At 37.3% G+C, this 1,153,433-nt stretch overlaps 1 protein-coding gene, 1 long non-coding RNA gene and 3 pseudogenes across 10 annotated transcripts; 3 read left to right on the plus strand and 2 right to left on the minus strand.

The window, feature by feature from the left end:
• Positions 1-63,652: 63,652 nt before the first annotated feature.
• LOC133255361 (elongin-B-like) lies at positions 63,653-66,068 on the minus strand (annotated as a pseudogene).
• Positions 66,069-73,401: 7,333 nt separating this feature from the next.
• On the plus strand, positions 73,402-73,520 carry LOC133255425 (5S ribosomal RNA; annotated as a pseudogene).
• A 158,613-nt stretch (positions 73,521-232,133) lies between these two features.
• Positions 232,134-884,536, plus strand: ROBO2 (roundabout guidance receptor 2). 9 transcript variants are annotated; one of them, XM_061430013.1, is made up of 29 exons: positions 232,134-232,891; positions 300,370-300,696; positions 694,042-694,199; positions 697,101-697,221; positions 713,847-713,985; positions 738,840-738,967; positions 743,824-743,835; positions 764,736-764,860; positions 769,887-770,058; positions 775,758-775,963; positions 781,282-781,363; positions 781,798-781,960; positions 783,550-783,716; positions 787,891-788,012; positions 796,031-796,262; positions 799,412-799,536; positions 803,530-803,701; positions 818,902-819,084; positions 829,028-829,070; positions 830,506-830,633; positions 836,107-836,388; positions 841,954-842,110; positions 851,625-851,885; positions 856,473-856,678; positions 867,129-867,311; positions 869,870-870,043; positions 876,436-876,708; positions 878,722-878,922; positions 880,677-884,536. In XM_061430013.1, coding segments are annotated over exons 1-29 (4,605 nt in total). In that variant the 5' UTR covers positions 232,134-232,830; the 3' UTR covers positions 880,679-884,536. The 9 variants fall into 9 exon arrangements, with proteins under 9 accessions (XP_061285997.1, XP_061286072.1, XP_061286385.1 ...); XM_061430088.1 differs by having other exon boundaries at positions 878,722-878,913; XM_061430401.1 differs by lacking the exon at positions 876,436-876,708.
• Positions 461,974-525,201, minus strand: LOC133256000 (uncharacterized). Its single transcript, XR_009739084.1, has 3 exons — positions 524,875-525,201; positions 520,199-520,326; positions 461,974-462,265 (listed from the first exon to the last, which is right to left on the minus strand). It is a non-coding gene; the product is annotated as an uncharacterized LOC133256000 (long non-coding RNA).
• Positions 884,537-1,115,425: 230,889 nt separating the features above from the next.
• LOC133255467 (U2 spliceosomal RNA) lies at positions 1,115,426-1,115,539 on the plus strand (annotated as a pseudogene).
• The last annotated feature ends 37,894 nt before the right edge of the window (positions 1,115,540-1,153,433 follow it).

Here is a 1,153,433-nt window from a genome sequence, read left to right on the forward strand (position 1 = left end):
CATGGTGTTCTTTTCCATGAAATATTTTCTCTCTTCTTTCGATCTTTTCAATATCTATATGTTCTTCAAGGTGCAACTCAGATATAGTTTTCTTATTAATGTTTTAAATCAGATAGACTTTTCTACTTGAAATATTATACTCCTACAGATCTTTATCTTGAATACATTACACATTCTAGTGTAAAACTTATTCTTTGTCATATAAGTATAATTTTATATATCTGTTTTCCCACTTAAACTGTGAATGCCATGGGACATAAGTGTATCTGCAATACTAGTACAATATTTCAGGTACTCAATAAAGGTTTCATGAATTGCTAAATATATTGAAATTAACCATGTTAGCATATACAATAATTATTACAAGAATGTTTGTCAGGACTATAGGCACTGAGAGAGGGCATCAGAGGGCAGACAGACTGAAACCACAATCACAGAAAAGAAATCAATCTATAACATGAACCACAGCTTTGTCTAACTCAATGAAACTAAGCCATGTCATGTGGGGCCAACCAAGACGGACAGATCATGGTGGAGAGGTCTGACAGAATGTGGTCCACTGGAGAAAGGAATGGCAAATCACTTCAAATAGTCTTGCCTTGAGAACCCCATTAACACTATGAAAAGGCAAAAAGATAGGACACTGAAAGATGAACTCCATAGATCGGTAGGTGCCCAATATGCTACTGGAGATCACTGGAAAATAACTCCAGAGAGAAGGAAAGGATGGAGCCAAAGCAAAAACAACACCCAGTTGTGGATGTAACTGGTGATAAAAGCAAGGTCCAATGCTGTAAAGGGCAATATTGCATAGGAACCTGAAATGTTAGGTCCATGAATCAAGGCAAATTGGAAGTAGGTCAAACAGGAGATGGCAAGAGTGAACGTCGACATTTTAGGAATCAGCAAACTAAAATGGACTGGAATGGGTGAATTTAACTCAGATGACTATTATATCTATTACTGTGGGCAGGAATTCCTTGGAAGAAATGGAGTAGCCATCATAATCAACAAGAGAGTCCGAAATGCAATACTTGGATGCAATCTCAAAAACAACAGAAAGATCTCTGTTCGTTTCCAAGGCAAACCATTCAACATCACAGTAATCCAAGTCTATGCCCCGATCAGTAATGCCCAAGAAGTTGAAGTTGAATGATTCTGTGAAAACCTACAAGACCTTCTAGAACTAACACCCAAAAAAGATGTCTTTTTTAATATAGGGGACTGGAATGCAAAAGTAGGAAGTCAAGAAACACCTAGAGTAACAGGCAAATTTGGCCTTGGAGTACAGAATGAAGCAGGGCAATATCTAATAGTTTTGCCAAGAGAACACACTGGTCGTAGCAAACACCCTCTTCCAACAACACAAGAGAAGACTCTACACATGAACATCACCAGATAGCCAACATCAAAATCAGATTGATTATATTCTTTTCAGCCAAAGATGGAGAAGCTCTATACAGTCAGCAGAAACAAGACATGGAGCTGACTGTGGCTCAGATCATGAACTCCTTATTGGCAAATTCAGACGTAAATTGCAGAAAGTGGGGAAAACCACTAGACCATTAAAGTATGACCTAAAACAAATCCCTTATGATTATACAGTGGAAGTGAGAAATAGATTTAAGAGACTAGATCTGATAGACTGAGTGCCTGATGAACTATGGACAGAGGTTTGTGACATTGTACAGGAGACAGGGATCAAGACCATCTCCAAGAAAAAGAAATGCAAAGAGGCAAAATGGTTGTCTAAGGAGGACTTACAAATAGCTGTGAAAAGAAGAGAAGTGAAAAGCAAAGAAGAAAAGGAAAGATATAAGCATCTGAATGCAGAGTTCCAAAGAATAGGAAGGCGAGATAAGAAAGCCTTCCTAGTGATCAATGCAGAGAAAAAGAGAAAAACAATAGAATGGGAAAGACTAGAGATCTCTTCAAGAAAATTAGAGATACCAAGGGAACATTTCATGCAGAGATGAGTTCAACAAAGGACAGAAATGGTATGGACCTAACAGAAGCAGAAGATATTAAGAAGAGATGGCAAGAATACACAGAAGACCTGAACAAAAAAGATCTTTACGACCCAGATAATCATGACGGTGTGATCACTCACCCAGAGCCAGACATCATGGAATGTGAAGTCAAGTGGGCCTTAGGAAGCATCGCTATGAACAAAGCTAGTGGAGGTGATGGAATTCCAGTTGAGCTATTTCCAATCCTGAAAGACGATGCTGTGTAAGTGCTGCACTCAATATGCCAGCAAATTTGGAAAACTCAGCAGTGGCCACAGGCCTGGAAAAGGTCAGTTTTCATTCCAGTCCCAAAGAAAGGAAAGGCCAAAGAATGCTCAAACTACTGCACAATTGCACTCATCTCACATGCTAGTAAAGTTATGCTTAAATACTCCAAGCCAGGCTTCAGCAGTACATGACCTGTGAACCTCCAGATGTTCAAGCTGGATTTAGAAAAGGCAGAGGAACCAGAGATCAAATTGCCAACATCCACTGGATCATCAAAAAATAAAGAGTTCCAGAAAAACATCTATTTCTCCTTTATTGACTATGCCAAAGCCTTTGACTGTGTGGATCAAAATAAACTGTGGAAAATTCTGAAAGAGATGGGAATACCAGACCACCTGACCTGCCTCTTGAGAAACCTGTATGCAGGTCAAGAAGCAACAGTTAGAACTGGACATGGAACAACAGACTGGTTCCAAATAGGAAAAGGAGTATGTCAAGGCTGTATATTGTCACCCTGCTTATTTAACTTACATGCAGAGCACATCATGAGAAACGCTGGGCCAGAAGAAGTACAAGCTGGAATCAAGATTGCCGGGAGAAATATCAATCACCTCAGATATGCAGATGACACCATCTTATGGAAGAAAATGAAGAAGAACTAAAGAGCCTCCTGATGAAAGTGAAAGAGGAGAGTAAAAAAATTGGCTTAAAGCTCAACTTTCAGAAAACTAAGATCAGGGCATCCAGTCCCATCACTTCATAGCAGATAGATAGGGAAACAGTGGCTGACTTTACTTTTGCAGGCTCCAAAATCACTGCAGATGGTGACTGCAGCCATGAAATTAAAAGATGCTTGCTCCTTGGAAGGAAAATTATGACCAACTTAGACAGCATATTAAAAAGCAGAGACATTACTATGTAAACAAAGGTCCATCTAGTCAAGGCTATGGTTTTTCCAGTGGTCATGTATGGATGTGAGAGTTGGACTATAAAGAAAGCTGAGTGCCAAAGGATTAATGCTTTTAAACTGTGTTGGAGAAGACTCTTGAGAGTCCCTTGGACTGCAAGGAAATTCAATGAGTTAAAGGAGATCAGTCCTGAGTGTTCATTGGACGGACTGATGTTGAAGCTGAAACTCCAGTACTTTGGCTTCCTGATACGAAGAACTGACTCATTTGAAAAGACCTTGATGCTGGGAAAGATTGAAGGTGGGAGAAGGTGATGACAGAGGATGAGACAGTTGGATGGCATCACCGACTCGATGGACATGGGTTTGTGTGGACTCCGGAAGTTGGTGATGGACAGGGAGGCCTGACATGCTGTGGTTCATGGGGTCGCAGGGAGTCGGACACAACTGAGCGACTGAACTGAACTGATCTCAGGACTGTATTGACAATTACCTCTACTAATCAACATTTCAAGCAATACATACACTAACCATTATATGTTATTTATATAAATCTGTATTTGAAGAATATGAATTAAATTACCTTTTACTAAGTAATTATCTTTTGTTGACCTTTATCAAGAGTTTTGTTCTTTGACTAAAAATAATGCTATGTGACTTAGGGAATTACACTGTCATGAAATGTAAATTTTCTAGTACAGAAGAGTGCCATATTTCCAGGTGAGCAAGCATTTCCCAGGAGACAGTATGTTCTCTGGTCCAGTAATTCAGTATATGTCATTGTATTGAGTTGTACAAAGTCTTTTTCCAGAGTATCTCTCTTACTTAATACTATCTGGGCCATAGATTTTGAAAATTATAAATATTTAAATTATTCAGGGAACTCTATTATTCACCATATGTTTTATTTGAAATTTGTATATCTGTATTTTTTTTTTCAGTTTACAAATGATTGTTGTTTTATAATATTGGGAATATATTCCTTGGATTATATTTTCTTTAAAGTGTTTCTCTCTATATGAAAGAAAGTAGATTGAATAATTTTCCCTTCAATCATTTTGTGCTGGAATATCAGTTAAGGTACCAAACTTCCTTCACCTTATCCTGATGAATGGGAAAATTATTCTGTAGACATCACAGAACTAATCACAAGAATCCCTTAGTCTCTGCATTTCATGTCTCATGATCAGTTTTTTTCCATCCATTATGTCTCTAGGGTAGAATTGTCAGAAACTCAAGTTGACATCATAGCATTTCTTACTCCCAGCATGTGCCTTCATTTGGGCATTCATCAAAACCTTTGTCACTGTACATCTGTAAGTACATGCAGGCCTTTAGGTTTGAGGATCAATTTGCCATTAATAAAGAGGAGCAGCTTCTCTGTACCTTGATAGCAATTTGTGCTTGTGTTTGAAGTCTGCAGCCAAAAAATCATGTTTGTTTGTTGCCTAATAATTAGTTGAATAGGTTATCAGCTGATATATATTTAGGAATATAAGCAATCTTTATAATAAAATAAATATATTATTAGATTAATAAAAAGATTAATATTAATTTATAATAATATAAACAATCTTTATAATGAAGAACTACTTTCCATCTGAGTTGTTAAAATGACCTAAGAGTAGATGTGTACTAAAATAACTAAAAATGGCAAGTGACACACCATGGGACTAGTCTTTGCAGTTTTTGAAGGTCAGAACAAAATTTTAATAACGTACAATGTAAGTTGTCTAATGAATTTAGCATAGATAAATTGAAAGCACTGTTAGAATGGCAGAGAGTCAGAATTTAAATTATTGAGCAATGGAGCTGTCATTAAAAATATCAAGTATGAAGTTTATTTTCCCTAGGGACATCTTACAGCATATTCTAGTTCCACCTTGTGCTTTTTCTTTTCTTTCTTACTATATCAAAAAAGTATAGGCAAGCATATCACCTACATTGTTGTTTATAATTTTGTTTTCTTTTGCGTTATGTTTCAAGTCCAAACTTTTGTATGATACAATAAAAATAAATTACTAGAAAAATAAAAAGACAAAGTCGTACATATTAAAACCACCAATTCTTACAATGATGATTAGACTCAGTAGCACCACACATCCGTCAAATTTCTATCTAAGCTTATTCTCAAGTTCTGTACTTTATATGCTACTACTGGTAACATGCATTTTGTGGATCAGCACTGGTCCAAGGACCACATTTAAGAAGAACTGCTTTATACTCTCACAATGTGCCCAATTAACTTTCAGTCAATCTTCTATGTTCTACTGTAGTCTAGGTTATTCAAAAGTGTAGATCATTTCTCCAAGATTATAACCAGATTTGTTACACTAACTTCACTACTATTCCAGATTACCATATTAAGGTCACTGATGTTTTTGTCACTAATATTAATCAACCTGACCCATAGTAGATACACAAATTTTGTTTTATCACAGGTATTGAATGAATTTTAAAAGCTGTAAGGAATATCCTGCTATACCCACAAAGATTATCTTAAATGGGACTGATCTAATTTATTCCTCTTCAAATGCTATATTACATGAGTTAAGAGGCATTTTATTCCTGCAGGTAGAATTTTAGGATCAATTATAGCTACCTTGTATTTTAGTAGGTACTTCAGCATGATTATATTAATTTAAACATAAAAATCAGGATACTTATGCAGGAGTTGAAGTATGAAAGAGCTTCTCAATGGGCTCCTTATTTTAAGCCTTACCCATCAAATTACAGTATAATTGCTTTTATTTGATCTTTTCCTATCTAAAAACTGCCTTGGGGGTGCATGTTTCACTCCATTTACTTTGATCAAAGAAAGAGAAATCCATGAGTTTTTCAAAGAACTTCCAGATTTGAAGTGACAAAAAATATTCTATTTTTACTACCCCATATGGACAAGTAATTTCTACAGCTTTTTTTAAAAAGGAAGAAAAGAAGAAAAAAAGAAAAGGATGTATATAGTGTTTAACTTTGTGATAAAGTTATTTAATTTCATATTTTGATGATAAAGCACCACATTTGGAAGAACATTGCTTATATGTGCCATGATTCTGTTATTATCAATTACATAAAGTTTCTTCCTTAACACTTGCTCTGTTTAAATATTATTTTGTACCTAATTTTTATTCCAAGATAATGAGAGTCATGATGGTGATGGTTGCCAAATTTGAATTATATGCCAAAAGATTGGTTTTATTAATTTACATTAAAAGAAAACTAATCCATTTGGGGACAAAGAATGATCGATTTAATGCTATCCAAGACTTCAAGTTTACAGAAATATTCATGGTTTTTCCTTGTTAATCATTTGAGTTTCTCTTCTGTATCTCTTCTTTCCATTTAATTCTAAAATAGTATTTTAAGTTTTTACATCTTAAAACACAGCATGTGCTATGAATTTTTTCTACTATAAGTCTGATATTTTATTTAATTTTAGTATTTTATTTTCGGCAAAGAAGAGACAAATGAAAAATGAAGATGATTGTTTATATATAATCAGGTTAAATAACAGAAAAGGAAGATAATTTTCCCAATCCACACTAGCTGTAAGTAGAAGCACCTGCTCATCTCAACTGCTGCTTCCTGGTGAGCTAGGATTTTCTCAAGGGCCTGATCTTCCTCATTTAATGAACTGTATGTTAATTGTTCAGCCATTTCTAGTGACTTACCAAGGTTAAGTCACTAAGTGACTTGGGATACATAATGTACTGTCTCACAGTCAGATAGGGGCTACATTCTAACTGAAAAGCATGACCACCACTTATTTTTAAACAAGGAAAAGAGGGGGGCACTGGTTTTGTTCAACAGACATTCATTAAGTGTTTATATTTTGGACAGTATTAACCTAGCCTAGATTACTGTTATTTTGTAAGACAGGAGGAAATGGTATAAAATGGACTATCAGCTTGACCTCTGTTCTCCAGGGAAGTCTTGTTCAGTGAAAAACTTGTTATTTGGGCTGTCATAAGGCATCCATTTTTTATTTTAGTGACAAATAAAGGTTAATCAGACATTTATACATAATACAAGCACTTTTCTCATGCTCATGAAACTGGTGCATACATCAGAGATCATCTTGAAGATGAGAACATTTTATGGGAAGTTTATGTACATTGTAGGAGGTTTTGCATTCATTTTATTTATGTTGCTTTCCTTGTATTTGTTTTAGCTTGGATTTAACAAAAATTTATCCCATAGAAATTGACTTTTAAAGACCACCATTATTGAAGCTCAATGTTGAGGTCATTTTTATTCAGTACTGTGGTGTTCAATAATACAGGAAGACAACCAAGAGAGACTTGAGTATCCATTTTCTTTCTTTTAAATAGAAAATATTAGCATCAGTTTCCAATGGAATGCATTAGCAGTTTCATTCTTCCATTTAAACTGCTTCAAAGTAGAAAGGAATTCTACAAATAAGTGCTTACTCAGGAAAAAGCACATGTTCATTCTGTCCTGGAAAATGCTTACATTTTATTGGGAAATTTTAACTGATTGCTTGAGAAAAGGAAAAGCAAAAGTGTTGCCAAGAACCCAGCACATTGTTTTTTTTTTCCATAGAGTTTTAGATATCACAACAAGGCTGTCAGAAATATTTGAAGCAAACAATCAAAATACCACTATGACCGAACTAGGCAGCATTTTAAAAAGCAGAGACATTACTTTGTCAACAAAGTTCCATCTAGTCAAAGCTATGGTTTTTCCAGTAGTCATGTATGGATGTGAGAGTTGGACTATAAAGAGAGCTGAGGGCAGAAGTATTGATGCTTTTGAACTGTGGTGTTGGAAAAGACTCTTGAGAGTCCCTTGGACTGCAAGGAGATCCAACCAGTCAATCTTAAAGGAAATCAGTCCTGAATATTCATTGGAAGGACTGATGCTGAAGCTGAAACTCCAATATTTTGGCCACCTGATGCGAAGAACTGACTCATTGGAAAAGACCCTGAGACTGGGAAAGATTGAAGGCAGGAGGAGAAGAGGACTGGAAAAGGTCAGTTTTCATTTCAGTCCCAAAGAAAGACAGAGGATGAGACAGTTGGATGCCATCACTGATGAGTTTGAGCAAGCTCTGGGTGGTGATGGACAGGAAAGCCTGGTGTACTGCAGTCCATGGGGTCACAAAGAGTCAGACATGACTGAGCACCTGAATAGAACTGAACTGAACAGAATATCAGCTATATACTCCATGCCAGGGACTCTACTTGACACACTCTGCCCCAGTCACCACCCAAAGGTTTATGCTTTCTCGTGATGTTAGAGGTTTGGCAATGTCATCCCCTCCCCCCACATACAAGTGATTTTAAATGATCGTATGATAAACATTCAGTTCCATTTTAGGACTGTCCTTTGCAGATAATACTATAGGAATTTTTTTTTAAGCAGTGGGTATAAATGCAGATGGGTTTTCCTAGTGGCTCAGTGGCACTCTACCTGCAGGAAACTAAGGTTCAATTCCTGGGTTGGGATGCTGCTTCTGCTGCTGCTGCTGCTGCTAAGTCGCTTCAGAGGAGCCTGGTGGGCTACATACAGTCCATGATGTTGCAAAGAGTTGGACACAACTGAAAGACTGAGCACACACACATAAATCTAGATGCAACCAATACACAGACATGGTAAAACAAATGCATGCATATATCAATTTTGTAAGTTACTATCATGTATTTTATTCAACAAGGATTATTTTTAGCAACCTCTCTAATTTCTGAATCTTTGCTTCTCCTAAACATCTGTGGTTCTTCTTGAGTTTCAGATTATAAATTTATTAGCTGTATAAGCAATGACTACGCTCTTCTAAATACTTTTTTCTCTTCCTCTCGTCTTCCATTTGTTCTCTTTTTTAGCATGTTTGTCTTAATTCACTCCCCCTTAATGAAAAGAGCTGACCACAAATTCTCTTTGGAGATGGTTTTCCTTCTCATGTACATATATTTTATATTAATCAATACATTAAACTTTGTGTTATCTCTTAAGATAATAAATAGTCACTTTCAATCTCTAAGGTAGGGCAAATTACTCTGGTAAGATTCTGATAGCATTACATGAAAATATATCAGACAGTTACAGATGACATTCAAAGTTGCTTCTATTGTTTAAATCATTACATAAATTGAATATAAAAATCTCAGCTAAAAATTTTAATAAGAAATCACTAGCACCAGATTCTGCTTTACAACAATAAATGGTACAATACAGGAGTAGAAGGAAAGTATCCAAAAAGCCTTTAAACATCATATTATGATTATGAAGCATCTAAAATCATTCTTTGCTTTCTCAACACAGAGAAGTAAGAACTAAAAAAGAACTTCAGAAGAATAGCATGCATCATGCTAATGTGTATTTCCTCTCTTAGATGTATCACTAAATAGTATTAGGAATAATTATCTCTTTCAGTAATATTATGCCTTTGTGAAAACTTCCCATTTTAGCCAGAGTATTTTCATTCAGAATAGATAAATAGATAGATAGATAGATAGATATGTCTCAAAGGAGTCAAAGGTATCATAATATTTAATAACCACTTATTCAGTGCAAGGGTGTTTTTTTTTTTTTTTTTACTTCCTCAGTGCCTTGTTTTCTTAACTCATTTAATCCTCTCCAAGCCCTTGTTGTTGTTCAGTTACTCATTCATGTCTGACTGCTCGCAACCCCATGAACTACAGCATACCAGGCTCCCCTGTCCTTCACTGTCTCCCTGAGTTTGCTCAAACTCATGTCCACTGAGTCAATGATGGCACTCGACCATCTCATCCTCAGTCATCCCCTCCTCCTCCTCCTGCTTTCAGTCTTTCCCAGCATCAGTGTCTTTTCCAATGAGTCTCCTTTTTGCATCAGGTGGCCAAAGTATTGGAGCTTCAGCTTCAGCATCTTTCCTTCCAATGAATATTCAGGGTCAATTTCCTTTAGAATAAACTGGTTTGATCTCCTTGCAGCCCAATGGACTCTCAAGAGTTTTCTTCAGCACCACAGCATAATTCTGTTTTTATAGATAAAGAGTTGAGGCACAGAGGGCTCATATACCTTATTGAAAGCAACATAAGTGATAGAATGAGGAGTCAAAACCAGCTGCTCAACTACCGTGTACACTTTCTGTTAATGAAGACATGGATCTGAACAGTTTTTTTTCAACAATGAATCTTTATAGCATTTGGGAAATATTTTGTGTGACCAGAAGATACTGGCCTTTCTTAACATCACGAATTTTATCATTGAAATTGAGAATATCAGAGTTTAAATAATCCATTAAAATATCTATGCCTTTGCCTTCATTCATTTTGAAAAAAAGGAGTCCCTCTGGAATCAAATTTGTCACTCGCTATTTATATCTATTGATCATACACTGGGAGTAAAGAAGGGCAATTTTAGTGGATTTATTTCAATTTGATAGGTTTTAATTTAGAGGTGTCCTCTAACAATTTTTATTCAGTACCTTCCTTTCAGTCTTCATGCTTAATGCCCAATAATTATGATACACAAGATTTTCTCCCAACTTATTAAAGTCTCAGAGGCATTAAAAATCGCTCAAATATCACAAAACCTACCTAGTCTCCTAGGACCTGTTGAGTTAGGGCAAACCTAAAAAGAGCTTCAATCTCCCACTTTGATTAGGATTTTGGTCTCCTGATCCCCAGGCTGGAGAAATGTGGTCTGATAGCCCACACATCCCCAAGCAATATGGGTTTCCGCTAAAATTTGCAAGTGCCAGCAGCTTTGGCGGTCCTGTGAGCTGAACAAATATTTGGCTTCTTGTAACGTTCCCAGAAACAAAGAGGTGAGTTTAGCCTTCTAGTATAGAGACAGGGACAAAAATAGTCCTAAAGTGTACCTACACGTTATCTATTTTTTAAAAATATACTTGTTTAAAACTTTTTAGAGACATTTACAGAGACGTGTTGAAAACCTATCTAATATGCATACACAGGAGAATATTTAGCAAGAAAAAAGATTTTAAGGGTATTTCTGATGGTTGTGACAGGTACTAATACATACAATTATGGGGGGAAAGATGCCAGTTTTCAATGTACACAAAATGGGAAGTTAAATGGTATTTTATTTTACTGAAATTTTGGAACTTAGCAAATGCAGGGAGTTTGGGCAAGTTAAACTGTGAGTAGTATTTGAAATAATGTCACTGGATTAGAACACATAACCACTTTCCCATTCTCATTTAGACAGAAGTGTCTCTAGGTCTAAACTATGATATGCAATAGGAGATAAAACTGTTTCTATACCCAGCAAGACACAGTAGAGAAATAAACAAAAAGACCAAACATATCCCTTAAATATCATATCATTTAATACTATTATGAAAAAATCTAAAATCATGTATTGATTTTAGCAATACAGGGTAGCAAGAATTCCAAAAGATGTTGTCAAAAGAATAAATCATACCTGTTAATAATTTTTTTTAATTTAGTGCATCACTGAATAATACTATTTTCCATATCAGTAATACTGCAACAAAATAGCAACAGCAATAAAGTGCAAATGACTAACTCCTTTGTATATATCACCCCACAAGTAGATTTTAACCTTACAATTATTCACATACCTGGCTTTCATCAGAATTATCTGGGAGTATGTTTTAAATGATAAATTTACACCCCACCTCCAGAGTCTGGTACAATAGACATGATATGGACCTTAGGAATCTCTGTCTTCCAAATGAGTCTTCGGTTGAATAGCCAAGCAGTAGACTGTATATTTCTTTGGGAATGGAATGAAAACTGACCTTTTCCAGGCCTGTGGCCACTGCTGAGTTTTCCAAATTTGCTGGCATATTGAGTGCAGCACTTTCACAGCATCATCTTTCAGGACTTGAAATAGCTCAACTGGAATTCCATCACCTCCACTAGCTTTGTTCATAGTGATGCTTCCTAAGGCCCAGTTGACTTCACATTCCAGGATGTCTGGCTCTAGGTGAGTGATCACACCATCGTGATTATCTGGGTCATGAAGATCGTTTTTGTACAGTTCTTCTGTATATTTTTGCCACCTCTTCTTAATATCTTCTGCTTCTGTTAGGTCCATACCATTTCTGTCCTTGGTTGTGCCCATCTTTGCCTGAAATCTTCCCTTGGTATCTCTAATTTTCTTGAAGAGATCTCTAGTCTTTCAATTTCTGTTGTTTTCTTCTATTTCTTTGCATTGATCGCTGAGGAAGGCTTTCTTATCTTGCCTTGCTATTCTTTAGAACTCTGCATTTAGATGCTTATATCTTTCCTTTTCTCCTTTGCTTTTCACATCTCTTCTTTTCATAGCTCCTCCTCAGACAGTCATTTTCCTTTTTTGCATTTCTTTTCCATGGGGATGGTCTTGATCCCTGTCTCCTGTACAATGTCAGAAACCTCCGTCCATAGTTCATCAGGCATTCTGTCTATCAGATCTAGTCACTTAAATTTTTTTCTCACTTCCATTGGAAAATTATAAGGGATATGATTTAGGTCACACCTGAATGGTCTAGTGGTTTTCCCTACTTTCTTCAATTTAAGTCTGAATTTGGCAATAAGGAGTTCATGATTTGAGCCACAGTCAGCTCCTGGTCTTGTTTTTGCTGACTGTATAGAGCTTCTCCATCTTTGGCTGCAAAGAATATAATCAATCTGATTTTGGTGTTGACCATCTGGTGATGTCCATGTATAGAGTCTTCTCTTGTGTTGTTGGAAGAGGGTATTTGCTTGACCAGTGCATTCTCTTTGCACTCGTCTCACACGCTAGTAAAGTAATGCTCAAAATTCTCCAAGCCAGGCTTCAGCAATATGTGAACCGTGAACTTCCAAATATTCAAGCTGGTTTTAGAAAATGCAGAGGAACCAGAGATCAAATTGCCAACATCTGCTGGATCATCGAAAAAGCAAAGAGTTTCAGAAAAACATCTATTTCTGCTTTACTGACTATGCCAAAGCCTTTGACTGTGTGGGTCACCACAAACTGTGGAAAATTCTTCAAGAGATGGGAATACCAGACTACCTGACCTGCCTCTTGAGAAACCTATATGCAGGTCAGGAAGCAACAGTTTGAAATGGACATGGAACAACAGACTGGTTCCAAATAGGAAAAGGAGTATGTCAAGGCTGCACATTGTCACCCTACTTATTTAACTTATATGCAGAGTACATCATGAGAAACACTGGACTGGAAGAAACACAAGCTGGAATCAAGATTGCCGAGAGAAATATCAATAACGTCAGATATGCAGATGACACCACCCTTATGGCAGAAAGTGAAGAGGAACTAAAAAGCCTCTTGATGAAAGTGAAAGAAGAGAGTGAAAAAGTTGACTTAAAGCTCAACATTCAGAAAACTAAGATCATGGCATCTGGTCCCATCACTTCATGGGAAATAGATGGGGAAACAATGGAAACAGTGTCTCCAGAATCACTGCAGATGGTGATTGCAGCGTGAAATTAAAAGATGCTTACTACTTGGAAGGAAAGTTATGACCAACTTTTAATATAGCACATTAAAAAGCAGAGACATTACTTTGCCAATAAAGGTCCATCTAGTCAAGGACATGGTTTTTCCAGTGGTCATGTATGTATGTGAGAGTTGGACTGTGAAAGAAAGCTGAGTGCTGAAGAATTGATGCTTTTGAACTGTGGTGTTGGAGAAGACTCCTGAGAGTCCCTTGGACTGCAAGGAGATCCAACCAGTCCATCCTAAAGGAGATCAGTCCTGGGTGTTCATTGGAAGGAGTGATGCTGAAGCTGAAACTCCAATATTTTGGCCACCTCATGCAAAGAGTTGACTCATTGGAAAAGACTTTGATGCTGGGAGGGATTGGGGACAGGAGGAGAAGGGCACGACAGAGGATGAGATGGCTGGATGGCATCATCGACTCAATGGACATGAGTTTGGGTAAACTCCAGGAGTTGGTGACGGACAGGGAGGCCTGGCGATTCACGGGGTCGCAAAGAGTCAGACTGGACTGAGCGACTGAACTGACTGACTGATTCAGATGATCTTCCAATTTCTTAGGAAGACGAAATCCATGAGTTATATTATCTTAACTTTAAAAATTGTCCTACTGTTCATTCAGGGGAGTTTTCTACACCAGGCTACAGGTTTTCTCTCGTCTCTAAACTCTGAGCATGTCATATTCATTCCTGTAACCCAAGGCCTAGGAAAGTATCTGGCATTCAGTAAATATTAATTTAAAAAATCAGATATACCAACACATCAACACAAGTTCTTACATTAAGTAAATAGAAAGACATAAGTAAAACACTTTATGTAACAGAAAATGAATCTTGCCTAGTTTGCAAATTGTCAGTTATTCCAAGAATAAGGCAACATCGCACAAGATACACTGTATCTTAAACGTCCATTGCTGTTGCTGTTGTTGAGTTGCTAAGTCAGGTCCGAATTTCTTGTGACCCCATGGACTATAGCCTACCAGGTTTCTCTGTCCCTGGGATTTCCCCGGAAACAATACTGGAGTGGGTTGCTATTTCCTTCTCCAGGGGATCTTCCTGACCCAAGGATAGAACCTGCATCTGTCTTCTGCATTGCAGGCAGTCTCCTGCATTGGCAGGCAAGTTCTTTATCGCTGAGCCAACAGGAAAGCACTAAATGTCCATATGCTGAGTTAAAATCATTCAGTTCAGTTCAGTTCAGTCATTCAGTCATGTCTGACTCTTTGCGACCCCATGAATCGCAGCACACCAGGCCTCCCTGTCCATCACCAACTCCCGGAGTTCACTCAGACTCACGTCCATCGAGTCAAGTGATGCCATCCAGCCATCTCGTGTTCATTAGCTTAATTATAATCCAGCTTCTTTCTCACATATCTTATCACATCCTCCAGTCACCTACCTTTTCAATTAGTGCCCCTTTTTCTTTTCTGTTTTAAAGACATAAAAGTTTCAATTCTTTTGGCATTGAAATGAAAAAACATTAAAGGAACTCTTTCAATTGCTCCCTTGCCTGACACATCTAGAAATAAAATTGGATTATAAACTATATTTATTTAGTTTTCATTTGATTAAGCATAAGAATTACAACAGTAACTAGGGGAATATTTGTAGAATAGATAGAATAATAAACATTTCTAAATAACTAATTTATACCATCAAGCTATGCAGCTGTATATTCATAGAGACAAGCAACAATGGTGAAGACATTAAGTTTATTCAATATTTTGGGGCTTTGAAATGACTTATGACTTAGTGACTCTTTTTGTTTTGTGACATGTGGTGATCTGCTCTCCTCTTGAATTGGGAATGTTTTCTCTAAAATAGTGACTAAGGGGTCATCAGCCACTAGTTGGAATTCTATAAATACCAATCCTTTTAGTTATTTATTTATTTAACTTTAGTTTCCTTTTTAATTCCTCTGTAGAGTCTTATCTAACTTACTTCAGGATTCAGTCTTTGAAAAATGTCTATTTAGCTAAAAATTCAAGCAATCACTGACTCACTTCAGGAAACGATTAGTAGTGTCTATGAAGTTAAAGCACATTTTTAGAGTATGAAGGAAATTAGCTGGGAGCTGAGAAGCATGCCTGTGATCATTGCCCATTATCTGGAGATTTGTGATTGTGAATGGAAGCCAACTTGTTTCATGGGAAGACTGTGTCTGGCTGACTGTGACAACACTGGATCTGAGAGGGGCTAGCTTCTGGTTACATCAAAATTGAGCTGACCATGGATATAATTAGCACTGAAGGGCTGTGGCTGCAGATGGCTGTAGGGATGTAAACCTGGTGGAAATAATGACAGGGCTGCAACTCAGCAGTAAGTCTTCCCAGATTTTCAAAATTTTTTCTTTCATTCCTTTTTAAATGAAAGCTCTAAACTGGGAAAATTGTAACACCTGAAAATTTGTCATAAATATCACTGAAATATTAATCAAGGCACCAACAGAAAATAATAGCTTTTGATTTTCTTGTATCCTGCAAAAATCTCTCTTAGATTTTAGGAATAATCTGAAAAATGGTATTTATAAATTGAGCAGTAAACTCTGCCCAACTAAAATATTCCTGATTTTTTTCTTTCTGATATATCTTGTAGACAATGCAACTGGAAATACTTAAAATATGACTAAAATAGGAGGTTTGTATAGTAACCTGAAAAATCTAATACAGATGCAAATTAGACTTGGAGAGAACTACAAAAATAAAGAAAATAGAATGAAATTACAAATTATTCATAATTCTAACACAGAAAAATTTCATTTCTTGAATTTACATTTATGGATTAAAAACATTTTATTTTCATTTTAATTTTTATGTTAAGGAACTCCACATTAATTAGCAAGATACATGTAAACTTCTCAAGATCCACAGTTTTAAAATTGTTTATTGAAAATATTTATTTTCAAATAATTTTATTCCAAAAAGAGATTTTAATAGTCGACTCTTGAGTTCATGAACTTTAAAATCAATCTGTGCAAACTTTGGTGAGAAATAAATTCTGTGGTATCAGGAAATTTTCCTGTATGTTTGCTACAACATTTAAATTAGAATTAAGTGCATTTTTAACACCAAGTTTGCTTGCATTAAAAATACTCTTACTTGTAGACCTAAGTTTGGAATTACATACACCTCAATTTTTATAAAATAAATAATTTACTATAAGGATTTCCTACATGCTTTCTTTTATTGCTTTTCTTTGTATCTGTCAAGCTAATATATATATATATATATATATATATATATATATACACACACACACACACACAGACCAAAATCATTAGTGTTCCCAGCTAGCAAAAAGAATCACATTTATTATATCAAAGTGAACAACAGCAACATGAAGTCCTAAATATTCTTAGATGCTGACAATATCAAGAATGTATAATATAAAAGTAGTGTTCTGCTCTGTCCATTCAAAAAATTCATATGAATTTTGAACTTTAAATATCTTTTACAAGAAAAACAAATCTTATACGTCTAACTCTTACATAACAAAAAAATACCCAAAAACTTCTTACTGTTCAGAAGCATGTTAAACTCAGATTACTTTTAGTGCACATTAAATGTTACAAAGGTTAATAAATGTCACATTACAATGGCTCAGTCAATATTTAAGCCTCTTCTAAGGCAAAGTTCACATGTTCTAGGGCAAGGGAAAAAGCTTCATAAATATTTTAATTATTTCAGGTCTGGAAGAAAGGTATATTGAATAACTTAAATCATAGAAATTATTTTATTTTTATGTATTGTCTGGATTCATTACAGACTGCTGAGAATATTCAGTATTTATTCAGTATTTTAAAAACAATAAATCCCCTTCTATAATCAGCAAAGAAAACACACACACAAACAAACTTTCATTTCAATTTCCAATTTCTTTTGTAAAATAGTCTTCAAATTGGGAGACTAACTGAACAATTTGCTTTCTGGACACCAGAGGCACATCTCACTTCCACAGAGCACCTTGTACTGCCAGTTGAAGAAATGGAAAAAATCGAAACAACAGGAGCAGCAACACACATTTTGAATATATGCCCTGCCCTGAAAGCTCTCTGACAAGATTTGTTCATTTGACAGAAAAGCTGTCAATGTGAGGAAAGGGTCTCTATTGGTTCATCTTTCTAATCACCAGAGACAGACTGGGTATTCTGAAATTTACCACCCAGAAAGAAAAGGCTTTGGTCACCTCCTAATTTGATTACTGGCCCTGGTGGCCTTGAAATAGAGACTGGCACTAGCTAAGATAAATAGAATGGAGAAAGAGCCAAACAGAAGCATAACAGAAGTAAGCCCCCCAAAATGGTCCTTTTCCTGAGACCCCCAAGGTAGAGAGGAGAGCAGGAGAGTGGGCCAGCCACTGTTGATTGACTGAGGAGATAAGGCACTCTGGAAAATTGAGTAAAGGAATTTAAGTGCCATTAGGTTAAACAAAGGCTTTGGGTTAAAGACTTGATGTAAAAGTCAGTTGTTTGTTTTCAGACCAATAAAAAAAAAGTGCCTTTGACTTCTTAGAACAATTAACTTTGTTTCTGTCAGCCCATACTCATCTCACCCATTAAGAATCTTACAAAACCAAACTGGGGACACATTATTTCCTTCTCAAGCTATCATGAAGCTTCTTGAATCTTTTTTTTCCTTTCAGTTAATTATTCATTATTGTCCAGAAATCTTACTAAGAAATCCTGAGGGTGTTGATTTTTTTCTCAAACTACTTTATAAAAAGTTCCAGGTTGGGTTGGCATGGTTTTATTTTAAATCAGTTGGTTAAAGGCAAGAGGATCTTTATACTCTGATTCTCAAGCCAGTGGGAAAGACCATGTTCCCTCCACTTCCTCTACTGCCCATCAGAAAAGTTCATATACATGAGGTGGTGGGGAGGGGGAGACACGGGGAAGAACAAAATGCTAGTTATTTGAAAATGCAGTTTTAATGCACCTATTTTCCCATAATCCAAGCAACCAAAAGTAAAGTTTGTTAAAATTTAAATAGAAGATGAATGGGGAAAGCCTTAAAAGAGACATGAGATTAGTAAAGAAAATTTGAGATGATGAAATGATGAACCAATTTAATTCCTTCACAGTCAAAAGAAGGCATATGGTTCAGCCAGGTGAAGTGACTTACTGGTAACCCAGTTAGTCAATGACAAAGCTGACACACAAACATAGATCATCTGACCCAGTGGGAACACTTGATTGAGATAGTACATATGCAACGGAATTCATTCTTTCTATGATTTACATGCTTAATGATTTAAATATGAGTATCCTTTCCTTGCTATGCATAGTGTATTAACTTCCTATTGCTGGTATAACACAATATTGTAAATTTAGTGGTTTCAGTTCAGTTCAGTTCAGTCGCTCAATCATGTCTGACTCCTTGTAACCCCATGGACTATAGCTGTAGAACAAGCTTCCCTGTAATCAGCAATCCCAGACCTTCCTCAAACTCATGTCAGTCAAGTCAGTGATGCCATCAAACCTTCTCATCCTCTGTCGTCCCCTTCTCCTCCTGCCTTCAATCTTTCCCAGCGTCAGGGTCTTTTCCATTGAGTGAGTTCTTCACATTAGGTGGCCAAAGTATTGGAGTTTCAGCTTCCACATCAGTCCTTCCAGTGAATATTCAGGAGTGATTTCCTTTAGGATTGACTGTTTTGATCTCCTTGCTTTTCAAGGGACTCTCAAGAGTCTTCCAACACCACAGTTCAAAAACATCAATTCTTAGGCGCTCAGATTTCTTTATGACCCAACTCTTACATCCGTACATGACTACTGAAAAAACTATAGCTTTGACTAGATGGACCTTTGTCAGCAAAGTAATGTCTCTGCTTTTAAATATGCTGTCTAGTTTGGTCATGTCTTTTCTTCCAAGGAGCAAGCTTCTTTTAATTTCATGGCTGCAGTCACCATCTGCAGTGATTTTGGAGCCCAAGAAAATAAAGTCTGTCACTATTTGCATTGTTTCCCCACCTATTTGCCATGAAGTGATGGGACTGGATGCCATGATCTTAGTTTTTGAATGCTGGGTTTTAAGCCAACTTTTTCACTCTCCTCTTTCACTGTCATCAAGAGGCTCTTTAGTTCCTCTTCACGTTCTGCCATAAGGGTGGTGTCATCTGCATCTCTGAGATTATTGATATTTCTCCCAGCAATCTTGATTCCAGCTTGTGCTTCATCCAGGCCAGCATTTCACATGATGTACTCTGCATATAAGCATAATCAGGGTGACAACATATAGCTTTGATGTACTTCTTTCCCAATTTTGAGCCAGTCCTTTATTCCATGTCCAGTTCTAAGTCTTATTCAATGGAATAAGACCACTAAACAGAAAAATTATAAGCAGGAAGTAAAATTCACCAAACTCTTGCTATTTCACTGCATCTAGAAATTGCTAATAGTTTCTCCCAGAATGATAAAGTTAGCACAATCATAGTATAAATAGTTGCTGTTTGGAATCCTAAAAATGTCAATAAATGGATTTCTGCCAGACTGTGCATGTGTGCTCAGTTGTGTCCAACCGTTTGCAGTCCTTTGGACTGTAGCCTGCCAAATTCCTCTGTCCACGGGATTCTTCAGGCAAGCATACTGGAGTGGACTGCCATTCCCTCTTTCAGGGTATCTTTCTGACCCAGGGATCAAATCCCTGACTGCTGCATTGCTGGCAGTTTCTTTACCTGCTGAGCTGTTAGGGAAGCCCTTTTCCCAGATATTGTCATTTCAGAAAATATTCGGACTCAGGAAAAAAAAAAAAATTCAAAACCCTAAGAGGGTATGTTATATTTTCTATAAATTAAAAGTCAAATGCCCAAATATGAATATTTGCATGTTTTTCAAGACATAAAAATACACAACTATGTTATACAATAACATGTAACATAAAATAATATTATTTTAAAAGTACTTGAAAATCAGAGCTTCTAATAGCAGTAGCATAGTCCAGGAAATGTAATATTGAAGTTCTTCTGCACGGACTAACTTATTATTGTTAGCTTAAATGTTGTTCTCAGAAATATTCTGGCTCTGGTCAAATGATAGTAGGATGAATTATATGCAAACAATACACAAGTAAATTCATTTTTTCCTTCAGTATAATATGTTAGGCCTGCAAACAAGCCTAATTCATTTTGTATTCTGTTCTCAAGGTGCTATAAAAGTTCTAGAATACTGAGCAGTCAAGAGGAAAAGAAAACAAATATTTTAGAACATGAGGCTGGAGGAGGAAAGGGGATAAATAGGAACCTAGTCATTGCTATACAAACCTAGAGCCTTTTGACTCATCTGAAGTAACTTATGAGACAGATTTTGTTTTTGTTTTTGTTTAAGCACTTTTCTCTACTCTGTAACTTCAAAAGTATTAGGACATAACAATAGATATTCTATAAATATCTGATGTCTTAGCTTCAGCTGCCAGAACAAAATTCCATAGATGGTGTGGATTAAAGAATAAAAAATTCATTTTATCATAGTTATGAAGGCTGAGAATCTGAGATCAGAATTTCAGCATAGTCAGTTTCTGGGGAAAACTCTCTTGCTGGCTTGCAGATGGCCATCTTTCCCTGTGTGCTTATACGGCCTTTCCTTGATGTGTACACATGAGGGGAGAGCATGATCTCTCTCTTCCTCTCCTTAAATGGCCACTAATCCTATTGGATTAAGACCTTACCCTTATGACCTCATTTCACCTTAATTACCTCTTTAAAGCCCTCTGTCCAAAGTCAGTCACATTGCAGGCTAGAGCTTCAACATGGATTTTGGATGTGAATTCAGTCCATAGTGTTCCACCCCAAACCCCCCAAATTAATGTCTTTCTCACACCCAAAACACATTCTAACCTAACAGTCCCACAAATATTAACTCATTTCAGCATCAACTCTAAAATCTGAAATCTCACCAAAATACCTGTCAGATATGAGTGAGACCAGGTGTAGGATTCATTCTGAGACAAAATTTCTCTCCAGCTGTAAACCAGTGAAACCACACATGTGATTACATACCAACGCAATGATGGGAAAGGCATAGATTTGATAATTCCAGTCCAAAAGGGTTAAATCAGAAGGGAGAAAGAAGTGGCAAGTCTCAAGTAGGTCCAAGAACTGGCAAGGCGATTTCCGTTAAATCCTTAGGCTCAGGAATAATCTTGTTTGGCTACATACTTTGCCCTCCACGCCCACTAGGGCTGCATCACACACACACACACACACACACACACACACACACACACCATTCTAGGTTTGGGTCTCATTCCTACAGCTCTGCTATGGTGGGGTCCATGCCCTAAGGCAGAGGCCAGTAGGTCTGGCCTATTGAAACCACGGAGATGCCTTCATGGTCTTTGAATCACCGTCAGGGTCATTTCCCCCTCATACTGAAGAATAGAACACTTTCACAGCCAAATAGGTCTGTAGTTTCGTCCTGTCAAACATTCCACCAATCATCCTTCATTTTGTCCTATCTAGTTCAAACTTTATCAAGTATAATCTTATAAGCTTTTTTTTTTTTGATAAGTTACTTGAGTTCTATTTTTTCTTTTTTTTTTCTTTTTTTACAATTGTATTCTTTTTTTATTTTTTTTAAATTTTATTTTATTTTTAAACTTTACATAATTGTATTAGTTTTGCCAAATATCAAAATGAATCCATCACAGGTATACATGTGCTCCCCATCCTGAACCCTCCTCCCTCCTCCCTCCCCATACCATCCCTCTGGGTCGTCGAGTTCTATTTTTTATTATAAATTTATTTATTTTAATTGGAGGCTAATTACTTTACAATATTGCATTAGTTTTGCCATACATTGACATGAATCTGCCACAGGTGTCCGTGTTCCCCATCCTGAAGCACTCGTCCACCCATATTCTTGTTGGCTTCTTCACAATATGCTTTCTAGTTCTTTTTGGTGATATGGGTCAACTAAGTATTTTCCAAATCTTCAAGTTCCAGTTCCTTTCTGCTTAATAATTACTTCTCAATTCACTTCTCTCTTGTCATATTTCACCATAAGCAACTATCAGGAACCAAGCTGCTGCTTTGATATTTTGCTGAAAAAATCTCCTCAGCTAAATATTTAGTGTCATAGCTTGAAATTCTACCTTTCACAATAATATAACAGTTCAGTGAAGTTCTTTGTCATTTTATATCATGGGTCACCTTTCCTCCAGTTTCCAATGTTGCTCATTCCTTGGCTTCCCAGGTGGCACAGTGGTAAAGAATCTGCCTGCCAATGCTAGAGAAGCCAGAGATGTGGGTTCAACCCCTGGGTCAGGAAGATCCCATGGAGAAGGAAATGGCAACCCACTCCAGTATTCTTGCCTGGAAAATCCCATGGACAGGGGCATCTGATGGGCTACAGACCATGGGGCCACAAAGAGTAGGACCCAAGTGAGCATGCACACATTCTCATTTCAGTCTGAGATCTTATCAGAATTATCCTTTATGTAGATACTTCTAGTGTGAACCTCAAAATCCATCAATTCTGTACCAGTTCTAAAGCTGCTTCCATATTTTCAGATTTTTGTTACAGTGGCACCTCCCTTCTCAATACCAAAATCTGACTTATCTGTTCAAACTCCTGTAGGGAGAAGAAAATTTCCTGTAACCTTTTAGGTCTTTTTTTCCTGTCTTCTTTTCTGGTCTAATAATTAAATTGACATAAAACAGATCAACAGGAGAAAACTGTCCAAATTAATTTTGTACATACTGGAACACCAAAGATATGAGACTAAAAGAAGTGACCAGAGCAGGTAGCTCTTATGCTTTTTAAACAAACAATTTTTTCGAAGATTCGACAAAACAAAGGGTTTTTTGCTTGGGATAGTAAAGTAATAAAGTTTGTTTATATGGCCTTGAATACCCTATCTCTGGCAATAAAATGCCTCCCATCCTCCTGGCATGGGGAGGACACCTTCAGATGAGAAATTTATTTCCTGCTTTCAGGAGGACAAAGAAGGGTCAGCGTGTTCTTCTTGCGCTAGCCATTTCTCAAGTAACTTTAATTCAAAATAATCAATATGTCAAAGTGGTATATTTTGGGGTGGCCTGCCCTGAACCCTATCACTGACATATCAAAATACCATAAACTGGGTAACTTAAACAACAGAAATTTATTTTCTTGCACTTCTAAAGGCTGAAAGTCCAAGATCAGAGTACAGCATGGTTGGATTCTAGTGAGAACTCCCTTCCTACTTGAAAACCTTTTTAATGTATTCACATACCCTTTCCTTCCTGTATGTCAGTAGACAGAGAAAGGTCTATCTTTCTCTTTTTAGAAGGCCACCAATCCTGGCAGCTTAGAATCTCACACTCATGATGTTACTTCACCTTTATTACCTCCCTAAAGTTCAGTCTCCAAAGACAGTCACATTGGAGATGCGAGTTTTAATACATGAAGTTTGTGGTGGTAGTTTAGTCATTAAGTCTTGTTCGATTTCTGTGACCCCATGGACTGTAGCCCACCGGGCTCCTCTGCCCATGGGATTTTCCAGGCCAGGATACTGGAGTGGGTTGCCATTTCCTTCTCCAGAGTATCTTTCCCACTCAGGGATCAAACCCTCATCTCCTGCATTGCAGGTGGTCTCCCATATTTGCAGGCAGGTTCTTTACAGACTCAATTCAGTTCAGAGAATTCCACCATTATGATTCATGGAATACTATATACATTCCCTTATTTTGGGAGACTTCAAGAAAATTTATAGGAGATGGATATAGAATTAAGCAAAAGAAACTTTTCAACTCTGTGTGCTCAGTCACTTCAGTTGTGTCTGACTCTTTGCAAGCCTGTGGACCGCTAGGCTCTTCTCTCCATGGGATTCCCCAGGGAAGAACACTGGAGTGGGTTGCCATTTTCTCATGCAGGGCATCTTCCTGACCCAGCGATTCATGTCTCCTTCATTGGCATGCAGATTCTTTACCACTGAGCCACTTAAGCAACTGCTCCTAAAGAAAATAAGATAAAAATTGACACAAAGGAGATTTATTTATTTATTATCACCACTTCATCAATGGCTGTTTGAAAGAAAAGCAAAGACAAAGCAAAATGTCGTTAAAATTTATTCATTAATTCTGATGTTATATTATTGGCTTACAATGGAAAGGATTTAGGATCTTTTAGACTATTTCCTATGGAAATAAATTTAAAATAAAAGAAATATGATCTGATCTTTGTTTTATATTCAATAACATTTAAAGCATTGCTGGAATAACAAAATATGAGCTAAGACAAATACTAAAAATTGTAAACAAAGATTGTTAAGTAAAATTTTGCCAACCACCTCTATTTTTTATCACTTATTCAGTGGAGAGAAGAAACCTCTCATAACTGGGGAAGGGGTTTAGGACTTCATCCTGCACATAAGCATTCTGTGCTTATTCAGATACCCACAGACACTATAAAAATAAAAATAAGGCTGAAAAAGAAATATGATTATGGTTTCAAAAAATTTTTAAAGAATTAAGATATTCAGCTGGAATAACAAAAATGTAAGGGGGGAAGAACTGAAAAATATTCTTAAATATAAATCTGATTTATTTTAAATTTAAATTTAAATTGAACCAAGCCACAAGATTTATTCAGCAAAAGATCCATCATCAGGTGATCCCTCTGGTTCTACTTTTGTGTAAACTCCTATTGTGCTATTGAATTTCCATAGCCAATTTGAACTGACTCTTTTACACTGAAAGAGCAGTCAAGGGAAATGTACAGAAGAGAGGAAACAAACCATGTGTTCATTTTTAAACCAGTACAGGCACACCTCATTTTACTGTGCTTCTCAGATATTATTTCTTATAAATTTAAGATCTTTGGCAACGCTGTGTCCAGTAAGTCTATCAGCACCATTTTCACACAGCATTTCCTCACTTTGTGTCTCTGTCACATTTCAGCAATTCTTACAGTATTCCAGACTTTTTCATGTTATTATATTTGCCATGTTAATCTGTGATCAGTAATCTTTAATTTACTATCATAATTATTTTCGAACACTGCAAATTGTGCTCGTATAAGATGGTGAATTTAAGCAATAAAGGTTTGTGTTTTGACTGCTCTGCCTACCAGCTGTTCCCCTGTATCTACAGCTTTTCTCAGTCGTCCCTATTTCCTTAGATATAATATTGAAATTAGGCCAGTTAATAATCCTACAATGACCTCTAAGTGTTCAAGTGAAAGGAAGAGTCACCGTCTTACACTTTAAATCAAAAGCTAAAAATGATTAAGCTCAGCATTGAAAACCAGAATCGTCTGAAAGCTTATACCCCAAGCTATGAATGTAAAGGAAAAATTCTTGAAAATTGTAAGTACTATTCTGTTGAACACAGGGATAATAAGCAAATGAAACAAATTTAATGATTATTCAGAGAAAATTTTAGCGGTCGGATAAAAGATCAAACCAGCCAGACATTTCCTTCAGCAAAAGCCTAATCCAGAGCAAGGTCCTGCTGCTGCTGCTGCTGCTGCTGCTAAGTCACTTCCGTCGTGTCCGACTCTGTGCGACCCCATAGATGGCAGCCCACCAGGCTCCCCGTCCCTGGGATTCTCCAGGCAAGAACACTGGAGCAGGTTGCCATTTCCTTCTCCAATGCATGAAAGTGAAAAGTGAAAGTGAAGTCACTCAGTCGTGTCCGACTCCTAGTGACCCTATGGACTGCAGCCTACAAGGCTCCTCCATCCATGCGATTTTCCAGGCAAGAGTACTGGAGTCGGGTGCCATTGCCTTCTCCCATGCATGAAAGTGAAAAGTGAAAGTGAAGTCGCTCAGTCATGTCTGACTCCTAGTGACCCCATGGACTGCAGCCTACCAGGCTCCTCCGTCCATGGGATTTTCCAGGCAGGAGTAATCTTTTCAATTCTATGAAGGCTGACAGAGGTGAGAAGGAGCAGAAGAAAAGTTTAAAGATAACAGAGGTTGGTTCGTGAGGTGTAACGAAAGAAGCCATCACCATAACAAACATGCAAGGTGAAACAGCAAGTGCTGATGTAGAAGCTGCAGCAAGTTACCTAGTTCTAGCAAAGATACTTAATGAAGGTAGTTGCACTGAACAACAGATTTTCAATGTAGATGAAACAGTTTTATATTGGAAGTATATGCCATCTAGGACTTTCAGTGGTAAAAAGGAGAAGTCAATGCTTAGCCTCCAGGCTTCAAAGGACAGGCTGACTTCCCTTGTTAGGGGCTAATGCAGCTGGTGACCTGAAGTCCAAGCCATGCTCACTTATCATTCCAGAAATTCTAGAGCTCTTAAGAATTATGCTAAATCTCTTCTGCCAGTGCTCTATAAATGGAACAACAAAGGCTGGATGACAGCACATCTGTTTACAACATGGTTTACTGAATATTTTAAGCCCACTGTTGGGATGTATCGCTCATAAGAAAAATATACCTTTCAAAATACAAGTGCTCATTGACAAGGCACCTGATCATCTTGGAGTTCTGATGGAAATGTACAACAAAATTAATATTGTTTTCATGCCTATTAACACAACATCCATTCTTCAGCCCATGGATCAAGGAATAATTTTGATTTTTCAAGTCTTATTAAGCCTTGTATATAAACTACAGCTACCATAGATATTCATCCCCTGATGGATCTGGACAAAATAGTTGAAAACCTTCTGAAAAGGATTCACCATTCTAGACACCATTAAAAACATTCAGGATACATGGGAAGTGATCCAAATGTCAGCATCAACAGGAGTTTTTAAGAAGTTGATTCTAACCCTCACAGATGACTTGGAGGGGTCAAGATTTTAGAAGAGAAAATAACTGCAGATGTGATGGAAATAAGAGAACTAGATTTAGCAGTATTTTGAAGATGTGACACGTGCTGCAATCTTGTTTTGAATCTTCAATAAATGAGTTGCTTCTTAGGTATAAGAAAAGAGAGTCGTTGCTTGAGCTGGAATCTACTCCTGGTAAAGATGATGCAAAGCTTGCTGAAATGACAACAAAGTATTTAGAACATTACATAATCTTAGTTTATAAAGCAGCAACAAAGTTTTAGAACATTACATAATCTTAGTTTATAAAGCAGCAACAGAGTTTTAGAACATTGACTCCAATTTTGAAAGAAGATCTACCAGAGATAAAATGCTATCAAATAGCATTGTATGCCCCAGGAAAATTATTCATGAAAGGAAGCCATTCTATGCAGCAAACTTCATTACTGTCTTATTTTAAGAAACTATCACAGCCACCTAAATCTTCAGCAACCCTGACCTGATCAGTCAACAGTCATCAAAATCAGCAAAACCTTCCACAAGCAAAAAGATTGACTCACTGAAGGCTCAGATGATTATTAGCATATTTTAGCAATAAAGTACTTTTTAATTAAGGCATATACTTTTTCTGACGTAATTCTATTGCACATGATAGACTACAATGTAGGGTAAACAATTTTTATATGCACTAGGAGATAAAAAAATTCATATCACTTTATTTATTCTGATACTCACTTTATAAATGTGGTATGAAACCAGATCCACAGATTTTCTGACGTGTGTATCTGTCTATCTGGTGACTTCGACAGTGCTTCTAAAACTTTAATGTGTGTTTGGATCACCTAAAATCTAAAGCAAAACTTCTGATTTAATAGGTCTGGGGTAGAACTCTAATAATCTGCATTTTAAGCAGTTCCCAAGTGAGTGCCTGGGAGTACGAAAGTGCTAGAGAATAGATAACAGTGGGGAAAATCAAAACAATCCCAGTAAGTCTAACATCTTCCTTGGAAGAAATGAGAAGAGGAAAAAAAATCAAATTCAAACAACAATAAAAAGATGTAGCCATAGAATAAACCCAGAGAACAGAATACATCTTTACAGGTCTCTGAAGTCATTTCAGATCTAGAAGTTAAAGGCTGGTGAACACATTCAAGAAGCCAGAGCTGTGGTAATAGAACAAGCTTGATATGGATTGTACTTGAGGGAAGATGCTCTGAAGCTGTCGCTTAATAAGATGATTCTATGATACTAATAATGTAACTAATATTTTATAGCACCTTTACTGACTACTGGAGAAGGCAATGGCACCCCACTCCAGTACTCTTGTCTGGAAAATCCCGTGGACAGAGGGCCTGGTGGGCGGTAGTCCACGGGGTCGCTAAGAGTCGGACTCGACTGAGCGACTTCACTTTCACTTTTCACTCATGCATTGGAGAAGGAAATGGCAACCCACTCCAGTGTTCTTGCCTGGAGAATCCCAGGGACGGGGGAGCCTGGTGGGCTGCCGTCTATGGGGTCCACAGAGTCGGACACACTGAAGCGACTTAGCAGTTACTGACTACAGTGTTTTTTCATAGTTGACTAAGATTGTAATTAACAGAAATCTGAACCATTGAGTTCTAAACTATTCAACATCTGCCCCATGAACAAAGGATAATACTAGTAAAAAGGTGAAAACAAAAACAAATTGAAAATGGATATGATACCTTTCATATTTGACCAAGTAAATTTTGCTGTAGGATATAAATGTATTGGGATTCTGATGCAAATTATTCAATATAAGACAAAGAAAAATAATAGAAGTAGTTCTCAAAGTAATGATTTAAGGCTTGAATTTAACATGTTTTCCAGGAGCCTTTATGACTATACATAATTCATGAATCTGTATATCTGTAATGTTTGAGATTTTTTTCCCCTGGAAGTGTTTTTTAATGATTAGGTCACATGGCCAGCACAGTCCTTTAATGTCCTTTAATGTCTCTCTTTTCCCTGGTTTATCATTTTTCCATTTTGCTTAGGAATACATTAGCCTTTGCTACATACTCTCAAAACATCTACTTTTGCAATCAGCTTGGAAGAGAAAATGAACAGTAGGATCTAATTGAACATTATGTATTTAAGATGGCTAAAATGAACATAATTTGGAAATGTGAAATGCCTATACATACACACAATAAAGATTAAAAGATGATCAGCACTAAATAGAAGAATGTGTGCCAACTGAACATATTTTGATGTGTACCAAAAGTACTTATTGGATATAGAAAATCTTGCTGTACTGAAATGATTAAACGTTTCTATATGAAAATGGAAGCAGTTTCACTCTTTAAAAATTAGAACATTTTCGCTTATAGTTTACTCAACATGTTAGTATGGCTGGCAATTTGGGAAAAAATAGGATTTTGGAGGCTTTCATTTAAAAAATTCTCAAAATTTAGACGTAAACTCAATGTCGGTGGTCTTTGTTTTGCCTAGCAAATCATCACTAATGGTTATCATACCTGATCCTGAAGAGCTTCCAATTGTTTGATACTCACTTGGTAAATGAAGGAAAACAATCATCCCTGATTACATTGAATTAAACGTCTATGAGTACAGTGAATTTAAAAGACGCAGAACAAGCTAAATATAAGTATTTTCATGCATCCTTAAAAGTTTGGGCCTGGTGACTTTTTATTAATACAGACTTTTTTTTTTTTAATGGGGATTTGGAAAGAAGCTTATTTTGTTTATTGCGCAGCCTTTCCTCCTGGGAGAGTTTCCCTATATTAATTGCTTCTGTGCTCAGATGCTTCTAATTATTAACCTGCAGGTGCCTCTAATCACTGTGTCTTCCAGCAGAGTTTTGTTTGAGGGCCATTAGCTGTTATGCTTAATTACTACACACTGTACCTAGTTTTGTGTACTGTTTGATCTTTCAGATGGCTTCCCAGACCTCCGAAAACAGTCATTGACAGTCATTTTCTACAATTAACCACAGTGCCCTGTATCTCTTTCTCTGTTATTAAATTGGATCAGTGTATAGAATTATACAACAGCTAATTCTTAAAACTTAAGAGACTAAGCCCTAGGATATGCCCAATGATCCTTAGCTTCTAGGATATTCAAACCAAAGATGGAACTGTATTGCTATATTTAAAAATCTGAAATCTGACACGTATATAAAAATGTGTAGAGTCAGTGAATCTTCAAGTGTTCCAGGTTCTTAGAGATACTCTGGTTCTTGCTCTTTATGAGAAAAGCACAGGTGTGATAGACTTCAGCCTAAAGGAGACTTCTCTGTTTCTGAACCTCACCTGCTACTTTTCAGTCTTTGACCACATGCTTCTCATGTGCCATTTTCAAAAGTTTCAGGAATACACCAAATTGGAGTAATTGGAAGAAAGTCAATAGTAGAACATACTCCTGCTGCAAGATTACTCTAGAACTACAACTATGTATCTTCTATCTAAAATCGAAATTGTATATTGAATAAAAATCAACAAGCAAATAAAGATGTTCATAGGTCAATAGTTTGCTCCTACTCAGAGTGCTTATTTGGATCTCTGAATATGTCTTTTGACCCAGACGTGGCATCTAAATGGGGCACTATGATTATGGCCCTGACTGTGGCAGAAAGCATAAAGGCAAGGCCTGATTTGTGATCAGATGTAACTCTGCTGGTTTCCATGCCCACCCTCATAATTACTATTTGGTTTGAGTTAGCAGCATTACCAGGGCATTTGTTGTGTGGTAGGTTGACTTTCTTTGTGGGTGATATTTATTTTACTTTGGTTTTGATTTGTGAGTTGTAGGTTAGGGTTTCTTATTGCTGTTGCTGTTAGAATCATGGTTTTATAAGCAAAGTAAGTCAGAAATACAAAGACATATCCCCTATGACATCACTTACATGTGATACCTAAAATACAACACAAATGAACTTATCTATGAAATGGAAACAGACTCACAGACATAGCAAACAGATTTGTGGTTGCCATGGGGAGGTGGGGTGGGAAGCGAAGGATTGGGAGTTTGGGATTAGCAGATGAAAACTAGTACATACAGGAGGGGTAAACAACAAGATCCTGCTCTAAAGTACAGGGAACTACATTCAATATCCTATGATAAACCATAATGGAAAAGAATGTATTGGGGGATAGGAAGGAGATTCAAGAGGGAGGGGCTCTATGTACACAGCTGATTCACTTCATTGTACAGCAGAGACTAATACAACATTGTAAAGCAATTATACTTCAGTAAAAAAGAGAATATAGCTGAGTCACTTTGCTGTACAACAAAAACTAACACATTGTAAATCAACTATACTGCAATAAATTTTTTTTAATTAATTATAATTTTAACAGCACAAATTCTTGTAGAGGTGAATAAAGTTTGTTGGTAGTCTGTCACATTGAAAACCAGAATTATCATAATCTGTGAGGCTACATAGCTTCATTTTCCTGCCTGGATTTTACTTTTTGATATAAAGTTAATCTTCAGTACATTTGGAAATACAATATCATCACCCCTCTCTCACAAATAACTCATTTTTCCCTCAACAACCCCCTCCACTTTGACCACAGCCAACCACCCTATGTTTCAAACAGAGTACCAAAATAGCTTTTAAAAACACTTTGCATTTGTTTTCTTTGAAAATAACATTAGTATTTTTAGCACTTTCAGCATCTGTTACCTGTAGCATGCTAAGCAAATAAATACCTTCAAGTAACAAAAAATAAAATTAGCAAAAATAGACAGTTCTGACAAATTTAAAAATAAAATATGATTATATGATTTTCAAAGTTTATCAAGATCTTTCTGGCAAAAAAGTTATTTGTATTAATTTAGTCACAATTTTTACTGCATTTATTAATTGTTAAGTTTTTCTGCCACCTATGAACTTGAAAGAAATTTGTTCTTTCTCTGCTAGAAAACTAAAATTGTATTACATTAGAAACTCGACTCTTGCATAGACACTCTAGGTCACTCTGCCAGGGCAGGAGAATTAGGAAGATGAATAACTCTTAAACATGATACTTCAAACAGGGTGGGATTCACAGTCTTAATTGGTTTTCAATATCAATTTGTTAATGTCCACATTAGGGAAACTCATATCTCTAAAATGATACTAACCTGGAGTTCTGTCTACAGGAAGGAAAATGACCTCTTTGGCTTACATGATCCCAAACAAAACTATTATCATCACCCATTCGATTACTTATTTTAGGGTTGCTCTAAATTTTCTAAAGCATTTATCAGAGACATTATAACAATTTCAAAGGTAATTTAATTACTCTTTCTAAAATAATTGCCTAGAATCATGAAAGATCATGTGTATAATTTATCATATACATAATTTACTTCATAATACATATAAATGACTGAATTAAAACTATTACTGAAGATTTCTTATATATTTTACCATATTAAATAAGTTTACAGCACCAAATTCATTACTTCATGAATTTGCAAGAGGAAAACTTTTAGAAGTATGTAAGAAATTGTAAATTATTGTTGAAATATGTTTCTAATCACTTTACACCACTATCATGTTCGCATTTTTTGATTTATATAAATGATCCTAAACTTAGTAGTCATTAGCAAAGGCCTTTAATATGCTAGGAAAACAATCTACAGACTTGTTATCTCAGTTCTTTATTCTAATCTTCCTGAATAATGAGGCGACTTCAGGATATTAATAGTATCATTTTCTGGTTTTTATCCTGAACAGAGGCATATGATAGAAACCATTTATCTCAAACCAATTTAGTATCACACTGTAGAAGACAGTAAATGGAAGAAGTCTTGTATTATGATTTATTTCATGCCATATGATCTAAGGTTGCTAACTATCCATTTACTTTATCTCATGTCCAATACTAGATTGCCTAATTAAATTCTGATGTCCAAGGAGTAGCTATTATCAAGCCAATGGTTTCCTAAGATTGTTAAAAAAAAATATTCAGTGCGGAGTTTGTGATGAAACTTGTTGTTTAACAATGTTCTCTTTTAAGATCGCATTTGAGAATTTTGCTTAAGAGAGTCCTGGATTTCATTATTCAGCTGAAGCTATATTCAGGCTATGGAGCAATGCAATGGGAAAAATTCTTTTCTAGAGCTAGATACCAACTGACTTTAAATGGCCCACTATATATTGTCTTTTGTTATCTTTAGCACATCCATATTAGTTAACAAACATTTATCAACCCTCTGGGTGAGCACTCTAGGGGGTTTAATTATCTCTTCGAGTTTAGTATGGACATAAACAATATTATGAATCATCTAAGCAGCACATCTTTTTTAATGATAGATAAAAACCTTGTTATTAGGAGTGAAGTTTAAATTCATCATTATTCTGTTTTATAACATAACAATTACAAATGCAGAGTAAGTACAAATTATCCTCATTGTCAGTTAATGAAATTTAATCTAATCTATTTTGAAAGAGTTAACAAGATTTTATGTGGACTATTTTTGGTTACTATCTTCAAACATTTTTTGAGAACCATTATCATCCAAACAGTGTTGGGCATTAGGGATACACAGACAAAAGAATCCCTTGTTTTCTCTCACCTTCTAGTAGAGGGATGGCTCTGGAGAAGATGAACTACAGTGGTATTACAGCTGTAGAGAAAAGTAGCAGAGACGCTTTTCCAGGGGGACACTGGTATGTCAAGTAAGGATTCACCAAGCAGGGTTCCCCCAGAACCATGACTGCTGTTAGCCTTGGTTCTCAGCTTCATGATCCAGGAACAAGTCATCTTCAGCTGAAAGATCAACTCAAGGGAATGGATTTTTACTAAGCAAATTACAAGAACCATAGAGCTGTTCCAATATTTTAATGTTATTATTCAAAATACTTTTCTATTATATTCTATTTAAGACTTTCCTAGTTTGAATTCTAAACTTAGTGATAAATCCCATGGACAGAGGAGCCTGGTAGGCTGCAGTCCATGGGGTCACTGAGGGTCAGACACGACTGAGCGACTTCACTTTCACTTTTCACTTTCATGCATTGGAGAAGGAAATGGCAACCCACTCCAGTGTTCTTGCCTGGAGAATCCTGGGGACGAGGGAGCCTGGTGGGCTGCCGTCTATGGGGTCACACAGAGTCTGACACAACTCAAGTGACTTAGCAGCAGCAGCAAGAAAACAAAACATTGTATCCAAATGGGAGCTGTAGGGAATGCCTCACTGTTCAGTTTCAGTTCAGTTCAGTCACTCAGTCGTGTCCGACTCTTTGCGACCCCATGAATCGCAGCACACCAGGCTTCCCTGTCCATCACCATCTCCTGGAGTTCACTCAGACTCACGTCCATCGAGTCAGTGATGCCATCCAGCCATCTCATCCTCTGTCTTCCCCTTCTCCTCCTGCCCCCAGTCCCTCCCAGCATCAGAGTCTTTTCCAATGAGTCAACTCTTCACATGAGGTGGCCAGAGTATTGGAGTTTCAGCTTCAGCATCATTCCCTCCAAAGAAATCCCAGGGCTGATCTCCTTCAGAATGGACTGGTTGGATCTCCTTGCAGTCCAAGGGACTCTCAAGAGTCTTCTCCAACACCACACTTCAAAAGCATCAATTCTTTGGCGCTCAGCCTTCTTCACAGTCCAGCTCTCATATCCATACATGACCACTGGAAAAACCATAGCCTTGACTAGACGGACCTTTGTTGGTAAAGTAATGTCTCTGCTTTTCAATATGCTATCTAGGTTGGTCATAACTTTCCTTCCAAGGAGTAAGCGTCTTTTAATTTCATGGCTGCAGTCACCATCTGCAGTGATTTTGGAGCCCCCCAAAAATAAAGTCTGATGCTGTTTCCACTGTTTCCCCTTCTATTTCCCATGAAGGGATGGGACCGGATGCCATGATCTTAGTTTTCTGAATGTTGAGCTTTAAGCCAACTTTTTCAGTCTCCTCTTTCACTTTCATCAAGAGGCTTTTTAGTTCCTCTTCACTTTCTGCCATAAGGGTGGTGTCATCTGCATATCTGTGGTTATTAATATTTCTACCGGCAATCTTGATTCCAGCTTGTGCTTCTTCCAGCCCAGCATTTCTCATGATGTACTCTGCATAGAAGTTAAATAAGCAGGGGGACAATATACAGCCTTGACATACTCCTTTTCCTATTTGGAACCAGTCTGTTGTTCCATGTCCAGTTCTAACTGTTGCTTCCTGACCTGCATACAGATTTCTCAAGAGACAGATCAGGTGTTCTGGTATTCCCATCTGTTTCAGAATTTTCCAGTTTATTGTGATCCACACAGTCAAAGGCTTTGGCATAGTCAGTAAAGCAGAAATAGATTTTTTTCCTGAAGTCTCTTGCTTTTTCAATGATCCAGCCTCACTGTTGCATGTTCTCAAATAGAAATGACAAATATGATAAAGTGCCTGTCAATGGCATAGTGAGTGAAATAAAAGCACAGATAAGAGACAGCCAATCTTTTTGAGAAGATCTGGATCAATGCAGTTGAGTCACACACCTAATATAATTCTATTAAATAAACAATGGACACAAGTAAACCTGAAACTAAACAGCAAAAATGATAGAAGAAATTTGTGAAAAAAAAAAAAAAGAAATTTGTGACTGATTATAAGGCTTTCTTGAGACATGGCACCACACAGAGAAAACTGACTACCCAATACCAAGACTTACTGAATTTATTTTGGTTTGTATAGACAAACTATATATGTGTGTGTGTGTGTGTATGTATATATGTATATATATACATATATATTTGTTGTTGTTGTTGAGTCGCCCAGTCATGTCCAACTCTTTGCGACTCCATGGACTGCAGCACACCAGGCTTCCCTGTCCCTCACCATCTCCCGGAATTTACCCAAGTTTCCAAGTTCATTGCACCGAAGATGCCATCCAGCCATCTCATCCTGCCAGCCTGCATGTGTGTGTGCTTAGTTGCTTAGCCATGTCTGTCTCCTTGTGACCCCATGGACTGTCTGGTAGAAGACTACCAGGCTCCCCTGTCCACAGGCATGAATACCTGGAGTGAGGAGCCATTCCCTTCTCCAGGGATCTTCCCAACCCAGAGATCAAACCCAGATCTCCTGTATTGCAGGTGGATTCTTCACCATCTGAGCCACCAGGGAAGTCATGTATATACCTATATATACACGCATATATATACATATATGTGTGCACACATATATATACACATACAAAGACACATATATACATATACATATATACATACTTATAGGTATGTATCGGAGAAGGCAATGGCACCCCACTCCAGTACTCTTGCCTGGAAAATCCCGTGGACGGAGGGCCTGGTGGGCGGTAGTCCATGGGGTCACTAAGAGTCAGACACGACTGAGCGACTTCACTTTCACTTTTCACTCATGCATTGGAGAAGGAAATGGCAACCCACTCCAGTGTTCTTGCCTGGAGAATCCCAGGGACCGGGGAGCCTGGTGGGCTGCCATCTATGGGGTTACACAGGGTCGGACACGACTGAAGTGACTTAGCAATAGCAATAGCAATAGGTATGTGTATTTAATACTGTTCCTAGTGGGTGATTTAAATAATATTCATCAGTAATTTTGACTATCTTCAATTTTTACCTTAAAAAGGGACTTTAGATCTTAAATTTGACTACAATTCAATATACAATATCATCTTTAGAAAATAAAGGTGACTTTTGAATTAAGCCTGAGGGATTCATGAAATTTTGTTGGGTCAAAAAGGCAAAAGGCCAAATCAGGTTGATGAAGTACATTTTTACCAAACAAATATAAAAAGATTTATCTAGGAGCATAGGATTTCAAAGGTCAAACTATACAAAAATAAAGCTAGTAAATAATCACCATAATTTATTAATATTAGAGTTAGTAAGTGAATCAGATTACTATTCCTACTCAAACTATCCAAGAATGTGTATTTATCTTAAAATGTCAGTGTTCACACACTTGTACACTCACTGTCTATAATTCAGTTCAGTTCAGTCACTCAGTCGTGTCCGACTCTGCAACCCCATCAATCGCAGCACGCCAGGCCTCCCTGTCCATCACCCACTCCCAGAGTTTACACAAACTCATGTCCATTGAGTTGGTGATGCCATCCAGCCATCTCATCCTCTGTCATCCCCTTCTCCTCCTGTCCCCAATCCCTCCCAGCATCAGGGTCTTTTCCAGTGAGTCAACTCTTCGCATGAGGTGGCCAAAGTATTGGAGTTTCAGCTTCAGCATCAGTCCTTCCAATGAACACCCAGGACCGATCTCCTTTTGAATGGACTGGTTGGATCTCCTTGCAGTCCAAGGGACTCTCAAGAGTCTTCTCCAGCACCACAGTTCAAAAGCATCAATTCTTTGGCACTCAGCTTTCTTCACAGTCCAACTCTCACATCCATACATAACCACTAGAAAAACCATAGCCTTGACTAGACAGACCTTTGTTGGCTAAGTAATGTCTCTGCTTTTGAATATGCTATCTAGGTTGGTCATAACTTTTCTTCCAAGGAGTAAGCATCTTTTAATTTCACAGCTGCAGTCACCATCTGCAGTGATTTTGGAGCCCAAAAAATAAAGTCTGACACTGTTTCCACTGTTTCCCCATCTATTTCCCATGCCCATCACAAAAGTACAACTCAAATTAGAAACTGTATGTAAGCCACCCTTGAGTGCTAAGGACAGAGAAGACAAAATAAAGTGGCTGGTACATGTGAACTAGATCAGATACTTTCTTAGTGCCATCTCAGAACCTCTTAGCATGATCTCCCTGAAGCCATTGGACACTATGTCATTCCAGATACTGTGGCTATTGACTTTGCATTACCAGCATGACTGCATGTTGCTTACACCCACATGGCACATTCATCCTTCCTTCCCGATGCTTTCCTATTGCTTCTGAGACTTGAGATATCATGGGGCGCATTAGTAATGCTTGTATGCAACCTATGTGTGTTTGGTTTGGAGGAAGGTGTGTTAATAGCCCATGAAGCAAGCCTGTGAAATAGAAATAAAAATGGACATTGACAGATGTATTTTTCTGCTTTCTTTACCCTGAGGTAGATTAAGATGCAGTGATTCATGTCACGTGTTAAAAATGGCAAAGTTGTGCTTGATACAAAGTGTAAGGAGACTGGCAATGTGCCTCCAGGTTTTGGCTCTTCCCCCCTTCCTCCCTTGGACTTCCTTGGAAGAGCACTTCCTAACATAGTATTGGAAGTATTATTAATATGAAACTGAAACTCCAGTTCTTTGGCCACCTCATGGAAGAGTTGACTCACTGGAAAAGACTCTGATGCTGGGAGGGATTGGGGGCAGGAGGAGAAGGGGATGACAGAGGATGAGATGGCTGGATGGCATCACTGACTCGATGGACGTGAGTCTCAGTGAACTCCGGGAGTTGGTAATGGACAGGGAGGCCTGGCGTGCTGTGATTCATTGGGTCACAAAGAGCCGGACACTACTGAGTGACTGATCTGATCTGATCTGATAGTACTTAAGTATTGCACATAAGTTTTTGTGTGATTCTATGCCTTAAAAGGTAAGAGAATAACCTATTACAAAAAATTCTTACATAGGCCTTGTAGGTTATGGGTCCTTCCTAATTAAATAGTAAAGGTTTTGGAAAACCAATAATAAATGCTTCTTCAAATCTATTTGTATTAAGTTTTTTTTAATTTTTTTTAAATTTTATTTTATTTTTAAACTTTACAATATTGTATTAATTTTGCCAAATGTCTAAATGAATCTGCCACAGGTATACCTGTGTTCCCCATCCTGAACCCTCCTCCCTCCTCCCTCCCCATACCCTCCCTCTGGGTCGTCCCAGTGCACCAGCCCCAAGCATCCAGTATCGTGCATCGAACCTGGACTGGTGACTCGTTTCATACATGATATTATACATGTTTCAATGCCATTCTCCCAAATCTCCCCACCCTCTCCCTCTCCCACAGAGTCCAAAAGACTGTTCTATACATCAGTGTCTCTATTTCTGTCTCATACACAGGGTTATTGTTACCATCTTTCTAAATTCCATATATATGCGTTAGTATACTGTATTAAGTTTTAAGGGGTAAACTTTAAGCAGACATTGACCTTCTATCTCTTAAAAAAGAAAAAGAAAAAGAAAAAAGCAGATACAAAAGCAAAATTCCTGGTCCTAATCACAATGATGTATAGTAAGCCTTGTCTCTGAATTCGTGGTCTTATATCTGGAGCACAGTCCTCTGGTCACTGAGAAGTATGGGATGTCAATACTTTCTCTTTGTACTTCTATACAATGCATAAGGATAAGTGTTATCTCAAAGAACACCCCCAAGTGTTTTTCTATTCAAATTTCATATTTCTCATGCCCTTCCAATTCAATTTCTCTTGGGAATTCAATACTTTTAAGTGTGTCCCCTCTTATTAAAACTCTCAATTTTTGATTTTTGTATATTTCTGAATAGGCAGAGGAGACTGGCGGGCTTCAGTCCATAGGGTTGCAAAGAGTCGGACATGACTGAAGCGACTTAGCATGCACACATGAATAGTCAGCTTGGCGTTTCTATTTCCTTTTGTCTCCTAACTTGGATATATTTAAATACTTAGTTATTCAGTTTCTTCTTCCTACACTGATTTCCATTTAAAAGCCCAGCCAATCATGTGGCTCTAATATCTACAACTTTTAGCCTGAAGGTTGTAATACACTCTCAATAGTCATGTATTACCAATTGCTTGTACAACTTAGACATTTCACGCTTTGATATTCCTCTGAATTTACAAGCCCATTATAACTTTTATTTTATATAACCCAAGTTTTATTTAGCTCCCAAATATAGTATCTTTGTTATTACTATTCTCTGTATTTTTTATGAAAGGCACACTGTGCTGTTTCTGGTTACTCAGTTCCTTTCCGGTTCTATTCAATCCAATTCTCAACATTTCTTTTAGACATACACTTTCTTTTCCATGATCACTTAAATGACTCTAGTCCAGAACATCATTACATCACTGCTGACTGTCAGAATATATTTCTAAACCCTGTGCCATCTAATCAGTTCATCATTCTATGGTTCAACTGAAATGTGGAGTTTATCATTCTGTTCAAGAGATGATAATAGTTCTCGGGTAGCATCCATTTTTTTTTTTAACCTAACTTTCAAAAATATAATTAATGCATTTAAATGAACTTTTAAATATTCATATATCTATTTGTTCAATATGCATGTGACAAATCAAGTGCTTGTGGCTAGTACATTCCTTTTCCCATGGAGACTCTTATAATCTCACAAGTGGAAAGGGATATTAAAAATATAATTGCACTAGAGTATATTAAAAGCTGTCCACTTTAGATGGAGGGCTTCCCTGGTGGCTCAGTGGTTAAAAATCTGTCTGTGAATGCAGGAGATGCAGGTTCGATCTCTGGGTTGAGTAGATCCCCTGTAGAAGGAAATGGCAACCCACTCTAGTATTTTTGCTCGAGAAATCCTGTAGACAGAGGAGACTAGCAGGCTACAGTCCATGGGATCACAAAAGTGTCAGATATGACTTGGTGACTAAACAACAAACAACCTTAGGTGGCAGCTGTTTAAGGTTTAAGACAGAAGAGAGTTAGAGAATTAAGACACTGTCTTAAGGAAAGCTTCACTTCACCAAAATTAAAAGGTGAATAGAAATTAGCAAGTATAAGAGAAGTGAAGAACTGGGGAGTGATACTAACAAAATGTGTAGAAGCCAGGAGAGAGCAGGTGAACTCATAAAACTGAAATATAATATGGACAAACCATAAAGTGATAGGTGAGGATATGGTGGAAGGTGAGGCTAGAGAAGAAGTAAAGCACTGGGCCTGGTTTTTCTGATGTGGTGGCCCCCAACCACATGTAGCTACTTAGATGGAAACTAATAAAATATTTCATTCTTCAGTCACACTTAAGAAGCACTCAACATGTGACCAGTAGCCACCATATTGAACAGAGCAGAAATATCATAGGAAGTTTTACTGGGTAATGTTAGACTGGATCTTGGAAAGGTGTATTAAGGTTTTCTCAAGGAGCAACTATCTGTAATGACTGACAGGTTTTAAGCAGTAGAGCTTTTAAAATTATCTATTTAAGGAGAAAGAGATGACATTTTATTTTCTTTAATGTCCACTTATTGAGTACTAGTGAGGTTGTTCTGCCTTTGCTTCAGGGAGCAATGTTTTTTAAAGATTGATGTAGTAAGAAAAGTACTGGACTATGTTTCAGTCTAAATATTAACCATGTGATTCTAGGGAATCACCTGGCTTCATAGCTTCTCTTTTTTTTTTCCCCATTTCTGTACAGAGAAATGAATATCATATAATATTTCTTATAAGTGGAATCTAAAAAATGTTACAAATGAGCTTATTATAAAACAGAAATGGAGTCACAGATGTAGAAAAGAAACTTATGGTTACCAAGGGGAAGTGAGGCGATGCAGAAGGGATGAAGTGGGAGATTAGGACTGACATATTCACACTACTGGGCTTCCCTGGTGGCTCAATGGTAAAGAATCCGCCTATAATGAAGGAGTCGCAGGAGATGCCAGATTGATCTCTGGGCCAGGAAGATCCCCTGGATGCAACCCACTCCAGTATTCTTGCCTGGAGAGTCCCACAGAGAAACTTGGCAAGCTACAGTCCATATGATCACAAAGAATCAGACCTGAGTAAGTGACTTAGCAAGCACAGGGGCATACACACTACTATGTATATAAAATAGATAACTAATAAGAACCTACTGTATAGCAGAGGGAACTCTACTCAGTCTTCTGTAATAATCTATAAGGGAATAGAATCTAAAAAAAAGAATGGATATATATATCAGGTCAGTTCAGTCACTCAGTCTTGTCCAACACTTTGTGACCACATGGACTGCATCGCACCAGGCTTCCCTGTCCATCACCAACTCCCAGAGCTTGCTCAAATTCATGCCATCGAGTTGGTGACACCCTCAAACCATCTTATCTTCTGCCGTCCGCTTCTCCTCCCGCCTTCAATCTTCCCCAGTATCAGGGGCTTTTCCAGTGAGTCAGTTATTCATATCAGGTGGCCAAAGTATGAGAGTTTCAGCTTCAGCATCAGTCCTTCCAATGAATACTCAGGACTGATTTCCTTGAGGACAGACTGGTTGGATCTCCTTGCAGTCCAAGGGACTCTCAAGGGTCTTCTCCAACACCACAGTTCAAAAGCATCAATTCTTCAGTGCTCAGATTTCTTTATGATCCAACTCTCACATCCATACATGACTACTAGAAAAACCATAGCTTTGAATAAACAGACTTTCATCAGCAAAGTAATGTCTCTGCTTTTTAATATGCTGTCTAGGCTTGTCATAGCTTTTATTCCAAGGAGTAAGCATCTTTTAATATCATGGCTGCAGTTACCATCTATAGTGGTTTGGAAGCCCAAGAAAATAAAGCTTGTCATTGTTTCCATTGCTTCCCCATCTATTTGTCATGAAGTGATGGGACCAGATGCCATGATCTTAGTTTTTTAAATGTTGAGCTTTAAGCCAGCTTTTCACTCTCCTCTTTCGCTTTCATCAGGAGGCTCTTTAGTTCCTCTTCACTTTCTGCCACAAGGGTGGTGTCATCTGCATATCTGAGGTTATGGATATTTCTCCCCCGGCAATCTTGATTCCAGCTTGTGCTTCTTCCAGCCCAGCGTTTCTCATGATATACTCTGCATATAAGTTAAATAAACAGGGTGACAACATACAACGTTGACATACTCCTTTCCCAATTTGCAACCAGTCCTTTGTTCCATGTCTGGTTCTAACTGTTGCTTCTTGACCTGCCTACTGATTTCTCAGGAAGCAGGTAAGAAGCTCTGGTATTCCCATCTCTTGAAGAATTTTCCACTGTTTGTGGTGATGCACATAGTCAAAGGCTTATATGTATACATATAAAGATATATATACATATATATTTATATAATAAATATATTTTGTTTATTATATTAATATATTATATATTTATTATATCATATATTATGTAATATAATATTAAATATTATATAAATATATATGTATATCATATAGTCAAAGGATATATGTATACATATACATATAACTGATTCACTTTGCTATACACATGAAATTAACATAACATTGTAATTCAACTCTACAGTGATAAAAATTAATAGTAAAAAAAGAAATAGTAAATAAAGGCATTAAACTGCCATGCCCTCTTGTTCTTACCTTTAGGTAATAATTTAAAAGAAATTCTTAAAATGAATTTTTAAATAGGTCAGAACATTTTTTCAAAGCAGCCTCAACTGAGCCCTAAGGTGCAATTGAGATGTGTCAGGAGCAGCAGATTGGCACGTGGTGGTGGGATAATCTTCACCCTCTGCCTTCTCCACCCATCTCCATACTTCAGTTAAAGAAGTTTGGGTTATTACATTGAGATTTCTATTACTGCTGTATTAAAAACTGTTCTGCCACTAAAACCAATGAACCTAGTTCTTTCCAAAATCTTTTCTGAGATACTGTGGTTGAAGAAAACCTGGATTTCAGCTCCAATATTCCCCTGCAGTCAAATTATGGATAAACTAAAGTGCATGCTTTCTATCTGATGCATTTATTTGTCAAATCTCAGGAAGCCATATTAGCCATATAATCTCAGGCTGAGAGTCTCATCATATTCTCATTCTATCACCGTCTGCATAAGATGCAACTAGTAAGTAGTTTGAGGGATGAAGTATATTACCTTTGGGTTAGATCAAATCCTGAGTTTTGGAAGAATTAACAAACAACTATATCTAAATCCTGTATGCTGCTGCTGCTGCTGCTGCTAAGTCGCTTCAGTCGTGTCCGACTCTGTGCGACCCCATAGATGGCAGCCCACCAGGCTCCCCCATCCCTGGGATTCTCCAGGCAAGAACACTGGAGTGGGTTGCCATTTCCTTCTCCAATGCCTGAAAGTGAAAAGTGAAAGTGAAGTCGCTCAGTAAAACTGTAACTATATATTTATATTCATCTGACACTAGGAAATTCAAAATACTTTGGTGATTTTACCAACATTCAAATCAAAGTAGTATAATTACTAGATAGTAAAATCCCAAACAGAAGCTTTTTTTAGGTAAATCTAGTTAAGTAGTTGGAGAAGGCAATGGCACCCTACTCCAGTACTCTTGCCTGGAAAATCCCATGGATGAAGGAGCCTTGTGGGCTGCAATCCATGGGGTCGCTAGGAGTTGGACACGACTGAGCAACTTCACTTTGACTTTTCACTTTCATGCATTGAAGAAGGAAATGGCAACCCACTCCAGTATTCTTGCCTGGAGAATCCCAGGGACGGGGGAGACTGATGGGCTGCCGTCTATGGGGTCACACAGAGTCAGACACGACTGAAGTGACTTAGCAGCAGCAGTTAAGTAGTATTATGGTGAACATCAGCAGAACCAGAGGTAATACTTATTTTCTAACATGCTAATCAGAAATGTGTATGAAAATGCAATTAAAATAAACATGAATATAAATTAGATAAACTTTATATCAATTTCAAACAAACTAAAGGAGAGGGCAATGGCAACCCACTCCAGTACTCTTGCCTGGGAAATCCCATGGATGGAGGAGCCTGGTAGGCTGCAGTCAGTGGGGTCAAAAAGAGTTGGACACGACTGAGCGACTTCACTTTCACTTTTCACTTTCATGCATTGGAGAAGGAAATGGCAACCCACTCCAGTGTTCTTGCCTGGAGAGTCCCAGGGATGGGGGAGCCTGGTGGGCTGCCGTCTATGGGGTCACACAGAGTCGGACACGACTGAAGCAACTTAGCACCAGCAGCAGCAGCAAACTAAAACTTATACAGCATCAGGATTATAACTGAAGCAATATATGGAAATAATTGTGTTATCCAGGTTTTGTTTACCATATGACACGGCAGTTTTACAGTTTATAAATCACCACCTACACATCATTCTAAGAAAATGCCTTTGATTATCTCATGCAACTTGAGGACTTTGGCTCCAGGTTTTAATCAGTGCCAGCAAGAGTTAAGAAAACTGATTTATTGGCTCATTTTCTGCTGTGACTGTTCACATTTGTGTAATGTTTAAACTCTTCTAATCTCTGCAAAGCCTCTGTAGTTCAGACTTCCTCCAGAAAATATTATCTGTTGAGGACTAATAACCTTTAACGTAAAAGCCAATTTTTCCTGGATCTTGTAATCCCCTCAAAAGTTGGCAGATTGTTTGGTCAGAACTTTGACAAAGTTCTTCATCATTTTTATTCACTCTTCATACTGTTTATACACCACAGAGGCTCCTCTGTTGGATCCAGGCATACACAACTTCCTATGAACTTCTCCAAATCCTAGCTGTGCCCCCAAGGTTTGACTGATGATAGGTGTTGAGAATCTGATTCATATTTATAGTAAGAGAAGCCTTTACTTACTGAGCCAAATAGCTGACTGAGATTGGATGGACTCACTTGCTCAGTGTACCACTGAGGCTGGTTTTTTCAATCTTGGTATTTGATCTCAAAGGAACCCATAGGAAAGAGATTTGAAATATAGGCTTTTTTTTTTTTTTTTTTTTTTAGATTTGTAGCTTGTTACCGGAGAAGGCAATGGCAACCCACTGCAGTACTCTTGCCTGGAAAATTCCATGGACAGAGGAGCCTGGAGGGCTATGGAGGGCTACTGTCCAGGGTGTCACAAAGAATTGGACACAACTGAGTGTACATACACACACACACACAAAAGGAAAAGAATTTTTAAAAGAAATGGGAAAGAGGGTGATCAGAGTGAAGGTTTAGGATTTTGTTGTGTTCTGTTTTTCAATTTTAGATAGGATAGTCAGGGAGTTTGCCCAAAGGATGACATTTGAAGAAAGAGACAAAGGAGGTGAGGGAGCAAACTTAGGGCAGACTGCTCCGAACAGAGGGAATGACAAATTCCAGGTGCCTGAGAAAGAAGTGGAAGTGGAGTAGGAGAAGAGAAGTAACAAGGAACTGAACAAAAAAAGGGGGAGGGGCATTTAGGCCACTGTAAGGGCTTTGCTTTTACTCTGCCGATATTAGGAAGTCATTTAAGGATTCAGAGCCAAAAATAGCATCATCTGAATTATTGTTTAACAGGATCACTCTGCATTGGGTATAGACTAGAGAGAACCGAGGGACAAAATAGACAGACAAGTTAGGAAGATACGTAAGAATCCATGAGAAAAACCATGGTGGGTTACTGTACCAAGAAATGTATACACAGCTTTATTCTAACTACAGTCCAACAAAGATAGATACTATTGTCAACCTTTTTTGTTAAGTATATCGAGGCTCAGAAGATTGAAATCAACAAATGTGCTAAGTATATTGTACAATCAGGATTTGAAGCCAGTTTTATTCTGTTTCCAGAGCCTATATGACTTATCACTGCAATTTACTGCCTAACATCATGTGAAAACCACTACTAGATTAAGTTGTTTTAAGGTGGGAATAACAATGGGTGTTTGGCTCCCACCTCAAGTGTGTCTTCGGAGAAGGCAATGGCACCCCACTCCAGTACTCTTGCCTGGAAAATCCCATAGACAGAGGGGCCTGGTAGGCTGCAGTCCATGGGGTCGCTAAGAGTGGGACAGGACTGAGCGACTTCACTTTCACTTTCCACTTTCATGCATTGGAAAAGGAAATGGCACCCCACTCCAGTGTTCTTGCCTGGAGAATCCCAGGGATGGGGGAGCCTGGTGGGCTGCAGTCCATGGGGTCGCTAAGAGTCGGACACAACTGAGTGACTTCACTGTCACTTTTCACTTTCATGCATTGGAGAAGGAAATGGCAACCCACTCCAGTGTTCTTGCCTGGAGAATCCCAAGGATGGGGGAGCCTGGTGGGCTGCCGTGTATGGGGTCGTACAGAGTCAGACATAACTGAAGCAACTTAGCAGCAGCAGCCTTTCCCAAGGTTTAATAAGGCTTGAAAATATGTTAGGATGTTATTTCTAGTTATTTCATATTTATTTTTGTTGCTATAGTGAACTAAATATTTTTCTATCATATTTTATGTTATTTTCATGGGGTCAGTAGCTCAGTTGGTAAAGAATCTGCCTGAAATGCAGGAGACCTGGGTTCAATCCCTGGGTCAGGATGATTCCCTGGAGAGGGAAATGGCAACCCACTCAAGTATTCTTGCCTGGAAAATCCTATGGATAGAGGAGCCTGGAGGGCTATAGTCCATGGGGTCGCAAGAGTCAGACACAACTTAAGCAACTACACCACCAACAGTACTTTTTCTATATTGTCTCTATAACTCTGCTGCTTACTGGATGTTCCAGTTTCCATAAAATATTTTTGTTGACTATTTTGTGTTATCTAAGCAGATACAATGGCAATGACACAATGACAATGTTGTGTCTTTCTTTTTACCACATGCCATCCTTATTTATTCCTTGCTTGTGCACTGGTAAGTCAGTGACAATAACATCCTTATCTCATTGCTCACTTTAGTGGTGTATTCGTAATACTTTACTATTAAGTATGATGTTTGTTGAAGGTTTCTGGTGGATACTGTTTATCAAGTCAGGGCAACCCTTTTCCATACTTGCTAAGCAATTCTGAATGTGTTTTGAATGCTATCAAATGCTTTTCTGGCATCAAAGTCTCAAAGTTTACTTTTTCACCTTTTACTTAATGTGGCTGATGAAATTTATATAATTCCAAATATTTACCCAACTTTGTGTTTCTCATTATATATATATATATATATATATATATATATACACACACACACACACACACACATATATTTACTATTTCTGAATTTTCTTTACATTGCTTTGCTTAGAATTTTATACCTATCATAATTCACACAAGTAATCTTCCCATAATATTGAACATTAGATTTCTTTTGTGCTAGTATTTCCTGAGTTTGTTGTTAAGGATATGCTACTTTATAGAAGTAAGTTGAGATTTCTGTATTTTTCTATGTCTTGAATCAGTTGAAATAACTTAGGAATCATTAGTTTTGATTTTTAATAAAAGTCAGTATAAAACCATTAGAATTTAATATCTTTTAGGAGTGAATATCTGACTACTTCTTAGTGTTTTCTATGATTGTAGATCTGTTGGATCTTTCGCCTCCTCTTGAGTTGATATGGATATTAAAATGTGGGAATGACAGGAGTCGTGTTGGAGTGGGGGAGAGTGTTCGAGTAAACTCTAGTTGATAGTTTCAAGACACAGAAAGTACCCAGGATGACCAAAACAGCTGTTGGTAGATGGCTGGGTTTAATGGTATAAACTTCATAAAACTAAACAAAATTGGGGAGAGAAGAGGAGAAATAATTGTCCAGATGTCACTGAGGAATAAGGAAGGAAGAAGCATCTAAAGCACATTGAGCTCAGTGAAAAAGTTTGTGGGAGGTAAAGTTTCCTCCACTTAATAGGGTATCAGCAGAAGCAGTATTCTCACCAGAAATAGCTATTTTAGTTCTGTAACATTCAGAGAAGAAGATGATAATTCTGAAGGTGATTGGTGATGGGGGCACATGAGTTTCAGAGCATGCTTTAGAAGTGTCTGTGGGTCCAGAGAGGTGAAGGACTGGATGAATTCAGAGACTGTGTGCAAGACTGAAAGTCTCTGTATTGAAAGATGCCCTGGGAGCAGAGTTTCTGGTGACATTGATGGGATACGATCTGATAGATTTTTAGGAAGAGTGTGAGTGTGATAATGAAGCTGTAAGTATTGGCATTTTATGGAGAGCTGGGAAATGTTTTGCAGGAACCTGCAGAATTCTGCATCAGTCTCTGGTTCAGTACCCCAGTCCCTGCGTGGAGACCATGAAAGGAGGAATAGCAACAGTACACAAAGATCCGGGGTCCTGGGCAACCTCACCAAGAGCATTTCTGGCTGTTCTAAATCTCTGTGGTCATGACTTTCTGCAAACTCGATGCACCTATCTCTGAAAAGTTCTGGTTTCTGGACTATGATGCCAGTCATTATGACCTTTTGACCCTTCTCATATAGTCATCACCATAATCTCAAATCATGCATTCTACTCTTAGCTGTCATTTTCTATCTGTCCTCTTTACTCCATCTAGTGCTCAGATGCCAACAAAAATTCCAAGTCTTTCAGACTGTCAATTCATTGTCTGACACTCCATAATGCCTTCAATTCTGTCCTTACTTGACTGAAATTTTCTGCTCTAACACAATAATTAATTTCTCAGATACATCCTCTTCTGTTTTGCCATGTTTCCCTTCATCTGCCCTACTCATCTGGCAGAAACACAACTCATGCTAAATTCCTCTCTTACTCTTCACTTGTATAGTTGTAGAGAAACACATAATCAGACTGGCTTTACTCATTTTAGGTTCATGACCAATGACCTTCAATGGAGGCAGAAACTCCTCTTTCATTTCTCGAGTCAATTCATTTTCTGTCTTTATGATATGAATATTTCAAGCCTTTCCGACTCTCCTCAAACTTACATGACATCCTCTTCCCTCCTTTGCAAAGCCGGTTAATTCATTTTGCTTGTATATTGAGGAAATTAAATATAAACAGTTAAAAATAATTTCCAACAGCTCTTCAACCTACATTCTTCTTTACTTGTACACTGCTGACCAACCTCCTGCCTCAGAAGGTAACTATTCTGGGTTCTGCCTAAACCAGCTCCTCCAATTGAAACACTAGATGCTATGCCATCCCTAGAAATATCTGACAGTTTTATTAATAAGTAAAATTAAATTTGTGGCTGCCTTTTTTAAAATACACACTGTATTTTCAGTTATTTTTGCAATGTAATTATTGTCACTTCACAGTATGACCAGATGCTTGCATGTATGAATTCGTTTAATTCATTTCTCCATCATTAGAGAGGAGCAGGATGATCAGCGTAACCTTGAAGATCAGTCAGTTCAGTCACTCAGTCATGTGCTATTTGTGACCCCAATGGACTGCAGCACGCCAGGCTTCCCTGTCCATCACCAACTCCCGGAGCTTATTCAGACTCATGTCCATCGAATCAGTGATGCCATCCAACCAGCTCACCCTCTGTCATCCCCTTCTTTTCCCACCTTCAGTCTTTCCCAACATCAGGGTCTTTTCCAGTGAGTCAGTTCTTCGCTTCAGTATCAGTCCTTCCAGTGAATATTCAGGACTGATTTCCTTTAGCATAGTACTGGTTGGGTCCCCTTGCAGTCCAAGGAACTCTCAAGTGTCTTCTCCAACACCACGGTTCAAATGTGTCAATTCTTCGGTGCTCAACTTTCTTTATAGTCCAACTCTAACATCTATACATGACTACTAGAAAAACCATAGCTTTGACTAGATGTACCTTTGTTGGCAAAGTAATGTCTCTGCTTTTTAATATACTGTCTAAGTTGGTCATAACTTTTCTTCCAAGGAGAAAATGTCTTTTAATTTCATGGCTGCAGTCACCATGTGCAGTGGTTTTGGAGCCCAAAAAATAGTCTCTCACTGTTTCCATTGTTTCCCTATCTATTTACCATGAAGTGATGGGACCAGATGCCATGATCTTACTTTTCTGAATGTTGAATTTTAATTAAACTTTTTCACTCTCCTCTTTCACTTTCATCAAGAGGCTCTTTAGTTCTTCCTCACTTTCTGCCATAAGCGTGGTGTCATCTGCATATCTGAAGTTATTAATATTTCTCGTAGAAATCTTGACTCCAGCTTGTGCTTCATCCAGCTCAGCATTTCATATGATATACTCTGAATATAAATTAAATAAGCAGGGTGACAATATATGCCTTGAAGTTCTCCTCTCCTGGTTTGGAATCAGTCTGTTTTTCCATGTCCAGTTCTAACTTGCTTCTTGACCTGCATACAGATTTCTCAGGAGACAGGTAAGATGGTCTGGAATTCCCATCTCTTTAAGAATTTTCCACAGTTTGTTGTGATGCACACAGTCAAAGGGATGAAGTAGATGTTAGTCTACTTCAATGTTCAATAAAGACATCGCATCTAGTGTTTCAGTTGGAGAAGATGATTTAGCAGAACCCAGAGTAGTCAAGCAAGAGTTGATGTCTTTCTGGAACTCTCTTGCTTTTTCAATGATCCAACGAATATCGGCAATTTGATCTCTGGTTCCTCTGCCTTTTTTAAGTCCACCCTGAACATCTGGAGGTTCATGGTTCACATACTACTGAAGCCTGACTTGGAGAATTTTGAGCATTACTTTGCTAGTGTGTGAGATGAGTGCAATTGTGCAGTAGTTTGAACATTCTTTGTCATTGCCTTTCTTTGGGATTGAAATGAAAATTGATCTTTTCCAGTCTTGTGGTCACTGCTGAGTTTTCCAAATTTGCTGGCATAGTGAATGCAGCACTTTCACAGCATCATCTTTTAGGATTTGAACTAGCTCAACTGGAATTTCGTCATCTCCACTAGCCTTGTTCGTAGTAATGCTTCCTAAGGCCCGCTTGACTTCACATTCCAGGATGTCTGGCTCTAGGTGAGTGATCACACCATCATGGTTAATTTTTGTATAGTTCTGTGTATTCTTGCCACCTCTTTTTGAAGAAAGTAGGGAAAACCACTAGACCATTCAGGTATGACCTAAATCAAATTCCTTACAATTATACACTGGATGTGACAAATAGATTCAAGGGATTGGATCTGATAGACTGAGTGCCTGAAGAACTATGGACAAAGGCTCATGATATTGTACAAGAAGCAGTGATCAAGACCATCCCCAAGAAAAAGAAATGCAAAAAGGCAAAATGGTTGTCTGAGGAGACCTTACAAATAGCTGTGTAAAGAAGAGAATTGAAAGGCAAAGGAGAAAATAAAATATATACCAAAGAATATATGAATGCAGAGTTCCAAAGAATAGCAAAGAGAGATAAGAAAGCCTTCCTCAGTGATCAATGCAAAGAAATAGAGAAAAATTATAGAATGGGAAAGCCTAGAGATCTCTTCACAAGATAAGATGGGCACAATAAAGGACAGAAACCTTGAAGATAGAAAAGAAGAAATCCTTCAAAATCCTAATAACATCTAACTGAATATACCAGACTGACCATTTCAGTTATTTTGTTTTTATAAGCAAAAATTAAGTAATTATCCCAGTATATGAACTTGCAAGTTTATAAAAGGCTCTTTCTAACTGATATGAAAAAGTTCAATTTTTCAATTTAGGTATTAGTAAAAAATTCCTGTGAGCAGTGCTTTTCCTTTTAATGGTGTTACTATACTTTGATACTTAGGTATGACTGTCCATTATCTTTCAGGAAAAAAAACCTATTTTCCTCTTTCGCTAAAATTATTACCATTACTTGCATGACAACTTGTTAACTCAATGCATTTCAGATTCCATTAGGCTTTTGGTATAAAAATACGGTCTTGACATGTTTTGGTATTTCAAAATTTCATCTCTGTGGATCAAAAATGTGATAACTGAATTACTTAGCAAATTGATATTGCTGTAGACCAGGCTGCTGTCTTCTTAAACTGATAACTGTCTGTTTGAATCATAGATGCCTGTGTATCTTACTATCTTGGATGGGTATGTCAAAATATACAAGAATGTTATTGTTCTGATTTTTTTTTTGTAGGTAATGTTATCTCCAGTCATATTATATAATTTTATTTCAATTAAAAAATGATGGCACCGTGTCTTTAAACAACAGATCTATTTAATACATTTGGAATGTCATTGGCCACGCTGTCTTATGGAAGAGACCTCTTAGAATGAAATATTTTATGATTTGTGCTGAAGTAGTTATAGTAAAATTATCATAGCTAGCTCACATTTGAATAGTTTTAGCCCTTCTGAATTGCAAACTAACTAACATGTTCTAGTCAACTTTAATCTTGCTCACAGACTGAAAACTTATTTTCTCAGTACTTCAGAGTCAAAGTTTCTGGAGAAAAGATGCTCATCTAACTCTAGTCACTTCATTTTTTTTTTTTTCTGAATCATTTGACAGGGTTGACTTAATCCAACTGAATTAACTCAGAGAAACCTAATTCTTTCAGTTCAACCAAAGCGGAATTGCATTTGTGTGGAAGAATCAGGGTAGTTTTCTTTTATGTAATTTAGTTTTGGTTTTTGTCCTTTTAGAATAATATTTAAAAATATTATGTTCATTCTTCTCATAATGAGCGTTAGTAAAAATTAAAACTCTAAAAGCAAAAAAAAAAAAAAATAGACTTTTAGCTCCACGTTGAAGTATTCCTGCCATGGAAAACTATTTTTTATCATTCGTTCTTTTTTTCTATTTCCCATACATCATTGTCATTTTGATGTTTCTTCTCTTTCGTCTATTCTCTTCTTGAAGTATTTTAATGAGCAATTAAATTTAAATTTTCTAAACATAAAAATAAATTCACTAAGCAAATCTCTCAAGTAAAATAATATGTGTTATTGGTAGTATGAAAAACATCCAGTTTATATTTTTCCCTAATCAAAATGCACTGTACCCACATCATTATAGTGAAAGTGAAAGTCGCTTAGTCATGTCTGACTCTTTGTGACCCCATACAGTCCACAGAATTCTCCAGGCCAGAATATTGAAATGGGTAGCCTTTCCCTTCTCCAGGGGATTTTCTCAACCCAGGGATCAAACCCAGGTGTCCCACATTGCAGGCTGCTTCTTTACCAGCTGAGCCACAAGGGAAGCCCAAGAATTCTGGAGTGGGCAGCCTATCCCTTCTCCAGCATATCTTCCCAACCCAGCAATCGAACCAGTGTCTCCTACATTGCAGGCAGATTCTTTACCAACTGACCTATCAGGGAAGCCCAACATCATTATAAATATTCAACCAATTTGAAATTTGTGACAGTTCATAGTGTACAGAAGGGTATGTTTGGTGCCAAAAGCATATATTTATTGCCTTTATAGTTATTCAAATTAAGTTACAATGTTTTCCTTATTCATTAATTTTATAGAGCATATATTTTTATGGCAGAGTGCTATATAATTTCTTTAGTGATTATAAGATGTATCTAATTAGGACCAACTGTATGTGTAAATGGCCTTTGCTTGTGGCTCAGATGGTAAAGAATCTGCTGCAGTGCAGGAAACTCAGGTCCAATCCCTGGGTCAGGAAGATCCCCTGGAGAAGGGCAGGCTACTCACTCCAGTATTCTTGGCTGGAGAATTCCATGGACAGAGGAGCCTGGCAGGCTGCAATCCATGGGATCACAGAGTTGGACATGACTGAGCGACTAACACTTTCACTTTTTTTCCCCCATATGTTTATATATAATGATAATGGTAAAAAAAAAAAAAACAAAAAAACTTTGAGAACAATGGTAGGAATCTTCAGAAAAGGAAAAATCACTTTCCTTTGGGTTCTTAAAAACTCAAGTTCTTGGGAGTCTGCAATATTAAGCTTGAAATAGCTAAAATAGCTTCAGAAAATAGTTAACATCATAGAGCACTTGAGATTAGTTTTTACATTCCTGCTCAAGAAGAGGTTTCATTTATTCAAGTTTCATTGTTTTAAGTGTATTTTATTTCATGATTTGGAATAAGATGTTATTAAGTAACTACATTTGGGTAGCTCAAATTCTCCCTAGACATTTGGCAAAATTGCACTTCTAGCTCGCTTGACATATTGCACTTGGGAACCAAAAGAATCTATCCTTTTCCTCCTGGGACATCTTGACTTGCCTTCTAATCCATCATAACCGTATAGGGAGACCTCACCTCTGGTTGGAATCCTGTACTTGACCCACCCCCGGGAGGCCAGTACTTTAATTGCAATGTCGCTGCCAGTTTAGTATATTTAACGAATGGACTGTTACCTCTATCTCTAGAAGAAAGGTCCATTCCTAACCTTTCACCCACTTCAAACCTATTAGTTTCTACTGTAAACATTATTTATGCTGTCAATTTCTGAGAGTAAGACATCAATATTTCTCCTTTGAGAATTCTGTTATATCATTTAATATTGTCTATCTTTAAAGGTAAAACAAAAATAAATAAACTACTGTATCTAACAACAAAACTGAACAAAATGATCTTTCCAATCAAAATGGTAAAAGAAGTTTCAACCTTAAACTTTTCTAGGACTTGAACCTAATGATTTTGTTGATAAATATTTGAGAATAATCAGGATTTTTTTTTTAACTTTTAGGGAAAACGTGGATATTTCTTAAGCTTTAAATTTTGAAATATGCAGATGTCGGATCTTGACCTCTTTCTGTAAGTCACTATATTATTGATGAGTGAGGCAAGAGTGCTAAAGAGTGCTAAATTACCCTTAAGTCTAAGTCCAGTGTGGATGGCTGTCACTATGATATGTGAAAACTAAGCATTCTACCCCTAGAGTCCTTTCAGGTCTTTTAGTTATAGATGGGTCTAAAAACATGATGGACAAAGTGTCCAAAATCCAAGAACCTAGTTTGATTATGATATATGAACCATATGCAAAGCAATTTTCATTTTCACTTCATATTTATGATGGATCTATCAGTAGTTGGAATAGGACTGAAATTTAGATACACATTACAAATGCTAATTTTATTCTTGTGTAACTGCATAACAACATCAGGAAACAGCTGCCTTCACAAAAATGCTGGCTTTAACTTATACTAAAGAGAGTTTCAGCAATTTTGCAAAACTTTAGAACATCCCAGTGCATTTTCTGGATGATTTGCATGAGGCCTGGAAAATGTATCCATGAAAATGTCTAAGGCACAGGAGGCTCATCTTCTCAAAAGAGCAAAACAGAGGGTATGATACTGACATCAATACTAAGCACATAGAAAAAGCGTGCCCTGCTGCAGTTGCAGATGTCCATATAAAGTGCAGACACAGTAAGCCAACCTACATCTCTTGATGCTGTAGAGAATCACAGTACTAGTTAGAGAGTCCTGAAGATCAAATGGACCCTATCAATGTGGATGTGCAGATTTCCCTTTGTGAAGGCATGTCCTAGTGACCTGATTAAAATAATTGTTCAAGGACAAAGTAGCCTTCATTTTTTTCAAGAGTTGGCTTTGAAATATAGAGTTTATATATTGCTGAGTAAATTAATAGGTATTAACATGGAAGCTCTCTCTTCAGTTGGATGTCCAATAGAGGAATCCAATCTTGGCAATGTGCTTGTGTGCTCAGTCGTGACTGACTCTGTGCAATGTACTGTGGCCTGTCAGATTCCTCTGTCTATGGAATTTTCCAGGCTGGAATACTGCAGTGAATTGCCTTTTCCTCCTCCAAGGGATCTTCCCAACACAGGGATCAAACCCACATCTACTGTATCTCCTGAATTGGCAAGCAGATTCTTTTACCGCTGAGCCTTCTGGGAAGCCCAATATTGACCACATGTTTTTGTATCTACAGTTAATTGAATGATTGATGATAAACCGCAAGAAAGCTGCTGGCTCACCATTTATAAAAATGTTCAGTATACTTATTTATACTTTTGTAGTTATTGTACCCAGTTTTCAGAGTTGGGGTGTCACATCTGCATACTCTTGATGGTGTGAGAGCTTCCTTATCACTGAAGGGTCTGAGTAGAAATGTGGTCATTATTTCTCAAAAAGGATATGAAGGTTGGTTCTTTTCTTCCATGGAATTAGCAGCAAAATATACATATTGCTGAGTCTTTGATGTATTTAATTATATAATTTAAATTATTGTATCTAATGGGGAGAACATAGGATAAAATACTCCTGTAAAATAAGCTTATATTCTGGCAATTACATATATATCCTATTATATAAGGGCATATTTTTTAAGTGTTCTTTTACAATTTGAACTGTCTTTATACTTTTAGTATATTTTAACATAATTAAACCATATAAATCATCTTGAAATGTAAAACAAATAACAATACCTATAGACCTTATTCCAAAAATTCATGTAAAGTAAGTATTAAATTATAATTGTAAAGCAAATATACTTATGAACGTACATTGAATTTATAGGTAATACTGATGAAAATTTAATACACATTATGTCAAATTCATTTTATACATATATATAATTGCTATTTTATCAACACACATTGTACAATAATGGGCTAACGTCTTATAGTTGGTACTCATAATCTTGTTTTACCATTTTTTATTAATAAACATTGATAATTCCCAATTTAGGTTTAGACAAAAATATATATGCATGTCAACAGACCCTTTCCTGTGCCTTAAATTCAGTTTTAGGGGAAATTTACTTAGTTTTAATCACTTCAGTTATTCTCCCTATGTTTGTTTGAGTACAGCAAAGTTTCCTCCAGCAGTATGTATCATGGTGAAGAGAATCGTTACATTAACATAAACGTCTCTCTGTATCCAGGATCATCTCAAGGTCTTTAGTGATATAAATGTTTCTTAGAAATACATGTTCTACCATATACAGTATACAAAGGGAAGCTACAGTATTTCTAGTTGGCATTTATTACATTCCAATTACGGGGATAGGCATGGATTCCAAGCCAAGAACAGAGCCTGCTATCCATGTGTTTATCAGGAGAGAAGAATGGGTCATGTGATAACCATAAGAAGTGGAAGAAGGGTAATTGGACACCGACTGCATGTGTTTCCAAGATCAACAGTGACAGATGCAGGATATGCTCAACCATTCCTCTGCTTTCCTCAAAGAAAAATCTCTTTTTTATAGCCAATCTAGTGTAGCACCATTATTATAGGCAGATTTTTTTTTTCAAAGGGGGAGGGAAAAGTTTTGATAGAGCTCTTGATCTGGCATTTAAAGGTCTGTTTACAATTTTTTTTTTCCTCAACTGTTATCTTTAAAAATAAAATAGGGTACTTAAAAAAGAAAACACCTAACCTAGTTCCTAAGTAAAAATCATGCACATTCTTATATTTGGAGAAGTATATTAAGTGAAGGACTTTCTTGATCGCTCAAATGGTTAAGCATCTGTCTACAATGTGGGAGACCCGGGTTCGATCCCTGGGTCAGGAAGATCCCCTGGAGAAGGAAATGGCAATCCACTCTAGTACTATTGCCTGGAAAATCCCATGGACAGAGGAGCCTGGTAGGCTACAGTCCATGGGGTCACAAACAGTCAGACACAACTGAGCGACTTTACTTTACTATTAAGTGAAGAAAATCCGTAGTATAATAACTACCATAAAAATGTATTTGGATTTAAATGCTTAACACCTAAAATCTGAAAATTAAATTATCCTGGATTTATGTTTTATTTCACGATCTGAGCCACAGTCAGCTCCCAGTCTTTAGCTGACTGTATAAAGCTTCTCCATCATTGGCTCCAAAGAATATAATCAATCCACAGTCAGCTCCCAGTCTTTGGCTGACTGTATAAAGCTTCTCCATCACTGGCTCCAAAGAATATAATCAATCTGATTTTTGTATTGACCATCTAGTGATGTCCATGTGTAGAGTCATCATTTGTGTTCTTGAAAAAGGTGTTTGCTATGACCAGTGCGTTCTCTTGGCAAAACTTGGTTAGCCTTTGATCTGCTTCGTTTTGTACACCAACGCCAAATTTGCCTGTTACTCCAGGTGTCTCTTGATTTCCTACTTTTGCATTCCAGTCACATATAATGAATAGGACATCATTTTGGGGTGTTAGTTCTAGAAGGTCTTGTAGGTCTTCATGAAAGTGAAAATGAAGTTGCTCAGTTGTGTCCAACTTTTGTGACCCCGTGGACTGTAGCCTACCAGGCTCCTCTGTCCATGGGATTCTGCAAGAATACTGGAGTGGGTTGCCATTTCCTTCTCCAGGGGATCTTCCCGACCTAGGGATTGAAAACCCGGGTCTCCTGCATTACAGGCAGATGCTTTAACCTCTGAGCCACCATAGAACTGTTCAATTTCAGCTTCTTCAGCATTACTGGCCAGGGCATAGATTTTGGATTGCTATGTTATTGAATGGGTTACCTTGGAAACAGAGATCATTCTGTCATTTTTGAGATTGCATCCAAGTACTGCATTTCGGACTCTTTTGTTGACTATGAGGGCTACTCCATTTCTTCTAAGGAATTCTTGCCCATGTAGTAGACATAATGGTCATCTGAGTTAAATTCACCCATTCCAGTCCATTTTAGTTAGCTAATTCCTAAAATGTCAATGTTTAATCTTGCCATCTCCTGTTTGACCACTTCCAATTTGCCTGGATTGATGGACCTAGCATTCCAGGTTCCTATGCAATATTCCTCTTTATAGCATCAGACTTTACTTCCATCACCAGTCACATCAACAACTGGGTGTTGTTTTTGCTTTGGCTCCCCCTCTTCTTTCATTCTGGAGTTATTTCTCCAGTGATCTCCAGTAACATATCGGGCACCTATGGACCTGGGGAGTTCATCTTTCAGTGTCCTATATTTTTGCCTTTTCATACTGTTCATGGGGTTCTCAAGGCAAAAGTACTGAAGTGGTTTGCCATTCCCTTCTCCAGTGGACCACATTTTGTCAGAAATCCACCATAACCCATCCATCTTGGGTGGTCCTACACAGTATGGATCTTAGTTTCACTGAGTTAGACAAGGCTGTGGTCCATGTAATCAGACTGACCATTAGGCCACTAGACCATTCAGGTATGACCTAAATCAAATCCCTTATGATTATACAGTGGAAGTGACAAATAGATTCAAAGGATTAGATCTGATAGACAGAGTGCCCGAACAACTATGGATGGAGCTTCTTGACAAGAAGCAGTGATCAATACCATTTCCAAGAAAAAGAAATGCAAAAAGGCAAAATGGTCATCTGATGAGGCCTTACAAAGAGATGAAAAAAGAAAAGATGCGAAAGGCAAAGGAGAAAAGGAAAGATATACCCAAATGCAGAGTTCCAAAGAAGAGCAAGGGGAGATTAGCAAGCCTTCCTCAGTGATCCATGCAAAGAAATAAAGGAAAACAATAGAATGGGAAAGACTAAAGATCTCTTCAAGAAAATTAGAGATACCAAGGGAAGATTTCAGGCAAAGATGGGCACAACAAAGGACAGAAATGGCATGGACCTAACAGAAGCAGAAGATATTAAGAGGAGATGGCAAGAATATACAGAAAAACTATCCAAAAAAGATCTTCATGACCCAGATAACCACGATGGTGTGATCACTCACATAAAGCCAGACATTCTGGAATGTGAAGCCAAGTGGGCCTTAGGAAGCATCACTATGAACAAAGCTAGTGGAGGTGATGGAATTTCAGTTGAGCTATTTCAAATCCTGAAAGATGATGCTGTGAAAGTGCTGCACTCAATATGCCCACAAATTTGGAAAACTCAGCAGTGGCCACAGGACTGGAAAAGGTCAGTTTTCATTCCAATCCCAAAGAAAGGCAATGTCAAAAAATTCTCAAACTATCACTCAATTGCACTCATCTCACACGCTAGTAAAGTAATGCTCAAAATTCTCCAAGCCAGGCTTCAACACTACCTGAACCATGAACCTCCAGATGTTCATGGTGGATTTAGAAAAGGCAGAGGAACCAGAGATCAAATTGCCAATATCTCTTGGATCATTGAAAAAGCAAGAGAGTTCCATAAAAACATCTACTTCTGCTTTATTGACTATGACAAAGCCTTTGACTGTGTGGATCACAATAAACTGTGGAAAATTCTTTAAGAGATGGGAATACCAGACCACCTGACCTGCCTCCTGAGAAATCTGCATGCAGGTCAGGAAGCAACAGTTAGAACTGGACATGGGGAAACAGACTGGTTCCAAATAGGAAAAGGAGTATGTCAAGGCTGTATATTGTCACCCTGTTTATTTAACTTCTATGCAGAGTACATTATGAGAAATGCTGAGCCGGATTAAGCAAAAACTGGAATCAAGATTGCTGGGAGAAATATCAATAACCTCAGATATGTAGATGACACCACCCTTGTGACAGAAAGTGAAGAAGATCTAAAGAGCTTCTTGATGAAAGTGAAAGAGGAAAGTGAAAAAGTTGGCTTAAAGCTCAACATTCAGAAAACTAAGATCATGGCATCCGGTGCCATCACTTCATGGCAAATAGAAGGGGAAACAGTGGAAACAGTGTCAGACTTTATTTTTCGGGGCTTCAAAATCACTGCAGATGATGACTGCAGCCATGAAATTAAAAGACACTTGCTCCTTGGAATAAAAGTTATGACCAACCCAGACAGCATATTAAAAAGCAGAGACATTACTTTGCCAACAAAGTCCATCTAGTCAAAGCTTTGGATTTTCCAGTAGTCATGCATGGATATAATAATTGGAGTATAAAGAAAGGTGAGTGCCGAAGAACTCATGCTTTTGACGTGGTGTTAGAGAAAACTCTTGAGAGTCCCTTGGACAGCAAGGAGATCCAACGAGTCCTATCCTAAAGGAAATCAGTCCTGAATATTCATTGGAAGGACTGATGCTGAAGCTAAAACTCCAATACTCTGGCCACCTGATGCAAAGAGCTGACTCTTTGGAAAAGACCCTGATGCTGGGAAAGATTGAAAGCTGAAGGAGAAGGGGACAACAAGAGGAATGGATGGTTGGATGGCATCACTGATTCAACGGACATAAGTTTGAGTAAGCTTCCGTATTTGGTTATGGACAGGGAAGCCTGGCGTGCTGTGCTGCAGTCTACGGGGTCACAATGAGTAGGACACAATCGAGGGACTGAACTGAACTGTTTTATTTCACAAACATTTGATGAAGCTCTTTCTATAAGCTAACTTTTTGAAATTATACTTTTTGGATTAGTTTCTTTGATAACCATTTTCTTTCTATAGAAATGATGATCCCTTAATTTTCAAGGGTATGACCTTGATCTACATAGATTTATTTGACATAGGTGCCATTTATTCATTTATTTATCAAGCAAATTTGAGCACCTGTTGAGTATGAGACATTGTTCATGGTGAATTTCTTAAACAAAACCCTCACCATTATCAAGCTTGCATTCTCTTCTCTTCCTCTTTTTGGGGTGGGGATAATTTCACATCTTATTGCTTAGTCACATAAAGTTCTTTAAAATTAGATGAATATTAATTATTATAATTATATACCATATATATTATATGTTATAATATTTTCTGATGTGTCTATGAAATTAATCAATAAACAATCAATAATTAGAATAGAAAAGAGTTTTGTTTGAGCCAAACCAAGGACTGGACCAGAAACCCCCTTCCCAGATTACTCTCAGAAGCTGCTCCAGAGAAGCTGGATAATCCATACAGTTTTATATCTTATGAGAACTAAAAACATTAAACTAGTCAAGGCTTCATGTCTCCAAGGTTTCAGAAAACAAAACAAAACATTCCAGCATGTAGCCAGCAAGTCAGCGTGTCCTTGACACACGCAAAGTGAGTCTTGTCATCAAAGGAAGACCAACATTGGTATCATAGGGAGAGGCATTTAATCTTTATTTTTAAGATGGATAATTCTTTACTTTTGGTCAATGTGTACTTTTCTTTAATAATCAAAGCAGATGTACTATGTAGGCTTGATAGGCCACAAACTGGCTAAATATAGCATAAATTTTAAGTCACCTCATGTGTAATCCCAAATGACTTCCCTGTGTCTCAGTATGTGAAAATGTATTTGATCAGAAGCGTCAGGGATTATGCCTATGGGACAATACTAATGGCAGATTTCATGACCTTCTGTCATGGAAATGGATCATTTTCCAAAAGTTTGCCTGACTTATTTTGAATTTGACTATAATCTTAGATTGCTGGGAGAAGACCTTTGTATCACAATTGATTAGAAGGTATGTCTCTTAAATGGGCTTCCCAGGTGGCTCAGTTTTGAAGAATCCACCTGCCAAGAAGGTGACATGGGTTGGTTCCCTGGAGGGATCCCATATTGGGAAGATCAAGGGATTCCCTCATCGAGAAGAGTCCTTGGAGAAGGAAATGGCAACCCACTCCAGTATTCTTGCCTGGGAAACCCCATGGACAGAGGAGCCTTGGTGGGCTACAGTCCAGGGGTTGGAAAAGAGCTGGACATGACTTAGCAACTAAACAACCATGTCAGGTAAGGTGGTGTGACACGTGATAATGTGCGTAATAAGAAAGTTGGGCCAACTCATTAAAAGTATCATCAGTATAAACAGATTCTGGATTGTCATTTTCTCAAGACTCCGGAAGAAGATTTTTTTTCCCCCATAGCCTTTGACAAGAGTTAGAAACAATTAATATAACGATTTTAAAACTCCCATAGGGAAATAGCATGCCAGCTAAGGCTAAAATTTGGGACCAATGCTGCTAGCCTATATGTGAAAACAAAACAACACATTACAAGAGAGGCTGGTGTTGATTAGTAAGAAATAAACATTCCTGTGGTTCATTTGAAGGCAAATCTGTAGTAGTCAGCAGAGAATACGTGTGACTACATCTGAAGGTTGGAATTTTCAAGTTCCTGTGTGCACTGAGAAACTGAGTGCCACAGCAATGCAGATGAAGAAAAGATGGTGTCGGATGCTTTCCTTTTCCATCTGGTGTTTTACAGCAGCTCCAGTACTATTGCCTGGAAAATCCCATGGACAGAGGAGCCTGGTAGGCTACAGTCTATGGGGTCGCAAAGAGTCGGACACGACTGAGCGATTTCATTTCACTTTCACTATGCTCACAGTTACTTTTTTTTTTTTTTTTGGACACCCAAATCTTTTATTGAGGGGACAGTTGGGGGAGGCCTCTCACTGCACAGCCTGTTCGTTGGCGCTGCTTCCTGAGTCCTGTGGCTTCATCACGTCCGGCAGCTCAGGTGGGCTAGAGAAAGGCTCGATGCGCAGGGCCTCGAATGCCTCATCTGCCCTGAAGGCTAGCCCCACAGTGGCGGGGGCCTGAGGCCAGTGCTGTCTGGCTGGTGAAGCCACACTCGCCCAACGTCTTGCCGTCATCCAGAAGCTGGTCGTCCTTGTACAGCCGCTGCTCATCCGACGGCCGCTTGAGGATACCCTCGACGATGCGCTTCAGCTCGAACACGGTGCTCGACTCCTTGGCGTCCGTGAAGATGGTGGTCTTGTGGCGCCGGATCATGAGGAACACGTCCTGGGGGCGGCAGGCCGGCGTGAGCGCGGAGCCGGGCCCCCACCCCTCCCCCGCGCGGCCCCGCGGCCCCGGCCCCGGCCCCGACCCGGGCCCGGCCCGGCGCCCCTCCCCCCGCGCCCGCTCACCTCACAGTTACTCTTAAAGGAAAATAGAATGAAAGAAAAAACCACCTTCACAGTGTCATGTTGTTTAGGCTGAATAGTCTAAGCCAAATTATTACTTAGGAATAAATTAAATATTGAATAACACAGAGTCCAAACACAAATTAGATACACTCGAGGGAAACGTCTCACTACAACGATAGCCCGAGTTAATTCTACTTGCCTGGAAGCAAGAAGCTAGTGCTACCAGTCCCAGGAAAGAGGGTTAATATGTATTTTGCCATTTCCACCCTGTATTAAATTGCAACAATCCCAGTATTCTCTACTACTCCCCCTAATTTATTTTTATCCGTGAATGTAGTGCAGGAGACCCGGGTTCGATCCCTGGGTCGGGAAGATCCCCTGGAGAAGGAAATGGCAACCCGCTCCAGTACTCTTGTCTGGAAAAGTCCATGAACTGAGGAGACTGGTAGGCTACAGTCCCTGGGGTTGCAAAGAGTTGGACATGAATGTATTACCAAATAACACATTATATATTTAACTTTTTTTTTAGTATTATTTCTCTGGCAGTGGAATATAAGCTTCACAAGGGCATGGATTTTGAAATATTTTGTTTCATTTTAAATCCCTCGCTCATAGTAGGCATCCAATATATATCTTTGAAAGAAATAATTTATTAATCTTGTAAATTTAATTATGATACAGGGGAAATGATAGTTTATGTAACAAATATTTTTTCCAGACACATTCTGAGAAACAAAGACTGTTCTGAGCCCTAACAAGAGATTTGTTAATTAATTCACTCGTCTTTTACCTAGATGCTTGAGAAATATAACTTTTAAGATATTTTAATATAATTTAATATTTTAAGAAATATGTTCACATATGTATTTTACATACATGCATAAAACATTTGATCACATGTAAGTTTTCAGTAATTATTTTCTTTTTTTTTTTTTACTTAGTTTGGCTCAATATAAAACTTTTTCTTACTCTCCCCTCCTCCCTCCCACCACAGGCACCTAAGAATAATCATAAAATTCTTCCCAAAACACAGGAGTATTTATATGGAGAAGAACCATGTACTTTTTATTATATTTCAAGTTTTTTTTAAGGATTAACTTTTAAATGCATTTGATATATGCCTCTGCTGCTAAGTCGTTCAGTCATGTCCAACTGTTTGCAACCCCATGGACTGTAGCCCACCAGGCTCCTCTGTCCGTGGGATTCTCCAGGCAAGAATCCTAGAGTGGGTTGCCATGCCCTCTTCCAGGGAATCTTCCCAACTCAGGGAGTAAACCCACGTCTCTTATGTCTTCTGCACTGGCAGTCAGGTTCTTTACCACTTGCATCACCTGGAAAGCCCATATTTTGTGCTAGGAAAAACATCATTCAAAAATGGAATTATAAAATTTAAAGGAATTATGCATCAAATAGACACTACAACAAGAGGTTGTGGGTTTTGTGAGTTATGGAAAAAGCAATTCTTCACATTTGCTTCAATGCATATTCTCATAGTAATATTGCTATTCATAAATATAGCAATTGCATTATAGGTAAGCTGACAGAACCTATTGAAGCAAGATTTTATTGAGATATTTTACTCTCTTAATAAGATTTTACACTTAAATTCTATCAAAAGAAATGATTCTGCAAAAGATTCTGTTTTGCACTTATTTTTTCCCACTTGGTGTACCAATCTCGTATCTCTTGAGTCATAGATCTGCACAATTCCACACCTTTCTCACTGCCTCCACTTGCTGTCAAGTGAGCTTGACAATTCTTCTTTCCTTATCTCAGAAGTTCTGCAGTTAAGAATGGGCTCCTGTAGTCCTTTTAGTCTAAGGATATATCTAAGTTTCTTCCTGAATCTTTGATATGCCTGTTCTTCTCGCTGCATTTACCCTGTGAGTGTGAGCCTTCAACGGCAGAGAAAAATCTCCTGCTTTGTATCCCCAGGAACACTATCTTTGCCCAATTTGAGTTTGTGGCTGAATTTCTTCTGCCACCAACTGTTATTTTTGCCTTGTGTTTCTCTTGCCTATGGCTAACTCTGGTAGTAGTATTCTTTATATCTCATATCTTATCTTCCAAGTGCACTCTTTGAGAGTTTTGAAACATTGCTTCTGTAAGTAATGAAAAATATGTTTTTTAGAAACATGCGAGCTACCTCTAAATCTTTCTCTTTTTTAAACAACATAAATACCACTGAAGGAAAGATTAAATTCCATAGTGTCACTTAACTCTAGGTTATCCTAGAGAATACTTGCAAAGATTTGGGCGAGATAAATGGAGGGGGAATGCACTAAGGAGACCAGTGTTGCACCCCAGCTGCTGCGTAGGACAACAGAGATGGGAGCCATGACTTTCCTCTGTGCTCTTCTTCCATTGCGCCATCTCAGGCCCCACATACTGGAAAAAGAAGGTGTTTTAGGTTATGATAAAGTAAGAGTAATGAGAAGAGAAAGGGTGAGACAGCTGTGTATTGGTGGCCCGTGAAAGACAAGAAGTAGAAGAATACCAGGTAAAACTAGTGTAGAGTTAGAGTTTCATAAGCTGGCATTTAAATATACAATATGCATTTTTAACATTTCCATTTTCAAGTCTCAGATTATCTTGAAAATAGTAGTCAATTCTCACTATTCCAAAAAATAAAATTCTATTTTACTCCAAAAGCACAGAAGGGTCACAACCTTCCTAGAAGAGGAGCTGTGATCCAAATCCATATTTCCAGATTCCTACTTCAGTGTCTTTTTGTTACTGGCTCCTGTGGTTGATATCCTAATTAAAAAACTGTATCTGTTGTCCTTTTCACCAGCATACTACCATTGCTGAAAAAACTATGATTCATATGTAAAAACCCAAGATGTAACTTGAGAATCTTTTTTCTATTCTAAACACAAGTTGCTATGGACGCTCTACATGCTTCCTGTTTAGAGTTTTTATTCAGCCATCATTTATGTGCTCAGAAAAACCAGAATGTTGTCCTTAGGCACTCACGGAAATATCTGTCAATATCAATGCAGTAAAAACCCGATTCTACATCTCCTAAATTTAGATCCTGGAGTTAACTCAATTTTTCAACTCTTAATAGCTTTATTTTTCTCATCAAGTTATAGTTTTGAAGACAAGTATGAAGAAAGATTGATAGCTACCGATAAAAGCTGGCAATTTTTTTTCCTCTCCATGGCTGGCATTTGTTACAGCAGTCAGGCAGAAAATGAACTGCTTCTTTAAATTCAAAGCGAGTATGTGATGAGATTGTATGAGATTTTAAAACATGCATAATGGTGGCTTGTTTATTATTGTAATTCACAGATAATTATAAAGAGTTGTTTAGTAATTCTCATGGCAAAAACTAACATAAGTAACTCATTTTTGCCTTGGAAGATTTTTCTTATGGGGAATAAAATTTTAACACTGGAAATAAACATTTACCTTTGATAATGTATTTGCATAAAATTATATAATTTGAGTTAAATATTTATGTATGTTTTATAATCATGTATGAGATAGACTGTATTACCTATACATAACTCAATGCAATATGCATAGGTGTTGGGCATATCTATATGTATTTCACTAAATATAATTTTAACAAAAGATACTGTGAAGGCAATAGAGATTTCAAAAGAACTTCTTAATTCATTAGGTTATTTAGCTGCACACACACTGCTGACAATCCATTGAACTGATCTGATCATGATGTTGATTATTGTATTTTTTAAAAACTTGATGTGCAATGCATACATTTAAATATATACATAAATTACTCATTTATGTGTTCCTCATAATAACCCTATGTGATAAATACTGTCACTGTTACCCAGTTTATAGGGGATGAAGCTATGTCACAGAGAAGTTAAGTGAGTTATTGCCTCAGGGTGCAGAGATTAAACAGCCTTGTTGGAGATAGAACCTTGGCCGTCTGAGCACCAGTCTGTATTCTTATCCATGGTGCTACACATTTTCTATTAATATAATTTTTAAAATGTTCATCCCTTTTCCTTCCCTTCTCCAGGGGATCTTCCTGACCCAGGGAAGGATCACTATGCAATAATAGTAATGTCAGTTGCTCAGCCATGTCCAACTCTTTGTGACCCCATGAACTGTAGCCCACCAGGCTCCTCTGTCCATGGGGTTCTCCAGGCAAGAATACTGGAGTGGATTGCCATGCCGTTTTCCAGAGGATCTTCCCAACCCAGGGATCAAACCTGAGTCTCCTGCATTGTAGGCAGGTCTTTACCATCTGAGATACAGGGAATCACAAATAGACTTAACTATATCCTCTCATCTCTATACTGATATCTCCCAGTTTGACTACAAGTGTATTAAATGATTCACTTTAAATTTGTAAGTCTATTTGCTTAAGATCCCATTAGACTTCAAAGTAATTTAGTTTTTATAGAAATGTTAGTGTTTAAGTTAATTTTATGCCTTTCCTACATGAGGATGATAGTTTCCCTCAGTAGAACAAACATTTTTGACTGTTACTATAAAGTGAATTTGAATTTCTATACTTTTAAACTTTACTCAACCTTTGTTCCTACTCTCTCTTTTCAATCTCTCAGTTTGTAACCAACAGAAAGAATGTTTAACCAAGTTAACAAGGATGAGAGATGCATTCTTCCACCACTGATAAATAATAGGGATAAAATAAAAATTATCGACTTCTCAAAGATTAATTTAATAATGTAATAATATTCCAAGGGCCTACTATGTGCCAAGGAGTCTATTAGGTACTGAATGTAGCATGAGGGGCAAAATCTTGCAGCATAATAGGGAATATAGTCAATAATTGAATGGTTAAAGGAAATGACCCTCACAGATGTTGGCACATGGACTTTCTATTTTAATACTGTATTTCAGATAAGTCAAAAGCCACAGATAAATTGTCAACCCTGAAAACTTATATATATATATATATATATATATATATATATATATATATATAGGACATGAGGGGGCTTCCCTGATAATTCAGTTGGTAAAGAATCTACCTGCAATGCAGGAGACCCTGGTTTGATTCCTAGGTCAGGAAGATCCACTGCAGAAGGGATAGGCTACCCACTCCAGTATTCCTGAGCTTCCCTTGTGGCTCAGCTGGTAAAGCATCCACCTGCCGTGTGGGAGACCTGGGTTCAATCCCTGGGTTGGGATGATCCACTGGAGAAGGGAAAGGCTACCCAATCCAGAATTCTGGCCTGGAGAATCCCATGGACTTCAGAGTCCATGGGGTCGTGAAGAGTCAGACATGATTGAATGACTTTCACTTCACTTTTTTCACTTATTGAGGGCAAGAGGAGAAGGGGGCAACAGAATGAGATGGTTGGATGGCCTCACCGACTCAATGGACCAGTGTTGGAGCAAACTCTGGGAGAGTGTGAAGGACAGGGAAGCCTGGCACACTGAAGTCATGGGGTCACAAAGAGTCAGATATGACTTAGTGACTGAACAACAATATAAATATTATATATATATATGCATATCTTTGTAACATTAATTCCTTTCTGTCCTTTAGACATAGTTGAATATTCATTTAAAAAATCAGCATTGAAATTTTAATCTGCAGCTCCAACTTGGCAGTCCAGACATTCTGGTATTCTAGTGTTAATTCTTAAACCTAATGTAGTTCACCTACAAAGAAGCATTCTCAGCATAGGTACAGATATATCAGTCACTGGTCTGACACCACCATTTAGGAAAAAGGCAGATGATTGGTTTGATTAAATGTCAGAATAGAATGATTCTCACATCCACAGCCATGTCAGATTTGTCAACATCCTTCACCCTGTCTTTCTTCTTGTGGTACTTATACCTAAAACTGTGCATTAAGCAATTTACTTAGGTAATCCTTTTATGAGCACCTGCTACTTGAGAGGCACAGAGAAGTCACTAGTAGAGGTGAAAGGTTACTTTGGGGAAAAGAAGACTAGATAAAGCATAAACACAAGTGAAAAGTATAATTAAAGTTTCTCCTTAGGAGAGTTAGTTATTCTATTCTTCCTGTTTCATATATAAGTGCTTGAAGTTGCTCAGTCGTGTCCGACTCTTTGCAACCCCATGGACACCAGGCTCCTCCGTCCATGGCATTTTCTAGGCAAGAGTACTGGAGTGGGTTGCCATTTCCTTCTCCAGGGAATCTTCCCGACCCAAGGATCAAACCCAGGTCTCCTGCATTGTAGACAGACACTGTAGGAGAAACCATTTTCCTTGAAAAGTTGAGAGGAATTATACCTTCCAAAGGGGCTTCCCTGGTGGCTCAGGAGTAAAGAATCAGCCTGCAATGCAGGGGCCACAGGAGAAGTGTGTTCGATCCCTGGTCAGGAAGATCCCCTGGAGGAGGGCATGGCAACCCACTCCAGTATTCTTGATAGAGAATCCATGGACAGAGGAGCCTGGTGGTCTACAATCCATAGGGTCACAAAGAGTAGGACGTTACTGAAGCAACTTAGCATGCATGAAGGCATATCTTCCAAATCAGCCAATGTTTTAATGAATGACTTGGGACATACTATCAAGATAATTGTTTTATTCCTTCAGTTTGATTAAGCTAAAATTCTGTGCAGTCTTATTCATCTTCGACATTTTTTTTCTATTTTGATTTTTAAAATTTTGAATTTGGAAGCGTAATGGGTTACTTTACTCCAAAACTTTTGCAATATTATCTTTGGATAGTATTATCTAAACAGATGGAAATGAATCCAGCAAGATTTTCATTTATTAATTCACATGCAGAGTGACAGTAATATTCTGGGACAATGAAAATGAAGGTATAAAGATGACTGGGATCTGACTTCAGCTAAATTTGGTCTCACTGCAACATCCTTTTCTATTCAATGATCCTTAATGGTTTCTTTTTCACATTGACATTTTAACCTAGCATCTTTTGGGATCCTTTCAATATTTGAGTTTTATTATTCAAAATGATTGTTCTCTAATTCTAGATTATTAAACTCAAAATTTAAGGCAAATTGCACCTCACATAAAAACTCATTTTGTCTTTCCAAGATTGTAGAAGTAAAAAGTGAAGGAAAAAAGTCTGGTTTTCACATATTCCTCTCTTGGTCATACAATTTACCTGGGAAGCAGAATGCTGTGAGTAAAGGAGCCTTGGACTTGACATCAGGAAATGGGCAGTGGTCCCAGCTTTCCTCTCAAAGGTTGTGCTAAGTTAAGCAAGTTTCTTAACTTCTCCAAGCTTCTTTTCTTCCTACTGTTTTTGAAGTCCTAAAATTGATATGAAATTGTTTATTGAACAGTGGTACAAAATGATTATCATTAGTAGTAATATGTACATAAGGGTATGTCAGAGTGGTTGTTATAAACATTTCTCATCTTGTATGCCCATCAGTTTTCTAAAAGGAGTGTTATGTCATGGCCTTATTTAAAGTGTTTGATCATCTAGTCTAGTTGAGACACTGCTCTAAAAATCTGTGACATTTATTAACTCATTAGCTGCTACAAAAACTATTAAGTATAAAGAAACTGTTACAATCTCAACACCTTGCAGATGAGTCCTTTGAATTTTGATAAACATGAAGCTATGTAGGTATTTTTTTTCTTTATGCATTTATGAAATGAGAAAGCAGGGAAAATTTGGCTTGAATGGCTATGAAAATGGAAGCTTTTAGAAATCATACACATTGTGACCATACACATTATTTACAGTTTATAATGAATGAATATACATCACAGAACATTGATTATTAAAAGTTTTTTCATGGTATTTCCTCTTAAGGGACAGTATCATGTATTTACTTCACAAAAAGATCATTGGGAGAACGGTTATATTTTCATTGTTTCATAGTGCTCTAACTATTCTTCTTAAATACTCTCCACGAAATTGTCCTCTAAATGATTCTGAGAAAACTACATAATTTTAATAATATATATGTGGTGATCTGGAGAAGGCGATGGCACCCCACTCCAATACTCTTGCCTGGAAAATCCCATGGACGGAGGAACCTGGTGGGCTGCAGTCCATGGGGTCACGAGGAGTCGGACACAACTGAGCGACTTCCCTTTCACTTTTCACTTTCATGCATTGGAGAAGGAAATGGCAACCCATTCCAGTGTTCTTGCCTGGAGAATCCCAGGGACCGGGGAGCCTGGTGGGCTGCCGTCTATGGGGTCGCACAGAGCCGGACACTACTGAAGTGACTTAGCAGCAGCATGTGATGATCATTTGGAAAGGCTATATAATGTATCTTCTGAGATACACAATAGGTAGAGATTAGTTTAGAAATTCTAAGCATAAACTTATTTTACAGTCTTATGGACTCTATGGGAGAGGGAGAGGGTGGGAAGATTTGGGAGAATGGCATTGAAACATGTAAAATATCATGTATGAAACGAGATGCCAGTCCAGGTTCAATGCATGATACTGGATGCTTGGGGCTGGTGCACTGGGACGACCCAGAGGGATGGTATGGGGAGGGAGGAGGGAGGAGGGTTCAGGATGGGGAACACATGTATACCTGTGGCGGATTCATTTTGTTATTTGGCAAAACTAATACAATTATGTAAAGTTTAAAAATAAAATAAAATTTAAAAAAAAAAAAAAAGAAATGTTAAAAAAAAAAATATAGGACTTGCTGGCTGATTTCATTTTCAAGATCAAAAACAGTGTTGTGGCATACAACAAGATCCTTTCAGAAGAAATGGAAATGACTGTCAACAAGTGATATGATATTTGTCCCTGACACACATCTTATTGATCTGATGTAATCTTTTCTTTCTATCTTATAATGATATATTTTAGTCTCTGTAAAACATATTGCCACTTTGTGTCTGCAAGGCAACTGAAAAACTTTTCCTGAATAACTATTTTACTCTCTTAAAATCATGAACAAAGTGCAGCAGTGGATTTAAACCAAAAAACACAAGAAAATTGAGTTTAACTTATTCAAGGAACAGGAAATGGGTTTGAATTGAGGCAGGGGAATCTAATAATGATTAAGTGGGGATGGAGGGGATGAAGCTTACAAGAATAGAATATATTAGGAAATCTACTGTTTAATAGAAAGGGTTACTTTCAAATTTCCCAGTTTGTAAAGTAAATCCACAAAATTAAAGCTTAGTGAAGTTTGTCAGCAGTTCCTGTAACTACAAATGTTCTTTAGTTAAAAATTGCAGTTCTCCTGCATCCTCAAAATATGTGCTATTACTGTTTCCAAATTTGAAATAATTTTTTGTTGCTGTTTTGTTTTTTTAATTGCCCAAAGTCATGTGTCTATGGCCATACCACCCTGAATGCACCCAACCGTGTATGACCTAGGAAGTTAAGCAGGTTTGGGCCTGGTTAGTACTTGGATGGGAGACTGTCTGGAAATATCAGGTGCTTTGGGCTTCCCGGGTGGCACTAGTGGTAAACAATCCGCCTGCCAATGCAGGAGACATAAGAGAAGTGGATTTGATCCCTAGGCTGGGAAGATCCCTTGGAGGAGGAAATGGCAACCCACTCCAGTATTCTTGCCTAGAGAATCCCAGGGACAGAGAGAGGAGCCCGAAATGGGCTACAGTCCATAGGGTCACACAGAGTTGGATGCGACCGAAGCGACAGCATGCGTGCAAAGTCATTTATGAATTGTTTAAATAGGAAATACTTGACCAACAATGTATACAATGTACATATGAAAATGTCCTGTAAGTCTTCAAAAAAAGGTAAAAGAGAAAAAAAGAACCTAAAAACTCTAATTAATCTAAAAAGACCTTAAGCACAGGTAAAATTCGCCATGAAATGTCAAGATTATAAAGCCAAAAACCAATTCTGTGAATATATTAGGTAAGATACTAAACATTAGACATAAGACAAATTTCTTACGCTGATTGAGTCATGAGCTTTGTGAGCAAATTACTTCTCTGCATTTGCCTTCTCTGTGTTGAGAAATACCTGTTAGATGATGCCCAAATTTCTTAAATTATTAGAGAGATCCTGACTTATTGAAAAAGACCCTGATGCTGATTGAGGGCAGGAGGAGAAGAGGGCGACAAAGGATGAGATGATTGTATAGTATCATGGAAATGAGTTTGAGGAAACTCCTGGAGAAAGTGAAGGAGAGGGAATCCTGGCGTACTGCAGTCCATGGGGTGACAAAGGGTCAGACAGTTTAGCGATTAAACAACAGCATAATATAAAAGCTCCTATCCCGAAATCACAACTGAAAGTTTTTAGTTCTAGTAATACAATAAAGCTTATCTTCAGAAATAAGAAGCAAAAGATAAGAAAATTATATTTATTTCTTTTCTGAAGTAATGATCTCTTTCTCATAATTTGCTTGAAATAACAAAAAAATCACAGGGCAACATAATTGTCCAAGAATATCTAGAAAGGATCATAAGTTGTTTAGAAAGCTAAAATTCCATGTGGTAGATAAAATAATTTATAAACCTGTCCACTGTATCCATACACAATAATCAGCAGCCAATTAATTTCCTAGATGTTCTTATAATTCTCAATCAATAACAACTGATTGCTTTATTTTCCAATCAATGATTCTCCTATTAATGACCCAAATGCAATGTCAAAAAGAAGTGAAAATTATCACATCAGAAACAACCCCATAATCATTTCATAAGAAGATAATTTATAGATAAAGCTTCATTTTGATGAACTGAAGCTAATTAGGCAGTATATATTCAACCTTAGGCAATGAAGCCTTTTAAACAAAGATTTTTTTTTTTAATTGGGAAGAGGGAATTATTATGATGAATTGCTACTTTCACTCTTTACTCTCAGATTTCTCAGTTGAAACAGAGAAATACAATGATATAATCCAGAGCCCAGAAAGCTGAGATTACATTCTTTGTACAGAGGGAGTTTAAAAAAATAGGTCCTACATGTCCAAAGGGCACACAGATAACTTCTGAGTAACTCAAACATAAACAGGAAAGAAATCTGATAGAAAATCTTGGTGGTAGTCCAAAGCAGTTCTAATTACTGCCACTTTTTGTGAAAAATTTGAATTAATAGGATGAGAGGACAAAAGAAAAGGCAAAGCATGATCAACCTTCCAACTTTATAATCTGAAACCTTGACCCTCTTTCAGAGTGGGCCTCTCCCCATGAAACTGCCTGAGTTGATGGATGAATGAGTATTTCATGTGGTGGGAGAGGCCTTAAAGAGACATTGCTCTGGTTGTTTTACCTGTGTGAAACATCATCATTATGGAGGGAGTCAGGCTCTCCCCCTCATGAAAGTACCAAGACATTCTAAGGGCATATGTTTATTTGAGTAACAAGTTACTTGGGTCTGTTATTTAGTGTCAATTAGGGTCATGTTTCTGCCTGCATTATGTGTGTCTATTTTATGTATGAATACTTCTTTAATCATTATTTCTATGTATTATCAGTACTCCAATAAACTCAAGGTATCTGTGATTGAATACAATATAGTCATTTTTTATTACAAAGATAGAATCTTTGATAAGATTTTTTTTGGACAGATTAAATCTGGTGAATAAATAAATCAATACACCATGTATCTTTAACAGATTGATTTTATTCTGCCCAGAAATACTGTGATAGTTACATCAATTCAGCCGCTTATTTCTTGGGCCACTGCTGGACTGTTCTAAACTTTCTCACTGATGAATAGTGCTCTGAAGATTAGTAAATATGTAACGGGTTGAAATCCAATAGGGTTTCTGATGTAATTTTGTGAATGAACATAATGGTTTGGAAGGGAAAACTTTTACCAAAGCATTTTGTGTTGGGAGTATGTGTATTCATGGGAACTTCTTAAATTTGTATATTCATGGGAATTGCTAAAATGTATCCTCAGTTGCATGGAGTATGACACATAGGTTAACACCTCACCGCCAATTCCAAGATCATCAGTATTAAAGAATCTGCCTGCAATGTGGGAGACCTGGGTTCAATCCCTGGCTTGGGAAGATCCTCTGGAGAAGGGAAAGACTACCCTCTCCAGTATTCTGGCCTGGAGAATTCCATAGACTGGATAGTCCATGGGGTTGCAAAGAGTCAGACACGACTGAGTGACTTTCACGTCTCGTCACATCTTCAGGAATTTACCACCAAGAGTAAAATCCTTCCACGCTGACTAACTTTTTAGAAATAAAATGCAAGGATAGAACATGAACTCAGAAATTTCCTACTCAAATATGCATAAGAGAAAGTAGCAGAGGAAAAGGAAAACTTAGTCTCTGTTTAGTATATTGGCATTCACTAGCCTGGCATCCTGCAGTCCATGGGGTTGCAAAGAGTTGAACATGACTGAGCAACTGAACTGAACTGAACACATTATCTTATTTGTCTTAACATCATGAAAAACTGTGACCTATTCTATGACAACATCATGAGTGCTCACTTTTCTGAAGAACTACAAGAATAATTCTTAGTTCTTGGTGCCAAGAAAATCTGCATCACTTAGAGTATATTTTTTTACTAAACATTAGGTCAATCTTGTATCTTTCTCTTTTAGAGTTGGTTGAATGAGGCTGAGGGGGATGTTGAAACAAATTTATACAAATGTACAGGACTTTTGGGTATACATCTCAATATGATGCTGTTATACTGACTATATCAAGATTAAGAAGAAAAAGATAATGTTGCATTCTTATTAAAGTCAGTTTTCTCAGTTTGATTATAGAGCAAGCCGATAGGTGCACATTTTGGAAGAAGAGAAAGCAAAGAGTAAGGATTTCAACAGATGACAAATCAGAGGAGTTGTCTTAAGAGGGAGGCAGGAGCAGTGTCACAATCTCAATGAAGAAAGGGCTTTCTTGGGTCCAGTGGGGTTGACCACTGCCAAACTTGGGTGTTCATGCTAAGTTGCTTCAGTCATGCCTGATTCTTTGTGACCCCATGAACTAGAGTAGTCTGCCAGTTTCCTCTGTCCATGGGATTCTCCAGGCAAGAACACTGGAGTGGTAGCCATTTCCTCTTCTAGGAGATCTTCCCAACCCAGGGATCAAATCTACGTCTCCTGTGTCTCCTGCATTGCAGGTGGATTCTTTACTGCTAGGCCACTGGGAAAGCCCCAATCTTGAGGTAACTATAAATAGGGACAGAATCCTAGTTTCTCTAAAATTCAGTATAATTTCTCAGACAATATTTCCCGCGCCTCTTTTAACATACCTATTTGAAATTCTCGTATGTAATTCTCTTATTCTTTCATAGTACTCATCATCGGTTTATAGCTTTATTTTTATCTATTTATTGTTGGTCTCACACACCAGGCTAAGGGTTCCAAGACAGCAGGGATATACCACTTTATCCCCAGGGCTTAGTCTTGTCTAGCAAATAATCTTAAATACATGTTTTAACTATGTGAATGGTGTGTTTTCTATGTACTGAGAAACCCATTAAGAAAACTTAAGGACAGAATATGAAATTATTCTAGTCTTGGTACTATTATGGGTAAGGGCTTACAGAATGAAGAGAATCACTTTACTGAGACAGTTCATAACTTCCTTGTCCTTTCCTACTTAAAGTAAGACTATTGTCTTAGTCCATTTGGGCTGCTATAGTAAAAATGCCATAGATTGAATAGCTTAAAAAACAAGCATGTATTTCTCACTGTTATGGAGGTTGGATGTCCAAGATCAAAGCACCAGCCAATCTGTTGTCTTCCTACTTTGCATACAGTCATCTTCTCCACTGTATCCACAAATGGTGGGGAACACAGAGAGGAAGCAAACTCTATCATGTCTCTGTTATAAGGGCACTAATCTCTTTCATGAGAACTCCACCCTTATGACCTAATTACTTGCCCGTACCTCCTGATACCATCACAAAGAGGGTTAAGATTTCAGAATATGACTTTTAGGGGAATATAAACTTTCACTCCATAACAGGTTTAGAATAAGTTGTAGATTGTTACAGTTGCTGGTAGTTCTTTTGAATAAAGACAAGGCAGTTTTAATATGCCCATCTTTCACTTGACCCATTGATATGAATTACACAGATAAATGCAAAAAATTTAATGAGACATGCTCTTGAAGCAATCTTAACTGTGGTTAATGAAGCCTGAAAAAAGAAAATTAAATTGTTAGAAAGTGGAAATAAAGGACTTTATAGTCAGATGTATTTTTGTATAATAACTATTGTTTTGTGAACCTGATTATAACTTAAAAATACACGTGAAAGAGATTTTTATATGGACATGCATGCATGTTCAGTCGCATCTTACCCTGCAACCCCATGGACTATCACCCACCAGGCTCCTCTGTTGATGGGGTTTTCCAGGCAAGAATACTGGAGTGGATTGCCATATCCTACTCCAGGGGATCTTCCTGACCTAGGAATCGAAGCTGCATCTCCTGTGTCTCCTGCATTGGCAGGTGGATTCTTAACCCTGTGCCACCTGGGAAGCCCTTTTATACAGACATTTGAAATATGAAAGAACAAATAATCTAACACCATAGCATCTTTTTCTGAAGACAGTTCAACAAGAAAATGAGTAAACAATCCTAAGGAATTCTTTGAATTCACAGAGGACAGTGAGACCAAGAGGTCGTGCCTCTTACACTGTTACTATGATCCACTACATACATTTTTTTTCAGTTAGTAGAGGTTTATAATAATGAAAGTTTTGATCTATTTGAGGAACAGATAGATATTGGCTTAATTTTCTAGTTATTTGTTGGGTCACCCTCTCCTGAAGACAGCGTATTGACTAGGAAGGCAGATATGCTTTAACTTGACAAGGGACCTTTAATTTTAGTGTGTCTTTAAGGCACTCACTGGTAATGATCAACTAAGGGACACTGGGATCCATAGACAGAATGGCATCCTTACCCAGAGGGAAGAAAGCTGCAGCTTCGCATTAGTGCTGTAACGTTTTTGCTTCATTTTTATGTTCTACGTAAGGTAATCAAGAGTCCCATTAAAGTAAAGAATGAAGTCTGGTAGTCTGTTGCTTATTATGCACTCACATCATTGCTATTTGCTTTTTCAGTAATGGCAATTTCATTTTTATCAAGAATTATAGACTTTTCCAAGGAAATTCTTACCTTGAGAGGATTCAGAAATTGCAGTACCTTCAGGCAACACTTAACATGGATACAAAAGAAATGAGGTTCTTACTGACAAGAAAAATGATTGATAAGTATACGCTGAAGAAATCATGAAAATGTTAGTAAACCCAAGAAAACTATTCAGTGGAATCAGCTTTATGTAAATGAACACCAACATTTGCATATTTCCTTTTCCTTCTTCATACATTAAGAGGCCCCAGGTGGTGCTGAAACAAGAGTGCAGTTTGTTTTGGGATTCTGTAACAATTTGTATCTTTTGCTCATTCACCAGCTGTGTCAAATATGGTGCATGATAACTGGTGGGATCTTCTCATTGAAGAAAACATTTTCTTTTAAAATCTGGTTCTTGATAGTCATGTAAGTGGAAAATAACTTATGAGCTAGAAAACCATGATTTAGATCTTAAACCCAGAGTCTTACTCTAAGAAAAAATATAGTCCCTTATTGCTTTAGAAAACCTAACCAGGTACAAAGAGAGTGGTAGTATCAGTGAAAACCAAAGCACTGGAAAAAAGGAGAGGAAAAAAAGGATCACAGAAAGAAGATATTACTATGTTATCTTTTCTAAATATTAAGATAAGCAGAAATTAAAACTTCTCAACTGTTCATTTTAAGAAAATTGGCCATACAAGACTGCAATTAAGGATGTTTACAAAATGTGTAGACTCCATTGAAAAATGAGAATGTGGAGACCCTTGTTCAAAAAACAGGGGGAAAAAGTACAGTTAAAGGTACTAAGACATGAAGCTCTTTCTTTTAAAGTATTTTATTACTTATAAAACACAATGGAAGAACACATGAGTATTAACTTACAGATAGTAAAAAATAATATTTTGGTATCACAATTTTATAAAATACAATAACCATTAATTAATATGATAGCAATTCATCATAAGATATTCCTGGCTCATTTTCTATAAATTTATTTACTAATTTATCAAAATTTATATTTTTAACAATTTCATTTTTAATCAACATAATTACAAATGATGTCAGTTATGCTAGGCAGATGTTTGACAACAAACAATTTGGATATTTTTAAAGTTAGAAGTGTCATTATGATTACACAACTAAAGCTATTAAGAATATTTTATAGATGGATAATATTGAAACATATTTTTTATAAATTATTTCAAAGTTTTAGTTCATATGGAGCCATTGATTCTCAAGGAAAACTTTTCCTAAAAAGATTTATCTTTTTATACAAATCAATTTCATATTAACCTGAATTTAATTTTAAAAGTAAATTTATATAATAGCCTTTTTATGTTTTCTCTGAAATTTCCTTTTGCTTATCAGCAAAAAACCAAAAATGACTTTATGATTTGTAAATAATTTAAAGCACTTGCTTATGCATTCTATCACTATATCTTTAACTACAAGGAAAAAATTTAATTGTCTTTATTCTTAATAACTGATTCACCAAAAACTGCATATTGTAATCCAGTTTGCACAGATCAACTATCTTTACATTTAATTTATATTTTTAGCTTATGGCTACTTACTTTGCAATGTTGCAGCAGCTTTAAAAAGTAGTACCTGAACTCTAAAAAGTTCCAATAACTCCATGATATGCCTTATTGCAATATGAAATATATGCATTTATTTTGCTATAATGTACTGACAAAGTTTACTGCCTGAGCAGTTATCTTTTCTAAATGTTAGTTCAGTTTAGTTCAGTCGCTCAGTCTTGTCCGACTCTTTGCAACCCCATGGACTGCAGCATGCCAGGCTTCTCTGTCCATCACCAACTCCCAACTCATGTCCATTGAGTCAGTGATGCCATCCAACCATCTCACCCTCTGTCATCCCCTTCTCCTCTCGCCTTCAATCTTTCCCAGCATAAAGGACTTTTCCAATGAGTCAGCTCTTCGCATCAGGTGGCCAAAGTATTGGAGATTCAGCTTCAGCATCAATACTTCCAATGAATAGTCAGGACTGATTTCCTTTAGGATTGACTGGTTTGATCTCTTTGCTGTCCAAGGGACTTTCAAAAGTCTTTTCCAACACCTCAGTTCAAAAGCATCAATTCTTCTGTGCTCAGCTTTCTTTATAGTCCAATTCTCACATCCATACATGACTACTGGAAAAACCATAGCCTTAACTAGACAGACCTTTGTCAGCAAAGTAATGTCTCTGCTTTTTAATATGGTGTCTAGGAATCATGAATTATTCCATGCGCTTCCCAGGTGGTGCCAGTGGTAAAGAATCCTCCTGCCGATTCAAAAGACGCAGGAGATGCAGGTTCGATTCCTGGATCAAGAAGATCCTCTGGAGTAGGAAATGGCAACCCACACCAGATTGCTGCAGGGATAATCCCTTGGACAGAGAAGCCCGGTGAGCTACAGTCCATGGGGATGCAGAGTTGCACATGACTGATGACTAAGCACACACACACATATGCAATTTTCATCCTTCTGTGACTGACCTACTTCACTTAGCATAATATCCTTATTTCATCCAGGTTGTTGCAAATGGAAGAATTTTCTTTTCAAGGCTATAATATCTATATCTGTACCACATTTTCTTTATGCACTCGTATGTTGATGGATATAAGGGTTATTTCCTAATCTTGGCTATAAAACATGGTACCTGTAGTTAACAATATGGTATTGTGTGTTTTAAAATATATTAAGAAGCTAGATCTCATATTGTGTCCTTACCACAAGACATAAACACCATACACACACACACACTCACCCAAAATCATAAGGAAATTTTGGAGATAATGGATATGTTTAATAGCTTGATTGTAATGATGGTATCACAGGTATATGGGTGTGAAAAACATTTCATGGTGTAAACATTAAATGTGTGTGATGTTTTGTATATCAGTTATACTTCAACAAAGTTTAAAAGGAAAGAAATAACATGTTTATTAGAAAATGACACTTGAAGGAACCAAAACTCACTTCGTCTAACTTATTCATAAACAGAATGATGTCATCACTTTTGACATTCTCAAAAGAAGCTAGTTTAAAATAATATTACTAATAAATATGCTGTCATCATTTATAACAGATTTCATCTAGAAAGGAAATATAGGGTTAGCCTTTTTTATATTTTTGGCCCATATAAATAACTAGCTTCTCTTATGCACAGAGTTGGAGTTTAAAGTTCACCTTTCCTGTTCTCAGTTTAAAATTTTACTGTTTGGTTCTTTCTATAAACTTTAAGTAATCCTTAAATTCATAACATATAGTAAGTTACAAAATTGTCCATTTGGTTCTGTGGCTACTGCACTAAGCTAGTAATTTTGAAGTTTGAATCAGTGTCTGAAATGCTTAGTCTTTCAAAGCTGTATCTTGACTTACCCATTTTACATATGAAAGAATTATGATCTTTAATACTAATGTGAATTCTGTTTGTAAAGTTTGCATATTGCTATGTTCAAAATCAGTATCAATTAACTGAAACTACTAGATTCATTGCAAAGAAGGCGTGAAGTGATACAAAACATATTTCCAAAGCAGTACTCAAGTTAAGCTTTGATTATAAAAGTTAGACAAATTTAAATAGAATAAGTTTTAAATAAAAATGCAGTACATAAAATGAAAGCTTAAACACAGCAATGGTTTTAATAAAAGCTCATTTAAAACTGTGATTCTTGGCAAGCATAACCATTACTATGTTAAACTATAAAATCTATATATTCACAGGGCAAACAGTATTCTCTTTGTTAAGCCAGAGAATTAAAAAAAAAAAATTCAAGCTACACTAATAAATTTTTAGTGAGTCCTTTCAAGTATCTTGCCAAAACATTAGACAGGTTTAGGGGGATGCTTGGCTGAAAATTGATCCATAATAAATTGATTGATGTCATCACTTGACTATACGTCTTCTATGGTCTATGATTTAGGTTGTAGTACAGTTGGATATGTATTTGACCCGTCAAGAATTTCTCCTGTGAATTGTTTAATTATAAACAGTAAATGGAGAAAAAATAAATGAGAAATATCCATTGTACCCAAGTTTTGCTATGTACAACTGCAAATATTCATAATGATAATTTTAAAAGCATTGAATACTTTTTATATGCCAAGAACTATTCTTGGCACTTGAGATACTTCAGTGAACAATAACAACTCAATCACAAGACTCTCATGTTGCTTCTGTGGTTCGGAAAGAAGTTAGAATCACGTCTGACTTTCTGGAACTATATAAGCTGGGGTAAATATCCAAAGTTTTGGTCTTAAAATGTGTTGAGATGTTGAATATGTATACACTACTGCTACTGCTAAATCACGTCAGTCGTGTCCGACTCTGTGTGACCCCATAGACAGCGGCCCACCAGGCTCCCATCCCTGGGATTCTCCAGGCAAGCATACTGGAGTGGGTTGCCATTTCCTTCTCCAACCCACTCCAGTGTTCTTGCCTGGAGAATCCCAGGGACGGGAGCCTGGTGGGCTGCCGTCTGTGGGGTCACACAGGGTCGGACACGACTGAAGTGACTTAGCAGCATATCTATTCATAGAAAAGTATTTTGGACTTTAATTCTGCTTTGTAGGAAACCATGCTATTTTATGAGTCTTCTAGTGTATACATGTATAAAAATAGCATGGTTTCCTACAAAGCAGAATTAAAGTCCAAAATACTTTTCTATGAATAGATATGCTGCTAAGTCACTTCAGTCGTGTCCGACCCTGTGTGACCCCACAGACGGCAGCCCACCAGGCTCTCCTGTCCCTGGGATTCTCCAGGCAAGAACACTGGAGTGGGTTGCCATTTCCTTCTCCCATGCATGAAAGTGAAAAGTGAAAGTGAAGTCGTTCAGTCATGTCTGACCCTCAGTGACCCCATGGACTGCAGCCTTCCAGGCTCCTCCGTCCATGGGATTTTCCAGGCAAGAGTACTGGAGTGGGGTGCCGTTTCCTTCTCCAAATGAATAGATATAAACACATGTAAAATGGAATCAGAAAAAAAAATATTTACTACAAAACTAAAATGTGCAAGGTACTATGGTGGAAATTGGGAAGTATAAAGTAGAACAAGACATAGTCCTGCACTTAGTTCAAAATCTACTCTTCTAACTCAAAGCTTTAATAACACAAAGAGGAAATACTAATCATAGCTTTAGGCAACATCTTGGCAAAAGTAGTAAAACTGAGACCCAGTCCAAAGCATTCAACAGAAAGAAACTCCCACCTTTGTTCGTGAAGCATGAGACGAGTGAGAAGGACGCATGATTTTGAGAAGGGAATTGTCATATTTCAGGAAGGAAAATAGTGGGTCAGGAAGACCTCCCACCTCCCTTGGAATGAGAAATGAAGACCTATTTTATCCACCCCTGCCTATTGGGAACAGGAGGTTCTATTTGTCTCAATATCACACTGAGCTTGAAGGGCAAAAGTTGGGGTTCATTTCTCATTACTTTTTCCACGCCCCTGTTCTCAATGGACAGGCTTTCAAGCCAGGAGCCTTCCAGAGCCCCAGGACTCATTGTAAAGGCCTCCCTGCTCTACACAAAGCTTTTGTACAATGCTCAACATTGAGATACTACTGTTTCATCTAGTCACTGAGACTAGGCTTTCCAACTTTCCTGACAGTGCAAAAGTAATATGTTCTCAATCTTCTCATGATCAGGAATACATTTTTATCCCCTATAAACAAAACTCAATAAAATAAAGCTTTGTTTACTGAAGAATGCAGTAACAGTGGAAATGTTTACATTTATTTCTTTTTCTGGCTGTTGCACACTTGCTTCTGACATAAAGGTCAGAGTATACAGGCTCCATTCTTGCTGGTACCCCCAGAATTTCTATCTTCATCCAGGTATAAAGAGGCTTCTATGACAGAAAAGACAAAGCTGAACTCCCTCAGAGCTAGCAAAACTATGAATAATTGCTGGAGGCCCAGAGGGAATGGCTCCCTGCCATTTAGCTTCTGAACACCATTATTGTCCTTTCTAAAAATAGATGATAATGTTCCCTCCTAATGATCTACTTTGGAAAGTCAATCTCTATGTTTTAAACTTTGCTATGGTTTGCTTTAGAAAGGTATCAGTTCAGTTCAGTTCAGTCGCTCAGTCGCATCTGACTTTTTGCGACCCTATGAATCGCAGCACGCCAGGCCTCCCTGTCCATCACCAACTCCCAGAGTTCACTCAGACTCACGTCCATTGATCAGTGATGCCATCCAGCCATCTCATCCTCTGTCGTCCCCTTCTCCTCCTGCCCCCAATCCCTCCCAGCATCAGGGTCTTTTCCAATGAGTCAACTCTCCGCATGAGGTGGCCAAAGTACTGGAGTTTCAACCTCAGCATCAGTCCTTCCAAAGAACACCCAGGGCTGGTCTCCTTTAGGGTGGTATACATGCATGTAAACAGACACATAGAATAACTACATAGAATAACATAGAAGAAATACAGTATATCCAAACGGCATATGGGCACAGTGTGAATATTACATATATATATTATCATAAGTAATAATACATAGACCTTATTTCATCGAATAGGATCCATCCAAACTCAGCGACCTGGAGGAAATGATCATACTGAGAAGAGGTAAATGCTGATAGCTCTAGCCCCTTTTTTGGCTTTCCGTCAGAGTTCTTCTGGCTTATTTGACGAGCTGACTGGCCAGAAATGAGTGAAAAGAGCAAGTAACTAGTGGAAATCTTTCTGTTCTGCAAAGTCTCATTGGTATATCAGAAAGATTAATTGCAGAAGCATTGTGTCCTGTCTATGACTGTGCCAACAGCCTGAGACTAAGCAGTTGTGCTTCTAAAACACACTGAAGGGACTTCTGGCAGCCTGACCCTTCCTCCTATGCTTCTTCAAGTTCAAGTGTAAAAGATGAGTAAAGAAACACAACCACATGAAAAAACAAACAAACAAAAAAAAATGTGAACAGGAGTTTCTATGACCTTCTTAACGCACTGTTCAGGAACCAAAAATGAGATAATTAGAATATTACAGGTCATGATTGTATTTGGCTTTGGAAAGCCATTTATTACTGTCACTTAGATTCAATCTTCTTTTTCTACGTCTAATGGATAAAACATGTAAGAATTTGAACAAAGGTATGCACACGTTCAAGTTATAATTTCACCTAAACAAGATTTTATCATATAGACTATAATTGACATATCTATTTGTCCCTTAACATTCTATTACTTATTGTAGTTGTTTCAGTTCAGTTCAGTTGCTCAGGCATGTCTGACTTTTTGCTACCCCGTGGACTGCAGCTCGCCAGGCTTCTCTGTCCATCACCAACTCTCAAAGCTTGCTCAAACTCATGTCCACTGAGTCAGTGACGCCATCCAACCATCTCATCCTCTGTCGTACCCTTCCCCTCCTGCCTTCAATCTTTCCCAGCATCTTTCCCAGGGTCTTTTCCAATGAGTCAGTTCTTCACATCAGGTGGCCAAAGTATTGGAGTTTCAGCTTGTATGTATTGTAGTTTTCTATGTACCTATATTTTCATTTTTGCAAACTAAAACTACCTAATACAGAATCCACATATAATTAATTAAAGTATTTTCTCAGTGCATATAGACCTACCCTTTGTACAAACTCAGTGAATCATTGGGGCATCACTGTACTTATATTCAAGGACATTGGATTTAAAGTGCCATAAATGGAGATCCCAATTCTGCTTCCTGACAGTTGTGTCTCCTCTGATACTTACTCTCTCATTTCTTCACCTGCAAAATGAATAACATATTCATTTCTGTATACTCAGTTGTGTCCAACTCTTTGTTACCCCATAGTCTGTAGCCTGCCAAGCTCTTCTGTCCTTGGAATTTTCCAGGCAAGAATACTAGAGAAGGTTGCCATTTCTTCCTCCAAAGGGTCTTCCTGACCCAGGGATTGAACCCACATCTCCTGCATCTGATTCTTTACCACTGTACCATCTGGGAAGCTCGGGAATAAATCATACCTAGAAGCACTGGATGGCATTGTCTACTCAATGGACATGAGTTTGAACAAACTGTGGGAGATACTGAAGGACAAGGAACCCTGGCGTGTGTCCATGGGGTTGCAAAGAGTCAGACACGACTTAGCGACTGATAAGAACATGAAGCATTAAATTAATGAAATGAGTGTACACATGTGAAATGAAAAATGTAGTGACTCACACTTTAAAAAAAAAGTCTGGTTCACTTCTCCTTTTCCAAACTTCAGTAAACACTTGGTGGATAAATATAAAAATGACTATGAAGGCCTTAGTGAAGTGAAGTCAGTCAGTCGTGTCTGACTCTTTGCAACCCCATGGACTGTAGCCTACCAGGCTCCTCAGTCCATGGGATTTTCCAGGCAATAGTCCTGGAATGGATTGCCATTTCCTTCTCCAGGGGATCTTCCCAACCCAGGGATCAAACCCGGGTCCATTGTAGACAGACACGTTACCGTCTCAGCCACCAGGGAAGTCATGAAGGCCTTACAGGTTCTGATTTGCCCTTGGATTACTTTATATATATATATATATATATGCCTAAAAAGAGCCTATTATGGATGTTGTAGCTTTGGAAAGGATTTCTGCAAATTTTACGTTTGACTTTGAGTAAAAATATAAATTTTTATTAAATCCAATCCTGCTAAAATATCAGAATATTAAATATCTTCAATATCAAGCATGCATGCTCAGTGACTCAGTCGTGTCTGACTCTTTGCAGTCCTATGGACTGTAGCCCACCAGGCTCCTCTGTCCATGGGATTCTCCAGGCAAGGATAATGGAGTGGGTTGCCATGCCCTCCTCCAGGGGATCTTTTCAACCCAAGGATCAAAAGCACTTCTCTTGTGGCCCCTGCACTACAGGTGGATTATTTTTTTTAACCACTGAGGCACCAAGGGATGCCCAAAAGCAACTATAATTCACTGAAAACAGTAGAATATGGTTTTCTTATTCACAATGCCCTCCTCGCATTCAGATGTGCTCTTAAGCCTGTGATGCAGGAGAGGGAAGGCAGATTAACAAGGGATACTGGAGTGCTACATGAGCCAGAACAAGTCAAATCCTATGAGACAGATCCACCTAGGAAAGAGAAATAACTGAAATTTCAAAGTTCTCTTGACTGAAACATGTATCACCAGATTATAGTATGGATGTTTGTTGATTTATGATGGAGTTTCATCTGGTAAACCACTGTTGTTGAAAATAACTTAAGTGGAAAATGGATTTAATACACCTAAACTACTGAGCAATGTATGTTAGCCTAGCCTACCATAAATGTGCTCAGCTACTTACATTAGGCTAAGTTGAGCAAAACCATCTAACACAAAGTCTATACTTTAATAAAGTGTTGAGTATCCCATGTAATTTATTGAATAGCATACTGAAAGTGAAAAGCAGAATGGCTGTATGGGTACAGAATGGCTTTAAGTGTGTGAATTGTTTAACCTGTTGATCAAGGGTAGACTGGTAACTGCACCTCCCTGTCACTGGCCTGCATCACAAGAAAGAATCGTTCCACAAATCACCAGCCAAGGAAAAGACCAACATTTAAAGTACAGTTTTTACTGTACGCATATTACTTTTGCACCATGGTCCAACCCTTTGCGACCCCATGAATCGCAGCACGCTAGGCCTCCCTGTCCATCACCAACTCCCGGAGTTCACTCAGACTCAAGTCCATCGACGGACAGGGAGGCCTGGCGTGCTGCGATTCATGGGGTCGCAAAGAGTCAGACACGACTGAGTGACTGAACTGAACTGAAAAGTCAAAAAATTTTAAGTTAAGCCATCACATGTTGAGGACCATCTGTAAATTTGTTCATTTATTCAAAAAAATATTGAATGAGTAACAACTATGTTTGGGCTTTCCTGGTGGCTCAGCAGTAAAGAATCCATCTGCAGTGCAGGAGACCAGGGTTTGATCCCTGGGTCTGGAAGATCCCCTGGATAAGGAAATGGCAACTCACTGTAGTATTATTGATGGTCTAGGAAATCCCATGAACAGAGGAGCTTGGTGGGCTATAGTCCATGGGGTCACCAAAGAATCAGACATGAGTTAGCAACTAAACAACAACAACCATGTTCACTAGACTCATAGGGATAAAACAGGTTACAGAAAGCCTGTATTCCTCTGGATAAAGCAAAGACCAAACTTTCCTTCAGAGATGGGCCAGTGGAGGCCCATAAGACAGACAGCAACATGTCTATCTTAAATAGCTGTGCACTCCTTCTTCTGTTGTGATTGTTATAAAAATTGCCATGCTACCATTTGGTTGTAGGACAGTATCTTTTGATTTCCATCCCAGTTAAATCTGGTGACATTAATTTTAACTCATATCTGAGAATTTGATGCTTTTCCAGTTTGATTCCAATTCTTTTCCTTTTTCCAGAGTCCTAAAGTTGCTGTCTCACAGAAGTATGACTATCTAAATTATATGAAATTCACAGTCCAATTTGTCTGTATTTCTTGGACTCCTGTTTTGAATTTCCTCTACTTACATTAAAATTTTAGTTTCTTGTTCAGCATGGAGATGCTTAAATGGAGACATTAGCATAAAAAGATAATAACGTTTTGGCAGTGTATGAAGAATCACAGATAACTGATTCCAGAAGCTAATTATGGAAATGTCTTCTCAGAAACTTTCCCCTGAAAACAAGGCACCTTAGTCATCTACACATCTCTCTGGGTCTTTTGGAGATTTATACATTTGGTCGATTTTCCTTCAGAAACGTCATCAGAATAATGCATTTGAAGTATTTATGGAAGTAACTGTCATTAATAGCTTCACTGTCTTGTTTTATAATTCACTTCACTGAAGTGGATGTGTACAGACTAGTCTTAATGATGAATTGTCCACACATGGGAGTATGTAAAGAGAGAATCTGGGTAGTTTCTTTAGAGATAGGACTAAATCCTATAATTGATAATACAGGAAATTTGATTGGTTTGAAATTACCAACAGTGTGAATTGAGCTGAAAATCCACAGAGGGCCAATTGAATAACTCATCAGGAGTAACTACCTCAAATAATCTTTGAGGACAGCTCAACTCAAAGAAACACTCTTGTAATCTCTTCCCTAGCTCATTTCACTTAAAAACCAAAGGAGATGAATCATTTTTCAAATATTTACAGCCCAGCAGCATATAAAGGAAAAAGTAATTCCTTTTATACTAAAGAAAAAAATTATTCTAATAAAATTTGTTGTTACCCAGCCTCCAATTAGATTAGGCCTTTGCTGAACTTAAGAAATTACTGAGAATGCAGCAATATTGATGGGAGCATTTCTGGACTCTGGGTTGCTGTTTCTAATTTTTGAAGAACTTTTCTAACATCATGCAGAACAGCAGTAAATAGATAAGTCAAGTAATTGTCATTTCATTCAAGTGAATACAACTTTAATATATTCACAGGAATAGCAGTATCAAATACATCTCCATAATGTTGATAGATTATCCCTACTCCCCCAAAGAAACAACCTTTAGCCCAAAAAAGTTTTCTAAGTAAATTCATGTCCAACTGAGTAATTGGGGGCAGAGAAGTTTCCTTCAGGCATTTGCTAAGAATTTCAGACAAGATTGTCTAATATGTCAAAAATGCTTTGGACAGGAATTGAAAGGATGTTATATATTTGTTTTTTATTAAGGCTATAAAAATTTATCATAAACCTAGTAACTTTAAAAACTCCACAAACTTTATATATTATAGTTCTATTGGTCAGAAGTCTGACACAAGGCTCATGAGCTAAATTCAAGGTATTAACAGGGCAGCATTTCTTTTTAGAGGCTCCAGAGGAAGATGTGTTCTCTTGCCATTTGTAGTTTTCAGAGGTCACTCACGTTGCTTGGCTTATGGTCCTCTTTGTCTTCAGCGCAATCAGCGTTGCATCCCTCTGACCATTCTACCATTGTTACATGTCCCACTCTCGCTTCTGCTTTCCTTCCTCATAAATACCATTGAGATTGCATTGGGCCCACATGGATTATCTGGGATAATCTTCCTATTGGAAAATCAGCTGACTGGAAACCTCAATTTCTTCTGCAACTTTAATTCTCTTTTGCCATGTAAACTAACACATTCAGGAGTTCTGGGGATTTGGGCATGGACATCTTCAGGGGGAAGTTATTCTGCCTGTCACAGGGAAAATATGCCTTGCTATTGGATAAGAAATTTTTTTTCTTCTTATTAGTATCTGCACATTTACTTTTCCAGTAAGCCCAGTATCTTCTGCTAAGTAAACAAACCAGCGCATCGTATATAATTTTTTTAAAAATATATATAAACACATATTGCAACTTGATCAATTATGTTTACATTCTTGAAATAGAAGAGTATGGTGCACACAAAAAATGAAGTCTGACTTTCTAAAATTGACAGGCGAAAAGAGATTGGGCTGTAAATAGATAATTACAAAAGTGTGACTTTAGAAATGTAGACTATGTGGAAATTGAGATGTTTTATACAAATGCTCAATTTTTGTTATGTGTTGAGAAAGTAAATAAAAAACCCAAAGACAGCAGATTGGCTTAAAGGGGGGGCGGGGGTAGAACTAGAGGTATTGCTTGTAAAGTAGAAGCAAAGTAAAGAAATATGAATAGGAGCTGGTATTAAGAAAATCTTACAAGAGATGAACAAAATTCAATGAGATAAACTTGAGAGACAAAATATCTATGTCAATCTTGGGTCAAATTCAGTAAGAACTCATGCATAGAGGCAAAAATGTGGAACTTGACTTTTTTTTTTTTTTTTGTGGTGAGACCACAAGCCACCGCCGCTGCCGCCTTCTGCGCAACGCCAACCGCCCGCCAAAACGGAACTTGACTTTTATAGCTGAGTTTTTGAAGTAGACAGATTCCTTTGCATGGCACTACAACTTTTCATGTTCCTAACAATTGTCTTATACTTCCAGCTTCTGGAAATGTAACACAATAAAAAATCTCTTATATCTTAAAAATTGTCGTCACACACACAGAAAATATAACTATATGAGGTGATTTTGTTAACTAAACTTATTATGGTAAACACTTCTTTATATATATGTATATGAAATATTGTATTGTGGACCTTGGACTAATGTTATATGCTAACTTTAACACAATAAAATGAAAAGAAAAAACGCTTTTAAATTCTGTAACAAAATTATCTGTCTTCAAATAAAATGATAATTTACTAAACTAATGATTAAGAAAGCCTTCCTCAGCAATCAATACAAAGAAATGGAGGAAAACAACAGAATGGGGAAGACTAGAGATCTCTTCAAGAAAATTAGAGATATCAAGGGAATATTTCATGCAAAGATGGGCTGGATAAAGGACAGAAATGGTATGGATCTAACAGAAGCAGAAGATATTAAGAAGAGGTGGCAAGAATACACAGAGGAACTGTACAAAAAAGATCTTCATGACCCAGATAATCACGATGGTATGATCACTCACCTAGAGCCGGATATCCTGGAATGTGAAGTCAAGTGGGCCTTAGAAAGCATCACTATGAACAAAGCTAGTGGAGGTGATGGAATTCCAGTGGAGCTATTTCAAATCCTGAAAGATGATGCTGTGAAAGTGCTGCACTCAATATGCTAGGAAATTTGGAAAACTCAGCAGTGGCCACAGGACTGGAAAAGGTCAGTTTTCATTCCAATCCCAAAGAAAGGCAATGCCAAAGAATGCTCAACTACCGCAAAATTGCACTTATCTCACACGCTAGTAAAGTAATGCTCAAAATTCTCCAAGCCAGGCTTCAGCAATACGTGAACCGTGAACTTCCACATGTTTAAGCTGGTTTTAGAAAAGACATAGGAACCAGAGATCAAATTGCCAACATCTGCTGGATCATCGAAAAAGCAAGAGAGTTCCAGAAAAACATCTATTTCTGCTTTATTGACTATGCCAAAGCCTTTGACTGTGTGGATCACAATAAACTGTGGAAAATTCTGAAAGAGATGGGAATACCAGAACACCTGACCTGCCTCTTGAGAAGCCTATATGCAGGTCAGGAAACAACAGTTAGAACTGGACATGGAACAGCAGACTGGTTCCAAATAGGAAAAGGAGTACATCAAGGCCGTATATTGTTACCCTGCTTATTTAACTTATATGCAGAGTACATCTTGAGAAATGCTGAACTGGAAGAAGCACAAGCTGGAATCCAGATTGCTGGGAGAAATATCAATAACCTCAGATATGCAGATGACTCCACCCTTAGGGAAGAAAGTGAAGAGGAACTAAAGAGCCTCTTGATGAAAGTGAAAGAGGAGAGTGAAAAAGTTGGCTTAAAGCTCACCATTCAGAAAACTAAGATCATGGTATCTGATCCCATCACTTCATGGCAAATAGATGGGGAAACAGTGGAAACAGTGTCAGACTTTATTTTTCTGGGCTCCAAAATCACTGCAGATGGTGATTGCAGCCATGAAATTAAAAGACACTTACTCCTTGGAAGCAAAGTTATGACCAACCTAGATAGCATATTCAAAAGCAGAGACATTACTTTGCCAACAAATGTCCGTCTAGTCAAGGCTATGGTTTTTCCAGTGGTCATGTATGGATGTGAGAGTTGGACTGTGAAGAAAGCTGAGAGCCAAAGAATTGATGCTTTTGAACTGTGGTGTTGGAGAAGACTCCTGAGATTCCCTTGGACTGCAAGGAGATCCAACCAATCCATTCTGAAGATCAGCCCTGGGATTTCTTTGGAAGGAATGATGCTAAAGCTGAAACTCCAGTACTTTGGCCACCTCATGCAAAGAGTTGACTCATTGGAAAAGACTCTGATGCTGGAGGGATTGGGGGCAGGAGGAGAAGCGGACGACAGAGGATGAGATGTCTGGATGGCATCACTGACTCGATGGACATGAGTCTGAGTGAACTCCGGGTGTTGGTGATGGACAGGGAGGCCTGGCGTGCTGCAATTCATGGGGTCACAAAGAGTCGGACACGACTGAGCGACTGAACTGAACTGAACTGAATGATTATTTCCATTAAGTTTAGGGTAAAGACTTAGGTTCTATGGGAATATTAAAATTTTGCTTTTGAGCATTTAATTTTATATGGGCAGATAGAGCATAAATATGAAAAAATCTTAAATAAATAGGCAAATATTTAATAGTAATACTTTAATTACTCATTGTGTGATTTTGTAAGACCACAAAGTAGGCTTTTGTTAGGAAAAATAACTGAAAAAAAGCAAGTTGCTATTCTTGTTGTTTTTTTGTCTGTCTAGGTAAAAAGCCAGTTTAAGCATGAATGGAAATTCAGTAATAGTGACTTATTATGGGTTTTTAAGAGTTAATGAGATGATCAAAGCATGGTTTGGAAAACAGTCCAACTTAGTAATAGATTATGCAAGAAAAAGATCAGAGTCATAAAAACTAGTTAAGATTTTATTTTAATAGTCCAAAATTAAAATAAAGAGAATCACTATGTTAGAAATGGACTCAAGGCTTAGATGGGAGAGAATCTTTGAAAGGAAACCAGACAGTGTGAAGTGAAAAATAAGAGAATTTGATGATAATGGACATACAAATGATAGAAGACAAAATTCGATGATAAACAAACTATCTCAAGGTAGTGAGTGTATGGTCATTGAATAACATAAATAGCAAAATTAAGTTGAAAAACCATATGGGGGTGGTGGTGGGAGAGATGGAGTGGTTATGTAGGGAGAGGTTGAAGTATATAATGAGTTTGTTTCCTCAGAAGATTCAAAAGCAAAAGGAAAATAAAAATTCATGCAATTTCATAACCCAGAGAGGATCACTGTAATTTTTAATACATCTGTTTTCATATTTCTATATACTTTTGGAGAAATGTTTATTTTAAAAAATAAGCTATACTCTGTTTATTGGCAAAGTTAAAAAGTCTTTGATGAATAAAAGCATTCTTAGGCACTGTTTATATAAAATGGTATTTCCCTCCCACACAGCAACTTGGCAATATGCAAAGAAACTTAAAAAAATATTTAAGACTTTGTTTATAACTCTAATTCTAGGAATTACTATTAGAAAATAATCAGAGATGTCAATGATTTATGTACAAATGTGTTCATTGTTATGTTGTTAGGAAAATCGGAAGAAAACTAAGTATAGTTTAGCGTAATTTGTATTGCATAGGGATTATCTTAAAATGTTCTTAGAAATTTGAAAGAATTTATTTGGAAAACTTTTTTGGGCTAAAGGTTGTTTCTTTGGGGGAGCAGGGATAATCTATCAACATTCCTGTGAATATATTAAAGTTGTATTCACTTGAATGAAATGACAATTACTTATCTATTTAGTACTGTTCTGCATGATGTTAGAAAAATTCTTCAAAAATTAGAAACATCAACCCAGAGTCCAGAAACGTTCCCATCAATACTGCTGCATTCTCAGAAATTTCCTAAGTTCAGCAAATGTCTAATCTAATTGGAGGCTGGGTAACAATAAATTTTATTAGAATAAATTATTTTTTTAGTATAAAAAGAATTACTTTTTCCTTCATATGCTGCTGGGCTTTAAATATTTGAAAAATGATTCATCTCCTTTGGTTTTTAAGTGAAATGAGCTAGGGAAGAGATTACTAGAGTGTTTCTTTGAGTTGAGTTGTCCTCAACGATTATTTGAGGTAGGTAGTTACTCCTGATGAGTTATTCAATTGGCCCTCTGTGGATCTTTAGCAAACTCTGGGAAGTAGTGGAGGACAGAGGAGCATGGCAAGCTATAGTCCCTGGAGTCACAAAGAGTTGGACCTGACTTGGTGACTGAACAGCAACCTGTTGTCTGAATTTATCCTTTTAATTTTCTCATCGGGCTTTCTTCACTAGACTTCCCAGGCACCTCTTCTGGTTTTCTTCCTCTCGATCAGCCACTCCCTCTCAGTCTCTTTTGCTAGTCTCCCTTCCAACTCCTAACATTGTCCCAGGGGAGTCCTTGGGCCTTCTATCTTTCAATCTTCAATCACCTCCTTAGGGAATTCCTCTGGACTACTTGCTTTATATCCATTCAATATTCTGATGATTTATGCCTAAGAGGCCAGATATCTTCCTCAGTTACACCTCTGAATTGTTAACAGTGGTTCAGTATCTGACATGGATGTCCCATGGTCATCTCAAATATCAAATATTCAAAACCGAGCTACTGATTTCTGCCTTGTCCCCATCTTAGTAAGGAGGAACTCCATTCTTCCAAGTTCTCAGGCCAGAAACCTTGGATTCCTTCTCCGTTCCTTTTATGAACAATAACCTGTTCTGTCAGCAAATGCTTTCGACACTCTCTTCAGCATATATCCAGAATGCAATTGCTTCATAACATTCACCACTATTAATGCGGCCTAAGCCACAGTCATCTCTCTCCTCAGTCCTTACCGTAGCTTCCCAGTGATTTTCCACACTTCCCCCATTGCCCCCAGGGTCCTTTAAAATAGATAACTCCAAAAAACATAACCAAAGAGATGAGGCACTCTTCCAGACACTGCAGGGACTTCAGATTTCACTCAGAGTAAAAGCTAAAACCCTTAGTAAGTGCTGTCCTTTCCATTCCCCTTGGCTTTCTGATATCATCTCTTATTCATCTTCCTCTCACTTTCTTTACCTCACCCTATTTGCTGTTCTTTAAATGTGTCAGACTTGCTCCCATCTCAGGGAGTATTCCTGCATGAAATACTTCTTTTTCTGTGTGAATGGCTTACCCTCTCTTCCCTCAAACATTTTCTCAAATGTAACTTTGAAGTCTGACCGCCATTTGCAAAATCATCACCTTTGCTCCCCAAAACTTCCTATCTGCTTCACCTGCTTGCTTTTTTAAAATTACTAACATCTTATATTTTGCTTAATTATCAAGCTTATAGTCTCCCCACCACACACACACTAGAATGTAAGCTCTATGAGTGTTGGGACTTTATCTTTTTCTCTGCTGTATTCACAGTACTGAGAATAGGACCTGGCAAAAAAAAAAAAAAAAAGGTAGGCGCTTCATGGGTGAATGAAGAAAATCAAGGGCAAGGACTGTATAAATGAATTGAGAGGAGGAAACCTTCCTGTTACTCTCTTCAGAGCTCAGGGATTTCTAGTTTTCCTGCCGCTTTATTTTTTAGTTAAAGTTTGAATGATATTTAAAATTAAATTTCACTGATTTATTCATAGTTCGAAGGTGTTGTTTTTTTAAAAAAAGAAAACTTTAATTTTAAACCCATTAAGGTAACATTTTAGAATACCGAAATGAACTAAAATCAATTTGCATTTTTATATTTAAAAATCTATGTCATGTTCTCAGTTTAATTTGTACTTTACTTAGAAAGTAAAATAATGAAAACTACTAGTTTTCATTTGATTTCAGTTCAACACACATTTGCTGCAGGTCAAACATGTGCCTTTTTCCCACCCAAGAAAACACATAAATTTTTATTATTTTATTAACTTACATAATTTAGTTAAATATTTGTATTACATTTTAAAATATTATACCACCATATATTTACACGCTTTATAAAGCATGCATATGCACACACATGCACATATACTAGAACATTTAAACTGATTACTTTGTCCGTGTCATCAGCAATATTTTGAAAAAATTTTATTAGCCTAATACTCTATTTACAAGAATGTTAAACACATATTTTAAGCTACATATAAATGCCGAGATCCCCACTGAGAATCGTCATGCAAAAGTTTTTAAGTGGTTTATAGGGTTGTAACAACTCTCAACACCAAATTATTTTTGCAACCTTTTCTCAGAACTTCTAAACATGGAATACAAATAAAAACTGTAAAGCATGTAAAAAATATGAAGTATAGTAGTAGTCGTGCTTTGGAACCTGTATGCTGCCAGAAGACATAAAAAGGACTATAAAATTTTATCATAAAGAAAAAATAAAACCCTGAAAAACATTTTATACATTTAATATGTCTAATAAACAGCTCATCATCTTCATAGTAATTTAAAATGAACATTAAGTTCTATACAATGAGAAATTGCCCAAGAAGAAAAAATATTGTATTAACACAAAAGGAAAAGATCCTATCTCCTATATTTCTACACATATATTTAGGGCACACACACATCCCTGAAAGCATAAAGTTTATGTTGCAACTGTAATCTCTGGTGTATTATGTAATGCCTCCAATCTTCCCATGCTGTTGCTATTTTTTTTTTTTCCTCTTCACTTGAACTACAAAGTATCTTCTGGCCAAAAAAAGCAACTTATTTCTGATTATTGCACAAAAGTATACACACAAAACGTGTCAATTCAAAAGAAAACTTTCACATTAAGATTTCTTATTTAAGAGAACTGCCTAAACAAAACTTGCCAAACTTTCAATTAAGTCAGTACTTAGATGTCATACTTCGAAGAAGACATGGAAAGATTAACATTTCATTTTCATCATAAAATGAAACTCAGGCATATTCCTAAAACAATCTTCCAAGTTCCCCAAATACTGAATTCCATCTACTCTCAGATGTTCACAGAAAGAGGATACTTAGATAAACATAATGAACTCACTTCCCTGAAAAATCTATTATCCTTTCTATTCTAGGCAACATCAAGAGTGATCCTGAACAAATATATTTTTTAAGTGTTTCAAGATATAAGTATTGTGTTAGAATAAGGATACTCTTTTTAAGCCTATACGCTGAAAGGATGTTTGAGAAAATGAATAGGAAGTGAAATGTAAAACGATAGTTATTAAAATAGAAAATGTTAAGTAGTCAAGAATGTCATAGTATTAACCTAACCATGAAGTATGTTATAATTCTTTCTCAATTCTCATTGATATCTTCATATTCCATATATATTATAACCGCCGAAAATAATAACTTAAAATAGGAAATTGTGCCACTTATTGTTTGTGACTTTCTATCACAGCAAATTTGCTACTCATCTTGTCATTTCAGATACTGAGTTGTTTTCCTTAAACAAACTAGATCCAATAACTTCAGCACTTTTTAGAATTTGATTGTTTGTCTTTCAGAAAAGCAATGCCCTACAGAAAACTTCATAGTGTTATGTCTGTACTTTGCTGATGTCAATAGTTTTAATGATGAGCAGTGGAGTCAAAACTGTGAATGAAATACCTTTGGTCAAAACAAAATATATGAATAACACTGCAATTGACTGATTGTCATTGTGATCGTGCTTTGACTTTGATTAAATTTCAGAAGTCAACTTTGTAGCAATGATTTAAAACTTGGCTAAAAAGCCTTTCCCCCCTCTAAGTTTGGATTGTTGAACTCATACATTATGTATTTCCTTTAATGAGCCACGTAGCCAAGAAATGGCACTTTAAATTGATGAGGGTTATATATTCATATGTAGAACAAATTAGTTTAGAGACAAATGAAGAATAGTTGTGCAGTTGAGCTACGATGAACTGTTACAATTATAGTGATTATAAGAACCACAATCTAATACCTTCCAGACATCAGCTATCATTACATATGTCTCTATCATAAAAACACAATCTCATCTCTCCTAAAAATATTTTATTACAGAAATATTGTCTATATAAAAATATGTCAAATACTGCCAGCATTTCCATGTCAATTTCTATTTTCAGGAGTTTAATATTCCGTAGCATAAAACTTTTCTCTAACACATATCTAGGATTACAATCCAGGCATTGAAAAGCTTTTGTGTCCTAGGAACTTTGCTTTGAGAAAGCTTATTGAGTACAATGACAATTTCATTCACAGTCAACAGAAATTCCTGCCTCATTGCCATATTTGTCATATTTCTAGAAACTGACATACATACATACAAACTCATGTATGGCATGAGATAAAAGTAAGTACAAAAACCTCACACATTAAACCATCTTTAAAACAAGTATGGAATAACAATTTTATAGATTTTAAGGTCCCAAATCAGAAAATGTTTGTTTTAAAATGTGATGATTATATTTTGCTCTTTATAAATTTTAGAATATCAGATTTTTGTGATATTTATGATTTGTTTGACTTAAAAAATAAAGGCATGAATAAAATGTTAAATAGTGTCCTAATGACATGGAGAAAATATTTTAACTTCAATTTGGAAGTTACAGAAGGATTACAAAGTATTGTTTCACTAGTGAAATTTTCTGCAATGCCAAGATTGTAGGAATTATAGCATAGTTTTATTTTTCACAAACATAAAATGAAGATCTGGACCCTTTGGATTCAGAACATGTAATTTTTTTTATCTTTTTAAAAAATAATTTTATATTTACAAAAATTTGGCAAAATATAGTACTCACTGTTCTTTTACTCCCCCTATCTACTTTTGTCTGCTGTAATTACCTACAATTAACAATAATACAATACTATTAACAAACCTAGAGATCTAATTTAAATCTTGCCAATCCTCCTGCTAATGTTCATTTTCTGACCCAGTATCCAATCTAGGACATTACATTGCAGTTAGGTCTCATGTGTTCGTGCGTGTACATGTTCAGTCACTCAGTCATGTCCTGCTCTCTGTGGCCCTGTGACCCGTAGCCTGCCAGGCTGCTCTGTCCATGGAATTTTCTGGGCAAGGATACTGGAGTGGGTTGCCATTTCCTACTCCAGGAGATCTTCCTGACCCAGGATTCAAACCCATGTCTCTTGCGTCTCCTGAATCAGCAGTCAGGTTCTTTACCGCTAGTGGGACTTGAGAAGCCCTCATGTTTTCTTAGTCTCCAACAGTTGCACAATCTTTCTCTTTGATTTTTTTTTCAGTATTTATCTTTTATAACCTTGTCATTTTTGAGAGTACTAGCCAATTTTTTAAAAATATCCTTCACTTATCCAAGTCTGGGCTCCTCTGAAATTTCCTCATGATTGAACTGCGGTGCTGCATTTAGCAAGAATATCACAAAAGTGATTTTGTGTCCCTCTCATCACGTGATATTACAAGGCATATGATATCCATCTGGAAAAGAAGGAAGCTGGAGGTAGAAATTCTAGATACAAAAAACACAAATGACTTTATACTCTCATTTTAAAAGTAGATATATGTTTCAGAACAAAAATCTAAGTTCACTAAGTCATGAATGTGTCACAGCTTTCCAGTTTAATGTGAACATCTATATCAGAGAAGGGTCATTTTTTATGTCCCCCTCTGACCTTGATTTGTGTATTTATTATTACATCTAAAAATATCCATGTAGCCTCTAATTGCATGTAACTCTTGAAGCTGCAGGGTTAAATATAAATTATATTTGAAATTGAAAGTCATTTAAAATGTCTAAGGATTTCATGTGTCTCAACTTTAAGGCAGAAAATTAAAGTAGTACTTGGGTTGGTATTGTTCCTCCAAGTCAGAGAAGGTATGACCTGAAGGATTTAAGAGGTATTGAAAATAAGGACAGTTAAGCTAACTTTTTGCTGGAGCCAACACATGACAATTAGCTCCATCACACTGACCTTTTATTTATAAATGCACATGTCTATTAAACATAAATGATACCAGTTATGAAATTTGGATTGTTCTTACAATACTGGTTGACAAAATAGTTTTAAAGAATTCATTTTAATCACAACTGTGTTCTTTTTAGACTATATAGAAATGACATTTTGGTATTTAACTCAATTTTACACTCTTTCTTTAAACTTAGTCCTTTTTCTCTTAATGTAGCACCTTGTTTATATATATCCCTCACTCCATAACAGTGTATTTGATCCTGAGCTGGTTGTCTGAAACATTTATTCCATGACAATCATTAAGGTTGCTAGGGAGTTTGCTAAAGAGTATTAAAATCATGATTAGCATCTAGATGGACTAGACAGCCCTGTGTAATGTTCACTGATGCCATAAAGTGGTATTTGTGTTGATTTATCCCTCCTTATGGGCTTCCCCGGTGGCTCAGGGGTAAAGAATCCATGTCCCAGTGCAGGAGATGTGAGTTGGACCTCTGGATTGGGAAGATTCCCTTGGAGAAGGAAATAGCAACCCACTCCAGTATTCTTGCCTGGAAAATCCCATGGACAGAGGAGCCTGCTGGCTCCATGGTGTCTGTACTCCTGTACAGTCCATGGGGTTGCAAAAGAGTTGGACACAACTTAGCAACTATACATCAATAATCCCTCCTTATCTTCAAACCACCCACATTGATGGATCTTCAAAAGTATAAGTGAGGAACTCCTTTCTTACCTCACCAGCTAATCTTTATAATACAAGTTAGTGGCAGTTAAAACGTACAGCTGTCCATGTAAGAACTAAATAATTTTTCCATTACATAATCACATCTACCTGATTCAAATGTCTACCATACTCATGTCAGATCTGTGGCAGATAATACAACCTGTCAATTTAAATGTTATGAGAAAAATTATATAGAACAGTGAAAAGACCAAAACATAAATAAAACATATTCCCTAACCTGCTACCATAAAAATTTACTTGAGTCATATCAAAGTATGTCCTTGTAGTTGTTTACTCATGAGTTTTTAAATCATAGGTACAGTCATAGTCTATCATAATCTTGTATTCTGTTCTTTGATTTATTATACTTCCTATTTGGAAAAAACAAACTCAAATTACCTCAAGTAAAATGTTAGGGCAGTACTGTGTGCTGCTGTCAGCATGCAAATACAGAACCCACGGGTGGAAAGCACTGACAGACCTCATAAAACAGGCGCCTGGAAGTTAGTCAGCAGTCAAGGAAGGCATCTAGGCAACCTCTCTTTTCCTGAGGCCACATGCTCTTTCTTATCTCAGCATCTGTCTACTCTTTTATTGATATGCTTCCCGCCTCTCTTGATTTACTCTGCTTGATCTCTTAAAGATAGAGCCCTACAAGGACCACCAATCTACATTTTGCTCTTCTTAGGTGATCTTCTCATCTTTGAATTTTCACAGTTCTGGAAATTGGTAGACGGTCAGTTCATAGAAGTAACACCATATATACCACGGGTGGCTAGCCAGCTAATTCTCCAGTTCTTTTTCTAACAAATGTTGGCCACATGTAGCTCAATCAACAGTCACCTCTCTGCACAAAACAAGCAAACAAAAAGTCCAGTGTTTTACTCTTTCTCTGAGTAGAAGGCAATGTACAGCATAGTTTAAGCCAGAAGTGGAGGTAGGTAAGGCAGAAAACCGAAAGATGATATGTTATTGATTTAGTATAGTGAGTTAACTGTGCATGGTTCTGTTTTAGATATTTTATGATAATAAAAATGAAGAAAGAAAAGAAATGCCCTTGGTGTACTAATTAGGTTTTCAAAATATGTTTATTTTTCCACTAACTTTTCTTGAGGTTATTTAGATATTTCTTGATAAATCTTCATAGTAACATATGTGAAAGCAAACATGTTTTTTCCTGTGATTTGCTGCAATGAATTGTCAAAATCTTAGTTTTTAACATTGGTAAAACTTGTAATGGGTAAAAAATTGTAATAAGATAATGAACACCAGTGATGTGCCATATGATTTATTTCTTGTGAAATTCTTTTTATCCTCCAAAAATCTAAAGACTCATGAACACAGAGCAGAGTGCTCAATATCCCCACTTTCTAACCTTTATACAGAATAAGTTGCACCCAAACCAGTTGACTGAATCTGTTACTGGGATTAATTTGAACACTGTATAAGTTTCTAGACTGGTTTGTATATCAGCATTTAAATTGATCAGGGAGCTAGCATGAGGGATGGAGCAATAAGAAATTATGAAACTGCCAAACACCAGAACTGTAGACTTTCAAAGGCTTTCTATTTAGCAAAATGGAGAATTAAATGGATTTCAATGTAATTGTTATTCTCAAACATTTTCTCAGTACAGGGCTGACAATGATTTGGTCAAGTCGGGGCACTTTTTATAGTTCTCAATGAAACAAAAACGCCCTTCGTCTGCTTGTTTCACTGAAATTACTGGATGTATTTTACCAGAAGTTTTTTTTCTTTCATTGTATGCAATTTATTTGGATAAACATTTATTTGTTATTCAAAGAAAGAGTTTCACTTATCCCAAGATTACTACAATGCCCATCAATCTGCAGAGTTCTACTTAGATTTGCAAGGGGGCTTGAACACCTTCAATAACATTCATGCAAAATAGGAATATGTTTATATTCAGCTGATCTCACTAGGGTCTTATTTCCTTTTTCACCCTTCACCCAGGTGACCCCCATCATTCCAATGGCTTTAAATCCATCTGTAGGATGATGATGTCCAAATTCTCAATTTTCATCCTAACTACTTTTCTGAGTTTCCAATTCATATAAACAACTCCCTGCTTGACTTTTGTACTTGAATTTTTCAAAGAGACATTCAATATAACATATTCATCTGATTTTTCTTCAAAATATTTTCATCCTTAACTCTTTTATTTCTAAGCAAATGATACTTGTCAACAAAAATTCCATTAATGATCAAATTCCCCAGTGGCTCAGCAGTAAATAATCCGCCTGCAATGCAGGAGATACAGGCAAGATATGTGGGTTCAATGCCTGAGTTGGGAAAGTCACCTGGAGAAAGGAAATGGCAAACCCACTCCAGTATTCTTCCCTGGATATTCCCAATCCATGGGGTCACAAAAGAGTTGGATGTGACTGGGCAACTAAACAACAGCAACAAAGGAAAAATAAAAGTGAATTTTATTTGAGCCAAAATGAGGATTATAACCCCAGAAGTAGAGTCTCAGAAAGCTCTGAGAACTGTTCCACCTGTTAGAAGTTGAAGGTACAGCCATATACATTTTTTTTAAACAAAAACTCACATAGAATGACATACTGATATTTTGCATAAAGTTCACCTAGAATACATAGTAAGCACGTCCAAAGCCATCAGCAAGTCACCATGACCATTCTTACTAGCATTAGAAGAAAGAAAAATTGATCTTTATGGTTGAGCCGGCACTCTCATCTTTGAGGAGCTCTGGTTACTGTGTAATGCAAAAAGCACACTGTATGTTTGAGATGGAGGAGGCCCAAACACACACACACACACACACACACACACACAGAATTTTATGTTTAACTTTTTTCTTGTCCTGCCTTAAAATTAAATTCAATTTCATCATATCTTCAACCATGCTTTCTCCGAAGTCTAAAGCTTAGGAGTCATCTTCAAAATGTCTCTTACTCCAATCAGTAAATGCTGTCGATTCGTCCTCCAAACTATGTTTCAACTGAACATATTTTTCTTGATATATTTTACCACCACCCTTCTTCAAGTCACGGCTCTCCTGGTGGCTCAGATGGTAAAGAATTTGCCTGCAGATTTGATCCCAGGGTTGGGAAGATCCGCTGGAGAAGGGAACAGCTACCTGTTCCAGTATTCTTGCCTTGAGAATTCCATGGATAGAGGAGCTAGGCAGGCCCTACCCCATAAGATCACAGAGAGTCAGACATGAAGAAGTGAATACCACTTTCTTCAAGTCAGTATCACATCACAGTTCATTTGGCCTCTTTTCTTCCATCTTGTCCCCTTTTTACTACTTTCTCTTCCAAACAAAAAAAGGGAGAATTTTTCAAATAACTTATTAGGTTAGTCCAACATTTTAAGTAATTTTAAATGTTTTATGTTACTAATTTATATTAAATATTTAGAATGTACACGACCATAATATACATTCTTCAGCCAGACTCACAGGGTCGTCATGATCTAACTTCTTCCTTTCTCTCCAGGACAATAGTATGCCCCTTTCTCCCAAATTCTCAAGGTTTCAGCTCCACTGGCCACCTTTTAAAACCTTAATTAAGCCAAGTTCTTTTAAAGCTAAGTTGTCACACATGATGTTCCTACTATTTGAATGGCTCCTTCTCCTTTACCTAGTTAAGTCTCAAAGTGTTTTGTAATCTGCAGTGACAGAAATAATAATCTCTTAGACTAGTAATCTTCTGTAACTGAGTTGGTCTCCTGGACCGTTGCCAGGATCTTAGCCCAGGCCTAGGGTCCTTATCTTGCAAGGGGAAGTTATTTTTCTACTTAGATTGGCACCTCACGCTCATTCTCATTAGTGTCCGATTCTGTGACCCCATGGACTGTAGCTCACCAGGCCCCTCTGTCCAAGGGACTTTCCAGGCAAGAATACTGGAGTGAGTTGCCATTTTCTCCTTCAGGGGATCTTCCCAACACAGGGATCAAACCCATATCTCCTGTGTCTACTGCAGTGCCAGGCAGATGGTATGATCCAGATATAATCTATAGGTAATTAGTAAAAATGTATTAAGTGAATGATATTATTATTAAAAATTATCTAAAAGAAAACATGTTTACTCAACTTATTTATAATAAAATTATAGTTCAATTACCTAGAAAGATCCTGGTACCTATTTTATTTCTGAAAATTGTACGATCGTTGTAATATGAAAGCAATTCATGCACATGCAAGTTACTCAGATAATTATGTAGAAAATTATAATTATTTAGAAATTGGAAATGTAAGCTTTTTAGAGGTTTTTACTCCAAACATTTCCTTGTTGAGACTCATTGATTTGTTTTTCTTTTCATCTTTCACCCTAGCAGCTCTAAGTTTGACATTTTTATCACCCCAGTGGAATGCCTGGTTTTCATTTGCAAAGCACACCTCACTTTTACAAGTAAAACCCCATTTCACTTTTACAAGTGAAACACCATGGGTTGTGCAGCATATACAAACCTAATGACCAGCTTGGCTTTATTATTCTGATTCCCTTTTCCCACAGACTGGGAATTCTCATAAGATGAAAATGTTACATAAATGGAATTTGTTTCAGTTTAGAAGCGGAAGGCTTTCGACTGAATTAGCTTCTGTTTCTTTCCATGGGAAACACCACTGATGTTTAAACAATTTTGGCTCAGTTATCAATATGTTCCTGACCGCTGTTTGTGGAAGTGCAGAGGCTACATGCAATTCCATTGGCTACATACCACCCATCTTCTCAACTCCAGTAGATGTACAAAATAGAAATATATCAATGTAGCTCAGGGTAAACACTGGTCTCTGGGAGTCCAGAAATCCAGATTCAGTGCTGGATCCAGCTCCAATTCCCTCTTTGACATTGAACAGTTCTCTTAATTCTCCATTTCAACCCCCTCATCTATACAATATAAAGTTGACTGGATAACTCTTTCAACTCTCTGTTACTCTAGTTTTCCATCTTCTAACTTAAAAAAACAATAACAATATTTAAATATTGTTATATATATATATATAATATATATATACATAGAACTTGGTAATCATACATATTTTTGTGACTTTATTTTATTCTTACCAATCAAAGCTATTTTGTAGGCACATAGACTTTAAAGCAATGCTCCCCCTTCAATGTATGCCTAACTTCATGTGGGTTTTTCAGCTGTGTGTAGAAAGGTGTATGTGTGTGTGTGTTTTCAGACACTCAGTTGTTTCTGACTCTTTGCGATCCTATGGACTAGAGCCCGCCAGCCTCTTCTGTCCATGGAATTCTCCAGGCAAGAATACTACAGTGGGTTGCATTTCCTACTCCAAGGGAATCTTCCCGACCCAAGAATAGAACCCACATCTCTTGAGGGGATGTATTTTATCATGTTGGCAATAAAATGTGCTTTCAAATTTATTTTGGCATTTTTTCAGTAGATTGACTATGAGTTGGTCCTTTCTAGGAAATCTGTATCATGGCCTATCGAGAGAGCTACCTCAGAGGACTGGTATTTGTGTTTGGGAAATTCCCTTCCATGGTCCTCTGACCTACTTTATCTTGAGGTTGCATACCACTCATTGCTATCTATGTTAGTAGCTGTGTCTGCAGACCTGACAAGAACATTTATAAACCTTTCTTGTTTATTAAGGTTGTCATTCGTCTATAATTGTTCTTCTTGAATTTCCAACCTGCTCTTTGTGATCCCATACATCCCAGAGTTTGCAATGTTAAAAAGATCCTTAAGGAAATCAGAAAAAATGCATGCTAAGTCTGTAAACCTTATTGGGAAGTAGCACTTAAAACTACTGGCTCTTTATAGCTGAATCAATTACCAAACTAGAATATCAAGACCATATTTTATAACTAGGTTTTGCACAATACATTTTGATAACTAAAACACATACTCACATTTAAATTATAGTTACTCTAAGAAGCAAAAAGAGAGAAACTACCTTTTATATCAGTACTTGCTTCTACCTGGTTCCTTAAGAAGTTAGAATTTTTTACTAAGATTTAGTTTAGCTTTTTTGTTTGTTTTCTTGCATCCTTACAATATGCATTGTGTTACAGTGTGTTGAATGCTATTAGTTGATATTATGCTGTGGTATTATTTCCTTAAAAGCACATACAGTACAGTTAGGATAGTTCCTACTTTACAAATGAGGAGTAAACAGAAGCTATGGTAACACAGCTCAGAAATTGAGAGACAATAATTCAAGCTGCACTTAGTCATCCATTCAAAGATTTTTATTTTTTGTTTAAACAATAATATAGACTAATTGCAGAAGCACTTTGGCAAATTTATAGAAAGACACAATGATTATTTTTAAATGCATAGTTTTAAATTTTACAATGCATGTAACTGGAGTTAACCTAGAAATTAAAGACATTTTTCAATAAAAAGTATGTTTATGTTAAACTCCCAGTAGTCTTACTGTAAATATTTTTACAGTCAGTGAGTCATTTAAAAAAATAATTTTCTAAGTACCTTGTATACACTATAGAGTCCTATTTTACTTAATTTAGCAAGTATATCTTTATAGATAGTGGAAAGACAAATTCATCCCTGCCCTGAGTGAATTTTCACAAATTTTAAAAGTACAAATGAGCAATGTTAATTACACTAGAAACAAAATAAATTGCATTTGTTTAATTAACAAAGAGAAATCCCTGGTACTGTTAATTAAAAGTTCTCTCAAACAACACTGATCTCACTCTCACAGAACAAACGACATACAATTTTTATGGCTATGCAAAAATAAGCAAGTGATATTTTTATAAATTCATAGATATTATAGTTCTAAATTAAATCTTGCAAGATTTTAGCCATTAATTTTTAAAGCATGTTGTGTTTTAGGAAGCTGAAAAGAAACAATTTCATGTTGTGTTCGTTTTGTTCACCCTTTCTTACATTGTTCCCAAAATCCAGTGAATAGGATATTCTCATGGCAGCAAAAAAGCAGAGGTATGATGCAAATGTTTTTAATTAATAGATAAAGTTTACGCATTTCTATAATAGAAATTATTTTCTGAGGGTTGACTACATCTAACAAATTCCTGAACTTAAAATTATCCAATCATAAAAGTTGATATGAATATTGCAATGCAATGTGAACTGATGGACAGATTAAATATGGCTACATTTTCCTTAACACTTTTTGCATCAGGAGATGAAGGTCAACATCTCCTCTTAAACCTGTGTAGATGCTGTGATGATTTTTGATCATAGAATATGGTAGCAGTGCTGATGTGACAGTTTAGGGGCCCAGGTCTACAGAAATCAGAACTATTTTACATGTAATAAGCATTCAGTGAATGTTCATTGTTAATTTTATTACTGAATTTGTTATCATGAGTGAATGAGTGTTAGTCACTCAGTTGTGTCTGATTCTTTGCATCCCCATGGAATGTAGCCCACCAGGATACTCTGTCCATGGGGATTCTCCAGACAAGAATGGGTTGCCATTGCCTTCTCCAGGGGCTCTTCCTGACTCAGAGATCCAACACCAGTCTCCTGCATTACAGGTATATCATTTACCTTACTGAGACACCAGACAAAAATTATGCATAAGAAAATTTTTTTAAAAAACTGAAGAATGAGCTTATTATCTTTTTAATGCTTCAGCTCAGTTCAGTTCAGTTGCTCAGTCATGTCCAACTCTTTGCAACCCCATGGACTGCAGCATGCCAGGCCTCCCTGTCCATTATCAACTCCTGGAGTTTACTCAAACTCATGCCCATTGAGTCGTAGATACCATCCAATCATATCATCCTCTCTCTTCCCCTTCTCCTCCTGCTTTCAATCTTTCCCAGCATCAGGGTCTTTTCAAATGAGTCAGTTCTTCGCATCAGGTGGCCAAAGTATTGGAGTTTCAGCTTCAGCATCAGTCCTTCCAATGAATATACAGGACTGATTTCTTTAGGATAGACTGGTTGAATCTCCTTACAGTCCAAGGGACTCTTGGTCTTCTCCAATACCACAGTTCAAAAGCATCAATTCTTTATCACTCAGCTTTCTTTATAGTCCAACTCTCACATCTATACTTGACCACTGGAAAAACCATAGCCTTGACTAGATGGACCTTTGTTGGCAAGGTCACATCTCTGATATGTTATCCATGTTGGTCATAAGCTTTCTTCCAAGGAGTAAGCATCGTTTAATTCCATGGATGAAGTCACCATCTGCAGTGATTTTGGAGCCCCCCAAAATAAAGTCTGCTACTGTTTCCACTGTTTCCCCATTTGCCATGAAGTGATGGGACCGAATGCCCTGATCTTAGTTTTCTGATTGTTGAGCTTTAAAAAGTTGTTAAGCCAACTTTTTCATTCTCTTCTTTCACTTTCATCAAGAGGCTCTTTGCTGCTGCTGCTGCTAAGTCGCTTCAGTCGTGTCCGACTCTGTGCGACCCCATAGACGGCAGCCCACCAGGCTCCCCTGTCCCTGGGATTCTCCAGGCAAGAACACTGGAGTGGGTTGCCATTTCCTTCTCCAATGCATGAAAGTGAAAAGTGAAAGTGAAGGCTCTCAGTCGTGTCTGACTCTTCGCGACCGCATGGACTGCAGCCTACCAGGCTCCTCAGTCCATGGGATTTTCCAGGCAAGAGTACTGGAGTGGGGTGCCACTAGTTCTTCGCTTTCTGCCATGAGGGTGGTGTCATCGGCCTATCTGAGGTTAATGATATTTCTCCCAGCAATCTTGATTCCAGTTTGTGCTTCATCCAGCCCAGCGTTTCTCATGATGTACTCTGCATACAAGTTAAATAAGCAGGGTGACAATATATAGCCTTGATGTGCTCCTCTCCTGGTTTACAACTAGTCTGTTGTTCCATGTCCAGTTCTAACTGTTGTTTCTTGACCCACATACAGATTTCTCAGGAGGCAGATCAGGTGGTCTGATATTCCCATCTATTTCAGAATTTTCCACAGTTTATTGTGATCCACACAGTCAAAGGCTTTGGCATAGTCAATAAAGCAGAAATAGATGTTTTTCTGGAACTCTCTTGCTTTTTCAATGAACCAGCAGATGTTGGCAATTTGATCTCTGGTTCCTCTGCCTTTTCTAAATCCAGCTTGAACATCTGGAATGCCATGGCTCGTGTAGTGTTGTAGCCTAGCTTGGAGAATTTTGAGCATTACTTTACTAGCATGTGAGATGAGTGCAATTGTGTGGTAGTCTGAGCACTCTTTGGCATTGCCTTTATTTGGGATTGGAATGAAAACTAGCCTTTTCCAGTCCTGTGGCCACTGCTGAGTTTTCCAAATTTGCTGGCATATTGAGTGCAGCACTTTCACAGCATCATCTTTTAGCATTTGAAGTACTGAACTGGAATTCCATTATCTCCACTAGCTTTGTTCGTAGTGATGCTTCCTAAGGCCCACTAGACTTTGCTTTCCAGGATGTCTGGCTCTAGGTCAGTGATCACACTATCATGGTTATCTGGGATCACACCATCATGAAGATCTTCTGTGTATTCGTCTGTGTATATAGTTCTGTGTATTCTTGCCACCTGTTCTTAATATCTTCTGCTTCTGTTAGGGGCATACCATTTCTGTCCTTTGTTGTGCGTATCTTTGCCTGAAATCTTCCCTTGGTATCTCTAATTTCCTTGCTTTCTTCTCTAATTTTGAAAGTGGAAGTGAGGTCGCTCAGTAGCGTCCGACTCTTTGCAACCCCATAGACTGTAGCCTACCAGGCTCCTCTGTCCATGGGATTTTCAAGGCAATAGTACTGGAGTGGATTGCCATTTCCTTCTCCAGGGGGTCTTCCCAACCCAGGGCTCTAACCCGGGTCTCCCGCATTGTAGACAGACACTTTACCATCTGAGCCACCAGGGAAGTCCTTCTCTAGTTTTAGCTTATGAAATATATATGGGAACCTGGAGTATACTATTATAAATTTGGGCATTTGTTAGGCTGTGAATATATGCTTGGAGTTCATTAAGCCTCCTTGGATATAAATGTATAGTTTTCATCCAATATGAAAAATTGTTGCCCATTTTTCCTTTAACATCTATTTTGCTGCATCTAAAACACAATTCCTTTTTTAATATTTAATAAATAACATTTATTAATATTTAATAAATAATTTAATTTAAAATTTTAAATATTTTTAATAATTTAAAATTAAAATTAATTTAATTTTAATAAAAATATTTTAATATTTTTAATAAACTACAATTCCATAAATATCAGGCCATTTGAAGTTGCTCCACAGATCACTGGTGGTCTTTTAGTTGTGTGTCTGGCTTTTTTAGTCTTCTTTCCCCCTCTATATTTTATTTTGAATACTTTTATGTCTTCAAGATCATTAATCATTTTTTTAAATTTAATTTTATTTTATTTTTTAACTTTACAATATTGTATTGGTTTTGCCAAATATCAAAATGAATCTGACACAGGTATACATGTGTTCCCCATCCTGAACCCTCCTCCCTCCTCCCTCCCCATACCATCCCTCTGGTCGTCCCAGTGCACCAGCCCCAAGCATCCAGTATCGTGCATCAGACCTGGACTGGCGACTCGTTTCATATATGATATTATACATGTTTCAATGCCATTCTCCCAAATCATCCCACCCTCTCCCTCTCCCACAGAGTCCAAAAGACTGTTCTATACATCAGTGTCTCTTTTCTACAATATCTTATGGGCTATTATTCTTAACTGATACATTGTAGTTTCACTTCTACAAGTTCAAGTTGATATACTTGTTTGTACCTTCCCTAACTACAGTTCAGTTCATTTCAGTTCAGTCACTCAGTCATGTCCAGCTATTTGCGAGCCAATGCACTGCAGCACACCAGGCTTTCCTGTCCAACACCAACTCCTGGAGCTTACTTAAACTCATGTCCATTGAGTCGGTGATGCCATCCAACCATCTCATCCTCTGTTATCCCCTTCTCCTCCTGACTTCAAACTTTTTCAGCATTAGGGTCTTTTCCAATGAGTCAGTTCTTTGCATCAGGTGGCCAAAGTATTGGAGCTTCGGCTTCTGTATTAGTCCTTTCAATGAATATTCAGGACTGATTTCCTTTAGGATTGACTGGTTGGATCTCCTTGCAGTCCAAGGTTTTCTCAAAAGTCCCTGCAACACCTCAGTTCAAAGCATCAATTCTTCTGCCCTCAGCTTTCTTTATAGTCCAACTCACACATCCATATATGACTACTGGAAAAACCATAGCTTTGACTAGATGAACCTTTGTTGGCAAAATAATGTCTCTGCTTTTTAATATGCTGTCTAGCTTGGTCATAACTTTTCTTCCAAGGAGCAAGCGTATTTTAATTTCATGGCTGAAGTCACCATCTTCAGTGATTTTGGAGTCCAAAAAAATAAAGTATCTCACTGTTTCCATTTTTTCCTCATTTATTTGCCAAGAATTGATGGGACCAGATGCCATGATCTTAGTTTTTTAAATGTTGAGTTTTAAGCCAGCATTTTCACTCTCTTCTTTCACTTTCATCAGGAGGATCTTCAGTTCCTCTTCACTTTCACCACAAGGGTGATGTCATCTGCATATCTGAGGTTATTGATATTTCTTCTGGCAATCTTGATTCCAGCTTGTGCTTCATCTGGACCAGCATTTTGCATAATGTTGTCTGCATATAAGTTAAATAAAAAGGGTGACAGTATATAGCCTTGACATACTCTTTTTCCTATTTGGAATCAGTCTGTTGTTCCATGTCCAGTTCTAACTGTTGCTTCTTGACCTGTGTACAGATTTCTCAGGAGGCAGGTAAGGTGGTCTGGTATTCCCATCTCTTGAAGAATTTTCCACAGTTTGTGGTGATCCACACAGTCAAAGGCTTTGGCATAGTCAATAAATCAGAATTAGATGTTTTTCTGGAACTCTCTTGCTTTTTTGATGATTCAACGGATGCTGGCAATTTGATCTCTGGTTCCTCTGCCTTTTTTAAATCCAGCTTGTACATCTGGAATATCACAGCTGATGTACTGCTGAAGCCTGGCTTGAAAAATTTTGAACAATACTTTACTAGCGTGTGAAATGAGTGCAATTGTGTGGCAGTCTGAGCACTCTTTGGCATTGCCTTTCTTTAGGATTGGAATGAAAATAGACCTTTTCCAGTCCTGTGGCCACTGCTGAGTTTTCCCAAATTTGCTGGCATATTGAGTGCAGCACTTTCACAGCATCATCTTTTAGGATTTCAATTAGCTCAACTGGAATTCCATCACTCCATTAGCTTTGTTTGTAGTCATGCCTCTTAAGACCCTCTTGACTTCACATTCCAGGATGTCTGGCTCAAGGTGAGTGGTTATACCATCGTGGTTATCTGGGTCATAAAGATCTTTTTTGTATAGTTCTTCTGTGTATCCTTGCCCCCTCTTCTTAATATCTTCTGCTTCTTTTAGGTCCGTACCATTTCTACACTTAATATGTTCAACTTTTCCACTGGCTTTGAATATATGGAATATTATTATTATAACTTCTTTAATGTCTTCAGCTACTTAGTCTACCATCTATTGTATCATTTCCAGGTTGCTTTTATTGTTCTTATTTTATTTTTATTTCATACATTGTGGACTTTATTTTCCTGTTCTCTGTGCCTGCTAATGTGTTATTGGATGCTAGACATTGAGAATTGTACTTTTTTGTGTGGTAGGTATGTTTATATTCCTAAATATATTCTTGAGCTATGTTCTGAAATGTGGCTGAATTACTTGAAAATAATTCAGTCCTTTCTGGTCTTGTTTGTAAACTTTGTTAAGTAAGACTAGAGCAGTGTTCCATCAAGGGTTAATTATTGCCTTCGTGAAGCAAAACTCTGTTTAGTTCCCTACCAAATGTCCCTTGAAATATGAGGTTTTCCACTAAGGCTGGCCAGATTAACAACTGTTCCTAGCCTTTTGTGATACTCAAGGAGTTTTTCCTTGAATTCTTTTAGATGATTCTTTTACCCAGTAATGGGTATTTACTCACACACACACACCGATTACAGCTCAGTTGAATACCTGAAAAGAATGCTCTGCAGATCTCCCAAGTTATCTCTCTGTACAACTTGTTTCTTGCTGGGACTATTTCCTGTGAAATTTAGCCATTAGGCTTCCCAAATTCCCTGTTCCTTATCCTCAATTTATGGAGACTGCTTGGTTCCACCTGAGTCGCCCTCCCTGTGTATAGTCTGCAAATCCTATGCATCTGTATGCTGAAGGCAAACATAAGGATTATTATTTTTCCTTATCTCTCAGGAATTAATGTCTTTCTTTGCCTGATGACCAATGTATTGAAAATCATTGTTTTATATATTCAGTTCCCCGGTGGCTCAGATGGTAAAGCATCTGCCTGCAATGGGGAGACTCGGCCTCAGGCCCCGGGTCAGGAAGATCCCCTGGAGAAGGAAATGGCAACCCACTCCAGTACTCTTGCCTAGAAAATTCCATGGATAGAGGAGCCTGGTGGGCTACAGTCCATGGGGTCACAAAGAGTCGGACATGACTGAGCGACTTCATTTTGAATTTAAATACTTTGGATTTTGAATGTTTTAATTGTTTCAGGTTCAAGTATATATCCAGTTTCTATTTGTTATTTAGTCACTCAGTCATGTTCGACTTTTTTATTGACCCCAGGGACTGTAGATTGCCAGGCTCCTCTGTCCATGGGATTTCCCAGGCAAGAATACTGGAGCAGATTGCCATTTCCTTCTCCACGGGGTCTTCCTGTCCGAGGGATCCAACCTGTGTCTCTGAGCATTGGCAGGCAGAAACTTTATCACTGAGCCACCTGAAAGCAACCCCCCACCCCATAGTTCCTCTTGCTGCTGCTGCTGCTAAGTCACTTCAGTCGTGTCCGACTCCGTGCAACCCCATAGACGCCAGCCCACCAGGCTCCCCCATCCCTGGGATTCTCCAGGCAAGAGTACTGGAGTGGCTTGCCATTGCCTTCTCCACAGTTCCTCTTACTCCATTTTAAATAGAGGCAGAATTTGAAAGCTATTATTCTTATCAGTCAAAAATCACCATATGATAAAAATTTCTGTATCTTTTGTAGGTTTATTGATGTACTTCACTCCTTTTTCACAAATCTAGAAAAAATAGTATTTATATTAGTATGTGTGTACGTGGTAAGTCACTTCAGTCATGTCTGACCCTACGGCTGTAGCCTGCCTAGTTCCTCTGTCCATGGAATTCCCCAGGCAAGAATGCTGGCGTGAGTGTGGGTTGCCATGCCTTCCTCCAGGGCATCTTCCCAACTCAGGGATCTAACCTGTGTCTCTTATGTCTCCTGCATTGGTAGGCAAGTTCTTTATCACTAGCACCACCTGGGAAGCCCATTAGGATCATAGTGCAAGAATAATCTGTTCAGAAGAAATATTACAATTTATTTAGTCCATTTGTATAACACTTGAATTCTTTCTACAAGAACATATTTAGGGAACCTTATGCCTCTAGATATTAGAAAATTATTTATTTCTGAGGAAGTTCATTCGTTTATGGAATAGCAACTTAGCCTTGACAGAACAAAATATTTTCTTTATATTTCAGTAAAATCTTTCCTTTTTTCATTTTTCCTTGAACTATTGTCTATTAAGATTCAGAATAAAACATAAATGTTCCAGTACATGATAGTATTTATAATTATTTAAGATAGGTTTTATTTTCCCAAAGTCATGTATTCTTGTAGCTAACAGTTTCAATAGTTTTAAATTACTCTGATCAATTGCATATGATATAGTTTTGTCCTCTGTCACCGTTCTCATTTGAAAGCAGTACTTTTTAGTACAAATCCTATCATTTTTTTCTTTCTTTTGCTGGAATTTTTAACCTCGGAGTTTAGAAATTTTATAGTCAATGTTGGTTTTTATTTTCCCATATGTTTTTCAGTATCTGTGCTCATTATTATTTACTGCATCTTAGAACTTCCTTATGGGATAATTTTCCTTTATTTTTGAGCAACATTTCTAGGATTTCTTTCCCTGACAGTCTAGTGGTGGTCAGCATTCAGCACTTACTCACGTTGGTTTATGTTTCTTCGTCTGCTTTGCAATTTGGGGTTTTGTGTGCTGTGTTTTATCAGAATTCTTCAAGGTCTAGGTTGAAGGGGTGTTTTTCCAGAGAATTCAGTTTCTGTTTTTTCCCACAGCTCTATAGTGTCTTCTCCAAACCACTGCTAAAATGAAGACAACTTTCAATTAATTTATTGATTTGAAGTTTTCTGGATGAAGCAGGAAGAGTATATTTGGACTCCAAACTAGATGAAAGGCAGGAATATAATTATGCTTTCTCAGAGAGCCTCACTTTTAAGGTGAGGCTGAGTCTGACAGCTTCCCGCTTGTTTCCATTTGTTAGCAGGTGGACTTTGCTTCTAATGTATTTTTCACTGAAGATATAATCCTTCAAAGGTCCTGACTTTAATGGAATCAACTTGTTTACCTGTGGGGCCCATTACTTTGCATCTTGTCCCCAAGATGGTTGATAAAATATGACACTTTAGGGCTCTGAGGTTGTTAAACATTCACCAGGCAGCTGTAATTCCCATGAAGAGATTTGTAGTCACCTCTCTTGCTGCTACTTTGTTTCTGGTTTTTGAGACTTCCTTTTCTATCTTATAAGCATTTTTAAATCATGATGATATTATTTTAGTGGATATTTCCAAAGTTTTATAATGGGAAAGGTTTTCATGTTTGTTAGGTCTAAAATGGGCTTCCCAGGTGGGGATAGTTGTAAAGAACCTGCCTGCTAATACAAGACACATTAAAGACATGAGTTCGATCCCTGGGTTGGGATATTCCCTGGAGGCGGGCATGGCAACCCACTCCAGTAATCTTGCCTGGAGAATCCCATGGACAGAGGAGTCTGGTGGGTTACAGTCCATAGGGTTACAAAGACTCAGACACGACTGAAGTGATTTAGTACGCATGCAGACACGCAGTTCCAAAATATGACCCTATCTTCCAAAAATTCTTCCAAGTTGTTTGAAAACATGCTCACTGCGACAAAGATGAAATACCGTATGGTATTTAACTGAGAACTCTATGTTGTTTAACAATAATTACAAAGCTCAATTGCAGCCATTTTACCAATTTCCAAATCATTTGTCTTTACAATAAGCTCATATTTCTTCATACTGTCCCCAGGTATAAACAAATAGGTTTGATGTTCAGATAGACTGAGTGTAAAGTCAGGATTGTTTTAGTTTTAATAATATAACTCCAAGTCAAAGTATTAATATCTTTAGCCAGAAACTTTTTTTTTTAAGTCTGATAGTAAAAGAGCAAATTTCAGGTGCCCTAATGATGTCATCAAAATTTTCTTCATCTCTCAGATCTCCTTTTCTCATATTGGTTTCACTTTTTTCCCCTCAAATTTGGTAGAATGATAACCAGCTAACTCTCATAAATTTCCTGCAGTAGATGTAGGCATTTTCTAATAATTCCAGGAAAAGAAAAAAAATCCTATGTAGCACTGTGTTTTGTTTGGGTAAAATGTGAATCCCTGAATCCAGAGACAAGGTTGGCCCTATCAAAATAACATGAATTAAAAGAGAAGGCGGGGAAGACTCCCAAAATAAGAGTTGAATCTGTTACTACAATAAGGAACACTGTGCTAGGAAAATCAAGTTTCCACTGCACTGCATGCCCTCTTTTTAAGTTCCAGCTGTCTAAAAACATTGCAAGAAAAAAGATTATTCCAAAAAATACTTTTTCTTGGGAATCTTTGCTTTCTCAATAAATTCATAAACCATGTCAGTATGATTAACTGAATTTATATTCTTTGGCTTTATAAAACTAGATTGACATTTTTGATATCCTTCTTTTTGTTATGATCTCTCCAAAATCCCTCAAATTGGTTTAGTGGTCATCTTTACAATACCCCTGCATGTCATAGAGTTTGGTGACTTTAAAGAATTTACACTTGTGGAGGCCTTCTTTATAATTTCCTAACTTTGGGGAGATTAAAATTCCTTATTCATTAAAATATCAATAATCAATTAAAATATAAATAATCAATTGAAATATCAATATGAAATCAATTAAAATCAATATTAAAATATCAATATTTAAAAATCAATTCAATTCAATTAAGTCGCTCAGTCATGTCTGATGCTTTTCGACCCCATGGACTGCAGCACACCAGGCCTCCCTGTCCATTATCAACTCCTGGAGTTTACTCAAACTCATGTCACTCAAACTTGAGTCAATACCATCCAACCATCTCATCCTCTCTCTTCCCCTTCTCCTCCTGCCTTCAGTCTTTTCCAGCATCAGGGTCTTTTCAAATGAGTCAGCTCTTCACATCAGGTGGCCAAAGTATTGGAGTTTCAGCTTCAGCATCAGTCCTTCCAATGAACACCCAGGACTGATTTCCTTTAGGATGGACTGGTTGGATCCCCTTGCAGTCCAAGGGACTCTTAACAGCCTTGTGTCCTGTGGCTCTTGCAGTCCTGTGGCTCGACTCTTGAGAGTCTTCTCCAATACCACAGTTCAAGAGCATCAATTCTTCAGCACTCAACTTTCTTTATAGTCCAACTCTCACATCAATACATGACTACTGGAAGAACCATAACCTTGACTAGATGGACCTTTGTTGACAAAGTAATGCCTCTGCTTTTTAATATGCTGTCTATGTTGGTCATAACTTTTCTTCCAAGGGACAAGCATCTTTTAATTTCATGGCTGCAGTCACAATCTGCTGTGATTTTGGAGCCCCCAAAATAAAGTCTCTCACTGTTCCACTGTTTCCCCATCTATTTGACATGAATTGATAGGGTCGGATGCCACAATCTAAGTTTTCTGAATGTTGCACTTTAAGCCAACTTTTTCACTCTCTTCTTTCACTTTCATCAAGAGGCTGTTTAGTTCTTCTTCACTTTCTGCCACAAAGGTGGTGTCATCTGCATATCTTATTTGTATTTCTCCCAGAAATCTTGATTCCAGTTTGTGCTTCATCCAGCCTAGCATTTCTCATGATGTACTCTGCATATAAGTTAAATAAGCAGGGTGACAATATACAGCATTGATGAACTCCTTTCCCAACCAGTCTGTTGTTTCATGTTCAGTTCTAACTGTTGCTTTTTAACCTGCATACAGATTTCTCAAGAGGTTGGTCAGGTGGTCTGGTATTCCCATATCTTTAAGAATTTTCCACAGTTTTTTGTGATTCACACGGTCAAAGTCTTTGGGATAGTCAATAAAGCAGAAGTAAATGTTTCTCTGGATCTCTCTTGTTTTTTCAATGATCCAATGGATGTTGGCAATTTGATCTCTGATTCCTTTCCCTTTACTAAATCCAGCTTCACCATCTGGAAGTTCACAATTCACTTACTGTTGAAGCCTGGCTTGGAGAATTTTGAGCATTACTTTATTAGCATGTGAGATGAGTGCAATTGTGCAGTAGTTTGAGCATTCTTTGGCATTGTCTTTCTTTGGGATTGGAATGAAAACTGACCTTTTCCAGTCCTGTGGCCACTGCTGAGTTTTCCAAATTTGCTGGCATATTGAGTGCAGCACTTTCACAGCATCATCTTTTAGCACTTGAGATAGTTCAGCTGGAATTCCATCACCTTCACTAGCTTTGTTCATAGTGATGCTTCCTAAGGCCCACTTAACTTCACACTCCAGGATGTCTGGCTCTAGGTGAGTAATCACACCATTGTGATTATCTTGGTCATGAAGATTTTTTTTGTACAGCTCTTCTGTGTATTCTTGCCTCCTTTCCTTAATATCTTCTGCTTCTGTTAGATCCATACTATTTCTGTCCTTTTTGGTGCCCATCTTTGCATGAAATGTTCCCTTGGTATGTCTAATTTTCTTGAAGAGATCTTCCCCATTCTATTGTTTTCCTCTATTCTTTGCATTGATCGCTGAGGAAGGCTTTCTTATCTCTTCTATTCTTTGGAACTCTGCATTCAAATGGGTATATCTTTCCTTTTCTCTTTTGCCTTTCACTTCTCTTTTCACAGCTATTTGTAAGGCCTCCTCAGACAACCATTTTGCCTTTTTGCATTTCTTTTTCTTGAGAACGGTCTTGATCCCTGCCTCCTGTACAATGTCACAAACCTCTGTATTTGTTCTATGGTGTTAAGTTTGAAGATTGTGACCTTTGACAGAGTTAAAAAAGCAACAATTGAAGAATTCCCCATACACATAGCTCCTACTCAAAGAGAAGGTTTTCCTGCTTTTCTTCTTTCTTTAACAGAATCAAATTAATCTTTCCATTGCTTAGACTTTGTTAAAGTTAATTCTCGCTTGACTTACATACATGAAATCTTCATTTTCTAAAACGGTGAATCTCATTCTAAAACTATTTGTGATGGAAGACTTCAAAATTTTTATTATCATCATTTATTTCCTATCCATCATGAATTTGGTAAGATACATTAAAAGTGAATTATTAGAGAAATAGTTATATACTGGGTTATACACTGGGAAGTCATAGTCGTTTCAGTTGCCCTGAAGATTTCTGAAACATGTATGGCAGTGATTTATGGACCACTTTTTTGAAAACAACAATCTAGGGTGAGCATTAGTGAAATTGCCCAACTGATCATCTCATGTTAAATCAACTCTGAGATATTCTTTGTTTCTTTGTCACTTGCTGAAGTATATGAGTTAAACATAAATCTGCTGAATCACAATATTATTATCATCAAGGTAATGAAAGTCAAGAACTTGTCAGCTTTTATAGGTATCTAGAAAGTTAAAACCACCATCAATAGTACACTTGTCCTCAGTTCTGTACTGTGATCTGAACCTGAATTCCATAACCCAATTCTTCTCCTATATTAAGCACTATAGTTTATTCCTACAACTTGTATTCTCTTTCTAATGCATCTCAAGTCTTTTTGGGGAACTAACATTCTGGTTATATCATCTTTCATTCTATCTGATTTTATTTATTTATTTTAAACTTCAATTATCCTATTCTAGCCGTTCAGCACTATCTATGGAATTCTTCAGACAAGAATACTTGAGTGGGTAGCCATTCTCTTCTCCAGAGGATTTTCCCACCCCAAGGGTTGAACTGAGGTCTCCAGCATAGATTCTTTACTGTCTGAGCCACCAGGAAAGACCATGTGTGTATTTAAGCATGAATTTATATGAAGATGGGGAAAGGAGAGGCAAAAGCACTATTTTTAATTCCTTTCTGGACTTTTTAAAGTGACACATTATTTATATTTCCTTATCACCATGCTTGCTGCGGACACAACATAATGACTGAACAACAACAAAATGCTTGCTACTCCCCATAGGACAGAAAGAACCTACTACATAAGTGTGTTTTCTTTGTTCTTTCTTAGTTAATTAAAAGTTTATTAAAATCAGTAACCTTTTAAAACAACATATTCTCCTACTTCTCTGTGAGATTTGAGCCATTCCTAAGCTAATAGAAAGTATATTGAAAACTGTCCCCATGTTCATTTTTCACAAGGCCAATCACTATACCCACAAATCTTTTTTTCTCATTTCCAAAGGCCCAAATAGTACATATAGTTAGCCATTTTACCATGAAACTCTCTCAAGTTCTCCAATTATCTCATCAAGTTTTCAGTGGCAGCTTTTTACGAACTTTGTTCTGCAAGATACAAAATGCATTCTTTAGTATACATGAGCCATACTTATATAAGCTTAGTAGATATATCTCAGAGAAGGCAATGGCACCCCACTCCAGTACTCTTGCCTGGAAAATCCACTGGACGGAGAAGCCTGGTAGGCTGCAGTTCATGAGGTCGCTAAGAGTCAGACACGACTGAGCAACTTCACTTTCACTTTTCACTTTCATTGGAGAAGGAAATGGCAACCCACTCCAGTGTTCTTGCCTGGAGAATCCTAGGGACAGAGGAGCCTGGTAGGAGGCCGTCTATGGGGTCACACAGAGTCGGACACAACTGAAGCGACTTAGCAGCAGCAGTAGATGTATCTGGAGCTTATTTTGTCAAGTAATGTATCCCTCTGAATCAGCATGAGTCAATAGTAGGTGAGATTAATGAATTTCAGCAGGCCTCCAATCAGATAGTAGCTATATTGTAAGCCTATGTTATGATTGACCATGTCTACTAGTATTTTTAAATCATCTCATACAATAGTTAATTATCAATGGACATAAATAATTTCTGCATCAAGACATGGCAAAACAACTCTCCAATTATAAGTTACTTTTATATCTCACCTGTGAAATAAACTTTTATAGAGTCACTTGTTATTATCACATATGACATTTTTTATCCATACACTTAGTGTATATTTACATATATATTTATGTATAAACTATTCAGTAATTATGTTTATAATAATAAATAATACAACATATAAGCTACATTTGTTTCTCTCCTAGTATGTTTAATAGGGAGAAGTTAATTAAACTTTCAGATTCTATTTTAAAATATACAGATGTCAGCTTTTTTATTTATTGACTAAAATTTGCACACATTATGTAAACCTCTGCCAATCAGTAGTTAGTAATTCTAGCATTTTAATGCAATCAAACACCAGGGATTTTTGACAGTATTCATCACAAAACCTGGAGAAAAATTTGCCACTCTGTACCATTCTGACAAAAATCATGACAATGTACTAATGCTGATATTTTTAACAATTTATAGAGAGAAAAATCAACTAGAAATGGTATTCGGGCTTTTAAAAATTACTTCTGATTTAGCATCTCTTCATCTTTGAAAAAAATGCATTTTACTATAATAGACAAGTTAGTGGAAGATTGATGCTGCTAACTTCAGCTGTCTTCTGCTTAGAAATGACACCCAGCTTGAAAGTCATAGAGAAACTTTTGGTTAAGTATGCATTTTAGTTTGAAACAAGCAGATATGATTATTACCATCAAGGAAAGTGGATGCAAGCATTTAAATGTAACAGTTTAATCAAGGGGTAAGCATTTAATATGATAAGAAAAGGGCAGAGACGCCATAAGTATCATAGTGTACCTCAGCTGTTTTAGGAAGCAAACAGGACTTGCAGACATGTAACTAAAACTTAATTGTATCTTGAATGACAGGGATCAGCCTAAAAAACTGCAAATCTATTCTATATACTCAAGGACACCAATGTCTTGCTGATATTCGTATAATTCAATAAAGTGCTTCCAATTCAACAAGCACTCTCCCCTGATAGAATGTTGAATTTCACTTTGGAGATGCTTTCAGCAAAATGGTCCTTTTGATCTGTATTTCTAATTGAGTAAGTATAAGACATATCAAACATCATTTTGTATTATTATGTTTGGTAGGGAGTATGGTTAAAAGTCGGAGATGGCAATGGCACCCCACTCCAGTACTTTTGCCTAGAAAATCCTATGGACTGAGGAGCCTGGTGGGCTGCAGTCCATGGGTTCACTAGAGTTGGACGTGACTGAGCGGCTTCACTTTCACTTTTCACTTTCATGCATTGGGGAAGGAAATGGCAACCCACTCCAGTGTTCTTACCTGGAGAATCCCAGGGACGGGGGAGCCTGGTCGGCTGCCGTCTATGGGGTCGCACAGAGTCGGACACGACTGAAGCGACTTAGCAGCAGCAGCAGCAGCAGCATGGTTAGAAGTGAGGAGACAGAGGCCAAGAAGCACACACAATGACACACACAGGCACATACACACGCATAAACACCCCTCCACCTCTCATATGGTAATCTCCGTAGATCAACATAAAAGGCCATATTCTCCTTTCTTAATCCGTGAGTGGGTATGTGTGCTACCGCTTACATTTAAAGGCTGGCAACTTCTATTTCACCAGGGTAAGTCTGTACTCAATGCTCCTGTGCTGGAAGGAATTTTTAAAAGCCATATATCTATAGTCTTAACCTTGACTGTCTTTCATTCTGAAATATCTATTCGGTTATATGCGCTGAGTGACTTACAACGAAGTGAGAGAAAATTCAGTGACTTGACATTTACAAGTCCCAACTGATTCGTTTATTTATTCAACAGAGTAAATATTTAGGCAGTAGAATTAAATTGGAAAATGTTTATCAAGTTTGAAACCACCTTTCTTTCAATATATAAAGCATAAACCGAGGGGCCTAGGCCTAGGGAAATTTGCCTACAAATGTGCCCTACAGAGAAGGGCACATTTAAATGTCCCAATGGGTTTTCACCAGCCACAAGTTTGTTTTGAAAACTTGTCATTTTTTAGGACAGTGCTATGTGAAACAGACATAATAAACTGTAATTTATAAGCAGCTACATTTTATTAATCATTTGTGTAATTTTACAAAGCAAGACGTCCTCTGCATTTATTTTCTCATTTTATTTCAGTCCAAAGATCTAGTGTTGTTAAATGCCACACCTGAAGGGTATGTTCATACAATTTTCTCATCACACGTAACACCATAGCTGTGTCTACCCACTAGGCAGATGAGCTAAAAAAAAAGCTATGACCTAACCAGAAAACAGAATCTTACAAAACATATCTCAGCACAAAAATCATGATGAAAATAAACAAAAGCTTTAGGTCTCTACCTATAACAATGTTGTATGGATAAGCTAACCAAAGAATATTATCCAAAGTTTCAACTGGTTCTCAAAATGATTTGACTGTCATTAAAGCAATAAAGCAAAAAGCAATAAAGGCAATAACATTATGCAAATGACCTTTAAAATCTAAGAATATAATGATGTTACATTTTCATGATAGAAAAATAATTACAAGCCTAGGCTTTTCCATTGAAATCAGAAAGCATATAACTGCAATTTCCATGGATACACTTGAGAAAAAAAATTATATATATACAACTTAAAACTTAGCATTTTAATCATTTGTACGTGTACAACTCAGTGGCATTTACTACATTCATGATGCTGTGCACCTATCATCACTATCTGTTTCCAGAGGTTTTCTGCACCCCAAACAAAACTCTATACCCTTTAAGCAATAGCTCCTCATTCTTCAACCCTGCTGCTGCTGCTGCACCGCTTCAATCATGTCTGACTCTGTGAGACCCCATAGACGGCAGCCCACCAGGCTCCCCCGTCCCTGGGATTCTCCAGGCAAGAACACTGGAGTGGGTTGCCATTTCCTTCAATGCATGAAAGTGAAAAGTGAAAGTGAAGACGCTCAGTCGTGTCCAACTCTTAGCCACCCCATGGACTGCAGCCCACCAGGCTCCTCCATCCATGGGATTTTCCAGGCAAGGGTACTGGAGTGGATTGCCATTGCCTTCTCCGATTCTTCAACCCTAGAACCACTGAATTCTTCAGAACCACTGTGCTCCAGGGGAACGCAAAAGGATTTGCATTCTTAATACCACCAAAGAGTCTTATGATTGACGAAACTTGGGAAACAGGGAAGGGTTGTGAGGTGCTGATCCAAGCTAGTCGTAAAAATTAGGGCTTTATAATTCCCATGTTACAGATTTAAAACCTGAGATTTCAAAAATATTTAACTATCGTGTCCTGAAAATAGAGAATCTAAACCTTGTTTGAAATCCTGTGTTTAAGCATAGATATGGTTAGCACGTGAGTTTAAATGGGATTCCCTGGTGGCTCAGATGGTAAAGCATCTGCCTGCAATGTGGGAGACGTGGGTTTGATCCCCAGGTCGGGAAGATCACCTGGAGAAGGAAATGGCAATCCACTCCAGTACTCTTGCCTGGAAAATTACATGGATGGAGGAGCTTAGTGGGCTTACAGTCCATGGGATCGGAAAGAATCCGACACGACTGAGAGACTTCACTTTGAATTTAAATACTGCATCTCCTTGCAAAATGATATTTTTGTGATGAAACTATTGAAACATTTTAGTCTATTACTGTTTTTGTTTGTTTGTTTGTTTCCAATACTAGAAACAAAAATGTATTTCTACCAGATAAATGATAGAATAGTATTTCAGTATTTTAATTTTTATTTGCTTATTATGTCCATTTTGCTTTCAGTATTCTCTTGTTCATGAAAGAAAACCTGATATAGTTCTGTTACAAAAATTTTTCTTATGACTCATTCCCTGCTTGCCACTTATAAACATTATGTTTCCAACATTAAAGATGACTTCACCTTAGAGTACCTCTTAAAGTCTTTTACTAGAATGTAGACTGTTTCTATTATATTTAGATAACACTGTCAACTTTTCCAGCTAATTCATAAAGTACCAATAGTAGCTAAAGTAGACAGGTATCTACTGCCTTTGATAGGGTCAACTATTTTGATTAGAAAGTAATAAAATTTAATTCTGGATAAGTTCAAATGAGCCTACGGACATTGTGTTCATGAACACAGATTAGAAGAAAAATTGAAGCTTATTTACGTGGAAGTCCTCTGTGAAACGTCGAAAGGCACACGAAGGAGCCTCTCCCATTTCCATTTCTCCTCCCTCTCTCCTTTCCTTCTTTCTTCCTGAGAGCTTTCCTTCAAAAGTAGGTTTATGGATGGAATGTTGTCCTTCAGAATACAAAATAAGACCCAAAATAATAAACATTAATTTCTTTATTGCAAGGAATTAAATATTCCAAAATAAGAGCTTCCTTGTTATCCTGCTATCATTGTGTGCTAAGATCTAAAAACAGTCATCTCAACTTGCCTTATCTACTGAGTGAACAGTGGTGGCCTGAGGTCTGAATTACAATCCCATTTCTAAGTATTTGCGTCCCACCTCATATGAAAACAAAAGATCTCTCTTCAGAACCTAGCTGTGATTTTTCTCTGTCTATTCTTCCTCCCTCAGCTCAGGATTGGGCATCCAAGTGCACTGAATATACACAGTTACAATCCCAATTCACTGATGCACCTCTGCCATGGCAATTCAACCTGGAATTGTATCAGCTCCACTTCACCAATTTCTAGACTTGCCTTGCTTGTGGAACCCCAACTGCCTCAGAATTTTAAGAAGGGACTATTTTAACACAACTGTAACACAACACAATTTTAACAACTTTTTTTTAATCACAGCCTTACCATGAACCCTTCAACAATTATCAATACATAGCTTATGCAAATGCAAGGACTGTTAAAGTATGTGTTCAGTTTAGTGCCGGTTCATGTTATAATTGAGTGGTCAGGTTTATCCACATGGTCACGTGACGGAACTAAATACAAGGGCAATGCAAGAGGTTACAATAAGCTCCTTTTCTGTGTATTATATATTCACATTTGTTTTCTGGAAGTAGTTAGGGATAAGATGTTTACCTTTTCACTACCTGGCACAATTGATAGTCTCCTTTCTTTTAATAAAATTCCCTCCCCAACTCTTCTCTCAGGTCAGATTTTCACACTTATCTCCATAGCAACATATCTATGTAATAGAAAGATACATCTTCTGAATGGCTAGCAATACAACATCAACTGTTAGAGCATAACATTTTTCATGTTGAAAACATCTGGAATTCACAACCAGTCAAGAAGTATACAATGTATTCGGCTCTTTAATAGTCACCCAAGGTTGAGCTTGCTTGCTTTATTAGAATTCATTTACAAACAACTCTTATTAACCAGCAATGTAGTATAATAAAACTAAGCTTAATTTCAACATCAAAAAAAATTTTTTAATTCACAAATAAAGTTGCTTATAAAGACCCCAATCACCATTTGTGGAAAAGAGTTTATGGCAGATTTGGGCTGTATTACCAACCTATTACTAGTACACTAATACCTCCATTTACTGGTTGATTATGTCCTCTGGCAAAATTTGGAACTGTCTACTACTCTGGTGCAAACTAATCAGTTTTCAAAATTAGTTATTGATCTCAGACCCATTTTGGTGGACCAATTTAGTGGCTGGTTCATTGAGTACTGAAGCGACAGCATTTGTGTGAGTAGCAGAGAAGTCACAGCAAATATAGTGTCTAAAGAGTGTGCTTAAAGGTAGTTTTCTGTTTCAGGGAATTGATAATACAAATATTCAAGGATGCTACCTTTCTCTCACTAGAGATTAATGATAGGTACCTTCAGTTACATGACTGTATGGTTTTCATATATACATTTGCTATTAATATCCTAACTTTAAATAAGTAATGGATGATAACTCATTAAAAGCATTCCTACTTAAAATATTTCCTTCTGATCCTTCAAAATTTTTACCTGAATTTATGTAAAGGTGAATAAAGGGAGTGTTTACTAATTAGTATAATGTGACTCTTTATAATAACCTTATGGTGAAAAATGCTAGAAAGAGTAAACCAGAAATAATGAGTTCAAAATACTTCAGCGCCTAAATTACACTTCATATTACTCATAATTTAATGATTCTTTTTGTTTCATTAACTTTTTATATATTTCTTTAACATAATTTCTTAATGATTTGCTTTCTATACTTTGTCTTAGAGACAAAGTCTTAGAGAACTGAAATATGACAGTTTTCTGAATATCTCAGAGAAGCAGAATTATGAACTAAGTAACTTGGTTGCCCACATAGAAGAAAAATCTCTCAAAAATTGTTCTAAGTTTTCTCATCAGTTTGACATTCCTAAGGAGAAGTTAATCTTTGATGCAAAACTGACATACAAAACCCCAAATGAGATTCACTAATTTTTAGTGATAATTATTATAAAAAACACCTTCTATATAAATACTCACACAATGACCATGGAGTGGTTACTGTAGAAAGTTTTTTTATATTTCTTGTTGATGTGGGTTGGTAAACATTTTTTAAACACTTGACTTTTCTCAGTCCTCTTATAGATGTATCTGTGTCTACTTGTATGTATAGCATGTGAATTTAAAATACAATTTTCAATAATTATTTTAATTTAAATTATATTTAAATTTTCCACATTTAAAGTCATTTTTGATATCTCTAGTTTCAAGAGTTTAGATTAAGTGAGAAAAAGAAAAAAAAAGTTTAAATATATACTGGAGGTGAAACCTCACACCTTACTGAAATCAACCTTAAATAAATTTCTTGTGAATGACGAAGGTGTGAACAGCTCTCTAAGGTGTTAAGGTGATATAAAGTCTGTGGTTTTTATGTTGCCACAGAATTCCATAATTTAAGAAATCCACTTACAGTCTTTTTATTATAATGACCTTTTAATACCTAAAAAAATCTAACACTGTTTACATTGTAAAAATAAGAAAAATAATATAATACTAGAGGCAAGAGAAGGTAACTAAGAAAATAATGTGGTAAGTGGTAAACTTTTCCAGACATTCATGTTATTAAAATCTAAACTCCTTCTACATGATAAAAAGCATCAGATCAGATCAGATCACTCAGTCGTGTCTGACTTTTTGTGACCCCATGAATCGCAGCATGCCAGGCCTCCCTGTCCATCACCAACTCCCAGAGTTCACTGAGACTCATGTCCATCGAGTCAGTGATGCCATCCAGCCATCTCATCCTCTGTCGTCCCCTTCTCCTCCTGCTCCCAATCCCTCCCAGCATCAGAGTCTTTTCCAATGAGTCAACTCTTCGCATGAGGTGGCCAAAGTACTGGAGTTTCAGCTTCAGCATCATTCCTTCCAAAGAAATCCCAGGGCCATATCACATGTCAAACAATCAGTAGTTTCTCTAAGATAGTAATTTGAACATCCAATGGCATATTGTATCTGAACATTTTTATGTATGGTTGGCACTGGGCACAGTTAACAGATCTAAGAAAAATTGAGTGAAATTTTAAGTTGGACTAATGTTGGGGTCCATTTTTTAAATTTAGATTAAAAAAAATTTGTTTACAGTGTTGTGTTAGTTGCTGCCATACAACACAAATCAGCCATAATTGAACATACATCCCCTCCCTCCCTAGCCTCCCTCCCCTCCACCGATCCCATTCCTGCAGGATATCACAGAGCACCAGACTGGGCTCCCTATGCTGCACAGCAACTTTTTAGGTACATAATTTCTTTAAGACTCAGGGCCTTCCCAGGTAGCACTAGGGGTAAAGAAACTGCCTGCCAATGCAGGAGACATAAGAGATGCAGGTTCGATCTGTGGGTCAGGAAGATCCCCTGGAAAAGGACGTGGCAATCCATGTCAGTTTTCTTGCCTGGAGAATCCCATGAACAGAGAAGCCTGGTGGGCTACAGTCCATGGGGTCACAAAGAGTCAGACAGGACTGAAGCGACAGCACACACCCACGCACTGTTTTAAGCCTGGAGAATCATCAAAACATGCTCTGAAGCTTGTTAAAAGATAAACGCTGAGTCAGAATTTTCATGGATAGTTCTAAATTTGTATTTTATAAGCTAATGGACTACAGAGAAAAACAACTGGCTTAGATTTTCTTAGTTCCTTGAAGGGAACTGCAAAATACATATATATATATATATATATACATACACACGTACATATATATGATGGCTAAGGAACCCATATCACAATTTTTCATTTTATTTTTTCAGGCATGCTTCACGGAAACTTTTTGGTGCCTAGATCCAGATATCACTGTCTAATCTGCCAGATGTAATTTACAAGTTAACAAAGCGAGTTGCTGTGTTTTTCCTCACATTAATCTAGAAAGATAAAGGATAGAATAAGACCATTGTTTGAAATATTAACATTTGTATATTGGGGTCAAAACAAAGTGTTCTGGCCCCTTTAACACAGGTTATTTAGAACTAGCCCTGAAACTTTTATTTGCACTAATAGAATCATAAAATGTGTAAAAACATGGTTTTATGAGCATGGTTATTTAGATCAATTGTCTTATTTATGTATTTCATATTCAAAACGTTTGGTTTAATCAATTTTACATTTTCAACTAACCATTTTAGAAAGTTCTTATATACAATAAATGCAGAAATAATTTTAAGGGAAAATTTCAAAAGGCTCATAGAAGCACAATTGTGCATGTGATTAAAAGTGTATGTTACCCCCAAAGGAATTTAGAATTGATGAAGCTCTATGACCATATAGAGTAATTCTAAAGAATAAAGTTCTATGGAATACAAACTTCTTCTCTAGACCCTTTTGTATTTAAATATCTCATAGAGAATTTGGAAAATTTGATCATTGAATTTTTAATCTCTATTCCCATATTTTGTTGTTGTTCAGTCATTAAGTTGTGTAAGCCTCTTTGCAATTCCATGGACTGCAGCATGCCAGGCTCCTCTGACCTCCACTATCTCCTGGAGTTTGCTCAAATTGATGTCCACTGAGTCAGTGATGCTATCTAACCATCTCATCCTCTGCCATATCCTTCTTCTCTTCCTTCAATCTTTCCCAGCATCAGGGCCTTTTCTAATAATGGGCTGTTCGCATCCTGTGATCAAAGTTTTGGTGCTTCAGCTTCAACATCAGTACTTCCTATGAATATTCAGGGTTTATTTCCTTTAGGACTGACTGGCTTGATCTTGTAGTCCAAGTGGTTCTCAAGAGTCTTCAATGCCACAATTTGAAAGCATCAGTTCTTCTGTGCTCAGTATTCTTTGTACATGACTCTGGAAAACCATGTACATTATACATTCATGCATGACTCTGGAAACACCATAGCTTTCACTACATGGACATTTGTTGGCAAAGTGATGTCTCTGCTTTTTATTACACTGTGTAGGTTTGTCATAACTCTTCCCAAGGAGCAGGCATCTTTTCATTTCTTGGCTGCCACAGTGATTTTAGAGTCCAAGAAAATAAAAACTCACCGTTTCCTCTTTTTCCACTTCTATTTGCCATAACGTATGGGACCAGATGTCATAATCTTAGTTTGTTGAATGTTGAGTTTTAAGCCAGCTTTTTCACTCTCCTCTTTTACACTTATCAAGAGGCTCTTTAGTTTCTCTTCATTATCTGCCATTAGAGTGGTGTCATATCATCTGAGGTTGTTGATATTTCTCCCAGCAATTTTGATTTCTGCTTGTGATTTACCCAACCAGACATTTCATATAGTGCCAGAACTCTTCACTCTGATCCATCTGTCTAAGGTGGCCCTGCATGGCATGGCTCGTAGTTTCATTGAACCACACAAGCCCCTTTGCCACAACAAGATTTTGATCCATGAAGGAGATTCCCATATTAGTAATTCTTAAATGTTTACAAATAATATAGCAGCAGATTTTACAGTAACAGGCATCAATAAAACTGCCCCAACAATTTTTATTCTGTTCGTATTTGTTTTTCTAAGTAGTCCCTAGAGATAAAAACCTGTAAATCAAAAACAAAACAAAACCAAAACCCCCCACTGATTTATCAAAGTGCTACAAAAAGTTATAAATAGATGGGCTTAAAAACTGGAAAATTAAAAATTTAAGCAAAGAAATTATTAAAAAAAAAAAAAAAACGGCCCAAAGGAAGAAAATGTCAGCATGAGTTTTGATTTTTCTCACATTTCTTTTATTCTCTCCTTGCCTCTAGAACCAAATAAACTCAATACAGAGACAAAGGACGAGTCTCTTCACTCACAGCAAAAAGGATATAGAAAGAAAATATGATTTAGTTTTCAACTTGAAGGGTGGATATCAGATTAGAGAATTTACCCCATAGAAGAAAAAGTTAAATAGTGAAGAATAATATTGCAGAGGTTGTGAATATTCTTTAGAAAAATTTTGAGAATCCAGGAATTTTTTTCATATGTATGGTCATTAAGGAAAAAATGGGTAGTACTGGGATTGGCATCACATTGGTTTTAATCCCCATTAAGGTTTAAATGATTGACCAAGTTATTTGATAACCTTTTTAATTTCACCCACCTCATTCAGATCAGTTCAGTCGCTCAGTCATGGCCAACTCTTTGCAACCCCATAGACTGCAGCACACCAGGCTTTCCTGTCCATCACCAACTCCCTCAGATTGCTCAAATTCATGTCCATAAAGTTGGTGATGCCATCCAACCATCTTATCTTCTGTTGTCCCCTTTGCCTCCTGCCTTCAATCTTTCCCAGAATCAGGGTCTTGTCCAATGAGTCAGTTCTTGGCGTCAGGTGGCCAGAGTATCAGCTTCAAAATCATTCAGTCCTTCCAATGAATATTCAGGACTGATTTCCTTTAGGATAGACTGGTTGGATCTCCTTGCAGTCCAAGGGACTCTCAAGAGTCTTCTCCAACATCACAGTTCAAAAGCATCAATTCTTTGGCACTCAGCTTTCTTTATGTCCCAACTCCCACATCCATATGTGACTACTAGAAAAAACATAGCTTTGATAGATGGACCTTTGTTGGTAAAGTAATGTCTCTGCTTTTTACTATACTGTATAGGTTGGTCTTAGCTTTTCTTCCAAGGAGCAGGCTTCTTTTAATTTCATGGCTGCAGTCACCATCTGCAGTGATTTTGGAGCCCAAAGTTTCTGTGTTTCTATTGTTTCCCCATCTATTTGCTATGAAGTGATGGGACTGGATGCCATGATGTTAGTTTTTGAATGTTGAGTTTTAAGCTAACATTTTCACTCCCCTCTTTAACTTTCATCATCCACCTCATAATACCCTGAAAATATATCATTTGCATTTCCCTAGTTATCATCTGAGTAAAATATGACGATTTGATTAGATGTCCCATACAAGCTATTTGTTCTCTCAGAGTCTTTATTCCCCGCTGTATAATAGCACGGACATGCGTGCTCAGTTGCTTTGCTCAGTTCTGTCTGACTCTTTGTGACCCCATGGACTGTAGCCCCCAGGCTATTCTGGCCATTGGGTTCTCCAGGCAAGAATACTGATGTGGCTTGCCATTTCCTCCTCCAGGGGATCCTTCTGATCCAGGGATTCAACCCATGTCACCTGTTTGGCAGGCAGGTTCTTTACCATTGAGCCACCTGGGAAAACCAGTATAATAGCACAGGTTCTAGTATTTCCTTTTTTTTTTTTTTTGGTGCTCTAGGAATTGACACAACAGTGAATATGACCTAAATTCATGGGCAACAAGTTGTTCAGACTTATTATCATTAACTTATTGTTTATAATTTCTGAGTTGTAATACCCTAGAAATCAGCTAGTTACTAGTTTTCCTCTTTAATGCTCAGAAATATTTCCATGGGCCACTTTATAAATAATTATTATGATGATATTACATCTAAATGTCTTTGAATTTCTAAATGGATTTTAAGCTCCTTTATTTTGGTATTTCCAAAATAGCTTCCACTGTTATCATAGCACGAGAGTCACAGGAGCAAGTGGATGCAAGGGGTAAACACAATCACTGTGTCAGCAAAAGACACAGCTGACAGTGAGTTCGAATGAGCTGGGTGGACCAGGAACGGAAAGGTGAATTGATTGCTTATTAGGCTGCTCACCCATCTTCTGAGTTATAGTGGAGGTGTCCCTCAGACTCTCTGCCAGACCAATCCGGACAATTTGAATATTGCTGCCATAGGTAGAGATGATCCACGCTCTCACAAGCTGACCTCCAGTATACAAATAGGGCAAGGTATGCCTCTAAGCTACACCTTGGAGATCAGTTGCCTCAGTCTTCCTGACCCTTCTCTTAGTGTTTGCATTGGTTCAATAGACATCCGCAAATATTTTAGCTCTTATTTCTCCTTCATTTCATAGCTATACCACAGAGTCAATTCCTACCAAGGGGCAATTCTGTTACTTCTACAGGGAAAACAATTTGGAGCAGCTTCAGAAGCCAAATCATTGATTTACTACTTAATAGCTGTGTTCTGTTCAGTTCATTCGCTCAGTCATGTCTGACTCTTTGCAATCCCATGACCCACAGCATACCAGGCCTCCCTGTCAATCACCAACTCCTGGAGTTCACTCAAACTCATGTCCATTGAGTCAGTGATGCCATCCAGCCATCTTATCCTCTGTTGTCCCCTTCTCCTCCTGCCCCCAATCCCTCCTAGCATCAGAGTCTTTTCCAATGAGTCAACTCTTCTCATGAGGTGGCCAAAGTATTGGAGTTTCAGCTTTAGCATCAGTCCTTCCAAAGAACACCCAGGACTGATCTCCTTTAGAATGGACTGGTTGGATCTCCTTGCAGTCCAAGGGATTCTGAAGAGTCTTCTCCAACATCACAGGTCCAAAGCATTAATTATTCGGTGCTCAGCTTTCTTCACAGTCCAACTCACATCCATACTTGACCACTGGATAAACCATAGCCTTGACTAGACAGACCTTTGTTGGCAAAGTAATATCTCTGCTTTTCAATATGCTATCTAGGTTGGTCATAACTTTCCTTCCAAGGAGTAAGCGCCTTTTAATTTCATGGCTGCAGTCACCATCTGCAGTGATTTTGGAGCCCAAAAAAATAAAGTCTGACTGTTTCCACTGTTTCCCCATCTATTTCTCATGAAGTGATGGGACCAGATACCACGATCTTCGTTTTCTGAATGTTGAGTTTTAAGCCAACTTTTTCAGTCTCCTCTTTCACTTTCATCAAGAGGCTTTTTAGTTCCTCTTCACTTTCTGCCATAAGGGTGGTGTCTTCTGCATATCTGAGGTTATTGATATTTCTTCCCTGTAATCTTAGGCAAATTCTCAGCATTTGCTCTTTCATTTCTATAAAAGATGAAAACTACTACTTTACTGTTATAAGAATTAGGGATGTCTGCAAAGAAACTTCCATGATGTCATTATGCAAAAGGTAGTTGCTGTACCATTATTATTTTACTATATATTATTCTTTTAGGCTTCCCTCATACCTCAGTCAGTAAAGAATCTGCCTGCAGCGCAGGAGACCCAGGTTCAATTCCTGGGTTGGGAAGATCCCCTGGTTAAGGAAATGGCAATCCACTCCAGTCTTCTTGCCTGGAGAATCCCATGGAAAAAGGAGCCTGGTGGGCTATGCTCCATGGGGCCCCAAAAGAGTTGGACATGACTTAGCGACTAAATTACCACTACCATTATTACTTTGTGGCCATTAATGAAGAACTATCCATATTTATACATTTTTCCTACTTGCCCATTTTTTACATTTATTTAACTAAGTGTATTTATTTGACTCATTAAGATGACTAAATGCAGACACTCATGGTTTATTCACATAAAGCTATAAATAATACATATATAATATTTATTGAGCACATGTTCCAGACACTGAGCTCAGAGTTTTATCTGTGTTATTTCATTTTTTTTCCATTTACAGTGAGAAACTGAGTCATCAGATCAGATCAGATCAGTCGCTCAGTCGTGTCCAACTCTTTGTGACCCCATGAATTGCAGCACGCCATGCCTCCCTGTCCATCACCAACTCCCGGAGTTCACTCAGACTCACGTCCATCGAGTCAGTGATGCCATCCAGCCATCTCATCCTCTGTCATCCCCTTCTCCTTTTGCCCCCAATTCCTCCCAGCATCAGAGTCTTTTCCAATGAGTCAACTCTTTGCATGAGATGCCCAAAGTACTAGAGTTTCAGCTTCAGCATCATCCCTTCCAAAGAAATCCCAGGGCTGATCTCCTTCAGAATGGACTGGTTGGATCTCCTTGCAGTCCAAGGGACTCTCAAGAGTCTTCTCCAACACCACAATTCAAAAGCATCAATTCTTCGGCACTCAGCCTTCTTCACAGTCCAACTCTCACATCCATACATGACCACAGGAAAAACCATAGCCTTGATTAGACAAACCTTTGTTGGCAAAGTAATGTCTCTGCTTTTGAATATGCTATCTAGGTTGGTCATAACTTTCCTTCCAAGGAGTAAGCGTCTTTTAATTTCATGGCTGCAGTCACCATCTGTAGTGATTTTGGAGCCCATAAAAATAAAGTCTGACACTGTTTCCCCTGTTTCCCCATCTATTTCCCATGAACTGATGGGACCAGATGCCATGATCTTCGTTTTCTGAATGTTGAGCTTTAAGCCAACTTTTTCACTCTCCTCTTTCACTTTCATCAAGAGGCTTTTTAGTTCTTCTTCACTTTCTGCCATAAGGGTGGTGTCCTCTATAAACTGAGTCATAGGATAGTTAAATACAATTTTCAAGGTCATAAGCCTGTAAGTGGCAGAGCCGAAGTTTGAGACCAAGTATGCTTTAAATCTGTCTACCAAAATGCCTTTTTGTGTCTGTTGTTAGAGTCATAAAAAATAGCAAATGCAAAACTGATGAATGGAAGCAAAAAAAAAAAAATGAAAGAAATTATGGTTTAATAGGTGAGAGCTTAATCAATGCTATTAGACTGGGTTCAAATCCCAAATTTTCACTTTCTGTCTGCATGACTTCAAGCTAGTCCTTTTCTGTTCTGCTTAGTCGCTCAGTTGTGTGCAACTCTTTGTAACCTCATGGAGCGTAACCTGCCAGCTCCTCTGTCCATGGGGTTCTCCTGCTAAGAATACTGGAATGGGTTACCGTTTCCTCCTTCAGGGGGTCTTCCTGACCCAGGAATTGAACCCAGGTCTCCTGCATTGCAGGCGGATTCTTTACCATCTGAGCTACCAGGGAAGCCCTACATGATTTCAAGCTACTCCTTTGACCTCACCACCCCCTCCCAACAATCTGTGCCCCCACGTTGGGACTCCTATAGGATTCAATGAGATAAAATATCCTGGACACAGTAAGCATTCAAACAATATTTAGTACGTTTACCATGAGTCCAAAAAAGGAGGAGGTTTAATATGTAGATGAAAATTGTCATCTACGCATCACAATTTTGCCTGTAACATCTTGTTATTAAGGCTTTTCCTTAAGTGCAGTGTTCAGCCAACACATTCATACAGCAAGTAGAGTGAACATGTTACATTAAATCTACCATTTGTAAAGCATCTATCAGAGATGGATAGATTGTAGATCAATTTTTGTAGATATGTCTTATATTTATGAAATCTCTATCATCAAGTGTAACTATGTATTCCAATAACCAGCTACAAGTTTTTAATTTGAACATATATGAATAATGTATATTGTTAACATATATTAACACATTATGGAGCTCTCATAATAATCTAATCAACATGCCCTTTTAGGGAATTTACACAACTATAACCTTCATAAAACCAATAGCTAAGATATTGTTTCTCATTATTGTGAGTTACACACACACACACATGCACACACACACAAATATGAAATTCAAGACACAAAATAGCTGATATTCTAGTTAAATGTCAGTGATTGTGGCATTGATTCAAAGTTTTTAACATGTTTCCTTGAAGTGTCTTATAAGGTGTACTTGTTCTACTAGCATCCAGTGAAGGTTAAATCTTGAATATTTCCATTTTTAAAATTGAGGGCGGTATACTATTATATGCAAGTTTTCATCAGGTTTGCATTGTGTGCCAGAAAACCATCATAAATATTATAATTTCATCAATGATTGATGGATACTGCCAGCTAAATATGTGATATTCTCTGTTGTTATGCAGGTTATTCTTTTTACAATATGGTTTATATTTTAGAATGTTGTTTCAGTGGCTTACATTTTTCAAGAGTTGATATTTCCCATTTAATCCTTTTTAAAAGTTAATTTAGTGACAGCTGCATAACTGTGTACTCAGTCTCAGTTTTATTCTCTTCAGCATGGATAGCTTTTCATTAATTTATGTTTTAATCTAGGTAATGTGTGTCTTGATACTACAGCACTTGGAGACTTAACATTTATTAAATGAAGACTTGAAGCAAGTGAAAGTCATTTCTGTTAACTGTTTGTAAGTTGGGACTATCAGCTGGTTCAATGAGCTTTGAAAATAAGTGAAAATAGCAGAATTCAATGAAGCAGCTAGGAAATTTGACCTTACCTATTGCAGATTTTAGAATCAATGCATAAACATGTTAATATAGAAAAATGTTAAAGTATTCCTTATGGAAAACAATGAAGCTTTAATATTTAATGACTAATTGAAATACCAGGCCCCTTTTGTGTAACTGTGGCTTCTCTCATTATCCTAAACCAGAAATTGAACTGGACAGCAAGACACACAGAAGGTCTTTGAAAGACTGATCTTCCTTACAAGAGACACTCTAAGCGCCAGTAAATTATTTCAATAACCGAATTTTATTATTTTAGAGAATCTGATGTACTCTGTCTTTAAGTACTAAAGAGCCACAAAACCCAAGACAGTACATTTGCTGAATCATATATCAAACTGAGAGGAGATTTGTTAAAAATAATTCTTTTGAAGAATATATTCAGCCTCAATTGTATATCCTCGGCTGGCCACATGCTGGGTTTCTCTCTTGATTTCTACCCTTTTAGCTTTCCCTTTGTGTCTTCTTCCTAGTTATAAAGAGAGCATTTCAGCCTCTGATAATGACTTGCAAGCTTTATTATAAATTATTGTGGGCTTTGGAGATATATAACAAAGAGGACTGTTATTTCTTAAGCTGTGATAGAGCAAATCATATCAGAAGGGCTTTGTGTGTCTATGTGTGTCTGTGTGTGTGTTTGGTAGTTTTAGAATATTCTGAAGCAGACAAATTTCTTCTTTGACAATCACTGTATCATTAATTTTTAAGAATATAATTATAGCAAGTGTTACAAGAGTACCTTGCAAGTCTCTCCAAAGGAACAAGATAAAGCCAACATAGTTCAAAAGTTCAGGATTCAATGCTTCAAAGTGTAAGCCTGGAAAAAAAGGAAATTCCTCTGGGACCACTATCATTTTCTTACATTCCCACCAATGCTTTGCTGGTTTGTTCTAAAGAACCATTCTCCACAGACCCCTCATTATGATTTTTGCTGTGACTGGCCACACTCACTTAAAACTTGCTTTAAAGGACAAGGTATTTATCCACGTTGTCATTTTGCTTCTCTGTGGCCGGGGATTAATCGCTTTCTCAAGGGCCTAACTCTACCATTTCCTTTACTTTTGGGAAAGGAGATTTTCAGAAAATGCCACTGCATGACCACAACTTATTCTTTAAAAAGAAATGTAATATATCATTTAAAGAAAATTACCAGGAGATAATTTTAGCCAGAATTCAGTTATTTAATTCATATTTGAGAAGTGACCTCACTTCATCGTAAGATCAGAACTAGAAGTACCCTTCTGAACATGATGAAAAACTAAAGTCTTCATATGAGTGAGCCCTGCGGCCTGGCTGGATGACAAGCATTTGGTCGGCTTCCATTTTTCACCAGCTTAAATCAACAAGCTGGAAGAGGGCTGAATGGAAAGTGGCAGAAGAAAGAGGGCTAAATGGAAAGTGGCAGAAGATTCTTTCCAGGAAACAAAGCTGGTTAGATGCATAAGGACTGTGCCTGGTTCAGGCCATGAATCAGTGCAGTAAATTTAGTATTCATGTTTTCAAAGGATCAGTTAGAATGTTTAATAAACCAATAAGATTTTACTAAAATACACAAATGTCTAAGAATATTTAGGACTACGTAATTTCTAAAGAGCTTCCTCGGTGGCTCAGTGGTAAAGAATCCACTTACAATGCAGGAGATGTATGTGGAGATGTGGATTCTGGGTCAGGAAGATCCCCTGGAGGAGGACATGGCAACCCATTCCAGTAATCTTGACCAGAGGAAAAAACCCATGGACAGAGGAGGCTAGAGGGCTATAGTGCATGGGGTTGCAAAAGAGTTGGACATGACTGAGCAAAACAACAATTCTAAAGAAGGAATTCATATAAAGACTATTAATACCCACATGTGTTGGTATCATTAGATTTAGTATATTATTTTTATTGAGTCCCTTCCATTAACCCCATAATGTCGCATAAATTAATCATTACTTTTCAGAGAAAGTATAATATGTTACTGCTATTTCCATTTTATGAACAAGATAAACTGAGTCAGAAAAGAAATAAGAAACTTTGGCTGACATTACATATTTATTTTGTGACCCAGGATTGAAGTTGTTATCTGTCTTTTTCTCAATCTGCACTTTTCTCATTTCACTATGAAGTTCTGCCTTTGACATATATGTAAATTAATATATATTCAGTTATTTGTTGATAGTTACTTATAGTAACATCAATTACTACTCAAGAAAAATTACTATGAGGAAAATATTTTGTATGCATTTAAATAATGATAAAGGGCTTTTTTATTTCAAATTTAATCTTTTATGATTAATTGCCCATTATTTTCTCTTGAATATTTCCTCTCAAATTATGACAGGCTTGAATGTGTTGCTTCCATTAATATGGTGGTGATTGTAACAGGATTAAAGTCCTCCTATTAAAAAGAATCCTTCTATAAAAGAAAAATATACTGAATACTCCAGAATTTTTAAATCCAAATACATTAAATATGTGAAAGATTCAATTACTTAACATCTATGTAAATTGAACTTATATACAAAGGCTTTTGAACAATTTGGGCATAGTACAATTAATATCAGTTAGATTTTATATGTCAGTCAGTCAGTCAGTTTAGTCGCTCAGTAGTGTCTGACTCTTTGCGACCCCATGAATCCCAGCACACCAGCCCTTCCTGTCTATCACCAACTCCCGGAGTTCACTCAAACTTACGTCCATCGAGTCCGTGATGCCATCCAGCCATCTCATCCTCTGTCGTCCCCTTCTCCTCTTGCCCCCAATCCCTCCCAGCATCAGAGTCTTTTCCAATGAGTCAACTCTTCACATGAGGTGGCCAAAGTACTGGAGTTTCAGCTTTAGCTTCATTCCTTCCAAAGAACACCCAGGGCAGATCTCCTTCAGAATGGACTGGTTGGATCTCCCTGGAGTCCAAGGGACTCTCAAGAGTCTTCTCCAACACTGCAGTTCAAAAGCATCAGTTCTTCAGCACTCAGCCTTCTTAACAGTTCAACTCTCACATTCATACATGACCACTGGAAAGACCATAGCCTTGACTAGATGGACCTTTGTTGGCAAAGTAATGTCTCTGCTTTTCAATATGCTATCTAGGTTGGTCACAACTTTTCTTCCAAGGAGTAAGCGTCTTTTAACTTCATGGCTGCAATCACCATCTGCAGTGATTTTGGAGCCCAAAAAAATAAAGTCTGACACTGTTTCCACTGTTTCCCCATCTATTTCCCATGAAGTGATGGGGCCAGATGCCATGATCTTAGTTTTCTGAATGTTGAGTTTTAAGCCAACTTTTTCACTCTCCTCTCTCACTTTCATCAAGAGGCTTTTTCGTTCCTCTTCATTTTCTGCCATAAAGGTGGTGTCATCTGCATATCTGAGGTTATTGATATTTCTCCTGGCAATCTTGATTCCAGCTTGTGCTTCATCCAGCCCAGCGTTTCTCATGATGTACTCTGCATAGAAGTTAAAAAAGCAGGGTGAAAATATATAGCCTTGATGTACTCCTTTTCCTATTTGGAACCAGTCTGTTGTTCCGTGTCCAGTTCTAACTCTTGCTTCTTGACCTGTGTACAGATTTCTCAGGAGGCAGGTCAGGTGTTCTGGTATTCCCATCTCTTTCAGAATTTTCCACAGTTTATTGTGATCCACACAGTCAAAGGCTTTGGTATAGTCAATAAAGCAGAAATAGATGTTTTTCTGGAACTCTCTTGCTTTTTTGATGATCCAGCGGATGTTGGCAATTTGGTCTCTGGTTCCTCTGCCTTTTCTAAAACCAGCTTGAACATCTGGAAGTTCACGGTTCGTGTATTGCTAAAGCCTGGCTTGGAGAATTTTGAGCATTACTTTACTAGCGTGTGAGATGAGTGCAATTGTTTGGTAGTTTGAGCTTTCTTTGGCATTGCCTTTCTTTGGGATTGGCATGAAAACTGACCTTTTCCAGTCCTGTGGCCACTGCTGAGTTTTCCAAATTTCCTGGCATATTGAGTGCAGGACTTTCACAGCATCATCTTTGAAGATTTGAAATAGCTCAACTGGAATTCCATTACCTCCACTAGCTTTGTTCGTAGTGATACTTTCTAAGGCCCACTTGACTTCACATTCCAGGATGTCTGGCTCTAGGTGAGTGATCATACCATCATTATTATCTTGGTCGTGAAGATCTTTTTTGTACAGTTCTTCTGTGTATTCTTGCCACCTCTTCTTAATATCTTCTGCTTCTGTTAGGTCCATACCATTTCTGTCCTTTATTGAGCCCATCTTTGCATGAAATGTTCCCTTGGTATCTCTAATTTTCTTTTTTTTTTTTTTTTAATTTTTCAGCACTTTATTTTTTTTTTATTTGATAAATTTAACGTCTTTTATTGCCATACCTCATTTTACTGTGCTTTGCTTTAGTGAGCTTTATAGATACATGTTTGTTTGTTTTTTTTTTTCCTTGTTAATTTTATGTTTAGTTGATCTATCCATAAGTGTGAGTGGGGTATTAAAGTCTCCCACTATTATTGTGTTATTGTTAATTTCTCCTTGCATACTAGTTAGGATTTGTCTTACATACTGCGGTGCTCCCATGTTGGGTGGATATATATTTATAATTGTTATATCTTCTTCTTGGATTGATCCTTTGATCATTATGTAGTGACCTTCTTTGTCTCTTTTCACAGCCTTTGTTTTAAAGTCTAATTTATCTGATACGAGTATTGTGACTCCTGCTTTCTTTTGGTCCCAATTTGCATGGAAAATCTTTTTCCAGCCCTTCACTTTCAGTCTGTATGTGTCCCCTGTTTTGAGGTGGGTCTCTTGTAGACAACATATGTAGGGGTCTTGTTTTTGTATCCATTCAGCCAGTCTTTGTCTTTTGGTTGGGGCATTCAACCCATTTACGTTTAAGGTAATTACTAATAAGTATGATCCCGTTGCCATTTACTTTATTGTTTTGGGTTCGAGTTTATACACCATTTTTGTGTTTCCTGTCTAGAGAATATCCTTTAGTATTTGTTGGAGAGCTGGTTTGGTGGTGCAGAATTCTCTCAGCTTTTGCTTGTCTGAAAAGCTTTTGATTTCTCCTTCATACTTGAATGAGATCCTTGCTGGGTACAATAATCTGGGCTGTAGGTTATTTTCTTTCATCACTTGAAGTATGTCTTGCCATTCCCTCCTGGCTTGAAGAGTTTCTATTGAAAGATCAGCTGTTATCCTTATGGGAATTCCCTTGTGTGTTATTTGTTGTTTTTCCCTTGCTGCTTTTAATATTTGTTCTTTGTGTTTGATCTTTGTTAATTTGATTAATATGTGGCTAAAAAATGAAAAGGCCACATACAGAGTATATCATTTTTTCTTTCATTGTCAAAAGAGTGTTTCTTCATACATGTGCTATTTGCCTTAGATTGATAGACACATGATAGAGAGCATAAATGAAAATCTTTATGTTTATGTTTTTGCATGTGGTTTATAGTTCAAACCACATATGCTTTTGGAGACATTATTGAAGGAAATCAAGAGATACAAGATTCTGAGAACTTATTTTCTTCTTTCAACTTAACACATGGTTGTACATGAGACCCTCAGCAATAAAGGGAAGCCATGTGGCAGAAAGTGTAGAGATGAACAGGATCTAATCTGGCAGTTCAATCATGAGGCTGATTAACTGGTTCTAATAATATGCTTATTGAACTTTTTATCATATCTAAATGCAAGCTCTGACAATTTCCCTGGTAAGTATCTGATACTTAACCTTTCCAAATAACCTTACCAGAGACTATATTTATATCCTTTCTCTCTTTTGCTCAAGAGCCCCAGAAGAGTCATGGCTAACACATTAACAAACTCTGTAAGGGAAATTGCTGGAGGAACTGTATTTCTTACCCAATGAGCTGTAAAACAAAAACTTGATAAGTTTCCGGAGTCTTCACAGAAATCTCACTTGCTTCAGTGGGCCCCATTTCTACAAAGTCTCCTGTGTTTGAAAACGGACCACATTTCACTACCTGCCATTCAAGAAAAATCTTTATCTGGATTGATTTCCTTTGTGGAAATTGGTTGTTGAAAACACATTTTTTTAAAGATATCCTCAATAACCAGAAAACTACTTTGGCTTGTCAGTTGTTGCTGATTTTTTTATTTTAACATATAGAAAAGTGCTAATTATATTTTATTAGTAATACAGAGCATGAATCTTTGTAACACATTTATGAATGCATGTGTATACATGTGTATATATTAAGGGCATAAATATAAGTGATGTCTTATATTAATGATGACTACTGCAAAAAATCAACTTGTAAAGAAACTATTCTATGTTTTTCACTTTTTCTTATCGTAAAAGTTTTATTAAGAGCCTATTATACAGAGTGAAGGAAGCCAGAAGGAAAAACATAAATACAGTATACTAACGCATATATATGGAATTTAGAAAGATGGTAACAATAACCCGGTGTACGAGACAGCAAAAGAGACACTGATGTATAGAACAGTCTTATGGACTCTGTGGGAGAGGGAGAGGGTGGGAAGATTTGGGAGAATGGCATTGAAAAATGTAAAATATCATGTAAGAAACGAGTTGCCAGTCCAGGTTCGATGCACGATACTGGATGCTTGGGGCTAGTGCACTGGGACGACCCAGAGGGATGGTATGGGGAGGGAAGAGGGAGGAGAGTTCAGGATGGGGAACACATGTATACCTGTGGCGGATTCATTTTGATATTTGGCAAAACTAATACAATTATGTAAAGTTTAAAAATAAAATAAAATTAGGAAAAAAAAGAGATCTATTTAGCTATTTGATATAGAAGCTGTGTTTGTATTTCACAAGTTACATAACACATACTCAACTCCCATAACCTTGGCCTATAGACTTGAGGGGCCTCTGTAAATAGAGCTTATTTGTTTCATCTTCAGAAGATAAGCTGAGACCCAAGTTCAGCTGTGTTGAAACCTAAAGTTTGTATTTCTCAAGCTTGGACTTCCTTTCTCCCTTTATTTTTCCAGTTAGTCTTAACCTCTGCCTAGTCCTAGTGGAAAAATCTTGAGCCAAATCCTAGCAACTTAATGGGCAACATGGGTGAAAACTCCATTAAAAATCATTACTTAATCTATTACCTGCTTTAGGTGATTAGGTGTTTTGCTAGCAGAGCAGATTGCTTTGAGAGAGGAAAAGCATTAAAATTCTTTGAAAAATAAAAAGTCATTAAAATAAGAAGTCAGTATATATAAGATTATATTAATAAGAATACCACAAAAGTAATAATTACATTGAGAATATTATTCAATGTAATGATTAATGGATAGCCCAAAGCCATACCCTCTACTGTAAAGGAAAAAACATATTTTATACCTTATCAATAATATTGCCTTCATATTTCATGGACACCATACTCCAACATGTCAAAAATAAGCAACATCTCATCTATTAACTATAGACAAAATTGTAGGCATGGCATGACTTTTTCTGAACTCCAGACTTCAAATTTCAATGTAATAATGAAGACTTACTAAGTTTGAATCATGAATGAGATCTTGTGCTAGGAATAAAAAGAGTAAGATAATAAAAGATGAATTAGACATTGTCTTCACCTCAAATCTATCCCAAAGGGCTCCCAGTCTAGCTCAAAATGCAAGAGACAATATTATCTTGTAAAGAACTTTCACTGCATGTGTTAAGCTGCACCTCTGAGTAGATTACAGGGAGGAGGGTATGATAAACTCAAGAAGTAAGGATATGCCAAAATTGTCCTATGAATTTAGAATACTGTTTTTGTTCAGTCACTAGGTCATGTCTGACTCTTTGCGACCCCAAGGACTGCAGCATTCTAGACTTTCTTATCCTTCAGTATCTCCCAGAGCATGCTCAAATTCATGTCCATTGAGTTGGTAATGCTATCTAATTATCTCATCTTTTGTCACCTCCTTCTCTTTTTGCCTTCAGTCATTCCCAGCATCAAGGACTTTTCCAATGAGTCGTCTCTCCACATCAGGTGGCCAAAGTATTGGAGTATATAAATTTAGAATAGGTTATGTCAATACAAGAAATGTTAAGGTTCTCTTGATCAGATAAGAGACAAATATTAATAACATCCAGTAACATTTTTCTCTTTTTAATTTTGATGATTCTATTAACAAATTGCACAATTTTTATTTCTAAAAGAGTCTTTCCTGCATCAGTTCAGTTCAGTGCTCCGTCACATCTGACTCTTTGCAACCCCATGAATCGCAGCACGCCAGGCCTCCTTGTCCATCACCAACTTCTAGAGTCCACCCAAACCCATGTCCATTGAGTCGGTGATGCCATCCAACCATCTCATCCTCTGTCATTCCCTTCTCCTCCTGCCCTCAATCTTTCCCAGTGTCAGGGTCTTTTCAAATGAGTCAGCTCTTCACATCAGGTGGCCAAAGCATTGGAGCTTCAGCTTCAACATCAGTCCTTCCAAAGAATACCCAAGACTGATCTCCTTTAGGATGGACTGGTTGGATCTCCTTGCAGTCCAAGGGACTCTCAAGAGTCTTCTCCAACACCACAGTTCAAAAGCATCAATTCTTCGGTGCTCAGCTTTCTTCACAGTCCAACTCTCACATCCATACATGACCACTGGAAAAACCATAGCCTTGACTAGACGAACCTTTGTTGGCAAAGCAATGGGTCTGCTTTTCAATATGCTATCTAGGTTGGTCATAACTTTCCTTTCAAGGAGTAAGTGTCTTTTAATTTCATGGCTGCAATCACCATTCGCAGTGATTTTGGAGCCCCCAAAATAAAGTCACCCACCATTTCCACTGTTTCTCCATCTATTTGCCATGAAGTGGTGGGACCGGATGCCATAATCTTAGTTTTCTGAATGTTGAGCTTTAACCCAACTTTTTTCACTTTCCTCTTTCACTTTCATCAAGAGGCTCTTTAGTTCTTCTTCACTTTCTGCCATAAGGGTGGTGTCATCTGCATATCTGAGGTTATTGATATTTCTCCTGGCAATCTTGATTCCAGCTTGTGCTTCAGCCAGCCCAGCGTTTCTCATGATGTACTCTGCATATAAGTTAAATAAGCAGGGTGAAAATATACAGCCTTGACATACTCCTTTTCCTATTTGGAACCGTCTGTTGTTCCATGTCCAGTTCTAACTCTTGCTTCCTGGCTTGCATACAGGTTTCTCAAGAGGCAGATCAGGTGGTCTGGTATTCCCATCTCTTTCAGAATTTTCCACAGTTTATTGTGATCCACACAGTCAAAGGCTTTGGCATAGTCAATAAAGCAGAAATAGATGTTTTTCTGGAACTCTCTTGCTTTTTTGATGATCCAGCAGATGTTGGCAATTTGATCTCTGGTTCTTCTGCCTTTTCTAAAACCAGCTTGAACATCTGGAAGTTCACGGTTCATGTATTGCTGAAGCCTGGCTTCGAGAATTTTAAGCATTTCTTTACTAGCATGTGAGATTAGTGCAATTGTGCAGTAGTTTGAGCATTCTTTGGCTTTGCCTTTATAGATTAACCTTTTCATAATCATAGAGCAAAAGAAAAATTTTATCTAATTTTAATTATTTGAAAGACAATAATTCACAGCAATATTGAAGAAGAAAATAAACTGTAATAAATTGTCTCTTTTAACATAATTAAAACTGGAGGCAAACATTTTTAAACTACTTTTTAAGCCTTTCAATCCCTTCCTTTTTTTTTTTTTTAATCCTTTAGTATTTTATTCCTTGGGAAAGGAAAATGGTTTTGTGGACAGTTGGCCAGAAACTGTCATAATCTTGTAAAGTCCCATGGATTCACTAATTTAATCTGAATTAAATAAGTGTTATTTTAAACTTGGGCTTACAGATGAAGAATGAAACTTGTCCAGGGTCTATTACCTAGTAAGTGGAGGAACCGGAAGAATTGTAATGCCAGTGATCTGGTTACTGAGCTCCTGTTTCTCAAAGGCTTCGTAATTTATTTTTACTTATTATTCTCTGACAGGTCCTCTTGTAGTGTCCCAGGAGACATCTCAATATTGCATTTGCTTTTTATGAGCCTCATTGTAAATTTTAGTTTCTAAATCCCTACAAAATCTATTGATGGAAATGTGCTTATTTTACTTAGTCTTTGGAACCATCTATTCTTAGACATATTTTTGGCCTCTCTTCCTCACCTATTGCTGGCCCTTCAAGTGTTTTGTGGGATGGTAACAATCTGTTTCAGTTGGCTAAATAATAACGTTCAAAAAGCAAAAATAGTGCATAGCTTAAAGGCAGCTAAGATGTGTTTTCATTTTCTCATCTTCCATAATGGTCCATCTTCACTCTGTAGGAGGTATCCTTTTAATTTCTTATAATAACAGTACTTTACAGGAAACAACAAGATGCTTCAAAGGCAGACACGTTTTTAAGTTTATATATTTGTTTGGCCAGCCCATGATGTCACTTGCAGGACCTTTATTTCTCTGACCAGGTATTGAACCTGGGCCCTGACAATGGAAGCACCAATTCCTAACCATGGATCACCAAGGAATTCCCCAGACATACCTTAATATGAACTGGTATCTTAATTATGTAACATATAGATGCAAAATAGTAACATATATGTGGAAAATACATGGGTCATTGGTTGAGAGTCAGTGCTGTGCATCTGTGTTTTGGGTCTATGCAACAATTCTCAGAACTCCTCCTCAGAGGACATGTCATGAATGACTGATACAGACCACTGCTAATCCATGTCTTTTTATTCTGTTGTCTTTGTTTGATATTCCATGCAACAGTTGTTTCCTCTATTTCCCCCAGGCTTTCTTTCCTAATTTACTCTTGGAGAAAATTATTACTTGGCCTCACAAGAGTCTTCTGATTTATTTTAAAATTTTGTCCTTTAATTTAATCATGTTTTATCACTGTAATTGTCAAAACATCAGTAGTCTTTAAATTCAATCATATTTTAAATTAAATTTGTTCTCTCAGCATTTAAAACATTAGTGTTTCCAAACCATATGCCTCCAAAACTCTCTTTACAGACATGTTTTCAATTACATACTTACACTGATGATGTAAATGAAGGTACTCTTTGACTGTGATATAGATGCAAGTTGAACTCAAATGCTACAGATTAGTGACTATCTTAAATTGGACAAGTAAGAAGTGGGCACAGAATGTCTCGTCTGCCACTGAATTTAAGCTCTTAGACTTTTATCAGGGTCAAAGTATAGTATTTTCCATGGTGTTTTGATTAGAAATTCACATAGAATATAACTGGCAATGAGTCAGATATTTAACTAAATAATCACTTCATAAAATTTGAAAGAACAGAGCAGAAATTTTAAAAGTCGATTAGTCAGTTTGACAGATAACATGCAAAACAGATATTATGTAGGTAGATGACACATGGAACTATATTGAACTGAGGACTACCTACATGATATTTGAGAGGTTATCTACCAATATCCCACAATGTTGGATCAGTATTATTTTATGAAAATAGAAAAACACTTTACGGATTAAATAACATTTTCACAAAAGCATATAAATGTACATTTCATCCACTAACATAACTTTTGTTTGTTAGTTTGCTTGTTTTAACCATATAATGTAAAGTGTGGAACTTTCTCTGAATCATGAAAATGACATGGCAATGTCTGGTGTTTTCCATTTAATCTTGAAGTTTTCAGTATGTCCACTGAAAATATTACCCAGAACGGCTGGTAAGCAAGTTCACATGTAACATGAATGGTGACGTTTTGTAACACTTAGTAATCCTATGTATACAACAGAACAACAGAACATCCCTGAACCCCAGAGCAGGAATCATATAGCATGTCTATATTAACTTTCATTGAGTCACATGTCCTTTCCCACCATGCAGGCTGTTTAATGAATGATTCATCTGAAAATACGGGGCAATGTTTAGAAAAGTTAATACATGAAATAAACCAAAATATGTTTAGTTTAATAAATCCTGTTGCTAAGAGGAATTTCACACCAAACTATGCAAAATATGTGGACATCATTTTGAACCTGAATGAAAAATGATTAGTGGCTTTACCTTATGATATTGTTGAAAACCAAATTATACCAAATAATTCAATCAGAATATAAATTCAGTGTTCACCCTTGCTACTGAATAACACAGTTGCTTTTCCAAATAGCTTCATTTGCTATTCATTTTGGAAATGACATTCCTAGGTAAATGCTTCTATGCAAACTTGAAAGTGAAGCCAAATACCAGAAGGGGGAGTAAGCAGTGCAGGAATAAATAAGGGTTAAACTATCCTAGTCAATCTCACACAAAGAAGCCCTATGTAAAGCAACAATTTTGGCAAGTAACCATATAGATATTTAGTTTCCTCACCAGTTTTAAATGCACTATCCATTATGGATTGCTTTATAATAAGCATTTTAAATGAAAACTTTATGGGGGGAAAGTAATTCAGAGAGGAGTCAGAGTGAACATTTGATTTCTGAAAATTCTAATTGATCCTGTGGGAGGGTAGATGGTTAATTTTTTTTTTTTAATGTCTAAAAAGGTTACCAATAAATTGTAGAAAATTAGGGTATTTTTCTGTATTTATTGGTGTGAATAATAAAATGATTTTATAGAAAGCTGTATAAACTTGGTCCTGATGCAAAAAAAAATTTCTAATCGATTGTATTCTTTAATACTATTTAGAATTGAAGATAATACTCAACAAGCAGCAAACATTGTTTCACTTAAAAGGCAAGACAAGTAACCTCATATTTCTTTAAAATTTATTATTAAACTTCTAATAAGAGGAAAACTATCACATGACTAGATTTTCACCAAGCACTTGAAGAATCTTCTACATTGCCAAATACTGCAGTTAAATTAAATCATATACATAGCATGCCTTGTTTGATGTGAAGTGTTTGTCACATAGAACCAGGACCAAACTTAGTATCTTTCTAAAGATAGTACTTCCTAAAGATGGGAAAATAATCCGTAAATTTCAGAAAATAATAAAATATCCTCATCAGAGAATAAATATATGTACAATAATGAATATGTTGAACAAAGACCAGATTATATTTCTAAGTTATCCTAGTAAATTCTTCAGTGAATTCTCAAATGTATTTCTTGCATCCACTCAAAGCCCAAGGTTCCAAGTCCCAGCATTCTTCCATTTGAATATGAACTTGCAAGTTTGATTTGTGCATGACCCTGAAAATATTCTTGGTGATTCCTACAGTTAATTTTCAAGCTATGTTTAAAAATTAATGATATTAGGAAAGTGATTAAAAATCCAAACCTAAATAAAGCAAGTGACTTAGCTCCAGTTACATTATAAGCGTATTTGCAGGGTGGAAATGGGTAATGTGGAGAAGGCAATGGCAACCCACTCCAGTACTCTTGCCTGGAAAATGCCATGGATGGAGGAGCCTGGTAGGCTGCAGTCCATGGGGTCACTAAGAGTCGGACACGACTGAGCGACTTCATTTTCACTTTTCACTTTCATGCACTGGAGAAGGAAATAGCAACCCACTCCAGTGTTCTTGCCTGGAGAATCCCAGGGACGGGGGAGCCTGGTGGGCTGCCGTCTATGGGGTCACACAGAGTCGGACACGACTGAAGCAATGCAGCAGCAGATGGGTAATGAGTATTTGAAATGTAATAAAAGTTATTTTAAGTTTCAGATTTATGGTCAGTCTCAGAATAAGGAGACTGGTGGGCTTCTCTGGTGGCTCAGAGGTTAAAGCGTCTGCCCGCAGTGAGGGAGACCTGGGTTCAATCCCTGAGTCAGGACGATCCCCTGGAGAAAGAAATGGCAACCAACTCGAGTGTTCTTGCCTGGAGAACCCCATGGACGGAGGAGCCTGGTGGACTATATAATCCATGGGGTCACAAAGAGTCGGACGCGACTGAGCGACTTAACTTTAACTTTCAGTATGAATAATTTATTTTACATGAAACAAAGCACTTTTTTTCCTATATGTCAAAATACATACTGACATCTTTTTTATTTGGAAGAAAGAATATCAAGAGTACTCTTAACAACCTGAGGTTTATAGGAATGTACTTGAGTGTCCTTTAAAAATAAATAAATGCTATGGAATTCTTCTAAGCATCTCAGTTTAGCTCTCTGTTGCCAGGTGGAAATGATATTGCTCGCAAAATCAAAATGAATAGCCAGAGAAATCAATATTTTTCAGAGTTTAAAAATGAAAATAACATTATAGAGAATATTATCCAGGTTCTGAAAAAAAGGAGTTTTCCATGTCTTTAAAAAAAAAAAAAAAGATAACCAGATGCTTGACTACTTTTGACAAGAGAAACTGTTGGCTTATAATCAATAGTGATATGTTTTCCCCCTACTGAGGTTCCCCACACAAATACGCCAAATATGCCCTCACGATTTTTAAAGGAAATTACCCAAGTAAAAGCTTTGAATGGCATTTCAGAGTTCTGAGGTCTCTTTTAGGTTTCTGTTTTCTTTTTCTTTTTTTTCACTATACTGGGAAAGTGAACAACTTCTTCCAGTTAATTTTTTTTTACATAAACATGCACACATGTTTTAAGATCTTCATCCTCTCATGTATTATGTTTATTTATTTACCTAATATTTTTTATTGAGTGAAAACTCACTGCTTTCTAGTTTGAGGAGACTCCTGAAAACAAGCTTGGAAACTAAGGTCGAGGAGTAAATAGGAATAGGTCATAGTCATGGACAAATAAAGGATCTCCTATTCCAAACTGTCATAGAGATAGAGTATAAAATTTGTTTCTGCTGTTCTCTAAGGTTACAAAGGAAGTAAAATGCAATATTTAGAGATGATGCTGAAGGACAGACATCTGGCCCCATACTCTTAGAAATAACTTACTTTGTTTCATGAGAAGGTGGTAAAGCTCAAGAAAGATCACATATAAAGCTTTGTATGTGAGAGGATTTTTTTCCCATTGCTAGTTCTTGGCTGCCTTTTGGTTTTCAAAGTTGCTCTGTGTGATGTAGCCTGAGCTTGGCCATGGGTGGTTAAACCACATTAGCCTTCGCAATCAAGAGGTAGAAAGAGTACAGCCTATCTCTCCTCAGCCTACTGATCCATGCTGGCTTTCGAAGTCTATTAAAAAAATATAAATAGTTCAAGATTATAATTTATAAACCATCATCTACTTTGTAAAGGGAAGTGTATGCTGAATAAAAGGAAATTGGAAAATGAACTTTTTTATCCTCCTCGTTTATGCTAGGAGATTCAAAATAGAATACTACTGGTCATGTTAATGTGATACCATAAATAACAGAAAACATTTTGTTCAATCAAAGTGGAAAATGAAATACTTCTTTTCCCAACAGCCAAACTGAAAAACAGTACAGAGGTTTCTCAAAAAACTAAAAACAGAACTACCATATGACCCAGCAACTCCACCCCTGGCTATATATCCAAAAATCAAAACATGAATTTGTAAAGATACATGCACCCCATTATTTACAATGGCCAAGGCATGGAAGCCACCTAAGTGTCAATCAACTAATGAATGGGTAAAGAAGATGTGGAATATATGTATACAATGGAATACTACTCAGTCATAAAAAGAACAAAATGTTGACATTTGCAGCAACATGGATGGACTTATGCTACGGTGAAAAAATCAGAAAAAAACAAATACCATAAGATTTCAAGCATATGTGAAATCTAAAGAATACAACAGACTAATGAGGACAACAAAAAAGAAAGAGACTCATAGATACAGAGAAAAAGCTAGTTATCCATGATGGGGAGTGGGGAAGATAGGGGTGAGAGACAGAGAGATACAACTGTTGGATATAAGGTAGCCTACAAGGATGTATTGTCCAACATGAGGAATATAGCCAATATTTTGTAATAATTGTAAGTGGAATGTGACTTTTAACAATTACATAAAAGTTAAAAAAATACATTCGTTTAAAATTTAAAAAATTAACATCAATAAATAACTTGAACCAGGTACTTTTGGAAGTGGATTTAACAATGTCATTAAAGTTCTGCTTTTTTCTTTATAGCAACTTTGAGATATAATTCACATACCATAAACTCCACCAATTTAAAGGGTACAATTCAGTTTCTTTTTAGTGTATTCACAGAGCAGCACAAATGTCACCCCAATCAATTTTAGATTATTTTCATTACAACATCCCCCCCAATCCACTCTCTCCCTAGCCCTGAGTGACCATTAATCTACTGTCTCAACATATATACATTTGCCTAGTCTAAGGCATTTCAAGATTCACATAATATGCCATCCTTTATGAATGAATTCTTTCACTTAGAGTAATTTTTCAGGAGTCATCCATGCTGTAACACAATCAATATTTCTCTTTCTTTTTTCTTTTTGCCTAATACAATAATATCCTATTGTACAGATGTACCAAACTTTGTGAATCTAGTCACCAATTTATGGGCATTTGGGTTGTTGCCAGGGCTTCCCAGGTGGCTCAGTGGTAAAGAATCTGCCTGCCAATGCAGAAGATGCAGGAGAGAAGCAGGTTGCATCCCTGGGCTGGGAAGATCCTCTGGCAACCCACTCCAGGATTCTTGCCTGGAAAATCCCATAGACAAAGGAACCTGGTGGGCTACAGTCCACAGAGTGGTAAAGAATCAGACACAACTGAGCGACTGAACATATACACTTTCACGGGTTGTTTCCACATTTTAGATATTACAAAAATTACTTCTATGGACATTATGGTAAGTTAGAATTGCTGGGTCAGATGATGACTCTGTATTTAATCTTTTGAGAAAAGATCAAACTATTTTCCAAAGTGGCTACACCACTTTACATTTCTACCCTCTGTGTGTGAGGGTTCCAATTTCTTCAGATCTTTTTTTTTTTTTTTTTTGCTTCTAGACTTTTTTTTAAACTTTAATTTTATGTTATTTTTAAACTTTACAATATATCTTCAACCACAGTTTTATTATAGCCCTCCCAGTCAGCATGAACTGGTGTCTCCTTAGGGTTTTCATTTGTATTCATAACCATCCCTGATGGTTAGGATGTTAAATATCTTTTCATGTGCTTATTGGTCATTTGTTTATATTCCTTGAAGATATATCTATTCCAGTCCTCTGCACATTTCATAACTTGGTGTTCTGATTTTTATTAATAATATAATATCCTCTTACATTTGATATATGTCTCATAGATTTATGATCTACAAAAAATTTTCTCCCATCCTGTGGGTTGTCTCTTCATTTTTTGAAGATGTCCTTTACGGTACAAAGATTTTAATTTTGATAAAGATAAGTTTATATATTTTTTATTATTATTGCTTTTGGTTTGGGATCATATCTAAGAAACTACCAAACTCAAGATCACTAAAATTTCCCCTTATGTTTTCTCTCTCTATTTTATCTTTTAGGTTTAGGTCTTTGATCCATTTCAAGTTAGTTTTTATATATGGTATGAAGTAAATATTCAATTTTGTTTCTCTGCATATTGACTACAAGTTGTTCTGGCATCATTTGTTAAAACTCTTTTCCAATTAAGTAGCGTTACACTATTATTGAAAATCAATATTGCAGATGTAAATGTTCTCTGTACTCTCAGATATTTTCCATTTATCTATCTGTCTATTTTAATGCTAGTAATGCATTCTTTTTTGCTATGATTCCATCATTTTTACTGATTTAATTGAGATATAGTTTAATTCTAACATTGTATAAGTTTAAGGTATATAACATGATGATTTGATATATATACATATATACATTGCCATATGATTGCCACAATAAGTTTAATGAACACATTCATCACCTCACATAATTACATTTTTGTGTGTGTGATATGAACACAGAAAAAATGTGCTACTCTCTCAGCAACTTTCAAGCACATAATGCAATATTTTTAACTGTAATCTCCATGTTGTATTAATATATTAGATTCCCAGAACTGATTCATCTCCTCACTGGAAATTTGTACCCTTTGACCAACATCTCCACATTTCCTCCACTCCTACCCTTGAAAACAACCATTCCACTCTCTTTTTATGAGTTTGACTGTTTTAGATTGCCCATATATACATGATAACATAGTGTAGACAGTATTTGTCCTCTTTGTCGGACTTATTTCTTTTAATACAATGGGCTCAAGGCCTACTCATGTTTTTGCAAATGGCAGAAGTCGCACCAACTTACATTCTGTTGGCTCAGACAGTGAAAAATCTGCCTGCAATGCGGAAGACCTGGGTTTGTTCCCTGGGTTGGAAAGATCCCCGGAGGAAGGCATGACAACCCACTCCAGTATTCTTGCCTATAGAATCCCCATGGACAGAGGTGCCTGGCAGACTACAGTCCATGGAGTCTCAAAAGAGCCGGACACAGCTGAGCCACTAAGCACACAGCACGTTCCTTTCAACGGGGCACAAGGGTTCCCTTTCCTCCACATCCTCAACAGCACTTATCGTTCATCTTTTTGATAACAGCCATTTTAGCCTGTATGAAGTAATATCTCATTGCAGTTTTAAATCCCTGATGATTAGGTAATGGTGACTACCTTTTCATTTACTTGGACATTGTATGTCCTCTTCTGGAAAATGTCTATTACATCTTCTGTGATACAAAAGTACACTGTCTTGATTAGTGTAAATTTGTCGTTAAGTTTTGTCATTGGCAAGTGTGTCCTGCAACTTTTTCTTTTTCAGGAATGTTTGGCTATCCTGGGTGCCTTGATTCTCCATATGACTTTTAGGATATGTTTGTCAAATTTTACTAAAGTACATTTTTTTCTGAGTAAAGACATACTGTGAAATAAAATGAAACAAACTGTGAGGAAGCTCGTTAATTTACATATATTTATTTTGTGATTGTACATAGGTAATATCAAATATAATTTGTAGAGGGCTTCCCAGGTGGCTCAGAGTCGGACAGGACTGAGCTACTTCACTTTCACGTTTCACCTTCATGCATTGGAGAAGGAAATGGCAACCCACTCCAGTGTTCTTGCCTGGAGAATCCCAGGGACAGGGGAGCCTGGCGGGCTGCCGTCTATGGGGTCACACAGAGTCAGACTCGACTGAAGCGACTTAGCAGCAGCAGCAGCAGTCCCAGGTGGCGCTAGTGGTAAAGAACCTGCCTGCCAATGCAGAAAATATAATGAGACACAAGTCCAATCCCTGGGTTGGGAAGATCCCTTGGAGGAGGGCATGGCAACCCACTTCAGTATACTTGCCTGGAGAATCCCACGGACAGAGGAGCCTGGCGTGCTGCAGTCCATAGAGTTACATAGAGTCAGACACGACTGAAGTGACTTAGTGCACATGCATCATTTTTAGATAAGACTTTTCTGTGCAGTGTTAAAATATAACAGAAATTGTATTGATAATGGTATTTTTACTAGGAATACCAACAAGTGAATCTATATGTTCTTCCATTTCATAATGCTGCATTAGAAGGATCTCTAAAAATTAATGCTCATTAGAATTCTTTTTATTCATTTAATAAAATTATATCCAAGCAACAAAATATCCAGATTTAATATTTAAGTAATTTAAGAAAACTTAGCATTGCTGTTTATCTAAATTTATTACTTATGAAATGTAGATATTTAACATTTATAAACAAGAATAAGAATCAGTAGGTCAACAACTTATAAATTTCTCAAGAATTTGAAAGGTATATGCTATATTTTTTAGACAATAAATGATTTAGTACATACACTTATCTAAACAAAACATAGATATAAACTTAAAAGTATATTATGCCTATTGAAAATGCATGCATGAGTTTTATTGATACTGTCCATGCTGATTTCTCTGATCCTTTTTTTCACCAAATATTACAGTCTGACTTTATGTGAGATGAAACCCCCAGAATAGCTACTTGGCCAAAAATACTGATTAAATAGATTTGACCAGATGTAATTTAAAGACTTTTTTTTTAACATTTATTGAGCATTTATTATGTAGTACACAGCAAAGAATGTGACTTCCAATTTATGATCACATTCATTTAATTCAATCTATCTAAATAAAAACATGTTCCCCTTTTTTCTTAAATAAGGAAACTAAGTTCCTGTAAGTTTAAGTGACTTGGCCAAGATCAGCCGGTGGTAGAGTGGGGATTCATACCCAGCTTGTAAGACTCTAAGTCTGGGTTTCTTTATATTTATCATCTTGTCTCTTCTCTAATTCCTCTCTCTTAACTTAAACTACCAGGCTAAACTTATACCAGATATTCTGACTCCCTACCTATTGGAGTTCAGCCTTCTTCAATGACCCAATATAAGAGGAGATCAAGCCATTTAAAAACAGAGTTTAAGACAGGTTAAAAAAAAACGCAAAAGAAGCAAATCTAAGTGCAGATTCATTACCTGCACTTAGCTTACAGTTCTTCAAGGATCCAACCACAGGAATATCTGTATTCTGTCAAGACTCAAAAGTGTAGTTTGGTTCCAGAGAAGATAGACACTTTTACTATAATCCAAAGATGGTTTGGACCCTTTTGCTTTGTTAACCATTCTGCTAGGAAAAAAAGTTTGAAAATGCATGTAATGGTTGTGAGAAGGGAAGGACATAAAAGCAAGAATGATACAAAGAAAAGAATATATGAAAAGAAGGTAGAATTCTAACTCACAATGAATAGATTATATTGGGATCGGGATGATACCAGAAGAATAAGAAAATAAAATTGATGAGGTGGATTAACATAAGAGTAACAGAATAAAGGGACAAAAATAGGAGCAATAAGTAATCTATCTTATATTACTATAATTTAAAATGAAATTTATTTAACACAATGACATGCATTCTTTCATTTCTGATTTTCAATTTCACACAAAAATACTTATATATTGCTAAAAACAGTTTACTGTAATATTATATATATATGAATATAATTTAACTCCAAACTATGACATTCTGAATTATTAACCAATACAGAATGAATTAAAATTAAACAATAATACAATTAATAATCAATATAGAAATATGTGCATAAGTTTTGTTTCTATTGGAACATAACTTTCTATAGCTTTGATTTCTTTTCAAGTTCACAAAGTTGAATAAAGCCTAGTACACTGAATTTATTGGGCTCAACATTTTCCATTTTAAACTTCTAGTGAACAGTAATAATCAGAATTTTATTAAACATTGAATATCATCCAAAATATATAATTAAGTCCTCTAGAGAGCTTGACTATGTTAAAAAAAAAAACATGCTTTTAGTCATTTGTTATATCAAATGACTTTAAAATATTGAGGAAAATGTTGACTAGGAAAATTGTAAAATGAAGGTAATTTATATTTACATAGAGATTAGAGCAGTTCATTTCTCTCTAGGGGGACATAATCAATTTAGTAACTATTGCTAGTAATAGCTAATGTCCTTCAGAACTTTTTCCATTGGATATTCAACTTGAACTCAACAGGTGGTATATAACTCAAGTAGAAATGAAAGAACAAAGTGGAACTCTTGGTTATATATAGTTTCAACAATAACATATACGATGCCAGTATTTCCTGAGGATTAATGATCAACTGGAAGAGCTTGTGGTCCTAGGGCCATTAACTCCGTGTGGTCATTAATTCTGTCTGAAATATCTTACCAACAAGGACATTTGTAACAATTACTTCCCTTCTCTTAATACAATTTTTGGGCAGAACCTTTTAAACCTTTTCATTTTTTGAAGATGCACTTTTGCCACATACTGACCATGAAAAAATATCAGTGTCTTTATGATAAGCATTTGAAGCAGATTCAGATTGAGATATTTCATGTGCCTATATATTTTGGCATTGTTTTTTTTCCTTTAATTCCACAATGGCAAAGATGTATTGTATCTTCATGAATCAAATGGTTCCAAGTAATTTAAAGCCAAAGCACCTATTTAAATGGTTTTCTGTAGAGTATGCATTGGCCAATGGTGAAATTTATAAAAATCCAAGTCACAGAAAGTAGAGAATTTATCTTCAGGGCTGTTTCCTATAGATTAAAACTTCTAAGAAATTGCCACTGCTTTAAAAATTCATGTTATTCCTTTCAAGACTCAGGTCAAATTCAAGGTAGGTTCTGGTACCTTGCTTTATTTGGATTTTGTCAGGCATGATTTTGACCAAAAATATTTTTCAGTTATTTAATAACAGAAAACAGTACCTAATTTCCTGTAACATCCTGCTATAAATTAAATTTCTTAATTCTCAGAGATAAAATTATTTTTAGTCATTACTAATATAACAAAAGAATGTTAAAATTCTATACAAGAGATGCTATTTAAATAATATTGTAAATTTAATGCACATGTCTATGAACATACCAGTCATCATTAATAGAAAAATATAATATTAAAAAGTATATAATTATATTTGGCTATGCTATGTGCATTTAAAATGAAACTCAGTATGTTATTAGTAATTTTTATATTACTTATACAAATATGTATATATGTTACATATATTACATAGATAACTAACTTCCATCTTTAATTGATGCACATTATTGAAGCCAACAGAGAATATAATACATAAACCCCTAGAAGATGCAAAAGTAACTGTAGAGATCATGCCAAATTAAGGGAATGAATCCCTCACTGGCTAAAATGAGACGATGTTATAAACAACTGATGCCGCATCTTACTGACAATAAAAGTGCCAACAGCATGCATGTTAGATTAGCGCTAACCTAATTGGAGGATGCGGGACGTTCAAAATGCAGTAATAGAAGCAGGCCCTAATCTCTGTCATGATACGCCATGTCACCACTACTTGAAATTCCATTGGGCAATATTAATTCAAGCAGAGATCTGAGCTACTAATAAATGAGGCAAATTGAGTCAATTACTAATTTCATGCTTTTATGATTTGGAGTTTAGCTAGATAATATCTGCAATTTAATACACTGCCCTCTAGAGAGCTTGACTATGTACAAAGAACATGCTTTTAAAGACCTATTGCCTCTATTCCTTTTGTTTAAGTTCCACCCTGCTGAGACAATGGGGGATGGGCAGAGAAGGGAGGCTGTTAGGCCACAAGATTATTTTCCTTCTCAGCGCTATAGTCTAGATGTGATTTCCCTTTGCTTGAGATGTTCAGGGTTTACAGATGAATTCATTGCCTTCTAGCAGTATTTACTTGGCCCTATTTCTCTTTTGGCAAAAGCCACAAAAGATGAGGCAAAATCTACATATTAATGTATCACACTGGGATAGTGCAAGGGATTTTATGCCATAAAGATTTCATGCACTTAAAAAATTAGCTTGATCTTTTACTTTCTTAAAAAGTCAGTTTTACTTGGTGTTCAAATGGGTAATTCTAAATTCATCTCTTCTATACCCTACTCCTAAAATGATAAACCAGTTCCTACATATTATTTGTGTCACTGTTGATCAGCAAGTTAATCTGTGCATAAATAGGTATCTCCCTGAGAATAGTTGAAGTTTCCCCAAATATGTATTTAGTATAGAGAAAAATTTTCCCATGGCAAACATATAATGAATTAAAAGTGTGTTTATTAATATTTGCAAGTTTTAATTCTGTCACATATAAAAAATATAGAATTACTAATCTCTAAAGATCATTTGTCAGAATATATGCATTTATTTTTTAAAATTATACAAATCTTACTTTAAAAATTCATGTATATAGCCTATACTTTATTTGGCTGGAAGGTAATTACAAGAAAAACTAAAATTTTATGAAATGTATTTATTGATATGATCATTATAGCATTGCTCATCTTAATTCCTGTCAGAAAAGCAGACTTTTGAAATAATCATATGAAGCGCTCATTTGTACCAAATCCAAAGGTACAGCTATTAACCCCGTTTTTTTTTCCAGTTTCACCAAGGACCAAATAAAAATATAGTTTAAATCAACTCTTTCCATCTGTGGTTAACCTGATTAGGAAGAGGTCAGCAGGGGAATGGATGGTTGCCAAAAATCCTCTTTGGCCACGTCCCCACCACCAAAGTGAAGTAGTAAATTGAGAATTGAGTCAATTATGTGAATAAGTCAGACTAAAAAGCACTTTCCAAAGAACTCTATCAATAATTTACCTAAATTGTGTTGTGGGAGTTTGGGTCATGATCAAGGTCAGAAACCTAGAAAATAATAGAATATTCTTGCTCTCTTTCTCCTTCTTCCTTCCCTTCTCCTTCATCCTTCTCCCTACCTCCCTCCTTCCTTCCTTCCCTCCTTTCCCACTCCCTCCCTTTCCTCCTTCCTTCTTTCCTTCCATTTCCCCTCTTTTTCTTCCTTCTTTCTTTTCCTTTAAGTTATCTTAATAAGCATCTTTATTTTCTACATCATACTGCTGGTGTGGGCCTTCCAATAGCCTGTTACTCCCAATGGAATAATTTTCTTTGTTGCATTAGACCTGAGACATGTAAGCTTCTAATTCTTTGTTCTAACTGACAACAAAGCCTAAAACAACTTTCTCTCTAAACTACAGTTTGTGCTCTGTGATCAAGAAGTGAATAGAGAGTGAAACTGAGCCTCACATACATTTGAACAAATTTAGTCTAGAAAAGAAATGGTTATCTCCAGTAGTATAAGGATGCTACTCATTTAAAGACCCATTCCAATGAGAAGTTTTCCCCACTGCGTTATTCAGAAAATGAATGTATCTAGCTTAAAATATTATGCCATAAGTCAGGATTCCTAGAAGAGGTATTAATGCTATCTTTTCACATTTATTAGCTCCCTAAAGTCCTTATGAATAACATGATAATTAAGCACTCACTGAAAACCAATACTTTTCCATTCTTAATTTCACTGACCACCAAAAAGAAAAGATACTTTAACAACAAAAAAGAAAAGTCATTTAATGTGAAACTGCTAAAATACTAAGAAAATAATTCGCATAGAGTGGATAATAATAAATGGGTTTTTTGGGAAACCTATATAAATGTCTTTTAAGCATTTTACATGAGACATTACGTTCATTTTATGGATTAGGAGACTGAGGCACAGAAACATTATGTAAACTGATCAATAAAACAAAGTAGCTTTTGAATCTGTACAGGTTGAATCCACGCTTAACCACTCTTTTATGATCTAGTAAATATAAGTGTGTGGAGAAGGCAATGGCACCCCACTCCAGTACTCTTGCCTGGAAAATCCCATGGACGGAGGAGCCTGGAAGGCTGCAGTCCATGGGGTCGCTGAGGGTCAGACACAACTGAGCAACTTCACTTTCACTTTTCACTTTCATGCATTGGAGAAGGAAATGGCAACCCACTCCCGTGTTCTTGCCTGGAGAATCCCAGGGATAGGGCATCCTGGTGGGCTGCCATGTATGGGGTCGCACAGAGTCGGACACGACTGAAGTGACTCAGCAGCAGCAGCAAATATAAGTGTGTGTTAGTCACTCAATCATGTCTGTCTCTTTGCAACCCCATGGACTATAGTCCACCAGTCTCCTCTGTCCATGGGATTCTCTGGGCAAGAACACCGGAGTGGGTTGCCATTCCCTCCTCCAGGAGATCTTCCTGTCCTGGGAATTGAATCCAGGTCTCTACATTACAGGAGGATTTACCTTCTGAGCTACCAGGGAAGCCCAGTAAATACAAACAACTTATAATATGGTAAGACTAAAAAACCAATTTCTTTTGCCCATTATTGTTTTTATAAAATAGTGATTTTGTTTTAAAGTTGACTCATATTTTATGAAACATTTGGGCTGAAATGTTTGCTATTAAAATAACACTTTTTTAGAATAACATTTGAAAAGAAAAACAGAAAAATTGTGTTATCCTACTAAAAAAATTTTTTTTTAATTTTTAAATTATTCCTTGTTGGGAGAATGTTTCCTCTTACACACTCTGATTTTCCACCTTACTACCATCCCAATATTTTAATAAGACTTGTCATTTGGTGCTGAAACAGTGGTAGAAGCAAGCTTGTGGAGAAAAATTCAGCAGGATATTTGGGACAAAGCATTTCAAGGAGTTACAAGGTAGAGAAGATAAAATTGTCTTACATAGAGTGTGTGTGTGTTTGTGGACATATACACATAGGCATGGGGCCATACATGAACAAGGACAGACTTGTGTTTCTTTTACACCTAACAGATTTGTTATTCATCTTTCTTCCACCTGAATCCTATTATTATCATTAAACCCTTGGATTTAAATCAATGAATGGTTTGAATGTGTACTTTTTTCTTTTGAGACCTAACAGATCTCGAAATGGTAACACTATTTTTTCCTTTCCCAACCCCAGTAATTTGTTTTACAAGACTTAATGTAAAAAGAATTTAGTTTTAATTTTCCTTCTCTCCCCCTACTTAGTTAAAAAATAAAGTAAAATGTAAAAATGTAATAAGGAAGCTTGTTGCTGTTGTTCAATTGCTAAGTTGTGTCCAACTTAGGATACCTATTACCAACTCTATTGGATTCATCTTGAGTTAGTTTTGTCCTCACCTCTCTTAAAATTACCATTCTGAAAGTCTTAGCCAGAAGGTTTTCTTTCTTCAACATAATCAGGTATGCCCATAGATTTCCAGTTAGGATATATGAGTGCAAGAATACTCTGTATATGAAAAATCATTAATAACGGAAACACAGAACTTTTGAAATTACAGTTTTATCTGTGTTTAAAATTTGTTATGAATGTAACAATTTAGGAAGTCAGTATATTAAAATGAATAAATACTAACTCCACCCAACATTGACAATTTTTAAAACATGATATTCAGTACTCAATGCTATTAACATTGCCAAAGAACAGCAATTGAAACTTATGTTCATTTAGGCCTATGGGAGATGATGGCTGCCAGTTAATTTAAACCATTGTGTAATATGCTGTATTGCAACATTCTAAATCATATAAGTAATTAATCTATATGCAATATCATCCCACAGTATGCATTGTTTTCTAGTTTTCACTTTCTGTGTGCAGTTTGAAGTCATCAATAGCAATTACAATGAAATGTGGCTCATATTTTTATAACCACCGTGAGCTAGAATCTCTGTATTTGTTCAAGGAAGCTGTATAAATCAAGGTTCCACAATGTTGTTTTGTTTTGTTTTATCATGGGATTTATTGTTTTGAGGATTTTGAAGAGATAATAAATTGGCCATCCAAGGTAAAGAAAAATAATTTTCTTTACCACAGAAAATATAAAGGCTGAATATTGGATTAACATATAATGCTTCTTGTGTATTAATATGCAGAGCATGAATATCCTGACATTTATTGATTGCAATAAGAAACCAAGTGAATAGATCGTTAGCAGGAGTAGAAAGGCTTTAACTATCAGTGAAAATAGAGTATGGCAGAGTTCAAAAAGCTCTGAATTTGTGCTTTTCATTCCAGTAAGGCTAATGACCCCAGCCTGGAGGCCATATATCCTCAAAAGCAGGGTTATTTGAAAGCTTTTAATCAGATACTCACTCTGCTGTACACATGGAAAATTTATCAGTTTAAAGGGGTTGCCCCTTATAAATTTCCATGACCAATCAGAACTTCCAGGTCTTCTATACCGATACTTGTTTTTATTATGAGTGTGAAATTTATGCCACTGAGACCATAGACCTTCCTGTCCCAAGAAAAATTACTTAGTATCCAACAGTGTAAGCAAAACACACTGTTAGAAATAGTTTCACCCTCCCATAGAATTATTCATTCTCTGGCAAAAGTAAGTCAGGTAAGGGTCATATAGGCGAGAGAATGCAGGGAACCAGAGAGTATATTTTCACTCTCAAGATCCTTATCTCCAATATTCTTGCATATCCTATCAACCATTCTATATCCACATATAAGCAAATACATATATTTTTTAACTTTAAAAAGTGTGAATGAGTTTAAAGCTTTTGTTGTCTCTGTCATTTAGTCACTAAGTCCTACCTGACTCTTTTGCGACCCCGCAGACTCTAGCCTGCCAGATTTCCCAGGCAAGAATACTGGAGTGAGTTGCCATTTCCTTCTCCAAATTCAAAGCTCTGCGCTCTTAAATGACAGATTACACATCACCATTGCTAAGACACATCAGTGAAGAAGACATTCACCATCCTGGTAAAAACAGCAGTGGATTATTACATATCACACATTCTGAGAAACATGGTGAGAAAATACAATGCGCTTGGACCAAATTTTCATGAAAGAGAATAGTATAAAATCCTGGCAAAAACATCAGATTTTTCTCCCAAAAATATGGGGGAAAGTTTTTTTCATACATAACGCTCAATATCCCTGTTGCTGAATAAACAAACCTTAAACTTTAGAAATAATATAGGGTACGTACAGGTCTGGTGTTCAGTTTTTAAAGAGAACAATTTTCTGCTGTGATTATTCTAAAAAATAAGAACTCAAATCTTATGCTGGCTAGAAAATAAAAATTTTTTTTTTTTAGAAAAATCAGAGTATTCCCTTGATTTCAAAACTTCTGGCTTATGATCTCCTGTTCATCAATTTTCATTCTACCTTTCCTTCTACCTCCTTCTACTTCCTTCATTCTACCTCCTTCTAAAAAGAGCTACTAATATCTTTTCAATGTTAAGTACTATTATTTTTAAATAATACAATTAGATAAAATTAACAATGTAAACTCTTCAAAACTCTGTCTTAAAAATGAAAGAATAAAGATTGTTAAAAGGAAAGAAAGTTATTTGCGCAGTGGTATCCGACTGTGCCATCCCATGGACTGTAAGCCTGCCAGGCTCCTCTGTCCATGGACTTCTCCAGGCAAGAGTATGAAGTGGGTCGCCATTTTCTTCTCCAAAATATTATGAAATTAAAGGTTATCTTCAAGGAAAAAGTCACATATAAATAAACTTTTTTTTTTATTTTTAAGACAACTCTGTCTTAAAAAGGAAGGAATAAAGATTGTGAAATTCAAGGTTATATTCAAGGAAATTAACCTAAAAGTCACATAAAAAGTAAACTTTTATTTATTCTAGTTAACAGCCTGAAAATGTCTTCACTCACATTAGCTCTTTCTTTTTTAACATTATTTTGAAACAGTGCTTGAATTCTTACAACTAAAGTTTAGTTTGGTTAATGACCTCTTAAAAAAAAATTCGAATCTTTCTCTTGATTCTAGTTAAAAGGCTTCACTCATTTACACCTCAATGTGAATTGGTTTAATTAGCAAGTTCCCATACTAATCGCTCTGTTTAAACAGGAAGAGAAAAGAGAGGTAAGTTATATGCCACAGTTTGATGAGCAGAGCTTCTGAGACTTCTCGGGGGCCCCAAAGTAAGAGGAAAACTTTAAATAAAAAAAAGCTGATAAATGCACTTCAAATACAATCTATATATATCTTGAAATGTTAACACTGGGCAACCCTGTAGAAGAAAAGGAAAAAAAAAATTTTTCTTGCTGCTCTGTACACCCACCAACTATCAGAATTTGCAACTTAGATTTGTTCCATTTGAGTATAATTTATCTATGTTAATGATCTAACAGGATTTTGTGTTCTGGCCTGGGAACCTAATTATTTCTAATGTTGTTCCTATGCAAAAGCACATTTGGAGTTCCCAAACAAAACTTTAAATATGAATGCATTGTGTAATTTGGAAATTGCTTTTATTGGTCATTGTTTTTTTTCATAACTGTGATTGACTCTAAAATGATTGCAAAGAGCAAAGACGATAATAACAATGCAAAAATGAAAAATTGTCATAACTTTCCCTGAAATTCTGATGTGAAGCCTAGTTAGAAACCAAATCAAAATAACCAGTAAGAAATTGTTTAGTGTATCTTTTAGCAAATCCTTATCAAAGATGCCTTAGGTAGTGTTCAAGGCTGTGTAAGATACAACACTAAGAAATAGGTAATTCGGTGCCTACCCTTAGAGATATACTCTTATGAAATTGTATCCTCAGTTTTCCCAGAGAAATTCATGTTAATAGTTTGCCCTCATGCTCCAACAAGCCACAGAAATGGGCGAGTAATTTCTATATTTCATCAATACCTAAGTAAAATTTTACAGTGAGCAGTATAATAAAAACATACATAAGTCCACCACACAACCTTATGCTAATCAATGACTCTCATTAAAAAAAAAAAAAATACTTGAAAATGTTACTGGCAAATCTATCCCAGATGTTAATATTGGTAAAGCTTTAATTTAGAATTAGTAATACTCTGAGCATAAGCTCAAAGTTTACTTTTACACTAGATATAAATAAATTGAGCTAAATTAGTAATCAAAATGATTGTTTACAGTCTTTGAAGGAGGTCCCATAAGATACATTTGGCCACATTCTGAATTTCCGTGTGCATTTGAGAACAATTTGCTATCAGTCATTATTAATTCAGATTGACAGTAGATTATTATTGAGTATTTTCGCATTAAACTTGGATGGATCATGAAAGAGGTTTTAACAAAGTAATCTAGACCTTCCTAATTGTATTTTACTAATCTTGCATAACTATTATCTTTTGGTGGTGTATTGGCCTAATGTTACTGTATGATTGAAAAAAGCCCCACCAACAGCTTCTACCATCATTATTATCAGATAATATAATATAATAATATAATATATAATATAATCAGACAGTCTAATATTAGAGTACCAAATGTGCCTGTCCACTATTACAGATCTTCTTATTGCTTTTTTTTGTTCTTCTTAAATTAAGATTGTATTTTTAAAGCAGCTTTGTGTGTGTGCTCAGTCACTCAGTCATGTTAAAGTCTTTGTGACCCTATGAACTGCAGTCAACCAGGGATCCTCCAGGCAAGAATACTGAAGTGGGTTGCCATTTCCTCCTCTAGGAGCTCTTCTCCATCCAGGGATCAAACCTGTGTCTCCTGCATCTCCTTGCATTGGCAGGCGGTTCTTTACCACTGACCCACCTAGGAAGCCACTTAAAGTAGCTTTAGGATCATGGAAAAATTAAGGTGAAGTTAAAGAGATTTAACATATATTCCCTGCCACACACATGCATCAGATCAGTCGCTCAGTCATGTTCGACTCTGCGACCACCTGAATCGCAGCACGCCAGGCCTCCCTGTCCATCACCAACTCCCGGAGTTCACTGAGACTCACGTCCATGGAGTCAGTGATGCCATCCAGACATCTCATCCTCTGTCTTCCCCTTCTCCTCTTGCCCCCAATCCCTCCCAGCATCAGAGTCTTTTCCAATGAGTCAACTCTTCGCATGAGGTGGCCAAAGTACTGGAGTTTCAGCTTTAGCATCATTCCTTCCAAAGAAATCCCAGGGCTGATCTCCTTCAGAATGGACTGGTTGATTCTCCTTGCAGTCCAAGGGACTCTCAAGAGTCTTCTCCAACACCACAGTTCAAAAGCATCAGTTCTTCAGCACTCAGCCTTCTTCACAGTCCAACTCTCACATCCATACATGACCACTGGAAAAACCATAGCCTTGACTAGACGAACCTTTGTTGGCAAACTAATATCTCTGCTTTTGAATATGCTATCTAGGTTGGTCATAACTTTCCTTCCAAGGAGTAAGCGTCTTTTAATTTCATGGCTGCAGTCACCATCTGCAATGATTTTGGAGCTAGAAAAACAGCCTGACACTGTTTCCACTGTTTCCCCATCTATTTCCCATGAAGTGATGGGACCAGATGCAATGATCTTAGTTTTCTGGATGTTGAGCTTTAAGCCAACTTTTTCAGTCTCCACATTCACCTTCATCAAGAGGCTTTTTCGTTCCTCTTCACTTTCTGCCATAAGGGTGGTGTCATCTGCATATCTGAGGTTATTGATATTTCTCCCGGCAATCTTGATTCCAGCTTATGCTTCAGCCAGCCCAGCATTTCTCATGATGTACTCTGCATATAAGTTAAATAAACAGGGTGACAATATACAGCCTTGACGTACTCCTTTTCCTATTTGGAACCAGTCTGTTGTTCCATGTCCAGTTCTAACTGTTGCTTCCTGACCTGCATATAGGCTTCTCAAGAGGCAGGTCAGGTGGTCTGGTATTCCCATCTCTTTCAGAATTTTCCACAGTTCATTGTGATCCACACAGTCAAAGGCTTTGGCATAGTCAATAAAGCAGAAATAGATGTTTTTCTGGAACTCTCTTGCTTTTTCCATGATCCAGCGGATGTTGGCAATTTGATCTCTGGTTCCTCTGCCTTTTCTAAAACCAGCTTGAACATCTGGAAGTTCACGGTTCACATATTGCTGAAGCCTGGCTTGGAGAATTTTGAGCATTACTTTACTAGCGTGTGAGATGAGTCCAATTGTGTGGTAGTTTGAGCATTCTTTGGCACTGCCTTTCTTTGGGATTGGAATGAAAACTGACCTTTTCCAGTCCTGTGGCCACTGCTGAGTTTTCCAAATTTGGTGGCATATTGAGTGCAGCACTTTCACAGCATCATCTTTCAGGATTTGGAATAGCTCAACTGGAATTCTATCACCTCCACTAGCTTTGTTCATAGTGATGCTTTCTAAGGCCCACTTGACTTCACATTCCAGGATGTCTGGCTCTAGGTCAGTGATCACAGCATCGTGATTATCTGGGTCATGAAGATCTTTTTGTACAGTTCCTCTGTGTATTCTTGCCATCTCTTCTTAATATCTTCTGCTTCTGTTAGGTCCTTACCATTTCTGTCCTTTATCAAGCCCATCTTTGCCTGAAATGTTCCTTTGGTATCTCCGATTTTCTTGAAGAGATCTCATCTTTCCCATTCTGTTGTTTTCCTCTATTTCTTTGCATTGATCACTGAAGAAGGCTTTCTTATCTCTTCTTGCTATTCTTTGGAACTCTACATTCAGATGTTTATATTTTCCTTTTCTCCTTTGCTTTTCACTTCTCTTCTTTTCACAGCTATTTGTAAGGCCTCTCCAGATAGCCATTTTGCTTTTTTGCATTTCTTTTCCATGGGGATATTCTTGATCCCTGTCTCCTGTACAATGTCAGAAACCTCATTCCATAGTTCATCAGGCACTCTATCTATCAGATCTAGGCCCTTAAATCTATTTCTCACTTCCACTGTATAATCATAAGGGATTTGATTTAGGTCATACCTGAATCTAGTGGTTTTCCCTACTTTCTTCAATTTAAGTCTGAATTTGGCAATAAGGAGTTCATGGTCTGAGCCACAGTCAGCTCCTGGTCTTGTTTTTGCTAACTGTATAGAGCTTCTCCATCTTTGGCTGCAAAGATATAATCAGTCTGATTTCTGTGTTGACCATCTGGTGATGTCCATGTATAGAGTCTTCTCTTGTGTTGTTGGAAGAGGGTGTTTGTTATGACCAGTGCATTTTCTTGGCAAAACTCTATAAGTCTTTGCCCTGCTTCATTTCGTATTCCAAGGCCAAATTTGCCTGTTACTCCAGGTGGCATTCTAGGAATCAGCGAACTGAAATGGACTGGAATGTGTGAATTTAACTCAGATGACCATTATATCTACTACTGCCGGCAGGAATCCCTCAGAAGAAATGGAGTGGCCATCATGGTCAACAAAAGAGTCCGAAGTGCAGTACTTGGATGCAATCTCAAAAACGACAGAATGATCTCTGTTAATTTCCAAGGCAAATCATTCAATATCACAGTAATCCAAGTCTATGCCCCAACCAGTAACACTGAAGAAGCTGAAGTTGAATGGTTCTATGAAGACCTACAAGACCTTTTAGAACTAACACCCAAAAAAGATGTCCTTTTCATTATAGAGGACTGGAATGCAAAAGTAGGAAGTCAAGAAACACACATGCATAGCCTTCCCCATTTTTATTGTCTTTTTGTGAATAAGTCAATAAGATGAGTAAAAATAAATATGAAGATAAAATACGTGTGTACAACTTGTTTAGTTGTACATTAAATCTTGTTTAGTTTTACATCCAGCCACTTCATCCTCTGACACCCTCTTCTCCTTCTGTCTCAATCTTTAAACTAAAACTTATTTAGTTTTATATCCAACCATCTCATCCTCTGACACCCTCTTCTCCTTCTGCCCTCAATCTTTCCCAGCATCAGGGACTTTTCCAATGAGTCAGCTGTTCCCATCAGTTACCAAAATACTGGAGCTTCAGCATCATTCCTTCCAAAGAGTATTCAGGGTTGATTTCCCTTAAGATATCTACATATCTGAGGTTATTGATATTTCTCCCATCAATCTTGATTCCAGCTTGTGCCATTCTGCTTATTTAAGCACAAATACTTATGCATTTCTAAATTTCATAATTACATCTACTCATGCTTTTGGAGAAATTTTTTTAGTAGTATAAAATTTTTTAAATTAATACTGTTTTTAAGTATACATGAAAAACACATTTTTCATATCTATCTTTCACTTTAAAAATGTGAATACTTTTAATATATGTGAATGTGTATATTGAGGGACCTCAAATATTTGATGTGACAGTAAAGTCAATACTTTTATACTTCATTATCAATTTTTATTTCTTTTATTATTGTATTTTCCTGGTAAAAGGATATTGCTTCTTGAATATGGTATGCCCCTCTGCAGTTTCTCATTATCCAAGAATTAGTCAGGGCTTATTCACATTTTGGTGCAAGATTCCAAGAGGGAGCATAGAAGAATGTAAGGCCTGGGAATGTTGAATCCTGGGCTTAGAAGGGGTTCAGCATCATTTCCATGACATTCATTGGTCAAAGTAATCATGGAGGTCTAACGATTTTTAATGTGTTTACTAATTGAGAACACGCTCACTCTGTATATCCCTAAATCTAAGGGTTAAGGTTTTCTAATATCTTAGAGCACATGAAGACAGTTCCAATGATCTTCCAAGATTACAGAAATGTTTTCTGATAACAACGTAATTATAATAGAACAAATGAAAATTTATGATTTGGTCTTTTGATGTCTCAGTTCTATATAATCTATCATTGGTAGGGGTTATTGGTTAATTTTTGCTGCCTAACTATTGATAACTAAATTTAATAGCTCAAAAAATAATAATTTTATTTTGTTCATGACTCCATAGATCAGCAATTTGAAACAACTCCAACTGGTGGTTTTTCTAATCTAGGCAGGACTAACTCATGCACTGCAGGCAGCTACATTGTAGGCTGAGAAGCAGCCTAAAATGGATGCAAATGGGAGGGCTTATCTATTCATTAAGGAGGCTAATTAGGGCTTACCTACACTTCAGGTTTCTAACAGGGAACACAAAATAATGTAAGGCATCTTGAATCCTAAGGTCAGAAGGGTTTCAGCATCAATTCTCCAACAGTACACAATGCTGTTGGTCAAAGCAAGTCACAGGACCAGCTCAGATGCAAGGAGTAAAGAGTTTCCATCTTTTTATGGAAGATTCTACAAGGAATTGTGGTTAGTTTTACAGTCTGGCACAGAAACATGTATTATTCTGGCCTATGTATTAGGGAGTTTGAGAGCTGCTTATTTTGAGAGGACAAGTTGATTAATACTTGTATTCATGTATTGTAAATAGTGAAGATAAGGACATAGGGGAAGAAAGGACAGAAAGAGGGAAAGAAGGAGGGAGGGAGGGAGGGAAAGAAGGAGGGAGGGAGGGAGTGAAAGAAAGGAAGAAAGAAGGAGGAAGAGAAGGAAGAAGGGAGGGAGGGAGGAAGGTAAAGAAAAGAAGAGACTGAATGACTCAGCTTGATTCCATAAAGCATTAACCCAGAGAGAGAGCAAGAGAAATTGATGATACTTTTCAAGAAATCTCTACTGACAATGTGAAGACAAAGGCCATCGTCTCAGATAATATTAACAACAATGCTTAAATATGTATAGTACTTTATAGAATTTTACAAGAAACTTCCAAATCCTATTCAGTCTTCATACAACAAGTATAAAGTAATATACATGTAATTCTCACAATAATCTGTGGGACAAAGTATTACACACAATTTATAGGTATAGGCTCATACATACTGTGCAGAGTAGTTTGTTTTTTTTAATATAGTGGTATTTACTTTTCAAGAAAAACTTATACAGCTAATCGAGTATAAAAACTCTTCACATCTTGGTACTCTCAAGAGTACCAAGAGTACTCTTGAGTCCACAACTAGCATATGACCAATTTTCCCACCCGGGAGACTTTGGTGATTAATGAAGCCAAAATGTTGCCAGTTTTCTGGAAGGACTGAATTGAATGCACCTTCTCACATGCACTGCAGAACGATTTGCCAAGTATACTGAGGGTGTAAGTCTGATAGTACAGAACATTTTTATTTGTTTAATAAAATAGTTTTTAAAGGAACTTAATAAACATCTATTTATTGAAACGGTCCCAGCAAGACTTCAACTTGTACGTATTTCATTAGCTTTTAGCTCAAATTAATATTTATATTCAAAATCAATAAAACTGTATTAAAGTTAACACTGGCCTTCCTCCAAATAAGTCCCAATCCACCAGGTTTTCTGTGTTTAGGCTTATTGCTTAGAGTCATGATGTTGCATCTAGGGTATTTTTTAAATCGTCTACTGATGGGAGGGGGAAAATGTTTTGCTGTAAAACAGGTAATGATCCCAAATGCCCATTTATTTGTTGTGAAATGTACTATTGTTTTCTCCACTCAGACCTGGGATCAGCACTGTCACCTTACAGCCTGGACAGCTCTCCATCTGAGCTGTCTGAGTTTTTTAGTCCCTTCAGTCGTGTCTGATTCTTTGCAACCCATGGACTATAACCTGCCAGTTTCCTCTTCCCATGGATTTCTCTAGGCAGGAATAATAGAGTGAGTTGCCATTTCCTTCTCCTGAGGATTGTCCAGACACAGGAATCAAATCCACATCTCCTGCATCAGTGGGGGGATTCTTTATCACTGAGCCACCTGGCCCAAGCTGTGTGAGTAGAAGGTGTACTCCACATTATCACAAATAAAGGCCATAATCCTCTTGTAGATAACTGAGGGTACTCTAAGATTCTTACCCCAGAAAATGGTGCCCTTTAACTTAAAGCAAAAAACGTCCAATGTGTCCACTGTTATTGACGTGTCCTTTTTAGTCTGTGTCTTTGCAACTCAGCAGACCCAATGTTCTTACTGAATGATCCCTTGTTAAAATAGCATTAGGTCATTTAGAAATGTCACTCTCGTTTTACCCCCTGGAGAAACTGTACTCTAGTACATGGTATCCCCTCTAGTAATAATTGTAGGAATTCCAGTTCTTGACTAAAACCAGCAAAGACCCACATTTGAGCAAGAAATGTTGTCAAGATCGATAACATACATGAGAAGCCACTAGGATTTGTATAAAATACATTTTTTAAGAGTTATGTGCTTTCTGCCAGGGTTAAGTCTCCTAACGCAGGACTCACACTACAGTCTTGAGCTGCAGCATTTTAAGTATGTGTTTCCAATTCACTATGGAAACATATTTACCTGGGTGTTCTCTATTTCATCTATTTTCTTTTTGACTTGGTAAACTTGATGATACAGATACACTGCTTTTGTGTCCTCCACTGCAACTAACAAAATACATGATACATAGTAGGTGCTCAACATAAACTTCCTGGTGAAGTTCTGGCAATTTATACTCTATAACCCCCAACATTTCCAGACATATTTGTATTCCTGCTCTATGCTACACTTCTACCTGGGATGAGACGGCCAAATTAATGTCCACTTAGAGAGAGAGAGAGAGAAATCAATGCTTGATTGTAACTAAAACTATTACCCCAGACCTTTAAGAACTCTCCCATTGGAAAGAGACTATGGAGGAAGGGTGATTTCTCACGTGAACCATGGTCAGATGGAGATGACTCTCTCAAAGTCAGTGGGAGGCAATGACTCCCCTCCATCTATACTGCATATGCATGATTCAGCTGTGTTCCTGGAGGTCACTGAACGTCTTTTCATCCTAAGAAATTATTAAAACATCAAATATTAAATGTCGAGGACCAACCAAACACACGCCTACCTCCAGAATTTTCCTTTGCCAGCTTCCCAGCTTTTCCCCTATTTCTCTACTGAGTCAAGGTTGTGCCTCTCCAATTTAGTTCCATGTAAGCTAAGCCTTTGCTGGTAATTTCAGGCCACAACACTTCATCTTCTGAATGCTTTCATTATTTCTGTTTGCAAACAATCATTGGAAATATATTTATGTGTAGCTGATATTTTGGGACTACTTTTGCCCTAGGTGTGGCCTCTTCAAATATCTGAAAACTCTTGAACCAGGTGTTTGGGGAAAGGGAGGGATAAATAGTCTGTGTGCAAAGGAATTTTAGGACAGTTTAAATATTCTATATTCAATAGAATTATAGAGAATACACGTCTTGATAATGATAACGGATCATAGAGAATACTTATCATGATACATTTGTCAAATACATAAAATATTCAACACCAAGAGTGAACCCTAATATGAGCTATGGACTTGGGATAAAAAAAAAAAACACTTGTTAAAGAAGGGTTTGTGTTTAATATGCACACATCTTGTATGTTTTTATATGCACAGTTCCTAAACCAGAACTTTGAAAATAGCAGGCAATTGATAAACATTTGTTAATGATAATACTGATCTTTTGGGGAAAGGTATCAATGTAAGGAAGCAGAGTGGGAGATCAAAACAACATATACAAAATAATATGAAAATAAAGTAAAAAGATAACTTTCATATCTAAAATGCTTTTTAGTTTCAACAAACATTTCCAGACTCTCTCACATTCATTAAAACATTAGTAATATCTGAATAATGAATTGCTTTTAAAACAGAGGTTGTTCTAACTCCACATGACATGCCACGGGTGTTAATATATCCATGATAGCATCATATGTTTAAAACGAAAACCCAAGTTTGATAAGTTTACTCAACAGGCATTGTTTGTCTGCTTGCTAACTTTCTAGAAATACACACACAGTCTAAAACAGAGAATGTTGACTTTACCTAAGAACAGAGAAACAACCAACAACACAGCCCCACTCTTTTTCCTCCAAAAATTATGTTCCATAAGTGAAATCTGATACTGCTTTGAGAAAAAGTAGGGCAAGAACTGAGTTATTACTTTAGAACAGACTCATTTTCAAGAAGAAATCCAAATTGGAATGTCGGCTAATGCCAGTAGTAACAGAGTTTTGGCTACAAAACAATCAGTTTACGGACTTATTAACAGTTCATAAAATGTATGGCATTCTTCTGCTTCTTGTCACTGGCGAACACATGCTCTGAATTTGCAACAGACTGAAGCACCATCCCATAAATATTAAAAATAGTTGTGAGCATCACAATGGAAATATCTCAAACCACAGTAGGAACATGATTCTTATTCAAAGAGATGTGGACCTTTTCAGATATGATGGATTACACTGCCAACAGAGGTGGTGGTGGGGGGGCGGGTGTTGGAAGGGGACTTTTGAATGGGGATTTTCCAGGTTTTCTAAAGAACAAAAATGATAACTTCTCCATCTCATAGGGATATGTTAAATACCATCCTGTTCCACATATGTGATTGTTCTAGACCAGAATTCTAAACTGGCTAGAGTTTCAAGATTCTTCATATGCGGACAAAGTTGTTCTCTTAAAAGCAAACACAGATGTATAGAACAGTCTTTTGGACCCTGTGGGAGAGGAAGAGCGGGGATGATTTGGGAGAATGGCATTGAAACATGTATAATATCATATAAGAAACGAATTGCCAGTCCAGGTTCGATGCAGGATACAGGAAGCTTGGGGCTGGTGCACTGGGATGACCCAGAGGGATGGTATGGGGAGGGAGGTGGGAGGGGGGTTCAGGACTGGGAACACATGTACACCCGTGGCGGATTCATGTTGATGTATGACAAAACCAATACAATATTGTAAAAAAATAATAATAATAATTTTAAAAAAAGCAAACTCAAGTAATAATGTCACCATATCTTTCTAATCCTAAATGAGCCAATGGTTTTAGAACTATAAAGTTGCTTTTGTCATTTTACTCCCAACATATTTATTCTAATATTTTGCGGCACACATGTGGTTGACCATCTTTCTGGTTAGAGCACGAGCTACTCAGTAGGGAATCCTGTCTTCTCTGTGTGTCCTCTACTTACCTTCTTGATCCTCACAAGGCATCTAACACAATGTGCTCAGTCGTGTGAGACTCTTTGCAACCCCATGGACTGTAGCTCTCCAGGTTCCTCTGTCCACGGAATTTTCCAAGCAAGAATACTGGAGTGGGTAGCCATTTCCTTCTCCAGGGGATCTTCCACATCTAGGAATTGAACCCAGGTTTCCTGCATTGCAGGAGGATTGTTTACCACTGAGCCACTAGGAAAGCATCTAACACCATGTCTAGTTCCAAACTGAACATCAGTGTGTACTGCTTAAACAAATGAAAGCATTTTCAAATCTACCATATCATTGGAGAGAGTATGGTAAATACATTTGTACAAATAGACATCCTATTTTACTAATTATTGTGCATGAGTATATCTTTTAACATGAATTTTACCTTTCAATCACACTCAAATATGGTTCTTAAATTTCCTAATGTTGAAGTTAATGTTTTATTTGTCCTTAGATTAGTACTTTCAAGCTCTTAGAAAGACCATTATATTCCATATTGGGACTTAAGAAATTAATACTAAATTGTTAATGTAATTATTATTTACATTAATTCACACATCATATAAAATGTTTCTTCCCCTCATATTTTCTTAAAACTTCATATCCTCAAAATATAAATCCTATTGGCTCTCTTATTAAATACATAAATTATATCAATAATGCATTGTTTGTTGTTATTGTTCAGTTGCTCAGTAATACCTGACTCTTTGAGGCCCCATGAACTACAGCACACCAGGCTTCACTGTCTCCTGGACTTTGCTGAAACTCATGTCAATTGAGTCAGTGATCCTCTGTTGTCCCCTTCTCCTCTTACCCTCAATCCTTCCCAGCATCAGGGTTTTTTCCAATGAGTTGGTTCTTTGTGTAAAGTGGCCAAAGTACTGGAACTTCAACTTCAACATTGGTCCTTCCAATGAATATCCAAGGTTAATATATTATTCATATTAAAATGATTGTTGTATTCTAGCATCTATTTTATAGTCAAAGATCATAATTTGAAATTCCAAAATTCTGGTCTATACTAAAGTATCTCAGAGTAGTCAAAAGTTCATTTAATATTAGAAAAATACTAGAATTTTAAGACAGTCATGATTCTTCCTGGAACATAGTAGTAACATTTTTATTTACTGAGAAGACCTAACTGTCAAATATAAGAATTCATTTCAGCTTTGAATTTTCTAGTTTTGTCTAAACACTGGCAAAGGATTTCAATTTGTGTTTTAATTTTCAATGATATCTTTTTGTCTCAAACTCTAAATCCAGGCTGCAGATAATTATTAATTTAGTTACGGTTTATATTGCCTTTTTATGTTTTTCTTTTTGATCTGGCACACCCTCGAAAGCCAGAGAAAGAGTACAATAATATTTACTTAGTACAGGTCCAGGACACTTATGAAAGGAGGAGGGAAATACCTGCTCAAACATTCATGTATAATGACAAGATCAAAGCATTTTGACGATAGGCCATATGTCCAGTCATACACTGTAATTAAAGTATATGAATAGAACCTTGTATGAATCTTTTATTTGTATAACCACAAGGAAAAATGAAAGGAAAAACAAGCTATCATTTTGAGTATATTGACTATGTTATTCTCTATGTTTTATCTTCTTCAGAGTGTCTAATGATTTTATCAACAAATCTGTGAATATGATAGATGCTTCATAAATGTTCTTTGTTCTATAGCATCTTTTATAGCTCCTTATCTTTCTTGGCAGAGAAGGCAATGGCACCCCACTCCAGTACTCTTGCCTGGAAAATCCCATGGACGGAGGAGCCTGGTAGGCTGCAGTCCATGGGGTCACTAAGAGTTGGACACGACTGAGCGACTTCACTTTCACTTTTCACTTCATGCATTGGAGAAGGAAATGGCAACCCACTTCAGTGTTCTTGCCTGGAGAATCCCAGGAACGAGGGAGTCTGGTGGACTACCGTCTATGGGGTCACACAAAGTCAGACACGACTGAAGTGACTTAGCATTAGCATCTTTCTTGGAAGTAAAAACCCCCATAAAATAAGAATTAGCACATTACTTTTAGAGTTCCAGAAGCACATCAATCCTATCATAACTTACTGTATCTACTGCTGGAGAAAAGATAGAACCAAGAGATGTTCATATTCAGGAGTAATTCAGAAGGGTAATATAATGAGAAATTTCTTTCAGGGGAAAACTGTAATAATGTCATATAACTCATAGTGCTATGAGGATAAATAAGACAATACTTGTCAAACAGTTAGGAAAAAAGTACATTGTACATACTAAATGCTCAATGAAAAGAACAATTATAATCACCATCAGCCATTGTTCCTTTTCAAGCTACTTCTCTACCCAGTGAGACTGAATAGAGGACAGGCTTTCTGGAGATGGAGATTCTTTAATTAGATGCAGTAGAGCTTGCCTGGAAAATACATCTTTTCTCAGCCTAGAATTTATCCAGTTGGCTGGTCCACTAGCCACTCATTGTGAACTTGGCCACCTCAGAATACACAGCCAAACCTAAAGATGTGTTCTTAGACAGAAGTTAATGCTCACTTTTTTGTGTTTCTGTTGATGAATCAGTATTTTAAAAGGCTTTGAAAAATTTAAACTCTTATCCGTGTCAAAGATACTTAACTTTGAGATGTTTATAATAAGTTCCTCTGTAATGAACTCTGGGCACTTAAAAAATGTGCATCAATAACAGTTATTTTGTTGTCATCATAAGTGTTTTAGAAACCTCAGGATTTAGTGGCTATTGAAATTAATAAAATCTTCATGACTCTTTCAGTTGGCTTCTCAAATATAGGAACAAACTTTGTGGTTTGGAATTCTGCCAATGGTATAAAAAAAGAGGAAAAAGATATAAAGAAAATCCATAGGCAGCAATACTTTCAGCTTTTATTTCTTTGTTCCTTGCTGGGAACTGGTGGAGTAATCCTTTAGAATTGAAAGTAGAAGGAGACATTGTTACTGAAGTTACACCTACTTCCACATTTTACTCCCTTAGAGACTAGCAACCCCTGTTAGGTCAATCACTTGCCAGGAGCAACACGGCATCCATGGTATTTCTAACTTATCTAGAGAGAATCTGAACCAAATGTCTGAATTCAGTTGAAAGCTGTTTATCATCAAAGTTCTCATTCATGCTTTTGGGGCCAGACGGATTATTGAGAGACTTACGGCAGAGCCAGAAGAAAACCCCATTTATAGGTTTTTTGCCTTCAGTAAAAATGTTTGGTACTGGTATTTATTTCTTCAGGTATTTTGCAAATGCTTACCTCAAGGGATATGATAGTGATGACATAAACTTTTCTTTTTATAGACTTCATTTCTCTCAGCAGCTATACCAGCCTTCTCCCCATGCAATTCCTATCTTGTACATTTCAGAGGCAACATTCCCCCCAATATCATGTCTTTTCCATAGACCTTTCCCACTGACGACAACTCCTTCCCACTGCTCAGATGTTGTCACACCTCTATCCATTCAAATGACACCATCCCTAGGAAACGTTTCCTAATTTTCATGGCCAGGTGCCCTTCTCTGGTGCCTGATGCTGCATTTTTAAATATCTGATAACGTAGTACCCTTCCAACCTCTTCAGGAGCTTCTTGAAGGTACAGCCCACGTCTTTGTTACATCTGTAGTGACAACACCAAGCACAGTTTCTAGAACATGTTAAACACTCCCCATTATCTTAAATGGGCTTCCCAGGTGGCTCAGTGGTACAGAATCCACCTGCCAATGCAGGAAACATGGGTTCAATCCCTGGGCCAGGAAGATAACCCGGAGAAGGAAATGGCAACCCACTCCAGTATCCTTGCCTGTAAAATCCCATGGATAGAGGAGCCTGGCTGTCTACAGTCTATGGGGTCACAAAAGAGTCAGAAGCAACTTAGCAACTAAACAGCAATGATCATCCTAAATGACAGTAGTGTATTATTTGAGTGGCATATAATTTCTTATATTTATTATTCAATGTATTTTATGAGTAAAATAGGCATATGCTGAAAAGGCAGGTTCCATTCAGTACGAGACAAACCAATATCATTTCCAGTCCAAAAAGAACTTTATATTTTGATAATGTTGATGAGCAGGTGGAAAGGAAAAGAGTTTTATTGACAATATTGGTACGCATATATATATGCCTTGTGAGAACTAATAAAAGTACATTTTATAGAGTAAGGGAGACTAAATAAGAATGACATAAATAACAGCAGGAGGCGAAAATGAGTCAAGCCTAGTAACGAATATATTTTGAGGATGATGTTGTTGATTCTATCAGTATAGCAGATTATTTATAGTTTAGGAAACTTGACCAAGAAAGTGAATTTGGTTTCTGTAGCTGTCCTATTCTCAGATTTTTAAGAAGATTAGTCCACACACACAAAAAAAGACACAGCCATTTTTCTTCTAACTGGGACTTTGTTGGCGCCAGAACTTGACACTCTCCACAATGATTCTGTTTCTTTGTCAAAGAATTCATTGGTTTCCTCAATTTTTATTTTTTAATAAATTTACTATTAGACTAAGTGATCTGTTAGAGAACTTGATTTAGTGATAACCTTTGTTGATTAAAAAAATACATTATATTGGGAATTCCCCAGTGGTCCAATGGTTAGGACTCTTTGCTTTCACTGCTCAGGGTCCAGGTGGGGAACTGAGATTCCACAGGCCACATGGAGTGTCCAGTTAAAAAAAAAAAAAAAAGGCACACCTGAGAGTTGTGAGTTGTTTTATTTGGGTCAAAATGAGAACTATAGCCCACAAGACAGTACTTAAGATAGCTCTTAGAAACTACTCCAAAGAACCAGGGAGGAAAGCCAGTATACATATGATTTCAGTGAAGGGGTACCTGCAGTCAAACACATATTTTGGCAGAGGTTTGCTGTTAGTTGGGCTTCCCCAGTGGCTCAGGTGGTAAAGAAGCTGCCTGCAATGCAGGAGACCTGGATTAGATCCCTGGGCTAGGAAGATCCCATGGAGAAGGGAATGGCTACCCACTCCAGCATTCTTGCCTGGAGAATTCCATTGACAGAGGAGCCTGGCGGGCTACAGTCTATGGGGTTGCAAAGAAGTCAGACATGACTGAGCGACTATCACTGCTGCTAGTCATGAGAAGCCGATGTCACTGTTAATGATTTCAGTGCTTTTCTAGATATAAGGAGATGCAAGAATTGTGCTCATAAAATCTGAAAATATCTATCTAAACCTCATTCTTCCAGGTTTTCCTAGAACAGAGTGCCTCACACCTGATCTCCATCCTGAATATTTTTCAGGATAAGTTGAAGGTCAGCAGCTGCAGAAGCTAATGACTTAAACTTTGTAGAGGCAGACAGCAAGTGCCAGTTTTTCGTTGGCACCTTCTGCTATACTGTACATAAGAAAAGAGGAATAGTTTCAATTGGTCTGTAAATATATTTGCTTGCAAACCTTTCTCAGGTTCCATAAACTGTCAGTTAATCTTTACCAGACAAATGAAGACAGTCAGTCTCCAGTAACCCAGATGTGAACAATTTAAGCAGGTTGTTGGCAACTATTGCTAAAGATCAGCCAAGAACATTGCTAGGCATCAATGTTATAGTAATTAACAAAAAAGACAAAATCAGGCCCATGATCTCTAAGTATATAAACTGTAGGAAAGCCTATTCTGGAAAATAAAGACGACAGAACAACACAAACTTTAGAAAATTCCCCATGGTTTTAGAAAAGTGTTTGTTTCACCTCAAGCAGTATATCTTGTACCAGTTTCAAAAGGTGGGCATTGATAGTTGGGTTCAGCAGTGGTAAGGGAGTGCATCAGTTTAAGAGGAAAAAGATCACCAAAAATAAGTACTGCCCACCCTGAAGACTGTAAACCAGGAAGGTTCATTTAACACAATCATTTTGGCCCTCCCTTAAATAATGTTAGACAACTCCTTTTAGATGCAAATATAGTGTGAGACTGCTATGAGAATTAAAGTATGGTTATAAAGAATTAGTTCAGATGTTTTCTGTTTTTGAGGAAAACAACTTACCAGAAACTATGATTCATTGGAAAGTGATCTCTAGAAGAGTTCAGGTGTGCCATGGAGAGTCCACTATTAATGGAGACAATTTCCTGTCCTAACTCTTATGCTGCTTAAGATTTACTATACTTTAAGATAAAACAAAGAATGCTCAAACGACCACACAATTGCACTCATCTCACACGCTAGTAAAGTAATGCTCAAAATTCTCCAAGCCAGGCTTCAGCAATATGTGAACCGTGAACTTCCAGATGTTCAAGCTTGTTTTAGAAAAGGAAGGGGAACCAGAGATCAAATTGCCAACATCCGCTGGATCATTGAATAAGCAAGAGAGTTCCAGAAAAACATCTATTTCTGCTTTATTGACTATGCCAAAGCCTTTGACTGTGTGGATCACAATGAACTGTGGAAAATTCTGAAAGAGTTGGGAATACCAGACCACCTGACCTGCCTCTTGAGAAATTTGTATGCAGGTCAGGAAGCAACAGTTAGAACTGGACATGGAACAACAGACTGGTTCCAAATAGGAAAAGGAGTACATCAAGGCTGTATATTGGCACCCTGCTGATTTAACTTATATGCAGAGTACATCATGAGAAATGCTGGGCTGGAAGAAGCACAAGCTGGAATCAAGATTGCCAGGAGAAATATCAATAACCTCAGATATGCAGATGACAGCACCCTTATGGCAGAAAGTGAAGAGGAACTAAAAAGCCTCTTGATGAAAGTGAAAGAGGAGACTGAAAAAGTTGGCTTAAAACTCAACATTCAGAAAACGAAGATCATGGCATCTGGCCCCATCAGTTCATGGGAAATAGATGGGGAAACAGTGGAAACAGTGTCAGACTTTATTTTGGGGGGCTCCAAAATCACTGCAGATGGTGACTGCAGCCATGAAATTAAAAGACGCTTACTCCTTGGAAGAAAAGTTATGACCAACCTAGATAGCATATTGAAAGGCAGAGACATTACTTTGCCAACAAAGGTCCATCTAGTCAAGGCTATGGTTTTTCCAGTGGTCATGTATGTATGTGAGAGTTGGACTGTGAAGAAAGCTGAGCGCCGAAGAACTGATGCTTTTGAACTGTGGTGTTGGAGAAGACTCTTGAGAGTCCCTTGGACTGCAAGGAGATCCAACCAGTCCATTCTGAAGGAGATCAGCCCTGGGATTTCTTTGGAAGGAATACTGCTAAAGCTGAAACTCCAGTATTTTGGCCACCTCGTGTGAAGAGTTGACTCATTGGAAAAGACTCTGATGCTGGGAGGGATTGGGGGCAGGAGGAGAATGGGATGACAGAGGATGAGATGTCTGGATGGCATCACTGACTCGATGGACGTGAGTCTGAGTGAACTCCTGAAGTTGGTGATGGACAGGGAGGCCTGGGGTGCTGCAATTCATGGGGTCGAAAAGAGTCGGACATGACAGAGCGACTGAACTGAATTGAACTGAAGGTAAAACCATTATCCCAACAGGACTATGTATGGATATAATAAGGATATAGAACTCTAAGTTAGGCAAATGTAATAAATATATATATATATAAATATATACTGGCCAAATGTTGTTGATGGAAATTTAATAATAAAGTGTGGGGACTTCTCTGGTGGTCTAGTAATTAAGACTTTGATTTCCAATGCAGGGGGTAAGGGTTTGATCCCTGGTTGGAGAGCTCTAAGATCCCACATGCCTCATGACCAAAATATCAGAACATAAACAACAGAACCAATATAATACCAAATTCAATAAAGACTTTAAAAATCATCCACATTAAAAAAAAATCTTTGAAAAAATAATAGTAATAATAAAGTGGGGAGAGAGGTCTGAGAGAGATGTATAATTTAAAAATCTCCCTGAATAGTTCTGATGTGTAACCAAGTTTGAAGAAAACTAAAAGTAAGGAAAATAGGAGAGATGCTATAGCAACCTAAAGCTTTTAAAGTTATATTAGAAAAATACCTGTGAAAGGGACAAGAGGAAACCACGAAGGACATGCACTGTGACAAGGAGAAAAAAACTACAGATGAAGTAATTTAGGTTCAAATAATACGAGTTTTCTACTTATTGACTGTAATTAAGTACAAGTATCTGATTTCTCAGAGTCTCAGTTTCTTTTCTGTAAAATGTACATAAATATAACTTTTTGATAGGACTGGTAAAAATATTCCACAGAGTAATGTTTAAAATCGTAGCTTATAAATAATAAACACTCTTAAAATATGTATCATCATTGCTCTTCACTGACAGAAAAAATGAAATTTAGAGCAATGACTTTGGAAGTCTAAGTCCTAGGCATAAGAGAATAAAAACTATAGAGGAGGAATAAAAGTTTCTATGAACATCATAAAAATGAACAAAGGTATAAGTGGTAAAAATATGTGATACAATTATAAATATCAAAAGTATTAATAAATATGTTGTAAATTGTAGCTAATAATTGCTCACATTTATTACTTTAAAAAGCATGAAAAAAGATAATATAACTTGCTTAGGAACAATGAAGAAAATACTTAAAGCTTAAGTAAAAGGTCAAAGGAATTTTATACCTTAATCTATTAAAACTTTAACATAAGTATCATAAGAATGATAGACATCAGTTTAGTTCAGTTCAGTCGCTCAGTCATGTCTGACTCTCTTCAACCCCATGAATCGCAGCACGCCAGGCCTCCCTGTCCATCACCAACTCCCGGAGTTCACTCAAACTCATGTCCATTGAGTCAGTGATGCCATCCAGCCATCTCATCCTCTGTCATCCCATTCTCCTCCTGCCCCCAATCCCTCCCAGCATCAGAGTCTTTTCCAATGAGTCAACTCTTTGCATGAGGTGGCCAAAGTACTGGAGTTTCAGCTTTAGCATCAGTCCTTCCAATGAACATCCAGGACTGATTTCCTTAATAGACATTAATTAATTCAAAATCCAAAAATAGAAACTATAATTTCTTGAATCAACATGGGAAGCCTTTATAAGAGAACAAAATATATAGCCATTGGCTTGAAGAGATGTCACCCCATGGACTATACAGTCCATGGAATTCTCCAGGCCAGAATACTGGAATAGGTAGCCATTCTCTTCTCCATGGGATCTTTCCAACCCAGGGATAGACTGAGGTCTCCTGCATTGCAGGCAGATTCTTTACCAGCTGAGCCACCAGGGAAGTCCAGGGAAGTCCCATGTTGTTGAAAGTGGAGATTATTTCCTTCCAAGTATCATTTGGAAATATATATACTCCAACTCAAATCTTTTGCTAAAAAAAAAAATGTTTTTTCAGGGACTTCCCTGGCAGTCTAGTGGTTTAGACACCACTTTCCAAAGCAGATCACTCAGGGAATTAAGATCCCACATGCCACAGAGTATGGCCAAAAAAAAAAAAGTAATTTTATGACTGTTGATATTTTAGATAATCATGTTATATAAAATACATATGTATTAAATTTAAGTGATAGTAATTTATTAAATTGAGTTCACAAAAATTGAATCTATTTTCATGTTTTTTAAACTTTTATTAAATGCATTTTCTTCTATTTTTCCCACCAAACCTTCAAAATTGAGATTTTACTAAAGATTTTCCTGCAACTTGCCTTTTTAATAGTGTCTTCAAAATATTTTCATGTCAGTTGTGTAAATCGACTACAATTTTTTTTTTAAAGTAGGTGCATAGTATTCCATGGGCTTCCCTGGTGGCTAAGTGGTTAAGAATCCAACTGCAATGCCTGGAGAATCCCATGGACTGAAGAGCCTGGCGGGCTATATTCCATGGGGTGGCAAAGAGTTAGACACAACTAAAGCCACTGAGCACACATAGTTTTCCATGCTGGGTATATATCATCATTTACCTTTTCTTTATCTCTGTATTTTAAGTTTGATCCAATTTTCTGTATTGCAAAAAAAAAAAAAAATCCCTTAACATCTTTGTAGTATCTTCAAGTATATCTCTGTGATACCTTTCTGTAAGATACATTCCTAGAAGGGAAATCACTGGGTCTGAGCATAAACGTGTTTTTCTTTACAATTTTAGTCAATTCTAAAATTACTTTCCAAATGGGTTTTGCTAACTTACATTAGAATGTTTATATCTACTAGCTAAAGAATTATCCAAAGCTTTATTATTATTTTTAAATAATTTTGTTTATTTACCTATTCATTTGTTTTTAGCTGTGCTGGGTCTTCATTTCTGTGTGGGCTTTTCTCTAGTTGCAGCGAGCAGATGCTGCTCTGGAGTAGCAGCGCGAAGGCTTCTCATTGCAGTGGCTTCTCCCGTCGTGGTGCACACGCTCTAGGGCACTCTGGTTTCAGTAGTTGTGGGCTGAGTAGTTGTAGCTTCCAGTCTCCACAGCAGAGGCTCAACCATTGTGGTGTACGGATTTAGCTATTCTGTGACACCTGGGATCTTCCCTGATCAGGGATAGAAACTGTGTCTAAACATTCTTTATGAGTGAGTCACCAGGGAAGCCCTGCAAACATTATTAAGTGGATTTAAACATTGCATGATATAATCTAATCTGATATATATTATCAGATTATATGGTTTAATACTAAAATTACATACTTTAAAATTTTTCATGTCATATCTTACTTTTTTTCCCATCAGGACCTATCAGAGTGTTACAAAAAAAAAAAAACCCAAATGAAAGTATAAGTATAGGAAAGAGAGAACTTTATCTTTTCATTTGAAATGAGTGTTCTATATAAAATTTGATTTTATAAGTAAAATCATTTGTAGCATCCATGTATGACTACTCTGATGGTTGTATGTATGTATGTAACTGATGTATATTGCAAAGAGATTATAAATAAAGGTAGTGAAATGTACATGATTTGTGACGAGGCAGGGTGAGGGAGAATTATATGTCAATGCTAACTCCAAATTTCTTTCTTTGTTTTTGCTCATTTTATGTGTTTGCTTTTTCTCATTTTATGTGTTCTCTCAGAAGCAAAATTTCTTTCTTTTGTAATTGAGAGAACCGTGAGTCTATTGATTGAAACACAAAAAAGGAGAATATATATGACTGAGACTTTAGCTCTTTATATCTGATAAGATGATGCATCATATAAACAGATAACTCAGTGCTTGTTTAGAAACAGTTGTTAATGGTTATTACCAAAGATGAGCCAAGAACATGTCTAAACACTGAAGTTATAGTGATTAATAAAACAGATACAATCTCTGCCCATGATCTCTAAGAATATAGGATGTAGGGAAGCATATCTGGAAAATAATGACAACAGAATAGCTTAAGCAACATAAAACCATAGAAAGTTTCTCATGGTTTTAGAAAGACACTTTGTTGCTTTTCGTTTTTCAGTGTATCAGATCTAGGCTAGAGATATAGAATTGAAAAATAGTCATCAAGATAGAGTTATAAATATGAGTCTTGTTTCAGATTTGTATGAAATTACCCAGAATAAAATAGAGTAAAAACGAAATTTAAAGGTCCTGCATGGGGAAGTTTCAAAAAAGTTTTTTTTTTTTTTCTTGTTTTATTCACTACTTTATCCTTGCTGCTGCTGCTGCTAAGTCACTTCAGTCATGTCCGACTCCGTGCGACCCCACAGACGGCAGCCCACCAGGCTCCCCCATCCCTTATCCCTAGCACCTGGAATTATGTGAATGTAACACAGTGTAGAAATTCAATATATACATTTTAAGTAGGTGTGTAGACTAGTGTTCATTTACTTTTATCCTTTTCTTTGGATGTTATAAAAAGTTATGATAAATACATTATAATAAAATCAGCAGTAGGGACAGGGAAGCATGTTGCTATGTGGTCAGTTCTCTTCTTCCAGAGATGATAAATTAACACTTACTTAAATAAAGTAGGATTAAGCCAGATAATCTGTTTAAAGTAACTAGCCTAGAAACTGATTCATAATAAGCACAGTGATATCTGTTGTAGTTATTATTAATGCTAAGCTGTGAACTGAGAATTCAGTTTGTGAAATTTCATCCTTATTCTGCCAATAGTTTTACTCAAATACTGAAAAAATTCATTGAAGGGTTTAAATTGATTTTTCCCCTTGAGTAAATCACTACTAATCAAACTAACTTATTTAAATTTAACATAAAAAAAGTTTAACAATAAATCAAACCTAACTTTCAAAAATTTTAAAATAAAAACTCTAATCCAATGCTTTTTGTATTCTTGATAATTCTCATTACTTTTATGCATAAGAATTGTGTTTGCAATACTAAACTATTTCAGAAATGATGACTTTTAAAAAATTATATTAAAGTATATTTCATTTACAATGTTAACTTCTCCAGTACCGCAAAGTGATTCAGTTATACATAAGTATGCATCTTCTTTTTCATATTATTTTTCATTATGATTCATCACAGGACACTGAATACTGTATAGTCCCCTATGCTATACAGTAGGACCTTGTTTTTTATCCATCCTATATAACAGTTTGTATCTGCTAATTGCAAACTCTCAATCCTTCCTTTCTCTCGGCAACCACAAGTCTGTTCACTAGATCTGTGAGTCTGAAGAAACCATGTTTAAATATAACATCATGGTAATGACATTTGGTCTCAAATGGTCTTCACAATTTGGCTGTTGTTTCACTAACAAACCAAAATGATAAAATCCTTATGAAAATACGTATTTTAAAATTACACACATTAACCGAACAATTACTGATTTTTTTAAAAAAAAGCAGTCTTATAACAAAGTCAGGTCTTGGTTTACAGATATATGCAATCAGCTTTTAAATTTAATTGGTATTAATTCAGAACCCAATTAATTTGATTGCCATAAACGTTTTATGCAAGCATAATCAGAAAGCTTACTGAGGGATGAGTTTTTAGACTTGATTCTACGTTGTTTTTATTAAACTTGGTTGATTTCAGACACAGGAAGTGAGGAAGTTTGATCATTCACAAGTCATATAAATTGTAATGATTTTTAAAAATTGAAATACACATAGAGGAATGAGCTTCAGCAAATGAGCAGAATCTGTTCTTATTATTGCGGATGCTGTTGAGTCACTCAGTCATGTCCCACTTTTTGTGAACCTATGTACTGCAGCAAGGCGCGCTTGCTTGTCCTTCACTTTTCCTGGAGTTACTCAAACTCCTCCGGTCCTCAATCTTCCCAGCATCAGGGTCTTTTCCAATGAGTTGGCTCTTTGCATCAGGTGGCCAAGGTATTGGAGCTTCAGCTTCAGTATCAGTCCTTGCAATGAATATTCAGTGTTGATTTCCTTTAAAATTGACTGGTTTGATCTCCTTGCAGTGCAAGATACTCTAAAGAGTCTTCTCCAACACCACAGTTTGATTGATAGCATTAATTCTTCAGCACTCAGCCTTCTTTATGATCCAACTTTCACATCTGTACATGACTACTGGAAAAACCATATCTTTAACTAGACGGACCTTTGTTAGTAAAGTTATGTCTCTGCTTTTTAATATGCTGTCTAAGTTTGTTATAGTTATTCCTCCAAGGAGCAAGCGTCTTTTAATTTCATGGCTACAGTCACCATCTACAGTGATATTTGGAGCCCAAGAAAATAAAGTCTGTTATTGTTTCCACCTTCCCCGTCTATTTGCCATGAAGTGATAGGACCTGATGCCATGTTTTTAGTTTTTTGAATGTTGAGTTTGAAGCCAGCTTTTTCGCTCTCCTCTTTCAACCTTCATCAAGAGGCTCTTTAGTGTCTCTTCTCTTTATGCCACAAGGGTGGTGTCATCTGCTTATCTGAGGTTATTAATATTTCTCCCTGCTATCCTGATTCCAGCGTGTGCTTCATCCCAGCCAGGCATTTCTCATGATGTGCTCTGCATATAAGGTAAATCAGCAGGGTGACAATATACAGCCTTGAAGTACTTTCCCGCCCCCCCCCCCCAGTTTTGTATGACAGAATGATCTCCATTCATTTCCAAGGCAAACCACTCAAGATCACAGTAGTTCAAGTCTATGCCCCAGCCACTAGTGCCAAGAAACTGAAGTTGAGTGGTTCTTATTATTGCTCCTACGAGTAATGCACACCAGTATGTTCTTTAGCCTAGACTGCTACATAGTTTTTATAACTTGATTTCTGCTTGTCCTCACAAAGGAAGATTAGCCAGAGCAATCCTTTAAACTATTCAAATTGTATCACAACTCTCCTTCTTAAAACTTCCAAAGATATCTCTACTTCTATAATGAAAGAAACACTCTTCACAGTAAATCATAATTCCTTGTCTGAGCAGACTGCATCTTGCCAATCCCATCTCCGCTCTCCTAACTTACTGGCTCCTTCTTGGTCTTTGTTTTCTTCCTAGAATATACCAAACCTGTTCCTCTCTCAGGACCTTTATACTTGCTGTCTCTTTTTCCTGAGATGTTCTTCTTCAGACTATCCCACGACTGACTCCTCTCCGTTTTTGTGTATTTCACTTTCCTTGAACTCTTAACTAAAACAACAGCACTTACACCCATGCCCCTGTTACTCTTCATCCTTCCAACTGCACTGTTTTCTTTACAAAATCTAGCACCTACATATCTTTCCTTCTCTCTGCACTTGTTTACATACAGAAGTAAATCCCTATGAATGGGAAGAATATTGTCGGTTTTATTCACTCTTGTATCTTCAGTGCCTCCCACAGAATGTTACCCATAGTAGGTACTCAATAAGTATTTGTGAAATGAATGAATGGCTATTATTACATGCAAACCAAAATAGGTATCATATCAGTAGCATCAAAAGGATTTGTTCCCTTACTTGCTCTTCAAAATCCACCACCCTTCACCCTGCTCTGTGCCCTGGGAGACTGGCCATTTGGACAAGTCAGCAGCTTAACTTATACTTGAGTTTCGCCAATATGGGTAGTTGCAAGTGATTTTAAAGCAGAAAGAGGTATACTTGGGAATTTTTTTTTTTACCAGACTCCCTTCCCACCATATTAACCTGAGTTGGTGCATCCTAGGCTGTCTCTGGGGCCTGGTGGCTCAGAGGTTAAGGCGTCTGCCTGCAATCCGGGAGACCCGGATTCGATCCCTGGACCAGGAAGATCCCCTGGAAAAGGAAATGGCAACCCGCTCCAGTATTCTTGCCTGGAGAATCCCATGGAAGGAGGAGCCTGGTAGGCTACAGTCCACGGGGTCGCAAAGTGTCAGACACGACTTGGTGACTTCACTTCACTTCACTTCACTTCACTTCACTTCTAGCCCTCTACAAAAGGCCACAGTCCTATCAAATGGATAACTTTATACAGCCTCTTTTTTTCAGACTTAGGAGTTGTAATAACTCCTCCTTGTGATTAGACCTAGGGCAATTTTCCTTAAACTTCGCATTAATTTCTATAAATAATACCTTTACTGGACTCAATCAGAGTGTGCTATCTGTTTCTGGCTAAAAACTTTCTTTTGAAGTTTCAATTTAAAATTTTTGTATCCAAACTTCAAAAATAATAGATTCATCACTTGTTGGCATGGTATAAAAACAAGAAGTATGAGCACCCAATTTAAAGAAACCTTCTGTAGGCTTGAAATTTCCTTTTTAATATATTCTTCTCCATAAGAATGAACATCAGTTCAGTTCCGTTTAGTGGCTCAGTTGTGTCTGACTCTTTGCAACCCCATGAACCTGAGCAAGCCAGGCCTCCCTGTCCATCATCAGCTCCCACAGTTTACTCAAACTCATGTCCATTGAGTCAGTGATGCCATCCAACCAACTCATCCTCTGTCATCCCCTTCTCCTCCTGCATTCAATCTTTTCCAGCATCAGGGTCTTTTCAATGGTCAGCTCTTCACATCAGGTGGCCAAAGTATTGGAGTTTCAGTTTCAACATCAGTCCTTCCAATGAATATTCAGGACTGATTTCCTTAGGATTTACTGGTTGGGTCTCCTAGAGTCCAAGGGACTCTCAAGTGTCTTCTCCAACACCATAATTCAAAAGCATCAATTCTTTAGTGCTCAACTCTCACATCCATACAGGAGTACTGGAAAAACCATAGCCTTGACTAGATGGACCTTTGTTGGCAAACTAACATCTCTGCTTTTTAATATGTTGCCTAGGTTGGTCATAACTCTTCTCCCAAGGAGTAAGCATCTTTTAATTTCTTTTTTTTTAAATTTATTTATTTTAATTGGAAGCTAATTACTTTACAATATTGTGGTGGTTCTTGCCATACAGTCACATGAATCAGCCATGGGTGTACATATGTTCCCCATCCTGAACCTCCCTCCCACCTTCCTCCCCATCCCAACTCTCAGGGTCATCCCATTTGACCAGCCCTAAGCATCCTGTCTCATGCATCGAACCTGGACTGGAGATCTATTTCACATATGGTAATATACATGTTTCAATGCTACTCTCTCAAATCATCCCACCCTTGCCTTCTCCCATAGAGTCCAAAAGTATGTTCTTTACATCTGTGTCTCTTTTGCTGTCTTGTATATAGGGTCATCATTACCATCTTTCTAAATTCCATATATATGCGTTAGTATACTGTATTGGTGTTTTTCTCTCTGACTTACTTTGCTCTGTATAATAGGTTCCAGTTTCATCCACCTCATTAGAACTGATTCAAATGCATTCTTTTTAATGGCTGAGTAATACTCCATTTTGTATATGTACCACAGCTTTCTTATCCATTCATCTGCTGATGGACATCTAGGTTGCTCCCATGTCCTGGCTATTATAAACAGTGCTGCGATGAACAGTGGGGTACACGTGTCTCTTTCAATTCTGGTGTCCTCTGTGTGTATGCCCAGCAGTGGGATTCCTAAGTTGTATTGCAGTTCTATTTCCAGTTTTTTAAGGAATCTCCACAATGTTCTCCATAGTGGCTGTACTAGTTTGCATTCCCACCAACAGTGTAAGAGGGTTCCTTTTTCTCCACACCCTCTCCAGCATTTATTGCTTGTAGACTTTTTGATAGCAGCCACTCTGACTGGTGTGAAATGGTACCTCATTGTGGTTTTGATTTGCATTTCTCTGATAATGAGTGATGTTGAGCATCTTTTCATGTGTTTGTTAGTCATCTGTATGTCTTCTTTGGAGAAATGTCTGTTTAGTTCTATGGCCCATTTTTTGATTGGGTCGTTTATTTTTCTGGAATTGAGCTCTGCAGGAGTTAGTTGTATATTTTTCAGGTTCATTCTTTGTCAGTTGCTTTGTTTGTTATTATTTTCTCCCATTCTGAAGGCTGTCTTTTCACCTTGCTTATAGTTTCCTTTGTTGTGCAAAAGCTTTTAAGTTTAATTAGATCCCATTTGTTTATTTTTGCTTTTATTTCCATTACTCTGGGAGGTGGGTCATAGAGGATCCTGCTATGATTTATGTCAGAGTGTGTTTTGCCTTTGTTTTCCTCTAGTAGTTTTATAGTTTCTGGTCTTATATTTAGACCTTTAATCCATTTTGAGTTTATTTTTGTGTATGGTGTTAGAAAGTGTTCTAGTTTCAGTCTTTTACAAGTGGTTGACCAGTTTTCCCAGCACCACTTGTTAAAGAGATTGTCTTTAATCCATTGTATATTCTTGCCTCCTTTGTCAAAGATAGGGTATCCATAGGTGCATGGATTTATCTCTGGGCTTTCTATTTTGTTCCACTGATCTATATTTCTGTCTTTGTGCCAGTACCATACTGTCTTGATGACTGTAGTTTGTAGTGTAGCCTGAAGTCAGCAGGTTGATTCCTCCAGTTCCATTTTTCGTTCTCAAGGTTGCTTTGGCTGTTTGAGGTTTTTTGCATTTCCATACAAACTGTGATATTATTTGTTCTAGTTCTCTGAAAAATACCATTGGTAGCTTGATAGGGATTGTGTTGAATCTATAGATTGCTTTGTGTAGTATTCACTATATTGATTCTTCTGACCCATGAGCATGGTATATTTCTCCATCTAACTGTGCCATCTTTGATTTTTTTCATCAGTGTTTTATAGTTTTCTATATATATATATGTCTTTAGGTTTTTAGGTAGATCTATTCCTAAGTATTTTATTCTTTTTGTTGCAATGGTGAATGGAATGTTTCCTTAATTTATCTTTCTGTGTCCTCCTTGTTAGTGTATAAGAATGCAAGGGATTTCTGTGTGTTAATTTTATATCCTGCAACTTTACTATATTGGTTGATTAGTTCTAGTAATTTTCTGGTGGATTCTTTAGGGTTTTCAATGTAGAGAATCATGTCATTGGCAAACAGTGAGAGTTTTACTTCCTCTTTTCCAATCTAGTGTCTTTTAATTTCATGTCTACAGTCACCATCTGCAGTAATTTTGGAGCCCAGAAAAATAGTCTGCCACTGTTTCCACTGTTTCTCCATCTCTTTGCCATGAAGTGATTGGACCAGATGCCATGATCTTTGTTTTCTGAATGTTGAGCTTTAAGCCAACTTTTTCACTCTCCTCTTTCACTTTCATCAATGGGCTCTTTAGTTCTTCTTCACTTTCTGCCATAAGGGTGCTGTCATCTGCATATTTGAGGTTATTGATATTTCTCCCAGCAGTCTTGATTCCAGCTTGTGCTTCTTCCAGCCCAGCGTTTCTCATGATGTACTCTGCATATAAGTTAAATAAACAGGGTGACAATATACAGCTGTGATGTACTTTTTTTCCTATTTGGAACCAGTCTATTGTTCCATGTCCAGGTCCAACTATTGCTTTCTGACCTGCATACAGATTTCTCAAGAGGCAGGTGAGGTGGTCTGGTATTCCCATCTCTTGAAGAATTTTCCATAGTTTGTGGTAATCCACACAGTCAAAGGCTTTGTTATAGTCAATAAAGCAGAAGTAGATGCTCTTCTGGAACTCTCTTGCTTTTGCAATGATCCAGTGGGTGTTGGCAATTTGATATCTGGTTCCTCTGCCTTTTCTAAATCCAGCTAAAACATCTGGCAGTTCACGGTTCACGTACTGTTGAAGCTTGGCTTGGAGAATTTTGAGCATTAGTTTACTAGTGTATGAGATGAGTGCAATTGTGTGGTAGTTTGAGCATTCTTTGGCACTGCCTTTCTTTGGGTTTGGAATGAAAACTGACCTTTTCCAGTCTTGTGGCCACTGCTGAGTTTTCCAAATTTGCGGAAATTGAGTGCAGCACTTTCACAGCATCATCTTTTAGGATTTGAAATAGCTCAACTGGAATTCCATCACCTCCCCTAGCTTTGCTTGTAGTGATGCTTCCTAAGGCCCACTTGACTTTGCATTCCAGGATGTCTAGCTCTAGGTGAGTGATCACACCATTGTGATTATCTGGGCCATGAAGATATTTTTTTGTACAGTTCTGTGTATTCTTGCCACCTCTTATTAATATCTTCTGCTTCTGTTAGGTCCATACAATTTCTTCCTTTATTGGGCACATCTTTGCATGAAATGTTCCCTTGGTATCTCTAATTTTCTTAAAGAGATCTCTAGTCTTTCCCATTCTATTGTTTTCCTCTGTTTCTTTGCACTGATCCCTGAGTAAGGCTTTCTTATCTCTCTTTGCTATTCTTTGGAACTCTGTGTTCAAATGGGTATATCTTTCCTTTTCTCCTTTGCTTTTTGCTTCTCTTCTTATCACACCTATTTGTAAGGCACTCTCAGACAGCCCTTTTGCCTTTTTTGCATTTCTTTTTCTTGGGGATGGTCTTGATCCCTGTCTCCTGTACAATGTCATGAACCTCTGTCCATAGTTCATCAGGCACTCTATCTATCAGATCTAGTCTTAAATCTATTTCTCACTTCCACTGTATAATCATAAGGGACTTGATTTAGGTCATACCTGAATGGTCTAGTGGTTTTCCCCATTTTTTTCAATTTAAGTCTGAGTTTGGCAATAAGGACCTCATGATCTGAGCCACAGTCAGCTCCCAGTCTTGTTTTTGCTGACTGTATAGAGCTTCTCCATCTTTGGCTGCAAAGAATAGAATCAGATCTGAGTTTGGTGTTGACCATCTGGTGATGTCCATGTGTAGAGTCTTCTCTTGTGTTATTGGAAGAGGGTGTTTCCTATGACCAGTGCATTCTCTTGGCAAAACTCTATTAGCCTTTGCCCTGCTTCATTCTGTACTCCAAGGCCAAATTTGCCTGTTACACCAGGTGTTTCTTGACTTCCTACTGTAGCATTCCAGTCCCCTATCATGAAATCGACATCTTTTTTGGGTGTTAGTTCTAGAAGGTCTTGTAGGTCTTCATAGAACCATTTGACTTCAGCTTCTTCAGCATTACTGGTCAGGGCATAAACTTGGATTACCACGATATTGAATGGTTTGCCTTGGAAATGAACAGAGATCATTCTGTCCTTTTTGAGATTGCATCCAAGTACTGCATTTTGGACTCTTTTGTTGACCATGATGGTTACTCCATTTCTTCTAAGGGATTCTTACCCACAGTAGTAGATATAATGGTCATGTGAGTTAAATTCACCCATTCCAGTCCATTTTAGTTTGCTGATTCCTAAAACGTCAGTCTTCACTCTTGCCATCTCTTGTTTGACCACTTTCAATGTGTGTGTTGGAGAAGGCAATGGCACCCCACTGCAGTACTCTTGCCTGGAAAATCCTGTGGACGGAGGAGCCTGGTGGGCTGCAGTCCATGGGGTCGAAACCTAGCGACTTCATTTTCACTTTTCACTTTCATGCATTGGAGAAGGAAATGGCAACCCACTCCAGTGTTCTTGCCTGGAGAATCCCAGGGACAGCGGAGCCTGGTGGGCTGCTGTCTCTGGGGTCGCAAAGAGTCGGACACGACTGAAGTGACTTAACAGCAGCAGCAATGTGTGTGTAAGAATGAACATATATATATATATAAATATATTAAACATTCTTATATAAGAATATTCTTATCACATGATAATGTGAAGGATACATGAATATGTGAAATGTTTTACTTTATATTTATGTTTGAAAAGTGAAGTCACTCAGTTGTGTCCGACTCTTTGCGACCCCATGGACTGTAGCCTATCAGGCTCCTCTGTCCATGGGATTTTCCAGGCAAGAGGGCTGGAGTGGGTTGCCATTTCCTTCTCCAGGGAATCTTCCCGACCCAGGAATCGAACCCGTGTCTCCCGCATTGCAAGCAGACACTTTACCGTCTGAGCCACCAGGGAAGACCAAATTTATGTTTATCACAATATAAATAAATTGGATACTTCAGGAATATGCATAATTTCCATTGTGGTATTCTGTACCCCTGTCTACTACTGCATGTTATAATTACTCATGGTCCATTTGAGATATATGACATCAGAGCAAAAAGATTATTAAAAATGTAAATTTGCAAGTTCATTTTTAGGATTTTTACCTCTTTTGTTGACTTTCTAAGGCCTTGTTAAGTTTCCTGCATGAAAATTTTCTCCTCTGATATCAAGTTCACGTTAACAAACAACAAATTTTAAATGATTCTAAGACACTATCAAGCAAACTTGAAAAACATACGAATTTAGTCCTCTGGAAATAATATATCTACTTTGTTGTAACTGTAAGAGTCATCTCATAATAGAAATTTCAGGTATATGAGTGGATTGAAAGATGACAATTAGGTGAGAAAGTTTTACTGTCAAAATTAGTCTTCAGTTCAGTTCAGTTCAGTCGCTCAGTCGTGTCCAACTATTTGCGACCCCATGAATCACAGCACGCCAGGCCTCCTTGTCTATCACCATCTCCCGGAGTTCACTCAGACTCACGTCCATCAAGTCGGTGATGCCATCCAGCCATCTCATCCTCTGTCGTCCCCTTTTCCTCCTGCCCCCAATCCCTCCTAGCATCAGAGTCTTTTCCAGTGAGTCAACTCTTCGCATGAGGTGGCCAAAGTACTGGAGTTTCAGCTTTAGCATCATTCCTTCCAAAGAACACCCAGGGCTGATTTCCTTTAGGATGGATTGGTTGGATCTCCTTGCAGTCCAAGGAACTCTCAAGAGTCTTCTCCAACACCACAGTTCAAAAGCATCAATTCTTCTTAGGGAAGCTTATACATCAATGATTACCAAATTTTGCTGATTATCAGAATTACGTGATAAACTTTTAAAAATATAAGTTCTCACTATGAGCCCAGAAAATCTAATACTGATGAACCCAGGGAATTCTAATACCTTGATGCTGGGAAAGATTGAGGACAGGAGGAGAAGAGGGTGACAGAGGATGAGATGGCTGGATGGCATCATTGACTCAATGGACAGGAATTTGAGCAAACTCCAGGAGATAGTGAAGGATAGGGAATTCTGGCATGCTGCAGTCATGGGGTCACAAAGAGTTGGACACAATTTATCGACTGAACAACAGTAGATGCCCAGGAGTTGGCTTGGTAATCTTTATTTTAATCAACCCAGGTTCTTCTGTGGATTACTTTTTGTGGCATCTTCCTAAATCCAGTTCAGCTCTTTGCATGCGCACATTTCTATTAATTCCACTTTTTGCATTTGCAGATTTCTATTACTACCTGTTTCAATTTTTTTAATAGCACCACCACTTTTTAAAAGAAGTGTTTCTACTCTGATTTCACATGTTAAAGTAAGAATTAGAAAATACAGTTGACTGAGGTTATATTCATTTAAGAAAAAGAAATATACATTTCTGCAAATATCCTTTTATCTTTAAGCATTAGCCAATATTAGTATCATAATACACTTAGCAATCACTAGGCTTCACATCACTAATCTAATAAGAATTGAAATATTTCTAAAGGAAAGTAGAAAACTAATGATAAAATAAATTAGATTATAGGTACACCTTAATTTATAAGATAGATGTGTTTCTGAAAGATTGGCTGTCGAGGTAATTTCTACTAACTAAATTATATTTTCTCATTGACTTGGGCTTATAATTGCAAAGGCATGATTCTTAGAGTGGGGTACAAAGGGGAATGTGGTCTTGAGGCTAAAAGGGAAAATAACATCATTTTAATGTAAAATTATTTTTGAAAATATATTTAAACATAAATTATAGCTGTTGACAAAATAATACTTAAACTGATCAAGTAAGTAATACTGCACCTCAACCCCATGCAATTAAAGTTTTAGAAGAATATGAAACCTATGAGGAGAAGCTGACTAGATAATGCATTTTGTCGCTTCCTTACTGTAGAGTAAATCTATTATCTATGTATCCCTAGCAAGTATGAACTTTTTAAAGACCCTAAACTTAAATTGTAAATTACACTGATGCCTCAATCATATTCTTGGACTGTGAGATGCAAGACTATGGGTTATAGTTATGATAATATTTACTTATATTCTATGAGATGTAGTTAGAGACTACATCTCCTCAATCTGAAAAGCTGAATTTTTTATGTATTTCCAGTAGCCTAGATCATTTTGTAATATAATTTACCCAAGTTTAGTATTTTGAAAAACATAAATGTCTTTATGGTTAACTTCCTTTCAGTGAGGTCTGCCCAAATACTTGATGTGTAATTATAGTTGTGTGAAATCTCATTTTCTTTATTTTTGAGCCTCAGTTTTAGAGGGGATGAACATTTGGTCTAACAGACTCTGAATTTCTAAAGTTTTATCAGTTCAGTTCAGTTGCTCAGTTATGTCTGACTCTTTGCGACCCCAGGAATCGCAGCATGCCAGGCCTGCCTGTTCATCACCAACTTCCAGAGTTTATTCAAACTCATGTGCATCGAATTGGTGATGCCATCCAGCCATCTCATCCTCTGTCGTCCCCTTCTCCTCCTGCCCCCAATCCCTCCCAGCATCAGGGTCTTTTCCAATGAGTCAACTCTTTGCATATAAAGGCTGCTAAATTGACCCTGTCTCTCATTCAACAGTCCCCATACAACCACCTAATGGATTACTTTTTCATTTGACGTTCTTCCTTCCAAAGCAACTTAGGTAATTTGTCCAGGGGAAGACCCTGCTAAAACTCTGATTCAGCTCACAATAGCAGACAATGGAACTCAGCCCCTCACCATCTGTGCTTGAATAGGGAGCTGATAGAGATACTCACAAGGTGAACTGCCCAGGAGGACCAGACCTGAAATAGGGATACAATCCTGTGATAGAGATCCCAGCAGTTTTCACACTCACTTTCTGAGATGTGAGACCCCTGAGAATGTGACATCCGGTAAGAAATTTTCAACATCAGTCTCCTCCAGCCAGTTCAATTGACATGTGAGATAGCCAGTTCAGTAGCCAGTTCAACTGGTATGTGAGGTGCTGCATCAGGCAAGACCTGATTCTGTTAAGGGAGTGAACAATGAGGAGCAGCTGGAGACTGGGGGTGGTCAAAGACCACCTAAGTTTCATTCTATTGTCACAGAGAAGCAAAGGAGTTGTGGGTTCATGGTGGCCATTAGAAAGGGGAGATGGGTGGGGGAAGCCTAAATGAACAAGTGAGCCTTATGCAGCATTTGCATTCCTGTTTTCTTAGACTTTTAATGAATAATTAGTCTTTCGCCTTATTCCTTATATTTCTATTATTAAATATTTCATTGTTATGTTATCAAAGATCTTAATCATAAATATCTATTGAATTCTAACAAACTTACCTTTAAAGATAAATATTTGCTTTCTAAACTGTATCATTCCTACATATTAAAAGTTCAACTTTGAAAAAGTCTCTTTAAAAAGTATTCATTTAAGAAAAAAGAAGGAAACATATTTCTAGACAGTATTTCAGGAGGAATCTTGTCATTTCCCTCCAGTACAGCTCATCATAAAAGCTCTAAGGAAATAGTGTTTAAAATCAATTAACCAAGAAGGCCAAAATCAATTTAACAAGAGTTAGCTAATGTTATACTAAAGCGAACTCTCTTTTCTTTAAACATGATTAATATCATTTAGGAGTTGTTATTAGTGGTGTCACTTCTAAAAAGTGTGACCAATTTGTAATGAAAGAGCCTTTGTATACACGTATGGGATTTATGGGAAGCACAGAAATTTAATGTGGTATTAGTGATTACATCTTTTCCTTGCCTTTGATATTTTAAGAGAACACTCCACTTTTACTCTGTCTCCTTGGAATGTCTCCCAAAAGGTCACTGAAGGATCAAGAAATACTTAACCTATAACCAACCAGGATTAAAACAACTCTATGCAAATTATATTCTAGGATGACATTTAACAATGTTGATATTAGGTAGAATCATAAAAAAGCAATGGATTTTAGAGTAAGAAGGAGCTAAACAATATAGGCCAGTAATTTTCAAATGGTTTTTAACAACATATTTCTTATAAGAGCCCTCAAATATACAAATGCTTAGAATTATACCTTGCTGTGGCTGAAGGGATGTATTATCTAAATTGAGCCTACTGGGTTTTTCCAACATCACAGGTCTCAACCCACAGCCCAAAGACCATGGTTTGAAAACCATACAATGATATCTGAACACAACAAGAAACTAAAACTGAATGTATTAAATGCCTTGTCTATGTCACCACTGTGCATTCACACATTTGAAATACAGCCTGATCCATATCTTACATTAATTCTATGCTTTTTAAAATTTATTTATGTTACCTCTCACTGTCCATGTTTTAATACGTTGTCTTTACCTAGAGAGTTTTACACATTATACTAATTTGCTTTGTCAGATCCTGGTGCTGCTGCAAATTGGATCCACACATAAATCTCTGTTTCTTCTTTAAACATCACAAACAATATGTTCCACTGTTATTTGTCAAAAGAACACTTTTGACCATATATAAGACTCCCAGCTACCAAAAACTACATATATATCTTTGTAAGTTCAGTTCCTGGTAGTAGCAATATTAATACCAACAGTCACCAAGGAACTGAGATAGTATCTTCATATATATTAGGTTGGGCTTCCCAGGTGGCTCAGTGAATAAAGGCTCTGCCTGCAATGCAGGAAATGCTGGAGACTCAGGGGTTCAACCCCTGGGTCAGGAAGATCCCCTGGAGAAGGAAATGGCAACCCACTCCAGTATTTTCCTGGAAAATCCCATAGACAGAGGAGCCTGGCGGGCTACAGTCCATAGGGTCATAGGAAGTCAGACATGACTGAAGCGACTGAGCACAGCAGCACAGCACACAAACATTAAGCTGAATCACATGAAATCACCATTATTCGAACGTTTTAATCTACAAAAACATGTTCCTGTGACTTAACCTAATACCACCTGTAATACTTCCAATAGCCTTGTAATGCAACCTTTATCCCCGTTTTCTAGGTGAGGAAGCTGAAGTTCACAGAGAAGACCTTTACCCAAGGCTACACTGACAGGAGTATTAGAGTGGGGGCTGGGCAAACACAGCTCTCCAAATCTCAAGCCCTCTTGCAGAAAGCTGCTCTATATGCTCAGGCCATACGGAAGTATAAAGAGAGCAAGTTTGTTCAAAGCATAACTTAGTTCAGTGGGTTTCTGAAAGTGGGAAACATTAATCATGTAAAATATATTTATCAAATAAGCTAAGCTTCATATATTATAATAATATTTACTAAAATTGTGATCAACTATCAGTAGTACGGATTACCTTTTTGGCTACCTCTTAAGCTCCTAGCTACATCAATCAGCTGTCAATCTCATTTAATTTACTCTAGCTCTTATGAGCAATATTTCTTCATCTTATTATCAGACCAGGAGATCTTTATTTTGTCTAGGAAGCAGAACTAAAATAATAACATATGAGATCAAAAAACAACAAAGCGAGGCTATTAAAATGGGAAAATGTTGGCTTAGAATTTGTATATAATTTCAGAAACTGTTAGGTGGAAAAATAATCAGACTTTGTGTCTAAGAACTTTCATCTCTTAAATTCGAAGGATGTGAGTTAAAAACAAAAAACCACAATGGAAAATGCTCTACTGTAAAAGGAAGATAAAGTAAATAGATGGTGGAAGTGATGCTGATTGATGGAAAGATTATACGACATATCAGAAATAGCATCAAATGGCTACTAAGACCGATCCAAGAAATTAAAGTATATATGAAGTATTAGATTGACCATAGCATGGTTTTCTCTCACAATCATTCCAGAATATTAGTTCAATCAAGGTACTCATGCTGCATAAGCTGAAAAAATTGAGAAATTTTTAACATTTATAACATTTTGATCTCTCCAGAAAAAAAAGGCTTTTGGGCTCTGGTAAAATTATTTACTTAAAAAGAAAAGGCAACATTGAACATGAGACACATCAGGAAAAAACATAAATGCTTGAAGTTTCTCATATTATTTGTTGCATTTGTTTCATGCTTTTATATAATTACTTTTGTTGGATATATATTTGAATAGCCCAACGTTATTTTAAATAGATGCTGTGATTCACTCATTTTTTGAAAAATATTTTTTAAAATTTCTTCTCAATTTGCACTCTAACTGATAATCAAAAGTATGAATCTGTAGACATAATGCATTTCTAATTATTTTTATTTTAAATTTTTATTAATAGAACATGGGTAAACTAGATCCAACTTTTATGTTGCCTTCTTATGGAAAAGATTTTGAGCAAGATGTATGTGGTAAGGGAAACCTCTTCTCAGTTTTATTGTTGTTATTCAGTTGCTGCTACTGCTGCTAAGTCGCTTCAGTCGTGTCCGACTCTGTGCGACCCCATAGACGGCAGCCCACCAGGCCCCGCCGTCCCTGGGATTCTCCAGGCAAGAACACTAGAGGTTGCCATTTCCTCCTCCAATGCATGAAAGTGAAAAGTGAAAGTGAAGTCACTCAGTCGTGTCTGACTCTTAGCGACCCCATGGACTGCAGCCTACCAGGCTCCTCCATCCATGGGATTTTCCAGGCAAGAGTCATGTCAAAGTTTTTGCAACCCCATGGTTGCAGCATGCCAGGTTCCCCTGTCTTTCGCTATCTCCTGGAGTTTGCTCGAATTCATATCCATTGAGATGATGATGCCATCCACCCATTTCATCCTCTGTCACCCCCTTCTCCTCCTGCCTTCAATCTTTCCCAGCATCAGGGTCTTTTCCAATGAGTCAGCTCTTCCCATCAGGTGGCTAAAGTACGGAGCTTCAGCTTCAGCATCAGTCCTTCCAATGAATATCCAGGGTTGATTTCCTTTAGAATTGACTGGTTTGATCTCCTTGCTGTCCAAGGCACTTTTAAGAGTCTTCTTGATATATGGCAAAACCAATACAATATTGTAAGGTTAAAAAATAATAAAAAAAAAATTATAGTCAACCCAAGTTTTACCTAAACAAAAAACAAAAAAAACAAAACACCACAGTTTGAAAGCATCAATTCTTCAGTGCTCAGCCTTCTTTATGGTCCAACTCTCACCTGTATATGACTACTGGAAAAATCATAGCTTTGACTATATGCACCTTTGTGAGCAAAGTGATGTCTCTGCTCTTTCATATGCTATCTAAGTTTGTCATAGCTTTTCTTCCAAGGAGCAAGTGTCTTAATTTCATGGCTGCAGTCACCATCTGTGGTGGTTTTGGAGCCCAAGAAAATAAACTGTCATTCTTTCCATTGTTTCACCATCTATTTGCCATGAGGTGATGGGACTGGATGCTATGATCTTCATTTTTTGAATGTTGAGTTTTAAGCCAGCTTTTTCACCCTCTCTTTCAGCATCATCAAGAGGCTCTTTAGTTCCTCTTCACTTTCTGACATTAGGGTGGTGTCATCTGCATATCTGAGGTTATTGATATTTCTCCCGGCAATCTTGATTCCAGCTTGAGCTTCATCGAGTCTGACATTTCACATGATACACTCTGCATATAAGTTAAGTAAGTAGGGTGACAATATACAGCCTTGTCGTTCTCCTTTCCCAATTTTGAGAGTCGTTGTTCTGTGTTCTGTTCTAACTGTTGCTTCTTGACCAGCATACACGTTTCTCAGGAGGTAGGTGAGGTGATTTGGCATTCCTGTCACTTTAAGAATTTTCCACAGTTTGTTATGATCTACACAGTCAAAGGCTTTAGCGTAGTCAATGAAGCAGAAGTAGATGTTTTTCTGCAATTCCCTTGCCTTTGCAATGATCCAAAGAATGGTGGCAATTCGATCCCTGGTTCCTCTGACTTTTCTGAATATCTGGAAATTCTTGGTTCACATATTGCTGAAGCCTGTCTTGAAGGATTTTGAGCATTACCTTGCTTGCATGTGAAATGAGTGCAATTTAGAACATCTTAAATATATTCTATTACCAACATGTATAAACTCAGTATAGAGGTTTTTTAAAAATTAATGGGATGTAAGGGTAATCTGACTGCATCTCCTGTCGCCAAACAGTTGTCACAGTTGATTACATCACTCTGGATTATCAAGAAAAAGCAGCCCCACCTGTCTCTGATCCAGGGGCATCCTTCCCCATCTGGGTGATGGGCCAATAGGACATCCTTCCAAAACAGAGCATCTTTCTTATATCAGTGATCACATACCAGTGGCCATTTGTTAGCACCTCGAAGAGCTTAGGATAAATTTCAAATGAACCCCACTCCCCAAAAAATAAGTATTAAAAAGCAGAAAGAGTTTTCTCTGGCTGAAGACTGCAGGAAGTTCTTCATGAACAAATGTGCCTTGAAGGGAAAGGAAAGGAGAAGCTAAATAGAAAAGGAAGGAAACTGCAGAAAAGGAAACGTTACATGGGGTAAAATAGAGACAGGAAGGCCCAAACAGACCCTGCACTTTGAGGAGTTTCTCTCTTTCACTGAAAATGATTTTTGAGCGACCCTTTCATCTGTGAGTATTTAAACTTTGCTGAGAAGTCTTTTGTTTCAGCATTCTGTAGAAAACTTCGAAAAACAAGACTAAAGAGACTGGCTGAAAAAAAAAAAAAAAAAAGAGACTGGCTGGTTTCTTCAAAATGATGATTTTACATTACCTCTTGAGGTTTAAGACTTTGGGTACTAGATTCAGACACATTTGAATTTGAACCACAACTCTACCACTTCTAGATTGTTAATGTGGTAAGAGTGTGTCTGACTCTGTGACGCCATGAGCCCAACAGGCTCCTCTGTCCATGGGGATTCTCTAGGCAAGAATACTGGAGTGAGTGGCTTGTCCTTCTCCAGGGGATCTTTCCAACCCAGGGATCAAACTCATGTCTCTTACATCTCCTCCACTGGCAGGCAGATTCTTTACCACTGGCCTATGGTAAAGGGAAAGTGAAAGTGAAAGTTGCATGCTGCTGCTGCTAAGTCGCTTCAGTCGTGTCCGACCCTGTGCGACCCCATAGACGGCAGCCCACCAGGCTCCGCCATCCCTGGGATTCTCCAGGCAAGAACACTGGAGTGGGTTGCCATTTCCTTCTCCAATGCAGGAAAGTGAAAAGTGAAAGGGAATTCGCTCAGTCATGTCCGACTCTTAGTGACCTCATGGACTGTAGCCCACCAGGCTCCTCCCTCCATGGGATTTTCTAGGCAAGAGTACTGGAGTGGAGTGCCATTGCCTTCTCTGAAAGTTGCATAGTCCTGTCCAATTCTTTGTGACCCCATGGACACGACTGAGTGACTTCACTTTCACTTTTCACTTTTCACTTTCATGCATTGGAGAAGGAAATGGCAACCCACTCCAGTGATCTTGCCTGGAGAATCCCAGGGATGGCAGAGCCTGGTGGGCTGCCGTCTATGGGGTCGCACAGAGTCGGACATGACTGAAGTGACTTAGCAGCAGCTTAGCAGCAGCCATGGACTATAGATTTCATGGAATACTCTAGGCCAGAATACTAGAATGGGTAGCCTTCCCCTTCTCCAGGGGATCTTCCCAACCCAGGGATCAAACCCAGGTCTCCTGCATTGCAGATGGATTCTTTACCAGCTGAGCCACCAGAGAAGCCCTGGTAAAGGGAATATAGGGTAATTTGAGAACCAAGTAGGGACTTGGAGTTGGGAATCCAAAAGATCATCACCAAGTTCATGTACAGAAAATGTTCTGCAGAGCAAACATAAAGCACAATCACTGATTCTGGTTACTATAATTTTCAATATACTGTTAGAACTATTAAAAAGGAACTTGCTGCTTTTACACAGTAATGACAGGGAAAATTACAAAATGAAAATTGAATAGGCTTTGGTAAAAATAATTTAGACAGTCACCTCACTCCATACTAAAATAGAAAATACATCTTAATTTTTATAGTTAAATGTAAAAATAAAACCACAAAGAAAGCAATAAAAAACTGAGAACTGAATAATTGATCAAATATCTAGATGAGAACTTTCTATATATAAAAGCATTAGTGAAATAGACATGCTTATTCATGGCTGGTGAGAGTGTAAATGTTTTTGCTTTTCTCAGAAACATTTTGGCAATGCATATTAATAACCTTAAAAATGTTCATGTCCAGTGAGTCAGTAATAGTGATAGTGATAGTGAGGTCATTCAGTTGTGTCCGACTCTTTGTGACCCCATAGACTGTAGACTGCCAGGCTCCTCTGACTATAGGATTTTCTAGGCAAGAATGCTGGAATGGGTTGCCATTTCCTTCTCCAGGGGATCTTCCCGACCCAGAGATCAAACCCAGGTCTCCCACATTGCAGGCAGAGGCTTTACCATCTAAGCCACCAGGGAAACCCATATTTAAGCAAACACTTATATTGTAATGAAGAAATGAAAAATGTACACAATGTCTTTTAGAAAAATATGTTCAAGTCAGTGTTGTCCATAAAAGGAAACAATATTATGTAATATGTCCAGAAAAATTCTGGAAATAAACTAAATATCCAATAATAGAGAATATTAAATAAATGTGATACATCCAAACTATATGGAGAAGGCAATGGCACCCCACTCCAGTACTCTTGCCTGGAAAATCCCATGGACAGAGGAGCCTGGTAGGTTGCAGTCCATGGGGTCGCTAAGAGTCAGACACGACTGAGCGACTTCACTTTCACTTTTCACTTTCATGCATTGGAGAAGGAAATGGCAACCTACTCCAGTGTTCTTGCCTGGAGAATCCCAGGGACAGGGGAGCCTGGTGGGCTGCCGTCTATGCGGTTGCACAGAGTTGGACATGACTGAAGGGACTTAGCAGCAGCAGCATCCAAACTATATAACATCACAAAGTGTATAAAATGATGTTTATAAGTTTAATGACACAGGAAACTTTTATTTTTCAACACTAAGTTGAAGAAAAGCAGGATACAGAATCATTTATATCAAGTACAAAGCAATATGTGGGAAAAATGGAAATACATGTACAAAGTGTTTATTTCTTGAATAGTGAGTTCACCAATTCATGAGTTGTTGAATTTTTTTCTGTATACATTTTAGTATTTGAAGTGAAGTGAAGTGAAAGTCACTCAGTTGTGTCCAACTTCTTGCGACGTCATGGACTATACAGTCCATGGAATTCTCCAGGCCAGAATACTGGAGTGAGTAGCCTTTCACCTTCTCCAGGGGATCATCCCAAACCAGGCATTAAACCCAGGCATCCCGTATTGTACCTGGATTCTTTACCAGCTGAGTATTTGAACATTCTCTATAATAACCAGTGTATGAACTACTTTAAAAACATAACATGCAAATTAATATTTTCAGTCATGGTGAACTCTAAAATATACCATAAAATAAAGTCATTTTGGTTTTATCATTTTAAAATGTACTATTTTAACTATTTTAAAATGTACTCTTCAGTGAAGTAAGTACATTTATGTTGTGCAACTATCATTAATCACCACCCATCTCCACAACTTTTTTTCATTTCCAAAACTGAAACATTATACCCATTAAATAATAACCCAATCTCCCTTTTCCTTAGGCCCTGGAAACCACCATACAACTTTCTGTCTTCATGATTCTGACTACTCTAGGAACCTTATACAGTAGAATCTAACAGTGTTTTTCCTTTTCTGTCTAGCCTGATAATTAATATTTTTGAAAACCATTTTTTTCCTCTCCAGGAATATACTGCTAGCTGCTAAGTCACGTCAGTCGTGTTCAACTCTGTGCGATCCCATAGATGGCAGCCCACCAGGCTCCCCCGTCCCTGGGATTCTCCAGGCAAGAACACTGGAGTGGGTTGTCATTTCCTTCTCCAGTGCATGAAAGTGAAAACTGAAAGTGAAGTCCCTCAGTCCTGTCCAACTCTTAGTGACCCCATGGACTGCAGCCTACCAGGCTCCTCCGTCCATGGGAGTTTCCAGGCAAGAGTACTGGAGTGGGTCGCTAGTGCCTTCTCCGGCCAGGAATATATTAGAAAGCAAATCAAATAGTGGATAAAGAAATAAAATCATAAAAGTTCCAATAGGCTCCAAAAGATTGTAAAATGGTTGAGATATATTACGATTGGATAAAAAAAAATGTAGTGATGTACAATAATTTAAATAATCATTTGCATGTCAAAGGTTTTAGTATTTTTAGAGTTCAAAGAATTTAGACACTGTTCAAAGGATATAACGTCTTAGGGGACAGGAATGAAAAGAAAACTAATGACCCACTTATCAACATAGAATTATTTTAAAATATTTCTTTCAAACATAAACTAGACAGAAAAAAAATGAAAAACTGCTTTTACTCATTAAATTCCCATGCACAGTACGGATTTTTTAATGTGTCGATGGCCTATAATATCTACAGGTCAGTTCTGAATAGAGGGAGCACGCTAACTGACATGGATTCCTTAGTTGTGGTAAGTTCTCAACACTGCTCCGCAGTGCGGTTCTGCTGGTTAGCTCCGTGTGTTAAACTTCTCAATTTAGGTGAGGCTAAAAATGGTGTGACTATTGCAGCACAGATGCATTATCACCTCGGAAATCTTTAAGAGGGGATCCGATGGAAACGAATACAGGATAAGTAAATTTGAGTCCCAGGGACATCCTTGTAGGTTTGTTGTTCTGAATCCTAGTTTCGGTGCAGAAACGGGTGTGGCCATAAGTGAAACCGTGTGGAAAGAGAGATAGTAAAATGGGCAGCTTGAGGAATTGATGGAGAGGAAGAAGGATCAGTAAAACAGAATGATATCAGCTGCAAAAAGAAATTGTCTGTGTAGACTGGTAACGTAAACACATAGAATACTCTGATGCAGTGTGTAATATACTTAAAAGCTGTAGTTGAATCTGTAGTGTACAGAGAGAAACTAAGAGATAGAAATGCTGAACTCTGCATTGACAGAAATAACTAAAGGTTGGAGCTGCTGAGACTCTGTGCATACCAGTTGTTATACGTTTTATTTTCAATAATAATAAAGCAAAAGAGGGAAAAGAAACTTGAAACTGGCTTTTATAAGATGAATCTTGGAATCACCATTTAATCATGGTGTACTCTAAAATATACCATAAAATAAAGTCATTTTGGTTATCACTAGGAGCATTTTATGTTAACTATGGGTTTGAAATGCATGTATTCTTTTGAATTTGTGAGTTTATACCATATCAGAAGAGGAAAATAGATGATTTGAGATATCTGAATACCATGAAGTGAGGACATTGAAGCATTAGTGAACTGACCACTAGTTTGACCTTTTCCTATTTTATTTTGTCTCTTTGTTTCTTGGACATTTTTTGAAAAGACAGAAGGTCTGTCCTTTGACAATAAAGTAATTGAGCGTGCCTTCCTTAAAAAGCAGGAGACTGGGTGGCTAACTCCTCCCTTTAGAATGTGTGATGGTGATTTGGAAAGGAAGTGATCACAAATGCCTAACACAAAATATTTAACTACAATAAAAAATATTTTTCAATTTTTAATGTCAGATATTTTAGGTCAATTAATGTCATTTGCATTCCAACTGTTAGTTGTTATTTTGAACTTTACAAATGACTGTTTAAACCTACCATCAGCTCATAAGACTCCTCCAAAATTGTTTTCTTTCTTTTTAGGATTCTGTTATCGTGCTGTGCCTTGAAAACAAAAGATAATCAAACATGTCCCAAGTGACTTCAATCATTAAATTTGTGGAAGCTTTCACATTGAATTAATCATTAAATTTGTGTAACAAATTCAAATATAAATTTGTTGCTGAGGGCAAAATCAAAGTACTGTCCTGCAGTGACTTGGAAATTTAGTTAACATGATTACTAACAAAAGTTTCTGAAAGAATACACAAATTACTCCCAACTGAACATAAAAGGGGATGACATAAGGTTAGACAAAAGATTCATGATTTAAGTGAATTTCTTTTGAAATGCAAACAACCTCAAAAGTCTTTAGAGCTCTCTTAGGAAAAAATCTCCTGGGTGGTATCATTTGTGTTGAGGGGGGTCTTAGCTTGGGCTGGTGGGGTGCTAAGGGAAAGTATTGCAGTCTTGGTGTTTGGAGACTGACATGTGGAAATCCCTGCAGCACTTACTGAAGATGCCCACATAAATCTCTGCCTTACTCCTTGAGAGGCCTTTGCCTTGTTGCTGCTTTTAGCTCAATGCTTTACACAGTTTTATTGTTTAAGAGGTATCTGATGAGGAAAGAGCCTCAGCACTATCTATAGGCAGACACAATTCTACCATGAGCACCTCAAGGTTTCCATTTATTTATTTTTACGTTGAGGTTTGACAGAAAACAACATTCTGTAAAGCAATTATCCTTTAATTAAAAAATAGATAATTTTTTTAAAGCAAAAAAAAACCCCATAAAAAACAATTATGTTCTTCTTTAATAGTAGACAAGAGTGAATGGGGCAGAATATTTTAAAAAAATAATAATGATAAAATGGAAAAAAAAAAATTGCCTTCACTGGGTTGCCTCAACCGCCTTCAAATCAGCAGTCAAAACTACTGTTCATCATAGGAATCTATCCAAATGACTTTTGGGCTTCCCTGGCGGCTCAGCAGTAAAGAAGAGACATAAGAGATGAGAGTTCAATTCCCAGGTTGGGAAGATCCCCTGAAGGAGGGCATGACAACCCACTCCACTCTTCTTGCCTGGAGAATCCCATGAACAGAGGAGCCTGGTGGGCCAGGGTCTATAGGGTCGTAAAGAGTTGGACATGACAAGGGACTGAGCAGCAGCAGCCAAATGACTTTAAAAAGTCTAAAATGCTCTTTTTTTTTTTTTCTATTTACTTTTATTTCTCTGTAAGGCAAGAGCACCCCACTCCAGCACTCTTGCCTGGAAAATCCCATGGACAGAGGAGCCTGGTGGGCCGCAGTCCATAGGGTCGCTAAGAGTCAGACACGACTGAGCGACTTCACTTTCACTTTCATGCATTGGAGAAGGAAATGGCAACCCACTCCAGTGTTCTTGCCTGGAGAATCCCAGGGACAGGGGAGCCTCGTGGGCTGCCGTCCATGGGGTCCGTACAGAGTCGGACACGACTGAAGCGACTTAGCAGCAGCAGGGGTAGTTTAAAGTTTTTATTTTGTATTGGGGTATGGCCAATTAACAATGTTGTGATAGTTTCAGGAGAAGAGTGAAGGGACTCAGCCATGCATATACGTGTATCCATTCTTCCCCAAACTTCCCTCCCATCCAGGCTGCCATATAACATTGAGCAGAGTTCCCTGTACTATACATTAGGTCCTTGTTGCTTATCCATTTTGGGAGAAGGCAATGGCACCTCACTCCAGTACTCTTGCCTGGAAAATCCCATGGGCAGAGGAGCCTGGTAGGCTGCAGTCCATGGGGTCTCGAAGAGTCGGACGTGACTGAGTGACTTCACTTTCACTTTTCACTTTCATGCATTGGAGAAGGAAATGGCACCCCACTCCAGTGTTCTTGCCTGGAGAATCCCAGGGACGGGGAGCCTGGTGGGCTGCCGTCTCTGGGGCCGCACAGAGTCGGACACGACTGAAGCAACTTAGCAGCAGCAGTAGCAGCTTATCCATTTTAAATATAGCAATGTGTACATGTCCATCCCAAACTTCCTAACTATGCTTTCCCAGCAGCAACCGTCAGTTCATTCTGTAAGTGTGTGAGTCTTGTGTGCTTGATTTTAAATCTCTGCCTTTTGTTTTAATCATGAGAGCCTACTGTAGTTTCCTTCAGTCCAATATATTTTTAATAATAAAACTTCATGAAATCCCTTCAGACCACTACACATTCAGAAGTAAACTTTGATCTTTATGATATCCATATCATTATAAGCTGTGTTATATATCAGATATTCTCGTCTCCTTTTTTTATTTCAATAGGTGGTAATATTAGCATAAGGCAGGTACTTTATACATATGTAATATAATAGAAATAAGCCAGCTACAAGGAATGGCCATACTTTTCCAGGCTACACTTGACCCTGAAGAACAACTGCTAACACCCTAACACCTTCACATAAATACAAGCATGATGGATTAGACCAGGTGTGCCAAAGAAACACTAACGAAATAAACACCACTTCATATCACAGCTTTCAAACTGACTTTGTGTCACAGAATCTGAAACTTGAGGCAATGATTCTTTATCTTTTACAAAGGACTCCGTTCTGATTATTGCTACAAGAGCTGAAACCCATGCTTTCTACATGAGCAAAGTAAGTACTAGAATGTCTGCTCCTAGCAGAACTAGTCTTCAGAAGTCACTCATCCAACTCTTTCATTTTACAGATGAAGGAACTAAAATTCAGAAAGGCAATGTGTGTTTATGAGACAGACATTCCTGTTTTAGGCTGGCATATAACAGCACTCAAAAAATTTTGTTGAGTGAATAGAATAAATAAATCCTTTTTTCCTCCAATCGTCTTTATTTCAATTAGTGTACCTTGTGACATCTAAAAGAACTATCAAGAAATAGGTGTGGGCATTTTGACTAAGACGATATATTTTGGGGTTTGTCTTGATGCAAAAGTTACTACTCTAAAGCAAAAACTTTTTAAGGGAGAAGTTAATGGATTTATAACTAGAAGAAGAGAGTCATGCTCTACTCATCAAACATTTAAATAAAAAAGCAAATTATATCAGCAGTGAAAAGTCATGTAGCTCAAACATCAATTCTAATTTAAAAGCACTTCTGGAGATAAGGCAAAATATAACTGTATTTCTCAGTTGAGGCAATACTGTTTTAAGGAAAATTAATATAGAAGTCTGACAAACAATAATGGTAACAAATCCCTTTATGTCTTTTAATGACAATAGTGATGAAAACATAATATTTTAAAAAGAAATCTCAGTCTAAGGGAAACAGGTAGGAAGAATCCCCCCTAAGTCCTTAATGCAGTTAGGTCTCTTGTCAGGCTCATGGACCAAGCACTCAGAAAGGATATCTCCAGGAGGCTGGCACTGTGTCTGTTAGAAGGGCTGATACTAAATTGCTCAACACCGCTTCCAAAGCTCATGCAAAAGCATACACAGAAATTTCCTGTTTGGACATCCTAGAGAGCATATATACAATGGGATATTATTCAGCTATAAAAAAGGAATAAAATCACTTTTGCTGCTATATACCCTGAGAGCATATATAGCAGCAAAAGCGGTTTCATTCTTTTTTATGGGTTAATAATATTCCATTGTATATATGTACCACATTTTTATCCATTCATCTATAGATGGACAGTTGGGTTGCTTCCATGTCCTGGTTATTGTAAATAATGCTGCAATGAACACTGGGGTACATGTATCTTATTGAATTATGATTTTCTCAGGGTATGTGCCCAGTAGTGGGATTGCTGGGTCATGCTCAGTTGCTCCTTTTGTGTCCGATTCTGTGCGACCCCAGGGACTGTAGCCCACCAGGCTCCTCTGTCTATGGGATTTTTCAGGCAAGAATACTGGGATGGGCTGCGTGTCTTTCTCCAGGGGAATCTGGGTCATATGGTAGTTCTATTTTTTATTTTTTTAAGGAAACTCCATACTCTTCTCTGTAGTGGCTCTATCAACTTACGTTCATATGGCGTGGAGGGGGATGGGATGTATTGGGAGATTGGGATCGACATTTAAACACTACTTTGTGCAAAATAGCTAGTGGGAACCTACTGTATAGCACAGGGAGCCAGCTTGTTGTTCTCTGATGACCTAGATGGGTGGGTGAGGGGGTGAGGGTGGGAGGGAGGCTCAAGGAGGAGACAATATATGTACACATACAGCTTATGTACACATACAGCTTATGTACACATACAGCTTATTCACTTTGCTGTACAGCAGAAACTAACACAACATTGTAAAACAATGATACCTCAATTTAAAATAAATTGGACAAAAATGTAAAACCAAATTGTGAGCAGGAAATTGCTACATTCACTGCCTAAGTTGCTTTAACTCTTTCAAGGTCATATGAAAGATTGCTAAAAACAGTCTTTGTCATGTTTATGATGGCATGGTACTTTATTAAACTACAGCAGTTAGTATAGCCTTGACTGCTAGCTTAAGGACCAAGCAGCAGGGTCAAATTCAGAACTCTAGGAAGAGTGTTAGTCAACCACTACTCTCTAACCCACTTAGCCTATTTAATTAAGTGGAGGGAAACATTACAGCTAAGCTGGCACCAAAGTTCTATGGTGTGAACTGAAGCTGCATCCCAGTTTTCTTTGAAGACAAATGTCAAGTGGGTAGAAAGAAATCAGAAAGAATATTTGATAAGAGCTGCAAAGCAGAATTAGAAGCCCAAAGAATATCAAATCACATGGCTTTCTCTAGCTGTTGTTTTTCAGTTTATCAAAAGCTCTTCTGTCCTTTCTTACCCTTCTGCTTTTCTGTGCTCCCATCTTTGTTTTCCTTTGCTTTTATTTCATGTCCTTACTGCTTTTCATAACTGATTGAGGCAAATAAACAAGGAACTACTCTTGAAATCCCCTAGTTCACTAATTGCCAATGCTTCCTCAAGAGAAAAGTGTTTGGCACACCCTCTCTATAGCCAGAAAGCAATGAGTGACATTAAATTAGTTAACACAGTTGAGTACAAATGAAGTAGACTCCGATGTCAATCAGGTTTCAGCACTTTCATTTAATTTTGTACTCTTTTAGCCAAGTTACTTAACGTCTCAGAGTCTTAATTTTTGTTGTTTATAATGAACAATCTTTTCTTTGTCTCTAAGTTCTCCAAGAACTTTACAAAACCATCTGACACTTCTTATCTACTTTATGGTGATTCTATACATATGAAGCCTCTCACCTACCTGTAACTCTGGCTCCATGCTACCATCCATGGGATTTGATATCTGTGGAGTGATTTCTTCCCTTTCAAAATCTTCTAATATCTAACTGCTCTGTCTTCTTATTTTGGTGTCTGTACTTGATAATTTCTTTTTTCTTTCTGGGCTTCCCTCTTAGCTCAGGTGGTAAAGAATCCGCCTGCAATGCAGGAGACCCCAGTTCAACTGCTGGGTCAGGAAGATCCCCTGGAGAAGGCAAAGGTACCTACTTCAGTATTCTTGGGCTTCCCTGGTGGCTCAGCTTGTAAAGAATCTGCTTGCTATGTGGGAGACCTAAGTTCCATCCCTGGGTTGGGAAGATCCCCTAGAGATGTGAGTAGTTACCCACTCCAGCATTCTGGCCTGGAGAATTCCATGAACTGTATAGGCCGTGGGGTCACAACTCAATTTCGGACATTACTGAGTGACTTTCACTTTCGCTTTTTCTTTCCAGTACCCCCTTTCACACTGAGGTTTTGGTGCAAAACATAGGAGTGAGCGTAGTGCAAAGTATCACTGATTAATAACAGGTCTGTGAATTTGGTTCAGATACTGGTCTTGATATCATGGATGTTTCTCTTTATGAATATAGCATGTGATCTGTTTCAATCTTCGTTATGGATATTGTTTTATTGAAAGTTAGTACACTGATGAGATTGTATTCCTTCAACTTGATGTAAGAGGCCCAGCATCTGTGTGTGTAAGCATATTTGTGTGTGTGTGTGTTGCTATGTATTAGTGATTATGGTGATTGCCTGGCTTCTGTTGGGCCTCAGGTACAAATGAAAAAATTGCCAAAAATTTTGTTTCATAATCTGGAGGGTTTCTAAGTTTTAGACAGTATTTTGTTTCTTGGATCTAAAAAACAAAAAAATTGAATATAGAAGAAAACTAATGTGGGAAATGGACTAGTGACACAAAAAATGAGATTTGATTCATTCTTTTCTTTATTTTAAAACAGAAAAGCTGTAAAAAGATGAGAGTTAAGCCTTCCCTGTAAGAGCACATCAAATAAATCAACAGAGGAAACAACTTAAGTCTTCCATTTACTGCCATGGGCAGTTGTATAAATCTGGTTCTAGGATAACCTTTGCTACATTTTGCAAGAGGCATTCTGTAATAACCATCAATAAAACCAGGACCAAATATTTTTATCTAATGTTTCTACATACAGACTATAGCTATTTAGTCTTTCTTCTAACATTTTTATGGTTATTTTAAATTTTGATATGATTTCAACTATTTAAATATTTTTTAATGGGCTAATATGTATATAATTAAAATCATAAATCTCTGGCAGTTGTAATAACAATTAACAAAAGACAATACCTAATTCTAAAAATCTTACTTAAATTAACATAATTAAAAATAATTTATGAGTAAGATAAGGTATCTATTATTAATTTAAAGTGGTTTCCTATCCTTGAGATATATGAGATTATGATAGATGATCTTAAAGTTACCATTCAAATCTGAAATTCTGAAATGAATCATTTGAAATAAACTTTTAAGTTAAAATATTTCTCTCTCTTTAGTCTCTGTGTTAGATACACATGTGTCTATTTGAGTAAATATATATATATATTTTACTCAAATAGATATATATATATATATATATATATATATATCGGAGAGGGCAATGGCACCCCACTCCAGTACTCTTGCCTGGAAAATCCCATGGACGGAGGAGCCTGGTGGGCTGTAGTCCATGGGGTTGTGAAGAGTCGGATATGAATGAGCGACTTCACTTTCACTTTTCACTTTCACGAATTGGAGAAGGAACTGGCAACCCACTCCAGTGTTCTTGCCTGGAGAATCCCAGGGACGGGGGAGCCTGGTGGGCTGCTGTCTACGGGGTCGCACAGAGTCGGACATGACTGAAGCGACTTAGCAGCAGCAGCAGCAGCAGCATATATATATACATGGCAAACTGTTGATTTATGTAGATTTAGAATGTGTATTATTATTATTATTTCCCAAGATTTCTACTAATCTGTCATTCATCTACTTGGTTTTTAATAAGTAAAAAGTTATTTTCTCATTTTGAATTTATTAACATTGTAATGACTATATTAATTTCTTAGGGCTACAATAACAAGTACCACAAACTTGATGTCTTATACAACAGAAATTTATTTTCTTACAGTTCCTGAGGCTAAGAAATCAGATCCATGCTCTGAAGGATCTAGGGAAGAACCCTTTTCTGACTTCTTTCAAAGTCTGGTGGCTCCAGGCATTCCTTGGTGTACAGCAGTATAACTCCAGTCTCCACCTTTGTCTTCACAAAGCTGTATCTTCTCCCATGTCTGTCTTCAAATTTCCCTCACCTTTTAAGGACACTAGTCATTGGATTAGGGCCCATTCTAATGCTGTATGAAATCATATTAGCTTGATTAAATTTGCAAAGACCCTATTTCCAAACAAGGACATATTCTGAGGATCTGGGTAGACACAACTCAACCCAGTACCCAAACATACAGTAATACTTGCAATAACCTAAATTATCATAATGAATTTAATTCCTCTCGAAAGCAAGGAAGTCTGCAAGTGGTAGATAAGTGTCATGGTAAACAGAGCTGATCAAAGAATATTTCCAGCTTCTTCCGATCCATGAAGAGGGAGTGCGGTGGATGTGGTATCTTGCTTGGCAACTAGATATAAGTAACAGTGTAATTTGTTTTCAGCCGAGGAATTTAACAGACATATTCTGCCTTTCCATTTGTTTAGACAGTGAGTGCTCCAGCAACCTAGATCCTAGAATGAGGATGATGGAGAGCAAAGTCTCCAATAGACTCATAATATATCAGGAAATAACCCGTGTTGCTTAAGACTTGGGATTTATTTGTATTTGTAGAATATGCATCCTCAATGACAGTGAGTGAAACTGGTTTTGGTGGGGGATGGGCAAACAAAATCTTATTCTTTTAATGCATAAAGTACGAACATACGTAGAGCTGCCCTGCTGGCTCAGAAGGTAAAGAATATGCCTGCAATGCGGGAGACTTCGGTTTGATCCCTGGATCAGGAAGATCCCCTGAAGAAGGGAATGGCTACCCACACCAGTCTTCTTGCCTGAAGAATCTCATTGACAGAGGAGTTTGCTGGGCTGCAGTCCATGAGGTCACAAAGAGTTGGACATGACTGAGCGATTAATACTTCCACTTTCACATACATACACACGCATGTAGTGCATAAACATAAGCATGGTATATTTTATTAAATTCCATGCGGAGCTGATTAGGACAAAAAAATATCTGAAAATGCATCTTAGGAAATTAACAGCAAAAAAAGATTGAGAAACTCTACCATAGGGAAACCTAGTCTATCCACAGGCTTTGTTAAACTGGAATATGAGTCTCAGCTTCAAAGAATGATGTTTTCATACTTTTCATCAATTTGAGTTTTCATTAATCTAAACTGAGGGGCTTAAAATAATATCATCCTTATATACTTTGTGATAATCAAATGACAGTCAATATAAAAGACTTCTTGCAGTGCTTCCCACAGCTTCTAAAAGTTAGAAAATAAATACCACATTTCCATTTAAACTTTCAGTTCAGTTCAGTTCAGTCGCTCAGTTGTGTCCGACTCATTGCGACCCCATGAATCGCAGCACACCAGGCCTCCCTGTCCATTACCAACTCCAGGAGTTCACTCAGACTCACGTCCATTGAGTCAGTGATGTCATCCAGCCATCTCATCCTCTGTCGTCCCCTTCTCCTCCCGCCCCCAATCCCTCCCAGCATTAGAGTCTTTTCCACTGAGTCAACTCTTCGCATGAGGTGGCCAAAGTACTGGAGTTTCAACTTTAGCATCATTCCTTCCAGAGAAATCCCAGGGCTGATCTTTTTCAGAATGGACTGGTTGGATCTCAAAGTAGCTGATTATATTTTTCAGAATAGTTTTAGTGCTAAAACAAAGAATATAAATACTTCAATACTTTAGTAAGTTTAATAATAATTATAAGTTATTTACTGTTCAACTCAGTGTGCAAAGCATTTCAGAGAGCATATGATCATTTATTCTACATACACATTCTGGGATCTATTTATCCCAACAGGTGGGTTGGTGTTTTCCACAGGGTTTGGCCATCCAATGAATGACTGAAAAAAGAGTCTGGGGTGGTACAGGAGGTACATTAGAGGCCAGTTCCAGATGCACTTGCATTTCATTGGCTACATCTCAGTTACATGATATCTGCTTACAAGAGAGCTGGAAAGTTTAACCAAACTCTTTGTGGAAGAAAAGAAGATGATTCTAGGTTAACATACAGCATCCTCTCTGCCACCATGATGGAGATTCATTAGTACATTCCAGCACCATAAATGTTGGAAACCAGTTAAGATGTACACTGTACCAAGTTCTTTAAAACCATCATTCATATACCCTTCTGAGTAGGCACTATTTTAATCTCTGTTTTATGGCTGAGATGATTGTTAAGATCACACTGTAATGTAACCACAATCAGAATCTAGATCTACTTGTTCCAGAGCTCTAACCCTAAGCCAGCATGCTCTAAAACCTCCCCAATCAGGTGCTCATTCATCATTCCTTCTATCCCCAAGGATAATGGAACAGAAATGCTACTCCACATTCAGACTGGAGAAGACCAAAATTTCCCCAATGATGAGTGAAAGGTTTACTTAAAAACATTGTAAAAATCTCTGGAAATATTAAAATAAAATATTTTTGTATCTTCTTTGATAATTAAACATGATTCAGAACCAAAGCTGGAAAATAGACTACCAATATCCCCATAAATGTTGTTCCAGCTTTGTGACAGAATGTATTTTTAATGTGTTTTTGGTGGGAAGGGGAGAAGCGAGGAACAAAACAATAGCCAAGTAATAACTTGAAATTAAGGCTGATGTAGAAACAAACTAAAAAGTAACCCTCAGTGCTCATCATACTATATAATTTTCATTGACCCTGTCTATACCAATCAGTGCCTCAGACTGTCATGTTTGCCAGATTGCTGAAAGGAAGGACTGTAGATAAGTGGTCTTTGAAAAATTAAAAATTAAAGAACAGAAATTTGGTGTAACATTTCTCTTATTGCTAAAAATTATTTTAAGTTAATTTTTAGTTACTCAATATATCTTAGATACAATGTAAACATTAAAATTGTATGTTCCTACTAAGTGTAAAGAACTAGTCAATGAAAATAAGATACACTAAAAATTGAAACAAGCCAATGTGATATGAGGACCATACCATTTGTATGAAATTATAAAAAACTACAGTAGCATTTTTCAGTCGTAATTATTTGATTTTTGGATCCCTTTACATTCAGTTCAGTTCAGTTCAGTTGCTCAGTCGTGTCCGACTCTTTGCGACCCCATGAATCACAGCACGCCATGCCTCCCTGTCCATCACCAACTCCCAGAGTTCACTTAGACTCACGTCCATCGAGTCAGTGATGCCATCCAGCCATCTCATCCTCTGTCGTCCCCTTCTCCTCCTGCCCCCAATCCCTCCCAGCATCAGAGTCTTTTCCAATGAGTCAACTCTTTGCATGAGGTGCCCAAAGTACTGGAGTTTCAGCTTTAGCATCATTCCTTCCAAAGAAATCCCAGGGCTGATCTCCTTCAGAATGGACTGGTTAGATCTCCTTGCAGTCCAAGGGACTCTCAAGAGTCTTCTCCAACACCACAGTTCAAAAGCATCAATTCTTCGGTGCTCAGCCTTCTTCACAGTCCAACTCTCACATCCATCCATGACCACAGGAAAAACCATAGCCTTGACTAGACGAACATTTGCTGGCAAAGTAATGTCTCTGCTTTTGAATATGCTATCTAGGTTGGTCATAACTTTTCTTCCAAGGAGTAAGCGTCTTTTAATTTCATGGCTGCAGTCACCATCTGCAGTGATTTTGGAGCCCAAATTAGTATTAGTATATAATAGAAAAGCTAAAATTACTCAGAAAACAAAATTCACTTACGTCTATCTTGCTTTTTAGTAAATGATTAAGCAGTAGAAACTGCTTTAGAGAATTTTCATCTAAATTGAAATACTCTGATATGAAGTACTTTATATGTCATATTATTCCTTCATTTATAGGTTTGTTTCTAAATTTGGACCATGACGATTTTTCCAGATATTTCACTTTAGTAAGACAATGTGCCTTACATCTCTCATTTTGTAAGTAAAATTATATTACTTACACTCCCTGATGGTATTGAATAACTAAAAACACAATGTTTGTTGTAAAAGGACTTCAAGAACTCTATAGGTGGTCAGAAGTTATTTTATCAGGCAGATATAAGATAATTTGGATATTGGAAGAAAATCAGAATCTACTCCCAAACAGATTAGTTCTTCTGTATGACAGAACCTTAGGCAGTTCAATTGGATTACATGTGCCCTTGGATTAATTCCATGATATTATTGTAAGGGACAATAAGCAACTTCTTTTGAATTTGAACAATTCATTAGTAAATAGTCTAAAAGACAACTCAGTGAGCCAATATAACTAAAAATTTGGGAATGGTAGGTATGACGAATCTTTTCCTAAATCTTTGACAATTCTTTATTCTTAAGAACAACAAAAATTCTGTTTTGGATTAAAAAAAAAAAAACACCTTATTAGGATTACAGTTATGTGATGCTAAAATTCAATTATACAAAAAACCCAGATTGGAGCAGATGGACTTGAAATAGTTTGGCAAAAAATCAAAGGGATTTTCTTGGGTTCATGATGTTGTGGTGCAAAAATAGCAAAAAGTGTATTATTTGACATCACTGAAATTAAACTGTATACTAAAATTAGCACTTGAGCGTTTTAAATAGAGATGATAAAATAGGGAGCAGAAAAAGACTATGTAGGGATAAGAAGCCTAGCCTGTCACGGTCAGAGGCCACAAAGATAGAGGGTCACCTGTAAATAATTTACAACTTTGGGAGATTGACAACTTTGCTTATTTTAAAAACACTTTCCTAATCTAGATGAGAGGTTATCTCCCCCACCAGAGAGCTACTTTTAAATAAATGGCCAAGGTTGTAATTTCATGGATTACTTATACAGAGGGATGGGGAAATGAACAACTTCAGAATGAGGTCTACGGACACTAAGCAGATAAAACTTCATCAGGGGACTCTGAGATACCTTTGTGCTCAGAGGCTCAGTTGTGTCCGACTCTTTGTAAACCCATGCAGTGTAGCCCACCAGGATACTCTGGCCTTCGGATTTCCCAGGCAAGAATAATGGAGTGAGTTGCCATTTCCTTCTCCAGGGCATCTTCCTGACCCAGGGACGGAACCTGTGTCTCCTGTGTCTCATGCACTGCCAGGTGGATTCTCTACCACTGTGTCATTGTGTGTTTTCAAAACTCTAAATTTTAAGGTAAACATACTTGAAGAAATTATGCTTCGATATTATTTATTACTTTCTATAGTATTTTATTTAATCAAGAGCTAGGTAGTGTTTGAAAGCATCACTAAAGTTTTCAATCAAGATAGAAAATGATTTTCCAAATTGATTTTAATTCTAAAACAAGATAAATTCTTCCTGATGACAAATGATGTTATTTGGTAGAAAATATTTTGCTTTTGTGAAATATTGCTACATTTCAGTCATTTAAATCTCATATCTCTAAAAATGGAATATTTTAAAGAACTCCATGTCATGTAGTAAAAGTACTAATCATGAATAGATACACAGAGAGGCAGACTGATTACATACAGTGAAGTATGAGTGAATATTGAAAATGAATTGATTGAAACAGGATACTTAGAACATATTTCAGAAGAACAATATGCAATTTATCTTGGCTCCTTCAAATCATTTTGAAACAAGCTGGAGTGTAATAAAAAAAATAAAAAATATAAGAGCAAATGAATCATTCTTCTCTGATCTGGATTTTTAATGCTTTGCTTATTTTAATTGTCCTCTGTCCTTTTGTAGATAGTAACCTATACATTTCATGTAAATGTGGTGTTTCTGCATAGTATGCTAAGACAATCTTATTATACAAAGAAAAATTTCAAACTGAACTGATAAGGAATGATCTTTTGGCTGTAAAAGGATTCTTCAATTTTGGAAACAAAATTGATTATGTATTTCTGTTTGTTTAGTGTACTCAATCTTAAATTAATCAATCAAAGCAATTTATTAAAGTGTTACAATGTTTTGCAGTGTGGAAGATGTTTTAAAAATACTTAGGAGGATAGATATTATAGAGATCAGGATTCAAATGAAGAGTGCCCTTTTCATTAATTCGGGTTAGATATCTAAATTTCAATGTACAGTTTGCTCATTTGTACAATGGGAGTAATGACCACATAAGGTTCTCATAGGCCTTAAATGATTTAATGAATGTTTAAAAACTAGAACAATTCCTGGCAAGTTATCACAAGTGCTTACCACATTGCAGTAGATATTGAAATTATTGGTATGGATCAATTTGCCTATGTATACAAATTTTCAACTATAATAAGGGCATGTTGGAAAGAGTAAAAAAAATAGTTTGGGGTTTTTCAAATTATACCACATCCTTTGGGACTCTGGAAAACAAATATTTATGGAACAAATAAACAAATAAATATGGAAAACAAATATTTAATATTTTATATTATGCAGATTTCCTTCAGATGAGTATTTTATGGTTCTCCAGGAATGCCAACTCAAAAATGCAATCACAATCAAGTCCATTTGATCACTTTACTCCATTTAGGGTTCATTGCAGCCTCCTACTGTCTGAGCTACCAGGAAATGACCCATAGATTTCTTTAGATGTATTAAAATATATCATTACCTGGCAGGCACATTTTGAACACCTAATAATATGATTCCAAGTTTTACATAAAAGGAGCCTAGATTTCACATACATTTCTCTATTCAGCTGCTTGTTTAGAGAACAATAAGAGAAAAAACAATTAATATTTGGAAATATATTGAAGCCAAGTACCCATTTAAAATTCTGTATCTTAAAACTTCCAATTTGGTGGTGGGGTGCTTCACTGTTCTAAGCTATATCTGGCTTTGTCTTAATGAAAACCTAATTTTTTTTTTTTATCTAAAACACTGCTAAAATTGAATTTCCAGCATCTACTATAAAGTTTAGGTTTTAAAATTTTTCCTTTCAGAAAAACAGTGAGAAATCCATTTTTTCCATAGACAATGCTCACTAAAAATGTGTTAAATTTAATAGAAATGTAAAAGTAAAAGTCGCCCAGTCGTGTCTGACTCTTTGTGACCCCATGGACTATACAGTTCATGGAATTCTCCAGGCCAAAATACTGGAGTGGGTAGCCTTTCCCTTCTCCAGGGGATCTTCCCAACCCAGGGATTGAACCCAGGTCTCCTGCACTGCAGGCGGATTCTTTACCAACTGAGCCGTAAGGCAAGCCCAAGAACACTGGAGTGGGTAGCCTATCCCTTCCCCAGGTGGGTTCTTTACCAACTGAGCTATCAGGGAAGCCCTAACAGGAATGTAAACTTTTGTCTAATACAGATCTTATCAAACTTTCCAGAAGGTGATGACTCTGTTCCTTTTGGACTTATTTTTGTGCATATGACATTTTTGTCTGTAGAGTGTGTGAGTTTTGGTCATAATCTTGAACCATCACTTGGTATGAGATTCTTGTATCTCATATAAAAATGACCAATTCATCAGTTTTCCTTGGTTACATTTTGTATCAAATGAGATACTGACAAAGTATTCTTTTAAGCATCATTAATGAACTTACCTTCAAGAAAAATCACAATACATAGACCCCTCTCCCCCAAACTCCTTTGCTACAGATATTATAAGATTTAGGGAAAGAGGAGAAGGGGCAACAGAGGATGAGATGGTTGGATGGCATCACTGACTCAATGGACATGAGTTTGCGCAAGCTCCAGGAGATGGTGAAGGACAGGGAAGTCTGGCATGCTGCAGTCCATGGGGTCGCAAAGAGTTGGACACCATTTAGCAACTGAACAACTACAGACAATATTACATAATGAAGGTTGTGTATTGCAAAAAGACAAAAAGATGCCACTTGATTGAAACCAGTGGTGTGCCTTGTCACTTTATTAGGAAAAGTATGAATGCAAAACAATGGTATTAGGCGAACTTCCCTGGCAGTACAGTGGTTAAGACCTGAACTTAGAGAACTGGGGTTCCATTTCTGGTCAGTGAACTAAGATCCTGCATGCCATAAGGCACACCCCCCCAAATCATTAAATTACTTTTAAAATGATGATGCTTAGTCCGGAATACCAAATAAATATAACCAAAGGAATGTCTCTTAAGTAAACCTTTTCTTTGTACGAGGTCATTTCATACTCTACACAAGGACAACTTTCTGTGAGATATGAGGTAACACTTTTCTGTCCCAGAGAACATTCTCTTTCAACCTACTCTTCTGCAGCTTCCCCCGTATACCTTTCTGCCTCAGAATGATTTTATAGATCACCTAAGGAAAGGCATTTGCAGATGACGAGTCTAACCAATATGAAGTTAAATCTATCTTTTGCCCTCCAAATGAATAGCCAGGAGAAAATGGTTCTAGAGGAAATGCCCAATATCTTCCTTTCTGAGATCTATGTTAAAATTAAAGAGCTTTTAAGTCTATATGATTTGTTAATTTCTGCCTTATTATTAAGGAGACTTTACTTTCAGAATATTTTTTATTGTATCCATGTAAGAAAATTTGACTTGGGCTTCCCTGGTGGCTCAGTGGTAATACATGCAATGCAAGAGAGGCGTGCAGGAGATAAGGATTTGACCCCTAGGTTGGGAAGATCCCCTGGAGAAGGAAATGGCAATTCACTCCAGTATTCTTGCCTGGAGAATCCCATGGACAGGGGAGCCTGGTAGGCTACTGTACATGGAGTTGCAAGAGTTGGACTTAGCAACTAAACAATAACAGAAAGGAAATTTGACTCCTGATAGAAATTGGGGATGGGTGGTGGTGGTGGTGGTACATTATTTGGAGGAATGAAGTAGACTTTTTAATTCCTGACTTTAAATCTAGTCAGAATGTTTAAAATGAAAAATTTTAAGTTATCAATTATTTGGAAATATTAACAACAGATAAGAGAAATATTAATCCAATGAATTTTGAGGATTCCCATGACCATATCATTTAAGTTAGACTTGGCCCTTTGGGGAAAGCATGCTAACTTGTCTAGACGTTTTCCTCTCCCATCCCCACCCTTTTTTTTTCATAGAGAGCTAAAAGAATAATACATTCAGAATCGTTACTGTGAAAATTCAAGTGATTTAACTTTAGCACACTAATGCACTTTTTAAAAAAAAAAAACAACTAAATAATGTATATCAAAAGTGTGCTGAAATTACTTTTAATGCTTCACAAGAAAAGTGGCTTGTTTTATTCTTTTGCAAGACTATTTCATTACCATAATTTTCAAGCATGCAGAGATGCCATAAAAACTCTCCAAATTACTTGAGTGTCAGTGGTCATTTTTTTTTTTTTTGAAATACATACTTTCACATCCATAATAGGCAAGGGAAAGCTAACTTGAGTGGCAAACCCCAAATGTACCACCAAACAAAGGCTCTTCAAACTGCTTCACAAGGCCACAGACAGAAAGAATCTTTTCTAATGTTTTCCAGTAGAGGGAACTAAAGATTCACCATCCAGCTTTTAACTCGACTCGGGAACCTGCGTGAGTTCGTATCACCCGCCTTGTAATCATCCGAACAAGCATCAAACAGCTTACCAGCGAGCCTCTGATCACACGTGGGCTGGCCCACACGGCCACACCGGCGGCTCCGCAGACACTAGGGCCTCTTTGATCTAACGTGGGCTGCCTTAATCATTCCGGTCCTGAATGGCATTCACTTGGTGGGTTCTACGTTAATTTTCAGGATTTTCTCATCTCTGAGCTGGAATTCGGCTGTTTTTGAGCTTCGTTAGCTCAGTTGGGTTTTCAGCTTTCCCTGATACTGTATTTTCCGAATTTCCTTTCAGAGGTAATAGTCCCTGGAGGGTGAGGACTTCGGGTACCGCCCCCGTCCCCCTGATCCCCTCTCTTCTTTCCATCCCAGGCGTTTTCTGCTGAACTCCCTAGCATCCCACCATCCCACGTCAAACTCATCTTTGAGGGGTCATAAAGCAACTGAGTAACAAACAGAAGACGGAATATTACCCTTCCCCCTCCCCCGGGGATTCCTCAGAGGGTCGTAGATCTTGGCTAAAACAGGTCAGGAGAGACTACAGATTTCTGTACGACCCCCACCCGCCCCACACCCGGTTTCTTTCTTGTGCCTTTTTAACGACGGAGAGAGCACCCCCACACAACCTTTCCGCTCCAAAAGGTGGTTATATTGTTACCTTTCCTTTCCTCCCTCCCGCTCAGCTCATTCTGCTAAAAGGTGAACAGTGAATGTTTGTGTGATTTTAACCGGTAATGAGGCTGCGCCCTAGGTCCGGGAGGATGATCTTTTTCCAGAAAGCGCGTGTATCTCCGGCATACTGGAGGGATGAATAACTAGGAAGCGCTTCCATGAAATCACTCACCGAGAAAATTACCTGCCCATTAAACCGGACGCGGCGAGGAGCAGGCGGCTAGAGCCCACCTATCCCCTCCCGAGGCGGGAAGGAGGGGGAGAAGGGGCGGCGCAGGGAAGGGGAAGGAGTGGACCGGTGGCCTCGGCTCCGAATTTGTTAATTTCCGTCCCGCTAGGACTCTGGGCTTTCCAGCTTTCCCTGGCCCTTTGCCCAGCGGGCGGCCGTCCCCCTGTGCAGGCGGGTGGCGGAGTGTGAAGGTGCAGGCTCGGAGCACCCCCTCAACACCCACGCCCCCTCCCCTCCCCCGGGCAGACTCCAAGCAGCTTTCATTCCTCCCCTCCCCTCCCGCCTCCTCGCCTTCCCTCCTCTAAGTCCTTCCACCCGCGGCAGCTGCAGGAGGAGGCGGACGCTCTGCTGCGGGGCCCTGGGAGGAGCGGAGGCCGGACCAGGGGGACTGGCGGCTGGATCCTGGCGGGCGGCTGGACCGCGCGCTCGCTCCTTCGCTCTCCCGCGCCTGGGCTCCCGGGGCTCACCCGCCCCGCTCGGCTCCCGCCCGCCGCCGCCAGGGCTCGCGGGCGCTCGGAGGCGGCACCGCGGGGGGTGGCTGCAGCCCCAGCCCTGCCCCTCCCCTCCCTCGCTGCTTCCTCTCCTCTCTCCCCGCCGCCCCACCACGTAGGAGTTCGGATTCTCCACCCGACTCGTCCAGATTTCCCTTTGCCTCTCTTTTGGAAACGCGAGAGGTGGGGGAGGCAACGAGGTGGCGGAGGAGAGGCTGGCCAAGTCGGCCCGCCTGCAAAGTGGTGCTCTGACACATCCTTATTATGGAAGTTAAGTGAAAAAACTCGGGACGTGGAGCGGCTACTGAGACGGACGCCGGGGGAAAGGAAACCAGTGGGCAGGCCAATGTTTTTTTTCGGCAGTGCGCTGGCAAGTTTGTGGAACACTTTCTAGGAATTAGGTCTTTTTCCTTCCCCGACCCCCCTTCATCTTCTTGACTTCTGAAGAAAGAACTTGGCTTTGGATTGCCATGGAGCCTGAGGAGAGAGGGTTAGACACACTTGAATAACCCCTCCGGCTGGGCTGAATTCGTGGGAATTTAGGAAGCCAGAGTGTGGAAATACAGCAGCCTTTGACGCGCCCTCGGTTAATTTGGATGGATCCAAATGTGCGCCCCTCAACACCTCGCCACTCTCCCCTTCTGATCTTGCCATTTGCTCTTCTCGACTTTAATTAGCATCTACGAAGAGTCTAAACTTTGGACCTACCTCTTTTTTTGATACTTATTTTTGTACTTTTTGCTCTCTGGGATTGGTTTCTTAAGCAATCTGGATCCTTTTTAATATGTCAAAATGAGTCGGCTGATGTTTACACAACTACTGCTCTGTGGATTTTTATATGTTCGGGTTGATGGTAAGTTAAAATGCTTTTATCTTGTTCCTCACCCCCCAGAAACATTTCTTTCTGAGTCGGATGTGGACTGTAAATAAAAATGACATTATATCTGTCGGTCCCTTTTGGCCAGGCATGGGAGCTTTGCAGGAGCAGAGGTTTTAAGTCTTTTGTTTATAAACTGCTGCAAGTGGAACGTGTTAGGACTCACCTATTGTTGTAATTAATTAATTAACGAGTTGGGTAATAAATGATGGGCTCTCAGTTTTGTTAGAAAAAAGAAATATGAAAGTAAGTCTCTTTAACCAGTCTAATAGTCTGGGGCTTGTTCTCCCTTTGGGGTTGGTTTGTTCTTCTATCTGAACTTTGGTTTAGAGATTCTTAGTAAGTCATAGACACCCCATGAAGGTTCAGTGGGTTAGGAATTTGAGATACAAGTAACTCGAATCAATGTGTATCACCTGTGTGTTGGTAAGTGTTCTCTTAGAGGGTTAGCAGAATGAAGATTTAGATCATAGGGAGAAAACTGTCAAAAGTAAGACTGGGCGAGGCTCCAGGAAGGGGGAAGCAGAAGCTGTGGGCTGGCCCTGGGGCTCAGAACACTCAAATCAGTCCCCAGTGGCAAACACAATGGGGATCTGAAACAGGTGCTCTTGGTGTCTCCCTCTAGGTTGAGTCAGTCTGTCAAGCAGACAGCATTCTCTCTCTGCTTCTCCTGTCTTTTGTTCAGATTTGGTTTCCTGGGATAGTTTCACAGGATGTCAGTTTCCTGTGGGAGGATTGCAAAATCCTTTTTTGTAGCTCTTTTGAATGAGGAGTGGAAGTAATCATTAAGGCGCTCTTTCTGTTTGTTCCAAAGAAGAATGTCAAAAGAACATTTGGTATTCACCTTCTAGCGACTTTAATTTTCACATCGCTGGACAGAATTGGTCTAAAAGAGATTAGAGCATGATGTTTTTTGCCTGCCTGTGTGGATTGTCATACTTTAGATTTTTAGTGACTGTACGTATAAAAAATCTGACGTGTATTGGCCCAGATACTTGAGCCATCATAGTATCTTGTTGCTACATCAACTTTCTTCCAGAATTTGCATAGTGGACGAAGTCATTATTTGGGACACTGACTATTTTTGCTCGCCTGTAGAAGCTAACTTTGTTCCTGGCAGCTGCTGCTGCTGTCCAGAGCGCTATGTATCAGACTCAAAAAGGAAGCCTGTCTATAAACATAAGGCAATACAGATGAGTTTGCTTACTGTCAAGTGGCTGTTTTCTAACCTGGACTACAGGAGTACCTATGCCCCCAGCGATAGTAGGCAAGGCATTCATGTGGACACACTGCCTTTTTTTTTTTTCCCTTCTAAGTTGTAGATGCATAGGAATTAATCACTTTGGATTATACCATGATAATATCTGTAATCATATCTAATCATTCACCAGACATTTTCTTCAATACATTTACCTTGGTAGTAGACTTACATGACCAGAACTAAAAGGTTTACAGATTTGACCCAGGTGTCTTGATTATCATCATAAGAAGACTTTGATATAACTTTTTGGATAATATATCCTCAAAAGCCTGAATTTGTATATTTCAATACCAGAAATACATGTATAACCTATATATTAGACTATAGAATTATCACCAAGGCTTTTTTTTTTTTTTTTGGAGTCATTGTGTAGCTAGGAGGAATACAATTAAATTGCTCAGTGGAAGTGACAGAGGGAATCCGAAGAGCTTGGTGTTACAGAATGTAATTAATGTACCAGGGTGTTTGGAGATATATGAAACAAATGCAATTAGCCAGTTTGCTGGAACAGCAGTAGCAAGACATCATTTCTCCCCTCCCCGCCCTCCCTACTGTCCTAGCCCCCACCCTATTTCTCTCCCTTATTTCCTTCCTTGTTCCCCCCACCTTGTCCTTCCAGCCCCATACATACACCTAGGACCTTTGTTCTGACTTAATAATATAGATTACAGGGGGTAGTTTGTGTTTGTCTCATAATTGTGCAGCAAAATTCATGGTAATGTTGTGAAAAATGCCCAGGGTGGAGGAGTTGAAAAGGTAATAGTAAATTGTTGTGTGTGTGAAACTAGTTTTTCCATTTAGCATCTACTATGTCCAAGGCAGTGGAAACTGTGTACACTTATTAAATTAGTACGTAAGTCATACATTTGACATTGGATTGCCTTTGATTTACTCTTGAATGATGACAGCCCCTCCATGGGGATTGTTGAAAATTTGGGATGTAGACAACACTGCCCTCTAGGCTGTTTCAGCACACTGGGATTGCATGTTCACATGTATAATGAGGGGGTTGGTTTGTAGGATCTCTAAGCTTTCTGACTTTTCCAGGGCTCTATGGTTTCTGTTTACTTATTATCCGTCTTAGAAGCATGTGCTTATTCTCCCCATGAATTTCAAATTTAGAGAAGCTTGCACCATTTCAAAGATATACTGATTTTCCTTGTGGTAGACACAGAAATTAATTTTATTCAGTGACAAATGATACATAGATTTGCATTGAAATTTGCTTGGTGGGTTATTTATATGTGCATTTTTATGGTATATGAAAAATGTTAGACTTTTGCATCCTCATGGAAGTTATGTGCAAATATTATGATTTTTCCGTATCTTATGTCTGTAGGAACCCACAGAGAATAAAAATTAAGTTAGTTGAGGACTACAGACAAACTTTTATATCGGGACATAAATAAAGGCTGTCATTCAAGGCAGATTAATTAACCAGATGCAGATTTTTCTTTTGTGGTTATGTATGTGAATATGTATTGAGTTTAGCCTTTGTTCTCCAGATTTTCTGTATTTTTAAATACAGAAATATGGTTTTGTAATCGTTTACAGGGAACTAATAGGAACCATCACAAGACTGTTTGATTACATCCATATTCCATACATTGTGTCAATTTGATAATTTTTGAGTACTGGTGAAAATTATGTTTTTAAAATAAAAATAGTTTTTTGTCCTTAACTATTCTAAAATGAAAATGGCTCATGTGATATTTGGGGAGATAAAGATGATCTGTGTGTGTCGTGCAGATGTATAATCTCATATAGGTTTATGCATTTTGCTAAAGTGCTTCTTTCGGTAATGGGCTCATTATCCTAGCCATATGTAGTCCATTTCAGTACTTAAATTGCCTATAAGTAACCTGAAATTTCTTCGTGCAGCTATGCACTAATATCACATTTGAATTGGCTTTGTTTGAATAACCTTTGATTCTAGACAACATGTGGACCATAAACCAAAAGGGTTTCTTAAAACATAAAAAAAAGAATATCTCAAAGGAAAAAAGGTTATGATTATACAAAAAGAACAATTCTGGCCATGACATCCTTGAGCAACCTATATAAAACAGCATCTTTGCTAATAAAAATATGGGTGTCCAAGGACAGTGTTTCCATTTGGGTACATATATAGTAATGAAAGGAGCTTCTGTGTGTAGCTTCTTCATGTCTGACTCTTTGTGTCCAGTTAACATCTGCTCCAACAGTTCCTGCAGTCTATAAGAGACATTTATTTACTTCCTTTGTGCAATTTGGTTTATGAAGAGTTAGAAGAAAACATTCTCTTTTACTTACTTCTCCTAGTTCTCTTTCTCTTGCTCCTCCTGTTTCCCTCCATCATTTCTTCCTCCTTCATTTCTTCCTTCCCCTCCTCCTTTTTCTTTTTTAGATCCAGTGGAAGGAATCATAGAAACATTTGATGAGTTAGGAAAATAGGTGATAGTGTTTCTTGAATAACAGTTTAGAAAATCTGCATTTAAAGGAGATTATGTTAATAATATTTTAAGTTTGGACATACCCAGTTGGGACCTTGACATAAGTTTTCTTTTACCGTCCTGTATAGCTTTATGCAAACTTATGTGGTTCCTTTTCCAGTTTTGGCAGACAGAAGTCTACAGATAGTAGTTCAACCAGAAAGTTATGAAGTGCTATTTTATATATTTGTTTTCAAAGAGGAGTGTTGTTATGTTTCTTAAAGTGTTTCCAGGTATAGACCTGTCAACCTAAATCAAATACATTGATATTGATAATGATTTTCTTCTTTTAAATTATTGAATAAAGCATGAATGGATGATGACAAAATATTTTAAGGGGAAATTTCCATAAATTCTTACAATGTTTCAGCATAGTAGAAATCTTAATATAGTATCTAGAGTGTATTGTGTGTATGCTTATGTGTGCATGCTCAGTCATGTCTGACTCTTTGTGACCCCATGGACTGGAGCCCAGCAGGATCCTCTCTCCATGGGATTTTCCATGCAAGAATACTGGAGTGGGTTGTCATTTCCCACTCCAGGGGATCTTCCTTATGCAGGAATTGAACCTGCATCTCCTTCATTTATAGGTGGATTCTTAATGACTGTACCATCTTGGAAGCTAGAAGTGTAGCATATTCAACCCCCAAAACCTGTCTTAAACTCAAAACAATATTGACATTATCTAGAATTCAATCCTTAGTGTTTTCTTCTTTTGCTCTGTTTGCACCTAGTACTTAATATCTTTCATTTGGTCACATAGATTTTAAATCCTTTATGCTGATACTTCTCAAATTACCCTTATCATGTGTGGGAAGAATATTGGTTCCATGAGACTAGAACTTGGCTCTTCTGTATACCTTTGTATCTCCAGTGTCAATATATTACTTGACATATCCAGCTGACCACATGACATTTTTGCTTAGTATCTAATACGAATATATCAAACTCGAATGGTAACTAATTTGTTGGGCTGATCACTTCCCAGTGTATACAAATAGCAAATCATTGTATTGTACATCTGAAACTAATATAATGGGATATAGCGATTATACCTCAATAAAATAATTTAAAAAATGAATATATCAAACTCAAGCCCAGGATAGAATTTACTCCTCTTTCCAGTCATCTCCAGCTCAGCAAATGGCATCACCATTCGCAGAGGTTTTCATGATCCAATACTAGAAATCATTTTTTATTTGTTCTCATAGCCCATAGAAGAAGGCAATGGCAACCCATTCCAGTACTCTTGCCTGGAAAATCCCATGGATGGAGGAGCCTGGTAGGCTTCAGTCCATGGGGTCACTAGGAGTCAGACACGACTGAGCAACTTCACTTTGACTTTTTACTTGCATGAATTGGAGAAGGAAATGGCAACCTACTCCAGTGTTCTTATCTGGAGAATCCCAGAGATGGGGGAGCCTGGTGGGCTGCCGTCTTTGGGGTTGCACAGAGTTGGACAGGACTGAAGTGACCTAGCAGCAGCAGCAGAAGGAGCATAGCTCAATATCCGATTTACTAGTAAACCCCTTGGAATATATACCCTGATACCTACAGTTATGTGTGTATTTGTGATTTTTCTCCAACATTTTGATATAAGCATTTTCAAATATATAACAAAGCTGAAAGATGGTACAGTGAACCCTTACATTCCCACCTAGAGTCTACCACTATTTTGCTGTACTTGGTTACCATTTATTTCTCCCTTCCTGTATGCATCCATTAATTCACCTTACTGTTTTGATTGCATTTTCAAATGATTAGATTCCAAATGTTTCTTACTAATTCAGCTACCACCATCTCGGTCAAAACCTGGACTATTGGGGTAGCCTGATAAATGGTCATCCTGCCTCCATGCCTGTTCTTCTTATCCCCACATCTTTCCCCTATGCAGTTAATTCTTCACCTGGTAGCCACAGAGACCTTTTAAAAGCATGTAAATAAGATGATGGCAGCTCATTGCTCAGAAGCTTTTAATGGCTTCCACTGAGAACTCTACAATAGTATACAGGATTGTTCAAACTCAGGTCCCTCCTTGCCTCTCTGACCTCCTCTTTTCACACTCCCTGCTGGAACCTAGGTTTAAGACTTGTGTTTTTGGTGTTTTATTCCTGACTCAGGGCTTTTGCATGTGTTCTTTCTTCTGCCTGAGATATGCTTCCTTAGATCTTTGCATGATTGAGTCTTTCAGTTGATTTAATGAATCCCTATCCTATATCAGGTTTCCCTGGTTGTTCAGATGGTAAAGAATCTGCCTGCAGTGCAGGAGACCTGGGTTCCATCCCTGGGTCAGGAATATCCCCTGTAGCAGGTATGGTACCCACCCCAGTATTTTTGCCTGAAGAAATTCATGAATAGAGGAGCCTGATGGGCTACAATCCATGGGGTTGCAAAGAGTCTGACACGACTGAGCGACTAACAGTTTCACTTTATACTTTATCTAATATCACCTCTTCATGTATGTACATGGACTACCTTATCTAAAACTGCTTCCCTTAAAACACTATTGGGCTACCCTCTTACCTATCTTAATTTCATTCTTATCCCTTATCACATCCTTAAAGTGTGTGTGTGTCTATATGTCTGTGTGCACGCTCGCACATTCATTTGTATAAACAACCTTGAAGGGACCTACATTTTACCATACTTGCAAGCTAAGAAGTTAGACTGCTACAACTTTATGAATGCAGGCAAAGCACATGAGTATCCTGAGACTCAGATGGTGGCCTTTGTTAGTCACACCACATCAAGGGGCATGACTTCATGTCTGTATAGGTTTACCTTTCCCTTGAAAACCCTCAGGGACAAGGCCATGGGGCCCAGGTAGATGATGCACACAAGACGGATTGGCCCCACAGCTCAGGAGCCCTGAGCATGGAAACCAGAGTATTTTAGAATGGGCCATAAGGAAATCTGCCTAACTTTTGGCCTGGAGGGAAGCCTTGTCATGACTACATTAGATAGTAAACCAAGCTGCTTTCTGTTCTCAAGGGAGATCACCTACATTTTAGAAGCTTTTTGCTGTATGCATATGTTAGTGTGTTTAGTGTCTGCTGTTGCCACTGAGCTTCCAGGGCATGGACTTAACTTTGTCTCTTATCTCTGCCTGTGTTCCTCCTTTACCTGAAGCACAAGATGACAGATCGTAGACTCAATTATTTGTTGAATCAATGAAAAGGTGCTTATGGAGTGCTTTTGAAATGTTTATTTGCATGCCCTAGCCAACACAGGAAATAGTTACCGTTTGAATTAGGTTTATTTATTTATTTGGGGGTGTGTATTTCTATGTATCTCTCTCATTCTGTCTCTCTAGAGACAGAGTTCTCAAACATGCATATTTTGACATTAATGGCATCATGATTTCAGATGAAATTTAATATTCCACTTTTTACCTGGCAGGATATATAGAATTTACAGTTTTCTTTGCTTTTCTACCATGGTGGCTTACATGGCCACTCAGAATCCCCACACTAACACTGCTGTGTGTTAGCACACTGTTGAGTCATGTGTATATTTTGATAAGGCACTCCTTCAAATGATTCTAATGTTCCTATTAGGACCACACACGCTGTGATCTGACCAAGGAATGTTGACTGATTTTGATGATATCTGGCCCAGAAGTTGAGACTTTTCTTCATATTTAGGTCAACTTTTTATTTAAGCATTAGCAACAACAACAAAAGTTTAGTTCAGGGATAGAATTCAAAAGAATACTCCAATTATATACCTCTCATATTGAAAAAGAAGAGGAAGATTAAAATATCTGCAGCAATTAGTATTATCCTACCCTGCCTACTGTTGTAATCTTCCTGCTAGAGCCTTGTTTACCATCACTAATACTAAACTGAGATAAACTGGGTTGCCATTTTCTTCTTCAGGGGATCTTCCTGACCCAAAGGTCTACAATCTAATTTTGGAACTTTTTTGTTATCCAAGAAAAGAAGCCCTGTAGCCTGCTTCTTATCTGCCACTCCTCCCCTAGCCCTAGGAAGAAATTAGTCTTCTTTCTGTTTCTATAGCTTTGTCTATTTGGGGAATTACATGTAAATAGAATTATATGATATAGGATCTTTTGTGACTGGTTACTGTCCCTTCATCTCATGTTTTCAAGGGTCATCTATGTTGTATATCAGGACCTCATTCTTTTTTATTGCTGAATAGTATTCCATATCCTTTATCTTTTGAATTATTAGTTCATGGACATTGGTCATTTCCACTTTGGGAATAAAAATTTGTTATAAAGATTGTTGCTGTGAACAGTTGTGTATTAATCTTTGTCTGCACACATGCTTTAATTTCACTTGGGTGTATACCTGGAGTGGAATGGCTGGGTCATATGAAAATTCTGTTTACCCTCTTGAGGAACTGCAGGACTGTTTTCCACTGCAGCTATATGATTTTATGTTGCCACTGGCCATGTATGAGGTACATATATTCTTTTAATTCACTCACAGAAAGAAAATGTTGAATGGCCTTTTACAACTTAGATGTGAAGTTTGTAGTGAAACAAGTCTTACATGATAATATGCTTTAAATTCCCAACAGTCATAATTTCTAATCCCTTCAGTGATTGCCTTCTTCTGTTGCCCTGTAAAGTTTTACAAGTGAAATTAACCCAAACTGAACTTGTCACTTTTAGCAGTGACTTCAGCAATACTAAATGTAAATCACAGGATGATGACATCTCAACTCTTTCACTGGATGGAGAACTAAAGCTCAGAGTTTTTATGTACCTTGTCACAAGGCTATTGATACTTAGTGGTAAAACTGAAGCTAGAGTCCAGAGACATCTTTTTATCATTATACCATACTTTTCTTGAAAGATTCTTTCTGGCTTCTCAACCCTGGAATTCCTTAACGAGAGTTCCAGGGTCTTCTAAGTGAAAATGATCAGCTGTTTTCTAAACATGTCAACAAGGAAGTTAGCTTAAAATATCTTGAGGTTTTTCATTTGATTCAGCACGTGCTTTCTTAGCACCTATTAATAAACAAAGTGCCTTACTGAGGACATTGTGAGGAGCATAATGAAGTTAAGTAGTTCCCACCTTCAAGGAGATAACTCTTGAGTAGAGAGGGTAACAAACATTCAAGTTGTTAAAACAAAAGTAGTATCTGGTAATTGGGGGCGGGGGACAGTTGAAGAAACACACAGCATAGTCTGGAAACCCAGGGAAAGAATAGATGATTTCCAGCTGTGGGAAGGGTCCACACCAAATGGGTCCCTTAACATGGGTTTTAGAGGAATAGTGGAGTTTTAATAGATGGAAAGATTGAAAATTGCATTCCAACAAAAGGAGTAACAGAAGGAATGGCGTGGAGATGACAAAGGTGGTCTAGGGCAAAGGCATGGCGTCTAGTTTAAGTGTAACATAGTTTGTAGAGGATGAGAGGTTGGAGAGCATCACTGATTCAATGGATATGAATTTGAGCAAACTCTGAGTTAGTGAGGGACAGAGGAGCCTGCCATGCTGCAGTCCCTGGGGTTGCAAAGAGTCGGGCACGACTTAGCAACTGAACAAAGTTTGTCCAGAAGGGAAGAAGTGTAACATGATTACTGAAAGACAGTCGACAAACAGTACTGATTTACAGCAAATAATTTAACCATTCTCAGTGTCCTTATCTTTAACATTGACATGATAAAATTGTCTTCTCAAATAGTTGATATGAGGAATAGATGAATATATATATATATATATATATATATACACACATGTATATTGGAGAAGGCAATGGCACCCCACTCCAGTACTCTTGCCTGGAAAATCCCATGGATGGAGGAGCCTAGTAGGCTGCAGTCCATGGGGTCACTAAGAGTAGGACATGACTGAGTGACTTCACTTTCACTTTTCACTTTCATGCATTGGAGAAGGAAATGGCAACCCACTCCAGTGTTCTTGCCTGGAGAACCCCAGGGACGGGGGAGCCTGGTGGGCTGCCATCTATGGGTTCGCACAGAGTCTGACACGACTGAAGTGACTTAGCAGCACACATGTATATGGGACATACGTAGGTATGTACATGTTATATATCACATTAAATGTGTATATATGTATGTATCTGTATGTTACATATATATTATATATAGAAATTATATTAAAAGTTTTTTGAACAATGCTTGTTAATTAATAAACCCCAAGTGTTACTTGTTATTTTTATTATTAGTAGTAGTTTTATTCTGTTCTTATTTTCTTCCTAGTATGGAGCAGAAGTAAATTTAGAAGGACCGTTTCTATCAGGCTAATTATGAACTATATTTGAGATGTGTTTCACAATGATTTTCATGTAACTTTTCAAGCATTAGTCTTTATGTGACTGAATAAAAACTCTAGTTGCCTCTCAAGGGTACTCGTCTGAGGCCAAACCTATGCATCTGAGGCCACACCTATGCATCTGTGATAAACGTGCTATGACATGTATGTTTCCATTGCATCATGTGCTGATCATGGAGCAGATAGGATTCCCGAGTGAGTGGTGTTATGAATGAAAGGAATAAACAAGAGAGGCATGCTACAAATAGCACTTTGTAACGAGCAGAACCAGCTTATAAAACCCTGCCTTTTGGTTCATGTTGACTGATGTATGTTTTATTCAGAATAATTTTCCCTTGGTGCTTTTAATATAAAGTACCATGAGGATAAATATTGTAGGAGACAAAGCTTACTGGGTTTGAAGTAAACATTCCTAGTACAGATTTTTTTTTTTAACTTAACCTTAAGTCTCCACTCAACATTTGATTTCCTAAGTAGCCCAGTTATCCTTTTTCATCCAGTATAGCCATCATTGATCTTGATATTTTTTATAATTACTCATTAATCAGATTTGCATATTGAGCGGTTCTGTAAATTAAGGATAACCTGAACAAAGCAATATCATTGCTGTCATGGAAGGGATACACCAGGGGTGTCTGAAAGCTGTGTATTCCAGTGTGAACGTTACTACTAATTAATTGTATGACTTTAGACTCCTATGAAAATAGTATTTGGGTACTCTCCAGTGTGTTGCTTAGTCTTAAATTCTGTTATTGCAAATCATTTAATTAAATGCTCTATCACTTGCATTATGTTTGAGTATCATTAAAGGGGAAAATTTAACCTGGAAAAAAGTTATACTAAGTCATAAATGTCCATCTTTGGAAATAATCACGACTTACTGTTCAATCTGCATGGGGCTGTATTTTGATGTGGGCTTATAGATGATAGTCCGTGATGGTCCAAATACACTAACGTAGAATTCACGTTTACTTTCGTTCATTAATGACCAGTGGTACTTACTGTTTCTTTATGAATAAGTGGGATTAAAAATTTTAATACTAAAAAATAAAATAGTCTTAAACCAGTGACCTTATTACTTTATAGGCACTGTAACTAGAACCATCTGTGGCAGGGCAGTTTTAGCTCAGGTGGAGAGGGTTTATTTAGCATAGCACTTTTTAATTTCTGTTGTAGGAATGATGTGGGATCTCTTCCCCGAGTTTCTGGTCCCAAACCTTTTCAGAAATGAGCTAGAGAACATGGAATATAACTCAACACTTTCATTACACTGCTTTTCAAGTTTAAACTTGAAGAACCAGGAAGCCATTTGGAATTTAAAGAATTTGTCTGAAACTTGTACAACAGTTATAACCAATTACAGTGTTCCTAAGTATGATCAAAAAAGCAAGAACTTTTGACTTTCAATAAATTAAGTCGAGGTTCTCTTTATAAAGAACAGGTTATACGTTTTCTAAATCAATGTTATAGCCATACTTTAACAGTATATAGTTCCAAATACTAGTGAACACTGGAATACGGTACACTAATTTGTTAAGGTACATCTGATAACTATAAAACCTAGTTTCCAAGGTTACAGCAAATTAAGGGAAGTCAATTAAGTTACAGCAAATTAAGTATGAACCCAGCAATAAGCATTCTAAATGGTGTTTTGTGCCTCTGTCATCTCCTGCATTGGCAGGCAGGTTCTTTACCACTAGCGCCACCTGGGAAGCCCCTTTTATTTTAAATTGAGCTTTAAGGTGTCAAATAATAGTTACAGTTATTGAAAACTGAGTTAACTTCTGTTAAAACTAGAGTCAGCATTTCAGCTTCCCCAACCTTAAATATGCAATAACTTGTCCATTCTAAAACAGTTTTGCACGTCAGCAACTAAAGCAATCAAGCCATCACCCAAATGCCAATTACGGGAATCCTTCCCTAAAGGGATCGTTGATGAGAGGAGATACCGAATAAGAAGAATGTAACCTTTCAAAAAAAAAGTGCCCCATAACTTAACATTCCATCTCATTTTTTACATTCAAGATGGACTGTGAAGAACTGGAACATTGAATTTGATGGTTTAAGAATAATTCTTCTTAGATGCAATGATAATCTCAATAGTTAAAAACTAACAGTGAAAAAGTATGTCCATGGTACCTGAGCCCTGTACTCACAAATCTTCAAGCTGTCATTCAGTTGAAGTTTGCAGCCTTTTTTTCTTCTCACAGATGCTATTTAATAATCTTACCAGAGAAAAAGTGCTAAATACAACTGAAGAGTTCCTCACTGGTTATCCTGAAAACACATAGATGATTTTGTAGCTAAGTATGTTTTTAAGTGTTTCAATCTGCTTTTGTGATTTGAAAGCCTGGATAATATCAACTTGTAACATGAAATGAAAGAAAAAAGAATGGGAAAAATATGTACAACATGTGGGTACAGATTTCAGGCAAAGACAACTCTTATTCCCCCACCCCATACACACATGGCTGTAAGATATGAATAAACGTTATGGTTGTTCGTTTGTTGCCTGCCCTCTACTCACAGTCCAACAGACAACTTTTTATTTTATGAAGTACGTTTCCTGGGCTATGAATTATTATTGTATTTTTCTGTTAAGCTGTAACACCTGTAGTGTTCATCAGTTGGATCTTGTGAAACTTATCCAGATTTTTGAGCAGCTCCATAAAAGCATCTCATCACATTAAATTCAAATTCCAAGTTTGTTTAACTTTCAGAAAGTGGTTTTTATCTTTTTACACAGCAGCTAACCATGGCTTATGAATTAGACTAGGCAATTGCTTTTATAGTCTTTCTCAAGATGAAATTCTAAGGTTTCTGAACTTAGCATGCTATAGGAGTGACTTTTGCATTTGAAATAGTCCAGGAGGTGCAGATATACCTGGGAGAGGCGGTCTCTATGAACAATAAGGGATGAGCTGGTGTTGGAAAAGTGAAAAACAGAACATTTGAATGAAATGAATTGGACCAGCGTTGGAAACTCTACTATATAGCAAGTGGACAAGCTGATATTTAGTTCTGTGGGTTGTTAACATTCACGTAAAACAGAATCATTTAACATTTACTGAATCCTTTTTGATAATCAATTTGGGATCAAATGCAAAAGAACATGTGTCTGGCTTTGTATGACCCCAGATTCTTCCGTTTTCCCTTTGAGCAGATGACATGCCTTCTTTGCTGACTGATATTGGTTGCTAGGAGAAGTGCACTGGTCTGGTCCCCTCTTATCCAGCAGTAAAACTAAAGAGTGTATTGAGTAAGAGAAAGAGAGGCGGAACACGGTGCAGGCCATGAATCATGACTTGTCTCCAATATGTCCACTTTGCTCCCATCTTTTTCCCCTTTAAAAACTTTTGTTTTTACCAGTGATGCTTTCTTTCAGCTGCTATCTATAATCCTTTTGGAGCCTGAGGGAAAGAGGGCTACTAAAGGGAGGCTGTCTGCTAAGAGTCCACTCAGAGGCATAATAAAAGCCTTGAGAGTTATTCATGGGGCCACATTAGTGAGAATGCCCTACCCAGTGAATAGCATCAGTCAGCTGCTTTTGAAATCGAGTGATTAATACCTTCTGTTTTTAATGGGGGGGGAAAAGGCAGACAAGAAAGGTCTTCATACTACTTTGGCTCTTTTGCAAATTAGATCTTATAGATTGTCAATGCTTTTGAAAAAGAAGTTGCTAAATTTTCAATACCTGCAGTAGTCTTTAAAAGAAATAGTGTTTCATGAACTGTTAATTGTGGCTACTGTTAGATACAACTGAAATGGTAAAATGTCCCAAATGAACAATTATATATATTAAAAAAAAAAAAAAGCAGGTAGCCATTCTTACATTTTGGCAATGTTTTGTGATGACCATCAAACTAAAAACATGATGTTAAGTGATTATATTCAAAATGTTGTCTATGCTGATCCTATTTCACAGCATCCAGATCCCATTTTTGTTTGTTTGATAAGGAAACTAATTACAATGCTCTTGAGATTTCAGAGAAACATCTAATGAGAAGGTGTGAAGGGTGGCAGGTGTTTGTTTCCCGTGAGCACTTGGATATAAGGGATAGTTTGTGATTTACAAAGAAGTTGTTTATATATATATATATATATGTACACATATATATGTTTATATCTGTAGGCTAGAATAGCATAAGGGATTTGGGATGTTGCCACTATAATCCATTCCTGTTACCTCTCTTTAAATCTTTTGATTGCATTGGGTACATGGAATGGCTCAAATAAAATTGCTTAGCATTCGGGAAGCTTGCCAATCATCTGAGGTGTGTAGATAGAAAAGCTTCTGGTTTTGGTGGCCTGTGGAGGCAACTAGAAAATGTAAAGTGATACTTATTCATACTATTTTTCAGCATGATTCTAATGTCATCCAGGCTGATATTATTTAGGTGGTAGTTTAAGCCAAGCCTCGGTGTTCCTTTAAAATGATTCTTATTCTTCTACTCATTTTACATTTTAAGTGTATTTTTGATGTAGCAACCTAATCTGGCTCTTCATTATCTACTCATGTTCAATTAAAAAAAAAGAAAAGAAAACAAAACAAAAAAACTTTGGTTTGAATATGAGAACAAACATCTGAAGAACTCTGCATGATGCTTCCTGTAAAATGTCTTTCACCCTGTGGAAGTGAAATATCTTGTTAAGAGGTGGTAATACCCAAGGGCAATCACAGATGGAATTGTAACGATTTGGTGGGTGATGTCTAGAGATCAGCTTCGAGTGAGGTCTCATTTAACATCTTTATTAGTGATATAAAAAGGAGAACAAAACGATAAAGAAATTTACATATTTCAACATTAGAACGCAATCAGGAACTTTTTCCCCAACAACTATCCATAGCCCCTAATGAACATAGAAGTGACTTTGAAAACTTTAGATGGCAAGTTAGCAGATTATGAACTGCTATATTATGAACTGCCTTGTTTGGTATATACATGTAAAGTAATTCTTCAGGGAAATAATCAGAAATCTAGGTATCTAGCTAGAGAGAGAAGCCAGCAAAGTAATAAAAGCGAAAGGGCCCAGGGGATAAAGATGGAGTAGCGGCAAGGAGAAAATGCGATTCACATTAGGAGTGTAATGTCCCAGTTTTAAAGGTCAGGAGATTATAGTGCCCATTTAGGGAGCATTGCATCACTGACAGTGAAGATTCTTTTTCAATGACAGTAGCTTAAGTTCAGTTGAAATACTTCTTTCATTTTGTACTTCATTGCCAGAATGTGAGAATGGGAGAGAGATTTTGGCAGAATAGAAGTAGGAGTGAGTACAGACAGATTCTTTTGGAAGGTGTCTATCCACTGAAAAGCAGAGAAGGATGTACTTGTTGTCTCCGTATATCCTGACCTATACAGAGGAGCAGCTACATTGTGATGGATCCTATTAGGCATTTTCAAATATTGAGGGAAAGGATTGGCAGTATGTAACAAAGTTTGAAATATTTCACCAGTCACTTTTCAGAGCTAAATCAGAAAAACTTGAAAGCTATGAGTTATGCTCAGGGGGGAAATACTCATATTTTAAAATTGTGTTGATTTAAATGATAGGAGATGGTTAAAGCTAAGTTGCAGTTTTCTAAAGAAAAGGTAATAATCAATGAGTCCACTATGTAAATAGACAAGAATTGTAATCAGACTCATTGACTGAACAGCATCCAGAACATAATTCTCTTTAACTACTTTCAAAATTAGTGATGTCTTATTAGACATGCACCCTGTGGGGTTTTACCGTTTAAGAGAAATGTGAACATTTGATAGTCTCTCTTATGTGTGTGTATGCATGCTAAGTCTCTTCAGTCATGTCCGACTCTACAAAACCCCATGGGCTGTAGCCCACCAGGCTCCTCTGTCAGCGGGATTCTCCAGGCAAGAATACTGGAGTGGGTTGCCATGCCCTTCTCCAGGGGATCTTCCCAACCCAGGAGTCGATGTCTCCTGTGTCTCCCGCATTGGCAGGCAGGTTCTTTACCACTAGTGCCACCTGGGAAGCCCTTCTCTTCTATAAAGAGCTGCAAAATGATAACAGGATTGAAAAATATTATGTAAGATTGGCCACATGAGTTGTCATTCTTTTTTTTGTGTTTTTTTTTTTTCTGGTCCCATTGTTTTGAATAAATTATTAGGGGGCAGAACAACATTCTGTTATTGGATTTGAAAATAATTTTTCTTAAAAAAATCATCTTTCTTAGTTTCAGATATTTTTAGTTGTTTGATAGCTATCACATACAAGCTAATACCTCAGCTTTGGTTATTATTCTATATCATTAATGATAAGCCCAAGAGAACAGAAAGAATGCAGAGCTGAATGCTAATGCTGATCAATACCGTCTTGTTCTTATAGTCTCCTGGTACCTATGTTAGGAAAAGGAGCATAATAGTGTGAATGGGGTACTTGAGAACTTCAAGAGCTAGGTGATAACTATTTCTTGGTTTGCTGGCCATAAATCTCCCTCTGCCTTTGTAGGGAGAAAGGATGTAAATGAATGGCAGAGTTTTGTTCCAATAAAATTTTATTGATGGACACATATTACATCTTTTAATATTTTTTCCATTTCACTAAATACCATATTCTTTTGACTTTTTTCTATGACTTAGAAATGAGAAATCTCCCACATTATCATAGCAAAACAAGGGGTTGGCCAGTGTTTCCCTGAGTGTGTGACTTGGTGCAGAATATGAACTATTCCTTTTTTCATTAGAGGAGGAGAAGAAGAGGGTGATGTTTTGGGGCAAGAGGCAGATGGAGCTAGAAGATGAACTCCCTGCCCATGTTATTTCTCCAACCATTCTTTCCGCCAGTGTTTGAAGTGTGCCTACTATGGGCCGTGAATTGAGCTCTTTAGATCCCACACCGTCTTAAATCCTGTCACTGCCCTCAACTCCTGCTGCAGCTGAGGTTTTGTCCAGTGTGCTGAGAACCTGCCAGGCTGCCTGGAGCCTTCAGAGAAAGCTTCCTTACTGATTCTCCCAAGTCCTTCCTCAACAAGGGTGCTGCTGTCTGCTGTTGCTCATGCCAGTAGTTCAGCTCAGAAGCAATGGGAAACTTCATTCTTTTTTTTAAATTTATTTTTAATTGGAGGATAATTGCTTCACAATGTTGTGTTGGTTTCTGCTATACAGCAGGATGAATCAGCCATAAGTATACACGAGAGGGGCTTCTCAGATGGCGCTAGTGGTGAAGAACCCATCTGCCAATGCAGGAGATGCAAGAAATGTGGACTCAATCCCTGGGTTGGGAAGATCCCCTGGAGTAGCAAATGGGAACCCACACCAGTATTCTTGCTTGGGAAACCCCAAGTTTCAGAGTTGGACATGGCTGAGTGCGCACACACACACATTTACATCTTAGTCCATTTTACATTTGCTGAATTGTGTGAAGTAGGGCTCAATATTAGACGAATTAAATTTGTCCTTTATGGACAGTTTTTTATGCAAAAACCGATAGAGTTTATGCCACCCGACTGCAAATATTTTCAAGAATTAAACTTCCTCTTGATATCAAGGATGTAGCTTTCATCTAGTAAAAAGAAAGTGTAGCATGGAGTGGAGCAAGCCTGAACAGAGGCTCTTCACACTAAATATAGTCCCTGTACCAGTTTGATAGTAAACTACTCGGCTGGGTGATAAAGGCTAGGAGATTTTATAAGGGAGATTCTCTGCTTGGCATACAATTATATGCTGGCTCCTTTCCCTCTGTCCATAGAATTCTCTGTACTTGTTCCTGATGTAAGAGAATGATAGAAATAGAATGGATCCCATGTCTTAGTAATTTGAAAGTGAAAAATAAGATGGACCGTGAGGTGATGAAGGGCAATTCCTAGAGTTTAATAATTAACTTTATTTTGTCAATTTTATATTACTGGCATGCTGTGGGACCATATCATAGCTAACATTTGAAAGCAAACGGGCCTTGTGCCATAACATCTGCAGCCAGTGATTGGGAAGAGGCTAACTTTATACAACTTCATCAGTATATATGTGCTTTATATCTATATCTATATCTATATATATCTTTATATCTATATATCTATTATTGCTTAAAGTGTAATATGCCAATAATGAAATATGAGTTCCACTAATTGAATGTCTACATGTTAAACTTGGAGTCATAACTCCATAGTATAGAATAGAATGGCATTCATTTGTATTTAGGAATAACAGATATAAAAAAGTATTTTCTTGGATCTCACCCTTGGATGATTGTATGCTACTTTTATAGTATGATTTCTTATTTTAAAGATTTTTTTCTCTTTAGTCCAATTCCACAGCCTGTTTCCATTAACATCAAACACTTCTGCATGTTGTATTCATCATGCTTTAACACAGAGCATATAATATAGAAAAGGATGCTCCTGGTATTAGAGGTCTCTGCATAAAATTCATTCTCCTGGCTTTGTTATTAGGCCAGTAAATTGCATATTGTATTGATGAAGGGACTTTCATTCTTATAATAGCCTGTGAACTCAGGAGGGACTAGTTTGCTGACAAGGCATATATAAATGACTGGAACTATAGAAAGTCTCCTAATGAATCTAGAATAGAAATATAGATGCTGTAAAGAAAATTCAGTAGACTCATTTGGGGCATATATAAATGACTAGAACTATAGAAGTTCTCATAATGAATCTGGAATAGAAATACAGATGCTGCAAAAGAAAATACGCTCTGCTCATTCTCCTTTATCTCCTCTTTGTTGTCATCTCCTGACATCCCATCATGATATTTCTCAGTACCTTCAATTTCTATCCATGTAAGGGTTATAGAGAATTTGAGAAATATACATGTATATTTGGAGAACTCATTTAAGTACAGCATTTTTACATAAAACTAATATAAATTGGATTGGACTGTAACGTGTGTAATATAAATTTAACCAAACTACATTTTTATACCCCGAGGAACTAATCAAAACCAGTGGGATAACTTTATTACACCCAATCCCAATCAATTTATTTCTCTAAATTTATATAACTGCCAGATCATGTTTTGCCTTTCCCCCTCTAATTTCAAGTTTTAAAAGCAGGGTCAAGTTAACCAAAAGAATGTTTATGAGGTGAATTTGGTTTGGCAAAATGGTGATTGTTATAACACAACCATTTTAGGTAGCATGAATGCATTAAATTAAAAAGGCAAATAGAGTCGTTGAACTGTTCTTTACTTATAAATGAGTGCACAGTGCTAATAATATCTTTTGCGAGAGGATTTAGGACATATTTGGTAGGTATTTACCTCACAATAAGAGGAAAGTTTCCTTCCATGAGAAAACATTAGATCACAGGAAGGCCAGAAATATTTGAGTCACAACTTTGTGAAGCTACACTAGGTTTAAACAAGTTCTAGCAAGATAAAAGTCCTCAGAATAATAAAGATAATGACCACAAAGATCTATTACTGTTTCCCAGATCATTCCTGTAATGTAGCTAAGACTCTCTTTGATGAAGTCATTCTTTCTCTATTCATTTGTGTAAAACCCATTCTCCCCCTTCCTGTTTTCAAAGGAGGTGGTGTTTAATAATTTGATAGGGCTTATAAAGACCTAATTTTGTTTGATTTGAGAATCACTTGGCTTAAGCAATAAAAATAAAGATGTAAATTTGTAAGTGAAAAATTTTCTACTTTATTATTAGTATCTTAATTCAAGATGTGCTTTTATTTATCAGAAGACTTGAGAACTGTGTAACATTTTATTTTCGAATGTGAGAAACTAGCAACCTCTCATTTCTTGAAATTATATAGGCAATTTGAAACATTAAAGACTGGGAAATACTGGGAACTGAGCATTTAGGAAAAAACTATGTAGTACTTAGTGTAATTTTCACAGCTGTAAATATATGGGTAACTCAAGGCTTAGGTAAAAGACATACAATTTTTTGGCAATTGCATTAACGACTGTAGATTCAATAACATAAAAATTTTTTTTTTCAAATTTATTGCTTAATATTTCTAACATGAAATATAAAATGGTTGAATTGAAGCCATAGCCATAATCATAATCCATAACCCATTCAATGTGTTTTGTAGATCAAAGAATATACATGTACATGTATGTATGTCATATATGTGTGTGTAAATGTGCATATATGTGCACACATATACACAAAAATGCGTGCACATGTACATATACATACATACTTAGAGTGTAGTTAAAAGTTTATACAACCAGGTTGAAAGGCTGTAGCACTTTTATCCTTTTTTATTAATAGTCATGTGAGTTAGTTACTAGCATGCATACCATACTTTCTTATTATAGTTTTTCTGTTTAATATGAACTCGGATTGGGATTACAGTTGAATTTTTTCATTGTGTATATATGTGTGTGTGTGTGTCTGTGTTGTTTTTAACTATCAGAAAAAGGAATACTTATATGTCTTGCTAATTTGCTACAGTATTAAGAAAATTCCATTACAATATTGGGAGTAAAAAATGTCTTTAATGTCTTTTATTAAGCTTTCAAATACCACGTGAATACAATAAGTGAATAAAAACCTTTGGGCATAGATGCTTTTAGCTTAATAGCAAACTAGCTTTATTCAGTTGCCTCAAGGCAAAATTCATGAAAATTAAAACTTCAATACTTTAATATTGAGTTACTTGAAAGTTCCAACCAAATATAAGTAATATCCACTATAACCTTGTTATTGTAATTTAAAAGACAAAGATGATTGTATGCTACCTGGTTCTCTGTTTCATAGCATCCCTAAGAATGGCTTTGTGACTCCTCTTAGAGAAAACAGATCTGTGGAATATGGCACCAAGGTTTGTGTGTGTGTGTGTTAGTTGCTTACTTGTGTCCGAGTCTTTGCAACTCCATGGACTGCAGCCTGCCAGGCTCTTCTGTCCATGGATTCTCCAGACAAGAATACTGGAGTGGATTGCCATTTCCTTCTGCAGGGGATCTTCCTGACCCAGGCATCAAACCCTGGTCTCCTGCTTTGCAGGCAGATTCTTTACTATCTGAACTATAGGAACGTCCTTTGGTACCAAAGGATGAGTTGTTAGTTAAAAAAAATTTCATCTTAGCTATTTCCAAGTTTACAACTATTATTAATTACTATGACTATTATTATTAGATGGTAGCACAGATGCACATTAGTTCTTCAAAAAATATTTACTATGCATCTGCATTATGCTGGGTACTTTTAATAGTGTTCTGAGCTTTCAGTTTGGTGGGAAAGATAGATAATAATCACATTGCATATGTTTGTCCTTATAATTGACTTTAAGTATTATAAAGAAAAAAGTGTAGAATGTCTTGCATAGACTAAAAAATCTACAGGTAATATTTATTCTGAGGCCTTTGAATTGGAGACAGTCATGTGAGAAGTAGTATTTGGGAAGAGCGTTTAAGACTGAGAGAAGGTCCTGAAGAGAGTTGGGGTGGAAGCGGGGAAACTTGTCATCATTGAAAATCTAGAAGAATGGTAGAGGGGGAATTTGTGAGCCAAGGAAAGGTAGAAGAAGGCTAGGCTGGATGGTACAGATTATATAGGTGAGGATTCTAAACTTTATCCCAGGACAACGAGAAGACATTGGAGGTTTGTTTTTCTCCTAGGGAAATTTCCAGGCTATTAGAAGAGATCCAGTGGTAAATCTGAATACTATAGAATGTAGTTAGTTGTTAGCTGTGGTTTGCTGTTAGCTGAGATGGCCTCAGGAGGCTATGAAAACATACTGGACTGAAACCATTCTTGGTGGAGAGAGGGGTGACGAGGAAAGAATTCTGAAGGGAATACCTTGGGCTGAGTCCAGAGTGTGTACTAAGTAGCTTCAGTTGTGTCTGACTCTTTGTGACCCTATGGACTATGGTCTGTATCCTGCCAGGCTCCTCTGTCCTTCGGATTCTCCAGGCAAAAATATTGGAGTGGGTTGCCATCCCCTCCTCCAGGACATCCTCCTGACCCAGGGATGAAATCTATGTCTCGTATGTCTCCCGCATTAGCACATGGGTTCTTTACTACTAGTGCCACCTGAAAGTGAAGTGAAGTCGCTCAGTTGTGTCCGACTCTTTGCAGCCCCTCGGACTGTAGCCTACCAGGCTCCTCCATCCATGGGGTTCTCCAGGCAAGAGTATTGGAGTGGGTTGCTATTTCCTTCTCTAACCTGGAAAGCCTTTAATAAGAGTTAGCTAGAAGCATTGCCCAGTCCTCAACCCAGACCAGTTACATTAAAAAGGCTAGGACAGAAGCCTGGGTGTCTGTCTTCTAAAAGCTCTCTTATGATTCTGGACCATTCAGGGTAGACAGTGAGAACTAGGTAAGGAATAATACAGGGAGATGTTGCCAAGGAACTGGAAGTCAGTTTGTAAGACTGGAGGAAAGTAGATAAAGGGCTAAGTTAGAGATGTATCTAGGATTTTGGCCAAAATAACTAAATAAATATATAAATGAGTTTCAAACATATTCTGCAATAAGGTAAGCAAATAATGATTGACAGGATTCACTGTCCCATCAACTCCCATAATTCTTCATCTCCATGGATTACATCTTATTTTACCTGAATTGCAATAATTTATGTGTAAGCTTTATGAATCACACTTTTGTTAGGCAACTTCATGTCAGGAGCTGTTTCTTTGTGACTTGCTATGCTTCTTGTGAGTAGGAGAGAACCGTACATTTAAAAAGTGTTCAAGAAATATTTGCTGAGTTAAAATGGCCCACTTCATTCAAGTCTTCTTTGTCCTTACTTGTAGAAATAGCAAAAGCTACTCTTTTCCTTGGGTTTTTCAGAATTCATCAATTGTGTGTGTAAATTAAAAATGATCTATTCATCACTTACTGAATATACTCTTATTTATGTATTCTGAATTTGATTGAGCTATCCTCTATCTATATTTGTGTGATTAAATCTAATTTCTCATTTAAGGATATTCATAATATACACTTTATATTGTAATTGTTAGTTTACTGACCTGGATGGAAGGGAAAACCTGTTTTCTTTACATTAATTTGAAAGCCTGCTAAAAAAATTAATGTGTTTATATTACTATTATTAATTTTTCTATGTCATGCAATTTTAATGTATTATGTTTCATTTTTTCATTAATTTTCATGGTTTTTGCTGTAAGAAGTTGATTTTACTCTGAAGTTACCTTAATGGAATTCCCTGGCAGTCCAGTGGTTAGGACTCTGTGCTTTGACTACTGAGGGTCCGGGGTTCAATCTGTTAAGGAAACTAAACTCCCATATGCCCTGTAGCATGGCCAAAAGAAAAAAAAAATTACCTTTAAAGGAGAATATGTTAAATTGTGTCAGCTTATCCCTTTCAAAGAAAGAAGATTATAAAGACTAGTTTATGAGAGTTTGTAAGACAACATTTAAGAATATGAAAAATTTTTAGTAAAAACCTTTCATATAAATTGTAATTTTATGTTATACATACTTTAATAAAGTTAGTTGAATACTAATGATATTTCAAAATATAATAAAAGCATATTTTATTCCTGAGTAAAATGTGCAGAAGTGTGTACAGTTTAAAATTTTGTATTATTTTAAATACGTGAATCAGTAATACCACAATTTATATAGTAATGATTTGTGCTTTTTCACTCAAACATTTTGGTTTTGTTTCCTGAGGAAAAAGTAAGGGTAAATTATCTTGTATGATAAAATACTTTTAGTAATGATTGTTTGATGTTCTCATTTCCCATTTTTCCCTAAGTTTGATGACCACCAGGAGGATATGGAAGTCTTGATAGCATTAATGTTTCAGGCAAGAAATACTTTTCTGTAAAGTGAGCAGAATTATGTATGTCCCAGATTTGGGAGTCAGGGGTACTCACAAAGTATTTTTATTCAGTGATTTAAATGCTGAAGGTGAGTCCAGCTTAGTCAAGTACACTACATTAAATTAGGGAAAAAAAGAACATTTGCAAGAACTGCATATAAAATAATAACAGCAATGTTTCAGAATATTATCCTAGTCTTTCCCTAAGGAGCTTCAAGCACTTGGATATTATCTCATTAATTCTACAGGAACTCTCTGGGAAAGAGTATGGCAATAAATCTCATGTTGAAGAGAAGATGATTTAAATTGGATACATAGAAATAGTTGGATTTAGTTGGATTCTTAGTACATAAAGATTGATCAACAAAAGTTGCAGCTTCTTTTTATGGAATGACACTTCCTTTTTATAACTAGAAGACATGAATGACCAACAAAACTTTCTTTAAGATTAATTGTGAAAAACTGCTCATTGTTTCCCTTTGTATTTTCATTTAAACCCAATTACCTGTCGTTCCTATGACCTATTTTTGAAATTCCATTAAAGTCAGCGAGTAACAAGATTCTCAGCAATCTTTAGTCAGGTGTCATTTGACTATTGGTGATCAAGATTGAGAGCACATTAAATGGGGAGTTTAAATCAATGGCCATCATCCATACTATTGATTAAACACTTTATTACCTTAGTAATGACCCAAATTTTAAACATTTCTTAGAATTGATTAATTTTAAGAAACAATTATAATAATAAAATAATGTCATTGCATAATTAATTGAAAAATTAATGGAACGTGAAGGTAAATATATATGTTTCTCTTTAGAAATAGTGCCTTGCGCACTATTGGATATACAGATGACCTTTCCACTCTGAGGTCAGAGTTCAAATTAAGCCTTGGGTCCTAAGTAAATTGAGATGAATGGCTTGGCCTGTGTCCCTTGTGTAAAATAGTCCATATCACAAAATCACCATACATCTGTTTTTGCAAAATTGGCGTAATTGGCATTCTCCTAGGATTTTGTTGGCAATGAAGCTGAAGCTATTTCTTACTACAAAGGAAGATTCTTGTATAGATCATGGATTTATTTATAGTGTTTGTAAAAGTGGCCTAGAATAGGTCTGTTCTTTTTGTGAGAAAGGATAATTATGTCCCATCATCATCAATTTGATAATTCATAATATCACAATAGCAGTTTAAAACATTTACTAAGATGGGAACTCCTAAGGGAAATGGAATGATAAAAAGTTGAAATAATTGAGGAGGTCACCTTCTTGATTTTACTAGTATTTTTATAACTATCTTCACTCATATTGAGAAAAATAAAGATTGTTTTTTATATTTTAATGATATAGAGATAGCTAGAAATTTATTTCTATTTAATATAAACCTTAAAATTTAAATGCATAGCTATGATATTAGCTGTCACAAGGACTGCTTGGCAATAGTATTTCTGACAGTATTAACTACAGACCAAAAAAATGGTTTCAAAATCAGCTCTTTGTTCCATAGGTTCCTCCATTAATAATCTATATAATTTCTCAAAAATTTAAGTCAATTTAAAAAATAACCTTAGCCAGATAAACTATGTCAGAAAGCTGTTTGTATATACTTTCACCCTGTAAATTATATAGTAATGTGCATACAATTAAATAAAGGGCTAAGAATGGGGAAAATAAGTTTATCTATAGAGATGAATGTGCTTCCCAGGTGACTCTAGTAGTAAAGCACCCACCTGCCAATGAAGGAGATATAAAGAGACACTGGTTTGATCTCTGGCTGGGGAAGATCCCTTAAGGAGGGAATGGCTACCCACTGCATTATTCTTGTCTGGAGAGTCCTAGGGACAGCGGAGCCTGATGGGCTATAGTGCATAGAGTCTCAAAGAGTCAGACACAACTGAAGCAACTTAGCTTGCATGCACATGGAGATGAATACATTAATGTTAAAGATATCCATATTCAACTATATAGTTGATCTAGGTTTTTGAGGGAGGATGATTTTTTTTAATAGTTTTTGATAGTAAAATCAAGAAATCTAAACAATTTTTAAGGAATGGTTACTTAGTGCTGAGAATTGGAAGATTATATTACAACACAGAACAGTTACCCCCCCCAAAACAATAAATGTTTTGATTATTTACTCAAAATAAATCTTTGGTAGCCTTGAAGTAAATTTTAAAATTAACTCGTGTTTGGGTCAGCAGATTTTAATCTCTTCATTTGCTTTAGGATTCAGTATCGTTTTGAGAACAAGAAACTTTTCCTTCCTCCCCGACTCTCACAACACATACACACCCATACACACATACTCCCAAACAAAACCACAAAACAGTTTGTAGTTGTTGGTAGGCCTTAGCACTTTTTCGAACGATTTCAAGAATTGTCTGTACTTTGTTATTAGTGACCACCAAAGTTATCATTCCCTTTGCAAATCCTACTGACTGAAGCCAGAATGCTTTCAAACACACACAACTCGGGGTCTTTCCCAGTGTGGTGTGCCCTAGTGCTCCTGTGGGTTGAATGTTATACTGAAGAAGTCTCAGTTCTACTCTCTCAAACTTTTTTTGGCTAATTGTTCTCAGTATTTTCATTATTATCTTTATTTGACAAAAGTTAATCCAGAGGACAGCTGTGAGTACAAAAAAGGAGGAATTTTTATCCACATATACCAAATTAAAAAGAATTGGAAAAAGAAAGAAGGAACAAAAATAAAAAAGAGAATTGGCTTATGTGTATCTAAACTAAACAGCTTTTGAGTTGAATATGAACAGCAGACTCAAAAGGTTGGGGAAGATGTCATGGAATTTGTATGAGAATATTAACTAAGATAACACATGAAAAACAACTAGTACGGTGCTTGGCATAGATCCAGTGCTGAATTGAGTATCTGTTCCTTGTTTTCATAAATTATTTGATGAAGGGCATCTGTTCCTTGCTGCTGCATCGCTTCAGTCGTGTTTGACTCCGTGCGACCCCGTAGACAGCAGCCCACCAGGGTCCATCGTCCCTGGGATTCTCCAGGCAACACTGGAGTGGGTTGCCGTTTCCTTCTCCAATGCATGAAAGTGAAAAGTGAAAGTGAAGTCCTTCGTTACTGACATATTATCATTAGCCTTAGAGGCAGACCTTTAGTAGAAAGTAGGTGAGAAAATCAAGACTGCTGTTAGTATGAAATTCCTGGGAATTAATCCTACATGTCATGTTTCCATTCACAGTTACCAGAGTAGCTCAGTTTTTAAAGAGGATGTAGAGGATGCTTCAAAACTTTTATTCTTTTTCATTTTACCAATGACGGTTTCATATGTTGATTTTGAAAATTGTTAATATTCTTACACGGTAGACTACTTTAAGATCTTTTCTTCAACTCTAAACACTCATATATAAATCTTTGTTCTGTTTTTCTTTGTGTTTTTTTTTTTTTTCTTTTTCTTTTTTTTGTTCTTGGCACTATTTTCAGTCAGTTCAGTCGCTTAGTTGGGTCCGACTCTTTGTGACCCCGTGAACCGCAGCACGCCAGGCCTCCCTGTCCATCACCAACTCTCGGAGTCCATCCAAACCCATGCCCATTGAGTCAGTGATGCCATCCAACCATCTCATCCTCTGTCGTCCCCTTCTCCTCCTGCCCTCAATCTTTCCCAGCATCAGGGTCTATTCCAGTGAGTCAGCTCTTCGCATCAGGTGGCCAAAGTATTGGAGTTTCAGCTTCAACCTCACTCCTTCCAATGAACACCCAGTTGGATCTCCTTGCAGTCCAAGGGACTCTCAAGAGTCTTCTCCAACACCACAGTGCAAAAGCATCAATTCTTCGGCCCTCAGCTTTCTTTATAGTCCAGTTCTCGCATCCATACATGACTACTGGAAAAGCCATAGCCTTGACTAGATGGACCTTTGTTAGCAAAGGAATGTCTGCCTTTAATAAAGTGTCTAGGTTGGTCATAACTTTCCTTCCAAGGAGTAAGCATCTTTTCATTTCATGGCTACAATCACCATCTGCAGTGATTTTGGAGCTCAGAAATATAAAGTCAGCCACTGTTTCCACTGTTTCCCCATGTATTTGCCATGAAGTGATGGGAATGGATGCCATGATCTTTTTAGATGTTCTCAAAATAATTACAAGTGTATATTTGCAGAAATGTCCAAAAAGACACCACTAGCCTTTGTTGTTGGTTTAAAGTCGTAATTGAAGGGAAAGGGCTGTCTTATTTTTGTAGTTCCATTTCCTTCTCACCACTGGGAATGTGCAGGCTTCTTGGTTGATATTTGTGCTAAGGGTGTGAACCTTAATTTGATGGGAGAAAACATGTTTTTGTGATGAGAGAAAGCTGTCAGTCTTACGTGTTGGAAACAAAGAATAAAATTAAGACTGCATTTGCAAAGATGTTTCCTTCAGCTGTGGCATCATTTCCCAAGGGGAGCAATAGAGGCCATTTTGTTTTGACCTTTTAAATGAGAATAAACAAATCACCCTATTGAGAATAATCATTGTTTAGATGAACACTGTATAGAATAAAGTATAATCATTTTTTCCCATTGCTGATATCCCATATCTCCTACCAACCAGTCATTTAACAGTCCCATTTAATTTTCATTCTAAAGAAAAAAAAAGTATCTTAAAAATAGAATTCAAAAACATTATTCATTTGTAGGAGAGGATTGATGGCATCATAATGGCACAAGAGAAAGTGGAATTGAAAGGCGAGAACATGTGAATAAAGACTGCAGTGATTTTGTGAACATTGAATTCAATGCATTTCCACAGTATGGCAGCCTACTTCCACATGCTGTTGTTTTCCTAGGCTTCCTTACAGAACAGATGATCTGAAATAGAGGTGGACACCATGCAGTCAGGGGGCTGATTCAGTCTGCCACCGGTTTTTGTCTAACCCTCAAACTGTTGTAATTATTTTTATTTTTTTTACATTTTGAAATGTGCTGTGCTTAGTTGTTCAGTCGTGTCTGACTCTGTGACATTTGAAATAGTTGAATAAAACATCAAGAGTAGAATAGTGTTTCATGATAGGTGAACATTTTACTCAATCTGATTTTCTTGTCCACAAATAAAGTTGCACTGGAACCTGTCCGTGCTCATTTATTCACACGGCTGTGTTCCTGCTACAGAGGCAGAGAGAGTTAAGTCCCTGTGACAGACAGGGTGTGTGACACACAAACCCTAAAATATGAAGTGTATTTCTCTTTTTAAAAAGTTGGCCGATATATGACTTAAAAGGGATGATCCTTGTGCTCTGAAGTGTGTTCTTAGACTGTATACAAAAGTGCTAAATTTTAAGGCAGAAATAAACAAACTGGAATCCTTGTAAGGAGATCACTTAGAACACAGGAGGAGGGCTACGATGGATTTTGAAACATGACATGAGAAACAGTTGAAAGAATGATGATGCTTTGCCAGAAAAAGCGGTTGATTGGGATCACAGTCATCTTTAAATATTTGCTATCACATGGGGAAATGATTAGTCTCATTACATTTAAACCAAGGGGGTAAAGCTGATGTTAGAGGCTTTACTGGTGGGAGGCTTTACTGGTGGGAGTGGTAGGTGAGAGTTTCGCTAGAAGGTATGTTGATTCAATGTTGGGAAAAAAAAGAAAATACTAATAGAATTACATAGTTTTAATGGGATTTTTTTTTTCGTATGCATCAGTGACTTTTAGTACTTCTGATTATTCAACTATAGGTCAATCCCTTGACCATTGGTAATTCCTTGGTCAAAATATCTGGAAGAGGTTAGATTGAATGACTTTCATTTTCTCATTAATTAATATAGCAAATATGCATTGAAACCTCCTTTATTTCACTCATTCAGGCCCTGAGATTAGAGTTTAAGCGGCACAGACAAGGCCTGCTCTTTTAGACCTGTCAGACTGGAGTCCTTGAGGCACAAAGAGACAATATGCAAGGAATCAAATCAGTTGCTAGACAGTTTTTAAGGACAAATTGGTGTTTTGAGGATACAGTATAGTATTATGGCTCTACCAGGCAGGCTAGGCATTCTTAGGTAGAGTCATCAGGAGAAGTCAGTCTTATTAGGAGGAAATGTTTGAGCCAAGGCTGTATTAAGGCCAACCTTGCAAAGGTCTTCAGAAAAAGCATTCCAGGAGAGGTCAGGGCCTGTGCAAAACCCCTAAAGTAGAAAAGAACTTGTGTTAAAGAGCCAGAGAGGAAACTGGTGTGTTAGCTTTCTGACTGACAAATAACACAAACCCTGGCTCTGCAAAGTACAGAAATTTTGACCTTTGATAGTAGCATGAATATAATGTCTGGGAAACAATCAAATAAATGAAATTTATTGTCTCATAGTTCTGGAGGCCAGAAGTCCAGAATCAAGATTTAGGAAGGCTTCTGATATGGATTGAATTGTGACCTCTAAAAAAGATTGATCAAAATTCCTAGTCTCAGTACCTCAGAATGTGATCTTTTTTTGAAAATAGTGTCTTTACAGAGATAGTTAAATTAAAATGAGGTCACTAAGGTGGCTTTGGTCCAAGGACAATATAATTAATGTCTTTATAAAAGGCAGGGGGAGGGGGTGGTTTGGACAGAGAGATACAGGGAGAGTCCACATAAGGATGAAGGCTGAGATTGGAATCATTTACAAGCCAAGGAAAGCCAAAGATTATCAGCAAACCACCAGAAGCTAGGAGAGAGGGCAGGAACAGATTCTTCTTTTTATAGTCTGCAGAAGGAATCAATCCTTCCGACATCTTGGATTTTGGACTTTTAGCCTCCAAAATTATGAGATAATATATTTCTGTTATTTAAGCCACCCTATTAGTGATACTTTGTTATGACTGCCCAGGGAAATTAGTACACATTTCTTGCCTCTTCCAGCTTCTGGTGACCTCACATATTTCTTGGTTTATAGTGGCACAACTCCAGTCTCTGCCTCCATCTTTGCATAGACTTCTCCTTTGCATCTCTCTGTGTCTTTTTCTATCTCTTCTAAGGACATTCTCATTGGGTTTAAAGATCATATCTCCACCCTTACCTTAATTACCTTAATTCCTCAGAGACCCTATTTCCAAATAAAGTCACATCTTGAGATTCTGCGTGCCCTGAATTTGGGAAAACACTAGTCAACTCACAGCTGACATGCCTAGAGAGTTGTCAGCAAAGAGGAAGGGTCAATCCAGAAAAAAGGTAGAGAAGACAAGGGATGTGATGTGCAGGATATTGTATATCCTGGCAAGGAGTCTAGATTTTATTTTAAACATAAAGAAAATCTCTTGGATGGTTTTAAGCACAGAGGTAGAATGATATATTTGTGTTTGTAGAGAGGTATCTTTGATTGCTGTGTAGAGGATGGGCTGTAATGGGACAGGAGTGAACGCAAGGAGGATCATGTTTGGCCCTTGTGGAGAGGGCTCCCAGGTGCAGAGCAACAAATGGAAGGAAGTGGGGCTGAGTTTGAAAGACTTGCTGGTGGAATGGATATAAACCAAGATGTTCGTGAGTGATATGATACGGAGTGGGCAGAAATCATGGATGGTTTTCTTATTGTTTGCTTGCTTATTTAACTTTATTTATTCATTGGAGTGTAATTGCTTTAAAATGTGGTGTTAGTTTCTGCTGTGCAACAGAATGAATCAGCACTATATATACGAATATCCCCTCCCTGTAGAGCCTCCCTTCCCACCACACCATTCCCACCCCTCTAGGTAACTACAGAGCTTCGAGCCGAGCTCCTTGTACTATGCAGTAGCTTCCCATGGCTTATTTATTTTTTTAATAATACTGAAAGTGAAAGTCGCTCCATCATGTATGACTCTTTGCGACCCCATGGACTATACAGTCCATGGAATTCTCTAGGCCAGAATACTGGAGAAGGTAACCTTTCCCTTCTCCAGGGGATCTTCCCAACCCAGGGATCGAACCCAGATCTCCCGCATTGTGGACAGATTCTTTACCAGCTGAACCACAAGGGAAGCCAAGCATAATGGAGAGGGTAGCTTATCCCTTCGCCAGTGGATCTTCCTTACTTAGGAGTCGAACCCGGTCTCCTGCACTGCAGGTGGATGCTTTACCAGCTGAGCTATCAGGGAAAGAATCCACCTGCAGTGCAGGAGACCAGGGTTTGATCCCTGGCTTGGGAAGATCCCCTGGAGAAGGGAACAGCTGCCCACTCCAGTATTCTGGCCTGGAGAATTCCATGGATCATTCCATTGGGTCACAAAGAGTCGGACATGACTGGGCGACTTTCCCTTTATAGCTGCTTTACAATGTTGTATTGGTTTCTGCTGTATAGCAAAGTGAATCAGCTATTTGTATACGTATATTAATAATACTAGCAGCCTATAAATCTTTTGAAAGCCCCAGAAGGTTATACTGTGAAAACAAAGTCTCCCACCTAGTTTCTCCCAGTCTCTACTCACAGGGCAAATGCAAATTAAAAAAAATATATTTACTTTAATTGAAAATAATTTCTTTATGATATTGTGATGGTTTTTGCTATACAGCAACATGAATCAGCCACGGGTACACATGTGTCCCCCCATCCTGAATCCCCCGCCTACCTCCCTCCACACCCTATTCCCCTCTACATTCTTATGAGGAGATATTCTATGTAGAATCTTCTCTTTCTAAGATGAAATATATCTCCTTCTCAATTAGAGTTATTCTTTTTCTGTAAAACCCAGTTAATGAGCAAGTTTCCAGATCAGAAAACTTACATTTTAAAACAGCTGTTCTTTCAGTTAAAAAAAAAAAAAGTATGTCAGTAAATTCTAAAATAAGATGAAATTAAAATGAAAGCAGTAGTTTTAGTATAAATGTCCCTTTTGATTTTCGTATAATGAATGCTTATGAAGTTACCTAAGATTTCATAGCCTAAGCTTTTGCCCAGAAATAAGAAAAGCACCACCTTCCCCACTTAGAAAAATCATAAATGAGGAATGAAGTGGATTCTGTCTTCCATTCTTTCTCCTCTCACTCCTTTGAAATGAATGACTAAAGTTTTAGAAAGCATGGTCATTATGCAACTTGCCCAAGGGACGGGGGAGTCCCTGGCTAAGTCCATCTGAAGTGAGGCCTGAAGTTGGTGGTATGTTTAGGTGTTCCCTTCTGTGTAGACTGCTGTCTTCCTGCTTGTTCCAGGGTGTTTCTAGCCCTTTTAAAAAGTGATTAGGGAATCGTCATGTTCCTGAAACAAAAGCATCAAACGTGAGCGTTTCCTTGCTGCCTGAAGCTGAGCCATGTCCTGCTGATTTTGTCTCCTATATAAATGATGAATCTGCTCACTTCTCTCCATCCTCACATGTCACTCTCAGTTCTTATCTAGGTTATTCCAAGAGCTTCCTGGACTCTTCTTAGAGAAGGCAGGATGGTTTTTGAAAATGTGAATCAGATGATAGCTTATGAGATATTTCAAGTATCTCTATGGTTTCTGTTGGACTTATGATAGGATTGTAATCTTTGATATGACCTGATAATTTCCTACATAGTCTTAGTCTCACTACCTACTTTTTAAACTTTATTCCACTACTCTCTTCTTTCCCATATATTCTAGCTACATTGATGTTATTGCAGTTTCTAGAACATTCCAGGGTCATTCCCATTTAAGAGATTGCCTATGTTGGATATTCTGCTAGGTATGTTCTTTTGCAGTTCTTTCTTTGGGTAACTCAATTTATCTTTCAAGACTGTGCTTGAGTCACTTAGAGAAGACTTTCTTACTCAGTAATCCAAACTAGTTCTTTTTGCTGTATCCTTCTTTACAGCATTATCCACAATTTAAAAATTATGTTTATATCCTACATAGTTATATTCAGATATCAATCTCTGCGTGTGTCTGCTTTGTTCATTAGTATATACGCAGGGCCGGCTGGTATAAGTACTCACATATGTATTTGTGAATGAACATATTTTATATTTAACATATAGTAGAGATTTAAACATTCATCATCCCTGAAGTTTGTGTTCTTTGAATCTGTGTCCCATATTTGTTTTTGTTTAAATCCAGGATTGCATTTATATTATTTACTATAAATAGAACCATGAAGTTTAATTTTTTTTCACAGAAGGACTTTAAGGCCATCGTGATTTAATTCGGAGCAATGATTACTAGAATTCAAAAGGGAAATCACTTAAAACACACAAATAGGAAATGAATCAGCTAAGCCTTTATTAGTTTGCAATATTGCAGCTTTTGAGCTATTTTTGTAGGTAGGTTTTGAGGAAAATGCTTAATATATTTGAAAACAATTGCCCTTTTAAAAATTACAGCAAACGAGTATTTAATCCAAAGGGGTTAATAAATTGCTCAAGGGAAAAGAGTTGTAATTATATTTAATCACTGTCATTAAAAATAGTGTTTAACAGGTTGAATGCTTTTAACTCAGCCTCCTGAGTACCAGGTAAACATTGAGCATTATTTTTCTAATGTTTACTTTGCCATAAGATCTGAGCAGAGGGAGAGGAACATGTTTATATTTGCTAAGAGAAAAAAAGGCATGCTGTTTCTGAAATCACCTGTATGTAGAGTGAAGTAATATGAGAGGGAATATGCCTTATAATTGTTCGAAATTCACTGAAAAGATTGCTTTTCTGTACAAAAGAGGAGAAAAGGTTGTAAGAAGCACATTACAGAAAACAAAGATCAATGGGACAATATGATTAATTTGGAGTTAAAGTAAGGAAGGTCTCTCATTTGTCACCCAGTGCCAATTTGCAGTAAACCTTAGCATTTCATCAAAGGGTTGCTTGTGAACTACTTTAAAGCAATCAACTTTCCTGGAAGTGGAACCTAGGGCCTTCTTGAGTCTTCTTTGAGAGCGCAAAGTCCCCGTGATTAATCTTCTCTTCTGTCAACATGAATATTAAGTGATTTCCTCCCTGGTGCATTATTAAGTTGTCTTATTTAATGCTACTTTCTGAGGACTACACAGCTTGACCTTCACACTGAGGGTGAACAGATAGAATTGTTCTATAGGCCTGGTGTTCTCCTTAAATGTGAAATTATGCAGATTCCTGTGGTTTTATGCCTCGTCGGAGATTATGCCCTGCAAATATACACAAAGAAAAGGAGTAAATGAAGTTTGTTAACTAGATCTTGCATTTCATCTTAAAAAGTGGCTTTCTTGATAGCCACTTTTGATATATATATTGCTAAATATAAAAGTGTGTGACATTTACATTACAAATTAAAATCCTGTGCAGTACAAATGAATACATTCCCATGAAACAGGTAATGTTAATGTTACTTTTTATCACTATCACTATGAACATTGAGGAATTGTAAATGCAGATTCAAATTTAGATGTGGAATAAATATTCACTTTTGCTCTCTCCTTTTTTTAAAATAAATATTAATATATGCTGTGATTGCATTTTCTGTTCTCCACTGAAGACTACCTCTAATGTGTCACAGTATCATTTTAACTTACATTCTTTCATCTTTCTTTTCTCTAAGATTCAGTTTTAAAATATACCCCCTTCCACCTGTACGGTAACTTTAGGACATAAAATAAGTAGTTAGGAACAGTTAAATTTTTATGTGTCTTGTTTCCTTACAAATATTTACTAAGGCAATTAGTTCCATGCCTGAGACGGTCTTTGTATTTATTATATTTTGAACAAATCAAGTCATACTCTTTTTTAACACATTAGGGTGTTTATTAGTTCAGCTGTTATACTGACAGATGGTTCCTTTAGGATAGAAAAAGAACTAATACAGCTAGTTCAATTAAAAAAAAAAAGTCACGCCCAAGGTGAGTTCATGACTTTGTGTTTCTCTCCAGTTTTTAGAGTAGATCTTCCTAGAGAAAACATCTCCTTTATTGTTTTTTGTTCCTGCTGTGAAGTGTATTAGTCACTGGAACTTTATCTATAAATACATAAATGATGAATGGGTGAATGAATTCAATCCTTTGAAGAAATAATGTTATTTCAGCACAGCATAAATGTCCCTCAGGGCAGGGTGAGATGATAGTGTAGTAGTCTTTTCCACCAAGGGAAGTATTCTTTCATGAGTATTTAAAGTGCTGTATTTTTCTTTTCTTTTTTTTTTGCTGTATTTTTCTTTAACCATTCTTGAGAGGAAAGATCCAACTTTGTATTTTCACTGTTTTCAAATAAAGGTTTCTGTTATGTTCACGTCACATCATTTAAACTTTTATAGTGGAAAATTGAGTACATTGAAACCTGATTTATGAAAAATGGATCATATGTAGAAAGGGAGAAGTTACTTTGCTTGTGGTCAGTATAAATTTACACAAATAAGTACACATAAAGGCATCTCTTTATATGTGAGCATTATACTTATATGTTAGCATTCTTTATTAGCATTTTAGAATGACCAACCAGTTTTATTAGCAGTCATATAATTACTTTACTCCAGACCTGGGTTCTATCCCTGGTTTGGGAAGATCCCCTGGAAAAGGGAATGGCAACCCACTCCAGTATTTTTGCCTGGAGAACTCCATGGATAGAGGAGCCTGGTGAGCTACAGTCCGTGGAGTCACAAAGAGTCAGATATGACTGAGTGACCTTTCACACGATATCTTCTCTTCCTAATTTCAGCTGATAATTTGGGCGTCTTAGCTGTATCTGACGGTACAGTACGTGGGATGCCATGCAGTTGCCCTTCAGTATCCATGGGAGATTGGTCCAGGACCCCTGTGGATACCAAAATCTGAGGATGTTCAGATTTATACGATGGCATAGTGCAGGCGACCATCTATATCCACAGGTTCTGGATCCATGGATTCAGTCAGCCATGGATTGCCCCACAGATGGGAAGTGGGTGCCTATATAGATACAGCAATACCTCAGATGAACATACTGATAAATTTTACTAACAAAAGAAATTGGGAAAACCAGTAAGCTTTTAAAGTAAGGCTTTCCCTCTCTTACCAAGCTGGGTAGGATTTTGAGATGATTTGGGATACCTGTCCTTACATTTGTTAAAAGCTTAGAGGTCAGTAGGGAAGGAATACCCTAAGATAGTTGTCTGGGATGGGCCTAACTCTCCTTTAATCAGTAAATTCCTCATGGAAATAACTAACAGAAAAAAGTAACTTTTTTGCATTTTTATGTTAACATTTATACCAAACTATGGTGGATATGTTTCCTGTAGGAGGGATGCTTTAATTATGTACTGTTATTTCTTCTGGCACACTAATGGGACTTAAAAATTACTGTTCTTTGCTGAGGTCAGGAAATAGTAATAGCTTGAAAACAGTTTGAAAAGCTCAAGGATATTTTGCTATCTTGCAGTTTTATTTAGAAGGAATTATTTTTTCCCATAATTTTCCTTTTTTGACTGCATAATAAGATGTAATGGATAAATTCTGTATTTTTTTCTCCTACACTGTGGTACTGATTTTATTGTGCTTTCTTTTGCTTTCTGCTTTGTCTTATTAACAACACATTTTAACTTTTTAGGGATTAAAGTAAACTGGTTCTTAAAAACAGCACTTAATTTAAATGTTTAAAAGTTACTTGGCAGAAGGGATATGTTTTAACATATATGGCACAAAAACGTCTGACAACAATTTCTGTTTCTGAATCTTTTGCTTAAAGTTTGCTTTTTTAAGTGATAAAGATTTTAAAAGGTAAAGAAAACAAGTAAAACCTGGGAGAAGACAGATGGTCTGTCTTCTCTTATTAAACTATATTTCACCAACCACCTATAAATAATTTCAAGGTGAAACTGTATGAAATCTTTAAGAATGATTACCTTAAAATTAAGTAAAGATTTTCAAATAAATATTAATTATATTTTCTAATATAAATAATATAGCAAATCACATCATATATAGCTTGCTATCATGTACAGATAAATCAAATGAGGCATTAACAGTTTGCCTCAATTAAAACTATAGGATTGGCATTTATGGAAAATTTTGAATGTTGAATGTGCTTATTCTCCAAAAAAGAACTCAAAATTCTGAGCTTTCAGTTTTGCCTTAAAGATTTCAGCCAACTAATACTGATCAGTGTAAATGAACTGTGTAGGGGAGGACAAATATCTTTTCCTCCTACCATTCAAGGTTTTTTTTTTTTTTTTTTAGTCTAAAGTTCCTGTAATAAAACAAGAGAAAAGGATATACATTTATTTAACATGAGTTTTACATGACACAGGGGATTTCATAAGGAAATGAAAACCTAAAAAGTGGTTAGACCTAAGTGTTTTTATACTTGGTTTGATGAAGAATGGAGAGTCTTGGGGAAATGTGATAGGACAAAGGGTATGAGGGAAGTGTGGTGAACTGCAGGACACCTAGGAATGTGAAGGACTGTTCCTTCACGTTCCTTTCTGTGTCCCTTAGTCTTTGGGGCTAAAAATGCTCCTTTCGTCCAGATATGGGGGGGCACCTGTCAGATGAAGGTCTTACGATCTTCAGGGAAATCTCACAAAGCCCTTCTTGTACCTACCATTCCTTAGAATCCTTTAGATTGAAAAATTCAGTATGCCATGGTGCCCTCTTTGGCATGTTTAAACGCTATTACAAATTTAAAACTGATGATGCTAGAGTTTTTAAGGAAAGGATTTGATGATTAGGTGCTTCAAACATGGTGCTGAAATAGCTCACTTAAACAAACCTTGCCTCTTTCCTAAGAAATGTACTGTTTGCTAAAATCTTGGGCAAAAAAATGCACAGTGATGCAGCACATTTAAGATACATAGTCTTGTCTTTTGAAAAATAGGACAAAAAATTTTCTATTATGTATTCCTAATCTTGAGTTCTGTGGATATGAATCTATAGAAAGTATTTAAATTCTTGGATTTCTTAGCTGTTAAACAGGTATAATTATACTAAGGTTGTACTGAGAATGAAATAAAGTAGTCTTTGTAAAGCATCTCCTGCAAAAATTTGGCAAAGTTCAGCTATATTGATAATTTTTTGTTATTGTATATTAGAATTATTGAAAAAGAGTTAATGATTGTTACAAATGTATATGTACCAGGGTACTGGGCTAGGCTCCAAACATACTAAGTTAAAACCTGCAGCAGAAATAAGATTTAGATAGATAACTAAAATGATAAAATAACAATTGGTAAAATACTTCTTGTACTCTTGTATATAAGCTGTTGGCAAGTCTGGTCAATTATGGATTCTATTTTGGTGAATGATTGCTGGGAAGGGACTTGGCACTGGGAGGTCATTGGTAAAATGTTAGAGAAGAAATGACTGAAATCACCTTGGACTGTGGTGATATGGAGGAAGATGAGACTGTTGGACTTTCCATTTTCCTTTACATTTTCAAGGTTTTTTGCTTCAGAGTAGCATCTGCAATCCCTCTTGGTTATTCTTCTATAATACATATATATGTGTGTGTATGTATGCATGCTGTGTGCTGAATCACTTCAGTCGTTTCCAACTCTTTGCAACCCCATGGACTGTAGCTCTCCAGGCTTCTCTGTCCATGGGACTTCCCAGGCAAGAATACTGAAATGGGTTGCCATACCCTCCCCCAGGGGATCTTCCTGAGCCAGGAAACAAACCCACAGTATCTCCTGCATCACAGGCAGATTCTTTACTGCTGAGTCCCAGGGGAAGCCTGTGTGTGTCTATGTGTATGTGTATGTATACATGCATATATATATATAGGGAGAGAGAGAGTGTATGCATATGTGTCAAGTATATATATATATATATATATATGTATTTGTTATTGTTGTTTAGTCACTAAATTGTATCCATCTGTTTTGTGACCTCATGAACTGTACATAACTTGCCAGGCTCCTCTGTCCATGGGATTATATATATATATGTATTATATATATATTAGTAATAATACCTCCCTTATAATCCCATGATGGTAGTCATGATGCCACCACCCCCACCCCGCGTCCCTCCAGCAGTGCAGCCTCCAGGGGCCCCTCCAGTCCAAGACCTGGGCTCTGTGCCCTCAGAGCTGACTGCCAGCCACCAAAGCTTCCACATGGCCATGGCCAACCCCAGTGGTAAAGTATCTTCCTGCAACATGGAAGACCTGGGTTTGATCCCTGGGTCGGGAAGATCCCCTGGAGAAGGAAATGACAACCCACTCCAGTACTCTTGCCTGGAAAATCCTATGGACGGAGGAGCCTGGTAGGCTACAGTCCATGAGGTTGCAAAGAGTCAGACACGACTGAGCAACTAACTTCAGTTCACTTCATTGTTATTATTATTATCCATCAAAGGCAATTCTTTGCCTTACCAGAGGTAGTCTTTGAATATACAGGTGGCTCAACCATGTATCGAATCATTCCCTGTATGTTCTAGAGTCCCTACACATTTTTATCGTTACTTTCTTTTTGCAGCCAGGATAATGAAAGTTGGTTTTTGATTATTACTTTTACAGTGCTGAGTCAGTTATATGAGCATAAGTATTCAAGTGAGCACGTGACATGTCTGCTCCCGATATTTTACTGCCCAGAGGGGAAAAAGGGTTTAAATAAATTGCCAGGGCCCAAGACTCTGAACTCCCTGAGGATGGTACTCCCTGCCTCTAGCACAATTCCTGGCACATATTATACAGTAAGTATTTGTTTCAGTAATTAATAAAATTACTGATACCACTGAGGTTACTGTTTTCATATGGAAGTCAATTAAAAGTTTAATAATAACCATGTTTTTTCTTTCCACCCTGTTGTTGTTATTCAGTCCCTCAGTTGTGTCTGACTCTTGGTGACCCCATAGACTGCAGCAGGCCAGGTTTCCCTGTCCTTCACCATCTCCTGGAATTTGCTCAAACTCGTGTCCATTGAGCCGGTGATGCCATCCACTGACACCTCCTGCCTTCAGTCTTTCCGCTGTATAGATAGACCTCACTGCCCCACTTGAAATAGTTACATTCTTACAACTGACTTTGTCTCTATTATTGAAAAGAAGAATGCAATGGAGAAAATAGACACTATTTTTTAGGTACTGAACTATTAATGCACCTCTAGATTCATTTGAGAAATTGTGATACAAAGACAAATTTGTTAGCTTTTATCCTTTAGCTGATATTTATGTTTTCATGAGATACTTTTTCTAGCGGATCTTCTAGACATGTTACGTATATTAATTCATTTTTTTTCTCATAACATGAGGTAGGAGAGATTATCATCACTGCTTTACATCGAAGGACCTAAAGCCTAAGTCTGAATCTCAAATTTGAGTCCAGAGTCCATGTTTTTAAATGGCCTTGCTCTGGGATCTGACTTTTATTTATATGGTGCCTTAGAATTCAAAAATTGTCCGTTACGTGAGTCGACCTCATTTCATCCTCACCACAGTGTGTAAAAGCCGACATAAACTTCAGTCCATTTTGCAGATGAAGCACCTGAGGCTTAGGGCAGCGAATCTGACAGTGAATGGGGTCCAGACGTGCTTGGTTTTATTCACTGTGTGTGTCACCTAGTGTCTTCATGCTGAGATCGTAGGATGGATCCGTGTCTCTCACTGTGCCCCCATTTCAACAGTCCTGCCAGTTTCCCAGAAGATCCAGTGCTGTACCCTCTGACTTCTCCAACTGGGTTTCTCTGGTTATTTTGTACACTCAGTGACCCAGCCACCTGGAAGCCTTCCTTGCCTGTTATATCTTGCTCTGGTCAGAATTGTAGAAATAGATTTTACATTCATTGTATAATACAACTATTTATGAAGGTATTTTCATGTTTTTCTGTTTCATAATTAATGTGAACGAGACTGCTTTATTAATAATTCTTAAAAAATAGAATTTTTCACTCAAACATTATGTTTTAGATTTAATGATTTTCTAGGCTTATTTTTCAAGTTTTTCCAGCAGCAAATCTTCCTGAGGCTAAATCTTTATGTGGGTGTATTGAACACTTTAGTATTTCTATTAATAATATCTTGAAATTTGAAATACTTGAAATACTTGAAAACATATTTTAAAATATTATTAAGACATGCTGGTTGTGTGTGTATAAATTAATGAAACCAAGTTGCCTATGATAATCAGTTCTACTTCAGTATAGTGTTTGTCCTTATGTCTTGGATCCTTTTATTTATTTGCATTTTTGTTAATTACTGTATCTCCAGAATGATATTTATTCCACAGGTAGTACTGTCCAACTTGCTCATAGGGGACTGTTTAATTTGCAGCATTAATTATGGATCACAGTGGAACTTCCTTGGGAGTTAAAGTCAATGGTAGCCAGGGGCTGTGTTGTTTATATCACACATGCTCCAGTGAATAAATTAGTGCATAGTTCCAAAATTCAGCAGCTTATTTTAAGAACATGTTTGTCAACCAGAGTTAGGTCTCAGTGTGACTTTGTGATGACGAGACAAAACTCCTCATCCCATACCCTGCAGAGGGTAGGTAGCTTTTTAGACCATGTGGTGTTAAATCATATCCTCTCCTATGTTTGTGAACCTAAATAGAAGACATATTGAGTTGTAAAGCACATTTGAGAAATAAGCATATTTTGCTCACTTCCTGGAGTTTGCTTCTCTTGGCTTTTGTGTCCAGTGCTTCTTCCTAAGCAGTGTTATGCAAATGAACCAATTAATGACATATCAAATGGTCTTCCTACCTCACAGAGTTCATAACTGGAAGGGCGACAGTATAAGTCACGTACCTATTCAGTAGATTCTATAGGCCACTGCGAGGGTCTGATTAGCTCGACTGTGGAAGACAATCACAGAGGCATCTGCTCGGTTAATTTTGAGAGAAAATTTACCAGATGGAGGCTGAAGATTTAAGTGATTAGAAGGTAGTAGATTGGAATACAAATTGGATTAAAAGAAATTAGATTGATATAAATCGAATTGAGTCACAACAGTTTGTGTTGTTCGTACCAAGGGGCAGTGGATTATGGGAGAAGCAGATGCTCCAATGAGATAGGAATTAATGTGGCTTTGACAGTCCATCTGCGAAGGTCTGAATATCGAGTACATCCCTAATCTCTCTCTCCATTTATCAATGCCATAATGTTAATTAGTACTTCATTCATTAAGTTACTTACAGAAGAAAAAATCTCACGCCTGTCCCCTCTCTGCTTGAGAATTTGTTATTTTGCCAAGAATTGGAAAGCTCTCTTCAGCTGAGCTAGCTACAGTTGACTCTGAGGGTAGACATGTGTCCTTTTCCTCATGCATACAACTAACTGCCTTTGGCAGGAGTGCAGTAAGCTTGAAAATCTTTGCTCATATATCTCTGTTCATAAATACATAGTTATTTGAAGTTCTGCATTAATGGCTAGGCACCGTTCCACTAAAAATGAGTGACTATATTAATTTGATAAAAACATTATATGTATTTTATATTCGGTTTTTATAAGATATTCATTGAAGTTATTTGTTTTTTTTTATTTTAATGACTCAAATATTTGACATTAATGTTGAGTGGCAGGTTCCTTCTTGAAGGGAAGAATGAAAAAAATCTTGTTCCCATAATTCTGTGATTGTGTTCATTACCCATATATGTGTGTTTGTGTGTGTGTGTGTGTGTGATGACTATGTGCTCGTTTATTGGAAATTTCAAGTTATTGACATTGTTGTATATGTTGGTGTTTCGTATTTGGGCCTGATCAAAAGAAAAAAGCTGAATGAAATGAAATTAAATGAAACACATCATTTCTAATGCCTTTGCTTATATTGGAAATATGACCCTTTCAAATCCTAGGTGTACTGACATGGGAACCTCATTATTACACCATTGGCCATAGCAATGAAATTCAGCATAAGGCAGTTCAAACTTGGATCCTGTCCAAGGGAACAGAGCCAGTGGAGATCTGAAGGTGATCTCACCTTTCAGGCAGCCCATGGGTGTGCACTCTAAGGACAACCATGCAGAAATGCCCCTGTGTATTCATAATAATCAGGCAAATACAACTTCTAGAGACTAAAGTAATGAGAAGGGCAAAAATGGAACATCAAATCCTGTGATGCAAGCAGCCTATCATTAAAGGTTGTGCCAAGTCATTCAGAAATAATCTTAGTACGGTCAGATGCGGGCTGTCTGCCAGTGCACAAACATGAAGAATTTCTATTTTTACATGGGGGAAGGCAGTGGCTTATGCAAAAGTGTGTTAAGTATTTTAAATTTTTGACATTTTGAAGAAAGTACTGTGTGCAATGATCTTCAGAAAGTGTTCTTAGTATAGGAATAAGATATATGCATGGATATGTGTGTGTATGTATAGAAATATCATATATATATGGTATATGTGGGCTTCCCTGGCGGCTCAGTGATTAGGAATCTACCTGCAATGCAGAATACCCAGGTTCAATCCTTGAGTCAGGAAGATCCCCTGGAGGAGGGCATGGCAACCCACTCCAGTGTTGTGTTGGAGAATCCTCTGGACAGAGGAGCCTGGCAGGCTTACAGTCTATAGGGTCACAGAGAGTTGAACACGACTGAAGCGACTGAGCATGCGTGCATGCACGCATGATATATATCTCCTGCTGCTAAGTCGCTTCAGTCGTGTCCGACTCTGTGCGACCCCATAGACGGCAGCCCACCAGGCTCCCCCGTCCCTGGGATTCTCCAGGCAAGAACACTGGAGTGAGTTGCCATTTCCTTCTCCAATGCATGAAAGTGAAAAGTGAAAGTGAAGTCACTCAGTCGTGTCTGACTCTTAGCGACCCCATGGACTGCAGCCTACCAGGCTCCTCCGTCCATGGGATTTTCCAGGCAAGAGTACTGGAGTGGGGTGCCATTGCCTTCTCCAGTATATCTCCTATGTATTTCCTATTCATATCATATATTAATATAATATATCAGCCTGGCCACTCCTTACCCAGGCTGACCTGGGACCTTGCCTCAGTCCTTACTGGACCCCAATACTAAGATAGCTTTCTTAGTTACTATAAATATTGGCTAATTAAGGTGATGCTCCTGTCTTCTACTAAGAAATAATCTGCTCTCTAGGAGCTAAAACTAAACTGAAGGTCTGTATCAATCCAGAGTCTTTGCACTATCTGCTTAGGTCCTATATGTAAATACTGTTTGTGGCCCATCTTCTAATTGTATAATATATTCATCAATACACTTTAATCATATGAAAGAGTGTATCAAGCTAGATTCCAGAAAACTTTTGAGGCATGAAAAAAAGCTAACATATAAGCCAGCAAGATGTACAGAGTGAAGCAGAGTTTCTCATTGTAGTAAAAAGCAACCCCCCCAAATCTATATTTTGTTATAAGAGTGATTAAATGCCACCTAAAAATAATTTAGTATCCAGAGGTCAGTCCCTTGTTCTGGTTTTGACACTTCAGTTTTCAGCCTAATTATAAATTGTCTAATTGGTGGCAGTTGTCTTCATTAAACACCATCAGTACATCAAGGTGATGCTCATTGAGCCCAACAAAGTCAGGCATTGTGTTCTTATTCATGCCTTTGTTTCCGTAACCGATCATTGGGTGTTTAATACCTTGTTGAGCCCAGTGAGGATAATTACAGAAATCGCTTGGTTGTAAACTAATGACAACAGATATACAAACTCCTGATTTCCTGATTGTTGATAGACTTTACACAGTGGGTGTATTTTCAGTGTGAATTCTGTTTCATTGTTTCTATGCATTTGAGTTCAAATTCCGCATAGTAGACATATAAATACTGAGGTTGATGAAGGCCTATTAACTACGTTGAAGCTACTGTACTCTTTTTTTATTTTTCTTAGTTTTTGCTAATTATCTCACAAGGATTGCTTAGAAATTAAATTAAGGCCCTTAGTCACTAGGTGGTATTTCATTATTTTATATTTAAAGGTAATCAAAAAAATCGGACTTCCCTGGTGGCTCAGACGGTGAAGCATCTGTCTACAACACAGGAGACCTGGGTTGGAGACCTGGGTTTGATCCCTGGGTTGGAAAGACCCCCTGGAGAAGGAAATGGCAATCCACTCCAGTACTATTGCCTGGAAAATCCCATGGACAGAGGAGCCTGGTAGGCTACAGTCCATGGGGTCACAAAGAGTCGGACACGACTGAGCGACTTCACTTTCACTTTCATGAGTAAAATAGAAAAAAAAAATTGGCCTATCAGTGCCTACATCATCATTTCAGGATTCATGTGAGGAAGATGTCCCATAGGGCTGATTTCAGTGTGGGTATTTTAGATGCTTTTATCAGGTATAAGCTACCTCGATAAGTAAGGGTTTTGCACCTCATTTTTTCCCCTGCAGTCAGTATATATATTTTTTCAAATTTGCGGTGAACTCAGAAAATGGAGAGACACAGCCAAGTTTTAATTCAGTAAGTGATGTTCTGGCACCTCTGACTATAAATCAGTGTTGCAAAGGCATTGCAGCAGCATAAGTAAATGGTGTCCAAATAAATGCCCAGCCTTGGCGTGATGGTTCACAATTTTGTGCTTCATCATAAAACTCACAAGGCAATTTGCTTAATCCTGTCTACATAAGTTGGACTTAGAAAAGTGCAATTTGTAATTCAGCTGGCTGAATAAATGGATTTCTACTGGCCAAAAGAGTGAGAAGAATTTAGAGCACTATGTGCAAGTTTGAGAAAATTTACTTGGCTAACCTACTTCTTTGTTTGTGTAAAGGGAAGTTATATCTAGCTCTTTAAAATCCAAATATATTTTCCTAGGTATAGAGTGATGAGGGAGAAGCACAGGAAAATGCCTGGAACTGAGAAATTATAAGGCTTTTTTATTTGGAATGCTAGTGGTGTGAAATTGAGTCTAGAGAGGGACAGAGGTGAGCAGCAGACATAAAATGAGAGAAAAGAAGAAGAATTCACAAGAATCTGTGCCTCAGTGGCTATGAAAGAAATTGAGGGGTTAAACCCTGAAACTAAGAGTTTTAGTATTGGGGAAAAAATGGGATTATATGGTGAAGGAGAGAGGGATGAGGTATGTGACAGGAGACAGGCGAAGGGTCCAGTTTGAGAGCTGCAGAGTTTGAGGTTATGAATGAGCATTAAAGCAGGTCCCTGACCCAAGCATAGAGCTTTCCTTACCTGGAGATACTAAACTAGAGATTTGGTTCTTGTTGTCATAGAAACCTCAGGCTATGAGAGGGAATGAGTTCCCCATAGAAGGCTCTAGAGACAGGAGCCAGGTCTGCAGCACCTTTATTGTTGTTCAGCCGCTAAATCATATCTCACTCTGCTACCCCATGGGCTGCAGCAGGCCAGGCTCCCCTGTCTTTCACTATCTTCCGCAGTTTGCTCAGACTCATGTCCATTGAGTTGATGATGCCATCCAAACATCTCTTCCTCTGTGATCCCCTTCTCCTCCTGCCTTCAATCTTTCCCAGCATCAGGGTCTTTTCCAATGAGTTGGCTCTTTGCATCAGGTGGCCAAAGTATTGGAGCCTCAATTTCAGCACCAGTCCTTCCGATGAATAGTCAGGGCTGTTTTCCTTTAGGGTTGACTGGTACTCCTTGCTGTCCAAGGGATTCTCTGGAGTCGTCTCCAGCACCACAATTTAAAAGCATCAAATCTGCATCAAAGCATCTCACATGTAAGAATGTTAGAGTTGGACTATAAAGAAGACTGAGCACTAATAGCACCTTAGGAGGCCTTAATGACTGAGACAGAAGTGATTTGATTTAATTCAGATTTCTAGTGCGATTGTTTACATATAAATCAAAGATCGTTTTTCTCTGTGTTTATAGAAATTTATAACAAAAGTAACCAGTAACAGCGTTCTTTTTTTTTAAATGTCAGCAGCATTTTGTCCATCTCTTACAAAAAAGGACCCCAATATGCTTATTATTGCCTCTTTTGAAAGTAGCATACCTACATTGAATATTAAGCAAACGTCATCATACTCTTTTTAAAATTTAGACACCTTTCATTTTCTTCCAGATTTTCAGTTGCTTCTTGTTTATAAATCCAACTTGTCAGAGTGTGATATATTGAGTACTTGACTGTAAAACCAACTTCCTACATTAAAAAAAATAACCACCTTATCTAAACTATTGTTACTCTTGTCTTTCACAACTACTATAACTCTATACTTTCTTATTCCTCTGCCTGTCAGCATTTTCGTTCCCTTCCACATAATCCAGAATAATTCTACTCTTTTGTGTTCCACTTTGTGTTCCATTCCTTTCACCTCATGACAGGAAAGCATTGCATTTTGAGAGTGGCTGGATGGAGTTAATTCCATATCCTCATGGTAATAACCTGGGAAAACCTGGGGATGATCGGTTTCATTTGATCCCTCATCTGATAAGGCTTCAAAGTAAATGAACTGAGTGGAAAATAACATTTTTCATAAGTTTTCTACGAACTGCAGACGTTTTTTGATAGACCTCAGGAACTGAGTCTCTGATGTATTTTTGCGGAACATAATGCAAGTAGAAAATGATCATTTTAAAACATTTACAGCACTCCCATTTGCTGCTTTTCTCCATTCAGCAAAAAACAAGCTCATTTTTCTCTATGCATACAAACTCTTTTAAATGTAAACCACACTCTGTATTTCTGTTGCAGCAATGATGTTATCTGGTGGTCATTTGGCTCTGAAACAGAAGATATCCCTTGAAAGGAAATTTAGAGTTTTATTAAATAACTCACTTTTAAAAAGGCATCAACAGATAGCATAAATAGACAAAAATTAAGAGAAAGTAGATTCCTAAATGAAAAGTATCCTCATAATTAAGGTAACTCATATTGTTTATCAGCTAGGCTAAAACTCCTCTCGTTTTCAATCTAAATTTAACCATTTGTATGCCTTACAAAGAGAAGTCATATCAAATCATTATGATTTACTAAATCAAAATTTTTTCTTAAAGAGGGACTACTTTAGGTTTACATTTTTTTGTTACTTTAATGCTGTGCATAAAGTGAGGGACAAAATATCAACTTTGAAATTTTTTGAGAGTATGCTAATGATTTGAAAACAGATTTAATTCCAAGCCTAAGAGTTATTTGCAACTGATTAAGCATGGCCTCTTTTTCAACCTATTCTGGATCAAAATCTTGTCCAAGGTATTTTTAGTGGAGTAAACACTTCAGAAATGAATTTAGATGCCTCTCTTGCAAAACTCCAAAGAAATGTGATGCTGTCACTTCCATTCAGTTTGGTGAACTATGAAAGCTCATTTCCTCTGAACTTGATCATCAGAGACAAAGCAATGAGTATAAGTTATATTCAAATACCTTCCAGTTCAGTTCAGTTCAGACATTCAGTCGTATCCGACTCCTTGCGACCCTATGAACCACAGTATGCCAGGTCTCCCTGTCCATCACCAACTCCCAGAGTCCACCCAAACCCATGTCCATTGAGTTGGTGATGCCATCCAACCATCTCATCCTCTGTCATCCCCCTCTCCTCCTGCCCTCAGTCTTTCCCAGCCTCAGGGTCTTTTCCAATGAGTCAGCTCTTCGCATCACATGGCCAAAGTATTGGAGTTTCAGCTTCAACATCAGGCCTTCCAATGAACACCCAGGACTGATCTCCTTTAGGACGGGTTGGCTGGATCTCCTTGCAGTTCAAGGGACTCTCAAGAGTCTTCTCCAATACCACAGTTCAAAAGCATCAATTCTTCAGCACTCAGCCTTCTTTATAGTCCAACTCTCACATCCATAGATGACCACTGGAAAAACCGTAGCCTTGACTAGACTGACCTTTGCTGGCAAAGCAATGTCTCTGCTATTTTAATGTGCTGTCTAGGTTTGTCATAGCGTTTCTTACAAGGAGCAACTGTCTTTTAATTTCATGGCTGCAGTCACCATCTGCAGTGATTTTGGTGCCCAGAAACAAAAAGTCTGACACTGTTTTCATTGTTTCCCCATCTATTTCCCATGAAGTGATGGGACCAGATGCCATGATATTAGTTTTCTGAATGTTGAGCTTTAAGCCAACATTTTTACTCTCCTCTTTCACTTTCAAGAGGCTCTTTAGTTCCTCTTCATTTTCTGCCATAAGGGTGGTTTCATCTGCATATCTGAGGTTATTGATATTTCTCCCGGCAATCTTGATTCCAGCTTGTGCTTCCTCCAGCCCAGTGTTTCTCATGATGTACTCTGCATATAAGTTAAATAAACAGGGTGTCAAATATACAGGCTTGACATACTCCTTTTCTGATTTGGAACCAGTCTGTTGTTCCATATCCAGTTCTAACTGTTGCTTTCTAACCCGCATACAGGTTTCTCAAGAGGCAGGTCAGGTGGTCTGGTATTCCCATTTCTTTCAGAATTTTCCACAGTTTATTGTGCTCCACACAGTCAAAGGCTTTGGCATAGTCAATAAAGCAGAAATAGATGTTTTTCTGGAACTCTCTTGCTTTTTCCATGATCCAGCAGATGTTGGCAATTTGGTCTCTGGTTCCTCTGCCTTTTCTAAAACCAGCTTGAACATCTGGAAGTTCACGGTTCATGTATTGCTGAAGCCTGGCCTGGAGAATTTTGAGCATTACTTTACTAGTGTGTGAGATGAGTGCAATTGTGTGGTAGTTTGAGCATTCTTTGGCATTGCCTTTCTTAGGGATTGGAATGAAAACTGACCTTTTCCAGTCCTGTAGCCACTGCTGAGTTTTCCAAATTTGCTGGCATATTGAGTGCAGCACTTTCACAGCACCATTTTTTAGCATTTGAGATAGCTCAAGTGGGATTCCATCACCTCCACCAGCTTTGTTCGTAGTAATGCTTCCTAAGGCCCACTCGACTTCACATTCCAGGATGTCTGGCTCTAGATGAGTGATCACACCATTGTGATTATCTGGGTCATGAAGATATTTTTTGTACAGTTCTTCTATGTATTCTTGCCACATCTTCTTAATATCTTCTGCACAGTTGTGAATGGGACTGATGATGGAAGCAGGGTTTGATGCTGTAAAGAGCAATATTGCTTAGAAACCTGGAATGTTAGGTCCATTGATCAAGGCAAATTGGAAGTGGTCAAACAGGAGATGACAAGAGTGAACATCGACATTCTAGGAATCAGTGAACTAAGATGAACTGGAATGGGTGAATTTAACTCAGGTGACCATTTTATCTACTACTTTAGGCAGGAATCACTTAGAAGAAATGGAGTACCATCATAGTCAACAAAAGAGTCCAAAATGCAGTGCTTGGAATGCATCTCAGAAATGACAGAATCATCTCTGTTCGTTTCCAAGGCAAACCATTCAATATCACGGTGATCCAAGCCTTATGCCCCTACCAGCAACGCTGAAGAAGTTGAAGTTGAATGATTTTATGAAGACCTACAAGACCTTCTAGAACTAACACCCAAAAAAGATGTCCTTTTCATTATATGGGACTGGAATGCAAAAGTAGGAAGTCAAGAAACACCTCGAGTAGCAGGCACATTTGGCCTTGGGGTACAGAATGAAGCAGGGCAAAGGCTAATAGAGTTTTGCCAAGAGTACGCACTGGTCATAGCAAACACCCTCTTCCAACAACACAAGAGAAGTCTCTACACATAGACATCACCAGATGGTCAACACCGAAATCAGATTGATTATATTCTTTGCAGCCAAAGATGGAGAAGCTGTCAGCAAAAACAAGACCAGGACCTGACTGTGGCTCGGATCATCAACTCCTTATTGCCAAATTCAGACTGAAATTGAAGAAAGTAGAGAAAAGGATTAGACCATTCAGGTATGACCTAAATCAAATCCCTTATGACTATACACTGGAAGTGAGAAATAGATTTAAGGGACTAAATCTGATAGAGTGCCTGATGAACTATGGATGGAGGTTTTTGACATTGTACAGGAGACAGGAATCAAGACCATCCCCAAGAAAAAGAAATGTAAGAAAGCAAAATGGCCATCTGAGAAGGCCTTACAAATAGCTGTGAAAAGAAGGGAAGCGAAAAACAAAGGAGAAAAGGAAAGATATACCCATTTGAATGCAGAGTTCTAAAGAATAGCAAGGAGAGATAAGAAAGCCTTCCTCAGTGATCAATGCAAAGAAATATAGGAAAACAACAGAACGGCAAAGACTAGAGATCTCTTCAAGAAAATTAGAGATACCAAGGGAACATTTCATGCAAAGATGGGCACAATAAAGGACAGATACCTTTACAGACCTCTTTTACTCTTCAAGGTATTGGCTTCAGAAAGAAAAATTCCAACACGCCATTGTGTGGCAGTAAGAAAAACTTAATACAATATGGTTGTTCCCACTATGCAAGAAACAATCTTTAATCTTTGACTTTTTTTCCTTTTTAATTGCAAGAGGCCTTGCCCTTATTTTAATGGTACACAATGTCATGAAAACTGTAATCTAGAGATCAAGGAAGACATATGTTGCTTTAAAAGGGGGAAAGTGGTTTTGTTATCACCACTGTTTGAAACTAAGTGTGTGTGTGAAAGTCGCTCAGTTGTGTCCCACTCTGCAACTCTTTGCAACCCCGTGGACTTTACAGTCCATGGAATTTTTGGGGCCAGAATACTGGAGTGGGTAGCTGTTCCTTTCTTCAGGGGATCTTCCCAACCTAGGGATTGAACCCAGGTCTCCCACATTGCAGGCAGATTCTTTACTGTTTGAGCCACCAGGGAAGCCCTTAAACTGGGCAAAGGTTAATTTCAAGATAGTATTCTGATAATACTTCTGTTTGTCATTTAATTTAGATCATGTATTGGTTCCTCAAAACATGCTTTTGATAATCCTTATTTCTTATTAAATTTATAATGGAAAAGTAGCCAAAAGATAGATTCTTCCCATGTAATAATCACGTAATGGTTTGAAGATTAACATAAAGAAGAGTTATCAGTATTGGTGTAACCTATTTCAATAAAATAGAGAGACATAAAGAATTCTTAAATATTGATATTTAATTAAGTTCCAATGAATATAATTTACAGGTAATTTCTTCAGCATGCCTAGACAGTGATGCCTGTACTAAAGTACCCCCCCATCCAATTTGTCATGAAACACAGTAGAAGCAGTCTTTAGTTGTTATAGCGTTTTTCTATCAAAATCTAGCTACCTATAGCTCCACTGACAGAATGGCTAAAGTGATATAGTCATGCATTCATATAAAACATTGACTGAGTACCTAATATTTTCATCTTTGGAGCTTTATAAAGTATGTGACAAATAACATGCAGAGTTGTTGAAAACATATAGGCTTCAGGGAAATGTAGGTAAGGTATATTATTCAGCATGATCTTTGATTTGATTGACCTTTGACCTTGCATGGTTTACAAGTTATTCTGCATTTCATTTCCCTGATAGCTCAATTGGTAAAGAATCTGCCTGCAATGCAGGACACCCCAGTTGGATTACTGGGTTGGGAAGATTCGCTGGAGAAGGGATAGGCTACCCACTCCAGTATTCTTGGGCATCTCACTCCAGTATTCTTGGGCTTCCCTATGGCTCAGCTGTTAAAGAATCTGCCTGTAATGCGGGAGATTGAGTTCAGTCCCTAGATTGGGAAGATCCCCTGGAGAAGGGAAAGGCTACCCACTTCAGTATTCTGGCCTGGAGAATTCCATGGATTGTATAGTCCATGGGGTTGCAAACAGTCAGATATGACTGAGCGACTTTCACTTCAGTTTGATTTGTGGGTAATAACAGGCAGTAGTAGAAAAATCGTAATAGATAAGCAAAAGCTGAAGTTGTTTTTTGAATGACTTACTATTGCATAAAAAATGACTTACTCTTGTATTTGTCTTGTAGATGGTAGTCTTTGGCTTTGTGAGTCACAGATTCCTGTGAATATAGTGTAGACATTATCTAATAAAACTAGTATACATTATAGTAATATTAATATTAGTGAACATTCACTGAGTGCTTACTATGTGCTCAGCACATTGAAAAATCTCATGTAGTGTTCATAACAAAATTAGGTCGGTACTGCAGTGTTTCATAGATAAGGAAACCAAGGTGTGCAGAGGGTAAGAAACTTGCCTGGTTTATACTCCTGTCTTGCCTTTGGACAAGAACAATGCAAGTTAGACTCCTTTTACAGACAGAGACTCTGTATTAATTGTTGAAGTTATGCTTTATTATTTTTTAAACACATATATATATATGCAAACAAAATTTTGCTCCCAATATCTGAGGTGCCATCCTCTGTTCCATCATTTTACTTCTATTCCACATAAGGTAATCCATGTTTTAGGAACCATATTTTAAAAAGATAATGGTGTAGTACAATGAGATTCATATGTTAGGACAACTTCTTCGGTAGTCAGATGGCAATTAGAAGTGAACAAGTCTAAAATTAATCATTGTGAATATGATTTTGAGATGATACAGCTAATATATATGATATTATATATTACGGCAGTTGTAATTTTGGGGGTAAAGATTTACACATAAGCATTATTCTTTAAAGAAAATTTCTGGATTGTATTAACATTCTCTAATCTGTTTAAAAATCCTTAGTAAACTATCAAGTAAATGAACTTTACAATTTTAACTATGGTTTTTGAATCTCAATTTAACTTTAAAATAAAATAGTTCAGAGTCCAAAAGACTGTTCTATACATCTGTGTCTCTTTTGCTGTCCCACATACAGGGTTATCGTTACCATCTTTCTAAATTCCATATATATGCGTTAGTCTGCTGTATTGGTGTTTTTCTTTCTGGCTTACTTCAGTCTTTTGGACTCTGTGGAAGAGGGAGGGGTGGGGATGATTTGGGAGAATGGCACTGAAACTTGTATAATATCATATAAGAAACGAATCGCCAGTCCAGGTTCGATGCAGGATACAGGAAGCTTGGGGCTGGTGCACTGGGATGACCCAGAGGGATGGTATAGGGAGGGAGGTGGGAGGGGGGGTTCAGGATTGGGAACGCGTGTACACCCATGGCGGACTCATGTTGATGTATGGCAAAACCAATACACTATTGTAAAGTAATTAGCCTCTAATTAAAATAAATAAATTAAAAATAAAATAGTTCAGATATGAGGAAACTATGTCGAGTTTTAGGCAAATTTATCAGAAACTAAATATTTAGCAAAGCTTTGCACAGGTGTAGAAATATCAGAGCTGGTAGAAATGGCGTTTGTGACAGTGACACTGGGACCTTTGGCTCTGCATTTGCTGAGATGAATGTGACTGCTACCGAATTTTCAGAATATAAGTGCTTAGGAAATAGAAGGCCAGAATGTTACCAGTATATTAGGAGTTTGTGTAAGTAGAATGTCTTTTTCTGAAACCCATTCATGGTCTGCACCAGATAAATACCAATGGTCTTTAGAAAATTAAACATTTTTAAACAGTTCATTGAGGTTGGAGACTGTTTCATTGCATCATCTTTTGTAAAGCCAAATGCAATTTTAAACCACATGAAAATATTATAAATATGACAGTAAGAAGCTAAATTTCAAAGATATCTTTCTGAAATATTGTTTTTATCACTATAAGGCAAATATGCATAACCCGTGGAAACCTCTGATTTGATGGCAAATCACTCTTTAAAGAATGCCTTCAACCATGGGAAGATGTAACAGATTGATTTGAAACAGTTTTGGATGAATGTCCAGGTTAATATATTATCTCCTCACTGAATTGTTGGAAAATGAATTTATAAAGTAGGAAATTATTATTTTTTATTTCTCAGGAGGAAATCATTACTCTAAGCTTACTGGAAACTTAGAGACTTGTGGTTTCAAAATTTCTCTTCAGTTTTATATAGGTATTCTCATGTATTTAACCCCTGCTTTTGATTGCTTTCTGGTTTTGTTTCTAATTTACCCAAACCAGTCCTGCCTTCCCTCTGGTGTTCCGTCATTTGGGCCCACCTGCTCACAAGAGGTCAGTGGCTCAGTGCACTGGATGTAGGCAGCCAGAAAATGAAATGTTACAATGAGAAATTAAAACCTTTGTAATTAAGGCACTGAATAACATGAGGCAGTAAAGACAGAATACGTGTTCCACTTCTAATATTTTCAGTAATCTCTTCTAAGAATACAGAAAAACCTGAAATACAATTGTGAAATTCAGAGAAAACGTTTTATGAAGTCAGCCTTAGTTACCTTATCCTGAAGTAGCAAATATTCACACTGAATAAGGAAGGAGATTTTAAATATCTTTGACTAAGTTTCTATTTTAAATAATTGATGGGCAGTTTACTTATAAGATAAGTATCTATGCTTTGCCAGTTGGTCTTTGGTTTAAATGATTTATAGCTCTGTGTATTTATTGGCTATGTAAATAAATTTAACAGAAATTTAAGAGGAAATGGCAGCTGTTACATGAACTGCTTTTTAAACATAAGCTTTTAAATTATTGATAACCTTTGGAGGGTGCTCTAAGAACGCATTTTGACACCCACAGCTTTTTGATAGTGGACATAACACCTATGACAGGCAAACCTTTCCAATCTCTACTTATATTAAAAGTGTGAACATTAACCTATAGTGTGTATCTTTAAAAATGTGCTCTGTGGTAGTAAATTTAAATTGCTACCTATTATCTTTTCTTATGGGTATGTCCATTATGATGTGACAGCCATAAAGAGTGTAATCATGCTATAAAACAATGAACTTGCCGCAATTTCCTTTTCTAGTTGCCTCAGTTTTGGGGTTAGAAATGGTACCATAATAAGGTCACATCCCTAACGACACAAGGGCAAGGAAAAAAAAAGTGAAGCAAAGTAAAACAAATTAAAAAAACCCCAATAACAGAAATCTAGTACTTAAGACTTTAGTTTATTTAAAAAAAAATTATTTATTTGGCCATGCTGGGTTTTAGTTGTGGCATGTGGAATCTTTAGTTGTGGAATGTGGGATCTAGTTCCCTAACCAGGGATGGACCCCAGGCCCCCTGCATTGGGAGCATGGAGTCTTAGCCACTAGACCATCAGGGAAATGCTGAGACTTTTTATTTTAGACTTTTATATCTTTTGCTATTTTTTAAAATTTCTTTTTAATTGGAGGATAATTGCTTTACAATGTTGTGTTGGTTCCTGCCATACAACACCATGAATCAGCCTTGAGTGTACGTATAGCCCCTCCCTCTTGAGCCTCCCTCCCACCCTCCCCCTACCCCACCTCTCTAGGTTGTCACCCAGCAGGGCATTGAGCTCCCTGTGTTCTACAGCAACTTCCACTAGCTGTTTGTTTTACATACGGTAATGTATATTTTCAATGCTACTCTCTCCATTCCTTCCATCCTCTCCTTCCCCTGCTGTGTCAAGTCTGTTCTCTTTGTCGATGTCTCTATTCCTGCCCTGCAAATTGGATCACTGGTACTATTTTTCTAGATTCCGTATATATGTGTTAATATGCAGTATTTTTTTTTTCTCTTTCTGACTTACTTTACTCTGTGTAACAGGTTCTAGTTTCATCCACCTCAGTTCCACTGACTCAAATTCATTATTTTTTATGGCCGAGTAATATTCCATTGTTTGTATGTATCATATCTTCTTTATCCATTTATCTGTCTATGGGAATTTTGATTGCTTCCATGTCCTGGCTGTTGTAAATAGTGCTGCAGTGAACACTGGGGTATGTGTGTCTTTTTGAGTTATGGTTTTCACAGGGTTTATGCCCAGTAGGGGGATTGATGGGTCATACTCTTGAGAAACCTATATGCAGGTCAGGAAGCAACAGTTAGAACTGGACATGGAACAACAGACTGGTTCCAAATAGGAAAAGGAGTATGTCAAGGCTGTATACTATCACCCTGCTTATTTAACTTATATGCAGAGTAAGTACATCATGAGAAACGCTGGGCTGGAAGAAGCATAAGCTGGAATTAAGATTGCCGGGAGAAATATCATTAACCTCAGATATGCAGATGACACCACCCTTATGGCAGAAAGTGAAGAGGAACTCAAAAGCCTCTTGATGAAAGTAAAAGAAGAGAGTGAAAAAGTTGGCTTAAAGCTCAACATTCAGAAAATGAAGATCATGGCATCTGGTCCCATCACTTCATGGGAAAAAGATGGGGAAACAGTGAAACAGTGGCTGACTTTATTTTTCTGGGCTCCAAAATCACTGCAGATGGTGACTGCAGCCATGAAATTAAAAGACGCTTACTCCTTGGAAGGAGAATTATGACCAACCTAGATAGCATATTGAAAAGCAGAGACATTACTTTGCCAACAAAGGTCTGTCAAGTCAAGGCTATGGTTTTTCCAGTGGTCATGTATGAATGTGAGAGTTGGACTGTGAAGACAGCTGAGTGCCAAAGAATTGATGCTTTTGAACTGTGGTGTTGGAGAAGACTCTTGAGAGTCCCTTGGACTGCAAGGAGATCCAACCAGTCATTCTGAAGGAGATCAGCCCTGGGATTTCTTTGGAAGGAATGATGCTAAAGCTGAAACTCCAGTACTTTGGCCACCTCATGTGAAGAGTTGACTCATTGGAAAAGACTCTGATGCCTGGAGGGATTGGGAGCAGGAGGAGAAGGGGACGACAGAGGATGAGATGGCTGGATGGCATCACTGACTCGATGGACATGAGTTTGAGTGAACTCTGGGAGTTGATGACGGATAGGGAGGCCTGGCGTGCTGCCATTCATGGGGTCGCAAAGAGTTGGACACGACTGAGTGACTGAACTGAACTGAACTGAACTGAAGATAGTTTTATTCCTAATTTTTAAGGAATCTCCGTCCAGTTTGCCATAGTGGCTGTATCAATTTACATCTCCACCAACAGTGCAAGAGGGTTCCCTTTTTCCCACATCCTCTCCAGCATTTCTTGTTTGTAGATTTTTTGATCATGGCCATTCTCACTGGTATGAGGTGATATTTCATTATAGACTTTCTATTTTAGATTTATGCAAAATATGGGAAGAAGGAGGAGTGATAGAGAAGAAATACAAACCGTGGACTCACAGCTAAGGCAAAATATTCTAGTCTCAGGTTGGGGGAAAGAAACTTTGATTATTGTTTCTGTATTTTTTCCCTCCTTCTCATCTATAAAATGGGGTTTTGGACAAGAGGGTCTCTGGTAGCTCACGGTTTCACTGAGTTGAACCTGGAAGACGGGGTACGTGGGGATGATGCTAGATGCCGTACTGTACAACTGAAACTTTCAGGGCTAAGGCTGCCAAGTTTGAGATTAAATTGTCTTCAATCTTTGTCAATTCCCTTTCATACCCTTGGTCCTTTAGTTTTATGACATTAAAAGCCATTTAGAATTTTTGTAATAAGTAGTATTTATCGGTCTCAATTTAATTTTGATATCTTTTCTAGTTTAAACTTTTTTTTTTTTTTTAAACACTGCTGTGCTTCCAGAAGAAACAAGAATTTTATGTCTTTAGTTCATTGCCAAATTAGATCATCTCCTGAGAGAGTCTTAATAAGGTTCGAATGCATAAAACAGTCTTTGTGTTTTCCAAACATAAGCTTTCTCACCACATCTTATCACATCATAGGAAAAAGAGTTTTTTTTATATCCCTTTTATATTTCCCCTCTCTCACAAGGGAAGTAAGTACACTGGAACTTTATCATCAGGAAAAATTCAGGGACAGTAAAGTTCTAAGTACAGACTTGATTAGCTCACTGATCAATGTGGATAGCATTAGTAATGGTACTGAGATATGTTTCTTTCTGTGGAGGAAATTTTGAGTAGGGTTTATTTTGGTAAAATGGAAACCAGTAACAGCTTTAATCCTTTTGAAATCTAGTGTAAAGTGATCAGCCTGGTCTAGCTAAAATTTACCATGCAGAAAAAATTACCATAAGAACGACCTCAGAAAAGACATACTTGTCAATGTGATTCATTTTAAGGGTCATGTTTTGAAAGAACATCTGTACTAGTTTATGGAAGAGAAATAGAAGATATACTGGATGCTTACTACATCTGTATGTGTGATTTCTTTTAATCATCTAAACCAAATCATGAGTCTTTGGTCATCTCATTTGTATCTGGTAAAAGTGAGGCATAAATATTTGCCTGTCAATAATCCATTCCTTTTGGAGAAGGCAGTGGCACCCCACTCCAGTACCCTTGCCTGGAAATCCCATGGATGGAGGAGCCTGGTAGGCTGCAGTCCATGGGGTCGCTAGGAGTCGGACACGACTGAGCGACTTCACTTTCACTTTTCACTTTCATGCATTGGAGAAGGAAATGGCAACCCACTCCAGTGTTTTTGCCTGGAGAATCCCAGAGACGGGGGAGCCTGGTGGGCTGCCGTCTATGGGGTCACACAGAGTCAGACACTACTGAAGCGACTTAGCAGCAGCAGCAGCAGCAATCCATTCCTTTAATCTTACCAAACCACCTCTTTTTTTGTAATGGGTCATCCAAGCTTCACTTTTCCATGTTGTACTGTGTACCTTTCAAACTGGTGGGGGGATACCTTCAGGAAGTATCTCTGGTCACATGCAGAACTGGAGTAATCATAGAAAAATCTTGTCACCTTATTTTACTATTTTTTAAAAATAGTTTGTTAAAACATACTTTTATGCAAGTAAAAATGTTAGTCACTCAGTCATGTCTGACTTTTTGAGACCCCATGGACTCTAGTCGACCAAGCTCTTCTGTCCGTGGGATTCTCCAGGCAACGATACTGGAGTGGGTAGCCATTTCCTTCTCCAGGGGATCTTCTCAACTAATGGATCAAACCCAACTCTCCTGCATTGCAGGAGAATTATTTACCATCTGAGGCACAGTTGCCATGCATTATAATATATGTAAGAAAAATAGCCACTGCACAGAAATTTTATTGGAGGGAAAATTCAGAGAAGTTTGAAAAGTGTTGCTTAACTAGATATAGCTACTGAGTGTATGAATGAAAAGTAAAGCTTAGAGCCAAGAAATAATATATTCCAATTGAATAAGGAGGCAGAAGCAGTTTACTTTCAAATACAAGAAATGGAATCAAAAGTATTCTAAGTGTTTTGTCCTCCTTTATTTTATTATATAATTGAAATCACTTCTGAAGACATAGTTCTATAGCACTCACTGCAAATGAGTGGTTTTTTACTAAATAAAATTAATTTGAAATATATTCATGAATGAATGATTTTTTACTTCACCTCTAATTCTTCAAAGTTTAAAGTGCTAATAAACTATTAAATTTGTTTTTTACTAAATATTTTACTAAAATCATTGCAAAATCATTGTTTGAGAGTCTCTGAGAAGCAGACATAATCCATTATGTAAATTTGGGTGCTTAGAAGATTATTCAAAGATGTATGTTCGTTCAGTTTACTAATTTGATGTTTCTGTGGAGTGCTTGCATCTAGCCAGGTCTAAGTGCATGCACTTCTCCTAGTAGGCATGCTATAACTGCAGCTTCTCAGACCCTTCCACTTGTAGAGACCAAGAATCTCCATTTTAAAGAAATATCCCAGGTGATTTTGATGCTCGCTTTGAAAAAACAAGATTGTCTCTGGCTGTATGCTTAGTTGCGTTGGACCCTTTGCAACCCCATGGACTGCAGGCTATCAGGCTCCTCCTTCCGTGGAATTTCCCAGGCAAGAACACTGGAGTGGGTTGCCATTTCCTTCTCCAGGGGATCTTCCCAACCCAGGGATTGAACCCACATTTTCTGCATTGGTAGGTGGGTTTTTTACCACTGCACCACCTGGGAAGTCCTTATATTGCCACTAGAGTCATTTATTTGACTCATTTTGTTAAAATGAGTTTTAGAAGGGGTTTCGCAATTAGTCACATTGTTATGTGCATGCTTCCCTTAAACTTCAGCATTTTCAAAAGCCTAATACATTTTAGATGAAAGGCCTGGAGTTCTAATTCTGCCTCTACCAGCTATTCAGTTATGGACAAGTCTCTTCACTATTGTATAGCTTGCTTGCTTATACGGTAAAAATAAACATTTGAACATTCACCTGTAGTGCCCTGTGACTCATTTTCTATGTCTTTATAATAGTTAAGAACTGTTGAATACAAATTAAAACTTGGCTATGTCATTGCACAATTCATAACTGAGATCTAAAATGATGTTCAGACTTGCTGTTAACTGCATGCAACGTTAGAATTGCAGATAGTGATTCTGATGCAGTGCTTAGCTGTCTGACCAATAGAGATCCTGAATATTTCCCATGATATGAGCAAAGTGTTTTTTTCCTCTGTTGAAGTGTATTTTTTTTCCTGTGAAATCTGGAGAAAAAAGTTCTATGGTCCGGTATAAAAAATACACTAAAGTTATTATTGGAAATTAGTAAAAAGGTACTCTAGAGCGGGATTGGTAAGCTTTTTCTGCAGAGAATCAGATCGCAGTATTTCAAGCTTTGTAGACACTACATGGTCTCTTTCTTCCTTCACCTTCTGCTTTTTTCTTTGTTCCTCCTCCACTTTTTTTTTTTTTTTTAAGCAACAGGTAAAGCATGTTAAGCTTTAGCTCAAGATCACATGAAAACTGTTTAGAGCAGTGCTTCTCAAACTTTAATGCACATATGCATTGCCAGGGAATCTTTAAAATGTAGATTCTGATGCTCTGGGTCTGGGGTTAGGCTGCGGATCCTGTGTTTCTGATGTCCTCTTGGATATCAAAGCTTTAGAGGCTAATAGCATTTCATGTAATGAACAGCCCCCTCTACTGTTCAGTTTTTAATCCCCAGTGACTAGCATCACTGACTCGATGGACGTGAGTTTGAGTGAACTCCAGGAGCTGGTGATGGACAGGGAGGCCTGGCGTGCTGGGATTCATGGGGTCGGAGAGTTTGACACCACTGAGTGACTGAACTGAACTGAACTGAACTGACTAGCTGACAACTCAGCTATTTTTGTTTTTGTATTTTAAACAAATAATGGGGTTGTTTCGGTCATAGTACTTTAGTGATTCTTCGTAATTTTAAAGCCTCAGACCTCTGAAAATTTATTGAATGCTGTTGTCCCACTAGCCACCTCTCCCTCCTGCCCACAAAAAAATACCCGTTTTTATGCACAATTTCCAAAGAATTCACAGACCTATCAAAGGCTTATTCATCTTACAGGTCACTTCTAAGGTTGTGTAATGTCTGAATTTAAGAGAGTTCAAAATTAATTCCCTCACTTTTAATAACATCTTAAAATTTACATTGAAACTGTGTTTTTGCATGGGCTTCCCTGGATGCTCAGTGGTAAACAGTCTGACAATGCAGGAAATGCCGGTTTAGATCCTTGGGTTGGGAAGATATCCTGGAGAAGGAAATGCAACCCACAGTATTCTTTCCTGGGAAATCCCATGGACACAGGAGCCTGGTGGGCTGCAGTCCATGGGGTCGCAAAAGAATCAGGTCTCAACTGAGTGACTAAACCACAACAATGTGTTTGCATGTTTCCAATTCTGTCTGCTTATCTATCTACCTACTTACATGTATATCAACCACCTATCTGACTTATAAGACCTTTTACTTTTATTTTATGCCCTATTGGTTATTGCTGGCCTGGTGATTACATTTAAAATGTAAAACTGTAAATGAGGAAAACAACCCAACTGTTGGTCAGAGTGAACCTGAATTGTTACAATGCCTTGTATTAAATTTTCTCACAGTGCCTTTATGTATGACTTTTAAAAACTTCTTTATTGAGATACTATCCATACATACTTTACTCATTTAAAGCATATAACAGTTTTTATTATTTTCATGGAGCTTTCCAACCATCACCGTTATCAATTTTAGAATACTTTCATCACTCCCCAAAGATTCTCCAGTCCCCCTTCACCTGTTGTCCCTATTTCCTACCCTAGACAACCACACACCTTTTTATTTCTACGAATTTAACTATTCTGAGCATTTTTGTAAGTGGAATCATTTTGTGACCAGCTTCTTTCACTTAGCATAATATTTTCAGGGTTCACTTATGGTTAAAGTGTTATTCAGCATTTATCAGTTTGATCATTTTTACTGTTGAATAACATTCCATTATATGGATATGTAACATTTATTTATCCATTCATCTTTTAAGGGACATTTGGGTTCTTTCCATTTTTAAAAAAATTATTATGAATAATGCTGCTTTGAATGTTACAGTGCAGTCATACACAGGTTTTTGTGTGGACATAAGGTTTCATTTCTTTTGGGTTATGGGCCAGGCAGTGGCGTTGCTGGGTCATAGGTTAATTCCAAAACTTTTTGAGGAACTCCGGATCGCTTTTAAAAGTTGCTGAACCATTTTGCATTCCCACCAGCCATATATCAGACACTGATTTTTTCAACATTCCAGACAGTACTTTTCATTTTACATTTTTTGGATTATTGCCATCCTAGTGGATGTGAAGTGTGTCTCATGGTTTTGATTTGCATTTGACACATGTGACGTTGAGCATCTTTTCATGTACTTATTGGCCTTTTGTCTACATTTTGGGATGAATGTCTTTTCAAATCTTTGTCCACTTAAAAATTTGGTTATTTACACTTTTATTGAGTTGTAAGAGCTCTTTATATATTCTAGATATAAGTCTTCTATCAGGTATATGATTTGCAAACTTTTGATTCTGGGATTGTTTTTCCTTTCTCAAATCGTTTTTTCAAGGACAGATATTTTTGTTTCATATGATTTTGGTGTCATATTCATGAAGGTTTTGACAAACTCAAGTCATAAAAAATTTTCTCCGATAATTTCTTTCCATTGTTTGATAATTTCAACTCTTACATTTAAATTTTGAATTTTTTATAGCAGTGAAGTTACTAGAATCATACCTAAATGTGACAGCCTTAGAATAATTTACATATGTTATAGTAATAAGTGAGTAAAATTCTCTGAGAGCTTACTGGGCATGCTGGATTCTAAATTCTGTTGCTAAGTTCTTTAGATGTTTTGCCTCTCATTCTCTTGTTAGTCTATTCTCTTGTATTTTATTTAATGTGTTAGTATATTTCAAGTCCCGTTAGACCTTATCCATGACAACTACCTAATAAGGCAGTGAACTATGAGATGTAGTAAATTAGCAGTCTAAAACATGGAGATGCAGGTTCTCTTGCAATTGGCAGGCTGGTTCTTTACCACCAGCACCACCTGGCAAGCCGTTAGGGCCTTAGTGCTTATAGTATATAACCTTTATTATTGTGATTCAGGATGTGATTCCCTGTCCGTTTTTAAATGCTTTGAGTCTCTGTTGTTTTTTTTTTAAATTTTGTCCTGTGTACTGTAAATTACTCTTGCTTTAAATTCCTAGTAGTTGTACTGTGTAAGTTCCTTCTAGAATCTGATGAGATAACAAACGATAATCAGCAACCTTTGAAAGTTAATCCTTTTCAGAAAGCAAAGGTTCATTCACTACCAAATTAAATTCCCTTTATTAAATTAAAATACAAATTTCAAATCAATATTGAAAGGTACTGGAATAACATTGATGAGTAAATATTACTTTTGTTTATTGAGAAGAAATATGCTAATATTAGATGATTGGTTTGAAAATTGTAAGAACTAACTTTTAAAAGCTCATTATCTAGATGATCATTACATCTCCAGACAGATTTGTCTTAGCATTTCCTTTAGAATTATTTGCAGCAGCTGATGCTGCAGCAGCTGGTGGAAACTTTCCACAAATAATGACTTTTGACACTTTACAAATTAAAATATTCAAAACAATACATTATGCAAAATTTTCATCTTAAAATGCTAAATGGGTCCTTCTCTTTGTATTTCTTCTAACTTTTAATGGCTGTGCCTTCACTGTAGGCAAAGGAAGGATGTTGGTACCTGCCACTCTTACCATATGGAATGCCAAATTATGTAAAGTGTTTATTTTATGACGTACCTTATATTTTCCTCCTTTTTTCAACATTAAGTGTTGTTTCTAAATGTCAGGTTCTTTTTGATTGTTCTCTGGGATATTGATGTAACTCTCACCTGTCTTTTTGCCTCCCTAATTAGAGAATCTTTCTAATACACAGTTGATCATGTCACTGCCTCCTCGAAATCAGTGAGCCATATAGAATAAAAGGCACATTCCGTATCATGTTATTTTAAGCCCTGTTGTCTTTGGCCAAGTGACCGCCTTTGACCCTCACCTTCCACGTTAACTTCCTCTCTGATTATGAAATATGTTATGCATGTACTGTCATTTCTCTGTCTTTTTGCTCATGCTGTTTCTTCATTGTGAATGTTTTTCTCCTTCTGTTGACATACCATTTTCATTCTTCACAACCCAATTTACTTTTTTAGTATTTTTATTGGAGTATAGTTGCTTTACACTGGTATGTCAGTTTCTGCTATACAGCAAAGTGAGTCATGTATACACATACATATATCTCCTCTTTTTTGGATTTCCTTTCTATTTAGGTCACCACAGAATACCAATTTTTGTTCCCTATGCTATACAGTAGGTTCTTGTTAGTAATCTGTTTTATTCATAGTAGTTTATTTATGTCAATTCCAATCTCCCAGTTGAACCCTGCCCTTTCCCTGTTGGTATTCATGTGTTTGTTTTGTACATCTTTGTCTCTCTTTCTGCTTTTCAAATAAGATCATCTGTACCATTTTTCTAAATTCCACATGTATGTGTTAATATATGATATTTGTCTTTCTCTTTCTGACTTCACTCTGTATGATAGTCTGTAGGTCCATCCACTTCTCTGCCAGTGACACAGTCTCATTCTTTTTTATGACTGAGTAATATTCCTTTGTATATATGTGCCATATCTTCTTTATCCATTCCTCTGCTGACGGACACTTAGGTTGCTTCCGTGTCCTGGCTATTGTACATAGTGTTGGAATAAACATTGAGGTGCATGTATATTTTTAAATTAATGTTTAAATTAATTTAAACATTAAATTTTAATGTTTAAATTAAATTAGGCATGGGATTGCTGGGTCATATAGTAGTTCTGCTTTTAGTTTTGGAGGAGCTTTCATACTTCTCCCTAGTGGCTGTAACAGTTTACCTTCCCACCATCTGTGTAAGACGTTTCCCTTTTCTCTACACCCACTTCAGCATTTATCATTTGTAGGTATTTTGATGATAGCCATTCTGATTGATGTGAGGTGATATCTTATTGTAATCTTGATTTGCATTTCTCTAATAGTGATTTTGAGTAGCTTTTCATGTATTTATTGGCCGTCTGTATATCTTCTTTGGAAAAATGTCTGTGTAGGGTCTGCCCATTTTTCTGGAGAAGGAAATGGCAACCTTCTCCAGTCTTCTTGCTTGGAAAATCCCATGGATGGAGGAGCCTGGCAGGCTACAGTCCATAGAGTTACAATTGTGTTTTGATGCTGAGCTACTTGAACTATTTGTATATTGTGGAGATTAATCCCTTGTCAGTTGCTTCATTTTTACATATTTTCTCCCATCCTGTGGGTTGTCTTTACAACCCAATTTAAATGCTACCTTTTTTTGGGGGAAACCTCTTACTATGCTCTAGTTAAAGTTGAGATTACTTTTCCAGATCTTTTCCTATAATGCATTTCTTGGACTGCCATGTAACACTTCTTTCAGCATAGTGATTTAACTTGAGTTCCTCAGTCAGAGATACCTAGGGTCAAATCCTGGCTCTGCCGCTTACTTCTTCCACAGTTGTGGGAAATTTATGTCATTAAACTTCTTCCTCATCTCTTGAATGCAGTTAGTTACTGTTTGTGTATAATGTTCCAGTCTTTTATTGTGTTAGTTCTGATAGCACAGTGCCAGCATGATAAATGGTTTGTATGGGTGTATTCTAGGTACTTGCCCACTTGACTTTCTCCTTCAGTAAATAGTAAGCCCTTTGAGAACAGGAAATTAACCTAACTCATCTTGGAATCCTTTCCATTTTACTGGTTCCAGAAGAAAATTTCATGCTGTCTTTACTTTTGTTTGAAATGACCCATGGAACATGTTAAACCTAACTCATTAGAATTGAAATATTAATTTATTGCTATATTGTCTTGTTCCACAAGGAACTTGGGGGGACTTATGAGATGCATAAAGAACAAAAGACTGAAACATAAATAAAATGGTAGTAAGTGCATTTTGAATGATTGAATAGTTTAATTTCATCCATGTGAACCCAAGTGAAACAAAAGCTATAGATAAGGAAATATTAACGCTTGTCTTCATTTTGTCACGTTTTGTAGGATCTCGTCTTCGCCAGGAAGACTTTCCCCCAAGGATCGTGGAGCACCCTTCCGATGTCATTGTCTCTAAGGGAGAGCCCACTACTTTGAACTGTAAGGCCGAGGGCCGGCCAACACCCACCATCGAGTGGTACAAGGATGGTGAGCGGGTGGAGACTGACAAGGATGATCCCCGGTCCCATAGGATGCTTCTGCCCAGCGGATCCTTGTTCTTCTTGCGCATTGTGCATGGGCGCAGAAGTAAACCGGATGAAGGAAGCTATGTGTGTGTTGCAAGGAACTATCTTGGTGAAGCAGTGAGTCGAAATGCATCTCTGGAAGTGGCATGTAAGTACACTTAATGAATCTCATAAATGGCATGCACTTTGACTTATTTTTAGTAAGCTTTGATTTATTCCCATGGGTGGTTAATACCTAAAGAATAGAAGTCAACACTTTGACTAATTTTTATTGTACCTTCTCCAGAGAAAGCTCATCAAAATAATATATAGCCAAGGTGTTGCAATAGAATTATTTATTGAGCTGGCCAAAAAGTTTGTTTGGATTTTTCCATTATAGCATACAGAATCCTGAACAAATTTTTGGCCATCCTAATATATTGAAAGAGTGTGGGTATTATATTATTACATTAAAGCAAGGTGGCAATGATGCTGATCATATTTTAAATTTGAATTTTTAATGAGAGATATAATCAAGTATTATGATTGGCAATGTTAAAGAGTTTATGTGTAAAATGGCATCAAATATAATGCATAAGTTCATTATTGTAACTATTTCTGTTCTGTTTATATGTATCTATTTTAATATATTTATACATATTATTTTTTATATCTAGTTTTTATTGGGCAGCTTTAAAATGAATATACTCTTTAGGTTATATTAACTCTTTTGCTTCCAGGGTAAATTCAGAGATCATTACCCAAGGCACGTAGGGGAAAATATACTAACAAAAGCAATTATATTTTTTTATTAAAAATGCACTAGAGAAGAGAAGTGATTTCTGTTTATAGTCAAAATGTTCATATATAGGAAGATCTTGCTCAGATTTTATAATCAGTAATAGTTAATGATTTGTCCTGACTTTGACACTTAAGATGATATTTATTAATCATGTAGCCCAAATAGCACTAGTAAATCAATATATCAAGACTTTGCATCTATTTGACAATTGACTCCATACCTTTATTTTTTGAATGGTTTTCAAGAACAGATTTAAAAATACATTAGATTTGTTTTCTGGTTTATACGTGAGGATTTGGTGTCACAATTTAAACAGCATCATATAATTTTGGTATTCTCTATTTTGAAGAAATATTTTATCAAGAATTATTTGTGAATAAGATGGCAGTAATTGAGTTTTAAAAAATTTTGTGCTTTTCAACTTCTTGCATGTACCACTAGGTGTTCATAGATAAGATAACTGAAGTATTTCAGAATGCATGAGTCTTTTTTTTTTTTCACATAGCTGGAATGGGAGTCCTGGATATAATATTTCATGGGCTCATGTCTACAATTAACTGATACTATACTCACAGGCTGTATGGTATCACATGATTATAAAACTTGTATACATATGTATTGAAATACTCAACAATATATCATTATCTTTATATATGAAAGCATCTTTTAGTAAAAAAATTGTAAAATTTCTTAGTTGTCTCAATGAAAGTTTTTGCTCTTAAGCATCCAGTATTTAGATTTATGGTTTGTACTAGGAAATCTGGAACCCGCTCCATGCTTGAAATGTGTTACGTCCAATAGGAAAACACTACACGAATTCTAAAACCCTAATTTATTCTGTGAAGCACTTGTACTTTGAGATATAAGCATTAGAACTTTTGCTAGCAATGCCATTTTGTACCAGATCAGGTTAGATCCCTGGATCGGGGAGATCCTCAGGAGAAGGTAATGGCAACTCACTCCAGTATTCTTGCCTGTGAAATCCCCTGGCGGGTTATAGACCATTGCAAAAGAGTCAGAAATGACTTAGCTAATAAAACAACAACAATAAGCTAAGTAATTTCATTTTTATAACTTTCTTTTAAAAGCAGTTAGTTTAAAATGCAGTTTAGTGAGATATATACCCAAAACCTCAAGAAAGCAAATGTTCCAAACTGCCTATTTTTGTTTTGAATTATCTTATTTCTGGAACATTTCAAACATATCAAAATATTTCAATGTCAATTCTATTGACTTTTCCCCCCACAGGCTCCCTTTATGGTAAATGTAACAGGCATTATTTTTTTCCTTTTATAAATAGAATGAAACCCCTTATGGCTGGGTGACCAAGACTCAGACCATAGGTTAATGGGGATTCAGGATCAGGGCATGTTTGGTCTAATTTTCAGTTTTAGAGAATTATGCCATATTTGGAAAAACAATCAAATGAAATCTGGCTCATTTTATATAAAAAAAATAAAGACGTTTTAATTAAAAGTTTTATTTTATCTACTCAATAGCAAATAATGCTTTTTACTTTTTTAATTGAAGTATAGTTGATGTGCAATATTATAGGCATTTCAGGTGTACAATATAGTGATTTACAATTTTTAAAGGTTAAATTTCACTTATAGTTGTTATAAAATATGGGCTGTAATCCCTATGTTGTAATATATATCCTGTTAGCTTATTTATTTTAAGCAAATAACTCTATTTTTAATCCTTAACTTTCTTCTTAATATTAAATTTTATATAAATCAACCAGTCACTTTTTTGTTGGACAGCTATAAACTTATTTTGTTTTCTGAGCCTTATCTCTCTTAAAATTGCTTCTAACACACATGCACCTTGCACTTTTATTTAACTGAAAGGATTTCTCTCTTTCCTAGTTGTGTCATTAATAATGAATCAAACTGTTTGAGAAGGAAAATTTGAAACCATGAATTTTTTTTTTTCATGTAATGTGTAAGTAGCATTTTTCTTTATTTTTTAAATCAGTAAGCTTTGAGGAATGCTAAAAAATGCTTCTGACTTAGGAGAACAAGACGGATTCTAAATTGGATTCAGCTAGTGAATAAAATTCTTTCTTCTAATGCCCTGTCAACAGTTCATGCCATTTGAGCCAACATGAGATCAAATAATATCCATTTATATGCTGCTCATCCTTTTCACATTAGCTCATCAGTATTCTTCCTTTCCTTGTGTGTTTCATAAAATGTGTTAATATGGAAATCTAGGTCAAAGCATTGTGATTTGTCAGTACTATTGATAACCAAGGTATATTTTTATAAACTGATAGGAGCCACCATGGGTCATATAAATGTCTGGCCTTCATATTTTAGGATACGGCATCATTGCTCAATTATGGCACATCTATGTATAAGTTGTTAAAGGAAAGAATGGAAGCCTGAAGACACTATGTATTTGGAGAACTGAAGGTAGCTTGATATGAGGTTGATGGGCAGCATGAGTCATGTGGTAAATCCTAAAATCTAGACTTTTTGCTACGTAAAAGGCGAATGTTAGAAAGAAAATTGAAGATTAGGTTAAAGTGATGAAGATTGAAATCAGAGTAGAGTTAGAAGGTATAAAATCATTCAGAGAAAAGTATACGGTAGATTTTAAATTGTACGAAACAGTGAGGATTCTAAGAAGGAAATAGTTTGAATCATACTTAGAAACTATCAGTTTGTGGTTGGTTTGGGAGATAAAGGTAATTCCCAGATGTTTTTGGTGGAGTGACTAGGTGTATTATGATACCTACCAGAGAAAGGGATGGCAGATATGGGAGAAATAGCTCTAGTGGGAATAGGAGAGTGGAGTCAGCGTAGTTGCATTGTTTGACATACCAATGAAATAATAGCAAGGTAAAAATATGCCATGTTCCATTAAGAAAAGAGCTCCTGGAATTGACAGGTCTTTCCCAGATGGAAGTTGAAGCCATGGGGGTAGATAGACGTGGATGTGAATACCCAGGCAAGCTCTTTGTAGGGAGTGGTTGATAAGACCTGAGATCATTTTCATTGTTTGGAACCCTAACATTTAATGGCAGGCAAAGGAAAGGATTCTAGTGCAGGAGGCTCAGAGAAGGTATTGAGGTGATAGAATATGAGAAATGGAGTGACAAGAAAAATAAGCAGATGATTTTAAGAAAGAGAAGTATTTGGCAATGCAAATGCCACAGGGTGGTCTAATTAAAAGTACCTGTGGGCTCCAGGGATGGAAAGAAAGTACAGCAGCTGAAGAATGAGTGAGTAGGTGGTGAAGTTGGAGTGGCACATGACAAGCGCCTGTTCTTTCAAGAATTCAGATCTGAGTTGGGTATGAGGAACCACAGCAGGGTATTCCAACTTCTGCACTATTACCCTTTGTGATGGGGTAATTCCCTGTTGTAGGAGCTCTGCTGTGCATCATAGAATATATAGCAGCATCTCTGGTCTTTACTGAGGAGTTGCCAGTAGGACCCCTGCAATCCAAGTTGTGGGCTTCCCTGGTGCTCAGTGGCAAGGAATCCACCTGTCACTGCAGGAGACATGAATTCAATCCCTGGGAAGTTCCCCTGGAAAAGGAACTGGTGACCCTCTCTAGTGTTCTTTCCTGGGAAATCCCATGGACAGAGGAGCCTGACAGGCTACAGTGCTACAGTCATTGCAAAAGAGTTAAGACACAACCTGGCGACTAAACAACAACAGCCCAAGTCATGACAACAAAATCTTTCTCCAGGTTCTGTCAAAGGTCCTCTTGATGGGGCGGGGACTGGGGAGAGGGTCAAAATCAGTTGAAAATGGATTTAAGTGTATATATGGTGCTTAAGAATATATGGATAAGTAGCAAACAAACTTATAAATTTTATCGTGAAATAATTATTGATAAAAAATCTAGAATTTTTGACTCTGCTTCATCTTGATTTTTATTTCAAATTTCAACAGTCTTGCTTCCTGTTGTCATATGAAGTGTGCAGTTTTATTGATAACCATCTGTCTTAACTGATTGTATGGAAGTTAGCCTATTTTGTTTATCGTACTATATTTATTCTCTCTTGTTTTTTCTTAAATACACAGTTCAGTTTATGAAAGGGAACAATATAATGCCAGAAAAAGCTATTTAGAACTTATCATTGCAGTGGAGATTTGAATCACTTTGCTCTTATTTGTTTTTTTATCTTCTTGCTTTGGGGAAAAAAAACAAACAAAAAACAACAAACAAACCAGAAAGTACTTTTTAAATCACTTGAACTCAAGGTTTTTAGCCAAGAAAAAAAAAAAAGTGACTTTTACATATGTAGAAAACAGAATTGCAGGGCCTACAAGCAAGGCACTTGGCACTGAAGAACTGAACACACAGTTTTCCGATGGGACCACCAAGAGAGCTGAGGCCTAACTGGTTCAGATAGAGTTTCAGTTTGAACTCCGATGCTCCCTGTGTTTGGAGCAGGAGGAGCTCGCGGGTCCTCACACAGATTGAGGCTGACTCTGATGCAGCCTGGGTCAGTGGCAGCCCCTAGAGATGGCAGCTGTAGCCCCAGGTGGTAAATATATGACAGCAGCTTGATCTATCGACCAGGGTAAGACGGGGTTCTGGCCTAAATGAAAATTCATGAAAAATTGATGAAGTTCCCAGATTATTTTTTCCGTTTCCTTTTCTTTGCACTGAGCCAGTGCAGAGAGAGGAGATTAAATGAGGTGCTGAATGCTTTAGTGGCAAAAAGGTTGTGGTTCAAAGGTCAGGGGTCACTTAGAAACCGATCTTTTTTTTTCTTCCCCTTATAAAGCAAAACTAAAACACAACTTTTCAGATTAGCTATGATTTACTTTTACTTTGATAAAATTTAAAAAAATAGCTAAATGTTTGACAGTTGGCTTTTGATGCAACTACAAAATAGAACAGATGTGGTTCATAATTCAATTGGGGAGCTAGAAATAGATGGAATTCCATGACTGTGGGGTGATTTATTTCTCTTCTTTCATTTTTTTTCTTTTTTTCTTTCCATTTTTTTGTTTCCATGTATGAAGACTCATGCCTCAAGAAAGTCATTTAGAGAAGGAAAAGGTCTTGCATTATTTATAAGTCACAGATTGCTAGAAGAGCAGAGCTATGGAACACTCTACAAACATAATGATCCTGTTTGCTTTAAATCTAAAACTAAATTGATGTTTTATCTGTACAAGAAAGAAAGGTTATAGAAGTAGACTGACTTTAGTAACAGAGGTCACAGGTGGCATTAAAAACGAACACAAGGTGAATTGTTTCACTGATATTTCCTAATCAATATGTAATTTTTTTTTCTTTTTCTTTTCTTTACTTTTAGCTGTAAATGAATGTTATCCAGGCAAAATACTTCTATGCTCCAAAAACACATGAGATAAATTGAGAAAAGGCTGAGCCATGGAGAACTTTTCTTAAAAAAAATAATACTTTATTGAGATATGTTGTTGTTCAGTCACGAACTCATTTTGACTCTTTGCGACCCCATGGACTGCAGCATGCTAGGCTTCCTTGTCCTTCACTGTCTCCCCAAGTTTGCTCAAATTCATGTCCATTGAGTCAGTGATTCTATCTAACCATCTCATGCTCTACTGCCAGTTCACATATTATTTACCCATTTAAAATATACAATTTAATTTTTTTTGTTTTTTAAGTGTATTCACTGGGTTGGTCAACCAATACCACAATCTAATTTGAACATTTTTGTCACTTCTAAAGGAAATTCTGTACCCAGTAGCAGCCAATTCTCATTCTCCTGGATCCCTTCTGCAGTATCCCTAAGCAAACACTGATCCATTATCTGCCTCTATATGTTTGCCTGCCCTGTGCATGTCATATAAATGAAATCACACAGTATATGGTCTTTTTTGATTAGCTTCTTTTCCTCAGTATGTTTTCAATGATCAACTTTGTTGTAGGATATATCAGTACTTTATTTCTTTTCATTGTTGAATAATATTCTATTGTGTGAATATACCACATATTTCCATTCACTCATACATTGATGGGAATTTGGGTTTCTGCTTTTTGTCAATTATGAATAATGCTGCTATGAATATTCTTGCAAGTTTTTGTGTGACCTATGGTTTCATTTGGGGATTCTCTTGGGTGTATAGCTAAGAGTGGAATTGGTTAGTCATATGGTAACTTAACTTTTTGAAGACTTATATGTAACTTTTAAGTGTAGATAAAACAGTATTTAATAGTGTTATTGAATTCAATGTACCTAGCACCCCTCTTTGTATAAAGCATAGCTATAAAACATTGTCAGTATTTGATGAAATATTATTGACTGGCTGGCATATTATACTTCCTTGTGGTACATGTCCATATTTTAATATATGATTTAATTAATTAAAATATGAACTAATTAATTATGTGAAGTCACTGGGTGGTCGATCATGAACTAGGTCTTTGACCTAGTTATTTAATTCACGTAGGTATGATTTGATGAAATATGTTCTGAAATTACTTCCCTTTGTGAAACTTCTTACCAGACCATGTTGATTTTGGCCCCAGTTAAGTTGACTAATCTTGCTGTTTGAATCTTACTTCACTTTCTCCCACTTTTTTATTTGTCATGAAAGAGGAGACTATTCTGGCTTCTCAGTAGATGACATTATCTTTCCTAAGAATAACTGACATAACCTTTCCTGTTCCCATGTTATTTTTCCTTCGAAAAATCTTAAAAGTCTATGTTTTTTAATTTACTAGGAAGTTTTAGAATAAGAAATTAATGGTAATTGCAATAAAAGTTGATTAAGTAATTCTAGGAGTAGGAAACCAATGTACTGCTCTCATGACACAACTTTACTAAAACAAGCAAACCTTTCTATTTAAATGTATAGGAAGCAACTAGTCAAGAGAAACTGATTTTCATAGATGTTGACCAAGAAAAATAGAGGAGGCACTGGCTTTTTCATGATCACTTTATTTATATGAGTTCGTTGCTCAGTAGTGTCTGACTTTTTGCAACCCCATGGACTGTAGCCCACTAGGCTCCTCTGTCCATAAATTCTCCGGGCAAGAGTATTGGAGTTCATTGCCATTTCCTCGTCCACCGGAATCTTTCTGATCTAGGCATCTAACCTGGGTCTCCTGCATTGCTGGCAGATTCTTCACAGTCAGAGTCACCAGGGAAGCCCCTGTTACTATAGATTTCAACAGAGAATGAAGAGATTTTGTGGGGAGGGTATACAGACAACCACCGAAAACTACTCATACCTTAACATACTTGGTCCATGTTATGAACTAAATAGTGGCCCCCTAATTTACATATTGGAGCTCTAATTTGCGCTAATTTCTAGTACTTCAGATTATGACTGTGTTGGGAGATTGGGTCTTTAAAGAGCTAAATTAAAATGTAGCAGTTAGGGTGGGTCCTAATCTGTTCTAACTGGTGGTCTTATAAGAAGAGGATGTTTAGACAGGTAGACACCAAAGATGCCTGTGCACAGAGGGAAGACCGTATGAGAACACAATCAGAAGGTGGTCACCGTCCTCAGGGAAGAAGAAACTCAAACCGCCAACACCTTTATCTTAGGTTTTAGCTTCCAGAACTCTGAGAAAATAAATTTCTGCTTTTAAGTCACAGGCACTATGGTATTTGTGATGGCAACCCTAGCAAATTAATAGAGGCCTTTTATCTTATAGCAAGCATAATTACTAGTAAGAGACCATATTAAGGAAAAATAATGATCAGAATCAAAATATTGTTTGTGCTCTACAGATCTCATACTGCCTTGCATTCATGGTGTTGGTCCAAGAATCTGTTTTAAAAGAAATTTGTAAACTCAGTTGACAGTATTATAAAGCAAGGATGTATAGACATAGAGAAATCAATCTAAAATGTCTAACTAGAAGCAAAAGACAATTTCAAATATTACGGCATTTTTTAGGTATTAGAGAATAATGTTAGAAGACACATGTGTGTGCCATGCACACATCTATGTTATTTGGGCTGTTTTGTTTTGTGGCTTTTAATTTTGTAATTCTCCATCAAGTCATTTGATACAAAGGTCTCTTATTTAATTTTTACAAATGAAGGTGTGAAATTTCTATGCCTGGAGTATGTGTTTGAACTTATGAACTACTCAGAGAGTTGTAATGCTCTATTTTGATATAGGGTTTCTGTTGATTGAATTAATTGTATTCAACCCTTCTCCCTTTACAAGTCTCAAGTTTCCATCCACTCAAATTACCTTGAATTAATTCTGATTCCAAGAAAGCACACAAAGAAAAGAGAAATTTCGATGTCCTCTTCAAAAGATTATTTCCAAAACCAATTTAATCCTGAGCTCTGTAAACATGTAAATCCTATCCATGGAATGACAGTCAAAAATATTTATAGTGGTACTAAGGTATATTAAAACAAAGATCTGTTGCTCCAGCTCTTGTTTTCAATTTCAGAATTTTTTTTTAGGTAAATGTAAGAAATGTCTAACCTACTCCAGTATTCTTGCCTGGAGAATCCCAAGTTCATAGGGTCTTAAGAGTCGGATGTGACTGAAGTGACTTATTAGCACGTACGCATGCACAAGAGTTGCCTATTTAAGGTTTGGAGGGTTTCCCACCTATAAACCTTCAATTTATTTGATTTCAAGTGGTTTGTAAATAAAAGTCGATTCTACTAAAAAGGTATATAGGTTGACATGGTAGTTAGGAAACATAATTATTTTACAGCAACTTGTATGATTTTCTGCTTAAGATAAGTGTTTCATTAGAATGATAGGTTTCCAATTTTTATTCTTTAGATTGAATTTGTTTCTGATAATTATAATACACACATCATTCAATTCTGAAGCAGCTCCCACAAGGTTTCTATAATTACATAAAGAAAGTTGTGCTTTTTCCATGCATAACTCAGTATATATGTTCAGCTCTTAAGAGAAGTACAGAAATAAAAGCAGCAGGTGAAATTTTTTCAACTCTGGAAATTTCTTTTTTTGGAGAAGTTGGTCACAGCCTGTGACTTAACTGCTAAAGGATGAGAGCTTCAGTTGTAATATCAACATATTTTTTTCCACTCTAAATCATTAGAACTGGTTTCCCTCTTAGGAGATTTTCAAATACAAAAATAATATTTTCAACCACTTCTTTCTTAATTAGGGGGCACTCATACATTTTTGTCAATAGGGTATGTATTTTATAAGAATTAATCTAGGAAAATAATATTGGGCCCCTGTTTAGGATTTCTATGAACTCTCTGAAGTTCCCTAGCACTAACTTTCTGGGACTGCTTAGACATCAGTAGTGTCTTTGACTCTTGCAGAAAAGTCAAGCAAGCATTATAAGAGAGGTGGGTGCTTTGATTATATGACAGACAGATGTTGAGAATCTAGACTTATTTATGCTTATTTTGCTTTTTTGCATTTGCAGAAAGTCTACCACCCAGAATAACCCATGGTTACTTACTGGATAGACTAAGCCTGTTAAAAAGTTGATCCTCCCAAAGGCTGCTAGCAACTGTACCATCCCAGGTTATAGGCAGGAAGAAAAGTCTATTTGGCCCAAGTCACTGGCCCGTTGAGTAGCATCACAAGTAGGGCCTAGAATTCTTGTTGTTGTTGTTCAGTTGCTAAGTCATGTCCGACTCTTTGCAACCCCATGGACTGCAGCACATCAGGCTGTTCTGTCCTTCACTGTCTCCCAGTTTGCTTAAATTCATGTCCATTCCGTTATTGATACTATCTGACCATCTCATTCTCTGATGCTCCCTTCTCCTCTTGCCTTCAACCTTTCCAAGCATCAGGGTCTTTTCTAATGAGTCAGCTCTTCACATGATGTGGCCAGAGTATTGGAACTTCAACTTTAGCATCAGTTCTTCCAATAAATATTCAGGGTTGATTTCCTTTAGGGTTGACTGGTTTGATCTCCTTACTGTCCAAGGGACTGTCAAGAGTTTTTTCCAGCATTGCAATTCTAAAGCATCAATTCTTCAGCTCTCAGCTGTCTTTATAGTCCAACTCTCACATCCATACATGACTACAGTAAAAACCACAGCTTTGACTAGACAGACCTTTGTCGCTAAAGCAATGTCTCTGCTTTTTAATATGTTGTCTAGGTTTGTCATATTTTTCCTTTCAAGGAGCAAGTGTCTTTTAATTTCATGGCTGCAGTCACCATCTGAAGTGATTTTGGAGCCCAAGAAAGTAAAATCTGGCACTTCTTCCACTTTTCCCTTTCTATTTGCCATGAAGTGATGGGACAGGGGGATTCCCAGGTGGTGCAGTGGTAAAGAATACACCTGTCAATCCAGGAGACACAAGAGGTGCAAGTTCAATCCCTGGGTTTGGATGATCCCCTGGAGTATGTCATGGCAACCCACTCTAGTATTCTTGCCTGGAAAATTCCACAGTAGAGGAACCTGGCGGGCTATAGTCCATTGGGCTGCAGAGAGTCAGACAGGAGTGAGCAACCGAGTAAGACCAAACTAAGTAACTTACATGTCCCTTACTAGAAGACCTGAGAGACTTCACCTTTTTTTTTTTTTTTTAAATGGGAATGTTATTTGTAAGATATGCAAGGTATATTACAGGCAGTAAAGGTGAATTAGAACATGGAAAACTGTGAAGGTAGGATATCTACTTCAAATTAAGGTATGGGAAGAGAAAGGCTGAATTTATTTGATGAGTTAAGTTAATACCAGAAAGATAGGAAATGGCATTTCAAAGGAAAATTTGTCAGAAGTTTAAGAAAAGAGTTTGTGATCTAGTGATGATGCAAATCTAATTTGCTACATTTTTATATGGTACTTTCAAGCTTCTACATATTCAACTAGTTGCTGAGGATTCTGATATTTAAAACTAGAGTTGTTTAATAGGTACAGAGTTTCAGGTGTATATGATGAAAAAGTCCTAGAGATCTGTTGCACAACAGTGTTAATATACCTAACACTACTGACCGAGTGACGTGAAGTCGCTCAGTCGTGTCCAGCTCTGCAACCCCATGGACTGCAGCCCACCAGGCTCCTCCACCCATCGGATTTTCCAGGCAAGAGTACTGGAGTGGTTGCCATTTCCTTCTCCAGAGGATCTTCCTGACCCAGGGATCGAACCTGGGTCTCCCGCATTGTAGGCAGACGCTTTACCGTCTGAGCCACGAGGGGAAGTCCTGTACACTTAAAAATGATTGAGATGTTTTAATGCCATTCTCCCAAATCATCCCCCCCTCCTCCCTCCAGGTTCGATGCAGGATACAGGAAGCTTGGGGATGGTGCCCTGGGATGACACAGAAGGATGGTATGGGGAGGGAGGTGGAAGGGGAGTTCAGGATGGGGAACACGTGTACACCTGTGGCGGATGCATGTCGATGTATGGCAAAACCAATACAATATTGTAAAGTAAAAAAGATAATAATAATTAAAAAAATGATTGGGATGGTATATTTTGTGATAGCTGTGGTTTTTTTTTTAAGCACAAAACCCAGAACAGGGCATGATTCACGCCATCCCAGAGTGCTCAACAATGGTATAAAATGTAAGTCTTAGAGTGAGGAATGCCTAAACATGTGAAAATTGAGAGGAAAGAAAGTTTGATTTGCTGAGAATCATGGACCAGGTGAAATGAATTTTCTAGGTAGAAAGTAAAAAAAAATCACTGATGTTTACTAAATGCCAAGAATTTTAAGTGTTTTATATGCATGGTTTATTTTTAGTATAATTCTCTAAAAAACTTATTATTTTATCTCTATTATATGTGAACCCAACACCTTAACTTAACAATTTTTACATAGTAAGAAGAGCAGGATTTGAACCCAGACAGCCTCTGCCTAGAGTTTGCTTTCTTAACTACCATGCTGCTGCTGCTGCTAAGTCGCTTCAGTCGTGTCCAACTCTGTGCGACCCCATAGATGGCAGCCCACCAGGCTCCCCCGTCCCTGGGATTCTCCAGGAAAGAACACTGGAGTGGGTTGCCGTTTCCTTCTCCAATGCAGAAAAGTGAAAAGTGAAAGTGAAGTTGCTCAGTCGTGTCCAACCCTCAGCGACTCCATGGACTTCAGCCTTCTAGGCTCCTTTGTCCATGGGATATTCCAGGCAAGAGTACTGGAGTGGGGTGGCATTGCCTTCTCTGAACTACCATGCTAAATGGTCTCACTGATTCATTTAAACAAACAAAATCATTTGACATGCAGAAGAAATCATCAGCATTTGTTTTAGGTATTCTACCCAGAAACTGGGTATCCAGTTGTATATATACAATGAGAATGCTGGATGAAGTCTAAAGCTTCATTTTGGTGCTATAATTCTGTGATTCATGGGATACTAAAGGAAACAAACACCAGAAAGAGTAAAATTTGCTTTTTTTTTTTTATTTAGTTATGTATTGACATTTGAGAGCTCATTAGTTTATTCAAGTAATTTGATTTTCTCTGTACAGTTCCTAGTTGTCAAATATCAGTATCAGGAAAATCCATCACTTTCAGCTCTTATTGACATGTTTGCAGGCCAAAGCATCTTAGAGCTTAAGAATCCAATTTATAAGAAGAATCATCTGTCATTTAATATCTAAAGATAACTTGACTAAGTTTTATAGAGAAAGGAGTATGATAATAGCAATGATACTCTTATAATACTTTCTGCAGTTCTTTGGAAGTTATTAACATATTAGCATGCATTATCTCATGGTTATGTATATTGTAAAATGAAGTTCAGAACATAATGTTAACATTGGTCAATTTGGCTTTCAGATAACTATTTATTTATATTTAACTTAAAAATTGACTAAGGGAAGAAGAGTTGTTTTCTCAATAAGTGATAACTTGGAGCAATTTTATATTCAAAGGCAAAAAAAGAAGGTCAACTTACAGTTCAAACATGATACAAAAATGAATTAAAAAACGAACCAAGTATTTTAACGTAAATTTTAAATTTATAAAACTTTTAGAAAATAGGACAAAAATCTTGGATACATTGGGTTGGTAAAGATTTCTTAGACATGATACCAAAGCACAAACCAGAAAGATAAATAAATTTGGCACTATTGAAATCAGAAACTTTTATTCTCTGACAGATCTCGTTAAGAGGATACAAAGACAAGTTAAATACTGGGAGGATGTATTTGCAAAAAACATATGTCTGTCTAAAGACTCATACCTAAAATGTATAAAGATTTTTCAAAGCTCAACATTAAATGAGACAAATAATCCAGTTAGAAAAAGTGATAGGATATAAAGAGATATTTCACCAAAAAGGATGTATGGCTGGCAAATAAGCACTTGAAGAGATTTTAAAAATCACTTAGCCTTAGGGGAATGCACATTAAAATAGATTATGATGAGCTATCACTACCTATCATTTAAATCATTGTACAGTCACTCTGAAAAATAGTTTGATAATTTCTGAAAACACTTACCATACATTTGCACTCCTGGGTACTTTTCTAAGAAAAAATAATAACTTCCATCTGCTCAAAAACAAGTATATAACTTTAAGAGCAGTTTTATTTATGAGAGCAATAAACATAAACAACAATTAAAATGCCCCTCAATAGGTGAATGGTTAAACAAACCACCTTATACCACGGAATACTACTCAATAATAAAAAGGAGTGAATTATTGATATGCACAATGGCTTAGAGAGCTCTCAAGGGCATTATGCTGTGTCAAAAAAGCCGTTTCAAAAGGTCACATATTATATGGTTCCATCTATACAACCTCCTCATAATGACAAATTTATAGTGATGGAAAGAGATTACTGACTGCCTAGTTTTAGAGATGGTGGGGAGAGAGGCACGGGTGTGTTTATGAAGGGAGAGCAAGAGGGTAGTCTTTGTAGGGATGAAATAGTTGTGTATCTTGGTTGTGATGATGGTTACACAAATGTACACATGTGATAAAATGACACAGAAACACATTCATTGTACCAGTGCTAAATTCCTGGTTTTGGTATAGTACTATCATTATCTATGATGTAGCCACTGAGTAGAAACTGACTCTAGGGTACAGGGGACATCTCTGTACTATCCTTAAAACTTCCTGTCACTCTATAATTAGTTCAAAATAAAAGGTTAAAACCAATAAGTTAAATCCTTAAGTAGATATAAGTATATAAAATGTCTTATTAAAAAGCAATAATTTACGTTATGACTTTGAAATATGAAGTGTTTTGCTTAAACATTGATGAATTCATATTTTTTGTTAAATGTTCAAATTTCCTTAAAATTCACTTATTCAGATTCACAGATTCACTGTTTAGAATGAATAAATTCAACTTGTGGTATGTTCTATGTGCAGTCCTAAGAATTTCTTTTTGTATTTTTGATTTTTGCTCCATCATGGATTTTGCATTTAATTATAGGGTTTTTTTAATGAAGGGGAGAGAAGGGGGGAATTCCATTAAAGTAAGAGAGAAGTGACTGTTCCTAAGAATAAAGAGTCCCTAATACTTGACCTAGTGAACACGGTCTATGATAAAACTGCCAAAAAATCTCTTACTCTAAATGTCATCGGAGAAGGCAATGGCACCCACTCCAGTACTCTTGCCTGGAAAATCCCATGGACAGAGGAGCCTGGTGGGCTGCAGTCCATGGGGTCGCTAAGAGTCGGACACGACTGAGCGACTTCACTTTCACTTTTCACTTTCATGCACTGGAGAAGGAAATGGCAACCCACTCCAATGTTCTTGCCTGGAGAATCCCAGGGACAGGGGAGCCTGGTGGGCTGCTGTCTATGGGGTCGCACGGAGTCGGACACGACTGAAGCGACTTAGCAGCAGCAGCAGCAGCAGCTAAATGTCATTAATAGTTCAGATTGAGAAATGTGATCTGGCTTGATATTTTTGCTGTTAAAAATATGGGGGGAATATCATTAATAGTTCTGAATTTAAACCCAGTTTAAATTCACTGTTAACTGGAATACTATTAGAAGAGAAATATTGAGGATTTAATACTGTTGCAGGTAGAATAAGTGGAAGGAATTGGGATCATTTTTGAGGAGCAATGGGTAGTGCTGGTAGTTCTCGCTAAGCACATCAAGAACTGTCATAGTAAAGAGAGAATATATTTGTTCTGTGTAACACTGAGGAAAGAAAAGGACCCGGTAAAGAATCTGCCTGTAATGCAAGAGACCTGGGGTTCAATCTCTGGACTGGGAAGATTCCCTGGAGGACAGCATGGCAATCCACTCAAATATTCTTGCCTGGAGAATCTCCATGGACAGAGGAACCCAGTAGGCTACAGTCCATGGGGTTGCAAAGAGTTGGATACAACTAAGCAAGGAAGCACAGCATATAGCACATGGATGTTGCAGATTTTGCTTCAGCATGCCAGACAGTAATTATGGAGTATGTGTTCTTTCTTGGAATTTTAAGGAAGTATAGGTAAATCAAGACCAATATGATGATGTGGTCAGAAGAGAACCTAAAAATTACATACAGTTATATATGTTGTAGCTTGTAGCTTTGCCTTATATTTCCCTGAAAGGAAATCAGTCTTCATGATAATGAAACAAAATAACAAAACTTAAGCACTAGTGACTTATTTAGTCTCATCACTTTTTTATTCACAAAGAATTCCGTAAAGTAGGAATGATTCCTTAAATTTAGTATAATCACATTTCATGAAAAGTCCTTGGAAAAATCTCACTTATGCATATGTCTTACACATCTTATCTTGAAGTCCTTTGAGATTATAAGCTATTAAATTAATTGCATTTTGTATCCAACCACTCGTTTATAACATATAATTCCCTAGGACCCTCATGTCCAGATTCAAGAGTGACTTGATAGAAAGGCTAATTTATTTTTGTTTTCTTCCTGGATCTGCTTTGAATGTTCTTAAAAGGAGGAGGGATATGCTGTGTTTAATATTTATATAGGATTTTCTTTTAAAAGCAGCTTCTCTCAAAATCCTATTTTTAAATTGGACTACCTTGAAAGAGGTCAACTTACAAAATCCTTCCTAACTACTTGTTTGGTTCTTTAGGATTGATGGATAAGCTGATAGAATCTAATCTTCATATGTGTGTGTCATTAATAGAGATGTAAGAATCTCAATTTACTTTGTCTTTCTCTTTTCTGTCACATCATAAGGAAAAGCTTTACTAATGAAGTACCCAGTGGTAATAACCCATTATATGCTAGGATCTCTCTTTATATCAGATGACATGCAAATGAACTGTTCTATTTCTGTGGAGAAAGACAAGGAGTGGTCTAGTTAATCATACTTGAGGGCTGCCATAGTTGTCTTCTGGGAAATATTATCATTATTCATTCTTATTTAAGGGTCCTTATCCTGTGCATAAGAAAATCTCCCATTCATTCCATTTGGGTTTGATGTTAATTACAAGGGCATTAATGGAAGCTTTCTCATAAGAAATGGATGTAGGATTAAATCAGGGGAAAAAAAAAAGAGCGACCTTCGGGTGAGTCAGGTCATCATAATAAGTGTGTGTAGAAGCTGGAGGTTGGAGGAAAGTTAGAGATTCGTCACCCGCCTTGTGGTTCAGATGTAGAACTGAGGCTTTGTGAGGTGAACTGACTTAATCAAAGCCCCCACCTGATGAGAGCCAGGCTCGAAATGACAAATGCCGGAGCGAGTTTCAGCAGATAGCAGTGTAGGGAAAAGATAATTTGGGAAATTTCTTTTCCCAGAAAGGACCAAGCTCTAACTGCTTTTTCTATTAAGTATTTCTATGATTTTGGCAAACCTTTTAACTTCTCTGAGTCTCTTTTCTTGAATTTAAAGTAAAGAGATTACACTAAATCATTTGTCCTCCAGAAAAGTGAAAGTCTATCTGAACTTCTGTGGAGGGTTTGCGTGCACTTACTGGATTAAGTTCATTTAAAAAAGATATTTCCAACATATCATTTATGTTTGACCTCCAGAAACTGAGAAGAGCCAGCCTTGAATATCAAGTGAATTTAGCAGCAGTGTTTTTAACTGGCCCTTACCCTAGTCTGTGAAAAAAACCTTTCTTCTTATCCCAGATAATATAATTTTTTATATTTTTTTCACCCTTAATTTATATACATTCTGGCTGGCAATAAATAATTGATAATATTGCTGGTAAAATGAAGATTTTGCTTAATCATCTATATCTTTTGAGGATTTAGCTGATCATGGATCCACATTTATGCAGTCACCAAGTAATTAAGTCATTTTTCTTTTTTCAAATAGGCATCCAGGTCTAAGATAAAATTATTTTGAAAATTTATGTACATTCTAGATCAGTGTTTCTGGTATTTTGATGTTTAATGTAAACAAACATAAGTTTCTAGTGTATAAATTGGATCTTGTTTTGTTTCTCTAAAAGAAATATATGAAGCAAATAAACTAATTTTTGAGATATATTTGACTTACACTTAGTGTAAAAAATATTCAGTAAAATACATGTTTTGCCATTTACTGAAATTTTCATAATTATATGAAATTAATTTCATAATTACATTTAAGTGGGCATATATTTCATAATTACATTTAAGCAGGCATATATACATTGCTCTTCTTTTTGGAGCCATCCTATATAAATTACTATAGAAACCTTTATACTATGTGTCTTTTTCTTTATTTTTCATTATTTTGTCTTTAATTTTTCTATCTTTTTTCTGGCTATAAATACATTCTTATTTTAGAAATGTTGGACACTACAGTAGAGTAAAAGAAAAAAATACCACCAGAAATAAACATCATAATTCCCATTATGTTTTTTTTCTTTTAACACTGTCACTTTAATAATAGACAATCCATGAAAGTGATTCAGTTTTAATACTTCAATAAAAGATAAAAATACTATACATGTGTTAAAAATATGTATAATTTATAATTATATAATCTCTAACAAAATTTGTCTTTATTTAAAAGAACATTTAGAAATTTTATAAGTCTTCCTGCACATGCGTTAAGGAAATAGGAATAATCTAAATTGCAAACCTGTTTAGCAAGTGCTTACAAATTTTAACATTGTGTTCTTTTGGAAAAGTTTTCATATCATAGTCTGCCTGCCAGATATTTTGTATCATCTGTAAAATAAGGTACATCATTATTTTTTCTGCCACAGGAAATTTTTCTAACTGTGGTGATAACTTTGTGAATATTAGTCCCTTTTTCATTTTTAAAACTAACTACCATTTATAATAGGCCAAATTGTACTTGGTGAAAATCAACAAAATAATTGTTAATTCATGGACTAACTGGCCTTCTATAGATGCTTTAAAAATATGTGTGTAGTTTTGCTTGAGAGTTTAGAGGTAGTTTGTTCTTCATTTCTTAAAATCTGCTTCTTTAAATATATAGATTTGGGACTAGAAAACAAATTTAGAGTGATTTTCTTTTCATATGTGATGTCAGTTCTAAGAAAAATCTGTTTATTTCATCCAACTAGTTTACCTATACCCTAGTCCTCGAATGAAGTGACCTTTGGAGTGACTGGTGTCTTGAGTGATGCAGTTAATGAGATCTAGCGACATCATGACCCTGACCCCTCCGTGGCCCTGGCTTCTCTCATCCATCTTCTTAACCCCACAGGCTGAATCAGTGCATAGAATCAGGATTAAACAAGTGTGAATAAACAAGTTCAAGAGTTTTCTGTCATGGCTGCCAGCACACAGAAGTGGCAACGTAAGACACAGAGAACTTAATGCTGAGAATGCTCTCTGTGCAGCTCCGCAAATCCTGACGGAGACACCACTGGTGTTTGTGGTCAGCGCAGTGCATCTAATCTCAGTTTGCTCCATTTCTGGACAGTGGTGGCGGTTGGCCTTTAAAATCATGTAGCTGTTGGCACGTTCCATGAAAGGATGGCTGATCCATCACTTACCCAGTGTCACACGTTACTAAGGCTTTTATCTCATTAACTATGATTAATGTTTGTATGGAATGGGCTTGTCATGCAACTGTTCATATTCAGCAATTTTCAATCCGTAGGCTTCCTTGAACAGACAAGAGTTTTATCTTAGGCACTGGGTGCCTTTATTTGCGATTACTGTTGCAACATGGCATGGTAACTCTGTGACGTAGCTCTTCCTTGGCTCTTTCCCATTATTGGCATTCAGTATGTTCCCTGTCATTGAACTTGAGATGTCCTTATGTAAGTGCAATCAAATGAAACCTATAAACAGTTTAGTTTATGTAGAAAAGAAGAAATGCAGTAGAATTTTAAGGAAATATTTTTCTATTATTTCTTAGCCTAAAAGTTGTTTTCCTAATATGATTTCCTTGTAAATCCATTTTCTCAAAGTGAGATGGAAAAGGGTAGAGATTAAGGATGCAGTTTTTTCCCTGCCTTTGGCTGTGGTTCTTGCTTTATCTGTTCTACATCTGACAAGTCTTTCCCCTCCGCCCAGGGCACCATTTGATAAGTTGACCAGTCAGTGATTAAACATATTTATTTAGTTCAATGGGTCAGAGTTATTGCGACAGATAGAAAATTACTGATGAATTATCAATTTCAGCACCTCTGACATCTGGCCTCAACGCAGTCCATCATCTGAGGACTCATAACACATTTGCTTGGACAATAACATGCTCAGCTACCTGTGTGATCACAGAGCTGGATAATGGAGATATTTTGTGCAGAATTAATAACACAGAATTCACAGAAATCAGGAGAGCTCTGCACCTACACTTGAAAACTACAAATAGCCAATAATTTACATACACAGCTTAGGGCTGGAATAGAAAGTATCTTGTACTTTAGATATGCTTTGCTGATTTAGGTAATGTTTTTTATAATTTACTTAACAAGCACATTTTGGAATTGAAGAAATAGCTAGTTGGAAATACTTCGGAAACAATATTACATATGAAAATTAGTCATCAAAATATTTTATTTATAAACTGTAATGAAATAAAAAATGGGCTTAAGTTTTGGTCTATTGAAGTTAATAGAATTTCCAAAATAAAATCTCAAGTCAGACACTTAACATTGTAATTCTTTTTAATTATAAACAAGATTTAAGTAGGAGTTGAAAAAACCTTTCTTCTTTTTCTTATTACTAGTTGAGTGATTCTTTTACTCCAAGTAAATTCTAATGGTCTTGTAGCAAATGCCAATCTAATGTGAAAATGATTCTACTCTTCTGTCCATGTGACTAAAATATATTCCAGTACAATCTTCTTCATGTCCTTATTTCACATTTTCTAATCTTGTGATTAGTTTTTCAAACAAAGTTGATTCAGGTTAGTGGTTGGTTTGTATTTTAAAGTATATTCATATCTTTTAAAAACTGGTCACACTTGTTAAGAAATTAATAGATCATGACAGATAATAAGCTCTAACTTTTATTTTGGCTTTACTCTCAATTGTAAATATTTCATGTGATTATCCTTATATTCTTATATCCCATGTGTCTAATGCCCTACTTTACAGTGATTCTACATTTAATATTTATGCATGCTGTCATAACAATATTTGTGAAGCCAGAAATGATTCTTAATCTTCAGAGTGCTCATTTTCACTCATTGTTTTGAATCTACAAACTGGTAAGAACTTAGCTTTGTTACCATTGTTCACAAAATAAAGGTTGAGCTCTTTGACATTATAATTTGTATTTATTCACTAAATCTATGCCAGAGCTTTGACATAAAATTGATAGGCCCTTTGGAGTGTCCAGCACAACATGTGATAACTTGGCAGTATTACAGGTCATACTAGGTCATTATTTATCGCTAAAGACTTCCTGATTTGTCTTGAAATTAAGTGAGGTTTCTTCTCTCATTTCATGGAAACCTTTAGTAGTTGACTATAGCATTCAATCAACTCATCTCTCCTTAGATACTTCTGAGTTAGTTTGGGAAATCCTTGGATGAATCCTCATTATAGAGTCCTCTCTGGAATCTCAGTGTATTGGGTCAGTTACACTGTCATGGATGTTCAGATCAGATGCAACTATAAAATGAGGGTGGTAAGATTTAGGATATTTGAATTTGATTTGAAGCACTTTTGAGCAGTCACAGGAAAGCCGTTGTAGCATTTTCCTTAAAGACCAGCCCCTCTAAATATCAGAACATTTCACATCTGGGATTTGCTTTAAGACCATAAATAAAATTTGTGCTTTTAAAATTGGGGGTGTTCACTATGTTCTCCATATTTTGACTCACTGTTACCTGCTTAAATTTGCCTTTCACCTTTCTTCTACACCACTACACCACTACATCATTAGCAATTTCTGCCATATAAACTGTGTAGAAGTTACTAGGAGCAGGTCAACAGATGTAAAACAATCAAACAACAATGGAAAAATGATACACATTATTTTGGAACAAATATCCATGACATGAAAGCATGTGATTTAATTAAAATGAAATAACTTAATTCATTAATATGAATTATGTATCCAAGTTTCCTTGGAGAAAGGGCACACATATATTAGATTGCCAGGGGCTCTCATATATAGAAAGGGATGCTATTATCTGTTACCAGACAGTAAGACTGAGAAATTAAGGAAAAAAAATGCATTTGAATGTTCCTTGTAAACTGTAAAGAGCTCTAATAATGTGAAGTTTGTTATTTTAATGTTGTGTGTGTTTGTTGGAACAGAGATGGTAGGGAGAAAATATGTAACTATCCATTCTCAGTGGCTTCTGTGTAAACTTGCAGTTTTACAGATTTCATGCTGTTGTTCAGTAGCCCAGTCATGTCCAACTCTTTGCAACCCCAGATTACAGCACTGCAGAACTCCCTGTCCTTCACCATCTCCTGGAGTTTGCCTAAGTTCATGTTCATTGCGTTGGTGATGTGATCCAGCCAGATCATCCTCTGATTTCCCTCTTTCTCTGCCCTCAATCTTTCCCAGCATCAGGGACTTTTCCAGTGAGTCAGCTGTTTGCATCAGGTGACTAAACTACTGGAGCTTCAGCTTTGGCATCAGTCCTTCCACTGAGTATTCAGGGTTGATTTCCTTTAAGATTGACTGGTTTGATCTCCTCGCTGTCCAAGGGACTCTCTGGAGTCCCCTCCAGCCCCACAGTTTGAAGGCATCAATTCTTTGGCTCTCTGCCTTCTTTATAGTCCAGCTCTCACAACTGTACGTGACCACTGGGAAGACCATAGCCTTAACTATATGGACCTTTGTCGGCAGAGTGAGGTCTCTGCTTTCCAACACACTGTTTAGGTTTGTCATCGCTTTCCTGCCAAGAAGCAATTGTCTTCTGATTTCAGGGCTGCAGTCATCATCTGCAGTGATTTTAGAGCCCAAGAAGAGGAAATCTGTCACTACTTCCACCTTTTCCCCTTCTATTTGCTGTGAAGTGATGGGACTAGATGTCATGATCTTAGTTTTTTTTAAATATTTAGTTTTAAGCCAGCTTTTTCACTCTCCTCCTTCACCCTCATCACGAGGTTATTTAATTCTTTTTCGCTTTCTGTCATTAGATTGGTATCATCCTCACATCTGAGGTTGTTGATGTTTCTCCTGCCTATCTTGATTTCAGCATGTAACTCATCCAGCCTTGCATTTCTCATGATGGGCTCAGTGTTTAAGTTAAACAAACAGGGTAACAACACACAGCCCTGTTGTACTCCTTTCTCAATCCTGAACCAATCAGTTGTTCCATACAGGATTCTAACTGTTGCTTCTGGACCTGCATACAGGTTTCTCAGGAGACAGGTAAGATGGTGTGGTATTCCCCTTTCTTTAAGAGCTTTCCACAGTTTGTTATGATCTACACAGTCAAATGCTTTAGTGTAGTGATTAAGCAGAGCTAGATGTTTTTTCTGGAATTCCTTTGCTTTCTCTCTGATCCAGTGAGTGTTGGCAATTTGATCTCTGGTTCCTCTGCCTTTTCTACTAAGGGGAAAGTAAAAAGTTTTCATATTGATATATAATTATTTTTCATTCAAGGACATCAACTTTGGCCAATTTCATGTGCTGAAATATAATTCATGAGAATGCCCAAAATCACCATTTCAAAACATTGCCCTTTAGGTTGCCCTTGTAAGCATTTGAATTGGTAATTTGGAGTGACTTTCATCCTCAACTTTTCATAAACCCTATTAAGTAAGCATCAAATATTTTTTCACTCTTTTATAGTACTGAATTAGTTAGTGCTTTGCATCAACAGAACTTCCCTGGTGGCTCAGACGGTAAAGCGTCTCCCTGCAATGCGGGAGACCTGGGTTCAATCCCTGGGTTGGGAAGATTCCCTGGAGAAGGAAATGGCAACCCACTCCAGTACTCTTGCCTAGAAAATCCCATGGACGGAGGAGCCTGGTGTCCATGTGGTCGCAAAGAGTCAGACATGACTGAGCTACTTCACTTGCATCAACAACCTTGATTTCAGCATTGAAATTCTGTTTCTTAATGCAATGAATAATTATGGTAAGAAGTAAATGAAAGCATGATTATTTTAACTTGTAACATGCACTAACATCTATTCCAGTGTGTCTAGAATAAAAGTTTTTTCACAAATGTACAGGACATTTGGGGAAGATATGGGAAAGAAATAAGTCAATGAAGTTGATGTAGCAATCTGATACCTTTGCTTTGATAACCTAAAAGGATGCAGACACGGGGGGAATTTGGAAAATTATAAAACTTCTAAAGTTTATGCTGAAAGAATTCAAGTTAAATCACTTTCTACCCCTGAGCTGGATTGATTCATACTATAATTACTTCTCAAAACACTGATGGTGTGTTAATATTCAATTGATAGTTGTAAGTTGGTAATAAAATTTTAAATGCGGAATCGCTACACAAAATATGGAAGGAAATTTTGCCTTTAGTCTTGGAATTTGTGATTATCCTGGAATAATTATGATTTCTAACAGGAACAAAGAATTCAATGGCATAGCTGGAATTACAGTGATTGCATTGGCTTTGAAAAATTTCTAACTTTTCCAGCTAATTATATTACCCTCCTCTGTATTCAGAATATTATATATTTCAGCTAAGTCTGAATAGAGTCTTAAAAAATGATTAAGAGAAAGAGACTGAACAGTTTTTTTTTTTTTTTTTTATACTGAGATGAAAAGGCGATTTAAAAATTGTACCTGGCCAGTCTTGTTTGACAGAATTCTTACACATAGGAATCCCCATTCTTATAAACCTGCGTTTGGGCAAATTAATGGGAAACACACTGGCCACCTGATGTGAAGAGCTGACTCATTGGAAAAGACCTTGATGCTGGGAAAGATTGAGGGCAGGAGAAGAAGGGGACAACAGAGGATGAGATGGTTGGATGGTGTCACCAACTCAATGGACATGGGTTTGGGTGGACTCTGGGAGTTGGTGATGGACAGGGAGGCCTGGCATGCTGCGGTTCATGGGGTCGCAAAGAGTTGGACATGACTGAGTGACTGAATTGAACTGAACACTGTTTAGCAGTATTATGCCAACATGAATATGTACTCTGGTTTTGATAGTCTTTGTTAATAATTTAAACATTTTTTGATATTCTGTTAGCAGAGTAATTTGGCTAATAATTTGATTAGTTTCACCGTCTACCCATGTTAAGTCCTTCATTGCTTGAACTTAGTGAGAAATGGGACATTCTGGTTTAAATATTTTCCATTTAACTCAGTTAAACCAGATTCCTTTGGTTTATTTTGTGTAAGCAGTGGTACTTTGTTGGAAATTTGTTATTAAAATGTTTATTTTATATTATGTTTTAGTTGGAATTTCTTGGGTGATTAAGGTCTCATCTATTTCATTATTGTAAACATTAGTTCTCTTTATATTATGAAATCTTATATATCCTATGGTATTGCATAGTGAAAAATTCAGCGTTTCCTTTACGTAAAACTTACTAATGTTATTCTGGAAACTTCGTACACCGTTCCACCTTCACTTCAAGCCACTGATGTTTAGGACCTTATTTTCTTTTTTTGTTGTTATGAGGAAATTAAATGGCGAATTAGACAAAATCTTTGCCCAAAGCCATACAGCTCGTCAGAGGGGATTTTTGAATCCTCGTGTGTCACTTCTCTGATCTGGATTTCTTTCCATTTAAAACAGTATCTAAAGTATTTGGTCTAAGAGAGATTTCTTAGGGTTGATCTGTTTGTATGAAGTACAACAAGCAGTTCTGATTTTGTGAGTTCAGGATCTTGGTTTATTGAGATATGACTCTCATTCTCTGTAGATGAAATGGATAACCGTTCATAACACTGGTGTGTGTGTGTGAGTGTGTTTACAGGTGAGAAGAAAGAGAAAAAGTTACTCAATACTAATCTACTCTCCGCAACAATAGCAATGAGGACTATTTGCTTTGTGGCCACAAACATGGGCACTTTTTGTTTGATTTTACAGTTCAGATTAGTGCCCCTTGCCAGCTAAAGCTTCAGTGGTAGATTAGGTGGTGATCTGTACAGATGTGTGAGCATCCTTGGGGTAAAGAATCCTTCTGCCAAAGAAGGAGATGCAAGAGAGGTAAGTTTGATCCCTGAATCAGGAAGGTCCCCTGGAGGAGAATGTGGCAGCCCACTCCAGTATTCTTGCTTGGGAAATCCCATTGACAGAGGAGCCTGACGGGCTACAGTCCATGGGGTCGCAAAAGAGTCAGACACAACTAAACGACTAAGTACGCACACACACTTAGGCAAAAAGTTGAACTTATAATTTGGCTCTCACTGTCCCTCTCCTTTTGTGTGGACTAAAATAGTTAATATGTAAATTCTTCATTAGCATTCATAGTCAAATAATATGTAGAAATCCAAAAAGTTAGCTACTTTAGATTATTGCTATACCAATGCTAAACTCATGCAGAATAGCCATTCAAAAGGCTGAAGTCCAATCAAATATCTATTTTACCGTGATGACAATGTAAAAAATGAAGCGATGCCGCTTCCTCAGTGCTTCCTTCTTGGATCTATTCCACATGTGGTGGTGTGATAATACTGCGAGCAGTGAAGTATTAAAACAGTTTTGTCTTGTGTTCTTTCATCCTGACAGGCCAATGACATAATGTCGACAAGCCATGTCTGATAGATTCAAAATTAAAAGTGAATGCCCTCCTTCTTTTCCCTAAGCTTGTGCCTAATGACCTTTGAGCCAATGCGCAATTTCACTGCTTCCGACATAGTAAGTCTGGGAACAGCTGGTGTGGGTCTTTTCTCAGGCCTGCAGAGGATGGTTTTATCAAAACCATATTACTTTTGTTATTAAAGGAGAAGAATGGAGAGGAATCATCAATAAAAGCAATGCTAAGTCACTTCAGTCGTGTCCGACTCTATGCGACCCCATAGACGGCAGCCCACCAGGCTCCCCTGTCCCTGGGATTCTCCAGGCAAGAACACTGGAGCGGGTTGCTATTTCCTTTTCCAGTGCATGAAAGTGAAAAGTGAAAGTGAAGTCACTCAGTCGTGTCCGACCCTCAGCGACCCCATGGACTGCAGCCCACCAGGCTCCTCTGTCCATGGGATTTTCCAGGCAAGAGTACTGGAGTGGGGTACCATTGCAAAGACTAGTTCAAAGTCTGAACTCTGAAAAGCAGTTTGCTGGTAAGGATATTACCATATATAATATATGCATAATTTAATACTTTCACAAGAAAGTCAGCCAGTTGATTTTGATAAACATGTATGGAGCAATAGCACTGAGAAAAATAAAGGTAGAAATTTACTCTGTGAGTTTTTAGTTCTACACTATATTATACAATTGTAGTAAGGAAGATAATCAACAATGTGTGGAACCAAGACTTTAGATTCCAGGCATATTTTCTCTGCTATAGCTTTTCCACTGAGTGGAAAGTTTTGCTCTCTAGTTATATAGTTAGAGGTAATTTATACAATTCTTGCTTTTACAAAGACATATGAAAACTTAGAGCATTTAGAAAATAATTGAGGTTGGTTATTAGAAAAGTTTATGAGTAGTTTGTTAATTTATTCAATCCATGAAGTAGAACTTACTATGAACTTACCCTGTTTCAGTGTGTTTGAATGTGTGGCCTTAGCTTTTTGACTGTTCATTTACTAACTGGAAGAAATTAGACACGTACCTTTGAAAATGTTTGTCAATTCTGGGTAGAAGGGAAGAAAGTAATAAATATACCTAATACTATAGGACAACAGCTTTAATACATATACATAATGTGCACACATGTGTATGCATGTGTCTATGTGTGTAAAACATTTGAAAGAAATAATTTCCTGAAATCTCATCCGAAATCAAAGTGTCTACAGTCCACATTGGATAAAAGCATAGGTTGTTAATTCTTTCCTTTTTTGAATCTTTAGAGTTCAAATGGTTAAGAACCATTTTCTTAGGATACCAGGGAATCCTGAGTTGAATGTAGGTATATTGGGAAATGGGATAGAGAAGTTGCAGTCTTCCTTTTTGGGGAGATGCTTTTTTAAATTCATAATTTTTGAAAAATTGGAAGAGAGGAAAATGGGGCATGTTGGAAGGGAAGGCAGAAACTTGAAGCTAGAAAGGAACAGTGTTATCTGAAGGGCTGGCCAACCAGGCAGAAGTGGAGTTTATAGTATTGATCTAAAGACGAGCCTAGGTCAGGTGAAGCCAAGTTAACAGGAACTGAAATTTCTTGGAGTATCCAGGAGGCAAAATGAATATGTTCAGACTTTTAGAATGAACAGGACACAATGAAATCAGTGTTTATGTACTGTAATGTGTGGTGGAGTTGTGTATATGAATTATTGTGCAAAATAAAGTCAAAAGTGGGAGCAGAGAATGGAGATGATTCTTGTGTTCAGTTTTGGTGAAATAAATACTAATTTTGTGAATAATGGTACATTTACCTTTATTTTTGTTCCATCTATTAGTCATAAAAAAGTGTACACCCTTGTATACATCTTGTTTAAGCAACTGTTTTAAGTTTCAATTAAAGTAGCAAATTGATTTATCCGTTATAATTGCTTCCAGCTTTTAAGATCTTAAATCTTTCCCCCTTGCCTCCCTACTTTCATCATTTATTTTTTTATCTTTACTCTCTCCTGTTTGTTCATCCTTCATTTCTTCTTACTATATTTATTTCTGTCATATAGAATACTGGTGTTTTAATTATTATACATATTTAACTCGAATGTAGTATTGTATCCTCATATTACAGGATTATCAGGGTTGAAAGAGGAGAATCCAGGCACTTTTCATATATTTAGTTTGAATAATGAGAGGTCTGTTTTTACTCATTTTCCAGGTAGTGTTTAGATGCCACCTTTATTTGCTATAATAAACTGTAGGCCAGATATCCACACATAGTGGAAAAACCATATTACTATAACAGCTGTGGGCTGTCTGCACAATATCACAATCACAATCACATGAGTGTTTCTGGATTTCTACCTCTCAGAGTGCTGTTTAGGTAAATCCAGGTGGTTTTGTTGAGGGAAGAGTTTTGCCTTTAAAGCATAAATCACTATAGTGCTCAACCTTTCCAGGGCTTCAGATAGTTGATTGGTGTTTGTTTCGTTAATTAATTTGCGTTTCATTCAGATGTGGTGCTATGGTCTTAAAAGATTAATATTAATGCTGCTCAATTAAGGCTGTAAGTCTCTATTACTTATTTTACTACTTTTTCTTCTCCTCAACAAAGAAAATACTGTGAAGTGAAATAAAACAGATACTGTCCGGGCTGCTTACGTGTACTTGTGTCATTATGCTTGATTAAAGGCATGATGTGAATAGTCTAAGCTTTTCATTGCAAGGAAATATGAAAAAAAAATGTGTTGGGTATAGACTTTCCTTCACCATAATTATAACCTTTAAAAATTTACCAGTATTTTAGTATATAATATTTTTATGAAATTTTCCTGGTAAAAATTTTTCCTTGATAAACAGCTGATTTTACAGAGTGTAGTTGTTAGAAATTGACATCATAGAAAAACACACAGAACTGTCATAAAAATCTGCCTATATTTAGTTTGTTTCTACTTCTGAAGTACTCCTAGTTGTTGTAGCTTACGTAATTAAAGGAAAGCATATTAACAAAGGCTACAGCTTGCAAATTCAAAGCAGGTTATTATTATTTATTCTGCTCCCAGCGATTGCACACATTTGACCCTAAATGACAAAGTAAATGAAAGCCCTTTTTCAAAGTAATACAATCAGTTCAAAAAATATTGTGCTAATAAAGTTATACATTCTAATTGAAAGATTGATGGCAATCCATTTAGTTGTTACTAGGTTATTTGTGACAGACAGATGCAGAGTAACCTCATTACAGTCAGAATTGTGATGACTTGTAGCTGAAGAGAGGAATAAAGCTTTAAACCATTGTCACAGTCCATTTCCAAAATGTATGCGGAAGATGATTTAAACGAAAATATACGACCATTAAATATAAGTTTGAATTGGTTACCTAGCAGTGTTATTATAGAAGCAATGAAGTAATCATCTGTTTGATCCATAATTGGCCTACTTAAAATTCACAAATCAGATTTACAGATTCCAATTTATGAAAGAGAAATGCAGGAGCAAACACTGGATTGAAAACATTATCCCTTGTGGTTTGGTATTTCCAGCTCATATTTTTAGTTGTTTTCTTCATGATCATTAAGTCTATATCAGTTTATTTTAGACATTTCTGCCCACAATCACCAATTCGTGATAAATTATTCAGCACTTTTCATTTGTTTGTTCCCTAGTAGTTTAATGTCAGGCTTTCAGCACAAGTACTCAAGGGAATTTGATCAACATTTTGAAGTTATGTGGTTGAGAGAAAAAAAATGAATGCACAATAATTGTCTTTTTCCTTTTGAAAGATTTTAAAATCTTTGTGGGATATATTTTCTGTAAATTTGATCTTGGAACTTATTTTTCTTGATTAGTTAATACTGTAGAAATTTTAGCCTAAGAAAAGCTCTGTCTTCCTACAGTCATCTTACTATAAGAATGTTTCTCTAGAATTTCTCACATTCAGAAGTATCCTCAATGTCTCACACATAAAACCCGTTGTATTTTATCACTTAATCATTTCTGGTTCAATCTTATGCATAGTTGTCTTGCTTCTCTCATTTGCACTTTCTTTTATTCTTATTTTGGTCTCCTTACAGTCACCACCATGTCTTTCATGATATAGCTTATCTTTCATCATGAATTCTAAAATTCTTTTATATTGACTGAGATACTCATTTTATAAGAAGACTCTTGTAAACTTGATTTCACATTGGCCCTAATTTTTTGAAAAAGTGCATTTAAAAAAAGATCTTCATTGGATAAGTCAGTTATGTATTGGGTATCTATAAATTTAACATAGTGTTCTTTTTAAGATAGTGAATCTACATAGGGTTGACATTTTATCTGTCCTAAGGAATGAATGAAGAGGAAGTTTAGGGTCGTGCTTCTTACCTTGTGTCATCAGTTAAAGCTAAAGTTTTGAATTATCAAAACAAAAATAGAAAAAAAAACAACAAAAAAAAACCAAAAATAGAATTCAGGAAATTGAATTAAAAATACATTTTAGTAAGATCCTAACACCATTTGACAGAGAATGAGATGGTTAGATGGCATCACTGAAAAAATGGACACGAGTTTGAGCAAACTCTGGGAAACCTGGGGTGCTGTAGTCCATGGGGTCGCAAAGAGGTGGACACGACTGAGCCACTGTACAACGCTGAGGTGAGGGCTAAAGTGGAACAAAGGGCCTTTCTTTCAATTCTAGCTCTTGATCACTTCCTTCCCGTAAATTACCTGTTAGCTTTCTGACCTCAGGCAAATTATTTGACTTTTAATTTTTAAGTCTTAGGTTTTTTCAGCTGTAAAACGGAATGAAGATTCTAGCCTTACAAGGTTGTTTTGATACTTACAAATACAATTTTATAGTTTAATTATAGTATATAATTTATAAGTATAAATTTATGATTTATAGTATATAATATATAAGTATATATATTTAATTATAATATAGTCAATCTTGATTGATTTGGGAGAAATAAATATTGGAAATATTTCAACAATTAAACATTTTTCATTTATTTAAGCAAATGATTATAATGTACCTACTGTGTGCCAGGTTTAGTTAAATAAACTAGAAAAAATCACGGCTTCATGGAGCTTAAATTCTCAGTGCTTACATATTCAGTGCAGAAACTTGAAAGATATATGAATGTTAATATACCAAAATAAAATCACTTAGAAATCTCATGTTAATAATTTATGGATGTCTATATTTTTGAATGCTTTTATGAGTATCTGAGTTTTGCAGTTTTCAGATTATCATTGTAGCTTGTGTCATCTTTCTTGTTTGTATTTCATAAATAATTTCTCATATCATGTTCTTCCTCACCATAGTATATAATGGTGTACTTTTCATCCTGTGTTGTATGCTAATTTTCTTATTCCTTATCATTGAGTGTTTAAGTTACTTCCAGTTTTTCAGAAATGTATATTAATATATAAATTATGAAGAACATCCTGTGATGAAAATTCTTGTGTACATTCTTGATTATTTCTGTCCAATAAATTCAATTATATAGAATATTTGGATCAATGATTATAGATATTTTTAAGACTTTTGTAGGTTCTTCTATAAGGCTGTTTCAATGTAAAATCCCATCAATAATGCTTGAGGGTCCAGGTTCACTAAAACCTTGCCTTTCAGACATTTTTCTTTGCAAATATGATAGATAAAATTGTTCTCTCCTAATAATCTTGAATTTTATTTCTAGTGAGGCTAAAGCTTTTGTTATGTGAGTATTGGCTTATTTTTCTTCCTTTTTTGAAGTGCTTGCTCCTGTTTAAGTGTTTTTTCTTTTGGAATGCTCTTTGTGTTGATAATTGAGAGCCTATTATATATGAAGATAATTGTCCTCTTTTCATGTCACTGCGTGTGTACATACCGAAAGATTTCCCATTTTTACATAGCAAAACTGTAGAAGAAACCTCCATGGTTTCTTAGTGATTCCTTTAGGATAGAAACAAATGAATTCTCATCATTCTTTACCAATCTTTCAATACTAATTGCCTGTGTGTAAAATTCTTATACTAACTAGTTGCAGAAGTAGATTTTATTCCTTTTAGAGTATTAGAGTTTCTTATTGTTTTCCTCTTTTATATATATTACTGGAGAAGTTTTAAACACTGCTATCAAAAAAGAGAATATGGCATTAAAGGGTCTGAGATGTACAGATACAGTATATTCTTTCCATGGTTGTCATTTCTACTTCCCCAGTTCTATTGGCTTCGTGGAACCCTAGGTCTACATTGAGTCTTTGGATGAAATATATCTCCCTATAACCCCACACTCTTATCTCTTCCTCCGTTGATAGGCTGGAGGTATCTGAATATTCTGCTTACTTTTCTTATTTTAATGCAAGCAGCCAAAAGGCTAAATATAGGCAGGCTCAGCCTTCCTGGTGTTTTGCTATTGTGTTCCACCTGTATTTATGCTTTTAGATGAGTGTTGTTCTCTCCAGATCTCCAGATGTCCTACAAACCAGATTTACCCACACCTTGAATGATTTACTCATTTAGATTATTTTGTTAGACCCAGTTGGAATGTAAGTTTAAGACAGATGCATTAGTGGCTAAAGACTGATGATAAAAAATGTCAGTTGTCCAGAGATTTATAAGTCTGATGCTTTAGGAACGATTAAGCCTTCAGTCACATAAGGGGAAATACACAGTCGTAGGGATCCACAAATATGAAAAATAAATGATAAGCTCTAAATGCAATGGAGCAGAATTCTATATTTAATTAATTTAAAAAATATATGACATGTATAATTTGTTGAAATAATATAGTTCCCACACTGTTTGTTATAATTTACCTGTGAAACTAGGGAATTTGGTACCAAATCTTTAGTTCCTATCAGATTTGACCATTTAGCAAAGTAAATGTAAAATTAACTAGCAAAAAGTTCCTATCACTTTCTGATAAAGTATTTATTTTCTTTTTATATGTGGGTATGTTTTCAAAAAGAACAGTATTCTAAAACTTGATCATTAAAGTTTGGGAAAGCACATTATTCAATTATTGGGTGCCCCTCTGAAATCAGTCATTTAAAATATATCTAAATTGATTAATTTGTATATTTTCCTTTAGAATAGGACCTAATATATTCCTTTGACTCATAAAATTATGAGACTAAAGATAAGTATATTTTAATCTTTACCTCCAAAATTCATATGATTTATTACAGGGTTGTGATTTTTATCCAATGTCCTAGTATTGAATGATGGTGTTTAATATTTCTGTAATACCATATGTCAGAAGATTTATTGTAGTTTTAATTTTCCTGAGCTAGGAGACAGGGTACTTGAATGCATTTGGTGATTATTGACCGATAAGCAATAAAATGATCCTACATAGAGCTCAGTGGCAAATGTTTCTCTAACTCCCTCTGATTAATATGGTCTTTTTGGTGTAATATGTCAATTTTATCAGATTTAAATTTATCATCAAACTAGCTACAGTAATTTCAGCTCTTGGAAAGGGCTACTTTGACTGAGTTATCATTATATTCACAAACAAGATTGTTTATACCACTGGAGAAATCCTTATGAAGAGTTACTCTTTGTTACTACAAGATCAGCCAAAAACACCTTTATAAATATTAGATGAAAAAAACTGAACTACGTATCCCCGTATTTTGAAAATTTTAATCATTCCTATAAGCTAGTGGAAGTTTTTATTCAGTTACTAAATCTCTTTGACCACTGACTTTTAAAGTATAAGTGTCTTTATTCTCTTGATTATGAAAATCTCTCCAGTAATTGGAAGTGCTGGAAAAATGAGGACCACTAACAGAAATGAACATTCCAAAGAAGGAAAGTAGTCCATGTAAACCAATGTTTGATATGTGTCTAATATAGTTGACTTTAATTCAGCAGATATCTTTCGAACATTAACTACATGTTAGACAGTGTGCTAGGTTTCAGGGTTACAAAAATGAATATGTGCTAAGAGAAAGATAAATAGATATGAAATGTCTATTTATCCTTTCTAGAATATGATAAATGAGATAACTAAGAATGGAGGTATATAAGTAACTTTTAAGTTTCTACTTCCTTTTATCTTGCAGTGTACCTCTGTACTTATTTAGTTATGCAATAAAATGCATAATTGGGACCTTGCACGTGCAATTTAAAGTATTTTGAATTATTGAGGCCAAAAAGCCATTTAACTGGGAGTTGAAAGGTGAAGGAAGATTATACAATAAAAAGTTTTCCATTATGTGTCAGGTAATTTTTTGAAGGGACAGTGATGACGCCACTGGAGAGTTCAGAATACATGTGTGATTTTCAAGGTAACACAAGATTATGGAACCCAGACTCTTATTTCTAAGGATTGCATCATTCTTTTGTTAAAATCATTGTACTCACTATGAAATGTTACTCACAGGGAAATCAGATAGCAGCTCTATTAAGAACTTTGAAACCATCAGAAAAATCTTGGCATTATATTTATCAAATATTTGAAATCTAATATGTGTAAAGTACAATATAAAATTATATTTATTATTGGATTATTAAAGGAATAATGTACATCTACTGGATTGTATGTTTTGCAAAAGGCAAAGAAAAAGCAATTTTGTGCTCTGCTCAACTAAAAAGCATTCTGTCTTGGGATTCTTTATTTTATATGATTGCTCCTAAGAAAAATTTACCCACTTATTTTGTTTGGTACTTTAAATACTCTTATTAAGAAAATTGTATATATTTGTTTATATATATATATATATATATATGGACAGTTTCTAAAATAGAACTATTTACACAGGATAGTAATTTTTAGTAACCTGCCATATTTGGCTGTTATATATGTTGGAAGAGACATCTCATAATTTTTTTTTTCATTTTATTCTGAGGGAAGTAAATCTGATGGTGCCCATATGTTTGCAAAATTCCACTGAAAAACTGTTCGAAAAAACAATGATCTATTTTCTTTCCCTAAAATTGCATCAGAGACATAGCATGGTGAAGAAAAGTGGTTCTTATGAGAAAATAAAGTTTTTCTCACTGAATCTTTCCTTTTTTTATGATTTGGGATCTTTACAAAACCTACAGAGTTAAATTATCATACATTTAATTTTTTTTATTTTTCTCCTACTGATTTTGGCCAAAGCATCTTTAAAGATTAAAAACGCGTATATGACTTTTAAGCCGCTGATCTATTCCTGTCAGCATAACAAGGTACCTTGCTTTCCAAGTGTCTGAGACTATGGTATCAAAAAGAAGAAAGTGAAACTGGAGGACAAAGGTTAACTTATGAGGGTTCTTTCAAGAAGGTTCCAGTGTTGGCACAAGTTGAGGCTATATACACACCCTTTCAATTGGGCTTCCCAGGTGGCTCAGTGATAAAGAATCCACTTGCCAATTCACTCTTGTCCTGCCACTGGAGTCGTGGGTTCCATCCCTGGGTTGGAAAGATCCCCTGGAGTAGGAAATGGCAACCTGCTCCAGTATTCTTGCAGGGAATATCACATGGACAGGGCCTGGTGGGCTACAGTCCATGGGGTTGCAAAGAATCTGACAGGACTGAGCATGTACACCCATTTGATTATAAACCAGTAGCCCTGCAGTGAGGGTATTTTGAATGTTCACATCTCTACCTGTCAACACCTCTGAAACCTTTTCAGCACCCTATTTCTCAGTCTCCTCTTGATCAAAGCATGACCTGCTCACTAAGGCTTTCATAAGATAATAATTTAATAACAGACTCTGAGCCAGAAGACAAAGGGAAAGACTGTGTAGGAGGCCACTGCTAATTTCCCTCCCAACATAATCAAATCAGCGCAGCTATCCAGCCAGGACTCATAACCCTTAATAAGTCACTCTACTCGATTAAGAGAAATTGATTTTCCTCTACCGTGGATCATAGTGATTATGATAAATATGGTATCTGCTGTTCACTGCGCTCCTCCGCTTACTGCCAGTGTCCCATTTGTTTGCAGGGAGGCAGGTAAACGAGCTAGAGGATGACGCTGTGTCATTAACTGCAGTTGATATCAGCGCTTTGACAGCTGTGGAATTGAATGGTTCCATAGATCAGCTTCGAAGCCAGTCGTAAAAGCTTTGCGCAGCAGTTACACATTCCTGACAACACTACTGGCAGCTTTCACCATGCAGACTCCTGGCTCATGATTTGTAATTGAAAATATAGGAACACAACAGAATGGGTGGGCATGAGGGAGTTTATACTCTAGATTTATAATTTGAAAAGTTGTGTGAGAGCAAAACTGCAAAGTAATACTTTGCCAAGGTTCTATTGTGATCCCCACATTATCTGAAGTCTATTGTAGGTGTATGTTATTAATAGTTACATGACTGCAAACAAATCTAGTTTTCCAGATAAAGCAGTATCTGAAAATAATACTGTTGGTTGTGGAAATTTGGGGCTTATCTACTTTTCTGCCCTTTCATGTCACTCTCGTCTTGAGTCATTGGTTTTTGTTAGAATGATTCTCTCTTTGGAGATCTTCCCTGTAGCTCAGATGGTAAAGTCTGTCTGCAATGTAGGAGCCCTGGGTTCAATCCCTTGGTCAGGAAGATCCTCTGGAGGAAGGGAATGGCAATCCACTCCAGTATTCTTGCCTGGAGAATCCATGGATAGAGGAGCCTGGCAGGCTACAGTTCGTGGGGTAGCAAAGACTGAGAGAGTAACACTGCTATTGCTTTCTCTTTACTTTATGTGATAACTCTTTGTTCTTTAACATCAGAGGGGAAAGAGAGCAAAGGAACCAATTCTATCAGAGCAGTCTTAACAATTGTTGAGAATTTTCATATAAACTTTTTGAATAGCATGTCAATCGAATGCTTGTTTTTGTAGTTAAAAATGCATTAAGTTCCTGTGATGATGGAAAGGTATTTCATATGGCGTGGCACACAGAGACAGTGGCAGTGATAAACATTTTTTTTCACTGATTTTACTTGGAGAATAATCTGGGTTTGGTAATTTGTGTACACTGTTAGCGCTCAACAGATAACTCTTATTTCTGTGCTCTACACAGAATGTGGTATTACGGAGTAAGGAATTATAGGCAGACATGAAATGTTATTTTTAAAATATGGAGGCAGTAACATAATTATGAGACACTGAAAATAGACCTCAGAGTTATCTTTATAAAAATAATAGATGCTTTTTTTAATTAAAAAAAAATTTGTATTTCGACTGAATGAGTCCTAGGATTTTTAAAATTCTATCCATCATCAAATACCATTGTGATGTTTTCTGATAGGCTACACTTAATTATTCTTCTCAATTGTTGTTCCATTGGAAAATAATATATTCTGGTTATATTAAGAAAAATTGATCTATTTAATTTATATCTTGATACCTTTCACCTTTTCATATTACTAAGAAAGGATGAGAAAATATGCCTTTTTCTAGTTTTAAAAATGTACTGGTGAGATTCACTTTATTCTTGATACCATTACTCAAGAGTCTGCTGTCTTTAACTTTACTATTATTTTATTTCTTTGCATTTCCCGAGAATAGAAAGCCATCACAGTGATATTTAATGATAAGGTATATATAATATCTGAATAAATTTAATTTGACTTCTGTTTGCACTTCTCCTTTGTGACGTGAGAAATAAACTAGATGATGATAAAAGTTATTAAAACTCTGGCTCTACTCCCACCAGTTTTGAGGGAAATTCGCCTCTTGTTATTCAGGGGATTCTAATTGTTCAGTCCAGTGAGCGCAAACAAGTCTGTGCTTGAGAGAAAACCTCCAAAGGGCTGCCCAACTGCAAGAATCGATTATCCAGTGAGGAAAGGTGGAGAAGTGCTTTGCTCACTCCTGTCTGCCCAGGTTGGACATTTAATGAATATAGCTCAACATATTCAAAATGATTTCTCTTAGAGCTGGACAGTCCCTGCAGTGACTTTACGGGGAAGCGCTCTGTGCAGCACTTCCAAGCAAAAGGAATTAAATTTAATGTTGTTAAATATAACAGAAATTGTTCAGCATTCAGAATGTTTCAGACACCATGGAAAACTTGGAACACAAAGATGGCTCCAACAACTTAAATCTATCATGACCTTTTGTTGTCCTCCAAACTTTCCCTTGCGATTTCTTAACTGTTAAAATTGTTGCTCAGTCGCTACGTTATGTCTGACTCTTTGCGACCCCATGAGCTGTAGCATACCAGGCCCCTCTGTTCTCCATAATCTGTTGGAGTTTGCTCAAATTCATGTCCACTGAGTTGGTGATACTCTAACCATCTCATCCTCTGCCACCCATGTTCTCCTTTTGCCTTGAGTCTTCCCCGGAGTCAGGGTCTTTCCAGTGAGTTGGCTCTTCTCAGCATATGGTCACCAAAGTATTGTAATGATAGATTATTTGAAGATAGTGTCCACTTCTCCATATCAATATTATAAGAATAGATTACAGTTTTACGTATTAGTTTTATTTTGCTTTTTTGCACTGAAACACATGTAATCTATTGAAGTACAATAATCCTTTTTTCATTCAGATTCTATTTTAAGGAAATTTCATTAATTGCTCATGCTATCAATTATAGTACAGTGTATCCTGGTGTCTAATACATACTCTTAATTCACCAAACTGCTTAAATCTGGTTTAAGGAATTTCCTCTCCAGAACAGTTTAGGTAAGATGATACATACTTTCAAGATGATGAGTGAAATGCAAGTGGAGCAGTTCTTTTTGAATAATAAATGCAACTGTCACAGAATCTTGTGTATCTAGCTCAGATTAACCAAAATATATATTTTCATATTAAAGATATAGCATGGGCTATGATTAACAAAGTGAGAAAGACTAATCATTATCTGAAAAAATAGATAGCTAAAAGATCTAATATAACATTTAAGAGCTTTAAAACTTTAAATATAATGTTTAAGAGTGAATTTTAACAAGTTTTTCGTATGTGTGTCTGCCCCTTGGTTAAAGTTCTATTTTAGTTCCAAGTCAACATTATAACTAATAGCAGAAGATAAAAGATTTGGAATGATTATTTTTGTGTTCTGTTTTATGCTAGAAAGTAGCCACAAGAAAGCAAGTAGGTTGTGGCATAACAGGAACCATCTCAGAGCTTATGGAGGTTTTGGCCAATTGTAGCTTCCCCAATTAATGAGAAGACACATGGATGAATACAAGACTGAAAGTGTCTGGGTGTGAATAAAAAAAAAAACACATGTCCGGTTCTGAGTTAAGCACAATAATTTCTCTTCTAGATCATGAGTTCACACCCTGGTGGCTCAGGTGGTAAAGAATCTGCCTGCAATGCCGTAGACTGGGGTTTGATCCCCCGTAGAAGAGAATGCGGAGAAGGCAATGGCACCCCATTCCAGTACTCTTGCCTGGAATATCCCATGGATAGAGGAGCCTGGTAGGCTGCAGTCCATGGGGTCGCTAAGAGTCGAACACGACTGAGCGACTTCACTTTCACTTTTCACTTTCATGCATTGGAGGAGGAAATGGCAACCCACTCCAGTGTTCTTGCCTGGAGAATCCCAGGGACGGAGGAGCCTGGTGGGCTGCCGTCTATGGGGTCACACAGAGTCGGGTATGACTGAAGTGACTTAGCAGCAGCAGCAGAAGAGAATGACTTCCCACTCCAGTATTTTTGCCTGGAGAGTTCCATGGACAGAGGAGACTGATGGGCTAAAGTCCATGGGGTTGCAAAGATTCAGACATGACTGAGCCACTAAAACTTTCACTTTCAGAGGGAAATGGTCTGATGAGATCTGAGCAGTTCTAATCTCTAAATCTATAGTAGAAAATAGACAAAAGGGCAATAGAGAAAAATGTTAAAAGTCTGTATTTCACATGTTACTAGGGGTTAATTGAATCATTCTCAAGAGTATGAGGTGGACACAAGCCTCTTTCCACTGCCTCAATACATACAGAAAACTTTATAGATAATTTCCTGACACCTGAAGACCTGGTGTTAAGCAAGAATATTCTGAATGTTTTAATACAAGAAGAAATCTCCCTCCATGTATTTCATTCCATTAAAATACTCTATTGACATTTAAAAATTAATGAATTGCAAATCCAGTAATGGGTTGTACTTGGGATGGTACTTCAAAACTTACGTGAAATTCGCTCAGTCATGTCCGACTCTTTGCAACCTCATGGACTCTATGGTCCATGAAATTCTCTGTACCAGGGTACTGGAGTAGGTAGCCTTTCCCTTCTCCAGGGAATCTTCCCAACCCAGGGATCAAACCCAGGTCTCCCGCATTGCAGGCAAATTCTTTACCAGCTGATCCACAGGGGAAGCCCAGGAATACTGGAGTGGGTCGCCTATTCTTTCTCCAGGGGATCTTCCCAACCCAGGAGTTGAACTGGGGTCCCCTGCATTGCAGATGGATTCTTTACCGACTGAGCTATCAGGGAAGCCTTTCAAAACTTACCTTGGGTATATTAATACTATGAAACCTTGCAGCCACATTTTCCAGCATCTTAAGAGCTTCACAGTGAAGACATGACTTAATGCCTAAAGTTTATTTTTGAATCCTCCATCACATTGTATGGCATTACTTAACAGACGTGAGTTTGAGCAAACTCCAGGAGATGGCAAAGGATAGGGAGGCCTAGTGTGCTGCAGTCTATAGGGTCGCAAAGATCCGGACACGACTGAACAATAACCACAACAGCAATCACTTGAGTGATTTGGAAGTGTCGTATGTAATGCAGATATGAAACCAGTTCAATAAGGTAACAGTTCCTAACTATGCAGATCAGCATATCCTCACAACAGAATACTTCTTCAGAGGGTATGTATTACTTCAGATTCCCAGTTTATAGTAAAGCTTTGTGTTCATGTGGGCTGTGTCTTCTGCACTCAGATTTAAAGAGACCTTTCTTTCCTGCTTTCTCTGAAGTTGGAAAGCAGATGAAGTGGCAGCTGCCTCACAAGTCACTTTCCTTCCCCTTGTTTTGATAATTACGAGCAAAGGTCAATCACTTCCCCATTAAGGCAAATCCTGACAACCCCTCTTGTCAGAGCCTCAGTTATAAATGACATGCTTGTCAACATAAAAAAAAAAAAAACACAACAGGAGTATATCTTTACTTCCTCATGACCAGCTGAAAGTCAAAACCCCACAGAAAACTGGAGGCAGGAGGGGAGGAAGGATGGGTGGGTGTGTGCCATACATTTGTCAACTGCAGAGGTATAGTTCTAGGGAGATTTTTGTAATTTTAAGCTTCACAAATGGATGATTACATTCTGCTTGTTAAACATGGACTTGTGAGCATCCTGACAGAATGCAAATACTTCTGTTAACAGCATGACCTTGTTATGCCTCCAACAGAGAGGTTTTACTTTTATTGTGACTTTTTTTCTGAAGCCATCTTAGTTTTTATATGAAGATGAAATGGCTAAAATCTGAGAGGTGACCAAATAATGTTCTTTGTATAACCAGGTTCTGAGTGAACTAAAAACTCAGCTAGGACCATTATAAGGGTAAAGACATATTGCACACTGAAGAAGTGAGGAGGGAGATATACTCTTTACATTATGAAATTTGATATTAAGCTTGCACTGCTCAGATTATGTCAGAGATTCATTTACATTTAATTACACAGTACCTCCCAGTCTCCTTGAAATCAGCATTCATAGGACTATATTGAGTCTGCTGGTAACTGACCTTGGAAACATAAACAGAGCAAATTATACTCCTGTCAACATGTTAACTTCATACACTTTCAATGATCCCAGCACTTTGATATAAGAGAATATGGTGTGAGATTAAAATTGAGTCCAGGGGCCCAATTTAGGACCCACTCATGGTGTGGCTTCCTAATACAATGAAACATTTTCCTAAACTTTGGTGGGTGATTTTATTTTAAATACTTAAGGGCTTTCTGTTTAAAGGGAACCTTTAGAAATTCCTCTTTAACTTCTTCTTGGAAATTGATAAATCCTTTTGTATGGAAAATCATTACCAAATCATTATGCTGCACACATGGAACTTACAGTGCTGTATACAATTATATCTCAGCAAAACTGAAAAAAATTATTACCTCCTAACTTCTCACTTGTTTAAATCAAAATTTTTATTTGCTGCTCTATGAATGTTATGGAGTGAGTTACCTATGGTGTGTTGTGATAAATTGTTAATGAGACTCACTCTCAGGATGAAAGAAATCATTATTTTCCAAGCAAGTTATGACCCAATATAATAATTTCAGACTTAAAAGGAAGTGTTCTGAGTATTTTTCTGAAAAGGACAAATCTAACGTAATCTTACAGCAAGTAATATTTGTCCAAGATTATTAGGAATGTAAGCCTGTGTATAAATGCGAGTTGTGGATGTATAATTCCATCTAGTCAAGAAGCAGTTGCTTGTTCCTTTCTATTCTAAGGTGTAATACATGCATGTGTGCATGCTCAGTCATGTCCGGCTCTTTGTGACCCATGGACTGTCGCCTGCCAGGCCCCTCTGTCCATCAGATCTCACACATACTTAATGGAATGGGTTGCCATTTCCTTCTCCAGGGGATCTTCCTGACCCAGGGATCAAACCCACATCTCCTGCATTGACAGGCAGATTCTGAACCACAGTGGCACCTGGGTAGCCCCAAGGAACAGTGCATAAGCTCTCGTGATCAGTGTACTTGATTTATCATTGGTCGTTCTCCTCAGTCTGCAGGCAGAATACGACGCCCTTGGTGACACTCTTGAAGCCCACTGCTTTGATTTTCTTCCTTTCTTCTCCATCACCCTGTCTTCCTTCCAGTGGTTCACTTTTCATGACACCCCTCAAGAGTGGAGTCAAAGATGAGCAAATATACAGGTGTTTTGTCACTTCCTTTTCATCCCCTCCTCAGTTTTTCATTATGGTAATGGCACTTTGTGATGTGCAGTTTCTGGATTTATGACCCATTCTCGATAAGCGTGAATCTGGCCTGCATGTGCATCTTTGATAAGGTTCTAATTGGATAGCGGTGACCTTTCTGAATGTAATTCAGGGAGGAAGATTAAAAAGCAGTCCAGGAAGTGACAGGTTTGGGACAATAACATATGAATTCAGCTCTGCTGGCAGGCAAGAGATGTAAGCTGTGATAAATTAGAGGGAGGCCAAACAGGCTTACACTGAATGAATGATTTTTCATTTCTTTTACATCCTTGTGTAAAACTCTATTGTAGAAATTGTGCTAACACCACTTTGTCTTCCTACTCCTAGGTTATACTACTTTTTTTACTGATAGTAGAAGTTAGAGAATTATTCAGTTAATGTAGTTTTAAAATGACTGAAGAACACATAATTAAAAGTACATACTCCAGTTTGCACTAATGCATTTTAAGTTGAACAGTTACTGGGTATTTGGAAGCTAGCTACCAAAATTCAGAAAAATCTTTCCTTGTCTTACTCTCTCCTGCTTTCCTCTATTTCTCACATCTATCTGTAAAGCCTACCTGAAATATCCAAGTGTGTATACACACTCAGATCTGAAAATACCTTTATCCAATTTTAAAGATGTAAACTCAAATTTTAAAGATTGATTATGTAAGAGAATCAATATAACCAGAAAATACCTAATTAATATTTTATATATTTGATAAAGTCATAAACTCTTAGTATATCTTCAATTTTGAATGTTGTCTTGCTAATCCTGCCAACTGTGCGAATGTCTTGCTGATCCTGCTGACTATGCCAGTTGTCTCGCTGTATCTCACTGTGCACACTGTTCTCTGAACCCAGGGTAGGCAAGGCACGAGCGGGGAAGCTGGAAGAAAACTCAAGGAGCTATAGGAACCATAGACATGTTTATTCTCTCCAGGCTGGCCCAGCAGCCATAGCAGCAACCATAACATAACCTCTCATAACATAACCTCTCTCAAAGGGCTTTCCAGGTGGAACTTATATATGCTTACAGAACAAAGGTAGCCTGTGGCCAAGTGAGTACCTTGTGATGCGCATGCATGGTGCTATAAGTGAGCTCAAGTGTTACATAATCATTATTTGTAAAACATGGGGTGAGAGCCCTTGGAGCCAGACAGCCTGACCATGCCATCTTGGCTAATTTGCTCTTTCCCTACAAATGTGCATGCTAAGTTGCTTCAGTCGTGTGTCTGACTCTGTGTGACACTGTGGACTATAGCCCACCAGGCTCCTCTGTCAATGGGATTCTCCAGGCAAGAATACTGGGGTGGGTTGTCATGCCCTCCTCCAGGGGATCTTCCTGACCCAGGTATCAAATCCCCGTCTCATATCTCCTGTATTGGTAGGCAGGTTCTTAACCACTAGCGCCACCTGGGAAGTCCCAGCTTTGAATATGTAGTCGAAATACACTTGTATGGACTAGTGTATTTAATTACATGTTTGAACACATACACTCACTTGCAAAGACATGTATGCCTTCAAATGTAGGCTGAGATTTTCCCTCCAAAGTGATGCTTCTTAGTGCCAGTATATGATATCCAAATCTTAAGTATATTGTTAATACTACAATAAAATGTTACTTAAATCGAAATAACCATAGAAAAGGAGAACTTGTAAAAGCTCAAATGTAACTGTGTTAGATGATTTTGTAAAATCTGCTGTTTCTGCTCTTGAGCCTGTTGCTTATACACCTGGAATGCAAAGTAAATTATACAAGTAGCAGGCAAGTTGTTGGGCCTCCCTACCAGGATTCACGGAGGAAAAAGTTTCCTTTAACTTGCTTCTCATACTCCTCACACATGAGCTCCTTCAAGGAGCACAGGGCCTGTCAGTACAGAATTTCCTTTCGAGCCCTCTGGACCTTGCTATAGAAGGAAGGAAAGGCAAACACCTTTTCTGAGGACCTGAGTTGGGTCAGACACGGTGGTATCTATGTATATGTAGAACTGTATTCTCGCCTCATTTTAACTCAAGGAGATGTTATTAGCCTTGTTTTTTTTGCTGAGAAATGTTTTCCCCAAATTAAGCTCAGGGCTTGGCCCCCAGCAGTCATTATGCAAGTGGAACACAAAATATGTAAGGCCGGGTGTACTCACCCAATTGAAGCCCAGCAGAACCAGATTTGAGTCTGGGCTCCATGAGTCTTGGGCTTTCCAGGTGGTGCCAATGGTAAAGAACCTGCCTGCCAACGCAGAAGACACAAGAGACGTGAGTTCAATCCCTGAATTGGGAAGATCCCCTGGAGAAGGGCATGGCAACCCACTCCAGTATTCTTGCCTGGAGAATCCCATGGACAGAAGAGTCTGGGAGGCTACAGTCCGTGAGGTCGCAAAGAGCCAGACATGACTAAACATGCACGTACTCTAGCAACTCCATGTATCTCAACATAAGCAGGTAAGCAAAGAAAAGCACGCTTCTAGCTCTGTTGTTTAGTCTCTGTCTTGTCTGACCCTTTTGCGACTCCATGGAGTGTAGTCCACCGGGCACCACCAGGTGCCTCTGTCCCTGGGGTTTTCTAGGCAGGAGTACTGGAGTGGATTGCCATTTCCTTCTCCAGGGGATTTTCCTGACCCAGGGCTTGAACCCACGTCTCCAGCATTGCCAGGCGGATTCTTTGCCACTGAACCACCAGGGAAGCCCCTCTAGCTGTACTGCTTTACGATAGTTTTCCAAATCATCTCCCAGATAGGATTTTTTACACAATGGCTTTTAAAGGTATTCTTCACATACCGTACAATTTATCAGTCTGTAGTATTAAACATCATTTTATATTTTATACCTACTATAAAATCAGTGTAATATACTGTGCCTTCTTCAGCTATGTTTAATACTTGTGGACTGAAGACTTTTTTTTTTAACTTAGATAAAATAAAAAGCATTTTTCCCACTTGAATCCATATTTGTGTATTTCTGCTGAATTCTTGGTTACCCAAATATTAATATTCTTTCAGAATTTCTCTGATATTTTCCCATTTTTTCATATTTGCTATTCTTGTGTCCCCCTATGAAGGATGCTTGGGCTATTCTTAGAAACACTTATTATTATGCTTTCTAGACTTCTTGCTTCTCCATTCCACTCTGTTAACTTACTGACAGTATAATTGTTAAACCTTATTTTCTTCATGGCACTTTGCTCTTCTTAGAGCTCATTGTCAGATTAAAAACAAAGACCACCCTTTGCTGATTTACTCTCAATTTCATATATGCTCTGATTCCACCTTATTTATGCAACCCTTACATTTCATAATTCCTATCAGGAAATACCTTCTCTATGTAGACCAAAACTTCAGTCTCTCACTTATGATAATGTTTATTTCTTACTCTGCAACTTTTCTTACTTGTTTAACCAATTTACTCTCCATTTTCTTTCCCTTTTAAATGTACTGCAAGATGAAAATTATTCAAACCTCACTCGCATACAGTCAGGATTATATTGGCCCTTTCCTCCTTTGAAATCCCATTGAAGTTAGAGGTTTTTTTTTTTTTTTTTTCCTGCATAATTTGACTCTTGGTAATCACTGGTCCCATATTTTTCCACATGAATATTTCACACAAGGAAATTTTAACTCTTTAAACATTTTAAACTACTTAACATATTCCATGTGTGATTTTTCCCATGTAGTAGTCTTCCCAGCATGTCCTGCTTAAAATAATGTATTCTATTTTAAAAAAATTTATATTTCAAATAAAATACATTTATACTATATATAAATATGTGTATACTATATATAAATATTATATCTACACCATACATAAATATACGTGTACATATATACATCACCTTGCTTGAATATAAATATATATAAACAATTTATTTACCCTTTGTAAACTTTGAAATATTGAATCAAGGACAGTAATTCATATTCAAGTGAAAATGCAAGATACATAGCTCTGGAGTTTTAATATGAAGTTGTATCACTCACTTTTAGGAAGTATAAAAAGCTAACTAGGAGAAGGGGGTAGAAGCAAGTAGAAGTTTCATTAATTCCAATATGAAAGCTTTGTGACAAACTTAGGTATAATTTGGCTCTCAATCAGAGTCAGGCCTCAAATATCAGTGATAGTGAGCCTTGAAATAATTATTTATTAATGCCTTGCTCAGTGGAGCATGCTGATGAAAATGGACAGTAGATACATCTCTGAGCATTTGTTTTATCTCATTTTAATCTCTCTAAGTGCAAAAATATGGATCATGATAGGAACTTGTCAGTGGCCCTGGTACATTCATCTTTTATCATGTGCTTTTAAATATTAATATCATATATAATGAAGGTACTCTGATTCAAACTGAAAATGAATATGAGAAGTTAATTGGCTTTAATAGTTTAGAGTCCTGAGTGTCTACAGTAGTTATCGAAGGAGTATGAACATCAGCTTTGTGGAAAATGTAGAGAATTCATTTCTCCAGGAGCTAAGAAGTCAGAAAAGAAGTTCTAAGTAAAGGAAGTTCATGACCTTTCAACATGTTAAAATGTATTATGACAAAATAATATGGATACTGATTCATTGGAGACATGTTTAAAAATTAAACCTTTGGGTTATGACAATTAGTGTTACAAAAAATTGTGTGTTTAAATTTCCAAGTATATTACTGTGATCATTGCAGCTAATATTCTAAAGGAGAAGTAATGTGTTTTAGGATATATACTTTTATAAGACAGCAAAGTTGAAAGCTCTGCATTGCCTTAAAAAGTTGAGAAACACTAATTTAAAATGTTAATAACACATTGCTTAAACTTGTACATGTTTCAGAATATCCCCAGGTGCTCTAAAAGTAGATGGATATTTAAAATAAAATATGACAGGGGGGCAGTTTTCCTAATTTAAAGATATCATTTTTCTGCCTCCACCACCCGTCAACGGAATGTGATTAGTGTTAGGTGACCTCTGATAAGTATAGCATAAATTTGTGCTGGTTTAAGTGTTGACAGAAAAATGACTTCTACACGTACTATAAACAACCTGACACCACTCTTCTTTTCTAATTAATACTCTTTCAAATACTTAAAAACTCTGGTAGCATGCTTATCCATCTGTGGATACTTTGTGACATTATTGCTGTTTGTCTATTGACAATTCTGAGAAAGAGGGGGCAGTGGTTTGAGACTTTTGGTATTGATGTCTTGAGTTTCTGGGGAGCAGCCTCATGCACTTAACTGCTGGAGGTAGTGATTAGAAAATGCAGAAAGCTGCTGTTCAGGTCAACTAAAAATTTCATTCCTGCCACTTAAGTGTTATAGGGTAGGGGACATTAGCTCTTCTACAAGCTGCAGACTCCTGGGGCTGCTGCCATGTCAGGAAGCCAAAGAAATCAAAGAGCCACCTACTGACCCTCCCCATTGTCTGGGCTTGTCCTCTTCTATCAGTAGTGTGCCACAGTCAGCAAGCTACACATGTACCTCCTGCCTGCTCCGGGTTTGGCAGCCCCCTGATCCCTGCACCTGTTTGCTTATACATGAGCTGTGCATGTTTGAATTTAAATACATGCAGGGGGTTGGAACAAGGGGGAAGGGCGATGGCTCTGTCAGAAGCAGTTCATTACTGCATGCTGAAGAGCCAAAACCAGCTTGCAGGGAGAGAGTGAAGCCGCATTGATCGGACAGTTTCGGTTGATAAAAGATGAATTCTTTCTGTGGAAATAATCATTTTTTTTCCTCCAAGAATTGAATAGGGGAGGATTTTAGTTAAAACAGGGTTAATATTCATTTTGATGATCTTATCTATCAGTAAGTGGTATCTTCAAATACAGAGAGAATTGTAAATACAGTGATGAATTGTGTTACCTGGAATCTTTCCCAAAGTTATCTTTCCTTAAAAACTTCAAATGATGTCATTGCAAAAAATTTAATTGAATGAGTCTAATGTGTCAAAGAAAAAATCTGAAATTCAGGCATGGATATAGGTGAAATGTTTAGTAAATTTATGTACCTATGCTATATGCAGTACACACCTGTTTATGTTAGAAAGTTATGTACCTAACAAGAAACAGTAGTATTGGCTCTCTTTTTTAATAGTTCCAGTCTTATTTACTGCCTCTAGCATCCTGTGTCCTGTCTTCTGATCTCTGAATCAGAAGACCTGAGACTGGTTGCTGCCTTTGGTTCTTCTTAGTTCTGTGGTCATTCTGTGGCCTTTTTATTCTGCCTGAAGCTCCAGTATTTTCAACTGTAAAAAAGAGAGAACTGGTGCCCACTTGAGAGGACTTCAAAGGGTGAAAATGTAATAAAATATTAATAGTTTTATTCAAGCTGGAATGTATTAAATAAATTGCTATATTTAATAGTTTTAATATTAATATTATATAAAATTAGCCATCATCTCCATAAGATCAAATACTTGGTCTACGAATAAACTTTCTTTATAAGGACAAAGTGTTTTCAAAAACAGTTTTAAGATCATAGTGATAAAGGTTCCATGGAAATATTTCCTGTTTAAAGCACAGTTTTGTATATTAAAATGTTTTTGTGATGTACTTTTATATATAATTTGCAAAATACTTCTAGAATCAAAATGTAATACAATATTACATCATTAAATATATTATTTAATATAATATCATTGCTGATATCACACTTCACTCCCATTTTGGCAAGAATTAGTGCAAAAGTTATACAGACTGATAAATCCTCTTTGCTTTGGGTTTCTAACATTTAGTAAAACAAGGAAAGATGAAATGCCTTGGGAAGGGAATCTGACATTTATAAATCCACGTTTCTTCCACCCTACCTCACACTTACCTCCCTAAAAGTTATACAAGATCAGTTGAATTTGGGGGGTACCTTGAAAGGCTTAAAAGTTGCCAGCCTTTAACTACCCCATGTGGTTTGAGCAAATGAGCAACCTTGAACTTTACACTGAGTTCCAGAGGCTGGGCAGAAGGCAGTGCATATGCAGGTCCTTGCATGACTAATTTCCTGTCAGCAAGTGATTTTATTATCATTTAAATAAGAATTTATAATAATAGCAGTAAACTTGCCAGATGGCTGAATTAGTAAATTTTAAAGGATATAGGTTTAAAACACTTCTGTGCTTCTTCCTTTAATGCTTTATCCCACCCCTCACCCATTGCAGTCAGCTGTTTTGGTTACCTCTTTTGATTTAGCCACTTTTGTTATTCCTATTGATTAAAAGGATTTTAATAACACAGTAATATTGCATTGCCTGTTTTAGTACAGGATACACTGTGATTCACTGCTAGTTGGGGAAACCCAAGTATGAGTAGGCATTTCCCTGTGCCTTATAATATCAGCATGAAAATTGTGTTTCTGTCTTTACTCACCCATATTTAAAGGAAAAGAAATACTACTTGAACTTATCTCTTATTCCTTGTACAAAGGTAAAATAATACACAAAAGAATTACATTGTATTAATTTCTCATATTTTGTATCCTTCGTAAAAACACATTTAATGCAGTATTAAGGGAAGATAATCTTAAAGAGATTGTTGATGTTGCAGCTTTCACAATTTTTCGTAGAGAGTGCAACACAAAAATAATTTGTGTCAGGTGAGATTTTATACATATTAAATCCCATTACGTCAAACAAATGCCATTAAATATGAAACAAAATATTGACTCATAAAATAGTTTATGGCTAAAGATAAATTAATATAACTTTTTAAATTAACAATTTAGCTTAATTAAAAGTACAATTTCCTTAATCTTGATTAAATCAAAGCAAAAACATGTACCGTATCCTCTTCCTCCGATTTTTTTAACAGAATGCCTGAGGAGGTTGGGTGTTGGAGTTTTAGTTACCTAATAGTGATTCTGATGACTCTCTTCAGTTTAAGGCATTAAAATCACCACTGAGCTACTGATCACGGTACATTAATTAAAACCTTGGAGATACTTCAAATTCTATTGATATTTTGCAAACAGATGTATGTAGGTAGTATTTAATGTAAACTAGATATCCTGGCTAGGGATTTTTAGCATTGCTGCACGCCCTTAATAAATCTCCCTTGTACTGTAGCTATCTCCAGGCTCAGAAAACTCAACTTGAAATCTTCAAGACTGTTTATCTGTCCCGAGTTCGGTAGTTGTCATGGGGGTTTGTATCCCCACAGGTCAGGAGTGGCTTATAAGAGATTGAGATACTTTGGTTGGCATTCAAATATGCCTACTATCCAACTCACAGCTTGAACTTCCTCACCTACCCATATCTGTGTTGACTGCCTGAAAAGCAAACTGTTGGAGGACATCTTTAAGGAGAAGAGATTATTGATTTGGTTGCAAACAGCCTTCTAGCAGATATGATCTGACTTAAATACTTTTATGTTTAAGGCCTTATTCCTATTTTGCTTTTCTCCCCTCACTTTTGTGATTCTCCTGTCAGTCAGGGCTGTGGTTGTCATTTTCTTTTCTCTCAGTTCTGCATATTTACTTCTTAGTTATGTACTGTTTAGGCAGGATTATGGCTAATTTGTGAAGTAACAGGAAAATTGGTGAAGAAAACAAAGCCCGAGAAAATGCTTTCTCAGGAAATTGTCATACTTGGATGATTATAATTTTTTGTTCCTGATTTTTTTCCTTTTTAGTGGCTATATAATTATAACATTCTTTCAGTAATGTGAAACAAAAATTAAATGTAGAGGAAAACTCTAAATAGGGAGCCATAATATTCTTTTGAAATGAAGAATTTAACTAAACCACTCTAAACTCCCCTGCTGGGCTCAGGCGAGCTGAAATTAATTCAAGACGGCAGATAAAATTTTTAACCAGGCCGAGTGGAGATGACGGATGTGACAGCTCTCAGTTAAAATGTCTTTTAGTGGCAAATGCATGCGTATTAGTCAAGAGATGTGACATAACTGTCCCGGGTGAGAGAAATGAACCAATGACCATTTGCATTGAGAACAAAAGAGAAATTCTTTATAGTAAAATGTGGAGGACAGATGAGTAACTCGTTTGTTTTTTTGTAGTCCTTTTACCTTAAAAAATAAAAAAAAAAAGCCTCTGAAAGTTAAGAGGAACAGTTATATCTCAAACTGTGTTTTTTTCCCCCCTCCTGTTTTTATATCAAAAACAAGAGGATTGTCAAATACAATGTTAATGGCCAGGAAAGATGGGTTATCTTTCCATTCCCCTTTCTGCAGAGAACAGAAAAGTGTATGAAGATAACCATACTTCACAGACTGGATAAGCCTTATAACTTATGAACATAGATTTGGCTACATCAGTGAAATCCTGAGATGAGAATTTTTTTCTTTTTTTTATCCAAAAGGACACTGGCTCCTTATCCTTCCACTTTTTCAAGGATAGTTCATTACAATGCAGTGCCAGCAAAACAAAAATGCATTTGATTCTATGGCAGAGTGTTAAAGAAAATGAAAATTATTTGGAAACTATGATTGGCAAGATTTGACCATGTGAATGTCAAGTTTAATTAATTTTAGGAACAGATGCTTTCAAGACATAGTAGTTACCAGTTAAGAGTTGCAAGTATAATTGAGTTTTTAACAGTATACAGTTTATTTTTCCAATTAAAATCAAATTTCATTATCATAATTTTGTTATTAGAAAATGTGACACCAGTCTTTAAAAGACACTCAAGTATGAACCAAGAACTCACCATCTTTCTATAAAAATAATTAAACTAGATGTATTTTAAGTCTAAAGACAAAAAAAAAAAATACATAACTTCCAGTTTAGAAGTTATTTGCTATTTCCTTCAATAATGTGTTATCCTCAAGAGTATATATAAGAATGTAAAAAATTTATTACAACAATATATGAGCAAAAGTAGAATATGTATGCAAATGTTCAGTGAAGCTGAGTGGGTTAAGAACATGCCACAGAAATAAAGTAGTAACTTATCTGGGCCCTCAGGGATAAATAGGAATTCCCCATCAAAAGAAGATTGCTTTTATTCCAAGTGAGGTAAATAAGGAAATGTATTTTTTAACATCTCTGGTCTTTGTTTCTTGTTCTCCTTTACAGAAATGTTTTTATATACTTTTGTTATTAAAATTTTGAATTCCTTAATTCTCATTTCTGAGTCCTTCTTACAACCTATACGTGCTTCCTAAGCTATTGCTTCTATACACACGTAGCATTAATTATAACCTGTGTGTCAACTACTACCAAATTTATCTCTCTGAGGCAGGCCATTTTGCTAAGCTACAGACCATGTTCCCAACTGTGTATTTGACAGCTGTTCTTAAATGTCTCAGGGATACTTCAAACTGAAAATGTCTAAAATGTTATTACACTAACAATGTCTCCCAACATCGAAAAGGGCCCTCTTCAGGTACTCTTGCCCAAGGATTGACATTCATTTACTTTTGCTCATTGACTCTCCCTGTTTTAACTCCCAAATCTAACCCAGAACCAAGTCCTATTGATTTTACCTTTAGACAGTCTCTCTTAACAATCTCACTTCTCTCATTTCCATCGAACAATCATCATATCTCACCTGAGCTACTGTAATTTCTAATTCATTTTTCTCTTTATTATAGCTCAACAGTGTATCAAAATGAAATCTGAATTAACTACTCTTGCCTGGAAAATCCCATGGACGGAGGAGCCTGGTGGGATGCAGTCCATGGGGTCGCTAGGAGTCAGACACGACTGAGCGACTTCACTTTCACTTTTCACTTTCATGCATTGGAGAAGGAAATGGCAACCCACTCCAGTGTTCTTGCCTGGAGAATCCTAGGGACGGGGGAGCCTGGTGGGCTGCCTTCTATGGGGTCGCACAGAGTCGGACACGACTGAAGCGACTTAGTAGCAGCAGCAGCAGCAGCAGCAGCAGCAATAGCTTCTGATTGTCTAAAAGGACTTAAATTGATGGATTTCCACTTATTTTCTTCTAATTATACTTTCTCTCTATGGTTCAGCCTCATATTTAAGTTCTGTAAATTCATCAAGCTTCCTACTGCCCCAGAGCCTTTGCACATGGCTGTGTCTTTGGCTCATAATGTTTTTTATTTCATAACACATATGTAACTTCTATTCATCTTTCATATGTAAACTCAGAGTCACACCAGGGATTCCTGCACTGACCATCCTTCCCTTTCCCCAAGTCCCATAGTATGCCCGCTCAATGCAGTACACATCTTTCTCTCTTTTTAGCAGCTCTCAGAGTGGGAAATTTTTATACATTACTGGCATTACTTGCTTAATGTCTGCCTTGTCGATTCCCTTTTCCAACTGTATCAGGACAAATTCCATAAATACTTGCAATATGAGGGGTCATTTATTTTTTTAGTGAAATTGATTAGTGAGTATACCTTGCTGCTGCTAAGTCGCTTCAGTCGTGTCTGACTCTGTGCGACCCCAGAGATGGCAGCCCACCAGGCTCCCCCATCCCTGGGATTCTCCAGGCCAGAACACTGGAGTGGGTTGCCATTTCCTTCTCCAATGCATGAAAGTGAAAAGTGAAAGTGAAGTCGCTCAGTCGTGTCCAACTCTTAGAGACCCCAAGGACTGCAGCCTACCAGGCTCCTCCGTCCATGGGATTTTCCAGGCAAGAGTACTGAAGTGGAGTGCCATTGCCTTCTCCAGAGTATACCTTATACATGTGTAATCAATAAATTGAGGTACACATAAATTTAAGATTACTATTTTAACTTTTACATTGAAATTTAACTTTGGTGCTAACTTTATCTGTTTAAGTATAATATCACATAGTTTATTGAATGCCTTTCAAAATGGGGAAATCTTAAAGGAAATGAAAAAAAAGGAAGATTATTTAAAGTTCTTATTATCTTTGTCTGGCTTTCTATTTCTATCTGGACCATTATGACCTTAAGAAGAGTTTAGTCAGTTACAAAGTCAACATTTCATTCATCTAATTTGCCAAAATGAATGCTTTGTGAATCTTCTTTCAGAACTCTAGCACAATTTTAGGTGGACATCTGTCAGCTATCTGTCAGCTTGCACTATTTTGAGAGACTACACTTTGATTTGCTATTCAGGTTGTCTTTGACTAAGTTTGTGGTAATGCTCAAGTATTTCTATCTTATGCTTATTTACTGATAAATACTGAATGCATTTTAAATCAGTGAAAAAAACTTTTTATTTTCTATGACCAGCTCAGCAAAAAATAATGACATTCTTTTATGTCTTACTTTAAAGTTTGCGTTTGCAGTTGACATGTTTAGGTGAGGTTGAAGAAATTAAACAATAAATCGGGTCTCTCCATGATACATATATGTAAAATTTATCATTTGCCATGAATATAGTCTTGGTTTTCACAGAATCTTTCCCACTTAAGTTCCATTCTTTAGATATTTTTTGTTCATTGACTTTGCTGTGCTCTAGTATATGTTCTTTCTAGTACTGTAACATCAGCACAGTCCTCAGTTATATCACATTATTTGAAGATGTGCATTTCAAATAATTTTCTTCTACTTTTCTACTCATGGTAGCACTTCTTAGGATCATTGTACAACAGTATTTTGGGGTATATTACTTTTATTTATCCATTGTATTAATTCAGCAGAGTTTATTTGTGCTAAAACTGTGGCCTGTTTACAGGTAATGACAACTGGGAACCTTCTTGATAATGATAACTCTTGGCCTTTAAAGTTCAGCAATAGAGTTTGTTGATGATACTGAGAAAATAGGATAGTTCTGTCTGAGAAATTTAATGTAAATCACATAATTTAAAGTTTTCTAGGAGCTGTATTAAAAATGCAATAAAATAAACAGGGGAAATTAATTTAGTATTATTAAACATGATATCCAAAATTTCATATTAGTATATAATCAGTGTAAGTTTTCTTTAAATTCTTTTCTTTCTTTTTCCATGCTGTCTTTGTAATCCAGTGATTATGTTACACTTGCAAGACATATTAATTCAAACTAGCCCCCTTTAAATGGTTTAAAACCGCACATGGGTGGTGGCTACCATACTGGACAGTGGTATTCTAGGAGCTTGCTACTCAGAATGTTCCTCTAGATTAAGCAGCATCTGCATCACCTGTGAAATGTTACAGGTGCATAATATTAGATCCCACCCAGACCTACTGGATCAGTAGCTTTATTTATTAAAAAATCCCTAAGTGATTCGAGGCACACTTAAAACTGAAAGGCCTTGCTCTAGAATTGATATGACACTTCTGATTTCTTAAATTATTAGGATTGCTCTTTATGCTATAGATTATTTTTATAACAACTTTACTGATACATAATTCACATACATAACATTCACCCTGTTAAAGTGTATAATTCAGTGATTTTTAATAAATTCAGTTGCACAGACTTTACTGCTGTCTAATTTTGCAATGTTTTTCTCACTTCAGAAAGAAAACCTATCTATCTAAGAAAACCTAGCTATCACAGCTCATTCCCTTTAGGCCCCCATTGCGGGCAACCACTAATCTATTTCCTGTAGGCATGAATTTTCCTATTCTAGACATTTCATATAAGTGGAAGTATAAGATATCAAATGTATTGGCTTTTTTTCATCTGATTTCTTTCACATGGCATGACCCTTTTGGTCTAGCTTCTTTCACTTGGTAAATCATTCTTGAGGTTCACTCCATGCTGTAGCATGTATTAGTATTTGTATTTTCCTTCCAACCTGCATACTTTTATTTATTTTTCTTACCTAATTGATCAGGCTACAACCTCCAGTATAGTGTTCAATGGAAGTGATAAGGCTGGACATCCTTGTGTTTTTCTTGATCATAGGGGAAGTTGTACTCATTTTTTTTTTTTTTTTTTTACTATTAAGTATAATGGTAGCTACGGAATTTTACTAATTGTCCTTTATCAGGTCAAGAAGTTTCTTTCTCTTCCTTGTTTGTTGAAAGTTTTTTATATTGAGATATTAGATTTTTTCAATTTTTTTCTGCATCTTTTGGAATGATCATGTGAAGTGATCATTTATTTATTACTTGAGATATTACATTGATTATATTTCATATGTTAAAAAGCAGTCTTGAATTTCTGGAATAAATTCCACTGGGTCATGTGATATAATACTTTTTATGTGTTGCTAGATTCACTTTTCTGGTATTTTGTTGAGGATTTTTGCATCTACATAAGAGGTATTGGTCTGCAGTATCCTTTTCTTGTGATAACTTGCCTAGTTTGGTATTACAGTAATACTGGTACCTTAAATAAACTGGGAAATATCCCTTCGTCTTCTAGTTTTTGGAAGAGTTTATGTAAATGGTTGTGAAATCTCCTTTAAATATTTAGTAGAATTACCCAATGAAGGCATCTAGGCCTGAGTTTTTCTTTGTGGGCAGTGTTTATGATTTCACATTCATTCTCATTGCCTGTTTTATGTCTATCCAGATATTTTGTTTCTTCTGGAGTCAGATTCAGTGAGTTATGTCTTTCTGAAAAATGTTCCTAGCCATTTCATGAATGAGATGTGGTTATTAAGGTGAATCAAAGAAGTCAAACTCTTTTTCTTCACCACTCATAATATGCAACAGAGATAACTCCCTTTAGTTAGCATTGTAGCAATAAAGCCAAAATGAGCCTTGAGAAGTGTATATTTGTGACATTTCATACTTCTTTATGAATTTTCAAGTAGTATGCAATGAAACAAGATCTTTTTTTAAAATTACAGTTGACTTCCTGCTCCTCCATAATAATTATAGAATATTTAAATAGCAAGGGAAAACTAAACAGAAAAAGGACAGTACCAGTGATAGAATGATGAGTATAAGTAAATCCCCAAATTGACGATATATAACAACATGCGAAAGATCAGATCTGCGTTTTCATGGTATAGATCATATCTAAGTTAAATCCATGTAGTACATTTTGGAAGAAACTTGATCATGATTTAATCCACCCTTCTACCCAGTATGACTCCTTTACATTTCTATTTCTTGATGAGATGGTAACCCTTTACACTTTGCGTAAGTCCTTAAACTCACAAGAAAATTACCTCTACTAAAATAATCTGTTTTATTATTAGAAATGTCTCATATTTAGGAGGATATTCTTCATTTTAAACAGAAAACTGCCTCTTAAACTAGGCACTTTTAGTTGTAGTTCTGATTCTCTCAACATGAAAAATATGAAACAATTTACTTCCACCTAGCACCTGGAGAAGGAAATGGCAACCCACTCCAGTATTCTTGCCTGGAGAATCCCATGGACAGGGGAACCCGGCAGACACAGTTGAGTCGGACACAACTGAGCAACTAATGCACACACACACACACACACACACAACTAACAGCCTTTCATGACATAAGACAGCAAAGCATTTCCTTCTCAGTAGATTTGTAACAGAAATATTATGGATCAAACTTAAACTCTGAGAACAGAATCTACATTTTAAATTTCTAATGAATTTTCTCTTGAAATAACACACATAAAGTATCTCCTACCATTTTCTAATTATTTGATTTTCTTTCTTGACCTTGATTCATTGTGACATAAAAGAAATAATCAAGAAATAGTAAATATGTATGGAGAAAAAGTAGCTACTGAGAAGTTGAAATAGAAAAGAGATTTGCCTAGAAAAATGTCTCCTCTAAGTATTTATTTTAAAATGGCTTGTTTTGGGGGAAAATGAAGGAGATTACTGAATATATGGTCAGGGATCAATAAATATTAAGTGATTTTAATATGGAAGGCAGAATAACGGCCATCAAATGTGAGCATATCCTCATCCCCTGAAGTTGTGAACATGTTTGGTTACATGGCAAATGGGGAATTAAGTTTGCACATAGAATTAAGGTTTCTCTGACAAAGAATTAATCTCAAAAATATACAAGCAACTCCTGCAGCTCAATTCCAGGAAAATAAACGACCCTATCAAAAAATTGTGCCAAAGAAATAGACATTTCTCCAAAGAAGACATACAGATGGCTAACAAACACATGAAAAGATGCTCAACATCACTCATTATCAGAGAAATGTAAATCAAAACCACAATGAGGTACCATTTCACACCAGTCAGAGTGGCTGCTATCCAAATGTCTACAAGCAATAAATGCTGGAGAGGGTGTTGTTGGTGGGAATGCAAACTAGTATAGCCACTATGGAGAACAGTGTGGAGATTCCTTAAACAACTGGAAATAGAACTGGCAGCAATCCCACTGCTGGGCATACACACCGAGGAAACCAGAATTGAAAGAGACACGTGTACCCCAATGTTCATTGCAGCACTGTTTATAATAGCCAGGACATGGAAGCAACCTAGATGTACATCAGCAGATGAATGGACAAGAAAGCTGTGGTACATATACACAATGGAGTATTACTCAGCCATCAGAAAGAATACGTTTGAATCAATTCTAATGAGGTGGATGAAACTGGAGCCTATTATACAGAGTGAAGTAAGCCAGAAAGAAAAACACCAATACAGTATACTAACGCGTATATATGGAACTTAGAGGTGGTAACAATAACCTTGTATATGAGACAACAAAAGAGACACAGATGTATAAATAGTCTTTTGGACTCTGTGGGGAGAGGGAGAGGGTGGGATGATTTGGGAGAATGGCATTGAAACATGTATATTATCATATGTCAAACGAATCGCCAGTCCAAGTTTGATGCATGATTCAGGATGCTTGGGGCTGGTGCACTGGGATGACCCAGAAGGATGGTATGGGGAGGGAGATGGGAGGGGGGTTTAGGATGGGGAACATGTGTATACCTGTCGCGGGTTCATGTCGATGTATGGCAAAACCAATACAATATTGTAAAGTAATTAGCTTCCAATTAACATAAATTTATATTAAAAAAAAGAATTCAGGTTGCTGATTAAGCTGCTCTGAAGATAGGGAGATTACCTTGAGTTATCCAAGTGGACTCAATGTGCCTTTTGGATTGATTCAGAAAGTAAGGGTAGGCTCTCATTGGGAAGGAGCTAGAAGATGGTTGATGTAGACTAGAAGATGCCCTGGAGATGCAGTCAGATCTGATGTTATTTGAGATCATGTTAAATAAGGTAAGATTATATCTTTATACAGATAAATAATTTTGCATATTTCCCATGTTTATATTGATGACAGTTTAATTGATGGCAACTGATAGCAGTTGCCAATTTAGTTGCACCCCAAATGACAACTGCTTTGATTCACTGCCTGGTTGAATTTTAAGTGTTCTCATGTACCTATGGCATAGGGAAATTATTATTAGTTGGATCAATTGTCACACATATCATTTATTAGAAATTGAATGGAAAATATGTCCTATGTATTGCAGGTTGTTGTGAGAAAGTATAAGATTTTTTTTCAGAGATTTAAGTAGTGTTTGTGCAATACATTCTTAAACTTACTGGTGGTTTAGTCGCTAGGTCGTGTCCGACTCTTGCGACCCCATGGACTGTAGCCCTCCAGGCTCCTCTGTCCATGGGATTTTTCAGGCAAGAATACTGGAGTGGGTTGCCATTTCCTTCTCCAGGGAATCTTCGCGACCCAGGAATTGAACCCAGGTCTCCTGCCTTGCAGGCAAATTCTTTACCTACTGAGCTATGAGAGAAGCCCTCATAGCTTATTAAGCCCTCATACCTTAAACTTACTAAGCTCCTGTAATATTGCAGGTTTTTTATTTTATAATACTTCATTTAATCCTCACAAGTTTGTGCTGGTATTTAGTGTTCCTTTTTATTGATTCATTAGTAGTAAACTACTGAGTTAAAAAGCCTAGGATTTGCATAGAGTACATATGTTTCTAATGTCTGTACTCTTTCTTCATTACAGTAATTCTCGAAGTATGGTTACCACATGTGCTATTCTCAATCACGTCTGACTCTTTTTGACCCCCTGGACTGTAGCCTACAAGGCTGCTCTGTTCATGGGGCTCTCCAGGCAAGAATACTGGAGTGGGTTGCCATGACCTCCTCTAGGGGATCTCCGCGACCCAGGGATTGAACCCGTGTCTCATGTCTCAGGCAGATTCTTTACCACTAGTGCCGCCTGAGAATCCTTAACAATTAGCATTCCCAATTAAATTCAGGGTAACATACCTGAAAGTTTCAAATGTCTAAGATTGGTTCTTGTTGTAATCTATCTTTAACTTTGATGTCCTGTGCTAAAAGTTTTGTTTAATTTCATTATAGGAGCTCAATGCTTCTCCAATTCCCAGACTGGATTGCCAAAGAAAGAAACATAACAAGTTTATAGTTGGAAGGGAATTCTCTTGCTTTTTGTGTAGTTGAAAACTAGTTCTTTTTATACTTTTGCTCTACTATCATGAAAGGAATAGGTAAACTTGAAGGCTGTTGGAATCCAAGAAGTGGGGATTGTTAGCAATTGGTAACAAGTGAAGAAGCTGTGCACTCCTTGGTTGTTGGCATGCTGGTCTTAAGTTGATTTGAACATTCTCACTTCACTATCCTGTAGATTGAAGGAAACTATTGCTTATCGAAGATCCCCTGAAGGAGAGATGGTAACCCACTCCAGTATTCTTTCTTGGAAAATCCCATGGACAGAATTGTCCCAGTCCATAGAATTGCAAAGGGCCAGACACGAGTGAAGTTGCTTAGCGTCTTTGCATGCACGCTTTGCTTATGAAGAATTGCATTCTGTGTTCTAAAACGAACTCTGGATGAGCTTTTGGGATGCAGTTTGTGTTAGAGATTAACTGTATTTGGTTCCAGGAAATAAACATTGCTACTACTTAGATATTAAATTTCAGTGTGTAGGTATTTACTTAAATTCTTACCAGTTGTGGGAGAGAGGCAATCACAATACACAGGGAAATCCTGAAATGTAGCCGTGACTGGCCTTGCCTTTAGCTGAGGCTTTGTGATTCAGTTGTTTGGTATATAAGATAAAGGAGACATACGAAATACAACTCAAAATTCTCATATACAATTAATCTCATTTGAGTTCCCTAGGCTGTAAATACAGTCACTGAGATTATAGTTATTTGTTGTTTTCCTGCAGACTGACCCTGGGGTGAAAAAGGTTAATGGTGTGAACTAAAGAAGATTTAAATTGGTAACATTCAGTGCGTGAGTTGAACACATACCAGGACCCAGCAAACCCTGTTTCAGAAATTTAGTAGATCTTGGTGCTAACCAAAGGTGATGACTGGAACCTTTCTCTGTGGTCTATCCAGCCTATGTAGGTGGGAATGGCCCCTGCTATTGATGTTTGAAAACTATTACTTGCTCTTAAATAGCTATGATTTAGAGAGAGAGCACTCAGACACCAGCGTAGTTCAGCATGTGAAGAACAGACAGCTCACTACGTGAGATAAGTTAATGTATGTAATTGGGGAGACTTTGAGTTGAATTCTTTGGAGAAAACATGGTTTTCAAATTGAACACATTAATAATGAATATCATTACTGGTTTACTCGTGACATAAAGAACAGAGCCAAGGGATAAAATGCATCTTTTGCCTTTGCAACATGAAAGATACTTTCATATTTCGATAATAAATACTCAAGGCAGGTAGTAGCTTGTAACTAAAAGTATGCGCTCAGAGACTCCCCTAAAAGAGTTTGTCTTCCGACATGCTGAAGTGCCCCCGGGGTTGGTGGCAGCTTAATAAAATATGTGAGTGTTCAGTATGGAGCTGTTAAGTTATTTATTCCTCTTCTGATACTGCATGCATGAACTGCCACTGTTTGATGAATCATGGAAGAGAATGGGAACTGACAAACAACTCTTCCTTTAGCGGCCGGTCACACTGACAGCATCAATAGGAAAACACATCATGGGTTCTAAAATGCCACATTTTCACCATTTACCCTGAATAAGACATGAAGCTCTTTAAGGAAAGCAGTAGTACGTTATCATTAAGGACCAGCTGACAGAGAGGCGAGTGTGCTTTGAACTCTCTCAAGTCATCATTCTTAATTTCTTCTCGCCTCAGATGGAAGGCCCACCCACCTGGGCTCTGAGCAAGGCAAGGACTATTCCACCTTTTAAAATCTCATTGATAGATTGGTTTCATCAACACCCATCCTGGCGCCTGCCCATGGGGAGGGTCTCCTGGTCTCATTAGGGTCCTGTAATGTCTGTGGCAAACATTGTTCTCATGCAAATAGAATGACACAGAAGATAAGTGCCATGGAAATTCAATTTCCCCCGACCGTCATTACCCTTTTTCTTTTAGTTATTCCCACTTCAATCGGCAGGCGGTAATGTGTGCAATCTGCTGGTACTCTTGCAAGATGATCACTACGTTTTAGTAATGAATTTCCCAGCTATTGCACTAGGGGGTGTTTTAGCAAGTTCCCTCCTTTTCCTCAAGCAGACTTGGCAGTGATCCTTGCGTAGTTCTTCCCTAGTGGATTTTGCCTATGGCGAATGTCTGGTTAATACAACTTACATTCAGTACTTTCTCTTCTTTAGTCATCAGTGACACCTGTAAAGTAGAGTTGGTGGTTTGTTTAATATTGTCTGGAAAATAAAAATAAAACGTGTCTACCTGTTTCAAGCCAAAAGATAAAAAAAAAATCGGAATATTTCTCCATCATCTGTGACCAAACTTGGAGAGTTTAATAATAATGTAAAATTCAGAGTAACTTATATAAATATATGAAATCATAAAAGTGTGTAAGTTAAATAAATCTTGGGCTCAGCTGAAAACTGAGAGAACTGATAGGGTACAGATCAAATTTCTGGTATTTAATCCTACCCTGTATATTTTAAGTTTCTTCAGTCATGGAATTAAGTAGGTAAACATTTGATGCCAGTGATATGTTATAGCAAGTCTTGGTTTCTTCTGAAATTATCTCTCCACCTCTTTATTATTCTGAGAGTTAGCTGTAGGAAAAAAAAATAAGGGACACAGAGACAGAGAAAAAAAATGTAGACTTACCAGAGCTAACAAATTTCTGCTTGTGTCTGTTCATTTCAGACAAAACATGAATTACACTTTCTCTGATGCTTTTTATATTAATAGTAATAGTGGAGGGCAAGCATAAAGGCATTCTTTTCAATGTCATATTATATAAAGCATATTTATTTCCTAAATAAATAGACATGCGCTTCCCCAGTGATTAGGAAAAGCCTTTTACATATAGTAGCATTGTTCATTGGAAGTCCTGGTGCTGAAGCTGAAGCTCCAGTACTTTGGAAACCTGATGCAAATGGCCAACTCATTGGGAAAGACTGTGATGCTAGAAAAGATGCAAGAGGAGAAGGGGGTGACAGAGGATGAGGTGGTTGGATGGCATCACTGACTCAATGGACATGAGTTTGAGCAAACTCAGGGAGATAGTGAAGTACAGGGAAGCCTGGCATGCTACAGTTCTTGGGGAAGCAAAGAGTCCGACATGACTTAGCAACTGAACAACAGATGTGTGAAGGAGACAAAAAGTTACCAAAATTTTAACACATTTGAAAAAATAAGAGTTATTGTTACAAATGGAGAAGGCAATGGCACCCCACTCCAGTACTCTTGCCTGGAAAATCCCAGGGACAGAGGAGCCTGGTGTGCTATAGTCCATGGCATCGCTAGGAGTCAGACACGACTGAGCAACTTCACTTTCACTTTTCACTTTCCTGCATTGGAGAAGGAAATGGCAACCCACTCCAGTGTTCTTGCCTGGAGAATCCCAGGGACAGGGGAGCCTGGTGGGCTGCCATCTATGGGGTCGCACAGAGTCAGACACCACTGATGTGACTTAGCAGCAGCAGCAGCAGCATTGTTACAAAGTTTGTCTTGGAAAATACTTTTTCCTACAAACTATGAAGCTGTTTCTGTAAATGGATTAATACTATTCTATTTACATCATCTTGAAATATTTTCATTGGCATAATGCACTGGATGCATTAGCCATTTAAATATACTTATTTAGTAATGTAGATCCAAAAGATATTGAAAAAAAGAGAGTTATTTACTTACCTGAATTATTTCATATACTTACTGATGTATGCAATATATGTCAGTAATTAGGATGAAACTGTTCAGAATATCTGAGGGACATACCATACACTTTATATGAACGGTTACCAATAAGAGGTACACAAAATTACATTTGAACTACAGTTTTATTACTGCTACTTCAGATTAGACACCGAGCATATAATTACTGCATTCTTGGCATGTAATTAATCAGGAGTTACAGACTGACCTAGAGAAATACTGATACTGTAATTTTAAACTAATAAGTAGAACTTGAATATGAAACTGTATGTTGATTTTGAATGGATTGTGTTGTGAGTTTGGGCTGCTGAAGAATAATTTATTGCTATGATAACTTCTCCAATTTTCTATGGAATTAGAATATGTAAAGTATTATTAAAACATCCTTTATGACTGAATGGTTAACTGGTTTCACAGATAGGTAAAAGGAGTACTCCGGTGGGTTGGAAGAAGCTGCTAATTACAACCCTCCCTCCCTGTAAGCTTCATGGCCTGCACTTCTCAGAAAGAGGAAGCCAATGGAGCATGACTGCCTAGGGCATCTCAATCCCAGGGGTTTTAGTTGTTTGTTTAGGTGTTGAGAAAAACACATTATGAACGTAATAATAATTATGTGTTTGGAATTGGATTTTTGCATCTATAATACAAAGTTCTGTCTTCCATAAAATGTAGCCTCTGCATCATTTTTATAAACCTTCATTTGCATATGGTGCCAAGACTATTCAAATATAACCTTCCTTTGACTCCGGTGCTTCTTTTGACTACTATTAATTTATTGTAGTATTATGCATTCTTGGAGACCACTCCTCGAGCAAAATTTCAGCTCTTTATTAAGGACAAATATGTGTATATGATCTTTAATTGGTACTAAACATAAGGTAGGGGATTTTAAATTATTTTCCATTTCAGAGCCATACATCATCTTCTTACAATTGTATGTTAATATGACAGAAGTAGAGTAGTTGAATTTTGCTTATTTAGAGAATGATTCCATAGCAACTTATTTTTATTTTCTGAAAAATAGCCCAAAGATATTCTATTTTTGGTTCCCCTTAAGGAAATCAGATTTAGAAATGAAAAATTCGGTTTGAAAATTTCTTAGCTTTCATTCAGTTCCATGTATTTTCTTCTCTTTGTCTCTTTTATCATTTAATTTCCCTTACTGCATTCTACCTCCTTTCTCTTCTCTCTTGCCCCATTCTCTATTGTCATGTTTTCTTATTGAAATGCATAGCTTCCTTTCTAAGCAAGAATATTCCATAATCCATATCATATTCAAATTAATACCTTCATCCAAATAACGTTACAGAGTCATGGTCTAAATATGACGTAGGATTGCATGCGTGTATGCTAAGTTGCTTCAGTCATGTCCAACTCTGTGCGACCTTACGGATTACAGCCTGCCAGGCTCTTGTGTCCATGAGATTCTCCAGGCAAGAATACTTGACTAGGTTGCTGTGCCCTCCTCCAATTAGTACTTCTCTATTACAAATTCAGTAATACCAAAAATACATTTAAAAATGATCTCTTTCTAAGGAAGATATAGATATAGTCCATCTCTTTTCAAATTCATTATATAAGACCATCAGAGTTTTAATTTGGAACATTAGCAAACGTTCTTAAGTCATAACTCTCCAGTGTTAAAAAAAAAAAAAAAAGCAGGGTATAGCAGAAAACATACTCTGAGAACTATAATAGATAAAAAAGAAAAATATAACATTTTAAGAATAAACACTATGTCCATACCATGTAATACCAACTCAAAATGTATTTGTACTCTATATTTTTTTCACAGTTAAAGTTTTAAAAATCTTGGAGGCTTTAAATACGCAATTTTGGTTAGAATATGGATATTAAAATAATACATGGCTTAACAAATATTGGCCTTAGGAGTTTAGATAGCCTGCATACAATGAATGAAAATAAAAGTATTGTGTTGGGTAAAAAGCCATTGTCTTCTGCATTTAATTAAAATAACTTTCAAAAAGATAAGCAACAGTATTTCCATTGGCAGAACCCAGGAAGTAGCATCTTATTCCCAAGTTTAGTGTCTTAATGAATTCTTGATAAGTTGCTAATGCAAACACTATACACCTGCCTGTGTGTGACTCTCTCCCTGATTAAACGGTGTGGAACATCAAAACAGCTTCACTTTTATATGAATTAAATAGCTCATCCTTTATAAAAGGTATGCATGTCCCTTTTTCTCTAATAAGCCTACAAAGGATTAAAGCATTTTTGGCTAGGAGAGGTGGCAATGTAGGAGTAGGAGGAATGGTGAGGTTTGGCAGTAGAGGTGAGAGATACTTACAACTCTCTGGTGTAGGACTTTGGAAATTTCTGTAAAATTGGCGTTACAAATTTCGCTTCTTTGGAATCTGAAGTTTTTACACTTTCCGATATCAATGATGTTCACTAGCTCCAAAAAATGTATATATAACCAAGACATTCCTCTTGCTGTCTAGACATGCTGTAGGAATAAAGAACCCATATGTAGAGAATACAAATGTTATTTTACATTATACAAATTGTCCCCAAATATCTTTGAGTGAGAATTAATCTTTGTTGTAAGGCAGGGCCTAACTGATTCTGACAGTAGTCTTGTTAATAATTAAACTGTTAACCTATAGAGATTCCAATAATCTGACGATAAACACTGTGTGTTCTAGGCCATTCATTTCACAATGCTTTATATTTCAAAATTCCTTAATCATAGAAGTCATCTATACTTGCTGGCATCTTTTTAGGGTCCTTCTGCTATTTTCTTTTATAGCACCCTGTCATTTCATGTTATAGTATTTATCACAATTTGAAATCATATCTGCATGTTCATTTGTTTAATGTCTGTTTTCTCAAGTTGACTGACAACTCTGTTTTTCTAACAACTTACAGCTTATACTTAGACGTGATCTGGGGCACAATATAAGAGCTTGAGAAAATTATTATGTTGAATTTTCAAGGCTTAACATAGTTTAAATATTTTGCTGTTACTTAAAAAAAATCTATGTTTTAAATTTATTTCTGGAATAGTCAAAAATGGTTTCTCTGGAAGGATGAATGGATAACTAGACAGACATACTATAGACCAATAAAGATATATTCATATACTCACAGATTATCTTCTTAGGATGAATATATTTCAATCCATTAGATTAACTCCCTACTGTGTAGAAAGAGTTTGATAAAGGAAATCCACCCTAATATAGAACCATATATAGATAAAATGGTATGTGGATGTCAATATCCTGGCTGTGATATTATACTATAGTTTTGTATTTTAAATATTTTTAACATACATATCAGCCCTGGAATCTTCTCATGTAATAATTTTCTCATATTTTTATGGGAGGTCTTATGCTGCTTCCATCAGAATTACTGGAATATGGAACCCGATTTTTAATTATCTGTCAAGAGAGGAGACAGGATGTTTCTCTGCTGCATTGACTTTATTGTTCCTTGTAAAACATTAACATGGCCAAACTCTGATCCTGTAAATGAAATCTTGTCTTTTTCTTGAACAGAGAAGTGAAATTTGTAATTCAAATGAGAAAAGGAAATGAACTGAATGCTTAGCCTGAAAAACGTGTTGTAATGTGCCAATTTGTTTCTCATAAGGTTGATTCCAAACATCCCCATTAAGGTATTGATTCTGTCCGTTTAGTAAGAATGAGGGTGCAGTAAGTCCCCAATGACTTGGCATTTCATCATTATACCTGCACCTCCATGATAATAAACACTGCGAACATTTTGCTTAACATATGTCCTGCCCCTACAAGATTAAATCACTGGCAGAATGGCTGTGTAACCAGTAATGTTCTTAGACTCTATGTTAGTCTTGGTCTCATGAAATTTGATTATGAAGGAAAATATCATGAATTTGTATAGTTGAAAGGAATTTCACAATGTAAATCTTTTAATGGAGTTAATCTGGCCTTCATGGGGAGTATTTGTCTACTCAGTTACATGTGTGAAGTCATAGCTTTAAAAACTAGCAGGAATAATAGGAAATATCCAGTCTGATGTAACTTGATATTTCTTTCCATTTCCTTCACACTTGAGACCCAGACAATGGTAGATTGGACATGGTTACATTCCTCATGCCAGCTCTCATAGGGACATGTTTATTCACATTATAATTAATTTTGCTTGCTTGTCCTTTCATTAGAACATCGTCTCTTTAAATAAGATACCATTCAGTTGTAATTTTTGCCCTGTCACCTAGTAAATACATAACCGATGTGTGTGCTCAGTTGCTCAGTCATGTCTGACTCTGTGATCCAATGGACTGTAGCCTACAAGGCTCCTCTGTCCATGGTATTTTCCAGGCAAGAATACTGGAGTAGGTTGCCATTTCCTCATGTAATTCATAGTAAGGGATTTAAAGCGAAGGAAAAGTCTGTTCAGTCAGGGAATATTTTAATGATTGATTGAACAAATTTAGTCCATTTCACTCTCACAGACGGTTCCCTCTACTTCTTTCTATGTGAAGTCCTGCTCATGTCACCTTGAAGAACTACAGTATCTATCTCTACTGCTAAGTTGCTTCAGTCGTGTCCGACTCTGTGCAACCCCATAGACGGTAGCCCACCAGGCTCCCCCGTCCCTGGGATTCTCCAGGCAAGAACACTGGAGTGGGTTGCCATTTCCTTCTCCAATACATGAAAGTGAGAAGTGAAAGTGAAGTTGCTCAGTCGTGTCCGACTCTTAGCGACCCCATGGACTGCAGCCCACCCAGGCTCCTCCGTCCATGGGATTTTCCAGGCAAGAGTACTGGAGTGGGGTGCCATTGCCTTCTCCCATCTATCTCAGGGAAAGCCAAAAATTTGGTGCTGGAGTGTACAAACTGACCTTCTCTCATCTATGCAATTATTTTCTCCCAGGTTGAGAGAAGTGTTTTTTTGTCCATGATTGTCTTATCTAGCTTCCCCAATCACTCAACCAGTGTAAAAAAAAAAAAAAAATTTTCTTTCTGCAATGCAGGAGATATGGGAGAAGCAGGTTCGATTCCTGGGTTGGGAAAATCCCCTGGAGGCGGAAATGGCATCCCACTCCAGTATTCTTGTCTGGGAAATCCCGTGGACAGAGGAGCCTAGCCGGCTGTAGTCCAAAAGGTTGCAAAGATTTGAACACAACTGTTCCTATTGGGATGTTGTATATATCTATGACTGAAAAAGCCCTCTGTTTTGTTTTTAGTCTTCAAATGTATCGAACTTTAGTAATTCCTTATTTTTATTACCAGACAGAAGCTCTAAATGAAAACAAAATAAAAAGAGATCATAAGACATCCTGACTTGCTAAGTTGTTTGTAAAACATCATTAACGTGAATCAACATTGGATTGAAACTCCTCAAAAGAATGTTTTCATTAATATTAATAAAAAATTTCATGTTACATAGAATTCAAACATATATATAGTTGGAATTTTATAAAGATTGCTTCTGAAAATTATGGTGCTACCTGTATATCAAACCTACTTACCCATACTGTTTCAGTGAAGACTTCTGAGTGCTTAAACTACAAACTTGCTTTAGTAATAACTGCCTTGATGTTTGCCTTTTTTTCCCTTCTTTTTTTTTTTTTTTTATTCTCAAGATAAAGGTCACTCTAAGAAGGTAGTTCAGGAGTTAAAAGTGTTCCACAAGGTTAGAGATTACAATGGAAACAGACGCAGTTCCCCACAAAGGGGATGGTAGTTGAGCAGAGGCCTCCCGACTGTGGTCCTCCTGGAGGCTCTGGGGGGGTGAGATGGGATCTGAAGGTGATGGGCTTCCCTTGACTGGTTCCTTCCTTTGTACCTAACTCTGGTCCAGAAATAGAGAGCATCGCATCATGCTCCCAGACTGACACCAGGGAAGCTTCATAAATCAGCCAGTGAGTGTTCCGGCATGATTCTTTAGCCACTGTCTTCCCTCCAGAGCTGACACCTGTCACCTTTTAAAGACTGTGCATTCTCTGTCACTGTAGCTGAAGCCTCTCTCTCTCTTTTTTTTTTTTTTTTATCTACTCTCATATTCTGCCTAGGTGGTATTTTCTGGGTGGCTGCCCATGTATTATAAAATCACTGTCATATGGACAAGGCAGTTTTTAAATTTATGACCTAAAAACTTTGAATTCCATGTAGTCATTGAGCATACAACTAAGCACAACCCAACAGGCATGCTTTTTTGTTTAAAAAAAATGTAAATGTGTGAATATGTATATGTAATCACTGTTCCCATGTTGCATTTAATGGTTTTATAACTAATATTTCAGAGCATTTTAAATAATAAGAACCTTTACGAATCTGTCAGTTGGGGAAAAGGACTTTAACATCATCAGACTGGAACCATCACTATTAAGTCAATAACCATTAGTTACTTATTTCTATTAAAAATAGATATCTTCTCTGTGATACACATATCACTTTACTAGAAACCCACATCTGAATCAACTGTACTATTAATCTGGATTTATTTTGTCCTAATTTGTTTAAATGTAGATGACATAATAGAGTTCCTTAGCCTTTACAGAGAGGTAATGGAAAATGTTTGCACAAATTTGGCAAATCACAAATCTAAAGGAGCAGAAGTTTTTCTTTTCAATGTTTGCATCTTAATCATATTAAAAATAAAATGTCCATTATAGGTGGGGATTACTCTATCCCCTCCCAAGTGTATATTTTAAATCTTATTGTAAATTCTAGTGATGCAAACAAGGACCGCAAGGCGTTTGTAATTGGAGGATATTAAGTGCAAAATACAAGTAGAGGGTTCTTAAAAGGGACAGAAAAAGTCAGTTTCCTATTGATTGGACTGTGCTGGGATAAATGTGTGGCTTCTGTCCTTAATGGAAGCTGATTGTTCGGGGATGTGCCAGCAGGACTGGTCGATTCTCGAGCTGTTGTTTACTGGGAAGGACAATATCAATTTTCCAGGGGGGTGATTGGTGGGATGTCAAGGCTGTCACCCTTTTCTCCTCGTCACTGACAGACAGCCTAGTGACAATTACTGGTGATGGGACATTGCCTGCATTGGCATATACACTGGAGGATATAACTGGCAAACAAAAAAGGAGGAAAACACTCTGTAAAAAAGATATAATCAGCAGTTGTCAGGACTGGTTACATATATGATGTCTGAATAACAGAGCCCAGCACATTGCCTTTACTTGCTGAAGAAACATGGAGCCAACTTCATCCTACTTAGAAAAGTAAATGTGGGATAGTTTTTAGGGGGATAGTGTTCGTTGTTAGCATTATTTCTCTTTCAGAGTTAATATCAGAAAAAAGTTTTAAAGTTTTTTTCTTCTTCTTATTTTTCTAATTAAAATAGACTTTGGAGAATTCAGGTTGGCTTGAAAATCTTTACAGAAATGATTACATTGTCTTATGTTTCCTCATGAGTTAAGATAACTTTTGGAACTTTCCCTCCAGCGCTCATGTTAATGAGGACAGCCAATGAACAACTAATGAATTTTACTCAATAAATATCAGGATGAGACACTCAACTCCATTATTTTAGGAGAAAGGCGTCATTTAAAATGTGGAATATATTCTATAGGATGGGTAGTACACGTGTGTATCTACCAGACTTTAAAAAGTTTTGTCTGTTGGTTTCACATTTTCCGTTTCTTTCTGTTTTATTGTTTAATAATTTCAATTAAATTTTGAAGAAAAGGAACACTTTCCAATGTCTATCTTCTGCTTCAGAGAAAGCAACACCTAAATTAGTCAGAGCCCTTGAAACATCAGAATTGGCAGTTAGGTGTATTTCTTTCTCAGCAGGAGAAATTTCTTTGTGTTAGTTCATAAATGCCATTTATTAAATTATACCCCAATGAATCAAATCATTTCATTAATTCAATCTATGGATTTATTATATTCTGCTGGAATTTTAATGTTTGCAAAGAGACATGGTTTAGTTTTATATGGTCAAACTTAAGAGTATTTATCTTGTAGGAATTAGATATCTTCCCCCACTCCAGATTTTCTTAGCATCAGAGTGAAAATATCTGTACATACATAGAAAAACAGATTTTTGTCTGCTACCCAACAAGAAGGATACACTGGGAATACTTCCAAGGCATGTACTCAGTTGTCTCATGACATTGCTTTCCACAGAATTTCTCACTATAAAGATAAAAAAATAATTGTATATATGATGTTGATTTTCTATAATCTGTGTGGCATTCGTGACTTAGATCTATTTTTTCCTTGTGAGAAATGTTTTCTTGACTACCATATATATAATTTTAAAGTTTTTTATTTTTAGTACACAGTTTGACAATAGTAACCAATGCAAGTAATAAAAATCACCTATCATTTAGTGGAAACCATTGTTAACGTTTTCATATTTGCCCATTTTCGCTTTTAAGATATTAAATGTTTATATATGTGGCTGTGGTTTTTAAGTGTTTTTGGTGATGCTATTTTTGAGTTTGGTAAACATGTAGTTAAATCTATGATTTAGGGGTATCCTTTTATTTTAAATAAGTAGGTTACAATATTTCCAAGTGATTACATATGCAGATTATTTGTGATTGGGCTTGTAAGATGCCATATGAAGGTTATCATTAATTTCCTCCCATAAGCCACTAGCTAACTGACTTTCCATTGCACTCATTAAAAATAGATACTTAGCTTTCCAGAAGATTGTCTCAGAAAACCAAGGCAGGGCCCAGGTCCTCCGGGATGCCATCAACTGACCATTCCATCAGGCCTAGAGTAGTGGCCCTCCTCCTTGTCAGAACTGAAATAGTTACCCCATTTCCCAGCAGATAAACATTTGCAAGGCAAATAATAAATTAGCCATTAATCTAGAGAATGTTTGTATTCAATGAACTCTGAATGGAGTGGAGATGTCAGGTAGATAGACAAGGTAAAGTAACAGGCAGAGTCAATACCTCAGAAAGAACCATGTTTGTGTAGAAAGGATTGGCTAATAACTTTAAAGACTTTGGAAAGTTAGAGACAGTTAGTAAAGAAAGAAGAGCTATTTAGAAGAAGATGTAGGAAAGTTTTAAGTACTAATAACATATTAACAACATATTAGCAACTATAATTATATATATTTATATATTATATTATATAATTATATATCATTTAGAAGTTTGATTTGAAAAATGACAATCAAATATTTATTTATAAAACTTTATGTATTTTATATTTTTAACCCGAGAGAGTACTCATATATCACAAAAAGTTTATTATTTTTCCAGATTGACAATTTAGCAAGTATATTTTTATAAAAACAAGAATTGATCTTAACATTTAGGGTTTCTTTTATCCTAATTAGGTTTTCCCCTTCACATGCATGATGACAAGACTCAGAGTTGGGATCTGAGAGGCTTTGCACAGCCACACAATACTTACGTATTCTTCTGCAAGTTACTTAACTTTTATGACCCTTGGTTTCCTCATTTGTAAAATAGGAATGATAAATGCCCATTCCAAGGAGTTTTCATAAACAGTGAAATCATGAAGCATATACATATTTAGCATCTAACACAGGCTTGCCACTGTTATTTTTTAAAATAGAAGATAGGTATCTATTACATAAATTTATCCTAAAGCATTATTTACATTTAGTATTTCAAAAAATTTTTAATTAGTTAGGAATGCATATTGTGTTTTGGAACGTATTATACATAAGGGTTTTAAAAGATCCGGTGGTTATAAAGAGGTAATAGTAGCTCCCCTATTCTCTTGAGATTTGAAACTACAACCTTTGTTTTTTTAGAATTGGCCATAAGGGAAATTGCTCTTGATTTCAAACACCTACCATCTGGCATACCATATCTTCTCACTGTGATATACAATGCCATAGGCATCCTAGAAGTAAGTGTGTAATGCATCCTGGATTTTTCACATGGTTGTTACTTATTACCCAAAAAAATAAAAAAGGGTGAAAATAAATGGAATAACCATAATCCTAAAAACTGATTTTCTAACTCTTCATTTCATGTCACTCACTTTTTTTCTAATGAGAAAAATTCTATCCTCCAGTTAGATTTCCTATACTGCTGCTGCTGCTGCTGCTAAGTTGCTTCAGTCGTGTCCGACTCTGTGCGACCCCATAGACGGCAGCCTACCAGGCTCCTCTGTCCATGGGATTCTCCAGGCAAGAACACTGGAGTGGGTTGCCATTTCCTCCTCCAAATCATGAAAGTGAAAAGTCAAAGTGAAGTCGCTCAGTCGTGTCCGACTCTTAGCGACCCCATGGACTGCAGCCTACCAGGCTTCTCCATCAATGGGATTTTCCAGGCAAGAGTACTGAAGTGGGGTGCCATTGCCTTCTCCATTTCCTATACTAGATAATTTATAAAAAATGACACCTTTCAACTAAGATATTAACTGGGTCATGGATGTCCCATCTCCATGCCTTTGCTTGACTAGTTCAGTTCAGTTGCTCAGTTGTGTCCAACTCTTTGTGACCCCCATGGAATGCTCCATGCCGAACTTCCTTGTCCATCACCAACTGCTGGAACTTGCTCAAACTCATGTCCATCAAGTTGGTGATACCATCCAACCATCTCATCCTCTGTCGTCCTCGTCCCCTTCTGCCTTCAATCTTTCCCAGCATCAGGGTCTTTTCCAGTGAGTTAGTTCTTGGCATCAGGTGCCAAAGTATTGGAGTTTCAGCTTCAGTATGAGTTCTTTCAATGAATATTCAGGATTGATTTCCTTTAGGATGGACTGGTTTGATTTCTTTGCAGTCCAAGGGATTTTCAAGAGTCTTCTCCAACACCACAGTTCAAAAGCATCAATTCTTCAGTGCTCAGCCTGCTTCATAGTTCAAACTCTCACATCCGTACATGACCACTGAAAAAACCATAGCTTTGACTAGACGGGCCTTTGTCAGCAACATAATGTCTCTGCTTTTTAATATGCCGTCTAGTTTGGTCATAGCTTTTCTTCCAAGGAGCAAGTGTCTTTTAATTTCATGCTGCAGTCACCATCTGCAGTGATTTTGGAGCCCCCCAAAATAAAGTCAGTCACTGTTTCCATTGTTTCCCCTTCTATTTGCCATGAAGTGATGGAACCAGATGCCATGATCTTAGGTTTCTGAATGTTGAGTTTTAAGCCAACTTTTTCACTCCCCTCTTTTACTTTCATCAAGAGTCTTTTTAGTTCTTCTTTGCTTTCTACCATAAGGGTGATGTCATCTGCATATCTGAGGTTATTGATATTTCTCCCAGCAATCTTGATCCTAGCTTGTGCTTCATCCAGCCCAGCATTTCTCATGATGTACTCTGCATAGAAGTTAAATAAGAAGAGTGACAATATACAGCCTTGACGTGCTCCTTTCCTGATTTGGAACCAGTCTATTGTTGCTTGCCTATTAAAACCCTAATTACAAATTTTAAATAAAGATTTGCAGTGTTTTTAGCATTTCCTCAAGCTTTGCTGTCGTTGTTGTTCAGTCTCTAAGTTGTGTTTTAACTCTTCAAGACCTCATAGATTGCAGGATTGCAGGTTTCCCTGTCTTTCACTATCAGCCTGAGTTTGCTCAAACTCATATCCATTGAGTCAATGATGCCATCCAACCATCTTGTCCTCTGTTGTCCCCCTCTCAATCTGCCTTCAATCTTTCTCAGCATCAGCTCATTTTCCAATGAGTCAGCTCTTGGCATCAGGTGGCCAAAGTATTGGAGCTTCATTTTCAGCATCAGTCTGTCCAATGAATATTCTTCAGGGTTGATTTCCTTTAGGATTTTCTGGTTGGATCTCCTTGCTGTCCAAAGGACTCTCAAGAGTCTTCTCCAACACCACAGTTCACAAGCATCAGTTCTTCAGCACTCAGCCTTCTTTATGCTCCAGTTCTCAAATCTGTACATGACTACTGGAAAGACCATAGCTTTGACTATATGGACCTTGTTTGGCAAAGTGATGTCTCTGCTTTTTAATATGCTGTCTAGGTTTGTCATAGCTTTTCTTTGAAGGAGCAAACGTCTTAATTTCATGGCTGCAGTCACCATCCACAGTAATTCTGGAGCCCCCAAAAATAAAACCTGTCAAAACTTTTTTAACAGGTTTAAGAGATGGCAATACCAGACCACCTGATCTGCCTCTTGAGAAATTTGTATGCAGGTCAGGAAGCAACAGTTAGAACTGGACGTGGAACAACAGATTGGTTCCAAATAGGAAAAGGAGTTCGTCAAGGCTGTATATTGTCACCCTGTTTATTTAACTTATATGCAGAGTACATCATGAGAAATGCTGGACTGGAAGAAACACAAACTGGAATCAAGAGTGCCGGGAGAAATATCAATGACCTCAGATATGCGGATGACACGACCCTTATGGCAGAAAGTGAAGAGGAACTCAAAAGCCTCTTGATGAAAGTGAAAGTGGAGAGTGAAAAGGTTGGCTTAAAGCTCAACATTCAGAAAACAAAGATCATGGCATCTGGTCCCATCACTTCATGGGAAATAGATGGGGAAACAGTGGAAACAGTGTCAGACTTTATTTTTCTGGGCTCCAAAATCACTACAGATGGTGACTGTAGCCATGAAATTAAAATACGCTTACTCCTTGGAAGAAAAGTTATGACCAACCTAGATAGCATATTCAAAAGCAGAGACATTACTTTGCCAACAAAGGTTCGTCTAGTCAAGGCTATGGTTTTTCCTGTGGTCATGTATGGATGTGAGAGTTGGACTGTGAAGAAGGCTGAGCGCCGAAGAATTGATGCTTTTGAACTGTGGTGTTGGAGAAGACTCTTGAGAGTCCCTTGGACTGCAAGGAGATCCAGCCAGTCCATTCTGAAGGAGATCAGCCCTGGGATTTCTTTGGAAGGAGTGATGCTAAAGCTGAAACTCCAGTACTTTGGCCACCTCATGCGAAGAGTTAACTCATTGGAAAAGACTCTGATGCTGGGAAGGATTGGGGGCAAGAGGAGAAGGGGACGACAGAGGATGAGATGGCTTGATGGCATCGCTGACTCAATGGACGTGAGTCTCAGTGAACTCCAGGAGTTGGTGATGGACAGGGAGGCCTGGCATGCTGTGATTCATGGGGTCGCAAAGAGTCGGACACGACTGAGTGACTGATCTGATCTGATTTTATAAAACTTTTATTTTATTTTATAAAAACTTTCCCCCCTTCTATTTGCCATGAAGTGATGGGACTAGTTGTCATGATCTTAGAATTTTGAATATTGAGTTTCAAGCCAGCTTTTTCGCTCTCCTTTTCCACCCTCATCAAGAGGCTCTGTAGTTCCTCTTCACTTTCTGCCGTTAGAGTAGTATCATCTGCACATCTGAGGTTGTTAATATTTCTCCTAGAAATCTTGATTCCAGCTTGTGATCCATCCAGCCTGGCATTTAGCATTGTATGCTGCATGTAAGTGAAATAAGGAGGGTGACAATGTACAGCCTTGAAGTACTTCTTTCCTAATTTTGAACCAGTCTAATGTTCCATGTCCAGTTCTAATTGTTGGTTCTGGACCTGCATACATGTTTCTCAGGAGGCAGGTGAGGTGGTCTCATATTTTTGTCTCTAAGAATTTTCTACATTTTGTTGTGATGCACACAGTCAAAGACTTTAGTGTAGTCAATGAAGCAGATGTTTTTCTAGAATTCTCTTGCTTTCTCTATGATCCAGCAGATGTTGGCAATTTGATATCTGGTTCCTCTGCCTTTTCTAAATCAGTCCTTCCATTGAATATTCAGGGTTGATTCTCAAGAGTCTTCTCCAGTACCACATTAATTCTTCTCCATTAATTCTTCTCCAGTACCACATCAATTCTTTGGCCCTCAACCTCTTTTATTGTCCAGATCTCACATCTGTACATGACTTCTGGAAAAACCATAACTTTGACTGTATGGACTTTTGTCAGCAAAGTAATGTCTCTGCTTTTTAACACGCTGTCTAGGTTTGGCATAGCTTTTCTTCCAAGGAGCAAGTGTCTTTGAATTTCATGGCTGTAGTCATTGTCCACAGTGATTTTGGAGCCCAAGAAAATAAATTCTGTCACTGTTTTCATTGTTTCCCCATCTATTTGCCAGGAAGTGATGGGACCAGATGCCATGATGTTTGTTTTTTGAATGTTGAATTTTAAGCCAGCTTTTTCACTCTCTTTCACCTTCCTCAAATGGCTCCTTAATTCAGCTTTGCTTTCTGCCACTAGAGTGGTGTCATCTGCATTAAGAAGGAAAGACAGAAAAAATAAGAGCAAGAGAGAGAAAGGCTGAGGAATTAGTCTGTGGTGACACTAATATTTAGGTAGGAAGTACCAGGAGCAGAAGAGCTAACTAGGAAAGGAAAATTCCAAAAGTGCAAATAAATTTGAGAAATAATAAACATGAAAGGGAAGAGACTTCCAAGAAGCTGGAAGTGGTCAAATTTCATATACCTCAGTGGTAACTGAGAATAGGGTCTTTCCTTCAACCAAAATCTATAAAGAAAGCCTTATGTTGGTGATCACTACTGAGGACCTTCAATAATGGTAGACACTGACCACTTAAATATGAATGAGATAGTAACAATGTCCAATAAAGCAAATATGTTTGTGGTGCTTATGTGGACAGATTATTTGGGTACTACCAGAGATTGGGAGCAAGAAATAATGCCTTTAGACTATTTGTTCATACATATAAAATCTCTAAAGTAAAATTTAGGGTTTATAATAAAATTTTATTGTGTTCAAACATCTTTAAAATTATAATAGAAGTCAATAGGTAAATATGATCTGGTGTATAGTATTTACCTTACATATAATATTCAAAAAGCATATAGCATCATAGAATAAGAACAAAATTTACTTTTTTCATTTTATGAATTTATTCTTTATCTCTGATAATAAAATCTTATGAGTCTTGTAAGATCCGCAGATGCTTAAATTAAAAAAAAGATTTCAAATCAATGCAGATAAGTTTTTTAAAATTTCTTTTTAGGAATAAACTACATTATTTTAAGGGACTTCCCTGGTAGTTCATCTGCCATCACTTCTACCTCCACCTGCGATGCAGGATACCCCAGTTAGATCCCTGGGTTTGGAAGATCCACTGGAGAAGGGAACGGCTACCCACTCCAGTATTCTGGCCTGAGAATTCCAAGGGCTGTATGTATAGTACAGGAGATTACAAAGAGTTGGACATGACTGAGCTTTTTAAAAGCTCATCACTTTTAAAATCTTTTAGTATTTTAAAGTATTTCAGTTTTTAAAGTATTTTAAAGCTATTTCACTCTGGTCTGCTCCACAGATCAGAATGAATTTTGGTTCAGAAATATATGACATCTTATTTTGGTCAACTGTTATTTAGTTTTATTATGTAAAGTTTTCTAGTTCAAGACTGAGAATCTGACCAAAATCAGGAAACAAAAATACAAATTTACTAATCTCCACATGTAGAACAGAAACAAGTGTTAGACTTCCTGAATATATAAGCAATTATTTGTTGCCATATTTTATATATATATATATATATATATATATATATATATGATGGCGTTCTTGGCTTACACTTTCCTAATGAAATTCTTACTGCCTTAAAAAGTGAATTAACAAAATGCAGAGAGCAACATTTAATATTGTTTGGACTTTTGGTTTGTAACGCTTCAATGCAGTCACTGTGGATATTGGTGTTCATTGGACCTACTGTTTAGATGAATTAAAACTATGTTAATTTTAGACCTTATCTTAAAATTTGTTTTATTGTTTGACTGATTTTGGGGGAGGAGTGGATTTTTTAAATTAAACTTATGAATTTATTAGTTACAGATACATTTCTCCAAAAACAGGAGTGTCATAGTCCAAGGAAAGGTAGGAGAATCCATTTGAAATTGTTGAGTATAAAAATACACTTTATATTATTAGACATTTATTTATCCCAAGGAAAAATTTTAAACATATACACAATTACTGAACATAGTATAGTGATCTGACATATAACCATGCTGATATTTTGCTACTACATATGTACATGTATATATGTATGTATATAGGACTATTTTGCCTCATGATTATATTTTCTTATCAACACATTTAAATACATTGCTATTTTGTTTTCTTTAGTACTTTGCAGAAATATCTTGAAAATAGGAAGGCTACTCATAGTAAGAGCAAACTTTATTTTTTTGGAATGTACAGTTTGAAGTTGAGCTGGAACAGAAATGCTTACCCTACTCACTCTATTGCTACTGTTGTTCAGATACCATGCTGATATTAGGTGTGCTTGAATACTGATATAAATTTGGATATCTTGGGTATCTGCCAATAGTTCCAGATAATTAATTCTTATGTATTTACGGTATTTTAGCTCTGTATTAACATATCATAGTATGTGGTTACTTACTATATGTATTCCTTTTGTTTCAAAATTATTTTCATTATTACTAGGTATAGAATATCCCTTAGAAATACTGAAAATGAAAGGCCTTTTCTTAAACTGCCTTTTGCATAATGAAAATTCAAAGAGCTTTAATATTTATTAACTGCCTTTAGGTATAGATTTTAAGTGTCCTTTTTCATCCTTAGCAATAGGCTTCAAAACTCCCAGTTACTTGCTAATAATTCTTCACTTCTCAGGAGATTGGATTGCTATAGGCAAGTTTACTTAATAAACGTGCAAAAAAAGAAGGCTAAATTAAGCAAAAGCCTCTGTACATATCTCATTTTTAATTATTATTTCCTATTATTAATTCAAATGTATTTTATTTTTTCACGTAATGTGTGGATGTGTACAAATAAATATATATGTATTTAACAAGATTTATGTTTGAATAAATCATAGATTTTAAAAAACACTCCTCTGTTGTTATCAGTATCTAGTGTTCTTTTATTCTATACATAGGTATATAATCTAATTGCTTTCCATAAAAACACAAATAATCAAATATAAACAAAACTGGAAAATGCGATTATTAAGGAAATATATGTGAATTTAAGAAGATCTTAAACAACTGCTGAAAAGTTGGGTAAATTGTCTCTTAACAAGTTGCAGTCTTGAGTGTACTCTATTAAGAAGATACTTCCATGAACAGGAGCCCATTTGTAATTAGATAAGGAAAACTGACAGCAACAGTGAGTTAGTGGCTCCCATGGAATGACAGGTATTGACTGAATACTGGCTGTGTTTGAGATGGTGAGGGAGTCGATAAAAGCATCAGGGCTTTCTTGAAATACCACTGCCAGCAATGCTTTAATTTGCTGCCTGGAAAAGAGCCACAGATATTCATCCCCTATGTTTAGTGTTGATGAGGTCTAACACGTACATTTAATCTTCTGTTTACCATTAAAAACACTTGTAAGTGGTATAAGGCACCACAGAGAGGAAATAGAACAGGGAGCATATTTTGTATGAACTCCATGATACAGCCAAGGTCTAGAAAAATAAACCTCACCTGAATCAACAAGCCAGGTGTGGAAAGAACAGTTTAGCAACAACAACAACAAAAGAACAGTTGAGAATAAGAGTGTTGGATGATTTGGGGAAGCGATAAATAGAAATGTTTCTAAACTATCTGTTGTTGTTGTTTTTTTAATCACTAAGTGTTGTCTGACTCTGTGCAACCCCATGAACTGTAGCCTGCCAGGCTCCTCTGTCCATGGGATTACCCAGGCAAGAATACTGGAGTGGGTTACCATTTCCTTCTCTAGGGGATCTGTCCCACCCAGAGATCAAACCTGTGTCTCCTGCATTGGCAGGCGAATTCTTTACTGCTGAACCACATGGGAAGTGCAAACCACTTATAGGAATCCTTTATATATTTTTCTCTATACTGTATCAGTTGAATAAAAGAAAATGCTATGAAGGTTATAAGCACATTAGGGGTATGTTGTCTCTGTAGAATTGAAGACCTTATGTCATACTTCTGCTTAAAAGCAAATTTTCTTAAATACTTCCCAGGTGTTTTTGAAACTTGTTACATAAAAAGGTGAGAGAGAGAGAGTGTGTGTGTTTACAGTACATGGAGAAATAAATTCTTTGATAAAATTTTTAATGCATAGATTTATGTGTGCCATTTGTTTTGGCCTGTGATAGCCACACAGAGGAGAAGGCAATGGCACCCCACTCCAGTACTCTTGCCTGAAAAATCCCATGGATGGAGGAGCCTGGTGGGCTACAGTCCATGGGGTCGCTAAGAGTCAGATACGACTGAGCGACTTCACTTTCACTTTTCACTTTCATGCATTGGAGAAGGAAATGGCAACCCACTCCAGTGTTCTTGCCTGGTGAATCCCAGGGACCGGGGAGCCTGGTGGGCTGCCGTCTATGGGGTCGCAAAGAGTTGGACACGACTGAAGCGACTTAGCAGCAGTAGCAGCAGCAGCCACACAGAAATTCACAGAAGCACTTTGATTTTAAATTCACCTTTAGAACTCTCAAGTAAAGTGATTTATTGGGAAGTGTTACTTTTGGTCCAGATTCCATTGTGTTGCGCTTACCTTCCTGTCAGAACTCAATATAGACCATTATAAAATTTCAACATGCTTTTTTACTACAAATTCAAATAATCCACTACTTGTGACCTTCAAGGTCTAATTAAATAAGGGTACCATTTAGAAGAGTCGGACACGACTGAGCGACTGATCTGATCTGATCTGACCATTTAGAAATACAGTACTAGATTATTTTTGTGTATGGTGTTAGAAAGTGGTCTAGTTTCATTCTTTTACAAGTGGTTGACCAGATTTCCCAGCACCACTTGTTAAAGAGATTGTCTTCCCCAATGTTCATCGCAGCACTGTTTATAATAGCCAGGACATGGAAGCAACCTAGATGTCCATCAGCAGATGAATGGATAAGAAAGTGTGGTACATATACACAATGGAATATTACTCAGCCATTAAAAAGAATACATTTGAATCAGTTCTAATGAGGTGGATGAAACTGGAGCCTATTATACAGAGTGAAGTAAGCCAGAAGGAAAACACCAATACAGTATACTAACGCATATATATGGAATTTAGAAAGATGGTAACGATAACCCTGTATACGAGACAGCAAAGAGACACTGATGTATAGAACAGTCTTATGGACTCTGTGGGAGAGGGAGAGGGTGGGAAGATTTGGGAGAATGGCATTGAAACATGTGAAACGTCATGTATGAAACGAGATGCCAGTCCAGGTTCAATGCACGATGCTGGATGCTTGGGGCTGGTGCACTGGGACGACCCAGAGGGATGGTGTGGGGAGGGAGGAGGGAGGAGGGTTCAGGATGGGGAACACATGTATACTAATTAAATAATTTTCTATTAAAGAAAAAAAAAAGAAATACAGTACTAGATTATTTAAATCTCACTTGGTTGCCAGTGTTTAATGTTGCCCACCTGTTGTAATAGATGAACTGCTGAAGATAAATGGATAAGCCTTTTGGTTGTGCCAGGAACAGTGTAGGATTTCTTTGTGAATCCACACGATGTTCCAGTTAGGCTCAATTAAAAGACCTACCAAGATTATCTGACATGCTGAGGAGCTAATGACCATTTTAGGGGATGAGATATGGCCCGTGGTTCCAAGAGAAGCTCATAAAAGGGCTTTTAATTTCATATTTCCATATACCTTCGAGAGGGATGTGTGTGTATCTTTTTCGGGGAGGGATTCACCTGTGATTGAGAACATAGGTCTGAATTTATTCAGGTAGGATTGTTCTGCCACAGTAAGCATTTTCTCTCAGTATATAATTTTAAGCATGAGGAATGAAAAAAAAAGTCAAGACTAGGTCTCGTAAGGGAGGTATATAAAGTATATCTCTCTTTATATATAAAGTTTTTACAGATATTAAACAGGAAACAGAATAAAACTTAACCAAGACATTGAGAATATAAACTGTTCAGATTTAAAATGAATTATTGAGTACTGTAACTAATAAGAATCATGCACAATTATGATGGTTTCAGAATGTTTTAATAATGTTTGTTCTTATTATGGTATATATAAATTATCAAACATTAATTAGAATGAAAGTATTTTAAAATGCAGGGTCTCATGTAAGGTGGTTAACAGTTTTGTGGTAAGCACAATAAATTTGATTAAGTTAATCATTCCTTACGTAAGGAGAACTGTCAGCACTTCTCTTTTTGGTACAGTGATTGATTTTCATTAAGATAGCCTTAAGTCCTTTATGAGCCACAAACATTAGTATAGTTTTAACAGTATGTATCCTACTGTTATGAAAATTGTCAGTTACCTTCTGATTCTTAAAACATGTTTATTTCATCCATAGGGTTTTATTTTATTCCTTTGAAAAGACTTAATTTATATTTGGTATCTTTTGTAACCATCCTTAATAAGGATAATTGAGATTAAAGTACTGTCAAGAAATTTCCAAAAGCTGAGACCAAATATGTGGGCAATTCATATTGGTATCATACTCAGTAATAACCGTTTATAGTTATGTGGTGGGAAGAGCCAGATCACTCATTCATTCATCCATCCATTCAGCAAACTGGTGGAGGGCGGATAGAGTACCAGCCCTGTGCTTGGTGTTGGGACAACCAAGATCTACACAGTCCTCATCATAAAGGAGTCCCTAGGCCAGGGAAGAGAAAGACATACAAATAAATTGTTGTAATATGGTGGAGTACAGTGTGATCAGCACAGTAATAGGGGTATGTACAAGCTGGAAAAATAATTCTGAAGGAGGGAGTGATGAATTTTGTCTGAGATGGGGAAGGGGAGGGATTGAATTCGAGGCCATTCTTTTGAATAATTCATGAGAGACCAACAGTCCATCCTCCTAAATTAAGTAGTTTAGCCAAAGAGAGCTGCCAACATATCGAACAGCTGATGAGAAGTCAGACCTTAGAGTGAGCAGGCCTCAGTGAATAGCGAGCTGACAGAAACAGGGCTGGGTGCCATTTGTAGCTTTATCCCTGAAACTACAGAGTTGATGTCTGCTCACTGTCTCCCAAGAGAGGTGGTTCCACAGAGGAAGGAAATTTTAAAAAAGATATTAGTAAAGAATGTCTGAAGATGCATGTGACCATGCTGTGGGCTTCCCAGGTGGCATTAGTGGTAAAGAACCTGCCTGCCAGTGCAGAAGACATAAGAGAAGCGGGTTCGAAACCTGGGTCAGAGATCCCTAGAGGAGGACATGGCAACACACTCAAATAGTCTTGCCTAAAGAATCCCATGGACAGAGAAGCCTGGCTAGCTACAGTCCATAAGGTCACACAGAGTCGGAAAAGACTGAAGCGACTTAACATGCACACACGTACACCATGCAGTCAATTACATTATCCGCAACCTCCTGAATATAAGCACTTTTCATCAAATATGAGTCAACAAATCAATCTTTGATCGAAAATGTTACTGTATTATTTCTGAATGTTCTGCAAGTTGTTCTTCCTGTCTTAGAGGATAGAAGGAATAAACCAATGTGAAACTTAAAATGAAAGAAAAGAAGTGTCCTTGATCTTGTTTCATTCGCTAAGTTGTTATCTTTTGCCTAAGCAAATTCCAAATTGTCCCTGCAAATCTGTATTTCACCAATGCCGACTCATTATTTATTGTTACTAACCCATTACGTGTTTTCAAAAACCAAACCAAAAACCACCAAACAAAAAAAAAACCTCATTTGTTCTAACTGCCAAAGCTGAATGTTCTTCTTTTTAACTTTCTCCTCTAAATCTTTAAGAATTCCAGGAGACTGAGAGTTCACTCTTGTCCCATGTTGCCACAAGGATTACTTCCCTGACTAGACACAGTAATAGTTATCATGGGAGGAAAGTTCCCCCCAAATTTATATGCTAAAGTCTCACCTCTAAAGACCTCTGAATGTAAAACTGTATTTGGAGATAGAATCTTTACAGAGGTGGTTAAACTAAAATGAGGTCATTGCTGCTGCTGCTGCTGCTGCTGCTAAGTCACTTCAGTTGTGTCCGACTCTGTGCGACCCCATAGATGGCAGCCCTCCAGGCTCCTCCGTCCCTGGGATTCTCCAGGCAAGAACACTGGAGTGGGGTGCCATTTCCTTCTCCAGTGCATGAAAGTGAAAAGTCAAAGTGAAGACGTTCAGTCGTGTCATACTCTTAGGGACCCCATGGACTGCAGCCTACCAGGCTCCTCCATCCATGAGGTTTTCCAGGTTAGAGTGGGCCTAATCCAACATGGAGGATGTCCTTCTAGAGAGGAGATTAGGACACAGACATGTACACAGGGAACATCATAGGAGAAACAGGGAAAAGATAGTCATCTTCAAGCTAAGGAGAGAGGCCTGAGAAGGAACCAACATTGCTGACCTCTTGATCTTGGACTTCTAGCCTCCAGAATTGTGAGATAATAATCGATATCTGTTAAACTCTGCCAAAACGTGGCATTTTATTATTGGCAGCCGTGCAAACAAGTGTAATAGTGATGAAAGGTATTGTTTGTGTATTGTACATGTTCAGTTGCCTTGATACTTCTTGTGGACTAGAACCTCTTGATCATATCTAGAACATGATGCAGATCACCGGTCACATAATAAACACTAAATAAATTACTGTTGAACTGATTAGCTTCCTTATGTTCAAGTGATATGCTAAGATTCATGAAAATCTTTGCTATCACTGTGGATTTACCCTGTGCTGTTTATCGCGTTAGCACAGTGTCAGTTTTTCTGCTGTCTTTAATCATCATCTTATCTTTCACATTAAGTTGCATCTGAGGTTCACTGTCTATTCCCTTATGGCCCTGGACATCATTACATCCCATTAAACACCAAGCAAACCTTCAGGATAAAAATATTTATAGACATGTTTACTGAATGATTAGGGGCATGTTTATAAGATTGGTATAATGAATGAAAGCTCAGGAGACATCCTTATTGCTGGACAACATAACCTGAATCTCCAGAGCTGATCTTGACTAATTACAAAATGTATGTGTTTTATCCTTATACACCTTGCATCAGCTTCAACTTTGAATTCATAAAGTATGTTATCTTTTGAATAGAAATCCAAAGCTAGAGATACAGCCATTTGATGGATAAAAAATTTTGAAGCATCCTCTATAGACACAGTGAGAGATAGGGAGATGAATTAGAGGTAGATTTTTCTATTAATGACCTTATATTCTAATAAAGAAGATACTATATGAAGATAAGTAACTATAATAGATTAGAAAATAGGCAATCAAGAAGTGAGACAGATAAAGTATTAATAGTTCAAGGATCACTTCTGTCTGTGGGAACCAAACAGTGATTGATGGAAAGTTGGCAATTGTAACACATATAAAAAAGATGGTGGGATTTGGGTTTGTATATCAAAGAGTTGGAAGGGAGAAGACATTTCAAGCTGGTGGGATAATGCAAAAAAAATACAGACAAGAAAGCACATATATTTTCTTAAATACATGTAAATTATATTTGTTGAGGATGAAAGAAGCTGTTGAAATAAGTTTGCTTCACTTTAGTTAATCCTTCAATGTCAGTTAAAGAAGTAGAAATAAATCTTCTATAGAAAGTAGAAATATATCCTCTATTTATGATGTGAGTCTCACATGAAAATATTCTGCCTATTTTAGATATACAATGAATTGGGGGGAAAGTTTTAGAAGATATTTTAGGCTCTGCAATTGAGCAGATAGTGTTGAGATAATACGGTGCTCATTTTTTACATTCAGGTTGTAGGGTAATGCCTGACACTTAGTAGCTTACAGAACTTATTATTGAATTAATTATAATCACATCCAGAAATAGCTAAGTAGCCATAGAAATAGATCATAATAGATGAAGGAAATATTTGAAAACAAAACTTGCAAAACTTGACAAGTGTTCGTTTGCATTCAAGGCTGCCATAAAGATTGGTCCCACCAAAAAGAGTGGGGTCAAGGGTATGTTGATGTGCAATAGAATATGTTCAATTGAAGACCTAACATTGAAAATACTATCTAATAGATATTTTAGATTTAGCTGTAGATATGACATTGCCGACTCAGTGGACGTGAGTTTGGGCAAGCTCTGGGAGACAGAAGGACAGGGAAGCCTGGTGTGCTGCAGTACATGAGTTTTCAAAGAGTCAGACACCAGTGAGTGACTGAACAATAAATAACAAAATGGAAAGATATCTGTTTAGAGTGGTAAAGTCAGATTACCAACCTGAAAATTATAGGGAAACAACATAATGCTGAAAAACTTGTCTGTTTTATATAACTTATCTGTTTGGATTAGCTTGACACATTGGCCATTTAGGGAAGTGCAAACTAATTCATTTATTTTATTGTTTTTATTCTGGTTTTATTGAGATATAATTGACAGTATCATATAAGATATATGTATACTGATTTGGTTCATTTACACGATGAAGTGATCATCACAATAAATTTAGTGAACATTCCTGGAACCTGAAAGTTCTGATTGGTGCCCAGAGGGCTCATTTGTTCAGCACCCAAATTGCACCAAAAGTAACTGCATGCCAGTTTACAATAAATATGCTTGAAATTAATCAGATGAATTTTACGATATTTGATAAAACATCTTTTTATTTATGATGAAGATATTCGGCTTTCCATCTGTTTTGGTCTTGTTTTGAAAGGCTGATGCATGTAATGGCTTGTTAGTACTTTAGGAAAGTACTTTAGTCCCACTGAAGAATCTGAAGATCTTCTCATTCACTGTTTCCTGAACAACTCAACATATCAGTACCTTTTTTCTTTTTAAAAATCCTAGACAGTTTCTCCAATACTATTTATTTCTGCATTTAGAGTTTTTCTTCATAATGAATTATATGAAAAAGCAATTCTGAAAGTCTTTTAAGTTCTAAATCTCAACTGTTTCAAGAATAGAAAAAATATAATGTGTTATGTTTAAAATTAATTTATACATTTGTAATTGGTATGTGTGTATTTTCTTTTATTATGAATCATTGAAATAGGTACCAGAGAATGACTTGACTTCTTCATTTTAGAACTATGGGATAGATTCAATAAATTATAAAAAGTGTTAACTGTAATTGCTCAGATCCAACTATAGGATTACTGACTCTATCACATATATGGTGTGAACAAAATGACTTCAGCTTCAAATATGATAAAATATTGGAGTGATATTGTTACTCCCTGGAAAAGTAATTGCCAGCCCATTCCAGTATTCTTGCCTGGGAAATCCCATGGACAAAGACGCCTGGTGGGCTACAGTCCATGGCGTCACAACAGAGTTTGATAATACTTAGCGACTAAAACAACAAATAATATTTTCATGTGGTGTAAATGAGTAACAGCGTAAATTTTACAACCATGAGAAGCCTAGTGTGCATTTCAAGCCTATTGTGCGTTGCCTACATGTTAATTATCTTTGAGAAACAATTGTGGATTGTTCCTTTGAATTATCAGTGCTACCAAGAAATAAAAAGAGACAGAGAAAGATGAAATAAAATAGGCTTATAGGTTTATTTGCTTATATATGATGTACTCTGTAGCATAAAAGTCAACTGAATGGACTTTAAAACATCTGGGAAAATTGTGCATATGTAATTTTTTTCCAATAAAGGATTAAATCATTTAAAGGGCAGCACTAATATTTATCAAAATAGAGCTACTTTTATCTTAGAGAGTTATTAAAGTCTAGATATTTTTATATGGGCTTCCCTCATGGCTCAGATGGTAAAGAATCTGTCTGCAATGCAGGAGACCTGGGTTTGATCCCTAGGTTGGGAAGATCCCCTCAAGAAGGGAATGGCTACCCACTCCAGTACTCTTACCTGGAGAATTCCATGGAGAGGAGCTTGGGTGGCTATCTTTCATGTGGTCACAAAGAGTCAGACATGACTGAACGACTAACATTTTCACTGCTTTCAAGTTTTACATGCAAAATTACCTGGCAAGACTATGGAAAAAAGTTCTGACACTGGCCTCCTCATCAACGCCCTAGAAACAAAAGTGAAGAAATAGGTTTCTGGGCATGTATTGCATTGCTACCAATTTGTCTGAGAATGCTGATGCTTTTGCATAGCATTTTCACAGATATCTATGTGTCCTTGATTAGTTGAAGGCAGAAAAACTACCACTGAAAGTATAACGTGTAGTGCTAGAACAAAATGTACTCATGTTAGGATAAAATTGGCAATAGCATTTTATTATGCCATGAGCTTCCAGATGTTCAAGCTGGATTTAGAAAAGGCAGAGGAACCAGAAGATCAAATTGCCAACATCCACTGGATCTTCAAAAAAGCTAGAGTTCTAGAGAAAACATCTACTTCTGCTTTATTGACTATGCCAAAGCCTTTGACTGTGTGGATCACAACAAACGGGAAAATTCTGCGAGAGATGGGAGTACCAGACCACCTGACCTGCCTCCTGCAAAATCTGTATGCAGGTCAAGAAGAAACAGTTAGAACTGGACATGGAACGACAGACTGGTTCCAAATTGGGAAAGGAGTACGTCAAGGCTGTATATTGTCACCCTGCTTTTTTAACTTATATGCAGAGTACATCATGAGAAGCGTTGGGCTGGAAGAGGCACAACCTGGAATCAAGACTACTGGAAGAAATATCAATAACCTCAGATAAGCAGATGACACCACCCTTATGGCAGAAAGCGAAGAACTAAAGAGCCTCTTAATGAAAGTGAAAGAGAGATTGAAAAAGTTGGATTAAAACTCAGCATTCAGAAAATTATGATCATGGCATCTGGTCCCATCAGTTCATGGCAAATAGATGGGGAAACAATGGAAATAGTGACAGACTTTTTTTTTTTGGGGGGGGGGCTCCAAAATCACTTCAGATAGTGGCTGTAGCCATGAAATTAAAAGACACTTGTTCCTTGGAAGAAAAGTTATGACCGACCTAGACAGCATATTAAACAGCAGAGACATTCCTTTGCCAACAAAGATCCGTCTAGTTAAAGCTTTGGTTTGTTCTAGTAGTCATGTATGGATGTGTGAGTTGGACTATAAAGAAAGCTGAATGCCAAAGAATTGATGTCTTTGAACTGTGGTGTTGGAGAAGACTCTTGAGACTCCCTTGGACAACAAGGAGACCCAGACTGTTCATCCTAAAGGAAATCAGCCTGGAATATTCATTGGAAGGACTGATGCTGAAACTGAAACTACAATAGTTTGGCCACCTGATGCGAAGAACTGACTCATTGGAAAAGACCCTGATGCTGGGAATGATTGAAGGCAGGAGGAGAAGGGGATGACAGAGGATGAAATGGTTAGATGGTATCACTGACTCAATGAACATGAGTTTGAGTAAGTTTCGGGAGTTGGTGATGGACAGGGAAGCCTGGCGTACTGCAGTCCATGGGATCGCGGAGTCTGACACGACTGAGAGATTGAACTGAAATGATGCCTAAGAGAACATTTCTATTTTGTATCTTTATCTTCTTGCATCCCTCTAGATACATTTTATAGTCATCAAAAATTTAAAAAAAAATAGTTCTTAAATTACAGAAGTCTACCAAAGGGATATTTTGGTAATATAGTTTAGATCTACATTCCTTTTTTTTTGGCCGCACCATGCAGCTTGCAGGATCTTAGTTCCTCAACCAGGGATTGACTCCAGGCCCCCAGCAGTGGAAGGGCAGAGCCCTAACAACTGGACAGCCAGGCAACTTTGTATCTCTGGTCTTTACAGTGCCAAAATGCAGTCTAGAAGAAAAGAATTCTCTTGATATATTTTTATGTAATGCATGGTGAAAAAGATAGCATTTCTAGTTTAAGAACAAATATTTAAAATTTGAAGCCAGATTACTAGTGTAGTCTTTGTATGTGTACGTATATGTGGGGAGGACTTAACTTTCTGATTCAAAGTATGTAAGTTTTCCCTATATAAAAATATATATATTTTTAAAAGTAAAAGTATTGTATCTGATAATTTCTACAATTTGTCTTGTATTTTTCTAATTGATTTAGAATCTTCTCATGATATCTCACTTTTTTTGATATCCCAATGAAATTACTTGGATATGTGAAATTTAATTTAAGAAATTGAAATTTCTTAAATTTCTGGTGTGACAAATTTTATAAATGCTTATTGCGATAATGTGCTTTGGTTTGATGTTGTGAACTCTTGTAATAGATACAATAGGGTTAAAATGTGGAACATCTTGAAGATTATATGGAAACTGAAGAAGTTACTGGTTTGCTGAGAGAAAAACACTGATGATAAGCTTTGTAACAAACCCTTTTAGAAGTGACCATGGAAAGATGATAAATGATATTTACCTCATATGTCATGATAACTGGTTTTTAAAGAAGATATCTGTGCCCTCTTTTATTGTGGGTAAGGGGAAATGTATCACTTACAAGCACTCAATCACTATGACATAAAGAAATAGCAAACCTTGAACATGTCAAAACAGTGCCTGTTCACTCTTCTTTTCTTGAAAGCTGAGTTTATTCTCAATACTATATTCCCCAAATAAGTAGTCTTTAAAATATGTTTATTTTATGGTAAAATTTTGTAAGATGTATAAGAAGGTATCTGAACATATATAATATTACTAACTTAATATAAAAATAAATTCCAGAGTAAAAAATTATCGGAATAGGACAGCAATATCTATGGCTTTGTCGTAAGTAGAATTTGAGGGCATTTGTTTAAAACAAATTGGTTGAGTTTCGTGATGCTAAAATCAACTTACGTTCCACTCGATTGTATTCCTTATATCTTCAGGAAAAAAAAGGGGATGATTTAGGCTGATTTAACATTGACTTTGAAACCATATATCTGTTCTCTTTGTCATGAAATATAATTCTGTGGGAAATTTGACCCTTTCCTTAAAGAATGCATGAAATTTTTGCAAAGATCGTATCTCCATTAAATACCAAATTTATTCCAAGTGTTCATGAAAGACTAGAATAAAAACTGGGCGATTAGCTTAAAATTATTGCAAAATTCTAACTGTGCTAGAAAGTTCTCTTTTTCTTTAGTCATCTGCAACTTGTTGAGGGTGGCGTTATCTCTGTGTAAAATAGCAAACATGAATTCTGACCTCTACTGCTGACTGTTCTGCCAGATGTTTCTCAAAATAAAAGACATCGTCTCTGAGAGCTCTGTAAACAAATCCTGACCTGAATGCCTCCTTTTGCATTCCTCCCAATTTATCAGATAAAATGAATTCTATTTTCTTTTCAAACAAGAACTGTATAACTTCTTTTTAGAGAAAACAGAGAAATGGAGCATTATAATCGGTGAAACACACTGGATGTTGGCAGGCAACTCCTAGCAAGGAAGCATTATATTTTGGCTGAGCATATTTTGTACTTTTATCTTGGCTAAAGCCTTTTTAAAAAGAACATGGTTTCAAAGAATTTGTTTCTGCTGTTCTAGTCTTGTTTTTCAGAAGAGTTTTATTAGTCTTATTCAGTGGTTAGGCTCTTAGACTATAAGGAATGTGAAGTCTCCACATAAAATTATTATACTGATGTAACTTAAAGGAACTTTTGAAATGGTAAGGTCTCTATTCTTTATATAATTTATATACAAAATTTATGTACAAAATGCTTTATATAATTTATGTACAAAAATGCTAAGGTGAATGGCCCTGCTGGCAAGAAACATCCATGTGAAACTCAACAAGTGTTGGTATTTTGGAATTATGTTTTGTAGAGATACTCCTGGAGATACATCAAACGTGTATGCGTGCTCAGTCACTTCAGTGATGTCCGGCCCTGTGACCCCATGGACATTAGCCTGCCAGGCTCTTCTGTCCATAGGATTCTCTAGGCAAGAATACTGGAGTGGGTTGTCATGCCCTTTCAGGGGATCTTCCTGACCCAGAGATTGAACCCCCTTCTCTTTTGTCTCCTGTATTGGTAGACTGGTTCTTTACCACTGAGCTACCAGGAAGGCCCTGATAATATCAAACATTATAAGCAAAAAAAAAAAAAAAAGAAAGACACTTCCTAACTTTTGTTTAGGAAGATAAAAATAAATGATCAACTTTACTTTCATATACAGGATTTTCTTTTAGGCTAAATAAATACATTATACATTTGGGATATTTTTGGGATATTTGTCTAAGTTCTTATGGTCAGTTATAGTAATAGAAAGTAAAAAGAAAAGTAAATAGAAAGTACTGTAATATGAGGGACCATATATTAATATGACTTACAGAGTTACAAATATTGTACTTGAGTATATTATTTCACTTAGTCCTGAGATAACCCTAATAGGCAATGTAAGTATACTGAGAAAAGAATTAGTGTCAGCACCTTAAGTTTTGACCTGTTGTGCTACCAGCTTGTCCAATAGAGAGCCATAAATTGAGCAGAGAGTCTTAATTGTTCAGAGACTCAGTGATAGGGCTAAATACTCATGAGGGATTTCTCTAGATCATTCAACTCTTTTAAAATGTGACCTAAGACAGATAGGAACCATGATCTCTGGGGATAAGAGGCTAATGCATTAAACTTGTACACTATCTTGCTTTTCCTATTTACCATTTTGCCCTAGCTTTTTCTTTTTACCTAATAAAATTCAAGGCAGTAAGATTTTTTTTTTTTAAACACACATAATGCTGAAAGCTTAATTCAATTGGACAAAGCCTACAATTTATGATTTGGTTGTTAATTAGACGTAAAGAACAAAGCTAATGCTGTTCCATTTAGTGAGAAAAGCCTCTGAGGACGAAAGAACTGACCAATATTGGTTCTCCTGCTGGGAAAACACTATGCATAAACAAGTCCCCAGGGCTTCATTACTGAGCCTTTTAGACAAACACAAAATGCATCTTAGTTTATTTGAAAATCCTTACAATGGAACTTTATTGTATATCTATAAATTTTTCACATTGACATGTCAAAGACTTGTAAAATATACTGGCAAGCAAGCTAAACATTATAAATAGCGCTTTTCCTTTAAATGTTAGATGATTGTAGATACTACACAGCATGGTCATAAAGTGAATGTGATTCTGTTTGGGGAAGAAATTGTGTGAATAAGTGTAATATCTAAATAGAGGGGTAAACTATGAATTGGAAAAAATAAGTAATATTATTTTGAAAAGTTGGGTATGTAGTTTTTGATGCATATAAAAATGTATCATTTTGATATTTCGCAAAACTAATACAATTATGTAAAGTTTAAAAATAAAATAAAATTAAAAAAATGTATCATTTGGGCTCATCATTTTATTTCTTATTTTTTGAACAAGATAGTTCAGAAGTAAAATTTAAATGCCAATACATCCTCAGTGAGGTTATTTTATCTTAATGAGTATATTTTGCTATAACAAGTAAGGTGCTCTAAACTTTTTCTCATTAAATTTGAGAGTTCTTTCTCTTTTTGACAACAGAGCACACTTCCGTTTTGACACTTACTCTGCTTTACAAATATTAGAATATAATTCCACAATATATTTATAGAGTTGTTTGGTCTGTAAGTGACATGCCGACATTAAAAGGCCCACGTTGTTTGGGTATAGTTTGATTTTCTTTTTTTAAAAACGTATTTATTTGTATTTATTGTGACTGTGCTAGGTCTTCATTTGCTGCTTTGAGGCGTGTGGGGGCTACTCTCTAGTTGGGGTGCACGGACTCCTCATTGTCTTGGCTTCGCTTGTTGGAGAGCATGGGCTCTAGGGTGCTGGACTTTCAGTATTTACGGCATGTGGGCTCAGTATTTGCAGCTCTGAGCTTAGAGTACAGGCTCAATAGTTGTAGCTCACGGGCTTAGTTGCCCCCCAGCCTGTGGGATCTTCCTGGATCAGGAATTGAACCCATGTCTCCTGCATTATCAGATGGATTATTTACCACTGGACCACCAGGGAAGCCCCTAGTTTGATGTTCAATCTGGTAGAATAATCAATGTAAGAACGAGTGAAAATGGCTCTCAGAATAAAATTTGTGATGTTATGATTACCATGAATTCAGAGATGTCAGTTTCCAGGGAAAAGTCCTATGTTTATTCTATTAGAAATTTTCACGGAGAGGATTCTTCTTGGCATGAGGGTTTACTGAGATGACAGGGAGAGAATTTTTGATAAATGTGTGGGCCTCTGGAATCTTCATATATTTAAGTCAACGAAATAATTTTATGGAGAAATTTCCTTATTTGCATATAGAGCCATGATTTTCGAGTAATAGAAGGTGAGGACAGGTCATGACCTAATCAGCAAGGGTGAACAAAATTATATCATTACCCTGGTAGGGACTGCTTCTTTGATAAAGTTCTTGTTTTAAATGACACAAAACCTGATATATCTTCTAAAATTTGTGAAAATACCTAGAAGTGGAAATTTTAAAGAATCAAAGTGAAGCATTCTCTTTATTTGATGTTCTGGTTATTGAGTTATAGCTGCTGCTGCTGCTGCTGCTAAGTCGCTTCACTTGTGTCCGATTCTGTGCGACCCCATAGACGGCAGCCCACCAGGCTCCGCCGTCCCTGGGATTCTCCCGGCAAGAACACTGGAGTGGGTTACCATTTCCTTCTCCAATGCATGAAAGTGAAAAGTGAAAGTGAAGTCACTCAGTCACGTCCGACTCTTGGCGACCCCATGGACTGCAGCCTACCAGTCTCCTCTGTCCATGGGATTTTCCAGGCAAGAGTACTGGAGTGGGGTGCCATTGCCTTCTCTGTGAGTTATACCTAGAAGTTATTTATTTGACCCATGTATATATGTCTGTTTTCTAATGTAGAAATTGGGAACCTACATTTTCAGATGCAAATGAGTTCTTTGTTTTGTTTTTTTGTTCCCAAACAGCTGTCAAAGGCAAAAACAAATAAAGCAAAGACTAACTTGGCTAATACCAAACAGCAATGGGCATGAAATACTGATTTAAATATTTTTATTATTTCATATCTAGCTCCCCCAAATTTCCAAATGTTAAAGCTAGTTCTAGTTGATAGTCAGGTCAGTGGCAGCTTAATTCAATAGATCAGTTTACAACCTCCCTCCAGATTCTCTGGGGAACTTTCCATTTAAGTTCTCTTCATGTCAGTGGCCTTATTCACTGCTAACATCTGATTGTCCTATGTCCTTGGTCTACCTATTCTTCATGTAAGTTCCCTTGTGGCGAACTTAATGTGGTTATTACCTGTAGTGACTCGTTTTTCAGGATGTTGCTTAAGTTCTGACCTATCTTCTGGTCATTCCAAACTTGAGACTCTTCATATATTAACATGTTTTGATTGAATGCAATAGGTTTATGTTTAAATTTCTTTTACTAACTGCTGAAAATTGGGCTAATTCATTCAACTCAGTATGCATTTCCTGAGAATTTGTTAATTGCCAAGACTGAATGTTCATAGGGTAAATTATGTTTACAAATCTCTTTTACTAATCTGAAAAAACTATTCCCCAGTTTTCTGAAATCAACATTAGGTTACCTGCTATTATTAACTTTCAGTACATTGACTTGCTGTATTACTTAGAACTTTCCATTAAATGACAAATTTTTGTCCTTCAGACCAAACTTGAAAAAGTCAATGCATTATTGGGTTATTACAAACATGGCAATGGATGACGAACTAATTACAGTGTTAAGCTTGATTTGTAGTGCTTGATTTATATCAGGAAGTCATATTTCATAACAATCATCATAATTTATCCAAATTGAACATTGGATGCCTTTTGTAAGAAAGAATTTCAGAATGAAGGGGCAATGCTATTAGGATTTTCCGTGTTAACAATGACATTAAAATCCGTCATCGTCTTCCCCTCCCTAAATCTTGATTGATGATATAAATGTATTTCCTTTCAGTGATGAATATTTTTCAATTTTATTAAATTCAAATAAACATGAGACAATATAGATTATACTTGGCATCTTTGCTAATTTTGGCACCTTGCTAATTTTGCCAAATATATTTGACTTGTTTACAAAACCTAGATTAATTTCTTGTATCAATTTCCACATGTCCATTACCTTAGTGAGCTAGAGAAGGACAGGAACTTAATCAATGAAATGTTGAGTAAGCATTTGTGGATACAGAGTGAATGTAAACTTTTTTATGAGGGAAACTTAAGTGGCTTCCTTACAGTTTTTTTCTGTCTTTTAAGTGAAAGTAAATACAGTGAGGATCAAGGTAAAAAAAAAAAGTTCTAGGCTGAGAGTAAAAAAATAAATGAACTCAAGGAAAAAGAAATAGATAAGATAAAACTGTTTTAAAGGTCATATTCACTTCATTTTGAAAATTAATCAAGCATTTAAGTTTCCTAGAAATATTATAGTTAACACCAAACATTTAAAATCTGTCATTTCTATATTAATAACATTTTCTAGGTTTGTTTTATAAGAAAAAATTTAGAATGAAACATCAACAATTATAGATTTCCAGATACAGCTGTTAATAACTGCAAATACTTGCCTTGCAAATTTCAAAAGGAAGCACACTTGTTATAGAAGTACTGAATCGTATAGAACCTAAATCTGTCAAGTTAACTGTCAAGTTAACTGTCTTCCATGTCCCTTTCTCCACCTTCCAGGGCTCATTAAATTAATCTGAAAAGAACACTATCTCTTTAAGGCTGGGAAAGTATTGGGCTGATGAGCCAGGGGCAGTCCACCAATTGGCAGACCCATTGGGTGATAAATGTCCAAGGACCTCTAAGCTGACGACACATTTTTCATCATTAATCTAGCCCATTGTAACCAGGGCCACTCACATTGATTCGAACTAGGGGGCATCATCTGCTGTTAAGAGGGTGATGACTCGCTAAAAATGAAGGCCTGAAACTAATCAAATATATTTAGATCCTTCCCTGGCACCTTGCTGCAGAGCAGTAGTAGTGAGCTAATAGGGAGCAGCAGACAGGTGGTGCAGGGCTCTGCTTGCTTTGTAGGGGAATGTGAGAATTCCATTTGAAAGCATCTTGTGTAATCTTAGCTGTTGTACCTTGTAGTACAAATGTATGTGAATTAATCTAATACTATCTTACTTGATTATTTCATTAAATATGTAACTTTGAAAAATCATATATTATCTGCAAAATTTGGCACTTCTTTATAAAGAATCAGACGCCTCAAACCCAAATCCTTTGGGAATTGCTAATTAGTCTTGTGTTCTTATAAGTTTACAATAGATCATTTGAGAAGGATGTTAATGTTTATTTTACTAAATTAGCAAAATTTGAGAGCATGTCGTTTTCTCCTTGCAGAATTCCAAAATTTGGCCCTTTTATATTTTTATTTTTTACCTAATAAATTGGCTTTGTATTTTATCAGAATATATTTAAATACATTGTGGTTGTTCAAGAATATATACACATACATATTTTACATTTTATTTTAATATATGTGTATGTATTCATCTGACCTTAATTTTTTAAATTTTAATTTCTCTTGATACAAATTGTTTGTTAAGTCATAATGAGAAATCTAAGCAATAATGGTTAAGCAAACTTGTGTGCCTCAGGGAAACAGAAAAATACGTTCTTTATTTCCTGCATATACTTGATTAAGCAAATTCAGGAGCAAGTAGGAAATAAATTTAAATGACTGGATTTATTCACTGGAAAATATAACATCTACTAAGTCAACTATGTAAATTGAATAAGAAAAGAAAGGGCAAATTTTGGAAAATATTGGCTTAATTAAAAAGAAAAAAGACCTCATGTAATCCCTTGTTATAAAGAATAAAACAGAAGTGGGGAAAGAGAGGAAAAAGGAAAAGTAAAATGAATAAAGCAAAACCTCCAGCTGTTCAAACAATTACCGTGTTCTCATACATGAAGCCATTGGCTATTTCCTAAAATATTCTATGGTATCATGAAGTGATACCTGTACTGGACAGGACTGCTTCCATGGGATTTCTCTGGAGGAAGGTCATCAATCCCATTTTGAAATCTTATTCCCTCTAAGCACCCAAGCTGAAATTTCACACCCTTCATGTTTGCAAGTTTTAATGAGAGCAATATATGCAGTGATCAACTGCTTCCAGTGTTGGCTGAACTTACGTGAAAAGCTTCATTACTAAGGAGTAGATGACTTCACTTTATCTACCTTGTGTTGAATATTCAGTCTTACGTTCATCTTAACTGGTCTGTATGACACAGTGCTAAAAATCATCTGGTTATTAAGCATCACACATGAACAAAAAAGAGACTGGTTGAATTACTATGTTCTTTAAAATACAGATTTCATTATGGTGTCTGTTGTTTCCAGTGAAGACAAGTGGAGGGTGGTCGGAAAATGGTTGGAAAAAGGGAAATTGATACGAACCCTGCTGACCTCTATATTTCTGCTTTTAGAAATGGAGTGAGAGTAAATCAAACAGCCAGACTTCCAAATGCAAAGGAAGATGAAGAGCAATTTATTTAGCTTCCTTTAGCTTGATAGGCAAAATAATGGATTGCCAAAGATAACTATATCTTAATCCCCAAAACTTGTAAATATGTTACCGTACAGGACAGAAGAGATTTTAATGTTATTAAATTAGGACTTTGAGATAGGGAGATTATCTTGCATAATCTAGATGGAACTAATCTAACCACATGGATCCTTTAGCTGAGAACCTTTCCCTACTGTACTTAGAGGGAGATGTGACTATGGAAGGTGAGTCAGAGAGAGGCAACATTGTAAGCTAGCTCTGAAGACAGAGAAAGTGGCCACTGCCAAGTCTATTTGCTTATCTTCCAGCTCCCCACTGGAATGCAAGCTTCATTGGGACCAAAAATTAGTCCTATTCACAACTATATCCCTGTTACTTAGCACAGTGCCTGACACATGGCAGAAGTGAAAGTGTTAGTCACTCAGTTGTGTCCAACTCTTTGCAATCCCATGGACTGCAGCTCCACTGTTAATGGGATTCTCCAGGCAAGAATACTGTACTGGGTAGCTGTTCCCTTCTCCAAGGGTTCTTCCCAACCCAGAGGTCAAACCCAGGTTCTCTGCATTGCAGGTAGATTCTCTACCATCTGAGCAGGTGCTCAACAAATATGTTGATTGAATGAATAAACTAGTGAATAAATGAAATCAATGCCATGGAACACTTTTTCAAATTTTGATAACCCATAACTATTAATCTTGTGATATCCTAGTTATGTTAAATATTTAGAAATGGTGTGTTGTTGTTGTTGTTGTTCAATTGCCAAGTTGTTTCTGACTCTTTAAGACCCCAAGGACTGCAGCATGGCAGGCTTCCTTATCCCTCACCATCTCCTGGATTTTGCTCAAACTCACGTCCATTGAGTCAGTAATGCCATCCAACCATCTCATCCTCTGTCGCCCCCTTCTCCTCCTGCCTTCAATCTTTCCCAGCATCAGGGTATTTTCCAGTGAGTTGACTGTTCACATCAGGTGGCCAAAGTATTGAAGCTTCAGCTTCAATGATGTATGAAAGTGAAAGTGAAATTTGCTCAGTCGTGTCTGACTCTTTGCGACCCCATGGACTATACAGTCCATGGAATTTTCCAGGCCAGAATACTGGAGTGGGTAGCCTTTCCTTTCTCCAGGGGATCTTCCCAACCCAGGTATTGAACCCAGCTCTCCCACGTTGCAGGTGGATTCTTTACCAGCTGAGCCACCAGAGAAGCCCAAGAATACTGGAGTGGATAGCCTATCCCTTCTCCAGCATATCTTCTTGACCTAGGAATTGAACTGGGGTCTTCTGCATTGTAGGAGGATTCTTTACCAGGTGAGCTACCAGGGAAGCCCTGTGAATGATACATATTCATGGTATATTAGCAATAAGATAAAAGCTCTTTATTTTCAGCCTATCTAAGCCTTTGCCAAGCCAGTCAAGAAGAATTCCCTCTGGGCTGCCATCTGTAAACATTTGCACGTCTTGTAATCAGGAGTCCAGCTGAGAGAGAATAACAAATGCAGTAAAAATAATATATGGGCTTCTCTGGTTGCTCAGTGGTAGAGAATCTGTCTGCCAGTGCAGAAGACACAGGTTCAGTCCCTGGGTTGGGAAGATCCCCTGGAGAAGGAAATGGCTAACCACTCCAGTATTCTTGCCTGGAGAATTCCATGGACAGAGGAGACTGGTGGGCTATAGTCCCTGGGGCCCCAAAAGAGTCAGACATGACTTAGCGACTAAAGAAAAACAACAACCCTGAACTTCCAGATGTTTGCTGGATTTAGAAAAGGCAGAGGAACCAGAGATCAAATTGCCAGCATCTGCTGGATCATCAAAAAAGCAAGAAAGTTCCAGAAAATCATCCACTCTCTTTATTGTCTATGCCAAAGCCTTTGACTATGTAGATCACAACAAAATGTGGAAAATTCTTCAAGAGATGGGAATACCAGCCCTCCTGACCTGCCTCTTGAGAAATATGTATTCACGTCAAGAAGCAACAGTTAGAACCAGACATGAAACAACATACTGGTTGCAAATTTGGAAAGGAGTAAGTCAAGGCTGTATATTGTCACCCTGTTTATTTAACTTATATGCAGAATACATCATGCAAAATGTCTGGCTGGATGAAGCACAGGCTGGAATCAAGATTGCTGGGAGAAATATCAATAACCTCTGATACACAGATGACACCACCTTATGGCAGGAAGTGAAGAAGAACTAAAGAGCCTCTTGATGAAAGTGAAAGAGGAGAGTGAAAAAGTTGGCTTAATACTCAAAATTGAAAAAAAAAATGATCATGGCATCCAGTCCCATCACTTCATGGCAAATAGATGGAGAAACAATGGAAACAGCGACAGACTATTTTTGGGGTCTCCAAAATCACTGCAGATGGTGACTGTAGCCATGAAACTAAAAGATGCTTGCTCCTTGGAAGAAAAATTATGAACAATCTAGACAGCGTATTAAAAAGCAGAGACATGACTTTTCCAACCAAGGTCTGTCTCGTCAAAGCTATGGTTTTTTCAGTAGTCATGTATGAATGTGAGCGTTGGACCATAAACAATGCTGAACGCTGAAGAATTGATGCTTATGAACTTTGGTGTTGGAGAAGACTCCTGAGAGTCCCTTGGACTGCAAGGAGATCCACCCAGTCCATCCTAAAGGAGATCATTGTAAGGACTGATGCTGAAGCTGAAACTCCAATACTTTGACCACCTGATGCGAGGAACTGACCCATTGAAAAAAAACCTTGATACTGGGAAAGATTGTAGGCAGGAGGAGAAGGGGATGACAAAGGATGAGATGGTTGGATGACATCACTGACTCGATGGACATGAGTTTGAGCAAGCTCCAGGAGTAGGTGATTTACAGGGAAGCCTGGTGTGCTGCAATCCATGAGGTTTCAAAGAGTTAGACATGACTGAGCAACTGAACTGAACAACAACAATAAGAGAAGATATATACTGTGCATCTGGAGAGTTGCTGTTTTACCCTTAAGCTGAGTTAAGTCCTTAAAATCGGATGTGCCTCATATGATCCTGATCCTAATGTCTATTCCCTCATGGAGAATACATTCTTCTGAAGAAGACACTGAATAAGAAGCAAATGTTTTCAAAATGAAGGTTAGGATAAGACTTGGGAAGAAATTAACAGCATGCTAAAGTAGTGAACAGCAGGGAAGCCTTGTCAGGGTAGACAGTGCTGAGAAGGAAGAATTTGAACTGAAACTTGAGGGATTGATCTCATAAAGGATAGGGAACTACTTGCCTAAAGTTCCTGAGTTGAAAATGCAGTTTGCTTATTTAAGAACTGAAAAACACCCAGTGGCTGGAGAGGAGTGGACAAGAGCTAGAATTATCAGATGGGAGGGCGGAAAGGCCACTGTGGCCTGACTGTGTGCACTTTTGAGGACCAAGATCAAGAGTTTGGATTGGACATGCCTTCTTTGGTCAGGCCCCAAAATGTTTCTTAAGACGGCAATTCATTTCAACAAGTACTTCATAAAAATATACTTTATGTTCAAGTGCTTGGTCCTCATTGATAAGCTTTAAGTGGTCCCTACTTTCAAAGAACCCAGACTCTAGGGAGACAAATTTATAAACAGATAGTTAACATACAGCGTGATACATATAAATGGCACAGTAATCAATAGTAATGATTCCCAGAAGGGTAATATTCAGTGGTTGATGAAGTGAAGTGTGGCCTCTTTGGGGAGAACATTTTATAATCTCTTGCAGGATTCCATCCTGGGCTTTCATGTCCTTGTGGTAGCATTCCTTAACACTTCCTTTCATGCAATTGTTTTCCTTCTTATTTTGCTATGCATTAGAGTTTTAGTCTAAGGTAGCTTGGATCATAAGGGCTTTGTCTTTCTCTCTTGGAAAGGTAGAGAACCTGCTGATCACTAGTTGGGGAGCCAGAGACATCAAAAGAGGTTAAGTGACTCATTAAGTGTCCAAATGAGTCATTGGACACTAAGTGGTAGGGTCCAGGTTAAAGTCCACAGAGCAGAGACAAGGTTTTCAGAGAAAAAAAAGAATAAATAAAGGCTAATTTAGCTGTTTTCATGATGGGTTAAAAGTCAGTAATTCCTTAGTCAAAACGGTTGACCTCTTGTCCCTCAGCTAAATTCATCTCTGCATAGCAGGCCGTCAGTGATATAGGCTGTTGTTATTCTCATAGTATCAGTCACTCTTTGCATCACATATCAATAGTGTACTTGAAGAGATTTATAAACTGACATGGAAATATCCCATTACATAGTTTTGAATGTATGTAAAGAGTAAGTAGAAAGAGAGCATGAGTTCATTTATATAAAATATACTTAATTTCTATACTTTTGCATGTGTATGTATGTATAAGAAATGGCAGGAAAAATAACCTACACACGTATTCACTCTTTAGAGGATTGCATTTTAGAAGATAATTGTGGATCATTTTCACTTTAATAATATTATTTAAGCTATTTACACATATAATTATAATGAAATACACAATAATAATTAATTTGTATGTGTGTGTGTAACTTATGTAATTTTTTATATATAATTAATTACTGTAGGCTAAGGGCAAAAAAAATTGGAGAAGGCAATGGCATCCCACTCCAGTACTCTTGCCTGGAAAATCCCATAGATGGAGGAGCCTGGTGGGCTGTAGTTCATGGGGTCGCTAAGAGTCAGACACGACTAAGCGACTTCACTTTCACTTTTCACTTTCCTGCATTGGAGAAGGAAATGGCAACCCGCTCCAGTGTTCTTGCCTGGAGAATCCCAAGGACGGGGAGCCTGGTGGGCTGCCATCTATGGGATTGCACAGAGACGGACACGACTGAATTGACTTAGCAGCAGCTTAGCAGCAGCAAGGGCAAAAAATATGGAAAATATTTCAAAGATTCCAGATACCATTATTTTTGATAGCTGTCCATGGTATTATATCAATTTCAGATCCACAAAGACCCACACAGTAAATAGAACTTAGAAAAGAAAAATTAAATTGGTTATTACTTCCTCATTGGTCCTAAAATTTTTTTCACATTGGGGTTAATATTGTGCTGTGGGTTGTTTGGGTTACAATTGGTCTGTTTGTCTCTAGTGAAAAGGATGGGCCAGTTACATGCAGACTAGAGGTTAAGATAAGGTTTTATCAGAACTATAGTTCAGCTTCTTTATTAATCACTACCAGACTGAGGATTAAGCAAAAATAACTGTTCTTAAAATAAAAAATCCCTGAAAGCCACTTAATTTTCTTAAAGGGAATAAGATGTGTTTGATATGTAGGGGAAGAAAAATCTTTTCTGTAGCCATCTTGTCTGGGGCTTTGTGACAAAAAGCAGATAAGAGAAAAACATACAGATTGATTTAATATAACTTTTACATGACATGGGGGCCCTCATATAGAAATAAAGTGCCAAAGAATTGGCAACCCTAAATGCTTATATATTAAGTTAAACAAAAAGAGACAAACATACAGGGCAACTAAAGCAAGGTAAAAGTTACTGTAACAAGGTCTTTTCTTATAGAATTTTCTCTGCCTCCATTCCCTTTCTCTGGTGGTAAAATTGTTTCATTCTTCTTGGTATAAGGAAGGCCTCCTTCACATCAATTTTATTTCCTGCTTTCAGGAAGAAAAGAGGAGGTCAGAAAGCCCTTGTTGTACCTACTATTTTTCAAGTACCGTTAGGTCACAATTATCCTTATTCGAAAGTGGTATATTTTGGAGTTCCATATTCTGCCACCCTTCAGATCCCAGTGACTAGAGAGCACATATGATTTAAGCTCATTGTCTTTAAACAGCAGGCTCACTGGTGAATGGGCACCATCCCAGACACTTCAGGCCAAGCACTGCATTTCCCCACCAAGGTCACCAATAGATTTAAGGCAATCTATTAATTGCATATTTGCAACTTTTTCTTTTCTGTAAAGAATATGGATAATTTAAATAAAATTATTATACCTGCTGCCTTTGTCATTGCTCCTATTCCAGTTATAATTTCTCAAGCACCTGCTAGGTTTTGGTCATTGTAAGAGTTGTGTTGTTGTTGAGTCACTAAGTTGTATTGACTCTCTGTGATCCAGTGAACTATAGCCCACCAGGCTCCTATGTCCATTGGATTTCCCAGGCAAGAATACTGGAGGGGGTTGTCATGTCTTTCTCCAGGGGATCCTCCTGATCCAGGGATCAAACCCATCTCCTAAAATTGGCAGGCAGACTTTTACCATTGCGCCACCTAGGAAGCCCCCATAAAAGCTGTATTACTTTCTTAATTTTTATGACAACTTTGAAGGTTAAGATAGCATTATCTTTATTATGCAAAATGTGAAAATACCAAGCTATAGAGATTTTAAGTAACTTGTTCAAGTTTATACCTCTCATAAGACAGAACAGCTTAGAGCTGAAGCCAGGTCTTTCTGGACTCTATACCCTTTCTGTAACATCACATTCTCTTCTCTTCTTTTGTGAGGTAGCACCTCATCAATTCATTGTTTAAGGAGATTTATAGAATAATGGGGTGCTTCCCTGGTGTCTCAGATAGTAAAGAATCTGCCTGCAATGTGGGAGAACTGGGTTCGATCCCTAGGTCGGAAAGATCCCCTGAAGAAGGGAATGGCTGTTCACTCCAGTATTCTGGCCTGGAGAATCCCATGGAAAGAGAAGCCTGGCAGACTACAATCCATGGGGTCACAAAGAGTTGGACATGACTGAGCGACTAACACTTTGAATTTTTCGTAGAACTATGGAAGGGCAGAATCCTTCCCCATTCCAGCCAAATGTGCTTAACATGAAATTTGAGCATAAAATGATAATTACATTATGTGTTTTCTTGTTTTTAAGTTATTTGTATTGTTCTTTGTAACAAGAGTTCTAAACTTTGACTAGATCAAGGAAGCTCATACTTTTTATAGCTAAACATATACCAATTTTTCCATTATTAAATTCTACATGACAGTAGATTGGTTTGCCTTATTTTACCTGCATGCGTTTTCAGAAGAGTATTTGCTTCTCCATGTCTTGGCACGCTCATCTTGAACTGAGTTCATGTATATCTATTGCATTTGTTACCTAAAAATTTCTTTTTGTATTCTTTGTATACCTGTACCCATAACTGGACTGATGAGTTTAGGGCAGAAATAGTCAAACTTTAGAGTATAAGAATCACCAAAACACTTGCTATAAAAATTCAGATTCGTGGAACCACTTCCAGAGATTCTGATGTAGTGAGTATGGGACAGAAACTAGGAAGCTCTGTGTTTTAAAAGCATCATGGGTAATTGGGTAACATGACTTTAAGGGGAAAATGATTGGGTTAAAAGCTGAATTTTCTGGTTCTGAATGTACTAAAACTACAATACAGGTACACATCTTGGAGTGATACTTGCAGGCTGTGAAATGGAAAAAAAAAAAAAGACAAAGTAAAGAAAACTAAACCATGTAAGAACAAGTAGACAGACAAAGTAATTATGAAATCATGAATGGGGATAAGGTACAAGGAAAATAAATATTTTCTCTAGGATTTTCATTGAAGGTTTCTGCTGTATTTCTATTTTTATAGAAAATAATGAAATATAGTAACACTTTGCTATTCTCTAGATTTTGGTTTTGAAGTCACTGGCATTATTTCCATGATATATTTTCATTATTTCCATGAAAAAAATTCATATTCTGAAATCTACATGAAAATATAATGTTGTATAACTGCAAACAGTCAATTTCCTTAAATATTGTTTGCCTTAAGATTGTATCTTGATCTTCAGTGACAAATTATGGATGACCTAATGAGTTATACCAATTTAAAACTTGTACATCTTGATTACCCACAAATGCCTAGGACTTAAATTGTACATACAAGCTGTTTGGAGCTAATAGGCGTGTTATTATGATTCCAACTTAGTCTACATTTTGATTAAAGTAGTAACTTTAATTTCTGTTTGCCCAGATGGGTGTATGTACATATCCAAAGTCAAAGAGTCAAAAGAAGTATCAGATCAGAGAGAAGCTGGCCAACTGTGAAATTACTAGTTGCTGGGCTTTTTCTCTGAGTTTGACCGTGTTTTAAACCAGTGTAGACAACATTTTCTGCAGTATAGAGCAGTACTACCTTGTGGAACTTTATTCTAATCTGCTCCATCTGATTACCATGTCCATCTTCTAGAGTAACAGGAAAATGCTGAATGATTGGAGTGAAAACAGATTGGTGATGTTTTAGGACAGATGACACAGTACCAGTGACTGGTGTTTTTAATGTGTGACTGTCCTGTCGTCCTTCTTTATAAAACTTGCAGAAACACCCTGGGTCGGGCTTTTTCTGAAATACGGTGTTCCCTTCCTGTCCTTCTAATTTCGTTACTGTTTTAAAAATTATTCTTCATAGGCAATTTGATTTTCCTTGGCAGCATGAGTAATGGAATCATTATGTAAGAAAGCCCTCAAATTATTACTTTTCTTTCTTCCTTCCTCTTTTTCATTCTTTCTTCCCTTCTTTCCTTCCTTCCCTCCTCCATTTTCCCTTCCGTTCATCTACCCTCCTCCCCTCCCTCTCTAATTTCCTTCTCTCTCTGTCTCTGCCCCCTCCATCCCACTCCCTTGTTCCCTCCACTCCCTTACCCCCTCTTTTGGTTTATCCTTCTCTTTTTTTCTTGCATTTATCAAATATTTATTTTAGTGCTTACCAAGTGACTCCTTGGGTGATTGTAGCAGCCCAGTAAAATTGTACTACTCATCTTCTCAGAATCCCCTGACCAAACAACCAGAAGTCCTCAGGGTAGGAGATTCTAGGGCAAGGATGATTTCTGGCAGACTCCCTTTCACTGAGAGCTTCCCCAGCAGAGTTGCTTTCACCCGCGGGGTTTGTTAGCATGCAGGAAAATAGACTCTTAGCCACTGATAGTAATGTGACAGAATGGGTTGGCAGCACTTCTGAATGCCCAGTCATGCCATAAAGACATGTGAAAGTTGGAGGAAGACCTGTTTCCTTTTCTTGGCATTGCAGTGAAGCCTTGTGCCCTACTATATATAACTAAAGAATCAAAGCAAGTAATGTATGCTTTCAATTCCATTTGTGCTAAAAGACAAAGCATTTTCATGTAAAGGTACCAAGCTGTGTGAAGGGTTATGCAATTTGTAGAATATTTTCTGCCAGAAACTTACCTCGCCTACTTTTCTTACTGTGTTGATTAAAAGGATTAAGCAATCCTTAGTGCAAATAGGTCTCAGGAATGATTGATCACAGTCTGTTCTTGGCTGTGGAGTACAAACTGTTTATGACATTTTGAGAGTTTGCGAAAAACCTTGGGTTAAGAATCTGTTTTTCCCCAAAAACACTTATAAAAATAAATCAGGTTCCCCATCTTCTTGGGAGGGAAAACTAGTATAAATAAGATTGATATATAGCTAAGAAGTCGATGATGGTGCTGCATTAAAATGTCAGTTTCAAAGCGTTTGAATATACTTCCTGTGTAAAAGTTACTGAATCAAACCTGTCTGTCTTTTTCAAGAAAACAAATGCCACTTTATTATTTACATATATTTATTTTTTCCTCTTTTACTGTTAAAATTTTTATTGAGAGAGGCTTCACAGCTTCTGTACAGTATAGTTGGTGGTGATTTGTTGATAGTGGTGGCTGAAACTGACACTGTTGGAATTGATTTACCTGTATTTTCTCATTCAACCCTTAACAGCAATGCTATGAAATAGGAACTAAAATTGTCCTTATTCTGTAGCTGAGCAAGTTCATTTTAGTCGCTCATTCGTGCCTTCCTCTTTGCGACCCCATTGACTGCAGCATGCCAGGCTTCCCTGTCCATTACCAACTCACAGAGCTTGCTCAATCTCATGTTCATTGAGTCAGTGATGCCATCCAACCATCTCATCCTCTGTCATCCCCTTCTCCTCCTTCCTTCAATCTTTCCCGGCATCAGGGTCTTTTCCAGTGAGTCAGTTCTTCATATTAGGTGGCCAGACTCTTGGAGTTTCAGCTTCAGCATCAGTCATTTCAATAAATATTCAGAACTGATTTCCTTTAGGATTGACTAGCTGGATATCCTTGCAGTCCAAGGGGCTCTCAAGAGTCTTCTCCAACACCACAATCCAAAAGCATCAGTTCTTCAATGCTCAGCTTTCTTTATAGTCCAACTCTCACATCCATACATTAATACTGGAAAAAGCATAGCTTTGACTAGATGGACCTTTGTTGGCAAAGTAATGTCTCTGCTTTTTAATATACTGTCTAGGTTGTTTATAACTTTTCTTCCAAGGAGCAAGCGTCTTTTAATTTCATGGCAATGGTCACCATCTGCAGTGATTTTGGAGCCCCCCAAAATAAAGCCTGTCACTGTTTCCACTGTTTTCCCATCTATTTGCCATGAAGTGGTGGGACCAGATGCCATGATCTTAGTTTTCTGAATGTTGGGTTTTAAGGCAACTTTTTCACCCTCCTCTGTCACTTTCATCAAGAGGTGCTTTAGTTCCTCTTCGCTTTCTCCCATAAGGTTGGTGTCATCTGCGCATCTGAGGTTACTGATGCAGATTTCTCAGTAGCTGAGCCAACTAAAGCACAAACAAATTAATAATATTGTCAAGGCCATACAGCTAGTAGGTGAAGGGGCAAGTTTCTAAGACCTATGCTCTTAACCACAGCGCAAACCTGCTTCTGCATGAAAAAGCAACTTAAATAAGTGTAAGTTCTCTCTCCTGTGGATACTTTCTCTCTTAGGACAAAATATGATGCATAATTTGGCGTGGCCTTAATCACATCTAAAAAATATAAATACATTGTGAGCCTGCTTCACCGTAGAAGGTAAATAAGAATGATGCATTGCCTATATTATTTAAAATACATTGGAACATCCATTTTGAGTCAGAGCTTTCAGTTAACTTGGCTTAATTTTATAGGATTTCAGTGGAACAGGGAGAGATGAAGGACTAGCAGCAAAGCTCAGTGGCTATTCAATGATTTCCCATCAGTTACTCTGTACTCTACCTTTTGTCTTGCTTTAGAAAGTGAAAGTGAAAGGAACTCCTCTACGGGACTGTTTGCGACCCCATGGACTATACAGTCCGTGGAATTCTCTGGGCCAGAATCCTGGAGTGGCTAGCCTTTCCCTTCTCCAGGGGATCTTCCCAACCCAGGGATCGAACCCAGGTCTCCTGCATTGCAGGCGAATTCTTTACCAGCTGAGCCACAAGGGAAACCCCAGAACCAGTAAATAAAACCGGATGGCATGTTTCTGAAGCTATATTAATCTTAAGGTTGAATTTGGTGGATGCAATTTAAAAATATCATTTTTTTGTTAGCAAAACACTTCTTTACATTTTTCAAAGTTTCAAGATTCTTTTACTTCCAATAAACGATCTTTGGTTGTGAACTACAAGATAACTTAGAATTAAGAACAATTATTTTTCTCCAACAAATACATGAAACAAGTTTTAGAAAGCATTTATGACAATAGCTTTATATTTTATATGCCATGATATTTGTTATGGAATTCATAATTTAAAAAGATTGATATGTTTATATCTGTCTTTTGAAACATTTTAGACTACTAGACTTCCCTTCAGTTCTAATAAAAGTAGAAAAAAGTTCATATTTTCTTAGAATATGCAGTATTCTTTTTTTTTGAAGTCTAATTGACTATCCAGTGGTTTACATGATAGCACTTTTTATAATTTAATATTTTCTCTCTGTAAATGTGTACACAGGCAAACAACAACAGCAGCAAACTCCTAGTCATATTATCCATATTTTCCTTCCTCAAGAAAATTTCTGATGCTGGCCATCTAATTAGTCAGATCTTAGGTAGAGAGGTAGGAATGTGCAGAGTCATACCAAGAATTCAATTACCTGTAGTTTTAAACTAGCTTAATGTGTTGTGCCTTTGGAGGATTTATACATTTTTATTGTATAAGCACAAAAAAATGACTACTGGTTTTATTGAAAATATGGGCTTTAAAGAATAATCTGTTTGATGAGAAGGAGATATTGAAATAAATTATATAGAATAGTTTTTCTCTCATCAGGACTATGAGGAGCAAGAGTCAATTCCTAGGGCTACCTTAACACGTTACTAGAATACAAATGGAGTGGTTTACAACAACAGGAATTTATTGTCTTTACCTCACAGCTTTGGAAAGAAGTTTGAAATGATGGTCCATGCTCTCCAACTCTTCCAAGAAGGGTTCCTTGCTTGTTTTTTCTAGGCCTAATTCCAGTCTCTGCCTGTGTCTTCACATGGTTATCTTCTCTCTGTCTGTTTCCATGTGGTGTTCTCCTTCTTGTATATCTCTCACTCCTCTTCTTAGAAAGACACCAGTCATAGTGGATTAAAGGCCCACCCTACTACAGCATCCCTGGGCTTCCCTGGTGGCTCAGACAGTAGAGTGTCTGCCTGCAGTGTGGGAGACCTGGGTCAGGAAGGTCCCCTGGAGAAGGAAATGGCCCCCCACTCCAGTACTCTTGCCTGGAAAATGCCATGGACAGAGGAGCCTGGCAGGCTATAGTCCATGGGATTGCGAAGAGTCGGACATGACTGAGCGACTTCTCTTTCTTTCTCTCCACTGCAGCATCACCAGATCTTAACCTGATTACATCAGGAAGGACCTGACTGCGTATTAGATCACATATGTAGGTACTGGTGTTCTGAATTGCAACTTATCCTTTTGGGAAGACACAATTTAGCCCATAATACTGAAGATACAGACTTAAAATTTTTTTTTTTTTATATTATTTCCCTTTTGGAATAAGATTAATCCTAGTGCTGCACATTCTTTGCATGAAAACAATTACCCTAGTGATGCTTTCCTGGAAGAAAATATTTCTATGGTCCATTTAATATTTTTTATTTTTTCATGGACATTGAAAATATATTGCAATATTTTGGAATTGTTACATGATTGTGCACTCCTCAGTGACAGGTCTCACATATAACATAGCACTTGGTTGGACTGTTGTTTATTTTTTCTCCTTTCATCAAAGGACTGGTGATTTGAGGTACTTCAACCTTTATATTAGACAGTCTATGCCTATAAACTACAAGTGTTAAATATAGTTTAAATAATTTTATTTAAATATGGCATTATGTCAATTTAATTACCCATTTGGTAACACAAACTATGGTTTTAAATAATATAGGGAATATCCACAGGCTTCACAGATAGCACAGTGGTAAAGAGTCCACCTGCCAATGCAGGAGACACAAGAGACATGGGTTCCATACCTGGGTTGGGAAGATTCACTGGCCTAGGAAATGGCATCCTACTTCAGTATTCTTGCCTGGAGAATTCCATGGACAGAGGAGCCTGGTGGGCCACAGTCCATGGGATCACAGAGAGCCAGAAGCAACTGAAAGCAAATAAGGAGTAACATTATACATGTATGAGTTTTCTCTTGTATTGAATCCTGCTTATCCCATCAGAAGTCTAATATATAGAAGCACTTTGGAGAATGTGAGGACTTCATGGGACAGCTATTGCTTTATGTCTATTTTAGCTAGTAAGGGTCATTTTAAAATATAAACTTTATATAATATTAAAAAAACCATTCTGGCAGTCACACTATTCATATTAAGAATCATATTTCATCCCAATTTTATAATGAATCAGAATTATTTTTGATCTGCATTTTGCATGTAGATACTTAAATAGAATACCCACTTATGAATTTATGGTTTGACGACTGTTTCTACCTTTTATTCATTTAAGCCATCATTTTATTTTTAAGAATATGCTTATAAATACACATTAGCAGAATGTGACCTCATCATTTGTAGATAAAGGGAGGTTAAAAAATGAGAGTGTAATTCATATTGACACTCTTTGTATGTTGTGTCAATATGAAATACAGAATTATTTTCTCTGTCCAGTGGGGATTGGAGGAAAGTTCCAGTGATCACATAAGGATAGTTGTAGGCTTCTAGTGTGTAGAGCAATTTTAAGAGAGTATCCTCGGTTCATGTGAGGCAATGTCAGATTCACTGGCCCTATGTTGGATGCTTGGAATACTTTCAGTGGAGTCTATTAATGATATGCCTTACATGCAGCTGACATTTTAAGATCCTTGCTGCTTTTCAAGATGTGTGGGCACTAAAGATGTCTTCTTACTCCTGAGAATTGATTTCATACTCACCAGGAGCTTGTGATGGATTCTCTCCCATGGTGGGAATTGTCCCTGAATATCTGAGGGCAGCAATTGGCTCAGATAAAGAATCTGTCATGAGCTGTCTCCTTAAGAGTAAGATTTGTGCATTAGAACTAAGCAATACTAAGTTTAATTCCTAGTCTTTTTCTCTGATTCTAAACCATTTGACAAAGTTCTGCCTAGTGTGAACAGACTGATTAGACAATGTATTCATCTCATGACCTTGGCCGTTCCTTTGTATTTCTTAAAAAAGTATCTCACCAGGAACTCAAAGCTCCCTAAGAATTTTGAAGTAACAACTATATTACTGTCTCAGTCAGTGGAGCTACATTTTACTTTGGATGAAATGTAGTATTGGGGGAGAATTTTGATTGATCAAGCTGTACATTGTGTCAGCTGATTTTATCATAATTTTTTTCTTTCATTTTAAAGAATGTGGAGATTGATTTGAAACTAACTAATATAGTTTCAGAAGCTGGCATGAGAGACAGCGTGTTGATGGCTGATAACGAACCGTGTTAGAATTATCAATGTGTTTTCATTGACTTTTGACCTATTAAAACTTAGCTCCTGAGAACCTATTAAGCTACAGAAAGTTAATGCTGATGGGCAGGCACTATTATTTTAGCCATGAATGAGAAATCAGTCCCTTATTGTTTGAAGATGGACAAAAGCTTATGGCCACATGGCTAATGACAATACCTCAATGAGTTTACCTGTATAATCTAAATTGGGGTTTTATTTAAGAGAGCCATATTTTCATTTCTCATGTGATACAGAGATACCTTGAATTTTTCACAAAAACAAATTAACAATAATTTCTCTCAAATAATGAAATGGTATTTTAAAATGAAATGTTGACTACAGTAATTTATTTGATCTCTATTCTTCTACACACTCATTTCACTCATTCTTCCCAACACATATTTATGGAAGACTATCATGGCTCAGCTGGTAAAAATCTGCCTGCAATGTGGGAGACCTGGGTTCAATCCCTGGGTCGGGAAGATCCTCTGGAGGAGGGAATGGCTACCTACTCCAGTATTCTTGCCTGGAGAATTCCACCAACAGAGGAGCCTGGCAGGGCTACAGTCTATGGAGTTGCAAAGAGTCAGACACTTCTGAAGCCACTAACACTTTCACACACATCAGTGAACTAGAGAGACATTCCTCTGCTCTCATGATGATTTTATTTTGGGGTCAAAGTAAAGTGAAAGTGAAAGTCACTGAGTCGTGTCCGACTCTTTGCAACCCCATGGAGTATACAGTCTATGGAATTCTCCGGGCCAGAATACTGGAGTGGGTAGACTTTACCTTCTCCAGGGAATCTTCCCAACCCAGGGATTTCCTGTACTGCAGGCAGATTCTTTACCAGCTGAGCCACAGGGGAAGCCCAAAAACACTGTAGTGGGTAGTATATCCCTTCTCCAGCAGATTTTCCTGACCCAGAAATCGAACTGGGGTCACTTGCATTGATAGACAAGCAAATATATGTACAAAAAACCTAATAAGAAAAAGCATTAGATCATCACAACTGTTGTAGAGAATTAAAATCTGCTGTAAGAGATGTTTATCATAACCATTTTAGACATGGCTGTCAGAGAAGTTCTCTCTGAAGAGGAAGCATTTCAGAGAATCATGCAGCTCTCTGGAGTTAGAACATGGTACTCCTGAAGATACTGCTAGTTTCAGGATCCAAAGAGTAGAAGAACCTGATAGAGTAAATAAGACAAAAAAGGCTAATGTGATTGATTGTAGTAGGAGAGGAGAAACATCAGTTCAATTTAGTTGCTCAGTCATGTCTGACTCTTTGTGACCCCATGGACTGCAGCACACCAGGCCTCCCTGTCTATCATCAGCTCCCAGGGTTTACTCAAACTCATGTCCATTGAGTCAGTGATGCCATCCGACCATCTCATCCTCTGTGGTCCCATTCTCCTCCCACCTTCAATCTTTCCCAGCATCAGGGTCTTTTCCAGTGAGTCAGTTCTTCGCATCAGGTGGCTGAAGTATTTCAGCTTCAGCATCAGTCCTTCCAATGAATATTCAGGACTGATTTCCTTTAGGATGGACTGGTTGGATCTCCTTGCTGCCCAAGGGACTCTTAAGAGGAGAAAAATAGCAGAAGATAAATTCAAAGAGAAATGCATGTTAGGGTGGCATTGAGCTGTGTAAGCTACAGTTAGGCATTTGGATTTTTAAAATTCAAAAAGAAGCCATTCAGTTCAGTTCAGTTCAGTCACTCAGTCGTGTCCGACTCTTTGCGACCCCATGAATCGCAGCACGCCAGGCCTCCCTGTCTATCACCAACTCCTGGAGTTTACTCAAACTCAAGTCCATCGAGTCGGTGATGCCATCCAGCCATCTCATCATTTGTCGTCCCCTTCTCCTCCTGCCCCCAATCCCTCCCAGCATCAGAGTCTTTTCCAATGAGTCAACTCTTTGCATGAGGTGGCCAAAGTATTGGAGTTTCAGCTTTAGCATCATTCCTTCAAAAGAACACCCAGGACCGATCTCCATCAGAGTGGACTGGTTGGATCTCCTTGCAGTCCAAGGGACTCTCAAGAGTCTTCTGAGTTAAATAATGGAATGATACATATTTTTGAGAGATCATTACGGTTGATGTATTATAAAAAATTTTGTTTCATTTTTGATCAAGCTTTGTAATATTCTAAGATACAGAAATCTCATCTGATTCTTAAAGCAATAGTCATGGCCTTGTGAAGTGAATATGAGTTTTCAAAAGATTAATCTATTATTTATTATCAACTTAACTCTAGAAATAATTTGATAATGTTAGTTCTGTGCAGCAAATATGAATAATAATCAAGAGAATAAAAATCAATATTTTTGTTTATGGTCTCTAAATCTAAGACCAGAACTTTATAGAAAAAATAATTATTTGCCTTGAACAAAAACATTCTTTTTTTGTTGACAATTATTTTAGTGGATTTATGCACATAGTCAAGGCTATGGTTTTTCCAGTGGTCATGTATGGATGTGAGAGTTGGACTGTGAAGAAAGCTGAGTGCCGAAGAATTGATGCTTTTGAACTGTGGTGTTGGAGAAGACTCTTGAGAGTCCCTTGGACTGCAAGGAGATCCAACCAGTCCATTCTGAAGGAGATCAGCCCTGGGATTTCTTTGGAAGGAATGATGCTAAAGCTGAAACTCTAGTACTTTGGCCACCTCATGCGAAGAGTTGACTCATTGGAAAAGACTCTGATGCTGGGAGGAATTGGGGGCAAGAGGAGAAGGGGACGACAGAGGATGAGATGTCTGGATGGCATCACTGACTCGATGGACGTGAGTCTGAGTGATCTCCAGGAGATGGTTATGGACAGGGAGGCCTGGTGTGCTGTGATTCATGGGGTCGCAAAGAGTCAGACACAACTGAGCGACTGAACTGAACTGAAAGCCATGTTAACTGAAGTTGATATTGTCTGAGTGTTTTAATTGGATAGTTCCGTCTAATTTTCATTAGGTTCAAGGTTAAAAAAGTAAGATCAAAATGGCAATAAAAAGTATTTATAATCTGTGTATTCCACTTTGTGGGATAATGCAGTGAATGCCATTAAATAATCTGTTTCTTTCCTGATTGGTCTTCTAACAGTAGATCTAGTGGGTTTTTTTTTTTTTAATCATGTGGGTATGCCATATTTCAGCAATTAAAGCTAATTAATACAGTGGAAAGAACACTGGTTTGAGATTTAGAGTTCTCTATCTGCCTGTTTAACTAGAGAGTTTGGCAAATTGCAAAATGTGTGTGGATTCAGTTTTCTAATCTACAAAATGAGAGGATTAGAGGAGGCAGTTAGATCCAAAATTCTGGGCCAAGGACAAATGTCAGGCTGGCCATATCAGAATTATTTAGAAATGTTTTAAATACCACTAATCTCCAGGTGCTGGACTGAGAACTAATTATTTACTCCAGTCTTATACTCACAGAAGGCATTCACACAAAGAAACCCAGGTGATTCTGATGTTTCAGGACAGTTGGAACACCTGACTCGTAAAAGTTCCTCCTTAGTAAAAGAAAAAAAACAATTAAATTTTGTATATCTTTAAGCTGTTTCCAAGAATCTTTACCCCATAAATTAGGCCACATTCATGGTGATCAGGTTCTTAGGTCTTCTGCTTTGGAAGTAAGTTTGTACTCTTAGAGTTTAGCATTATCCTGTGCAGATATCACAAAACAACATATTTCCTGCTTCCATTTGGTGATGGCTTTAAAAGATCTATTGATGTGCTTTAGCCTAGCAGTTTTTGTCTAGGAATTGGTCTTAAATTGTATTCAAACATTTATGGATAAGGATATTCTTTGCAGCATATTTTGTCATAATGAATTTAAAGTATCACAAATACCAAAAACAAGAAGTTGGTTAAAAGAATTTTAGTATAACAATACAGTATTGTATTTTGCAGAGATTAAAAAGTGTATCCTGGAACTATACTTACTTCACTGACATGGAGCGTGTGTGTGTGCTCAGTTGCTCAGTTGTGTCCGACTCTTTGTGTTCCCATGGACTGTAGCCCACCAGATCCTCTGTCGTATAATTTTCCAGGCAAGAATACTGGAGTGGGTTGCTGTTTCCTCTTCCAGCACATCTTCCCAGCCCAGGGGTCAAACCCGTGTCTCTTGCCTCTCTTACATTGGGAGGTGGATTCTTTACCACTGTGTAACATGGGAGGCCCATTGACATGAAAGATATTCACTAAGTATTATTTCGTAAAAGAAGCAAATTACCAAACGGTATTATTCTATGTTTGTATACAAACAGACCAAAATAAAATCTCCTGTGCAAGGGGAAAAACAGAGCCTCTAATGCAAAATACCCCAATATTGAAATGTTCTCTCTGTTTCTAAAGAGATGAAATTATGAAAGATTATTTTGTGTTTTGCTTGGTTTAGACTGACATGTTTTTCTTCCAAACGTATGTTGCTAGTATTATTTTAAAAATCTCCCATAACAATGTATAAGATGGTGTAGGGAGACTAATGCCATGAAGGTATTTTTCTTAATTTTTAACCTAAAAATCTAAAGAACTATTTTGAGACACTATGTAACTGATGTCAGAGCTTCAAAATATAGGGGATCATTTGGTGAGGGAAAACTGTAAGTGGTAAAGCTCATAGGCAGAAATTCATGTATGTGTACACCTCCTCATTTTTCTACTGTTGACTTGAAAATAAATATACTTAATAGTTTGGATATGATTAAGCCATGCATCACTACATAGCAAAGATTTTTCATTTCTGGACATCTTTTGTCAATAATTATTTATTTAGCACCAGTTTCATGGTGTGACTTTAATGGAATTATACTTGAACAGCTCAAAATTAAATGCTTAATTATGGTCAGCTTCAGTTACAGTTATTAATTGATCCAAGCTTATTAACATGATACCTGAAGGGAACCAGTTACATAAAAATTGTAGGAGTTGGTACTTTGGGTATTATACTTGTGTGAGCTAACAATCTAGATGAATTTTCTTTTATTAGTTTGATTAAGCTTTACAGCTTTTGGATTCATATTGGAAACCCAAGGTCTAGACTTAACCTTTCATTATTTTGAAATTAGATTTATTTGGTCCATTTGGGGTACATTGTCAGCTTCTGATTATCCATGCCAAAGACAGCTTTGAATTTTATGAAAGTCATTTTGAAGTTAACATATACATTCTTCCCAGATTCCAAGAAATTTATAATGGATTTCTAAGAGTATGGAAATTTCGGTTTTAAATTGATGATTTGTAGAGTCCAATCATCATGTATGAATGTATTAAATCCCCTCGTTCACTACGCTTTTCTAGGGATGTGTGTTAGTCTCTCAGTCATGTCTGACTCTGCGACCTCATGGACTGTAGCCTGCTCCTCTGTTCCTGGAATTCTCCAGGCAAGAATACTGGAGTAGGTTGTGATTCCCTTCTCCAGGGTATCTTCCCAACCTTGGTATCAAACCCAGGTCTCCTTTATTGCGGGTAGATTTTTTTTTTTTTTTTTTTTTACTGTCTGAGCCACCTGGGAAACCCTAATGGAAAGTTTAAAGTTTAGTCACTCAGTCGTGTCTGACTCTTTGCGATCCCATGGACTGTAGCCTACCAGGCTCCTCCATCCATGGGATTTTCCAGGGAAGATTACTGGAGTGGGGTGCCATTGCCTTCTCCAGAGTATCTTCTCGACCCAGGGATTGAACCCGGGTCTTCCACATTGTAGGCAGACACTTTGCCATCTGAGCCACCAGGGAAGTCCAACCCTAATGGAGTGGACATTTAAAAGCAAGTTCTTTAAATAAGACCATCATGATCTAGTCCTTACCTTGGCCATCTTCCCCTCACCCTGCTCTTTTAATATGCTAAGCTCCTTCTCACACTTAAGTATTGCACAATTTCTCTTCTGCCTGGATTTCTCCATATCACCAGTCTTTGATTTTCTAATTCTTACTTATCTTTCAGAATTAGCTGAAATTCTTCCTTACAGAAGTTCTCTCAGTTATCATATCCCCTATTGTTTCTGTTATATTTTCCTGCAACTGTAATAATATATTTTTTTGTGTTTGAATAATATTGGAACTCCCAAGTATTATAATTTTTATGTAATACTATACACTTAGAATCTAACACGACACATGGCACATTAAAAGTGTCTTTTTTGATGGACATCTAGGTTGCTTCCATGTCCTGGCTATTATAACAGTGCTGTGATGAACACTGGGGTACACGTGTCTCTTTCAATTCTGGTTTCCTCAGTGTGTATGCCCAGCAGTGGGATTGCTGGATCATCAGGCAGTTCTATTTCCAGTTTTTTAAGGAATCTCCACACTGTTCTCCATAGTGGCTGTACTAGTTTGCATTCCCACCAACAGTGTAAGAGGGTTCCCTTTTCTCCACACCCTCTCCAGCATTTATTACTTGTAGACTTTTGGATCGCAGCCATTCTGACTGGCGTGAAATGGTACCTCATAGTGGTTTTGATTTGCATTTCTCTGATAATGAGTGATGTTGAGCATCTTTTCATGTGTTTGTTAGCCATCTGTATGTCTTCTTTGGAGAAATGTCTATTTAGTTCTTTGGCCCATCTTTTGATTGGGTCATTTATTTTTCTGGAGTTGAGCTGTAGGAGTTGCTTGTATATTTTTGAGATTAGTTGTTTGTCAGTTGCTTCATTTGCTATTATTTTCTCCCATTCTGAAGGCTGTCTTTTCACCTTGCTAATAGTTTCCTTTGATGTGCAGAAGGTTTTAAGGTTAATTAGGTCCCATTTGTTTATTTTTGCTTTTATTTCCAATATTCTGGGAGGTGGGTCATAGAGGATCCTGCTGTGATGTATGTCAGAGAGTGTTTTGCCTATGTTCTCCTCTAGGAGTTTTATAGTTTCTGGTCTTACGTTTGGATCTTTAATCCATTTTGGGATGAATGGATAAGAAAGCTATGGTACATATACACAATGGAGTATTACTCAGCCATTAAAAAGAATACATTTGAAGCAGTTCTAATGAGGTGGATGAAACTGGAGCCTATTATACAGAGTGAAGTAAGCCAGAAAGAAAAACACCAATACAGTATACTAATGCATATATATGGAATTTAGAAAGATGGTAACAATCACCCTGTGTACGAGAGAGCAAAAGAGACACTGATGTATAGAACAGTCTTATGGACTCTGTGGGAGAGGGAGAGGGTGGGAAGATTTGGGAGAATGGCATTGAAACATGTAAAATATCATGTATGAAACGAGTTGCCAATCCAGGTTCAATGCATGATACTGGATGCTTGGGGCTAGTGCACTGGGACGACCCAGAGGGATGGTGTGGGGAGGGAGGAAGGAGAGTTCAGGATGGGGAACACATGTATACCTGTGGCGGATTCATTTTGATATTTGGCAAAACTAATACAATTTTGTAAAGTTAAAAAAAAAAAATTAAAAAAAAAAGTGTCTTTTTTGCCTCCTTTGTACATCAATGGCGGATTCATGTCAATGTATGGCAAACCAATACAATATTGTAGAGTGAAAAATAAATAAATAAATAAATAAAACTGATAAAAAAAAAAATAAAGTTAATGTAGAAAAATGGGAAAAAAAATAAAATGGGTAGTGGGCAAAGACCTAAAAAAAGTGTTTTTTTTATGTTTATTTTTTTTTTACTTTTGAAATGTTGAGTGTTTAAATGTACATAAGTGAATCACCTTCTCATCTTTCGAATATCTTTAGCAATTTGTTTCATCAATTTGATTTTGCACACAGTGGCCATTATTACTCATTTTCATTTACTTAAAACTTCTCTCTCCTCTCACCCCGCATTTTGTTAAGTGATTATAACCAAACTTTCTACTCTATTATATAAGTAAAAATTTTGAGGGGACCGTATGTATGTGTGTGTGTATATATATATCATGTTGGGTGCCTTCCTTCATGGGTAATATATTTGGGTGAGAAACTGAAGATTTTGAATTGTGATACTTAAGGATGTCATTTAGCTTCTGTGAGCATTGGTTAGCAGATTTATAAAATGATTAAACTTGCCCTCACTAAATCACAGTTGTAAATTAGATGTAGCAATCAAAATGTTTTATGTGTTAAAGACTTTCACAAATTTTAACATCATATTAAAAGTCCCAACTATGTAGGAAATTTTTAAATGTCTTATACTAACTTGAAAAATATTTTTGATATAAAAAAGAGTTGTAAATTTCAATTACTTTATGTAAAAATCATTTAGTAATATAGGAACAATAGCATATCCAGTCAGAATTATAGATGACAATAGAGAATGTTCAGAACATGGCTTCAAAAAACTTGCTTGCATTTCTTCACAAACTGGAAACTTCTTCCCATATGAAAAAGTTACTACATTCATGCCTCAGCTTAAAATATGGATATGCTTTCTCCTAGAAATTTTGCTGTAAAAGTGTGCCACTATTTAAATGAAATTACACCTTTTAACGCAATGCTATTTACATATTACAACATGCTCATTTATAGTTATCATTTCCCCATAAATCTAAAATATTAAGATATTATAGTCTCTACTATTTCAATTCAGTTTAATTCTTCAGTATAATTCAGAAATTATAAGTGATTCTTAAAAATAATGAAGGCATGGATCTGTCAAAATGATTAAATGGACAGTTTTTCTAATGTTCTAGTTGAACCGTGAAATCTACCAATGTATACTTAAAATCATGTAAGTTCTGAATACTCTTTCACAGAAGGTGTAACCAATGTCACCTGACTAATGAAGAGAGATTAGTATCTCTTTTATCATGTAGACATTAATGAACTTTCAGTCTTATACAGCAGAGTTACCCATTCATCTTTTGGAAAAAGATTAATTATTGTTTAACTTGCATCCTAAGTATTATGATGTTGTATAATAGGAGAAATCACATATTTTCTATTACAAAAAAATAAGGGAAGGAAATTCATAAAAAGTATAATCCAAATGAAGGAGTCAAAAGCAGCATTTTTAGCTACTTTTTTAGTGACTTTTATGTATGTGATGATAAACTTTCCGATGTACCTCAGATTTTACATGTTCTAAACATTTTTAGCAAGAAAAAATGTCAGTTGGGTGAACACTGCAGATGTAAACATCCCTGGGGCACAGCTTTGTCTGCCCATGGCTTTAGTGGTTCATACATCTGGGAGCATTGGGTCTTGACTCATCTCCTCTGCCAGTGTGGAGATGCTCTCAGGTGCACTGCAGTGCAGCACCGCAGGGCTCTAAAAGTGAATATCCCATCACTCAGGTTAGTTTCATGGCTGTCCCTGGTGGTTCACACTGTAAGGAATCTGCCTGCAGTGCAGGAGACACAGGTTCGATTCCTGGGTCAGGAAGATCCCTTGGAGGAGGAAATGGCAACCCACTCCAGTATTCTTGCCTGGAGAATCCCATGGCCAGAGGAGCTTGTCGGGCTACAATCTATGAGGTCATAAAGAGTCAAACGCACCTGAAGTGAATCAGCCCACAGAAAGTGTTTACCCTTTTAAAGTGAGTTTAAGGGTTATATTTGATTGTCTTTAATTAAATATAACAGAAATACATCTTCAACCAATTTGAGCTGAAAAGGATTTTTGTTACAAAGCTTATAGAGTATGTCACTGACCAAGTAGGATGAGCCAACAAGGGAATTCAGACCCCGAATCTTTTTTGTCTTTCATACCTCCTCCCATGCCTGTCTGTCTCTTCTCCTAGACTAGCCTTCTCATGCAACTTTTTATAATTCATACTATAGAATGCCTCCTAAATTAAAAGGAGTCACATTCCAGTTTAGATCAAGTGTCCATTTATGCACCAATATATTTGGACATGTTAAAATGTGGCCACTTGGACAAGAATTATAGAATAGGAGTTCCCCAAATAAAAGGAGTCTTGTGATGAAAGACAATAGTTGTCCAACAAATGAACAATAGATGTTTTAAAGATGGATATTCCACTGGACTATTAATATGCTATCTTATTTTACCCTAACCCAAGTGAAGTGAGGTGAAAGTCACTCAGTCATGTCCGACTCCTTGCTACCCCATGGATCATACAGTGCATGGAATTCTCCAGGCCAGAATACTGGAGTGGAGGGAATCTTCCCAACCCAGGGATCGAACCCAGGTCTCCCACCAGGGAAGAGCCACCAGGGAAGCCCAAGAATACTGGAGTATGTAGCCTATCTCTTCTCCAGCAGATCTTCCTGACCCAGGAATGGAACCAGGGTTCCGCTGTGGGTGGATTCTTTACCAGCTGAGCTACCAGGGAAGCCCTCCTATCCCCAAACCCTATGTAGAAAAGATAAATTATATTGATTGAATATATAGATCCTAGCCAAAAACTGTTACAGAAATTTTTGTCAATGTGAAGAACTAAATATAAAGAACAGTACTGTGCAGAAGACCCAAGTTCAAACCCTGGGTCAGGAATATACCCTGGAGAAGGAAATGACAACACCCACTCCAGTATTCTTGCCTGGAAAATCCCATGGATAGAGGAGCCTGGCAGACTACAGTCCCTGGGGTCGCAAGAGTTGGACAACTTTAAGAACTAAATCACTTCTATATATATACTTTTGGTACATCATAGATTTTCTAAGTGGCAAGTACTGGTAATAAGGAGATGAGAGACTTTTTTAGAAGGTTTTCAAAAAATTGTAACATTTTTCAATATAAAGGAATATAAGAATGAATTACTTCACAAAGTAGAGTCTGTTTTTTCCTTCAGATTATCTTTATCAGTCCATTGTCCTTAATATTTCTTTAGATCATTGGAAACAACTGTTGTTCAAAACTTTATATATATATGCATTTATAAATGCAACTTTTTTAAAGCATTTTCTGCCCACTGAATTTTTTTTCTGTATTTTAAGCTGATGCTGAGACAGCATGGTGATATGTCCGTGTGTTCCATGTGACGTGCACATTTGTTCAATGGGAAAATGTGGTCTACTCGTAATTTCATTTTCATTTCCTAAATAAGACCCATTAAAAAGCAGACATCTGGTGTAGAAAGCACTTAAAGCTGCAGCTTCCAAGGAGTACTTGCCTTCCTTTTTAAATATGTATGAACTGTTGTTGGGGTAATCCACTTCACCCTGTCAAAATAGAATCAAATAGAATGTATGTGTGACCTCTTCGCCTTCTACCCTGGGAAAATGATTTTCGAGATCATTGAGGTGTACAATATACAGAAGCCTTCACTTTCTGTTTTCTTCACAGTCATGACTCTTGCCTTTACTCAGCTGAATGTTTAGGTGAAACTTCTTTATTAGTGGCTGTGGTGGCTTACTATAGGATAGCTTACTAAGGATAGCTCAATGGGCTTTCAATAGTTCAGCTATAAAAAAATGAATTTTTAAGCTTTAAAAATAGGCCTTGAAAAGAATATCTCTATCTTCATTGGACATGAATTTGAAAAGGGCTTCCCATTTTTGCTTTCCTAAGAGAAGGAGCAGCTAAATAAGGCATTTGAGCTTGCTATTTTTTTTTTGGAAAGGGTGAAAATTCAATGTTGATTTGTTTTCATGAGGTTTTGATGCACATTCCACAAAATTTTCCCTACAGAATGCAAATTGTTTGTACTTAGCTATTCTGTTTTCTGTTCCACAACAAAGGTTATACCGTCAGATGCCCCCTGCTCTGCCTTCTCCTATAGATTCATAATAGAGAGTTGTTCATTAATGTGCTTTCAACCAATATGATGCCTGTGAGAAGAGAGACGCCTCACTAAAGGAGAGTAAAAGGAGTTTTGAATCCTGACACAAATTTCTAATTTTACTTACTGTAAGTCTAAAGCCACAGACGGTGGACATGATTTTTCACAAACCACCTAGGTTTGAATAATGGAGCAGAAAGATTGCCTAATTAAATAAACTATAGTATTTATAGAATGGGCTTTCCAGGTGGTACAGTGGTGAAGACTCAACCTGCCAATGCAGGAGATGCCAGAGATTCTTGGGAGATTAGATTCTTGGGTCAGGAAGATCCCCTGGAATAGGAAATATCAACCTACTCCAGAATTCTTACCTGAAAAATTCCATGAACAGAAAAGCCTGGCAGGCTGTAGTCAGTGGTAGCAGACAGTTGTACAGGACTGAACACACACCCACACACATTTATACATTTATAGGATGTTTAGCAATGGCACCCCACTGCAGTACTCTTGCCTGGAAAATCCCATGGACAGAGGAGGCTAATGGGCTGAAGTCCATGGGATCGCTAAGAGTCGGAGATGACTGAGCGACTTCACTTTCACTTTTTACTTTCATGCATGGAGAAGGAAATGGCAACCCACTCCAGTGTTCCTGCCTGGAGAATCCCAGGGATGGGGGAGCCTGGTGGGCTGCCATCTATGGGGTCGCACAGAGTCGGACACGACTGAAGCGACTTAGCAGCAGCAGAATGTTTAGGGAAAAGATATATGGCTAATTTAATATTACATAAAGTGGCATTCTTGGTTTACAGCTTGACAAAGAAATTCTTACTGCCTTAAAAATGCATTAACAACATACAGAGTACAACACTTAATATTCTTTGAACTTATGTTTTTATAATGTTTCAACACTTTCACTATGGATATTAATGTTCATTGTAACTACTATGTTAATTTTAGACCTTATCCTAAAACTTGTTTTCTTGTTGGATTTTTTTTTTTTTGGAGAGGAATGGATTTTTTCAATTAAACTTCTCCTGAATTTATTAGTTACGGATACTTTTCTCCTAAAATAATAAAAAGTGTCATAGTCTAAGAAAAGGTAGAAGAATTCATCTGAAATTGTTGAGTATATGGATTCTAGATAAAATACACTTTCTGTTATTACACATTTATTTCTGTCTATGGCACCCCACGGGGGAGCCTGGTGGGCTGCCGTCGCAGTCCATGGGGTCGCTAAGAGTCAGACATGACTGAGCGACTTCACTTTCACTTTTCACTTTCATGCATTGGGGAAGGAAATGGCAACCCACTCCAGTGTTCTTGCCTGGAGAATCCCAGGGACGGGGGAGCCTGGTGGGCTGCCATCTATGGGGTCTCACAGAGTCGGACATGATTGAAGTGACTTAGCAGTAGCAGGAAAAATTTCAAACATATACAAAATTGTAGAACATAATGTAATGAACTATCATATAATTATGCTGATATTTTGCTACAAAATATCACCATTCCTTGTTTTCTTCACTCTGAAATATATTAAGGCATTTGGTTTTACTACTAAATATTTCAGTAGGCATCTCACAGGGCATAAAGACTTTGCCTTACAAAATTAGTGAAATTTACTCTAGGTATTTTATTTTTTAAAAGAAGATATAGAATAATTAGGGTGATTTCAGGAGACGGTATGGGACAGAGAGGCCTGGCATGCTACAGTCCATGGCGTCACAGAGTCAGACATGACGGGGCGACTGAACAATAAAATGCTCATATTATTTCATTCTGTTGAAAACAATGAATTTTTTTTCAAGGATTTTTCCCCTATTTTTCTTTCATTAATGGATTCTAGTTCTGTAAATTTTGAATAATATATAATGATGAAAAAGCACCTTTTTATTCTTCTGAAAGCTTTTAGATTCTGTTGCTCAGAGGAAAATCATCTTCAACAATATGCTTGGGCTGTGTGAAGTCTTTTTTTTTTTCCTTTTGTCCTTCGAAGTGCAATTTCTTTAATATACTTGGAACCTTGCATTCATTACCAGGGAAACTTTTTTATAAATAAGTTCTATAATAAAATAAAGCTCTGTGTGGGTCATTTATGATTAACCTTATTTTTAAAAATGATTAATTAAAGAGATAGTGAGGGAAAAATACCCCTATGCAGCTAAATTAATTTATGAACATATATACCATTAAGAGATTGTAATAGTGGATTAAAATGCACTGAATAATTTGGAAAAAATGCTTCTTTCATTGAAAATGAATTAATACTTGTACACTTATAATGGTATTTAAAAGGCTGTAAATATTTAAGCAGAATATTTCACTTTCCTCTAGAAATATAATTTCTAAATGTGGTTTCATGGTATGCAAATTTAATGACAGTAAAATATTCATCATGTTTACTTTAGGTAGTATTTCCTGTAGGGTTCAAATTTTGGGGAGAAACATTTTAATGAGAATGGAGTCATGTATCATGAGACACAGTTAAACATGCTGCTGCTGCTGCTAAGTCGCTTCAGTCATGTCCGACTCTGTGAGACCCCATAGACGGCAGCCCACCAGGCTCCCCTATCCCTGGGATTCTCCAGGCAAGAACACTGGAGTGGGTTGCCATTTCCTTCTCCAGTGCATGAAAGTGAAAAGTGAAAGTGAAGTCGCTCAGTCGTGTCCGACTCTTAGCGACCCCATGGACTGCAGCCTACCAGGTTCCTCTGTCCATGGATTTTCCAGGCAAGAGTACTGGAGTGGGGTGCCATTGCCTTCTGCGACAGTTAAGCATAGGCTATCACAAATCACTGTCCTTTTCATGGGATCATTATCCACATTACTTGTTCTTATCATCTGGAAGATTTCTGTAATGGAACACATTTCTTCTCCATATGCAAAAATGCAAGAAATAACATAACATAAATCTTATTTTAGGAATGTTATACTTCTAAAAGTTGAGATATGTATAAACTGAGCAAATAGGAAATTCAATTAAGGCTATTTTGACTAGAAAATATAATTTATATTTTGTTAAAAACAATGAAATTTAAAGAAATTAATATACTAGTAAAACAAGATGATCCTTTTAGGACTGTTCTAAATGAGCATTTTCTTTCATCTTCCTCCTCTTCTTCCCCATCTCCAACTGCTCTCCCTAGTCTCCCCTTCCTTCTCCTCCTTCACAAGTTTTGGGTATTTTCTCTCTTGTTTTTCCTTTTTGGCTTCACTGGGTCTTTGTTGCTTTGTGTGGGCTGTCTCTAGTTGCAGTGAGCTGGCTACTCTCTAGTGGCAGTGCTTGGGGTCCTCATTTCAGCCACTTCTCTTTGTTGGGGAGCACATTCTCTTGGCACACTGGCTCCGTAGTTGCGGCTCAGGGGCTTAGATGCCCCTCAGCATGTGGGATCTTCCTGGACCAGGGATTGAACCTGTGTCCCCTGCATTGGCTGGTAGATTCTTAACTGTTAGATCACCAGGAAAGCCTGTGTATTCTCTTTAATTTGTGATAAAAGTGAAAGAGAAGAGTGAAAAAGTTGGCTTAAAGCTCAACATTCAGAAAACTAAGATCATGGCATCCGGCCCCATCACTTCATGGCAAATAGATGGGGAAACAGTGGAAACAATGGCTGACTTTATTTTTCTGGACTCCAAAATCACTGCAGATAGTGATTGCAGCCATGAAATTAAAAGACGCTTACTCCTTGGAAGGAAAGTTATGACCAACCTAAACAGCATATTAAAAAGCAGAGACATTACTTTGCCAATAAAGGTCCATCTAGTCAAAGCTGTGGTTTTTCCAGTGGTCATGTATGGATGTGAGAGTTGGACTATAAAGAAAGCTGAGCGCCGAAGGATTGATGCTTTTAAACTGTGTTGGAGAAGACTCTTGAGAGTCCCTTGAACTGCAAGGAGATCCAACCAGTCCATCCTAAAGGACATCAGTCCTGGGTGTTCATTGGAAGGACTGATGTTGAAGCTGAAACTCCAACACTTTGGCCACCTGATGCAAAGAGCTGACTCATTGGAAAAGACCCTGATGCTGGGAAAGATTGAGGGCAGGAGGGGAAGGAGACGACAGAGGATAAGATGGTTGGATGGCATCATGGACTCGATGGATGTGGGTTTGGGTGGACTCCGGGAGTTGGTGATAGACATGGAAGCCTGGTGTGCTGCAGTTCATGGGGTCATAAAGAGTCAGATACGACTGAGTGACTGAACTGAACTGAACTGTATTGCAATCGATGGCAGTTTTTTCTCACTCCCCACTTCCTCACAACATCCTCTTACTTCTTTTTTCTTCTTTCTGCTTTTTACCTGCTCTTTATCATAGTTACATGGCACAGAGCTGCTTGTAGACTGGTGCCTACACTGAAATGTCCATGAGAGGAACAGTGTAAGTATCAGCTGAGGTAAGCGTGCCTTCACACGTGCTATTTAGACTCCTTATATTGTTCTGACTGATCAAGCCAAGATTACTCAGTTAACCAGTGTTCCTGACCAAGACGACTTTTCTTAAAATCTTGAATTGTGAGGCCAATGTAAAATGCAATTTTTTCAACAAATTTTTGATGTTTTTATACAATGAAACAGTTTCACTTTAAAAGCATTTTGTTTTTTTTGTTAAAGAGCTTTTAGGCTCATAATTTTCTGGTGATTGTATTGGAACACACAGATTCTAGATTTATTTTTTGCAATGCACAAAGATCATCTTTCTAAATAAAGTATTATTTGTGTATTTAGTTACTCAGTCCTGTCTAACTCTTTGGGACTCCATGGACTATAGCGTACCAGGCTTCCTTGTCCTTCACAATCTCCTGGAGTTTGCTCTAATTCATGTCCAGTGAGTCAGTGATGCTATCTAACCATCTCAGCCTCTGCTGCCCTCGTCTTCCTTTGCTTCAACTTTTCCCAGCATCAGTGTCTTTTTTAGTGAGTTGGCTCTTTGCATCAAATGGCCAAAGTATTGGAGCTTCAGCTTTAGCATCAGTCTTTCTAATGAGTATTCAAGATTGATTTCATTTAGGATTGACTGGTTTGATCTCCTTGCAGTCCATGGGACTCTCAGGAGTCTTCTCTAGCACCACAGTTCAGAAGTATTATATCTGGCCCAAAATGTGAGTAAAAAATAAAATTCAGAAACTTTGACTAAAAAAAAAATGACGAGGTTATAATCCTCAGTTTAAAAAAGAACAATGAATGCAGATTTTAAAAGAGTCATATAAGAGTCAGATATACAACTTTGTCACTTTGCCTTATATCTCTGTTTCCATTTAGGACAGTTGAGAAAAATATTTTCACGTGGATTATTTTTCTCCCAAATGGATTTGAACAAGATTTTTCAAACTGATTATTGAAGAAAAGTATACTGTGATATATTTTGACTACTACAATAGGATTTGGTAAAATAATAAGCAATTTGATTCCTTTCCAAAGTACTATTGGAGAGACACTCCAGGATGTCTAAGGAAAAGACACATTTCTAAGGAAAGAGTAAGTTAAGGATAATATATAATAGATAGTTGAGTGTATGTGATAGTTCACTTTTAGAATGGCAATCAGTAATGCTGCCCATGTTAATGTCAAACCAGTTTGTATGTGATGGGTTTGACAGATAGGTTGGATCAGGTTAAGGTGGAACATTGGGTGGGTAAGGAGCTAAGGTGGAACGCTGGGTGGGTAAGGAGACAGAGACAGGTTATACTATCCTTTTGAGTTAATGAGATATCTGATTGTTCTTTCAGCTGCATTCTGCTGTTATTGACTCTCAGGTCTGTCAAAATAGTGAAACTAGTTGTTGCATGTATGCAGAGTTTTTATTTTATGAGCGCCATAATAGATAGTTCAGTCCACATGTTAAAAACTGCAAATGTTAATGGGTGTGCATGTGTGTTAGGAGAGAAACCAGGCTGAAGTTAAATTCAACAATGTGTTTTCCTAATGTTTGACTTAGTATTTGGCAGACTCAAATGATTGGTTAAACCTACAATTAAAATGCTTCTTTATAAAAACATTTAGCGATATTTTCTCTGTATTGTTAGATTCAAATTAGTAATTATTCTGGGATTTTAATGAGACTTTTCATTAAATAGCTAGGAGAGCAGATGCTGTAACACACACAAACACAGATACACATATATTTTTAATTTTAAAATATTACTTGCAAGATTAAAAATAAAGTCTTAATAAAATCCAGAGAGAAACACCAAACTGAGCCGGTAAAATATCTAATTGTTTCTGATCAGATGTCCCTCTGTTGCAATACTTGTGTGGTGTGTGCCAAGTTGCTTCAGTCATGTCCAACTCTTTATGACCCCATGAACTGTAGCCCAGCAGGCTCCTGTATCCATGGGATTCTTCAGGCAAGAATACTGGAGTGGGTTGCCATGCCCTTCTCCAGGAGATCTTCCCGACCCAGGGATGAAACCCATGTCTCCCTCTTATGCTTCCTGCATTGGCAGGTGGGTTGTTTACCATGAGCGCCCCCTGTTGAGATGCTAAGTCCAGATTTAGTTTATCAAGTCAATAAAGAAGCTGAGCTAGCTTTATGACAGTTGAACTTGTTTTTAGTTCTCATGGACTTTATGTGGCTCAACATAAATTCAGTCTGCTGAGTTCATTTGACATGCTTTGTAGGTAAGCTATCTGCTAAACCAATGAAGTTAATCTCTTAGAAATGGTTTTCACATTTAAGAACTCATTTTAATTTCTTAGCCTTCACTTCCAGAGAAGGCCATGGCAACCCACTCCAGTACTCTTGCCTGGAAAATCCCATGGGCGGAGGAGCCTGGGAGGCTGCAGTCCATGGGGTCGCTTAGAGTCGGACATGACTGAGTGACTTCACTTTCACTTTTCACTTTCATGCATTGGAGAAGGAAATGGCAACCCACTCCAGTGTTCTTGCCTGGAGAATCCCAGGGATGGAGGAGCCTGGTGGGCTGCCATCTATGGGGTCACACAGAGTCGGACACGATTGAAGCGACTCAGCAGCAGCAGTAGCCTTCACCCCAGTTTCTGTAACATATTTCTCTCAAATAACACATAATGACAAGGATGCAGCTTTTGGTTAGTGTGTGAGTGTGTGTGTGTAATTCAATACTAATCTAAATTAAGTGGCTGTGTATAGGTTCAGATTGTTTTATGTACATTATCTAATTTGCTTTTCAGAAACATCCTCAGAGATAATCATCATGAGTAATATTAAAGCTATTGAACAGACACATACACTAGGGCTTGGTAAAGTTAAAAGAATGGGTCAAGTTGGAGGAGCTCATAAGTAACCTAATAGGCAGTGGAGTGCAGTATTTGCTACCTTGCTTCCGTGGTGCTCTATGTCTTTGATCCTTTTAGATGATTTCAACCCATTGAAATCAGAGGGTTATTGGTTTTCCTAATGATTTGTATTTAGAATTCCATCTGTGACACAAGTTAGATCAATTTTTCACTTCAGAGTTATTTGTACAATAATACAGATTGTTTAAGCAGGCTGTCTTAGGTTAAATGAAGAAAGTATGTATGAAAAATATGTGAAAGTAAAACTATTGCTTTATGTAGTGAATTAAAAGCTTGAGCTTTATTAAATGATTTCCCCCTAGTGCTGGGAAATACATCTTTTGTCTATGTCAGAGAACTCTGCTTGAATCATTCATGATAGACTACTTTTTTAAAAATACATGGCAATAGCAGTAATAATGATATAAAAATAAGCTATTCTACAAGTGTAGTGGTAACAGATTTATTTGAGAGCAAAGGTGAATGCAGTAGGCTCTGGGATAGGCAATAGGAAAAGAAAATTAAATGTTAACACTAGAATTGGATATATGTGGCTTCATCAAGTGGAGACCTATTAGACTACATTAATTTTGTATTAATTTGCTTTTCTATTAGAATCCTTCAAGCAAATCTCTAAATACTTATACCTGAAAGCTGGTTTCTTTTTCAAATTCTCTTAATGAAAAAACTGGAAGGTTGGCTGCATATAAGATGCAGAAAAACTAAAATTTCTCTAAAGCACAGATCATTTTTAAGTCAAGAAAAAAAAAACATTGAATAGTTGATTGATACAGAACAATTCAAACAATAATTCTGGTTTTTCTTAAAATTAATTTTTAATACAAAATTATTCTTTTCTTTTTCATGAAAATCATTGATTTAAACAAGTCTTTAGATTCTCTTGATTTTGAAGTAGTGTTTTATTTTAAGCATGTTTCTAAAATATTTACTCAATATGCAGTTTAGTTTTTAGTTAATAAAATAATTTGTGTAATTAAACATGTGCCTGGCAGGCTTGATAAAAAGTATTGCTTTTACCCAGAGTTGCTTCCTTTCTGGTTAGGAATAATCCTATTTCGTTTTTCAGTCACTAAGCTATGTCTGATTCTTTGCTATCTCATGGACTGTAGCATGCAGGGCTTCCCTATCCTTCACTATTGCCCAGAGTTTACTCAAACTCATGTCTGTTGAGTCAGTGATGCCCTCCAACCATTGCGTCCTTTGTCACCTACTACTCCTCCCACCCTCAGTCTTTCTCAGCATCAGGGTCTTTTCCAATGATTTGGCTCTGCATCAGGTGGCCAAAGTATTGGCTCTTCAGCTTCAACTTTGGTCCTTCTAGTGAATATTCAGTGTTGATTTCCCTTACGATTAATTGGTTTGATCTTCTTGCTATCCAAGCAACTCTCAAGAGTCGCCTCCAGCATCACAGTTCAAAAGCATGAATTCCTTAGCACTCAGCCTTCTTTGTGGTCCAACATCCATACATGATAACTGGAAAAACCATAGCTTTGCTATATGGACCTTGGTTGGCAACGTGGTCTCTGCTTTTTAATATGCTCTCTAGGTTTGTCATAGTTTTCTTTCAAGGAGCAAGTATCTTTTAATTTTGTGGCTGCAATCACTGTCCACCATTGTTTTGGAGCCCAAGAAATTAAAGTCTGTCTCTGTTTCCACTTTTCCCCATCTATTTGCCGTGAAGTGATAGGACTGAATGTCATGATCTTAGGTTTTTGAATGTTGAGTTTTAAGCCATCTTTTTTACTCTCCTTTTTCACCTTCATTAAGAGGCTCTTTAGTGCCTCTTCACTTACTGCTGTTAGAGTGGTAGCCTCTTCTTATCTGAAGTTGTTCATATTTCTCCTGGCAGTCTTGATTCCAGCTTGTGATTCATCCAGCCCAGCGTTTTGCATGATGTACTCTGCATAGAAGTTAGAGTCGCAATATACAGCAGTGACTTCTTTCCAAGTTATGATCTAGTCCATTGCTCCGTGTCTGGTTCTAACTGTTGCTTCTTGACCTGCATGCAGGTCAGGAGGCAGGTAAGGTGGTCTGATATTCGCATTAAGAATTTTCCAGTTTCTTGTGACCCACACAATCAAAGGCTTTAGCATAATCAGTGAAGCAGAAGTAGATATTTTTCTAGCATTCTCCTGCTTTTTCTATGATCCAACGGATGCTTGCAATTTAATCTCCAGTTTCTCTGCCTTTTCTAAATTCTGTTTAGTGGGATCACAATTTTTTGTTGATAAGTGCCTTAGAATAAACTGAAAGCTTTATAGTAAAAAAGGGGAAGAAAAGAAATGCTGGGACTCCTGATCACGTTCTTTTTCTTTATTGGATGTTCTAATTCTTGTGTCCTACTCTTTTGCTTGAGTTCTTAAAATCTCACCTCCTACTTGGAAAGAAAATAGAGTTTGTCATGCTAGACTCTATCTGTTTTTAACTATAAATTCTTAATATATTATCTTAAGTTTTTTTTTTTTCTTCTTCTTCTCTCCTTGCAGTTTCTAGGACAGACTTGCTTTCACTCTTTCCCAGTCTAAAACACCGAACTGCTGTTTCATCCGTAATCCTGCCATCCTTCCTTTGGGTGTTATTGTGTTCCTTGTGGCTTTCTTTTATAGCTCTGTTTGTTTTCTCTCTGTGGATTCTTTGTCCTCACTTACTGTCTCTTCTGTGCACTTTGTGGAAATAGACTATCCCAGTCTTTTGTTTAACTTCGTAGGGTCTCGTCTCCGTCTTGTGGCTCTACTGAAAGTATTCTCCCCAAGCTCTTTCAATGCTTTGCCTAGTTCTTGTTATCTGTAGCTTTCACATTATTGGCAATTTGCTCCTCCTTGAATATTTATCTTTCTTTGAATTCAGTAATATTTGTAGTTTCTTGGTTCTCCTCCTTTCTTTAACATTGCTGTGTTGTGCCTTCTTTCCCAAATCCACTGAAGTTTCTTTCAGCTTATTGCATGTCACCATGAGTTGGGTAATAGTAGAGCAAAACTGACTAAGAAGGAAAATGTCCCGGCTATCATGCAGCTACATGGTCTGGACAGAGAAAATGAATTAGGAAACATGAAAATTATGTGTTCTTTTTATTTTCTTTTCTTTTCAAAATTTATTTTATTGCAATATAATTGATTTACAATGTGTTAATTTCTACTGATCAGCAAAGTGATTCAGTTTTGTATGTACACATTCATATTCTTTTCCATTATGATTTATCACAGGATATGGGTAAACTCCAGGAGTTGGTGATGGACAGGGAAGCCTGGCATGTTGCAGTTCATGGGGTCGCAAAGAGTCAGACACGACTGAGCGACTGAATTGAACTGATTGAATATAGTTCCCTGTCCTGTACAGTGGGACCTTGATGTTTATTTTTTTTTAATTTAAACTTTTTATTTCCTATCAGGCATAGCCAATTAACAATATTTTGATTGTTTCTGGTGAACAGTCTAGGGAGTCAGTCCCACATATACATGTATCTGTTCTCCCCCCAAACTCCCCTCCCATCCAGGCTGCTACATGACTCTGAGCAGAGTTCCCTGTGCTATACAGTAGGTCCTTGTTGATCATCCATTTCAAATATAGCCGTGTGTACATGTCCATCCCCAACTTTGTAATTTTAAATGCTAGTTAAATCTTATGGGAAAAAATAATAAAGCAGTGACGTTGAAGTATCTGAATCAAGGAGGGTTATTTACCTGGTGTGGTCAGGAACGTTCTGTCCTAAAGAGAGGCTGTTCTGCCAAGACCAGAGTAAGAGGAATCCTGAAAGAGGAAAGAAGTGAAAAGCCAGACACAAGAATGGCGACTCTGGTAAGAAAGGTTTCCAAATGATATTGGCAAGCTTCTTTGGCCAGTGATCCTCTTTCCTGTCATCTAGTTCAGTGCTCAAAAGTATCTGCTAATTTGAATTTCAGTGTGCTTCTGTGCTTGTGCTACAATATTTAATTTTCAAGTTGTGTATTATTTCCTTTAATTTAAGGAATAACTTTTCATTTACCAGCACAGTTTGCATCTGACTCTTATTTTACACTTTCTAAAACCAAGCCATTGTGTTGGAGGCTGGTGCTTATAATAAACAAACACATATAAAGAAGTATATTACTTATGTGGAAAAACTAAATGAAAAAAAAAAAAAGTCCACAACAGGTCATATAATAGCTTTTACCTATCTTTGTGGTCACCTTTTATCTTTGCATAGCTAATCGGATTGATTGTCACCTTATCGGTTAGTATGTATGTCTGAAAATTCCAGTAGTACTATGAACAGTTCAGTAATATCAGGGAGGTGAAGCCTTGTTGTGTTACATGTGGAAAGTGATGTCAATAAAGTGGGGAGGAATAAAAGCAATCCTTGATTTATTTGTCTTTAGCAGTTCTCTGGGTTATAGGTAATGAATCTGAAGCGGTGATGCATGGTAGAGGCAGTCTGATTTACAAGAGTACACTGTTAAGCGCTGGTGTCAAAAAACAAAGATGACATCTGCTTCCTCGGCTTTCTGTGGTACAGAAGGAGAGAAACCCTGCCCTTCATTATAGGCAAAAGAACATTATCCCGTGCGTGGAAGGCCTGTATGAGGGTTTAGAAGTTAATGGGGATTTAAATGTACTTCAGATTTTAGTATAGTAATGTTATGATTCTTTTGGAATACTATCTCACGTTATGTATATATACATGTCATTAATAAATAATGCTTAAGAATTGTAATCAAATCTTAAACAAGTATTTATATATACTTTATATGTTGTCAATTAATATTACATGTGACCAGATGTTGATAGTAATTTTAGAAAAGGTATGAACAATTAATTCTTATTGTTTAACTTAAATTTTTTTTCTCAAAGAGAACAAGAATTAATTGAAACTAAATTCATTTGCTTTTAAGGTCTATATACAAGATGAGGTATATGTTAGTGAATCCTCTTAGTGTATAAATACATATAATTAATATATGTATTAATATATTAATATACTTGCAGAACTTAAAAATATGCGTACTTTGTGTTTCTGTTTAAAAAATAATGAAAATACTATGGGGATTTGTAAATATTTCTGAGGACAGTCCTTGTATCTTAGAGCTGAATTAGGTCTGAGTTAGGTATTTGCTCCTTTCAGCCTAACTAGCGAGAGGACTATTAACTTTCTTGGAGCTTTGGGACCTTGGGGTTTTGCCTTTGGAAATTAAATATTTAATATTGCTTTGTCTGGGCTGGCTTTGAACAGAATCCTTCCTTCCTTCCAAGGCAATGTCAAAATTCATAGAAGAGAAACAACTCACATTGTCTACTGAAATCAAACCTGACTGCTCGCCCCTCCCTTCTCCCACTTCTGCCCTTGGGATCCTGACATCATTACCATCTCAGAACCCTTAGGATTGTTGCTCATGTTAAGGGTTCTAGGAGACAACAGTCAAATATTTGACTACTAATCATGCCTGGATGTCTGTTATTTTCAGGCAGTGAAATTCTTTTGGTTCAAGAATTGTACTGCAGTCATTGAATGTGGACAGAGAATACAATTAGGTGAATCCCAGAGACAATCTGCTGTTTAGAGCTTTCTTTGAAATGAAAGATGCATCTATTTAAAGGTTATCTGGCATACGAAAGGGACACATCCCCCAGGAGAAAAGGGAACTACTTAAAAGAAATAAGACTTTTATTAATATTTTTCAATCAGATGTTGCAATCTCCTTACCCTTTTTCCTCTTGTAATCTTCATGTTGGCTTATGTAAGTGCTTTGTCCATGGGACACTCAGTCTTTCTAGGAAAGTCAATAGATGGGATGAGTTCATTGAAAAAGAAACAGGATTAAAAATTCAATGACACAGGTTCCAAAAGTATCTGTTTAGAGCTTATATTCTCAATTTCAGGGCTTTCTGGTTATTGTTTGGGGACTTTTGGGATTGGCTCCTTGATGCTCAGGTGGATGATGTCAGCGTCAAGAACAAGGGGCTTTAATTCTGAAAGTTTCTGGTGGTTGCTGGTATTTAAGCATAGTGGATATTATTATTCATTTTTTTGCTGTAATATTCAAAAAGTGATGTCTTTCTCTGAATGAAGTATTTAAATTAGAAAAGGCAGAATAACTCAATCAGACAAAATGAAGAGGTTGTTATATCTCTCTCACCAAAAGATGACCAATGGGAAAAAAATGATTTTGTATCATATTTGGTTAGATTTTATCATCTATTTCAGTAAATAATATTTAAATAAGCTTCAGTGCAATATGCAATATGTTTGGGAAAAAAATCACACATAAAGCAATGACTATTAAATCAGAAAAGCATAAATACTAATTTTTAAACTCTAAAATTTTTAAAATATTTATTTATTTGTTCATTTGGTTGTGCAGGTATTAGTTGTGGCATGTGGGATCTAGTTCCCTGACCAGGGATAGAACCCTCAGCTCCCTGAATTGGGAGCTAGAGTCTTAGCCACTGGATCACCAGGGAAACCTATAATCTCTAAAACTAAAGAAATGTTATATGAACTGAAAGTTCTTTTCTAGCTTTACAACTTTATGCATTCAATAACGTGAAAGAAAAAAGATGTTAATTATGTGAGTAGAATTTACCTAAATATAAAATATGAACTTGAACCAATGATACATATATGCTTATTTAATGCAATATCGAACATTGTGATATGTTTAATTCAGCTGTATATTAGACAAAATCTCAGAGATAAAATTTATTATATTTCTTTCATGTTCTCTGACATAAGTACACTGGATTACAAGGCATTTGTTTGGGTAATTTAACTTTCTGGGATATAGTTCATGGGATCGCAGAGTCAGACACGATTTAGCAACTAACTCACACACACAATCTGGTATCAGTATTTGATGCCTTTTTGATCCCATTGTCCCTAAAAAAAAAAGTCCATATCACAATTACAACTTCCTGTTTTGCTAATTTTATTAAGAATTTAGTTGTTAATTCGTGTCCAACTCTTTGCAACCCCATGGACTGTAGCCTGCCAGGCTCCTTGGTAAGAATACTGGAGTGGGTTGCCATTTCTTTCTCCATGGGGTCTTCCTGACCCAGAGATCAAACTCTGGTGTCTTGCATTGCAGGTGGATTCTTTACTGACTGAGCCACCGGGGAAGCCTAAGAATACACGTGCATGAAAAAAAATTTTGTTGAAGAATATATACTGAGTTTCTAAATATTTTCCTTTAATTTTAACTTCAGACATATTTCTTTTCTGGAAATATTTCATTTAGTAGACTAAAACTACTTTGCTATTGCTCATTGTGATTATATTTTTCACTTCTTTCTAAAGCAAATTTGTGTATCTCTGAGCCTTCTTAGGCAAATAAACTATAGCTTATTTATCACAAGTATTTTCTGCCCCTGTGTGTTCAACACCACTATGTACAGTACAGAAGTAATTTAATGATATGGACCTTTACAGAGGAAGATCCCCGCTTTCTTTCTACCTGCAGATAGAGGAGGTAATTGATAGCCTGAAAAGTTCCCTAGTTTTCCTAGTGTTCTCCCCAAATATATAGTTTTTTATTAAGTTTTTACATATCTCTAATAACTTTATGAAATGTTGATATTTCTAAGGAAGATGGGAGAATGAGAGCTAAATGGCTGTGTCAAGGGAACCTATATAACCTAATTTACATAGCAGCTCAAGCCTCTCATGAAATTGTGAACACACACAATCAAAAATGAACACCAAATTGCAGTAATTTTAAATTTCAGCTACCACTGTATTCAGAAATTTTCTTTGATTTTTCTTCTTGTCTGATGAGTAACTAAGAAGTCAGGGATGATTGGCAGGTGTAACAATTCAAAAGAAAATATTCCACAAACTCCATGCAAGCATCTCTTGATAAACTGTTTTGGTGAGTGAGTAAATAAAATGCTTCCATTTTTACACAGACATCTCTGTACTTTGTACATATTTGATCATTGGTGCTTCAATTGGCATTCAATAGACATATATTCACCAAATTTTACTGGTTGGTTGTCAGAGACAGTAATAGCAAAATATCAAAGGCTGGATGAGAAGAAATATTTTAAAAATTCTATGTACTCATAAGTAAAATTTTAACTATGTAACATGCTCTTAGTCTGGTGAAATAGAAGTCCTTGTGAAAATTATATTTTTTTGGAATGGTACTCATAGAATAATAATCTCATATTTCTATTTCTAGTTTTGAGTCAAACCATAAAGTACACAAATCCAAAATTAAAATAATTATCATAAGAACATAGACAAATGTTATTTTCTTATTTTCTTGTATCCTCCACATTCAGTTTGTGCTACTTAATGACAACACTATTTTCAATACAACTTTACACTTATGCCTTTCTGTAGTTCATTTATCTGGCACTAATAGTATTAATAAATAAAAACGATAGTCACCATCCATTTGATGTTGATAAGAGTAGTAAATAATAGTAAATTATAATAGTAATTAATAGTAAATAATAGTATAGTAGTAAATAATAGTAAACATAATAGTAATTATGGATAGTATTATGGATCCCAAATGACAGAGCAGAAAATTAGGGTACAGACAAGTTAAGTCAAGTGGCAGGCTTACACAGAACATAGATAGTGGCTAAGCTAGTATAAGAACATCAATCTTCTGGCCTCTAATTTGGGGCTTTCCATAACTGCAGTATTATTCGTCAATACCAGGAAGCAAACTAAGTATCACGAATAGATCATCCATTTGTATCGGTCTTTCCTTTATGTGATTGGAATCTAAAATACCAAGTGCATAAGGAATTGAAGGTCAGACTCTTTGCCCATTTTAGTGACTTTAGAACAGTCTTTTTTTTTTTTTTTATCAGGAGATTTGGTAATAAACACAGACATTTACCGAGCTCAATTCCGTGAACTACTTTGTAGATATTTTGTTAACATGGGAGAAATAAGCTTTTTTAACAACTTATCTTGATTTACTTTTATGCTAAGAGAAGACTCAGACACATTCTGAAATATGTATTGCCTTATGGATTGCAGTTGGCAGCAGTTGTTAGTGTTAAAGATTCACACATTTCAAGTAAGATTGGATACATTTATATTTGTGTCAGGAGAAGAAATAATAGATTCTAAAAAGTTAAAGTGTTACCAAAAGGCAAAACATGACATATAACTGAAGAGATAGCAATATTCTTCCCTACTGAGGTTCTTTCCTCTAAGGCTTTGTTTTCTAACCAAAGTTTTGGCAAGCAAAATTTCTTTTTTGTGTGTGTGGGATAGAGTCTTCTTTCACATCTCTGACTTTGAAAAGGAAACATGATTATATAGATAAAGCATCTTAAATCTAAGGTGTAGGAAGGTATTTAGTAGAAAAGCAGACACTTAGTCTATGCTATTGTTACTCAGAATATACTCTCTATTGAAGTTTACTGAAAATACTTTCTCCAGTGTGTTGAAATTTCTTTTGCATCCAGCTCTATTATAGATACAACATCATGACAACAGTGACATGACTTGTTTACAAGAGGGTGGTATAAACAGCAAATGTTCTCCCTTAAGACAGCTTTCTTGTTGAACTTCAACAGAAATGGGAGAAGAAATGTAGGAGAGAGAACAGAAGGAAGTAGTCTTGAACATGTAGAGTCACATTGAAGGAAGAGGAAAAAGTGGCTGCTAGTGTCTTTATGGTTTGCCTTCATTTTTTATGTAAGGAAGGACCTTCAAATTGTATATGATCTTCAATGTGGAAGGTTATGTGTGGCCTATTAGAGTGTACCTTAATATTTGAAGATATTACCTGGTTTGAAATTAACTAAATTAAGGAAATCAAACAAGGGAAGACAAAGGAAAATACTATAGAGATAGAAAGAGGTAGAGATGATAGAGAGAAAGATAAAAAGGAAGAGAGTTAGATCTTATATCTAATACCTGCTCTAATACCTGCTCTAACCTGTCTTAGTCAACTTTCTGACCTAGGATGTTGCAACAGAAGCTTTCTGAAGGAATTTTAGTTATAGGAATGTCCCTCCCATCTTTATGATTTTTGTTGTTGATAAATCACTGAGTCATGTCTGACTCCTTTCAACCCCATGAACTTCAGCATGCCAGGCTCCTCTGTCCTTTACTATCTCCTGGAGTTTGCTCAAACTCCTATCCATTGAGTCAATGATGCCATCCAACCATCTCCTTATCTGTCATTCCCTTCTCCTTCTTTTGATGATCTTGTGTTAACCTTATATATTTTCCTAGAAATCATGATGGTCTGCATAACATTTCAGATTATACCTGATCATATTGCAAAATGTTAATTTGCTTCTTGCATGAGAAATAGAATGAAGTAAAAATAAGCTAAACTTTAGCACTTTGAACCATTATTGGGTCATGATTGCTAACTGTACCCTGATACTAAGTAAAGTGATGATTATTCTGAGCACCAGGGAAGCCTTAGAAGTATCCATGGGAGCACACTCGTCTAGATGGAGGGGGTCCTGTCAGAGCTCCCTGGAGCTGGGCATGGAAACTGTGTCCCTTCTTTCAGGTCAGGTCAGTTCAGTTCAGTTGCTCAGTCGTGTCCGACTCTTTGTGACCTAAATCACCTGGGTAAAATGGGTTGAATATTCTGGGTACGGTATCATGGATTTGCTAGTACAGTCTCCTCAGATTCCTTGGGACATGGATTTATGCTTGTGAAACTGTGGAATCATTGAAGGGTGTGAAGTGCATAGATTTTGTCATGAACATACACAAACATGAACCTCAGTATTGTCATTTCTTGGCAGGCAGGTGACCTCCCACAAGTGAATTTCTGATTTCTGTTATATCACACTGGGGTAGTATTGCCTCCTTGATGGGGATGTTTTAATATTAAATGATGCATTAAAATACTTTAGATATGATTAATCCCAAGGCAAATGCTAGTAAGGAGTGAGTCACAGAGATGTCCCAAGAGGTCTCAAAGCCTGGTCCCTGTATGCATGCTTGCTAGGTTGCTTCAGTCATGTCTGACTCTTTGTGACTTTACGAACTGTAACCCACCAGGCTCCTCTGTCCATGGGATTTTCCAGGCAAGAATACTGGGGTGGGTTGCCATGTCCTCTTCCAGAGGATCTTTCCGATCCAGGGATCAAAATTGCGTCTCCTGCATTGCAGGCACATTCTTTACAGCTGAGCCACTGGGGAAGCCCCTGGTCCCTGCAGTCAGCCTTAAAGCTTTTTGAGGATAAGGACCAGATTCAGAAATTCTGTTGTGTTTTATAGTACACAATATACACATATTGGGACTTTAAGATTGGGTTGCTTCTTGGGATCAATTGTTCAGATTTCTTGGAGTCATGGTAGTAAGACAATGAAGAAATAACAGTGATTGTATCATTATGATGTTTGCAATTGGTCCTGTTTATTTCTTTTTAACATTTATTGAATCCCTGATATGTGTCATGCCTCAAGCTAGATGCCATAGGTTATGTAAGGATACATAGGCGCTCCTAGGAGAAGAAATACCTTTCTAGTGGAGGACATTTATTAACCCATGAAGCAGAATAAATAAATAAATGAATTAAGTGCTAAGTATGAACAAGACGCATATTGTAATAAATCAGGAGGAGTGTTTATTTATAATCGTTTGAGGAAAGAGGGTAGATGTCAGGAAAAGATGATGAAAATCAAACTGTTGGACCCAAGTAGGATTGTAATAGTTTGAGAGACAAAAATACAGATAGGAAAATGTACAGCATGCACAAAGGCAGGGATCCATAAATATCCTTGAGTCTGTCCAAGGAAATGTTAGGAGATGTGTGGGGGATGCTAAAATATAGAGTGAGAAATCTTCGGTAAATCTCTTTGCTTCTTAGCCTATTTCTAGATATTGATGGCGATATTTTGGGGAAATTCCAACTTAACTACATGTGAACAAATGAATAATTTTTATAAAAAAATAACAGATCTCTGTACTAGTTTTACTTAGATTATGGTAACAAATATTATATTTCCATTTTGATTTAAAATGATGAAGATGATGGCTAAAAATAAAATGAACCAAGTTTCATGCATGTTGCATTTTAACAAGTTGGATGTCTCATTGGAATGCACTGCCTCCTTGCTCCACATTTATTTTTGGAATTTAATAAGGCGCCTGTCATATCTGCCTCAAGGCTAAAAAACATCATGGGGGAGAAATCCAAAGTACTGTCATGTCTGAGTGACATGGAGCCAATTTTATTTTATTTTATTTTCAGGGGATGGTGTGGGGGGGAGGGTGGCTGAAATTAGGCAGCCTGACTTATGAAAAGGCACCGCTCCACCATCTGTTCTAAAGGCCTTGTGCTGGTTAACTGGTAATGACATTGCCCAGTGACATTTGTCAGGTGGATTCAACTCAGAAAACCTGTAGAGGATTTTCATTAAAAAATTAGATCTGTGCATTTTACTGCAAAGCTCATTCTCATGATAGATTCTGGTAGAATGCCACACATCTCCAGAAGTGGGTCTCATTACCTGAGAAACTTGGGAAGGTAATAACTTCTTTATTTCTTCTTTGTGCTCCCAGAGCACATAATTAACATACTGACTCATTTAGCTCAACTCTCCATAGGATGAGGCTGTGTGAATACAAGGGAGACTTCAGAGAAACTGTGGCAAACAAGTAGGGTTCCTCATTCTCATCTAGGGTGAGGAGAAAACTCTGCCATTTGCTGCTTCATTCTTTGAAGTTGATGTTTACTACAATGAGACTTAAAAAAAATAGAATCATAATATGTTAGGATTTAAATGGAACCATAATATTTTAAAGAATTTTAAGTAAAACCAGATATCTCAGAAAGATATTACTTTTGCTGAATTTTTTATAAAATTGGAAGTCATAGTCAGCTGAAGGATCTGTCTGGGGCATAAAAATAAATTGTGTACCTTATATAAGTATTCTGTTGTAATAACTGGAGTAAGCACTGCTAATGTTTTGCTAATTAAATCTTAGTTAAGGTCTGTTATTTTTAGTAGTTACCATAATGAAACTGAAGGCAAAAGGAGAAGGCAGCAGAGGATGAGATGGTTAGATAGTCTCACTGATTCAATGGACATGAATTTGAGCAAACTGTGGGAGATGGTTAAAGGACAGGGAAGCCTGGCATGCTGTAGTCCAAAGGGTCGCAACAAGTCAGACAGGAATGAGCGACTGAACAATAACATAGGGAACTAAGTTAAATAATGAGAACTTAAAACAGATAAACATAGTACTGTTATGTCAGATCATATGTATTGTGAACAGAGTCAATTTGTAGTTGGTCAGTTCTTCTATCCTTATTATTTGGAATTTCCTGCCTCTTGAATAAAAGGAAAAGAAATAGTCTAAACTAATTTTTAATGAGTTTGTGGCTTCTTGAGCACAAAGAGGGATCCATTAGGTCTGCCTTGAATTCCAGAAGACCCCTGAGCTAGGATCAAGAACTGAACTTTACACTAGTGTAAAGTACCTAGTGTATATATTGGAGAAGGAAATGGCAACCCACTCCAGTGTTCTTGCCTGGAGAACCCCAGGGACGGGGGAGCCTGGTGGGCTGCCATCTCTGGAGTCGCACAGAGTCGGACGCAACTGAAGCAACTTAGCAGCAGCAGCAGCAGTGTATATATAGGTATGTGATGCATAGGTAAGTAAGGGAGGAAGAGACCATTGCAGACAAATTTAGCCTTGTAATTGTGTGGTTACACTCATTCTAATTCCAGCTATATAGCTTGGATCAATCGTCAGTTTCATGGAAGATAATTTAGTGGTAAGGCCAGATCTAAACCATTAGATATTGAACCACCATGTAAGAAATAAAGTTGAAATTATGAGATAGCAAAATGAACTCAGCACCATGTGGAAGGTGCTGCACATTTTAGCATTCTCAAAAAAATAGGAATCATGAGACATCAACTATCTTTTGACATGCTGGCATTCAACATTTTTTTTTTTTCCTGATGGAACTCCAAGGCAATACTGAATAGATTCCCTAAAATATTCTGAAAGCCTTCAAGAAAGCATTTTAGCACTTTTCTGAGTAAACAATGAATTTAATTTAAATAAATTCATTCCTTGGAGACAATCTGCCTCTTGATTATAGCTGGACTTCATCTTATTTTACACAGCCTGTCTCTTTGGGGCAGAATTTTTCAGTCAAAGAAACAGACAGATTTATTGGCTGTTTAATCTGAATGTTTAGCTGGTTCCCAAACATTGCTTAACTAGTCATTGATAACTGGTGGTGCTGAAAGTTGAATGCAGGTGGGCTGAATGATATATATTCAACTTTATGAACGATTTAAGGTAAATATTAATGGAAAAAACAAGGGGACAAATTTTAAAATCTTTCATTCTTAGTAAACAATTGCATTTATTATTTTAGTGCTGATCTACCAAGAGAGGAATCATTCTGAACAGGCTGAAGCTTTTTGTCTGTGTCTCTGCTTACAGATTCCAAGCTTAGCACAACTTTATTTATCATAAATGTATCACTAATGATACTTGCTGTGGAATTGTGTAATATTTCTCCCATGAGCAGCTCAGAATAGCTCCCAAGCTTTGAGTCTAGTCTTTCTTCCTGGAGCTGGCAAGAGTAGGTTGTCATGGAGTGAGGGGAGAAATCAGCAGACTCTATTTATGTTTTAGATGAGAGGAGACTATCTTTCTTCTGTATGATTTTAGAATTAGGCTGTACTGCAGGGGCATTAGTCTGAATGCCTAACAGAGAGGACTCTGCATATGGGGGCTCAATTAGGTTCATGATAGTGATGAGAGTAATTCCATATTCACATCTCAAATATGAGGCCAGTAGTCAAACTTGAATTATCCTCTCTCAAACACATGGACTTCTCTCCAGTAAGAATAACTGTCCTACTTAGAATATTTTCCCTACAACCAGGAATTATGAATGATAGAATCGTCTTCCTTAATAGGCTTCCCTGGTGGCTCAGTTGGTAAAGAATCCGCTGGCAATGCAGGAGACCTGGGCTCTATCCCTGGGCCGTGATATCCCCTGGAGAAGGAAATGGCAACCCACTCCAGTATTCTTGCCTGGAGAATTCCATGAACAAGCCTGATGGGCAACAGTCCGTGGGGTCACAAAGAGTCAGACACGACTTAGTGACTTTCACTTCTCCTTAACAGAAAGGCACATGTTGCTGACTTTGGAAATGTTATTCTGATATTCTCTGGCTTCCCTTGTGGCTCAGCTGGTAAAGAATCCACCCCCAATACAGGAGATCCCTGTTTGATCCCTGGGTCAGGAAATCCCCTGGAGAAGGGACAGGCAACCCATCCCACTATTCTTGGGCTTCCCTGGTGGCTCAGATGGTCAAGAATCAGCTGGAGAAGAGAACAGTTACCCACTCCAGTATTCTGGCCTGGAGAATTCCGTGGACTGTATATAGTCTGTGGGGTCACAAAGAGTTGGACACGACTGAGTGACTTTCACTTTCACTTCCTTTTTTCTTTAAATTTATATGTATAGTTACTATTTCTTTTAGCTTGATTTGTCTCCCAGATCTGCAAGTTGCCACCTGTTTGATGTTAAAATTATGTTGTTAAAGTGGTAATAGTAAAAGTGAAGTGAAAGTCTCTCAGTCGTGTCTGACTCTTTGTGACCCCCATGGACTGTATGAATTCTTTAGGCTTTCCCATTTCCAGGGGATCTTCCCAACCCAGGGATCAAACCCAGGTCTCCTGCACTGCAGGCAGATTCTTTACCAGCTGAGCCACAAGGGAAGCCAGAGAATATCAGAGTGGGTAGCTAATCCCTTCGCCAGGGGATCTTCCTGACCCAGGAATCGAGCCGGGGTCTCCTGCATTGCAGGTGGATTCTTTACCAACTGAACTATCAGGGAAGGCCAAAGTAGTAATAATACTTCCTTAAATTTATGTCAGAGAAAAATTATTCAGTAAAATGAGTTTAAGAGATCATTTGATATAAGATTTCTGGAACTTGAGCCTTCCAGTTTTATCCTCATAAATGAAGATTCATTGTCAAAAAAAGGTTTTAATTTGGATTTTTATTTAATGGATAACTGGAAAAAAAAAAACTAAGGCACTTTTTCTGGGTTGTGTGAAAAGCACCTGTGACAAGGCATTCAGTTGTGACTTCTGTGCCTATTTTTTTTTTTTTTTTTTTACAATTGGTTTGTTCCAGATGATAGTTCTTAAATGTGTTTGACCTAGAGGAAAATAAAGTTTTGCTAATACATGAGGCATTAGTGATAAACAAAGAATGTACAGCATAGTAGGCTGTAAGAACAAAGTGTTTGCCGGAGTTTGAATAGAAAAGGATGAGTGGTTTCCGAATCCTTCACATGGTTCCTGAAAGGCTCAAATTAATACTGCAAGTGACATTTAGTTTCGGCTGCATAATATCATCTATCAAATTTAAATTAGGCTGTTAATCTAAATTTTAGAACTTACATAGTTTTATACCTAAATTTTTTTTATTGCCCAAGACCATAAACTTATGAAACTTAAATCTAAGATTATATCTGTGAATTCATATATGTATTCAAGTAATATAAACAAATAATTATTAATATTAGGAGTCAAAGACGATGTTTCTTTTAAAAATATTTCTTATACTAATCAAATTTGAGGATAGCTACCATATATGAGGGCCTTCCACGTAGTCAGGGGTAAACAATTGCCTGCCAATGTAGGATACGTGGGTTTGATCCCTGGGCTGGGAAGACCCCTTGGAGAAGGAAACGGCAACACCCTCCAGCATCCTTGCCTGGGAAATCCCATGGACAGAGGAGCCTGGTGGGTTACAGTCCATTAATTGCAAAGAGTTGGACATGATTTAGCAACTAAACAACAACAACATCCAACTATGATGATAATGATGATGACCCCTAGGACTTAGATCTATAACTACAGAAAACTAAGAGCTGGCTGTAATGTTCCAAAGTTTTGACTTACTGGTTTCTCCTGATTTTCCACGTGTCATTTTTAGTTGAGGAACCACCCATCTAATGAAGCATTACTAAGAAATTTTTTCTATATAAATACAGGAAAATATTTGTTATGTCAGTCCAGTTCAGTCACACAGTTGTTTCTGACTCTTTGCAACCCCCTGGACTGCAGCTCGCCAGGCCTCCCTGTCCATCACCAACTCCTAGAGCTTGCTCAGACTCATGTCCATTGAGTTGGTGATGCCATCCAATCATCTCATCCTCTGTCATCCGCTTCTCCTCCTGCCTTCAGTCTTTCCCAGCATCAGGGTCTTTTCCAGTGAGTCAGTTCTTCCAATCAGGTGGCCAAAGTATTGGAGCTTCAGGATCAGCATTAGTCCTTACAATGAATATTCAGGACTGATTTCCTTTAAGATGGACTGGTTGGATCTCCTTACAGTCCAAGGGACTCTCAAGAGTCTTCTCCAACACCACAGTTCAAAAGCATCAGTTCCTCAATGCTCAGCTTTCTTTATGGTCCAGTTCTCAGATCCATACATGACTACTGAAAAGCCGTAGCTTTGATGAGAAAAGACCTTTGTCGGCAAAGAAATGTCTCTCCTTTTTAATATGCTGTCTAGGTTGGTCATAGCTTTTCTTCTAAGGAGCAAGCATCTTTTAATTTCATGGCTGCAGTCACCATCTGCAGTGATTTTGGAGCCCCCAAAATAAAGTCTCTCATTGTTTACCCATCTTTTTGCCATGAAGTGATGGGACTGGATGCCATGATCTTTGTGTTTTGAATGTTGACTTTTAAGCCAGCCTTTTCACTCTCTTCTTTCACTTTCATCAAGAGGCTCTTCAGTTCCTCTTCACTTTCTGCCATAAGAGTGATGTTATCTGCATATCTGATTATTGATATTTCTCCTAGCAATCTTGATTCCAGCTTGTGCTTCATACAGTCCAACATTTCTCTTGATGTACTCTGCATATAAGTTAAATATTCAGGGTGACAATATACAGCCTTGACATACTCCTTTCCAAATTTGGAACCAGTCCATTGTTCCATGTCTAGTTCTAATTGTTGCTTCTTGACCTGCATACAGATTTCTTAGGAGGCAGGTAAAGTGGTCTGGTATTCCCATCTTTTGAATGATTTTCCAGTTTGTTGTGATCCACACAGTCAAAGGCTTTAGCTGTCGTAGCATACTGATCTTCTACTTACTTCAAAATCACTATAATTCATAGTAGCATATTAATTTTAGAGCTTGAAAGACCTGGAACTGAATTCTGTCACAGCTTTGGATTGATTTACTTTGTAATGTTGATCAAGTTATTCAACTAGGGTCATTTTAGTCTCCTCATCTGTAAAATGCAGGCCTTCAATGTACTTGGAAGATTACTTCGAGTCTTTCTTGTTCAGTCATTAAGTGGTGTCCGACTCTCTGTGACTCCATGGACTGCAGCATGCCAGGCTTCCCTGTCCTTCTCTATCTCCTGGAGTTTGCTCAAACTCATGTACATCAGGTCGGTGATGCTGTCCAACCATCTCATCCTCTGTTATCCTCTTCTCCTTTTGCCTCCAATCTTTCCCATCATCAGGGTCTTTTCCAATGAGTCAGGTCTTTGCATCAGGTGGCTAAAGTATTGGAGCTTCAGCTTTAGCATCAGTCCTTCCAATGAATATTCAGAACTGATTTCCTTTAGGATGGACTGGTTTGTCCTTCTTTCTGTCCAAGGGACTGTCAAAAAAGAGACTTCTACAGCACCATAATTCAAAAGCATCAGTTCTTCAGCACTCATCCTTCTTTGTGGTCCAGCTCTCACATCTGTACATGACTACTGGAAAAACTATAGCTTTGACTATAGAGACATTTGTTGGCAAAGTGATGTCCCTACTTTTTAATATGCTTTCTAGGTTTGTCATAACTTTTCTTCCAAAAAGCAAACATCTTTTAATTTCGTGGCTGCAGTCACCATCTGCAGTGATTTTGGAGCCCAAGAGAATAAATTCTTTGAATCTGATAGTGGTTGAAAATTCCTGGACTTGGCTGGCTCCTATTGGGCTTTCAACAAATGTTCAGCGTTACCCCATTCTATCATCATACAGGAAATATCGTCTCCCTTTCCCCTTCAATATCTCTTCTCCCAGGCTCTTCTTGCTCAACGCAAGGTGAAGCTGGGGCCACATGCCTAAATGTGGTGTATATCAGACAGAAATCTACCCTAACCTTAGCAGTTGACTGGTTTTACTTTTTTGATTTAAACATCATTTCCATTTTTTTTTTAAAGGTAAGTTAGTACAGCTAGTCAAAGTACTTGCAGTTTGTTGGCCATGACTGAGTTGTGAACATAAAATAGTAGCTGAGGCAGACACGGGTCTTTACCTTCAGAATCAAACATGGACGTGTTAGCTGACTAGAAGAGGCAGTCTCTTTGACATTGTCCACATTTCATTCCTTTTTTTTTTTTTTTTATACACCTGGGTTGTGTGTTTGCTTTTTGGTGGCCTTTATTCATAAATGAGGAGAGACCACTCTTCTTTTAAAAATAAAACCAAACCTCATATTAATATGTCGACTTGGAGTGACAAATGTATGCTGGGCTTATTCATAAGTCACTTCACTCATATTCAGTGGAACTTGATTTTTTTCCAAAGAGTAAACAGTTTGCATCTTCTTTTTAATTTAGTGATAAAATGTTTTTATAAATGATTTCTAACTGGGCACCTGTTTAGAAAAGGTGACTTATTCTGTTTAACAAAATTAAATTAAGTTAATTTAATTTAAAAACATTAAGTTAATTTATATAGCTGGTTGTATTAACCTTCAATTTATGTTGCTTTGAAAAATATGTGGGAGCACTGACATTGGCATTAGACATGTGTGTGGAGCTTTTTAAGATCCCAGGTAAAGAGAACTAGGAAATATTGCAAGTAAGTTTTTGAGAAGTAAGCACACTATAGGAGTCCTTAGTTGGCATGTCTCTGCATTTTTCCATATGGCCAACAGATGTTTATATTTGTGTAAAGAGGGGACTGCCTCTGAAGTACACAATTTCAACACTAAACTTTTGGCTTTAATGAGAACATTAGAACGGTTATTGTTGCTCCTCAGAGATGGTTTCAAAAGTTGAATTCGGAAATCGACAGTATAAGTTCATAAAGGCCAAAGAAGTATATCTACAAACTGGGTCAAATATTTAAATATATTTGCAGGGAAGAGGTATTTAAAATTAAATAAAGTGGAGAAAAATAATTTCTCTAGAAGTAATTTACATAAAAAGCTGTGTGCTGTAAACTGAAGAAGTATAGTATTCATTGCATGGCTCCATTTCAGAAGAAGCCATCTTCAATTTTGTCTTTTTAAAGGTCAAATCTAGTATTACCAAAGAGTTATGAAATGTATGTCTTGACATGAAACAAAGTTTTCTCCCAGGTTAAAAAAAAAAGATCTAGTTGGGTCATAAAAATCATACAGTATGGTCAATAGGTGTGAATTAATTTAAAATGATGCAAAATCAGAATTTTTTTCTTCTTTGCTGTTGAAAAATGACAACATATGTTGGCACCATGACAATGGCATATTCTTCCATCTAAATATTTGGGTTTTTTCCATAAGAAGATTGTGGCTTTAATAGACACAGATGTGGATTCTAAGCTCTAGAGGCAGTAAGCAAGAATTAATGGTTAAGAAATACTCTAGAAACATGAATAGAAAAATTGACATTAAACAAAACTAGTAATCTATTATAATTGAAATGTAGTATTATAAAGAGTAAAAAGGACACATTATTGTTGTTGTTTGGTTGCTAAGTTATGTCCAACTCTTTTGTGACCTTATGGAGGGCAGCCCGCTAAGCCCCTCTGTCCATTGGATTTTCCAGGTAAGAATACTGGAGTGGGTTGCCATTTCTTTCTCCAGGGCATCTTCCCAAACCAGGCAACTAACTCAAGTCTCCTGCATTGGCTTGCAGATTCTTTACCACTGAACCATCGGGGAAGCCTGAAAAGGAACATATTGAATATAATTTTTCTTTCCATTTTCTGTTGTTATACTTTGCTTAATTACTGTATTTAAAGAGAATTTAGCTAAGTAGTCACTTATGATTTTGTTTGACAAGGTATTAAATCTATTGTTTTGTTTTTTCTTTAAAGGCATCATCTTCAGTTATTCAGAATAGTGGGTGTTCACATTTTATTTGGATCAATGTAAAACTTAGTTTTTCTAATGTGGTTGCTGTTTTTCAGAAAGTAAGTAAAACTTAGAAGTAACTTTGCAATGTAGTTAGTAATTAAGACGTTTCTTTTTGGGACTTTTTGAGAGAATGATTATCTCCTTTATCTAAGCTGAGAACATAAAATCTTAAAATAAAATTACCAAAAATTCTTACCAGATAGAATGCCTTTCAGAACTGCTAGAAAAGAGGGAAGAATTATTCTACATTTTAAAGTTTGATTTTATTACAAGTTGTTTATATTATTAATCTCTTTTTTGGTTGTGAAATTAGAATGAAAAGTTGAAGCACTTTTAAATTAAATGATTTGTTTACATTTGGCCTACTCTGTTTTAGGTACTCATTTCAGTTACATTTACTTAACCCTTATTTCCTTATTGAACCAGCATTTTATTTGACAGAAGAGGAAACTGAGGATCAAAGGGGTTAAGTGTCTTGTTCAGAGTCACTGGGCAGAAAAGTGGTGGAATAGAAAAAAAGTCCCAGTTCTTCTGACCCAAGCTTTAATGACTTCATTAAACTTCAGTTGCCAGTTTTGTGCATCATAGAGGCAGGCTACTGTATCTCTTCTCAGAGATAAAAAATATATTGACTTGCAAAGTTTAAACTGTGCTTTTGATGAAAAAACTAGAGAGGGTAAGATTATTAAGACTCAAATATCAAGGGATGTAGGATTGAGTTTAACACTGAGGATTGGGTTGTTTTTATATATATATATATATATATATATATATATATATATATATATATATAATAAACATACAGATGTGATATTACTCAGTGAAAGTAGAGGAGACAAGAACTTTTTGGAGGTTTTGAAATCAAATTCAGTAAAATGAGTCTGAAAGTAGAGAAAGCCTTTCTTAAACGTTCAGAAAAGTGTGGGAAAAATGAAAATTTGTAAGAATTAATGAAACAAGCTGAGTGTAAAGTGGCTCGTGTTTTTAAAACAATTCAACTACTGAGTAGATGTAGTATAGATAATAAATATATTTAAGCTCCAGTCTTTAGGATTAGACCATGTGACCACAAATCTCCAGTGCCACCTAGTGGTGGCAAGCCTGTTTCTTAGGTTCCCTGAGCGAGAAAAATTAACCTCTGAAGTGCTGAATAATAGTAGAAGATGTGGTTGGTTCTGAATTCAGGAAACGAACAGTCTGGGGGACACAGTTACTGTGCACACTCTTACTAGAGCAGTTCAGAAGCCCCATAGATTTGGAGAACAAAGCTATTTTATAGACATCAGAGGATAAAGACATGAGCAAGAATAGGAACTAAATTTCGTTTTAGATTCGTGTTCATGGTAGAAGAAAACATTCTGTTTTTATGCAGCTCTTTAACATCAATACTATTTTCATCTAGAAAAGTATATTTTAATTTACTTTGTAGAAAGCAATGAGAAAAGAGTCTTGCCAAAAGGAATACATGGGTATATGTGAAAAACTTGCAGTTTTTTCTCACATTTAGCTGTACTCATAACACTGACCAGTGTTTCTGTCTGGAGATTGAACATTTCCTGTAGGTTGTATGCCAGCTTTGTTGTCAGCCTTGAGCATGTGTTTCAATTATCACATCAAAAAAAAAAAATCTTTGATTCCAAAATGATCAATTATTGAAGCTCTCTGTATGTGATAGCTAATGTGTCTATAAACTCATTAACCCAATGAAACCACCTAATTGTCAACAGTTGATCAAAATTTGGTTTGTCTTTAGATAATTTCTCTTTCACTGCCAGTGATCCTCTAGTTTTAATTTCACAAGCAGAAATGGTACTAACAGAACAAAAAGTATAGATGACAACAAAAGACAAATTTGAGACACTGTTTTATTATCCTAGAAAAATTTTTAAAAGTCAATACTTACGTATCATTACTGTTATTATGTTTTATAATGTTTAAGAATGTTTGTGATGTATCTTTGCACAGAAAAACAGGTCTGTACCAACTACAAGGTATGTGATTTGGGAAAATCGTTTAATCTCTTTCCTTCTATGCATGATGAGGATGCCATCAAGGTCATAAAGTATAAACAGAGGTCACAGAAGTTAAGTCCTTAGTGTGCTTTTCAATAAGTTTGTGTGTGTGAAAATGATACTCAAAACATTCTTTTTTATTAGCATAAACATCTTCTCATATCTTATTTAGCTTAAAGACAGTAGGAGATTTAAGCATTAGTACAAAGATTTAGTACAAAACACTTCCATGATGGATCAATTGGTATTCTAAAGGACTTTATTTGTGGAAAGCACTGATGGAGAAAGGAGAAAAGAAGTTACTCTCAAGACAGCCTTTTGCTAAGAGCAGAGGATGAAGCCAAGGCTGACAGGGAGCACTGAAACAAACAAATCCTGTCGCTCTCTGAGTACGCCAGCCTGGTTACCCCAGTAATTTACATTGTGCACCAGTGATTTCCTAGGGAATTCTTAGATCCTTTTTGAAAATGGTCTCTGCATTACACACTCATCCAGCCCTGCTAATGAAAGCCCTCCTAGAATACAACCTCATTAGCTCTCGCTTTTTGCTAATCCACAAATTCTATCCTTCTTGGTGGACACCTGGGGGTCCCCCACCCCTCCCCATATCTCAGCAGAGATATAATTGCCAAGGAGTGGCGCGAGGTTTCGTATTACCTAGTTGTGTGGCTGATGCAGGCTCTTCCATGAGTCTGTCTGTTGTCAATAATTAAGAGCTATGAAAACACTTGGCTAATTTACACTTGATAATCTGCATTGAGGGTCCCTGTGATCACCAGCTTCTCTTTTATTATTTAACTACAAGTGGTGCACAAAGCAGACTGAGCTCTCAGCAAACCGTATCAGGGAAAAGGTTGGCTTTTCAGCACACAGGATATAGCCCAAAGGTTATGACTAGGCAGAACAAACAACCCTTTCGATGATCTTTATTGCTGAGAAGCTTCACAGAGCATGTGGGACATTAGAAGCTCTTTTGAACACTGAGATGATAAGACCTGGGAAAACTTAATTGGCAAGCCGTTGTGGTCAAATGCAGAGACCATGAAAATGGGCAGGCACTTTGAATGTGCATAGAACACTAGAAAAGTATTTCAAAAAGACCGATTGTTAGACCAATAGGAAACCACTATATATTGACTAAAAGAAATAAAAGTGTTATTTTTTAGCAAAGGACAAACTCTCAGTAAAAATAAAGAAGGGCAAAATAGTCTGTGTGTAAACAGTGAAACTGGGCATGGGTGCTCAGTTGTATCTTACTCTTTGCAACCCCATGTACTGGACTGTAACCCGCTAGGCGCCTCTGTCCATGGGATTTCCCAGGCAAGAATACTGGAGTGGGTTGCCATTTCCTACTCCAAGGGATCTTTCTGACCCAGGGTTGAAGCCTATGTCTCCTGCATTGGCAGGCAGATTCTTTACCACTGAGCCACTTGGGAAGCCAAAAACAGTGAAAAACAGCTGGTAAAAAAAAGGTCACGTTTGTGTTTTCAGCAACATTCTCTTAGCAAAGTATTGCCTACCGAACTAATCTGATTATTTCAATGGCATTCAGGGCCTTTATAATTTTCTGCTTCCAGCTTAAGAAGTAAGAGATTGGTGGTGTAACTAAAGATGTTGTTGCCAGTATTTTCAGATTACATTACAGGTTAAGACACAATTGAGAAAAAATGAGTAATAAGAAAAAATACCATAAAGATTTTTGATAATGATGTGTCACGATATGTTATTTGATTCTATCTCATAAATAAAATGCTTTGTTATAATGTCATTTAAGCATTTCTTCGACTAATGTCTTGAGTGGAATCTGGAGCCAAATAATATGTATTAAATTTTGCTAGGATATGACAAAAGATAATGGTTTTATATCCTGTTGATAAGCTGCATTCTGTGAATTTGAAGTAATGAGCCAGCATGTCAGAGGGAGGCCAAAGGATCATGGGAAGTATGTATAGGAGATTACAAAGGTAGATTCAAATCCACTTGTATGAATTTCAAGTGAAAGTGTAGCTGGAAATTTTAGATCACCCCTAAGGGTAAAAGTGGGATTAGCTGGTTTAAGTGATAACCAAAATAATTGAACTAGGTAACTTTGTGAGTGGGAGGGACATGGTAATATAGCAGTTCAAGTCTGTGTTTTTATCTCATTCTATATGCTTCTTCAGTTTTCTTAACTTTAGAAGTTGGGAAATTATATTCATCTTCCTCAGATGGGCAGACCATTAAAAAAATTCAACTAAGAGTTTCAAGTATTTCAATATTCATCTCTGCCATGACCTTCTTCTATAGAATCCTACTTCTGCCTCAGAGTTCAGCATAAATGCCTCCTCAATGACTTCTGCTGTCCAAAAAAAAAGGAAAAGAAAAAAGGTGTGATCTCTTCGTTCCACTTCCAAAATATCTTTCTTTGAGAATATATACCTTTTGTCTATGTATAGGCATTTATGTACTCATGGTGATTTACTTGCTAAGTCATGTGCGATTCTTATGACCTCACGGACTGTAGCCCATCAGGCTCCTCTGGCCATGAAATTTTCCAGGCAAGAATACTGAATTGGGTTGTCATTTCCTTCTCCAGGGGATCTTCCCCAACCCATGGATCGAACTTGGGTCTCCTGCATTGCAGGCCGATTCTTTACTGGCTGAGCTACCAGGGAAGCCCTTATGTACCTGTTACTCTCCCCAGTTAGGTCAGGGAGAAAAAAATTTTTTCTTGGTGGCTAAGTTGAAGATCTCTCTTGGTAAATGTCACATTGCACTTAAAAATATGTGTGTTATTATCAAACATCCTTTCATATTGATTTCTAACATAATTCCACAGTGGTAAGAGAACAGATTGTATTATTTCAGTACCTTTATACTATGAAATTTTTATACCTTGTTTTATGTCTCTATATGTTCCAAATTCTTCTAGTTTGAGATCTGTGGGAACTTGAATTTTATCCTACTGTTGTGTGAAAATTGTATAAATCTTAATTATGTTGAATTGGTTCACAGTTCTTTTCAGGTTTACTATATCCTTCTACTTCTCTGTATGTGCATTCTATTAATTTTTAAGAGACTGATATTGAAACTCCAACTAAAAAATCTTAATTTATCTACTTCAAAATAACTGTAACATATAGGTGAACTATATGTAACGTTGTTCTATATTTTCCAAGTCTCCTGTAAATGTGTTATCATACTTTCATAATTAAAAAATAAATACAAATTAAAATATGGTCCCAAAAAGAGATATTAAGAAAAGATGAAAATGAGCAGAGCTTAATATTAGAAACTGGCAAAATAAAGAGCAGTGACAAAAAGGGGATGATTATATGCTAGCTGATGTTCTTTCACAAACCCTTATTTGCTGAAAGTTTACCTTAGCATTTCATTTCAGCAACTGAAAATGATAAAAGGAGTAAGAGATATGAAAAATAACATGCCATTTCACAATCACTTCTGTGCTTTGTCTGGTTGTCCCATTGTGATGGTTCAGATGGTTCCATTTGACCCTCACCTCTAGCTGTTCCAGCCTCAGAACCAGTATTTATTGCCACATATGGGCTGTGCATGGCAGCTGCAAAATCCAGATGCCAAGCTTTGGAATGTATTTTTACAGCAGCACCATCTGGGGCTCTGGCCAGCCTTCTTCTTTATTGTCTGTTGGATGTTTACACTAATTGCTTTGCTGGGCTGTGGTACTACCTGTGGGACATGCTGAGGGTCAAGCCATTTATGAGATCCTCTTGTCATTTTGGTTAGAATTTCCCTTTAAACTACTCTCCCATGCTATCAGCTTATTCCTCTTAATGTATTTGCGATGTCCTACAGAAGTCATAAAACAGGTGGTCCTTGAGTCTAGGAAAGAAGAGGGCTGTTTTCATAGCACTGGGTGAGGATGTCTTCCATGGATGCACAGCAGCTTCTCTGTGGATAGAGGGGGAAATATGAACAGCCTTCTAATTCATCAAATATACTCTTGGACGCATTTATCATTTAAGACATACTTTATTATAACTCTTCGTTCCACTTATTGGAACAGTGTAGTCATCTCTAATCGAGGTGGTAATACTCCACAGCACAACTAAACTATTTCTCAGCAGTCAATGGATTGAATCTCAATTCCATTGAATTACTTTGAGGATTCCCTGGATGGCTAAGGTGTCTATTTGTGATCCTTAGAACTGTGCTGTAAGAAGTTTCTCGAAGGTGAACCAAACTGATGCACCGTTTTGAACTCCAGTAAACCCATCATTTGAAATGAAGCAATAAGGCATAAAGAAGATTCAGCTCAAACAGTAATTTAATGTGTTGTATTTGGCAAGAGGAATTGGCTCTGAGAGTTTAAATGACTTACCCAAGGTCACACAAGCCATAGATCCAGAGAGGAGGTGGAGGTGCAGTTAGTGCAATTATTTGATGACAGTGGGACTGACAGGAGAGTCAATCATGATAATCGAATCCCTGAAATGATTAAATGACCTAATAATTGTGCACTATCCCCTTCACTTTCCCTTCTCTGATACTTGTGCCGCCCTAGTGGATAATCTCACCTTTGGCAGTGACTTTGCAGATAGAGGATATGGAGCAAGGCTGAAGCCAGGCAGAAACATGAAGGAAACCATATTGGTTTGATTCCTGGAATCTGGACTTCGTGGGAATTTAAAAGACAGGCTGCCAACCTAGAATTAGTGATGAAATGAGGCATTCCCAAGGCTCCTGGTTTCTAATCGACCTGTCACATATCCAAGGAGGTATCTCTGGGCAAAGAGAGAGTGTGGGAAGACAGTTTAGTGGAGATCCGCCTCTATATTCTTTGTCTGCTATAGAAACAAAGAGCTTCATTTTAAATAAAGCCATGGAGGGAGACAGAAACAAGACTCTCATCCTCACCTCTACCCAAATGGCAAATGCATGCCTGGGAAATGCCCAGGGGTTCACAGAAACAGCCTCACAAGTTCTGCAGCCACTTAAGAAAACAGTGACAATTAGATCCAAGGGAAAGGTGATATTCTCCTCAAAGACACTTTAAATAGGAATGAGCTGTTCAAGCTTTTCTGTAGACTGAGAATAGATCTTTTAAAATGATATTTAGTCTTGAAAAGAACAAGACATATTACTATACTATGTTGTCAGTTCTCTAAGGAAATGGCATAAAAGGAACTTTCATTGTGGCTTAATCCTTTGTTCTGGAGAATATGCTTTTATATACAAGGATATGTTTTAATCAGAAAGCATGACAATATTACTATTCACATATCCGCAGTGGAATGCTGAGATCTAAGATACACAGTCATGTATGCTCCTGTATGCATATTTGTGTACATATTTTTTAAAGGCTTGGTTTATTACCTCAGTTGGAAGAAAGTCTACTTTCTACAATGTAACAACTGCAGAAACCTATGGTTGTTCTGTTGTAGAAAGAATTCATTTCAATTTCATCTTTTGTGTGAATGAGATGGGAGAAAAGTTTACAGTACTCCAAAATATCCTTACACTGATTGACATATTCTCAGGCCTTCTGAAAAACAGTAGTTTACAGCTACCCACCTAGTAATTTTCTCTGCCTCAATTTTGTACATTATTTTGCTTGCTGGAAAATAAATATTTCACAGAATTGTTATGGTTGGGAACAAATGCATCACCCACTCCATCATTTCATACAGTAGACAGAGGATATCTTTGAGATGAAGCACAAACAAACTGATGTCCTCAGTGAACCAATAAGTTATATGTGGTATATATATTAATGTCCAGTGATTGAGAAACGTATCAGAGGGTTCTATTGTTTTGCCTTTGTTTAGATATGTATGTTTTGCAAATTGAAAAATGGCAACATTGTGGTTAAGATGTGCAAGAGGTGGAAAAAATAGTGAGCTCATGATCAATTTGACCTATGTTAAAATTCCACAGAGGACTCACAAAAGGGCACTTGTGCTGATAGGTGTATGGGGAGTTGTACCCTCACAGTGAGTGAGCGTTCTCTTCATAAACGTCTTCTGATGGGCCTTGGTTATACATCTCTGTATGTAATGGATTGCAAGTGAAGAAACCCTTGGGGGTTCTTCTGAAAGGGCCAGCTTCGAGTTGAACCTGGAAGTGGGGAGCAAGCTTTGATGGTGGCTTTGATCTGATCTGATCTGGTCTTGGGAGCAGAGGATATGTACAAGGTCGCAGCAACAGGAACATGCACACACACACCAAGAATCCAACATGTATAACGAAAAACTCCCCAGATAAAGTGTATAAAAAATGGTTAAAAACTACTTGGGAAGTCATGCATATTTTAACCATTGTCATTTAGCATCATAAATCAAAGCTGAGATATTATAAAATAGGCAAGTGTCACATTCAGTCTTTGAGAGAGCAGATAAACTTGACGATGAGAAGGAGGGGGAGGATGGACATGATGACTGTGGTGATGAAGATGTGCTGTGCGTGGTAAGTCATTTCAGTCGTGTCTGACTCCTTTGCGACCCCGTGGACTGTAGCCCACCAGGCTCCTCTGTCCATGGAATTCTTCAGGCAAGAGTACTGGAGTGGGTGGCCATGCCCTCCTCCAGGGGATCTTCCCAGCCCAGGGATTGATCCCTCATCTCTTATGTCTCCTTGTATTGGCGAGTGGGATCTTTATCAGTAGCACCACCTGTTGATAGCTAACCTTGCTATGAACGGAGTGCTATTACAAAGACTGTGGTAATGAACACGTTTAACCCTCACAGTGATTCTATACAATCCCCATTTTACATCTTAAAAAAAGAAACTGAGACCCTGTGCTTAAGAATCCATTTTCTGCGTTGTAGTGTGTGTCTCTGAAACAAATTGCGATATGATTCGTAGGGTCATCTGATCAGGTATGGAAGTTTAAAACCCTGAATTATGATGGAGGTAGAAAAAAGCTCCTATTCCAAACATAGGTGTGGCTTGAAGAAAGTAAAGCTAAGTTTTAAGCCATTTACCTTTTGTAAAAATTAGAATTTCTAATGTTTTAAATTCACTGCTTATAGCCAATAGGGAGTACAGCCATGATATGAGTAGTTGCAAAAGCAGAAAATGTGTTTGTTTATAAGTCTAGTCTAAATCTAAACTATAAAATATCCAGGGGGAAAGTGTCAGGTTTCTGCTTTATGAATGAATCTCTAAGTGGACTTACTGATTGTTCATTATTGGTCATATCCTCAGCTTCTTTTCACACCAAACTGATTTTGTAGCAACTGCCATTTCACACGAACTTCTAGAATTATTTTTTTTTCCCTTTTTGCTTGCGTACATTTGGAAAAAGGTTGTAATTTCCATGCATATTTATTCGGCTTTACTCAGATTTATTCTCTGCCATCAGAGGAATATTAAATTTACATTTTTATGTTTTTTTTTTCTCCCATTCTGAAAAGGGCCTGTGTCTGCTGGGAGGCATATCCTGCAGTTTCTCAATTTGATCCTTCTAGAGAATCAATGCTATTTTGTTTTGCCCTGATCGTCCATTACCATTCACAGGTGTCTAGAATCATAGCTCTACATTTTGGTTGTTTCTAGTATATAGATGAACGTATAATAAGAAAAATATTTTTCTCGCTTTGCCCCTGTAACCTTCTCTGTTTCTTTGACAGTTTTATTAGTCATAATATAAATTCTCACAAGTCTGAAGAGAGAGCTGCCTTCCCATTTAACTGTTAAGTAAATGGACAGCGTAATTCAAATAATAAAACATTTTAAAAATTAAAATGGCATATAAGACAGATTATTACTTCAGGTGTGGAACTGCATAAAATATCTTGTTGAAATGCCTTGAACAGTTAGAAAATTGTCTAGATGGATAGTTTCCCATTTTACTGCATAAATACTGAATTTGTTCACTTATTCTGATGTAATTGGATTAAGAAATCAGTAATTATTGTAATTCAACAACCAATTTCTTCTAATATGCTGCAAAAGCTTCACTTATATCACTTGATTCATCCTTATAACCTAAGACATGAAAGAAAGGCAGGCATTATGTTATCCCTGTTTTCCAGCTGGAGAATCTGAGAGAGGGAAATAGAGGCACTTGCCCATCGTTTCACAAGTATCTTAGACTCAGAAGTAGCAGAAGCATGCTGTTTGCTTACTGTCTATCTTATTCTGCAAGGTGTAGGCCATTAGGGAATTGATCTGGTAGGGGCAGAAACATCTGTTTTAAAATCAGATGTCTTTTACAAATTTGTATGCTTTGATATAATTTTAATAAGTGTATCATTGCTTGCTTTTTTATGAGAGATGATTTAAACGTGAAAAAAATACACTTACAGAGATGAAATGAAAATAATAAATAAAGCCCTCTTCCATTTCCATTATTCTAAGTCATGCTCCTTGAGACTTCAATCTCAATATGATGTTAATAGAACCATTAGATATGATTCATACCATACATAAGACACTTCTATTGACAATTCCATCTTGACCAGGGGTCAATGGATCCATTACAATGCAAATCTTACTGTATACTTTTCATCTAAATCAAAAGAATTTGGTCTTGTGTCCACTCTAATATGTTTCATGAACTAGAGTCCAGTCTCAGATACGAAGTGCACATCTGTGTTTCTCATACTAAGTCATGCCTGTGTCTATTTGCTCTCAGTTTAAAAGGTAATTAATTAAGTTTTGCATTGATAGACTACTTTAGAGTATTTAAAGAACTACATAGGGTTTATGGAAATCCACAATTGCCCTTTTAATACATACCAAACTAAAAGAAAGAATCTTTCATGGATATATGGCTCAATACTTTTGTACATTAAAAGGTATTCTATATATTCTGTAAGATGCAGAAATAAAAATTTTCCAAAAGGGTATTTAGACCCAGCCTTATAAAGTATAAGAAGCAAACTGAGGTTTCAATCAGTTTTTTCAGATAAACTGAAAAATCTCTAATTAAACATAGACATCTCCCTAAGCTCTCTCTTTTTCCTTGTGCTATTTATTTCTAAGCTGTTCTGTCTTTGTCTCTTTCCCCATTGATCTTGGGCATCCCTCAGAATCCTGCTCTTCAGAAAACATCTAAGTTGAAACCTGTCCTTGAAGTGAACAATTACTGAGCGTATTCCTGGCAACATTTAAGCTTCAGAACTGTGCTGATCTACAGTTATCTATCTCCTTTCTTAAAACAAAAAAATAATTTTTAATTAAGTTATAAATGAACATTGACGATTACATTAGTTTTATTACATAGTGAATATACTGTATTCACCATATATATATATATATAGTAAAATAATCACCACAAGAAGTCTAGTTAACTTTTGTCACCATAGAAAGAATTTTTTTTCCCCTTTTGGGGTGAGAGCTTGTAAGATCTGCTCTCTTAGCAACTTTCGAATATGCAGGTTACTATTATTAATTGTAGTCACCATGATACATTACATCTTCATGATTTACTTATTTTATAACTGGGAGTTTGTATATTTTGACCCCCTTCACCATTTCACCCACCCCTTACCCCTGCCTCTGGCAACCACCAATTTGTTCTCTGTATCTATGAGTTTGTTTTCAGCTCCACATATAAATAAGATCATATGGTGTTTGTTTTTCTCTGACTTACTTCACTTAGCATACTGGCCTCAGGGGTTCCCTGATAGCTCAGTTCCCTGATAAAGAATCCACCTGCAATGTGGGAGACCTGAGTTCAATCTCTATATTGGGAAGATCCCCTGGAGAAGGGAAAGGCTACACACCAGTATTCTGGCCTGGAAAATTCCATGGACTGTATAGTTCATGGGGTCTCAAAGAGTTGGACATGACTAAGCGCAGGTTCTGTCGATGTTGTCATGTTGTAGCAAATGGCAAGATTTTCTTCCTTTTATGGCTGAATAATATTCCATTGTATAAATATAAACCACATTATCTTTATCCATCCACCCTTTGATGGGCATTTAGGTTGCTTCCATGTCTTAGTTACTGTAAATAATGCAGCAATGAACGTAGGGATGCAAATACCTTTTTGAGTTAGTGTTTTTGTTTTCTTCAAATAAATACCCAGTACGGAATTGCAGGATCATATGGTAGTTCTAGTTCTAATTTTTTTGAGGCACCTCAATACTGTTTTCAACAGTGGCTGCACCAATTTACATGCCCACCAACAATGCTTATCTTTTTACCTGTATTATTTTTCTTGAACTGAACTGCTGCTTCTCCCCCTTTATGTTTCCTGTGAGTGCTTGCTGTTTAAAGCAGCAGCAAAGTGGTTAAGCAGGAACATACATGAGGAACTTCCCTCCCCCAGAATCCCATGACTTCACAGCCCCACTATGGATCTCATAGGACCCTCCTGATTTCTTTCTCCTTTTTTGGAATTTGGAAGGCAGTGAACATCGGACCAGGCAGAGCTGTCTATAAATCTCTATTTTACCTCTTCTCATTGTGTGATCTTGGGTGAGTCACTTAAACTTGTCCAGTCCTCATTTTTTTAAACTATAAAATATTGATAATAATTATTGACATCAAAGGATTGTTGCAAGAATTAAATGAACATTTAATTCTTATTGCTAATGCTACCAATTAAATGTTGCTTATTCCTCTTTACTTTCTTTTATTTTCCATCCCTCCCACCCCCCACCCCCCCACCGCCAAATACTTGTTTTTGTGAAAACGATTGACTTTTCAAATGTACCACTAGTCAATTGCATGACTACAAAGTGATTAACTTTTCCATTATTTATCTTGTCAAAAGTGTTTGCTTCTTGTTGGGTGCCAAGTATTATATATTTTTTTTCTGTCAGATAATATGAAAGATACTTTGATAAAGGTTTAATTTTTTGTGAAAAGCGCCAAAACACAAAAGTTCAGAGATTATGCAGTTAAAAATAATAACTGAATTTACACGCAAAAAAAATCTTAGTTGAGCTCTATTTTGTATTCTTGTTCAAATGTGCCCTGAACTATCAGTTTCAAAGGTTCTCTCTATGTGTACATGGTCGTGAAATAACTGGTTGCTTTAGTGCTGACATTCTTAGTTTGTAAAAAGGACAATGTCAAAAATATAAACTATAGTGTTCCTGGAAGTTTTCTGTAGCTAGCCAGTCATTGGACATCAAAGGGAAACTCAGCAGAAACAAATAAGATAAATTAATAAGTTGAAGTTTCATCATCCCAGGTTATAAATGACTTGCTTCTATAACTTAGTTACTGTATAAGACATATTCCATTGCTCTAGAAAAGACAGATATACATTTTAAAAATTAGTATGTTTATTAGTGGATTGGTCCGACTATGGGGACAAAGTCTTGTGTGGAAATGATGGGTTGCTGTGTTGGGCCAAAATGAGCAAGAATAAATAAAACAGTTTATTTGTAAGTGGGGCTGATCCCTCTTGCTCATGCATTAGTGTCTGGCTACAGGAGGGTAGTAATTTATTGATGCAGATGGCTATGTAAAGTGCATGCAATTTGTGAGGGGGCTTGACCCTTGACTGATGGGCCATATGTTGTAAAGCCCTAGGGATGTCATTTGCCTCAGCTCTCTTCTTCCTCTCTCTGTCTCTGCACCTACGGTCCTTGTTCAGTCACCACATATTGAACTATGGACTTACTAACTCCCCCAATAAATCTCCACCTAATGGCTCACAAAGGCCATAACTTAACCCTTTCTACACAATGGAGCACATTATTTTGCATCATGATCACACTTGGTGAAATCAAAGATAAATATTATATGACCTGCATAGATTATGAGAGCAAGTTGTTGTGAAATGCCATTCCCTGCTGGGTATTCACTGTATCTGGATGTAGTAGCATTGCTTTGAGCTTGCTGAATTATATCATTATTCTGCCATGTTATAATTACAGCTTACTGTTATAACATAATTCTTAAATACTGTTAATATACCACACTAGAGAAGCAGTTAGTGTTTTTTAATTAGCTTCTTTTGTTCTGGGTCTTCTTTTTTTCTAATAAAATATGGAAGCTATGCTCCATGAAAAATGCATATATTTTAATTACCACACAGAAGTGAGTTTTTCAAAAATATGAGGGCATTTGTATGAAATAATGGGAAAAAATACAGAGTATGTTTTAAATACTTAGTGTACTCCAGTTTTTCAACAGAGTCAATGCCAACAGAAAGAAATCACACCATGAAACTATTAATTCCCAGCCTCAGCACTGGGGTCTTCTAGTAGGTTCTGATTTCTGAGGCCTATATGCTACCTGGGGATGGGGAAGAGGGGAACACAGTGACACTAAGACTATAAAAAGTTCCTGCATATATCTATTGTGTTAGTATAGTTTTTACCCATAAGAGATTAAAACTGAAGAAATACTGTTCAGTGGCACGCGTGTTAACACAGTTTGCCTAATTCTCGGAAAGCTAGCCCATGCCCATCACTTGGAGAAGGGAAAGAAAATGATCTCCCTTAGAATTCTGAGAAAACATGACACAGGCAACATGCATACATTCTTTGCTAATCCAGAGTCTAATGTGGCATTCTCATATTCACTTTATTTGTCTTCTTTTGGGCACAGCTCTTGACAGATTTGACAACACCGAAAAAGAGGGCAGAGACGTGCAGGAAGAATCAAAGGACCTATGTATCTTTGGCTGGATCCCTAGGTTTCCCCAGGGGATTGCCCATCTTTTTGTTTGTAATTTAATTTTTGGCTGTGCCATGTGGGCACGTGGGAGCTTAGTACTCCAACCACAGGTCGAACCCACGCCTTCTGAATTGGACTGCCACGGAAGTCCACACTGCACTTCTTTAGAAACAGTAGTACAAACTAGGTATATATGGCTATATGTTGTGCTTATAATGATAGGTTTCTCCTGAAACATTTCATCTTCTTGGTAGCTTGCTACTACACTGTTCATGGTGTGTGCATAATGTGTTTAAATAATAGCTGTATCACATTATAGATAGGTATATAATGTTTTCATGTTACCATTTGGTTTCATTTCCCTCATTAGTATGAAAAGAAAGTTTTCATATTTCCTCTTCTAACTAATGAATGGTGTGCTTACACAACAGTGAAAAATCCAAATCTCAAAGCCAACTAAAAGACAGATGAGAGGGAAGTTGACTTACACCTACACCACATGAAAATTTTTCATTTTTGTGTCACGGGTCTTTATCAACATGGACAAGTGATATAGAAAAAATATTAAAATATACAGAAAAGAAGTCATTGTTATCTGTCCTAAACCCAGTAGACTTAGTGCTTACAGTGCAGCCAGAAAGCAAATCAGCATAAATAAACCATGCGTCTATGATTGAATTTCAATAACTTAAACATAAATCCTTTATACTTTCATACATCATTTTTTCCACATGGGTTTTTCTTTTGGATTTGGGCATTCCTAGCATTCATTTAAAATTCATTTGCAAGTCACAAGTATATGGAGTGCCTAGAAACCTCTAATAAACAATCCCCTTTGAGGTTATTGTTCCATAATTTAAGGAATTCTAATGAAAACATGGTTGGCAAGGTTTTTCTAAGATAGAGGGCCAATATGCCTCTAAAAGGGACGAGCATTTTGAAGCATAAATCACCAACTTTCCTACATGTAGCAATGCACAAGGGATGAGCATCTAAAAATATATATTCCTGAGATTAATAGCAAGCAAGAGTGAATCAGTGATACTCTTTTTCTTATGAGCCAGAAAAAGTCTTGAGAGTTTTCAGAAAATGTGTTGGCAGAAGTGCTTTTCTCTGTCCTGGTGTGATTTCTCCTCGATTATAATATGGCAGCCAGAATTCATTGTGTGTTTTAAAAATAAATGAAAACTATATTGCAAATTATTTCAATTTTAGTTTTTAAGAGTCCTCTAATTAAAATTTAAACATAGCAACACATGGGACATGAAACATCTCAAAATACAAAATTATGGTTTAAGTTGAATGTCAAGCTTTTTAAAAAAGTTGAACGTGCCAATTAGAGTTGGTGCAAATGAAGATTAAGAACATAGTTACTTCTTACTTGCATGTCTCCTATCATGTCTTTTCCTAGTTTTTAACTTAGGTAAATAATGTAGCTGTAAGAAGTTTGTGCTCCTTGGAAACAACCAACAGACTAATCTTCTCTTTAAAAACATTCTAGAATGCTCAAATCAATACCATTTTTTAAAATTAAACTTTCTTGGCTCAGATCAAAAAGACCTGTGGCTCTTTATTAACTTCCTGTTTATGTTGGCTCCACAGTGCCAAGTAATCTTGCTGTCGTCAGAGAGACATACTGCCGTATTTTGATAGCATCATGCTGCTAAGTCGCTTCAGTCATGTCCGACTCTGTGCTACCCCACAGATGGCAGCCCGCCAGGCTCAGCCATCCATGGGATTCTCCAGGCAAGAACACCAGAGTGGGGTGCCATTTCCTTCTCCAATGCATGAAAGTGAAAAGTGAAAGTGAAGTCGCTCAGTCGTGTCTGACGCTTAGTGACCCCATGGACTGCAGCCTACCAGGCTCCTCCGTCCATGGGATTTTCCAAGCAAGAGTACTGGAGTGGGGTGCCATTGCCTTCTCCGTGATAGCATCATATTTGATATGAAAACTGAGTCAATTCTTCCCTATGTATATACACTTAAAAAAATAGTTTGTTCTTAGAATTGTGTGGATACCTGATATTACATTAAGTTATAACATTGAACATATTTGTGAAATCCCCAGTATTGAATTTAGTGGTTCAAAATATGATCATGCAAATAAGAATCCCTAAGCATTGATGTTTGAAATTTGCTGCTGTATATTTACTAGTAGGATAAGAATTACACAAAAGATAGGAGGATAACTACTTATGACTGAAAAGGATATTTAATGAAAATTTAGTTTGCTTTCTTTTTTTAAAATAGAGCTTCTATAAGTCAGAGAAGGAGAACTATCATATGACATCCCTTATATGTGGAAGCTAAAAAGATACAAATGAACTTACAAAACAGAAAGGGACTCACAGACTTAAAAAACCAACTTATGGTTGCTGGAGGGGAGGAATAGTAAGGGAGTTTGGAAGGGTCAAGTACACACTGCTATATTCAAAGTGGATAACCAACAAGGGCCTGTTTGTAGAGCACATGGAACTTTACACAATGTTATATGCCAGCCTGAATAGGAAGGGATTTCAGGCAGAATGGATACATGTGTATGTATGAATGAGTCCCTTTGCAGTTCACTGGAAACTACCATAACATTGTTAATTGGCTATACTCCAATACAAAAGAAAAAGTTTCAAGTTTGAAAACAAAAACAAAACCATGAGATCTAAACTAGAGCTTACATATCATAGTTGAAGGTGATAAAGATATTTATTTTGTGCTTATAAAATAATAAGCAAATTTCTTACATAAAGTAAGAAATATCATTTTTATTAAGTTTTAAAAAAAGGCTTTTTTCAATTTATTTTTTGGCTGTGCTGGGTCTTTGTTGTGACTTGCAGGCTCTCTAGTTGTGGTGAACAGGCTTACTTGCCCCACGGCATATGGGATCTTAGTTCCCTGATCAAACCCACGTCCCTTGCATTGGAAAGTGGATTCTTAACCACTGGGCCACCCGGGAAGTCCAGAAGTAGTAGTTTATCAGTGTACGTGTAGGACTACATTTTCAGTCTTCAGAAATTTCTCATTCTTTGTAGGCTGCTGCTGCTGCTAAGTCGCTTCAGTCATGTCCAACTGTTTTGTGACCCCATGAACTATAGCCCGCCAGGCTCCTCTGTGTATGGGATTCTTCAGCCAAGAATACTGCAGTGAGTTGCCACGCTCTTCTCCAGGGGATTTTCCCAACCCAGAGACCAACCTGCATCTCCTGCGGCTCATGTACTGCAGGTGGATTCTTTATCGCTGAGTCACCAGGGAAGCCCATTCTCTGTATGCCTTATGGCAATTATTTTATATCTTATATTTAATAAATACAATAAAACAACTAATATTTATTAAGGACCTACCCAGTGTTAGGTGTTGAAAACGTAACATTGAACAAGATTACCTCCTCTGCCTATAAAACCTTTCAATATAAACCTATAATGATAACTCCATGAATATTTCAGTGTTTCTCTACTAATTCCTAAAAATCATTCTTTAGCTGGAGGCATTTTAGAAGCAGGGGGAAAGTTGCTGATAAATTATAATGGAAAGGTGTAATCCATTTTGGAGGATGTCATGTTTACTTTATGGTATTTATTTTATGTTAAAACAGCATGATCCACGCACAGAAGTGGATGTGTCTAACATTAAGCTGAAGAGTATTTAGAAATAATAGCTGCAAGGTGAGGAAACATGAGGATTGAGGGAGGAAATAAACATACTCTGTGATTAGATCCTCTGCAGTGTACTATTATTATCTGCAAGTCTTTTGCTACAAAATCACATCAGTAATATTTTAGTGACATTTATTTATTGTCCCTGTACAAAAGATAATAAGGTAGAAGAAAACAGAATCACAGGTGGAAAAACAAAACAAAACAAAACTAAGTGCTCCTTAGACGTGCCCTGCACATCATTGACTGTTGGTTTCTGTATGTGTGCTCAATTCTCTTATGTCTGATTCTTTATGACCCTATGGACTGTAGCCCACCAGGATCCTCTGTCCTTGGAATTTTCCAGGCAAGAATACTGGAGTCGGTTGCCATTTCCTTCTCTATGGGATCGTCCTGATCCAGTGGTCGAACCCATGTCTCTTGCATCTCCTCCACTGGCAGGCAGATTCTTTACGACTGTGCCACTTGGAAGCCTTTGGAATGCCCTAAATTGCATATTAACAGAAAGCTACTGCGTAGCAACATTAAATGCCCTCGTGAGCCCTGACTTTACTTTTTCCATGTGGTTCATCATTGCAGGAATTTTTCCTTATGGTGAACCAACAGCCTTTTCCTCTTCTGAACAAGTTCTTACAGCAGTAAGGGTTGAGTGCTATTTTTAGCATGCCTCTGTATGTGGTGGAGAATGGCTCCTTTCCTGCTCTAAGACACTTCTCTGCAGAGTGTAGAAGGAAGTACTTAATTTTCAGCTTTTTATTTGGTTTAGTAACATTGCAAACACAGTGCAGGTGGCTGTAATTTTACACCATGTGAGTGAAAATGTTCTTTTTCTTTCTCTCTCAATCTGTTTGTTTTGCCATTTTAAACCCAAATATGTGAGAATTAGAGCAACTGATTTTTCAAATTGATGAACTAGTTTGAAAGACTCTTTGAAGAGGAATCTAAGCTTTCTATAATCAAAATGTAAAATTGTTGCAAATGGGGAAAGATGTATAAATTTAGGGCTCAAGTTAATATAAACGTAGCAGCAGCATCCACTGGTTACTCCGTTGCAACTTCATCTTTATCATTAGTTATAGCAGTTTCATTACTGTAACTGCACCTTATCTTTGTGAAAACCTTTCACAGTGATTGATGAAATAGTCTTGTTTCTTGGTAACTTTTAAATCAGAGACCTTTCTTCTAGAGTAGAAGGTGTCTGTAAATGGCTTTGTCAGACAGACTCAAGCATGAATAATCTTGTTGAAGTATGAGACATAACAACCCAAGTGAAGTCGCTCAGTCGTGTCCGACTCTTTGTGACCCCATGGACTGTAGCCCACCAGGCTCCTCCATCCATGGAATTCTCCAGGCAAGAATACTGGAGTGGGTTGCCATTTCCTTCTCCAGGGGATCGTCCCGACCTAGGGATCGAACCCGGCTCTCCCACGTTGCAGGCAGACGCTTTACCCTTTGAGCCACCAGGTCATGACTAAATAATTTTAGTCTTTTTGACTAAAAAACTATTAATAATTATGTAAAATTATGTAAAGTTGTAAATAATTTTCTTCATAATCTGAATAAGATTCACAAATCTGAGTCCTAGATACAGAAAAATGAAAGAAATCTAGCAACTTTACCAGGCTGTTACCAAAATGCCTTATGTGTATTTATAGCAAGTAGTAAAATTTCCTCTTGACTAGTTGACTCGTATCTTCTTTTTTACAATTCCTATTCTCATCAAGACTTTTCTCTTTGTTTCTAATGTACCCTAATGATGTTTTTATCTAGTTCTATTTAAGTCTTGTTTGAAATGTTCAAATATTTTCATGCCTTAATTTCTGTTGTGATTTGGTGTGACAGTTCTTTTTTAATCTTCAGTTTGGCCATAAAAGGTACTTTTTATAGGTCACGATACTTGTTTTTCTTCCTAAATGTATATAAGCACGCATTGGAAAAATTTTAAATCGTATTTGATAAGAAGCAAAATAAATGACATTTTTGTTAAAAAATAACCATAGGTCATGAGGTATTGAGGAAGAATATCAATTCTTTATAAAAATAACTGTTAGGAAGCAAAAACAGTAAATAAAATGATTTAATTATTGAATGTACACAATGTATCAATATCTTGGTGCTATATAAAATGAAATTTCACCAACTATTATGGAGTAGTGGTTAGGATTTATCCTTCCACTCTAAACAACTAGAAAACCAGACAGAAATAAACAAACAGTGGTTTTTCAAGTATTGACTAGCAAGCGGTTCAAGGCAGTGATGTCTGAGAAAGGGGAAACAAGAAGCATGGGCCTTTTCGTTATTCTAGCTTTCTTCTAAAGGCACTTTCCATGCTACCATGTAAGGGCTTCCCAGGTGGCACTAGTGGTAAAGAACTTGCTTGCCAATGCAGGACACATAAGAGACTTGGATTAGATCCCTGGGTTGGGAAGATCCCCTGGAGGAGGGCATGGCAACCCACTCCAGTATTCTTGCCTGGAGGATCCCATGAATAGAGAAGCCTGGCAGGCTATAGTCCATAGGGTCACAAAGAGTCAGACACAGCTGAAATGACTTAGCATGCATGAGTGTAAAGGGGGATTCCACACAGAGCCTGGTCATCCTTTCACCGAGATGTAAAACAGAGAGATCACACACAGTTTATAGAGTAGCTATATCTAGAATGTGAAGGGTAAAGTAATAAAGAAGCTCTTTGAGAGAAAGAAAGAGAGACTGCAGAGAAGTCCCCTAAAATCTTTGGCTGAGTTTTGATCAATTTATAAAGAAACTACCCAATGATGGAAATATTGCCATCCATGCAGACTTGAAAAGTGTTTATGTTCCTATCAATGAATGGATGGAATCCTCAGACACGTGTACCCTTAGTAGTGGGTATGAGTTAGACTTACACTCACACTGTCCTGAAGTTGTCCTAACAGAGGTTAGAAGCAAAATTCAAAAAGAGTCAACTGATTCCCTCCAACTTAAATGTACTCTGCAACAAAATCTAACATTATTTAGAAGAGTACAGTGAACATTTAGCAAGAAATTATATAAAGTTCACAATTGGCATCATTCAATCAAAAATTACATAGCATAAAAGGGCAGGCGCATCTTATCTATATCCAGAATAAGTGTCAACAGTTACAAGAAATCCTAGACATTGCAGAGGTAATATAACTAGCAGACAGTGAAGCAGAAACAGTTATAAATAGATTCCATATGCTCTGGAAAGTAAAGAAAGCATGATGAGGAGAGACATGGAAAATATAAAAGGATACATGTTTTAGATGAAAAATATGATGTCTAAAATTAAAATTATTGTTTCCATAGTTTTGCCTTTTCCCGAATGTCATATAGTTGGAGTCGTGTAGTGTATAGCCTTTTCAGATGGGCTTCTTTCACTTTGTGATGTGCATTTAAGGTTCATCAATGTCTTTTTATTCCTTGATATATCACTTCATTTTTAGTGCTGAATAAATGTTTGGCTGTTTATCTTTTCACCTATCGAAGTATATCTTTGTTACTTCAAGTTTGGGCAATTATGAATAAAGTTGCTGTAAAGATTCATGTGTAGGTTTTTTGTATGAACCTGTTTTCAGTTCGAGTGTATACCAAGGATTGTGATTGCTGAATTATATGGTAAGAGTGAGTTAATTTTATCAACATCACCAACCTGTCCTCCAGAGTAGCTGTACCATTTTGTATTCCCACCAGGAGTGAATGAGAGTTCCTGCTGCTCTAACCCCTTTGTTAGCATTTGATGTTGTCTGTGTTACAGAGTTTAATCATTCTAATACACGTGTCGTGTTACAACTTATTTTAATGAATAGTTGCCCCAACACGATTTGAGATGCCACTGATGTGAAATGACACCTTTTAAATGATTTATTTATTTGAAGTTGTTGATTTACAATATTATAATTAGTTTCAGGTGTGTAGCATAATGATTTGGTATTTTTACAGATTATATTTCATTTAAATAATGACTCTGTTTCCCTGTGCTAGACAATGTAGCCTTGTTGCTTATCTATTTTTGCTTGATAATTTGAATCTCTTAATCCCTTCCCCCTAATTTGCCTCTCTCCCCTTTTCTCTTCCCATATGACATCCTGGAAAAGGTAAAACTGTAGAGAGAGTAGAAAAAACAGTGATTGCTGGATGCTAGGGGAGGGCAAGGGATGAATAAATGGATCACGGGGGATTTTTATGGCAGTGAAAATGCTTTGTATGATACAGTTACAATGAATGGGCTTCCCAAGTGGCATAGTGGTAAAGATGCAGGCCAGTGCAGGAGACATAGGACGTGGGTTGGTCCCTAGGTTAAGATCTCTTGGAGTAGGAAATGGTAACTCACTCCAGTATTCTTGTCTGGAGAACTTCATGGACAGAAGAGCCTGGCAGGCTATAGTGCATGATGTTGCACAGAGTTGGACATGACTGAGCACACATACATATCGCAATTATAAGGGCTACATCTCATTATATATTAATTAATATCCATAGAACTTACAGTGAGAGTGAACCACAGTGAAAACTGTGGACTTAAATGATGCTAATTGGCCAATGTAAAGTTCATCAGTTTTAACAAATGCCCCACACTGGAGGAGGATATTGAATGTGAGAGGCTGTGCATGTGTGGGAATAGGGGGTGTATCAGAAATCTGTACTTTACTCTCAGTTTTGCAGTTAATCTAAAATTGCTCTGAAAAATAAAGTCTTAAATAAATAATAAATAAGTTGAAAATAAAAAATAAGTTGAAAACTCGAACAATAAAAAATAAAATGAAAAATATACTGAATGGGATTGAGAGCAAAAAGGAGTCAGCCATTAAAAAGAATACATTTGAATCAGTTCTAATGAGGTGGATGAAACTGGAGCCTATTATACAGAGTGAAGTAAGCCAGAAAGAAAAACACCAATACAGTATACTAACGCATATATATGGAATTTAGAAAGATGGTAACAATAACCCTGTGTAAGAGACAGCAAAAGAGACACTGATGTATAGAACAATCTTTTGGACTCTGTGGGAGAGGGAGAGGGTGGGATGATTTGGGAAAATGGCATTGAAATATATATAATATCATATATGAAATGAGTCGCCAGTCCAGGTTCGATGCATGATGCTGGATGCTTGGGGCTGGTGCACTGGGATGACCCAGAGGGATGGTATGGGGAGGGAGGAGGGAGGAGGGTTCAGGATGGGGAACACATGTATACCTGTGGCAGATTCATTTTGATATATGGCAAAACCAATACAATATTGTAAAGTTAAATAAAATTTAAAAAAAAAAGGAGACAATCCGGAACACCTATAAAATGAAGCTATTTAGAACTAATAAGCACAGAAAGAAAAAATAATGGCAAAAATGAACAATGCATCACTTATTAGTGGAGTGATACCAAGAAATTTTGCATATATTTACTTAGAGTACCAGAAGTACAGAAGAGAAAAAAAAGATGGGATAAATCTTTGAGAAAAGAGTAGCTGGAAATTTTTCTAATGTAATGGAAACTGATCTGAGAGATTGAAGGGATCTCAGCAAACCTAAAGGAGAATAGGATTAAGGAAAAGCATGTTATGGCAAATCATAATCAAATTGTTGAAAACTACCCTTATGGCAGAAAGTGAAGAAGAACTAAAGAGCCTCTTGAAGAAAGTGAAAGAGGAGAGTGAAAAAGTTGTCTTAAAGCTCAACATTCAGAAAACAAAGATCATGGCATCCGGTCCTATCACTTCATGGCAAATAGATGGGGAAACAGTGGAAAGAGTGGCTGACTTTATTTTGGGGGGCTCCAAAATCACTCCAGATGGTGACCGCAGCCATGAAATTAAAAGATGCTTACTCCTTGGAAGGAAAGTTATGACCAACCTAGACAGCATATTAAAAAGCAGACATTGCTTTGCCAACAATGGTCGGTCTAGTCAAAGCTATGGTTTTCCCAGTGATCATGTATGGATTTGAGAGTTGGACTACAAAGAAAGCTGAGCACTGAAGAATTGATGCTTTTGAAGTGTAGTGTTGGAGAAGACCCTTGAGAGTCCTATGGACTGCAAGGAGATCCAACCAGTCCATCCTAAAGGAGATCAGTCCTGGGTGTTCATTGGAAGGACTGATGTTGAATTTGAAACTCCAATACTTTGGCCACCTGATGCAAAGAGCTGGCTCATTTGAAAAGACCCTGATGCTGGGAAAATTTGAGGGCAGGAGGAGAAGGGGATGACAGAGAATGAGATGGTTGGATGCCATCACCAACTCAATGGACATGAGTTTAGGTAAACTCCGGGAGTTGGTGATGGACATGGAGGCCTGGCGTGCTGTGGTTCATGGGGTCACAAAGAGTCGGACATGACTGAGTGACTGAACTGAACTGAATGTTAAAAAAAATCGTAAATGAGGTTAGAAATAAATACTCAATATTTTAAAAGGAACAAAGATTATAATGAGAGGAAATTCTTTGCAGAAACTATGTAACTGTAGAATGAATTCTTTAAATTACTGAAAGAAACAAAACAAGCACCTAAGAATTCTTTACCCAGTCAATGTTAGAAAAAGGCAAAGATGGAGAAATAACTATCTCAGTTCCAGTCAATAGTAACAACAACAACAAAAAGCTACAGTAACAAAGACTGCTGATAGACATAAGGACAAATGGAATAGAATAGAGTCCAGACATAAATCCGCATATATATGAGCAGTTGATTTTTTCGTGGTATGGGAAGGTAATTCTACGTAGTATAGTCTTGCAACAAATAATGCTGCAGTATGCCAATAAAAATTAGCTAAAAATATCAAAAGAAACTTTACCATTACCAGGTCTCTCATATAAGTATTAAGTCAATATCGATTCTACAGTAACTGAAAGTGCTTAATACTATAACACTTCTAAAATAAACAGGAAAAAAATCAAGTAACCTTGGAGTAAATAAAGATTTCTCATAAACCATTATTAAAAAGAAGAAAGATAGGTTAGAATTCATCAAAATTAAAAACTTTTGCTTTTCAAAAGACCATTTTAAAAGCATATTTCTAATAAGGACTTATAGAATATGTAAAAAGCACATCTCAGTAAGAATAGGTGCAACTTAAATTTTTTAAAATTATTTTGAATAGGCACCTCACCAATGAACTTACATTCATGGCAAATAAGCACATGGAAAAGTGCTCATTTTTATTACAGGATGTGCAAACTAAACCACAATGAGATATGCTCCACACACACTAAATTAGCTAAAATTAAAGAGACTGACAATATCAAATGTTGTTGAGAATTTGGAGCAACTGGAACTCTCATAGATTTTTGCAAAGGCAAATGGCAAAGTTCGGAAATTTGTCAGTTTCTCATAAAGCTAAGTGCACACTTTCCATATGATTCAACATTTCAATTCCTATTTACTCATGACAAATGATGATATATGTCTGCACAAACACTTGTTCATGACTGTTGTAATAATACCTTAATAGTCATAGTGAACAGCTGGAAATAACCCAAATATCCATAAATTGGTGAATAAATTTGCAAATTTTGTTCTATGCATACAGCGGGTTATAACATCAATAAAAAGAATGGTTTACTAGCACAAATGAAGAATTCTTAAAAACATACTAGTTTAGAGAAGCCTGATTCAAACAATTTTCTGCTTCATGGTTTGATTTATATAAATTTTTGAAAAGGTAAGACTGCATGATGGAAGCTGATAATCATTTCAGCAGTGGGTTTAGGGGAAGAGAATAACTGCAAAGATCAGAGGGAATTTTGGGCTGTTATAGAAATATTCTGTATCACATCATGAGTTTGGTAGTAATTATATGACTATCATATATTTCAAGAACCATCCAATTCTTTATTAAAACTGGTTAATTTTCTTACATAAAATTATATCCAAAAAAGTTTTAAAATTATGAGTTCACTTTGGTGTAAATCTCATCTAAATAATTGGACATTTTTTCGGATGTTTTCCATAAATTAAAGTTATACTGAGTTTATTAATAAAGTTATTATTAAGATCATTTATAGCCCTAATAAAATCCTAGCTTTGTTTGGTTTGACTTTACTTCTGGTTTCTTTTTAAACATTTGGGTAGGATAAATTGAAGTATAAATGTTTAGCCAAAAGTAAACACCTTTTTCTAAGAAACATTTATCACACAAGTGCATGTAAAATACATTTCATATCCAAATTTGCATATAAAGTGTTGTGGGAAATTTAGGAAGCATATGGTCTGTCTTTTTCTTCTTTTTTTCTTTTTTATTGTCTAAGAAGCACTAAAGCCAAATAACTTGGCAGGATTTTCTGTAGATTTAGTCTTTTAAATGGCTTTTTATTTTCTGGCAGATGGGCTGTGTTAACCAACTATTAAAATTACACTTGTATATATTGGTAGAATGTTTTATATGGACTCATGAAAATAACATTTTTAGAATTGTCATTTAAAACTAGCAAAACCTTTCTGTCACAAGGCTGAGAAACAATTGTACCTGTCACTTTCTTTGTTACTTTGAAATATGTTACAGCATGGATGGCTACCTAATGAATATTCTATGATTTAGGTTTGTTTTAATGTTTTAAAATATTCTCCATCTTTAAAAACAAAAGAAATAACAGGCTAGGAGTTGAAATAGATGAGGAGAATAAATTTCATGATGTGGCATCTTCTCTAAATTGTTTTGGGAAAATAAATGTGTTTAAGCATTATCATATACTTTTTAATGAGTACTTTTCCCCCTCCATTAACAGTTTTAAAATCATTACTTATAGTGTGGTATGCCGCTGCTGCTAAGTTGCTTCAGTCGTGTCCGACTCCGTGCGACCCCATAGACGGCAGCCCACCAGGCTCCCCCATCCCTGGGATTCTCCAGGCAAGAACACTGGAGTGGGTTGCCATTTCCTTCTCCAGTGCATGAAAGTGGAAAGTGAAAGTGAAGTCGCTCAGTCCTGTCTGACTCTTAGCGACCCCATGGACCGCAGCCTACCAGGCTCCTCCGCCCATGGAATTTTCCAGGCAAGAGTACTGGAGTGGGGTGCCATTGCCTTCCCCCATAGTGTGGTATACAATATGATAAAAATATATATTTTAAAAATTATTTTTCTTAATTTGGCTCTAGAAACATGAGAAGTGATGTGGTATTTGGAAAGGCTGTTTTAAAATCCCCTTTGTTTTTTGGGAATTTTAAACGATCATTTTCTAAATGATCACATCTAATTGTTTTTCCCTTGTTTGCGGTGCTATCGAAATACTCTGTGAGTTGACAAACATGCTTATGTGCTAGTTATCCGTTATATAATTTAGATTGATTTTACAGTCTCTGGGGAGATTGCAAAAATTTCTAAACATACTAGCAAAATTTCTAAACATGGTGTTCCCTGGTGGCTCAGATGGTAAAGAATCCGCCTGCAACACAGGAGACCTGGGTTCAGTCCCTGGGTTGGGAAGGTCCCCTGGAGGAGGGCATGGCCACCCACTCCAGTATTCTTGCCTGGAGAATCCCCATGGACAGAGGAGCCTGATGGGCTACAGTCCATGGGGTCACAAAGAATTGGATGTATCTGAGCGACTAAGACAACACATCCCCATGAAATTTTAATACTACAGGTAAAAACTATATTTGTTTATGTACTATCTGTCTGTGCGTCTATATATAAAAAGTACATTTGCACTCCACTCTGGAATGAGAAAATATTTGCCCCTTTGGGGTTGATACCTCTTTCCCCACTCCATTCAGAATGCATGCTTTGTCAGTATAAGGAGATACCTATAGTCAAGACATATTCTCATGCATAGGGATCTTTTTTTAATATTCTAAAACGTCAGTAATTATACCACTCAGAAGAATGCATGATTGGAAGATAAGAGAATAAAATTTTCCCTTTATTTAACAAAGAGTTTAGATGTTGGTTCTTATCACTGACATATTTAGGGTTTATATTTGTTCCCTAAATGAAGGGCCATGTAAACCTGTGGAAAAAGCCATGATAACAGATTGAGGTTGTCTGTCATGATCAACTCCAGTATCTCCTGTAGACTTTAACTATGTTAATGGTGATACGAGTATCCTATGTCCAACTCTAGGCTTCTGAGTACTGCTATATATAACTAATGTCACTTCAAAATCCTTTAAATAGATGTGTATTCAGGGATTATATCCTGAGCCGAAGGATAGTTTTACTCGGAAATAAATATAATAAAAACATAAATACTAATTTTATAAATTAGAATAATTTATATAAGTGGATACATGGCTGACTTGAATTTATGAATTATTATTACATATAAAAGTACTTACTAGAAGCCAGATACAGTGCTATAAACTTTATATACATTTTCTAATTTTATCTTCAAAATAAACCTATAGAGTCTATATTTGTATTATCCCTATTTTCTTGATAAGTAAAGTAATATCCAAACTGTATTTTTAAAACTGGTTTTAATAGCTAATGTTACTGATGATTATAATGAGAGATTGTATAAATAAGAGTTGATCAATTTGTTTTACTCTTTTTTTCTTTTCTTTCTATCTTCCCATTTGTGGAGATATTAGCAATAAGTATAAAAGCTAAAAAGCCACTGGGGCTAAAAAAGACAGAAAGAAATGTAGCTTAATCTCAGAACTTCTGAATTGGCAGTTTTTAAGCTATAATTGTCATAATCGTAATAGCAGCTGGTATTAGTTAATTATTAACTAAATCATCATCACACATACAGCAGCACTTTTACTGAAGAGGAGGCAAAAGTTCAGAGACCCTAATCATATTCCTTAGACTGCAGACCCCAATATTTTAAATGATTCTCCTGATTATTTGTTGGTGTGAGAGGTGTGAAGGATAATTAAATAGTGTTCTATGAAAACTGAAAATGTCTTATACACATAAGTTACCACAATATAAAGTGAGTGGAGTGTTTCATTTATATTTTAAATGCTTAAATTTTCAGAACTTTATATATTTCTGAATATAATTGCCCTAAAAAAATTTTAATTCTTTTGGGTTTAATAAAATGTACATTTCATTTGAAATTTTTCAGTAACTTAATGACAGCATTGCTTATGTCGGGAACATTATGCAAATGATTGCAGTGAAGCCTATGAGTTTAGTTAGGCTCAAGAAAAAGTTTGTAATTAACAAATTAGCATTTGAAAAAGACATTTTGAATATGCATAGTAGAAAATTCTACTTAACTTGTGGGGTGTGTTCATAATGATTACTTCAGAATTCATGCATATGCATTTTTAACATGCAAATAGTCAAAACCTTAGTGGACCTGTCCAGATCTGAGTAATTTTTTCTTTTTTTCAGTTAAATGACTAACGTAAGTAAGGCAAAACGAATAACACATATTAACATTTGGAATCTTCTTTTCGATGTAGTATTTTCTTAAACATTAAGAACACAGAGTTAAATACTTTCTACTTATTATGACTTCAATGTGGATGAAAATAACACCATTAAGAAAAAAATTCTGTATCTGCCTTTTCCTATGAAATATACACTGTGCTATGCATTACAGTATTGTGGTTAGGCCTTAATTTGTTTTGTATGTTTAATCGTACTTTGGGGGGTTGTTTGAAGTTTGGTGTCACACTCACACAGACATTCAATTATTAATGAAGAGTGAAAGACCACTGAGATTAAAGAAAACTATCCTGTGTATTTGCTTCAAATAGTGTACATATATTTGCCTCCATATAGTGTAAGCAGAATAAAGCAAAGTATTACTCTATGTAGTTTTTTTCTTCCTCTATTAACAGACTGTGTTAATTCTTGTTTAACCATTATATATGATCTCAAATCTTTAAGCACTGAATATTGTTCTTCAGTACAAAGTGTCTGTCTTGCTCACTTTTCCTGAGATATTCCATTCTTATCTTGTTTCTATACTATTTCTTATGTTTTCCATAAATGCGTGATCATTATACTTTTCTCTGCCATCACCCACATATTTTGGCAAACAAATCTTCTGCTGTAAAACCTTACCCAGCTTGCTTGGGCCACAGTGATATTTTCTATTGCTGAATTCATACAATATTTATGGTTCATTTATTACATTCCCAACAAATTGGTGGTGGCTGTTGTTGAGTCGCGAAATTGTATGCGACTCTTTTGCTACCCAATGGACCGTAGTCCACCAGGCTCCTCTGTCCATAAAATTTTCAAGGCACAAATATTGGCATGGGTTGCCATTTCTATCTCCATTTATAGCTAATTTAAATCCATATTTGATAAATATGTGAATGCTTTATCTTTCCAACTAGAGAAATCAGATCTTTTATTAGTTTGGTTAACCCTGTAAAATCCAGTAAGCAGCTAAGGACTGATTTGACTTGGCTTATTGAAACGTAACGTACTTTCTTCTAATAAACTCTTTAACTTTTAAGTTCATTATCATCTTATAATTAAAAGGAACGATCAAACTTACAGAACTATAAAGTGACTGAAATGCTTTTTCCCATACTAGTTTTGGTTATAACCCAATACTAGAAAATAAGATAATTTTAAGCTGTCACATGAAATTCTTGCCAACAATGTGATGCTATGCATTTTAGATTCCTTCATTTTCTTTGTTTGTCATGACTCTTCCTTTTTCAGTGCATTGCTCCTGTGTCTAGTGCCAGCCTTTTGTGCACTGATCACATTAAACCAATCAAAGTAACTAAGAAACCAAATGAAGGCATGCCTAACATTAGCCCCAGGAACTAAGCAAGTGACAACTAAGTAGAACAGAAACATAAGAGGTATTCTAGTTTTAGGAAACAGAATATGCAGTGTCATGAAACAATAAACATCTCTGGAGAAATCAAGTGGAATGTAAAGCTATATGTATTATCAGGTGTCAGGTTAGGTAGAATGTTTTGAGTGAGTGAGTGATAGTCGCTCAGTCGTGTCCAACTCTTTGCGACCCTATGGACTAGCCTGCCAGACTCCTCTGTCCATGGAATTCTCCAGGAAATAATACTGGAGTGGATTGCCATTTCCTTCTCCAGGAGATCTTCCTGACCCAGGGATCAAACACATGTCTCCTGCATTGCAGGCAGATTCTTTACCATATGAGCCACCAGGGATGCTTACTATTAAAAGACATTTCTATGTATTAGACATTTCCAAGTACAAAGGACGTTACGGGTTGTGCTTATACTTTCCCATGTAACCTATTCAAAAGAGCAGCCATTCAGTGGTTCAGTATTCATTCCTAGCAGAAGATGCTTGCAATTGTTCATTTTCCTTATGAGCAGGACTCAGTTGACAGTGGATTAGTCCCAAACCAGCACTTGGTGGCTTGAACTATCCAGACTGTATTTGCTGTTTAGGTTGATTCCCTGAGAAAATGTCAATCTTTCTTTCTTCTGTTAAATCCCACACTTAACTTTTTAAAAAATTGTATTTTCACAAAAACAAAAGAGCAAAAGTTTTTCTTATAAACAGTTTAGTGCAGATTTTTTCCAACTGCGGTTTAGCAGGTCTGCAGCTAGACAATAACTCCTCTAAGTCTCTATATTAAGATTCTATGTGAATGCTCAGTCCTTCCGTCGTATCTGACTTTTTGTAACCCCATGGATTGTGGCCTGCCAGATTCTTCTGTGTAAGAGATTTTCCAGGTAAGAATGCTGAAGTGGGTTGCTATTTCCTTCTCAGAGGATCTTCCTGACCCAGGAATCAAACCCTTGTCTCCTACTTGGCAGGCACATTCTTTACCACTGATCCTGGGAAGCCTATCATATTAACTTTCCATTAAATACAGTTAAAAATAAAGAAAAAAGTATTAGAAATATCTTTAGAAGTATACATATTTTGCAAGCTATTATAGTCAACTATTAGAGTTCTTTATATTTCTGCTGACTTTTCCTCCTTTTATGATTGATTTTTTAAACAACTGAATTAAAACATGAAAACATAGTTTTTATATGATTTTTGGGAGTGTATAGACTGTAATATGGGCTTCCCTGGTGGCTCAGTCAGTAAAGAATCTGCCTGCAATGCAGGAGACTGGTGTTCGATCCCTAGGTCAGGAAGATCTCCTGGATAAGGATATGGCTACCGACTCCAGTATTCTTGCCTGGAAAATCCCATGGATAGAGGTGCCTGGTGGGCTATAGTCTACAGGGTTGCAAGAGTCAGACACAACTTCGTGACAAAATCACCATGACTACATAGACTATAATATGGTTGGTGAATGATAACTAACTGGTATAGATGAAATTTAACTAAGTGGTCAAAATGACAAGACTTATTCCATGGGCCACATCCTTAAGAGATTCTACTCTTTGGTCTTAAATATTTACCATGCTTCCACAATTATTACTATAAAAATAGAATAGATCTTAATGATTCTCCTGGTGAACTAGAAACACTAACTTTGTATTAAAGGTAAATAGAAACAGATGTGATACATACAAAGTTACCTACAACCATTTGTACCTTATAAAATGTAAGTTTATTGTCAGATAAATGAATTCTCGATGCACTTAGCAAAACAGTGTAAGTATATCTACACAGATAAGGTCATAAACTCTCATAAATACATTTTATTATAACTATAATTTATTCTGAATCATTAAGCTCAGAGTTAATATGATAATCGGAAAATTGGGAGTCTAATAAAATAATTTATAAATCAGCCATTAAAGTATTATTTAACTAGAGTGAAGGGTTTACTAGCGTATGAATAAAAGTATATATTAAATGAAACAGTAAATATAAAATTTTGGAATTTTTCATTAAACAAATGATATTCACGAAAAAAGCTTTCTGCTTTTTTAAGTTGCTTTTGTAAACTTGTGAATCTAAGTGACAATCTAACAGATTAAAATATTTTCTTTAAACTTTTTAAAAGCATTATTAATAAACCTCTACTAGATGTTAAATTTTTCATCCATCCTGAAAACCATTGGCAAGTTTATTTGGTCTATATCTGGAACAACCAGACAAAAACACGTATAATATATGTATCTAAAAGGGAAATGAAAATGCATGGAAATATCTAATTGTGTATACTGTGAAGCTGGAAAATTAAAGATGATAACCCCTTTTTACCATTCAGCCGAGCGTGAAAGAGCAAAAGAGATTCAAAACTTCATTAATTGCTCTCACACAACATCACAGGCCACCTGCACTTGAGAGAATTTCCATTGGAGCAGATGGATTGCTGAATGCAGTATCAAAGATTTGCAGAATATTTGTTTTAAAAATAAACTGGATTCTAAGACAAGGACAAGCAAATCATACAATTTACAAAGATGACAGAGATTTCATTACTGGGACTCTTTAAAAATATGAGGAAGGGCACATTTTTATCTCTAAATTGAAAACACGCAAACCAACCACTCTTTAAAAATGGTAAAAGTCACATCTTTAAATTAAAGATGACAATATGCTCATGCATTTTAATTTTGCTGTATTCATTTGGGGCTATTGAACCTACCTGACTGATTTCCTTTACTAACTCCTAGATCATTGAAACCCAGGCTTTGCCTACACTGCATAATGTCATGTTTTTACAACTCTGATTATTCAAGTCCCTGAATAAAGATTGTTCCGTATGTAAAATAAAAGAGGAAATGTGAAGGTTAACTTTTTGTTGAGGAAACTCATTTTCACTTGCCATTTGATTCTGTCTTGACTCTGCACTTAACACTGCTAAGTCTGAGCTCCCCACTGTGGAATCACTATTAATATGAATCTAGCTAACTTATGCTTCTGAGTTCAGCTATATTATGCTTTTGACACATATTTTAATTTTTATATCTTGTAAATGTTTCTACAACTTCACTCATGAATTAAGTTTTACTTAGAATTTGCATTTATGGTATTTTCAAGCATTCTGTGAACATTGATATCCTGAGTCAGCAAGCTACAGCCAGTGGGCTGAATTTGACCCAATACCTGTTTTTGGAAATAAGGTCTGATTGTGGCACAGCCATGCCCATTAATTTTCTTACTGTCTATGGCTGTTTTTGTGCTGTGATTGTAAAGGAGAGTAGTCATAACAGAGACCATATTGTCCACAACATCTAAAGTATTTATTATCTAGCTCTTTATGGGAGAAGTTTATGAACCCAGATACACTGGCACACTGTTTTGGCTTCAGGCAAGTTTTCTTACCTCACTGGGCTTTAGTTTCCTTATCTGTAAAATAAAGATAAAGATGGTACCTACTTAAGTGGCTTTTATGATGATTAAATGGAATAATATAAGCTTTTAGGAAAAGGCCTGACCCATAGTGTCAGCAATAGCATCATATTTTCTAAGGAATAATGCTAGTTCATGGAAGCTGAGAAATAGACTTTAAACTATATTATTGTAGTTTTTCCACTTTCTCTATTTAAATAGGGGAATTTGGGGGACCTGAAACTATCATAAAATTGTTAATTGACTATTCCGCAATACAAAACAAAAAGTTCAAAATAAATAATGGAGGCTGACTTTGAGAGTGGAAGCTCTGAGTGCGAATGGCTACTCCTCTGGGAAGTCCAATTAACTCCTTACTTGCTCTTTAAATAAGACTTTCAGTAATGTAAACTCTCTAATCTGTACTTCCTTATCTGTAAAATAATAGTAATAATATAATAATCATGTCTTCTAATAGATTATTGGTTTATTGTAAAGGGCAAATGAAATAAGAAAAATGTAGCAGTGTAAATTGTAAGGAACGGTACAAATCAAAGGTCTTAAAGCCTAATTAACCTTACCATGCTTCCTTGCCTTGCACCTTGGGAAGTGATTATTTGTAATTATTTAGCCAAAGAGTTCAAGATTAACCTTTTTTGTGTCAAAGGTTGCCACATGCATCAACACGGATGCATCTTACAGACGTAACAAGGGAAAGAAGCCGGGTCCAGAAAAGCAGGCCTGATATAATCATCTTTGGGCTTCCTGGTGGTGCCTGCAGTGAAGAACCCGCCTGCCAGTGCAGGAGTCCTAAGAGGCTCAGGTTCGAGACCTAAGAGGCTTGGGTCCGATCCTTGAGTCAGGAAGATCCCCTGGAGGAGGCATGACAACCCACCGTTACTATTGCCTGGAGAATCCCATGGACAGAGAAGCTTGGCGGGCTACAGTCCATAGGGTCACACAGAGTCGGACATGACTGAAGTGACTTCTCACTCATGCATGCATAATCCTGTTTAGTTAAAGTTCCACAACTAGCAAAGTTAATCTTTGGTGATGGAAAAGAACATTGGTTACGTTTCTGGTGTGTGCATGTGGGGAAAAGGTCTTCTGGGAGGTTGAGGATGTTGTAGGTACTTTCCTATAGATACAGTTTACATGTATATGTTCCCTTTGTATTATATCTTTATTCACATGAGTGATTAAAATTTGTGAACTTAACTGTAGGTATATTTATAATTGAGTTTAAAAATAACTGTTGGAAAAATAAAAGAAAAAGAAAGGAGAGAAAAAGAGAGAAACCAAGTAAGTACAACCACTAGTCCTGCTTTCAGAATTAAAAAAAACTAAATCTTCTGCCATCCAATGTATCCATGTTATTCCTACACTTACACACTCAAGTGTATCTTTCTCTCCATAGCCACACAGAGTCCACTAACCGACGTGCAATCACACACACACACACACACACACACACACACACACACTCCCCTCTGTAATCAAATGGGACTCAGCTTTGGGCAACGTTGTCTCCATATGGTTCTTCAAATATGTGAGTTTTGACAGAATTTCCCTTTTATTTTTCTTTCTCTATAAATCCTACAATGTTGAGTTTTACCTGAAGTCTTTTCTTAACTACTTAAGGCATCATGACATTTATGAGGCTCATAGATCACTTTTGTTCCATATTAAACACTCATTGTGCTATTTTCCAAACTTTTGTTTTAATTTCATTTTTATGTATGTATTATTCATTTTCCCAAAATATAATACGTGTTCCATGAAGATAAGACAAAAAGATCTTAAACTGAAACCTGTGTTTATAGTGGAAGTCAAATATATTTTAAAATTAGACTTTATTTTTTAAAAGAAAATACTTTATTAGTACAAAACCAAAAAATATAAAAGCTGTTGAAGGAAATGAAGTCTCTTGATCGTGCTAAGCCAGAAGCATCCCATTCCTTTCTCAGAAGTAACAAATGTGGCAGCTTTTCTTGTACGAATTTCCATTAATACATGTGAATGTTCTGTGCATATTCATATGCTTTTGTGGCTTATGGTAGTTTGCTGTACATATTATACTGTGTTTCATTAAGTGAAGCTTATATCTTAAGGTCTTCCATTTTTATAAATAAAGTTAATTAAAATACTGAAAGAAGTTATGAAAGTGTAGAAATATGAAATTATGGGGCAGTGCCATTTTTTAACTATATAACTTTGCAAATACTATAAAATTGCCTTTTTGACATCATGGATATAGACTATTCTAATAATTATTTCTGTAGCTTTGGTAGGAATTTTTTAAATGATATTTACATATTGAACTATGCTCAAAATTGTTTTTCCACTTTGTCTAGGTAGTTTTTCCTTATCCTTCACTTAAGTGTATTGAGTAAATATTTAGTCTATTGTTCTTGAAGTATACTCTGAAAAATATGTGAAGCATTCCCAATTTTTAAAATTTATTTGTTGCTTTCTAGACAGGAGTTTGTTTACATTGTAGTTCAGAACTTTGGATCTTACCAGATGTTGGGTAATGTGCCACTAAGATAAGTGCAAATGGTTTCACTCTTGATTCCTTTGTACTAGTGAAAGACAACTTGGAATTCTAAACAGATTAAATAGAGAGGTTGCTGTTCATTTGGACTCTCTTAGAAAGGAAGGCTGTTTTGACAAATCCCTCTGCTTATTAGACAAAGTGCAAAAGCATTACATCTGGAGATCATATGCCATTGTTTTATGAAATCGATTCATCGTACAATCCCTTCTACTCTTGAAATAAACCCAGGAGAATTTAAGTAAGCTGTCCACACTAGCACACATTCCTATTTCCACATAAACACTCACCAACTCCTCTATGCATATATGCTCTCTTGAGAGATTTGTGCCCTCACAAACCATAAAGTGGAATTGCAACATGCTTTTCAAATTGGCAATATTGCTTTTATAAATTAGTTTCTTTTGTTTTTTTTTTTGCTTATTTTTTTGGCTGCATTGGGTCTTTGTCGCTGCGTGCGGGCTTTCTCTAGTTGTGGTGAGCGGGGGTTCCTCTCTCGTGGTGGCATGTGGGCTTTTCATCGTGGTGGCTTCCCTTGTTGCAGAGCATAGACTCTGGAACACGGGGTTAGTAGTAGTCGTTAATGGGCTTAGTTGCCCCATGGCATGTGAGATCTTCTTGGAGTAAGGATCAAACCAGTGTCCCCTCTGTTAGAAGGTGGACTCTTAACCCTACTGGACCACCAGGGAAGCCCCAGACATTGTTTTAACATTATCTTTTAATAGATTTCTGAATCTAGCTTGCAATAATTATTCTTATTGCTTGAAACCAACAATCCATTTTTCTTTAACTTTGTGATACATTTCCTTTTCGTTTAAAAAACAAAGTTGAAATTATTTTTGAAATCCATCATCCCCATATACTTCAAATTTATTTTCCTTTCTCAAACCTTGAAGCAATGTATGTGTTTCACATGTTTAAGATTATCAGAATACAAACTGTTCATTTCATTAGAATAAAGAAACATTCAGCAAAGGACTATATATATGTACCAGAGGGTTTTAAGAGGATTTTAGATATTTGAGAGGAGCCAGTCCTAAAGTTTGCTTTCAAAATTCCTAAAGATGACATTTTAAAAGATAACTGCAACTCAGATCAGTGAAGTGCTTTGATGTCTTATTTTTTCTTTTGCAGATTGTAATCCTCATGTTCAGAAGACCTCTCCCTAGAGTGTAATTTAACTTAATTGACCGTCATTGTTCCTTGAAAACTTTGAATTAAATTAACATAAGCATGAATGAAACTGGTCAGATAACCATGTACTGTTGTCTTTATTATTATTTTTCCTTTAGGATTAGTGACAGTATTATGTATAAAATTGGAATTTGGCTATTAGGTCCTCATTCAATCATTCCAGATTTGATTAAAACTGGTATCTTGGTGTACAGTAATTTAGGTTCATGAGAAACTGTTAGGTTTCCCATTTAGTTCTTGGGTTTATTGAAGAACAGGGCATTTTATGTGTGTAGTGATGAATTTTGTTCTTTTTGTTTTTTGCACTAACATCATATACAGACTGCAAAACTGACTGAGCATGAAATTGTTTTTAGAAATTGTGAGAGCTAGTTTAGATGGCAAGAATCAGATGAACAGTTGTTAGTAAAAATGTGTGTGTGGAAAGGATGATGGTAATGGATAGGGAGGTTTAAAAGTAGAGAGGTATTAGCATAAAACAAAAACATTCATGTGGCAGGCATTTCAGTCCAGTATTTACATGCCAGCATTCTTAGAAGCATATAAGTTTTAGGAAAAAAAAATTTTTTTTTTTAATTTTGGTGTCTTTTTTTTTTTTTTCACAGAAAGAAAAGTGGTATAGGCTTTGAGTCTCCCGGTAACTGCCACTGCAGAGCAGTAGGCTTCATTATGGCTGTGCTTATGCAATACTAATTAACATGCCTGATGTGCTGTTTTCCTTATTTGACCATGTGACAGCCCACAGGTCTGACACCCTCTGTGAACCAACAGCTGAGGAAATTTTCAATGTGGCAGATTTTTTACGAAATACACCCAAACAAAAATGTAATCACACTTTTCCTGAACAACTGCATTAACAGAATGTGTTAGAGCGGATCTACAATTAGTGGATTGCATACATTTATACTTGAGAAAAAATAAAAAAGAGACTAGAGACGAGTTAAGCCTATGCATACAAATGATTATACCTTGGGTCCAGAATTAAAAAGTGTAATAGCACTGTATTATATTATCACAGAGAATATCATTTTACCAGTAAAATCAGATCTAGCAAAAGTATCACTAAGGATTAGAAACAAAATTATGAATATATATATGAATATATATGAATTATGAATATATATATATATATATATATATATGTTGCACCCTAATGGACCTCTGTGATGTCCAGCTGATTTATTGAATCTATACATGAAATGAATTAGAGAGTCTGGACATAGGCAAATTTTGTTTTAGTTTGTTTAGTTCTGTTGTTGTGGGACTGGAGATACTCTTGTTAACAAAATCAGCAGAGTCACTGGCTATATAGATTGTAATGTCTCATTCAGGGTTTGGGATAGAGACTATAGCCCCAACCAATAAATATAAAATTAGCACTGTAATGGGAAGGTATTGGAATGGTTTGTGAATTGTAGAAGTTTTCCTTAGGAAGTGAAAATTAGCAGAGACCTGGAAGTCAGATTAGAGGTTAAGCAGATGAGCTGAGGAAATTAGAACACTAGGTCGCACTCTGTCACACATCATAAGCTCTTGAAGAAATGTTTTTAATTACTGATGCCTGGGTCCCATCTCTAGAAAATCTGACTTGATTGTTCCAAGTAGGACCTTGGGCACTGAGAGTTTTAGAATATTCCCAGGTGTTTTTAATGTGCAACAAAGTTTGAGAACCGTTGTGGAGACATTCTAGGCAGATGGAGAAGACCAGTGGCAAGGTGACGCTTGGCAGGACCTTAATAAAGCTCAGAGGTCGGGTACTGCTGAGTGGCTGCTGAGAGAGGGACGCAAGGTAGAGGTATGTGCAGCAGGAGACTGAAGGGCTGGGGAAGAAGCAGCAGGTCATGCAGGGCTCTGTCCACCACGGTAGAGATTTAGGTCTTTGTTGCACAGTAATGGGCAGCCATTCAAGTCTTTCCCTAGACACGTCCCCTCCCCACACACACTGTTTCCTCCCCAAAAAACATGGTTGACTGCTCTTTTTTTTTGGCATATTTTGACCTTTCTGTACCTTCAAATGAATAAGAGTACTTTTTTGAGATCAAGAGTCATTAAGGAAACTGAAAGCTTTTCTTTTTTTTTTTTCTAGTCTTAAGTTACCACAAAGCTGAAAAATGTATAAAAATATCAGAATGTCTCTTAAACAACCGTTGGACAAACCTCCCACCCTGTTGGCCTCCCACCCATCAAAGGCAGATCTGAGCTGGACTATATAGTGTAGCAAGTTTTTTAATTTAGTTGCACATTACAATCATCAGGAATATATATGTGTGTGTGTGTGTGTGTATATATATATATATATATATATATGAATTTTATTTTTAGAGCAGTTGTAGTTTCAAAGTAAAATTAAGAGGAAAGAACAGAGATTTTCCATACACCCCCTGCTCACACAGGGCTTCCTGGGTGGCCCTAGTGGTAAAGAACCCACCTACCAATGCAGGTAGGCATAAGAGACACAGATTCGATCCCTGGGTTGGGAATATGCCCTGGAGAAGGGCATGGAAACCCACTCCAGTATTCTTGCCTGGAGAATCCTGTGGACAGAGAAGCCTGGCAGGCTGTAGTCCATAGGGTCGCACCCGGTCAGAAATGACTGAAGCGACTTAGCACACACGCACCTGCCCACACAAATAAATAGCTTCCCCATAATCAACCTCCATCCTGCACATAGTGGTACATTTGTTATTACAATTGACGGACCTATACTGACAACCATTATCATTCAGAATCCCCAGTTTACCGTATGATTTACTCTTGTTCTGCATTCTTTGCGTTTGGACAAATATATAATGACATGTATCCATCATTATAGTATCATTCAGAGTGTTTGATTGCCCTAAATATCCTCTGTGCTCCACTTGTTTATCTCCACTATCAACCCCTGACAACCACTGATCTTTTTATTGTCTTCATAGTTTTGCCTTTTCCAGAATGTCATATAGGTAGAATCAAACAGCATATAATCTTTCAGATTGGTTTCTGAAAAGTATGCAGTTAAGCTGATTCTATAACTTCTCTGGGCTTGGTAGTTCATTTCTTTAAAAAAAAATAATAAACTTTTCTCTTTATTTTTTAATTAATTTATTTTTGGCTGCACTGCGTCTGACTGATGCATGCTGGTTTTTCCCTAGTTGCAGCAAGTGGGAACGACTCTCTAGTTGCAGTATGGGGGCTTCTCTCCGTGGTGGTTTCTCTTGTTACAAAGCACAGGCTCTAGATTGCATGGGCTCAGTAGTTGTGACACGGTGGCTTAGTTGTCCAGTGGCATGTGGAATCTTCCCAGACTAGGGATTGAATCCATACTCTACATTGGCAGATGGTTTCTTAACCACAGGACCAACAATGAAGTCCCATTTATTTTTTTAATGCTGAGTAATATTCCATTATCTAGATGTATCATACTTTATTTATCCATTTGCCTACTGAAGAAGATCTTGGTTGCTTCCATGTTTTGGCAGTTATTAATAAAGCTGCTGTAAACATTTGTGTGTAGGTTTTTGTTTGGATATAAGTTTTCAGCAGCTTTGGATAGAAACCAAGATGCTTAATTACTGGAGGAAAATATTTATTAATACAGATGTCCAGGCTCAAATCAGTCAACTTAGGGGTGATGTGTGAGCATAATTTTTGAGGTTCCATAGTTGATTCTAATGTTTAACCAGAGTTAATCATCACTGATCTACAAGAAGCATCTCTTCAAATTTAATGGAAATTTGGGCATATTGATCTACAGGCTGAACTGGAATCATGGTGCTTTGGAAATGAAAGGAAGTTAAAATGAACTTGGTGTTTGTCTAAGTGCACTCTCTTCACAAAATAGAGATAAGTTCTTTCAGGGCAGATTCAATGAAAGGAAACAGCTTCCAGAATGTATGGTGATGAGATGACAGAATCCCTGCCTCTCCTGGAAGTTTGCCATAGACTGTAGCACATTTGCCATGTTGCATTTTCAATAGTCTGTCATCTAGGATCTAATGTTAAATGTTTGTACTTCCATCACTTGGTTCTGATTATTTTCACACATTTATGTCAGGTCCACCCAATTTTATCAAAGCCTCTGATTTTCTAAACTTCATTTAACAGTCAGAATCTATACACTTAAGGGAAGACAAAAAAAAAAAAAAATAGGCAAAAAAAGAAATAGGAGAAATTTGTGCAGAACAGAAAGGGAAGGAAACAGACCTTGAATATGGGTAGAAAGGAGAAAAGCAGACCATGGAATAGAAAGCACATTGACATGAAGACACATAATTATGAAGGTCAGAAGGAGCAAAGAGAGTCACTGGACAGGTGCCAAGAAGGCGGAAAAACCAGGCCACCTATGCAGGACTTGTCAATGGAAGACTACCCTAGGAGACAGGGCATTAAGTTTGCTTGGGCTATTCAGCAAAGTCCTGCCTCCTCAACCAAATAACAAATGGCATTAGAACCATCAATGAAATCAGTGATAGGGAAATGGAGCCTCTTGGGTGAAGAATTCTAGGGAAATTCTGAAGATTGTGACACAGATGTAGGGACATTCTTAGCATGAATTGAGCAATACGCAAAGTTGGAAAATTACAGCTCAGTATGAGTGTTAGAACCATACCAGCTAACACCAGGGAGACCAGAGGATCATTTAATAATAACTCATAGGAACTCAGGCATTTAAAATGATTTTCAAAAGGTCAAAGTTGGTTAGATAATGCCTTTTACCTCCACTAAATTTCAGAGCAAGAAATGAACTCCTGAACCATCTAGCCCAAATCCTTCATCTAACAAATGAGAAAAATAAGACTAAGTGATTTGCCAAGCTAAGAAAGTTTTGAGAGGTAGGCCTAGGATTCAGGCTGTTTCACTTACAGGCCTTTTGCTTTCTATTTGCTGCCCTTAGACCAGGGCAACATATAAGGAGACTGAATTGCAGTGAGAAAGATTTACATTGATCATGGAAAATTATAATGAAGATTATTTGACACTGTGAAGGTATAATATTCGTAGCAGTCACAGCTGACTAAATAGCAAGTTACTGTCAGCAGAGGAGTGACCAGAATACTTTGACGGGGCTTCAGAAGACTTGAGTTCAGTTTAGTTTTCCTGTTATAGATAAAGTCATCATTCTTCATGAATGCACTCCCATATGCATAGCAGCATGCTTGGCACTGTGGAGTAGATAGTGTAAGCAACTATGCCCTTCTGGTGCTACAGTTAGCACAGAAGATATATGTATGTGTGTGTTTGTATGGAGAAGGCAAAGATACACACACACACATATATATATAATTGAAGAAAAACACCGATTATGAAAATTGTGCTCTAATGTCTACTTCAGTGTTACTATGTTAGTGACCAGGAATCTGAGAAAGTAGGGGTCTTGAAATATGGAATTAAGGAAATTTCATGGAAAAAAGTAGAATTTAAACTATGTACTGAATACTAAGTAGGATGTGTATGGCAGGGAATAGAAAGCATTTTAGAATGAGCAGAAAAGAGAGGCATGCATGAATAAAATTAGTGCTCTTTCACGGATTTGTGAAACATTATGTAAAACAAGATTGAGAAAAAAGCTGGAGTTAGATCTAGGCTAACCTGAAATTCCCAACATTCACTGGAAGGACTGATGTTGATGCTGAAACTACAATGCTTTGGCCACCTGATGCAAAGAGCTGACTCATTGGAAAAGACCCTGATCCTGGGAAAGATTGAAGGCAGAAGGAGAAGCAGGTGACAGAGGATGAGATGGTTGGATGGCATCACCGACTCAATGGACATGAGTTTGAGCAAACTTCAGAAAATGGTGAAGGACAGGGAAGCCTAGCATGCTGCAGTCCACGGGGTCACAAAGAGTCAGACATGACTGAGCAACTCAACAACAACAGCAACAGCAAAACCTAGAAATTGAGCTGTGTGTGTTGTGTGTATAATTGCTCAGTCATATCTGACTCTTTGCGACCCCATGGTCTGTAGCCTGCCAGGCTTCTCTGTCCATGGAATTCTCCAGGCAAGAATACTGGAGTGTGTTGCCATTTCCTTTTCCAGGGGATCTTCCCAACCCAGGTTTCGAACCTGGGTCTCCCACATGGCAGGCAGATTCTTTACCGATTGAGCCACCAGAGAAGTCCCAAATTGGGCCAAGTATGCTCAAATTGCTATTGAAATTGCAGGGGTTGGGGGTGGGACTGAAAGAGATGCAGATGGCAGGGTTAGTATTGGGAGGTGTTTTATTTAGGAGAGGCAACTCAGGAGGGAGTCAAGGTCGATTTGTAGAGAATAAAGAATGAAAGTCTAGAGAGAGGGAGGGTGTGATTGCAAGATTAGTTCAGGCTAATAGAGAGTTATGATTATAGAGTGGAAGTGAGAAATAGATTTAAGGGACTAGATCTGATAGACAGAGTGCCTGATGATCTATGGACGGAGGTTCGTGACATTGTACAGGAGACAGGGATCAAGAATATCCCCATGGAAAAGAAATGAAAAACAGCAAAATGGCTGTTTGGGGAGGCCGTACAAATAGCTGTGAAAAGAAGAGAAGTGAAAAGCAAAAGAGAAAAGGAAAGATATAAGCATCTGAATGCAGAGTTCCAAAGAATAGCAAGGAGAGATAAGAAAGCCTTCCTCAGCAATCAGTGCAAAGAAATAGAGGAAAACAACAGAAAGGGAAAGACTAGAGATCTCTTCAAGAAAATTAGAGATACCAAGGGAACATTTCATGCAAAGATGGGCTCGATAAAGGACAAAAATGGTCTGGACCTAACAGAAGCAGAAGATATTAAGATGAGGTGGCAAGAATACACAGAAGAACTGTACAAAAAAGATCTTTAAGACCAAGATAATGACGATGGTGTGATCACTCACCTAGAGCCAGACTTTCTGGAATGTGAAGTCAAGTGGGCCTTAGAAAGCATCACTACGAACAAAGTATCACTACAAACAAAGCTAGTGGAGGTGATAGAATTCCAGTTGAGCTCTTTCAAATCCTGAAAGATGATGCTGTGAAAGTGCTGCACTCAGTATGCCAGCAAATTTGGAAAACTCAGCAGTGCCCACAGGACTGGAAAAGGTCAGTTTTCATTCCAATCCCTAAGAAAAGCAATGCCGAAGAATGCTCAAACTACTGCACAGTTGCACTCATCTCACACACTAGTAAAGTAATGTTTAAAATTCCGCAATTTTAAACAATTTTAAACAGGCTTCAGCAATACATGAACCATGAACTTCCAGATGTTCAAACTGGTTTTAGAAAAGGCAGAGGAACCAGAGATCAAATTGCCAACATCCGCTGGATCATCAAAAATCAAGAGAATTCCAGAAAAACATCTATTTCTGCTTTCTTGACTATGCCAAAGCCTTTGACTGTGTGGATCACAATAAACTGTGGAAAATTCTGAAAGAGATGGGAATACCAGACCACCTGACCTGCCTCTTGAGAAACCTGTATGCAGGTCAGGAAGCAACAGTTAGAACTGGACATGGAACAACAGACTGGTTCCGATCAGAAAAGGAGTATGTCAAGGCTGTATATTGTCACCCTGCTTATTTAACTTATATGCAGAGTATATCATGAGAAATGCTGGGCTGGAAGGAGCACAAGCTGGAATGAAGATTTCTGGGAGAAATATCAAGAACCTCAGATATGCAGATGACACCACCCTTATGGCAGAAAGTGAACAGGAACTAAAAAGCCTCTTGATGAAGGTGAAAGTGGAGAGTGAAGAAGTTGGCTTAAAGCTCAAGGTTCAGAAAACTAAGATCATGGCATCTGGTCCCATCACTTCATGGGAAATAGATGGGGAAACAGTGGAAACAGTGTCAGACTTTATTTTTTTGGGCTCCAAAATCACTACAGATGGTGACTGCAGCCATGAAATTAAAAGACACTTACTCCTTGGAAGGAAAGTTATGACCAACTTAGATAGCATATTCAAAAGCAGAGACATTACTTTGCCAATAAAGGTCCATCTAGTCAAGACTGTGGTTTTTCCTGTGGTCACGTATGGATGTGAGAGTTGGACTGTGAAGAAAGCTGAGTGCTGAAGAATTGATGCTTTTGAACTGTGGTGTTGGAAAAGACTGTTGTGAGTCCCTTGGACTGCAAGGAGAACCAACAAGTCCATTCTAAAGGAGATCAGTCCTGGGTGTACATTGGAAGGACTGATGCTGAAGCTGAAACTCCAGTACTTTGGCCACCTGATGCAAGGAGCTGACTCATTTGAAAAGACCCTGATGCTGGGAGGGATTGGGGGCAGGAGGAGAAGGGGATGACACAGGATGAGATGGCTGGATGGCATCACTGACTCGATGGACATGAGTTTGAGTAAACTCCAGGAGCTGTTGATGGATAGGGAGGCCTGGCGTGCTGTGATTCATGGGATTGCAGAGTCGGACACGACTGAGCAACTCAACTGAATAGAGAGTTAATATTGAAGGGCAGCCTGGTATGCTACAGTCCATGGTGTCACAGAGTCGGACGTGACTGAAGTGACAGGGCAGAAGCAGCAGAAGGAGTAAAGATTACGATGAAGAAGACCCTTCAGAGGAATAGCAGGCAAGGTCTGTCTACTAGATGGAAGTAAAAGAAGGGAGATAAGAACGAGATCCTGAGCCTGGGTGACACCAAAAAAGGCAGTCATGAAATAAATATGGGATGCAAATATTTCTATAACACTCATCATATTTGCATACTTAAAAAGAGAATTCCTCATTCTTCTGTAAACATACAAATCTGTCATACACATCATATAGTATATATACACAACATGGACACCAGTGCATATGCTGTAACCTTAATCACTTTTGCAGATTAGCACAGATTCACAGCCAAAGAGAAATTGATACAGAATTAAATATATTATACAGTAGTAGCAGAGTCACATTTTTTGTTATTGCTCTTATTTAAGCTACTGATTCTGCCTAGAGTTTTATCATTTGCAAAGCTGCCTTATGTATTCCAAAGTATTTTCTAAGAAAAAATTATTTAGAGAATTAATATAGTCTATAGAGGAGCCACTCAGGATAGAAGTAATCAGTAGTAGCTTACAATTCAGATTCTTAACTAAATATTTAGGCAGGGACCTAAAGAAATGTTTATTCATTCTAATTCAATTTAGTACAATGTAAGGAGCATGAATGTAGAAGCCCACTGTTTTGTTCTTCCCTCCTCCCTAATTTTAAAGAGGTTAGTTTTATATCAGTCTTTTTAGTTTTTAGTTCTGTCTTTGCTATGCTACAGAAAATACAGATGCCAGCAGGCTGAAAGAAAACAAATTGTTTTTAAGAGGAAGAAGAAATTGTGGTACATTAAGCCCAGTTATTTTCCTGTTTAGGTTGCAGTCCTTACTTTTAAAATAAATCATGTGAACTTCTTTTACTTTCTTTCTGCTTCAATTTTTCTTCTTTTATTAAAACCTCAACACTTTAAATAATGGGTATTTCCAGAATTTCTTTACAGGAGAAATTTAGGAGCTACAGTCTGATTTGAATAGAGAGACTGGCGGACTTGACTTAAAGCTATGTTGGAATAATAGATGCATTTAAAAACTTAGTTATGTTACTGATTTAAAATGATAAAATTTTCTAAAGATGCATTTATTCAGACTTTGCATAATATTTAAAATGTCCAATTTCCCAGTGAATTTTATTATTACTATTATTATTGTCATGATAGTTATAACAGTGACTGGGAGAGGTACAAAGCAGATTCCCATCATTGCTGATAATGTAATCAATTACATTAGCAAAATACAGTTTATAAATGATACTTAGCAGTGGCTCCTGATTATTTCTCTGCAGCCTGCATTCCTTTTGTATTTGCATGTGTGTGCATTGCTCCAAAATGACAGAATTATCTACATATATACAGAGATCCGTGTATTTATTCATTTATCAGTCTGTCCATTCCACAAATATTTAATGAGTTCCTATCACACATATAGTTGTGGATATCTAAATTCACATGTGAACAGAAACAAAAATAAGTTTTTGTGTACCATTCATTTGCAAAACAGGCATCAACAGTCAAGGGAAAAATTCCCTTTTCTAGCCCTCTGTATACTCTTAATAATAGTTAAAATGAAACCCTTCTTTTATTTTACAAGCCAGTCTTTAAATACTGTAACTGTCATTATTACTAGAGACACAGTGTGATGATCAAAGACATGAGTCAAACTAAACTGCCCGATTTTGTCACAGGGTAGCTGTGTGTCCTCAAGCAAGGTACTTGACCTCTCTGAGCCTCCGTCTTCTCACTTAGAAAATGAGGAAAATAACAGTACCGACATCACAGGATGATGTTACAGACTGAACTAATGGCCACCCACTCCAGTGTTCTTGCCTGGAGAATCCCAGGGATGGGGGAGCCTGGTGGGCTGCTGTCTATGGGGTCGCACAGAGTGGGACACGACTGAAGCGACTTAGCAGCAGCAGCAGCAATCTCTATATAAAGTATTTAGAACAATGCCACAAACAGTGCCCTGATCGTTTAACCATGACTGATCTGACTAAAGCTGTATTCCTTTTCACTGTGCTGCATAAGTATTAGGCTTAACGTCTCCATCTTTCATAATCACTCCTAAATATTAGTGAGTTTTATTAGCTAAGGGAATAAAACCAATAAACATATAATTACACCTGTTTTTCTTTTATATTTGACATGTATTCTTGGGCTAGAAATTCTTAAAATTTATGATGGATTCCAAATCTAGGTGATGGTGCCAGATTTCCAGGTCTATTCTCTACCGTGTTCCACGTCACTATATTATTTTGGAAGATTTAAAATACATTGTAATTTCAAGCATCTAATGGGAAATACACTCAATATTCTCTAAATGACAAAAAGATAAAATAATACATTAATATAGCCGAAATATATACTTGGAAGGCAGAAATAGCAGCTGACTATGACCTTCTTATTGAAAAAATGACCCAGAAAATGGACAAGGAGATTTCATCACTTATTTCCTGCTTCGAAACCAAAATCTTAGATGCCTTTAAATCCCTATTGGATAAAGTTGGCTTTTTGGTTGTTTATGAAATACCAAGTGATTAAGGGAATGTTGAGCCTTTTATTTTCTGATTTTTTTCATCAGCGTCTTAATAGAAAGCAGCACTTATATTTCTTTCCTTAAAATGAACAATAGCCTTTATTTTTAATCCCTCCATAGCTAGGATTTTTAGAACTTACTATGCTACCGACTTCAAAAACTAGATTTTGGTAATTCCCTCAGAATACACGTTTGATTCTGGACATTAACATACAATAGTACCTCCATGCCATGTTCTGTGTTGCTGCAAAGTTTAAGTTAAATTGTATGTACTGAGTAGCATGATGAATTAAAAACTAGATTCCTACAGTATTTTTCATGTTGGAATATGGACTTCTCAGAGTGGACACTCAGAGCATGTGTTGTTCAGTGAGTAACAAAAGACAAGATAAATGAAGCTGATACACTGTAGAAGGCAAAAATAACCAACTCATATGTTTGTTTTGTCATCATTGTTATTCCTATGGAAAATGTAAATATTTCATGTTTACAACAGAGTGAAAATGTGTACATGTATTCCTACAACAATTAGAAAATATCTACTGTGTAAACTTACAAACTAATCTCCTTGTCTTTCCATCACTCAGAATTGAGTGGGGAAGAAAGATAAAACAGGAAGACAATTAAAATATAGATGCAAGATCTAAGGATAAGGTGAGGTTACTCTGGGAACGTGAAGGTAGCACTTCAATATTTTGAGAAGAATTAAATCTCCATTTCACCTTCGTAAGGAGGTGTGGTGCTGGGATCTCTTTACAAATGAAATGCAGAGTGATTAAAAAATGGACTGCCGTAGCCTGCTGTAATAGAATAGCTCTCCTTCTTATCACCAAGTAACACCTCTTATGTATTTATTTTTGGTTAGTCCTATCTAGGGCCTTCCTGGGTGGTGATAGTGGTAAACAACCCCACCAATGCAGGAAACATAAGAAACATGGGTTCGATCTCTGGGTTGGGAAGGTACCCTGGAGGAGGGGATGGCAACCCACTCCAGTATCTTTGCCTAGAGAATCCCATAGACAGAGGAGCCTGGCAGGCTACAGTCCATAGGATTGCAAAGTGTTGGACATGATTGTAGCAACTTGGCATGCACACAGTCCTGTCCAACTCTTTTGTGACCCCATGGACTGTAGCCCACCAGGCTCCTCTGTTCTTGGGATTTCCCAGGCGACAGCACCGGAATGGGTTACCATTTCCTTCTCCAGGGGATCCTCCCGATCCAGAGATTGAACCCATGTCTCCTGTATTGTAGGCAGATTGTTTACCACTGATCCATCAGAGGAACTCAACACATTTTATAGATGTCCTTAAAGTTTAAACCTATAAATATTCTACTTCATTAAGCATAAGGACCAGCTATGGACATATGCCACTGGTGTCTACTTTCCTTCAGCGATTTAGGGGATGGGAAGATGAAGGGTATGTTCACCAGATGGAGCTTGTCAGATTAGCAACTGGAGCAGAGTAAATATCACTGTCATATTGTTTGTCTTTTTTTTGAAGCATAAAGAACCCCCTCTTTAAAGTGCGTGTGCATATTTAATGGTTGAAAACAAAACAGCAGAAGGTTGGCTGGTGGTGTACCTCTAGCCAAGTGGCCATTGCCTGAAGGCGGGTTTCTGCTTTCCTCATAGTAGGGAACATTAGCAACCAGTGGCTCGAGAAAGGCAGTCAAATAAGTCTCTCGGGGCCCAGTCAGCCACATGAAGTGAAAGCCGTTAGACACAGCAATGAGATTGCTGCTCCAGAAAGGGCTTACCACATATATTACCACATAGGCTTTGCCGGGCTGCCAGCTCACTGGACTTACAAATGTCAAACGTGATTTAAAAGGTTATTATACTATCACGAAGGAAGGAAGATGATTTTCCATCACTGAAATTTCTATTTCATTCTGTGGCACATACTGCATCTCACAGAGTCCAATATTGCTAAATAACCTGCTTTTATCTTTAATAAGTGTTTTATGGAGCTTAAATTGGAAGAACCACTTTCACTTTATTTGTATTAGAAAATTTGATCTTTTTTGGTCGAATAGCAGTGTGATAAATTTGGTATGTTCATCTATGTATTGTACTTAGGAGACTGTTCGTACAAGGAGAGTGAATTTGTAATGTGTCAGTTTTGAAGAGGATACCTAGGTAAGCTGTAGTTTTGGGCAAATGCATTTGTAAGCCTATAGTATTTCACACTAAAATTAAGAAATATATTCCATTATTTATTTCTCTTTGGGTTTGTTACAACTGGTCTTTAAATAGTCTACTTTCCCAATTCTTTGACCCCTTAGGGAATGTTTATTTGCTCATAAGAACTCTTATCTTTCATCCTCCAACACGAGTTTAAACACAGTTATGTTTGAAAAGTTGCTCAATAAAAGTGGATGACTGTTTGTTTTGATTTTAAGGGGATTTTGACCCATAGTTTGCAACATCTGAAAAACAAATAATCTTTAAGGATAGCTGATAAAATATACAATAAACATCAAATTGTCCAAATGGAATTTTTAAACACTGCATTCATAAAAGAGGTTATGCGTGGGTTTTCCACTGCCCTTCTGAAAGCCTTCTTCACTAGATTTCCTAGCACATCACTGTGATTGCTTTTTCAGAGTGTTAGACTATAAAACTGAAGGCTGCCTACATATCCAAGTCCCAGAATGGGCCATGCATGCAATATGTTAGCACTATAGGCTGACACCTTTGGGGCTGGTGTTCTTAGGTGGGATATAAAAAGAACAGAAGAGTACAGTCTATAGTGGTGAGATATTATCAGTTTCCCCCTCATCTCCAAGTCTAAAATGTTAAGTTAAAATCAGTGAATTCACTCATGTTCACCTGGCATTATCAAAATTAAATTAACGACCATGGTAGAAAGCATTCTAAGCCTGAAGGATAACATCTTTCTCCAAGTTCAGTATTTATTTTAAAATGATCATTTGTCATAAGTGTGAAAACAAAAGGTCACAAAAGAGGAAAAATAAAACAAAATAAAAAATAAAACAGAAAACTATTTTGAATTTTTAAAAACTACCAGACTTCCATGTGAAAATATTACTAAAAATTAATGTTTTCAGAGTTTTCCAGAGTATGAAAGTAGCTTTATATTATTTAAATGAGAGTGAACCAGAATATCTACCAAAGAATTTTGTGTGTTTATATGTGTGTGTGTGTGCATTCTTTATTCTTCTTCAGAAAAAAAAAGAACCTAAATATATTTACTTTCTGTAACTTCTTTATTATTGTAAAAATATATTAATAAGGCATGGCAAATTTTTAAGTTTAGTAGATAATGCGAATATCCTATTCCCCTTTCCTTCTACATAGTAACAATAGAAAAGGAAGAATCATTTTAAATAGGAAATAAAAATATTTTGTTTCAGTTTTGAAGTTTGCTCAAACAGTAAGTTTACTATAATAATGTATTTATATATCCAGTAACCAATGATGTAGTTATGTTAGTATTTAATTTTAAAAGAATCCTCCTAAAATATTTCAAAATATTATGCATATTCTAATTGGATAGAAACTTCCTTTCACAAATCTCTCACATTTTTTGAGAGCTGTATTAGTATGTGGAATTCCCTGGTAGCTCAGTCAGTAGAGAATCTGCCTGCAGTGCAGGAAACCCGGGTTCAATCCCTGGGTCAGAAGATCCACTCAAGAAGGAAATGCCAACCTGTCCAGTATTCTTGCCTGGAAACTCCCATGGACAGGGCATCCTGGTAGGCTACAATCCATGGGGACACAAGAGTTGGACACGACTTAGCAACTAAACCACCACCACATTAGTATGTGTCAAATTAGCAATACAATTTGGTTAATAAAATATAAATAAATGTTTATAACTTTTTGAAGCATTCAGTTATTTGGGCAAAGCAAAGTTTATATATAAACTCAGTTATAAAGTATGATCATTAATATGAACTGTATCTCATAAAATTATAAAAATACAATAAAAGTGTTCCTTCACTTAGCTTTTATTAAAATAATATATGTATTTAAAAATGCAATGTGGCAGTAATTTAAGAGGTAAATTCACTAGTAGACCAGTGAACTATTTACTGAAAGTTAAATTGAGTTTTGAAAATAAATATTTTTTAAAAGATGGAGATATAAACCATTTAACATGAAACCTGTTTATGTCAGTCTGTATGTGGGATAAATTTATCTTCCTAGAGGATGAGATGGCTGGATGGTATCACTGACTCGATGGATGTGAGTCTGGGTGAACTCCGGGAGTTGGTGATGGACAGGGAGGGCTGGCGTGCTGCGATTCATGGGGTTGCAAAGAGTCAGACACAACTGAGCGACTGATCTGATCTGATCTGATGGTTCTATAATAGCAAAATTATTAACTGACATCTCTTAATTTAGTTCAAAAATTAGAGGAATGTGTTATCCTAGAAACTTTGTTTTCAAAAGGCATTAGAACATTTATTTAGAAAACTTAACCTGAAAATAATATGTCATGCTGATATTGCTTTGCTCCTGTCAGGAACAAAGGTATTCTGTATGAAGGACATTATCTCCACATTTGACAATATAGAGTGTTGCTTTTCATTCTAGTTATCCTTGAAAAATGTTCAATAAATGCATTCTTTCCACCTCATCACCAGCCTCAAAAATGGATACCTTATCACTTTAAATATCGTATTTTACAAAACAGTCGCAACTTTAAGCATGCATAATATAGTTGTGTGGAAAATACGGTACATTGTGTGTTTGTTTGGTGGCTCAGCCCTAAAGAATCCGCCTGCAATTCAGGAGACACGGGAGACGTAGGTTTGATCCCTGTATTGGAAGATCCCCTGGAGTAGGAAATAGCATCACACTCTAGTATTCTTGCCTGGAAAATCCCATGGACACAGGAGCCTGGCAGGCTACAGTCCATAGAGTTGCAAAGAGTCAGACATGACTGAGTGACTGAACACGCAACACACACAATATCTTTTCTGCTGTACTGTGTCATATGTGTGTTTCCTGTGATATGATATAGAATATAATAGTGTTTCTGACAACTGAACTTTGTGGATGAGAAATCAAGTTATTCCTGCAGCTTTGTCTCAGCTTACAGATTTAGTTCACATATGTTTGGGTGGTATGAAAATAATGATGGGGAGACACCAAGTTGGTATTTTTCTTTGTTAAGATAGAATTGTTCTGTTGGAACCAAGTAACCTGACGCTAGTATTATCTCTTAATTTCAGAAAATTATAGATTAGAATATATTCTGTAGGATTTAAGTCAACTGTTTAAAAATAGAATTTCTCATTTTGGCCAAGGGTTTCATAGTAAAGAGCATCCATGGGTCAAGTGAGTAATGTTTGTGAGGATGGACTGCAGTGACCTGGACAGTCCATACCCTGAAGAAAGATGGGCAAATTGTCTTTAAACACTTTGTGTAAACCTTACTCAGGGCTCCCACTGATGACATCTTCATGAGGTTCTAATCATTCTTTATATAACTAATGAGGATTTTCAGTAAAGAGGGGAGTAGAGAGATTTTTGTCAAATCTGCGTAACATATAAAATTTCTTTTGGAAACAACCTGAGTTAAATTTAAAATATTAACTATAAGTGAGTTGGGTAGATGAGATTTTAATTTGACTAAAGGAGAGCATTTCAATATTTCTACTAAACTGCATTCATACAAAGAATACATATTTGACATATACACAAGGAAAGTTAAATATAAATATTAATTTGAAAGTTTCAGAAAATATGGTTATTCATTCATTTCATGCTAGAGGTAATAAGTTCAAGCCAAGAATTAAATCCTGTTCTTTGAAGGCAGGAATATCTTATTTAAATTCCCTGGATTTGGGGAGACTTCAGTTCACGCTACCATTATCAGTTTTCTAGTGATATGTGAATAAAATTGTATTAAAACATAAATACCAGCACCTAGTTAGATGTTCACGGGAGACCATCTGTGTAAAAGAACCTCTAAGTGACCTAAGACTTAAAAATTGTGCTGATGAATTTGAACACATTCTAATAGACTAGAGTGATGTGGACCTGAAAAGAGAAACAGAGACTGCTAGATGCAAGATGCTAGGTTTAGGTACTAGAGTATCTGCCAAAGAATTTAAATAGTGCTGTTTCTGAGCATTCATGTGTTACCATAATATTATGGCACTAAGACAGGTTAGTAAAGATGATCAGTGACTTCAGTGAAATGGAAGTGACCAGGGAGTTCTATAAAATGCCTGTATTTGTGTACAAAGCCATTATGTCATCCACCCTGTTCAAAATTTGTAGATATTTTGGGAATACTGTGCTTTTTGCAGATTCAGAAACTCAGTATCTAGAGAAGTTAAAATAGCTGATCAACCACATGGCCATGCATACAGTAAATAGCTGATTTGGGGTTGGATCCAAGGTCTTTAGCCTAATATTATTTCCACCATAAATCAGGAAGATAAATGAATACTGGGTTCTAATTCTGATTCTACTAAAATGGCCCAAATATACTTCTAAAGTATACTTTATATATATATACTTCTAAAGTAGGCCAGTATTAATTGTCTGCAATAGTAGCTCTTAACCTTGACAGCACATTAGAATTACCTAGAGACCTTAATTAAAACTACCAATGGCTCCTCCCTATCTAAGATCTTCCCACCCAAGGTCAGTTCAGTCAGTATCTCTGTGGCTGGGATCAGGTCATCAATTTTGGGGAAGGAGGATGTTAAATCTCAATTAATGTTTATTATAACCAGGATTGAGAAACATTAGTTTAATGTTTTGTTGTTTAGTTGCATCCAATTCTTTGTGACCCCATGAGCTGCAGTACACCAGGCTTCCCTGACTTCGCCGTCTCCCGGAGCTTGCTCAAACTCATGTCCATTGAGTCGATAACGCCATCCAACCATCTCATCCTCTGTTGCCCCCTTCTCCTCCTACCTTCAATCTTTCGCAGCATCAGGATCTTTTCTAATAAGCTGGCTCTTCGCATAAGATTGCTATAGTATTGGAGCTTCAGCATCAGTCCTTCCAGTGAATATTCAGGGTTGATTTCCTTTAGGGTTGACTGGTTTGATCTTCTTGATGTCTAAGGGGCTCTCAAGAATCTTCTCTAGCACCACAGTTCAAAGACATCAATTCTTCAGTGCTCAGCCTTTTTTATTATCTGGTTCTCACATCCATACATGACTACTGGAAAAAGCATAGCTTTGACTAGACGGAACTTTGTTGGCAAAGTAACGTCTCTGCTTTTTAATACACTGTCTATGCTTGTCATTGCTTTTCTTCCAAGGAGCAAGTGTCTTTTAATTACATGGCTGCAGTCACTGTCAACAGTGATTTTGGAGCCCAAGACCCTTGGGCTATTGAGTTTAACATCTAAAAAACCAAAATTTATTTTCCTTCTTTTTTATTTTCATATCTATTCTAATGTATGTTGGTTGTTATTAAGCCATATATTATGCATTCACAACATACAAATATATGTATATATATATATACATCCTTTGCAGAAATACAGTTTCTGAGATTATTCTTCCCAAATACAAATTTAGGGAATGAAGGAAAAATGCAAAATGTGAAGCCAGCTAAAAGGAAAAATGGGAAAGATGCTATGTTTTTTAAGGCGGAAGGGAGTTTGTTTTAAAATGTTATTAAAATATAGTTGACTTAAAATATTTTAATTTCTGCTGTACAACAAAGTGACTCAATTATGCATATATGTATTATTTTTTCATATTCTTTTCCACTATGATTTATCACAGGGTATTGAATACAGTTCCCTGTGCTATACAGTAGGATTTTGTTGTTCATCCATCCTACATATAATCGTTTGCATCTGCTAATATCAAACTTTCAATCCTTCCCTCCCCATCCACTTTCCTCTTGGTAAGGACACGCCTGTTTTCTACATCTGTGAGTCTATTTTTGTTTCATAAATATGTTCATTGGTGTTGTGGTTTAGATTCTGCATATAAGTGATATCATATGGTATTTGTCTTTCTGACTTACTTCACTTAGTATGATAATGTCTAGGTCTGTCTGTGTTGCTGAAAAAATATATATACCATGCATATACATATATATGTATGTATATATACCACATCTTCTTTATGTAGTCATTGGTTGCTAGACATTTAGTTTGTTTTCATGTCTTGCTCAAATAATACTGCTTGGGAGGAGGGTTCAGGATGGGGAACACATGTATACCTGTGGTGGATTCATTTTGATATTTGGCAAAACTAATACAATTATGTAAAGTTTAAAAATAAAATAAAATTTAAAAAATAATACTGCTTTGAACATAGAGGCTCATATATCTTTTACAATTATAGTTTTGTCTGGGTATATTCCCAAGAGTAGGATTGCTGAATTAAATTAAGCTCTATTTTTAGTTTTTTGAGGACCCTTCATACTGTTTTTCATAGTGGCTGCAACAATTTACATTCCCACCAACAGTAGGAGGATTTCTTTCTCTCCATACCATCTCCAACATTTATTAGTTATAGAATTTTTAGTGATGGCCATATTGACTGGAGTGAGAGTACCTCATCGTAGTTTTTATTTACATTTCTCTAATAATTAGCTATGAGGAGCATTTTTTCATTTGCCTATTGGCCATCTATATTTCTTCTTTGGAAAAAATGTCTATTTAGGTTTTCTGCCTATTTTTTGATTGAATTGTTTGTTATTGACTTTTAGGAGCTGTTTGTATATTTTGGACATTAAGCCTGGTCATTAATGTCATTTGAAAATACTTTCAGTTTGTAAGTTATCTTTTTGTTTTGTTTATAGTTTCTTTGTTGTGCCAAAGCTTATGCATTTGCTGTTGTTTAGTTGTTGTGTCTGACTCATGTGGCCCCATGTAGCTTGCGCACTCCTCTGTCCATGGTATTTCTCAGGCAAGAATACTGGAGTGGGATGTCATTTCCTTCTCCAGGGAATCTTCCCACCCTAAGGACTGAACTCACGTCTCCCACCTATTTGTTTATTTTTGCTTTTATTTCAATTTTGCCTTGGGATACTGACCTAAGAAAACAGTGGTGTGATCTATGTTGGAGAGATGTTTTACTTACGTTCTCTTCTAGGGGTGTTTACGGTGTCTTGGCTTACATTTAAGTTTCTAAGATATTTCAAGCTTATTTTTGTGTGTGGTGTGAGGGTGTGTTCTAACTTTATTGATTTACATGCAGTTGTCCAGTGGGAAAGATGCTTCTTTTGTGTGTGTGTTTGCGTTATTTATTTGTTTTCCTAGTTTCTGATGTTTGAACCTAGAGGCAGTGAAAAAGCTTCTGTTGATTGCCGACAATGTGCTGAGTGCTTACAGAGAGATTCCTTTTTTCACCCTGCCCCGAAGAAGCCACTGGATAATGAAGTAAGGTTCATAATTTGGATCACCAGATTTTAAAAAGATGTTTGTACTCAGTTTATCTGTCAACCCTATTCCTAAGCACTTGCTTCTCCAACTAATCTCTGTACCAGTGACTTTAGCTTCCTTCTCAGATGTGTAGAGGCAACTGCCCTGACTGCAAAAGAAAAAGTGTCATCCTTCCCACCTCTAGAGACAGCCTAGCCGAAACTTCCCTCTGGACAATCCCAGGAAGAATCAAGCATTCATATCTGCAAGAGCCACCTTGGTGCCTGCAGTTCTGTGGAAGGGCCTGTAGGGAGATGCTTATAATATTTAAAGCATTGTCACTTGCAAAACAGCATGAGTGAGGATTAAATGTTAGTGTGAAAGTGACTTCCTTCATTCCTGAATATAAATTCTTCCTCTAGACAATTCATAGTAAATCAAAATGGTGAAAGTGATATCAGACCTTAGCTCTTTCTTCTATTAAAAGTGTTTAAATACTTCAGATTAATTTTCTGTGTACTATCTAGTAAGGACTTCTAGAGATTCTTTATTCAGAGTCAGATGGCTTCTCCTATCATTCCAGTAACTGAGAGAAGAAAATTTCCCCTTATTCAAAATTTCAGTGGATCACATACCAAATTTTAAGGATACATAAACTCAAGCCTAGAGCACATTTATGGAAAAATTAACTGTCTTTTTAGGAAGCTAAATATAAACATGTAATAAAATTGAGTCCATGTTTATAACCTGAGAAAAGTTTTAGAATAAGTTATTTTCTCTACGTCTCTTAAACAGAGAATTGCAGGTGGCTGAAAATCTATAGAAATTAAAATGAGAAAGATATTTTTGGAGATCCTTTCCAGGAGAAATGAATTTATTTTCTATGTTCTAAGACCACTAAAGCAGATGTGAAAGCAAGACAGTGGCTCCAATTCTGTTTGGAGTATAAAATCTCTGCAATTGAGTATATGTGTCTAGAAAAGATTTTTATCTGTGTCTACTTATCTTGTTTTTCAGTTCAAATCTGGTTCTTAAAAAAAAAAAAAAAAGGAAAAAAATGTTAATTTCCAGAGAGAGCAACTGTGTCTTTCAGAAAAAACCTGAATTTCTTTCCATTTGAGATGTCTTAAAATAAATGGAATTACAAAATGTTATCTTGTTTCACTTAAGACTCAAGGTCTCTTATCAAAACAATTAATTATTCAATATCCTGATAGATAAAAAAAAAATAATTTAGGACAAACTTACTTTCTATGACCATGATTTACCAATTCAGTATTTTACCATTTAAATATAAAATTCAGTTTGCATAGTAGTGATGAGCTTTAAATGAAAAAAAAAAAAAAAAACCATAATGGATTAGGTCTGATATAGCTTTTTTGTCGAGAGTAAAGAGGCTAATGTAATATAAGCACTCATGAGTAATCAGATGTCTTCTGATGAATGAATTGAAATGTCATAGCAGAAGTAACCCACCATATATTTTGTTATGAATTTCTGTGGGTAGATTTAAATTCATTTTCTGACTCATTTAATTTATTTAATCAAAACAGAATCTAAGATGCATGAAAAAAATCAATTTTGGTAATAAGAGATTTACCTCAATGTATGTATCCATTTCTAATCTTTTTCTTTTCCTCATCAGTTAACTGGACTGTTATTTGTGCAACTGTTCTCTACAGCTTTGTTTCTGGTTTTTGCCAAAGGCCACACAATTACATAAAAGCATTTCCAATGATATTGTAGGAGTGTGTGTACACTAGAAATACCCTAGTGTTTTCAATAGCTCTGATCAAATGTATCTTTTACATGATTTCTCAGATTTCATAGATGAGCCATATTTTTGCACAATTGGATTGCTGAAAACACAGTCCGTTAGGGATATATGTAGCTATTTAATTGGACTTCTATTGTTTTCCTCTTCTCATCATCTTTGGTAAGAATATAATTACTGAAAATATTTTGAAGCCACTGAGTTTAGATTTTCATTTCTCTGATAATTAATGACGTTGAGCATCTTTTCATGTGCTTGTTGGCCATCTGATTTCCCCTTTGGAAAAATGTCTGTTCAGTTCTGCTGCTCATTCTTTAGTCAGGGTATTATTTTATGTTGCATTGTATGAGCTGTTTATATATGGTGTATATTAACTCCTTATCAGTCATATCACTTGCAAATATTTTCTCCCATTCAGTAGTCTATCTTTTCATTTTGTCAATGGCTTCCTTTGCAGTGCAAAATCTTTTTAAGTTTTATTAGGTACTATTTGTTTGTTTTTGCTTTTATTTCCTTTGTTTTAGGAGATATACCCCCAAAAATGCTGCTACGATTTATGTCGAGTGTTTTGCCTATGTTTTCTTATAGGAGCTTTATGGTATCTGGTTTTACATTTAGGTTTTTAATCCCTTTTGTATTTATTTTTGTGTATGGTGTTAGAGAATATTCTAGTTTAATCCTTTTACATATAGCTGTCCAGTTTTCCCAGAACCATTTACTGAAGAGACGTTCCTTTCTCCATTGTATATTCTCATCTCCATTGTCATAGATTGACCATAAGTGTGTGGGGTTTTAGCTACCCTGGTGGTGCAGTGGTAAAGCATCTGCCTGCCAACACAGGAGCCGCGGGAGATGCAGGTTCGATCCTTGGGTCAGGAAGATTCCCTAGAGGAGGAAATGGCAATCCACTCCAGTATTTTTGCCTAGGATATCCCATGGACAGAGGAGCCTGGTGGGCTACAGTCCATGGGGTCGCAAAGAGTCAGAGATGACTGAGCAGCTGTGCACACAGACACGTGTGGGTTTAACCACTTCTTAGCTTCCAAAGATTCTTACTCTTTATTAGATAGTATAATATGGTCAATGGCACCCGACTCCAGTACTCTTGCCTGGAAAATCCTATGGATGGAGGAGCCTGGTAGGCTGCAGTCCTTGGTGTTGCTAAGAGTCGGGGACAACTGAGCGACTTCATTTTCACTTTTCACTTTCATGCATTGGAGAAGGAAATGGCAACCCACTCCAGTATTCTTGCCTGGAGAATCCCAGGGACAGAGGAGCCTAGTGGGCTGCCATCTATGGGGTCACACAGAGTCGGGCACGACTGAAGTGATTTAGCAGCAGCAGCAGTATACATACCTGAATCTTTCCACAACTAATTGTCCTCTGTTTCAAACAACTATCTCACTTTCTCATCCTCATCTCTCAAAATAAATGATTCGGAAACCTTTTATACCTTTTAGAATTCTTGCCTGCCTTTAGCAGTTACTCATGTATATCACGGAGAAGGCAATGGCACCCCACTCCAGTACTCTTGCCTGGAAAACTCCATGGACGGAGGAGCCTGGTAGGCTGCAGTCCATGGGGTCCCTAAGAGTCAGAAACGACTGAGCGACTTCACTTTCACTTTTCACTTTCATGCATTGAAGGAAATGGCAACCCACTCCACTGTTCTTGCCTGAAGAATCCCAGGGACGGGGGAGCCTGGTGGGCTGCCGTCCGTGGGGTCGAACAGAGTCAGACACAACTGCAGCGACTTAGCAGCAGCAGCAGCAGCATGTATATCAAAGCCTGTTGAATTCCAGCTGCTTTTGTAGATGGATGATGTAGATGGACAGAAATCAGATGATTTTGTTTTTACAGCCATAGGCTATTTTTAATTTAATATTTTTGAATGCTTTATTAAGGAATAATTTAAATATAATATTATTTTCAGGGGTACAGACTAATGATTTGGTATTTGTACACATTGGGAAATGATCACCATAATGAGAATGGTTACCATCAGTCATATCTAGTTTTTAGCAGTGTTCAAATATGCAATACTGTTATTATTAACTAGTCTGTATTATTATTATTATGAAAGCTGATTTATGAATGCCCTTTAGAGAAGCAGAAAAACTCACATTCCTGTATCTAAGCTAGATCAGTAGAGAAAATGAATGAGTTCTTTTTGACTTACCTTTCGATTCACACATAAACCATGCTGGAAATAGTAAGAGAGTAAAATATAACATGTCTTTTTTTAAGATTTTTGAGTGAGTGTCTAGACAAGTTTGATAATTAATCATTTTTGTTCCCCGGCCATAAAGTATAAGATAGATTCCTCTCACAAGCTAACGAGTTTAATGACTGTGTGTTTTCTTATGTTAAACCTTAAATGTTTTATGTGAAAAGCACACAAAGTTTGTATTATTACTGTGTGAAAATGTCTACCTTGACCCAAAAGAGGAAACAGTCTTTACTCATCTTGAGAATGAAGTAGGAAACTGCACTTCAGAATTCACTGTCAGTTACTCACGGAAATGACTGCACACATTTTTAAAATTCAGAAATCTTAATTATCACCAAATCTATAAATCTATGACCTTTGTTCTTCTTGCCTGATGGCTTTTGGAGTCATGCTTAATTTCACAGCTGACAGTACAAAGCTTATCTTCATTTCTTAAAATGTCTAATTGGAACTTAGCAGCTGTTTTCAATAAAAAGAAATGCCTCTACATGAATATGGTGTACGCTGCTCCTCCCTTCATCAAGGAAGAGATCTAAAGAATGAGATAATGAATATCTATCTACCTTCATTACTTTGGGCACCACATTTTATCATGGTACAATGGTTTAGAAATTCCATGGTAACAAACAGTTCAAATTTTTTCAATGGTTAAAAAAAAAATCAATCCCTCCTCTGGGCTATATGCCTATTGTAGGTTGGCTGGGGCCGTGGTCTGGTATAGGCATTAACTTTCCTTCATCAGCAAGGGTGAAGGAATATTGAACTCTGGTGATAGGGGCAGAGGAAAAGGAAAGTTCCAAAGGCTGTTGCAACAACATAAATACTTGAGCCTGTAGTAGCGTATGGGCTTCCCTCGTTTGCAGATCGTAAAGAATCTGTCTGCAATACAGGACATGCAGGTTCGATCGGGTCGGGAAGATCCCCTGGAGAAGGGACTGACTATCCATTCCAGCATTCTTTCCTGGAGAATTGTATGGACAAAGGAGCCTGGTGGCCTACAGTCCATAGAGTTGCAAAAAGTCAGACACGACTAAGCAACTTTTATTTTTTCATAGTAACACATGCCATATTCTATCACAGTTCATAGGCTGCATGAAGTTACATGGCCACAGAAACCCACAAAGAAGTCAGAAGGCAATCTAGTCATGTGTCAAGAAGGAGGTACAACCAGACACATAACTAGATTGCCTTCCCAGGTGGCACTAGTGGTAAAGAATCCGCCTGTCAATGCAGCAGACACAAGAGATGAGGTGGTTCAGTCCCTGGGTCAGGAAGATCCCCTGGAGGAAGGCATGGCAACCCACTCCAGTATTCATGCCTGGAGAATCCAATGGACAAAGAAGACTGGCAAGCTATAGTCCATAGGGTTGCAAAGAGTTGGACACAACTGAAGTGACTTAGCACACACACATGCACCATAATGATTATACAGATATTAACTACAAATCTCCAATCTCAGCATAGACCCATTGCTACCAACCTCATTTAGTCCAGATGCTTGTTTGACTCCATATTTGATGTCTTGACCTTTCAAAACCGACATCTTGCAATGGCCTCTTTTTCTTTCAACAGAGATCTTTTCCATATATTACTTAAATGATTTTTTATCTTAGGTCAAAACAAACATTAATGAATATGTCATTAGTAACTCAACTCAGTGATTATGACATTGATTCAGCAAGATTAAGTTTTACACATGATTCTGCTATCAGTGAGTTAAAGGATATTTCTCATCATTCCCTGGGACTTAGAGTTTCTGTGTTTTGTGTGCCATTTTTTAAGTATTAGAGTAGAATGTGTATCTTTAAGTCCTAACATCATAGGACTGATCGGGAATTGTTAAAATGTATCATTTATTGCTTATATTTGAACAAGATTATACAGAAAGCATCATATATCAGATGACTCATGGTGGGAAGGAAGACAAATTATATTGAGGTTGTTTTATTCAGTTCATTGGAGAGCAAGGCTATTATATAATCTCCTGTAGGAAGTGTACCTGCAGGTTGTTTTATTAAAAATAAGCTAATCTTTTGGTTTTGGGGGCTAAACTTCAGTGGCACATTTACTCTTTTACAACAATTTCAAATAAAATTTCAAATTTTATAAGTATCTGCTAAATCATCATTATTTTGTAAGCTCATGGATATTTTGAATTAATAATAATAATAATGAGAATGTGGCACAGGGAGAAGAGTGCTGAACAAATTCCTGTTACTTATGAAGTTTATTTAATGTCTCCAAAACCTCAATTTCCTCTTCTATAAAATGGAGAAAAAAAAATTAACCTTTCACAAACTAATAATACAAACTTGGAACTACACCAGAGTTATTTACAGAACACTCTTAGCATAACTACACAAATAAAAATTTCATAAGTGTGATGGTACATAAACAAGTATACAATTTTAAATGGAAATTAAATTTTATATTTAGGCCACATTGATTTTGTCTGATCTAGCTGCTCTCACATATTAGAGTTACAAAGTCTGAGAGTGAATGGCATTCTGTGATGAATTCTAACAAGTCTAGGCTTCAAATTTGACAGTGTTGCACCAAACTGAATGATTGTGAATTTGACTTGCTCTTTGCTTCTCATCTCTGAAATCTAACAAAATTATAAAAGTTAAGAGCTGGAAGTTACTTTCAGTTTGCATCCTTCAATCCCTTTACTTACATTTAAGAAAACTGGGCTGTTATCAGTTAGGGATTTTATTCAACTCGTAGTAAAAGACGTCTACAAGTTAATGTCATTATAAATTATCAATTTATGCGCCCAAAGTGTTTGTAGATTGTTTGACCTCCCTCTCATAATTGCATCTGTGTTTTGCAAGAAGGTCTGCACACCCTCTTATTTACGGAATAATGAGAAGGAAAAAAGGCTAGAGGGCAAGTGGCTAGTGAGTCTGTCTGCTTTTAAGAAAAGCAGAGCCAGTGTGTTTTGCTTACAACTCTCTGCCCTGCATTTCTAGCGTTCTTGCCCGGAGAATCCCAGGGATGGAGGAGCCTGGTGGGTTGCCGTCCATGGGGTCACACAGAGTTGGACACGACTCAGGCGACTTAGCAGCAGCAGCAGCAGCAATATTGAAACAAGGCCGGGCAGTGCAGTCTTATCACTGATCACATTATGTCTCCCCCCAAAACTAGGGTTCTATTAACATACACACACCAAAAAAGAGAATAAAGATATTACATCAGAAACTGGTGGTCTCTGCCACAAAGGCCTGTTTTCCTGTTATAGATAATAATGTTACAGCATTTATCTTACTTATATTTGCTAGTACGATTGGGCCAGAATCTTAGCAAACTGGAGTGATAATTAATAAGAGACAGTGTAAATTAAAATTACAGATTCTGAAAGTGAAACTGACTTAGAGGCAACCCAGGGCCCCACCATTTGCACAAATTACTTAATGTCTTTATTTTATTTATTTATTTTTTTTACTTAATGTCTTTAAACCTCAGTTTCCTGAAGATACTTTGGCACCTCCTTCACAAGATCAAGTTCAAAGTTAGATAAGACCTGTAAAGTACAATACCTAAAGTGAAAGTGAAAGTGAAATCCCTCAGTTGTGTCCGACTCTTAGGGACCCCATGGACTGCAGCCTATCAGGCTCTTCCATCTATGGGATTCTCCAGGCAAGAACACTGGAGTGGGGTGCCATTTCCTTCTCCAATGCATGAAAGTGAAAAGTGAAAGTGAAGTCGTTCAGTCATGTCCGACTCTTTGTGGCCCCATGGACTGCAGCCTACCAGGCTCCTCTGTCCATGGGATTTTCCAGGCAAGAGTACTGGAGTGGGGTGCCATTGCCTTCTCCAACAATTCCTAAAGACAGTGCCTAAAATACAATATTCACTCTGTATGTACTTGGTGCTGCACCAACCACCCAGTGTTCTTTTATACATTTTATGATTGAGAAGTTAAAGATGTTTTACATTTTATTGAAATTAATGTCAAAGTAATAGTGTTTATCAAATTACTGTGCTTTAGATCATCAAATAATTTGCTTTAGTGCCCTTAAGGTTCTTCTGTAAGATGACAGTGGTTATTATTCATCTTCTATCAATCTCTGTATTTTTTTCATTTATACTGTGGATTCGTCTTCTAGAGATATGCCCAAGTCATGATTTTGATTAGCCTGTGCTCTTTATCTAATATTATATTACCTGGAAAGTAATTATATTTCTATTTTTCATTTTAATCTGGTCTTATCACATGGGCAGAATGGGCTTTGGTTAAGTCAATCAAGAGCTAATTGCTCATGTGCCAGGTGTTCTGAAGTCTTCCCTTCCAATCTTAAAATAAAAAAAGTAACCAATGAAGCCGCAGAAGTCTGATACATTTTATTCATACATCAGTCTAATAATAGAGAAATAACTGTTCCCTCTATTGCGTATTTTAAACTTCTCCTATCCCTGGAAATATAGATTTTTTTCCTTTTAATTGCCATGGCTTTAGTCATTGATCAGGTCTGATGCAGAAGTTTCCTAATTTAAGTAAGAAGAAGGAATTGTCTTTGGACCTGCCTAGAATTGCTGCAAACTAATAACCTAATTGCTCACGCTGACTGACAGAACAAGCATTGACTGTCAGTAGTCCAGGCCTTTGTCTGTTCACTGGAATTTATCTATTTGAGGTTTCTCCATTGACTAGGAAGTTTATACTACAGCTGACTGTGTTATGAGTAAGACAGCTTTAATTGAAACCTCTAAAGAGTAAAGGAAAACAGGGAAAAAAAATATACTCTTATTTTTTTCCACTATCAATAATGCCTGGGCCTGCCAGTGGTACTGAATGCCAATATTGAACATGCCTTTTCTTTCATGTAAAATTTTAGTATAAAATTATTCAAATTATACTCTATGTCATAATGCCTGTGTTCTCTAGTTATATACGAAATGGATTTAAATGAAAGTTAAGTGGATTTCATTCACCCATTCATATTTTAAAAAGCACTTAGGGAGTCTGTTGGCTTATCGTCCCTGTCCTGTTGCTGTTCAGTCTGCCCCCAAGTGGTGGAGAGACTAAGAACCTCAAAAGGTAACTGTGGTTAGTCCTTGACTTACTGCTGCAATTGTGTACCTGATTGATTTTTGTTGGTATGTAACAGCTGAACAATTTGAAATTTATTATATGTAATACGAATGCACCTGTTCAAATCATAGCAGTATAATACTTGAAAGTGTGACTGTATGTTTTAATTCAATGCACTAAGTAAATAAATTTCAAAACACACAGCCACCTTTCATGGAACACATAAAGGGTTTATTTTATACTCATTTTCTTCTTCCCTACCTGTTAAAAAAAAAAAAAAAAAAACACTCCCTGCTTTGGGCTTATATTAGAAGACATTTTCCCTCTTGATTTCTAGCAGTTGCTAGCTGCTATTGTTGAGTTTTAATATTCAATGTGACTCAGAACTGGAATAGGAAGTGGCAACCCACTCTAATATTCTTGCCTGGAAAATTCCATGGAAAGAGGAGCCTGGCGGGCTACAGTCCATGGGGTTGCAAAGAGTCAGACACGACTGAGTCACTGAACACGCACATGATTCAGAACGCTTCCTTTTTTTCAAGATCTTGGGAGCTCACTCCTGTTTCATTTGTTAAAATGGCCTTTGGGGAATGACAGTGATTGTGACAGATGGTAAAGGAATAAGAGTGCACTTTGGTGCTACCTCTGTCGTTCCCTCTTGATCTCTTTCCACTTTCTCAAGGCAAATTATAGATTTCCTTTTGCCTCTAGAGGGACACGTAGCAGTTAGCAGTTGTGGTTCTTTGTTTCTGCCGCTAAGTCGCTTCAGTCGTGTCCGACTCTGTGCAGTCCCAGAGACAGCAGCCCACCAGGCTCCCCCATCCCTGGGATTCTCCAGGCAAGAACATTGGAGTGGGTTGCCATTTCCTTCTCCAATGTATGAAAGTGAAAAGTGAAAGTGAAGTCTCTCAGTTGTGTCCGACTCTTCGCGACCCCATGGACTGCAGCCTACCAGGCTCCTCTGTCCATGGGATTTTCTAGGCAAGAGTACTGGAGTGGGGTGCCATTGCCTTCTCCGTCTTTGTTTCTAGATCTTAGAAAAAAAGAGCTTCTGTTTGATTAAACATTGTCATTAAACATACTATTAATGAAGGATTCTGATTAGTACCTTGACCACATACCTGACTAAAGGAGGGAAATCGTCATGGTGAAGTCGCTCAGTCGTGTCTGACTCTTTGTGACCCCATGGACTGTAGCCCACCAGGCTCCTCCATCCATGGAATTTTCTAGGCAAGAGTACTGGCTCGGTTGCCATTTCCTTCTCCAGGGGATCTTCCCAACCCAGGAATCGAACCTGGGTCTCCCACCTTGCGGGCAGACGATTTACTGTCTGAGCCACCAGGGAATCACTAAAGGAGGGCAGGGACTTGTTAAATGAGGGAAAAAACAAGCAACAAGCCAAGTTCTTTGGTGAGTTTGAAGATAGCTCCCCTCTAGTGGCCAAAAATGGTACTTCACTCACAGGCTACCATCCAAACATTTTTTTGACAATTGTTTTTCATTGTCTCGTTTAAAAACATTTTATATATATATATATATATATATAGAGAGAGAGAGAGAGAGAGAGAAAGATGGTTGGTTATTATAGGTATCAGTGAATGTGTCTTGCAACTAAAATTCAACTCTTTAAAAAAATCAGAAATCTTTTCAATTATTAGATTCACAATTGTAAGTGTGAGAGAGTTGACAAAGATCCTTTCTACCCATGCAAGCACAGGACAGTTCCAAATGAAAAGATTATAATCGACTAAAAAAGATAGTAAAATGGGTCTGCATGTTTTAAAACTTATGTGTCTGGAGGAATTTAAAAAGTGTAAGTATAAAGTTGGGTGGTGACTATATTCACTGTTTCTCTATGAATTTGAATACATACAGAGAAATATTTTAGAGAGAGATGGTAGCATTATAGTTAAAATTTATGTGTTAGGATATAAATGGCAATAGAGGTCAGTTGAGCATTGTGATTATAATTTGAGGTTATTTGTGTTTATTTATCTCTGGAAAATTTTAAGCACTACCAAGAATGTGCTACATTCCAGACAATGTGAGAGAAATGCAAAGATAAATAAGACATGTGAAAGGCTAGGGAACAGATGACTAAGCAGTGAAACAGTTCTGGTAGAAATATGCATTGAGAACCAGGGGAGCACATCCAAGTGCAGAGGGCTGGGGAACACAGTTAAGCATAGAAGAGTGAGTGAAATGATCAAGAGACTGGGCACAGCGCTGAAGGGTACCTGTGCAGAAAGCGCTGTAGAGAGTGTGGTTCTGAGCAACCAGCAGAGAAGGGGCTTCAAGGAAGAAAAGTTTATCTAGGCAGACCTCAGGGGCTGCATCATTTAATAATTTTCCTCAAGCACCTTAAGGACTTCTCAGGTGGTGCTAGTGGTAAAGAACCTGCCAGCCAATGCAGGAGACATAAGAGATGCCAGTTTGATTCCTGGGTCAGGAAGATCCCTTGGATGAGGGTATGGCAACCCAGTCCAGTATTCTTGCCTGGAGAATCCTATGGACAGAGGAGCCTGGTGGACTGCAGTCCATGGGGTCACAGTCAGGACTGAAGCAACTTAGCAGGCACTCACAGAGTGCTTAAGCAGACACTATGTTTTATACCATGACAAATTATCTCATGAGAGAAGGTGAGGTTTTGACTTCACTTTGTACACATGAATATTATGAGTTAATCTTACAAAAAATATAGATTCAAATGACACTAAGTAGTCCAGAATTTTGTGATGAAATGATGTTTTTGTGTTTCAGTCTGATTTTTTTTTTTTTAAACACAATAGAAAGTGTTTCCTGAAAGGAATTGTTGAATGATTTGAAACAAAGTCATTCAGTCGTGTCCGACTCTTTGTGACCCCGTGGGCTATATAGTCCATGGAATTCTCCAGGCCAGAATACTGGAGTGGGTAGCCTTTCCCTTCTCCAGGGGATCTTCCCAATCTAGGGATTGAACCCAGGTCTCCCGCATTACAGGCAGATTCTTTACCAGCTGAGCCACAAGGGAAGCCCATTGAGTGATTTGAGAGACACATAATGAGGAAATGCTCAAATTTGGAAGTGTTACTGAGAAAACTTGCCTCAACAGACATCACAGCAATGGGAGAGTTAAGCATTCTCCAAAGTTTTAGTTTTATTCTGAAGTAAATTGGAAGTTATCAGCTCTCATTAGAGGTATTGTTTGCCTAACATAATACTTAAGGAAGTTTTTGGTGACAAAGTTTCACAATGATTTGAAGGAACATAAAACTCTGGAGATGAGATCAGAAGCAAATTTATCAAATAGATGACCAAGAGTGAGGCAGCCATAAGTAAAGAAATGGGGAAGTCATGAGACAGGTAAACACTTATCTAGATAATATACTTAATTGTTTAGGTTGCATATATTTTATACATTTTCTGTAGCTATTTTCAACCTTGAGTATTATAGAGTTTCTGAGTTATTTAAAATACTGGTATTATGGCAGGAATTAAAGTATAAAGTATATGTTATGTATAATGTTTTCTGTTGTTGTATAGTCACTCGCTCATGTTAGAGTCTTTGTGACCCCCATGGAATTTTCCAGGCAAGACTACTGTGTGTTGCCATTTCTTCCTCCCAGGGATCTTCTTGACCCAGAGATCAAACCTGAATCTCAGTGTCTTCTGCATTGCAGGCAGGTTCTTTACTGCTGAACCACCAGGGAAGCCCATATAATTTAATATATACTCATATAATGTATGTAACATATGTGAAGCATATATCTTTCATATAAATATTATATATGTAATTATAAAGACATGTACAATTCCATGCAACAAATAAAATTTCATTGCTGTGTACATACACATATTCTCTTTGCTCAAAACCAGCCATGCTACCCCAACGTTTACATCCCAAAAGATCTCCAGCTGCCCCAGACTGTGGCCTTCATGCCCCAAGCACATCAAGCCTTCCTTGGCAGTGCCCTCATGCTCTTGACTTTTTTTATCTGCTCTCCTGAGTTGAGAATTAATTGTTTCTTACAACTGTTATCTCATGCCCCAGACATCAAGTATATGAGATCAAGTGTGTGATGTGTGTGCTACTCCATGCTAATCAGTTCAGTTCAGTCGCTCAGTCATGTCTGACTCTTTGCGACCCATGAACCGCAGCACACCAGGCCTCCCTGTCCATCACCAACTCCCGGAGTTTACCCAAACTCATGTCCATTGAGTCGGTGATGCCATCCAACCATCTCATCCTCTGTCGTCCCCTTCTCCTCCTGCCTTCAATCTTTCCCAACATCAGGGTCTTTTCAAATGAGTCAGCTCTTCCCATTAGGTGGCCAAAGTACTGGAGTTTCAGCTTCAACATTAGTCCTTCCAATGAACACCCAGGACTGATTTCCCTTAGGATGGACTTGGTGGATCTTCTTGCAGTCCAAGGGACTCTCAAGAGTCTTCTCCAACACCACAATTCAAAAGCATCAATTCTTCTGCTCTCAGCTTTCTTTATAGTCCAACTCTCACATCCATACATGACTACTGGAAAAACCATAGCCTTGACTAGATGGACCTTTGTTGACAAAGTAATGTCCCTGCTTTTTAATATGCTGTCTAGGTTGGTTATAACTTTCTTTTCAAGGAGTAAGCATCTTTTAATTTCATGGCTATAATCACCATCTGCAGTGACTTTGGAGCCAAAAAAAAAAAAAATGAAGTCTGCCATTGTTTCCACTGTTTCCCCATTTATTTGCCATGAAGCGAAAGGACCGGATGCCATGATCTTAGTTTTCTGAATGTTGAGCTTTAAGCCAACTTTTTCACTCTCCTCTTTCACTTTCATCAAGAGGCTCTTTAGTTCGTCTTCACTTTCTGCCATAAGGGTGGTGTAATCTGCATATCTGAGGTTATTGATATTTCTCCCGGCAATCTTGATTCCAGCTTGTGCTTCTTCCAGCCCAGCGTTTCTCATGATATACTCTGCATATAATAGAGTAACACGTTTGCATTTTAACCTATGTTTGTTAGTTGTTCAGTCATGTCCGACTCTTTGAGATCCTTTGGATGGTAGCCTGCCAGGCTCCTCTGTCCATGGAATTCTCTAGGCAAGAATACTGGAGTGGGTTGCCATTTCTTCTCTAGGGATTGAACCCAGGTCTCTTGCATTGCAGGCAGATTCTTTATCTTCTGAACCACCAGGTAAGACTCACGTTTCTCCCCAAATTAGCTGCAACAAATAGCTTTTCTACAGAAAACAGGCCATTTGTTTGAGGAAAATAAGTTGTCAAATAACTTTGGCATTACCTACGCACATCAAGTACAGACCTTAGGATTCTACTTATATGTAGAACTGAACCTTTGCCTGATAAGTATTTGCAGTACTGATAACAAATTTCATAAACAGTTGTTCTGTGGTGTTCTTTAGTCTGTTTTTATAGGATGACATTCCTGAAGATCGTTATAAAGCCCGTTGTTTCATTGCACACACACACACTCACACACACACACACATTTTCATGCTTTGAAAGGCTCATGTATTAGACAAAGGATGTTGTGACTAGGCTTGGAAATCACTTGGCATTTTTAAGATTTGCCAAACAGCTTGAGATATTTTAAAATATTTTTGTTCGATCAAATCCCAAACATGTTTTTCCAAGTACTATTTTTTTAGATCAATTTTTATAACCATGTGTAATTTCAAGGAAATTTAACCCATATGTTTGTTTCTGTTACCATATATTCAAATTGATTTATAGCACAGATGTAAGTATTTCCTTTGACACTAGTGTATGAAGAGGGTGAGAGAGACTTGCAGTTTGAGGCACAGGAAAGTCCTCAGTGAGACGTTAGATTAATGACCACAGACTATAACCCAGTTCTAACCCCAACACACTCTTCATGATGAAAGTCACAGGGGACTGGCTGTAAGTGTCAGCAAAGGATGAGATCCAGGTACTGCCGTATGTTGATGAATGTACATTCCTAACGTGGACTCCAGAGATGGAACTCTGATTGGTGCTTGTATAGCACTATGGGATTGAAACCCTTAAATGTTACTAAAGGCCTTTACCAACTGTAATGAAAAATTGAATCAATGAGCACTGATATTTACTGGCAAAACAGGACTGAGAACAGCTAGCACATTCTATTATTTTTTTGTGGCATAAGGCCTAGAAATGGGCTTGTTGATGGGAAAGCTGAAACACAATGAAAATGCCACCATACTTTACAAGAATAGCAAGAAAATGAATTTTTAAACCAGCATATGTATTACCTGGAAGCTATTCTTAACATTATATGGAAATAGAAAATCTCTAACAAGACCCTTAGATTCAACCAATGTGCCATCTTAGAAGTAGGTGATGCCTGCCATGGCAAAGATGCTGTGGGTGAGAATGGATAATAGCAGGCTCTCAGAATCAGTGCCAGTCAAAGGAAATTAAAATCTAGTTATGAAGTAGGGGGCAGACATAAGTCGTTCTAAAAACCAATGCATTTACAAAGTTAATTTAAAAAAAATGGTTCATAAGCATTGCTTGCAAATGCAAACCAAAAGTCAGTCATTGTGTGTATAATGATGCCTGGCTTGATACAAATTCTTGTGATATTCACAGGTAGAAAATGTGACCTTTCATCCTAAATGTGGTGCCTACAAACACAGAGAAAATAAACATGTCTACTGCAGGGAGGAATTCCAGTGATCGAAGAAGTCAAACAACTTCTTGAACTCTGAGAGCCACCTTGGCTGTTATGCTTCAGGGTTTTTGGCAATATAACAGCATCTTTATGAATGTTACCATACAGAATGCTAGTTATACCAGGGCAGATGTAACTGGGGACTTTGACAACTCCGCCGCACTTTGACTGGACTGACATTTCCTTAGCAGTAACAAGCTGCCACGGTCTGGTGCCATGGAGGCCCCTGGGCTTGATTTAAGAGTGCTGACATTGACGGCTTATTATTTCCTATCTTAGAGCTGTCAGGAGGCAACTGATGTCAGCACAAAATTATTTGATAGCTCTACATCTTGGGCAACATGTGAACCTATTGATGCCTATAAAATAGCCATCAGTGTCTTTGAACTGGGGGTGTGGATAATTGAGAATAAAAACTCACCTGATACGTAATACTTTGTTTTAAATTTGGTCCACATAAATATGAAGTATAACAATCTATTGGGTGCATACTGGTTACACACATTGAGTTACCTGCCTGTGTAATCCTCACAACAGTCTTACAAGATAAATAGTATTATTTTGACCTCATTTGACAGGACAGATTATACTCCTAGAAGGCCGAGAATTTCAGGGATTCAAATTACAGACAATCTAGTTTCAGGGTCCATGCTTTCACCTTGAATTTTACTGCTTCTACTATGGAATTGAATATTCTGGATTGATGAAATTCTTTCACTGAGCCACAGTTGTTTTTTATGCTTTAGTTTTAATGCAAGAAAATAATTGTTTCTTTCATCTAAAAATTATCAATTAATAGTTACAGAAAACAAGCATTTTTATCATCTCTGTAGTTTTTCTTCAGCAAACATGTGTCTAATGGAATAATTCCAATCATAAATGGAGTTAGTCAATGACCAGTTTTCTCATCATACTGTGTAGATTACTATTAGTCTACATAGTATAGCTGAAGCTGAAACTCCAGTACTTTGGCTGCCTGATGTGAAGAGCCGACTCATTAGAAAAGGCCCTGATGCTGGGAAAGATTGAAGGCAGGAGGAGAAGGGGATGACAGAGGATGAGATGGTTGGATGGCGTCACTGACTCAATGGACATTAATGTGAGCAAGCTCAGGGAGATGGTGATGGACAGGGAAGTCTGGCATGCTGCAGTCCAAGGGGTTGCAAAGAGGCGGACATGACTGAGCGACTGAACAGCAACAACAAATATAGACTAATGCATTATTTGAAAACATTCAAAACTTGTAGTGTACTATGTAAATATATGGGATTTTTTTGGTAACATAAAATGAGAAAAATAAACAATTAATAATAATTATCTAACTTACAAATTGTAGCTCAACTCTACCATTCTGTTTTTCATTTCATTTAGTTTTTAGCCAGAGTAATCTTCTTCAGGTGTAGCTGTTTTTCTAAAGAATGTATTTTCCTGCTGCTGAAAATCACCTCTAATCTCTAAAGCATTTTCATGTATAATATTTCATGTATGGGTTGATCTAGTTTTGTGCTGTTTAAAAATATAACCCTTTTATTTTTCCTAACCTGAAGAATGGCTGTTGACAAAATAATTTCTAGAGTGTATGTGTATGTGAGTGTGTGTGCGTATTTCTTTCTTTCAACCAAATCACAGAGATCTAAGGGAATTCTGATTCTCTAATTCTAGCTCAGTATCCAGCAACTGAAAGCATTTAGTTGTGATTAAAACAGATTGAAGGAGATAATCCCTTTGAGAAAGCAGCTTCAAATAGCTTAGCAGTGCTTCTTCAGGGATAAGAACTAACACAACACCAGCTAATTCCTGCAAAGTCTCCCTCGTGGTGCTGGAGACATACCCCTCATTTGCTGTTTTTCCTCCTGATCGAGTTCTATTCAAATTCTTCCTCAACATGAATTCTGCTTTAAGGGCGGTTTTATTCACTCTGTTTTTCAAGAACCAAGAATTAGCCCGTGTTGCTTCAACTGAACCAATGGAATACCCTTTGTATCAGAAAGGAGCAGAGTACAGGCTAGTCTCAATTCAACATGAGTTGAATCATGTTCTGAAAGACCAAGGGTAAGTCAGAGACAGTCTGGAACTTGGGATGCCATCTGCAGTGGAAACATTGTTCCATAAGATTGCTTCCTGATCAACCCTCCAAAGCCTATTTAACCCATATTGTAGTTTACCATACTTATAACTGGCCAGTACTGTAACCATCTAGCCTCTGTGTATAATCATAATTCTAGGAGAATAGCTCTAATTCATGTTGTAGCAGAGAGAGAAGCACCTTCTGTGCTTGAGAATGCCTTCAGATACATTTTATTCACCGTGTGCACTCCGTGTGCCGTTCCTTGGATCAGAGAGGTGAGCAAACTTGTACCTCTTGAGACAGGAGAAAGAGAGAGAACTGGGTTGGGGATAATTTATAAGTCAAGGTTTTCTTTATTTTCTTACCCTTTCCATCACTGCATCTCTATTTTGCAGGTTAAGACTATACCTTTGAGAACAGGAACCATGCCTGGGGAAGGGAATAATAAAGCCCATGAGGGGATTCCAAGTTTCAAAGGCTAGGAATATACTCCTGGGTCTCAGAGCAATATTTCTGAAACTGTGCTGAGTGGCCACCCTTACATGCTGCATTCAAAAGTGAAACACTGGAAATGTTCCTGCTGTACCTACCTCATTCTGCTCCTCCTTACTCCCTGCCTACACACCCACCATTCTTATACCTCCTTTCCCCTGAAAAAATTGCCAGGCGCCTTTTACTCTCTGGTGCACCCAGAATGCCGTGATGGTGGGGCACATACTATAAGGACACATTGAGTGAGCAATAAACCACATCCACATGCCACCACTGAGTTTAATAATACAGTTTAGGCCATACAATAATAAAGTTTAGGCCATACTTTGAAGGGCATTCGTGTTTTAAGGGCTTCCTTTCTGGCTACCTGCAATGCAGGAGACCCTGCATCAATCCCTGGGTTGGGAAGATCCCCTGGAGAAGGGAATGGCAACCCACTCCAGTATCCTTCCTGGGAAATCCCATGGATTTCCTGGCAGGCTATAGTCCATGAGGTTGCAAAGAGTCAGACAGGACTGAGCGACTAACACACACACACACACACACACACACACACACACACACACAGTGTTTGAAGACATGGACTATGTATATGTTTACAAACTGCAAAACAATGTACCCACCCATATTCTGTGGCACACTGTACTATCAAGCTGGAATTCATTGATGGACAGCATGCAAACAAATCTAAAGTTGCAAGCTAACTCTTCTTATATGAGTCACCTACCAGCATTTCATAATTTCCCTGTATACCCTTTGCCATGCTATTATGCAGCAATTGATCTGCTCTTTAATTTATGGTAAAGATGATGAGCCGGCATTGATAATAATGGCATATGTTAAAAATGGAACAGGGCACCTTAATGGAATAAAAGAGATAGATAGATATATAGTTGAAAACCTTTTGACATTGCCTTGCCCCTGCTAATGTTTCACAACACTTTACATTTTGAAAAAAAAGTGATATTAAAATAGCATGTAAAGTGTCATTCCCACATGCTGTTCTTGGTCTTTGGCATGCCTGTTTTCTCCACATTCTCCCAAAATGACAAGAATACATCCCATCTGATACATTCTGTGAAAAATTTAAAAGCATATTTGAAAACACAAAATACTGTTTTCATAAACTGCTGAAATCTGTGATAGTTTGGCAGTAATTGCAGGAACAATGCTTGAACTCAGCTGTTGAGTTTTTCTTTCTCATGCATTCTTTTGTCAGATGCACGGAATGTCCTTGTCCTGTATTGCTTTCCGATGTGTTGATCTGAGTCTCCCTACAAAACAAGTTAGTGCCTCAACAGAGTTTGACACTTGGATTTTCCCCATTCATTAGTGATCCAATGTTGGTATCGATGTAGTCTTTTAGAACAAAAATAAGTGATCTGAAACTGATTTCAGTTCAGTTCAGTTCAGTTGCTCAGTCGTGTCTGACTCTTTGCGACCCCATGAATTGGAGCATGCCAGGCCTCCCTGTCCATCACCAGCTCCCGGAGTTCACTCAGACTCATGTCCATCGAGTCAGTGATGCCATCCAGCCATCTCATCCTCTGTTGTCCCCTTCTCCTCCTGCCCCCAATCCCTCCTAACATCAGAGTTTTTTCCAATGAGTCAACTCTTCGCATGAGGTGGCCAAAGTACTGGAGTTTCAGCTTTAGCATCAGTCCTTCCAAAGAAATCCCAGGGCTGATCTCCTTCAGAATGGACTGGTTGGATCTCCTTCCAGTTCAAGGGACTCTCAAGAGTCTTCTCCAACACCAGAGTTCAAAAGCATCAATTCTTCGGCGCTCAGCCTTCTTCACAGTCCAACTCTCACATCCATCCATGACCACTGGGAAAAACCATAGCCTTGACTAGACAAACCTTTGTTGGCAAAGTAATGTCTCTGCTTTTCAATATGCTATCTAGGTTAGTCATAACTTTCCTTCCAAGGAGTAAGCATCTTTTAGCACTGGGTAAATAGAAACAAGGTTTTTGAGAAAAGAAGGAATGATGGAATCGGGAATGTTAGGTATAAGACTTCTAGAAGGAGACATATGAATAAAATTCTCTTGAGTTTGAACAGGTAGAACATGGGAAACTTCTGTTTCTATTTTTGTTCTCCTTCTAGTCCTTGGAGGTTTAATATTCTCTCCTCTCTTGCATGGCAAAACATAACAAATTCAACTCTGGTTCTCATGTTCAGACTAATGAAAGAACACTGTAACTCTTGTTTATAGAGGATCCCTTTTTATTAAGAGAGATTTCATATCATTTATGAAACATCAATATCCTACCTGTTTGCTCTGCTCTTTTGTCAATAAATAGAATCAGTTCCTAATGAAAGAATTCTGTATGGTGATAGTGTTCCTTGGCCATTTTATTCAGGATATTCAACTTAATTCTCATTTTCTACTTTCATATCTCTTTCATTGGGCTTACACTTACACAATGCTTAAGAAATGTGCATTCATCTAATTTTTGCAACCCATCTGAGTCAAACACTTGATACGCACTGATTGTGTTAACCAGATTATAACTTGTTTTTACTTTTAGTATCATATATATTGTGTTAACCCAAAAGTTCATGTAAGTTTCTGTAAGATGTTAGGGAAAAACCCAAATGACCTTTTCGGATAACCCAATTATTTAAACCATTGGTCCCCTACTTCACGCAAAGTCCAAGTGTGAGGCATATTACTAGGTACTACATTTTTGGTGATTTGATGTCTGTATTGTGTCAGAGAATGACAATGGGCATGATTTGTGTCTAATAAACATTATGTCATCAAGGGTAATATTTAGATTTGAGTAGAAGTCAGTTATGACTGAGCTCAGAGTCTGTGGTGAGGAAGACTATCCAGATAAATGAATAGGGATGGACTTTTATGGCGTGTGTTTAAAGGGTTCTTAGAAGATCAGTTTCAAGTGTAAGGCTCAGGCCTAAAAGTAGAAAATGAAAAATTTGGTGGGAGCTCTTTACAAAGCTTTGAAAGGCAACCAAAGAATTGTGGGCCTTGAGCTGATGACATGTTGTTAACTTTGCTTATTTTCTGTGGAGTCATATTTACTGAACGCCACCTTGTCCCTCTTCAGTAATATTCTTTATTTGGTAAGAAGTTGTTGTGTGTTTGTTTTAAAAAAGAAGCAAAGTGTTAGAAATTCTCAATTCCAACATGAAATAAATGGCCAAGTGAAATTGTTTCTCAATATTCAGTTGACTTGCTTCATCCATTTCTTTGAAGCAAAGGTAAATCATACAGTATTCTATATGAAATAAACTTTGTCATTCAATGTGAAAAAGGTAGCTGTGTCTTCTGTCACTTGAGGGTGTGCTGTGGAATCTGACAAGAACAAAACCCCCAGGGCACCAGGAAGACATATTTTCCAATCTAGATTTCAAATTGTGCAGTAGATGTTTGGGGTATGTCAGAGAAATATTAAGCCCATTCATATGGTAATTATCTGGAATGGCTCTTTGCGTCTATGTACCCTGCACTGATTGCTCCATAAACAGGCTTCAATATATAAACTTTTGCATTTAGTGGAAGTGCTGGTATCCGTGTCTGAATTCATAAATGCCGTCTTAGGAAGCAGGCAATTTCTGTTTACAGCCCAGTGCCTGAGGGAGACTGTTTAATGAGGAGATGTGAAGCCTTTTGCAGTTTATTGTTGATGACATTTTGAGGACACTTACAGTTGGGTAGACTGGAAAACAGTAAAGCTGGGTATTTTCTCAGATGTGGTTTATGTGCCCCAGAGTGTTGTATTGACTTTGATCAGTAATCACATTTCTACTAGTTTAAAAAAAAAAAAAAAGATATCTTTTAGCAACTAAATTTTTAATATTTAAGGCAAAGAAAAAAAGAATATATTGCAAATCTGATACCTGGATTTTCTGAGATTCAAAGAATCTCAGTTTTATTCCTTATGCAGTTGAACTAAAGGTTATTCCCACTGTTTTTACTAGCTTGAAATGGCTGCTTTTCTGGTTAGGTATAGTATTTGTATAACGGTTGATATTCTTTGTTCTCTGTATTTATAATGAAAAACTTTGAAATAGATTGAGACATTCCTGCGATAGAAATTAAATTGACATTGCTGTTTAGATAACTATGCCAGTGTTGAGTAAATCTCTTTATTTTGTACTCGTAATGTATATTCCCATCTATTGCCTGGAACTTTTAAGATGAAAAAGCAATCAGGTGATATCTTTGTTCTTGCTTTTGTTTCTGTTTGAAATGTTTGTGACCAACTTGAATTTGTTAAAACTATAGGACTATGACACAGATTTGGTGGCTTGTAAGCCAGTGACTCTGTCCAGGTGGAACCATGGTGCTGTCGCTTCTTGATCTAGTCTGGTCTTCAGCTTCCTGTGATGCTTTTCCAGAGATGGTGTTCTAGAGTATATCATTAAAGTTCTGGAATTGAACTCTTCAGGCTTGAATCTTGATCCCATCAATTCCTTACTGTGTTATCCTTGACCTGGTTATGTATTTCATTAGGCCTAACTCCAAAATGAGTAATACCTATTGGTACTTGAGTTGTCATATGATAAAAAAAAAAAAAAAAAAAAAACAAGACCATGGTTTACTCAGGCAAATCTATGTATGGCACAGAATGAATAATCAGTAGTAGGCGTTATTAGTGTGAGTACAATTATGTATGGGGAAGATGGTTGTTGAATACTAGATCCAAGCAGTCAAAACAGAGGGTAAAAGCGAGTCTTCAGACAGCTTCCACCTGAACTGTGATAAACTTCCTTTCTTCAATCAGGGAATGTTTCTGATGGTTTGCTCTTCCCCCATTTTTGTTGGGGTTCACTGAAATCTACTGAATTCTTACTCAAGACTCCACTTTACTGCATATTCTGTACAGATTCCTCTCCTTCCCCCCAAAGAATTATTTCACAGGATACAGTGCATGTGATTTCAGTTCTGTTAGCTTAAGCCAGTTTATTATAATGGATTCCATTGAGGCTTGGTTAGATTTCAGCCTCAGCCATTTTATTAACCACAAAGAGGCTATAGCTTTAGATTTGTTGATTCAACCATGCATTCTTAAGGTGATGTCCCAGACACTTTCATTAAAGCTGGCTGTTCCTAACTTGCATCAGCTACTTCTTACACTGTATTTTTAATTTTACTGTTACAAGTGAAGCTTTATGCTTTTATGCAATTGGCAAGGTAAAGAATCCTAGATTTTAATTTTATTAGATTGATTATTATGAACAGAATTAAATATGGAAGCTTATTAAGTGAAAAAACCTACATGAACAAAAATCTATACTTATATTTTTGTTATAAACTGGTGATTTCAATGTCAGTGCAACTGTTGACAAAGAGAAGTATATTTGTTGTTTTGATAAATTGTGACAAACCATTGCCCACATGAGTCATGAAAAGAAACCTGGCAGAGAATTTTATCTCATGTGTTCAGAATCCACCATCACATATGCCTAAATTTTTATAAATCTGAGTCGCCTAGGTTGTTAAAACCATCTGCAATCAAATATGTTATTCAAAACAATGGCCAATTTGCATAACTGTTGGCTTGCTTCAATAATGAAAATTGTCACACTGTGTTTTTTGGAGCAAATTATCCGTAGTTTGGGATGAGGTCAATCCTAAAGGAAATCAACCTTGAATATTCATTGGAAGCACTGATGCTGAGGCTGAAGCTCCAATACTGATGCGAAGAACTGACTCATTGGAAAAGACCCTGATGCTGGCAAAAACTGAAGGTAAAAGGAGAAGAGGTCGGCAGAAGATGAGATGGTTAGATGACATTACCAATTCAATGGACATGAATTTGAGCAAACTCAGGGAGATAGTGAAGAATAGGGAAGCCTGGCATGCTGCAGTCCATGGGGTCACAAGGAGTCAGACATGACTTAGCAACTGAGTAACACAACAAGACACTTTTTAGAAGTGTACTTTAGAGAGTTTTTTTTTTTCCCTAAAATATGTACAGAAAGAGTATTAATCCAACCTAGGAAAGAGGAACCAGCAAGCCTCTGATTGGAATGTCTGTCCCAGACACTCTACTGAAAGATTCATTCAGATGTAGTAAGCTTTTTATTTTTAGAAGATGGAATCTAATATCCACTGTCCAGTCCACACGTATACTTTAGGGTGAATGAGCTTGATGAAGATTATAGGTACTTTTCTCTAATGCATTGATGAAGTCAACTATCTCGGAAGCATGGAAGTTTGACTGGTAGGTTAGAGATTTCAGAGATTTTAAATTATACTCAAGATTCTACAGGCAGTTAAAGAGAAAAATAAGAGCACTGGGAGTGAGGGCTGAAAGAAGTATGATTAAAAATCTTGAGAGGACAGAGGCAGAGCAGAAAGTGAGACCAGGCCAAAGAAACACTTTGCTGTGTAATTCTGCCTTGGGCACTCTTGACCCATATGAAGCTGAACATCATCTCCAATGACATCTTTGGTGGATCTGTCCCAGATTGCCTGTGCTTAGCTTCGGGCACTAATTTTGTTTACTCATACCATCCAATCCATTAAACGTCTGCTGTAGTTTTTCGGGCCTGTGAGAGATTTTTTTTTCCTTTTTTCTTTTTTGACCCTAGCTCAGGATAAGATGAAGCGTTCACTGCTTCATTCATTCATACATCACAGATCTGCTTCTCTCACACCTTCTCTTCCTCATTCCCTTAGATACATAGGTCCTTCTAAAGCTCTGGGATATTTCTTTTGATATAATAGGCTTTGTGGCAGAAGAGGCAATAGCTCTTTGGTAGTGCTCAGAGGACTGACAGATACTTTTAAGCCTGGAGGGAAAAAAATTGACACAAGCTATTTTTCAGGAATTTTTTTTGATGCTGTATGCCCTAGTGAGACACAAACTGGCAGCAAAGGTGGCAATTATTAAGCCCTATAACTCAAGTTTACTTGCAGTCCTGAAAACTCTATACAGCCCATAAGAGAATTCCCTGTAGTACAGTAAGAGCAAGGCATGTATCTATTTTGTAAGGTTATCTCTTTCACTGCATTTGACATTTTCAAGTCTATGGCAGTAGGTGAGAAATATGGACCTTCACAAAGATACTATCACACAAACAAAAAGGAGTTAACATTTGAAGAGACAATGCAGTCTTTTCTTCAAATTTATTTAAGTACACATGTGATTGATATTAACATACTTTATACTTTTGAATGTAGCAGTGAGCTGAGCATACTTTACACCTGGAAAAATCTTAAATTTTGAAGGCAAAAAAATTATCCTTTCATTTCTATTTCTATCTTAGTCATCTCTACGTCTATATCTGTGCTTTTTAACTTAATTACAGAGCAAAAATGATGCTATTTAGCATTAAGCTAGGTTATAAAGATTTTCTACCTCTATTTGTTCACCTTCATTCACCTTCCTTTCTACACACCCCAAGCCCACTGATAACTCATCTGCCTCCTAAGTGGGTCTACATAAGAACATTAGCGATCATACTTGAAGGAAGAAGCAAAGAAAATAGTTCACAGTCATTTCTTAAATGTTAAGGCAACCTTAGCTTCAAAGTGTTGATATTCCAGTGGTCGAGAGACACCAGAGACACACAGAACAACATTGTAATGACTAATATGCAGTTATCGAGCGCCATGCTTTGATGAGAAAAACAACCTTGTACATGAAAACTGTGAAACTTGTCATCGTTGAGCTCTGTGCAAGGAGCCGTGGAGTCATAAAAGAGAACCTCCATTAATAGCCTGTCAAAATAAAGATGGAATATAAAGTGTGGGGGTTCCAGTGACTTTTTGGGAAAGACAAGAACGACCTCATAGTCATGACATTTGAGATGGGTGAATGAATGAGTAGGAATATGCCTGGTGAAGAAAAAGAAAAGGGAAAACTTTTGCACAAATGGAGAGTTTGAAGAGTCCCAGTAGATTCTGTAGGTGAACAGAGAGAGACAGTCTGTCAGAGCATAGTGTGAAGAGTGTGGCTTTAAGGGACCTGGGACTGAATCGTTCAGTGGAGCTGCTGCTGCTGCTGCTGCTAAGTTGCTTCAGTCGTGTTCGACTCTGTGCGTCCCCTAGACAGCAGCCCACTAGGCTCCTCTGTCCCGGGATTTTCCAGGCAAGAACACTGGAGTGGGTTGCCATTTCCTTCTCCAATGCATGAAAGTGAAAAGTGAAAGTGAAGTCGCTCTGCTGCTGCTGCTGCTGCTAAGTCGCTTCAGTTGTATCCGACTCTGTGCAACCCCACAGATGGCAGCCCACTAGGCTCCTCTGTCCCTGGGATTCTCCAGGCAAGAATACTGGAGTGGGTTGCCATTTCCTTCTCCAATGCATAAAAGTGAAAAGTAAAAGTGAAGTCGCTCAGTCGTGCCCAACTCTTAGCGACCCCATGGACTGCAGCCTCCCAGGCTCCTCCGTCCATGGGATTTTCCAGGCAAGAGTACTGACATAGGTTGCCATTGCCTTCTCTGGGTTCAGTGGAGTACAGGGGGCAAAGGACTTCTATGGTTAAGTTTTGTGTTTTTTGTTTTTTTTTTTTAATTTTGGGAGCAACAGGAAGTCAAGAGGAATGTTTTCTCTGTATCTTTCACATTCTCTTCCAAATTTTCTTATGTCCTTCCTTCTTTTTTCTTCCTTTCTTCCCCTTCTCCTCTTCTTTCTTTTCCTCCTTTTTCTCCCTTTCATTCTTATTTTAAGGATATTACCACATTAGCAGTGTGATAGATGGACTAGGAGTTGGGGAGACTATTGGTATGTGAAACAATTAGAAGATTTAGCACTGGCCCACTAGGAAATGAATGAAGTTCTTCCAGAAAAAAGTAGCTGATATAAAAAGTGGGGCCTTTTCTCCAAGTACAAACTTGGAGAGCAAAGGTATAGAAAGACCTCATTTTCCCTCTCTAAGTCTCATGTAGCACACCATTGCCTAGTACCGCATAGGCAGTCTGCAAAGACTTATTGCTGGCAAAAAGTACTAGTGAATAAAAGCATACTTTCTATTTTGAGTTACAAATTGAGCTGGTGATGCCTTTTACCAAGGTCAAAAACAAGGGTGTGGAAAATATTTGTGAGGGGAAAAGACAGAAGTTCCACCTTTGCTTTGGGACATGGTAAATACTTGAAAATAATAATGAATTTATTATTGAATAAATACTTGAATATATACATTGTTCAATAAATACTTGAAAATATGAATTCTATAAAAAGAGAAAGGAGGAGAGATGATCGCCAAGAGATGATATTTTCATCATAAGTTTGTATGGGACAAATAAAGTGTTGATTTTATGTCTGGAAGAAATTGTTTACTTTCTGAATGAACATCCACGATTTCTAGCCATTAGCATGGCAGCAGGTATTTCTGAAGAGGCACTGTCACAGAAATCAATTGAGGAGTTTTAAAATGGCTTTTTTTTTTTTCCTTTCAAAAGTGAACAATTTACCTTTTCCATCCACAGAGCAGGCACAATTATCAGAATGTATATTGCTTTTTTCTTAGAACACAGAACTTTCCTCTAAAAATTATGACATATCTTCTTCAATTTTAGCCCCCTAAGATGTTAAGCTGGGAATGAGGCGGCCAATTATGTTTATGCTTATGATCAAAAAGAAAATTAGAGAATTTTTTTCTACTAGCCTAACATTTTTAATAGCCTAACTATTAGACTATAATAAAAAGATCTTAATGACCCAGATAACCACAATGGTGTGATCCCTGACCTAGAGGCAGATATTCTGGAATGCAAAGACAAGTGGACCTTAGAAGCATCATTACGAACAAAGCTAGAAGAGGTGATGGAATTCCAGTTGAGCTATTTCAAATCGTAAAAGATGATGATATGAAAGTGCCACACTCAATATGCCAGCAAATTTGGAAAACTCAGCAGTGGCCACAGGACTGGAAAAGATCAGTTTTCCTTCCAATCCCAAAGAAAGGCAATGCCAAAGAATGTTCAAACTACTGCACAACTGCACTCATCTTACACACTAGCAAAGTAATGCTCAAAATTATCCAAGGAAGGCTTCAGCAGTACATGAACTGAGAACTTCCAGGTGCTCAATCTGGATTTAGAAAAGGCAGAGGAACCAGAGATCAAATTGCCAACAGCCATTGGATCGTTGAAAAAGCAAGAGAGTTCCAGAAAAATATCTACTTCTGCTTTATTGACTACGCCAAAGCCTTTAACTGTGTAAATCACAACAAACTGTGGAAAATTCTGAAAGTGATGGGAATACCAGATCACCTTACCTGCCTCCTGAAAAATCTGTATATAGGTCAAGAAGCAATATTAGAACATGCAACAACAGAGTGGTTCCAAATTTGGAAAGGAGTACATCAAGGCTGTACATTGTCACCCTACTTATTTAATTTATATGCAGAGTACATCATGAGAAATGCCGAAATGGATGAAGCACAAGCTGGAATCAAGATTGCCAGGAGAAGTATCAATAACCTCAGATATGCAGGTGATAACACCCTTATGGCAGAAAGCAAAGAAGAACTGAATACCCTCTTGAATGAAAGTGAAAGAGGAGAGCGAAAAGGCTGGCTTAAAACTAAACAATCAAAAAACAAAGATCATGGCATTCAGTCCCATCACTTCATGGCAAATAGATGGGGAAACAGTGACAGACTTTATTTTCTTGGGCTCCAAAATCACTGCAGGTGGTGACTACAGCATGAAATTAAAAGATGCTTGCTCCTTGGAAGAAAAGCTATGACAAACCTAGACAGCATATTAAAAAGTAGACAAAGGTCCTTCTAGTCAAAGCTATGGTTTTTCCACTTGTCAGGTATGGATGTGATAGTTGGACCATAATGAATGCTGAGCGCTGAAGAATTGATGCTTTTGAACTGTGGTGTTGGAAAAGACTCTTGAGAATCCGTTGGACTGCAAGGAGATCAAACCAATCATTCATAAAGGAGATCCCTCCTAAATATTCACTGGAAGAACTGATGCTGAAGCTGAAGCTTTAATACTTTGGCCACCTGATGTGAAGAACTGACTCATTTGAAAAGACCCTGATGCTGGGAAAATATGAAGGCAGGAGTAGAAGGGGACGACAGAGAAGAAGATGGTCGGATAGCATCACCAACTCGATGGACATGAGTTTGAGCAAGCTTTGGGAGTTTGTGATGGACAGGGAAGCCTGGTGTGGTGCAGAGTGGGGCATAACTGAGGGACTGAACTGAACTGGTTAGACTATTCATGTTTAAACATCAATGAGTTTGAACTAGAAATTATATTCATGTTGTAGTATGTTTACTGTACTTTAAAAAAGTACTTAAAATACTATAACAACAAAATACTTTATATGAGATGGGGTTATGTTTCCTGTATTTGTTACTTTATTTGAACCTAACAACTTACAAGTTGCATATCCTGTTGAAATAAGATATTCCTTGAGTGAGTGAAGTCGCTCAGTCGTGTCCAACTCTTTGCGACCTCATGGACTGTAGCCTACAAGGCTCCTCTGTCCATGGGATTTTCTAGGCAATAGTACTGGAGTGGATTGCCATTTCCTTCTCCAGCGGATCTTCCTGACCCAGGAATCGAACCCTGGTCTCCCACATTATAGACAGACGCTTTACCGTCTGAGTCACCAGGGAAGTCAAGATATTCCTTAGGTCCACACAAAACATTAAATAAGAACATCGTAAAGAAAATTGATTCTGGGATCACATAAGCATTTACTAATCTTGGTACTAAATTTATTTCTTTTAGGGAACCTGTTTCAAAAATTAGGGGGAAAAAGGTTTGTATTTCTTTGTAGTATAAAATGGTAGAGTCTTCTAAATGTATATATAACAGTAAAAGGTGTTTATCCCAAATGATTTTGTTATTCATTTCTTGTTTGTTTGTTTTTTTTCTTCAGAAAACCCTCAAATTGGACTCCACAAACCAATGTTATCAAGATTGTTTCACTAACTAATAAATCTTTTAGTATTGGTTGAAGTTTAATCCCAGTGTCCTTGAAACATTCCACTGAACATTCAGGTTTCCAATAAACAAGTATGATCAGTAATAATATACTTGAGTACAGCAAAGAAAATGTAGTTATTCCCCATTCTAAAGCTAATTTTTTAGAAAACAGGCATCAGAGAAAGGGGACCACAGACCTATTTTTAATGTTCAAATAAGCTAGAGCTCATATTTTATTTTGATCAGGGGATTAGGAAAAATCTTTGTTTGGAGGAAGCATTTAACTTCAGAGTTTCCACATTGCATTTCTTATAATTCTCATTATTTGGGCTATTTTTTTTTTAATGGAAATGCACTTTGTTTTAGATACGATCAGCTCCTCCCTTGTTTTGGTCAGACCCCACGTATAGTTGTTCTGGACTTGTTTGTGAGATCTCAGACATGATCATCATGACCTCAGTAGAGAGGGGTTGAAAAAGGAGCAGATGAATATCAAGAAATCTAAGCTCATGCATTTCAGATAAATGACTGCAAAGATAAAATGCAGAAAGCAAAACATATGAAAATGGCTGATACAGAGCAATGAGGCAATGTCGTGGTGATTATTTTAAAATAATTTATTATACCTTGTAAAAGGAAAAGAGGAGGAAATAAAGCAGACAAAGATCTTTAAGGACCCACAGAATACAACTAATGAATTAAGATATCTATTTGAATATGCTTCAGTCATTAAGTATCTACAATGACAAGTATTCAGTGTTTTAACAAAATCAGTTCAGTTCAGTTACTCAGTCACGTCTCTTTGTGACCCCATGGACTACAGCATACTAAGCCATCACCAGCTCTCAAAGCATGCTCAAACTCATATCCATCGAGTCAGTGATGCCATCCAACCATCTTATCATCTATCCTCCCCTTCTCCTCCTGCCTTCAATCTTTGCCAGTATCAGGTTCTTTTCCAGTGAGTCAGTGCCTCGCATCAGGTGGCCAAAGTATTGGAGTTTCGGCTTCAGCATCAGTCCTTCCAGTGAATATTCAAGAATTATTTTCTTTAGGATGGACTGGTTTAATCTCCTTCCAGTCCAAGAGACCCTTAAGAGTCTTCTCCAACACATTTCAAAAGCATCAGTTCTTCGGTGCTCAGCTTTCTTTATAGTCCAACTCTCACATCCATACATAACTACTGGAAAAAAATAGTTTTGACTAGACGAACCTTTGTTGATAAAGTAATATCTCTACTTTTTAATATGCTGTCTAGGTTGGCCATAGATTTTCTTCCAAGGAGCAAACGTCTTTTAATTTCATGGCTGCAACCACCATCTGCAGTGATTTTGGAGCCCAAGAAAATTAAGTGTCTCATTGTTTCCGTTGTTTCCCCATCTATTTGCCATGAAGTGATGGGACTGGATGCTATGATCTTAGTTTTTTGAATGTTGAGTTTTAAGCCAACTTCATTCTCCTCTTTCACTTTCATCAGGAGATTCTTTAGTTCTTCACTTTCTGCCATAAGGGTGGTGTCATCTACGTATCTGAGGTTATTGATATTTCTCCCAGCAATCTTGATTCCAGCTGTGCTTCTTCCAGACTGGCATTTCCCATGACATACTCTACATATAGGTGAAATAAGCAGAGTGACAATATACAGCCCTGATGTATTTCTTTTCCTACTTGGAACCAGTCTGTTGTTCTGTGTCCAGTTCTAACTGTTGCTTCTTGACCTGCATGCAGATTTCTCAGGAGGCAGGTCTGGTAGTCTGGTATTCCCATCTCTTAAAGAATTTTCCACAGTTTGTTGTAATACACATAGTCAAAGGCTTTGGTGTAGTTAACAAAGCAGAAGTAACAAAATTAACAGAATACTAACATTATTTTAGTATTAGCAAAATACCTGGCAAATCCCATGGACAGAGGAGCCTGGTGGGCTGCAGTCCATGGGGTCACTAGGAGTTGGACATGACTGAGCGACTTCACTTTCCCTCTTCACTTTCATGCACTGGAGAGGGAAATGGCAACCCACTCCAGTGTTCTTGCCTGGAGAATCCCAGGGACAGGGGAGCCTGGTGGGCTGCTGTCTATGGGGTCGTACAGAGTTGGACACGACTGAAGAGACTTAGCAGCAGCAGCAGCAGCAAAATACTAATTAGATATAGATCAAGAAAATGAGTAAGGTTAGGTGCTTGATGCTAAAAGAGCAAAGTCATTTTTTTCTCTAAGCTATTGCTTTTCTATTTAGTAAATTATTTAAATAATTGTGTATTTCATTGATAAGTAAGTCTAGAATAATAAAGCTAATGTGTTGAAAAATTGATTTTTTTGAAATTGCATATCTAATGATAGAAACAGCTCTAGAGGTGGGTTCCTAGTACCATTTCAACATTCTTATTTAATTTTCCATGTTAGAGGAGTATCCTGTTAGAAAGAATATGAGGTTACTTAATCATTTTATAATGTACTTACTTAATCATTTGTCAGATAATTATTGATAATATAGTTACATTTTCTTGGTGAGAGGATAGGGACACAAGAGACAGCTTTTCTTTCCTTTATCTTTTGGCAAATAATAAAAAATACCTTTTAAAAATCATCCTTTTTCAAAACATGGGTGTGGTCCATGTTGTTAAAGTATGTGCTTCCAGAACTATGTTTTGTTGTTCAGTTACTCAGTTGTGTCCAACCCTTTGTGACCCCCATGGATTGCAGCACGCCAGGCTTCCCTGTCCTTCACTATCTCCTGGAGCTTGCTCAAACTCATGTCCATTGAGTCAATGATGCTATCCAACAATCTCATCCTCTTTTGTCCCCTTCTCCTCCTGCCTTCAATCTTTCCCAGCATCAGGGTCTTTTCCAATGAGTCGCTCTTCTCATCAGATGGCCAAAGTATTGGAGCTTCAGTTTCAGCGTGAGTCCTTCCAATGAGTCTTCAGGGTTGTTTACCTTTAGGATTGACTGATTTGATCTCCTTGCTGTCCCAGGGACTAGGTTACAGTTTGGCAGTAATGTGTAGTTCTACTAAATGCTGACTTGATTAAATGAGCAAAGAGAATTTGAGCATAAGTCCATTGTGGAGATACTTTGGCTATACTGCTAATTTTAACCAAGAAGATGTTGATATGTTCAGAAAATGAAGTAATGTGTGGTAAGGTTGAAAGTTTCAGATAAGTTTCACTGTCTTCTTCATGTGGAAATAGTACTTTAAGTACCTGAATCTCAGCCTTTACTGAAACAACAACAAACTTTGGAGCAGTGTTGGTATTCTGAAAGGGAAATCTAAGTAAAGCCTACATCTGTGGATAACATCTTGAGCACATCACAATGCAAGAGATGAATTTGGTTAGTATGGCATTAAAGTAATCCATTGAAATGAAAGAAAAGACACTTTTCAGTTTCTTTTTTTTTTTTATCTTTGGATAGTCTTTTAAAATCTATGTCATTTTTTAATGTCTCCAAGACATCATTACCACAGCCTTTACATAGAACAATAATATATATTTTAGGGAATAATGACCTACTCATGAATTGCTGGCTTTCAACATCATCATGTATATTAAAGACAGAGTTGGAGAGATAAGCATACATACAAACATTTTATAGGCTTACTTTTTTCTTTCCTGTTCAATGCGTTTATTTGAAAACTGCTTATTTGCCTGAATTTGCCCTGCTGGCAAAAATTTTATACCAGACAGCTACTTTTTATTGTTGCTGCACATCATGAATAACAGCTTTATTTGATGGCAAATGAGATGCCCCAAGTTGCAGGCTTTCCATAAACATATCTGAATTGTTCAATTTCCTTCTCATTGTATAATTTCCACCCTCGCCCTTTCCCTGCTGATATTCAGATAAAGATTTCATTCAAGTGATTTTCAGAACTGTCCTGTGTTACTTGCTGTCATAAGTGGTAAGATTGCTCAATTCACATTAGCTATACAAGTGCTGTACAGGTTTTTATCAGATCTTTCTAAAGTCATTTCTTTGTAATGAGTGGTAAGGAGAACAATAAAAGAATGCCTCCAATTGGTTTTCTGCACAGTGGTGATTTATTAGCTATAGAATTAGTAATATGACTATTTTCTGAGAAAAATGTCTTAATGAATTATTCTTTCTTTCTTTTCATATCTTCTAACTTGGATTTGAAAACTGTGACTGCTGATTGATTCCAAATGACTTCATTCTTTGTCTACCAATTAGGTAAGTGGTTTTGATTCTTTTGGTATTTGTAGGAGTTCATGGTTGTATTTTAACATCTCCCTTCATTACCAGTTTTTACTGTAGAGTTCACTGGTTAAATGAGGTAAAAATTGGATATAAAAAGACAAGTCACCTTTTTTCAGAAATGTATTTAAGGTCTATTTCATTAGCTGTTGTAGGACACAAACTATTAAGAAGACCCAATTCAGGTTGTCCTTTTTACAGATACCATATATTTAAATTAATTTAAGTCCATTTAGTTAGCTAGCTTTTGTTTATAAATGAGCTGTCAGCTCTTGCCTAGGAAGTTCCAGGTCATACCAGACTGGTTACTGAATGTGATACTAGTGACTCAGTTGTAAGAATGTATTCTATACGATAGCTCATGAGAGTCTGACAATCTGTAACAAACCATTTTGATGATCCCAAAGATAAGCTATTAAAAAAAAAAAACAAAACAAACAAACAAAAACCAGCTCTAGATTCTGTGTTACTGTCACTTATTCAGTGCTAGAGCTGGGTTAGTGGACCACAGTCTGTGGGCCAGAGTGGCCAACCATGTGTTAAGGATGCACTTTGTATTTTTTAATGGTGGATGTAAAATCAAAAGAAGAATCATACTCTGTAACATAGGAAAATTACATGAAGTTTACATTTGGGTACCCCAAAATGAATGTACTTTGCACATTGTTTATGGCTGCTTTATGCTACAATGTACGGCTCCCAAATCCTAAAATATTTACTTGCTGATTCTCAACAGAAAAAGTTTGCTGACCCTATTGCTTGAGCACCGGAATACAAGGGGTTAATTCCCAAAGACTCCTACTTTGAGGACACTGATAAGAACAAAACTCACTCTGTATCTGGCCTTTTCTTCAATCACAAGGGAATCTACCATACCTAAAATGAACAAATTAAGACCAAATGGAAGAGCAGATCTCGATTGTAGATTTAAATTTTCCCAAACAGCTTTTTACATAGTTCTATTTCTTGTACTTTCAAGCCCTAAAACATGCAATGCATTAAATCTGATTTATTTTCACTGCCTTTGGGTCTTTGGGTTTGCCCCCAGACAGTCAAAGCCCAGTCGTTGTTAGGGCTGGGGTAGTGGCATTTTGTGTTGGGTGAAGCAGCAGTACATCGTATAAGGAGAAATAATTTTCTCAAACTTTAAATATTTCTCAGGGATTTGTTTTACCTGAGAGGATATTAACACTCTATAGATACTGGCATTTCTGAACTACATGTGCTAGTGTTGGAAAAGTGTAATATTGATCATTGCCATCCAGCGTCATACTTAAAGCTGTACTAGTAATTGTGGTTTCGTATTATGAAATACACTTTATGGAACTTTTCAGAACCAGGGTGGAATATGAGTGGTGATAACCTTCTTCTTTTTAAAGCAGTCTTAAAATAATTATAAATATATTTCTAGTTCACTCTGCATTTATCAGAAGTAGATGCATTTGTTGTTTGAGACAGAAGAAATAAAAGAACAAAGAAAGCATATTCTTGGAATATTGGGAGAGAGCAATGTAGAAAAAACTGGATATTAAAAATATGCATTATCTTCTAGGTTTAGGCCGCTGGGAAATAAAGCTTCTGTGTGTGTATTTGATATATAAAGACAGGCGCAAAGAAAAAGGCAAACGTGCTATGGATATTCTGGCAGGGTACAATTATACAGTATGTTTCCTAACCCTTTTCATGAAAATTTGACATTACTGTACCTCAGCTAGAAGCAGCAGGAATCACCAGGGAAAGAACAGCTGGATACTTTATTAGGTTTTATGTTGTACATAAGGAGACCATGTTTTCCATTGTCAGTGTGTAAAAGAAAATGAAAGCTCTGGGCATCATTAAAGTCTCGGAAGCGTTGGATATGTCAGCCCTGTTCTCGCAACACCTGGATTGAAAGCGCAGTGTGAGGTCACTGTAAAACAAAAACAGACTGCGCTAGTTGGAATTTCCAGAGTTGATTTACAAAAAATAAAATAGCCCATCATTGTTGTAGAGGGAAGTATTCCTTTGTAACTAGACACTTACATACACATATGAATATAAATGTACGGATCTGTTTGAACATGTTTTCTATGTTATTGCACCTGACTGTCTCATGGCTGTACTCTTAGGGAAACCAGGAGGCTCTTTGGAGTCCAGGAAGTCCACTCCCTATTTTCTGGTCTTTATGATGTGATGTCCTTGATGAACCATTCTCCCTGACTCTCCATTTGGCCTCTTTTGTTCGATCAGTTTTAGTGAACATGTCTCCCAGCCCCCAACCCAACACACATGTGAGTCTTATTGACGTGATCACTCTGCCCCGCCTTGTAATTGCCTTTATGTTGAGGACCCTATATCTGTCCCACAAAGCCCACCACTCTGTTCCTCATACAGTGGTTTCCTTTTAAAGCACTGTATTAGTCAGCTTTGGTTGCCATGGCAGAACATAGATCGGGTGGCTTAAACAACAGGAATTGTTTTTTTCCTCACAGTTTTGGATGTTGCCAAGTCTGAGATCAGGGTGCCAGTGTGGTCAGGTTCTGCTAAGAGCTCTCATCCTACCTAACAGAGGGAGCCTTCTCACTATGTCCTCACACAGTGCTGTTAGAAGAGTACCTAACCCATATGAGCGTATTTAACTGTAATTAATTCCTAAAAATGTATCCTTAGATACAGTCACATTGAGAGGGTAGAGGTTCAAGGTATAAATTGTTCCAGGGGTGGATACAATTCAGCCTTTTAAAGACCTTTTGACACAATTTGAGTTCTATACATAAGACAGAGAACTTTTTATTTTTTTCTTCATGTGAAGCTATAAGAGGTATTTGTAGAGTTAGACCACTTATATCTTCATCCATGAGTTGAAGTAGTCTCTTGATCTTCATCATACACTCATAATAAATCTAGTAAACTACAAATGCAATTTGAATATTAAAATATACAGATATTTTGTATTTATAATATAAAAAGTATTGTGTGTTCTAGCTATGATCTCTTCTCTAATCATCTTAAAAGAATAAAGAAGATTGGGCACTGATTTCATTCATCATTCATGAATCCACATGTTTATATATTTCCCACTTATGAAATGCCCAACTGTATGCATGAGGGGTACAGACCAGGAAGGATAGGGTGTAAAGAATAAGCTGACAACATTCTGCCCCTTAGCAGCTCATCGTCGGCAATAGAGTTTCAGAGAAGTACGTGAAGTGCTTAGAAATAAAAATATAAAGCAGTGCCCACCATCCTTTGTATATGAGTAACTTTTCAGTGGTGATGCCATCTGATCATGAAAGTAAGATCGCAGTTGAAGAAAGAAAACTCAAGGCAGTAAACTCAAGGCAAAGGGAACGGCAGATGCAAAGCAAACATGGGTTCAGAAGAGTATCACTGCAGAGCTGCAAGCCAGTGTGCTGAGTGGGATGAAGACAATGAAATGTTCTTAATTTATTTTTTAATTCTGCTTCTACTGTGTGTCAGGTACCAGGTTATGTGGGTTGGTGTTAAGTAGTACACAGGGATGAAATTGCTGTTCTCAAGCTGATGTTTTTAGGGGGAGGAGACAATAAATAATTCCATGATCAAAGAGAGTTCCCCCATTGGCTCAGCAGTAAGGAATCCCCCTGCCATACCAGGTCGGGATGATCCCCTGGAGGAGGAAATGACAACCCACTCCAGTATTCTTGCCTGAAGAATTCCATGGACAGATGAGCTTGGCAGGCTACAGCCCAAAGGGTCGCAAAGGATCCAACACAACTGAAGCACCTGAGCGTGCACGCCGCATCCTCTAACGTTCTGTTTGGTTGTATTATTCCTTACCCATTAAGTTGTATCATTACTGTACTTGAGAGCATTATGATCATCTGACTTTGATTGCAAGTAAATTTGTTGCCTCTCCAGCCATGAAAGATAACCCCAAAGCTTAGAGGTTTCAAACAGCAATAAGTACTCATTCTTCTTCACGGTTTGTATGGGTCAAAATTTGGGATTCTGATTTGAGAACACTCTCCCCATTAAAGCATAAAAACTATTATAAAGTATGAGTCAAAATGTCAGGAAGGGCTGGCTTCATCTAAACTAGCTGTACTGAGTGGAGGATCTACATCCGACTTGGTTTACTTATATGACTGACTGCTGAGTTGGTGTTGGTCATTTGCAGACCTCACTTGCTCCCTTGAGGGCAGCATCATAGGACTGTCTTTGTGTCCTCACAGCATGGCACCTGGCTTCTGGAGCAATCCAAGATCAGGTGGAAGCAGCAATGTCATTTAGGACTTAAAGCTCAGAAGTCACATACCTTCACATCTGCATTATGAGACTGTTCAGCCCTATTCAGTGTGGGAGGGGACTATCCAAGAACTTAAATACCAGGATATGAAGATAAGTGGTGGCCATCTTGGAAGTTGGCACCACAAGGAGAAATACTATTTTTAGTATTTAAAGAAATAATAGTGATATTTGGAATTGAAGTCAAAAAGAAAAAAATCCTAATTTCAACCAGTAACTGACATTATTATCTTTGAACTTAAATATCATATTTGATTTCTAAAGTACACACTTATTAAATGATTTCCTTCTTCTCATCAGGTACTTAATTTAGCTTTATTTAATAGAATAATGATATTAAGTAACTTTGTAAATCAAAAGGTGAAAATATATGCAGAGAATAAATTATGAAGACTTTGTCCAGCATAATTGATGGTGATTATTTTCCAGTATAGTCTTCAATTCATTGCTGTAATAATCTTTTCAACCAATTAGCAGTTAATTTAGTCCGTTATGTTAAAATGTTAGCCACATTATTTGCCAGTTAATGCAGGTTAAATGTTAATTATGCTGTTCTATAGTGACTAACATGGTACATCCTGAAATTGCACTTATTATTGGTTGGTACACTCATGTGCCTCATTATTATTGTGCTAATTTTAGTATAAGCACATCATATCCTGTGTCATTTAAAATAAAATCACCAGTCTTACATGCTTTCAATCAAACATTAGACCCTTTTGTGTTTAGTAGTTTACATGATTAAATAGTTAATGATCTTTGAGTCTTAGCTTGCATTTGATATATTTAGGCTGCATTGCTTAATATATTTTAAATATTTGTAGGTCAAAGTGTGGTCTCTTTTACAACCAATGCAAATCATAATTTTAAGTTAAATGTATATTTAACCTTCATGAGAGCTACAATTATAAATATGATGATGACTATTCCTTCAGCTATATTGCTAATGGAATGGAATAACAACTTATTTCCTGGGTCTGGTTTTATTACCCCTCATTCCACTCATACATCATCAGCTATTTTTTTTTTTTTTAGTACCGAGGAGCAGCATTTGGAAAACAGGATCTTATTAATATTCTTTTGCTAGATAACAAATTTCCACAGATGTATGGATTAAAACATCTACTTATTATTTCATAGTTCCATAGGTCAGAAGTCCAGGCTCAACTGGTTCTCTCCTCTGGCTTTTACATGGTCTTTTACAGTTAAGGTGTTGGCAAGTCTGCATTTTTTCTGGAAGATCTAGGGATGAATCTACATTTTAGATCATGCAGTTTCATGGCAGAATTCAGTTTTTCTTGCTATTGCATGTGTGAGCTTCCTAGTGCTTTGATGGCAGTTGACAGTGGGAGTGGAGGGGTGTGTGTGAGAGAGAAAGAGAGAGAGTGTGCGTGTGTGTGTGTGGGTGTGTGTGTGTGTGTGTGTGTGTGTGGTGGGGAGGGGTGCTTCTAAACATATAGAAGCTGCCAGGGTTCCTTGTCTTACGGCCCATCTACTCCATGGAGTTGAGTCCTTTCAAACTTACAATCTCTCTGAATCTCCTACCTATCTAGGCTTCTCTCTCTCTTTTTTTTTTTTTTGGTTCCTTTAGACAATAGCTATTATTTTTTTTAATTTATTTATTTTAATTGGAGGCTACTTACTTTATGATATTGTATTGGTTTAGCCATACATTGACATGAATCTGCCACGGGTGTACATGTATTACCCATCCTGAACCCCCCTCCCACCTCCCTCCCCATCCCATCCCTCTGGGTCATCTCTGAGCACCAACCTGAGCATCCTGTCTCATGCAACGAACCTGGACTGGCAGTCTGTTTCACATATGATAATATACATGTTTCAATGCTATTCTCTCAAATCATCCCACCCTCGCCTTTTCCCACAGAGTCCAAAAGACTGTTCTGTACATCTGTGTCTCTTTTGCTATCTTGCATATAGGGTTATCTTTACCATACCATCTCTCTAAATTCCATATATATGCGTTAGTATACTGTATTGGTGTTTTTCTTTCTGGCCTACTTCACTCTGTATAATAGGCTCCAGTTTCATCCACCTCATTAGAACTGATTCAAATGTATTCTTTTTAATGGCTTTGTAATATTCCATTGTGTATATGTACCACAGCTTCCTTATCCATTCGTCTACTGATGGACATCTAGGTTGCTTCCATGTCCTGGCTATTGTAAACAGTGCTGCGATGAACATTGGGGTACATGTGTCTCTTTCAATTCTGGTTTCCTCGGTGTGTATGCCCAGCAGTGAGATTGCTGGGTCATATGGCAGTTCTGTTTCTCTGTCTTAAAGCCAGTTGGCTTCTCTGTCTTCAAGCCCATGTTATTAGATTGGGCTCAACTAAATAATTCAGGGTAATTTCCCTATTTTAAAGTCAGTTCATAATCTTAATTCCACCTGCAAAGTCCTTCCACAGCAGTACCTCATTAACCAATGGAAGGAAATCTTTCAGGAATCTCTTTAGAATTCTCCCTACTATAGGGTTCTTGGGCTTTCCTGGTGGCTCAGTGGTAAAGAACCTGCCTGCCAATGCAGGAGACCCAGGTTTGATCCCTGGGTTGGGAGGTCCTCTGGAGAAAGGAATGGCAACCCACTCCAGTACTCTTGCCTGGAAATCCCATGGACAGAGGAGCCTGGAGGGCCACAGTCTTTGGGGTCTCAAAAGAGTCCGACATGACTTAATGACTAAACAACAACAGATAGGGTTATTAGTTGGTCAGAAGCTTGGAATAATGTAACCTCAGCGAGTCCTCCCAGGAAAAGTTATGTTTTAGTTGAATCCTTGGGGAAAGAAAGAGTCCAGGAAGATATGGAGAGAAAACTCAGGAAAAGACTGGTCTAATGCCAAGGGCACCACACGACCTTGAGTTTCGTATTTGACCCGTCTTATGGCCTGTCAGTGAAGGAGACACATTGGGGTTCTCTCCCTGGCTTGGCATGATCCACTGTGATAGGAAATGGCACTTCATTCCAGTATTCTTGCCTAGAAAGTTCCTTGGGCAGAGGAGCATGGCAGGCTAGAGTCCACATGGCTGCAAAGAGTTGGACAGGACTGAGCACATGGTATTCTATGGCCTGTCAAGAAAAACAGATCCCATCCCAGACCAAAACCACTGCAATATAAATGTCTTACATTCCATACCTTATTTCTGAGTATGTAGTAATAAATAAACCAAACATCGTAATTTGTCCTTGCTTGTTCTGAAAACATTGCTGCAGCAGTGTTCCTCTCTTTTTTGCTCTTATCTAGAACACACAACTTCTTACTTTATCATTTCTCCCCTTAATTCTCCTTATTTGTATTTTTTTGTCTGGAATTTCTTTCTGATTTTTTTTTTTTTCCGAGGCCACTCTTAAATCCAACATTTTTTCCCCACCCTTTACTCAAACTGTACGTATCATAAAAGGTGATGACTTCCATACTAACTCTTGTGGTCATGTCTGAGTATTCACCTTAATAGATCCATAATCAGTATTTGATCCAGATGATACACTTTGATATCCTTTCTTCTCTGATATGCTTTCTTCTTTGATGGCTTCCAAGACATTATTCGTGCATTGTATTTTTTCCTGTCTCCCCAGTTACTCCTTCTTAGATAGTGTTCTGGATTCACCTTTTTGCCTAAACCCTGTATTTTGAAGTGTCCCTACTCATGGTACTTCGGAGAAGGCAATGGCACCCCACTCCAGTACTCTTGCCTGGGAAATCCCATGGATGGAGGAGCCTGGTGGGCTGCAGTCCATGGGGTCGTGAAGAGTCGGACACAACTGAGCGACTTCACTTTCACTTTTCACTTTCATGCATTGGAGAAGGAAATGGCACCCCACTCCAGTGATCCTGCCTGGAGAGTCCCAGGGACGGGGGAGCCTGGTGGGCTGCCATCCATGGGGTCGCACAGAGTCGGACACGACTGAAGCGACTTAGCATCAGCAGCACTAATGGTACTTGAATTTCCTCATTTTCCTTCCAAATGTGCATCGCAGGTGATCACAGTGCCTCTCATGGATGGCTTTAGCTACTCTTTCTACGTGCTGGTAGTCACCAAATTTATATCTGAACCCTGGACATCTTCCCTTAACTTCTAAAAGTATTGATCCAATATTCCATTTGAATGTCCAGCAAGAATCTCAAAATTAATATGCTCCAACCGGAATGACTAATATTTCTACTTTCCTTCCTAAAAACCTCTCCAGCCACAGTGTTTCATTTACTTACGCCCAAGAACTTTGACCTTGTACGTATTTCTTGTTCTAATTTTCTATCCAGTTTTTGGGAAAAAGGTAACTCTTCTATTTTCAGAATATATCTAGATTTTATTCATCTCCTTGCCAATGTCCAAGATCAAAAGCTCACGCAGTTAATACTTCTCACCTGGATTATGACAAAATCATCACGACAGGTCTCTGATGCTGTCCTTGGCCCCGTTCTGTTCATCCTCACATCAGCATCAGTGCCTCACACATCTCTTGACTCCTCTCCTAATATACCCGCCAAGTCCTCATTTACTTTCTTGTTTTTTTCCTACAAGTGATCCTGGCTTTTACCCCAGAGTCTATACATTAGCTGTTGGTTCTGCCTCATTAACTTTTCCATTGCATATCCATCTGGCTGACTCTTCCATTCTTTTCTCAAAAAGCCTCTTCTAAGGGAGATCTTCTCATGTCACTTCTTTTCAGTTGCAATGCTCTCATACCGGCTTGACATTTCTGTTCCCTTTTCCTGTCTTTTTTTCCTTCTTACAATTTACCTTTCACCTAGACTATAAACTCCATGTGGGCTGATATATTTGTCTGTATTTCTCCCTCTATCTCAGTGCTTAGAGCAAAGCATGGGATATGTATGTAATAAGTGGTCAGTACATGTTTAATGGTGGGGGAAACAGATATTTAAAGTACAGTGATGCACAGTATACTTGGCTACAACCCCATAAGGTAAATAGAGCAGGTATTATTTTATTTTCCAAACGAAGGCAATTATATATCTTGCCCAAGGTCACAAAACTAGTTAAGTGTCAGAGATTAAACCAAAATTCAACTCTCCTGACTCCTAACCTGGTTTTCTTCCCACTACAATAGGTGCTAAAAATACAATGTTGGCTGTTCTTGGGAGTTATAGTGCAGTGTCCCCCAAGAATCTTGACATAAAGAAATAAGATTGTCTTCTGAGAGTTACTCTATGAAATCAACATATAATGAATCAGTTACTTTAAAGAATTGGAATTGCTTTTAAACCAAGGGGACCTTTACCTATTATATGACCTAACATTCCTAAGGAAAGAATGTTTTAATAAGAAAAGGCAAATTTTCTCCTGTAATTTTCAATTATTGTCTCAGGTTTATTCTTTGAGAATATAGGATAATTAATTGTTGTTTTTTTTTTTTTATATTGACTCCATGGAGGTTTGCTTTGCTTTAGAAAAAGTATCATAATTAAAAAAAAAAAAAACAATTAATTATCCTATATTCTCAAAGAATAAACCTGAGACAATAATTGAAAATTACAGGAGAAAATTTGCTATAAAACATTCTCTGTTCCATGGATTTACTTATACAATAGACCTGTTTACAGACCAGTTCTATACAGTCATGCTTCTCAGTGTGTGGTCTGTGGACCGTGCCAGTCTGAGTTGGAAAAATTAAGTTTTTCTCCTATGTTTTTCCTTTACTTTCAAATATCTACCACACTCACAACACTTCTGACACCAGATATGTGGGTACTTTCCCCTACCCAAGAATTCTCTGCAACACTAGCGGGCATCCTACAATTTAAACCAGGTCTGACTCTGTCTACCTGGAGACAGCATGGGATTCCCCAGGTTAAGTGCCCAGTCCTATAAAACTGGGAAAATTTCAAGCTTCTAACCAAGGCTTCGTCTTTCCAGTGACCAGCCCCCATCCAGGAACTATTCAGGAGTTCACCCAGAGTCACTTCATTAGAATAAAAGACGCTCCTAACACCCAGGAAATTATAAGGGTTTTAGGAGCCTTGTATCAGGAACCAGGGTCAAAGACCAAATACTAGACTAGGAGATGCTCCTAGTGCTTGTTACTTAGGAAATCACAAGGGTTTTAGGAGCTCTGTGCCAGGGAAGAAACGAATATACTTTTTTCTATTATCTGACAGAGTTGATGAATTCTTACTAGTAGCAGATGAGAAAAGTACAGGAACTGAGTGTTTAGATACATTTATAGCACTTCGAGAAGATAATTATATGTCTATTGATTCTAACAATAACATATTTAGGCTTGCATTTTGTAAGTCTGTTTTTTATTTCTTTTCTCTAATAATTCATTTTTATTATTACTTAAAAACATTCTAGTCCACAACAGATTGCAATTTTTTAAAAGCTGGTTCCTTTTCACAGATAATTTGGGAAGCACTGATTTGACCAGGCAAAAAAAAAAAAAAAAAAGAAAAGGCAGACTTTGTAGAGGCAATTTAAAAGGATACCCAAAAGCAAAAGTTAGTAAAATGTATCCAAGAGGAGGGAGCCTCATTCAGCCAGTGGGCTATGAGAACTCCAGAGCCTCTTTGTCCATGGGTGAGTCAGATTCTCTTAGTCTGTGCCAATGGACACTTGATTCATCTTGCTAACTCATTATTTTCCTGATTCTATAATCACCAAACAGTATTAAGACTAATAACTGATTTTCCATGCAGCTCTGTCTCCCTGTAGGTGAAAAATTTCTGGCAAAATGTGCTCCTTGCAATCTTGTCCTGATTTATCTATTTCTTATTGAAAGTTAATGAATTGACCTTATGATTATGATTTGTCTTCTGTAAAAAGACATGTTACTGACATACATGTTCTGATTTATGTAACAGTTATTGTCTGAGGATTTAAAAAAAATCAGTTTATGATTTTATATGTCACTTTCCTAAACTTTATTAATTGAATGTGAGTCTCTTTTGCACCTTTTCCCATTTCTGCTGAATATGAGGATGCTCTTAGCATTTCAGCCATGGAAAAAAAATCAGCTAGAGCCTCCTAGTGTCAGCTGCTGCTTGAAATGCTGGTCTAGAGAAGACTCTAAAGGAGAGTCTTGGCTTAGGGAAGGGGACCTTTGTTTTTTAATAGAACATTAGCAGGATACATTTAGCTGAAGTTCAACTACTTCAGGGAATTATTAGTTGGTTGAAGATGGTTCTGGTCCTCAAAAGAGGGAGAAATTATTCTTGTAGATTAGCAGCAATTATTTTGGCAATTTGGATTTTTATCAAGAGCAAGGAAGGACAGTTGGGGCTAAGATAACCTGTGAGAGAGAAGAAAGAAATAGGTCATGGAACAGGACCCTAGAGACACCCAGTGGAAAATTCTCAGTCTTACAGGATGTATCACACATGAAAACCAGGTTTCTAAAGTCCTTCAGGCTTAGAACCAGACACATTCACTGACATCCTGATTTACCAAGCACTTTTGGTCTCAAATTATTTTCAATTCTTGCATTTCTTCATTTACATATGTTTGAATCAGTTCTGCTTTTTTGGTTGGTCCATCTTAAAAGTGTTGAATAATAGCCATAAAAGCATCTAGAGAAACTATTCTATTTCTTACAAGAAAATTCCTGTCCTCTTATTTGTTTATTTTACTCCTTACTTTCATTTTTTAATTTATTTTATCATAGAAGATAAATCTTAGGAAAGTTTATTGTGGCAAATTAAGTTTGTATTGTACCATAGTCAGGTCTTGAATAAATAATTAATTTTATGGAACGATGGGCAACATAGACATATCAAAACATACTGGCATTGTGTTTAAATAACATCCAAATTTTAGCCATAGAGCTTAGTTTTTTTTTTTTTTTTTAAATCAAGGTATCATTTAGTTACCAAAGAAGGAGAAAATGACTAGTGGAAGGTGAGTTAGAAAAAGGTGTTATGATTTTTATGGAGGGGGGCCATGAAATGAATTAGAATGGCAGGTGAGGGATTAATGAGGAATAGAAAGGTTATCCCCAGGCCAGGAAAGGACTAGCAGGAATGGGGGTGGGGTGAACTGGGATAAAGAGTTCTGTGGTTAAGGTACCTCACTAGTCAGCATGAATATTTTCCCTTAACAAGGAGGCAGAATCATCCATGTTGAAATACAAGGAGGGAGGGATGTTTGGGCATCAGAAGGCTGGATTTATCTGCAAGTAAAAGGGAGGATAACTCTAATAATTAACCATGTTTCCTCACTAGCCCAAAGTTGCTAAGAGTGAATCAGGAAGGACATGTTAAGTCAACATTGTAAGTAGAAAGAGCACAGTATACTCTGGGGCTCCAGGAGCAAGAATTGCAGGTATCAGCATTCCACACTAGCTTTTTAGAAGAGCTTGTTTTAAACTCAGGCCAAAGCACTACAGAGCTGTGTAATGAAAAATCTAGACGTTTTAAGGTATCAAAAGAGGCCTCTGATTTGAGTGCATGGACAGGTATGACTAGAGATGTGTTGCCAAACTTCTTGATTCGGGGGTGATGACAAAGGCTTCATTGTAATTTGGGCATCATTACGTATTGTATATGATATTCTCAATAGGCTGCCTGGCATGTGCGTATGCCCAGCATCATCGCCAAATGGAGACACATCAGTTGCAAGAAACAGTGCTATTTTACCCCCTAGTGTTTAAAAGTCAATGAAGCCTGATAGTAAAAGCTGCATGGTCATAACGTGCTTTCTTTATTCATTTGATAATCAGTTCCGTTCAGTTCAGTCGTTCAGTCTTGTCCGACTCTTTGTGACCCCATGGACTGCAGCAATATTTGATAATACATGAAGAAATTAGGACATGGTGCTTTTTAAACTGAAGATAAGTATGATGCAGATTGAATAATATAAAAAAAACTTCAACACTCTTACTTTAAAAAGAAAGGGACAATCCACTGAATTTTACACTCATCTTACTTTTTATGGGTTCAACAATAGTAGCATTGATATGGCAACCAGGAAGTTATCAGTGTGAATTAGTCTTTCTGTTGAGTTGATCTTATGTTAAGTTGCTCCAGACACTGGATATTGAAAGCTATTTCTCTCAGTGACCAGATGAACAGATTGGGAGGTCAAGAAAATGAAGATGCAGTGTATTTCTTGATTTAAATAGCTCATTTCATATGGTCCATGACAAAGTCATTGTAAATGAAATAATTTGCATTTGTCTCAACAGATCTATTAATCTTCTGGGTCATAGATTGTGTTCAGTTGAATCTCTTTGTTTACAGGTTATCAATAGACTTCAGAACTGCTTCTTTAAATTCTGTGATGAAGGAAAAATTCTTACTTTTCAGGCCTCAGGATTTTTCAGGTCATTATTAATGTTAATTTTTATTTTAAAAAGATGAGCTTTTAAACCCCTTTATGAACTCTGGGCTCCAGTTCATATTATAATGTTTCAGTCTAATCTTTAAGAAATTCCTTTAGCCAAATGATATAGTTCTGCATTGGGTACACACAAATTTGGGAGGTGCTTTTAATAACCAAGAAAGCCCACTGCTTTTGAGAAAGTGGCTTTATCACAAGTCCACATTTCAGGTAAAGGGTAATAGGAGGCAAGCATATTTCTAGACACAGTTAAGAACCAGGAAGAGTATGGTGTATTTCTATTTTAATCCATTCATTTCACTTGAATTGACCTTGTGCAATGGTAAACAAAAATGTTCAAAAAAGGAAAGTGTCTGGCATCAGGATATGCTTCAGAATAGTTCTTTCATGCATAGCGTAATTTACCACAGAGACTTTTTTTTTTTTTATTAAACTCAATAGCTATTAACACTGCTCAAAACATACACTGAAAAACATTGTTCTTGTTATTGTTCAGTCACTTAAGTCGTGTCCAACTCTTTATGACCCCCACGGACTATAGCATCCTTCACTATTGCCCTGAGTTTGCTCAAGCTCATGTTCATTGAGTCAGTGATGCCATCCAATCATCTTATCCTCTATCGCCCCCCTTCTCCTCCTGCCCTCAGTCTTTCCCAGCATCAGGGTCTTTTCCAATGAGCTAAAGATAATCTGAAATCTCTTCTTGGATTAAACCATAAGTATGAAAAAAAGGTATAGATGAATTAGACTAACCACTGACTGGTACCACCACTCAGATCTTCTGTAGCTCCATGCCTGAATTGTTTTTATAGAACTGTATTTTGGAATTATGCCCTTGGGCCACACTGAGGATCATTAGAAGAAGCAGTTCTGTGAAACTCATTACTGTATTTACTGCAAGAATTTCGTTGAGGATGTTATTCTCTGGATTACCCTGTGGATACCTTGTGAGAACACCCTGGAGAAATATATCTCCAGACTCAGTACCAAGAATAGTCTTCTGTTCCCTGAGCTAGTGGGTGTTGGTCTCATGGACATTGAGAGTTATAGAAATGATTGTTTTCCAGTTTACTAGGGACTAGAAAACACAAAGCAATATAGGGCTCATCTCTGTGATTAGAACAGAATATCACAGCTCTTTTGTGATGGTCTCTCTTCATGTTTTTTTTTAAATTTTCTATTCTATATTCCTTCACTTTAATACATTCATCTCTGTGATCTCTGTGTGTGTGCTCAGTCACTCAATCATGTATGACTGTTTGCAACTCCCTGGATTGTAGCCCGCCAGGCTCCTCTGTCCATGGAATTTTCCAGGCAATAATACTGGAGAGGGTTGACATTTCTTCCTCCAGGGAATCTCCCAGACCCAGGGATCAAACCCGTGTCTCTTGTATCTCCTTCATAGCATGCAGATTCTTTATTGCTGAGCCACCAGGGAAGCCCAATACATTCATCTACTCAGTTTTATTTGATTTTGTAGTATGTATTTTCTAAGCCATTTAAAACCTTTGATAAAAGGCAGAGTATAAATAAGCAAACTAGTTTTATGAGTAAGGCCAAGATACCTTCTTAGATGAGGAACTTGATTGTCATTTGAAATAGCCATATCTTCATGGAGTCTACTAACATGGAAGTATGTTGTTTGAAACAGAATTTCTGAACCCAATATCTGAGCATAGATATTTTTAGAAGCTAGTAATTCTAACATGGTATAATCACAAAGAAAGGCATTTCTGGCCTAGAAAAAGAGCAAGTGCAGTGCCTTGAGAGGGGAACAAGCTTGGCATTGCTCCACAAGAGTAAAAAGTCCTGGCCATGTGGGTCAGAAGGTGTTGAAAGGAAAGGTGTGGGAGATAAAGTTGAAAAGCAGACAGGCTCGATTTCAAGCAGAGCCTTATAAACTATAATAATAAGTCAAATTTCATTTAAAAAACAATAGAGGGCTGCCAAAGGGTTCTTTGTTAAGTTTATTAAGGTATAATTGACACATAAGAAAATTCACTCTTTTTAGTCTATATAACTGTGAATAATGATAAACACACAGAATTAGGTAACTATCTTTGACCATCTAAACAAAGAAAAATTTGTTATCACTCCCAAAAGTTCCATAATGTCTCTCTGAAAGTCATCCCTTCCTCCACCTCCAGCCTGGGCAACCACAATTCTGCTCTCTGTCGCTATACTTCTGCTTTTTTGAGACTGTCTTATAACTTAGATCATACCATGTGTAACCTTTTGAGTCTGGTTTCTTTCACTAAACAAAATGCACTTACCATTCATTCATGCTGTTACAACTCTACAAGCCCTCTGTATAGAGGGCTTCAAGCAGGGAGCTGAAACAAACTGCTCTATATTTCATGAAAATAGCTCTGTTACTGTGATGAGAATTGAAGTATCATGGTTATTAAGAGGTGATTGTAACAGGTTAGGCAAAGGGAGATGATGGCGGCTTCCATGGTGGCGGCAGTGGAGGTTCTGAGAAATCGTTGATTTGGGAAATATTTTGAAGTCTGACTGACAGGGATTCTAGTGATTAGATTACAAGTAGGAATGAGAATTAACAACTTAGAAAAAATAATATTAGAAAATTCTTAAAAATTTAATGTAAAATAATGGAAGCACTAAACTTTCTTAGGAGACTTATCTAGTATAAACTTAGAATGATGAATTTTCTCAAGCAAAAAACAAATAAATAACAGAACTTAGGAAAAGTTAGTAATATAATAAAATTTGTTAGAAGGTGAAAAATACCACAGTTAAACCTGTAAAACTAGTACCTGCTGCTGCTGCTGCTGCTAAGTCGCTTCAGTCGTGTCCGACTCTGTGTGACCCCATAGACGAAAGCCCACAAGGCTCCCCCGTCCGTGGGATTCTCCAGGCAAGAACACTGGAGTGGGTTGCCATTTCCTTCTCCAATGCATGAAAGTGAAAAGTGAAAGTGAAGTCGCTCAGTCATGTTCGACCCTCAGTGATCCCATGGACTGCAGCCTACGAGGCTCCTCCATCCATGGAATTTTCCAGGCAAGAGTACTGGAGTGGGGTGCCATTGCCTTCTCCCTAGGGAGAAACATTAACAGCATATAGAGCCACGTACTGAGATATATATATATATATATATATATATATATATACACTATAATGATATATATACTATATAATTGATATATATATATATATTATATATACTATATTATTTATTGTTTGCTTTTGGAGAAAACAATTCAAAAGAATAATGGTCAAAGCAGAAAAAAGAACTACTGAAAAAACACAGTTTCTAATGTATATATAAAATGAAGTTTAATCTCATTACTATTTGATTCAGCAATTTCAAATCTGGAACTTATTAGTAATACTTAATAGTATTACTTAATAGTAATACTTCTGTATGTGGGCATAGATTGTTTTACACCAGTAGGGAAATAAATATGTAAATTTTGATTCTTGGATACAATAAAATATAATGCAGCCATTAAAAAGATTAAGCTCGATCTGTATGATACGGAAACTTTCATGTTAAATGAAAAAGTTGTAAAACAGTTTATTCATCATGATTCCTTTGATAGCTAATTAAAAGAAACTTTTGTGATTGTGTGTGAAAGAGAGAGTAAATAGAAAAGCAACTGAATTCACACTAAATGAATAAAAGATTAACATCAGCATTTCTGCAGAGAACATGGGATTGGGTATGATTATAAATAAACTATTTCACATTTTCCTTCATTTTTTTAAAACTTGACTGTATTTAAAATTTAAAATAATGCTCTTGAAAATATTTTTGCAGTTATTTTTCTTATTCATTTAATCTTACAAATATGTATAGTTAAGTTCTAGATATATGCTTTTTTCATTTATTAGATATTGCCAATGGAGAAATGCATAAACAGTTGGAATGATCATGCAGTGGGATACCTTATATCATTACCATAATCTGGAGACACATGTATCAATGTAGAAAAAAGTTATTTGAATTAATTGAAGTCTCATAGTATACTATTTATGAACATTTTAAAAAATACTGATTGTATATATTGTTCTGGAGAAATACATATTAGTAAATGATTAAAATATGCAAGGAGCAATACCACAATCTGAAGAGAATGGTTAATGCTGGTGGAGATGTTAATAGTTGGGCTTTGTCTTTATATATTTGACTGCTCAAAACATGTAAAGCATATATGATATATAACTTGCTTGCTAATAAACATGTTTGCTATATCTGGTTGAAAAAATATGAGAACCTCTTACATTATTTTCTATTATATTTTACAACTAGAAACAAAGAGAATATTTTGCTTAGATGAAGACTGAAAAAAAAACTGGAAACTATTTTGAGGAAATGTAATAAATATTGCTTAAAACTGGGGATGGGGAGAGAAATTTTCAGTCTAGAATGAGGTGATATAAATTGTGATTTCTCTTGAATTATCATAATACAATTAATCAGTCATATTTATTAAAAAGTTATTAAGGGCTTCCCAGGTGGCGTTAGTGGTAAAGAACCCACCTGCCAATGCAGGAGACTTAAGAGAAGTGAATTGGGAAGATCCCTTTGAGAAGAGCATGGCAACCCACTCCAGTATTCTTGCCTGGAGAATCCTTATGAACAGAGGGGCCTGGCAGGCTACAGTCCCTGGGGTCGCAAAGGATTGGACATGACTGAAGTGACAGAGCAGGAATGCACATATGCTAAACACTTTGCAAATGTCTTTTGTGCATGTTACCGTTGAATTCTTAGGACAGTTTTATGGATCATACATGTGGAAGATGGACTTAGATGGGTTTAGAACCGTATCCACAGTCACTCAGTAAGGAATAGAACCCTTACACGCACTTTCAAGGGACAGAACCAAGGTTTGAACCTTAGCTTTTCTTTTCATAGTACCAAATCTTAACTTCCACGTTCTGTCACCAAATACTATGTCTCTATTGTGAGAAGAAACATGGAGGGTTCTGCTGGTAGTCCTAAATCAGATGGGAGATGAGGCAGGAAATTAAGGCAAGATTTGAGGAAAAGTAGGAAAGAGGTCCAGACGAAAATGTACCCGTTACCTCTGAAAAGAAAATCACCAGAGAATTCAATCTTCTTTCATAGTCCTTTAGTGTAGACACCTGAAGTTAAGGTGTTGGTAGGACTCTGTTCCCTCTGAGACTGAGTAGAGTGCATCCTTTCCTTTTCCTAGCTTCGGTCAGTAGCTCTCAATTCTTGGTGCTTTTGACTTGTCGCTACATAACTACATTTTCTGCCTCCATCTTCAAATGGCAATCTTATATGTTCATATCTTTTTATAAGTATACTGATAATATTGGATTAAGAATTCACCCTACTGCAATATTTCCTCATCTTGCCTAACTACCTCTGCTACAAACCTACTTCCAGTATGGTCATATTCTGAATTACCAGTGATTAAAACATACATTTTTGTGGGACCCAGATCACCCCATATCAACCAGGAAAACAAAATTATAAGTTTCAGATTTTATTCTTGACCTTGGTAAATATTTAGCATTAACAAAAAATTAAAATTACATTAAAACATAAATAAATAGATGTGTCTATCCAGTGTATCTCTATATATGCCATGCTTTATTCTGTGTAATACACATAATTTAAATCATTAGTATCTATTATTATGTACTGAAATTTTTATATCTAGATATAAAAATCTAGATATAAAAATTCTTTAGAAAAACAGACTTTTAAAATATTGCTACAATACAGAAACCACTGGCATAAAGCTGTATTACCTTTTCAAAGATTTCTTATTCAGGATAGCTAATAATAATTCAAATCATACAGTTATTGCTTAAGTAACCTTTTGGTGAGGTAAACTGTTCAGTAGGCCTGCAAGATAGGCAAATTCATTGTAGAAAAAGCTGCTGATGAGTATGTTTTGTGTTCTTTTTTATCTAGTTGTTTCATTTTGTTTGTTTTTTTCCCTTCCCTGGCAGAAAGCCTTAATGGAAACAAAGTTATTTTTCTCATGTGTAATGATCAGTGCTGTTTCTCACCCTGACTTCCTGCCGCATCTTGAATAATAAGCAGTGCTTGAGTATCTAAATAGGAATCAAATGTTCTTGGAAAAAGATGCAAAAGAAATAAGAAAACAACTGGATTTTATTCACTTCTCAGGGAGAGATGCATTGAACTGCAAAAGCTGAAGCACCTGGGAAAATCTGTCTAGGCAGGCAGGGATGTGAACAGTAATGGAAAATGCATTTCTGTGTCAGCGTAGAGGGCTGGGAACCATTATACACTGTGGTTGGAGTGTGATCAAGTGAAATTCAAAAGAGAGATTATTTCAGAACCTTATAGCATAACAATACAATGTAGAAAGCAGATGAATGTGTGTGTCTATCCTTTCAGGCAGAAAGCATCTGTTTTGGAAAAATAAAATTTACTTATGCTGATTTAGAGACCTCAAACATGCCTTTCCAAAATATTTAGCAATTACTCCTGTCCAGTGAACCTTCAGAAACCAGAGATCACTGTAAGATTGTTAATGTGTGTTGGGTTGGGTTGTGGAGAAGACAGCTATAGACAGCTCAAAGAAAACATTTTAAAAACAGCTTTCTTCATTTAATTCTTAAATCAAAGAAAAAGGAGCATACACAGGTGCTGAATTGCTCCTCATTCTGTTTGTGATACACTGTTCGTTGAACCCAGGGTAGGCAAGGTGCGAACTAAGAGGCTGGAAGAACATGTGAGGAGCTATAGGAACTTCAGACATGTTTATTCTCTTTTGGCTGGCACAGGAGCCATAGTAGCAGACGTAACACAAGATAACTGCACAGCTGACACAGCAGCCGTAGCAGTATTCTCTTCTCTCGTGACTAAGCCGTAACGCCGCAGTATGCTGCTGCTTTCTTAGGTGGGGCTCATATATACCTACAGCACAAAGTAGCTTGTGACCAAGCGAGTACCTCGTGATACGCATGCGCAATGCTATATATTAGCTCAGCTGTTAAGTAGTCGTTATTTATAAAACATGTGGCCAGAGAGAGCCTGAACATGCCGTCATGGCTAATTTGCTCTTTCCCTACAGGTGCTAAATGCAGAAATTGAAGTACAAAATTTCTGCTGTATTCCCAGTATTCTAGGGGTGGAATCCCTGAGACTCTGCTTGAGTACTCATCATAATACTCACTAGCATATTCACTCAAAATAATGTTCACTAGCATCCAATGGCCTGACAAGCCCATCATGAATCATCAAGTGTAGGGAAATGGGTGTTTGGGTGGACGAGGAAGGGAGTTGCTTAGATATTCCAGTTGCAATTGCACTAATTTGTAAGAATCAGAACATAATTAAACCCCATCAAGAATTTGGATCCCTGGAAGGATTTATTTTACCCATAATTAGACACGAATTTGACACATGTAGAAAATTAGATTGTATAAAACAAAAATCCATTGATTACACTTTTTTTTTTTGAGATGCAGATGGAGAGGAGGGTGGTGATAGGTAAAAATAAATTTGCCTAGGTAATTAAATGAACTTTGTCAGCACGTGTTATTATTGTTAATAGCTCTGTTTATGTTACCTTAAGCTTGTACGTGTGTGTGTGTGTGTGCGAGCTTAGTCTCTCAGTCATGTCCAACTCTTTTGAACCCATGGACTGTGGCCTGCCAGGCTCCTCTGTCCATGGGATTTTCCAGTCAAGAATACTGGAGTGGGTTGTCATTTTCTTCTCCAGGGGATCTTCCAGACCCAGGGATTGAACTCACGTCTTCCTCGTGTCCTGCATTTCAGGCAGATTCTTTACTGATGAGCCACTGGGGAAGCCCTGAGCTTGTATAGATAATGACAGTTACCTGTATTTTATGAATAAATTCCTTTGTGATAATTTAGTTCAAATCTTATATGAGAACTGAGAGTGCCATGAGTTTTACTTCATACTGGCTTTCTTTTTTAAGTTACAGACAAAACTGCAACATATGGCCTGCTATTAGCTTTAATTTCAAACTAAACATGCATTCTAAGAAGCAAAGTGACATGTGTTCACAAAGCTTTAAGATCCCTTCCACTTTCTTCTCTTCTAAACATATTGTTGATCTACCCCATCTCTACCTTCTCTCGACTTAATTCTGATAATTTTATCTCAATACATTTTATATTTTCAGGAGAATCTAAAGGTTTTCATAGAGACTCAGAGCTAGTTGCTAAATCTTTTTTATCTGCATATTGCTTGGTGCCAACTAAAATTTGTCCCCTGCCATCTGCCTGTGCAAGGATTAGGTCAGTAGTCAAATGCAGTTGTTAATCTGCAATACATCCTGAAAGGAGCTCAGGGCAAAGATCAGGTGTGAGGCAATCTGTGCTCTGGAAAACAAAACAAAACAAAACAAAAACTAACAGAACAGACCTTTGGATACTTAGAAATTTTCAGTAGAATATTTTATGTGCACAACTTCTTGTATCGTCTCCTTCTAGAAAAGCATTAAAATCATTAAAGGAGACATCTGTGAGCAGCAACCTTCCTGGGAGTAGCAGCGACCTTCTGTCAAAGTGTGTGCTTGATTGCATGTATTTTCTTTCACTAAAATCGCATACATACCGAAGGCCCCCCTTACTTTTATGGAGCAGTTTCTCAGAGCTGTTTGAGAGGTGATCTCCATGGCTAGAGTCCTCCTTTTGCCCCAGATGTAACTGAACTCACCACTTTCAAGTTGGGCATTTATTTTTTTCAGTTGACATTAGCCTTGTTTCTTGATTTTTCTGATTAATTTGTTGGTGGTTTGTTTTTCATTCTGCTAATTTTCTTATTTCTTAGATTATGATCTTTTCAGTTTTATAGGCAGGCATTATTACATTAAAATGCCATATTCCTTCATTTCTATCAGTCACCTTCATAATTTTATCAGCTGTTTATGCTAATGCATTGTTAGAACTGAAATAACCAAGTCAAATTTACTTTTCACCAGAGACCTCTTTAAAGTAGAGTTGCCAGATTGAATTCAGGATGTCCAGCTACATTTGAGTTTCAGTTACAAAACATATAGTTTTTTTCTCATGATTGGGGAAAAATTTTCGTGTGGAACTTGCCTATGTCTTAAATCCAAATATCAGAGGTCATTCTGTTTTAACTATTTGTATGTGCTTGCTAAGTCACTTCAGTTGTGTCCCACCCTGAGATACCATGGACTGTGGCCCACCAGGCTCCTCTGTCCATGGAATTCTCCAAGTAAGAATACTAGCGTGAGTGGCTATGTCCTCCTCCAGGGAAGGAGTACTACTTTAAATGAGAGAACCGTTGAAAAACATTATTAGCTTAAAAATGGTGTTCATCAAATCAGCTTTAATTGATCTGATGAATCAGTTAAAATCTATGTGTTAGTCGCTTAGTTGCTTTCAACTCTTTTTGATCCCATGGACTATAGCCTGTCAGGCCTCTCTGTCCATGGAATTCTCCAGGCATGAATAGTGGAGTGGGTAGCCATTCCCTTCTCCAGGGGATCTTCCCAACCCAGGGATTGAATCTGGGTGCCCTGCATTGCAGGCAGATTCTTTACTGTCTGAGTCACCAGAGAAACCCAACTATGTGAATAACTGACCCAGTTACATTTTAATGATTTAGTGGGCAGAGGCAAACATAAATTTAGGATCTTGTTAATATTCATTCATTTATTCATTTCACAAATGTTCAGTTCAGTTCAGTAGCTCAGTCCTGTCTGACTCCACTACTCCATAGACTGAAGCACACCAGGCTTCCCTGTCCATCACCAACTCCCAGAGCTTGTTCAAACTCATGTTGATTGATTCAGTGATGCCATCCAACTATCTCAACCTCTGGCATCCCCTTCTCCTCTTGCCCTCAGTCTTTTCCAGCATGAGGGTCTTTTCAAATGAGTCACTTCTTTGCGTTAGGTGGCCAAAGTATTGTAGTTTCAGCTTCAGTATCAGTCTTTCCAATGAATATTCAAGAATTATTTCCTTTAGGATGCATTGGTTTGGTCTCCTTGCAGTCAAAGGGACTCTTAAGAGTCTTCTCCAACACCACAGTTCAAAAGCATCAGTTCTTCAGCACTCAGCTTTCTTTATAGTCCAACTCTCACATCCATACATGACTACTGGAAAAGCCATAGCTTTGACTAGATGGACCTTTGCTGGCAAAGTAATGTCTCTGCTTTTGAATATGCTGTCTAGGTTGGTCAAAGGAGCAAGCGTCCTTTAATTTCATGCCTGCAATCACCATCTGCAATAATTTTGGAGCCCTCAAAAAATCTCTCACTGTTTCCATTGTTTCCCCATCTATCTGCCATGAAGTGATGGGACTGGATGCCATGATCTTAGTTTTCTGAATGTTGACTTTTAAGCCAAAATTTTCACTCTCCTCTTTCACTTTCATCAAGAGGCTCTTTAGTTCTTCTTCACTTTCTGCCATAAGGTTGGTGTCATCTGCATATCTGAGGTTATTGATATTTCTCCCAGCAATCTTGATTCCAGCATGTGCTTCCTCCAGCCCAGGATTTCACATGATGTACTCTGCATATAAGTTAAATAAGCAGGGTGACAATATACAGCCTTGACATACTCCTTTCCCTATTTGGAATCAGTCTGTTCCATGTCCGGTTCTAAATGTTGCTTCTTGACCTGCATACAGATTTCTCAGGAGGCAGGTCAGGTGGTCTGGTATTCCCATCTCTTTAAGAATTGTTCACAGGTTGTTATGGTACACACAGTCAAAGGCTTTGGCATAATAAATAAAGCAGAAATAGATGTTTTTTTGGAACTCTCTTGCTTTTTCTATGATCCAGTGGATGTTTGCAATTTGATCTCTGGTTCCTCTGCCTTTTCTAAATCCAGATTGAACATCTGGATGGTCACGGTTCTTGTACTGTTGAAGCCTGGCTTGGAGAATTTTGAGCGTTACTTTACTAGCATGTGAGATGAGTGCAATTGTGCAGTAGTTTGAGCATTCTTTGGCATTGCCTTTCTTTGGGATTGGAATAAAAACTGACCTTTTTAAGTCCTGTGGCAACTGTGGAGTTTTCCAAATTTTTTGATATACTGAGTGCAACAGTTTCACAGCGTGATCTTTCAGGATTTGAAACAGCTCAACTGGAATTCCATCACTTCCACTAGCTTTGTTTGTAGTGATGCTTCCTAAGGCCCACTTGACTTCACATTCTAAGATATCTGGCTCAAAGTGAGCAATCACACCATCTTGGTTATCTGGGTCATGAAGATCTTTTTTGTATAGTTTTTCTATGTAGTCTTGCTGCTGCTTCTTAGTATCTTCACAAATGTTCCCTGAGTACCTAAAATACCAGATGTAATGATGAGCAAAATAAACATCAGCCTCACCTTTGAAGAATTTAAAACAATGGAGAAGAATATTAAATTATCTTTCAGTTTTATAGCAAATTGTAACAAGTCCAGTAAAGGAGAATATATTCTTATAGGACAGGGAGCCCAACTAACCTGCTGGACAGAAAGGGTGTTGTAATACTTCCCAGAAGTGTTAAGTTGAGCTGAAACTAAAGCCTAAATGGGACTGATTTGGACAAAGAGCAGGTAAGAAAAAAAGTGAATTTCCATGTAAATGGGAACATTCTCAGCAAAGGAATTGAAAGCAAGGATCTGTGTTTGAATTCCAGTGGTTTGTAAGTGAGACTAAAGAGACAGTCAAGGAAGTCTGTAACCAGGTAAAGTGGTATCCAGCAGGCCATCTTAATCTTCATTGTTAAAAAGAAAAAAAAAAAGGAAGATTTTGGAAAGCTTTAAGAGAGTGATAAGATTTGCATTTGAAAAGATAAATCTAGCAGCTTGAAGGAAGTTAACTGAAAGATTTGTAAACCACTTCCTGGGTGGACAAGTTATCCCTTCTGCCAAAAGACCAAAGGAAGTCTAACAGATTGATAAAATTTTCTGTAAAGGGCCATACACTAAATGTTTTAGGAGTTATTGCCCTTACAGTCTCTGTTGCAGCCACTCAAGGTTTCTTTTATAGTGCTAGAGCAATCATAGATGATATATAAATGAGTAAGCATGGCTGCATTCCAGTAAAACATTTTTTTATTTATACTAAAGTTTGAATTTCATATCATTTTTATGTGCCATAATATAATAGTCTCTTGATTTTTTTTTAACCATTTCAAAATGTAAAAGTCATTCTTATATTGTGGGCTATACAAAAACAGCATGATTCTGTATTCTAGTTTTTGGAAGTGTATTTAAGGGAGAGTTAGATGGTTTTGGGCTTTTCCATGTGAAAGAATCTGCCTGCCAGTGCAGGAGATGTGTGTTGTTCCTTGGGTCTGGAAGATCCCTGACTAGAAATACAACCCACTCCAGTGGGTTTCTTGCCTGGGAGATCTCATAGACAGAGGAGAGCCTGGTGGGCTATAGTCCATGGGGTCACAAAGAGTTGAACATGGCCTGGACATGGCTTAGCAACTAAACAACAACAAGATAGATTTGAAGGCTGTTCTGAAGTTAAAATGAAAAGAAATGGTAACAGCTTAAGTATCGGGGTTGAGGAAGATAAGTGTCCAAAGGTTTTTGAAGTTTCTGATCAGTGCGCTTGGCCAGATGGATGGTGGTACCCTACCTTTAAACAGGCAAAGAAGTCTGAAGGGAGAAATCATGAATTAGGAGATGCTGAGTTTTGTCATGTCACTGAAACATCCATATGGAGATATTGAATAGCATCAGAAAATATTTCAGCTAGAAAATAAAAAGTGGATAATCACAAATACCAGGCAATTGAAGCCTGCAGAGACTGACTTCTGTAATACTTTTGGAGTCTTTCTAACACCTCCCCATTCTGAGGAGGTCCAGTATTTTCTTTATATCCCTTTTTGGATATTTTCTGATATTATTTGTGCATCTTCTTGTGGTATTCAGCACAGCTCACCATTACCAATAATAGGACTGGCTACTGTATCATGCTTTTATTTTATTAAGAGTCTCTGTATTCAACTCATCTTGAAATACCAGGAAGTTTCTTTTGATGAAGTGATTTAGTTTTGACTGTGCTAGCTGCAGGCTTTCTCTAGTTGCTATGAGTGGGGACTGTTCTCTAGCTGCAGTGTGTGGACTTCTCCTTGTGGTGGCTTCTCTTGTTATGGAGCAGGGGCTCTAGAGCCTGGGCTCTGTAGTTGTGGCACATGGGCTTAGTTGCCCCGTGACATGTAGGATCTTCCCAGACCAGGGATCAAACCTGTATCCCCTGCATTGGCAGGTGAATTCTTAACTTCTGGACTACCAGGGAAGTCCTATGTAATGCTTGATATCCTCTGGTCTGGTGCCTCCCAGCCATTGTGCATGACATCACAAATGGGTTGCATGTTAGCCATGGGACATTGAAGAAGAGATAGGATAGGGCTGTATGTAGGCTGGTCACAGTTATCACATGTAAGTACAAGTGGCCTCTTTCATTTCCCTTGGTGTGGCCATTACCAGTATATTATCATTTTCTATATGTGCATGGACTTGGAAAACTTTGGGGAGCCCTGATGACTATAAAGGAAAGAGTCAATGCAAATCATATCAGAGGTTCTTTGCAAAAGGAAATAAACACTGGAAAGGGGATCATTTGGGGTGAGAATATTGGTTCTACCATAATACCAATTGATAGATTCTTAGTCACATAGTTTCTCTAAGCTTCAGGGTTCTGATTTGTAAATAGGGAATAATGGTATTAAAAGAATAATTTATTCAACTTATTGACATTATTTAATGAGATAATTGGGCTTTCCTGGTGGCTCAGATAGTAAAGAATCTGCCTGCAATGTGGAAGACCTGAGTTCAATCCCTGGGTCAGAAAGATCCCCTGGAGAAGGCAATGGCAACCCACTCCAATATTTTTGCCTGGAGAATCCCAGGGACAGAGGAGCCTGGCAGGCTACAGTCCATGGGGTTGCAAAGAGTCAGACACAACTGAGCCCTTTCTCCCTTTCTTTCTCCCAATGAGATAGTGCTTTTATATTTTAGCATGCTGTTAGGAGGAAAACTTCCTCTAGAAACTCCAAGTGGTCAGAGACCTGCAAATGAAATGACAGCAGATTAATGGGAGATAAATTTTAATCAACATGTATGAAGGAGTACTTAGTAGTGAGAAAGTTGCTGAGTAGCAAAGGGCGAGGGCTTATATTCCAGCTTCTCAAAAATGAGGAGTTTGGGACTTCAGTGGAGAAAGTATGGAGAGTTCCATTAGACATATTCATCCTGAAGCCAATAGACATTCTCCCTCCTGGATGGAAGCTCCTCCAGAGGGGGTTTATAGTAGCTGAATTTATACCTCCCGGTGCTAAGGGTCAGCATTCTTTCAAGCAGGAAACTCCCACAGAGGGTTTAATGACAGCTGCATCTTAATGAGACTCTGCTTAAGTTTGGATAAAGTTTGTTTCTACAGCTGTGGTTCAGTTTAATCTTTGCACCATTTTGACTGGTTGTTGGTACCTTCAGTGACTATCATAGTGAAAGTGTTAGTTGGTCAGTCGTGTCCGACTCTTTGCCACCCCATGGCCTGTATCCTACCAGGTTCCTCTGTCCATGGAATTCTCCAGGCCACAATACTGGAGTGAATTGCCACTCTAGGGGATTCTTCAGGGGATCTTCCCAATCAGGAATTGAACCCAGGTCTCCCACGTTTCAGGCATATTCTTTACCATTTCAGCCACCAGAGAAGCCTCAACCTTTGTCTAAATAGTTGCCCCATGCTTGTAATTAAACTGCAAAGGGTCCTCCTATCTTCTTAGAATGATTCATCACTCTGTGTGGTATTTGCTTTGTATAACATGTAGAGATTTAGCAGACAAATTAGATGCGGAAAGGAATTCCAGATTTCTTGGCTCCATGTAAACCGTTTATATAGACAATGACAAAATCATAGTGAATTCTGACTTACTTTCACAGTTTTGTGCCAATAATAAGGATGCTCTCATTGTATACCTCAGTCTCAATTAAAATACCTGCAGTGGTCTATTCTGCCAACCCAGGGACATGAAGATGTGAATAGTTTAGAAGCTTTAAACCATTTATTAGATGGTGCATTTCAATTAGGGAGAAGAGAAAGGTGTTGATTAGCAAAATTTAAAATATGTGCAATCCTAGGAAGTTGTAAGGACTAGAAAAATACTTTGGTGTGAGGAAATTTTTTCTTTTTCTTTTTTTTCTTCATCTCTTTTTAAAGAACTGTTCAACATAAAACAGATAACAGTCTAAATGATTGTATTTTGCTTTTGTCAAAATGAGAGTACAACCAAAGTGATTATTTTCTCTCGAGTTTGTGAAAAGAAGTATTTATTATAATAACTTACTTACCTACTTATGGACCTTTATAAAGAAATAGTTTGAGCATTTTGCAAGTCTTCTAGGAAATGTAGCTCGTGTGGTATGGGAATTTTAGCTCAGGGGCCTTCCTCACCTTGAAACCCTAGTACTTTCCTGATTATAATCTCACTAAGCTATGACCAACCTAGATAGTATATTAAAAAGCAGAGACATTACTTTGCCAACAAAGGTCCATCTAGTTAAGGCTATGCTTTTTCCAGTAGTCATGTATGGATGTGAGAGTTGGACTGTGAAGAAAGCTGAGCACCAAAGAATTGATGCTTTTGAACTGTGGTGTTGGAGAAGACTCTTGAGACTCCCTTGGACTGCAAGGAGATCCAACCAGTCCATCCTAAAGATCAGTCCTGGGTGTTCATTGGAAGGACTGATGCTGAAGCTGAAAATCCAATACTTTGGCCACCTCATGCGAAGAGTTGACTCAGTGGAAAAGACCCTGATGCTGGGAGGGATTGAGGGCAGGAGGAGAAGGGGACAACAGAGGATGAGATGGCTGGATGGCATCACCGACTTGATGGACATGAGTTTGCGTAAACTCTGGGAGTTGATGATGGACAGGGAGGCCTGGCGTGCTGCGGTTCATGGAGTTGCAAAGAGTCAGACACAACTGAGCAACTGAACTAAGGCTGTGACAAACCTAGGCAGTGTATTAAAAAGCAGAGATATCACTTGACAACAAAGGTATGTATAGTCAAAGCTATGATTTTTCCAGTAGTCATGTGTATATGTGAGAGTTGGACCATAAAAACTATGTGCCAGAGAATTGATGCCTTCAAATTGTGGTGGTGGAATAGACTCTTGCGAGTCTCTTGGAAAGCAAGGAGATCAAACCAGTCAATCCTAAAGAAGATCAATCCTGAATATTTGTTGAAAGGACTCATGCTAAAGATTAAGCTCCAGTGCTTTGGCTACCCGATGTGAAGAGCTGACTCACTGGAAAATACCTGATGCTGGAAAAGATCAAAGGCAGGAGAAGAGGACAGCTTTGGATGAGATGGTTAGATAGCATCACCAACTTGACAGACATAAATCTGAGCAAACTCTGAGAGTTAGTGAAGGACAGGGAAACCTGGTGTGCTGCAGTCCATGGGGTCACAGAGTCCGACACCACTTAGCAACTGAACAACAACAATCCACTGTTGATTCAGTGGACACACTGCACTTTGGAGTTCAAATAGTTCCAGGGTACTGCATGATTGTGTTCTTGTGTGGATATATGCATTTAAAACTACAAGCAAGAAATCTGTGCACAATTCTTACTGAACTGGTAAATAACCAAAGTGAAAAAATGATTAGGTACGGATGTCCTTTTCCGAAGGAGTGGACTAGTGTCTTCCTTTATATCCATATCCTTGTAAGTATCCTTTAAATGGAACTTCCCCTTCCCCTCACCCCTTCTCCCAGCTCCCACTCAGTAGGTGATGGTTAGTGTCTAATACACACTCTAAGTGTCATCCCCACTTAGGGAATAATCGTAACTCAGTAAGGTTAATAGTAATAGCTGAGCTCTTGGAAGTTTTCTTCGATGAGTAATAAAAAAAAGGCATTCAACATGAAAAATTGAAGGTGTTGTGAAGATGCCAGGAAACATTTTCTTCATTTTACTATGAAATTATTAGAAGGAGATAGACTCTCAACCTTTGAGATCAGCAATAGTAATTTTCTGTGGTTCCATGGGACATGCTATGCTTAGCAATGAAATTGTGTGTAATAAACTCTGTGGTTGAAATATTACCTCTAGCTTCCAGAATTTTATTCTGTTTATCCTCTCGAAGGGTTTCACTTTCATGTTAACTCTTAAATTGCTAAGATTTACCAAGGTCTGACACTTCAGTACCTCACTTCTGGTTCTTTATGTGAATATTTGACTAGAGAGCCTCAGAATTGAATAACAGTCTTCAGTGGAGATAGCAAATAAGATTTGGGTTGATAATATAGTTTATGGGATCTTAATTTTTCTTCCATCTAATAATAACATATGAGATTACTGGAGAAATTTTAATAGGGTGGTGTTTTCAGTGTCCATTGCTTTTCTGATATTTCCCTTCACATTTTGTTAGAGTATTCATGAAATATCTAATGTGTTTCTCTATTAAACCGATTCTGGTTATAGGTCTTTAAAAGGCATAGCTTATAATACACAGACACCCTTGGATTCTACATTTATGTTTTGTCCATATTACTTTTCTATTGTTTTCTCTGTTTTTCATATGCTGTCCTTTGTAGGGTTAAATACATTTTGTTCTTTGTCATTTTTAAAAAGAAAACCAAAATTAATCATCTAAGAGCATATTTAACTGTTGTTATTTATCATCCACTTATATGTGTTTATGTATACATGTGTATGTATAATATACACACTTAATATGTGCCTATATATTTGAAACATTGTTCATATAATTGCTGTTTTGGGGAGTACGAAGTGAGTTTACCCCAATATGAGATTGAAGTGTAGAAACTATAAGTAGTGGGTCTGTTTATTTATAACCTGCAGCTTTATGGGATTCCAAAAATCGTTTATTAGCTAATAAGTCTCTGAACATGCTATACTTAATAGTATATTTTTCTGAATATATTAATACTAATGTTCAAAAAAGGATTACATCAAATTTCTAGTTAATATGCCCACTTGATGTATCAACACTTACAGATGATTAATATTTTTTGCCAGTTCCCATTCCAGGATTTGACTTGGGTGAATAATTGAATCAGTCCACCTCTTTCGAACCACAGAATCTTAATCAACAGTCCTGGATCTGCATTGTCCTTTTGTATACACCCACAGCAAGAGAGGGCTTCCCTCATGGCTCAGACGGTAAAGAATCCACCTGCAATGCAGGAAACCTAGTTTTGATCCCTGGGTTGGGAGGATCTCTTGGAAGAGGGCATGGCAACCCACTCCAGTATTCTTGCCTGAAGAATTCCCCATGGACAGAGGAGCCTCACGGGTACAGTCCATGGGGTTGCAAAGAGTTGGACGTGACTAGCGATTAAGCACAGCAAGAGAAAAAAATGTGGCAGTACAAACTGTATTGAAGGAGACAGGAAGAAAGAAGGATGGAGGGAGAAAAAGTAAAGGAAGGAGGCAGTAAATGGCGGGGAAGGAGGCAAGGATGACCAAAGGAAAAGCAAAAAGTATTGTTGAAAAGTGGTAGATGTATGCACAGTTGATTCCTAGGTGAGGAAGATGATTCTAAACAGAAGAGGAAGGCACAGTCAGTTTTCAGAGTTACCAAAAGAAGCCTCAAGTTTCTTTCCATCTCTGAGTTTGATGATAAGATTTCTCTTCACATGGTACATTTTCACTACATTTCTATGCCATATGTAAGTTTGTAGGCAGGAAAGAAATAAGTAATGGGCCCCATTTTATAACTGAAAAATATTATTTTCTTGGACAAAAGATAATCTTTTCATTGTGTGTAAAACTACTTTGAAAAGGAACAGTAAGTTACTCATATAAAATGCAAATTAAAGTTGAATTTTTATGTGCTTTGAATAGAAACATGCAGTTCTCTCTCTTACTAGAGGCAATCAGTAGCAGCTTAGAGGAGGACCTTGGTGGTTGCCTGTAGTTTGGTTGAAGATTATTACCACTGGATTTGCAGTAAATGCACTTCCTTCTCCTTAAGATAGGATGATGGGCAGGGATTAAGTCTTTATTACTAAAGAAGTTCTGAGCCAAGCTTCTCATTTTTTACGAATATATTCCCTTATTTATTAATGGTACTTTTGAAAACTGTTCAAGAAGCGTATATGCTACTGTGTTAACTATTAAAGTTCTCTGTTTAGATGAAGTGGAGGAGGCATATATTTTTCCTACCGACCCAACCAGTTAATGTTAAGATCATGGATGAAAAGAGAATTTATTGTAATAAAGTCATAACAAAAGCAAGAGATGCTTATAATTTTAGATTTTTTTCAAAAATCTGGGACAGACCAATAAAGATTAGAGGAAAAATTTGCAGAAGCTATCAAAACATATTTAATGATACCTTTTTGAGTACTATTCATACTTAGTAATTTATCTATGTGTTTAAGGTGAATAAACTAGATACAAATGATTTTGCCTCTGGAATTTATTTTAGCTTCTATTGAACTTAAATAGTTCTATGTAAAACTGTGTCCATATATCTCTGTATATTTATATCTCAATGTTTGTTTCATCTACCTTATTGACTTAGTTTTTTGTAATATGAAAAAAGCTTTGGCCTTTATTCTCTGCTTATTAATATTACATATCCATTATAGGGAGTTCCTAGCATGTAAAGAAATTGTGCTCCTTAAAACAGAAGTATTAATATGAAAACTGAAAGCAAGGATATAGAATACCAAGTGAATTACTTCTTTCCAGAACAGCTAACTCCTGGTGAAAAGGGAAGCTGAAAAAAAATGTATGTTTTGATTGTGTCTATCAGAGAAATTATAGCTGCATGCAGCCCTCGCTCCAGGGAGAAAATTCACAGTGTGGGTTTATCTAAAGGAAGGAGGAAGGGTCATCTCCCCTGCCTTGCTCTTGTCTGGCCCTGAACTTGGCATTCTCATTCTGTCTCTCAGAAATGATTATATCAGCCTTAACCCTAAAGAAGGTAAAATAGTTGGACAGAAAAAACCCGAACAAACAGGATCTGATTACTTTCTCCATCATTATGAGGCCACATGTGGATTCTATTAGTTCTCTAGGTGTTTTCAGCAAAAATAGTATAAGCCTAGAAATCTACGTTTGACTCAAAAAGAAAATAGTAAGTAGGAGTGACTAGAATAAATTCCAAGAAGGAAAGGAATTGAGAGATTTTTCTTAAGTTATAGATTATGGTTTAAAAGTAAATAGTTATTAAAAGCATATATGATGGCAATGCCAATGGTTTATTTATTTTTAAGATCTGTTGACATTTTTGTAGCCTTAAAGAGTTAAATATGTTCCATGAAAAATATTGTCATCTAAACCTCTATATGGAGATTGCTGTTATATTCTGTATAATTGCTGTTATATTCTGTATAATATGCAGAATATTGTCTGTATATTATATTATTATTAAATATTATATTCTGTATTATATTATATTATATTCTGTATAATTATAATTATATTTTATATATAATTATATATATATATTTAATTATATATATAATTATATATATATATAATATATTATATATATTATATATATATTATATATATTATATTATATATATTTATTATTATATATATATAGTTGATTGGAGCAGATCATGTTATAGATATAATAATAGTATAATGCTACTGTAGAATGCAAATCAGCATCCCAATTGGGATTATTTCACTTTTGTAAATAACTGCAGTTCTTCCTGATTTTTGAATTAAGGTTAAATTAATACAATCAAGGGAGGGTTCATGAAGAAGTCTAGATGTGTGGTTTCTAAAGACCATTTATTCACTTTCCCTGAAAGCCTTTCCTTGTCTTCCTAAGATGGTTGAATATCCTTTACCATGTATATTTAGGATGCCCAATGATTACTTTGCCTTAATCTTGCTGAATTTAATTACCCATATATTTAATGCAATTCTTGATGCCCTCCCTGCATTAAACAGTAATTTCCTTGACAAACCTAGAAAATATATTTAAAAGCAGAGACATCATTTTACTGACAAAGGTCCGTCTATTCAAAGCTATGGTTTTTCCAGTAGTCATGTACGGAGGTGAGAGTTGGACCATAAAGAAGGCTGAACACCAAAGAATTGATCATTTCAAATTGTGGTGCTTAAAAAGATTCTTCAGAGACCTTGGACTACAAGGAGATCAAACCGGTCCATCCTATAGGAAATCAACCCTGAATATTTTTTGGAAGGACTGATGTTTTAGCTGAAGCTCCAATACTTTGGCTACCTGATGCTGACTCATTGGAAAAGACCCTGATGCTGGGAAAGATTGAAGGTTAAAGGAGAAGGGGGCAGCAGGGCATGAGATGGTTAGATAGCATCACTGACTCAGTGGGCATGAATTTGAGCAAGCATCACTGAGTCAATGGACATGAATTTCAGCAAACTCTGGGAGACAGTGGAGGACAGAGGAGCCTGGTATGCTACAATCCATGAGGTTGCTAAGAGTTTGCTACAAATTAGTGACTGAACAAGAACAACAACAGCAACGCTTAAGGGCATAAACTCAGTTCTAGCATAGTGCAGTGCATATGCTAGAAATATACTGACTTTGGCTCTCATGGTGTTCAATGACCATTCACTTGTCATTTCTACCATTTCTACTATTTAATTAGTGTGATCCTATTTGGCAAGATCAGATGTGATTGTTTCTTGAAATAAGTTTTGCTATATTAAAAGAAAATGTAACCCCAATTAGTCCTTTATTCTCATTGTGTATAAAGAAATAGCAACCCACTCCAGTATTCATGCCTGGAGAATCCCATGGACCGAGGAGCCTGTGGGCTGCAGTCCACGGAGTCGCAAAAGAGTGGGGCTTAGCAGGTAAACAACAACAGCTATATATATGGTACATTAGTTTCTCTTCTTTTTATACAGTAGTCAATTTACTATACAAGATGTTTTGAACCTTGAAAATTTCCCTCAATATATTATGGTGATCCTTCTATATTCATACCAGAAAACATCCTCATTTTTATGGATCAATTGGTATTGAATTATATGTCATGTACTACAAGCTGTGTTTTGTTTGTTGCATTTCACTTTTGGAATAAAAATTCCATAGGCATTTACACAGAAGTCAATTATGTCATGAAGACTGTAGAAAGATACGAGATCATGATCCAGGGCAAGAGTGTCTAGCTGTTGTATCATGTTGTTAAAGTGACTGAAGGTTATTGACTTACTGTAATTGGAGTCAGATATCTGATTTAGTTGGGTATATCCATTTCAAAAGGAAAACGCAGGACTTTTGATGTTTAATCCCTTGTGTACCTTACTTTAACCCTTTGCCATTAGGTTGGACATAAACAATACTTAATATCAGTAACTAATGGCAGTGATTCGTCAGCCTGGTGGCAAAACAAAGCAATTCAGAACTAATCAGAAAGATACAATCAGGTATTGCCAGAGGTGAGAGATACTTTTTTATTTTCTTTGCTCTGACCTTCTGGAGTTTTCTCTTTGCAGTAATTTTGGTCTTGTCTACATTTACTGGAAGAAAGCTTTATCTGTTGCATTCTTTAAATGGTGGCACCAACTAAATCTAGTTCTTAGCAATAGGAGTTAGGAAAGATGAATAAATCTTAGCTAATTTTTTTAATAAAGCATATATAAGAGTTGTTTTTCCTTATTTGAGAAGGGAAGTAACATTCTTGAAAATTATCAAAATCTTATTGCAAATCAATTGATGTGTTATTCTCTCCAGTTTGAAAATGCAGCTAATATTTTTTGAGAATCACAATATAGATTGATATGGATAAATACAGGTAAAGATGTAAACATATATAGAGGTAAAGATATTTGAAATATGTTGTGTGTAATTGAGGTGAGTGAATTTTCTTTTTGCCCTCACTGGACCAGTCATAGAGTCTTTCAACTGTTTTATAATTCCTCATCATGGTCAACTAGGCAGTCTCTTAGAATTGCTTTTCTGCATAGATGCCTTTAAAACCTCTACTGAAGATCAGCTCAGTTTCATGCAGCCTCAGACCAAGTATGCAGAGCAAGTCAAGGATATCCATCTCTTCTTGGTGTCATTTCTGTGTTCTTTTACATAGCTTAATTAAGGTTTTTACCAACCTTTATAGTATCAATTTTTTATCTTTTGTTAATCAGTGATACCATTAAACTAAGTATGCCAATTTGGTTTTTGTATCCAAAATATATGGTGTGTTGTTGGCTTTTGGTGCTGTGCTGTGCTCACTCAATTGTGTCTGACTCATTTCAATCCCATGGACTGTAACCCACCAGGCTCCTCTTCTCAGCCACCAAGGAAATCCAAGAATACTGGGGTGGGTAGTCTATCCCTTCTCCAGTCGATCTTCCTGATCCACGAATTGAACCAGGGTCTCCTGCATTACAGGCAGATTATTTACCAGTTGAGCTATGAGGGAAGCCTTGGGTTCTGGTAGGCACTCAATAAAAACACTGAAAAAAATCTCCTAAATTGGTATACATAGATTGGTCTAACTTAATATTTGCTTAACTGCAATGAATTCAAGCTATATAATTTAAAGAAATGTGATATTGTTAGATAAAGTAATATATAGAATAGTATTTTTGTATACTCTTGGTTTGGATAAAATTTTTTAAAATAATAGCGTAAATGATTTTTATCTTTTATCACCACATGTTAATCAATCCTTTTCTGCCTCTAAACTCTGATACAGACATACCTTGGAGATATTTCAGCTGGTTCCAGACCACCAGAATAAAGCAAATAATGTAGTAAAGCAAATCACACAAGTTTCCCAGTGCATATAAATGTTACGTTTATACTATAGTGTATAATGCAGTGTATTAAGTGTGAAAAAACTTTATTCATAAAAAATATATATATCTTAATTTCAAAAATAGTTAATTGCTTAAAAGGAAATGCTGTCGTCTGAGTCTTTAAGGAGTTGTCATCTTTTTGCACTAATAATATCAAAGATCACTGTCCGTAGATAACCATAACAAATAGAATCATTGTGAAAGCACTGGAAATATAGGGAGAATTACCAAATTAGACACAAAGACTCCAACTGAGCAAATACTGTTGGAAAAATGACCGCAATAAACTGGCTTGACACAGGGTTGCCACAAACTTTCCATTTAAAAAAAAAAAAATTGCAAAATCTATGAAGCACAATAAAATGAAGTATGGTTTGCTCTAAAATTCCTGGGTTTGTATATCTCTTTTCAACGCAGTCCACTCCTGTGGAGCCTGGTCTTTGTTTCTTCAGCGTCTCTTGTTGTATCCCTCAGTCCCTTCCTGGCCTTGCTCTTCCCTGGCTCTTCCCTTAGAGGACAGGGAGCTGCATGTGGGGTCCCTATTCATCCTTCCGAGTCCCTGGAGAGGGTCCAGATCCTGTGTCAACTCAGGTGTTAGCTTTCACTCTCCACCTCTAAGCAAGGCACATCATCTGTCTTTTTATCCCCAGGAGAAGCAAAGTTATTTGGATCGTCCTAAAACACTCACAAGGGCATAATGTGTAGTCACTTCTAAAGCACACTTTCTGTCCCCACATGCTCACTTTGAGCTTCCATACAACTAAAGAAGTGGAGGCTATTAATATTATGTATGAAACAAGGAGCATTATCAAAATAAGGTCATCACTGAACAGCCTGACACTGCATTTGTTCCCTTGTCAGTGGCAAAAGCCAAAAATCCTATTTTGCATAAGAAATCTAAATAATGCAATTTTTCCTTCAGAAGCTGGGGCACAGTAGCACAGTGGGTTGTTTCAACTTCTCCTTTTTAGCTGTGTTCCCTATTGGAAGTCAAATGGTGTGGAACTTCATTGTTGTTCAGTCTCTCAGGAGTGTCCAACTCTTTGTGACCACATGGACTGCAGCACACCAGTTCCCTGTCCATCACTGTTTCCTGGAGCTTACTCACTCATCTCCATTGATTTGGTGATGCCATCCAACCGTCTCATCCTCTGTCGTCCCCTTCTCCTCCTGCCTTCATTCTTCCCCAGCATCAGGGTCTTCTCCAATGAGTCAACTCTTTGCATCATGTGGCCAAAGTATTGGAGCTTCAGCTTCAGCATCAGTCCTTCCAATAAATAGTCAGGGTTCATTTTCTTTAGGATTGACTGGTTTGATCTCCTTGTTGTCCAAGGGACTCTCAAAAGTCTTCTCCAGCACCACAGTTTAAAAGCATCAATTCTTTAGCACTCAGCCTTCTTGATGGCCCTACTCTCACATCCATACATGACTACTGGAAAAACCATCAGTTCATTTGCTCAGTTGTGTCTGACTCTTTGCCACCCCATGGACTGCAGCACACCAGGCCTCCCTTTTCATCACCAACTCCCGGAGTTTACTCAAAGTCTTGTTCATTGAGTTGGTGATGCCATCCAACCATCTTATCCTTTGTTGTCCCCTTCTCTTCCTGCCTTCAATCTTTCCCAGCATCAGGGTCTTTTCAAATGAGTCAGTTCTGTGCATCCAGTGGCCAAAGTATTGGAGTTTCAGCTTCAGCATCAGTCCTTCCAATGAATTAAAAAAAACATAGATTTGACAATACAAATCTTTGTTGGTAAAGTAATGTCTCTGCTTTTTAATACACTGTCTAGGTTTGTCATAGTTTTTCTTCCAAGGAGCAAGCATCTTTTAATTTCATGGCTGCAATCACTGTCTGGAGTGATTTTGGAGCCCAGGAAAATAAAGTCTGTAATTGTTTCCATTATTTCCCATCTATTTGCCATGAAGTGATGGGACCAGATGCCATATTCTTAGTTTTCTGAATGTTGAGTTTTAAGCCAACTTTTTCACTCCCATCTTTCACCTTTATCCTAAGTCTCTTAAACTCTTATTTGCTTTCTGCCATTAGAGTGATGTCATCTGGATATCTGAGGTTATTGATATTCCTTCTGGCAATCTTGATTCCAGCTTGTGCTTCATCTAACTCAGCATTTCTCATGATGTACTCTGCATATAAGTTAAATAAGCAGGGTAACCATATACAGACTTTATGTACTCCTTTCCCAATTTTGAAACAGTTGTTCCATACAGGGTTCTAACTATTGCTTCTTGACCTGCATTCAGATTTCTCAGGAGGCAGGTCAGGTGGTCCGGTATCCCCATCTCTTGAAGAATTTTCCACAGTTTGTTGTGATCCACACAGTCAAAGACTTTAATGTAGTCAATGAAGCAGAAGTAGACGTTTCTTTGGAATTCCCTTGATTTTTTGATGATCCAGTGGATGTTGGCAATTTGATCTCTGGTTCCTTCATGGAATGCTGCTTTATCTTTTTTTTCTCTATGACTGTCATAGGTGTGGCGGAGAATGCAGAGGTTGTGGAAAACATCATGATTATTTTTTTAAGATTTTCAAGCTTTTTTATTTGCATATTTTTAAAATTGTGTGTTCCAGTAACTGAAATCATTTTATAACAAAAGAATGGCCCTCTGATTAAACTGCATTTTACAGTCTGCAGGACACCTTGGACCAGCTTGCTTTTTATTCTGTATTTCACTGTCATCCCACCCGGCTTCCTCCTTCACCAGCGTGCAAGTTCCTTTCCTTCCCAGCCAGACAGGCGGATGGGAAAGGCGGCCTACATTGTCAGTAGTTCTCCATTCTTTGATGTGTAACATCGTATTAAAAATTTTAAACTATGTGAAGACGAATTAATACAAAAGGAGAAAATGAAAATAAGAGGGTAATAATAATAATGTACCAGTGGTAATTGTTTTGGAATTCAGCCACTAAACCACTAAACAGAATGCTTTATTTTCTTATATACTTTCTGAAGTTCTTAGCCTAGAGAGTTCCTTCTTTCTCTTTTCCTTTCTTTTTTTTTTTCTTTTGTCAGAGCAGTGGGTGTTACAGAGATTGTCTCAGTGGTGAATCTGTGGGAAGATGAATGTTTCTTTCATTGTCACCATTGATGAGTACCATCCCAAATGGAAAGTGTGATAAACCCTGATCTCTTGATGCCATTCCTACATCCCTACCCCAGTCCCAAACTCAAAGCCAGTAAGATCAGAGTGTGTGTTTTTTCCCCCTCTTTTTTCCCTTGAAAAAGAAACTGTCTTTTCTCCCCATTGCTTCTTAAAGCAGACATTTAGAATAATCAAGAGAGCATTCTTACATTTCCTGTTTCCATGGAATCTATAGAAAGTTGAAAGTATCCAGGATGCCCTGTTAGCCCATAAAACCATTATCAGATTTCTAGTCTCTTCAGCTTAACTTAGATCTTCAGAAATATAAAGCAGGGCTGTTTTCAACAGAGGAACTCTGCATGAAGAGCCTTTCAAATGATAGCTTCTAAACTTTCAGTATCCCTTTGATGATTTCACACTCTGACTGTTTTTGCATCTTCCTGACATTTGCAGTTCCCTTGGGGAACTTATTACAGTACACATACTACCCATGGTTAGATAATCACAAGTTCAGATATTTGTGAATGTTTAGGTTCTGAAGAAGAAAAATGACTTCAGGCAAGGATACTTGTCAGCACAATCATAGAAAAACTCAGAAAATTCCATGTGCATGTATTCACATATGTGACTCATTAGTTTCCCTCTCATATGATTCTTCTTTTTTATTTTTGCTATTGTTATTTTATTTTTCTTGGATTATATCTTTCTGTTCTTTTATTTTTAAACCAGAGTCAATTTATCATGGAAAATTTCTGCTTTGTTGAGGAACGGGTATGTGAAACATGATGCCATCTTGACATGGAATCTGTTTTTTTCTGGAGAGGAATTTGAGATGTCTAGGAGATTTTACTTTTTAAAATTTTCCCCTTCAATAACATGCATTAAATGCCCAAACTAAATTTGTTTTTAATGCTTTGCAGAGAACTCAGAATTCCTGGTGGAACCAGATATTTCAGGCACATACCAACAAACAAACACATATTAAAATTCTTTACTTCTTGACTTTATTTCTTAAGTGGAGGAGTAAACAGCAAGCCTACTTATTGAATAAAAAGTTCTGTATGATAAGACTGAACCTGGAAACATATGAAAAATATTACATGACATGAACATTAGCTAAATACATGAAACTATTATTAAAATTCTAGATAAATTTGTGAATAAGAATTCAGAAAATTTGACAGGCCCTTTAAAAACACTACTAAAATTAAGACGTTCTAAATCACAGCATTAAAACACTAGCAAACATGCTCTTCTTTAGAAAGATAGATGAAGTATTTATACATCTTCATTTTTATTTATTGCTAATACATCAACAAAATGACTTTTGTGCCTGTGGATTTAAATTTTTTTTGGATTTTTGCTTTTCTTTTATTCCTTTTTACAAATTTACTTAATCCGCAAGTTTCTAGCTGTTCAAAAGGGGAAAAAAAGGAAACTCTTCTATATACATTTAAAGCTATAACTGTTAAAAGTATATTTATTAATTTTCACACAATCTCCAGCTGCTTAAATAAAAAATGTTTTCCTTACCACACTATGTATAGTTGATAAAAAAGATATTCTGGAACCTCGTATTAACCATGTCTCTTTGGGCATGTTGTTTAACTTCAGTTTTCTCATTTGTAAAATGGAGATATTAATAATACCTCACTCAAAGAGCTAAACTGAAGATTAAATGAGCCCCTGGTAAAAGTGATTGGAACTCAGTGATGAAATAGCTATTGCTATTACTTAGCTATTGGGAAAGCTACACAGGGAGTTAAGCAGCTTATTCAGTTCTGAAACTAATTTTCCATATTTTCCTTTTATTAATTTTAACACCATTTTTCTTTCTTTATTTGTATATTTTATTATTTGATGCTCATTACATGAACAGAGTGCGGACTCAGGTTTGCAATAGAGTCAGCTTCCAGCAATATATTGCTTTGCACTGTGCTAGCCTGTTTTTATTAAGTAAAATAATAACTCAGTGTGTGCTGCATCCGGTTGCCTCAGAGTCACATACCAGTCCTCTCTCTCCCATCACATTAACCAGCCACTAAATCACATTGATTCTTCACCACTTCCCTCAAGTTTTTCTGCTTTTCTTCACCATTCAACCACTACTTTAGTTCAGGCTTTCCTTACCTCTTTCTGGTCTTACCAACTTCAGTCCCAGCTTCCTGACCAGTCTTTCTGTGGCTCCAAGACATTTTTAATTTTATATTTCTAAGAAATAAACGGACAGTGTTCTTAAGATCCTACAGTGGTGGCCAAAACTCTTCAGGCTGTGCTCTTCAGGTTAGGAGCATGATCTACTTGTTGGCCTTATCCCATACCAGTTCTTTTTGAAACTTAACCCTTCAGTTGTACAAAACCTTTTACTTTTGCCATCTTGAGCCTCTGCTTCATCTCTCTGCTAGTATTCAGGCAGACTTCTCTGCCGGGAATGCTCCTTTATTTTTTCTCTCTCTTACTCTTTGCCTGCCTAACTCTTCCAGTTCATGTCTTTGGAGTCTTATGACTTTATAACTTCTCCCATGAAACATTTTCTTAGGCAACCAGAAGCTCTGTGGTTCACACCCAAGCTTGATGGCATCAGAAACCTGAGCTTATCCAACTCACGACTCTTCGTTCAGTGCAGTTGTTCTCAAAGTGTAGTCCTTAGACTAACAGGATCAGCACCGTCTGAGAACTCATTAGACATACAAAGGTTTCTTTACCTAGAGACCAAATCAGGAGCTTATAATACAATCCTGAAAATAAGTTCTTGTAATAAGACATATATATCAACATTTCTGACCTACTTCTTTACATCCGTGTCCTACTCTCTGCAACCCCATTGACTGCAGCCTGCCAGGCTCCTCTGTCCATGGAGTTTTCCAGGCAAGGGTATGGAGTGGGTTGCTGTTTCCTTCTCCCGGAGATCTTCCTAACTCTGGGATTTGACCCGAGTCTCTTGTATCACTTGCATTGGCAGGCAGATACTTTTACCACTGAGCCATCTGTTGTAAATCTGTTTGTTTGTTTTTGTTTTAATCATCAGTTTTAAAGTCTTTTTTACTTAATCCTACATTCAACTATACTAAATTTTAAGGCCTCTGTTCCAAATCCTGAAAGATGATGCTGTGGAAGTGCTGCACTCAATATGCCAGCAAATTTGGAAAACTCGGCAGTGGCCACAGGACTGGAAAAGGTCAGTTTTCATTCCAATCCCAAAGAGAGGCAATGCCAAAGAATGCTCAAACTACCGCACAATTGCATTCATCTCACACGCTAGTAAAGTAATGCTCAAAATTCTCCAAGCCAGGCTTCAGCAATATGTGAACCGTGAACTTCCTGATGTTCAAGCTGGTTTTAGAAAAAGCAGAGGAACCAGAGATCAAATTGCCAACATCTACTGGATCATGGAAAAAGCAAGAGAGTTCCAGAAAAACATCTATTTCTGCTTTATTGACTATGCCAAAGCCTTTGACTGTGTGGATCACAATAAACTGTGGAAAATTCTGAAAGAGATGGGAATACCAGACCACCTGACCTGCCTCTTGAGAAATGTGTATGCAAGTCAGGAAGCAACAGTTAGAACTGGACACGGAACAACAGACTGGTTCCAAATAGGAAAAGGAGTACGTCAAGGCTGTATATTGTCACCCTGTTTATTTAACTTATATGCAGAGTACATCATGAGAAACGCTGGGCTGGAAGAAACACAAGCTGGAATCAAGATTGCCGGGAGAAATATCAATAACCTCAGATATGCAGATGACACCACCCTTATGGCAGAAAGTGAAGAGGAACTAAAAAGCCTCCTGATGAAGGTGAAAGTGGAGAGTGAAAAAGTTGGCTTAAAGCTCAAGGTTCAGAAAACTAAGATCATGGCATCCGGTCCCACCACTTCATGGGAAGTAGATGGGGAAACAGTGGAAATAGTGTCAGACTTTATTTTTCGAGGCTCCAAAATCACTACAGATGGTGACTGCAGCCATGAAATTAAAAGACGCTTACTCCTTGGAAGGAAAGTTATGACCAACCTAGATAGCATATTCAAAAGCAGAGACATTACTTTGCCAACAAAGGTTCGTCTAGTCAAGGCTATGGTTTTTCCTGTGGTCATGTATGGATGTGAGAATTGGACTGTGAAGAAGGCTGAGTGCCAACGAATTGATGCTTTTGAACTGTGGTGTTGGAGAAGACTCTTGAGAGTCCCTTGGACTGCAAGGAGATCCAACCAGTCCATTCTGAAGGAGATCAGCCCTGGGATTTCTTTGGAAGGACTGATGCTAAAGCTGAAACTCCAGTACTTTGGCCACCTCGTGTGAAGAGTTGACTCATTGGAAAAGACTCTGATGCTGGGAGGGGTTGGGGGCAGGAGGAGAAGGGGACGACAGAGGATGAGATGTCTGGATGGCATCACTGACTCGATGGCATGAGTCTGAGTGAACTCCGGGAGTTGGTGATGGACAGGGAGGCCTGGCGTGCTGTGATTCATGGGGTCGCAAAGAGTCGGACATGACTGAGCGACTGATCTGATATGATCTGATCTGATTAGGATAGCTCAAAGTTGGGATGAATGTTAGCTGTGTTTTTGTTTGGGCTCTTAAAGGTAAATATATTGATTTTGATCTAAAAGCTAATAATTCAGGAACTCTCATCCACATTTGCCATGGGAAAGAAAGAGATTGGGAGGGTGCCACCAATGGGAAGTTTAAGATTTGGGTTATTTTCTTTCCCTTTGCTTCATGCATGCTTCTTTTCAACAAGAGAGTTGTGTTTAATATAGAAGCTTGAGGCTCAGGTGGTAAAGAATCCGCCTGCAATATGGGTGACCTGGGTTCGATCCCTGGATTGGGAAGATCTCCTGGAGAAGGGAAAGGCTACCCACTCCAGTATTCTGGCCTAGAGAATTCCATGGACTGTATAGTCCATGGGGTCACAAAGAGTCAGACGTGACTGAGCAACTTTCAATTTCACTTTCATTTTATAGATGTTTACTATTTCAGTTCTAGTAAAGATGAACTCACATAAAATCACTAAAAATCCAGGGCTTTATATATGTGATTGGGGAGGAAAGAGGTTGTATTTGAAACACTTACCTTAAAAAGTTCTATAAGGGAGTTCTCTGGTGGCCTAGTGGTTAGGATTTCAATCTTTCACTGCCAGCACCATGTACAGTCCTTGGTAGGGAAACAGATCTGACAAGTCATGCAAAGTGACCAAAAAAAAAAAAAATCTATAAAAATTTGAGGGGTATCCCAGTAATAATTGGCCAATTGACAAAAACAAAATAGATTTTACTGTTTTCAATTTAAAATGTTGCGAAGAATAGTGTTAACACTCATTTGTGTCCGACTCTTTGCAACCCTATAAACTGTAACCCACCAGTCTCCTCTGTCCATGGAATTCTCTGGGCAAGAATACTGTAGTGAGTAGACATTCCCATCTTCAGGGGATCTTCCTGACCCAGGGATCGAACCCGGGTCTCCTACATTGCAGGCAGATTCTTTACTGTCTGAGCCACAAAATATTTGCAAAACCAGGAATCAGGATCAGTTCTACTCATTCACATACACTCTTTACACATAAATCTATGTGATATATGGCTAGATATTAATGATAATTATCTATCGAAGTACTAAAATCTAAATATATATCAACTGAAACCCTTTAGATAGAATTTTTTATGCTAAACTGAAATTGTTAGTTAATCTTTCCCAGATACTCTGATAATACTTGATCCTCAGTGACTGTGTAATGACCTGCACTAAAGTTATTAACCCAAGTTCTTTCCAGCAAATCCATTTCTTTCCTGCTGTTGCAATCTGTGATGCTTACACTACATCTTTCATGCACAGTTGTCTTCTAAAAAAGATTCCAAGTACTACTGAGGTTCATTTTCCAGACGGATAAACTGGTCTTCTATGTAAATAGGAAGATGAATTCCTCTCTGCAAACTTACAGAAGTAACTGGGTGATAGCCTTGTGGTTACTGGTTACTCAGAAAATTGCATGCTGTTTGGAAACTAGTATCATGGCTTACTGGTCTGTATGGTGTTCAATCTAGTAGTTTATATGAAGCAAGTGATACTCAATAGATCTCATTTTAATTCATAAAATAATAAATGAATAAATATAAACCAAAAAAAAAAAAAACTCCACAACATATTTTGCATGCTCCTTAAAGAGTCCTGAACTGTAAATAAAACACAACTAAAGTTTGAATTATGATAATTTGAAATATTGAGATGTAGTATATGACTATAGATTTCATTTATGGATAAAACTTTAAATAGTGTGAATCTTCCTCTCTCTATTCCTGCCTCTTCAACATTTCCCACAGTTTTAAAGCTGTTGGGCTTATTGCATTGTTAACTGTAAGAGACAGTTTCCATTCTCTGCTAATTAGAGACACCTGCTATGTTTTGTTAGAATTCGGGCTCTGTGGTTTTGAATATGAAGTTTGTTTGTTTGTTTTTCTAAATTTATTTGACCATCTGTGAGTGATTTTAGCAGCATTGTGCTATTATTTTAGGGGCTTCCCTAGTGGCTGTAACATTCTTAATTATTATTATTTTAAATCTTTTCAATATCCATTGCAGTGTCATTCATGTGACCTTTTAGTGATAGTGCATGCATCTAGAAAATATATTTGGAGATAAATAACTTTGGAACAGAGTTAAGCAATGGTAAAAAGCCAGGAAGAAACCTAAAATCCACCTTGGTATATTTGAGAAAGCTCCGCCTTCAGACACCTTTTATACCTATTTGATGGGAAAATTGAGTTATGTAAGTTTTTTTTTTTCTGTGAAGTCTTTGAAATGAACCCTCAAATGAGATAGGATGTCTTAATTCACAGTCACATCTTATATGAAGTTCTGACTACTTAAGAGGATTTTGCTATGTTCTGTTTTATCGAACAGTTCAGACAGCTTGCTGCAGAGTTAAGTTGTTTATCCAAGGCCCTCACAACCGTAGGTGACACAGCCTATGACAGAGAAATCTTAGCACTCAGTCCAGGGGTTTTCTGTCACATTATTTCTAATTTTTAACTTTTAAAAAAACTTTATTGAAGTATAGTTGCCGTACAATGTGTGCTAATTTCTGTTGTATGGCAAAGTTTCTCAGTATTTTTTTTCATGTTTTTCCCCTTATGGTTGATCACAGGATATTGAATATAGTTAGTTCCCTGTGCTATCCAGTAGAACCTTTTTCTTTTTTAATCCATTCTATATATACTAGTTTGAATCTCCAGGGCTTCCCTGATAGCTCAGTTGGTAAAGAATCTGCCTGCAGTGCAGGAGACCTTGGTTCGATTCCTGGGTCGGGAAGATTTACTGGAAAAGGGATAGGCTACCCACACCAGTATTCTTGGGCTTCCCTGTGACTCAGCTGGCAAAGAATCCACCTGCAATGTGGGAGACCTGGGTTTGATCCCAGGGTTAAGAAGATCCCCTGGAGAAGGGAAAGGCTACCCACTCCAGTATTCTGGCCTGGAAAATTCCCTGGACTGTATAGTCCATGGGGTCTCAAAGAGTCAGACAAGACTGAGTGACTTTCACTTTCATTTGAATCTACTAATCCCAAATTTCCAATCCTTCTCTCCCTTCCCCCACTCCCCCTTGGCAACTGTGAATCTGTTCTCTATGTCTGTGATTCTGTTTCTGTTTCACAGATATGTTCATTTGTGTCGTATTTTAGATTCCACATGTAAGTGATATCATATGGGATTTGTCTTTCTGACCTACTTTGCTTAGTGTGATAATCTCTGGGTCCATCCTGTTGTTGCAAATGGCATCATTTTATTCTTTTTTATGGCTGAGTAATATTACATTGTATGTATATGTATATACCACATCGTTATGCATGCATCTGTCAGTGGACATCTAGGTTGCTTCCATATCTTGGCTACTGTAGGTAGTGTTCTTATGAACGAACATAGGGGTGCATGTATCTTTTTAAGCTATCATTTTATCTGAGTGTATGTCCAGGAGTTCAATTGCTGTATCACATGGCAACTCTACTTTTATTAATAATTTTTGAGGAACCTCCATACTGTTTTCCATAAGGTCTGTACCAATTTAAATGCCCACCAGCAGTGTAAGAGGGTTCCATTTTCTCCACATGCTCGCCCATATTTATTATCTGTAGCCTTTTTAGTGTTGGCCATTCTGACCGATGTATCCCATCATTTCTAATCCTAAAAGTAAAAGATTTTACTTTTAGACATAAGATTTGTTGTTGCAGCAACAGAAACAACAATAAACCAAAGAAACCAAAATAGGAAATACTGTACTCTAAATTCGTAATGACACTTATATTTTATTAGTGACATTTGTTCAGTGCTTTTAATGGAAAACACTGTGTACCACGCTAAACATTGTAGTTTCATTGTATTATTTTAACTTTATAGGAACTGTTCAAAAGCAGGTATTAATTTCATCCTCATTTTGTAAGTGATAAAAATAGAACTTTGAAGAATTAAACCACTTTCCCCATGTTGCATAGCCAGTAGGAACTGATTGACATTTTTGACCTCAAAATTGTTCTCATAACTGAAACACTAGCAAAAGTTTGCCAAAGAGCTCTCTCCGTCTTTTAAATGAAACCTTAATCTTATAAAATACACAGAGATTTTTTGAATACATTGAACACACACACACAACAACAAATTATAATTTGGACTACAAAAATTTGAGAAGAGTATCACTGTAGCAGCATTTCCTCTGTGTCATATCAGGTACGTTGGTAACAGCACTTGAGAGGCACAGGATATTTTATTAAAACGTGTTTTTGCATGTACAGGCTCAGTTATGTCTGACTCTTTGTGACTCCAAGGACCGTCAGGCTCCTCTGTTCATATAATTTTCTGGCCAAGAAGACTGGAGTGGGTTGCCATTCCCTTCTCCAGGGGATCTTAACAACCCAGGGATGGAACCCGTGTCTCTTGGATCTCCTGCATTGACAAGCAGATTCTTTACCACTGTGCCACCTACGAAGCCCATTAAAACATGGTGTCCTAAAAATTAACACTCACGGTTTATTTTTTTTTCAACTATATTATTATCTTCTATAAGTTAGCCTTGCTTGTGCAAATGGGAAAAATTTGAAGGTCAGATTTTGAAGTACTTTTATTTTATTTGTGCAAATGAATACAGCCTGTCCCACTGCTTACTGCTGCCAAGTGGTCAGATATTTATAGCAAATTTAGTTATATTTTTTGAATATCCATAAGCAGCCCAAACTCTCTTCTCATTCATTCATACACCACCCCCACACACACACACAGCATGTACCCACACACGTTTTTCCTGTAAAGTCAAGATTTTGTTACATTATAAAGGATGTGGGTTCTCTCTTCAATCATATTAAACAAATAAAAATGTTTGGAGTTCACTTCCCACCCCACCTCTCCTTTTCCCTCACCTTTTCTCCCTTCTCTTCTTTTACAATTAGCACAGAGTTCTAGTTTGTGCTGTGAAAGAGTTTTGTCTTAAATACTTGATCATACTCTTCAATTTGTGGCCTTTTGCCTTTGTAGCAAGTGATTGTAAATCAAGAAGGAACTTTAATACACCAATAAAATTTATAAAAAGTTGTCTTAAAGAGCAATGTTCTCTAAAAGCAATTTTTAAATGGAAACAGGATTTAGCATTGCTAATTATAGAATGTACAGCAAATGCAGAATTTGCTGCAGAGTTCTTTCTTTCTTAATTTCTTATTTAAATTGTTTTCCTCCTCCATAAATCTATGCTACGATTCAGTAGTCACTTGATTCATGTGCCTTTAAACTTAATTTATTATGTTACATAAAATAATTTAATCTCCTCATTTGTGCTAGCTGCATCCTAACTGCTTAAGAACCACCTGTAGTCATTGGCGACTCTGTAAGGCAGCCCAGGTATAGAGCATGTCCATCATCACAATGATTGTCTGTTGACATCACTGCCCAAGAGAGTTGATATTGAACCAATCAAGAAACTCAGAAAGTATATGTGCGTATATATACACATATATATGTGTGTATATATACACACACACATATATATGTATTCTACTTTATTTCCTTCCTTTCTTTTTTTTTTCTTTTTTAATTTCTCTCTTTGAATAATTTACATTTTGACCTAAGGCATTAAGATTTTTTCTTTTTTGATATTTCAGCATGAAAGAAATATGTTGGCTATCACTATATATCCTCGTAGTTATATGTTTGTAGTATCACTTGCAGCTACTATGGACCTAAATACAGAGATGTAGTCATCGAGGCCATGGCATTGTACTGTTGCCTTACACTTTGCAATGTTGAACACATTCGCTAGAAAAGAATAAAAGAAGATTGTAACATTGTCATTTTACCTGAGAATGTGTACTAAATGCAGTAATCTATATCCAGAAGAGAGAAAATAGGCTTTCCCAAATATCAGTCAAGGGGCTGGGCCACCTATAGCAGGATCAGGATCAGTTGGATGATGGTAGGAAGAGGCAGGGCCTCAGGCCAGTCTCTGAGGTCCTTCTTATGGCTCTGCTGGGTCTTCGTTGCTGCAAGGACTTTCTCCAGTTGTGGCGAGTGCGGGCCACTCTCTGGTTGCAGTGTGTGGGCTTCTCATTTCAGTGGCTTTTCTTGTTGCAGAGCTTGGACTCCAGGGCACTCGCACTTTGGTAGTTGTGGCGCATAGTCTCAGTAGCTGCAGATCCCAGGCTCTAGAGCACAAGCTCGATAATCGTGGCCCACGAGCTTGGTTGCTATGCGGCATGTGGGATCCTCCTGGGCCAGGGATCGAATCCGTGTCTCCTGCATCAGCAAGCAGATTTTTTTACCACTAAGCCACCAGAGAAGCTGTGGACCATTTATATTTTAAAGACATATGGCAGTCCAGACCATCCATTATTCTTGCAAGCATCACATTCAGTGTACACAGTGTCCAAAGAAGTTCTCCTTGGGGCAATTGTCCTGCTGAGATCTCAACATCCAGCAATGCTGGGCATCTCTCCAGTCTCCACCTCTCATCAGAACCATGTCCAGCTTGCAGATACGTGAACACATGTTTCCCTTCCTCCCCAGTACTTTCTGGATCTGTTCCAGTCCCTCTGGATTCCAAGTCTGCCTTCACTTTAGACACTCTTCTGAGTTCTGAGTCTCATAGTTTTGAGTCTGCTGTGTCCACCCTAAAGGATTTAGTTCCACCTTTTAGAACCTTCGCCTCTCTTGGAGCCCAAGGTTTTATGCATTTATAGGAGATTAGTTTCTCCATATTCTATGGATTAATTGATTCATAGTGTCAGGATTTTGCACTAGAAGTTGAGGAAAAAGGAGGTTTAAGACAAAACCCTTTCCTAGCAAATAACCTATAGTATTTGTTCACAGCTCAGTTTCCATTAGAATCCCCTGAATTTGTATTATAATACATGTAAATATGAAAACAGAAAATATTCTGTTCTTAAGGTGAAAATTACATATACTGTGGGGCTTCTTAGGTGGCACTAGTGGTGAAGAGCCTGCCTTCCAGTGCAGGAGACATGAGACATGAGTTCAGCCCCTGAGTCAGGGAGGTCCCCTGGAGGAGGGCACAGCAATCCACTGCAGTCTTCTTGCCTGGAGAATTCCATGGGCAAAGGAGCCTGGCTGGCTGTAGTCTGTAGGGTAGCAAGGAGCTGGACACGGCTGAATCAACTTAGCATGCATGTTGACTTAAAATATAAATGTTTTTATATTTTAGTGTGTTGGACCTTTTTTTTTTTTTTTTTTTTGGCTTCCTAAGATCTATTGTCCATATCTTTTTTTTTTTTCCCTTGAGACTTACTACTTCAAAAACTTAATTTTAGGTAGACCATGCATAACAGATTTTATCTATGGAAGAAATGGCAGCGTGAAATAAAAACTGTCAAAGCAGTGATATGTAAGAAAGGTTGATGGCAACCTGAAGGTTAGCATTTTGTTTAGAAATGTATTCATCTATTCTTTGACTTCATAAATCATATTTAAATTATTAGTAACTATAGTAATGAAGATACCATGGATTCTAGAAATGAGGGATTGCTAGGGTGGTCTAACATGTATGTTAAATAAACTCTGGTTTTGAATTGCTGAATTCAACCTATTTGACTGTCAGAAGAGCTTTAATGTCCTTCACTGTGCAAACTTTGTTTCTGTCACCCTTGCTAAATCCTCATAGGGATTAATTTAGTTATGGATGACAGAATAAGCTGCAACAGTAACCCAGCATTCTGTCATGGATCCAAACTAGTTCTGAGCGTTGCTTCTCCCGCTGCAGGCAAAAACTTGGCTCTCTCTACGACGGATTCGGAAATCCTTGTCTCTTCTTTCTTTCACTTGTTCTTATTTAACATAACCTTTCTTTTTTTCTTGTATGGCCCCATTTAAAATTATATATTATGGAGGTATTTGAAATTGTGATAATAAATACATGTTCTTCATGTTTTTAATCACTTGCCAGTCTGCATTAGCCTTTTAATTATTAATAAAGTGAAATCCATTGATTTCCTCCAGTTGTTCGAACATGAGTCTGACCTAATCCTGCCTCAGGCTTGAGGGGTTCTGAGATGAACCGCAAATCCTTGAGCTAAACATTAATTTTGTGGGATTTAAGCCTAGTACTATTTTTTATTCCTAAAGGAGGCTACTCCTTTGTCTCTTACCTTCTGAATTTGCAGAAGTATTATGAACTTTCGTCTGTTCCTGTTATACATACAAAGTAAATCTTGGACAAAACAAGTTTGTGATACCACGAATATTTGACCTTTCTCATTATTTTGTGCTGATATTAGAAAATTTACCATGAATGTTCATAAAATGATAGGTTGAGAAGACTTTAATACTGTTTTAAATTTAAATTCAAGCACATTTATTAGTAGAACATTTTTGGTTGTTTTTCTGTTGGGAATAGCTTTTTGCTAGCTGTATTTTAAACCATATTAAAATAGCACATGGCGACTTATTGCAGATTTTCTTAGCAAAATCTCATTTTCTAGTTCCCTTTTTTCATTGACGTAGTATCAGTTAACATATTTTTTATTTCTTTACCTATAGAAATTGAACAATATATCAGTTCATCTTCTCAATCTGCTGATAATTGCAAACGTGTGTTAAGCAGGGTGGCAAGATAGCTTTTGGATGGAAATTTATATGTGGTTTTGTTTGCCTATTTTTTTGAAAAACACAATGAAAATCTTTAGAAGCTGATGAATAGCATGAGCTAAAACTTCTAGAAGACAGAGAATTAGCATAAATAACTTACCTCATTCTTTATGTTCAAATATTTTTTCTCAAGTACAGAAGAAAAATCGCCTGTGACTGCCTACCATGTAGTAAGTTACTTACAAATATATGAATGAGTTTGTGAATGAATTAACAATCATATTCTGTGACAAACTTCTCAAACAGTGATGTTTGGTGATGATAACTCTTCAGCCAGGATAGTTTCAGGTAGTCTGGAATATTCATGTTTACATCCCTTACTGGTCCAAATGCCATATTATTATTCAGTTCTCATTGTTTTACTATTCATATATGAGCTAGTAAGTACTTGACTTGATCAATTTGGTTGTTCTTTGCAACCAAATTTGGAGTTCTTTATTTACTATATATGCTTATAGAATATAATTATACCTTTATTCTACTAATTTATTAAAATCTGTAATAGACTTTATCAAACTCAGAGTTCATGTAAATATTTATAACAGGAAGCTGAGAAATGGAAGGCTACAAGTGTTTATTTGACCAAACAGTGACCCCCCAAAATGCTGTTTTTATGTGTGCAGTCTTTCCCTGTATGGCAAGCCCTCATAACTGCTTCTGATCCCAAATCTCAGGGAATTTGTTTCCAACACCATAATAATCTTTCAAAAGCAACCATGATTATAGTAACTTCAAAGCAGCGAGCATCTGTACTTTAAGATGGGCCAATGGAAGCTAGCATCCGTCTTTCATAAAGAAGCAAGCGTGCCTTTCCCTGCTGCCATGTAGAAGGGCTTCCTTGGGGACCTTGTTAGATGCTTTCATGTGAAGACCATTTGAGCCACTTCTGATTAGTGTGCAGGTTTTCATGGCAGTGGTTTCTGGGAGGGAGATGCCGTTGGCCCGTCGCCTCCCTATTCTTGAAGTAAAAGAAAACTCTCAGTGGAATATATTAAGGATAATAAAGGGAAGAAGAAATACCAGTTAAAAGAAGGTTGAAATATTGAACTACTATTAAAAAATTCAATGAACACATATTTCTGTACCGGTTGTTAAGAGGATAACACAGTCAGTAACACATTTTCCTATTTTGTGTTCAGGAGAGTTTAACTTCTTCATTTCTTTTTCTTGCTACATTTCAGAAATATGTGTTTTTGAGAATGCAAAGAGTAAGTGACTTTGTAGCTCATTTTACTTTGAGTCAGTCAGCTTCTTTTTAGCTGAATACTCATTTCTGTTAGAATGACACCAACAAATGTTAAAATGTCTTAAAAAGTAACAAAAAGAGTTGCAGGAATGCCTAGATTTTCATGTTTCTAGTCATTTTCATTATGGCTTTTATAGCCTTAGGTAAAATCTTTCCTCAACAAATTGTTGACAGGAATGTCAGGAACAATGTTTATATAAAGGTATCAACAAGCTTTTAACGTTATCAGTTAGTTAGTTTTAGTTGCTGAGTAATGTCTGACTCTTTGCGAACCCACGGTCTGTCCAAAGGATTCTCCAGGCAAGAATACTGGAGTGGGTTGCCATTTCCTTTTCCTTTAACCTTATTACACAACCTTTAATATCCAGTGCCAATTCTTCTGTAATAGCTGTGATTCAATTTGGAATTTATTTAAAGTCCAACTTGCATGAATAGGCCCAATAATTCCCTTTTTCTTGTACTAACAGGATGCTTACACTCACAAAATCAAACTACATAGAAAATAATTTAGTTTCTCTTATTATTTTAATATATTTACATATATGGCAGTAGATGACCACATAATCCAGCATTTGCTTTCCTTTTACTCCCTCTTCCCATTTATGAGTCCCACAGTCTAATTTTCTATTAGGATACATTAGCTTTAATGTAATTTATTACACATCACAATAGATTCCTCACACAGTGTTCAAGTCCTCTCATTTTTAATTTCTCTTGCTTTAGCCCTTCAAAAACCACAGCTGTTACTAAGATAACAAAAATGATGTTGAATAACTGCTTACTCTTCCACTTTCCTGGAGGGGTAGGGGAACAGCAGGTAGCATAGCCTCATCCCCAAACCAGATGTTACTTTATTAAAAATTGAACATTTTGGAGAGTAGAAGGAGATTTATGCCTTAGGAGAGAAGCAAAATTAGAAGGAAAAAGAATATAAGATGGTTCAATTCAGTTTTAAATTCAAGCTTTGCTTATAGTTAATTATCAGCATTTTACTGAAACTGTATTTTAAATTTGTGTGGATAATAAAAGCCCAAATTCTAACCTGATACTTAGTGATCGTTATCATTGTCTGTCAATCCAACAAGTTTTTCTGGAGTTTTATCATACATTGACACCAGGATTACTTCTGAAAAGGACCTAATTATTATATAGTATAATAAAATATGATTCCTCCCTTTTAAGAGTTTATTAATAACAATTCACTAGATTATTTTATTAGAAGTAGAGTTTTAAAGGAATTTAATATGTGTTATGTGATATATTAATCTAACATTTAAATTTATTTTTGTTGGATTATATTTTGCATCAGTTATTTTACACTTCTTTAAGGTATGAACAAGTCACAACTTTGAAAATGCTATAATTTTGCCAGTGTTGAGGCTCATTTTTTTTTTTTTCTTCTCCAATTCATTATAGAAGCACATTGGAAATTTCAACTACTAGAAAATCATTCTGTGATAACAATAATTTGGGACCTCCAAATAATCAAGAAAATTGTGTATTTTCAAATCTAGCCATAAGGTTTAAAAATTACATCTGATAACTTTTAACAATGTTTTCCCATTCTCAACTGCATCTATCCATACATCAAGTTAAAATTCTTATTTTTATCTCATCTACTTTCTGGTTTATTATTTGCATTTCTACATCTTGAATTATAAGATAGGTAGTGACTTTTTCACATACCATTCAAACAGAGAGGATTCATAATTGGTAAGAAAATTATAGAAGAGTCAAAATTTTAAGGCTGAATAGTCTGTTATTTCTTTGTTGCTGTTTGAGTTGTTTCATCTTTGAAATAATCACATTATTAGCGCATCCTCATCACTTTCCAATGACAATGTATTGACAAAACAGTAACTACATAAGGCATTTTGATCTTTAAAATCATATGTTACTGTATTAGTGTTATAGTTACTATGGCCACTGTGGACTAATTTAGCAGAATTTTGCAGAATCATTGATGTTTAATCTATTGCACTTAAACACTTATATCTATTTACAGGTGTTGATATCTACTAAACTTCCCCCCTCCCCAGGAGTGCTAACTATCTTTGGATACAACCATCCTATTAAACTCTCTGTTGTGGTTAGATTGCTACTGTTGAGTGTCTCCGTTATTTGTCTGTCAACTGCCAGTTAAGGATGGATGGTTTAAGTCTTGCAATTAGTCAGTCAGTAAAAGTACATCTTGTCATTTCTTTTAATCTTATCAGTTTCAGTTTATTAATATTTCATCAGGCAAACAAGAGAAGGACCACACTTATCATTATTTGATAATACTGTGAACCCATGAGTATAACAGCTTTTAACTTTCATTTGTGGAGAGAATGAAGATTTCATCTCTGAGATCTATACTAAAAGTGGATGAACTGAGAAAACAGTGACAAGTTTAATATATGCATGCACAAGTACTCAGTCGATCAGTCGTGCTCCACTCCTTGGACTGTAGTTTGCCAAGCTCCTCCGTCCATGGAATTTTCCAGGCAAGAATACTGGAGTGGGTTGCCATTTCCTACTCCAGGGGTTATTCCCAGCCCAGGGGTGGAACCTGCATCTCTTGTGTCTCCTGCATTGGTAGAGGGATCCTCTACCACTGTGCCAACTGGAAAGCCTAGATAACATATATGTTAAAAATTTTCTGGTGACAAATACTGAAGGAATATTTTAAGGTATGACATATTTGAATTTTAGAAAGAATGTAGCTGTGTGAGTAGTGTATATATCATTGTAGTATCTGGTTTTTCAAAGAAAGTATTCACAGTGTTACTGTAGAAATAATTATATTTCTGAAAAAAAATTATTTATGCCTTCATCCAAAAAGGAGTATATGTATATACGCATAAGGAGTAATTTGCAAGTGATCAATAAACTTAGTCAGTGAGATTGGTCATGGCATTGATCAAGGCCTCTTTTGCACCCTGCCAATCAAGAAATTCTGTGAATTCAAGCTACATAAAAATCTACATGATGAAATTCCTCTTCATGAAGATGCATTTAAACCAGTCATATCTGAGAGCAATAATCAAAGATACTAGTTTCTAAAGAGGAGTAGAAATGTGTCTTCTAGAATAATCTAACTTTAAATGGTCCATCTCTCACCTAAGAAGGCTCTACCCACCTTCTGGCTCACAACTCAAGTTGGTGAGGAAGCTTTATAGTTGAGAATACAGTCAGTAACTTTGACTAAAAAATCCTGAATAAGAAATCTCTTCAGGTATTCCTTGTTTTTAGTAGCCACAGTGTTTGGCAAAAATGTGTGTCTTTCTTTAGGCAGTGTGTGTGTGTGTGTCTGTAATGTGTGTGTATATATATATATATATATATATATATATATAGCTATTACCTATAATTGTCTGTATTTATATCATTCATAAAATATCCATTGGCAATAAGTCGGGATTTATAAATGGCATTTATTTTTTTAAGATTTTTTTTAACCTAATGGAATTTATAAAATGTTAGAGCTAAGCTGTCTTAAAGTAGGAGAAACTGTTAAGTGTTTTTCTAGCTTTATTCTGGATTTCCCTGCAAAGCCTTTTAATTATTGGATTGGCCAAAGTGTTCATTCAGGTATTTCTGTAAGACAATAAATTCTTTATTCTAGTGATACATTATATTGGTAATATATGCTATTTTTAGAAAAATTAATCTGTAAGAATAAATAAGAAGCAAGAAATAGGTGGGCAGAGAGAGAAAAAAAATTTAAACACTTTTAAATCCTTGTACCAAAAGAATGTTTTTAACACTTAAGTATATAGTCCTCTTTATATTTTCTAAACAGAAGGAAATATAACTACATTACAAATATTCTGTTATGTATGTAATACATTTTATATAAGTTATATACACTAGTATTCACTTCAATACGGGGCAATAAGATTCATTTTTAAGCCAATTATATGACCTTTCTTCTTGCACTTAACTAGGACTTGACCTTTCTTTTTGCGCTTAACATATAAACCATTTGCAGTATCTTCTGACTCAGGGAAATGAAAATAGAGGATTTTCAGGGAAGGTACAGGAATTTGTTTGGAATGTTAAGTGGGGCGAAGTGAGTGTTCAGACTAAAAAGTAAGTGTGGGAGGTCTTGATGCCAAGTAGTAGTTTATTCTTCCTTTATTAACTTTTTCGGTGATGTTCTCTTTTTTTGAATTTGAAGAGAGAGAAACAGAGAAGAGCGATTAAACCAAGTAGTTTATATTTCGTCTCTATTTGGTGCAATGTAATATTATCTACATCGGAGAAGGCGATGGCATCTCACGCCAGTACTCTTGCCTGGAAAATCCCATGGATGGAGGAGCCTGGTAGGCTGCAGTTCATGGGGTTGCGAAGAGTCTATATTATCTATATGAAAAAAAAAATTGTTTCCTTTGGTTAAGAAACTTTCCTGGGTCAAGTTTATAGACAACATAGATTTTTACTAGACCTCTTTTTAATGACTTTATTAAAGGCAAGTCTTGTAAAATAGCCCAGAGTTAGCAGAGGATTTTTCCCCCTTTCTTTTTTTTTTAAATTTTATTTTATTTAACTTTACAATATTGTATCGGTTTTGCCATATATCAAAATTAATCATTTGGCAAAAATGTGTGTCTTTCTTTAGGCAGTGTGTGTGTGTGTCTGTAATATATATATATATATATATTACCTATAATTGTATGTATTTATATCATTCATAAAATATCCATTGGCAATAAGTCAGGATTTAGAAATTGCATTTATTTTTTTAAGATTTTTTTAACCTAATGGAATTTCATTTCTTATATGATATTATACATGTTTCAATGCCATTCTCCCAAATCATCCCCCCTTCCCTCTCCCACAGAGTCCAAAAGACTGTTCTATACAGGTGTCTCTTTTGCTGTCTCGCGTACAAGGTTATCGTTACCATCTTTCTAAATTCCATATATATGCGTTAGTATACTGTATTGGTGTTTTTCTTTCTGGCTTACTTCACTCTGTATAATCGGTTCCAGTTTCATCCATCTCATTAGAACTGATTCAAATGTATTCTTTTTAATGGCTGAGTAATACTCCATTGTGTATATGTACCACAGCTTTCTTATCCATTCATCTGTTGATGGACATCTAGGTTGCTTCCATATCCTGGCTATTATAAACAGTGCAATGAATTTTGGAGTACACATGTCTCTTTCAATTCTGGGTTCCTCAGTATGTATGCCCAGCAGTGAGATTGCTGGGTCATAAGGCAGTTCTATTTCCAGTTTGTTAAGGAATCTCCACACTGTTCTCCATAGTGGCTGTACTCGTTTGCATTCCCACCAACAGTGTAAGAGGGTTCCCTTTTCTCTGCATCCTCTCCAGCATTTATTGCTTGTAGACTTTTCGATCGCAGCCATTCTGACTGGCGTGAAATGGTACCTCGTAGTGGTTTTGATTTGCATTTCTCTGATAATGAGTGATGTTGAGCATCTTTTCATGTGTTTGTTAGCCATCTGTATGTCTTTTTTGAAGAAATGTCTGTTTAGTTCTTTTAGAAGTTTTAATGTGTATATCTGATTTAAGTGAGAAAGGGTATGGTCAGCTTTTCTTCTGAGGTTCCCTAATAAACTGTGCTTGTTTTGTGATTTGGTTCAAGAATGCTTTTATCCTGGCTAGTATATAGGTTGTTTTGCATTTAAGAGAGAGTTAAATGCAGATGTATTTAGTTCTCATAGTAACCCTCTATTTCCATTTGAAAGATGAGGTAAATGAGATAGAGTCCAGTTGGGTGAATTTGCAATATTCTATACCTAGTAAGTGGTAAATATCTAATTAGAATTCAACTTTTTTCTCATTATAAAATTTCTATTGTTAATTTCTGTGTCTTACTCTGTTTGAAGTGAGTTTTAATTTACATGGACAGTTTTTATGATCTTTCCTACCTTCTCTGGGAGGATCCCTTATAATAATAAAAATACAGAACTGTTTGAGTTTTTCCGACTGTTCTTTGGGTTCTTGGTTATTTCCTGACATAAGTCCCAGATGCAGGGGATACATAACATTGTACAAGGAATTAAATATGTCCAGAAATTGTGTGCCTTTGGTTAGACTGCTCCTTCACTAGTCCTGACTGTTTCCTGAAAGTCCAGCTCTTGGCAGCTGGATTATAAGTTTATACTTCACATCATTTATCCCGGTCATGTGCTACTGCAGAACCCTGGGAAGGGAATTCCTATCCTTAAATACAAAATGACTGTATATGTTTCTAGAATTCAGCACCTATTATCCATTCAGTGTTACGGACTTTTTCACAAACCCAAGTCTCCTCTTCACATAGGGATAGCATATTTTATATTGTTTTCATATATGCTGGATAGAACTAAGGATTTTTTTCCCAATGCTTCTTGAATTAAATTTTGTGCTGTAATTTATTTCTAAGACTATCTTGTCTCTTTAAACAGGGAGAAACAGAGTTCACCTTATCAGACCTATAAGAGGGGTTTGCACTAGGAAACTTGGTGGATTGGCATCCTTCTGAGAGCATTGAGATATTGGAAAAAAAGCTCTAAAAGAGACATAGTCTGTGGAATTAGTAAGCAAGGACAGACCAAACATTTCAATGGAGTAACAAACCCACGTGAGAATAGTGGAGTTTGAATCTGACTAAAACCAAGTTTTACAACTGGCACTTGGTCCTTAGGCCTGGATTGCCTGGACTAGATCAGTGTTCCAGTTTGGCTTTATGCTTACAAATGGTTGGCTTTTCACTTGGCATTCTCTGTAATAAAACCACACTAGCAAAGGGGTGCATGTGGTTAAAGGTATCCAAGGACCACAGGCCTTGGACAACTCTGAAGGAATGGGGAATAATAACTCCTCAGTATATTGAGACTACAAGGATTTTATGTGACAATTTCGTATAAAATATCATTACTCATGGGGCTTTGGTTTTAAAATAAACATCAGGCATGGGGAAATCATTAAAAGAGAGTAAAGCCTTATGAAATATAATATCTCATGTGTAAGTTTATGTACATAGTCCCTCTGTATAAACATTAAGTGTGTGTGTATGTATAAGATGTAAGGAAGCAAAACTGACTTTTAGTTGTGTTTATATAAAACAGATAACTTCATGATTATATTTCTTATTCTGTGTGTCACTTACAGTATTTCTTCTCAATTGTTGGACAACAAGCTTTGACATTTTAAGAGCCTACAAATGTCATAATTAAACTTACTAATCAGTCCAGAAATAAACACATAAATAACAAGGGATCATAAAGGTCAGCAATATGGAGCAGCATAAACATGGAATTCCAGTGCTTGCTTCTAATATGAAAAAATGTATTCTGCAGTTCAAGCATGTCATTCTTTGCATATGTTCAAATGAAATATGAAGGAAGAGAAACTACAAATGATTAATGCAACATTTTATAAGGACATATGGGTGTTCTTAGAATTTAACTCAGGAAGGGGAACTTACCTGGAATCAATTATGGGAAATTTGGCAAAATGAAAGTGGAATACTCCTTCTCTCTTCTTGCTGTAATTACTTGACGTGTGTTATGAGAATTTTTAAAAATACGAAAGAATAAGATGAGAGTTATTTCATTCAATGGGAATTCATTTTATTCAAATAATAGCATGACAAAAGTGACATCAAGTTTTGGAACTGATTTTCAAGGACAGATTTCCATGTGTGAAGAGTAAAGCTTTAGTCCTGGTATTGTTTCTATCCTAAAATTTTCTCAGACCTTCCCCAAGTACTGCTGTTTCTCCCAGGTCTTGTGCTTGTTCAAATCTTATCTAAATACTTGCACATACTTCTCTGAGAGCAAGATTCACAAAACTGTTTTTGTTTACTCATCTGTCTTACCAGACTAGAAGTTTCTTGAAAGGAGGAACCTCTTTTAAAATACATCTTTGCATTCCAATTATTTTTGATTCATCAGATACTTCTTATATCATACACTGCTAGGTCAGGGCTGAGAGTTCCCAGTAAATGATAAATAAAAATTTATATTTCAAAGAAAAAATAAATGAATAAGTGTATATGATAGTGCATAAATGTTACAGTGATATTTACTGATTTTGATTTAAAACTTTCCATTTTAACCACTAGAGAAGGTAGAAAGGGTACTTTTTCACAGAAATAAAGTAATGTCTTAAAGCTTTTTGTAAAAGATTTTTAAGTTTATTTCAATATCACAGTTGGATTTAACTAACCAAAAAAATAAATCAGATTACCTTAATATCTTCATGGCTTCATATTATCCTTATAATTAAGTCTTAAATAAGTGTTATGCTTTCAAAGTGAGTGTGTGGCAGTGTTCTGTTCTAAATATAAGTTAACATTGTAGGAAAAAAATAGGCAATGATGGGAAATCTGTGGAAGTCAGACTTACAGCTTAGGATAAATATTAGTTATAAAAAGTATAAGCTTCTGCCAAATACCAATTTTTCCAAATCTAGTAAAGGATTGGAGAGTTTTAGAAGTTTAAGGGGAAAGGAGGAAAAGAACACAAATGTCCTTGCAATGCAAGAAATACAATTTAATGGTGCAGAGGTCAGCAACAAGTCCCCTTGGGTGAAATCCAGCCCCACCCAACCCTGGAAATATTTACTGTCTGGCTTTTCGTGAAAATGTTTGCTGGATGGTAAAAATTAGAGGCCTCCATACTTGTTGAGATTTCCCAGGTGGCTCCGTGGTAAAGAACCCGCCTACCAATGCAGGAGACATGGGTTAGAGCCCTGTGTTGGGAAGATCCCCTGGAGAAAGAAATGGCAACCCACTCTGGTATTGTGCCCTGGAGAATTCCATGGACCGAAGAGTCTGGCAGGCTACTGTCCATGGGGTCGCAAAGAGTTGGATGTGACTTAGAGACTAAACAACAACTACCGTACTTGCTATTGTATGTAGCAATTTTTATCTTTCAAACAAAAATTAAGGTTAAAATGATTGAGTCAGAAATTAATAAAGCAATTATTTTTCTTGGTTCCTACAGGAGAGGTTTGAGGCAATTGCTTTAAATTTTTTATCACCATGACCTTATATCATTTTTACATGTTTGATATTGCTCACTGGATTACAGTTATGAATAGTAGTAATAATCTGATGCTAGGTCTTATCTTATTTTCTAGGATTTTATAATTATATTTATATATAAGTTAAAAAACTATGACTGTGAGTGGTTCATTTGTTTTTACACATGTTTTTAAGTTCTAGTCTTCATATGTCACTTCTTGTCCCCCCTCCATACTTTTTCATTTCTAAAATCAAGTCACTATTTGTAAATATTTTTGTTCTTTGGATTATGTCTGCTGCTTTTCAGCCTCCTAGGATCCCTGATGAAAATGCACAGTGCTTGGATTTCTCAAAGTTTACATTTTAAACTTAACAAATACTTGAACTTTATTTAAAGTTTAGTTGCAAAGTGATAAGTACTCAGTAATGAGGATTTTTATGAGGAAGGATAGAAGAAAAGCCTTTATTGATTTGAATTGTATTTGTAGATATTCGTGTGTGTGTGTGTGTGTGTGTGTGTGTGTCTGCACAAGCTCACTCATATTCAACTCTTCACAATCCCATGGACTGTAGCCTGCCAGGCTCCTCCATCCATGGGATCTCCCAGGCAAGAACACTGGAGTGAGTTGTGATTTCCTTCTCCAGGCATCTTCCCAGTACAGGGATCGAACCTGCATCTCTGCCTCTCTTCATTGGCAGGTGGATTCTTATGGCTGCATCACCCAGGAAGCCCCTAGAAGTTCTTATTTGTACTATTTACCACTCATAAGTGATGAGAGAACAGGCAGGGTCCACGTTGCCTCCTGCTCTCAAGGAAGATATGGTAGAGGGATATTTGGAAAATTGGACTTTGGGTGTATTAAAGAAAAAGTGATTAATGGGTTGGTCAAATGTTTTCTAAAATAATTACTACATCAAGCACAGAATAGTTTGTCCTTGGGCCTTCTACAAGAGCTTCTTTAGCTGTTTATTATGGCCTGATAAACGAATACAACAAAAGTACTATGATAATTCACTGATGTATCTATCACTGTTGAAAATGTGGTTTCCATGCCAAGAACAAATATAAAAAATAGCATTCGATCTCTGTAGCACAGCTAATCACAGTGTAACCTGTGTCCATCAATTGATCTTTTGGAGGAATTAAGGCAAATTCAAAAGAAAGATTATCATGTGCAAACAATGAGAGTTTAGATATCTTGCTTACTGGCCTAGGGTCCCTTTATCCTTCCTGCAGCGTTTACTTTTTGTATCAGGAGTTAATTAAGGTGAAACATGAGGTAATTAGAGCTAATCCTACTGGCCTCCTGCTGGCCTATTGCCTCCTAGGCCATTGCCTGAACCAAACCATGTTCACCATTTAAGAAAAGCAGAATTTTGTAAAAGGAATGCTCATGCTTCTTTTTGACATGATTCCTAATCTTTAAGACTGTTCTTATTATTTTTAAAAATAGAGTCTTTGCACAGAAAAATTGCAAAAATGATCATATTCTTCTACAGGTTTGATTTTTTTTAAAAAAAAAGACTATTTTGTTAATATGTACCTAGTCACTGACAAGATTATACAGTTACATTTGGCCACATTACATGTTGCTAGCAAATTAACTGAAATTTGTAGTGGTATAACTCTTTAGTTTTGATTATGCTGGAAAGTTATGCCCTTTTCCCTAAATTATTTTCCTTTAACAGATATGTCAATGAATTATGAATTTAGGAATGTGTCATTGGAATTGAATTGTGGAGAGAAGGGGATGAGAAAAAACCCCAGACCTGCCCTGAACTGCATTCAGGTGTTTTATCCTTGAGAACCATTCCAGCCCTTATTATGCAATAAATAGATCTGTTAGGCAGTAACTGACTTCTCCTTAGGACAAGTATACCTCTATGTGTTGAGCATGTTTATTCCATAAGAGGTTGTGTGTGTGTGTGTGTTGACTATGTTCGTTCCATAATAAGCTGTGTATGTGGTGAATCTATTTTTGCTTTTTCAGTGAAAGAAATAATTAAAAGATTTAATATCCTTGTTAAGTTTCTCTAAGTTGAAAGGAAAGCACATGCCCTTTTATAGAAACCCTAGTCTTCTCATTTACCAACCATAATAGAATCTGTATTCTTGCCAAAAAGCATTTTATTAGGTTGTTAAGATTTTAGAATTGACAGACCTGGTATATTAATTAAACAGCAAATTGCTGGTAAGCAGTCATGGCATTTATAGAGGAGGGTACTTATACAAGGACTCAAATCTCTTCTGTCATAGTTTAGAATACCCTATCAGGTTCTGGGCTAAAAAATTTCTATTATCATAAATTTATTTTTGTTTGTTTTCCCAATTGTCGTCAGAGTTTTAACTTCTATTTAGACTACATTGATTTATCCTTTTCTATCTTTTAGACGTGCTTTATAAGAATTGTTTGTGCTTGCATCTTGAGTATATATAAATTTTTAAGTCTTTTACTGAGATTAAAATCAATTCTGTGGAATAAACCATTAAAGATTATAGAGCAGCTATACTGCAACAAGTTGCTAATTCATATCTTCTGTCTGACCCTCTGAAGCACTTAATATTTATGTGGCCAAATCATAAACTCTTCTTTAGTAGTCTGTTATGTAACTTCCAAGGTCTTACTGTTTTTCATGAAAGAAAAAACATTATTTTCATTCTACAGGCTTAGGCTTTAAGGCTAATAGAAACACAGGAGAAGAGTGTGTGTGTGTGTGTGTGTGTGTGTGTGTGTGTGTTTAGTGAATTTGATGTCATTCCCTTAAAGTGGAAGTGGGATCTTTTCTCTGCAAAATTGCAGAGAGCATTTGCACTGTGGCATTTAAGGATATATCAGATGAGATTTTCTATCGATCCCCGTGGCAGGGATGAATGCCCTGAGAGAATAAACGAGCCGCCTTTATGAGGCTCCCTGTCATCAAGGATTTAGCTGTTTCATTTGCAGATTCCTGTAAATGTTCACCAGATTCATGACCAGTAATTTTCACTGGAGAAAGACTGTACCATGGTTAAGCAAATGACTCTTTGTCATTAATAGTTTCAAATAGCTTAGAAAAATGTTCTGGTAACTCAGTTGATTCTGACGAAGTTATAGAGTAGAACCCAACTACAGTTTGTCTCTAGCCAGTATTTCCAATTGTCAGGCCAAGGAAAGGACCACAGTAAATAATATGTACCCCCTCCCAGCCTACCCATATACACGCGTACACTAATTCAGATCATACAGGTTTTCAATATGAATTTTAAGTTGAAATCTAGAGATGTTCATATTTACAATAGGAGAATAAAAATACATATTAACCAGAAACTACTCCCTATAGTTAAGCTTATATGTACTAACCTTCACTTCCTTAACTAACCTTCTAAGTGATCAGTAAATCGCTTGTAATAACTAATTTGCATGTTTTGGTAAAAAGGTAATACTTGATGATGTAAGGTATGAGTACCTACTGGTGTAACAAAATAGGTTTTGAATTAACACTGAATGCAGCCGTCTTCAAAGTTCTTCAAACATGACAGATAAATGAATTAATACATGTCTGTGAGATCTGTTTCTATATATTCAAGTTTTTAGTGAAACTAATATTTAAATTGTTGTTGTTCAGTCACTGTCATGTCTGATTCTTTGCAACCCCATGAACTGACAGCACGCCAGGCTTCTCTGTCCTTCGCTATGTCCAGGTGTTTGCTTAAACTCATGTTCATTGAGTCAGTGATACCATCCAACCATCTCATCCTCTGTCACCCTCTTCTCCTTTTGCCTTCAATCTCAAAATATCCAGCATCAGAATCTTTTCCAGTGAGTTACCTTTTTTCATCAGGTGCCCAAAGTATTGCAGCTTCAACTTCAGCATCAGTAGTTCCAATGAATATTCATTATTGATTTCCTTTAGGATTGACTGCTTTGATCTCATTACTGTGCCCACCTTTAATATAAGGCTTCCATTTCTAAAATATTTATTCTAACTATTAGTCTTAATATTTCATTAAAACTGTATTAGGAAAACCTGTAGCTCATTTTCTTGGTCTGCATTGGTTCTGGTAGGGGCTGACTCAGAGATGACTGTATTACATACAGTATACTAAAGTGTTCAGTAATGTGTAGTTTGTCATAACTCAGAGCAGAAGTAAAAATAGTTAAGCACCACTTTTAGGGTTCTCCTAACTCCTGCTACCCATTCAGTCCTGTCTCCACAGGAAATCAGTGACCATAGACTGCTTGCATGCTTATCTGAAATTATCCCAGAGGACCTCTCATGCCCTGCTAGTACAGTGGTGTGGGTACAAATTAATAAAAGCCTTTACTGAGGACAGTTTAGCAATATGAATTAAAGTAATTTTAGATCTGGCATTTATTCGTATAAATGTATATTTCATATAAATGTCTCTCTGTATGTAAAATAGCAGTCAGTGTATGCGTAAATTTATGGCACAGGTAGGCATCAACCTTGGAACTCCTCATTGGAAAACTAAGAGTGGGCAAGTTCAAATACAGAAGGAACAGAACTGCTGAGCTTTAAAACAGCATAGTTTATATTGTGGTTCTGACACATATTACAAAGACACATTTGATTTATGCAAGGATGTTTGCTAAAAGCGAAGACTCCAGAGACCCCACTTTTCCCAAGATCTCCTGAACCAGACTGTAGAAAAGAACCCTAGTTTGAGCACGGCAATTTCATGACTTAATATCCCAGTTTTTCTCCTCCCAGTATCTGGTGAGAATGGAATTTCAAACCAAAAGTGTTTCTTCCTGAAACACCCAAGCCCTTAGCAATCTTTGAGCAGCCAAATCAGGGGTTCTCTGAGTAAAAGATCTGAAAGTCTTTGAAAAGAGCTTTAAAGTCTCATCCTGTCTGGGATTTCATCCCAGAAATGTTTTCCTAACCCATTTCCTAGGGATTCAATCCTGGCCCGGCCCTACACTTCTTGCTTTATACTTCACATTATCCTCTGCCCTGGGACACTGGGGAAGTATGTTCCTATCCCACCATAACTAATGCCTCTTGGTTTGGGGGGATGAGTCAGTGCCATGGATTCTTGGAACTTTATTCATTCACTTAAAAAAAAATTATGGAGCACAGCTTTTGAGCCCAACAATTTTCTAGGTACTGGGAACTCAGAAAGGAACAAAAGAAACTAAAAGGGAGCTTGCTTTCTGTCTTTCACAGACTAACACACGGCAAATAAAACATGTTATTCAGGTAATCAGGTTGCAGAACAAGAGAACAAGCATAAACTGTACAAAAAAGTGTGGATGGGCATTGGGTGGCGGGACAGCTAAGAGGCTGAAATTTTAGATAAAGTGACCAGGGAAGATCTACCTGAGAAGCTGAATCTTGAGTGATGCCCTAAGAGAAATTAAAAACAAAAATAAACAAACAAATGAAGACTAACTTGTGGAAATGAGTGGTGGGGTAGAAAATGTTCTAGAAAGAGGGTCCAAGTTAGGAAATGCCAGGAGGTTAATATAAATGGAGCGTGAGCAAGGGTAAGGGCAGGTGAGCAGGATGTGATGAGGCAAGAGAAGTGAGCAGAGGCCAGGTCATGCAGTGCCTTTAGGACTTTGGTTTTTATGTTAAATGGGTCCATTGAAAATTTTTGACGAAAGAAGAGACATAATCTGGGTTTTTTTTTGTTTGTTTGTTTGTTTTTAAAAAGATCACTCCTGACATTTAGTTGAGAATTTTGCAAATCAGCAACATTTGGCAAAGCAAAGTGACGGCTTTGAAAACACCTAAAGCAAATCTGGACTGAAACAGGGAGATCTATGATCCAGGCGAGAGCTAATCAGGTGGAGCCAGTGGAGGTGCTATAAGGTGACTAGAGTCTGGTATGTTTTGAAATTAAAACCATCAGGATTAGATCACTTGATGTGAGATTAGGAGGAAAGGGCAAGAGCCAAGGAAGGATAAACTATCACCAGCTTAACTGGAAGAAGGGAATTGGCATTTAATGGGAGGGAAAGACTGTGAGAAGTGAAAACTTTATGAGCAACTTAAATTCGATGTGTCTGTTTGACATCTAAAAATGGAGGTGTCAAGTAGGCAGTTGGAGGAATGAGTCCAAAGCAGAGGTCTGGCTTGGACATATGAATTTGGATACTACTGTACGTGTAATAATTAAAGTCATGAGATTTGTTAGGACTATACATGGAGCCTATGGAGCTGGAAGAAATCCCAAGATTAGGCTTTGGGTTACTTTATTTTTAAATATTGAGATGATGAAGAAGACCTAGCAAAGAAGACTGAGGAAAAAACTGTTAGATAATAGGCAGAAAGCTGAATGAGTATCTTATGCCATAGTTCAAATGAAATAAATATTTAAAGTCGGAGAGACTGTTTAGCTGGGTTACTGAAAGGTGAAACAAGCCGCAAGAACTGACTATTAGATCTGGCAACATTAAAAGAGTAATCTGAGTAATAGTGGGGCTGAAGCCTTTATTGCAAGAGAGTGAAGAAAGAATGGGAGAGGAGAAATTAGAGTAAGTAAGGAGGTTATACCACAGTTCTTCAGTACAGAGAGGAGAGAAATGGAGAATATCAGGAAAGGAAAATGGGGACAGTAGAGAGGGGGTGTTTTGTTTGGTTTTAAGGTGGGATAAAGAAGACAGTATCTGTGTTACAGAAATCATCTAGTAATAGGGAAAATTGATGATGCAGGAAAGAGAGAGGAAAATTACTGAAGCAACGTCCTTGAGTAGGCCAAAGGAGGTGGGTGCCAGACACAAGGGGAGAAGTTGTTCTAATTTAGACTCACAGGTCATCCATCATCATGAGAGAATGGAGATAATGGGCCCAGATGACTTATCAGTAAAGGAGGTAGATAATCATGTCTGTATGATGTTCATAGGGTGCAGTTCATGATACAAGATCATTTTTACACATTCACGTTTGAAGATAAAATGGGAAAACTCACTTACATTGTTTTGTAGAGGAACAATGAATTGTGTTGAAAGAAAACAGATTTCCAGACAGTGTCGAGATCACAAGTAATCTGTTACATATGGCTCCATTTATGGAAAACTTGTATAAATAGAGAATTCCTTTTCCAATTTGTTTTAATTAAGCAATGAAGCCTCGAGTGTTCGTGATTACTGAGACCCCACCCCTGCCTTCAGGGAGCTGCCAATCTGGTGTGACAAGCCCCAAAGTTTGGTGACCATATTTTCTAAATAAAAATCAGGACTGATGACCACACCCATGGGCTGAAAATAGAGGAGAATATTTAATAGGAGGGCCATCCAGGGGTATTCAGGGCATATGTTTGCCATTACTGTAATTAGTATCAGATGTTTTTAAGCGCTGAACTAGAGAAATAGCTGTATAGAACAGAAGAGCAAATGCTCAAATTTGTCTGAGAGGGGTGGCAAAGCAAAGTGATGGCTTTGAAAATTCCTATAACAAAGGGAGAGGCGTTAAGACTGGAGTTAAGACTGGGCAAGTAGATTAGAGTCATACTGAATGAATTGTATTCTAAGGAGTGTGTGTGTGAATATTATTCTCTAACCATCAGTGGTGACATAATCATGTCTGTATCGTAAAAAGACAAATCTGGTAGCTAAGTGGAGCAGAGACTGGCCAACACTGGAGACTGTGTCCTCTGAAAGAGCACAGACAGAATATAACAAGGAAATGACAAAGAGAGATGGCAAGAGTGATTGAGACAAGGAGGTAGATCCTGATGTTTTTTTTTTTTTTTTTTAAGAGGAAGACAAGCAGGACTTTGAGACATACTTGGAAAGTAAGAGAACATATAACAATGATTGCAAGGTTCTTTTTGGGGTAAAAGTTACACTCTGATGTCATCTGTCAAGATATAGAGTACTGAGGATGGGCAGTTTTGGTCAAGAGGTGAGCAAACAATGACTTCATTATGTGCATGTTGAGTGTTAGATAATTCCAAACATGTGGAACGTCTGGGATTTGTTTCTCCGACATCTCTCCTTTCTTTAAGTGGACATTGGATTTATCATTTGAACTCTGCAGAAGAAGAAAAAATAGCAATAATTAGGTGCAATTAAAATGATGTGAAGGACATTCAGTGCTAAAGGACAAATTCATTACATACTGGGCAAAATCAAAGTTTCTCAATATTTCTAATGCAGGGTAACTGCATTTTCTTGATTGGAATATTTTTTGAAAGTTAAAAGATTTGCCAGAATTATTTTACTTTTTTTTCATTGCTGTATATTCAAATTGAATCAATCCATGATTAAAAAAGAAAAAAAAAAGAAAAACACTAGCAAGATGGTTAGAAAAGAAATGATAAAATAATACACCATAAAGAGGGAATACTCTGCTTACAGATGCCCTTTACTTTCTAGGTTATGTGCCCAGTGGAAAATGCTTTGGGGTATAGTTTTAAGATTTCTAAGAACTTCAATAAAACATACATAATAAATGCATCAAGCTCCCTGTTGCATTGTCCAAGTCATTAATTATACACCAGGACCATTTAATGACAGAACAGAATGCTTATTTGACCAATCCTCAAAGACCTCATTGATTTGAGCCTTTCTAGTTTATGGATTTGATATGCTGTAAAACATCAAAAATTAGTAAATTTGTTATTTAACAAACTAAAAATGCCATAAATGCCATGATATTTTCTTCTATTTTTGAATGAGACTATCATCGCATTCTCATACTCAGAAAATAGTACCAAAAACAGATTATCACATGAATTTACTAGCATTATTTTTTATTGTGAGATAATAGGTATTCAATGCAATGTTTTCTTTCCTGAACCTTGGTAAATTTCAATGAATAATCATGGAAATACATTAATTGCCTTTATTATTAATATATTTATAATTTTCTCATTTAACATGTTTGAAACATTTTTTTAGTTCTAATATTTTTTATTAAGTAGATGACTTTCTTTTCTGCCTAATGTGTTTTGGGGGCAATAGAAAAGATGAAAGAATGAATAAATATACAAATTGAACTAACAAACGCTGTTGCTAGCTGAATTTCTTTTTTTTAATCTTACCTTGAAAAATGTTAGTAACCCACTAAAACTATCATTATTATATGATTTTCTTACTTGTGGAGAGATATGTAAAAAACTCACGGCAGCCTCTTGGCCCTTCTAGTGTCTCTGCAGAAATGCCAGCTTGATCTAGCATGGAATGGGTATAGTATTTGAACCGGGGGCTTCCCAGGTAGCACAACGGTAAAGAATCCACCTGCCAATGCAAGAGACACAAGAGATACAGGTTTGATAGCTGGGTTGGGAAAATCCTGTGGAGTAGGAAATGGCAACCAACTGCAGTATTCTTGCTTGGAAAAGTCCATGGACAGAGGACCCTAGTGGGCTTCAGTCTGGGGAGTCAACAAGAGTCAGACACTACTGAGCAACTGAGTGCACACACACACAAACACACATATACACACACACTTGAATAGGAGTTTTGTTGGTGCTTTTTAATTCTCTCCTTACTTTTTGGATTATATTCTTATGTAATACTATAATGTCCCAGTTTATTAGCTACATCCATATCCCAAAACAAGTGCACATTTTTATTGCAGATAATAATAGTAACTTTTAAAATCATAAGGTGTGTATATGCTAAGTCGCTTCAGTCAGGTCCAACTCTGCGACCCTATGGAATGTACCCTGCCAGGCTCCTCTGGCCATGGGACTCAGCAGGCAAGAATATAGGAGTGGGTTGCCATTTCTTTCTCTAGAGGATCTTCCCAACTCAGGGATTAAACCTGCATCTCTTACATCTCCTGCATTGGCAGGCGGGTTCTTTACCAGTAGTGCTACATGGTATTTTTTGTTACTCAGCTTACCAAAGATACTTGGAATTGACTTACTCATTCTAAATTTTGCAACTTACAATTTATTCTATTATTTTCATGTATATTTCTCATTTTCTTATTTTTCTGTGAGAGTCACAATTCAGAATACTATTTGACCACAAATCTCTTTAAATGCCATGAAGAAAAGTATTGTGATTCATACATTCTGATAGATACTTTTATGGAAATTATTGTTTTACTAGGAGTTATGAGACTTAAAAAGACCCAACTTACCTTTTCCAAGAGTTAGTAATATGATAGAGACTTTTAAATAACAGAACAGGATACATTATAGTACTTTCTGTTGTAGAATTTGAAAAAAAGTGTAAGCTGTGAGAGTACCAACTAAGAATAGTTAAGAAATCAAGAAAGCTTCACTACAGGTGGCAAATCACCATGAAGGGAGAAGGAAGAACTGATTATAGGTAGAAAAAAGAGGGTTGGAGATCATGGGAATAATGTTATGGTTCTAAAACTCCATAATAAATTAGCTTACACTGGGTGGTTTAAAACAGAAATTTATTCCCTTTCTTTTATAGAGGTCAGAAGTCCAAAATCAAGCCTTGGTTTCTTCTGGAGGCTGTAATGGAGAAGCTGTCCCATGCTTACCCCTGAAAAATCACAAAATTTCTCATATTTTTTGTTTTTGTTAATTTCTGAAAGGGAAATAAAGGCAGACATTGTAAAGGTCCTGAGTGAACACACGCATGAATGTGTCGTTTCAGTAACACCCTATCATGGAAAATCTTAAATCATACTTTGTCAGCTTACAGAGCTACACTGACCTTCTAACATACTAATTGTAAATGTTATTAGCAATAGCTATCCTGTATTAAACACAGACAAGTAAGTAAATGTTTTACATTTATTATCTCATTTAATCTTAACCCTAATGGTAAGACTAGCATGTTCTTGGTAGAAATAAGAAAATGGAAGCATAAAGAAGTTAATTAATGACGGTATCTGTAAATACTTACATGTCATAAGCAGAGTAATAATAAAGGAACATATATTACAATGAAAAATTTTTTTAAAAGAAACATGTGACAGAGGAAATGGAACTTCCTTTAAGTAACTATAAGTAACTTTAAGTAACTTCATTTCTAGCACTTTCTGCTTCTGCCTTCTAAAACAAAACCCATATCACAATATAACAAATATTAGGTGGTCATTTACTATGACAATAAAAATAAGAGCTACAATACAAATAGCTTGGAACTCTGCTGTTTGGTTGAAAACTTTGTCTGTTTAATAGATTTTAATATGAAATGTCATTATAAATAAATTTATATTTATTAAAAAGAAAATAAAACCAAGACTTCCTTTAAAGTGACTGTATTATTTTTTTAATTTTTTATTGTATTTGCTGATAATACTGTACTAGTTTCTGCCATACATCAACATGAATCAGCCCAAAATGTATTTCTATGCTAGGACTAGAGCTTTTGAGTTTCTTTTTCAGGCTGACATTTCTCACGCATGATCTCTATATGGTCTCCCTGAAAATGGAAGTTGGAGAAATGATTACAAATTAACGTTACTGTGCCCGACTACACACCTTTATAATATGTCTCAGGGAACAGAATGAGGCAAACTGCATTTTAACCAACTATCCAGGATAATTTTTAAAATACTAAACACCTAAGAACCTTTGATCTGTTAACTATTCAAAATATCCACCCCCCCCATTTCTTTTAAAAAACCTGTTTCCTTAATTTTCATTTTTATTTATTTAGTTTTTGTTACTTAATTTTTAATGTAATCTTATGTAAAAGTCTGGTTTTAGTGAGATGGAAGAGAAGGCCACAGAATGAAAGCATGATCCCAGCTTGCAGCGATTCCATACATTTCCCATTCAAAGGAGTTGTGTTAGGTAAATATTTAAGGTGACTATTTTACAGGTTACTTTTTGTTAATGAAATCAAAATGTTTGAAAAGTCATTTTAAGAAAATACATTTAAATGAGCCTGAATATGTGTTACGTAGTGGTATGCATGGTGTGTCTCTCAAGATGAAATAAAAAGAATATTTCGGTCTGTCTCTGGCTATTCAGAAAGAAGCCTTCACATTTCGTGAGACTTGCTCTACCAGGGGCCAGATTTCCTGGGCACACATCCTTCTGGGAGTGGCTGCTCTCTTTACTTCCCATTTAGCAGCTGTACAACTGGGAAACGTCCAACAGAATAAAAGCCACCTGCTCCTGTAATGATTTCAGCCAAACAGGCGGGTTTGAAGCTTTACCAAATGTGTTGTCTGTCACTCTGATTCAGTTTTCCAAAGGAAATTAAATGGGTCAGATATTCATATAGAAAATATGTCCTGTTTGTTAATTCCTGTTGTGCTTGAGATTCCTTTTAGCCCACCATAATTCATTAATCTGGAGATGCCTTTCTAAAATGAAGAGCAGAGATTGTTTGGAGAGAGAAGTTTAGAAAATGAGACATTCTAGAATGTGTCCCTTATTGCATGCTATGTTATTGTACTCTGAGGCTACATTATTACCTTAGTCTCCTCCTGTTAGCTCAGAGGATAAAGAATCTGCCTGCAATGCAGGAGATACGGGTTTAATCCCTGGGTCAGGTAGATACCCTGGAGAATGCAATGGCTACACACTCCAGTATTTTTGCCTGGAGAATTCATGGACAGAGGAGCCTGGCAGGTTACAGTTTATGGGTTCGCAAAGAGTCAGACAACAGTTGAGAGACTAATGTGTGATTACATAAGCCCCCAGTCCTACAAGCTAAATGTCAAATTCTTGTTAGAGGTTTCAACTCAATCTTCTTCCTATCTCAGTCTCTATATGTCTTTAAAAACAGTCTAAAGATGAAATAATATAACATAGAAAGTAAAAAAAAAAAAATTCATAGGCTTTTCAATCACATGGATGCAGTATGAGAGGTGGCCTCCATCATAATTTGCTCCATTGGCATTCTCTTTTGCCCCTCTGAGCCTTGGTTTTGTAATCTGTTAAACAGGGTTATTTTCAGGATGTCAGTTCCGTTCAGTTGCTCAGTCGTATCTGACTCTTTGCGACCCCATGAATCGCAGCACGCCATGCCTCCCTGTCCATCACCAACTCCTGGAGTCTACCCAAAACCATGTCCATCTAGTCGGTGATGCCATCCAGCCATCTCATCCTCTGTCGTCCCCTTCTCCTCCTGCCCCCAATGCCTCCCAGCATTAGGGTCTTTTCCAATGAGTCAACTCTTCGCATGAGGTGGACAAAGTATTGGAGTTTCAGCTTCAGAATCAGTCCTTCCAAAGACACCCAAGACTGATCTTTAGGATGGACTGGTTGGACCTCCATGCAGTACAAGGGACTTTCAAGAGTCTTCTCCAACACCACAGTTCAAAAGCATCAATTCTTTGGCGCTCAGCCTTCTTCACAGTCCAACTCTCACATCCATACATGACTACTGGAAAAACCATAGCCTTGACTAGACGGACCTTTGTTGGCAAAGTAATGTCTCTGCTTTTGAATATGCTATCCAGGTTGGTCATAACTTTCTTTCCAAGGAGTAAGCGTCTTTTAATTTCATGGCTGCAGTCACCATCTGCAGTGATTTTGGAGCCCAAAAAAATAAAGTCTAACACTGTTTCCACTTTTTCCCCATCTATTTCCCATGAAGTGATGGGACCAGATGCCATGATCTTCATTTTCTGAACGTTGAGCTTTAAGCCAACTTTTTCACTCTCCTCTTTCACTTCCATCAAGAGGCTTTTTAGTTCCTCTTCACTTTCTGCCATAAGGGTAGTGTCATCTGCATATCTGAAGTTATTGATATTTCTCCTAGCAATCTTGATTCCAACTTGTGCTTCTTCCAGCCCAGCGTTTCTCATGATGTACTCTGCATATAAGTTAAATAAGGAGGGTGATAATATACAGCCTTGAAGTACTCCTTTACCTATTTGGAACCAGTCTATTGTTCCATGTCCAGTTCTAACTGTTGCTTCCTAACCTGCATACAGGTTTCTCAAGACACAGGTCAGATGGTCTGGTATTCCCATCTCAAGAATTTTCCACAATTTATTGTGATCCACACAGTCAAAGGCTTTGGCATAGTCAATAAAGCAGAAATACATGTTTTTTTTTTTGGAACTCTCTTGCTTTTTCAATGATCCAGAAGATGTTGGCAATTTAATCTCTGGTTCTTCTGCCTTTTCTAAAACTGGCTTGAACATCTGGAAGTTCATGGTTCACATATTGCTGTAGCCTGGCTTGGAGAATTTTGAGCATTACTTTGCTAGCGTGTGATATGAGTACAATTGTGTGGTAGTTCTAGCATTCTTTGGCATTGCCTTTCTTTGGGATTGAAATGAAAACTGACCTTTTCCAGTCCTGTGGCCACTGCTGAGTCTTCCAAATTTGCTGGCATATTGAGTGCAGCACTTTCACAGCATCATCTTTCACGATTTGAAATAGCTCAACTGGAGTTCCATCACCTCCACTAGCTTTGTTCATAGTGATGCTTTCTAAGCCCCTCTTGACTTCACATTCCAGGATGTCTGGCTCTAGGTGAGTGATCACACCATTGTGATTATCTGGGTCGTGAAGATCTTTTTTTGTACAGTTCCTCTGTGTATTCTTGCCACCTCTCCTTAATATCTTTTGCTTCTGTTAGGTCCATACCATATCTGTCCTTTGTCCAGCCCATTTCTCAATTAGGCACCTCATTCTAAAGGAGATCAGTCCTGGGTGTTCTTTGGAAAGACTGATGCTAAAGATGAAACTCCAATAATTTGGCCACCTCATGCGAAGAGTTGACTCAGTGGAAAAGACTCTGATGCTGGGAGAGATTGGGGGCAGGAGGAGAAGGGGACGACAGAGGATGAGATGGCTGGGTGGCATCACCGACTCGATGGACATGAGTTTGAGTGAACTCTGAGAGTTGGTGATGGACAGGGAGGCCTGGCGTGCTGTAATTTTTGGGGTCACAAAGAGTTGGACACGACTGAGCGACTGAACTGAACTGAGAAATATCACAGCATATTTATTTTATGTAAATATTTAGTATTATCTGTTTTTAAAATGTTTGTTATTTTGATAGGTTTGTGTTTTATATAATTATCTATCCCATTGTTATCTATCAATACATCATGGCAAACATCTAGAAAAGTTTCAAGTTTTATCTCATGATCTGATCATGTATCCTAGTACTAGTGTTAGTTGCTCAGTTGTGTCTGACTCTGCGACCCCGTGGACTGTAACCCACCAGGCTCCTCTGTCCATGAAAATCTCCAGGCAAGAATGCTGGAAATGGGTAGCCGTTCTCTTTTCTAGAGGATCTTCCCAACCCAGGGATCAAACCCTGTATAGCATCTTTTATTTCTGTTCCCATATTCAGCATTAGGTAGAGGATGATGCAAATTCAGTATGAATGTGTAAGAATATTCCATCATGATAAAGGATTAATACTGTGTCAAGATTAACTCATATAATAAGTAGGAAAAACACAAGATTTTGTTTAATAATTTTAGGAAAATGTTCTATGCATGTAGGTTTTAGTGGGCCTTGGGTTTTCATAATCAAAAGCATCAAACTAGTGAGCATCAAAACACTCTTAAAAACTCTTTAAAGTTAATTGAAGTAAATATAAAAGATGAAAAAGTCAAGAAAAAATAGAAATATAAAAATGGATCAATAAGGTTTAAAAATAATGCACTTTCTATTTTCAGTAAAGTAAAAATTTTACTATGATAAATAAATTATAGAAACCTTAAATAATTTTATGGTTTGACAAAAGAATATCTGTTGTTAAAAGATGTTATCTCCCTTTATACATTAATGTCATTGCTTTAGACTCCTTTAATTTGGAGTTCATCAAAATTCATTTGAAGGAATTAGAAATAATATCATGAAAAATTAGATTCATGTGCTGATTTGTATTCTTGCATTCATTGGGCACTTTGCTTTATACTCTTCTAGTAATTGTAAATGCTGAAGCAGCACAGTAGAATATGCCAACATCGGCAGACTAGTCACTAAATTTAAGAAGCTGTTTACCTAATTGCAGTGCTAAACTGTCCAGTAGCCTATATGCGCTTGTATGGTACTGGTTTGTGAAAGCAAAATCAGGCTAGTGTAGAATAAGATAGGGGATTGTCAGATTCGTATATTTGATATTTTATAACTTTTACTTCCCTACTATACCTATTATATCTTTTCATGTCAAGATAGTCATCCCCAGAAACAGACATGAGACTAAGAAGGCATTTATAGCTAATATGTATCTTTCTGCCCTACCAGGTGATTATGTCTTAGTTATCTTTGGGTCTTAAGCTGTCCCAGACACAAATTTTCATGTGGTGGGCATTAAGCACACATTGTTTAAAATGTCTTTGCGTGTCTTCGTAAGATAGAAGGATGACTCTGGAATCAACCTGCTCATAAGCTGCTGTGTCAAAAAATTACAGTTAATTCAATGATATTGAACCACGGGGTTATTTAAATAGAACTGAATTTTAAGCCTGGGTTTAAAAGTGATTATCTTACTCTTTTCCTGCAAAACATAGCTAATGTGTGCCTTTGCATTTTCCTAACCTCCCCTCATTGAATTGCTCCATATTTACTGCTGAAGAGTGTAGCTCTGCTTGGACACTCACAGTGATTTGCACCTATTTTTCATGAAAGTGTCAGCCTATCATTATATAATTATACAACATTTTATAAAAGTGTAGGAGGCTTAGAAAATAATGTGCCCTCATTTTGTGAATACTCAAGTACCCTTTGAATAAAACACTTTGCTCGCTTTTAGAGATACGATATGCCACTGGAAGCCTATCATTGGGTCTTTTATGTAAATGACTATTTTTCATTATTTATCAATTCCCAGGTGCCCCATACATAGTATAAGTATATTCTCTTTGGCAGTAAGAATTGTACAGTTTAGAAGCTGAAGGATTAAAAAAGCAGATTTCCTGGGATAGATGGCAGTGTAATGCTGTGCTGACACCGATAACTGCTTTTTCTATTACTTATTTACTAGGCAAAAATCATCGAAATATATGGTAGTTAAGTAAATGAGGATGCTGTATTTTTAAACAAAATTTATTTTCCTTACTGTTTAGTCTCTATGTCATTCAGATAAGTCATTTTTTAAAGTCTAAATGAATTATCATGTTGTATTAATTACATATGTATTGAGAAGCTGTTCTGTCCAATTAAGTGACATTCTTATATGAGATTTGGACCTCTCATGCCATGGGCTTTCAAAGTAATTATAGAGTTAAGACACGTACACAATCAGTTCAGTTCAGTTCAGTCGCTCAGTCGTGTCCGACTCTTTGCGACCCCATGAATCGCAGCACGCCAGGCCTCCCTGTCCATCACCAACTCCCGGAGTTCACTCAGACTCACGTCCATCGAGTCAGTGATGCCATCCAGCCATCGATGACAAATACCATAAGTAAAAGTTGAAAATAAATTGTTAAGGTGGTTTTAGGTTGCAATATATAATATTGTCCATTTTCAACTGTGATTGACCTAGTAAACTCCAAACTTCTCATAATTTTGCCTCATGTCCCACTCTACCTCAGCTCTGTACTTCTATCCTTATACGTCCATCTCCCTGGAAGGTTCTTCTCCACTTTGTCTGAAGGGAACACCTGCTTTTCATCTGTACAGTCTTAGCTCAAGTACTGTATGCTCTGACTATCTTTGCTGAAATTCACAGTCAAAGTTAGATACCACATTATCATCACACACCTCTAACTTTTAAAATGCTTCAAGTTTATGTGGATGTATCCAGTAGTACATGATTTCATACACCCCTATTTCAGCCCAGTCCTTCCTGTAAAACAATGCCTCCAGGGTGGTGTCAAAACATATTGTGTCTATAGAGCTTATTAACCTGATAGGCATGTAACAAGAGCTAAGTAAGTACTGAGTGGAAGAATATGTGAATGTATTAATAATTCAGTAACATTACTTTTAACTGGGCAAGATCTTGCAGATTTTTACTTCTGCCCTTTATTTTACAAATGAGAATGCTGACGCTCAGAAAATAAAACCTTTTCATGGTTTTTTAAGAGCTGAGTTAGAGCCAGGATAATACAAGTGAAATATTAAAACCATCTATAATTTATTTATTTACTTGAATATATGTGCCCACTAATATTCTATTTTATTTTAAAACACCAGCTTGATGTTGCCAAAGGGTACCAGTATCTCTAATACTTGGAAGATAATTGGCACAGATATTCAAACAAAGAAACAGTAACCCTGGAATAATTGTAGGCAATGACGATCAGTGGAGATGAAGTAGAAGAATCGGGATTTAAGTTGAATCTTGAAAGATGGACAGAATTTTAGTGGGGGATATGGGAGAATGTGAGTGGAATGGTATGAGCAAAACATGGAGGTAGAAAAACCTAAAATGTACAAAGAAGATCTAGTGAAGAGAATATTAAAATAGTCAGTGGTTATTCTTACGTCCTTAGAAAATGTATGGTTTTAGCCATGGGATAAGTTCTTGCTGGCTTTCTGATTTTGATATAAGATAATGCATGTGATATTTTAGAGACTGTCCCCTCTAAAAATACCAATTTTTAAAAGTATTCTACATTAGAAGTTAGAACAGGGTTGAAAATTAAATATAATCTCATACTTTAAAACTTGGTTTACACAGAAGTGTATGTTTATATTACTAAAACAGCTTGCCTTCCACACTGGTAATATAAAGGATTTATTTATTTTTTTCTTCTTGTCTATACCCATTACATTATTTCTAATAAAGAAAATACTGGAAGTTTCTTAGATATATTACTTTTGTGTATTTCCTAGAGATAAAAATGAACACTGTGCGTTCATGTGTGTGAAATCATAAGGACGGGGATTTGAGGAGAGTCTGTGGAAAAAAGTACGTCTTTGTTACTGTAGTTCAGAGTTTCTCAGCTATGTGCATGTACCCACCTTTCCACAGTGTGGCATCACAGCTAATAACGGTTTCTTCGTGTTTGGAAGAGCATTCTCCTTGGCTCCAACATTCTCTTAAGAAACATCAGCACAGATAGCCTCTCTCAATTATTGTGCATCCTAACAAAAGATATATTTATCAACTAGTTTCAAAGTATTCCTTTTTTAAATTTATTTTTATTTGGAGGATAATTGCTTTACAGTATTGATTTGGTTTCTGAAGATAGAAATGCAGGAAATGCGGATTAGATGCCTGGATTGGGACAATCCCCTGGTGGAGGGCACAGCAACTCACTCCAGTATTCTTGTCTGGAGAATCCCATGAACAGAGGAGCCTGGTGGAATAGAGTCTATAGGGTCGCAAAGAGTTGGACACGACTGAAGTGACTTAGCACACATGCACACAAACTTGTACTCGTAGGTAATAGTTGAGTGAACTAGAGTGAAGGACAAATTGGCAAATGTTTCCTCTTGAGAATCATTTTAATTCTCTTAATCATTCACTGAGTGTTCAGTATGTGTTCAACAGTGTGCTAGCTGTTAGGGATGTGATGGCAAAAAAGACAGCCACAGTCATTGCTCTTATGGAGCTTGGAATTAGTGTAGAGATAGATTATAGACAACTAAATAATAAATTAATACATACATTGCAAACTGCTGAAAGTATTTTTAGGGAAGTAAACAGATGATTTGATAAAACATAGTTTGGGAGGGTGTTTTACTCTGGAGAAGGTGGCCAGAGATGTTTTCTCTGAGAGGGGATGGAGACTCGAGGTGATAGATGGAGCCACTCATACAAATGACAGTGAGAAAGTGCTAGGCTGTGAAGTGGAACTGTATAGGCAGTGGTCCTAAGGTGAGGACTTCGTGGGCTAAAAAACCTGTGATAGATCCAGTGAGCAGAAGTATAAAGAGTGAGGAATGAGGAAAGAGACTGGGTGTGAGGAAAATGGGATAGTCAGAAGAAGCCAGACCTTGCAGGGATAAGCCTACCATGCTAACTTAAGGAAGCATATGGCATCCTTGGTGTGATGAGAAACTGTGCAGGAGTTTTAAGGAGGGGGATACATAGTTTTCAAAGATCCCTGCAGTTATTTTATCAAGGATGGATTGGAGCGGAGGACAATAAAGACAAGAATGTCAGGAGACTATTCAACTATTCAGATAAGAAATAAAGATGTATTGGGATAGTGATGACAGTGGAAATGGAATGAAATAAGCAGATTCTAGAACTGCTTGAAGGATGGAGCTGTGAAAACCTTGATGTCCTGTTGGCTTTGGGAAGAAAAGAGACTAATCCAGGAGAACTCAGAAGTTTCTAACTTCTGCAGCAGAATGAATGGCAGAACAGTCAACAGAGATGGGGACCATTGTGTTGAGCAGGTTTGGGGGGTTGAGAAGGAGAGTCTGGGTTTGTATGCTTTGACACTTTGTATCACTTTGACACTTCATAGTGTTTAGAAATCAGGACTGAGATTTAGATGGCAGATACAGATCTGAAGAATATGAACTTATAGATGATTGAAGTTATAGAATTTCTCTTTTTCTTGATCAGCAGGGGGAAAAGTCAAACCCTATTTGAATTTTTATATAATGTCAATGTATCTGTATATTTAAAATGTAAAAAGGCATGCATGCATGCCAATAGGGAGTGAAAAGAAAAGCAGATACTATTTGAATCAGGAAAAAGGAAGAGAGGGAGGGAGAAAGGAAGCCAGGGAGAGAAATTTTACTTTGCTGAAGAAAGCTGTGTTCCAATCTTTAAAAATTCAAATAACTTACCAATTCAGTTTATTGTCCCCCAATAAAACTGCATATGAATATAAAACAAAACTAACTAAAATATGAACAAGGTGAACGTAGCTTCCAAAGTTCGTGTATGGTAAGGATTTGCACTGAAAATCTGGCAACCATTTGAGCATTCTCTCATAAGAGTCTATTCTTTTCATTGTGTTCTAAAAATGAACTATATATTTTAATATTAACCTTGAGCTAAAACCTCTAGAAATGGCATTGTCCCAAGGAAAGTAACCCAGATTACTGGACAGGTCATGTGGATTGTGTGGAATAGGTGCAACCTGTTTTAGGTGTGTGTAGATATTGAAACAGGGACGAGGTTAACCATAGAAGTCTCTGGATTTGGGTTTAGCCACATTTGGGTAGGTGGCTACCCTCTGCCACTATTAGTGAAGTACCTAGTACAAGCATTGTCAGACTAGACACTGATGTATAGATCAGTCTTATGGACTCTGTGGGAGAGGGAGAGGGTGGGGAGCTTTGGGAGAATGGCACTGAAACATGTATAATATCATGTATGAAACGAGTCGCCAGTCCAGGTTCAATGCACGATACTGGATGCTTGGGGCTGGTGCACTGGGACGACCCAGAGGGATGGTATGGGGAGGGAGGAGGGAGGAGGGTTCAGGATGGGGAACACAGGTATACCTGTGGCGGATTCATTTCGATATTTGGCAAAACTAATACAATATTGTAAAGTTTAAAAATAAAATTAAATTAAAAAAAAATAAAATACAGGGCCAAATTAATGATACGTGCTTAGCCGTGTCCCACTCTTTGTGCCCCTTTGGCCTATAGCCTGCCAGGCTCCTTTGTCCATGGGATTTTTCAGGCAAGCATACTGGAGTTGGTTGCCATTTCCTTTTTCTGGCGATCTTCTGGACCCAGGGATTACGTCCACATCTCTGTGTTTCCTGCATTGCAGGTGGATTCTTTACCTGCTGAGCCATCCGGGAAGCCCGTATTAATTACAAAAATAGCTAATATATACTGTATTTATAATGTACTGGGCAGTGCTGGAACACTGGATCATTTATTATCTCATTTGATTTTCACAAGATCCTTGAGATGGGTTCATATAAATGGGTACGTTTATAAAAAAATCTCTGTTATAAATGAAGAAAATGAAGTGCGCTTGCACAATTTGCTTAAATTCACGTAGCTCATACATGGTTGAGCTAAGATTTGAATTCCTGTGTGTGTGAATAAATGTTTTTTTTTGTCTGAGATGAGAGCTTGGAGGTGTGTGGGGATTGGGGGGAAGGTTTCCATTTCAGAAGAAAGAAAAACTAGCTGTTGCCTCGAGTGGATGGCCTGCTGACTCCCACGGGCAAAATGGGAAAGTAGAAGAAGTAACAGCAAGTTGTTAATTCATAAACCATAATTTTCCCAACTGCAAGGTCTGCAGTTTCTGCACCTGGTCCATTGCTGACTCATCTCACCTGAATCATTTAGTCAGCTTCATTGTGTTTGCAAGGACTGCTAATTATCTCACTGGAATAATTTAAACTATCAATAAAGAATGCAATAAATCATTAAAGATAATGGTTAATGAGGAGAAATAATTTTGACTATTCAGCTTGCGTTGATCGCTGATATAAAAAGATTAATTTTATATGCTATTTTTAACTTTACAGGCAACTATTAGCCATTTCTTTTGGCAGAGTTGAGCTGAGCTGGTTTTTCATTAAAAACTTGGCATTTATCTTATCGTTGAAATCTTTACTGTGTTAGCTCATTCCAGGAATAAGGAAATATTGTGAGTTACCAAGAAAGCACAAGACAAATGTTACTTTTTTAATAAAATATTGCAGCACAGCTTTGAAACACATGCAGCCTGAGTGCCGTAACTGAAATTTTCATTCTTCACAATCTATAATACACAAGTACACACACTTCTAATTCCTATTAATTTAGAAGATTGATCTTCTTTTCCTGTTAGGACTATAGCAAATATGTGATTTTATTTGTTATTGAATTTAATGGAGATCCAGAATAAAAATAATCTGACCCGTAAGAGCTAACAATTAAAATATTTTATATTTCAGGCATTCACATCAAAGCTTAAGTAATAAGTTAGAGTCAATTTCCACTGAATATTTTCAGAGTACTGCTTTTTTTTCCCATAGATAATTTATTTTTCTCTTTTTTCTTGGCTGGACAAAGTTGAATAACAAAAAATACTTATGCTTTGTAGTCTTGTTGGTCCATTGCCCACAAGGGTAATATTGCGTAATGCATGTATGCATGGCATCAAATATTTCAATGCAGAGATTTTCATTTTAATAGTATAATAAAAACAAGACATATTGTGTCAAAACACATATCTGTGGAAAAGAAAGTCAGAAGCATACTATTGAATTCTGACTTATTTTTAGATTGGAATCAATGAAATAATTAATGCTAATCTAAAATTATGGGCTTCCCAGGTGACTCAGTGTAAAGCATTTCCCTACCAGTGTAGGAGGTGCTGGAGACGCAAGTTTGATTCCTAAGTCGGGAAGATCCTCTGGAGTAGGAAATAGCAACCCACTCCAGTATTCTTGCCTGGGAAATCCCATGGACAGAGAAGCCCTGTGGGCTTCAGTCCATGGGGTTGCAAAGAGTTGGACACAGTTGAGCAACTGAGCAAGCACAAACCTCAAATTATATCAAGACATTTTTAATCTATGAATTTGGACTCATTTATTTTGCCCAGTATGAAAAGATTAGAAACATATATGACAATAGGGAAAATGGTTTAATTATATCCTGTCATGAAACAAATTGACCTTTTAACCCCAAAGTATGAATTTGAAAGTATCCTCAACTACTCTTGCATGTGGGAAATGAAAGGTCACAAGTAAAATCTCTCTTCTGTGTTTTATTGCTCTATTCACTGATTCTAGGAACAGGCCAGAGCTACATTTTATTATCATCCTATAAGTGCACCTGACTTGTTTTCCCCAGCTTTTCCACCTATTTTTAAGCCATCATGGTGGCCCCAGCTGGTACCCAAGTTGTCAGAAAGTATATAATGGAACCAAATAGTAGTGAATGAGTATTCTGCCAGTCCCAAACTTGATGGGAAATTCTTCCTTCATGAAATCAACCACTTAAAATTCTACTCTGCCAGTTTCTGAAGGGAATCCAATGAAGTATAGAGAACCAAGGACATTACTGTTTAGTTCTGTTCATGCTTCTTTTCGTTGCTAGTAATAAAAAACAGTAATATGCTCATGTGAAAAGCTGATTTATTGGCAAGATGCTCTCATTATTTCTTGAAATTCAAGGACAAAAAGTGAAGTTGAAAAACAAGGTTGCAGTATTCTATAAGAAATACAGCTTTCTCCCTATGCCCTGTTTCTCTCTGAGTGTTGGTGCCTCTCTCTCTCTGTTTATACAATTTACCTGTGGTTTGAAATGACCCCATCCAAGTTGCAAAATTATGCAACTTAGCTCCAGTTGCCATTACCAACAGTTTGGAGAGAGAGACAAAACTGGTGGGGTGGGAGGCATGGCAGGAAGAACATGGATTAGCATGGCAGAGCTTATGAGTGAGAGCCTTACCTGGTTCACTCTGCTGTGCTCATGACCATGGAGTTTAGAACCAGTGAGTTTATTAGTAGAACAGAGAATGATAAGTGTGTCTTGTATAACCCAACCCTTATGCCTGGAAGCATGGCATAGACAGTGATGGCTGGAAATTCAAGCCAGCATTGATTACCAGTTCTAAATAAATTCTTTGGAGAAGGGAAGATTCGAATAGATTCTCTGGAGATGAGTAGAAATTGATAGGGAGGAAGGCTAATTGATTCAGTCTGGGAAAGGGGTGGGAGAAAAGGCTAAAGATGGGAACCTGTAAGAGAGCTTTGCTGAATGGTGGCTAGAACAATGAGGACAGGAACTGAAGTTCTACGTGAAGAAATAGTGAGAGCTTGGAAAGGAAGACTAGGTAGAAAGTCTTGGATGATAAACTATGAAGTTTTTACCATCTGGGAGGGCATCTTTGACATTTTGTTGTTATTATTGCTTTTGTATAAAGCAATAGACAAAAATAAAATAACTTTCAAAATAAAAATGTGTGTATGTATTAATTTACTGTAAATTTTACTGATGTGATAGATGTGCAACACCAATTTACAAATAATAAAATGTATAATATTTTTGATTGTGAATCTCGTATCTGAGAATGCTTTCATTGATTTTTGCCAAATTCATGTATCTGTACTCAATTTATGGTTGTAGTTAAGTCTTGATTTGCTAAATGGAGTTGAATCCCAATCTGTTAATTCATTTATCCATAATTTAATGTCATTAGCATTAATGTGTACTACTACTAAGTCGTTTCAGTCGTGTCCGACTCTGTGTGACCCCAGAGACGACAGCCCACCAGGCTCCCCGTCCCTGGGATTCTCCAGGCAAGAATACAGGAGTGGGTTGCCGTTCCCTTCTCCAATGCATGAAAGTGAAAAGTGAAAGTGAAGTCGTTTAGTCCTGTCCGACTCTTAGTGACCCCACAGACTGCAGCCCGCCAGGCTCCTCCGTCCATGGGATTTTCCAGGCAAGAGTACTGGAGTGGGGTGCCATCGCCTTCTCCGATTAATGTGTAATCTACTGTTAAACTTTTTCTCATATAAGTTATATTATTCAAACTGAAAACTTTTTCCACTCAGTACCAATTATAAATATATATAGTTTGTTGACAGATTCATGAAATACCTGAAAATTGTATGTAGGAAAATATGCAAGATAATCAGTGGGATTTTAGTGGACATGGGAGCTTGCCCATGGGACACTGGACAAGTAAAATTAAGAAGATTTCAAGAATTTATGCTCTAGTGAAGGGGTTAGAATGATCGGGTAACAGGAAATGGATTTAAAAATGCATGCATTCTACCAGTACCTATGGAAGAGAAAATACTAATGAAGAAAAGCAAAGCATTCTACCTATTGTACAAAATAATTTTCAAATTAATTGTAGAAGTCACTTACAGTTCAAAAATAGATGTAAAGAAGTATTGCTTTCTACAAAATTAAGCTTCTCTTTTCAGCTTTTATTCATGACCTTATTTGCACTCTCTTCCTGAAATGGTACCTTCAGTGAACTTTGACTTCCCAAAACAGAATATGTCTTACTTTCATCCTGTGTTCCTAGTGTCTAGCTCAGATTTAGCTCATAATACTCATTGGAAAAGACTCTGATGCTGGGAGGGATTGGGGCAGAAGGAGAAGGGGACGACAGAGGATGAGATGGCTGGATGGCATCACTGACTCAATGGACGTGAGTCTGAGTGAACTCCGGGAGTTGGTGATGGACAGGGAGGCCTGGCGTGCTGCGATTCATGGGGTCGCAAAGAGTCGGACACAACTGAGCGACTGATCTGATCTGATTCAATAAGTGTGGATTGAGTTGAGAAACAAAGTATCTATAATTGGCTATGTAAAAGAGGAAGTGTAGTCAATGATGAAAAGGGGCAGACCAGTTGACTTCCATCATTGGCCACACCCAGTGAAGATTTTGAAGCTAAATCAAGAGAGGCTCTGTATTGTTCTTGTCAAATCCAAGGACATCCTACCAGTCTATAAGGAAATCTGTAGGAAAGATTCAATAATAGAAGTATGTGGTTTAATGCTGATATTTCACTGTCTCCAGAGTGAAATCACTCCAGCAGTCACTGGATATAGAGACAGTCATGAACTCCAAACCCTGGAACTAAGGATTAGGATTAAGAGATTTATGTTGGATATTCTCATAGCTATAAATATTTAGCAAAACTAGGCAAAACAATTCCCTCTGCAACTTATAATCTATGTGCAATATGCTTCCTATTTCTTAAGCAATTTTGAATAAAATCTTTGGGATTTGTTTAGACTCTTCTGTTTTTATTGATCTGTAGTTGGAATAAGAACAAATAAAGGATTATAAAACAAAAGACTATTTGTGTATTCAAGCTATAGCAGTGCATCTTTGGAATTTTGTAGGAAGGTATAAGCAATGGTGTTTTTTATGGAGGGTTTTTTTTCTTTTAATCCTGTATAATTAAAGGAATTTATGTATGTGGAAAGCAAATTGCTCTCTGTGAACTCATGCATCCCCAAAATTCATTTGTAAATAGTCACTTGCAATGTAGTAGATAGTCTTGATGGAAACAATACTAGTTTTAGTTACCGCACACCAGTCTACAAAATCGGAGTGAAGCTCAGTGCCTGAAATCTATGAAGATATTAATGATATCATAAGCCAGGGCTGGCAAACTATGGTCTGTGGGTCAAATGCAGTCCACTGCCTAATGTAAATCTTATTAGAATACAAACAACCATGTTCATTCATGAACTGCTATGTTTATGGCTGCTTGCAGACCAAAGTTGCAAAACTAAGTAGTTACAACAGTGAACTTTTGGCCTGAAAAGTCAAATAATTCAGAGAAAACGTTTGCCTACCCTTGGCATGTCCTTAATTAATATATTTTTTCTTCTACTTTATTGAGATATAACTAACATACACTACTATATAAGATTAGGCTTCCCAGGTGGCTCAGTGGTGAAGAATCCACCTACCAATGCAGGAGACATGGGTTCAATCCCTGGATCCAGAAGATCCCCTGGAGAAAGAAATGGCTAACCAATATTCTTGCCTGGAAAATTGCAAGAACAGAGAAGCCTGGCAGCCTGCAATTCTTGGAGCTGCAAAGAGTCTGACACAACTTAGTGACTGAACAACAACAGCAACTGTATAAGTTTAAGGTGTACAGCCTGATGATTTTACTTACATACATCATGACATGATTACCACAATTAAGTTTAGTAAACCTTTGTCATGTTCAGTTCTTAATTAATCTTTAACACCGCAAGAAGAGTGAATTGTGGGAAATTTCATTCATTCTGAGTTCTGACTCTGAAGACCAGGAATGGATGGATTATCCTCTTCCAGAGCAGTAAGCAGACGTATTGCGCCTGGTAACTTTCTTCTTGTACTCTCCTGTCCCACCAGTCAGTGGATTAGTAGGACTTGATTCACAAGATCTGAAGAGGAGACTCCAGCAGGACATAGGCTAGAGACATGAGAGAATGGGCCTGGGCTATTTCTTCTGGTGTTTTGAGTCCTTTGGAGAAGTGAGGACCTGTGGCTTGATTGGAGAACACTGCCTTCTCTTGGGAGCTAGTGATGTAGGAGTCTTTTGCAGGGTTGAAACTTATCTGCTTTCTTTATTCCCTCTCAGTACCACTGCTCCCACCTGGTCTCTCTGCCTCTCAGATCTTCTCAGGATAGGTCTTGGGGTGAGGTACCATGTAGACATGAGTTGAAAGTTAAAAGATTTTATCTTGGGCAGGAGCCAATAGAGCAAGAATGGGAGAGATAGAGTAGTAAAAGCAACTGTGAGGAGTAAAAGGGGGTTCCCAGGGTCCTTGGGTATTTCAGTGTATTAGCCAGCAAAGGTGAACATAAACTAGCTGTTGCCTATCCTGTGTTATACTCACCTATGCTGTTCCGAATTGTGGTCAATTATTCTTTGTCATACTGGCAGTGTCACTGCTAGATAGCATTTAATGTCACATTGCCACGGGCCAGGCAGGGTGTTTGGCATGTTCTACACTCAAAGAATTTTCCTTCTTTTGGCAACTGCTCCTCCTCCTTCTGATATGTAATCCTCATCATCTAATCTTTAAATAATTGAATTCTTCGAGATATAGTTGTGTGTGCTCTTAAACCTCTCATTCTGTTGTTTTGTTTAGTCACTAAGATGTGTCCAACTCTTTGCGACCTCATTCTGTATATCTCCCTAGACAGCCGTCTTTACTTTGTGGCTTTAGCTGCCTCCTATAAATGGATAACTCACATACTTAACTGTTGCCTGGACCTAGCTTCTAGATATCCAACTACCTTCTTGGAAACATTTTCTTTGGGTTTGCTCTTGGTTTTGTTTTTTGTTTGTTTGTTTCTTATCCTATTTTTTTTTTTATCATAGTCTATCTTAGTGAATGTCTCCACCTTCATGAAATTTCACAGTGCAAGAATTTCTGTGTCTATCTTGCCCCTCTCCTTTTTCTTATTCCTTGTATTTAGTCACCAGGTCCAGTGGATTTCCTCTCCTAAATATCACTGCAAATCCATCTGCTTCTTTCTATTCATACTACCAGCATTCTAGTCAAAGCAGCAACATTTCTTCACAGGAAGATGAAACAGTTTGTTATATGGTCTGCCTGAGGCCACTCTCAGCCCTTAACATGTTGCTCTTCTACTTGAAACTGTTCAACAATCTCCTTTTGCTTTTCAGAAAAAGTCTAGTATCATTCATGTTATCTACAAGGCTGTGAATGATACTTATACAACACTTTTCATTCCTTCTCACATGCCATCTGTCTTTGATTGTGTTATTTCCTCCGCTACAAAGACCACCACTTCTTTATCTTTCACCCATCAATCTTTGGATATATTTTCAGCTTAAATTAAGTCAGAAACTTAATATGAATTGTTTAAGAATGATTGAACTAGGTGAAGTACTCCATATCTCACATATGCAGCTATAATCACAATTGTAAATTAGTACATAGTTTATGTATAATCTATCAGCTTCACTAAAATGTAATCTCTTGGAGGATTAGGGTTATATAACACTGCTTAGGCATTTGTCTCCATCTCCGAATACAGTAACATTATAAATAGTGAAAGAAATTAACCCACAGACTAATGTGTTGAATGAATGAGTCTTTTAACACATACAGTCTTGTCTCAGTCTCAGTACAGTCGCTCAGTCGTGTCTGACTCTTTGTGACCCTGTGAACCACAGCACACCAGGCCTCCCTGTCCATCACCAACTCCTGGAGTTTATCCAAACTCAAGTCCATTGAGTTGGTGATACCATCAAACCATCTCATCCTTGGTCATCCCCTTCTCCTCCTGCCCTCAATCTTTCCCAGCATCAGGATCTTATCAAATGAGTCAGCTCTTTGCATCAGGTGGCCAAAGTATTGGAGTTTCAGCTTCAACATTAGTCCTTCCAATGAACACCCAGGACTGATCTCCTTCAGGATGGACTGGCTGGATCTCCTTGCAGTCCAAGGGACTCTCAAGAGTCCTCCAACACCACAGTTCAAAAATATCAATTCTTTAGTGCTCAGCTTTCTTTATAGCCCAACTCTCATATCCATACATGAGCACTGCAAAAACCATAGCCTTGACTAGATGGACCTTTGTTGGCAAAGTAATCTCTCTGGTTTTTAATATGCTGTCTAAGTTGGTCGTAACTTTCCTTCTAAGGAGTAAGCATCTTTTAATTTCATGGCTGCAGTCACCATCTGCAGTGATTTTGGAGCCCCAAAAAATAAAGTCAGTCACTATTTCCCCATCTATTTGCCATGAAGCCATGATCTTTGTTTTCTGAATGTTGAACTTTAAACTAACTTTTTCACTCTCCTCTTTCACTTTCATGAAGAGGCTCTTTAGTTCTTCTTCGCTTTATGACAAAGGGTGGTGTCATCTGCATATCTGAGGTTATTGATATTTCTCCCAGCAATCTTGGTTCCAGGTTGTGCTTCTTCCAGCCTAGTGTTTCTCATGATGTAGCCTGCATATAAGTTAAATCAGCAGGGTGACAATATTCAGCCTTGACATACTCCTTTTCCTGTTTGGAACCAGTCTGTTGTTCCATATCCAGTTCTAACTGTTGCTTCCTGACCTGCATACAGGTTTCTCAAGAGGCAGGTCAGGTGGTATGGTATTCCCATCTCTTGCAGAATTTCCCACAGTTTATTGTGTGATCCACACAGTTAAAGGCTTTGGCATAGTCAATAAAGAAGAAATAGATGTTTTTCTGGAATTCTTGCTTCTTCGATGATCCAGCAGATGTTGGCAATTTGATCTCTGATTCCTCTGCCTTTTCTAAAACCGGCTTAAACATCTGGAAGTTCACAGTTCACATATTGCTGAAACCTGGCTTGGAGAATTTTGAGCATTACTTTACTAGTGTGTGACATGAGTGCAATTGTGCAGTAGTTTGAGCATTCTTTGGGATTGGAATGAAAATTTCAGTCCTGTGGCCACTGCTGAGTTTTCCAAATTTGCTGGCATATTGAGTGCAGCACTTTCACAGCATCATCTTTCAGGATTTGAAATAGCTCAACTGGAATTCCATCACCTCCTCTAGCTTTGTTCATAGTGATACTTCCTAAGGCCCACTTGACTTCACATTCCTGGATGTCTGGTTCTATGTGAGTGAACACACCCTTGTGATTATCTGGGTCATGAAGATCTTTTTTGTACAGTTCTTCTGTGTATTCTTGCCACCTCTTCTTAATATTGTCGGCTTCTGTTAGCGAAGATATTAGTTATCATGACTATTTGTGTAAGTAAGTAAAATAGTTTCAGCTCTAGGCTGAGACCCTCAAACCATGTACTGGAATATGCTGTGAAGGAGGCTTAGGGTTTATTTGCTCTCCTCCATGGTCCACATTGCCATGTATAATGAAAAGTTGATGAGATCCAGCTACTTATGCAATCCCAGGTAAAGGAAGAGCAAATCAATATGTAACAGTGTTTTTGGTGTTAAGGGTCAAATTGAATAAATTGTGTACCTTATTGCTTTTACATAGATAATGGCTTCGCTGGATATCACTCTTTTATTTTAAGGCCACTTAGTCTGACTGTTATTATTTTTGATGTACTCACATATAAAATGAAGAAATGGCCTAATAATGAATACTTGATCCTCAAATCATGAAATCAATTTTAATATGCTTGGAAGATTTAATATTTTCTTACTGCAGTGAGATTGATGAAGTCCTGTTAATGAATATATTGATGAGATTGAAGGGAAATGGCCTCAACTGTCTTTTGTCAGCAGTGAGATGAACTTTCAATACAAATTAAAAAGGAGATAAGAAGAGGCATTTAAAGCAACTGTGTAAGTGTAAAAAAGTTAATTCTTAACATTCTTTTTTAAAAATGTCATAACTTTTCATTTTTATCTAGATAATAAAATATATCTAACTCAGAAAACTCACTTAAGATTAATACATTTATATTTAAGTTTCTTAAATGAGTACTCTATTAATATGATTATTTTCTTTCTATACCAGGACTGTATAGACTCAAATAGAACATCTTTCCCTGATCCATCAGTGGGACTTATTTTATTTCAAATCATATTTTATTAAAAAAATCTAATAAGAACATTTCTTTTTAAATCAAGTAAATATTTAAGTGTGAAAAGTGTCAATAGTTTTTTAAAGAAACTAAAAATTTCTTTCCAAAACTATATTTTAGAGGCAATTTTGAATACAATTTAGAAGTTTCAAAAGATTTTTTTTTCCATCTCAATCATCTAAACTCTATCAGTCAAACTGTATTCCCATTTAACTAGCTTGAAGACAGATACTAATTGTACCCCCAATTTGTAATGCATCGGTTTAGCACTATTGATCTGCTAAAAAAATGAAAGTAAACTATGCAAGAGCCAGTCTCAGTACCAAAGGAATGATCTATTGATTCCATATGACAATGCTTTGACTACAGATCAATGTGGATGTCCAGCAGAGACCAGTTAAGAATGAAACAGGGTGGACAAAGGTCAAAAGAAATCGGGTATCCAAGATTACTGGAGACCATGCAATGAACATATCATAAAGTTCATCTGATAGACGTTTATACAGGAATTCTGTGGGTTTACTGTGTAAAAAATCCACAACATAAATAGTTAATGACTAAAAATACCATACTAGGATCATGGGAGTCACTTTAAAGGATTAGGCTCAATTCTTAATCAAGAATGATTTCGTAGTGAATTTGTGAGATGAAGACAATCTTGCTCAGTCTTACTCCCTTTTCACTGTATGTGATTTTTGTTTTTTCTTTTAAAACCTGTTTCCCATTCCACTTGTAACATTCAAATGTCCTCAAATCATGAATTCCCTGACACCTCCCGCTAGGCCGTATTTCAGATCCGAATGGTTAACCTATAGGATCTCCTGGGAACCAAATGCTACTTTACCTTTTGGTCTTCTTCAGGTTTTTATTAAAATAGGCATACATTCTTTTAACCTGACAACAAAATGTAATGGCATATTATTCAATACATCTCTTGTGTTTCATGACATTTTTGTCCCATCAGGTCAACCCCTTCCCAGGTGGAAGCATTTATTTAGTTCACAGTCTGATTAACTGTCTATTAATCTTTAACTTTTGAATTTTGATTATTTCCTTATAATGCCTTTTATTTATTACTTTGAGCATAGGCATGTATAGTGACTTTGGATCTAATTCTTTGATTAACGTTGATCCTTTAGCTCGGCTTGGTCTTAGCTGATTGTAGTATTTGTATTGCAGTTGTTTCTTAGCTTCTAAAATCCATGTTTTCTGTTATCTTCAGATAATTCCTATGTTTCTGATATTAAAAAAAATCAGATATGTCATTCTGGGCTTATAAAAGGTTAAGAGACAGAAGAAGTATTTTCTAGCATAATCATAAAGTAGTTATTTATCAGATGACCAGCTTTCCCCCTGTGGAATAAAATTGAATATGTTACATTGAAATATATGCATATGAAAAAATTCTCTTTGCATAATGTGACTCTCTTAATTATGGTGCCAGAGAAAGCTAATTGAAATTTTATAGCTATGAAAAAAATAGCCTACCACTCACTCTCTAATCCACCTCCCTTCCCTACTGCCACAGTTTATATTCAGGGACTTGTGACATTTTAAGAGCAAAACTAGGTGTCAGCCTGTATCAACATTGTTATTTTAAGAATAAAAATAGTCTGTCTTATGAATTATTCAAGTTGACATGTCTTCGGGGATTTCTGAGGATTCTAATATGGTCAGCTGTGACCATCTGAGATGATATAAGAATAATATAGAAGCTAATCTATATGTAGAAATATTAATATCAGAAGAAAATAATATATAAAATAATCAGAACATTATCTGCACTGCCAAGTTTTCTTATGTAGATGTTATCTTTGTTTTAAATGCCAATTTAAATGCCTGTTTTGACTTAAAATCTAAAGAATAAAGAAAAATGTATGATAAATGATGTCCAAAGGAAATATCTGTCAACTCTAAAAATTCAGTACTATGCAATGACACATTCACCCTCTTTGTTTGTGCAACTCATGTTAGTATTAAGTGTGAGTCTTCTCTACTGGCAATCCTTGGATGATGTTTTATATGTATGACTTTCTACTTTTATGTATCTTCTGACGCATGTCGAATGAAATATTAATATATTATAATTCATACAGGAAATATGTTCCTGAATAATTTATACAATCCAAATCTTCTGTCACTCACCTTTCAGAAGCAATGACAGGTGTTTTTTTTGTTTGTTTGTTTTAAAGTTGTGGTCATTCCATGTGGTGGAAGCATAAATAGTTAACCATTAATTTGGCCTGTCGGCATTAAATTCCTTTGAGTAATTGATACATTTTAATTTGTGATTTCTAAAATTTTTTATGATATGAACTTTTTAATATGATACCGAGTCCAAGCTCTTACTTCTTGCTGCACAACTGGACAACAAATTGAGAGATGAGGTATTTATTTGAGCAAGGAATAGCAACCTTATTCAGAAAGTCAGCAGACCAAGAATTGGTAGACTAGTGTCGCAGTGAACCGTCTTACTCAAATTGGAATTCAGCTTCTACTGTAATGAAAGGGGAGGGGTGTGGTTGGCTGGTGCAGACTTCAAACTTCTTGGTACTGGAATCCTTTGCACTTGTGGCTGTTCATGTAGCTCTGGTCACAAGGTTCTTGTAAACCTCCAAGAAAACAAATGTTATTCTCTGTTCTGCAGGTTTTTCTGAATGAAAAGTGTTATACATTTAAAGGTCAAACCTGGGAACAAAGCCTTGAGAATGGGCTATCTTGCGATCATGCGTATTTCAGTCTATGGGTAACATTCTTTTAAAAGGATTCAGAGCCAGCATGACAAGCACAGGAATAGGGCACAAAGGTTAGAGCTAAAGGAGAAGATTCATTATGGAGTTAGGGTTGTTTTTCTCTGTTACAGTACTATTTCAGTTCAGCTCAGAATGTTACTACGTTATATTTCTTTTTATATTATAAAACTTGTACTCAGGAATTGAAATTGTAATGTGACTGAGGTCATATAAATGTGGTTTTAAATACTAATCAAAGGGATAAGCCATGGGTTTAAATAAAATAGTGATTATTATTCGGAGAAGGCGATGGCACCCCACTCCAGTACTCTTGCCTGGAAAATCCCATGGACAGAGGAGCCTGGTGGGCTGCCGTCTATGGGGTCGCACAGAGTCGGATACAACTGAAGTGACTTACAACTGAAGCAGCAGCAGTGATTATTATTACTTCATTACAAAACTACATAATAGTGTACTTGTTATGTTTGCCAAAGAAATAGTTTTAAGTACTTCCTATTGATTACTTGGGAGTTTTTTGATATAAATAAAAGTTAAATTGAAATGTCTATTGACTATATTTTATAAACTGTAATAATTTTGCATTTACAGGAATAAAGGTTTCTTTTTATAATAAAGTGTGCTTTGATAGTTATAATATGTACTGATTAAATGTCTTGGCCAGTATATATGGGTCATGACTTTTTTGTAATGTAAATGTAAATGTAAATGTCTTTTTTTTTTTAATTCTATAAGAAGCAAAATGAACCAAAAGGGGATAAATTTATTGTGTTTATAGTAAACATTTATAGTTAGTTTCTGTGGTTTCACTTTGGATAAAATGTGTTAAAATTCCCTCAAATCTTTATACCTATGTGAAAGGCCAGTTTTATTTTTCTGAATTAATTCTTACATGGAAAGAAAGAAAGACTCAGCCAAGTTTGCAGTCTTTGATACTGATTACTTTTTCCATGTCCCTTTTTGTATTTATAGCATTATGAACTGAAATAGTTTTGGAAAGTGCCTCTCCAGAAATATTTAAGTGTGAGTAGAAGGAGTATGAGGAGAGGCTCTTCACTGGGAACCCAGATCCAGGAAGAGCCTTCAGTCTACCTTCTTTTCTCACTTGCCTTTCTATTTGTCCCTTTATTACCTTAGGTCTTTTTAGATTTCTGAAAATAAGTAAACTTCTTCCTGGCAAAGATTTCATACTGGGTCTGCAAAGTGATTAGCCAATGGAGAAGGTAGAAGTGGGAAGTGCAGAGTATCGCGTGGAGGATTATTGTACATCTCTGCCTCCCCTTGTAAATGTTTTCTCTTTCATTTTGGGACTTGACCCCATGTAATATTAACCATCCAACTGGTTTTACAATGGAGCAGCTCTTTTCCATTTCCTTTGCATTTGAACATTATATTTTTTGGGGGGGTACAGGGAGAGGCTTCCTGTTGGTTCAGTGGTAAAGAATACACCTGCAGTGCAGGAGACACAGGCAATGTGGGTTTGATCCCTGGGTCAGGAAGATCCCCTAGAGGAGGGCATGGCAACCCATTCCAGCATTCTTGCCAGAAAAATCACGTGGACAGAGGAGCCTGGTGGGCTATGATCCATGGGTGTGCAAAGAGTCAGACACAACTGAAATGACTGAGCATAGCACACAGCACATTCTTTAATCTAATGCAAGAAGTATGTTTTGAAATATGTTGTGCAAAACGTACAATGTTTTGAAAAGTGTGACAGGAATGTGTATGTATATTAATATGTATATTGCATATATATGTATACATGCATAGTATATAAGGTAGTATAGAGTAAAAATAGGATAACGATTGTTAAGTTAAAAATATCAAAGCTATATTTAATGTTGTTGAAAAACAGTACTTAAAAAGCATTTTTGGAAAGATTAAAAATAATAGATACTATGAAAATATGTATCTTCATGTCTGAATTTAAATAAGGAAAGAATTCCTTTATAAAATGAGTTGCACTGCATAACATATCAGTATTCCAGCATGCATCAGTGTACATGAGTCCTTTGGAAACAAACTGAAGAAAAATGATCACCCAGAGTAAACGTTACAAGATAAATGTCTTTGGTCAACACTTTGGATAGTGATTTTTTGCCTGTTGTAGAAAACAGCTTGCAAGTTTCCAAACCTTAAAATTCAATTTTGGGAACTAAACTTGAAGATACTAGAAGAGTGATAATTTAAACTATTCTTCTGTTCAGACATTCAAAGACAACACACATTTAGAGTGATCTATTTTGTTGATTGCCAGCAAAGGTCCATCTAGTCAAAGCTATGGTTTTTCCAGTAATCATGTATGGATGTGAGAGCTGGACTATAAAGAAAGCTGAGCGCTGAAGGATTGATGCTTTTGAACTGTGGTGTTGGAAGAGACTCTTGAGAGTCCCTTGGACTGCAAGGAGATCCAACCATTCCATCCTAAAGGAGATCAGTCCTGAATATTCATTGGAAGGACCCATACTCTGGCCACCTGATGTGAAGAACTGACTCATTTGAAGACCCTGATGCTAGGAAAGATGGAAGGTGGGAGGAGAAAGGGATGACAGAGGATGAGATGTTTGGATGGCATCACCAACTCAATGGACATGAGTTTGAGTAAACTCCAGGAGTTGGTGATAGACAGCGAGGCCTGGTGTGCTGTAGTCCATGGGGTCGCAAAGAGTTGGACATGACTGAGCGACTGAACTGAACTGATTTTGTTGATGCTAATCAATATTTTGTTTATGGGGTAAGGAATGCTTTAAAGCATTTTAATTTGAGGCGTTTTTTTTTTTTTCTTTTTATATTTAAGCATAACACATTTTAGAATTTCTAAGTTAAAATAAAAGAATAATGTAAAATAATGTAAAATTTACAATCATGATTCCTTCTATGCTATTTGCAATTCAAAGAGATTATGCCAATTATGTAAGAATGATATTTTCAAACTTTCTTTAATCAATGGAAAGAGTTTAAAAGCAGAACTCTAACATACAAGATATAATTAAACAGCATTTCATATTTAAAGATATCATAATTGTGAATCTCTGATAAACATCCAAAAGTGATGAGTATCAAAATAATCTAGGATACCATTACATACACGGTATCCTAGGTACAGACCATACATACGTGTTGGTTATGATACGTCACGTCACTTGGTATAGGTCAAATGACTCTACTGCTATGATATGTCCTTTTCAGCACTGCAGATTTCTCTCAGTGTCAGTGGGCACTACCAGAGTTCATATGCATTGCATTTTCACTTGTACCATTACACAAGTGAACAAAGTTCACTGTTTTTTTCTTTCAAATTAACAAGCTTTGAATTAAAAAAAATTAAAAATCATGAAGTCTAGTGCTAAATCCCAGACTTCTGATTCAAGAGTTATGAGAATGAAATATGTGTAGATACCCTAGGTTTTAAAATTTAACAATGCTATATAAACATAAGTAATAATAACCAGTCTCATTTTTATTCATTACTCAGAAAGAGTTTGATTCTATCTAAGCTCTGAATCAACTCAGTTGTATTGACAGTACATATGTTGGATGTCAAATGCTGGGTTCGAAATACACTGTATTTTCAGTTCAGTTCAGTTCAGTTGCTCAGTCATGTCCAACTCTTTGCGACCCCAGAAACTGCAGCACGCTAGGCTTCCCTGTCTATCACCAAGTACCAGAGCTTGCTCAAACGCATGTCCATCAGGTCAGTGATGCCATCTGACCATCTCATCCTCTGTCGTCCCCTTCTCCTCCTGCCTTCAGTCTTTCCCAGCATCAGGATCTTTTTCCAATGAGTCAGTTCTTTACCTCAGGTGGTCAGAGTACTGGAGCTTCACCTTCAGCGTCAGTCCTTCCAATGAATATTCAGGATTGATTTCCTTTAGGATGGACTGGTTGGATCTTCTTGCAGTCCAAGGGACTCTCCAAGAGTCTTCTCCAACACCACAGTTCAAAAGCATCCATTCTTTGGTGCTCAGCTTTCTTTATAGTCTAACTCTCACATCCATACGACTACTGGAAAAACCAAAGCTTTCACTAGATGGACCATTGTCAGCAAAGTAATATCTCTGCTTTTTAATATACTGTCTAGGTTGGGCATAGCTTTTCTTCCAAGGAGCAAGCATCTTTTAATTTCATGGCTGCAGTCACCATCTGCAGTGATTTTGGAGCCCCCAAAATAAAGTCTCTCACTGTTTCCACTGTTTCTCCATCTATTTGCCAAAACTAAGGGACCAGATGCCATGTTCTTAGTTTTTTGAATGTTGAATTTTAAGCCAGCTTTTTCACTCTCCTTTTTCACTTTCATCAAGAGGCTCTTTAATTTCTCTTTGCAGATATCATCTGCATATCTGAGGTTAATGATGTTTCTCCCAGCATTCTTGATTCCTGCTTATGCTTCATCCAGCACAGTGTTTCTCATGATGTACTCTGTATATAAGTTAAATAAGCAGGGTGACAATATACAGCCTTGATGTACTCCTTTCCCAATTTAGAACCAGTCCGTTGTTCTGTGTCCCATTCTATGCAGCTTCTTGACCTGCATATGGGTTTCTCAGGAGGTTGGAAAGGTGATCTGGTAGATCACCATCTCCTAAAGAATTTTCCATAGTCTGTTGTGATCCACACAGTCAAAGGCTTTGGCATAGTCAATAAATCATAAGTAGATATTTTTCTGGACCTCTCTTGCTTTGTCCATGATCCAACAGATTTTGGCAATTTGATCTCTGGTTCCTCCGACTTTTCTAAATCCAGCTGTATTTTAGTGCATATTATTTTTATTTTACCAAAGATAGTTTTAATAAGTTTAAAATTAAATTCAAATCTAATGTTGTTGGAATCCTTAAACATTTCTGTGTAATACTAGAGTTTGATTGAATGAAATCTGATGAAAAATGTATGTAATTTTGCTTATGATAACATTTGTATAGTTCAGAAGAGTTTATAGAATAATTTCTCACTTATGATTTTAAATAATCCTTAAAACAATCTTAACATATATAGGATACAGTGGCTAAAATTATCATCACTTCTTTGCTAAAAATGTTGAGTTTTAAGCCAGCTCTTTCACTCTCCTCTTTTACCCTCATCAAGAGGTTCTTTAGTTCCTCTTCACTTTCTGCCATTAATGTTGTATCATCGGTATATCTGAAATTGTAGGTATTTCTCCCAGTAATCTTGATTCCAGCTTGTGATGCATCCAGCCCGGCATTTCACATGATGTACTCTGTACATAAGTTAAATAAGCAGGTTGATACTATACAGCCTTGATGTAATCCTTTCCCAATTTGGAACCAGTCCATGGGTGGTTCTAACTGTTGCTTCTTGATTTGCATACAGGTTTCTCAGGAGACAGTTAAGGTGGTCTGATATTTCCATCTCTTTCAGAATTTCCACAGTTTGTTGTACAATTCTACTCCATTTTATAACTTTTAAGCTAGTGTCAATACCATGAAACACCTTCTCAGAATGATCAGTTCAGTTCAGGTGCTCAGTCACGTCTGACTCTTCGCAACCCTGTGGACTGCAGCATGCCAGGATGATACTAGAGGATAAATTTATGTGCCTGTGGACCTCCTGTTTTAGAGTCAGGACTCTTCTAGTAAAACTGATTTTTACAAAATAACAAAACCATTTCAAAAAAAAAATAACATAATTCTCTTCATTTTACCTTCAAAGCATTTTTAATATGTCCTTATAAGATACTATTGTAAGTAGTTTATAGTTTAGCCTCTTGGGCTTCCCTGGTATCTCACATGGTAAAGAATGTGCCTGCAATTCAGGAGATCTGGGTTTGATCCCTGAGTCAGGAAGATCCCCTGGAGAACGGCATTGCAACCCACTCCAGTCTTCTTGCCTGGAAGAATTCTATGAACAGAGGAGCCTGGCAGGCTACAGTCTCTGAGTTTGCAAAGAGTCAGTCACAGCTGAGTAACTAACACTTTCACTTTTACATAGGTTAGCCTCTTAATCACTTTTCACATTAATGATAAAAATAGTTTAGGTCCACTGACTTACTTTGGAGTATTCTTCTCTCTTTTCCCCATGCAACTTGTAGCTAAGTACCCTGCAGGCAACCATGACATTGAGCCAGCCGTCTTGGACTAAAGAAGGGACAGAGGTAGTGCTGAAGTTATCTAATAGAGAGCCTCTCCCTCATGTGAAATCTTTTATTTTTTTCTCAATTCTTAGTCAATATTACCTACCTCATGGCCTTCTAAAATGATCTATATATAACATCTCAGCCTATATACTTTACAAATTAGGTAAATAATATCCCTAATTATCCTCACCTCTTTTCTTCTGATTACTTCTGTGTTTGTTTCTCATTTATTACTGTTCATGCCTTCATCTTCAGATATTCTGTTTATTCAACAGTCCCCTAAAGTTCACATAAATAAATTCAAGAATACTGCTGAGCAGAATTTTAATATTCATATCTCCCCTTCCTACACATTTATTTGCATAAATTAGTTTAGGTTCATGTCTTTATATATTTTATTAGAAGGACGAACCTAATTAATACAGAGTATGAGGCTTTAAGAAAATATAAACTTTTTCTGGGATTTGAGCATATAATTAGGCACTTACTCTGATTAGGTAGGTGCATGCATGCCAAAGTTGTCAACTCTTTGCAACCCCATGGACTGTAGCCCACCAGGCTCCTCTGTCCATGGGATTCTCCAGGCAAGAATGCTGGAGTGGGTTGCCATGCCCTCCTTCGTGGAATCTCCCCAACCTAGGGATCGAACTTGAGTCTGTTAAGTCTCCCACATTGGTAGGCGAGTTCTTTACCACTAGCACCACTTTGGAAGCCTGATTTGGGAAGGGGAGTATGTATAAAACTGTTCTATTTTAATGGACATTCTGTATACATTAACTTAGGTCTCTGTCTCAACATCTTCAATAACTGTTAATTGTCATTTTATACCAGTTTCTGCCTGGAGATTTATTAGTCTGCCCTTTAACAGAGAAGTTATACTCTGCTACATTCACTCTGCTACATATACACTCTGCTACATTTAATGCTACAATTGAAACTAGCATCTTGCTACCCTGAGAAATTTTAAAGAGGAAAGAAAGGTTCCAAAAAGTTCATGAGAATTCTGCTTTTACCAGCAGTGACTTTCCCACAAATAATAATTTCTATTGAACAGTGAAGTCTCTGAGTGAATCAGATATAAGATCCTATATGGCAAAAGGGTGGCAATTACTGAAAAGAACATGTATGTTTATCTTGAGTTTTGGGAATTAGGAAAGACTTCTATTTCAGTACGTAATATATAGAAGAAAGGCCTGGATTTTGCAGTGGATTAATTAGTATCTCCCCTTAAGTGTTGTCAGCAGAATTGTCACCTGTGTTTGCAGCGTCAAGAGTCATCCTTCCTAATTGCTGTGACTGAGTCAGGATGGGGCACATATCTGCAATGCAGTGGTTCTCAGTTGCAAATCCTGAGCTGGCTCAGTATTCTCATTCTTTAAATGGCATATTGTTATTTTCTGACAAATAAAAATCAGTAAATGATTGCTGTACCACACCAGTTTGGTGACATCTCCTGCTGTATCACTGACATATGTTGCTTCTTCCTTAGATACAGCTTTCTCAAGGACTCAAATAATTCAGTATCTTAGGAGAATGACTGGCATGAAAGCAGAAAAGTGGGCCTCAGGCCACCAGCATCATTAGCCACTGTGCTAATAGTGAAAAGGTACATTGTAAGAAATTATCATCATTTTTAAGAAAAAATATTTTGAAGTTAAGACTGTTTCGGGATAGCTAACAACCAGTTGAACAAAGATAAGATTCATATGTCATATGTTTCTCAGCCAATCTGATATAAGTTTAAATAAACCAAAAACTGACTTGGTGTAATATGAGCTTCTTAAGTGCCCACAGAAGATTTCTCTGCTCTTAGTAACTATATATACTCTTTAGTACCCTCACCCTTAAATGTCTAACAAAAATTATCATATATGCTGCCTAAAAGTGACATTTGACTAAAACTTATAAAAGGAAAAGAAAACTCCTTACAGTAATAAATAATTTTGTAAAACAAGGTTAGAGATTTTATAAGTTTGTCCACAAAGTCTTTCAATAACATAAGTGCACAGTTTAAATACAGACTTAAACTTGGTAACAGTGGAAGCTGGAATTTCTATGATAGTTTCTTAGAAAAAAGATACATGCAGTTGTGTTTTTGTTTAATTGTACTAGAATAAAAAGTATAATAATTTAAAAATGTGGCTTAGAAAATTTTAAAATAGCAAAACAAGCTTTTCTTTGAAATATAAACCACAGGAATACTTGAAACTATGTCTAATATACTGCATAAGTGAAATAATTACTGAGGATGACATGTAGTAATTGGGTCTGTAACTCCAATTACCCTGAGGCATTGACTCATTTAGACTTATGCCTTTATTCATCAGGTTTGTGAGATAAGCTTTTCCGTAGAAATAAATCCAGAGTATCTTCCCTTGAATTCAAGGATTCCACAACCCTCTCTCTAGAGAACGAGCAAGAAATCATTGAATTATTTGCTAATTGTGAGCAAAATTTGTATTGATTTTTTTCCTGTCTTTCTAGCTGATGTTAATAGCATCATACTTCAGGTCACTGAATACTTAGAGCACCATCTAATTGTCAAAGAATCACTTACTAAGACAAAATTGTAGACAATCAAAGGCATGTACACACATACATAACAGCACAAAGAAAATGACGACATAGGCAGTTAATATTTACTTTCTTCTCCACCTCATCTGGTAGTATTTTTCAATGGATATGACATAGTTTAAAAACAATACTAATTTTAAGTGATATCAAAACTACTACATCATTCAGCTCTAGCCACACCTGTTTTAACTGCTGCTGCTGCTAAGTCACTTCAGTCGTGTCCCACTCTGTGCGACCCCACAGACGGCAGTCCACCAGGCTTCCCCATCCCTGGGATTCTCCAGGCAAGAACACTGGAGTGGGTTGCCATTTCCTTCTCCAATGCATGAAAGTGGAAAGTGAAAGTGAAGTCGCTCAGTCGTGTCTGACTCTTCAGGACCACATGGACTGCAGCCCACCAGGCTCCTCTGTCCATGGGATTTTCCAGGCAAGAGTACTAGAGTGGGGTGCCATCGCCTCCTCCAGTTTTAACTGCTGGGCAAGTATTAATTTCTCATTGCATCCCAATGCCACTACCACAAAAAGCATACAACAAAATATAAACATATGTCCACTTTTGTTCATTAGGTTGTCATATCCTTTGAAATATGATATAAGGAGCATAACTTTTGCTTTTCTTTTAAAATCACTTTGTGGATATAAAAATAGACATTGTATTTTTTTTCTCACACTTTTCACTGCTGTACTGTGATTTCCAGTAAAATGAAACTGTTTCCAAGTATTATAACTTCTATAGTGCATTAGCAGAGTGTTTTAAATTAAAGATGCCTGTCCATTCTCTGCACTGACACACAAATCTATTGCTCAATAAATTTGACCAAATTTAGTGAAATATAGCTGTGGAAAAAAATAGAAAACACTCCATTGAATGCTCCTGATAGTCTTTTACATGGGAAGAGCTATTCCTCTCTTGGCCCCTAACTAGTTGTTAAAACCAATGTACCTCATCTTTGACATCTGTTTGAGCAGAATGAATCCATTTTATATCCCCAAATCACTTTCACTGGGACAGAATGCAGTAAATGAAGCAAAATGGTGGGGAAATGAGAAAGTGTAAACAAGCCAATCAGATGCCATTTAATTTCCTGGAGAGCCAGAAGTTTTCTCAAAGAAAAGCAAGATCAGACTTTGAAAGGAAAACCTGCTCATAGCCCATTGCTATTTGAGGGAACTTTTTTTCGAGTATATTGAAATTTAAATTGATACTATGCCCAGAAATGTTTCATAACAACAGCCAACACTAATAAGTTGCTCAGTAATATTGCTTGATGGCTTATGAATACCTAACTATTCCTATGTATACAGGACAGGCACCATTAACATTTCTGATGAAGCATGGCTGTACCAAGAAACATGGTATTCTGATTGCCATGTGTTAGAACATTCAATACCTGTGATTTTTTCCCCCATTAATAATGATGAGGTTCTTTTTCAGTATTGTTGTTGGATTGTTAGCGTCTGTTAAATTCTGAAAACATCAAGTAAAAACACAGTGTTAGAAATTAAAGTTTTTATACACAAAGCAAAGTTTAACATAATAAGCTTCAGTTAGTCCTACTCTGCTGTATAAACTCACGTCGTCTGCTTGTGTGGAGAAGTCAATGGCACCCCACTCCAGTACTCTTGCCTGGAAAATCCCATGGACGGAGGAGCCTGGTAGGCTACAGTCCTTGGGGTCGCTATGAGTCGGACACTGAGCGACTTCACTTTCACTTTTCACTTTCGTGCAACCCACTCCAGTGTTCTTGCCTGGAGAATCCCAGGGATGGAGGAGCCTGGTGGGCTGCCGTCTATGGGGTCGCACAGAGTTGGACACGACTGAAACAACTTAGCAGCAGCAGCAGCAGCAGCAGTCTGCTCCTGGGATATCTCTGGAGAGACAACTAGCGTTGCATAGTGGATCATGTAAATTATAGAAAAAACTTGGCATCATATTTTGTCTGGGAAGGAGTTCATGTTTTATATCCATACAGTTCCAGCAGGAACATCATGAATAGTATCCTTTTAAACTAACAGGCATTTTTCTTTAAGAGTACAGTTGAGGTCGCATCTGCTGATTCCAAAATTCAAGTTCACTAATTGAGAAGGTCTAGTGAACAACACAGGGCTTCCCTGATGAGTCAGATGGTAAAGAATTTGCCTGCAGTGCAGGAGGCCGAGGTTTGATCCTTGGGTTGGGAAGATGCCCTGGAATGGGAAATGGCTCTCCACTCCAATATCCTTGCTTGGAGAATCCCAAGGATAGAGGAGTCTGGAGGGCTACAGTCCATAGCATTGCAAAGACTTGGACACGACTGAACAACTAATAGTGCACAATGCAATAAAGAAAGAGAGAACTGATGTTTGTTATACATGTATGTTTTGGTTATTTTGCCTTTAGTGATTTTTGGGTGTTTCCTTGAGTGATAAGAGATGGAGAAAAATGCCTGCAGTGTTGAGCTATTTCAGTTTGTGTGTATAAGAGATTCTGTTGACTATAAATTCTTGCTTATTGTACACAAAGCTTATAAAGTGTCACATTCATATTTTTAAACTGTGGTAGAGTGCTGAGATGAGCACACGAATTCCTTCCATCACTGCATCTGTACTCTTTACAATGTCGCTTCTATCAAGAGGAGGAGTCCATTTCCCTATTGCTTGTGTAGGGCTGACCTTGTCACTTGCTTTGATCGGTAGAATTGATATGCTGACCCTATGTCTTTTGTGGGCTTGCTGATTTCACATTGCCTTCTTGGAACATTGATGCCGCTATGTGAAGTACTGTGACCTAGACCCTTTGAGACTGAGAGACCAAATATGGAAAATGGCCAAACTCTGCAGCCATACAGCTCTCCCAGTAATTGCAGCCAGCTCCAACCATCTGGAGATGATGATGAGGTCGTTTTTGACCTTGCAGCCCCAGTAAAGCCCACAGACAACTATAGATGGCTGAATGGCCCCAAACAAGATCACAAGACCCACTCAACAGAGACCAACCTTAATTGCTGACCCACCTAAAAAGTGAGCAAATGGAATAATTGTTGTAAGCCACTAAATTGACTCTTTAAACAACTGACTTTTGAGGTTGTGCTGAGACAGCAATAATTAGCTAATGCATATACCTCTTAAGGGAAAGGGCAGGTATTAGTGATTTTAGGTACTTTATACTGCTTGGAACATGGTAGATAGTAAGGAAAGATTATTCAATCATAGGAAGTAAAATAAGAAAACTTTGCTTTAAGAGACTAACAACTTCACTAGGGTACTGGGCAACAAAAAGTTTATCATTTATTGAACTTATGCCTGTGAGAAGCACCTCCATCCTCTTAAGAATTCTGGGCTTGAAACCCACATTTATCACATCACTTGTAGGAGCCAGGGTAAAATGTTTATATGCAAATCTATGTGAAAAGAAAATAGCTAATGAAAAATCATCAAAAGTCTATTTCATTTTAGATATTTATAAATAGCTATAAATTGTTTATAAATAACTCTCTAAGGTAATTTTTTAAAGTTTACTGGTACAGGTGTGAAAGGTATTTCTAAGAATACTAGACATTTAGTCAAATGTGTCAGTTGATTTAATGTGAAGCTGTAATAATAATCATAGTGCAATTACTTTGATTATTCTTTGGAATTAATGTTTATTATTCTATTCTGTAATTCAATATTGATTAAGTTTTATAAGAGAAAACTTGAACTTCAAGTTCATAGCCCAAAACAATCATTTTTTAGTGATAGAAGCAAATGGCTATTAAGATTATAAAAACAAAATAAGGATAAGAACAAAGAAAGGGTATATACTTTTAATTTTTATCTTTGAATTTTAAAAAAGCCATATGGAGATAAATGAATTTTTAGGTTCTTAGATACGGAGTTAAATTGGCAATTAAATTTTTAGAGAAATGAAAGAATAATATATGCACAATAAAGTCTATACATTTAAAAAATACATTTAAAAGTGTATTTTCTCTATTTACCAAAAAAAAAAAAATTGTTATTTTTAATCACAGAGAGGAGAGTTTGGTTGAATTGCATTGAAACTAAGGAAGAAAGAAATATGCATCTTTCATTAAAATCTCCATCAGCCATGTTTCCATTAGAGTTCACTGAAAAATGACTCATAAAACCAACAATTTTCTGCATCAGGTGACAGGTTTTGACAGAAACAGCACTGCAGTTTTTGCGATATGCTACATTTTGAATGCTTAAACTGTGTGATTAGGTGTGCTTTAGATGACTTCCACGTGCTTAGCTAGCAAAATCTGAGTTTATTTATACAAAATTATTCAAGTGAAAAAAATGGTGTCTCTCAAGTGAGTAAAGTCAGACCTTGAAAGACACCAGAGGGGATTGGCTCACATTTTATTATCAAGTGAGCTGTTCTAGCTCTGCTAAAAGTAAGGCACAAATCTTCTTGGTAAGCACAATGAGCTTTTTTAAAATTTTATTTTATTTTTAATGATGCAAAAATAAAAAGAGGGAGTCCCACCATTTAATAAAGCAACTTTCTGTTTCAGCTTCTATTAGTTTGGCTTTAGTAAAAAAAAAAAAAAAAAAAAACAAGTGTCTTGTAAACAGAAAAACAATCAAATGTTCTAAATTTATAATAGGTGTGCCATAAGCATTTGTTTTCCCATATGAGTAATATCTAGTTGCTAATCTTTAGATGCTCTCTAAGCACTTGTCTCGGCATATTTTAGAATAATTGTATTGTAGAGTCATCTGGTTTTTATTTAGAATTGAGAATCTAGTTGTTAAAGTGTTTGGATCTACTTTTCCCACTTTGTTGTTGAATGAGACACTTCACTTCTTATTGTTAACATGGAATATTAATCATGCAACTTAAATTAACATAAGCCCGTTCCTTGTAAAGGAAGTGAAAGGAATTCCATACCTTAGAGACAAAGAGCCGTGGGTTTCTAACTCTAAGCTACATGGCCTTTGGAAAGTCTATTTTCAAAACTCTCAGAAATAACATCTTTGAACTGGAGATACTCTATTGAAAAGTGTTATAGGTTTGAGAGGTTATATATCCCATATGGTGCCTGCAGGGTAAGAGAAAGCTGATGATAATGATGATTAGAACTGGTATGTTTCATACGTTTTTATTTCATCCCCCTTATCCCAACAGTTGACATGAAAAACATTTAAATATTATTCATGGATACTTGTACATGTGTTTTTTGTTTTTTTCATTCCAAAGATGAACAATACAAAGTCTTTATCTTTCAGAGAGACTACAGATTTCCTTGTGATAATCATAAGGATTGGCAAGGTAAAAATGAGTGTAATGGGAGAAAAATGTTATACATTTAATATTTTAGAATCATTTTTTGAGATAATAGATGGCATTCAAGCCGAGTAAGTAGAGAATTAATTTTGACTCTTTAATTATACTGCAGAATACAGTGAAACATATTAATGGTGAATGCACATTTGAAATTCTATAAAGTTAAAAGCTTGTTCCAAAAGCATTTCATTACATTTGTCAGTTTCAATAGTTTTATCCTTTAATGTCAGATAGATATAATTTTACAGAATCCAAATGCATTTGAGAACAGTTCTGACTTTCAAAGGAAATCAGACAGATGCTATGTAAGTGGATTTCTATATGTTCTTAATTCCTAGTTATATCAAAATTTTATTTAGGGGCTTGAGCTTTAACATGAAAAGGTTCCACTAAGAAGCATTTATAATTTCCAATTCTGTCAACTTAATTTTGAATTTTAAAAATTTGTCCATGTCTATAAAATCCAAAGTTTTCAATTCATGTATTAAAAGTATGGCATTGAAACATGTAAAATATCATGTATGAAACGAGATGCCAGTCCAGGTTCAATGCACGATACTGGATGCTTGGGGCTAGTACACTGGGACGACCCAGAGGGATGGTATGGGGAGGGAGGAGGGTTCAGGATGGGGAGCACATGTATACCTGTGGTGGATTCATTTCGATATTTGGCAAAACTAATACAATTATATAAAGTTTAAAAATAAAATAAAATTTAAAAAAATAAATAAAAAAAATAAAAATAAATAAATAAAAGTATTCTTCAAACTTCGAGCAATCAAAACTATTTCCTCCTATTCCTACATCTTTCCTAAATTGTGATATCATTTAGTGTTTTTCTTTGAACTCCTGTCTTTGGCACTATCTAGATAATACATTCTTGGCTTAATGTCTTCTTGAAAAGAGGGTATAACTATTTCAATGCAAGCCTCTAGGTTCAGGTATGTTTTGGCTCAGCATTGCATTCCCTGATGCTAGTGAAATGCTTGCCCAAGTTGGGTTTTATTTAATATTTATTAAATGAGTAAATGAGAAGAATGTTGGAAAAACTCACTCTTTGAAATTTGAATATTCTACCATTATCACTGAAGATGCTCTATTTGGTTTCTTTCTTATTCCTTCTTTGCTTCTTTCCTTTCTCCATTTTTCTCTTTTTTCCCCTTCTTTCTACTCCCTACCTTCCATCTTTTCCCCCAGAAAAACAATAAACACCTCACTAAAAGTTAGTTCATAGCAAAATAATGAAAAGTGATCTTTAAAAATCCATTGAATCATCAATAAAATACCATACTCATTCACTGCAGTAAGAATAGTGAGATATTCTCATTACATGAGGAAACGGAGACTGTGAGAAAACAGATTTCTGAATCCTATTTTATAGGAATAGTTTTTGGAACTTACTGAATTGTGGAAATACTCACAATACATACTCCTATACATACTTTTCCCAAATATGTATAGTTAACTCAGATAAATTAACTGTGCTTACATTTCAATCATATATAGTGAATACAAAGAGCATGATTTTGGGTAAAACAGACACAGATTCCAGTCTCCAGCAGGAAATATGTGTTGCATATGTTTGTATGGCTAGAGGTTCTCATTTGTAACATTGGAACTTAACAGTATCTATTTTTGGTATTCCTATTAAAACACATAATGCTTGTCAAGGGTTTAGAAAATAACTAGTATATAGTAGGCGCTCAGGGTGTGTTAGTCGCTCATTTGAGTCTAACTATTTGCCACCCCATGGATAGTAACCTGCCAGGCTCCTCTGCCCTTGGGATTCTCCAGGTAAGAATACCGGAGTGGGTAGCTCTCTCCTTCTCCAGGGATCTTCCAGACCTTGGTATTGAACTCTGGTCTCCAGCATTGCAGGCAGGTTCTTTAGTGTCTGAGCCATCAGGGAAGCCCAAGGGCTAAATAAATGTTAGCTATTATTATTGATAGATCAATTTATAAGTGACAGGGTTAGTTTTTAACTTATTACAATGATGTGTGTGATTTCTGTGTCCTAAAACAAAAATATGTTTTTCTCTAAAAATATAAATTATAGAATTATTGGAAAAGTTCATTTAATTTTCAAAAATAGGTTTGAATACCACACATATAAAGCAATGTCAATCAAATTGCAGTCTTCTCTACAGTTTCCATTTTTTCAACTTGCTCTGTAAACTTGGTATTTCTTAGAGTTCTCTACCAGGACTCCTAACATAATCCTTGGGTAATGCCTTTTAATTTTATGTCTTCAGTTATCACATGAGTACTGACATTTCTTTGGTGAATAGCTGCAGCCTAGCTATCAAGTATCATGCTCAAATCAACTCAACATAACAACGTGGAAGTCTCACAGGTATTTTATTCTCCCATTTGTCCAAACTAAAAGTACCAACTCACCTATTAAACTGCTCCTAATTGGGTCAAAATACTTATAAAAAATAAAAATGATGGCAATATACATCCTTGACATACTCCTTTCCCAATTTGGAACCAGTCAGTTCTTCCTTGTCTGATTCTAACTGTTGCTTCTTGACTTGCGTACAAGTTTCTCAGAAGGCAAAAAAGGTGGTCTGATATTCCCATCTCTTTAAGAATTTTCCACAGTTTGTTGTGACCCACACAATCAAAGGCAATAGTGAAAGCATAGTCAATGAAGCAAAAGCAGATATTTTTCTGGAATTCTCTAGCTTTTTCTATGATCCAACAGATGTTGGCAATTTGATCTCTGGTTCCTCTGCCTTTTCTAAATCCAGCTTGTGTTCCTGGAAGTTCTTGGTTCACATATTGTTGAAGCCTAGCCTGAAGGATTTTGAGCATTACTTTGCTAGCATGTGAAGTGAATACAATTCTGTAATAGTTAGAAAATTATTTGGCATTGTCGTACTTTGGGATTAGAATGAAAACTGACCTTTTCCAGGCCTATGGCCACTGCTGAATTTTCCAAATTTGCTGGCAAATTGAGTGTAGCACTTTCACAGCATCATCTTTTAAGATTTGAAACAGCTCAGCTGGAATTCCATCACCTCCACTAGCTTTGTTCGTAGTGATGCCTCCTAAGTCCCACTTGACTTTGCATTCCAGGATGTCTGGCTCTAGGTGAGTGATCACACTATCTTGATTATCTGGGTTATGAAGATCTTTTTTGTATAGTTCTTCTGTGTATTCTTTCCACCTCTTCTTAATATTTTCTGCTTCTGTTAGGTACATACCGTTTCTGTCCTTTATTGAGCCCATATTTGCATGAAATGTTCCCTTGGTATCTCTAATTTTCTTGAAGAGATCTCTAGTCTTTCCCATTCTATGGTTTTCCTCTGTTTCTTTGCATCGATCACTGAGGAAGGCTTTCTCATCTCTCCTTGCTATTCTTGAATAACTCTGCATTCAAATGGGTATATTTTTCCTTTTCTCTTTTACCTTTAGCTTCTCTTCTTTTCTCAGCTGTTTGTAAGGCCTCTTCAGACAATCATTTTTCCTTTTTGTATTTCTTTTCTTGGGGATGGATTTGATCACCACCTCCTATACAATGTTATGAACTTTCATCTATTGTTCTTCAGGCACTCTGTCTTTCAGATCTAATCCCTTGAATCTATTTGTCACTTCCACTGTATAGTTGTAAGGGATTTGATTTAGGTCATATCTGAATGGGCTAGTGGTTTTCCCTACTTTTTTCAATTTAAGTCTGGATTTTGCAATAAGAAGTCCATGATCTGAGCCAGAGTTAGCTTCCGGTCTTGTTTTCGCTGACTGCGTATAGCTTCTTCGTCTTCGGCTGAAAAGAATATAATCAATCTGATTTCAGTATTGACCGTTGGGTGATGTGAATCTGAGGAGTTCCCGTTAGTCCTGAATCATTGATGACAGAAATGGCATCTTATTAACTGTTATTTTACAGGTCCTATTTCAGTGCATAGCATGTAATTAAATGATTATTTGATAAATTTACATCAATTAACTATCCAAATCAAAAGCAAGTTAAAAAAAAAGCAAGTAACAGTTTGACCTTCTTATGATATAAGTTTCTAGAAAGAAAAGTAAGGATGGATCACTAGGAGACTGGAAGATTTCTCATGTGTTTTAAGTGTTTTTAAATACATGCCCTTCCTGTTGCCCCCTGAGAATGTTTCTTCTCAAATTTTCATTTCTCATCAATTGTCACAAGTAGATTGAGAAGAATTTTTTAAAAAGTGAACATGTGTGTAGCCTTATCTGAGACTGGCATCCCCTCAAAGCCTTCTTACCATGGGCCTTTATTTATACCCTTCCCCTTGAACTATTTGTCCACTTATGGCACACACATCTGCTAGTATATTGGTTTCTTCAAACTTGTGAAGGACGTTGATGCTTATTTTGATAGCTACTCTGTGGTTTATCCTATAAATGTAACTTTCTTTCAAAACAAAAGAGAAGCATTCAATTTTATTTTACCGTTTTCACTTTTCCTGCTGTCTTGCCTTGTTAAATACAATAGTCTCTAGTTATCAATTTCTGTACATTTCTACCACCATCACAATGGTCATGCCCTTTGCCAAACCCCAGACTCCTTTGCAGTCAAAAGTCTCCTGATTGCCTACCAGTTCCTGTCTGTGCTGTGCTCTTCTTAGTTACTCAGGCATGTCTGACTCTTTACGACCATATGGACTGTAGCCACCAGGCTCTTCTGTCCACAGTGATTCACCAGGCAAGAATACTGGAGTGGGTTGCCATGCCTTCCTCCAGGGGATCTTCCCAATCCAGCGATCAAACCCAGGTCTTCCACATTGCAGACAGATTTCTTTACTGTCTGAGCCACCAGGAAAGCTGGAGAATAATGGAGTAGGTAGCCTGTCCCCTCTCCAGGGGATCTTCGCAACCCAGGAATGGAACCAGGATCTCCTGCATTGCAGGCAGATTCTTTACCTGCCGAGCTACCAGGAAGCCCCACATTTCCTGCCTACCAAGAACCTTTTCATTTAGTCGTTATTTATACTAATACACTTGAGGTAGAAAGATGGAAATATGATACTTATCTTCTCCACAGCAACAGTGTCTGCTGTGATATCGCTCTAACTCTATACTGACATCCTCTCTCAAGAACAGTATCATTAATCTGTAGTGTGGCTAATCTGTAACATTTCATAGGTTCGTATGTTGAAAGGTTGTTCTTTGAATATCTTTTTGACATTCTTCTAAATTCATAAGAAGCCATCATGTACCCTTGAAATTTTCTAGGATTGTTACTGTTTTTCATTATAGTTAATTTTATTTAATTGTCTGTTCTATTCTTTCTCCCTTTCTAATGACTTATTTATATATCCATTCATCTATGATAGAAGTTGACTTGCTGTTAACTCAGTTTGCTGGGAGATTCTGGTTTGGAAAAGTTAGCTTAGCGGTCATTACTACACCCAGGCTGTTCTGTGATTTAGCCTGCCATTTCCCAGGTGTGTGAAAGTGGCTTAACACTAGAAAATGGCAAGAAAAAATTGCTTCAGTAAGTTTACAGTTGATATAGAGTGCATTTTTTTTTTATTCTGCGCCTACAAGATGATGCTGTGAAAGTGCTGCACTCAATATGTCAGCAAATTTGGAAAACCCAGTAGTGGCCACAGGACTGGAAAAGAGCAGTTTTCATTCGAATCCCAAAGAAAGAAAATTCCAAAGATTGCTCAAACTACAGTACAGTTGTACTCATCTCATACGCTAGTAAAGTAATGCTCAAAATTCTCTAAGCTGTGCTTCAGCAATACGTGAACTGTGAACTTCCAGATGTTCAGTTCAGTTCAGTTCAGTCGCTCAGTCCTGTCCGACTCTCTACAACCCCATGAATCACAGCACGGCAGGCCCTCCTGTCCATCACCAACTCCCGGAGTTCACCCAAACCCACATCCATAGAGTCGGTGATGCCATCCAGCCATCTCATCCTCTGTCGCCTCCTTTTCCTCCTGCCCCCAATCCCTCCCAGCATCAGAGTCTTTTCTAATGAGTCAACTCTTTGCATGAGGTAGCCAAAGTACTGGAGTTTCAGCTTTAGCATCATTCCTTCCAATGAAGACCCAGGACTGATCTCCTTTAGAATGGACTGGTTGGATCTCCTTGCAGTCCATGGGACTCTCAAGAGTCTTCTCCAACACCACAGTTCAAAAGCATCAATTCTTTGGCCCTCAGCTTTCTTCAAAGTCCAACTCTCACATCCATACATGACTAATGGAAAAACCATAGCTTTGACTAGATGGACCTTTGTTGGCAAAGTAATGTCTCTGCTTTTTAATATGCTATGTAGGTTGATCATAACTTCCCTTCTGAGCAGTAAGCATCTGTTAATTTCATGGCTGCAATCACCATCTGCAGTGATTTTGGAGCCCCCAAAAATAAAGTCTGACACTGTTTCCACTGTTTCCCCATCTATTTGCCATTAAGTGATGGGAACAGTTGCCATGATCTTAGTTTTCTGAATGTTGAGCTTTAAGCCAACTTTTTCACTCTCCTCTTTCACTTTCATCAAGAGGCTTTTTAGTTCCTCTTCACTTTCTCCCAGATGTTCAAGCTGGTTTTAGAAAAGGCAGAGGAACCAGAGATCAAATTTTCAACATCTGCTGGATCATTGAATAAGCAAGAGAGTTCCAGAAAACCATCTATTTCTGCTTTATTGACTATGCCAAAGCCTTTGACAGTGTGGATCACAATAAACTGTGGAAAATTCTGAAAGAGATGGGAATACCAGACCACCTGACCTGCCTCTTGAGAGACCTGTATGCAGGTCAGGAAGCAACAGTTAGAAGTGGACATGGAACAACAGACTGGTTCCAAATAGAAAAGGAGTATATCAAGGCTGTATATTGTCACACTGCTTATTTAACTTATATGCAGAGTACATCATGAGAAACGCTGGGCTGGAAGAAGCACAAGCTGGAATCAAGATTTCCAGGAGAAATATCAAGAACCTCAGATATGCAGATGATACTGCCCTTATGGCAGAAAGTGAAGAAGAACTAAAGAGCCCTTGATGAAAGTGAAAGAGGACAGTGAAAAAGTTGGCTTAAAGCTCAACATTCAGAAAACAAAGATCATGGCATCCTGTCCCTTTACTTCATGGCAAATAGATGGGGAAACAGTGGAAACAGAGGCTGACTTTGTCTTTTGGGGCCCAAAATCACTGCAGATGGTGATTTCAGCCATGAAATTAAAAGACACTTACTCCTAGAAAGGAAAGTTATGATCAACCTAGGCAGCATATTAAAAAGCAGAGACATTACTTTGCCAACAGAGGTCCATCTAGTCAAGGCTATGGTTTTTCCGGTAATCATGTATGGATGTGAGAGCTGGACTATAAAGAAAGCTGAGTGCCAAAGAATTGATGCTTCTGAACTGTGCTGTTGGGGAAGACTCTTGAGAGTCCTTTGGACTGCAAGGAGATCCAACCAGTCCATCCTAAAGGAGATTAGTCCTGGGTGTTCCTTGGAAGGACTGATGTTGAAGCTGAAACTCCAATACTTTGGCCACATGATGTGAAGAGCTGACTCATTAGAAAAGACTCTGATGCTGGGAAAGATTAAGAGCAGTAAGAGAAGGGGACAACAGAGGATGAGATGGTTGAATGGCATTACCGACTCAATGGACATGGTTTTGGGAGGACTCCGGCCAGGAGTTGGTGATGGACAGGGAGGCCTGATGTGCTGCAGTTGATGGGGTCACAAAGAGTTGGATATGACTGTGCAACTGAACTGAACTGAACTGATGCTTGATACAAAGTAAGTATTTTGTTCGATGGCATGTAATTTGGAAAGGTAAAATTATCATGATATAACAAATAGAAGAACGAAACTTTAATGCTGACCTCAAAACAACAGATCTAGCTACATTTAAAATTAATAGAATTATGATTATAGTAGTCGAACTTGCATATTATTTGATTAATGGCAGAATCTTTTTCATATATTTGAGAAGACAGTAAATAAAACTTGAAAAAAATGTTTGAGCAGTTACAAAACTTACTTTTGTAGATTATAGTAACTAGGCGAAAGAATGTATCAGTTCAGTTCAGTCGCTCAGTCTTGTCCGACTCTTTGCAACCCCATGAATAACAGCGCTCCAGGCCTCCCTGTCCATCGCCAGCTCCCGCAGTTTACTCAGACTCATGTCCATTGAGTTGGTGATGCCATCCAACCATCTCATCCCCTGCCACACCCTTCTTCTCCTGCCTTCAATCTTTCCCAGCCTCAGGGTCTTTTCCAGTGAGTTGGCTTTTCACATCAGGTGGACAAAGTATTGGAACTTTAGCTTCAGCATCATTCATTCCAATGAATATTCAGGACTGATCTCCTTTAGGATGGACTGGGTGGATCTCCTTGCAGTCCAAGGGACTCTCAAGAGTCTTCTCCAACAGCACAGTTCAAAACTGTCAATTCTTCAGTGCTCAGCCTTCTTCACAGTCCAACTCTCACATCCATACATGACCACTGGAAAAACCGTAGCCTTGATTAGACAGATGTTTGTTGGCAAAGTAATGTCTCTGCTTTTCAATATGCTCTCTAGGTTGATCATAACTTTCCTTCCAAGGAGTAAGCATCTGTTAATTTCATGGCTGCAATCACCATCTGCAGTGATTTTGGAGCCCAAAAAAATAAAGGCTGACACTGTTTCCACTGTTTCCCCATCTATTTCCCATGAAGTGATGGGACCAGATGCCATGATCTTAGTTTTCTAATGTTGAGCTTTAAGCCAACCTTTTCACTGTCCTCTTTCACTTTCATCAAGGGGCGCTTTAGTTCTTCTTCACTTTCTGCCATAAGGGTGGTGTTATCTGCATATCTGAGGTTATTGATATTTCTCCCCGAAATCTTGATTCCAGCTTGTGCTTCTTCCAGCCCAGCGTTTCTCATGATGTACTCTGCATATAAGTTAAATAAGCAGGGTGACAATATACAGCCTTGACATACTCCTTTTCCTATTTGGAACCAGTCTGTTGTTCCATGTGCAGTTCTAGCTGTTGCTTCCTGACCTGCATACAGGTTTCTTAAGAGGCAGGTCAGGTGGTCTGGTATTCCCATCTCTTTCAGAATTTTCCACAGTTTATTGTGATCCACACAGTCAAAGGCTTTGGCATAGTCAATAAAGCAGAAATAGATGCTTTTCTGGAATTCTCTTCCTTTTTCGATGATCCAGCAGAAACATTCAAAACATAGGACATGTAAAAAAAAATTCTTATATTATTCTTACAGTTAATTAGGACAAAGCTGGTGAAACTGAATGTAAACAAGAGTAAAATTCTTTCTTTTCTTCCTCTACATCAATTTTGTTGATAATAACAAGTGTTCTTTTCTATTCATTTATTAATCAATGTCAGATATCATATACAGGATCTCATTTGCAAAGAGATTTTCAGATAATGTTTCAGTTTATAGTAAAGTCCTTTGTGGTAAATAATAAATAAGGAACTTTATCAATAAGGTGTCCTTAAGTGTAGAAGGAATTTGCAAAGTAAATGCTAATTTTGTTTCCTTTTCTCTTATAAAAGAAATATTATCAAGCTGTTGATGTCTTCTGTAGTAAAATGATAGAGTACTTGTTCAGTAAATATTATGAGTGTTCTTATATTACCTTGGTGACCTTCCCAGGTGGTACTAGTGGTAAAGAACCCGCCTGCTAATGCAGGAGACATAAGAGATGCGGATGCAATCCCCGGGTCGGGAAGATCTCCTGTTGGAGGGCATGGCAGCCCACCCCAGTATTCTTGCCTGGAGAATCCCATGGACAGAGGAGCCTGGCGGGCTACAGTATATTGGGTCACAAAGAGCCAGACACAATGAAGCAACTCAGCACACATGCACATGACCTTGAATTCTGAGCACTGTTCCAAACGATGGTATAAAATATACCATACTGTTATAGCACATTCTATATAGAACTGCAAATAAGTAGAATGCAGCAGAGTATCAACTAGGAAGTGAAAACAGTATTGAAAGCTATTTAGTATTTTTACTTGGATGGTAAAAATTTCCATAGTTTGATGCAGAAATCAAATGAAATTAGTCATTAAAGATATAAAATTGAGAGTGAACAGGAGTAGCTCTCTATAGATATGAAACATAATCACTTATGTTTTGTTGGCAATTGAAGAAAACCTCAAGGCTTGGCCATGCTTCAAAGTAAATAATTTTAACTTGGTAGGAAGGAAGTAGGGGTAGTTTTGGAACTGATAGGCTGACATTCATGTGAAAATATGATGTTTTAATGAAAGCTAAAAGGTACACATCATGCTGCTTTTTGTGTACAGCACTTTCATTCTGTTTCAATTAAATGTCGAATTCTAATGTACAGAAGTGAGAAATTCAGTGGCAAAACCGAAATGAAAAGGAGACAAACAAACAAACTTCTTTTCATCCTAGTGTGCCTAGGCAGCAGTCCAAGAAGTAGATCTTAGGCACCATATGTGCTGTCCTCCCAAAAGGGATGACATTTTACATGTAACTGAAAATGACGGGCTTGTCTGAATTCTGCCAGATCCTTTTTGCTTTTTCTCAATGTAAGATGGCTCTCTTGGTACAATATGCTCTCAAAAGACTGAGCATTAATTGCCAAAAGGAAGGCTCAGCATGGCCCATGTCTTTCTCTGACCTTAGTTCCCTATCTTCTAACACAACTCAGGGTCACAATCTAAATATGGTGACATGAAGCATCTTCAGGATGTCAGATGTATGGACCAGTGTCCCCAGCTCCCAGTTACACATCTTGCTTCTGTCTCAGAAGTGCTGAAGGTTTATTCGTTGCTTTTCAGATAACCCTTGGTTCTTGTTCCCACATGGTGTAGAGATTATGTTCTCCCTCCAGCCCTTTTAAAGTCCAACACACCCAGCTTTGCCATGTGTGAGCAATCTGCAAGCACTATTAGCCCCGCTTGAGTAGCTCTTGATAACACTCTCTAGGAAGTCAATTAAAGATGTCAGGGGGTGGGCTGGACTGCTTTTCTTTTACTAACAGGCATTTGGAGAGTGGAAGATGGAACTGTCAGGAACAGGTGATTCTTGGTTCCTGAGGACCTAAACCTCTTTTGTGTTCTCCTCTATTTTGACATTTCTTTTGTATTCTCAAAATGATTTATTTTAATCTTTAGGCATCACCAGCTATATAACACTGAGTATCAGATATCCAGTCTAGTAAATGATGAAAATATTTGTTCAGCAATTAAAGCAATAAAAAGAGAAGATGTCTTACAAATTTGAGCATAGTGAAAATTTGTATTAAGAAGGAGTTAATTTTTTGGATAAAATGTCTACCTTTAAGTGGAAATTAAATGATTGCTAAGAATTAGGCATAAAAATCACCTGGCTTTATAGTAGTCATTCTTTGCACTTGCTTGCTACCATTATGACACTTTCTTTTGCTGAAAATTTTCACCCATTTATGTGTTTTTACTAAGAAAAACAACCCTAAAAGTAAATGATTGATTTTTATAAAGCAAAAATAAAGTGCCACAACTATAATCTAATGTAATTAATGTAAATGTCTAAACCAGTGCAGTTCAGTTTAGTTCAGTCCCTCAGTCATGTCCGACTGTTTGTGACCCTCTGAACCCCAGCTCTCCAGGCCTCGCTGTCCATCACCAACTCCTGGAGTTTACTCAAACTCGTGTCCATTGAGTTGGTGATGCCATCCAACCATCTCATCCTCTATCATCCCCTTCTCTTCCCACCCTCCATCATTCCCAGCATCAGGGTCTTTTCAAATGAGTCAGTTCTTCACATTAATTGGCCAAAGTGTTGGAGTTTCAGCTTCAGCATCAGTCCTTCCAATGAATATTCAAGACTGATTTCCTTTAGGATGGACTGGTTGGATCTCCTTGCAGTCCAAGGGACACTCATGAGTCTTCTCCAACAACACATGTCAAAAGCATCAATTTGTTAGAGCTCAGCTTTCTTTAGGTCCAACTCTCATATCCATACATGACTACTGGCAAAACCAAAGCTTTCACTAGATGGACCTTTGTTGGCAAAGTAATGTCTCTACTTTTTAATATCCTGTCTAGGTTGGTCATAACTTTTCTTCCAAGAGGCAAGCGTCTTTTACGTTCATGGCTGCAGTCACTATCTGCAGTGATTTTGGAGCCCCCAAAATAAAATCTGTCACTGTTTCCATTGTTTCCCCATCTATTTCCCATGAAGTGATGGGACCAGATGCCATGATCTTAGTTTTCTGAATGTTGACTTTTATGCCCTCTTTTTCACTCTCCTCTTTCACTTTCATCAAGAGGCTCTTTAGTTCTCCTTCATTTTCTGCCATAAGGGTGGTGTCATCTGCATATCTGAGGTTCTTGATATTTCTCCCGGCAATCTTGATTCCAGCTTGTGCTTCTTCCAGCCCAGTGTTTCTCATGATGTACTCTGCATATAAGTTAAGGAAGCAGGGTGACAATATACAGCCTTGACGTACTCCTTTTCATATTTGGAACCAGTCTGTTGTTCCATGTCCAGTTCTAATTGCTGCTTCCTGACCTACATACAGATTTCTCAGGAGGTCAGGTGGTCTGGTATTCCCGTCTCTTTCAGAATTTTCCACAGTTTGTTGTGACCCACACAGTCAAAGGCTTTGACATAGTCAAAGCAGAAGTCAATGTTTTTCTGGAACTCTGGCTTTTTTGAATATCCAGCAGATGTTGGCAATTTGATCTCTGGTTCCTCTGCCTTTTCTAAACCAGCTTGAGTCTCTCGAAGTTCACCGTACTGTTGAAGCCTGGCTTGGAGAATTTTGAGCATTACTTCTCTAGCATATGGGATGAATGCAGTTGTGCATTGTTTGAACATTCTTTGACATTTCCTTTCTTTGCGATTGGAATGAAAACGGACTTTTTTAAATCCTGTGGCCACTGCGGCATTTTCCAAATTTGCTGGCATATTGAGTATGGCAGTTTTACTGATAAAGAAGCAAAAACTTAAAGAGGGTAAATAACCTGCCCCAACTCCTAATAAGCAACAGTGCTGGGACTCAGACCAAAGACTCTCATTCACCAAAACCATAGGTTTAACCTGTAGAGGGTACAGAATGCCTGACGCTGCAGTGTTCTGTCTGTACTTATAATTGCAGAAAACATCTCATAATGATTATGTAACTCTGAGAATTGAATGGTCTCCAAGATGGCTACATGTTTTTTGAACAAAAAAAGAAAATAAAAAGGAGTCTGACTAAAGGTTTACTTTTGCTGAAAGAAGAAATTGACTTACATATTAAAAAAAAAAAAAGACTGAAATCCTAAGAACTTGAGCTACCGTTAGAAAAGCTGCAATAGTTCATTGTAGAGGAAGATACCAGTATAATACTGATCACTCACTTTTGTTCTCTAGTTTTTATGAAAAAGTGTTTGTACAGAATCAGGTGCATATTGGGATTCATTCAAAGGAGCAAGTTTCATCATGAATTTTAAATTAGAAATATACTTAACCTAATTTTTGAAATCACCATCTCACAGCATGATATAATAACTGATTATAATGAAGACCTTAGTTTCCATGTAAATTATTTTTAATATACTTTAATTATTATGTTAATGAATTATAAAATATGTCTGTTATACTTAAGTTTCTATCAAAATAATCTTAAAGTGTAAGCTCTAGAATGACAAAAATTATCTTTCAAATTCTCATCCCTTTTTTTACTAACTGGATGAATTTGGCATCTTGGAACTTGTGACTTTTCATCCATAAAACTACCTATGCCACAGGATCACTGTGGGGTTTCCATTGACCTTATAGGCAAGAAACCTTGACCATTATTTGACATCGATTTATCCCACCTAACTAGATAATTGAGATATTTTTAAATAACATGTAGAACATGATCTTGAAAAGACTATGATTGTGGTAAGCAGTGATATAAATTTCTGACATTTTTTTCTGACCATTTGAATAATGTGAAATTTGTGAATTAGTTTTTAACTTTGAAAATGAGAAACTACTGATGTTCCACTACTGGGAGATCATTCTACAATAATGCCCCTCAAAGCATACTCTCTCTCTCTCTCTCTCTCTCTCTCTCTATATATATATATATAGAGAGAGAGAGAGAGAGATAGATAGATATAGATAAATAGATAGATTATTTTTTACTAAAACAAAGACACACAACTTCCTGTACATTTATTGAGTAAATCAGTCAGTTTAGAAACTTTCTACTAAAGATGCATATGTAATAATCAGCTGTATCCAGTTTAGTCTTATCTTAATAATGAATTGAAATTCCTCATTCATCTAGTCATTCAGTAAATATTTACTTTGAACTTACTGTGTGCCAAGAATACCATTCTAGACACTTGGAGATATAACAATAAACAATGAAAGAGGTCCTCCTCCTTGCTTCCATGGAGATGGCTTATGTTCTACTGAAGGCAAAGAGATAATGAATAAGTAAGCAGATAAGAATGACTTCACACAGTGATATGTGATATGCAGGGGAAAAATACCAGAAGGGTTTGATATGTGTGATCTTTTTGCTTCTTTAGATGGGATAGTCATAAAAGAGGAACTCAATGATTTGGTACATAAACTGAGATTTGTTGGACAAGAAGAGGAGAGATAAAAGGAAGGCTTTGGAGAAGAATATTTCACAGTGGATAATATTAAAGGACCTAAAGAAGTCTTTGCCTATCTAGAAGAAGAGAAGTGCCATTGTGGCTGAGGGAGAGAGAGCAAGAGGAATAAGTGCCATGAGAGTCCAGATCTCAAGATGCCTTGTAGGCCACAGTAAGGATTTGGTTGTTTTCTAGATGTGGTTCGTCTTTTGGAGAGGAACCTTAAGCAGAAGGATGGCAAGATTTGCTTTATAATTTTAATGAGGTTACTCTGTCAACTGTGTGAAAAATTGACTGTAAGATGAGTAAAAATAAGATTGTGATATCTTACGGTGAACAGTGTCAGATTCATGATCTCCGAAGGAAATCAAATATGCGGATTCAGTAACGCAGAGCTACATGTGGCAAAAGTTTTATTAAAGTGAAAAGGGCTAGAGAAAGCTTCTGAAATAGACACTGGAAGGGAGCGGAGCATGCCTTACTTGCTAGTCTTATCAAGGCTTTATATAGTTTTTTGATTGTTTAATAACAGTAGAAAGGTCTTACCAGACCCACTCCCACGACATATATCTTAAGGTAACAAGAGTAGTCAGAAGATTATTGTCAAGAAGGAGAAACATGTCCTCAAGCAAGATACATTATTGTTATATAATCAATACAGAGCAAATAGATGGGAAACAATGGAAACAGTGAGAAATTTTATTTTTAGGGGGCTCCAAAATCACTGCAGATGGTGACTGCAGTGATGAAATTAAAAGACGCTTACTCTTTGGAAGAAAAGTTATGACCAACCTAGACAGCATATTAAAAAGCAGACATTACTTTACCAACAAAGGTGTGTCTAGTCAAAGCTATGGTTTTTCCAGTAGTCATGTACAGATGTGAGAGTTGGACTATAAAGAAAGCTGAGTGCTGACAAATTGATGCTTTTGAACTGTGGTGTTGGAGAAGACTCTTGAAAGCCCCTTGGACTGCAAGGAAATCTAACCAGTCCATCCTAAAGGAGATCAGTCCTGGGTGTTCATTGGAAGGACTGATGCTGAAGCTGAAACTCCAGTACTTTGACACCTGATGCGAAGAACTGACTCATTGGAAAAGACCCTGATGCTGGGAAAGAGAAGGAGGGAGGAGAAGGGGACGACAGAGGGTGAAATGTTTGGATGGCATCACCGATGTGATGGAGATGAGTTTGAGTAAGCTCTGGGAGTTGGTGATTGGTGATGGACAGGGAAGATTGGCATGCTGCAGTCAAAGGGATCACAAAGAGTTGGACAGGACTGAGTGACTGAACTGAACTGAACAGAGCTTAAGGATGATCATACCCTTGAGCAAGATGAGTTGTTTTGTTGTGTTATCATTCAGTCAGTTCAGTTCAGTCACTCAGTCATGTCTGACTCTTTCCGACCCCATGAATGGCAGCATGCCAGGCCTCCTTGTCAATGACCAACTCCCAGAGTTCACTCAAACTCATGTCCATCATGTCGGTGATGCAATCCAGCCATCTCATCCTCTGTCATCCCTTCTCCTCCTGCCTGCAATCCCTCCCAGCATCAGAGTATTTTCCAATGAGTCAACTGTTCACATGAGGTGGCCAAAGTATTGGAGTTTCAGCTTTAGCATCAGTCCTTCCAAAGAAATCCCAGGACTGATTTCCTTCAGAATGGGCTGGTTGGATCTCCTTGCAGTCCAAGGGACTCTCAAGAGTCTTCTCCAACACCATAGTTCAACAGCATCAATTCTTCGGTGCTCAGCTTTCTTCACAGTCCAACTCTCACATCCATACATGACCACTGGAAAAACCATAGCCTTCACTAGACGGACCTCTGGTGGCAAAGTAATGTCTCTGCTTTTGAATATGCTATCTAGGTTGGTCATAACTTTCCTTCCAAGGAGTAAGCGTCTCTTAATTTCATGGCTGCAATCACCATCTGCAGTGATTTTGGAGCCCCCAAAAATAAAATCTGACACTGTTTCCACTGTTTCCCCATCTATTTCCCATGAAGTGATGGGACCAGATGCCATGATCTACGTTTTCTGAACGTTGAGCTTTAAGCCAACTTTTTCACTCTCCTCTTTCAATTTCATTAAGAGGCTTTTTAGTTCCTCTTCACTATCTGCCATAAGGGTGGTATCATCTGCATATCTGAGGTTCTTGATATTTGTCCCCTCAATCTTGATTCCAGTGTGTGCTTCTTCCAGCCCAGCGTTTCTCATGATGTACTCTGCATATAAGTTAAATAAGCAGGATGACAATATACAGCCTTGATGTACTCCTTTTCCTATTTGGAACCAGTCTGTTGTTCCATGTCCAGTTCTAGCTGTTGCTTCCTGACCTGCATATAGGTTTCTCAAGAGGCAGGTCAAGTGGTCTGATATTCCCATCTCTTTCAGAATTTTCCACAGTTGATAGTGATCCACACAGTCAAAGGCTTTAGCATAGTCAATAAAACAGAAATAGATGTTTTTTCTGGAAATTTCTTGCTTTTTCCATGATCCTGCGAATGTTGGCAATTTGATCTCTTGTTCCTCTGCCTTTTCTAAAACCAGCTTGATCTTCTGGAAGTTCACAGTTCTCGTATTGCTGAAGCCTGGCTTGGAGAATTTTGAGCATTACTTTACTAGCATGTGAGATGTGTGCAATTGTGTGGTAGTTTCAGCATTCTTTGGCATTGCCTTTCTTTGGGATTGGAATGAAAACTGACCTTTTCCAGTCCTGTGGCCACTGCTGAGTCTTCCAAATTTGCTGGCATTTTGAGCGCAGCACTTTCACAGCATCATCTTTCAAGATTTGAAATAGCTCAACTGGAATTCCATCACCTCCGCTAGCTTTGTTCATAGTGATGCTTTCTAAGGCCCACTTGACCTCACATTCCAAGATGTCTGGCTCTAGGTCAGTTATCACACCACTGTCATTATCTTGGTCGTGAAGATCTTTTTTTGTACAGTTCTTCTGTGTATTCTTGCCACCTCTTCTTAATATCGTCTGCTTCTGTAGGTTGATACCATTTCTGTCCTTTATCGAGCCCATCTCTGCATGAAATGTTCCCTTGTTGTCTCTAATTGTCTTGAAGAGATCTCTTGTCTTTCCCATTCTGTTGTTTTCCTCTATTTCTTTACACTGATCGCTGATGAAGGCTTTCTTGTCTCTCCTTGCTATTCCTTGGAACTCTGCATTCAGATGCTTATATCTTTCCTTTTCTCCTTTCCTAATGTGTTATCATTAGCTCTGGACTTAAAGAAAACTAGTCTTAGGCAGAATAGATTGTTGTCATAACAACTAATGAATTATGTGACTAAGACAAAGCAGTCACAGAAAAAAAGCCAAAAACCTTTGTTCCTTTCTCCTCCTCTGAGGGCCCTTGTCTCCTTATCAACCTATCTAAGAATAAGCTGTCTTATTGTTAGGCTTATTGTTAATAAGCTCTATTATTGTTAACAACCATTGTTGTTAAGAGTCAGCTCCAGTATTCCATGAGGCACGACAGTGACTGAGACCAGGTGACAGGATTAGAGGTAAAGAAAAAAATAGATTCTGGATAAATCTCTTGGTCATTGGGCCTTTCTGATGAACAAAATGATGTGTGTGTATGCGGGGGAATGTTCATGGGTGACAGGTAACAGAAATGGAGGAAAAACAATAATTTCTTGAGTGATTTATACACTTTTGTACCACGGGCAAAGACGCAGAACATTGGGGAATGAAGATTTGTGTGACAAAGAACAAGAATTCAATTTTGGGCATGTTAAATTCCAGATGCTATTAGATGTGCAAGGGGTGATGTCAAACAGGCAAGTGAATATAAGTCTGAAGTTCTAGGGAGCTCATTCATTTGCAGGCATTTGTTTTAGAGTCATTAGCATGGAACCAGGACTGAAAGAGATTAACCGTGAAGAATTTGTGTCTAGGGGAATTCCATTTTTGAGTGATATTGACCATATTTTAGAAAAGAAGTTTCTGGCCACTTATAGGCAAGAGCAATGGCTAGTATGAAGTAAATTAGGAAAGTATCTCAGAACACAAATGCACACTTAGGTATGTTATTGCAGTGCTTTAGTGGTATTGATTTCATTACGTAGGATTTGGAGGAGAACACAACAAAATCACTATAGGAATTTTCCACATCTTAACCCTCAGCAATAAGCTACTGCTAGAGAGAATCATTAAATAATTATATCTATATTGGATATATGGTTAATTTTCTATCTAGTTTCCATCTGACTCTTTTGGGTCATTCAAGGCACTGAAATAATATCTAGTGAAGGCAGTTAAATGTAATATTTGATTAAGATATCTGTTGTTGTAGGGAAATCCTATTCTATGCATGCATGCTACGTCACTTCAGTCATGTCCTACTATTTGCAACCCTATGGACCGTAACCCACCAGGCTTCTCTGTCCGTGGGATTCTCCAAGCAAGGATACAGGACTGGGTTGACCTTTCCTCCTCCAGGGGGTCTTCCCAACCCAGGGATGGAACCCATGTCTCATGTCTCCTTCATTGGTAGTGGGTTCTTTACCACTGGCACCACCTGGGGAACCCAGAAATCCTTTTCTACCTAAACATTAAAAATATTCTGAAAGAAATAAAGACTGTGTTAGTGTATTTTAGTATTACCTCAAATGATTTTCTGTCTCTAATAACCACCATCTCTAATATGACCACTTTTCCTAATGGGGGGGAAAAAAAAACAATAACCAGAACTCTGCAGGAAGAAAGTAAATTTTAGAAAATACATTTTTAAATTATTGCTTAATTTTTGAAGACTATTGAAAATATACAGTGAACCTTTTATTATGCAAATATATTCAGTTTTGAAAACAGTTGAATGATAATAAAGCATTTTCTTTTCTTTATATCATATTACAGTAATGAAGCTGTTACCTCTCAGTACGCATTTAATGAGTTTTAACTAACATTTTAATGAGCTTAAATTATCATAAACCTAAGAATTAGACAAAACTGAATGTATTGGTATAGAGAAAGTTTCCTTAAGAGTTAATTATATTGTTTATGATGGACTATAATTCATTTTATGATATACCACCATTTTATAAGTAAAACTATATTAGCAAATCATTATACTTAACCTCTATAAACATGTATCCTTTTGTCCAATTTTAAAATAAAAAACTCATGATGTTTTTATATGCTCAAATCATGAATATAAAAGGCATAAACATATCAAAGATAGAAACCAAAATTTTTATTAAAAAGTTTTCACATTTCCTCTAAATTAAACTCCATAAAGAACCTTCAAATGGAGATGTTTTTATTTTTGAAGGAGGAATCATTTATAGTTTTCTTGATTCATGTATTTACAGTGGGATTATGGAATCACAACTTATAATTCGGAAGAAATTTAGGAACTTTTTCAAAATAAGTGATATTTTGGTTTTATTGGAATATGATTGACAGTAAATATATGTGATGGCTTTAAGCCTGTCTCATCTAGAGCACAGTCAGCACTGCTTGCTCCTTCCCCTATAACTTCCTTATTTTTTATCCAGTCCTCTGATGAGGCACTTAACATGCCTTAGTCTAGATCAAAAGTTTCTCATCTTACCTTTATGTCCCTTGTAACACTGCCTCAGAGTTGGCCTTCAATTCATCTTAACTGAAGAGACCTTCTCAATGTTAATTTTTTTTCTGAAATTTTATTCTGTCTTAAAAAAGGAGCTAATTAACCAAGTTATGTATTTTGATCTCTAAGGTGAGTCTTATTACCATTTTACAGATACTGTGTTGACATTTGTATTTCAAAGCACCATCCTCCTGTAAACTTGCACTTTGGGTCACTGAGTGACTCTAGTCAGAAACCAGGTTTCCATACCCTCATACAACTCTCTGTGTTGAATCCAGTTGGAGCAGATGGTATTCTTTGAAAACACTTGGAGTCAAAATTATTTTTTCTTTATACACTGTAAAATATATATGTATATTTGTAACTAATTGATACATTTGTGTGTATAGTGAAGTCTTCCTCTCTCATCACTCCCTTCCCACTTTTGGTTTTCTTTGAAAAGGCTTTGTTATTACTCATTTCTTGCATGTCCTTCCAGAGATTGTGTTTTGTACATGCAAGCACATTCCAGCATGTTTCTTTCTTTTTTGTAATTAATTAAAGCATACAGTGCATATTCCAAACTCACCCTGAAGCTGGCCCTGTGAAAATGCCTTCCTTTTGAAAACACTTTCCCTCCTTTATATTTTAATGCATTTTCAATGTTGTTCTTTGATGCTGAATGGCTGAATGCTTTTTTTTTTTTCTTTCCGATTGTGGTTTTTGAGTTATATTTGATAACTTTCCTTAAATCTCTTTAGCACTTTGAGGGCAAGATCTCTGCTAGAAATATCTTGTACTTCTAAGTGTAAGAGACACATAGCATCTGTCACCATCAAAATAGTTGGTTCCCACTTAGTAAATTAAAAAGAAACAAATGAGTTAAAAAGCTCTTCTATTATCTCAAAATAGTGATTACAACTAAGAACTGATAGAAAAATGAAAATACCTAATTTCTTTGTTATCAATTAAACAAAGCCAAGTTAAACATCATTTAAAATCACCTTTTAGAAGTAAATTGGATAAACCTTATTGAGTAAATTAAAATTTTTGATTTGGAGGGACCAGTGACATTTTATTCCCCAGTTAATATTTTACAACATAAATAATAATACCTAAGGGCTTTCCAAGTGGCACAGTGGTAAAGAATCTTCCTGCCATTCAGGAGACACAAGAGACAGAGACGTGGGTTCCATCCCTGAGTCAGGAAGATCTCCTGGAGGAGGAAACAGCAACCCATTCCAGTAATCTTGCCTGGGAAATCCCTTGGACAGAGGAGCCTGGTGGGCCACAGTCCATGGGGTTGCAACGTCAGGCATGACTGAGCAACTGAGCACATTTACAGTAATACCTAAACACTTTAGACTTTAGGATTATACTGTTATATATGAATGCCAACTCTGACAGTACTCACAGTAATTACCACCATCCAGTAGCAACTGCATAGTATTTAACCCTCTGACCCTCAAGACCTTAAAAGAGGAATTTTTTATACACAAGCTAGAGTTCTTGAAGATTATTAACTATTTGATACTCAGAGGAATTAAAAATTGACATCATTAAGCTCATTTAGAATCAGATACAAAAATAAGATCGCAAGATCCTTCTTTTTTACTAGTATTCCTAACAATAATAATTCTCATTTCTGAAATGTTTTATTTAATAGTGTACTTTACAGAGATCCATCTGTTTATTCTTCATAACTATCCAAAGACATAAATATTTAATATCCCCATTTTATGGAGGGAGAAGGTGAGGCTTAGTATGGCTGAGAGACCTGAATAAGACCATTCAGTTAATAAAATAGCAGAGCTAGGCCTCAAACCCAGGCCTCTGACTAAGCCCATTATTTAAACTATAATGCCATATTGCTTCTCTGTCAAAAAGGAATCGTTCCAAAACACTTATTAATTCGAAGTTCCCTGTCTCATGAAAGAAACTAGCAAATGGTGGAGAGGAACTGGAGTGCATTTAGAAATATAAAACAGTGTGAAGGCCCTAGAATGGAAAAGCGCTTGCTATGTTCCAGGACCTGAGGAACGGCCAGTGTGGCTGAGAATTGTGATTGAGGGGAAAAAGATGAGGCAGCAGAGATTTTTAGAGGATAAACCACACAGGAAGAAAAGAGGGTAAGTTAACATTCTGCCTGGATTTCAGGAACTGCCCTGGCATAATTACAAGGAATGCTTCCATTTGTTTCCCAAATGCTTAGTATGGAGGATAAAATAATGTGGTTATCCAAGTCAGAGGTTATGTTTCAGAAGAAATGAATAAATTTTTCCTCAACTACTTGTGTGATATTAGTAGGGAATGACATATCTTATAGGGCAAATTCCACACTCAGCTCTTTTGCCCACTGACAAAAATCCCCAGTGGGGGATGAACAGAAACCATGTCTCCTAGAAATTTACGGAAGCAAAGGGCTTACTTTTAAGCAAATGTGGAAAAAAAACTTTTCAAGGGCAGTATTAGCCATGCTCTTTTGACATCACTGGATAAATATAGGTAACATCTGATCATTTAGGATCCACTCATTCATTTTGAAAATTAATCCATTTGTTAACCACAGATTTTCTTTTTTTGGCCCATATTTTAGACTTGTATTTTGCCTTACATTCAGAGAAGTTATAATGTGATTGTTCATGGAGAGTACTGAGAAAATAATTTCTAATTTTACCATTTGTAGAAAGTTAGAGGACAGAGTGGGGGGGTGAAGTGACTAATATGTGATGCATGAAAATGGCCAAAATTAGGAATTATAATAATTTGTGAATTATAATAATTTGTGAATTTTAATAGTCTGGCATCATAAATAGCTTTGATTCGAACTAAATAATGAGGTTTGGCAGACTTTCTGGTAAATTTTACTTGTCAAGTTTTGGTCCCTTCCCAGGCAGAGAAGCCAAAGCAATCACATGCAGCTAGGTGGTTATCTCCATACAGAGAGCTGACACATTACCAAGCAGGAAGAAAGTGACTCTGTCTGTTTATTTTTTATCCCTGACTATTTTGAGAGTAAAAGTATACTGAGTCCTAGTCCTAGGAATAACCGTGGATCCCAGAGAATAAAAATATAGTAGAAGACTCTTTATTTCCTTGTTACTGAGCATATACTCTGTGGCTGACCAAGACTGACTCTAGGGTATCACAGGAAGACAGATTTTCTTTTCTTGGGCTCCAAAAGCACTGTGGACAGTGACTGCAGCCATGAAATTAAAAGACACTTGCTCCTTGGAAGGAAAGCTATGACAAACCTAGACAGCATATTACAAAGCAGACACATCACTTTGCCAACAAAGGTCCATATCATCAAAGTGATGTTTTTCTAGGAGTCATGTTCGGTGTTAAGAGTTCAAGCCTAAAGAAGGCTGGGTGCCAAAGAATTGATGCTTTCAAATTGCTATGCTGGAGAAGACTCGTAAGAGTCCTTGGACAGCAAGGAGATCAAACCAGTCGATCCTAAAGGAAATCAGCCCTGAATATTCATTGGAAGGACTGATGCTGAAGCTGAAGCTCTAATAATTTGGCCACCTGATGGGAAGAACCAACTCGTTGAAAAAGACCCTGATGCTGGGAAAGACTGAGACCCTTTATGAAGAGAAGAGGGCAACAGAAGATGAGATGATTAGATACCATCACCAACTCAACTGACATGAATTTAAGCAAACTCTGGGAGATAGTGGAAGGCAGAGGAGCCTGGCATGTACGGTCCATGGAATCACAAAGAGTCAGACAGAACTTAGCGACTGAGTAACAACACATCAGAGGAAGAGGGGCATTCTTCTAAACCTCCATGACTAATGTGACATCTTTCTAGTTTCATGTAAGATATGAAGGTTTGATTGGAGTATACATGAATTTAAAAATACTTAAAAAACACTTCAGGGAAAACATAAATTTTGTTCATGAGCACTCAGTATCACTTACACCTTAAAAATATATCCACTGTTCTTTGTCATCAGTTTGTTTTCATAGAGTACATGGCAAGATTCAATGAGTGAGGTGGGGGCCTGTGGACTTAGTGTCAGAAACAAAAGAGATTGTGCTACTCATAGGTTCAAGCACATTGTTTTCTGGTTGTTGTCCATAATATGACTTTTCTGGGACGACCCAGAGGGATGGTATGGGGAGGGAGGAGGGAGGAGGGTTCAGGATGGGGAACACATGTATACCTGTGGTGGATTCATTTTGATATTTGACAAAACTAATACAATTATGTAAAGTTTAAAAATAAAATTAAAAAAATATGACTTTTCTGAAATAATTTAAATGTTGTCTTTAGCACATTTGCATTCATAAAAAGTGCTTGAATATGCTTCTTGCTTCCTCTTCTCCTGCTTAGCTGTCAAAACATGGTGATGCTTTTGAAGATTTATGGTAGATTGGGTAATGAGATTGCTGAATGTTAACCGCAGCATTCAGAATTCATTTGGTGGCAAAAGAAAAGAAGGTTACTGGATCTTTGGAATAGAGTAGAGAGATGATAGAGCTTTTTTTAATCAGCCAATTTAAAAATAAATATGCTATATTCTGGATTAGGAAACATTTCAAGCTTCTTGTCATGTAGTAATCAAATAGAACATTTCCTGAAGAATATAGGATGTCAAATTATATTCATGTCAGCAAAATTCCTGACAGCTTACAGTAATGCCATATTTTGCAGTGTAGATGTATGCAAATCTTAATATTGGATGAGAAAGACTGAACAGTCCACAGGCATGTGGAACATTTTTTTTATTATCATGAAAATCTCAGGTATACAGAATTATATTTCAACAGCTGTGCATACTAGAGTCCTCATCCCACAAGTTTAGGCAAAAAAAAAAAAAAAAACTTTCATTGTTGCATTATAATTCAGTAAGTTTAATGCTGTTAAGCTTTGGTCTATGTTCAAGTGTGAAACTGGGTAATAAACAGCATACTCTTCCAGTGGTCATTTTTAAGTTCATGAATTATGGTGAGCTTCATGGTTGCACTCTAAATCAGACCTCTAATGATTGTGTTATGAAATGTATTGTTAAAATAGGTGAAGTGATGGAAATCGTGAAAGCAGCAGAATTATGCTGAAAGCCCATAGATGCATTATAATATATACTGCACTTATTCAAAAATTTGTTGTTTCAGGCAGAGGGCGATAAAGGTAGAGCAACAGTAGTTTCAAAGTAACTGGCATTTGTGACAAGGAAGGTTGACCTTGACCTTCCTCTTCTTCCAACCCTCATTTCATCAGCAGGGGTGAGATTACTTGGAGACCCTGCCAATAGGTAATAAATAACACATAAATTCCAGGACACCCTTGCACTGTGGGGTGTCCTAATGTGTAATAATCCTTAGACTATTGAGTTTATAACTCATGACATCTGGCAGTTACTTGGCATTGTAATTCATGTTGATCAGGCACATCAGAATACACCATGGAAGAGAAATATCAGAGCACTAACCCGTGATACTAGGAGAGGGTGAAATGACAGGAAAAAGCTGCTGAACTACACAGTGTTAGAATGTTGTAAAAGCTAATACCTTCAGATAAAGACTAACAAGGTGGGAGGAGAATGGTAATCTATTGGGATCCAGAATAAAGCAGCACATTAATATTTACTGAATGGTGCTCTTTATTCCTTTATTCAAATTGGCAGATGTAGCATTAAGGCAGTAGTGAATATGGAAGTTTGAATTCAAGTATATACTTATACATATTTTAAGTTTAAAATTATACGTAAACATAGAAATATATTGAATTAAAAATTTTTACACGGATATATATCTGTGTATAAATGAGATTTGTCCATTTTAATTTTTCATGTTCTTTGATCTAACAGTAAGAGCTAAATGAGGTGAAAGAGAAAGAGGGGTAGGAAGAGAAATGGGAAATAGTGGGGAAAAAAACACTCTACAAGACCTGTAACAAACCTAACTAATACCTAACAGCCTAACCGCTTTAACTGAAGACTTAAGGCTAATGGGACATGAACCAGATTGAAGAGCTAGAGGCAGACAGATGGTTATTTGTAATCATCCTGTAAATGTAAATCCTATGAAGATGTTGTGATTATTTATTTATTTATGCCCCAACCCAGATTGAAGAAAGTCAGGGACAGTATTTTAGCTTGAAATAATCTGATGTTTCCCTTTGTTACCACCTTGAGAAAGATCATTTGATTTTTTTTTTTTGACTAGTCTTTGTCAGATCTGAATATTAAATTCAACGTATTATTTCCTCCATTATCCAGAGTTATAGCCATCTTTGTGACCAAGACTGAAATTCGCAAAAGGGCAGGTCCTGGAAGCAAATTGGGTAGCAGAATAGAACATTTTGGGGATGTGGAGAGTTTTTGTTTTACAGTGAAGGAAGGCTGCCTTGAACACGTTTAGGCCAGCGCCCTCCATCCTGCATGAGGTCTTCCTCCTGACACACTATATTTGGGCACAGCCTCTAAGCTGCCCTTCTGTCTTTAAGTTTTCTGTTATTCTAGAGAGATCAACATAACCAATTTTGTGGACAATGGCACTTTAAGGGAAGAAAAAAGAGAAACTGATTAAACATTAATTAGCCTCAATCCGCAACTTCCTCTCAAGTTAATGGATAGGGTATGCAGATCCCTGTCAAATATCAGATGCTAGGCTTTGCAAAAAATAGGACTTCCAAGTGTTGAAGGCGAGCCAACTGCTGGCTCCTTAACTCAAACCAAAGGAAATGATTACCAGAGACAGGCCTCGAGTCTGCCATGGTCAGATGTCACCAGTTTGCAGTGCCACGTATGATCCAAGAGTTTATGAATGATCTCAACACTTGGTCCCCAAGGAGAACATATGCATTACAGAGGTTACAGATAGAAATTACAGACAGCACAATGTTTCCATGCAATTTCTAAGAATCCTTCAGCAAGTTTTAAACATTAATGGAAACCATTAAGGAAGACTTGGCACTGTTAGGGGGACTTCAGATTATATTGCGGATAAGAACAGAACAGGGCTAAAAAAAGGATTCAAGAATAGAGACTTGGCTAAGACATTTGGAGCTGGCCATTCCTCCTGGGTGAGTTGTATGTTTGTATGTTTTATTCCCTGCAGATTTCTAGGCTTCACAAAATGTTATGGCTTGAAATGGGCGAGTCACAGGGTATCCTTGTTCATTCATCATGCTCCAATTCATAGTGCTGGTTTAACTGGACCATTTGCTGAGTGGATTTGCTTGCACAGGGAATCATAGTGAGATGAGGAGGGGCGAGAGCTTCTCATTTTGGAATTGTCAGCGTGTTGCAGAAGTGCCAGAGTGTCAGCTTGCACAGCGGTAGCAGGATGTCGCCCCACTGAGTTCTTTCTTTCCCATTCCCCTTCTGTGCAGAAGAAACCACTTGTGACTTGTTCCCTAAATATCAGATTGTGTTGTCTATGTAGTGGGTGACTGGCCTGTCCACTCTGACCATACCTTGCTTGATTGTACCAAATATAATAATGTGGTTTGTTGTGAATGATGTTTCCTCTGTAGATATAGTAGGTTTTTGGTCATTGCAACTTCAGAAAAATGCAGCATTATTATAGCTTGTCAGTGGGGAACTTTCAGTTGAAAGGGACAACTTTATTTAAACTGGCCTATGAATGAAAGAGCTTCCCTGGTGGCTTAGATGGTAAAGAATCCACCAGCAATGCAGGAGACTTGGGTTCGATCCCTGGGTTGGGAAGATCCCCTGGAGGAAATAGCAACCCACTCCAGGATTCTTGCCTGGAGAATCCCCATAGACAGAGGAGCCTGGGAGGCTACAGTCCATGGGGTCGCAAAGAGTAAGACATGACTGAGTGACTTCTACTTCATGAATGAATGGAAGAATTTCTTTGGTTCACGGAAGTAGCAAGTCCTGATTTGACACAGTCTTTAGGATTGATTTGTTCAGTTATGGCATCAAGAACCCAGATTTTTTTTCTAGTGTGCAGAGTCTTAGTTTTATCCTGACACTGGTGCTCCCCCTGGGGTCACAGCATGGCTGCTGATAGCAGCCATTTAGTGCGGCTGGGAGAGACAGTGCACGTCCTGGGAGGTAGAGACAAGGACCTGAGCTTCAGGCTGGCTGGGATTACATCGCCCATGGTGAGAGGTGATGCTGGGGCTGCTGCTGCTGAGGATGGGAAAATAATGTGTACCACTTTTAGGAATGGCTTCATTCTTGCCATTTCTTCCCAGGAATTCTTGCCTGGGAAATCCCATGGACAGAGGAGCCTGGCGAGCTATAGTCCATGGGGTCACAAAGAGTCAAACGCAGCTTAGTGGCTAAACCACCACCACCACCTAGTCCAATGTATATATAAAAAGAAATCTCACATGAGTGAATCTGAAACTGACACCAAAGGGACAGTATGTGTTTAAAGAAATAGGGTAAAGTATGGGGACTAAGAGTTACCTAGGGAAGATTTTCAAGTAGAAAAATTATATACGCTAATATACATTGATAGTGAGATGGTCCTCTGTGTGTCTAGTATAGGAGGGTTGCTGGAATGTATGTGATGAGCCTGAAAATATAATTGATGACCTCATTCTATACAACTCTGGTGTCACATTAAGAAGAGAATTTTTTCTTAAGAGCCTTTTAAAAATTATGAAAAATAATGGCTGTAATCATATGTACACTTCAGCAAACTCATAATAGTCACAGTAGAGAGATTAAAAGACAAATCAGAAGAAAAGTTTAAATAGAATACTCTTGAAGTAATTAAGGAAGAGATAAGACACCCTAACTAGGGCAGTGGTGACAGGAAGAATAGATGCAGGTGATGTTACAAATCATTCTAGCATAATGACTTTATGTAGGGTCTGCTGCTGCTGCTGCTAAGTTGCTTCAGTCGTGTCTGACTCTGTGAGACCCCATAGACAGCAGCCCACGAGGTTCCTCCGTCCCTGGGATTCTCCAGGCAAGAACACTGGAGTGGGTTGCCATCTCCTTCTAGAGTCAGACAGGATTCACACTCTAAACTTACCTTCCACAATAAATAGGTCATTCCAAAGCCTTCCACAGGCACCATCATGTCATCTTTGTTTAATACAGTATTCCTTAACCATTTTATAAGACTGTGTGAAGTATATTGTAGTATTCAGTATATTCCTGTAGAACTGAAATAATTTGTTATAGATATTTATGTCATGAATAGGAACTCTATCATATCAAACACAGTAGTAATTCTCAATCTATTGATGTTCCAGAATAACTTTTTAAGTCACTCTGCATGTTAATGTCAAAAGAATTCAGGTCTAATCTAGGCTATAACTAGCTCAGTGAACTCTCATTTGTGCTTCTCAGCTCGTATACAGAAATGAATATTTGGGTTCTAGCCAACTAACATTTCTGTTTTTCCCCATGGAGATTTGAGCCCTTGTATTCTAAACTTAGATCTGCAAAGCACGTACTATATCAAAAGTCTACCTGTTATTTTTTTTCCTCTAAGTACTGCTTACCACTACCCCACTGCCAGCTTTTGTCATTTTAACCAGATTCTTTTCAGTTCATGTTGATTTCTTTTCACCCTATTTAAAGACTTTGTTTGGAGCTCTAGGTAATACACATATTGCTGCCTGTTCTTGTTTTGGCTTACTTCTCAAGCCGCAGTGAAAATGTGGCTCTCAGTTTTTTGTGTTTTTTTTTCCTAGAATAGGGGCTTAATGAGAAATAATATATATAGACTCAATTTGGACTCGCTTTACTTTTTTACATTTATGGAACTGTTTCAGTTCCCTTTACTCACATATATAAATACTTTACTATAAAGAACACCTCCTGTTTTTTTATCACTTGTAATAAAGCACAGGGCAAAATCCAAGACAGAAACTAAGAATTAGCGAAAAATAGACAAACACTATTTAATTTTACTTTTTTTATACTTGATAAGGGGTATACAAACCTCAGACATATATAAGCAAGTGTCAGAACATTTATATAGTTTGAGAAGAGTAAAAATTACCTTTTCCAGGTGGATGGAGAAAAACCTAGAGGGGTAGTATCGGGTGGGAGTTTGAAGGGAGTTTCAAAAGGGAGGGGACAGATGTCTACCTATGGCTAATCCATGTTGATATATGGAAGAAATCAACTACAACAATATTGTAATAATCCCTCAATTAAAAGAACAACTTTCCAAGACCAAAAAAAAAAAAAAAGACTTATTCCTAAGATTCTTTGTTGCTGTGCTAGACTCTGCTGAAAGGGTTATTTTTCTCCAAAGTGTCTTATTTGAGAGAAAAGGAAATATTTTACTACCCCCAAAGACACAGGGTGAAAGAAATGGTATCACTGAGCAAAAATGAATTATTCTACAAACCCCCAAAGAGCCTTTTACAAGTTGAAGAGGGTATAGTACCAATTATACTATTATCTCACCCTACTCTCTGGGTGAATAGTCTGAAAGCCTAAAATTACAGTTGATGTTCAATTCCTTGGCTTCATTTGCAAATTGGAGTCATTTTCTTTTTTTGTGTGAATGCCATAAACACATGTTATATTGTTTAAGAGTAGCAGCCCTTAGTTTGTTACGATATTTTTCTCCTTTTTTGTCTCCCATGTCAAAGGACCTTTTTTTTTTTTTTTTTGGTCTTAATTTGGTTTGTTGCAAATTGATGTAATACTGTGTTTCTGAATGATTTGCAGTGGTCTTAAGTGCCATTTGAGCCGAGGCTTTTTGGCTTATGATTTGTGAGTAGACCATTCTGGAGAAGGTCCTCCAACTGGCCAGATGTGTCATTTTGGAACAGATTGAGGGCCTGCCAAAACACCATTTGCTGCCAGGACCGGATATTGTAGGGGTGCTCACCACCCTGTTACCATATTTCTGCAGGTCTTAACATTGCATAAATAGGCAGCTGTTCTCTATTTAGAATATAAATGAGTCACCAGCTTGCTCTCCCTTGAGGATTTACCTGCAATGGGGAAACCACAGTGTTAACCCCTTCTTCCCCTCTTGTTGGAACATCACATTTATGCATACTTCTCTCAGCCCATTCAGAAGCAAACCCCTATGCATATAAATCACATCTTTCGTGCCAGTTAGACAAGAAAACTCAAAAAATATGCAGTTCACTCTGCTCAAATGGAACACATTTCCACAGCAGCTAAAGCAGTAAATTAATCAGCTTATAAACTGAGAGTGAGCAATTTGTGCTCACTTTTTTCTTATGGCTCCTTCAATAGGAGACAAGGTTCTCTAATCTCATAAAAGGCCATGACTTCATTAAGATGGAAAACCATGTTGTTGCAAGAGACAGGAAAAGAAAAGCCCTAAAAGTCACTCAGTTTTCTCTCTGGACCTATTTACAGGACAGGGGATTTTTATTTATTTGGAGAATGACAATTAACTTGGAGACTTAGCCCAACAAAGAAGCAGAGTGCTGAAGTGAGTCTCATTATGGAACATCAAAGGCAGTTGGCTTGACCTAATCCATGTTTGCAGCAGATGATTTACATAACAAGCTAGCACAAGCTGCCCAATTTTGATTTCAAATAACTTGACCAGTTTCAAATAGCTTGACCAATTTACATAAAATGCATGTGTGTGTACATGCATATACATACACATGCATATACACACGTGTATTTGTGTGAGTGTGTGATTGCTTGTTCTAGCCCAAAGTATATTGGGGAAAAAACTTGTCAGTGTTAGAATATCAAAGAATAGAAAAAGTCAAAGCAGTTATGAAAAGCAGAGGCTGTTGTTGTGTTATATGGTATATTAGCTGCTTTCAACTACATTTCATTGAAGTATTGTTGACTTACAATATTACGTTAGTTTCAGGCATACAATGTAGTGATTCAATATTTTTATAGATTACACAAGATACAAAGTTGTTATAAAACATGGACTATATTCCCTCTGCTGTCTGTTACTTTCTTGTAACTGACATTTTATAACTGGTAGGTTGTACCCCTTAATCTCCTTCACCTGTTTTCTCAACTACTTTTTTGAATGTTTACCCTAAAATAGATATAGTCCTTATTTGCTAAATAAATCAGCATTCTGCAATCTGATAGGAGGGAGTCATTTCTCCAGGCTTTTCATCTTGCCAGGGGAGGAAAAGTCCAGAGATAGATAGGTGACATTTGGAGAGCCAGGCATGCCAGATTTTCGGAGGTTACAACCGAGGTCCAACCTGCTGTTCTCCTAATGAAAGGAGGGGAAATTCAGACTGGCAAAGCTGCTATAAGGGATATCTCTGCTCCGAATGTCACGCTGCCCAGATGTCACTCGGCAGGTGGAGATGCAGACAGAATGAAAATGTAGCCCTGTGTATGTGGGTGCTAGTGCGTTACAAGGGGAACAATGAATCTATCTTCAGAAGTGTAATGAAAACAGTGTGGATCTTGTCCATATTCATGTCACCAGAAAGCGTTTCTCAGAGAGTTCTCACTCCACTTCCCCTCCCTGACTGACGGGCATACATGCTCCCAGACCATGTGCATATGACATGTTTCAGGGCTTTAAGTTTAACAAGCATAACAATTAATTTTAATGTATTTATATACATGTATGTGTACATATATGCTTTTTAAATAGAAAAATGGGATCATATTACCTAAACAGTTTTCTACCTTGAGTTTGTATTAAATCTCAAAACTGCATCATGAGTGTTTCTCATCTTATTTTCCTCCAGCTTATCTCATTTTCAACTCAGATTTCATAGCAGAGGTTCATAATCATATAACTAGTCACTTCTCTGTTTATGAGCACTCAGGTTCGCGCTGACATGTTTTAAGACGGGCATGTTTAAGACTTGAAGTTAACTTTTGCAAGAGAAACCTAAAGTTACTGTCACTGAGTTTTCTTTTACTGCAATTATTTTTCTTCAGTGTTACGAGATGACTTCCGGCAAAATCCCACAGATGTTGTAGTGGCAGCCGGAGAGCCTGCAATCCTGGAGTGCCAGCCTCCCCGGGGACACCCAGAACCTACTATCTACTGGAAAAAAGACAAAATTCGAATTGATGACAAGGAAGAAAGAATAAGTGTGAGTAAAATTAGAATGGATGCCCAGAGGGGTTGGATACCAAGCTTTAAAATGGATGTATTTTATTTATATTATCTGTAATATTTTATTTATATCATTTTATTTATATTATTTGTTATTTATTATTAATAAAGTTATAGAACTCTATTTGAGTGCTAATTACTACTTACACTATATTGAAAAGGCTGAAAAAGGATACCCAAATGACAAGTTTGGAATGAGGCTTCAAAGAGACAAAAATTATATAAATAAAATTCATATGTTATATTAATAACTGGACTAATCTGAATATGTAAATATGTCTTTGTAGTAGAATATTGATGTCAATGCTCTTTTAGGAACTCCAGATGCATTTATTGATCATAGAGTACATTAAGTGTCAAAGTGTAAGTGATGACCATAAACTGTATTAACTAAAACATTTCTTTTCACACTACTTTCAAAATTATAAGAGGAAATTGTGGTGATGAATATTTCAAGCTGTTTTCCAGTTTTTCCAATGTAATATTTATAACTAAAATATTATGAGAATTCATTTCAAAGTTTAAGAGATGTAAAGTAAAATCAATGTTAAAATAACTGCCAAGTTCTGCAGTTTAAACTTACAAAAAATTAGTCCATTTTCACGGAAATTGATCATCATTAATTAGTTGATTAATATCAAGATGAAACACCCAGAAAATGATAAAAAGTTAGAGACATGGTATATAGATTATTTTTTCAGAGGATCTACTCACCATTAGTATGTGGAGTTTGTGAGAGCTAGTCACTGAAATAGTAGATAATGCCTCAACCTTCTGACATTGTTCTTAGTACAATTTTTGTACTCAGTACAATAACTAAGAATAAATATATTTAATTTAAAATAATGTATCATTTAACAGAACAAATGTGCTATTTCTATTAAAATGTCCATATAGTATGGGTGTCTATTATCTTTAAAAATATCTTATAAGTGAGATTTTATTCTTAAGTGTATGTTGTGATTACATCATAACACAGAACCAGAGAGGCCATGCAAAAGATCACAGCATATCCACATGAATATTCTGGTTTGAACTGTGGACACTGTGGAGATCTACAGTGAAAGATCGTTTGGTTCCCAGTGGTCTGTGCTTGGCTGCCAAACTTAGGAAAATGTGCTCCTGTTCAAGATTTTCTTTTTCGTGTTTGTAATCATTAAATTTTTGCTTTGTAACAAATCACCCCACAATACAACCATTGCATTTATTCTGTGATTCTGTGCGTGAGTTGACAGTTCTTTGCTCATTGCCAGGTTGGTTGATCTTTGCTAGGCGTTCTCCAGCTTCTGTGGCTTGTTTGAAAGTGTGCTGGCAGCTGAATGATCTAGGATAACTTTCCTGTACTCACATGTCTGGCCATTGACTCCTTCTCAAGCCAGCCATCTTGGTTCTTCTCCTCATAGCCTCCCATATTCCAGCAGACTAGCTTGGGCTGGGGCTCCCCAGGTGGCACCGGTAGTGAAGAACCTGCCCGCCAATGCAGGAGACGTAAGAGATGCGGGTTTGATTCCTGGGTTGGCAAGATCCCCTGGAGGAGGGCATGACAACCTATTCCAGTATTCTTGCCTGGAGAATTCCATGGACAGAGGAGCCTGGTGAGCTATAGTCCATAGGGTCACAAAGAGGCACACAGGACGGAAGTGACTTAGCATGCACTCAGCTTGAGCTAATTCCCATAGTTGTCTCAGGGTTCCAGCTGCAGCAAGCAGTCAAGTCCCTATGTTGCAAGTGCCTTTCTTCCGGTGAAATGTTGCTTTAGTTCCACTGAACAAATCAAGTCATACTGTCAGTTTCATCTTCAAGGGGAGGAGAAATGGCCTCCCTGGTTTATAACCTATCATTTATTCTACTGCATTTAGTTGAGAAAAGGTTGATGATCTTTTCTTCCGAAGTATAAAAAAATGTTGAAAATACTCTGTTGAAAATACATGGCTAGTTTTAGAGCCTGAAATATGTCTGATGAAAACATATCTACTTGAGTTCTATCTGCCTGTGAAATTAAAAAGTAAAGGAGGAAACCAGCATATTCTTATCTCATATCTCTTTAAGAGAGATTGTTTGAAAAAAAAACAAAACTCAAAATTGGAAAAGAACCTGTAAGTTGATGATACACTTACTGAAAAGCTTATTCTGCTGTAGTATCCTCTTAACAAACAATATTTTAACATCATTATATTTGTTTATTCAAACAGAAATGCTTCTTATTTAAGAAACATTTAGGGGCCACCTATACAAAGCCAACAGTTTGTACCAAGTCATACTCATCATTCCAAAAAATTATTTGTTTTTATTCAACCTCACATCCCTCTTCAAAAGTTGTCTTATAAATACAGTTAAGATGAGACAAAGATAATTTTAATGCTAACAAATACCCCATGAAGACAGAGATTTTTACTTTTTGATTTACTGCTGAATCTTAAGGACCTAGAACACTGCCCAGCCAATAGAAGTACTCAACAAATACTCATTGAATTCTTCTGAGTCAATTGGATCTCATTATATTATCAAAATAAAATATCTAGTGCTTCTTTCTGATGACAGATGTCAATAGAAATTCATTCAACAGAATTTCAGAGTGAAGACCAACCATGAGGTTTAATGGCAGCAGTCACAAGTCTCGAAATAGGATCAGGCAAGAGATAGGAAGACTGCCTTAAAAGAAGCATTCTGTAGAAAGAGAATATGGAGGCTTACATGGAAGCAGAATTTAAAAGATGCCAAAAGAGTGGGAGAGTTTTGTGTCTTAGACACTCAACCATTTCTTTTAGAGAAAAATTATGTGCTTAATTTTTCAAGATTTTTTATTAATGACCTTTTTTCTCTGTTTCTTTTCTTCTCCATTTTCCTTTATTTTCTTTCTTCCGTCCAATTTTAACAGATCCGTGGTGGAAAACTAATGATCTCCAATACCAGGAAGAGTGATGCCGGGATGTATACGTGTGTGGGCACCAACATGGTGGGAGAGAGAGACAGTGATCCAGCAGAGCTGACTGTCTTTGGTAAAACTCTGTTTTAATTTATAAATTGCTATTTATTATCTACTCTTTCTTCACTTTTAAATATTTTTGCTAATACCAAACACCAGGCCATATACGGATGGTTACTTATGACTTGTAGTGAGCTGAATAAACTAGAATTGTCTTGTTTTCTGGTTCTTTCAGATGAAATCTTTGATTTGAAGAAAATTAAACTTTTGAAACAATTTACCTGCTTCATTCCTATATGTCTATAAGATTTTGCCTTTCATAAAAGTGTTAAAAATTACTCTTTCTCAAAATCTGTTGGCGATTATATCCGTCTAAAGTTTATCACTCATTCCATTGCGATGCGTTTATCGAATATTTATTATGTGCATGACATGAGATAAGGCTTTTAAAAATTAGAGAGTATACTATAAAGTCATTTCACTTATTTTCTACTTAAAAAATCTCAGATTGAGCTACTTGCAGTTTTAGCTCATGATAAAAAGACCAGCTTGCTAGTTATACACACAGAATCAAAAAATAGAAAAAAGTTATTAAACTATTTTGCTATGATATTCATGTTTCTTCAACTTTAAGAACCAAGGGCCTCTTGAGCTGGAGTAATTTAGTTAATTTTAGTTAAAACATTACTAGATCTGTATCACAGAAGTAGTAAAGAAAACATTAGAAAGGAAGAAATTGGAGATGATAAATATGATGGAATAAACAAAAGTAGGGAAAATACTGAGCAGCTGTGAAAAATTAAAAGAGAAATATCAATACAGTGACAGAAAATTGGGAAAAAAATGGAGATCCTCAAGATACTGGAAAATGAAACATCTTTTAGAAAATATTGAAATCTCATTCAAGTATCTGTATGGAGTTATATATTATATGAATACACCCAAACATACTCACATACACATATTTATATATAGATGCTATGCTATGCTAAGTCACTTCAGTCATGTCTGACTCTGTGCGACCCCATAGACGGCAACCCACCAGGCTCCCCCGTCCCTGGGATTCTCCAGGCAAGAACACTGGAGTGGGTTGCCATTTCCTTCTCCAATGCATGAAAGTGAAAAGTGAAAGTGAAGTCCCTCAGTCGTGTCCAACTCTTAGCGACCCCCATGGACTGCAGCCTAACAGGCTCCCCCGTCCATGGGATTTTCCAAGCAAGAGTACTGGAGTGGGGTGCCATTGCCTTCTCCATTATATATAGATGTGTATATGTATATATATATAATAAATATATGTATACATGAATAAAACAGTCACTGTTACAGATACTATGTGTTTTTCTTAAATATGAGATAATTGTGAATTTTAGATTACTCTTTTTGTGCCAGTAAAATAATCTTCTGGATCTGTGCATAACATAAGACACCACATCATTCCTCCAGAACACGCCAAGGGCGGCATCAGAATCTGGCATGCGTCCCTAAAGAAACTTCTTTGGTAGCTTGGGATGTGCCACCCATGGGGTAATGGGAATGCCATGATGCAAAAAAGAGCCACAGTGTGATTTCCATTACATTTAGAGTGTAGATGTGTTTTATGAATATGTACCAGAGTGCAGACCTCTCTTTTTAATTGCTCTGAGTACCAGGTAATCTCTGGTCATAATCCTTGTGGCTACTAAGTACCTTGAAGTCCAAAATGACAAAACCAAGAGAAATCCCATACTTCATGAAAGGAATTGAACAGTAAAAACAAAACTGTTTCAAGTGTGCGTGTTAATTTCTCTCCTGTGGAGTCCAGACAAGTATCCATGTTAGCCCTTAGATATCATGCAGTCACCTTTAAGAGTCTCAGAATGTGCTTCACTTGTAATGAATAAAATGCAGTTTTGCCTGCTAAGATATGAAATTAGTGGTCACCAAACACTAGCATTGAAAACCCACAAGTACAGCTGTGCTATTTAAAGAAACACTCTTCCCTATAATACTGCAGCTACCACCAGCTTCAAAGCAGAAAATTATTGTATTACAGCAGTATATATTGCCTTCAGAAGAAAACTGAAAGTGTTTATTGTTAATACCCAAGTAATTAGATTTACCAAATGTGACTGTGTTATGACATATTTACCCTACTTTCTTTAAAAACATGATTAGAACTACAGAATTTCACTAATTATGTCAGGAGTTACAGGAGGGACTTCTAAATTATTTTGAAAACAGCTGTAAACCAAAGAGATCAAATTTGTCTACAGGCAGCTCTTCTAGAACAATTGATTTAAGGAACAGAGAAACATTTATATTGTGGTATAGTCAGAACTGACCTAAGGGGTTATAGATACAGTCTTAAGTTGTGGGAAAAAGTAAAATTCCATAATTGAAATTGAAAAAAATTCCAAACCAAGGAATAAAACATTAAAAGAGTCATGATGGCTTAAGTGTTTCAAGATTGTGACTACTATTGTTTGAGAAAGACCCCTCCTGTACATTGACTCCCCAATTCTTAGAGAAAATAAAATAACTAGTGTACTTTGTATAACGAGGCCTTCTTTATTTTATCTTGGTGCTTTATATCCAGAAAAATGTTTTCTAGTAAACCTATTTGTATTTCATCTTTCCTTCAGTTAAGTCACTCAGTTGTGTCCAACTCTTGGCGAACCCATGGACTGCAGCATGCCAGGCCTCCCCATCTATCACCAATTCCCCGGGTTCACCAAAACTCATGTCCATTGAGTTGGTAATGTCATCCAACCACTCATCCTCTGTCATCCACTTTTCCTTTTGCCTTCAATCTTTCCCAGCATCATGGTCTTTTGAAATGAGTCAGCATTTCTCATCAGGTGGCCAAAACATTGGACTTTCAGTTTCAACATCAATCCTACCAATGAAACTCAGGACTGATCTCCTTGAGGACAGACTGCTTAAACCTCCTTGCAGTCCAAGGGACTGTCAAGAATCTTCTGCAACAACACAGTTCAAAAGCATCAATTCTGTGACACCTAGCTTTCTTTATAGTCCAATTCTCACATCCATGCATGACTACTGGAAAAACCATAGCCTTGACTAAATGGACCTTTTTTGGCAAAGTAATGTCGCTGCTTCTTAATATGCTGTCTTGGTTAGTCATAGCTTTTCTTCCAAGGAGTAAGCGTCTTTTAATTTCATGGCTGCAATCACCATCTGCAGTGATTTCGGAGCCCCCAAAAATAAAGTCTGACACTGTTTCCACTGTTTCCCCAACTATTTGCCATGAAGTGATGGGACTGCATGCCATGCAGTTTTCTGAATGTTGAACTTTAAGCCAACTTTTTCACTGTCCTCTTTCACTTTCATCAAGAGGTTCTTTAGTTCTTCTTTACTTTTTTCCATAAGGGTGGTGTCATCTGTGTATATGAGGTTATTAATATTTCTCCCAGCAATCTTGATTCCAGCTTTTGCTTCCTCCAGCCCAGCGTTTCTCATGATTTACTCTGCATATAAGTTAAATAAGCAGTGTGACAATATTCAGGCTTGATGTACTCCTTTTCTATTTGGAACCAGTCTGTTGTTACATGTCCCGTTCTAACTGTTGCTTCCTGACCTGCATGCAGGTTTCTCAAGAGCAGGTCAGGTGGTCTGGTATTCCCATCTCTTTCAGACTTTTCCAGTTTATTGTGATCCACACAGTCGAAGGCTTTGGCATAGTCAATAAAACAGAAATAGATGTTTTTCAGGAACTCTCTTGCTTTTTTGATGATCCAGTGGATGTTTGCAATTTGATCTCTGGTTCCATTGCTTTTTCTAAAACCAGCTTAAACATCTGGAATTCACTTCCGGTACTCTTGAAGCCTGGCTTAGAGAATTTTGAGCATTACTTTACTAGCGTGTGAGCTGAGTGCAACTGTGCAGTAGTTTGAGCATTCTTTGGTATTACCTTCCTTAGGGATGGAATGACTACTGACCTTTTCCAGTCCTGTGGCCACTGCTGAGTTTTCCAAATTTGCTGGCATATTGAGTGCAGCACTTTCACAGCATTATATTTTAGGATTTGAAATAGCTCAACTGGAATTCCATCACCTCCACTAGCTTTGTTCGTAGTGATGCTTTCTAAGGCCCACTTCACATTCTAGGATGTCTGGCTCTAGGTGAGAGATCATACCATTGTGATTATCTGGGTCGTGCAGATCTTTTTTGTACAGTTCTTCTGCATTTTCTTGCCCCCTCTTCTTAATATTTTCTGCTTTTCTTAGGTCCAATTTCTCTCCTTTACTGAGCCCATCTTTCCATGAAACGTTCCCTTGGTATCTCTAATTTTTGAAGAGATCTCTAGTCTTTCCCTTTGTATTGTTTTCCTCTATTTGTTTGCACTGATCACTGAGGAAGGCTTTCTTATCTCTCCTTGCTATTTTTTGGAACTCTGCATTCAAATGAGTATATCTTTCCTTTTCTCCTTTGCTTTTTGCTTCTCTTCTTTCACAGCTATTAGTAAGGCCTCCTGAGACAGCCATTTTCCTTTTTTCATTTATTTTTCTTGGGGATGGTCTTGATCCCTGTCTCCTGTACAATGGCATGAACCTCTGTCCATAGTTCATTAGGCACTCTGTCTACCAGATCTAGTCCCTTAAATCTATTTGTCACTTCTACTGTATAATCATAAGGGATTTGATTTAGGTCATATCTAAAGAATATAATCAGAATTTGCCATTGACCAGGTGATGTCCATGTGTAGTCTTCTCTTGTGTTTTTGGAAGAGGGTGTTTGCTATGACCAGTGTGTTCTCTTGGCAAAACTCTATTAGCCTTTGCCCTGCTTCATTCTGTACTCCAAGGCCAAATTTTCCTGTGACTCCAGGTGTTTCTTGACTTCCTACTTTTGCATTCCAGTCCCCTATAATGAAAAGGACAACCTTTGGGGATGTTAGTTCTAAAAGGTCTTGTAGGCCTTCATAGAACCGATCAACTTCAGCTTCTTCAGCATTACTGGTTGGGGCATAGACTTGGATTACTGTAATGATGAATGGTTTGCCTTGGAAACGAACAGAGATCATTCTGTCATTTTTGAGATTGCATCCAAGTACTGTATTTCGGACTCCTTTTGTTGACCATGATGGCTATTCCATTTCTTCTAAGGGATTCCTGCCCACCGTAGTACATATAATGGTCATCTGAGTTAAATTCACCCATTCCAGTCCATTTTAGTTCGCTGATTCCTAGAATGTTGATGTTCACTCTTGCCATCTCTTGTTTGACCCCTTCCAATTTGCCTTGATTCATGGACCTGACATTCCAGGTTCCTATGCAATATTGCTCTTTACAGCATTGTATCTTGCTTCTATCACCAGTCACATCCACAGATGGGTATTCTTTTTGCTTTGGCTCCATCCCTTCATTATTTCTGGAGTTATTTCTCCACTGATCTCCAGTAGCATATTGGGCACCTACTGACCTGGGGAGTTCCTCTTCCAGTATCCTATCATTTTGCCTTTTCATACTGTTCATGGGGTTTTCAAGGCAAGAATACTGAAGTGGTTTGCCATTCCCTTCTCCAGTGGACCACATTCTGTCAGACCTCTCCACCATGACCCACCCATCTTGGGTGGCCCCATGGGCATGGCTTAGTTTCATCGAGTTAGACAAGGCTGTGGTCCTAGTGTGATTAGATTGACTAGTTTTCTGTGATTATGGTTTCAGTGTGTCTGCCCTCTGATGCCCTCTTGCAACACCTACTGTCTTACTTGGGTTTCTCTTACCTTGGATATTGGATATCTCTTCACGGCTGCTCCAGCAAAGCACATCCGCTGCTTTTTACCTTGGATGAGGGGTATCTCCTCACCTCTGCCCCTCCTGACCTTGAACATGGAATAGCTCCTCTAGGCCCTCCTGTGCCCAGGCAGCCACCCCTTCTTGGACGTGGGGTAGCTCCTCTTATGGGATCACTGCTCCTTTCTACTGGATCCTGGTGTACAGTGATCTGTTTGTGCCCTCCAAGAGTGTATTTCCCAGTCTGTGTCAGTTCTGGCGGCTCTATGGTCGGGTTAATGGCGACCTTCTTCAAGAGGGCTTATGCCATACCTAAGTCTGCTGCGCCCAGAGCCCCTGTCCCTGTGGCAGTCCACTGCTGACTCTTACCTCCACAGGCAACACTCAAACACGGTTCTGTCTCAGTCTCTGTAGGGTCCCTGGGTCTCACAAGGTTTGTTTGAGCCCTCTTAAAGTCTCCGGCGGGAATGGGGTTTGATTCTAGATGTGAATTTACCCCTCCTACCATCTTGCTAGGGCTTCTCCTTTGCCCTTGAACGTGGGATATCTCCTCACAGCCGCTCCAGCACCTACCGTCTTACTGGGGTTTCTCTGACCTTGGACGTGGGGTATCTCCTCTCGGCCACTCTTTTATGGTGTTTGTTCTTCTTTAATATTTGCTGACTAGAAAATAACATCCTAGTTAAGTGGCAGCACCAGATGTAAAAATTGGAAGTGGGCATCCTAGTGTAGAAGGACACTAAACTCTTTAACACAATCTGCTGCTGCTGTTTCGTTGCTAATTCATGTCCAACACTTTTGTGACCCCATGGACTGTAGCCCTCCAGGCTCCTTTTTCTATGGGGTTTCCCAGATAAGAATACTGGAGTAGATTGCCAAGTCCTTCTCCAGGGGACCTTCTCAGCCCAGGAATTGAACCTGCATCTCCTAGGCAGGCAGATTTACCACTGAACCACCTGGGAAGCCATGATGTCTTCATAAAAAATACTTTCTAGCAATTTACATATGTTAATTAACTTCTAGAGCTCCTGAAGACAAAAAAAACTAGAGTTGAAGTATATAAGTATATAATTTGAAGTATATAATTATAAGTTGAAGTATATAATTAAATTTCCAATTATGGGTAGCTTGAGATATCCATTATGCAGAATTTAACTGTCATTAAAAAATAACCAAAAAATAAGAAAAATTTTCCCAATGATTTTTAAATGTCTAAAGAAATAATACATAAAAATGATTTTATATGCTACATTTCTTATAGATATTAGTAGTATTACAAATCTTAAATGAAATGCAGAGATGTCTTGCCCCCTCCTCCCAACACAGATATCCTCATGTAGACACACACCCAATTCTCATCTTTGAACATTTCTATAAGCCTGTTTTGCTTTTTCTTCTGGGATGCTCTCATATTTCTTTGTGTTTATTCTGCAATTTTACACATTTATTGACTTCTGATTTTGGAAGATGATTTGGCCTACTGATACCTTGTTCCCCAATATCTCACCAGCACTCACCCTCTTTTTGTCCTTTAGTATATTGACTTTGGAAACATTGATTATATTAATATCAATGACTTAAGTTATAATATTATAAATATGGACTGTGAGCTAAGTGTTATGGTGTTATAATAGCATTACTTTTCTGGCCTTATATTCGATCTTCTTTCAATTAGCACATTATTGACCATAGACATATTAAGGCCAGAGGTGGTAGATTATGCAAAAATCTCCCCTATCAATAATGTGTTTATAATAAGTCCGTTTTTCCTTTTACTTGTGTTTACCTATACCTGTCATGAATTCTTGAAACTGAAACAAGAGATTCACATTTCTCTAAATTCTATTTAGCTATTAAGTCCACTCTTGCTGCACCCTTCCTGGAGGCCTTAGACTTTCTACTCTGTCCAACCAGGGTGGATGCTATTTAGATCTACCCCAGAAACTTCATTCTGACATTCATCTCCCCTTTCCTCTGCTGCTGGATTCCCTGTTTCCTGCATCCCATATTTGTATTTTTTTCTTACTTAACTCTTGTATTCAGAACAGTATTTTTCTCCAGATTTCCCCTTGACTGGAGCCTACAGCATGTTCCAGACTGAACTGTCTCTATTCTATCCAAAACAATGGAACTTTGGCTGGTTATAGAATTCCAGTTTTAAAAAATATTTTTGCTTAGAATATTAAAGTTGTCACTTAACTATCATTTTGTTTCCACTGTTACTCTTGAGAAGTCTACTGTACTTTTGATTCCTATGTGATCATTTTTCTTTTCTTTTTCTTTCAGCTTTACTCAGTACTTTGTCTTTATCCCATGGTTCTGAAATGTTTCAATACCGTGCCTCGGTTTGGCACTTTTTTCTCTTACTAGTTAGACACTTGCTGCTGCTGCTGCTAAGTCGCTGCAGTCGTGTCTGACTCTGTACGACCCCACAAACGGCAGCCCACCAGGCTCCCCGTCCCTGGGATTCTCCAAGCAAGAACACTGGAGTGGGTTGCCATTTCCTTCTCCAATACATGATTGTGAAAAGTGAAAGTGAAGTCGCTCAGTCGTGTCTGACTCTTAGCGACCCCATGGACTGCAGCCTACCAGGCTCCTCTGTCCATGGGATTTTCCAGGCAAGAGTACTGGAGTGGGGTGCCATTGCCTTCTCCGAGTTAGACACTTAGTGAGCATCTTATCTAAAAATGCTGTATTCAAACAACTCAGTGAAATACACGGTTCATTTTTTTTCTGTTCTATTTTTCTGTCAAGCATAAATTCATTAATTAGATGTTAAATCTCCTAGCTCTTTTTCTGAATTATTTCTGATTTAGAGCATCTTGTTCTTATTTCATGGATTTTTAACTTCTCTTGCATTTCAGGATTTTACTAATATTCTTTTCTGAATAAAATCTTCTCATAATGTACCTTAGGATATATCTATGCTTTATTGATAATGTGTGCCCTTCATTTAAGAATTCAAAACATAAGGTGTTATCGAAATCAATATAATTGCTAAAGATAAAATCTAGTTCTTTTAAATAATATTAACTTGCAAACCTTAAAACAACAAAATATTTATTTGTTCACTTATTTAACAAATATCTCTTGAACACCTACTATGTGCCAAGTTCTAAATGTTTAAATAGAGTAGAAAAATGAATAGACAGGTCCCCTGCTCCTACCATGACTCTCGTATCAGCAATAACATGAAACTTTCCCTCTAAAATATGGTGAGAAAGGCATTTATTTTTTCCCTCTGAGAACATTTACCTATGTTTGTTTTTGCTTCACAGGATGGTTTCTCTCAGACAAAGAAAATTCTTGGCAAGAAAAGAAATTAGTGCAGCCAGGATTTATTTAATCACAGTCAGGCAGACTGATCATTATCATACAGTCTGTTTTGGAAGGGCACAGTAATTCACATTCAATGGCTCTCCTAACCCCTGCCCCTCATACATACCTATTCAAATAACACTAGGACTAGCTTTCTGACTTCCTCCTTTAATGGGCACAACTGGGTGGTGGATCCTCTTGGGTCAGCTGAAGTTGAGATAAGATTTACAAGCAGTGGTTAGGTCTCATGTGCTTTTACTGCATAGCTTTAGTCTTAGAGAACTTGAAGAACTCTACCTATCTAATTATTGTCATAATGCTGCTTTTATAATGTCAAACAAAGCTCATTTTTAAATTGTTAAGGTTGTCCTAGTAATAGCTGTCACAGCACAGCCTTTGCCAATTTTATAGTCCTATTCACTGACTGAATACAGTTGAAAAGAGAAATTCTCTGGGCACTTAATTTCCTTCAATGTAGCATGTAAGTAAGAAACTTTAGATATATTATGCAACCACATTTCAGATTTATGATTTGGGGGTTAAATTGAATCTTTGCTTTTTGAATATTATTGACGTAAGTACAAGGAGACTTGGTGTTTGATTTTATTACAGTTGCATACAAAGTTGGATTTTTCCACAATGCCAGTTTGTTACTAAATTGACCTGACTACTTGAGAGCTGTATTTTACATAGTACCACAGTGCCAAACAAGACTACTGTCTCAAGAGAGATTAACCTTGTAAGCAAGTTATGCAGGTGAATCAAATCCAGTTAATCTCACATAAAAAAAAGTTAATTGCATTGGCAAAGACATTGTCTCTGATCACTCTATGGCTGTATAATTAGGAATCAAGCCATTCAGAGGAACTCTAATCTAATTGATAAGCAGTCAGCAAATAGCCCTTGAGATTTCTCCCCCTATGTTTTAATATGTGATCAGACATAAGGTGATAATATGGAAAAATCATTGACCTTATTTTGACATGTGTTAAAATTAGGTTTGCTTGTTAGACAGTAGTTCAAGATTTTTCATGTGTATTTATTTTAGTTCAGATCTTCATAGAATACAAATTTCATGGGGTATTAATGAGTATTGAATGAGGTCAGTTATCAACCTGATGTTTCTCTTATCATTTTACTTTCTAATCCTTCTAAATACATTTATTTGCAAATGATTTTGACACAAAACTCCAAGATAATTCCTTGTAGTTTTTGTAACGTGTGTCTGAAAGAGGTATGACTTTGTGTTGGGCATATGATAACAGTAGAACCTGCAAAGGCAAAGCATTTAAAATACGTTTCTACCTGTACAACTTCTTTAGTCTTTAATATTCGTGTTTGGGTCTTAAATTTTCTAGAAATAAAGCCTAGTTAAGGAAACTGAAAACAGTTCTTACCATTTAAATAAATGGTAAGCAAAACTACAGTTTTTAACATGCTGTTCTTTGTAGGCAGTTAAAATTACAAAATAAAAGTGAACTTAGTATAAAGAGCAGAAAACAATTGATACAACAAATAACACAATTTAGAGATAATTGTTACAAAATGTATTATGGAAATTCTCAGAACAGTCTTTTTTTAAAGTTGTGACCAAATTCCAATGAATTAGTAAATTTCGATATTACTTTGTTATAAGGCACACCCTCAATATACTCAGGTATAAACCTTTTCTAATGTGCCATGTATATGCAGATGACATTCTTCTGGGTTATTCTTTGTGTTAATGGGCACAATAAAGGACAGAAACAGTACGGACCTAACAGAAGCAGAGGATATTAAGAAAAGGTGGCAGGAATACATAGAAGAACTATACAAAACAATATCTTAATGATCTAGATAACCACAATGGTGTGATCACTCACCTAGAGCCAGACATCCTGGAATCTGAAGTTAGATGGGCCTTAGGAAGCATCACTACAAACAAAACTAGTGGAGGTGATGGAATTCCAGCTGAGCTATTTCAAGTCCTAAAAGGTGGTGCTGTTTAAGTGTTCACTCAATATACCAGCAAATTTGGAAAACTCAGCAGTGGCCACAGGACTGGAAAAGGTCAGTTTTCATTCCAATCCCAAAGAAAGACAATGCCAAAGAATGTTCAAGCTACTGCACAATTGCATTTATCTCACATGCTAGCAAAGTAATGCTCAAAATTCTCCAAGCCAGGTCTCCACAGTATGTGAACCAAGAACTTCCCGATGTTCAAGCTGGATTTAGAAAAGACAGAGGAACCAGAGATCAAATTGCCAACATCTGTTGGATCCTGGAAAAATCAAGAGAGTTCCAGAAAACATCTACCTCTGCTTTATTGACTAAGCCAAAGCCTTTGACTGTGTGGATCACAACAAACTCTGGAAAATTCTTAAAGACATGGTAATACTGGGTCACCTTACCTGCCTCCTGAGAAATCTGTATGCAGGTCAAGAAGCAATAGTTAGAACTGGACATGGAACAACAGACTGGTTCCAAACAGGGAAAGGAGTACGTCAAGGCTGTGTATTGTCATCCTGCCTATTTAACTTTTGTGACAATATGTCATGCAAAATGCCAGGCTGGATGAAGTACAAGCTGGAATCAAGATTGCCAGGAGAAATATCAATAACCTCAGATATGCAGATGACACCACCCTTATGGCAGAAAGTAAAGAGGAACTAAAGAGCCTCCTGATGAAAGAACAGAGTGAAAAAGTTGGCTTAAAACTCAACATTCAGAAAACTAAGATCATGGCATCTGGTCACATGACTCCATGGAAAATAAATGGGAAAACAATGGAAACAGCAACAGACTTTATTTTAGGGGGCTCCAAAGTCACTGCAGATGGTAACTGCCGCCATGAAATTAAAAGACACTTGCTTCTTGGAAGAAAAGCTCTGACAAACCTAGTGTTAAAAAGCAGCGACATTACTTTGCTGACAGAGTTCCATATAGTCAAAGCTATTGTTTTTCCATTAGTCATGTATGGATGTGAGAGTTGGGCTATAAAGAAAGCTGAGTGCTGAAGAATTGATGCTTTTGAACTGTTGTGTTGGAGAAGACTCTTGAGAGTTCCTTGGACAGCAAGGAGATCCAACCAGTCCATCCTAAAGGAAATCAGTCCTGAATATTTATTGGAAGGACTAATGCTGAAGCTGAAGCTCCAATACATTGGCCACCTGATGTGAAGAACTGATTCATTAGAAAAGACCCTGATGCTGAGAAAGATTGTAGGCTGGAGGAGAAGGGGATGACAGAGGATGAGAAGGTTGGATGTCATCACCGACTCAATGGACACAAGTTTGAACAAGCTCCAGGAGTTGGTGAGGGACCAGGAAGCCTGACGTGCTACAGTCCATGGGGTTGCAAAGAGTCGGCCATGAGTGAGTGACTGAACTGAACTGAACTGATTGCTGATTCTTTGCATTGCCCCCCCCTTTTTTTTAATAAATTGAATTGCATTTTCCACTACAAACAATGTTAGACTTCCAAAAATTCTATGCCAAATGCTGTTCTTTGGTTATCTAGTTGCTAGGCAACTGAACTCTACTTGAGGGCAGAAAAGAATTACGTTCATTGCAAAGTTTGCCACCCCTTCTGAGTTCATCAGAACATCAGCAGGAAATCCCCTGTCTTTCTTCCTTCTTGAAATTATAAATCATGTGCTTCCATGTATCTCCATACAAAACAATGGGACTTACAACAAGTATGGTAACCAAAAAAGTCCTCAAGGACCTTAATGGTATACCCTGAACAAAGAGACATGTTTATTTTTGTGACAAGTCTAATGTAAAGTTTGTTGTTTGAATTAATTATACTCACATGTTGCAATTCTATGACTGCTGCTACTGCTGCTGCTAAGTCGCTTCAGTCGTGTCCAACTCTGTGCGACCCCTTAGATGGCAGCCCACGAGGTTCCCCCGTCCCTGGGATTCTCCAGGCAAGAACACTGGAGTGGGTTGCCATTTCCTTCTCCAATGCATGAAAGTGAAAAGTGAAAGTGAAGTCGCTCAGTCATGTCCGACTCTGTGCAACCCCATAGACAGCAGCCCACCAGGTTCCTCCATCCATGGGATTTTCCAGGCAAGAGTACTGGAGTGGGGTGCCATTGCCTTCTCCAAATTTCACGACTGGTAGCATGTTAATGGAAGCATACAAAAACTTTGCTGAAAATATCCATATGTATTTTAATGGAACTAATCTATATACTCTTATGAAATTTATTTTGTAATCAGCATCATGCCATGAAAATTTTCCATGTTAGAGAGGTAGATAAATAGATAGTATTAATATCTCAACATATGAATTTGCCACAGTTTATACTAAAATCCCCAAATTTGCAATACTGGACGCATTGCTGCCATGATTTTCTGTGGTTCTTATCTTTTGTCACGGTTATCTATGATCAAAGTTACTGTTCTGTATTATTTGTATTGTGGAATGTCTGCAAGTAATGAGTATTTTGGTTCTTCTCCAAAACTTACACTTTCCTTCTTTTTCTTTTTGATCACTAAAGTCAGCGTGTCCTTTTTGTTACTGATTGTAATAGGTGTGACTTTAGTATATTACTTTAAAAAAGTAATTTTTGCATTTATTTTCTGATAAAATGTCTTCATCATTCATGAGAAGTTTCTTATGATTCCTTCTTTATTTAGAAGTTTTAATCCAACAGGTTCTCTATGTCTATAGATGTGAGCATATTTATTTTCTCTATAAATAGTAATATGTTTACCATATTAATTAAGAATGCATTTGACTTCAAGCAACAGAAGGCTAACAATGGCTTAAATGTTCAGGGGTCCATTTTTCCCTCATCTTTCACATCTTTCTTCACATCTCACCATTTCTGAGATAAAAAGATCTAAACATTCACGGATCCATACCTTACCTGTCATTTTGTTCCACTGTGCTAAATGGATATTTGAGAATCTTCCTAAACTTTTCCTTCCACATCTGATTGATCAACCATTTCTGGTATCTCTTCATTCTATGCCTTTTCCACATCCCTTGAACCACTGTGTCAGTTCTAAACTGAAATAATTTATTACAATAAATATTTTAACCTTCACTGTTTTATATTCTCTTCTAATTCATCTCCCACAGATCTGTCAACAGGATCCTTTTCACATGGTTATTAGAAATGATGCTTCCTTACTTTAAATGTTGCAACATCTCTCTATTGCCTAAAGTGCGGAACTCACATTCTTTGACATGGCATACAAGGCCTGTCACAGGCTTACCATTTACCAACTAAGTAACTTCATCTCTCTCCACTTTTCTGTTGAAACCAAGCTGCTGTCTCCTCACCAGCTACCACACTCAAAGTCTGGCATAGGGGAAGTTGCATTAACACACACTGAATGGAGGGGTGAATGAAGGAAAGACTTCTCTTAGTTTGCTCATCATATGCCAAGTTTTAGGACAACTCCCCCTTTAAAATCAGAGGGAGCCAGAAGGAAATTGATGATTTCTCAATCATTAGTGATATCTACAGTACCCTGGCTCTCCTTTAATATTGGGTTATTACAGCTTTTAAATGAACTGACTGAATATCCCTAAGTGATAGTGGAAAAAAAAAAATCAATCCTACTTTCTTTGCCAACTCTTTTTTTTTCTGTTAATATTCCACTTTCAAAAGAAGATACTGATTCTATTGCCTATTATATACTGCCAAAAAATAGCTATTGTTTTTGACAATATTGTTTTAACAATATTGTTTTTAATATTGTTAATAACAATATTAACTATGCCAGAACTAAAATACTTGACTGGTGCACATAGTGGTCAGTCGTCTAAGGACAACACTAATTAATTCTATCCAACTTGCAGATTTCTTCTGTTGTCAGCAGGGCACACTTACAGCTAATTGATTCTGACCACCTAAAATCTTTTGAAGCAAACTTTCCCCCCAAGTGTTTTGGATTATTTCTAAATCCTGCATTTAAAAGCTCTTCATGATAAACTCCCATGAGCCTTGTTTTATGTCTTGGGAATTTGGGACCCCAGTGTACAAATACTTGAGTATGTGCAGGTCTGTGTTTAAAGAAATTGATCACAACTGTCTACTTCACTGTGGCGAGATGAAGTTATCTTCCTTTTGAATACCAATGATGGTTGACTTTATTGCAATAAAATATCCTTTTGTAGTTTACACATTTGTTTTATAAATATGGGTCTAAATATAGTCAATAAAATCATATACATCCAGTCTATACTCAACATATGCTGAATATGTTTCAATTTTTGTGCCACTGTATTCACATTTTTAAATTGATTTGAAACTAAAGTTCTAAGAGACTAAATATGGCCATATGGTCAGATAAATTGTGTCCACTCCCTATGGATTTCATTTTTCTTTTACTTGACCTCTTTTTCTACTTCAATAAGTAGCAGTACTGTACTTGCCTATGATTGAGAGACCTGGGCCAATAAAAAATTAAATGGTAATTTTCTGTGTATCAGGTTATTATAAAAAACAAAGGAAACTAGACAAAGCATTGAAGTATTTTTAGATGCATAAATCTACATTTTGTTTTATACTTCTCTTCAGTAGTGATATTCTTAAAGATAGGGATTTCTTTTGTCCATGCTTTATTTAGATGAGTGCTGGAATCCAAATTAACAGTGCTAGGTACAGATTAACAGCAAAAGACCAAAGAACAGAAACACTAAATCAGAATATTAGAGAATTAAGCAAGCATATATTACATTTTTAAAAATGGACAAATATCTGGAGCACGTAGGAGAAAAATTAGAAGTAGCCTTAGAAAATTATATATGACAGTAAATAGTTTACAATAATTACTAATGATATTGGTTTTTTATTTAAGAAAAATTAGTTTGACAGATTTTTTTTCAGACATACAAAAAAACCAAGTAGACAGTTTTCCACATATGAAGTGAAAACATTCATGGAAGTGTTAAGTGTTGTAAGTGTGAAGTTGCTTAGTCGTGTCCAACTCTGAGACCCCATGGACTCTAGCCTACCAGGCTCCTCCAGCCATGGGATTCTTCAGGCAAGAGTACTAGAGTGGGTTGCCATTTCCTTATCCAGGAGATCTTCCCGACCCAGAGATCGAACCCGAGTCTCCTGCATTGCAGGCGGACGCTTTACCCTCTGAGCCACCAGGGAAGCCCATGGAAGTATTAGGTCCTTATCAAATGGATAACTTTAGTAAAAAAATTTAGGAAATATATGCTTATGTTGAGAACACAACTCTTTTGTTTTCTCTAGCCTCGTTGATGGAATATTAATATTTGTTTCCTTTTTAATATTTCCACTGGTTTCAACTTTCAGTTTTCTCCAATCTGAGTCATTGTAATAGATGAAAATAATCTTTTTCATCTCTTTTCTTTTTTTCTGTGGGATTCAATGTTCAGATTTTTATGACAAGACCCACATGATTTAGCTCAGAAATTCACAGAAGAATCAGTTTTATTTTCCAGCCGATAGTATGGATTTATATACAAACTTTAGCTATTTATGTGTTCCAGAATATTTCATTTTATACAGTTACGTTAATAGGTTCCATGAAGCCTTATCAAGACAGTTGAGCTATAAAATTAGGTACTTATGTGCCAAAAATAAACCACATGTTTTTTATGCTTTTTTCAAAATGCACTTAAAATATGGACAACATTCATTTCATTTTTCTTTTTTTTTTTCTTCCCTAAGAACGACCCACATTTCTCAGGAGGCCAATTAACCAAGTGGTACTGGAGGAAGAAGCTGTAGAGTTCCGTTGTCAGGTCCAGGGAGATCCTCAGCCAACTGTGCGGTGGAAAAAGGATGATGCAGACTTGCCGAGAGGAAGGTAAGAATGTCATAGGTATGGAAAATTGTTAGATGACCATTGAATAATTAGATAAGAAAAAGACAGCATTAGTTGTACCACCAAACACTCATATTTTGGTGTATTATTTTCACACATGACTTTTACATTTGCAAGCCAAGTATCTGCTGTTTATATACTGAAGTCATCTAGGATTTTGATGTTACTCTTTCATTGAATTTTCACAAAAATGCCTGACCCTTCACTCCATCTGCAATCCCCGACTATCAAGGATTCCTGAAGAACTCTCTTTCTCTCATGCCCTATCCGGGTCTTCCATTATATTCCTGCTGAATTCCTAACGACCCACCCACCCCAACTATATCCTTCAACTACTGCTCTATTGCCAAAGCTACAGAAAGCTGCTGGGTATAGTGGATTATAGGGTCTGTGACAAAACAGAGATTGAATTCAATACAAAAATGAAAAGGTATATCACTAGCCATAGAAGGAATTTTCATTTAAGGACTCCCTGTCACTTTCTCATTTGTCATCTCTTCATGGAGAACTCTTCCAACTCTTTTCTGTTCTTTTTATCACAAAACCCAGTCTCTCATCTCTCGATGATAAGCCCAGAAATGTTTGTAATCTTTTCTGAAAATAAATATAAAACATTTTTGTAGTCTAAATTCTCCCAGGACCTTGACTTTTATAATCAAATAGATCAACCACGTTTTTTTATTCTTATGTAACAAGTGAGTTTAGCTATAAATTTGTTTGGCCTTCCTCCTAGTCCTGCCTTCTGAAACTACAGGCATCACACCTACTATAATCATGATCTGCAAAACATTTCATATCCTGCTTTTTTGCTAATTTTCTTTCCTAAAAAAGAAATTAGGTTCCATTCAACTGTCTGAGTATAAACATACTTTCACAGAAAAGAAATTGCCTTTTTTTGTGCTTTCACTGACACTGCTGTTGTTTCCTTCCTGAATGTATACATTCATTTCAAAATCTCAATTTTATATATCCCTAGGTCTATGACATTATACTTTCTAAAATCACATCATCAACAGCACTGACTTGAAATGGACCAAACATTTTAAATAGTGAGAGGTTCCTTTGCAATCTACTATAGGAATGAGTGGAGAAGGCAATGGCACCCCACTCTAGTACTCTTGCCTGGAAAATCCCATGTACAGAGGAGCCTGGTAGGCTGCAGTCCATGGGGTCGCTAAGAGTCAGACACGACTGAGCGACTTCACTTTCACTCTTCGCTTTCATGCATTGAAGAAGGAAATGGCAACCCACTCCAGTGTTCTTGCCTTGAGAATCCCAGGGACAGGGAAGCCTGGTTGGGCTGCTGTCTATGGGGTCGCACAGAGTCGGACACAACTGAAGCGACTTAGCAGCAGCAGCAGCAGCAGCATAGGAATGAGACAAGTGAATATTTTAATTTGCTTAGCTTTCAGCATAAATAGTAGAGAAATAGACTCTATGTTTCGTTTTTCATTTTGCTGTCAGATATCTTCCTGACACCAGGCCTTCCCTGGTGGCTGAGGTGGTAAAGAATCTGCCTGCAATGTGGGAGACCTGGGTTTGATCCCTGGGTTGGGAAGATCTTCTGGAGAGGGCGTGGCAACCCACTCCAGTATTCTTGCCTGGAGAATCCCATGGACAGAGGAGCCTGGTGAGCTACAGTCCATGAGATTGGACACGACTGAGCAACTAAGCAAAGCACAGTCAGATATCTAGTTTTAAAGGAATGCTGCTAGGAGAGGTTTGTTGCACGTGAAGCTCCTCAAACTTTCCCAGTGGAGAAGCCTGTTGAAAAGCAAGTAGAGGTGATTGATGAATTTGAGTTGCTGGAGTCCATTTTCTACAGATACACTAACTTTCCACAAATTTGACGGTACTTTGTGTATAATTTTAAAATGTTGATGTAAGACTAAGAGATTAATAATATTGTAAAATGAGCATAAACAAAGACTAATTTTCAATTACTAGAAAAAAACAGCTTGTCCATACAAAATCTCTCATTTAGGGATACTTTTGGATTCACAGAGAAAATTCAAAGAGATAGTTCAGAAAGTCCCCATATTGTTATCTTATACAACTGTGACAGATCTATAACTCATAATAGACAAATGCAGATACATGAAAATGAAAGTTTATATGCATTATTTTGAATTCACCAGCCTTCCTTTTCCTCCAGGATCCTATCTGGGGTACTTTGGTTGGATGTTACAGGATATTTTCTTAAGTTGTCACGTTTTCCCGGTCTCCTCTGTTCTATGACAGGTTCTCAGTCTCTTCTTGTTTTATGACCTTAAGCTGTTCTGGCCAGGTGTCCTAAGAATGTTTCCAAACCTGGATGTGTCAAGTGTTTTCTCATAATTAGACTGGCTTTCTGGGACTTTAGGAAGAAAAGCTACACGGAGTGCTATTTTTGTCACATGATTACCCAGGTTTACATAATACTCACATTACGTCCTTGATATTTTTAATCATTAAATAGGATCCCATGGACAAAAGTTGAAAAAATAGAAAGTTGTAAGGGTGTATTACATTTTAATGCGTCTATATGTTTGAATTCAGTGAAAATATAGCTTAAGCCTAGTTTGATTTGTTCCCAGATTGCTCTAGGTGTTAGGTCATAAACCTGACAACTGTATTTGCCACAATGTTCTCCAAATGTTGCCCTATTCATTTGTTTCAGAGCTCAAAATGATACATGTAAATCAAATAACAGCATTAAAGCTGCATTTTATGAACGTCTGATATAAAAACCTCTAAAGGCAAAGTTGAAATTTTTGAAATCATGCCTCTACTAACTTCCCTTGAAACAGTTTGTAGGTTTGTACTCTATATTCTTCTATTACTGCCATGAGATGACTACAGTGCTTTGTGTGACCAGCTAAATATTTTTAAAGTATTAGGCAAATGGAAATGCTGTGTAAGCTTTAAAATTGTATGTTAGAAAGGCTTAAAGCAAGGATCAGTGCAATGTAGAAATTGAGGTCAGTATTTTTATCATGATAGAAGCCATGTATTTTTCTTGAAATCTCAATCTTTAAATGGTATTTCAAAGAAGCTTATTCATTCTTAGCTTTGTATGCATTAGCATAAGCTTCACTTTTGCATAATGAGGGGGAGGGAGACCTCTTTACTTGGTGACGAATAACAGTAATGACTTTAAACAACCCATAGCCTAAATCAACAACATTGATTCTATTACATTATTTAGGTCTCAGACTAGGGAGATGGCCATTGTTCTTGTGTAAGCAATTGTGTGGAGTGGTGTGGAGGATGACATTTCTTTGGCTTAACATTTAATGTAATTTGAATGAGGTTTATGTAGTAGTTCATGCTTAAAACATTTATAGTAAAGCTTTATAGGGCAGCTGCATAGCCTGTAATTACTCTGTAAGTAATATGTGACTATTTTTCTTTTGGAGACAAGAAAAGCTTTTCAGTTCAAGTTTAAATTTATGAAATGCTATGATAGCTATTTAAACTTTCAACACAGACAAAGAAATCTGTACCAGCCTTTCAGTAACCAGAGACGAATTAACAGAGTAGTTTTTTTCTTTGCTGTGAAAATAAAGTGGTACCCCTGTACCTCTTTCTTTGATTTAGCCCTAAATTTCTGACCTTTCTCAGTAACTATCATTAATGAAATTACAGTTTACCATTGATGAGTTATACGAAAGACAATTTTTGCTTTAATATTTCAGTGAGGTTAGTTAATAGTAATCCCCATGTATAACAATAACCTTGATACCCAACCAGGGAAAAGTTATTTATCTGGACATTTTCCATATGACAGAGACAATTGGAAGGACCCTTCATTTTATGGAAGTAGTGAAAAGTGTCAAAGCATTTGTTGCTCAGTCATGTTTGATTCTTTGGGACCCATGGACTATAGCCCACCAGCCTCAGCTGTCAATGGAATTCTCCAGGTTAGAATACTGGAGTGGGTAGCCATTCCCTTCTCCAGGGATTCTTCCCAACCGAAGGATCAAACCCAGCTCTCCTGCATTGCAGGAGGATTCTTTACTGTCTGAGGATTCTTTACTGTCTAAGAGATTAAAATGTTAATTGCTTGTGTTATCTCTGTGCTCAATGTACAGTGAGGCCAAGCAAACCAAAACATGAGAGATAGGATAGGACCAGAGAAAGTTTTTCTTCAGGGCCTTGCAAGGCTCATGCCTTAAAAAGCCTGGACCTCTTGCAGGGGTTTCTGCAAAGCACTTTAAAAATCCAGGTGAAGAAGGGTAGTTATCATCTTCCATGTGGTGGCAGTTTTAGCATCTGTGAAACAACTCATGAAATGTGCATTACTTGGTACTTACCTTGGTACTTCAGAGAGGAACTAAAGTATAGGATATGGAAGAAGATATCCCTGGAAAGCACTACAGGGTCCTGTTCAGCCACACTTGCAGAAACATCCTAAGACTACTGTTTTCACAGTTGAAAGTTTCAGGAAGAAAAAGGAGGTCATTGCCTTTTTTGTGATTGTGCTGAGTATCAATATCTTTTTCTCCAGAGACTCTCAATATATATGTGCTCAACTAAGCTGACACCAGCTCAATTTATTAGGCACAAGAATTCTACACGCCACTGTGAAAATAAAGTGGGTAGGGAGAACAGAATGAGGAAATAAATGGAAAGATGTTCTGTAGTTCATAAGGAGTATGTGTTTTAAAAGCACAGTTTTTTCCAAAGTATAATTTAGATTGTAGAAGAAATACTTTTAAGTTTTGCCTATGTTGTTAAGTTCCTACTGTATTTATAATGCCCACTGATAGTCTGTAAAAGCAAGTCACTTTAAAGCAAAGTAAGTATACTGTTTTGATTTTTTTTTTATTTTATGTTAATCAAACTGAGTGATGTAGCAAAGTATTCACATACTGAAACATTAATGAAAGTTAAAACCGAGGTAGTTCTAGTGTCTTTCTTGGGTGCTGCATCTTTTTCTTCCAGGCAAACCTGGAGCTTTTTGCTAATTAGTACTCTTGGTGATCAGATTCCTTCAATACATCTTTTCACAAAGTGTTTCTTGTGATAGAAATTGCCCATATTGGGGAATGTTCCATTTTCTGTCATGGTCCATCATAGCATAGGAATAGTGTATGTTTTGTAATGTAAAAAATATACATATGCTGAAGCTTTATGAGAAATAGCATGTATTAATATAAAAGAAACATAATGCTATATATTCACAACCAAAGACATAACAATAAAATTGATATATACCAAGAGTTTAATATTTGTGAAGAGAATAAAAATGCCTCTTCAATGAATTTGAGTAAGAAGTAGTTTGATTAATTAACTAAGTTTTCTTAGCTAGGCTTGTCATTAGAGCTTGTATTTCAGATAATTATTAAGCAAGCTTTTAAAGAATGGTAAACAGGATATTTAACATCTTGCATCAGTCATATATCAGTATATCACTACTAGTTAGTTCCAAGATATTTTAATTCATTTTTATTTACTTTCAACAATAACTCTAGAGTGACACTAACTTCCTCAATAAGAATCTAGAGTAGAGAAAGGAATGTTCATAGTATCAATTATTTTTGTCACATTAAAAAAAATGTCATTTGCTTTCTTATGTATGCCTGAGAATTCTAAATGCAGTTGATGGCTTGCCTATAGTGGTTATAATTCATGAATATTTCATAAAAATAGAAAAGGGACTAGAGAAAAAGAGTTTAAAGATATATAATGCAAAATTCTATGTTTTCCTGAACCCAGTGACAAATTCCTTTCTCTAAAGTGTGTGTCTATTTTCAGAGAGACTTTGAGTTCTTAGTTCCATGAAATGTGAGATTCACATAAATACATAATTCCTTAAGAAAAGGAACTGTATAGAACCACTTATAATTCCCCTTTTGTGGCATTTTTACAGTCAGTGGCTCCTTTCGCTTAGCCCTGGAGAATGTTCTTATATTAATTGTTTGGAAGCTCCATTGTTTAGAGCATGTGCTTCTGGGATGCAGAGATGCTGAACAGGTGCTAAGCTACCCTGCTGAGGAGATCAGCCTTCTTCACATAACAGTGTGTGTTTCAAGGACATGTGGTAATTTGGGCTAATGATAAATAACCATGCTGATTAGGCTGGCTGGTCAAGATTGGTCAATTAAAGTAGTTCTCAAAAAGAAAAAGGACAAAAAATACTGAAAGCAAGAGAAAAGCAATGTTAATAAATATTGTTCATAGCTTTTGTTAAAAAAAAAAAAAGACTAATCCCTAAGATTCAGAAATACAAGGAAAAGTGTAAATTAGAATTCTATGATTTTTCAGCTATACAGATGTCTTTGCCATTTCTGCTTGGAAAAAAAAAGAAGAATTAGAACTGTCTGGACCATTATTGTGGGATCTTTTAATACAGCTACCAGTAACATAAAGAATATTTAGGTCATTGTCAGGGATGTTGGATTTTAGCCTTGTTCTGACACTGTTTGATCATTTATCCCTTCAGTTATACTCACATGTTCTGGAACTGATGTTCAACAGATTTCTCTACCACTAACTAGGAGTGTGACCTTGAAGAAGCTATTTAAACTCTTTGTGTTTTATATCCTAGAGATATAGATGAGCAATGTAATGGGACTAATGATTGACCTATGCTTTGATCATTTGTACAGGGTGAATAATTATGCTATCCATTCTACCTCAAAGGGTTATTAAAATGATATAACTAATTCAGAGTACTGGAAACATTGTACAGGAGGTTCATGTAACAGGTATCTCTGTTTTAGAAATCCAACTGATTGATGATGTTTATTAGTTATGTAGATAACTACAAAGAAAATACAGTTAATTAAAAAAAATAATACATAAAATGATTTCATTGAATAATTATACAGTCTCCACTCTCTCACTGATTGATTTCCACAGAAACACATAAGATACTATTGATTTAAGATATATCACATTTGCTTTTAAATTGTATAGATTTATTTATAACTTTTACCATCCAATTTGCCAAGCTTACAAGTTGCCATCCTTTCTCTACCTTTGGGAGACTATACATGGTTCAGATATTATATTCTAGGCCCAGTGCAATTAGACATCTGATGCAAATTTCTCACATTACCTGGTACCATTTGTCTGCTAATAATAAGGAAACCACCATTGTTTACAGTCTTTGTAGGAAGATTATGTAATGATAAAAGCAAGACTTACTATTTGCCATACATTCTTCTAAATGATTTTTGTATATATTAATTTCATTATTTTAAACCATATTGTCCCAGCATAATAACACTCCCATTTGAGGGATATGTCATAAGAAGTTAAAGTTGTTTCCTAAGACACACATTGATATGTGTGTCTTGACGCGACAGCACTTGACTTAGAATCTCTCCAACATGAAACCTGTATTTTAAACTAATGAACTCTAATTATGTGATTATGAATTGTTTATGGAATTCAGCTGCTTACAAATTTTACATTCTAGGTAAAATCTTAGGTAATTGGTTAGAATCACTGTATTATGAATGACTTTATAGGAATGCTATATACATTACTGTTGAGGGTAGCTTTTAGACCAGGTAGCTTTTAGACCAGTTTCATAACCCACATGTAAAATGTCCTGGTGGTTTGAAAATCTAAACTTGGACCAAGTCAAGGTTTCCTCCTTGGAAGCTGAAAATACAGATTTTACTTATAAATAGAATTAATTAGCAATTTTCAAAGGGAGGCGAACATGATACCTCTTTCTGTGTTTTCATCAAATAGGTGCTAATATTTGCTGTTAACACAAAACTAATTGCCACCTAGGGTGGGGAGTGCAAGTTGTCTCATCCTGTGACCACAGTGGCCCATCTGTTGTAAATTTCTGCTCAAGGACAATGCAGGAACTGGCTTGCAATTTGGGTTCTGGCCAGTGGTCAGCTAACAAGCTGGGGCATCCTTAGAAGAAGAAATGCCTTGAAGTCAGAGAAGCTCTGCTGTCCATTAACTGGCAGCTCCTGTGATGTGTGAGGGCAGAGCCAAGACCAGGCGCCAGTTTGCAGGGCAAAAGGATCTGCCTGACTGCCACCTGTCATTGGCATGTGAGTGCTGTCCCACCAGGAGCCACAGCAGGTGCGCTGCTTCCATCAAAGTGTGGCATGTTAGAGCATTCAGCTAGGCTGAGGTCGGGACCTTAGCCCAAACAGGAGGACACGGCCAGAGGCGTACCAGGAGGTAGTCATCACATCACGCCGTATCCCAAGGGTGGATATACTGGACACACTATTAGAGACACTCTTTCTCATCATACCTGGGCTGTTACTTTAATAAAATGTAAAAAGAAAAGAGTCTATAATTGACTTTATCAATACAGATCCTTGCCTTTAGAAGACAATTTGTGGTTAGAATTACTTAGATGAGTTAATCACTCCATGGGCTTTTCAAATTAAGATATATTTCTGGTTGTTTTTTGCTGCCATTGTTCTTATTCTTAGGAAACTGAATTGTAATGTGGAGCTGTAAGGTAAACTAGAATTTAGGAGATGAACATTCTTACCTTAGCTCTGTCATAATTCATCAAGTTATTTTAAGCAATGTATATTACGTGTATGAGTACCACAGTCCACATTTGCAAAATGTGTAGGTTGCCCTGGATGACCTCTGCAGAACTCTTATATTCTGAAATGGTCTGACTCCATGAATAGCAACAATGCAAAACAATTTGGGAAGTATGCTAATACTTTTATGTAGGAAAAATTCCCTAAGATTTGAAATGAATGAGCCTAAAAAAATATTAAAATCAATTTCATACCCATTATCAATGATGCCTACTTTTTATGTTTTGCATGTATCTTCTCAGATTTCTATGTATAAATGCACTTTTTTTAATCCAAATTTGTTTTTGACCCTGCCTGAATTCTTATCTACATAGTCTATTTAAAAACTTTATTTAAAGAGTTTATTAGACTTTATTTAAAAAGCCTAGTACTGATTTAAAAGAGTTGTTTTTAATTACATTTTCCTTTCTCATAAATATAATAATAATAAATTATATTTACTTACTGTTTATTCTATATCAGGCCTACTTTAGGCATTTTATGTTAATACACTTACCTTCGGGACATGATATAAATATTGTTATTCTCCCAATATTGCAAATGAGAAAAATGAGGCCTAATGAGGATCAAGGATTTCTGGCTCTAAAATCTATACTCTTGACCACTACTTTGGGGTACTGGATGGGAACAACTTTTGTCCATTTTCCATTGGGACTGAAGATTAGAAAAATAGAGCTTGGTAAATGCTTGAAGCATTTGGAAGTGTCACTTTCATTAGAGTCACAAAATATATCTGTACATAACAAAGATTTTATACTCTTCATTATAACTGGTACTCATAAGCAATAATTTCATTATATCAAATAAATAAATTTATCTTCAAAAAATTTACTGTTTTCTACCACCAATTGAAAGTTATAGCTATCTTTATTCTCATAAGAATATTTTAAATTAATATACCCATGTTCTTCTGAACAATGTATCTAGGGAAAAATTTAGTAACAAGAAGCACATCAGAAGCTAAAGAAACGCTTGCCAGGTGAATTAAATAGCATGAGTAAAGAATAAATACTAGAACTATGAATTTTTCTTGGGCATGAAAATAACTCATCTTTGCATTCTTGCTGCTAAGTCACTTCAGTCGTGTCCGATTCTGTGCGACCCCATAGATGACAGCCCACCAGGCTCCCCCATTCCTGGGATTCTCCAGGCAGTAACACTGGAGTGGGTTGCCATTTCCTTCTCCAATGCATGAAAGTGAAAAGTGAAAGTAAAGTCGCTCAGTCGTGTCCGACCCTCAGCGACCCCATGGATTGCAGCCTTCCATGCTCCTCCGTCCATGGGATTTTCCAGGCAAGAGTACTGGAGTGGGGTGCCATTGCCTTCTCCGTTGCATTCTTAGGCCACTTTTGAATTTACCAAGAGTATTTTTGAATATTTTCTTGATAATATTTGATTATCAACAGTTTCATGGGCAGTTATGAATTGAAAGGCTGAACTGTGTTCCAGATTTTATATTTCCTACAAACATACATGTTTGTAGGAAAGCATATATAAACACATGTTTATATATCTATATATATGCATGTGTGCTCAGGTACTTAATTGTGTCCAACTCTTTGCAGCCCTATGACTGCAGCCCACCAGGCTCCTCTGTCCATGGGATTCTAAAGACGAGAATACTGGAGTGGGTTGCCATGCTCCAGGAGATCTTCCCAACCCAGGGGTCAAACCTGCATCTCTACATTGCAGGCAGATTCTTTACCTTTGAGCCACCAGGGAATCCCATATATATATATTTTACTTCTTATAATTGTCCCTTTGGGAAGGTTGCTGCTTGACCTAGATATTCAAGTTAACTGGTATGAATTGAAAGAGAAAAGGGAAAAAAATAATAAATTGAAACCCAGTATTACAGTGACAAGATAAATGAGGATTATGTCTTTGTTAGCGTGTGAAAAAGATACAGCTGCCAAGGATAAGTGATAAAAGAATGCTTCCAAAGCATATAAGAATCTACTCTACCACAAAAGAAGCAATTCCTAGTGAAATCTATTTTAGTTGGTATTTAGTATTAACTCATTGGAGCTTCATCCTAAAAAACCATATTTAGGTAGGGGGAGCTGTGATTGGGACACAGTGAGCCTTTCCCAGTAAATTAATGTACTTGAAGTTTCTTCTTAGAAGGTGATTGACCAATCATGTAGATCTATGGAATAGCCTTGTGACAAAATCTCAGTGCAGAAATTTTGCTATTCTTATGAGCATAACTGTGCAGAGGTTATTATATCTTTAAACTCATTTCATCATATATAGGCATTTGTCATCTTTATAAGGAATATCTGAATATTCTGTGTTGCTACAATTCATACAACATATAATATTTGTTATAAAAACTTCAATAGAAACTATAAATAATCCATTTATTAACTCATATTTTCTGATAATTATGTCCAAATATTTATAACACATTTAACAGAAACAAAAATGTCAATCAGGACTTTTACCTTTATTTGAAAGATTTCATAAAGAGTGTGAAAGAAAATACTTTGAACATAGTTTATACTAAGATATCAATTACCTCAAAGGAATAATGAAAATCTTCAAGGTAGACTAATAAAATATTATATTTCCATGAATTATTTCAAAAGTAACCATAGAGATTAATCAAACATTTCTAGTGTTGAGACCTAACATAAGAAAACAAGTTTGCTTTCAAGAATTTGAGAAGGAAGGTAAGAACTTTAGAGGAATGTATGAGATATTAAAAAAACATTAATTATTAAATAAGGAAAATTATATACAGACTATGATGTACAAGACTCTTTAGGGTTTCAGAAAATAAAAGCTTCTCTGTTCCCATGTGACACTAGAGATGGCTCTGAAAGGAAGAATAGAATTTCTATAAGTGGAAAGAAGACTATTCCAAGAGATGGACACAAGATGAAAAAGCTTTGGTGGTGGAAGTATAGGCCAACAATTAGTGATTCGGTTTCCCTGGAGCGTCATGGAGTGGCACTTAAGGCTAGTAAGGTTAGTTGAGGCTTTATTATGAAAGCTTCTAATTCCAACTGAAGTGTTTGTACTAAACACATTGTGAAATGGGGATTCACTCAGCACAGTGAATAGACATATCTCCTTGTATCTATGCTTAGAAAATTGATATTTACATTTATATATAGTGTAACTTGGAGTAGAGAAAGTTTGGGCATAGGCCTCTTGGGTAGGAAGTAGTTAAAAAGGTAGTTTATTGGGTACATTGGGGTATTTCTTGTGAATACACAAACATGGATATTAGTGCAAGTGGCCGTACAAAAAAAAGTATTGCTTTTTAAAATTAGGAATTGATACTATATCAGGGTTCATAGGATAAAAAGAAGTTAAAAGTAATACTAAAATTTACACCATTGGGTGCCTGGATGAATAATAAGTCAAAAGATTTAATCTAAATACTTTTAATCATATATAATAGCATATGTAACTGAATTCAAGTTACATACTTGTGAGATCCAAGAGTATTTTTTCTCTGAGTTAAGGAGAAAAAGAAATTGCCAAATCAATTATGACATGTCATCTCTAGTGCATCACTTTTACAGCACAATCTTTTAGGATTTTAAATAACTCAGCTAAATTCCATCACCTCCACTAGCTCTGTTCATAGTAATGCTGGTAGATGGTTTCTAATTTCAGAGATTTAAAATATGAAAGATGTATGTCTTAAAATTGATTATGGGAGTAAAAGTTAATGTTTACAGATGCTTTACATGCAACTAACTGAACAATCACAATTGCCTCATGAAAGAGGTATTTTTATACTGAGTTTATTTTACAGTTGAGGAATCTGTGGAGCAAATTTCAGTGGCCACAGAGATATTTAAATTCAATCACTTTAGCCCTAAAGTCCACTCCCTGTAACTACTATACTAAAATGATTTATTTTTAAAGAAAATTATATTAAGATAACAAGAAGTATAATTTTTGAGGTATCACCCCATGTTAGGTTGTTATACATTGTTACACATAATGCATCTTTCCAACAATCTTGAAGTATGGATCTCCTTTTTTCACAAAGGAGGACGCTAAAGCTTGTAGCCGATGAACTACACGCTTAGGTCACAGGACCCACAGTTGGCAGAGCTGGAGTCCACCCTCAGTCTCTCTGATGTCATTATTGTAATTGTTTTTATTTCTCCTGGACTTCCCAGCTCCCTTCGCATGTTTATCTCTACCTCATCTCCAGTATCCAGCCCTACATCTAACATGTGGGGCTCACCAAATACCCGTTCATCATAGTACAGTACTTCTCAGTTGGGACAATTTATCCTTCTTTCTTTCTCAGAGGGACATTTGACAGTGTCTGAAGGCACTTTTGGTTGGACATGTGAGGGATTAGGTGCTACCGTCAGCTAGTTGGGAGAGGCTTCCATGGTGGCTCAGCTGGTAAAGAATCTGCTTGTAACACAGGAGACCCTGGTTCGATCCCTGGGCCAGGAAGATCCCCTGGAGAAGAAAATGGCAACCCACTGTGGTATTCTTGCCTGAGAAATCCCATGAACAGAGGACCCTGGCAGGCTACAGTCCATGGGGTCACAAAGAGTAAAACACGATTTAGCGACTAAGCCACCACCACCACCACCACTAAGAATGCTGCTAAACATCCTGTTATTATGCACAGCAAAGAAAAATCTGCCCAAAATGTTGGTAGTGCTGAGGCTGAGAAACTTGATTTAGTGGAGAAGATGAATCTGGGCATAGCTCATCTCGATGCTATTTTATATGATTTTGTCAGGACAAAAATAATAGAATATAGTTCAAAGAAATAGATTCCAAAGATAATAGTCTTTTCTTACTGCCTTAACTATGAAGCTTACACCAGTGAGATGGACAGCAGATACCATGATTGGATTTGACATAAGCATGTCATTTCTGAGCACAGGAAGACACTTCAGTTCACTAATGACTTGAATGCGTGTATAGTTTTACATATTTTCTAGAATATACGAGTCAGGGAATTTTTCTTTATATTTTTCCTCATTAAATACTTGCTGAATTGGTAAAACTAGTTTAGGAGCTTAATTAGAAAAATGTCTGAACCTTCATTTTCTTTAGATCTACCAAACGGCAAGTTTTGTGACACATTTGATGATAAGTGCTCCTATGTCATTAAGTTGAATTTCTAAATCATTCCATATTCACATTTCACAAGGAGGTTTCTGTTGGCAGAAGGCAAGAAGAGAAAGCCTTTCTAACCTTCCATAACACTGCCCAAAATGAACATCTCTCTGATGATGTAGAAATCTTTCCTGTGCCTGCTGCTGCTGCTTGCTGCTAAGTCGTTCAGTCGTGTCCGACTCTGTGCAACCCCATCGACGGCAGCCCACCAGGCTCTGCCGTCCCTGGGATTCTCCAGGCAAGAACACTGGAGTGGGTTGCCATTTCCTTCTCCAATGCATGAAAAGGAAAAGTGAAAGTGAAGTCGCTCAGTCGTGTCCGACCCTTAGCGACCCCATGGACTGCAGCCTATCAGGCTCCTCTGTCCATGGGAGTTTCCAGGCAAGAGTACTGGAGGGGGGTGCCATTGCCTTCTCCTGTGCCTAGTGAATACCAATGAAGGAACATGTTCATACTGCAAGGACACTAAGTAGATGGCAAATTTGAAAGTCTGTTTTATCCCAAATTGCAGTCCTTACTGCAGAGAGTTCATTCCCAACTCAGAAGGGTGCAAGAAGAGCAGGAACTGCTCATCAAAAAGTCTGGTCTGAGCTGTGACTTCTGTGGACTCTGTTTGGATTTAATCTCTAAAATCCTTTTCTAAACGTACATGAAGTTAAGATTAGTTTCTAACCAAACACACAACTGTGAGGTATACCAATTTTCCAAATCTGATGTTGCAGTTTCCAGTCCTATTGTAAAACCAAATTGTCTTAAGTGCATTTATGCCAATAAAATAATTATTTTCAAATTGAAGGATAATTTAACCAGCTTCACGAATCCATTTGTTCCAACGTGGTGTCATTAATTGTGATATATTTGCACTTTTTACTCTGAAGATTTCTGTTCTAATTAGTTAAAATAATACCTGCAAATATTAAAAAAGTGTTTAAAAGCAATGCACTTAAGGTGTTGCAGATATTATTTTAATAGTCTGCTAATGGTTAGTGAAAATTACCACAATAATACTTGAGTATTAAGGATAATCTTGAAAATAATTCAACATTCCTTTCTGATATTATGAACCAAATAATAGTCCAAATGTCTCTAGAATGGTTTGAACTTAATTTTATGAGTGTGGAAAGACGAATACATGATTTGATAGCATATAGGTACATATCTTTACATATGTATACTATTATGCATGAATATGCTAAGTCACTTCAGGAGTGTCCGACTCTTTGCAGCTCTGTAGACCATAGCCCACCAGACTCCTCTGTCCATGGGATTCTCCAGGCATGTATACTAAAATGGGTTGCCATGCCTTCCTCCAGGGGATCTTCCCAACCCAGCAATCAAACCCATGTCTCTTAGGTCTCCTGCATTGGCAGGAGGGTTCTTTACTACTAGTGCAACCTGGGAAGCCCAATATCAATACATAATAGAGGTTATCCTAGGCAAATACAACCAAAAGGCAGTGGGACAATGAAAGTGTTGATATGAATGAGTACTAGATATGGAGGAAGAGTTTCAGTTTGTAAACTAATTAATAGAGTAGGAATCATATAAAATTTTAACAGAATCAGATATCTGAACTTCAGATTTCAAAGGCAGAGCCATTCCAATTGAGGACAGATTCCAAAATCTTGCTGTGAGACAATGGCAAAGGGAGATGGAGACAATATCTCTGAAGGGCAGACATGAGAGAAGTGATGGGCAGTTGTGGAAACTTTTACATGACATATTGGGCATTTTCCATATGCCAGGTTCAGGTCTCAACACTCTGAATGTATTAACTCATTTAATCCTTACAACAGCCCTTAGGAAGCAGGTCCTGATTAAATGCCATGTTTGTCAACTAGAAATTCTAAAGATTCCATTTGAAAACTGGATAACAGGATTGCTGTCCAATAGGAGAGGGCTTTTTGTTTTGCTTAAAAAATTTTTTTTTGCTTGTTTTGAGGATATGTAACTCTTTCCAAAAAAAGAAAAATTATGTTTTTAGTAACTCAGGCTCTGGGTAATCATTTGGAATGGCTGGAAGATATTCTCACTTTCTCTCTTCCTCAGACCCACAGGAGAAAGCTAGATTTCCATTAATGCATGGAGGTGAAGGTGAAAATCTGAGAAAGATAGAATATAAGAAAGTCTTACCAGTCAGCAAACAGGTAGTTCAGAAAGCACACTGAAAAATTTTGCGAAGAGGACCACAGAAAAAAAATTGTGAGGGGTTATATCAGGAGACAAAACTCACTGCAGAGGAGGTAAAAATGAGAGAATAAGATGACAGGAAAATATGGAAACTTGGGTGGAGACCAAGGATATCAGGCTGTGAATTTCACGTGTCCACAGGTTTGCCAAGAGAATTAATTGTGAGTCTTCAAGGTCTGCCACAGGTGAAGATGGAAGAGATAGGAACACTCAACAGACAGCCACAGCTTCAGTGATTCAAACTTGGAGGACTTTTAGTTTGGGGTGAGCAGGGTGTTTTGGCCTTTGTGGAAGGACTCAGCTGTGGTTTGGTTTAATTGCCCCGTCTCCAGACTGGGGCTCTGGTTCCAAGATGGTCAATGTCTGGGATCCCTGGCAGTCATTCAAGGCCTTGTTGTTTGGGCCAAGTTATCCTATGGTCTGAAATGTGCTTTGTGTTAAGTCAACTGTTGTTATATTCTTATGGGTATTTTAGATGTCTTTTTTTGTCTGCTTCTTTCCTCTTAGCTTTTTAGTTAGAAAACACTGGGATGACCCAGAGGGATGGTATGGGGAGGGAGGTGGCGGGGGCAGTTCAGGATGGGGAACATGTGTACACCCGTGGCGGATGCATGTTGATGTATGGCAAAACCAATACAATATTGTAAAGTAAAAATAAATAAATACATAAATAAAAGAAAAAAAAAAAACGCTGAAACTTCTTGTCTCTAAAGAGAGACTATAAGAGGTGTTTTCCACTGGTGGGTCAAGTTCACAAGGGTGGAGCCAGCTTGCATTAAGATGAAGATGACAAGGATAGCATTTATGGAAAGCAAAAAATAAAAGGATAAAATATTGTTTGGTTAATGAAGACAGAGTCAGAGTGGCGTCGTGTTTCAAGTTTCGTTTTAGCTTTCAGTATAAGCTTCCAGAAGAGAACAGCAAGTTCTGCTGGGGGACTACTTTTCTCTACAATTTCCCAACAAGTCTAATCTGAAAATCTTGTTTTCTTTCCTTCCTCAATGAATGTTATGTGAATTGTAATTTTTAAGAGATATCTGTTCTTCATACTGCTCTTAAGTGCTTTGCTCAGTCTTCCTTACAAAACCTGAAAGAATCAAGTTTCATTCATCCAAACTGTAAATATTAGCCTGCATTGTAATTGTAGATAAAAAGGAGAGTGACCCTCATAGGCTGTCACGTACAGACAACTTCACTTGATATCCCTTTGCCAGCAAAATAATGGCTTATTGTGTTCATTTCAGGGTTCCGGCTCTCAATTGTGATTTAAAAGCTTGACTTTAGGACACACTTTAAATATTATAGATTAAGAAACTATCACCTGGGATCTAGGCTACCAAGAAGTGCTTATGTTAGTTTTAATAACAGTTTCAAGTATAGTCTGTGGAAGGATTTTCTTTGAAAAATTGTGAGCAGAGAGATCATGTTAGGAAAATTGAAACACTTTTCCTTTTTTTCAACTGTCAAGTGTGAAAGAAGCAAAAGATTTAAATTTCTCCGAGAAGGTTTATGTTGTATAAAAGAATGCTTTGAGAAGTTGTGAGATTCTGCTATGTACTCTTTTTGAGCAATTGAAACATATCAGTGGGTTCTAACTGGCTGCATCTCCATGCTCACTGTAATCTGTATAGTGGTATTGACCAGTTGATCGGTATGACTCTAATTATTAGTAAATGATTCCATTAGATTAGTGAGTGATTTTTTATCATAAAAATTCTTTTGTTGAAAACAAGGCAATAGACTTTATCTTAACAAGGCAATAACAGCATCATATTAAAGCTGCATAGTTAAATGTTCATTGAATTTGGAATAACAGAATGCCTATTGTTGCAGACGTTTCTTTATTTTCTGAAAGAATCTGAAAGGTGTGAGGTGACCTTCAGCTCTTTTGATTGAGTGCAAGTACTTTGAAAATTGAAAACAAACTTTTCAAGTCTCCCTAAAAGGAAAGAAACATTTACTTCTGTAGACATTAAGTATTTCCTTGTTCAATTCATAATTTTTACAATTGGCCAACTTAATGATTAATAAAGCAGATATGTAACAAAATTTTAAGTGCTGATTCAGAACACTCATTCTAGAACTGAAGCCAGACATCTTATAACAAGGAGCAGTAGGTGATTTCAAAAACTAAAAATGCTGAGGAAATAAATTTCCTTCATGAAAAACAAAGGTGTTTTTGAGATGAGAACAGTCATTCAGGAAGTTTTATTAGTGCAGAGCCCTCACGTAATTCACACAAGGCAATGAGATCCAAGGACTTGAACATAGTAGAATTCCAGTGTGTAATAGAAAATGTAGTGTATTTCCTTTTGTCTTTTCTCTTCCCAAATTCTGTAGCCCATTGTGGAAGATTTGGAGGAGGTGGTCCCTATATTATCTTAATTATATTCATAAAACTCAGAAAATCATTAGAAGTTCCTACTCTAGAAGCCTAAGGTACATTGGGGATTGCAAAGTATGAGAAATGCATAACATGTAGTTATGTTGTCAAATATTGCCAGTTTTCAAAGTCCTTTTTTGGTATTTTCACAGTAAATTTAAATTTATAGGAAATCTTCCCACTGGTTGTGAGAGAAGGTTTCTTTAGCAAGAAGAAATAAGATAGACACTTTCATTTAAATTTGGAAGTGACTTTAGAATACTTTAAGAAGGTACTTCGTTTATTAAAAATCAATAATATTTTCTCTTTTGACGCACTTTTAAGAATATTCATTCAATGTAAGATCCCACACAAACATAACATTGCATACAGACTGTTGTTTTCAGTATTAAAATAAATTGATTTTGCTTTGTTTATTATTTAGCAGAACAGATGGTAGTGGTTTGACACAATTCAGTTCTCTTTTTCTCTTGTTGTTTTCTTTTGGGGAAAAGAAAAAAACAGCACAAAAACCAGAGCTGCTTTTCCTACTTTGTCACAGCTGGTTACCAATCAATCTCAATTCATGGTGCAGTGATGATAGCACATGATGTCCAGGGGCCAGATATGATTGGGTTACATTTTTCAGCAATGTTCATATCAGGAAAAGAGAAAGAAAGATATCTTTATAGCGGGGACTGTCAGCACATGATTGGACCACTGTCATTAATCAAACCTGGCAACAATGACTGCATTTATACAGTTCTGAGACTGGCATATTTCACAATCAGAATCACCGAATTTCTGTTAGGATTTCCTCAACCAGTAAAGTTGTTTCATGGTTGTTTTTTCCTTATTTTTAATTAAAGTCAGAAAATACCTCCTGCATGTTGATCATATCTGAAAACTAGCTCTTTTATACCAAAGTATGCTCTGGTTACTACAGATTTATTCTCCACTATGTAAAGAAGGGGCTTCCCAGGTGGCTCTGTGGTAAAAAAAAAAGAAAAAAAATTTCCAATGCAGGAGATGGAGGAGACACGGGTTTGATCCTTGGGTTGGGAAGGTGCTCTGGAGAAGGAAATGGCAACCTGCTCCTGCAATCTTGCCTGGGAAACCCATGGACAGAGGAGCCTAGCGGGCTACAGTCGATGGGGTTGCAAAAGAGTCAGATATGACTTAGCGACACAACAACAGCAATAAGAGCTAATCAGAAAATTGTAGCTACATTAGATTGTTTAATAAAACAATAATTTTAAACTGTATATATTTTGGGAAACACACTTGTGAACCTTCTATGATTACAGTTGGTTTTAGAGTAATACTGAGAAAAAAATATTGGTAAAAGTTACTTTCTGTATTGGTTTTGCCATGTATCAAAATGAATCCACCACAGGTATACCTGTGGTGGATTCATTTTGATACATGGCAAAACCAATACAATATTGTAAAGTTAAAAAATAAAATTAAAATTAAAAAAAAGAAAAGGGAAAAAAATAAAAACAAAAAACAGTACATAAAAAAAAAAGTTACTTTCTGAAGTTTTTGAGATACAGAGTTTGATGTAGAAATACACACCTGCCCAAAGCATATGCACTGCTACTGCTGCTGCTGCTGCTAAGTCACTTCAGTCGTGTCCGACTCTGTGAGACCCCATAGACGGCAGCCCACCAGGCTCCCCCGTCCCTGGGATTCTGGCAAGAACACTGGAGTGGGTTGCCATTTCCTTCTCCAATGCATGAAAGTGAAAAGTGAAAGTTAAGGCACTCAGTCATGTCCGACTCTACCACATGCACACAGAGCAGTAAACATACACATCAAATGAGAAAGAGTGTTGCTTTGTGTTAGAAAAATGAATGGACACTCATGCACAGGACATCGATTTCAATCTATTTATAACTCAAGACCACAATCTCAGTATCTTCTTTTATAAAATGGTGTTTGGAAATAGGCATTTTCTTTAAGTCATTTATTGTTGTGAAATCTTATATGAATCTCCGCTGTAAACTGTTAAGATCTCATTAAATACAAGGATCTGTTATTTATAATCATTTATATTAGTAATATTTGCTCTCTAGGGAAAATTAATATTTCCCAGTTATCCAATCAAATACTGTAAAGCATCAATGAGATTAGTATTACCAGAAAGAAATAAAAGAAATAAGGTCACAGTTATTGGACCTGTGGAAATATTTGACATCTAATTGCTTGTGAAACATGTACTTTTAGGAGGCAAATTATGTCTCGGAGACATCATGACCTGTTAGAGAAAGCAGAGATTGGTAGTAGATAGTCATGACAATTTTCCCCCTGACTATAATTGTCTCGACGTGTGTGGCCTTAGGAAAGGAACTTTATCATATTTTGCCTCAGATTGCCTAAATGTAAAAGTAGCAATGAGCTAAATGTTTACCTCTTTCTGGGTTTTGAAGCTACTTACACATAATTTCTTTAAAACCAACCCTCATATATCTTAAATTTTTGGAGGTAAGAGCTGATTTGATCACAACTATACGTTGGTCATTTCTCTGACCTGAGACGCATCTTACTGTGATTTCTCTGACCTGAGACGCATCTTACTGTGGAAATTGACCAAGGTACCGTGGCATGCTTCAGTCTCCTGGATGGTGGGTATTGTCAGGGCTCAGGCTGCAGACTGGCACATTGTTTCAGTCATGCTGGAAGGAGCAGCACTGTCTCCAGTTGTACAGTTGAATTAGATCCCCATAGGCACTTTTATGAAGATGAAAAAGTGTGTACTTTGAAGGAAGACAGACCTTAAAATCCAAATTTCTATGTAAAAGTGTCAAAATTTTAAATACCAGTTATTTCAATAATTTTAAAACAGTAGCAGACCGAAACACACATACACACACAACTTGCTTTCATACAGATTTCAGTCCACAAATGAGCACATTGCAATTAGGATTTTACAGTATCTAGTATAAATTTCTGTATTCATACCATGAGGCTTGAAATTCTAGTAACAACTCAATTTTGTGGGAGCAGCTGCCATTTGGGTAGTATATCCTTTTAATTTCCCTCTATAGAATCATTTATCATGACTTTTTAAAAAATGAATCTTTATACTTTCTCTTTGTTGAAAGTTGTAACCACTGTAATATAGTTGATGAAGAATGTGCCAGGAGAGCTAGTATTTAATACGGTCTAAACTTTTGCTACCAATGAATTCCTAGACTCTGAATAGTAAAGTGTTATTTTTATAATCTTAAAATGAGGACATTATACTAGACACAATAACTTTTCAAATTTTCCCTGTGTCTCAGAATTTATAATCTGCTGGTTTCTAGGAATAACCAGGATCCATGTATTCTCTTATTTTTCATAATTAAACATCCTTTCCCCCTCTTATCCTAAAAGTATTTTATTTAAGCTTTAAGAATCTTTAATATTAATATTTGGGGATTTTTGTAAGTATTTCCATGTTCACAGATTCATATTCTTCATGGTTTTCTAGACTTAAATAGTATTTTTTGAAGTTATTATTTTTACACATGAAGAGTTTACACATGAAAAACTGTCACCTTTTCAATTTTTATGTCTGTAATTCCTTTCTTGATATGTAGGGAGTAAAACTGAACATTATATTCCAGGTTCCATTATACCATATTTTATAAAAGTGTAAAAATAAGCTATGTAATTTCTCGTTGAAGTTTATATGCCTAAATTGTCTAATTTTCTAAATAGGATATAGTACCTTTATTCCTCACCTACCAAAATTATAAGAATATATTAAAAAGTATATTTAAGAACACCATGCAAATATATTTTATTGTCATTATTTTAATAATGTAATTAAAACCACTCTAGTTGCTGAAATAATTTTAATATACTCAAAAGAATTGAACAAAGCACAAAACTTGACTTGGTTCTCCTGTAGTCCTCACATTTGTTTAAAATAGTCTCCTAGAATTATTTATTTTGGTGCAGAGAGTTTTGTTTTTCATGTTACTAATTTACATACAGAAATTTATAATGATAATATGTAACTCAAATGTCTAGATTCCTGGTCAGGATTTGCTGACTCCTTTATTTTAACTCCATCTCCATGGTAGCATTTATGTATTCAGTTTTCTGAGGGTTAACATTTATAATATTTTGTTTGAGTTAACCTACACTTCAGAACTAATTGCTGATATATAAAATTAATAGCATTACTTTGTTCCTTGATATAATACAGTTCTGTATTTCGTGTTAATTTACCTTTTAGTTTACTAATAACCATGAAAGAACTACTGAAGAATTGTAAGCATTTGTTGGATGGTTCATGATACACCCAATAAGCATTCATTGAGCATATCCAAGATGTCAGGTGCTATTTGCTGGGCTTCGGGGTATATGGTATGGAACAAGAGAGAACCAGTTATTGTTCTCAGGGAGCATACGTGCTCCTGAAAACTAGGAAGACAATAAACAAGCAAGCAAATGCTTGATAGAGGTATATTCTGTGAAGATAAAAAGTATTCAGTGTAACGAAAATATGAAAACAAAGAATAAAAACAACTAAAAATAATTTGAGAAAGTAACTGATGAGCAGAGAACTACTTTACATTGTTTGGACAGGAAGACATCTTTGAGTGGATATCTGGGCTATCTTGAAAGTCAAGAATGATCAGCAATGAACACTGCAGGGGAAGGGCATTCCCTGAAATTATAAGAGAAGTACAGAGAGACAGTGATAATTAGGTAGTTATGTTCAGCAAAGGGAAGAAGGCCACATGGTTAGAAGAAAGTGAGCAAGAAGTTGGATACATCATCATCAGAAAGTCTCGAAAACCAGAGTCTGCTCTTAAACACTTGGTTATGCTCTTGGATGCTAAAAGCTCTATGTTGGGACTGTGGCTATAGCAGTGAGTGAAGCAGACAGGATCTCACCTTTATCAAAATTGGGTTTATCAAAATAGACAATACAAAATGTGAGCAAGTGCAAAATGATTGGTGTAGCAATCTTTTTTTTGTTTGTTTGCTCTCTGGGGGTTGGTGGTAGGTTTTTGTTTGTTTTGTTTTGAGGAGGAAATAATCATAGTTTTCTAGTGAGGTAATGGATAGCTTCAAACACGAGTGATGGATAATAAGGCTTCCCTCATGACTTGCTGCTAAGTCTCTTCAGTCATGTCCGACTCTGTGCGACCCCAGAGATGACAGCCCACCAGGCTCCCCCGTCCCTGGGATTCTCCAGGCAAGAACACTGGAGTGGGTTGCCATTTCCTTCTCCAATGCATGAAAGTGAAAAGTGAAAGTGAAGTTGCTCAGTCGTGTCTGACCTTTAGCTACCCCGTGGACTGCAGCCTACCAGGCTCCTCTGCCCATGGGATTTTCCAGGCAAGAGTACTGGAGTGGGGTGCCATTGCCTTCTCCACCCTCATGACTTATGACATTGTAAATCAGTGAAAGTTTAACCCAAAACATGCAGACAATAGACAGAACTTTTATTAGGCCCATGCCTCAACTTGAAAATCATGATAAACTGTTTTATTCTTTTAGCTGAAGCTGGAAGTAGAGAAAATCTAATTATAATACTCTTCATTGAAAGCCTAAAATGTTTCTTGGTCCTTAAAGCAATAGAAAGTCAGTTAGTTGTGATCATCTAGAACCAATTAAAGTAATATTTTGGAAGTATAGCTTTAACAGTGTGGTGTGTATGGGAAAGACAGTCAGTGTGATCACCTAGAAGCTATTGCAAAATTGTGTGTGTGAAATAACAAAGACCATCAGTGAAAATCAAGAATAAAAATCAGATATGAAAAGAATGTAAAGATACCTTCTTTATTTGAATAATTTCTTTGAATCTAATAAGAGTATATTCATATGCAACCTCTTAAAAATTCATGTTAAAATTTTTTAGAATTTTTTTCTGAACTAGTATGTCAGTGTACTTGTTAAAGAATAGAAGTGTGACAATGCTGCTGCTGCTGCTGCTGCTAAGTCGCTTCAGTCGTGTCCGACTCTGTGCGACCCCATAGACGGCAGCCCACCAGGCTCCCCCGTCCCTGGGATTCTCCAGGCAAGAACACTGGAGTGGGTTGCCATTGCCTTCTCCAAGTGTGACAATAAATGTTTGTTAAAGAGCTGAGGGTGTGCATTTCCAGAAATCACTCGAAGTCATGTTGATGTTTTAAATGTTAATGCCGCTAATTTAAAAAATTATTCTTAATTATTTTAGCCAAAGTCCCTTTGTCAGTTTGCCAACAAATAAGAGAATTTTCTTCTTTAATATATTTCAGCTCTATTATATTCACAGTGCCTAAAAATAAATCATATATTTGAAGGTAGTGTAACTTACAAAATATAACTCACCAAGAAACTGAAACACACACTAATATTATACTAAGATCTATCAGAAAAAGCCAAAGTATTAATAATGCTGTTGATGGTTTTGATGCAGAGTTGTATAGACACCTAAATTATACGTAATTGATAATCAAACAGCTAGAGATCAGATATGAAATTACTGATCCTATTAGCAATACCTTTAATCAAAGTAGTTATACTTGATGACTGAATGTTGTGTGTGTGTGTGTTTTATTTTAGGTAAAATACAGTATAAAAGAGAAAAATGAAGGTGAATACTAAGTGTTGTCTAAATGCAACCAATGTTATTGAATAAAGCCAATCCATATTCTACACAGGTATGACATCAAAGATGATTACACACTGAGAATTAAAAAGGCAATGAGTACAGATGAAGGCACCTATATGTGTATTGCGGAGAATCGGGTTGGAAAAGTAGAAGCTTCTGCTACCCTCACAGTCCGAGGTAAGAGACTTAAGATGTGAAATATAACTGAACTAACAGACTAATATTTGGTTAAATTGGTAAGTGAACTCATAATCAAAATAATAGCATGCACTGTTTTATTAGTACATAAAATGCCTGGATTTTGTGTCCTCTCCATTTTTAATTGAAATAAAATTACTTTCAAATTTGGATTTGAAAGGATGTGCATTTGAAGTGATTAATTTTTATTTAATAAATAACAGCTAACAGTTTAAAATTAAATCTGAAAAATAAAAAAGATGTACACTAATCTTTTGTGTTTCCATTGTTTTGATCTAATTACAGCTTTTAAATGTCACTAGTTTCAAAGATACTCAGTTTTCTGTTTACTAGATTGTCACTTTATACTAGGAGACAATTTTCTTGAAATTCTTTTTCATTTCAGCATTCAAAAAGCAATCTGAAAAAAAAAAAACAAAAACCTAACACTGCTTCCAAAGGTGGAAAATGGATACAAAGGAACTCCCACGTTGAGGAAATCTGATTTAGAGAGTGATTTGTGAAGTCCGTTGGCCTTAAATAATTGAAATAGTCAGTGCTGCTCCTGTATTAGCTTTCACTTTCTGGGTGTCATGCACTTTCTCAGTCATGGAATAATTTCCATTTATAGACTCCCTGCCATTGCTTATAAGGGAAAGAAAGCATTACTTAACCCTACAGTGAGCTAGAATGAATTAAGCGTCTTCCTGGCGGTGCATGTTGATCCACAGGAGTAAATTATATAGCCCAAGGTACCAAATAGTACGTGTGCACAGCTACACTTACCTTTGCCAAATAGATATTACCCATGGCATTGTGTACACTCACAGGACTTAACAGAGATCAGCAAGTACATCCATTGCTCAGTCTTTCAGCCTTTCATCCCTCAGCTGATGCCTCCTCCTCCCATCACTCTCAATAAAGAAGTTTGACTGCAAGTTTACATCCATGTCTCAGTTGTATTTCACTTTGTCTAGTCAGACCTCAGCCTTGTGCAGTTTTACTTGCAGTTTACACAAGATTAGGTGAAAGGCTTGGAAGAATTTGGATTGGCAAGAAGTATGTGAGGGACTCTCAGACTGGTCTTCTATCTGGTAAGAAAAATGATTTTTGCATGATGTATAATTTGGGCTTCCCTTGCGGCTCAGATGGTAAAGAATCTGCCAGCAATGCAGGAGACCCAGGTTCGATACTTGGGTCGGGAAGATCCCCTGGAGGAGGAAATGGTAACCCACTCCAGTATTCTTGCCTGGAAAATTCCATGGACAGAGGAGCCAGGGGTCGCAGAGAGTCAGGCATGACTGAGCAACTAACACACATTATTTGGGCATCATATCATTAAAAAAAAACAAAAACTTATCTTCCTCCAGGTAATTATTAGGAGACATTCTGAATGTTTAGATGATTCTGGATACCTAGAAAAATATTGGTGATTTCCAAACTTCTTAATCACTCTGTTCCTCTTCCACTTAATTCATTTTCCTCCTTCCAGACATTCTAGGTTGGACTTAGATGCAGAATAAATTTAAACAAAATTGGCAAGCCAGTTGTTTAAAAATATTTTCATTTCTTTAAAAAGCTATGGACATACACCAATCAAATATATATATACATATACTGATAATATATGAGGAAAATCTGAAAGCCTTTGTAAGCCTCTTCACTATGGTTAATCTACATTTTCTGGTAGATAATATGTATATGTATATATATTTATTTGCTTTTATCTAGTCAGCCCTTTGCAAAAGCAATTCACCTGACCATATTTCCCCTGAAGTTTGTTTGTTTACTTTTTCTGAAGTAAGTGGAAAAAATAAACAACTCACCAAGAAATGTTCTAGTCAAAAAATATTTGGTGACCAAACAAATGGTGAGAAATGTGAGGAGTTGTTTGTTTATAGAAGCAAGAGGGTTCCTTTTATACTTGAATGCTTGGATGAATGAGATTTGAAGTGGTCTGTTCACTTTAAGATACTTCCCCAGCTAATTATTTTCATAATTTGTTGAAAGTTTCAGATTTACTATTTCATTTAGCAAAGCCTGCTCCTCCTCAGTGGATGTTTGAAGCTAATGTACAAAACAGATAGGAAGAGTTGTTTGTTCTCAATAGGACTTTTTTTAAAAGCAGCAAACCTTAATGATCTCTCCCCTGATGTGTGTCCTAAAGATGCATTAGAGAGTTTAATCTATTTGGTATTTATTTTCATCTGACTAATGTGTCAAAAACAGGGTTAAAGAATAAAAATCCCCATAATATAATAGACTGTGGAGTAAAAATTATTTAAAAACATTAGGAAAAGCGGTTGGGATTTCTCATGCTAAGAGGTTAACAGGGAAAAAAAAAACCATTATCTGCAGCTTAGTATTTTACACTCATTTTTCCATGCACGTAAATGAAACGTTCAACCCTTCTCTGGATTGTTTTATCAGAACAGGGTCAACTGACCAAAGAGGGCCACATCCATTTTCATCCATTTAACGCAAGGACACAGTTTAGTATAATTTGCTGATTTTGAAAACATCCACTGCTGTTTGTTTTTTCCCCCTCAGGATGAAATGTTGCTTTGTGACAAAGACAATAAGTTTTATTGTGATGTTTCTGCTGAAATTTTATCATGATATTTACTTTATCCAATTTTGGAAAAGAAAAAGAAAGAAAGTTTTATAATCAAAATTTTAAACAGACTTACTCAGTTGTTTTCCACTTCAGAAATATGGTGAAAATAGACTATAAAATTAAACATAATAGCAAGTAGTTCTCTTTGCTGACCGGACAAACATAAAATTAGAAAGATATTTCTAGACAACAGTAAGCCTCCTGATATTTATATTCTTATCAAGTAATTCACGGTCTGATAGAACATTTGAACGTGGCTCCAAAATAAGTGAACACAAACTGCATATTTGTAAACACGTTTTTCCCATTTTTTTAATTGCTTAAGTTGGCTTCGCCTAAACAAGGCTTATTAGGAAAACTTGAACAATTTCAAAAACTATTTCTAGAGCACTAAAGTTCTAATTTTCTTGGAATTACCTGAGACTAAATGAAACAGAAATGTATTTTCTTTCTTTAAACATGATTTCTTACCATTTCTTTTTTCTTTTGTCTCTTTAGACTCAAAATGGCTTTTTGTTTCTAAAGGAAACATTATGTTTCAGATTCAAAAGTGGCACCTGAAAAATAAAATTCAAAAATTAGAAACTAAGTTCTTTTTCTAGTACACATTTGCAAAACTGAGAACTCTTATTCGTTAGAATAAGGCACAAATTTATTTTTTTTTTCTTTTTTAACTTACAATATTGTATTGGTTTTGCCATATATCAACATGAATCCTGTATACAAGACAGCAAAAGAGTCACTGATGGATAGAACAGTCTTTTGGCACAAATTTATTGTTAGTCTGTTGTGTTTTTAGTTGTTATTGTTGTGTGCCCCTCCGAAAAAAGAAAGAAATTATTGTGTAGAGTTCAGCTTACTTTCATCCTCTTGCTGTAGTAAATCCTCTATAGACTCTAGGACACGCTAAGAGTTTCACCAAGCTGAACTTTCACCAAGCTGAATTTTCATGCAGTTGCTATAATTGCTTTATTCTTCTTTGAATGGTCTTCCCCCCTTTAATTGTGAATATCCTAAGACCATGAATCTAATAGAGAAGAAGTTCCAGAACAGTTTCAAAGATTCCACAGAGCTAGAATTGTGATGTATTTGTCGAGTGAGTGAATGAATGTCTGTAGATATGGTTTCAATGGCTGTATCTGTCTCACCATGCCCAAGAAGAAATCAAGACAAAACTACTCACAAGTTTGAGGGTTACATTGTGTTTGCACTAGAGCTTTATCCACTGGGATATGAGTGAAGCACTTGTTTGTTGAATAAATTTATATTTTGAAATGTAAGTTTTCATAAAAGTTCAAATGCTACTAAATTGATTTCTTCTTCCTTTGAATAATGGGGCCATATGTTTTATATTTGCCTATTGCTTTTATACAAAGTGGTTTACTATCTAAATTGACTTGGCAATATTCTTTTTACAGAAGGTATTATTAAGCCCATGTGTGTTTCTTTCAATTTCTGTGCATTTATAAAAGGGGTAGCCTATTTCAACTGATTTTAGTGATTGAAAGTTATGGAATAATAAAAAATAATAATTTGTTGAAGCAGCAGTTTGAAAGCCATTCTCTGTGTGAACAAGAATCAATTTGTCAGTCATTGTTTCCTGCCCTCTGCCAAAAAAAGAAAAGAGCTTAACAGTGGTTAGAGAGCTCCTCAGTTGAAATCTCTAAGGATGTTCCAACCTATTTGTTATATTTTCATCCACCCTGTCCACGGATGAAAAGTGATGTGATCTTAACTTATTACTGGCTGAAAAGCAGCGTCAGGGGCTTTTTCTGTAGTCCCTGTAATGGTTCTGACTAACCATGCTTAAAATCCAATTGCTATTTAAATCAGACAGTGAGGCCTTCTTTTATTGACATGACATTTGCTAGTCTGTGACTTGAATAGTTATATTCATCAGGTTCTTAACTTTGGGATAACACAAGGCTGTTAAAAAGATCTTTGAAATAATAACTGTAGTAAGTGATAATGATGATAAGACCTCATGTATAATATCTGTCAAATTGCTTAGAGTTAATCTCAGCATGCAAAGTAATTGTTTTCTTAGACTTGTATTTATAATGTTCAGTTTTTATCAAGCTAGGACATCATGTTCATACTTGAATAATGACACTAGAAATCACCCTACTGTCCATACTTAAATGTAACATTACACATCATGCATTCTGATAATTTTCTTTTCTTTCTTTTTTTTTAATTTCTTTTTTATGTTTTCACCACACCATTGTAATGTCTACAGCTCGCCCTGTGGGTAAGTAGCCATCCTTCTATCCATTTCGCATGGCTTTGTATAATGCTTCATAGCTCATACATATTAGGATATGACAGATTGAAATACATGTGTTCACCCTTGTTAAAATATTACTTGAAGGACTGTCTGCTGTAAAAGTTGCTTCTGACTTTTTCATCACTGTACTAAGCCATGTAGTTACTTTTTATTACTCTGCAATTAATAGGTAAAATTTTCATGTAAAAGAATATGTGAATGGTGAATATTATATACTGCTAACTTTTCTTGAGAAAATTACACTTCAGTTTTCTTGCGTGAGTCAAATCATTATGTTTGATATTTGTTAAGATGAAAGATTATGAACTAGATTAAGAAGTTTTATTATTTTATGCACATATATTTTAAGCTGCTTGGAGTCTCCGCTTTGTAAGGGTTATTTTTTACTGCTGCACACTTTTATCTGCATGCCACTTAAACAAACTTTAGTAGAATGCTTCAAGTTATTGTAAGTCGATGCTTACACCTAGAAGAAAATGGAGTGATGATCTGTGTTCTTTGGCATGAAAAATTAATTGACTATATCATTCTTCATTTGGCTTTGCAAAACTGAAATTAACAGCTTGTGCTTGCATTAATTTAAGTGGTAATTATTTTTAAACAGAGATAAAATATTTTTTAATAAACTTTCTGCATTTCTTTTAAAGTTTAGCTTAACCTATCAAGAAATGTGTTTGAATAAAAAAAATCTTGGTAATTGTGTTAAAAGTAAATAGATAGATATATGCTTAAATGGATTGCTTCTTTAATATACCAAGAGGTACTTTAATAAGTTTTTCAATTTGACAGAGCTATATATCTTGGTCACCCAACTTCAAAAGCTTCGTTAATATACTGGCTTGACATTATTAACATTTGGTATACAGTCATCCAGATTCATAACCTTTTTCCCCCATTGGTTGAAACATTCACAGACATTATTGTTATGTAATATCTTCTTATATAGATAGCAAATACAGTAAAGAGAACTTTGGCTTCCTAATCTGAATTTCTGTTCTGCTATTTCCAAGCAGAACTTCATTTGTCAGTTATTCAACATTCCTAATCCCCAGTCACTTCCTGTATAAAATTGAGAGAAAAGTCCTTACTTATCAGAACTAATGTAGGAATAAATTGAATTCAAGATTGACCATATATGTGAAAAGTTTTGTATGTCAACATTGGTTAACACATTTCTATTTTCTGAGACATATTATTTCACATTTCAGTATTTCTGGAATATATTTATGGCTTATCATTAATTTCAACATAAACCATAGACATTTTTTCCTTAAAACACCATTTAATTGATCATACTTTTTACAACTGATACTTTCAGAAGGTTAAGGAATATATTATAGTTTTTGCATTTGCAAGAATTCATATAGATAGAAAAAAAAAGAATTCATATTGATAAGTTTACATATTTATGGTATGACATCAAAAATTAAGAAGTGGGAAAGAATAAAATAATAACCTTACAAATTAACAGGAAAAATCACATTAAATTATAGATCTTTGTATATAAAAATTTTATGCCAATAAACCATGACCACTTGATCTATATTATTTTGCAAGTTCCCAAAACATAGAACAATATGTTAATAATTTTCAGTATATAAAAACTCTTGAATAAAAATACATTGATTAGAAAATATGATGTATGCAGGGTATTAGATGTATTTGTAACCTACAAAACAATTCAAAATTTATTTCTGTTTTTATTCTTTTTCAAAATGATTTCTTAAATTCCCATTGGACAGGAACTAAAGAATAGCTTCTTGACACATTGTACTTTATTCTGGGAAAGTCTGTCATTTCATAAATCTTTCTTGAATGACATGACAGTGTTCAGAGATATGAAGAACTATACTTTAAACTTGACAACTACTATTAATTTGGGAAACTGAATGTTTGATATGCTTTTATTGGATCACCAAAGAAGACTGATAATGAGGAAATTATTTGCTTTTTCTTTGCATCAATTTTTTACATCAATTTTAATTCAAGAATTATAGATATGGCAACTTTTATTGTAAGGTTAGAAGATACAAATTAAGTAAAATCTTGAATTAAACATTCAGATGCTAGAAAACTACATTATTAATATTTGTTAATAGACTAAATGTCTTTTAACTTTGAAAGTCTTAGCAGTAGCATAAACAGTGTTCTACAAAGTAGAAACCACAGAAAGCAGAGGAAAATCCATCTTCGATGCTAGTATAAACTGTGTGAAGAAATATGTACCAAATGTATAAGATTTAGAGAAAATTCAGTGGGTAGTTCCTATCTAAAGCTTTTAAAAGAAAATTAGAAATATATGCAGATTCTGGAATACTTATAGATTCAGAAATCAATCATTACATTCCATACCAGATGAAGCTTGGTAGTCTGGGGGGAAAACCCTTTTAGAAATCATTGTAAACTTCCAAACTGGGTAACTCTTATAAGCTGCATATGAGTCAAAGAATTGGAAACTCTATGCAATTTACAGTGGGAATAAACACCTTCTTTGCTGTACTTTTGAGAGGATGAGAAACACTCTTGAGTTTGAGGATCTTCAATGTGAAAAATCTTACTGAAAGCAAACAATCACATAAGTGCCAACCGAAGAAAGTGTTCTCAGATTTCACTTCTCATGTGCATTGTCATCAACACCTCCAAGAGTCCTGGAATCTAACTTCCTTAGTTATCTTTACCACAGAATCTCGACAAATGCCACTTTAGTCATTAAAAATCCACCAGCCCATTCTGTGATGTTGACTTTTCTCTGTCCCAACGGCATTTTTTATATGAGAAGAAAAAGTACATCCTAGGGCATAGTTAAGTCTGAATGTTGAAATATTCATTTGTTTGTTTGGAAAACTCTTATGATGAGGGAACTAACAGAAGACAAGGTTCTAAATAGGGATAAATATCTTGCTTCCTATGCCCATCTGTCTTATTTTCTATTGGAAGTCTTTCCCAAGCTTAAAAATAAAAAAGAACATCTATTTTGGAGATGGGCAACACATTTTTTTCCTAGCAGCAACTCAAAACATGATGAGTAATTTGGAAAAGAACTGTCAAATCTACCAGCTGCCTTGCATGTGATGGTGAGGCCTGCTTCGTTTTGTGTCTTATGTACCATCTGCCACATACTGATTGCCTCCAGTATGGAAACGAAAAGCTGGGTATATCAGGTGAAACTCATTTCACATCAAAAACAAATTGACAATACACAACATTATAGAAACTTACAATTATTTCCTAATTTAGTAACTCAAAAGTATGTTTCTTTCTATAGAATATAATTGGCCACACAGGAGTGTGTAAGTATGCTGCTGCTGCTGCTGAGTCGCTTCAGTCATGTCCGACTCTGTGCGACCCCATAGACGGCAGCCCACCAGGCTCCACCGTCCCTGGGATAGGCATGTAAACGTTTCGGGCAAAATTCCCATCTTTTATTATTATTATTTTGAAGATGCAGCCACTGTTTAAACAGAAATCTTTTGGGACATATTTTTTCAATCTTTGTTTAAACACAAAAATTAACATAACCTCATTTTAGAAAGTTCTGTTTCAAGTTGAAGTGGAGTTTTTTCTTTCCTATAACATGCTCTGAAGCATTTTATTGAGGCCACTAAAAAGTCCAATAAAAAGTGAGTGCCTGGAAAAATTCATTCAGAAAATATTATGCTATAAAGCAGATACTACTTTAAAAATAATACAACTGGTTTTTCAACACATCCACCCTCCACCCCACCTTGAAATTTGGAAAACTATGTGCAGGATATAATTTAACTTAATAATGGAAATATTACAGTTTTTTTTTTTTTAAATCAGTAACTAGATAGATACTATATATGAATCCTCTCATGTCAAGGTCAGCTTTTCTGCAAAAGACCTCCCAAGCATCTCTTAGGAGGAAACCTCTGGTGGCTCAGAGGTTAAAGCGTCTGCCTGGAATGCGGGAGACCTGGGTTTGATCCCTGGGTCGGGAAAATCCCCTGGAGAAAGAAATGTCAACCCACTCCAGTACTCTTGCCTGGAGAATCCCATGGAGGGAGGAGCCTGGTAGGCTACAGTCCATGGGGTCACAAACAGTCGGACAGGACTAAACGACTTCACTTTCTTTCTTTCTATACTTGTATTCTCTGCAGCCTTTCTTCTTTGGACAAGCTGTTACCCCAAGACCTGAAGTGATCATCTCTCTCCTAGGAGCCCTTAATGTGTCCTGCACCTGGCACTAATTAGCTACTTTATGCAGACTCCCATTTAATTTTTATTAAGTATCACATTTTTCATGGCTCCATATGTTTTGATTAAATAGTAGGTTAAAAATGCATTCAATTGTGTATATTCTAACAGTGTTCCCATGATGTGAAACATTTAAAATATCTTTAGCTAATGCTAATTTTTAAAGTGAAAAATCAAGTCCTGGTTACTTCTCATGCTTGGTTGGTCACTTGATTCTTTTGGAAGCATCTTTTGTGTTTGACAATGTCTGTTCAATGCCTCTAATTTGAAGGGTAGGTATAAATTTATTGAGTCATTTTTTTCTCAGACTTTCAATTGTCTTCATATTGAATAATTCTGTAGTGAAATTCAAGGTTCACAAAATATTTTTATCCTCAGTGGGATACCCTTTTATGAATACTAATATGAATATCAATATATTCCCTTCTTTCAGTAAGTTTGCTGGGTTATACCTTGAGCCTGATCACCTGTGTCTAATGTTCCTGGAACAGCACAACCCCTTAAATCTACAGATTCATGTTTTAATTTACTTTATTTAAATATGATTTCTTCTGTTTTATCTCTGGGTATTTTTCCTTTCTCAGTTCTTTTCCTCAAATACATCAGTTATATTGGCTTTCCTTTGTCTCAATTCCATATTTGTTAACTTATCTATAATAATTTTGACATTATCATTTTTCATATTGTTTGATTTCTTAATGCCTATTTATCACCTTCCTTTTTCAGTTGCAGTTATCATTTTCCTATTTCTCAATTATATGTCTTTAAATTTTGTTAATTTCCTTGATAAGCTTGAACAAAGCATTCTTCTCCACTTGTCTTTTAGCCCCTTAACCTCTTGAGATTTTTGTTTGTGTCTTTTTTTTAAGAGTGACCCTGTTGTATATAATTCTATTTAGACTACAAACAGCTATTTATTCTAAAGTATTTCTCTGTTCCCTTATGTTATATTTGGAAGATATAGATATTTATCTCCCTTTGACTAATGATTATGTTATTTTCTGTCATTCATTAGAGAAGTAATTAGTTAATATAAGTTTATTGTTTTATTTAGTTTTGCATAAATCTCTTTTAGTCCCTATTTGATTAACCATCTAGTTAATGGCTAAAAACTAGAGTTTGCATGTTTGGAGAAGAGAAAGTGAAAAGTATCAGGGTCATTCAGTAACCTCTACTTAGACTCTTATCTTGAATATTTTCTCAAAAACATGTTACTTTCCTCTTGGTATGCTAATGATTTTAGTAATACAGAACAGACCACTTTACGTTGCTGCTGCTAAGTCGCTTCAGTCGTGTCCAACTCTGTGCGACCCCATAGATGGCAGCCCACCAGGCTTCCCTGTCCCTGGGATTCTCCAGGCAAGAACACTGGAGTGGGTTGCTGTTTCCTTCTCCAATACATGAAAGTGAAAAGTGAAAGTGAAGTCACTTCAGTTGTGTCCGACTCTGTGCGGCCCCATAGATGGCAGCCCACCAGGCTCCCCTGTCCCTGGGATTCTCCAGGCAAGAACACTGGAGTGGGGTTCCATTGCCTTCTCCGCCACTTTAGGTTACCAGCTCCCTATATTCTATATAAAACCCTCTTCATCTTCCTTCATACTTCCTGCTTTGTAATGAATTGCTTTTTAGGCATACTAGTTTTTCCACAGCTATGTAACAAGTGCCCACAGATTGAGGGACTTAAACAGCACCCTTTTTAAAAAATTTATTGATTTTAATTTGAGGCTAGTTACCTTACAATATTGTAGTGGTTTTTGCCATACATTGACATGAATCGGCCATGGGTGTACATGTGTCCCCTCGTCCTGAACCCCCTTCCACTTCCCTCTCATCCCATCCCTCTAGGTTGCCCCAGTGCACCAGCTTTGAGGGCCCTGCTTCATGCATCATATTTGTGTTTTCCTCTAGCAGTTTTATAGTTTCTGCTCTTATGTTTAGACCTTTCATCCATTTTGATTTTATTTTTGTGTATGGTGTTAGAAAGTGTTCTAATTTCATTCTTTTACAAGTGGTTGACCAGTTTTCCCAGCACAACTTGTTAAAGAGATTGTCTTTTCTCCATTGTATATTCTTGCCTCCTTTGTCAAAGAGAAGGTGTCCATAGGTGCATAGATTTATCTCTGGGCTTTCTCTTTTGTTCCATTGATCTGTATTTCTGTCTTTAAACAGCACCCATTTTTTAGGCCACAGTTTTGTAGCTCAATCAGACTCAACTCAGTCCTCTTCTTAGCACCTCATAGGCCAGGTCAAGATGTTGATCAGACTGAGCACTTCTCTGAAGACTCTCCAGAAGAATCCACTTCAGAATTCATGGAGGTTATTGGCAGTATTAAGTTCTTTGTAGCTGTAGCATCGATATCACCATCTTCTTGTGTGCTGCCAGCCAGAAGCTGCTCGCAGTTTGCTTGCTGACCTTTGCACGTGGTTACCACAGCCTTCAAAGTCAGCAGTGACCCCTTGAATCCTTTCAGCTGTAGAAAATCCCCTGATTGAAAGGTCTTTTGTGATTGGGTTACACCCCTAAATTAACCTTAAGGTCCCTAAGACCTATCTTAAGGTCGACTGATTAGTGACCTTAATTACATCTACAAAATCCCTTTTGTCACATAACAATCATGGGAGTAACTTCAGGAAGTGAAGGTAATGGGGGCCACCTTAAACTTTCCCTATCCATAATCGAGTGGGCCTTTTTTTCCTACAGTGCCTTCTCTCCTGACTTGTGAATTTTAGTTGGTTAACTTTGAAGTCGTCTCTCATATTTCCCAAGTCTCCTTCTTAACTCCCAATCTCCTTTTCCCTATCAAGGGATGATGGAATGGGCTCTTGCAGTGTTGACAGATACTTCTTGTGAAATTGGTATTGATAAAGGATTGTGGATTGAGTCTAGTTATTGTTCATTTTCTGTGCTCATTTTCCTCCAGATTCAACCATGATTGGCAAGAGGACTTCATAATTTGTGGTTTGGTGTTATGGTAGTTTTTCCATATTATTCATTTCTTTTGTTGCATTTAATAGAGGAAGGTGGAGCAAAAAGCCTTTATTTCATTCAGTTCAGTTCAGTTCAGTTGCTCAGTCCTGTCTGACTCTCTGCAACCCCATGAATTGCAGCACGCCAGGCCTCCCTGTCCATCACCAACTCCCAGAGTTCACTCAAACTCACATCCATCGAGTCGGTGATGCCATCCAGCCATCTCATCCTCTGTTGTCCCCTTCTCCTCCTGCCCCCAATCCCTCCCAGCATCAGAGTCTTTTCCAATGAGTCAACTCTTCGCATTAGGTAGCCAAAGTATTGAAGTTTCAGCTTTAGCATCATTCCTTCCAAAGAACACCAAGGACTGATCTCCTTTAGAATGGACTGGTTGGATCTCCTTGCAGTCCAAGGGACTCTCAAGAGTCTTCTCCAACAGCACAGTTCAAAAGCATCAATTTTTCAGCACTCAGCTATCTTCACAGTCCAACTCTCACATCCATACATGACCACTGGAAAAACCATAGCCTTGACTAGACAGACATTTGTTGGCAAAGTAATGTCTCTGCTTTTGAATATGCTATCTAGGTTGGTTATAACTTTCCTTCCAAGGAGTAAGTGCCTTTTAATTTTATGGCTGCAGTCACTATCTGCAGTGATTTTGGAGCCCAAAAAATAAAGTCTGACACTGTTTCCACTGTGTTCCCATCTATTTCCCATGAAGTGATGGGACCAGATGCCATGATCTTAGTTTTCTGAATGATATTAACCTAAATATTAAAAATCTTTAATTTTAAACTAATTAATAAAAAACTCATTAATTTTGGAGTCTTTTCAAATAAAAATAAACAGCATGTTTACTTAGTAATTAAAAATAAAGTACTATAAATGTCAAATATCACAGTAATGTAAAAGTCATGTTTGACTGTGACCTCATGGACTGTAGCCCGCCAGGCTCCTCTGTTTATGAAATTCTCCAGGCAAGACTACTGGAGTGGGTTGCCATTCCTTTCAAGGAATCTTCCCAACCCAGGGATCAAACCCAGGTCTCCTGCATTGCAGGCAGACTCTTTACCATCTATACCACCAGGGAGGAGTAGAAACAGTATTATGAGATTAGTATTAGAAAACTTCACTGGCTATTGTCAGAAAGAAATAGCATTAATATGTTAATCACACCTTCTAAGAAAAATTTTCACTTCTATGCTGCTGCTAAGTCACTTCAGTCGTATGACTGTGTGTGACCCCATAGATAGCAGCCTACCAGGCCCCTCCGTCCATGGGATTTTCCAGGCAAGAGTACTGGAGTGGGTTGCCATTGCCTTCACTTCTATAAATTACAATATTTCACTGACAGAAATATACCACCTTATATATTTATATATATATGTCGTAAAATATATATCATGATGTACATTACACCTAAATATTATATGCATGACATTTGAGTTACTACACTACTTTTTTAAATGTATGAAATGTCACTCTAGGGAATACTACATAATTAGATTCATTAAAAATATATAAACTACCAAATTAAATTAAATTAAATTTTGAATTAAAATATGTCTGAATGCCTTTTTAAATATCTCTTATGGCAAACATTACTTCCTAGATTTATTGAGGATATTATTTTCAGCTCCCCTACAAAACTATTAGCTTTTTGTCAATAAGTACATTGTTGTGTTTATCTTTCTGCTGCCTCTAGGTCTAGCACAACATTTACACATGGTAGGGGTATGCCAAGTGTTGGTGCAGTTAATTGATACACACATATGCACACATAGGTAATACTTGCCTAGAAAATGTTTATGCAAGCAGCTTTAAATAGTGCTATAAAAAGATTAAGCAACATTAATGGTAACAGGCCAATCATATAGTCCCCATTCTGCTAGTAGGAGATAAAATACAACAAAAAAGAAGGCACTAATGAGTTAGGATGGTGCCTTACTAAGCGTGTAATTAATGTTATTAAGAAACATTGCAGTTGCATATTAAAATTCCGTTAACTAAGCAGCACTTCAGCATCAGTACATTTGTTCCTTAGCTGCATGTCCCCCCACCCCGCCCTTTTTTTTTTTTTTTCTGATTGGCATCTTCATGCAGTCTTTTTCTAAAAAATGAGATAATGGGATGTGATCAGCCCTCGTGGTTTAGCTGGAGTGCTGACATGACAGTTCTGGCAAGTTGACAGGTTAAGTGAGTGAAAATGGATGTCTTGTCTCACCATTTACACGAAGAGCCTTTTTTAAGCTATAGTTTTCCCTCCTCACCTCCACACTTACAACCTCTTCTACTTGCAATATTGAGGACTCTAGCTTTCCTAGTTAGTATCTAGAGAGGATTTTTTTTTTTTATCACTCCTTTGACTATTTTTCTTCCCCTGGTGAAAATGAGATCTTTTTAAAGAATAATGTAAATATTGTTGTATTTAATAATTCATTTGTTTTAATAGTAATGGTATTTTCCTTGGAAATTAACGGTCTCTTAAAGAAAACAAAATTTTACTGTTTTATTGTATTTTCAGTATTTTAGTCAGGAAAGCACAGTAGAGAAGCAAAGCTACTATTGGTGAAGGACAGAATAATATGGGAAAATGTGATTTTCAAAAATCAGAATTTGTTTAAATTTTTCTCCATTTATAACTTAATTCAAGAGTTCATTAAAATCATATGTTAGATTTTAGGATGATTTCCTATAGGTAATGATTTCCTGTACTTGCCTATAATTGAAGTACAAATCTATTTTAGTAATTTCACATACACTAAAGTGTAAAATGATCTGTAAACATGTCCAGCAAAACACTTTATGTTAACTATTAAATTTACTGCAATATAGAAATATTTAATACCATTAGAGGATTACATTGGACTTGATAAAGTCAGTAAAGCCCATTTACATAGAAAAATACATGGTTCCACCAGCATAAATCCTTCAGTTTAACAAACATTTACCTGATTTTCTAAAGGGGTCAGTGAAGCCAGGTGATGGTAATAGTACATTGGTGCAATCCAGAAAACTTCTGTCTCTAACATAAGGCATGTGTTTTAACCTCTGTGAGGAACAACTTCACCCTCTTCCTTTCTTACCTGCTTTATCTCAAAAGAACAAATCTATCTCTTACTGTCTCTTTTTCTGTTTCAATGCTTTCCCCAACTGTCGGAGACAACGTCAAGTTCCTTTTGTAATGGTGGGACGTCCTGTATTACAACTCTTATCATGTTCCTCACGTTGTATCATGCTTAATTATTTTCATGTAAGTTTCCTCTGGTAGGCAGTAAGTTCCAGAGAACAGAGATCTTAGTACCCTCAGACCCTGACACTAAATAATACCAGTAAATGCTTAAAATAATTAAATGCTATTATATGAGTTAAAGTGCCAACAAACATCTGAATTTATTTCTAGTACAAATTTATTACTTGGGGGCTTCCCGTAAAAAAAAATAAGGTTAAGTACAAAATGTCTGTGGAGTTGTTGTTCAGTCACTCAGTCCTGTCTGACTCTTTGCAACCCCATGGACTGCAGCATGCCAGACAGGCTTCCCTGTCCTTCACCATCTTCCAGAGCTTGCTCAAACTCATGTCCATTGAGTGGGTGATGCCATCCAACCGTCTTGTCCTCTGTCATCCCCTTCTCCTCCTGCCTTCTAGCTTTCCCAGCATCAGGGTCCAGTGAAGCTGTGGTGGAGCTGTTTATTTTAACTCTGTTTTTACATGCTTGCCGATGAGATTTAAATGTGCAAGGTATTTTGAAACAAATGAACTTATCCTTTGCAAGGGCATTCTATTTTTTCTAGATAGTTGTAGAATTATTTCATTTTCTATATTTACATTGCTCATTTTCAAGAAGAAGCATATTATCTGTGACTATAAATTAAAGAGCATGGTTTTAATCACAATCACAAAACATACACATGCTTTTCATTTGCATGTCCCACTTACCACCAAAACTCAGTACCTTTGATGCTCTTTGGACTTGCTTTCCCAGTTACTAAAACAGTCAATTTAGAAGGCCACTTACATTATTTTGTAGTTACATTAGAGAACATGTTTGACTAGCTTCACAGCCTGCTTTAGTCAACAGATTTTGAATGACCATGAGTTACTTTATTTTTCAATATTATATGAACCTACAAAAATTAGTCTTCCCATAATCAATAAATTCCACAACCGTGGTTAAAAAATATAAAGAGTATAGCTGCATAATTGGCACAGGGTTTTACTCACATACAAGGACTGAATGCAGTTGGTACATGCGAGACCTCTCATAGATGGAAAGTAGCATATGAAATCTAAATAGACAAAGTATCTAAAGATTGGGATTTGTGTCATTCAATTTTTTGACCATTTTACTTTCCATATTTATGGAAACAGTAAATAAACCTTTTAGTAGTTTTGCTTTTTCAGTTTGACATTAAAAAAGCATATATATAATGTACATCACATATAGAGAGGTAGATTATTAAATTATTGTTGAAAAAGGCATAGATATTGGTTTTTATTATGGAACAAGAATTTTTAATATTAGTTAGAAGGAAGGCACTAATGAGAAAGAAACCACATCACTCATCTAGAGGGTTTATTGCCATGGACTCAGTAAAAAACTAATTAATTGGAAAGGTACGTAATTTAGCACTTTAATAGTTTATATTTCTTAAAAACAGTGACAAATGAATAAAATGTGATTAAATTGGGTTTATAAAAATGATCATTTTAAATCCTATATCCCTACATTATATTTTTCATTATAAATGCATTGCTTCCCCTGAAATGGATTATGTGTTAATAAGTTTCAAATCAAATATTTTCATGACATTATGCATTTCCAATATTATTAACAGAAGTTCTTTGGAAATCAAGTGAAGTGTTAAATAGTAAAAATTAAATAAAATTAAATAAGTTGAAGGAACAGTCATTTATCAATTAGAAGCCGACCTATTCTGATTACTGAGTAAATATTCAACTCCTGTTTTACATTTCATGTTAATGAAGTGAATTCTTGCTGTTTCTTGGTGGGGCTAAGCCTATTAACTAATTTTTTGTGTGAGAACTTTAGAATTGGTTATTACACAGTACCTGTGTTTTTTTGTATGTTGCTTTTGTCACTCCAGGGTGGCAGCTACTCATTTTACAGTAAGTTTTTGGTGCAGTGGGAATGATGTACAGAAGGGCATATTAAAATCAATTAGGAAATAGTTTCAAACATATTTTCTTTGACATCTCCCCACCCAGATTACTATAAGAATAAAGTAGCTCTTCCCCTTAATTTTCTATTCCAAATTATTCATTTACAGTTCACTATTTGGAGATTTTCCACACCAAATAGAGATACTATATCATTGCACAATAGTAGACAGCACACCTCACCAGTAACAGCTTACAATGGAACAGAACAATGAAGGCACTCAGGCAGTGGGCGCGGGGATAGGGGATAGAGAAATAATACAAGCAAGGGAAAGTACCTTAAAGTGGGAAGAACAGAAGAAAAGTACAAGATTAGAGTGTGTTCAGGTTAATCGTTGTAGACAAGATAGATCAAAGACTAATAGATATCAAGAGGGATTAATCACTAAAACAAGCAAATATGTATGCAAGTGATTGAAAGTAGATTCGTCTGCTGAAATGCTGGAGCTGCTTTGAGCACAGGTGAGCATGCGGATGATAGAACCCTGGGACAGCTGATGGAAGACAAAATGATACACAGAGGAGAGTGATTTACAAGCATGGCAATGGCAAGCAATAGAAAAGGCACTGTAGGTTTTGAATGAAGAATGGCTTAAAATAAGTGTACGTCAGAAAGGTTGTACTTATAAGTAGTACAGAAAGAGCAAGATTATAGATTTTATGTCCTTTAACAATAACAGCAACTATTTAGGAAAAACATGTTATGATTTTAACAATATCATACCATATTGGAAACCATAGCATATAATTTTTACCCTTGTGTTTAGTAATAGATATAAATTGTCAGTCATATGATTTGAAGTGAACCACATGTTTAAGAGGTCCAACTATCAAATGGATCAGAAATCATCTGTCTTCCTATCTATTGGTTTGATCTTTAAAAGCCTTTAATAAGATTCAGTTTACTGGTCTTTACATCATAATGGTAGAAGTTAAGGCATAGAGCTCTGTGAATATTAAATGAGATGATGCCCATGGATGGTTTGACACACCTTCTGACCCTTAATAAGCACTCAATTGATTTTAATTATTGTTATTGTATTAAACAGTTTTCAACTCAGCAAGTCTTTCAAATAAGCAAATGATGAAAGAATGTACATTTCAAATATGCTTTAGAAAATACTGGAATTTCATCAGTAAAAATATTAAATAACAAAAAAAAATTATACCTGAGTGTAAGATACAAAGGTCATAATCTTTATTGTTATGAAATAAGAAGCTTATTCACTCAGGCGCAAAATTATACCTAAAGAAAGAGCTGAAGAGTGTGCCTGTAACTGCCTTGTCACACATTAATGCATGCAACTGCTTCATGACTGTCTCCATGTTCATGTCTGCCATAGAAAGTCATATTTTCCTGTAAAAACAGCTTTGAACATGATATGATTAACCTTTAGGGTCCCCCATCTTGTGTCTCCAAGCCCACTGCATGCTCAGCGCAGGCTTCCTGCTCACGTTTGCCATCTGATTTCCATATCACCCACCCACTCACACCAGCAGGCATTAGCATAACAGAGCTGTAGCGTGACTTTGATTGAAGCCAGCTTGGGCTGAATGTAGTATCAAAGCATAATTTAGCAGAAATCAAATCTAATTTGCTGTGTATTGTATTTAAATTCTCTAAAACACAGTTTTGGGTGAACAGTACCAGACCTCTCATCTTAATTGACCTTTTTATATTTGGATCTACTCTTCTGGAAATCCCCCAATGCACTTTTTGCATGGAGATATTCTTTTAAACCTGTGCATGTGTACTTGAACATTGAATTGTCCCACTGTTTGCTTCATTCCCTTTCTTGTTGCTGCTGAAGCAGTAAGGTATAATCGCTTATAACAGATTAAACAAGTAGGTAGTTACATCATAGTTACATGAGATTTGTCTAATGCTTTGGGTTGTAGAAAAGATCTAAATATGTATTTTATAGTCTTCTGTCTTAGAAATATATAAAAGAATTGCCATTTTTATAACCAGCATATTCTTCTGGAATTTATAACTCTAACTCTTTAATTCATATTTGGGTTTAAATGTGTGTTTTGAATTGTCAGCTTGAGGACCTAATTTTTTTTTTTTTAATATCTAATGAGAGCCGTCATAGAAAATCCATTCTGTGGAGAGTGCACATTGTGCTATTGTGCTTGATAAAATGCCACCTCTCTGCCTCTTCCCTCCCGTTGGTGCCATCAGCCAAGTATTGTCTTTTCAAATCATTTTCAGTGCTACCTGGCAGAAATACTGAAACGGTGATGTGTTATCAGTAGAATTATTGATGCAGTTTTTCCTTTTTAAAACCTCAAAAAGGGACTTTCTGGCAGTCCAGTGGATAAGGATTCACCTTCCAATGTAGCGGGTACGGGTTCGATCTTTGGTTGGAGAGCTGAAATCCCACCTGGCTTGTAGCCCAAAAAACCAAGCATTAAAAAAAAAGAAAACAGTAACAATATTGAAACAGATTCAGTAAAGATTTTTTAAATGGTCCACATCAAAAAAAAAAAAAAATCTAAAAAAAAAAACCCTCAAAAATAAATTCCTTCATCTGATATCCCTTCACAAAAGATTACAATATAGATCTTGGGCAGAGGAAGAGTCTACAGAAGTAAAAGTGATTGATGTAATTTGTTCCAGTGGCTCAACTTCTGATGACAATAAGAAAGGATATACATTTTCAGAGGCTTGAATACTTTTAAAATCTTTTGCTTTGTTAAATGCTTTTATATCTTCAGTTTTAAATTTTAAAAATGAAAATGTGAATCTAGTTTCAAAGAGATTAGTGTGGTTTTAGTTTGAGTGACAAGAAGCAATTTGATTCATTAGAAATACAATGTATTTATAATTTGGAATAAAAAGACAAAATAAACAATTATCACATGAAAGGATATTTCATAGCATGAATAACACAAATGCTGATAGCAATTTTCATTAGTAGTCTTTTAAAATGCAGCACTGGGTAAAAACTCAAGAAACTTTTGATTTCCTGGTCTTTTAGATTATGTCAACAGTGGGAAATATTGTAGAATTTCCTTATCCTTTAAGAGTTCTTACAAAATATTATATTTAATTGCTACTATAAATATAGCAATTATCAAGTGGATTTTCTGTTCCAACTGCCTGAGAGTTTTCAGTTTCATGTCTCCCTTTTCTCTTTTAGGAAGAACATTCTTTCTAATACAGTTGCTAAATCTTTCTTACATAAACATCTTTGAACAGATCTCCATACTTCCTAGGCCAAAATTTAAGCTCCTTTAGTATAAATTATCACACCCTACCTTTATCACTTCTGCCTCTCTTTGTCCCAAGTGACTGGAATCCTTTGCATTTCCTGAACTCTTACTTGTGCTTCAAAACACAATTCAGATGTAGCCATCTCCCAACATCTTTTCTCTTCTTTCCTTAGCATTACTTTGTCTACTGTGTTCTCTTCCAATCTTTTCTCCCCAATGTCCTCTGCATTATTCTGTTATTCAAATCATGCTCTGTGGTATTTGCTTTTATTTGTTTATTTAATTGGAAGTCTCTGCCATAGGCTATGAACAGTTTTTTATTTTGTTTTCTATCTCCTACATCAAGCAGACTATCTCATAGTTTGTAGATAATACATTTTGAAGGAGTAAATAGATGAATCATGTATTTTCCAAAACATGGATAGATAGATGTGGTTATTTGCCAATCCTTATTTTAGGGGTAATATTTTAGCAGCTGTGTTAAAACTGTAGGATCTAGATTCCAAAAGTATTTTGAAAAATCATTCATCCACCCAAAGGTTTTTGAAAGCTTGAAAAATCAAATGCAAGAAGTCTGTAGTTAAATAATTAAAGTACAGATAGTAATTTTACTGAGATAGATGGATGATAGATAAACAGAGTATCAGTTCAGTTCAGTTCAGTTCAGTCGCTCAGTCGTGTCCAACTATTTATGACCCCATGAATCGCAGAACACCAGGCCTCCCTGTCCATCACCAACTCCCAGAGTTCACTCAAACTCATGTCCATCATGTCGGTGATGCAATCCAGCCATCTCATCCTCTGTCGTCCCCTTCTCCTCCTGCCCCCAATCCCTCCCAGCATCAGAGTCTTTTCCAATGAGTCAACTCTTCACATGAGGTTCCCAAAGTACTAGAGTTTCAGCTTTAGCATCATTCCTTCCAAAGAACACTCAGGACTGATCTCCTTGAGGATGGACTGGGTTGGATCTCTTTGCAGTCCAAGGGACTCTCAAGAGTCTTCTCCAGCACCACAGTTCAAAAGCATCAGTTCTTTAGCACTCAGCTTTCTTAATAGTCCAACTCTCACATCCATACATGACTACTGGAAAAAATATAGCTTTAACTAGACGGACCTTTGTTGGCAAAGTAATATGCTGTCTAGGATGGTCGTAGCTTGTCTTCCAAGGAGCAAGCATCTTTTAATTTCATGGCTGCAGTCACTATATGCAGTGATTTTGGAGCCCCCCAAAAATAAAGTCTGTCCCTGTTTCTGTTGTTTCCCCAGATTCTATTTGCCATGAAGTGATGGGACTCGATGCCATGATCTTAGTTTTTTGAGTTTAAGCCAACTTTTTCACTTTCCTCTTTCACTTTGATCAAGAGCTCTTTAGTTCTTCTTTGCTTTCTTTCATAAGGGTGGTATCATCTGCATATCTGAGGTTCTTGATATTTCTACCGGCATTCTTGATTCCAGCTTCTGCTTCATCCAGCCCGGCATTTCACATGATGTACTCTGCATATAAGTTAAATAAGCAGGGTGACAATATACAGCCTTGACATACTCCTTTCCCTGTTTGGAACCAGTCTGTTGTTTCGTGTCCAGTTCTGACTGTTTATTCTTGATCTTCATACAGATTTCACAGGAGGCAAGTCAGGTGGTCTGGTATTTCCATTTCTTGAAGAATTTTGCATAGTCTGTTGTGATCCACACAGTCAAAGGCTTTGGCATAGTCAATAAAGCAGAAGCAAATGATTTTCTGGAACTCTCTTGCTTTTTCGATGATCCAGCAGATGTCGGCAGTTTGATCTCTGGTTCCTCTGCCTTTCTAAATCCAGCTTGAACATCTGGAAGTTCTAAATTCTTACTGTTATTTTACTAGCTAGTTATGAGAGTCAGTTTAGATTATTTCTTGTCCAAAGCAATGCAAATGAACTAATAAGCTGAATATGTGACTTTTATCAAAGACTAAATTTTACTATACTTACTTTTATATTTATGATGAGATACAAGCTAAGTTACTCAGTACTTCTTACTTACTTAATGTCCATTTTGGAAGTAAACTTTTTTTGTGAATTACTAAAAGAAGTAAGGAAATATACATTGATCTTTTAATTTTTCTTAATGTATATAATTTTTCTTTAGATATTACAGATTATAGAGACCAATCTTAATATTTTTGGTGTATCTGGTGGTTTCACATCTTTATTGAGACATGGACACTGCAGTGTTTTAAGAGTCATTCCTAAAGTAATTTTGTAACATTGATTTAAACTATCACTCTTATTAGAAAACATAGAGAACAAAAATCAATGATACTGCTGATTCAGTGGAATTGTGTAGAAATAACAAGATTGTAAGAAGCAAGTAATCTCCTGAAAATACAGGGCATCATAAACCATGTTCTGTTCAAATAGATCTATAAATCTGGGTTCTCCATCCTGTAAGCTGAGCCTTCTGTTATCTGTATTTGTAGAAGAAAATTTCACTTAGTAGATTTATTCCTTCAGTCCCTAATGTATGTGTTGAGTGTGTTGAATTAGGAGGCAGTGCAATAGAAAACCGAAAAATAAGCCACTACAAGTCTTGGTAAATTTTTTGGCGGGGGGCGGGGTGGGGGAGCGGGGAGGGGCGAAAGAAATTGCTGCTGCTGTTTCTATGCTAGTCTTCTTGTAAGGATGAGTAATTGGGTGGATGTTTGAGGCTACCCTACACTGACTCCACTCTTGGACTGCAGTTATGTAATCTTAAAGAACGGGAGGAATTCTGGGTAAAGGACTTTACTGAATGGTGCTATTGTTGAAATTCTTCAGAGTTCAAATATTAGGATTGTAGCCATGTACACCGGGTTCTAAAAATTAGAGTTCATTGTAGTTTTTTTCTTGGTCTTCAGTTTTCTAGTATTAAGCAAGTAGTTATACTGGAAACAAATGATTAGAAAAGTCATGGAATAAACCTGATGTTTTCTCCTCATCAGGAGCGAGTTTTGCTATGAAGATGATGTCCTTGTGAAAACTCTCTGTTACATACTGTCCTGTTTTTCACTTTCTTCTTTCTCTCTACAATTACCCCAAATTTAAACCTGAACTTTCTTAGCTTTTTTACCCCGTCCCTATATTTTCTAATGGAGTTACTGGTACCTTGGTCTCAGTGGTTTTGCCTGTACCATTTTACTGGTCTTCCAATTAAACAACCTGCTTTGTTGAGTAATCTGTCTCCTTCACAAACTATAGACTACATTCATTAAAGGGGTAAAGATTCCAACATTTTTTCTATGCATTTATCACTGCTTAGCTTAAAAACAGCCAGAATAAAATCCTCAGTTTGGTTTCTCAGGCCTTTCTAAGACTGAGAAGACGGGCCTGATAGAAATCAATTTTTTGTACCCAATGATGTTTATACAGTAGGGACTCTCCATTCCTCCTGCATTACTATGTATATTAGATATGTTTTTGCTTCTTATGCTTTGCTCAGTTAGCTCCTTTCTTTAGAATGTGTTCATCTCTCCACTTCTCTAAATACCACCCTTTCCTCCAAGTCTCCATAATATCCACCCCCTGCATAAAGCCTTTCACAGCTACCATAACACAAAGGGATCCCTTCTTCCTTTAGTCCTGTGACCCTTATGATGTATACTAAAATTTAAGTGCTTCTCTGCTCTGAGAGTACCTCTGTCATTGTTCTTACTACAGTCTTACAGAACTGTTGTTTTAATTTTGTTGTTGTTTTCATCATGATCATGTTTTGTACTTTCTATTAGAGTGTAAGTACCTTCATGGCTGCAATGTAGATGCTTTTTATCTATGTATCTTTAGTGCCCACTTGTTGTTCAGTCACTCAGTCATGTCCATCTCTGTGACGCCTTGGACTGCAGTATGCCAGGTTTCCCTGTCCTTCACTATCTCTCAGGGATTGCTCATACTCATGTCCATTGAGTCAGTGATGCCATCCAACCATCTCGTCCTCTGTCATACCCTTCTCCACCTGCCTTCAATCTTTCCCAGCATCAAGGTCTTTTCCAATGAAACCATCTTCACATCAGGTGGCCAAAGTATTGGAGCTTCAGTTTTAGCATCAGTCCTTCTAGTGAATATCAGGACTGATTTCCTTTAGGATTGACTTCTTTGATCTCCTTGCAGTCCAAGGGACACTCAAGAGTCTTCTCCAACACCACAGTTCAAAAGCATCAATTCTTCAGCGCTCAGCCTTCTTTATGGTCCAACTCTCACATCCATACATGACTACTGGAAAAACCATAGCTTTGACTAGACATAACTTTGTTGGCAAAGTAATGTCTCTGCTTTTTAATATGCGGTCTAGGTTGGTCATAGCTTTTCATCCAATAAGCAAGTGTCTTTTAATTTCGTGGCTGCAGTCACCATCTGCAGTGATTCTGGAGCCCAAGAAAATAGTCTGTTATTGTTTCCATTGTTTCCCCTTCTATTTGCCATGAAGTGATGGGACCAGATGCCATGATCTTAGTTTTTTGAATGTTCAGTTTTAAGCCCATTTTTCACTCTCCTCTTTCACCTTCATTTAAAGGCTCTCTAGTTCCTTTTTGCTTTCTGCCATGAGGATGGTGTCATCTGCATACCTGAGGTTATTGAAATGTCAATATTTTGAATACTTTCAGTTTCTAGTGCCCAGTAGAGGAACATAATAATTGCCAAATGCTTATTAATCTAAGTGAAATGAATTAGTCAACCACTCTCATGTGTTTTTGTATATTGTTAGTTATCTCTGTATGTAATTCCCATACCTTCAATTTGATGTTTTCAGCACTTTAGCTCCTCAAATCTAGAATATAAGCACTCTAAGCATTTGAGAATATCATATTCTATGCCTTCTGGTATCCCTGTGCACAATGTCTTGCAAATATTGTAAGAGCAATTCATGTTTGTCAATAGATTGATGCCACAGGAAGTAGATATTTGAGTAATGCAATGACTTTTTTTCAGTCTTCATTCAAAACACAAAACCATGTGAGGATACCATGTTTATTTATTAAAAACTTTAGAATACCATTAAAAATCTACTTTTTCTTTGCAAGTGTATGGACTGCAAGATTTGCAATGTACATTTAAAGTGTGTCTACTAATACATTTACTTCTTTCCTCACATTTGATAGAGTGCTCTTTTTTTTCCCATTGTATTTTGAGAAATACTTAAAAATAAATCAACATCTGTAGCCTCGGTCTCGCACTGAGCAGTCTGCCTCGTACCAGATTTTCCCTTTGATGTATTTTTCTTTGTCAACAGTTTATATTTACACACTTTCTTTCCTTTTAAATTATAGCTCCTCCACAGTTTGTGGTTAGGCCAAGAGATCAGATTGTTGCTCAAGGTCGAACAGTGACATTTCCCTGTGAAACTAAAGGAAACCCACAGCCAGCAGTTTTTTGGCAAAAAGAAGGCAGCCAGGTGAGTGCAAGCTTTGACTGCTTTTCTGAAATCTCTGAACTCCCCCGTCTCTGGTGGTCCTCAAAGTCTGTCTTGCCTTTCTTGTTTTCAGTGTTGAATGTATTTTATTTCTAAAAAAGAGACCAGTTGATTCTAAAAATAAGAAAGAATCAGATGTTTTATTTTTTTGAGTGTTTTTGAGTGTTAATTTTTAAAATTTTTTTTGAGTGTTAATTTAAAAAAAATTTTATTATACGTAGTAGAGATACAATACAGTGTGACTAAATTACCTGAAGAAGTCTAACCTGCAGCTGTTTAAAATCTCTTAACAGAAGGATAAGTTTGCTTTCTTGCATTGAGCAAGAAATTTGCTTTCTTAATTTAGTTAGTGTATCTTTAAGCACTTAGAACATCCTGGGTACATGTAAACATTCAAAAATATTTCTGTTATTAATTAGTCTAGAAACCAGTTTCAGCCCCCTTTCATAAACAGATAGTATAAATACCTTTCCTTTATCATTAATTTAAACATGCTTCCATTTAAGAGTAGTAGAAATATTTTCTTCCATCACCACTCTGGATTCCCTCATAGTGGAATTAGACAGGAAATAATACATTAAATAGCAGAAAAAAGCAATACCTGTCTGATCTTTGCTGTGTCCTGATTTGTCCTCTCGGGCCCTCTCTGGACAGCATGATCTCTCAGACTCTGCTAGAAGCAAATTGAATTGAATGTACCGCTTTTCTCATTTAGAACTTGGTCCAGGCTTAGGCAAGCTCAAGCCTCTAGGTTCTGAAGCAATGAGTGGAACTTCCCCTTAACCAGAATAGAAATTGAGTTCTTTGTCTAAGAATTTAATCTGTTCGTTCCCAAGGGAATTCTAGGGAACTCCTTAGAGATATTTTCGTTCTAGACTCTCCAGAGCCGTGTAGGTCTTAGGAAGGGACCCACTGGTGTTGCTCCTTAGCACCCTCTGTTGTTGTTAGTCCAAGTTTTAGATGAATTTCCTGGACAAATAGAAAACGATGACTAAAAGACTCAAGCAGTCTAAAAACTTTGCCAGAGATAGAAAACGCTTTAGACAAAATTAAGAGAACCTGTTGATCAAAACTCACGTAAGACCGTCTTGGAGGAGGTTCCTCTCAGGAGGTCCGCATCAGCCATTGTCATTTTTTGTTCTTCCAGATTCCCATACAGCTCACTCCACGCCAGCAGTTTTAGCCTCTCAGTATGGATGGGCAACTTATATTTCTCCCTTTCTGCAGTGCTTTGTGTTGGACTCACTTCCCCCATAATTTGTGGGATGTAAAGACAGTGGTAGGAAGGATAAGGTAAAGTTCTGGGCACTGCCTCATCCCACATCAGGATGGTTCCAAGAATTAATTGCCATTATTTTTTATCAGTTAGTAATGATACAATTGGGCTCCCCTGACAGCTCAGTCCGTAAAGAATCTGCCTGCAATGCAGGAGACCCCGGTTCAATTCCTGGTTGGGAAGATCCGCTGGAGAAGGAATAGGCTACCCATTCCAGTATTCTTGTACTTCCCTTGTGGCTCAACTGGTAAAGAATCCGCCTGTAATGAGGGAAACCTGGGTTCGATCTCTGGGTTGGGAAGATCCCCTGGAGAAGGGAAAGGCTACCCACTCCAGTATTCTGGCCTGGAGAATTCCATGGACTGTATATGTATAGTTCATGGGGTTGCAAAGAGTTGGACACTACTGAGCGACTTTCAACTTTCACTTTCACTTTCAGTGATACAATTGGGCTTCCCTGGTGGCTCAGATGGTAAAGAATTTTCCTGCAATGTGGGAGACCCGAATTCAATCCCTGAGTTGGGAAGATCTCCTGGAGAAGGGAATGGCTACCCACTCCGCCAGTATTCTTGCCTGGAGAATTCCATGAACTGAGGAGCCTGGCAGGCTACAGTCCATGGGGTCACAAAGAGTTGGCCATAACTGAGCAACTAACACACTCACAACTTTACAATAGATTTCTCCTCTTAGAGTTCCTTGATTCTTAAAAATCGCTTTCGGATGAAAACATCTCAAACTCTAAAGTGTGTGTAAAGCAACATGATACACTTATAACACACTTGAATATGTACACACACACATACACACAGACATACACCCTGAAAAAAGGAAAGAATTCTAAAGCCATTTCCCTCCTTATGATTTTATAATCTTTGTAGCACAGCTTAACTTTACTGAAGGTTAGTTTTTAATCCAAAATATGAAGATAAGGTATCTTAATTCACATAAGTTTTGAAGATTATGTGATTGTTTATATGTCAAAGTGCTTTACACATTTTGAAGATTAGAAATTGGAAAAATGCAGAATGCACCTGCCTTGCCTTGTTCTTGGCTGAAGTGGCGAGTTTATGTTCTGCTCAGGCCGGGCTGCTTGGGCTCCCTCTGCCTAGGTACAGAGGCTCAGTACCACTCTGGTCGCCACTGTCCCTACACCCACCCCGTGCCTGAGAAGGCTGGGAGCCTTGAACCTGGAGAGACCTGAGTTTCTACTTCATGCCTGTATCCCCTTCCCCTCACCCACTCTGGGGGCTGTGGGGTCCACAGAAGTTACTCCCTCAAGCCACTGACAGTGAATATATATTCATGAGCATATTATTTATAAATGATGCAAATATAATGATCTCAAGCCATTTGATTGTTGCACATTCACACTTTAAATCATGTAGTGAGTCAAATCTCAGTGTATCTATTATCATGTAGATTCAGCTTTTTTGTGTGTAAATTACAGGCCCTCAAATGCTCCAGTTTTATACACGCTATTGCATAAAATGTGTATTGGTCTTGTGGCCCAACAAACATGATATTTAAATATGCTACACTGTGTTTTAATTTTTTATACAAGTAATGATCAAATAGCATTAAAATATTTCTTTTGCTATTATTTGACAAAGTGGCATGTATTAATTCCAGAGATATTAATCTCTGGGAAAAAGAGATTTGATTTGATTATAATCTTAGATCTGGTTTTCTTCACCTATCTCCCTCACATCAGAGAGAGGGTTTGGGAAGGGAGGAAGGGGATAGAGAGGGGGAGAGAAAGGAGATTGTCAATGAGAACAGAAGAGAAATGCTTGAGCAAATTGTAAATTTTCAAATCATGAATTAGAACATTAGGAAAAATAAATTGGTCTTACTGTCCGCAGTATCCAATTTTTACAGTGATCTATGACTATCCATCAGTAGAGAGAGTTAAGAGCCTGGACTTAATGGTCCATATTCCTCAATATGTGCTGATAATGCCAATTAGCACTAATAGGATACCCAGGCACCTCAAGCAAGAGGAGCTCTGTAGAATTCCTGGTTTTTGCTTGTAATCCATTTCCTTTTGCCTATGTCTTACAAGCAGGGAATAAAGATGATGGGTTAACCTCAATCATATGCCATTTTCCATGTCAACGAATCATTTAGAAGGTGGACTGATAATACATAGTAAAGGAAGAGATCCCGGAGAGAATTAAGCCCATCTGATGTATTAGTGCTATGTAAATTAGTATTCTAATGGCTAATTGTAGGAAAGTGCAGACTTTGAGTTATTGTATCATTTTCAAGTGGCTTTAAAATTTAGACCCTTCTCCTTCAGATGGTTTATTTCACTAATATATTTGAACTCCACAGGAGAATTAGCTTCTTCTCAAATTATGCTTTATGTGTTTGAAAAAGTCTAGCCTTATATATTAATAGTAAATAATACAAATTTTATGGGAGGGCAATAGCCTTTTGAAATTATATTCCTGACATGCTAGCAAATACCACTTCTTTTTGAAAGGGTTTAATAACATGGTAATGTTTATGTAAAGTGGGCTTATAATGTCACACTCGAATCTAATAAAGTGGACATCCATCAAGTTGCAATAAAGAGAAGAGCTTCTAATTAAAGTAGGACATCGTTCGCAGGATTAAAGTCATTTAGTGTAATTGAAAAGTGTTAATACCCTATTTTATCCTCTTCCATTGGTATTCCTTCAAGGGTAAAAACATTTTAAGGTGAAAATGTGTCTTATGCCTTTAATTGAATGTTATTACCTCCTGATTGTAACGTATTGGAACTGTTTAATTACAAACCTGGAAAATTAATTACTATATGGAGAAACAGATCCCAGAGGGTTATAATGTTCTTTTTTTGGTAAGTAAATACAACATAAAAATTGATACATCCTTATTTATAATCCAACTTGGAAGCATGTCTCAATATGATTTATTATACCCAAATGTTTTTCTTAATTGCACCACAATAAAGCAGCATAGGTCATCCAAGTTAACATTACTGCTTTCTTATAAGAACTTTTACAAATGTGTGATTTAGCTGTTTGTCATAATACAAGATATATAGTAAACTAGAGAACTTTTTATTTTTAAAAAGAGTAATGTTAAAAAATTCTTTAGCATCACATGCATGCTTCAGAAACATCCCACATCTTCCTTACATTTTCAGTGGTTTGGTTAATCTTGCTTAGATGGTAGCATTTATTAGCATTTATACCCAGCTCCTTTCAAAGCTGTTACAACCTGCAGAATTCTTACAGCAGAAGTAGATTCAGCTGTCTGTCTGTCAGTCTCAGTCACATTTTAAACACCTTTAGAAGAAATTCAGTGAATTACATCAAATAGCTAAAAAGATCAACAGAATATGCAGTTTATAAATCACATACATAGTCAGTGTTACATTCCAGATTCTCACAGTGTATTAAGTGTTGAATCAGGTAAGTGTTATTATGCCCATTTTACAGATGGGGAAACCGTGTTTCAAAAATATTCGGTAACTCACAGAAAGTCAGGGAGGAAATAAACGGTCCGAATAAAGACCTAGATTTTTTAGATGATTGTTCCTTCAGCGAGGGCGTGAAATTTCCCGATGAAACTCACTCTGTGACATCTAAACATTTCAGCACTGTATTTTTAAATCTATGTATTTTCTTTTTTTCAACCACATTTCTCTAATTGCAATAGCTGTTGATTATAACTTTCCTAATGAGTGAGAAGAGAATATTGATAAAATTGTGTTTGTTTCCACAGAACCTGCTCTTCCCAAACCAACCCCAACAGCCCAACAGTAGGTGTTCTGTGTCACCAACTGGGGACCTTACCATTACCAACATTCAGCGTTCGGACGCGGGTTACTACATCTGTCAGGCCCTCACCGTGGCAGGAAGTATTTTAGCAAAAGCTCAGCTGGAAGTGACTGATGGTGCGATATTATTAGATTTGTTTTCTGAAAATAATTATCTTTATTTCAAAGGATGAAATTTTCTGATTTCTTAAATCATTAAAATGAATGCTTATCTTGTAAGTTTGAATCTAGATAAAATGACATTTTTCATGGTTTCTAATTCTCCCTGATCTATTTACACTATTTATTTTCCCCAGGAAGAACATCCAAAACAATCTATTTTATTCTAAAAACTATAGCGATGCATTATTTTAGTGAAATAGAAATAGGCACGCCATCTGTATACCTAATCTTATGAAGACATGATTACTTTAAAGAATAGTGATAATTTTATTTTACTAGAGGAGAAAAGATACCGTCTTTATTATCAGGAAACAGAGATGACTTTTTAAGTTAGCTAATCATATCATCCTACCCCACCCCAAATTGTGATGGCTCCGAACATTTTTTTACAACTTGTTGGAATTTTAATTTCTACATTGATTTTTACTTAAGTAAGCAATCACAAAGTCAAGATTGTTTTGCAAGAAGGTTGTGTCGAGGTTACAGAGTTATTGATTTTAACAGTAAAGAAATCTAACTTCAAGACCTAAACATACACACACACATACACACACGTAACTTATTATAAATAACTCTGACTCTAAATATTAACTTGCTGATGATATATTGGCTGATGACTTCACAACCCTGAATATTTATTGGAAGGACTGATGCTGAAGCTGAAACTCCAATACTTTGGCCATCTGATGCAAAGATCTGACTCATTGGAAAAGACCCTGATTCTAGGAAAGATTGAAGAGAAAAGAGAAGAGGGCAGCAGAGGATAAGAAGGTTCGGTAGCATCACCAACTTAATGGACAAGAGTTTGAGCAAACTCTGGGAGATAGTGAAGGATAGTGAAGCCTGCCGTGTTGCCGTCCATGAGGTCATAAAGACTTGGATCTGATGTAGCAGCTAAATGGCAACACCAATCCTACGATTTTTTTAAATTATACTTTCACTAAGTTAAACTAATCAAATACCTTGCAAGCTATGAATTGGAGAAGGAAATGGCAACCCGTTCTAGTACTCTTGCCTGGAGAATTCCAAGGACAAGAGGAGCCTGGCGAGTTACAGTCCATGGGATCAGAGTCAGACACGACTGTATGACTAACTTTAAGCTATGAATGGATGCCAAAATTATTTTTTATTTGCATGTGTGTATTACACATCTTAACTGAAGCACCTAATTCATAGTGAAAGTTAAAAAATATATCTTCATGATCTGATTTTTTTTTGGCAAGGTCTTTTTTGTGACAGTTGACATGTAGGGAGTTTTAGATATTTTGTGAACCTCTGAGCATGAATTTAATCCATATTCTTGTATATTTTAGATTAACAATTCTCTCTTGCTGTATTATATTTGTGAGGTGTCTAATTCCCCCTCCCTTCTTTCTTCACCCTGGATGCTGGCATCTGAGATCCAAGAGCTTGGGCTGTGACCTCTCTGATTCTCTTCTTTCTCTGCTGAGCTTTCAAACAATTCAAATTTACATGTAGATTAAAAGGTCACTTAAAATTAATAGAAAGGCAATATTTTTTAATGTCTGTCCATGCAATTGCCTGATTCAGCACCATGTCAGGAATGGGAATAAATAGAACAGACAAACATTAGCTGCGGGGATATTGAGTCATTAACAGTCACACCTGCTGATATGGCAGAGATTTACTGCTATGGAACTGAAAGATGTCAGGTTCACGGGTAACAGTGCCAAGAAATTCTTCCTTTAGATGGGTAAGTTTGACCCTTCAAATATCCATATTTCTTAAAAAAATAAAATATATTTATTAATCTTTTTAAGTTCCTATGTTTCCTACTAGAATAAATATATTAATGATTATATTAATAAAATATTATTTTAATATATAATCAATATTTATAAATATTTTATATAGCTATAAATAATATATAAATATATAATTAATATTTATAGTTTATTTGTTTTTCTTCTACTAGGAAAAATGTCTAGAAACATATACTTGGAAAATAAGATATTTTGGCAAGACTTTTTTTCTATGCTACTATATAACACTCCAAATATAATGCTTAAGAGCTCTACTGTAATCTAGCTGCTCATGCTATTTTAAAAGAGGCAGGCTTGTAAATGTTTTTAAATGAAGAAGTTGTTATGCAGAAGGCAAACCATATTTGTAGAAAACAAAATTGATATAGAAGAGCCAGTTGATGTGACTGCTGTGGATCATGAAACAAGTAGATATTCAAAATTATGCCTGATATAATGAAAAGGAAGGGCTTTCCAGGTGACTCAGTAATAAAGGATCTGCCTGTCAATGCAACAGATATGGGTTTGATCCCTGGGTTGGGAAGATCCCCTGGAGGAGGAAATGACAGCCCACTTCAGTATCCTTGTCTGGGAAATCCAATAGACAAAGGAGCCTGGCAGGCTGCAGTCCATGGAGTCACAGAGTCAGACATGACTTAGGGACTAAAGAACAATGAAACAGAAAGTTTGTTTTGAGAAATTATGTTTGTTGATGACACAATATTTCAAATTGGTAGTAATTATAGCTTTGTTTCTGTGGTCAGACTTCAAATGAGTGATAAGGAAATTGGATGACTTTTTGTTGGTCTGGAGCATAGCTGCTTTACACTGTGTCAGTTTCCGCTGTAGAGCAGCATCAGCAATATGTATATGTATATCCCCTCTTTTTTGGATATCCTTCCCATTGAGGTCACCACAGAGCACGGAGTAGAGTTTTCTGTGCTATACAGTAGGTTCTCATTAGATATCTATTTTATACATAGTATCGTAGTGTATATATGTCAGTCCCAATCTCCCAGGTCATCCCATCCCACCCTGAATTGAAATGGCTCTAAACATTTTGTTACAGCTTGTTTGAATTTTAATTTCTGCTTTGATTTCTACTTGAATAAGCAATCACAAAGGCAAATCATTTTGCAAGAACGTTGCATGTAGGTTACACAGTTGTTGATTTTGACATTAAAGAAATCTAACTTTGAGATCTAAACACACACACACAGCCCTTATTATATATAACTCTGTCTCTAAATATTAACTTGCTGATGACATATTAGCTGATGACTTCTGCCTTTATTCATAGTTTTGAATTATTCAGGTTAGTTAACAGTTTAATAATATGTATGCCATCATCTTCATTTTGAACATGTTGTTTGGTATGATCTAGGGTGATTTAGAGCCAAATGAAGTTCCAGTGTAGAATGAAAACATATGTCTGTTCAGAAAAACAAGCAAAGCATCTATAGCAATGTTTTCTGTTATTACATTTTTGTACTTACTTTCTTGGAAATACTTTTAACTCAAGTGTTCACATGAGAGGAGATGATTAATGGTGATGAAAGGTGCTGTTGAGTGATAATTTTACTGATGTATAGATAGAGCTAAGATGTTTTAATACACTTGAATTTCAAAATATCCCTTTAAAATACCTTCTCATTAATTTGTTAACTCTATTCTTCATTTCTTTTCTTCTCCCCTTTTTTCTCTCAGAAAAGTAGAAAATTGCAATGAGAGTTGGGAGTAGAGCCAATAAAATCTATAAGGACTAGAGAGAAGAAATGTATTTATATATTATATTGACAACAGATGTCGCAATGATCTTGTATGAATGGTTTACTGAGGATTTATAATGCATAGTTAGAAAAAACCATGCAACTGTTCACAGGTCACTGGAAGCCCTAAATGTTCATTTAACCTCCGACCTTAGTGTCATGGAAACTTGTGGTCATCTTTCACCCATAACATCCTTGAAACTGAAAGTTCTTCCTGGCCAGGAGATTTTCAATTACTTTATTGATCAAATCCATTTACAAGACAATGAGCTACTCATTTGGGCAGTAAAAAAAAGAGAAAAAGAAACTAATCAGATGTCCTTTGCCTATATCTAATGATTTCACGGATATGACAATAAAAGCAAGTTACAAGTTGCCTGAATTCTATATATTTATTTCATTTGATGCAAAGAAGTAACATTATATAAAATTTAATAAATAGCTTAATTTCTGTTAATACTGACCCATTTATCTCACTGAATTTTAAAAATCATAATGTTTAGAGAATTAGCCTTCCATTTTTGACTTATAAATAAAATAAATTCCATGAAGCTTTCTACTTGAATAACTATTTGCACAATTATTGCCAGATATGTCAGAATTGGTATAATATTACACTTTCATGCTCGCTCTCATTTAATTTACTTCTGAAATGAAAAATTTGAACAAGAAAATCAGTGAACTAAACAGTTCTAATTTTTATTTGTGACGACTACACAGAGAATACTGTTTTCCTTAGGTTTTTACAAGATTTTCTATATATACACACATTTTAATACATATTTGGATGTAGTAGGTGTAGGTTGACTTTAAGTCCACTCTGTTTTAACATGCCAGGACACATATATCATAACCTCTTTTTTAAATCAAAATTGGTTGGCTTTCTCATGGTAGGCTCTGAAAGGGCTATTTTAATATTTTTCCCTAAAACTGTAAAGTCTAGCAATAAAAATGCATCTAGACTGAAAAATAAAAAAACATAGAAACTTGTATTTGTAGAAGCTGGTAGACAAAGGAAATTAGAGCATTAATAAGCAAAATTACTTTTTTTGATTATGTACATTATAATACAAGATGACTTTTTTGAGAAAAGACACTCTTCACAGTTGCTTAACAGTAATTCAAATTCACTATTTTTTCTTTCTGTGGAAGTTATGTATGTATTTAAATATTATATACATATAGTAAAAATATAATAAAGAGCAAGTATATATAATTAAGCAAAACCTATGCAAAGTTTATAAAACTTTCTCTTCAGAAATCTTTCCTTGGACCTGGATATAAATTTCAATATGCCATGGTTTTCTAATGAGTTGTAGATAAAAACTTGCCTCTAATTGATTCCATATTTTCATCACACATTTAAATATTACTGTATATTTTGATATGCTTCCTAAATCATTATATAATGCTTCTAAAGGTCCTGATGATACTGCTAACAAATCAACATTTGATTTAAAAAGCACAGTGACCTAAGTTCATGAAATTATGGAAAATTTACTTGAATACAGGAATTGATATATATGTAAATGCAAATTTTTCATGAAAGTCCTATTTTTGTCTTGTCATATATATATTCTTAACTAGATTATTTTTTTGCTGAATTGTGCAAACTAATTAAATTATATCACCCGAATTATATTACCATAATTTAGAGCAATGAAGCAATTTTGGAAATAAAGTATTTATAGTCTAATGTATTATCATGAAAAATATTATATCTATATAAATAAAACGTAACTGGTACTATGAAGGTAAATTGGCCATTTTATGAATGATTGTCATAAGCTCTCCACATTTTCATTTTCATTTTAATATGATTAACTCTTTCAATAATACTAAACATTTCTAAGATGTCAGAGCTCATCTTATCATCATCTTAGTTACAGGTAAGTCAGAGTAAATAGTAAATAATAATATGACTTCGGTAAAATATGTACAGATGTATGTGTAGTATGTTTAGATGATAAATTTATACTGGGTATAGAATATACAGAAAAAAGTATAAGTAATATGTATGACTTTGGGGCTTTAATCTTACTTTTGCTATGACTACTGATGATATAAAAATTTCTAAATTTCATAAAAGTTAAAATATTCTGAAAATGTCTTTGTGTTTTAGTTTTGACAGATAGACCTCCACCTATAATTCTACAAGGCCCAGCCAACCAGACATTAGCAGTAGATGGCACAGCATTACTGAAATGTAAAGCTACTGGTGACCCTCTTCCTGTAATTAGCTGGTTAAAGGAGGGATTTACTTTTCTGGGTAGAGATCCGAGAGCAACTATACAAGAACAAGGAACCTTACAGATTAAGAACTTAAGGGTAAGTTAATGTTGAGTTTGTATTTGGATCTTCCTCTCAACATAAGTATGTATATCCCTAGGGAATCACTCCATTGGGAAATTAAATCTTACATGCCTGTATCATCACTGTACATTTGATTATAGACCATGTTATTTCTTATTTTACAAATGACAAACTGAAATCAGAGGGAAGTTCAAAATGAAATTAGAAGGAAGTGCATTGTCCTTACATTAATCATAAGTTCATAACAGACCTAAAAACTTTCTATTCTTCATTCAACCCCATATGTATGTGATCAATGAAACTAAAAAGGTTAAGCACATAAAGTTAATGATAGTAATGGTATATTTAAAATAGTTTGAAAAAAATAAAATAATTTGAAAGTGACAGATGTGTCTGTTCTACTCTCATGAACAAGGGAATTTCTAAGGAAATGAGGATAAAGCAGTTCAGGCAAATACTTTATGCGGAGAACAAGAAAGAGATGAGACTGGTGAGGACACAGGAAGCAGGTTTGGCTAGTTCATAAAAAATCTTATAGTTTAGGCAAAGTTGCCGTGCAGTTTAGATTTAAATCTGTGGATAGCAGCAAGCCATTGCTGATCTTGGTGGAAAATGATAGACAATGATCGTTCCTGCCAACTTACCAAATTAGACTTGTTTTCGGAGCTACTTAAAATAAAGTTTATTTCTGAATATTGTATTAGCTATCTACTATGTGTAACAGTATTAGCAAATGCCTAGAGGCTTGAAGCAACGCATGTTTATGACTTATAGCTTCTGTTAATTAGGAACCTGGGCATGATTTATCAAGGCCTTCTACCCTAGGGTCTCGGAAAGCTTTTGTCAGGTTTGTAGTCTCGTCTGAAAATTGACTGCGGGTTGGTTTGCTTTCAGACAAAATGGTTGTTAGCATTCAGTTCCTAATGGCTTTTGAACTGGTGACCTCAGCTTCTTGCTTCTTGTTGACTGAAGGTTGCTTGTGGTTCCTTACCATGTGGGTGTCCCCAATAGTTGCTTCCTCAAAATCAACAAGGAAGACAGTCTTTTAGCAAACAGGATTACTACTCTATATAACAGTCACAAATGTGACATCTTGTCAACCATGCTGTGTTCTGTTGGCCAGGAGTAAGTCAATAGGTCCCTTAACACATTTGAGGTGAGTCAATACCAGAAGGATGTTGTCATGGGGACCACCTACCCTACGCAAGTATATTCAATTCATTCAACCAAATATAGAAAGCCTCCCTTCCATATAGCAAGTACTGTGCTAAAGCTCAAGGCTATGTCAGAATCATCATAAGACTGGGAATGAGGGCCTGACTTAGGGTGGTTGATGTGATAGTACATGAAGAAAAATTGATCGAAAATGATTCAGTGAAAAAACAGTTGGTAGAATCTGGTATCTAGGTATAAATTGGGAACCAAGGTGATTAAAAAAGAAACAAACCAAATGATGTTGAATTTTCCCATTCAGAAGCCAGAGGAATAAGGTAAAATAGTTACTACATGTATTATCAAATGATCACCACAGGCAATATTTTTTACAATGTGAAGTATTTGAAATCACATGTTTATCAGATGTGTCAAATACAGATACCTAACAAAAAGGAAGAATAACTGTTTTTTAATGTGCAGATGCACGGACACAAGTCTTTAACTTGTTATTAAAGTGAATGTGTATAATTTTTATTTTAATTTTGAGATAGGCATTGCTCTAAGTAGACAAAATCCTGTCAAGTTTTATTTGAAAAAAAATTATATAGGTTTTTCACCTTTGTTTATTATAAATTAATTGTAAACCTTCCTTCGATAAAATGGGAGTCATTTAAAAATTAATGCCAACTTTCCTTGAGGAAACAATTTAACCACTTTCTTTGAGCCAAAGGCAGAATTTTTGGGCCACAGATGATAATGCATTTCCACTGTATTAAAGGGTGTATTTGAACAGTCAAGACCCTCAGTTGTGCTTAAAAGTAGTAATTAAAGGTGGGTGCTTGATGATGTCAAAGAAACTTTGAGCCTTCTGTCAGGCTCCTAAGTAGTCTTTCATAGATGCCTACGTCTGGGGGCTTGTCTTCAGCCAACTACACAAGGAGAAAAGTAGGTCAGAGTACCAGCACATTGTCTCTTTTTTAAAACACTTGGTTAAAAATAAAAGGAGAAGGATAGGAAAGATGCAAAGCACTCATGACCAGAAAATATATTACTTAAAGTTAAGGAATAAAAATGAATGTGTTATTGATGATGGTGAAATAAGACTGAGCTTTACTAATGATATTTAGGATTTTCATATCACTTCTGATAAAATTTCATAATGAAAATGTTATTTTTCTGTAAGATGACTGTCTTTAACGGGAAGTAAAATGTTTTACAGTACTTCACTAAAACAGTCAAAAGAAGGTTTCTGTAGGTCATATTTCTTTGTGTCTCACTTTCTTTTTCAGCACTTAATGCAAAGGGGGAAAAATTGTGTGATGAACACTGTATACTTATGGTCCAGCTAATTGGTAACTGAATCTGTTTCTTTTGAGAACTAGAATATTCTAATACTCATTAAAATCTACCTACCACAGCTAATGTCAAACTCGTATCTCCACATAATGACAAGGAGATGCAGTTAAGAAGCATTACCTACCTATTCTTCTTTTAGCATTTGCACATAATAACAAGTGCTACATTTTAGTTCAACTGCTATAATAAAATGCAAATTCTTTACTCTTTCACAGACCGTATTCAAATGAACATCCCATTAAAATCCAACCTCGACTCATTATATTTAGTTTGTGAGTGATACTTCTTAAATGCAAAGATTTCTAATGACTATAATGCGTGCATAGCCACATTTGAAAAAATGGCTTTTTCTATAATGGCTATCCCCCATCATTCATCGGCATAATAGAAGACAATTGTACAGAGATATTATAGCAAAGAATGACATGCCAGAGCAATTTGAAACTTAAGTTAAAATACACAATGACATTTAAAATCAATTAAAATGGTGGAACCACAGTAACATCTAGGCACTAATGATTTACCCAAGAATCAATTGTGGAAGGTTGACACATCACTTACATTTTGAACCCAGCAGATACTATATTCCATGAACTCGTATTTTATCAACAAGTAGACTCATGTTCATCATGAAATTTTACTTCTATATCTTCTGCTTTGCCTTACTTTGATCATCTGTTTCTCTTCCCAGTCTCAGTTTTCCTTCACGCCTAAACTATTGTGAATGAATTGTGTTTGTAATGTCAGCCCATGGGGCTCCACCACAGGGAGGGCTTTTAATTTACATCTTATGATGTTGCAGTTTTTGTCAAGATATAATCACAGAATCTTCAGCCTTTAACATTTATAAAAGAGAACTCTTGATTATATTAGCAACTATTCCTCAAATCTTTTACCACTAGTCAATGAATAACAAAAATGTTTTAAGTGTCAGGGGAGAGTATAATTTTCTCAGTTCTGTCTTGTCACAACAAAAATTTGAAGCGACGGACTTTATAGCCCTTGGCATGTCACAGCTCTCGGATAGACTGTGCCTCAGCTCTTGGACAGATCAGTGTTACGGCTCTTCGACAGATCAGTGTTGCAGCTCCGTGTTACAGCTCAGTTTTATTTAGAAAATAAAGGAAAATACATCCTCAAGGCGTGACGGCATGCCAACCCAAAAGATGCAAAGAGAAGAGAGCGAGAGCACCCTGGCCCTTCGGCTGCACTTTTTATCTGTTTTTTTTTTTTCTACTCCCCCCCAAGGCCTGCCTTATGAAAACTGGGCTAGACAGGGGTGCTGTTTGTTTTACCTGAGATCCTCACTCTGGTCCTCGGACCTTCCTTTGTTCTATTTTTGGGCTTTTCCCTTCCTTGTCTTTTAGCCACCACCATTCTGGTCTCCTTTTCCCTATTCTAACTACCTAAAATAAGCAAATAGATGGGGAAACAGTGGCTGACTTTATTTTTGTGGGCTCCAAAATCACTGGAGATGGTGACTGCAGCCATGAAATTAAAAGATGTTTACTCCTTGCAAGGAAAGTTATGACGAACCCAGACAGCATATTAAAAAACAGAGATATTATTTTGCCAACAAAAGTCCATCTAGTCAAGGCTATGGTTTTTCCAGTAGTCATGTATGGATGTGAGAATTGGACTATAAAGAAAGCTGAGTGCCGAAGAATTGATGCTTTTGAACTGTGGTGTTGGAGAAGGCTCTTGAGAGTCCCTTTGACTGCAAGGAGATCCAACCAGTCCATCCTAAAGGAGATCAGTCCTGGGTGTTCATGGAAGGACTGATGTTGAAGCTGAAACTCCAATACTTTGGCCACTTGATGTGAAGAGCTGACTCATTTAAAAAGATCCTGATGCTGGGAAAGATTGAAGGCAGGAAGAAAAGGGGACGACAGAAGATGAGATGGTTGGGTGACATCACCAACTCATTGGAGATGAGTTTGAGTAGACTCTGGGAGTTGGTGATGGACAAGGAAGCCTGGCTTGCTGTGATCCATGGGGGTCATGAAGAGCGGGACACAACTGAGTGACTGAACTGAACATAAGTAATCAGTGAATGAAGGTTTTAAGTATACTTTTAAAAGTGTTATGTATTAGATAAGTTCTGTGAGCCTTTCAGCTCTGTATTGCAATCGTTCTATAGATATCATTTATTTGATTTTAATGATGCAACTTTATTTCATTCACTGTTACACTGTTAAAACTTTAATGTGAGTACTGCACTCTTTAAAAGGAAAGATTCAGTTTTCCATTAAAAAAAAAAGTTTCTTTTCCCCTTTTCACTTTTCTCCATATCTTTAAAAAAAAAAAAGAAGAAGAAGTGTTGCCCCCCACCTCCATGTTATCTGAGTGCTTATTTACTTCTGGGTATATTTTATCATGTGAAATAGAGTTTATTGATGACAACGAGGACAGCTTTACACTACTGACATTGCAGCCAGATTCTTTACTGTGTGAGCTACCAGGAAAGCCTGAATGTTTATAGGATTCTGAAAAATTCTCTCCTGAGTTATCCATATCTAACTCTGATACAGTGAAGCCCCAACATAAAATGGGGTTAACAGATAAGAAGATTGCCATGGAGGAAAATAGAAAACTATTAAAGTTTACAGACAACATTTAGTTGTAGAAATATAATAAGAATTCTTTGAACCACTGTTATGAGCTTATTTTAATATTTCATGTGTATGTATGATTGACTCTAGTGTATAATTCCAACAACCAAATGATATATTTTAGAAGTCAAATAGTGCCTTGTTGAGACTGAGTAATCATTCTACAAATCAATTAAAACAGTTTTATTCTCTCCCTTCTATGCACACTAGATTTCTGATACTGGCACTTACACTTGTGTGGCTACAAGTTCAAGTGGGGAGACTTCCTGGAGTGCTGTGCTGGATGTGACAGGTGAATTCTTTGTGAATTATTTTAATAGAAGAAATCTTGAGCCAGTTTTAGTGATTAGCCCATTATCAGATAACAAGTTAAAGAGAGAGCAAGATTTTAAATTTATTGACTGTAAAAACTAAGCTTTATGTCACTTTTTCATTTCTACCCTGCTTGGCACATAGCATTGCATATATGAAATTTCATACATTTGTCCTTGATAATCTTACTATTTTCTCTGACAAAAGAACAAGCAGTTCAGGTGATCATGTGTGAAAGTAAATATTTTCTGATATTTAGGGGAAAAAATAAATATTTACTTTTATACTTTTGATTCATGACGATGAATTGCTCACTGTCTATTCAAATTCTTTAATAGGTTATTTTGTGTCTTTTAAGCATCATTGTCAACTTATGCAACCAGAAATGAATTTTTTTCTGTTTCTCCTCTATAGAATCTGGAGCAACAATCAGTAAAAGTTATGATTTAAATGACCTACCTGGACCACCTTCCAAACCACAGGTCACTGATGTTACTAAGAACAGTGTCACCTTGTCCTGGCAACCAGGTACCCCTGGAATCCTTCCAGCAAGTGCATATATCATTGAGGCTTTCAGGTATGAGACAGTTTCTTTTTTCTCCATTGGGTTTTTGCTTTAGCTTCTATATCCTAAAATCTCAAGTGAGCTATCCTGCTGTTTTATTCTAATGACATGTTTAACCAGTGCATTTTAAGAATTTATCTTTGGTATTTGACTTTATTCAAGAATAGACTTTGGGTTTATTTTTCATTCATACCTTAATTATAACATTAAATATGCATCATCGTTGCCTGTGCATATAGGCATCTAGTTATGACATCATCATTAGCTCTTTTCTTTCGCCTGACCATTGTAGGGATTTAAGATGAGAATTTTGGCTTTAGAACTAAGCAGGACATAATTTAATTAGGCACAAGCACTTTTTAAGTTACCCAACTTGAGGCATGGAAACTTGGAACTTTACTTCCTAATAATTAGAGAAGAATTTGAAATAATTCCAGTGTTTTATGCTATATATTTGACTACATGTTATGGCTATGCCTAAGAGAAAATTAAAAAGTATAATTAAGAGATTGATTACAAGCACTTCTGATGGCTGAAAGGAAACATTAGGTCCAATCATTATTAGGAATAATTTCCCTCACCTTAGGGATATAGACTATAAATTAGCCAATACTGGTATAAAACTGTCTTATGAGAATTTGAAAAAAATAGTTATACTAATGAGAAAATGTAGCTTCATATTCAGTTTCAAACCGCTTCTATTTGCCATTATAAATATAGAGATAGCACCTCTCCTTTTTAAGCATAAGGGCAAATCATCACTTTCATTTTAGATTTCCCTGATTTATTAAAGTTAATGATCAGTATCTAGTTTTCAAATTTCACAACAGTGTTTCTCTGTAATTTTCATGCTTTGATGTATAAGGACTTCTGAAAATCAGACAGCCCTGAAAAATCACATTTTCTCCTCATTCTAAGCAAAAGTAGCATGTGAGCTTAGACAAAGGGCTTTGAAAGGGCATCCTATCTGTTAAGGGGATCACACACAGAGTCAGAGATATTTCACTATTCTGAGATGTGAAATCACAATTCTGTGTAATGTACAATTTTATTAAAAATGTGACCAAGGGAAAATATTCATTACATGCTTCCTTTCTTCTTTTACAGATATGTAGTTTTAGAAGGCTCTATTATAATATTGCATGTGGAATTGATGCAAAAGAAAACACAACTTGTAACAGGAAAATGTATTGGCATAATTTACTCTGTAGTCCATTTATTCTTTCTGCAGGTTAATTCTTTTCAAGGTATATATATACATTACGAGGACCATATTTATTGTATAAACTTGATGTTGTGATCTTGGCCTCTGTTCCTTTTACAGGTATTCATTTAGTGGGCTGCTGTGCTTTAGCAAAGGGCTATCACATCTCCTGGGCTGAGTTTAATTTTGTTGTGCATGGCACTTCCGTTAGGTGGGCTCGGCTTTGTTGTGGAATAAACTGAAATCATCCAAATGTTTCATTTATTGGGCTGAACACTTCAAGCGTTGTGTGTGTGTGTGTTTAATTTTCAGCCATTAACCTTTGTCATTGATATCCAACTCCATTTCCAAGACCCTCACGACTGTTCTTTAAATGAAATTTCTGTTCCCGTTTCAGCCAATCGGTGAGCAATAGCTGGCAGACAGTGGCAAACCACATAAAGACCACCCTCTATACAGTGAGAGGACTACGGCCCAATACAGTCTATTTATTCATGGTCAGAGCAATCAACCCCCAAGGTCTCAGTGACCCGAGTGCTATGTCAGATCCTGTGCGCACCCAAGGTAATTTCAGTAACTGTAAACGTGACTGGTTCTAAAAGAGGCATTAAACATGTCATTAAGGACAAAGGGATTGCAGGACCACTGATACATGCATCTGCATTGCATATTAAAAAGTTTCACTAGACCTGGTCCAGTGAAAAAAGAGAAAGCTTCTCTGTTGTTCACCTTTAGTGAGTATAGCTTCTTTCTGCAGCTGTCAGGGTTTATTTAGTAAAAATGAAACACAATAATTTGGTACAATTACATAGTAATTTAAGGCAGGGCTTAACTGTAGGACTTCAGGGGTTTCCCAGGTAGCTCAATGGTAAAGAATCCACCTGCCAGTGCAGGAGATGTGAGTTCGATCCCTGGGTCAGCAGAATCCCCTGGAGGAGGAATGGTAACCAACTCCAATATTCTTGCCTTGGAAATCCCATGGACAGAGGATCCTGGCAGGCTACAGTCTATGGGGTGGCAAAAGAGTCAGACATGACTTAGTGACTAAACAACAACAAAACTTATTGGTCATCATTTTAATTATATAATAGAAATTTAAAGATATATAATTTATGGGCTTCCCTGGTGAGTCAGTGGTAATGAATCCACGTGTCAGTGAAGATAATCTGGGTTTAATCCATGGGTTGAGAAGATCCCTTGGAGAAGGTCATGGCAGCACACTCCAGTGTTCTTGCCTGGGAAATCCCCTGGACTAAGGAGCCTGGTGGGCTTCAGTCCATGGGGTCATGAAGAGTCCGACACTCTGAGCACACGTGCACATAAGATTTTTCCATATTTCAAAGGAAGGGAAAATGTTTCTCCTTCTTAGAGATTAATTCTGCCATAATGAAAAGTGAATGTTAATGGATAAGATGCCCTGTTAAGGATATCAAAATTGCTTCCTGTGGTTCAAGAATTGTGTTTTGATTGCAAAGTGGGTCTCAAGGTGTGCTTCCTAAAAGCAGCATCTCATCACCTGGGGCTACCTTAGAAAAAATTCTCAGGCCCTGACTCTGAAGCTCTGGGGGTGGCGCCCAGCAGTCTGTTAAAGTGCCCTCCAGGAATGTTCGTGCTCAAGTCTGACAAGCATCTTTACAGTAAATGGTATTAAACCAGATGTTTAAAGCAATAATTTGTTTCAGGAAGCTGTAAATCAGGCTTTCTTCCTGAGGTATGTGATGCTTTTGATGAATAAAAAAATATATATTTTATAAGATCAAAATGGAAGATTCCCCATCTCATCTTTAGTAGCCTATCTCTTCACACTGAGAAATTGCTGGAGTCTAGGGGTTAATATGGGATGTTGAATCTCCCTTGTTACTAGTAGATGAAAGGAATTAATAAAATGGAAATGGTGGCTTTATTATTTGTTACGACTTACTTCCCACAGGGTTCTTGAGAAAGGGTTAATTATTTCTTATTTGTAAAAGGTTTTGAACAAGATATAATTCAAAGTAGTATTTTTATGCTATAAAAAGCACCATACAGCCATAAAATATTATTATAATTACAGTGTAGCTTGGTGATGTAACTAGCATGCTATTATAACAGAGAAGGGCGCCTTAAAGGAATCAAGTCAAATAAAGTCACCACGTGATTTTGCAACGTTGCTGACATGATGACAGTCATGGGAGGAGGGGGTGCCACTTTGCCATTGTTCTGTAAGAAGTAACGTGATTAATTTTCCGTGATGATAAAGGGCCTGTAGGTAAAGAACCTGTCTCGAGAGAAAAAAAAAGTACAACAAGGAATTTGAAGCCCTGAAACTGGTTCTATTTTACCTTGCCTGAATCCACTGGCTTTTAATGTGTATGAATTTCATGAGTAAATTTAATTATTGAACTTTAAAAAAAAAAAGAGGTGTATGGTTTTTAAGTCAAGAAATCGCAGTACTCAGATAATTTTTTTACTTGTGTAGATAGAAATAGGTTTTGTGCATAACTGCAATGGAAAGTGGGGAGATCACAGAATGGGGAAGACTTTTGGTGTGATTAAATCTGGCGGCCGTTCTTGATCATTCAATAACAGTGCCAGTCGCTAAATCTTGACTCATAAAATAACTTCTCTGCGAAAAGGTCAACAAAGATTAATGAAAAGTTGTTTGTGATCTGGCTTGTTCCAGTCGAGAGACCATATAGAGCAAAAGACTTATGCTCCCATAACAGATATTTAATAGAAAAACTCCTGTTTTGTGTCTGAATGTCAGGATCATTTTTGACACCACACTTTCAAGCAACTTTGCATTCTGCCAAGCACTTCTTTGCAAAGAACATTTTGTGGTGTGAGCTCTTATTTTTTGAAGATACTAATGCTGTAGAATTTCCAAATTTCTTATTTCAGTAAGGCAGCAAATGCTTGTACCATCAATATCACAGTAAACCATAGGTATATTAGCAAAGACGAGTAGCATTCACATGATATTAATAATATATAGGTATATTGATATATTGGTACATATATTGTGTATGTTGTCTAAAACTCCCTCTGCTGTTTATATTAAAGTTATATTAAAGATGAACAAGAGGTGGAGCTGGAGAAAAATTACCAAGATGTAGTGCCCAATGGTTGTTCTTGTTTAGTCACTCAGTCACGTCCAGCTCTTTTGCAACCCCATGGACTGTAGACTTCCAGGCTCCTCTGTCCATGGGATTTCTCAGGCAAGATTACTGGAATGGGTTGTCATTTCCCTCTCCAGGAGATCTTGCTGACCCGAAGATCAAATTCCTAATTTCTGCACTGGCAGGGATATTCTTTTCCACTGAGCCACCAGGGAAGCCCTCCAATTTAAGTTAGTGCTGCTGCTGCTAAGTCACTTCAGTCGTGTCTGACTCTGTGCGACCCCATAGACGGTAGCCCACCAGCTTCCCCCGTCCCTGGGATTCTCCAGGCAAGAACACTGGAGTGGGTTGCCATTTCCTTCTCCAATGCATGAAAGTGAAAAGTGAAAGTGAAGTCACGCAGTCGTATCTGACTCTTGGCGACCCCATGGACTGCAGCCTACCAGGCTCCTCCATCCATGGGATTTTCCAGGCAAGAGTACTGGAGTAGGGTGCCATTGCTTTCTCCAAAGTTAGTGCACCCAGTTTAAATTATTTTTGAGATAGGCACTTAAAAATATATTTGCAAGAGTAATGCTTCGTGGCCTGAGAAATTAGGAGAAGGCAAGATTAAGAAATTAAATCATTTTAAATTGTACTTCCTTCCTTAAGTAAGGTGATTACAGAAAAAAATCAACTTACCATTGCAGTGTACCACTTGAATCTCTATGAAATTCAGTGTTTGATGTCAGTTTGATGGACTTGGATATCTATAATTTATCTTATTTTTTTCTTTAATGGACACAAAGGGTATAAACTGTTGGATGGGAAATAGAACAGTGTTTAGGTAAATGGTGAATACATGATCAGAACAAATTATGGCTGAGAGTATATCATTCTAAACATTGCAATTCTTCTCACTCCAACACTCACTACAAAAAATCAGCAGCCTTATTTTTGTCAAGTATTGGAGTACTATTCAGAATTTTACACAGAACATTGTATCAGTGTGTTAAATTGGTCATCAGAATTTTTTTGTGTGAATTTGGAAGGATTCATCCCCTTCTTTCCCTCATTTTATTTACCTTTAGTGGCAGGCTGCAGTCCATGGGGTTGCAAAGAGTCAGATACAACTGAGTGCCCCCCCACACACACACACAGTCACATAATTCACTCCTAGGCCCCCTGCTTCCTTTCTCTTCCACTTTCCCAGACTGAAATAGGTTCAGAAATAGCAACACACAACCTGCTAATTGGGAAAAGGGATTGAACAAATTCCTAAACAGCAGTTTTCAGATCTGGCCCCGGTAACTACTTGTGGAAGTCCTTCAATGTCTCAACATCTGTATTAAATTTATGTTTCTAAAGAAATCGTACAGCCCACACTTGATCCTTTAGTAAGAAAATAATAGATCTTTCACAGCAGTGTACTGAATGGGGATAAGGGGTCACTAACACTTTTATTAATATTATTTTATTGAAGATAAATCTCACTTTATATCCTAAAGTGGTAGTATGTATATAAATATTCTTTAATGTTGTCACAAAGGATTTTTAATTTTCCCCCCGTAATTATTTCTAATGGCATAATATTGGCTTATATAATATGTACTGGAATTGCCCTGTGAATTTTTAAGGATTGGAACTGTTTATCCCTATAGATATCAGCCCACCAGCACAAGGAGTGGACCACAGGCAAGTCCAGAAAGAACTCGGAGACGTCCTTGTCCGTCTTCATACTCCAGTCGTACTGACTCCCACCACTGTTCAGGTCACATGGACGGTAAGTTTTTAAAGGCTATCCTAATGGTAGTCTCTTTTACTCCTTTGAGAAAACAAACCAGAAAAGAAAAAAGCAAACAAACCAAAAATCAAAACCCTCACCATTTAAAGTCAAGGTAAATCAAAGGCAAAAAAGAAAAAAAAAATTCAATAGGCAAAAGTATAAACAGAATGAAAATAGATCACAATATAAATAATATGTTTTGTCTCCTGAATGTTTACATGGCCTTATTGAGATGTATTAGCACACCAGAGTTAAAGTATACAACTCAATATTTCTTGGTATCTTTGCGGAGTTATGCAATCACCACCAGAATCTGGTTTTAGAATATTTCCTCATCCCAAAGTAAAACCCTGGGCTGTTGAGCAGCCACTCCTTCATTCCCCTGACTTTAGCCCTTTGCAACCACTAATCTGCTCTGTATGAATGCGCCTCTTGCCTTCATGTGAATGAAATCATGCAATATGTGACCTTTTGTGTCTGGCTCTTTTCACTCGGCGTGGTGCTTTTGAGGTTCATCCAAGTGGTAGTATGCATCAGTACTTTGTTTCTTTTTATTCAGAGTAGAATTCCATGGTATAGATGCATCACATACATCTGTTTAGCCGTTTATCAGCTAATTCGTCTTTGAGTTCTTTCCACTTTTGGCCATTATGAATAATGGTGTCATGAACACTTGTGTCTACATCGACATATATTTTAATTTCTCTTGATGTATACTTCTGAATTGTTGAATTAAACTCTTAATGTTTGGGTGAATTGCCAAAATGCTTTTCAGAGAGGTTACACAATTTTATGCTCCTACAGCAATGTTAGAAGATTGTAGTTTCTCTCACCTCTTCAACAACCCTTGTTATCCTGGCTTTTTGATTATAGCCATTCTAGTGAGTATGCGTGGTATATTACTGTGATTTTAATTTACATTTCTTTAATGACTGTTTTGAATCTTTCATGTGCGTATTGAGCATTTGTATATCTTCTTTAGAAAAATGTCTGTTCAAATTCTTTGCCCATTTTGAAACTGAGTTGTCTTCTTAGTATATAGTCTTACAAGAGTTCTGTACATGTTGTGTGCAGATGCTTTATCAGATGTATGATTTGTAAATATTTTCTCCCAATCTGTGTGATGTTTTTTGCTTTCTTAATGATGTTACTTGAAGCACAAAAAAATTTAATTTTGAACTTTTCTTCTAAATTTAAATCAATTATCTTTAAATTCTTATAGCTGAATATTATCCAGCAGTACCAAAAAGGTATATAATTTCACATAGTAATTAATTTATTTGTAATTAATTAATAATTATAGTAAAAATTGATGGGTCTTAATAAATAGATTGTTATTTTAATATATGCTTTATTATAATTTTTATATAATAAAATAATTCCATGCCTTATTGAGTATCAACCTACCCGCTATTATTTCAGAATGAAAAATGTTTTCATCACATGGTAGTCACTGCAATGAAAACAATAGCTAGCATAAAAATATCCATATTATTGATATTAGAGATTATTAACCTTTGTATGTGTATTTGTGTCTGTGTGTCTGTGTTTTGTGAAGAAACAGATAATGTGCTTTCTTCTGCCTGATACACTTAGTGTCAACTTTTCATTCATGCTCAAGATCTCTTTATTATAGCCTCTAAAATTTCATAAGGAGGATAAACGAGCTTTTCATAGTCCCCTGTTTGTTAATAGATCTTGTATGTTGTGTAAGTAATGGTCATTTGACCTAGGTATATCTAGAAAATTTTTGTTTTAATTATAATATTAGAATTGTATCAATTATAGTTGATTAGAAAGAATTATATTAATGAGAAAATATTTATGATTATGTCTCTGTTAATGTTTTTGTTGGTGGTGGTATTGTTTTAGTGGTAGTAGAAGAATAACTTTTAAAAAAAGGATGTTACCTGCTTCGAATGCAGATTTCTTTAGGTTAATAACTTATTTCACCTATTTCCATCAATTTCCTCAATAAAAGAAGCTGAGAGTGGAAAACTGGTTATTTTTCATCAGTTCTTAATCAATAATGTTTGAATTATAAAACACAATGAAGAGAGTTATCCCAGGGTCTTCTTAATAATAAATCTATTGAGTAAACACAGTTCAGTAAGCATTTTTTGAGGACCAAGTTTAGAGTAAATGTTGGAAAACACTATATAACACTATATTTGTGTTGGAAAACACAAATCTACTTGAGAAAAACATAGAACTTCTTAATGATGGTACATAGGGATAAGAGCCATAACTGATATATATATATATATAAATTTTATAAACAGAGGCTTCCATCAAAGAAGAAGTAATTAACTCTGTCCTCAGGCATCAGAAACAGCATTATCACTTTTCTACATCTATATGGGGAAATATGGAGGCATTATTGTATTAGAACAGAAGAAACTGAATTAACATTTAAGGCTCTTTAGTCCAATTCTCAGAGAAGGCAATGGCACCCCACTCCAGTCCTCTTGCCTGGAAAATCCCATGGATGGAGGAGCCTGGTGGGCTGCAGTCCATGGGGTCTCTAAGATTCGGAAACGACTGAGCGATCTCACTTTCACTTTTCACTTTCATGCATTGGAGAAGGAAATGGCAACCCACTCCAGTGTTGTTGCCTAGATAATCCCAGGGATGGGGGAGCCTGGTGGGCTGCCATCCATGGGGTTGCACAGAGTCGGAAACGACTGAGCAACTTAGCAGCAGCAGCAGCAGTCCAATTCTATTTTTAAGGGGTAACCCCAGTGACTCAGTGGTAAAGAATCCACCTGCCAATGCAGGATATGCAGCTTTGATCCCTGGGTCGGGCAGATCCCCTGGAGAAGGAAATGGCAATCCACTCCAGTATTCTTGCCTGGGAAATCCAATGGACAGAGGAGCCTGGCGAACTACAGTCCATGGAGTTGCAAAGAGTCGGACACGACTTAGCAACTAAAAAGAATAACAACAGTAGATTGTAAAAGGAAACCAATGGAGGCAGGTTGAACAGTGTTTCCAGGATCCTACATCTTTGTATAGGTAAAAATGGGATTAGAGCTTCCTTAATGTAAACCTGCTCTTTGTTTTTCGCTTGAAACTGTAGACAAATATTTAGTTGGAAGAAATACCTTTTAATAGTGGAATTTCAACATATGACTTTGGATGGGGCATGTTGTTGCCCCTTAAATTAGACCAGTCTAATGTTTGGTCTGAGAGTACAAAACTGGGTAGTGCTTTAACAAAAAATAAAACTAAATGTATGTTTTAAGAGTAGCTATGATTATCGGAGAAGGCAATGGCACCCCATTCCAGTACTCTTGCCTGGAAAATCCCATGGACAGAGGAGCCTGGTAGGCTGCAGTCCATGGGGTCGTGAAGAGTCAGACACGACTGTGCAACTTCAGTTTCACTTTTCACTTTCATGCATTGGAGAAGGAAATGGCAACCCACTCCAGTGTTCTTGCCTGGAGAATCCCAGGGATGGGGGAGCCTGGTGGGCTGTCGTCTACGGGGTCGCATAGAGTCGGACACAACTAAAGCAACTTAGCAGCAGCATGATTATTTAAGGTTGCATTGTTTCTAATTTTATTTTTCATATAATTTCACATTGACTTATTTTGGTTTTGGCATACAATGGTTTCTATTTTTCTGCTCCCATGAAGGGACATAATGACCTCATCATTTTTCCAGTGGCACAGAAAGGGTATTATCTGCCAAGATCTCTTCCATCTTTCTGTAGCTTTGGCTCAATACAAAACTATTCAATAATAAAGCCAAGGAAATGCTTGTATTTTTAACACCAGATTTTTCCTCATTCTCCCCTGACAAAAGTCTTCTCTGCTTTATTCTGAGTTTTAAAGGGTTGCTTTTTTAAGCTGCTTCTAAATGTGGGGATTATTTGGGTAAAGAATCAAAGTCATTATGTTTACGAAGTTAATCACTTTAAAAGTCACAGAGTTTAAAAGAATCAATCAAAGTAGCTCAGAATTGTAGGTCAGCAGTCTGGGTTCTTCCAGGAGAGGGACCTTGACATATTCATCTTTATATCCCAAGAAACGTGTTATTACTAGTCTACATATCTCTCCCTCATGAGCTTGAGTTTTGAGTCCAAAGTTCAAGTTTTCACTTCTGTTTTTCTCAGAGGAGAGCATTTATTATGAAATTCTTTTTCAATAACTGTCCATTGAATGATCAAATCAGTTGTCTTCATACATTTTATTTTTTTTTATTTTAAGAAAGAAAGTGTTTGACTATATCACAAATTCTCCATGAATTTGTATTTACACATAAGGTAAGTTATGTATTTGAGAAGTAAATTTAGTGAAATAAAGTTAGACTGGAGAGGGCATCTGTGACCAAAGAAATTATAATCAAATATTTCATGTCATATTTTCAACTTGCTAAATGTGTATGTTCTGTGAATTATCACATTGTTAGTACTTAAGTTTCAGGCATGTTGATGTTTGAGGAAAGAAATATATTCCCCAGCCCATGTATTTCAGTTAGGGGTCAGCTGATGTAGTTTGTCAATAGTTGGCAGGATTCTGTTACCAAACACACAGGACGTTTGGACTGGAAAAACTATCTGCCTGTCCCACATGTCTAATCTCAAACCAACAAAATTTAGCAAACACTACTTTCTAAAATGACTGTTCTTATAAAGAAGGTGGGTAAAAATGATGAAAATGACTGTTTCACTAAGAAAGGAGCAATAAATCTCTTACTTTAAAGTCATTATTCTAGTTTGTGTGTATGAGTGTTTTGTTTTTATTCAAGGACAAGAATTACAGGTCGCTTGCCCCTTAAACGTCACAGCTATTGGAGTTGAAAGAGTATTTTGGCGAACTAGAATCTCAGAACTCAGTGAAACCCAGATCTGTTACTCAGCAGGCTAAAGCCACCAAAGGAAATTCACTCTGAATTTTCAGTATAAATGGAATTTTAAAAATGAAGTGATAGATATTAAATATCTTTGTTTAATCTTTTAATGAATGTACAGATTTGAGGGCCACAAATGGACTCCCTTTTTTAGTATATCCCTTACGTAACAGTGCTCTATCATTGTGCAGCTCTAAAACTTGAAAAGTGCTTTATTATTTGTGTAAATTAATTAAACTGAGACTCAGAACGTTTAAAAAGCTAAACCATCACTCAATTGAGATCTTATGACCTGAATATCGAGACTCCTTCACGTGTTCCTAAGACAATACTCTTATTCAGATTTCAGAAAATACCGATTTTTTTTTTTTAAATTTAGTAAACCCATGGTTTTGTGGCCAAACTCTGATTATGGAGATGGTTTGTGTGTGTGTGAGCACTCAGTCATGTCTCACTCTTTGCAACCCCACGTTCTGTGGCCCACCAGGCTCCTCTGTCCGTGGGATTTTCCCATAGACAGAGTGAGAATACTGGAGTGAGTTGCCATTTCCTCCTCCAGGGGATCTTCCTGACCCAGGGATCAAACCCTCATTCTCCTGCATCTCCTGAATTGCAGGCAGATTCTTTACCACTGAGGCACCTAGCAATCCCATCACAATTTATAATAGACTCTAAAAGAAAATCTTCCTTCTTTTAATTAGAATGTTAATAAAACTAGTGACAAGCATATGGTTTAACTTAAAAGTGACCGCTTGTCAAAAGGTTCACCAAAATCAGTGGTGTAGAACACGTAGGCATTAAAATCTCACCTGTTTTTAAACAGGTGATGTGCAGCATTTTCACTTTTGCTTTCACCTGTAACAACAAACTTTCCTTCTGAAAAGAGTATAGAGCATGTATGTATAGCAGCCACACAAAATCAAGTCAAAGTATTTAGCTATTAAGTAGGCCATTAGACCAGTGAAGGCAGTATACACTGAAGTGAGCAAAGCAATGTTGTGCAGTAAACATTAGCTTCATAAAGTCCTAAAACACTTAATTAATGAAAACCAAACATGGATAAAACCAATTTACCCTGATTTACAGACTCCCTTCATCTGGAAACAGCTGCTTAATGTTCTTCTTAAAAACACAGCTTGCTTCTTTCAGTATTAACAAGCTATTATTGTGAGTTATGTCTTTCTTTCAGTATATAAATCCCCTTAAAGTGAATGCAGAAAAGTTTATAAAATGCAAGCTTAATGTTGTTTTAACATATGCCTCAGGGATTTTTTTTGAACATTGACAGTTATGATGAAAGGCATCTCTCTTTGTCTCTCATAAATTTAGCTTTTTGCATTTTAGTTTCCTTGTTTTATAATGTCTAGAGAACTTCTGCTTTTCGATAAATATGTACTTTGGTACGAACACAAACTGGTAGCATGGATGAGGATTCAAAGATCGTGAGCTTTGGTATCAGAACTGAGCTTACTTTTCTTTGACATAGCCTCATACAACTGTAGTACTAATTCCACAAATCTTTAAGAGTTAGAAAGCTGTCATGTGGGTGAAGGAATTCTTACTTGTTGAGACTCATCTGTGAAACCAGAATTAGCTATACTTAGAAACACACATGCTCACACAAATCCAACTTTATGGATTTTTCTAGCATGGACATTCTACATACCAAAGACATAGCCCTTTGTCTTGCTGTATTTTGATTGAGGTTCTGTATTTGTACATTTTTTGTCTTCACTTAAAAAATATTTTAAAATGCTGCAACTAATAAAGAAATGCCAGAAGGTATTACATGAAAGAGTATCATTTGTGTTATTATGTGTTAACAGTTGGATACAGACATTTTTTAAAAAACTGAAATAGCCATTTCCATCATCACCTTTATTTTCTCTCTTTTCTCAGCCTTCCTAAAATAGGGTTACTCCATCTCATCTCCATTGAATTTTACATTTTACTTGATAATGAAATATGTCAAGCTAAAGACTTCTTAGAATATGGCTATTAAACTATAGTATCTGGAATATTAATTGGAGAAGATACTGTGATAGTTATATTTAAGTCAAGCATTTCTAAAAATTAGCAGGACATTCAAATGTTGAAAAAGCTAAAAGTCCTTTTCTCCCTGAAATGAAACAGTGATAAAACTCCAATAAAAAGTGTTCAATAGATATAAAACAAGAACTTGTTTTTTGGATTTTTGATATTAGTTTTCCAGTTCACATTTTCAGATTTTTATTAAAAACAGCTCTTTATCCTCTGTACCTCAAATGAATGAAAGAAAAAAGAAAGCTGTTAAAGTGTGCTAACAGTGGGACTATTGGAGGGCCTTGAAGTTGTTAACTTAATAAATGTCTTTTATTTAATATTTGTTAATCACTATAAACTTTTCATATGCTTTTAAAACAGGAGCTCTAGCTCCACAACTAAGTCTCTTTTATATGCTTCCTCCAGCCACAGGAATTTTACATACGCTGTTCCTACTTTTCTTCCTCTGTATAAATCTTACTTTCCATGCAGATCTCAGCACTTGTTCTTCTTCTGGGAAACTGTCTCCTTGATCAATCAACTTCTCTCCACTCTAGGCTGTCTTGTCTGCTAGCGCATCTCATTCATAACATCATAACAAACAAATATGATGTAACTTGCCCGTTGTTTGAGTGATCATGAGATAATTTCCACCTTCTACCTGAACTCTATGCACCAGGAGGCCAGGGACTGACTCTCCTTTCATTCTCCATTTTTATCCTCAGAGTTTAACAGAATAACTGACACCTCTAATGGGAACTCAGAAAATGGTTGAGTGAGTAAAGGTGTTAGTGAATGAACAAGGGGTGATAATGGAGATTTAAATAGCACACTACATATAAAACCACAAAAACGAGAACTGTTGAATACAGTAGAAGGACAAACAGATGACAAAGCTAGAAATATTGACAGGACTTTGTGCTAATCCAAAGAATTTGAATTAATTGTATCTTAACTACTATGAAGTATTTTAAACAGGGGATAATGTAGTTCCACTCTTCATTTTGGAAGTAACAACTTGGAATCATGTGAACTCAGAACTGAAAGAGGATGTTGGAAGCAGGGTGATGAATTAGAAAGACATGACATCGCTCGGACACTTCTATTTGGTTTCAAAAGCTTTTTGCTTTGTCTTGCAGGTTGATCGCCAACCCCAGTTTATTCAAGGCTACCGAGTGATGTACCGTCAGACTTCAGGCCTGCAGGCTACAACAGCGTGGCAGAATTTAGATGCCAAAGTCCCAACTGAGAGAAGTGCTGTCTTAGTCAATCTGAAAAAGGGGGTGACTTACGAAATTAAAGTTCGACCATATTTTAATGAGTTCCAAGGAATGGATAGTGAATCTAAAACAGTTCGTACTACTGAAGAAGGTCAGTATTCAGATTTCTAACATGAACCAACCTTAAACCATAATGAAATCAACTTCTGTTGAAGTTCTAGTTTTATCATCTTCCTTAGAAGAGTACCAATAGAGAATTCTAAAAGTGAACCTGAGAAGTGTCTTTTTTCTTCTTTTATTCTGAGAAGTTCATAGAATCTAACAGCTCAAAAATTGTTAGTACAGGTTTGTGTGCCTGATGCACAGTGAGACCAAACAGACCAAAATATCGGAGTTCAGAGCAGAGAAAGGTTTATTGCAGGGCCGTGCAAGGAGATAGGTGGCTTATGCCTTAAAAAGCCTGACCTCCTCAAAAGTTTTCAGCAAGTCTAATACACAGTTTTCTTATTGGCTGATGGTGAGGTAATAGGGTGAAATCACAGGGGTTAATAATATCAGTCCTTAGACTCCAGTAGTCCTGGGGCTGTGTGCTCATGGTCCTCAAGCAGTTAACATCTTTCATTTTGTGGGGGCTTTTCCGCATCTCTAAAACAACCCAGGAAATGTGCATCAAATACTGCTATCTAGGTACTTCAGAGAGGGGGACTAAAGCAGGGGATAAGGGGGAAGACATGTCCCAGGAAGGCACCACAGGGTCCTGTTTGGTTACAAACTGACATTCAAGTAGTTTGAATTTTTCTTAAGGAAACATTAGCTTCAACTCTTGTTGGTCTGTACACTGGAATTTGATTATAATACTTTCCCTTTTTGTTTTCACACATGGCTTTAGCTCATTTAGCTTCATTAAAGAACAAGCTAATGGAAACTCAAGTACACAGGCTGTCCTTTGTCCCTCCTCTGTTTTTGGTGTAGTAAAGCATGACATTCCCTTTTATAAGCCTCCTTCCCCTTGAGCTCTGCCAGTCAGATTCATAATTTCTAATCCGGAAGGCCATTTGAATGTTTGCAATAGCATTCTTCTTAATGATGTCCCCTCTCCATTTCCCCTTGGTAACTTTTCTTGTTGCAGATAGTTTAAAATCAATCTGCGATGGACATAAAATTAATATAGTCTCAACTAGTCCATTTTCTAGTTTCCCTTTCCCTAAACTAGAAATTGGCAATGAATGGCATCATCAAAGTACAAAAAGTCATATGCAAAGTATAATAAATCCCCACCTTTTCTGCTTCTCTGCTAATTTTTATGTAAAAAGCCTTTTTTCTAAACATATTTTATATAAATCAGTATAAAAGCAGCCTTAAGAAAATATGTGTAGATTGTTCATGCTAACATACAGATATACATCTCCAACCAAAGAGCCTTTAAATTATATATATCTTATAATTAGCAATACAGAGAAAGGTTATCTTCACATTGGTTTACAGTGTGATATACTGACACGGGGAGAAGTGCATATTTTTAAAGGCATCATTAATTGTCCTTTACGATTTATAAAGAAAAAATTACTAAAATTTAATAATAGGATCTTTGTCTCCCATTAAATTTTGCTTTATGTGGAAAACATATAAACTAATGAGTGGGGTGGGTAAATTTCATACAGAATGCTATGTTTGAAGCACACTTCCAAAAATCAGTTTCACTGCAGTTAGACTTTTTCTCCGGAATAGACATTTGTCACCGTTAGATTTACGTTCATCTCCTTTTTCTGTGGCTCCTGAAGGGAACAAATGGGACTCAGCTGGGCTGTGTCTGGGAACGATGAGTGGGCTCTTTCACATCTGGGTAATAATTGACCTGTCAGGAAATAGGCACCGTGTTCTCTCCACGCCAGCAGTAAGGGAAATGAGAAACCAGTTCTCCAAAGTGTTACTTTTCAATAAAGTCTACCTAATGACTACAAAACCAGTAGGCAAACAGTTGGATTTATGTCACTGTGCCACATTTCAGACCAGCATTATCACATAGAGGAGTAATAAAGGGCAGTATTGTGGTAACGTGTCTGTGTGTGTTTTCTGCACGGACCATACTTCAGTGAAATGTGTTGTGATCATTTATCAAACACGGGAAACTTTATTGGTAAGCTTTTAAGTATCTTTTATGATTGAAGTGTACACATTTTCAAAGAACTAAATTATGTAGTTATGAAAACATTAATCTTATATGTAAAAATTCTTTCATACCTCAAAATTATATGACTTTTGCTTCAAGGGTTAGTACTTCGATTTGCTTTTTCAACTGTTGGCTTAAGCTCAGAGTTATACTGAGAATTGATGTTTTCCAGGAAAATTAGTATGACTTAGCTCTCAAATACACTGGATAGGAGATACTACTACTGTCCAAAATCAAGAATTATTTCTTATTCATCTTTTCTTTGTATAATTGTAATTAGTTATGGGAAAAACCATAAAGGAAGAGAATTGTAGGAAATTAAAATCTGTCTGTTTTATGATCCAACATGAACTGTTTTCATTAATATCTTCAGAGTTCCTTGCCCATCAATGTAAAATAAGTTTCAAATCTTAAATTATGAATCAGTTTACAACAATCAATTATGTTTCTCATTATGAGAACAAAACTGTCTTTTCTCTGTGTTGGTGAAATTTATAGCTATGTTTCTGTTTTTATGTATTAAACATAAACCAAAACAAAACAAAAAGATAGTAATGCTACTACTCAGAAATAACGGCTGGTCAAATTTTGGAATGCATCCTCTCAGAATACTTTTGATAGCAATGTTTTTGTTGTTGTTGTTTTGCTTATTTGTTTTACAAAAGAGGAGCCTGTTAGAGGCAGAAGAGTCAAGGTTCTAAAATCAGACATACCTGGTTCAAGTTCTCCCTCAGTTTGACTTAGATAAGTCTATTATAGTAGCTTTCCTTTTCCTTATCTGTAAAACTAAGATGCGTTGTTTTTTATTTCCTGTGAATTTTTTTGTGTGAGAATGTTATTTTTACTGTGAAAATTAAACCTTAGTCTTACCTCAGTTCTAGGCATATAGGAGACACAAACTCAAATGTTAACTGTTAAATTTATTGTTGAGGACATATCACTGTAGCTGTTTTATTTGCTTTAAATCTATCCATTATATTTAAAGGATTTTTTTTAACCGTTCACTGTTCATTCAGAACTACTAGAAACAAGACCCTCTTGCATCTTGTCTTTATATTCATATTCTATAAGCAGCATTAATGCGCATTAAGACTTACAATTAGGGTTTATTCTAATGACTTCTTCTGCAGCCCCAAGTGCCCCTCCACAATCTGTCACTGTGCTGACTGTCGGAAGCCACAATAGCACAAGTATTAGTGTTTCCTGGGATCCTCCTCCTCCAGATCATCAGAATGGAATTATCCAGGAATACAAGGTAAGGCCTGGATGAAGAAGAAAGGTTCACAGATAAAACTTCCCAGAGAAGTCTCAGGGTCATGTGGATGGGAAGTATTTCTGGTGGCCTTCTTACTGAGTTTGAGTGTAAAGAAATATATGTTTGTGCGACTTGTAAAGAAGCAAATGCACAGAATTCATAGAACCTAAATCCAAGCTCACAAATAACACAGACTCAGTTGGACAAGTAAACCATAATAGTGCAGTGGTTATTTTTTATATATTTATACATACACACATATATATATATATATATGTATAATACACACACATATATGTATAAATAAATATATATATATATATATATATATATATATATATAAAAATGTGGTTGCAGAACTTCAGGAATTTACAAAGATGGAGTAGAGGGTAGATAGTGAAGCCCTGTCCTAGAAACTGTCTTTATCTTTGTTAGACTTCTCTGTAATGGAATTATGTTGTTTAGTTTCTAAGTCGTGTTCCTCCGACTCTTTGCAATCCCATAGACTGTAGCCAGCCAGGCTCCTCTGTTCATGAGATTCTGCAGGCAAGAATACCAGAGTGGGTTACCAGTTCCTTTTCCAGAGGATCTTCCCAACCCAGGGATCGAACTCATCTCCTCCATTGACAAGCATTGGCAGGCTTTTGCAGGTGGATTCTTGCCACTGAGCTACCAGGGAAGACCACAGGCCTTAGGCAGCTATTTTTTAAATGTTTTCTCATAAAAAGATGCTTTGCGGGTTTATAGTGTTGCCTGGAGAATCCCAGGGATGGGGGAGCCTGGTGGGCTGCCATCTATGGGGTCGCACAGAGTCAGACATGACTGAAGGGACTTAGCAGCAGCAGCAGCAGTGTTGGGATAGAGATAGGAAGTACCATCTCCCACTCTAAATTCTTTTACCAAGTTCTTGAGGTTCTGGAAAATATTTCACTTAAGAGCTGCATGCTCAGTCTCTCAGTCGTGTCTGACTCTTTGCGACCCCCTGGACCCCTCCAGGCTCCTCTGTCCATGGGGATTCTCCAGGCAAGAATACTGGAGTGGGTTGCCACGCCCTCCTCTAGGCGATCTTCCCAACCCAAGGATTGAACCCAGGTCGCCCACATTGCAGGGGGATTCTTTACCATCTCAGGCACCAGAGCTTCCCAATCCAGGGATTGAACCTGCATCTTCTGCATTGGCAAGCAGATTCTTTACGACTAAGCCACCCGGAAGCCCTGAGAAAAGGGAGCCATTGAAAACACAAATTTTAGAAAGCTTTCATTTTTCAACTGATGAATTTGTTGCTATTTAGAAACAATATATCCATTGTTTCTTCACCATCATTTGAGAGACATCATTTGAGAAACGCAAGTTGTCTAACTTTGAGAAATGATTCTGATTAATTGTGATATGATTAGACCATATGGGTGAGTAAAACATATCATTAAACCTTGTAAAAATTCAAAACTCTAATTTTTTTTGCCATTAATAAATATTTGTAGAATTGTGACAATAATACACTAAGTAGATCTATTAGAAAAGAAAACTAGACACCCCACCTCACCCCAGAAATTCAAAGTTGGTGTGTGAAATTAAGCTGAATAATTTTATTCAAAACATTATTACTTCTAGGAAAAAAAATGTTAAAGTACAGTTTTCCTAAGTTAATGGTTAAGTTACTGAAGCAAATGGATTAAATTTGCATAAAATTTATTTTAAAATTATTGCCATCACTTTATAAAGAAATGTGTCTAAGAATATAAGAGTAAGTGCTTTTATAATAGCATAATTACATAAATTATGAAATTTTATAAGCGTTAAGATACATTCATACTGGATGAAGCACAAGCTGGAATCAAGATTGCCGGGAGAAATATCAATAACCTCAGATATGCAGATGACACCACCCGTATGGCAGAAAGTAAAGAACTAAAGAGCCTCTTGATGAAAGTGAAAGAGAAGAGTGAAAAAGTTGGCTTAAAGCTCAACATTCAGAAAACTAAGATCATGGCATCCAGTCCCATCACTTCATGGCAAATAGATGGGGAAACAGTGGCTGACTTTGTTTTTTGGGGCTCCAAAATCACTGCAGATGGTGATTGCAGCCATGAAATTAAAAGACTCTTATTCCTTGGAAGGAAAGTTTTGACCAACCTAGACAGCATCTTAAAAAGCAGGGACATTACTTTGTCAACAAAGGTCCATCTAGTCAAGGCTGTGGTTTTTCCAGTAGTCATGTATGGATGTGAGAATTGGACTGTAAAGAAAGCTGAGCACAGAAGAATTGATGCTTTTGAACTGTGGTGTTGGAGAAGACTCTTGAGAGTCCCTTGGACTTCAAGGAGATCCAACCAGTCTATCCTAAAGGAAATCAGTCCTGGGTGTTCATTGGAAGGACTGATGTTGAAGCTGAAACTCCAATACTTTGGCCACCTGATGCAAAGAGCTGACTCATTTGAAAAGACCCTGATGTTGGGAAAGATTGAAGATGGGAGGAGAAGGGGACAGCAGAGGATGAGATGATTGGACGGCATCAGGGACTCAATGGACATGAGTTTGGGTAAACTCTGTGAGTTGGTGATGGACAGGGAGGCCTGGCGTGCTGCAGTTCATGGGATCGCAAAGAGTTGGACACAACTGAGCGACTGAACTGAACTAAGACACATTGTTTTAAAAGCAAAGAATTATCTACCTTGGTGTATGTGTCTGTGCTTTAATTAGTTTAGGATGTTACTTTTGTATCATCGAGGACTAAATACCTTCAATCCATTCATTTAAATATTTATTTTTTTCACAACATGATAATTTTTCATAAGTTGTAAATTTTCTCACTCATATGAGTTTGTCCTGTTTTGGTACAAATGTGTATATTTTGGTAAGGGTTAAATATTCCTCCATTAGTAACTTAGGTTTCATAGACTAAAAGAAGTCTGAAATTCAAAGTCATTATGTTAATTTAAAGAAAAAGTATCATTAATTTATCTATTTCAGAAACAAATTGTGCATTTTCCTCCTTTTGTCTCCCCATGAAGATTATTAATTCTATATAATAGAAATATAAGTGTACACAGAATTTTTTACAACACATTTTACAAGCAGATTTTCACATCCCAAAAGAAAATATGACTTTAAATTTAATTCTTATTGGAAGTGCAAGCCTAGCATCCCTCACAGCAGTGTTTAAGGATTTCCCACCACTCCGTTCATTCTCATACATGTGTATGTGTGTGTAGATATGTTTTGATCAATATTAAGATTTATTACTGTCAATGTAAATATTGACTTTAATTTTACCTCAGTCAATACCTATAACTTTAGTCAGTTAATCTTGTTAACTACCTCTGTGTAAGTTAATATTTTCTTAAATGAAATATAAATTACTTAGATATGCACCTATATACTTCAGATACTACAACTCATAATCACCATATTTTAATAGATTATATGCATAGTAAATCTTGATAAATGAATTAACCAGAGGAATTTATGTGTTTTAATCCATACCTAAATACTGTTTGCAACCAAGGACCCCTTTCCAGACTTTGCAGAGATGTTGAGGAAATTGAATCACTGTTCTGTGAGCATTCAGTGTGTGGCGTTTTTTGGAGTTTTTTTGGCCACTCCAAATAATATGTGGGATTTTCGTTCCCCGACCAGTATCAAACCCATGACCCTGGCTCCCCAGTGGTAACAGGGACTCAACCACTGGACACCAAAGAAGTCCCAATATTCAGTGTTCCTTGTAAAATACAAAGGAATGCTGCAGTGTTTTAGTTTCTTTTATTCTTCCTTTAATACACACACATGTGCACAGACATGCACACATACAAATATACATAAACGTATATATATATATATATATAAACAGACTAAATTAGGCATTCAAAAATGTCATTTACAAATAAGCCTAGAAAATAGACTGGTCACTACTAAAAAATGTAATCAATTATAATGAACTAATTACCAGAAAAGATAATTTTATATTCTTTTGGTATTCACTTTACATTTCTATAGATCTGGTGTCTGGGGAATGAAACACGATTCCACATCAACAAAACTGTGGATGCAGCCATTCGATCTGTAATCATTGGTGGATTATTCCCAGGTATTCAGTACCGGGTAGAGGTTGCGGCTAGTACCAGTGCAGGAGTTGGAGTAAAAAGTGAACCACAGCCAATAATAATTGGTGAGTACCAATCTACATAATCTGTGCTTTAAAATCAGTCAACTGGGAACAAGGTGGATTATTTTTTTGAATCTACATCCCAACAGTGGGTATTCGGTAAATAATGAGTAATCTGATACACACATCATATAGACAAATAGTTATGACTAGAGTTTCTAACAAAAAAGTTTAGCAATTGTTCATGCTCTTAGGATATCCACAAACTTCTTAAAATAATAATGATTAAGATTTTAAATGCTGAAAGTTGGTTTGAAAATTATTTTTAATCAATAGTTTCATTAGTAATTTTGATGCCTTTGAAATATAGTAGGAAATGAGGCAGTTATTGAAGAAGGGTGTTATGTTTCACATTTATATGCTTTTTCTTAGCTAGAGAAATGTCAAAAAATAAACAGAAACAGGCCAAAAGAAACTTTGTAATCCAAATAAACTATCCCAAAGAAGAAATCCCTGTTCAGTCTACTAGCATCGTTATAGAAAATTTCTCCCTATCACCATGCATTATGTTTGACTTTTCTTGAAATATATATAAATGGAATTGTACAGAATATAGTATTTTGTGTCTGACTTTCTTCACTAAATGTAGTATTTTTGAGATTCTCACATATATGTATTATGCAATTCATACGTTTTGTTTCTGAGCAGTATTCAATTGTGTGAATGTATCATATTTTGTTTCTGTTTTTCTCTTGAGAAAATGTGTAAATTTTTAGGAGGATATATGTTTTTATTTCTTGTGGAGAATGACCTAGACGTAGAATTTCTGGGTAAAAGCACTGATGTATTTGAGTTTATAAGAAACTTAATTATTTCTTCATACTGTATTTTGTACTCTCACTCAAAAAGAATATGACTCCCAATTTTTCTACTGCCACACTGACATTTGATATTGCCGTGTGTCATTATAGTCACTGCAGTGAGTTTAAGATTCCCCCGCTGTCATTTAACTTTAGTTTTCTGTGATGACTAATGATGTTGGGCAACTTCATGTGTTCTTATTGACCATTCACATGTTTTCTTTTGTAAAATCTCCAAGTCTTTGCTTTTTAGAAATGGTGCCCTTTGTCTTTCGTTACTGATTGAGAGAAGTTATTTGTTCATTTTTGATATGTTTGCTGTCATAGATTTTTTTGTAAATATTGTCTCACAATCTATGGCTTTCTTATTCCTTTTCTTAATATCATCTTTTGGGTGAGCAAAAGTTTTAAATGTACGTGATGTATAATTTATCAAAATTGTATTTCATGTTTAGTGCTTTCTAAGAAACTATGTCCTACATCTAGAGAGCAAATATTTTTTTCCAGAAGCTTTACAGTTTTAGATTGCATGCTTAGGTCTATAATTTGTCTTAAAGAAATTGCATGTGGTTAGAGGGTTGAGGTTTATTTGTATCCATATGTAAAATTAAAATACCTAGGCATAGTTCACTGAAAAAGCTTTCCTTTCCCCAGTTAGCTGTATATGTGCATCCATTCCGGATTCTCTATGTTGTTCCATTTATTTATATGTCTTCATAAGCGAAACCACTCTGTCTTGATTACTAATAGCTTATAGAAACTCTTGGAGTCAAATAATGTGAATGCTGCATCATTTTCTTCTCCAAAATTGTTTTCACGGTTCCAGACCTTTTGCTTTTCCATATACTTCTCAAATCAGCATGTCAGTTTCTACAAAATTATATTGGAATTGTGATTGAAAATGCAGTGAATCTATATACCAAATTGAAAAGGATAACTATTTTAATAGTCTTTGTTTCTCTCTGAGAACATGATACACCTCTCTATTATATATCTTTATTTTCCTCAACAATATCTTGTAGTTTTCAGTGTATGACCTTAACATATGTTTTGTTAAAATTTTTCTGGAGTATCTAATGTTTTTTTACACTATTATTAGTGGATTTATAAAATTTCATTTTTCAACTATTTTATGTTATATAAAAATTTAATTTTATGTGTTATCCTTTTATCTTATGACGTTACTAACTTCTTCATTTATCTGTTTTAATAGTTTAATATTTTTTCTGAGTGTATTCATAAAATCACGTTTTCTTTCTTCTTATTTATGTTAATACTGTAAATTCTAGTGAAGATTCAAAGGTAAATAAACTTTATATTCCTGGGATAAATCCCACTTAGTCAGGACTTACATTATGCTTTTCACAGATGCTCCTGGATCTGATTTACTAGCATTTTTAAAGAATTTTGCGTCTACACTCATGAGGAATATTGATCAGTAGTTTTCCTCTAATGTCTTTGTCAGGTTTTGGAATCAGGAATGCTAGCTTTATGAGTTTGGAATATTCCTTCCTCCTCTACATTCTGTAAGAGTTTTGACAGACCTGGTACTATTTCTTCCTTAAATGCTTATAGAATTCAGTGATGATATCTGTGCCTAGGGTTTTCTCTGTCAATTATTTTTATTGTTATGAATTTATATTTATTCGATTTTTTTCTTCCCTGTTGGATGTGGTAAATGGATTTATAGTGTTTGCCCGTCAATGAAATTGTCTAATCTGTCTAAACTGTTGAATTTATTATTAAATGTTTATTTGCAATATCACCTTATTTTTGTAATACCTTTAACTGTAATGTTTGAAAGATGAGCAGTAATGACTTCTCTTTTGTTCTTAAATACTGTGGATTGATGCTGTCTCTATTCTCCTTTTTCATTGCCCACCTACCCTCTCTCTCTTTTCACCCTCTCTCAAATTTGAATCTTGATAAGGATCTATCGATTTTATTAATACATTCAACATACAAAGTTTTGGCTTTGTTAGTTTTATTTTCTAATTAAGCAATTTCTGATATTCTTTCTTCTGTTTACAAAATTAAAAAAAGATTTTAAAAAATTTTAAAAAATTAAGATAGAAATGATTGAGAATAAATCAATGATTTGGGGCTTTATTGTGAATATTTAAAGTTTTAAATTTTCCCCTGAACACTTATTCAGATAAATTTTACAAATTTGGTGTGTTGTGTTTCCATTTATCATTACGTTGAAAACATTTTTCAGTTTCTGTACAAAATTTTGATTTTTGTAGAAGTTATTTGGAAATGTGTTATTAAATTTCCAAATGTTTTACTATTTTCCATATAGCTTTTTATTCATTTCTAATTTAATTTCACTGAGATCAGAAAGTATATTTTGCATAAACTTAGCTTTTTAAATATTTTATTTTATAGCCCAGAATTTCACCTTAGTTAATGTTCCTTGTACATTTAAAAATTAGGTTCATTTTTATTTTTCTAATTTGGAATGGAATGTTCTAAAAATATCAGTCAAATCAGTTGGTAGTATTATTCAGGTCCTTACTTATTTTCTGTTTATTTATTTTTTTAATAATTAAGAAAGCCTGAAAATTCAGTATAATTATAGATTTGTATATTTCTCCTTTTTGTTTGTAAGTTTTTATTTCATGTATTTTGCCACTCTGTTTTAACTAAGTACATATTAGTATTGTTGTCTTAGTTAACTTATGCTTTTTCATTATGAAATGCCCCACTTTATTTCCTGCTGCTGCTACGGAGAAGGCAATGGCAACCCACTCCAGTACTCTTGCCTGGAAATTCCCATGGACGGAGGAGCCTGGTAGGCTGCAGTCCATGAGATTTTTTTGTCTTGGAACTTAATCTTTCTGATGTTACTACAGCCTTATAAATCTTTGTGTTTTTTTTAATTTTTTATGTCCTTTAAACTCCTATATCTCTATTTAATGTACATTTCTATTATTTAAATTACATATTGTTCAGCTTTATTTTTTATCCAATATGAAAATTTCTAGCTTTTAATTGGAGTATTTATTATCTTTGATGTGATCATCAATGTTTTGTAGCTTAGAACTGCCCTTTTCCTCTTTTTCTTTTTTTAATTGAATTTGTTTTTATTTTTCCAAATTTGCTAATTTCTTTAGGATGAATAAGATAATTTTCTGTAGAATATTTTATACTCACTATTGTGATCTGATCTGATCTGATCTGATTGAACTATTAAGTATCCTTATTTTTGCAATGATTGCTCTAGGACTGGCCTAGAACACTGGAGTGGGTTGCCATTTCCTTCTCCAATGCATGAAAGTGGAAAGTGAAAGTGAGGTCGCTCGGTTGTGTCCAACTCTTTGTGATCCCATGGACTGCAGCCCACCAGGCTTCTCCGTCCATGGGATTTTCCAGGCAAGAATACTAGAGTGGGGTGCCATCGCCTTCTCCGATACTGTATCTTAGAAAATATAATTTCATTTCCTCCCTTTCAAGCTTGTTTGCTATTGGTTTAGCTTTTACTTCTATACATGTAATAAAAACCAATAGAAATTTCTGACTTTCTTCACTCTGTATGACAGATCTAGGTCCATCCAAATCTCTACAAATGACCCAATTTCATTCATTTTAATGAATGACTAATATTCTATCTCTATTTGTATCGTATCTTCTTTATCCATCCATCTGTTGATAGGCATTTAGGTTGCTTCCGTATCCTGACTGTTGTTAATAGTCAGTGCTACAATGAACATTGGAGTGCTTGTGTCTTTTTTACCATGGATTTCTCAGGGTATATGTCCGGTAGTGGGATTGCTGGATCATGTGGTAGTTCTAGTTTTAGTGTTTTAGGGAACCTTTATATTATTCTCCATAGTGGATGTATCAGTCTGCTGTATAGCTCAGGGAACCTAGCATGATGCTTTGTAGTAAACCAGATGGGTGAGATGGGAGGGTAGGGTGGGAAGGAGGTCAAAGAGGGAGGAGATATATGTCTACATATGACAGATTCACTTCATTGTACAGCAGAAACTAACACAACACTTAAAACAACAATTCAGTTCAGTTCAGTTGCTGTCATGTCCGACTCTTTGCAGCCCCATGGACTGCAACACTCAAGGCCTCTCTGTCCATCACCAACTCCCGGAGTTTACCAAAACTAATGTCCATTGAGTCAGTGATGCCATCCAACCATCTCATCCTCTGTCGTCTCCTCCTCCCACCTTCAATCTTTCCCAGCATCAGGGTCTTTTCAAATGAGTCAGCTCTTTGCATCAGGTGGCCAAAGTATTGGAGTTTCAGCTTCAGCATCAGTCCTTCCAATGCATATTCAGGACTGATTTCTTTTAGGGTGGACTGGTTGGATTTCTTTGCTGTCCAAGGGAGTCTCAAGAGTCTTCTCCAACACCACATTTCAAAAGCATTAATTCTTTGGCGTTCAGCTTTATAGTCTGACTCTCACATCCAACACAACTACTGGAAAAACCATAGCTTTGACTAGATGGACCTTTTTTGCAAAGTAATATCTCTGCTGTTTAATATGCTGTCTAGGTTGGTCATAACTTTTCTTCCAAGAAGCAGCCATCTTTTAATTTCATGACTACAGTCACCATCTGCAGTGATTTTGGAGCTCAAGAAAATAAAGTCTGTCACTGTTTCTGTTGTTTCCAATCTATTTGCCATGAAGTGATGGAACCAGATGCCATGATGCTAGTTTTCTGAATATTGAGCTTTAAGCCAACTCTTTCACTCTCCTCTCTCACTTTCATCAAGAGGCTCTTTATTCTTCTTCACTTTCTGCCGTGAGGGTGGTATCATCTGCGTAAATGAGATTATTGATATTACTCCAAGCAATATTGATTCCAGTGTGTGCTTCATCCATTCCAGCATATCTCATGATGTACTTACTCTGCATATAAGTTAAACAAGCAGGGTGACAGTATACAGCCTTGACATACTCCTTTCCCAATTTGGAACCAGTCTGTTGTTTCATGTCCAGTTCTAACTGTTGCTTCCTGACCCGCATACAGATTTCTCAGGAGGCAGGTCAGGTGGTCTGGTATTCCCATCTTATCTCTTGAAGAATTTTCCACAGTTTGCTGTGATCCACAAAGTCAAAGGATTTGGCTTAGTCAATAAAGGAGAAGTAGATGTTTTCCCGGAACTCTCTTGCTTTTTCTATGATCCAGCAGATGTTGCCAATTTGATCTCTGGTTCCTCTGCCTTTTCTAAATCCAGCTTGAACATCTGAAAGTTCACAGTTCACGTACTGTTGAAGTCTGGCTTGGAGAATTTTGAGCATTATTTTGCTAGTGCATGAAATGAGAACAATTGTGTGGTAGTTTGAGCATTCTTTGGCATTACCTTTCTTTGCAAGTGGAATGAAAACTGACCTTTTCCAGTCCTGTGGCCACTGCTGAGTTTTCCAAATTTGCTGGCATTATTGAGTGCAGCACTTTCACAGCATCATCTTTCAGGATTTGAAATAGCTCAACTGGAATTCCATCACCTCCACTAGCTTTGTTCGTAGTGATGCTTCCTAATGCCCACTTGACTTCACATTCCAGGATGTCTGGCTCTAGGTGAGTTATCACACCACTGTCATTATCTGGGTCATGAAGATCTTTTTTGTACAGTTCTTCTGTGTATTCTTGCCACCTCTTCTTAATATCTTCTGCTTGTATTAGGTCCATACAATTTCTGTCCTTTATTGAGCCCATCTTTGCATGGAATGTTCCCTTGGTATCTCTAATTTTCTTGAAGAGATCTCTTGTCTTTCCCTTTCTATTGTTTTCCTCTATTTCTTTGCACTGATCACTGAGGAAGGCTTTCTTATCTCTCCTTGCTATTATTTGGAACTCTCCATTCAAAGGGGTATATCTTTCCTTTTCTCCTCTGCCTTTCTCTTCTCTTGTTTTCTCAGCTATTTGTAAGGCCTCCTCAGACAACCATTTTGTCTTTTTGTGTTTCTTTTTCTTGGGGATGGTCTTGATCCCTGCCTCCTGTACAATGTCAGGAACCTTTGTCCATAGTTCTTCAGGCACTCTATCAGATCTAATCCCTTGAATCTATTTTGTCGCTTCCACTGTGTATTGGTAACGGATTTGATTTAGGTCGTACCTGAATGTTCTAGTGGTTTTTCCTACTTTCTTTAATTTAAATCTGAATAATTTAAAAAGATACATGAAGTATTATTGTTGATTTGACTTTAAACAATCTTTCAAATAAAACTAAGAAATAATATTTTGTATTACTCATGTTCCTGGGTTTCATTATCTCTTTAACTGAGGAATGCTATTCAGCTATTTTGGGCTCCCCTTCACAGCATCACATTTTAGATATTATAATCAGACAGAAAGTTATGAATATATTAACATTTTCCTGCTTTATGTCCCTGTTCTGATAATTCTGTGCTTTTATTTCACATACTTTGCTAGGTGAAGTATTTCACATACTAGTTCATGGTGGAATTGCATATCCCACTCCTTTATTCCTACATAGGCAGGAGTGAAAGTATCCAGTGAATTATTCACTTTAAATAATACACTTTTCATTTGTTCTCTTTTGAATGTTTTCATTTCCCTCTGAAATTTTCCATATGTTCATTCATAAACTCTATTGTTTTAAGTTATTGAACATATTGTAATGACTGCTTGAAAGTCTTTTCCTCTAATTTAAATATCCATGGCATCTTGTGGTCTATTTCTACTGATTACTATTTCTCTTGATCTTAGGTCATTGTTCCTTCATTTCTTTTGTTGTTGTTGTGACTGTTATTATTGTTTTGTTTGTTTTTGCATACCTGGCAATTTTTTACTGTGTGTTGGACTGTGTATTGTAACAGACTATGCAATTTTGTGATCTTCTGAAGAATGTTGGTTTTTTACCTAGAGACAATTAGGTTACTAGCTGATCATCTTGATCTTGCGGAGGTTTTTTTTGCATTTTGCTAGTATGGACTATTGATCTTTTGACAATATACTCAGGCCAAACCTCAGTTTATTTATTTTACTTCTAAGGCATGGAGCCCCTGAGTTTTCAGTGAAAAGCCTAATATGTTTATCTGATCTGCCTAACTCAGTGGAATTTAAACTTTACAGTGTCTGCAGTGAGAGAGTCTGATCAGCCTCTTCTGCTTTTTACCTTTTGAGTTTCACCAGATCCTTGAAAGTGTCCTTCTACCTGCACTATTCGTAGTTCAGTCTAGGACTGAGGGAGAATTTATGCACATATTTTAGAACATTACCCTCCTCTCTCTCCCTCTTTCACATGATCTCTCCCTTAATTTTTAGTCACACTGACTGCTGTGAATGCTGCTCTCTGACATCTCCTACAAATAAAATTGTGATTTTCAGCTTGGGTTCTAGCTCCCTAGCACTGCATGGATTGAGCTCTCTAGGGGGCTAGAAAGCTTCATAAATGCAGATTTTTTTTTCCTGAGTGGTTTTATTCTTTCAAAAAGCAAATCCCTTCAGATCACCCTGATTTTATTTGTCATTGTCTTTAGCTTGTTAAATATTCTTCCTAGAGTTTATATATTTTAAAAATACTTGTCCAGAGTTTAATACAAGCAAATGTGCCATTCCCATGCTTTTCTGTTTATTTTCAGAAATGATGCATCTAGAGCATACTATCAAAATCTGGGAAATTGTTTCTTATTACAAAGCCATTTATTGTAAATGAAGAGATTTAACATTCAGTCATATACTTCCCAGGTGGCTCAGTGATAAAGAATCCACCTGCCAATGCAGGAGACGCAGGAAATGTGGTTTCTATCCCATGGTAGGAAAGATTCCCTAGAGGAAGAAATGGCATCACACTGCAGCATCTTGCATGTAAAATCCCGTGGACAGTGGAGCCTGCAGGCTACAGTCCATGGGGTTACACAGAGTTGGACACAACTGAGCACACGTGCATGAAATATTCAGTCATGATGTTAAACATTCTTAGATTCTCCAAGTGTTCTTTCTTTTATATATTAAAAGCATTAAAAAAGTTATAGTGTTAACTTTTCTTTAAATTGTATTCCCTTTCTTAATTAGTCATACAGACTGAATTAATTTCTTAACCTAAGGGAAGCCTATAATCTTGGCCCTTCTGAGATTTTCTGAAGTAAATTGGAATAAAAAAGAAATACAGATACACCCAAAAGGATTTAACAGATTTAGATATAGATACACGTTCTTATTTCTACATGTTTTCTAAATAATATTTAGAATATGTTATTAAGAAATAAAACAGTAAGTTTTCACTTAAAAATTATGAAACATATTTGAAAGGCTCCCCTAGTGGCTCAGACAGTCAAGAATCTAACTGTAATGCAAAAGACCCAGGTTCAACCCCTGGGTTGGGAAGATCCCCTGAAGAAAATAATGGCAACCCACTCCAGTATTCTTGCCTAGAGAATCCCAGGGACAGAGGGCTACAATCCCATGGGCTACAATCCATGAGGTCACAAAGAATCAGACACAACTGAGCAACTAACACACTTCAAAACGTGTAGTTTTATAGGACAGCTCCTTGATAAGTAAGCAAAGCATTTTTTTCACTGCCCCTCTAGCATATATGTATAGAAAATTTGACTGAATATAATTTTTCTAAATCAAAGGCCAGTAGGATTATCAAACATCTATATTTCCCTTTCATGGTTTCTTTTTTACTATTATCTTTGCTAATAAATAAATACTCTTGTATTATTTTAAAAAGATTGAGTGATCAAGTGGATAATGTGTAATTTGTTTACATATCATACAACTTTTCAGATTTTATATGAAATAAAAAATAAAATATAAGTAATATTTCTATCTCCTCTTTATATTGATAGAATATTACCTTATCCAAGATCTAATTATAGAAAATAGAATTGCACCACTTGAAATAAATTAGAAACACAAACAACACACACACACACATGCACAATTCAATTTGAAAAAGGCTATTTGTCCTCAAAAGATTTATTTCTTTTTAATATCCACTGTTGTACTGTTTAATTGTTTCTTTAATTACTCCCACATATCTACCTTAACATCTTGTCTGATAACCTTATCTACACAACTGTTATTCCTTAGTTGAAAAGTGATTTAGTGATGGCTAATCTCCTCTTCTCTTTCAATTTATGCTTTCCCTATTGTCTACTCAGTACTGGAAACAGCACTTGAAGTGACTCAAGCTCTTCCTCATTTCCCCTTTGCTTTAATTAAATCATGTATTGGCATTTGATGTAATTTATGGCTGATAATTTTAGATTTGTCTTATGCCAGACAATGTACTGTTTCATCTATTCCTTGTCAGCTTAGCTTTTATTCCAGAAAGCTACATGAAAAGGACCTTTAATTAAAATATTATATAAATATAATAAGCAGCCTCACCCAGGCTTAACAGTAATATTGTTCTTTTGTCTGCCACTTCCGCTGTTAAACTGACTTTTACATCAAAATATCCATAATTCTATTTGCAACTGCACACACAAAAAAGCAACCAAATATATTTACATATATAAGCATCAAACAACCATGTCATATAATAAACTTTTATTGACTTAAAAGTCTCCATAATCTTGCTTAATAATATAGCTTGTTTCTGTAATCATTTGGCCATTTCACGCTTACCTTACATAGTTGGTAATAATATGTGGAACAGCTGCAAACTTTCACAGTAATAGGTACAATCGAATCTGATGTGTCTAATTAATTTTTAGTCCAACAAATTAGTTTGGTTCTTCATTACTCTCCAATGGGAGGGAGACATTATATTTCATTATATTTTTTTTTGTCTGAAATAGCAACACACTGTCACAGGTCACACACATCCCATGTCTGTGCTCTAATTAGTTCAACTGACAACATTGTTTCAAAAGTACTAGGTGTACTAGAAACACTAATACACCTTGGGCAACATAAATATTCCACTATATTCAATGTGATGTTTTATGACTCTTTTACACAAATGAAGGACAACTTTTCTTTTCTGATTGTGCTATAAGGTGTTTTCTTTTTAGTTATATCTAGTGTTTAGCACAGTATATATATATGAATATGAGCTCATTTTAAATACATGTTAGACTATGTTTATATGTATACTGATTAAAAGCAAATAGAGGAGGAAAATGAATCAGGTTTACTACACAGGTGAAGATGATTTTTAAATCTGGAAATTAACACAAAAGAAACTTCAGAAGTGAAATACTGGACTATATAAAAATTGGACATATCAATGGAACATTATGTGCAAATGTGGGCATGATGAAGGACACAAACAGTAAAGACCTAACAGAAGTAGAACAGATTAAGAAAAGTTCTCAAGAATACAGAGAAAAACTATACAAAAAAGTCTTAATACTCTGAATAACAATGATGATGTGGTCGCTCACCTAGAGCCAGACATCCTGGAGTCTGAAGTCAACTGGGTCTTAGGAAGCAGTACTATGAACAGCCTAGTGGAGGTGATGGAATTCCAGTTGAACTACTTAAAATGCTAAAAGATTATGCTGTTAACATGTTGCACTCAGTATGTCAGCAAATTTGGAAAACTCAGCACTGGCTTGGAATAGGAAAGGCCAGTTTTCATTCCAACCCCAAAGATGGGCAATGCCAAAGAATGTTCAAAGTACTGTACATTTGCATTCATTTCTCATGCTAGAAAGTTTATCCTTTAAATCCTTCAAGCTAGACTTCAACAGTATGTGAAGACAGAACTCCAGATGTATAAGCTGGGTTTAGAAAAGACAGAGGAACCAGAAATCAAATTGCCAACATCTGTTGGATCATAGAAAAAAGCAAGGGAATTCCAAAGAAACATCTACTTCTGCTTCATTGACTACACTAAAGCCTTTGATGTGTGGGTCACAACAAACTTTGGAAAATTCTCTAAGATATGAGAATACCAGACCACCTTACCTGTTTCCTGAGAAAGCTGTATACAAGTCAAGAAGCAACAGTTAGAACATGACATGGAACAACTGACTGGTTCAAAATTGGGAAAGGAGTATGACAAGGCTGTATATTGTCACCCTGCTTATTTAAATTATATGCAGAGTACATCATGCGAAATGCCAAGCTGGATGAATCACAAACTGGAATGAAGATTGTCAGGAAAAATGTCAACAACCTCAGATATCCAGATAATACCACACTAACTGTATGGATGTGAGAGTTGGACTGTGAAGAAAGCTGAGCGCCAAAGAATTGATGCTTTTGAACTGTGGTGTTGGAGAAGACTCTTGAGAGTCCCTTGGACTGCAAGGAGATCCAACCAGTCCATTCTGAAGGAGATCAGCCCGGGGATTTCTTTGGAAGGAATGATGCTGAAGCTGAAACTCCAGTACTTTGGCCACCTCATGCGAAGAGTTGACTCATTGGAAAAGACTCTGATGCTGGGAAGGACTGGGGGCAGGAGAAGGGGACGACAGAGGATGAGATGGCTGGATGGCATCACTGACTCGATGGACGTGAGTCTGAGTGAACTCCGGGAGTTGGTGATGGACAGGGAGGCCTGGCGTGCTGTGATTCATGGGGTTGCAAAGAGTCAGACATGACTGAGCGACTGAACTGAACTGAATGACAGAAATTGAAGAGGAAGTAAAGAGACTCTTTATGAGCGTGATAGGAGAGAGTAAAAAAGCTGGTTTGAAACTGAACATTCAAAAAATAAAGATCAAGTGATCCGGACCCATTGCTTCATGGGAAATAGAAGGGAGAAAAGTGAAAGCAGTGACAAGTTTTATTTTTTGGGGCTCCAAAATCACTGCATATGGTGACTGCAGCCATGAAATTCAAGGATGCTTTCTCCTTGGAAGGAAAACTAAGACAAACTTAGACAGCAATTTAAAAAACTGAGACATCACTGTGCCAGTAAAATTTCATATAGTCAAAGCTTTGGTTTTTCCAGTAGTCATGTACGGATGTGTGAGCTGGACCATGAAGAAAACTGACTGTCAAAGAATTGATACTTTTGAATTGTGGTGCAGGGAAAAATGCTTGAGAGTCCCTTGGACAGCAAGGAGATCAAACAAAGCCAATCCTAAAGGAAATCAACCCTGAATATGCATTGGAAGACTGTTGGTGAACATGAGTTTCCAATACATTGGACACCTGATAGGAAGAGCTGACTCTTTGGAAAAGACCCTGATGCTGGGAAAGATGGAATGCAAAAGAAGTGAGCAGCAGAGGATGGGATGGTTAGATAGCATCACTGACCCAATAAACATGAACTTAAGCAAACTTTGGGAGAGAGTGAAGGACAGAGGAGCCTCACGTGCTGCAGTCCACAGGGTCACAAAGAGTCAGACACGACCTAGCAACTGAACAACAAATAACAAACAAATGGGCATTCTGGTTGGCATATAAAGTAAAAATTTCTTTCTTATTCATAGTCAGTCTAATATGGGTTCGCAGAATGAAGGATGGGGTTTCTACTCCATAGAGTTTTTCATGAAATGTGGATCCTTCCAGTCAATGGTGTACCGTATCTCATAGGGTCAGCATCCCACGACTGATCCCTTGTTCTGTCCAACACCTTAGGAAAGAGAGTATGAAGTGCTGTCACAGTGGTACATGGATTGGTCCAGAGATACCATGCATCTGCCTGTCCAATATTCAGTCACTTTGTTGCACTCGACTACAAGCGAGGCTGGGAGATACAGGCTAATTTTCTTCTCTGGAAGAAAGGTGAAACCTTGGTAAACAAGTCACCTATGGTTTGAAGGACTCTCACATCTAGATAATTTACAGCTTATATTCCTACCTGGGGCTTCCTTGATTACTCAGATGGTAAAGAATCTCCAGCAATGCAAACATGGCTGGGCACATACACAAGCACATGTAAACAGGTTAATAGGAACACTATAATTTGTGACTCAAGTTATGGCCATGTGAAGCTAAGAGTTACTTAAGACCCACTCAGGTAAAGTGAAAGTAAAGTCTTAGTCGTTCAGTTGTGTCCAACTCTTTGTAACCTCATGGACTGTAGCCTGCCTGGCTCCTCTGTCCATGGGATTCTCCAGGCAACTTACTGGAGTGAGTTGCCATGCCGTCCTCCAGGGGATCTTCCTCGTCTCCTGCGTCTCCTGCATTGCAGGCAGATTCTTTACTGCTGAGCCACCAGGGAAGTCCACTCCTTACATTCATCATCTGGATTAATCCTCCCAAATATATGAAATAGCACTACTGTCACCAGCTAACAGAAACAGGGATTCTAGAAGATTAAGTGCCCTACATAAACCCATTGCTTTCCTAGCTTGGAAGTGACAGAGATGATACTCAGATGTGGAACTTCAAAGACCTTGCTGTTTCCAGTATGTTACATTGCCAGGATAACTAAAACAAGAGAATTACACGTTCCTTTGATATGGTATGCTGAAATTTACCATTTATTTTTTGCTTACAATTTATTTTTTGATTATTTGTTTACTCACTAATGAGATATTGGTGATGGACAGGGAGGCCTGGCGTGCTGTGATTCATGGGGTCGCAAAGAGTCGGACACGACTGAGTGAACTGAACTGAACTGAATGAGATATGATATTAATATGAGAATTCACTTAGTTTCCAGTTTCTGAATTCATCCATCTATTAAATAAGCACCTAAATCTTTGCTCATTAGTAATGTTAGAATTCCATGAGTCTTAAACCTGTTTAAAAATGTGGGTTGAGATTGTCTTTATTATGTCTGAGAGGGCTAAACTGTCAGAAATGTGACAACTTCTGGAATAATCTTAGTTTAGATTTAAATGTATGATTTGTTACATAGACCTTAGAATTAATTTTCAAGTTGTTTTGTAGCCAACTTTCAAGTGGATTTTCAAATTAGTTTCAGATACTTTAAGGGCATTTAGGAGTTTTATCTTTCTGTGAGATTTTAACTATAGATACTAATCTCTATGGAAAGATGTTTATGTTATTATCATTATTTAATATAGCAGTTTCAATACCTTCCAGAAAATTAAAATATGTTTGATCAAGGTAAATTATTTGGTAAAATATTAAGAGAAATATTTTGATCATCTGTATTAGGCAGTGCTGTAGGGGAAAGGTAATTTGCAAATACTCAGTTTAAATGTTGTAGTTGCTTTTCTTTTTTTAAATGAGAATTGTCTTACAAAATGCTTTACCTAACTGAAGAAAAGTTATTATTATTTCAGCTCACACACTTGTTTTAGTATTTATGTATGAAGCAATAAATCAAGAAGTGGTTCTGAATCTGTCCACAGTAAAACAAAACACGAAGGAGCAATGTTCTTATTCACATTTCAAACTTATGATTTGATTCTCCTTTTGAAACTTATAAAATCTGCTCACCAGTAAATTATGACAGGGTCAGAACACAACAAATATTACCTGCTTCAAAGAAGGTTACACTCTTCTGTGCCTTGGGTGTAGCACGTATGTATTTTTGTGGGGTTTTGGGTCTTAATCTTTACTAGCACTAACACCATTGTTTCTTCCACAGGGGGACGAAATGAAGTTGTCATTACCGAAAACAATAACAGCATAACTGAGCAAATCACTGATGTTGTGAAGCAACCAGCTTTTATAGCTGGTATTGGTGGTGCCTGCTGGGTAATCCTGATGGGTTTTAGCATCTGGTTGTACTGGCGAAGAAAGAAGAGAAAGGGACTCAGTAATTATGCTGGTAAGAGGCTATTTCCAGCTAAGAAAATGTCTTAGCTTTAGAAATATGATAAAATGCAAGGGAAGGAATGAAACGGGTTATGAAATGAGTGAATGAATGGGTGTTTTTTGCTTGATTTAAACCATGATAAACAACAAGCTTTAATACACTGCTCTTCATCATATCACATTATGACCATAAGGCCATCTTTTTGCCTGTATCTCCAAGGAAGCATAAGAAGAGCACACACCAATAGAGTGATTAGCCATTTTTCTTAATAGTTCAACACACACACACACACATACACACACACACACACATAGACTTTGCAAGCTTTGACACCATGTTTGAGAAGTATATTTAAGCAAGAGCATTCCTAAAATGCTCAGGAAAAAAAGAAAAAAGATTTGAAATGTCGTTTTTCATATTTACAGTACAGATTACAAAGGGAAATGTATCCCAGATGGAACATACAAACGAAACAAAAAATTTCACCAGGATTGATGAAACTTATGAGGCATGATTTATTTTACTGGTCTCTTAAATAGAATGTCTACTTTAAAGTGACCAATGAGCATTTTAGAAAGAAGAAAAAACAGAAGCAAAAGAAAGAGAAGAAAAGTAAGATCCTAGATGTTCTACTTGTTTGCGAAAATGTTTTCTTTGAATCCAGAGCAGGAATTTTAAGGATGTCCCAAGTTGTGGCCTTCAAAATACATCCAAGGCAGAAAAAGAGAGAAAATTATCAAGTCAGTGGATGAAAAATGACCTCGATAATGAAGCTATGTTCAGTTAAAGTTTGAATTACATTCATTTTAAGTACTTTCTCTAACAATGATTAAAAAAAAAATGCCTCACAAATACTTTACATTTTCTAAAACAAGGGAACAATTTTAATTTATCATTGTCCTACAAATATTTTTAAAAATTTGAGATATTTTATTCATCTTCTATTTCTGATTTTTACTTTAATAAGAAGCATAAATGTCTTCATAAGTGATTTTACAGCGGCTTCATTACTTATTAAGCTTATCAGCTGCTATAACTTGTAGCATACAAGCTTCTGAGAATAGTTCAAAATGAAAGAAACACCATCCATTTGATTGTTTTCCTTGTTATTGAGTAGTATTTAAATATGATCAGTTGATGATCACATTGCAGCTCATGACTACAGCTTGTAGAAATAATGTTTGTTAATTACTGGTTAGAATATATTCCCAGGACTAGAGAAGATAGATAGTATAGTGTATTCATTGCAGAAGGGTTTCCATACTTTGTGACTTGCTATTGCTGTGCTGTTCTCATTTCTTACTGGTTGCTGATGCCTGCTTCCTTTTATGCTCTGTCATCTGAGTGCTTTATCAGCCTGCCAATGAAGGATTCTTCCTGGAAAGGGATGCTGGGCAATGACTGCTGAGTGTCAGAGTCATGAACATTAATGAGACTTTAATGTAACTTCTTGTTTTGCAGTCCAGTCCCCTGCTTTCATTCCTTGAAGATATTGTCCGTTTACCTGTCTATTTAGTCTGTCACTGTGTTCTGTTTCATCTCTGTGACATGCTCATATTAATCAAAGACTATTTTTGTGTTTATCTCTTTGCTTGACTTTAGTGAAAATAATAAAAGACTGACAATGTCAGTCACCTCAGGGCCCTATTTGGAGTGTTGCGTTTTTACCCTCTGTAGGATTTTCATTCACTTCTTCCAAATAGCATTAGTCTTCTAATTAGTAGTTATGTTTTTTTATAAAATCATGTCAGAGAGCCTTTCTTCTTTTCTTTCTTCTTCTCTTTAAAAACAGCAGTTCTTTATATTTGATTGGAAAATATCTGTTGGTCTTTGAGCTGGACAAGAATAGCACATTTCCTGTTGTCATTTCTCATTGTGATTGATATCCATCTGCTTGTAGAAGAACTGCTAACTCAGAAGGTGCTATGCCCTTCAAATATTTTGGAATCAGGCCAAGCCACAGAGCAGGCTTTCTGAACCTTTATCCTTAATTGATAGATGGCTGACTCTCAGAATGGATTCACCTTCAGCTGGAAATTTGCCTTCCAGCAACTGCTGTTCTCTTCTAGGTGAGAAGCAAATGAAAATCCACACTACAGGTACTCAGCATTGCATATCTGCCTTGGTAATATTCTCTACACATTTCCCCCCATAAATATCCTTAACCTCCACTTTCTGGAATTTTAAAGCTTAAAGAATATGGGGATTGTAAATAGGCAAGCTTAGTGTAGTATTTGTTTATCATATGTTTGAATTTATGACATTTGATTCATGAGCTAATGATCTGTTGTAAGAGCACAGAGATTTCATACAGGGCTAATTTTCTCTGAAATATTTTATAAAAGTTATCGAGAAAGTAGTCTGTGTGTAATGGTTCTGTTTAAATTTTGGTTTTCACAGAAATTTCTGTGGGAATCTTACAAGTATGAAATGCAAAACTGGTAAGCCTAAAGCAATACAGTTTTACTCAGAAAATGAGAAGTCTAACATTTCTGCTTTTTACTACACATAGTTTCAAATTTTTCGTACTGATTTATGACACCAGTGATCATTTTTTTCAAAGAAACATAAGTCTATATTGGGATCAGTATTTAAATTAATTTATAACAAAAGATGACTTCATTTGCTTTAGGCCCCAAATGATCTTAGATTATACTTCAACATCTGCTGAAATTCATATAAATTCAGAAACATGCATTTTAATAATGCTGATCCTAAGTAGAATTGAAGTGGTGATTTAGTTGCTAAGTTGTGTCTGACTCTTGCGACCCCATGGGCTGTGGCCCGCCAGGCTTCTCTGTCCACGAGATTTTCGAGACAAGAATACTGGAGTCGGTTGCCGTTTCCTTCTCCAAACCAGCAACTGAACCCAGGTCTCCTGCACTGCAGATAGATTCTTTACCAACTGAGCTACCCGGGAATTCCCAAGTAGAATTGAAAAGTAGGTTGAATTTGATTTCAGTACTTGCCTTTTCTATTTCATTCCAAGTCTTCTTAATATCACAGGTAGATTTTAACCATCATAGGGAAGATTTTAACTATTGGGGAGAAGAAATCCTTTGCAGAGTGGAAAACCCAAGTCTTCATAGGATGCCTTCCACTCACTCTGCAGGCAAAAGTTCACCCACTGATTTTTATCATGTTAATCTTTGACTCTCCATCTCCATATGGAAAATTATATTTGAATGCTTAGAAGAAAGGTAAAAAAAAATGACATGCTATTCAGCATTGATATTTTTTCTTATGATTCAAAAGAGTTAACATATTGATCATAGAACACTAGTGGATCAGCACCTTAGATTGTAAAAGCAACTGTCAGGAATCAAATATAAACTTTTGAAAGGATCTGAGAGGAGAATTTGGCCTGAATGTAAAGTTTTGCAAAGCAGAACATGGCAGTTTCCCCAGGGCAAAGTTACTAGCTTCCTATTTCAGTTTTTTCCTATTTCAGTTTTTTTCCTATTTATTCTTTGTTTAAATTCTTCAGACACAAACACACACTAAAGGTTTGCTCGTGGCTCAAAGATGGGCAGCTAGAAAGAGAAACATATTCCCCTGTCTCATATTCTGCATGAAATCATTTTATTTTTTTCTAGAATAACATGCAATGTTATTTATCTTGGTCTTCATTGAGTACTAACAGTGCTTGCCATTGCATGCGAGCTTCCTGTCTGCCAAAAATATTCACTACCTGAGTTGTTATAGGATGAAATAGAATCATGAAGATATTTGGGCAGAAAATATTAGGTGATTTTTGAATCTAGAGAAAATGTTTGATTATATGTGTTAATGGTGTTTGTGAATAGAAAAGTGAACAATATATAGTTTGAATAAAGCCATGCAGCTTTCACAAGGATTCTGTATGTCATATTACGATCTTTATGAAGCCTGCATGATGCTTTTCAAACTAATGCTGGTCATATTTCTATCAATAATTTTTAAGTTATCAACTTTTTAATGGAAGTAAACTAACTTTCACACTTTTAAAGGGTTGAGTTCTATTTTATGAATATTACCTCTGATAGATTTGATTAAACTCAGTAAATGTAAATAATTTAATGAGTGAGCAAATTATGAAATACCAAACACTTCATGCATAGGTTTTAAACCATTGGTGAAATTATTTGACAAAACCATCCTAAGACAGCTAAAAGATTTGATGGAATTTTTATACTCTGATTATCTGGGCTTGAGTTAAGGCTTATTAAAAGCGGATTAATCTACATTCACAGTTGAGAAATAGCTTATCAGGCAAGGGAATGAGGCTTGGCTGGCAACATTAAAGTTTCCATTTGGAGTAGGAAAATGTGGCCTACTAGAGATAGGCACTCTGAAAGCTTCCTTACCTCAAAATGTCAATTTTCCATGTAGTTATATTTCCCTTCCCCCTCAGTGCTAGCAGGCGTGAGATTAGGATTAATCCTGACAGATAATAGTAGAGGTACTTTGTATATGATCTGAACTTGCAAAATCTCTTTACCTTCTATCTTTCATAAATGCTGCAATAAATTCAGAATATTTAATACATTTCTAAAACAGTTAAGAGTGAGGTGTCTGTAGAGCTTTTTGGAAGCCTTAGCACTAGTCAGACAGTTTTAGCAATAAAAACTCCTATGCACTCTGTGTTGCTGCCTTCAAATTTCTTAATTTTAGATGTTATCAGAAACTCCTGGTAAAAATCATTCACTTATTTCAAAGTTAATTCTGACAAGCACAAAGTTACTACCCTATGATTGTCAAAACTGTGACTAGAGCAAGACTGTTCAACCACTTACCCTCTCTACCGTCTTCCATTCAGCTTTAAGGTGGTTCATCACCTGTGAAATGAGAGCTACTTCAAAACAGCTTTCAAATTTGCTGTCGCATTTATTTTTATGTTTCTCTGTCTCTACACACACAGAGAATGTTGATCAAAACACCAAATATGACTTCCATTTTAGGAGATCTAGTTGTTTATCCTTTCTCATCTGTTTTTAATCTCACGGTCTAATAGAACTCAGTTACTTTTGGTCTGCTTTTCAAAATGGAACAAATCTAAAATTTTTGGAGCATCGGAAGAAAAGGAAACCAGAAAAAGTATCCTCTTTTTCGTTTCCTTCAAAAAAGACAACTATTCAACTTTATTACATAAGGGTATTGGGTTTGTTGTTGTTATTGTCTTCTTCTGATAGAAACACAAAAAATTGAAGTTTCTCATATATATCAAGTTGTGTCCATAGGCCATTTTAAGTCAATTATGTATTTATATAATGACTGTGTATTTTTGCCTCTTTATAGTTGGTATGAAGATGCACAAGCATAAATGTCCTTAAGAACTATTTTTGACAATCTCTTTGCAGATTTGAAATTATTTAATGATTTATATAAAAGTAGAAAATGGATATGTCTTGAATGTTCTCAAATTTAAAATTCTTTCATTCACAACATTTAACTCTCAGTTGGTAAATATGGACCATACTATAGAGTCCATACTCTAACACATCTGTAAATAAACCTTGATGAATGTTTGAATGTTTTTTCCCCAACTTTTTATTGTGGTACAATACACATTACATGAAATTTGCTATCTTGACCATTTTAAGTGTATCGTTCAGAGGCATTAAATACATTCATGATGCTGTGCACCATCACCACCATCCATCTCCATAAATTTTTTCAACTTTTGAAACTGAAAACCTTTGCCCAGTAAACAACTCCCCATTTCCCTCTCCTTCCAGCCATCACAACCAACATTTTACTTTCTGTCTCTGTGATTTTGATTACCCTGTGTACCTCATATAAATGGACTTCTACAGGTTTTGTCTTTTTGTGACTGGCCTATTTCATTTAACATATTGTCCTCAAGGTACATCCAAGTTTTAGCATATGTCAGAATTTCCTTCCTTTTCAAAGCTGATTAATATTCCCTTGCATCTGTATATACACTTATCCATTCATCCATCAATGGATGCTTTGTTTACTTCCACGTTTCAGCTGCAATGAATAATGCTATGATGACCATGGATGTACAAATATCTCTTTGATATCTTGATTTCAGATCTTTTGGGTATATATCAAGAAGTGGAATTTCTGGGTCTTATTGTAATTCTATTTTTCATTTTTTGAGGAACAAACATGGTATTTTCAACCAAGGGTAAAATGGTTTTTACCTTCCACAATGGTTTCAATTTATTCACATTCTCAATAATGCTTATTTTATGTTTCCTGTGTAGAAACCCACCTAACAGGTATGAGGTAACATCTTATTGTAGTTTTAATTTCCATCTCCCTAATGATTAATGATGCTGATCATCTTTCCATGTGCTGACTAGCATCTGAATGATATCTTTGGATAAGATTTTGAGTGTTGCATCTTAGTACTTTAATATTTACAGTTTATGAAAACTTTAACATTGGTAAGTACATAAAGTTAAATACAACTTAATTTTTGTTCAGTTGTCCCTGGCTTCAGTTGTCTTCTTTTTTTCTAATATTATTTTTTGATCTGACAGTAACAGAAAATTTGGGTAAGGAAAAAAGAGCATCCAAATTAGAAATGCTCAGCTTCTCCCCTTATATCTCCTAAACAACACATTTGGAGTTGTAGCCCATCCATGTCTGCTGATATTCACAACATTATCTTAGCCCTCTTTTATCAGAGTAAAACAATCATTTGATAGTCCATTAAAAAACCACATACTAGAAAGTCACTTCAGATGGAAAGTTAATTAGCTGCACTGTTTTCACATTTTGTGTTTTTCCAAACCAATCAGACATTTGTTTAATGTCACCAGTGATTTTTTTTACAATAATTGTTTCAGATCAGCTTGTTATTTTGTTGTTGTTGTTAAAACCAGTTATTAAAGGGACCCAAAGTGGTATGGACACACAGCTGACTGTTGATTCCCAACACTTAAGGGAGTCCATCCCAAAGTAGACTAGTGATCAGTATTCATCTTCTTCATAGCCAGTCCCGGGCAGGTGCAAAGGTGCTGTCAGATTGTTTTGTAATACACTTGAGAAGATACCTAAAAACTTCATAAAGCAGTGTACTTTAGGTGCCAACGAGATGTTTCTGAAAGCACTGCCTCATAAATTCCTGATAAACCCTTGGATGATGATGATATTGCCCAATTATGATGCCATAAGAGAAATAAGGCAGTGGCCATAGGACTGGAAAAGGTCAGTTTTCATTTCAATCCCAAAGAAAGGCAATGCCAAAGACTGCACAGACTACCACACAATTGCACTCATCTCACATGCTAGTAAAGTAATGCTCAAAATTCTCCAAGCCAGACTTCAACAGTATGTGAACTGTAAACTTCCAAAGTGTTCAAGCTGGATTTAGAAAAGGCAAAGGAGCCAGAGATCAAATTGCTAACATCCATTGGATCATCAAAAAAGCAAGAGAATTCCAGAAAAATATCTGCTTTATTGTCTGTACCAAAGCCTTTGACTGTGTGGGTCACAACAAACTGTGGAAAATTCTTCAAGAAATGAGATGGGAATACCAGACCACCTGACCTGCCTCTTGAGAAATCTGTATGCAGGAAAAGAAGCAACAGTTAGAACTGGACATGGGACAACAGACTGGTTCCAAATCGGGAAAGGAGTATATCAAGGCTGTATATTGTCACCCTGCTTATTTAACTTATATGCAGAGTACATCATGAGAAATGCTGGGCTGGATGAAGCACAAGCTGTAATCAGTGTTTTTGGGAGAAATATCAAGAACCTCAGATATGCAAATGACACCACCTTTATGGCAGAAAGTGAAGAAAAACTAAAGAGCCTCTTGATGAAAGTGAAAGAGGAGAGTGAAAAGTTGCCTTAAAACTCAACATTCAGAAAACTTAGATCATGGCATCTTGTCCCATCACTTCATGGCAAATAGATGGGGAAACAGTGGAAACCGGGGCAGACTTTATTTTTTGGGGCTCCAAAATCACTGCAGATGGTGACTGCAGCCATGAAATTAAAAAACGCTTGCTCCTTGGAAGAAAAACTATGACCAACCTAGATAGCATATTAAAAAGAAGACATTACTTTGCCAACAAAGTCCATCTAGTCAATGCTATGATTTTTCCAGTAGTCATGTATGGATGTGAGAGTTGGACTGTGAAGAAAGCTGAGCACTGAAGAATTAATGCTTTTGAAATGTGATGTTGGAGAAGACTCTTGAGAGTCCCTTGGACTACATGGAGATCAAACCAATCAATCCTAAAAGAAATCAGTCCTGAATATTCATTGCAAGGACTGATGCTGAAGCTGAAACTCCAATACTTTGGCCACCTGATGGGAATCACTGACTGGTTAGAAAAGACTGTAATGCTGGGAAAGATTGCAGGCGGGAGGAAAAGGGGACGACAGAGGATGAGATGGTTGGATGATATCACTGAATCTATGGACATGAGTTTGAGTAAGGTCCAGGAGTTGGTGATGGACAGGGAAGCCTGGTGTGCTTCAGTCCATGGGGTTGCAAAGAGTCAGACACGACTGAGCAACTGACCTGAACTGAATAGATATATTCTTAGACAACCTTAGGGAGGGGACTGGGAAACTACATTTAGAAATTTATAAAATCTAAAAAGTGATCATACTTATTAGCTCAAACTTAAGAAACAGGTGAATTATGAGATTATCCAAATGAGAAAGTATTTATTAAGTGCGTACTTTAAGTAGCAAGTTCATTAAAAATATGAATCAATTCATAAAATTTTATTTTCACTTTTGCTCACCAAGTAATCATAGTAAATATAATCAGTGTCTTCCAAAGATAGGATGTGTTGAATTCACAGCTGTGAAATGGTATTTTTTCCTTCATCCCCAGGGACTAGTTTAGCTGATGCATATTAATTTTGGTCAGAATTGGAATTGTGCTGTCCATAAACTTCTAAACACCAATTTTTTCCCAATGATTTCCTAGTTAAGTAATTTAGTGGCAAAATTTGACCCCAAATAATATGAAGTCATGTATAGACCTTGTTCCACTAATCGTGAATATTCACATCTCATTGCAACACTAATCATTTTGAATATAGTTGCTGCCTCAGACCCTCTCTGCAGTGTGCATCATATTACCTATCTCAGATCTGAAGCATTTTAATTCCAAACAAACTTAGCTGCAAAGATTGTAGGTAAGAGATGATGGCCCCAAACTGATATTTATCTTCTTTGCCAATCCTTGACACCCACTTTCATGTTGTTAGGTTTGTAGAATGAAATCTAGTAACCAGAGGGAGTGGGTTCTCCAGCTCTGGCTTTACTGGATGCTTGTTGGTGTTGCTAATATGCTCCATAGTTTTAAAAAGGACTTAAGTTGTATAATCATTACATACAATAGGAATATATTCAATAAGTTGAAAGTCTCATTTTTGTAAAGATTGGAAAATGAAGCAAAGCGTTCAGTACATTATATATTCTCTATTCACTACAGTTCATGTCTATTATACAGTAATTACAGTATTTCAACTCATAGTGCTTCTCAGTGTCCCTAAAAGGACCTGTGATGGAGAAGAATAGGTTATCAATCTGTACCTGTCACTGGTTTTATTAGGATATTACCTGTTTGAACTATCCTGTTTCACTTTCTGTTACGTGCAGTTTTCATTATGCCCTCTAATTAGGACACCTGTATATTAGCATTAAAATTCACAATGTGATAATTCTTTGTTAATGCATGTCAATCTTTCAATACCATATATGTACCAACTGACATACAAATAAAAATTGCCCCTTTGACTTAACCGTGTGTTTGACTGGAAGAATTTTTAGATGTCTTATTAAAGTTGGAACAAATGATGGCTTTGCTTTAGGCCAAACCACTGCTTCTTACTATCTGTGCAATTATGTTAATTATATTTTGCTATAATTCCCAGGGGCTTCAGCTCTAAACGAAGGGCCAATATGTAGTTGTTGTTAATTGTAATTAATATTGACTACTTGTGTGTGTTTCTTTCTTTTTTTTTTTTTACAGTTACATTTCAAAGAGGAGATGGAGGACTAATGAGCAATGGAAGGTATACCAAGGAGATTTTTTATTTTTATTTTTAATCAGGACTGAGGAAACTACATAGTAAAAGGCAATTATTGTAATAAATGATCACTTATAAGTCTGAGAATTCTAGAAGGAATTAAACAGCTTACAACAAGGTTTAATGATCTATCTGTTGTGCACTTTAGAGGAATCAAGCCCAGATGTTTCATATCTCCCAGATGCCCCTGAAGAAATTAGTAGTAAATATCACAAGGAATGTGTTCATTTGTTAGCAGGATGTTTATTGCATTAATTAGACATTAGCAAATGAAGTTGCTGTTGTTTAAGGCTCCTTATTGGTTCTCACCAAATTGCTGTGAGTGAACAATTACATATAATCGATCACAAAGTAAATGATTCATAGATGATGAATAGGCTGTAGATTGATAGGACTGGATTCCACAACTTTGGATACTCAATTGAAATTGATAAAAACTGATCACAAACACATATATCCTCATCTATTTTCCCTTTGCTGATATGGAGATTGTAATTAGGCTCTGGTAATAACTTCCAATCTCCCATTTAATCAATATTTTAGCAAAAAGAGATTAGGTCTAATGAGAGCTGGTGGATGTAGCTAGAAAGCAGTTGGATCTTCTGCAGTTTCCATAGAAACACATGTTTCTCTTAAGGATTGTATCACCAAGGGTCTATCGGGGAAAAAAAAAAAGTACGATGATTATAGATGTTGCTATATCTTTTTAAGTATGGTAATCTGGAAAGGGATCAGAATCCCACTTTTACGTTAAAGATAGGGATTCTTTGTTGAATATGATGCAAAAGAACTCTCCTTCATAGATGATATGCACATACTGGATCAGACCACAGTGGATCTTTTATCACCCTAAAATGCTTTCATATTCTCCTAACACTTTAAATTTAGAGAACCTGAAAATGTACTATTGATGAAACAGTATAAATACTCTTCATTTATTTCCCTTAAGTTCCTTGCCTCTAAATCAACCATGAGGGCTCATAACAGGGGTTACAGCCTATAGGGGACAGATAAATATGGGAGCTGCAGGAATTGAAGGAGCAATAGCCCAAAGTCCTGGAAATGGCTGATAATAAGCAATCATTCTGACCAATTGTTCCCTTGAGGTGCCAATTTATCATTAGATCTTGTTTCAGGATGCTGCTATGTTACCAGTTGCCTACCAGTTTCAGGGAAGATGACTGAATTCATTTGGATGTCAGCAGAATCCCAGGCAGGATTCTTCTGCTTCCATTGACAGGGATGATCTATACAGAGCCTTAGTGAATTGCCAAAGTTCCTTAATTCTTGAGAGCCTCCAGATTTTCATTTGAAAGTGAATTAAAATCTTAAATTCTCTAATCCACTGTAGTTTATGAGGCAGATATACAAATCTCTCATGGAGTTCCATGGACTGATTCCTATTTAATTCCTGTTTTAGCCGCCCAGGTCTTCTAAATGCTGGTGATCCCAGTTATCCATGGCTTGCTGACTCATGGCCAGCCACAAGCTTGCCAGTAAACAATAGCAGTAGTGGCCCAAATGAGATTGCAAACTTTGGGCGTGGAGGTAAGTTGTCTTTTTCAAAATTCTGTCATTTGTGATTTGTTTTCTTGTCTCTCCTGGATGTTTTGAAAAAGGCATACCAAAAAGTATTTTCTTCCATAAGTGAATTTAGTGAAGTGCATTTATTCATAGTACTGTACATTTGCTAAATAGTTTATTATAAAGCTGTGGTATCTATTACCTTGAGTAAAACTGAGCTTTTAAGGATGTTATTCAGAGAAGGCAATGGCACCCCACTCCAGTATTCTTGCCTGGAAAATCCCATGGACGGAGGAGCCTGGTAGGCTGCAGTCCATGGGGTCGCGAAGAGTCGGACACGACTGAGCGACTTTACTTTCACTTTTCACTTTTCATGTGTTGGAGAAGGAAATGGCAACCCACTCCAGTGTTCTTGCCTGGAGAATCCCAGGGACAGGGGAGCCTAGTGGGCTGCCGTCTATGGGGTCGCATAGAGTCGGACACGACTGAAGCGACTTAGCAGCAGCAGGAGCAGCAAGGATGTTATTACTAACCAAGAAGATAACTATTCATAATGCATTTTGTTCTTCATACTATTAGTACATGATTAAGGGTTTCCCAGGTAGCACAGTGGTAAAGAATCTGCCTGCCAGTGCAGGAGATGCAAGAGACTTGGGTTCAGTCCTTGGGTTGGGAAGATCCCCTGTAGAAGGAAATGGCAACCCACTCCATTGTTCTTGCCTTGAAAACTTCATGGACAAAGGAGCAAAGAGTTGAACATGACTGAGTGAGCACAGTACATGATTACTAAATCAGGAACTATACAGCCAAACAGGGCTTATGATTTAGAACCAGTCATTTTACTTCTCTGATTATCATTCAGTATATATTTATCGAGTGTATCCTGTGGACCTGGCACTGTGGCAGACAGTAAAAAATATCATATAAGAGGTAGACACTTAAAATAAATATAACAACATGTTGGCAGCTTTTCTGTAATTCTACAGTTGATAATTTGTACCCCAAATAAAAAACAAAAATATTCTAAGTAGCTGACATGCTAAAGTCTTCAAAATTTGGTACTAGAATCCTCTCCATAGGTCTTTATAAAGAAAACAGAATTGGACTTATTATGAAAATCACCACCTTCCCCTCTCCACCTTTTCATCCAGTCATTAGGAGAGCAATGGATTTAGAGAAAGATGGGACTGGAAAAGACTGGAAAAGTTTCAGGCCCCAGTGTTTAGTTCAGCTGATACATGGGTTTTCCATTGGCATAAGATTGTGCAGACAGCAAATGGACTGGTACCTTGCCAGTACCCCACATGAAAGAGCTGTCTCCTGGGAGGAGGAAGGTGCTATGGATGGAGTATTATTTAGGCTGATACAAGAAGGAATGGTAGGAAATCAAAAGTGTGTAGAAAGTGTGTAGAGAAGAAATTTATTGTGTCTTATGATTCAGAAAGCAAGGGAAACATTGACCTCTTTAAGAAATGAATGAATTTCCTAATGACTTGAGTATCAATTGCAAGGCAAAAAAGTGCTAAGAAATATAGAAGGACAGGTAACAGAGGGTTTTCTAAGCCACATAAAGCCTTTAAACTTTGTTAGAGGATGATCAGAAGCCATTAATGGACTTTAAGAGGAGAATTCTAGAATGCAAGTGCTGTTTTAAATCATCCATCTAGCTACTGGGTGGAGGACGGAGATAGGGTGAAAATTTTGGATGATTAATTAGGAGAATAGTGCTGTAATCTAAGAAAGTTTGTGTGAATCCACTGAAGGATTTCTAGGATTTCTTCTTCTAGGAAGAACTAATGTAGGAGACCCAGGACTAAGCTAAGTACTCTGGGTTTACTGTAAACCTCAGTGGTGGATTTCACATGTATGAGTGTGTAAACATATTGACTTAGAATACAGTCATGGATATTGGCCTTTTCTCTTTATGAATGTAAGACCAATGCATGTTTAGATATATTTAAAATGGTATTTTAAATAATAAAGTTACTAATATTGCACAACTCTGCATCGTGTCAGTACCAACCGAAAAAGGGGGACCTCCCTCCTGTAAGTTGTATGACTACTCAGCATCTTACTTACCCTCTGTAATTCAGTCCACCCTATTTAGATTCTCAGTTGCCCAGACTCTCTGAAAGTGGCTGCCTCCCCTAGGTGTCAGAATTCTGAGCCCTGCAATTACAGGTGTCACTTTACTTTGGATAGTTCTGTGCCCAAGCATAGTCTTATCATGAAATCAAAACATTCCTCCCTGCCCTACCCACTGATTTCGAAATTCTGTTCATAAAGCTTTTATCAATCAAGGAATAGCTGCCTTTTTTCTTGTATTGGAATAACACACCATTCTATCTTTATATCAAGAGATAAATGCACAAACATGGAGAAAGTGTTTTTTTTTTCAGTTTCTAGCAGATTATATTAACATTATAAAATGTCTCAATCTAATTTAGCCAAAGGATACTTATGAAGATTTTCAAGGTTTGTTTTTTTGTTTCCATTTCCACTTCATTTTCATGACATGAAAATATTTCACAGGTCGCTCAAGGCCATGACAAAGTTTTTGCAGAGTTAACTGTATCTCTTTTCAGTGTGATAAGAATTTTAAGCATTTACTAAAAAGAATGTTTCGCAAATTCCATTTCCTTTGCACAATAAATGTAATAAGTGTAAGACATAGATAATCATATTTCTAGCTTAGAGGTCAAGAAACTAAGGTTTATCAAGGTGAATAATTTGAGATCTATGTGTAGAATCCAGATCTAACAGATTTTAAAGCCTATATTCTTTTATTTACACCACTCTGCAATTCTTAAGGTAGGATTCACATGTATGATTGTATTACCGAGTACACTTAGAGGAATAACCATGGATACTGACGTTTTTGACATTTTTTCCTTTAAGAATGTTTACTAATGCATTTTTAAATGTAATGAAAATACTATTTTGAATAATCAAGTTACTAATAATCACATGTATTCATTTTGACAATACAAACTATAAAAATGCCCTTTAATTATTCAGTAAGTACTTACTCTTTACAAAATACTAGATGAGGAATTATGGAAATACAGACATAAATCCCAGGTACTCTGTCCTCAAGTAACTTAAGATATAGTGAAGGAGACAGTCATTCATGGAAGTAATTACTCCAGGCAAAAAGAAATAAATGCATGTGTAACTAGGGTGCTGAAAAACTGAAGAATGAAATCATGAGTAATTCTGACTAGAGAGAAGGGTTTCTATAATTCATAAGTTTCAGACACAAACATTAACAAATGCCAGTGAGATAACCTAAAGTATCAAGAAGGGGTAGATGTGGACTGTGTAGAATGTAAAATAAAAAGCCCTGTCTAAAGATGGCAGCATCTATTCGAGTCCAGGCTCCTGGGAGGAAGACCGGCCCAGAGTTCCAAATCATCTGATGTTATAGGATAATTCCCCACATGCAAGTAGTCATGTATAAGCCTCTAGTATTTTATTGTTGGGACATAATTCAATTTATTTTTTGAAAATGTAAGAGTGAGCAAATAACATTTGAAGGAAATATGCAGCCCCCAAATCAATATAGAAGCACTTAGAATTGAAGACTAATTTCATCCAGCTGAGAGAGATTCTATTTCTAGAACCATAGCTTTAGTTGGCATAGAATATGAAGGATTAGATTTTCATACTATATTTTTTTCCATTTTAAAACATGTGAACACACAACCATTTCAAAAACTGGCAGTAGCTCACAATCTAAATCCAAAGCTTTGGAGAACCTCATATTCAAGATGTTGGGAAGTTGGGGTCAGTGTTGAAGAAGGGTATCTGTCCAGTTCATCAGTGAAAGACATGGTAGAAGAGGCAGAAACAAAACTCAAAAAACCTCCCTAGAGTGAACGACCTACTTTCACAATTTTGATATATTATTAAATATCAAGCATCTCAGAGAATAAAAATCATACTGACCTGATGCTTTAGAATGAAACATATATCTTTGTCATCAAATTTTCTAATCAGTTTACAGCTAAAAACAAGGGCAAGAAAACAGTTATAAAATTCTGAATCCGAAAACAATGTGCATACTTATACAACTTGATGAAATATTATAAATATGAACATGTTTAACTATTTAAAATAGTTATTTTAAAACTACATATATACTTAATTATAAAACAGGTTGGAATTTCAGACTTCTGAACCTTCAGAAAGAACCTACAGTGTGTGATTATAGTGTATGAAATGCACTTTAAATGTCTTGTTACTGTTGCTAAAGAAGATCATTTTTAGCTTTTGTAAAATGCAAAAGCAAAATTAATATTTTTACAAGAATCCTTATTTCAAGTACTGTTAGATATCATAGAATCTAAAAGCTTTAGGATATTTTGACTCCTTCAGTCTTCTCCGTGTGATGATAAGCTGGTTTTGTTACTGAGATCATTTGGTTTATTATTACATTACTATAACTAGTTGAAAATTTTCCATAATGAAATGAAGAGGGTTGTTGAACTCATGTCCTGTGAAATGTGACTTTCAGAACATAGATTATTAAGTAGCATAATACATATTCACTTTTAACTCTACATGAATAAAAATAGTATTAGTAGGGGGTTTTTTTGTTTGTTTGTTTTTGTATTTTTTTAGATTCTAGTATCTTCATTCTGAGAAGGAAAATAAATGCTTAGAAGAGAGGTGGCAGTTCTGAATTTAAAAACTTCATGTAAAGATAATTTAGCACACCAAAGTGATAAATGGACTGATTGATATTCAGTGTTTTTCCTGAAGTTTAATTTTACTCTTGCTGTATTACAACTTGAAACTTTAATTCTCTACTTCTAAGATTTGGTAGCATAAATTAAACTCTGTGATCACCCAGATTGCTTCTTCTGTAGTTAAATCCTGCTGTATTGTGAAAATGACTTATTCATGAAAATCTTCCTTTGTTATCCAAGAGAAAAAAATTGCTACCATCAGTTACACTCCATTTCTGGAGCTGTGAAATCAACTCAGATAAACAGCAAGTAGAAACTTGAGTAAAAAGTGCCTCATAGTTTGGAGAGTATAATTTTGGAAACTTTTGCATCTATTTTAGCAGTTATTTTCCATGTCTCTTGGGATAAAGTGGAAAAAAGATGCTTTTCATCCGTGATTTGTAGATTCACTTTTGCCATTGCTTCTGTAAAGAGCTAACAATTTCATGGATTCTAAGCCAGAATGAACAACTGAAAGCATTTTTTCAGGAGTGAAATACACTAAATTTCTCATTCATGGTTGAAGAAAATGGGGGATAGGGTGTGTTAAGCAGTGAGACGTGAAGGACGGCCGGTAGGCCTGCCTGTCACCAAGGCTGATAGCTTGGCGACGGTTGTACATCATCTACCCTTCATTGGCTCATGAAGCCCATCTCAGCTGAAATGCAAACGTGCGGCATGACACATTTATTTTTCATCTTCAGTCCTGATAGTTTTGGGCTTCCTGTGCATCATTAAATTGTTTCATTTCCCTATGTTCACCACAGATGTGCTGCCACCGGTTCCAGGCCAAGGGGATAAAACGGCAACGATGCTCTCAGATGGAGCCATTTATAGCAGCATTGACTTCACGACCAAAACCACTTACAATAGTTCCAGCCAAATAACACAGGCTACCCCATATGCCACAACACAGATATTGCATTCCAATAGCATACATGAATTGGCTGTCGATCTGCCTGATCCACAGTGGAAAAGCTCAATTCAGCAAAAAACAGACCTGATGGGATTTGGTTATTCTCTACCTGATCAGAACAAAGGTAACAATGGTAAGTCCAGTTCTTACTTCCAGAAGAGTTATTTTCATATCATTTTTGCATGAGATAGACAGTAGTATTTGTTGTTCGGTTTAGTAATTCATCACCAGGTTCACTACCTAAACTAAAAAACTATACTGGCATGTATTCAGTACCTTGCACAGTCCCCGCCACCATCACCACCACCACTGTTGCTATCACCACACAGCAACACCAATTGGTTTCATCCTTTTAGCTCTTTATTCAATAGTGATCAGTAATCCATCTCGACCTCCATTAGGCAGGACAGACAAAACATTCCTCCACTGTCCTACGACATCTGCTTCTGAATTGCTAACTGCATGTTCTGCATGGGCTTGTGCTGTGAACTAATCACATGATGCCACTATGACCTCTGCCCTTTAACCCTTAGCCTTACTTTACATCCCTGACTACCGATTGGCTGAGGGATTGTCTAATAGAATGCCACACAACCAGTCACAGGATTTCAGCACCACCAGCTCTCACAACAGCTCAGAGAGGAGTGGCAGTCTCTCAGGTTGGTCTCATCACAGTAAGGAGAAATATTTGTTTGTCACCAGCATATGACCTGTGTTCCTAACACTCATGAAGAAGTACTGGCTCACAACTCACTGTCAGACATTTATCTCTCAAATGACAGTAGGAGTTTATCCTAATGGAATCAAGTTTTGGGGGTGGAGGAGGGTAAAATTCACCACCAGCCTTTATGTATGAATTGTACAAAGTTGTATTTACTGAAAGATAGTGCCATTTTACTAAATACTAATTGTTAAGGGGCAGATGAGTTTGATCTGCCTTAGACCCTACTTAAGAGTCAAGAGAACTTTGCAATAAAATGATCACGTAGGAAAATCAGCTCCATGGCATGGACACCATATTCAACTAAAATGCAAATGATTTTGGAAATTGCTCATAATATTAAGAGTCTGGTGATGTGACTTCCTATTTTTGGACAAGTTTTCCAAAATATTGTGTTATCTATTGATGATATTATTTAGAGTAAGATCCTGATACCATGCTAAACAGGAATGTTAATGTGGGACACTATTCTTTACATTTAATTTTTTTAAAAAAACCCAGTCTTTTATGTTGGTAATTTCTTATGCTGTAAATTTTAATATATATTCAAGATGCATTAGCTGAACTAACAATCCATAATGCAGGCATTAAATAGCACATGTAGGGAAAAACACATTTTACTGGAAAGAAATATGTACCTATCATAATGAATATCAGATCTCTAGGCCCAAGGATCCTCATCTCTAAAATGAGGAGATCCTTGTAGACATTCTAATTTTTACATTGTGTATGACTGATGACTTTCTCTGCTCATTTCTAATTGATACCATGACTTTATTTTCTTTTTTTTATACTATTGATAGTCTATTTGTTTTTATGAAGTTTTTTAACCTCAGTTACTTAGTGAAAGATTATAGTGTATTGAGTGAGATATGTCATAGGTTATGAGATATCAAGGCCATAAATAGTTAACTCTTTTATATCATTAGGGTAACATTTACTAAATGATCTTTCCTTAGAGATAGAACCCTTTCAGTCTGAACATGTTAATATTCCCTCTTCTCTCCAAAATGAGCCATTTGCTCTCCTTACCTATTGGTAGAACTGGATATATTATAGAATCCAGAAAATTTTAAACATCTGTTACAAATTTAAATGGCCTGGTAATATAAAGGAATTTTTTTGAATAACCTTAAATGTCATTTGTACTGTCATTTATTTATGATGAGTCCTATAATTGTACTGAATAATTTAAAAATTAATTTATTCTAGGCTTATATCATTCAAAATATGCCAAGTCTCAATCAATATATATATTTTAAAAGTCTATATACTATAAGTCATGGATTGTAAAAGACCTTTTGTGAAACCATCATTAAATATTCTTATATGTTGATTACCATTGAGTCTTAAAAGTTACCTTTTGAGTAATTCTAAGCAGAATATGATTCACAATAGTGCTTACTACATTTTTGAATCCATTAATCTCTTGAGTGACATTTATATATACTAAGATTTATATTATCTACTTCATCTACATTTGAATACAAAATTACTTAAATTGGTGATAGAAAGCTTTCTTTAAGAGACAAGACTGACATGATTGTTCTCTTCTTAGTTTAGTCAAATTGAATTTAACATTAGAGTTCTTTTTATTCTTATAATCATTGATATGTATTCTAAAGCTTACATTTAAGATCAAACTGCCCTATGGATATTGAATCATAAGATTTTCTTAATTTGTGCACAGTGTTGATGAAACTAGTTTAAAATAATCATGGTAATAAACAAAATTGTACATTCCTAAATTGAGTGAATTTTTCACCCTTTGAAGCACTCATATAATAATTTATTCAGTATATAATTTCTTAGCACTCCTCTTAAAAAGACCAACCATTAAAAATATAAAACTCAATTTTTTTCAAAATAATCTCTGTAATCATAATTTTATATATATGCACGAATATATAGCACAATATCAATAGTAATAGGGCTTCCCCAGTGGCTCAGCAGTAAAGAATATGCCTGCAGTGCAGGAGCTTCAGGAAACACAGGTTTAATCCCTGGGTCTGAAAGATTCCACTGGAGGAGGAAAATGGCCACCCACTCCAATATTCTTGCCTGGAGAATCCCATGGACTGAGGAGCCTGACAGGCTACAGTCCATGGGGTCGCAAACAGTCGGACACGACTGAAGCGACTTAGCAGCAGCAGTAGTGCGTGTGTGCTTAGTCACTCAGTCGTGTCCGACTCTTGCAACCCCATAGACTGTAACCTGCCAGGCTCCTCAGTCCCTGGGATTCTCCAGGCAAGATTACTGGAGTGGGTTGCCATTTCCTTCTCCAAGCATCAGTAGTAATAACTAAATAATTTTACATACTAGTATTTTTAAAAGACTAAATTTAATTTGAAAATAAGCTGTTTTCAAATTTTCTTTACATAGAAACCATTCGTTCAGCATAAATAAATGTAAATTCAGATATTTACATTTTCACTTGAAGAGAAACAGGTCAAATATGTCTGCAAGTCATCAAAATATGTGATGACTAAATACATAATGCAGACAGTTCTCACCTTAAAATGCTTGGGGATCTTAGGTTGCAAGTAACAGCAACAAACTGGGTTCACTTAGCTCAAGATGTGGATCTCAGAGAATTTAATTTCCCTAGCTTGTATCATATGGCACTATTATGCTCAGCGCCCACCTCTTACCTCTTTCTAGAGAAGACAAAGCATGCTGATCGATAGTCTTACCAAAAGTACCCACAATGAGAAAGCAGAAATTTCCCCCAAAGAGGGGGAAGTGGACATTGGATGGAGAGCCTCACAAATTCCCTCTGTGAATCAGCTCTGCTTCCCCAGCACATTTTTAAGTCAGTTGTCAGTAAGAGGTGGCAATGGCTTTCTTGACCTTGGAGAAGAATTTCAACAGAGCTGGGTTCAGAGCTGTAGAAATTGTAATTTCCACTAAAGCTGCTGCATTCTAAATTGTTTGTTCTCTTACTATGCGAATATGCACAAATGTAGAAAGAACCTCTCTTTTCCCATCTATAAAATGGAGATGTAAAAACTTTCCTATTTGTGTCACTCAGGTGTGGTGGAGATCATATGACAGTTCTAAAAGTGCTAAAAAAGTGAAAAAAAAAAAAAAGGTCCACATGTACATATATAAGGAATAAGAGGTACACAGGCAAAAACTACCAAGAACACATGCCCACCCTGTTCTTCTAAGTAGTGAGACATAGTTCTGAAAATACCAAGAAAGGTACAATCTTTGCTTATGACTTTGGTGGGTTATCCACCAAATAACAAGGAGGCAAAGGATTAAGGCTCACCTACCTTAAACACAAAAATTACAAACTTTAATCAATCAGGTTGATTATTTTTATCCTAAGCATCAGACTATTTCTAGTATCCTCAATGGGGCTGGAGGTGTGGAATGGCTTTGTAAACAGGCAGACTTGAGTTTGTACTGAGCTGGAGGAGATGGAAGAGAGTGGTAGTGACTGCCATTTATTGAACATTCTGTACATTGTGAACCCTTTATATGTGTTATCTCTTATAATACTCAAAATAACCCAAACAAGTAGTCACTTTATATCTTTTGTACATGTGTGGAAATTGAGGTGATAACTATTGAGTAACTTATCAAGTAAATGAGAAACTGGTTTCAAGCCCAGAGATTCAACTCTTCTTCTCAAACTAGAAGTTACCTGCTCTCCTTTCTCTTAATACTTTTTCTGCCAAAGATAAAAAGTGAAAGGAAGGGTGGAAGCACTTAGTTTTCAGAGATGCTCTTTTCTGTGTGTGTATATGTGCACATGACCTAGAAAACAGATACAATTTCATATTTAGCAATAGGGTATATATCTAGTTTACAGTTTCATCACTTTCTGGCATTCAAAGTTATTTTAAATTCCATAATTTTCTGAATTGGCTGATGCTGGTTACTTGATAGAAGAATGGAGTTGAGGCAAATTTCTAGTGATATCTCTCTTGTTAGGTAGTCCTGCTATGAATATTTGATACTCATAACTTTTAGTTCCAGAAAGATATAGTTCAAGGGGTCAATACCATTTTTTTTTTAATATAGCCATTGACTGCCATAGGAATGACAGAAGTTACCTACATTCCCCTAAAGTATCTTTTGCTCAAGCAGTACACATTTCTGCATCCAGCTGTGGTCCATTTAGGAAGAAACTTGATGTACTTAATTTGGAGCAGTAAAAAGTACTTCATTGAACAAATGAAAAACTTTGTTTTCATTTGGTAATCTGGTAAACTCTGGTAATCCCAGATATGGCTCATATGCTGCCAAGTTACTTTCTGCTCATATTTTGTGCATGAATTCATTTGTATTACAATAATACTGAAGTTGATTACTGTATTTCCATTAATTTTCCCCATATTTGGTATTTTAAAATATGTTAGACATCTGGGAACCACTCACTATATGCAAAAAATAATTGTGCCCTTCATTAGTTAAAATTTATATAAAACATATCATTGTGAAAGATTTACAAGTATCCTCCAGATTGTTGTTGATTGATTTTTATAAGTTACTTTTGAGAGAAAACTGTTACTCTCCTGGATTAATTAAATTGAGTAAATTCTAATGGAAAAGTTTAGCCTGTATCCTTAGACACTGCATTTTTCCACTGAGACAGATTATGCAAAAGAGCATTATAAACGCACTAAAATCTGACATTTTAAAGAATTTGTTACGGCCCATTATTTCGTCTAACAATGAAAACGTGGAGGCAGCAAATGTGAATAAATCAATCCATGTGCTTTTACCACTGCATCCATGTTTTTTTGTGTATTCAGCTCTGCAACTAATGCATTGTGAAAGAAACAATATCATTTTGAGTGATTTATAAAAATGTTTTCCTGATCATATCATTTCATTGTTTATAGCTTTTAACAACTGTAACATACTGATTCTGGTGTTTTGAAAACAGAAATACATCTTCCCATCTGATGTACTCCATTTCTTCTGATATTCGGTATGTCTGAATAAATATATTATTACTTTCAGGTGGGAAAGGTGGAAAAAAGAAGAAAAATAAAAACTCTTCTAAACCACAGAAAAACAATGGATCGACCTGGGCCAATGTTCCACTACCTCCTCCCCCAGTCCAGCCTCTTCCGGGTACAGAGCTGGAACACTATGCAGTGGAACAGCAAGAAAATGGGTAAAAATGTTTCATCTACCAACAAAATGGCCAGGGCTATACTGCTGTCTCTTTTATGCATTTTTGTCTTGATGCTGTGTTCTCTTTCTGTTTCCCTGCCCCCTTGCCAGCCTTTCCTTGTCCCCTCCCCTTTTATTGTTTGCTGCGTCTATATATTTTTAGCTGATAGATACAACACGGCACACATTGAGGACCTCGAATCCTTGGCCGTCAAGTGCCTTAGATTGTCTGCAATCATGATAATGCAGCCTCCATTTATAATATTGCTTGTTAGTTTGAAAGCAAGTAACCCAGAGCTCTGTGAACTAAAGAGGCACTCCTGAGAAGGGCTGAAAAGGAAATTAAAATAACCTTCTTCATCATCCCTCGCATTTCTCTAATGACTTGATGTCTGGCCATAGCAGGGTGCCCACTGTTGAGCTCCATCACAATGGGATAATTGTAGGGATCTGGCCAGTGTGTAGAACTTTAATCATCAGCTTTGATGGGAATTTAGGAGTCTGAACAATAAGAGAGGTTCAAGTCAATGCACACTCTGTAACAAACCTTTTTTGAGATAGAAAATTTCCTTTAAGGGTCTTTAAATGTGACCAGTGTCCTTATTCTTTCCCAGACATCTCACAAGTGTTAGTTTGTTTTCCTCTGTTGAAGTGTTAATTGATTTTAAGGTAGAAAAATGTTGATTCTCTTTACTACTTCTAAGTGCTCTGTCTTCCTCACAGGTCCTAGGTCACCCATTGCTTTTGACTGAAACTGCAAAGTGTAGGATAGAGGCAGTTTTTTCCAAGTGTTCCTTTATTTAGAAGTACTTAGGCATTAAAATATCTGTTTATTTAAACAATGATTTTATTTCCTCTCTTGTTTTGCTTAAAGATCTTGTGCACATGCTTGTAGTTTTTTTCTCCATCTCCTTTTCTTTTTATACTCTACTGTTGTCTTTGAGGTTTCCAGATTAATTTTCCTAACTAGAAATTTTTCTGTCACATTTGCTTCCTAAAGAAGATTCCATTTGCCTTTTTTTCAGTTACATAATATATATATATGCATTATATACACAGATAGATGGACATGCATATTTATATATATACATAAGCTTTGTTGTTGTTTTTTAGCGTCTAAGTCTTATCCAACTGTTATTTGCGACCCCCATGAACTGTAGCCCACGAGGCTTCTCTGTCCATGGGATTTCCCAGACAAGAGTCCTGGAGTACGTTGACATTTCCTTCTTCAAGGCATCTTCCTGACCCAGGGATGGAACCTGCATTCCTACATGGACAGGTGGATTCTTTACCATTGAGCCACCAGGGAAGCCCATACATAATCATACCTCCATATTTTTTCTCTGTATCTTTCTTTCCCTCCAAAAGGCTTCATTTGCTTCCATGAGATTACAATTCCCATATAAGAGCATATCATTTTTATTTTATTTGTTTTTAAAAGTTCACATCTGAAATAGGAAGTTAAAAGCATACCCTTTTCTCTGACTATTTTAAGAATAAAACATTGTACATAATCTTATGTAACATATATCAATAACAAATTATGTTAGTGTCACACAATTCCTGGACAGGAGAGCAGGAAACAGAGATGTGCATTTTACAAGAAAATATTATTACAGGACTTATAAATATGCATTTTAAAGACTGTAGTTAGAAAATAATAAAATTGAACTTATAAACTGAGGAGAGAAAAGTAATGCTGTTAAACATTTATAAAGTCTTGAACTCAGATAAAATAAAACTTGTAAGTAATTTGGTATCTTAATTAGTATATTTGAGATGACTTTGTCCATTTCTTGTTATATTATTTACAGTTTTGTATTTTCTGATGTGGAACTCTTATAATACTGAAAAAATATTTTTGAATAGTTTCTATATTTATACTCTGTTATTCATGATATTAACAGTAAATAATTTACAGAAGAGCTTTTATGGACTTTTTTATATGTCTTGATTTGACTTATGCAGATTTAAAGTTTTCTTGAAATACAAACAACAAAAACTTTAGAAGTCACCTTTCTATTTTTAATCACTTTTATTTCTGACAATAAAAAGGATTCAGCAGTTGTACTTCTTATGTTACTATGTAGATTTTGTTTTATTGTTTTAATATCTCATAATAGAGAACTTACGCAACACACATTTTTTTTTCAAATATATAAGAACTATTAAGCCCAGTGCCAGGAAGGAAAGCAGAAGAGATGAAAGAAACAAAAACACTTGCAGTGAGGTGGATGAACCTAAAGCCTCTTGTACAAAGTGAAGTAAGTCAGAAAGAGAAGAACAGATAGGGATGGGGAACACATGTATACCTGTGGCGGATTCATTTTGATATTTGGCAAAACTAATACAATTATGTAAAGTTTAAAAATAAAATAAAATTGGAAGAAAAAAAAATAAATTTTGATGAATGATTTAAAAAAAAAAAAAAGAAATGCAGAGACAAAAAATAAAAATAAAAAAAAAAAAAGAAGAACAGATATAATACATTAAAGCATATGTATGGAATCTAGAAAAATGGTACTGATGAGCCTGGTAGAGAATGCACTTGTGGACACAGTAGGGGAAGATGAGGGTGGGACGAATTGAGAAAGTAGCTCTGACATGTATACACTATCACGTGTGAAATAGTTAATGGGAAGTTGCTAAATAACACCGGGAGCCCAGCCTGGCACTCTGTGATGACCTAGCGGGGTCATAGATAATTATGACTGCTTCACATTGTTGTATAGCAAAAACCAACAGAAAATTGTAAAGCAATTTTCTAGCCATTTAAAAATAAATAAAAAGGAATATGAAAGAAAAGAAACAAAAAACACAATTAATAAGGAGGATCTGATCCCTGATTCAGGAAACTCAAAGTAGTGGGAGGTAGAAACCAAAAATCACACACAATTTTGTATGGGAAGCCCTAGCTAAGCACATGTACGAAATAATAACTTGCATACGGAAAGGAATAATCATGTATGCCAAATAAGGCTGGGGCAAGCCTGTGGAAGCTGAGTTTCGAGATGAACCTTGAATCATTTATTCACAAATAATAGTACCCAGAGTTGGGTGGCTGTTGGATGCCAGGCTGTTAGCCAGAGGCAGAAAGGATAAAGACAGTGAGTAGTAGTCCCTAACACGGGTGCTTCCCTGGTGGCTCAGTGGTAAAGAATCTGCCTGCCAAGAAGGAGACACGGGTTCAATCCCGGGTTTGGGAAGACCCCCTAGAGAAGGAAATGGCAACCCATTCCAATATTCTTGTGGAGAATCCCATAGACAGAAGAATTTGACAGAGTACAGTCCACGGGATTGAAAAGAGGCACGACTTAGCGCCTAAACAACAACAACAAAGTCCCTAACATAAAGTAGTCTCCACACCAGAATTGATTGCTAACCAATGGCTACAACAAAATGTTACTAATTAGCTGTGCAGGTGGAGCCAAAGGCAAAAAGTAGAAATAAAAGATGAGGGGAAGAAAAGGAACAGTCCCTTTAGTTTTCCTTTAGTATTTCTCCAACTCCTCCTTTGCAATCCAACCCTATTCTAGTTAAGGTTACCTCCCTTTCCTTTATTTTGCATTATTAAATAAGCTTCTCTATTGTAATCCTCATCACATTGCATTCTAATTGCTTGTCTATATCTTTCTGCAGTTGGTAGCTATTGTATGAGGTTTGTTGAGTGTGAAACAAATGCACAGAGTAGAAGATAATCTGAGAAGCTGACATGAGGCCAGGTGTGAAGTCTTGCATGTCTTACAGGAATTCCGATCTTTGGATATAGAAGATGGATTGGAGGACATGAGGCCAAGGCAGGTAGAGAATGTAGGGGATATTGCAGCAGAATAGAAAATACCATGAAAATGATAAGGAAATCAAATAAGTCATTGGCAGCAGGATGGAGAGAGAGGGATACATTTTGGAAATATATCTAGCCCAGGATAATCACAATCTTGAGAAGATTGTCTCTTGCTTTATTACAGTGTTTAATTTTGTTTCTAAGAGCTTAGATATCATCAGTTTTCCTTCTTTCTTTCTTCCTCTTTTTCTCTCTTTTTTGCTGTGCACGTCTTGGTTACTCTGCGCAGACTCTCTAGTTGCGGCAAGTGAGGGCTACTTTTTGTTCCAGTGCACACGCTCCTCAGAGAGGTGGCTTCTCTTGTTGGGGAACGTAGTCTGCAAGTGCGTGGGCTTCAGTAGTTGCCCCTCCTGAACTCCAGAGCTCAGGCTCGGTAGTTGTGGCGCATGGGCTTAGTTGCTCTGTGGCACGTGGGTGGGATCTTCCTGGACCAGGGGTCTAACCTCTGGCCCCTGCACTGGCAGCTGGTTTCTTATCCACTGCGCCACCAGGGAAATCTAGATAGCATCAATTTTCTTTCTAAGCCTTTCTTGAGCCATTTTCCCTCCACAATATTAAATATCAGAAGTTATCAAATCACTGCCCAAATAGAAAATAATTGGTTAATTCAATACTATATCAACAGTGGTAAATGTTCTCTCTCATCAATATGCCTCTCTCAGCTAGGCAAAATGTATCAAAACATAATTATTCTTAGCTATAAATATAATGTATTTTAATGCAATCATGGGATAGTAGGAAGAATTCTATAGTAATTCAGTAGAAAACTGATGCTTTGTTTTGCTACAGCAATCAGAAATTGGCAGGCTTTTCTAGGTGGTGAACTTTATTGTATTTTTATTAGTAATTTGGTGTTTGTATCTGGCCTTTTCACAAGTTAGTTCACATGCAACATTGATTTGTTGTCATCCTGCTCATTATTCACCAGGCAAGACAGATAATATGATGCCTCATATTTCACTGACAGTAAGTCAAAGAACAAAAGCTTATCTAGGAAAGGTTGGCCAAAAGACCTTTGGATTGGCATTAGAATCATTTGCACAGTCTTTTTATCTTATTGCAAGAAAAAGTTGAATTTCCATCACTCAAGTAAGATACTCATCTATGAATGTGAAAGAAACCCTAAAAACAGAGCTAAAAATGTTTGGATTTCATAAACATTCATAGAGTCATCTGTTACTTTCTTGTTCTTCTTCAGAAACCACAGGAAACCTAAGTATCAGTTGTTCTGGAAGGAGTTAAGACATGAATACCTCAGAGGTGATACCTAGTTCTCCCCGTTGTATGATTTGCACCGTGTCCCAAATTTCTTTCATCTGTTCTCTCATGTTTTTCACCTAGACTTTCTTGTATTCCCCATCCCTCTCTATTTTCCACTTCTTGCACAAAGAACCAGGATGAATCCCTGCTTTTTTCTTAGTTTTGCTTATGTTTCACAGGGGGACAGAATTTGCTCACTCCTGGTCTATTAATAGAATATCTTTGTAGAAAAGACTTGGAACAACTGATGGTAAATGCTCATTCTAGTTAAATAGAATAGCAATTAGAATATTTTTTAGTCCTTTATGCATTATGTAATATAATTATCAGATCAGATCAGATCAGTCGCTCAGTCGTGTCCGACTCTTTGCAACCCCATGAATTGCAGCACGCCAGGCCTCCCTGTCCATCACCAACTCCCGGAGTTCACTCAGACTCACGTCCATCGAGTCAGTGATGCCATCCAGCCATCTCATCCTCTGTCGTGCCCTTTTCCTCCTGCCCCCAGTCCCTCCCAGCATCAGAGTCTTTTCCAATGAGTCGACTCTTCGCATGAGGTGGCCAAAGTACTGGAGTTTCAGCTTTAGCCTCATTCCTTCCAAAGAAATCCCAGGGCTGATCTCCTTCAGAATGGACTGGTTGGATCTCCCTGCAGTCCAAGGGACTCTCAAGAGTCTTCTCCAACACCACAGTTCAAAAGCATCAATTCTTCAGCCCTCAGCTTTCTTTATAGTCCAATTCTCACATCCATACATGACTACTGGAAAAACCATAGCTTTGACTAGATGGACCTTTTTAATGTAATGTAATTACCTAAGTAATGTCTCTGCTTTTTAATATGCTGTCTAGGTTGGTCATAGCTTTTCTTCCAGGGAGCAGGTGTCTTTCAATTTCATGGCTGCGGTCACCATCGGCAGTGATTTTGGAGCCCTGCAAAATAAAGTCTCTCACTGTTTCCATTGTTTCCCCATCTATTTGCTATGAAGTAATGGCACCCCACTCCAGTACTCTTGCCTGGAGAATCCCATGGGCCGAGGAGCCTGGTAGGCTGCAGTCTATGGCGTCGCTAGGAGTCGGACACGACTGAGCGACTTCACTTTCACTTTTCACTTTCATGCATTGGAGAAGGAAATGGTAACCCACTCCAGTGTTCTTACCTGGAGGATCCCAGGGACGGGGGAGCCTGGTCGGCTGGCATCTATGGGGTCGCACAGAGTCAGACATGACTGAAGTGACTTAGCAGGCACTGTGCATATAAGTTAAATAAGCAGGGTACTGGGATAGAAAGTTGTGAAACTTTTACGCCACAGATTCCCTTCTTTGAATGAAATCTGTGATCTCCAGTATATAAAACATTTTTTTTAATGCCATCATTTTAGAGCAATTTATTTTTTCAGGTCATATTGCACTTATATAATCAAAGAAATGAGAATATGAATGTAACCAATGATATTTTCTAATATACAAAAATTTTATTTGTAACACGTATTAAAGTGTGCCTGATACTAAAATGTAAAAGACATTTCAGAAGAGATATTCCTATCACACTGTATAGGGCTTCTGAAACAATGTCTTCAGTCTGCAACTCATTGAGGTAGAAGATTATTTAGATACCCTCAACAAGAGATGAAAACTGAAAATCAGAATGTCATCACACTCTGTATAAAACCTCTCAGTGACTGTCCATCACCCATAGGCAAAATTCCAAGCTCTTTCTCAGGGCTGATGAAGCACTTCGTGATCTAGCACAACCCACCTCATCTATAACCAACCTTCTTTACTTGCCAATCCTTACCAGTTAGAAAACTGAGTGTTTTGAATACTTTATATTTTCCCTTCCTCGGGGCCCACTCAGCTGTTGCTTAGAGTATCTCCATTTCTGATGGTCAGCATAGCCCTGCCCAGCCCCCATGCTGGTTTCACCCTCCCTGCTCTCTTCCTTTAACACTTGGTATCTTTGGTTATTTGCTTCTTATCAGCCTGCCCCACTGGATTGTATGCTCTATACAAAGATCCAGTTGCCTGACAGATGATCGTCAAACAAAAGGATGATAAATTCAGGAGTTTTCTAGACTTTATTGTTTAGATCTGTTTTAGTTTAGCAGCAAAACTGAGCAAAAAAATACATAATTTTCCAGTTCCCTCTGTCCCCGTACATTCACAGCCTTTGCCAGTATCAACATCTCCTACCAAAGTGGCACATTTGGTAAACTGATAAAACTCTATTGCCACGTAATTATCACCCAACAGTCATGGTTTATGTTATAGTTCAGTCTTGGTGTTGTACATTCCGTGTGCAGATGTCAAAGAACAGTTGGATGAAGGTGTAACAGCATGTATACCATCATTGCAGTATGGTGCAGCATAGACTCACTGTTGTAAAAACCCTCTGTGCCCAGTCTGTTTACCCTTCCCTCCCCTTGACCTCTGGCAACCACTGATCTTTTTACTGTTTTCATAGTTTTGCTTTTTCTAAAATATCATATAGTTGGAATCATAAAGTATATAGTCGTTTCAGATTTACTTCTTTCACTTGATAATATGCATTTAATTTTCTTCCATGTCTTACTGTGCATGGCTTAATAGTACATTTCTTTTTAGCACTGAATAATATTCCACTATCTGGATATGCCATGAGTTATATATTCATTCACCTCTTGAAAGATATCTTTGTTGCTTCCAGGTTTTCAGCAATTATAAATAAAGCATCCATGCATAGTTTCTTGATAAATACATTTTCAAACAGGATAAGTAGGAAGACACTCAAGTAAAGCTATTCAAAAATCATCTGGACATTTACTAATTACTGGTTTGTAAGGGACATCAAGACTAGATATATACATTTGTAATATTCATTCTATTTTGGATTTCTTTAACCTAGATAATCTTCTATATGCTGGATACAGTAGTAGGTGCTGGAAATGCAAAGTTGAGAATTACGAAGTTCTTGAGTTAGGATCTCACAAAATAGGTGGGGGAAAAGAGACATGAAACAAATAATTTCAGTATAATATGGAGATTGCACAGTCTAAGTATTATCAAGTTGTAATCAGTTCCTTATGATGGGGACAGAGAAGGCTCACAGAACTAAAGACATTTGAATTGAACCTTGAAGGAGAAGCAGGAACTCACAGTCAGATGATTTGAGATTAGTTATATACAGACCCAGAGATTTGAAAAAATTATTGAGTAGGCTGGTGTTGGAAAATAATGGGAAATTAAACTAAAATAATAGGCTCATGAGATGGGGAAGTGTCTTTTAATCCTCGCTAATGAGTTTGAACTTTTCTTACATGAGCAATATCACTGAATAATTTAAGCATAGGTGTGATGTGAATGAAGATTTTAGAAATGTAATCCAATTGCCTATATGGAAGGTAGAATGGAAGGGATGAAGATGACACCCCAGGAGCCAGGAAATCTAATGGACTGGTTCACATCAGAAGGAGACTGATTTATGATCATGGGCGTAGAGGTGAAGTGTAGAATATAGACTTGGGAGATATTGTAGAGGTTGACTTTATAGAACAGTTACATCTAATATTATTTTTATTAGATATAAGTATAAAATAAAATTTCTTATTTTACCCTTAAGTGTTCTTTTTAAAGTACATTGAGATCTGTCTGATATATGAAAATAATAGCACTATGGGTAAGGTGTAAACAGAAATGCTGCTGATTTTGTGTCACAATTAAAACATTTTGGGTTGATTTTCCATATTCCCCAGCCAGAATCCCTAAAACATGGTATATTTTAAAATTGTTATTTTTCTTTTTAATATATATTTTATAGGATTAGGTTTTCAACTTCTGTTTTATAGATTTCATATGTTGAGATACATGACATCAGTTTCTAATGAAAAAATTAAGAAAATTAGGATAGTTGAAAAGTTATTGAATGTATTTTGTAGCACAAAGTCTTAATGATTGACGTGTCACATGGAATGGAAGGTTGGCATGGACCTAGACTGAGTAAATAAAATTATCAAACTTCTTAGATAAATATTGGCATATTCTTTTGGTGTACAAGGATGCACAAGAGAAGAAAGTAGTTAAATCTCCAAGCACCAAGTTCATTAATTGCCCATAATTAGCAATTTTTTTTTTCAAGTGAATACCTTTGTTGGGAAATGATTGCCTTTTGTAACTGTGGGGTAACAATTAGCTAATAAGACCTTTTAAGAATAAATTGAGATTTTGAGATAACAGATGTACATATGGTTAGAAATTAAGATAATATCTAATAATTTACTATAGGTGATTTACTATAATAGTGCCAACAACGAGAAATCAGGCAGAAGTAAACTGAGAGAACATCTTAGATGTTCCTGTGGTTGCCATTCATGGCCAGTGTGCCTGTGTGTGAATGCCTATGTGTGATGCATTCTCTTTTTTTTTCATTTAATTTCAGCTACGACAGTGATAGCTGGTGCCCACCATTACCAGTTCAAACTTACTTACACCAGGGTATGGAGGATGAACTGGAAGAAGATGACGATCGTGTCCCAACACCTCCTGTCCGAGGCGTGGCTTCTTCCCCTGCTATTTCCTTTGGCCAGCAGTCCACGGCAACTCTGACTCCCTCCCCACGGGAAGAGATGCAGCCCATGCTGCAAGCTCACCTGGACGAGTTGACAAGGGCCTATCAGTTTGATATAGCAAAGCAAACATGGTAATTGTCCTTATCAGTTCAGGGGACCCATGCTTTCAACACACATAGAGGGGAAGCGTTCTTGAACATTAAATTCACTAGAGAGTCTCACTGAACTCTGCAGCTGGAGTTAGAAATGCTTTGGTACAACTCTGTAATCATCTCCATAAGGAAATTGACTGAATAAATGTTAAATAATTTGACCAGAGTCACACAACTGATTAGAGTGAACTGGAGCAAGAATTCAGGATCTGCAGAATTTCAGGCTCAAGTGCTTTTGGCTACGCCAGAATCTTTTTTAATGTACAGTTAGCTTCAATTAGCTTCTTCTTGAACTCACTTCCAGCATCATAATGAAGGACTCTTTTTAGAGTCTTCAAAGTGCCTGTGATTAGTTCTGTATGTGGTTGTGAATATGTAAATGTAAGCTTCTGCAAATCACATATGGTCAGTGTCAGTTATTAAAAGACCTTTTCTGGGTTGAATTAAATTAGACAGAAAAAAGCAACAAAATTAGTACAGTACATGCATCCCTAGAAAGCCCTGAGAATACACTGTGTGAGTGTATCTGTTCAGTTACTCATGTCCGACTCTTTGTGGCCCCATGGACTGTAGCCCTCAGGGCTGTTCTGTCCATGGAATTTTCCAGACAAGAATACTGGAGTGGGTTGCCTACTCCAGAAGATCTTCCCAACCTAGAGATGGAACCCGTGTCTCTTCTGTCTCCTGCCTTGGCAGGCAGATTCTTTATCACTTGCTCCACCTAGGAAGCCCTTAGAGTAATGTCTTACAAATACAAATTCCTTGTTTTCCTAATAGATTTGTAAACTTTCATAAGATATAGATGACTGTCTACTTATGTATCCTATGAAAATGCAAGAATAGTGGGATCAACTCTCACAATTTTGTACAATTATTTTTTATTTACTCTCCCTTTTCCCAAATAGTAACATATGAGTTTGACTCTTGAAAATGAAATCTCAGTGACATCTGATTATCTCAGTGACATACCTCTGATTATGTACACACTCATTGATTTGTGTCCTGTGTTTAAAGTTAAATTTTCACAAAATACCATTAGCTTCTTTTTCAATAGTTTTAGTTACTGAGATAAGCTCATAATGAGATAAATCTTATTCTAAGTATTAACTATTTTTTTCTAAATATATAACTAAATATACCAAGAGATACTAAAACCCAGAATATCACTTAAAGCTTATTACAAACATAGGTTCTTAGAACCAGAAGTTCTTGAACGTTTTCTCAATCATCAGATGTTTTTTCAAAGGTCAAAGACAATTTACTCTTAAAAAGTATTATTTTTCATCAGCCTGCTTTATAAAACACTATTAAAGCTGAAGCCAGCTGCTTTAAGAGACAAAGAATTTCCTTCAGGTTAATTAAATGAAACCCTGAAGCTTAATCATTTAAAGCACAGATTCTAGCTCAGGGGTTGTCAACTCTGCCTGAATTTGGAATCATCTGGAAAACCTGGATGTATAGCCCTCACCCCACATTCTGATTGCTTGGTCTGGCATTTGACTAGTGTCAGCCAAGGTTGGATCATGGCCACTCCTTACTAGCTTCGTGACAACAGGCAACTTGCTTAACACTTCTGTGCTTCAGTCCTCCATTTGTAAATGGCAATGATAATTCATAGTAACTGACTCATCCACAAACTGAGAGAGCGGTCCCTCCAAGACCACCCTCACTTCTAACGTTATGTACAAGGTTGGAGAGTCCCCAGGATTATCCCCAGGTTTAAGAATTCACTAGCAGGAGCCACAGAACTCACTGAAAACTATAATTTCCAAAGTTATAGTTTATTATAATGAAAAGATATAAATTAAAATCAGCCAAGAGAAGAAATGCATGGGAAACAACTAGGAAATTCCAAAGTCAGGTTTCCTGTTGGTCCTTTCCCAGGTTAGTCGTGGAAAGGATAATGTCCCAGCGTGACAATATGGGTGGAGTATTGTCAACCAGGGAAGTTCACATGAGCCTTGAGTTTCAGAGTCTTTACTGGGAGTCTGTCTCCCAAATGAACTCCAGGAGTTGGTGATGGACGGGGAGGCCTGGCGTGCTGTAATTCATGGGGTCACAGAGTCGGACATGACTGAGTGGCTGAACTGAACTGAACTGAACTCCCAAATGTGGTTGACTATCAGCATGGCTGATCCAATTTCTGACCCTTCCTGCGGGTGGAGCTGATATTGTATGACTCCAAGTCCCCATGATAGGTCATATTGTTAGACTTTCTGGAAGAGCCTCCAGCCTCCAGGTAAACAAAGACATTTTATCGGATGGGACATTCTAGAGCTTAGAGATTACCTCTTAGGAGTTCAGGGCAGATGTTTCAGTTCCCTTTGGGCAAGGTCAAATTCTTTATTTCACATCTTAGTTTTTGGAAGAAGTAGTGAGTTTATTAGAGAAGGCGATGGCACCCCACTCCAGTACTGTTCCCTGGAAAATCCCATGGAGGGAGGAGCCTGGTGGGCTGCAGTCCATGGGGTCACTAAGAATCAGGCATGACTGAGTGACTTCCCTTTCACTTTTCACTTTCATGCATTGGAGAAGGAAATGGCAACCCACTCCAGTGTTCTTGGCTAGAGAATCCCAGGGATGGGAGAGCCTGGCGGGCTGCCGTCTATGGGGTCACACAGAGTAGGACTCGACAGAAGCGACTTAGGAAGCGACTTAGCAGTAGCAGCAGCAGTAAGTTTATACTTGTATAGTACTTAGTATCCAGCCACTCCATAGCTGTTACTATTCAGATGGCATGGGTTTTCACCTGGAGTTGTTCACTGCTCAGTTGTCTGAGTTGTCTTTCCACTCTTGGTGAGTGTTCCATAGTCACTTGCTGAAGGAGTGAACAGTTCATCTCCACCTGTCCCAGGTATCCACAGAGCTGACTGCTTCTCTCTCTGAGTGTGCTTCCATCCAGTCTAACCATGCCACCGAATGTCACACTGACTCCCCATATAGGAGGTCCAAGGATCTCATGGACAGAAGGTTCCATGTGCTTGCACAGCAGCTTACCCTACCGAAATGGCAGTGCCTCCATCTGGGCTGCACAGGATGTCACAGGAGGAATATTTTCAAATAATAATTCTGGGCTTTCCCTCCAAGGACTCTGTTCAAATTGACCCATGAAGTGCACAACACACTTATAAATATGACATACCCTTAATTGCAGTGGTCTTGAATGCTTTTTTCTTTTTTTTGGCTATTCCCCATAGCTTGCGGGATCTTAGCTCCCTGACCAGGGATTGAACTCAGGCCCTCAGCAGTGAAAATGCTGAGTCCAAACTGCTGAAACAGCAAGGACTTGCCACTGGTGGTCTTTTAAGCAACTTGTATCAAGGCCAAAAAAAAAAAAAAAGTTGTCTAAACATATGCCATATTCCCTCTTTAATGACAGTAACGAATAACAGGCTTGCTTTCCTTCAGCATTTTATGGTTTAGAAAAAAACTCCTGGTAATCACAAAACAAGCCAAGTGGACTCTAGGGTCCAGCTCTGCATTTTGCTAGCCATGTTAGTTGAAACTTAAGTCGCTTAAATTTGAACTAATGTTTTAAATTCTGAAGGAGAGATGGTAATACAAATTCTGTCTACTTCACAAGGTTAGGATTAGAGTTACCCACTTGTTGTGGCTGGTTTGTTTGGCACACCTGATGTTCTAAATGCACAGCACTAAGGTGCCTTTGAGGTACCTTCTGCCTTTGAGGTATTTAAGACTTTGATGGGGCTTCCCAGGTGACACTAGCGGTAAAGAACCTGCCTGCCAATGCAGGAGACATAAAAGATGTGGGTTCCATCCCTGGGTTGGGAAGATCCCCTGGGGGAGGGCATGACAACCCACTCTAGTATTCTTGCCTGGAGAATCCCATGGACAGAGGAGCCTGGCCAGCTACAGTCCATAGGGACGCACAGGGTCAGTCCCAACTGAAGCGACTTAACTGCAGCAGCAGGGTAAAACAGATGCAAAAATAAGTAGCCAGGATACAAAGTAGCCATTCCTCCCCTACACTAGATTAAAGTGGAAACAACTGCCAGCCTGATTCTTGGAAGATCATGCAGGAAGAAAGCCTGGTAGAGCAGGGAATGGGCTGGTTGGAGGGAGAGGGTGTTTGCATTCGGTTTTCATGTGATGTCTTTTCTTCATAAGGGTCAGCAGGTGACATGGGTTACACAGGCTTAGTAGAACTTCTACAGGAAACCGGGAACATAATTATGTTCTTTTTGGACAAAAACAAAAAAAATCAGATTTAAATAAATATTTGTGATGAATATTCCTTTTCTCTTGTGTGATTTATTTGAACAACAACAAAAAAAAATGCTGGGACTGTGCTTTTTCTCTGTGTATCATCCCATAAATACCCATAGAAGAATGTGCTGATATATATTGTTGTTATGGTTTTGGCAAGTCATATAGGCGTAGCTCATTGTCTCTGCTGAAATGTAAAAACAGCACAGTAAGCTCCAAAATTAGTTAAAGGAAAGTGAGAAGACAAAATGAGTTACCATCGCATGCTGTTTAATTCTAATTACAATTTTGTGGAATGCTAATCCATTCTTCTTTTTTTTCTTCCCATTTGAATCCCAGGCATGTTCAAAGCAATAATCAACCTCCGCAGCCCCCAGTTCCACCGTTAGGTTACATGTCTGGAGCCTTGATTTCCGATTTAGAAACAGATGTTCCAGACGACGATGCTGATGATGAAGAGGAAGCTTTAGAAATCCCCAGACCCCTGCGAGCGCTAGAGCAGACACCTGGATCCAGTACGGACAATCTAGAGAGCTCTGTGACAGGTAACGGAACTGATTTTATAGGAATAACTGACCCATTTGTCACATGAAAAATGCCTCGAAAATCAAATACTTTCTTATGTAAGATTTATTCCACTCCATCTATTTCGGTGACATTTTTAATATGTTAATATTAAACACAAAATTCAAAAAGGATTTGGAAATACTTTTGCTTTGCTGCAAAATGATAAGAAAATTCATGAATTTTAAAAAGCTTTAAAGACATGAAAGAAAACTCAATTATATACACGGCTTTCATGAAAAGTTCATTCTACTGGGGAACCAAGTCTATTACATAAAAACCTTGACTTTTAGAAATGATATATTTTGTATATCAGGAGCAATGTATGAAGAGAATACAATCTTAAAACGCTTCTTAGTATTTCACTCTGTAAAATCATTCACTGATGAAAATAACCAAGTCTTCAGAATAAGCCTCTTAAAGGTTGCACAGGTATTATTTTTAGAGTGGGGAAGATGGAAAGCAAGATAAACTATAAATTTATGCATTTCATATTGTTGATCCAATAATTGCTGCTCTTCCAAGAAATACAGTTATTTTTGAAGTTTACCCCTTTGCCTTTCTCTGGCCTCCTTCACCAAGTGTAAGGCTGCGACTGGTATTCCCCTAGGATGATCCCAGGATTGCATCCTATATCCAAGGATGTAAATTTATCAAATGGTATTGAAAAAAAAACTTAAATCCTAGTGTTTTCACGGTGACTATAGAGAAAAGTAAAAGTTTGGTCCTTTTAGTCAAGTAAATGTCCATTCTTTGATACACACACACAGGGGCTTTTTACCTGACTATAAAGACATACCTGCTACAAATGCTTGCCTGTGTATATCATTGGGTTCTTCAGTAAGCCTACCCATTTCTGTATTTACCTTCATGACACCCTTCATTCCTGGAGGGCTTTTACCACAGTTCCATTTAATTCATTTTTATTCCAACAGCTTCTTAATTCGCACCGATTTTACACTGCATGTTACAGTTCAGAAAAACTGGTGGGGACTACCTTATGACAGTGATGAAGAAGCATGGGTACCTACATGTTTTCCCTGCGTGACTTCCTGAATTACACAATGTAATGCACAAGCCTCCACTTTTCAGCTTTTCTTTTTTACCTGAGGGCTGTCTGCTTGCCGAGCTAATTAAGATTTAAGAACTCCTGTGATTTGAAATCCAGATCCAGCTGAAGGTGGCAGAGCAAAAGTTTAAATCGTTGAATGCAGAGAGCTAACTTATTAGTGCAATATTATGTTAAGCCCCTTTGCCTGAATTTCTAGCGTAATCTCCTTCAGGGTAAAATTCTGCATATTTTTGCATATCTCAGTAATGATACTGAACTCTTCTTAGTTAGGAATGCAGTAAAAACATTGCAATGATAAAAGTCAGCCATAGCCTATGTAGTTCTTTTATTAAATATAATGTCGAAGTGGATAAATATATCTATAAATCAGGAGAATGTCATTTTGAACTTCTACATACTCACCTACTAATATGTTTTGCTATCCAATGTGACTGTGGTTAAAAACAGTCTGAATTTCCCCTTGAAGCTAATATAACGTTCATTTCAAATGGAAGCTTTTATTGCTAAGAAAAACTTTTATTTTCCTACTTGAAGTCACTGTTTAATTACTACCACATGTAAAACCCTCAGTGTGTTTAGATATGTATTCATGATAAATTTATCCTATGAATAATGTTTCTCCTTAGTAAAAGAAGTTGCACTCTTCACCAAAGAAGCCAAGTAGGAACTCTTTTCTTTCCTTTTTTTTTGGCTTTACAGTAACTTTGTGGGGAAGGTATGATCAAAGATTTCATCTGCTCTCTAACATGAAATTGTAATTTAAGTAAATATGTTAAAAATAAAAGTACATTTAAAAAAAATGATGTGTGTGTACAGAAGTGTGTGTGTGTCTGAAAATCTAGGTAGGGTTTGTGAATATGTGTAAAGTGTGTGTGTGTGTCTATGTAGGAGTGTGTATATGAGCATAAGTAGGATTGTGAGTGTAGCAGAGCATGTGTATACACATACGTGTGTACATGGGGATGGCCCTGAGATGAATGTACGTACAGACCAAATGCTGTAGAAATCATCATGCTAATGACTATTGCTCTAATGTGTTTATGTTTTCTTCAGACACTCAAGGCTAGCTTAATGGTGCTAAATGAGGTGGGCAATAAAACAGAAACTATTTCCATTGGGTTTTTATGTTTTTAAGATGGTAAGTGCCCACAGAGAGGATTCTGATTTTACCGTCAGTCACTTTGAGTTCTAAATTTCTGTGTGGTGTGAGTAAATCATTTCTTTCATCTAAATTCTCTATTTTCATTTTCATAAGCATAATGACCATTTTTTTGTGAACTAGAACTAACAGTTATGTTCCAGTCTTTAAATGTTAAAGCCAACGGAAAGGAAAGTCCAATGATAACACAGAGATGGGCTAGTAATTAGCCTATATGTAAAATTATTTATAATTTTACTTCTGAAATATGTTATATTCCAACAGCTGCCACATTAAGGAACATCAGTGGTTAGCCAGGCACAGAGCCTATATTTGTAAAGAAATAAGTATATTATTTTCAGATATTTTCTTAACAACGAATTTATGAGGGACTCTAAAAAGTTTGAAATAATGGTTCATGGATGGAAAAAGCCAAGAAGAGAGGAAAATATCAGTAATTCTATAGCTCATAATTTTGGTGTCTTAGTCTGGTTGGTTTGTTATAACAAAATATCATAGACTAGATGGCTTAAACATTAAATATTGGAAAGCTGGGAAGTCCAAGATCAAGATACAGGCAGGCTGGGTTTCTGGCGCGAGCCCTTTTCCTGCAGGAAGCCATCTTCTCGCTATGTCCTCACATGGCAGGAGAGCTTGCTAAGGTCCCTAGTCATACCATGATGACCTCACCCTCATGACCTGATCTAAACTTAAATATCTCCGGAAGGCTCCACCTCAAAATGCCATAACATTATGGGTTAAAGCTTCAACATGAATTTTAGGGGGATGTTATCATTCAGTTCATAATACTCAGAAATGGAAAATATATTTGAAAATCTGTTATTTATTTACTTCCACAGCAAATATTTATTGAAAATCTATTCTTTCCAACTTCTTGGCTAGAAATTTAGGTTTGATAATAATAGTAATAATAGCAACTTGCACATACACGACCCTTAGTATGTGCAGGGCACTCTTCTGAACAGTTGGCGGTTTTTGGTATGAGTGGCTTTGTGAGCTAAGAAACTTTCTTACATTTTAAAAGGGTTTTAAGTAAACAAGAAAAAAACATATGAGGAAGACAGCAAAGCCTAAAATATTTAGTATCTAGGACATGACTGAGAGATTAATCCTTGACTTGAGCACCTTATAGAAACACTTCCCAGGTGTCACTAGTGGTAATGAACCTGCCTGCCAGTGCAGGAGATGTAAAAGACATGGGTTCCATCCCGGGGTCAGGAAGATGCCCTGGAGGAGGGCATGGCAATCCACTCAGTATTCTTGCCTGGGGAATCCCATGGACAGAGGAGCCTGGCGGGCTACAGATCATAAGGTTGTACAGAGTCAGACATGACTGAAGCGACTTAGCATACACACACACCTTATAGAAAAAGTCCACTGATCCCTGTTCTAAGGTTTTACCATATATTAACTCACTTAATTGTCATAATCCTTTATTTATTCTCACTTTATAGATAATGAAATTGAGGCACAGAGGGGTTTAAAGACTTTTTTAAGCTCACCCACCTGATAAATGGCAGAAAAATATTCAAAATCAATCAGCTTTACTCTAAAGACAAATTATCTTTTTTTTTTTGCTTTTTTATTTTTTAGGAGGCTATTTACTTTACAATATTGTGTTGGTTCTGCCACACATCATCATGAATCCATCACAGGCGTACATGTGTTCCCCATCCTGAACCCCACTCCCACCTCCCTCCCCGTACCATCCCTCTAGGTCATCCCAAAAAAAAAAAGAAAATGCCTTTTCCCAGGGCAGGGGAAAGAAAAAGACAAAAGTGATAAGAATTCAAATAAATTACAAAATTAGTGCCCCTCAAAAAAATAAATAAATAAAGACAAATTATCATGATCTCAAGAGGAAAGTGATTTCCTGGTCTCCTCTCTCGCTTTCTGTGCATGTATACATATATGAATAAATATATATTTATACAAATACAGTGTATTATTTTATCTCTGGAAACAATTTTTACCCCCTATAAACTTAAGATCAAAAATTATAGTTTTTAGATGTAACTTTTATTATTTGTTTTTCTCACATTTAGTTCTATATTCAGTTATACTGACTCAAGCTAACAAAATTCAACTCATCACCACTTTTTGTAGGGAATCACATTTTTATTATTTTCTTTTAACTTTCAGTTTAAACCTATTTGGTTTTAGTAAAGTAGAAAAATGTTTTGATTACAGCACATCACACTCTTTTTTTGCCTAGAAATAAACATACAGGATTGTTTCAGTCTTCAGGAATATGCTTGTACTGCTAAGTCGCATCAGTCATGTCCAACTCTGTGTGACCCCAGAGACAGCAGCCCACCAGGCTCCCCTGTCCCTGGGATTCTCCAGGCAAGAACACTGGAGTGGGTTGCCATTTCCTTCTCCAATGCATGAAAGTGAAAAGTGAAAGTGAAGTCGCCCAGTCATGTCCATCTCGTGATGACCCCATAGACTGCAGCCCACCAGGCTCCTCTGTCCCTGGGATTCTCCAGGCAAGAACACTGGAGTGGGATGCCATTGCCTTCTCCAAAGCTTGTACTAGTTCTGTCTAAATGCCAAACCCACCACTTTGGGACAGCAGGATAGGAGAAGCCTTTAATACACATTTTTGGTTTTTTTACTTCCATGGTAGGAGTCAAGGGTGAGTGTTCCCTGTATTTAATGACTCTCCCACAGGAATAAAGAAACAAAAGACAATAAGAGAAAGGGCAGGAGAAAAATGTCCTGAATGTGAAGCCAAGATTCTAACCGCTTCAGTGATCACAAAAATAAGAGTGAGAGTGAGTACTATGATGTGACTTGAATAAAACTTTCCTTAACGGCTAGACCCTACATAAATAAGTTGGTCGAAAGGAAATCAGGGTTCTATACTTACTGTAGTTTATGTCGTTGGAGATTTTTGCTGCAAGTCTCAAAGCAGATTATTTTGAAAACAAAACCTCGCAGCCCCACCGCCTTACTCAACCACACAGCTTTTAAAGAACTGACCACTTAAAAGCATGACCTGATGCTTTGCTTTTGTTGCAAAAACTTAAGGGACATATTTTCACAATGGGAAATTTCAGAGGGAATGCTAAAAATCATTAAATAACTTTCTTAGACAGTCTCCACAGCTCTGATGTAGTTAAAAAGAAATTAAACACAGACTTCAAAAGTTAATAGATAAAAGAGGAATATCATATATTCCACTTTTATCTGAGTAGATCAAATGAGCAGATGTCATAGGTCCCAAGGAAGAGATATTTTTAATTTCTTATTTTGCTTTCTGTCTATATTATACATTCCTTTCTCTGAGGAATGTAGGTGAATTATTGCATTATTCAATACATTTGAGTGAAAGAGCTTCTAAATATTAGACATGTTTTTCTACATCTAGGCAGAGGTCAGTATTTGGATTGATGTGTTCAAAGACACTCAGAGCTGAAGATTGTGTTTAACAGATAGATATATTGTACTAAATAGGAAGAATTCATGGATTAAATATTTCCTAAAAAAAATGGGGGACAGCCAGTTTTTGTATCTCATAAAAATGGTAATGCAACAATTAGCAGGGTCATATTATAAAGCATACACTTTAGCTTAATGGGTCTAAGGATAAGCATCTATCAGCAAGGAAGGATTTAGCACAAAATGACATGTAAATGAATTGATGACTGATCATAAATTAATTTTAGTGCTGAAGATGTAATGGAGACCCAGCAAGATGCCACTCTATCATGGTATTTTACTGCTCAGTAACATTTGAGCAACAACTTAATGTCCTATCGGCAGTTCTTCTTTAACAGCTTGAATACATTTGAGAGTTTTTTTTTGGCTTTCAGCAATTTTGAAACCTGAGAAATTTGGAAAGATGGAAGATGCAAACACAAATAAATCTGGCTATGTGACACAGATTCATTTTTCATTAGATGTTTAAATATGTATTGATTATGTTTGGGGCTATAACATGTCAGATTGGTATGGATCGCTTGTAATTTATGAAGAATCTCTACCTTAGCTGTTTTACCTAGTGTTGGTTTCAATTTTCATGGTTATATTTACATTTATGAAAGAAAACCAATTGTAAAAAAAAGGGCTTACTTTTCTCTCTCTCTTTTTTTGTCTGCAGAGGGTCTTTGTTGCAATGCGTGGACTTTCACTAGTAAAAATGGCTTACTTTCTAATTGATGAATCACTGTTTTTCTTTTCTTATAATCATTGTCCTTTTTCTTTTTGGTAATAGTTTACATAAATCCTCAGATAATCTTTGCTATTTAAATCTAAAGAAGGAATGGTGGCGACAGAGAGGTGACATTAGTAATCGTTAAATTTTAACAATTTTACAATATGGAGGGAATGCAATATATATAATATACTTTTTTATTCATAATATATTGCCAATTTTCTTTAAACATATTTGCAACAATGTACCCATTCCATATATCATGGGTATATACATATATATGCATGTATCATATATACTCCATATCTCAAAAAAACAGAGGAACAAAGAGGGAGAGAAAAATTTTTCTTCTGCATATATATGGAATTTAGAAAGATGGTAACAATAACCTTCTGTTTATTTGTTTGCTTCTTGCCCTCCGTTTTGAAGGCAAACTCAGCTATACTAAGCTGAGGGCGCTGGCGCCTTTTTAGTTTGGGGTGATGAGGTTTCCTACTTTCCATCATGGGTAAATCAGATTTGTATGTGGAAATCATTATATGAAGGACTCATTACATCATTTTTTCCTCATTGTCCAAGTCATCAACAAGAGTTGACTGACCTTATCCTCCTTATTTAATAAATTTTCTTGGAGTTACTGTATGTTCTGGCTGTAACTAACATAAGGCCAAGGCTAGGAAATTACACATGGAATAAAATCACATATGAATTTATACCGAATAATAAAACTATTGAAGACATTTAATGCAGTATGCAAATGTTTATTGAATTTTTACTGTGCAATGTCTCTGTACATGAGGTATTAAAATGCATAACAAGTAGTTCCTGATCTCCAGAGTTCCATTGTCTGGAAGAGAAAACATATGCAACAAATTCTAGTTTATAGCGTGTGTTCAGTTGCTCAGTCATGTCCGACTCTTTGCCACCCCATTTCCTCTGTCCAAGGAATTTTCCAGGCAAGAATACTGGAGTGGGTTGCCATTTCTTACTCCAGGGGAATCTTCCTGACCCAGGGATCGAACCTGATTCTCTTGCATCTCCTACTTTGGCAGGCAAATTATTTGCCACTGTACCACCTGGGAAGCCCAATTTGTAGAGATGTAATCAAAAGTGGGGTCCAGTTTGCCACTCAGAAAGCCAGTAAAAAGACAGGTTGGTGGAAAGGAAGGTTTGCTTTGTTTTACATACTGGCATGGCAGGGTTGGGGGAGAGGAAGGTGGGCACCTGTCCAAAGGCCAACTCCCCACCGCTGATAATCAGTGGGCAAGACCTTTTATAGGCTGTCAGAGGGCACAACATGCAGAAACAGCATGTGTTTCAGTCAGCTCTGACAATCATCTTGAAATTGGTCATTAGTGGTCTGACCAGCATCATCTTGATTGTTTTAAGAAGTTACTTTTCAGTTCCAGGGTCAGTTGGTTCCCATTTCTTGAGGCCAGTTCTTAGAATTGTGGCAGCTTATGTCCTCACTACAGCCTGGTCATCAGGTAGTGAACTTCTTCACTTTGTGGGGGTTATAGATTCTGGGGGTTCAGAATCTATAAGACAGCTCACAGGATATGACTCAGGATGTTATCTATAGCCCTTGAAAGGAACTAAATGTCCTTGAATATGCTTAATGACTAAACTATTACTATTTGATCTCCTTTGTCTGTTTTCCTTTGTTTTTGCATTTTCTCATTTCTCTGATTAAACTTATCCTATGGCTAAAGTTTTTCCACAGACAAAAGGCAGGCAGAGGACATGGGGGACAAGGACCAAACAGTCTGCTCCATTTCAGAGATAACGATATGCTATTGTATGCACACTGTTTAAAGAACGCAGGAGGTAAAGAGATTGAGTCTCTTAGGACAGGGTTGAAGATGAAGTAGAATCGGGGGGGTAAAAGAGATGATTTGGACTTCAAAGTTTGGCGGTGGGCACTAGAGTTAGTAGCAATCTAGAGATGTGTTAAAGGAATGAGAGAAAGCAGGAGAGGTAACGAGGCACAGGCTTTTAGAGGGATAGGACTGGAAAGGTAGGCTGTGCTGGGTATTAACGGATCTCAAACACCTCAGTTGGTGTTTATATGTATTGACAAACTAAGTAAGGCTTTGAATGGACAAACAGAAATATGTGATCAATGTTTCAGAAAAGAATGATTCATACAACAATGAGGAAGGTAGAAGGGACCAGAAGGAAATCAGGAATGAAACTGGAGATACAGAAAAGGAGATGGTTGTTTGGAGAGTGAGTTTCAGTTAGTTGGCACAGATTTATTTGCAGATATTCAGCAGACATTTAGAAATACTGAAAATAGGACATAGAAAGGACCAGGACTGAGTTTTCCTATGTTTTGAAAATATCCTCAGTTCTAGGGTTTCATGTTCTTTTGTGATCACTGGTTGAATCACTTTGGTTTTTTCTTACCTACTCTAGCATTATATTGCAAAGTTGATTGCATCATTTCTCCTTTCAATTTAGGCTGTTGGTCCTTGACTTGTGATGATTAACTCAGAAACAGTTCTCTCAGAGGAGGCTCTATTGCTGGTGTTATCTTGGCTTCCTTGCAGTGGCCTGTGTCTAGGGAATTTGTTTGGAAAGGAAAAAGTGCATCTCCGTGCTTTTGGCAAATAGAATCAAAACTATCTTTCCCTGCTACACTTAACACCCTTTTAACTTCTCTGATCCTTCTAACCCCTCTGGTTTCTGCTTTCTGTGTCTTGAAAGTGCATGAACCCATGTTATTGCATCCTGGCACCTCAGCTAAAGGTACAAAGACTTTATCATGGCAACATTATACTGTTGTCTCTTAACTGTTAGAGAAAAAGGGGGAAAAATCTATGGCACTTAAATGCCATAGTCTTAGTCTCTTTTATGTGAATATGTATTTGGTTTATTTAGAAATACTAACTAAGTTAATATTAGTTAATATTAACTAATTTAGTAAATAACTAATTTAGTTAATTAGTTAATACTATTAACTAATATTAACTTAGTTAATATTTCTAAATAAATTAAATACATATTCACATAAAAGAGACTAAGACTATGGCACTTAAGTCTCTTTTTAAAAATTTGGGATAAGCAACACTTGGTATCTTTATTGTATCATATATTAATTGTACATCAACTGAAATATTGTAATATTAATTTTATTAAGCAATTGAGTACGGTCTCAGTGTGCTTTGGTCTATAAAAAAGGATACAAGTGTAAATGACTTGCTAAAATTAAGTATCATTTCTTAGTAGCCTGTGTTTTGCAACTCTTTACACATAAAGCTATGATTCTTTCCCTCTGTTGCCATTTTGCACTTTGTAGAAAAATCCATATTAATGTCAGTGGTTTTCTTTATAATGTTTAATTTTCTAAAATGGAGATTAGTATTAAAGAGAAAACTAGAGCTCTTTAAATAATTGCAAAACAAAGAAATCATACTGAGCTTTGAAAATAATAACAACTTTACAAAAAGAAATATTTTGTTATATTCTATTTGTTCTGATATTATTTATGCACGTTTATTATTAGTTTTTATTATTCCCTGAGTAATCAAATTTTTATTTGAAAATCTGAAAACAATTCTAGCCCTTCTGCAGTAAGCAAGTGTACATTTCACTAAAATTATCACTAGTCTACATTAAATTCAAAATATATTCACGCTATTTGTTCAACTGAGTTCTTGATAAGTTGACGTTAAATATGCTATACTTTATTTCAATAAAAGTGTTATTCTTTGAATTCTAGGCCTTAGAATATACATAGCAATTCTCTTTTAGAAAATAATTGTGTAGCAATTTGAAAAACATCAGAATGGAGTCATAGGAAACGTCTTATTCAAGGGTTGCAAACAGATGCAGGTTTTAAGTGAGCTTAATTCTTCTGTACTGGAAATGTTTAAAAAGTGGATGATGTTTGCGCATGGCTGAAGAAATCTGGATGAAACCAGGTTTACCTCCAGGAAGAGCGAGTGGAGGAATCCTACTTGTTCATTAGTATAGTGTGTACAAGCCGATGAGCTGTTCAATACCTACGACTCACTAGACAACTACATTTGTTTTTAGGTTCAATGGTAAATGGATGGGGCTCTGCATCTGATGAGGATCGTAAGTTTTCTAGTCATAGATCTAGCGTAGGTAGCTCCTCAGATGGTTCCATCTTTGCCAGCGGCAGTTTTGCACAAGCACTGGTGGCAGCAGCAGATAAAGCTGGTTTTAGGCTGGATGGAACCAGCCTTACAAGAACAGGTTGGTAGACTCTGAGTCAACACTCTTTGCATGAGAGAATCTTTTCCTTGAACAATGAGCTATTGACCTCCTGTTCTTTCTTCTCAGTGCGTCTGACTGCAGGGCTTTCTTTAATCTGCATGGACACAGTCTGAATGCTCAGTTATTACCAGAACTCTCTTCTGATACTCCCCTTGCAGAGCTAAGAATAAGCTCCTACTCACCACCTTCCAGGGCTTCCTGGATAGCTCAGTTGGTAAAGAATCTGCCTGCAATGCAGGAGACCCTCGTGCGATTCCTGGGTTGGGAAGATTCCCCTGGAGAAGGGATAGGCTACCCACTCCAGTATTCTTGGGCTTCCCTTGTGGCTCAGCTGGTAAAGAATCTTCCTGCAATGTGGGAAACCTGGATTTGATCCCTGGGTTGGGAAGATCCCCTGGAGAGGGGAAAGGCTACCCACTCCAATATTCCGGCCTGGAGAATTCCCCAGTCCATGGGGTCACAAAGAGTAGGACACAACTTTCACTTTCACTTTTAACTTTCACAGCCTTCCATCCTTTATTCCCCTTTCCCTTCTAAGCTCTACTGATTAACTGGAATCTGCTTCCTTCTTCTATTATAGCCAAGCTGCAACTAAGATTGCCATTAAATTTTCAATAACTCACACTTTGCAAAATTCTCACACAATCAATAATGTACCCAGTGATTAACATTATTCAGCTTTTATCTCCATTACTTTCCTTTGCCCCATTTCTTTCTGCAAATGCATTTTCTGGGAAGGCTTTCTCAGCATGGAGGGAATGGGTCTGAGGCTGTCAGTCTAACAGTTCAAATGGCTGATGGTCTTAGTAGTTGTTTGGCTGTTAAGATTTTAATCCAATAATTTATTATTTGTTTTAAAGGATGCTAATGAAAAATAGACCCACTGCATTTGCCAGTTGAATAAAATGATGATTACTTGTGTATTTTTCTGTAGCACAATTTAATTTGGGTTTCTGAAAATAATAAATAATAATAATATAAAAGACCAATTATGTAATTTTACAGGATTTTTATTATTAACTCGAAAATAAATATGTGATTCACTATATTAATAGATCAGAAATTTTGTAATCATTTGTTTTACTGAACAAAATAGCTTCGGCATGATCCTGTTATTAATACATGACTATGTGTACGTCTTAAATGCACATAGCAGAAAACTCTGGTATAAGAATTAAACTGAGCTGCCTTACAAAACAAACTAATGACATGCTACATGCATTTTTGAAATCTTAATAGTATTCAAATAGTAAGGTAAAGATAAATGACTTTGACCCTTCACTAAACTCTCAGGTTATAAAAATGAGTCTTGGGAACTTTCTTTGAATTATACCACCATATAACATTATACTATCTCTTTTGAGTATGCACTAGGTATCTACAAAGTAAGGAAGATTCCCCAGGCATTGCAGAGGTTTATTTTTCATATAGCATCTGAACTAAAATATGTTGTACTGTAACAGTTATTTGAGTTTTCTTGCTTTATAAGGCCTAAGTTAGAAACTTTATGTTGCCTGAGTGCTTTCTGTGGCATAGCTCTAAACAGAGCAGTAGAAAGTGAGAGGAAACTAATAAATTAGAAGGCATAAGTACATTTCTTGCATGTATGCTAATAGCTAATAAAACATTAGGCAGTATCATGTCACATTGACTTAAAACGTAACTACATACAATAATTTTGAATGAAATGAAAACATGCACAAGAAAATAAATATATGTACATAAACCTTCTCAGGCCATAATAAACATATTATTAAACCCCTAAGATGTTGAAAATTTATTAGTTAACCTTTTGCCACAATATATTTCCCGACATATTACACTAAGCTACAAGAAAAGGACATTGCACATTTCATTTTTCAATAAGAATTTGGAGTCTGCTCAGATAGAGTACTATTCATCAGAAAACACCTATTGCACTTTGGTGATTTTACAAGGTGATTTTAAACTGCTATTTATCCTATACTATACACTAATGTTATTGAGTTTCTGCTAAAAGAAGTAGAATTCATTGTGTATGTGTATGGGTGGTAAGGTCAATTTAATATATGTGTCTGAGCAGACCTTTCATGTAAAATTTAAAATGTAATTACTAAAGGAAATGTTTCTGTGCTCAAAGAAAGTTCGTAAGATTCCAAGGGTGAAATTTGATTAAACAAGACAGTACATAATTCACTTCAGAAAAAGCTTTCTTAATTTTAAGGAGTAAAAGCTGCACAAATTTGCATGTATCTATGAAAATGTCACTAAGATTGCCAAGGTTAAATAAAAATACAATCAAGGAATATTGATTGGTGGTGGACTTGTTTCATATTCATTTGTTTGCATTTTTCAGTGGGTAGTATATTGGTTATAAAAACTGGACCCAAAAAATGCAAGAGGGCATATTTTTTTCTATGGAGATGGACCAGTATTTTGTATCTTCAAATGACATCTCCAGGCAGCTTTAGAAGTTAGTCTTAGAGCAGAAATACAAGACAGAATCAGTCTCTTATAATAACATTCTCTATATCTCGTTCCCTTTGTTTACTTTCTAGGTAAAGCCTTTACCTCCTCTCAAAGACCTCGACCAACCAGCCCATTTTCTACGGACAGTAACACCAGTGCAGCCCTGAGTCAAAGTCAGAGGCCTCGGCCCACTAAAAAACACAAGGGCGGGCGAGTGGACCCGCAACCAGCATTGCCTCACCGAAGGGAAGGAATGACAGATGGTAGGTTTGTTTTCTTCTCTCTGGTCTCCTAACTGAAGAGACATGTTCTGTGAAGTCATTAACTTAGCTTCAAGACACGATGGTAGATCAGGTATCACCTTGTTATGTGACCAGGCTGAACACCTGGCAGTGTGGTCTTGTTTCAATAAAACACCCCCTTTTCTTGAACAATCTGGATTTATTCCTAATTATCCAACCCCAAGAAATATATGCCATCCTGCTTGACAATGTTGATTTTTCTGCTGGTCTGGCATTTTTCCGTTAGTGCTTTCCAACGACCATTCCTTTTTAAGATTAAGGAAGAAAACATAAGTAGCATGTGCAGTCGCCTTGTTGTCAAATCGTTTTTGAAGCTGAATTAAGATATCTTAGATGGAATCACGTTTGAAAAAGACTGTGATTTCCAGTTTATGAATTTTTAAATTTCATGAATTTCGGGGCTCATAGACCATCTGGTTGATGGGTCAGTAAACTTTTTCTGAGAAGTCCAGATAGTAAATAGATTTGGCTTTAGCCAAGCCAAACAATCTCTATCAAGACTACTTAACACTGCAGCTATAGAAAAACGTAAATGAATGGATATAACTGATTTCCAATAAAACTTCGTTGACAAAACAGACAATGGCTTACTTTGGCCCATAGCTTGCTGATTTATTTCAATTTTTTCACTTATATACAGCCTCCAGTCTTTGCGTACTGCTAGTTTCAGGAACCAAAATATTATTGGAAGACATCCTTTTTCAATAATGAATAGTTCATCAACTCTGTTTTCAACTTAATTATCATATGTTTAAATAAAGGGGAAAAAAGTATTTACACTGAAGTTTTATCCTAAGGAATATGTAAGATAATATATGTAAAGAGCCCAGTATAATGTCAGACCAAAAGGTAAATTTCTTCCCCCTTCTCTACACTGTCTCCGCTAAGCACACAAACTTTTTCCTGAGATAGCACTACCAAACATCGAAAGAATGAACCTAGCCAGGCTGCACGTTAGAACCATCTGGGGAACTCTTAAAATACACCCTGGAGATTCTGATTTAATTGTTCTGGGGTGAAAACCAGCCATAAGTATTTTTAAAGCTCCACTGGAGAACCTAATATGCAGTTAGCTTTGAGAAGCTGTAACTGAGTTCTTGGCACTCATCTCAGTCTCTTAGACTTAGCGTTATAGGACAGGATGAGGCTTCCTTGGAAAGGAAGTATTTGCTCTTTATTGGTTTGAGGGTAGGTCTTTAGCTGGCAGTCTCCATTGTGCTTTCTCTTGTCATTTTATAATGCTAAGAAGACTTTAAAAGCCCAAAATAACTTGTCTAAAAGTCTTCAGGTTTACTTATCTTTCCTGCTTCCTTTGTTTTCATTGGAAAGTGTTTCTGTGGAATACACGGGTAAGGGTACAATCAAGATTTTGATTCTAGATAAGTGGATATCCTGTGGTGAGCAAAAATGTGTACCACCTCCTTTCTGCCCCCAGTGATCTGAAGATTAGTTGAGCACTTGAAGCAGTCTATAGTGTGGATCTTATTCCTTCTAAGTACAAAGGACTACTCACTGATATTCTATTACAAATCTCAGCATTAATAATTTTGTATGATTTTCCTGCTATGACTGTCATGAAGAGAGAGAGGGAAATATCCAGGCACTATATGGATTTTTTTGTGGCTTTTCCAAAATGTTTGAAGATCATATCCAGAATATGTGGAAGATGTAAAATATAAATCAGTAAAATAGCTCTTTTCTTCCTCCCTAAAACATTTTCCTTGCAAGCTTTCTTCAGAATGTCTAGTTAAAGTAAGCTACCTCCTAGTTTAAAGCATGATCGATATATTGCTTATATTTCCAAAAAACAAATAGATTCCTAAACTTTCAAATTTACCAGCATTCCAAAAAAGATTTTGGATTATGTGTCATTAGTAGATACATTCTGAAAGTACTGATATTGCAAAGCATATTTTGGCTCACAAGTGTTTGATCCAAAGACATTTTAGGTATGATAAAGATTTATTTTGGATCACACTCTACAGGTCATCTTTAAGAATACTATTATTTTACCACAGATGTTTATGCCGTAATTTTTATATGGTATGAGTCCATGCATCAGTAATAAGTTCATATGATTTGTATGTAACATCAAACTGTTCTTTTGGGGAAGTTTAGTAGCACTTAATGTACAGATCTTTTACAGTAAAATTTTTGCATTATAGATTTTACAACAGTGTTTATGAATATATTAATCAGGGTAACTATTGATGGCTGCTGTACCAAACAGCTTCTATCCCCTCAGTGGCTTAGCATGGTAAGAGTTTATTTCTCACAGACACAGTGATTTATAAAGGTCAGGTGGCTCTCCTCGAAGTTGTAAAGATGTTTGCTTAAATATTGATACCCCGTTATTTCCAAGATGGGACCTTCCTGGTTTCTGAGTGAGGGAAGACAGAGCATAAGTGATTATCTGGAATGTTCTATGGCTAGTCAGTGACTCAGATGGTGAAGAATCTGCCTACAATGTGGGAGACCCAGGTTCAAATGCTAGGTTGGGAAGATCCCCTGGAGAAGGAACTAGCAACCCACTCCAGTATTCTTGCTTGGAGAATCCCATGGACAGAGGAACCTGGTGGACCATGGAGTCTCAAAGAGCTGGGCACAAGTGAGCAACTAGATGAGATGATGGCTTGTCCCACAGGCGGTACATTCACTCCTTCTTGGACAGGAACTCTGTCACATGGCATCAAACTAACCACTGGAGCAGGAATATTATTATTGAGGCAGTATCAGTCTCTGCTTCCAAGACTATGCAAAAACCCACACACATATTAAGAAATGTTCTTCCCCCTTGGATAAAGGCTCACCTAAGTAGGCATTGTTCAGTGCAAATCATCTATTCCATTTGCATAAACCAAAGAATATCCTTTAAAGTGAATACATTGACCAATGCTGAACAAAGGAGGCAAGGTCTCTGTCAGCCTTTTTTCCCTAAATTGTCACCTTCCAGCCTGTCCTCCCCTCATCCTAATGTCTCTTCAGAGAAAGGGCTTTTTCCCAGCTCTGCCATGGAATAACTTTGACCATTGAGCAAATGAGTCATTATTCTATTCATTAATCTATTCATTCATAAATCTGTTCATTCAAATATTTATTAAGCTCCTACCAAATGACAGGCACAGTGGGAACTATACAGACAAAATCCCTGGCCTCCTGTAGCTTACATTCTAGTGAGGGAAGATAGGTAAAGACCAACATATATATAAAAGTGAAAAATAAGGATATACAAGATGGTGGTGTCATGGAGAAAACAAAACATAGGAAGGAAGTTGAGAACTATAGACATGGGGGAGATATTTTTAATGTAGAGAGCTCAGGGGAGGCCTTACCAAGAAGATGACATTTGAGAAAAGATTGGAAGATTACAAGAGAAAGAGCAATGCTTATATCTGAGGAAAAGTCATTCCAGGAAATGAGAACAGTGAGTGGAATCCTGAAGTATTTAATTAAAAGGAAGAGGAACAGTGTGACTGAAGCAGTGTGTGTGCTCAGTCACTCGGTCATGTCTGTGACCCCATGGACTGTAGCTGAAGCAGAGAGAGCAACAAAATGAGTGTGAAGTCAGACAAGTAAGTGAGGACCATCTTTCTGAAGACCCTATAAGCCTCTGTAAGGACATTGGCTCTTTACTTTGAGAAAACAGTAATGGTGTGTGCACGCGCATGTGTGTGTGTGTGTGTGTGAGAGAGAGAGAGAGTGTGCATAAGGCAGGGGAGTTACAGATTTTCTTTATGTTTTTATTTAAAAACAAACCATTCCGGATACTATATTGAGATAGCCCGCATGTGAATCTGTGTGGAATCACACAGAAACTATATAGGTAATGTAGGGAATAGGTGGTTGACATCCATGCCAAGCTCGAATCGGTGGAAGCAATGAGAAAGGTTGAATTCTAAACTCGGAGGCAGAGCCCACAAGTTAATGAAATTAGTAAAGGTATAAAGCAGGGAATCCAAAGATTACTCCAGTCTTAGAACCAGCTTGTAGTAATTGAGATGAGGAACATTAGGGAGGAAACATTTTGCACAGGAAATTCTAGAGCTCAGTTTCCAGGTGTGACATTTGAGATGCTTACTAAACATCAAAGCCAAACTCTCCAATATGAATTTACTTTAAGATGAATCTGGAGTTCATGGAAAGAGAAACCCAAGCTGGAGATATTTGATTTCTTTATGCCGATTTTTCTTACCTAAAAAAGAGTATAATAATGACACACATATCACTGGATTGTTGTGCCTGACAATTGCAAATTCTCAGTAGGCCAGTAAGAGTCTCTTTGGTGAATTGATTTAGTTGAAATGAATCAACAGAGAAATGAATAATAAATTTAATTTAAGTAAACATATTTGATTACATTCTTTCATTTTTTCCACAGCCATTCTTAATCTCATCTTTTTTCCAATTTGTTTATTTCAATGTGCTTTCAGTGTTCTTTCATCTTAGACTATACAAACTCCAAGGATATTACTTAATTATGTAGCCATATAATTTCAGGTTAAATTAAATAGTAATCAGAATTTTAGCTAGCATAAGCAGATGCCATTTTGGCCATTTTAAAAATTAAGCTGCTCTGATGGAGAATAAAAATCAATGACAAAGATATGTTATTTTAGAAGCAAATGTAATAATTTCCCCCCAACTGGCCGTCTTAAGTCCAATAAGTCATGTAAAATAATTAATTTGCATTTATAATAATACAAACTGAAGGAAATCAGTATTGAGTATAGAGGAAGCACCAAACTCACTGGTGAATTATTCAACAAACAGATCTCTCAATATTGGATTAGCTTTTCATTTTGGAAGAAATGTTCCAATTGCAACTCTGTTCTCCCAGATAGAAACCAAGTTCCCTTCAATAATTAATAATTCATAATCTAACAAGATGATGTACATAAGAACTGGGAATGCTGCGCCAATGTAGGAACTCCCCAAATAAATCCTGAGGAGATTTTCATTGTCAGTTCAATGAGGGTCAATATTAGTTTGCTCATAAAAGAGAATATGAAGCTTCCTAAGAAAGTCTTTTAAAGGAGCAACTTAGCCTTCCTTAAAGAAACTATCTTGTGTACACAAGAAATTTATACTTTTTCCTTTGGAATTTCATGAACAATATCATTAGAAACAAGTGCACCATTGCTAAGATGGCATGGGAAATAATTATCTATGTTATATACATTATCCTCTATTAATGATACAAGTATATATATTGTCCATAATAATTGATCTTGAACAAATTGATAATTGAACAAATAATATAGCTGTTGATACTCTAAGGATGAACAAAGAAGTTTACAACAACATTCCAGAAAAATGAGGAGGAAATAATCCAAAGGAATGTTAGAATGTTTAGGAGATCTCAAAATCTTCAGCAAAGTAATATTAGTGTAGGACTAGTATAACAGTATACATTATATAATATAACTATAATACTTAAAGAAATATGAAAAAAAAGCGACTATGATTTCACAATTGAAGACATTTAAACTATAAAAGTGTCATGGTCTAACAAGCTAATAAGAGAAAAATGAAAAATTAGCTAGGTATTTGAACTTTTTTCATATATGTAATGTAAAGCGCTTTTATGAAAAATGATTTATTCCACTACATCTCAGTTTTTCATGATGCATTGCCTTCTCTAGTACCATGAAGCATATTCTATCTAAAATCTGAACATTGGTTATTACTTATTAAAATTAATACATTGGAAGATTATAATATATTAGTTGTAACTCATTAGCTAACTCATGAAACGAACAGCTAGAATTGGTTGTCAGGCAGAATGTTAATTGCATTTAATAAATGTTAGCTTAACACTTTGACTGTTGCTGAATGTGCCACATACATGAATAAGAGGAGTCATATGCTTGTATGATACAGCATACAGTTCTTAATTTCCCGAGGGCAACATTTCCTAGGGAGATTGACAGGGCAGCTTTTATTCTTCCAGGGTCTTTTATTAACACAGCTGCTAGAATTTCTAGTTGTTTTGTGTCCTAGTATTCTACTTTAGGGAGGTGGCAGTGGGGAATGGATTAAAGATGGAGAAATCATAAATTGTCCTTTACACCTTGAACATCAGCCTTCATGTGCAATGGAAAACACTCACCATGTACAATAGTTGGAGAAAATTGGTTGATTTTATTTCAAAGGCACTGTGATCAAAAGATAGCAAAGAGATCAATAATATCCATTTTAGAAATAAATAACTGAACTTTCCTCTCCAAAATTTATTTTGTGTGGGTGATACCTTTAGGAGGGCTACGTTTTTCTTTTTTCTTCATCTTGAATTAAAACCTGTATTTTTTTTTATTACATTTTAGTTTATTCTAAACATTATTCAAAATTTTTAGATCTTCCACCACCACCAGATCCCCCTCCAGGTCAGGGTTTAAGGCAGCAGATAGGCTCGAGCCAGCATGCTGGTAACGTGGAAAATTCAACAGAGAGAAAAGGAAGCTCTCTGGAGAGACAGCAAGCAGCCAACTTAGAAGACACAAAGAGCTCTTTGGATTGTCCAGCTAAAACATCCCTAGAGTGGCAGCGACAAACCCAGGAATGGATAAACTCCACTGAACGCCCAGAAGACATACGGAAAGCCCTCCACAAACAAGGTGTCGGACCAGGTGTGTTCTGCACAGTCCCAAGAAAGTGTGGACTTTGACCTTTTTTTTCTACCAGGTATTTTGGAAATGCCAGTTGTTTAAGGGCATCTGAAATGAATTTGCCTTGAATCACTAATTGAAGTTGGAATTCACAGCAAAGCTCACCTGCGCATCCCTTAAGGCTGAGTCCAGTAGGGGTCCTTCCTCAAGTTAACCTCTGCATAGGGTCTTTGAGCCCAAGACACATCCCGGCTTCATCGGTAATGCTCAGGAAACCATTTGATTTTTTTTTTTTTTTTTGCCATTTTTGTTAGTATTGAGTACTTTTAAGACCACTAAACTTCATCTTTAGTATCAGTTGAATCTCTGCTTCAACCAATTCGTCCATTTTGACTGAAGTAACTAGTCATTTGTAGAGAACTCACTTCAGTCAAATTAGTAAATTAATGGAAATAACAAAGTTGCAAGTAAACAGACAATCACAGAATTCTCATATTAGAAAAGGTTAAACTGGCACCTGCACTTTTCCAACTGATTAAATTGAGTTGATTATTAGCACTTCAATGGGAAATGTTTTTGCTTATAAATCAAGCTTGCTGGAAATGTCACAAAATAAGTTTCATCATTTGCAGTTGGATTTTTTTTTTTTTTTTGGTGGAGGTACATTTAACCAGTTATAGAAATCATTTCTGCAACATCTCTTCTTATTTCAGAATTCATTGAGTATTAAACCTTACATACACACACACACATGAAAGTTTCCTTACACATTCTTTTATTTATTTGGACTCAGTCTTTTCTGGATATGTCCTCTACTCATGCATTTTCAATAATTATATTTTGTCACAACTTGGTGCTTAAAGTTTTAGCTTGAAATATAGTTAGGAAAAAGCCAAAAGATGATAATATTAATATCTAGATTTAATGGAACATTTAGGAAGCTTACATCATTAAGGCTGCAAAAGAAAAATCGTGTGATCCTTGTCATTAAAGCTATCTAAGAAGAGAAATGCTAAATCCAGTTAGCATGTTTTTGATAACTCATACCTGGAAAGAGAGAAGAAACACAGGGGTGGAGAGGAAGAGAGATGGGGGATAAATGAAAGAAGAAAGAGGAAAAAGAGAGAGGGAAACAGTAGCATTTCAAAGTATTAAGTATTTGGGAAAGGCAATGGCACCCCACTTCAGTACTCTTGCCTCGAAAATCCCATGGACCGAGGAGCCTGGTAGGCTGCAGTCCACAGGGTCGCTAAGAGTCAGACACGACTGAGCGACTTTCCTTTCACTTTTCACTTTCACGCATTGGAGAAGGAAATGGCAACCCACTCCAGTGTTCTTGCCTGGAGAATCCCAGGGACGGGGGAGCCTGCTGGGCTGCCGTCTATGGGGTCGCACAGAGTCAGACACGACTGAAGTGACTTAGCAACAATAGCAAATGCACATCATGAATTATTTTTAGAGAGATGGTACATAAAAAGGATAGAAACGTTAATTATTAAAATGAATGAGTTTCTCTTTTTCTTTTAAGGAAATAAAACAGCTTTTCAAATAGTGTATTTCTGTTCAGTGAAGCAATAGAAATTTAAGAAGCTTAGTTTATTAACTAACGTATAGATCTTTATCTAAATTGAGAAAATGTTGCCATAATTTAAGACAAAAACCATGTTCCTTCCATCTTAATGAAAAAATTAAATTTCAGCCCCATTGAACCCAGAAATTATTTTCAGAAAAGATTTTGTCAAACATTACAGTCATTATATGCAAATCTCTTTTATAATGAATTTAAATTTTGCAAATAATACATGACGATATATACGTATCCCAAGATCTCTTTTAATTTAATCCTGCCTCAGTTCCTGTTGTAGGAAATATTGCCTGCACATAGAAATTCCTTTAATATCTGGGTCTTGTTAAATTCTTCTTGATTTTACTAAAGAGTGAAATGATAAAAAAGCCTAGCTTGAGCTTAAAGCTAAATTTGTTTTGCCTCTGTGTAACTGTTCACCTAAGCCCATTGCATTCCCTTTTTTTCAGAGGAGACATTGGTGCCCTACAGCAAGCCCAATTTCCCATCTCCAGGGGGTCACAGCTCGTCAGGAACGGCTTCTTCTAAGGGATCCACTGGACCTAGGAAAGCCGATGCTTTGAGGGGAAGCCACCAACGCAATGCCAGCGACCTTCTTGACATAGGATATATGGGCTCAAGTAGTCAAGGACAGTTTACAGGTGAATTATGTAAGTGCCTTAGGGCATTTAAAAGGCTGTGGTGATTCAGAAAGAAAACTGGACCAATAGCGTAAGAGAGAAAAATGTTTTCCTTGACCCTCTTAGAATATCTGACTGGGTCTGAAAACCAAACTGATGAGAGGGATTAACAGGGGAAAAAAAAAAAGCATACAAATTTTATTGAATTTTTACATGAACATGGGAGCCTTCACAAGAGAATGAAGACTCAAAGAAGGGACCAGAGCAGTCAACTTTTTGCTCCGTTAGACAAAGAAACAGTAAATGTGTGAGAATTTAAAAAGAGGTTTGGGCTGGGGGTAGTAAAGGGTGAAGAAGTTACTAAGGGTTAGTTTAACAAGGTTTTGACAAGAGTATCTTCCCTCCTCTTGGTACAGGGCAGGTATCTGTCACATAGATTTTATCATCATCCTTCAGGGAAGGGTGAGGTGGGAGAGGTCAGAGTGCTCTTTATGCTTCTGCTAATTTTTTCAAACTCCCTCACTCTAAGATATTTAGTATGCTAAGTTACCATATTTTGAAGTATGTCCTGAATCTTATCAATAACACTGCCACAGTAAACAAATTTCAAAATTGTAGAAAGCTCGCTTTACAATGAGAAAAAATTGAATTATGATTTTGAGCAGGTTTGGTTATAATAAAGACCATTGCTGTTTCTATCAGTCAAATAAACATTTCTTCTGTCTCAACCTTGGATTTTTCTGTACAGAAATTATAGAAGTTAGGCAATTAATGTTAATACTTACATGTTAATTAAATATAGTTTTTTTTTGTAGTTTTCTTTGCCTGTTTAACTGAGCACAATAGGGAAATATTGGCTTGTTGGTAGTTTTAAAGAACCTTCTTGGGAATTCCTCATCCCCTAGTCGCTCTTCATGTTTTTATTTCGTACATTTAGGAAGTCAGCCTTGAAAAGTTCATCATTGATTTTAGTTCATTTGTAGTACTTTGATTTCAGTAACATATAAATTTCTCTTTTAAAGAACTGGCATCGGTAGTTAATATAATTAAACTACTTTTTAAGTATAAAATACTAGAGAAAGAGAGGATGTCACAGTTTGTCACACACAGTAAAAAGCATTGAATTCTTTGTGTTCATTGCATCATGAAAGTTACCAATTTCACTAACCAGTGTCAGTATTATATTTTCAACTGCTTCCTTGAATTCAGTTTATCTGAAGGAATAGCCCTGAATTCCAATCTTCTCAACCTTCTCTGGTTCTGTGCAAAAAGAAAGGAAACTGCCTTCCTGACTCTATGCCCTTATCAAAAGCATTGCATTACTCTTATGCTCACATTACTCTGATGCTCAGACTGGGGAATGCCATAAGATAATGAAAGCTGAAAGTAGTTTCAAAACTAAATTTCTTTCATTTTAATTAATGGGAATTATTATTGTTACCTATTACTAATCTGATTATAATTAAGATGTGTTTATCATTTTAATTTGATTCAGGACTACTTGGATTTTACTGTAACTATTATATGGGAGTAATTATAGCCTCATACGAAATATAAAAATGATTTACTTGGATTTTAAGTCTCGAAATTTTACAACGTTCTTTGTCTTTCCCTTTCCATAAGCAAAAATTTGTAAATTCACAACCTAACAAAATCCAAGATGTCATCTTCATCTGTTATCTGTTTGTCTTGCTTTTTGTTATGCTGATCAAGATGCAGGATACTTAATTTAAATGCAAACTTATTTCTGTTTTGTTTTTTTGTTTTTTTTAATCTCTTCACAGAGTAACTGAGAGGAGACATGCAAAGCTGCTCTGAAAGACCATCAGGTCTGAACTCATGGAAGTGATAACACTAAACAGTGCAATGAACAATTTCTTTATTTATGTACTATTAAAAGAACTGTAAATGCAATGTAAAGACACAGCCACACATATCCCACAGATATTCTACTTGTGTTCTTCTCTTAAGTACACCACCCACCTTAACTCTTTCTTGTCAGGAGTATATAAAAAAGAAAGAAAACAAAGCTCGCCCTCCAGGAAGAAAAGGATTTTCCTCTGTATATAATTTCTTTTGTGCATTGCTATGCAAGCTCACTCTTTTTAGCTCTGTTCATATTATTGTCTGTTCTTATTGGTCTGTTGTACTATATGTGAATTAATAGGCTGTGGTGCCATATATTAACTTTTAATTGTGTAACTTTTATGTTTAAATTTTGCACTGCAATTTTATTTGGTGATAAGCACAAATCTCTACTCCTCGTGACATGAAGAAAAAGACTGAATGTGAAGGGAGTTTCTGTACTGTAAGCTAGGTTGGATAATGCTGGTTGTAACCAATGACGTTAGGGGGGTTTCAGTTGGGGTGTAGAAATAGGAAGATGCAAAGTAACAGTGATGTTGGCTAAGTCTTCTTTGAACATCAGGGACTGAGTCAATAATAAAAAAAAAAAGAAAAGCAGTTACGTGGCTTTTACTATTGATAAGAACAGGGGTCAAAAGAAGGAAGCTGAAGTCCTTCCTAAAACTGAATAGGCATTAAAATATACAGGTAGCAATGATGTACTTAACTTGCTTTTTAAAAAAAGGAAATTAAAGTTATGTTTAGAAACAACTTTACCTGTCATTGTAATTGACCTGTCTCAGAATTACAACAAGCAAAATGAAATTAGTGTGTTTCACAAGAGCTGTATTTATATTACAGTTTTTTAAAAAAGCATTGTCTGAATTACCATAACTAATCTCTCCAACTCATTAAGTCAGAATATAATATGAAGTTCCCCAAGGAAACAAAATGAACTCTAGAATATCTAGCAAATAGTTAAAGAGGCAGTTTATTATTAGGACATATTTGGGCTGCTTCCAAATACAAAAACTCTTATTGCAATATCTTGTTTCATCTTTCTAATACATGTACAGTACATGCTAGAGGATAGAGCTGCATCACTTAAATTCATGACTTTTTAAAAATAATGCAGTCTATTTGCAACTTTGTGTTTCATTTGATTAAGAAGTGAAGTTTATGCCACCAAATGTATAGCCAAATTATAAGTGCTTAAAAAGCAGTGTTCAGAGTATGTTCAGTTCACAGTAAGTAGATTTATTGGAATAAATCTTTTATGGTTCATTCTCAGAAATTGGCTACCAACTAAAAAATCTTTGACCCATTTTGAATGAGTAAGTCGAAAAGAATAATTTTAAAGAAGAACAATGCATGTTTATACACTTTTTAAATAAAACCAAACCTCATAAGTGGACATTAATAACAGTGTCCTGCCTCATTTGTTTTTACGACTTTGAGAACCAGAAGTTCCTGAACATCAGTTATGTATCATCCAAATGAAGATGACTTTGAAATGTATATTAGCTACTGTACATGTATAGTCAATCAGTCAAGTAGAAGAGAAATTTCCTGAAATTCCCACTTGTGACATTTTTCCATGTGCTACCTACACAATTGTAAATTATATTTCTAGTTATGCTTTCTCATGTTTGTCCTATGATATGTTCAGTAGTTGGTACTTTGAAAAATATTCACTAGGATGGTTAAGATCAATTCTAAAATATGGGACCAGTTTGAACGACAGTTCATACTCCGTGCATTATTAGCTCAGTCACCAACTGTGTATCATACTGTTATAGCAAAGGGAGGAACCAGTTAAATGTTTCCACCTTTTTGTTCCCTAAGGCTGCACCAACGCAGGCAAGAGTAGAGGAACATACTGTTCTTTATGGGCCCCCTACATCTTCTTGGTCCCATGTAGTTCATTTCTACACTGAAGAGAAAAAGAATTCTGAGACACACTTATTATTCCCTTTGTTATCTTTCTACCATCAGTGCCTGAATTTTAATGCAGTTTGATTTCTCTGAGACAGAGAGACTGGGGATGATGAGACGTTTCTGTGAAGAATGAATACATACCTATATGCAACTGTAGGATGTGAAGAATTTAGTTTTTTATTTATGCAATCCCCTACTTCATCTCTTTCTATTTAAATGCAAATTTTTGTTCATTTTTCGGTTCCTTCTTTATGCTTCATGCTCCTCTATAACCCAAGTTAGCCTGAAACTTTAATTCATTACAGATACTACACATAGACTTTTACCCCTGGTAACTGGCAGGTGTATGTGGCTAATAAAGATTTCAAAACAGAGTATGTTTATGTGGCTTCTGGAGTAATCCAGGGCATAGTATCATACCTTCAGTTCATAAAAATTAACTGTTTTGGTTAGAGCATGTCGCCTTATGATTCCTTGGAATGTTCTTTTACAATAGATCACATTCTCCGTTCAGTCTAGTTTTAGATTAATTGGCTAATATTGCACCCAAAATATTCTCCTCCTGTAGATATAAAGCAAGAAAAAATACTGTGGCTACCCATTTGAATTCAGGAAGACTACCAAAAATCAAAGCCTTTGTCACCTTGCTATACATAAAAAACTTCCAGTAAGTGTAAGTCAGAATGTCATGAGAGCTACGACGTTTTTTTTTTTTTTCATTTGGAAGCCAGTTAAATGACTGGAAGTGCACAGAACTCACTCTTGTGCAGGTCTAAACAAAGGCCTGCCTAAGCTGTCAGAAGGAAGTCTAGGTAGGAGAATGTAATCTCATCTTGCCCTCACAGGCAACCCTGCTGTGTCATCATGCCCTACACGAGAATAGCTCCATTCTTAACACACATGGTCTGCATTGGGGGCAGCGGCCGAATTAGTATCCAATTCATGTATTCCTCAGTGTAGGCAAGCAGAGTAGTGCTTCCCATTCTCCAATTCTCCCCCAGGCTGAATTTAAAGTACGGGGATATGAAAACAACTGATTTCTTCATAGGATTTGAATCCAGTTCAATGGCAAATATAGGAAAATGAAGACCAGCATTTACAATAACCTGTAATCAAAGGGAAGTAAAAACATCGCAAGTTGATTTTCTCGGGGTAACAAAATATTAAATGGTGTTCTATGTCATAGCCTACTGCTCTATTTAAATATACTTTCAATGGGTTTTGAGTTGAAAGTTTGTATGAGTTTAATAGAACACCTCCAGATTTCTATTCAACAAAGTTATGTAATTGCCCGTTGACAACTTATAATACGAAGAAGCTCTAAACTATGGTTTATCTTCTCCACTGGAAAGTGATGGTGTGTCAGTATTAAAGATATGCAGAACCATAACATTCACTAATTTGTTCACCTGCTTCTGTATACTGTATTTATAGAATTACTTGACAAGAATTGGTGTAAAGCAACATGTCTTTCCACATTATCTTAGAGGTGAAGTTAACTTTTCTTTTGCTTCTCTTTGAATATGTACTTCAAAGGAAACACCATACTTTTTTAACGAAGTTCAATTTACTAATTTTTCTGATCTCATACTTTTCAAAACCATTTATTGTGACTTTAAAGTGTTGCAAGATAAGGGATTTTGTGGCCGTGGGTAGACTTTTTATACTTTGTTTTATAGATGGATTTTTTTTTAATTGTAGTTTGTTTAAGTCACAAAACAGCGTCCAAAATCTTAATGTGTTTCCTTTGATGTTGTTAGATCAGAAAAGAAATTGGCATAAAATTGGTTAATAGTATTGTCAAAGAATTGTGTATTGTGTACTCACTGGGAAAAAAAATAAAATATATTCACATTTCAAATTTGTAAAAAAGCCATTTATGTAAAACAGACTTGCTTGCTTTGATTTGTAGACAAATCAAAAACAGACCATTTTGTCACTTTTAGAATTCTACATTAATATTTTATGACCAAATGCATAATCTCGTTTTCTCATTTGGTTATGGATTGGGTGGTGATTAATAGAAATTGGTGTTGATGTATAGCAAGTGACTAAAAGTCACTGATGAAGAATGTTAAAAGTGTTTGAAATTATAGATCCCACTCTACAAGCACTACTTAGTGATCTGATCTTCCCCACCCATGAGGTCCTTAAGATAGATACAATATAAAGTTTTTGGCTGCAAAAGTACTTAACAAATTATTTTTAATATTTAGTTATTTTACTAAATAATTACTTTTTAAATTAAGTGTGAGAATTGGAAGAAAATGGGCATTTCTTAATTGCTTTAGAATAATTCATGAAAAATTTCTTAAGATGATGGATGTCAAACAGTTATCTCAGGGATTGGGTAGAAAAGAAAAATTCTCTTCTATTGTACTTCATAAATACTTCATTCTTTTTCACTAAGTACAATTACAGGATCAGATGCTCTCTAAAAATAAAAAGAACTTGAATTCTTTAATAATCTTAGTAATAGGAAAATTAAAAATAGAAAACTTTAATTCATTTAAAAATATTAAAAATATCCATGGTAAGTGGACAATAGATTTCAGAGATCCATTTAATTTAGGTTAGCAGTAAGATAAATAGTATTAAAATAATTAATATTACATCAATAGCAGTGTATATGTGGACTTCCCTGGTGGTTCAGACAGTAAAGCGCCTGTCTACAATGCAGGAGACCCGGGTTCGATCCCTGGGTCGGGAAGATCCCCTGAAGAAGAAAATGGCAACTCACTCCAGTACTATTGCCTGGAAAATCCGATGGACAGAGGACCCTGGTAGGCTACAGTCCACGGGATCACAAAGAGTCGGACACGACTAAGTGACTTCACTTTCTTTCACTTTTCACTTTCAATGTATATGTGGATAAAGACAAAATATATCAGTTACCAATATGAAAATGGTAGTGCTTTGCTCAGTTGCATCTGACTCTTTGTGACCTATGGACTATATAGCCTGCCAGGCTCCTTCTGTCCATGGGATTCTCCAGACAAGAATATTGGAGTGGGTTGCCATGCCCTGTTCCAGGGGATCTTCCCTACCCAGGAATCAAACCCATGTCTCCAGGGTCTCCTGTATTTCAGGCAGGTTCTTTACCCACTGAGGCACCTACAAAACAATCATTGCTCTGTTGAATCTGAGTATGCCATGGAAGCTCCTACAAATGGCAGAAGTGAAAAGTTAGCAGAAAGATTTATTAAAGTATTACACTATTCTCTCAATTATTGTATATGAGCTAGAGAAAAGGTATATCAATGGTACACGATTAAACAAATAATATTTAATGCCCTCAACTTGTGAAAATGTGTTTTATCTTTTGAAGAAGAAATCAGCAGAGTTCATGCTAAATTTCACTTCATAGCAGAGATGTGAAATAAAACTTCAGTAATAGAAAACTGTCACAAGAATTCAAAAGAAAAGGCAAGTACAAATACTTGCTAAGGGTGGGATCTGGCAGGCTCAAGGCCAAGGTGGGGGATGTGGGTGTGTGCTCTGTCCTGTCCAGCTCTCAGCTCTTTGCAACTCTAATTTCTGCAGCCTGCCGGGCTCCTCTGTCCATGGAATTTTCCAGGCAAGAATAGGGGAGTGGGTTGCCATTTCCTACTCTGGGTGATTTTCCCGACTCAGGGATCGAACCTGCATCTCTTGCATCTCCTGCATTGGCAAGTGGATTCTTTACTGCTGCAACACCTGGGGAGCCCAGAGTGGAAACTGGCAGGATTTCGAGGACTCTTCAACCTGAATGAATTTAGCCTTCACCCTCAGAAGGAGTTTTTTCCAGGCCCAGGGAAAGGAACCTGATACACAAAAGTGTTGCAAAGCTGTCAGGAATCCCAGTGACAGGTGAAGAACATTTGTATGACTGTGCATTTAATTTATAAAGAACTACAAAAGTGAATTCCTTTGCAGCTTCTAGTTAACACATTTTCTCCTTCCAGCTGTCAAGCTACAAGAAATATATATATATATTATGTTCTTAATTAATAAAGGAAAAATACTTTTGTTTTATAATTCAAATAAATCACCTTTGGCTCAGGTCAGTGTCCAATTTGTAGGCTCTTGTAACAGCCCTTAGATCAGAGTACTCTTTGTCGCTAAAAAAAATGCCTTGGTGGATTCAGCTTCTAGATAGTAGACAACATTTTTTGGTCAGTTTTTTCTTAGATGATATTTTTATAGACCACCACTATGAATTATTTGTTTCTGATAAACCAGTTTGTTTTCTTTTTTTTTTTTTTTTTGGTGGGGGGTGTTATTTTTTGTTTGTGTGTTTTTGCCCTTGTTTCCTTACTCCTTCCTTTTGCAAGCAAGCATTGATATATTATGCTAAGAATTAAATATTCAGAGTAATTAAAACAGAAATAGCTTTGGCCTGCATAAATAGATTAGTATCTCCTGTGAAGTCTGCCCCTGATCTCTAGAAAAGTATCTTTTTGATGAATGTTTTTGAACTAAAGGGAAAGAGGCACTAAGATAGGCTTTCCAAAAAATTACTAAGCAATACAATTTGTGTTAGCTTCATTAACCTCTTCTTTGCCCCATCACTTTATCCAGTATTCTAGTTTTTCCTCAAAATAGTGTATGAAATTTTAATAGGTATTTATAAAATAAAAAAGAAGAAGAGAGATGAATGAAAACTCTATAGTTGAATATGTACAGATTTCTTTACTACTAGACTCCTTTTCAAATCTGTTCAAGGCATCTTGTGAGACTAGTACTATGTGAACTCACTTTGAGAAGTACTTTCCTGAAAACTCATACTTCATTCTATCCCTAGGCTCTACATTAGTGGCCCCCAAGGCATACATACCATGCTTTGCTGTGGTTTTTAAAAGTCAATATCAAGTCATGAGAAAGACGGATGTGAATCCCAGGTATTCTGTGAAGATGCTGCGGTTGCTGCTTAGTCACTAAGTTGTATCTGACTCTTTTGCAATACCATCAACTGTAACCCACCAGGCTTTTCTGTCTATGGAATTTCCCAGGTAAGAATACTTGAGTGGGTTGCCGTTTCCTTCTCCAGGGAATCTTACTACCCAGGGATTGAACTCGTGTCTCCTGCCTTGGCAGGCGAATTCTTTACTACTGAGCCATGAGCTCAGCTACCACTGGGAAGCTCATGCTGTAGAGATAAGAAAAAATACATAGTGAGAAATTGCATGTATCCTCCCCATTTTTAATAGAGTTTCAAGTACTTAACTGATATCAATACTGAGCACTTAGGCAACAAGTAAGCTTGCAATAAGTTCCTTAGATTTTCTATATTTCTTTTGTATATCAAAGCATTAGGCTAAAATGAAAGCATGAAAATACACTCACTGTCTTCCCTTCCTTTAACTTCCAACTTTTACAAAAGGATAGTTTATTCACTTTTCACTAGGTTCTACTTCAATTGGAACTTTGGTAAAAATAATAGTGGATCACACAAGATTTACAGAGATAGCTTATAATTTGTCAATAAGACAACACAGATCTGAGTTGCACTGAAGTGTGGAAAACAGCTAGTTAGTAATGATGAAATTCAATGTAGTCGGAAAATGGATAAATATAAAAATTCAAAAGAGAAATTGAGGATTACCATTACATGAAATTTCACTGGCATTAAGTGTGAAAGAAGATAGGTTGTAAGGAAAATTAAAGTGAAATAGTGGGAGTAGGGATTTAAATGTACTTGATTAATTTTGAGTAATAGTAGATGAATGCAATCAATAGATTAGAATACCCCCACATAGCTGATTTGAGAGTAGTTGCTTATGGGTAATTGGAAATGGAATTTCCAAATTCCCATTTGGAATGGAAATGGAAGCATCTTGGAAAAGGCACAAGAGGAAAGTGACAGCTTAAGAAAAGAGATTAAAACATTTTCAATAAATGTGCAGGCATTTTTGTGTAAGTAATTATACTCCAAAGTTAAATTCATCTCAATCAATATTGATGATGCTAATTTTTCCTAGTATTTTCATGGCATTTAAAGTATACTACAACTGTACCTAAAATGTGTAAAATACACACTCACAATATATGAAAAAGAAGCATGTGTTAAATGGCTAATATTATTTCATTCCTATTAAAATTATTTGACTATTTTACAAAAATTAAAACTTTTAATGATAGCTGTAGATATTTTGGATCTGTTTAATAATATTCCAAATAAAAAGGATTATAATGCTTAAAAATGTATTTTGTAGCCAATAAATGTATTAGGAGATACACACATATTCATTATATATATATACATATATACGATTTTCAATTCAGTAGAATCTAAGATATGATGAATACACTCATGGAGTATAGAAAAGAGGAAACTTACAAAGAATATAGACATCAATACAAGGATCCCAGCCTGAACAATGCTTTACATAATTTCTCCTTCCCCTGGACAAATTATATAATCATTTATAGGTACATATTACCTACACTCTTGTGCATTTATGTTTATATATATGCATTTTATTTGTCTATATGTAGACATGGGCTTCCTTTTATCATCTGGGTGGCTCAGATGGTAAAGAAACTGCTTGCAGTGCAGGAGACCTGAGTTCTATCCCTGGGTCAGGAAGGTCCCCTGGAGAAGAGAATGGCCACCTACTCCAGTATTTTGCCTGGAGAAACCCACTGACAGAGGAGCCTGGGGGTTAGAGTCAATGGGGTTGCAAAGAGTTGGACATGACTGAATGACTAACACTTTCACACTTTTCATGTAGATATACACTCATTTTTACATATACATTTATAATTATACATGTGTGTACATATACTTATGTACACACATATCAATAATTACATATCGTATGCATCCTATATATCGTATATAATAGTATTTGTACATATATATCAAAAAATGGATATTTTCTGGTTTGAAGGACAAATGCTTTAAAATGAATAAATGTATACACAGTACTGTGCTTGGCACAATGTCATGGGGGCTGACAATGATAAATAATACTATCTCATTATAAACTAGTTGAAAGTATTAGAAGGGATGAACATTATGATAGAAGTAGAAAATTAAGCAAATGATGTAAGGCCACAAATGTTGCAGAAATCCATTTCAGGAGTTACCAGATAGGAGAGAGCACTGAGGGTTGCTATGGTTAATGAGGCTACAGTAAAGTTGCAGGATATAAAATCAACACACAGAAATCCCTTGCATTCCTATACACTAATAATGAGAAAACTGAAAGAGAAATTAAGGAAACAATTCCATTCACCATTGCAACGGAAAGAATAAAATACTTAGGAATGTATCTACCTAAAGAAACTAAAGACCTATATATAGAAATCTATAAAACACTGGTGAAAGAAATCAAAGAGGACACTAACAGATGGAGAAATATACCATGTTCATGGATTGGAAGAATCAATATAGTGAAAATGAGTATACTACCCAAAGCAATTTATAGATTCAATGCAATCCCTATCAAGCTACCAACAGTATTCTTCACAGAGCTAGAACAAATAATTTCACAATTTGTATGGAAATACAAAAAACCTCGAATAGCCAAAGCGATCTTGAGAAAGAAAAATGGAACTGGGGAATCAACCTACCTGACTTCAGGCTCTACTACAAAGCCACAGTTATCAAGACAGTATGGTACTGGCACAAAGACAGAAATATAGATCAATGGAACAAAATAGAAAGCCCAGAGATAAATCCACACACATATGGACACCTTATCTTTGACAAAGGAGGCAAGAATATACAATGGATTAAAGACAATCTCTTTAACAAGTGGTGCTGGGAAATCTGGTCAACCACTTGTAAAAGAATGAAACTAGAACACTTTCTAACACCATACACAAAAATAAACTCAAAATGGATTAAAGATCTCAACGTAAGACCAGAAACTATAAAACTCCTAGAGGAGAACATAGGCAAAACACTCTCTGACATACATCACAGCAGGATCCTCTATGACCCCCCTCCCAGAATATTGGAAATAAAAGCAAAAATTAACAAATGGGACCTAATTAACCTTAAAAGCTTCTGCACATCAAAGGAAACTATTAGTAAGGTGAAAAGACAGCCTTCAGAATGGGAGAAAATAATAGCAAATGAAGCAACTGACAAACAACTAATCTCAAAAATATACAAGCAACTCCTACAGCTCAACTCCAGAAAAATAAATGACCCAATCAAAAAATGGGCCAAAGAACTAAATAGACATTTCTCCAAAGAAGACATACAGATGGCTAACAAACACATGAAAGGATGCTCAACATCACTCATTATCAAAGAAATGCAAATCAAGACCACTATGAGGTACCATTTCACACCAGTCAGAATGGCTGCGATCCAAAAGTCTACAAATAATAAATGCTGGAGAGGGTGTGGAGAAAAGGGAACCCTCTTACACTGTTGGTGGGAATGCAAACTAGTACAGCCACTATGGAGAACAGTGTGGAGATTCCTTAAAAAACTGGAAATAGAACTGCCTTATGATCCAGCAATCCCACTGCTGGGCATACACACTGAGGAAACCAGAAGGGAAAGAGACACATGTACCCCAATGTTCATCGCAGCACTGTTTATAATAGCCAGGACATGGAAGCAACCTAGATGTCCATCAGCAGATGAATGGATAAGAAAGCTGTGGTACATATACACAATGGAGTATTACTCAGCCATTAAAAAGAATACATTTGAATCAGTTCTAATTGGTGGATGAAACTGGAGCCTATTATACAGAGTGAAGTAAGCCAGAAGGAAAAACACCAATACAGTATACTAATGCATATATATGGAATTTAGAAAGATGGTAACAATAACCCTGTGTACGAGACAGCAAAAGAGACACTGATGTATAGAACAGTCTTATGGACTCTGTGGGAGAGGGAGAGGGTGGGAAGATTTGGGAGAAGGACATTGAAACACGTAAAATATCATGTAAGAAACGAGATGCCAGTCCAGGTTCGATGCACGATACTGGATGCTTGGGGCTAGTGCACTGGGACGACCCAGAGGGATGGTGTGGGGAGGGAGGAGGGAGGAGGGTCTAGGATGGGGAACACATGTATACCTGTGGCGGATTCATTTTTATATTTGGCAAAACTAATACAATTATATAAAGTTTAAAAATAAAATTTAAAAAAAAAAAGAAAAGAGAAAATGAACATTAAAAAAAAAAAAAAAACGGATAGAGTTTGGCCTTAAATGGGAAGAATTGATAGAGGATCACCTGGAGGAGAGGAAGCAGATACAATGCAGTCTCTGGCCTACAGGAAACTGCAGTCTCATGACAGAAGCAGTGAATTGAAGCAATATTTCCAAACGATGGAATCCAAGATCTGATCAGTACATGCAGTGTTATAGTGAGGTTATGAAAGGGCGCCTAACTCAGATTCTAAGGGTCATGCCAGGCTAAGTATGCCCCGGAGAGTCTCTATTCCTCCTAAACAAAGGTGTTAAATCAGGGCTTCATTTTCCCTCTGCAAAAGCACATCCTTCTTTTTCCATTTGGGAGAGGTAAGGACATCTCACCCCCAAAGGAGACTTGTGCTTTTGTAAATGGGAAAATTTAATTTTATCTTTAAATTCTACATATCTAAATGTGCCATGCATGTAATAAATTTCCAAATAAAGAATGTTATATAAGCCTAAATCTATAAACTAAAACAATACCATAATTATAACAGAGTGTGAAATATTCCCACTTAGAAAGTTGTGCAGTTTCATGTAAACAACAACAGGAAATACCAGGCAGAAACAGAATGAGACCAATTATGAGGAACACAGTCCCAAATGGAGCAGAGCAACTTTCCACACATGTGCAATTGAAGGCAGCGGAGCCAAACCAGACCCCAGGGCTCAAATAGAAACTTCATTAGGGAAAATTCAGAACAATACGCGATGCTGAAATATCTGCTACAATAATCTGCCTGAGGACCAACCACAAAAGGAACACAAACAAATCAAACTATATCCTGGCAAGAATAGATGAATGAAAACAAAGATAATTATGTGCAATAAAACTTTAGTAGGGAAAAATGGACTTGAAAGCAAATCGTGGTCCTCCTGCTTTACCATCCTCCCATTCAGCCTTCCCCCAGGATCCTAATGAGTTGTTGATTATCTCTTATTAAAGACCAACAACAGAAAAACTCGGAAACATGAAAAATAATTAGAGCATAAGACTAAGTATGGATAATTATGAAATGGCAAAATATAATTAATCACCGATTCCCTGCAAATGTCTCTTCTAAAGTGACTCCATAATATTAAAATGCACAAGAACTTTAATTTTGTACAACCCACACACTTTCATGAACACACACACACAAATGGCAAATAGAGCTATCTGCCGACCAAATTCAGTTGCTACGAGATTTTGAGGAAACAGTCAACATACTCTTGAATGTGAGTTTGCTAGATTAACTCCCCAGACATAAACTATACCCGCTCAACCCTTTATTTGCTCTCTTTCTCTAGTTATAGCTTGGCCTCAGGGGTTTCAAGTTTTGTATGTTTAAATTTAGTACTATTAGAAATTATCTTTCCCTTGAAAACATAGAGATTTATTTTCCAGTCCATCTGAGATTTGAGAGGGGGTTTCTAAATAAATATTGTGAGTTATTTAAAAATGTACGACGCTGAAACATCATATCTTATGCCCCTTTTGTAACTTGTAGTTTCTGTCACATCATGTCAGTTTCTGTTACATCATGTTATTTAGTCGCATGTCTGACTCTTTGTGACCCCATGATCCGCCAGGCTCCTCTGTCCATGGGATTCTCCAGGTAAGAATACTGGAGTGCGTTGTCAGTTCCTTCTCCAGCGGATCTTCCTGACCTGGACATCAAACCCCGGTCTCCCGCATTGCAGGCAGATTCTTTACCATCTGAGCCACCAGGGGTCTGACACAACACTAAATTAGAAGGCTGCCTAAAGTGATTTGACTATACTAGAACCCACTGAATTATTTTACCACATTAAGTAAAATAGTATTACGACTTTCCATGTAAAAGCATTCATTTTATTTGACTAAATAACCTACTTATTACCTCCCCCAAGCTGTTGGTAAATCTCATTTTTTTTCCTCCAAAAATAAATAAATAAATAAATAACCTACTTATGAAATTAAAGTCTAAACATATTGCAAAATAAGCTGATTAGTAGTGGAAACAGAATAGAAGGCAGCAAAGATGTATTTAGAAACCACTAGGCACATGACTGTTGAGTAGTCAAGTTTGGGGCTTAAACTCACTTCAGAGGAGCAAAACTTAACACTTTATTTTACCTCTTTATGTCAAAGTAAATAACATGATATTCCTCTGAAGAGACAAACATATTTATTCTGCTAAAATCTCAAGCAAGCAAAAATGTACTAGGAGATTTTTAAAATATATATATAAATGGTGGGTAAGAAAGTAGAACTATCTTCAATTGCAGCTTTGCAAAAATCAGAGAACTATTTCTCAAATAGATCATTTTTTAATATAAACCCTTTATAAAAGCAGAGGATTGAAGTCACAGTAAATATTACCTTATCCAAAGCAATTTTATTGGTGGTGTTAAAGTGTAGGCAGTAGACCAATATTTTGTACCTGGAGAGGTCAATCCACTTAAGCAACATAGACTTAGGGAGCAAGAAGAGTCAATACTTTGCTGTGAGAAGATTCTTGCATTGTCTTCAGCATTTAGCAAATGCCTGAATGCTGCATTATGTGGGAGAAATTGTCATTGAACATAAAATGATTCCTGCATGTGCTAGCATGAAAGGTAATAAAGAAATTCAGCTATGCTGTGGAATACATACTGGAATTCATTGAGCCCACCAGAAGTCACCCAGTAAACTTATGGATCATCATAAGCAACTCATCAGTTAAACCCCTGAATCTTAGGTTCTCTATACAGATGTTGATGATTGTGATATACAAATTGGTTTTAATACTGTCTACTGACCAAACAATGCACAACCTAAAAGTTGAGAGTTATGTTTTATTCAGCAGACGTCCTTAGGACTTCAAGCCCGGGAGGCAGCATCTCAGGTAATCCTAAGAAAACCGCTTCAAGGAGCAAGTGGGGGAAACAGATACAGATTTTTAAAAATGCACAACATGAGAGTTGCTAGTTAAGTTCTCTTTGGGGCAAAATGAGGACTGCAGCCTGGGAGACAGCATCTCAGCTATGAGGAGCTGCTCGAAAGAGGCAGTATGGAAAGATCAGTATATGTGATTTTTGGTGAAGGGGGAATACATGCAATCAAGCACATATTTTCCCAGAAGGCTTCTACTAGTCTCTTTTCTAGTCACAAGGAACAGTGTCACCATGAAGGATTTAGTATCTGTCTAGATATGGGGTGATACAAGAATTGGGCTCATAAAATTGACTCCTGAAAATGCCCAAATATCTGAAGACCTTGTCCTGCCAGTTATTACCAGAGCTTAGAATGCCTCATTTCTGCTCTCCACCCTGACTCCTTTCGGGGATGTTGAACATTAACAGCTGCAGCAGCACATGATTTAACCCTTGTAGAGGTAGATATGGAGAAGGAAATGGCAACCCACTCCAGTATTCTTGCCTAGAGAATCCCGTGGACAGAGGAGCCTGGTGGGCTGCTGTCCATGGGGTCGCACAGAGTCAGACTCGACTGAAGCGACTTAGCAGCAGCAGCAGCAGCAGAGGTACAAAGGTAGATGGCAAGTGCCAATTTGTAGTTGAAATAGAATCTATAGCAGTTTTTGCAACAACACCAGGTAGTGGGAACAAAAGATTGCTGTTAATAAAAGAAAGCCAGATATCTCAAGTTGAGGAGTTTAGCCCTTTTCTACATATGGGAAGATGCGAGGATCTGGGCTCACTGAAATCACACCTTGGAGAGGTACCTCAGCTCCTGGGGGCCAGTATCTTACTGTGCTTTTGAGACAGGCTGGAACCTGGGAAACTTTGCTACAGTGCTTGCACTTGGACAAATGTCTTCTTGAGCAAAAACTATACAAAGAAACTGTGAGAGACTAAAAATAACTGTGTACATGAGCAGTTGGGACAAATTAGGGACAATACAAAAAGATCAAAAACCTATTATACAGAGTGAAGTAAGCCAGAAGGAAAAACACCAATACAGTATACTAACACATATATATGGAATTTAGAAAGATGGTAGCGATAACCCTGTATGCGAGAGACACAGATATATAGAACAGTCTTTTGGACTCCGTGGGAGAGGGAGAGGGTGGGATGATTTGGGAGAGTGGCATTGAAACGTATAATATCATATATGAAACGAATCACCTGCCGGTCCAGGTTCGATGCATGATACAGGATGCTCAGGGCTGGTGCACTGGGATGACCCAGAGGGATGGTATGAGGAGGGAGGTGGGAGGGGGGTTCAGGATGGGGAACATGTGTACACCCGTGGCAGATTCACGTTGATGTATGGCAAAACCAATACAATATTGTAAAGTAATTAACCTCCAATTAAAATAAATACATTTATATTTAAAAAAACAAAAACAAAAAGACCAAAAACCCAACTGCCACTTCTGAAGAGGATAGCAGAAAAAATAGTGTGTTGGGAGCAAAAGCAGGGTCCTGTGCATGTACCCACACTCAACATTACCAAAGGGGTGAGCAAACCACCTAAGCCACCCCTCTGGCCTGACTCCTGAACACATCCATACCCTCACTGGATATAAGTAACCAGCTTGACCCCCTCCTCTAGAATAAAGGGAAACTCAACTGTTTTTTCTCTTTTCTGCTGCAGTAGGAGCCCCAACAAAGCCTTGCCTGAGTTTCCTGTCTGACCTTTTATCAATTTCTATTGATTAAGGAAGGCTGAGAACCCTGGTTGGTAACACTTTCTCGTCCTGAGTCTTCCCGGGGTGCGCCTCTGGGGGTGCAGCGGGTGAAGGATTGGGGTGGCTGTGACAGTTGACTGCTAGTTGCTGGGCATTCTTTGTTTCCTTCCCGAGTTCCCTCAAAGCTCTTCATCATGGCAGCTTCCATATGATGGCTGATGACATTTTTTGTTTACTGATATGGCAGGGAATATTTTATTTCTCAGTACAGTGACTGCTCAGTGGAAGCTAGGACAAATTGGGCAACAGGTTTTAAGCATATTAATATTTCAATTCTCATTTTCTTATTTACATTGATAATATGATATGTGTTAATTTTTTCCTAATTGTTGATCCAAAATGTTAAGGTTCATGTTAAAGACAGGAGTAAATTAAAAGGAAAAATAGTTTTATTTTTAAATTTTTCAGTAGACTACCCCCTGTGTATTAGTTAATGCTTTTGGATGCAAGAAACAGAATATTCCCCAAAGGAAATGGTTTAAAAATATAGACTTAATATAACTTAACAAGCTGCCAGTGGGTAAATAGTTACAGAGTAGTTGCAGTGAATGAGTTGGCAACAAAATAAATGTAATTAGTTTTGGAATAATCTTCCCAAATCCTACCCACTGTTTCTAATTAAATTTGTTCAAGAGAAAAATGGCATGGAGTTAAAAGCTTTGCTCAGAATGACTTTTTTCACTTAAGGATATGGTTAAACAAAGGAGAATTACCTGTGATGTTAATTATTTTGTAAGAAATCATGATTCTGAAAAAGACCAATGGAAAGGGGTATCTTTTAAGTTTTAGGTGAATAATCCAACATTTTAGAAAAAATGGTGTTACTAGGCTCCCAGATGGGATGGGAAAAGAATAATAATAATAAAACATGCTTCCCTGGTGGTTTAGACAGTAAAGAATCTGTCTGCAATGCAGAAGATGCAGGTTCAATCCCTGGGTCAGGAAGATCCCCTGGAGAAGAAAATGGCAAACCACTCCAGTATTCTTGCCTGGAAAATCCAATGGACAGAGAATCCTGGTGGGTTACAGTCTATGGGGTCGCAAAGAGCTGGACATGTCTAAGTGACTAACACTTTTTTTGTTGTTGTATTATGGATAATTAACTGGTTCTCAAAGTATCTTTCTAGTTAGTACCCTGGGGGCTCTCAAGACACTCTCAGAAAGATTATGAAGTCAACACTATTTTTATAGTAATAGTAAGATTTTATTTTTCACGGGGTTGATGTTGCAAAGGTAAAGATGGATGAAACTGCTATTCCTTCAGCAGAAATCAAGTTAGTAGCACCAAATTGTACTATTGGTCATTGTGTTTTTTACTATACCCATTGTATTAGTTTGCAAGGGCTACCTTAACAAGGTATTACAGACTAAGTGGCTTACAAAACAGAAATTTATCTCCTCACAGTTCTGGAGACTAGACAACCAAGATCAAAGTGTTGGTAGGCTTGCTTTCTTCTGAGGCCGCTCTCCTTGGCTTATAGACAAGTGACTTCTTCTTGTGTCTTTACATGGTCTTTCCTCTGTGTTTTATATCCTCTTCTTATATGGACATCAGTCATATTGAATTAGGGTCCTTCCTAAAGCGCTCATATTAAATTAATAACTTTTTTAAAAACCCTATCTCCAATACAGTCACATTCTGACATACTGGAGTTTAGAAATTCAACACATGAATAGGAAGGGGACAGAATTCAGCCCATAATATTCACCATCATACCCAATTAAAAACTAAGAATATTTTGCTGAAGAGGTAAAAAGTATTAATTTTATTAAATCTCAATCCCTGAGTATATGTCTTTTTAATATTCTGTGCTATTAGTAGATGGGAAGTACCTATAAAAGACTTATGCTCCACACCAATGTATAATTCTGAATCCCAGATAAAACACATGTGGGACTGAACTAGCCACTTTTATAAGCAGAACGTGTTTACTTAAAATAAGTACTAACAGTACAATGGAATACTGCTCAGTCATAAAAAGTTACAAAATAATGCCATTTGCAGCAACATGGATGCAATAGAGATTATGATGCTAAGTGAGGTAAGTCAGAAAGACAAATAACATAATATCAATTATATGTGGAATCTAAAAAATGGCACAAATGAATATATCTAAAAAATAGAAACAGACTCACAGAGCTAGAGATCAGACTTGTGGTTCCCAAGAGGAGTGGGGGAGAGAGGGGAATGGCCTGGAAACTGGAGGTCGGTAGTTTAGAGTGGCTAAACTACAAAGTCCTAATGTATAGCATAGGGAGCTATATCTAATCTCCTGGGATAAGAGATGTTAATTTTTTTCCAAGAAAAATGCATGAATGTGTAAAACTGAGTCACTTTGCTGTATAGCAAAGATTCACACAATGTTGCAAATCAACTATAGTTCAATTTAAAAAGAGAGGGAATGTAAAGTAAGTACTAAGAGACAAATAATAGCTATTCAGATGTAAGTACTTGACAGACTAAGGGAAAAAAAAAAAAGAAAATGAAGTGAGCCTGACACTTCAAGCAAAATATGAGTGTATTATTAATGATAAAATCTGAGCTCTCAAACAAAAATCAGAATTTTTCCAAATGTGTATGTGCCATAGTGATTTTGACAACTTTCTAATACATAAAGGCTTTTCTGGTAAGACTGGTAATGATATTGATATGTATTATTTTTTTAATATTACATGATGAAGCAAGTAAACAATTAAATGATCTACATAACTTGATGGGTCAATATCTTTCAGTTGGCCAATGCATGATATTTAAAATCTTGTATACATAAAAGATTTATACAAAGTGTATGATAGGCTAATGGATTTTAATATAACAAAGTTTTAAAAGTTCACTAATACAGTTTCAAATTTCTCATTGTGACTTAATCTTAGAAAATTCCACTTGTCAAGTTTTACATAGAATCAAAAGAGGAATAATCATCATTATCTGAAAAGACTATTAAAATACTCTTTCCTTTTCCGACTACATATGTGTATAAGGCAGGCAACAAAAACAACATATCTCAACAAAAGCATGGATGTGTATGTGAAAATCTAACAGTTTTCTATCAATAAACAAAAATGTTATGTAAAGTGCTTACTATTGTTATTTAAAATATATTAACATATTTTATCAATTAATTAAATTTCAAATACAGTAAGTATCCATAGTTATAGCCCACAAAAACAAAATTTTTTGAATTGTCTAAACTTTTGGTGTAGAACAGCTTTCTAGTAAGACTACCTGCAATGATGAAGATGTCCGATATTTGTTGTGTCCAATGTGTCGTATCCAATACAGTTATATGTAGCTCTTGAGCTCTTGAATTGTGTTAGCACAATTGAGAAACTAAATTTTTATTTTATTTAATTTCAATGTACGTAGTGGATGTGGCTTGTGGCCATCTACTGGTTAGTATAGGGATAAAGCACCCTGAAACTAATGACATGGAGAACCACTGGAATAAACCATTGTGGGAGTTTCTAATTCATTCTTTAATTCAATTATGCTTGTTGTGTTGCTCTGACAATTTTATATGTCAACTTGAGTGGGCTGGCCTGTCTGACTCTATGTGATCCCATAGACTCTAACCTTCCTCTGTCTGTGAAATTCTCCAGGCAAGAATCCTGGAGTGGGTAGCCATACCCTTCTTCAGGGGATCTTCCCCACCCAGGAATTGAACCCTGGTCTCTGGCGTTGCAGACAGATACTTTACTATCTGAACCACCAGGGAAGCCCTGCCTGGGCTAAGCGATGCCCAGATAGCTAGTAAAAGACCATTTTGAATGAAGTGTGTCTCTGAGGGTATTTCTGGATGAAGTTATCACTTGAATCAGTAGACAGAGTAAACAAGATTGCCTTCACCACTATGAGTGGGTATCATCTAATCCACTGAGGGCCTGAATAGAACAGAAAGCTAGACAGAAGGTGAATTCACTTTCTCTGCTTGAGGTGAGGCACCGTTTCTCCTGTTCTTGTTTATTGGTACTTCTGGTTTTCAGACTTCCGGCTTAGACTTGAACTACACCCATGACGTCCAGGTTCTCAAGACTTCTGATTCATATTGAATTTTACCACCAGCATTACTGTTTCTCGAGCTGCAGATGACAAATTATGGTACTTCTTAGCTTCCAAAACAACATGAGCCAATTCCTTGAATAAATCTCTCATATCTGCATTTATGTATCTATATCATCTGTGTATTGTATTGTTTCTGTTTCTCTGGCAATCCTTGACTAATATAGCATTGGGCTTCCGTGGTAGCTCAGTGGCAAAGAACCTGCCTGCCAAGCAGGAGACTCAGGTTCGATCCCTGGGTTGGGAAGATACTCCAGAGAAGGAAATGGCAACCCACTCCAGTATTCTTGCTGGGGGAAATCCCATGACCAGAGAAGCCTGGTGGCCTTAAGAGTCCTTCGGTAACAAAAAAGTTGGGCATGAGTTAGTGACTAAACTACAACACGATAGAGTATGTTCCCGTGATGGGCCTCTGCCATTAGAGAGCAGGACCGGTTACACAATTTGTAGGGCCTAATGCAAATGTGAATTACTGAATGCCACTGAACTCGTCACTATGCTGTCATGTCTGACTCTTCAGTGCCCCCATGGACTGTGGCCTGCTTGGCTCCTCTATCTGTGGAATTTTCAAGGCAAGAATACTAGAACAGGTTGCCACTGAACTATACACATAAATATGCAAAATTCAGGGAATTCCCTGGTGGTCCTGTGGTTGGGATTTGCTGCTTTCACTGCCGGGTGAAAGTTCAATCCCTGATAGGGGAACTAGGATCCTGCAAAGCTGTACAACAAGGCCAAAAAATATAAAAAGACAAGATTCAAGTTATGTATAATTTACAACAATTAAAAAACTTATCAATAATATTAAAATGATTACAGCAGAGTCTTAGACAAAATATTGGTCCTCTTGAGCGTGGGGCCTTTTGTGCCTGCATATATTGCATGCCCATGAAGTTGACCTTGTTAAACAGGAGATAAACCCTTGTAATATTAAGGCATTAGGATTTTGGTGTTATTATCACATCGTAATTGAACATATCCTGACTAATAAAGAAATGAAGAAGGTTTAACAGAAGAAGTGACTTCCTAAGCTAATATCTAAAGATATTAGGAATTAGCCAAGTGAACAGAAGAGAAGAATACTCAAGGAGAAGAAATTACATATGGTAATACCATTTCTCAGGAGAGATCATGACAGACACAGTACCTGCTCTTGTTCAGTTGCCTGTCGTGTCCAGCTCTGCAAACCCATGGACTGCAGCATGCCAGGCCTCTCTGTCCCTCATCATCTCCCAAAGTTTGCCCAAGCTCATGCCTATAGCATTGGTGATGCCATCCAGCCATCTCATCCTCTGATGCCCTCGATTCCTTCTGCCCTCAACCTTTCCCAACATCAGGGACTTTTCCATTGAGTCAGCTGTTCACATCGGATGACCAAAATACCGGAGTTTCAACTTCAGCATCAGTCCTTCCAAGGAGTATTTTGGGTTGATTTCCTTTAAGATTGACTGGTTTGATCTCCCTACTGTCCAAGGGACTCTCAAGAGTCTTCTCCAGGACCAAAGTTTGAAGGCACCAATTCTTTAGCATTCTGCCTTCTTTATGGTCCAGCTCTCACAACCATATGTGACCACTGGGAAGATCACAGCCTTGACTACACTGACCTTTGTTGGCAGAGTAGTGTCTCTGCTTTTCAACACACTGTCTAGAAGCAATTGACTTCTGATTTCATGGCTGCAGTCACCATCTGCAGTGATTTTAGAGCCCAAGAAGAGGAAATTTGTCATTACTTCCACCTTTTCCCCTTCTATGTGCCATAAAGTAATGGGGCCAGTTGCCATTTTCTTATTTATTTATTTGTTTTTAAAATTTAGTTTTAAGCTGGCTCTTTCACTCTTCTCCTTCATCCCCATAAAGAGGCTCTTTAGTTCTTCTTCACTCTCTGCCATGAGTGGTATCATTCGCGTATCTGAGGTTGTTAATATTTCTCCCGCCTATCTTGATTCAAACATGCAACTCATCCAGTCCAGCATTTCTCATGATGTGCTTGGCATATAGGTTAAACAAACAGGATGACCGCAGACAGCCCTGTCATACTCCTTTCTCAATCTTGAACCAATCAGTTATTCTGTACAGGGTTCTAACTGGTGCTTCTTGACCCACATACAGGTTTCTCAGGAGACAGGTAAGATGGACTGGTATTCTCATCTCTTTAAGAGCTTTCCCCTGTTTGTTATGATCCACACACTCAAAGGCTATACCATAGTTGATGATACAGAGGTAGATGTTTTCCTGGAATTCCCTTGCTTTCTCTATGATCCAGGGAAAGTTGACAATGTGATTTCTGGTTCTTCTGCTTTTTCTAAACCCAGCTTGGACATCTGGAAGCTCTTGGTTAGCATAATGCTGAAGCCTAGCATGTAGGATTTTAAGCATGGCCTTACTAGCATGGGCTGCTGCTGCTGCTGCTGCTAAGTCGCTTCAGTCATGTCTGATTCTGTGCGATCCCATAGATGGCAGCCCACCAGGCTCCCCCGTCCCTGGGATTCTCCAGGCAAGAACACTGGAGTGGGTTGCCATTTCCTTCTCCAGTGCATGAAAGTGAAAAGTGAAAGTGAAGTTGCTCAGTTGTTTCCAACACTAGCGACCACATGGATTGCAGCCTACCAGGCTCCTCTGTCCATGGGATTTTCCAGGCAAAAGTACTGGAGTGGGGTGCCATTGCCTTCTCCGACTAGCACGGGAGATGAGTGCAATTATCCAATGGTTAGCACATTCTTTGGTACTACCCTTCTTGGGAATTGGGATGAGGATTGACCTTTTTCAGAGATACCCTATTTGTTGGATATTTCTATTTGTTCCTCCAAAATACTCTTCACCATCCAGCTTTCTGCCTCAGGAGTTAATCTGAATGCCATGCTGAGTCACTTCAGTCGTGTCTGACTCTTTGCAACACCATGGACTGCAACCTGCCAGGCTCCTCTGTCCATGGGATTCTCCAGGCAAGAATACTGGAGTGGATTGCCATGCCCTCCTCCAGGGGATCTTCCTGACCCAGAGATCAAACCCGCATCTCTTAAGTCTCCTACTTGGCAAGCAATTTCTTTACCACTATGCCACATGGGAAAGTGATCTGATAGGCTGCAACAGTGGATTCCCTTATCTCTGGCTTATACTTTTTTAGTTTTTGGCCAGTGGGGCTCCCTATCCAAAAACAAACTAACTAAGTAAAGGGAGGATAAAGAAGTCAAGATATTCATTTTTCTGACTCCCTCTCTGTGGGGTTACCTCAGGCGATGTCTTTTCACAAAAGATCTTGTTTTCTCTCAAGTCTTTTCTCTTTCTTTTTTTTTTATATTGAGAAAATAATTTATTTAATTGTAAATCAGGAATTTTATTTTAGTCTTTTAACATTGAACTATTGATTTTTGAGTTTGTCCATTTGGATTTTAAATTTAAGTGAATTAAAAAAAAATCAAGATCCTTTCAAAGGGAAACTTCATTCCTTTTCTCTGATCTTTGAAGAAATGTCATTTCTTTGCTTTCAGACTTAAACCATGAACTTTCCCTAGTCCAGACTGGATCCCCCAAAACTTGAATTATACAGAAGCAATGAAATCCCTCTTTCCAGTTTTCGTAAATATTCTTGTCTCACAATATCTTGGGTCCTAAGGACAGTAGCACTTTGGGAGTGTGGTTTTAATCATACATTTATAAATAGTTCACTTATTGAGAACTTTTGAGTTCTCTTGTTTTAAAAGTTGTCATATTGTTTGCACTTGGGTCCAGTAATGATGATGCCATTATCAGAGAACACAAGGATGTGTACAGTTTGAGATGTGGTTAGAGGCAGTGTACAGTCCAGCCAATCCAGATTCATGTGGATTATTTTTTTTTAACTTTACAATATTGTATTGGTTTTGCCATATATCAACATGAATCCACCACAGGTATACACGTGTTCCCCATCCTGAACCCTCCTCCCTCCTCCCTCCCCATACCGTCCCTCTGGGTCGTCCCAGTGCACCAGCCCCAAGCATCCAGTATTGTGCATCAAACCTGGACTGGCGACTCCTTTCATATGTGATATTATACATGTTTCAAAGCCATTCTCCCAAATCATCCCACCCTCTCCCTCTTCCACAGAGTCCAAAAGACTGTTCTATACATCAGATATTTTAAGCAGTGTTGTTTATCATTTCTAAGAAGGAATTTGTTTATTTATGGCTGTGTTGGGTCTTCATTGTTACACATGGGTTTTCTCTAGTTGTGGTGAATAGGGTCTTCTCTCTAGTTTTGTGTTTGGGCTTCTCCTTGCAGTGGCTTCTCTTGTTGAGGAGCACAGGTTCTAGGGCTTGCTGGCTTCCGCAGTTGTGGCACACAGGCTTAGCTGCTTGCAGTACATGGAATCTTCCTGGACCAGGGATCAAACCAGTGTTCCCTGCAATGGCAGGCAGATTCTTAACCACTGGACCACCAAGGAAGTCCTGTTCATAATTTTTAATTTAAGCCACTGGCATACATGTTGGGGGCAAGCTATAAACATAGGGACACTTGATAGAAGATAACTACTAGTACATAGTCTGTTTGAAGCAAACAAGAACATAGACTCAGGCTCAGTGGGTATGTATACTACCCTTGGGCCCTACATGGTTAAACCCATTTTTTTTCTATAAAGTCAAGCACAAGACTAGTGTCATTACTCTGTAGAGATTAATTACAGTAGATATGAGTAAGCAAATAATGTAACCAATTCAGAGCCTTATCTACAGGAGAACAAAAGTGTATAATCAGTCTAAAAAGACAACCCTGGAGGTAAGAAAGCACATGTTTTTAAGTTTTAATCATCTCCAAACTATAAGTAATTACCCGTAATTTCAGGGTGAGTCTTAATTGCATTACCCGGTTTATAATTTTCTCACTCTACAAAGAAATGCACATTATACTTATTTTATAGTTAGAAAAAGAATTATTAAAGCTACCAGTGGAGCTGTAGGTTTATACCTCATTGTGGTTAATAATGCTATCTAGTTAGAATACTCTAAATAGCAATTTAGTCATACTATCTATTTCTGTCCAATCATGCCTATTTACTAAGCCCAAGAAATATGTCTCTTTTTGGTCAGGTTTGTGTTTTAGGCTTCCCCAGTGGCTCAGACATTAAAGAATCTGTCTAGCAATGCAAGAGACTTGGGTTCGATCCCTGGGTCAGGAAGATCTCCTGGAGGAGGGCATGGCAACCCATTCCAGTATTCTTGGCTGGAGAATCCCAGAGACAGAGGAGCCTGGTGGGCTACAGTCCATAGGGTTGCAAAGAGTTGGACACGACAGAAGCAACTTAGTGCGCGTGCACACGTTTTAGAGAAAGATGCTTATTGTATACTGTCTTGATAGGAACTGAATCATGCTGCCTCTTCAATGCCTTCCCACAGATCACATATTGAAGCTCTAGCTCCCACTGTGACTGTAACCAAAGGTAAGACCTTTAGGAGATTACTGTTGTCCAGTTGCTGAGTCATGTCTGACTCTTTGTGACCCCATGGGCTACAGCACACCAGACAACTAAGGTTAAATAAGATCATTTGGGTCGGTCTCTAATCTGATATGATTTCTGGTCTTATAATAAGAGGAAGAGCTCTCTCTTTCTCTCTCCACACGCTGCAGAGGAAAGTCCACGTGAGGATGCAGGGAAGGGGATTGTCTGCAAGCCAGGAAGAGAGCTATCACAATGGACCACATCTACCAGCACCTTGATCTGGGACTTCTAGTCTTGAGAACTAAGAAAATAAATTCCTTTATTTAATCCATACTGCTGTTGCTAAATCGCTTCAGTAGTGTCTGACTCTGTGCGACCCCATAGATGGCGGCCCACCAGGCTCCCCTGTTCCTGAGATTCTCCAGGCAAGAACACTGGAGTGGGTTGCCATTTCCTTCTCCAATGCATGAAAGTGAAAAGTGAAAGTGAAATCACTCAGTCGTGTCCACCTCTTAGTGACCCCATGGACTGCAGCCCACTAGGCTCCTCCATCCATGGGATTTTCCAGGCAAGAGTTCTGGAGTGAGTTGCCATTGCCTTCTCCATAATCCATACTAGCTTGTGGTATTTGTTATAACAGCCTGAGCTGGCTGATACAAACTTCATTGTAAAACTATAGATAATAGAAAAAGAAAAATAATTCCTGTTTCCCCTACCTTAATACACCCTATGTAACTTTTGTCTTAAAAGCAAACTGGATCCGTATCAGTTTGGGTCAGAAGCCTGGACTGGGGAGATAGAAGCATGAATAAAATAATGTCGTGCCCTGGCACTGCTCTGCTCTCCTGTTTTTAAAGCCAGATGGCTAATGGTGCTACCACAGGACTCTCTTGAAGACTATTGCTATCATATGAATCACTTGGCAGTAGCTTTCTTCCCCTTCACCAGTTGCCAGGGCAACTCAAGTATTTATTGCTGTCTTTTTGCTTCTATGAGTTCCCTTTGCTCCATTTTCTGAGTTTGCTGAGATATGTTTATAGGGAGCACTATGTGTGTGGTGGGGGTGGGGGAGGGGTATTGCTTATATATATATGAGACATTCTTTTTCATGTGCACTAATCTGACACGTTTGTTTTATCCCCCAATATAACTAGTGGACCACTGACCATCTTTGGACATGTAAATTCTTTAGCAGAAGTAGATCTGAACTTCACTGTACTTCCTAGGATTATGCATGGACTTTCAGGGCACGTGGCCTGCTAGGACTCTGAGATAGGGTATAAATAATCACTGGGAAATGATAATTCCCACTTTGTCTGTCAAAGTATATGTCCTTTATTTAATTGCAAGTAAGAGATATGCTTTATTTCCTAAACAAAAACACTCACTGCTAACAGTGTATTAGTTTATTTTCCTTATGTTCCAAGCTCTCATTTAAGCCCATCCAAAGCAATGACTAAGTATAGGATGAGAAATCAAAGAAACTTCTAGCTCTGGCTCTGCCACTGTCTAGGTGAACAGATTTGGACATTGTCATTCAGCATTTTTTTTTTTTTTTGCCTCATTTATTCATTAAACATTATTCAAGGACACACTGTTCCTCAGATGCTGTGCAGTGATAGAGAAAGAAAAATAAACAGAAACAAGTGAACAGAAAAAAGAATCTAAAACCGCCCAGTCCTAGGAGAATTTAAAGCCTTGTGTGTGCTTAGTTGCTCAGTCATGTCCAACTCTGTGTGACCCCCATGGACTGTAGCCCACCAGGCTACTCTGTCCATGGGGCTTCTCCAGGCAAGAATACTGGAGTGGGTTGCCATGGGTTACCCAGGGATCGAACCCAGGTCTTCTGCATTACAGGCGGATTCTTTACCATCTGAGCTGCCAGGGAAAAACTTGTAGGAAAGACAAAGCACCACAATTAAGTCCAGCTGACATCAGCCTGGGACTCACGGCCTTCTTGGGTGTAAAATGTGTGGTCCATGACCGCTGCACCAGGTAGTCATTCTTTAGAAGCAGCAAAGAGGACGAAAGGTTAGTGTTTGAGTTACAGGGAAAGGGGGCCTTTTGGGTGGCTCGGTGGTAAAGAACCCACCTCTCAATGCAGGAGATATAAGAGACGTGGGTTTAACCCTTGGGTTAGGAAGATTCCATGGAGAAGGGAATGGCAACCTGCTCCAGTATTCTTGCCTGGAGAATCCCATGGACAGAGGAGCCTAGCGGGCTACAGTCCATAGGGTTACAAAGAGTTGGACGTGACTGAAGCAACTTAGCACACAGGCACAGGGAAAAAGAGAAGAGAGAGGGGGGTCATGGAGGAGAAGCTGGACTGTATAGACATCTGGTCTTCTGCAAGACCCTGGGGATGAATCTGAGCTGCAGCCTGGAGAAACTTGAGACACTAAAGGGGATACCGCTGCTTTAGTTGAAAGCATCACATGATTCTGTCATGTTATTGGTTTGGCAGCTTTGGGCTGCTCTGGATTTTGTACCCAAGCAGGACCTCATTCTCCCAAGAGGAGGGAGTCTTTGTGGCAGGTAGAAAGGGAGACGAGAAACTTATCAGATCCAACAAATGCCCAGAAGATAGAAAAGGTCAGCAGTAGAGACTTGAGGTTGGGAGAGCAGTACCTGGAGGCAGGGATTCATCCTTTCATTCACCATGTCTACAGTATTTGAGAAATGGGTGAATTGTCTTTGCAGGATCATGAATATAAATGGAACTGAGGTAGCAAATGAATATGAATACTAATACAATCTCAGTGTCTGTGGAACCTGAAAGGGGATATGCAGGTTATATACAGAATTACTGCTAACACATAGAAAGTATCTGGGGCTTCTCAGATGGTGCTAGTGGAAAAGAACCTGTCTGTCAATGCAGAGACTGGGGTTCAATCCCTGGGTTGGGAAGATCCCCCGAAGAAGGAAATGGCAACTCACTCCAGTATTCTTGCCTGGAGAATCCCATGGACAAAGGAGCCTGGCAGGCTATAGTCCATAGTGTCGCAGAGTCAGACATGACTTGGCATGCACTTGCAAAAAGTATCTAATGACTGTGGGTACAAATAGCTATGAGGTCACTTAAGGTTGTGGAAATAATAACTCTTGGAAGGTTTGAGGGAGGAATCAAGAGGAAAGACTACAGTTGATCATTTTCTTAAAGATAGAAAAACAGATTTTACACAGGGAAAGAGGAGATATTTCATTTCAAAATGGCCAGTATACGAAGAAACATGGACAAATAATGGTGGCATCTGGAAAGAGTGCATTAGTTCAGAATGCTGTCCACTGCAAGTACTAGAAAATCCAAGGACCATATTTTAAACAAAGAAGTAGCTTTTTATGGCATAACAAGTAAGCTCACAATAGGGAGTTGGTGCATATGATTCAGGGAATGAATTATGCATCTTTATGATTGCAAGGTGGCTGCTGCAGCTCCAGCTTTCACACATATTCTTTAGTTAAGATGAAGAGGAGAGACAAAATGGTTATACCAGCCATCCTCCTTTACCTGGAAAGATAAAGCACTGCTAGAACCCTTTCTCCCTTCTCCTATGACTTAAGCTAGATCTCAGCCTGGATATACCATATTTGTTCTCTTCCAACCCTTCTCCACTCCCCACATCTGTAAGCAACAAGGCATTCTGGGAAAGCAAATACTTAGCTGAGAACATTGCTGTGTTATAAAACAAGAACAACAACAAAGTATTCATCAGGAAGGATAAAAGGATGAACAAACAGGGAAGCGGGAGAAATGACATGACGTAGTCTTTGGGATGGAAGATGGGTGATTCTGTGAAATACGCAATAGTCTAATCTTTTAACTTTACGATTCTATAAAACCCCCTTGTCAATAATCCTTAATATTTAAGATCCTTATTCGAACATGAGCAATTTTCTCCTGCTTGCTCTGCTTTCCTTAAAGCTCAACAAATGTAGGACACTGAGCTCTTCTTCCTCCTCCTCTCCTATCACAGCCAGTCCCCAGGTCTTTGGCCACATAAAAATGACCTTAACTAAAAGCAGCCTGTGTTTAAGAGAACAGTATCTGTGATGGATCCAGCATCCTGGAGGAACAGTGGGCCAAGTAAAGTACCCAGAGGCAGGAAATTCTGGTCAAATCCCATCACAGATGAGCTGGGCTGCTTTGTGTAACTCTTGGTGTCTGTGCTGGTGTCACACAGAGAATTCTAAAATAATAGAATGAGAACGGTGAAATCCTAGAGTCCCTTCTAGTTCTATGGTTATTTCTCGACTCATTTCATTAAATTCCTCCAAGTATTCACATCCATTATGACTGTTTTCTTTTTTTCTTTTTTAAGGACTGATCTAATTACATATAATGGGGGGAAAAAATCAAGGCAAAAGATTTCCTTTATTAGGAGATGTATGGATTTCTAACTTAGCTAGATTTACAGTCCCTCTGCTGCTAATGATTTTGCTGTAAAGAAGCTTATTAAACAATACCCCCCTTAGTTTGAGGGTCATGCATTTATATGAAAGCCGTCCCTCTTATTGCTCTGTCAGAAGTTTTGAAGTCTTGGGCTTCTGAGTAATTCTCTTGTTTCCTTCAGAGCACATTTCTGCCCAGGAAGCTTAGAGCTGCCGCCTTCGTGTTCCTAGACAGTCACAAATATCTTTAAGTGTCTGTCAGGCATGACTGTGCTTATAAGAATGAGGAGGTTGGCAATTGAGTTCAGGGAAATAATGACCTCTCTGTCATTTATCATCAATATACCCTTGACAATAGCACATACAGGCGCTCTGCTAGACTCAGATGCCAAGCTAGGCTCCTCGACTAGCATCCTAGCAGCTCTGTTGTTTATTGCTCTTCTTGGATCACTTCCTTTATTTAATTTTGGCAAGTTACCAAAGTTAAAGAAGATACTTGCTGCTGTTGTGGCCGAGATCAGCCCACTTGTCAAACAAACGGATTGTGAGATTTTCGGGGCATTTGCTCAGTGCCAGGGACCACAGACAACAATGTTCAATGATGGAGGCAATCTTTATTGCTGTGAGTGTGGAGCATGCTGTTTTTACAGGAGAGCTGTGACATTTTTCTAACTGGATTGCAGCTGCACTTTTAAAAGACAGACAACAGGAGTATCACCGAAGATAATAGAATCTGAGGCTGGAAAGCCTTCATATTTTATTAGGGCAGGGCTGCATTGATTTCATTTCTTTAAGTCACTGGAGTGTTATTTCACATTCTAGTGTCTGCATAACTGTATTGCCTTTGTTTCTCAGTTCCATTTAAAATTCCCTGGCATATCAAGGCTAGTGAATGTCAGCGAAGATAACTATCAACATGTAATAACTTCCAACTACAGGAATGTGTAGCTTGAAAACACTTAAATAAGCAGGTCTTTCTGTAACAAGTAGGAGCCAAGGGAGGAGAAATTAACTCCAACTACCCTGGGTGTATGTCAGATTTCATTTGGGTTTTGATTGTGCATAGACATAGGCATTTATCATAGACAATCAAGGAATTGCAGTAGGTTCCAGTGAAAAGTAAGGCTTCATAAACCAATTGGGAGACCCATAGGATACATCACAGAAAACCTTTATATCAACTAGCCTCAAAAACTTGTAGGATCTAGGGAAAGGATAGTAAGGAAATCCTCAATGAAAATTTAATTTAGTATCTTGCTTAGAATTCCATTCTTGCTTGTGTAACTAACTGTAAGAAACTTATTGAAGCAACAATTCTGCTTCATGACATGCCTGTCACGCTTTTTATATACTAATATTTTATCTGGTTTTTAAATATAATTTTATTTATTTACTCATTTGTTTTTGCCTGTGCTGGGTCTTTGTTGCTGCTTGGGCTTTTCTGTGGTTGCAAGTTCTCACTGCCTTGGCTTCTCTTGTGGCAGAGCACAGGCTCTAGGACACAGGCTTAATAGTTGTGGTGTATAGGCTTAGTTGCTCTGTGGCATGTGGAATCTTCCTGGATCAGGGTTGAACCCGTCTCCTGCATTGACAGGTGGATTCTTTATCACTGAGCCATGAGTGCAGACCTTACTATCAACTATATTGTTTCTCTAAGTTTCCCATGAGGCTTCAGTCAAATGTTGGCAGGGTCTGGATTCTTTTGAAGGCTCAACGGGAAATACAAGAACTCTTCTTCAGTCCCATGCATATCATCTTTCTGAAATGGGCTGACTTAGGGCCACCTAGCTATCTTTCCCTCCATGACACCTCCTCACTTGGCTAACTTGGGTAGCCACAGAACATGGCATCCTCAGGAAGCTGGCCCTTCCTGGAGCACGTGTTCTGAGAGACCAAGATAGAAACTGAGAGTTTTCATGACCTAGCATCAGAAATCAGACAGTATTCTTTCTGTCACATGCTATGTATTACAAGGGAATCACAAGAGTCAGCCCAGATTCAAGTGAAGGAAACTATCCGGGGGCATGAGTTTTAGGAGGTTTGGTTCTTTGAGGTCCATCTTTAGAGACCAGCTGTTTTTGTTTAGTCACTAAGCTGTGTCCGACTCTTTGTGACTCTATAGACTGCAGCACGCCAGGCTTCCCTGTCCTTCACCATCTCCCAGAGTTTGTTCAAACTCATATCTATTGAGTCAGTGACGCCATCCAACTATCTCATCCTCTGTCTCCCCCTTCTTCACCTGTCCTCAATCCTTTCCAGGATCATGTCTTTTCCAATGAGTTGGCTCTTCACATCAGGTAGCCAAAGTATTGGAGCCTCAGCTTTAGCATGAATCCTTCCAGTGATTATTCAAGATTGATTTCCTTTAGGGTTGACTGGTTGATCTCCTTTCAGTCCAAGGGATTCTCAAGTCTTCTTTAGCACCACAATTTGAAAGCATCAATTTTTTGGTGCTCAGGCTTCCTCATGGTCCAGCTCTTACATCTGTACATGACTACTGGATAAACCATAGCTTTGACTATACAGATGCAAGAGACAAGCTACCAGAACCTTTAGTTCATTAACTAAATGAATTGTTACATCTTAAAGAATCTGCCTGCAATTGCATGAGATACAGGTTTGATCCCTGGGTCAGAAAGACTCCCTGGAGGAGGAAAATGGCCACTTATTCTAGTATTCTTGCCTCAAAAACCCCATGGACAGAGGACTTGGTGGGCTACAGTCCATGAGTTCGCAAAGAGTTGGACATGTCTGAGCATGAACACACTATGTGCCAAGCACTTTACTAAGTACTATAAAATAAGGTTTTCTTTTAACCTTTCAAAAATCCAATGAGTTTGATAGTATTATTTTCTTAATTTTACAGACAAAGTAATTGATTTACTGAAGGAAATTCTGTAGCAAACAATAGTAGAATTCTGAGGTGGTGTCATGATCTCTGCTCTATAGTGTTACTCTTGTGACTTGTCCTGTTACTTGGCAAGGGGACTTTTCAGATTTCATTAAATTTCCTAATCAGTTGACCTTATTATAAGGAGATATAAACTCCAACTACTGTTTGGGCATGTCAGATTTAATCTGAGTTATGACAGTTCATAGACATAGGCATTCATCTCTGATGGTCAAGAACCTGAAATGTGTTCGAGTGAATAATCAGTCTCCATAAACCAAATGAAAGACAAATACCCTATATTACAGAGAACCTTTTATCAACTAGCCTCAACAGTCACTTAGGAACTAAGTTTTGTATAACAGGGGACCCTTACATAACCACACTGGAAGCAGAAGGGAAAGTCAGAGATGAGAAACCTATGAAAGATTCCAAGGGTCATTGTTGACCTTGAAGATAGAGGAGGCAGTGTGAAAAGACTGTTGAGCAGACTTTAAGAGCTGGGAGACTGTTGGTCAACAGTCAATAAAGGAAACAGGGATTTCAGTTCTACATTTTCAGGGAACTACATTCTGCTAAGTACCTGCATGAATTAAAAAAAATTTTATTTGGCTGCATCAATTCTTCGTTATAACGTGCAGGATCTGAGTTGTGTCATGCAGGATCTTTCACTGAGGCACGTGAATTTTCTAGAGGTAGTGCATGGGCTCAGTAGTTACGGCACTGAGTTGCTCTGCAGCATGTGGGATCTTAGTTCCCCAACCAAGTATCAAACCCATGTCCCCTGCACTGCAAGGTGGATTTTTAATGACTGAACCACCAGAGAAGCCCCAGTATATGTATGCACTTTGAAGCTGGTTCTTCCCAAGAGTCTTTACATGAGAGTTCAGCCTGACGGACATGTAGATTTTAGTCTTGTGATCCATTATGCAGAGAACTCAGCTAAACCTGCCTGGTTTTGAACCTACAGACCTTGGGCATTGTTTCAAGTCACAGAGTTCTGAAGTTATTTAGGTAGCAATTTTGTAACAATTAGGTAACTAATTTGGTACCTGTGAGAATTTTCTTGATATCACACTCTTGCTCAATGTCCATTCTTTCCAAGTCTTATTCTACTACCTTTGCATCAATTTTTTTTTCCAGTGAATTGTTTCTAGTAACTCCATTTCACACAAACCTTGTCTCAGAACATGATTCTGGCAAGTTCGATATAATGTAGTTGTTAACAAAGGTGGTTTAGAAAATAGATGGCCAGAACAGAATTCTGGAGTGAGGTCACTTACCAGCCAGATAGCAATTATGGGTGAAAATTAGATGGATGGTAACTCCTGGCACAACACTGCCTTCAGTTCAGTTCAGTTCAGTTGCTCAGCAGTGTCCAACTCTTGGAGACCCCGTGGACTGCAGCACGCCAGGCTTCCCTGTTCATCACCAACTCCCGGAGCTTGCTCAAACTCATGTCCATCAAGCTGGTGATGCCATCCAACTATCTCATCCTCTGTTGTCCCCTTCTCCCCCTGCCATCAATCTTTCCCAGCATCAGGGTCTTTTCTAAGGAGTCAGCTCTTCACATCAGGTGGCCAAACTATTGGAGTTTCAGCTTCAGCATCAGTCCTTCCAATGAATATTCAGGACTGATTTCCTTTAGAATGGACTTGTTGGATCTCCTTGCAGTCTAAGGGACTCTCAAGAGTCTTCTCCAACAACGCAGTTCAAAAACATCAATTCTTCTGTGCTCAGCTTTCTTCACAGTCTGATTCTCACATCCATACATGACTACTGGAAAAAGTAATGTAGCTTTGACAACTCATGTAGTCAAAGTCATAGCTTTGACTAGACAGACCTTTGTCAGCAAAGTAATGTTTCTGCTTTTGAATATGCTGTTTAGGTTGGTCATATCTTTTATTCCAAGGAGCAAGCATCTTTTAACCTCATGGCTGCAGTCACCATCTGCAGTGATTTTGGAGCCTCCAAAAATAAATCCTCTCCCTGTTTCCATTGTTTCCCCTTGTATTGTTTCCCAACACTGCCTTACAATTAACCAAAATTTTCCATCTGGCAAACTGGGATGGGAAGAAGGAGGAAGAGGGTGTATTGGCTTAGGCAATATCTCTATCATTTAAGTAATATAGGGGAAACTGTTATTTTTAGAAATGTGGGATTGGTTACTTTGTTGCTGGGTGTCAGTTATGAAAAGGAAAGCAAATGACAAGCTCAGGTCAGTCAATGACAACCAAGGACATGATGTGAAAGTGAAAAGGCTTCCATGGCATCACTAATAGTGACTCTCATCACCTGTAGCCAGAGTAGACCATGCTGAAGATTAGGCCCAGAACTCGAGAGTAAATATAATAGAGCTACAAAGAGTAATGAAGTTGCAGCCTTGGCAAGTCTCTAAAGTTAGAGAGAGAGTGGGATCCTATGAAATGTTATGGAAATATTTGGGTGAATGTACTTGAATATGTTGAACCCAAGATAACCTTGAATCTTCTGTGTCTTCAGAAGTGGCTCACTTACTATTGCTTGAGGATAGCAACATTTCCTTTCCTAAAGACAGTGCAGAGCATCTCTTTGCCTGTGATCATGCTTCATGTGTGCTGTTGCTTCAGTCATGTCCCACTCTTTGCAACCCCATAGACCATAGCCCACCAGGCTCCTCTGTCCATGGGATTTTCCCAGCAAGGATACTGGAGTTGGTTGCCATGCCCTCCTCCAGGGGATCTTCCCAACCCAGGGATCAGCCTCTCATGTCTCCTGCATCTCCTGCATTGCAGGTGGTTTCTTTACCACTGAGCCACCAGAAAAGCCCATGGTCATGCTGAAATCTCCCCTAGAAGTACACCTCCTCACTGGAACACCAATAACTAAAGTCAAGTCCTAGGATGGTCCAACTGGGAAGTACTGACTCTACTACAGGAGGATAGGAGTTATTCACCAAACGAACAATAAGACCTAGAAAGTATGTAGCAACTAGAATCAAGAAAACTTGACTAGGACTTGAAGGTAATAGACAAAGTGAGTCATATATAAAGCTGGCATGGGAGAACTGGATGATACTGGGGTTTCTTTCTTGTGATTCATTTTTTTAAATTTTATTTTATTTTTAAACTTTACAATGTTGTATTAGTTTTGCCAAATATCAAAATGAATCCGCCACAGGTATACCTGTGTTCCCCATCCTGAACCCTCCTCCTTCCTCCCTCCCCATACCCTCCCTCTGGGTCATCCCAGTGCACCAGCCCCAAGCATCCAGTATCATGCATCGAACCTGGACTGGCGACTCGTTTCATACATGATATTATACATGTTTCAATGCCATTCTCCAAAATCTCCCCACCCTCTCCCTCTCCCACAGAGTCCATAAGACTGATCTATACATCAGTGTCTCTTTCGCTGTCCCATACACAGGGTTATTGTTACCATCTTTCTAAATTCCATATATATGTGTTAGTATACTGTATTGGTGTTTTTCTTTCTGGCTTACTTCACTCTGTATAATAGGTTCCAGTTTCATCCATCTCATTAGAACTGATTCAAATGTATTCTTTTTAATGGCTGAGTAATACTCCATTGTGTATATGTACCACAGCTTTCTTATCCATTCATCTGCTGATGGGCATCTAGGTTGCTTCCATGTCCTGGCTATTATAAACAGTGCTGCGATGAACATTGGGGTACACGTGTCTCTTTCCCTTCTGGTTTCCTCAGTGTGTATGCCCAGCATGAAAATGAGTATACTACCCAAAGCAATTTATAGATTCAATGCAATCCCTATCAAGCTACCAATGGTATTCTTCACAGAGCTAGAACAAATAATTTCACAATTTGTATGGAAATACAAAAAACCTCGAATAGCCAAAGCTATCTTGAGAAAGAAGAATGGAACTGGAGGAATCAACCTACCTGACTTCAGGCTCTATTACAAAGCCACAGTTATCAAGACAGTATGGTACTGGCACAAAGACAGAAATATTGATCAATGGAACAAAATAGAAACCCCAGAGATAAATCCACACACATATGGACACCTTATCTTTGACAAAGGAGGCAAAAATATACAATGGATTAAAGACAATCTCTTTAACAAGTGGTGCTGGGAAAACTGGTCAACCACTTGTAAAAGAATGAAACTAGAACACTTTCTTGTGATTCAGATTCAACATCTTAGCAAGAGTTTGGTCTTGATACATTGTTGAGTTGGCTCTTGGAAAGCTGGAAATAATAATGATCCACATTAAAGTACCCAGAGATGGTAGAACTGACATTTGACAGAATGTTGAGGAAGGATCAAAAGTACTCACAGAGGTAGATATGCAAGAATATATCTATTGTATAAGCTAAAACAACTGACTAAGTGGCTACATTTCTTGAAAGGGCCCAGGAGACACTTCTTTTACTAAGAAAAGCAATTAGAGAGGAACCAGATATATGGAAACTCAGTGGTAGAATGATAGCTATCCACTAAAAGATGCCATTAATGATAGGAAATGTTGTGAACCTGAACTCTTGTTATAGGAATGATAGGTTTACAGAACAGCAGAAGCCAGGTGGAAGTATTTAACCATCAGACACAGGGTGAGTATATCTAACATTACAGGTAGTGAGGTTGAAATGAAAACCAGTTGACTCTGACCCACCAGGATCTATCATGATGGCTAATACACCACACCCTTCCTAAGAACCAGATATACGGAGAACCAAGTAACTTAACATATATAATCAAGAAAGATTGAAGACAGATAAACTGATATTAACCACCCCAGTGGAAAATCATTATTCTCCACTCAGTTTCCAGACTTTAACTTGACTGAAAAAGATACAGGTGCATTTGAGGAAGAATCCTGAAATGCAACAGGAAATCACCTAACCTTACACAAAGGGATCTGTGTCCATCAGGACAGGGTGAATATGCAGAATTTTTCAAAGTTGTTGGTTACCAAGAACCCCAAATCCCCTTGTGCCCACCCATTGTAGTAGAATGTCAGGTGGTAAATGAGATCCTTGTCCAATTCTAGAGAAAACACAGTCTTATCTTGTGGTCAGTCCTCCTCTCCAGCCCTGAGACTGGTTTGTTTTGGGGGGGATTGCAGTTTATTTTCAGACACACTCAGGGTGTGGGAGGTGGCCAACTGTCTCCATCTGCATCCCCTCCCTGAATTTAATCAAGAACTCCTCTCCCCTGACCTCTGAATCCCACAGCTGTGCACGATAGATGAGGCACTTGTACCCCACCATCAGGAGGGGCTCAGGCAGGTGTGGGGTGCAGAGGGTAGAGGTTGGGGGCAGAGTTCAAGTATTCACACTTCCCCTATGCATAACCCCAGATTACACTGTGCCCAGGCCACAGGGGATATTCCCAAACCTGGGGTACTAGCGGTGTTAACAGCCCTTCTCTCACTCAGAAACTTCAAGATGCGCTCCCCACCCCGCTTTCCCTGACAGCAACAAACCACAGTCCCAAACCCTGTAGTCCAGATGACGTGAGGGCCTCAGCACTCCACTCATCCAAGACTCCTGCCTTCCTTATCGGGAGTGATGGGGGTGTGGTGAGCGTCACTTGCACTTCACTGGCGTGGGATACAGTGATAGCAGGTGAGAGGAAGGGAGGGCATGAGGACCGTAGGAGGCAGGCTTGGCAGGTGATGAGCTCCGGTCTGTACCCCCCTCCACCCTCGCTGCACCCCCCCACCCCCACTGAATCTCTGAGTCCAGCTGCAAAGGCAATACGGGCCATGGTGGTGGGGTAAGCAGGGGGCAGGGAGTGGGAACAGGGGCTCGGGGGAGAGCTGAGCAGTACCTCGTCCCCACCCCACCAGTCCTGTTCCTGGGGCACATGATGCTTAGGAAGGGCCAGGAACTGGGCTCTAGGCCCAGCTTTCAAGTTCTGCCTTCCAGAACTGCTGAATTTGGGAGAAGAATAGAGCTACTAACCCCCACACCCCAGATCTTCGGGCTTTAGGCAGAGTGGAGGGAATGGCGGGTGCCTTCCCAAGGATAATTATAAAAAGCTATGACCCTTAACAACTCCTTGGAGAGAAGTGGTTCCCAGCCTCTTGCTTTCCCAAGTTATCAATGTCCCCCACAGCCAGCAGACAGGGCTGAGGGGATCCCAGAGAGCTAAGGGAGGAGGCCACAGTCCCTCTCTGAGAGGGGGCCCATTAGCACCATGCAATGGTGGTCCACCCTGGTGGACCTCTGGGGAGGGACCCTCCAAAACTGGAGTGCCCAGTTACTGAAGCTTCCAGCACTTTTAAGGCAGGGTGGGTGGGTATGGGGAGGCCTGCAGGAGAGGAGGTGAGGGGAGAAGTCTGGGCCAAGGTCCACACAGGGGTCTCAGAATTCCAAAGGGCTCCTCCAGGAGTCATGACTTGAAGAATCTTCCTACCACAAACTGGCCCAAACAAAATACAGCGAGAACTATCGCTATGTTCTTGATGGGGCCGTTTCCCAGCTGCCCCTCTGCTCAGTCGACCCGGCAATGCAGTGATGCAACAGGAAGTTGGCCACAAAGCGGGTCACCTGGCCGAGGAAGCCGGTCAGGCGCGTTGGTAGACATGCAGGGCCAGGCAGTAGCCGAAACCTGGCAGAGCCACCACTCTGCCCCAGTTGATGCTGGTCTCAGACTCGAGGTGATCTTGGTGAAATACTCATAGGTGTTCTTTGCTATTGACTGCAGGCGCTGCAACACGGCCTGGAACTCCATGCCGTAAGGCCAGTCGATGTCACGCCTGATGATGATGGTGAGCGGGGGACCCACCTACACCTTGTACCCAGGGATAAGTGGGTCCCCAGCCCGGCTGCTCTCTGCAGCCCTGCCTGGGAAGACCTGGGCCTTGTCCATATGCCCTTTCTCAGGTCCTCCCCGAGGCTGGGGATGGCCCAGCAGGGTGGAGGCCAGAGATCCTAAGGGGCCAGGAGCTGCTCTCAGGGTCTAGTACCCAGGGCTGGCTTCCAGGAAGGGGTGTCAGTGAATTCCTGGTATCTGAATGCAGCCTCTGCTGGTCTGAGCCCAGCCCTAGGGAACTGAGAGGCTGCTGCAATCACGCAGGTGCTTAGCCTTGAGTTTTTAATTGGGATAAATATGCTTGTATTGAGGGAATGTATGTATGCCCTCAGTCGTGAGGGCATATGCTCAGTTGTGTCCAGACTCTTTGTGATCCCATGGACTGTAGCTAACCAGGCTCCTCTGTCCATGGAATTCTCCAGGTAAAAATAGTGCAGTGGATAGCCATTCCCTTCTCCAGGGGATCTTCCCAACCTAGGAATCAAACCCATGTCTGCTGCATTGGCAGGCAGATTCTTTACCACTGAGCCATCTGGGAAGCCCTATAATGATGGCATACAATAACTAATATCAAATCCAGTCTTGATCACTATAATTTGAACTCTCCTTATATGTCATGATATAGTCCAAGGAGATCCTGATGGTCTGGGCATTCCTGCCATATCACAGCCCTGTGCATAATGGGTACTGAAAGACAGTGGCAAGAAAAAATCCTCCCCAAAGGCAGAACTTCTGTATTCCATCTTGTCTTCTATCTCACAAGGAGAAAGAAGTGGCCTGTGATAAGAGACATACTCAGATCCCTGACTGGTAGTAAAAGGCTTGGCTGGCTGATCAGTGGCTTGGAAAGAGCAAGACTTGAGACAGAAATTCTAGATCAAAGGCATATGGTTGGATCCATGGGAGTCATCAGACTGTGTGCAGATTTTTGTAGACTACATTAATGAGAACCAGATAGAATGCATTACATAGGGGGGTACTAAACCAGCAGATGGACAGAATGACTTATTTGGGTATGACAGATACCCTCTGTACTCATTTTTGACATTGTTCACGTAACAGACCCAAAAATGGACTAGCCAGGAAAGAGTTGATAGATGAATCCAATAACATGGACTTATTCTGACAAACTTGATACAGCTACTGGAGGTGGTGGTGGTGGTTTGTCGCTAAGTTGTGTCTGACTCTTGTGACCCCATGGACTGTAGGCCACCAGACTCCTCAGTCCATGAGGATTCTCCAGGCAAGAATACTGGAGTGGGTTGCCATTTCCTTCTCCAAGGGATCTTCCTGATATGGGAATTGAACCCAGGTCTCCTGCACTGTAGGGAGATTCATTACCAACTGAGCTACCAGGGAATTCCAGATATAGCTACTATCACTGCTAAATATCCAACTTGTCAACAAACTGTGATGCTGGGCTCTTGATATGTTATCGGTACTCAAGGTCCATCAGCCACTTGGTAGCAGGTTGATTATACCTGCATTGCAGGCCCGATCCACTCTAGAATGGATAGTAATTAATATGCTGATATGTGTTTTCATTTCCTGCCATTAATGTCTTGGTTAGTTTTAAAGATGTACAGTGTGTCTGATTTACTGGCATTTTATCTTATATAATATTAGGCTTCCCTGGTGGCTCAGCTGGTAAACAATCTGCCTGCAATATGGGAGACCTGGATTTAATCCTTGGTTTGGGAAGATCCCCTGGAGAAGTGAACGGCTACCTACTCCAGTATTCTGGCCTGGAGAATTCCATGGACTGTACAGTCCATGGGGTCACAAAGAGTTGGACATGTCTGAGTGACTTTCACTTTATCTTATATAATATTTCTTCACACCAGAGGATACAGTTTGCATAAAAGCTATTTTATATATATTTTGGCCACACTGTGCTGCATGTGGGGTCTTAGTTCCCCAACCAGGAATAGAACCCACACCCCATGCATTGGAAGCACAGAGTCTTAACCACTGGACTGCCAGGGAAGTCCTAAAATGATTGTAATATTGAGCAAGTCTCAAAGGATAGCTAGCTCTACCATTTTCTGTAGTACTCAAAGCCTGCTAGTCTGATACAATGCTGCAACGATCACTCAAAGGCATAACAAAAGTTCCAATTTATAAATACTATCTTGCTTTGTTGCAGGATCCCTTTCAGATATGGTATATACCTTTATCCAATTTTGTCCTGAGTCTCTGATAATAAGAATACCTAAACCAGAAACGATAGGATGAAAGTAGAAGGGACCCCACCCCTGCTCTTGTCATCACTCCTAGTGACTCATTTAGAGAATGTGTGCCTTCTGTCCTTTCAGTTTTAAACTTGTCAGGTCTACAGTTATAAAATTATGATATCTGTATAGCCCATGGAATTCTCCAGGCCAGAATACTGGAGTGCGTAGCCTTTCCCCTCTCCAGGGGATCTTCCCAACCCAGGGATCAAACCCAGGTCTCCCACATTGCAGGTGAATTCTTTATCAGCTGAGCCACAAGGGAAGCCTAAGAATACTAGAGTGGGCAGCCTATCCCTTCTCCAGTGGATCTTCCTGATCCAGGAATGGAACCGGGGTCTCCTGCATTGCAGGCAGATTCTTTACCAACTGAGCTATGAGGGAAGCCCTTTTAAACTTGGCAGGTCTACAGTTCAAAAATTATGATATCTACCTGGCCATGTTGGGCTTCTCATTCCAGTAGACCAGCAGACAAGAAAGTTACCATATTGGCAGTGGTAATTGACTCTGATCATTATGAGGAAGTAGAACTATTTTTATACAAAGAGGCAGAAAGCAGTTCAGCTGAACCTCTGGAGATATATTACAGTGTCCTTAGAGATCTCAAGTCTGTTTTAACCATGAAAAGATCAGAGTCAAACAGGGGCACAGTACCAAAGGCTCAGTCATTTGAGGTATAAAGATCTGCATCTCCCCACCACTTAATTAATCCAGGGCTTTGGAAGTGTTGGCCAAGGGTGAGTGAAAGGAGATAAATGTTGCATATCACCTAAGCCTCAGGGCTAACTTTAGCAGTGTTGGCTGGTTGTAGCTTAACTTCGAATCTTTCAAGTATTTTTTTTTTTTTTAATGTTGCTGTTGCTGCCTGCTGCCAAGTCGCCTCAGTCGTGTCTGACTCTGTGTGACTCCATAGATGGCAGCCCACCAGGCTTCCCCGTTCCTGGGATTCTCCAGGCAAGAACACTGGAGTGGGTTGCCATTTCCTTCTCCAGTGCATGAAAGTGAAAGTGAAAGGGAAGTCGCTCAGTCATGTCAGACTCTTCGTGATCCCATGGACTGCAGCCTACCAGACTCCTCCATCCATGGGACTTTCCAGGCAAGAGTACTGGAGTTGGGTGCCTTTACCAGGCACCATCTGAAGAATCAGTACATTGAATTTAGTGTGAGGATTGAATGGATCTTATCTTGAAATGGGGGACTATAGTAGACACTGTACTTCATATATATTTTCTGGGATCACTTTACAAATTCCATGTTTATTCTGATTCCAACACCCAGAACCTACATCTCTACGTGAATGTCTTCGTGATGTTGAGTTTATTCAACTTACACAAATAGGGTGGGGATTAGCTTGGAACTTCTGTCCCTCTAGGCAGAGCCCTTAAATAATAATTAATGGTATGTAATAGTAGATATGAATATTCAGCACTCTTACACCTTGATCTAGACAACTCTATGGTGTGATGTACTCTATAGATCAGCTTTTGAAGTTTTGGTGGAGTTTTGCCTACCATGCATACCTACTTGGCTCTGTCCATTCCCAGGATACCTTCCCAGAGTCCTGGACTTCTTCTGACTCCAGCCCCAGTTCTGTAGAAGTAATTCTCTCTTCTCATGATGTTCAGTGTCAAATAGCTCAGCCAGTGTGGTTCTGCTGAAACACAAGTATGATCAGTACTTAGGACTTTATTCTGAGTGAGACAGAATGCCATTGCTGAGTTTTAAGCAGAGAAATGATGATTTTACTTCATTGGATGTTTTGTGAAATTTCCACAGGACAAGAATGGAATCAAAGAAACCAACAACAACAACACAAATCTACTGTAGGCAGAAATAAAGATAGTCTGGGGGAGGATGATAGCATTGAAGGTTGATTAATAGTGGTCAGACTCTGGATGTTTTTTTAAAGTAGAGCTCATATTTATTGATTAATTGAATCACACCGATCAATTGAGTCACATTTCTAAAGGAAAGAAAGGTGTTAAAAATAACTTAAGATACTGGCCTGGATATTTGGAAGAAAGAAGTTTGCAGTTAGTGAGGAGTTTTTTTTTTTTTTTTTTTTTAATTCATAAAAATGTAACTGGAGATAAGCTAAAAGCAGGTCAATCTTAGCAGTGTGAAAGGATCAAAATCTTTCTTGGCTCCTTTCTCTCTCTCATTTAGGGCAAAATCGGAGCCAGAACATCCAGCTTCTATGCGTCCCCATATCTTTGCAGCCCATTCCTTCTCCTGTTCAGAGAAAAACTGAACAGCAGTTTTGTGAAGCCTTTTGATAAAAGGTACCATCTCCATCCATACATAGCCCTTTGTGGGCTGAGTCATGTTCAGAGTTGCAGATTCTGGAATTAGATTGAATTCAAAATTTGATATGACCACTAACTTCCTTGGAAAAGTCACAAAAACTTTTAAACAATGTATCTGTGAAAAAGAGATAGTAATAGTACCTACATCATGGGGTTAAGTATGATATAAAAAAATAAGATTTTGATTTTAGATTTTGATTAAGGATTTGATTTGAACATTAAATCAGGTTTAAATGATTTAAGTTGTGTTTTTCTGGTAAGTGTTTAAAAAAAAGCAAACAAACAGATCTCTAGGTTAGAAAAAAAGGGAAAAGGACCTGATTTGTAGCATTATGATGTCACTGAAAGCTGAGATGAATGAATATGTACCAGATTAGATTTTGTGCACAGGTTAGAATCTGCTTTCCCAATGGCTCAGCAGGTAAAGAATCCGCCTGCAGTGCAAGGAGCTGCAGGAGGTGTGAGTTCGATTCCTGGCTCGGGAATGGCAACTCACTCCAGTATTTTTGCCAGAAAATCCCAGGGACAGAGGAGTGTGGCTGGCTATAGTCCCTGGGGTCCCAAAGAGTCGAACACAACTGATCACACATGACAAGAGTCGGTTCTAGCACACTGATGTGTCGCTGTGTTTTACGTATAGTGTCTGGTCATAAATATTCACCTACATAACGCTTAGGACCCTGTCTTTCATTGTGTATTTATGTGCCAGTCTTTTCTTTTATATACATACTTCTTAAGAGCAGGGGTTATGATTATAGTTTGGAAAAACTAGCAAGATACTCTGACCTCTTTCCTCCAGTCTTTCTCATCCCATTTCAGGAATAAAGACTCATGTCCTTATTACTATATTTGTATATGACCACTCTGTTACCTCCATCTCTCTTGAGGCTGAACTAGCTGAGTCATCTCTGCTATCTCCTTGCCTCACTTCTTATCTTGAACGTAAGCCTTCTTTGTCTTGCTTCTTTTTGAAAAATATTAGCTTGGATAAATGAATTGTTGAACTAATGAACTCAGATGGGGGAATATTGAAAGAACAATAATTCTGAAAACTGGCCTTTAATTTGGGTGAGACAAAGGTACCCATCACTTAGCCTTTGAAGATAATGCCTGCAAATAGTTAATATTAATGTGGCAAAGAAATAATACTAAGTATGGATATCACTAACAAATATAAAAACTGTAGATATATTAATATTATGAGAATTATTTGCCTAAGTATTTTCTCTCCATTTTAAAAATTAATCATCACAGTGACCCCATGGAATATATAGCACTATTTCTATTTTACAGAAATTAGCAGCAAGCAATGCCTGGGAGAGAGTAATGCCTGGACCCTTAATAATACGTCTAGGACCATAACAATTCTTCATAGCCCCGTTGGATTCAGTGGGAATTAAGGAGAGGGTGTTATGGCTGCTATTGAAATATAGTCTAGTTCAACTGGGATTAATTCAGGAAAGTTGGGATGCTGAATCTTCATATGGGAAATCAGTGGATCTGTAGAAAGCTGAGGAAGATAGAGAAGAGGAAGCAAAAGACAAGAATAAATATAAAGGATTCCAAATCAGCACAAATATGAAGAATGGAACTGGGATGGAGAAAGGCATTACCTACATCTAGTGTACTGTGATGACCTTCTCATTCCAAAAAGATACATTCTTGGATATGAATTCTTTTATATTAACAACATAACCCTGATAAGTGGGTATTCTTCTCTCATCTCTCTCTCTCTGTGGTGTTTGAATTTCACTGTTACTTTCTTCCACTTGCTTGTGAGTTCCATCTTCAGTGTTTGTTGCATGTTAGCTGCAAATGATTCTAAATAACAACAACAACAAAAAGCAGGGGGAAACAGCACAGGACTTGCTCTGCAAAAGAGATAAGCAGCGCGAGGGACTTCCCTGCTTGTCCTGTGGTTAGGACTCTGCACTTCTAATGCAGGGGCTGTGGTTCGATCCCTAGTTGGAGAATTGGCCAAACATTTTTTTAAAAAATTTAAAAAGGGAAACAAGCAACTCAAATCCCTCCATTTTTAATTTTGCATTTATATTTTTACTCAGTGGTCATCCAACTAAGTTTGTACTAATTTGCATATAGAAAATTTACAAAGTTTTTGGTCAGCTGGAATAAAGAGTAATGGTTTAATATCCTCTATTTGATGTAATCACATTATAAAATGAATAAAATTGTCTCCACTGATATGTGTCACACTTAACCATTAAAAGCTCTGCAGCATTATTTAACCCCTGAAATATAGTTTACATAAATAATTTTATGAAGAAAAAGTTGGGGTCAGTTCTAGACACAAATCTTGCACAAGAACTTTTTTTTATATACACCATAGTTATTATGTAACCCTCCTTCTCTTCACAATCTGAAAACTATTGATCTTCCTTGGAAATTATATCAGTACTTCTGGTTGTAATTACAAAATCCCAAATCGAATTAGTTAGGTAAAACAAGAAATGTTTTAGCTCAAGGAATAGAAGGTAGAGATGAATGTCTGATGTATAAGAAGTTACGAGTGCAGATGAGGCTTAAGAACCCCTAGAAACGGGACTTAAAGGACCAACTTAGAGGCCATTTGTCTACTCAAATCATTTTTCTCAATACAGAAGAGCTATAAGGCCTTCCTTTGTAGAGCAGAAGAACAGGGTTTTTAATAGAGTCTGTATTTTCCATCTTAAGTTTTCAAATCTCAGAGAGATAGACTTATCCTGATTCGTCTGATAGGATGGAATTCCCAATCCTGGACCAGTGACTTCAACATCAGGGAATTCTATTTTTACCAGCTTTGGTCAGGTTCTCACCCTTGAACCAACGATGGTGCTTAGGAGATGGAATCATGAAAACATAGCTACTACTGCAAGAACCATTAACAGATAGCAAGACTTTTAGAAGAAGGAGAATATCAGACAGAGCAGTCAGTAATCAGTGCAGTGGTATAAAGAGAGAGTTCTCAGTTCTTACATTAACTGCTATATGGGGGACTCTTTATTATGGTTTAAAACAGACTTTGGGTACCAACCATTGGATTTCAGTAGGTCTGATCTACCAGGCACCACTCCCTGCCTGTTGTTTGTTATTCCTTCACAAAAGGAATACTGTTAGGGATTCCTTCATAGCTCAGTCAGTAAAGAATCTGCCTGCAATGTAGAAGACCCAGGTTTGATTCCTGGGTTGGGAAGATCCACTGGAGAAGGAAATGTTAACTCACTCCAGTATCTTTGCTTGGAGAATCCCATGGACAGAGGAGCTTGGTGGGCTACAATCCATGGGGTCACAACAGTAGGACACAACTTAGCCACTAAACCACCACAGTATGCACAACACTTAATAAAATGAAATCTCCTATTTACTTAACACCAAAGGCAGTGTTGGATATTAGATAACCCTTGTTGCTATAGAAAAGTAACAACAGTCCTTTACTCTTTTATTACTAAGATTGTAATTTGTTGGGAGTCTATTCCTGTCTTTTTCTTTAATAAGCACTGACCTTTAACAACTATCTACAAAGCGCATTAATATTTTCCTTCTCGATCCTCGCCCTCTCCACCCGTTACCTCCATTCTGCCTTTCAAATCACAGTGGGTCACACAGAGGACACAAACTCGATGTTTGGATTCCAGAATTACAAGCGTCACAGCCAATTTATATTTGCATAAAAGCAGACTCCTTTTTCAGACATTAGACACACTTTGCAGCATTCAGCCTGCCAACTTTATTACTGTTCATTTCACCATCCTATAGTAGCTCTTGCTGAATGGAGTACCATAAATCTCAGCAGTATAAAGGTAGTATACTATAATCACTCATCAACGAAATAAGATATTGTCTTATTCTATGATACACATCAATGATATGGTATTTGTCAAACAATTTATGATTTGGAAACAAAGGTGATAAAATCTAATTGAATATTTGCACCAGACATCTTGAAGGATAAAAGTAGAACTCAAGGAAAAATTATATCTGTTTTTTATTTTGGCTGGGAGTGCTATGCCAGCAGTGCTATCCAAATACCTGGATATAAATGTGGCAGCATAATAAAAATGCTTGCATAAAAGACTGTCCCATATATTTTAAAACACAGACACACACACACTCCAGATTCCATGTTTCACATTATAAAGTCCATTCTGTGACTTGCTGAACCAGCTAATGGATTGCTCCATATTTGAAGAATTTACACTAAGCCTTTTCTTTCCAATTTTCCTTGTACCGCAGGAGTTACTGATGCTTATTGAACTCAGTGGCTCAATAAACAACTTTGCTATCTCAAAAAATACACCCTCTTTGCCAGCAAGATGTTTGGAGGCATTCCAATAGAAAGAAAAAAAAATTCTGATCAACAGAGAGAAGGGACCACATTGAAACGTATGCACTCCTATTTTTACCCTGGTCATAAATCATTATCCACTCTGGCATTGATTAATTGGTCTTCCTCAAATCCTCTAGAATCCTTATGAAAATCCCAGGATAAAGAACGATTACAATATTAGCAACAGATAGAAAAGGATACATTTTCAAAATGTTGTCTGGAGATAACAGTGCACGGACAAAAATGTGTCACATGGGAAGCAGCTTTTGGTTATTTACATTTTTTAAGTGATTTAGTGCTTTTTGTCGAAGTTTTCATTCACTCCCTTTCTTATCTCATATCCACAACCAAGTCTGAGAAAGGTGAGGGTGGCACGCTCTAAGTATGCCACCTGTCAGGGTGACACCAAGGCATCTGGGACCTATTGACAATTTCTGTGTTATGATGTCTAATGCTTCAGGGTGTATTGCTAATGATCAAGTTTTGCATTGGTAATGTAAGGTACTACCTTTAATGGGTGATAAATGGGCTGAAACAGCTGTCTGAATGTCACATACGGTCAGCCTCGTGAAGATTAGACATGTACTTCAAACAATAGTTTCAGTTTGAGAATTAATAAGCTTTTCATTTGAGTACTAATGTCATCCACATTCTTCCTGACTTACTCATTCCTCAGTGACTGGATTTCTTCCACTTGTGTTTCTTTGTTTTAAAACAGGTTTTTCATTATACTCTACAGTTTGTAATTACCATCCAAAGTGATGCATATTTCTCAGCAAAGAATGACTATTGTTATTTATTTATAAAAGTTAACAGTATGGTAAGGCACAGGAAAAGAAAAAGAAATATACAATGGATTATATTCAAGAGTCCTAATATAGAACAGTTAATGTATGAGCACTTGGTGTATGATAAAGATGCTGACCATCTTGTACATGGATGGCTTAATCTCTGGCATTGGGAAAACTGGCTAATTATATGGATAGTAATAAATCTTGATGCCTATTTTATATGACACAAAGGTTTAAATATAGCTGGATTTAAAAGGAGTGAAAGGTAATATTGTAAATCTTTTGGAATTGTATGAACCATCCCCACTCCACCCCTAGAATGAGGCAAGCTTTCACAAGATCTCCAAAGCAAAGAACCTAAGGTAAAAATTAAATTTAATGAGAGCAAAATGAAGTGACAGGTTAGAGTAAATTTAACTAGTTCTATGGTGATGGTAAACCATCTGAGTTCCAAAATTTTAGAGGATTTAAAAATAGAAAGAAAAATAAATGGGCAGATTATTGTTATGCCTCAGTTAAGTCTAAAGCCATTTATTCATCAATTTTCAAACAAATGTCAGGTATATAAATCTACAAAACTGAGCTTTGTAATTAATCATCACAAGAAAGAGGAGCACAAAATATTATTGATTAACAAAGCTTATTAGGCACAAAGCATTGTTCTAAGTATTGTTATGAATTTTAATTCTTTCACTATTATAACCATCAAATGAATTTGGTACTATTATGATCATCCCCACTTTACAAATGAAGAAATTAATGTTTTGTGATTCAGCTTAGGTAAGATAGTGAAGAAACACACAGATTGAGATAGGAACTTACGCATTTTGGCTACAAATCTGACCTGTCAACCACTACTCTCTATTGCTTTCCTCAAATTTTTTTTATAGAAATGGCAATTAACATTAGACTGTTCTTCCTTTTGAAAAATATTTGCTTTTTGCTTTGATTTTTTAAAAAAAATCTTATATATTTTAGCTATAATCATGGGGAAAGAAGGCAAATATTCCATGTAGTGACAATTAACATATTCCCAGCTCACCTATAGCCCTGTAATAAAAATTCTTCCGCTTCATATGATTATATTTTTGTTTTTAATGTTTCCTACTAATGTATAATTGAACAAAATAGCAAAATATTCTTATCTTTCTCTGACATGTAAATATTAGCACAAGAAAAATAGAAAAAGGATAAAAGTTGAATCAGATGACACTATACTTGAAAGAATTTGGGTTGGATGAAATGAAATTAAATAGCTTTAGTTCCTTAAATGTATAAAACATGAATCTGTGAAGACATAAATGCATGCTGCAGCCCTCAGTCTCTTTGAGGGGTAATTAACTAAAATACTGTAGTATTTCAGATTTTAAATATATTATGAATTATTAGTTTGAGAGACAGAGAGCCCCAGAAATGCGTTGAGATATGCTAAAGAAAAGACTTATTTCTCATAGGCCAAACTCATGCCCTTTAAAAAATTTTTTTTCTTGTATTTTCTTGTATTTATCTTATTATATTTGTCTGTGTTGCTGCACGTGGACTTTGTCTAGTTTCAGTGAGTGGGGCTACTGTCTAGTTGTGCTGCGTGGGCTTCTCCATGTGCTGGTTTCTCTTCTGTCAGTGCATGGGCTTCAGTATTTGTGGCAGTGGGCTCTAGAGCACAGGTTCCATTAGATGTGGAGCATGGGTTTAATCGCCATGCAGCCTATGGAATCCTCGAGACCAGGAATTGAACGCACGTCCCCTGCATTGGTAGGCAGGTTCTTAGCCAATGAACCACCAGGGAAATGCCACCTGCCCTTTTTAAATCATAGAATTTTAATATCTTGGTGTTTGAAAGGTGCTTCTATATCATCTGCTCAAAAGATCCATCCCACTTTCATATCACTCTCCTGACAAGTAGAAAGACAAGCTCTTTGAAGATCTCTGGAAGTAGGGAAATCAAGGCTTTCCTAGAGGAGCAGTGGAAAACAAAACTGATTAAGATTCAGGCTTCCTTGGTTCTAGTTCTGACTGAGCCATTAAGGAGAAGAAAAGCAAATCATTTTATCTTGCTATGTCTAGTGTTAGTCACTCAGTCGTGTCCAATTCTTCACTACCATATGGACTATAGCCCACCAGGCTCCTCTGTCCGTGAAATTCTCCAGGCAAGAATACTGGAGTGGGTTGCCATTTCTTTCTCCAGGGGATCTTCCTGATTCAGGAATTGAACCCAGGTCTCCTACATTATAGGTGGACGCTTTACTGTCTGAGCTACAAGGGAAGCCCCTATATTTACTCATATGGAAAATTAAAAAAAAAAAAAAGAAGAAGAAGAACAGTAAATGTGCTCATTCTGTGATTGTATTTTTTGGATAGATTTTCACTATCAAAGTCTATCAAAGATTTCCACCATCAAAGAATAGCAAGAAGAGATAAGAAAGCCTTCCTCAGTGATCAATGCAAAGAAATAGAAGAAAACAATAGAATGGGAAAGACTAGAGATCTCTTCAAGAAAATTAGAGATACCAAGGGAACATTTCATAAAAAGATGGACACAATAAAGGACAGAAATAGTATGGACCTAACAGAAGCAGAAGATATTAAGAAGAGGTGGCAAGGATACATAGTGGTTTGGTGGTTTAGTTGCTAAGTCGTGTCCAACTCTTTGTGATCCCATGGACTGTAGCCCACCAGGCTCCTCTGTCCATGGGATTTTTCAGGAAAGAATACTGGAGTGGATTGCCATTTCCTTCTCCAGGGGATCTTCCCAACCCAGGAATCGAACCCAGGGATCCTGCACTGCAGGCAGAATCTTTACCAACTGAGCTGTGAGGTAAGTCCATGCAAGAATACATGGAACTGTATAAAAAAGATTTTCACAACTGAGATAATCACGATGGTGTGATCACTCACCTAGAGCCAGATATCCTGGAATGTGAAGTCAAGTGGGCCTTAGGAAGCATCACCACAAACAAAGCTGGTGGAGGTGATGGAATTCCAGTTTAGCTATTTCAAATCCTAAAAGATGATGCTGTGAAAGTACTGCACTCAATATGCCAGCAAAGGAAAACTCTGCAGCAGCCACAGGACTGGAAAAGGTCAGTCTCAATTCCAGTCCCAAAGAAAGACAATGGTAAAGAATGCTCAAACTATCACACAATTGCACTCATCTCACACACTAGCAGAGTAATGGTCAAAATTCTCCAAGCCAGGCTTCAACAGTAGGTGAACCATGAACTCCCAGATGTTCAAGCTGGATTTAGAAAAGGCAAAGAAGCCAGAAATCAAATTGCCAACATCTGCTGGATCATCAAAAAAGCAAGAGAGTTCTAGAAAAACATCTACTTCTGCTTTATCAACTATGCCAAAGCCTTTGACTGTGTGGATCACAACAAACTGTGGAAAATTCTGAAAGAGATGGGAATACCAGACCACCTGACCTGCCTCCTGAAAAATCTGTATGCAGGTCAGGAAGCAACAGTTAGAACTGGATATGGAACAACAGACTGTTTCCAGATGGGGAAAGGAGTACATCAAGGCTGTATATTGTCACCCTGCTTATTTAACTTATATGCAGAGTACATCATGAGAAATGCTGGACTGGATGAAGCACAAGCTGGAATCCAGATCACCAGGATTAACATCAATAACCTCAGATATGCAAATAACACCACCCTTATGGCAGAAAGCAAAGAAGAACTAAGGAGTCTCTTGATGAAAGTGAAAGAGGAGAGTGAAAAAGCTGGTTTAAAACTCAACATTCAGAAATCTACGATCATGGCATCTGGTCCCATCACTTCATGGCAAATAGATGGGGAAACAGTGGAAACAGTTGATAGACTTTATTTTTGGTGGCTCACTGCAGATGGTGACTGCAGCCACGAAATTAAAAGATGCTTGCTCCTTGGAAGAAAAGTTATGACCCACCTATACAGCATATTAAAAAGCAGAGATGTCACTTTGCCAAAAAAGATCTGTCTAGTCAAAGCTATGGTTTTTCCAGTACTCATGTATGGATATGAGAGTTGGACTATAAAGAAAGCTGAGTGCTGAAAAATCTTTGCTTTTGAACTGTGGTGTTGGAGAAGACTCTTGAGAGTCCCTTGGACTGCAAGGAGATTCAACCACTCCATCCTAAAGGAAATGAGTCCTAAATATTCATTGGAAGGACCTATGCTGAAGCTGAAACTCCAGTACTTTGGCCACCTGAGAAGAGCTGACTCATTTGAAAAGCCCCTGATGCTGGGAAAGATTGAAGGCAAGAGAAGGGGACGACACAGGATAAGATGGTTGGATGGCATCACTGACTCAATGGACGTGAGTTTGAGTAAACTCCATAAGTTGGTGATTGACAGGGAGGCCTGGCATGCTGCAGTCCAGGGGTCGCAAAGAGTTGGACATGATTGAGTGACTGAACTGATCAAAGTCTTTATATAGTCAACCGAATTTGGTCTCCATGGAACTGGTGCAAAAATCTAGAGATAACCCTTCAAGAAATAATTGCTCTTTGTTCTGGATATTTCTTGCTTCATAACAACCACCACAAATCTTAGTGGCTACAACAACATATATTTTGATCATGCATTTGCAAGTTGGTCAAAATTTGGCAATCATCCACTTGTCTCTGCTCTACTCAGCTTTAGTTTGGGTTTCCAAAGGCTGATGGCTGAAGTATTGTTCACTGAGATGTCTGGTAGTTGATGCTGGCTCTTGACTTGGACCTTAACTTGTGCCAGTGACCAAGATTACTTGTGGCCTCTCCATGTGACTTGAGCTTTCTTCCTAGCAAAATGCTGGCTAGGTCCTGAGAATGATTGTCCAGAGAGACAATCAGGTAAGTTCTATGGTGTCCTAGATGTGGAAGGTCATTCACATCTTTGTCAATCTATTCATGAGAAGCAAGTCATTAAATTTCCACTTCAAGGGAAAGGGAATGAAAACCCACCTTTGCTTGAGAGATGTCTGTCTTCTATGCTAAGCCCTTAAAATATTTGAATATTAATATCCTTTTCTCTTATAATTTCTCATTTCTTTGCTAAATGTATTATTCAGTTTCTTTACATTTTTCTATCAGATTATGTTATGTTCCCAAGACCATCTTTGTTACTTGATTAAAAAAAATCCTTTTCATTAACTGTGTAGAATGAGACTACTCTTCTTAAACGTGTGAAGCTGCTGCTGCTGCTGCTAAGTCACTTTAGTCTTGTCCCACTCTGTGCAACTCCATAGACAGCAGCCCACCAGGCTCCCCTGTCCTTGGGATTCTCCAGGCAAGAACACTGGAGTGGGTTGCCATTTCCTTCTCCAATGCATGAAATAGTACTTCTCAAAATATGATTCTGAAATTTTCTGGGAGTTTCTCAGATTACTGGGGCTCTGCAAAGTTTAAAACTACTTTCTTAACAATACCAAGTCATTATTTTTTCTTTATCACTCATTTTTCTCAAGAATATGCAATGGAGTTTTCTAATCTTACACAAGTGTTGTTGAAAGATACTTTTTAAAAGAACAGGTAAAACTATTACCCTCCTTTGGCTTCCCTGGTGGCTCATCTGCCTGCAATGGGAGAAACCCAGCTTTGATCCCTGGGTCGGGAAGATCCCTTGGAGAAAGGAATGGCTACCCACTCCAGTATTCTACTTGGAGGATTCCAAAGACAGAGGAGTTTGGCTGGCTACAGTCCATAGGGTCACATCTGAATCAGACATGACTGAGCGACTAACACTTTCACTTTGTATATAAAATAATCATGCATTTAAGCTTTATTTTACTCATAAACTGAGAGAACAAGGTATATAAGGGAAGTGGCTTAAAGAAAAAAAATTTTGAAATCCCAAATTTATGTAGGAGTAAAGAAATGTTGCAATAAATTGCTGATGTAGGCAAACCTTTTTTCCCACAGAGTTCAAGGGAAGACGTTTGAACCTCTACCAGAAAACAGAGCATTTGTACATTTTTCAGTTACCTACAGAATGGACTTCCCTCATATCTCAGTCAGTAAAGAATCTGCCTGCAATACAGGAGACATGGGTTTGATTCCTAGTCTGGGAAGATCCCCTGGAGAAGAAAATGGCAACCCACTCCAGGATTCTTGCCTGGGAAATCCCATGGGCAGAGGAGCTTGGAAGGCTACAGTCCATGGGGTCACAAGAGTCGGACACGACTTAATGACTAAACCACCACCACAGAATGGTAACTAGCACTCACAGAATTAGAATTTGAGAAGGTGGACAAGTTTATTATAAACAATGTATTTTTTTCCCTATGTCATAACAGTTTGAATGCAAAAGTAAATGTTAGAATCTGGTTATTGTCCATGAAGCCAAACATCAAAGAATTTTTTAAAAATGTAAAAGAAAGCACCTCTTCTCACCACCTTTTTCCCCCAAAAAATATAGTTATTTTCATAAAATATATTATGTAAGTAATAATAGATTTATTGTTATTTTTAGTGAATTACTTAACATCTATCTTTGTTTTAAATTTCTAATACTATAAATATACTCTAAATATTGACAAATATAATCCACATAAAAAAAGTTTATTAATCCTCAATAAATATTAACAATATAAAGGATCCTGGGACCAAAAAGCAGAGAATCAGTGCTTTAAATGGGTGTTAAAAGTATATAGTCGATTGTGGAGGGCATCAGGATATGCCATCCCAAAATATGTCACTGTAGTATAAGGATTATTTTGAGCTGCAAGATTTTTGGGATCAACAGATTCAGGAAGAGTTCCTGGCCCTCCTATATTTGCCTAAAAGCAGAGCAGGGCATACACTTTCCTCTGTGAATGTTTCCCTACCCCAACCCCTCACTTTTTAACCACAAAGCCAGAAGAGGATAATCAACACCAAGAGAAGTTTACATAATAGACCTTATTGAAAAAACCCTTATCTACTTTTTCCCAGTCATTTTCCCAGAATTTATTTTTCCCTGAAGCACAAATCCCCTTTACTTTGTTAGACTAGTATATTGATTTCCCAAATCTAGCCACTTCTTTGAATTTTACTTCTTTTATGTAAAATCCTGGTAGATGCCCCCACACCCCAATCCCCACCCAGGGTTCAGTTCAGCTCAGTCACTCAGTCGTGTCCTGCTCTTTGCCACCCCATGAACTGCAGCACACCAGGCCTCCTTGTCCATCAGAAACTCCCAGAGTTTACTCAAACTCATGTCTATTGAGTCGATTATGCCATCCAACCATCCCATCTTAGGTCATCCTCTTCTCTTCATGCTTTCAATCTTTCCCAGGATCAGGGTCTTTTCAGATGAGTCAGTTCTTCACATCAGATGGCCAAAATATTGGCATTTCAGCTTCAGATTCAGTCCTTCCAATGAATATTCAGGGTTGCTTTCCTTTAGGATTGACTCATTTGATCTCCTTGCAGTCTAAATAGTCTTTTCCAACACCACAGTTCAAAAGCATCAATTTTTTGGAGCTCAGCTTTCTTTATAGTCCATCTCTCACATCCATACATGACTACTGGAAAAACCATAGCTTTGAGTAGACTGAAATTTGTTGGCAAAATAATGTCTCTGCTTTTTAATATGCTGTCTGGGTTTGTCATAGCTTTTATTCAAAGGAGTAAGCATCTTTTAATTTCGTGGCTGCAGTCACCATCTGCAATGAGCCCCCCAAAATAAAGTCTGTCACTGTTTCCACTGTTTCCCCATCTATTTGCCATGAAGTGATGGGACCAGACGCCATGATCTTAGATTTCTGAATGTTGAGTTTTAAGCCAGCTTTTCATTCTCCTCTTTCACTCATCAAGAGACTCCTTAGTTTTTCTTTGCTTTCTGCCATAAGGGTGGTGTCATCTGCATATCTGAGGTTATTGATATAAATCCTGGCAATCTGGATTCCAGCTTGTGCTTCATCCAGTCCAGCATTTCTCATGATGCACTCTGCATATAAGTTAAATCAGCAGGGTGACAATATACCGCCTTGACGTACTCCTTTCCCCATCTGGAAACAGTCTGTTGTTCCATATCCAGTTCTAACTGTTGCTTCCTGACCTGCATACAGATTTTTCAGGAGGCAGGTCAGGTGGTCTGGTATTCCCATCTCTTTCAGAATTTTCCACAGTTTGTTGTGATCCACACAGTCAAAGGCTTTGGCATAGTCAATAAAGCAGAAATAGATGTTTTTCTAGAACTCTCTTGCTTTTTTGATGATCCAGCAGATGTTGGCAATTTGATCTCTGGCTTCTTTGCCTTTTCTAAATCCAGCTAAAATATCTGGAAGTTCATGATTCACTTACTGTTGAAGCCTGGCTTGGAGAATTTTGACCATTACTTTGCTAGTGTGTGAGATGAGTGCAATTGTGCGGTAGTTTGAGCATTCTTTGGCATTGCCTTTCTTTGGGATTGGAATCGAAATTGACGTATTTCCAGTTCTGTGGCCACTGCTGAGTTTTCCACATTTGCTGGCATATTGAGTGCAGCATTTTCACAGCATCATCTTTTAGGATTTGAAATAGCTAAACTGGAATTCCATCACCTCCACCAGCTTTGTTTGTAGTGATGCTTCCTAAGGTCCACTTGACTTAGCATCCCAGAATGTCTGGCTCTAGGTGAGTGATCACACCATCATGATTATCTGGGTCATGAAGATTTTTTGTATAGTTCTTCTGTGTAGTCTTGCCACCTCTTAATATCTTCTGTTCTGTTAGGTCCATACTATTTCTGTCCTTTATTGAGCCCGTCTTTGCATGAAATGTTCTCTTGGTATCTCTAGTTTTCTTGAAGAGATCTCTAGTCTTTCCCCTTCTATTGTTTTCCTCTATTTCTTTGCATTGATCACTGAGGAAGGCTTTTTTATCTCTCCTTCTTATTCTTTGGAACTCTGCATTCAAACGGGTATTTTTTCTTTTCTCCTTTGCATTTCACTTTTCTTCTTTTCATAGCTGTTTGTAAGACCTCCTCAGACAACCATTTTGCCTTTTTGTTTTTCTGTTTCTTGGGGATGGTCTTGATCCCTGCCTCTTGTACAATGTCACAAACCTCCATCCGTAGTTCAGGCACTCTATCAGATCTAATCCTTTGAATCTATTTGTCATTTCCACTGTATAGTCATAAGGGATTTTATTTAGGTCATTCCTGAATGGTCTAGCGGTTTTCCCTATTTCCTTCAATTTAAGCCTGAATTTGGCAATAAGGAGTTCATTATCTGAGCCACAATCAGCTGCCAGTCTTCTTTTTGCTGACTATGTAGAACTTCCCCATCTTTGGCTGCAAAGAATATAATCAGTCTGATTTTGGTATTGACCATCTGGTGATATCCATGTGTAGAGTCGTCTCTTGTGTTGTTGGAAGACGGTGTTTGCTATGATCAGTGTGTTCTCTTGCAATACTCTGTTAGCCTTTGCCTTGCTTCATTCTGTATTCCAAGTCCAAATTTGCCTGTTACTCCAGGTACATCTTGACTCCCTACTTTTGCATTCCAGTCCTCTGTAATGAAAAGGACATCTTTTTTGGTGGTTAGTTCTAGAAGGTCTTGTAGGTCTTTGTAAGACCATTCAACTTCAACTTCTTCAGTATAATTGGTTGGGGCATAGACTTGGATTACTGTGATATTAAATGGTTTGCCTTGGAAACAAACAGAGATCATTCTGTCATTTTTGAGATTGCATCCAATTACTTTGCCCAGGGTAAAGCCATTCTTTTCTGCAAAGTGGAAGAACCTTGTTACTAACCATTGGTGTAGTGGCTATGATCTGGTGCTCTGACCACCGTGACCTGGACTCAATCTCGGCCTCAAGATCATTTCTGGTCCTGAAACCCCAGGAATCTGGAAAGTCAAAGTAAACCTCTGGCCTTGCCTCCACTGAGGCGTGAGGGCCCTGACTTTAGCTCTTACCTTCTTTCTCTCGCTTTCCTCTTGGCTTTCAAGACCCACAGGGCCTAACCTCTGTTTGCTCACAGCATTATGCCCAGGGGTGGCAGGGGAATTCCCTAGGCCATGCAGATTTAAATATTGCTTGGGTTACAGATGACATCATCCTTTGGGACATGGTGAAAATGCGATTTCTGGTCATTTTGACCACACAGAAGCCCAAAAGCATTCTCTGACTCTGATTGTCTCAGTGTCTTTCGCTCTCCATGTCTCACTGTTACTCATACAACAAGGTCTCTTTCTCACTTCTTATCTCTATGCCCTTGTAGGGAAAGATTTCCTAGACATTATTCCTAAACCATGTCCCTGCTCTGTCAAACTCAGTGCTGTCTATGTCAGACAAAATTGTCAGATGAATTCCAATTTTCTCTTAGCTGCCAGGAAGCTAAAGCAAAGCATTTTGGGTTCTTCTGCTGTCTAGTCACATCATTCTATGCCTAGAAATCTACCATGAGAATTCCTCTGCCTGCCCACCCTCAAACCTTAAACTCCATGCTGTTTCTCCCACAGCGCCCAACTCCAATTTCTCTGAGATTTCTGCTTTGCATCACTTGGGCCCCCTTCACTCCAGATCTTGGCAGCCTCCACACTGCTATGGACAGTGTATCAGGCTGGCCGCTACCCAGAAGTCTGAATTATAAACTTTGTAAATGCTCAGTCGTGAGGAATACACCCCAGGGTAGGACATAAGCTTTGTAGACGAGGGATCCCTCCTAAGGAAAGTCCTGGCAACCAGCCTACTTTGGTTTGAAAGACCTTCTCCAGCTATGCTGGGGTGGGTGTCATGCGCAGAGTATCACAGGGCCCAAAGATGTCTGATTAATAATTGATAGGAGAGTAGAGAATGCTTAAAATCCCATCAGGTTCAAAGGGAATTTGGGGGTTGTCCTGAATCCCTTTAGATTAAAACCTCCTGGTAAATGCTTCTGGGATGCTGGATTCCATTCTAGGAGCACGCTCTTCTTCTAGGCTGCAGGTTACTCAACCAAACCAGAGTAAACACTTTTGCAGTGTATCCTTAAAAATGGGAAATTCTTCAAATTAAAGGGTTTAAAAAATGAGGAGAAACTTAAGTTTCTACTCTAGCATGCCTGACCTTTGTATAAGTTAGAGCATGGAGAAAAATGGCCTGAAAACAGGTTTCTAAATTGTAATGGTTCTCGTGCATTGCAGGCAGATTCTTTGCCATCTGAGCCACCAGCGAAGGCCCTAAATTATAATACCGTTCTGCAATTAGATCTTTATTGCCTCAGGATGGGAAAGTTCAGTGAGAGTCCCTGTTTTCAGGCTTTCCTGGTTCTTTACCAAAATCCTGCCCTATACAGCTGTTGTAATTTAAAATCTGGGAACCAGAAGTCTCTCCTGACATTGGCTCCTTGATATGGTCCTTGGTGGTATTTAATAATTGAGACCAAGCTCAGGAGGAAGAGAGAATCCAACATGAGAAAAGACGGTCCAGGGCTCATGCACAATGAGCATGGCTGATGCTGTCAGCCATGCCTTGTGGCCCCAGGACAACCCAAGTTGGCCTCGGAAGTCCATCTATCCATCTGGGGATAAGATCAACACGGGGGAAAGCTTCAAAAGCAAGTCAACTGGCTACTGGGTCTGAGATTGCCAAAAAGAGCCCCAGATCATGCCCAGCCTATAAATAAACAAGTCATTGAAAGAGGGACTGTTGTCACTTCTTAAGGGGAAGAGGGCTCCCATGCCCCAGATGGCCATGCTGGATGATGGAGACAGCCTGGGGATTCTGGCGGCTTATCCTCAATGAGACATCTATCTCCATTGAGGATCCCCAGCGGCTAGCCCTTGACGTGGTAGGTAAAAAATGGATTTTTAGATTGATAAAGGAAACACTTCAGTTCAGTTCAGTCACTCAGTCGTGTCTGACTCTTTGTGACCCCATGAACTGCAGCACGCCAGACCTCCCTGTCCATCACCAACTCTGGAAGTTTACCCAGACTCATGTCCATCGAATCAGTGATGCCATCCAACCGTCTCATCCTCTGTTGTCCCCTTCTCCTCCTGCCCTCAATCTTTCCCAGCATCAGGGTCTTTTCCAAGGAGTCAGCTCTTCGCATCAGGTGACCAAAGTATTGGAGTTTCAGCTTCAACATTAGTCCTTCCAATGAACACCCAGGACTGATCTCCTTTAGGATGGACTGATTGGACCTCCTTGTGGTCCAAGGGACTCTCAAGAGTCTTCTCCAACACCACAGTTCAAAAGCATCAATTCTTTGGTGCTCAGCTTTCTTTATAGTTCAACTCTCACATCTATACATGACTACTGGAAAACACTTACTCTGTTTTAATTTCTCACTCTGGACCTCTCTCCTCTAAAAGCTGTGCTGTGACTGGTGTTGATGGAATGTGTCACATCTATAATTTCACAGGCCTTCTCTCACTTGCCAACTCAAGCACTGGTTGATTTCACATGTCTTTCTACTTGTGCCTCAGAGTCCTACCTCTCTCCTTGGGAGGGAACTTCTGAGCTCCGCTCGGGGCCATACTCTGATTAGGAGGCCTTGAGCAGCCCTTTATCTTGACTCTGACTAACACAGACCAGCCAGAAAAGCAATATTCTCTTCCTGGCCTTATTCTACAAGCAGTGGACTCTTCAGCATAGGACAAAGGAATCCCTGAAAAGACTATACATGGCCAACCTGTAAGAATTAGCCCCAGGCCAGAAACTGCTGTTCTACCAAGAGACAAGATCATATAAAGTTGGAAGCAAAGAAAGGTTTACAACCCCTGGTGGATAAATTAGTAAAGCACGGCCTCTTGGTGCTCTGCCAGTCCCCATGCACCACTCCTATCCTGCCATTTGTTAAGTCACATGGGGAATATAGGATGGTCAAGACCTTAGAGCAATATACAAGGCAGTGGTCCCTATACATCCCCTTGTGGCCAATCCGTTTATTAACCCGAATCCCTGAGGATGCAAAATAGTTTTCTATACTCCATCTCAAGGATGCCTCCCTCTGCATCCCAGTTCATTCCTTGTCAAAATATCCATTTGTCTTTGAGTGGGATAATCTTGACTCAAGCCAAATGCAGCCATATACCTGGACAGTATTGCCCTTAGGGGTTTTGGGATAGCCCACACATGTTAGCCCAGGCCCTAGGAAAGGAGCTAAGGGAAATACACCTAAAAGAAGGTGCTATTCTAAAGAATGTAGAAGATAATATTAATATGCAGTCCCCCCAGGGAGGCCTCAGATCAAAATACCATTGAAGTCCTTCATTTCCTTGGGACCTGGGGTTACATTGCCTCTCAGAAAAAGCCACAAATCTCAAAGCAGCAGGTTAAGTATCTGGGATATATTGCAAACCCTGGAAGTAGATAGTTATCTCCATATAGGAAACAAACTATATTAGGCCTAAGCACCCCAAAAGACTAAAAAAAAGCTTCACACCTTTTTGGGCATGGCAGGATTTTGTAGAAATTGGATTCCAGGATTCAGGCTAATGGCTAAGCCCCTGTGTGAAGTGAAGTGAAAGTTGTTCAGTTGTGTCCAACTCTTTGCAACTCATGGACTATATAGTCCATGGAATTCTCCAGGCCAGAATACTGGAGAGGGTAACCTTTCTCTTCTCCAGGGGATCTTCCCAACCCAGGGATCGAACCCAGGTCTCCTGCCTTGCAGGGGGATTCTTTACCAGCTGAGGCACAAGGGAAGCCATGAAGCCCCTAGATGAAGCCACAGAACTGCTACTTTGGAATGGGGAACAGGAAAAGGCTTTAATGATACAAAGCAAACTCTCACCAGAGCCCATGCTGTGGGTCCCCCTAGTTTGAAAAAGCCATTCATCTTCTATGTGGCTGAAAAGCAATGAGTCCTTATACAGAAGCTAGGGAAAGTTACTCATCCTACCAGATACTTTTCCAAGCAACTAGACTCCATGGCCTGAAGTTGGCCTGGCTGTCTCCAGGCAGTAACTATTTTATTGGTGGAAGAAGCTAACAAGCTTACCTTGGGACAGCCTTTGGAAGTCCAGATCCCTCATCAAGTACAAGGGATTCTAGAGATAAAAGGCCACCATTGGCTAACCAGAGGCCACCTTATCCAGTACCAGCCTTTGCTCCTTGACTCCTCAGAGCCAACCCTCAAAACCTGCCACACTCTTAACTTTCATGCCACCTTCATGCCTGCTAAAAGCCCAGAGCTAGCACATTCTTCCCTCGAAACCCTTGACCAGGTCTATGCCTGCAGGTCTGTCCGAACAGACCAGGCAGTAGAAAATCATGAGGAAGAATGGTTGACTGGTGGCAATAGTTTTGTTAAAGATGGAGTCAGGAGGGCAGGGTATGCTATCGTCCTCACTCACAGTATCAGGCAAGCAAAATCTTTGCTTCCTAACACCTTGGCCCAAAAGGCTGAACTGATAACTCGAGTGTGTCAGTCACTCAGTCATATCCGACTCTATGACCCTGTGGGCTATAGCCTCTATCCACAGAATTCTCCAGGCAAGAATACTGGAGTGGGTTGTCTTTTCCCTCTCCAGGGGATCTTCCTGACTCAGGGATCAAACCTGGGTCTCCTACATTACAGGCGATTCTTTACTGTCTGAGTCACCAGGGAGAAGGAAAGATTGTAAATATAAACACAAACTCAAAATATGCCTTCCTTGTTTTACATGCCCACACAGCTAGCTGGAAAGACAGAAGACTTCTAAATGCAAGAAACTCCCCTACAAAGTATGGGGCTGAGATTTTACATCTCATAGAAGCAGTTCATAAGCCAAAACAGGTAGCAGTCACCCCTGCCACAGGCTCCAAAAGGGAACTTCTCAAATTTCCCGAGGAAATAACAGGGAAGATCAGGAAGCAAAGAAAGCAGCTCTGATGCCCATAAATGAAATGGACACGACTGAGCGACTAACACACACATACACATGCACACACACACACACACACACACTGATATGTGACAGGAACCTGAAGACCCACATTTCAGTCATCTCCGTGAATGCATCCCTTTCTCCAAATCTCCACAGGATCCAGAGGATCCAGGACAGCCTGAAAATCCCAGGTAGAAGAGTGAGCCAGTATAAGACCTGAAGCTACTATTCAAAAGGATAAAAAAAGTTTCTTTGAGTCTAGGCTAAGTACCCATAGCTACTATCTTCTTTCTGCCTCCCAGTACTCCAATCCACTTACAGAGTAATTGATATGCTCTGATATGTGTTAGAGCCAAAGTAAAAAGAATACCCAGCTGTGGATGTGACTGGTGATAGAAGCAAGGTCCGATGCTGTAAAGAGCAATATTGCGTAGGAACCTGGAATGTCAGGTCCATGAATCAAGGCAAATTGGAAGTGGTCAAACAAGAGATGGCAAGAGTGAATGTCGATATTCTAGGAATCAGCGAACTGAAATGGACTGGAATGGGTGAATTTAACTCAGATGACCATTATATCTACTACTGCGGGCAGGGATCCCTCAGAAGAAATGGAGTGGACATCATGGTCAACAAAAGAGTCCGAAATGCAGTACTTGGATGCAATCTCAAAAATGACAGAATGATCTCTGTTTCCAAGGCAAACCATTCAATATCACAGTAATCCAAGTCTATGCCCCAACCAGTAACACTGAAGAAGCTGAACTTGAACGGTTCTATGAAGACCTACAAGACCTTTTAGAACTAACACCCAAAAAAGATGTTCTTTCCATTATAGGGGACTGGAATGCAAAAGTAGGAAGTCAAGAAACACCTGGAGTAACAGGCAAATTTGGCCTTGGAGTACGGAATGAAGCACGGCAAAGACTAATAGAGTTTTGCCAAGAAAATGCACTGGTCATAACAAACACCCTCTTCCAACAACACAAGAGAAGACTCTATACATGGACATCACCAGATGGTCAACACCGAAATCAGATTGATTATATTCTTTGCAGCCAAAGATGGAGAAGCTCTATACAGTCAGCAAAAACAAGACCAGGAGCTGACTGTGGCTCAGACCATGAACTCCTTATTGCCAAATTCAGACTGAAATTGAAGAAAGTAGGGAAAACCAGTAGACCATTCAGGTATGACCTAAATCAAATCCCATATGATTATACAGTGGAAGTGAGAAATAGATTTAAGGGCCTAGATCTGATAGTAGTACCTGATGAACAATGGAATGAGGTTCATGACATTGTACAGGAGACAGGGATCAAGACCATTCCCATGGAAAAGAAATGCGAAAAAGCAAAATGGCTGTCTGGGGAGGCCTTACAAATAGCTGTGAAAAGAAGAGAAGCGAAAAGCAAAGGAGAAAAGGAAAGATATAAACATCTGAATACAGAGTTCCAAAGAATAGCAAGAAGAGATAAGAAAGCCTTCTTCAGCGATCAATGCAAAGAAATAGAGGAAAACAACAGAATGGGAAAGACTAGAGATCTCTTCAAGAAAATCAGAGATACCAAAGGAACATTTTGTGCAAAGATGGGCTCGATAAAGGACAGAAATGATATGGACCTAACAGAAGCAGAAGATATTAAGAAGAGATGGCAAGAAAACACACAAGAACTGTACAAAAAAGATCTTGACAACCCAGATAATCATGATGGTGTGATCACTGACCTAGAGCCAGACATCCTGGAATGTGAAGTCAAGTGGGCCTTAGAAAGCATCATTATGAACAGAGCTAGTGGAGGTGATGGAATTCCAGTTGAGCTATTCCAAATCCTGAAAGATGATGCTGTGAAAGTGCTGCACTCAATATGCCAGCAAATTTGGAAAACTCAGCAGTGGCCACAGGACTGGAAAAGGTCAGTTTTCATTCCAATCCCAAAGAAAGGCAATGCCAAAGAATGCTCAAACTACCACACAATTGCACTCATCTCACACACTAGCAAAGTAATGCTCAAAATTCTCCAAGCCAGGCTTCAGCAATATGTGAACCGTGAACTTCCTGATGTTCAAGCTGGTTTTAGAAAAGGCAGAGGAACCAGAAATCAAATCACCAACATCTGCTGGATCATCAAAAAAGCAAGAGAGTTCCAGAAAAGCATCTATTTCTGCTTTATTGACTATGCCAAAGCCTTTGACTGTGCGGATCACAATAAACTGTGGAAAATTCTGAAAGAGATGAGAATACCAGACCACCCGATCTGCCTCTTGAGAAATTTGTATGCAGGTCAGGAAGCAACAGTTAGAACTGGACATGGAACAACAGACTGGTTCCAAATAGGAAAAAGAGTACATCAAGGCTGTATATTGTCACCCTGTTTATTTAACTTATATGCAGAGTACATCATGAGAAACGCTGGACTGGAAGAAACACAAGCTGGGATCAAGATTGCCAGGAGAAATATCAATAACCTCAAATATGCAGATGACACCACCCTTATGGCAGAAAGTGAAGAGGAACTAAAAAGCCTCTTGATGAAAGTGAAAGTGGAGAGTGAAAAAGTTGGCTTAAAGCTCAACATTCAGAAAACGAAGATCATGGCATCTGGTCCCATCACTTCATGGGAAATAGATGGGGAAACAGTGGAAACAGTGAGAGACTTTATTTTTCTGGGCTCCAAAATCACTGCAGATGGTGACCGCAGCCATGAAATTAAAAGACGCTTACTCCTTGGAAGGAAAGTTATGACCAACCTAGATAGCGTATTCAAAAGCAGAGAGATTACTTTGCCAACAAAGGTTCGTCTAGTCAAGGCTATGGTTTTTCCTGTGGTCATATATGGATGTGAGAGTTGGACTGTGAAGAAGGCTGAGCGCTGAAGAATTGATGCTTTTGAACTGTGGTGTTGGAGAAGATTCTTGAGAGTCCCTTGGACTGCAAGGAGATCCAACCAGTCCATTCTGAAGGAGATCAGCCCTGGGATTTCTTTGGAAGGAATGAGGCTAAAGCTGAAACTCCAGTACTTTGGCCACCTCATGCGAAGAGTTGACTCATTGGAAAAGACTCTGATGCTGGGAGGGATTGGGGGCAGGAGGAGAAGGGGACGACAGAAGATGAGATGGCTGGATGGCATCACTGACTCGATGGACGTGAGTCTGAGTGAACTCCGGGAGTTGGTGATGGACAGGGAGGCCTGGCGTGCTGTGATTCATGGGGTCGCAAAGAGTCGGACACGACTGACCAACTGATCTGATCTGATCTGATATGTGTGTTAGCAGCTGGGCCTTGTCTGACTCTGTGGCCACATGGACTGTAGCTCACCAGGCTCCTCTGTCCATGGAATTCTCCAGGCAAGAATACTGGAGTGGGTAGCTATTCCCTTTTCCAGGGGATCTTCTGGACCAAGGGATTGAACCCTGGTCTCCTGCATTGCAGGCAGATTCCTTAACATATGAGCCACCAGGGAAGCCTTATGTTTTGGAAAATTCAGATAACTATTGTCTTTTTTGCTCTCACCCTTGCTCTCAGATTCCCTGAACTTTTTTGCCCATGCTGGGTGATTTAAATATGATCATGACTGAAGCTACCATGAAGCTACTAATTGCCTTAGCTTCTCTATGCCTATATCTACAGGATGATCAACAACTCTCTGGTTAGGATTGTGCAAACTCTTGCTTCTTCCACTTGGTTGAGGAAATGCTGAGTTTATTTACTCCAAGCTAAATCCACCATGGGCAGTAGTGATGGGAGGTTTCCATTTTCTTATAATATTCTTCTTCTTAGCAATAGTGATTTATGTTATATTTCACCTAGAGCTTTGGTGTTTTCCATACTGTTGCAAATCTACAACTAAGACCTTTCAGTCCAAGAAGGAGGCCTTTGACCAACAGGTTTGGATCTTCCATTTTAGAAATAAAGAAAGATACTAATTTTTAAACCTGAGGTTAACAAAGATATGCTAATCTTGTATAACCAGATACCTACCCTTACTTGAGCCGATAATTACAATGGTCTTTTTTTGATATTTAGTCCTTACTTCTCTAACCTAATTATTTAGTTTGTTTTCTCTAGGTTATCATGGTACAGTGATAATGTGGGGATTCCAGCCACTCCTTACAGCAGATCATGTTGAAACAACAAAAGAAGCCACCCTGGGGCCCTTCAATGAGATAGGGCAAGAGTTCCGTGACCACAGCAAGGCAGAGTCTATGAGCCCCTTGCCGGCCCCTGAAGAAGAGCTGTATTTTTTCATCTCCAGTCTTTTGGCACTTTCATTTTCTGCTTCTTTTATCAATTGAAGTCGCTCAGTCGTGTCCGACTTTTTGCGACGCCATGGACTGTAGCCTATCAGGCTCCTCCATCCATGGGATTTTCCAGGCAAGAGTGCTGGAGTGGATTGCCATTTCCTTCTCCAGGGGATCTTCCCGACTCAGGAATCGAACCCGGGTCTCCCGCATTGCGGGCAGACGCTTTACCGTCTGAGACATCAGGGAAGCTCTCTTTATCAACTTACCACTAGTGGTTGAATTATCTTCCCTGATTTCCGTTAATTTCTACCTTTGCTTTTAAATGTAGTTTTCTCTATTGTCAAAGACTATCCTCAACTACTTAAAGATTTAGTGTTTAATTCGGTTTACTTTAGGCATTGCATTTCAATCTTGTCTGTAATTTCTATGGCTTACTTAAGTTTCCATCCCCATGTTTTAGATGCTTTTAGATCCGGACTGTTACATTCTCTATCATCTCCTGACTCTTACTTTATAAGGTCTGTGGAGTTTTCTTTGAACCCCTAGAATAGTGTTCTCTGGTGTATGCTCCAACTATCACCCACATCAGAAATCTTTTGCTTGCTAAAAAAGATACACATTTCTAGACAACAACACATTTTTACTCTATCAGAATTCCTGGTTTGAGTTGAATTTCTGTTATTTGCAACCAAAAGATTTTTCACTGGCATTTTTAGAATATTAAATCTTTTAGGAGTTTTAGCTACTCATTTAGTCTTCATAAAACCTTATTAGTTCTATTTTATGGTTGAGGACACTGAAGAACTAGCTCAAGGTCACATAGCTAGTAATTGTCAGAGCTGGGAATCAAATCAGAGCCTTGTTTATTTGTTTTTCTCCTTCCTAATGTCTCAGGCTGAGTAAATACCTGAGGGGTACTGGAAAGGGCTTGGTGACAAAAACATAATTCTCATTGGCCCTGCCTCAGAGTCTGAAATCCTCAGCATTCTCCAATTCTTTCAGTTCAAGGCAGCTGTTTAAATGCAAATTATATCTGTAAGGGTGTCACATTAATAGCTACTACCAGCTATTAACTCCTAAACACAAATCAATGTTCTTGTTCTCTAGAGTAGACAGGACTCTTAAAGAATGTAAGGTTTGTAGGAAAATTTGAAACTGAGAGGGAAGGGAATAGGTAAGGTTGGGAGCAAAAGGATGCTGTCACGGTGGGGACCTTGGACAAGTGACAGGCTTCGAGTGCTGGGGGGTGGGCAGCCCACGATGAGTGAGGGGAGGACTAGGACCGAGACCCGGGCTCAAAGGGCTATAGAAGGCATGATAAAAGGCTAGACTGCCGGCTTTCCGTTTTTGCATAGAACCATTCAAATTCTGGCATCCATTTTGATCCTGTTTCAATCTTTATGATGAAACACAGGAAATTACCGCCCAAATGCGTAGTGTGTGTTAAATATGAAGAATTAATCCAAGACTGCCAAATCTAATTCACAGAAGGTCCCAGCATGAGCTCACATTCAATAATCATTAACATCTTTAACCTATTCTTCAATTTCTTTAATGAACAAATGCATCTTATTTCCTTAGAATGTAGGACAATCGGATGGGTCTTCTTCAGTGTTGTATACCCACACAATGTAAAATATGACATTAGAGGGATTAAATCAAGTAAAAAACATGTTGCTTTGTTGTCAGAATCATCACTAAAGGAATGATGTTGGAAAGGTACTGCAGAAACAGCTGTAGATTTATAATTTTGCCCATAAATTCCTCATAGAAGGAGATTTCGTGAAGCAATAAAGTAATTCCAAGGCTGCATAAATGACTAAATTACTTGTTAAGTTAAAAAATAAGTGACAGAGATTTTGTGTCATTGTGGCTAAAGTCAGTGCCCAATATATTTGTTAGAAAATGTTCCAGGATTTTTTTTAAAAGATGGTCATCACTTAGGCTTGGATTAACAATAAAAAGCAAGAGGCTTTCCTGAGGCTCTAGGTGAACAATGGCACTTGAAAATGAAACACTGGCAAATTGCCCATCTCCTGTGGGAAACGGAGGAAGGAGGCGGTAGCATCTTTGTAAGAAATCGCACTAGAGAAGGCAGGCTTCTTCCTGGGGCATTAACAACATCTCAACAGGACTCAGAGATTTTTGTCAAGAGCCACAATTTACACAATAATTACACTCATTGGAGCAAACACTGATCCCAAATTGCCTCCAACTTCTCCCCCTCTCCCCAAATGGAATGTTTTGTCCATGTACAGAGTTGTTTTAGAGGATTAGCTTATTCATGTATTCATCTCACAAATACTAGCTTTTGTGTGTGTGTTTTATTTTTCCAAGCAATCAATTCATAGTGCAGATACTCTTTCCCTTTCTATTAATGTACTAAAAGGGAAAGGAAAAAAAAAAGGAATACATCTAGGAAGCTCCTGACATACCTAAGCCATGACTCTCTTACAAGCCTGAGGAAAACAGGCATGTTTAAAACTGTGTCTAGGCATGCTAATCATAATTTATTAAGAAACGGAACCAAAGGTAATGAAAGACAACTTGGATTTATGTGGAAATGGCAAAGATGATATCGTGCATTTTACAAGACAAAGGTAGTTTTTCCAGACTATTAGTTGCTGATTTTTCAAGGACAAATGCAAAGCCATCATTTTTCCAGATGAATAGCATGAGAAAGAGAGGTGCATTTGTGGTGGTGTATGCTCCTGTGCTTACTGTTATTCACGAAATATTCACCTGTGTCTGTTTGTCTTGACAACATGGGAATTCACTGATGATCAGATTCTACCCTCACGGCGCCATGAAAGAGAAGGATCATTTTAATCCACTGCAGCTTAAACTATTGATGTCCAAGCTCATTATGCATTATTAACTTCGTTATGGTGTTGGGACACCAAAGAGAGACCCTGTTAAGAAGCAGAGAGTGAAAAACAGGATCAGTGGGATATTGTAATCAGGTGGAAGGGCAACCAAAGTGCCTGGGAAAAGACCTCCAGATGGTGATGAAAAAAAGATGACCACCAGTGGTGAGACTACACAAACTCCTGGAGGGGAGCCTCTGACCACACGCTGGGAAGGAAGCTTGAAGAAGAAGAAAGAGCAGCCAATTTTTCCTTCTAGGTAGAGATCACGGCAAAAACCTCCTTGGGGATAAAGCACAAACCTTTTGAGCAAAAGAAGCTTGTTGATTATCTGTGGATTTCCATCACTCCTACACACCCCCGACTCCTGACCAGCAAGAATTAGGTGTTGCATATATTCAGGAAAATATCCTTGACTATCCAGTCTAGGAGTGTTGGTGCTTCTATATAATACAGCCCAGCTTTGTTGTTTCTTCAAAGCTCTAAAGAAGCAGACCTAATTCACACTCCAGGAATTCTCAATAATAGGCAAAATGACATCTCTGATATGAGAATCTTTTCACTTCTGCTGGTGGGAAAAACAACAATGAATGATTCATCTATTAACATTTTTTTATCCACTCTTACGTTTCTCTTCTCCGAGAGTTGTGAGAATCAAATAAATTAATATTTGTTTTAATATTTAAAATCCTGTGAAAATGTGAATTTTTCTTGTTATCCTCCTGTTAACATTGAAATTCAGGCATGAAGCAGTTGGTTAAAAACCTACTATGAAATGATAAGGCAACTGCTTAATATTGGATCCTACCACTATCCTCCAGAATTTTATTCTTGTTGACGTAACTATGAAATGAGATGATCATTTTTAGAGTGACATTTGTTGTTGTTCAGTCACTGTCATATCTGACTCTTTGCAACCTCATTGACTGTAGCACGCCAGGCTCCTCTGTCCTCCACTGTCTCCTGGAGTTTGCTCAGATTCATGTCCATTGAGCTGGTCATGCTCTCTCACCATCACTATCTGGTGCCACTCCTTTCTCCTTTTGCCTTTGATCTTTCCCAGCATCAGGGTCTTTTCCAATGAGTCGGCTCTTTGCATCAGATGGCCAATGTATGGGGAGCTTCAGCCTCAGCAACAGTCCTAATGAATATTCAGGGTTGATTTCCTTTAGGGTTGACTGGTTTGATCTCCTTGCTGTCCAAGGGACTCTCAAGAGTTTTCTCCAACACCATAATTCAAAAGCATCAATTTTTTGGCACGCAGCCTTCTTTATCCAATTCTCACATCTGTACATGACTACTGGAAAAAAAACCATAGCCTCGATTATAGTATTTTATAGAGTGACATTAAGAAGAGTTAATATGTGATAGTCAAAATTATTTGCATTGCCCCAACTTAAAAGAAATAGTAAATAGTGACTTAGGTGATCCAGGGACATGATTCCAATATTCTATTTGAAGTTATGTATTAAATTTTTTTTTACTAGCTGAAGTTCTAATGTAACTCATCCTATTCAATCACAAATATAAAATCATATGCAAATGTATAAATAAGAATAAACTCAGAAATACATTTCAACAGGAGACAAGTTTCAAATGACAAAATCAGAACAATTTTGTAATGTGTTTGAGGTCCTGTATTCAAGGTAAAGCTCTCCATGCATTGGGGGAGTCAACTGCTTTATAAGCAGTGGAGCTCTGTTCCCAAGGTATTTAGGGCAGGAGTTTCACAGTGCATTAGAAGCACCAATACTCAGTTAGGGCATGATTGGCCAGGGGGTCAGGGATTTCTGTGTAAGATGAGCAGGTCCTATTTTCTAGGCTAAGATAAGCTAGCTAAGGCTGAGTTGGAGGATTGTAATTGATAAATGTCAATGTTCCTTGCCAGTGAGGTATTTTGCCTAAGTGTAGCTGACTTATGTTTTGGTTGGATTTGGTTGGACCACTGAGGTGGCCTCCATTTTGTGGGCCCCATATGATGGAAGAAATATTGAGGCATCAAATTTAGAAATCAGGAGTTTAGATAGTAAGAACGTGACTTGGTAACACGCACAATGACACACAGAGATGGTCCCTTGATCTGGTAAATCTAACCAAATCTAATTTGAATTGGGCTGAATGATCACATTACTTACTCAAAAAACAAAACAAAACAAAACCAAACCCAGAATAATGTGATTTAACTTTCTGCAGAAAGGACTAGCCTATGTGGTCCTCACCAAGTGCACATCATGAGCCCTCAGAGAAGAGAGTTAGTGAGAGAGAGGTATGTTTGTGTTTTTAGAAGTGGGAAAATGGTGGAGGGGAATGCTTGATAGGAGTCATCTTGTCCATTCCATTATCTAATATTTTCTGCATTATCTAATATTTCTAATATCTAATAATTTATTTATGTAAAAATAAAACATGCAAAGAATGAGAGGTGCGAAATGCCCCGGTATGTTTGGGAGAGTAGAAGCATTCTGATTGGGCCAGACCCTTAGCTGTGAGGTATTCTAACAATGCAAGCAAGGAGAAAGGAATAATCCTTTTTCTGGCTGGAGAGGCTGCTACTGCTACTGCTGCTAAGTCGCTTCAGTCGTGTCCGACTCTGTGTGACCCCATAGACGGCAGCCCACTAGGCTCCTCTGTCGCTGGGCTGGAGAGGCAAGTCGGGGCATCTCATCACCCTGCAAGCAATCTTGCCTTTCCATCCTCACAGTATCTCCTTTAGTATTTACCTTATGTTATTGATGCACAATTACAACTGTCTAGTTGTTCATTTAATGAGGGCAGACATTTTCTAACTCATCTCCAAACCTCTATCCTTAGCTGGGTACCTAAAAAAATCTGCCACTCAGGAAATATGGAAAGTGAGAGGGGTGAGAATATGGAAAGTGAGAAGGGGAAGAATCACAGACTATGAGATTAGTATTTGACCAGCCAAGGAAGTCTGACTCCCTCTACCAGGATCCAGGAGATTCTTCTCTATCTTCACCATTAAGGCAGGTGGTTCTGTGGTCAAAGCGGGAGGCATCTGAAGATACATCACAGGAGCAGATATAGGATTAGTTGATGTTGTGTGTGGCTGTTTAATGTTGATTCACAGAAACACAACATCTGGAAGCTAAGCTGAGGGCATGTCTGCCTAACTGAATGGTCCTATGTCTCTAACGTCCTGCCATCATTAACATTCCACGACTACATCCAGTTGCATATTGGTCAGAGGCAGATAGCATTATTGATGCCTAATGATTCCATTAACAACAGAACTCTCATGAGAGCAAGGTGCTAAAAATGAAATGCACTATTCCTTAATAACCAGTAAAAGAATCTGAAATGGGCTTAATTTAATTTCGCTCTAAGGAACAGTAGGGCTCTATAGCGAGTTGTGAATAATCTGCCTCAGATCACTGCAGAAAGTGCTATGTATTCAAGGAGGGGAGAGAGGACATTTCAGTCTTTTCAGTGGCTTTAGATTAGTGTGGTCATTAGCACAAATTTATAAATCCACCTGCTTGGAATTAGAGAAGGTCGTAGGCTGAAATTTCTCAGAGCACAGCCCATCAGAGACATTTCAAAAACAGTTTTATAATTTTCTCCTTGAGCTCTTGCGCCTTCTGTGTTAGACTATTTACATTTTGACACACATCGTGTCAGTCAAGTAAGAGAAGATAGACATCAAGTGCTCCAGGGCCCTACTATACCATTTAGGAGGGAGCCACCAGCTGTGGCAAGGGAAATGTGAGGGAAGAATACAATCTTTTTAAAGAACCCTTTGCAACATAAAAGAAAAATTACAGTGTGCTCTGCTGCTTGATTGTCTCCTGTACAAAGGCAACTGACACCGACTAGAATCCGTGGCCTTGCAGCCCACGTGCCTTCCAGATGATCTAAATTACTCAGGCTTGAAATGAGAAAACTTGAGGCCTCGTCTTCTATGTAGACACATGCACTTGGTTGGTTTCAGTCAAATTTCGATATGAAGTACCCCTCCATCTCTTCTCCCCCTACTCTCTTGAAACAAAAACAAAATCAAAACCTGACATGAAAAATGTCATCTTGATGTCTATTGAATGTTGTCAGTTGAAACCTGCATCATAACCTTCATAATGCTGTAGGGAAGAGCCAATTCTGACTCCTTGATGGATCTGTTTCTTTGACTTTAATCTTTGTTTTTCATTTGCTTTTGTTATTGTAATCATATATAATGACCTGCCTTGGGGAGCCCTACCCCTCTGCCTGAAGAGATTAACACATCCCCTCCCTAATGGTGGCCTGCCTCAGGGAACCCTCCTCCTCTGCTTGATGAGATTAATACATCTCCTCCAGGTGGTGCAGTGGTAGAGAATCTCCCTGCCAGTGCCAGAGATGACTGAGTGCCTGCATACACACACACACACACACACACACACACACACACACACATCCCTGATATTGGCTATTCCAGGAGATATTTGCAAGATTATGATCTTTACTTCTTCAAGTCCTCCCCTCGTCTATTCTATAACAGAACATGGCATTCAGACCCCTGACAAGATGGTTATTTTGAGACATTACTCATCCATCTTCTAGGTCAGCCGACTTTCTGAATAAAGTCATATTCCGAGCCATTGCACCCCAGGTTAATTGGTCCATCCTACAGTGAACAGACAGAGCTTAGATTTGGTAGCAATAAATAAACAGGCACTAGTCTGTTCCTGGATGATCATAATCATATCATATTGAACCTTGATAGTGTCATTTCTAAGCTAGTCAATGGAACTTACCATCCTTTTCCAGAATGTCATCAATTCTGAATTTGGGATTCTATATAATTAAGAGCTGCTAGCTGAACATTCCTTGAAGATCTGATCATTCCCATCTGATTTTGACTAGAAGGAAATAAATATCATATTTCTTGAAAGCCAATAACTTCAAAGCACTGTTCAAGTTACAGGGGACACAATGTGTGTGATTAGTCACTCAGTCATGTCCGAATCCTTGTGACCCCATGGACTGTAGCCCACCAAGCTCCTCTGTCCAAGGGAATTCTCCAAGAATACTGAAGTGGCTTGCCATGTCCTTATCCAGGGGATCTTCCCAACCCAGGTCTCCTGCATTGCAGGTGGATTATTTAATGTCTGAGCCACTAGAGAAGCCCATATAATTAAGTGCTACTAGCTGAAGATTCTTTGAAGATCTGACTATCCCCATCTAATTTTGACTAGAAGGAAATAAATATACTCCATCCTGTATAATGTTAGATACCAGCATCCCTGAAGAAATAAGATGCAGCAGTTGATTTTGACTTAGTGCACAATGTTTATAGGATGAGAGCTAATTTGTGTTATCAGATCCAGTATTCCATCTATTGCTTCATTGACTAAATAGATTAATGCAAGGAAGTTTTATATGTTATTTATTTATTTATTTTTCTGGCAAAGTCTCAGTGTTAGTATCTGAACTAGAGACACTGTGGATGCTTTCACGGATATGTATGGGAAGCAGGCAACCAGCATTGATGAAGTACCTGCACAGTGATCCAAGGCACCATGCTGTTGGCAGTGTTCTCAGACTTCAGCGTGCATTAGGTCCCCTGGGTGGTTGTCTGTTAAAAATGCAGATGCTAATTCCATATCTGGGTTTCCCAGGTGGCGCAGTGGTAAAGAATCTGCCTGCCAATGTAGGAGATGAGTGTTTGATACCTGGGTCTGGAAGATCCCCTGGAGGAGGAAATGGCAGCCCACTCAAATATTCTTGCCTGGGAAATCCCATGGACCGAGGAGCCTGGCGGGTTACAGTCCGTGGGGTTACACAGAGTCAGGCACAACTGAGTGACTGAGCACACATACAATTCCATACCTACAGAATCAATCTCAGGATGTGCGTCTGAAGCTATACTGTAAGAAAGCATCATAGATAACGTAAGTGAATCCGGGATCTGTATTTTGAAAACACTGGTTTATAATCTAGATAGAATCTTTTAGAACAGTAAAAAACGATACTGGACTTAGAAGCAAATTACCTTAATTTCATTCTTAGTTTCTAGGTTTATTAACTGCTTTTGTCCTATTAAATTAGTATCTCTAAGCCTTAATTTTTTAATCAATAAAAACAAGAAGGGGCTAAGATAGAAAGTGTCTATTCTTCCATCAGCACAGTCCAACTCATTGCTAATGTTGTGTTTTAAAGGGATTTTAGCTTATTTATTCACTAGCTTTAGAAAAAAAGAAATCTAGACTAGGATAATATTGAGAAAATTTTCATTGAAATAATAATATTCACCATAAAATACTTTTTGAAACTGTGCCATTCTAAAGTAGCTCCATTTTATTTACAGGGATTTGAAGTTGATTAACATTAGCCATTAGCCATTAACATTAGCCACAAAAGAAAACAAACCAACTCAGACCTCAGAAAGCATGATGTGGCCAAAGGAAGAAAACAAAACTGAAGACTTAGTAACTGCACACTACACATTTGGGGTGTAGGTCCTGTTCCAGGATGCAGATCTTGGTAATTTATACCATCTACCCCAATCTCTAAGTTAAATGTCAAAAGGGAAAGAAATTTACAAAAAGGTGCCCTTCCCTTCCTAAATTACAGTCTTTAAAGTATCCTAAAATAATATTAGCTCTGCAGTTAATAGCTTATTTTATTTCCTTACTGTGAAGAAATTATTATTATGTATTTAGCTACTAGGGTTGTTTCTAGGGTGATTGTCATGCACACTGCATTTCAAGGAAGAACTAAGCTTCTTGAAAGCTCCCCATTTGCAGACATTCCTCACTCCCCCATTAGTTACACAAAAAGAACATTCTGGTGAAAAACACTTGTGTACTATTTCTACCTCTATCTATAGCAGGAGATTTAATCTTCTGGATGTAATTTTATGAACTAATCTTGCAAAGGTGGCTTTATATATGCAACTTGGCAAGAGTGGAACTAGGAAGGAGGGGAAGACAGAATAATTTATGATTTTCCAAGAGCTTATAGATGAAAAAAGTTTTTGGTTCTATAAAACTGCTCTAGTCTTTATTTCTAATTAGATCTTATCAAAAGTTAATACAAACCAGACTGATGACATTGTCTTCAGAATTGGAGGAGTACAAAATGAGGCATTTGGCAATTCATCTGTGAATCCTTTTTGCACCTGCATAATCCTTTTCTGAGTTATGTACTTCAAGGCCTAATGCCATGCCTCAAGGGTAGATCAAGGTGTGCCCTGGAATCAACCATCTAAGTAAATTTCCTAGCACCTGCAAATATTAATTGTTAGTCAAATTTAGACAGCTGAGATAGGCAAATGCTTTTTTCTTTTTTTTTATGTGGTTCCAATCACAATTACAGGTAACTAGATGATGTTTGACATTAATAAATGCAAATTTACTTCTAGGTCAGGTTAGTTTTTACAATATTGAAGAGGGGAAATGATATTCTGTTTAACTAGTGATTAAAATTAAAATTTATTGTAATTATCAAAGAGAAAAAATTACTGGGTTAAACATAATAATGAAACAGTGTATAAAAAGAATTAAATACTAAAATGCACATATAAATCTCTAACACTGCTAAGACTGTCAAATTGGGAATGAGACTGAGGTGAGGAAACAAAAAGCAAATTCTGCAGGAAAGAGAAGACTGGAAACATGGCATTTGTTTCCACGGTAAGGGTGAGCCCTGAGTAAAAATGCAGTTTTACAGGAGGTCGGATGAAAATGAGAGAGTCATTTCCTAGGCAGGTTGATAGGGAGTCTAGGGGTCCCCAAAGAGAGAGGGGTCTGGAATTCTCAAGGAGGAAAAAAGGACAAACTTTTTTTCTTTCTCCACATTCCTTAGGATTATATACCAATAATGTATCCTGCCTAAGGACAGTCTTTGGATTCAACCTTCTGTTATTTTAAAAAGTTAATTATGGGAGTATACCTGGTCTTTACAAGGATGTATCTTGCCTGAGGACAGTGTTATCTTAAAATGTGAATTATGGGAGTAGGTCGGAGGAGGTCTTTACAACCTCCAGACATTCTTTGGATTATATAACCTCATTATTAACACTAGCAAGCGGGTACTCTTTCTGCCCCCTTCTGATGCCTATGTCAGAAGCTTTCTCTATCTCCTTTATACTTTAATAAAACTTTACTACACAAAAGCTCTGAGCGATCAAGCCTCGTCTCTGGCCCCGGATTGAATTCTTCTCCTCCGGGGGCCAAGAATCCCGGTGTATTCGCGTGATTCAACAACAACCTTTCAAAAATAAACCACCATAATGGACAGAGTACAGTTTTCCAAGGCTACACACAAAGCCATGCTTCCTTGGTGGCTCAGTAGTAAAGAATCCCCCTGCCAATGCAGGAGACTTGGGTTTAATCCCTGGGTTGGGAAGATCCCCTGGAGTAGGAAATGGTAACTTACTCCAGTATTCTTGCCTGGAGAATCCCATGGACAGAGGAACCTGGCCGGCTACAGTCTATGGGGTTGCAAAAAAGTCAGACATGACTGAGTGACTGAGCACGCAAGCACACACAAAGCCTTCAGACTATACCACTAGAACACTCTGTCTTGCTACTTTAATTTCAGACATCTTAAAAAAACAAACTTTGAAGATAAGGTGTTACCAAATAGAGCAGGGTCAGTTTGCAGAAACTTGTTCCCATTTTGTTCATGCATGATGCCTATTTTTCATGTGCCCCTCCAGACCCACTTCTCTTCTCCCCCAACTCCTGCCTCCCTTTGGTGCCCTGTGAGGCTGGTCTCTGTTTATAAACACTCTGACCCTTTGTGCCAAGATGAGTTTATATGTCCCCAGATTGACACCACTGCACTCCTGGCTCTCTGACTGATGCAGCTTCAGCGAGAGCTAATATTATTTGGAAGATCATGGAGCTAGGTCTTTCCTGCCACTTCCAGCCGAGAGTACCTCTTCTTGGCAGTTTCTTCAGATGGCTCACAGGTGTGATCTTGCAGAAGGCTGACTCAGGCTTCACAGTTTTTACCTTGCACCTTGAAGCTTCTTCATTGCTCCTGAGTGGGAAACACCACAAGACCACTCAGTGCCCATGCATGCCACAATCCAGATCAGAGGAGCTGACACTTTTTAGGGTCCATATTGGGCTTCCCAGGTGATGCTAGAGGTAAAGAACCCTCTGCCAATGCAAGAGATATAAGCGATTCCAGAGATGCTGGTTTGATCTCTGGGTCGGGAAGATTCCCTGGAGGAGGGCATGGCAACCCACTCCAGTATTCTTGCCTGAAGAATCCCATGGACAGAGGAGCCTTGTGGTCTTCAGTCCATAGGGTCTCAAACAGGACGCAACTTAGCATGCACACATGCAAGCAGGGGCAGTAATAGCAAGCGAAATCCTCAAATTTTTGATGTACATCATAGCTTCATACCATGTTTTCTGGAGATGTTTTCTGAAACCAGCACATTTGCTTGTTGTGAAGATGGAGCCAGTTTGGTAAAGTGCTTTTTATATTTGCTTTCTTTTTGTTCCTTCACTCCCCTTTCCCTCAATTTTCCTTCCCCAGAATTGTACTCCCAAGGAATATGTTACCTTCAGTTCAGTTCAGTTCAGTCGCTCAGTCGTGTCTGACTCTTTGCGACCCCATGAATCGCAGCACGCCAGGCCTCCCTGTCCATCACCAACTCCTGGAGTTCACTCAAACTCACGTCCATCGAGTCAGTGATGCCATCCAGCCATCTCATCCTCTGTTGTCCCCTTCTCCTCCTGCCCCCAATCCCTCCCAGCATCAGTCTTTTCCAATGAGTCAACTCTTCCAATGAGGTGGCCAAAGTACTGGAGTTTCAGCTTTAGCCTCATTCCTTCCAAAGAAATCCCAGGGCTGATCTCCTTCAGAATGGACTGGTTGGATCTCCCTGCAGTCCAAGGGACTCTCAAGAGTCTTCTCCAACACCACAGTTCAAAAGCATCAGTTCTTTGGCTCAGCCTTCTTCACAGTCCAACTCTCACATCCATATATGACCAGTGGAAAAACCATAGCCTTGACTAGATGGATCTTTGTTGGCAAAGTAATGTCTCTGCTTTTGAATATGCTGTCTAGGTTGGTCATAATTTTCCTTTCAAGGAGTAAGTGTCTTTTAATGTTACCTTAGGATCTGTTTGAAATACACTTGGGTTGGTACACCATCTGGATTCAGGTTTGGGACAATGGGAATCATGGCATGAGGTAGGTTGTTCAGAAGAAAGTGAATTTAGCATTTTTGTTTTCCTGTCTTCATTCTTGTCAGTTCCAGTTCAGCCCTCTCCTCCAGGGATTGTGAGTTCCAGCATCTGCTCCCTCTATTGGCTGCTTCAGGCCCACGAGAGACAGTGACTTCAAGGTTTCACCATCTCTTACTGCTTTCTCCTAACTCTGCCCACACCTTTTTAATTAGCCCATTTAGAACATATCTTCAATTATCCTTCTGATTTGGTCAACATCTTTTTTTTGAAAAGTCTGCAACAGATGCAGAGAATAAACCCCATGAGTAAAGTTGGAAACTGACAATGTTGATAATCTTAGAAGATGAACAATGGAGTCTCCACTGTTCAGACCATACCACTTTGAACATGCCTGATTTTGTCTGATCTCAGAAGCTAAGCAAAGTCAGGCCTGATTAGTACTTGGATGTGAATAATGGAGAAGGTCTGTGAAGTTTATAGATGTTATAGGTGAAAAAAGAACTTGGCAAACATGGTATGGAGTTTGAACTACATTATCACTAACATCTTTCAGATCTAACATTCTGTGATCCTTGCTCAGGGAGCAACACAGTTCTTTTTTTTTTTTTCTATAAAGATTTCTTTTTGATGTAGACCATTTTTAAAGTCTTTTTTGAATTTGTTACAATACTGTTTCTGTTTTATGTTTTGGTTTTATGGTTGCTGCGAGGAATGTGGGATCCCTGACCAGGGAATGAACTCGTACCACCTGGATTAGAAGGTGAAGTCTTAACCACTGGACCACCAAGAAAGTCCCATAACACAATTCTTAATTAATGTTAGTAATATTAATACTTGAGACTAATCTTTGTTAATTAATATCTTTCATAGTGATATTTAATAATTAATGTTAATCTTATCTAATAAATGAAATAATAAAGGGGAAAATTTTAACAGCTTTTTTTCTATTTTCAGTTATGTCAGTAAATGATACAAAGCAAACAGGAAATGTTCTGATCTACTGAAATTCAGCGCATTCAGCTTAGAACCAAGATCGGTGAGATAGAGCCATTAATGAGATACTTACTTATTAACCACGTGACACTGAACAAGTCACTCCCTACAGTGAGTCTTAGTGCCCTAATTTGTAAAATAGGGATTCAAATGCCATGCTAAATGGGTCACATGGTCGTTATAAAGATTAAAAAAGATGAGGCATATGAAAGTGCATTATTTTTCTGCAGCATTACTGACATTATAAATATGGATATAAATGTCTGTTCTCTATAAAAATAGCCTAATATGCATAAAGCGTTGCAACCTAAAATTCTGAAACTGAAAACATTGGAAAACATCAGACATGCTTAATTCTTTGAGAAGAAAATAAGCTCTGGACTTGTCCATGGTAAAATTCACATTTTGATAGCAATTTATAAATCTTTGCCTGGATAATGCATGTGTGCATGCTAAGTTGCTTCAGTCACGTCTGACTCTTTGGGGCCCTATAGACTGGAGCCTGCCAGACTCCTCTGTCCATGGAATTCTCCAGGCAAGAATACAGGAGTGGGTTGCCATTCCCTCCTCTAGGGGATCTTCCTGACCCAGGGATTGAACCCATGCCTCTTCTGTCTCCTGCAGGTTCTTTACCACTAGTACCACCTGGGAAACCCCTAGTTAAGGACTACTTAGATGCAACACATCATGTAACTTTTTAAAAGTCCATTTTATATTATTTCCAAAAATATTTCATTTTTCTGGCCATGCTCTTACAAAAAGATGTTTCTCCAGTCAATATGCCTGAATATTGTTTTCTGTCATTCTTTACTATTTTTGCAACATAGTGAAAAAAACATGTCGCTTTTCCAGAACAAACAAAATGTGGCCTGCCAGGAATACAGCATAAGCATAGCCCCCAAGCAAAGCCTGGTCTGAAGACAGAGCTTAGAGCCAATTCCTCCAGCCTTACAGGACTTGCCTCATTCTGTGGAGAAAGCTCAGCTGCTCTGAACCTAGGCTTCTTTGCACAGACTCTGCCTGAAACCACAGCATATGTTACCACAAGCAATCAATTTGCTCCTATTTCTGAGACCGATTCAGGAAGAACATTTATCAACTGTTCCCACTTTCTTTGGTTCACATGTTGAAGTTTTGCTGACATGCACTGTAGAATTGAAATCAGACTCAATATTCCATCAAATTTCAGCATAGCAAAGCAAGCACATTTCAGCCATGTCACTGTATCAGCAGTAAACATATTTAATAATATCAATTACTGACTTCAACACTTTCATGATTTGGAAAAACATACAGCTTCTTGGAGATAGAGTCTTTTGCAACTAAGTGAAAAATACATTTATTATAGAGTATGGTGCAAACAATTTTCAGTGGGTACTAACGTTGTAGCTACAGGAATAATGTAATCTTTTGTCATTCTTTATTTTGGGGAATAGAAATCTAGGCTAAGATGCTAAATGCATGCGTGTATGCTCAGTTGTGTCATTCCTGTCCAACTCTTTGTGACCCCATGGACTGTAGCCCGCCATGCTTCTCTGTCCATGGGATTCTCCAGGCAAGAATACTGGAGTGGGTTGCCGTTTCCTCCTCCAGTGGTTAGTCCTTCCTGACCCAGGGATTGAAGCCTCGTCTCCTGTGTCTCCTGCATTGCAGGCAGATTTTTTTTTTACTGACTGGGCCACCTGAGAAGCCCTAAGATGCTAAAGAAATCATCTAATTCCTTCAGATATTGTTCTTTAAGAAATTATTGGATTCCTTTAGAGGAGTTATTAATTCCAAAGAGGCAAATTAAGTTGATTTTTTTTTTAGCTTGAAGGAAATTCCACACTGACTCTTGGAAGTTACATATAGCTGAATTCAACGTAGAGATGAATAAGTGGGGTTCTGTTGTTTATTATGATGATAATAACCATATTCTTGTTGTTTTACATGTTTTCTCATTTTACTATATCAAAAAAATCATGTGGAGTAAAGATTAGCATATGCATTTTATAGAAGAGAAAATAAAGGCTCAGAGATGCTACATGATTCAGACCAGAAGCTAGTAAATGGGAATGACAGATTTTAATCCATTTTCTACTAATTTAAGATTAAGTACTTTCTACTGCCCTTTGTTTTATTCAAGAAGTCATTAGAAATTGATTTACTTAAAATTTTGATTTCTAAAGACTGACCAATGACTTCTTGAATAAAACAAAGGGCAGTAGAAAGTACTTAATTTTAGTACTCCAGAAAAGAAGCAGTATTCTCTTCTTGAAGTAGAAAAATTTCCACTGCTCCTCTTATAGTCTTGTACATAGTATGCTACTCTATAGACATAACTTTCTCTGTGATACTTTCTTATGCTTGTAATTTGAAAAAAAGTGCCCACCCACACAGTTTTTTGTAGGATGTGCTTGCTGCTGCTGCTGCTGCTAAATCGCTTCAGTCGTGTCCTACTCTGTGTGACCCCATAGACTCTGGCAGCCCACCAGGCTCCCCCGTCCCTGGGATTCTCCAGGCAAGAACACTGGAGTGGGGTTGCCATTTCCTTCTCCAATGCATGAAAGTGAAAAGTGAAAGTGAAGTTGCTCGGTCGTGTCCGACTCTAGCGACCCCATGGACTGCAGCTTACCAGGCTCATCCATCCATGGGATGTTCTAGGCAAAAGTACTGGAGTGGGTGCCATTGCCTTCTCCGAGGATGTGCTTAGCTGAAGTCTGTATTGTGAACATCCCACCATACAGAGACAATTCGTGTGTGTGTGCTCAGTTGCTACAGTTGTGACCCTATGGACTATAGCCCGTCAGGCTCCTCTGTTCATGGGAGTCTCCAGGCAAGAATACTGGAGTGGGTTGTCAATTCCTCCTCCAGGGGATCTTCTGGACCCAGGGATCGGACCAGCATCTCTTACATCTCCTGCATTAGCAGGCAAGATTTTTACCACTAGTGCCCAGTTGGGAAGCCCAATGGAGGCAATATTCAAGTGAAAACTCCAAAACTTAAGAAAGATTAAAAAAAATAAGAGCTTTTAGAAGAATGAGGATGGGATCCTAATTTAAGAAACATTTACCCACCAAAGAAGGAAAGACAGACAACCCAGTTTCCTCTTTCCAAACACCTGCCTTTTATTAGCAATTCTCTGGTGGCTCTGATGGTAAAGAATCCACCTGCATTGCAAGAGACCCAGGTATGATCCCTGGATCAGAAAGATCCTCTGGAGAAGGGAATGGCTACCCACTCCATTTTTCTTTCTTGGAGATGGAAATGTGCTCCCATTAACTGAATAAACACATTGGCACTATGCTAGCAATGGTGGTGTCCTTTAGATTCTTGCAGCCAAGAGTTCGAGGGCCAGTTAAATATCCCTGGATGAGGAAACCACCACACACATGGACTACTCCTTGAGGTCCACAGAACTGGTATAGAAGCTGCTTGGTTCAACTCCAGGTGGCTAAATAGTTAAGGAAAATCTCAATCTATGAGTATCAGATTTGAAAACAATAAGCCATTCTAACACAATGCAGAGATGATCCATCAGAGGCTGGACACTCCTGGAACCCATCAAGCTTCAACATAGGAAAACAACCACAAACATGCCAAGGAAAACAGGTCTGGAGGGAGAGAGTGAGCCAGTTCTCCTTGACATGATCAGAGAAGGTTGCATCAAACTCCAGGGCAAAATTGCACGTGGATAGCCACAGGTATGGCAGTCCTGGGGTGGGGGTGGGGGGCATCTTTTGGAGACCATAAGAGCAGGAACTTCTCCCAGACAAAAGGGGATGTGGGAGCAGTGGCATCTGGACACAGGATGAGCACAAAGCCCAGTGTGCTTGACTCCCCTGGCTTTGTAGACTTGCTGATTTGCCTTTCTTTGGGAGGATGAGGTTGGCAATTCCCCCTCACACTCTCTGCTTTTCATTTTGTCCTTACTCTTAACATGAATTATCAATTAATTTAATCCTCAACCAATGTTATGAGGAAAGGAAAAATGTTAAATAATATCAGAGCAGTGTTTCAAACCCAGGCAGTCTGGTTCCAGAATCCATGAACTTGATCATTTTTTTTTTCATGTTACCAGACTTTGCCATTAATGCTGGAATAATTTTATATAAGGGAACTTCATGGTATAGTATGGGGAAATCTTGGGCTTCCTTTTGGCTCAGCTGATAAAGAATCCGCCTGCAGTGCAGGAGTCCTGGATTCGACCCCTGGGTTGAGATGATCCCTTGGAGAAGGGAAAGGATACCCACTCCAGTATTCTGGCCTGGAGAATTCCATAGATTGTATAGTCCATGGGGTCGCAAAGAGTCAGATATGACTGAGCGACTTTCACTTTCACCTCACTTTCATATATATACACACATATATATTTATGTATCTGAATCACTTTTCTGTAAACCCTGAAACTAACACAACATTGTAAATCAATTATACCACAAAAGAAAAAAGAAAGAGAGCAAAGGAGAGATTTTATACTTGTGCTTAGCTGTTTGACTTGTGTCTCTAAGCTATGGAACTCTTGTTAATAAACAATTCTACGTAGCAGCTCTTTGGCTATGGAGTGATTTCACACCTTATAAGAAGTTATCCATGACCATGTTCTTTACCAAGAATTCTCTCACTGGACAGACAGAGAAGGAGAAAAATGATGTGACATTCCATATACACAAAATCTAAAAAGAAATAATACAAATGAATATATTTACAAAACAGAAACAGACTCACCGACTTAGAGAATGAACCTATTGTTACCAGGGCGTAAGGATGTGGGGTAGGGATAGTTAAGGAGTTTGGGATCAACATGTACACATAGCTATATTTAAAATGGATAACCAACAAGAACCTACTGTATAGCACATGGAACTCTGCTCAATGTTCTGTAGCAGCCTGGATGGAAGGAGAGTTTGGGAGAGAATGGATGCATATACATATATGGCTGAGCCCCTTTGCTGTGAGCCTGAAACTATCACAACATTGTTAATTGGCTATACTCCATTATGTAATGAAAGGCTTTTTAAAAATGAAGACCCCCCAAACTACAAGCACACACACACAAATATGAAAAAAAAATAGAGATTAGAATATTTATCTGTGGACTGCAACCTCTTAGGACACAATCCAGTCATTATCAGGCTTGGTAGGAGATTTATATCTTCCAAAGAAACAAAATTGACCCCAATTTCACTTTAAAATGAAAGTGAACATTGAGGGATGTCAGCAGAGACAAGGAAAGTCACAATGGTCAGAGATAAGAGCTTCCATGGCTTCTGCATTTAATGTGTGTGCTCAGGGCTACTGAAGAGTTGATGTGTTTAAAAGTCAAGTAATAAGTATGGATGTTTCTTTGACTTTTAAAAACAAACCTTATCACTTAAATTTTAAACACACTGTGATTCCCCAAAATATAAACTGCTCCAGTTTTTCATATTTTATTTTCTTTTTTTTTTTATTTTTATTTTTTTTATTTTTTTCATGCTCCCCATCCTGAACCCTCCTCCCTCCCAACCTCCCCATACCTTCCCCCATATTTTATTTTTAGAATGATGTGCAAAAATTGAGGTGAGAAAATGCATTCTATGTGTTTATTTAAAATTCAGACCTGTTAATGGTTTGTGTGTGTATCAAGTACTATAAAGGTAAAAAGAAAAAGTTAGCCACTTTAAACATTGTCAAAGAACCAACTAGAAATAGTTTTAAAAATTAAAACTCTAAAATGTCAGAAGCAGAATAATTTGTTATTTGTTCCATAAAGGGGAAAGAGAATGAGGGGCCATTTAATATAGTTATTGGGATAATATCTTGGTACATATTTTTCACTTGATCCAATAGTCAACCTAGCAAAACAGTATTTTAATTTTATTTTGTATATGTGCACATGTATTTGGTGGTGGGGGGTGAGAATTTGAGAAAACTTGGGTGAAATAGACTCTCTTTTTTCATTTTCTTGGTTTCCAAAATCACTGCGGATAGAGATTGCAACCATGAAATTAAAAGACGCTTGCTCCTTGGAAGAAAAGCTATGACAAACCTAGACAGTCTATTAAAAAGCAGAGACATCACTTTGCTGACAAAAGTCCATAAAGTTAAAGCTATGGTTTTGCCAGTAGCCACGTACGAATGCGAGAGTTCGACAGTGAAGAGAACAGTACCGAAGAATTGACACTTTCGAACTATGGTGCTGAAGAAGACTCTTGAGAGTCCCTTGGCCAGCAAGGAGATCAAGTCAGTCAATCCTAAAGAAAATCAACCCTGAATATTCATTGGAAGCACTGATGCTGAAGCTGAAGCTCAGCCACCTGATTCCGAGAGGTGACTCATTAGGAAAGACCCTGGTGCTGGGAAAGATTGAAGGCATTAGGAGAAGTGGGTGACAAAGGATGCAATTGGCATGAGTTTGAGCAAACTCTGGGAAAGACAGAGGAGCCGGGTGTGCTGCAGTCCACAAAGAGTTGCAATCTAGGGACTGAACAACAACAACAATGCAGGGGAATATCTATCTCCTACCTCAAATCCCCCCCAAGTTTGGCTCAGTAATACTAATAGCCAGGGAAAAGTCACAAAAGGTTCGTAGTTGGACCAGAACCAGAAGTTAAATGTTGAAAGACTATTTTGAAATGTTGAAAACCTATTCATTAATAGGTTTATGAGTCTAAAGAGACATAACCCCCCCCAAAAAATTTTATTGTTTTGGGGGACAGAGTAGGGACAGAGTAGACGAGTGAAAGTGGAAAAAGGGATAAAATGTATGAATAAATAATATAAAAGAAAACAACTTACGTGGATCTATTTTGATGGTGTGCCATGAAATGTTAAATAAGATTACTCAACTCTTAGCAGCAAAATAAAAATACATATTTGCATGTATCCCTGACCCAGGAAGATCCCACGTGCTGCAGAGCAGCTAAGCCCATGCACCACAACTATCGGGCCTGTGGTCTAGAGCTGGGCAGCTGCAACTACTGAGCTCATGTACCGTTACTACTGAAGCCTGTGTACCCTAGAATTCATGCTTCACAACAAGAGAAGCCACAGCAAGAGAAGCCACCTCAATGAGAAGCCCATGAACCACAGCTAGAGAGTAGCCCTGGTCACTGAAACTAGAGAAAAGCCAGTGTAGCAGTGAAGATCCAGCATGGTCAAAAATAAAATAAGTAAATTCATTAAATTATTAAAAAATAAATAAAATGCAACTTAGGGAATTCCCTGGATCGCCAGGGGTTAGGACTCTGTGCTGTCACTGTCGGGGATGCAGGTTTGATCCCTGGTCAAGGAAGTAAAATCCCGTAAGCTGTGCAGTGTGACCAAAAATAAGTAAACAAAACTTATAAAATGCAACTTAGAGAAAGAAAGGAAATGTCTCTCTCTGTATAAAAACACAGTAGTTATGCTAAGACGAGATTGCTCAGAAGGATGTAAATGTCCTGTTGGTGCTTGAGCCTGAGACTGAAACAGTTGTTCTTTCCTTTAATATTTTCTCTATTCTCAGAGATCCAAAATTTCTCCATTCATTTAAGTCAAAACTAGACCAAAGAGAAAGCTTGTCAATCATAGATAAAATCTGAAAAAAGAAGCAAGACAATCAGGCAGGAATGAGGGAAAAAAGTTCTTTAAGGGACTCTGGGATGAATGGGAGAAGGGTGAATAAAAAAGGAATTTACTGTAGGGGAGAGACTCCCAAGTGTACTTGGGAATTAAGAGTAAGAAAGAATGAAGTTCTGTCACATTCAGGAAGTTACTGGTATGTTCACTGAGTAGCTGTTATAAGCCTCTTCTCATCCCCTACTCACTGTGATATCCTGTGTGGAGAAAACTTGAACCATAAGTAAAGAACTTCTTGATATATTGCTCTGATTCTGGGTGCTTAATTCATAGGCCAACAGAGCCAGGGGACTTGACTCTATAAAGAACTGTGCTCATGTCTCCTTCTGGTGTTAATGACATTATATAAGAAATAAGATACTGCTTACTCCCTCAAGGACCTATAGCCTACTGCAGAGGGACAATTCAAGCAAACAGTTTAACTAAATAAGACAATTTCTTAAAGATGCGTGGGCCAAGTGCACTAGAGGGAGAAGAAGCACCTAAATCAGCCTAGGGGTGTCAAGTTCAATGTCACAGAGAATACAGCATTTGAGCTGAGAACTTTAAGATGTAAAAAGTTGATTAGATCCCAAGAGAAAGGATACCAGGCAGAGGGAAGAGTGTGTACAAAGGTACAGAGGAGAAAGTATTGTTCTGGAATCTATAGGCAATTCAATATCGTAGTATTTAAAAGTAGGTAATAATATAGCCAAGAAGGACCCTATATGCTCTTTTTGACACAGACTCCCCATGTCCCATCTTTGCCTTTTGTTTGTAGAAAAACTTTAGTCTCCTAGCCCTTCCTTGAATTCCAGATAGTAACTTTCATCAGAGAAGTTAGAAAATGCAGAAACAAAGGAATACAGTCAAGCAAGATAAAATACTAATAATAGTTTAGCCATTCAAAGAAGTCAAAGACTTTTACTTCCCTCTCAAGGGCATTGGAGAAGGCGATGGCAACCCACTCCAGTGTTCTTGCCTGGAGACTCCCAGGGACGGGGGAGCCTGGTGGGCTGCCGTCTATGGGGTTGCACAGAGTAGGACATGACTGAAGCGACTTAGCAGCAGCAGCAGCAGCAAGGGCTATAAGTAATATTCTGAGCCATGTCCTTTGAACTGTTTTGTAGATACTGAAGCCCCTACCAAGTGGAAGAAGTATGCTGCCCACAGCACATAGGTCCCAGACCAGTTGGAACCAGAAGGTTGATGATGTTGACTCCCAGTTACTTCACCATCAGCCAGTCAGAAGAATGCCCATGTGATCACATACCGCACAACCCCAGACTGCTTGCTTGGTACCCTGCCATAAATGCTGCACTTTTCTTCACCAAAACCCAGTGTCAGTAGACTGGCTTACTACATGTGGGCAAGCAGACCCAAGTTTGGCTCAGTAATACTGATAGCCAGGAAAAAGTCATGAAGGGCTAAGTAGTCAGACCAGAGCCAGAAGTTAAATGTTGAAAAACTATTTTATTTACTGCCAAGGAGTTTAGACTTTTATTTTGTAGGCCTACGGGAAAACAGTGAAAAATTTTGAGAAGGGAAGGACCATGGTGAGATTTGAGTATTGGCAATGTCAGGAGAGTGTGTAATTTCCTCAGTTCTGTCTTGCCGCAACAAAGATTTGAAATGATGGACCAGTGCTATAGCTCTCTGTTACAGCTCAGAGTTTTATTCAGTGAACAAAGGATAGTACACCATCAGGATGTGAGGGTGGGCCAGCCTCAAAGGAGAGGGCTCAATGCCTCTTGGGTCCCTCTTTTCATATGTTTAGTTCCTTCCTCCTTGAGCCTGCCCTATGCAAATTAGGGCTAGCCAGGAAGGGGGCATGTCTGTTTCACCTGAGGTTCTCACTCTGGTCCATGGATTTTTTCTTTGTTTCCTTTTAGCAGGCTTTTCCCTTTCTTTGTCTGTCTTTTAGTCACTGCCATTTTGGACTCCTTTTTCTATTATAACTACTTAACAGCAAGGTTACTTGGTCTTTCTTGTGTCAGGCAGACCAGAGAAACCTGAAACATTTCTCAGTCTTGCATGGAATAGGACTTATATGTGATATTCCTCAGAGTAAGTATACTGTAGTTAAATACATTAAAAAAAAAAAAAACTGTCTACCTTATATCCTTGGAGGTTTATAATGCACATTTAAATACACTAAAGTTGTCTTTAGTTAAAAAAAAAAAAAAACAGTGCTGCGATGAACATTGGGGTACACGTGTCTCTTTCCCTTCTGGTTTCCTCAGTGTGTATGCCCAGCAGTGGGGTTGCTGGATCATAAGGCAGTTCTATTTCCAGTTTTTTAAGGAATCTCCACACTGTTCTCCATAGTGGCTGTACTAGTTTGCATTCCCACCAACAGTGTAAGAGGGTTCCCTTTTCTCCACACCCTCTCCAGCATTTATTATTTGTAGACTTTTGGATTGCAGCCATTCTGACTGGTGTGAAATGGTACCTCATAGTGGTTTTGATTTGCATTTCTCTGAAAATGAGTGATGTTGAGCATCTTTTCATGTGTTTGTTAGCCATCTGTATGTCTTCTTTGGAGAAATGTCTATTTAGTTCTTTGGCCCATTTTTTGATTGGGTCCTTTATTTTTCTGGAGTTGAGCTGTAGGAGTTGCTTGTATACACAATGGAGTATTACTCAGCCATTAAAAAGAATACATTTGAATCAGTTCTAATGAGGTGGATGAAACTGGAGCCTATTATACAGAGTGAAGTAAGCCAGAAGGAAAAACATCAATACAGTATACTAATGCATATATATGGAATTTAGAAAGATGGTAACAATAACCCAGTGTACGAGACAGCAAAAGAGACACTGATGTATAGAACAGTCTTATGGACTCTGTGGGAGAGGGAGAGGGTGGGAAGATTTGGGAGAATGACATTGAAACATGTAAAATATCATGTAAGAAATGAGATGCCAGTCCAGGTTTGATGCACGATACTAGATGCTTGGGGCTAGTGCACTGGGACGACCCAGAGGTATGGTATGGGGAGGGAGGAGGGAGGAGAGTTCAGGATGGGGAACACATGTATACCTGTGGTGGATTCATTTTGATATTTGGCAAAACTAAGACAATTATGTAAAGTTTAAAAATAAAATAAAATTAAAAAAAAAAAAAGCATAATAAAATTAGCCCTGAGTTGTGTGTGCATACTCAGTTGTTAACTTGTGTCTGACTCTTTGCAACCCCATGGACTGTAGCCCATCAAGCTCCTCTGTCCATGGAGTTTTCCTGGCAAGAATACTGGAGTGGGTTGCCATTTCCTTCTCCAGGGCATCTACTCAACCCAGGGACTGAACCCATCCTGCATTGGTAAGTAGGTTCTTTACTGCTGAGCCACCTGGGAAGTAGCCCTGACTCTGCCAAATTTATCTGATGTGTTGGTCAGTGTTCCTTTTATTTTTTTTTAACCTTAAACTTTTTATTTTGTATTGGGATAGAGCCAGTCAGTGTTCTTAATCATCAGAGAGAAGCCACTTCAGGCGTACTGGGGGAAGTTTAGTGTGCTCTGTTTGAATAAGAGAATCTGGAAGGCACATTCCTTTCCTCCTCTCTTTTCCCCACAAGTAGTCCTTGGATATTAGCGCATGAAAAATACAACCCACCAGACTCCAGGGGACCTGTGGGAAGAGCCCGAAGTCTCTCAGTGAAGTGACGGGCTTTAAGACCTCCTGGGGCTTCAGCACTTGATGCTGACAGAAGTCAAAAAGAGAGAAGCTGAGGATCTTCCAAAAGCTGGGCAAGTGGACAAGATCTTTGTCAAAACCAACGTTAACAGCAGAAATCATGACATCAGATCATATTTAGAACTCCAGTATCTATCTTCCATTCATGAATGGACTTCACTAGCACCAGGGACCAGATTGGAAAAGGACACAGGTAACAGGAATCAGCTGTGAAAAACCTCCTGCCCTCACCAGTATGCATGTACCCTATATCCACCACGCATATCTTCCTCCCAAGACAACAGACCTCACTTAGAAAGGAAAAGGAATCTTGAATGTGATGAAACTTTCATCCAAAGGAAATTCAGTTTCCTTTCACTGTAACATTAAGATTTTGCATGAATCACTGAAAGCTGAGGTTAGTTGTGGAGGTATGTAGTGCTTAGTCGCTCAGTCGTGTCTGACTCTTTGTGACCCCCACGGACTGTAGCCCACCAGGCTCCTCTGTCCATGGGGATCATCCAGGCAAGAATACTAGAGTGGGTTGCCATACCCTTCTCCAGGGGATCTTCCCAACCAAGGGATAAAACCCATGTCTCCCACATTACAGGCATATTCTTTACCATCTGAACCACCAGAGAGCCCATGAATACTGGAGTGGGTAGCCTATCGTTTCTCCAGGAGAGCTCCCTGACCCAGAAATCGAACTGGGGTCTCCTGCATTGCAGACAGATTCTTTGCCAGCTGAGCTACCAGGGAAGCCCATGGAAGTGTGTTACTGACTTAAATTTCAAATATCACATTAACAGGGAGGACTGAAGCCATACAAAACTTTGTTCTAGATATGTTTCATGACATCAAAAATGGTTGTTATAAATTGTTAAGTTAAAAAACCTTGCAAGTTGTAAAATGGATATATAATTGGGTATCATTTTTTTTCTATAATTAAAGCTATAATAAAGGATGCACAAAAAGGCTGGAAAGGCAAACTACAGAAAGTTAGCTTGGTTATCTCTGGGTGATGCACATGTAGTTGAATTTTATTTTCCATTTTCAGGTTAGTTATCTGAATTCTCTAGATTTTCTACACGAAAGTGAAAGTAAAGGTAGCTCAGTTGTGTCCAACTCTTATACAATCCCATGGAGTTCTCAGTCCATGAAATTCTCCAGGCCAGAATACTAGAGTGGGTAGCCTTTCCTTTCTCTGGGGGATCTTCCCAACCCAGGGATCAAACCCAGGTCTCCCATATTACATGTGGATTCTTTACAAGCTGAGCCACAATTTTCTACATTTTCTACACGAACAACTTCTATATTGGTAATTATAGGAAACAAAATAAATGGAAAATCATTGCCCTCTTGAATATGTCTGGATGTAACTAGTACACTGACAGTGAACTCTAATATTTAGTCCCTTTTGAATTTGCAAAGTATAAACATTGTTTTTGAATTTAATCACTGCCTGTGAATTGATAAAATCAATTCTCTAGATGTGATCAAATATTTTCTAAAACATCTGCTGGTGATGAATAAACTGAACCACCTACAACTCATAGAGGGAAATGCCAGCCACAAGAAGCATTTTGCAAATTCTATTTCTAAGGCTCTGTTGCACATATCTTAGCAACCACATCCATACTCACCAGGTGCCATAAGGCTTCGCCTGGGATGAAGTTGAGTCTGAAGACTGCTGAACTGTAATTTTTTCAAAGGCTCTTTGCTGTGCTTAAAATTGCTTCCCATTTTTAAGCAGTTCCATTTTTAAGATATTTAAATCTTTGATTTAGTATATTCTCTTGCAAGTTTTATTTTCATAGCTGTTTCCTATATTAATGGCTATTGCATTTTTCCCTCCATTTTTTCTTAAGCTCCTGTTAAAGATGGAGCTGTATGATCTATTGTTCCTAGGAATGACTTCAAATTTTCTCATTACTGCAAGACATTAAGTTGCCAAGATATGATTTACTTTAGTAAGTGCCTTTTATGTCATCTATGTTAAAGAGTTTTTGTGACTGTTATTTAAATTTCATTTTCCTGGTAATCTGTCTTGGAGTTAAAAAACACAGGACAGACTAGATTGTGGACTTCAGTAAAATACATAAAACATCAGGTAACTACCACTGCCTCATTAGGTAGATACCACCACCACAGACCGCACACCCCATGAAACCAGAGCAGCCCCCTGGAAAAAAGAGGAGAAGGGTACTCTTCAGCACTGCCTTTCAAAATGTGTTCCTATCAACTGCACACATTTCTGAATATGTTGAAGCAAAGAGAAGACCACAGAAGTGGAAAATTGGAAGGCAGGAATAAAAATCCCCTCAGGCAAAGATTTAAAGTTAATTTTCAAGAATGTTTAGGTGGAGGATGCTGGCTGGAGTAAGTAGTACAATGGAAGGCTTCTGTTTGGATGCTGAGAGACTGTGTTGAATGGCTGATAAGAAAATGAAATTATGTAAACAAATTTAAGGTGACAATGAATCAGTTCAATCATGCTGAGTACTTGCTAAGCAGAGCTCAGAAAACTGTCACCATATTCATCTGAGAAAGTGCTACTTCCCATGTCTGTACCCAGTGTAAAAGTTGGAGGAAAAAAATATAAGGTTGATAGAGATGATCTAAATCACTACTCCATAGGATGGCACAATATTATAATATTTTTACTGACTGCATTAAGCAAAAGAAATAATTTGAAATATTGAGTTAAAGCAAATGTTTAGTGGGAAAGCAAAATAATAACACATTATATTTGAATATTACTCTAAAAGTCACTGAGATAATTTAGTAGTCATATTTTATTTGCTGATAATATCTAAAGCCATTATTATTATTCCTTTGATTTATAATGTGCACTTAGTTTTAAGACCTCCCAGTACATGTAAATTACAAAATCCTACATGATTTAAACAATGGCATAAGTAACAATGGCACTTAAGAATTGTATTAGGACTGCAACACCCCAGTTACGCACAGCAGCAGACCTTTTTAGGTATATTATCTCAGAAATGACGTTATTGAATTATTCCCCCTCTTGTCACCATATATATTTCTGTTCAATAGCATTAACCAAAAAAAAAAAATTCAGTGTTAAAAATGAAACTTTTAAGTCATGTTTTCTAGATTGATTCCTAATAGTAATTTTGTAGCTATTCTCAATTATCTTTCTCCCAATGCCCCATCTTCAGATATTGCCCCTATTAAAAAATAATAATAATTGCAAGATACTATGTGCTACATATGCACTTTACACATTGACATCTTATGGTGTAAGGCTATTACTGTATCTGTTTTTACAAAGAAAGGCACAAAGAAGTTAAATACTTTTTTCCAGTATCCCATTACTACTAGTGTAGCAAGGCTCAAACCCAAGCACTCTTGGCTCAGTTTTGAAACAAAGGAGAAACACTTCCCTTTTTATCACTGATTATTTCAGGTTAATTTAATATGTTTTGCTCTGATTTTTTTTTAAAGCAAATAATAGTAAGTATAAAATATTCATTGGTGCTACCCAGGGTATGTGAATTATCAATTGCCAAAAACATAAATATTTGGAAACATTTGTATTTTGGATCGATTTTTTAACTTTTTGTTTCTGTGGTTATTTTTTTCTGCTAGACTCCATTTGGTGGTTGGGCAAGAGAGCCTGAACAGAACAAAAATGATGAGGCAGAAAATCTGGAGAAGTTCCTGAAGCAGGCAATGGAAGAAATTTAGGCAACAGAGAGATATCCTGCCATTAAAACAGGCTGATGACCTGTCTGGTGACACAGTTTGGCAGCAGAGTCCCGTAAAGCCATTAGCATGAGGAAGATACATTCAGAACTAGTGTGATCCCAGCCAAATGGTGCTCAGCAGCATGTGCCTAGTATTGAGAAATGAAACAGAAGATCAATGCAAATGAGCGGAAAATAAAAACAAGTAGGATAGTGGAACGAGTGCATAAAATAAGAAGCTGAAGTTTGAAGCACGGACCCTTTTGGAACAGAAACAGGATTTGCAATTAAAAACCATACCTGACTCTGCTGTTCCTCAAAGAACAGAGACCATTTTCCAATGAATTAGGGACAGTGCTGGCAAAGAACAGGAATCATACCCAGGGCCACACCACAGTTCAGAGAGATTCCTACTTTCTTACCAATGACATCCCCAGCCATTTTCATTTCTCCCACTTCTTGAACAAAGATTACTGAAATAACTAATAGCTTTAAAGTAACTAAGTATTACTGAACTGTTTTACTTCTTGAATGCATCCAGCTCCGAAGTGGCCCCTACTTCAAGTCCCTACTTACCAACCAGTGCAAGACAGAGACCCTCTTCTTCCCCACCCCTCTTTCCATGTTCCCCGATTCCCCCACAACAGCTCTGTTAAGTGTTTTCTTTTGCTTCGGGAAACTAATAGCTCTCACTTTGTTTCACACATTTGTGTTCTTGGTCATCTTTAGTCAGTCAGATCAGATCAGATCAGTCGCTCAGTCATGTCCGACTCTTTGCGACCCCATGAATCGCAGCACACCAGGCCTCCCTGTCCATCACCAACTCCCGGAGTTCACTCAGACTCACGTCCATCGAGTCAGTGATGCCAGCCATCTCATCCTCTGTTTTCCCCTTCTCCTCTTGCCCCCAATCCCTCCTAGCAGCAAATCAAGTAGACCAGTTTTTAGGAATGAACATAATTGGACAAATAAGGTTTGTTGTTTCAATGAAATGAGCATATGTTAAACACCCGACTAGATTCAGACTTCACTCCAGAACCTTGGGAGCATGCTCAATTGTTTCAGTCATGTCTGACTCTTCGCAACCCCACGGACTATAGCCCACCGGGTTACTCTGTCCATGGGATTCTCTAGGCGAAGAATACTGGAGTGGGTTGCCATTTCCTTCTGCAGGGGATCTTCTCAACCCAGGGATCAGACCCGTGTCCCTTACATCTCCTGCATTGGCAGATGGGTTCTTCACCACTAGAGCCATGGGAATGCCAGAACCTTAAAGGGAGCTAATTCATGAAGTTAAGTGGCCCTAGCTACCGTGTTCAGGAAGACTGAGGGCTAGGGAGTCAAGAACATAACGACAGCTGGAGATGAATTATAGCATAGTTCCCTAATTTATTTTTAACCCTAGAATTATAGAGATTTGAGATTAAAGTGGTCTTTTAGGTAGTGTAGTAAGGGAGTCAGACACTTGCTCATTTATTTGAATATTCAGTCTTAATGTCAATTTTGTGATAACTATATTTTAAAAGATCTAAGACTATATTATTATGTTTTGGAATTTGTCTGTTTTCTTCTATTGAAAAAAAATCAGAGCTTGTAATCATTATCTGAAAGATCCTACCCTTGACACATGGGCATTTGTGTTTAATATAAATTTACTTAGCAAGGCTCTCTTGAAGGAAGAGATGCATTGCTTTATCTCCAGAAAAATTCATTATGAAACATAAATATTCTACACCATTTTAAACACAGAGTGTAATCTACTGTATAGTCTTAAGAATGTTTCCAGGCCTTCCTGTGTATTTACCAGAAAAAGGGAAAAGAAAAGAAAAACAGAACCTAAACCTCATTATAAATTCCTGACTGTGCACTAAAGGTACAGCTGCTAGCTATTCATCACCTAAACTTTGCTTTGTTTCTATTGACAGATCATTTTAATAACCCCAATTCTCCAGTTGATGTAAAGTATTCTGCATTTCAGTGCTCGAGCAATTTATTATCTAACTGCCTAAAATAGGAAATTTTATTTCTGCACTTCTCCTCAATAATTCTTCTTCTTCCCTGCATATTTGTTTCTCTTAAAAGTGCAACTGAATAACAATGTTCACCTTTTCAAAAAAAATTTTTTTGGGTCTGACAGTTTAGCCAGACTTGAGAGATATTGTGAAGCTATTTAAATAGAAGGAACTCAGTGTCATGTGACTGACCAGACTTGAGAAATGTCTCCTATGCCAGTCCACTCCACAATTGAACTATTAGGTCTGCATTTAGAGAATGTTTAAGTGTTTAAAAGAAAAGAGTAAAAAACTAACATATATAAATCAGGGATGATGTTTAGTGTTGCACAGAATAGAAAGACAGACATATGTCCATGCTTTATTTCCTCCAGTTCCTTAACCACATTCCCAAGCCTTCCATCCCTTCTGCTTAATGAAAGGTGGGAAACAGTGTTACTTCTTTCCATCATGATTGCTCTAACAATCAATACTGTAATAACATTATTTTGAACAGTAAACTAACTTTCCCATGTTGTATTCTGAGTTAATGATGTGACAAGATACTGGAGAATATGTACTCCAATTTGGTTTATGACAACAAATGAGCCTTGGGTTGTTCACTTGCTCAGTTTATGTATTCAACTATGAAGCTGAAAAATGCTTATCCATGAAATAAGAAACCACAACGTTTTGTACAGATAAACTTCAGCACATCTTTTTCATGCCACTAACTATCTGAGCGCAAGCTGATTTGAGAACAACTGATAAAAGTTTGTATTTTTAGTCTGAAGGAAAAGTAAATGATAGCTCAAAAGGCTATTTTCATTGCCCTTGATGATTTTGTTCTTCATGGCATTTCCTTATTTCTTGCTGAAGCTGTTTTGCTAAAGGCTACAATAGACTGAGAATTAGAGCTAGTAGAGTGGAAGTAAGTTGGCTTTGAAGCTAAGTAGCCAGACTGCCTCCCTCTGGCAAAATATCTCCTTGTGATAAAGCAGAATTCCTTTATAATAGCCCTGGTGAACTTCTAAGAGATTATCTAAGTGTCAGACCCAGTTTAGAATGTACTTTAGGATGCCATTTTGAGGAAGAAAATACCACGTTTGTTCGAGTAAGCCTGAAAAATAACACTCAAGCTTCACTTTTCTTTCCCTCCTGCAGGCAGGGCAAGATGAAGTTCAGGATAAGGAAAACCTATAATCAGCACCAGGGAAAGGGTTCATGACCATACATTGTTGCAATTTAAGAAAGAGGTTGGAGAAAGGAGCCCAAATAACCAATATGTCTGGCTTCACCAACTTCAGGTTCATTGCAAGGTTGTATGACTTTTCATAGTCACATCACTATGGCTTTGAGACTGCACACCATAAATTGATGAAATCTTATCTGTTCCTCAGCTTCTCTTCTTAAGGTAGTCTCCAAAGCCCACTAGAGTTAGTTTTGAGCAAGGATAAAACAGTCTGTTAGGGTCATTGGAAAGTATTGCTAGTCTGAAGTAGAGACCATTGCCACATTATCCTGCTGTCGAGACGTGATGAACTAAGTAGTTTGGATCAATGTTTACTGATCTGTCTCTGTATCCCATCATAATTCCTCAGATTTCAAGGTCACATGGAATTTAAAATCTGCTACATATTTTGCTGCTTTTTTCAATTTTTAGTGTGGGTTCCGGCCTTTAACAGAGAAATTCATCCAATGAACTGGATAAACCAATAGTGCACATCAAATTTCCCCCCAAACCTCTGCTATTTCTTTCCAATAATCTATTATACAGGCCATCAACATTCCAATTATTCATTTCCTTCAAGAAAAAATTTTCATCATTTATAAGATTGCTGTCTGGTTATAGATGAATTCAATTTATATAACCCTATAGAATCCATTAATATCTCCATTCCAATTAAGAAGACTTAAACTTTATGATAGGGTGGTATTTGTCGTATATATCTGCAACTGAAAGTCCCTTTCTGGAGTCTTTTGCAAAGTAGAGGAAGTTTAGCTTCAAAGATAATTATACCTTCTAGAAATCCATGATGTCAGGCAAGGAAGAGAGAACCTCTACATTAAAAATCAAAACAATAATGTACATTCAAACAAACATTTCTAAATAATTTTAATGGTCGTTTTTGTTGTTTTCAGTCACTAAATTGTGTCTGCCCCTTTGTGACCCCATGGACTACAGCCCAAGAGGTTCATGGGATAGTCCATGGGATTTTCCAGGCAATAATACTACAGCAGGTTTCCATTTCCTTCTCCAGGGGATCTTCCTGACCCAGGGATTGAACCCACATCTCCTCCTTGGCAGGTGGTTTCTTTACCACTGAGCCACCTGTGGAGCTCAATTTTAATGGTACCTACCTATATAATTCAGCTTCAACATCAGTCCTTCCAATGAACACTCAGGACTAATCTCCTTTAGGATGGACTGGTTGGATTTCCTTGAAGTCCAAGGGACTCTCAAGAGTCTTCTCCTTCACCACAGTTCAAAAACATCAATTCTTCTGTGCTCAGCTTTCTTTATAGTCCAACTCTCTCATCCATACACGACTATTGGAAAAACCATAGCCTTGACTAGATGGACCTTTGTTGGCAAAGTAATGTCTCTGCTTTTTAATATGCTGTCTAGGTTGGTCATAACTTTCCTTCCAAGGAGTAAGCGTATTTTAATTTCATGGCTGTAATCACCATCTGCAGTGATTTTGGGGTCCCCCAAAATAAATTCAGCCACTGTTTCCACTGTTTCCCCATCTATTTGCCATGAAGTGATGGAACCAGATGCCTGAGTGTTCATTTGAAGGACTGATGTTGAAGCTGAAACTCCAATACTTTGACCACCTGATGCGAAGAGCTGACTCATTTGAAAATTCCCTGATGCTGGGAAAGATTGAAGGCAGGAGAAGGGGATGACAGAGGATGAGATGGTTGGATGGCATCACCAACTCAATGGACATGAGTTTGGGTAAAGACTGGGAGTTGGTGATGGACAGGGAGGCCTGGCGTGCTGCAGTCCATGGGGTCACAAAGAGTTGGACACGACTGAGTGACTGAACTGACTGACTGACTCATATAATTAACTTGGATAACCACGATGGTGTGGTCACTCTTCTAGGATCAGACATCCTGGAGTGTGAATTCAAATGGGTCTTAGGAATCATTACTATGAGAAGAACTAGTGGAGGTGACAGAATTCCAGCTGAGTTTTTAAAACTGTAAAAGATGGTGCTGTTAAAGTTGTAAATTGTAAAAACAGATGCATTCAATATTTCAGCAAATTTGGAAAACTCAGCAGTGGCCATAGAACTGTAAAAGGTCAAGTTTCATTCCAATCCCAAAGAAGGGCAATACCAAACAATGTTCAAACTACTGTACAATTGCACTCATTTTACATGCTAACAAGGTTATGCTCAAAATCTTTCAAATTAGGTATTATTGGTGTGCACTGAGAACTTCCAGATGCACAAGCTGGTTTTCAAAGAGGCAGAGGAACCATAGATCAAATTGCCAACATTCATTGCATCTTGGAGAAACCAAGGGAGTTCCAGGAAAATATCTACTTCTGCTTCACTGATGATGCTAAAGCCTTTGTGTGTATCACAACAAACTATGGAAAATTCTTAAAGAGATGGGAGTACCAGACCACTTTACCTGTCTCCTAAGAATCCTGTATGCAGGTCAAGAAGCAATAGTTAGAACTGGGCATGGAACAACTGACTGGTTCCAAATTGGGAAAGGAGTATGAGAAGGCTGTATATTGTCACCCCACTTATTTAATTTTGTATGCAGAGTATATCAAGTGAAATGCTGGGCTGGATGAATCATAAGCTGGAATCAAGATCACTGGGGGACGTCTCAACAACCTGAGATATGCAGACAATACCACTCTAATGGGAGAAATCAAGGAAGAACTAAAGAACCTCTTGATGAGGGTGAAGGAAGAAAGTGAAAAAGCTGGATTAAAACTGAACATTAGAAAAACTAAGATCATGGCATCCAGTCCTATCACTTCATGGTAAATAGAAGAGGAAAAAAATTAAAAGCTGTGACAGATCTTATTTTATTGGTCTCCAAAATCACTGCAGATGGCAACTTCACCCATAAAATTAAAAGGCACTTGTACCTTGGAAGGAAAATTATGACAAATCTTGTGTGTATGTGTGTGTGTGTGCACACATGTGTATACACTCAGTCACTCATTTATGTCAGACTCTTTGTGACCCCATATACTATAGCCTGCCAGGTTCCTTTGTCCATGGGATTTTCCCCACAAGATTGCTGGAGTGGGTTGCCATTTCCTCCTCCAGGGGGTCTTCCTGATCCAGGGGTCAGACCCGTGTCTTTGGCATTTCCTGCATTGGCAAGAGGATTCTTTACCCCTGAGCCACTGGGAAGCATGACAAACTTAGACAGTGTATTAAAAAGTAGAGGCATCACTTTGCTAGCAATCGTCCATACAGTTAAAGTTGCAGTTTTTCCAGTAGTAGTGTACAGATGTGAGAGTTGGATCATGAAGAAGGCTGAGCCCTGAAGAATTGATGCTTTTGAACTGTGGTGCTGAAGAACTATGGTGCTGGAGAAGACTTTGAAACTATGGTGCTGATGAGTCCCTTGAACAGCAAGGAGGTCAAATCAGTCAATCAGAAAGGAAATCAACCCTGAATTCATTGCTGCTGCTACTGCTGCTAAGTCACTTCAGTCGTGTCAGACCCTGTGCGACCCCATAGATGGCAGCCCACCAGGCTCCCCCGTCCCTGGGATTCTCCAGGCAAGAACACTGGAGTGGGTTGCCATTTCCTTCTCCAAAGCATGAAAGTGAAAAGTGAAAGTGAAGTCGTTCAGTTGTGTCCAACTCCTAGCGACCCCATGGACTGCAGCCTACCAGGCTCCTCCATCCATGGGATTTTCCAGGCAGGAGTACTGGAGTGGGGTGCCTATTGGAAGGTATGAAACTGAAGCTGCAGCTCCAATATTTTGGCCAACTGATATGAAGAGCCAACTCATTGGAAAAGATCCTGATGCTGGGAAATATTGAGGGCAGGAGGAGAAGGGTGTGGCAGAGGGTAAGATGGCTGGGTAAGATTATGGACTCAATAGACTTGACTTTGGGCAAACTCTGGGAGATGGGGAAGAACAGGAAGCCTGGCATGCTGCAATCCATGGGGTCCCAGAGAGTTGGACATGACTTAGTGATGAACAACATCAACAATAGTGTAAACTTAATGGAAACTCTGCTTAGGATTGTGTTACTTAGCCAACTGTCTCCACACATATTCACAAATTTTTGCTAAAATTACTTAAGTGCTTTAATGCTAAGTGAAAGCCAATATTCTTTTTCTTCTCTATATATTCAGCATCACACTATAGGTTAGTAATATTTGTGGACTATTGATTAATATTACACAAGGAGTAAGCACAAAATAAATAGCAACCATACAAAGATGTGTTTTACTGGTACTTGAAACACAGCATTTCCAGAAGGGATCTAATTATTCTTCCTCAAATTTTCACTTTTGATATTGAAACGCTACCATGTGTCTTATCCTCTGGCTCACAATATTGTTCTCTGGGAGTAGAATCAATTTCTGCTCAGGTTACTCTCTCAAGAGTCACAAATCACCTCCTCTGCTTTTTCACTGTACTCTGCACCCTCACAATCATCAAGTCATATCAATTTACTAATTATATCTCCACGTTCACATTGCATTATCTTCCTTTTCCTTTTGAGTTCTAATTCTAGCTCGTTGTGTATTTTCTTGTGATCAACCATCACACATTTCTTACAATCTCTAGTCCCCACCTTTTTCATCCACACTGCAAACTTGTTCAGAGTGAACATCTCAGTGGAGACATACGATGGCATCACTTTCCTTACATAAAAATGTTAGCAAAGGACCCATTGTATCAGTCAGGGTTTGTGACTACAGGCTCAGAAAACAATCTTATTTTTCTAGCAATGAACATGGAATATAATGACAGACTTAATAGGAGGTTGGAACACCAAATTTGAAAAATGTGTGTGGGGAAAGGCCAGTTGGGAGGGCTTTCCTGGAAATATAATAACTGGAGTTTAGCAGGAAATACTTGGGCAGGATGCTGCTGTTTCTGCTACAGGCACTGTCACTAGGAGACAAGAGAGGAATCCTTGGCTTCCACAGTGTATGAAGAGGTATCCTGTTGCATCGACACCGCATGTGGTGGGGGTGCCTCAAATGAGGAGGGAAGTAGGGCGCTGGGCAGGCACTCCAAACAAGATCTCCATGCCAAACAAAAATAAATGACAAATGTCAAGTAATTACTTGAATAAGACCTAAACTTTTTATCATTACACTAAAACTTCTCAAGCTGAGTTTAAACCACATTTAAAAATAGTTTGCTGAGATACCACTTCCATTATGAACCGATTATTTGTGTACCCCCTCCCTAATTTATATGTTGAATCCCTAGTTGCCATTGTCATGGTATTAAGAGAAGGGGACTTTGGGAGATAATTAGATTTAGATGAGGTCTTGAGGGTGGAGCACCCCTTAGGAGATTAGTGTCCTCATAAGAAGAGCAAGAGAGACTAAAGCTCTCTCTCTCCATGCACACAAAGCCAAGGTCATGGAACACACAACAAGACGGCAGCTAGCTGATTTCTGACCAGCAAGTTGGTTCTCGCCAGGAACAGAGTCTGGCAGCACCTTGAACTTGGAGTTCCCAGCTTCCAGAACTGTGAGAAATAAAAGTCTGTTATTTAAGCCACCCAGTCTATGGCATTTTGCTATAGCAGCCTATGCTGACCAAGATATCTGCCAAAATGTCAGTTATGCATTAGTCATCCTGGACAACTGATTATTCTTTCAGATTGCTACACACCTTTCACAGTTGTTTGTGCACATGCCATTCCCTTAAGACTGGCTTTCCCAACTGTGACACTCTTGATATTATGGGCTGGATAATTCTCTTAGAGGGGTGTCCTTTGCCTTGTAAGAAGTTTATTAGCATCCCTGGCCTCTACCCACCAGACGCCCTAGTACCTCTCCAGTTGTAAAACCTAAAAATATCTCCAGACACTGCCCAATCTTCTCTAGGGAGTAAATTTACCCCAGGTAAAGAAAAAAAAAAATGAGAAGAAATGATTAAATATGTTTGGATCCTAGAAAAAGAAATTTGTGAAATTCAAATAAGGTCTTTAATTAATAGTGTAGCATCAATTTAATTTCTTGGTTCTGATCATTATATTATGTTCATGTAAAATTTTGCTTTAGGAAATAAGTGGGAATTTCTGGTTTCCAGTTCTCCATGTAAGAAGCCTGAAAGTTGCCACTTTGTCCTAACAACAAGTAAAAAAATGGACGGACCGAAAAATTAAGCTCTTGATTCATACAGAGGGAAGTATGCAAAGCGTCTTTCCATTATGAACTGAATATTTGTGTATCCCCTCCCTAATTTATATGTTGAACCCCTAATTGCAGTGGTTTCACTGCCCCCCAGATTAGAGACAGATAGGCAACCACAAGAAGTCACAGTTCACTACAGCAGAGACTTGATATCAGAAACTCAATTGCAACAACTGCTGGCTAGGAAAACTGAACTCCAATTGACTAATTCTTGTAGCTTCTCTGTGGAGGAGGCTAGAATTAAAAACTCCAGACCCACCCCCTCCAGCCCAATATTGTTAAGTGTACCTCTAGGAGTTTGGCCACATTCCTGCAGTAAATATTGGAGAAAAATTCCCTCACCCTTCCAGCAGGGAGTAGGGGAAAGGGACCATTTTGAAAGGGACCAGAGCATTCTGTTCTTATCAAGGATTGCCCTCAAGAGAAACTAGTTAACTGGGGTCTAATTGCTGGGTATTTGCAAAGTCAAACTGACCTGGGGAAAGGGAAATATCCAACTTCGGTTAGCTCTAGCTTTTCATGTGGGAGCTTTTCATGGCCCACTCTAGCCATCCTGTCCCACTCAAGGAAAGAACAGAAGGACATGGAAGGTCACAGCCCAGAGGCAGGCATATGCTTCCTAAAAGACTGAAATCTAATCAAAGGGCCATGGGACACTCTCTTTGCCCACCACATCTCACCTCTACATTAGTAAAGGCCTATTTTCAGGATTTGCTTTCATTCATTATAGTATGTCCAGCTGTCAAGAAAAAAATTACAAGTCATACTAAGAGGCCAAAAATGCAATTTAAGTAGACAGAGCAAGCATCAGAACTCCACATGGTAAGGTATTTGAATGATCAGACTGGGTGTTTAAACCATTACGATTAATAAGCTAAAACCTCTAATGGATAAGTACACAGCATGCAAGAACAGATTAGGCAATGTAAGCAGAGAGAGAGGCAATCCTAAGAATGAATCAAAAAGAACTGAAAAAGACTGTAGTGTCAAAGGCACTGTAATGCCTTTGATGAGCTTGCTAGTAGACTGGATATGGCTGGGGAAAGAATCTCTGAGCTTGAGGACATATGAATAGACACTTCAGAAACTGGAAAATAAAAAGCACAGATGGAGAAAACCAATATCCAGTGACGGTGGGACAACTACAAAAAGTGTAGGGCGTGCATGCTAAGTCACTTCAGTCACGTCTGGGACACTTTGACACTTTGGGACACTTTGACACTTTGTAGCCCGCCAGGCTCCTCTGTCCATGGAGTTCTTCAGGCAAGAGTGCTAGAGTGGGTTGCTAAGCCCTCCTCCAGGGGATCTTCCCAACGCAGGGATCAAACCCGTGTCTCTTATGTCTCCTGCATTGAAAGGCACGTTTTTTTTTACCACTAGAGCCCCCTGGGAAAAGGGATAACACACGCATAAGAGGGAAAACCAGAAGGAGAAGAAAGAAAGAAGCAGAAGAATGATTTGAAATAATAACGACTGAAAATTTTCCCAAATTAATGTCAGACAACCCAAGACACTTGGAGAACAATTAACAGGATAAATGCCTGTTAATTATATTGGGGCATATTATTTTCAAACTACTGAAAATCAAAAACAAGGAGAAAAAGAGTCAGAGGAAACATTGGGTGAGGTATATGCAAACACTCTCTGTACTGTCTCTACAGCAGTTTTAAAGTCTGAAGTTATTTCAAAATAGAAATTAAAAGAAAAAAATTCTCCTAGCTGGTCTCACTAATTCCTCTAGACCAGTGATTCTCAGAGTTTTTTTTTTTTTTCCTTTGTCACTGTACTTCCCTCAATCAGCCAAGAACCTTTGGAAAAAATATATTTTCCTAATTGTCCTCCCTTTGAATTTTGAGCACCACAGATAGACTGTACATGTTTATGTACTACATGAATATCTCTGTTTTATATAAAAAAGAGTATGTTTTCTTGCTTTCTACCCACAAGAATCATTTTTTTTTGTTCCCTTTAAGAATGCCTGCTCCAGTCAGAAATATTGACACTCTCCTCTGACCTTCCATAACTCCTTACATCTAACACACAATTGCCAAGTATTGCTTTGCTGCTGCTGCTGCTAAGTCGCTTCAGTCGTGTCTGACTCTGTGCATTTTAATTTAAAAACAATGTGTGCGTGTGCGTGTGTGTCTTTTCTACCAGGTCCATTAACTTCTTAAGCTCACAGGTACTATAACGTTTACCTTACAGTCCTCCCACAATGGCTGACACACAAGGCACTCAAAAAATTGAATTATATTAAAGCAGAGATTAAATTCAGCTGAGATGACTTGTATATCTAATAAATGTGGTAGAATTAAAATAGGCAGAAAATACAGGATGTCAAATTTAAGTAAAGATAGAGTTTTTAAAAAAATAAAGCAAGTTTGGAAAGGATTATCTTTATTATTTGACTAGAAGTTTATTTGGGAGAATTAGGATGAATTAGGCATAAATGTATGTGTATGGATTTGCAGTAAATTCACTTACAATGTGATTTATTGAAAAGAACACAAGACTTGTGAAATAAAAATTTAAAAAACATAGTTTCTGGCGGTGTGACTATGGACAGAATTCTAACATGACCTGGTTTCGAGCTACCGTGTGTGTAACCCAGGGTGTAAAATGAGTTGGTCTCAGTAGAATAACAGAAAACAATTGCAGCCCCATTCCTTTGTTTAGTGTTTCCTTCTCCTGCATAAAAGGCATTCAAGGCCAAAGTTTTTCTAGAGCATTTCAGGTAAATAGACCGTCCTTTTTTCTTAGTATTCAAAATCAACTCCAGTACCATCTTAAAACTCTGCTGCTAAGTCACCTTAGTCATGTCCGACTCTGTGCGACCCCATAGACAGCAGCCCACCAGGCTCCCCTGTCCCTGGGATTCTCCAGGCAAGAATACTGGAGTGGGTTGCCATTTCCTTCTCCAATCTTAAAACTCTAAACATCAGCAATTAATATTTCTTCTCTTAACTTGCTGGGCCTGCCTTGGGCTGAGCAACTTGCTATGAGAAGAGTCAGAAACTGCCCTTCTTTAAATTTGTCTTGGGTGAATCAGGGGCCAAACCCTTTGCTACCAAAATCTGGACAACACACACCATACTCTCCAGCTGTTCCCAGGAAGCCATTCTCATGCAGCCTGAGAAAAGGGCTCCCCTCCTGATGCTGCAGCAAGGTGGTGACGGTGCGGAGCATGGAGACCACTACTGCAAGTGAGTCCTAGCCACCCGTGCCCTCCCTTCCTTGATACCCTTGCCTCCCATATGTAGAGGCTGGAGGTAGGTGAGGGGTTATTGCTGGATGAAACAAGCCCTGTGCAGGTCCTGTACAGTGATATAGGAATTAATGTAAAACAGGACCTGTGATCATTTTTCTGGCCTCAGAGATATTGGTTAAAAACTCTTAGATCTAATTTGGTTATATTTTGAAGCATGAGTTTGTATCTGGCACATAATATTAATAGGTACCCAGTTAATTTCCTTTATTTCCCATTTCTCTTTCTCTCTAAAATCCTTCCGTGATCTAAATTCCCTCCCAGTCCACAGTTTTATTTCTATAACTGTTCATTTGTGTAAATACATAACATTACAGAATTCTATATATTTTTATCAATCCATCTGCTTCCCATATCATGGCAAAGAAAAGAGAATCGGATTAACAAGTAAACATCACTGATGAATGCTAAAATATTGAATATATGAAAATTTAAAAATTATACCATGCATGCATAGCAACTGGATATGTTATTTTGTTCTCATAGTAAATTGAGAGTAAAATAACAACTGTACTAAATATTGTCAGAGGTATCTCTTTGTCCCTCAGTTTCCTTAACAACCATGAGACTTTCCTTAACCACCTTGACCACTTAACATAGATGATGTTGTTAATTTATAATTTAGAATGAAAAGATATCACACAGGGTGGAAATATATTCCATCTCCCCAGTGATTTGTTTCCACTCAGGAGTATTTTATGAAAGGTCTTCCAACATATTAACAAGGAATATTTAAGCCTTCTTTCCTCCTTTGAATATCTATATGGATTTTAATAATTCTATGGATTTATGGCTTCCCAGGGACTTAAGGATACACAAAACTTTCTTAAACCTACTTGTGGTTCTAGAGTCCACCATTTACAAGGTTTGTGTACTATTATATGGGCTTCTCTTTTGGCTCAGATGGTAAAGAATCTGCCTGCAATGCTGGAGACCCGGGTTTGATCCTTGGGTCAGGAAGATCCCCTGTAGAAGGGAGTGGCAACCAACTCTAGTATTCTTGCCTGGAGAATTCCATGGAGAGAGGACCCTGGAGGGCTACAGCCCATAGTATCACAAAGAGTAGGACAGAACTGAGCAACTAACATTTACTATTGTAAAGAGAAATACCATTGTTTGAATTATGTCCAAGGTGTTTCCTCTATCTAAGAACCCTAAATCACCAGGCAGCAAGAGCTAAGGCAGCCTGAAGAAATGTCAGGAGCTGATAAACTGGGGTGCCTGAATGGCTGTTAGTCAGACATCAGATAAGCAGGAGGTGTCAAGAGAATGGGCTTCCCAGGTGGCTCAGTGGTAAGAATCTGCCTGCAATTCAGGAGCTGCAGAAGACTTGGGTTTGTTCTCTGGGTTGGGAAGATCCTCTGGAGAGGATCCTCTGGAGGAGAGCATGGCAACTCACTCCAGTATTCTTGGCTGGAGAATCCTATGGACAGAAGAGCCTGATGGGTTAGCTACAATCCATAGGGTCGCTTCAGACATGACTGAAGCGACTTAGTGCATATACACATCATAAGAACATCCACACCAGTGAGCAAAGAAGAAAAGAGAGTGGAGTGAGTCATTTGGTAAATCACCTGAAACTATCGTCAGGCAGCAAAAGTAACTGCAGAGAGCCTCCTCTGGAAGGAAAGGGCATTGGAAACAGGGAATGGAGCAAAGAAGCTGACACAGAGCCAGCGCATGGTCTTGGCCTCCACTGTCTGTATATTCCTCACACTTGGTTGAGACTCAGTCCTGACTGAACCTGGCTTGGAAGTAAAGTGCTGATAACTACAAGCAGCTGCCTCGCTGTTTGAGCAGCAGACACTTCATCTACATCTGCTGGGGTGGAGGACAGACATATTTCTCTAGCTTTAGCAGTTCCTTGACACCAGTATCAGTGAACTCACTCTCTGGACCTTTCTGATTTTACAAACTTTGATCACACTTGCTTCATATTTCACCTTTGCAGTCTGATCGAGCCTTTAGCCTTTCCATATGTGGTAGGTAGCCCCTCTTTCCCCTCAAATTTATCATTCTCCAGACTTTCTTCAATTCCATTATTTCTTGAGGGAGATCAAGGAGATTTTTTCAGATGTGGATTCTCCATTGGTTTGAATAAGGTCAGAGCAATAATTTCAGTTTTACTCCTAAGCATTTTTTCCCCATATGCCAACACGTCTTGGGCTCCAAATGCTCTTTGAACAGTTGTATTCATGGGATAATCCTGTATATTTTCCTGGAGGAGGAAATGGCAACCCACTCCAGTATTCTTGCCTGAAAAATCCTGTGGACAGAGGAGCCTGGTGAGCTATATAGTCCTTGGGGTTGCAAAGAGTTGGACACAACTGAGTGACTAAGTACACACTGTACTTTTGAAAATTATTTTATTTTATATTGAAGTATAGTTGATTTACAATGTTGAGTTGGTTTCTGTACTTCTTAATATTCATGTGCATAGGCATCACCTGGATTCTTCTTAAAATGCAGATGCTGATGAAGTAGGTCTAAGTTGGGGTCTGCAATTTTGCATTTCTAGGAAGTTCCCTTCCAGATGATGCTGCTGATAGTGTGTGGACCGCACTCTGAGTAGTGAGGGAAGCTTTCTTTTTGGCAGAAGAAAGAGTTTTGAGTTGAATGTGGATTATTCTCTCCATTCTGCCTCCCACCTCTCCCTACAAATCATGACTTTCTGTTTCTTTCCAAATTGGCATACAATGATTAAATTTCCTATGAAAACAAAGACATAGGCTCTCACTGTAATTTATTTATGTAAGTTTAACATGATAAAATTTGGAAGAGTTTAACGTTTGCCAAGTATATTTCAATTTAATTATATGCTTCTCCTGACACCATGGAAATTGTCATCAAGGCACGGACATATACAAAGTGGAGCAGATGGCAAAGAAGAACTGGGATGATCCCCAATACGGAGTGACACAAGCTAAAAACAAGATTATCTGATACTACAGTTCATCCAAAATGTCATGAATTGTGACTAAGAAGTTTGACTGTCTCTAGTGATAAGAAAGTCATAGCTTCAGTAAATATTGGTATCAGGAGCCCAAATTCTGTGCTATCCTATTATAAATCAATAAAAAGATGAAGAATTTGATTTACAGTTAACAAACCCAGTCCCAAGGAGTGAAGAGACTGGGGTATAAGACCTGTTACTATATTAGAAATTCAAAACTAGGGACTAAGGTAAATAAACCCCCTCTCCCAGGGGCGGCAGGAGGAAGGAGCACAACTCACCTAAAGCTAGCTCTAGTTGGGAGATAATACTAAGCCTTATCTAAGTTGTTTTCATAGCTGCACATTCTTTCCTTCCATCAGTTTAAGACAGTATAAGACAAATCAGGTACAACTCACCTTTAGAGATTATTCTTAAAAATAGGCTGATGGTGACTGCAGGAATGCCACTATGTGTCATTGGAATGAAATAATCATTTACTTAGGTAGTAGGACTTCTGTATTTTCATTAAGTTTTTGTGGAAAATACTGACATTTTATAAAGTTTTTTTAAGGACTCTTTTTTTTTTTTTTTAATGTTGGCTGTGTTGGATCTTCGTTGCTGCTCTTGGGCTTTCCCTAGTTGAGGTGAGTCAGGGCTACTCCTTGTGGGGGTACATGGACTTCTCTTTACCGTGGTTCTCTTGTTGCATCTCACAGGCTCTAGAGTGCAGACTCAGTCGATGTTGTACCTGGGCTCAGTTGCCGTTGGGGCGTGTGAGATCTTCTGTGACTGGGAAGCAAACCTGTGTCGCTTGTATGGTCAGGTGGATTTCTATCCACTGGACCACCAGGGACGTCTCGATACCTTATGAATGCTTGAAAATCTTTTTGAAAATTTAAATAGCATTCCTTCATATTTCTTGTTTCTATGATTATTTAACATCTACTTTAACATCTAATTTAGAGAGAAGATACACTTCTTCTCCACCCCTGGAGGAGATGCTCCGCTCTTTCACACCCCTGCTCCTCTTTACCTCCTCACTCACCTGAATGTCACTGTTGGAAGAAGTTGGGCCTGGGAAACCTGACCTTGTCTTCTTTCCTTGTGGATTCTGCTTGCCTATGGAAATCAGATACCTTTGGTTATGAGGTTACTTTACAAGCAGAGGCTTTACTTTACTTGGAAAGGCTTGTGGTGGTACAGGTATGGTGTGTTAGTTGCTCAGTAGTGTCTGACTCTTTGTGACCCTGTTGACTGTAGCCCGCCAGGCTCCTCTATCCACAGAAATCTCCAGGCAAGTATACTGGAGTGGGTAGCCATTCCCTTCTCCAGGGGATCTTCCTGACCCACAGATGAACCTGGGTCTCCTGCATTGCAAGCTGATTCTTTACCCTCTGAGCCACCAGGAAAGCACAATGGGGAACTGGAATATTCTATCTTTCTAGTTTTCTGGGATCAATAGTTGGAAGTCTATTATTGACATTTGTCCAAGCTACATTCTCCAATTCCAGCGTTAGTAGTGAAAATGATAATATTTTGGTCCATAGCGGTATACTCTTTTGTTTTACTTCTCAGTTATTTCAGATTTTGGCAGAGAGGAGAGGTAATATTTACTTGGTATACTTTTGGACCCATTCTTTATCATCATTCCTTAACAAAACTCCAGAAAGCATGTTATAACAGGAAATGTGTTATTTCTTTTTTATGATAAGTGTTTGTGGATTCTAATACTTATGAATCAGTTCATAAGTTGTGACTTGCTCAGTTCAGAATCGGCTCAGTTGTGTCCAACTCTTTGCGACCCCATGGATGGCAGCATGCCAGGCCTTCCTGTCCATCACCAACTCCCAGAGTTTATCCAAACTCATGTCCATTGAGTCGGTGATGCCATCCAACTATCTCATCCTCTGTTGTCCCCTTCTCCTGACTTCAATTTTTCCCGCATCAGGGTCTTTTCAAATGAGTCAGCTCTTCGCATCAGGTGGCCAAAGTATTGGAGTTTCAGCTTCAGCATCAGTCCTTCCAATGAACACTCAGGACTGACTTCTTTTAGGATGGACTGGTTGGATCTCCTTGCAGTCCAAGGGACTCTCAAGAGTCTTCTCCAAAGAATAACCATCTCATAATCAAGACTTTGGGAGTTTAACATGAGAAAATTTGAATTCAAGCTCCAACTTCCACTTTACTACAATTGAATAAGCTTTGGAATGTAATCTCTTCAAATCTCAGCTACCTATTTGATAAAATGGGGATCAGAAAGTCTGCTGTCCATTTTAGAGTGTGTCTGCGAGATTAGAACTGATACATGTGAAAATGTATTGACAAGAATAAAGCTCATAACAAGTGTGTGTTATTGTAAGAAGTTTCTATATGTATATATAGGCAAGCATACATTGAAAATATATAGTACATTGCTTTTTAATGTATTTAAATAGCTTCTGTTTATAGAAAGTTGGAAATTAAAGCATTTATTTTTCTCTGTATACTATTAACCTTTATTCCTTGAGTCTGAATCTTACTGCATATCATAATCTCTGCTTCCTTACAGAGTTAACTTTTTCTATGTACGTTAAGAATGTTTCATTTTAAAATCTAAGCACTGTGATTGGCTGAAAGTATTTCCTCATCTCATAAAGGTGTTTAAAAGTAAATTGTGTTTGTAGCACTTCTACAGTTTTGTTAAATGATGTAAATATCACCTCATCTTGTTGAACAGTTTTAGATTTATGACCTTTAGTTACGTGAGGTGTCAAATAACATTTGTTAGCCTTATTTCAGTACAGACACCTTTCAAATGTCAACCAAACAGATGTTCTCCTATAAACATGAATAAAAATGAGGGCATAGTGAGACTAAATACAGGATATTATACAATGTTAATATTAATATTACTCAAGATTCAGTAGTGATGAAATTTATGTAATTAATGAAGATGACAAGAAAAACTCCCAAGCTTATAATTCTTTAAAACAATGCTGTGCTTTTAGTAATTTTACAAGGTTAAGAAGTTACTTAATAATTTTTTAAAAGCAGGATTATGGGAATAAAGTTAGGTATTATTTCTAGTATTATTTTGAAATTACTTTTCTGATTTTGATACTGGTTTTATTTCTGATTCTGATTTTAATAGTGCTAAACTGGAATATGATTTAAGTATGACCTAAATCAAATCCCTTATGATTATACAGTGGAAGTGAGAAATAGATTTAAGGGCCTAGATCTGATAGATAGAGTGCCTGATGAACTATGGACTAAGGTTCATGACATGGTACAGGAGACACGGATGAAGACCATCCCCATGGAAAAGAAATGCAAAAAAGCAAAATGGCTGTCTGGGGAGGCCTCACAAATAGCTGTGAAAAGAAGAGAAGTGAAAAGCAAAGGAGAAAGGAAAGATATAAGCATCTGAATGCAGAGTTCCAAAGAATAGCAAGAAGAGATAAGAAAGCCTTCATCTCCTCTTGATGAAACTGAAAGAGGAGAGTGAAAAAGTTGGTTTAAAGCTCAACATTCAGAAAACGAAGATCATGGCATCTGGTCCCATCATTTCATGGCATATAGATGGGGAAACACTGGAGTGGCTGACTTTATTTTTGGGTGGCTCCAAAATCACTGCAGATGGTGACTGCAGCCATGAAACTAAAAGACACTTACTCCCTGGAAACAAAGTTATGACCAACTTAGACAGCATATTAAAAAGCAGAGACATTACTTTGCCAACAAAGGTCCATCTAGTCAAGGCTATTGTTTTTCCAGTAGTCATGTATGGATATTAGAGTTGGACAATAAATAAAGCTGAGCACCGAAGAGTTGATGCTTTTGAACTGTGGTGTTGGAGAAGACTCTTGAGAGTCCCTTGGACTGCAAGGAGATCCAACCAGTCCATCCTAAAGGAGATCAGTCCTGGGTGTTCATTGGAAGGACTGATGTTGAAGCTGAAACTCCAGTACTTAGGCCACCTGATGCAAAGAGCTGGCTCATTTGAAAAGACCCTGATGCTGGAAAAGATAGAGGGCAGGAAGAGAAGGGGACGACAGAGGATGAGATGGTTGGATGGCATCACCAACTTAATGGATGTGAGTTTGGGTAAACTCCGTGAGCTGGTGATGGACAGGGATGCCTGGCATGCTTCAGTTCATGGGTTCACAAAGAATCGAACACAACAGAGCGATTGAATTGACTGACTGACTGAAAGTGTTATATGCACATTTTCATATAAATGACTGAGTCTATGTAAATGTACTTTGTAACAGTTTTTAAATGTTTAAAGAACACAGTAATTTTTTTTATAACATTTTTAATTGAATCGAATATATTAGGTATATTTTTTGAAATAATTACAATTTTTTACATTCAAATATTTAGGTGCTATGAGGCATACAATATTGAAAAAAATGGCATTTATGTTTTCGTTTCTTTGATATCATGGGTCATTCTCCTTCATGTCTTTTTTATGAAGTAATTGTTATGCATATATTATTATTGTAGAACATCCACCTGAATACTGAACTAGAGACAATATTCCAGTTTCAGTTCAGTTCAGTTCAGTCGCTCAGTCATGTCCGACTCTTTGCGACCCCATGAATCGCAGCACACCAGGCCTCCCTGTCCATCACCAGCTCCCGGAGTTCACCCAGACACACGTTCATTGAGTCAGTGATGCCATCCAGCCATCTCATCCTCTGTCGTCCCCTTCTCCTCCTGCCCCCAATCCCTCCCAGCATCAGAGTCTTTTCCAATGAGTCAACTCTTCGCATGAGGTGGCCAAAGTACTGGAGTTTCAGCTTTAGCCTCATTCCTTCCAAAGAAATCCCAGGGCTGATCTCCTTCAGAATGGACTGGTTGGATCTCCTTGCAGTCCAAGGGACTCTCAAGAGTCTTCTCCAACACCACAGTTCAAAAGCATCAATTCTTCGGCGCTCAGCCTTCTTCACAGTCCAACTCTCACATCCATACATGACCACAGGAAAAACCATAGCCTTGACTAGACAAACCTTTGTTGGCAAAGTAATGTCTCTGCTTTTGAATATGCTATCTAGGTTGGTTATAACTTTCCTTCCAAGGAGTAAGCGTCCTTTAATTTCATGGCTGCAATCACCATCTGCAGTGATTTTGGAGCCCCAAAAATAAAGTGTGACACTATTTGCACTGTTTCCCCATCTATTTCCCATGAAGTGGTGGGACCAGATGCCATGATCTTCGTTTTCTGAATGTTGAGCTTTAAGCCAACTTTTCACTCTCCTCTTTCACTTTCATCAAGAGGCTTTTTAGTTCCTCTTCACTTTCTGCCATAAGGGTGGTGTCATCTGCATATCTGAGGTTATTGATATTTTTCCCAGTAATCATGATTCCAAGTCGTGCTTTATCCAGCCCAGCGTTTCTCATGATGTACTCTGCATACAAGTTAAATAAGCAGGGTGACAATATACAGCCTTGACGTACTCCTTTTCCTATTTGGAACCAGTCTATTGTTCCATGTCCAGTTTTAACTGTTGCTTCCTGACCTGCATACAGGCAGGTCAAGTGGTCTGGTATTCCCATCTCTTTCAGAATTTTCTACAGTTTATTATGATCCACACAGTCAAAGGCTTTGGCATAGTCAATAAAGCAGCAGTAGATGTTTTTCTGGAACTCTCTTGCTTTTTCCATGATCCAGCAGATGTTGGCAATTTGATCTCTGGTTCCTCTGCCTTTTCTAAAACCAGCTTGAATATCTGGAAGTTCACAGTTCACTTATTGCTGAAGCCTGGCTTGGAGAATTTTGAGCATTACTTTACTAGCGTGTGAGATGAGTGCAATTGTGCAGTAGTTTGAACATTCTCTGGCATTGCCTTTCTTTGGAATTAGAATGAAAACTGACCTTTTCCAGTCCTGTGGCTACTGCTGAGTTTTCCAAATTTGCTAGCATATTGAGTGCAGCACTTTCACAGCATTATCTTTCAGGATTTGGAATAGCTCAACTGGAATTCCATCACCTCCACTAGCTTTTTTCGTAGTGATGCTTCTTAAGGTCCTCTTGACTTCACATATATGACACTTTGGTCCTTTCTAAATTGATAACATTAATAATGATATAATAATATAGTACAGTTATAATATTTTATATTGCTACAGCTATTTCAACTTTTTGAACACCTCTTGTATCAAGGACTTTTTAGGTATTTTCCATTTGTCATTCTATTTAGTATACTTGTTTTAATTGAAATCATACTGATATTAAATCGTTTCATCTTATAGTGCATTTTTCCTAATTCAAGGCATGCTATGCTATACTATGCTAAGTCACTTCAGTCGTGTCCGACTCTGTGCGATCCCATAGACGGCAGCCCACCAGGCTCCCCCGTCCCTGGGTAGGAAATACTTAAAAAGCGTTCTTAAAAAATCGTGTATGTAAGACAAGTGACTTCTCCAGGTGGCACTAGTGGTAAAGAACCAGCCTGCCAATGCAGGATCATGAGACAGGAGTTAGATTCCTGGGTGTGGAGGATTCCCTGGAGGAGGGCGTGTTCCTCATAATTTTTCCAGTCTTTTCCCATTAGCCAATTTTAAAGCCATTTCTACACTTTGGAGTATTTGTTATAGCCACATCCAACTTTCAGAATAAAAATCCATATAGTTTCTTATTGCTGCTCTAATAAATTACCACAGACTGAGTTGCTTAAACTGGAGAAGGGCGTGGCAACCCACTCCAGTATTCTTGCCTGGAGAATCCCATGGACAGAGGGGCCTGGCAGGCTAGAGTCCATAGGGTCGCAAAGAGTCAGACACACACAAGTTATTTTGTTGTTGTTCAGTTGCTCAGTCATGTCTGACTCTGTGACCCCATGGACTTCAGCACACTAGGCTTCCCTGTCCTTCACCATCTCCCAGAGTTTGCTCAAACTCATGTCCATTGAGTCAGTAATGCCATCCAACCATCTCATCCTCTATGATCCCCTTCTCCTCCTGCCTTCAATCTTTCCCAGCATCAGTCTTTTTCAGTGAGTCAGTTCTTCGCATCATGTGGCCAAAGTGTTGGAGCTTCAGCTTCATCAGTCCTTCCAATGAACATTCAGGGTTGACTGGTTTGATCTTCTTACAGTCCAAAGGACTCTCAAGAGTCTTCCCCAACACCACAATTCAAAAGCATCAAGTTGCTTAAAACAACACAAATTTATTTTACTATGGTCCTGAAGGTCAGAAGTCCAAAATGAGGTTTTCCTGGCTAAAATCAGGGAGTCAGCAGGGATGGTTCCTTCCTGAGGCTCCTGAAGAGGTCTGTTCCTTGACTCCTCCAACTTCTAGAGGCTGCTGGGACACCTGGCCCCATCTCTGCCTCTGTTGTCACACCACCTCCTCTACTTCATCCAGTCTGTCTCTGCCTCTCACTTATAAGGACACCTGTAATTGCTTTGGGCAGATTCTGATATCCCAGGATAATCTCCTCATCTGTCTTTTACCATAAAATAATACATTTGCAAATTCCATGGATTCAAATGTTGACATCTTTAGGAACAATATTCAGTCTGCCACAGCTTGATGTTTTCCTTATTGATTTCTGTTTTCTGGTTTTAGACAACTCTGAAATGTAATCATGTTTTAGTTTTTCAAAAGTTTAAATTAAATGTTTATTACTGGTAATTTATCCTAACTTTCTGTTATTCTTTAGTAATATAATTGCATGTATAATACATATGCATGTAATATGGTATTGTACAACACAGATGATTTGGAGTTTAAAAGTGATGATTTTAAAATTATGCAGAAATGTTTCTGTGATAGTCAAGATATGAAATCATCATATTAAAGATGATTTGTTGTGTTGCTTTTCCAAGTGTGACCTGGCAAATACATCATATTTTGTTAGATAAGAGAGAAGAAAGATGTGGCCAAGGATCGTTTTCTTGGAGATAAGTTGCTTGCTCTTGTTTATCATTAATTTTAACTGAGAAAGATAAGACCATTGTGTATAGAAGTTTTATTTTTTATAAATATATGGATTATATATTTATTTATTCTGCATATATGTCTATGTTGAAAAAAATCAATACTATCCATCTACAAAGGAGACATTTGAAGATGTATAGATGAGCTAAAGTGAGTTTCAATAAAGAGATGAACTGTTGGCACTACCCTCACAACAAGCCAGTTTTTCTCACATTTGCAGCACAACCGCAAAGTTACGAGTCTGGTTACACAGACTATAAAAGAATAGCAGTTTCTTCAACCTAGACACTTAGTATTGGAGCTAATTTAAAGCTAATTCTTTAGTTCCATTGATGACTGAATGGTAACACAATACAGTCAGCTTTCTACCCAGCATCCTCAAATTCTGATCACCTATCATACTCAATTGACCACCAGTATCTGTTTTATCCATATCCACTGCCACTAAGCTAATTCCATTCGATAAAACTGCTCCCTGGATTTATTCAATAGCATCCCAATTAGTCTCACGATCTTGCTCTGCTCCAATCCATGTTCTATTTAGTGACCTGAACAAGTTTTTCCTTAAATGTTAAGTTGATCATGTCACTTTCCATCCTCAGAATCTTGTGCAATAACTTCAGATTTAAGTCCAAACTTCTTAATTCAGTATTTGGGATTTCAGGGTCTGGCTCTTTCCTATCTTTATGAGTCAGCTCTTGTAGATCCTCCTCTTCTGAACATCCTCTGGGAGAATTAAATGCTTTTCTCCTGGCTTTGTGTTTTGATACTTATCATAGCTGACCAATGATTTAGGAAAAATTATAATTACTCTTTATTATGAAGAGAACAACTCAAAGAAATGAAGTAAATATTAATTCATATTTTTGTAGTTTAGTTGCTAAATCGTTTTCCAACTCTTTGCAACCCAGTGAACTGTAGCCTACCAGGATCCTCTGTTCATGGGATTTTCCAGGCAAGAATATTGGAATGGGTTGCCATCTCCTTCTCCAGAGGATCTTTCTGACCCAGGGATTGAACTGGAGTCTCTTGTATCTTTTGAATTGGCAGGCAGATTCTTTATCACTAGTGCCACCAGTTGAGCCATATATTGTCTAGCTAGTTTTACTTTTGTTGAATGCCTAAGAGGATTTAAGAAGACCTTTGTGCTGTAGGCAAGAGTTTGTTATGTGCAAAAGGGCTCTTTTGATCTTGCATGCTTGAAAGTATTCCCAGGTACCTAAGAGGCCCATTGTTTTCCCTAATAACTTGGCTAGAATTATGAGTAAATGATTAATCATGTAGCTACCTATCATATATCTTGTGTCCTATTCTCCTGGTAAGCACCTCTGTCCAGAAGGAATTTGGGAGTAGAAAATGGGTAGGGGCTCATTCTCTTTATACTTCCTGTAAGTGGGCTTGTGGTAAGAATTACTGTAAAGTCCATTGTTTTTTATTACCCAGAAAATTAGGAACCACATAGAGGGTAAAAGGTCTAAACCAGGGAGCCAACAAAGGCTTATTTCAAATTAAGATCAGTTTGTCATTGTTTAAAATAATCCTGGTTTACTTTCTGTGCCTAATTTAGATCCATGTCTTGGAGCCAGCAACCATCCAGATGGTGGTAGTTCTTTGGGACTTGACATTATTTTAAAAGGTCTCCATAGGCAAATTATAACTGGCACTTCATTCTTATCAGAAACCAAACATCTGTGAATTTGCTTCAGTTTTAAATCAGCGTTTGAGCACTTTCCCATGGTAGCTCCTTGTTGAGTTTCTTTCTGGGTGAAATATGTGAACTATTATTTTTCCTATTAAAACCTGTCACACATATTATATACACAGGCACATTACGTTCCTAGAATTTTGTCATAAAAATTTGAGTCAAAAGATAATAGGTTTCTCATTTCAGTTCAGTTCAGTTCAGTCTCTCAGTCATGTCCAACTCTTTGCGACCCCATGAACCGCAGCATGCCAGGCCTCCCTGTCTATCACCAACTCCCAGAGTTCACCCAGACTCACGTCCATCGAGTCAGTGATGCCATCCAGCCATCTCATCCTCTGTCGTCCCCTTCTCCTCCTGCCCCCAATCCCTCCCAGCATCAGAGTCTTTTCCAATTAGTCAACTCTTCGCATGAGGTGGCCAAAGTACTGGAGTTTCAGCCTTAGCATCATTCCTTCCAAAGAAATCCCAGGGCTGATCTCCTTCAGAATGGACTGGTTGGATCTCCTTGCAGTCCAAGGGACTCTCAAGAGTCTTCTCCAACACCACAGTTCAAAAGCATCAATTCTTCGGCGCTCGGCCTTCTTCACAGTCCAACTCTCACATCCATACATGACCACAGGAAAAACCATAGCCTTGACTAGACGAACCTTTGTTGGCAAAGTAATGTCTCTGCTTTTGAATATGCTATCTAGGTTGGTCATAACTTTCCTTCCAAGGAGTAAGTATCTTTTAATTTCATGGCTGCAATCACCATCTGCAGTGATTTTGGAGCCCCCAAAAATAAAGTCTGACACTGTTTCCACTTAGGCATGCCAAAGATTTACTTATAGTAACATCGATGTTTCAGAAGTGACCCCTAAGATGTATTTTCTTCCTTGACATGTCACTATATCCCAGAAAACTTACAACCTTTACTCTGGTGCTTCAAAAGTACTGTATACATAAATTGTGTATATATGTAATACATATGTTACATATACATATTAAAGGGGTTTCCCAGTGTCTCAGTGGTAAAGAATCTGCCAGCCAGTGCTGGAGATGCAGGAGGGGCAGGTTTGATTCCTGGATCAGGAAGATCCCCTGGAGGAGGAAATGGAAACCCACTCCAGTATTCTTGCTGGGAAATTCCATGGACAGAGTTGCTTGGTGGGCTATAGTCCATGGGATCACAAAAAATCAGACAAGGCTGAGCAACTGAGCATGTATGCACACATGCGTACATATTTTAAAGCTTAAATATGTGTTTTTAAAGTTCCTTTCAAAATTAGATAGTAAAAATGTATTAAAATTTGAGTCAGTTGTACATTCTTTCATATTATCCTCATGTGTTCCCATCCACAGACATGCAGAGCTTTGGACTTTCTGTTATATATTGACATATATACATGTGCATATTACAAGAAGAGGCAGACTGGCAAATGGAAAAGTGCCTTTGTTTCACAATCTTGATGTATTTGCTACTACTTTGCCAAGCCAGTAGAATTGACAACTCTTTATTTTTTGGCCATGTCATGAAGCTTGCAGAATCTTAGTTCCCTGACCAGGGATTGAACCTGGGACATATCTGTGAAAGTGCTGAATCCTAATCACTAGATTGTCAGGGAAATCCCCCAAACTGATTCTTATACTGATGATTCAGAGATCATTCATTAGGAATGAAAACTTAAATTATGCTCACTGTAGTTTTATAATTCAGTGAATTTAATTCTTTTTTACCTCCTTATATACCAACTTGGGGCTTCCCAGGTGGCCCTCGTGGTAAAGAACCTGCCTGCATTACAGGAGACATAAGAGTCATGGGTTCAAACCCTGGGTCAGAAAGATCCCCTGGAGGAGGGCATGGTAACCCACTCCAGTATTTTTGCCTGGGGAATCCCCATAGACAGAGGAGCCTGGCAGGCAACAGTCCATAAGATTGCATAGAGTTGAACATGGCTGAAGTAACTTAGCACACATGCATTCACCTACTTGAGAAATTATAAAAAAGTTCTGTTCAGTAGTAAGTTCTTGTTCTGAATCTTAACTCTATATCTAAAGTTTAGTTTCTTTGTTTGATTTGTGCTAATAAACTCATCCGGGCTTCTCTGGTGGCTCAGGTTGTAAAGAATCTGCCTGCAACACGGGAGACCCTGGCTTGGGAAGATCCCCTGGAGAAGGAAATGTCAACCCAGTCCAGTATTCTTGCCTGGGAAATCTCACAGTCAGAGGAACCTGGAGGGCTACAGTCCATGGGGTGGCTACATGACCTAGGGACTAAACAACAACAACAATAACATCAGAAGTTTTACATATACATATTCATGTTACCTCTTGGTAGAACTCAATGACCATCTACTTCCCCATTCATAACTCCAGTCTCAAAGACATATATAGGCCATAGTGGTAAGTTACAGAGTTTTCAGACTAAGAAATTAGGATGCCTTCCACATCAACTGGCCATTTTCTGGTTTGGAACACTTTGCTTGTCCTTCTGTCTTGTAACTCTTGGAAATGTAGTTGGGATTTTCTCTCATTTTAAAAGGGATCTTCAAACCACAGTTAACACAGGTTACTGGAAGAAAGATTTGGCAGAATTATAGTAGGTCAAGATGGAAGAAAGCAAGAAGCAGATAAATTAGGTCTTTGAATTTTGAGGGAAAAATGCTATTTTCTTCCCTTTATTTGTGATTGACTATACTCAGTAATGGAGAAGGCAATGGAACACCACTCCAGTACTCTTGCCTGGAAAATCCCATGGACAGAGGAGCCTGGTAAGCTGCAGTCCGTGGGGTCGCGAACAGTCGGATATGACTGAGCGACTTCACTTTCACTTTTCACTTTCATGCATTGGAGAAGGAAATGGCAACCCACTCTAGTGTTCTTGCCTGGAGAATCCGAGGGATGGGGGAGCCTGGTGGGCTGCCGTCCATTGGGTCACACAGAGTTGGACACAACTGAAGTGACTTAGCAGCATACTCATTAAAACAGCAAAATTTTGAGGATCAAAATTATGTTGAGGGATGAGAATGTTAGTCACTTTCTGGCTCAAATCTAGGCTCACAAATAGTTAAGCAGAATTTATTGGAGTAGGAGAGCACAAAGAGAGTTGAGGCCAAACCCTGGTCAATAATCAAATGTTCCCTAAAGTGCTTTCCACATGTGATACCCATTGGGAACTACCTCCATCTTTACAGTTTAATGATGATTTCCAGAATATGGAATTTAATCTTTTCTTTGTCTCTATTAATTAGACATTCAGCTGATATTTAACATTCTGTCTTATTCTTATCCTATGATTTAATAAATAATTTTTTGAATGAATGAAAAGATAATTTTATTTAGTTTCTTTATTATTTCTTTATAATTATCTTTTTTTTATGTGTAATGTTTCTGAATGCTTTAAAAAAGTGACTTCATTCACTGAAAAAGTTAGACATCATAATTTCTTCCCTGATTGGGCTCATCCTATTTGTAATTTGCAGACAGGTAAGTTTCTGAATAAGGTTATGATTGCTATGCATATACTTGTGGCTTCCCTAGTAGCTCAGTTGCTAAAGAATCTGCCTGCAATGCAGGAGATCCTGGTTCAATTCCTGGGTGGGAAAGATCCCCTGGAGAAGGGACAGGCTACTAACTCATGTTCTTGTGTTTCCCTGGTGGCTCAGACAGTAAAGAATCTGCTTGCAGTGTGGGAGACATAGCTTTGATCCCTGGGTTGGAAAGATCCCCTGGAGAAGGGAACAGCTACCCACTCCAGTGTTCTGGCCTGAAAAATTCCATGGACAGATGAGCCTGGAGAGCTGTAATCCATGGAGTTGCAAGGAGTCGGACATAGCTGAGTGACTTTCACTTCACTTCTTCATGCATATACTAAATCTCTTTTAATGTTTGGACTTCCCCAAGTAGATTTTCAAATCTGATGGAAGAAAACATGCCATATAGCTAGATAGCTATGTATACAGTCTGACCTCCTTAACCTAGTCATAGTACTATCAAAAAGATATCTGAGAATATTCAGACAGAGTGCAGACACTTGATTAAAAACAGACATATTTTGTATTTATGCATTTGTAATTTTATTGTTCATAGGAAAAAAAATGGCTCACCATTATGTTTAATTGGTAAACAGATAAGGAAAAATATTACGTACTTCTTTTCTTTGTTTGTTTTCTTTTTAAAGAAGGAAAAGCTCATTTTCTTGTCTAACTTATAGCAGTTGATACCACTATAACAGGTGTGACTGATTTCATCTTTTGGAATGATGCTTTTCGGAATGCAAAGGGATAAAGAAAAAACATTAGACTTACGTTATTCTCCTTCTGTATAGATCTTGGCCAGAATTAAAAATAAAATCTATTAAAAAAAAAAAAAAAAGGAATATAGACCATTGGAAGAAGATAGAAAGCCCAGAAATAAACCCATGCACATATGGGCACCTTATTTTTGACAAAGGAGACAAGAATATACAATGGGGCAAAGACAGTTTCTTCAATCTGGGAAAACTGGACAGCTACATGTAAAAGAATGAAATTAGAATACTTCCTAACACCATACACAAAACTAAACTAAAAATGGATTAAAGACCTAAGTGTAAGACCAGAAACATTAAAGCTCTTAGAAGAAAACATAAGCAGAACCCTCGATGACATAAATCAAAACGAGATCCTCTATGACCCACCTCCTAGAGTAATGGAAATAACAAAAGTAGACAAGTGGGACCTGATTACACTGAAAAGCTTTTGCACAGCAAAGGCAACTATTAGCAAGGTGAAAAGACAACCCTCAAAAACAGAGAAAATAATAGTAAATGAAACATCTGACAAAGGATTAATTTCCAAAATATACAAGCAGCTCATACAACTCAATGCCAGAAAAACAAACAACCCAATCAAAAAGTGGGATAAAGACCTAAACAGACATTTCTCCAAAGAAGACATACAGATGGCTAACAAGCACATGAAAAGATGCTCAACATCGCTCATTATTAGAGAAATGCAAATCAAAACTACAATGAGATATCACCTCACAGCAGTCAGAATGGCCATCATCAAAAAGTCTACAAACAATAAATGCTGGAGAGGGTATGGAGAAAAGGGAACACTCTTGCACTGTTGGTGGTAATGTGAATTGATACAGCCACTAAAGAAGATGGTATGGAGATACCTTACAAAACTAGAAATAAAACCACCATATGACCCAGCAATCCTACTCCTAGACATATACCCTGAGGAAACCAAAATTGAAAGAGATGCATGTATCCCCATTTTTCGTTGAAGCACTATTTACAATAGCTAGAACATGGAAGCAACCTAGATGTCCATTGACAGATGACTGGATAAAGAAGTTGTGGTACATATACACAATGGAATATTACTCAGCCACAAAAAAGGAACACATTTGAGTCAGTTCTGATGAAGTGGATGAACCTAGAACTATTATACAGAGTGAAGTGAGTCAGAAAGAGAAAGATAAATGTCATATTCTAATGCATATATACTAGGAAAATGGTACTGAAGAATTTATTTACAGGGCAGCAATGGAGAAACAGACATAGAGAATAGACTTATGGACATGGGGAGAGGGGAGAAGAGGGTGAGATGTATGGAGAGAGTAACATGGAAACTTACATTACCATATGTAAAATAGATAGCCAATGGGAATTTGCTATATGGCTCAGGAAACTCAAACAGGGGTGGGATGGGGTGGGAGACAGGAGGGAGGTTCAAAAGGGAGTGGATATATGTATACCTATGGTTGATTCATGTTGAGGTTTGACAGAAAACAACAAAATTCTGTAAAGAAATTATCCTTCAATAAAAAAATAAATTAAAAAGACAATAAATAAAAAAGAAAATATATTTTAAAAACTTCCAAAGCAAGAATTTGAATATTTAGGACCTTGATCTCTCAGTTTGTAAAAAATGAGTAAATCAGAGTTTCACAATGTGTGTTTTCTGGAAATATCATTTTTAAATGTACCAATAGGTATTATTTAAGACCGAAGATCTGTGATCAAATATTTGGGAAAAACTGGTTTAAACAAGTCAGACACATGTCTTTATGATAGTATTTCTCATAACCTTTAAACTGTCAATTTGTACTATGAATATATGTATATGAATATTTATATATTTATATGCCCATACTCTATATACTATATATATGGACCAGTTTTCAAATGCATCTATTTCTTTTTCCCTTAGAGTATCTTGGAGTAAATTTCAGTGGACTACACCAATGAAAACTCAACTAAATGTTCCTCAATTCATCCACTAACTCATCATGTAATTGTTATTCACTACTGGTATTTACCTGGCTGGTCTGAAAATGTTAAACAATCTCAGATAAATGAATGATGTGCTGGTTTCTATCTAAATTCTAGTTTACCTCTCCCTTTTGTCTAACCTATGAAAGAAGGTCATGATTAAAATGTGCTTTAATTTTAGCCCAAAATGTTTATCTGTCAGCAGGAAGAGAGAAAAAGAGCTCCATTTTTACTGGAGATTATACTAGGCTGTACTCTAGTTAATAAACTACTTAAGAAACTTGATGAAAGAAATCATGGTAATAACAAGATTCATCATCACTATTATTTCTTCAGAGGAGAATTGGTTTCTGGGTATTCTTAGACTAATCCCATCTGCCACTACAAAATTTGGACTTTGAAGCTAGTGTGTTAGGTATTTCCTGGATCATATCCCCAGATAATGAAGAACTTCATTAAATATAGAAAGCTCCCTATAGCCTCTGCCTCCCACTGGTTTAATATATAAAACCTTGCACTAGATTCAGGAATTATATTTACATGATCCAATCCACAAAGTTGTGTAGCATTTCACGTGAGAGAGAGTTGAGGCCAGTCTCTATCTAGCAGCTGGCAAGGGCTAGAGTTTGCATTTGACTTGGTCCTTTGCCTGATTTCAATTAAAAAGCAACAACGGCAACAATCACAATGACACAAAATGTTTCAAATCCAGTTTTCGAGTAATAATAGGCTTGCATTTCTGCAAGAAAACAAAGGTATTCCAACTGAAATCCATGCTGATATCAGCTCTGGTGATTTTTCACATTCATGCAAGGGAGGCAAAATACACCTAAGGAGGCATATGCTGAAAAATAAAGTAGAAACCGGGGTAAATCCACTGTGGAACATTACTGGATTACATAATAGTAGTAATACATAAATATTGGAATTGAAATAGAAAATCAGGCCAGGCAAAATGCTATTCTGGCTGTTTCTGCAAGTCTAGTCTTAGTTCCCAGGCTCTGGGACTTAAGGCCAAGGAAAGGTAGATTCCTTAAAGACATCTTACTTGACAATGGTAAGTATTTTGTTGTATATGTTTTAATGATAACTTTAAAATTGCCTTTTATAAAATTTCTAATAACCAATGAAACAGTTTAAATCTAGTATGAGAATTCAAATTATCTGAATGAGAATTTCTAATAACCTATGTAAAACTATGGGCTTTCCTGATGGCTCAGTGGTATAGAATCTGCCTGCAATGCAGGTGACCCAGGTTTGACCCCCGAGTCAGGAAGATCCCCTGGAGAAGGCAATGGCTAACCACTCCAGTATTCTTGTCTGGAGAACTCCATGGACAGAGGAGCCTGGCGGGCTACAGTCCATGGGGTCACAGAGTCAGACATGACTGAGCAACTAACATTTTCACTTTCAAAACTATACACCTTGAGAGGACTTCCCTGGTGGCTCAGACAGTAAAGTGTCTGCCTACAATGTGGGAGACCTGGGTTCAATCCCTGGGTTGGGAAGATCCTCTGGAGAAGGCAATGGAAACTCACTCCAGTACTCTTGCCTGGAAAATCCCATGGATGGAGGAACCTGGTAAGCTACAGTCCGTGGGGTCTCAAAGAGTCAGATACGACTGAGCGACTTCACCTTGAGAAGATTCCATCAAGGAATCTGAATAACTGGGTACATGAATTCCTGACTCTCTGAAAATATATGTGATGATAAATATTTGGGTGTTAAGCTGCTGAGTTTTGGGGCAAGTTGTTATACAACAATAGATAACTAATATAGATTTTTCTACCAGGTGTGTGTTGCTATGTAAGGATCACCTAAAACTGTGGGAGTGGCTTGGAAACTGAGAAATAGAAGCTAGGAGGACCTTGGAGACTGTTAGCAGAGATTTAAATGTCTGGAGGCCTTTGAAGAGGCTGCCAGTGTGAAGGGATGAGTTTCTTATGAGAAACCAGTGAAAAGGGAACTTTTATTATCTAGCGACAGAAAGTTTAAGCAACACTGTTGCTTCCCAATAGAGTAGAAAGTAGAAATGTATCTGAGGAACTGGGTAATTAAGATCAGGAGAACTGCACACAGAGTGAAGATGCTGCCTGCTGTATGTTCTTGAGCTTATAAAAATGCAAGAAGAAAAGTATAAGCTAAAGAAAAGAGTTCTAAACATGAAGGGAATGAGAGTTATTGGATATGAATGCTCACAGCCTTTCCAGATGATGCTAAGATTAAGAAATGACTTCCTGGCAAGGAGCAAATTCAGTCACTGTCAGAAAAAAATTAAGATGAAGTTGAGGATATGCTTGTTAAGTCCATTGCTAACATCATGGAAAGACATCAGTTCAAATTCCAGAGTACAGTCATATCTTCATCATGTGAGGGGGACAGGTTTCAGGATGCCTTCAGATACCAGAATCTGGGGATGCTTAAGTTCCTTATGTAAGATGGTGCAATACTTGTATATAACCCATTCACATCATCCCACATACTTCAAACCATTGTCAGATTGCTTATAATATCTAATAAAACGTAAACGCTAAGTAAATGTCATTGTGTGCAAAATTCAAATTTTGCTTTTTGGAACTTTCTGTTTTGTTTTGTTTTTTCTGTGGTTGATTGAATCCATGGAGGGCCAGCTGTGCTGTTGTGTCAGATGAAAGATTCTCAGAGGGTGTTAAAAATAAGACTCACAAATCCCTTCTGTCAAAAATAGGCCCTTTAAGAAGTTAAGGGAGTTGTCCCCTCAGCTATTTTAACAGGATCCAAAGACAGACAGAATTATCTCAAAGCAGTGTGTGACTCTGGCTTTTGTTTAATGGAATAAACCTTAATATGATTTAAGGAAACCAAAATATTTTTAAAGAAAATTATATTTGAAGAATTGCAGAAAGCTTGACTCAAGGGACAGAGAGTAGAAAATGAAAGTCTTTGGATTTCCAAACTTCTGCAAGCAGGAAGCAGCTGCACACACACATTTTCTTTTGTGAAAAAAAAAAAAAAAAAAAAGATAACAGTGCAGAACCAAGATACCGGAGTGTGGAGGCCAGAACCATGGTAAGTCATTTGCACATAGGAACTGAACTGAGCCTTGATGGAGGAATTTTCACCAGGTGCCTGGATGGATTTCAGAACTGCTGAGGGTGTGTGTCTCCTGTCTTTCTTTTTGGAATAGGAATTCCTGTAGCAGGTCTCCTTGCCTGTCCCCACAATGTATGTTGGCTGTGTGTGGGGGTGGGGGTGAGGGGATGGGGGACAGACCACTTGACTCTAGTTCACAGACACCAGGTTGAAAGGATCTGGACTCAAGGAGCTTCCCTTTAGGAATTACAAACAAATAGACTCACCTGCATGTGGACCTGATTGAACAATAAGATTCAGGTATCACACTGAAGATGGAATGAGGTCAGACTTGTGGTCCTCGGGAAGGGTCAAGAATATTTATGCATGTAGGACAGACAAGAATTATTGGTAGAGAGGGCAGACAACCTCCAAAACAGTCCCCATGTCCTGGAATGCAGACTCTATTGTAGTTCCTTCCCACATTGTAACAGAGTTAGGCTCTGTGACTAATTTACTAGATAATGATATTTCAAGGCTTCGCTGGTGGCTCACTGGTAAAGAATCTTGCTAATGCAGGAGATGTGGATTTGATCCCTGGTGTGGGAAGATTCCCTGGAGAAGGAAAAGGCAACCCACTTCAGTATTCGTGCCTGGAGAATCCCATGGACAGAGGAGCCTGATGGTCTATAGCCCATGGGCTTACAAAGAGTTGGACACAACTTAGTGACTGAGCTCAAACATGAGTGATACTTCCTGTCTAACAGAGATTACAAATGATACTATGACTTTCATGTTGGTGCTCCCCTCCCCATCTTCAATCCTTACCTTGGATCACTTTTCTGGGGAAATCAACTGTCACATTATGAGCAGCATAACAGAAAGACCCAGGTGTTAAGAAACAAAGGCTAGTAAAAATTGAGGGCTACCATCAACAGCCACATGAATGCACTTGGAAATGGATTCCCCAGTCTCAGGCAAGTTTTCTGCAGATGTCAGCCTAGGCCCCAACTATAAACTCCCAGGAGAACCTGAATCAGAACCATCCAGTTAAACCACTCCCTGATTTCTGACCCTCAGGAACTGCATGATAAAATAAAGAATACTTGTTTTAAGCTGCCAGGTTTGAGGATAATTGGTTATCCCTTTCGTTTGGCTTCCCTTGTGGCTCATTTGGTAAACAGTCTGCCTGCAGTGTGGGAGACGTGGGTCTGATTCCGGGGTCAGGAAGATCCCCTAGAGAAGGAAATGGCAAGCCCCTCCAGTATTCTTGCCTGGAGAATTCCATGGGCAGAGGAGCCTAGTAGGCTACAGTCCATGGGGTCACAAAGAATTAGATAGGACTGAGAGACTAACTTTCAATTTGTTATACAGCAACAAATCACTCATACAACCATTCATGTATCTATTGATGTCTTACAAGGTCTCCTACTTTGTATGAGCTGTCAGAAATACTAATGAAACATAATATCCAATCTCTGCACCAGTCAGGACTCAATGTTGAACATAGAAATCACTGTAAGAATTATTAACTGGAAAAGTTTTAAAAAAGGGAAATAGATGCTTAGAAATATTGAAAAATTTCAAGGGCATGGTCAAGGCAGGACCTTTAGGAATGTTGATCTAAAACAAATAGATTGCCAGTTATTTCTCCAGCAAAAATGGGTTTATTAAGGATCAGCAAAGAATCGCAATTTAGTATTTGCACGTGGTGAGCTACATGCACAATTCCATACAGAAGGACAGGAGAAATCTTTTAAATGGGAGAAAGGGAAGCTGGGAGAGATAAAGTAAACAGAATTCACTGGAAGAACTGAAAATTCAAAGTATAAAGGCTTTCTATTGGCTGAATTGTGATAGTCTCCTTAGCTGAGCTCTTACCAGGCAAGAAGAGGGATCTTTCTACTCCTGTCGAGCTCTACTATCAGATTAGGGCACGAGAGCACCTTCTCTATTGCCTCCCAGCTATATTTTAATTGAAGTTTCTGTTCATTAATTTTTACTGGAGCCACTGGTCATCACTATCGTCAGGAGTTCAAAAACACATCCCTATAGCTGAACAAGGCAGAAGGGGTGAAAAAGCCACTTGGGTAATAGCTGCACCTACTATGCATGTGTCTGATAATGTGGAGTAAGGACCCAAGAACACTACTGCAGAAAAACAGCCCATGGCTATAATGCTGCTCATCAGCATAAACAAAGAGGTGCAAGAGAATGCTTCTGCCTCACTTCCTATCCTCCAGTTCATCTCAAAGGAAATCTAATTGGTGGAACCTGATTCTCTTCTGGAATCTTATTTTGGCTAGGAAGTCTAGGAATGTTTTTAGGCTTCTAATTTCTTCAACTTGAAAGGAGGTGGAACAGAGGTTGAGAGAACCAATTCTTATTCTTCCCCATAGTCTGTGCTCACAAGGGGTTTACAATGACAAGATTAACATAATGTGACAAGATTAGAGATGGGGAATGCGCTAAATGGAGTGTTACAGCTTAAGTGCAATAGAAGATCTGAGAGCAAGGGGATTAGAGTGCAGTGGAGAATTCTGAGAATGAAACTTCATGGAAGAACTTGGCTTTAAGGACGGTAGGAATTGAACAAACATAGAAAAAGAAAAAGTATTTAATGCAGATGAATGGCAAGAGTAAAGGCCTGGATTAAGGTAGATAACAGCAGATAGTTTGATTCTTGCAAAAAATAAATAATAAAAGGTGGTGATTACAGGACTTTGAAATATAAAGGGTTTTAAAAATTAAAGCTTAAATATATTGCATGTGGATATACATGTACTGAATGTCCATAACACATTTATATAATTATGTAAAATATTGGATGTCATTAAGCAAATCTGTGTCTTTGCCAGATGATGATGGATCTACAGTAAACTATAGAAACATAATATACGTGCCTACAGAGATAGCAACATTTCCTTCCCTCTAAATTTGGTCATATTTGTGCAGTCACTGTGATAGTCTTCAGTCTTGTGTTAATTCCCTTATTATGAAAAGAAGCTTTTCCTGAGTCTCCTACCTCTTGATGCTTCCTTCCCTACTGAGGGGCTATACTTGTCTTCATATCTTACTAGCTACTGCCAGTGGTCTTCTCAATAGACAGTTTGGTCTAATTTTGAATAGTCCATATACCAGAAATTGCCTGCTACTCTCCCTCCTCATTTAGATCACATCTTCATCCATTTTGATATATTAATAATATTGAACAGGTGTTATATATATTTGGGGAAGGAACTAGATGCTTTCCAAATAACATTTTAAGTCAAAATATGTTGTTTTTGTTTTTTCCTATTTTGTAGTTGAGGAACCAATGAAATTTATTTATTTAACTGCAGAGCCTACAGGCCTGGAGAATCCCTATGGAGAGAGGAGCCTGGCGGACTACAGTCTGTGGGGTCACAAACAGTCAGACACGACTGAGCGACTCAGCAGCAGCTGCAGCAGCAGCAGAGCCTACAGTCTTTCCACTGTATCACACACACACACACACACAAATTCCTTTATATTAAAGCATCTCAGATTTCAGCTTGCAAAACGTTGTTGATGTTCATTATCTCAGTTGATCCTCAGAATAAGCCTGCAAATGAGAATAGTGGAGTATTACCCTTCTTTTTTTTATAGATTGGAGAAGCACTAACTTCTAAGTCATACACTTTAACAAATTGAATGTTTGATAACCATTATTATAATTTGATAAAGTATAGGATAAATAAAAATTTTATTCCATATACATTAGATAGATGGATGTGCTTACTTGGTAGCTCAGCTGGTAAAGAATCCACCTGCAATTCAGGAGACCTAGGTTTGATTCCTGGTTTGGAAAAATCCTCTGGAGAAGAGATAGGCTACCCACTCCAGTATTCTTGGGCTTCCTTGATGTCTCAGATAGTAAAGAATCTGGCTGCAATGCAGGAGACCTAGGTTCGATCCCTGGGTTTGGAAGATCCCCCGGAGAAGGGAATGACTACCCACTTCAGTATTCTTGCCTGGAGAATTCCATGGACAGAGGAGCCTGGCGGGCTACAGTCCTTGGGGTCACAAAGAGTCAGACAAGACTGAGCGACTAAGTACACAGATAGATGGATACATAGCTAAATTGATAGGTAAATGGATTGGTGCATTTAATGATTTGAAGTTTAGAGAATTGAAAATTTGGAAACTTTATAGTATCACAGGGAACATTTTTTCCTATTACAGTAGAAGCATAAATTATAGTTATGATAAAACTTTTTCATATATAGTTGATTGACCTTGATGGCAATTATTCATGACCCCCACCTGCGCATAAATGTCATACTGCACAGTGTAGACAAGGGAAGCAAACCAGACATTAGTCACCTTTCTGGGTCTCTAGCCAATCTTTAATGTCCTTTGTTAAGGAATGCATTATTTTCAACAGTGGAAGAGTCAAAAGAAACTTGGTGTCTATTTTGCCCAGTTGACTTTCTATTGCTAAATAACCCAGTAAGGTGTTCTTCAGCCACCTTATACATATATGTTTATATTATGGTGGAAGATGAGTTTTCTATTGAGGTTCACTATGCATGTAGATAGCTGTTTTTGAAAGTGCTAATACAAGAGGTAACCTCAGAAAATAAAGTTTAACCTCAAATTTTTACAAAATGAAATTTTAGTTATTTGTAAGGATGTGGGAAAGAATTATAACTTCAGCATGACCTTCAGTTCTCAAATTTCATCTTTCAGCAATTAGACTCTACAACCAGCCTGCCCTTTCCTAATCAAGAAACAAAAATTTATGCCTATGTAGCATCAAAAATTCCTTGGTTATAATCAAGAGGAACATAAAGGTGAACATTTTCATTAGTGCATGTCATGAACATTGTAGAAAAAAGAATTATTACCTACCCCAGTCCAATTCATCTTCCCTGAGGAGCCATTTAAAGCAAAAAAAAAAAAGAAAAATCTTTAATCCTTAGTTTTTCAGTTACTCCAACTTCTTGAAATAAGTTTTTAAGTTACACAAGAAAGTTTTCAAGGAATAACATAGTCTGCTTGATCTCAGCTGGAGCCATGTTAAAAAAAACCCCTCTCAGTTAGAGACTAATGACTTTACATTAGGAATAATGCATTCAATTCTAAAATGAGCACTATTGATTGAAATCCAAGAGATAGATATGAGTCTTAAGGTGGTGGGAAGAGAGTTAATACATTTTTCCATATATTTAATTAATCATGGTCATTACAGGATGAAGAATTAAATATAATGCATCATTGTGTGCTCAGACGCTCAGTAGTGTCTGACGCTTTGCAACCTCATGGACTGTAGCCTGCCAGGCTCCTCTGTCCATGGAATTCTCCAGAATACTGGAGTGGGTTGCCATGCCCTTCTCTGGGGGTCGTCCCAACCCAGGGATCAAATCTGCGTCCCTTACGTCTCCTGCACTGGCAGGTGGATAGCCGCTAGCACCATTATTCTGGGCTTTATGAACACTTTATAATTACATGAAATTTATATGAGAATTCAAATGTTTAAATTTGAAATCCCAGGGAAAGATCTTCTATGCCTCTATCATTGCCATGAGAAGAAAATTTTCAGCTAGTTCCTGGTTCCAGAAAGAAGATGATAGGCATGAAGAGCACAACCTCCCTAGTTAAGCTGCCCTAAGAATGCAGTAAAGAACAGAGAACACTCCCAGAGAAGAAAACTGCAGATTGGCAAATCCAATCGAACCAGCTAAGTTCAGCCTAGACCAAGGCTGAGGGCTTTACAGATGTGTGAGCTGGAAGGACAATATTTGTTTCTAGTGAAGGGGTGGTGTATTATGCTGCAATTGATAACTTTTACAAAGCTGTATGCAGATAACAAAATAAAACGCAATACATGACAGAAATTTACAGAAGTGTTGATGTAGTTTTGCTATCCTTGTGTAAGAAAAGTTTAGCACTAATGTTAAGAAGCAGGAGAGAGACCAAGCTAGCGACATTTGTTGTTGTTCAGTCACTAAGTTGGGTCACGTCTGACTCTGCGCAGCGCCATGGACTGCAGCATGCCAGGCTCCTCAGTCCTCCACTATCTCCTGGAGTTTGCTCAGATTCATGTCTATTGAGTCACTGATGCTATCTAACCATCTCATCCTCTGCCATCCCCTGTCCTTTTGCCTTCAATCTTTCCTGGCATCAGGGTCTTTTCCAATGAGTTGACTCTTTGCATCAGGTGGCCAAAGTGTTAGAGCTTCAGCTTCAACCACAGTCCTTCTGATAAATAATTCAGGGTTGACATCCTTTAGGACTGACTGGCTTGATTTCCTTGCAATCTAAGGGACTCTCAAGAGTTTTCTCCAACATCCCAGTTCAAAAGCATCAAGATTGTGACATAGGAATCTCCTAAACTTATCTTTTCCATGGATACACTGAATGTACAGTTAGACATGGAACAATCACTCAGTACGAAATCCCCAGACTAGCTGAGTGGTTCCTACATATCGGGGAAATGAGAAAATAGCCACATTGAAATGAATACAAAAGGCTGAGACATATCCTCAGACCCAGTTGATTTAGGCTGAACATAACTTGTGTGACTGGATTTACTCATCTTAGAAGAGGAGAAGAGGAGGAAGGAAGTGCATTGGCCCAAATATAATGTAATGACTTTCCCATATACTCCTGAGTGGACACCTATCAAGAGAAGGTATTCCTGACTGGCTCTTTCACTTTCTCTGTAAGCAATGCTGGGAGAGGTGCGATTATTGGCCTGACTCACATTGTACTTAAACTATGGAGAATTTGGATGCTCCACTACAGATTGGCAAATTATAGCCCATGATCCAAACTAGCTCACTGCTTGTTTTTATGAATAAAGTTTTCTTATTAATAGAACACAGACTTTATTCATTACAAATTGTCTGTTGTTATTTTTGCTCTACAAAGTCAGAGTTGAGTAGCTGAGACAGATATGCGTGTGTGTTAGTTGCTCCATTGTGTTCGACTCTTTGCAACTCCATGGACTGTAGTCTGCCAAGCTCCTCTGTCTATGGAATTCTTCAGGCAAGAATACTGGAGTGGGTTGTCATTTCCTTCTCCAGGGGATCTTTCCGACCCAGGAATTGAACCTGGGTGTGTCTCCTGCACTGCAAGAGATTCTTTACCACTAAGCTGTCAGGGAAGCTATTTTGAGACAGATATTAGAGCCTGCAAAACTGAAAATACTGTCTCTTTCCTTTTACAAAAAAGTTGTTATTTAGTAACTAAGCTGTGTCTGTCCACCAGGCTCCTCTGTCCATGGGATTTCCCAGGCAAGAATACTGAAGCGAGCTGCCATTTCCTCCTCCAGGGATCTTACACGACTCAGAGATCGAACCCGTGTTTCTTGTGTCTCTTGCATTGAATGACCGCTTCTTTACCACTGAGCCACCAGGGAACCCTTGCTCTAAAGTGCTATAGAAGGTCATGGCTGGAAGATCAAGATATGAGGAGGAAAGTAAAGCTAAGAGTGTCAAGAAAGGACAGTTTTAGGTGTGGTTGTCATTGTGGTTGAGGCTGTAGTCATTGTAGTTAACAACATGGGAAAGGAGATATGATTTCAGGGAATTCTCACTGGCATCCACTGTGAGACTGGAGGCCAATTCTGTGTCATTTGCTTGTTGCAGAAAATTATTTACTGGCTTATCTTCTTTAAAAAAATCTTACTTTGATGCAGCATATTTTCAATATTGGTGTTTTTAGAAAGACTTTATTTGTTTTCTAGGTGGAAATTTGGCCCAAGAGCAAGAGGACACTCTTAAAAGGGAGCCAGCTCCAAATATATTTTCTTTAAAATATCTTGTGCCTGTGTGTGAGTGCAAATGTTTTAAAGGTATTTCTCAGATACTGCCCCGATAATCTACGCATCTCCATTTTGATGTAGGTTAAAGTATATACACTATTGCAAGGTACATGCAGTCTGACCATATTTGGGGGCACACTGAATTATTCATATATTATGTGCATTCTTTAGCCCTGACAAATCCTGGAGGAGCAGATTCTACTCTTTTGTCCACTTCAAAGTTCCTCTGAGTTCTTGCAAATTACAGTGGTGGCTAAATTCCCCCTTTCCATTTGCCTGTCTTTTGTCTGTTTTCACAGTCCTCCTGACTGTGTAATCACTCATTCTCTCATTTATCACAGCCTTTCCTGGTCCTGACTACACTATCTCCCCATTTTTGTCATGGTGCACTGGTACATTACAAATACAATTAAACCTCTTACAATACTGCGGCTTTTGGCCAACACATCCCAGCTTCAAGGTTGAAAGATTTCTGATATTACCTTCGATATCACTTCTTTCCCATTTATCGGCAGTGTCCTGACTAATGCAGTAGTGTTGCATTAATTAAAGGAAGCATCTAGTACTACTGCTGTTTTTGCCAGTCCGACACCGAATCGGGAGCCTGATGCCTGCTCATGTTTTAAGAACCATTTATCACCCATGTCATCCAAAGCAGCCAGCTGTCTGAGCCAAGCCTCATTTGCATTTCATCAACCACAGGCTCTCTTTCCCCATCTCACTCTCAAGTCTTTGTATAGCAGCTCTAATTTTTTTTAAAGCACATTTTTCAAAGAAGGAGCTTAGCTAAAATTAGTATGCTACGTAGAAAGATTATTTGAATACCAGACACAAGTCTCGATACTGGTTGTGGCCAAAATAAGTAACAGAGGTTGTGCATGGAGTTTGCTCTTTCTTTTGTCGATGGGGAGAGTTGTGACCATTATTCTACTGCCCAATATTACTATAGGAACTTCATCAATATTGGTACTCAAACATAAAAGTTCAATGTCATTTCTGGTGATGAAAACAGTTCTTAACAGTAATACATGAAATGCTTTGGATTCAATTTCATCTTTCATTTTGTACTTGGATTACTGTTTACCCACTTTCTCCAATTCCATATTATATAACCATCTCTACCCACCAAAGCTTTGAAAGACAGAACTTGATTCAAAATTTCTTGAACTGGAGGAAAATTAGCTTATGAAATTGTGCAATTTGAAACTATTTTGTAATGAGTTTTGCACTTGTCTTCATAATTTTAAACCTGTGCAGTTAATGCACACTTTTTTCTTTTTTCATTTGCAAGTCTGATATATCATCCTTTTCTATTGACCCAAATCTTTATACCATTTGAGAAAACTTAATCTCTTCCTTTCCAAATCAAAGTGATAATTCCCCATTTCCTTGAAGCATCTTCTCAATAAATACTTTTCAGTGAAGTTCATGCAGAGCATGTGTCGGGGGGAGCAGGGGAGAAAGAGAGCATGAAAGAGAGAGAGAGAGGTATTAAGTCATTGTGCATGGAGTTGTCCGCCCTCAATGTTTTGCCTAAACCAAATCCCTGGAGATCATTTTTAGGGGCAATCATACCCTTTTATGTTCTTGCTTTTTAACCCAGATGGTCAAAAACAGTGGACACCTGTCTCTCACCGAGACCATATGACAAAGGTCATTTAACAGCCTTTCCTGATAATGCCTTTTAGTCCCTGTGGGTTTGGTTTCAGATTCCAAGCAGTGACCTAGAAATTTGAAAGCTCTGTATCCATAGCTAATCCCTTGGGATTTCTAGTCCTCAATAGGTAATTACTTCAACAAGTTTCTCTCTGAAAAGAAAGTGGTCTTTTGGAATTTCTATTAAGTAGGAAAATAAGAACTTTGTATGTATTAGACTTAGTTTATATCCAAAGCACATTTTAAGATTAACATAATTTACATTTCCATCAACCACAAGCCATTTAGTGCAAAAGAACAAATGCTTTTGAATGAACTCTGCAAAGATAGGTTTTAATTTGATTTTAGGATAAGTGTTTGTGATTTATTAGTATGTATTTTATAATCTTTCTAATCCATTCTCAAAACACCTTGCACTTTTAAAACAGCAAAATGTGTTTCAGTAGGGAAAGTTATGTTCCAGAATCGTTTTTAATTCAACCAGGACACTATAAATTACTGCATAAACAATATGAGTTTATTTTTTATTGACTTGAAATTCCATGTTATACTTCTGAACTCACATTCATCCTTCAAATAGTAAACTGGTTTTCTATAGCTTGTGTGTCACTGTATACTCACAAAGATTCATGAAAGATACATTTACTCTTTTATATTTTTTCATATCTTCTTCTAATGCCTTTATTTTTTTCCTATTTCCTTTCAGATTTATGAACTAAGACCTTAATGCTGGAAGTTGAAATTTTTTTTCCCTTAGCTTTTATACATGTAAATCTCTTTTTTACATTATGACTCTTCCTGCCATATCCAAGGTTATTAAAATATGTTCACATCTGTGTAGATGGATTGTTTCATTAATAACATTTTGTAAACACCTTTCCTTTGACGACTTTAATTTGCTTTCATATTTTTTCATGATCCAAGCAATATCATGGTTTTGAAAGAGGAAATAAGGGCTTCTGACATTAAGAAGAATGGATTTAATGAGACCAGCTTTTTTTGTTTGCTTGTTGCTGCGGAGATTATTACGTCCCTGTTCAGCAAAAACATAATAATATTGTAATGGAAGATGGCTGTTCGTTGTAGGATGGATGGTTTTAAACACTGATTAGGTATGCATATGGAGTTGTTATAGCTAATACGTTTTTATTTTAGAACTGTTTCGAGTATGGCACAGTAATTCCCATATACTCCACACTCAATTTCCTCTGCTGTTAGCTTCTGACATTCATAGCATACCTTAGTCACAACTAAGAAATCGGTATTGATAGATTGACTACAGTTCATACTTTAATCAAACAAATTTTCTTAGTTTTTACCGAATGTCATGAAACCATTCTGATACGAAAAAAAAAATATTGTGGTATGTATCTCCAGGTTGCGTGTGCTTAGTCACTCAGTCATGTATGATTCTTTGTGACCCCATGGACTGTAGCCCGGCAGGCTCCTCTGTTCATGGAATTATCCAGGCAAGCATACTGGAGTGGGTTGCCATTCCCTTCTCCAGGGGACCTTCCCAACCCAGGGATCTTCTGTGTCTCCTACATTGGCAGGCATGTTCTTTACCCGCTGAACCATCTCCAGAATGACCACTTATAAATTAAAAAAATGGGTGGGATAGTATGAGGTGAGTAAGGAGAGTACAGGGGAGAAAGAACCCTCTGTCTCAGCTGTAACTTTGAAGTTCACAGTTTTAAAACATTGTGTTTCCTAAATTCATTAGCTATGTGAACTTAATTCAAGTTACTTTGCCTCTCTAAGTCTTAATCCCTTTATGTAAATATGAATGTAACAGTGATACCTCTTGGACAATGGTGGTGAGCATTCAATTAAAGGCTGCAGATAAAGTTTTTAATGCAGCATCTGAAACATATAGCATGCCAGGTTCCTCTGTGCATTGTATTCTCTAGGCAAGAATACTTGAGTGGGTTGATAAACCCTCCTCCAGGGGATCTTCCTACAAAATTTGAAGCCTAGGGAGAAAGTAGCCTGGGCATGCTCAGAATGACAGAATGTTACTATTGCTTCAGGCTGATCTGGATGTTCATGCAACCAATATTCACCACACCTTCAGGTATAGCTCTCCAAAGAATACACTTGATCTGCCAAAAAGCACATCAGGTATCCAGCATTAAAAACTAAGTCAGAAAGGGAAAATTCTATTCTATTTGGTTTGACTATAATTGTGGCTGAATTCTTCATTTTTAGTAAGATAATAGTGATTTTCTGATTTTTGAAGTTTTGTTTTACTATTTCCAAAACATCTGGGGATTATTGCAGAATAAAAACTTAAAATACTGATAAAATATAGAAATAATTTTTTTTTTGCCATTAAATACTTTGATTATGCATGGAGGAATATGTGTTCCAGGCCTTCCCCCAAAATTTAATGTGAACTGAACAAGGCTTTAAACTTCCTACTGTCCTTGTATTTGTACTGTATAGGTTCAAAAGATTCATTCTTGAAAAAACTACACTTCTTTGAGGAAATATAAGAAGAAAATGGAAATAAAAACAAACCAAAAGAAAACTTTTGGAGGGTAGAGTTTTCACAATAGGATGGTAACAGACTGAAGGCTGCAAATGTGGATTAGTGTCAGTCAAAAATTAAAGAACAGCTAGAGTTGCAACAATCAACCACAGAATTGGTGAGCACACTGGGGAGAAGGAATCTGACAGTGATTTGATATCCATTTAGACATTTTTTCCAACAGGAAGACTTTACACATTTTGCATTGGAAACAAAGATTTATAAATTAAGAAACCAAAATGCAGTCCGCTGTAGGTAAATGCAGCTCTGTGCACATAGATGGCTGTTTGAATGTGTCTTGTGCTTTGTCAGTGAAAACAATAGGTAATAGAAAAAATGAGAGTTTGCGTGAGGCACTGTGCTAATGATAATATGTTCCCGGGGTAAAAGCAAAAGAAGGCCATTGCTTTTAAGTAAAATCTGATGTAATGGTAGTCAAACATAGAATGGGCTTATTCATGTTTATATTTTATACACTTTCACTTTTCACTTTCATGCATTGGAAAAGGAAATGGCAACCCACTCCAGTGTTTTTGCCTGGAGAATCCCAGGGACAAGGGAGCCTTGGTGGGCTGCCGTCTATGGGGTCGCACAGAGTTGGACACGACTGACGTGACTTAGCAGCAGCATGGCTGTAAAAGAAATTATTAACATTTTTGCAGTTAAAAAACACTTGTTAATGCATGTCTGAATTTCTCTAGATTGTAAATTGACTTCATACAAGTTAATTTTTTTGACAACACAAAGCAGATTTTTTTTTTTTTTTGTAAACAGAAATAAGGGTGCTCAGATTAAACTATAGTGTGAAACCCATCCTTTCTTTGTATGTATATACTTTTTATGTTCTTCCTCGGAATAATAGTGTCTTTCATGAATTGATATAAATCTCTTCTACCAACTTCTCAGAATACTGTATATTCAGTCAATGTCCACAAACCTCAGATAGAGAATGTTGAAATGACTATCATTGAAAACCCGTATGAGTTATTCAGTGTTAGAAAGAAATTCAGGAGCACCACATGGGCCAAATGATTATTTGTAAAGGTAGTACAAATTGTCAGATATTTGTCTAATTTATGAATTCATGAATATTTTGTTAATAGATATGAACAACTTATCACCCTGATCCACCCTAAAGGAAATCAGTCCTGAATATTCATTGGAAGGACTGATGCTGAAGCTGAAACACCAATACTTTGGCCACCTGATGCAAAGAACTGACTTATTTGAAAAGACCCTGATGCTGGGAAAGATTGAAGGCAGGAGGAGAAGGGGACAACAGAGGATGAGATGGTTGGATGGCATCACCCGCTCAATGGACATGAGTTTTGGTAAGCTCCGGGAGTTGGTGATGGACAAGGAAGCCTGGGATGCTTCAGTCCATGGGGTCGCAAAGAATTGGACACGACTGAGCTACTGAACTGAACTGGGAAAACAAAATATTAAAATGATACAATAGTAATATGCTCATGAGCACTTTTCATTCATTTTTATAATTGCAGAGCACTTATCCACTTATTATTTCAGGTGAGTATATGGTTAATTAAGTGGCCAGGACCTCAGATGTCACATAGAAAAGATGTGCTTTCTATGTTCCATTCTACCCTTAGTTTATGTGTACATAACTTCTCATTTTCCTTCCCTCTCCCCTCACTACTTAAAAATCTCAGTCCTGGGTTTTAAATCACACACAGTTTTATTCATGTGTACTTGTGCCAAGAAAAGAGAATTATACCACATAAATTCAGCTATTAAAGGTGTCAACAGATAGACACAGAACCCTTCATGTTGATTACCTAGGTGAAGTTGGGATTGGAGAAGGAAAAAGATGAGGAAAAATGATTACTTTTATCTTCATATTATTTTGCATTGTTTGCGGTGTTCCAAGACTCATGTATTATTTGTAATGAAACACCAAAAAGTACTAAAAAGCTCATGCATCTTATGTATGGTAAAGGAAGTATGAAATCACAAATGCAAAAATTGACTTTATCTCTCAGATCATTGATCCTGAAAGTCAGACCATTCTGAACTTGAGTGGAGATACTGAAACAAAACACTATAGATAAAGGGAAAAAAATTAAATGTGTTTTTCTTTATTACTTAATCATCATTGATAGATTCAAAGCATCTAATTCACAGGTCCTGAATTAAATCTGATTTTTTCTTGGAGAGTAGCGAGGAGTACTGAGGGTGGATAGGGAACAAAGTATGTTTTGAAAGCTCTAAAATTTAGAGAAACTTCATTTAAAAGTTTCTTGTGTGTCAAATAGCTATTAAACATAATTTTCATGATTTTAATATAAGTGAATCTGAACTAGCATATGGACTAAGTTTCTTTTAAGTTGCACATGGATTTAAAATGTAGGGGAAAAGATCACTTGGTAAATATGCTTTTGGTTTTGAAAAGCTTCCAAATGTTTAAAAAGTAGTTTTCAAATCAACCATATCCATATGAATCCAGGTTTTCTCATCCTCACTATTGAAGGATGAAAAGAACTAGAATTGGGGCAAAATGGTTGAAGATGTGATACATATGTTGTAAAACTAAAAATCAGTTGATACTCCAAGGAATTGGTTAAAAAATAAATTTGGTCCTTATGGCAACTTTACCAAAAGAATCTAACACTTTTCTTCTTAGCGATTTAGGATCATGGATGATATTACTCTGTCATAAAATGATCCCATGACCATTTCCAGAAATGGAAAAGTGCAGAAATAGAAAATGTGTATAATATCACTATTTTATTTTGTTCCAAGTCCTGATGCTATCTGTGGGAAGCAATGTTCCAAGAGAAGGAATATTTAAATGAATTATGGCATGAACTATCATTTTCAATGCTTTATGCAAAGATCAGTTGATAATAACTCAACATTTTTGGCATATGGCTTCCAGATATGGTAAAGTTTCCCTTGTAACATCTAAAAACTAAATATATGCGTATGCACACTTTTTAAAAAATATATAAAGAGATTGTTTTTTCAGTTAGTTTGAAATGATTTAAAAATAAAGTTTCACTCTCAACTAAAAATTTTAAAATAAGAAGCTGCATTTAGGCAAATGGTGATGGGCCAATAGTTTCTCCAAATGACAAGTCAAATACATTTTGTTTAAATTTTTGTTCTAGATGAATTTGAATATATTGATGCAAAGCAAATCAAGCAGTGCTGCCAACAGAATATGAGCTGTGTCAATCATTCCTAACATTGAATGATATGCAGTGAACTTCTACACATGCTTTTGGTGGGCCACTGTAAGACTAAGAACTGAACACACAATTTTTAGTCTTTGTTAGTTTCTTTTGCTTTCCCTACCGACACTAAGTAACTAGATTGTTCTTGTTGTTTGGTCACTAGGTTGTGTCCAACGTCTTGTGACTCTGTGGACTGCAGTACACCAGGCTTCTTTGTCCTTAACTATCTCCTGAAGTTTGCTCAAACTCATGTCCATTGAGTCGGTGATGCCATCCAACCATCTCATCCTCCGTCTCTGTCTTCTCCTCCTGCCTTCAGTCTTTCCCAGCATCAGAATCTTTTGCAATGGGTCAGCTCTTCACATCAGGTGGCCAAAGTGTTGGAGCTTTAGCTTCAGCATCAGTCCTTCCAATGAATATTCAGGGTTGACTTCCTTTAGGATTGACTGGTTTGACCTTCTTGCAGTCCAAGGGACTCTCAAGAGTCTTCTCTAGCACCACAATTCGAAAACATCAATTCTTCAGGGCTCAGCCTTCTTTAGGGTCCAATTCTCACATCCATACATGACTACAAAACCATACCGGCTATACAAACCTTTGTCAGCAAAGTGATGTCTCTGCTTTTTAATATGCTGTCTAGGTTTGTCATAGCTTTCCTTCCAAGGAGCAAGCATCTTTTAATTTCACGGCTACAGTCACTATCTGCAGTGATTTTCGAGCCCAAGAAAATAAAGTCTGCCTCTGTTTCTGTTGTTTTCCCATCTATTTGCCATGAAGTGATGGGATGAGATGCCAGGTTCTTAGTTTTTTGATGTTGAGTTTTAAGCCAGTTTTTTCACTCTCCTCTTTCACCCTTATCAAGATGCTTTTAGTTTTTTTTTTTGCTTTCTGCCATTAGAGTGGTAGCCAGTTATCTAAAATTAACTAGATAAGTATGATTAAATACATTTTTTAAGTTCCCAATTCTTTTCAGCAAATTTCCCCTTTTGTCCTTTTAATTATGTAGAATTTTTAGAGGTCAGTGAATATAGATCCTATTGCAATACTCACTTGCATATTTGGGAAACACAGGATTATTGCCTTTAACTCATCAAATAACAAATATACTGTCAGGTAAACTTTATGAACAAGGCCAGATTTTAGTCTACGAATGAGAATTCTCTAAGAAGTACAAAATACAGAAAGCTAAAAGGTGAGAAATTAATGTAATGCAGTTTATACTATACAAATAGACCAAAGTAGTATTTTAGATATATTCACTTTGGATAGAAAGATGGTCAAATGATGTATTTCCTTTATCCTTGTTTAAGCAATGCATGGATCTGTATCTTTGAAAGAAAGGGTTGGAGTGAAGTAGATTGACTACCTTTGATTTCTGTTGGACTGTGGAGAAGGTGAATTGAATCAAATGGGTGTATAACTTTCCTAAAAGATATCTTGGCTTCTGTCACATCTATTTATTCTTTAAAAATCTATTTATTCTATAAACAGTTATTGACCACCTGTTATGTACTAGATAGTATTCTAAGAAATTGGGTGTATGAATTAACAAACAGATCAAATCTGCTTCATGTAGATGTGACAGTATCACTCAAATCTAAAATTTTTCATTCTCCTGGCTCTGCCTTATGATCTTTTTTCTGGGTTTCTTGGGTCTCCTAAATTGCAATTTTATTTTTAGTGTTGCTTTCTCCAGTTGAACCCAAATACAAACATCACCTTCACAATCTGAAAGCGTGACTCTCCACTTAAGAAAATGTCAATAGTTTACCTTCACATCTAAACATGCTTATAAATACTTATATTACTTACTTATAAATACTTACATACTTACATTTTAGGCCCCCCTGCATTCTCAATATAATCACTGATAAACTTACTTTTCTCAGCTCATATTCTCCAGCATCCTGCTTTTTTCCAAACCCAAACCCCAGTTCCTGCTGCACTGCACACGTCTGTAAACTTCCTGAACACAAGACTAACCTTGTCAGTTTCTTCCCTAGGTATGATGGGCTTGGTACAATCCTGTTATGTTGGTAGTTGTTCTGTTACCTATTGATCTTATAACATATTAATATTACCCCAAATTTTAGTGGCTTAAAACAAAACCAGTACACTATTTTACTAATAAATCTGCATTATGATCATATTAAGAATTGATGGAGTTGGCCATCTCTGATCAAGATGGTTCTATTTGCCTGGAGCTGGAGTGGCTTTCTCATATGTCTTGCATGTGAGTACTGGCCATCAGCTTGGAACTCAACTGAAGTTGTTGTGCCTTGATCCCTCTCCTCATGGCTTGCTTCACATTACTGCTTGGGCTTCCTTACAGCATGGGAGCTAGTTCTCAAATATTCCAAAGAGATAGATGTAGAAACTACCAGTCTTTTAAGGCCTAGATCCTGAAACTAGCACAATATAAATTATTTTACATTTATACTATATAAAGTATAACATGAAAACAGAGCCCTCCTAGATTCAAGGGAAGGCATATCAAAGATTTTTGTGCCTATCTTTATTCTGTGATGGAAGTGATTGAAAAGCATTGCTTGAATGATTATTTAGTGTCTCTGAATATTGATACTTCTAACATTTCCCACACTGTTGTGCTTCTGCTCCTCTAGTTGTTCAACAGTTCAGTTCAGTTAAGTTCAGTCACTCAGTCGTGTCCAACTCTTTGCATGAATTTCCATGAATTGCAGCACGCCAGGCCTCCCTGTCCATCACTCTTAATTTTTCAAGAAATGCCTATATACCAACTTTATATGCCAATGCTTTATGTAATATCCCTGTGGAATTTGCAATATTCCCTTTCCTTTATTTTCTTATTGTTTCTTCATGTTTAATTACTTTATAAACAATAGTCACAATCTGCTTTGCTGAATTATTGAGTATGTGCCTGCCTCTCCCATTAAACTGTAGACTTCATGAGGTTAATAACTATGCTTAAATCAATGGAAAGATTGGACTTCTCCAGACTGAGTATAGAGGAATAGATTGAGTCTGTACATAACATGTTTGGACTTCTCCTATCCATTTAAAAGAGGTAAACTGGCCAGGCAAATTCTGAAGGTTCTTCTATCCTTTATGACTAACAAGTGAATTGCTGATAAATATGAAATGTGAGATAGGACTAAGCGTTTTAAAAGATATTAAATGGTCTTGAATACTTTCAACCAAAATCTTAATGTTTTATAATTCTCATGAAACAGAGCTAAGTAGGGAGACTGAAGTATATTTCATGTTTTCTTTTTCTCCATTGCTGTAATGTTTAAAAAATTAACTCTGGAAATAGACTGTCCCAATCCATGTACTCACATGCTTTCCTAGGAAAGCTGATCTAACCCCATCTTTCTCAGGTGAAGGAAGATCTGTCACATGGTAAATAGCCAAGGTGACTCTTTCACCTGTGAGGCAGCAATTTTCAAGAGCTATCTGGCGTAATCAACCATTTATAGGCAGTATTCCCTCACTTTTATTATATCAGTTACTGGAAGAAAAAACTCTAAATCTTGTAACTGAAAGGGACTGGGGTACCAGGTGGGGATTAGGTTAGATCTTGGTGAACACAGGGATGGGAACCAAAGGAACACACAGAAATAATTATTCTCTTCCTATCTTAAATTTGAAATAAGGTGTTTTACTAACTAATAGAGCTGAGATTGGATTCTCACTGAAAATGAAATATCTTAGTTGCAGATGAAATGCATCAAAAAAAATTATTGAAAATTAGCAGCCATCAATTTCAATCACACTTATGTATCATCTACCTATCTCTGTACCTATTTATCAAACATTTATCTATACATGTGCATTTTTACCTTAAACATAAAAAAGAAAAGAGCACTGCAATTTATTTCTTAAAATTTGCTGATTTAATAGAGATACTGCAACAAATGATCTTTGCACTGTGAGCTTTACAGACTCTGATGTTAATAGTCTGTCCTACAGTTCTGTACTTTATTATGTGAGGATTATTTGTTTCATAATAGCAAGGAAAATCTGTATTATTTCCAATTTTTAAGTCCCTATTTAGAAAAAGTGTGTGCTGCTTCAAGTGCATTAATCTAGGATTTAAAAAATTGTCCCTGACTCTGCTCTGGATGTTTTGGATACAGTACAAACAATGTTTTAAAACACATGGACTCAAGCATAGCAAATGAAACCATGAGGTAATTGGTTAATTGCAGGTGAAATTGGCCACTCACCTCTTATTGAAAGCTCAAATGACTAATTGCATTTGTGAATGCTCTAGGAGAACAAATTGTTAACTAATTATGGAGTAATGTGGGGTTTGGGGAGCATGCAGAGGCTCATGTAGGAAAGAAGCCATTGAGAGAGATATATATATATTTATATATTATATATATATTTGTAATTAATTATATATAAATATTAATTTATATATTAATTATATATAAATTTATTTATAATTAATTATATAAAATATTTTATATATATATATATTTATGTGTATGTGTGTGTGTGTGTATATTCCCTAGGTCTGTACACTGAGAGGAATTAGAAACAGTAATAATCCAAAAGAAATGACAGAAATGTGGAAATGATACCAGGGCAGGGAAAGTACAAAATGAACCTGAAATGGCTGCTATGCCAGAAAGCAATGACACACTCAAAAAATGATGTAAACATCCAAGTAACACAAAAACCAACTCAAGAGCTCCCACTGGACGAATCAAGAACACACTGAGTATCAAATAAACAATGGCAGTAACAGATCATGCCAAATGAATATATTCAGAAACCATAATCCATATTAATAGATTAAATAAATGAATGAGTTAGAACTTTGATGAGAAACCTGATTAAGATGTTCATATAGTTTCACGGCACATACCCTACTCCAAACTCAAATTACCAGTAAGAAAAAGAAAATGTCTGACCTGACGATGGAGAAGCTGGCAGATATCCTCTTAACCAAGTGCTCAAATCTGTCATTAACAAGAATGGGATTAATCATATCATGTTATACTTGATGGAATGCAATGAAAGAAAATAGCTTTTTCATTTCTATGTTATTCCTGCTGAAGATTCACAACGTGTTTTAATCACAAAGAAACATTTGACAAACTCAAAAGGGAGACATTCTGTGAAATACTTGGCCTGTACTCCTTGAATGTATCAAGGTCAAAAAAGCCAGTGAAAAATGGAGGAGTTGTTCCAAATTAAAGAAACTAGGCATGGCAAGCAAATTAAATTCCTGATTCTAAAATGGATCTTCATTTTCTAAAGACATTTTAGGGTCATAGATTAAGAAAAACAGTGTTCAGTCTACCATACTTTTAAACCTTCTAAAAATTTGAGTTTATATGAGTTTCTCACCTCACTCAATATTTGTCATTTCTTTCATTACTTCTTGGCATCTAAAATGGGTCAATGGATTTGAAGGTATTATATTGTTACCTAAAAAGCTTTAAATATTTTAAGATATAGTAAATGGTTTTACTCTGTCCTATTTTATTCGGGAAAATGAAATTATAATTTCAAAAGATGTATCATTCTTTTGGGAAAAACCCTCAGAATTTAGGCTTTTAGCTTTGGGGATGACTTTACTTGAAAATTTAAAAATTATTCATTTCGATTTTGGTCAAATAGTTTAATTTAGTTAATAAATTTAGTTAATAAAAAAAACAATAGATTTTGGTCAAATAGTTTAATTTAGTTAATAAATTTAGTTAATAAAAAAAACAATAGTTTTTTGTGTCTCAGTGCCCAAGATTAATTCTTTCATTCATTCAAGAAATATTGATTGACTATTTTGCTTCAAAAAACTAAGATCATGGAATCCGGTCCTATCACTTCATGGCACATAGATGGGGCAACAATGGAAACAGTGGCAGACTTTATTTTCTTGGGCTCCAAAATCACTGCAGCCATGAAATTAAAAGACACTTGCTCTTTGGAAGAAAAACTATGACAAACCTATACAGCATAATAAAAAGCAGAAGCATTACTTTGCCAACAGACATTTATAGCCAAATGATTATAGCCAAATGGTATAGCCAAAGCTATGGTTTTTCCAAAGTTAAGTATGGTGTGAGAGCTGGACCATGCAGAAGATTGTGTGCCAAAGAATTGATACTTTTGAACTATGGTATTGGAGAAGACTCTTGAGAAGCTTTCTTCCCTGGTGGCTCAGAAGTTAAAGTGTCTGCCTGCAATGCGGGAGACCTGAGTTCGATCCCTGGGTCGGGAAGATCCCCTGGAGAAGGAAATGGCAACTCACTCCAGTATTCTTGCCTGGAGAATCCCATGGACGGAGGAGCCTGGTGGGCTACCGTCCACGGGGTCGCAAGGAGAGTATTGGAGAAGACTCTTGAGAGTCCCTTAGACTGCAAGGAGATCAAGCCAGTCTATCCTCAAGGAAATCAGTCCTGAATATTCATTGGAAGGACTGATGCTGAAGCTGAAGCTCCAATATTTCGGCCACCCAATGTGAAGAGCTGACTCATTAGAAAAGACCCTGATGCTGGGAAAGATTGAAGGCAGGAGGAGAAGGAGATGCCAGAGGATGAGGTGGTTAGATGGCATCACCGACTCAATGGACATGAGTTGGAGCAAGTCCTGGGAGTTGATGAAGGACAGGAAGCCTGGTGTGCTGCAGTCCCTAGGGTCACAAAGATTTAGACACGACTGAGCAACTGAAGAACAGCGATTTTGTTTCAGGCTCAGGATATAGCAGTAAACAAAACTGATATGAATCTCTGACTTTCTGAAGCTCATGTTCTAGTGGGGCAGATAACAAACAAATAAATTATGTTATATGTTTAGGATATTTGTGCAGTGAAGGAATTAGGGAGGAAGAGAAGGAATTGTGGGGTTCTGTGTGCCACTGTGAATGAAGTGGTCTGGGAGGACCTTGCTGAAGAGAAAGCACTGAAGCAAAGAGCTGAAGAAGGGGAAGCAGTATGCCACAAGTGCTCGGGCACAAGTGTAAGCGTAAAGAATGTTCTATTTTAGTTAACAGAATGTTCTGTTTTAGCTAATGTGGTGTGGTTTAACATGTTTCAGGTTTAGGCCAATGTTGAAATGTTGACAAGAGACAGCTGTTTGAATTTCTCCATATGTATAATAAGCAAACAAACCTCTGCTTATGGGAATGAGTGCCATTTTGGAAAAGAAACAAAACAAATACTTGGCCAGAGTCTTGACTTGAGTATAATGTATGTAAAGAACCATGCACTGGACATAAACATATGTAAAAGTCAAAGGGAAAGCTGACGGAGTAGGTACAATAAAAAAGAAAATGTGTGAGAGGAAGAAAAGGAAGAAATGAAGAAAGAGAGAGAGAGAGAGTGGTGATGGGGGGAAGAAGAGGTAGAAAGGGCAAGGAAGGGAAGGACAATAGATAATAAATCAAAGGGAAGAAAACCTAGGCTAGGGTAGAAAGGCTTTCCTCTAAGGAGCCAGATGGTAAATATTTCAGACTTTATGGGCCAAAAGGGAGCTCTTTCACAACCACTCAATTCTGCCTTTACAGTGTGAAAGCAGCCTCAGAAAATGCTTAAAAGAAAGAGTGTGGCTATGTTCTTATAAAACTTTATTTATAAACATTAATATTTAAATTTCGTATGTTTCAAGACATGTCACAAAACATTTTTCTTTTTCTTTTTTTTTTCAACCTTTTAAAAATGAAAAGAAACTTTCTCATTATGAACTCTACAAAAACAGAGGGCAGGGCTTGTTCCCCTGGCCATGGTTGCTGATCCCTGACTTACAGCCATGAGATTAGTTTTGTGAATCAAAATGGTGCATTGGGCAGTGAAGAAAAATTGGATCAAATTCCTGAGTTCTTATCCAGGCTTGACATTTTGCTAACTCTTTAATTCTAACAAGTTTCTGCCTCTCAATACATTACTGTTTTAACGAATGAAGTGATAGTGTTTAAATATATGAAAATCAAATTATCTTCTTGCAATGAATTTTGTTTTATTACTGATCAGAACTAAAAATGCTGCTGTTGTCACTTTAGTCGTGTCCGACTCTATGTGACCCCACAGACGGCAGCCCACCAGGCTCTCCTGTCCCTGGGATTCTCCAGGCAAGAACACTGGAGTGGGTTGCCATTTCCTTCTCCAATGCAGGAAAGTGAAAAGTGAAGGTGAAGTCGCTCAGTCATGTCCAACTCTTAGCGACCCCATGGACTGCAGCCTACCAGGCTCCTCCGTCCATGGGATTTTCCAGGCAAGAGTACTGGAGTGGGGTGCCATTGCCTTCTCCGAGAACTAAGAATAGATATCCATAAAAGAAAGAGCATTTGATTTCAATTAAACTTCATTTTTTCAGTTCTATTCTTTTCAAAGAATTCTTCTTAAGACAAAAATGTTTTCACTCCTTGGGTGTAGAAGTTAGTCTTTAAGATCCTCTAGAAAATTGGTGTTGCCATGATTTCAATGATATCTGGCTAGAATATCCTTAATATGTGTGCATGCTAAGTTGTTTCACTTTTGTCTTACCCTGTGCAACCCTAGGGACCATAGCCCACCAGGCTCCTCTGTCCAAGGGATTCTCCAAGCAAGAATATTGTAGTGGGTCGCCATGCTCTCCTCCAGGGGATCTTCCCAACCTAGGGATCAAACCCAAGTCTCCTGCACTCACAGGCATGTTCTTTACCACTAGTGCCACTTGGAGAAGCCCATCCTTAATGTAACCATTCTCAAATGCTGTGAACAAGGCCACATGTGGCCCTGAAAGATGTTAGTAGTTTGTTTCTAAATAAAAGCTATTCTTAAGTGGGGTAAAAATTCTCACCCATAACAATTTACCTCATTCTTTGCAGTTTAGATTTCTTTGAGTGGCCAGGTGCATTGAGGTTTGGTTTCATAATGGTGAACATGTGCTTCTTGTTGAAACAGCTCTCGCCACACTGCTTCAGGGCAATGAGGGTGCAGATTTTGAATTCCTATTTAACTATTTTTCATAGTGATTTCAAATTTATATGTGTGCCAAGCAATTATTTCAAGATCTACCTCACCTCTCTTTTGGAGACAATGTCTGTGAGGTCTGACATACTTTTAAATCTAATTCTCTAAAACATATGACCTTTTTGGATATCAAATGAAAAGATATTCATCTGATTTAGACTGTGTTTCTAACGAGGGGCACGGAAGTAGCTCCCATTCTACTCCCACATCAAGCTTTAGAATCTATTTTCCTTCCCCTTTGAGTCCAGATGATTAGTAAACTGGTTGGATCAACAGAATTTGGTGGAAATGACATTGTAACCTTTGAACTCACACATGATCTGCAGCTTCCTTTTCCTCTTGTGGAATCCCTGACTGCCAGACAAAAATGTCCAGCTACTCTATAGATGGCATGAAGAGAGAAAGAGATATATACCCAGGCAGCCTCCAACTCTTCTAGCTTTTCAAACTGAGACACCATTACAGGTGAATGAATCCACCTTGGGCATTCCAGCTCCCACCAGCTACCACTGACCCAATTTCTAGCTAATAACCCAGCTGAATGAAAGCATATGAGTAATCCCAGAAAATGGCATAAAAGGAGAGGAAAAATAAAAAAATGTCTAGTCTACAATACCCACTTCCTAAATTCCTGACCTGCAGAATCTTGAGCAAATAAAAACAGTACTGATGTTAAACCACTAAACATCAGGGTAGTTTGTTGAGCAACAGAAGATAACAAAACTTACTTAACTCTAATTGAATTTCATAATGATCAATTATACTGCCACCTACACTTTAGGGGATTAGACATGGTTTATCATCAACTAGCTGCTCTATCGGAGAAGGCCCTGGCACCCCATGCCAGTACTCTTGCCTGGAAACTACCATGGACGGAGGAGCCTGGTGGGCTGCAGTCCATGGGGTCACTAGGAGTTGGACATGACTGAGCGACTTCACTTTCACTTTTCACTTTCATGCATTGGAGAAGGAAATGGCAACCCACTCCAGTGTTTTTGCCTGGAGAATCCCAGGGACAGCGGAGCCTAATGGGCTGCCGTCTATGGGGTTGCACACAGTCGGACACGACTGAAGTGACTTAGCAGCAACAGCAGCAGCAGCAGCTGCTCTATAGTAAAACATGCTGAAATCTGTAATAGTCATGCTATATGTCTTCCTTACTGCAAACAGTCATTGTTCTTTAGGCAACATTTCTTACTGGTTAGTATTTATTTATTTATTTGAATTAATTTTATTTTATTTTTAAACTTTACAATATTGTGTTAGTTTTGCCAAATATTGAAATGAATCCGCCACAGGTATACATGTGTTCCCCATCCTGAACCCTCCTCCTTCCTCCCTTCCCATACCATCCCTCTGGGTCGTCCCAGTGCACCAGCCCCAAGCATCCAGTATCGTGCATCGAACCTGGACTGGCGATTCGTTTCATACAGGATATTATACATGCTTCAATGCCATTCTCCCAAATCTTCCCACCCTCTCCCTCTCCCACAGAGTCCATAAGTTAAAAATGAAATATATCTAATAATGCAGTAGCATATATAAAATTTTAAATTACCTGCAATACATTTAACATGAATTAATTCTGATTTATCCTTATTAGAATTAGTTATTTAGTCATAATGCCAGTAAAAATGCAATTACATTGTTCTGTGGAATGTCATGTTCATTCCCTAAATAAATATATTTTAAAAATAACTGTTAAATCAGGGAAAGATGGAGATTTATTCAATTCATATGCTATTGAAATTAAAATAATTTTTCTTAATGTGGGGGTAAAGTCACATTATATAAAACTATTCATTAAAATAGCATGGTACATCTGATTTTCATTTTAATCATAGCTTATTTGAGGTTGGTCTAATGTTTTCTTGATGCTCCCTCTTCATGATTAAAAAAAAAAGAGACTAACTACTTAAACAGTGACACAAATTGATGTTAATAAATTAGTACATTCATACAAGGAGTCCTAATTTTACTGCTAAAAGCACACCATTATATGCAGCATTCTGTAGTTTAAAAGGCACACTGATAAGTGCCTGTATTCAAATCCATTTCTGTGCCCTTTGTGTTCTTATCTTCCCCGGGCCAGCAGACAATCCGGCTTTTCACTAACCTCTGGCACTCTACCATCGGCAATACTCTGTGCTCCTTCTGAGTCCCTGGGCTGCTTAATTAGCATCACCTGTGGTACGTTCCATTCCTTACAGCCCCGTGAACGCACACACCTGCTTTGGTGCCTGCAGGTAGACTAAGCCTCAGTGCCTCAGGACTCTGGGCAGTCCATCTGTGTGCCCTAAAGCAGTAACTAAATACCTATCATCTTTAGCAAGCTTGCTGCAGCCTCTAACCTTGGTAATTGTGCCTCAATGAGGTAGAAGTAAAATGATAAACAAGATCCTGAACAGACCCACGCATCCACACTCTAGTGCTCCAACAAATGAAGTAAAACATTTGTCCTCGTTTTCAAAATGAAGCATACGTGCTTTTACCCCAAAACTGAGTAAGATTGTTTATGCCCTTTTCAAGAAAAAAAATGTGATTGTTTTTACATTTAGATTTGTTCTAAGTTTTCCTTCATAAGCCCTGGAAGTTGCAAATATTTACATTTTTATTTTATCAAAATATGTTTTCAAGCACAATTTTTGAAGTACAGCTTCAAAAACATTCAAGGTCATATTTTCCCTTAAAATATTTTAATGGTATAAAGCATTTTACATATATGTTAGAAGGGTAAAATTGACACACTTAAGACATTTAAAACAAAAAATTTATAACAATGAATCATAAAAAATGTAATGAATGTCTTTTACCGAACAATGATTGAAACATAGGTTGTTAAACCAAAGGCATTCTAAAAGGCTTAATTTGTGTTCTTCTCACGAAACTACAGTTTTCTCTTTTCATACCTTTTTTCCTCTGCCAAGAAGAATTGTCTGTGACACTTAATGCGTATATTTCGTTGAAGCTAAGTTCTTTTAATGTCAAGCTATTATATCTTCTACATACAGAAGAGAAATGGTGCCAAGATTTCTAACAAGTAGGTACACATTCTTCTTGTAACAGAAAGGCACTAAAAAAGCTTTGTGTTGGTAGATTGATGAGTTGAAAGATATTCAATTAAATTCTGAATCTATTAGACTAAAGACTGCTTTTTGAGAAAAAAAGCCTATAGATTAATACTCATGCTAAAAACAAAAGTCTCTGATCTTACCCAATTTATAATAAAAACATACTTATATCTATAAAAATTTGACTACAAAAGTAGGGCAGGAAAGTCATCCTAATTGTACAAGGTTTTACTAAACAGAACATCAGAGTCTATTTCTGTTTACATATTTTAAGTAAAAGTTAAAAAAAGAAGTACAGTTTTAGTTTTCAATGACTTACAGTTGCAATGCTTAATATGTGTTAGAAGAAGTCATTATAATTTAATACTTACTAAGTTTTGATTTCCCATTCCATCTTCAGAATGAAAGATTCAAATATGTGAATTATACACTCTTCGTCTTACATATGAAAAACTGAGATCCTGGAAATGACTTGCCCAGGGTTGTACTGTTGTTAGTGATTAAACTTTGGTTCTTTGAGTCTCAGTTTAGTGCTATTTCCACTAGATTATGCCACTTTTCTTCACTGACTTTGAATCTCTGAATGTCAAATGAAAGGAGGGGTAAATTTTAATAGCTATCCGTTTAAATTAAAGCTCAAAACTGCATATACTTTACAATTTGTTTTGGGCTGAAATTTTCTTAGAAAGCGGGCAGGAAATGACCCAGAGTTTTAGATTATTATACAAAGAATGATCCTCTCAGCTGTAGTTATAAGGAGTTAGTTCCTTTAGTGGAGAAGGCAATGGTACCCCACTCCAGTACTCTTGCTTGGAAAATCCCATGGACCGAGGAGCCTGGTGGGCTGCAGTCCATGGGGTCGCTAAGAGTTGGACACGACTTCACTTTCACTTTCACTTTCATGCATTGGAGAAGGAAATGGTAACCCACTCCAGTGTTCTTGCCTGGAGAATCCCAGGGACGGGGGAGCCTGGTGGCCTGCCGTCTATGGGGTCGCACAGAGTCGGACACAACTGAAGCGACTTAGCAGCAGCAGCAGCAGTTCCTTTAAGGTTATGTCACTTTAGTTACTAATGGTCATCAACCTATTTAGAAGTTTTTCAGAATCAGAAATAGACTGTATCCACAAGGTTCTGACTCTATAAAATTGCAGAAGGAAAAGAAAATATAACACATAAATGAGAAGTTTGCACAGGTCATAGCATTGCATTGTATTAGAATACACAATCATGATTGAAATATAAGATCAAAGATTACTGGTTGTACTTATGAATGCAACATTAAAGTAGCATTTTTCAAAATATGCTGGGCATAATGTAAGTTTATCAAGCTATTAATAAGTTTTAAATGAGAATAAAGCTTGCAAAATACTTGAGGAAAATTGCATACAATATCCCTTTTTGGATAGTTTCAATGCATATGAGCATATGAAAGGCTCTATGAAGGTATACAGTAAAGACACCTATTTAACTTGGTTTTATCAAGTAGTTCCCAAATGTATTTGATGACAGAATCCCCTTTTACAAATAATATCATTCTACAGCACATGACAGGAAAGAGTGAGTCATTTCTGCTCTGAGAAACTGAAGCAAAGAGTTTTATTCATTCTCAAGCAGAAGTAGTGTTTCAAATCTTTCTTGAGAATAAAAGATATATACAATATCATTTAATGATTAATATCTCTCCTTTAGTTTCATTTTTTTCTGAGCAAAAAAAGTTAAAAATCCACAAAAGTTAAAAAAAAGAACATGAAATGTGGCGATCTCAATAGGGAAAAGTTGAAGTCCACATCCTGGTTTCATTCGCTTATAAAGGTCACTGCATCACAAGGGCCAATCATTTTATGTAAGATTATGGATTATTTCCCATCTGTAACACACATACATACACACTCACCGCCCCCGCCCCGAAACACCCTCCACTGTTTTCTGTCCATGGGATTTCCCAGATAAGAATGCTGGAGTGGGTTGCCATTACCTCCTCCAGGGTATCTACCCCACCTAGGGACCAAACCCACATCTCCTGTATTGGCAGGTGGATTCTTTACCCACTGAGCTACCTGGGAAGCCCAGGAGAGCAGGTTACTGTGCATAAAGCTTGAAAACAGACAGAATAACCTCCAACAGAGTGTCCTAGGGAATGAAAGTTTTCAAATGAAATCAGACAAAGAACTTGGCAAAATAGATCCATAAATTGACTATAAGAACTGGCCAATAAATTTTTCTTGCTAATTGCTACTAACTTGGAGGAATTGCTAACAATCACTCTTATTCCTTGCTGATAAGAACTCTTCCTAAAGGCCTATCAGGATATAAACATTTAACCTTATTCTGTTCAGAGCAGATTTCTATTAGATTATGTGTACAGTATGGTTAGTTAGAATTTGTCTTTCCTATGCAAACTGCACTAATAAGGATGGAAGTGAACACATCGGCCTGTTATGGTCTGGAAATTCAAGGCTCCTTTTGTTAATTTGCTAGGTATTGTTTCACACCCTAATTTTTTCAGTTAAAATTTAGTATTGGCTCATACAGAGAAATATGAGCTTCCCAGGTGGCACTGCTGATGCGGCTGCTGCTGCTGCTGCCAAGTCCGTCAGTCGTGTCCGACTCTGTGTGACCCATAGACGGCAGCCCACCAGGCTCCCCCGTCCCTGGGATTCTCCAGGCAAGAACACTGGAGTGGGTCAGGTGGCACTGGTGGTAAGAAATGTAGATTCTTTGAGTTGGGAAATGTAGATTCCCTGAGTTGGGAAGATCCCCTGGAGGGGGGCATGGCAATCTACTTCTGTATTCTTGCCTGGAGAATTCCATGGACAGAGCAGCCTGGCAGGCTACAGTCCTTAGGGTCGCAAAGAGTAGGACACAACTGAAGTGACTTAGCACACATACAGAGAAATACAAATATCATATGAGATCACTCATGTGTGGAATCATAAAAAGTGATACAAATGAACTTATTTACAAAACAGACTCATGGACAGAGAAAACAAACATGTTCACCAAGGGTGAATGGGGGCGTGTTGGGGGGCTGTGTGGATAAATTATGAGTTTGGAATTAGCAGATAAAAACTACTGTATATGAAATAAACAACAAAATCCTATGGTTTAGTACAGGGAACTATATTCAATGTCTTGTAATAAACTATAATGAAAAATAAACTGAAAAATATATATGCAATAAAACAGTCATTTTGCAGTATACTAGAAACACAGCATTTTAAATCAACGATACTTCAATAAAAAATTAGTATTTACTTATGAAGAGATTGAGGAGTGGTCCTAAAAATGTGAATTAAGAATTACCAAGCAGTTAGCATTACTTTAGCATTGAATTACATACAACCTTCATAGTAAACCAAGTTTCAATGATAAAAACCTAGGTTCCCCCTGTCCACATATATATATATATATATGTGTGTATATATATATATATTTATATTTTTAACAACTCTGAGCATAGAGCTGGAGCTTTGTTTAATGCAAAATCTGGCCATGTGAAAAACTCGGGCACTGAAGTGGAAAACATTTTTGCATTCTTTTATGCCAGTGTTGCCCTTTTCTATCAAGTTACACACTCACGTGTCCACAAAGGGAGCAATATTTACAAGCTGTATTTTACATAATTCCCGGGAATGCCTGTCTACTCTTCCAGTGGAGAAAATTCCCTTGGCACCCACGCTTGCCATTCCATCCTGCGGGTTCGTTTGTTCTATTGTACGGCCTGCGGGGTGATACATTACAGCGCCTTGCCGGTGGTAGCTGAAGTGAAGTCATCCATCAGCCCAATCACTGGAACCGAGGACCTTATGGACTGGGAGTAAATTATGAAGCTATGAGGAAGGAGATCATTTTTTGCAGCAACAACTATTTTATGTTCCTGCTCTCTATACCATCCTTCCTTTCTTGCTTGGGATAATGAAAGAGAAAAAGCCACAGGACCAGTTTTTGTCCTTTGGATTCACGCTGAAGGAAGTAAATACAATCAATAAAAATGCACTTAACAAGCCTAAGATTGACTGATCTTTTTCTTGTTTATTTTGAGTTTCAGATGTGATTTTCAGTTGAACTGCTCTTAATGTCATGCCGCCGCGGTTTCCCCAGATGTAAGTGTGTTATAAATGGATAAACTTCACCATGTGGGATGATTTAAACGAAATGATTTGAGACCCAGTTTGGGCACTACAAAAAGAAAGTTGTCAATTATCTTAGTGAATTTCAGCCATGTAAAGTCAAACTGGATAAGCTATTGCTTTTCTAGCCTCTCATCCCTTCTCTCCTGCAAGTGGAAGCGTCAATTAATGGCTGAACACTTGCCATTTTGCTTCATGTAATTTACATGTTTCTATTTTAGTGAATCTAGTGAATTTAGACTTTGTTTAACATTCAAAATCTGGGAAGAATACTGTTGGGTAATTTCAAAAAAAGGTGGACTTGCTTTCCAAATATTATTAAGGAAAATTGAAATAGAAGATTATTAAACTTTAAATTTGAAATATAAAGTTCTAATACATGACCAATTTGACTTTTGTTCTTCCTTCTGTAGTTATACAGTTTGACCTTATAAAATCTACCAGTACTGATCTGCTTTAGTTTATCTTTATTGGTTTATCTTTACTATACACATATTGACAACTTTCTAAGAGAAGAGTCTATATTGCTATCATGGACACATTAATTCTGTAAGAAAACTTTTAAATCTAAAAAGTGATTATTTTCTTTATTATGTGTGTGTGTGTGTGTGTGTGTGTGTGCGTGCATGCATTGTGTGCTCAGTAGCTCAGTTGTATCGGGCTCTTTGTAACCCCAAAGACTGTAGCCTGCCAGATTCCTCTGTCAATGGGGTTTTCTGGGCAAGAATAATAGAGTGGGTTGCCATTTCTTTCTCCAGGAGATCTTCCCAACTTAAAGAGAGCTAAATAACCTCTTGGAAGACATTTTCTTTCATGTAAACATTGTGATGATACTTCAGTGTAATTGTTTTGAAAGGGCTTGATAATAAAACTCTATGCATATAAATCTACCACATGATAAATGTAATATAACATGATATTTTAAATTTGGAAGCTGCAGTGTCTTTTAAGGACAAAAGTACATCAAAGGAAGCATTCTAATTACAAATTAAATGCAGGCTAAAAATTAATCCTAGGTTACATCTGGTTGCTGTGTGTGAGACATAAATATTTAACACAAATTAAACTACTATTTTTGAAACAAATATTTACTTTTTATTTAGGATGACCACACACGTACTTTTCTGTACTATAGCTACTGAATGTTTATGCAAAATACCAACAGACATAGACATAATAAAATCCAATGGAAATTAAAGTCAAAAAAGACATTGAACTTCCTTTGTTCAGGAAAAAAGTGTTTTTTATAGGAAACATAGCAAAGCAAGCTAATCTTACCATGTTTAAATGCAAATTTTATTGAGACAAATCAAAGGCAATGAAAGGCAGGCATAGTAGTTTGTTTCTATTTTAAACTACTTTATTGGCTTCAGCTGCTATCTTTGAATGATGCCAGTCTCTCATACTCAATTGACAATATCCTATGCTCAATCTTCCACCTCAGAAGAGAAGTTTCACTAACATGAAGAACCTTTCCATCACCTTTTCTTGCTAAGTTAGTAAAATAATGAAAAAGACATGTTAAAAATGTATATATATATGTTTATATATATATATATATTTAGCTTAAAAACGGGAAACTTTGAGTGCTTTATAGGAATCGTATGAACACTAAGTAAACACAGATTGTTTGGAAGCACTTTTAAATGTTGCACTCATAATTTTCAGTTGGTGGAGGAGGCTGTTCATCTAAGGGTACTTTAGACGGGGTGCTTTTACAGGTTCTACAATGAGCCAACTTAAGGCCCTAGATGAACACGGTTCTAGAATTTCACTCCTCTCTGTAATAAAATATTCAAACTCTTATTTCAAGGATAAATTTATAGGCTTGTATGTAACCTAGCTTGCTCAAATTTCACATGAATATCCAAAACCAGATTACATTCATATGGTTTTCTGTATGAGATGAAAAACAGCTTTGGTTGCACTACCTTCCTGTGTCTGAATTCACTAAAAGCTAAATCACATAATCCATAGTTAGTGGCCTCTGATGCTTAGGAAGTGTCTTTACTGCTCTTTCTAAGCCCATTTCCAGTCTATCAGATCAGATCAGTCGCTCAGTCGTGTCCGACTCATTGCGACCCCATGAATCGCAGCGTGCCAGGCCTCCCTGTCCATCACCAACTCCCAGAGTTCCAGTCTATAGTATAACTGAAAAACAATTTATGTCATTGACAAAGCAAGACATTCTCATGTCATACCTTAGAAAATCATTTGGCTGGTAAGTACTCTAATATGACTAAACTCTTTCTAGTGGTGCATTAATTCACTGCATGAATATTAATAAAAGTCATTGTTGAACTAGTTACAGGAAAGGAAGTAAATTTAATCCTTCAGTTCAGTTCAGTTCAGTCGCTCAGTAGTGTCCGACTCTTTGCGACCCCGTGAATCGCAGCACGCCAGGCCTCCCTGTCCATCACCAACTCCCGGAGTTCACCCAGACTCATGTCCATCGAGTCAGTGATGCCAACCAGCCATCTCATCCTCTGTCGTCCCCTTCTCCTCCTGCCCCCAATCCCTCCCAGCATCAGAGTCTTTTCCAATGAGTCAACTCTTCGCATGAAGTGGCCAAAGTACTGGAGTTTCAGCTTTAGCATCATTCCTTCCAAAGAAATCCCAGGGCTGATCTCCTTCAGAATGGACTGGTTGGATGTCCTTGCAGTCCAAGGGACTCTCAAGAGTCTTCTCCAACACCACAGTTCAAAAACATCAATTCTTCAGTGCTCAGCCTTCTTCACAGTCCAACTCTCACATCCATACATAACCACAGGAAAAACCATAGCCTTGACTAGACAAACCTTTGTTGGCAAAGTAATGTCTCTGCTTTTCAATATGCTATCTATGTTGGTCATAATTTAATAAATTTAATCCTTGGCATACATAAATTTCAAATATATGGGATTACAAATTATTGCATGTAGATCAGATAATATAATATTAAATATTACTAGTTTTGAGGCCTGTCATTCACTTAGAAAGTAATTCCCACATGTAAACTAAAATAGCTAATTTGAAATATGTTTATAGATATATGACAGAAAATATATATTTACATTCATATAAGAATCAAACAAATAAAAACCTGCTATTCCTCAGAATTATTTGACATTATTTTACGTTCTATTTACCATCAAAATTCAGAAGTTTCACTTAGTAGGTTTCTGTGCTCAATATCTCTATAATGCAACAAAATTACTTTGATATAAATCACAGAAGCACACACACATACACATGTCTTCCATCATCAACCCATTTGAAAATATCTTCGCAAGAGTAACCTTTAAATGTTGCAAAACTTGGTTTTATATTCCCAACAGTAACCTCATTTTCTATCAGAGGTACATCAGCATTATTATTTCATAGGAAGGCATTCATGATGGCATCTTTAATATCGGGGACTGATTTTCTCTGTTTCCATGTTTCTACACATTGTTAGTCCTTCCCTTGTGTACTGAAAAGGCACATGGCATTAGTCAGTGGTGACTTAAAGATCTTCTGTTTGCTTCAAAGATAACTTTAAGGCCCTGTATTTATGATGTACAAAATGCTTGATTATTCATTCTTAAAAGCCATTGCAAAATTTTTCTGGGATTTTTTCAAAATTAAAACATTATATAAAATGTAAACTAGGAAATAAAATCAACTCATATAGCTGCACGGTAACAAAAGAATTCCACCTTCCATTAAGTTGAAATGACGCTCATTTGTGCATTTTATGAGACACACCCTCTATCCAGCCTATTTTTGCATTTGATAGAACCATCAACAACTGGAACTAAGCATGGCATGTGTACGGGGATCCCAGACAAAAGTATTGCAGGGAAATAATGTCAGAAGCTCAGAAACAGCTTTCGTACATCTATGGATGACGAAACCATTTCCAAATACCCTATGTCCAACAGCATACATAAGAGTACCTGGTAACTCACATGCTTAGAAATTCAAGCTAAAACTTTCTCTGGATGTGTCTTGGTCTTTTCATGTGGTCTTCTACCTCTAGTACTTTTTAGCTGCACCAACTCTGGTGAGACACAGAGTAAATTTGCCTCATGTATAGGGAAATGGCTACTCAGCACTGCTTTAGTTTTCAATTTTGTGCAGTAATTTTTGCAACTCATGGAGCTGCAACCAATATCAAGATTTTGGTCAGCTGTTCTCATTTGCTTGCAGCAGAGAAGGTTAGAAGGTACAGTGATGGAAGCCAAAGAATACACAAAGAATTCTGGTAAGAAAATAATTGATGAATCAATGTGTACCACCCAAGAGCAAACAAAAAACAGAGCAGGTAGTAATAAAGAGGAAGAAGTAAAAGAAGGCAGGAGCTACTGATAGAAAGCAAGCTAATCAGTGGAATATAAATTAAGCAGGGATACAAACAGGTGTAGGAAAATTCCAAATTATGAGAGTAAAGAAGGCAATAAAGAAATTGCCATTTTTCAAATTATACAGATTCCCAGTGGCTCAACGATAAAGAATCTACCTACAATGTAGGAGATATAGAAGATGCAGTTTCAATCCCTGAGTCAGGAAGATCCCCTGGAGGAGGGCATGGCAACCCACGCCAGTGTTCTTGCTGGGAAAGTCCCATAGACAGAGGAAACTGAGAAGCCTGGTGTGCTACAGTTCATGGGGTCACAAAGAGCTGGTCACAACAGAAGCGACTGAGCAGGCATGCATACACTTTTAAAGTTTAAACAGCAAATACATCAAAAATATTACTCTATTTTTAGGAATGTTTACTTATTTATTTACTTAATTCACAATCACTAGATCGAGTATTAAAATATAAATACTAAGCTTTGGTAATTTGTAAAATTGTTTAATGTTAAAAATACATTGAATTATTTGACTAGGAAATTAGAATAAATGAGGCATGACAAAAAAGATGTAAACAACTTCCTATCCTGGTCTGCCCATGTCCTGCCATGTGCTTCCAACATGCCACTCTAACTCAACATGGCCTGGGTCAGCTAAGCTTCAGGGTTGGTGTCTGCCCAAACAGTAATCCGATTTATTAATTTTCCTGGCTGGTCTAAATGTTTGGCTTCAAATCAAGTTCTCTTCCTAATTTGTGCATCCACTGTGGTGCTTGATTTGCCAGATCCCATTTCTTATTTATTATCCCAGGGAATCCAAAGGGAGGCAGTAGAGCGAAGTGTTGAAGAGCACAAACCCTGGACTCCACTGTGAAATCAAGATCTTGGACAAGATGAAACCCTCTTGTGATTTATTTTCCTGTATGTAACATGATGATACTAGGGTAATGTGAGGGGCAAGCAGAAATAATATATGTGAAACACTTAGAAGAATACCTGGAACATAGTAAATACCAAAAAAAAAAAAAAACAAGCCAATTGAAGAGGCTGCCCACCCATTCCTTTGCCTTGGAATGTACATTTTACCCACTATTCCCACAATAGGAGGCATTTCAAGGACACACACTGGAGAGAGTAACGTGTGTTTAGATTACCTGGACTGAATATGTGACTGAACCCCATTAAGGCTTTTATATAAACTTTTAAGATTCTGGTAGAAGGTTGGGCATGGTGGGGAAATCTAATCATCTTGTGTCCACCCACGACAAGACTCCTATGTCAGTTTCCTGGCTTATTAAATCTGCTGCCTACCAGTATGGTGTGGTCTGCCTCTTTTTTTGATCTCTCCTTGCTCTGTTTACAGGGGCCGATTTCCAATGTCACTCCGGGAACTTCTGAAGTTATGAAACGAGAGGGACCCAAGTTCCTTCCGTGAACCAAGATGGAGGGCCCAAGCCTCTCCATCTTTTAAAGCCTCTTGTTTTCTGTGATCAGTTGTAGAAGGGGAAAGAGAACTTGGAAAGAGAAAAGTACTCTTCTTGAAAGCTGTATCCCAGATGCTAAATACTTTGTCTCACATTTCACTGACTGGAACATATGTATGTCAAGGAAAGCTGAGAAATGTTGTCTAGCTGTGTGCCCAGTTTAGAGAGAAAACATAAACTTAATGAACAGTTTGTACATAGACCCTAGAGAATATAGAAATAACATTTGTGAAGATAAATGAGAAAGACACACTCCTCCCAAAACCTGAAAAAAATTCAAAATCATGTTGACAAAAAATAAACTGGGATATATTCATACAACTAGACCCAATGAAGCAGTAAAAGGAAATGATCTACATTAAACATGAGAACAGGACTACATCTCTGGGACTATATCAGAGCAAAATAGCAAGTCCTGGAAGTGATATACAACTAAGAGAAATTAAAGAAATCCAGCACTGAATCTACACCATAAAAGTAGAATATCTAGAAAGTGGTGAACACAAAAATGTAGAATAGTGGTTATTGCAAAGGAAGGTGTGATAGAAAAATGGCAAAATAGTAGATGGCAGTTACAAGAAATGCCATAGGAAATTTCCCTTGGAGGGTTGGGTGGTGAAATTCTTATTCTTTATAACTTACATGTCATTCATGTGTTAAATAATGCATTACAATGTAAAAGGTTAAAGATCAAAAAGATCAAAATAGAAAAATCACATTAACAATTGTTTATTATCGAGAATTATCTATTTGTTTAGCACTGAAAAGTGAAGTGAAAGTGTTAAATCGCTCAGTCCTGGCGCACCCTTTGCAAGCCCATGGACCGTAGCCCGGCAGGCTCCTCTGTCCATGAAATTCTCCCGGGAAGAATACTGGCGTGGGTTGCCATTTCCTTCTCCAGGAGACCTTCTTGACCCAGGGATCAAACCCGGGTATCCTGAATTGCAGGCAGATTATTCACTCTCTGAGCCACCAGGGAAGCCCTGCTAATTTAATCAGATTGTTAAAGCTTTAGGACTTGCATTGTGACTTACTTTAGAAGCCTTAAGGTAGGACAAAGCAGCTAATTATACTGCTGTGAATTTCTGGTGTTATATTTCATTTTTGCTTTAATTACTGCTATTTTGTGATTTATTTTGATTGCAACACATTAGTTTTAATATTGAGATTTGTTAGTACTCTATTTTGAATAACTTGGAGGAAATTGTTTTCCACTCTATTATGCATTTGAAAGTGTAGTTTTACTATTTCAAGGAAGAGTTTTTTTTTAGTGTTTTAAATTTTTCATGGGTTCCAAGAGCAAGTGAGAAGAAAATACAGAAATATGTTTTATATTAAACTCCATTAGTATAATATATTTCATTAGATAAGGAATATTAAAAGGAAAATAAAAAACCTCTTCAGAAGGTTAAAACAGGCTGTTGTTAAAAACAGCTTACCTATGCACTGGAGAGTCAATTCATATTGGAATGAAAATGCTAGAAATAATCTTTGGAAATGCAAATATGGAGAAATAGCAACAATTTACCAAAATTAATGTTGCCTGGTCTGGTACCCACTTAATTGACAGATCATTGTTATATTCAACTACTCTCCTGTGTCCTCAACTCAGAGACAGAAAATTAAAAGATAGGCTTGGAAGATGTCTAAATTTAGGACTCCCTGTTACTGCTTCAGATCCTTACTCTATGTACTTTTTAACCTTCATTCGGGACCTATCTAGATGTTGCCCATAGACAGTAATATAAAATAGGGTCCTGGCAAGAAGGAAGAAAAGATGCAAGCAATTCACTCAATCTTGCTTTTCTCTTTTCTCTTTTAATATCATGGGGATGCTTCTAGGAATCCATTTAAAATTCAGAATCAGAGAAATATCTCATAATCTAATTAGCAATGGATGATTGATGGAACCATATTAAGGGATTAATGTCTGTGAAAAGTATTTTTTTTTTTAAATATTTGACATAAAGCCCCAAATGCTAACTTATACCCTTTTACATGTAGTTGTCATTTGGATTTGAGTATTCATGGGTATTATTTAAATATCTTATTTTGGCAGAAGTATGTAGAAAATCTCAAGCAAATATATTTGCCTAGAGATGCTCGTGATATTTTGACAAGTTTAGGATGGATAAATATAAAACTGACGCAGAAACTGTGATGCCTGACAGACGTTGGTGTTTGCTTCATTATTGTCATGGAAATTTTGTATAAAAATAAATTTGACAAGCTTTGTTAGTTTGGTGCAATTGAAAAAGTTGTTTGTATAATTTCTTTGATGATTAACTGACTGGAGTTTTAATGATGCCATTGAAGAGAAAAACAATGAAGCATCATTCCTAGCAACTAGTACCCGGCAGCATAGAAAATGATTCACATTTGGCAAATTTACCTTGAATCCAGCTGTTGGATGAACATAAAATTTGAATACTTGGAAGGAAAATGAGATATGGAGCCTGGCATTTATAATGAATTATCAAATGTGAGTAATTGCACTCAGTTGAACCAAAACACTGAACTTTTGGAAGCTGACTCATCACTTTAATAATTTCCTTTTAAAAGTTATTTTATGCCTTATGTCTTGGGTGGCCCTACATGGCATGTCTCATAGTTTCATTGAGTTAGACAAGGCTGTGGTCCTTGTGATTAGATTGGTTAGTTTTCTCTGATGGTGGTTTTCAGTGTCTCTGCCCTCTGATGGAGAAGGACAAGAGGCTTAGGAAAGCTTCCTGATGGGAGAGACTGACTGAGGGGGAAACTGGGTCTTGTTCTGATGGACAGGGCCATGCTCAGTAAATCTTTAATTCAGTTTTCTGTTGATAGGTGGAGCTGTGTTCCCTCCCTGCCTTTTACCTGGGGCCAAACTATGGAGGAGGTAATGAAGACAATGGTAACATCCCTCAAAAGATCCCAGGCTTGTGCTGCCACAGTCCATGCCCCCAACCCTGCAGCAGGCCACCACTGACCCACGCCTTCACCAGAGACTCCCGGACACCCACAGGCAAGTCTCCTGTGGGGTCACCGTTCCTTTCTCCTGGGTCCTGGTGCACAAGGTTCTGTTGTGCCCTCCAAGAGTCTATTTCCCAGTCCTTTGTAAGTTCTGGCAGGTCTATAGTGGGGTAAATGCTGACCTCCTCCAAGAGGACTTATGCCTTACCCACATCCAGAGCCCCTGTCCCTGCGGCAGACCACTGCCGACCTGTACCTCCACAGGAGACGCTCAAACACAGTTCTGTCTCAGTCTCTGTGGGGTCTCTGGGTCCTGGTGTGCACAAGGTTTGTCTGAGCCTTCTGAGCATCCCTGGCAGGAACAAGGTTTGATTCTAAATGTGAATTCGCCCCTCCTAGCATCTTGCGGAGGCTTCTCCTTTGCCCTTGGATGTGAGGTATCTTCTCACAGTTGCTCCAGTGCCTACTGTCTTACTGGGGTTTTTCTAACCTTGGACGTGGGGTATCTCTTCCCGGCTGCTCCAGTGAAGCGCAGGTTCCAAATAGGAAAAGGAGTACGTCAAGGCTGTATATTGTCACCCTGCTTATTTAACTTATATGCAGAGTACGTCATGAGAAACGCTGGGTTGGAGAAAGCACAAACTGGAATCAAGATTGCCGGGAGAAATATCAATAACCTCAGATATGCAGATGACACCACCCTTATGGCAGAAAGTGAGGAGGAACTAAAGAGTCTCTTGATGAAAGTGAAAGAGGAGAGTTAAAAAGTAGGCTTAAAACTCAACATTCGGAAAACTAAGATCATGGCATCTGGTCCCATCACTTCATGACAAATAGATGGGGAAACAAAGGAAACAGTGACAGACTTTATTTTCTTGGGCTCCAAAATCACTGCAGATGCTGACTGCAGCCTTGAAATTAAAAGATGCTTGCTCCTGGAAGAAAAGCCAAGACCAAAATAGACAGCATATTAAAAAGCAGAGACATTACTTTGCTGAAAAAGGTCCATCTAGTCAAAACTATGGTTTTCCCAGTAGTCATGTATGGATGTCGGAGTTGGACTATAAAGAAAGCTGAGCACTGAAGAATTGATGCTTTTAAACTGTGGTGTTGGAGAAGAGAAGACTCTTGAGAGTGTCTAGGACTGTAAGGAGATCAAACAAGTCAATCCTAAAGGAAGGCAACCCTGAATATTCATTGGAAGGACAGATGCTGAAGCTGAAACGGCAAATCTTTGGTCTCCTGATGGGAAGAACTGACTCATTTGTAAAGACCCTGAATATGGAAAGATTAAAGGCAGGAAGAGAAGGGGACTACAGAGGATGAGATCGTTGGATTCAGCAAGCCCTGGGAGTTGGTGATGGACAGGGAGGCCTGGTGTGCTGCAGTCCATGCTTTCTGAAAGAGTTGGACACAACGGAGCAACCGAAGTGAACTGAACTGACCTCAGTTACTTAGATCATGCTTTTTCATTTCATTCTTTTTGACTAAATTTTTTAGGTCTTAACATATTTACCTGCTGAAGCATAGTTAATAAAATGTTTTTTAAATTTTCTCAGTAACTTCAATTCACATTTTCATTGTTTAGGAATACAGATATAAATGTTGACAACGTAAGAGATCATACAAGTTTTGCATCAAATCCAGGATACATGTTTAAGTACCTGAAGATGAGCATGTGTTGCTAGACGAAACTTTGATAGGGTTTGATTCCAGCATCAGGAAGATCTCCTGGAGGAAGAAATGGCCACTGACTTCAGTACTCTTGCCTGAAAAACCCATGGACAGAGGAACCTGGTGGGCTACAGTCCAAAGGATTGCAAAGAGTCTGACACAACCGAGCACGGACTCACAATGCCATTTTAGTGCCTAATTTGTATCCTTGGGGGGAACAATTTATCTTTCTACTGTTTACTAGGCTTTTTTAGTTTCAAAACAGATACAGGGGCTGGTTTAACAATGTGTGGTATTTGTTTTAATGATTCAAAACTATCTCGTAGAACTGGAAGACTAGATATAAATCTAGTTTTCAGGAAACATTTGGGAATAGGAAGGGAAGGTATTACGCCTTTCTTTGTGTCTTCTTCAATTTTCTCTCTCCCAGAGATTAGCTTACTTTTATTTTCTTGACCACATAATATAGAAAAACAAACAAAACACTGACGAACAGCACATGCAATTTAAAAACAAACCAACAAAAAACAAAGCATCCATGGCTTCTGATGTATACTGAGCTGACTTGTTGCACCCCACAGAGGACTTTTCTTTCTAGGCCCCAGTTTTAAATTCCAACACTTCAGCTGAGAAGAGCTTGCGCTAAGAGATCATCTTGGGAGAATGGAATCAGATGGTCCCGCCTGATTTCATGAGAAAAACAAGGTACATTTTCCAAAACAGCTGCCCAGACTAACCCCTGCCATCCTGTGGTAAAAAAGTGAAAGTGAAAGTGAAATGTTAGTTGCTCAGTCGTGTCTGACTCTTTGCGACCCCGTGGACTGTAGCCCACTAAGCTCCTCTGTCCGTGGGATTTTTCAGGCACAAATACTGGAGTGGGTTGCTATTTCCTCCTTCAGGGGATCTTCCCGATCCAGGGATCAAGCCCAGATTTCCCACATTGCAGGCAGATTCTTTACCATGTGAGCCATCAGGGACTCAAAAGCAGCCTCCAAATGAGGGTGATGGAGAGACAGGGCCAAGTGACTTTCCCTGAAGTATAAATAGTGTATTTGAAGCTCTAAAATGATTTACTTAGAGAGACCAATGAGTTAAAAAAGAGTCTTGCTGTGCCCCTTACATACATTCAGTACTGGAATGCTGCACAATGCATCAACCATTTACACTGATTCCTTTGAGAAGCCTCAGAATAACAGCCACCTCTGTATTGATCTCATCATGTTCTGTTCCCTTTCTGCTGACTCCACAGTTGATTAACAAAGGATCACTGCCAAGCAGCCTATGTGGTAACCAAGGGGAGAGCCCCAAGGATGAGGGACATACCATGGTGGATTGTGGTGGCCAAGACATCAAGGCATTTCTTTCTCAGTGAATTTGAATGAAATCACTGGTCCTGACATCAGAGTCAGTTCAGGTGTAGCCGGCTCTGTGGAAGCCTCTGTGTACTGAAAAGGCAGAAGCATTTTCTGTCAAAGCCCAGACAATACCTGTTTCTGCAGAAATGATCAGTACCAGCTGGTACAGCTGGACCAGCAGAACCACAGGTTATGAGGAACAGTTAGAAGTGATATTTTAGGTCTGAAATGGCTTCTAAGACCACTTTCTATTTTCCCAAGCTTTCCTATATATTTTAAAAATAAACCCTGATCATCTGAGCATAACCAAATGTGATTCTGTGCCTTGGAACTTAAAAGAGCCTAAGTGACACACTTCTCAAGACATAGAAATACCCACAGTGAGTGAAACAGGAACAACGTGGAGATTAACAGGAAATAACTTTGAAGGGGGTTTTATTAGTAGCAATAATGAAAAAAAGTGGTAGTAATAACAAAGGCAATAATACTAGCTACTTTTTATTGAGTGCTATGTTCCCATGGAAAGCACTTCACAGTTATTATCTTAAACTAAACAGCACAATGGTCCTATGAGGTAGGTTTAACTGCTCTTCTCATTTACAAATGATGAATCTGAGACAGAGAGAGGTTAAGTTTTCCAAGATCCCATAGCCAGAATATGATAAAGCCAAAAATGTGACTATGGAATCTGGGTTCTTAACCACTTGGCTGAACTACTTCTCCTGTGGGATTTAAGAAATATATATATAGTATTGAGAACAGATTGTAATTTCTTTTTGAGAAACCAAGTAAAGTATAACATAAAGACATTCACATAGAGGACTCCTAGTAGCAAATATGTGGTTACCTTTCCACATAGTTTTTGAAATATTTGTCCTTAGATACTAATCCCAAAGTATTTCGACATCTGGCTCAAATTATGCATTTTGCTTTATCTATAAAACTGCAAAACGTTATGTCATTAGCACCCAGCAAACATGTGTTCTTCATTATGTTTTATTCTATTCATATTGAAATAGTTATTGAAATAACATGACACAGTTTCTCTGTTCTCTTTATTTGTACTATTTTAGGAGCAAATAAAATGTTTAATTGTTAGCATAAAGAAGCATATTGAAAACTTGGGGAATCTTATCCTCTTATTTTGTTTTTGCAAATTATCAGCTATGATAAAATATTAAAATGTTGTTGCCCAGATTTTATTAAAAATAACAACTCCCACTCTAATAAAACTGTACTTTCAAGTGTAACAGTTATTAAGAGAAGTCGAAGAGTTTTTTAAAGAATAGCTTGTCTTTAGTCACCATTTTAGGAATCTTAACCCTGTGGATTGCTTCCTTTTTTCTAAATGAAAATTTCTCTTTTTGACATATTTGATGTTTTATTCTGACATGCCCACCTCTGACTGCTCCTCTAACTCACTCTACCTTAACGTAACTGTCTTTCAAAACACAGTGTGTTTCACTATAGTTTTTGATATTTTATATTCATCCAGGAAAACAATGTGTTGCTTACCATGGTTTCAAATATTGCATGTGGTTCCAAGGAGTCTGTGTCCTAGACTCATGGTTCCTAGATTCACATCTCTCTCCAGTTACTAGATGGTAACCTCAGGTGGGAAATCTAATATCTTCTCAGTTTTTTATCTGTAAGATTTGGAAAGTCATAACCCCTTCCCAGTGGGGTACTGAGAAGATTAAAATGAGATAATACGAGATAATAAATACATGGCACATTGTAAGTATTTACTCAATTAACATGGCTGTTTATTTCAGCCCTGTCCTCTCAACCATACTCCAATTCTGTATTCCTCCCACTTTCCAGATACAATAACTTGTGGTTAATAATATAGACAATGACTAGAAGTTGATACAATTTAAGAAGAGTAGTGGAATGATATTTTGAGTCTTGGGGCAAGACTGACTGATAGATGGCTGCCATGATTATTCAGGAATAGGATGAAGGAGGGTCTGCACTAAGAAATGGTGGTAGGCATAAATAGAATGGTCTTTTGGAAATGGTTCTGATATGACTTTAAGACTGATTGCATGTGTAGGACAAGGAGAAAATAAATAAAAGGGATTATTTCCAGTGATTGAAATACTGAATACATTGTTTGACAACCCCTTAATACTGAGAATAGACATTATGAGAGTGACATGAGGGTGACAGTGAAAGGGGGTATTGAATTCAGTTCTGGACATTGTAAGGGTGACCTTTCTGTTAGACATTCAGTTAGAACTGTTCAATGTGTGTGTGTGTGTATGACTAGTGTACATATACACACCTATATGTATATATATATATATATGTATGTATATACATATACATACACACAGACACACCAGTCTAAAGCTCTTTCAATTATGATAAATACATATAATCTTATTGTTTATCAGTTCCCAGATATGCATATTATCACTTAAGGAGAACTTGAAACTATGAAGAAAATTGGACCAAGAAAGAAATACAATGCAATACCAACTAAAAATAATATATGAAAGAAGAGCCCAGAAAGCTAATTGAGAAAAACTGTTCAGAATCTGTTTAGAAGAAAACTCTTGAGATACTGTTTCATGAGACACTAGTTCAGGGTAGTTCAAATGCCTTCTTAAATGAAGGCATTTAAGAGCTGGAATGTAAAGCAGTCTAACAGCCCCATATGTCGTTGAAAGAAGATCCCAACTTGAATGTGTGCCTGAGATTTGGCAACTTGGGGACTCTTGAAATTTTCTGAGAATATTTTCCACTTGACTAGTTGAATTGGAAGCTGTATACACCACGGTGAGTCAAAAGACAAAAACAAAAAAACAAATGAGAATGGAAATATGAAATAGAAAGAGGAAAATCCAGTGTTTAAAACCTTGGCTGTGAAGGGAAAAGATGTAGCTAGAGCAGATTACAGGTATACAAAGATCAGGTAAAAACACCTTGTGTGTTTGTTTATTGGAGATGATGAAAGGTGGAAATGTTTACTTTTTGAGAGGAAAGCAGTAGTAGAGTCATAAATTTGGAGCCACAGATGAATTAGAGAATGCCCTATGAATCAACTATGAAGCTATCAGGGCTTCCCTGATAGCTCAGTTGGTACAGAATCTGCCTGCAATGCAGGAGACCCCTGTTTGATCCCTGGGTTGGGAAGATCCCCTGGAGAAGGGAAAGGCTACCCACTCCAGTATTCTGGCCTGGAGAATTCCATGGAGTGTATAGTCCATGGGGTTGCAAAGAGTTGGACAGGACTGAGCAACTTTCACTTTCACTTATGAATCAACAGCCATGATAATAGAGGAGATGGGAAAGGATCTCCTCACCCAAAAAGCCAAGTACTAGATTTGAGAATGATGTGCTAAGTCGCTTCAGCTGTGTCCAACTCTGTGCAACCCCATAGACAGCAGCCCACCAGGCTCCCCCGTCCCTGGGATTCTCCAGGCAAGAACACTGGAGTGGGTTGCCATTTCCTTCCCCAATGCATGAAAGTGAGAAGTGAAAGTGAAGTTGCTCAGTCATGTCTGACTCTTGGCAACCCCATGGACTGCAGCCTACCAGGCTCCTCCATCCATGGGATTTTCCAGGCAAGAGTACTGGAGTGGGGTGCCATTGCCTTCTCCGGAGAATGATGTGACATCCCTGCAAATGAAAGAGGGTAGAATGTAATGCTTGATGCAAACACAGACAAGTGTATAGGCTGAGACAGAAGGAGAGTGGAGCAAAGACCTTTCTTCCGATAAACCACTTCCACCACCGCCACCGGCACCGTGACCACCACTCCGACTACTATCACCAGCACCACTAGTACTGATACCAACACTCCTCCTCCTCTCTTTCTCCCCTTTTTCCTCCATTATCTTGTTCCTATTCTTCTTGGTCTCCCCTTCCCCTTCTTCCTATTCTTTTCCCTCTTCTACTCTTTTTCCTCCTCCTTTTTCTTCTTTGGCTATTCTTTTTGAATAAAAGGAGAATCCATGGACTGAAACAACCACAGATACACAGATGATACCATTCTAATGCTTCCATTTCATTGCTGTCTTCCTCCTTCTGAGTTCATGTGGTCGTACCTGCTTAGAAGAACCAGAGCTGCACAGAAATTCACTTGAAAAGGGATCTGAAAATGTTATTTTTCTATGTAAATTACTCATTTATTTTTGGTTCAACAGCTTTTGCATTAAATTCAACTGGGGCATAAGCCTTTCTGTGGCCAAATTGAGCTAATAAGTTTTGTTAATTTTGTTGTTGTTGTTCAGTTGCTAAGTAGTGTCCAAAGAGAGCAGTGAAATGGCAACAAGTGTATTCAGGGATGCTGGGCTTTTCTGAAAGCATATGGGCAGTGGCTTAAGGGGTTGATGCTTCGTGTTTAGCCCTAGTGGAAATCCTAGTACATGGTTCCTAGTGCCTGAGGGCCTAGTGCTATACTGAGTAGTGTTGGAGCTTTCATTAGATTAGTTTTTCTTAGCTTCCATTGTTGCTAGACTTTTTGGAGATTCTTCCAATTCACTAAGAAGTCTCTTTCTACCTAAAGTAAGCTGGAGGAAGAGAAGTAAAACACAGATGCTAATAATGAAAATGGAACATATTTAGGCTAAAAACTACATTTGGGTAAAAGGAGAATCCCATATTGGTCCCTAGGGCCATGGGGATGGAGTAGAGGAAGGCCAAAGTCTAGAAGAAAGAGGATGTGAAAGAAGAGAAAGAAAAGGCCGAAAGCAGTGATGGAGCATGTATGTGTTGTAACAGAAATATCAATGAAAACTTTCCAGAATATTAACTTATGCTGATGATAAAAGCAGGCTGTCCTTAAATTTGAGGACACAAACTATTTGAGTTTAGATGCAGCATCCAGATACCAACCGGATCACTTCTATTCTGCATTACCTCCTGTGGTGTCAAAAGTCCAAGTATCTCACCTAGCTCACTACTATGCTGTCTCAGTGACCCAGGACTCTGCAAGGGTGCTTAGTCTTGTTTGAACAACAGCAGTTCAAGTGTAGCCAAATCTTCATCCTAAATACTGTATCCCTTAAGTTTTACCCATTTGATAATTATTCTCAAACAGATATCTTTGAGATTAATCTATAGATTCATATCTCATCATGTTAGAGGAATAGTCTGCCTTCATTATGCATGCCATCCTATACCAGTATCATTCTGTCTCTTTAGCAGGACATTCTCCTTCCCCTCCAGCAATTTTGAATGTCTTTCCTTCACAGAACTACCTCTTCATATTCTCCAGGAAGTATTTCAGGATTACTCCAGCAGGAAATTTCTATAATTATTGACCTGCAGTGTAGCACCTACTATCTGATTCACTTTTTTCTTAATTTATAAACATAGGTTGCTTTTTCTTTTTTTCTTTTTTACTGTTTTATTTTTTGATATATCACCTCATCAGTTAGATCTTAAGCTCTTGAGGAGCAGGCATAAACAATATTTTGACTTTCTTTGATGCAACATCTTCATAAATAATAAATGAAATGCAATATCAATGACAAAGCAGCCCATGTACATGGAACTCATCATGACTGCTATAGGCCAGAAGCATGCCTATGGCTTTCATAGGCCAGAAGCATGCTACATTTTTGACAACTGTATTGCTAAAGAAATCCCAAACCTTTTTCTCAATGAGATATAAGAGTTGATTCACAAAGCAATCTCTAGGCATTTAAAATTGCAAGGGTATATAGAACTGCCTTATGATCCAGCAACCCCACTGCTGGGCATACACACTGAGGAAACCAGAAGGGAAAGAGACACGTGTACCCCAATGTTCATCGCAGCACTGTTTATAATAGCCAAGACATGGAAGCAACCTAGATGTCCATCAGCAGATGAATGGATAAGAAAGCTGTGGTACATATACACAATGGAGTATTACTCAGCCATTAAAAAGAATACATTTGAATCAGTTCTAATGAGGTGGATGAAACTGGAGCCTATTATACAGAGTGAAGTAAGCCAGAAGGAAAAACATAAATACAGTATACTAACGCATATATATGGAATTTAGAAAGATGGTAACAATAACCCGGTGTACGAGACAGCAAAAGAGACACTGATGTATAGATCAGTCTTATGGACTCTGTGGGAGAGGGAGAGGGTGGGAAGATTTGGGAGAATGGCAATGAAACATGTAAAATATCATGTAGGAAACGAGTTGCCAGTCCAGGTTCGATGCATGATGCTGGATGCTTGGGGCTGGTGCACTGGGACGGCCCAGAGGGATGGTATGGGGAGGGAGGAGGGAGGAGGGTTCGGGATGGGGAACACATGTATACCTGTGGTGGATTCATTTTGATATTTGGCAAAACTAATACAATTATGTAAAGTTTAAAAATAAAATAAAATTAGAGGAAAAAAAAATAAATAAAAAAATAAATAAATAAAATTGCAAGGGTAGGAGGTGGGATGAGAGGGCATGCGGTATAGGTGAGTGTGCTATACAACCCCCAAAAGGTTCAATGCCCACCTCAGATATGGCCAGGAGATATCAGACAAAGAAGATTCTTCCAGGAAGCAAAGCCAGGGCCTCAGAGGAAAATGAATAGAGGGTTGCTGCTGCTGCTAAGTCGCTTCAGTCATGTCCGACGCTGTGCGACCCCATAGACGGCAGACCACCAGGCTTCCCTGTCCCTGGGATTCTCCAGGCAAGAACACTGGAGTGGGTTGCCATTTCCTTCCCCAATGCATGAAAGTGAAAAGTGAAAGTGAAGTCGCTAAGTCATGTCTGACTCTTAGCAACCCCATGGACTGCAGCCTACCAGGCTCCTCCATCCATGGGATTTTCCAGGCAAGAGTGCTGGAGTGGGGTGCCATTGCCTTCTCCAGAATAGAGGGTAGCACCTGCAATAAGTGCATCAGGGCCTATCCCATTGGCTAATCATAGAATTTATTTCACTTCCAGGGCTAGACCTCAAAGCTATTCCTATTAGATAGCATAAGATTGTCATGCATTTCTCATTCTCCTCTTATTGTATTTTAGTCTACAGGTCACAGGAGCCACACTGAAAAATGATATATGCAGATCTTGATTTAACTCAAAGATCCTGGACTTGAGCTCTATGTAGAAACTCTCTGAGACACTGGGATTGTTTCCTATGAGGGAGGGTTCTGCTTCTTCCATATATGGGGGGAAAAGGTGCACAGTGATGTTTGGGTGGGCAACAACTCAGCTGGTTGCCTGCCCAATATTCATTCTCTTTGTCTTGCCAACAGAATCCTGGGCATTGTGCCCAGATGAAGATAGAGATAAAGGAACAAGTTGAGATTTAAACAGATGTTGTGTGAAGATTCAAGGTAGCTTTTCTTTCCTCCCTCTGTGCATCTTCCTTTCTGATGTCTCAAATGAGAATACGATAGTGTGTCAGGACTTCTCAAACCACTTTCAGATTTGTTGATTTGCTAAAAGGATTTACAGAACCCAGAAATTCTTGTTTTTGTGGTTTATTAAAGCAAAATTATACAACATAAAATCACAAAGGGAAAAGATGCATGGGGCAAAATCTGGAGGAAACCAGTCTCAAGCTTCCAAAATTCTGCTCCCAGTGGAGCTGAAAATGCTGTACAAAGTACTCTAGCAACTGTGTGTGAAAACACAAGCAGCATGTTTTCTATCAGGGAAGCTTACTTGTGCCTCAACCTAAGTGTCCATGTTTTCATGGGGATCAGTCACAAAAAACATGCAATGCCTGCAGGATTTACCACAGTCCCTCCAGAGCCCCAAAGGAAGGCAGGTATTCACCATATTCTCTTTTGTACAACTTATCTAACAAAAACTGATATAGTGTGGTGAAAGACCCCAAGCCTACAAAACACTCTTATCAGAGCATTCAAAGACTTCAATTCCTAGGACTGGTCAAGGGCTAATCTGGTCACAAAGACAGACCCACTACTGGGAATACACAAAGCTTGAGCAACTCAGGCCTGCTGAGTTAACTCTTTCCTGTGCAGATGGCTGGTACACTAACAGCCATCTTGTGATTTGGGAAGTAGAACCTAGGGCTAACTTAGATGTCTTTGTGGATCCACGAATCCAACCCTAGCCTGCTTAGCTCTTCACTTCTTTGTGTGTGCATGTGTGTGTTATCTGAGAGAGGAAAGAGAGAGAGAGAAATCTACCATATACATGAAAGCTATTGTTAATACTCATCAACTGAATCCAATTAACTGACACTAAAATGAATGCTCATGGTACTTTATTTCCTTCGCTTAAAAATTATTAGTGCAAAATATTCTTTAAATGAGGTTTTATTTATTGATAGTTATCACTGAGTTACAAATTAGTGACACATTTGAATTTTCTAGAAAGCATTCTATCAGTACAATCTTTTAGGAATCATGACGACTTGCTTTGAGTTGTAAGAGGATAGAGCAAAGATCAGGAGTTACTCTATGAGAAATTGTGAAAAGCTCACATTTTCAAATTTGCTTTAAGAACTAAGGCTGGCTAGTGATGACTTCATGTAAAAGAGGATAAAAATCATGATGTTTATATGATCCTGAATGCTCAGTCATTATAATCCATTCTCTTTCTCTGTCTCCTTCTTCATTACATATCGCAAGTTCTTAGGTTCTGCTTTACTTAGGGGAGTTTGATGACTACAGTGATGATTTGTCTGTGTCATTTTCTCATTAATATCATTGAATTTTAAGGCAACTATAAAATTCAGTCTCCAATGAATTGTCCATATCCAGCTCCTTTTCCCTTAGACTCTACTCTGTAAGAGGATCATTTTGAATATGAGCTCAAATGACATTGGAAATAGCTCAGAAAAAAATGGATTTATGGATTTAAATTTCCTTGGTGAGCAATGTTGATAGGGTCCATTCAGAGGTTGCAAGCTATTTTAAATAATTTTTCAAAAAGAAGTTTATAAATAAAGACAATAAATAGATAATAAATAAAATGGGTTGTCATATCCAATAACATCAGTTCATAACATGCATCAATATAAATATATTAACTTCTACTCTTAAATATGTATTTTAAATATTTGTAGAGTTTTTCTTTCTGAATTGCTCTTCTGATTTTGATCATCTTGTCTAATTTTCTTTAGTCCAAATGTGTTTTGTTGAGCATAAAGTCTGATTTTGGAGAAGGGACAACAAAATTTCCAGAAAATGATGGAAGTGAAAACAGCAATCTTATTTTACCTATTAGTTGAATGTTATCCATAAATTAGTTAGAAGACAAATAATTATCTTCTATTTTGAAGCTCTACTGCCATGCCATAGAAAGATTATTATCTCTAAATCTAAGAAATATTTCATTACTGCACCTAAAATTTTTAACAATAAAAATTTTCTGCATCTAAAAATGGAAAGATCCCAAATATATAAACTAACAATAATGTTTTTTTTTTAAAAAAAACCTAAATATGGAGAGATTAGAAAATAAAAGGTTCTCAGTGAAAATTTTTAGATAAATGGAATACCAGGTGGTTGAGACATTATACCTCTCAGACTGGCTATAACTCGCCTATGTTATTGGGAAGTTCTTCCAAGATAGTTATTAATTCTGGGCGAATGTGGGCAACCAGAATATAGCTTATTAAACTTCAGAAAAGCACACTCATTTTTTCACATTGCTCCACAGACTGTGGACATTGACTCTCTGAAAAAAAAATTAAGTAAAACCATGTCATTGCTTCTCTGAACTGGTAACAAATAACCATGTTATCTTTCAAGTGTCCTTCTAAATGTTCATTCCACTCATGATACAGTTTTCTTCTTTTTACTTATTCTTTCTTTTAAATAAGGGTTCTTAGTTTAACCATGCTCTAAAAATGAGTTATCCATGCTTCAAAAATGTAAAACCTGTATTTGAATTACCTGTGTTCAACTATAACATTCAAAGAAAGTTTTGGGCAGAATGCATACTTCACTTTGTGGAGAACTCAATAGAAGTTAAAAATGAATGGAATAAAATGAACTGAAAAATATGACTTTAGTCCTGAAATGGCCTGGTTCCTCAGAAGATGTAAAGGTCAAATTATAAAGTCATGCCAATATATTTTGTATAGTATACGAGAGTACTGCATTTGGAGAAGCTAATTTGTGTGAAAAAACTTGTGACAAAACAGAGATTGGCACAAAAATCAATACATTCATGAGACAGGCACTGCAATTAATAATACAGATGAAGAACTAGGTGAATTTAGTACAATTTTATTATGAAGTCAAACTAATATCCTGTCTTACTAAGAACAGCATGCCCAGGAAAATGCAGAAAATAATGAGCTATATTTTACATTATTTTAGTGCTTAATTAGGCTCAAAAATAACAATTGAAAGATATTTCTAACCTTCACTTTTATATGTCAAGCACAATGCTTACACGGATCTGTAAATTGGCTAGTTTTTACATGGCGTGAGCATATCGGACCATAATGTGCATAGTGAGGACTCACTCAGCATGTGTATCACACTCCATCACCCAAACTCAACAGCAGCTTTTTCCCCTGGGACAAGATTTATTTTCCTACTACACTTCACGAATAAGGAAACTGAGGCATAAAATGATTAACCTATCTGGTGTAGGTCAGAAGGAAAATCTGTGTCAGATATCAAATGATGACTTAGCGGGTGGAAGCAGGGTTCAAGACCATTGAGTCTTTAATCTCCTGAATTTTTATTTCTTGTGTCATGTCACCATGGATATAGTTGCAGATGTACATAGGCTAAGGGATAGTCTGTCAGGATGATTTTTCCCATTTCCTCAAAGAATTGCAGCTCTGAGAAACTAACTTCAGTGCCAAGAATAGCACCTTGAGGGCCCAGGGACATATGCGTATGTACACAAATATTGCATGTGCATTTTTCAAAGCTAAAGGAAGCTAAGTGTGTGAAAAGAAAGCTTACCTGTAAACCTAGGGGATAAACTTCTTTGTGTGGATATGCAGTCATTATGACCTTGTCAGTGGCCCTCCATGAAACTGAAATATCTAATTAGCCATAAATATAACCACTGTATGTTCTGAATTGTCTAGACCAATCTTAATTTAAAATAGTTATACTCTTTTAAAAATATTGTTTATCACATATATAAACATGTGATTTATTAACATGTAAATGCCTTTTTGAGATATTCCATTTACATAAATGCATAAATATTGAAAATGTATTTGATAGTCATTATGGCATGGAACAACAGACTGGTTCCAAATAGGGAAAGGAGTATGTCAAGCCTGTATATTGTCACCCTGCTTATTTAACTTGTATGCAGAGTACATCATGAGAAACGCTGGGCTGAAAGAAGCACAAGCTGGAATCAAGATTGCCGGGAGAAATATCAATAACCTCAGATATGCAGATGACACCACCCTTATGGCATAAAGTGAAGAGGAACTAGAAAGCTTCTTGATGAAAGTGAAAGAGGAGAGTGAAAAAGTTGGCTTAAAGCTCAACATTCAGAAAACTAAGATCATGGCATCTGGTCCCATACTTCATGGGAAACAGAATGGGAAACAGTGGAAACAGTGTCAGACTTTATTTTGGGGGGCTCCAAAATCACTGTAGATGGTGACTGCAGCCATGAAATTAAAAGACAGTTAATCCTTGGAAGGAAAGTTATGACCAACCTAGATAGCACATTGAAAAGCAGAGACATTACTTTGCCAACAGAGGTCCGTCTAGTCAAGGCTATGGTTTTTCCTGTGGTCATGTATGGATGTGAGAGTTGGACTCTGAAGAAAGCTGAGCACTGAAGAATTGATGCTTTTGAACTGTGGTGTTGGAGAAGACTCTTGAGAGTCCCTTGGACTGCAAGGAGATCCAACCAGTTCATCCTAAAGGAGATCAGCCCTGGGATTTCTTTGGAAGGAATGATGCTAAAGCTGAAACTCCAATACTTTGGCCACCTGACCTGAAGAGTTGACTAATTGGAAAAGACTCTGATGCTGGGAGGGATTGGGGGCAGGAGGAGAAGGGGACGACAGAGGATGAGATGGCTGGATGGCATCACTGACTCGATGGACGTGAGTCTCAGTAAACTCTGTGAGTTAGTGATGGACGGGGAGGCCTGATGTGCTGCAACGCATGGGGTCGCAAAGAGTCGGACACGACTGAGGGACTAAACTGAATTGATGGCTAAAAATTGTAAGTTTATTATCCATGGAGAGGGCTGAAGTCAGGGAAATTATATATTGTATTTTTTAAACTCCCAAATATATTTTAAGTGCTTTGAGTAAAATCAGGACAGCTTCAGAGAGAAAATATAGCCACATGAAAGGCAATTTAAAGAGGATATGGGTGGTAATAAGAAAGAATTGCCTCTGTGATTCTTTTGCAAGATATTGTGTGATAATTTTATTTAGCATCTGCTGCCTCTTAAAATATGATGGTAGAAATAATTGGCCCCATACATTCCAAGAAAAAGATATTCAACTGCAATATGTTACCCAAAGTGGTTCAGTCCTGAATTTGAAAACCAGTTTAGGGACATTGTCTTTCATATATTACTGATAATTATATTTTAAAAATATTCATGTTCTAAAATTTACATATGTATATAATTTTCTAAAAACAATCTATACATAGATAAGTATGAATAAATGTGATTAACAGTATAGATATTTCTGTACATTTGCATATTTGAAGATATATGTATATACTTACACACAGAATCTTATTTTAGTTGTCATTTGTTGTTTGTTGTTCAGTTGCTAAGTTGTGCTGACTGCAACCCCTTGGACTGCAATACTTCAGCCTTCCCTGTCCTTCACCATCTCCCAGAGTTTGCTCAAATTCATGTCCATTGAGTCAGTGATGCCATGTAACTATCTCATTCTATATCACCCTCTTCTCCTCTTGCCCTCAAACTTTTCCAGCAGTGGGGTCTTTTCCAGTGAGTCAGCTCTTCACATCATTTGGCTGTAGTATTGGAGCTTCAGCATCAGTCCTTCCAATGAATATTCAAGATTACTTTCCTTCAGGATTGACTCATTTGATCTCTTTGCAGTACAAGGAGCTCTCAAGAGTCTTCTCCAGCACCACAATTCAAAAGCATCAATTCTTCAGTGCTCAGCCTTCTTTACAGACCAGCTCTCAAACTATGGCTTTGACTATACAGACCTTTGTCAGCAAAGTGATGTCTCTGCTTTTTAATATGCTGTCTAGGTTTGTTGTAGCTTTTCTTCCAAGGAGCAAGCATCTTTTAATTTCATGGCTGCAGACACTGTTCGCAGTGATTTTGGAGCCCAAGAAGATAAAATCTGTCGCCGTTTCTACTTTGTTTGGCTTTGGTATCACTGTAGTCTTGGCTTTAGAAAATAAGTTTGGAAGTATTCCTTCCTTTTTAACTTTTTGGAAGAGTTTCACAATTAGTGGCATTAATATTCCTGTAAATGTTTTTTAGAATTCACCAAGGTAGCAACATGATCCTGTTCTTTTCTTTGTTGGGAGATATTTGGTTACTGACTTAGTCTTCTTATTAGTTATAGGTCTTTTTGTCTTTTCATACTATTGGACAGTGAAAATAAAGTCCGATGATGTAAAGAACATTATTGCATAGGAACCTGTAATGTTGGATCTCTGAATCAAGGTAAACTAAATACGGTCAAGCAGGAAATGGCAAGATTGAATGTCGACATCAGACTCTCCCCTGGACTGCATAATTTCTGTTGAGAAATACTCTGATAGCCTTAAGGGTCTCCTTTGTTTTTTGTTTGTTTCCTTTCTGCTTTCATCTTTTTGGTCTTCTTTATTTTGACACTGCTATTATCATGTGTCTTCCTGAAGTTTTCTTCAGGTTGAATCTGAATGGAACCTATGAGTTTCATGTACTTGGATGTCCATCTCTCTTCTCAGAGTTGGAACATATTCAGCCATATTCATTATATACGTTTTCTTTCTTCCGTTTATCTCTCTTCTTCTGTGACTTGAAAAATGTGAATATTGTTTCATCCAATGGTGTTCCATAATTTACACAAGCTTTCTTCACCTTTTTCAAAATTTTTTTCTTTTTCTCTGCCAACTACCTAATTTCATCTTGAATTCTCTGATTCTTTCTTTTGCTTAATCGGATCTGCTTTTGATGCTCTCTACTGTGATTTTTGGCCACCCAATATGAAGAGTTGACTCACTCGAAAAATCCTGATGCTGGGAAAGATTGAGGGCAAGAGGAAAAGGGAGCAACAGAGAATGAATGATTGGATGGCATCACTGACTCGGTGGACTGAGTTTGAGCACATTCAGGGAGATGATGAAGGACAGGGAAGCCTGGCGTGCTGCAGTTCATGGGGTTGCAAAGAGTCAGACACAACTTAATGATTGAGCAACATTGTGTTTGTTTGTTTGTTTGTTTGTTTTTTTCTTTAATTATTCATTTTATTCTTCAGCTCCAGAATTTCTGTTTGGTTCTCTTTTTATAACAAATCTCTCTTTTCAACTTCTCATTTTGTCCATATTTTTTCCCCTGATTTTGTTGTATTGCCTTCCTCAGAATGATTATGTTGCATCTCTGTCCAGTGATGTTTAGGTCTCCATTTCCTTAGAGTTTGCCACTGGAAACTTACTGAGTTTCTCTGATGGTGTCATGTTTTGTTCATTTTTTATGTTTCTTGTAGCTTTGTGTTGATGTTCGCGCATTTGATGAAAAAGTCGCCTTTTCCAGACTATGGATTTGTTTTTGTGGGGGAAGACTTCACCTGTGGGTGGAGGTGAGGGTGCCAGCTAGGGGATGTATTAGTTGTGGCTCCTGGGGAAGTCCAGCAGCAAGTCTTACTTAGCTTCATCAGCTGAGGTATGTGTTGGTGAATGTTTCAGGGACCCTCCAGGACAATTGCAGAAGGTAGGGAATCACTTCATCTCTTTTTCTCCCATGAAGGGTGTGGCCAAGGAGTTCCTGGCTGGGAGCTTGTGGGCACTCTTGTGGTGCTGATGGCACTGGTATCTGATATGCAGATGCCTGTGGAGCAGCTGTGAAACCAGGTTTGAAATCCAAGTGTTCGCAGAGTCGCAGTGGCTCTAGGATCTGGGGCACTGGCCAATCCATAGCAGCACTGATGAAAGAGACATAAGTACACGCCAAGCTGCCACAATGGAACACAGGTGTGCAAGGGGGGGACAACAGTTCAGGGGCCCAGGATACTCACACTACCACAGTGATGTTGGTTCTGGTGCCTGCGGTGTATATGGAGCAGCCAGAGTGCTGAGTCCAGAGTGTGGGTGTGTGCACAGCAACCTCAGAGCTAAGACCTGAAAAACAGGTGCCCATAGAGTGGTCTTGGAGTGTGGACCTAAGATGTGAGCCCACATGGAGCCCCTGCAGCTCTGGGGTGAAGGGTGTGTCCAAGGTTGGTGGGTGCTGTATCCCAGGTCCTCAGGCAACACAGTAGCAGCTCTTTCTGGGCCACAGGACAACAGCATCTGCCTCTCTGGTTACTCTACAGTGACCGTGGCTGTTGGTTACTTCAGTTGCAACAGCTTCCAGTATCTTCTGTGGAACAGGCCTCTGGGGTCCCTGCTGACAAATACTATGGGGTCTTCTGCTATGAAAGTTGTGGGGAGTCCACAGCTGCCATAAGCTCTGTAGAAACTCTCAGAGGCAAAGGCTGCTGAGTCCTCCACATTGTGGAGACCACTGTGGCCCCAAATGGTACCCAGCGTGTGCTGATAATGTTAGCCTTACCATTCTCCTTCATTCCTAGATATCACCAGACATTTCCTCTCAGCTGCTTTCCCCAGTGATCCTTTATATGTGGCAGTTCTCCAGTTTTTCACTCTAAGGTTTTGCTACAGGTTCTTAATTGGACCCTTGAACTCTCCCAAGGCTATTTTTGTTGTAGATAGCTCTCTATTGTCATTTGTTGGAGCGTGAGAAAAGGCTGATATCTCTTACTTTGTCATCTTGCTGGCATCCCAAAAATAAATTAGGGAGAACGAAAGTAGAAGCAGCAATATAGAAAAAAAGGGTATGGGAAAAAGGGTCATTATGGGATTATATGAAACCATGTATATAAAAGTTTTGAAAATTGTAAAGCAATATAGAATTTAAAGAATCTTTTATTCAATAGAGTTTTTAAAATTCCATTTTAAATGACTTCTAGAAACAAATATCAATATTGTGTGAACATTCCTTCCCAATGTTAAAGCACTAACAGACAATCTTATGCCTAAGTTAAATTTCATTTGATTTTATTTAAGCCATCTTGTCTCTAGTGTTATCCTTTCTAAAGGGAGGGAAGGGATTGTCGGTAAATCCCCTAGCAAAATCTATCATGTGTCTTTGCCAATTCTGTTTCCTCTTCGAGAAAGAAAAATCTCCTCTCCTCCTGCTGCCCCTCCCACACTCATACTCATATACACACACAGTTATTCATACAAACATACACATATGCCCCATCATTAAAAATAACTCATCCTTGAAACTTCAGTTCAAGCCATTAATTAATCAAATTTTACCTTGGCCAGATCACGGTTCCTGCTTCAGTATAGATAGCTTCTTATTCTCTATTGTCTTATAATGTCCTGATTTTTATCTCTTACATGATTTGATTTGCCACATACCATTGTATTTCTTTTCTTTCTTTTTTTTAACTGCCTGCTTTCTCCTTTTGAGCTGGCTCAATGACTCCTTATTACTGTATTTCCAGTGCCGAACACATATCTGGAAAATAGCGAAAGAACAATAAGTGCCATTTAAATGACTAAGGCTCAGATGGTAAAGAATCCACCTGCAATGCCTGGGTTCAATCCCTGCATTGGGAAGATCTCCTGAAGAAGGCAATGGCAACCCACTTCAGTTTTCTTGCCTGGAAAATCCCATGGATGGAGGAGCCTGGCAGACTACAGTCTATGGGGTTGCAGAAAGTCAGACATGACTTAGCGACTAAAGCTAATAGAAATGAGTGACTTTTACTTCAATCATAATCTAATGTCTGTTATTTCCTCATGTCATTTATTCATTTAATAAATATTGCTTGAAACCTTACTATTTGTAAAAAGGGATATGAAGAATTATTTAGAATAAAAGAAATCTGACATATTATATTTCATCAAATGACATTTGCTGGCTATCTCTTTCCCTGAAATCCTTTTTTTAAAATGAGAAAAGTAAAGAGAAGAAGAGTTCTCCACCTAGGACATACTAGGCACTGTGAATACTGTTAACAAACTGGATTTCTGTTGTAAACTGAATGTGGTCAATAAAGAGTTCTCTAGGGTTATGCTAGAGCGTTAATGCTTATACTCAAGTAGCTACTGATTATTCCCTAAATATAGAGGGTGTATCCCTATGGCTTAATTCACACTTTTGATAGACCAATTTCCAATTAACCAGGGACATTTGAATTCCATTTTTGTGCCTTGTAGTGCTGGCAGTCTTCCCAGATGGGAAGAGATAGTGTACTCATTAAGCTGAGGGTGAGGCTATCTTCCCAATCATTAATAAAATGTACAAAAACACTGGACCTCAGAACTGACCACAGTGGGACCACTCTTCATGACCCCAGGTTGTCACACAATCATTGATCATCACCTATCGGCATGAGCTTTCCTGCAGTTATCCACTGACCTCACAAAACATTCCAAATTTCTTGATGAAGAATGGCATATAAATCAGTATCAGAGGACTTAATGAAAACCTAGATATATTACATCTCTTATTCTTTCCTAGGCATCACTGTCATGGAGAAATTAAATTGTTCCAGAGTGACTAGTTTAATAAAATCAGAAGTTATGGTCAAATACCTGTCCTTTTCTAGATATTTGCTAGTTAGTGGTTGTATCTAGTAAGTATAAATATTAGTATCAAAATTAGTCTGACTAAACTCTACTTAGGATAAGTTTTTCTTATATTTTTTTCAATTCTGTGCTTTTAATGTCTATTGTAACATGTCCATCCCATCTCATTATACTTTCCAAACCACTGGTTTCCTCTTCCTGCTTCAGATGATCCCCCTTCCCCAATATTGTCTTCCTACTTGATCACAACGAGCACAGACCTACTCTCATTGAACTCATTGGATGTGTGTTTGTTCCTTTAAAGGCCTATTATTTTGAGAACAGAAATTTTTCTGCATCCATGTGCCTGGTAAGAGGACTGGCACAGTATTGACACTTAATCAGTATTTGCATGCTCGGGAAATTTATTCTCAGACTTTTCTTTAAATGTTGCTTCCATTTCTTTGTCTTTCCCACAGAACAGATTGCATCGGCTCTTTATTGTGATCTCCAGGCATCCATATCGATAGAACAAGGCATTCCTTTATCCCTATATGTGGCCAGAAAGCAGTCATTCCACCCTCTTCTTTTTGTCAGTTCATATTGACAAAGCTCCTTATTGTCTTTGTTGGGGTTGGCCTGGATTATTGTTGGATGAGTTAATTATGCTTATGGTTACTACACAGGTGAACCCAGAATGTGGAAACAGGCAGCCATGAGTTTCATCACCCTTCCTGGCCTGAGGGGCCTTCATCTGGCTTGATGGGCTTCATCACCCTTGCTGGCCTGATGGCCTGATCACCCTTGCTGGCCTGTGTACTCTTCCTTCCAGCATCTTGGTTGGGTTAGAACTTGCTTGAGCAGTGATAATCCAAGAGCTGCCATTAAAGAATTTAGGGTGCTTAAAACTCTCATTCCTTTTGAGTGACTGACTTATTTTCAGTTACTATTTTTTTTTTCCTAAATAAAAACTTATCTGACATCAGCCTTATATCTAAAAAATGGGGGGAAAAAATGGGTCTGGGTACTGAGCTACCCAGACCTTCTTTCCTTAACATTCAGAAAGTGACTCTGGAGATCCCCTTAACTTGAAGAGTGTTCCAAGAGGGCTTCAGTTGTCCTTGCTATCAGGAGGACTGTAGTGGGTGGAAGAGTTAGCAAGTGAGAACTTAACAGTTGGATGCCAGTGAGACCTTTAAAAGGGCTTCCCTGATAGCTCAGTGGTAAAGAATTTGCCTCCAATGCAGGAGACACAGGAGACATGGGTTAGATCACTGGGTTGGGAAAATCCCTGGAGGAGGCATGGCAACTCACTCCAGCATTCTTGCCTAGAGAATCCCATGGACAGAGGAGCCTGGTGGGCTACAGTCCATAGGGTTGCAAAGAGTCAAATGTGATGAAGTGACTGAGCATGCACACACTAGGCCTTCAAAACTTTCTTCAGATAATCCTTCTGAATCTTTTCTCCCACTCTAACTCCCATACCTAAAGAATGCAAATTTATCTCCCTGAGATGTAATTCAATGCCACACATCTTTCCTGAGCATCTTTTATTTATTTACTAGATACATTTCTAGAAATGGTGTATATCAGTGAGCAAAACAGGTAAAGCCACCTGCCATGTCGGCATTAACAATCCTGGCTTGAGTACTCTCACAGGATGTATTTTGTCTCGTCCTATATATATTGTTTAGAATTCTGTAAGTTGCTTTTCAACAGACTCTTGGAACCAGATAAATCCTACCATTTTCTAGCTTAAGTAATATCTCTAAGTTACAGTGTCCCCTTCCATGACAGGTGCATGTAAACACATAGACTTGTGGACAGGTTAGCCAAAATAATGTTGAGAATATTTTGGATGGTGCCCAGAGAATAGTAAACATTCTGAAAATATTTACTAGCATTGATATTATGTAGACTATTTATTAGTATTGATTAATATTAGCACTGATATAGGGCTTTCCAAGTGGCGCTAGTGGTAAAGAACTCACCTGCAAAAGCAGGAGACATAAGAGACATAGTATTGATACAGTGGTAATAATATTAATAGTATTATTCTTATAAGTAGGCAATAAATTATAGCTATTATCAGTATTTTTTCATGATAACTCCTTCTCAATGGTAAGCTCTCTAAAGCCAAAGATTCTCTTTCTCCCCTCATTGCTATCCAACCCCCCAACCCACCTTCCCTTTCTCTCTCGGTGAACTTCTTTGTGGGTGGCACATAAGCATTCAAAAAAAAATTTTTTTTATTATATTGAATTAAAAGCTACAATTTCATCTTAATAATGTCCAGGTTTTTCTCAGTTCTCAAAATTTTCCAAAATAACCTGTTTTTAATACAGTTCCCTAAAACAAACCTGGTGAACAAATTTTAAGATAGTATAGATCTAAATGTTGCTTGGTTTAGAAAGGAATTTCAAATTTCACTTTCCTATTAGGAATGTTGAAATTGGTTTTCTGATCATAACTGAGATTTATCCCAAATACAGACATCTAATAATACATACAAAAATTTCAGCACTGCTCACTGAAATGGGGCATAAGACATCTTGTTGTCTAGACCTATATAGGATCATTGTGCTTAGTTGCTCAGTCATGTCCGACTGTTACCCCATGGATTGTAGCCTGCCAGGCTCCTCTGTCCATAGGGATTCTCTAGGCAAGAATACTGGAGTGGGTTGCCATGCCCTCTTCCAGGGAAATTTTCCCAACCCAGGGATTGAACCCAGGTCTCCCACGTTGCATGCAGATACTTTACTGTCTGAGCTACCAGGAAAGCCTAATAAGGTCATTACAGGGAGGCAAATCTGATACATGTACACATTGGAGGTCATCATGAACACATTTTTTCAAAGAGATACAATTAATCACCCAGTTTGAGGATAGTGAAATCTAGCCTCCAACCTTCCCAAAGCTTGATATTCCATATTTGATATGCTAATGACTAATCAAATCACAATCAGTATGCCTTTTAAACCACAATGCAAATACAGAATTTCATTTGGTGATGTAAATACATGATAATAATTATGGAAATTTCCTTGGGTGAAGGGCAGCAAATATTAATACAACTAATATGATACTTATTAGGTCCTAACTGCTTCAATCTGCCAAATGCTGTTTTGGGAGCTGCCTTCTACTCTCCTGGTTTTTCATTCTCATTGCTGAAAAACTAGAAAGGAACAGCATCCACTGCCAATGAGCCAGCCTACTTTAACACAGGCCTTTCAGTTTAGCTATGCTTTTCCAGATAACTTTATGATGATTAGATAATTTTATGGCCCAGACTGTCTTGCTTCAGTACTCTAGACCATCAATATGAATATCTGGAAGTAATTTACACATGGGGAATAATGCATTTGAATAAACAAAGAAAGAATCAGATGGCTGTTTTGCATGGGGCTAATATAATAATACGCAGGAACTTTTTTTTTTTTTATTGGAGCTTTTCTTTTTGAAGTGTGAGATTTACTTTGCTCTACTGACTGATGAGGATAGCCTTGTCTGAAGGAGTTAAACCTGGGTGCTAAAGAAGGCAGTGTCTTATCTCTGTAAGAGCCATTTACTGCATTGTCTTCCACCTGGAATTAGTGGTGGGCAAGATAATCTTATCAATAGTTCAAAGCAAATCCATCTTCAGATTTCAAATTATGAGATAGAACTATGCATTGCAGACTGGTCTCCCATGCATTATTTCCAATTATTTCCACAAATCTATAAAGTAGATTAACTGAGAGATAAAGAGTGAAATTACTTTGGTTATTGGCCTTAATGGACAAGCTTTCAAGTTATTTTTAGTTAGAAAATCATATTTTTTTTAACATAAGTTGTTATACACTGAAATATGCAAAGTAATACAAAGTCTAAAGATTAGAAAGATATGCAATATAGAAGAGAAAGAACTTCATAATCCACCTCCCCACCTCAAGAACTGTTTTCTATTCATGTTCATCTAATAGTTGCGACATATATACTCTACACATTTTCCATTTTTTTTTCACTATTAACAAAAAAGGAGCAATAAATTGATTCTATCCACAACATATTATAAGAAAAGATGTTTACTTCTCTTTTCCAATAATTCATTTAAAAAATTGGGGTATAGCTGCTTTACAAGGTTGTTTAGTTTCTGCTATATAATGAAGTGAAACAGCCATAGGTATACATATATTCCCTCTGTCATGGACTTCCCTCCCCTCCATCTTACTCCTCTAGGTCACCAGAGAGCATGGAGCTGAGCTCCCCACGCTATTCAGTAGGTTCCCAGTAGCGATCTGTTTTACACATGTCAGTGTACATATGTCAACCCCAATCCCCCAATTCATCCCAGCTCCTCTCCCCACCACCGTGTTCAACAGTCTGTTCTCTATATCTGTGTCCCTATTCCCAGCCTGCAAATACTCTGTGTCTGTTTGTGCCTGCATGGTTGGAGAAATTTTCATTTTTTTATTTTTTACTGCTAACAAAAACACTACAGGAAAAATTCTTAAAAAAGAAATCTTATGTACCTTTTTCACTCAGGTACATACATTTTTGTCTAATTTAAAAAACATGATTCTATATCAAAAATAATATTGTTTATGCTGAATAATTATATATATATACATATACACAAGCACAGTTGTTCTTTTAAAAAACTATCATTAAATATATACATATATATGTGCATATATACACATATCATTACAGTCATTTTACTTCATTTAATTCCTGACAATACACAGTAATTATTAACTGAATATTAAGAGTTGATTTGAAAAATAAAATCACATTATTCTAAAATTATTTTGCAAAAATACCTTTATAATCTAATTGAAGTCAATTGGCCAATGCATGTGTATTCACAATGGAAAACTGATAGGTTATACACTCCAGAAAAATGGAAGACAAGAGTAAATAAGGCTTATATAATCTCTTTTATGATCTAATCACTGTTTTAGACACTATTTCTGCCTTTTAAAGATCTACAAACAAATCTGCAGAAATATGCATTATTAATGGTTTTTATAAATAAATAATCTGATGCTTAAATTGGTTCAATAAATAAATAAACAAACAAGATTTGCAAAAGCCAAGATTACAAATTTTGTTTGTGGTAAAGTTAGATTTGGGCTTCCCTAGTGGCTCAGATGGTAAAGAATCCGCCTGCAATGTGAGAGACTTGGGTTCAATCCCTGGGTTGGGAATATCCCCTGGAGGAGGGCATGGAAACTCTTGCCTGGAGAATTTCCATGGACAGAGGAGCATGGTGGGCTACAGTCCATGGGGTTGCAAAAGACCAGACTGAGCGACTAAGCATAGCACAGCACAGCAAAGTTAAATTTAAATCAAAACCTCTGATGCTAAGGTTAATACCATCCTCATTACACTGTGCTATTCAAGATGTAAGGCTAAGACTTTAAGTATTTTATGAGTATACAGTCTATGATCTACTTGTTTGCTTGTAAATAGTATGTCTATACAGAGAGATATGGATATGATACATGATTTCTTATAACACAATGGAGTCTCATGAATTTAATAATATATTTTTCCTGTAAAGAGGAATATAATTCAGTTGATTGATCGTTTCCATGGAATAGATTAGATAAAGGTATCAATATTGCACATTTTGACAGAGACATTTTCTTAGAATCCAAATATTAAATTTCTGTAAAAAGCTTAAAGTGGAAATGGAATCTTTTAAAATAAAGTCTAGGTTGCTACCAGGAATATGGAGACTGTTAAAAAAGACATTAATAATATGCTTTGCAGAGCAAAATAATCAAGAAGGATTTGCCAGGAATTAGAGCAACATGATGAATCATAACACAGATAAAAATTACTGGAGTTTATTTATTACAAATAGCTCAGAGTGGTTAATGAGGACTCCTATCACATTCCAATAAATTTTAAATCATCAGCTCAGCTCCCACATATTCTGATTGTAAGTGTTTCTACTCTTACAAGTACAATTCTTGCTTCTTCTCCCATACTTTGAAATGACTAACATTATGGAGAATTTATATATGCCCCAGAAAGATCTTCTTGGAAACATTTCATTTTAGGGGTCGTATAACTCTTGGGGATGGTTTGGCTATATGGTACATAAACTCCTCCATGATGATAAACTGCCTGTCCATATCACATGAACTAACATATCCCAGATGCTACAAACCCACTGAGGGAAGTTTTCTGTTAGAGCATGATTCATTGCAAAGATGGGGACAGTTTGCTCCCCAGGAAGTATTTACTTACCACAACATAAGGCATTTTATTGTACCACCTGCACATTTATTAGAATAAAACCCTGCACTTAAAGGAAATGTACCCGAACAACACAAGGTAGAAGAAGTTACCCACAAGTGGCCTTTACCCCTCCCCCCCAAAAAAATCATTGAATATCACTAAACTTAGGTAGAGTCATGTGCATCTGATCATGACTAAACTGTTGAACTTTTGATAATCCTTCCCTTCTATAGTTTTTGGAAAATGCCACTACACATTGAAAGCAAAGGAATTGATGCCTTGGTGAAGTTAGCCTGGATCTTTGTTTCTTGCTTGTACCTCCTATTAACTATGAAGTGTTAGACCAATTTGTATTTCTTTCAGAAATGAGTTTACTCTGCTTGCCTGTAAGTATCTTGCATATATTGGCAAGGTCACCAGATTTCAATAGAAACTCTTTTCACCCCATCTTCTGGACTCTGGAAGGCCTGATTATGATAGAGATTTAGGGAACTTCCAACCTTGACTAACACTCTAAAATTGGGCAGCATTTAGCCTAGTTTTTTCCTCTTCAAAGAAGGAACTAGATGTTATTGATATTTCATGGACATAATCTCATACTGTTTTTGTTTGTTAGCATTTTTCTACTTAAACACACACACACACACATACACACACACAGTGAGTGCAGCTTAGATTACAATGGAAGACAGAGGGCATGGGAAAGAGAAGAGATTTCTGTAGCAAAAGACCTGGTTCTGCCTCTTTACTAGCTGTTTGACCTTAAACAAATCCTTAACCTCTGGAAGGTCGGTTCAGCATCACTGAGGATTAAACATGACAATGCACGTAAGGTACCTAGCACCCAGTGGACCAGTTCAGGTAGATACTTAATTGTAAAAGTTATAAACAAGTTCCAATAAACCGACTTCATATTACACTGTTGTAGACGTTGCCTAGGGTATGAGCCTGTCGTTATGTTGTCTAAGAAGATGCCCAAGGTGAGAGGTGTGAGTTAAGTTTTACTTGGGGCATAATGAGGACTGCAACCCAGGAGACAGCACCTCAGATAGCCCTGAGAGACTGCTCCAAAAAGGCAGTGGGGGAAGGTCAATATTTAAGATTTTGGTGAAGGGGGAGTTCAGTGCAACCAAGCACTTACTTTACAACAGGTTTTCTGCTAGTCACAAGGAGCTGATGTCACCAAGAAGGGATTAAATGCTTTTCTGTATGGAGGAGCCTGGTAGGCTACAGGTCATGGGGTCCAAAGAGTCGGACAGGACTGAGCAACTTCACTTTCACTTTACATCTGAGGAGATGCAAGGATTGGGATCATGAAATCAGTTCCTGAAAATGGCTATCTAAAGACCTGTTCCACCAGTTTCCCTGGAGCACGGAGCACTTCACTCTCCACCCTGAACTCCTTCAGGGCATGTCAGAGGTCAACAGTTACAGCAGCACAGGATTCAATCTCTGTAGAGGAAGATGGCAAATGCCCTTGCCCAGCGCCAATTTGTGGTTGACAGTTGTTAAGTCATGTCCCGGGATTCCGGGATTCCTAGGTAGCAGAGTGGCAAAGAATCTACCTGCAGATGCTGGAGACTCAAGAGCCAGGGATTCATCCCTGGGTTGGGAAGGTGCCCTGCAGAAGGAAATGGCAATCTGCTCCAGTATTGGAGTATGCTTGGAAACTTCCATAGACAGAGGACTCTGATGGGTATAGTCCATGGGGTTGCAAAGTTTCAGACACGACAGCACACAAGAAAGAAAAACAGTTGTGTCCAACTCACTTAGAACCAACAGACGATAGGCTTCTCTGTCCATGAGACTTCCCAAGCAAGAATACTGGAGAGGGTTGACATTTCCTTCTGCACAGCATCTTTCTGGCCCAGGGATCGAACCACCATCTCCTAAATTGGCAGGAGGATTCTTTACCACTGAGCCACCAGGGAAGCCCAGGGTATGATCTTAGTGTATTACTAAAATATGTACTCAGAGAAGGCAATGGAAACCCACTCCAGTACTCTTGCCTAGAAGATGGATGGAGGAAATGAAAATGCTCCTTCTGCCATGGACGGAGGAGCCTGGTAGGCTGCCGTCCATGGGGTCACTAAGAGTTAAACACGACTGGGCGGCTTCACTTTGACTTTTCACTTTCATGCATTGGAGAACGAAATGGCAACCCACTCCAGTGTTCTTGCCTGGAGAATCCCAGGGATGGCGGGGCCTGGTGGGCTGCCGTCTATGGGGTCGCACAGAGTTGGACACGACTGAAGCAACTTAGCAGCAGCAGCAGCAAAATATGTACTAAGATGGACACATGGGCAGCACCAGATGGTCAACACCAAAATCAAATTGATTATATTCTTTGCAGCCAAAGATGGAGAAGCTGTATACAGTCAGCAAAAACAAAACAGGGAGCTGACTGTGGCTCAGATCATGAAGTCCTTATTGCCAAATTCAGACTTAAATTGAAGAAAGTAGGGAAACCACTAGACCATTCAGGTATGACCCAAATCAAATCCTTTATGATTCTACAGTGGAAGTGACAAATAGATTCAAGGGATTAAATCTGATAGACAGAGTGCCTGAAGAACTGTGGACAGAGGTTTGTAACATTGTACAGGAGGCTGTGATCAAAATCATCCCCAAGAAAAAGAAACGCAAAAAGGCAAAATGGTTGTCTGAGGAGGCCTTACAAATAGCTGAGAAAAGAAGAGAAGCTAAAAGCAAAGGAGAAAAGGAAAGATATATCTATCTGAAAGCAGAGTTCCAAAGAATAACAAGGAGAAATAATGAAGCCTTCTTAACATATAAATGCAAAGAAACATAAGAAAACAATAGAATGGGAAAGACTAGAAATCTCTTCAAGAAAATTAGAGATACCAAGGGAACATTTCTTGCAAAGATGAGCATAATAAAGTACAGAAATGGTATGGACCTAAGAGAAGCAGAAGATATTAAGAAGAGGTGGCAAGAATACACAGAAGAACTGTACAAAAAAGATCTTCATGACCCAGATAACCATGATGGTGTGATCACTCACCTAGAGCCAGACATCCTGGAATACGAGGTCAAATGCATCTTAGGAAGCAGCACTAGGAGGAAAGCCAGTGGAGGTGATGGAATTCCTACTGAGCTATTTCAAGTCCTAAAAGATGATGCCGTGAAAGTGCTGAAGTCAATATGCCAGCAAATTTGGAAAACTCAACAATGGCCACAGGACTTGAAAAAGTCTATTTTCATTCCAATCCCAAAGAAAGGCAATGCCAAAGACTGCTCAAACTTCTGCACAATTGCACTCATCTCACATGCTAGCAAAGTAATGCTCAAAATTCTCCAAGCTAGGCTTTAACAGTATGTGAACCAAGAACTTCCAGATGTTCGTTCAGGCCAAATTTAGGAAACGCAGAGGAACCAGAGATCAAATTGACAACGTCTGTTGGATCATAGAAAAAGCAAGATAATTCCAGAAAAGTATCTACTTCTGCTTCAGTCATTATGCTAAAGCCTTTGACTGTATGGATCACAATAAACTGTGGAAAATTCTTTACGTGGAAATGCCAGGCCACCTGACCTGCCTCCTGAGGAATCTGTATGCAGGTCAAGAAACAACAGTTAGAACCAGACATGAAACAATGGACTGGTTCCAAATTGGGAAGGGAGTATGTCAAGGCAATATATTGTCACCCTGCTTATTTAAGTTATATGCAGAATACATCATGCAAAATGCCGGGCTGTATGAAGCGTAAGCTAGAATCAAGATTGACCAGAGAAATATAAATAACCTCAGATATGCAGATTACACCACCCTTATGGCAGAAAGTGAAGAGCAACTAAAAAGCCTCTTGATGAATGTGAAAGAGGAGAGTGAGAAAGTTGGCTTAAAACTCAACATTCAGAAAACTAAGACCATGGCATCTGGTCCCATCACTTCATGGCAAAGAGATGGGGAAACAGTGACAGACTTTCTTTTCTTGACCTCCAAAATTATCATAGAGTCTGACTGCAGCCATGAAATTAAAAGACACTTACGCCTTGGAAGAAAAGCTATGACCAACCTAGGTAACATATAAAAAAACAGGGACATTACTTTGCCGACAAAGGTTCATCTAGTCAAAGCTTTGGTTTTTTCAGCAGTCATGTAAGGATATAAAAGTTGGACCGCAAAGGAAGCTGAGTGTTGAACAATTGATGCTTTTGAACTGTGGTGTTGGAGAAGACTCTTGAGAGTGCCCCTTGGACTGCAAGGAGATCAAATCAGTCAATCCTAAAGGAAATCAATCCTGAATATTCATTGGAAGGACTGATGTTGAAGCTTCAATACTTTGGCTATGTGATACAAAGAATGACTCATTGGAAAAGACCCTGATGCTGGGAAAGACTGAAGGTGGGAGGAGAAGGGGATGACAGAGGATGGGATGGTTGAATGGCATCACTGACTCAATGGACATGAGTTTGAGTAAACTCCAGGAGTTGGTGATGGACAGGGAAGCCTGGCATGCTGCTGTCCATGGGGTCAGAAAGAGTCGGACACAACTGAGTGTATGAATTGAACTGATAATATGTACTGGAAATGATCTTTCACCAAATTTGTCCTTGGTTAAATAACAAAAAAGCCCTTGTAATGCTCTTTAGAAGGTCATTCTGTTAGGCCTGGGGACTGTAATACAAGTTGCTTGAAATTATGATGTAAATTATATATCACAAGCATTCAATGTTTATGTCTTATTAAATGAATTGATTATAAGAGAGTGTCACTTTGAACTGAGGCAATTAACTGTTCATTTTGCTCCTTGGAAAAAATATCACCTAGAAGGATTTTGAATACAAAAAATAGATGGAAATGACTGCTAATCGTTTGATTTTAAGGGGCAGGTGACTAGGTGGCTCTGTAGCCTTTGGTGTGGCATCACGCTCTGAGGATATGGAGGTAACACCCACGGGTCCATCATAAGGAGCCTCAGTGCTCAAAAATACCTGATGGCGAATTTGATCTATCTTCTGAACGGGGGTTTTGGGTCATTTTCTGGTATTACTTTTCTTTCTATCCATAATGACCACCTAGTCAGTGCCTGAGATCTCAAGGGTCTAGAAAATTTCTCCATTTCTACTGCCTGTTGAACTGATAGCCAGAGATAACTATGTGAGAGGAAGTGCAGTATGGCCTAAAGCGTTGTTTCTTTCTTGAGTGTTTAGGAGTGGCAGGTGGTTGGTTGCTGACAGTGAAGAAGGTGTATGTTCATGAAAATCAGCATGGTTTGTTGTAGACAGTACCTTATAGTGCCTGGCATGCAGGAGCAGACAGCACTCAACACAGAGGACATGCCTGCTTCCACTCTTCCATTGTTCTCTTAAATATTTAGGAAGCTAAAATCTCTTTCAAAGTGTTGAATTGAAATTATGTTAATATAAAAAATGTAGTATTTGATCTCTTAGCCGCTACAATGTAAGACAATGATAGACCCAGGAAAATGCACTCGAAGATGTCTGATGCAAGATCAAGTCTTTTCAACATTTATCTCTTTTGTTGTTAAAATGTTTAAACTTGGAAAGGATTGATTTATCAAACCCGGACAGGGTCTATATAATATAGATACATGATCTGTCACTGCAGTAAGTGATTGGATCATAATCAGGAATAAAGTCCTCAAGTACCTCTAATCACGTTACTTTTGCAGCTTCAGAAATGCACTGAAGGGACGGCAATATGGAAAGAGAAGACAGCATCCATCTCAGGAGACCAGAGATGGCACAGGAACAACCTGGGATTAAAAGAAACACAAATCAAGTGAGAAGCCTGGTGTGCAGGAAATGTAGCATGACACTGGGAAGTCAGCAGGCTGTGTTCAGCGCATGAAACATTCCACTTGGTGCTTTCAGAACTTATCATGAAAAATTAAAGTGATCTGAGCGTACTTTTAGCGTGGATAGTAGCCTCTAGAAAAATGTTTATTATTGCAACTGCTATAGAAGATATAGAAACTGTATAACCAGGAAAAAAAGGGGCAATAATGTTTTACTTGAGTGTTACACAATGATCTGAAGCAAGGAGAGTTCTAAATGTATAACCAATTATTAACTGCTAAAAACTAAGACTCATGTACTCTAGTAACATGGACAGTAAAGATAATTTCAGTTTTCTTGAAATACCCTGAAATAGTTAAATAAAAATATGTCATTTGAGTCCCTATATCTCATAAAATATGACTAGGAAAATGTTGATATGATTTTTTATTTCCATTAAAATCAACCTATAAAAATATTCTATTGACTCTACTGTTGATAATCTTGTAAATTTGTATAATCAGTTCAGTTAGTTTTATAAATATTGAAAATGAACATAATATGGATTAACAGTTTCACTTTCAAATATACTTTTAAAGTATCCCAAATATACTTTCAATATACTTTTAAAATATTCCAAATATGACTCAGGCCTTCCCAAGTGGCACAGTGGGAAAGAATCTGCATGCCAATGCAGGAGGTTCAAGAGATGTGGGTTCAATCCCTGGGTCAGGAATATACCTTGGAGAAGGAAATGACATCTTGCTCCAATATTCTTGCCTGGAAAATTCCATGGACAGAGTTGAACATGACTGAGTGACAGTGAGTGAGGAAGAGAAAAATGGGAATGGAATTCATCAGGGGTACATAAAAGATTTTTATCTCCAGAATTTTATTCACTAAAAATTTTAATATGAGTATTAAATTAGAATATTTGAAAGAATTAGTAGGTGGCTTTTATTATAAGAACAGTAATGTTTAAAACTTCCTTTAGTTTAAAATATTTCAAAAGAAAAAATATTGTTTAAAAATTCCCTTCACCCAAAAATTTTGGTGTTTTCCCACACATTCAGTTTATTTCTTCATAAAATCATAGGCACTAGGCAAAATGCAGACATATTTATGTAAGAAATTTCAGTTTTCATAGGACTATATTATTTCAGCAGTTAAATTTCTTTGAAGACCACATTAAGTTCTGTATAAAAACCATTCTTCATGGCTGAAATTAAAAGGTGTGATATCAGGTACTATTGTATATCAGGTTCTCTTTCTTCATGGCAAATAGTAGATAATCCAAAACAATGAATAACTTGTAATAATAACTAAATTCAGTAAAATTTTGGTGGGATTTAATATGTTGAATTTAAAATAATGGTCTGTATCTATCTATAATTTTATCTTAGAAATCAGTTTCAGGGTGGAAAGAAATCAACTTCTACCATTTAAAAATGCTACAGATAGTATACAAAGATGAAAATTAAGGGAATATTATATCAATATATAAAGAAGATGAAAGGAATGACAAATCAATAGACTTTTATAACATTGAGATAATTATTCATGAAGAACTTGTGTTAAAATTGAGAAAAATAATGTTTAAGACACAAATTTGAAAAAATCTTTATAGGATAAACTCATTAATTACATGTGATTATAGTACTCCTCTTAATAAAACTTTTACAAGATTTTTAATATAAATTCTACCAGATTATTAACATAACAGACTTTGTTCTGTTTATCTAAATATCGTATAAGTAATGTTGCAGGTATGTGTCATTTTATTTAAGAAATGCTATGCTTCCTTTGCTTGTATTTCATGGATGGAGGAGTTGAGATTTTCATCCACAGTGTGGCTCATATTTGAAGTATGTAGATAGATATGTTTTTGTCCCTAGAGATTTTTACAAATGCATCTTGATGATAAATGCCATTTCTACACAGGCAATACTCATTTCACTTTGAATCATAAAACTTAATGCAAATGGTTATTCAATGTGGAAAGGGGTATTACCAAGAAATAAGAAAAGTATTACGTCTTGTAGTCATTAACATTAAGGTGACAATATGTATAGACTAAATACCATGTATGCAGCAAATCAGAGATAAAAATATATAGAAAAAATTCAGCCATGAATAAATAACAGTACCAGACATATCACCCCAATGTAAACAAACAAAAAACTGGGCTAAAAAACAGCTCTATTCAGACATTAAAATGTAGCATAAAACTGTATTAATTAAGAAAATAAGACACTTTAAATTCAAACACACGTTAACAGTAAAAGAATGGAAAAATAGAAATCATGCAAACTCTACACACAAGAGAACTGAATTGACTGTGTGAATGTCAGACAAAATAAAATTTGGTAAAAGAATGTAGACAGGGATAAAGAGAGATATTTTATAAAAATAAAATAGATGAATTTTTCAAGAAGACATAACAATCCTAAAGAATAGGCAAGGCAAAACAGCTTCAAAATACTTGAAGCAAAATTTGACAGATCTGAAAGAAGAAACAGATATAGCCACAATTAGAATTGCAGACTACGGCACTCTGATTTCTGTAATTGACAGAGAAAGCAGTAGAAAAAAAAAAAAAAAACAGAAACAATCTAGAAGATGTGACCAACATTGTTACCTATCATGACCTAATTGACATTTAGAGAACACCCCATCCAACAATGACAAAATGCGTGTCCTTTTCAAATGTACATGGAATCTTCACCATAATAGATATATATGAGGCCATAAAATACACCACATTTAAAAGGAGGGAAAGTGGAAATTATATCCCATGTGCTGTTATGATACTTACATAAGAGGAATACAAATTGGAAAGGATTAAGTAAAACTGTCTTTATTTGCAGAAAACATTATATGAACACAGAAGATATTAAGAAATCTAGAAAAAAAGGCCATGAGAACAAATACCTGAGTTTAGCAAAAACAGTGGAAGAAAGTTCAATACATAAAATTCAGCTGGATGTTTATATTCCAACAATGAAGAGCTAGGAAATAAGCTTAAAATAATGCTGCTTATAACATCAAAATACTAAATTGATATAAATAATGCAAAAGACATACAAAAATTCTCCAAATATTTGGAAATTAAATATTGCAGCTCTATTAAATTCATGTGTAAGAAGATAGCTCAAATGAAATTAAAAAAAGTTTTACACTGAATAATATTGAGAATGGTTTGGTGGGGTAACCAGTCAGTTGTGTCTGATTCTTTGTGACCCCAGGGACTGTAGCCCACCAGGGTCTTCTGATCATGGAATTTCAGAGCATAGCAAATTCCTGGAATACAGATAAAGTAATGATTAGGATAAATATATAAGTACTTTCTAAGGAAGGGGAAAATGATTTGGCATTTTCAATATTCAAATATCAATATTGTAAGATTTCACTTCAAGAATTGAAAAAAAAAAAAAGCAAGATAACTTCTGTATAAATAAAAAGATGGAACTTAACATGTCCAGTCAGTTCAGTCACTCAGTCACGGCCAACTCTTTCTGACCCCATGGACATGGACTGCAGCAGCCAGGCTTCCCTGTCCATCACCAACTCCTGGAGGTTGCTCAAACTCATGTCCGTTGAGTTGGTGATGCCATCCAACCATCTCATCCTCTGTCATCCCCTTCTCCTTCTGCCTTCAATCTTTCCCAGCATCAGGGTCTTTTCCAATGAGTCAGTTCTTTGTATCAGGTTGCCAAAGTTTTGGAGTTTCAGCTTCAGCATCAGTCCTTCCAATGAATATTCAGGATGGATTTCCTTTAGGATTGACTGGTTGGATCTCTGTGAAGTCCAAGGGACTCTCAAGAATCTTTTCCAACACCACCATTCAAAGGCATCAATTCTTCAGTGCTCAGTTCTCTTTATAGTCCAACTTTTACATCCATATGTGATTACTTGAAAAAATATAGCTTTGATTATACTGACCTTTTCAGCAAAGTAATGTCTCTTCTTTTTAATATGCTGTCTAGGTTGGTTATAACTTTTCTTCCAAGGAGCAAGCGTCTTTTCATTTCATGGCTGTAGTCACCATCTGCAGTGATTTTGGAGCCCAAGAAAATAAAGTCTGTCACTGTTTCCATTGTTTTCCCATCTATTTTCCATGAAGTTATAGGACCAAATGCCATGATCTTAGTTTTCTGAATGTTGAGTTTTAAGCCAACTTTTTCATGATGTCACTAAATATTAACTTGAATGTCTTAAAAAATTAAAAGTGTTGATTAAGACAGGAAGTAAATTAAAGTATTAGACTTGGCTGTCAGTAATTTCCATTGTTTCCACTGCTCTGGAAAGTACTTTTACATTTTCTGATAAAATTAAGCATATAATAAGGCCCAATAATTTCACTGGGCCTCCCTGGTGACTCAGTGGTAAAGCACTGAGTAAAGCCAATGCAGAGACGTGTGCTTGATCCCTAGGTCGGGAAGGTCCCCTAGAGAAGGAAATGCCAATGCAATCCCATATTCTTGCCTGGGATATCCCATGGACAGAGGAAGCTGGTGGGCCCATGGGATTGCAGAAGAGTAGGACACAACATGGGAGAAGGCAATGGCACCCGACTCCAGTACTCTTGCCTGGGAAATCCCTTGGACGGAGGAACCTGGTAGACTGCACTCCATGGGGTTGCTAAGAGTCAGACACGACTGAGCGACTTCACTTTCACTTTCCACTTTCATGCATTGGAGAAGGAAATGGCAACCCACTCCAGTGTTCTTGCCTGGAGAATGCCAGGGACGGGGGAGCCTGGTGGGTTGCAGTCCATGGGGTCGCACAGAGTCGGACACGACTAAAACAACTTAGCAGCAGCAGCAGCAGCAACAGCAGCAGCAGGACACAACATAGTGACTAAACCACAGCAGTGAATAATTTCACCACTAAGTTAGTTACTCAGGAAAGTAATGACCTATGATTATACAGAAGCTTGCACTAAGTATTCTTAGTAGCAAACGTTGTAACAACATACATGCCTGCCAACAGGTGGATAAACACACTTATTATATTCATATGAGGAATAGCATTCAGCAATGGAAAGGAATGAACAAATGATAACACACAATGTGAGTGATTCTGAAAAGCATTATTCTGACCAAAAGAAGTCAGACATAAAATAGTACATTTAATTTCCCTAGAAAAAAGAAATCTAATCTATAGTGACCAAGTAAGTCAGGTAATAGCTGGGCTGAAAGAAGGTCAGAAACTGACTAAAATGAAGCTTGAGGGAACTTTTTAGATAGATAAAAATTTTGTAGTTTGTGTTGGTGATTACCTAGCTGTATACATTGTCAAAACTCATAGAACTGTACTTTCAAAATTGGTTCACTTTATTATAGGTAAATTATACCTTAATAAAACTGATTTGAAATTACATAAGAAAAAATTTAAAAGATATTTTCAATGAATTAGAAATAAAATTATCTTTAATATGTAAGACAAATGGAGTATTTATTTCTTAACTCGCTATATTTAAATATTATTATATTTATGCTCTATTGTATCTCAAAAGATATTTGACTGTTTGTAGTTTGTAACTTTATTCGAGGATGTCCATAAACAATTTGTTTTTGATATGTATTATAATCACACTGCTGAACATAAACCTGCGGCCATTAATTTTCAGAAGGTTTTCCTTCGGTAATTTTTCAATGGATTTCTAGGATATGAGTTTAGTATATGAATAGGAATTACAGAGATCACTGTCTTATGAAAAATATATCCTATCACCTGAAAAATGAATCTTGCACCGGTAGGGGTGAAGTTGCCCTTGCTAAAACAGGTGAGAAAAGGCATTATATCTAAGTCCATCTATGGTTTTGGCTTTGTTTGCAATATGCAAGGAATTGAGCAACCTTATGAAATCATGGTAATTTCCTGGAAATGAAAGTAGACCTGTCACATAATATAAATCTGTTCACAGCCTTAGCTTTGTTCTGAAGCACTGTTAACTTTGGAAGAGTGGAAAAAGGCTATGACTTTTAAAATGTCTTTGAACCTTGGAGCAAATCAATGTGGCCAAAAGATAATTGGTTGTGCTAGGTTAGAAAAGTAATTGCTTTAAGAAATTAAGTAGTGAAAACAGACAGGATAGCTTTCAAGCTAAAGCTAACCTTAACAGTGGGCTTAGAAACAGAAGGGTTAATTTGAATTCTGGGCTTTTATACTTATGACAGATGTGTCTGCATTAAATGCAGATTGGTCACTATGCTTTTGAAAAAGAAAGTTTTGCTTCTGTCTTATCAAATACAACAGAGTTCTTATAAATAATGGAAAAAATAGGAGATCAAACATAAGAAGGAAAGTTTAGAGGAATGAAGAGATAATATAAGGGATGTGTATGTATAGTCCGTGGGGTTGCAAAGAGTTGGACACGACTGAGTGACTTTCATGTTTGTTTGTTTGTTTTTTTTAATAGATGGAATACAAGAATCACATTCATGATGAGGGCAGACATTGCTTTAAAGTAGGCGTCTCCAACCTTTGGGGTCTAATGCCTGAGGATCTGAGGTGAAGCTGATGTAATAATAATAGAAATAAAGAGCACAATAAGTGTAATAGACTTGAATCATCCTGAAACCATGCCCCCCACTCTAGTTTACGGAAAAATTGTCTTCCATTAAACCAGTTCCTGGTGCCAAAAAGTTTGGGGTCCACTGCTTTAAAGCACAGACTATATGCCAGTTATTCATGCATTTTGTGTAACTTAACAATCACCCCAAGTACGCTGTGTGTTATCATTTCCATTGCACAGAAAATGAAGTCATTTGCACAGAAAACAAAGTCATTTGCCAAAGGTCACATAACCTGTAAGTTGTGAAACGGATATGAATCTCAGTAGTATGGCTCCAAAGACCATAGCAGGACCACTAGGCTGTCTTTTCTTATATCTTTCTACTCTTATCTTCCTGCACAATGGATAACGGGTCCTTTCAAGGGCCTCCTAGAGTGACAGCGCACTCTGAACAAACAGCAGGGGATTGAGACCATGGACAGAGTCAGCATCAGAGATGAGAGGATGGGAGAGAAAATTCTGTTCCAGTGAAGGGATCGACAAGGCGCTTCTGACAAATGATGGGCATAACTCTTCTGGGCATCAGGGTCCTGCTGGGAAGTGTAAGTCAAGCTGTTACCACAGCCAGCAGAAAAAATATACATTAAAATTCACAGTAATTTGCTGTGAAAACAGTATATAGGGTTATAGTTCTAAACTAACATGATCAAGGAGGAAGGTACAGTCTAAGGAGAACACATTATCTGAAATGGAAGGCCACAGTCCTTACTTAGACTTCACTCATCCTCTACTAACCATTCATACCGATTCATAATGGAAACAGGAACAATGGTAGAAAAGGTCAAGATTTTATCCATAGGGATTTTGAAGACAAGCAATAAAATAACATCTTTGAAACCTAGAAGGAATTTCTAATGTTATAAAAACTGATTTCTGTGTAATGGTTTATAAAAAATATGATTAATGACCAGGAAAGAAAACGCATCTCCTTAGACCTATTGAAGAATATTTTCTCTTGGATATTAGCTTACTTCAGTTAGACTATAACTAGAATATATTGACTTAAAAATGTGCTGTTTAAAAACCTAGATCTATTAAGATATAAGGTCGAGAATTATAACAGGTCAGATAGAGATAATCCTATATCTTTTCTAAGATTTAAGGTGTAAGAGAAAATATTGGTGATGTTAAAGTGAGATGATGGAGGGAATAGATGGAGTATTTATTCCTGAAAATAACAAGAAAATAGCATTAGCTGGACACTTATTTGAGCCAAGAATTTTTCCAAATAATTTATAAACGTTATCTCCTTATTACTTTTCCAGTTATCTATTGAATAACAAACAACTGCAAATTTAGTGGAATAAAACACAAATATTTTTTGTTTCATGCTCATGCATTTGGCCAGTCTAAATTTTGGACAGGGTGCAGTGAGATTGGCTTATCTCTGCTCCAATGTGTCTGGGGCCTCAGCCTGGGGGCACAGACGACTGTGGACTGCAGCCCATTGAAAGCATTTTCACACACGCCACGGCTGGGCACAGTTAGAACTGCCAACTGCAGTGCCTACACAAGCCCTTCCTTCACAGCATGAAAGCTTCAGGGTTGTCAGACTTCATTCTTTGTGGTTAAGAGGTCAAACAAAGAGTGTTCAAGCAAATAAAACCATGACCTTCTATTCAATTCAATTAAATCCCAAATGTAGATGCTTAACAACATTAAGTGTTTTCTAGACTATACCCTGGAGAAGGCGATGGCACCCCACTCCAGTACTCTTGCCTGGAAAATGCCATGGATGGAGGAGCCTGGTGGGCTGCCATCCATGAGGTCGCTAAGAGTCAGACACGACTGAGCAACTTCACTTTGACCTTTCACTTTCATGCACTGGAGAAGGAAATGGCAACCCACTCCAGTGTTCTTGCCTGGAGAATCCCAGGGACGGGGGAGCCTAGTGGGCTGCCGTCTATGGGGTCGCACAGAGTCGAACACGACTGAAGCGAGCAGCAGCAGCAGACTATACCCATCTCCTCTGACCTCAATCTTGTGATCTAGAAATATCTCAGAACTTGTTGTAAATATATGGAAAGGGAAAGTCCTTCCATCATGTCCGACTCTTGTGACCCCATGGACTACAGAATCCATGGAATTCTCCAGGCCGGAATACTGGAGTGGGTAACCTTTCCCTTCTCCAGGGGATCGTCCCAACCTAAGGGTCAAACCCAGGTCTCCCGCATTGCAGGTGGATTCTTTACCAGCCAAGCCACAAGGGAATCTCAAATACAGGGAATTCCAAAAATTTTAGTGGGGAAATCCTTTTCTATTTTACGATGATTTTAAATATAAATGGAGAGGTATCATGTTGACTATAAAAACCTATCTTTAGAAATTTAACTTCTAACATTGTTCTGGAACAATATTGCATCTTGTCTGTGTTAGGTCCTCATTAAATGTTAAATTTCATTAAGTTTCTTACTGTTGTATTACTTTAAATGTCACCTGGAAAAATCTTATCCTTCATGAAGCCACAGTTAAACTGTCACTTGTTTTGTGACATTCATCATCCCTTCCCAGCAGACATAGCTCCATAAAGATGACTCTGTCTTTTGCTTGGTGTGCATGTGTGATGTCGCTTCAGTTGTGTCCAACTCTTTGTGACCCTATGGACTGTAGCCTGCCAGGCTCTTCTGTCTGTGAGATTCTCCAGGCAAGAATGTTGGAGTGGGTTGCCGTGACCTCCTCCAGGGAATCTTCCTGACCCAAATATCGAACCTGTGTCTCTTACATCTCCTGCATTGATAAATGGGATTCTTTACCACTAGCACCACATAGCAAGCTCATTAAGAACAATAAAATGGTGTTATTCATCTTTTATTCCCAGGACCAAGTACAGTGCATAGGACATATCCATTTATATCTAGCTTATTTCTCATAGAAATAGAGAATAGGATGATGACTGCCATGGGTTGTGGGGATGGTGAGGAAAACTGGAAGATGTTGATCAAAGGGTGCACACTGTGTACAGCACAGTGATTATAATTAACACTATTATATAGTTGAAAATTGCTAAGAGAGTAGATCTTAAATGTTCTCACTACATACACACACACAAGCATACACATATATACACACAAAGTGGTAATTATGAGAGGTGACAGAATTGTTAAATAATCTTATTGTGGTAATCATTTAGTAATATACACATATATCAATCATCGTGTTGTATATCTTAAGTTTATATGAAGTTATATTTCAATAAAATCTAGAAAAAATAAGATCTCCCAATACATCAGGCTCAAAATGATTAACATAGTAAGAAATGAAAAAATAAAATAGCTCACAAATCAAAGCCAGGAATTCTTGAAAAGCAGATTGACAATGATATCAACAACAAGAACAAAACCCCTCTTTTTAAAAGGGTAGATTCCAGCCATATTTCCTACCTGTTAAATATAACAAATATTTGATAAATATTTGAGTTATAAACTATACTCTGTTATGAACCCTGTCAGCAAAGTTGAGTATGTCTTGTAATACAGTCAAAACTATGGAAAGAGCTGGAAAGAAACCAAAATGCATGAAGGACATGTAACAGAAAGAGAAGTAGAGAAATCCGTGGAGAAATGGATTGCCCAGACTGTGTTGCTACTGGTGCACCTGCCATCACCTCTCCTGGAGCTTGTCAGAAATGCAGAAACCCAGGCACCACTTCAGACCGACCTACTGAATGAGAATCTTTCATTCAGCAAGACCCCAGAGTGATTCATGCTCATTTACTTCTGTTAAGCACTGAACTAAGGACATCAAGCCCTTTATCCCAGAGCTGTCTCATAGTTTCAAATGAGGAAGCAAACGTACAATCCTACATTATTTTTTTTTTTTACTCAATCACATTAATCCAGAGAGAAGAATGACAAAATTTCCAAATCTAATTCACTCAGAGTTATATAGGTTTAATGGTTAATGAGAAATTCAAACAAATTTGAAGAACTTTTATTTTCTTTAATTTCTCAGTAACAGTTTCCCCAAATGGGAAACGTCTTAGACTACAGAGTTTTTCAGACTACAATGATTTGGTTGCTGGATTTTGATCAATTTCTGTGTTAGCACTGGTCAGTTTAGGCATCTGGTGAAGCAATCTAAAAGACCTTTCTTTGTCACGACCAGTCAGCTGCAAAAAAGAGCTGTGGACAGGTTTAAGGGTGTTATTTGCAATGGGCATAGTATAACAATTTGGAAAAGGCAATGGCACCCCACTCCAGTACCCTTGCCTAGAAAATTTCATGGACGGAGGAGCCTGGTAGACTGCAGACCATGAGGTCACTAAAAGTCGGACATGACCAAGTGACATCACTTTCACTTTTTACTTTCATGCATTGGAGAAGGAAATGGCAACCCACTCCAGTGTTCTTGCCTGGAGGATCCCGGGGACAGAGGAGCCTGGTAGGAGGCCCTCTATGGGGTTGCACAGAATCGGACACGACTGAAGTGACTTAGCAGCAGCAGCAGCAGCATAACAATTGTAGCTGCTGCTTTTTGCCTGAAGATAGAAGTTGCTTGGAGGGAAATTTCCCAGCTGTAACTGAATGCCTCAATATCCTTTAAGCAACTTCAAAATTTGTGACAAATCTTATTTTTTGTTATCAGTTATATTTGTGAAGTACATCAATGTTATTGAATATTATTTTGAATATTAAAAGGATACTCTCTCTTGTCCTAGAGCACAACTAAAATTTAACTATCTCATTTGGTAAGAGGAATGACTGAGTTCCACTTTATCCTTTTTAATGTGTCATAAATACATAAATCAAATAGATTTCTTTTTTTCCCCCTGAGGCTTGCTTAAGTTAAGGTCAAAAAGAGAGAAAGAAAGAAGCTTTATTCCTCTCCTCTTTTTGATCTGATGAAAGTTCCAAATGAAATTAATATTGATTTACCCTAAGAAAGGACAGATGTTTTAGGTGGGTATGTATGTTTATAATGGGCCTATTATTGATAGACAGTAAGTACAAGGGCATCACTAGAAAGTGGAATTATGATTCAGTCATGAAAGAAGCAAGAGAGATTTCAATTTTCTAAGGCTTCAGGCCATGACTAGACCAAATTGTTTTTCTCAGCAATAATTCAGACAGCTTAAACAATCAGTTAGAATATTGGAATCACGTATCTGACTTTGTATCTGCAGAATCTAGGCGTTGCTTATATCTGAAGCCACTATTGTAGACAGAATAATGGCCCCCAGAGATGTGCATGTTCTAATCCTTGGGAGCTGTGAATATTTTAGGTTATATGGCAAAGGACAATGAGAGTTGTAGTTGGAATGAAGATTGCTAATAAATTGATTTTAAGTAGGGAGATTATCCTGGATTATCTGGGTGGGCACAATATAATCACAAGGATCCTTAGAATGGGAGTAGGAAGTAGAAGTGAGAAGCAGAGACACAGTAGCAAGAAAAGAAACTCTGCCAACATTGCTGGCTTTGAAGACCAAGGAAGAGGGCCCTAAGCCAAAGAATATAGACAGTCATTAAAAATTGAAAAAGACAAGAAGACAGATTCTCCCCTAGAGCTTTCAGAAAGAAATAGCTAATACTCATTGATTGTAGTCCTGTGATACCTGGGTTGAACTTTTGATATTCAGAATTAGAAGATAAAAACTTGGGTTGCTTAAACTACTAAGCTTGTGATATTGTCACAGCAACAAGATGGAACTAATACACTCTCTTGCCATCATTCCTACTTCCACACTGCAACAACAAAATAACTGCACCACAAAATAATCATGACTCCTATGTAGTATCCATTGAGTGCAGGCTACATGCTAGGAACTTAAAATGTATTATTTTATTTCTTACAAATATCTGCCAAAAAAAAAAAAAAAAACCCTTAAATATATCAATGAAGAAATTAAGCCATACACAAAACAACCTGTCATTAAGTTAATGGTTGAGCAAAGATTTGAACTTTTCTACTTATTTGAAGGTCTGAACACTTTCTACTATATGCGATGTCTCTAACATATGTCTCTTGCTTTAGTTGATTCACTCTAATATCTGAAACATTACTGGATGAGAACTAAACTCAGGAACTGTGTGCATGCAAGCTAAGTTGCTTCAGTTGTGTCTGACTCTTTGTGACCTTATGGACTGTAGCCCACTAGGCTCCTCTGTCCATGGGATTCTCCAGGCAAGAATACTGGAATAGGTTACCATTGCCTCCTCCAGGGGCTCTTTCTAACCCAGGGACTGAACCCTCATCTCTTCTATCTCCTGCATTGATAGGTGGATTCTTTACCACCAGAGCTACCTGGGAAGCCCCAAGCAGTGTTTCCTAGTCTTTTATCTTCTGGTAGTCTATTACCTGGTCAACCTGCAAACCTCGCTTTACAACCTGTGATAATACTCTGTATTTTCCCTTACAGTTTTTTGCCTACTTGCTGGGGACGGGGTGAGGGACCAGCTGAGAGCGATACTAGTACAGTCTTTACTTCTTCTGAAAGCAGGGTGGATAGAGATGATTAAAAGTCAGGCACTCATGTTTCCAACAGCATCACTATTTTCTGACAGCTGACTCAATTGCTCAGCAGGCATTTTTAGTGCCATCTTGCCAGGTATGTGATTTTCAGTGGATTTGTAATTTGGATCTTAGCCTCCCACTTCTTTAGCTGTCAGAACATGGGCCCCCCTAGAGCAGCAGATTGCTCAGATCCTAGAAGGGAAGGGCTGAGTCCTACTCTTCAACATACTGTTAAAGGAGGAGTCCCATCTGGTGGACTCCATAGCTTTCTATGTTTCTGTATAAAGCAGGATGAGAAGACATAAGAGTGGTTGCAAAATTAATGAGAATGTAGTGAAGAGAACAAGTCTTTCAATGACCATTCAGAAGTAACTAGAAATACTCTCTTCTGTTTCAGATATAAAATAAAATTTTAGAATGAATTAAAATTTAAAATAAAATTCTTCTACTTGAACAGGTAGGTTTAAGGAATATGTTTGTGGCATCTACATTTTTTCTATCCTCTTTAGGCCAAAAGAAACACATTTTCTAAATTATTTTCTCAATATATTTGATCCAAAGTTTCTCTTTTTGCTTGAATCTAGAAGGCTAAAATTTATTATTCAAAGGTAAATGTTTCATGAATGGGATATATTTAAAAATACAAATGAAATTTAAAAAATCTTTCTGTGAGCCTGAGGGAAGGGCTGCCACTTTTTGTTAATGTAGAATCCAAGAAATAAGACCAACTCTCTGTGTCTTGTAAGAACAAAAGTAATTTTTATGTCCCATGATGTTTATATAGGTGTGATAATACCCAAGTCCTTCTTTTCACAAGATTTTAGCTATATTTGAAGAATATCAAGATACATTGGAAGACATACACATTCTTCCAGTCACCCCTGCTCAAATACATTTTTGCAAATGAAGAACAAATATCTCTAAGGCTATAGAATACTCACATAGCTTACAGTTACCAAGATTAATTTGTTAGAGAGGAACAGCTAAATTGTATTTTAACATTGACTTTACCAATATTACATAAATGTACTTTCCAACTGACTTGGCAAATCAGAATTCAGTCTCTCAAAGCATAGGTCTCACCCTGATATTTTCCTACTGACATGGTTTCCTTGCTTTAGGAGTCAAAAAGAAAAAACTAAACCAATGTCCATTCTGCTGCTCACCCATAAGTACTTCTTATGGGTACTTCCCAGCCCAAATATTTTGAATCAGATATCAAAGTCCCAGAGCTATGTGCTCTTTTTTTTTTTTTCCACATTCTGCTTGGAAATCACCACTTCATCACTACGGTCTGCTTGAAAATCCTCCATCATTAAGCCCTCTTGTTTGTTTTCAATTCAGGAACCATCATTTTGCCTAGTCTGGTTTGGGTTGGTGATTTGAAATCTGATTGTCTACCTGCTTCCAATCTGGCACCATTTAGTGTGGTGCATGACATTTGGCTCTCCCATTTCATGTTACTCACTCCAAGTTTGAATATCCCATGCACTGCCCAAACCCCTGAGGGCACTCAAATATCCAGATCATGCTTGGTGAGAAGAAACCCGTGTACTGAAAACTCATGTCGATGTTTTCATTTGCCTTAATGACTTTACGAGTGAGTGAATTGGAAAATAATGTTCCTAAAGCACTGTTGCTAGGAGCATGTTTAATGGTGTAGCACAGAAAATATCTCAGGAGAGATTCTATGTTCAGGTTGGGCCCCAAAGTGTAAGTGGCTCTTTCTGCCAAAGACATCAGAATAAAACACCATTATTCCTAGCAGCCAAGAGGAGGCAGATTGTTGTCAGGACACCTGTGCGCAAAGAAGCCATAGATTTTGAAAAGAAGAAAGCCTTTCCTGCACTAACAAGGCAGGCAGACAACAGTATTTTTGCACACCCAAAAGAAGGACATAATTAGTGAGATTGAAGGTTCTAAAATGCAGACTAAGGACTAGTAATGAGAGGATTGAAAACAAAGAATTGCCAATCAAAGCTTGGAAGGTTTGAAGCCACAAAGAAGGCTATGCAGTTCCCAGAAGAAGGAAAATTTGGATGCAGATTCTTTTATCCACATTGGTTCATGTTTGCCATCATTTCTCTAATAAAATATCACCACAGTTTTAAACCAGATTTTCACAGCACATCATTGTGCTTTGTATATAATTATGTTCAATTTTTCTGTGTAGCAAAAAAATATAGAATCCACACTCTGGTTTGGATTCAGCCATTTCCCACCAATCCTTTTCTCATCACCGTGGAGTTGTAGTTCGAAAATAAATTCTTGTGATATTAGGTAGTGGTGTCAGCCTCAGTGATCCCTCCTGGGGGATCACAGTGCAGATTCCAGGGCTCATGATTGAGAAAGGGGGAGAACAGCATAAATGAACAAACAAATGACCCTCCTCAGGGAAAGCTGCTTTTCAAAAAGCTTCATTTTCTTTGTGTCTAGAATACACTGAAGAGAGAGTGATCCTGCTTTTCTGCTCTCAACAAAAAGTCATCTTTACACAACAGCAGCCAAGCAAGTCTGGGAAGATGGAAACACTGGATGGCAGCTTCACATACACTTAGTGTGTGTGCTCCGTGAGAGCCTGGGCTTTGAAATGAGACTCCTAGATTGGAATCCTTGCATTATGTGTTCTCGTGCTTTTCATTAGTGAGGATAGCTTACATCTAGTTTGATGGTAGATGCTCATCTATCTGCTTATTTTCATAGGGATGCGGGAGAGGTTCAAAAAATGACCTCTCCACAGCTACCATCTTTTCAGAATGCTCTTTGGAAAAGAGAAATTATCTGTATTATACATGTTCTTTCTTGCCTAAAAGAACATGTTGATTATTTTAAGGAAAATTTGTGGGGGAGGTTAACTTTGGGAAGCAGACTCAGTCACATGGTACCTTGTCTCAGATTTAAACACACATGACATGGAACATTCTCTCCTAATTTGGAGCTAAGAGGGTGTCTCATAAACATTTGAATTAATTTATGCTCTTTCAACTTGTGCTGTGCTTAGTCACTCAGTCATGTCTGACTCTTCACGACCCTGTAGACCGTATTCTGCCAGGCTCCTCTGTTCATGGGGATTCTCCAGGCAAGAATACTGGAGTGGGTTGCCATACCCTCTTCCAGGGGATCTTCCCAGTCTTCCTAACCTAGGGATCAAACACAGGTCTCCTACATTGCAGACAGATTCTTTACTGTCTGAGCAACCTGGAATTTAAAATGTTTGAATACAAATGAGTTTTATTGAGCCACCATTTTATAGCTTATTCTAAGTTTAGATTTCTGTTTACAAGTATATTATAATGAATATATTACAATAGATTTACTCTAATCTGTAGTATTAATAGGATGAAAATGTCCCAGACATGGTCCCTTGTCATCGGGATGTGTGTACATGCTTACTTAGTCATATCCAAATCTTCATGAACCCATGGACTATAACCCACTAGGTAGCTCTGTCCATGGAATTTTCCAGGCAAGAATACTGGAGCAGGTTGCTATTACCTTCTCCAGGGGATCTTTCCAACCCAAGGATCCAACCTGCATCTCTTGCATCTCCTGCATTGGCAAGCAAGTTTTTTTACCAGCTGAACCACTGAGGAAGCCATCATTGGGATAAAAGCAGACAAAGAGAAGGCAACAACAAAAAATTTCAATTACAAGGTAGTAAGAAAGATTATGAATTTGTGATATCAGAGAAAATTCAAGATTGATACCTCTATTGGAAAAGCTTATAAAACAGGTATCCAGTAGCATAAATCTCCCCCAACAATCATGCATAATCAACAATGTTGAGATTTAGATAAGCCCTTTCTTAATTTTGTTTGTCCTTAAAGTATAGCAGAGGTAATTTACTATTGAATTGAAATAAGCTATTGGCACTTCTTCACGGATCATAGTACACTTTAATAATAAGGACGATTATTGTGAACAGGGGGAAAGTGATTTCACCAGATGACAAACCCAATGCATCCCTTGGTGCTCATTTATAGAGGGTAAATGGGATTTAGTGAATTGTTAGCAAACTGATATAATTGTATAAATGCATTTTATTGCCACTTTTGAGATAAGAAAACTTCTGTAAATTGAATTTCTAATATTTTAATCTCCTCTAATTCAAATATTAGTATTTTGTCAGTAATTAACTTAAGAACAAATGGGCAAGGTTGAAATGAAGTCGATTTTGATGCATAACTGGGAAGAAACTACTAATGATTCAAGCTTACCGAGATGGAATCCTGTCGTTAAAAATAGGGTGAGCGTCCTGTGAGCAGAGTCAATAAATCAGTGTTAACAAATACTTATGTGGAAATGATTCCTCTATTTATATAGTGGAAAACTTGCCTTTAATACTACATATGAACCTGAAATGCTGTCCTTTCACAGTCAAGTTTGGATCCATATCAAAACAGTGTGTCTAGGACAGTGCAACACACTTTATCAAAATTTTTATAATAGTAAAGTTGTTACTTTTTTCTATAAAAATAGTACATGTAAAGTAAGACATTCACATGGTTAAAAAATTAAGCATTACAGAGAATAATAAGCAAAAATAAAATGTTGTCTCATCTTTATTCCCATCTCCTAGATGTAGTCAGATTTAACCATCACTATTTAATATTTTTAGTTACCAAAAGCAGAATAATATGTTTATGTCTAAAGTTTTTCTTTATTAAATTTAGATACCAAAAAAAAAAAAACCAAAAAAAAAAAATTTAGATACTAACTACTGTTTTCCCGCCAATAAAAATAAGGAATTCATCATTATTACCTGTCTCTTGCTCCCAATTGTCCATGTAAGTTATAATTTAATTCTTGTATTGACTACCTTCTGTTCTAGTTCTAACTTCTAGATAATGTTCCATTGATTTTAAACAGTTTGTTCTCCACTTCTACACTTGGATAAACATCTTAACTTCCCTCTTTTACTTGTACTCCATCAAAGTTAAAGTATTTATATTCTATTACTGTGATTAATTCCTCTGTATTTTGCCTGTAGTCTAAAAATGAAATTCAATAAACTGATTTCAATTTGATGTTTATTTACATAACATACAGAGCAACTAAGCAGAGTGATTGGACCTGAAGAGAAGATTATGCTATCCTATGTACCATTTAAAGTAGAATGTTACAAATTTCAAGGTCAGATATATTTATCTTTATAGTTGCTTAAAAGAATGCCTGATTTAGGAGATTCAAGTTACAAAACATTAATTATAATTAATAATATTTTTCTTTCTTACAGGAGGGAAATTGGATTGGAACTGAAAAATCATATCTATTTTTAACATGTCCCAGTAACATTTCCCTTCCAGAAGAAACATACATTTTGTAATGAGGGGCAAGAAATGTATGTGGAATTTATGTATAATATTTTGTTCTATCCAAATATTATTCTTGTGTTCTCTTTTAATTTTCTACTAAAGAATAGAAAAGGATCTGGACAATCTCAAATAAAGTCATAGAGATGTAATTGGGTATCATCATGGTTCATAATATATGCTCTAGGGATTAACCAAAATTTGAATAATCTCTCCATTCTAAGAGAGTTCCCTGTTGATTGTAGAAAGCTCTGTGACAAGTTGAATACAAGATCCTTGGTGTCCCTTTGAGACCAAGTGAACTGTGCCATTTGGTATTTTCTCTTTAGGTGACAAGGTGTCAAACAACACAGATAATATCATAATGCTGTTTGGCATTTGTGGCTGAAACTATCATGTTCATTTTTATCCAAGTCCTCCTCCACTTTTGTGAGCCATGGGATTGAGTGGCATGTGGATAGAAGTAGATGGGTGTCACCTGTAGGCCCCTAAAATATCCTGCCCAGTCTATTTCCCCTGTTAGTGATCTGGAAATCAAGAATTATGAGACTTGAGAACCACATAATGGAAGGAGCATGGTCAATCTTTGCAGGAAAACATACAGATGGTAACTTGATTAAAACTGATAAGCCAAGAAATAAGTTTTCATTTTGTTAAAAGTTATGAGATCTAAGAGTTCATTTCAGTGGCATAAGCTGGCTTATTCCGACTTTATATCATTGCTTTATGATGTTTTATGCTTTATATCATCATGCTTTATGACAAAATTATGGTATATTTTATGGATCTCTGTTTATTAGTGCCTTGGAATTTCTGTCTCGTTTATTTAAAAAAAAAAAAAAGCATAGTTCAGAAAGTTAGTTATACACAATTTTAACACCAATTTAATCTACTTCATATTTAGAACAAGACTTTATGACAATGGTTTTCTAGAGTTTGTAAATTTTTTTCTTTTCTGTAGACAAAAATGTATTATGATTTCATCATGTTGCTAAGATAATCCATCTTAATCACAAAGTTTATTAAACAAAGTTTATTTTCTGAAGATCTACTTCTCTGAGTCTTTGGTTATAATTTGTAGCATTTCACCCTAAGCCAAATCTAATTCTTCCATATTTGCTACAGAGCTGTCATTTTAAGTTTTCTTTGAAAGGATTCAGTTCAGTTCAGTTCAGTCACTCAGTCGTGTCCGACTCTTTGCGACCCCATGAATTGCAGCACGCCAGGCCACCCTGTCCATCACCAACTCCCGGAGTTCACTCAAACTCACATCCATCGAGTCGGTGATGCCATCCAGCCATCTCATCCTCTGTCGTCCCCTTCTCCTCCTGCCCCCAATCCCTCCCAAAATCAGAGTCTTTTCCAATGAGTCAACTCTTTGCATGAGGTGGCCAAAGTATTGGATTTTCAGCTTTAGTATCAGTCCTTCCAATGAACACCCAGGACTAATTTCCTTTAGAATGGACTGGTTGGATCTCCTTGAAGTCCAAGGGACTCTCAAGAGTCTTCTCCAAAACCACAGTTCAAAAGCATCAATTCTTCAGCACTCAGCTTTCTTCACAGTCCAACTCACATCCATACATGATCACTGGAAAAACCATAGCCTTGACTAGACAAACCTTTGTTGGCAAAGTAATGTCTCTGCTTTTGAATATGCTATCTAGGTTGGTCATAACTTTCCTTTCAAGGAGTAAGTGTCTTTTAATTTCATGGCTGCAGTCACCATCTGCAGTGATTTTGGAGCCCCCCAAAATAAAGTCTGACACTGTTTCCCCATCTATTTCCCATGAAGTGATGGGACCAGATGCCATGATCTTAGTTTCCTGAATGTTGAGCTTTAAGCCAACTTTTTCACTCTCCTCTTTCACTTTCAAGAGGCTTAGATCCATACTATTGCTATATACTATGCTTTCTTACTTTGGTATTTCTTTTGCATTTCTCCAGATAATATTCTTTAGTAATTAAAAAATATTCAAAGGATATAAACCTTTTGACTTCTGTATTGCTAAAATTTCCCTTCACAGATTGTGAAGGACTGACAAATGTGTAGAATTTTAGGTTTAAAATCATTTCCCTCTTTGGCAACACTGTTCTACTGACTTCTAGAATCTACTGTTGCTAGTCAGTTTATTATATTCTATTTCTTTCTTCTTTTGAAGGTAAATTGTTTTTGTGCTCTAGAAGATTTTCAGACCCTCTCTTTAACATTAGTATTCTGTAATTTCACAATGATGTGTCTAGTATTGGGTAATTAAAAGTTTATTCTGCTTGACTTTGGTCAGTTCTTTTGGTCAAAACTTCTTTTCTTCATCTCTGGAAAATTCTGTTTCATTTTTCATGGGTCATTTTCTTTTCTCCATTTTTCAGTCCCCCTCATAGCCCACCACTTTCCAGAACACCTTCTAGATATATGCTTAATATAGTTTGATGCTTCATTTCTCATTTTCTTTTTCTGTAAATGCATGCTATGAACTAGGATATAATACTTCCTCCTAAGGTTTTTTTATTTATATTTGAAAAAATGAGTATGGACATTGTATATTCTTGCTTTCACATCTCTAAATAAATCAGAATCTTTGAGATCTTATGCTATCTTTTAAAGTATGCTTTAAAATATATAAAATTCCTATCTTTATGGCTATTTAATATATATTTAAAATACTTCATAAATAACTTTTTGAAAAGGTCAAAGTAAATTGATTTTAGGTTTTATCTTTATAATCTATTTTAACTACATTTTAATCTTTCCCTTTAATACTCAAATTTCACATTACGGGGAAAATGTGTAAATACATTTACAACTGTGGATAAGGTTCTCACTTCACTGGATCATAAAACTTTCCGAAACTGCAACAACTCCCTCAGGCGACATTACTAGATGAATCCTATGATAAACATCTGAAAGAAAATCGATGCTTACATCCTATTTTCCTCCTGGATTTCCCCATTGATTCTATAAAATGGGGAAAATTTTGTCTAAAAATTTTTGGGTGACTCTAGGAGGAGGAACTCTGATGGTCTTCAGTGTTAATGTGTGGTAAAGGAATCATTGGGTATACTCTAGTAAGTTGGTTGGGTATACTCTATTAAGTTTTTAGTTATACAATGTAGTTTCAGGCTTACTGTGTGCCATTGGACTCTATAATACGCAAACAGCTATGTCTTCTTAATTGATTTCTCTCTGTTCTTTCTTTCTCCCTGTAATATCTCTTTGGGTCTTGAGAGCACCTGTGCCATCTGGACTTAGTGAGTCAGTTTCTTGGCTTGTTTCCTCTTTAACACTGACAATCTCTAATCTTTTAAAACCTGTGTTACCACCTTTGTATTTCTCCGGTAGCTTTCATTAAAGCAAAGAGTCTTAAAATTTACATTTTAACATAAATAGCTACATTTATACAAAATAATCACTCATATCCTCATTGGACAATAAGGATACTCCCTTATAGGAGCAACGGAGAAGGCAATGGTGGCCCACTCCAGTACTCTTGCCTGGAAAATCCCATGGACGGAGGAGCCTGGTAGGCTGCAGTCCATGGGGTCACTAAGAGTCCGACACGACTGAGCGACTTCACTTTCACTTTCATGCATTGGAGAAGGAAATGGCAACCCACTCCAGTGTTCTTGCCTGGAGAATCCCAGGGATAGGGGAGCCTGGTGGGCTGCCGTCTATGGGGTCACACAGAGTCTGACACAATTGAAGCGACTTAGCAGCAGCAGCAGCAGCTTACAGGAGCAAAAGAGGATTCCCCAAGAATCCTGTTGGCATTGATGCTGCACATGGCTAACAAGTAGTAGTCAGTTTTGTGGTGTAAACAAGACACCTTCAGAGAAACAGAAAAGCACTGGTATCTCAGGCTTGTCCTCTGGGGTGTGTGTGTGTTGTGGGGGCGATGTTTGGGCTTTCAAATATCTGCCTTCTCTGATTGGCTGGGATTCTTGCCTGAGAAATTCCATGGACAGAGGAGCCTGGTAGGTTACAGTGCATGGGGTCACAAAGAGTTGGACATGACTGTGGGAGTAACACTGATGATGATGATTATGGTAGGTAGATGGATCTTAGGTAAACAGTTGAAACTGATTAGCTGACTAAGAGCATAATTCTGTTACTTCACGCCCATATTTTAAGTTCACCTTATGATGAATTTCTGCATTATGCTCTGTCAGATAAAATATAGAGTCATTAAGTAGAAAATAAAAGATGATATCATTTTCATCAGGCTGGGCTTAAATGGAAATTCTACCAAGGTCATGTTTCCTAGGTCCACAGATTATAGAAACACCTGTTTATTTAAAACAATGCAAATGTTATGAGAAATTTAGAACACAGACTGTAAAACATCCATAATTTGAAATATTATTTTTACTAATAGCAGACATTTAATCAAAGAACTTGTCCGTGGTTTTTAAAGCTAGAACTATTTAGCACTTATTAGCTACAAAACACACACATGACAGACCTAGAAAAAGGGAACTCCAAAGCTCTTATTTACATGCATTATAGATGAGAATGTAAAATCTGTCTATAAATCAGGTTTTGAATTTTACTATAATTGTGCTTTTCAAAGTAGATAATTAAATTGCTATGTCTTTGGGAAAAGGTCAGCTTGTTGGGATAGCACAGATTAATCTCTCTAGGGCATTTGCTCTTAATAACCATGAATCGTTTTTTCATAAGCTTGAAGGCTTGGCAAGGTTCCATCCAGCCTAAAATACTTTGAAAATGACAGAAATTCACTGAGAAACACTCTAATAGTTTTACTTAATCACCAATTAACCTCCATAAGTACCTTTGTGTTCTCACCTATCTGTTAACCTACACTATGATCAGATATTGGGGGAAATGAGAATATGAAGACTCCTGGGTTTTTGTTGCTGTTGTTCATTCCTGTATTTGTGCCCTGAGCTAGATGTAAAGGGCAAACGAGTATGAACTCAGGTAGAACAAAATCTCTAATTTTATAAATTATTACTGAGTACCTGTCATCTGATTCTACATTATAATGTTCCCATGCAGTACTTTCATACAAATTATTAAAAATACTTTCTGGTACAACTTTTAAGAAAGTATTAAAAGAAACTTTCTAAGATATAATGACAGAAGTCTATGTCTATACAAGCAAAATTAGAGTCCTTTATTGAGATGATCAGTCTCAAGCCATTCTAATGAGAAAAAAAGCAAGCAAACAAAAAAATAACCCAGCTAACTTGATCCTGAATCATCTCACATCAATATTCTCATGTTGATGGAATTATCCTACATCTCATTTACATAGCCTAAAAAAGAAAAACAAACTGATGATAAATACATGAAATATGCTGTTTTCTCTGGCATAACTATTAGAGATGTAAATTCATACATAATTTTTAAAGTCATGAGCCTAAATTTTGATAATCCTATCAACATACACTTAAATTATCAGTAGAATATCTAGATACCATTGGGAAAAAAAGATTTTCATATGGTAATTATTAGTGTATGCTGGATAATTGTTTTTCAAAAGCTTATGTAAAGGAACTGGGGTCTTCAGAGCTTAAAATAAATACACTTCTAAAGTGAACACGTATTTCCAGATTATCCTTCCTGGCCATTCAGCACCTTGTGCTCTCTAGTAACATCCTCTGACTTCTCTAGGGTATTAAAGCAGATTTTCCTTGTCTTGATATTTGAAGAAAGGAGTCTTCCCCTCATCTTACTGCCTTCAATATGTGTGCTCATATCAACAGTTTGGACTCCTTAGTCAATTCAGTTCAGTTCAGTTGCTCAGTCATGTCCGATTCTTTCTGATCCAATGGATTGCACAGGCCTCCCTGTCTATCACCAACTCCCTGAGTTTACTCAAACTCATGTCCATTGAGTCAGTAATGCCATCCAACCATCTGATCCTCTGTCATTCCATTCTCCTCCTGCCTTCAATCTTTCCCAGCATCAGGGTCTTTTCAAATGAGTCAGTTCTTTGCATCAGGTGGCCAAAGTATTGGAGTTTCAGCTTCACCATCAGTCTTACCAATGAACACCCAGGACTGATCTCCTTCAGGATGGACTGGTTGGATCTCCTTGCAGTCTAAGGAACTCTGAATTTCTTCTGCAACACCACAGTCCAAAAACATCAATTCTTCACCACTCAGCTTTCTTTATAGTCCAACTCTCACATCCATACGTGACTACTGGAAAAACCATAGCTTTGACTAGACGGACATTTTTTGGCAAAGTAATATCTCTGCTTTTTAAAATGCTGTCTAGGTTGGTCATAACTTTTCTTCCAAGGAGCAAGCATCTTTTAATTTCATGGTTGCAGTCACCATCTGCAGTGATTTTGGAGCTCCCCCAAAAATAAAGTCCTTCACTGTTTCTCCATTTATTTGGCATGAAGTGATAGGACCAGATGCCATGATCTTAGTTTTCTGAATGTTGAGATTTAAGCCAAGATTTTCACTCTCCTCTTTCACTTTCATCAGGAGGCTCTTCAATTCTATTTCTGCCATAAGTGTGGTATTATCTGCATATTTGAGGTTATTGATATTTCTCCCAGCAAACTTGATTCCAGCTTGTGCTTCATCCAGACCAGCGTTTCTCATGATGTACTCTGCATAGAAGTTAAATAAGCAGGGTGACAGTTTACAGCCGTGATGTACTCCTTTCCCGATTTGGAACCAATCTGTTGTTCCATATCCAGTTCTAATGGTTGATTCTTGACTTGCATACAGATCTTAGGAGGCAGGTCAGGTGATCTGGTATTCCCATCTCTTTAAGAATTTTCCACAGTTTGTTGTGATCCACACAGTCAAAGGCTGTGGCGTAGTCAATAAAGCAGAAGTAGATGTTTTTCTGGAACTCTCTTGCTTTATTGACGATGCAGTGGATTTTGGCAATTTGATCTCTGGTTCTTCTGCCTTTTGAAAAACCAGCTTGAACATCTGGAAGTTCACAGTTCACATACTGTTGAAGCCTGGCTTGGAGAATATTGAGCATTACTTTGTTAGCTTGTGAGATGAGTGCAATTGTGCGGTAGTTTGAGCATTCTTTGGCATTGTCTTTCTTTGGCATTGAATGAAAACTGAACTTTTCCAGTCCTATGGCCACTGCTGAGTTTTCCAAATTTGCTGGTATATTGAGTTCAGCATGTTCTCATCATCACCTTTTAGGATTTGAAATAGCTCAAATGGAATTCCATCACCTCCACCAACTTTGTTCATAGTGATGCTTCCTAAGGCTCACTTGACTTCACATTCCAGGATGTCTGGCTCTTGGTGAAAGACCACACCATTGTGATTATCTGAGTCATGAAGATATTTTTTGCATAGTTCTTCTGTGTATTCTTGACACTTCTTAATATCTTCTGCTTCTGTTAGGTCCATACCATTTCTGTCTCTTATTGTGCCCATTTATGCATGAAAATTCCCTTGGTATCTCTAATTTTCTTGAAGAGATCTCTAGTCTTTCCTGTTCTATTGTTTTCCTCTATTTCTTTGCGCTGATCACTGAGAAAGGCTTTTTTAATCTTCCTTGTTATTCTTTGGAACACTGCATTCAAATGGGTACATCTTTCCTTTTCTCCTTTGCCTTTCACTTCTCTTTGTTTCATAGCTATTTGTAAGGCCTCCTCAGACAGCCATTTGCTTGTTTGCATCTATTTTTCTTGGGGATGGTCTTGATCCCTGCCTCCTGTACAATGTCATGAAGCTCTGTCCATATTTTTTCAGGCACTCTGTCTATCAGATATAATCCATTGAATCTATTTGTCACTTCCACTGTATAATTATAAGGGATTTGATTTAGGTCATACCTGAATGGTCTAGTGGTTTTCCCTACTTTCTTCAATTTAAGTCTGAATTTGCCAATTAAGAGTTTGTGATCTGAGCCACAGTCAGCTCCCAGTCTTGTTTTTGTTGACTGTATAGAGTTTCTCCATCTTTGGCTGCAAAGAATATAATCAATCTGATTTTGGTGTTGACCATCTGGTGATGTCCATGTGTAGAGTCTTCTCTTGTGTTGTTGGAAGAGAGTGTTTGCTATGACCAGTGCATTCTCTTGGCAAAACTCTATTAGCCTTTGCCCTGCTTTATTCTGTACTCCAAGGCCAAGTTTGCCTGCTACTCCAGGTGTTTCTTGACTTCCTACTTTTGCATTCCAGTCCCCTATAATGAAAAGGACATCTTTTTTAGGTGTTAGCCCTAGAAGGTCTTCTAGGTCCTCATAGAACCATTTAACTTCAGCTTCTTCAGCATTACTGAAGTCAGGGCATAGACTTGAATTAACTGTTGTACTCAATGGTTTTCCATGGAAATAAACAGAGATCATTCTGTCGTTTTTGAGATTGCATCCACATACTGTATTTGGGACTCTTTTGTTGACTATGAGGGCTACTCCATTTCTTCTAAGGGGTTCTTTCCCGCAGTAGTAGATATAATGGTCATCTGAGTTAAATTCACCCATTTCAGTTCATTTTAGTTTGCTGATTCCTAAAATGTCGATGTTCACTCTTGCCATCTCCTGTTTGACCATTTCCAATTTGCCTTGATTTTGAACCTAACATTCTGGGTTAGGACTCCTTAGGAAAGTGTTTAGTATCCTGTAATGGCAATATTTAAGGAGAAGCAGCAAAAATGGAGACTTTTAGGAATAATATCACATTTTTATTAGTCTTAATTAACAAAGTTCATAACAACAAAATTTACTTGTAATTATTTTCTTCTCTGGGTTAGTGAGGGCTTCTTTCTTGGGACATTTAAGTTATACTTAATGTTAAAAATAATTTTGTTCAAACAAGTGGCTACCAAGGGAGAACAGAGGAGTGGGATGGGTTGAGAGACTGAGATTGACACACACATGCGCACACGCATGCACACACACACGTGCGTGCACACACACACACACACACATATATTCCTATATATAAAATAAATAACTAATGATAAGTGACTATATATTCACAAGGAACTCTACTCAATGCTCTGTGGTGACCTCTATGGGAAGGAAATATAAGAGGGGATAAAAGTATTTGTATTGTTGATTCACTTTACTGTATAGTAGAGGTTGATACAACATTTTAAAGCAACTATACTCCAATAAAAATTTTAAAAGAATAATTTTATTCCTTGATTTTGATTTAATCACCTTTTCCTGTGAGTACTGACTATTGAGCATTTTGTGTTATTATCAAAGTTCAAAATCAGGATATTATTATTGTTATATGACTATATCAACTGAAAATATTTATGGTTGAGTGAATTGCTACCAAAATGTCTGTCCTGAACCATTAAAATATCCATGGGGCAAAGTATATGCTAGTGTTTTTCTTATCAGGAATAGTTCAATTCATGTCCTTTTAGTATTTACTACTTATTATTATAGGCTAGCCATTTTTAATCAATTGCTAACGGAAGGATTTTTTAATTTTTAAACTTTATTTATCTATTTATATTTTTGGTTGTACTGGATCTTCACTACAGCATGCGCTTTCTCTGGTTGTGGTGATGGGGGCTGCTCTTGTTGTGGTACTTGGGCTTTTCACTGTGGTGGCCTCAGCTGTTGCAGAGTACAGGGTATAGACAAGTAGGTCTTAATAGTTTAGCACATGGTCTCAATAGTTGCAGTATGTGGCTCTAGGGCTTGCAGGCTTCAGTAGTTGATGACACACAGACTCAGTAGTTGTGATGCATGGATATAGGTCCTCCACAGCATGTGGAATCTTTCTGGACCAGGAACTGAGCTCCTGTTCCCTGCATTGGGAGACAGATTCTTATCTACTGTGCCACCAGGGAAATCTAGAAGGCTTTTTTTTTTTTTTTTTTAAGTTAACATTTATTACTTTTTGAAACTGATTTCTTAGTTGCCAGTTTTTTGAAAAATATTCTATGTAAACATGAGAACAGTTTCAGCATAAATATACGAAGCTAACTGACAAGATGTAGCTGCAAATAAAGTGCTGAATCATATTTTTTTATCTACTTACTGGGATCCTAAACACTGCTGACTAATATTTTCATAGTCTTCTCTTAGCATATGTGTTTTCCTACAATTAGTAAGAGACATTTATTCTGCTTTTCAGGTTTAGGAACACTTCAAAATTTATTTGTGCACCAGTTCAGTTCAGTCACTCAGTCATGTCCAACTTTTTCCGACCCCATGGTGTGCAGCACGCCAAGCTTCCCTGTCCATCACCAACTCCCAGAGCTTGCTCAAACTCATGTCTGTTGAGTCAGTGATGTCATCCAACCATCTCATCCTCTGTCATCCCCTTCTCCTCCTGCCTGCAATCTTTCCCAGTATCAGGGTCTTTTCCAATGAGTCAGTTCTTTGCTTCAGGTAACCAAAGTATTGGAATTTCAGCTTCAGCATCATTCCTTCCAGTGAATATTCAGGACTGATTTCCTTGAGGATTGACTGGCTTGATCTCCTTGCAGTCCAACGGACTCTTAAGAGTCTTCTCTAACACCACAGTTCAAAAGCATCAATTCTTCAGTGCTCAACTTTCTTTATGATCCAACTCTCACATCCATACATGACTACTGGAAAAACCATAGCTTCGACTAGACAGACCTTTGTCGGCAAAGTAATGTCTCTGCTTTTTAATATGCTGTCCAGGTTTGTCATAGCTTTTCTTCCAAGGAGCAAGCGTCTTTTAATTTCATGGCTGCAGTCACCATCTGCAGTGATTTTGGAGGCCAAGATTGTTCTCCCATCTATTTTCCATGACGTGATGGGACTGGATGCCATGATCTTACTTTATGAATGCTGAATTTTAAACCAGTTTTTTCTCTTTTTTTTCACTCTTCTCTTTCACTTTTTTTAGGTAGTTAGAATAGCAAAAAGGGGTCCAAAATGCTGGTGGCTAAACGGGAAAAGCCTGTGAAAATGAAACAAAAGAAAATCCACAGACTGGAGTGAAAACTTCAGGTGAAAAAAACATACCCCTTTCTTGGCTAGCCCAATATGCACAGGGAAGGCTCAGCAGGGAGGAGACAAATGAATAAAAGGAGGAAGCCAAGACAGATTGAGGCCTTTCCTCTGGGGTCTGTCTGCCCTCAGGCATCCAGGGTATACTATCCTTTGCTTGCCAAATAAAGCTGAGCTGTAACCAAGCTGTAACACTCGTCCACTGTTTCAAATTTTTGCTGCAGCAAGACAGAACTGAGGACATTATACACTCCCCTGATAGTTTCATCAAGAGACACTTTAGATTTGTGCACCAAAAGGAGGTTTTCTAAAATAAAATGATCATAATCCCCACTGAGCTTACAAATCATGTGTATTATAATGTTATACATGCATTCATGTGTGTTGTTAAAAAATACAAAGGATTCCAATTTTTGAGAAGATTCTATATGTTTATGACATCTATATAAATATATATTTGACTTTAATGTCAAGAATAATTTTAAATAACTCTTACTTTTGTCCATCAGTTATTTCATTAACTGAACAGTTACACTTATTCTAATCTATAATTTCTAACATAGTGAAAAGTTACTACATCTCAAACTTACCTGGATCTGAAATTAATTTATTTCTTTGCTAGATCATTTAATACTAGCTCTTTTATATCTCCTCACCCTGTTTCAGATCATTTGTTTCATTTACCATTAATAAACTCATTAGTCTAAAAAAGTTTATTGTTTAAATAGTGTTTTCATGTGATGATAAAAATCTGCAAAATCGTTTGTTCATTGTTATGACCAAAATTCAGTTATTGGCATTGAGATAATCACTCTACTTTAATTATGCTGCCTACAAAGGCTTACAGTACCTTCAATTCTGAACAGAACACTCATTAAAGCAATTCACCTCAAACTATTAAACTAAGAAATTAATGGATCTGTCTACTGTGGCTCTTTATGGCAGATTACTTGAATAAGATAAAGTTTTATGTAAAGCACATTCTTTTCGCTTTGTCCTTGCTTTGCAATCTATCTTGAAGTTTGATGACCTTCCTTCCAATTCATCATTCTAATCAAACTTTCTAACTTGTAATAGTTACTTCCTGTGGTGTGCATTTTATTTGAGTGAATGTGGATTTGTGTGTGTGTATCTATTTAGGGCATAGAAGTTGTCACATGAAAAACAGTCTCAAGGACTCATATGACAAGATGAAAGAGTATAAACATTAGTGAAAGAAAAATAAAATGGATTCCCCTCCCCCATTCCCTGGTTTTTAACTTTGTCTTTTGGACCAAGAACTTACCTAATTCTTCTTGCGTGATACAACATATAAGAACTTGCTTTTAGAAAGGGATTTGGCTTAATGAATTGCTTCTCAGCCTTTTGGCTAAGATCAAGTATAAGTATCTGTTTTTATCAGTTTGATATCTGATACGTCCTCTATCTGACTTTCCTTGTGGCTCAGCTGGTAAAGAATCCACCTGCAATGTGGGAGACCTGGATTCAATCCTGGGTTGGGAAGATCCCCTGGAGAAGGGAATGGCAACCCACTCCAGTATTCTGGCCTACAGAATTCCATGGACTGTATAGTCCATGAGTTTGCAAAGAATCAAACATGACTGAGTGACTTTCACTTTACTTTGATGAATTCACTCATACTGAGATGTAAATGATGCCTTCATCAAATATTGCTAAATGACAGGGTTTTTAAATTTTAAAATAAATACCACTACAATTATTAATATAAATCTTCATGCTAAGTTCAGTATAAATTAACATTGTTCTTCAAAAATGCTAAAAACATGGTGATTATAATGTATGGTTTATATTAAGAAATACAAGGGCAAGACTCACCCCATTAGTTTGACAAAACATTCTCTTTTATTTAATGACAATTCTTTGAGGTGGGTAATATTATTCCTGTTTTGCATATTTGCATCCTTAGAGAAGTCTCCCTGAAAATTTTGAAATCACATTGTTGAGTCAATTAATAAACACTTTTAAATCACTTAATCATTGGCAGGCAGGGGTGGTGGTGAAGAGTCTTTGCATTCATAGTTCTAACTTTAGTTAAAAATAAAATGTATTCCATACAGAATACATGCATACTCTCACTTACTTATATTTTGAAACATAATAACACCCGTAAACTCTGAATGGAGGAGATGAGGTAAGTGAGCCTGTATGGCTATGAGTTTCTTAAGTTTCTTAAATTTTATATGAAATGGTACAATTTTAATACTGACTAAACAGTGAAATGTTAAAGATATATATTGAAATCCCTAGGCACTGAATATATTGCAAAAAAAGTTTGTTGTTGTTTAGTGGCTAAGTCATGTCTGACTTTTTTGTTACCCCATGGACTATAGCTTGCCAGTCTCCTGTGTCCATGGATTTCACAGTCAAGAATACTGGAGGAGTTATTTCCTTCTTCAGGGGTTCTTCGCAACCCAGGAATTGAACCTGTGTCTCCTGCATTGGCAGGCAGATTCTTTACCATTGAGCCACCTGGGTTAGCCAAAATAAAATAGTTAAATAAAAATGGAATTCTAAACAATGAAAATAACACAAAATTGCAGAGGAAAATTTTAGAATGAACAAATTCCATGAAGAATCAACATATCAAACTTTTAGATAAAATTAGTAGAAAACTTTAATATTTCTATATATATTAAATAAACTAAATTTATTATCAAAACTTATTCACAAAGAAAGCTGCAGCCCTAGGTAGGCTCACAGGTGAATTCTAGCAAATATTTGAGGGATACATAAGACAAATCCTACACAAACTGTTTCAGAAAATTAAGTAGAAAATACTTTCCATTTGTTTAATAAAACATTAATTTCCCTGATAACAAAATTAAACAAAGTCATTACAAGAAAAAAAAAAAAAACTACAGACAGCTATATTTAATGAAAAAAAGATGCATATGTTCTCTACAAAATATCAGCTAATAAAATTCTGCAATTTTATACTGACCAAGAGGGTAATGATAATAGGAATGCTAAGTTAAACACTTAAAAAAATTCAAAGTAGAGCTAGAACCCTCTTACCACCTCCAACATTCATGCCATGGGTAACCTGTGAAAGAAACAGTTATCAGTCACCCATGGTTGCATATGCACTTGGCTCAAGATTCAGAAAAGCTGAATTGGAGATCGTTGGAGAACTAGAGAAGCTACAGTTGCCATTGCTACCACAAACTCACAAAGTAAGGCACTAGTAAATTAAAAAAAAAAATTAATGCAGCTCACCCCATTATCAGGATAAAACTCATATAATAATTTCAGTAAGTTAAGAAAACCTTTAAACTATTCAATGTCCACTCATTATAAAAGCTCTCAGCAAAGATGAATAGAAAGAACATCTTCAATTTGATGAAAAGAATATACAAATTCCTTCAGCTAACATGACACATAAAGATCAAAGATGAACCACTTTTCCCATAAGATCAGAAATGAGACGAATGTTTCTGCCCGCACAACTTATATTCAATATGTTATTGGAAATCTTTCCCAATGCAATCAATTCAGCTCAGTTTAGTCTCTCAATCATGTCTGACTCTTTGCGACCGCATAAATCCCAGCACACCAGGCCTCCCTGTCCATCACCAACTCCGGAGTTTATCCAAACTCATGTCAGTTGAGTCCATGATGCTGTGCAACCATCTCATCCTCTGTTGTCCCCTTCTCCTTCTGCCCTCAATCTTTCCAAGCATCAGGGCCTTTTCAAATGAGTCAGCTCTTCGCATCAGGTGGCCAAAGTATTGGAGTTTCAGCTTCAACATCAGTCTTTCCAATCAACACCCAGGACAGATCTCCTTTAGGATGGACTGGTTGGATCTTCTTGCAGTCAAAGGACTCTCACGAGTCTTCTCCAACACTACAGTTCAAAAGCATCAATTCTTCGGCACTCAGTTTTCTTTACAGTCTCACATCCACACATGACTACTGGAAAAACCATAGCTTTGACTAGATGGACCTTTGTTGGCAAAGTGATGTCTCTTTGGTTGGAAAGAGACATCTGTGATGTCTAGTTTGGTCATAATTTTTCTTCCAAGGACTATGCATCTTTTACTTTCATGACTGCATCACCATCTGCAGTGATTTTGGAGACCCCAAAAATAAAGTCTGCCACTGTTTCCACTGTTTCTCCATCTATTTGCCATGAAGTGATGGGACCAGATGCCATGATCTTAATTTTATGAATGTTGAGCTTAAAGCCAACTTTTTCACTCTCCTCTTTTCACTTTCATCAAGAGGCTCTTTAGTTCTTCTTCATTTTCTGCCATAAGGGTGGTGTCATCTGCATCTCTGAGGTTTTTGACATTTCTGCTGGCAATCTTGATTCCAGGCAATTTAGCTTCTTCCAGCCCACGTGATGTACTCTTCATATAAGTTAAATAAGCAGGGTGACAATATACAGCCTTGACATACTCCTTTTCCTATTTGGAACCAGTCTGTTGTTCCATGTCCAGTTCTAACTGTTGCTTCCTGACCTGCATACAGGTTTCTCAAGAGGCAGGTCAGGTGGTCTGGTATTCCCATCTCTTTCAGAATTTTTCACAGTTTATTGTGATCCACACACTCAAAGGCTTTGGCATAGTCAATAAAGCAGAAGTAGATGTTTTTCTGGAACTCTCTTGCTTTATTGATGATCCAGCAGATGTTGGCAATTTGATCTCTTGTTCCTCTGCCTTTTCTAAATCCAGCTTGAACATCTGGAAGTTCACAGTTTATGTATTGCTGAAGCCTGGCTTGGAGAATTTTGAGCATTACATTGTTAGCTTCTGAGATGAGTGCGATTGTGCAGTAGTTTGAGCATTCTTTGGCATTGCCTTTCTTTGGGATTGGAATGAAAACTGACCTTTTCCAGTCCTGTGGCCACTGCTGAGTTTTCCAAATTTGCTGGCATACTGAGTGCAGCACTTTCACACCATCATCTTGTAGGATTTGAAATAACTCAACTGGAAAATAACTTACCTCCACTAGCTTTGTTCATAGTGATGCTTTCTAAGGTCCACTTGACTTCACATTCCAGGTTGTCTGGCTCTAAGTGAGTCATCACACTGTCGTGATTATCTTGGTTATGATCATCTTTTTTGTACAGTTCTTCTGTGTATTCTTGACACCTCTTCTTAATATCTTCTGCTTCTGTCAGGTCCATACCATTTCTGTCCTTTATCAAGCCCATCTTTGCATGAAATGTTCCCTTGGTATCTCTAATTTTCTTGAAGTGATCTCTAGTCTTTCCCATTCTGTTGCTTTCCTCTATTTCTCTGCATTGATTCCTTAGGAAGGCTTTCTTATCTCTCCTGGCTATTCTTTGTAACTCTGCATTCAAATGGGTATATTGTTCCTTTTCTCCTTTGCTTTTCATTTCTCTTCTTTTCACAGCTCTTTGTAAGGCCTCCTCGGACAGCCATTTTCTTTTTTGCAGTTCTGTTTCTTGGGGATTGTCTTGATCCCTGTCTCCTGTGTAATGTCGTGAACCTCCACCCATAGTTCATCAGGCACTCTGTCTATCAGATCTAGTCCCTTAAATCTATTTCTCACTTCCACTGTATAATCATAAGGGATTTGATTTAGGTCATACCTGAATGGTCTGGGGCTTCCCTGGTGGCTCAGAGGTTAAAACGTCTGCCTGCAATGTGGGAGACCTGGGTTCAATCCCTGGGTCAGGAAGATCCCTTGGAGAAGGAAATGGCAACCCACTCCAGTATTCTTGCCTGGAGAATCCCATGGACGGAGGAGCCTGGTGGGCTACAGTCCACAGGGTCACAAAGAGTTGAACACGACTGAGCGACTTCACTCACTCACTCACTCACTGAATGGTCTACTAGTTTTTCCTACTTTCTTCAATTTAAGTCTGAATTTGGCAAAAAGGAGTTCATGATCCAAGCCACAGTCAGCTCCTGGTCTTGATTTTGCTGACTGTATAGAGCTTCTCCATATTTGGCTGCAAATAATATAATCAATATGATTTCGGTGTTGACCATCTGGTGATGTCCATGTATAGAGTCTTCTCTTGTCTTGTTGGAAGAAGGTGTTTGCTATGACCAGTGCAGTCTCTTTGCAAAACTCTATTAGCCTTTGCCCTGCTTCATTCTGTACTCCAAGGCCAAATTTGCCTGCTACTTCAGGTGTTTCTTGACTTCCTACTTTTGCATTCCAATCCCCTATAATGAAAAGGACATCTTTTTTGGGTGTTAGTTCTAAAAGGTCTTGTAGGTCTTCATAGAACCATTCAACTTCAGCTTCTTCAGCATTACTGGTTGGGGCATGAACTTGGGTTACCATGGTATTAAATGGCTTGCCTTTGAAACAAAGATCATTCTGTTGTTTTGGAGATTGCATCCATGTACTGTATGTACTGACTCTTTTGTTGACTGTAATGGCTACTCCATTTCTTCTAAGGAATTCCTACCCACAGTAGTAGATATAATGGTCATCTGAGTTAAATTCACCCATTCCAGTCCATTTTAGTTCATTGATTCCTATAATGTCAACGTTCACTCTTGCCATCTCCTGTTTGGAGATGGCACTTCTAATTTGCCTGATTCATGGACCTAACATTCCAGTTTCTTATGCAATATTGTTTTTTATAGCATCGGACCTTGCTTCTATCACCAGTCAAACCCATAACTGGGTGTTGTTTTTGCTTTGGCTTCATCCCTTCATTCTTTCTTGAGTTATTTCTCCACTGATCTCCAGAAGCATATTGGGCACATACTGACCCGGGATTTCCAAGGTAAGAGAAACCCAAGTAAGACGGTAGGCACTAAGAGAGGGCATCAGATGGCAGACAGACTGAAACCACAATCACAGAAAACTAGCCAATCTGATCACATGGACCACAGCCTTGTCTAACTTAATGAAACTGAGCCATGCCGTGTGATGCCGCATAAGACAGACGGGTCATGGTGAAGAGGTCTGACAGAATGTGGTCTGCTGGAGAAGGGAATGGCAAACCACTTCAGTATTCTTGCCTTGAGAACCCAATACAATAAGTAAGAAAATACACTATGAGATAAATAAACCTTAAAGGAGGTAGTAAAACATTCGTTATTCACATATGACAATTTTCATTTTTAAATATAAGATATGTTAAGGTATCTATAAAGGAAATACTACAATTACTAAATGAATTTAGCAAATTAACTGGATATGGGATCAGTATATACAATAATAATTTTTTATATAAAGAACAATAAACAATCGGAAAATAACACTGACAGTTAAAAATTGCATTTAGAATTAAAAAAAAAGAATAGGATAAAGAAACAAAATGTTAAGAATAAAATAATAAAAGTACAACCTTTTTACACTGAATACTCCAAAATATTGCTGACAAAAATTAAAGGACCTCTAAATAAGGGATGTACAATATTCATGGACCAAAAGACTTAATATTGTTACTTTAATTTGATCCCCAAATTAAACTATAGGTTCAATGCAATTCCAATTCTGATTACTCTAGACTTTTGGGGGAGAAATTTGCAAGTTGATTCCAAAATTTAGGTAGAAATGAAAAGACCTAGAATATCCTAAACATTCTTTTAAAAGAAGAGCTAAGTTGGATGACTTATACTAGCTGACTTTAAGATTTGCTATAAACATAGCAAATAAAGTGTGCATGCTGTCACTACAGTCATATTTGACTCTTTGCAACCCATGGACTATAGCCCATGGAGCTCCTCTGTCCATGGGATTCTCCAGGCAAGAATACTCGGGTGGGTTGCCAGGCCCTCCTCCAGGGAATCTTCCTAATCTGGGGGTTGAACCCAAGTCTCTTAATGTCTCCTGCATTGGTAGGTGGGTTCTTTACCACTAGCACCATCTGAGACTGATCTAAAGCTAAATGAGATCAACTTGTTTCATTGACTAAATAACTCAGAAGTAGACCTAATTTAAATTAATTTTTATTTAATTCCATCAGTGTTTGACAGTGTTAAACATTCTAATGGGGGAACGAATATCCATAAAGAAAACATAAGAACAAAACAATTCAAACTCAAAGTCATACCATACATGGGAATTAATTTAGGATGAATCACAGACTTGCTTGTAAAAGTGAAGACTATAATGCTGAATCCAAATTCTATAGGAGAAAATTTTTGTGACTAAGTGTACAGCAAAGTGTATTATAGAAGGCACAGAAATTAATAATTATAAAAGACAAATGATAAACTTTATCAAAATGTAAAAACTTTGGGCCATTAAAAGATTCTCTTAAGAAAAAGGATAAACTACAAACTGGGAACAACTATTCACAAGTGTATTATCTATCAAAGGATCAATATTGTAAGGGCCTAGAACGATTCCTCCCAAAATGTCACTTTTGCATGTTAGTCAAAGATAATCAAGAACCTGTGGATTCAAGAGAAACTACTGCTGCTGCTGCTGCTGCTAAGTCGCTTCAGTCATGTCCGACTCTGTGCGACCCCATAGACGGCAGCCCACCAGGCCCCCCGTCCCTGGGATTCTCCGGGCAAGAACACTGGAGTGGGTTGCCATTTCCTTCTCCAATGCATGAAAGTGAAAAGTGAAAGTGAAGTCGCTCAGTGGTGTCCGACTCTTCGCGACCTCATGGACTGCAACCTACCAGGCTCCTCTGCCCATAGGATTTTCCAGGCAAGAGTACTGGAGTGGGGTGCCATTGCCTTCTCCTAACTAGAAGAATTTAAATTGGGGATTTTTCCCAAGAGAGCGAGTTATAACTGGAGATAAATTGTATCTAAATTGCCCCATCTGTGTGGCAGAGCAAACATCTAATTATCAAACACTGACTTTTCTTTTTATCATCCTGTGAATGAGGCCTCTATCTCATTCTTAACTTCATGATAGTATATATAACTCATTTCACCTTTCTCTTTTGGGACAATTCACATACATGAGGTTCCTGTATGCATAAATTTGAGTTTCTCCTGTTGATCTGTCTCATGTCAATTAAATTCTTTAGACCAGCCAGAAGGACCTAGAAGAGTATAGGAATGTTTTCTTCCTCTCTGACAGTATCCAGAATTCATAATGAAATCTTACAAGTCAATAATAAAATATCAAGCAGCTCATTTTAATTGGGCAGACTATTTGGACAGACATTACATAGAGAAAGCTACATAAATGTCCATAGACACATGGAAAACTGCTCAAGATCAAATCATTGGGGAAGTTCAAATTAAAACCACAACAGTATATTACACAGCCACTGAAATAATTAAAATTCAAAGGAATGAAAACACTAAGGATAAAGCTGATGAGCAACAAGAATTTTAATATATTATTTGTAGTACTACAAAATGATACAACTGCCCTTGGTAGTTTAAAATGATACAACTACCTTTGGCAACTTCTATAAAACTAAACACACAATAAAACCCTTATTTTTCATTGCTGGTTGGGAATACTCTTTCATTACTGCTGTTACTTCCTCTTTTGAAGTCCATGGTAACCTCCATATTCCTTCATTCCAAAATCCTGTGGCTAATGTTTACTGCTGTACAGATGTATCTTGATTATTTTAGTGACAAGTTTTCTTTCTTAGATTGTTTTATACCTTTCTACTTAGTGCTTTTATTGATTGCTTTGATAATCTATATGGCAAGAGAGTTCTTTGACCTCAACTGCAATGACTTACAATTAGAGAGTTGCCATCTGGCAAATCTCCATCTCAGAGTTTGCCTGTAGTTAGAACTTGAATGATTTTTCTTTGACTTATAGTTTTAAATTCTTTCCATTTCCACTTTTACATCTGTTCTGAAGCTTTTTGACTCTTGGCTCCCATTGTGACCTCTGATCCTTCACCACCTGTTCATTTTCCTGTTTTTTTTTTTTTTCTCTGTCTTCACTATTGGGACCTAGCACTGGCCTTGAAACTGGAGACCTCCCATAAATGTTAAACTGAAATGAATCCACTCATTTCTCTGGTTTGACTGCATACTGTAATCTGTCATCTCAATATCTCCTTTAGGGCACCCCAGAATCACTCATCCCCTTGGCCTGTACTGCATTTCTAAACTCTTAATCACTCTTACTGTGGTTTCTTCTGTTTTCTCTTCCACCTTGTTGAAAGTCGATGTAAAAAGTCTATAAAAGTGACTGATTACATTTAATAATTGCTGTAGTTATCACAGAGAGCTCTATCTAGCTGTACCTCAGTAGCCCTTATATTCATTTTGTGCCCTATCCCTTTCCTACCCTCTACAGTAGCTATTCTAATATTTTTAACTTTCTTCAAATCTTTTATTCCCAACCTTTTTTCTTTTCTGAGGAAAGTAATGACTCTCCTGCTTTCGAGCATTAAGAATTCAATGCTTGATCCCTTTTTATCCTCACTTCCTCTCGGTTGGTAAAGAATCTGCCTGCAATGCAGGAGACCCCAGTTCAATTCCTGGGTTGGGAAGATCCTCTGGAGAAGGGATAGGCTACCCACTTCAGTATTCTTGGGCTTACCTTGTGGCTCAGCTGGTAAAGAAGCCTGCCGCAATGCAGAAGACCTGGGTTCAATCCCTGGGTTGGAAAGATCCCCTGGAGAAGGGAAAGGCTACCCACTCCAGTATTCTTGCCTGGAGACGTCCATGGACTGTATAGTCTTTGGGGTCACAAAGAGTCGGACATGACTGAGCAACTTTCACTTTCACCACAAAAGAGAGTTTTAGCAGGATCTGCCACCCTCCCCTGCAGATTACATTTTTTATATTATTTGCATTACTCTCCTTTCCCACTTTGTATAAAGTTACTCAGCTCTCCTTTCTCAAAAAATAAATACACCTTTGCCACTCAAAAGTTTTTTCCATGGTACCCGCCCCCCGCAACACTATCAACTCTAATAAGTTAAAGACAAGCTTGCACTCATTATTTCTATTTCTTCAACTGTAAATTCTTAGCCCCTTAACCACTTAAGTGCCACTATTTGTGGAAGCTGCTTTCAGGAAGGCCACCTCTGACCTTTCACCAAAATTAATGGGTTTTTTTTTCCCTCTTTTCTTATCTTTGTACTATCAAGTCATATGATGTTCTTATTCTGTAGTTCAAAATTTTACCTTTGACTTGTATTCTATACTTGAACTCCATTTTATCTTGTATTTTATTGAAGATCTTCTTCACTGATTTATTTCCTTCTCCACTTTCCTTTCAAAATTCTGTTTCACCTTGCTCTTTTTTTTTTTTTTTTGAAAGGGTTAATGGGGAGCCATAGCAAATGGGCTCACCTGGTTCAAAAACATCACTCTCAAAATAAATAAAATGCTTCTTTTTTTACTAATAAGAATTTTCTTTAAAAATGTTTTCTGTGTATTTATTTATTTTTTTGCTGCCCTGGGTCTTTGTTGCTGTACGCAGGCTCTCTCTGGTTGCAGTGAGTGAGGGCTGCTCTTTAGTTGCAGAGCAAGGGCTTCTCACTGCCGTGGCTTCTCTTGTGGATCACAAATGCTAGTCAGGCAGGCTTCAGTAGTTGAAGTGCATGGGCTTAGTTGCCCCGAGGCATGTGGGATCTTTCTGATCAGGGATCAAATCTGTGTGCCTGTCATTGGTAGGCAGATTCTTAACCACTGGACCACCACAGAAGTCCTGAAATCCTTCTTTTAACAAACTTATTTAAAGTGCAAGGAGATATCAATTCATGATTTAAAATAAGTTACATCTGTTTACTGACAGTTAATACCTCTGTTTCTTTCTTTCTAGACACCCTCTGTCTCTACACACACACATACACACACACACACACTCATGTGACAATACAAACAGACTACATTGCGTGTGGCCCTGACAACCAAGTACTTCAATTAACAATATATATGTTCCACATTCTTGCCGGTGAGGTCCTTCATAACTAGTATCTGTGGCCCAATTCTTCTGTATCTCCATCTTCAATTATCCTATGTCAGTTCCACTTTGTTCACTTCTGGGGTACATATGGTCTAATTCATTTGGAGCACTATGTGAAATTTCTAGAAATTCAGTCCATAAAACAAAGAGACTTTTCCTCTGCTGCCTCATAGAACCCAGCAACTATACTTCTGGTAGCACAACCATTTCTGTTTATAATTGCTATTGCACAAGTCCAAGGAATTTCTTCACTACGGTTCTCCTCCTTTGTTTCCAAATCTTCCCCAGCAGTGTGTGTGTTAGTCACTCAGTCATGTCCAACTCTTTGCAACTCCATGGACTATAGCCTGCCAGGCTCCTCTGTCCATGGGATTTTCCAGGCAAGAATACTGGAATGGATTGCCATTTTCTTCTCCAGTAAAGCTATCTACTTTCAATAAATGCTTCCTCACTTGCTATTTGCCAACAATATGAAGATTAAACCATAATCAAGTTACTTTCTGCTCAGTGAATTTGCTCTCATCATTATACCACACCAACTCTAAACTCTTTATTAAAGCTTTCAAAACAATCTTCCATAAATTTGACCAAGTTTACATATCAATCTTATTTTTATTTCAACACACAGTTCTCCTTTCTTCACACAGATCCATAGTGCCTGACATAGCATGGTGATCCTTATCAGAACATCTTAAATGGGGTTTGTTTCACCCCACCTTGGTGACTCTTCCCTCTTGCTTGCACCATTTTTAATTCTACATCTATTCATGGCCAAACTCAAGCCACAATTCATCAGAGAATCATTCTCCAGTGATTATACCTTTCTTGCCTTCTCTGTCTCTAGTAACATTTACTCTGTACCATTGCTGAGTATTTTGTCACAGCTATTGTTATTTTGAAACTACATTGTGAAATTCCTGCTGTCAGGTGTTTTATTAAATAAAAATATTTATTGCCAGAAGGGAAGTAGATTTATATTTCAATTGCCCATTTACAGTGCCTGAATATTATATATTCAGAGAGTTTGCTGGGTGCCAGATGCTACCCTAAATTTATTTAATTCTCACCACCACACTCTGCAGTTGTTGTTATTAAATCCATTAAATAAATGAGAACTGAGGTTCAGAGAGGTTAAATCTCCAAGGTCAGAGAGCTAATCAAAACCAGCTATGTTGTATTGCAAAGCCTCATAATCCTTCCATTATACCTGGAAGATTCAAATACTTGTGAGATGATTATTTTAAAAGAAAAGACTGAATTGGTTTAATATGACATCCAGTATTTGTTTATAAATAATCTGCCTAACTTTGAACCTGTACTCTGAAAAGAACTCTCTTTTGATATTTTTGTTGTTGTTGTTGGCAGTGAATGTCTTTTCTGGCCTGCTCTAGATGTGTCCAAAAGTGCTATTTCAACCTGTGCAATTCTGTATTCAGTAACAACAATATAAAAAAAAAAAGGAAGCTCAAATGATTGAGATTAAAGAACTATCAGAAAGTACTGGAAAAATTTTATCTCATAATGAGAAGCAATAGAGTAATAAAACTAGAACATCTTGAAAACCTGCTAGTATTGTTTAGATGACCTGATAAATGACTGGTGTTTTAGAAATAAGCTCTTTTTAAAGGGAACATTACAATATTTATCTCACAGAAAATGTCGTGAAAAATAGCAAATGGAAAGACGGTTAAAAGAAGTCATATAAAAGCTTCCAATTGTACTTCGTGCAAATAAAATATGTTTTCACCCTTAGGGTGGAGAGAAAAAATGAGAGAACTTTACAAAATAAAAGAAATATCATGTAAGTAGAAAAACTGGGTCAATGAGGTAGTATTTATTTTACTGCATCAGCTATAACCATTCCTGAGAAATATATATGAAGGAAAAACCATGTAGAATCAAAATAGTTTGATCATGAAGTTATTAGGTTGAAAACCTTCAAAGTTAATCAGATTATGTCAGTATATCTGAACAACATTTTAACTCCAGAATGTTAAAGGAAAGTGCAATGGATAAGCAAAGGAATTTAGAACTTTGTAGAGTCTGTGTTCAGCTGAGGAACCCCAGGAGTCTGTCATTTTCTAAGAAAGTTTGATGTCATTATGCAAGGCCATCAGAGCTTTTACATGGAATAAACTCTTTCCCTTAAGTGCTTATCGCTTGTGTTATTGTTTATAAATAATAAACAATTATTATTGAATTTTCTTTTCCTAGCCTCGGTGAAGGATCTTAAAATTGTTTGCTTGGTTTGCAAATATCTCAGATTTGAGGGCCTATGAGGTCTCCCAACACCTGACACATTTGCCTCTAGCTGGTGGCATCAGGGTACATCACCAGCTCCCCTACTGTGTTTTTTGTTTCCTATGACTTTTGTGGCAATCTAGACAGGAAAAGCTGTTTATATCCATCATCCTTTATCAACTACATCATTTTGTTGGCTACAGAAGACACTCCAAAAAAAAAAAAGGAGAGATGATCTCAAGTTAGAAAAGTAAAAGAAAAGCAACTTTGCTGCTATTAAGGGCCTTTGAGGCAAATAAGAACCTTCTCTATGAGGATAAGGAAAGAAACCTGACAGAAATGACAAAAAGACGTCTTTTTCTGTCAACAGTCTTACTTTAGTTCCACTGAGATCCATTAGCAGCTGTGAAGTGTGAAAATCAGGAGCTAAAGCAGAGATGATATTTTAAGGCTGAGAATGCAGTAAGCGTTCACATTTCTTATCACATCCCCTTTTATTTCATCCAACATGTTATTAGTACTATTTTTGTTAATGATTTCTCAACAGATTCAAAATATTGCCTCAGAACTCTGCTGAGGGAACAACCTGGTTTGGAGCGATAGCATCGGGTGCCTGTTTCCCAAGAGAATCTTTCAAGGGGCTGGGGAAGAAAGCAGATGTTTTCCATCAACAACTGATGCTGGAGAGCTACCATTCCTCCTTTCCTAACCACATGCTCTCGGCCGTAATCATGTACTCCCTTCTTCTGCTTTCATAGACACAGCAGCATGTCATAATTCAAACCCCGTCTTGTTGACACAGCTTGCTTCAGCTGTTCACATAGCAAACTGTTTGTTCACTGAAACCGAAGACACGGCAGCTCTTTGTGGAGTGACTAAAAGGAGCTGCAGATTTCTGGATGATGTTTGCAGTCAAGTATACTGCTGTGTGGGGGTCCAGGAACATCACACAGATATGTTTACACTCTTTCAGTCCCAGCTACATATGGGGCATTTCCATCGCGGCGATTCACATAACACACGTTAGCTACAACAGAGCCTGCACGTCGTTTGGTGAGCCTCAAGCCACTGCCAAAGTGACTTGATCAAATTTCTCTGTACACCAACATTGTAACCTTTATAAATCAGGGAACAAATATGAAGAGGCAAAGGTGACAGGAACTATTCTACAGGAGATAAAATCAATCTCTTATTAGGGAACTGTCAATCACAATATCCTATCAGCATCCTCTTTGAGGAAACGGAACACTTCCTGTATCATATACAGTTACTTATTACTAGTGACAACCTATTGGTAATTTACCAGCCATTTGTTATTTTATTTAGCATGTTTGTCCCATCAAATGTAGTTGGCATTAGTTAGTTCAGGGCAGCAAGGTTTAGCAGATGGAGAATTGATGTAGAAATTCACATGCCTGGGCTTGTTTCAGCTGTACACAAATGATGTTACTTGAAAAATTCACTTAGTTTCCTTATCTACAATGTGAGAACTAAGATATCCTAAAACCTCATTTAAGTTTTTGAATGCCATTTTCTCCAAATTAATGCTTAGCAAGTCAGCATTACTTTTACTGTGTAAAAGCTGCAAATCAGCACAATTGCAATCTAATTATTTTTCCAAATGATTATAAATACTTTTCGAAGACAAAGTCCATATGCCTAATTTTCTCTGCTCTTCTAAAGGTTGTACATGCACAGAGGAAATTTTTCCAAGAAAAATGGGCAATTTTGCATAATAAGCTCACTTCTTTATGTCATTCCACTCTGATTATTCAAGTCTGGGACTCTACACATTTTCTGGTTGGTATATTTGGTCTTTAGTCAATTTGCCCTTGCTCCCTGCCCTCCACCACCCAACTCGTTTACATTGCAGCCGGAATAATCTTTAAAAAACTACTGCATTGTTTCATTGCTCTTTTACAGAGTATGAAATACTTCTCTGTTACCTGTAAAATCAAGTCTAAATTATTTGGTCTAGCCTTTAAGACTTTCATATTTTATGATTAAATTTTATAAATGTTCCAGAATAATCCACCAGAGCCAGGTCAGTTCCCTTACTGACTGAGCTACACCACCTTTATTCTCAGTGGTCTTTCCCCTCCACCATGTCATTTGCATGACTGGAATCTCTTTTCTTCTGTACTTGATTTAAATGGGTTCTGCTTATCCTTCAAAGCCCAGTTTAAAATCCTTCAGGCTGCCTTCTCCCAGGATCTCATCAGGCTCCCTAGTTTCTCTTTTCTTTGTGTTAATGGTCAAAGTGGCATTTTCAGGAGACACGTATCAGTGCTTCTCCTTCCCAACCAAGTTTGAAAACAGATGAGAAAAATGAAGGTTGAAATATGATCTTTATAATAAGAAAAGGCTAAATTGGAAGTTGTGAGCTAAGGCTGAAGGGAGTTTGACATCTATTACATCAGCCCAAAGTTGAACAATCACACCCTACAGTCTGGCAGATGGCTGCCTGGGCCCCATGCTCCCTGTAGGCAGACAGATTGGACAGGACAAGACAAGGAGGAGGAGGAGGCTGAACTCCTTCACCTAAATTCCTCAAACAAATGAGCCTCTCCCCTTCCTCTGGGGTCAGAGAGAAGCCAGAAGCCATGAACATAATCTACATGAAGTTACTCTGTGTTGAAGCTTGATGTCTCTACTTCTTGATCAGTATAAGAAATCAACACATATTGAAGCTCCTTAGCAAGTGCAATTTAGCATGTACACAAGAACAAGAATAATCACAGTTAATCCGTCTTAAAATAATAAGCTGGATGTGTTTTAAGGACAATTTGCTCTTGACTACCTTTATAACATTATAAATAATTTTTCTAAAGTTTCTATTATAAAATTAAAAATTTTTTATTCCCTTTCCAACTGTATTTTACTGATATTTGTGGAATACCTAGTAAGTGAGAGACAGAAACACTATAAAAATGTATATATATATGATATGATTTGTATAATATACATTATACATAGAAAATTTACATATTATGATATATATTTATATTAATTTTATACATATGTTCATTACATAGTATAAGAAGATATAGCATGTTATATATTATATATACTTTTTTCTTGGTGACGTTCTTTTATTTTTGGGAAGAGTTAAAATTGTGTTTTGCCTTCCTTCATTGTTTTTGTCTGTTTACTCAGGGATACTATAACCAACAAAAGTCTGAGTTGCCTACTGGTAAGACATACAGAAAGTGGTTGGTTGTTGAATTCCAACAGGTACTTCTCCAGAAGAAACTCAGGTGTCTTGTGCCCTCATGCCTTTCTCATATGTAATAAAGGGATCTCTAGTGTGTTATCTTCTGGCAAGAGTAACTTAGTTTTAGGCTGTCCTATTGAAGAAGAGAACACAAAATTCATGATTTATTAGTAATTGGGCATAAACTGAGCAAAATAATATACAAGTAGGTGAAGCAATGGGTAGATTTTTTTCTTTGTGTGTCACAGGGCTTAGAATAATGGGTATGGGCTGATAACCTCCTCCCCTCTCTCCACTCCCACCCAACGATGCTCATACCATAATTCCAGGAAGAGAGTTAATATGCTCTTACATGCAAAAGGGAATTTGGAGATATGATTAAATTGAGGATTGAGATGGAAGATTAATTAACTGGGTAGACCCAGCTCAGTTCAGTTCAGTGGCTAAGTCGTGTCCAGCTCTTTGTGTCCTATGGACTGCAGCATGCCAGGCCTCCCTGTCCAACACCGACTCCTGGAGTTTAATTAAACTCATGTCCATTGAGTTGGTGATGCCATCCAATCATCTCATCCTCTGTCATCCCCTTCTTTTCCTGTCTGCAATCTTTGCCAGCATTAGAGTCTTTTCTAATGAGTCAGTTCTTTGCATCTGATGGCCAAACTATTGAGTTTCAGCTTTAGCATCAGTCGTACCAATGAATATTCAGGACTGATTTCCTTTAGGAATATTCAGGACTGGTTGGATCTCCTTGCAGCCCAAGGGACTTTCAAGAGTCTTCTCCAACATCAAGTTCAAAAGCATCAATTCTGTGGCACTCAGCTTTCTTTATAATCCAATTCTCACATCCATACACGACTACTGGAAAAACCATAGCCTTGACTAGACAGACCTTTGTTGGCAAAGTAACATCTCTGCTTTGTAATATGCTGTCTAGGTTGGTCATACTTTTCTTCCAAGAAGAAAGCATATTTTAATGTCAGGGCTGCAGTCACCATCTGCAGTGATTTTGGAGCCCCAAAAAATAAAGTCTGGCACTATTTCCATTGTTTACCCATCTATTTGCCATGAAGTGATGGGACCAGACGCCATGATCTTCATTTTCTGAATGCCGTTTTAAGCCATCTTTTTCACTCTCTTCTTTCACTTTCATCAAGGGGCTCTTTAGTCTTTTGCTTTCTTCCACAAGGGTGGTGTCATCTGCATATCTGAGGTTATTGATATTTCTCCCGGCAATCTTGATTCCAGCTTGTGCTTCATCAAGTCCAGCATTTCTCATGATGTACTTTGCATATAAGTTAAATAAACAGGGTGACAATACACAGCCTTGATGTACTCCTTTCCTGATTTGGAACCAATCTGTTGCTCCATGTCCAGTTCTAACTGTTGCTTCCTGACCTGCACACAGATTTCTTAGGACACAGATCAAGTGGTCTAGTATTCCCATCGCTTTAAGAATTTTCCACAGTTTGTTGTGATCCACACAGTCAAAGGCTTTGGCATAGTCAATAAAGCAGAAGTAGATGTTTTTCTGGAACTCTCTTGCTTTTTCGATGATCTAGTGGATGTTGGCAATTTGAACTCTGGTTCCTCTGCCTTTTCTAAATCCAGTTTGAACATGTGGAAGTGCATGGCTCATGTTCTGTTGAAGCCTGGCTTGGAGAATTTTGAGCATTACTTTACTAGTGTGTGAGATGAGTGCAATTGTGCGGTAGTTCGAGCACTCTTTGGCATTGTCTTTCTTTGGGATTGGAATGAAAACTGACCTTTTCAAGTCCTGTGGCCCCTGTTGTGTTCACAAGTGTTCTTGTAAGAAGGAGGGAGAATGGTCAGAATTGAAAGGAGATGCAATAATGGAAGCAGAAGGTCAGAGTCAGAGAGTGACTTGAAGATGCTATGCTGACTTTGAAGATGAAGGAACAGACCACCAGCCAAAGAATGCAGGTGGACTCTGGAAGCTAGTAAATTCAAGGGCACACATTCTCTCATAGAGCCTCTAGAGGGAGCACAGCCCTGATAATATTTTGGTCTCCACCCAAGAAGAACCCATTTCAGACTATTGATCTCCAATAGTTTAAGATAATAAATGTGGATTATTTTAAGCCACTGTTTGTGGTAATTTGCTACAGGAGCAATACAAAAATAACATACTGATAACCTGTTTATAAATGAAGGAAGAATTGAGGATAAGCTAACTTTACATTTATTACAATATTTTATATTTAAAAATCTTATTAATCTTCACAAAGGTCTAAGGCCTTGTAGAAACAAACATTACAGCATCATAAAACTTTCCTAGAACTTTTGTTTTTACCTTTTAGAAGTTCCAAAAAATTTTTCAAAGCCAACTTGAATATATGATATCCTGGCCTGGATGATCCTTAAAGATTTAGATCTATGTCAAAACCTTAGGTTGGAATACTTCCCAATACTGATCAGCAGAAGTCATCTATGTTTCATACTTGGAATCATTCATCATCTCCTTGGCACTCAATTAAATTTAATGCTCACCAGTATTGGCACTAGTAGTAAAGAACCTATCTGATAATGCAAGAGATGTGAGATGAAGGTTTGATCCCTGGGTTGGAAATATCCCCTGGAGAAGGAAAAGGCAACCCACTCTAGTACTCCTGCTTGGAGAATTCCATGGATAGAGGAAACTGGTGGGCTATGGTCCATGGGGTCACAAAGAGCTGGGCAAGAGTGAAGTGACTTAGGACAGATGGACGGAATATTTGGTCATGTATGTTCCAAAGCACTACTGACTGTAAGTTTTACTTTTAAACTTACCTGGTACAAAAGCTACTCTTTTTGATTCTGTGAGTTTTGAGAAATACATATATCTGTGTGTTCACCATCAGAATCAAGATACAGAATGTTCCAAGAGCTCCCAAATTCTCTCATGCTATCCTTTTTCAGTCAAACATCCTCTCCAGTCCCAGGCTTTGGCAAGCACCTGTTTTCTTCCTAGAGTTGTATGTTTTCCATAATACCATATAAGTAGAATTATACAATAATTTGTATAATCCCCAGTTGGATATGAGTTCTTTTACTTTGTAAAATGCAGCTGAGGTTTAAACATGTAGTGAAGTATATCAATAGTTCATTCATTTTTATTGAATAGCTTTCCATTGCATGAATATACCAGAGTTTGTTTATCCATTCCTAGTTAAGAGAGTTTAGGGTGGCTTCTAAATTTTTATCACAAATAAAGGTGCTATAAATATTTACATGCAGATTTTCATTTCTTTGTAGGAATGGGAATGATCAGTCATATGTCTAATTTTATAATAAAGGGTTGATTGTCTTTTCTAAAGTGGCTGTACCAGTTTTGCTTTACTCCCAGTTATATATGGCAGTTTCATTTGCTCTATGACATGCCAGCATCTGCTATTATTTAAAACACAATTGATTTGCACTTTATTTTTTAAAAAAGGTATTCAAATAGGTATGGCAATGTTGACAATTTCAATTTCTCTAAATATCATGTTAAGCAGCTTTTCACATTATTTGCAAGCTACTTACCTTCCATGGTAAAATATCTCTTCACATCTTTTGCCCATTTTTAAATTGAGTTTTTATTTCCCTACTGTTGTGCTGTTGTGTTATATATTCTGGATATAATTACTCTCAGATAAATCATCTGCAAAAATTTTTCACAGTCTATGGTTGTGTTCTCATTCTCTAATAGTGTCTTTCACAGACCAAATTTTGATAATCCCTCTTTTTGGTTTAAGAATTATGCCTTTTGGGGATCATGTTTAAGAACTCCTTTCCTAACCAAATGCTCCAAATATGTTTTTACAGATGTTCAGGGAGTTTTCTAGTTTTAACTTTTAATATTAGGTCTACAATGTATCTTGAAGCAATTTTTGCATAAGGCATGAGATGTACATATTTTGATTTGCTTGGATTTTTGCAAATTTGCATGTTTGCAAATTTGTCCTCTGTTCCAGTATCATTTGATAAAAATACTTTTTCCCTTCAATTACCTTTGCAACTTTATCAAAAGCCTATTTACTATATTTGAGTGGGTTTATATATTGACTTTCTGTTCTATTCTGTTAAAATGTTTCTGTTTCTCAGTCTCACACTTTTTTTTATTGTTCAGTTCAGTTCAGTTCAGTCCCTCAGTCATGTCTGACTCTTTGCGACCCCATGAACTGCAGCACGCCAGGCTTCCCTGTCCATCACCAACTCCCGGATATTCACCAAACCCATGTCCATTGAGTGGGTGATGCCATCCAACCATCTCATCCTCTGTTGTACCCTTCTCCTCCTGCCCTCAATCTTTCCAAGCATCGGAGTCTTTTCAAATGAGTCAGCTCTTCACATCAGGTGGCCAAAGAACTGGAGTTTCAGCTTCAGCATCAGTCCTTCCAATGAAAACCCAGGACTGATTTCCCTTAGGATGGACTGGTTGGATCTCCTTGCAGTCCAAGGGACTCTCAAGAGTCTTCTCCAACACCACAGTTCAAAAGCATCAATTTTTCGGCGCTCAGCTTTCTTTATAGTCCAACTCTCACATCCACACATGACTACTGGAAAAACCATAGCCTTGACTAGATGGACTTTTGTCGGCAAAGTAATGTCTCTGCTTTTTAATAAGCTGCCTAAGTTGGTTATAACTTTCCTTCCAAGGAGTAAGCGTCTTTTAATTTTATGGCTGCAATCATCATCTTCAGTGATTTTGGAGCCCCCCAAAATAAAGCCTGAAACTGTTTCCACTGTTTCCCAATCTATTTCCCATGAAGTGATGGGACCAGATGCCATGATCTTAGTTTTCTGAATGTTGAGCTTTAAGCCAACTTTTTCACTCTCTTCTTTCACTTTCATCAAGAGGCTTTTTAGTTCCTCTTCACTTTCTGCCATAAGGGTGGTGTCATCTGCATGTCTGAGGTTACTGATATTTCTCCTGGCAATCTTGATTCCAGCTTGTGCTTCTTCCAGCCCAGCATTTCTCATGATGTACTCTGCATATAAGTTAAATAAACAGGGTGACAATATACAGCCTTGACATACTCCTTTTCCTATTTGGAACCAGTCTGTTGTTCCATATCCAGTTCTAACTGTTGCTTCCTGACCTGCATATGGGCACAGTAAAGGATAGAAATGATATGTACCTAACAGAAGCAAAAGTTATTAAGAAGAGGTAGCAAGAATACGCAGAAGAACTATACAAAAAAGATCTTTACAACCCAGATAATCATGATGGTGTGATTACTCACCTAGAGCCAGAAATCCTGGCATGTAAAGTCAAGTGGGTTTAGGAAGCATCACTACGAACAAAGCTGGTGGAGGTGACGGAATTCCAGTTTAGCTATTTCAAATCTTAAAAGATGATGCTGTGAAGGTGCTGCACTTAATATGCCAGCAAATTTGGAAAACTCAGCAATGGCCACAGAACTGGAAAAGTGGTTTATTCCAATCCAAAGAAAGGCAATGCCAAAGAATGTTCAAACTACCACACAATTGCACTCATCTCACATGCTAGCAAAGTAATGCTCAAAATTCTTCTAGCCAGGCTTCAATAGCATGTGAACTGTGAACTCCCAGATGTTCAAGCTGGGTGTAGAAAAGGCAGAGGAATCAGAGACCAAATTGCCAACACCCACTGGATCATGAAAACAGCAAGAGAGTTCCAAAAAATGTCTACTTCTGATTTTTTGACAATGCCAAAGACTTTGACTAGTGGATCACAATAAACTGTGGAAAATTCTGAAAGAGATGGGAATACCATACAACCTGATCTGCCTCCTGAGAAATCTATGTGCAGGTCAAGAAGCAACAGTTAGAACTGGACATGGAGCAACAGACTTGTTCCAAATCAGGAAAGGAGTACCTCAAGGCTGTATGTTGTCACCCTGCTTATTTAACTTATATGCAGAGTACATCATGCAAAATGCTGGGCTGGATGAAGCATAAACTGGAATCAAGATAGCCGGGAGAAATATCAATAACCACAGATATGCAGATGACACCACACTTATGGCAGAAAGTGAAGAAGAACTAAAGAGCTTCTTGATGAAAGTCAAGAGGAGAGTGAAAAAGTTGGCTTAAAACACAACATTCAAAAAACAAAGATCATGGCATCTAGTCCCATCATTTCATGGCAAATAGATAAGGAAACATTGGATACAGTGAGAGACTATTTTCTTGGACTCCAAAATCACTGCACATGGTGATTGCAGCCATGAAATTGAAAGACACTTGCACCTTGGAAGAAAAGTTATGACCAACCTAGACAGCATATTCAAAAGCAGAGACATTACTTTGCCAACAAAGGTCCATCTAGTCAAAGCTATGGTTTTTCCAGTAGTCATGTATGGATGTGAGAATTGGACTATAAAGAAAGCTGAGCCCTGAAGAATTAATACTTTGAACTGTGGTGTTGGAGGACTCTTGAGAGTCCCTTGGACTGCAAGGAGAGCCAACCACTCCATCCTAAAGGAAATCAGTCCTGAATATTCATTGGTAGGATTGATGTTGAAGCTGAAACTCCAATAATTTAGCCACCTGATGGGAAGAACTGTCTCACTGGGAAATACCCTGATGCTGGCAAAGATTGAAGGGTGGAGGAGAAGGGGACAACAGAGGATGGTGGTTGGATGAAATCACCGACTCAATGGACACGAGTTTAAGCAAGGTCTGGGTGTTGGTGATGGACAGGGAGAGAAGCCTGGAGTGCTGCAGTCAATTGGGTCGTAAAGAGTCAGACATGACTGAGCAACTGAACTGAACTGAACTGATTGTAGATTGCATTTTTTTCTTTTGCATTTTGAATTTCAATTGTTCACTGCTAGTATAGAGAAATAAAATTGATTTTCAACAATATATTGATCTTGCATACTGCAACTCTGAATGGGATTAAATTCACTCAATTTTAGAATATTTTGTAGAATTGTTATGACTATACATATATATTGTCTCTGACTAGAGAATGTTTTCATTATTATTTTCCAATCAGGATGCCTTTATTTCTTTACATTGTTTTATTGCATTATCTGTGACTTTTGGGAAGATGTTGATTAGGAAATGTGAGAGCAAATGCCCTTGTCTTGTTCCCTGTATTGGTGAGATAAATAAATTATAAGTATGATACTCTGCAGGTCTTCTCTAGAAGTGCTGTATCAGGTTGAGGAAGTTCTTTCTATTCCTACTTGGCTGAGAGTTTTATCATCAGAATATGGAATTTTGTTAATGATTTTTATGCATTTAGAAAAATAATTGTTTTTTTCTTATTTAATCTACCAATATGATGATGTACATGAGTTGATATTCAATATGGCAACCTTGCATTTACAGAGCAACCTTGCATTTACAGAATAATCTTTTGCTTGCTTGTGATGTGTTATACATTTGTGGAATTGCTTTCATCATAATTTTGAAGATTTTGCTATCTCTTACAATGAAAGTTATTGGTCTGTAATATGTTTCTTCTAAGTCTTTAGTTTTTATATCAAGTTAATTATGGCTTCATAAGCACTTCGCTTGTGACTCAGCTGGTAAAGAATCTGCCTACAATGCGGGAGACCTAAGTTTTATCCCTGAGTTGGGAAGATCCCCTGGAAAAGGGACAGGCTCCCCACTCCAGTATTCTGGGCTAGAGAAATCCATGGACTCTATAGTCCATGGGGTCGCAAAAAGTCTGACACAACTGAGTGATTTCACTACTACTACTACTGTTATGGCTTCATAAAATAACTTGAGAAGCTTTACTCTTTTTCTATTTTCTAAAAGGATTTCACAGAATTTGATTTCTTTCTTCCTTGAATGTTTGATAGATGTCACCAGTGAAATTATCTGTATCTGGAATTATCTGTTATTAGAAAATTTATATTAATCCAAGTATTTGATCATTGTAGGAAACTTCAGTCTATGGGGTCATACAGAGTTGGACATGACTGAAGTGACTTAGCAGCAGCAGCAGCAGCAGCAGCAGGAACCTTCAGATTATTTCTTCTTGGGAAATGGTTCTATGAAGGCCTACAAGACCTTTTAGAACTAACACCCAAAAAAGATGTCCTTTTCATTATAGGGGACTGGAATGCAAAAGTAGGAAGTCAAGAAACACCTGGAGTAACAGGCAAATTTGGCCTTGGAATACGGAATGAAGCAGGGCAAAGACTAATAGAGTTTTGCCAAGAAAATGCACTAGTCATAGCAAACACCCTCTTCCAACAACACAAGAGAAGCCTCTACACATGGACACCACCAGATGGTCAACACTGAAATCAGATTGATTATATTCTTTGCAGCCAAAGATGGAGAAGCTCTATACAGTCAACAAAAACAAGACCAGGAGCTGACTGTGGCTCAGATCATGAATTCCTTATTACCAAATTCAGACTTAAATTGAAGAAAGTAGGGAAAACCACTAGACCATTCAGGTATGACCTAAATCAAATCCCTTATGATTATACAGTGGAAGTGAGAAATAGATTTAAGGGCCTAGATCTGATAGATAGAGTGACTGATGAACTATGGGCGGAGGTTCATGACATTGTACAGGAGACAGGGATCAAGACCATCCCCATGGAAAAGAAATGCAAAAAGCACGATGCTGGATGCTTGGGGCTGGTGCACTAGGACGGCCCAGAGGGATGGTATGGGGAGGGAGGAGGGAGGAGGGTTCGGGATGGGGAACACATGTATACCTGTGGTGGATTCCTTTTGATATTTGGCAAAACTAATACAATTATGTAAAGTTTAAAAATAAAATAAAATAAATAAATAAATAAATAAAATGTAAGAATAAAAAAAAAAAAGGCAAAATGGCTGTCTGGGGAGGCCTTACAAATAGCTGTGAAAAGAAGAGAAGCAAAAAGCAAAGCAGAAAAGGAAAGATATAAGCATCTGAATGCAGAATTCCAAAGAATAGCAAGGAGAGATAAGAAAGCCTTCCTCAGCGATCAATGCAAAGAAATAGAGGAAAACAACAGAATGGGAAAGACTAGAGATCTCTTCAAGAAAATTAGAGATACCAAGGAAACATTTCATGCAAAGATGGGCTCGATAAAGGACAGAAATGATATGGACCTAACAGAAGCAGAAGATATTAAGAAGAGGTGGCAAGAATACACAGAAGAACTGAACAAAAACGATCTTCATGACCCAGATAATCACAATGGTGTGATCACTGACCTAGAGTCAGACATCCTGGAATGTGAAGTCAAGTGGGCCTTAGAAAGCATCACTACGAACAAAGCTAGTGGAAGTGATGAAATTCCAGTTGAGCTATTCCAAATCCTGAAAGATGATGCTGTGAAAGTGCTGCACTCAATATGCCAGCAATCTGGAAAACTCAGCAGTGGCCACAGGACTGGAAAAGGTCAGTTTTCATCCCAATCCCAAAGAAAGGCAATGCCAAAGAATGCTCAAACTACCGCACAGTTGCACTCATCTCACACACTAGTAAAGTAATGCTCAAAATTCTCCAAGCCGGGCTTCAGCAATATGTGAACCATGAACTTCCAGATGTTCAAGCTGGTTTTAGAAAAGGCAGAGGAACCAGAGATCAAATTGCCAACATCTGCTGGATCATGGAAAAAGCAAGAGAGTTCCAGAAAAACATCTATTTCTGCTTTATTGACTATGCCAAAGCCTTTGAGTGTGTGGATCACAATAAACTGTGGAAAATTCTGAAAGAGATGGGAATACCAGACCACCTGACCTGCCTTTTGAGAAATTTGCATGCAGGTCAGGAAGCAACAGTTAGACAGGACATGGAACAACAGATTGGGTCCAAATAGGAAAAGGAGTACATCAAGGCTGTATATTGTCACCCTGCTTATTTAACTTATATGCAGAGTACATCATGAGAAACGCTGGGCTGGAAGAATCACAAGCTGGAATCAAGATTGCCAGGAGAAATATCAATAACCTCAGATATGCAGATGACACCACCCTTATGGCAGAAAGTGAAGAGGAACTAAAAAGTCTCTTGATGAAAGTAAAAGGAGAGAGTGAAAAAGTTGGCTTAAAGCTCAACATTCAGAAAACTAAGATCATGGCATCTGGTCCCATCTCTTCATGGGAAAAAATGGGGAAACAGTGGAAACAGTGTCAGACTTTATTTTTGGGGGGCTCCAAATCACTGCAGATGGTGACTGCAGCCATGAAATTAAAAGACACTTACTCCTTGGAAGGAAAGTTATGACCAACCTAGATAGCATATTCAAAAGCAGAGACATTACTTTGCCAACAAAGGTCCATCTAGTCAAGACTATGGTTTTATCAGTAGTCATGTATGGATGTGAGAATTGGACTGTTAAGAAAGCTGAGTGCCAAAGAATTGATGTTTTGAACTGTGGTATTGGAGAAGACTCTTGAGAGTCCCTAGGACTGCAAGGAGATCCAGTCAGTCCATTCTAAAGGAGATCAGCCCTGGGTGCTCTTTGGAAGGACTGATGCTAAAGCTGGAAGTCCAATACTTTGGCCACCTCATGGGAAGAGTTGACTCATTGGAAAAGACTCTGATGCTTGGAGGGATTGGGGGCAGGAGGACAAGGGGACAACAGAGGATGAGGTGGGTGGATGGCATCACTGACTCGATGGACATGAGTTTGAGTGAACTCCAGGAGTTGCTGATGGACAGGGACGCCTGGTGTGCTGCGATTCATGGGGTCGCAAAGAGTCGGACACGACTGAGTGACTGAACTGAAGTGAAAGTCTACTGAAATAATTCAGATTAAAGATTAACTATGCATATGGCTATGGAATTAAGAGCGACAAATGAGCCTCAGAGCGATATGGAGATCAAGACTAGAAAACTTGGATATGGAGTTAAATAGAATTCAATCAGTGATGATAAATGCTGATGTCAAAAGGTAGAGGTTTTGAGCAAGGGGAGGATTAATAAAGAAGCCAATGAGGAAAGTGATGAGGTAGATTTAAACATTGCCAAAAACATGTACAGGGCCTCATGTCTTGTACAGATTTAGGAAATACTAATTTGGGAGAGGATTGAAATGGAGAAATAGACTTGGTATCCATATATGAAGGAAAACCATTAAACTTATGGGAGCCAATGATATTCTAGAAGTATTAGGATACTTATAGGGAAGAAAATTATGTCAAAAACCAGTCTTAATGGATACCTGTATACAGAGAATGGGAAGAGAAATGGAGTCCAAAGAAGATAGTTAAAGATTCAATGTGTAAGTGATTAGACAGAAAGAACAAGAATTTGTCATAGAAGTCAAGGAAAGAGACAGAGATTACAGAAATAATAATAAAGCAAGTATAACCATGACAAATGTTCACCTTGAACAGAGTGGAGGAAAGGAATACATGAAAAGGCTATTGAACTTCTGGTTGAAGACATTGTTAGTGAGCAATCATTCGAATAGTCTTTGGGGCAGAAGCTATAATACAGGGAAATATATTCTCGTTTTGATTTTTATTAAATACATATGTTCAATTTATGGTTTCCCTGGTGGCTCAGTTGGTAAAGAGTCTGCCTGTAATGCGGAAGACCTGGGTTCAATCCCTGGGTCAGGAAGATCCCCTGGAGAAGGAAATGGCAACCCACTCCAATATTCTTGCCTGGAAAATTCCATGGACAGAGGGGACTGATGGTTACAGTCCATGGGGTCACAAAGAGTCAGACACAAGTGAGTGACTATTATTATGTTCAATTTATACGACTTTACCCAAGCATCCTTTAATTCAAAAACATATGCATTGCTTTGGAAAAGGTTTACATTACGTGAAAATGCAGAATAACTGAAAATTGATATGAAAGTTTAAAACATTAAAATTTATTATTTAGATCCACAGACATAGAAAACAAACTTATGATTACCAAAGGGGGAGGTAAGTACATGTTAGCTGCTCAGTCGTGTCCGACTCTTTACAGCCTCATGAGCTGTAGCCTGCCATGCTCCTCTGTCCATAGAATTTTACAGGCAAGAGTACTGGAGTGGGTTGTTACTCCCTTCTCCAGGGGATCTTTCGACCTGTGATTGAACCCAGGTCTCCTGCATTGCAGGCAGATTCTTTGCCTTATGAGTCACCAAGGAAATGGGGAGTTATAAATTAGGAGTTTAGGATTAACATATACACACCACTATGTGATAACCAACAAATGCCTATTATATAGCATAGAGAACTATATTCAGTATTTTGTAATAACCTGTAATAACCTATAAGGGAAAAGAATCTGAAAAAGAACATACATACATATGTGTGTGTGTGTATAACTGAATCACTTTGCTGTATACCTGAAACTAACACATTGTAAACTAATTATACTTCAATAAAAATAAAATAAAAAGAACTAGATCTTAAATAATAAAAGAAAACAAAAAACATTTTACTTTTGCTTTTTTGCAAGCATTTCAAGATTTTTTTCAGATTATCTTTTTATCTTCTCTGTTACTATTTTCCTGGAATTCATCAAAATATGGGCACAAGTACACTATCCATTTTAAAATTTTTTTCTGAGCATGAGATAAATAGCTTTTTCAAAAAAATTTAGTTTAGGTTCACTTGCTTGGTATTTTATTTGCATAGGCTCATTTCACTTCCTTTGGTTAGCCATGCATATCTCTAATTTCAATGGGAATATTGGCCACTCAGGATCACATTACATTTCAGTGTCATTTGTATCAATTCCTTTTTGTTACAGGATTGCTTATACTTAATTCGCTGGAAGCCATGACATCTTCAGCACTGTTACACCAGAAACAGTTAATTTTCAAGGCTGAACTGTTCCCATAGTTGCCACTGTAATTGCTGCTGATTATTTTTATGTTGTAATGAAGCAATAATGATCAAAGCACAGGGTATTTCTTAGGGATTCATGACTGGATGGCTTTGCTTTGGGTCATTAACCCCAGTCATTAATTCCCCTGGAAATGCATTGTGCTGAGGTCATTATTGTTAATAACAGAGCTGTATGAAAACATTTGCACACACTCTGGAGTAAAACTGTTGATGATTTTCTGCCTGTAAAGTTTTCTGATTCAGAAAACTAAGAGTGATGAAGTTTGACCAAGAGAGAAAAATAAATTGCTGCTCAGTGGAGAGGAATATGATATATATTTGACATATATGTAATATGATATCATGTGCATGTGTATATTTGTCTAAACATTTAATGTGCACACATGAGCAATCATTGGATCTTTATTTTTTGTCCTTGGGCTGTATAAACATACATAACATGTGAATGTTTGCTTTTTATTTTTGATAATTTGTGAATATATTACATATCAGTTGAAAATTTTAAAGATTGCCATTCCTAATTATAGTTACATTCTTCACTTTGCAAAACAAATACTGGGCAATTTTTTTTTTTTTTTAGTATACATCTGTTCCTTCTTTATAGCACATAGAGAATTAGCGTGAACAAAAACTTCTTTGAAAATTAATTGTGTTCAGTAACAAATAAAAAATGCACTTTTGTTTTCCTCATTATAATTTCCTTAAAATAATGACAATGATGAAACTGTAATTATTACACTCAAAATGTCTTATTTTATTGTCTTTAATACCCACTTCCCTGGTGGCTCAGACGGTAAAGCGTCTGCCCGCAATGCGGGATACCTGGGTTCGATTCCTGGGTCAGGAAGATTCTCTGGAGAAGGAAACGGCAACCCACTCCAGTACTCTTGTCTAGAAAATCCCATGGACGGAGGAGCCTGGTAGGCTACAGTCCATGCAGTCGCAAAGAGCTGGACACGACTGAGCAACTTCTCTCTCTCTAATACCCGGTATGCCTATCACTAAGTTCTTACCGAAAGAGTAGCCACAATGTGAGATTTAAGACTGGCTGGTTTCCATAGCTCAGTCGTGTCTGACTCTTTGTGACCCCATGAACTGTAGCCTGCCAGACTCATATGTCCATGGGATTCTCCAAGCAAGAACACTGGAGTAGGTTGCCATTTACTTCTCCAGGGGATCTTCCCCATCCAGGGATCAAACCCCTGTCTCCCGCACTGCAGGCAGACTCTTTATAGTTTGAACCAGGGAAGAGATTTAAGATGGGGGAAAATTAAATAGCAAAACAACCTACACTCTGCCTTAAAGTTCAAAGACCACTCCTAATCAAAGAACTATAATTGAATCTTCTCTTTAAGCTTCAAGTTAAGCTTCCTTAAGGGCAAGTGGTTGCCCTCAGAAAGAAATTAGAAACAAGGAGACACCAAACGGTCAAACTGGAATTGAGCAAAACTCAAGAAATTCTGTCTTCCCTTTACTTCCATGTAAATGAATTTGTTTCTGTGACAGACGTCAGTCAGTCGCTGTTTAAGTTTAACTTATGGAGAAAGATAATTTATAATATTTATTAAAGTTTTAAATTTGTACTTTTAAGACTATTACAGGTAATTGCTGTTTAGTTTTTATCTTTTATATTCTCATATATTTAAAACAAATAGTGAGAAAATAAAAGGGAATGGGATACAGCTATGGAAGATTTCAGATATTTTCCCTACAAAATTTGCTCGATCCAATATAACTGAAAACATTAGGTACCATACAGATGTAAATTTTTTAGAAATTAACAAGCAGAAAACAACTTGGGTTAAATGCTTTTTCAAGCCCTAAATATAGCAGAAAACTAGTGATTCAATCTCTATTTCTCAAATAGGTGCAAATCAATGAAATGTGAATTAGTGGAAAGATCTATCCTCATTTTACAGATGAAAAAGCATGACTCAAGTAACTAATTTAATTGAGGTAAATCACCTATAGAACAGCAAAACTAGGATTTAAATTACTCTCAAGGCCTATTTTTCTCCCTTGTTCCACTTGGTTTTATCACAGAGAAACATTCACTAGTGTGTTGTTTTTAAACACTTTCTAGAGACACACAGATGTCAATAGTAAGGCAATTATTTTCAGTAGCTGGTATGATGGATGATCTTATGAGTCATCTGAGCTGGATCATGGTCCCCAGATATTTAGTAAAATATACTTCTGGATATTTCTGTGAAGATATTTTTGGATTAAGTTAACATTTACACCAGTGGATGCTGAGTTACGCATATATTACTCCCCCTAACATCGTAGCCTCATTCAGTCAGGTGCGGGCATAAATAAACCTTTCTCCACCTCTACCTGTATGTATGTATATACACATTCTGCTGATTATGCTTCCCTGAAGAATCTTGACTAATATGGATAGGAAAAAATGAAATAGGAAATGTTGTGATGAACCAAGTGTATGTGGAAAGAAATACAGATATGTAGGACATATTATGAATTTGAAAATATCTTTGATTGTAGCTCCAAAGAGATAACTACCTCTTTCCTACTTCCATAAAAAAATAAATAACAAAAAAGTGAACACCATCACAGAAACCTCTGAATAGAGTGTGGATTGATATGATGATTTAGTGATATTTTATTCATACTTTCTAATACAGCACAATGCTAAAGCCACTTATAATTGGTATATCTAAACTCTGATTTCCCTTAAAAATCTAGGTTCGTATGTAGTTTAAGATGAAAAAAATACTTAGGAAATGCTCTTTTCAGAATAATTTTCTAAAAAATTATTGGCATAAGATTGGTTTACAATGTTGTATTATTTTCAAGTACATTGCAAAGTAAATCAGTTATTCACATATGTATAGTCCCTTTTTTTTTAGATTCTTATCCCATAAAGGCCACTGAAGAGTATTGAATGGAGTTCCTTGTGTTATATTGCAGGTCCTTATTAATTTTCTATTTTATATATAGTAGTGTATATATATATATATATATATATATATATATATATATATCTCAACCCCAATCTCCCAATTTATCCCTCCCTTGCTCCCTGGTAACCATGACTTTGTTTTCTACATCTGTAACTCTATGTATGTTTTGTACATAAGTCAGACAGAGAAAGATAAATAGCTTATGATATTGCTTACAAATGGAATCTAAAAAAGGGTACAAATGAAATTATCTGCAAAACAGAAATAGAGTTACAGGTGCAGAATAATTTTTGAGTAAGATATATATTTATAAATTTATGTGTATGTATGCATATATATATAGATATGGAAATGATATTTAGCTAAATAGATAAATGTGAAGGCTGGAGAAAATATATCTTGAGATATATATTTCACAATGACTTCTATTTCCTATAAAATTAATTTGCTGAAGAAAGAAAAAAAACTCTGAAAGCCTTTTAATAACATGTCTCTTCCAGAAGCTTCATATTATTTCAAAATTACATGTAATTATATACATATATATGCTGCTGCTGCTGCTAAGTTGCTTCAGTCATGTCCAACTCTGTGCGACCCCACAGACGGCAGCCCTCCAGGCTCCTCCGTCCCTGGGGTTCTCCAGGCAAGAACACTGGAGTGGGTTGCCATTTCCTTCTCCAATGCATGCATGCATGCATGCTAAGTCGCTTCAGTCATGTCTGACTCTGTGCGATCCTATGGACAGCATCCCACCAGGCTTCTCTGTCCACAGGATTCTCTAGGCAAGAATACTGGAATGGGTTGCCATTTCATTCTACATATATATATATTTATTTATTTATGTTTTCATGCAGAGTGGCCTATCTGTAAAGAGCTCTATTTTATACTTTATTGTTTTAACACACCAGCCACACATACTTCAGAAATACTCATGCTTATATAGCTGCTTAAGGGTCTTTATTCTGTGACAGTCTTAATGGTGGGGGGTGTATGCTTGCTTAGTCATTCAGTGGTGCCCGACCCTTTGTGAACCTTTGAACTGTAGCCCACCAGGCTCCTCTGTCCATGGAATTTTTCAGGCAAGAATATTGAAGTGCAAGAATATTTCAGGCGAGAAAAAGGAACTAGTTTCTTTTCCAGAAAATCTTCTCAACCCACGGATCAAATCTGCATCTCCTGTGTCTCCTGCGTTGCAGGTGGCTTCTTCACCCGCTGAGCCACTGGGGAAGCCCCAGTGGTGGGGGGTGGTTTCCTCAAAAACAAAGCATCACAGGGAATTGTTTGGAATGGAAGCATGTAGAGGACAGTCAGCGTATTCCTTGACTCTGCAATTAGTAAAGATGATTCCTTCTTTGGAGAGAAATGATACTTGCTATTCCTCTGTATTTAATCTGTTATATTGTTAAATGGTATCCTTAAATATCATTTCCAGTGGAGGAAGTGAGGGAAAGATAAATGAAGAAGAAGGCAAGAACTTGGAAAAATGATTGCAGATTCTTTTTTGCCATAGATGTTTACTGCTAATTTTGCCTGAATAGAATGTTTCCTGTATTTAAAGGGAGATATGGGCTTCCTTTCTGGCTCAATAGTAAAGAATCCACCTGTTAATGCAGGAGACATGGGTCTAATCCCTAGGTTGTGAAGATTCCCTGGAGAAGGAAATGGCAACCCACTCCACTATTCTTGCCTGGGAAACCCCATGGGCAGAGGAGACTGGCAGGCTATAGCCCATGCAGTAGCAAAAGAATGGGACACAATTTAGAGATTAAACAGCAACAACTTTCACACCCACATCTGTGGGGATAGGGAGATGGCTCCCAGTTTTAGACAGTTAATTTGGATGTTGCTCCCTGGCTTGCCATCTCTGAAATCTCTCCTGCATTATAGCATTTTCAAAATGAAAGGTAAGAAAGACCCTTCTTTTTAGAAGTAAATACAAATGAACAGTAAAAGTCTGCAGGTAGATACCTCCTCTACAATTGTTTCATAGAATAGAAAAGTGTCAGGGCTCATCTTCATTATTTTATTTTGTGTAGTGCCTTTCACAAGGAGAGCTCAATTTGATAATTTGATGATGAGTTATGATGATGATTAATTAAAAGTGAAGTATTATTCATGCTAATTGAGGGATTAAAATGAAAAGTTTTCATTTCAGAATGGTGCCAAAAGCAAATTTTTACATAAATAGTATTATCCATCATTAGCTTAACATGCTGGCATTCTTTCCAGTGAGAACAATTTTTAGGTGATATTTGATGATTGCTATTCCACTTACAAATGTAACAAAACCATCTATTCTACCCCCCAAAATAAAGTGTTTTTTTCTTCTTTCCAAATTTACATATTTATACATAATAAAAATGGTCCTATGAAAGCCACAACTCTTTTAGACATTTAGTTAGTTAGATAGTTATTTGGGGCTGCTGCTGCTAAGTCGCTTCAGTCATGTCCGACTCTGTGCGACCCCATAGACGGCAGCCCACCAGGCTCTCCTGTCCCTGGGATTCTCCAGGCAAGAACACTGGAGTGGGTTGCCATTTCCTTCTCCAATGCATGAAAGTGAAAAGTGAAAGGGAAGTCGCTCAGTCATGTCCAACTCTTAGTGACCACACGGACTGCAGCCTACCAGGTTCCTCCGTCCATGGGATTTTCCAGGCAAGAGTACCAGAGTGGGGTGCCATTGCCTTCTCCGAGATAGTTATTTAGTTAGACATTATTTAGTAGAATAATGATATTCAACACAGAATATGAAAACCCTTCTACTAACATGTTTCACAAAGATGCTACAGAGACAGAGATTCTGTTATCTTATTATGGCCTAGATTGTCATTATATAATATAGAATCACAGATATATTATTTACTTTTTCAGAGAAAACTTTGTTTTTATCCAACTTTCCCTAGTATTACATTCCTGTAAAATTCTTGCTGAAATATGAAGAATATCTATAAACATTTTATGCTGTTTGCAGCACTTTCACACTTATCTTATTTTTCTGTTTCTGTATTTCATAAAGATACTAATAGGCAATTATTTCCTATTTTTCAGATGCATAAATTAAGCTTCATACAGATTTGCTGAAAATTTCACAAGTAAAATGATAAAATGAGTCAGGACTAAAACATAAAATTCTAGTTTTCAAAGTTTTATGTTATATCATAGATTCCTAAACATATTTATATCAATAATCATCATCAGTGACTTAAAAATCAGAGCAGAATTTAAAAACCATCATTTTTGGCCATTGTTAGGTCTTTCTGCTTCATCTTTGTTTTATTGGCTAATATGGGACTTTAGTTCCGGGATTCTTGTTCCACGCCCACCATATTTGTGTCATTATTTTAGTGCTCCAAATGAGTATTACAGTACGAGTAACTTTTCTCTTCCAAGTTATATACAATCACTTATCTTCTTACACATCCATTTATTTAGTACAGCAAAAGTTCCAGCAGTAGATCCTAAGCTGAACAGCCACTGGAAACCCAAACTAGCCATGAATGGGCTGAGCTTATAGGAAGCAGGTAGACAGCAAGGGACAAAAGCAGAAAAGAAAGAGCGTATATTGGGAAGCCATTAATACATTAATTAATGTATTGCTACATGAATTCAAAACCATAGGCTTCCTAACTCCTTGGAACAATGGCTGGACATGAATTGCAATCCGGTGAATCAAATCCTGCTCATTGTGATACTTGATTATCTTCATGTTGTCTTCTGGTCTATTTCTTTTAGAACAATGCAAGAGTCTTGGTGGTAGAGACCATAATAAATTTGAGTCAAATAAAATGTTTCATCAGTAGGGTTCCTGTTTAAGATTAAGATTACAAGCTTTGCGTCCAGGCAACAGGGTGTAATTCCATGAGAGAAAGCTATTTCTCATTATCAAGGTCAGCATGAGGATTTCAGAAAGTAAAAGCAAATGGGGATAGATAAGGCACAAAAGTCAATAACATATCTTGTCAGCAGTTCTTGAGAAAAAAATTTTGTGTAGTGAATTTACCCTCTAAGTGATGGTTATAGGATAAAAGTAAACCATCTTGAGAGTAAATGAAACACTGCGGTCTCGTCAGAGAGGGAACTTTTGAAAAATTATTGAAGTATAGTTGACTTAGAACATTATGTTACTTTGAGGAGTGCAACATAGTGGTTCAATATTTCTATAGATTGCCCATCATACAAAGTGATTGTAAAATATTGAATATATTCTGTGTGCTGTATGTTACATAGTTACTTATTTTATGGTTGGTAGTTTGTAGCTCTTTATCCTCTTCATCTCTTTTGCCCCCAGCACTGCCCCTCTCCCTGTGGTAATCACTACTTATTCTCCATGTCCGTGAGTATGTTTCTGCTTTACTTGTTCATTCATTTTGGTTTTTAGATTCCCCATATAGGTGAAAACATAACAGTATTTGACTTTCTCTCACTCAATTTCATTAAGTATAATGACATCCAGGTCCATCCATGTTGTTGCAAATAGCAACATTTTCTTCTTTTTATGACTTAGTAATATTCCATTTTGTGCATACATACATATATATATAGATAGATAGATAGATATGAACACACATATATACTACATCTTCTTTATCCATTAACTTGCTGATGAGCACTTAGGTTGCTTCCATATCTTGCCTATTGTAAATAATGCTACTGTGGGCATTGAGTGGTGTATCTTTTTGAACTAGTGTTTTTGTTTTCTTCAAATAAATGATAAGGAGAGGAATTGGTGGATCATATGGTAATTCTATTTTAACTTTTTGAGGAACTGCCAGTTTTTCAGAGTGGCTGTACCAATTTACATTCCAACCAACTGTGTTCTAGGGTTTCCTTTTTTCCACATCCTTGTCAACACTTGTAATTTTTTGTCTTTTTGATGGTAACCCCTCTAACATGTGTGAAGTATTATCTCATGTTGGCTTTGATTTGCATCACCCTGCTTATTTAACTTCTATGCAGAGTACATCATGAGAAACGCTGGACTGGAAGAAGCACAAGCTGGAATCAAGATTGCCAGGAGAAATATCAATAACCTCAGATATGCAGATAACACCACCCTTATGGCAGAAAGTGAAGAGGAACTCAAAAGCCTCTTGATGCAAGTGAAAGAGGAGAGTGAAACAGTTGGCTTAAAGCTCAACATTCAGAAAACAAAGATCATGGCATCCGGTCCCACCACTTCATGGGAAATAGATGGGGAAACAGTGGAAACAGTGTCAGACTTTATTTTTGGGCTCCAAAATCACTGCAGATGGTGACTGCAGCCATGAAATTAAAAGACGTTTACTCCTTGGAAGAAAAGTTATGACCAACCTAGATAGCATTTTCAAAAACAGAGACATTACTTTGCCAACAAAGGTCTGTCTAGTCAAGGCTATGGTTTTTCCAGTGGTCATGTATGGATGTGAGAGTTGGACTGTGAAGAAGGCTGAGCGCCGAAGAATTGATGCTTTTGAACTGTGGTATTGGAGAAGACTCTTGAGAGTCCCTTGGACTGCAAGGAGATCCAACAAGTCCATTCTGAAGGAGATCAGCCCTGGGATTTCTTTGGAAGGAATGATGCTAAAGCTGAAACTCCAGTACTTTGGCCACCTCATGGGAAGAGTTGACTCATCGGAAAAGACTCTGATGCTGGGAGGGATTGGGGGCAGGAGGAGAAGGTGACGGCAGAGGATGAGATGGCTGGATGGCATCACTGACTCAATGGACGTGAGTCTGAGTGAACTCCGGGAGTTGGTGATGGACAGGGAGGCCTGGCGTGCTGCGATTCATGGGGTCGCAAAGAATCTGACATGACTGAGAGACTGAACTGAACTGAACTGATAATTAATAATGTTGAGCATCCTTTCACATACATGTTGGCCATCTATATGTCTTTGAAAAAATGCCTATTCAAGGTTCTGAGAGTGAGAATTTTAGGTTTTAGAGCAAAGATCAGTTGTGGGAGTAAGTGATTTCACACACTATATCTCTTTTGGTGTGGCCTGAGATTTTCTTACATGGGAATTTGGTGTTTAATTCTGTGCAAGGCACTACCAAGCTTTTGGGGGATATAAGTAGGGATAAAGCAAGTTCCTTGAATTTATTTATTTATTTTTTTTAGCTTTCAAGCTATCATACTTACTTTTAATATTAAATTTATTTATTAATTAAGGATAATTGCTTTACAGAATTGCCTTGGTTTCTGCCAAATATCAACATGAATCAGCCATAGGTATACATATGTCCCCTCCCTCTTGATCTTCCTTCCCGTCTCCCTCCCCATCCTACCTCTCTAGGTTGTTACAGAGCCCTAGTTTGAATTGCATAGGTGCTTAGACCCTATTAAGTATCAAAGAAAAGGAATAGAGAACCAAAACAGGAAAATATATACATAGATTGAAGGCACTGTAGCCTGCCAGGAATTCTCTGTCCATGGAATTCTCCAGGCAAGAATACTGGGGTAGC

The sequence above is a fragment of the Bos javanicus genome, chromosome 1, assembly GCF_032452875.1.
Source record: "Bos javanicus breed banteng chromosome 1, ARS-OSU_banteng_1.0, whole genome shotgun sequence".
Lineage (NCBI taxonomy): Eukaryota > Metazoa > Chordata > Mammalia > Artiodactyla > Bovidae > Bos > Bos javanicus.

Excerpts from the sequence above, each read along its gene's own strand:
- ROBO2 (XM_061430013.1), top strand. The coding sequence starts at position 232,831 with ATGAGTCGGCTGATGTTTACACAACTACTGCTCTGTGGATTTTTATAT. Across the intron at positions 300,697-694,041 it reads TGCATCTCTGGAAGTGGCAT|TGTTACGAGATGACTTCCGG; the intron begins GTAAGTACACTT and ends ATTTTTCTTCAG. Across the intron at positions 803,702-818,901 it reads ACCACAGCCAATAATAATTG|GGGGACGAAATGAAGTTGTC; the intron begins GTGAGTACCAAT and ends TTTCTTCCACAG.